The sequence below is a fragment of the Uranotaenia lowii genome, chromosome 3 (genome assembly GCF_029784155.1).
Source record: "Uranotaenia lowii strain MFRU-FL chromosome 3, ASM2978415v1, whole genome shotgun sequence".
NCBI lineage: Eukaryota > Metazoa > Arthropoda > Insecta > Diptera > Culicidae > Uranotaenia > Uranotaenia lowii.
Window position 1 is genome coordinate 150169354 of NC_073693.1, and position 1153433 is coordinate 151322786.

General features: G+C 36.3%; 13 protein-coding genes and 3 long non-coding RNA genes across 41 annotated transcripts; 9 read left to right on the forward strand and 7 right to left on the reverse strand.

Annotated features, from left to right (window-relative positions):
• Positions 1 to 4207: 4207 nt before the first annotated feature.
• LOC129756947 (uncharacterized) lies at positions 4208 to 6686 on the reverse strand. Of its 2 annotated transcripts, none has more exons than XR_008739576.1 (7): positions 6613 to 6686; positions 6238 to 6526; positions 5879 to 6172; positions 5697 to 5811; positions 5161 to 5635; positions 4758 to 4988; positions 4208 to 4386 (listed from the first exon to the last, which is right to left on the reverse strand). It is a non-coding gene; the product is annotated as an uncharacterized LOC129756947 (long non-coding RNA). The 2 variants fall into 2 exon arrangements; XR_008739575.1 differs by having other exon boundaries at positions 5879 to 6177.
• Positions 6687 to 7185: 499 nt separating this feature from the next.
• Positions 7186 to 9315, forward strand: LOC129756945 (3-ketoacyl-CoA thiolase, mitochondrial). The gene is made up of 4 exons (XM_055754018.1): positions 7186 to 7416; positions 7859 to 8292; positions 8414 to 8719; positions 8775 to 9315. The coding sequence occupies exons 1-4, from the start codon at positions 7398 to 7400 to the stop codon at positions 9210 to 9212; spliced, it is 1197 nt and encodes a 398-aa protein (XP_055609993.1). The 5' UTR covers positions 7186 to 7397; the 3' UTR covers positions 9213 to 9315.
• Positions 9316 to 9725: 410 nt separating this feature from the next.
• On the reverse strand, positions 9726 to 10021 carry LOC129758228 (uncharacterized). The gene is made up of 3 exons (XR_008739919.1): positions 9982 to 10021; positions 9895 to 9914; positions 9726 to 9838 (listed from the first exon to the last, which is right to left on the reverse strand). It is a non-coding gene; the product is annotated as an uncharacterized LOC129758228 (long non-coding RNA).
• Positions 10022 to 43459: 33438 nt separating this feature from the next.
• LOC129753982 (uncharacterized) lies at positions 43460 to 370083 on the forward strand. 4 transcript variants are annotated; one of them, XM_055749837.1, is made up of 5 exons: positions 43460 to 43551; positions 44257 to 44690; positions 103681 to 104455; positions 197165 to 198986; positions 361791 to 370083. In XM_055749837.1, exons 3-5 carry the CDS (start codon positions 103866 to 103868, stop codon positions 361992 to 361994), a joined length of 2616 nt encoding a protein of 871 aa, XP_055605812.1. In that variant the 5' UTR covers positions 43460 to 43551; positions 44257 to 44690; positions 103681 to 103865; the 3' UTR covers positions 361995 to 370083. The 4 variants fall into 4 exon arrangements, 3 of the variants coding, with proteins under 3 accessions (XP_055605812.1, XP_055605813.1, XP_055605811.1); XR_008738963.1 differs by lacking the exon at positions 361791 to 370083 and adding exons at positions 253733 to 253971; positions 254034 to 254474 and having other exon boundaries at positions 43470 to 44690; XM_055749838.1 differs by having other exon boundaries at positions 43470 to 44690; positions 103657 to 104455.
• Positions 370084 to 374000: 3917 nt separating this feature from the next.
• On the reverse strand, positions 374001 to 379055 carry LOC129752722 (uncharacterized). Its single transcript, XM_055748493.1, has one exon. The coding sequence runs from the start codon at positions 379053 to 379055 to the stop codon at positions 374001 to 374003; it is 5055 nt and encodes a 1684-aa protein (XP_055604468.1).
• Positions 379056 to 387000: 7945 nt separating this feature from the next.
• On the reverse strand, positions 387001 to 435685 carry LOC129755060 (5-formyltetrahydrofolate cyclo-ligase). 4 transcript variants are annotated; one of them, XM_055751383.1, is made up of 6 exons: positions 435458 to 435537; positions 435130 to 435401; positions 397853 to 397985; positions 397667 to 397780; positions 388668 to 388815; positions 387009 to 387437 (listed from the first exon to the last, which is right to left on the reverse strand). In XM_055751383.1, exons 3-6 carry the CDS (start codon positions 397955 to 397957, stop codon positions 387130 to 387132), a joined length of 675 nt encoding a protein of 224 aa, XP_055607358.1. In that variant the 5' UTR covers positions 397958 to 397985; positions 435130 to 435401; positions 435458 to 435537; the 3' UTR covers positions 387009 to 387129. The 4 variants fall into 4 exon arrangements, with proteins under 4 accessions (XP_055607360.1, XP_055607358.1, XP_055607359.1 ...); XM_055751384.1 differs by having other exon boundaries at positions 435130 to 435398; positions 435454 to 435529; XM_055751385.1 differs by lacking the exon at positions 435130 to 435401 and having other exon boundaries at positions 387001 to 387437; positions 435454 to 435685.
• On the reverse strand, positions 420151 to 421803 carry LOC129752723 (uncharacterized). The gene is made up of 2 exons (XM_055748494.1): positions 421784 to 421803; positions 420151 to 421691 (listed from the first exon to the last, which is right to left on the reverse strand). The coding sequence occupies exon 2, from the start codon at positions 421627 to 421629 to the stop codon at positions 420151 to 420153; it is 1479 nt and encodes a 492-aa protein (XP_055604469.1). The 5' UTR covers positions 421630 to 421691; positions 421784 to 421803.
• On the forward strand, positions 426366 to 427162 carry LOC129752724 (uncharacterized). The gene is made up of 2 exons (XM_055748495.1): positions 426366 to 426696; positions 426747 to 427162. Exons 1-2 carry the CDS (start codon positions 426366 to 426368, stop codon positions 427160 to 427162), a joined length of 747 nt encoding a protein of 248 aa, XP_055604470.1.
• On the forward strand, positions 429134 to 429742 carry LOC129752725 (uncharacterized protein K02A2.6-like). Its single transcript, XM_055748496.1, has one exon. The coding sequence runs from the start codon at positions 429134 to 429136 to the stop codon at positions 429740 to 429742; it is 609 nt and encodes a 202-aa protein (XP_055604471.1).
• Positions 430570 to 431928, forward strand: LOC129752726 (uncharacterized protein K02A2.6-like). The gene has a single exon (XM_055748497.1). It carries the CDS (start codon positions 430570 to 430572, stop codon positions 431926 to 431928), a length of 1359 nt encoding a protein of 452 aa, XP_055604472.1.
• A 412-nt stretch (positions 435686 to 436097) lies between the features above and the next one.
• LOC129755058 (transient receptor potential cation channel trpm) lies at positions 436098 to 859377 on the forward strand. Of its 19 annotated transcripts, XM_055751377.1 has the most exons (26): positions 436098 to 437616; positions 553065 to 554414; positions 592892 to 592969; positions 700432 to 700514; positions 749743 to 749905; positions 750174 to 750314; positions 753067 to 753139; positions 762503 to 762662; positions 764205 to 764341; positions 772273 to 772311; positions 785197 to 785353; positions 785449 to 785596; positions 789102 to 790136; positions 790213 to 790362; positions 790702 to 790770; positions 802895 to 802951; positions 817145 to 817174; positions 817756 to 817896; positions 817996 to 818153; positions 828422 to 828612; positions 828714 to 828959; positions 837369 to 837490; positions 837562 to 838299; positions 838356 to 838845; positions 838906 to 839031; positions 846981 to 859377. In XM_055751377.1, exons 2-26 carry the CDS (start codon positions 554385 to 554387, stop codon positions 848090 to 848092), a joined length of 5874 nt encoding a protein of 1957 aa, XP_055607352.1. In that variant the 5' UTR covers positions 436098 to 437616; positions 553065 to 554384; the 3' UTR covers positions 848093 to 859377. The 19 variants fall into 19 exon arrangements, 14 of the variants coding, with proteins under 14 accessions (XP_055607352.1, XP_055607353.1, XP_055607354.1 ...); XM_055751378.1 differs by lacking the exon at positions 592892 to 592969; XM_055751379.1 differs by lacking the exons at positions 553065 to 554414; positions 592892 to 592969 and adding an exon at positions 634242 to 634311.
• Positions 859378 to 873548: 14171 nt separating this feature from the next.
• Positions 873549 to 932525, reverse strand: LOC129755953 (integrin alpha-PS3-like). The gene is made up of 7 exons (XM_055752672.1): positions 932294 to 932525; positions 922960 to 923450; positions 884794 to 885164; positions 883982 to 884725; positions 883210 to 883924; positions 874216 to 875518; positions 873549 to 874138 (listed from the first exon to the last, which is right to left on the reverse strand). The coding sequence occupies exons 2-7, from the start codon at positions 923133 to 923135 to the stop codon at positions 874094 to 874096; spliced, it is 3354 nt and encodes a 1117-aa protein (XP_055608647.1). The 5' UTR covers positions 923136 to 923450; positions 932294 to 932525; the 3' UTR covers positions 873549 to 874093.
• Positions 926406 to 926902, forward strand: LOC129755954 (60S acidic ribosomal protein P2-like). Its single transcript, XM_055752673.1, has one exon. The coding sequence runs from the start codon at positions 926429 to 926431 to the stop codon at positions 926762 to 926764; it is 336 nt and encodes a 111-aa protein (XP_055608648.1). The 5' UTR covers positions 926406 to 926428; the 3' UTR covers positions 926765 to 926902.
• Positions 932526 to 1008694: 76169 nt separating the features above from the next.
• LOC129757528 (cuticle protein 19-like) lies at positions 1008695 to 1022728 on the forward strand. The gene is made up of 3 exons (XM_055754798.1): positions 1008695 to 1008829; positions 1015785 to 1015982; positions 1020934 to 1022728. Exons 1-3 carry the CDS (start codon positions 1008818 to 1008820, stop codon positions 1021159 to 1021161), a joined length of 438 nt encoding a protein of 145 aa, XP_055610773.1. The 5' UTR covers positions 1008695 to 1008817; the 3' UTR covers positions 1021162 to 1022728.
• Positions 1022729 to 1044612: 21884 nt separating this feature from the next.
• Positions 1044613 to 1045101, forward strand: LOC129753542 (uncharacterized). The gene is made up of 3 exons (XR_008738940.1): positions 1044613 to 1044661; positions 1044740 to 1044804; positions 1044871 to 1045101. It is a non-coding gene; the product is annotated as an uncharacterized LOC129753542 (long non-coding RNA).
• Positions 1045102 to 1063576: 18475 nt separating this feature from the next.
• LOC129750521 (uncharacterized) lies at positions 1063577 to 1064697 on the reverse strand. The gene is made up of 3 exons (XM_055745480.1): positions 1064582 to 1064697; positions 1064199 to 1064471; positions 1063577 to 1064134 (listed from the first exon to the last, which is right to left on the reverse strand). The coding sequence occupies exons 1-3, from the start codon at positions 1064632 to 1064634 to the stop codon at positions 1063690 to 1063692; spliced, it is 771 nt and encodes a 256-aa protein (XP_055601455.1). The 5' UTR covers positions 1064635 to 1064697; the 3' UTR covers positions 1063577 to 1063689.
• Positions 1064698 to 1153433: the final 88736 nt, after the last annotated feature.

Genomic DNA, 1153433 nt, shown 5'->3' on the forward strand with positions numbered 1-1153433 from the left:
TTCTCCTTCCCACCCCATTGTATAAAAAATAGGCAATAGGCGCGCATTTTAATTTAGATATTTTTTCTTAAATCTTAGAATTATATAAAAATGAGAGATCTGTATAATGTTTTAAATTATTACAATTTATTTCTTACTTTGAGCCAATTGAGACTTCATCCACTACAGCCGGATTTTTTTTTATTTTAAATATTTACTAATTGATTTGTTTAATTTCATCTTAGACGAATGATTTTATACAACGACAAGAATATGAAAAAAGTTGGGTTATCACTTCGACTTTTCTTTATCCATGTTGTAAATGCCTTTTTGAATTGTTTTGAAGTGAAATATTGCTAATTTGATAAATTCATAACGTTATTAAAGAATTTTTTTATTGGAAAAGTCTGCTACCGAGCATGCTTAGAAAATAGAGCAACTGCTTGGAGATTTGCCGAGCAATTGCTTTAGATTCGAGCTTTATTCATACCAAACTAGCTTGTTCTAAAAGTAAAAGCTCCTGACTGAGAAAACAGCTGTCAAAAAAAACTTTATTCATAACAACCGAAGCAATTGCTTTAAGCGACTGCTCGACTGCTTGATTTAGTTTAGCAAAAGCAATTACTAGGTTTTTTTCATACCACCCAATAGCTGATCGATCACCACAGGTCCGCCGCCATTGTTTGGCGAATCATCAAACTGGTCGTTGTTCTCGCCCGAGACCGAGTCGGGAAGCGGCAACCATCTTCAACCAACGAGGAAGGGCCTGCGGTCGTTTATTTGGGTTCTGCGGTTGACGTTTTTTTTTGGAGGATAAACGGAGGACCACGTGGTTGGAGCAGTCCATATACACTGTAAAAAATACCACTCTAATAAGTGCTAAAAACAATTGTGAGTTCTTTTTTATTTCTTTTTTCACTTTTTCTTTTTCTATCATATTTCCCTTTATATATATTTCGATAATTTTGTGCTTCGCTTATATTTTCAACACGGAGGGCATTCGTGTTCCCGTTGAGAAATATGAGCGAAGGCGGGGGGTTATACCCTCCAACTGGGGGTGATGCGAATATCACCTTTGAAGATGAGGAGCATCTGGAGGATTCGGCGGATGCTGGTCCTTCAGATGCAAATTGTTCTCGGATGGATGACAATGTTGCATCATCCTCAGTCGAGAGTAGAGTCACCCGGCTCCGACAATACACAGAGGGCTCATCTTCCTCTGGGCCATGGGTGGTTTTCATCCGGCCCAAAGCGAATGGTAAACAGCTAAATGTGGTACAGATCACCAAAGATCTGGCGAGGTGGCCCTCTGTAACCAGTGTTACGAAATTGCGTCCGAACAAGCTGCGCGTTGTGGTGGCTAACTGGAAAGCCGCAAATGAGATTGTGGCCAGCAAATTCATAAACCTACACACTTAATCTTTTCTCCTGTGGTCGGGGCGATTTCGTCCTGTATTTTCAACAGCTGAAATTACAGGACGATTTCAGGACAGCAAAACACTACAGGAAAACAACTGTCAAATTGCCCCGTATGTTCGAAACGGTTTTTCCCTGTGACTTTCAGGGACTTTTTCCAATTATCCTGTAGGCTCAAGACTGTTTCTTTCCGAATTATACATACAGTTCAGGTTATTTATTTTCAAGAAAAATAATCGCAAATATTTTTTTTGATTATGTTTTATTACCTTATACCATTACCATAATTCAAATAAATACATCACTGTTCATATTAGTGCAGTCTGTTCATTTGTAGCTGATGATGTTTCAGAGCAAAAATCAGGCGCCATCTTCGTCGACCCTTTGGCGAAAACGATTCGAGCAGCTCCTGCTGTTTGTATTCGGCGACTTCATTAGCCCCACTTATTTCGGCCATATCTGGGGAAGCAAAATAGACAAATGAGCATCAATAAAAGCAATAAAAGTATCTGAAAAAACTTACTTATCTAATAAATCTCTCCCTCGTAGACATGGGCAGTTCCTATGGTGGCTCTTGTTGCATGGATTTGTCCCCACGCTTCCAACCGGTCAAGTTCGCTTGGCTTGAAAAAAAACGAACAACCAAAGGGACCGAAAAAAAAACAATAAAACACGTGTCATTTAAACAGTGATACAGGCGATTGTTGCCTTGAGATTTATCGAGCTCCTGAGCACTCGAAGCAGAGTTCTTTCGAATTTCGGGAGAAATTGAGTGCTACGAAAATCGTTTAGCTGTCTCCCAGTGCTACAGGAAAACCTCTTGTTTTTGACAGTTCAAGTGTCATTTTGAGCCGTTTTCCTGTAATTCAGAGAATCGTGGTTCCGAGCGGAATATTTGCAATCTTAGTGTGTAGAATATCACGTCTACATCCCGTCTCGAAACGTAGAGATCGAGGGCGTGATCACTGAAATGAGCCTACAGGCGGAGTACGTTAAATCCAACGGCGTTGGTAAGTTTAGGAGCCTTGATTCGACTTCGGTCGATATCTTGGATTGTCGCCAACTCCAAACTGCCACCGTCGTGAATGGAGTTAAAAAGTACTCCCCTTCGGCCTCATTCCGTGTGACCTTTGCGGGTACCGCCCTCCCTCACTACGTTTTGATTGACGGAGTTTTAAGATTACCTGTGCGACTCTTTGTGCCTCGCCCATTGGATTGCAAAAATTGCATTAAGTTGGGGCACACTGCGTCGCACTGCTGCAACAAGCCGCGGTGCCCCAAATGCGGGGAGAATCATAGGGATGGAGCGTGCTCAGCAATAGAACAGAAATGTGTCTATTGCGGGGGCTCACCCCATGAAATCTCTTCGTGTGAGGCATTTAAGAGTCGCTGGGATAACCAAAAGCGCTCTTTAAAGGAACGGTCAAGGCGGTCTTATGCCGCCATTTTAAAGGGCGCGGCGCCCCCGATCCAAACTCATTCGAGTAATATTTTTGCTGTATTGCCCTCTTCTGATTCCAAGAATTTTCGAAGCTAAATATAGACACGTCGATGCTGATAAAATGTACTTTACCGATGGATCACTTATAGAGGAATCAACAGGATTTGGAGTGTTCAACGAAATATATAGCGCCTCTCACAGTCTTCAGTCACCATGCTCTGTATATGTAGCGGAGTTAGCAGCTATTCACTGGGCTTTGGACAGTATCGCATCACGGCCAGATGGACACTTCTATATTGTAACGGATAGTCTGAGCTCTGTTGAAGCAATTCATTCTATAAAACCGGGAAAGCACTCGCCGTACTTCCTCGAGAAGATACGAAATAATTTGAGTGCTTTATCAAAACGTCGCTTTACCATCACCTTTGTTTGGGTTCCCTCTCATTGCTCGATAGTGGGCAATGAGAAGGCAGACTCTCTGGCAAAGGTGGGAGCGATGGAAGGCGACACGTATCAACGTGAAATCGTCTTCAGCGAATTTTACTATTTGGTGCGAAGAAACTCTCTTGTCAACTGGCAGCGCAAATGGGACGAGGATGAGAAGGGTCGGTGGTTCCACTCGATTATCCCAAAGGTAAGCCTTAAACCATGGTTCAATAGATTGAACTTGAGTCGGGATTTTATTCGTATATTTTCCCGTCTCATGTCCAATCATTGTTCCTTAGACGCGGTACTCTATCGTTTTGATATTGCTGGCAGCAATCTATGTGGTTGCGGCCAAGGTTACCATGACATCGAGCATATTGTTTGGTCGTGCGAGGTCCATCTTGTCGCTAGAACGAATTTAATAGACTCCCTAAGGGCCCGAGGAAAACCACCCTATGTTCCAGTGAGAGATGTGCTGGCTGTGATAGACTTGGACTACATGTTCGAAATATATCTTTTCCTAAAAGCTATTGATCTTCGTCTATAATTCTTTTTATTTTCACATTTCCCTACCCGCATGGAGCAGTATTATACAATGACTATTCCCATAATCTTCTTTCCTAGACACTCAAAAGATTACTTCTATAGTTTTGGATTATTAATGTAAGATAAAGCTTATCATTTTTTCATGAAATGGAATCGTTTGGACGCACTTTACGATACAGTGAAAGGGTCGTTAAGTAGAGTAACCATTCATATTTTTTGCTTTTTTCTAGACTTTCTCTGGATTGAAAATCATACATGTAATCTTCAATTAATCATTATTTCGAATCATTTCGACGATACGGTATTTCTTCGAGCTAAGATAATACGATATCAAATCAAACGCAATAGAAGATTCTATGGATAGTTGTTTCATGATATATTTAAAATAAAAAACAGGCGTTTCGGTAATAGGTGGCGTTTTATTGATATTTATTTAAAAAAAAATCTCAATTTACCAGAAATCCAATCAATCAAAACCCAACATAAGCAATTTATTTGATGCGCAGGAGGTCATCCGTAATTATGGTCGGTGAGTTCCACATCTTGTCCACTTGTTTTCAGCACCTGACGAATGATATCTGGAAAGAAAACAGAAAGACTGTTTTATTGATATTATCAATCATAATACAATCTCAGGTTAAATTAATCATGAAACTTTTAGTTGTGTAAAGTTTTTAACGTTATTTTAATTACTCCTAAAGTTTCTTATCCTTTTTTATTTGAAACTTAATATCATTCCAAGAAGAATTAAAATGAACGAAGTTACCAATAGAACGAAATTTGTCGTTTCATTCGAAAAACATAAATATTTCAATAAACTTAAATTTCAAGCTTGTCTTCATATAAACAGATCTATAACTTCATCAATGAACAGAAAATATTTTGAGGATTCTCAAACAGTAACCACTTTCAATGGTTTTAAGAGGAAATCAGAAAACAGATTGCTCACCTGCGCTTATCAATGACGCTTGCCATGTTTCATAGTGGATGCTGATCTGATTTGGCATAAGGAATCTATAATCATCATAAACCCGAGTCCTTCTCTCTTCTAGCTGATCATATTCGGGAATCCTGATCCAAGACTGGTGAACGAATGAACTCGAAGTCATTTTCTTCCTTGTGTTCCGTTTGAAGTTCAAGTCGTCCAAAATCGGTAACACAAAAATAATGTTTTAGGGATCTGAAAACATATGGTCAAAAATAAAAAATTAATTAGAAAACACGTTATTCTGGAATCGATATGAATCGATAGTAAGAAATTAATATTTTAAATTCGATTGATTCGATCTCAGGTCGATAAATTTAAAATTTCTAACTTAAAATTTTGTTAATAAAATTGAATTATTTTTTACCTTTCTGTGTCTCGAAATATCGATCGAAATCAGTTAGATATTGGCGATAAATTCCGTAGTAGCAAATAATTCTCGGCTAATTCCGGATCAACAAGATTCGTGACTGCTTAATCGTGTTGCGTTGTAAAATTCTTGGGATATGTTCAAAACACCAGTTTAAGCACCAAATTACTGAAGAGGTGAACTGCTCCGTCACGCGAATCTGCCAGGTTGGATTCTTCATATCGATTTGGAGCTTATTTATCGCCAATTGCCAAATCTATTTTTCTCTCCTGCAGATTGAAGGAAGATTCTTTAATTCGTGACAGAATTATTCTTGATCGGATGGTACGACTCAATGTGGTGATCTGGTGATTGGTAAGCGTGGTGTGATGGTATCCGGCCACTGGGAGGGTGTTAAAAGAAACGGGTGATCCTTTACCACCTCTCATGTGCTCAGCTAAAGCATGAGAACAGTCATTCTGTCAATTCCTGCCTAATACAAATTTGTTTTATTCATAGAAATTTGTCATGTAGTACAATCAAAAGATACCCACCTCTATAATGTCACCGATCCTCTCGAATGATTTTATTGTCATGATTAAAATGCCCAGATACATACACCTTAATCAGGTTCCTGACAAATTCGGGCTTCGATGCTTAACTAGAGGCCTGAGTAATGAAAAAAAAAACATTTTTATTAGAATAATGTTGCTTCAAATTATTGATTGAAACTTACGGCATGTACATTGTTGGTGGAAGCGCCGTTAACTGTCCTAGAAAACTTTGGAGTAGTTTTCCACGTAGTCGTCCTGCCTTCTGGGAAACAGAACATTGCTGCGGGCTATTTACATCGTATTCTCGAAAGCCACCATGGCTACAGTCTCATTTGGTATTAGCGGGTTTAAGTAATTTCATTCCGCAGTGTTTTCGCTAGTCTTTGGTGACGACGAGTGGCATGCTGATCGTGTTGCGGAAGTAACGAACTAGAAGCAGCTTTCAGTTGTCAAATTTTCTGTTACGGGTTCCGGCGCTGTTCTAAAGAAAAAAAAAATGACGAAATGAGATGGAAAATTATACTAAACACTGGATACTTACTACAGGCGCACCGAGCATCAGGTTTTTTGTTGTTTCTCAAATGCTGTTTCCTTGTTGGGTTCCGGAGCGGAGCGAAATTAGCTTCATAACCTCAAACTTCCTGTTTCCGCCTCAGCTTCGGCTGTTGGAGCTTTGGTCAACATAATGTTGAACGTACTGGCCTGCACCCTTCCCTGGCCCTGGGGAGAAATGGCCCTAGTTTCACTTCCGGTAGATCTTGCAGAAGCGAAATAAACCAAACAAATGACGATTACTGAGTTTCCCGTCGTTTCGTTAGCTTGCGGTGCACCTATGAGATATTGCAGATGTATTAGCACAGGAAAATAAATTGAATTATAAAAAAGCTAATATATAAAAAAATTACTTAAAACTTACGTTTAATTTAATAATTTAGAAGAAAACGGGAATTTTCGCACCCTTAAATCCTTTTTGTTTGTGTTCTTTCTCGTTTGCTTTGTTTGTTGACAGTGAAGACACATAACACACTCAGGTGCATCCTGAGTTTTATTTCAAGGATTATTACTGGTATCTTTCTAAAATATTTTTTTATCGTTTCAAGCGAAGACACATAAAAATGAAAAAGTTTGTCAAAAATAAGAAGATTTCAGAACGATTACTCTAATAGTCACTATTCATGTAATCAGAACAGAATAGTATTGATGATAAGGTGTATGATATAAGACTATGCGGGTATCTATCTTCTATCTTTTCTTAAAAAGTGAACTAGATATAAGCACACAATTGTTATCAAACAAAATGAGTTTGGCTCCTTAAAGCCTAAAGGTATGAGCCGTTTCAAATAAAGAATTTACAAAAAAAAAAAAAAAAAAAAAATAATCCCTATGTAGAACAATGCTCATTTTTTTCTTGAATACTGTAATTTTTTTTACAGTGGTACCCTACGGGAGCCCAAATCAGCTATCGCAGAAATAGAAAAAAAGAGTGGATCAGCAATAAATTATTCCACTTTCACACACCAAGGCGCTCGGACGTGGCTGATTCGCTTGATTTGGATCATCATACTGATTTTAAGTTCTATCAAGTGATTCTTATTATTAGTGAGTTCAGTGTTATTACGTTATAAGTGAATAATATTGGCTTTTCGACTTAAATTCAATTAATCGTGCTCGCAAGTTCCTGGAAGTATTTTTTCCAATAAAATGTCTGCTTTGACTAAAGGTAAGTGAAGCTTATTATTGTACTGTAAGAATGATATGAAATTTCTTATCAGTTTTCATATGATAATCATTTCGCCTGTAGAGGTAAACCATTTATTTTGGAAGTAGCTCTTAACGCCTGCCGATAACATTGTTCAGTATTTTGAATAACCGGAATATTTACATCTTTCGTAATTGTATGTATATAGACGTATAATATTATGTACCTTCTACGGCTGCTACAGTCATACATTCTGCTCAAAGTCTCTCATGGTTCAAAGTCCGATTGCTCACAACTACTTTTTCAACCAACGACGTTAACTAGTCAGCGTTAAATAGTATATTCAATTGCAAATACCTTTCTGCGAGCTGCTTGTGTAGTTATGTCTAGCTAAAAGTAGGAAGATGCTTATCATTGTTTTTTCGATAACCTACCCATCACGGTGTAATCGTTTATGTTTTAGGAATCTTCATCGTTGGGGCCAAGCGAACGGCTTTCGGGACATTCGGTGGAGCCTTCAAGAATACCAACGCTACTCAACTCCAGACGGCTGCTGCCAAGGCAGCCCTTGAAGCATCCGGAGTAAAACCAGATCAGGTAGACTCGGTTAATATCGGACAGGTCTTGGTATTGTCTTCTTCCGATGGTGCATTCTTACCGCGTCACGTTTCTTTGCACTGTGGAATCCCAATCGAGAAACCGGCCTTGGGTGTGAATCGTCTGTGTGGATCCGGTTTCCAATCGATTGTGAATGGAGCCCAGGACATTTTGCTTGGGGCTGCTAAAATATCACTCACCGGTGGTGTGGATAACATGAGTCAAACTCCCTACACAGTTCGAGGAACCAGATTTGGAATCCCCTTAGGAACCAATCCTCAGCTAGAGGATGCGCTTTGGGTAAGTTTTTTTAATTTGCATATTAACTTGCAAAGAAAAAATAATCATTAAATAACATTGAAATATTGTAGAATGAACAATCTGGTAATTGATATTTTTCCATATCGCATTTATCCAACAGGTTGGCTTGAGTGATTCCTTCTGCAAGCTGCCAATGGCTTTAACGGCAGAAAACCTAGCCGAAAAGTATAAGATTCCCCGGGAGAAGGTCGACGAATTTGCCCTGCGCTCGCAACAGCTTTGGAAGAAAGCCAACGACGCCGGCGTATACAAGACTGAAATCACCCCCTTCAAACTAAAAGTCAAGGGCAAGGAAGTTGAATTCGCTGTTGATGAACATCCCCGGCCACAAACCACCCTGGAAGGACTGAACAAGCTCCCATCGCTGTTCAAGAAGAATGGTGCCGTTACAGCTGGAACTGCTTCGGTATTTTTTTTCCATTTCTACTTGTTGCGTAGTTTTTCAATTAAACATATTCCAGGGTATCTGCGACGGTGCGGCAGCTGTAGTCCTAGCTTCCGAAGAAGCCGTAAAACAGTACAACCTAACGCCTTTAGCTCGATTGGTAGCCTACAGTACGGTAGGCGTTCCCCCGGAGATTATGGGAATCGGACCAGTTCCAGCTATCCAAAATGTGCTCAAGGTGGCTGGTTTGAAGCTGGATGACATTGATCTAGTAGAAATCAACGAAGCCTTTGGAGTACAAACTCTTGCCTGTGCCCAAGAGCTGGGAATCGATATGAACAAATTCAATCTTAACGGTGGGGCCATCGCTCTGGGACACCCGTTGGGAGCTTCCGGTTCACGTATCACCGGCCATTTGGTGCACGAACTGAAGCGTAAAAATCTCAAGCGCGCTATTGGATCGGCATGCATTGGTGGTGGTCAAGGAATCGCTTTGCTGGTGGAATCTGTGTGAATGTAAGAGATTTTTATTTTCTACCATTATGTAATTGTGCATTTTACCTTTTGTTTTGTTATTTACCACTCGTAAGCTTAAAGTATATAACTTTTGGTATAAATGTAAAATTATGATTTACCGAAGTCCGAAATCCGATTTTTTTTATTTTCAGAAAATGTATAATAGTCATGTCTAAAATTGGTGTATCTTAAAACTATTTTTCAATTCTAGAAGTTAATGACTGATGCTACAAATCAGAAAAATTTTGATTTGAACTACACAGCCAATTTTTTAAAATTTTGCTGGTTTTTGTCCCGCTGACTTTCCAGCAATTTAAATTGCTGGAAAAAACAGCAAACGTTAATGCTGGTTTCCAGCAATTCAAATTGCTGGAATATCAGGAATCCAGATTGCTGGAAACCAGCTATTTCTTTCAAAACAACCGGCTATATTTAGTACCAAATTTCTATTTCAATTCTAAATTAAATATTTAATACTGGCTGTGCATATAATGAGCAATGAAAAAGAATTGGTTTCTTCCATTTTTAGATTGTTTTGTTTATTTTCAAGAACGTTTTTTTTTTAATTTTCCAACACTGGCTCTGGAGTGGCAGCTTTGTGCCAGAGTGTTGATCATTCGCTACCTGAGAAAAGAGTTCAGATTAGTATCTTTTATGAAATCTGTCCAATAAAAACTCACCCTTGACTTGTGTCTGGTTGCTAAAATATAGAGGAAAATAAAAATAATTATATTAATCCGACCAAAATTCGTAAAATAAAGTCTCACCTTGCTGCAGCGTACGAAAACAAACAGACTCCAATACACGCTCATTTTTTTCTAACCATTTTTGAATGAAAAATAATCATTTTCTGTGTTTTTCTGCAAAACTGCCAATATGGTTATTTTTCAACAATATTTTATGGTACAATTTTAACCATATTATCAGTTTTCGGGTATTAACCGAAAAAAGGATAAAAATTTAACCTCAATCGAAAAAAAACGGAAAAACATTGTACATTTTCGCCATCGTGCGGTCGTAGCTGCAGTAGAATTTTTCAACAGCAAATTCCGGATTCAACGTGAAGACCAAACTTCTGCATCCATTAACGTACAAGGTAAGTTTTATTTATTAATACTCATCCTTTTTAATGACATTGAACTTTAAAAATCTAAATTCTTTGCAGGATCCGTATTTTCTTCGGAATTTATCGTCCCGTCCTTCCTCGCCAAGGATAAATGGATTGATGCTCTTTTTCGTATGCAGAACAACGAAATGCTGCAAAAAAAAAATTCAAAAACCCCTCATCCGGGTGGAACAGCACCGGGAAGCACCATTTTTCAATCACCTGCTTATGTTTACCGGATGATGATAAGTGTCTTTATGTGGCCAACCAGCAATGGTATCGTCGTACGATTGGATCTTAGAAAAAGCAAAAGTGTCCACCGATTAATGGCAATTTCCTGTCATTTGAAATATCAGGTAGTGTCGGATGGTATAGCAACGGAACCAAAGTTTTGAACGGAACCACTGGAACCCGCGAACACACTGAGTGGCCCTTCGGAATCGATCACTGGAGTTGTTTTTCAGAAGAATACCCATTAGTTGTATTCCTGCAGCGAATTTCGGAATCACTGTAAGTTAGATTTGCTTCCAAAAAACATTTAGATTAATAGAGATTTTTAAATTTTAGGCTATGGTCACGACGGTCACAGCAATCGATGTACTTTTGAGGGAACGTGCTCCACATCTGGAAATTACTTGAAGAAACGCAGCTCGTTTGCAACTGTCTCCCGACAACGGATAGCATCCGAGTGCGTTCAATTGACTGGCGAAGAGGACTTCCTTACCTGTGGAACCGATGGGCCCCTGTCATTGTAGAGTTCCGATAAAAAGAGGCCCCTGTACACGGTTGGATTGGCTGGCCACATCCGCCAGTAAAACCATTCGAAAATGTAAAAAAAGCCATTCCGAAAAGTTCTATCGGAGCAGAATCGGCAAACAAAGTTTTGCTAGGAAATCTCATTGTAGATTACCGGAAAGCGGAGCGGGACCAGAGGAACCAGAGTAAACATGCATGTTAAACAAACAAGAAATACAATATAAAAAAAATGAAAACTCGTATTTTCTGAATTTTTATGTACAATTTTGAAAATTTCCACATTTGCAATTCTGCTTTCCGAATTACGGTTCAAAAATAACCATTTTCCTACTTCTTGGGTGCTGTCTCTTACGATTGAAAAATAACCATATTTGAACTTCTCCCCTAGAAGTCATTTTATGACTTCTCATGGAGAACTCATAAAATGACATTTCCCGGGAAAAGGTCAAAAATGGTTATTTTTGAATCGTAAATGGTTTAATCATTTCTAGCGTGTATGACAACTCGATTGCTGATTTTCCAGCAAACTAGATCAATTGCTGGAAAGTCCACACGCTCTTTTTTTTAAACTCAAAATTAAGTAGTTTTGGCTCAAAACAGCACTTCGGTGGCTTCCCTCAACTTTGAGTTTGACTGGGCAATAGCAAAACTAAGTTCTGATAGGCATACTCAATACTAAGTTCGGCAGCCGAACTCGGATTTATCCTTTTTTTCGAGGGTAGCTGATTTTCAGGGAATTAAAGGATGATTAAAATTTGTTGTACCCGGATGTTGCTGTTCCGGTACATTGCATTGCAATTACAGAGCGGTGGAAAGTTTTGACATTCCTGGTAAAATAAAACTTCCGGATGTTACTTCCCACGGGAAGTAAACAACATCCGGAAGTTTCCGGACATTCCAAGCCGCTCACCATATGATGACAATGACGGACAGAATTTTACGCTGACACGGTGAACATGCATTACATTATGAAGTTCCTTCATAGTCTTCCGGTAATTGTTCCGGAACGACATAATTTTGCGACGTGTTCGTTGGTTGCTGTTCCGGTTCGGACTGAACTCGCTAAGTGTTTTCAGTCCAACAAAGAGAGTTCAATTTTTAGTTCATAAGGTCGAACTCAGCTTTGATCCTTCGCCGAAGGAAAAAAAAGGGATCAATTTTGAGTTTGCAGTTCGAACTCCGTTTTGATCCATCGCAAGGAGGAAAAAAGGGTACTTAACTTTAAGTTGATAGAATCGAACTATGTTTTGAACCTCGGTCATACTTAATTTTGAGTTTAAAAAAAAGAGCGTGCAGCAATTTGAAAACCGATTGCTGATTTTTAAGCAAAAATGACAAAGAACACAACCGATTGCTGAAAAATCCAGCAATTAGAAAACCGTTTGCTGGTTTTCAGCAAAAATTTGGATTGCTGAACATTTCCAGCCATTTTTAATGCTGGAAATCGAGGCAAAAATTTACAGTGTAAGCATATTTTTATATAGTAAAACATAATTTTAGCTCCTGATGAAATGCTTTTTTTCGTTTTCGAGGTATACCTATATTATTCTGACAAGATTAGAACGGTATTTAACGTATTTAAAAAAAAAGTACACAGTTTCTGAAAAGGTATTATTATAGCGCCAGCAAAAGTTAACCTTCCCGCGCCGTTCGGGTCAATATGACCCGAAGTGTTTATTCAATTCATCATAACTCGTGTCAAAAAAATCGGAAAAATCTGAAATTTGGAACAGTTATGCAGAGCCGCAGAAGACACAATCTGTAGTACCAGATAACTTCCGGTGACCACAGGAAATGGCCCCATGAAAAAAACCGATAATATGCCGTTCGGGTCATATTGACCCGAGCTCTTGCGCTCGTTCCCCTGGCCACAAATAATAACCGATTTTGGTGATATTATATTCGTTGTTTAGGTAAATTGGATTATCAAACAATAGTGACTGGAAAGTGCAGGGATTATCATCATTAGTGCAACAGGACCATCAAATAGAAACAGGGCCGTAGGAAGAACCGACTCATGGGGGGGGTTTTGGTGACTAATTTTTACCTATGATTTTTTAACTAAAAACACACGAAATCAAAAAAAAAATTAAAACAAATTATGTTTGTAACTATATGATTGTTCATTTTTAAGTACTCATTAATACTTTTCGTATGAAATTGTAACTTAACAGAAGACACGAATGCCATAAAGATGGTAAAGTGTCATTAATAAAACCTTAAAAAAAGTAACTTTAGAAAAGTGGTCCTTAGCCAGAAGGGTGAGTAAAATTTTTTTAATGAAACCTCTGGGAACAAAATTTGAAATTTGATTTCATCGATAGTTAAAATTTTTGAATTTGTTTGAAAGTCAGTTAGATCAAAGTTATTTGATTTGAGCATAAAATAAGTTCTTTTTAGGGTAGCCTTCAATTTCTTTTAAAAAACTCATTCTATACTCAAATCAAACAAGCCCAATCTTGTAAACTCTTTTGCAAATTCCAAGATTCTAACCTTTAATGTAAATATACAAAATTTTACAAAAAAAAAAACAGTAAGAGATACAAATTTTCGAATCAAATTTGCTTGATACAAACTTGAACTAAATTTTTGATTTTAGTTTGAAATTTGACTTTAAAAAAGCTGCAATATTAGAAATGTTTAACAATTCTACGAAAAAATAAAAAAATTGTGCAGATTTTTTACGTAAAGATCAGGTACATGTTTCTTAAAAAGGCAATATTCATCATAAAAAATCCATTCCATGCTAAAAATCCTGTGGATAATTTTTTTAAATATAACTTGGGATATTTTGCATGAATCAAAACTAAGAAAATTAACTCAAATTTGTGATTTTCAGCTGAATTGTGTGTACAAACTTATTCTGATTAAAAACTTTGAAATCTGGAAATTGAACTGAGAAGCAAATTTTTAAGTTTATATTCTCTTGAATTTCTCAACAATTTTATGTCGATTGAAAAACTCATTCACAAGCTAAATCTTTTTCTGAATTCTTAACCTTAATTCAAAAATTGAATTTTGAATCTGTTTACTGAATATCTTTACGATTTCCGAAATATAAAAAAAAAACGATTTCCGAATCTTAATTCCAAATCTGAATTTCATGAGCCAAATCTTAGAACCCTCATTCATGATTCTATTATTTAAATTCTGTAGTGCTGGTTAAATCTAAATTCATTATTTCAATTATTTATTTTTATTTAATCTGTTCTGTGAATCTGATTTAAAATGTGAATTTCGAATGATGAATCAAAATCTGGTTTTCAATTTTGGATCGCCACTTACAGGCTTTAAATGTTTAAAATTTGTGTTCACTAGAATAAAGTTTAAGAACTTCGAATTTAAATATTAAACAAATTATTAAAATACTGAAAATGCATTTAATTTTCGAAAAACATGATTTAAATTTGATATGAAATTCAAAACGGAATTCGAACAAGGATTTCAAAGCAGCTTTGCATTCCTAATTTTTTATGATTATTCGAACTGAAAATCAAGAATCCTTAACTTGATACAAAATCAGAAATACGGAAATATGTAGAAATACAATTTTAGTTATAGGAACATAGAACCAGAACCTCCAAAATGGGTTTAATTTTAAATTTAATATTCAGAACTGAATTTCTATGAAAAGGTTGCCAAATTGCCCGGTTTTAAACGGATAGGCCCGGTTATTTAATGATAAATTTTGTAAAAGTTTGGTCCGACCCGGTTGCCCAGATTTCATTGGAAAAGCACAAATTTTGCCTGAGTTTGTTCTCATTCTCATTGTTCTCAAATCAAACTTAAGGATAAACAAATTGTGTTGTAATTTGTTTTTTATTTATGCGTCCAAATTTTTTATCGCAAGTTAAAAAAATTGTCATGAAAGGTTTTTTAAAGTTTTTTAATAGATTTTTGATGAGCAATTCCTAGGTTTTAACCAAAATCGACCGGTTTTACCAAATCGGTCGACATTTATGAAATCAAATACCCGGATTTTGCCAGGTTTTTACACAAAACAGTCCGGATTTGTCCGGCCCGGATACGTGCTGAAAAAAATCTGACAACCTCTATGAATAAGTGAGAAAATTTTGAAAAACTGTAGCAGAATTTTGAACTTGAAATGGGTTTTTGAAGTTTTGGTATTAGTTTTCAGTTCAGATAGTTACTCTTGAATATCTTTGCTCTATTATCATAATTTGATTATGAATTTAAAATTTTGAGTGTAGAGTAGAATAGCTCGCTTGCTTTTTTGGACCCTCATGGGGGGGGGGGGGGGGGTTTAACCCCCAAAACCCCCCCCGTTCCTACGGCCATGAATAGAAATCAACCCACGCTGCCTCCTTCCCTCATCGCCTATCAATGGACTTTGGTGAGATTGTTTCATTTTATTTTGATTATATTTAAACATATTTTGTCAATCCTATTTGCCATGTAGGATTTCCCACTAAAACATCCCTTCCATTCCTTTCTGAAACAGCTTTATGGGTCGTATGAGTTCTCTGCACCTAAAGAGTTATTTTTGCTGTTTCAGATAATCCCTTCTATGATTACATTGACTTGTCACGGTGTGCATCATGGTTCCACACTGATCTTCAAGAGCAGCACATGGAATGAATATTGAATCCAGATACTCATTTTGGCATCTTGCGTTGCTCTTGATTATCAGTTGTACCTCGTGTATCAGCCAATGCAAGATGTGTGTAGTCACCATATGCTATGCTATGCTATGCTATGCTATTATATTCGTTGTTTAGGTAAATTAATCTAGTTTCTCAACATTATGAAATAAAGTCAATATGTTTTAGGAAATTACCGGTAATCGATTCCGAATGAAAAAAGTCCAAAAAAGAGCTCTTTTTGAAATTCTTATATCTTCTGAATGATCTATTGTTTTGATCTGACTTAACGATTTTCGAAATTGTTAAGAATTGACCTTTCTATAAATGTATAAATATGTAGGGGTCCAGTGGAAGCTTTGGCCGCTATCCCGGAACTTCCGGTAGAAAAAATTCTTTCTTCAAAAAAGTCACCCAATTTTGGCTTTGCATTGCTGTATCTCGCTTACCAATGGACCAATTCTCTAAATTTAAATTTTAGTTTTTTTCGAAAACTTTATTATTATTTTCGTAGAACATAGTTGGTTCCTCAAAAATCTCAGTTGTTCAGTATATGGTAATGAAACTCACATCTTTTTTATCATTTTTCAAATTTCCCCTCGTGTCGGTGGGTTAACGGGATTTTGTTAGCGTGATTTCTCTAAAATTTGATCTCAAATTGGTCACTTTTTATATACCTAGAGATTCATTAGAATCTCCTCTTTCGATGGACATACTTTTTGTGTGGTGTTTTGAAAATTTGTAGCAACGTTTTTCGAATTTACTGAAAGCTGTCAGATTTCAACCAGTTTGGCCCACGTTTTCAGCAGGTTGGTGTACAAATCTCGCACCCCTCACGTAGCCGCGGGAGAAACAAATCCTTTAGCTCTCTTTTTGTCGCTCACCAAATGCAAACATACCACCCATCAGCAGGAGGAACTGCCGTCTCGCCGCGTTGATTAATTGTGCTGATGCTGGTAACGTAATAAATGTTATATTATTGTAGGTATTGTTTGAATCTTTTTTGATATTTTATATTATATATGTACCTATATGTTTATGGATGGTATTATACATTTTTCCATTATATTCAAGCACAATTTTCTGCAACTGTGAAAACTATTATTTTTATAAAAAAAAATTGTTCCGATTATAGTCGTTTTGACATCTCTATGTGATTCGCGACTTATATAAACGATGCAGTGTGCAAACAGTCATGGAAAAACTTATCAGGTACAACTGTGCTCGATGTTTACTCTTGGGTTCAAACTCACGGATTTCAGATTTCAGATTCAGATTTCAGATTCAGATTTCAGATTTAGATTTCAGATTCAGATTTCAGATTCAGATTCCAGATTCAGATTTCAGATTCAAATTTCAGATTTCAGATTCCAGATTCAAATTTCAGATTCAGATTTCAGATTTTTTATTTCAGATTCAGATTTCATATTTCAGATTCATATTTCAGATTCCAGATTCAGGTTTCAGATTCAGGTTTCAGATTCAGGTTTCAGATTCAGGTTTCAGATTCAGACTTCCTATTCAGATTTCAGATTCAGATTTCTGTTTAAAATTTCAGATTCAGATTTCAGATTTTTGATTTCAGATTCAGATTTTAGATTCAGATTTCAGATTCAGATTTTTGATTAGGGTTTCTGATTAAGGTTTAATTTAGAATTTAGAATTCGTATTTAAAACTTTGAGTTAAAAATTAAGAATACAGAATTGAGATTTTGAAATGTTAAATTAAGAATTTAAAACTTGAAATTTAGAAATTTTTGAATGAAAATACAGAACTTTTGCAAAAATTGTCAAAAATCGTAGAATTTTTTTTCTTCATAATTTTTTGTTCTAAACGCTTAATTTCTCAATTTTATTCTTTATTATGAGCTAAAAATTTTCAATCATTAATTCCACATTTTAAATTTTAAAATTTGTGTTCTAAGTTCTAAATTCAAGATTCTGAATTATTAATCTCAATTCATTTTGATTGAGATTTCAGATTCTGAATTTTGGAATTCGGAATGCTGAATTCTACATTTTGATTTCTGATACAGAATTCAGAAACATATGACTGTATAAAATAAAACGAAATTTTCAGTTCTGAATACTGTTTTGTGAAACAAGGATTATGTATTCTTGACTTTGAATTATGAGCTCAGAGTTCAAAATTCTTAAAAAAAAAATAATATAAGATATGATCTTCCCTAATTTTCAAGTTTCACTTGTATTTTAGATTTTAGAGGAATTGAGTGAAATAAATAAAACTTTTTAAAAATATTCGAATAAAACAAGTAGATGATACAACTGAAAGAAACATTAAAGCACTACATAAGTTATGATAAATATTTATTAGCAAATCATTGACCTTCCAACAATAAAACATTCATTACGTAAGTATCAGCATGACCAAAATCAAACAAAATTCAATCTACAAACCACGTGGCACGGCGATTCCTCCTGTTTGCTGCTGGGAGGTAGGTTTGGTGAGCAACAGGAGAGCTAAAGGATTTCGTTTCTCTTGAGACTACACGGAGGGGTGCTAAATAAGTACGTCAACCGTCTGAAAATGTGTGCTGGACTGGTTGAAATCTGACAGCTTTCAGTATATTGGAAAAACGTTGTTACAAATTTTTGAAAAACTTCACAAAAAGTATACCAATCGAAAGGGCAGATTTCAATGAATCTCTGGGTATATAAAAAGTGGACAGTTTTAGTGAAAATATCCGAGAAATCACGATGACAAAACCCCGACAACCCATCAACCCAAGGTAGAGTTAAAAAATGTCAAAAAAGTTGTTAGTTTCATTCAGAGATACTGAAAAACTAAATTTTTTTAGAAACAAAGTTTGTTCTATGAATATGATAATAAAGTTATCGAAAAAAAACTAAAATTTGAATTTAGAGAAACGGTCCATTGGTAAGCGAGATACAGCAATGCAAAGTCAAAATTGGGTTACTTTTTTGAAGAAAGAATTTTTTCTACCGGAAGTTCCGGGATAGCGGCCAAAGCTTCCACTGGACCCCTACATATTTATACATCTATAGAAAGGTAAATTCTTAACAATTTCGAAAATCGTTAAGTTAGATCAAAACAATAGATCATTCAGAAGATATAAGAATTTCAAAAAGAGCTCTTTTTTTGGACTTTTTTCATTCGGAATCGATTACCGGTAATTTCCTAAAACATATTGACTTTATTTCATAATGTTGAGAAACTAGATTAATTTACCTAAACAACGAATATAATATCATCAAAATCGGTTATTATTTATGGCCAGGGGAACGATAGCAAACTGCAGGTTAAATAGACCCGAAAAAAAATTAACAGATATTTTGCAAACGGCATGGGAAGGTTAAGTATGTACTAGATTGTCGGAAGTCTATGTTTTGCTTCCAGTTCACCAGCGACGTTTCTCAAAATTTGCTTTGAATTTTTTTTTTTTTTCCCAATCATTTATTGTTCAGTTTAAGTTTATGTACATGTTGCTATTATTCAATTGTCAAGTGGAATTCTAATGCATCTACATCTACTACATTGTTGCTTTCATTTATAAAATCAATAAATTTAGCTAAAAGTTTCAATATTGCATTGCGTTTTGCAAGCCCTACTCTACCAAGCAGCGGTGTGATAAGATCATTAACAAAAACTATTTGCTGATTGTTGAACAACAAGTTGATCTTCTGTTGGAGCAAGCGCGCGCCGGCTCTCACTCGATGGCATGAAAAAAATTTGTGTTCCACTGTCTCTACCTGGCCACAAAACTCGCAGTTTTCGTCGGGCACACGCCGTTGTGTGTAAAATAGTTGACGATGGGCTATTTTTTGGTTGGTCCATATGTAGAGCAGTGATCTCACGCTCGTTGATAAGCGAGACGATGAAATATTGCTCCACACTCGATTCCAGTTTACGGCTGGGAAGATCCTCTCTACGCGAGGTTGATCTGTTCGGTCGATGAAAAAAATATTTAAACTTTCTGCTGTCGGGTTCTCGATTATTTGGCTTGGCAGTTGAGGATAGGTGCTAAGAATCATCTTCAGGCAAGGTAGGTCCGGGGGACGAGTTTGAATTCCTAGATTTGCTTGTTGGATGAAGCTTCGGTAGAACGGCATGGAATCAGCTTCACGCATGTGTCTGTTTATAAGCAGTGCCTTAGTTTTTATTGCTGGCAAATGCAGACCAAGTCCACCGTGTTTTTTCTCTCGCGCTAACTGTTGCATGGGTACGCGTGCCGCTGCGCCTCGCCAGATGAAGCTACCCATGGTTGCTGTTATCCTGCTCATGTGTACGCAGTACGGGGAAAGCATGGAAGAAATGTACCATACTCTGGACGAGACAAATGTGTTCAGAAGGATTATTTTCTGATACACGTTAAGGGAGCGAAGCGAGTGAAGCCACACTAGTCGAGAGAAGCTAGTAACGAGGGCATCCCAATTGAGCCGTATCATATTGCGTATAGAGTTGCAAAAAGTAACACCCAATATCTTGGTTGTGTTCATTGTCTCCAGCCATGGGATGCTGATGGGATTCCCATTTACACACCCCACATCTATTGCTGTTGTTTTTGCCAAGTTCAGAATTGCTCCCGCTACTCTCTGGAATCGTAAAAACAGCTCTCGCATGAGATCAATTTTTTCGGCGCTTGTTATTATCCCACTGATATCGTCTGCATAAGCAACCAAGAGATCGGAGCCACAGACCACCTGTAGCTGCCGCAATAGTGGATGGATATAGAGAACGAACAGATGCATGGAGAGAGGATCTCCCTGTCGCACCGATCGGCCAATTGGAAAAGGAGCGGAGAGATGCCCATTTATCAACAGTCTCGAACTGGATTGCGCATAAATACGCGTCAGCAATTCTACTAGGCGCGCGTTTATTCCCAAGCGTATCATCGTGGTGAAGAGATAACTGTGGTCTACTCTGTCGAACGCATGGTCTAGGTCGAATGATATCAACTTTCCCCGTTCTTTTCTGGCGGTTAGTTGAGCTATTCGATCCTTCAGAGCCAACGTGGCTTGGAAGATGTTTCGACGATTGTTGGAGCACTTTTGGATATCACTGAGCACATGGTTTTCTTCGAGCACATGGTTCAGTCTCTCTTTGAGTATTCTCGCGAGTATTTTATAATCACTGTTTAGCAATGAGATTGGACGGAACGAGCCTGCATTGTTCCCAGACCCTCGCTTTTTCACTAGAACAATAACACCGTCGACGAATTGTGCCGGAAAATTACCACTTATTGCTTCATTCATCACTAAGTTTAATTCACGATGAATCACGTCAAACGTTTTTAGGTAAAATTCCCTGGGAATACCGTCTGGTCCCGGGGATTTTTTCGGTGAACTGAATTTAATAGAGGTCAGGATTTCAGTGGTACTAATACTGTTCATGCAGGCATCGTTTCGTTCATTCTCGTCTGGCACTAATTGAACACAGGGGAATGTTTGTTCGTTATGTTGATCTTCCATAGGAACATGTGCATATAAGTTTTTGAAATACTCAACCATGTACTCTTGTATTGCCATTGGATCTTCTAACACTTCACTTTCTTCGTTTTCCACTTTTTCAATCGTCGTTTTCTTCCGTATTCTTTCTCCAAGCTGGAACGTTGAGAGTGGCTCTCCGGAAACGTAGGTTTCGTTTGCCCGCACAAATAGTGCAGTGAAACGACGCTGGTGTGCCAGCATCTCTGCCTTGATTCGGTTAATATTTTGGATCTCGTTGGGATGTTGGTAGTAGCGTTCATATGCTTCTTTCAGGTACATGTACAGCCGCTGCTGTTCGCAATGGAAACTTTCGAATGCTTCTCTGGATTTCCATTTGAAGAACGATTTTATTTTCCGTTTGGCACACAGAAGCCACCAGTCCATCCAAGATCGGTAGTTTTGCCGTTGTCGAGTCCAGAATTGCCACCTATTCCGGAAATCTTCGACACATTCTTCGGTTAAAAGATGAGGACGTAGGGACCAAAATCCTCTGCCGGGGGATGAGTGAGGGAGCGGAATGCAAATTCGAGCTGTGACGGCCATGTGGTCAGAAAAACAGCAGACGTGCACATCAGCTGTTCTCAACTGGTTCAGGAGGCCAGTGCTGACGTAAAAGCGATCGAGCCTGGATGTGGAGTTGTGTGCAATGTAGGTATGTCCTGGGATGCCGGGTCGTAGTGCTATCCACACATCATGTAGCTGAAGCTGTTGGATTGTCGCTTGTAATGCAGGGCTCATATTATATCCCGTGGCATCAGATTGTCTGATGACACAGTTAAAATCGCCCCCCAGGATTATGTTGGGGGTTCGATGTCGGAGATGGTAGGCGATAGTCTCGTTGAAAAACCTCTCCCTGTCATTTCGCATTGCTGTACCAGAGGGTGCATACACATTGCAAATTGTAGTGTTGTGTATTCTCACTGCGACCAATCTGCCATCAGTACTTTTCTCTGTGTGCGAATATCGAATGTGCTCTTTCAGTGCGATTGCCGTTCCTCTTCTGTTGTGGTCTACGTTTGCTATTACATTATAGCCTGGGATGGAAAGTTGCTCGCTGTAAACTTCTTGCAGAAAGACGATGTCAAGGGCCATAGTTCGGATGAATGTTCGAAGCGCGTTTAGTTTGGTAGTGTTGGTGATTGTGTTGATGTTTATGGTTCCGAAGTTGCAGCTGATCATAGCCATCACATGCAAATATCCTCCTCCTGGGTGGATACGTTACCGTCGACAGCTGTTTTCAACTTTTTACTTGGTTGATTTTGTTTCACTTTCTTCCTACTGCTGCTAGAAGAGTCTGAGGAAATCGATATATCGGATTCGTTTCCATCAGTTTTGGTGCGTGTGATGTCGTGGCTTCTTAGCTGGATCGTAGAGGTGGTGGCGGTGGAGGTGGTCGGTTTGGCGGGTGGTGGCATGAGTGGTTGCTGCGATTTCTTCGTAATATCGAGCTGCACTGGCTTATCCACGACAACGGACGGAGCCGTAGTTGGTTGTGTGTGTTGTTGTCGCTCTTGAACGCTTGTTTTGGCGCTCGGAGCCTGTACGGGACGTGGGTTAGCAGCGTGGGTTGGGTTTGGATGTGTGTTCATCTTGGTAACGTTTGCATACGTTTGGTCTGCAGCCAGTTTCTGGACAAGCAGTTTTTTGTTTTGTATACACGGAATACCCGTGTGTACAAATTCCCCGCAATGACCGCAGGTCTGCCGCTGGCCTTTGTAGATCAGAGCAGTTGTTTCTCCACCAATTGAAACATGTGATGGTATGTTTCTCAACACTACCATGCGAACCGAACGAATTCCTGTCGGCGTACCACCGAAAAACAGCTTTTCGTCCCACAATACATCTCGGATTGTGAGAACTTCACCGTAGGCTTGCAAGAAGTCAGCAACTTGCTGGTTGGTGATGGAGCGAGTAAGGTCTAACAGCCTCACTTCCACTGCTCCATCCTCCATTTCGATACGTACTTTGTACGATTTCCCGTTGTAAACAAGGGAGTGTTTGTCATCGTGATCTTGTACGACACGCTGAGCGAGTTCGAGGTCAGTGACCTCCACGTAAAAACAACCAAGGCGGCGGTTTGGTTGTATTAGTAGGACGTTTTCGCGCTTCAATCCAAGCTCATGAGCAATAAATTTATGCACTTCTTCGTGGGTAGGTGGCTTTGGAGCCAACGAAAAGTCTATACGAAATGTGTTCTCGCGGCGCCCCATCGCGAAAACACCATGCGCGGCGGCACTTGGTCCCCGACGGATTTCCGATAGAAAAATGTACTTTGAAAGTAGTCCGTGTTCGACTTCCGATAGCAACGATAGAAAAACCGACCGTCTAGCTCGGAAGTTGAGCGCTAACTAGCACAATATATAAAATCCCAACACATTAATTAATTAATTAATTAACCATTAATCAAACCATTTTTATTCATCAGCTTCAAAACTTTGACGAAATTTGAGCGACTCAATACGCCTGATCATGCAAGAATTTGCCAGAGCAAAACAAAACCTAATTAAATCATTGTTTAATGCAAAACAAGTGCTTTTCAGAATCAAACAAGTTTTATCAAAAATCACTTAATAAGAAAGTAAAATTTTGAACCTTCGCACTGGTCGGTAGGTTGAAGAGAGAAATTTGACGTTTGAAAGATTTTTTTTCTTCTTTTTTATTCAGTCTTCCTCCCCCAGCATTTTAGCACACCACTAGCAAGAATTGGTTTCTGTCTAAACTGATCTAAACTTACTCAATTTTTAAATTTTGGGTATAGGCGATGGAAGCGGTGCCGAATTTGGGTGATGGTTTTCCACTAGTGCAAGTGGGATGCAGCTAGAATTTCACCCAACTTTTGACAGATCTTTACGGGTTTTTCTTAAGGAGGGAAAGAATAACTTTTCGATTCCATCGCCCATTCTAGATTGTATGCAGGTTTGTTGCATATAAGCTTTTTTTCGAATTGTTCCTCCTAATTGAAAATTTGAATTATTTCTTATTATCCCTCCCTTCGTGATGCTTCAACTCCAAGAGACAAAAAAATTTAAAATTTTTTCCGGCCTAACTAATGCCGTTTTCGTTTTCTCCATTGGCGCGGGGCAAAACTTTTTTCTAAATAAACAAACAAAATCGTCACCCGCGACGATGCAAATATATGGTTGCTATACTCGCCCTTATGCTTACTCCTAACACTGACAACTTCTACGGTTTGCAACCGCCTGCTTGAGGTTCACACCTCGGGTAAAACTGGTGGACTTCTGAATTCATAGACGAACACAATGACAGCAGTTTGGGCAAAACTTGTAGATATCTAGGTTGCCACTGCTAATAAACGAAAAAACTATAAGAGATTACCTCAAACACGATGCTGCAAAATGGAAGTTGAAGAGTTTTTTCAGGCATGCTTGGATCACAAATACTTACAAATAAAAAGTCGTTGAAACGATCAAACCAGGCCCTGGCAATTTCACTTTCAATCGTATATTGTCTACATTCGGTAAAGGATGATAGTACAGGGTTTTTCCGGAAAGTAATAGGACTGATTGTTTTCCTGTACGGAAAAGCGCGCGCGCCGGCTGGATTAGGTAGAAGGCGTTCCTAGCTATCGAACGAGTGACTGTTCGGTTGTCTCCTAGCAACTGGAGAATCAGGAGAGCCAATTTCGTGCAACGTGTTTCTGTGAGTGGTGTAAGCCCAAAATGCAGCGTTCGTTAGACCAGATGTACGAAATTTTGTGTGAAACTCGGTAAATCTGCAACAGAGACGTTTGAAATGATGATTGAAATGATTAACACCGACAATGTGTCGAAGGTCTTTCGCGGTCTTCATCGCAGACCTCTTCCCGGCTCTCCGAAATGGCTTGGTGCCAGCGAAACACACCACTTCTTGCTAAAGCAGCATCAGTTGTCAGTCACACCGTTAACCGCGTTGTTTTTCCTGTCCTCAACCGCTGCCTTCTACCTGCGATAGTACCCAAGCAACCAAAAGTTCGGATAACATTCCTCTATCAGGTATGATCAGCTTAATCAAGTATACTAATACAACTTCTTTTCAGCTCAATTTTGAAGTAGTTAAATAAACTTTAAAGTTGACAAAAATTCGCATAAATCGCCAAACAACTTCTAACCAGCTTCAAAATCCACTTTATAAGCATATATTTCGCTCCTTCAATTGCCTTCTCAATTCCGCTAGTTTGATTCATATTAACCATCCATATTTGTTAATAACTCACATTACATTTAAAAAACATGGTCTTAGCAAGCCTCGAACCCGAGCTCACCGCTTGGAAGTCGAGATCCATACTTGCTGCTCTATATGAACATCATGAGTATACTCATATATGCAACGATTTTACTCGATGTGATGATTTTCTTTAAAACGACTTTCAGGTTCTTAATTTCTACTTAATTCCCACTTTCAAGTTGTTAAAAAGTTCTTCCGGAACTAAATGTGTACTTCACATTGTTGTTTCCCAAGTAACGATGTGTTTATTTATGCAAACACGTGTTGAAGTTCGAAAAAAGTAGATTTAAGCCTTTAAATGTACTTCAAAGTTTCTATAACGAGAAGTTGCTTTTGAACGTCCGTTGGAACTAATTAAAAACTTTCAAGTTTACAAAATAGTATAACAGAGATTTTTTACGAACTATTAAGCTGTACAACAAGACTTGCACTTGCAACCCTTTGATAGCTACTTGATTTTGAAAAAAATGTGAAGTACGTAACAAGTAGTTTGTTTCTCTTCATACAAACTTCAAAGTTCCCAAAAAGTAAAAACAGAAACCAAAACAGTACTTTAAAGCTTTTTTTGAGTATTGGCTGAACTTGATAAAGAATGAAGTTCCATGGACCTCGAAAAAGCATTTTGAACAGCAAAAAAGTTCCACAGAACTTTTGTACAGCTATATATGAACTTATCAGTTCGTTCCTTAAGTGATATTCGAACTTTTGGTTGCTTGGGTATGGCCCGCTTAAGAGATCACCTCAAACACGATGCTGCAAAATGGAAGTTGAAGGTTTTTTTTGCAGGCCTGCTTGGATCACAAATATTTACAAATAAAAGGTCGTTGAAACGATCAAACCAGGTCCTGACAATTTCACTTTCAATCGTATGTTGTCTACATTCGGTAAAGTATGATAGTACAGGGTTTTTCCGGAAAGTAATAGGACTGATTGTTTTCCGCCCCGACTGTACTGTACGGAAAGTGCGCGCGCCGGCTTGATTAGGTAGAAGGCGTTCCTAGCTATCGAACGAGTGGCTGTTCGGTTGTCTCCTAGCAACTGGAGAATCAGGGGAGCCAATTTCGTGCAACGTGTTTCTGTGAGTGGTGCAAGCCCAAAATGCAGAGTTCGTTAGACCAGATGTACGAAATTTTGTGTGAAACTCGGTAAATCTGCAACAGAGACGTTTGAAATGATAATTGAAATGATTAACACCGACAATGTGTCGAAGGTCTTTCACGGTCTTCATCGCAGACCTCTTCCCGGCTCTCCGAAATGGCTTGGTGCCAGCGAAACACACCACTTCTTGCTAAAGCAGCATCAGTTGTTAGTCACACCGTTAACCACGTTGTTTTTCCTGTCCTCAGCCGCTGCCTTCTACATGCGATAGTAGGGACTTGGTGTTCACTGCAATTTTGGAGGACTTGCCGTAGTGTGAAGATCTGGTCCGTCGTAGATCGTCGTCGATGAGGCCGGCCTGATTGCTTCCCACGAATCTGTTTACTTGTGGCGTTAGGCAGCGGAGTGTTAAACAGGGAGCACTTTCGGATGGAGTGGAAAGGAGAGAAAACAACCAACACGTTCTGTAGTTAGAACTGGAATGACTTTATTGCAAGCAAACACTTTCTTTTACACAAAGTAAACTCCCAGCGTTTTACTTTAACCTACGTGTGTTGCACACATTCGCCAACATCGGCCGAATGTCAACACGGAGTAGGATTTGGATCAACACTTTGTAGGCGGCATTGAGGACAGTGATCTCTCGGTAGATCTTACAGCCAAATTCGTCGCTCTTCTTGTAGATGGTGGGATACTCCTCCTTCCACTTCTCCGGTAGCTGTTCTGTGTCCCAGGTCCGGACCATCAACTGGTGTAGGCAATGGGCCAACTTGTCCGAGCCCATTTTGATGAGTTCAGCTATGTCGCCATCCTTTAAGCCGATTTATTGCTATCCAGCTGACGAATGGCTTCCTTAACTTCACTCATCGTTGACTACGCCGGCGGTGTAGCTTCCCCCACCGTCTTGGTCTCCTGCATGTGCGCCGTTCAGGTGTTCATCGAAGTGCTGCATCCACCTTTTGATCACCAATGCTTCGAGCGATTGCGCGTAGTCTGCTGCGACCTCAGGTTGCTTTAGTCGTGCGATATTTAACCGAGACGGGAGTCGGTTTCGTATGTTGTTCACTACACTGAGCCGTTTTGGGCGCATCTTTACCAACACCAGATAGTGGACTGACTGGCGCTTCGAAAAGATGTGACGTCGATGATGTCCGAGAAGTGTCGGCTGTCTATCAAAACGTGGTCGATCTGTGATGGCTTGCGCCAACCTTCGGGAAGTGGCCATATCAAAACAGCAACATCACGACGATCTTCCTTTGAGATAGTTGGGTTAGCTGCGGGCTTTACGAGCCCGTGACTGAGAACAAAACCAGCAACGAGTAATAAATAAAAAAAATTGGATGGTTCAAATAAATAATTTTAAAGCTCGCCGTATGCATTTATGATTAGAATTCATTTTTCGCACAAAACTTAGGTTATTCAAACCGTTTATCTCGTTCACCTTAGAGTTTGAGCTCGAAAACAGTACTTATAATTCTTAGTTCAAACTTTCGGCGATGAGGCCAATTATTTTATTTTTAGAGGGATAAGACGTCGCCTCTCTTAGATGCAGGTACTATCGATGGATTGCAATCTCAGTTTGTTATAATCGCATTCGATACAACCGGGCGTTTGGTTGCGAATCGGTACAGTCGATAGTCTGATTATAGCAAAGGTGATAGTCCATTACGAAGCAATAAGATAAAAATTACGAAGCAATCAATAAAAACGAGAGCTTTATCGATTACGTGCTTCGCCTTGGAATCCAAAAAAATATTGCAAATTTGGGAACCAGAAAAAATGACATTTGTGCAGGCACAGGTCTGGAGATCGATCGCTAAAATGGTCGACAAACTGTTCGAAATGTCGAAAATGACTCTGACCAATTACCACAATGTTCAAAACATCACGCCTAAACAACTACACGAAACAAAGAGCCACTAGTGTCACGATCACGATTGGGTTTTTTTTATTTATTTATTTATTTTTATTTTTCCTCGGACAGGGAAAGCCCGCTGGAGTTAAGTTTTGGGAGGAAAGGGGAAAACAAAAATTGCTTTTTAAAAATTGATACTCACAATATTTACTACCTAGGGGAGATAAGGGCATAATGGCAACCTTACGGAAGACGCTTATTTAACCATAGAAAACAGCTACAGCTATGATGTGTGACTTACATCATTCATTCGTGTTCAGACACTAAAAAAGTCTATTTCCTAACTAACTGATACTTGAAAAATTAGATAAAAACGTTTAAAACTGCATTTTAAAAATTTGTGCCAAAAGCTGAAAATCAGTTACTATAGGGGCATAATGAGAACCCCTATTGGGGCAGTATAAGCTACATTACTCGGGCACGATGAGCGTTTTCTGCCGTGGAATCTAGCAGCGAATTTCACTCGATGAAGTCAACTGAATAATAGAGCTACAGCTTAACTTGTTTCATCTGACGATTTGGCCTTATTGGTTAGATGTCTGAGAGGTAATCAATAGGCTCGAGTTCGATACCTGTTCAAGGTGATTTTTTTTACATTTACCATTCACGGTCGATGCATTTTACATTAAACGGTGAGGCGTAGATCCATCAAACAAAGAAATACTTTAATAATGTGTGACTGTTTGTAGAATACAAACAATTCACACACACTCATACATTATGTTTTGGTGCTTTGCATCACCTGCCAAGATGCTACTAGTCATATAATGCAACAATCAAAATTATCGATCATGAATAGTACACGAAAAAAATTTTTCTCGAACAGGAATTGTACTCGATCCTACTGATTACCTCTCCGACATCTTACCAATAGGCCAAAACGTCAGATGTAAACTGGTGCAGCTGTAGCTCTATCATTCAGTTGGCTACATCGAGTTGAATTCGCTGCTAGATGCTACAGCAGAAAACGCTTATCGTGCCCTGATTAATTGTGCTCTGTTCGCCCCGGGTCAACAAATTTAAGTAAAAACGCGTTTTAAAATTGATTTAGGTGAAAAATCAAAAAAAAAATAATGATGGTGAAAATTGAGGAACAAAGTGTATGTCATGTCGCAGTGCGTACATTATAGATCAAGATGATTCAAAGATTATAAAAGCTTATTTCCTGGTGCTTGAAAATTAGAATATTTTCGTCACTTGAGAATATTTTCGTCACTTGAAAGTAACTGCATTCGACAGAAATAATACGAAGGTAGTTTCAAAATTTTTCGGATTATCCCAATTTTTCGGTGCCTACGAAGCCAATTTTTACATTTTTCGGGAACTATGGGACTCCAAGAACTGATGAAATTAAACTAAAAATTAATTTCTAGCTACAGTCAAAAGTTTTTCAACAATTTAAATTTTATATCTCTATATCAACTCCCGGATCGCCATTGCGGAACGTTACTTTTATAATATGTTGATCAATTAACTTAAATATCCCAGCCAATTTAATGGAATTGGATAGGTAATACATATATCAATATCACCATTTACCCGAATGAATGAAAATATCATTCGACCATGTTCAGAATCATTGGGCATAAATTTTATTCAGAAAACGAATACAAAGATCTTGCGTGACTCGACAAAAGCGATTGGGAATACAAAGTTGGACACAATTGAACGCTTAGTTAACTTTATTATTTGTTCCCTGACCACTGTCAATATTATCTCATACCTGCACCCATATCGAAATTTCACATCGTTTACCCACTTTCAACACCCTTCAATTACCACCCGCATCGTCCGATCCCGTGGAGTCAGAGACATGTAATACCGGATTTCTTCTTATAGACAGCCGCGATCATCGTTTTCTTGATCTTTTGTTTCGATCCCGGTAGCTCAACTGATCGAATGTTATTTGGAAAGCACTCACATCATCGAAAGTCACCGACTTCCTCACATTGAGCTACCGAAATAATCAGAATGGATTCCAGATAAAATTCAGATTCCAAATGAAGGATGGAGGTTCAGAATACGGATAGAGATGTAGGTTAATGATTCAGGCTTAAAATCAAGATCCGAATTGATTTTAAAAACTCGTTTTAAAAATCATGAATCTTCATTTTGACATTTTTTTTAAATTTACAATTTGTACAACAGGTTATAAAATTCGTACAAATTTCAAGTAGAGTTTATTCAATAAGCTTTGCATATCCACATTATGAACAGGACCTTCCAGTTTTTGTCAAGTGAAGAAACCTACAAAAGCTCATTGTGCTAAGATGAGTGCGGCACCCATTACAAACTGGTCATCTGTGGCCGCAGCACGATGAGGTAATAATCTAAAGATACGCGTAGCCAACCAGAATCACATGCGAATCACTTTTGGTTTCGTTTACGACGCGCGAGGCACTGGCCTGGCGACGACGACGCCCGTGGGCAAGTAGGTAGCCGGCAAAAATAACGCCTAATGGCGCTACTTTGCAAAAAACGGTCCTTCACATGTGTGTTGGTATATGTGGCGGTGACTTCATGTGCAAATCAGTGATCTCAGTTCAGTGAAAAGAAGTTGGTTAGTAGGATATGTAGGCAGGTACCTATCAAATTCTCTTCTTGGTTAACATACAATTCACGAGAACTAACTTCAGCTGGAGCTGGAGAGTCTTCTCGGCGTGTTGAGCAGGTTTCTCAGCTGAGTTGTGAAGACATCCCTCCCGAAAAATCGTGTTGGGTGATCAACTCTTGATCACTTTTATTCTCACTGAAAAATGAGCATAGATTTATGTGGTAGGGCTTCAGCCAGCCAGTCTTTTGTCTGCAATCGCGAACCTCGCGAGAACTTTGGGTCAGCTGTTTGGGCCCTCTTATGTGAATTTTACGATATTAAAACATTAAACGCAGGCGTGCTCGAGGTTTCAAATGGTTTCCAATAAATAAAAGAACAAGAATGTAGTATGTTCTAGAATACAACAAGATTCTCCGTTGAGAAATTCGTTAGTTTAAAGCAAAACCTAAGCGTGAACCAAGGAATATTTAAATAAGGTAGTGCCGAGAGCCATATTGGATTTTTTTTTGTGACGTCACGAAAACGATTGTATCGAAAATTTATAGGAGAATGGAAGAAATGTCAAAGAAAAACAAATTTTAGAACGAAAACAAATTCCAATTTCATTTTGATTGTGTTGTAAGGCATCTATTTTCTATGTTATGAAGTTTTTTGGTCCTTTGAAGATTTCATTAGGTTTTTCTATTTTTATTAATGAATGCAATGTCATCTTGAAGCTAAAACGTGCAAAAATGAAGAAAAATTCAGCTTTTTGAAGGTCTAGCTTAGGGTTACCATATCTTGCAACGTCAAAAACAGTACAGTGAAATTATATTTCAAAAGATTTAAGAGAAACGGAAGAAATACCACCAATTAGTTGCAAGTTTTGTAATGAACATAACAATTATAAATTTTAATTAAAATTTGTAATTTGTAATTTATTGATTATCAACTTCAACGTAGCCTGTTAGTTACAATTAACTTTATCGTCAGGTTAAGGAAAACAATTCTTGAAAATATTCTACTTATTGAGTGTTAATAATTAAAAGAAAAACAAACTATATTATCAACTAAACTCGATTCAAGGCCGTTTTGAAAGCAGTCAATGAACTAGCCTGCCTTGTCGATAAAGGCAGGGAGTTCCAGCATGAAGCGCCGTAGATCAGGACACTTTTTCTTGATGTCGTAGTATGCTGTGGTATAATAAAGCATTTGGCTCGATCATTTCTTCCACGTTGTAAATGGTTGAGGAGATATGTTGGCAGGCATTCGTTGTATCCTTGTCGCATAAAACAACATATGCGTCTGTGATAGTAGTCCAGGAGATCGCAACCAAGGATACGTTTTCTGGCGACCTCTGTAGTTTCCCTCCGTCTCAGGCTGTACACAAATCTTGCGGCTGATTTGAAGCATCTAAGCAGTTGGTCTTTTCTGGCTGCTGATAAACCCGGAAAGTAAACTACATCGCAATACAGGAACATAGGGATGATGACAGCTTGGACTAGCTTCAACCGAATCGGGACCGTGAGGACGGGTTGGAACTTTCGGAAAGTTCTGAGGGTTTGGAAAACTTTCGCTGATATCTCGTTCACGTGGTTGGCCCAATTTAGGTTGTGATCCATCGTAAGGCCCAGGTTTTTTACTTTTTCCGTAAGCTGAATAGGCTGGTTACAAAAAACTATGTTTTCTGATGGGCACACGGAGCCTACTTTGGTAAAAATTATTGCCTGGGTTTTGTTGGGATTCGGTGACAGAAAGTTCTTCCTACTCCATTGTTCGATTTTCCTCAGCTTCAAATTAATTCTCGCCACAAGTCGATCGATTTCAGACACAGGTCCATTCGTGTATATTTGTAGATCATCAGCATACAGCTGATAACTACAGTTCAATAAGGAAGGAAGGCTGTTTATATACAGGCTGAATAGTAGAGCACTTAGACATGAGCCTTGTGGTGTTCCATCTCTAAGTGGTAGTTCGTTTGAGATTTGATTGTTACAGCGCACCACTTGGCAACGGTCTGATAGAAAAGATGCTACCAAATCTATAGCAGGTATGGAAAACCCAAATTCCGAGCTTAGCTTTCTAGCTAACAGCTGATGGTTGACACAGTTAAATGCCAAAGAAAAGTCAACTAGGACCATAACTGTGCATTGGTCATTATCAAAGTTATTCTGAATATCGTGTGTTACTTTTGCTAAAGCTGTCGTCGTGGAATAACCTTTGCGATATCCGGATTGATTGTCGGCAAGAAGGGGAGGGTTGTGTTGTGTGAGATACTCAGTAATTTGCGCTAGCAGAACCTTTTCAAGCAGCTTGGACATAGCAGGAAGAACACTGATGGGTCTGAAGTCTTTAAATCTTAAAGTCTTTAAAATACCTTTATTCTATTAAAAACTATGAATCTCTGGTTTTGTCCATTCCCTTGTAATTATGTTGAGAACAGTGATGAAAAGATCAATTTTATTGAATTTGATGTAAAAGATGTTTTTTATTTTATTCTGAGAAAAAACACCAAAAAGATAAAATATTGAATTTAAAAAGAATTTATTTTCACATAAGGTATGTTTTTGGCTTGTATAGTATTTCCGATTCGTTCCTTTTATTTTTTGTACGAATCTTTATAGCAAATTGCTGCCTATTGTCTACTGTTCGGGCGCTAATTGCATATCAAAAAGGATCAATTACTGATAGCATAAATTCAAAAAATTACATATTTTCGAAGTGCAAAAAAATTAAGAGCTGATTTTGACTGATTCGGGAGTTCTGAAACTAAATATGCTTAAGATTCCATTATCTGCTCTCGATTCTAAGATTAAAGGCATTTGAAAATATGTAAAAATTAATTTAGTGAATTTTTGCACTTAAAAAACCGTTAAATTTTACAAAGATATTGAAAATAAAGTTTTGGAATCAATGATCAGTTTTCTCGATGACTGAGAGCAATTTTGACTTCTAGGAAAAAGCTACATAAGATTTATTTTTGATTTTATCCAGTTCTTCGAAAATCTAGGGATTTGACAAACCAAAATCCACCTTAGATACTTTTGAAAGCAAAACGTTTTGCAGTCTTCAACATCTTCAATTCAAATCTTTAATATTAAAAACTTTAAAAGCCCTTTAGTGATGTCAAAAATAGTTTTATTCTCTTCAATTAAATTTTCTAAAAATTACATTTTATTTTTATCTAAAGCATTGCATGTATGAAACAAGAATATCTAGGCAAAATCTGGATCCTTCATTAAATAATGGATAGTAAACAGGTTTAAAATCGATTTTCATGTAGGTTATCATCAATTAATTATTGATTTCAGTAAAAATTGGAAGATTTTTGAAATTTCCATATTCGAGTTCATAATACTAAAATCTTTCAAAATCAATTTTAAAAACACATGCAATAAAATGCTGTTATCTTGCGTAATTACTTAATATTGTTCACAATTATCAAATTAACAATAATCAAATTTTTTGTCAAATCTAAAATTGGATTAAAACTTTTAATTTTCGTTGTATGCATGGCCAGAAAACAATGTAGATGGTATGATTGGTTGGAAACCCAGCTGAATGTGGAACCAAAATTTAAAATATGTTTTCTATGATATCTACTAAAATCAAAAATTCTATTCATATTTTTCAAATTCAATTATTCCTTTTTTATTTGAAATAAAAGTTTTGTTATAATATTTTGAATTTGATGTTGACTGCCTGATTTCGGAAATATTTTAAACTAAAAAATAACCTAAGGAGGCCACTATGGTTAAACAAAATTGGCTGCTATGATAATTTTTTTATGATTATTGGTGGCCCAAAATATATGTAATGTATACCAGAGAAATTGATGGCAAGAGCAAACAAAGCTCTTTTTCTCCTTTCAAAAATATTGCAGAATAAACATCTTGACCAGGAAAGTTTTTTATTTTTGTGAGCGGTAGGAAAATGGCCTTACCGCTCACTCCCGCATTTGCATGGTCCTCGAAGTATCTTTTACCAGTTTCTAAAATCATACTCGTTCGATCTGTGCTTTTGATTAATCGAATAGTTGATAAAAAATGTTAGTTATGGCTTTTTTGTTGTGGACATTTTTACTACTGTGCATGATTCTTAAATTTCAAAGCATCTTCTTTTGAAATTGCTAGTTACTTTTATTGTATTAAGAAATATTTCGGAGTTTTGAGATGCTTTTTGTCAAAATCGGGACTTTCAAATTCAGAAATGTATTTAAAGGTTTTAACAAAAAAAAGAAAACCCTCCATTTCCAAGTTTTTAACTTTTCTATTTAAAACATGTTTAACAGGAAATGATATACATTAACGGAGAAATAATTGAAAAAATACTGAATTTAAGGAAGAAAATCAGAAATTGAATTGAATTATTTAACTATCTAAAAATCTAATCGTTATTTCAACTAACTTTTTGTGCAGAATATTTCAATATATGATAATCTAACATTTCATACTAATGACAAGCAGTTTTCAAAAGCTACATCTACCCTCAAGCTTTAAAACAAGAGAAAACTGGCAATGAACCCCGATCCCCTATTTTCGCCAGGATTTTTTGTTTGCCCTGTTTTGCTCAAAATGCCGTCGAAACAAGAAGCGTTTCGCGAGCGCGTTGTACAGTTCAACGAACTGCACAAAAACCTCAGCAAAAAGTATACAGTACAACATTTTAACAGTGGAAATGTGGCGGCTTCCACTGTTTATCATATTGTAAAATCTTCAACATCTACTCGCAAGCAAGGTAGTGGCAGACCAGCGAAAGTTATGGACGCATAAGTACTTTTTTTTAAATATGTCTTTATTCGTACCAATTCATCATTACATTAATATTATACATTATTACATTAAATTAGGTGTTCAATAATGAACTCTCCAGAGCCCTATAGTTTACTAATCACTAAAATTTATTTATTCGACTTAAATTTGCTAAGCGCAATCGAGTATTTTTATGTAGGAGAACATCCTGTAATGTCAAAAATATTTTAAACTTACAACTAATGCTTATGCTTATGCTTATGATACATACACAGCCAGATCTTGTCAGCGTCCCGGTGAGTAGTAGAAGTACATTTACTACTCATCTTAACTCACTGTGCAGTATTGGACGCAGAGACAACTGGAACACAGGGAGGAAGAAACGTGGACAACAGTGCCATACGTTTCCATGATTTTAAAACGGAAGCACAGTTGCTAAAATATACTATGCTCATTGATGGTGGCCCATGTGAATTCGTTCTTCTGTGGGTGGAAATGAGGTTTTTCTGCACAGAAATCCAAAACATTGCAGTATAGATTGAATCAATTTATAAATTGCTATTTTAAACACACACAAAAAAAAAACACATCAAAGCAATCAGATTTTATCCCCGATTTTGTAGGTTTGACATGCTCTTTACAATATCCAATAAACACATTCAAAAGAATCATGAATGAATTCTGTTTAGTTTATATCACTAACATAAAACTTAAATCCAAAGAAAATTTCCCTTTAAGCACTATTAAACTTTCCCTTCCCAGCAAAACAAGCAATCAACACGTTTCTCGCACTGCATGATAAACAAAAAAATTCCAAATGCCATAACTTTCATTTATGCACTTCTTTCAAAAGCCACCAATTTTCTGAAAAAGTGTCGTTTAATCCGCGTTTTTTCACTTTAAGTTGATACATTTACACAATAAATCGAGGAAAAAAACTTATCTTGGCAAAACCACTGGAAACGCGAAAAATCAGGACCGTGAGAAAAAATCAACCGCACTCGACCGCAGCTTACTTCGATCGCCAAAAAAAAATATTTTAAACTTACAACTAAAAACTAAAACTATTCGAAAATTAAACTAATTATAGAGCAAACGAATCTCTGCTTTGGAAAACTGCATCGATTTGCCTCTGAAGTTGGAGATGATGTTGTTGGCCATCTTTCCGATCGATTCAATGCCCGCAATCCGATGAAGATTTTCGGTGCTGTGCCAAGATGGAAGCCGTAAAATCATTCCCATAACCTTGTTCTGAATCCTCTGGATGGCTTTTTTCCTCGTCGCGCAGCAGCCATGGGTGGCCAAACCATGGCCCGCGGGCCACATGTGGCCCGCGACCAACTTTTTGTGGCCCGCGAAGCTCATTTTGGAAAAGCCATGTTCCAAGAACTGAACGTTTTTCTCATTCATTCTATATCAGTTAGATGAATATATCTTAATCAACACCAGCTAATTTCAAAACAAAGATCTGAAAATTTCTAGGAAACAGGGCCGTAGGAAGAACCAGCCCATGGGGGGGGTTTTGATGACATTTTTTTTCCTATGACATTTTTGCTTGAACGATACATACACAAGTGAAAAAAATTATGTGTACTAAGAACAAATAATTCAGTTTTAAGTTATTAAAACTCATCCATGATTTTTTGCAGAACTTTTAAGTAACGTTTTCATGAGTAAATTTGAACTTGAAGGTTTGTATGGGAAAATTTAATATTTTGTATTGAAAAATTAGCATCATTTTTGTTTATTCTTTGGAACCGATCCTGCATATGGTAAAATCCAAAGGTAAAGGATGAAGTTCGAGATTTGGTGCACAGCGGCCACTCCACCGCTGGATATTGTATCGTTATAAAATAAAATTTCAATGATTTGCTTTGTAGAAATGAGCTAACTTAATTTTTATTAATCATAGCTTGAGAATTATTGATGTTAAATATGGAAATCGAAAATGAAAATCAAATTAGAATCCATCAATGATCTCCAGCAATTGAGATTGCGGATTTTCCGGCAATTGATTTTGATGATCGTTTCCAGCAATTTAAATTGCTGGTAATTTTGCTGGAAAACCAATTAAGGCTTCAACATTTGCTGTGTAGAACTTGCAATTAAAAGAATCTTAAATATATGAAAATATTGTTCAATAAAATTTCTAGCTGAAGTTTTTCCTGTGGATAAAAACCAAGTTAAAAAATTATCATTTATTATTTTACTTTTCAAAATTCAAATCCTGTAATTAAAGTTTGTAATACTCAAATCAAGATGTTTCAAAAAACAAATTCAGATCTTATTTTTATATTTGATTTTCACCAGGTTTGTGTTTCTAAACTGACTTTGCTTGGATTTAAATTTTGAATCTTGAATCGAGAATCAAAGTTATGAAATCGCGATCTCCTTCAATTTGAATCTTTAATGGAATTTTAAAATTGATCTTTTATTATTGATTATAAAACTTAAATTTGAGCTAAATCTGAATACAAACCTTGGATTTTAGTTCTAAGTCTGAATTTTACCCAAATTCGAAACCTGAATCTAAAATCCTATGAATTATTTGTAGCAGAACCTTTAACCAGACATCTTTTATTTGATTTTGAATTTATTGTTTTCATTATGACTTGTTTCAATTATTGAACTTAAATACAATTTTGAATGATGAAACGGTTTCACGTTGTTTAATTCTGGACTCATGAAACTTTCTTATGTTTCAACTCTGCATATAAATTTAGTATAAAAATCTCAGATCCAAACCTTAAAAATGGTTTTGATTTAAAATATGTTCTTTTCATATTCCGAAATCATGAGTTTAGAATATGAGAAAATCGTCACAATTTTGATTACCAAGGTTCGGAGCAGGATTCTATACCAATGATGATCCAAACTGAAAATCAAGAACAATAAACTGGATACTAACTAAATAATTTTCGGCAAGAATCCAAGCTGGGCAAATCCTGGAAGTTTTATCTTAAAACCTTTCGAAATTGGGGCATATTGTTTCAAAATTTTCCCAAAAATCCGACCAATATGCTGGCAAATTTCGAAAATATATAATTAAAATCAAGAAGAGAAATGATTTTAATTTTTTCAAGACACATCATCCGATTCAAAATCATCAGAAGAATCAGGCTCCCAAAAATTGTTATATTTATTTTGACACAATTTGGTAAAAAAAAATATTTGGATACTTCTAAAGACTAAATTGAAATTTTCGTTTGATTTTGCAAATAAAGTGATAAAATTTGGTCATAATCCGGACAATCTGGTAAGCTGAATCTAACTTTATTGGGGTTCAATACTTGGAACTCAATTACCATCAACAAGTGAGAAATTTTTTGAAAACCTGTTATAGAATTGTGTTCCTGAAATGAGATTTCGAAGTTTTGGAGTCATCAAAATTTAATTAGAAATTTCTATTTTTATGTTTAATAAAAAAATTTCACTTCGTAGTTTTGAACCTTCATGGGGGGGGGGGGGGGTTTAACCCCCAAAACCCCCCCCGTTCCTACGGCCATGCTAGGAAATGATATAAGGCAAAGGAATAATAGTGTATAAAGACTTATTTCAAGAAAACACGCTTTTAAATTGTTGTGTTTGGCACTTTTCCATACATTTTTTTAACATTTCAACTTTCTGTCGAAAATAAAAGTATCCGAATATAATTTAAAAAAATCACTAAATATAATTTGAAACATGAAGGGTTAATTGGCATTATTTACTCAAAATCGGTTATTTTTGCACTTATACCCCTTTGGATATGGGCTTCACATAACTTTACGAAAAAGGTTACCGTCACTGAAAAAAAAACGATTACAATTACAATTTTTAAAATATCAAAATTGTACGGCATTTAACACATTATCTGTAAATTCCATCACACATTTTTTAATGTTTTTCGATTGGGTTTTGGTGACTACATTTCATTGGTATGAACACGTTCAATCGGACTCTAGTTTTAATATTGAGAAGTTTGGATAGCCTCAGAAAGATAGTATCGTTAAAAAAATTTAAAAAAATCACCGAATCATAATTGAAATTTCACAACAACTTCAACCATTCGTAACTTGAATTCTATTCCAAAACCTTCGTTCATCCATAAAAATTTAGTAACTTTTGCAAATTATGTAACATATCGAAAGTTTGCTCTGTATTTTTTTCAATTTTTTATTTTTTGCTCAGCTGTCTAGAGATGGGTATATTTTTGAACATTAAACCAAATCTAAATATATTTTTATTGGTAACGTGCTATGTATTTCTGTACATCAATAATGAAAACTAGACAGATTTTGCAGTTGGGTAGTAGAGTAAAACTAGGACCGGTTTGGTACTGACAAATCTCTCAGAAGAACGACTTAAAAAAATTCTTCAAGAAGGGGCAAAGATTATAAAACAATCAAACTCGTATTCATCCTGTTTGAAGAATTCTTTCCTAATATACTTTTTAAATCGAGATACTGGAAAATTTGAAAATAGTCGGATTGAGTTGATGTTAAGGTTAAATAAATATTTTTGAAATAATTATTCTTTTAAATGTCAAAAACTTGTGACCGTTACTTTTTTTCAACAATTCTATTCTGCAGTTTTTCTTAATTGTCTATCAGATATTTCTGAGGAGAACGGTGAACTTGAAAACTTTGGAAATTGGGCGGTCTTTTTTCTTAATTTGGAGACTATAAAATTGACTTGATGTCCATTGTAGTCACGCGATTTGACATTTTTGGGATGATTAAACCGAAGAGGTTTTGAATTACTTGAAAACATACATAATTTGGAAGGGACAATTAATTTCGTAATGCATAATATTTCTACTATTTTTGAAATGAAGAGAAATTTAAAAAAAAAATGCAAGTAACAAGAATGGCTTATTAAGATGAATCTATACTCAATGTGACCTAGGCAAATGTTTTTTTCATAGCTTTTTATAAAATCTGTTATAATTTTTTTTAATACTCCACAACAATTTGATTTTGTGGCCCGCCAGCCAATCTCATTTCTGAAATTTGGCCCGCCTGTTGAAAATGTTGGCCACGCTAGACCAAATCGGAACTGCATACATTATCGCTGGTCGGAACACCTGTTTGTAGATGAGCAACTTATTTCGCAGACACAACTTGGATTTCCTGTTGATGAGAGAATAAAGAGATTTAGTGTATTTATTACATTTAGATTCAATATCTTCAATGTGATTTTTAAAAGTAAGATTCCGATCAAGTGTGAGTCCCAAGTACTTCACGTGATCAGACCATTCTCATGAAACCCCATTAAAAGTTATGGAATGATTTTCATTAGGTTTTAAAATTTCTGCTTTTGGCTTATGGGAAAATAAAATAAGTTGGGTTTTGGAAGTGTTAGGAGAAATTTTCCACATTTTCAAGTAATTCAAAAAGGAATTTAAATTTTGTTGCAATCTACTGCGTACCTCCCGTAAATTCCGACCTTTGGCTGGAAGCAAAGTATCATCAGCAAATAATCTTCTACCTTTTCCTTCTGCTACATCAGGAAGATCAGAAGTAAAAATATTGTATAAAATTGGCCCAAGTATACTACCCTGAGGGACACCAGCTCTAATGGGTGTCCTTTCAGAGCATGAATTTTGGTAGCTTACATGGAAAATTCGGCTAGTCAAATAATTTTGAATAATTTTGGTGATATATACAGGAAAATCAAATCGAGCTAATTTAGCTACTAAACCTTTGTGTCAAACACTGTCAAAAGTTTTTTCAATATCTAGAAGAGCAACACCAGTTGAATAACCTTCAGATTTGCTAGCGTTAATCATATTAGTTACACTCAAAAGTTGATGTGTCTATGACGGAAACCAAATTGTTCATCAGGGAAAATTGAATTCTGATTAATGTGAATCATCATTCTATTCAAAATAACTCTCTCAAATAGTTTATTAAAAGAAGAAAGCAAACTAATTGGTCGATAACTTGAAGGCACTGAAGCACTTTTCCAGGTTTTAAAATTGGAGTTACTTTGGCATTTTTTTTATTGAAGATTTTAACTAAAAAAAATTAAAGTGTTTTCAGGCAACTTTTTAATAAGAATATAGAAAATCCCGTCTTCCTCCGGGGCTTTCATATATTTAAATTTTTTGAAAATCAATTTCAGTTCATCAATATTTGTCTCACAAGAACTTTCAAATACATTTTGCTTAGAAAGAATATTCATCAAATTCAAGGGAAATTTGAGCATCAATTGGACTTACAACGTTTAAATTAAAATCATGAGCAGACTCAAATTGTTGGGCTAATTTTTGAGTTTTTTCTGCGTTAGTTAAAAGAAGCTTATCTCCATCTTTCAAAGTAGGAATTGGCTTCTGGGGCTTTTTCAGAATTTTAGTTAATTTCCAAAATGGCTTTGAGTAGGGTTTCATGTCCTCTACTGCTTTGAAATTTAAACGACGCGACGTTTGATCTCTTTTTGAAGGTTGCAATAAATAAATTTCAAATAAGGATCCCTAGTTCGTTGATATTGGCGTCGACGAATATTTTTCAGTCGTATCAAACGCAAAAGGACTTCGTTCTCTATCTCGTGCCTTCAACAACAAGGATTCACTGAGCCAACGAGATGCCGCCAAAAAGTTCAATTGTTCTCACTAGTACATTGGCAAGACATTGAAAAAAGTTGGAATTAAGTGCCGGAAGAAGACAAGAGCTTTAGAATACACTGAGAATCAGATTTCGACTCTTAAATCCCAATGCCGCTGAATAGTTGAAAATTATTTCGGAAAATGTTTTGTTTTGGATGACGGAAGTGACTTCCCTCTTTTAAAGACGCACATTCCCGGGAACGATCGATACTATTCCAAGAATAGTTCTACTACATCTCCGAACATTTAACACATGTTCAAACATAAGTTTGAACAGAAAGTGATGCTGTACATCGCAGATGTATTTCTAGGACATGGTTCAAGCCGTCTGGTTTGGCTATAAATCAAGATGTGTACCAGAATGAATGTTTGAAGAAAATTTTGATGCCGTTTCTACACAAACATCATGCGGATGGACAATATGTGTTTTGGCCGGATAAAACATCATTGCATTATGCAAAAAAAACACACACACTATCCTTCCTGAATACCCATTCGATCCCATTTGTACAACAAGAACAATCGAAGATTTTTTTGGAACTTTGAGCTCATTGGTGTACAGAAACAATTCGAAGGCCAAGAACTGCAAACAATTGATTGGAAGATTCAAGAAATGTATTCAAAAAGAAATTCCAAAATTTTAGTTGACATCCGTTATGCTTCAGATAGCTTAAGATACTAAAATAATATGAAAACGATAAACACAGTAAATAATTCCAATAAAAACTTTAAAAAGACTAACAAAACTTACAAAACTTACATGGACAAACATGGGCCAAATTTGTTATAATGACGAATATAAAGCGTCCAAAATTTCGGAAATTTAAACGACTCATTTGAAATAATATTTTATACGAAACTGAGCAACGCCGAGTAAAATCAGCTAGTTACCAATAAAATAAGAAAATCAATTGAGCTGATTATAAGCTAAAAGTTGAACGGATTGTAAGAGGAGAGCTATTTGATTTAGAAAAAAATTCTGGGCACCGAAAACTGCAGAAACCCTAACTACACCACCCACCTGTAGAGCCTCGTTGAAGTGGGTGCTATTTATGCTGTAGCCCCGGCACACGACGGCGACGCGACGAACGACTCCACGTCGAGAAGCGCGCGCGCGGCAGGTCAGCGATCGTATAGAGTTGACTTGAGTTGAGTTGAGGAGCCAAACAAACCCAAACAATCCAAAAAGAGTTTAGTTCTTCTCCGGCTTAGCTCGAGTAGGTATCGACCACGATCGAAGAAGGTTCCGTGTGAGAGCACGCGCGCGTCTTTCGGGATTTGTTTCTACTATTTCGTTTCGTAGGTTTTTTTTTTGTTTCTGGCGGTTTGAGTTTATATGGGGGACATTGGGGGATCGTATTTTGGGACATAAAAACAAAAGCAAAAATCATTCGCCAGGGAAGGGAGTGATTCTTCCAAGTGCACTTTGGGCTCTGAAAAACATATGAGGGGGTTTCTGTCTGAGTGCTGATATTTTGTGACAAGGGGCGGTATATTTTGTGGGCTCTTTACGAGGATGTGTCGTGCAAACAGCATCTTGGAGATTTCGTAATTTGCGAGCTTTGCCGCCTCGATCTTTTAGTGCCGGTCTTCCTCAGCTGTTGCGAGAGCTGATTTTTGTTTTTGTTTTATTGGAATTTCGTGGAGCGACATATCTGCAAGTTTGCGCCGTGTTTTCGCAGTGGAACTTCATCGTATGGAGCAGCAGTTTGGGGAGCCTCGGAATGCGCAAAAGAGTGCTGCTGATAAGTTGTGCTCAAGTACCCCAACCTTACATATGTACCAACCGTCGTTAATTGGGTGCAATATTTCGAGCTACACTTGAAAGAGGGTGATAATCATCGGCCGGCGTGTGTATTTTTTTTATATGTATACCTATGTTCTGCAATGCAAGTAATTGTGCCAAATCGCCTTTCCGACCCCAGAGTTGACCAATTACCCCTTTATGAGCTCCATTACGAAAAGAAGTGACATAAATACTATTGAAGCTGTATTTTCTACTAGAAAACCCTAATGAAAAATTAAACCACCCATTGGCTGGTCGAAGAAAAAACGTTGAAAGTGATGGTCAATCAAAAGTCGCTATCAGATTTAATCTTCTCTGCCCCTCCGAAAGTGCATAAGTTTTGGCAGCTTCGAAACCTCAAACACCATCGAGAAAGGAAAAACAAATTTTAAAATAACATATGCGTCGTGCTGGCCGAAAGCTGTGAGCAATCCAGTGCGGGAAATTTGTGGTGTTGCTGCACTCATCAATAAACAAACAGGGCGCACCGAAATTGTGGGAAAAATGGAGTAGCGAAGCCCAACTGATAGCAAGTGTGCTCTTTTTTTCGGCGTAGCTGCTGGAGAAACTAATAATTTCTGATGGATCTGTGATGGTTCACTGAAGTGCAAATTCGGATGCGGACACCTGGAGGAGAAATCTACTGTAAAAGGTTTGGATTGATAAGTGTTACGATTTATTTGCTATGCGTATGAAAGCGTGTTTTTTCGAATTAAGCTACTGGTGGAATAACACTAGTGAATAACTCTTTGATTGATCTATTGATATTTATCGAATGAATTTATCAACAGTAATCAGTTCCATCATAGGAAAATATTTCAAAGGAGCTCTTCAAATTTTTGAATCATGGAAAATCTTGTATGCCGTTGCCCAAAAACTTTTGTCCAGAACAATTTTCCCCAAAATTACAAATACCCGAAATAAACCCCCAGTCTGAACCAATTCCCAGAAAAAATCCTCAGAATGCACCATTTACCAGCAATTTTTGAGTATTATAGATTTGAAATGATAGACGGATAGACCATAGGATGAAAGTTACTAAGGTGTTGAAAAGAGCGCAGAGCATTTTATATAGAAGCTTGACCACATATTGAATTTTTTGTCCCTCACCAATAAGGGGTCACAAACTGGGTCAAGCTTCTATTCAAAATGCTCCTCGCTCTTTTTAACACCTTAGTAACTTTCATCCTATGGTCTATCCGTCTATCATGTCAAATTTATAACTCACCGATAAAGCCGCTCGAAATTTCAAAAACAAATTCACGGTGAAATCCCCTTTAGAAATATAGGGTAACGGACTTATTTTGGACCGGGTACCTATTTTGGACCACCTTGCAGCTTTTTCTCAATTTTGCTGTCATAAATCATTTGAATCATGAATATTTTGATCAAATATAGTTAAAGCTACTTCTTATGGTTCTAATCATATCTAAGATTCCATTTAAATAGGCCGATAAGGCATAGAAAATAGAAAACAAAGTTTTGATTTTAACGGTTGGGCCAAATCAAGTCAATTTCAGGAGGATGTGTCATTATTGGAGTCAATATTCAAGAGGATTTCTGCATATCTGTGATGAATTTAACATCTACAAACATGTTCACAGCTATGATAAAACAATTGAAAACTAGTTTGCAAGCCCGAAGAACCGAAAAAACTTGTTTTAATAGCAATTTGACCCATGTCGAAAATAGGTCCTACTTAATTCCTTAGGGACTTATTTTGGACCAGCTAACATAACCTGAGTATTGAACTTGCTGTTAAATGTTAATGAACGTAATAAAACGTTGTACGGCGATATGAAAAGTATAATGCACACTATTTCAATCGTTTGATATACATAATATTTGAAATTTTGATATTATTTTATTTAATCAACTCACTGAAGCCCAAACCCGCATTTAGACGGGGTTCACTTCAATCGGCATAAAACCTAGCCAATCATTGTTTTAACTTACTTTTTGTGAAACATGTTTCAAACTACGTTAATCCTAAAATCTATATTAATGGCAACTGTTTGATAAGCAGTTGTCAAAAGCTACAGCTTAAAGAAGCCTAAAAAAATGCACAATTTTTTTTATTAAGTCATTATTTTGTTTGCTTCATGAAAAATTATTGACAGATTGGTCAAAAAGTTTCAACCATACAGGGTCGATTTTCGGAAAAAATGTGATTATAGTGAACCTACAGTAATGCAGCTTTTCTACTTGGTTAGGTAGAAGAGACAAAATATAAACCCCGTCTAAAGTAGGGGTTGAGAAAAAAACGACAACAAATCGCAAATAAGAAACAGATTTTAATATACATAACAGTTCAAATATCTCGGTTCATAGTAGAACAATTTTAACAAATAATATACTCAACCAGAGCTATGGAATAGTCTTAATATGATTTAAAACTTAGAAAAAAGTGTTGAAATGTGTAAAAACTACAAGCGAAAAAGTATTAAAAATCTAGTTTTTCAGCCCCTGAGATTATGCAATTTCTGAAAAAAAGTGTTGAAGAACTTACTCCAACCTTATCTTTTTTTTCGGAGAACAAAAGTTGTTTCAAAACTGATTTTTTGTGAATTTTAACGCGAAAAACAATCTGGCTTTTAGATGGTTGAAAAGATCGCATAATTCTCGTATATTTTTGTAATCTATGTATTCTACAGAACTGAAGCCAAACTAAATCCACTGAGGTTTTAGAAGTCAAAATGCATCAATTGATCTTGCGGAGTTGATGATGTCAGACTTATCAATGGACCGCCTGAAGGAGATTTGCGTTCTAAAAATTGACCCTAAAGATAAGTCAACTTCTCAGTATTAAACACTGCAGAACAAATTTCGTCGACATTGCAGAGTGCTGACGGAATTTTCAATACATTTGAAACACACTATATAACTGGAGTTTTTTTTTCTGTTTTTGCTGTATTCTTATCGAAAACTATTGTTTAAAAGCATAAAAAGTTGTTGAAAAAAAAAACAGATGGTTGTAGTAGGAACTATTCAACAAACAAGTGTACCTAAATAGAGGCTGGAGAAAAATTTAAGAAAGTAAGTTCAGGAATGAATTAACGTCAACAAACAAAACTTCACTACAAGAATATGAAAGGGAAAGATTAACTGAATTATTGTTATTTTTGCGCATCAATCGCTGTCGTATAGAAAAAATAAGAATAAAAAACTGATTCAGATTAAGGATGGTCCAAAATAGGTCCAGATGGTGGTTCAAAATAGAAACCTGGTGGTCCAAAACACCGACCAGAGTGATGATCAAAGAAACGAGTTTTTAGGCTTAAATCTTGTCACATTGCATCAAACGACGATATCTTTCGATAGAAAAAGCCTTGATCTTCGTAATGAACGGATAAAGCAGTCAAGAATTGTAACATGTACTTTTTTATTTAAAAAAATAGCATAGCCACTTCCCAAAGCGGTATAAAATAGGTCCGTTACCCTATATTTTTTTAAATTTCGTAAGACTCGAAATTTATTCTTTTTATGAATTTTTGAAAGTAATAATTGTTAGAGTTAGATAGTTTCCAACTACATTTATAATAGATCCAGTATTGTATTTTGTTGAAGGTTTGGGTAATTGATTTTATGCTAACCAAGGGGCCTTTAAAATCGTTTTGGTAGCTGAATGTTGAACACTATATTCAAATTCTGAACGTAGAACACTCATTTTTTTGGTAATTATTAACGACTTATATTGTTTCGTTTTTTGTTTTCTAATTGGCATTTCAGTCTTTAGGAAGCAAATTACAGAATTTTACAATTTGGCCGACGTTTCGGTCTTTGATCTTGGCCTTCTTCCAACATCTAATATAAACAAATCCACATTATTCTTACAAGTAATCTACGAGAAATGTGTCCACATAAACTCAACAGTTTTTATTTAATTACGATCTCTACGATTGTGGAAATTCATTGAAATAGAAAAACTACCCAAAAATTTATCACCCAACAGAAAAATACAACATGGAACTATCATCATAACAGGTTAGAATCTGACAGAAATTCTCTTCACACAGTATACACTCAGGAAAAAATACATTATAATGCAAAGTAAGTACAACACAAGAAAAATATTTGTAAAAATTGTAAAACAGAAATTATCCAAAATAAAATACTTTAGTTATCCCTTGAAAAAGGCCAAGATCAAAGGCCGAAACGTCGGGCAAATTGTAAAATTCTGTAATTTGCTTCCTAAAGACTGAAATGCCAATTAGAAAACAAAGAACACTCAATTTAAATGCCAGAATTCGAACTCAAGCTCAAAATGCAGATTCCAAAAAGCGGAATTAAAGTTTGGATGTTCAGAATAAAGAATGTATAAATAAGAAATGAAAAAAAAACAGGATTCATTTATTCTTCTTCTTTTTCTCACTCCAACATGGCCTAAACCTGTACGCATCCTGGAAAATTTCTTATTTTTCCCTTCAAAAAAGTATCTGATACAAAGAACAAGATTCTACTACGGCCAGGTCAACCATGTGAGGAAAACGCGAAAGATGTATGGACAAGGGAAGGATGAAGCGTGGAGTTTTCTGCCAAACGCTTCTTATTATTATGTAGGGTAAGGTTATAAAGGGCAAAGGGCAATGATTAATACGTATAGTTTAAATCAGAAAAATAAACAAAAAAAAGTTGGATCTCACCCGAAACTTCCTAAGTTTGACGCTTATTCAAACAGACCTGGAACGGTGATCTCTTCCATTTTTTTTTGTTTCGATTATAGTCGTTTTATTTATTATACATGCAGATATAAACCAAAATATGAGCGCTAATAATCATAGCAGCTTCGCCTACTAGCGACACGGCGCATACGTCGCGACGTTGAAAATCATAACGACGTATAGTGAGTTTCCAAGGAGACTTGGAGTATGCGATTGTTGGCCTAAGGAAAATCAACAGTAAATAACAAAAACAAAGTTTATGCACTACATGAAAACCGCCTACTGGACTGATAAAAGGATAACAAACCTTCGAGTGACAGAAATCTCGCTAGTAAAAAGTGTCGCTAGTAAAACTGTCGCTATTCGGTTTGGTGCTATACACATAATACCATCTTTAGGGCATTCGCGACTTTATCAACGTTGCAGTTGGCGGTGATCTCTTCCATCAGTTTATTGATTTCACATTCATCGGTCGTTATGTGCAGACGCCTGTTGCCCTCATTACATGGTGTTTCGTGATTTATGAATAAATAAACGACCCCTAAAATGCTGGATAATATCATCGGAAACTTTTTTTCAAATCCTAGTTTTGTTTCGTGGAAACTTCTATAGTAAGCATTCCAGATTTATCGATTTTTTCAATGAAATTTCGAGACAAGTCTGGCCCGGCCCGGATGCCCGGATCGAATATTGTAGAAAACTATCTGGATTTATTCACATAATTTGGAGAACTTAAAAAAAAATCTAAATCCAGTTTAACTTTTTTTCGTCAATTTTTTTAAAAGTTTATTTCATCATTTTTTTTGGGTGTCTAAAACATGCATGGGTTGAACACTGATGGTGTGCTTTGACAAAAAAAAATCAAGCCATCTTTCTTCACAACTTTCTTCGTACGAAAATAATTCTGAAATGCAGACTATAGTATACTTAAAAAACAGATCAGCACTTCAAAACAACACCTTTGAGTGTATGTAATTAACAAGAAATTGTTATTTGATTATCAATAGGAGATACTTAACATTGATCTGAACTCTGAACAATGATTCGCAGAAAGTATCTTATGTTGAAGTAGGTACACTTTCTCAAACCGGCTTCAGTTGCTGCAGCGGCCACTATATCATCCACACATTTTGACAATAAATTAGGCTTGTAGACCCCATAACATCAACTAGTAAACAAGAATGAATATTACGCAAACTCAAACCATCCAAGTTGTGAACAAATTTTTCGCACAAACTAAATCACAATTAATGGGGCTTATTCTGCGACGCGAGTGACGTGACTCACGAAATTTCACTTCTTCGTCCTGACTCCAGAAAATGCTTCAGCCAAGAAATTTATGTATCGGTGAGTTCTGAAGACCAATATTAGCTCATTCGAACGAAAATTTCGAGACTAGAGAGGCTATGTAAGCCAGCAAAACGATATGAAATTCCGTGAGTCACGTCACTCGCGTCGCAGAATAAGCCCCAATATTTACTTAAAAATGAGATACTTGCCAAGAGGCCAGGAGTTAAAATTTTCAGCAATAAAAAATTACACAATTACAAATTACAATTCACATTTGCTTACGATCTCTTACTAGGGGGGTAGGGGGGGTTTCCCAAAATCTTACGTAAGAAATGTTACATTAAAAATTCATTACAGCCACAGCCATACGAAACCATATTACTCAGGTTTTTTACTCACTACCTATTTGTTGGTTAATTTTGATTTTATGTTATTTATCTTTTAATTTCTTGAATTAATAAAGAAATTGCAGGTTCTATAAAATTTATAGAGAACCAATTCAAACCAACATGCTATCAAGAACACTTAATCACATTATTAAAAAAATCGTCACTTTTCGCTTTCCATCATACAATTTTTTAATTGAGAAATTTATAAAAAAAGGAAAATAGCGAATTGTGACACTACGATTTGAATTCATCATATTTCGAAAATGACTTCATCCAGAAAAGATCTTCAAAATTCAATATAAGGCGCATTAAATAATGAATTTCTAACATTTTTGCCTCAATTCTAGTAGTAGTATTTTCAGGTTAAAAACATAACAATTTTTTATGGTACCTTGTGCAAACCTGATCTCCTTTTCTTTATATCGGAATTTAGATTTTATATGGTTTATTCGATTGTGAAAATTTATTGAAAATAATTGCTACCCCCAACATGGTACATCTTGAATAATGTTTTCTTTAATCATTTATGACATTTCATCTGTTGTTTTCAAATACAGGTTTTCAATTTTACTCAAAAAGTGCTTTGCCTTGAAGCATGTATGTAACATTTTTAATATACTTAAGTAATTTAAAAAAAACGTGCTGATTTCTCAAAGTATAAAAAACGTAAGATCTTACTAGGGGGGGAGGGGGGTTTTGGAAAAATCTTACTTTGTCTTACCAGGGGGGGAGGGAGGGTTGAAAATTTCCAAAATCGTGCTTACGTAATTAGTGAACGGACTCTTAAATAAAATAACTTAAATCGGAATTCTTAGTTACAAACAAGAATAAGGGATACAAAATTCATAGGTCTGTAGGTATTCTCAATTTAAAACTTGTACTTGTTATTCAAATTTGTGAAGTAGGTATATGTAAAAAAATGAATATAGAATGCAAAGTACAGAATAAAAAAAGAAGATTAAAAAAAAAAGACAGAAATGGAATTAAGTGTTAAAAACTCTGCATTCGAGGTTAAGCGTTTTGAATTCATAATTTAGAAATAAGAATTCACAATGTCGGATCAAAATTTTATGTTTCAATTTAAATTCAAAATACTCAAGTAATGAAAAAATTGCAAAAAAAAAATTAGAAAAACTCTCCAAAAATTTGTAGTTTAGAAATCAGATTCAGAATTTTATATACAGTTGTGTAAAATGCCGTGAATTCGGTGAATGGGGTGTAATAAAAATTCTTTACTAATTAAATTGAAAAAAAACATAGTATTTTTTTTGTACATAATAAATTTGAAACTTTTATTTATGACAATTGTAGACCTAACTTGAATACTGTTTCTTTCACGGGTATACATAGGTTCCAACAACTTAATTCCGACAATTTAGTGAAAATGGAATAACTTTTGATTTAATCATGAAAGTTTGCCGAATTTCATTATATTATCGATTGAATTAAAAACCAAAAATCAGAACTATAAAAAAAAGTTACTTCTTCTTGTTAGCAATCTTCTTTATCATTACAAAAAACTTTTATCAAATCAGTGACGCCTTTTAACACAGCTTTTATTCGGAAGATTTTTTTTGTCAATTATTAAAGACAATACATTTTAAATATTTTTAGGCATTGCTATCCTAAATTTTTGTTGTACTGTACGGTTGTACTAAAAAACTTAAAATAATCTTACAAAACCTGATCAATATACAGAAATTTTTCACAAAAAAAATCTGTCCGTGATTGTGAGTTACAGAGACTTCCTCCACATCTCTGTAAGTTTACAGATATTGCCCCTAACCTGGTTAAAATAGGGTTTTCAGAGTTCTTCAAAATCGTTTAATTGCTGATAGTTGAACGTACTCGTTGTTATTTCAATTCTAGCTTGTTCCGTTATGTGTAAGAATGTGAATTTAAAAATGAACTCATCGCCCCCCCTGAGCCCTTCCAACGCCCCCCAAATTTAAAAGTTGAGCTCACCGCCCCCCCTAGAAACTCTCAAAGCCCCCAAATGGGGCTGTAGGGACCACTTTGAAAACCACTGGTTTAGAACCTGTATTTATAAGTAAAATTTATATATCAGTATTTAAAGCTTTAGGAATTCAATAATCAGAGATCTGATAAGAAAATATAAATTGAAGATTAAAGAAAGTACAGACCCGGTTCGATTTTGGCAACACGCGCGATCATTTTGTGGTGCCAAAATCAAACGGGTTTTTCTTATCTATTTTTTTTACTTATTACTACAAAAAACTGTTTTTATCATCATTATCGTAATTTTTAGTATTTTTTTCACCATTTCAAGTCATGTTGTATTTCATCACCATTTGTTTGTCTAAATTATTAATTATTATTAAATTTTATTATAAGGCAACGTCGAACACAGGGGTAAATGCACCTAATAAGCGATCAAAATTATTTGCGGACAAACGGTAAACGATAGTCATTTTATGTCTTCGCAACATTTTTATATTTTTTGATGATTTATCTAATTCTTGAAAGAAAAAAGTGAGGTGGAAACCTGGAAGGGAGATAAAATAATTATTTCTTGAAATAATTAGTTTAGAGACTTGATGTCTTCACAAAAGTTGTAGATCTTATTATTTTAAGCAACTTTGTTGAAGACATTATAAACATTTCATGAAATTCAAAAAAGTTACGAGGATTTTAAAAATAACGAGAATTTTAACAAGTAATTTTGAGTTTTTATTTGATATCTTTTTTAGTGTACGATTTACAAACTTGGTATATTTGAGAAAGTTGTTCAAATTGTTAAAACACACAATTTTGTACAACATTACAAATACATATTTCAACTAAGAAAGGAGATATACTGCAAAATATCCAAAATTATGCCTTTTTTCAGTAAGTTATAACTTTAAGAGTTCGGACGAGTTCGTACAATTTTTTGAGTGGATTTTGTTGGTCAAGTTATTGGCTTTCCATTAATTTATAAATTAAACATTAGTTTTGAATAGATTTTCTGCAAACTAGCAATCAAGAATGCGCGTTTTCCTTTAGAAACACTTAAAACTCGAAGAAAAAAACCCTCAATATTTCCTGTTTTTAAAGGAAAAAGCTAATTTTTGATTGCTTGTTTGTAAAAAATCTATTCAAAACTAAATCTTCAAATCTATTCAATAAACTAATTTATATATCAATGGAAAGCCAATAACTTGACCAAAAAAATCCACTCAAAAAATTATACGAACTCGTCCGAACTCTTAAGGTTATAACTTACTGAAAAAAGGCATTATTTTGGACATTTTGTAGTATATTCTTTTCTTATTTGAAATATGTATTTAAAATCTACAAAATAGTGTGTTTTAACAATTTGAACAACTTTCTCAAATATACCAAGTTTGTAAATCGTACACTAAAACAGATATTAAATAAAAACTCAAAATTACTTGTTAAAATTCTCGTTATTTTTAAAATGCTCGTAACTTTTATGATTTACATGCGATCTTTATGATGTCTTCAACAAAATTGCTTAAAATAATAAGATCTACAACCTTTGTGAAGACATCAAGTCTCTAAACTAAATATTTCAAGAAATATTTTTTTTAATTCGCTTCCAGGTGGAAAAATCACCTTTTTCTTTCAAGAATTTGATAAATCATCAAAAAATATAAAAATATTGCGAAGACATCAAATGACTATCGTTTACCGTTTGTCCGCAAATAATTTTGATCGCTTATTAGGTGCATTTACGCCTGTGTGCGTCGTTCCATAAAACCATACAATTTTGGCGGTTGTATACTGTTTACCGGAAATCCATTTACCGGACTACCCAAGCAACCAAAATCTTTCTTATTTTTGGCAGATTTTGACGTTAATGTGTGTTTGGGATATTTACGATGCAAAAAGACATGGTAAAAATAATTTTGCACAAATTTGCGCCTTTTGCGCATTTTGCGCCTCGAAAATTCTTCATTGTCGACTTGAAAACTCATAAACTGTTGATTCTTTTCTTATTTTTTTTTTTTTGGGCCGAATGGTTAAGAAGTATAAGGAGCCACTCTAGAATCCATATGAAGTTAAAATCAAGCATCGGAATGGAACCTTTGATCTTAAATATGGTAAAAAGTCTATGGTTATTGGGGATAACTGAATGCAGACCCATTAAATAATGCAATTAATCTATTTCCGTCAGTCAAAAAGTGTTGTCTGGCTAGTAGACACCAAGTAAATAACTAATAGTGAACAGTTCCTTAGATTTCAATATGTGCAACCGGTTTTTAAGCAATGCGACAGATGTGTCCTGATGGACAAAGAAATTTATGTTAAAACCGGATTTAAGAGATCAAATTTCACGAGAAGGTTCCAACCAGATTCCAATTGCTTTTTCCAGGTGAGTTTGTGTAAAATATCATGATTTTGCAAAGTTTTTACTTCTGTGGTAAAAATAATAGATCAATACATGACTGACACAAGTGTGCAAAGATAAAAATGAGATTTTATGAAAAAGTAAGATTATTTCTTGAAATCATTGATAAATAATTTTTTTTTATATTTTTATATTAAATGCCATATTAACATCTTCATTTCCTCCATAGAAAGTTTTTCGATCAAATGAATAGTTTTTAAAATACAAGCGTTTGTAACTGCCCGGATACTAAATGATCATAGCCTTATTTACTTGAATGAAGGCATTGAAAGTTACATACATAAATTCACTAACCAGAGTTTCCCGGCCTGGATACGTACAGAAAAAATGTGGAAAGCTTACTCAATAAATATCGGGTTGAAAAGTGAATTTTAAATACAAAATTCCAAAACTAACAATTGAGAATTACAAATCAAAGTTTGACAGCTTTTCAAACTCGAATCAGCATTGCGAATGAATGAAGAATTCAATCTTGAAAATCTATTTGAAAACTTAATCAAAGGCTTAATATTTGTAACCAATAACAAAATTGACCTTTACATTCCGAATCAGTTTTTTTACTTAATTGTATGTATTTAAAAAAAGTAAACCTTTGAGTCTTTGAACACACTTATAATTATAATATCAAGCGTGAAGCCTGCAACCAACGTTTATCAAAACGACAGAAATTTTGAACGAATTTTAGTAACGAACATGTTTTTTTTTCATTTTTTGATTTATAGTAAATCATCGATGATTTTTTTTGTAAATTATTGTTTCGGAACTTTAAAAGTATCTTTGAACTGATTTTGCCAGATAAAATGTATTGTTTCGTAATTATTTGTCACGAATTTTTAATGAAGGCTACAAAATCACATTATTACAGATTTATATTGATCAAACCACAGATTTTTTCCTGTAATTTAAGATTAAGCGAGCACTGATGTATAGAATTTCATTCTTCATTCAATTGGACGCACAATACTGAAGAATCACATACGACATACAATGAAATTTTTGAATTTTCCAGAGGCATAAAATTCGCCTCGCTTGATATCATAAATTTCATAAAATTATACTAGTTTTCAAGAGAATATATTTTGAAAATTCAAATTTTCGGCTACATACATACATATTCGTTGAATTCAACCATATACTTCTGGATTTTGGAAAGGTTTAGCTAAATAGATTGAAAGTTTTAAGACAATTTATTTCTTTTTACCCTGTTATGTTATAAGCTCTTCTTCGCCGAAGAAATTATTAATATTAGGTATACTTGTGTTTATATGTTCAAATTTCTCATTTTAACATCATGCAAAGTATTCATTTAAGCTTAATATGGATTTTATATTTTCTTGACTCGATACTTGCCATCGCATGAAAATTGAATTGATTAAATCATGTCAGAAGTGTTGACAATCCTGAAGAGAATCCATGTACTTAATGGTAATAAAAACAGATTTAAAAGAAATTTAGTTATAGCGAGTTATAGCGAATTCCGATCAATTGAAAATTTAAATTTAATAACAAAAGTTACAGGACCCAAATCACAATTGATGTTTGAAAAATATATTTAATGAAAACGGGGAATTTTTGCAGTTTGATACAAATATGAAATAAGTTTGAATGCTCCAATTTGACCGAATAACAGATTTCTTGATTTAAGGTTCTGAAATAGGAATTTTCAAATCGATCTGAAGTTTCTTTCAATTCAAATGTTGAATTCAAGATTCTGAATTAGCACTCGAAATCTGCTATTCAATCTTGAATTAGGACCTGAAAATTTTCAATCAATAGTATTGTGAGAAGTTTCAATGCTATCAATCAAAATAAAAGAATTGAATATTTATGCTAAAAATTTCAGTTCAAAATATGGGAAAGAAAAAACTGATTAATCAAGACTTAGTATCCAGCAGAACTTAATTCTGAATCCAGTTTTATTTTAGAAGTAGTTTTTAGAATTCAAGTAACAGAAATTGCTTATCACAGTTTAGGACTCACAATCTAGAAAAAATAGAAATGGATAATACATACTGAATAAAAAAAAATGAAAATTGTTTTTAAAGGAATCAATTAAGAAAAAAAAACTAAATTCAATCAATTATGCCATCGGAATCTGCGTTCCAAATTCTCAATAAAACTATGATATAAGTAAACAAACACATCTTGACATTTTAAGTTCGAAGTAAAGCTTAGTTCTTTTAGAAATGGGACAGTTACGAATGCGTGAATCTCAAAAACCGTTCGTTTGATCTTAATACTTTCTATGAAAGAAATTATGGTAATCTTATGATAATTCATGAAAAAAATTGAAAAAATTTTTTTTTCGTTTTTTGTAAGAAAAAATTCGACTTTATTCTTGATACATCCCATCGACCGGCGCACACTTTTTTCAGTCATGATATTGATCAGTTTTTCAAAATTATACTTCGTCTATTCTGTATTTTAGGTGGCTATATCCTTTTTCTTCAATTTCTGCTACTTTTCGGTTCAATATTTCTCTTTTAGAAGAAACTGAGGGCAGTTTAGTAGATACAGCAGAATGGAAATTAATAAAACTTAATTATTTTTGAGCCACTTGAAAGCGTTTTTAGTGGATTTTCTACTGGCAAAATCTGACAATAACGAAGTAAAACCACCATGAGATTGAACTAAAAGTATAATCGGGTAGTATAGATCGTAGGTTGGGAAAGGTACATACAAGATTACGCTTTTAAGGCTTTTAAAAACAGTTAAAACCAAAGTTTTCGGTTTGAAAATGGTTGTTTTTTTCCACAGCAGCAGAATTTTAGCTAATCATTAAATTTTATACAAAACAACCAGCAAATACATACTTTAATATGCTAGGAACCTTAACACGAGTAGACATGGTAAAGGATTCCAACGCTGGAATTGGTTTGAAATAGGGTTTTTCATAAGTTTTGTCATCCATCAGAAATCATCTGTCGCAAGCCTCGGTACCGGCTATACAGCTTACAAAGCTTCTGAAACTATCATAAAATTATTGTTTGAGGTTAGATTTGAATAACTCATATGTAGACAACAATTTTAGCTTATTAGAGAAAAAAATTTGGACATTTCAGCGATCTACACTTAGTTTTTCGCTTATTCAATATCAAAAATTCTAGTATGAGACTTGACTTTCCTGATGACCCTCAACCGTAGTTGCCGATCAGGTGCTTCACTCCAATGCTTGATTTGAGCTTTGTGGACATTTTTGACAATGTTTGCATACTTTTCCACAACTCACACACACAGTAATTCTTTAAATAATCAACGGTTTTGTTAGGTTTGAATTTAATAATGACGGATTTTGAAGAAAACTGTGCAAAATATTTTTTTTCTTTATCTCTTGCATCGTGAATATCTAAAAAACGCGTAAATTTGAAATTTTGACAAAAATAGGTCTGGAAGTACTTTTCACAGGCAGCAAAATGCTGTCAAAATTTTGAATGTCCGATCACTAGTAAAAAAGTTATTAGCAAAAGAAAGTGTCCCATTTCTAAAAGAACTAAGCTTTAAGTACTCAAGCCCAAACTAATCATTTTGTTGGGTTGTCTAGCATTGAAATTCAAAATTTCATTTTCTGGATTCCAAATCGCGTTCTAAAAGATGTCGACTTAACATCAGCCTCAATCCTTTTTAAAGAGTTTGATTTTGTTTGACAGATCAGCTATTCTCTTAAATTATGTAACGTAATTTTTTTTTCGGAAATCAATCTTATCCATTTTCCCAATTAATAATCGAGAATAGCTCAGCTTCCGTTGAACCTAAACACCTGGTACGTACACACGTGAAACAATCTGGTACGATCAATTGTAAGCGAACTTTTTTTCATTGAGCAGATACTTATTTCTCGAAGAGGAAAAAAAATCCAATGTTGTACATATGTATGTATTTAATTCTGTACTCTATCAAAAGTAATCTACCAGAGCCACAACAAACGAAATGGAGCGCTAGAGACCAGCCAGCCAGACAGTCAGGGTAGGAAGGTAAATATCTTCCGAAGATAGGTGAAAAGTGAGATTTACCACCGGTTTCGATTTTTTTCTGCATCTCTACTCCATCAAGGAAGGAAATTGATGTATGTGAGCACGCTCGAACATCAATTTGGAACGGTTTTTTGTTCCTGTTGATGTTAATTGACGGCGCGGTGTGTTAATTTTGTTGTAATTACCTACAGTCGAACGAAGAAAACTGCTGTGTACCTCAATTTGCTTGTTGTGTGGGAAACCTGCGGGTTATCAATAATATGAACTGTTATTATTGGGGATTAATTTATGTAGTTTTTACCAGAGAAATTTAAATCATATAAATATCACTCAGAAAACAAGAGGTCTAGTTTTATGGGAAAATACTTTTTAAAACTCATTCGTAGGAGAGAGTGACTTGATTCTTCATACATATCTGTATGTTACTACAATCTTATACTAGTATTTTACAAATAGGTGCCAAATGAACCAAATAAATTATGCTCCAGTTAAGACTATAAAATTTAAGAAGGATATTATCAAATGTTTTAACTTTGTTCAAAGGAGCTGTTTACGTCATTTTGAGATGTTGGTTTTCAATGTGAGGCAAGTATAACCTTATATTATTTTAAATGCGTTAATTGTTGGAGATGAATGTGCATTTCATATAAAGCTTAGTTCTTTTAGAAATGGGACACTTTCTTTTGCTAATCGCTTGTTCAATAGTAATCGGACATTCAATATTTCGACAGCATTTTGTTGCCTGTGAAAAGTACTAACCGATCTATTTTTTTTTTCAAAATTAAGAATATAAGTTTTGGAGATATTTACGATGCAAGAGAAAAAGAAAAAATAATTTTGTACAGTTTCCGTCAATATCCATCATTATTAAAGGGTGATACGGTCAAAATTTGGTCATTATCAACTTGACGTATTCCTTTCATTTTTGCATTTAAAAAACCTGAATACCCCTCATTTTGAAGGTGTGTATGTGTTTAGAATGTTGCTCCCTTTGATTTTGGAATTCACTCTTCAGTTGTCAAAATGCCGTCCAAGGAAGAAGAGCAGCGTATCAAAATTTCGCTCGCGCATCGCGACAATCCGAGCTACTCGCACGCAAAGCTGACAAAATCGCTAAAAGTTGCCAAATCAACCGTTACAAATGTAATTAAAGTGTTCTGGGAACGTTTGTCGACAGCCAGGACGTCTGGATCGGGGGGAAATCAAAAACCGGAAGCCGCTGAGACGACAAAGAGAGTTGCCGGTAGTTTCACCGATTTCCGCGTTTTCCCTTGACCAAATTTTGACCGTATCACCCTTTAGATTGAGAGCTGATAAAACCGTTGAATATTCAGAGAATTTTTGTGTGTGAGTTTTGGAAAAAAATGCAAACACTGTCAAAAATGTCCACAAAGTTTAAATCAAGCGTTGGATGGAGTGAAGCACATGATCGGCAACTACGGTTAAGGCTCATTAGGGAAGTCAAGTCTCCAGCATTTTTAATTTTGAATAAGCGAAAAACTAAGGATAGATCACTGAAATGTCCAAAAAGATCACCCACTAAAAAACATGCAAATTTTGATCGTTTATATCTCAGCCGTCTCAACACATATTGCAAATCTTCTGATCTGATTTGAAAGATAATGAGCAATAGCATTTTTGGAGGTATTTTGCCCAGATATAATGTTTTAGTTTTGTACCTTAAACATAACCTAAAGTTAGAGCATTTTCAAAAAATCGCACTCAATATTCAAAGCCGATAATTTCGGCATAGGGTGGACCAAATTTCGAAATTTGAGTTGCATTAGAATCCTTATTCTTTACATCTCAAAACACCTTTATCTTTATCTGTCAAATGAGATCAGAAGATTTGCGATATAGGCCAGGACGGCTAAGATAGACCTATCAAAATTTGCATGTTTTTAGAGCGTGATCCCAAACTTATGGCCGGCAGTGTATCTAATCAATTTTTTTTAAACAGAAACAAAAATTTTCTTAAATATTTCTTATTTAATTGATCTTTCAAAGTCAAAGAGACATGTTCTTCTCATACGTGGCTTGGGCACGAGCAGAGCATAGCTTGACGAACATAATTCCTAAAACTCACTCGGTCCATGGCAACCGTTCTCCAATTTTTCGGACATCCCAATTTCGCCAGATCATGCTTCACTTGGTCTAAGCACCTCGCTCGTTGCGTCCCTGCTCGTCTCATTCCTACCGGATTCGTATTGAAAACCGATATTGCAGCTAAGTCGTCCGACATTCTCGCAACATGTCCTGCCCAGCGTATCCGGCCAGCCTTCCCAATCTTCTGGATACTGGGTTCGCATTAGAGTCGCGTGTGCTCGTGGTTCATCCTTTGTCTTCACGCTCCGTTCTCTTGCACGCCGCCAAAGATGGTTCTCAACACTCGTCGCTCGAATACTCCGAGTGAACGTAGGTCCTCCTCGAGCAATATCCATGTCTCGTGCCCATAGAGAACAACCTGTCGAATGAGCGTGCGAGGGCTAAGTCTTCTCGACCGCAGTTGCTTGTGGAGACCATAGTAAGCACTTCTTCCGCTGATAATTTGCCGCCGGATCTCACGGCTGGTGTCATTGTCTGCGGTCACCAGTGAGCCGAGATAGACAAAGTCTTCGACTATCACCAGCGCGTCGCCTCCGATCTAGCGCCACGTTGCACATCATGCAGGATAGACCATCCGCACACAGCACTGCGTTCCATCCATCGTCGCCTTGATAAGTCTGGTCAGCTTCCCGGAAAAGCCGTTCTCGTCCATGATTTTCCATAGCTCGTTACGGTTTTTCTTGTTGTAATCGTATTAATTTTATGAATTTTACCTGAAAGGTTGAAGCGTTTGCAAAAAACTTACTTTTATAGCCCTTCTTTTATAAAACTGTTACACTTCGATAGCAGATGTAATTTTAATCCAAAAAACAAATGCAATGAATACTCTAAAATAATCTAAAATAAAATAAAATAAAATAAAACATATCAATCAAAAATTTATTCCCATAAGTTTGAATTAAATGTGGATTCCAAAAGCATTTTGGCTGACTTAAGTTTCGTGTAATGTCGTACCACGATGGGAATTGAACTTATGCCCCCAGTGGACCAGCGATTACCGTCTTACCCGTCTTACCACTATAACCGCTCGACTACCGGGAAGTTTGTTTATCACTACCAGCATATTTATAAGGGGCGATTAAATCAAACAAACAATATTCTGTTCCCCGAGCTTTTGTTTATGGGGAACTTTATGGATGTTAAAATTAGCACAAGGGGTTTTTCGAGGTAAGACGAAACGATCAGTATTGTGGAATTATGATTTAAAAGTTAAGGCATAGGATCGAAGAGGTAAATTTGTGCACAGTTATTTATTGAGAATTTTGGGTATTCAATTCCGGAAGATCATCCAACGAAAAGCGTCACGAACCAGCAACAGTTTTCGCAACCTTTTAGGTGAAAATTATACAGGTGAACGTACGAATTGAAGATCGGGTTTTGGAAAGAAACAGATAAGTTCCTAATGAGGGTGATTTTTGAACATTTTAATAAGAATATTCTTACTGAAAAAGTATTTTTTATATAGTGTGAGGAATATTTTAGTTTGTTTGAAAAACATTATCTTATTTTATCATATTTTTATAATTACTTGCGAAACGAAGTTCGTACGGGATCAGCTAGCCTATTTATAAAAAAATGATTAGGTGTGACTGTCATAATGTTTGTTCCAAGCATGAAACGTTTAACACTGTTTTTATCTGCCACTTTCCACTGACCTACACTCATCAGAACAATGCATCAGACCTCCCCTAACTAATGACCCAGTAGTAAACGTTCCAACGCTCCTGCTGTAGGTGCATCACTATCATCAACACCTTGTTCAACCGATGGCCGCCGTCTTTTGTTGTTGTTGCTGGTGTGGTGCTGATCGTGTCCAACGGAGGTCTTCATCCTCACCCGCATTGCATTTCTCATTTCCCCTATTGTCTCCGCCATGAGAAAAAGACGCTGCGCTGCTGATGTGATTCCTATATATGGTCGCGATCATAGTGGAGAGTGAGGATACTTGGTGTGACTTGATTCCTTAACTACCGTCAACTGGGGTAACATGCAATACTTTTTTACTTCAATGGCTTCTAAAATATATACATATTTATGTATGTATGTTAGAGTGCCCCAAATGACCCGACTTTTGAAAAAGTTATGGGCTGCAGGCTCTAATTGATCCTAGGCCTAGTACAAGGTCCCATGCCAAATTTGAACCAGACCAGACCACGGGAAGGTGTCGCTCAACGAGCCTGAAGTATATATGGGATTTTGAGACATTTTGTTCGGGAGGAACATGGAAAACCAGTTTTTCATCTATTACTTTAGTCTCTTTGAACCGATTTCTCTTGAATACGGGTTTTCTTAAAGTTTAGATTATGATAAATGTTTCATCCGAAGACCGCATTTCGATAAGAGTTTAGATGCAAAAGTTATTAAGGTATCAGAATGGGGGTAGGCTTAATAGCGGCACGTTATCCAAACATACGGGAAAATTGTGCCTAGAATTGTGCCTGGAATGGGATTTTTCAGGATGGTATTCATCTCTTACAATGAGGCGTTAAAATGTTCAACCGCCCCGACCGGAAAACGCAATTTGAAATGCGTGTCATTTCGTAAAATGATGCTCGTTTTCAACTTTTTTTGTTGCGATCGAATGTAAAATCTTTAACCATTTCAAAAAAATTGGTTACAAATCATATTCACATGATGGTTTGGCGAGCAGTCCAGGCGAAACTATGGGGGAGATTTGGATTACTGATCTCCTGTTCCTGATATCTTTCAGGGATAATTAACCTCATTTTTTGGCTTAAAATCACAGAAGCATAGTTTTATGATTATAAAGAACTTTAGTGCAACGGAAAACTTCTACAACCGAAAAAGTACTGAAAGTCAAGTTCTTTAGCCTCGTGGTTAAGCAATTTGAAAAAAAAAAATGCAAAAAAAAAATTTTTTTACCGATTTTTTTTTCGTTGATCAAAAGCTGTTTATAATCATAAAACTTAGAGTCTATAATGTTTACACTACAGCGAAAAAAATAAGTTTTAGTTGGTTAATTCATTGATTGGTTAGTAGTCCCTGAAAGATATGAAGAAAACAGGAAAGAAATACAAATCTCCCCCACTGTTTCGCCGGGACTACTCTCCAAACCATCATGTGGATATGGTTTGTAACCAAATATTTGAAAATATTGAAAGATTTCGCAATCTATCACAACAAAAATGGTTGAAAGCGGTCATTATATTACGAAATGACACGCATTTCAAATTGGGTGTTCGGATCGGGGCGGTTGAACATTTTGACGCCACATTGACAGTAATGAATACCATCCTGAAATAGTTATCCCATTTTTGAAGCTTAATATTTAACTTTTTATTCTGAATCTTATCGAAATGCGGTCCTCGGATGAAATATTTATCATAATTCAAATTTTAAGAAACAAGAGAAATCGGTTCAAAGTTATTGGGGTAAAACTTTTTTTCCTCGTTCCTACCGAACAAAATGTCTGAAAATCCCATGTAAAGTTCTGGCCCAAATTTGGAATGGGTCCTTGTACTAGGCCTAGGACCAATTTGAGCCTGCAGTGCATAACATTCCACAGGTTTCAAAATTTCCATACAAATTTGGAGCACTCTAACGTACATATGTATGTACAGTTGCGTTCAAAAAACAATGAAATCGCGTGAAGCTGCGCACTCACTTTCAAATTTAACAAGCTGTCATTTCTCTCTCGGTTGATATTTTTTCATGAAATTTCCACACAATCTAGTTTAACTATTCAACTAACGCTCCACAAAATTTGAAGTCATTACAATGACTGGTAACAAAGATACAGTTTCTCCCGTAAAAAAGGGGAATTTGGAATTGCTTCACTAAATTTGTTGTATCTTTGACAATTGTCATTGAAAAGTCTTGAAATTTGGTCGAAAGATGTAAAAATGTTTGATCTAGTACCATGCCAAGTTTCGTCAAAATCGATTGACGTGACCAAAAATGGTGCCAGGTAGAAAATGAGTTTCATTATCGCCCAACAGACGATGTCATTCTTTTTTGGACGGATGTTTGTATGAAAAACATCGGAATCATCATTGCTCCGATTCCGATGTTTTTCATACAAACATCCGTCCAAAAAAGAATGAAATCGTCTGTTGAGCAATAATGAACCTCATTTTCTACCTGGCACAATTTTTGATCCCGTCAATCGATTTTGACGAAACTTGGCATGGTACTAGATCAAACATTTTTACATCTTTTGACCAGATTTCAAGACTTTTCAATAACAGTTGTCAAAGATACAGCAAATTTAGTGAAGCAATTCCAAATTTCCCATCTTTTACGGGAGAAGCTGTATCTTTGTTTCCAGTCATTGTAATGACTTCAAATTTTGTGGAGCGTTAGTTGAATAGTTAAACTAGATTGTGTGTAAATTTCATGAAAAAATATCAACCGAGAGAGAAACGACAGCTTGTCATAGTTGGAAGTTAGTGCGCAGCTTCACGTCATTTCATTCTTTTTTAAACGCAACTGTATGTATGTTCCCCCATCATCGATCGGTAGCAAGGACGAGCCTATGTCTGTGTGGCTTTACCTTCGAATTACTTCTCAGGCTCCCGCGGCAGAGTGGTTGGCAATCCACTCCGCCACTCCTCTTGCAATAGTCTTCTTCAGAGACAATTTAACTTATCGGATTCGAGCAAAAAAGTTTTTCTTGACGATACAGGGAATCGAACCCAATACCCCTGTGTTACCAGTCTCGTGCCAGTCTATCCGCTAGACCACAGGAGCGCCCTGGCTTCTAAAAATATATATCCACAGATAATCCACAGATACTCCGCTAAGGAATAAAAAATTTCAAGTTTGATGGTACATCAAATTGACGTAGTCAGAAATTTTTTTGGTTTTTCAGTATTCTTTTATTATCTAAAAACATGAGGTTTCTCCCCTCCTCACAAAAAGGGGTCCAAATCCAATTAAAACGGATCCAATCGTAGGAAAACATGTAATTTTTGATAAATGTGTGATGCCATAAAGGCCATAACGCATGAAAATACTCATTGCAGAAATTTCAGTTTGTTCGAAGTAAATTTTCTTTTTTTCTGTCAATAGCTGTTACATTGTGCTGCAAACTTTTAAGGGTGAAAAAATACAATAAGAAACTCCACTAGCTGATATCATGAAAATAAATATTTAATTAGATGAAATTTTAATCAGAACAAACGCGTTATGTAAAACAATCATATTTCAGTATATGGAAATAAGAGGTGTCACTATGATTCGCATTTTGTTGCATTTTACCCCAGACACTGGACACTAACTGAATTTTATAAATATTTATTTAAAAAAATGAGGATTGTCCGATTTCCAATATTTCAATCGTTAGAGTATAATATGAACTTCATAATGCCACATTTTCTAAACAATAGTAAACTCTCAATCAGAGAAAAAGCTTTCCAAAATATATGTTATGGGTTCGATTGAACCCTAGTGTCCAAAAAGATATATGAATATTAATAATTTCGTGCTAAGCAATGATCAAGATCAATTCAGGATAAAATGAATTGATCATGATCATTGCTTAGCTAGAAATTATTAATATTCATCCAATAACAAATATTTATCCAACAAATGCGCCTTAAAGTATGCAATGACTGTAGAGTAGTAGACAATCTTTGAGTATTTTGGCGTTGAACGTTGCCTACAATTTTTTCTCATTTTCATGTTCAAGGGTTCATGTATCTTTCTAACTTTTGGAACATACACATAAACTTAAAATTACAAGCTGTCATGTCAGAAAATGGAAAAGGCGGCAAGTTGCTATTTTTTTCTAAAAAGGCATGATAAAAATAAGAAAATGGGATCAAGTATCCCTATTCTCCTCTATGGTTTCGTAATTTTGGCTTCAAAAAAGTTGCTAGCGATGGGGTTATTATTGAAGATGCCTAGCCTTAGTTTAGTTCAAAATCAGAGAAGGAAAAATCAGCTGATGATACATACAGTACCGTTCATAATTGTATAGAAATTGGAAGCAAGCGCACTTTCACTTCGACTTTGAACTTCCATAACTTTTTACTCTGATGATATTTTTTGATGAATTTTTTTTGCGTTAGATAGATCAACTATCACACTATTATAACACAAAATTTGAGCTTTCTGGAGTTTGTATGTCCTGAGAAACAGTAATTCTACGAAAATCGGACTTTTTGGACTTTTCTTATCCAAACTGCAATATCTCTGAAACTACGCTACATTTTTTTTTGAAATTTTGCAGAGTGATTGTTGAAATATAAAGCTAGCATGTCTGAAGTTTTCTAAAAGTTCTATCGATGAGATCAAAAGTTACGCGAGGTGTAATATTTCAGGCATGAACCTTGAAATGCGATTTCTATAGAATTTTGGACGAATGTTTTCATAGGAAAATCAAATTCTCTGTTTGACAACCAGTAAATCTATTTCAACCAAAAAATCACAACAATATCGTGAGATTCTGATTTCAAAACACAAATGGATCATTTATTCCATTTTTTCTTTTCGTCATTGCTATTGCCAGACATTTTTTGTCTGATTGGTGGAGGAAACGATATTGTTCTCATAAATCGTCCGAAATTCTATAAAAATCGCATTTCAAGGTTCATGCCTGAAATATTGCACCTCTTGTAACTTTTGATCCCATCGATAGAACTTTTCGAAAACTTCAGACATGCTAGCTTCATATTTCAACAATCACTGTGCAAAATTTCAATAAAAAATGTAGCATGGTTCCAGAGATATTGCAGTTTGAATGAGAAAAGTCCAAAAAGTCCGATTTTCGTAGAATTACTGTTTCTCAGGCCACACAAACTCCAGAAAGCTCAAATTTTGTGTTATAATAGTGTGATAGTTGATCTATCTAACGCAAAAAAATTCATCGAAAAATATCATCAGAGTAAAAAGTTATGGAAGTTCAAAGTCGAAGCGACAGTGCGCTTGCTTCCAATTTCTATACAATTATGAACGGTACTGTATATTTATGTCCATTCTTTGGTTGAGAACTCTACTCCCCGTAGTTAAAATTTAGGAACATCGACTGGGGAAACCTTCAAGTGTAACTAAGGCTTTATGGCCGGTCGATGGGCGTGGAGGAATCGTGCTCGTGGCCAATTTTAATCTGCGTCATCGTTGAGCTTCTAAACTCGGTTCCCCGGTACTTATTCAGGCAGGGTACCTACAAGCACGTTTTTATCAATTTACAATAATCTTTGTGATAAATTTTGATTTTGTTGAAGGAAAAACCAAGAATACATGGATTACGATGTTTTCCATACAAACATCCGTCCAAAAAAGAATGAAATCGTATGTAGGGCTATAATGAACCTGATTTTCTACCCGGCACCATTTTTGATCACCTTCATCGATTTTGACGAAACTTGGCCTGGTATTAGATCAAAGATTTTTACATCTTTGGACCATATTTCAAGATTTTTCAATGAAAATTGTAGAAGATACAGCAAGTTTAGTGAAGCAATTTCAAATTTCCATTTTTACGGAAATAGCTCAATCATAGCTCATCAATAGTCATTGAAAAGACTTCAAATTTCGTATAGTGTTAGATGAATAGTTGAACTAGATTGTTAGAGATTTTCATGAAAAAATATCAACGGAGAGAAATGGTAGCTCGTCAAAATTGGAAGTGGGTACGCAGCTTCTCGCGATTTCTTTCTTTTTTGAACGAAACTGTATGTATGTAGCTGTTACAGGTATAATCATTGCGAGCTAATTCACGAACAACTGGCGGGAACATCGAGAACTTAGTTGTTCATTGAACTTCAGGAGCAAGCTGACTAAACTGATCAAGAAGATTAAATATACTGCTCGACTACCGACTGACTGAGTATGGTCAGTGCTAAAAGTGCGAGAGATTTTTATGACCTGTTGAGCGCTGTGGTATTGCATAATAGTTTATGAAGCCAGTAAGTTTCAGGGTATGGCTCCAAGTACTTGTTAAAAAGTGTCGCTATGTTAACGTGTGCTGAAATAATGGAGGATGAAAAAAATCTCCTCGGTGCTGTTAACGGATTGAGGCCTCATGTGTCATCTTTTGAGAAGCTCCTGTTCCATGTTGCAATCCGAACTTCAAGGAAACCACAAAAACAAAATCATCGACATGAAAAGAAGATGCTGGGTATTTCGGGGCAAAACTCGGCTCAGGCCTTTATTCCGGAGCTCCTTAATTGAGTTCTGTAACCAAATAAGGTGTTATAAAGTACATGGCCCTTTTGCAGGCAATTTGGGAAAGCTAAATAAAAATATCTTATAGAGTGGCTCAGATGCTGATAATGATCTCCATATGTATAAAAACACTTTAAATCTTCAATAACTGTTCAGCCACAGACAAACAGACAGGACACTCATATTTCATTCTTTGCAAAGCGTTTGTTTTTCTCTAGAATCTAGGCAATGTTGACTCCAGAGTGCACTGCTTTCAAATTAAACCGTTTCGATCATGGTAGCCGTCCGTTTTTGTGAATATTTTCATGGTCTCCAATTTCAATCAAAGTCAACATAAACAAAGTATATTCGTGCTTGCAAATTTCCCTATATCCTAAAGAAAAACTTTCAATTTTGTAGGTTGTATCTTAGTCAGGTTCCGGAAACGATAGGACGGATGAGAGCTGTATTAGCCTACCAGTTTCCTGACGGATTTGTAAGCGTTGCTAGTCTGTCGGAGGATGTTGAAGTGATCTTGCTGTAGATTAACTAAATAATGTTGCAGTGGTGTTCGTGAGGGTTAAGGGTTTCTCCTTGGCGAGTCAATTTACCAAGCCACCCTAACCCGGCGAACAACACGGCGAAGCAGTTCGTTCGACAACCCACCACCAGAGGGACTCCAGGAGATGTGAGCCGCAAACGTAGAGCGGAGTGGCGAAATCGTAAAGCGAAATGGCGAAGCGAAATGGCGAAGCGAAGAATGAGGGCAACGCTCGGGGATGGTTCAAGGCCGGTCATGAAAGAAACGACCAACCATTTTTAAAATAGTTCGCGAACTCATCAGCTCATAAAGTCCACACAACAACAATTTGGACTTGCTGAATTTAAAAGGGAAATCTGACACTGATCCCTATATCTTTGAATACGTTGTGAATCGTTGAATGACACAAAACCAAGTCGAGAGCCTTGAATTAAGAACTACAGGTAACCATCCACCATTTTGTTGCTGCCCAAAACCTTCGTTCTCTAAATTGCTCCTGAACTTTAACAGGACCCCGCTGTTCCGAGTTTAAGAGCTTATTAAACTCAGCCTAAAAGCGCCGTGAGCTACGCCCTACTACGTCGACCGACAACCGTTACACCGTCGGGTTGACCTACACCTGTACCTGGTTCAGCACCCAAGGTGGGATCAGGTACGCCATTGCCACGCGCCGCTTCGCTTACCGTCGAAGAACCAACAGTGCCCGGTTCAGCACCCGAGCTCGACGCCGAAGGAGGAATAAGGAGTACGTTCCCGCGGGGGAAAAAGGTTAGATAGTTATAAGAAAGTGGTGGGTGAAACTGCAACTTCAATAAAGGGTACTAATTGTTAAGCCTAGGAGTTTTACCTTAGTCTTCCCGAACTTCCCTGCAACATAGCATTTGTGGTAAGCGTGCCGACCCTAGGGATTGATAGGGGTTCACAGCACTTTCTACCGACTGGCTAACAGCCAGTCTTACAGGTTTCGGTGCAAAAGCGGTTAATTGGAAAGTTGATCAGGCGCAAAAAAAACCGCAAATTCATACCAGACAAACAACAGTTGAGAATCCAGTTTTTCAACAAATCCATTAGAAGCAGATAAAATCTAAACAACCTAAAACTCAAAATAATTCGGAAGACGTTGCAAAGTTAGGAAACTTAACTTAATGGAACGTCATGTTTCTTTTTCGTCGGTGTTGAAGCAAAATCGGAAAATGAATTTTCGCATTTGAGGAATAGATTTCAATCAAATATGAGGAAAATATTTATCTGTAGTCTTTATTCCGAAACTAGGCCAATTGTAGTAAGTTTTCTGAAACCAGATGATGATATTTTCTACGAAATTTTTAGTTATGAAGTTTCTTATGGATGCATAAAATGTATAAAATATCATTAATCTTCCAACTCTTTCAAAGATGAATCAGTTAGCCTCATAAATCTACCCGGTGTAATCTCATTATATTCAGTGAAAATATTCAGTCAAAATTTTTGGATAAAAAATATTAAACAACATGGTATTCAACCATTTGTTATCTGAGGTACTGTATGTTTTGTGAATAACTTTTGAATGATGTACATTGATGAAATTATCAGCGATGTCACCTGTTAATGTAATGTTTACATAAAGGGTGTCCACGACAAAATTGCCATACACAAAATTGATTCGCAAAATTCCAGTTTCCATCCGATTTTTATCAAATTTTCAGGGATTGAAAAATAACTATTAAACTTCATTTTATTATTTAACTCGTATTTTATTTACAGTCCATACGCAAATGCCCGAGCCTTAGCCTTAACTCCGGTCATAATATTCTGCACAACCTATGAATCAAGCGTTTCTTACATGTAAACCCATACATTCTTCAGTTACTCGACTGTCTTCACTACCTTAGGTTGTTCAAGAAGGTACTTCTTCATAATCGCCCAGTACTTCTCGATGGGGCGGACCTCCGGAGTGTTGGGGGGGGGGGGGGGGTGGGCTTTCAACATTTTCGGCATGAAATTGACCTTCTTTATTTTCTAATTGGCATTTCAGTCTTTCGGAAAGCAAATATCAGAGTTTTACAATTTGCCCGACGTTCGGTCTTTGGTCTTGGCCTTTTTCAAGGGACAAACAACTAAAATATTTTATTTTTGATAATTTCTTATTAACTTCACAAATATTTTTCTTTTTTTTAACAGAAATTATCAAAAATAAAATATTTTAGTAATCCATTGAAGAAGGCCAAGATCAAAGGCTGAAGCGTCGGGCAAATTGTAAAACTCTGTAATTTGCTTTCCTAAAGACTGAAATGCCAATTATAAAATAAAGAACCAAACGATATCAGTCGTAAAAAATTACCACAAAAAAAAAAAAAAGAAATTGGCCACAAACCACTTCAGCACGTCCTTGGAGTAGTGGCATGAGGCCAAATCCGGCCAGAAGATTATTGGGACGTTATGGGCCTTCAGGAGAGGAAGCACTCTTTCATGTACATATGTCCGTTCATTGTGTCCTGAGTCACGAAAGGTGCACTCCGCTTCCCGCACGTGCAGATGGCTTGCCAAAACCAGGATTTTATTAGGAAATTTGGACAGCTTCTGAGTGCAGATATGCTCTTGAACGTTCAACTTATCCTTGGCCGTGAAAAACAGGTTACCGGTGATCTGTTTGAAGTCGGCCTTTACATATGTTTCGTCGTCCATGATGCAGCATTCAACTTTCGTAAGCATGTTGAGGTACAACTTCCTGGCACGAGTCTTGGCGGACTTGTTTTGTTTCTCGTCGCGATTAGGGGCCTTTTGTACCTTGAACGTTTGAAGCCCAGCCTTAGTTTTGGCCTTCTGAACAAATCTTCGGCTAGGTGCAGCTTCTTAGCCACATCCCGAACGGAGGAGTTCGGGTTTCGGTTGAAGGCCCCAACTATGCGGTTATGTTTTTTGATGTTGTACAGAATACTTTTTCCTTCACTTCTCGACTTATGATCGGTGGTCAATCGTTTCTCGAACCGCTTAATTACTCGCGACACCGTGGTATTCGCGATTCCCAACGATTTCGCGATGGAACGATGCGAGAGATCCTTGTTCTCGTGGTGTATGCGCAAGATTGCGCAACACGTGCGCCAATGCATACTATGAACCACTTTTTTTTCAAATCAAGGCTATTTTTGATAACGTTTGCTATTTGCTAAAGCTTAACCTTCAAAATAACTCAAAACTTGGAATTTGGTCGAAGTTATAACAAATTTAGCAGATTGTCCTCTTTCGGCACAAAAACAGTACATTTCACTTTTCACTCCACCACCGTTTTTGCGTAATGGCACGATTCCAGATCCAACTTAAACAGAGTATAAACACTGTGGAACCTATTGAAGTGCTTTGCAGAGAAAACGGTCGTATTTGAAGGCAGTCTTCTTTGTATTTTCAACCGTTCGTCGTGTCAATCGTTATGAAGGACTGAGTATTTGCAGTTTCCACAGATCGTTAGCCTCCTTAAGAACTAGACAACAAATTTTTCAATTTTGTCTCCTTTTTTATCTCCGGAAATATAGGCGAGACTTGTTAACACTAGAAGGACCGGAAAATTGAATATACCTATTCGGGCCGTGACCAGTCAAAATGACTGGTAAAGGGGAAATTTTTTCTATCAAAATATTTTAAACTTTTTTCTTTTGGAATAATTTTGTTATTAATTCGATAACATTTTTGTTACAAAATGGAAATATTTTTTCACCATGGGTGCCCGGAATCACCTCATTCTGGTATAGTTGACGAATGCGTGTATGTCATAAAATGAATATGTCAAATAATTATCAAAAAATTAAAACACATTATCAATCTAATTATAAAAACATTTGGATGGCTATGGATATTGACCATGGGTGCACGGTTTCACTTCAGTTTTTTTTTAGTAGATATTTTCTAGCATCCATCGCTCTGAAATTTTTCAACCCGATGCCTATAAATTATACCTGATATTGTAGGTTTTGAAGCATATTTTTTGTAGAGCAATTTACCATGGGTGCACGGATTCACCGCCATTCATCCAAAATCAATTTTTTTGCATGTTAAAGGTAAGGAATAAAGACTTTTAAAGATTCAAATGAAAATGTGTGTTATGTACATGGTTTTTCACTATGGGTGCACGGATTCATCGCGTTTTAATCAAATATTGGACAAACAGGTTTTCGCAATCGTATATTTATCTGATAAGATCTGATCAACATCCAAGAAATTGGAAAACGGTTACCATGAATCGAGTTAATTTTAGGAATTATACGCATCAAGTTAGGTCGTGCGATTGAAAACAGTGGAAATAAAAATAATGAATCAACATTGTCAAATGTACACATTGATTTGTTTTTCCTTAAAAGGTTTTCAATTGACTAATATTGCATTTCAAATGACTATCATATCTAACTCAAAAATATTTTGTGTTCTGAAGCAAGTTGAAAACTATTATTTCTATATAATTGACAACGGCGAATTTACAGCCATTCCGTGCACCCATGTTGAAATATCTTAGCGTCGATGTGGTCTATCAGATAGACTGACGAGAGTCTAGTCTAGGTATGCCAGGTGTACTGGGTTTGATTTCTCGTATCGGCAAGAAAACTTTAGGGTTCAAACCCCATAAGTTGCCGACAGGTAAGATGTGTTTCCTCTTATAATAAGAATGTTCAATAAGAATGTTCAATCAGTTGCAAGCTGGCCACGTATATACACGGGTGCCGGAATATCTGTAAGTGAACATGCATTGGAAATTTGTGGAACCTAATAATCCAAGAATGCATGTGAATACATTCTTGGGCAGAAACTGCGGTGAATCCGTGCACCAATGGTGGATAGCCAACATATGAAAAATAATCATATATAAAAAAACATTTAAATTGTTCAGTTTCATAGCTTATGTCTTCAAATTTTAATAAATGCATACACAATTCATAATTATTAAACTCATTCTAGTTTAGTATAAAACATATTTATCACCTAAAACTACTCGATTACTCGAATAGACATGTATTAAATCTAACATAACTTTTACAAATCTAGATGAAATTTCGCCAAATTTTGACAAAAAGTTTGATAATAGTTAAGCAACAAAACAGACCAAAAAAATTAGAATTTAAGTGCTTGAAGCGCCACACAGAACTTTTTCTACAAATCTTCATGACTTCGCATCGAAAATCAATAATTTTATAACGAATGACACACTTCTGCCCACCATAAATCAACTAGGGTTAATTGTCTTGAATGTAGATTGCAAACGAAACCAAAAGCAAGCGAAAAAAAATTATCTTGTTTGAGTTATAGGGTTATGAATTTCACCAGTCATTTTGACTGGTCACGGTCCGAGTGTCCATGGCGAAATTTTTATCGCTAGAGCTAGTGGAATAAAAAATACACAGTTTTGTAGAGATTCAAAATTCATGAAAAGTCGTATTTTTTGCGAATTTTTAAAGCGAAGTATATAAAAGATGTTCAACAAACAAAGTGTCCAACCAGTCATTTTGACTGGTGCGGTCTTTCTAGTGTTAACGAATAGTTTCTGGTTGAAAACCTGTCAGGTGACCGCAAAAGAGTTTGTTTTGCTGGCCATTACGAAATTTTTCAAAATATCTCCCCATAAGCAGTCCATATATTTTGTGCACGATTTGACCACTGTATTTTGTTCATTTTACCGGTGGGCAGCTGTTGTACCTTGTAGATAGGAAGTCAGGCCTATTTATAAGTCAGCTAGACGAACCAGTCAGAAAAATTGACTTTTTTAGCACTTTCTCCGTTCATATTTTCGGATTGAGCTTGAAAAAACCTCTCACATTCCTCTAACATCATGGAATCAATGATCTTCACTTTTGTTCAAATTTTAGCTCAGAATTGGGTCTTCTATGACTTCTTAAACGATTAACCATGTGAACTTTGGTCGAATAGTTGATTTCTAGGTGATTTTGGGTCTCTCACTGGGGCTTTTCTGGATTTTCTTTATCCTGCACAAAAAGTTTTTTCAATGAACTTCAGTATTGGACGCTATCTCAGAAACCACTTGACAGATAGTTTCCAAATTTTGTACACGTACACTAGAGTGCCCCAAATGACCCAACATTTGAAAAAATATGTGCTGCAGGCTTAAATTGATCCTAGGCCTAGTACATGGTGCCAAATTTGGGCCAGATCGGAACACGGGAAGGGGTCGCTCAACGAGCCTAAAGTTTGTATGGGATTTTGAGACATTTTGTTCGGGAGGAACATGAAACTTCAGTTTTTCATGAATAAATTTGGTCCCCGTCGGCCGACTTTTTTTGAAAACGGTTTTTCTCAAAACTTTAACTATGAAAAATACGTCATCCGAAGACTGCATTTAGATTCGAGTTAAGATAAAAAAAGTTATTAAACTTCAAAAAATAGCTATCTTATTAAGGGTGATATTCACTATTAATGAGAGGCACAGTTTCGAACATTTTGACGTAGCATTAACAGTGATGAATATCACCCTGAAAAAAGTTACCCCATTTTTTAACTCTAATAACTTTTTTATCATAAGTCGAAATGCAATGCAGTCTTCGGATGAAATATTTGTCATAGTTTAGGCTTTGAGAAAAACCTTTTTCAAAAAAATCAAAGGGATCAAAGTTATTCATGGAAAACTGGATCCGATCTGGCCCAAATTTGGCATGAGACCTTGTACTAGGGATCAATTTAAGCCTGCAGCGCATAAGATTTCACAAGCTTGAAATTTCCCATACAAATTTGGAGCAGTCTAACGTACACATTACATTACAAAGTAGCTTAACTGAAAGTTTCTTCAATTTCCATCCATACATGCAAAAGTTATTCGCAAAACAAAGTGTTACTTTTTTTCGAGTACACTTCTTATATTTATAATTACAATTTTTCTTCCCATAAATATTCACCAGATATCGGTTGGGTTGATGATTCAATTCGAACTTTCTTCAGAGTGTCCTGTCTGTTTGTCTGTGGTTTCACTCTCGTTTCATACCAGTGAATAAGAAGAGGTCCTAGCAATTAGATAATGTTATCACTAGATTTTAAAATTGTTGAAAAGTCAGTACTAAAAACTATCAATTAAAAATCTCTTTGCATCAACACCTTTAAAATTGATCTGGTTATAAAATTTTACTCTTCCTTACCCTGCTGACCGCATCAATGCATTCCGGTTTGTTTCTTTTTTTTCGTCAGACAATCCGCAGAACAAGTCCGTTCCAAAAGTATTACAAAATAGCCTAGGATGCATTGTTTGGGTACTTGTTTGTTGATGTTTGTTCATCACTCGGGTTGGAAGTGATTCGCTTCTTCCATTTAGACTGTGATTTGACAGAGTGCCTTCCTCACGTGTGCTAGAAGATGTTTGTAAGCGAGCGAATCCGTTGTTACGCGACTAGTTCTACCGTCTGCATCTGACATGTCAAGGTAAAACAAACGAGAACGGTTCACCTGATTCGAGTTTATACTTTTGCAATTGGCAGACATGATATGAAAATTCTTCCTCGGAACAAAACTGAGTTTGGACACAAAAGTTGTTAGATTCTAAGTTATGTCATCCTTTTTTCCGTTAAAATCTATCTTGCTACCATATTTAGCGTTGATTCAAAACCCACGACTTGCTCGTAAGAGATGATGTTCCCATCAGTAGTGCAGTCAGTAGCATCTCGTTGTTGGAAATATACACTACACGCAAAGCGACCATTTTCGATGGCTTCGATCCGTGAGGCCCTCAAGCGACAGGGCCAACAACAAGTGGTCCGAAACGGATTTCCCGTTTGATCTGCTTTACGCTCAATTTCGCGATGTGGGGGTGGCCGTGGCAGTATAACTATGTATGTAGAAGAAGTTAAGAAGAAAGTACTCTCGCCGTTCATTCAGACCTCATGCAGTCCTGTGCGCAGAGTCTCGCTCGCCAATCGATGAAACCCTATGGCGTCAGACGGAGGTTGTCATCTGTGCCCAAATATGGAGCACCACGTTGTTGACTTCACGCCGCACTTCGTCGTACGAAACACACGGATCATTTATTTGGCTTTTACTGTTGCTTTTGCGGTTGACTTCTGCTGATGTGCTTGCGCGTTGATCGTCGATTGTAGCTTCATTCGTACCTAAACGGAGCTATCTGGAAAGAAGTGTGATTGCATAACGTCGAAGGTAATTGCATTGTAAGATGATGCACTTGAGACTGAAATGTATGTACTTATGTGAGGGATTTTGAACACCAGTTCATTTGGGATTAAGCTTTTTTTTTATTGAAAAAAAAGAGTTGAATTTTGATTCCCATAAGAAAATTATAGAGGGTAATTTAATTTAGTTCTACCTTGAGGTTATCATTGGAACATCAAATTATGATCCAGTTAACAATTTGCTTTAAAAAAATACTTTTCAATATTAATATGAAAGTTTTTTTTTATATTTTGTAGCGGCCCACCACACTCCCCCACACCAAAAGGCTCATTTGAGCCCCCTGGTAATGGACGCTACTGTTCTCAGCACGTCTGGCAGCAATTGAAAAAGAAAAATTAGTACGCGAGCAAATTCTACTCATGCTGAGAACACAAAAATTATTTAATTAATTGCGAGGAAATGTGATGAATATTATTTACACTAATTCACACTATGAATCTCAATGGAAAAAGTTTCCTTTGAAGAGATTCAAACAAACAAAGTTAAACTAATTAATGATTAATTTATAATTAATTACAATTATATATATTATAATTATATATATTATAATTATAATTAATAATTAGTAATTATACAATAAAACTATACTAAATTAAAAAAAAAAAAACTAACATTTGAAGCAAAAAATTAACGCTACAAAGTTATAAATCTTTACACTAAAAGCTAGCTTTGTTCGACTTGTTTAACGACTTATTTTTTCTTTAAACATTTGAAGCAGTTTGTTTTTGAATATGGATCGACGATTAGTTTCTTTCAGATCATTGGGTAAGTTATTATATTTGGTTGGTCCGATGAAAGAAATTCTTTTCTGTCCTAAAGTTGTTAATGACCGACAGCGTTGTAAATAATTTGAAAGACGAGTATTGTGTGTTCTTATTGCAGCTCTAAAGTTGGTATTTTGGATGGTATTTGATGAGTGCATATTGTCAAAAATATACATGATAGTCTGGAAGTCACAAAGGTCTACTAATGATAAGATGTTATGAGCACTGGAGGAGTAAATAAGTTTGGTTGGATGTATAATAGGGAGATTGTAAATATTTTTTAGACATCTGTTTTGCAAGGATTGCAGCTTTTGTAAATGTAATTGAGATGCTCGACCCCAAACTGAGATAAGGTAGTGTAAAATTGAATGGATAAAAGCGTAATAGAATTTCAACAAGACATGTTGAGGCACAAAACGTCGTAGTCTCCAGAGGACACCGCAAAGAGGAGAAATTCTTTTTTCTAGATTTTTTATATGGCAATTCCACGAAAGAGTACTATCCAAGTGAATACCTAAGTATTTGAAGTTTTTTACTTCTTCTATAACAAACTGGTTCATGTTAGGGTCTCTATATTGTGGTAAGACTTTCCTGGCCGAGCGAAATATCATATACTTTGTTTTTGTGTAGTTTAATGATAGCAAATAGCTGTTAAAATATGCGGATAGTAATTTTAAATCATGCTCCATGTTATCGACTATGACATTCGGAGATTTTCCTGTATGGAAAAGTGCTATGTCATCTGCGAAAAGCCTTGCTGTACCTAAAAGTGGAAGTTTACATAGATTATTAATATATAAAAGAAAGAGTAGGGTCCCTATATTGCTGCCTTGTGGGACGCCTACACCAATATTTCTGATTTCACTCTCTACTCCTTGTGAACAACTACATATTGTTTCCTATCCGAAAGATAACTGTGAATTATATCAATTGCTTTGCCCCTTATTCCATATTTATTTAATTTTTCCAGTAAGATGCCATGATTAAGCGTATCAAACGCCTTTTTCAGGTCCAAGAATAAAGCACCAACTTCTTTAATTATGGAATCCACAAGTTCAGAAATTGCAATAAGAGTATTTGAGCCTGCTCTAAACCCATATTGCATACTATATAAAACATTGTTACAATTGAGGTAATTGGTAATTCTATTTACTAGTAATTTCTCGAAAACTAACATCTTATGGATGGACCTGTTTGAGGATGGGAGTGAATAAAATGCTGTTATTTTTTAACACACTTACGGGAAAACTATCAGGCCCACAGCTTTTTTTGTTTTTAAGGGTAATAATGTCTGAGTTGACTTCATTTTCATCCGTTGGTTGCAAGAAAATTGTGTTCTGAACCTCGTTGATGTTGGACAAGACATCAAATTCAGTTTCAACGGGTATTTTCTTAGCAAGATCTGATCCAATCGAAGAAAAATATCTGTTAAATTTATTGCCAACAAGTTTTTTGTCTGTAATGAGTTCTTCACCTTCTGTGAGTGTCATTGGTGTCGATGATTTAGATTTACCCAAGAGTTGGTTGATGTTTTTCCAGAGTTTAGAGTGGGTAGTATCATTTAGTAATCTCTCAATAAAAAAAATCCGTTTACACGTTTTCTTTTTATGGTGCAGTTTTTTGTTGATGTGCACAAACATTTCTTTTAGATTGTTATCATTAGGATGTTTTTTACTCGTTTTAAACAATTATCTTTCAACTTAATCAGAGCCCATAGGTCAAAAGACATCCAAGGACAATATCTGCCTTTCAAGCTTATTTGCTTAGATACTGTTTTTGTACACTGCTTGAATATGCGATTGTATGTAGCTATTATTTCTTCAATGCTATTATTTACGTTATCTCCTGGGACGTACGATCTTAAATATTCCGAAAACAAATTATTAAGTTTAGTATGATCCGTGATATCTTCATTCAAGACCACTTTTTGTCTTTCCGATGACATTTCAAAAGTGTAAAGATTTGTGAATGATCACTTTTATCAGTAAGTATTGTGTAATTTTTTAGGCGTTCAATATCTTTTATTTTACATATTACATGGTCTAGAATGTTTTGACTTTTTGGCCTTGTTGGGTAAGAATTGGTACAAAGGAAACTAAAGGATTCCAGCAATGATTTATATTTACACACAATATTTTTATTGACTAGGTTAACAGGGACATTCAAATCACCGACAATAAGGCATGAATGTGTATCAGATGTGGATGAGAGAAGAGATTCTAACTGGTCACATAACAAGCTGAAAGAATAAGCGGGTGGTCTGTAAATTCCGTGGACGTCGACAAGTTGACCACATATGGATATTTCGACACTTATACTGTGATATCCGTCACAAGTAACATTGTTTTGAAATCTAAATCTTTATTGATAAACATAGCAAACCCACCATAAGCCAGGTCTCTGCACGAGAAATTTATTTATTTATTTATTTATTTATTTATTTCGTCAATCAGTTGTAGACTACGTTTACAATTTGCTCATACAAAAATTGTCTTAACCACTATTTTGTAAATGTCTTCTGTTTAACACTTTTCTTATTGCAGCTCTGGACATGGTTATGTCAATATGTACACAATATTGATTATAAGTTTTCATCATTTGGTTTACAGGTTTGTTGCTGGCGTACATGGTTCGTTGAGACTCTGCTTGAAATAAGTTTCTGGTTCTTAGTATGCGTGAGAGTGTGTAAAAGTTCAAATTTTCTAACAAGTATTCTGATTTTACACGTTGGGAGATAATATCGTTAACAAAGGAAATCATAGCAACGTCTCTTCGTTTTTCAAGCGTTTCAATATTGATTAACATGCATCGTGCTTCATATGATGGAAGAATTAAAGTGGAACTCCAGCCCAGCTTTCTTAGTGCAAACAGTAGAAATTGTTTTTGAACCGATTCTATTCTTGTAACATGAGTGGGCTGATACGGGCACCAAACTACACTACAATATTCGAGTATAGATCTTACATACGATATGAAAAGTGTTTTTATTGTATAAGGGTCCTTAAAGTGATAACAGAATCTTTTGATAAACCCTAACATACTGGAAGCTTTATTAATAATCGTGTTAAAATGATCAATAAAAGTTAGTTTGGTGTCCAGTATTACACCTAGGTCCCTAATTTTGTTACATCTTTCAATCTGCTGCTGCCCTAAAGTAAAATTAAAATCATGATGGTTCAGTTTTCTAGAGTAAGATATAATGTTGCACTTTTTAATATTAAGATCTAGCAGACTTTTTGCACACGAAATGTAAAAATATCAATATCATCCTGAAAATGCTGTAAATCTATTCTGTTACGTATCTCCATGTACAGTTTCATATCGTCGGCATAAATGAGTACTTTGACGCTATTTAATACTAAATTGACATCGTCAACAAAAATTATAAATAACAAGGGGCCCAAGTGAGATCCTTGTGGAACACCAGAAGTGACCTGTATTTCTGTCGAGATTTTTCCTTTAAAACGGACTACCTGCGTTCGATCCGACAAATATGACACGATCCATTTTAAAAGTGAAGTAAAAATATAAAACATTGATAAACCCCATTTTTGTTATTTTACTTTCATGATTGTACCACTGACCATACTGACTGGGCACTTGATTTCGTTTTCTGGATAATTTTTTCAACAGTACGCAATATCGATTCCAGAGTACGCATTGATCGATTTAAAGAAATGCTTTCCCAGTTAGGAAAAGCCACCCAACTTAAAAAAAACAGGCTATTTCTACGACAAAATCGGGCTAAACAGGTACATTTTTCCTACAGGGCATTTTTTGTCAAATTTTTCAGGTTCGCCACCTGCCGTCGGTATTGCGAACCTACAAAATCTGACAAAAAAAATCGACAGAAAATGTTTGAATTTTTGTTCTAAATTTTTGTTCATGTCAGTGTGATCAGTGATTGTTCTCTGAATCAGGAGAATAATTTGACATCGGTCAACCAGATAAAATGTGAAGATGGTCTATTTCGTATATGTTTGATTTGACTTTTCAAAAAAACTTCGAAGGAATAGTTTCACAGAAAGCCGCGTTAGATTTTGTGAGTCATTATAAAAAGAACATATAATTTTTGTCAAAAGTAAATTGTGTTTCGGGATCCTTAGAATAAAGCTTTTAGATAAGATTGTTCACACCTGAACTAAAGCGAAAGAAGTTTTGCATGTTGTTTGTTATCAATCACTGAAATAAGCTTCAGTGATTTTTTGGAAAAAAAATCACCATTTTTGAATACTCAGGAAGGACTTGAAAAAACTCGAAGCTGATATAAACATTGTTTACCCCTGTTATTTTTAAGTTAAGAAGATGCGTCGACATTTTTACTTTCTGGGAATTTCCATAGCTATTTTCAGTATAACGTAAAATATACTGTTTTGATTTGATAATTGTACTCGGCTTCTAATTATTTGCTAATTACATGCACACATTAGATACCTTTTTGATTCTAAGCTGATTGAAGTCAATTAAATAGAATTGTGTTTCGCTCAAAGTTAATTTTAAGTAATAAATATGTGAAAAATATTTCTTACCTTACGTTGTGCAGGTATTTTCGTTCGTAAAAATATACATCGGAACATCTAGTTTATAGTCTGTGGGTTTCGAAGTTATAACTTATAAGTCTCACAGGTTTCATTTACACCTAGTAGGTACCTATGAACTGACTATAACCATCAACTAGAAGGCATCAACTATCGGTTTTGTATCAGATAAAGGGTGGTGTTAATTAGGATCATTAACGCAAAACATCGTTTTCAACACTCAAATTTAAAGCATTCAGTCTTGTACCACTAAAAATTAAGCTTGATCAGTTATCTTAATTAGGAGGGTAGGTACTGAAAGTTCGATCAATATAGGGTTGTTGATTGACCCTTAAATCGACCTTTAATCTTACCGTTTTGCCGGTAATAAAGTGCGCGTTATTATTTTTGAACACGACACCTTCTTGCGATGACTGAGATTAGAGCTTTCATTTAAAGCTTTAAAAGATGGGCTTCAAATTTCACAAAGATTTCATTGTTTTTTTTTTAAATAAAAAATGTAAAAACATCCAAAGCAAATTGATTGATTCCAAAAACTCTTGAGTTTAAACTGAATTGATTCGCGCTTAATATAATTCTACTTCTCGCATAGTCATTCCCTAGATGGACGATGTAAACAAAAAAAAAAAACAAACTTTTTATTGAAGCGGGGAGATTGAAAGCCAGTAGTGGGTAAGAGCAAAAACATTAGCGCCATGCGTGTTGATTTTTTTTGTGGCTGATTTACGGTTCAACAGCTGACTTCAGGTGGAATGTTGAGGTTGATTGGTTCGTTTTTTTGCTGCAGTCGTGTTATTTTTTTTCTTCTAAAATCTAAGATTGGCTCCATAGATTAGGGTCAATACCATCTCGTCTGGGATCATAGAATGCACCTACCTAGTTGTGTTTTTACTTTCACCCAAAACAGTGTTCACGTGAGATGCAAGATTGCACATAATCTAGAAAACACACCCCTTAAGCAGCATCAGATTGTTCATAGTCAGGTGGGTTGCCCTCAATCGATAAGGTCACCCGTAGACTAGTAATTTTTGCCTATTTGGAAAAGCGTTCACTTCTGGCTGGGTCGAACTGGGTTGATGGAAGTTTTGTAACCTAAACCGTTACTTCTACGATATTAATTAGGTTAGAACGAGGTTCAAGGCTCGAAGAAAAATTAGATTAATCGTATTACAGGGTTTTGCTTTCAATATTTATGTCGTGTAATTTTGAAATTCAAATAACTTGCTTAACTAAAGGGTGATACGGTCAAAATTTGGGATACGGTCAAAATTTGGTCAAGGGAAAACGCGTGTAATCGGTGAAATCGTTTATTCAAAAAATCAAATTAAATTTCTTTTTCAAGTTTAATTAGTATAAAATTCAGGAAAAATATTCAGTTAGGCTTCCGCTTTTCCTAATCCGAATTGCCGGGCCTTACGCTTAACCCCTGTCATCAGATTTTGTACAGCCACCTTGTCCACCTTCTTCGCCGCAGAAAGCCAGTTTGCCTTGAACTGCTGCTCGTCCTTAGCAGTTTTTTTTGGTCTTCTTTAGGTTCAGCTTGACAATTGCCCAGTATTCTTGTTCAGGGTTCTTGTCCTTGGGAACCACCTGCACGTTGTTGGCGGCGTACCACTCCATGGCCTTTTTACCGTAATGGCAAGATGAGAAATCCGGCCAAAACAGTACGGAACAACCGTGTTTCTTCAGGAAAGGCAGCATACGTTTATTCAAACACTCTTTCACGTAAATTTCTTAGTTGACAATCTCGGAAGCTATGAAAATGCTTTCAAGCCACAGGTACAGATGGCTTGCCAAACCAGATATTTCTTCGCGAACTTTGACAGTTTCATGTGCTTGAAAATATCTGCTACCTTTACCCTTCCTTTCGCCGTATAACACTCCTGTCCCGGAAGCTGCTTGTAGTCTGCTTTGACGTAGGTTTCGTCGTCCATTACCACGTAGTCAAACTTCGTCAGCATCGTCGTGTACAGCCTCCGGGATCGCGCTTTGACCGTCGTATTTTGTTTATCATCGCGATTTGGAGTCACTACCTTCTTGTAAGTCGATAGTCCGGCTCGTTTTTTGGCTCGATGCACGGTTGTAGACGATACACCCAGCTTATTTGCGGCATCCCGAAGAGAGAGGTTAGGGTATCGCTTGAAACTACCGGCAACTCTCTTTGTCGTCTCAGCGGCTTCCGGTTTTCGATTTCCCCCCGATCCAGACTTCCTGGCTGTCGAAAAACGTTCTCGCGATGCGCGAGCAAAATTTGATACTCTGCTCTTCTTCCTTGGACGGCATTTTGACAACTGAAGAGTGAATTCCAAAACCAAAGTAGGAGCAACATTCTTCAAAATGAGGGGTGTTCAGGATTTTTAAATGCAAAATTGAAAGAAATACGTCAAGTTGATATTGAACAAATTTTGACCGTATCACCCTTCAAAGCGTAGGTTATGTTTAAGGAATCTACCTTTGAAAAAAAATGATACAATGAACACTTTTAACATGTAAAAACCCTTATCAATTGTTTTCCACATACGGGAGTAGGTATTGCCCTTTTAAGTATGTTTTTAAAGTAAACGCTGTAGGCTTCTTAATTTACGACAGGATTGGTTAAACCATTTTCTAACATTTAGCGTTCGATTCAATCTCTAGTCTCATGAAATGAATAAAAGTATATTTTGACTACCTGTCAATACTCAGATCAACATATAGATAACTAGTTTATCCGTGCATTTGGTCAAAACACAAATTTGTACGTTCTTGCACTCAGGCAGTCTGAAGGTCGCCAGGGAGATTTCCACAGAGTTCGTATTTTTTATTAATTGCTCTCAAAAAGCTGCTGGGGGTCTCCATGTTGCAATACCGTTAGTTCGGTATAAATTTGAACTTCAAACTTCTGCACAGCGGATTAGTCGCAAATCGGCAATATTAAGAGAGAAAAAATGCTTCAAACCGGCCTACTGCAGCAAAACACCAATTGCCGATTCGAAGCAGTAAAATTAGCAGTTCTAACCGATCAACGGTTAAAAGCCCCCGAGGGAAATGGCGCTTCGGGGCAAATCTTTCAAAAATAAAACATAAATAAACATGAATAAACGCATGTGTGAGAAATGTGGCTCTGCACAGGTGGTGCGTGATCGTTTGGGAGTGTTTGAATAAAAAAAACTGAATGAAATAAAAACATTGAGCAGAGCATGTCGGTACAGATTGCTTCACATGCATGCACAAAATGGTTTAAGCTTTAGTACCCTACCTCAGGTTTGTTGAGTAGTTAGCATTTGTACTTAGGCCTTTGAATGGGTGCAGCAGCTGGGTGAACCAATTTTCCACAGCAGGTTTACTGCCCGACTGAGCTTGTTGGAGCTTTGTTTCACTAATGATATTAATTATTGCAATTGCTGTCGTTTGTGATACGAACTGGATTTTGCAATGCTCGATTTGTTACCCAAAGAATGACATATTTTTGGTGGTAATTGGGAAAAAGAAAACAAACCTAATATAACACACTTTGAAGTAGATATTAGAAGCTTTCAATCTAAAATGGAAATATACCTTAATTTCAGCTTTGAAAAAGTTCGATGGGTTTATTTGAAGATATTAATTTTTGCAGATAAAACGTTATCGGATATAAAAAAAATGTGTTGAAATATTTTTAGCTTTGGCAATATCTTTTTTTTTATCATTTTGGGAAAATAAGTCGTTTTTGTCGTGTGCCGGGATAAGGATGAAAAGGTGATGAAAAGGTGGAAGCAGCACTTCGATGAACACCTGAACGGCGCACATGCAGGAGATCAAGACGGTAGGGGAAGGTACATCGCCGGCGTAGCCAACGACGAAGAGGAGCCAATCCCAACGATGAGTGAAGTTAAGGAAGCCATTCGCCAGCTGAATAGAAACAAGTCGGCTGGGAATGATAGCATCACAGCTGAACTCATCAAAATGGGCCCGGACAGGTTGGCCGATTGCCTACACCGGTTGATAATCCGGATCTGGGACATAGAACAGCTACCGGAGGAGTGGAAGGAGGGGGTAATATGCCACATCTACAAGAAGGGCGACAAATTGGACTGTGAGAACTACCGAGCGATCACTGTCCTCAATGCCGCCTACAAAGTGTTGTCCCGAATCCTACTCCGCCGCCTAACGCCACAAGCGAACAGATTCGTGGGAAGTCATCAGACCGGCTTTATGGAGGGACGGTCAACGACGGACCAGATATTCACATTACTGCAAATCCTCCAAAAATGCCGGGAACACCATGTCGCATACGACACGATCGACCGTATCGAGCTATGGAAAATCATGGACGAGAACGGCTTTTCCGGGAAGCTGATCAGACTGATCAAGGCGACGATGGATGGAACGCAGTGCTGTGTGCGGATTTCGGGTGAATTGTCGAGTTCATTCGAATCGCGCAGGGGGCTTCGACAAGGTGATGGTCTATCCTGCATGATGTTCAACGTGGCGCTAGAAGGTGTTATTCGACGAGCGGTGGGCGAAATGCGGGGCACGATTTTCAACAGATCCAGTCAACTTATCTGCTTTGCCGATGACATTGATATAGTCGGCAGATCATCTGCGGCGGTGGAGGAGATCTATCGCAAACTGAAACGCGAAGCAGGAAGGATTGGGTTGATGATTAATACGTCCAAGACGAAGTACATGCTGGCCTGCGGATCCGAGACCGACCGGACCCGCTTGTCCAGTAATAACAAGGTCACGATCGACGGCGACGAGCTGGAGATAGTCGAAGACTTTGTCTATCTGTATACGACGCTTATTAGACCGGTTGTTCTCTACGGGCACGAGACATGGATATTGCTCGAGGAGGACCTGCGTACACTCGGAGTATTCGAGCGACGAGTGTTAAGAACCATCATTGGTGGCGTACAGGAGAACGGAATGTGGAGGCGAAGGATGAACCACGAGGGGCGCAACGAGCGAGGTGGTTAGACCAAGTGGAGCGTGATCTGGCGAACGTGGGATGCCCGAGAAATTGGAGAACGGTTGCCATGGATCAAGTGAATTTTAGGAATTATCTTCGTCAAGTTATGTCGTAAGACGGAATACTATGTAAATAAAAATAAAATAAAATAAATAATAAGTCGTTTTTGTCATTGTTGTTATTTTTTCATATTTGACATTTTGTAATTTTTGTATTTTTTTGTAATTTTTGTAATTTTTGTAATATTTGCAATTTTTGTAATTTTTGTAATATTTGTAATATTTATAATTTTTGTAAATTTGGACATTTTTGAAACTTTTGTAATTTTTGTAGTTTTTGAATATTTTTTTTAAATTATTGAATTTTTCATAATTTTTGTAATTTTTGCAATTTTTGAAATTTTTATAATTTCTGAAATTTTTGTAATTTTTGTAATTTTTGTAATTTTTGTAATTTTTAATTTTTGTAATTTTTGTAATTTTTGCAATTTTTGTTATTTTTGTAATTTTTGAAATTATTGTAATTTTTGTAACTTTTGTTGTTTTTGTTATTTATGTTTTTTTTTTTTGTAATTTTTGTATTTGAAGTATTTTTTGTAGTTTTTGTAATTTTTGTTTTTTTTTTGTTATCGTTATAATTATTTTATTTTTGTATTTTTTGTTATTTTTGTAATTTTTTAAATTTTTATTTTTTTTGTGATTTTTGCAATTTTTGTAATTTTAGTTTTTTCTGTAATTTTTGTATTTTTTGCAATTTTTGTACTTTGTAATTTTTGTATTTTTTGGAATTTTTGTAATTTAAATAATTTTCGTAATTTTTGTAATTTTTTCTAATTTATTTTAATCTTTGTAATTTTTGTAAATTTTGTTATTTTTGTTATTTTTGTCTTTTGTATTTTTTTTTGTCTTTTTTGCCTTTTATGTCTTTTATGTCTTTTATGTCTTTTATGTCTTTTATGTCTTTTATGTCTTTTATGTCTTTTATGTCTTTTATGTCTTTTATGTCTTTTATGTCTTTTATGTCTTTTATGTCTTTTATGTCTTTTATGTCTTTTATGTCTTTTATGTCTTTTATGTCTTTTATGTCTTTTATGTCTTTTATGTCTTTTATGTCTTTTATGTCTTTTATGTCTTTTATGTCTTTTATGTCTTTTATGTCTTTTATGTCTTTTATGTCTTTTATGTCTTTTATGTCTTTTATGTCTTTTATGTCTTTTATGTCTTTTATGTCTTTTATGTCTTTTATGTCTTTTATGTCTTTTATGTCTTTTATGTCTTTTATGTCTTTTATGTCTTTTATGTCTTTTATGTCTTTTATGTCTTTTATGTCTTTTATGTCTTTTATGTCTTTTATGTCTTTTATGTCTTTTATGTCTTTTATGTCTTTTATGTCTTTTATGTCTTTTATGTCTTTTATGTCTTTTATGTCTTTTATGTCTTTTATGTCTTTTATGTCTTTTATGTCTTTTATGTCTTTTATGTCTTTTATGTCTTTTATGTCTTTTATGTCTTTTATGTCTTTTATGTCTTTTATGTCTTTTATGTCTTTTATGTCTTTTATGTCTTTTATGTCTTTTATGTCTTTTATGTCTTTTATGTCTTTTATGTCTTTTATGTCTTTTATGTCTTTTATGTCTTTTATGTCTTTTATGTCTTTTATGTCTTTTATGTCTTTTATGTCTTTTATGTCTTTTATGTCTTTTATGTCTTTTATGTCTTTTATGTCTTTTATGTCTTTTATGTCTTTTATGTCTTTTATGTCTTTTATGTCTTTTATGTCTTTTATGTCTTTTATGTCTTTTATGTCTTTTATGTCTTTTATGTCTTTTATGTCTTTTATGTCTTTTATGTCTTTTATGTCTTTTATGTATTTTATGTCTTTTATGTCTTTTATGTCTTTTATGTCTTTTATGTCTTTTATGTCTTTTATGTCTTTTATGTCTTTTATGTCTTTTATGTCTTTTATGTCTTTTATGTCTTTTATGTCTTTTATGTCTTTTATGTCTTTTATGTCTTTTATGTCTTTTATGTCTTTTATGTCTTTTATGTCTTTTATGTCTTTTATGTCTTTTATGTCTTTTATGTCTTTTATGTCTTTTATGTCTTTTATGTCTTTTTTGCCTTGTCTGTCTTTTTTGTCTTTTTTGTCTTTTTTGTCTTTTTTGTCTTTTTTGTCTTTTTTGTCTTTTTTGTCTTTTTTGTCTTTTTTGTCTTTTTGTCTTTTTTGTCTTTTTTGTCTTTTTTGTCTTTTTTGTCTTTTTTGTCTTTTTTGTCTTTTTTGTCTTTTTTGTCTTTTTTGTCTTTTTTGTCTTTTTTGTCTTTTTTGTCTTTTTTGTCAAAATCAATACTGATGTTATGAAATCGCTTGGTACATCTTTGTACCTGAAAATGATCACATTTTCATATGTGATGAAAGAAATTAGAGAAACATGAACTATCAAAGAACGAAAGAACATAAGCCGTAAATATCATGAAAATTTCGAAAAAGATACAACGGCTCACCGACAGGACTCGAACCTGCAATCTCCGCTTCGGTACAACGGCGCGTTAGCCAATTCCACCACGGTGAACGTGATGGAACCGGCGAACACGAGCAATCGAGCTCTGCCGATCAACTGCTGGACCTTCTATCGAAACACCATGTATATCCCGCATGTGATCTTTCCCTCTATTGATCTCTCTTGTTTCTCTAACCCCACCCATCGACTCGGGATTTTTAGCCGAGCGAGCACATGGTCGATTGCGATTGCGATTGCGAGTCGATGGGTGGGGTTTCGATAGAAGGTCCAGCAGTTGATCGGCAGAGCTCGATTGCTCGTGTTCGCCGGTTCCATCACGTTCACCGTGGTGGAATTGGCTAACGCGCCGTTGTACCGAAGCGGAGATTGCAGGTTCGAGTCCTGTCGGTGAGCCGTTGTATCTTTTTCGAAATTTTCATGATATTTACGGCTTATGTTCTTTCGTTCTTTGATAGTTCATGTTTTTCTAATTTCTTTCATCACATATGAAAATGTGGTCTTTTTTGTCTTTTTTGTCTTTTTTGTCTTTTTTGTCTTTTTTGTCTTTTTTGTCTTTTTTGTCTTTTTTGTCTTTTTAGTCTTTTTAGTCTTTTTTGTCTTTTTTTGTCTTTTTTGTCTTTTTTGTCTTTTTTGTCTTTTTTGTCTTTTTTGTCTTTTTTGTCTTTTTTGTCTTTTTTGTCTTTTTTGTCTTTTTTGTCTTTTTTGTCTTTTTTGTCTTTTTTGTCTTTTTTGTCTTTTTTGTCTTTTTTGTCTTTTTTGTCTTTTTTGTCTTTTTTGTCTTTTTTGTCTTTTTTGTCTTTTTTGTCTTTTTTGTCTTTTTTGTCTTTTTTGTCTTTTTTGTCTTTTTTGTCTTTTTTGTCTTTTTTGTCTTTTTTGTCTTTTTTGTCTATTTTGTCTTTTTTGTCTTTTTTGTCTTTTTTGTCTTTTTTGTCTTTTTTGTCTTTTTTGTCTTTTTTGTCTTTTTTGTCTTTTTTGTCTTTTTTGTCTTTTTTGTCTTTTTTGTCTTTTTTGTCTTTTTTGTCTTTTTTGTCTTTTTTGTCTTTTTTGTCTTTTTTGTCTTTTTTGTCTTTTTTGTCTTTTTTGTCTTTTTTGTCTTTTTTGTCTTTTTTGTCTTTTTTGTCTTTTTTGTCTTTTTTGTCTTTTTTGTCTTTTTTGTCTTTTTTGTCTTTTTTGTCTTTTTTGTCTTTTTTGTCTTTTTTGTCTTTTTTGTCTTTTTTGTCTTTTTTGTCTTTTTTGTCTTTTTTGTCTTTTTTGTCTTTTTTGTCTTTTTTGTCTTTTTTGTCTTTTTTGTCTTTTTTGTCTTTTTTGTCTTTTTTGTCTTTTTTGTCTTTTTTGTCTTTTTTGTCTTTTTTGTCTTTTTTGTCTTTTTTGTCTTTTTTGTCTTTTTTGTCTTTTTTGTCTTTTTTGTCTTTTTTGTCTTTTTTGTCTTTTTTGTCTTTTTTGTCTTTTTTGTCTTTTTTGTCTTTTTTGTCTTTTTTGTCTTTTTTGTCTTTTTTGTCTTTTTTGTCTTTTTTGTCTTTTTTGTCTTTTTTGTCTTTTTTGTCTTTTTTGTCTTTTTTGTCTTTTTTGTCTTTTTTGTCTTTTTTGTCTTTTTTGTCTTTTTTGTCTTTTTTGTCTTTTTTGTCTTTTTTGTCTTTTTTGTCTTTTTTGTCTTTTTTGTCTTTTTTGTCTTTTTTGTCTTTTTTGTCTTTTTTGTCTTTTTTGTCTTTTTTGTCTTTTTTGTCTTTTTTGTCTTTTTTGTCTTTTTTGTCTTTTTTGTCTTTTTTGTCTTTTTTGTCTTTTTTGTCTTTTTTGTCTTTTTTGTCTTTTTTGTCTTTTTTGTCTTTTTTGTCTTTTTTGTCTTTTTTGTCTTTTTTTGTCTTTTTTGTCTTTTTTGTCTTTTTTGTCTTTTTTGTCTTTTTTGTCTTTTTTGTCTTTTTTGTCTTTTTTGTCTTTTTTGTCTTTTTTGTCTTTTTTGTCTTTTTTGTCTTTTTTGTCTTTTTTGTCTTTTTTGTCTTTTTTGTCTTTTTTGTCTTTTTTGTCTTTTTTGTCTTTTTTGTCTTTTTTGTCTTTTTTGTCTTTTTTGTCTTTTTTGTCTTTTTTGTCTTTTTTGTCTTTTTTGTCTTTTTTGTCTTTTTTGTCTTTTTTGTCTTTTTAGTCTTTTTTGTCTTTTTTGTCTTTTTTGTCTTTTTTGTCTTTTTTGTCTTTTTTGTCTTTTTTGTCTTTTTTGTCTTTTTTGTCTTTTTTGTCTTTTTTGTCTTTTTTGTCTTTTTTGTCTTTTTTGTCTTTTTTGTCTTTTTTGTCTTTTTTGTCTTTTTTGTCTTTTTTGTCTTTTTTGTCTTTTTTGTCTTTTTAGTCTTTTTTGTCTTTTTTGTCTTTTTTGTCTTTTTTGTCTTTTTTGTCTTTTTTGTCTTTTTTGTCTTTTTTGTCTTTTTTCTCTTTTTTGTCTTTTTTGTCTTTTTTGTCTTTTTTGTCTTTTTTGTCTTTTTTGTCTTATTTGTCTTTTTTGTCTTTTTTGTCTTTTTTGTCTTTTTTGTCTTTTTGTCTTTTTTGTCTTTTTTGTCTTTTTTGTCTTTTTTGTCTTTTTTGTCTTTTTTGTCTTTTTTGTCTTTTTTGTCTTTTTTGTCTTTTTTGTCTTTTTTGTCTTTTTTGTCTTTTTTGTCTTTTTTGTCTTTTTTGTCTTTTTTGTCTTTTTTGTCTTTTTTGTCTTTTTTGTCTTTTTTGTCTTTTTTGTCTTTTTTGTCTTTTTTGTCTTTTTTGTCTTTTTTGTCTTTTTTGTCTTTTTTGTCTTTTTTGTCTTTTTTGTCTTTTTTGTCTTTTTTGTCTTTTTTGTCTTTTTTGTCTTTTTTGTCTTTTTTGTCTTTTTTGTCTTTTTTGTCTTTTTTGTCTTTTTTGTCTTTTTTGTCTTTTTTGTCTTTTTTGTCTTTTTTGTCTTTTTTGTCTTTTTTGTCTTTTTTGTCTTTTTTGTCTTTTTTGTCTTTTTTGTCTTTTTTGTCTTTTTTGTCTTTTTTGTCTTTTTTGTCTTTTTTGTCTTTTTTGTCTTTTTTGTCTTTTTTGTCTTTTTTGTCTTTTTTGTTTTTTTGTCTTTTTTGTCATTTTTTTTGTTTTTTTTTTGTCATATTTTTGTCATCTCTGTCATATTTTTGTAATTTTTCTTAATGTCTGTAATTTTTGTAATTTTTCTGTGTTTGTTTTTTTTTTCTCTCGGATTAAAACAAACGACCGGAAAAAATAGGTTTTGCTAAATTTTTTTTTTATTTTCATGAAAAAAATTCTGTTATAGAAGCAGTTGGAGCAGATTGGAGAAAATAAAAACATTCAGATGTACCTCAATGAGCTTAAATCTATTTAACAAAATGTAGTTTAACTGCTGCTTTCAAAAGATTCGTCTTGTTATCTGGATGAACCGAAATGAAAGAAATCATTGTCTGAGTCTGATATGCAAGTTTTATGTTCACTCATTTTATAAGAAAATTCGTGTCACTTTTATTGCTTCAGACATTTATCATAGCAATAAAAGTGACTCTATAAACTTTGAGGCCTCAAGCAGTCTTCCACTTTTCGTTTGCCATCTAAACATCCCTTGCAATATCATTTGGAGCATTTGTTGCAGTTCGATAGCTACGTTGAATTGTTTTTTTTTCGTTGTTGTTGTCTCGATCGTTTAGAGGATAAACTAGATGACGGTACTTGGGTCTAAAAGGGGTGCACCATTTTTTTTCAAATTCATTTCCCCCGGAGCACTTTTTGCACCATACCACACTTGTAGATATTTGGTGCGCTTTTTTGGACTCCATCAGATATTGAATTGCGTTTTGCTTATTTGACCTACTTTAAAAGTTTAGCATGGAGGGGGAGCTTTTATGCTTCGTCTTTAGGTCGGTACCTGTCGCATGGTTTTGTGGGTGAAGTTCAAACTTGTTTCCACTTCTTCGTCTTCGAACTTTATATTGTGAATGAACGGATCGTGCCTAAGGTAATTCGAAATGGATCTTGAAGGGGTAACTGAACTTGAACGTTGATCCGTCTGAGTGAAGTGATTTATAGCGCACGATGGAATTAGCTGCAAAAAAGGCACACGTTCACACATGATGACCACATTTTCGGTCAATGTCAGACAGGAGAAAGCCCTGAATTATTATTAGTCATAGGAACGCCTTTTTATGGTCTTGAAAATATTGCAGTTCAATTATGAAAATTACTCGGAAAGCTTTGGTTACCAGGAATGACACCAAATAACTTTTACTTCTATGAGAAAACAAATGATCATAAATATTATTGAAAATGCACAAAAGCCAACCTTTAGAAACTCTTTAAAACTTTTATTATGTTATAAAATATGTTTTCTAGCTGAAGTTCAACATATTATATGGGTTTCTTTGGAATAGTTTTATGTTTATGTTTATTGATCACTTACTTCGTCAACTTAATATCATACACACTACTTAATCTTATATTTCTATCTTAGTAAATTTGAACTTTAAAGTTTGTATGGGAAAATTGAATATTTTGTACTGAAAAATCAACATCATTTTTGTTTCTTCTGTGGAACCGAGTCAGCTGATAGTTTTTGTGTCAATTTATAAATTTCTTAAAGGAAAATTTCCCTTAAAAAATTATAAATTGGCACAAAAACCATTCCACAGAAGAAACAAAAATGATGTTGATTTTTCAGTACAAAATGTTCAATTTTCCCATACAAACTTTAAAGTTCAAATTTACTCTTGTAAACGTTACTTAATAATTTTGAAAAATTAACGGATTAGATTTGAACCAAGACGAAGCTTTGAGTTTGAGAAATTTATAAATGACCCCAAATCGACTCAGTTTGTTGTACCGTGCCCAACCCCCTAGGAGAATTAACTTGTGGAGGGTTTGTAAAATCCAAAAATCAAAACCATTATCTTTAAATTCAAGCATAATTTTCAATAAAAATCCTTACTTCATCAGTCTTTTTTTCAAAATCATCTGTACTTTATTCCTAAACATTCCCCGTTTTGGTTCATGAACTGAGCAACTTCATTTTGAATTTGTTCACTTTCTTTGTCCGGACTGGGGCTCTGATTCTTTTTAAAATACACTTTACTGACGAAAATTTTCGTAAAGCATCATTTTCATCGAAGACTTAACGGTCAGAATGAGCCTTTCCATGCAATGTGAGTAGTGCTTAATGATGAATTCAGAAGAATTCAATTTAAATTTGATCCCGGGAAGTTTTTGAACCGCTTACGAACTACAATGTTAAGATGATATCGTTTTGTTTTTTCCTAGAACTTGATCTTAGTGTTACTTGTGTATCTTATCAACTTTTAGTGTTATTCAAAATCCCTTGAACAGTTCACTTCCATCTGTACCGTTGAGCCGTCAACACGTACGCCGGAGCATCGTATCGTTCCTGTGTACCTGCAGGAACATTTTTACATTATTTATTTTTTCCTTACCTGTATTTCAATCAGCACTTTTCAGTGCTAAAATTATTTTCATTTTCTTTTATTCATATTTTCTCTTTTCTTTCCAGCATGGGGAAGTCTTCGGCCGGCTCAAGGGCCGGAAGAAAACGGATTGCTGAACCTAATCCAGGGCCATCTGCCAAAAAAGTTGAAATTTACAATTCATTCGATGTCCTTCATAACATCGGTGATGAGGAAATATTGATATTTAATTCTGATAAGAGTACTAAGAAACCTTCTTCTTCTTCTTATACTCTTAAAAACGAAAAGATTCCACCAATAACGGTCACGATTCCTGACTTCAATGCCTTTCGAAAAGAAATCGTCACTTCCGTCAAGGATGTGAAGATTTCTTTTCAGATCGGTCGAAGGGGAACTGCTCGTATATTGGCGGAATCTTTTAATGATTTTCAAAAAATTTTAAATTATTTGAATAATAAAAAACACCAATTTTTTACGTACGACACTAGAGGTGATCGTCCTTTTAAAGTTGTACTTCGTGGTCTCACCGGCGATCAGACACCGGATGAGATCACAAATGAATTAAATTCTTTGTTAGGTTTTTCTCCAATTCAAGTAATTCAAATGAGGAAAAGAACCAACACGAATAATACCAGTAGTGTTGGTCCTGAACTTTATTTGATCCATTTTAACACTAGAAGGACCGGCAAATTGAATATACCTATTCGGACCGTGACCAGTCAAAATGACTGGTAAAGGGGAAATTTTTTATATCATAATATTTTTAACTTTTTTCTTTTGAAATTGTTTTGTTATTTATTCGATATCATTTTTGTTATAAAATGGAAATATTTTTCCACCATGGGTGCACGGAATCACCTCAATTTGGCAGAGTTGACGAATGCGTGTATGTCATAAAATGAATATTTCAAATAATTATCAAAAAATCAAAACACATTATCAATCTAATTGTAAAATCATGTTAGATGGCTATGGGTATTGCCTATGGGTGCACGGTTTCACTTCAGTTTTGTTTTAGCAGGTATTTTATAGCATCCATCGCTCTGAAAATTTTTAACACATTGCCTATAAATTATACCTGATATTGTAGGTTTTGAAGCATATTTTTTCTATAAGTAGAGCAATTTACCATGGGTGCACGGATTCACCGCTATTCATCCAAAATCAATTTTTTTACATGCTTAAGGTAAAGAATAAAGACTTTTATAGATTCAAATAAAAATTTGTGTTATATACATGGTTTTTCACTATGAGTGTACGGATTCACCGCGATTTAATCAAATATTGGAAAAATATTGGAAAAAGCTATTTTACAAATCTTAACCAAACCAAAGTCGAAACCATGTCTTTCATGTTCAGACATAATGATTTAAATAACGATTTTTATTTAAAGTTCCGTTTTTTCAATCCTGGAAAATAAATATTTCAATTTCATCCTGAAATAATAAATTTATTTATTTATTATTACAAAACAGGTTTTTGCAATCGTACATTTATCTGATAAGATCTGATCAACATCCAAGAAATTGGAAAACGGTTACCATGGACCGAGTGAGTTTTAGGGATTATATGCATCAAGTTATGTCGCGCGACGGAAAACAATGAAAATAAAAATAAAGAATCAACATTGTCAAATGTACACGTTGATTTGTTTTTCCTTAAACGTTTTTTGATTGACAAATATTGCATTTCAAATACCAATCATATCAAACTCAAAAATATGTTGTGTTCTGAAGCAAGTTGAAAACTATTTCACTCTATATAATATACAACGGCGAATTTGCAGCCATTCCGTGCACCCATGTTGGAATATCCGCATACGATGTGGTCTATCAGATAGGCTGGCGCGAGTCTGGTCTAGGTATGCCAGGCGTACTGGGATCGATTCCTTGTATCGGCAAGAAAATTCTTGGGTTCAAACCCCATAAGTTGCCGACAGGTAAAATGTGTTTCCTCTTAAAATAAGAATGTTCAATCAGTTGCCAGCTGGCCAGGTATATACACGGGTGCCGGAATACCTGTAAGTACGTCTCGGTGGTCGAGTGGTTAGCGTGGTAAGACGGTAATCGCTAGGTCCACTGATGGCATGGGTTCGATTCCCATCTCGGTACTGGATGTTAAATGTTAATCTTAAGTTGTCCACGTCATTTATTCAGTCTGTAAAGCCTAAATCGGCTAAGACGGTGTATGTCTTTTTAAAGTGAACTTCCATTGGAAATTTGTCGAGCCTAATAATCTAAGAATGCATGTGAATACATACTTGGGCATAAACTGCGGTGAATCCGTGCACCCATGGTGGATAACCAACATATAAGAATATATCGTGCACCCATGTTGAAATATCATTTAAATTATTCAGTTTCATAGCTGATGTCTTCAAATTTGAATAAATAAGCACTCAATTCATAATAATTTTACTCATTCTAGTTTAGTATAAAACATATTTATCACCTAAAACTACTCGATTACTCGAATGGACATGTGCTAAATCTAACATAACTTTTACAAATCTTAATGAAATTCCGCCAAATTTTGACAGAAAGTTCGATTATAGTTGAGCACCAAAACAGACCAAAAACATTGGGAGTCAAGTGCTTGGAGCGCCACACAGTGGCCAATCCAAGAACTATTTCTTCAAATCTTCACGACTTCGCATCGGAAATCAATAATTTCATAACGAATGACACACTTCTGCCCACCATAAATCAACTAGGACTCATTGTCTTGAATGTAGCTTGCAAATGAAACCAAAAGCAAGCGAAAAAAATTTATCTTGTTTGAGTTTTAGGGTTGTGAATTTTACCAGTCATTTTGACTGATCACGGTCCGAGTGTCCATGGCGAAATTTTTCTCGCTTACTAAAAGAGCTAGTGAAATAAAAAATACACAGTTTTGTAGAGATTCAAAATTCATGAAAAGTCGTATTTTTTGCGAATTTTTAAAGCGAAGTATGCAAAAGATATTCAACAAACAAAGTGTCCAACCAGTCATTTTGACTGGTGCGGTCTTTCTAGTGTTTAAAAAGGATCAGGTTAATAATTTGAAAATTTTGGAAAAGGCTCGTCTTATGTTTCATTGTCGAGTAAAATTTGAACCTTTTCGTAAATCCCATACCAATTTTTTACAAAATATTACGCAATGTCGTCGTTGTCAAGCTTTTTGTCATGGCACTAAAAATTGTAGAATGAATGCCAGATGCATGTTTTGCGGCCCATTCGATCATGAAAAATCTAAATGCCTTTTTGGTGGTGATAAGCCAAAAACAGATTTTTTTAAGTGTGCGAATTGCGCAGGTAATCATTCCTCGAATTCTCTAGATTGTCCCGTTAGGGCAAAAATTGTTGCTTTTAGGAAAAACCCCAAAGTTTCCAGAAAAGTTTCTTCTCCTCCTTCCTCTTTTTCGTCTACACACGTCAGACCGGCAAACAACCTGCCTGTTCGCAGTCAGCCTCGGCCTACATTGGAATCACGGCTGGGTAATACCCGAAGTGATTTTAATGTTACCTGGGCTGATTCTGCGCCACAGACTCGTTGTTTATCGTTCTCAGAGGTGGTTGAAAATGGGTTGCCCTCTTCAGGTTTAACTAATAAAAATGGGAAAAAACCAAGTCTCAATGTTCATGGGAAGGCTTGGGAAAATCCCCGAAATTCAAATACTTTTTCTTCTCCTTCCTCTTCTGATTCTAACAATTTTGTTGATTTGGGTGAGATTACTGAGGAAAAATTAAAATTTTGGCATCAAAATTTAATGGAAATGATGCAACTTATGTTGAAAGCAAATTCAATGTTTGAAGCTTTCCAAACTTCTTTTAATTATGCTAACAAAATTATTATGACTTTACGATTCCCTCATGGATCCAAATAGATGTTTAAATATTATGAATTGGAACGCTAGATCTTTGCTGGCTAACCAAGGCGAGTTCTTTTTATTTTTGAAAACTCAAAACATACATATTGCTGCCATCACTGAAACTTTTTTAAAGCCAGACAATAACTTGAAAAGCAATGCTTTCTTTAAAATTTTACGAAATGATCGACTTGATCGACAAGGTGGGGGTGTAGCTATTGTCATCAATAGTCGTCTCAAATTTAGACTTCTTCCTTCTTTCAATACAAAAGTCTTAGAAACAATTGGAATTGAATTAGAAACTTCTATGGGGAAAATTATAATTGTTGCCGCATATTTGCCTTTTCAATGTAGTGGTGAACAGAAAAATTTTTTGAAGGGAGATTTACAAAAACTCACCAGAAATAAATCTAAATATTTTATTAATGCAAAACAGCGATCTTGGAATAATATTTCATCAAATTCAAATGGGAATATTTTGTTTAATGACTGCTCTGCAGGTTATTATACTGTTGAATATCCTAATGGGCATACTTGTTTTTCTTCAATTAGAAATCCCTCCACAATTGATTTGGTTCTAACGGATTTAGGCGAGCATTGTAGTCAATTAGTTACTCATGCGGACCTCGATTCAGACCACCTTCCAGTAACATTTTCTTTATCCCAAAGTCCCATTGAAAACCCTTTAAAATCAACTTTTAATTTTCAAAAGGCTAACTGGGAGTGATATATGAATTTTATTGAACGTAATTTAGATGTAAACGTTCCATTGAATTCAATAGAAGATATTGATTTGGCTGTAGAAAATTTGACAACTTCAATAGTCAATGCTAGAGCCGCTTCAATACCTAAAGTTAAACATAAATTTAATCAACCTTTAATTGATGATGATCTTCAGTTTTTGATACGACTGAAAAACATTCGTCGACGCCAATTTCAACGAACTAGGGATCCTTATTTGAAATTCATTTATTGCGACCTTCAAAAAGAGATCAAACGTCGTTTAAATTTCATTCGTAATGAAAATTTTGCTAAAGCAGTAGAGGACATAAAACCCTACTCAAAGCCATTTTGAAAATTAACTAAAATTCTAAAAAAGCCCCAGAAACCAATTCCTACTTTGAAAGATGGGGATAAACTTCTTTTAACTAATTCAGAAAAAGCTCAAAAATTAGCCCAACAATTTGAGTCTGCTCATGATTTTAATTTAAACGTTGTAAGTCCAATTGATGCTCAAATTTCCCTAGAATTTGATGATATTCTTTCTAAGCAAATTGTGTTTGAAAGTTCTTGTGAGACAAATATTGATGAACTTAAATTGATTTTCAAAAAATTTAAAAATATGAAAGCCCCGGGGGAAGATGGGATTTTCTATATTCTTATTAAAAAGTTGCCTGAAAGCACTTTGAATTTTTTAGTTAAAATCTTCAATAAATGTTTTCACTTGGCTTATTTTCCCAATAAATGGAAAAATGCCAAAGTAACTCCAATTTTGAAACCTGGAAAAAGTGCTTCAGAGCCTTCAAGTTATCGACCAATTAGTTTGCTCCCTTCTTTAAGTAAACTATTTGAGAGAGTTATTTTGAATAGAATGATGATTCACATTAATCAGAATTCTATTTTCCCTGATGAACAATTTGGTTTTCGTCATGGACATTCTACTACACATCAACTTTTGAGTGTAACTAATATGATTAACGCTAGCAAATCTGAGGGTTATTCAACTGGTGTTGCTCTTCTTGATATTGAAAAGGCATTTGACAGTGTTTGGCACATAACTTTAGTAGCTAAATTAGCTCGATTTGATTTTCCTGTATATCTCACCAAAATTATTCAAAATTATTTGACTAGCCGAACTTTGCAAGTAAGCTATCAAAATTCATGCTCTGAAAGGATACCCATTAGAGCTGGTGTCCCTCAGGGTAGTATACTTTGGCCTATTTTATACAATATTTTTACTTCTGATCTTCCTGATGTCCCAGAAGGAAAAGGTAGAAGATTATTTGCTGACGATACTTTGCTTTCAGCCAAAGGTCGAAATTTACGGGTGGTACGCAGTAGATTGCAACAAAATTTAAATTCCTTTTTGAATTACTTGAAAATGTGGAAAATTTCTCCTAACGCTTCCAAAACTCAACTTATTTTATTTCCCCATAAGCCAAGAGCAAATTTTTTAAAACCTAATGAAAATCATTCCATAACTTTTAATGGGGTTTCTTTAGAATGGTCTGATCACGTGAAGTACTTGGGACTCACACTTGATCGGAATCTTTCTTTTAAGAATCACATTGAAGAAATTCAATCTAAATGTAATAAATACACTAAATCTCTTTATTCTCTCATCAACAGGAAATCCCGACTTTGCCTGAAGAATAAGATGCTTATTTATAAGCAAGTCTTCCGACCAGCGATAATGTATGCAGTAGACTGGCCCAAATTTGTATGGGATGATTTTTACAACATTTTTTTCAACGCGGCACCCCCTAGATTGGTGCTTTTAGGTGAAAAAATGACTTTCTGAAAGTTTCAGGTCATTTGGCCGAAGCACGAACTGGCGCAAAGGACTTGAAATTTGTATGAAGATTTTCAGCAAAATGTATGGAAAATCAACATACCTTCACTCTTTGTATTCTAAAACATGTTTCCAGTATGCTAGAAAGCTCAGAATTTCAGGAATTGTAATTCAAATAATGACAAACAAGTTTGTAGAAGATTGTGACGCGATACGAGTTGATTGTGATGAGTTATTTGCAATTGAATGTGTGATTTTTCTCGCATTCCATCGATATATCGTGAACGGCATATAGGTGGATTACTAGTACTCACTTGATCGCATTGTCACACAATGAGATAAAAGATAGAAAATTTGTGTCCTCGGCATAGTTGCAACTTTTTGTTATAAAATAAGCTAGAACTTTGCCGGGGACGCAAATTTTATATATTTTATTCTCATTGTGTGACGATGCTATCAAATAAGTGAGATTATTAGCCCATACAGCCCATTTCATATCAAAGAAATGAGACAATCACACATTCAATTGCAAATAACTCATCACAATCAACTCGTATCGCGTCACAATCTTCTACAAACTTGTTTGTCATTATTTGAATTACAATTCCTGAAATTCTGAGCTTTCTAGCATACTGGAAACATGTTTTAGAATACAAAGAGTGAAGGTATGTCGATTTTCCATACATTTTGCTGAAAATCTTCATACAAATTTCAAGTCCTTTGCGCCAGCTCGTGCTTCGGCCAAATGACCTGAAACTTTCAGAAAGTCATTTTTTCACCTAAAAGCACCAACCTAGGGGGTGCCGCGTGGAATACAAGGATTTTTTTTGTTATGGGCCAGTCTAGTATGCAGTTCCGATTTGGTCTAGCTGCTGCGCGACGAGGAAGAAAGCCATCCAGAGGATTCAGAACAAGGTTCTGAAAATGATTTTGCGGCTTCCACCTTGGCACAGCACCGAAGATCTTCATCGGATTGCAGGCATTGAATCTATCGAAGAGATGGCCAACAAAATCATCTCCAACTTCAGAGGCAAATCGATGCAGTCTTCCATCGCAGAGATTCGCTCTCTCTACAATTAGTTTAATTTTAGGATAGCTTTAGTTTTTAGTTTAAAATATTTTTTTTTCACTACAGGATGTTCTCCTTTATAAAAATGCTTGATTGTGCTCAGCAAATTTAAGTCGAATAAATAAATTTTAGTGATTATTAAATTATAGGGCTCTGAAAGTTCATTATTGAACTGAACACCTAATTTAATGTATTAATGTAATATAAATGTAATGATGAATTGGTACTAATAAAGATATATTTAAAAAAAAATCCCTTGAACAGTTTGAGTTAAACAAGTTTCAAATAACCTGACAAATCCCTGTTTCTGCAATATCATTTGAAATTTCTCTCTGAAAATGTTTGCTTACGCTTTCCAATAACTAGGAATCAATTTCTAAATAATCAATTTGTAATTAATTTTTGAGCTCAGTCACAGATATGTCTAACCAATTTAAAGCGTATTGCTTTTATCTCGTTCTAGAATCTGCATCGAGGCAATTTGAAGGCCCATTTAGTAAAGGGTTCGAATCACCATTCACAAACGTCACGCCATGCCCCCAGTCGGTTGGATGAGTGGCCATCGAAATTCTCTAATCATACTTGAACGATCGACCACGACGGTGCGGTTTCCGGGGGACACCAAACCCGCGGTAAGCCCTTAGCGCCATGTCATCATGGGCCGAGAAGCGAACCACAGCGCTGAACGCGGAAATCGTCCCCGATCCCGGAGAACCGGCGGACAATGCATCATCATCATCGACAGCGGCCACCAGCAGCGGGGGCAGTAAATTCCCGTTGCGCAAAATCGGTGACCTGTTGCGAAACAAGCTGCGAAGTTCCGGTAGCTATTCGGTTAAAAGTCTCAACGAGAGTATCGTTCAGGAGTGCAAGATAGTGGAAAAACCGGCGCTGCCGAATGATGTGGAAAATGTACCGCCCACACCGACGGCCTCAGCCCCAGTTCCAACCACCCACACTCACACCCACTCCCACTCCCACTCCCAAACCAAGACCCAGACGAAGGCCAACCACCCGACGACCCATTCGGCGGCAGTGGGCCAAACGGCGGAAGTGACCAATCCAATTGCCGTTGTTGTGGCCGTTAATGAAAAACCGTTTCGGGCGCCGCCATCGACGGCTACCGGTGATGATGGATCTGGCATTGTTATTGCCGGCACCGGGTCAACCGCTAGCGGCAGCGGAATTCGATCGAGAAAAATGGGAACATTCAACAGAACGATGCAGCGACCGAAAAGGTAAGTGAGAAAGAATAGATGGAGGAGATATATGTATAGTGTTCGTTATGCAATTTGCTTGAACGCCGATACTGACAGCATCTTTCCATGAATGAAGCACAATTAAGAAACACGTGAAATCTCAAAAAATGATTATAAAGGAAATGTAAACGTAAAAAACTTTTTTTGAAATGGATTGTTTTTTTTTTGTGGTTTGTCAGCATAGCACTTCTATCTCTTCAAATTATCCAACTTTTAGAAAAAAAACTAACACTAGAAAATATTTATTCGTAAAAGCGTTGAAATGTGTTTCTGAATCTTTTTAATCTTTAATTGCAAAGGAAAGCAAAAATAAATGATAATTTCAAAAGCTTTCGATCTTTTGAAAGTTAGTAATTGGACACTAGAGTGCCTAAATCAGCCGACTTATGAAAATCTTATAAGTTGCAAGCTAAAATAGGTCCTAGGCCTAACACAAAGTCCAGTGCCAAATTTGGGGATTGGACCACGGAAATAGATGGTACAATGAGAAATTGGGTTTGAAAGGAACATGAAAAACAAGTTTTGCACCAATTTCTGAAGTCCTTATCGGCTGATTTGTTTTAATTATAGTCATTTGCAAAACTTTCGTTATGACAAATAGTTTATCTCAAGGTCCCATTTCGACAATGGTTTAGTTAAAAAAGTTTTAGTTTCAAAAATTAGCTTTTGATGGGTCAATTACAAAAAAATGAATGATCGTAAATCGACGGTTATATACCCGTTTTGAACGTTATAGCTGTTTTATGGTAACTCTAATCGAAATGCGTTCTTCAGATGAAATATTGTCATAATGAAAGCTTTAAAATACTCAAATTAAAAGAAAAATTGATTGATAGAGACATAAATTATTGACTGTTTTGAAAAACTATTTTTTTGTTCATGCCGAACCAAATTCACATAATTCCATACACACTTTAGGTGCGTTGCGCAATCCCCTAGAATTCCTTAGAATAATCTGGCCCAAATTTTGCATGAGACCTTGTGCTAGTTTATATTTTAATACATTTAATTTTTAAATTCAGTTCGAAAGTTTTTTTTTTTAATTTTAGGTGAACACGGGGTTCGATTTGGATTTTCTAGTGACATTCTTTGAGGTGGAAATTTCAATAAAGAACAGTTTTTTATTAAAATAATTGATTATATTTTTATTAATTAATTTTCAATATCTTATGAATTTTTTCAATATTAAAAGATAATTTATTATGTTTACCATGTTCAAAGATTTCTTGAATCTCATTACATTTATTTCATGGAACTTATTTTGTTTGAACATTATGCCAGAAATAAAAATAACTACTAGCGGTGTTTTTCATTCTAACATAGATATATGAATGAATTGATCTTTTGCAAGATTTTTATTGCTGCTTTATGATTCACAAATATTCTTTTACAAAATCGATGAATATTTCATTTGTTTGATAGTTTGTTTATTCTCGAATCAAGTGTTTTTAAGTGCGATTTTATATGTTTTATTAGAAATGATTAAAAACAAGCGAGTTGAAGAAATTTTTTTTAAGATTCTTCAAAAACTTGATAATAGAAATCGTTCATTGAAGCGCATTGTTAGCGTGTATTGAAGAAATACATACTATAAAAGTGTTGAAGTAAAAAGGCTTAAACGTTTTCGAAAAAAATAAATAAATTTTCGTGACGTCACAACGCATTCTTAACCGATTTTCAATCTAAAAATTGCATTAAATTCCACTAAAAAAGTTTGAACAGACTTCCAATTTTCGACAATATGTCAAATGTCAGTAAATCATAAATTGAAAAATGAATTGTCGTGACGTCACAACGCTTGAAAATAAATAGATACCTTTATACAAAATTCTAGAGCGTAAACTTGCAGTGACTGTTATTTATCTTATATCATGCTTAAAAGATGGCTTTTGCAATAATTTTTTTTGACATAGCTAGATTTTTGACAAAGTTATTGTACGGACGCAGAATTCCGTTATTGTTGTCCCAGGAATTGGGTCCCAAACGGCGTCGAAGGATTCGAAACAGCAGGAACAACTTTGGTCATCAACTTGACCAGCGATGGCGGAGCAGAACAAAGGCCGAGAAGCGAAGCGAAATTTTCGGTTGGAGACACGTCCGTTCGCGCGAATAGGTTTTGAAAAGTGATTTTATTGAAGCATAAATAAATATACATGTCACTTATACAACTAAACTTTCAGTTCACTTATCACTTTCATGTCATGTTTGTCTCACTCTTAGTTCTATGTTGTGAGTGTACAGTGTTGGTAGTTAATTTTATGTGTTGTGTGTTGTGTGAAATTGTGTTCGGTGAAATTCATGTTTTATGTGTACTATTTACAAGATATTTCTTCCCTTATAACTATTTCACTTAACATTCGTATTTTATAGCATTTTTTCGTATTTTGTTTGTAATTCATTGATGTCTTCGTATTTTATTGTAATTAATTGTTGTGGACCGCTGTTCGTTGTGACTGCGCCGGAACAGTTATGTTATAAATAAAGAAAAATTGCGAAAATCAAGTTAATTTCTTACTAAAATTTTAAATTCGGTCGGTTCGAATTTCAAATGCGGCCAAAAATAATAACAATACCGAAAATGCACAATAAATAAAGAAATTGATTTCTAAACCATATTCGTACTTATGGTTATCACACAAACTCAAAAAATAATAATCTAATACTGATAAAATAGATCGAAGTTTTCAAAACAACTCAGAATGAATGTTTCAAATCAATGCTATTTCCGGTAAGTCATTGATAATTTTTTTAAAATAATGTTCCTTATTGTAGACTAGAAATTTGCTTGAAGATAAATTCTAAGCAGTCTAGTTTTTAAATTTGAAATCAAAGCTTCGGCCATAAATTAATTATAATGGATAAATATGAAATTGAATATATAAAATATAACATCATATTAAAAAAAATCTGAATTCTCTAATAAATATCAGATCAGGTTAAGAATTCATCATGATTAAAAATAACTAGAAAAATAATGATGGTTGTTATTATTAAAATTTTTTTTAATATTTCTTCATTTTCAATTGAAGGATTGATTAAAAAATGTGATACATTAAATTAAAATAAAACTCGATTTGAATGTGAATTCTCTATTATGAAGAAAATCCGTTTCGGACTTTGAAGAATTTATTGATAGTTGACTATTGAATTTTACTTGATAATAAGAAGAAAATATTTAATTATATATCAAGAGTGTCAGTGATCAAAGTCACAGATAAAACCTTTTTCTATACTAAAATTCAAGAAGTTATTAAAATAAAAGGCTTAAAAAAGTTTGAAAGTTTAAAATAATAACTTTACATATTAATAACACATCATGTTCAATTACACTTGCAAATTACAGATTGGGAAGTGATCAATAAGAAACTTATAAAATCAAAATAAAAAATCAAAAAAATTCAAGTTTTGTTATCAAAAATAAAAGCACAAAGATTATTGTTAATATTTGGCAATAAAATTTAGCTTTAAAGTTGTTGCTTCCAATCATTTTTTCAAATTTTTGATTAAAAACCATGATCGATCAAAATACATGAATTTATAATGAAAATTGATAAAACATTCATGAATTTTAAATCTAAAGTTTAAATGTTTAAAAATTTAAATCTCTGAATATTTGGCGCTTTCAATTGAAACATTATGTAATGGAAAGGACAGAAGGTGGAAACTATGTTTTTCCAATAAAAACCTCGTTAATTCGAAATCCGGGTAAAAAACTCCGAAATTCGAAAATCCAAGTAAAAAATCCATTTTATTTAAAAAATTCGCGCAAAAAAGCACGTTACTAAAAAAATGCGTAAGAACCATGATTATTTAAAAATTTGCGTACAATGATAGTTTATTTTTCAGATAAAAAACAAAATCAATTAGATTAATAAAATAGTAAAATATAGTGAGGCTTATTTGACAGTGTGGAATTCAGATCGTCTCATGTCTCAGGTCTCATGTTCCATGTTTCAGGTCTCATGTCTCATGTTTCAGGTCTCATGTCTCATGTCTCATGTCTCATGTCTCATGTCTCATGTCTCATGTCTCAGGTCTCATGTCTTAGGTCTCATGTCTCATGTCTCAGGTCTCATATCTCAGGTCAGATGTCTCAGGTCTCATATCTCATGTCTCAGGTCTCATGTCTTAGGTCTCATGTTTCATGTCTCATGTCTCATGTCTTATGTCTCAGGTCTCATGTCTCATGTCGTAGATCTCATGTCTCAGGTCTCATGTCTTAGGTCTCATGTCTCATGTCTCATGTCTCAGATCTCATGTCTCAGGTCTCATGTCTCATGTCTCATGTTTCAGGTCTCATGTTTCAGGTCTCAGGTCTCAGGTCTCATGTCTTAGGTCTCATGTCTCATGTCTCAGGTCTCATGTCTCAGGTCTCATGTCTCAGGTCTCATGTCTCCGGTCTCATGTCTCATGTCTCATGTCTCAGGTCTCATGTCTCATATCTTATGCCTCAGGTCTTAAGTCTCAGGTCTCAAGTCTCAGGTCTCATGTCTCATGTCTCGTGTCTCAGATCTCGAGTCTCATATTTCAGGTCTCAAATCTCAGGTCTCAGGTCTCATGTCTCAGGTCTCAGGTCTCAGGTCTCAGGTCTCAGGTCTCAGGTCTCAGGTCTCAGGTCTCAGGTCTCAGGTCTCAGGTCTCAGGTCTCAGGTCTCAGGTCTCAGGTCTCAGGCAGTGATGGTTTGAATCATTTGACTTATTTTTGAATCATTTGGTTATAACTTCTTTTGAAAACATTTTTCCATGAAATGATGTTCTAAACTTTAGTAGATGCAGATCTAAGCTACAACTTTCTTGTATGTCATAAATATGTATCTTCAATGTGGTATGAATTGTAGGATTTAATCCAACCCGCTAATCCAAATGATTGTGATTACGATCATTGCTCAAAAATTTAAACTTTTCGATTTCTCATTCATAAGGCATAAGAGATACAGGTTTGTGTTGGTCACAAAAGTTGCAGCTAAGATCTAGTTCTACTAAAGTTTAGAACATCATTTCTGGGAAAAATGTTTTCAAAAGAAGTTATAAGCTAATGATTCAAAATTAAGTCAAATGATTCAAACCATCACTGGTCTCAGGTCTCAGGTCTCAAGTCTCAGGTCTCATGTATCACGTTCTTAGTCTCAGAGCTAAGATTTTCCCAATTACAAAAAGATTCTAAGTGTTTTCCTTTGAAAAAGGCTTAGAATGTTTTCTCTCAAAAACCGCATTAATTCGAAAATCCGCGTAAAAAAGGCCGCGTAAAAAATACCGTGTAAAAAAACCGCGTAAAAAAAACCTCAGTGTATTTCAAAATTAAAATAAAACATGTAGATGAAAAACTCAAGGGAACTGCATTTTGGTGCCTAAGATTGAATGATTGATTTGGTATATTTAAGCGTCCTGAACTCGATTTTTTGTCAAATTTTGTCTATCATCTTGCGTTTTGAGTTTATAAGCTTTAAAGTGTATCAATTTTAAGTGACATCAATCATTGGTTACTGATGAAATAACAAATCTACGTCGAAGAAAAAAATCTGATTCCAAATTCGTTTGTTATACCTATTTAGTTCAACTAAGGAATTATATTTTAAAGAAGATGCATGATCTAATAAAGTTAAATTCTACAGTTATTATCCTATTTAAAAAGGATAGCATTACAAATATTAAAAAATAAATTCATTTAATAGTATTTGTTTGAACTTGCAAAACGATTCTATTTTTGCTTTAAAAATATCTAAAATTCAATTTGGTTTAAAATGTAATTAGAAATGGGGAAAAGTTAATGAATAGAAAGCACCTATAACTTTTTTCGCAGAGCTCAAAATTACATGAAGTATTCGAGAAAATTAAATTGATTTAAAATCTTTATAAAAATGTTTTTTTGTTTTAAAGCTTTGGCGAAAAGAATTCAGATATTTCTTAAATGATTTTAAGATATTTTCAAAATTTATTTAAAAAACAAAAGCTGATAGAAAAATTTCATACTTAGATCCAGGGCACAAAATTAGTCAAAATCAGCTTTTAAATTATTTGCACCTTGAAGGATGTACATTTAGTGGCCTTGTGTAATTTATCAAAACGTTTTTGAATGTGATGTTGAGCATTTAGAAGAACAAGAAACCAAAAATAAAAATGAGACTTAAACTGATTTCTTGAAGAATATTTCATATCAGCACGATTTTTTGTAAATTAAAATTTTAAGTAATAAAATAAAGGATACTGGGTTTTAGATTTTTTTTTTGCTAGTTCTGATGACTATCATGAGGCATGATACACCCTCATTTAAACCCCTAAACAAACCCTCCCCCCCCGTTCGCACGGCCTAGCCAACAGATCACAACTTTTTATTGTCGGAAAGTTTTAAAAGAATCGGTCAACTTGGTTATTTTTACAGCGTTCTTTCTGTGATGAAATTTGATGTGGAGCATCATTTTATACCATTTAAATATTTTTTCAATTAATTTTTTTATCGTTTTTTAACTTTTGGTTTGAATTGGTATTTTGATTTTGTGATTTTATTCTGATTCATTTAATTGTTTTGTACTCTACGTCATTTTAATTGTTATTGATATTTTATAACCACAATACGTGAACAACGTGAATGAACATAGACACATATGTACGTATATATGGCGTTATTTCTCTTCTTAATTATAGGTATTGGTCCAGAATATAAGAAATTTATTGTTTGACAAAACCGTTTGGTTTCGGCACATGTGCCAAATCGTGCCTAGCCAAAATTCTATTATTTCAGGTCAGCCAACCTCCCTTTCTTTTTTGGAATTTAAAGCTCAAAATTTTACTATTGTACACTGTATGGTTATTTATTATTATAATTTATTTGAGACCTTTTAACCACCCGGGTCATTCGGGTTTAGTGTTTTTTGAAAAAAAAAAAAAAAAAATGTTTATAGAAGAGATCTATAGTAGAGTTATTTTCGATTCATTACAAATCAATGCAATGCAATCGATTTTATTCAGTTCTTTTGAAATTGAAATTTTAGTAGAAAGCAGTCGGATTTTTTAGAGAAAAAAGCTTACCTTTCATACTTAGTACCATGGCCGTAGGAACGGGAGGTTAAACCCTCTCATGAGAGTCCAAAAAATGTCAAGCAAAATTAGAATTTTTCGTAGCATTATTTAACCCCTAGATGTATTCAGCAATCTTGAAATGTGTAAATAAGTTTTTATAGACCAAAAAATTACTGCAATTGGTGTTTTTATGCGTAATGGTCTTTAAGGCATCGCAAATATTTTAAAAACTATAAATTTTCATACGTGTTCATAAATGTTTTTATTAGAAACTAAGTTTATTGCAAGTTACCCTATTTTCTAAGGAGGGTGAAAATCGCATGTTTTTAGCAAACTAAAAATAACTAAAGAAACCAATTATTTATTCTACCTACGCCAATTTGATGTCCCATCATCTTTAAAACTTTTGATGCATAAGAGGTAGGATTGACTGTGAACATAAGTTTTTTAGAAGCTATTGAAGTTGAAAATTGTTGCATGTTGCCCCAGTTGACGGTAACTGCAAATCAGTCCAATTTTATTGAATCCAAAAACTTTTTTTTGGTCCTAAGTTTCGGTGTTGGTTAACATCTTTATCTGGGACCAAAATAGTTGATTCTAAATTGGACAATATACGGCGTATTACAGGACACGACACTTGACTTTCTTACTAACATTATCATGTTAGTAAGAACGTCAAGTGTCGTGTTCTGTAATACGCCGTATATTATATGAGAAATCAAGTTGCTGCGTTAAAAAAAATCAGTTCAGCGTCCTTGCATTTAGATGAGATTTTTTGAACTGTGTTAATACATGTCAAACAACAAATTGTATCAAAAAAAAAGGTTGAAAGTTGAATTTAAAATACCCATCTAGATTTGCATCCCCAAGAACTGCAGTATACTTCGCCGTGGCGACTCGCCAAAAAGATCGGCGAACCATACTTAAATCAATTTGAATGCAAGAGGCGTTAGATCACACTAAATTAGCGTATCATCAATGCGTTTAAATTTCGCTACAGACTGGTCTGCTAGTTAAGAGCTTCAGACGTGAGTTTAGCTTTTCCGTTTTGGTCTTTTCATTAAGCATTGCCAGGGTCAGTCGAAGGCGTGTGCCACCAGGCGGCGTCTGCTGCCAGTCAGCAGAAGTTTGACCATGACCATGGCTAATGGCAGCTGAGTGGTGACGATCTTCGAACAAAAAAATCACTTCCAATGAATGTTTCCAAGTGGGAAGTTTTTCCACTAGATAGTTTGGATTTAGTGTGACTACTAACAAGTTTAAGAAATTCGCTCCGCAAAAAATCTGAAGATTTTTTTTGGCAGTCTGAGTCTGATCGCATTTTAAGGCCCCTCACCCATAGCACATTTGAATCAAATTTTCTATCCAAAATCTATAAACCGTAACAAATTGTTCTACTTCTTGTCCCTACACGCGATACGTATTATTTGAATGGTCCCTTATGTAAAATTTAGTTCAAGATATTCGACAGCTTCAAATATCAACTTTAAACACTGGAAACCTTTCGATGACCTCTTCCATCTCCGAGATTCCAAAGGAAGAGGTTAAGTGCAATTTTGCAAAACAAACAACTTGGCAGCTTAACATTTATAAAGTATGGGAAAACGAGCGATCCCTTGGTTACATCCTAAAATGATTGATCTGCCCTTCAGAGCACCTGACGAAAATCGAAAAAATTCTCAGATTTCCATTAATCGTCAGATCGCAGCAAGAATCCGAGAGCAATTTCGCATAGACGAACCTTGTAATTACGTGACTAAGCTGCTAAATCTCGGTTCTAAAATCTCCAAGAATTCTGACAATGTTGAGTAGCGTTGAGGTAAGAGGAGACTCGAAAAAAAAACAGTCAACGAAACCGAGAACGATCGCGCACACCAATCTTAAAATAAAAAAAAAATAGCTTCAACACGTATACCTAAACTGTGAGTACTTACTGGTACGGACAATTTATGTGCCAATATCAATTCCCCAGTTCCGACTATCGAAACAGTACTTTCTGACTTTGAAGCTAAGCTGTAAAAAGATAGGTATAGGTGTTTGAAAAGCTGTAAGCAAAGTCGTGATGAGTGTTTGGTTTCGAAATCGAGGGAGATTCACTGGTCGCGATATGGAAGTTTGGCAAGCGCATCTCCAACACACAATGGTCATTCTTTGGCCAGAGCCCTGAGGCTCAAATAAGAATGTTCTACCTGAGGGGTCGCCTCCGTTTGTAGCTGGAATAGTAAATATACGCGTAAACTGGATAAAGTGCATTTAAAAAGACCTTTTAATTATATTTGAAAGATATCTTGATAGTTATATTATAAAAGAAAAATATTGGAATATTACAGATCCCAGAAAAGACAAATGCAAAAAATAAGAATGCTCTTTAAATAATAAAGTTATTTTTGAGAAAGACAAGCCAACAGCTTTGAAAGGCTTCTTCAACCGTGTTAGTTCCTGCTCCTGCTTTTTATAACAAAAAAAAATTTTTTTTTTGTTCATGTAGTGGCTTTAATCAGTGTGGGAAAAATGATTTTGATTTTAAAAGTGCTTATTTGAGAGGGTAAACATACGTTGCTGGGTTTTCAGAAGCCAGAGTAGAACTTTGAGCAAATCAGGTTTTTTTTAACTTTTCATTATTGCTCTTAGCAGGCACTTGACCGCACTTGCACATTAGACTGAGGCGATTTGAGGTCATTTTTGAATTTTCAATCCCTGGGATCGGGAAAGCTTCGTTTTGGTTCAAAATTCATTCAATAAGGGATTTTTGTAAAATTTTTAAGTATGAGTATGGGTACATGAATAAACTTGCCTACATGGTTGAATGATTCAACTAAATCAAAGGAATCGAAAGATTCCTTTTAATAATTCCTACGGTACCGTGGTTGAATTAAAAGGAATGTTTACAAGGGAAAATAGAATAATTTGTTCAGAAAAATCAACATCATATTTTTTTCTTCTCTGAAACGGAGCCTGCTATTAGGTTTTGTGTCAATTTATAAATTCACTAAAAGAAATTTTCCCCTGAACAAATTTGTTGAAGACTGTACCTTCGAACCTTATTAGGCAAAAATAACTGTTGAATAGGGGGTTGTTTTTTATGAATTGAAAAACAATCAATTGAATTGACATCACTCTATTTAGAGCCTAGCGAGATATTGCATGAATTCATTTAAAGGGTGATACGGTCAAAATTTGGTTAAGGGAAACGCGTGTAAATCGGTTACGTTTATTTAAAAAATCAATTTCTTTTTCAAGTTTAATTTGTATAAAATTCAGGAAAAATATTCAGTTAGGTTTCCGCTTTTCCAAATCCGAATTGCTTTTTACCGTAATGGCAAGATGCCAAATCCGGCCAAAACAGTACGGAACAACCGTGTTTCTTCAGGAAAGGCAGCAGACGTTTATTCAAACACTCTTTCACGCAAATTTCTTGGTTGACAGACCCGGAAGCTATGAAAATGCTGCTTTTCAAGCCATAGGTACAGATGGCTTGCCAAACCAGATATTTCTTCGCGAACTTTGACAGTTTCATTTGCTTGAAAATATCTGCTACCTTTCCCCTTTCTTTTGCCGTATAAAACTCCTGTCCCGGAAGCTGCTTGTAGTCGGCTTTGACGTAGGTTTCGTCGTCCATTACCACGCAGTCAAACTTCGTCAGCATCGTCGTGTACAGCCTCCGGGATCGCGCTTTGGCCGTCGTATTTTGTTTATCATCGCGATTTGGAGTCACTACCTTCTTGTAAGTCGATAGTTCGGCTCGATTTTTGGCTCGATGCACGGTTGTAGACGATACACCCAGCTTATTTGCGGCATCTCGGAGAGAGAGGTTAGGGTTTCGCTTGAAACTACCGGCAACTCTCTTTGTCGTCTCAGCAGGGCTGGTAGCGGTTTGACAATGAAAAAGTAGGGATTTTAGTGACCAAAATTTGAAAAAAAGTGACCAAATAGTGACTTTGAGGACCGAAAAAAGTGACCAAATAGTGACTATGTAGAACGAAAAAAGTAACTTTGAAGTACAAAAAATGTGACCAAAACAGGCCCGTGCGAAGGACCCGTCCAGGGGGGACTGATAAACTAAATTTTGGAAACATATTACAATCAATGTTTCAAATTTTCGATAAGTCAAGAAAGTAAGAAATAAATTAGTTTCAAAAGAATTTCTTAGCAAATTTAAAATTAAAAAAATCTGAATTCTAACATAAATGTCCAACCTTGTACAAAACTCACCATGAATAGATGTTAGGAAAATGACAATAATTGTTAATTTTTATTCATCTAAATTTGGAATTCTTTTCCTCATTTTCAACTGGAAGTTTAGTGAGAAATTCCGCTGTAATTTTTTAATTTGAACAAAAAATATTTAATCACGATTTAAAATGTGAATTACCGATTACTGAATGAGAAATGAATTTTGAACAGAATTTATTCAATGTTCGATGGTTTAATTTAATTTGATAAAAAGAAGAATATATTTATGATTATTTTAAAGTGCCAGTTATATAAGCCAGACATAAAACTTTTAATAAAGTAAAATCGTCCAGTTATAAAAATTTCATTCTTGAAGCATAAATAATAACTTCATGTTCAACTACATTGACAAAGAAATGTTAGAAAATGAGTAATTACGTGAATGATAAAAACTGATTAAAAATTAAAAATAATGAGTTCAAAACTTTTGTTATTAATATTGAAAGCACAAATCAAATACAAAGTTGGTTAACACTGCGTATTAAAATTTATTTTTAAAGTTGCTACTCAGAACAATTTTTCAAACTTTTTAGATTAATTTAAAAATCATGATCGATCCAAAAAACATGACTTCATATAAAAAATATTAATAAAAAGTTTTTAAATTTTCAATCGCAGGTTTTTAAGCTTTAAATTACATGCTCTGAGTATTTTGTCTCTTTTGATTAAAATATTGGGCCCTGAAAGAACAGAAGGTTGAAATTATGTTTTATTATTGAAAATTTGGAGTTAAAGGCTTATGCTTGAAGAACACGAAAATTCAGAATTTAAAAACAAGGAAACTATTGTTAAAAATATGTCTTAAAAATTTAAAAATTTTGATTAAAAAAAATCCGGCAAGTTGATTAGAAAATTGAAAAAAAAACTGTACAATAAAATTCGTAAAATTTATTTGAAAATTGAAAAAACAATATGGAAATAGAAAAGATTGGTTTTTAAAAACATTTCAAGAAGAGTTTTTTCAATAAACATGTTTAACTATAACCATTTTGGTGCTTATTTTATTAAATTATTGATTTGGTAAATAGTGTCCTAACTCCTAAACTAGAAATTTTGTCAAATTCGGCCGAACACATTTAATTTTGGTGATAAAGAATAAATTTCTAGTAAAATCAAACATTGATAGATAACTGATTATGGAAAAATATCATTACAACTGTTTTTGACATCACAGCAGAAAGTGTAAAAAAAAACTTGATTCTATTTAAAGCTCATCAATTCATTTAAAACATTTATTTTTAAGCAATATGTTTTTGATTTGAGTTTTTGTAAAAAAAAAGTGCAGAAACTTCTCAAAAGATTTTTAATCATTTTCAAAAGTCATTTCCATAACAAAAGCTGATAGAAATATTGCATACATATTTAGATTCGGGGAACTCAAATTAGTTGAAATTATCTTTTAAATTCATTGCACCTAAAATAAATGTAAATTTTGTGGCCTTGTGTAAAATTTTAAAAACCCTTTTTTTAAGTATTAAGAAGAACAAAAACACGAAATAAAATTGAGTATGAAATTGTTTTTTTTTTCAGAATATTTCATATCAACATAACATTTGTTATGACATAATTTTTAATAAAATAAAATGGTTCGTTTCAATCTCAATCTTAGTTACACTTCTTAATAAATAAAAACCCATTCTAAAGACGAGATAGGGTTTTTGTATATCAAGTTTTGAGTTCCAATACAAAAAGTTGATTGAACTTGAAATTAAAATCTATAATCAAAGTTAGTTTCAATTCATGAACGCCAAATAATGTCGTAGATCGAAATGTCTCAAGCCAAGGGTTATTTATGCCGAAATTCCGCCGGAGGCGAAAAAAAATTCTGACTGACTGATCAAGTAATTTACCGTTACTACTGTCAATATTAACAAGCAAAATTCAAATTACTCTTTCATTGGTTTATTTTCGGTGAAAAAAGTGACTTTTGGTGATAAAAGTGACCATTTTTCAGAAAATAGTGACTTTAGTGACCAAATGATGATAAAAGTGACTTTTTAGTGACTGACCCAAAAAAAGTGACAAAGTCACTAAAAAGTGACTCGCTACCAGCCCTGTCTCAGCGGCTTCCGGTTTTCGATTTCCCCCTGATCCAGACTGCCTGGCTGTCGACAAACGTTCCCCAAACACTTTAATCATATTTGTAACGGTCAATTTTAGCGATGACAATTTTTTTCCTCAATCATTTTTGCTTGAAAAATGCATGCACAATGTACAAGTGAAAAAAATTTATATTTATGTACTAATTACAAGTAAATAAGGTTAATTATATTGCGCATTAGATGTTATTTATTTTTGAAAATAAGTCCTAGGAGTTACTAATTTTTTTTCATAAAGTTTTCAAAAATAAGAAGACATGTGGTACAGCTCAGTTGGTAAGTCAGTTGCCTCCTGAGCTGATGTCCGTGATTTCGAGCACATGCACACAGTTGTTCTTGTTGTTCCAGACAAGTTTTTTAATGACTGGTGTGCCAACTGCATTGTTGATAAAAGTCGCGAGTGACACAATGATGTAGAAACGATAAATCGATAAATAGGATTTTAAACGCTTCATTTAGAAGATTTTTTTTTTACGTAGGTATTTAAATGAGCAAGCTTATTCTGAACCACAAGCATAACCATTTTAAGCATAGGTAAAATGTATTAAAACTCTGAAATAGTTAAAAAAAGAAATAGGGTTACGGTTAAAATAAGGTTTATTCTCTACTCTTGTAAACTCGATAAAAATTTTAAATTTTAGTAAGGACCTTTGAATTTGAAGAATTTGCAACAAATGTAAATAATATTGAATAAAATTTCCAGCTGAATTTTGAACCTGAGGATAAAAAACTAAGTCAAGAATTATAATTTATTATTATACATTTCATAATTTTAATCCTGTGATTGAAGTTTTCAAAATTTAAATCTAGATTTAAAAAAAAAAACAAATTATTTTAAATGAATCTAGATTTGATTTTTATATATGATTTTCACCAGGTTTGTGTTTCTTAACTGACATTGATTTAATTTTAAATTTAATAAATTCCTTCAATTTGAATCCTTAATAAAATTCTTACAGTTATATTTTAATATTCATTAGAAATTCTAAATTTGAGCTAAATGAAATGCAAATCTTGAATTTTTGTTCTAAGTCTGAATTCTGCATCTTTAACCTTAATTCAAAACCTGATCCTTAATTCCAGATGAGAAAGAAATCCTATGAATGTAAAACCAAAAGCGAAATTAGTGTCAGAACCCTCAACCAGAAATTTCTTATTTGATTCTGAATTTGTGGTTATCGATATGATTTTTTTAATTATTTATTCGTAATTGAACTTTATTTCACATTTTTCAAATCTAGACTCATAAATTTTTCTTATGTTTCAACTCCTTATAAACACCGGATAAAAATTTTAGATACTGATTCACAAAATGGTTTGAATTTTAAATATTGATAATGATCCAAACTCATAATTAAGAACAATAAACTGGATACTTACTAGATATTTTTTCACAAGTTTCTGGCAGGGAAAATCCAGGCTATTTTATCTTAAAACTTTGCGAAATCAGGACATATTGTTTCAAAAATTTCCCTAAAATCCGGCCAAACTTCAGGCAAATTTAAGAACTATTCCATTAAAATCAAGATGAGAAATACGTGAAAAACTTTTTTAATTTTATCGAACATCAGCCAATTCAGAATCATAAATATTGAAGGCTACCAAATCATTGATTATGTTTATTTTGACAAAATTTGTTTGAAAAAAAAAATTTAACGCAAGATACATAATTCTAAGGACTCAATTGAAATTTTCGTTTGATTTTGCAAATAGAGTGAGAAAATCTGGTTGAAATTCGGATAATCTGGTAAGCTCAGTCTAACTTTTTTGGAATTCATATTTGGGACTCAATAATTATCAACAAGTGAGAAATTTTTTGAAAAACTGTTGTAGAATTGTGGTCCTGGCATGAGATTTCAAGATTTTGGAGTTGAGACTGTTACTCTATTGTTACTCTTGAAACATTTTAGTAGTTCATCAAATTTTGATTAGAAATGTCAAATTTAATGTTTAGTATAAAAAAATTTCACTTAGCATTTTTCGATCTTCATGGGGAGGGGTTTAACACCCAAAACTCCCCCCCCCCCCGTTCCTACGGCCATGCAACAATGTATATAATACATTCAACTATAGTTGTATGATTAATTTTGTGCATTCAATTGTAAATATAATAGATTCAACTATATTGCACGATTGATGTCATACATTCAACAATAATTATAGTAGTATCAACTATAATTATATGATTGATTCAATTATAAATATGATAGATTCAACTATAATAATATAATTGATTTAATTAGGAACATGATAGATTCAATTATAATAATATGATTGATTTAATTATTGATATGATAGATTCAATTTTATCTTTATGATTGGTTCACTGAGGTCAACTATAAATACTGTACATTTAATTTGTGTTTATATTGGAAGTTATCATATCTGAAGCACTTTTTCGGAATAATTTTATGGCTAGGTTTTATTTTTCTTTAATTTATTATTTCAGCATTTTGCATCCGGTGCGTTTTAGCCGCCATGATGCTAGAAAACTTTACCGGAAATCCCGATATCCACGTCCTGGTTCCTCCGATGTTGTTCTTTTTTGCATCTTGATGCATGCTTGCCTAGGAAATTGTGCGTCTTAATTAATCGGTTCTCGAAGACATCCGTGCTTCTGCACCCGGCGAAGATTGACCATTTCTACTTGTTTCGATCCTTTTTGACTAAACTGCATTAAGAAGACATTAAGTTGATGACATCCTGGTAGAATAATGACGGTGTGAAACTCAAAACTTAAAAAATTCTAATAAAATGTGTTTTTTCTTCTCAATTATTGAGTGTCTGCAATAATAGTGTATCCGTTTTGAATTTGCTATCACACCGGTGAGGAGCGCGTGTTTTAGCCGATTCCAAAATTTAAAATTTTGCTAAAACTGGTATACCTAAAACCAATATTTACGCCTGAACCATTGCAGGTGCACTAAGCGTACAATTTTCGAGGATATGATGGCTAGCATCTTACAAATGCTAAAACCACCAGCCCACAGATCGTGTACTATATATGCCGTGACCGGGATTCGATCTCCTGCCCGCTGGCTTAGAAGACTTGAAGCACAGACAAACAGACAGGACACTTGGAACAAAATATGCCGAATTTTTCGCAAAGTGGTAGCACTGCCATCTGTTGTCGACATTGCCTATTAACAATTCTAAAGGAAAAAATGATCATGGTAGCTCATGCAAAAGTTAGATGATTGAAACTCAAGCATAGCAACCAGTCAACTGATTGTTTACATTTCTATATATTTTAGTACGGTGCCGGGTGTTTTTTTTCAATTTTTCGATTAAATAGTAATATTGAGAATGCTTAGTTAGTGAACAGAACTGACATTCTTCCAAATTATAATACAAGTCCAAATTGTGCGTACGTATTAAACGAAAGAGTATGATATATTTGCTGCCATGTTGCCTAAATTCCTGCTCCGTAGATGCAAGCAACATACCACCCGAAGAATAAACCAACAGGTCTTTATTTTGACCGAAAAATCAGATTTACGAAAGTTATTAAGAATGTTGTTAATGGATAAAATACAGTTTATCATGTTTTGAAATACTTTTTTTATAACATTTGTTCATACTTTGAAATGGCATATAGAAGCGATTATGTGACATAAGATTCTAGAGTCCCGTCGATGAATAAATTGTTTTTTGATTTGCTGTAAAACAAATCTATCTTGTTTCCATTTACATACCGTTGATCAACAGAAATACTCAAACATGACTCTACAGAAATTAAAGGTTTGCATATGAATATACCGAAATTTCCTATTCTGTAAACATTCTTAGACAAAGTTAAATCGCTTTAATAATGCTTAATCCGAATATTATTGATCGAAATTCGGCGAGATGTTCTGGCTGGATTCGGCTAGGCAAACTAACTGCATGAAAATAAAAAATAACATTTTCAGCTTGTGTTAGAGTGCCTCAGGTATCCTTAACGCTCTTGTTGGGGAGTCGAACGTTTGAAATTAGCTTCGATTGGGAGGGTACGGATTCACTATTTCAAGTATCGACATTAATTTGTATATTTGAATCGCCTGTCTCCATCGTTCCTGAAAAAAACTGTTCAGAAATGTAAAATTTCCTAGAAATAGGCAGCATTAGTAACTACTTACCTTTGCACTTAGGAAACGACTAATATCCTTCGAATACCTTTTACTTTTATAATTGATTGGAAGCAGTTTTCCCCCCATGTATGGTAAGCAACGGTAAGAAATCGGATATACAGATACCGCATCCAATTTAAACCCATTTCGCCATCACTTTCTTCATACTTTCAAAAAGGACTATTATTGAGTTGTTGAGTCGTTAAGGAAAAGTAAACAAAAATAACACAATAAACAGGGCTACCATGATGAAAAATTGTGATTTCCAAAAAGGTTGAGCAGAGCTACCTGGTGGCGACATTGACTAGCTTCTGAGCTTGTTTTGCGAAGAATGAAAACGGAGTGTCCTGTCTGTTTGTCTGTGCTTGAAGGCTATCCTCTACGCCGCGGGCACGGCTCTAAAGAATTTTTAAAATCCAGTACCTACACTAGCCTGTTCGGTTTTAACACGTTCGTCGCCACGGCACCCATATTCGGGTGACGGGTGTATTTCCTCTCTTACTTAAGTTTACCGCTCAGCTTCGCCAAACGTTTCAAATATGTGAGTTCTCCTTCTTTGCTTTCTCTATCTGAAAATTTCTTTGGGCCCGGCTAGTAAAACTACCAAAATGAGCGTGGCGACGAACGTGTTAAATGAGTGAATTCAAGTCACAACTTTAGAGAGGCATAACTTTGTTCCTTGTTGTTCAATCTAGAAGTTTTAAACATCAAATTGTGGGTAGTTGTTTTCTCTACAACTTTTTTGAAGACACTAATATCCTTTTTTCACAGAAAGAACAGAAACTCGAAGTTAAAAATGGTCAATTGTAGCGTGGATTCACGTCATAAAAGTGGTCGATCACAACACAAACAACTTAAACTATTTAATAATAAAATTATATTCATTTCGAAGAAAATTCAATTTGCGACCGTTTGCTACTATTTTTTTTATTTTCAAGTAAATTGGATGACTTCTAGAATGGTAAAAGTTCCGAAAAGTCCGGAAGAACGATTTCACGTCACGGTGGAATGTGTCATTTATGATTTTTTGCAGATTTTTTCAGTAAATTGAACCCCGGATAAACAGATAGGACACTTAGAAAATTTTTCGCATAGTGTTGACACTGCCTACCAATGATAAAGAATTCTATAAAATTATCTAGGATGCCGATGATATTGTGATGTCACGAAAAGTGTAAACAAAAAAGTTTCTATTTGAACAAAGTTACGCATTTTAATGTTTCTAGAGTTTGTTTTGATTTGGTCGAATGAGCCACTTGACTTGTCTTGAGAAAATCGCTCTTAAAATTTTGAATCATTTTTAAATTATTATTCTATGAACACCGCTCAAATTTATTGGAAAATTTGAAAGTCGAAGTTAAAATTGTAGGAGAGCATTCAGATGTACACGAAAAGAGTGTTGTTCAGTGCTTCAAATGAAACCATGTTTTAATCAAAAACAGAATGAATATTTATCTATCATTTGCAGCCAATAACTGACTTTTGTTTATATTTTTTTGTTTATTTATACGACCTTATCAAAATAAACTCTAGATTTTATGTTTTTTTTAAAGAAATACTAGCAGACCCGGTAAACTTCGTCTTACGATGTTCAACTTGGCGTCCATTTTCTATTTTTCCTAGTTTTTTTTACATTTCCCTTCTTTCCCTTTACTCGAATCGCCCCGCTCAATTCTATCAAAATTAAACCAAAGAATTTAAACTCAACGGGGCATTTAAAATCTAATTTTTGTAACTTGTTCAATAAATAACTGTATGTTGATAATATGTATGTTTCATTTGCTGTATTCCATTCAGTAGATTTATTCCATTTTGTTATATTGTTTTTAATGTCGGACAATTTTTGGAGTATTTGCCGAATATTTTGCCTAACGCAGCGCTTTCAGCTCCCAATTAGCTTTGGATGGTGTATTTTTTTAGAGCTGAAGAATTAAAAAAAACATAAGAAATGATTTTTTACTAACCATTTTCAAACAGCTTTTTATTCACCATCCTCATCCTTCGAAGAAGTTTGAATTAAAATCCATATTTTATGAAGAGATTAACCACCGTAATTTTTGTTTTTTACTTTGATTTATCGGCCTAGCGGTGAAAACCGCTAGGCCGATAAATCAAAGTATAAAATCCATATTTTCACCAAAATCATTTCCAAAAAGATTCGCCTGATACTTAAGTTATAGACTTTACACATTTCAACTTAAAGTGTTCCCAAACAGGTATTAAATGGCGATTTTGTTTCCTTTTTTTTATTCAAGCAAAAAATGCAAATTAATTCCTTTGAACTTTAACCCAATGCAATGAATCAAAGAAACGATTGATTTTGAAAAGAGGAAAACATACGTTTAGATATATTCACCCATTATTTTAGAGATTTTTATTGAAGCAGTTCTGATTTCAAAATTTCCAGAACATTGTTGGTGGTGATCTGCGATTTCATTAAGGATTATGTTATATTTTTATGATTTAATAACATTTAATTGAAAAGCAGTTTTTTTTTTAAATTAGATCAAAAAGAAATAATCTGTTCAGGCTTCGATGGTTTCATGAGTTCATTTTTTTTCCTGGAAATTATCATATAAACAAAACCTTAATAAAAATTATGTGTCTTTTTACCTGTAAATCTTAATTTTCAAAAATGAAACACCGGTCAAATCCTAATCACCACAGTTCAAATTTCGTATTCTCTGAAAAAAGTGTTTTTTCAAAAAAAAATATTAGTCATGTTGACAAAAAGATATATCGAAGTATACATTTGTCTCATTTATTGGGGCAAGTGAAAACACATAGGTCTTTTTCAGATGCGTCAGTGAAAAGACTTTAAAATGAATTTAATACTTGTTCTTGTTTGTCTGTATTATCAACTTTCATTGCTATATCCTAAGTTTTTCTCCGTAATTAATTAATGCTTGGTACTTCAATTTAACTGAATTTTGTTCAACCAAAAGACCTTGATTTACAAAGACCTTTAAAATAATTTTGAATATCCGCTTCAGATTCAACACTTGGGATATCCTTTCTGGCCATTTTGGAGATAAAATTCTTAAATTGTAGATGTTTCATAGCTAAATGGCGCGTTTTCACATATTCCACCTAAGAAATTACAGGAATTAATATTATTTTTAACACCTTCAGGTCATATTAAAAGTTCATCAAAACAATCTGCTGCCCCTGAAAAATCAATCACAAAAAAACTTTTCAACAAAAAAGTGAATCAAAAGTGTCTTCTATATAGCCAAAATATGTAAACCAAAAACACACTTTTCATGTTAAGTTTGTACTTGAAGTGTGTGTAAACAAACAGTAAACGTGTATGCAGTTTTTTTGGTGAATGATTTTAAAAAAGGAGTTAAATTTATTTAATCAATTTTTTTAGGCCCAACAATTTTTAAATGAAGAAAAAATGTATACATTATTTGTAAAAGTTGATAGTTTGCTCTTGCTCTAGTCTACTTTCTGAATTGAAAATTCTTCCAAAAATGCATATCCTCACTTTTTGTTATTAAAAAGTAGATTATTTTATTGATAATTTCAATTTAAGTTTGCAAAAATTCAAATAGTTCATTCGGCCTTTTACAACTTCAATCCTATCTAATCTATTTCAAAGAACAGACTCTTGTTGAGAGGACGAATGGCCAAGTTGGTTAAAATCGTCTATAAATAAACAAAATAGAATAGAATAGACTCTTGTTCAGTTAACGTTCTAGGCTTCTGAATGTAAAGTTTCCCAATTTCTTATTTTCAAACGTCCGCAAAGTGTCATAACATTATTTCATATTTATCTTTACCAAATTCATATTATTTGGACAACAGTTTACTACTTAAATTACCACGAATTAAAAATGGTTTTTATATTTGAAATTGTTTATATGGTTTTAACTCGATCGATAAAATATCAATCCGTGTTCATCTAGGCGTCATTTATTACCATGTGCTGTGTACAAATAAGCAAGAAAAAAAACACATCTAGGTTGCATATCGCCCCCACGTGCGTAAGAAATATTAGTATTATACATGCAGATAAAATCCAAAATATGATCGCTAATAACCAAAGCAGCCTTGCCTACTAGCGACACGTCGCATACGTCGCGACGTTGAAAATCATAACGACGCATCGCGAGTTTCCTAGGCGACTTGAAGCATGCGAACGATGGCCTAAGGAAAATTAACAGTAAATAACGTAAACAACGTTTGTGTACTACATTGAAATCGCCTACTGGACAGAAAAAAAGAATAACAAACCTGCGAATGACAGGAATATCGCTAGTAAAAAGTGTCGCTAGTAAAACTGTCGCTATTCGGTTTGGTGCTATACGCATAATACTTGGTTGAGAAATAGGCGCCTAATTTTTAAATTTTTCCAGCGATCAATGAACAGTATGCTTTGGTTACTATTATCTTGCAACGACGTTTGTTAGCGATGCCTCGCCCATGGAGACGAAAAACAAAAACCCCTCGAAGAAAAGAAAATCTATAAAAATGTATGCCTGACTTTTCAATTTCAGATTTTGGCAAAACAAATATTATCTATATGTTTTATTCGATCAGCAAAATGTCAACCTGAGTCACATCTGGGCGTCATTCATAACCATGTGCTGTAGAAATGAGCAAGGAATCAAGAACAAAAAAAAATCACATCAAGGCTTCATATCGCCACCACTTGCATTGAAAATATGCTTGGTTGAGAAATACGCGCCAAAATATTCTCACTGATCAGTATGCTATGCCATGGTTCATGGCCGTAGGAACGGGGGGGGTTTTGGGGGTTAAACCCCCCCCATGAGGATCCAAAACGGCAAGCGAAGTATTCTACTCTACACTCAAAATTTTAAATTCAGAACCAAATTATGATAATAGGGTAAGGCCAATCAAGAGTTACAATCTAGACTAAAAACTTATGCCAAAACCTCAAAAACCCATCTCAAGTCCAAAATTCTGCTACACTTTTCCAAAATTTTCTCACTTGTTCATTGAAATTCAGGTCTGAATATTAAGTTTTGAATTAAATTAAACCCATTTTGGAGGTTCTGATTCCATAACTCCCAAAACCAAAATCTTATTTCTTTTCTCGTATTTCCGATTCTGTATCCAGTTCGGGATTCTTGATATTCAGTTCGAATAATCATAAAAAATTAGAATTTAAAAGCTTCTTCGAAATCTTGATTCAGGTTTGGTGAATTTCATATCAAATTTTAATCATGTTTTTCGATATCATCGAGATCGAGTTCTCAAACCTAATTCTTTTACAAAATTCTAAAATTTAAAGCTTCGAAATGGCAATCCAAAATTGAAAAGTCAGATTCAGATCTTTGTAAATTCATATTTTAATTCAAATTCACAATACGGATTAACAAAAAATAATTTGAACAGTGAATTAAGATTAAATCTGAACTACAGAATTTAATTAAAAGATTCATGAATGAGGGCTCTAAAACTTGGCTCATAAAATTCTGATCTGGAATAAGATTCGGAAATCGTAATCTTTGTACATTTCAGAAATCGTAATCTCTGTACATTTCAGAAATCGTAATCTCTGTACATTTCAGAAATCGTAATCTTTGTACATTACAGAAATCGTTTGGAAATTTGGCTACAGATTCAAAGCGAAATTTTTGAATTCAGATTCAAAATACAGATTCAAAATTCAAATAAAGATCAGGCTTGTTGGGGAATTTAAGAGATCACGATTTTAACACATTGTGGACCAAATACAAGATATCTCGTTTTTTCGCTTGCCAACAGTGTGCTATACTTCGAAGTATTTATAACTCGAATGGACTGAATTTAAGTGTTAAACTTTATTCAACAAAATTGAACACAACAAAAAAGCTAAACTTGTAAAATTTTGTCCAGAAGTTTCTGAGATATAGAATGCCGAATTTCGGTGTTTCTCGTCATATATTTTTTCGGTCCTTTATGTGTTAAGATTTCTTGTCAATTCAAATACCAGATTTCATTTTTTAAAACAAAATTAGTTTGTGAACACAATTCAGCTGAAAATCACATTAAAAAGTAGAATTCGGTCTTCTTCTAAAAAATCTGCACAAAATTCTTTATTTTCTCATTGTTTTGTATTGTTTAACAGGCGAACAAGCGAAAAACAAGAGATATTTCGAATTTGGTCCGCAATGTGTTAATATTGCAGTTTTTTTCAAAGCCAAATCTTATATTTAAACCATTCATTTGGTTCAAGTTTGCACCAAGGTTGCCGAAAAAAATTCTGTGTTTTTGGGGAAAAAAATCTGGCTTTCTGTGATATTACCCAAAAATTCTGTGATGGTTTTCTGTGAAGCTATTTCCTTTAATTTCATTGGAAGTTCATGATATATAAATGAGGTCTTTTCAACATTTTAATTAGGAAAAATCAATTAACATTACCAACTTTATCATACTTTTCAAATTTAAAGGAAGAAATCTAAATTTTATATCAGCCAAAAAAATTATGTATTTTGAAATCCATTCAAAATTCAAAAATTCAGTGAAATATGTGGATATTTCAAAATTCTGTGTTCTGTGACAAAAATTTGCTCAAAATTCTGTGAAATTACAGATTTTTCTGTGATTTCGGCAACCTTGGTATGCATCGAGAAATTTGCTCTGAAAATCGGATAATTTTTAATTGTACTTTTTTTCATTAAAGATTCAAATTTATTGAATTTTCCAAATAGTTTGAAAGATTAGGCTCGTTTGATTTGAGTCGAGAATAAGTTTTTTTTTAAGAAATGGAAGACTCGCCTAGAAAAAGCTTATTTTATGCCCAAATCAACTAAGTTTGATCTACCAAACTCTTAAAAAAATTCAAAGATTTTAACCATCGATGACAACGAATTTAGCTCACCTTTTGGGTTAAGGACCAATTTTCTAAAGTTACGATTTAATTACGAAAAATTTTAATGTTAAAGTACTTAAAAATTGATATTCATATAGTTACAAACACAACTTGTTTTAAATTTTTTGAACCCGTGCATTGTTGGGCAAAACATCATAGGTAAAAAATCAGTCACCAAAACCCCCCCCATGAGTCGGTTGTTCCTACGGCCCTGCCATGGTTAATATCTTCTAACGACGTCTGCTCGCGACGCCTCGACCTTGGAGACGAAAAACAAACCGCCCAAAGGAAAAAAAAATCTCGAAAAAATGGAAGCCATGACTTTTATTTCATTCAAAAAACTACAAATTTAATTATTACGGACAATTGATGCGACTTTGTTTTGTTTTTATTCGATATAAACCGATTCGCATGGCTACAGAATATTCTAAAAAAAAATTCATTCGAATCGTTTGGGTCGTTTCGGAGGAGTAGTACTACAAACACCGTTACAAGAGAATTTTATATAATAGAGATAACCAATCCAAATGATTCAATTCGAAATGAAGGTAGTTTACTAAGCGCGAAATCAGTCTTGGCAAAAGTTTGATGGAAGGCAATGTAGTCTCAAGTCCGAATCAAGGTTCTCCGTTTGGTGTTCTACAAAAGGAAGTTTTCATTAACGACAGCAGCAAATCGTAAAAAACTCAGTTTCCCCAACCGTAAAGCCAGAGCTTCTGAAAATGGCAAATCAGAGCAGTTTTAGCACCTTATAACAACAAAGTAATCAAAACATCAATGTTTATACAAAACCATAATCTTTTAATGGCATTGATGTTAATTGTTCTACTTAACCATTGTATATGGTAAAATTGAAAACGCAAAAATGTGCCAAATGACGTCAATTTTCCAATCCACTTTTCAAAATTATTCTGGTGTAACTTAAACAATTTTGACGGTTCATTGATTGAAAAGTACGGGTTTAACACCACTTTTTTAAATTTTTCGTGGTCAAAAAATTTAAAATATATATACTTATGTCCAACGTATAGCTTTTTGGACACTAAGTAAACTTTTTTTTGAGCATTTCGTAGCTGATCTACAGTCTTTTTTCCGAACCATTTTTTTCGGATTTTTTTCTTAGACTTTGAATAAAGGAAAACTGAAGTGTTTTAGGTGAATAACTTCCGAGAAACAAATTTGAGTTATGTACATTACGATGTTCCCAAAACTATGCATTTATAAAAGTCGGTTGAGAAACAAGAGAGATATTTTGGTTTTAGTCAGGAGTGTCAAATTGACACTCCAGGGCATGTAACGAGTAAAATTTCAGGGGTGGATGAGGGTTAATCAATATCTGGCACCCCGGCCAGATTTGACTTATCTCAAATTCTTTATTTGATTTATGGACAAGCCTAATATGAAGAAAATCTGGAATAAACGATAATTAAAGTATGAAGCGATTCTTCTCCTGTACCATCTACAGTGAAAGACATCCGAATACAATTAAGATGTTTTTATGACAAATCTGATATTTTATAAATTTAAAAAATAAATATTTTTATATATGTTATTTGTCTCAGCGAGCATTTTTCAGGGACCAATCAATCACGGCCCATGATTTTCTGCCATGGAAATTGGAGGCAAACTGCGGCGCATCTTCAGTGATCGTCAGCTCGCGCATGGATGGTCGGCTAGTTAGTTAGTCAGTCACTGACTTCAGCAGGCCATAGGATTTCCAGAACGGGCCACGAAATTGGATTCGTCAGTAGAACAAAGCCCGTCTGAAACATTGGATTAGTCCGGATCATGGATCTGATCTGCTGCTGAAGAGACTTTGAAATCTCAGCCGATGCTTGATTGCAGTTGCTAATGAAGCGATTTAATGGGCTGCAAATTGGCCACCATAGAATTTGATATCGCTGACCTTTGTCGATCATGTCGCGGTTTCTGGTATCTATCTGGCACTCGGGAAACGCTAAGAACGGAATTGGACGACATGTAAGGCACACTTAGCGATCAATGCCACCTTAAGTGTCGTAAAAGTGGCGCGGACCCGTGAGTTATGAGTGTGGGTAAATCCTTCGGCTTTTCGCAGAATAATGCAGAATTTATCCACCTCCGGGAATCGGAGTTGAATCTGATAACGTTTTAATTTACCGTGTTGTGCGTCAGTTCTCATACATGGCGTAAGGTTGGATCTTACATCTTAAACTGTCTCGTTTCGGTTGACATGTGTCAAATTTGACCATGTAGCTGATTTAACCTGCTCCAAGGGGAAGCTAAATACCTACTATTTTTTGTCCCGTGATTCCACGATTATCAAAGAGGATATGTGTCGTGCAGAACATAAAAAGTCCAGAAGGTTTAAAATCTTGTAAAGTATACTACTTTCGATGTACATTCCAAATTATTAAATTCTTTAAATTCCTTCATAAGCCAAAACAAAACAAACAAAAAATGCTCCTTTCATATTTTTTCCTATTTAGTTCTGGCACAGACATAATTCCGATATTTGAATTGTTTTTTTATTCGAACTAAATGTTTAAGTTTTATTTGTTTATTTGTATTTGTTCATAAAAAATTATAAATTAATTTGCATTTCAATTTCGTATGTACCAAAGTTCATCAAATACTTAAATGTCTCTATAATAAAGGTCTTCAGTCATCCCCGACTGTACTTCTTTAGTTATAAAAATTCCCACAACAACTAATTTTATCTCGTAGCTTTACGTTAGATAATGGGGAACCATAATTAAACTTTTGGCTCATGTATTAGGATCAATCCAAATAAGTTAAATTGTAATAAACCTTTTTGCACATTTACAAATGTAATTACGACAGGGGAAATTTGCTGTGCATCTGCTTTTCTTTATTTCAACTCATTTGTTTAAAGGTGAGCTAACCTGTGCTTTCATTCAATCTAAATTTCAATAAAACCTCCAATTAACCAATGGAGATGTGGCTGGTCTTTTTGCCGGTTATTTGAAAGGCATTTATGACTTTTCTGGCCACTTCAAAGGTTGCCATCCCCATTGGCCGTCCATTGGGTGTTGTAGAGATTTACTGAACCAGTACCTACTGCCAGTGAGAGGAAAAGCAAGCAAACTAGTTTTCCCAGAAAGTGAGAAGCGTCAAAACAAGCCTCCGCCTAAACTTTCATCTGTTGCTGCTCGTGCAGGAAAAGTAGCAGCAAACCAACAAACCTAGGTACAACGAGACGGGTTCTCCATCAATGAACCGGTAGGTATCCGGCACGACCATGAATCAGCTCTCGGTTTAGTAGAGTGGTGGCACGTAGGTACGTCTTCTCATTTGTTATATCGAGAACTGGCTGACGTAGTCTTTGCACAATGAAACAGATTTACGATACTTTTACGATGGAACACTGAGTTCCAATGAATTGCATCCAAATAATAAGAAGTCATTTCAAAATTGAACAAAAAAAATTTCAATCCAAAACTGATTGGAATCATAATATCCAATTTGCAATTTAGAACTTTGTATCATTCTTCGAACACTCCATGTACTAAATACAATGAGATGTCCTAAAATTGCATGATGTCTGGACATATTGGGGCCTCAACCTTGAAATATCAGATAAGAGTATGGGGAACAATCTTTCGTATGAGGCCAACTAACAAAAATCATGTGACATCAAGCGAAGTAGGGGTTGTCATTTTTTGTCTTTTTTCGTGAAGAAATTTCAAAAATCATAGCGTTACTTCCAAGCAGCGATGTCATATTTTTGTCTGTATCATCTTTCTGTTTCATTGGAGGATCGAAGCAACCTATAAGAGTGTCAAGACGTGAAAAATTGGCTCTTCCAAAAACTGTTGAAGTTTTCGAAAAAAATGAAAATTCTTAAAGTTTCGGTTCAGTTGGTTTAGTTCAACGGGGAATGAAGCCGGATTTCCTGTGATTTAGCAGATGGACTTGTGCTGCTCAGTTTCCCGGTTCCCTGAACAGGCGCCTTGGACCTCCGGACTAAAGACTGCACTAGAAATGAAGAAAGTTTGGATGCAGGGATTTAAAAGTTCTTGGGCCGGGACTCAAAGCTAAGTACCATTTTTTATCATTACACCACATTCATTGCATTCTAACGAAAAGGCCGTAAAAAAGGTTTTCATGTCGAAGCATTCGTAAATCGCTTATTTTAAAGAGGATGTTAAATCACTTTCAAAAACGTTGACATGAAATTCTACTGAGCAATTGTTTGTTATGATTTACGATCAAAAACTTAATCACTTTCATGTTTCTTCAACAAAAAACAAAACAAATAAGGCCGAAACAATTCCATTTTTTTGTCAGACCACTCCCTCCCCCTCTTCGATTTGTCCGATAATCCAGAATTTCAAGGTATTTTATTGTAAAATATCACTTTTTTTTCGAATATTCAAACAATAGGAAGCAAGAAGTATAAGTTTCATCTTGATTGTCGTTTTCGAAAATCATTGAAAAATTATCAAATCTATTTTGAAATATTTTTCTCGAAATATCAATTTAGGCTTTGCGGTACTTATTTTAAATTTTTGATTTTGCAATTATGGACATGAGTTAATATCATTAACCCATCATACTATCCACAGAGTAGACGGAAAGATACGAAGGCAAAAAATCTGATTTATTCTAATTCTTATTGCTGTGAGTATAATGTTGGTAAGTTTCGTAATTTCATAATTCCTTTACAGCATTTAATGTTTCAATATTCCATATTTCCCAAATGACATAAATTAATATAAAGGTCTTTCAATATTCAAAATATTATATGAAGCGTTTGGTAGGGATCTCCACGCTTCATTCCACCCCTGTATCCTGTATCTTTCGCGGTTTTCATCACATGGTTGGCCTGGCCGTAGTAATATCTGCAATGCATAGCAATATGTAACAGGTAATACGCTGAAAAGAAAAATGAAAGACGCAAGTCTTCCATTTTCCAGGATGCCTACATGTTTTGGCCATGTTGATGTAAGAAGAAGAAGAAGAAGAAGTATCATCTTTCTGCACGCTCATTTTTTTATAACCATTTATGGTTCTTAAATAACCATTTTATAGGTTTTGCTTGTAAACCGTCAATTTGGTTATTTTTCAACAATATTTTTAGAAAGAATTTTAACCATTTTGATAGTTCTTAAGCATTAACCACAAAATGATTGAAAAATTTGGTATTTCTTTATCGCCATTTTGGAAATTATTGCTTTTGCAGCCGGGTGCGTTTTTCGGAAGAAAAAAATAAATGAATTTAGGAATTAATCCATTATGTATTGCTAGAAGTGAAAATTATACGGCAAATGTTTTTTGCTGAAGGTAAGTCCTTAATGAATAATATGCGAGATACTCAAAATTAATGCGAATTCTTTGATCCCCAATAGGATGCTGAAATTGCGGGTCTTCCGGGTCATTTTCCTTACCCTCCGGAAAGCAGAATCCGATCGAACTGTCCATAAAACACCGGCCGCTGTCTTCTTTGCTGTCGGTAGCTCGAAATGTCTGGGCGAGGCCCTCACCAACAACACCATCAATTTCCAAATCAACAGCAGGAGCAGCTACAGATTTCCGGATGATACAACGGCAGCTTGCAGCTGAATCAGAAGAGGGATCAATTGATGTCACAGGGCCATCAGCATTCCGGGGGAAACGTAACGCAGGTGACGAAGGATTCTTGAGGGATCGATGACGAAATGACCCGAATCGGGCAGGAAGAGGAGGAGGTGGTGCAGTTAATCATCGGAAGAATGACTATCATGACCGGAGATGTATAAGGCTTTGCAAAAATGCCATTATACTTATTTTTATTTGTGAATCATGTTATAAATAAGAATATTTAATTGAAAAACTCTGATTTTTATTAAAAATTTGATGAGAAATTCTCATGGATCTAAAAAAGTAGCTCATTTCAATTTCGGTTGTAAAATAACCATTTTTCAACTTCACCTCCAGAATCCCATTCGGTTGAAAAATAACCATATTCGAACTTCTCCCCTAGAAGTCATTTTATGACTTCTCATGGAGAACTCATAAAATGACATTTCCCGGGAAAAGGTCAAAAATGGTTATTTTGGAAACCTAAATGGTTTAATAATTTCTAGCGTGTGTTTCATTGGGACTCTTATGCAAGGTTGGCGAAATCACAGAAAAATCTGTATTTACACAGAATTTTGAGCAAAATTTCGTCACAGAATCTGTGTCACAGATCACAGAATTTTATACATTTTCACAGTATTAACAAGCTTTTTAAATTTCGTAAAGATTTGCAAAATTATATTATTTTTACCACTTTCGACTTTTCTGACTATAATTAATGAGAATATGAAAACAAGTTAATGTGAATTGATTTTAAACCTATGGATGCTGGAGATTGAGAAGTAGAGATAGAGAAGTTGAGCTATTGTATTAGAAGAATGATGTCGTGCGAATCTGAGCTCTTAGAATAAAAACTATTTAATTTGTTAATTGCCGTGGGCTCTCTACTAAAAGTATCGATCCGTAATATTGGCGACAAGGATTTGTGGATTTTCTCACCTGTGTGGAATCCAACGGAGATGGACGATAAACCTAAGCGATCACAATCGTCCTCCGGAGGACTGGACGATGACTTTAAGCGCATGATGATCGAAATGATGGGGGCACAACAGAAGATTCTCTAAGAGCTAGCGATGTCTCGGGCCATGGCCACTACTGCTGCTGCTGCAAGCACTTCTTCAGGCATGTCCGCGGGATCCTCTTCAACGGATTCTAGAATGGAATCTCTAGCCAATTCCATGACTGAGTTTCACTACGGCTCAGAAAATAACCTCACTTTTGAGAACTGGTTCAATCGACATGAAGATACATTTCGTGTTGATGCTGCTAGAGTTCGTCTTCTACTTTGCGAGCTAAGTGATCACACACATGCAGAATACATGAATCACATTCTGCCAAGGAGCACTCGTGATCTAAAGTTCGACGAAACCATCCAAAAGCTTAAGGAACTGTTCAGCTCACACACATCTCAGATCTCTAAAAGGTATCACTGCCTAACAGTGTGCAAAAAACCTACTAATGATTATCTTTCATATGCCGGAATGGTCAACCGTAACTGCGAAGAATTTGGTGTACCGACTTGCTCTGTAGACGAATTCAAATGCCTCATATTCGTTTGCGGACTACACGACAAAGAAGATTCCGAAATACGAACGGCCTTGCTGGGCAAGTTGGAAGGGAACAGGCAAATGAGTTTAGACGCACTAACTGCTGAGGTTCACCGAATCATCAATCTACGAAAAAACACTTCAATCCAACAACTAGTAGCGATCAACCGAAACTGACTGCGAGAAGCAACAAGCCGAAAACCCCCTGCTGGAAATTCGGCCAGCTGCATTATGTCCGTGAGTGCCCTTATAGAGATCACCAATGTTCTGAGTGTCATCGATTCGGCCATAAGGAAGGCTATTGCCAGTGCAAACTATCCAATCCTGAGCGAAAGAAGAAGTGGAGTCAACAATTCCAATCCGACATCTTCGTGGTCCATCAGTTGACAGCACAGCAACGACGAAAATATATCACCGTTGGGATAAACGACGTCAGCATTCAACTACAACTGGACTGTGCTTCGGATATAACCGTCATCTCCAAAGCGAACTGGGAACAAATTGGCAGCCCCGAAACAAAACCACCATCTCAACAGGTCCGATCAGATTCGGATCATCTGTTGCAGCTTATCGGCGAATTCAACTGTGGCATTTCTCTCCAAGGAGTTCTTCGTACAGGTACAGTTTTTGTTTCGGCTACTAACAATTTGAACCTTTCAGGCCTCGACTTCATCGATGACTTCAACCTTTGGGATTTCCCCCGAGCACGATTTGCAACCAGTTGGTGTCAACGAGCGAGACTGAACGGTTGACTGCATGCTTCCCAAATTTATTCGCTAAATCGTTAGGATGCAGTTCTAAAGCGGAAGCAAAACTTTTTTTGAAACCTGAGTCTCAACCAGTATTTCGAGCTCTTGAAACTGTTAACAAGGAACTAGACCGACTTGAGCGATTGGGCATAATCTCACTACTAGAGTTCTCTGAATGGGCAGCACCAATTGTTGTTGTAAAAAAAAACCCTTAAACGGAGAAAAATCGAAAATTCGAGTATTTGCTGACTACTCAACGGGGTTGAATGACCCACCGTGATCTATTTGAATTCAACAGACTTGTTCCTGGCGTTAAATCTGCTCCTGGATGTTTTCAAAAAATTGTCGAATCCATGGTAGCGGAGTTGGAAGGAGTCGAAGTGTACTTGGATGACCTCCTTGTTTACGATCGAACCGCAGCAGAGCATATCACCCGCTTAAGCTTCTCGAAAGAATCCAGAACTGGGGCTTCAATTTAAGCCTAGAAAAATGTAAATTTGCCATGTCCGAAATACGATACCTGGGATTTATTGTCAATAGTCAAGGTATCAAACCAGATCCTGAAAAAAACAGCTTCTATCTGCAACATGCCAGCTCCACATGATGTTAGCACCCTACGTTCTTTTTTGGGAGCTATTAACTTTTATGCTAAATTTGTTTCGAACATGCACGATCTCAGAAGTTCACTGGATGCACTGCTTCGGAAAGATGTCAAATGGAAATGGAGTGAAAAGTGTCAGGTTGCTTTCGATCAGTTCAAACAAGTGCTACGATCAGACCTTCTTCTAGCTCACTACAACCCTGAGTTGGAAACAATCGTTGCAGCCGATGCGTCTAACTACGTTGTCGATTAAGGTGTGTATATATTTAGGAGGTGTTACCGAATATCGAATTCCCGATTCAGCCATTTTGGCTATGTAGGCTATGCAACTATGCGGAACTCATGAAGTTTGTTTACCAATAAACCACCGAAAAGCTGAGCAAAAATAAACAAACTCATTGAGAGCCCCGCTCACTCCTCGCCTACTTACTGTAAAAGTCGGAGAACCTAGTGTATCAAAAGACCTTGGTGTCGAAGAATGTCTGATGCATCGCTATGCTGATGGTAATATATTATGTGTATAGCACCAAACCGAATAGCGACAGTAGGACTAGCGACGCTTTTTTACTAGCGAGATTCCTGTCATTCGCAGGTTTGTTTTTCTTTTTTCAGTCCAGTAGTCGATTTCAATGCAGTACTCGTACATTGTTTATGTTATTTACTCTACATTTTCCTTAGGCCATCAATCGCAAGCTTCAAGTCTCCTAGGAAACTCGCGCTGCGTCGTTATTATTTTCAACGTCGCGACGTATGCGACGTGTCGCTAGTAGACAAAGCTGCTATGATTATTAGCGCTCATATTTTGGATTTTTCTCTGCATGCATAATACGAGTGGAAAAAGAAGCATTGCCGCTTGTTTATGGTGTCACAAAATTTCATCGTTTTATCTATGGCAGAAAAATTACACTACAAACCGACTACACACCACTTGTGGCTGTTTTTGGATCGAAAAAAGTTATCTCGGTACATACTTCAAATCGTCTTCAACGCTGCGCCCTTACGTTGTTAACCTATGATTTCATTATCGAGCATATTGCTACTCAAGAGTTCGGCTATACGGACATGCTTTCTACACTCATTCATTGGCCCAAAAACAAGGTTGACGAAGATTTTGTGATAGCAGCGGTACAACTAGAAGAGGATGTCAATGCTACGTTTTCTTCGGCAATGGCTGCAATTCCAGTCACTTTCAAGCATCTGCTCTCAGCGACCCAGAAGGATAGGGTCCTACAAAAAGTTATCCAGCAAGTTGAAAATGGCTGCCCTTAATCGTCAAGCAACTTGGATCCTGTAGTTCGTTCGTTTTTCCCAAGAAAAAGATGCATGTTCGATGTCGCAAGGGTGCCTAACGGTGGGAGATCGAATAGTAGTTCCTGAATGCTTCCGTCAGCAAGTTCTTAGTACGCTTCATCGAGGTCATCCTGGGCAAGAGAGGATGAAATCAATAATGCGATGTCACGTATACTGGCCAGGGATCGATTCAGATGTGGAAAACTACGTCCATTCTTGTAAATCGTGTGCAGCTGTCGCTAAAGCTCCAACAAAAACATTGTTGTCTTCATGGCCACGAGCTACTCATCCTTGGCAGCGTCGTCTTATTGACTATGCGGGCCCATTTAAGGGGCACAGCGCAGGCAACTATTGATAATCTGTTCGAATGTATTGTTCGTTATGGCATGCCAGAAACTATAGTATCGGATAATGGAACCCAGTTCTCCAGTGCTTTTTTCAAGAATTTTTGTGAAAGTTTTGGAATTGTTCATATCCGTACAGCTCCATACCATCCTCAATCAAACGGCCAGGCCGAACGATTTGGTGATACCCTAAAGCGCAGCCTACGCAAAATAATGCCCAACACAGGAAACTCGATTGCCAAATCACTGCAAATATTTTTATCAACATATCGCAGCACTTCTAACAAAACGGCACCAGAAGGTAAATCCCCAGCGGAAATTCTGATGGGGAGGAAACATAGGACAATGTTGGATCTACTGAAACCCAAAGAGTTTGATTTAGACCATCTGCATGTGAAGCAAGAAGTTCAAAACAACCAATTCAACAGGAAGCATGGGGCACGGTTTCGAACTTTTAAAAAAGGTGATCACGTCTACGCCTCAACTATCAAGGCTGGAAAACTGATATGAATGAAGGCTGTCATCATCGGGCAAATCGGGAACGTGATGTTCAACGTGTGGTTGAACCAACAGCGAAGACTCATCCGGTCTCATACGAACCAGTTGCGTGTTCGGGGGGACCATCAAGTCGAGGCCTTAGTACTTGAGGATCCGCGAGCATCGAATAGGCTTCCGTTACATATTCTACTTGGTGATTTCGGGTTGAGGAGTCCTGAAGGCGAGAACGAATTACTGCTTACAGATACACCGAAAACAGTTTAGCTGCTTCCTAAGGAAAAAAGTCGTCCTGCTGTTCTTCTGAGAAGGTCAACAAGGATAAGGAGAATGCTACTAGGTGCAAACCGTGCTTCTTTAAATAAAAAGGGAGGTGTTGGAATACTGGCAACACGGTGATGGATGCTGGAGATTGAGAAGCAGAGATAGAAAATTTAGCTATAGCATTAGAAGAATGATGTCGTGCGAATATGAGCTCTTAGAATAAAAACCATTTGATTAGTTAATTGCCGTGCGCTTTTTTACTAAAAGTATCGATCCGCAATAATGATGTAACACGTGTTATCCCGAATGAACTTCATAAAAATAGCGTCATAGAAAACCGCCACAGAATTTTAAGTTCGAACCACAGAATTCGATATTTTTTTTGTCAAAAAACACAGATTTTTCCGACAGCCTTGCTCTTATGAACGAAAATAAGACACACTAATGATACAGATTTCTTTCTGGCATCGGTGCTCCCAAGCAAAGAAAACGGATTGTGAACAAATGGGGCACGGTGAGTGGTCTTTCAATAAGAAAACTAGCTAAATAAGAAGGTGTAAGTGTTGGATTAGTTCAAACCGCGTTAAGAAAGTATGGAGAACAGTGCAGTTTTGCAGATTTCTTAGACGCGGTAGGAAACCTGGCCCTGCAGACCCTACAATTGACAATGGACAAAATCAAGGATTACTACATACGGCATCCTTCGGCATCGGTATGGGATGTGGCTACGAAACCAGGTACCTCATCGACTAACGTTCTGCATGCCAAAAAGAGAATTGGACTTCAGACCCATCGGAAGCGGAAGTAGCAAAAACGAAGTACCAAACAGGCTGAAGCCATGAAACCGAGGGCTCGAAAACTGTACGACAAAATTCTGACCAAGAAATCGGGTTGTGTTATCATGGATGATGAAACCTATATTAAATTGACTGTAAAACTGTGTCTGGACCACAATTTTATAACTCTCCAAAGGAAAAGGATATTCCAGCATGAGTAAAAGCCTAAAAAAAAATACTATTTTGCAGTATGTTTAAGAATAAAATATTTAAATAAAATATCTTTGTTTCTTTTATTTAGGAAAGAAAGTGTATTTTTGATTTTCGAAACAACCTATAATAGTTCAGACTCTTGTAAAATAGTCCTTAATGCGTTGACCTAAAATGTCGGCGTTTTCGTACTCAAATGCACATTATAATAGTTTGGGGTAATCCCCAAACAATTTGATATTCTTACCAACAAAAATACTCGGGCTAGTGTCAAGACGAAAAAATTTAGAGCGAAAATGTTGTAGGTATATTTCGGTCGCGGAAGCTATGGGATTTTTTTTTAAAATGCCAATGAATGATGGTATCAGAGCATATACGAAAATAAAATGAAATTTTAACTTTATTTTTATTTTTGATGGTCCTCTTGTATTCCTTTTTTTTTATTGAGTAACTTCGATAAGTTATGGTTGACAACGATTGATAACTGATTCATATTTTTTTTCACCGAGGAGAGATCAGATGGAAAAAAATTAACAAAAGACATCTTATGTTCGGGTCAAAAAATGTTTTTCAACCATTTTGTATGCACTAACAAGTTATGAAAAGTTTAGCTGTGACCACTTGTGATGGAGCGATTGGGAGCATTTTTAAAGTTGTGATTAGTACTTTTTGCATTTTTTGCCTATCTTAATGAAAGATGAGTAAATGGACAAAACATGCCACTATCAAAATTTGATCACAATTTGGGATATGTCCATTGTAGTTCATGAGAATTTTGAGTCTTGGATCTGCCATGATAAGTACATAAAACATAGTTTTTCTTGCGTACATAAACGGCGACTGTGGGTATTAAATATGAACTGCTTGGATCCAAGATGCAATATTCTTATGAAAAAAAATATATTCTGAAGTCCGCCAGCTTTTCAAACGGCGTGTTTGATGAAAATCTTGGCCACTTATAGGTAAGACCATTATACTGATGATAACCGAAAATATCACTGTAAGATTCAAAGAAACATAAACTTTATCAATGTAGATTTCGCCCACTGTGCTTATCTTTGTCGGTCTAGTAAAATGAAACTGAACCTGGGGCTGTTTTTGTAAACGTCTGTTTACGAGAAACGTTTTCCACTTTCACACTGCGTTGATTAACTACGAGCAAGACCGAATGCTGGACGCTGGACGTGGACAGGAATTAGTGAAGTCAGGAATATGGTCCCAACATTCACATGTGTGGTGGATATGGGGGAACATTACTTAAATGTGTCAATGTCTTAGCTCGCTGGACGGACTTCAACGCGCCATGGAAACATAGCCCCGGGAAAACATCAATCCAGTAAGGGCAATCGTGCACAACAGCTGAGACTGAGACGACAAGTTGATTGATAGGTGAAGATGCCGACGGACGTTGTTCGTCATGTGGATGCCTGAATTTGCGGTCATGCGGCTGCATGATTGCCAAGGTTGTCTGACGACGTCCTACTACTGGGCATAGTAACTATGTTATGAGGTAGGTCGCTGTTATCGGAACTGATTGAAATGTTAATGAAGATCGAAGACAAGCTTGTTAATGTTGGGGATTTTCATTCCTTCAGTGAGAGTGATACGGGCAATGTGTTACTACTATTTGAATTAGATGTTCAAAGTATGTTATTAATCCGTAATTAGCTCATAAATGGCACTCGTGGCGTGTCATTTTGTATTGTAATGAGGCGCAAAACCCTGCCATTCAAAAATAGTGTAAGCACTTAAAGAGTAACTTTGAATGAAATGGATTGGTTGTACTCATGCACGTTTAAGTTTTTTTTTTAATTCAAATATATGATACCGACATTTTATTTAAATAAATTTCTCACGGTTCATGCAGGAAACAAATCATCTGCGTAACCTACTTTTTCAAAAACATCAAGGCACTTTTGTATAGAACTTTAAATTTAACACGTTCGTCGCCACGGCACCCATATTCGGGTGACGGGTGTATTTCCTGGGGGGCCCCGTCACATCAAAAAGCAGGTGACGCTCTCTTACTCAAGTAAGCTGCTCAGTTTAGCCACACGTTGCAAATCTGGGAACTCTCCCTCTTTTCTTTCTCGCTCCCAGAATTTCTTTGGGCCCGGCTACCCGATGAGGAGGGGAAAACAAAATTATATCAAGATGAGATATTTTGATACTAATTTATTTTCTATCTAAATGAGTTATAATTCAGTACTCGTAGGATGTTAAAATATCTCAAATTATATCAGAAAGTCTATACGATCATAGCTAAATTATATCAGTTTTTGATATGCTCCGATCTAGATTATATCTCGTTCAGATAGCATAGTTTGATATTAGGCAGAACAAAACCTATTAGAATTATAACTTATCTAGATATGCATGCTTCGAGAAAACTTTCTAGTCGAATGTCAATAAACCACATTATTTGCTGAAACCATGTTCCATTTATGGTTTCCTAAAATTTGGACTCTATTTCAAGAATCTGTTGAGCGAAACTCATTAAAGTACGGTTTGGGCCGTTGACTTCGATGTCCGTGTTTCAGAAAAAGTTATTCGTATATCAAAATAAGATATAATCATTTTATTTAAGGACAATCCGAAAAAAAATCTTTATCATTGAAAATGAGCTCAACCTCATTTAAGTCTGTCAATCAGAATAAGATATAATTCATATTGGAGAAACTTAAAATCAAAAATTTTGAGTACTTAATTATAACTGAATCAGATGTAAATATCTTGGTGAGATACGTTTGAGTTATTATTTTGATATGCTCTTCTGATCGGGTAGTAAAACTACTAAAATGAGCGTGGCGACGAACGTGTTAATGCATTAAATTCTTAGCTTTTGTGACCGCTGCGCTGCCATACTTAACTTTTACTTAATGATCCCGCGCCGATCCTCCGGTGAATAGGGCCGTGGTAAAAAACCTCCACTGTAGACGATCCGGAGCCAGCGTCTTCATCTGGTCCCAGCCAAGATTCTCGTCGACAGTTCGGAGTTTCTGGGTCTGCCTCTTCTTCGATGTCCTTCTGGATTCCAATCTAGCGCCTCTCTGCAAATCTCGTTTTCATCTTTTCGCAGCGTGTGCCCAATCTCGATTTCTAGCGCCCTTTGATGACACCGATGATGTAGTTCCTCATTCGAGATCCAGTTGCCAGGCTACCAAGCGCGGATGATAAAAAAAAATACTTGCAGTTTTTGCGTCGTTACCGCATGCATACATGTGCACCAAGTTTTGTACCCGTGCAGCCATGGTTGTCCATTCCTCGCCGAGCGGCTTGAAAAGTGCAACTCAGTGAACTTTTCGTGCTGGAACACTTGCCCTGCTCTGTAAAGACGCCAGGCGCACACCCAATCTGGGAGCAGAGAAGGCTTCGCCAGGGTGAGAGCAAGAGAAAAAAAATCATCACATTAGATGTAGGGGAGCAGCGCTAAAGCAACTCAGTAGGTTTTGTTCGTTCCCAACAAGAAAAGGAAGAAGAAGAAGCAATATCGTTTCGTGCTGTTTGTTTGCCTACTGTGGTAGGAAGAGAAAGAAAAAATTGCACTTCAGTTGTGTGTTTCGGGATTTCTCCTTCACACACAATAGCGTTGCTATTGGGGCACCGGTTTTGCTCAGCACTCGGCTTCGGTTGTACTCGGAAACGAGTGTAGAGCATTTCGGAAGGAAGTGTGGTGCTCTACAAATCGTAGAAGATAACGGTGCGATTTACACAGCGCACTGTCTGATTTGAGAAGTGCGGACCAACCATGCGTGCAGCAATACGGATTTGACGTTTGAGTTGAAGATTCGGATTTTCGTTCGTAGAGAGAGCGTGACCGCCAGATGTTTCGGAAACTCTTAAACGTAAATCGGGCCTTTCTGATCCGGGTTTCGATGTCTTTCCTGGTACCACCATCAGGCGTTATCTATCTACCAAAATACTGGAAGCACTCCACTTTCTCAACTTGTTGGACTTCCTGTGTTGATCTCCATCGACTTGGTCTTTCTGACATTGACTTTAAGTCCTGCTACCTTGGAACTTTCGGTGAGGTCGTTGAGTTTGCTCTGCATATCCGGTTGTGTTTGGGCGAGCAAAACAATATCGTCAGCCAGGCCAAGGTCGTTCAGTTGCTCCATTGTTGAAGGATTCCACGGCAATCCTCGGTTCGGAGCACAGTCGATCCATCCAGTCAGAATCTCATCCATTAAGATGAGAAAAAGTAGCGGTGATAAGATGCATCCCTGTCTCACTTCAGCAGCTACCGGGATTGGTTCGGACAAGACACCATCGTGCAAGGCCTTGCACGAAAATGCCTTGTATTGTGCTTCGATGAGATGGACTAGTTTCTCAGGGACCTCTCGTCGCCTTATAGCCGCCCAGATGTTTTCATGGTAAGCAGAAGAGATTCCTGGAATTTGTCGATTTGTTCCAGTATGATTCGTAGCGTTGTGATGTGGTCCATACATGATCGTCCGGATCGGAATCCAGCTTGTTGCCGTCGGAGTATAGGGTCGATTTTCTCATGGATCCTGTTCAGGATCGTTTTGCAGAGTACTTTAAGAGTTGTATTCAGTATAGATCAAAGTTATGCCTCGCCAGTTACCGCACTCTCTTTTCTTCGAGACCTTTTAGAGAGTACCCTGCATCCAGTCGGCTGGGAATGTTGATGTATCCCAAACGTCAGCGAAAAGACGGAGCAACATTTGTGATGATAAGACAGGGTCGGCTTCGAGCATTTGAGCAGGAATGTAATCGATCCCAGGTGCTTTGTTGGATTTCATGTCTTTGATTGCCGCTTCTATTGCAGGAAGGAAGGGCGCTTCCGAGTTGACGCCATTTATGCGGCTTACTGTTGGCGCTTCGAGCTGCGGGTTCTGTTGGCCATCGCTATTCGTGACTCGGAAAAGTTGTTCGAAGTGCTCAGTCCATCGTTTGAGCTGATCTGTTCGATCGGTCAATAACTGGCCTGCTCGGTCTTTCAGCGGTTTTCTAGCATTAGTCCTGGCACCACTAAGGCGGCGAGAAATGTCATAAAGTAATCGGATATCTCCATTGGCGGCGGCTCTTTTTCCTTCTTCGGCTAGGGAGTTTGTCCAGGCTCTCTTGTCTCGTCTTCAAGCTCGTTTAACTGCCTTTTCCAGTTCCGCATATCGTAAGCGATCGGCTGTTCAACGTATGCCCTTTTCACCTCTGGATTCTCCAACCGGCGGACGTCGTATCGACACCCGACTTTCTCCTCTCGCCGTTGGACACGCGCAACTCTCAGTCGTATCTCGCCAAGGACGAGATGATGGTCAGATGCAATGTCTGCGCTTTGTTTGTTGTGGACATCAAGAAGGCTCCTTCTCCATTTTCGGCTGATGCAGATGTGGTCAATTTGATTTTCTGTTCGGCCATACCCAAGTGACCTTATGTGCTGGTCGATGGGGGAAGAGCGATCCACCAATCACCATGTTGCTGTTGCCTCAAAATTCTACAAATAGCTCTTCGTTTTTGCTCATCTGCCCTAGACCATGGCGCCCCATGATGCGCTCAAGGTCCTGATTGTCAGAGCCAATCTTTGCGTTTAGGTCACCTAAATAAGTGGATTTGAATGAACCAACCACGCTGTTTTGTTGAATGTAAAACTTTTCTTTCTCCTGCAAACCGGCAACGTCAGTTGGCGCATAACACTGGACCATTAGACTGAGTCGATTTGGAGTCATTTTGGAATTTCTCAAACCCTGGGGTCTCAAAAGCTTCGTTTTGGTCCAAAACTCATCCATGATTTTTTGCAATATTTTTAAGTAACGTTTACATGAGTAAATTTGAACTTTTAGGTTTGTATGGGAAAATTGAATATTTTGTACTGAAAAATCAACATCATTTTTGTTTCGTCTGTGGAACCGAGCCAGCTGATGGCTTTTGTGCCAATTTATAAATTTCCTAAAGGAAATTTTTCGCTTAACAACTTTGTCGAAGAGCGTAACTTCGTATCTTATTAAGAAAAAAAGGTATTAGCTGTTTAACAGGGGTATGACTTTTTGCACTGATAAACAATAAATTCAATTGACATCCCTGCAGGGTACCTAGCGAGGTATCGCGTGACGACTTTCCATGCAACACTTCGCGAGGCTCAAGCAGTAAAGTCAATTGAATTTATTGTTAATCAATGCGAAAAGACAAACCCCTGTTAAGCAGCTAATAACTTTCTTTCCTAATAAGATGCGAAGTTACGGTCTTCGACAAAGTTGTTCAGCAGAAAATTTCCTTTAGGAAATTTATAAATTGGCACAAAAGCCATCAGTTGGCTCGGTTCCACAGACGAAACAAAAATGATATTGATTTTTCAGTACAAAATATTCAATTTTCCCATACAAACCTAAAAGTTCAAATTTACTCATGTAAACGTTACTTAAAAATTTTGCAAAAAATCATGGATGAGTTTTGGACCAAGACGAAGCTTTTAAGACCCCAGGGTTTGAGAAATTCCAAAATGACCCCAAATCGACCCAGTCTACTGGACCATTGTAAGGTTTCTAACCCGTGTTCTGAATCTGGCTACGATTATTCTTTCGTTTATCGGTTCCCATCTAATGAGGGCCGCATGCCCGGACTGTGTCTTGTGTTCTTCAGTGTAAGGCCAACGGATTTCGCTCAGTCCCAGAATTACAAGCTTAATGCGGATCGCTTCTCTAGCAAGTTGAGTCATTTTGCCTTGTTGGGCAAGGGTTAAAACGTTCCAAGTTCCAATTCGTGTCCGTATTTTCATGCTAAAAGTCGTCGCCAAAGCTCCAGGTTGGCCTTTTTTTCAGATTCCGTAACATCGGGAGCAGTAGGTTGTTAGCCTAAGGTCCCTATCCCGCGATGGGGCTTCCATCTTGGACTTAGCTGGCGCGAGTCGCATTTCATAAGTTCAGCCGCTCGCTACGAGACAGACGCTGTTTGAGCCGCTCCTGACCTGGAGAACAGACGCTCGGTTGTTGTTGCACGCCGCTCCTGACCTGGGGAACAGACACGTGTGGCCACCTTCTCATTCTGCATGCGACCAAGGCATCCACCGGGGTTGGGTACTCGATCTCCGCTTAAGGGTGATACTGTCAAAATTTGGTCAAGGGAAAACGCGTGAAAATCGGTGAAATCGTTTATTCAAAAAATCAAATTGAATTTCTTTTTCAAGTTTAATTAGTATAAAATTCAGGAAAAATATTCAGTTAGGCTTCCGCTTTTCCAAATCCGAATTGCCGGGCCTTACGCTTAACCTCTGCCATCAGATTTTGTACAGCCACCTTGTCCACCTTCTTCGCCACAGAAAGCCAGTTAGCCTAGAACTGCTGCTCGTCCATAGCAGTTTTTTGGTCTTCTTTAGATTCCGTTTGACAATAGCCCAGTATTTCTCAATTGGGCGGAGCGCTGGCATGTTGGGAGGGTTCTTGTCCTTGGGAACCACCTGCACGTTGTTGGTGGCGTACCACCATGGCCTATTTACCGTAATGGCAAGATGCCAAATCCGGCCAAAACAGTACGGAACAACCGTGTTTCTTCAGGAAAGGCAGGAGACGTTTATTCAAACACTCTTTCACGTAAATTTCTTAGTTGACAGTCCCGGAAGCTATCGATCGAAAATGCTGCTTTTCAAGCCACAGGTACAGATGGCTTGCCAAACCAGATATTTCTTCGCGAACTTTGACAGTTTCATGTGCTTGAAAACATCTGCTACCTTTCCCCTTCCTTTTGCCGTATAAAACTCCTGTCCCGGAAGCTGCTTGTAGTCGGCTTTGACGTAGGTTTTGTCGTCCATTACCACGTAGTCAAACTTCGTCAGCATCGTCGTGTACAGCCTCCGGGATCGCGCTTTGGTCGTCGTATTTTGTTTATCATCGCGATTTGGAATCACTACCTTCTTGTAAGTCGACAGTCCAGCTCGTTTTTGGCTCGATGCACGGTTGTAGACGATACACCCAGCTTATTTGCGACATCTCGGAGAGAGAGGTTAGGGTTTCGCTTGAAACTACCGGCAACTCTCTTTGTCGTCTCAGCGGCTTCCGGTTTTCGATTTCCCCCGGATCCAGACTTCCTGGCTGTCGACAAACGTTCCCCAAACACTTTAATTACATTTGTAACGGTTGATTTGGCAACTTTTAGCGATTTTGCCAGCTTTGCGTGCGACTAGCTCGGATTTTCTCGATGCGCGAGCAAAATTTTGATACGCTGCTCTTCTTCCTTGGACGGCATTTTGACAACTGAAGAGTGAATTCCAAAATCAAAATAGGAGCAACATTCTACACACACACACACCTTCAAAATGAGGGGTGTTCAGGTTTTTTAAATGCAAAATTGAAAGAAATACGTCAAGTTGATATTGAACAAATTTTGACCGTATCACTCTTTAGATTACCGCATCCCAGCCGGTACCACAGGGAGGTTGAGATAGGAGTTGTGAATAAGACGTCCACCTTTTGCCAGAAAGTTTTGGATGTGATTAATTCAAGATAATGGATGAAAACATTTTATTTAATTCCTGACTTATTTGTTACATCATGGTCACCAACAGCAGCACATAAACACCTGGTTCTGAAAAAGTTATTCTGCGCATCGGGTTCTTTGAATTTTTCGTCTTGCCGGTCAACATGCTGAAAGGACAAAAAACATATGCTTGAGTTTACCAACGTTCTCATAAAATAAACTTACCATTTAGAATAACAAAATCAATTTTGTCTTTTAGGAAAACTTAACTGTTAAATGCCTTGAATGATGATGAAAATACTGACTGATGAAAGAATGTTGTCATTATTTTTCCACAATGCCGATTCTTCTGTTTTTCATAAGAACTAACTTTGAAAATTGGAAGAATTTCATAAAACTCTTATGAAAATCAATTTTACACTCTTAAAAGCGGTTCATATTTAACACGCATTTTATGAAAACTGTACTGCCTGAGTGTAGAACATATTTGTATGGTTTTTTTTATGAAAAATTTTAAAACATAGTAGCATTTGGTCAACCAATAGTGTTCACTTGAATGTGGTCAACAAACAACGGGAAAGTGTTCACCTCCGTCTTGCCCTATCTCAGTTGATGGTTGTAGGTCAGCAGATAGAGATATCAGCCAGATATCTTCTATCTGGACTGGACACACCACAACAAAACTCCCCACAAACGATGCAAGTAGGGGAACATGCCCTATTATGCGCCACCTAAGCCAATCACTGATTTTCTATGTATTCCACGTACAAATTGTGTTAAAAATGGGTGCAATCGTTGAAGAAAATTGTTTTCTACAAATGCCTATGATTTTTTATTGCTTAAATTGCTATAGTTGCTTAAAAAACTTGATTTATAAAAACCTCATTCAAATCCACAGAACAAAACTGTGTTGCAAATACGCGCCGCTGTGTATTCAATACGCGCCTAGCAGCCGAACACACCCGAAAGCAGCCGAAGACCGAAAACACACCAATACTTACAGACACTTTGACTGAAAAGATAATCAAAATGAACTAATCAAAATTTTAAAAAAATTAAAAGAAGATTTTTTGGGGTGAATTAACGCTCAAAATATGGTTTTAGACTTTTTGTTCATTTTCATTGAAAAGTGACCTTTTTGAAAAATTAATGCTATTTTCAGCCTACTACGATTGGCGCGTTATAACGAGCGCATGGGCCGTGATAGAACATACCCATAAAAAGCATACCTTAGCGAGTTTAGTATGATTTTTTAGCATAAAATCATAGTTTAGATTCTCCACTATTGATGTGTCTGAAAATATTGTCTTATTCGTTTTTCTCTGCTTGGTGACACCTTATTGAAAGTGTTTTAAAATTTAGATCGAAATGAAGAAAACCCTAAATTGTGAAATTATCACGACACAGAGCCATTTTAAGGAAAAATTCATACTTGCCATGATCAATCACAGCATTCAAAAGAAATTGGTAATATTTTGCTGGCTTAAAATGTTTCAGTTTCTTCAAAACAAGGGTGGCGCGTATTAGCCACATGGGGCGTTATATGAACTTTTCCCCTACAAAGGCAAAGGAAAACTGGAAAGGTTCAAAACGAGTGAAAAATATGAAAAATAATGCACATGTCAGCCATCAACAGGCATGAAAAACGTCTCGAGCGGAAGAGTGCTTCTCTGTTGTTGGGGCGTGCGACGACGCTTCTGATGATTGAAGCCAGAGCATTGCGAATGGATTTCTCCATCATCGCTTAGGTGGTTTACGATCGGAAAATCCTCCATAAAAATGGGCTACAGTCACATTCGCTCACACTTTCGTACGTAGGTGTTTCGAGTTTTTCTCCAAGGTAAGTTTACCTTCTTCAGTTGATTTCCCGTAAATGTTGACTGTGATCGCACCGTAGCGTACAAACAAACTACCTAATGTCTGTGTGGCTGGCCACCGTGAACTTGTTGTGCTTCGGTGGACGACAAACGGACGGACGGATGGCGTCGCCATGCGGATCTGGCGGTGGCTCGGCGCGGCACGATGGCATTTGCGATAGTTTCAAGTCCGGCCAAACGGCGATGAGACTTTTCTTGTCAGTCTCGGTTTAGCCTTTTTCCAACGTACGCGACGCGGTGCTTTGAAGTGTGCTCTCTCTCCCGGGTGTTGTTTTGGGGGTGGCTTAAATACGACGGTGGCGACGCCTTAAGGCAGAAACACAATACAGCGTCGGTCGTCGCGTCACGTCAGCGGTCAACGTTGTCGATAAGTACTAAAACGCGGACGCGACGCACCCGACGATTTTTACATCACAATTCAGCGTCACGAGACATCTAAGATGTCTCTTGACGCTGAATTGTGATGCAAAAATCGTCGGGTGCGTCGCGTCCGCGTTTTAGTACTTATCTACAGCGTTGACCGCTGACGTGACGCGACGACCGACGCTGTATTGTGTTTCTGCCTTTACGCTTCGCACATTTTCGTGAGTTGAGGAAAATACACCCCCGCTGCACGTGTGAAGGGGTGAAGGGCTCTGTTGTGTGGTTTGTGGGTTGGAATTTGCTATGGTTGTTTGCTTTCCAATGGTTTCCAAAAGCTAGTGGTTCTTCTTTTTAGACATCCCTTACAATGTGCTCCATGCGGTTTAGTTCTATGTGTTGTTATCAATTTATACAAAAGAATAAATGTGCAGAATGTTTTCATTTTAAGTGCAGTGCTCAACGAGAAGAATGCTTCATATTGTAATACGTGCTCGCAGTATGGATGAAATACCTTCGGAGAACGATTGCGATGGTGCCTTTTCTAATTAATTTTCAACGCATATTTATAAGCTGGTTGTTGTTAACACATAAGGTAACTGAACTCGATTCTGTTTGGTTTTGGTTAATGGAAGCGTAGCATGGATGAAAACATTGTTATGGATAACGACGAGTGCAAACTTTCCAGCGATTGAAAAAGGGGGTGTTTTCAAAAATCATCGTAGAGCGATAGATTTCAACAAATCACTTGCATCATATCTGTTACATTCTGGAATTCTGGAATCTCATTTGTTAGAATTATTTTTTTAAATAAATTATTGAAATTATAAACAAATATTTTAGAAACTTACTCCTGAATTTTGAGTTTGCTACATTCAGGTCTTATTAATTCAATACTGAGTCTGGATTTAATAGTTCTAATTATGGATTCCCAGTTCTCATTGTTTAACGTTTTTGTCAGATTAATTCTTTGGCTTTTATTTTCTCTATGAAACTTGATGTTTTCTCGAAGAGATTCCTTTTTCTTAACTCTCAGCGTACATCTTACGAGGATATGATGGCTAGCATCTTACAAATGCTAAAACCACCAACCCCCAGAAAGTGTACTATGTTTTCCGTGACTGGGATTCGATCTCATGCTCGCTGGCTTAGAAGTTTTGAAGGCTATCCTCTACGCCACGAGCTGCTGCAAACAATCTATTCTTAAAAATAGGTACAGGTCCTTTCCAATTTTGGCAACATGCCCGAACATTTTGTGTTGCCAAATTTGAACGGTTGAAAAGGAAATATCCTCAACTATTTTACATTTTTTTTTATTAGAGACGTGTTAACCAACTTTGGGTTATACGCGTCTTTAACATATTAACTTGTTTCTTAATATATTTTACCATTGTTATAATTACACAGTTTATAGCATTTTCAAACTAAGTAAAGTGAAGATAAACTTTACAAATCTCTGACTGTATAACAATAATTTGAAATTTCTATTTTGGAAGCGAATAAATTTGCGATCGATCATCTGAACTTCATTTTTGCGTATTCAACAGTATTGTTGATATCAGTGACTTTATGATAGAAAAAAATTATAAAAACGCATTTTTTCAGAGAAAATTTTATTTTAGCAAAAGTTTTAGACTCAAAGAAAACATTTAAAAAATCTGATTTTCCATTGGCCTTAAATATCAACTCAAAACAAATATTTCAACTCCTGTCTCGGAAGCTGCTTGTAGTAGGCCTTGACGTAGGTTTCGTCGTCCATTACCACGCAGTCAAACTTCGTCAACATCGTTGTGTACAGCCTCCGGGATCGCGCTTTGGCCGTCGTATTTTGTTTATTATCACGATTTGGAGTCACTACCTTCTTGTAAGTCGATAGTCTGGCTCGTTTTTTGGCTCGATGCACGGTTGTAGACGATACACCCAGCTTATTTGCGGCATCTCGGAGAGAGAGGTTAGGGTTTCGCTTGAAACTACCGGCAACTCTCTTTGTCGTCTCAGCGGCTTCCGGTTTTCGATTTCCCCCCAATCCAGACTTCCTGGCTGTCGATAAACGTTCCCCAAACACTTTAATTACATTTGTAACGGTTGATTTGGCAACTTTTAGCGATTTTGCCAGCTTTGCGTGCGAGTAGCTCGGATTTTCTCGATGCGCGAGCAAAATTTTGATACGCTGCTCTTCTTCCTTGGACGGCATTTTGACAACTGAAGAGTGAATTCCAAAATCAAAATAGAAGCAACATTTTACAGACACACACCTTCAAAATGAGGAGTGTTCAGGTTTTTAAAATGCAAAATTGAAAGAAATACGTCAAGTTGATATTGACCAAATTTTGACAGTATCAACCTCTAATTCACCTTGGATTGAATTGTTACACACACTTCAATTTTTTTGCTGTATTCCGAAACGTTATAAGAAAAGTCGGTGCTTAACGTTTAATGAAAACACCGTTAGCTTGAATTGAATTGCCCCTTTTTTAAAGTTTCGCTGAGCGGAATCGGTAAGGCTTAAAGGAAGATCGGTGGCACTCAACGTTTGATGAAAAAAAAGAAGCTATGAAATCAATGAGTTGTAGTAATTCTGAGTTCAAATGTTACTTCTGTCTATACAACAGGATGGCCTTAAAATCTTAAACATGAAATGTCGCCATTTTGGAAAAAAATAACACGAATCGACGCCATTTTGCCTCACTTATTGCCGTCCTCGACTGGCAGTTTTGCCTTTACTTGGCGACCGTGACCGGGCTAGAATTGGTCGATCTCGGAACGATCTATGTGAGATCGATCCTTTGAACTTCAATTTTCAATGATTTGGATAGATTTTTTAGTTTTGGACAAATCGATTAAATCGGTTAATTTTCGATCCGATTTTTCGATCTTTTGGAGATTTTTTCCAATTTATTCTGGAGATTATGAGATTCAGTTTTGTGAAAAATTTAGATACTTGCACCATCCTAGAGACTGTTTTTTATTGTTATTGCTTCCATGCCACCAAAACAATGGACCCCGATGTCGTGACTGGTGGATCCTTTTTCGGAATAACTGTAATTCAATCCGTCCCACAAACACTACACTACACGCAAACTACATCCATCTCTATTAAGCTCACTCTATCAACTGCCTGCATGAGAACGTTTCATCGAATCTCGAACATTTCGATTGAAGACTCTCGTGTTCTTCAGTCGATCAACGACGGGAAATCGAGAGTCTCTCTCTTTCTCATATTATTTAGCAAATCCCCATCGTCATTCCCGAACGGAGTCTGACACGATTATACATTTTTAGTCATAGATAGGTTCATATTTATATTGTTAAGTTCTTACTATAATCAATTAATTTAACTCGAATTTTATCAATAACAGAGTTTACTTGAAATTACTATCTCTATTATACGTATATGACATTTAACGTTTTTCTTTATGTAACTATTAATATTCTCTACATTCGCCCTCACCTGTACTCTTATCTTATACCGTGAGAAAGGTAAGTGACAATTTTTTTTTCTTTATTCCTTATTACCACGTTTTATTCAAAAATAAACCTAATAAACAGCAAAATTTTTACCCATCACGCCTTTTAAATCACGGCTGTAACTCTGATAGTGAATTTTGATGATTATCATAATAAATCTATAAGTAATGGATTCTGTTTTATTTTCATTTGATTTATTTATTTATTTACATAGTATTCCGTCTCACGACATAACTTGACGAACATAATACATTTTCATTTGATATTCTTATCGAAACCTTTAATTATGACCTGATTTTGATTTCAACATTTCGGCATATTTTTTTTTATAATAACAGAAGTTTCAAAGGTGACGAAAAATCTGTATTGATGTCTCGTTTTCGTATAAAGACCAATAACAATTATTGAAACTTACTAAAATTTGAAATAAGCATTCATGTTTTGCAGACCAATAGTTTTTTAAACGCCATTCTCTTTACACTTATTTCTTGAACTTGAGACCTTCCTTCATGGCGCTTGTCTTTGGTAATCGGCGCTATACTTAATTTTTTTTTTTTTAAATCTTGAAACATGGACTTATGAAGCTTTGAACATATTTTAATAATCTTGACTGTGGACATTGATTTTTTTTTAGTTCTTCACTTCTTATTTTGCCAATTTAAAGTTTTATTTATTTAAATATGTTTTTTTGATCTTTATTCTGTATTTCAGATAATTAATTATTTTTCCTTGATTTTTGAATTTTTCTTGCCCTTCACTTGTATTCTTGCTTTATGAATAATCGTGATTTGTTTTTACTCTTGACTTTTAACGAACATTGACTCCTACCTTTAGGCCTCTAGTTATCTAACTCTTTACTTTTCATGTTTTTTTATATATATACTAATGAATTTTCAATTCTGAATTATATCGTTGACACTTGGTTTGACTCTAGGTTTGTGACCCTGAAAACCATCACTAATTAATTTTTATCCTTGTCTACATCTCTTGATTTATTGAAATGTGATTCCTGGTTCTTATACCTGGATAGTTAAATTTTCAAACTTTACTCTAAAATTTTGTTATTTTTTTTTTTACTTAGCTGTTGAATCTTAACTCCTAGGTTTTGAAGTTCTACTAAGCTCTTGAGTTATTATCTTTGTCACATGACATATTACACTTGACTCTTATTATTATCATTTTTTTTTGACTCGTGACCCCTGATGCTTGACTAGTCACAATTTTAAACATTTAATTTCTAATTCTGAAGCTGAATTGTTGAATCTTAACTTAATGCATTTTTTTTTATTTTACTCTCAACTTTTTTATTCTTCACCCATTACATCTTGATTGTTCATTCTTGTTCTTGTCAGTTACCTCTCAACTCTTGACTTTTTATTCGCTTCTCTTTACTTTGACACTTTACCTTGGATTTTTTTTCAATTATTATTTTTAATTTTCACCTATAAAATTTTCATTTCAATCAATTACGATCCAACGAAACTTCTATTTTAATATTTAACATGTTTTCAATAATAACATTCATAATTGGTTTTACTTTTGATTGAGATTAAAAGATTTTTTCTCTCGCCAATATTTTTCTAGCTTAATATAGTTTTATCTTTAATAGTGATTTGAATTTTCTTTTTCTATTTTTTATTTCTTTTTTTTTCTTTTCTTATCGAGAAAACGCAATCCTTCCTTTTTTTCTCCAGCTCATATTTAATAAGATCTTTTATTTTTTTTCTTTTTTTAAACCCTTCATTTTCTACTTTGTTGATGATGTCTTTTTTTAAATGCATTTCATATTGTCATCGTTTTATTTGCTCCTTATTTATCATTTCCTTCTCTTCTTCTACCTATCTTCATAATACGCTTTTCTTTGTCTTTCCTCTCCCTCTAATTTCTAATACTTTCATTTTCTTTTTTCACTTTTTCTCCTGTTCTAATTTTTCTTAATTGTATAATTGCAATTTCATATCTCATCATTTTGATATTTCCTATTCTGTAGCTGATCAGTCTTTCTTCCGAATTGCTTGTAATTCTTCTTTTTTCAGAAGCTCATTGGTTTCCTTAGATTTTTTTTTTATCAGTGAAAACAGACGTTTTCACTCTTTCTGATTTCTTATTTATTTTGATTCGACATTTAAATTATTATTATAGAACGCCTTTGAACTATGGAATTGAAACTTCTTTCTCGACTCAACGGAACCCTGACTTTTGTGTATTACTATTTATTTTTATTTTCATAGTATTCCGTCTCACGGCATAACTTAACGAACATAATTTCTAACATTCACTCGGTCCATGGGAATTGTTCACTAATTCCTCGGGCATCCACCATTCGCCAGATTGTTTAATACATTCGATTGGTTTTATCCTAACATAATCAATACGTGTTTTATTATTAATTTGAAATACACATCCCCATGGGGACTGTTCTAACCTCTATGATACACTCTCAATTTTAACTTCTTCTATACTTTTACTAGCTCAACTTACACAAAAAATCACGTTCTATACTGCATTTTTGTTTTCTTTTGATTCCTCCTTCATCGTATTATCTTCACATTATTAAAGTAATCAGCTTATCCTCACATTATTAAAATTCACACCATCACTCTTCTTTTCATATGTTTCTTTTGTGTTTTTTTTTATTTGCTCATGTTTTTGTCTTTTTATTTCATCTGTTGCGATCGCTCTTCTTTTACTTTTCTTTATTTTTGAGGCATTTCATATTCTTATCGTTTCATATTTCTCAACTATTTTTTTTAAATCTTCAATTCTTCTAACCTCCTCATCTTATTACCTTATCTTCCACTTTTCTCTTTAGCTCCTTATTTTTCTTATTTTAATCATTCCCTTTTCTATTTTTTTAATTCTATCATCTTCTCATAATCTCATCACCTTGCGTTAATTGACGTGGTTGATTTGATCGTTCTTAAAAATTGCCTTAATTAACCTCTTTTTTTTTTTTTAAATTGATTTACTAAACATGTTTTGCTCAATAACTTCATCCGTGAAAAGAGACTTCGTCTGCATCACCAGACTTTTAATTCATCCATATGGGGCTCTTGTTTACCCTAAGCAGAACTTGAGATTCTTTTAAATGCATCCTTTTTATCTTCATTTCAGCTCATGTTTCAAGACACGTTTTTTATCTTAATCTTTTTTTTCTCATCTGTTGATCTCTGAATCTTTTTTATCACTTCATTTTAATCAATTTGTAATCATTTTTCCAGGTATCTAACTATTCTATTTTATTTTCATTTTTCTTTTTTTTTTAATTCTTTCTTATTCTCGTATTTTTTCATTTTAACATTCCAATTTCTAATCTTATCATTTTGATATCTTATCACTCAAATGATCTTATTTGTATTTCTTTTGTTTTTTAATAAGGTCAAAAAATATCGATGCTTTTCATCTTCCGATCATCTCCTATTTTCGGATATCCTTTTTCTTATTTTTTTTATATTGAATCTATTTTTAGTTGACTCTTCAAGTTTCCATTTCCATTCATTCCAATGTATTGTTTTTTTTTTCTATTCTCGTATTTTTTCATTTTAACATTCCAATTTCTAATCTTATCATTTTGATATCTTATCACTCAAATGATCTTACTTTGTATTTCTTTTTTTTTTAATAAGGTCAAAAAATATCGATGCTTTTCATCTTCCGATCATCTCCTATTTTCGGATATCCTTTTTCTTATTTTTTGATATTGAACCTATTTTTAGTTGACTCTTCAAGTTTCCATTTCCATTCATTCCAATGTATTGTTTTTTTTTTGCTATCTTCTTATCTGGCATTTTTAAATCTCTCCTGTTGTCATATTTTCACCGTTTCACTTTTTTTTAAGACCTTAACAAGTCAACGAATAATACACTTTCTACTATTAAAATTTCTTATCTTACTATCCTTTTCTCGTCTGATCTTTCCAGCATTTCAGCCATGAACATCTCATGTTTCAAGATTTCATCTATCATCTTGTCATCTTTTAACCTTTTTCCTTCCCCTCATTCGATAATCTTTACTTTTTGTACTTTTGTTGCTCGTATTTTTCTTGTTTCTCCTGTAACAATTTCTTTTTTTAAAGTCATTTTATTTTCTCATCTTTTAATCATACTAAACTCGTTATTAATCTCCGATTATTCTTACATTCTTAGCTATTCTTTCATTCATCTTAAATTTATTTTTGAATAAGTTTTCCCTCTTCTTAATTTATCCTTTTTCGATCGTTTCATTTTCTAACTTTCAAATCATCATTTTGTCGTCTCATTTTGCTTCTTATTGTCGTGGCCGACTAATATTTCTTCGAAATTGCTTGAATTTTCTTTTTTTTTGGTAACTCATATCTCTGAATCTATTATTTTTGTATACAATCTTTTAGGGACTGTGAATCACCCTAACTGGACTTCATTATATTTTTGTTCAACTAACCTTTAAGGACTATAATTCACCCTGAACAGGTTTTAACTTTTTTTTTTTGTTCAACTAACCTGTTAGAGACTGCAATTCATCCTGAACAGGACTTAATTTTTTTGTATAACCTACCTGTTAGGGACTATCGTTCTCCCTTAACAGGACTTTACTTTTTTGTTCAACTAACCTGTTAGGGACTGTAATTCACCCTGTACAGGACTTAATTTTTTTTGTTAAACAAACCTGTTAGTGACTGTAATTCATCCTGAACAGGACTTCATTTTTTGTTCAACTAACCTGTTAGGGACTGTTATTCACCCTGAACAGGACTTCATTTTTTTTGTTCAACTAACCTGCTAGGGACTGTAATTCACCCTGAACAGGACTTTTTCTTTTCAACTAACCTGTTAGGGACTGTTATTCACCCTGAACAGGACTTCATTTTTTTTTGTTCAACTAACCTGTTAGGGACTGTAATTCGCCTTGAACAGGACTATTTTTTTCAACTAACCTGTTAGGGACTGTTATTCACCCTGAACAGGACTTTTTTTGTTCAACTAACCTGTTAGGGACTGTAATTCACCCTGAACAGGACTTTTTTTCAACTAACCTGTTAGGGACTGTTATTCACCCTGAACAGGACTTCATTTTTTTTTGTTCAACTAACCTGTTAGGGACTATAATTCACCCTGAACAGGACTTCTTTTTGTTCATTTGTACTTTTGAATAATTCCACCTATCAGGAATATTATTTACACAAATTACACTCTAGACTGCACTATTGTTTTTTTTACTGAGTCTTCGCATAACGAAGTTCCGATTTCGCTCTTTTTTCTCATCCTTTTTTTTTTACTATTTCTTCGTCTCGTTTTTTATTTTATTTTTCGCAATTTCCCTTTTACTAACTTATTTCTTATACCTCAGCTTCCAATCTCTCTTCTTCTCATCTTTCCTCATCTCTTGTTTTTTAAGCATTTCATTTGCTCTTGAGTTTGAAAAGTTAACATATAATACAATTTATACTTTCTTATCTCATTATCCTCTTCTCATATAATTTCTCCAGCTTCTCAACTTTAACCATTCCATAATTCAATTTAACGATAATCATCTTCCCATCTTTTTGCTTTCTACTTTCCTTTCTTCTTTTCGTTTTATTTTTTTTCTGTTGATATTATTACTTACTCGGAATATTGTTTAATGCTAATTGAACTTTATACCATGATATACAGCTTATCACCTTACAACATTCCATAATTCACATATTTAATAAACATCTTCCCATCTTTTAACTTTATTCTTTTCATTTTTTCTGCTTATAATTTTTTCACTTACTAGGAATATTCTCTTCCCTGATGGAACTTCCCATCGGAACCCATCGAAGACTTTTGCTACTCTAATTTATCTATTTTAAAACATAATGTTTTCTTCGTAAATCGACGCTTATGAAAAAAATTAATTCAATCAACTCATGTTTAAGTAAGCATCCTAAAAAAAAAATTAAACAACTTTTACTTAAATTATGTCTCACCAACCTTGTTCTTCAAAAAATACTTGGAGAAATTTCTTTCTTTCTTTCAAGGCAACGTATGCACTCGTGATTTGTACCCAAAATTAAGAAAAACTTTATTTATACATATACCACTTTTCATGTCAAATCATTTAAGTGTGCATCCCAGTCATGGAAAAATCCACTCACATATATTTCACTCGAATGCAGAATACTGTCGTACTTCCATACTGTCGTATGCAATCCCACTACCAAACCCTTCAAACAACAAAAAATAAAAGAAATCCACTTCATAACCACATTTCCAAAACGCACAAAACATACCATTTAGTAAACGCTATCGCTGTACCTACCGACGACGCCATTGTCGTGACTGGTGGATCCTTTTTCGGAATAACTGTAATTCAATCCGTCCCACAAACACTACACTACACGCAAACTACATCCATCTCTATTAAGCTCACTCTATCAACTGCCTGCATGAGAACGTTTCATCGAATCTCGAACATTTCGATTGAAGACTCTCGTGTTCTTCAGTCGATCAACGACGGGAAATCGAGAGTCTCTCTCTTTCTCATATTATTTAGCAAATCCCCATCGTCATTCCCGAACGGAGTCTGACACGATTATACATTTTTAGTCATAGATAGGTTCATATTTATATTGTTAAGTTCTTACTATAATCAATTAATTTAACTCGAATTTTATCAATAACAGAGTTTACTTGAAATTACTATCTCTATTATACGTATATGACATTTAACGTTTTTCTTTATGTAACTATTAATATTCTCTACACCCGATTTAATGACTAGCTATTTTCACCTCTACACTCTTAAGGAAAACCTCCATAGAACGGTCACTTGAAGCTTACTCAGCCTTGAATTAAACATTAATATTAACAGCACTTTACTCAGTTCAAGTTTTAAGTTCTTATGGAAACTTTCAAGATCCACTTACATTTCTCCAAATTATATTTTAATATTGCCTCTACACTCAATGAAAATTTTATTTGAAATAAATTGGATGCTTGAAGACTTGATCTTGAGCCTCTCACCTGAACACGCTGCCATGACCAAGACCTGTGGCTGAGTTAATGGTATTAAAAACACCAGCTTAAATAAAAATCCGTAGCCTTTTCTTAATTAACATTTCACCAAGTGAACTACCTTGTAATGGATCAATGTTTTAAATCAGTCAAGTTACAATATTCAGACTTATTCATATCTAACGCACTTGTAATTTGAACTTGATGTCCCATGGAGAAATGCATATATTTATTCTGTATTTGATATCTCATGTTCACTCAACCAAATTCGTGAGTTAAACTTTCTTAAGTTGAATTTGAAAACATATTTTTCATTGTGCATACATTTGATATTCAAATGTATGAGCTTCCCGTAGTTTTTCACTATTTACTTCAGCATACATCAGCCCTCAGGCAGCACCCCTCCTACTAAAAATTTAAAAGATCGATCTTGCAGGGATCGATCTTTTTGCATCGATTTTTAGGCGGATCGATCCTGCAACCATTCAACTGAATCGATCTAGGGAATCGATCTTTTCCAGAAGATCGAACAATCCTAGACAGGACATTATTGTTTTTCGATGTCAAAAGTCATACCCCTATTCTATAGCTAATAACTTTTTTGTCTAATAAGATACGAAGTTACGACTAAGTTGTTCAGCGGAAAATTTCTATAAATAATTTATAAATTGGTACAAAAACCATTAGCAGGGTCGGTTTCACAGAAGAAACAAAAATGATGTTGATTTTTTAGAACAAAATATTCAATTTTCCCACACAAACCTAAAAGTTCAAATTTATTCATTCATGGAAGCGTTTCTTTGAAAATACTGCAAAAAATCGTGGATGAGTGTTAAACCAAAACGAAGCTTTTTAGACACCAGAGTTTGAGAATTTCAAAAATGACCCCAAATCGACTCAGTCAATTATAACAATCATAATTTTAAATTATTTTTCAAGTTTTGATGATTAAGAAAGGTTATCCAAGGGTAAGAATTTAGAGTCAGAACTGACGACAAAACCTTTATAAACTAATCCCAGGTTAAAATTTCTGCTACAGTTTTTAAAAACTTCAGCACTTGTTGATAGAAATTAATTACTGAATATTACATTTTAAATCAGATAAAGCTCATTTCAGAGGTTTTCGTGCCATGTTTTCAAAATCAAAATTATATTTCTGTTTCTATATTTCAGATTTAGCGTTCTATGTAGCATTTTTTATTTTGGTTCGAACCATCATTAGAAAATAGATAGGAAGACCTGTTTCGAAATCATATTTCAAATTTGGTTTTCGTTTCATTCAAAATTTGGTTCATAATTATCGATACTCATATGCAATTAAAATACTCAGATGATAATTTTACGAATATGAACAAAACGAAACTATCCTGAGTTTATGTTTCATATTCAAATTGAAAACTAAGAATCAAATTTATAAAAATTCATGTTTCTGTTCAGAACCGCAAGTCGGGTTTAAAATATAAAATTTAAATAATGAATTAAGATGGAAACCCAAAATATCAGAATTATTTTAAATATTCTTGATTCTAAAACAAATTTCAATTCATTGCTCTTATTTGAAATTCTAATCTGAAACGTGGAAGAGGATCCAAAATTCAAATTACAAATTCAGGTTCAGAATTCAGATTCATAACTATCTAATATTTAAAACTCGTTAATGAGTTTACAATCAAGAAAAAATATCAAAATGCCTATTTGGTTGAGGAATTAAAACTCTAAGTGTATGATTTTGTATGATAATTTTGTATGATAATATAAATTCACAATTTTAGCCATAACTCAGCAGTCTGCTGAAAAACACAAATTAAAAGTAGAATTTTAGTTTGTTTTTCAAGTTTTGTTTAATGAAATATCTTGGGTTCTTAAAAAACATCCAAAGGATTTTTAATGAAAAATTTGCTTAAATAACATGTAATCTTCCTTTAACACATTAAGGACAAGAAATTTAAGCTAGAAAATACTCGAATTCGGCATTTTATATCTCTGTAATATTCTACCAACTTTTTCAAATTTATACTGTATTTTTTTCATCTGGAGGCAATTCAGAGGCAACCTAGGTTCGCTCTAACTGCTGTCATCGTGCTCATTTATTGCTCTAGAGGCAACCTAGGTTCGCTCGAAAAACGGACGGAGTCGCCCTGAGAAGAAAGTCAGTTTTGCGAGAAGTTCACCAATACTCTCAACGTTGTTGTCAAAACATTAAACAGCTGAAAGCAAAACAGTTGAAATAATGAACGGGAAAATGATTTTTTTTTTACAAATCGTTTATTTGAAACGGCTCAAACCACTTAGTTTTACGGAGCCGAGGGACCATTATTTTTTGAACAACAGTTGCTTAAGTTTAATTAACAGGGATTTTCGTATTGTTGTCCATATATTCGTTTTATGGATTCAAGATATTGAGTTCGTCGTTCATTATTCAAAACTATGATAGACAAAAAAGAAAAGGAGAAAGAGGAAAGGGATAGTTAAACGCGTAGATCGATAGATTTAAGATAAAAGTATATTTCGAACATATAGTCTAGGTCTACCATAGCCAACACATCCCTCACTGGAACGTAAGGTGGTTTACCTCGGGCCCGAAGGGAGTCAATCAAATTTGCTCTGGCGGTAAGATGGTCCTCACACGACCAAACAATATGCTCGATGTCATGGTAACCTTGGCCACAACCACATAGATTGCTGCCAGCAATATCAAAACGATAGAGTACCGCGTCTAAGGAACAATGATTGGACATGAGACGGGAAAATGTTTTAATAAAGTCACGACTCAGGTCCAATCTATTGAACCATGGTTTAAGGCTCACCTTTGGGATAATCGAGTGAAGCCACCGACCCAACTCGTCCTCGTTCCATTTGTGCTGCCAGTTGACGAGTGCGTTTCTACGGACCAAAAAGTAAAATTAGCTAAAAGCGATTTGACGCTGATAAATTTCACCTTCAACTGCACCCACCTTTGCTAACGAGTCGGCCTTCTCATTGCCCACTATTGAGAGCAATGAGACGGCACCCAAACAAAGGTGATGGAATAGCAGCGTCTAGATAATGTATTCAATGATACCCGTATCTTCTCAAGGAAGTACGGTGAGTGTTTTCCGGGCCTTAATGAGCGAATAGCCTGAACAGAGCTGAGGCTATCCGTAACAACGATGAAGTGTCCAGTAGGTCTTGCTGCTATACTGTCCAGTGCCCAATGTATAGCTGCTAATTCAGCGATATACACTGAGCATGGATACTGAAGTTTGTAGGAAGCGCTAGAACTTTGGTTGAAAACTCCAAACCCAGAGCACTCGTCGAATAAAGAACCATCAGTAAAGTACATTTTTTCAGCATTGACGTGTCCATACTTTGCTTCAAAAATCCTGGGAACAATAACAGAACGATGGAGTTCCGGAATCCCACGAATCTCAAGCTGCATGGACAAATCAAACTGGACAGAAGAAGTGTCGTAATCAGGGTGAAAATCACGAATGGGGGAGAACGATGAAGGATTAATTTGCATAGACATGAATTCATGATATATAGTCATATATCTAGTTTGAAAATTTTGCTCCAGTAGCTTTTCAAAATTTGCAATCACCAATGGGTTCATGACCTCACACCTTATGAGGAACCGGAGAGATAATGAATAAAACCTATCTCTCAGTGGGAGTACGCCTGCCAAAACCTCGAGACTCATGGTGTGTGTTGAGGGCATACAACCCAGCGCTATTCGAAGACAACGATATTGGATACGCTCGAGTTTAATGAGGTGTGTTTTGGCAGCTGATTGGAAACAGAAACTGCCATACTCCATCACTGAGAGAATAGTTGTTCGGTACAATTTGATAAGATCTTCAGGGTGGGCTCCCCACCAGGTGCCGGTAATTGATCGGAGAAAATTTATCCTTTTCTGGCATTTTCCTTTCAGATACTCAATGTGGGTTCTCCAGGTACACTTGGAATCAAACCAAACCCCAAGATACTTAAAACACCTCGATTGAGTGATTGCTCTGCCTAGGAGTTGAAGCTTAGGTTGAGCAGGTCTGTGTTTCTTAGAGAAAACAACCATCTCCGTTTTCTGTGGAGAGAACTCAATCCCAAGCCCCAAAGCCCAGGAAGACAATCTGTTTAAAGTATCTTGTAAAGGCCTGTACAGATGGGACTCAGTATCACCCGTTATAGATACTACGCCGTCATCTGCAAATTGTCTTAAAGTGCAGCCTTCAGAGAGACAACTGTCGATATCACTTACGTAAAAGTTGTACAAAAGTGGACTCAAACATGAACCCTGCGGAAGGCCCATGTAAGAGATCCTTCTAACTGCAATATCTCCGTGAGCAAAGTTCAGATGTTTCTCACAAAGCAAGCTGTATAAGATGTTGTTCAATAGAGGAGGCAGACCTCGGGAGTGCAACTTGTCTGACAAAACCTCTATTGAAACTGAATCAAAAGCTCCCTTTATGTCTAGAAACACTGAAGCCATTTGCTCACGTTTTGCGTACGTCATTTGTATCTCTGAAGACAGCAAAGCAAGACAATCGTTTGTCCCTTTGCCCCTGCGAAACCCAAATTGAGTATCTGAAAGGAGACCATTTGTTTCCACCCATTTATCCAATCGGAACAAAATCATTTTCTCCATCAATTTACGAATGCAAGACAACATCGCTATTGGACGGTACGAATTTAAATCTGACGCAGGTTTCCCAGGCTTTTGGATGGCAATAACTCTCACTTGTCGCCAATCTTCGGGAACAATGTTATGTTCCAAAAATTGATTAAATAAATTCAACAAGCGAAATTTGGCGGCATCCGGAAGGTTTTTCAACAAGTTGAATTTTATTTTATCAACTCCCGGAGCTGAATTGTTACAAGAAAGGAGAGCAATTGAGAATTCCATCATTGAAAAGCTGGAATCCAGATCACATCTGTTCGGAGACACACTTCGAGTGATTTTTTGCACAGGGGTGGAATCTGGACAGATTTTCCGTGCAAAATTGAAAATCCATTTATGCGAATGTTCTTCATTTTCGTTCGTGGAAGAACGATTACGCATGCTCCGTGCCACATTCCACAAAGTGCTTAAGGATGTTTCCCGCGATAAACCTCCCACAAAATTACGCCAATGCGCACGTTTTTTCCCCTTGATCAGGTTTTTAAATTGCTGCTCAAGAGAAAAATACGTGTTGAAGTTATCCAGGGTTCCGTGTTTCCGAAAAACTTTAAAGGCGTTCGATTTGTCTTTGTAAAGTTTGGAACACTGACTATCCCACCATGGATTGGGAGGTCTTCGACGAACAGATGGATTTCGGATGGGATTGGTTTGAGCGTCAACTGCACTATCGTGTATCAGACAAGAAAGAAAGTGGTACTCCTCCAAAGGAGGTAAAACGTGCATAGAGTCGATGGCGGTTTTAATTGTGTCCGAGTACTTTTTCCAGTCGATGTGTCTTGTAAGGTCATATGTCATATTTATTGTGTTCGAAGAGCTGACCCCATTGGTGATAGTAATTTCGATAGGTAAGTGATCACTACCATTCGGATCATGGACTACCTTCCACTGGCAATCAAATGATAGTGAATTTGAGCAGAGTGAGAGGTCAATTGCACTTTGTCTTGCAGGAGGTTTAGGTACCCGTGTTTTTTCACCCGTGTTCAAAATTGTTAAATTGAAACTGTCACAAATGTCATAGATAAGAGTTGAACGACTATCGTCAACTTGTTCTCCCCAGACAGTTCCATGAGAATTGAAATCACCTAGGATCAACCTTGGCTCAGGTAGTACTGAGCACAGGTCCTCTAGGTGACTCCGATCCACTGCAACTCTCTGAGGCCAGTACAAACTGACAACACATAAGTCCTTACCTCTTATAGTTGTATGACAAGCAACAGCTTCAATTCCGCCTGATAATGGAAGGTGAATTCTATAAAAGGAGTGGCGCTTATTGATCCCCAAAAGCACCCCTCCATAAGAATCGTCACGATCCAGACGGATAATATTGAAATCGTGGAATGAGATGTTAGATTGAGTAGAAAGCCAAGTTTCGGACAACGCAAAAAAATCACAACTAGTTTTGTGAAGCAAATAATTGAACACATCAAGTTTTGGAATGAGACTACGACAATTCCACTGTAAAACAGTGATATCTCTGACCTCTCGTGTTAAATTAGTCATCAAGAGAGATAAACGCTGAAAGAAGGGGCCAAGTTTGCATCAATTGCTGAAATAGTGTCTTTAGAATGGGAAGCATCGATGTAAAAATGCTTCTAACAGAGTCAGAAACTTTAAAGAATGTTAAAATACTGTAAATAATGTCAGAAAACTTGAAAAACCCTGAAGAGTTTGTTGATTTTGAATTTGAAATGTTAGAGGAAAGAGAAGTTCCTGCAGGTGATGTGTCTTTGAGAGATGTTATTTTCATACGGAATCCTGGAGGGACTTCTTTATCTGTAACAGCTGATTTATTACCAAAGTTGAATGCAGAACTAACTGGGGAGACTTTCCTTCTTATCTTGGCAGAAGGCCCTTTGGTACGCTTCCTGGAATTCTCTAGAACGACGAATGGAGTTCCTTCATCAGATGAATCCGTATCAACTTCGTCAACTGGCAGAGCAGCAAAAACATTACTGGATTGAGGTTGGACCGGGGGAGAAGCGTTCTTTAAAATGGCAGCGTATGAACGATTAGATCGTTCTTTTAAAGAGCGCCTCTCGTTATCCCAGCGACTCTTAAATGCCTCGCACACAGAGATATCATGAGGTGAGCCCCCGCAATAGACACATTTCTGTTCTATTGCTGAGCACGCTCCTTCCTCATGAGTTTCCCCGCAACGAGCGCAGCGTGCCTTGTTGCAGCAATGGGACTCCGTGTGTCCCATTTTGATGCACTTTTTGCAGCTCATTGGGCGAGGCACAAAGAGACGCACGGGAAGCCTTAACATTCCCTCTAGCAAAACATAGTGAGGGAGGGCGGTACCCTCGAAGGTCACCCGAAATGAGCCTGACGCGGAATACTTTTTATCTCCGTTTTCAGTGGTGGCAAATGAGAGTTGGCGGCAATCCAGGATTTTGACCGAAGTCGAATCAAGGCCTCTGAATTTGCCTACCCCTTTAGACATTATGTATTCAGCCGTCAGGCTCATTTCTGAGATCACGCCCTCTATCTCTACGTTTCGAGAGGGAACAAAAACGTGGTACTCTAATCGGAAAAAATCACTAGCAACAATTTCATTTGTGGCCTTACGATTTGCCACAACAACACGCAATTTGTTTGGCCTGACCCGAGACACTTCGGTTACGGAGGGCCATCTTGCCAGATCTTTCATTATCTGAATGACATTTAAGGGTTTCAATTTGGGCCGGAAATAGACCACCCACGGACCAGAAAAAGTTGGGTCCTCTGGGTAGACCCTGAGTCGGGAGGACTTCCCAGCAGTTTTGACAGAGTTCTCCGAAACATCCATCAAAACTGCGGGGTTTGACCTCCCGCCTTCGCTCATATTTTACTACGGAGACTAAATAGTCTGTCGTAATAAAATATCAACGAATCTATAATAATTACGAATAGATAAAATGATAGAATAATAGTAAAAGAGAAATGAAAGGGAGACAATAAATAATGAACGAACAAACTTGAATTCCTCGTTTCCTTGGTGGGGTTCCTTCTATGGCTCCGCTGAAGTGGACCTCCAAACGATGACGACTTCCTCTTGACACTTTGGTAGTGTTGTGCCAGTAGTGTCGTGGTGACCAGTGCCTCCGTTACCCGATGACGACGGTGTTCAGATCCGGATGGATCGGGTGCCCCGGCGGGACGCAGCCCGGATGTGTGGAGCGAACAAAGCGCACGTTCTTAAAGACGATGGTCTTGATGCTGATGATGGTGGCAAAACTTAATATGTGCCAATTGGTGCTGCTCGGCAATTGACGACCGAACCAGTAAAAACCACTCCTAGTGGAAAAACTGCAATTTTTTTTAACTTTTGCAAAGCGGAGAAAAAACACTTTGAGGTAAAAGCGAAAAAACACGTCCGCACCAGCCAGACTACTTAGATCGAATGAACGGGAAAATGATTATTGCCACGATTTTGAACCTCTCAGCCTAGCAAAATCGTACTATCTGCTGTCCAGTGCAATCCGGACACGAAAAAAGGCAATCCGGATGTGAAGAACCGAGTGAAGAAATCCAGAAGGGAGAACAAAATGACAGCTGCATGTAAACATTGCGCTCGTTTTCACGCACACCTACGTATGGAATAACTCGAAACCCGAAAGTCGTTTTTTTTTCGGACGGTTCCAGAGCCAAATCCGGAATCAAAAAAAAATACGCCATTAGTATCACTGTATAAGCGTTTACAATAACTATGATAACAGAATGATTTGAGTTCATTCCAATTTCAACTTTCATTTAAACTTTCCCCCTTCTATTGCTAAACTTTTTAAATCATTGTCATTCGTGATCAATCCTTTGAACTATTTATTTTGTTTCCAACCTTGTGCCTCAACTTAAGTTATTCACAGGAAACGCTTTTTAAGTGATTGAATATATAAATCAACTTCCGATATCCTGTACAACGATGAAAACTTAATAAAGAATATTGGAAAACTAGAAAAGTGCAGTTTTAGAAATCATTCGTTTGCAGACTCTACCAAATGTTTCCGAAAAAACTAACCCCTAACCTTGTTTCGACTGTATAACAAAACTGCTAATTTCCTGTGGTTCGCGGCATAATTGCAACTGTCTTGCAGCTAATTTAACAGCCTTTTTATTGACTGACTTTGCCTCACAGCTGCACTCGGGGGAGGCACCTGTACCTGCCTGCCTGAGGATGGACGATTTCTCTTTTTGGACGACCTGTTACTTTGTCAATAGAAAGATATTCCGTAACCGACATTAGTTCCCAAAATAAATCGTCATTCAACGCAAACATCGTATACATTATCACTGAAGCGTTCCAGTTGGTTGATTCATCTTTCTGTAAGGTTTTGAGAGAGATTTCTAGAAATGACACGAAAACATGAAACTTTCAACAGTCGATAATGTTGTTAACTTGAAGATGAGAAAAGACAAGATACATATCTTAAGTTCTTCGTTTTGTTCAACTTAAACGCAATTGAGTTTCGTTAAAAATGTCATACTTGGTGTTGTTAGTTGAACTCTTTGTGCAGGTTCAATGGGAATTTTTTCGTAAGAATTTTTTTGGAATTTTGAAGGAATGAGAAATCTGAAAAAAAAACAAAAATGAAGTGATGAATGACAAAAAAATATAGAATATTGTAGTTTTGGATTTTGTGAATAACCTACTATTTGTTAGATTTTTCGACTATAGTTTATTTTGTTATACATTTCCATTTTCATAGTTAATGTTACGTTGTTCTTTCATACTGGAAGTGAACACTGAAATAATAAAAAAAGTTGTAAGTATTAACCATTGGTTGCACCTTGAAGCGCATTGAACATGCGAGCACATGAATAAATAAAAGCTCCTTGGTCCCGATTTAGATTGCAAAACGTAACCGAGACTCTGCACTATTGCCGGTCTAGGACTTTCACTCTCAAAAGTCGTAATAAATCTTGGGCCCATTAAGAGCGCAGATTTCAATTTACAATGTGCTCAAGCCATAGACATCTACTCCACATTCGTCAATCGGTTGTGCTCCAGGGTCTTAAAGAGGGAACCACTTACCTCTGAAGCTTGAAGTATGTAGTAGGTACCTTATTTGTAAGTTCGATTTGCGACTGGTAGGCTTGATGAATGGGACGATTGGAATGATTCAGCTCAGTTAGGTTTCAAAATTTTTCATATTTGAAATATTTTTCTACTGCTCAATTTATGAACTTTTGGAAAAACAGCAGCGCGAAAGAATAGTAAATATGAATTAGGATTAAAAACTACAGTCTAGATAAATCAGATTCCAAATTCTGTACTAAAACTCAAAACACTATTTCTGTAGACCTATAAGTATAATGTGAACCTGTCTTTGAGGCCGTAAGCAGAAAATATGTATGTAAGCTTAAAGTTTTTACCAAGGGATTAACAGATCGGGTTGGTTTTTATCCGAACGACAACCAGTTCGTTCAATAGGCCTCATTGAAAATGCAACATTAAGGATTGGCCCATTGCAGAGCTAGTTTTGTCTTCATCTTTCTGAGAGCGATGCGAATAGATCAACTGCAACGTTGTTTCTTAAATTACCTAATTCATAGTGACCCAAAATAATTTAGAAATTTATTCTACGGTATTTTTCACGTAAACGAAGATTTTGTTGCATCTCATCTCGATTCTACGTGATTTTGTTATAAAGGGTGTCCACGATGGAATTGCCACACACAAAATTGATTTGCAAAATTCGAATTCATCCGATTTCCATCAAATTTTTAGGGATTGAAAAATAACTATTGAACTTTATTTTACCATTTTATTCGTATTTTATTCACAGTCCATACGCAAATGCCCGCATCTTGGCCATAAGATTCTGCACAAACTGTGAATCAACCGTTTTTTGTATGTAAACCCATACTTTCTTCAGTTCCTCGACTGTCTTGACTAGGGGAAAGGTTTCCTAAATGGGCCTATCGGGTTAAATGACCCTACGGCTGTTTGAGGAAATGGCTGACTAGAGAGCTTATCTGACTAATGCATTTTGAGGGTGATACGCTTAGAACATAAGGCAAGAAAGAATTTTATGAATTTACAAACTCAAAAAAATTTAAAAAATCGTACAAGGTTTTGATACATTTTGATGTAATATTTCGACTTTTAAAAATTATACGTAAAGAAGCTTAAAACAAAAACTAGGATGATTTTTGTTTCTTACTCAAATGAACTAAAGAAATTAAACATATTTCAGCTTTTGCGGAGGTTTAATAATGATTATATAGTGGAATAATAGAGTGTTTTTGTATGCCCCCATCATGTTTTTAAAATGCCTCCATCCTAAAATAACAGGTTCAATAGGATAAAAAATGATTTTTATCATTGAACCTTCAAATTTAAGCTCTAAATAACATCTTAAGAGAGAATTGAAGATCTAAAAACAGATTTGATAAAGTTTTTCTCATGGATGAACTACCTCCATAGTATGGCAACCCTAACTTTTGTTTTATAACATAAAATTATAACATACATAGATTTTTATAAAATTTCAGCTTTGTCGTACAGAAATTATTACTTTCTAGCAGTTTCAATGAAATTATACGAGAATATTGCTCAAAATACAGAAATTTTGTTCAAAACATAAATAGGCGCATTTAGCCCGCACGGTTTGAGGTTCGGCATTTTAGACAACACTTATAATAAAATCGTTTTCTTGGAAACCGAAGAAAATTTTAACATACAAATTACTCCAATGTATAGAAAACAGATGCCTGCACACGTGTATATAGTTTTTGTACAGATATTCGATGTGATATTTGATTAAATCCGTGTTTTGCTTAATAGGCGCATATAGCCCGCTCCTCCCCTACCTTAGGTTGCTTAAGAAGGTGCTGCTTCATAATTGCCCAGTACTTCTCGATGGGGCGAAGCTCCAGAGTTTTGGGAGGGATGAACATTTTTGGCACGAAATTGACCTTATTGTCCGCATACCACTTCAGCACGTCCTTGGAGTAGTGGCTTGAGACCGAATCCTGCCAGAAGATTATTGGGACGTTGGGGGCCTTCAGAAGAGGAAGCAGCCGCTTCTGGAGACAATCTTTCATGTTCCATTCATCGTGTCCTGGGCCACGAAATGTCCGCTTCCCGTACGTGCCTTTCCAAACCAGGAAAGTTATTCGCAAATTTGGACATCTTCTGAGTGCGGCCATGTGTCGGAACGCTGAACTTATCCCTGGCCGTGAAAAACAGGTTGCCGGGGTCTGTATGAAGTCGGCCTTCACATATGTTTCGTCGTCCATGATGCAGCATTCAACTTTCGTCAGCATGTTGAGGTACAACTTCCTGGCACGGGTTTTGGTGGACTTGCTCTGCTTCTCGTCGCGATTAGGGGCCTTTTGTACCTTGAACGTTCGAAGCCCAGCCTTATAGTTTTGGCCTTCTGGACAAAACTTCGGCTTAGGTGCAGCTTCTTAGCCACATCCCGACCGGAGGCGTTCGGGTTTCGGTTGAAGGCCCCAACTACGCGGTTGTGATTTTTGGTGTTGTACGGAATACTTTTTCCTTCCCTTCTGGGCTTCCGACCCGCTTAATCACCTGCGACACCGTGGAATTCGCGATTCCCAACGTTTCAGCGATGGAACGATGCGAGAGATCCTTGTTCTCGTGATGAATGCGCTAGATTTTATCACGCACGAGCTCCATTTCCGCGAATATTGATCACAAGACTTTAAAACTTGCAGGATGTAAACAGTGCACTATGAACTACATCTACCCAAATTTTCATTAATTTCTACCCAACGGTTAAATAGTTAGAGCAACTTCATAGTGTGGCAATTTCATCGTGGACACCCTTTATCTTCATTTTTTCCACACATGAAATTTAGTATGGACAGTTAAGGCATTATTACTACTTGTCTCATGAATTTTTATTCATCAAATTCTGAGATATCATTTTTTTTAATTAAGTTTTAGTATTTAAAATGCATCTTTCTCAGTGTAAGAATTCAAAATATTGTTTGTCAATATTTTTTTCTGAAAATTAAACCACTTTTTCGAAACTCTCCCTTGGACTACATTTCTGTAGAAATTGTAATTTTAGAGCAAAAAATTTTCATTAAAAAATTGACCTCAAAAGTTTGGCCTTTTTTCAAATGTTAGTCTAGATCTTTTTTGGGAACTCTAAGTATGCCACGTGCCTTAACTACGTGAGGACACACAAAGTTTCATTCAGCTCTGAGAGGGTCATGTCAGATACTGTATCGAGTTGACGCAAAATCTGTCTATACTAACTCGAGTTCTGAGCCATACTTCGCAACAACATACTGAATAAAGCGAAAAAAAACCTTGTTTTTATTTTAAATTGACTTGTCCTTAGGGGTATAAAAAAGCTCTGTAGTTGCCTAGCAGATAAAGGGTGATACGGTCAAAATTTGGTCAAGGGAAAACGCGTGTAAATCGGTGAAATCGTTTATTTAAAAAATCAAATTAAATTTCTTTTTCAAGTTTAACTAGTATAAAATTCTGGAAAAATATCCAGTTAGGCTCCCGCTTTTCCAAATCTGAATTGCCGGGCCTTACGCTTAACCCCTGCCATCAGATTTTGTACAGCCACCTTGTCCACCTTCTTCACCGCAGAAAGCCAGTTTGCCTTGAACTGCTGCTTTTCCTTAGCAGTTTTTTGGTCTTCTTTAGGTTCCGCTTGACAATAGCCCTGTATTTCTCAATTGGGCGGAGCTCTGGCGCGTGGGAGGGTTCTTGTCCTTGGGAACCACCTGCACGTTGTTGGCGGCGTACCACTCCATAGCCTTTTTACCGTAATGGCAAGATGCCAAATCCCGCCAAAACAGAACGGAACAACCGTGGTTCTTCAGGAAAGGCAGCAGACGTTTATTCAAACACTCTTTTACGTAAATTTCTGGGCTGACAGTCCCGGAAGCTATGAAAATGCTGCTTTTCAAGCCACAGGTACAGATGGCTTGCCAAACCAGATATTTCTTCGCGAACTTTGACAGTTTAATGTGCTTGAAAATATCTGCTACCTTTCCCTTCCTTTTGCCGTATAAAACTCCTGTCCCGGAAGCTGCTTGTAGTCGGCTTTGACGTAGGTTTCGTCGTCCATTACCACGCAGTCAAACTTCGTCGGCATCGTCGTGTACAGCCTCCGGGATCGCGCTTTGGCCGTCGTATTTTGTTTATCATCGCGATTTGGAGTCACTACCTTCTTGTAAGTCGATAGTCCGGCTTGTTTTTTGGCTCGATGCACGGTTGTAGACGATACACCCAGCTTATTTGCGGCATCTCGGAGAGAGAGGTTAGGGTTTCGCTTGAAACTACCGGCAACTCTCTTTGTCGTCTCAGCGGCTTCCGGTTTTCGATTTCCACCCGATCCAGACTTCCTGGCTGTCGACAAACGTTCCCCAAACATTTTAATTACATTTGTAACGGTTGATTTGTTTACTTTCAGCGATTTTGCAGCTTTGCGTGCGAGTAGCTCGGATTTTCGCGATACGCGAGATCAATTTTGATACGCTGCGTTGCTTCCTTGGACGGCATTTTGACAACTGAAGAGTGAATTCCAAAATCAAAATAGGAGCAACATTCTACACACACACACCATCAAAATGAGGGGTGTTCAGGTTTTTTAAATGCAAAATTGAAAGAAATACGTCAAGTTGATATTGACAAAATTTTGACCGTATCACCCTTTAGACCGGCGCGAGTCTGGTTTTGGGTTGCCAAGCCTACTGGGTTTGATTCTCGGTATCGGAAAGAAAGCTTTTGGGTTCGAATTCCATAAGTGGCCGACAGGTAACTCCAATTAATGAATAGGGGAGAACTGTACAAGACGCACCAGCGAGGTAAAATGGCCCATGCCATTGTTTCTCAAAAATACACTAACCTTTGGCTCCGAATGGTGTTTTTCTTCATTTTTATTGTAGCAAACGAGCTTTTTCATCATTTTTTAGATGAAAAATTCACAAAAACGACTCTAATTCTTAGAAACAGAAGAATTAATGGATTGTGCCTAAAACTTGTTATTTTTTATGGTTAACATATAAGGTTTTATGGTAAATCAGTCTGCGCTATCTGATCCAACTGCAGCTTTTCGTTATAACACTCGTATGCACTTTCGAATGGCTATTAATATTTTATTATATTTCACTAACTTTCCACAAATTTTAACTAAAATAATCATATCAAAATTGGGGCAGAATGCCCGCAAAACCACGTGTTTTAGGCTAAAATTTTGAGCGCTGTTAACTTTTGAGAAAAACCAAATGTCAAAACAAAACGTCTTTCTTTTCATTTGCTGACTCCTAAATTACGATAAGAATGCATAATTACAACAAATTTCGTCCTTATTTGAGTAAAAAACGTGCACCAATATTTGACTCGAAAAAATTATCTGCCGCCATGTTTGCCGCGATATCAGTCAAGAAATTGAAATGCGTTGCCTACCTGAAGGCGTTTTACCTATAAGGAAATAAAAAGTGAATTTTGAAAAGCAAAATTTTCGTTAAATTAAGCAATAAAAAATGATTTTTTGCCAAAGTATGGTTAGTTTGCAAAAATACAATGAAAATGTAATAAAAAATTTGATGTTTCAATCAGAGCTGGGAAAAATTGACAGAGTTAAAGATGGCTACTGTTTTTTTACAATCATCATCACTTCCCAAAACTCCAACTATGCACCGAGCCACAGTCAGCGATCATCAGCAGGCTGATAATCGGTCTTTGTTTGATTCTCAATGAAAGCTAGCATAGTAAATATTCAATATCATTGGTTTCCATTGAGACGATAGCCTGCTAAAATTTTGCTCCCATGCCGGTTGTTGATATTTAAATGTTGTTATTTCTCACCGAACCTGGCAACAGCAAAAATTCCATTTTGCTGTTATATAGTCGAGCTGCTAACTAGATAGCCCATAAAACGAACTGCAACATGTTTCAGAGAGCAAGGATTTTCCCGCCTTTTTGTTTCCCATTCAATTTCAACGCACAGTCACGTGTGCATGAATGTAAACCCTAATTTTGCTAAATATCACAGTACCTATTTTCTGTAATAGTCAAAGACCGTTAAAAGTCGATCTCAAGCTCAGTAGCACGTTGACGAAAAAACGTACGCTAAATCTCAGCAACTGGCTCTGTCACTACAGTTAAGAAAGTAATTGGGTATGGGTTGAAGCTATCAACGGAAACGCTCTAGACTGATAAACCACATGTTGTGATGGCATGCTTTGGGTTAAAGAAATGATGATGATTTTGATCTAGCTAGCATTTTCGTTAAATGTCAATCGTTAACGATCACCATTCCCAGCTCTGGTTTCAATTACTATATTCCTTATAATCTTTGTTCCATTTCTCACCACCCATTCGGTATGGTGCGTTCTGTCCACTAGTTTTGGCGTTCTACCCCGCGGCTTGTTTTCTGGCTGTTTAAGATTTTCACAAAAATATAACCAAAATCGTGTTTTTAACATATAATTTCTTTCTGATAAGATGTAAATATGATCCCTGAATCGTCGTGAACTTTCAATTTGGTTCATATATGATGGGTAGGTATCGCTGTAAATAGCGATTATGCTTAACTGGTGCGTCTTGTACAGTTTTCCCCTACATAAATAGAATGTTCAATCAGTTAACAATCATTGACCCATCCTTAAATATTCAACAGCTAACACTTTATTGCCTCACCATATTCGAAATTACGATCTTTGGCAAAGATTGTTCAAAAACCAATTGGTGAAGCTATTAGGAAAGATCATTGCTTTCGATTAAAAAAGGCCCAAAATTCTCTCGTTGTGCTATTCGGAAGTTCAGCAGAAGTTAATTCAGGATTGATTTAAACTTTCTTACATACACATACATAGTGGACTAAGTCGTTACAGGGCATTTTTGAAAATTTCAATTCCTGTTATTGTCTTAAATTCTCTGTTTTGGTTCATAACTCATCAATGATTGTTTGCCTAATTTTAGAAAACAATTGCATGAGTAAATTTTTACTTTTAGGTTTGAAAATTGAATATTTTGTTTTGAGAAACAAACATGAGAAAACCACGTGTGTCGAAGACCTCTGCATTTCAAGCGTTCAAGTAAATAATGTTAAGATCTGGTGTTTCAAATGTTCAAATCAGCTTTAACCTTTTTGTTTTATTCAAAAGGTGTCAAAATACTTTGGAACCTCCCAGCTAACATGAAATAAAAATAAAAATCATAATCCAAATCGACTTCTAAAATAGTTTTAATTACAATCGTAAACACGATGGTATTCAGTGATTTTCTAGAATTTGTAGACAAGCTTGCCCAAAAAAGTTGAATCTAATAGCAGTTTAGTCAATTCATAAATATGTGTCCAAAAAGTTGAGAATATGCTCATTCGACATTCACGATTTGAGCTATCTAAAAGTGAACTGGGCGATCCTTCAATGGATTAATTTAAGAGCCATCTGAATTATTCTACCGATAGAGGGAAAAGGCAATGCCATCTGCCACATTTTCAAACAAACTGATTGCTGCTAACAGATGGCGGTACAGTAAAAAGTAAGATTTTTGGGTTGGTCGTATTGTAACTATGTACAGTAACGTTCATAATTGTATAGAAATTGGAAGCACGCGCACTGTCACTTCGACTTTGAACTTCCATAACTTTTGACTCTGATGATATTTTTTAATCAAATTTTCTGCGTTTGATAGATCAACTATCACACTATTATATCACAAAATTTGAGCTTTCTGGAGTTTGTGTGGTCTGAGATACAGTCATTCTACGAAAATCGGACTTTTTGGACTTTTCTCATTCATACTGCAATATCTCAGGAACTACACTACATTTTTTGTTGGAATTTTGCAGAGTTGTTGTTGAAATATAACGTAAGCATGTCTGAAGTTTTTGGAAAGTTTCATCGATGGGATCAAAAGTTACGGGAGGTACAATTTTTCAGGCATGAACCTAAAAATGCGATTTCTATAGAATTTTGAACGATTCATGAGAACATAATCGTTTCCATCCTCAAATCAGTCAAAAAATGTCTGGCAAAAGCAATGATGAAATGAAAAAATGAAATTAAAGATCTATTTGTGTTTTGAAATCAGAATCTCGCAATATTGTTTTGATTTTTTGGTTGAAATAGATTTACTGGTTGTTAAACATAAAATAGGAGTTTCCTATGAAAACAATCGTCCAAAATTCTATAGAAGTCACATTTTTAGGTTCATGCCTGAAAAATTGTACCTCCCGTAACTTTTGATCCCATCGATAAAACTTTTCAAAAACTTCAGAGCTGATAGCTTTACATTTCAACAATCACTCTGCAAAATTTCAATAAAAAATGCAGTGTAGTTCCTGAGATATTGCAGTATGAATGAGAAAAGTCCAAAAAGTCCGATTTTCGTAGAATGACTGTATCTCAGACCACACAAACTCCAGAAAGCTCAAATTTTGTGATATAATAGTGTGATAGTTGATCTATCAAACGCAGAAAATTTGATTAAAAAATATCATCAGAGTCAAAAGTTATGGAAGTTCAAAGTCGAAGTGACAGTGCGCGTGCTTCCAATTTCTATACAATTATGAACGGTACTGTATATAGTTAACGAAATATAAGAATCCTGAAATAAAAATTTCTGTCATTATGGTCATAAAGGGCTAGTTAATTAGATTATAAGCACTAAGATTCTATTATTCCAAATTAATAATTTATAACATAAACACATAAGATGAGCAATCTTTTTTTATCTTACATCACCTCACGGTAAAATGGCATATTATTCGTCTTTCGAGTAGGAACAAATGAAGTATGCATTTGCAAAATCGATTAAAAGCGACCGATAATATGAGGAAATCCTCAAGATACAACTAAAATAAAAAAACAAGATTGAGCAAATCTTTCAAATATCAAAAACTTACTGAAAAATGCACTATTTTTTATATTCAACGAACAATATTCGAATAATAAGCATAAGTCTTTAAAGAAATAGTGCTCGATTTTTTTTAATAGGTATTTCTAAAATGTTCGGAAATCTCAAATACGTTTTTCTCGATTAGAGCCAACTGTTGGTTTCGCCCATATGAAATGTTACGCAGGTCGTTTTCTTTGACATGAGGTTTGACCAGAGTGCCTCCAGTAGGGTGGGTGCATATTGAGGATAAGTAGGCAAGGGGTACCAAAAGTTTCTCATTGGTGAGGGGTGGAGACGGTGCGCTTTTTGACAGCGAATTGTTCGCCTACCATGCCTACGATTACGATTGCCTGTCACGCCTGTCACAAGATGGACGATTCCGTGCATTGGTATAAGAACACACCTGAAGCTTTACCCGCCTTGGGTTTGACAGCTCTGAACGCTGGTGGCGACATCTCTCTGTAAAATAGCTTCATCCATCGATCCATAAGGCATTTCCCCACTTGTCAGACGAACAGCTGATTTCTCATGTTTAAATTTTCTCGGCATATCGTGGTAGGGTAAACATAACAACAACATTACGCATGTTCAATGACCAGATAGTAACGAAATAAAATTGGCAATGCAATTGTAGTGGTTTTGCAAGCGCACCTTGGTGAGGAGAATATAAATTCTTTATTTAATGATTTGTAAATTCATAACAAGTTAAGACATGAAGGTATGTTGATGCTTTTAATTAAAGAACTTTTTAAAAGAAAGCATTGAACAGTGCTTATCATCAAAGATCAAAATGGCGACCAGTTGATGTTTACATTTTTCAAAACAAAAACAAAAAGCTACCCTACCACAATCTGTCTCAGGAAATACTCTATTGACACTCTTCGGTCTTTCCAAGGAATATTTAAATAGTGCCGAGGCAGCCTTGCTTTAGTATTAGTACCGCCTGTGACGTCACTGTTGCCAATAATCTGTGAATTTATATGAAAATTCCTTTTTTTCCTATTTTTCCTTTTTTGTTAGCAATTAAAAAATTTTGAGGTTTTTTTCGACTTTGAAGGCACACAATTCTAGAAATATTATTGTTCTTCAAGAATGATACTAAAAAAGTTTAATGGAGTAGTTGTTTTGCTTTAATTCAGACGATTGAAGTTGCTGAGGTATCCTAACTGAAATTGACAAAACTTGATAATTAGTTCAAAATTTTGCTTATAAATGTTGAAATCAGTTAGGTTTGAATCGTTGATAAAATAAAATAACCAAAAATAGTATTTTTCGAATCCAACCACAATCTTTTATTGGAATTTAGTAAACCAAAGTTGCAATGGTTTAATTGGGGTAATTGTTCTAATCTAGAAATTCACATGGTACACCATGTTAGATTCGTTGTGTTAGAAATCATGACGATGAGGTGCACTGCCATAAACTACCAATCAGACCTTTTGAAAGGGGAAAATTATTATTTTTGCTCGTTCCACATAGAACATGACTGTGCATTCAATAACAAATTCAAGAATAACACACACTACAGTCTATTAAACACAAAGAAACCTCATAGCACAATCAACTAGTGGCCTTACAACATAATCCGAATCAAATTGGATTTTAATTTAGTTCTTTAATGTGTTTAACCTTGAAATTTGAGTTTTACCAGTATAAACCTTCGACAGCTTGGTAACAGTGACGTCACGAAAAAAAATCCAATATGGCTCTCGGCACTACCTTCTTTCAATATTCCTTGCGGTCTTTCCCTTTCTTCTTTTGACTGGATCCTAAAAAGAAAATCTCGCCGATAGAGCTATAGCCTGGTTCATATCAACTGATGAGTTGGCATCGTGATAAGATATTGGACAGCGAACTCGGAGGACTGGAGTTCAAATCTCGGTTGAGGAATTTTTATTTCGTTTTACTCAAATTAATTAAAATCGTTTATTTTGCATTTCGTGGGGAAATCGAATCGTTGAACTGGGTTGAAAGACTCAGTCAAATCGAATATATCTTACTACAGGAGTTGAAAGTGAATGTTTTATGAGATAACTCGCGGCACAAGAAAGTGAAAACGGAAATCATCATTTGTTGCTCACCTTCCCAACGTTAAGTTTCCAAGCTTGATTCCTGTTTTTCATTAGAAAATTTTCAACTCACAGCTGCAAATCTTAGTCAAGTTTCATGGATAGCAAAAAAACGCTACAGTAAAACTCCTAAGCCCAAAGAATACCTGTCGAACCAAACTGCCTACCTACCCAGATGCCAATGGCCAATGGCGTTGTTGGGCTCGTACGGTGCCCTACATTTTGACATCCAAAAGGCACTAGGCACACTGGCAAACATGCAGCAGCAGCAGCCTTAAATCTATCTTAACCGTGAATGCAGTTGGCGAATGCGAATGTGAATCGTCGAATCTTAAAAAGTGCACCATGAGGGAAACCGGATTGAAAAGTTGTACTCCGGGTTGTACCGAGAGACCGATTTATCCCGGTGAGCCGAGAACCAGAAGCCAATTGCTGCATGACAGGAGGATGGCGAGGTACTAACAGTCGTTACAAGAGGAGGTCCACCGATGAAGCCAGTCTCGTTCCAAGCACGCAGCGGAAAAAATGTCTATTAGTGAAAGTGTTGATTTAGAGAGATATAGAAAACATAACGGAGAACCAACTAGTCCAGTCTCCAGTCCAGCCGCCGTCATACCGCACCTTCTGGCTTTTGGCCACTCTTGGCCAGAAGCTGACCGGTTTCCTATCTCAATGAGCAATGAAAAGCGACAGTGAATGTCACGAGAGTCCTTCACAAGGTTTTCCATTTCAGATTTAGATTGAGCAATAACGGCTTGATTAGCGAGTTTCTGTGAAGCCGAAGCAAAAATTTGGATTTGAAATTATTTTGTTTTTTTTTCAAAGTATTTTGACAATATTAAAATACAAAAATACTTGAAATAATTTTTTTTTTTAACTTACTGAGGTAAGGAGTATAAAGCATGATCATTGATAGTAGAATATTCAAACGAAATTAGTGGATACGACTACATGTTTTTTACAAAACCAGATTTCCTGTTTCGGGGTAACTTTGATCACTATGGTTTTAACGTATCTCAACATCTTCAAAATTATTGGCTTGATGCTAATAAGCACTGAAGGCTTGAAATATCTGTAGCAGTATTTTTTTTGTTTGGACTCAATTGAATTTTTCAACATTTTCTTTCAAAAACAAATATCCTACTCAAAAGATAGACAATGTCATGCAATTCCCTAGGTCCTCCCACTGTTCCTTTGTTCTTTTTTTTTTATTCAAACTTAACCATTTAATAGGGTTTTTAGCCATTTGTTCTTTACAGGCATTCTCATTGAAAATATCCGTTTTTTTAATATACAAAAATTAACATAAAATGATCATAAAAATAACTCTAAAACTAAACCTATAAACAGGAAATAAGGTAACTTTCCCTTAAAACAAACCATTTGTTTATTAATGCTATCATTTTATCAGGAGATTTGTTTGTTTGTGAGTCTTCGAAAAAACAGATATTTTAAAACTTCAAGATTAGATTGCAAGTAAATAAAAAAATTTCAACTACAAACCAAATTTAGCCTATTTGAAACTCAATTTATAGGCTTCCAAACGTTGAAAAACAGTCATAAGACGTTTTAACTTCGGACTAAGTTAATGATGATTATCTGCAAAAATTTCATGTTGATCAAAGTTTCCTCGGGGATCAAAGTTCCCTCAGTTTACGGTACTTTAAACTAGCGGCAAATCAGTCAACTGTTTTGGTGATGGTTAACACTTCATCATGGATCCTGTGAGTTATGTGTAGTTAATTTTAACAATTAGTGAAGTGTACAGTGTGTGTGTTGATTTCTTATTTTCTAGCGTTACTTATAAAATAGTTGATTCTGAATTGATTTAGATTTAGATTCTCCTACATAAAAATTCTTGATTGCGCTCAGCAAATTTAAGTCGAATAAATAAATTTTAGTGATTAGTAAACTATAGGGCTCTGGACAGTTCATTATTGAACTGAACACCTAATTTAATGTAATAATGTAATATAAATGCAATTATGAATTGGTACGAATAAAGACATATTTAAAAAAAATAGTTCAAAGTTTATATTTACGACTGAGTTGACAGACTGGTGTTGGATAATCTAGCTGGTGTACATATTTGATTTCGATGTTTACTTTTGAATTTGCAGCACTTAACTCAGAAGACTTAAGTGTAGCACCTAAACAACGGAGTTACATGAGTATGACTCGCTTCTTCTTCTTCTTCTTACATCAACATGGCCAAAACATGTAGGGTGAATGTACCCAATCTTGGCCCCTAAGGCATGGTTGACTAGATTTCCCATGATTGCAGTCTACCTGTAATGTGTACCTTCAATAGTCCTTCGACAAATATGATTGCTTACTAGCCTGAAATGCAGTAAAAATATGTCCTTGCTTGAAAACGGTTGATAATTTGAGATAATCCTGATCAAACTTTTGATCGAAAGGCTCCTTATTGTAGCCCCCGCGCCGAATTTTGGCCCTTTATTAGTTCCTTAAGTTGGCCGTCTCTAGGCAAAACTTGCCTCACTAATACAACAAAAACCCCCACGAATTCATTGAAAATATCCCGGAAGGAAGCACATCAATGTTCTGTATTGTTTTCAAAAAGTCGGAAGTACGAAATGTCAATCAATTTTTATAATTGATACTTGCGTGTAAAATTATAATCTTACGTCAAAAAGCATTACTAGTTTATTTCAGTTTTTGTGTATTCATAATTTCTATTATAAGTTCCAAACTATGGCATAAACATAACATAAATATGTTCCTTAACCAAGCAAACAAATCGTTTGCTAAATCTGTAACATGCAATCATGATAGATATGTTTCCAGTGAAATTAACAGGGTAACATAAGATAGTAAATGTTCATATTTTTTTATTCCGCTCCCATAAAAGGAGGACCGACATTTTAAAAACTATTATGATCGAGGCAAGAAGCAAGCTAAAGCTAAAACTTAAGTCAGCGAAAGATTTTTTTAAACATACATATTTAAAATGTCGCCCTGAGGAATTTTCTAGCAATCGTTTGCGTACACCGGGAAAGCAAAACAAAACAAACTTTCGCTCACTCCAGCCAGTCTGATAGAAATAGATTGCATCTCACTCATTCGTTTGGAAACTATAGGCAATGGAAGCGAACAGCAAATTCAAAAGCTGGCTGAAATTCGTGCTGCATCCCACTCGCACTCATGCAAAATCATCACCCAAACTCGGCAGCGCTTCTTTCGCATATTCCTTTCCAACAGAGAACAAACGTCATCACCTCCTGCTGATGCACAGTGATCTATAATAAAAAACAAACTTGGTCAAAATATTATTTTTGTTTTCACATGAAACTGCAAACAATAAAAATTCAAGTTCGTTACAACATAGTATTCCAACATTGCAGTGCAATAATTTTTTTGAATAAACATAATATTTAGAGTGTCATAATTTTAGCTTTATAACAATTCCTTTCAAAGCGATACATATGCAGCAAATCAAATTAAATCAAAATACGTTAAACCTCATTTCCAAATGTGGAATTTTTTAGGTATGGATATAGTAACTTCAACATTGAGATCCAAGATATCAATGCGGATTCGGATCCGGTAAATTAATTTATTAAGAGGTAAATTTTATTGAGAAGAAAAGTTCTCGAAATTACCATAAAAGAGCAGCTCAAATTGAAGCATTATAATTCCAACTAAGATGCCAAATAAGCTTGAGTCGACTTGAGAGATAAATGAATTAATTTTAGTCCAAAATACATTCATGATATTTTAAATTTATTTCAATCATTCATTTTACTTTTGACCGGCTTTTCAATTTCCAGACCACTGTGCACCGTCGGCCGCCGGCTGCCGGCTGCCGACTGCCTGCTGATGTCGTTTTCACACATACATACATACTTCTATTTGTGAAATTGCATGCCAAGATTAGGCAAAAAAAATGTTTATATTTTTTTAAACTCTAGATAAAAATGTACGCAGTTTGGAGTAAATAATAATTTTATATTTTTTGCCATGTTTCGCTGTAGCCAACGGTGATTTTTAGTGATTTTTCCGTGAAGAGGTGTGTTTTCAAAATCAATCCGAAGTTGGCTGATGCACTAGCAAGGTAGGTTCATTTAAGATTTTTTCCGAAGATCATAATTTTATTTGCAGTTTGTCAAGTGAAAAAAATTTATTTCGTAATCATTTGAATTCAATTGTGAACAAAGCTTTGCAGAATGTTGCAATATGCGATTTTCTGTTATGTTTGATTTTTTTTTCATTTTTTGGCGTATGTTTGACATCAAAAACACCAAAATGCATTTTGGCAGGCCAAGATAAGGAGCATGCCAAATTAAGGCTCACTTACCCTAGGCATCCTGGAAAATGGAAGACTTGCGTCATTCATTTTTCTTTTCAGCGTATTATCTCTTACATATTGCTATGCATTGCAGATATTACTACGGCCAGGCCAACCATGTGATGAAAACCGCAAAAGATACAGGATACAGGGGAGGAATGAAGCGTGGAGATCCCTACCAAACGCTTCATATAATATTTTTATATATATACAGTACCGTTCATAATTGTATAGAAATTGGAAGCACGCGCACTGTCACTTCGACTTTGTCCTTCCATAACTTTTTTACTATGATGATATTTTTTGATCAATTTTTTTGCGTTAGATAGATCAACTATCACACTGTTATATCACACAATTTGAGCTTTCTGCAGTTTGTGTGGCTTGAGAAACAGTAATTCTACGAAAATCGGACTTTTTGGATTTTTTTCATTCAAACTGCAATATCTCTGAAACTAAGCTACATTTTTTATAGAAATTTTGCACAGTGATTGTTGAAATATAAAGCTAGCATGTCTGAAGTTTTCGAAAAGTTCTAGCGATGAGATCAAAAGTTACGCTAGTGATATTTCAACAATCACTGTGCAAAATTTCAATAAAAAATGTAGCATAGTTTCAGAAATATTGCAGTTTGAATAAAAAAAAATCCAAAAAGTCCGATTTTCGTAGAATTACTGTTTCTCAGGCCATACAAACTTCAGAAAGCTCAAATTGTGTGATATAACAGTGTGATAGTTGATGTATCTAACGCAAAAGAATTGATCAAAAAATATCATCACAGTAAAAAGTTATGGAAGATCAAAGTCGAAGTGACAGTGCGCTTGCTTCCAATTTCTATACAATTATGAACGGTACTGTAAATTTATGCCATTTGGAAAAGTATATATGAAAAATTGAAACATCAAATGCTGTTACGGAATTAGGAATTTACGATACTTACCAACATTAAACTGACCGCAATAACAAATAGAGAATAGAATATTACAATTGGGTTGCTGTAGATCAGCTATTTTGCCTTCGTATCTTTCCGTCTACTCTGTGGATAGTATGAGGGGTTAATGATCAGTAAAATTATTAGTAAACGGTTGAAAAACTTAGCAATTTGGCTTAGTTACCTGCAGTTTGAATTTCTGTAGCTGGGTACAACCTCTTCCAGCCTATCAAAAAATTCTTTAATTACCAAATTAATAGACTAACAAAGCGTTCCTCTATTCAGTTAAAAATGTTTCAATCATTATGATTCACTTTTTAGAGCAATTCAAATTTAACGAAACAGAAAAACGCCCAAACGTTCGCTAAGCTCTTTATCATAATTAGTTTTAGATACGTCAAAATAAAAAAAAACTCGATGGGCTGGATAAAGCCAGGCTTTGGACTCTTTTTAGAGCCCAACAAGAGCGGTGTAACAATCAGCTCCGCTCTTTAAATTTTGTTGTGAGCGGAGCAAGAGTGGTCGATTGGAGCGGAGTGACCATACACACAGAGAGCGTTTTTCGTCACTCACATAACACTCAAAATTGAAATGAGCACTCTATAAGAGCGTCACCTAAAGAGTCCTCCTAAGGTGTACACAATGTGCGCCCAGGTAATTAATTGATGGTGCTGTTCGCTTTGGTTCGTATCTAGCTGCTTTTTTCGAAAATGAATCAAAAAGTTAATAACATCAAGCCGGAATTAATGAAAATAATATAATATAATACACTTTGGTAAAATATAAGTCTCTATCTAACAACAAACCAAACGAGCCACGCCTAGAACCTATACGACTGTTCTTCACCGGGTGAAACTAAATTGCTCCCCCACGGTGGGAAAGGTAGCATAAGTGATCTGCAGTATAGTGGTGCTGATTGAACATTGAAAGTTAGTTTCACAGTCCGCTAGCTAGTGTCGAGCGAGGGTGTTATTAACAAGATTTGTTTTGGATTCATGAAATAAAATCAATATCAATACCAACACTAGCATATACTAGTAATGCCCAAAATGTTTTCCAGAAACAAGTTGATGACGGTTTTAACGAGTTTTCTTGATCATTAAGGATAAAAAAATAACATTTATAATATTAACAAATGCTTGTTTATAAATTTTACCTTGCTTTTAAACATTTATAATCAAAAAAAGAACTATTATGGTGCATACATTTAGGGGCAAAAATTAAAATAATTGCTAAATAGTTTGAGCTACAAAATACAAACGAAATTTTACCTTCACACATTCCTCTAGGCCCTCCCACTATTTCCATTTTCATTCAAAGTTAACCATGTGATAGGGTTCCTATCCATTTGTCCAATATGGTCTTACTCTTGGAAAAGTCCTTTTTTTTTAAATCAAAAATTTATCACGAAATGACTATAAAAATAGTACTATAACTATACATATACAAAGTGAAAAAATAGCTCTTTCACATTCAAAAACCCGTTTGCTTGTAAATGCTTTTTAGTTTTATCATGAGAGCTGTTTGTTTGCAAGCCTTGGAAAAAACAGATATTTTGGGATTTTTAAATTAGATTTTTACTAATAGAAAAAAAATTTTAAATACAAACCAAATTACGTGATTTTTTAAATTTTGAAGTAAATTTTTTTTCAAGATTTTTAAGTCTTTTGGCATCAAAATTAAAATTTCGATTTTTTCTGATTTCCTTTGGTCCCCCCCTAGGAGATTTTTGAGGGCAACAAACCATCAATTTGAGCGCTGTGAGGCACCCCAAAATAAATCCGAATTAGTTGAAATTTCGCAAGGTTAGTTTTTTGGGCCAATCTACAAATGTTTATGAGCAGTTTTCGAAATTCAACTTCACCCATTTGGCTGCCATCCTAACGCAAATACATATGCTTGATTTGTGAAGCAATTAACATTATAGATTCAATCTTGAGTAGAAATAATGTCTTCATAAAAATTACGTTCAGTTTCACGACGCGTTTTCGGCTTATTTTCACTCCAACCAAATAGCACAAATAGTATCACGTGATTTAAAAGCTTAGTACTGTGTGCAGCATACTTTTAAATCTAATAATGCGTAAAGTGTTAAATTACTCGAACCTGTTTGAAATGGAGACAATTTAAGTATTTCAAAATTTACTATATAACCATTTATAAGATGCTTTGTTAAATATTTCAGGGTACATTTGAAGAGCTTTCTTATAGTTATTCAGCGGAAAATTTCCTTTAGAGAATTTGAAAATCGGAAAAAAGATAAGATGGCTCGGCTTAAGAGAGAAATATATTTCTTATTTTGAACAAAATTTAAATTTTTTTTATACAAACCTGCATATATAACTTTACTCTTGTAATCGTTACTTTCAAATTCTGAACGAATTTGTTGAGACCTACGGGTTTTAGTAATTCGAAAATGACTTCATATGAACTCAGAGCAACGTAGATGTCTACTAATTTTATTGAAACTTTCTCAAAAATTACCCAAGTTTTTATCAATTTTATCCTGAATTTCTCATTAATTCAACAAGATGGATAGATAACACAAAGATTAAAACCAAAATGCAAAACTTTATTTATGATTATAAGGTAAAAACTACAGAAATGACGAAAATTTATAAAAGAAGACCAACTTAAGGTATTTCGTAACGTTTATGAGTGTTTTTTATTTTTAAAATTTTGCTTATTTTGTTATTCGAAAGATTTTTATTTTTATCTTTGAGATCAATTTTCCAATTTGAAACTCGGTGTTATTTGTCGTTGTGTCGTATTTTATATATAGATTCAAATATTTTCGGACAACCCTTATGGAAAAAAGAATTTTGTGATTTTCAGCGAGTTGTGAAATTCTTAAACATTCCAGATAATTCCCCCAGAGATCTGAAAAAATAGTAGTGCAGTGTTTTATGCAATTTCTAAGTCATATGGCATAAAATAGTCATCAAAATGTACAGACAAGTTTTTTTTTATTTGATAATGAAATTTTCCCCATTCATCTATTGTCATAATATGTAATTAAGTAGATTTACATTACATAAATTTCATGAAAACATTGAAATGTGAACCTCGACACCAAGCACTTGCACGCTTTGCTTTCAAAGCGCCGCCTAAAGAATTCCATTAATGAACGTCTTTTTTTGGTACGCACATGATTGGAAGGACGGTTTCCTAAAACACACTTCATTTCCCTAAGAGCGCGCTCTAAGAGCTACACTGACGGAGCACACATCACTCATGTAAGTGAGTGTCGAAGATTTATTTTTCGGGAAGCTGAGCAGAGTGTGTGCGGTTTAGCGCTCACAAGAGTGTGGGTTCCACTCCTCTTTGTGAAGCTTTGTTCTTGCACTTATGAGTGACACCTCAGGAGCCGTCCGAAGCCTGGATAAAGCTTACATGATCAGTTCTGTAAAGCTAGCTCTTGAATGAAAACTTAGGCACTCAAGTTTCTATGGAACAAGTGAAACATTCCTTTGAAATATTTCCTGCAGTGAAGCAAAAATGGACGCAGAGAACTGAAATTGCAAATTATTGCAAAGCAAAATAAACTTTGTTTAAAAAAAAAACATGAAAATTCTTTTACACAGATTGTCAACCGAGTATAATTGAAAAAAAAAAATCTACTTATCCTCATAAGGTTCAGACTCCGGCTCCTCACCATTCGCAAGAAGAATGCCGTGGTACCTTCGTCTGGGCTTCTAGGCAGTAGCATTCCTGGGCAATCTGGGTGGTGCAGCACTTCCCTCATGCACTTTATCACATTTGAAAATATCAATTTTCAGATCTGCACCAAACTTTCAACACAAAACTTCAATTTTCTTCGTTTACGCACTCGAAAACTAATAAAATTTCTCTATTGAAAGATTTTTCAACTCCAATATTTCAATTTTTTTTCAACTCCAAAACCGGGAAATATTTTGGCAAATAAGGGAAAACATACATTAATTATTGTCTAAATATCGAGAATTGAAACATTATTATTCAAAAACCTATCAGCTGATTTTAAAATGTATTTAAGGCTTTCATTCAATAGACCACGATATTTTGATAAAAGTATATCACAAAAATAAAAAATTATAATAACTCGATTTGAGCTTTTTTGCCCATTTATGCAAATAATGTGAAAAAATTCGGGGAAAATTCGAACATTTGTGTTTTTTAAATCTGAGACGAGGACGGTCTGTTCTTGAATTTTGAACTAGAAAGTTGGGCTAAAACCGAGCAATCTGACAAACTCAATTTAGAAAAAAAATGATTAAGGTACACCGGGGTAAGTGGGGACGCGGGGTAAGTGGGGACGGTGGCTATTTAAACAATACTGTCCACTATTTTTTTCAAACTTTTAATGCAGAATGTTAAATTTACTTGTAATCTATCCAATAACTGTAAAAGAGATACAGTTCCGACGATTGCGGATGTTTACGGTGACTTTTTGTAAATTTTCTATTTTTAACTACGATGTGGAGTTGATGTGCATCTTTTTCAATCGCAAATTTCTCAAACCAATTAGGAAAAGAATGACGGTTAAAAATATAGAAAAAAGGGTTTATTTGCAAAAATCTAAAATTTTGATTCCAAACCCTACCTGGGGTAAGTGGGGACGGCTTTATAAATACTTGATGTTTACACATTTTTTCAATTTTCTCTTCTTCATTCAATACAATTTAGCTTTATTTAACATTCAGATCATGCAAAGTTGGGAAAATTACTTTTTTTTCTAAAATAAGTATATATTCTCGATAATATCGGATTACACACAAAAATCATTGTAAGATGCCTTATAAATAGTACCATGAACTTTTTTTAAAATTTCGGACGGTTCGAGCAATAAAGTAACGTATTCAACCAAAAAAACACAAATTTGTTGAAAATTTCCTGAGAAATCAAAGGGAAAATCTACCGTCTCCACTTACCCCATAAAGCGGGGTAAGTGAAGACACCAGCAGTCCATAACAATTTACGTGATAACTTTTTTCGCTTTGCGTCTATCAAGCTTATCTCTTCAGCATTTGTGAACAACATGTTCTGCATCACATTGAACGCGATTTTATCAAAATTGACCCACTGCTGATTTTTTAATGATTTTTTAAAGTTGAACTATACGAAAAACCGTTCCCACTTACCCCGGTGTACCTTATAATTTTAATGACAGAACTGAAAACTGTTTTTCATTTAAATGGTGTTATAATCCTTTTAATAATTCTTTGCAAAAATCTATTAGAAACCTTAAATATATTTCAGAATATTATCCTAACAACTGCAAAACTTTTCTTTATGCTAAATTTTGTTTATTATGTCATCGTTAAGCATGTATTTATTTAAAAAAAATTAAAACAACTTCATAAAGTAAGTAAAAAATATTTTCTTTTTGCAAAAATACTTTGATGGAAATTCTATATCTAACACAATCAAAAAACAAAAGTATACTCTCACATTTACAATAGTAAAATTCTAGCATGCGCAATTCAGCGGTCGGTTTTAAAGTTTTCTTTTTAAAATACTTCCATTCCTGAATAATAGATTTAAATATAAAGTGTAAATGATTAAGTTCCTGTGAACAAAATCCACAAACTCGGTAGAGTTCGTTATGCTTAGTCAAAACTATAAAGAGAAAATCTATCGAAGAGTGTTAACAAAAAATAAATATGATGACTTAAGATATAAGATTATTCTAATAAACAAATTAATAAATAGATCAGAACGGGCTCACCAAGGCAGGATTTTAAGATTCATTTCAAGCTCAAATTCATCGAGTCCAGTCCCGTCCAATTCTTGAGGTTCGTTTGTTGGCCGATTTGATGGCACTTCGTTTCTCGGAAATGAAATGTAGTAACGCCATGGTGAATTAAAACGGATATCTTCTTGAAAACTCGTTTTAGATTTTTTTCTGTTCACGTTCACATGGTCCGATTTTGCGTTTTTTTAATTTAAAAATTTCACTTCTGAACTTAAAAAATTTACACAATAATTTTCTCGGAGCCGACCGATCACTAATTTTTCTCATGGCCAACTTCTCCTGGTCAAATTCCTGTATTTACGTAGAACTGTTAAAAAGAAAATCTACTTATGTTTCTTTTTCTCAGAAGTCAAAATTACTCATTTAATGAAAACCCTTATTTTCAATGGCTATGTAACATTTTACAGTTTTTTTTTTAAATTATACGTAAATATTTTGCACTGCCAAACCTGTCAAAATCAGCTCTTATATTTTTTGTATAAATGTGATTTTTGTTGCCTCATGTTATCAGAAATTGATCCTTCATTTTATTATTTTTTAAATATTTCTAAAAATTGTTTCAAAATATAGGGAAAATTGTAAGAAATTCCAGGAACATTATATCACAAACAAACAGACAGGACACTCGGTTTTGGTTTTTCGCAAACTCTGTCGAAGCTAGGCAGAGTCGACACTAGAGTGCACTAAAATCATTTGAAAGAAAATCCGATCTTTTAATCATGGTAGCAGTGCAATTATATGTTCATCTCCATGGTGCTTGTATGTTGTTGATTTTCGTTTGTTGTTATTTGCCAAAGTTTTATTGTCGTTGATTTTGTGGTAATTTTAGCCTGAAGAATTTGGCTATTAGATTCAATGATAAAAAAATGAACGGAACCGTGTATTGAAAGCTGATCGAACCAGTGAATGAATTCAAAGAAATTGTTAAGGTATGTGTGCAATCACCGTAATTCCCCGAAGGTCGTGACAAAACAATAATCTAACAACATAAAAAATTTCATTTTAGGCGATACCAGTCGTGTCAAAGGTTTGCGAATGAAAATAGGACACTTCTCCTTTAAACAGTTAACCGCCGCAATTCAGCTGAAAGAATAGTCAATGGATTTAGGAGATAGAATTTTCGTGAAAAAAGTCTTAGCGAGAATGTGTTTTATAGCAGTTCTAGCTACCAGAGAGCGAATTGATTTCATTCGAGCGATACGGGAATCACCCAAATGCAAAATTAAGAAAAAATGAGCGGAAATAATGAGAATATGTTCACAGTTCTAAAATAATTATTTGTATAAATATGCTGACTCTTGAGAAGGACGGTTAGACAGCAGAATTCGTTTATATAAAGTGTAGAAGATCTTTGAAATAAAGTTTTCCCCAAATTTGAAAAACTATAAAAACTATGACTCAAACTTGAGACTCAGCTCATATTATCCTTTTTAATCATTAGATCAAAATCTCTTTAGACTTCATAAGTACCTATTCCAAATTGTTGGACTGTGTATTGACTCAAAAACCGTCTTCGTTAAAAACGCGTTTGTTGTTCCTGCATGAAATGGAAACACAGATCCTGAATAACCGTTGGCAATTTTTAACTATTTTAAACCAAAGGGAATTCACGGAAATCAAGAAACACCATTTTGTATTTTCAACACAACATTCATTTCATGCACAAAGAAAATTAAAACAGAAAGATTCAAGAGGTTCAAATCGGTTCCAAACATTGACTTCCGTTACTTGATGCTGGGTTGTCCTTTGGTTTGTTGCAGCTGTCTGTAATTGGGCATCTTTTCCTCTAGTCGAATCAATTTGATATTCATAATTTGTTTCCTGACGCTAAAAAAAGAACAATCAATACTACGTATTTCATTACCGTTACCTGTGACCTCCAGGACGGTTAAGCTGTTTTTATAATGATAATCTTTATTGCAATCACGGTTCATTGAAAACAAAAATTTCCCTAGAAAATTATTACACCAGCACAAACGATTGCTTGTTTACACTTGAGTTATAAATTCCAAGATATCATGGCTTCCTACTATGGTTTTCTTTACAATCCCGATGTTGGTAGGCAATGTCGGCAACAGATGGCAGTCTTATCGCTTTGCGAAAAAATAGTCAGATTTTCTTCAGAGTGCCCTGTCTGTTTGTCTGTGATTATATTATTGTTATTTTATTCATACCCTCTTTGTTGCAAAGTTGTTACCATTCCAAACATGGTCTTACCCATGTAACATTTTCATTTCATTCGTTTCAGATTGAAAAATTTTAAAATTCAGATATTTTTATATTTTATTTCAAAATTTAATTTAGATTTTGAAATAAAATTTTTAATTCACAATTTCAGAGTTAATAAAAACACGGTTTTTTCGATTCACTATTCTGGAAAATATTGTTTTGTTGGAAAATATCAGAGTTTTGAAAAAAGTTTCAAGTTCATAGCGATTCTATAATCAAAAACTTATCTCAAATACGTTCTTAAAATTTTATTCTATTCAACTAAAAGTGAATTTTTTATTTGATAAATGATATGACAATGAGAGATTCATAAATGAGCTCGTTAGTCATCTATCTTAAGTTCCTGGTAAACAAAATACAAAAATCACCTTTTTATCAACATTTTCTCGCTATAAAGTTGTATCAAGGAATATCGGAAAAAGTTAGATGAAAAATGGTTTAAAAAAAGTTTGAATTTCATCTCTAATTTTGAAATTTTTAAAAATACCTCAATTTTTGTTCAATGAGAACAAATTGGAAGAAAAGGGGCACCCTTCCCCCTACATAACTTTTTTAAAATGAACGTTTTGAACTATATGATGGAATTTAATAATACATTCTTTTATTTGTCTTTAATGTTTTTAACTCGTAAAGGACTCAATCTGTTGTCAAAACTTCCATTGGACCCCCATGAGTAAGGTTGCCGGAATTTTTTCAGCACCAATACGGGCCGGACAATCTGGGCAATTTTCTTTAAAAACCTGTCAACGTACGGGCATTTCATTTCTAAATTGATTACTCAACAGAAATTAAGATAAATAAAAGAAAAAAACATTTTTTTTCATCAAAATTCATAAACAGATTTTAAATCGTATTTTAGGTTTCGAAAAATCCATTCATGATTATTTTTGCAAAATTTTCTCAAAAATTTTTGTTTTGGTGGCTGAATGAAAAAAAATTTACAACACAATTATTATTTTTTGTTTGATTTGCCAAATAAAGTGAATAAATTCGGGCAAAATCCGGGAATTTTTAAATGAAAACCGGGCAACCAAGCCGAGCCGGACTGTTCCCAATTTATTTTTTATTTTTATGCAAGTTTTAATGGCATTGCGGTGAACGTAACGACGAAAATTCTTGATAAAAGAATTACAGACTGAAAATTAAATGACGGATAGATAAAGCAGATGCTTAGTAGGAGAAAATTTACAGATGTTTTTTTTTCTCGATTGATTTTAAGCATCTTATGGCTTATTCATGCCGAAACATTTTACAGATGTTGAAAACGAGCCAAGAGCATATTTTATGGAAAGCTTCAAAGGTGCGTTCTAGACTCTTTGTCCCACATCAGTTGAATGGCTGGGAGAAGTCTAGGGTCTAGGAATGGTCTAGAACGCACCTTTGAAGCTTTCCATAAAATATGCTCTTGGCTCATTTTCAACATCTGTGAATTTTCACATACTAAGCGTTTGCTTTATCTATCCGTCATTTAATTTTCAGTCTGTAATTCTTCTATCAAGAATTTTCGTCGTTACGTCACCGCTATGCCATTAAAACTAGCATAAAATTATAATCAACGGTGACTATTCGTTAGAAGAAAAAAAAGTTCCCAAATTTTGTATCAAATATCGGGGCAAACCCGGATAAAACCGGGCAATCTTACCCATAAGGTTATACCCATCTACCATCTTGTTATGTAGTTTGAATAAAAGTATCTTAAAAATATGTTTTCATTTTCTTTTTTTTCGCAGTGCAATTTCGAGTTCCAGCATTGACCGGATAAGTCAAATTCGGCAGTCAACTGGAGATGATTCGGTGCTAGCAGCGGGTGGTGTTCATAAACGTCAATCGATCAGTAGCCAAGGAACGAGTAGTGTCGGTATTGATCCGGAGGTAGTTGTCGATAAAACTTTGGGACGAGATAGGTTGAATTCCACCTCTCACTATTCGACAGAAAAAAGTGGATCCTCGGGATATTACAGTACAAACATCTACTTCGCCGGAGGATCGGTGGTTGATGAACACATTTACTACGAACCGGTTGATCGAGGCCGAAAACCTTCAACAGATGGGAGAGGTAGTGTAAGCAAACCGATTGTCCGAACACTTGATAAAAAAGAAGGAATCCTGAAGAATGGCAAAAGTGGTACCGTTGCAAAAAGTGGTCAGAAGAATGGAAGAGCGTTGGAAAAGTATTACTTTCCAGCCACGTTAGAGAACTTATCCAACGATGTAACGATAATGCGCGCCAAGCGGACGAGTAATGAGAAGCTCACTGACATTGTGGAAAGCTCGGACGGGACGATTCCGAAACCAATTTGGCCAATGGATGCGGACGATTCGCTCGCGGACATCAATTTGGAGGCGTTCCGAATGCGGAACAATAGCCAACAAAATTTGATAGGATTCGAAAGTCCCGCCTCTTCACACACGGACAATGAACTGTATGCGATCAACAAAAAACTTAATGATGAAACCACTAGCGAACAACAGAAATCTCAGTACGAGGAATATCTCGAGTTCCACAATACCCGCAACATTTTGGAACAGATTCGTGGCAAGCTTAATACACTTCTGGAACAAAGAATTGAAAATCAGAAAACAAATTCTGCGAATGGCCGTGGACCAGCAAAACCATCGCCTGCAGAAATCGAATTGGAGAACAAGATAGCAAATCTCAAATCAGATCTTGAAAGCTATTTACAGTCGATGAATCAGAAGAATGAGAACGAAATAAAAAATTTCTGCCGAGGAATGTCCAAGGATGCAAAGGTGCTAGCAGTACAGAACGCAGTTGAGCATCGGAATCGTTCGCGTAGTTCATCGGTCAATTTAGAAAACGAGTATGACGTATTGAAGGTGCCTCGAGGAGTCATTCAACCTTTCTACAGTTCCTCCGTTCATCAGCGCACGTTGAAAAGCTATCCTAAGGTAGAACGTAGTTCAGACGATCCACATCCGTCGCATTTCGAAACGGTGTATGTCGAAGATGGGTTCGATGTTCGGCAGTTGACACGACCGGCTCCGAATCCATTTGCCCAGGAAGCCCGGACTGCCCAGATGTTGACTTACCAGCGGCCGCAGCATCAACATCAACATCAGCATCAGCCGCAGCCAATCTATGAGCAGCATCGGGGTGGCGAAAGGAGACCTAGCAAAGTGACGCTCGAGATACCGACAGAGAGTAAAGCAAGCAGCATCCGATCGGGTTTGGCACGCAGTGTGATTCGTGATAATGGTGCTGGGATAGGAATAATTAGTGATGGGGGAATCTCTGTAGATAAGAGCCAACAGTGGCACCATTTGGGTCAGCAGTTAGCTAATAGTAGAAATCTAGGCAAAGCTGGGGATGTGAGTGATTTCACGTTACAGCGAGTGATTCTGATGGAAAGCTTAGGGAAGAATGGAAAGCGGTTCAACGACAAGGAGAAGATGCTGTTGGAGTATCATCTGAACAAACCTAGCTACTGGGAGCTGTACTATGGTGCGAATCGGGAAGAACAAACGCTGCCGACGCATACGCTTATACGGAAGGTGAAACTAGGCGCCAAGAACGCGATTGCTGTTTCATACGTAAGTTGCTTATTGTGACATTTTAAAAATTTGTGTTGTCAAGGATCTGAAAGATATCAAGCGCACATTTTCATCATCCCTATCATCATTACAATGTACTGAAGAACTGGAATATTTTAGAGATTATGTATGTTCAACGGCAAAAAACTAAAATCAAAGTTTAGAAAGTCGGTTCATTGAGATATGAAATACAGTGAAGCAAAGCCAATGATGGATGTATTTTCTTAAAGTAAGATTCTTTTTCTACCGGAAGATCCGAGATAGCGAAAAAACTTTCATTGGACCGCAACATATTTATAAATCGTCGGATACAGGTATTCTTTAAAATAAAAAAAAAATCTGATAACCAGTAGACTGACCAAATGACTTTTGAAAAAGTTACGCGCTGCAGGCTTAAATCAATCGTAGGCTATAAGATCCCATGGCTAATTTGGGTCAGATCGTACCACTGGAAAGGGTCGCTCAACGAGCCTGAAGTTTATATGGGAGCCATTTTGTTCGGGAGAAACATTAATAACTTTAGACTCCTTAGGCCGATTTCTTTGCATACGGGGTTTTAAAGCTTAAATTATGACATACATTTCATTTGAAAAACGCATTACAGAGTTAAGATGAAAAAGTTAATTGGCTTCAGAGAAATTACTAAAATTTTTAAGGGTGATATGCATTATTGTTGATGAGCCGTCAAAATAATCTACCGCCCCGCCCAGAAAACCCAATTTGAAATGCATGCCATTCCGTTAAATGGTGACCGATTCAACCATTTTTGTTGCTTATGATTGCAAAATCATTAGATGTTTCAAATATTTGGTTGTGAATAATATTTGGACAATATTTGATGAAATGGCATGCATTTTAAATTTAGTTGTCCCGCCGCCTCATCAACAGTTGAATATCTCCCTTTAAATGTTTGCCTATTTTTGAAGCCTAATATTTTTTTTTTATCTTAATTCTAATCGAAATGCGATTTTTGGATAATATATATTATAATTAAATAAAATATTTTTCATAACTCAAGCTTTAAGAAAAATCGTATTCAAAAGAAATCAGTCGAAGGATCCAAAGTTATCATTGAATAAATGGTTTTCATATTTATTTCTTCCGAACAAAGTGCCTTAAAATCCTATTCAAACTCCAGGCTCGTCGAGCCAACTCTTCCCGTGTTCCGTACTGGTTTAAATTTGGCGTGGAACTTTGAACTAGACCTAGAATCATTTTAAACCAGCAGTGCATAACATTTTGCAGGATTTAATTATCTAATAATCAGGTAATAAATATCGACTTAATTTTGAAATGTTAATATTAATAATAATAATATTTATTAAAGATCTTTTAACCTTGGGAGGTCATTCGGGTCTGTTTGAAATGTTAAGTAATTGGAATAAATTACCTTGAATCATCTAAATCGGTTAACATTTACGGCCAAGGGAACGCCAACGAAATGAAGGTCAGATTTCCAAGAAACGGATATTTTGCGAACAAATTTTAAGGTTAAGATTAAACGATTTGAGTTTAGGTTAAGCTTGCCAGATGGCCCGGTTTTTTCTGGGTTTGTTCGAATATTTAATACAAAATTAGGGAAAAGTCCGGCCCGGCCCGGTTGCAAGGATTTCATTAAAAAAAGCCCGGTTGCCCGGATTTCATTAGAAAAAAGCCCGGATTTTGCCCAGATTTGTTCTCCTTATTTGTCAAATTGAACAAAAAAAAAAGAAATTGTGTGGTAAATTGTTTCTATTTATTTGTCCAAAACGATCTTTTTTGAGCAAGTTTTATAGAAATAAGCAAAAAAGATTTTATGGAAAGCCTAACCACGATTCAAAATCTGCTGAAAAGTTTTGATGAACAAATTTTTTCTTCAATTATAAGTGATTCCTGGGTTTTGACAAAATTTGCCCGGATTTTTGGTTGACAATTTTGAAATAAAATGCCGGTATTTTGCAAGGTTTTTAGATAAAATTGCTCGAATTTGTCCGGCCCGGATACCCTCTCCACCTGGTAAGGTCTCACGTTTATTATTGAGAAATTGACACGTTTTTCTTAAATACCGTAAATCTCGTTTTTACGCTTGCCGCAAGTATGGTAAACTTAAAAGCAAAACGCTTATGTAATAATAAGGTTGCCAGAATTTTTTCACCACATATCCGGGCCGGACAAACCGGGAAATTTTTATATAAAAACCTGGCAAAATACGAGCATTCGATTTCAAATTGACGACCGTAAATCCGGGCAATATCCGGGCAAGTTTTGTTAAAACTCAGAAATTCTTCAACAAAAATCAAGAAAAAATTAGAAAAAAAAGTTTTTCATCAAAACTCATTGTTAGATTTTTAACCTTATTTTAGGCTTCCAAAAAACCTTTTATGATTATTTTTATAAAACTTGCTCAAAAAAATCGTTTTGAAGGTGTTTGTTGATATTTTTTGTTTTATTTGCCAAATAAAGAGAATAATTCCGGGCAAAATCCGGGCATTTTTAATGAAATCTTAACAACCAGGCCGGGCCGATCTGTTCTTAAATTTATTATTAAACTAGCTGATCCCGTACGAACTTCGTTTCGCTTTTAACTTTAAAGCTGATGATTTGTTATTTAGTTGGTAATTGGGACGCATTTTCACGAAACAATTGCTCAAAATACTTAATAAAATTTGCAAGCGAGCTTTTTGCTTGTCTACCAAACGGTTATTTAAAATAAGAAATTGATAATGCCTAACAACGCAGTTATTGAAAAAAATCGAAAATATTATGGACGACCCCTTTTACTGATTCTTTGTCAGAATTTGACACATGAAATCAATAACATGTGCAGTAAAACCCCCATGTGCAAATTTTCATTATAATCCGATTTATAATCAAGACAATGGAGCTTTTTCTGAGAGTCACGTGACGTGATGTGCAAAGTTTCACATCGTTGTGCTGACTCCAGAAACCACTCAAGGCTAGAAGTTTCAGCTCAAATGTCCTGTGATCGATTTTTGGAGCTCATTCATTCTAACGTTTCTTCTCTGAAACATTTCCTTGAGTCAGGATAAGGAAGTAAAATTGTGTGAGTCACGTCACTCGACTCGTAGAATAACCCCCAATATAGCAAAAATAATGAACAGATAATATGGACGACCATTTTTGCCGACCCCTGACTCGAGATTTGAAACCTGCAACAATTGAGCGTTCCTCAAAACTTCTATGCAGAAATTTTCATCTCAGTCCAATGCATAATAACGTCAACACCGCAAAAAATTGAACAGTTTACATGGACGACCCCTTTCGCAGAACTCTGAATTAAAATTCGACTTCTGAAATCAATTACTCGTTCCTTGAAACTCTCACGTACCAAGTTTCCATCTTAATCCAATGTATTTAAGCATTCATATCGCAAAAACAGAGCTAATATGGACGACCCTTTTGACCGACCCTTGACCCTGAATTTGAAACCTTGAATCGATTGATCGTTCCTCAAAATACTCTTGAGCAAATTTTCATCAAAATCAAAACTATAATAACGCAAATATCGCAAAAACATTGAACAATTGATATGGACGACCCCTTTTGCCGACCTCTTCTAAAAAATTTGGTAACTGGAATCGATAGCCCGTTCCTTAAAATCCCCGTCTGCAAATTTTCATCTCAATCCAATGCATAATAACGTCCATATCGTAAAAACATTGAAAAGTTGATATGGACGATCCCTTTGGCCGATCCCTGACTCATAATTTAATACCTGCAATCGATTGCTCATCCCCCAAAACACTCATGTGCAAATTTTCATATCAATCCGATACATAATAACGTCAATATAGTGAAAACACTGAAAAGTTTATATGGACGACCCCTTTTGCCGACCCCTGACACAAAACTCAATACCTGGAATCAATTCTCTATCTATCAAAACCTCTATGTGCAAATTTTTGTTACAATCCGACGAAAAGTAACGTCAATATCGCGAAAACAATATTTGTGTTGTATGGACGACCCCCTTCAGAAGGGGTCATCCGAAAATCTGAAAACATTTTTCATCATTCCTGGTCCTAATGAGTATCCATGCCAAATTTCAGCTCTCTTGCTCTTAAGATGGCTGAGCCTATAGAGGACAAACAAACAAACAAACCCACAGAAATTGCTTTTTATATATATAGATATCCGGACAAACCCGGATAAAACCGGGCAATCTGGCAACCTTGTGATATAATATTATTGATGAAACTTTTTTTCTGTAAAGTTGAACAAAATGCTATATTTAGAAATCTTAAAGAATCGTATTTGTAGAATTTGGTTCGGTGGATGCAGAGATATAGAATGCCGAATTTTGGTGTTTTCCAGCTCAGATTTCTTCGCGGTCCTTAATGTGTTAAGACTTAGCATGTGGGAAATAATAAAAATCTTCAAAATATTTCCATAATCGAATTAACAATATAAAATATATCGAATCTTATATATGTATTAAAATGGAGGCGTTTTCTTTGCAACCCCATCACGTATTAACAGGCGGTCGGAAAAAGTTAAATTTGGTTTCTGATAATTTTCGGATCAGAAATAGTATGTATAATAGTTTCAGGAATCTCACTTTTTAAAGAAGGAGGGCTCCCATACAAAATCAACTATGAATGGGACGCAACTCGATCAATTTTAAGGCACTTTTCATAAAAATTGGGTCACGAGCGCGTAAAATTTAGCGAAAAAGTTTAGAACGAGTTGAAGAAATTTAACAGTTTACTGGGTCTGCTAATTTCAAATAAAAAATGGTGAAAGCAGATTTAGCACAAATTACAGTTTAAATCGTTAGGTTTTGAGCTAAGATTTATAGAAATCATAAAATAAAATTCATTCTATTCTTTTAGAATTTGTGTAAATTTTTAAAATGATAACTATGTTGTCAACAAACCTTAGGCTATGATCATTTAGAATCCGGGCACTTCATTTCGATGGTAGATACATTCCTAAAGTTTTTAATTTAATGATTAATGGCATTTCGGTGAACTATACATTCTAATAGGAAGAATTTCAAATGAAAGTAATGAAAATTATAGACGGATAGATTAGATTAGGAAGCATGAAAGGTGTTGAAAATGAGCCAAGAGCGTGATTTGAGAAAACTTCTTGCCGCACGATCGGGGTACGAAAAACACGTGCTTCGATCCATCCATGTATCATTGTATAGATCAATGCAAAGTCAGCCTATCGACTTTGCTTCTTCTAGACAGCAATACGATGTGGGACAAATGGTCTTGTGCGGCAAGAAGTTTTCTCAAATCACGCTCTTGGCTCATTTTCAACACCTTTCATGCTTCCTAATCTAATCTATCCGTCTATAATTTTCATTACTTTCATTTGAAATTCTTCCTATTAGAATGTATAGTTCACCGAAATGCCATTAATCATTAAATTAAAATCATAAATTAGCGGTGATGAACTGTTAACACACACACATTCCTAAAGTTTGGATATGCAAAATTTTTGACAGCGTTGTGTTGGTTATGAAAAGGAATATCTTTCCTATTTTTCAGGTTTTTAAGTCAACGTATGTTTGGGATATTTACTATGCAAAAAGACATGGTAAAAATAATTTTGCACAATCACCTCGGAAATTCTTTGTTGTCAAATTGAAAACTCATGAACTGTTGATTTTTTTTATGAAATTGTTTTGGTTCAAATGGTTAAGAAGTATAAGGAGCCACCTTAGGATGCTCACGAAGTTCAAACCAAGCATGAGACTGGGACCCTTGATCTCAAATATGGTTAAAATAAACTATGGTAATTGGAGGTTATTGAATGTAGATCTCTAAACTATGCAGTAAATCCGTGTCCGGCAGGCAAAACGTGTTGCATGATTAGTAGACACCACCCAGAAAATAACAAATAGTGACCAGTTCCATGCACCGCAATCTATGCAACGGGTAGGGGAGATGAGGGCATAACGAGCACCCGAGGCATAATGAGAACTACGCTTTTCTACGAAAGTCCGTATTTTCTTAAATAAATTTTGATGAGGATTTGTTTCGTACTTCCTATAGTATTAATTTTTCACAAAAAAGGAATCTCCTTATCATCTTTACAGAGATATTTAAAAAAAACTAGCTTGGTTCTCAAGTTACGAAAATATTATAATTTTTGAGCACCACGAAATAAGCTCTTATGATCTTAAAATAACCTTGATCTATAATGTTCGCACTGCAACATGATGTACACATTGTTTCTCAATTTTTACCATCAGAAATTTTTTGATTTTTCACTTTTATCAATTTTAAAACACGTTTTTACTTAAATTTGTTGACTAGGGGCATATAGAGCACCATATTATCGAGGCATAATGAGCATTTTCTGCCGTAGAATCTAGCAGCGAATTAAAATTGATTTAAAGCGCCACACCTTGACTAGTTTTCATCCGACCATTTAGCCTATTGGTAAGGTGTCGGAGAGGTAATCAAAATACTAGAGTTAGATTTCTGTTCGAGGTGATTTTTTTTCCATTCACAATTCATGATCGATTTTTTTATTGTTACATTATACGGCTAGTAGCATCATCCTCCGAACAAAGCACATAATGTATGAGCGTGCGTGAATTGTTTGTATTCTACAAACAGACCTAGATTATTTTGTTATTGCTTTGTTTGATGAATCTACGACTCACCTGACTTCATCGAATTGAATTCGCTGCTAGATTCCCCGGCAAAAACGCTCATCTTGCTCTGATTAATGGTGCTCATACTGCCTCAGGGGGGGTTCTCATTATGCCTCCACAGTGGCTGGTTTTCAGCTTTTGGCAAAAAATTTTAAAATGCATTTTTTAACGTTTTCATCTAGTTTTTCACGTTTCAGCCCGTTAGGGAATAGGCTTTTCAAGTGTCTGAACACGAAACAATAATGTAACCTTCATATTATAGCTATTTTCTATGGTTAAATAACCGTTCTCCTTAAGGTGGCCATTATGCCCCCATCTCCCCTATTTACGCAATGTGACTCCAATTAGTTTTTCCAAGTGAATTTGTGTAAAATATAATGATTTTGCAAAGGTTCTGCTTCTGTGGTAAAAATAATAGATCAATACATGACTGAAAAATGTGTACAAAGATAAATAAGAGATTTCATGATAAAGAAAGACTAATTTTTGTAATGAACGATAATTTTTTTTTATATTTTGATAATTGATGTCATATTAGTATCTTCATTTCCTTCATAGAAAGTTTTTAGATGAAATGAATAGTTTTTAAAATTTGTAACTGCGGGATTCTACAAGCGACAAAGGTTGCAGCATTTAAACCATTATTGGTTAAATTTGAAATTTTTTGTGTTTATCACAGGAAAAATGTCTAAAAATTACTATCAAAAGCGCAGCATAATGATTCCTAAAGATTTTTTCTTGATGTAGTCGTTTTCGAAATATGATCGATTTAAATCGAAATCGACACGCCACTTTTCTTTTTTCTCTCTAAATTTCTCAATTAACAAAAAAATACTACGATGAAAAGCGATAAGCGAGGATCGTTTTGAATAATGTGCTTTAGTGTTTTTGATAGAAGGTTGGTTTGAATTAGTTTTCGGTAAATTTTATAGAACCTGCAACTTTATTTTTTACTAATTCCAAGGCTTTGAAAGATAAATAACATAACATAACATCAAAAATAACAAACAAATAGGAAAAAAGAAGATAAAAATAAAATCTGAGTAATGGTTTCGTATGACTGTGATGATTTGTTTGGCGAATAATCATGTTAACATTACTTCCGTGAGATTTTTGAAAACCCCAATATCCCCTTGTAAGAGATCGTAAAAAAATGTGAAACTCCTTTCCCATCTATTTGCTTACGTTGTTCGTGAACGGCCCCTATCTTAAGGTTGCCAGATTGCTCGGTTTTATCCGGGTTTGCCGGTATATTTGATGTCATTGAAAAATGGACGGATTTTTTCCGGATTTTTTTACTTAATTTGGTAAATTAAACAAAAAAAAAATGTGTTGTATTTTTTTATATTTAGCCATCGAAACAAAAATTTTTGAGCAGATTTAAAATCTGTTTTTAAATTTTGATGAAAAAAATATTTTTTAATTTTTTTTATCTTCATATTTGTTGAATAATTTTTAGGTTTCAGCAAAATTAGCCCGGATATTACCCGGACCCTATCTCATGTTTCTCTAAAAAAAACCTTCAATAACCTACGAAAATTTAATAATTTTCAGGTACGAAGATGTATCAAGACGAACTCAGAACATTAGATTTGACTTTAATTGTATTAATTGAATAAAAAAAACAAATCTTCTTTAGTATAGCTTGAGATAAATTTACCAACGAGTTTCGCTTACTTGTTTCCTGACAAGGCTTTTCTCGTGTTTGCTTTATATTGGATGGGGACCCTTCCTTTTCTTTGACGACAGGGGCCTTTGTGTTCTTAAAATTATCTGAACATTTAAATGTTATCATTTTCATAACACTTGATGAGATTCACTTGTCAATAGATTCAAATTTATCGCTTTTCATCGTATTTTACGATTATTTTTTATGGGAGCCCTCCCTTCCTTGAGTGCGACCGACTCAAAACTCGAAAGATATCATTCTTTACTCAAAAAAACTACTCCATGCCGAATTTCCGAAAGATTTTGGCGATTTTTATTGAATTTCATACAACGATTAAATGCATTAATCAAAAAACATATCTCCAGTTTTTTTGATATTGTGAAGATTGTAACATGAGCATTTAAATGCAATCAATGATAAAATTGTCGGAGCTATTGAAGCTCTCAAATAGTCTTATTTCAACACATATTGCCTCATAACTTCAAAACAAAAACAAATTTTGGGAATCCGTTTTTAACAAAAGATGCGCATTATAATTTTTTTAAATGTTGCTGAATAATTTTGATTTTGATAAAATAACACCATGAAAAGATATCAAGAAAAAACTCATTTTATAGGACCACCCTAACTAAATGAAAACAAGTTGTCATAAAACTTTTAGTTCAAGAGATAGATGTGTGGTGTTTTCGACAAAGTTTAATGAATTATTATGTTCTACAATAAGGATAATGTAAGCATCTATCCTGTCACAGTTAAGAAACAATTTTCAATGTCACAGTTAAGAAATAATGTTTCCAGTCAAAATGACCGCCTTCAGTTGTTGTAAAAATTTGTCTAAGACATCAAATGCACCAAACTTAAAGAGAAGGCGCTTATAATTGTTTTCCGCTAAATTTTATTTCTGGATCACTGTGCAACGAAGATTAAAAATAAGTATACGCAAAATAATCTTCACGTAGCGGCTTCGTGAAAAACTACATAATTTTTATCCAAATGATTTTCACGAAAATGCTACGAATGAATTATGTAAACGCTCCCCTAATAGGAATTTGTGCTTCATGGACCTCACCTATAATTTACGTGATTTTCTAGTGCATTCAACGCGATCTGGCGATGAAAGTTATTGTAGTTCTACTTGATTCTAAATGCATTGGGAATAAACTCGAAATGAAAGCTTATTAAGAACAATTGGTTGTTTGATTGATTTATGTATCGCTTCTTTTATTTTTAAATTATTATTTATTATTACAAATAAAATTCCGATGCTTTTCACTACTCACTAATTATTGTTACTTCGAGATAATCCGGGAAACATTATGATACATCACGATACATCATGAATTATCCCACGGCTCGAAGTGCGATTTAGCACGATTGAGCATGTTAAATCGTGTTGAAGTTGAAAAAATTAATTAGCATTTCATTGAAGAAAATAATTATTTTGATGGCGATAATGGTTATTACCTGGTTTGTATCTACGGAGAACTCATTCCCTCGAGAACCGATCGGTGTTCTGCGTAGAGTAATCCTTCCTTCCTTGGTGGCTTCTTTCAGGGAATGAGGAATATATTTCACTGTTGCCTGAAGTCAAAAATGAAAATAAAATAAAATTTTAAATATTATTAAAAAATCTAAAAAGCCACCGAAAGAAAATGTTATTAACTAGTGAGTGGATTCGGTTGGATCTTTTTAAATTCCGGCTCCTACCGTCGGAACGGTTTCTTACCTGATGCGCCACTGAGTCAGATCAAATCCGTGGAAACAAGTGGTGAATTAACGAAACGGAACCTAAAATAGTAACAAATAGCTAAAAACCAACGTGCCAATTTGCAAACCGACACAAGTTTTCACCATGAAGCTATCAGCTGACTGATGCTCGTACATTTTCTTATCAGAATTAACATGTATACACAAACACGATCACAAAAAAAAGCATTCTCGGCTGGATTGATTGATTGATTGATTCACATGAATTTTACGTGAAATTCATGAGTCGTTTATGTGGAATGAAAGTAGTTACTACAAGACAGGGTACCTATTTGATTTCAAAATTGTCGACCAAATTCAGGCAAAACCAGTCAATTTTGGTCAAAACCTAGGAATTGCTTTAATTTAATATTAAATATCAGGGCCAATCCATTTGAAACCCGGCAATTTGGCAACCTTATCAAAGAAATTCAGGTCTGAATATTAAATTTTATATTAAACCCATTTTGGAGGTTCTGGTTCCATATTCCTATGACCAAAATTGTATTTCTACATATTTTTGTATTTCTGATTTAGTATCAAGTTTAGGATTCTAGATTTTAGTTCGAATAATCATGGAATGAAAAGCTGCTTCGAAATCCTCGTTCGAATTCGGTTTTGCATTTCATATCAAATTTGAATCACGTTTTTCGAAAATCAAATGCATTTTCAATATGTTAATAATAGTTTTCCGAATATGGAAAAATAAGTATTTTTTTTTATATTCAACTTCGAAGTTCTTAAACTTTATTCTAACACAAAATTTAAACATTTAAAGCTTCTAAGTGGCGATAAAAAATTGAAATCCAGATTTTGATTCATCGTTCGAAATTCACATTTTAAATCAGATTCACAATACAGATTAAAAATAAATAATTGAAATAATGAATTATGATTAAACCAGCACTTCAGAATTGAAATAATAGGTTCATGAATGAGGGCTCTAAGATTTGGCTCATAAAATTCTGACCCTGATTTAAATTCGTAAATCGTATTTTTTGTATATTTCGGAAATCGTTTAGAAATTCGGAATCAGATTCAATGTTAAATTTTTGAATTAAGGTTTAGAATTCAGAAAAAGATTTAGCTTGTGAATGAGTTTTTCAATCAACATAAAATGGTTGAGAAATTCAAGAAAGCATAAACTTAAAAATTTGTTTGTCAATTTAATTTTCAGATTTCAAAGTTTTTAATCAGAATAAGTTTGTACGCACAACTCAGCTGGAAATTACAAATTTGAGTGAATTTGCTAAGTTTTGATTCATGCAAAATATCCGAAATTATATTTTAAAAAAACATCATCCATAGGATTTTTAGTAAAGAATTGATTTTTTATGAAAAATATTGCCTTTTTGAGAAACATCCCAAGTAACCAAAAGTCACATAGTTACTTAATCGTGTACAATAAAAGTTCACATTTGGCTGAGTAAAAGGTACTCGAGAGAAATGATAACCGATTCTCGTAAGTGTTCAATTTGTACTTCTGAACGAACATGAATAGTCCCTAGAAGTATCATAGTTCATGTTTGTGCGTTCTAAGTGACTTGTGTAGTTTGAATATACATTTTAACCCTCGTACTTTCTAATGAACTCCTTACGAACTTTTTGGTTCCATTCTGGATTCCTAACGAACTTTTTGGTTCCATTCTGAACTCCCAACGAACTTATTGGTTCTATTCTGAACTTCTATGGAATTCCATGTGTATTGAATTTTGTCGATAACTTTTCGATTATTTTTAACACTCTCCTGAAAACTTTTCGGAGTTGTTCTCAATTTTTAACAGCGAATGATATATGGATTATTCGGAAAATAAAGAAGCCCGTAATTTGAACAAAATTTGGCTTAGAGAAACGAATCACGACGTTAACTCTAGCAACATCATTAATCTATCACAGGGTCATACATCATAATCATTGAAAGTATAGTTTTTTTTCACCAAACGAACATAATAGTTTGAAATTTTATTTACATTGTTTTTTTTTCCTTTTTTCTCTTTATTGAAAGTTTCATGCAAAGGCTGAATAGCCTTCTACTCAGCTTTGATTATAGAAATTGAAAGTGTGGATAAGAACTTAAATTTTCAGCTGAATAGAATACTATACAGCCTTTGAGAAGGGCTGAGTAAGCTTTTAAGAGACTGTTTTATGGAACTTTTGGTTACTTGGGATGTAACTGATCTTCACCTAAAAAATCTGCTTTTTTTTTATTTTTTCGGTGTATTGTTTAACATTATTAATATTGCAGCTTTTTTAAAGCCAAATTTCAAACTAAAATCATAAATTTATTTCAAGTTTGCATCAAGCGAATTTGATTCGAAAATTTTTTATCTCTTACTGTTTTTTTTTTGAAAATTTCATTTATTTTCATCAAAGTTTAGAATCTTGGAATTGGCAAAAGAGTTTAGAAGATTGGGCTTGTTTGATTTAAGTATAGAATAAGTTTTTATTAAAGAAATTGAAGGCTATCCCAAAAAGAACTTGTTTTATGCTCAAATCATTTAACTTTGATCTACCAGACTTTTAAACAAATTCAAAAAAAATTACCATCGATGAAAGCAAATTTCATGTTTTGTTTCTAGAGGTTTTATTAAAAAAAATTAGCTCACCCTTTAGGCTAAGGACCACTTTTCTCAAGTTACTTTTTTAAATGTTTTATCAATGACCATCATTGTGGCATTCGTGTCTTCTTCTTCATACGAAAACTATTAATGAGTACTTAAAAATGAATAATCATATAGTTACAAACATATTTTTTTTAATTTTTTTTTATTCGTATGATTTTAGACAAAAAATCATAGGTAAAAATTAGTCACCAAACCCCCCCCCCCATGAGTCGGTTCTTCCTGCGGCCCTGGTCCACGTGGTATGTGGAATGCCCCTTAGAAGATCTTCAAAATAAATTAACTATGGTTTTACCATGCTGATGATGATCAATAGAAATGTTTACGTATATATGTGTCAAAAACACAGTTTGAAAAAATGCCTTTTTGGTTATCGCCATATTGAAATAACGATACAAATCGTGTGTTATTTTTTAATGCATTATTGAGGTGGATGATTGTGGATGGAATTTATGTTTATACATTCTTACAATGCCAATTTCTTCAAAGCAAATCTTTCCGGAGTATCTTCTTACTTCATTTTTTGTCACCATGCAAGGTATTAATTTTCGGCTTTGATTTCTAAACCAGCGAACCATTTTATCCAATCTACAACGTGTCAGATTCCAAAAACTGTTTTTTCAACACATTTAAATTACTTTGACTGTAACTCCTGAGGGTGATGTGATAGGACTTTGACATATTCAACAAACTTATGTATTTTGATCAGATAAACAACTTTTTCCAAGACATCAAAGCCCTAATTTGAAAAACAAAAAAGTTAGCATTTTTATCTCGCTATCGGTGGACCCCTTGGCAAAAATTTTGATAGTCGAATATGCTCCATGTAAAACTGAACAATATTGCTGAAAACATCAAATGTCTTCATCCCTGGGTGCTTTTAAATTCGTACAGCTAGTTTGATGTTCTGCACCATTGGTGCAGTGTAGGGAAATTGTTTAATCTTTAATAAATACTTCCTCTGTCTATGGCACACAGTCTGCTTAAACGAGTTTTGATCATTTCGTGATTCATTATCCGAAATGCGTATTTTTTTTAAACGAAACATATCGGGATTAAATTTTGAGTGTTGACCTTTCAGACAAGCAATGGAATCCACTGAAAAATTACCAAGAAAAAATAATTCGATCACATCCAACTGTATAAACAACCCATTATTTAATTCCGTCAATTCCTTGACAAACTTCGAGTAGGTTATACAATGCAATTATAAATTAATATGAATCCGATGATTTTTCAATTATAACAATAATAGCCCTACTTCATGGGAAAAATATATGAGGTATTATTAAACTTAACCAGGTCGCTGCTTGATGACACTTCTGTGTATCAAGGCACTTTGTTGGCTTTGTACGCCGTTAATTACATCAAACCCACAGAGAGTAAACCACAAAGTACATATCGCAATTTTAAACTGCTATCAACGTTATCCAAAAGCTCAAACTGAGATTCAAGTTACAGCCCTCAGCCGTTTCTATTTTTATGGTCCACATTTAGTGGGTAGATGGATAGATACATCTACTACAGCATCACCTTCACTCGGGTTGGTTGCTTGAAATCGTGAGCGGATACAATAGCCAAAAATTCCAAGATGAGTCATTTATAATACGAGCCTATAAAATATCCATTAGGAAACACACCGTGGCTGATAGCAAAATGGCGCGAGGGGGACAATTTCCAGACAGGGCAGACCTAGTGACACCGAGCCTTGGCAGCCTAGTAGGTGGGTACAATGCTAAATGGTACAAGCAGAGAGCCCGAACCTTACTTTTGTGTTTGACAAATCAATTACCCATATCGGGGTGGTTTTATCTAATGCGGAACCTTCAATAGCATGGCGCTTTTATTGTTTTAAGTGTCTGTCGTTGTGAGCACGAGCCGAAGGGAGATTAGCATCGTCTGCCTTCTCCGATTTCCCAGCGCTAGCATCAGTCGATCGATGGCTACAATGGAAATTTGACCTACCCCGACGAGGATCTTCCCCATTTCTGGTTGCTTTTTGGATGTTTTAAGAATAGTTAAACCTAATTTGAATAAAGTTTATCAATCATGGATAATCGGGATAATCCTTCTATCCTATGCTTGCATAAAAAAAAAAACAAAAAAAAAACAAATTTATTGGCAATGCTGCAGCAGATGCACGTGTTCGTTTTTAAAATGTTCTATAATCAATTGCTTGTTAAGACTTTTTAGAAAATCCGGCTCGATTGATAAAAATCTCGCACTTACTAAAACCATTGAATTCTTTATGTAAACAATAATATGATGAAATTTGAAAATGGTGTATAAATAGAGAACCAATACAAAAATGCGATAAGGAATATTCAATTCCTTCAAATTTTTGTCTTTGACGTATTACAACTAATATATTTGGGTAAAGACTTTCCAAGCGTATGTTAACCGTTTCTTTTATTCATTTTCTTTAGTTCAATATTCTAAATTCTTCTGTTCTTCCAAAAATGTGTTCATAAATTGCGGACGTGAAGTCAGTTGCTTGCTTTCAAATAATTTGTACCGAAAATCCATTTTTATACGCAGCGTTCCAATCTGTGCTGGTCGCATCTTTTTAGAACCCCAAATAATAATATCTTAATCTTTAATTGGTGCAGATTTTTGGTGTTTAGATTTCATTTTCATACACTCTAAGGGCACATATAAAAATAAATGTTTTTGGAGTTCGAATTGTTACTCGAGATATAAATTTTAAGGCATTCACAACCTAAACAAAGCCTTCGGTTCCAAATTCACAGTTTTGGTCTTAACCTTCCTTTGCGGATAGGGTCTATATGACCCGAACTGCACTTTCTCGATGCGATATCTCAGTAACGGTTAAAGCTAGATAGATCAAGTTTTCTGACTTTGCCCAAAATAAGAAGCTCAACAATTTCTCATTTTTAGATTGTTGAATAGAGTTACCAGAGTCACCCAGCGAAAAAAAGGCAATTAGCTGGTTAGGGCCATATAGACCCGGATTATTGTTTTGTATGTATGTATGTAGATAATCCACCATGGGTGCACGGATTCCCCGCAGTTTCGCCAACGTATGCGATAAATTGCATTTTTTAAGATTATAAGTTCGGCAAATTAGCACATACCCGACACCATGGCTTCGTGTGAACTGTCATGTAATGAATGAATTTCGTGTATGTGTATGTCTTATTTGTAGAACGAGCAAACAGTTTCACAACCGTATAAAATTCATAACATTCTCAGTGCTATGAATCTTCGACAGGTATTCCGCATGCGTGTAGATACCTGCCCAGCTGGCAACTGATTGAACGTTCTTATATCATATAATCAATAAATGAAATAGTTATACAACAGAATAACCTCACCTTTATACCCCACTTACCTCAAGACACACTAAGCTTACCTTTAGCTGTAACCGACCATAATCAGTATCATAGCCATATATATTTCCATCTTACATTGTAATCGCGCTCAATATTTACTGAAATTAAACTCCGGCGCCGCACGCAGCACACGCATTTCAACACCTGTCTCTATTACCTTACCTACATACCTTACCTACATACCTTACCTACCTTCATTGACCTTCAAAGCAGTGAAGCACACCGAACAAAACTTGTCACTATATTAGCAGAAAGAAGTCTCCAACCAACCGAAAACTTGTTATATAAAACAATTTAAAAAAATAATGAAAAGAAAAACACTAATAGGAGCTTCGATTCCGTTTACATGTGGGCCATGAATCACCAAGTAGGCCTTGAAAAACTAGAGCATTGAAACACTACCACAATCAAACATTATGGCACCCGATCCGACGCTGTGCAAAAAACTTTCTTCCTCCAAATATTTCAATTTCATTTTACCAAATTCGTATTTCAGCAAGGCCTAGCTTGTCTTTTATGTATGATGTATGATGTAGGGGAGGAGCGGGCTATATGCGCCTATTAAGCAGAACACTGATTTAATCAAATATCACATCGAATATGTGTACACAAACTATATACACGTGTGCAGGCATCTGTTTTCTATACATTGGAGTAATTTTTATGTTAAAATTGTCTTCTGTTTCCAAGAAAATGATTTTATTAAAAGTTTTGTCTAAAATGCCGAACCTCAAACCGTGCGGGCTAAATGGGCCTATTTATGTTTTGACAAAATTTCTGTTTTTTGGACAATATTTCCGTATAATTTCATTGAAACAGCTAGAAAGTAATAATTTGTGTACGACAAAGCTGAAGTTTCATAAAAATCTATGTATATTATAATTTTATGGAATAAAACAAAAGTTAGGGTTGCCATACTATGGAGGTAGTTCATCCATGAGAAAAACTTTATCAAATCTGTTTTTAATCGTCAATTCTCTCTTAAGATGTTATTCCGAGTTAAGATTTGAAGTTTCAATGATAAAACTCATTTATTTATTCTGTTTAACCTGTTATTTCAGGATGGAGGCATTTTACAAACATGATGGGGGCATACAAAAACACTCTATTATTCCACTATATAATCATTATTAAACTTCCACAAACGCTGAAATATGTTTAATTTCTTAAGTTCATTTGAATAAGAAACAAAAACTATCCTAGTTTTTCTTTCAAGCTTCTTTACGTATAATTTTTAAAAGTCGAAATATTACATCAAAATGTTTCAAAACCTTGTACGATTTTTTAAATTTTTTTGAGTTTGTAAATTCATAAAATTCTTTCTTGCCTTATGTTCTAAGCGTATCACCCTCAAAATGCATTGGTCAGTTAAGCTGTCTTGTCAGCCATTTCATCAAACAGCCGTAGGGTCATTTAACCCGATAGGCCCATTTAGGAAACCTTTCCCCTAATCTTCCATCCTATGTAGCGTGGCACAGCCCGTTTGCAGCGAACTATCTCGCATCATAACTTGATCCAAATTCTCTATTTATTGCTTCTAAACTGCCTTTGAGTGGACTATTTCAAGGGAGTGAAGGTACAAGCAGAGTAACCTGTACAATTCATTTGGGGAAAGGATAGATTGTCTCCACCGAAAGCACAATTCATTACCAATATATAAAAAGCTCAGCCATTGTGATGTGGAATGTTCCATAGGATGTGTATTGACGAACCCGCCATCCTCAACGACATGTTGAGAAGGTAACTGCCCAGTGCACTCTACCTTCCATATCGCTTCGAAATGGTGTCCGGATGGCCCTCCCTCAACCCCATTGAAAAATAAATTAAAAAAAAACCTTCTAAAAAAATGGCAGTTACACAGCATTAAAGAAAAAGGATTTTAGGTCAGATAAGAAAATATATAAAGAAATAATGAATTTATTTGAAAATTCAATGAAGAACTACTATTTATATTGTGATTACGTTTTTTTTTAAAATAGAGGGTTTTAGAGAATAGGACGAAACTAATAAAATTTGTGAATCCATCCATTTTATGATAAATGTTCTAACAATACAACATTTCACAGTTTTAAAAGTAAGCTGAATCTAGCTCATTCATTTGTACTATAGTGCGGAAAAGTTTATTAGTGTATGAGAAACAGAGTAGAAAGGAGAGGCCTAGCTTGTCTTTTATGGGCTCTAAACATATATTACTTGCTTGTCAACTAAGTATACCACTTCTTTTCGGCAAAAAAAAACCCTCCTTCACCAAGAGAGTTCTAAACTTTCTTCGACAACAACACAACGCGGAGAACCAACCGCACAAAACGAATGCGTCTCTGATTTCACTTTTTAACTATTTCACCTATTTCTTTTAAAAACTATATTACTATTATACGTCCTGCTGATAAATTTCACTCAGATGAACTTTCGCCCTGAACAATCAAGGCCCACACGTCAGGAGATAGAAACAAACGAACCGAACTCGCTAAGCGCACGATGAAGACTCTTCATATAGACCCGGATTATTGTTTTGGCTATAAAATCAAAACTGTACCATTTTGAAATCGACCAAGCAGTTTTTTGCAATCAGATGTTTCATGAAAGTTTGGGTTTTATTTTTATGACCTGAAGGCTTAAAAAAATGGGTGTTTGCATCAAAGATAACTCATTTGGTTGGAGTCGTATTGAAAAGACCTACACCGTCTTATAGACGATTTAGGCTTTACAGACTGAATAAATAACGTGGACAACTTAAGATTAACATTTAAACACCCAGTACCGAGATGGGAATCGAACCCATGTCATCAGTGGACCAGCGATTACCGTCATACCACGCTAACCACTCGACCACCGAGGACGTACAAAACTTTTTGATTGATACAGTACCGTTCATAATTGTATAGAAATTAGAAGCAAGCGCACTGTCACTTCGACTTTGAACTTCCATAACTTTTTACTCTGATGATATTTTAAGATCAATTTTTTTGCGTTAGATAGATCAACTATCACACTATTATATCACAAAATTTGAGCTTACTGGAGTTTGTGTGGCCTGAGAAACAGTAATTCTACGAAAATCGGACTTTTTGGACTTTTCTCATTCGAACTGCAATATCTCTGAAACTACGCAACATTTTTTATTGCAATTTTGCACAGTGAATGTTGAAATATGAAGCTAGTGTCTGAAGTTTTCGAAAAGTTCTATCGATGAGATCAAAAGTTACGCAAGGTGCAATATTTCAGGCATGCAATTTTGTACCTACATTAGACTGCCCCAAATTTGTAGCCCGTTTTTGAAAGAAATCGGTCGAGGGAGACAAAAGTTATTGACGAAAAACTGGTTTTTCATGTTCCTCTCGAACAAAATGTCTCAAAATCCCATACAAACTTCAGGCTTGTTGAGCGACCCCTTCCCGTGGTCCGATTTGGCCCAAATTTAGCATGAGATCTTGTACTAGGCCCAGGACCAATTTTAGCCTGCAGCGTATAACTTTTTCAAAAGTCGGGTCATTTGGGGCAGTCTAACCTACATGTTTCCAAAATTTTAAATATAAATTTCGAATTTCTAATTTTAGATAGAAAAATGTGATAAACTTAGAATGGTTGATTGATATTGCTCAAGAAAATTGTAAATAGACATATATGTATATGTTCAGACAAGTTAAGAGCTTATATTTCAACAATAACAGTTCTTGGTTTTACAGACCTTACTGGTTATTTGGATAGTTCTTCAAACAAAATTTCAATGATTTTAAAACTATGATGTCATGAAAATCGTGGAAATTTGATTGAAAAAAGCTTTTTCCTCTTCAATTAGGCCGGAACAAATATCAAATCCTTCTTTTGTCATTCGCAGTTGGAACATCGCGAGGGGGGGCGGACAATGAAAAATAATTCGAAAAACAACTATTCTAAAACTTTAAACTTGTTTATCAAATAATATCATTAGTAATGAGAAATGACCCTTTGATTAGTTCTGGTTTATAGAATCTGCATATTTGGTCCATATTATGTTGAAAAACGGCACGGCGTACCTCGAAACCTCTGATTGTGTTTTTCGCAGTTCTAAATGTTATTCAAAAATGCAAAAAAAAAATTTAGTAATTTTGTATTTATTTGAATGCTCTTACAACGTAAATCACTCATCAACCCAGTTTTATGAATATAAGATGATTATTCATACAGTGATCAAAACAATGGAAAAAGTAACTGATTTTTCAGTTTTCTGAAATTTCCATTTATGACGTATGATTAAGGTTGTCAGATTGCTCGGTTTTATCCGGGCTTGCCCGGATATTTGATATTAAATTTGGGAACAGTTCGGCCCGGCCCGGTTGCCCAGATTTTATTGAAAAATTCCAGGATTTTGTCCGACAACTTTACGTACGATATTGGAAACCCAAAAAACAGCTGATATAGTTAAATTTCAATGTTCAAACCAGGATAGTCATGACCTTTGTTTAACACGTTCGTCGCTGAGCGTCACCCACTCAAAAAATGTCCAACTTTGAAAGGCCAAAACATCAACAGGAAATATCGTTTTGGCTCCAAATTTCGGCTAGAGAACGGAAAAGAATATGGTCACAATTTGAGATAATTTTGAACAAAAAATATATCTAGAGTTTGTTTTGATTAGGTCGTATGAGCCACATTACATGTTCCGAGAAAATCGTTGATGAAATTATTAAACACATTTTTTATTCTAGTATTTTGAATAACACTGATAGCTGTCTGGAAAACTGGTATGAGAAGTGGAAATAGTTGGAGAACATGCTAATGTATATAATATGGCTATTCGTTTAGTTATAATCAGTGAAAATATACTTACGACATTCTGCATTACCTACTTGGTGCTAACGTCGTTATGCAGATGAACATTAATTCCATTTTAAATTGATTGGATGTTTCTCAATATTTGTCATTTCCATCGAAATTAATGGAAAACTTATATTTAACTTAATACTATGCAGAGGTGTTACCTGAAAGTTCCCGTACAGTGATTAGCGGAATCGGTGCTGCGAGGGACTGTCCATCATGGTTGATTGTAGTCGACCGACTTAAAATTGATGGCTTGCTGTTCTGTTATTCCAATGATCGTTCCCAGGAGTTCGGAAACGTATCCAAATAGCCGCTTGTTGTTTTGATTGCCTCTGTAAAATATGAGACTGATGATTTGCGATTTTGCGCAGCATAAATTAACATTAATTGAACTTACCTCGTTACATATTGAAGGCCTCTATTGTACCAAAATAGTAAAAACTACCATTTATCACGACCTCCGTTTAAATTTTCACTTTTGTACACTTCCCGGGGCACTTTACGGAAAAAATGCAAAAGGTCGCTTCAACCACTACGCCGAATTGTTGTTTTGCGACTTATTGCATGCACGGCAAATTAGCGCGATGCAAATAGTCGTAAAAACCAAATTGCACTCGAAAATGAGAAAGTCATTATACGTCTTAATTTTAATTCATGTTCTAAAATTTATTTATTGATCAAATGAAACCAAATTTGTTCCTGGCGTAGATTACATGTTTTTCAATCGTTTGCAGTAAATAACTCAATTTTGACCATGTTGGTTCATACGACCTAATCAAAACAAACTCTAGATATCTCCAAATCGGTGTTTTGACTTTTCAAATTAAGACGCCCACTCTTGGCGACGAACGTGTTAAAAACGCCATCTTTTTGACAATTTTGTCTTCGGCTCAATTTTTAGACATGCAGAAGATTCCAAAAATGGTGTTATTTATGAAAATCGGTCCGGTAGTGTTGATGATACAGTCAAAACAGTAATCCGGGTCTATATGCCCCTAACCGGCTTTTTGTCCTTTTTTTAATCGAAAAGGAAGGTTAATTTGTTTTTAAATTTTAATTTTTAAAACCAATCCTCAATCACACAAAACACACACAACGTATTTCAGAACACAACACTAGAACAAGGTTACCCAAAAAAAAATCTGTGCTTTGGCGAAAAAAGATTCTGACTTTCTGTGATTTCACTCAAAAATTTTGTGATAGTTTTCTGTGACGCTATTTTCTGAAGTTTCATCGAAAATTCAAGAAAAATTACGTCTATTCACAATTTACTTGAGCAATATCAATCAACCATTCTAAGTTTATCACATTTTTCTATCTAAAATTAGAAATTCGAAATTTATATTTAAAATTTTGGAAACATGTAGGTACAAAATTTAAAAAATTTGTGACATCTATGAATATTCCTTAATTTATGTGTTCTGTGATACAGATTCCGTGATGAAAATTTGCCCAAAAATCTGTGAAATTACAAATTTTTCTGTGATTTCGGCAACCTTTCCCTTTTTTTACTTGTTGGGTTCCTACCACTGCGACCAGATGTTAGATCTTTTGTGGTTCCTTTCACTTAAAGGCTCAAAGTTTTGTATTAGAAAGAATTAAACTGAATGCTATATCCACAGCTTAAAAACTGTGCCTTATCTATCGTTCGTGAGCGATCTTTGATCACTGTTTTTGTTCATTTTTACAAATGAGTTTAATATAGATAATAACTTCATATAACAAAAAAGGAAAAAATACTCTAACCGAATACACCACTTGACCGAGGGCAGGAAAACAGAACAAAAATGAAAAAAGAAAATCGCTCAATTGTCGAATTGGTCTGATTAAGTTAGCGACCAGTAAATGGGTTAAAATTTTGGACTTCAAAAAAGTTTAAAAATGCCTAAATTTTTAAGAATTTGTCATGTTTTTTTTGGTTGTTTTGTTTTTTTATTTGGGATTTTCGAAATATTGATGATTTTTGTAAAAACTCTCGAAACTCATTTTCGTATATCTGCAGTCTGCACCTTCATTGTGCGGCCGATGCATATTCTTTATCGTATTTAAATGAATTGCATGGTTTTATTACGACAAGAAGAGAGACTCGTATTTAAGTACATATGTATAAACTCGACCTTTGTGTACGACAATTCGCAAAATATCCGTGAAACGAGCGATATACGATGTTCAGCCGTGATTGACAGATTTTGTGGTTCTATGCATAAAATAATTCGAAATTAAATTTTTTTACAAGAAATACGATTTATATTATCATAACAACCAGGTGTTAGATCTTAGAAGAAAGTACATTTTTCTTTCAAACAAGATTGTAAAAATGAGAGATTATATTTAAAAAAGAAAAAATATAAACTGTCGAAGAGTAGTACTTACAGTCGATTAGTTCAGCGATACAAAAGTACTAAGGTATCTGCTGGTAATAAAAGTTCTTCCCAGAGTGTTCATATTGAGCGCGGTGGCGAAACATTTCTTCCCGAAATCCAGGTACGATATAAACTTCTTTGAAATAATTCTATTTTTATTCAACTGACCGAAAATGAGAGCCCTGCATTCAAGTCGCAGTAGACGGCAAAATAAGGCGTCAAACTTTCCATATTGTTACGAAAAATCGTAAATGATTCGCACGACAAATCGTGCAAATCGTAATTCAATACAATCCAAATCAAGAATATGTGTGCTAATGTACCTATATGGCCTCCAAAATGATACATATATCCCTACTGGTTTTGCTGCATTATTTACGATATATTTACACGTATATTTGCACGTATATTTATGTTGCAAATTCGAAATACCCACTAAATGGTTGTCTGGGAGGGTCGGCTTTCAGCATTATTTATTTCGTCTTTGGTTTAATTACCGTACAGACTGATGACTTAAAAACTAGGAAATTCTTCTTAAGCCTATTTTAAAACGACGTTTGCACATATTAAATTTAAACAAATGATACACTAAATTAAAAAGTTCACAACACTTGCCAATAGGGTGGTTTTGGCCACAGGCAGTACGGTGGTGAGGAATTGAAAGAAACTGACGTTGTCGAAGTGTTCTCGTTGGTACATAAATGTTAACACGTTGTAGAATGTAAGCACAGTCAATACGGTTGGTCAATGTGTCGAATATAAAACCTTGCTGCAGTTCGACGCGCCGCTTTTCTAGTGAGGTTAGGCATATCAGAGCACACCTTTCCTCGTACGGTGGAAGTTGGATCGGGTCATTCCAGGGAAGACGCCGTAGAGCGTATCTTAGGAAACATCGCTGAACTCGTTCATGACGATGGCATTGTGTGCTTTGAGCCGGAGCCCACACCTGGACGGCGTACTCCAGTATGCTACGTACTGAAGCACAGTATATGGCTTTCAATGCATAAACGTCATCAAAATCCTTGGTGTTCCGACGTAGGAATCCGAGAGCTGCAAATCCTTTTGCAGAAGTAAGCGCGACATGTTCTGCAAATGTGAGCCTGTTATCGATCTTTACTCCTAGGTCGAGAATAGACTGCACATTCTCCAGCCTAATCCCGGTTAGTTGATAGTCAAAATGAATCGTTCTTCTTGCACGAGAAAAGTTTATAATCTTACACTTTTTTACGTTTGCTAACATTCCGCTTAAGCGGCACCACTCATCTAGTCTAGCGATGTCAGCTTGCAGGGCCAGACAGTCAACAGTTTCATGGATCTTTCGGAAAATCTTCAGATCATCGGCGTAGAGGAGTGTATCGGACTGAAGTGTTGAGCACAGGTCATTCACGAAGATTATAAACAGCAAGGGTCCGAGATGGCTCCCTTGAGGAACTCCAGACGGTGTGGCAAACATTCGTGAGCGCGTGCTTCGTATCCTGGTGAAAGCCTGACGGTCGGTTAGATATGAGGCAATCCACTCGAGTGCCCAAGCCGGGAAACCTAGTCGATTCAGCTTTGCAACCAATATGATATTCCGAGATCAAAGGTTTAACAGCGGCATACACTCGCTCGTGCATCAGTATTTCGAAGATCTTCGATATTGCATTTAAAATCGATATTGGCCGGTAGTTTTCCACGCTGTGAGCATTTCCAGACTTGTGTATCGCGGAAATAGCCGCAACTTTCCATGCATTGGGAAACGATCTTTCAGTTACCGATCGGTTAAGGATACTGCAGATCGGAGCGGATAAAGATGCAGCGCAATGTTTCAGTAGAGCGGGAGGTATTCTATCTGGACCAGGACCCTTGGAAGCATCAACTGTGGACAACTTTTCATAAATATCCTGTTCGGTGAAGCACGGTGATGGCAAATTTACATTGTAAGATTGCAACGATGCGAGATAGTTGCAGTCTGTATCAATACCAGCAGAACAATACACGTTTTGAAAAAAGTCCGCGAACAAATTTACCGATTCAGCTTGATTGCAAGCAGTGACACCATTGAAGCTAACATCTACGGGTACGTGGGCGTTTCGTTTTCTGGCATTAAAATACACCCAAAATGAAGATGGATCTAGTTTGAAATTTTCTTCGAGTTGAGAGATATATTGTCGGTAGAGAAGGTCGTTTAGATGTTTGAATTAATTTTCCAAGTTCCTCAAGTGACATCTTAGAGCTTCTGTGCGATTCCTGTTGAAACTTGGTTGATATCGAGGCATAGAATGTATGACGGATGACAGTCCGTAGGCAGAATTGGGACAGCTGGCTCGAAAACGTCCAGATTACGGGAATTATTTGAAAACGCGAGGTCTAAAAAGCGTAGACTGTTGTTCGGTATGCTAAGGACCTGGTACAAGCCGGTTGAAAGTAACCTTTCGACAAGAACGATTTCTGTTTCTGATGAGAGGTTCGTCGGTAGAAAACTATCTGTGTCATGTTCATGCGTCCAATGAAGATGTGGCAGATTATAATCACCCACAACGATGACGGTGTCTCTGACAGATGCCAAACCCATTATTTGTTGAACTGCAGCAAAATGGGTTTCGTAATTGCGAAGACAGCTGTTAGGTCGCAGAGATGCAGAGATGCAATTCAGCATCAGCAGAGATGCAATCGATCCCAGGCTCTTTGTTAGATTTCATGTCTTTGATTAACGCTTTATTTCAGCCAGCGAGAGCGCTTCCAGTTGACACCATTGATGCGACTTACTGTTGGCGCTTCGAACTGCGGGTTTTGTTGGCCACCGCTATTCGTTACTCGGAAGAGTTGTTTGAAGTGATCTGTTCGATGTTAATAACTGACCGCTCGGTCTTCCAGCGGCATTCTAGCATTAGTCCTTGCACCACTAAGACGGCGAGAAATGTCATAAAGTAATTAGATATCTCCATTGGCGGCGGCTCTTTCTCCCTATTCGGCCAGGGAGTTTGTCCAGGCTCTCTTGTCTCGTCTACAAGCTCTTGTAACTGCCTTTTCCAGTTCCGCATATCGTGCTTTGGCTGACCCGGTACATGCCTGCTCAATTCCGCCTTTAGCTTTTCTCCGATCATCGACCATCCTCCAAGTTTCATCCGACATCCATTCACTTCTTCTTCCACAAACTTTACCGAGAGTACCATGGCTCGTCGTGATAAAGGCATTCTTGATTCCACACCACTGTTCTTCGACTGTTCTGCCTGTCGGTAATTCCGAGGCTTGGGATTCTAGCGGTTCAACGTATGCCATTTTCTTCTCTGGACTCTTCAACCGGCGATCGTCCTCGCGCCGTTAGACACGCGCAGCTTTCAGTCGCATCTCGCGATCCACCAATCACCATGTTGTTGTTGCCACAAAATTCTACAAACAGCTCTCCGTTTCCGCTCATCTGTCCTAGACCACGGTTCCCCATGATGCGCTCTAAGTCCTGATTGTCGAGCCAATTTTTGTGTTGAAATCACCTAAGTGGATTTGAATGTCACCCTTCGGAATTCTCTCTACCACGCTGTTCAGTTGACTGTAAAACTGCTCTTTCTCCTGCAAATCGGCAACGTCAGTTGGCGCATAACACTGGACCATTGTATGGTTTCTAATCCGTGTTCTAAATCTGGCTACGATTATTTTTCGTTTATCGGTTCCCATCTAATGAGGGCCGCGTAGGCCTGCGGGCTTAACAGGAAACCAACTCCTCGTTCCCGAGTAGCATGTTCTCCTCGTTTGCCAGAGTAAAGCAGGACTTGCCCGGACTGTGTCTTGTGTTCTCCAGTGTTAGGCCAACGGACTTCGCTCAGTCCCAGAATTTCAAGCTTGAGGCGGATAGCCTCTCTAGCAAGTTGTGCCAGTTTGCCTTGTTGGACAAGGGTTAAAACGTTCCAAGCTCCAATTCGTGTCCGTGTTTTCATGCTAAAAGTCGTCGTCAAAGTTCCAGGTCGGTCATTTCTTTCGGATTCCGTAACAATTCTTTCAATCGGGAGCAGTAGGTTGTTAGCCTAAAGTCCCTATCCCGTGATGGGGCTGCCATCTTGGACTTAGCTGACGGGAGCCGCATTTCATAAAGTCAGCCACTCGCAGCGAGACAAACGCTGTTTGAGCCGCCCCTTACCTGGAGAACAGACGCGTGCGGCCACCTTCTCAGTCTGCATGCGACCAAAGCATCCACCGGGGTTGGGTACCCGATCTCCGCTTAGGTTACTCGCATCCCAGCCAGCACCACGTGGAGGTTGAGATATGAGTTGTGATATGACCATTATGGGGCCTCGTGTTGCACATTATCCACCAGGCATATCCGACAGTCTAGTACTGTATTTTCCTTTGCCGGTAGTCGGAAGTCCGGACTTCCGAAGTAAAATTTAGTGCTTGCGCGATAATACTTATTCAATTTTCTATAACTTAAATGGTTCAATAATAGGAATAAAGTGGCGTCCGGAATACACGCTATCAAATGTTACACGAATTTCTCGAATTAGTGCTTCCATTTCGTCCGCTAGAGGATTTTGATTCTCTCGTTTTTTCATTATATGGTTAAAACGACTGTGGTAAATATTGGTTAAGTATATCTGGAAAAGGACTAGATATTTGTTTCCGTAGAATCTAGAGTGGTATCATTAAATATGCAATGGTGAGTTCAGAACATAATTTTAACGCCTTAAATGCTTTTCAAAACCAAACTCTCGCACGGAATAAGAAATGCATATTTAAATCAGTTTATTCCTCTTGTATTTCGTATCAATTACCATAGCGCATACAATTCAAAGTCCACTGCATCATCAGCAAAAAAAAAGATAGGTGAGCCAAATGTCACTCAATAATTTTATCTCATGGCAATAAAAGTGTAACATCAATCAAGCCCCGAACGCCGTGACTTCTTTGCCGGGAAATTTACCACCGACTAGCACGAAGAGGTCAAGATGCACTCGAATCGAATTACAACTTACGAGCTATTCCAGTTGATTTATTGACCAGACCCAGCGAAGGAGCTGTTCTTGCTAGCACAACCTCCTCGTGTATCCACTCTACTAAAGACATTAATTTAAAATCATTAAGTCTTGAATTACCCACGTCTAACTTGCGTTTGCCATAGCTATATGTAGAAAAAATTCTAAGCATCGATCGGTTTACATTGCTGGTTATGAGAATATGGGCGGACATTGGTATTGATGATGGCCATTCAAAAGTTTTTTTTAAATATATGCAAATGTTTAGTCAGTGGATAAAGCTGTTTTGGAACATCAATTGAATACAATGAAAAACGACGTATATTGTATGGTCTGCCATGCTTTAAAAATTGAAAAAAAAAACTTTTATTTAAAGCATGTGTCGGTGTTGGTGCTAATGTGATTTAAGGGTCTGATTAAAATTGGCTTTTCTGTATCCGATAACAAATTGCATTTTTCGATCCCATTCATTAGCTTTGTTTGCATTTCCTCTTTTTATCGGAGCATAAAATTATAAACCTTGGAAATGATTGCCTCGAAATTTTCGTACGCCCATTTGTTTAGAACTCACCCGTATGCTGTTCATAATCATAATAATCTCCACCGACGAAGTGTTTTGAATCGAAGCGAGACCCTCATTATCCGGCATTAGCTTTACTCATGCTAACTTTTGCCTTTTTTTCTCGCTCTCAAAGTTTGAAAACGATTTTGAGCAACATGTTGTGCATCGGTAAAAATTTCTCATCGCCAATGCCGCGGCTAAAAGAAGCCAAACCAAAGAAATAATAATTCAACAACAGCAGTTTAAAATAAAGAACATGATGCGAACATGAGCAAGCATAAAAGGGAATTTGTTTGAAATCAACCTATTCACACTTCATTCTCGCGTGCACTAAAGCTGCCGAAAACAACGCCTCCAACAAGCCGCAAGACTGTCCATTAGGTTGGGTCGATATTGAAAATTTAAAACACTCGGAGACATAGGAGTACCTAATAGTGATTATTCGAAAATTACGACTAATTGGATTGTTTGGTTGAGTTAAACGAGTTTGCAGGAAGTTTTATAATTTATTTAAAAAAAAATTGAAAGAAAAGTGTAAACTAGAGGATTTCACATTCTAAGCTTCAGTTTTAAATAATCGTACGATGAAATAAAACATGAAAACGAAAATAGAATGAATGGAATTGTTTCTCACATCTTCAACCTCTCAGTTCATGCGTAGGGGAGAAGAGGGCTTTATGCGCCTATTGAGCAGAAAACTGATTTAATCAAATATTCCATCGAATATGGGTACGAAAACTATATACACATATGCAGACATCTGTTTTCTATACATTGGAGTAATTTTTGTGTTGAAATCATCTTCAGTTTTTGATAAATCGATTTTATTAAAACTGTTGTCAAAATTGCCGCACCTCAAACCGTGCGGGCTAAATGCGTCTATTTATGTTTTGGGCAAAATTTCTGTTTTTGTCAATATTTCTGATTCAAACTGATAAAGGGTGATACGGTCAAAATTTGGTCAAGCGAAAACGCGTGTAAATCGGTGAAATCGTTTATTTAAAAAATCAAATTAAATTTCTTTTTCAAGTTTTATTAGTATAAAGTTGAGGAAAAATATTCAGTTAGGCTTCCGCTTTTCCAAATCCGAATTGCCGGGCCTTACGCTTAACCCCTGCCATTAGATTTGTACAGCCACCTTGTCTACCTTCTTCGCCGCAGAAAGCCAGTTTGCCTTGAACTGCTGCTCGTCCTTAGCAGTTTTTTTTGGTCATCTTTAGGTTGTTGGCGGCGTACCACTCCATGGCCTTTTAACCGTAATGGCAAGATGCCAAATCCGGCCAAAACAGTACGGAACAACCATGTTTCTTCGGGAAAGGCAGCAGACGTTTATTCAAACAGTCTTTCACTAAATTTCTTGGTTGACAGTCCCGGAAGCTATGAAAATGCTGCTTTTCAAGCCACAGGTACAGATGGCTTGCCAAACCAGATATTTCTTCGCAAACTTTGACAGTTTCATGTGCTTGAAAATATCTGCTAACTTTCCCCTTCCTTTTGCCGTATAAAACTCCTGTCCCGGAAGCTGCTTGTAGTCGGCTTTGACGTAGGTTTCGTCGTCCATTACCACGCAGTCAAACTTCGTCAGCATCGTCGTATTTTGTTTATCATCGCGATTTGGAGTCACTACCTTCTTGTAAGTCGATAGTCCGGCTCGTTTTTTGGCTCGATGCACGGTTGTAGACGATACACCCAGCTTATTTGCGTTATCTCGGAGAGAGAGGTTAGGGTTTCGCTTGAAACTACCGGCAACTCTCTTTGTCGTCTCAGCGACTTCCGGTTTTCGATTTGCCCCCGATCCAGATTTCCTGGCTGTCGACAAACGTTCCCCAAACATTTTAATTACGTTTGTAACGGTTGATTTGGCAACTTTTAGCGATTTTGACAGCTTTGTTCGAAATTTTTTTTACCGAAATCCTAACATGTGTAAATCGTTAAACTATTCGGTAATTTTTTCGGTAAAAAATAAACGAACATCGGTAAATGAAGAATCGATTTACCGATGTTCGTTTATTTTTTACCGAAAAAATAGGATTAGTTAGGATTTCGGTAAAAAAATTACCGAACTCGGTAATTTTCGTTTACTGTGCAAATTTTTACCGTATCACCCTTTACGATGGTCCCCGCGTTCTTTGTTTGATTGATGATTCTTTTCTCTAAAAATGGGCAATTTCAGCATTCAAGGAAAACTATTTCTTTTAGAACTCTAGAGATCAGTTAAACCTAAAATTAAGTCCATATAATTATGGGTCTTCCATGTCAAGTATGCACAACAAAAAAAAATCTTATCAGAAGTTAGCCAAACTGGACCAATAGACTCGTTGGCCAGCTAACATGAAATCGTATCAGAAATGATAACTTAAGTCGTTTACAATGGTGTGGCAATTCTAACTGCATAGTGAAAAAATCGTATAAAATGTCGTCTGCAGTCAATTTAAATAGGATATTATAGGAAACGGATAGAAGTCCGCCATGTTTGTAAATTTCGAAATGATTTAGCTCCCGCGTAGGCTTTGAGTGAAACCAGCAGAGCATCCAGATGGCTTAAACGCAGATGAGAATTGAGTAATATTGACACATGAAAGAACTGGAAAATATTGTCGCAGGCAAAGATTTGAAGGCTATGAGAGCAAAATCTTGCGCTCTCTTGCATTTTTCCGATAGATCGGATAACGCCCAATTGGTGTAGTTTTGAACGCTTTGGAAAAAAAAGAAATTTTTGTATGTATATTACCTCCACAACGCACACTGGTACAGAACATCAATCTAGCGGAACTAAATTAATAGCGCCCAGGAATGAAAAGATAGGTACACTTTTAATGTCTTCGACAACATTGCATAATTTTACAAGGCTTGTACTTTGAAATAAAATATAGAGACGAGGAGTCCACAAATAGCAAGATAAAAATGCTAACTTTTTTGTTAAGCATTCTAGAGCTTTGGTTTTTTCTACAAAGTTGTTTATCTTAACAAAATACATAACTTTGCTGAACAAATCAAAGTTCTACAATTTCATTCTCAAGAGTTACAATGAAATTAATAAAAAAACTTTGAAAAACAGTTTTTTAAATCTGAAACGTTGTAGGTAAGACAAAAAAATTTTCAGTCTTGGAAACAAAGATGAAAAAAGTAAATATCTACAATCGTTCAGTACATTATGATGTGTTTTGAAATTGCTGAAGCGCTGTAGAAAGCATTTAGTGTAATATATTAATTATTATAATTATTTATTAAAGACTCTTTAACAATTGTCATTCGGGTCGAATAATATATTAATGATTTTCAAAGAACAGTTTATCGAATTGCGCACCATCAGCCAATGTGGATTTTATTTTTGGTGTTAAGAGGAATCATTACCATATAAAACTATTTAGCGTAGAATTCTATGGGACTCGAAGCAATTTTAAGATTTTCAATCTAGATTTAAAATACTAGTATTAACTTTATACTAAAGTTGAAATTCATGTGACATTTTTGCGCCTAATAGCAAAATTCCACGGATCATTATGATGATTCTTACTTTGGTCTGTGTACGAGAACAACTCTACAAGTATAGTTGATTGAACCTCGACGTGATTTCAAACAAGTCCGGTGAAAACCGTAAGATGATTCGAGCTTGGATAGAAAAGTTATTAAGATTGCAAGAAAAGTATTTCTAAGAGATTATAAGCTAAATATCTTACCATTAGCCTTATACTGAGATGTGCTTATCTTTGTTCTCTCACGATCAATTTTATTATCCGATCATCAATCGAATTATGTTTTTTTCTAATCAATGTAAATTGTTTTTTTTTATAAACTTGTGTTTAAGTTTAATTTGATTTTGTTTACCTATGGGAAACAGGAAAGGTGCAAACATTTTCGTAGTGAAATTACATCTCCCTGAATAATGTTCAGTTCACACTCAAAAGTTTGTTAAATATGTATAGAGACAGAAGATTTGAAGCTAACATTTTGCAAAAGTTAATATTTGATTTCCAAAACCTATTTGGAAGAAAATTGAGCAAAATCCGTTTTTTTTTCTTTATTTCTCGCATAGCAGCAAATATTACAGAAACGTTTTAGTTAATATTCAGGCAAAAAGGTTGGATAGTAAAGAGTGATTCGGTCAAAATTTGGTCAATATCAACTTGACGTATTTCTTTCAATATTGCATTTAATAAACCTGAACACCCCTCATTTTGAAGGTGTGTGTGTGTAGAATGTTGCTCTTATTTTTATTTTGGAATTCACTCATCAGTTGTCAAAATGCCGTCCAAGGAAGAGAGCAGCGTATCAAAATTTTGCTCGCGTATCGCAAAAATCCGAGCTACTCGCAGTTGCCAAATCAACCGTTACAAATGTAATTAAAGTGTTTGGGAACGTTTGTCGACAGACAGGAAGTCTGGATCGGGGGAAATCGAAAACCAGAAGCCGCTGAGACGACAAAGAGAGTTGCCGGTAGTTTCAAGCGAAACCCTAACCTCTCTTTCCGAGATGCCGCAAATAAGCTGGGTGTATCGTCTAAAACCGTGCATCGAGCCAAAAAACGAGCCGGACTATCGACTTACAAGAAGGAAGTGACTCCAAATCGCGATGAAAAACAAAATACGACGGCCAAAGCGCGATCCCAGAGGCTGTACACGACGATGCTGACGAAGTTTGACTGCGTGGAAATGGACGACGAAACCTACGTCAAAGCCGACTACAAGCAGCTTCCGGGACAGGAGTTTTATACGGCAAAAGAAAGAGGAAAGGTAGCAGATATTTTCAAGCACATGAAGCTGTCAAAGTTCGTGAAGAAATATCTGGTTTGGCAAGCCAGTGAAAGAGTGTTTGAATAAACGTCTGCTGCCTTTCCTGAAGAAACACGGTTGTTCCGTACTGTTTTGGCCGGATTTGGCATCTTGCCATTACGGTAAAAAGGCCATGGAGTGGTACGCCGCCAACAACGTGCAGGTGGTTTCCAAGGACAAGAACCCTTCCAACACGCCAGAGCTCCGCCCAATTGAGAAATACTGGGTTATTGTCAAGTGGAACCTAAAGAAGACCAAAAAAACTGCTGAGGACGAGCAGCAGTTCAAGGCAAACTGGCTTCCTGCGGCGAAGAAGGTGGACAAGGTGGCTGTACAAAATCTGATGGCAGGGGTTAAGCGTAAGGCCCGGCAATTCGGATTTGGAAAAACGGAAGCCTAACTGAATATTTTTCCTGAATTTTATGCTAATTAAACTTGAAAAAGAAATTTAATTTGATTTTTTAAATAAACGATTTCACCGATTTACACGTGTTTTCCCTTGACCAAATTTGGACCGTATCACCCTTTACTTTTTCAAATCAACACAACGATTTCTAAATTTTGCATGTAACATCATTGAGAAAGAAGCTTTTATTTACCAAAAGGATGTGCCTTATTTCTAAATGGTACAGGTTTGGTTTCAAGAGTATTTCTCATTTGTAGCTCCATACGATTCCATTAATTGAATTTTTATTTCTTATTTTTATTTGACCCATCCTAGCGCGTTTCTTCTATCGATGCATCGAAACCGCCAGCGATTTTAATTAAACACTCAATTAAAAAACCGACGAACGGACGAATGAACAGTCTTGGGGGCCGAGTGGCAAAATTTTTGGTAAAGATCTTTGCCATACCGGGCATAAATGTAATATGGACACAATTGGAAAGAAACAAAACGATGAAGTAAAGGAAAAAAACAGAAATAGAGCCAAGCATTTGGTGGGCAGGTACGATTGACCGTGATCTTTAGCTGACATCGTTTTCCAGTGGAAAGGTGAGGAGCAAATTTAATCGCTTTTAATGAGAGTGCAATTTTCGGTACCCAATTTGGAGCTATTTCTTATTTGTTAGACACCTTTTAGTTTCAATTGTAATTTCAATCGTTGGAAACTTATTGTGACAGGTTTTTGGTTTGGATGGGAGATTTAAGATTGTGCTGATTGAAATAGGAAAGCATTTGTTCAGACACTTTTCACAATAGTGCTTGGTTGTTTTAAAATGCGATAAACATCAAGTATTGTTTTAAAAATTCAATTGAACTAATGAGTTTTTGATGAATTAAGTGGGTGAAGTCATTCATGGAGCAATAAGAGATGGTATTCTCAAATCTAATTTAATTTTACAAAACCAAAAATAATAATTATAAGAAGAATATTAAAATATTTATTTGAAAAATTTAAGAAAAATACTATCAAAAATCTTAAATAATAATACTGGAAATGATAAGACTGCGATGTGTGGAAGTGTATTGATGGTGGCCCATCTGACCTCCATGTCATAAAACTCACTCGACCTTTCGGTAAACAGGCTATAAAAATATTGCGTGGGTGAGTTGCGACTACATTAAAATGAAAGACCAATTTCATCCTACCATTGCTGCTGATTGCAAATCGTCTGTATGAAACATGGTAGCTTCGTTCAAATATTTCAACTTTATAACTCATCGAAGAACATCCCGCCGAAACAAGCAACAAGCAACGGTTTAACTGATGACGTCTCCATTTCTGAATGATGACGCCCGTTCATGATTTCGTACATTTCGGTCGGGCAAAACGCTCAACGGGACGCAGTTAAGGCGCCAATTTCAAGCCCAACCTACTGGAACGAAATAATTTATAGTCGTCCAAGTTCAGGCGCGTAGAAATTGTGTGTTGTGCAATACGTACTCTACAGGCTCCTTCTCGACTTGAGACTTGTGCTTTCCATTTTTCATAGCCAGAAGCAGGTAGAGTATGAGGCAGTGCTTGTTTTGGAGTCCCCATAAAAATTCAAGAGACAAGGTCGAGTCAAGGCGTTTGGTGCTTTGCTGGTCAAGCGTTCGTGGACAGATGTTGAGTACCGTTGAGAAAGTGATTCTAAATGGTAGGAAGGCGTTAGTTACTAATTATTTGGTGATTCGATTATTTGGGAATATGTTTGTTATTTTTGTTCCTAGTATTTCTATTCAATGTCACATATTGAGAAATTCGAATTATTTTTCTTGAAATAATTAAGAAAAGAGAAAATGTTTAATGTTGGTTTACATGATATAATTTGTCAATCATATACCTAGGTTTAATATTTTACTCATTACAAAGATAGCAGGATGAATATTTTTTAAATTTGCTGTAGCAGGTTCATAAATCGAGTAAGTTGAAATCCATGATGCATCGTCGGCGAGTGGGATCGTGGCAAAGACAAATCTACTGAATGGAACCTACCTCAACTCTTCATTCACTACCAAACACACTACCAAACACACTAAAATTGAGAAACTTTAAGATTGATTTTCATTTTCTTGCAACAGGAGATATTTTCATTAATTTATTTCGACTGGTCTGGGGGAAGAACAAGTCGGCTGGGAAGGATGGCATCGCAGCTGAACTCATCAAAATGGGCCCGGACAAGTTGGCCGATTGTCTACACCGGTTGATAGTGCTGATCTGGGACATAGAACAGCTACCGGAGGAGTAGAAGGAGGGGGTAATATGCCCCATCTACAAGAAGGGCGACAAATTGGACTGTGAGAACTACCGAGCGATCACTGTCCTCAATGCCGCCGATAAAGTGTTGTCCCGAATCCTACTCCGCCGCCTAACGCCGCAAGCAAACAGATTCGTGGGAAGTCATCAGGCCGGCTTCATGGAGGGACGGTCTACGACGGACCAGACCGGACATTACGGCAAATCCTCCAAAAATGCCGTGAGCACCAAGTCCCTACGCACCATCTATTCATCGACTTCAAAGCCGCATTCGACACGATCGACCGTAACGAGCTTTAGAAAATCATGGACGAGAACGGCTTTTCCGGGAAGCTGGTCAGACTGATCAAGGCGACGGTGGATGGAACGCAGTGCTGTGTGCGGATTTCGGGTGAATTGTCGAGTTCATTCGAATCGCGCAGGGGGCTTCGACAAGGTGATGGTCTATCCTGCATGATGTTCAACGTGGCGCTAGAAGGTGTTATTCGATGAGCGGTGGGCGAAATGCGGGGCACGATTTTCAACAGATCCAGTCAACTTATCTGCTTTGCCGATGACATTGATATAGTCGGCAGATCATCTGCGGCGGTAGAAGACATCTATCGCAAACTGAAACGCGAAGCAGGAAGGATTGGGTTGATGATTAACACGTTCAAGACGAAGTACATGCTGGCCTGCGGATCCGAGACCGACCGAACCCGCTTGTCCAGTAGTAACAAGGTCACGATCGACGGCGACGAGCTGGAGATAGTGGAAGACTTTGTCTATCTAGGCTCACTGGTGACCGCAGACAATGGCACTAGCCGTGAGATCCGGAGGCGAATTATCAGCGGAAGTCGTGCCTACTATGGACTCCACAAGCAACTGCGGTCGATAAGACTTAGCCCTCGCACGAAGTGTAACCTGTATACGACGCTCATTAGACTCATTAGATCATATTGCTCGAGGAGGACCTGCGTACACTCGGAGTATTTGAGCGACGAGTGTTAAGAACCATCTTTGCGGCGTACAGGAGAACGGAGTGTGGAGGCGAAGGATGAACCACGAGCTCGCGCGACTCTACGGCGAACCCAGTATCCAGAAGGTGGTGAAAGCTGGTCGGATACGCTGGGCGGGACATGTTGCGAGAATGCCGGACGACTGTCCTGCAAACAGGTGTTCGCTACGAATCCGGTAGGAACAAGACGAGCGGGGGCGCAACGAACAAGGTGGTTAGACCAAGTGGAGCGTGATCTGGCGAACGTGGGGTGCCCGAGAAATTGGAGAACGGTTGCCATGGACCGAGTGAATTTTAGGAATTATGTTCGTCAAGTTATGTCGTGAGACGGAATACTATGTAAATAAATAATGGTCTGGGGGAAGATTTCCAACTACTTGCTTATTGGTTTCACCCATGAGTTTTAAATCTACATATAAATGGAATTTGTGGAAATTGTGTACTCTATCAACTGTGTTCTGAAAACGCTCAGGTTATTCTTATACCTAAATACCATTTGTACTGGTTTTTTAAGTATATAAACGCAAGATTTTTGAAATAAAATTTATATTAACCCGAAATTAAAACAGTTTCTTGTGAAGTACAGGCACTGATAAGCTGATATAACTCCGCCTACATATGAGAAAATTGTTGAACGCCCAGAGCTCCTGGCGCCAACTAGCTCATCATTCCCGAAGCTTCGTTTCCCGATCATGTAATGATACCAATACAGTGAATCTCTGTCAACCCCTTGATGCATTTTAGGTTGACGTGAGATTTGGGGGTAGTGACAAAATCGGGTACATATCTAATTTTCCAAAAGCATTTTTTTTTAATAATCCTGATGAAATCCGAAAAAATAATAACTGCTGCATCGAAAATAATGTAGGGGTTTTTTTGTATGCTATTAGTGGATAATTGATAGGTTAAGTCTCTTTTTTCAACAAAATATCATTAATATGTAGCTATGTTTTTTAAAACTCTCTGTTTCGACCGGTATTATCGAAAAGATTGAATGATCTCCACTTGTTAAAATCCCAATGACCAAATTAAAAAAAAATAGAGTATTCAAATAACATTCAAAAAAAATATATTGTTTTAAAAGAACTTCAAATCAATAAAAAATCAATATCAACAACTGAGGGAACATTACTTCTGCTTATTTAGATTGGAGATGGTACAACAGGTTGAATGCACGCGTTGGATAGATTGAATACTTTGTTACTGGATAATTGCTCTGCACATCATATGAATAATGAGCTCAAAAGCGATGATGACTTGATTACTATTTTATTGTACTGCTCAGCTTTTTGCAGACTTCTTCAAGACAAGTTATCAAACATCAGTACCCCTCAGTTCATTAGATATGCCAGAAATTCCACTTTTGAATCACATCCATTTGACAATATCTGATATTGAAAAAGGCATTGAAGAATTAGATTCGAAAAAATCATCAGGTCCAGACGGAATACCAAACACATTACTGAAAGCTTGCAGCAACGAATTGTTACAACCCTTGTTTCTAATGTTCAATTCATCGCTACGTACCGGATCTTTCCCATCCATTTGGAAGATATCGCGAGTGACACCAATTCACAAGAAAGGTTCTAAAAATTTGGCAGAAAATTACAGAGGAGTCGCCATACTATCAGCTTTGCCAAAACTTTTTGAAAAGTTAATCTACCAACAGCTTTATCCCGTATTAGGAAGTTGAATTTCACCATGTCAACACGGTTTTTTCAGAAAAAGGTCAGGCGTCACTAATCTATGTGAATTCACTACCCGTGTTCTTGATTGGATGGTAAAGGGATTCCAAGTAGACTGTATATACACTGACATGTCGAAAGTTTTCGACGTAGCTGTTATTAATGAAATATTGGAGGCTTTATAGAGAATGGGCATTGGAGGAATTATTTTGAATTGGATAAAGTCTTACCTAACGGACAGGAGCCAATATGTATCAGTGAATTCTGCTAATTCTGAACCATATCGAGCATCTTCAGGAGTCCCTCAAGGGAGCCACCTGGGACCTCTACTTTTTATAGTGTTAATGAACAGTTTACCTGAATCGCTTTCGGAGGCACTAATATTGATCTACGCCAATGATGTAAAAATATTTCTGCCCGTAAAAAAAATCGACGACTGCCGAACTCTTCAATCGGATTTGGATGCGTTTTCAGATTTTCTAGTCAGAGCAAAACTAAAATCGAACAATTCAAAATGCGCAGCCATATCCTTTACCAGAAGCTACTCTCCGATTCAGTTCACGTACTGTTTAAGCGGGGAAGCGATAAGTAGAGTTTCCAGCGTACACGACTTAGGCATAAAACTTGATTCCGGTTTGACCTTCAGAGATCACATCAATAGCCTCGCTTCGGATGGTCTCGCGATGTTTGGAGTAGTGAGGCGCTTTGCTGGTGAATTAGAAGATCCATACACAATAAATGCCTGTATATTAGCTTGGTTAGATCGAAGTTTGATTTTGCAAGCATAGTTTGGAGGCACATGTACCAAGTACATATAAACCGATTAGAAGCTGTCCAGAAACGGTTTGTGAAATTTGCGGTAAGGAATCTTGGTTGGAGAGAGCAAATGCCTGAGTATGAGAGCTTGTGTCATCTATTGGACTTGGATCTACTTGAGAATCGGCACCGCATAAACGATTTAAAATTCTTCCTGAAAATAGACCGAGGCATCATAGATTCGTCCTTTCTACGGTCCCGCATAACAACCAATTCCAGCAGTTTGGTCCTAAGAAGACGCAGGCGCTACACTGTTGAGAATCGAACAACAAATTACAGCCGTAACGAACCAGCGCACCGATACATGAGGGAAGCGAACCGCATAAATAATATAATTGACTTCAATTTAAGTGTGCAGACAATTTTAAACATTTACATTACGTATTTAAGACGACAATTATATTTAAGATAGTCTTAAGTTTGCGGGATGACGGGCTCAGCCCACATATCCATCAATAAACTAAACTATTTTTATTTATGCCTCCAAATGTTAACAGCTATGATTCAACCTATGGATCGGAACGTTATAAAGGGCTGGTAACTAAAATATCGACCGACACAGGTAAGAGCTTGAAAAACATTTCTTTAAAGAATGCATGATTTTGGATGCACGATGCTTGGGATGAAGTGCAACGTACGGTAATTAAAAAAAAAGTGGAAAAAATTTTGTGCAATTTTCGAAGAAAAACTTTTACACGAAGACGAAGTTCCTTTGGCTAGTCTGGTGAATGAAAAAAGTAGCGATGATACATGATACAATTTTTCCAAATGACATGGAGGAGAGATATGCTAGCAAAGCGCTAACGGATGGAGAAGTTTTGAGTATGACGTATGACATTAAACCTTCCGGAAGTAATATTAGACTCAGAATCTGCATCATCGACCCCAAATGATTCGTGTAATTCTCCAAAAATAATAAATGGCATTGAAGCTGTATGGATACTGGACCATATAGTTAATAAGGCTGATGCTTCAGATCTCTCGATACTCTTGGGACGTATTAGGGAAATTGCGTTGAAGACAGCTTAAGTAACAAAAACACAAGCTTGTTAATCATGTCAATGTTTTGTTGTATCGTTACATTATTTGTTTTGATTGTATTTGCCAACTTTATTACCGTTCCAATATGAATTTAAAACTTGCAAAACCCTTGTAAAAATTCGGACATCTTTTCTTTGTGTCATTCATGAGTCATCTTTACTGTCACTATCGATGTTATCGTGTAGTGCAATGTTCTTTAAGAATGTCGTCAACCCAAAAAAAAGGTTAAAAACTGGTTTTTTTTTACATTGAATAAAATAAGATGACATAATCGAGTCAAAAAAGGTGACTAAATCGGAGGTAGACAAAATAGGGGGCAGATATGATCCGTGCGTGACAAAATCAGCTATTCACTGTAACTAAATTTCGATTTTTCGTAAATCATTTAATTTTCAATTCAATTCCGTTCTTATTGAAGAAAAGTGTTTTGAACTTTATTAATGAAGATTATCACCGTGATATTTGTCTGATTATTAGTTTTCACGGCTTTATCGGTGAATTTTTATGTTCTCTTAGTGAGAACATATCAAGATTTGGAAAATTATAGATGGATTTTCAAATTTTTTTTTCAACTCATTATCATGAAAACTGAACGCCCTACAGACATCAGACTTTGAAAAATTGAAAAATTTATAAGATGACGAAAAAACAACATGCAAATGGGTAATTTTTACCCATTAATGAGTATAAATTCAACAAAGTTGATGTTGGTTTGTAAATGAAATGTTTCTCATGATTGATCAATCATTGCACACATTTTTCTCTTGAGTTTCATGAAATGTCTTGATGTTATTTATCATTTAATGATCAATTAGTCCAAAACCCGGGTTTCAAAAGAAATAAAAAGTAGGGTCAAAATAACACCAAGCATCGTACTTTAAGTTATTTATACAAAATTTTTGTTAGAATTTATTTTAAGTTAGTTTCAATAGTTCCATACAACATTTTCAAAAAGAAAAATAAATTGTCTAAAACAATTAATCATACTTTTTGCCGCCTCATCGTATGGAACTGCTCCATATTGCGCAGTTGCTTGTGGAGTCCATAGTAGGCACAACTTCCGCTGATCATTTGCCGCCGGATCTCACGGCTGATGTCATTATCTGCGGTCACCAGTGAGCCGAGGTAGACAAAGTCTTCTACTATAGCTTGTCGCTGTCGATCAGTCTGGTCAGCTTCCCGGAAAAGCAGTTCTTGTTCATGATTTTCCATAGCTCGTCACGGTCGATTGTGTCATATGCGGCTTTGAAGGCGATGCGTAGGAACTTGGTGTACATGTCATTTCGGAGAATTTGCCGTATTGTGAGGATCTGGTCCGTCGTAGACCGTCCCTCCATGAAGCTGACCTGATGGCTTCCCTCGAATCTGTTTGCTTGTGGCGTTAGGCGGCGGAGTAGGATCCAGAACAGCACTTTGTAGGCGGTATTTAGGACAGTGATCGCTCGGTAGTTCTCACAGTCCAGTTTGTCGTCCTTCTTGTAGATGGGGCATATTACCCCCTTTTTCTACTTCTTCGGTAGCTGTTCTGTGTCCCAGATCAGGACCAGGCTTCCGAAAAGTACTGGCGAACGACAGTATTCTTGCGAACGTCGCACGTGCACCTCGATGAAAGCTTCCCGAATATTTCTTCCCCGACAGTTTTAAAAGGAGCGGTCGTGCGATGTACAGCGAGGCCTCGTTTTACCTCATGCGAAAGTTTGTTCGTGGGTATGAAAGTTTTTTAAGCTTCGTGACAGTTTTGGGAAAATCTTCGTGACAGTTTTCAATGCGTTGAATTTCGCATGACAGTACTACCACAGAGAACAGACGTACAAGCTCAAACAAAAAATCTTCAAAAAAGTGTGTAAAATTTCAAATGCTGACATCCAAAAAATACGTTAGAAATTGACTTGAAACAGTGCCATCTATTGCGCCATTCAAAAGTTACAAATCAAATTTTCAAGTGGCCAGTTTTCGAAAAGGCGTAATCGTATATGAACTCATCAATAGTTAAACTAATGCCGCTCTTAAATAGACGGGTTCAATTTATTACTAGATAAATGCAATAAGAGCTCCTTTGGACTGGACAGAATTTAACTTCCTTTATTTATACGGTTTAAACTTATTGACTTTTTTCGATGAGTGAAACTTTTCTTAATATTTACGTTACGTTTCGGGTAACTTTTCTTCACCCATCGTTACGTAAATAAAAAAAAATTTATTTCATTCACCGAAAAAAGTCAATAACTAAAACCCGTTCAAAAGTACTGGTGGTAAACTTGTATTCATTCCTTTATTTTTGCACTACTGAAGCAATCGAAATAATTAACAGTTTTACAATAAGTCTTTGCACTTCTTGAACGGTTATCGCCAGAGGACGAATATGCTATATCCAGTCAATTAGGAACATTATTGACGATCAGTCTTATCTTTTGTTGAAAGAAAAGAAAGTCTTACCTACCAGAACTGATTCTAGACATCTCAAAGCGGGTTACTTCCAAGTATCAATTTTGCATCATATTGTCCAAAATTTAGCATTTCTAGCTTGAAGGAAATAGCAATCAATTTTCAGGATATTTTTCCATTATGCAACTGGAAGAAAGGGTTATGAAACTTTAACAGCAATTTTCTTGAAACATGTCAATGAATTCATACGACCTATACAAAACTGACCAAAATTTTGTTTTTTTTTCTCAGTTTGGTTTTGACAGTTCTCTTTGGTGTGTTTGGAGACATCTGGTGGCCCAGCCAAAAAACAAAAAATGGTTCAAAACTATCGTTGGAAATTTTACACAAGTTTCATGGGCTAGCTTGTACGTCTGTTCTCTGTGGTACTACCTACTCCGTCCGACTGAAGCCGAGATTCGTTTTGGATTATCATCCACGCTTGGGCCGAGTTAATATCGAACGAGCGTAGGTATGAATTTCTTTCTCGCTTAAGGGGGGCAGGGGGGGCAGGGGGGGTGATTACCCCGATCACCCTCCTCATAAGACCCCATAGGATAGAAGGTAATCATATCGCCTAACCTGCACCGGCACCACACATCGCGTTTCGCCTCGGTCGTATGCTCCTGCTCGATGGCTCGTTCGATCTATTCGAACCGAGCAGCAGCGCATACGACCGGGCATGGGTACGGTATGGGGACAACAGTCACCCGTGACAGTCCTGCTCAAAACTGTCACGCGCTGCAGCCGACAGTTAGATGAAATTATTTTAGAAACAGGAGGCCTGAAGGGATGAAAACCGAACTGTCGGTTGGGTTCGCTACAGCAAAGCACAACATTTTCGGCAGCGCAAGTTTTGAGCCGATTGTTCAGATACAGCCTGCGTTCCCGCACGTATGTGATGTAGCCGAAGCGTTTCGATTCGTTACCGACGGTACAGCAGCAACCGAGTGGTAAGGAAAACCGAGACAGTTTTTTCGACAAGAAAAAGGCTTTCATAGCAAAGCTGTACTTTTCGTAAGCCTGATCAGGACCATGAATCGGTGTAGGCAATCGGCCACACTGTCCAGTCCCATTTTGATGAGTACAGCCACTCTTCCCAGACCACTTGTTGCTATTCAGTTTGCAAATGGCTTCCTTAACTTCACTCATCGTTGGGAGTGGCTTCTCTACGTCGTTGTTGGCTACGCCGGAGATGTATCTTTCCCCACCGTCTTAATCTACTGCATGTGCGCCGTTCAGGTGTTCATCGAAGTGCTGCTTCCACCTTTTGATCACCGAACGATTGTTTGTCAGGATTCCTCCGTCCTTATTCCGGCACATTTCGGCTTGTGGCAAGAAGCCTTTGCGGGATGCGTTGAGTTTCTGATAGAACTTTCGTGTTTCTTGGTAACGATGCAGCTGCTCCAGCTCCTCAAGCTCCTCCTCGTCCATGCGGCGCTTTTTCTCCTGGAAAATTTAGACATGCTGCATCTTCCGCTGTCGGTGATTTTCCACATTTCGACGGGTTGAGTTCGTTCCACATGACCGATGACGTTCTCCGCAACACTGCTGTTGGCTGTCTTTATGGTATCCCAACAGTCCTCGAGAGGGGCTTTGTCAAGCTTGCTCTCTGCCAGCAGCACTGCTTCGAGCGATTGCGTGAGTCTGCCGCGATCTCAGTTTCCTTCAGTCGTGCGATATTTAACCGAGGCGGGCGTCGGTTTCGTATGTTGTTCACTACGGAGAGTTTTGGGCGATCTTCACCATCACCAGGTAATGGTCTGACTTGATGTTGGCGCCACGACAGGATCTGATGTCGATGGTGTCTGAGAAGTGCTTGCAGTCTATCAAAACGTGGTCGATCTGTGATTGCGTTTGGTATGGTGATCTTCAGGTGGACTTGTGTGGGAGGAGGTGCTGGAAAAAGATACTACGTACGGCCATTCGTTTGGAGGCAGCGAAGTCTTTTAGTCTGAGGCCGTTTTCATTGGTCAGCTGGTGCGCATTGATCCTCCCAATTGTCGGTTTGAATTCCTGCTTCTGGCCGACTTGAGCATTTAAATCCCTGATGACAATATTGATATTATGTTTTGGGCAACTGCGCCAAGAATTCGTCTTTGTCGTCACCGGTACTTCCGAGGTGAGGGCTGTGTACGTTGATGTTGCTGATGTTGAAAAACCGGCTCTTGATTCTCAACCGGCACATTCGTGGATCTATCGACCACCATCACTATAAAAGCTGTTCCAAGCTAGTGTGTGTTGCTGTAGCTTTGGTATATGTTTTGGGTTCCAAACACCACCAGGACGTTGTTGTTTACACTCCGCACGCCGCCCCTGACATGGAGAACAGACGCATACGGAGCCCCTTAAATCAGTCTGAATGTGACCAAATCATCCACCGGGGTTGGGCACCCGATCTCCGCTAAGGTTGCTCGCACCCCAGCAAGCACCGTGGGGAGGTAGAGAATCGGAGTTGTAAGACAAGAGTTGATATGACCACTATCCGAAGGTTCGGTGTATGGGGTCTAGAGCTCCATATTTTTCACAATTTATGGTGGCCTTCGGCTTTAGGAACGAGAGAGATAGTGACGATTCCACTTAGTTATTCCAGTTTTTGTTTTGGCTAGAGTAATTGTCTAGCCTATACAAAACTCGTGTTGTTTCGTGAAAACACTCGCCAAATCCATTGCTTTCCTTCCGCTTATGGTTTCATTCCACAGGACTGCTCCGTTCTTTCCCCCTCCAAGAGGCGCGAAAGTCTCATTAAGAGCAACGATTTGCTTGGAAAATATCACGTCCTTGAAACGTTCCATTCGCGGAAGTTGGATAATCTATTGAAGAATACGCTTCGTTAGTCCAGGCACCTGTTCTATTACCGGATTGTCCTCAGGCTAACTCTCGCTCATGCTACCGTACTCAGCTATAAACTCCATTCTTTTTTTGGTTCAGATACAGCTCCACGAGCCGCGAATATTTGACTGATTGTGAAAGAAAATATCTGGAAATGGTTTGTCGCATGCTACGGTGGATGTAGGTACGTCATTTGGTCTTGGAAACAGTGAAAAATAATAGTTGTTTCCACAACAAAACGACGTTGGTAACATACATTCCGTTAATAAACCTTTTTCCACAAATTATGTATTTGGCCATGTTTTGCAGGGCTGGTAGCGAGTCACTTTTTAGTGACTTGGTCACTTTTTTTGGGTTAGTCACTAAAAAGTCACTTTTTTCATCATTTGGTCACTTAAGTCACTATTTTCCGAAAAATGGTCACTTTTATCACCAAAAGTCACTTTTTTCACCGAAAATAAACCAATGAAAGAGTAATTTGAATTGCGCGTGTTAATATTGACGGTAGTAACGGTAAATTACTTGATCAGTCAGTCAGAAATTTTTTTCGCCTCCGGCGGAATTTCAACATAAATCACCCTTGGCTTGAGACATTTCGATCTACAACATTATTTGACGTTCATGAATTGAAACTAACTTTGATTGTAGATTTTAATTTCTAGTTCAATCAAGCTTTTGTATTGGAACTCAAAACTTGATATACAATAACTGATCTCGTCTTTAGAATGGGTTTTTATTAAGAAGTGTAACTAAGATTGAGATTGAAACGAACCATTTTTTTTTATTAAAAAAATCTTTTATGTCATAACAAATGTTATGTTGATATGAAATATTCTAAAAAAAAATTTCATACTCAATTTTATTTCGTGTTCTTTGTTCTTCTAAATACTTAAAAAAGGGTTTTAAAAATTTACACAAGGCCACAAAATTTACATTTTTCTTAGGTGCAATGAATTTAAACTGTAATTTCAACTAATTTGGGTTCCCCGAATCGAAATATGTTTGCAATATTTCTATCAGCTTTTGTTATTAAAATGACTTTTGAAAATAATTGAAAATCTTTAGAGAAGTTTTGCTTTTTTTCCATAATCAGTTATCCATCAATGTTTGATTTTACTAGTAATAAACTCTTTATCACCAAAACTAAAACAAAAATTTCTAGTTTAGGGCACTATTTACCAAATCAATAATTTAAAAAAATAAGCACCAAAATGATAATAGTGAAACATGTTTATTGAAAAAACTTTTCCTGAAATGTTTTTAAAAACTAATCTTTTTTATTTCCATATTGTTTTTTCAATTTTCAAATAAATTTACCGAATTTTATTGTACAGTTTCTAATCAACTTGCCGAATTTTTTTAATCAAACTTTATAACTTTTTAAGACATATTTTTAACAATTGTTTCCGTGTTTTTAAATGTTGAATTTTCGTGTTCTTCAATCATAAGCCTTTAACTCCAAATTTTTAATAATAAAACATAATTTCAACCTTCTGTTCTTTCAGGACCCAATATTTTAATCAAAAGAGCAAAATACTCAGAGCTTGTAATTAAAAGCTTAAAACCTGCGATTGAAAATTTAAAAACTTTTTATTAATATTTTTTATATGAAATCATGTTTTTTTTTTGTTTCGATCATGATTTTTAAATTAATCTAAAAAGTTTGAAAAATTGTTCTAAGTAGCAACTTTAAAAATAAATTTTAATGCGCAGTGTTAACTAACTTTGTATTTGATTTGTGCTTTCAATATTAATAACAAAAGTTTTGAACTCATTATTTTTAATTTTCATCAGTTTTTATCATTCACGCAAGGTTTTAAAGGTTTTATGTCTGGCTTATATAACTGGCACTTTTAAAATAATTATAAATATATTTTTCTTTTTATCAAATTAAATTAAACCATCGAACAAAATTCTTTTCTTATTCAGTAATCGGTAATTCACATTTTAAATGGTGATTAAATATTTTGTGTTCAAATTTATAAATTACAGCAGAATTTCTCCCTAAACTTCCTGTTGAAAATGAGGAAAAGAATTCCAAATTAAGATGAATAAAAATCAACAATTATTATCATTTTCCTAACATATATTCATGATAAGTTTTGTACAAGATAGGACATTTATTTTAGAAATCCGATTTTTTTAATTTTAAATTGGCTAAGAAATTCTCTTGAAACTAATTTATTTCTTACTTTCTTGACTTATCGAAAATTTGAAACATTCATTGTAATATGTTTCCAAAATTTTGTTTATCAGTCATTTTTTTAGTTTATGTGTTGAACATGACTGACAAACGGTGAATTTCCTTATTTTTGGTATTGTTATTATTTTTATCTAAATTTGAATTTCAAAAAGATCTTCTATTCAGCTTCCAGTGGCATTTTAATTCAGCTTCCAAAAAATCGTAAAGTGAGCAAAAAATCTCTCTATCTCAACTAAACCCTTGGCAACGGCTCATATCATCTTCTCTAGATTATTTACTATGCTCTGTACATGGAGCCGCCATGATGCCAGGCGCCGTATTCCAAACTCGACAAATTGCTCGATTGCTTCTTTCCTACATTTCCTGCATATATCGCATCAGAACAGTCACTCAATTACCAAATTAATTATTGAAAAAGCCAGGCTTGGGGATCAAACATCGAGCTTCGTGATGAGAATCGAACACGCTACCACTAGACCACGCCTAGATGTTGTTCTAACTGAAACAAAAACTCGAAGTGGTGATTTGACTTTGAAAGCACCTCAATGAACTTTTTTATGAGACAACGTACGTATAAGTCACTTCTGCAACTTTCAAGTTCATTAATGAGTACATATAGTTCACTCATGGGAATTGGGCAAAACAAGTCACATACAACGTTCATATTAATCACTTTTGCAACTTTCAAGTTCAATAATGAGTACATAAAGTTCACTAAAGGGAATTGGGCAGTTGATTCTCATTGTCAGAAAAAAGGAACTTTGAATGCCTTCATTCAAGTAAATATGTGACTTTTGATTGCTAGGGAATACTCGAATAGTGGGTGGTGGATAAGCGAAGAGCCTTTAGTGATTTACATAGAGAAAATTTCACCAACACTTTCCGGTGGGCGCTACTTACATGATCGATACTCAACGATACATTTTTATAAACAAAGAGGAAAGTTTTTCTTAAATTACGGTTCAAATTGATTGTTTGAGAAAAGTGAAAATTACGCAAGCCGGTGAAATGATAGAAAAAGTGCTGCCGTGTGACAGTTTTTCGTAAAATTAACATCGGTATGCGTTCTGATTTTACGCATTTTTTGCTCCAATTTTCCATTTGTTGTAGAAAACATAATGTAATGTATTTTTCTAAAGAACAGCTGTTGTCATGACGTTAGCATTTTTCACACCACTACCAAATTTATTTTTTGATTAAAATGGTTAAGGTTAAAATTATAAAGTTGAATTTACGTTCAAAATTATCTCATTGGTATTCTGAGCAATGCATATTAATTTTTTTTTGAAGAAATCACATTAAATTTATTGCATATTGAACTAAAGAATATATCCCTTTCAATTCAAGTGTCGCTATTTCGGGTATTCTCATCGAAGTTTACACATTCATCATTCAGTCATGCCAATCAAGCATATTTTTACACGGAGAGATTTTATCAAACAAACCTTCTGCTCTAAGCCCGTAGGTAAATAATGTCCTCTGAAGTAGCCACAGTTGCATATCTCACATGCCAATCTATAGTACAGCATTAGCTAGATTCTTCAAGGGTACAAGCTGCGTGTTTAGGATCCATACAGCAATCGCTATCCCACAAAGTTCAGGGTGAGCTTAGACCTCAGAACAGGTACCCCACTTGCAGCCATGAAGCACCTGTTTTTAATTATCTGTTGAACTCCACCCCGCAAGCTATTCATGAAAACAAAATAACGAAAAAAAAAACAGCGGTGGTTCTATCTCTTCAATTGATGATAACCCTCACTCGGGGTAGACGCTAATAAATTTCCAAAAATAATCACCTGATCAGTTTGGACAGCTCGTGCACCATAAAGCACTCTAAGGTCTAAGGTCTTGATCGTTACTACTGACTGAGTGAATGAATAACCACTTGAATTCCTTATTGAATGCAAAACCCAAACGGAGACCGATCGGTAGGTCCGGTCTTTGGAGCGTAGTCGATTCCAAACGGCACAAACGACGACGAACAACAACAGAGAAAAAAAATAACTGGTCACTGCTCAACCCTCGGAGACGCGATTTGACTTTGACCGAATTTATAAACATCATCATTTCACAGCCGCACGCACCAGCCAGCCATCGCATTCACATCGTCAAACTTTTGAATGGATGAGTAGCTTTTATATGGCTTAAAATTGTCCGGCGCATGTACCTACAGCTGAGCTGAGCTGAGCGTTCCGGAGACGCGACATCCATTGCATTGCATCGTAGGAAGGTACATCATGACAAACGTCACCTCAGAGGAACGTCGAGAAATTATAACGCGGGGCTCAGTTAACCTGCCTTCCCTTGGTGCTGCCATTTCACTGCAAAACGGCAAGTGAAAATTGCAAGGGTGGTTCGCTTTTAAGACATAAATAAATGTAATTTGAATTTCAAAAAGATCTTCTATTCAGCTTCCAGTGGCATTTTAATTCAGCTTCCAAAAAATCGTAAAGTGAGCAAAAAATCTCTCTATCTCAACTAAACCCTTGGCAACGGCTCATATCATCTTCTCTAGATTATTTACTATGCTCTGTACATGGAGCCGCCATGATGCCAGGCGCCGTATTCCAAACTCGACAAATTGCTCGATTGCTTCTTTCCTACATTTCCTGCATATATCGCATCAGAACAGTCACTCAATTACCAAATTAATTATTGAAAAAGCCAGGCTTGGGGATCAAACATCGAGCTTCGTGATGAGAATCGAACACGCTACCACTAGACCACGCCTAGATGTTGTTCTAACTGAAACAAAAACTCGAAGTGGTGATTTGACTTTGAAAGCACCTCAATGAACTTTTTTATGAGACAACGTACGTATAAGTCACTTCTGCAACTTTCAAGTTCATTAATGAGTACATATAGTTCACTCATGGGAATTGGGCAAAACAAGTCACATACAACGTTCATATTAATCACTTTTGCAACTTTCAAGTTCAATAATGAGTACATAAAGTTCACTAAAGGGAATTGGGCAGTTGATTCTCATTGTCAGAAAAAAGGAACTTTGAATGCCTTCATTCAAGTAAATATGTGACTTTTGATTGCTAGGGAATACTCGAATAGTGGGTGGTGGATAAGCGAAGAGCCTTTAGTGATTTACATAGAGAAAATTTCACCAACACTTTCCGGTGGGCGCTACTTACATGATCGATACTCAACGATACATTTTTATAAACAAAGAGGAAAGTTTTTCTTAAATTACGGTTCAAATTGATTGTTTGAGAAAAGTGAAAATTACGCAAGCCGGTGAAATGATAGAAAAAGTGCTGCCGTGTGACAGTTTTTCGTAAAATTAACATCGGTATGCGTTCTGATTTTACGCATTTTTTGCTCCAATTTTCCATTTGTTGTAGAAAACATAATGTAATGTATTTTTCTAAAGAACAGCTGTTGTCATGACGTTAGCATTTTTCACACCACTACCAAATTTATTTTTTGATTAAAATGGTTAAGGTTAAAATTATAAAGTTGAATTTACGTTCAAAATTATCTCATTGGTATTCTGAGCAATGCATATTAATTTTTTTTTGAAGAAATCACATTAAATTTATTGCATATTGAACTAAAGAATATATCCCTTTCAATTCAAGTGTCGCTATTTCGGGTATTCTCATCGAAGTTTACACATTCATCATTCAGTCATGCCAATCAAGCATATTTTTACACGGAGAGATTTTATCAAACAAACCTTCTGCTCTAAGCCCGTAGGTAAATAATGTCCTCTGAAGTAGCCACAGTTGCATATCTCACATGCCAATCTATAGTACAGCATTAGCTAGATTCTTCAAGGGTACAAGCTGCGTGTTTAGGATCCATACAGCAATCGCTATCCCACAAAGTTCAGGGTGAGCTTAGACCTCAGAACAGGTACCCCACTTGCAGCCATGAAGCACCTGTTTTTAATTATCTGTTGAACTCCACCCCGCAAGCTATTCATGAAAACAAAATAACGAAAAAAAAAACAGCGGTGGTTCTATCTCTTCAATTGATGATAACCCTCACTCGGGGTAGACGCTAATAAATTTCCAAAAATAATCACCTGATCAGTTTGGACAGCTCGTGCACCATAAAGCACTCTAAGGTCTAAGGTCTTGATCGTTACTACTGACTGAGTGAATGAATAACCACTTGAATTCCTTATTGAATGCAAAACCCAAACGGAGACCGATCGGTAGGTCCGGTCTTTGGAGCGTAGTCGATTCCAAACGGCACAAACGACGACGAACAACAACAGAGAAAAAAAATAACTGGTCACTGCTCAACCCTCGGAGACGCGATTTGACTTTGACCGAATTTATAAACATCATCATTTCACAGCCGCACGCACCAGCCAGCCATCGCATTCACATCGTCAAACTTTTGAATGGATGAGTAGCTTTTATATGGCTTAAAATTGTCCGGCGCATGTACCTACAGCTGAGCTGAGCTGAGCGTTCCGGAGACGCGACATCCATTGCATTGCATCGTAGGAAGGTACATCATGACAAACGTCACCTCAGAGGAACGTCGAGAAATTATAACGCGGGGCTCAGTTAACCTGCCTTCCCTTGGTGCTGCCATTTCACTGCAAAACGGCAAGTGAAAATTGCAAGGGTGGTTCGCTTTTAAGACATAAATAAATGTAGTCAATGCCTAGCCAGCACATTTTTTGTAAAACATACAAATGAGAACATTTTACATTTTACTACACGCATATACTCAGAAGTAGGCGATGGAGATAGCCTTTTTAAGAAATTCCTATTCCGTGATGTTTGGCCACAATCTCTTTTGTTTTAAGGTACAAATAGGGAGGTGAACTTCGACATTTTCTTCTTCTTAAATTTGTCGTCCACATCGAACTTGCTCTTGCCGGTGAAAAACTCCAACCCCGGAATTTGCTTAAAATCGGCTTTTATATACGTTTCGTCGTCCATCACACAGCAGCCATATTTTGTCAGCATCTTCTTGTAGAGCTTCCGTGCGCGAGTCTTAGACGTCGATTGCCGCTCATCGCGGTTTGAGAAGTACCTTGTATGTATGTAGTCCATCTGTCTTCTTTACATTCTGGACGTAGCTCTGTGACATGCCGATCTTTTTGGCCAAATCACGGCTTGAGACGTTGAAATTTCTTTAATCTTCCGCTTCACCTTTCCCTCCGTCTTTTTGTTCTCTTGTCCCTGTTTTCTTCCAGCTCCTTTGCCGTGGTCCAACGTCAACCGCTCCTGGAACCGCTTCAACAATCTGCAGACGATTGAATTTCAACATTTTTCCAACTGCCGATCCGACAGGTCGGGAAATTCCAGGTGTTTGGAAAGACTTTGTTCTCTCGACTCGCGTTGGTTCACCTCCAACCCGACTTCGAATTTGACAGCATGTAAACAATACACATCAATGAGAAAGTGTGTAAAATTTGGTTGATTTTTACCCAATGGTAAAAAAGTTATGCCCTGTTGAATGTGTCGCAGTAATATGGTGTTTATCCTTTGATTGACAGTACAAGTCAGTAAATTTTTGTTTTTTTTTTGCTTGAATTGAGCCCCTTATTTATGATAGTTCAAATATAATTTATAGCAACTATAATAAACCAAAAATTTTATCACAAATACTGAATAACATTCTCACAAGCTTACAAATTCGACTTTGAACTGAGTAATAATGGGAATACATATGAGGATACTCTAAACTTCAGTGTAAGGACTTTTTTGGCCTGTTAAATTACTGTGGTATATCATACATATCATGTGATCAGGTAAATGTATGAATAAATTAGCCAAATATCTAAAAAATAACTTTTTTCTACACTCCTGTAAAATAGCGATTAGTTGAAAGCAGAAATGTTAGCAATTCAAATAAAAAATCCTGTTTTTTAAATCTACCAACCTTAACAGAACTTTAAACACTCTCACGCCCTGTAATTTATTTTGAGTCAAACTTGAATTTTGCATTTCATTTAATACAAAAACACAAAACAAAAGATAAACTGATTGAAGGAATAATTGTTTTGATTGATGAACATTTCCAACCAGCTAATATTTATTTTCAACGAATTATATAAATGTGTCTCTATGTGATTTCTTACGTTTTAATTTGAAATTGGAAAAATTTAAACACATCTACATGTGAGAACCATGGAGCCCAACTGGTATAAGTGCATTAAAGATAATTGTGTGAAACCCCGCTTTTAAATTGAGGTGTTTGGCCATTTTCAATATATTTTTCAAAAATTTGTATTTTTTCCGAAATTAAAAGTATGTAAATAATATTCTTAAAATCTGATAAAATGACCAAATACAGTTTTAAATATATAAAATCTTTTGGCATTATTCATTCAAAATCCAGCATTTTAGCTCTGAGGGCCTCATGTGTATTTCTTTTAGAATTAATACATTCTTTAGACCAAAATGGTATGAAAGTGAAGTAATGCCATGTTTGGGCTCACTCATCAGTACAATCAAAATTTAAAATAGAGAAAATCTCTATAAATATTCAACTGGATTTATCTGAACCCACAGCGAAAGAATGGGAAATTGAATTTAATGAAGTCAAATAAATTATCTTCTCTACCAACCCAACGCAATAACAAGCTGAAGATGTTTTCACTAATCAGAGTGTTTTGTTTTTTCTCTTTTCCTCCTTTCAGGTGAGTTTTCTCTTGACATTTCTTCGTGTTGTTCAAGTCACGGCTGCTTGCTACCGATATGGCTGAAGGTGATTGTGAATTAGTTCTCAGAACTCGTCTGATGTCCGGCCCGGTCAGGTCAGGGTTCGTACTTGTCGTTTTCTGTCGGTGAGAGCTCAAGTCATGCTTGCGTTTCATCATCGGAAACAATAACCCTGTGGGGGTGGAAGGGAGGAAGAAGACCCCAACCGACAAAAAAAGTAACATCAATGGCCCAATGTGACCAGATTTTGTGTGATGCAATTTCAGTTTCTTTTTGCAGCCTCTATTGCGCAATGTTTATGCTTTACGACTGACTGGGGGTATACCAGTCAGTCTCATCTAATAATATGGTTTGGAGAAGTTCCCTTCATGATAGGTGGACAGCAGAAGTTGAAAATCATCTTCAGAAGGACGTAATCGTGCTGTTTAGTGAGCTGAGATTAACAACTACCAACCACGAATGGGTCAACGACGGGAAATAAAAGAGATGTGTCATCGAATCGCGTGCAATAAGGTGTTTAAGATAGCGAGATAAGTTGCTGATCATTTTCGAAGATGCAAGACTATGTTGCAAATTTGCTTGTAATTACTGTAATTTTATGTCTTGTAGGGAAGTTTAATTAAGGATTTGCTAGAGCTCCGTGAAGAGAGAACGGACTATGATGATGATGAGAATCGCTCCATAACATGGAAAATTAAAAACCTAAGAAGGATTGAGAATATTTGCAATTGAAAACTTTAATTATACGTTCCTAATTCGAGCTTTTGGAGGGTTTAACAACTCCTCCCCAATGAAGGTCCACCACACTGCATGAGATATTCTACTCATATTGTAAATTCCAAATTTGTAATTTTGACTCTGAACCTCCTAAACCATTGAGTTGAAAATTGCAAGACACTCATTCTTAAAGTTAAAAATACGAAATCTATTCATATTTTTATTTTGAACATGCTTATTTCGAATTCATTATACAGATTTTTATTCATTACTTTATTTGAGTTAAACATAAAAATATTAGGTTCGAGTCCATAATTCAAGATCAATAATCAGAAATCAATATTTATAGTTCATAGAAGCTTGTATATATCTGAGTAAAACCATTCTAAATTTCGACGAAAATGAAACTTTTTTAAAAATAATGTGTCATAGATGCTCTTCGCTAATGGTTGCTACTCCGTGATTGATCGAGGCCATCAGTTTTGTGCGAGGGCCAAAAGAATGGTGCTTGGGACTAGCAGTTCATTCACAATGCATAAAACTCATGCTCTCCCTTCGAAAATTATTAATACCGGCGCCGGCCACGTCCTAGTAGTCAATGAGGAATAAAGGAAGGATTGTTAGTAGGATACTTCATAGCATCAATTAACGACCTTTTGTCTCTTTATATTCGGATTAATTTTGAAAAATTCTGAAAAAATTGTAAGTCAATATCACCAGCTATAGAAGCCGTCTATACGTCTGCGAATCTATATTCAAATATCCATGAAAAAGGTTTTGTTAGTAGGGAAAAGGTTATAGATCGAGTTTTCCTACCCCTCCTTTGCTCCTAGATTTTTCCTAAGGAAACTCCTATTTTTAATTTTGAGGCAGTGAAAAAAAGTTTAAAAGTAAAGTTGAAAAATTGTTTTAGTTTTCTTTAAACTAACTTGTTTTCCTAATTCTTGTTCCTGATACACTAATGTGTTTTAAAAAACGACCCTTGAGATTGGAGAAACTCTATCAAACTTCGGAGAATATTAAGGAGATATACAAAATATTAAATTTTTGTTGATGAATGAAGTGAATCGCTTTTCAACTCTTTGTCTCAGTTTGTTTTCGTGATTGTACGGAGAAAACAAATAAAAATAAGTATAATAAGTAAAAACTAAAATAATAGATTTAAAATGCATAAAAAGTTATTCAGAATTGAGCATTTGAGTGTATTCGGAAGGACCGGAAGCTGGAATATACCCACTTCTAATATTTATGCTGAAAATAAATTTAAGTAATTTATTTGAAAGTAAATTTCATAGTTCTTTAGATTTTTTGCTTTCAAAATATTAAGCCGATGAGATTCTACTTGATTTAATATTGTCGGGATCCTACTAAAAATATTAAACTATCAAAAAATTATATTCTTGTTGAAAATTGATGGTGGTGGTGATAATAATAAAATAACTCATAATAAGCTGAAACCAAAAAATTTTCAGAATGTAAAAAACAGTTTTATTACAAAAAAAAACTGACATAAACTAGTCGTAACTCCTTTCCATTTAGAATATTTGTAGCCTGGAAAACATATTCTATATGTGAAATACAAATTTTAAAGTTATTTTGATAAATTTTGCACCAGTTTTCCGCTAGTTCTTAAGATGTTTCATACGACGTTATGAAAGCTCACGCGAAATATTCATTATGTAGAACAGTCAATTTTCAAGTGAGTAAAAGAGTAATTATTTTATGAACTGTCATTTTTTCATAGGGGTATACTGCCGTCCCAAGCAAGATTGTCCTATGTGAAAAAATGTGAAAACGAAAAAAAAAAACGCTATTGAAATTTCAGCAATATTTTCAATATTTCTCTCAAACTAAAAATCCACGGACAGTTTGTTCGTAGTGAACAGTTCAAGTTAATCATTTTACCATGTTTTTTGCCATTAAATGAATTTCTTACAACAAACGGCAAATAAGAGCCCAAATGCTTCGTGTGACACTTTTGCATAGAATCTGAATGCATGCCGATGCTAGTTCTACGAAAAACTGTCACAAGGCCACAATTTATCTATCCTTTTGAAAGCTCGTATAGTTTCTATGTTTCCCAAAAAATCAGGTTAAAACTTAATATGAAAAATATGTTGCTCTTTGTTTAGTAGAGTAGAGCATGGATCCTATAAGAAGTGCCTACCAAAAAATGCTTTGTGAAAATTTCTCCACCTCCTCCCTCTATTTAAGTGTTCTTTTTGGCGAATGACATTATATTCAACAGTTGGAACTCGTCTTAGGCGGCATCCATTAATAAGGTAACGCAAAAAATGCGATCCCCCCCGTATGTCACAAATCGTAACGCTGCGACGCACCCCCCTCTGTCCAGATCGCTTCTTAATACTAAATAATAGCTTCGTTAAATCGTAAGTAGAAATTGGGTTCTACTGGTTTCTGTCAATTCGTAGTTGTTAAGAAGTCTCTCTCAGAATCTTTATAAGAGGATAAGATACAAAACTGCTGAAATCATGTAAAAAAATAACAAAAACAAATACGGGATATCAACTTGATGTTTTTTCGAATAGATTCCTTATTCCTCACTCTAAGCCTACATCTTTCGAGGATGTTTACAAATGCTGAAACCACCAACCTACAGAAAGTGTACTATGAATGCCGTGAAGGCGATTCGATCTCATGCCCACTGGCTTAGAAAACTTGAAGGCTATCTACGAGTTTTGAAAACTTGATAGTATTTATCGTTTAAATAAGATGTGTCTCGTCATCGTTGTCAATAAAATCAGTAATGAATGGTTACTCTCTGAATAGTCTTGTTTTTGTTTACAAAATATGTGTCATCAAAAATACATAATTTCAATAGAACAAATACGCTTTCTTCAATTTTTCAAGCTGTAACGGGATCAGAATTTTGTCTTCGTTGCGATATAAGTGGAAAATCCAGACTCACATAGATAAATTGTGAAAAACGGCAGAATAATAAGTTTTGCTTTATCGGACAAAATTAAAAATTTATTTTTCAGTTGACACCAATACTCCTCCAACGACTTTTTGGATACGAATCTTTCCTGAAGCTTTCAATCCGATGTCATATCTATCAAGCATTCATATTCTTGAGATGTTGTTCCACGCATTAAAAGTCTTCGATCTTTTTTATTATTTTATGACTTAAAATAATTTCGTTGGAAGCTATTCAACAAACCCTGCGACAAAACATTGTTATTGTAATTGTAAATGACTTCATTAGACACGTTTGCCTGTTAGTTTAAGTTTTATTTATGAAAGCCTATTTATTAAGTATCAAATAGGCGAAATTTGGTATGAATTTGAAATTTTTTTTTGTTAATAAAATTGTAATTTCAGAATCCTAAAATTTGTTTTCTTAGACTTTCAAACAAACAGCTTTCCTGATTATACCAAAAGGCATTTAGAAGCAAGCGGGTTGTTGGAAGTGAAAGAACAACTTTTTTTTCTTTGTATGTGTATAGTTGTAGTGCTATTTTCATGGTCATTTAGTGATAAAATTTTTATATTTAAAAAATAAGGAAATTTTCCAAGAGTAAGCTTGTATTCGACACATGGATAGAAACCCTATCAAATGGTTAACTTTGATGAAAAAATGAAAATTGAAATAGTGGAAGGGCCTACAGAAATGTGTGAATTTAATTTCTATTTTGTAGCTTAAACAATTTAAAAATTAATTTTACTTTTTTCCCTAAAAGTATGCACCATAAAAGTTATTTTTTCGAATTTAAATGTTTTTAAAAGAAAACGTTAAAAAGCAAGGTATAATTTAAAAATCAACATTTGTAAATATTATGAAGGTGTTTTGTATCTTTTATGGTCAAGAAAACTCGTAAAAACTGCCGAAAATAGAGACTGACCAATGTTACCTAAAAGTAGCATCAGATTCAAAACAGAGACGAAATCGATTTTTAAATCAAATTTAAAGTAGTCCAACAAATTTTTGCAACCATGTTTTACGTTCATGGGAGTTCAGTACTGGTTTTAAAAATATTAAACATGCCATATTCCCCTTAACAGAAAAAATTATCGAAAAATATTGAAAAAAGTGATCAATATTACCCCGGATTACGGTACACCAAGGAATACAAAAATAAATTACACCATTCTTCGCCAACATCCCTGCAGGGATTCAGTCGCCAGTAGAAACAAAGTAAACAAAATTTATTCCTTCATACAATACCCCCTGTGCATTTTTTCTCATATTTCGATAAACATGAAACCATAAAAAATATCAGAGTTTTTCAAAGTTGGTTTATGATTTTCGTTGCGTACGTCGCGGAGTACTTTCAAAAGTTTCGCGGAGCACCAAGTGCTCCGCGGAGCACGATCTGAAAACCCCTGTTCTAAGCCACGGGCTGCGGCTTTGAAGCTGTTGTAGCTTACAAATTTGACAAATATGGTTTGTTCATCATTCCCCTGTAAAAATTGCATAACATAAAAAAGCTTTTTTCTTCCAAATAAAATATTTTGAAGGAAAAAAAATCGTTACGTAACGATGTGCATACCTCCCCCCTCCCCTTTGTCACAATTCGTAACACCCGAACTTACTACCTCCCCCCTTTATGAGCGTTACGTAAAAAATGGATGCCCTCTTAAGAGATTTTTTTGTTAAAATTTGCATTTTTCATTGAATTTCCTCTAGTGTGACATTCTTGCGTAGAAATATTAACATAGTGACAACCTCCTTGATTAAAATCTCGTATAAGTTCAGAACAAAGAATACCTACTTGTTTGTGTTTTTATTTGAAAGTTAATACTGAAAGAGATCCAAAAGTTACATGGGACAGTTTTGCTTGGAACGGCAGTATAGAAGCGCAACATAGATTGCGTCCTATTATCTTTCATCATTGAATAGTCCCTTTTAAAATATTTTAAGAACTAAAAAACTATTTAGTTCGTTTTCTAGAATTTCAATGATTTAAAATTTCATGTTGCTAGGGCATGTAAACAATAAGCTTATTACTGGGTAAATCAGGCCAAATAGCACTCCACTCAGATGGTTCCGGTCGAATCCGCTGGCAAATTGGAATATTTGAGAAAATTTTATTTAAGTTCACTATTATTTTAAGCTCTCAAAGCAGCACCTTCATTGTTTTTTGGATTTTTGGTCTAATATTACCCATTTGCCATTCTACGGTTTATATTGTCGACCGCCTTCAAAACAAGTTGTCCCTAAATTGAATTGAATTTGAGCAAGAGGTTTTCATGAACAGCTTCCGTACCAAATATCAGCTCCTAAGAATTACATGGTGGCTGAGCCTGTGCCTGAGCTTTTTACAATGTTCAAATTGGACAATATTACATGCACGTCATCAAATTTGTTTTTAATGATTTTCAATGTTTTTAATGATTTTTTAAATTTTGATGTCATTTTTTTCGAACACGTTTGGAACTATTCGACCAATCCTGTATGAGTACAAGAAACAAAAATAAATTAAGCGAATTAGATTGAAATGACTTAAACACTGCATAAACCCAAACTCATGTTTTGTTTATTGTTTATTAGAATACAACGGATAACTTAATAGTAATTACAGTTTTTCGCTGGGCTTGTTGTGGTATAGCTCAGTTGGCAAGTCAGTTGCTTCTTGAGGCGATGAACTCGAGTTTGAGCCCAAGAAAAAACATCGAACACAGTTGTACCGGATAAGATTTTTAATAATTGTCCGCCAACTGCAACATTGATAAAAGTCGTTATTGCCATAAAGGTGGTGCAAAAAAACTATTTATAATCGAAACAAACAAAATATGCTTAGTTGTGCAACTATTGGCAAATCACCCCAATTCACTTTTATTTTAAAAAGTTGGTACAGAAAATAAGTGTTAGTTTTTAGATTTTTGAATATTGAATTCCTTTTTGATTATTTTTTCTTCTTAACCAATGCATGACAAAATTCAGATCTATTCAAAAGCTTAGTTGAATCTGCCGGCTGAAATCCACGAGCATGAAATTGAGCAATCGATTGCCAACATGCATTAGGTAGGAAGGGAAGCAGTCCGAAGTTTAAGCTGTTTAAGTGGCTGGAGATAAAACAGTGATAAAACGACGAGTGATGGTACCGCGAAATGGTTTCGTTTCAGGGCTGCGCTTTGACTGCAGTTCTTTCTTCTTACTGTAGGTTCCAACTGCTAACCGGCAACAACATTCATTTGCCAGTTTTCAAAATGCATCATTTCGAGAAGAAAGAAGAAGGAAAAAGAACGGCTCCAACCCAGCCATAGTGGTGGTTGGTGTAACGCGAAAACGACCGCGGGCAAATGCATTTTGGCACGACAATTTATCGCGGAAATTGTGAGGAAAAAATCGTACGTTACAGCAGTTTGGTTAAGTGGAATAATAGTACTAAGTAGTGGAAAACAATTTAACTTGTAGGTCAGCGTGAGAGCCAATTTCAGCAATCGTATTCTTCGCTTCCGTGGTCAGAAGGCAAGTGAAGGTTTACATACTCCTTAGAGTTGTCCAAAACAGAGGTATGTTCAGGATTTTTAAGGAATGTAACCTTGGGGTCTGAAATTGTTCCTGCTAGAAGACCCCATGCCATATTTCATATTATTCGGTCAACTCACTGAACGGTTCTCAAGTTTGTATGGAAAGACATAATTTATTCTATCTAAACTGCAAAATTCACTGTTTTTTGGTCTTTTGGGCATATGCTCTACAACATATTGGGTTCCCTCAATCTAGACGTAATTTCACATATTTGGGCAAATCCACAAGATGTATACAGTCGGTTTTTGAAACTCGATACGACATGATCCTCTTCGTTGCCATCGTAATAAAATTGAGATTTGTATCTGTGAAGAATATTTTTTTAGAAAATAAATAGAAATCTTCCTGAATTATGTACGGTTTTGTTTTAGTCTTTATCCGTAATATTTTATGGAGCCCACACAAGCAATCAAAAGTTGGGATAACATTCCTCTATCAGGTTTGATCAGCTCAATCGTGTATTGTAATTCGACTTCCTCCCAGCTCAATTTTTAAGAAGCTTACCAACTTTAAGGTTGACAAAAAGTTCGCATAAATTGCTGAACAATTTCTAACCAGCTTCAAAAAGCGCTTTTGTAAGCGGCAAAATAAATTAAAAATATTACATTTTGCTTCTTCATATGCCTTGCAGTTCTCAATAGTTCGCTTATTTGATTCAAATTAATTAAGCATAGGTATTTGTTATCTCACATTTACATAAAATAGACGTTTCCCAAGTAACGATGTGTTTGTTTATGCAAACACGGGTTGAAGTTCGAAACATGTAGAATTGAGTCTCAAAATCTACTGCAACTAATTAAAAAGTTTCAAATTTACAAAAGAGTTTTTTAAGAACTATTGACTTATTTCCACCAAATTTTCGATGTGCAGTAATGCGAATGTCATCCAAAAGACAGTAGGGATCGTAACAGTCGCATAACATTTTCCAATGACATTCGAAAAGATCTCAATGACATTGACGGTCATCCATAAAAATGTTAAACGCCTGGAGAAAAGGTTATTCAGTTTTACTATGAATGTCATCGAAATATTCATCTGGATATCATTTTTGATTTGTGACAGTCGAAGATTCTGTTGGTCCTATGTTTGTCGGAATGACATTTTTGAATTTTAGATTGCGTGACTGTCATGGAAAAATTAGAAAAAAAAAATGTCATGATTTTGACAGTCATGAAGGTTATTGGCCACGGCCAATCAGGCCGGTTCCGGAATTCGAAAAATCAAAATGATTAGATTTTAACTTGCGACACATGAATAGAAAGCTCTTGATCTGTACATGATGGAAGAATTACATGCTTTACATCAGCGGCACTAAACTAGGGAACTTTTGATGCCTTTGATTTTATTACTGTTTTTGGATTATGGCGTCTTGAATTCGAATTATTTTCCAGATTTTGTATATTAGCTCTTGTGTGTTGAAATTTTGAAATTGATAGAACCCTGATGACGGCTGGAACGATCTTTTTTGTGTTTTGGAAATAATTGCAGCACCTGCAGCACCAAAAAGAGTACATCTAGATTTTTTCCCTGAAAAACTTCGGAGGAACGTTATATAATCAAAAACTGATATATATATATTTATATATATATATATATATATATATATATATATATATATATATATATATATATATATATATATATATATAAAGTCATTCAACAAATGCCAGTTTTCAGGAGAATGTGTAACTTACAGTACGTTTACAATTTTTCCTAACTATTGAAAAGTGAAAAGTCAGGGGTTGAAAATTTTTAGCTGGATTATTCGAAGGGTTAGTAATGTTTAGTGTTAATCTGATAATCCTCACCAATCATGATTATAATGCGCATGATTACTTTTTGATAAACTTTATTTTAGATTTCTGCATTAGTCATTTAAGCAACTTCCTTTTGTGCGTATTGATTAGGAGAATGAGGAAACTTGATCCCTGGGTATACTCCTTAGCTATATCTCGTAACTAGAATGTCTTACAAAGATCAAATGTTTAAAAAAAATGTGCCAAATGGAGCAAAACAACAATGCTTTTGAAGCTCAAAATTTTTTAACAAAATATAGGTTTGCGATATTTAAGTTTGTTTGAAAAATTTCAAAAAATGTGACTTGAGGATCTTTTTTCATTACTTTATAATGTTTCTTAAATGAAAAAATTATAACAAAAATATTTGTTCCAATATATTAATCGTTAAAGTATAATATGAACTTCATTATACCATGTTTTCAAAGCAATGGAAAACTTTCAACTTTTTACAGAAAAAGTTTTCTTAAAGGTTGATTATGGGTACATTTGATCCCTAGATTTCAAAACGGTAAATTCTCCTCCTGAATAGATCGTGATCATTGCTGATTAGGGGAGGAGCGGGCCATATGCGCCTATTAAGCAGAATACTGATTTAATCAAATATTTCATCGAATATGTTTGAAAAAACTTTATACACACTAGAGACATCTGTTTTCTACACATTGGAGTAATTTTTATGTTGAAATCTCCTTCAGTTATTGAGAAATCGATTTTACTATAACTGTTGTCAAAATTGCCGAACCTCAAACCGTGCGGGCTAAATGCGCCTATTTATGTTTAACGCAAAATTTCTGTTTTTTGGCGATATTTTCGTTTAATTTCATTGGAAATGCTAGAAATTAATAACTTCCATACGACAAAGCTGATGATTTATAAAAATCTATTTCTTTTATAATTTTAGAGAATAAAACAAAAGTTAGGGTTGCCTTTAAAAACTTTATTAAATATGTAATGAGATCTTCAATTCTCTCTAAAGATGTTAATTAGAGGTTAATTTCGAAGTTTTATTGATAAAATCATATATTTATTTTATTTAACCTGTTATTTTAGGATAGTGGCATTTTACAAACATGATGGGGGCATACAAAAACACTTTCTTATTTCACTTTCTAAGCGTTTTGAAACCATCATAAAAGCCTAAATTTGTTTAACTTCTAAGGTTCATTTGAGTTTTATACAAAAACCATCCAACTTTTTGTTTTGAGCTTCTTTACGGATAAATTTTAAAAGTCAAAATATTACATCAAAAGGTATCAAAACCTTGTATGAATTTTTAAATTTTTTTCATAAAATTCTTTCCTGCCTTATGTTCAAAGCTTATTACCCTCAAAATGCATTGATTAGATATGTTGTCTTGTTAGCCATTTTGTCAAACAGCCGTAGGGTCATTTAACCCGATAGGCCCATCTAGGATACTTTTCCCCTACAAGATTACTTATATTTATCCAATAACGAATATTTATCCAACACTATCTGAAGAAAAGGGTTGAAATAATTATTTTTTTTTCTTAATTATAGAAAACAGTAAGTAAATATTAAGTAAGTTACGTATGCAATGACAATAGGATTAAGATAAAGTTATAGAATTTTCTTCTTCTGACAGTTATAAATTGACAAATAAGAACAAACATGACCAAAAAAGTCAATTGATATTCTATCTTGTGGTTTTGTTTGGTTTTTTTTCCAAGGATCAGAGCTTCCTGAATAAAGGATCAAGTCTTCATTAATAGAGGATCAAGTCTCCCTTAACTTCAAAAATATCGCAATTTTTTTACTTCCTCGAAAATGCTTCTAGTTCATCTACGGGTACAAGTATAGTTCTAATTTTTGAAACATAGAAACTTGAAGTTACAAGTACGCGCATTTCTCAATCGACAAAGAGAATATGTACTCTGAAAAGAGAACGTATGGTAATCCTAGTTCAGAGAAATGATTTCGACTTAAAATTTAGAGGATTAAATTTATACTTCACGTTCCTTTGATTTTTTTTTATATTTTCAATGTATTTTTTGCAATTCATTTATTTTTTAGAACCAAAAAGATGGTCAAACTACAATAATCAAAACAAAAAAAAATTTTTTTAGAAAAAATGTATCAGTTTTTAGATTTTAATAAAAACATTTTCCGGTTTATTTACCGTATGAGTATGTTCACGTGGACATGACTCAAACCCTTACCCCCTCTCCGTGAAAAAGCGTGAAAATATGCAATCCTCTAACCCAATCTAAGTTTTCCACGTAATTTTTCGGGTACCAGAACCGGCCAGATTGGTCGTGGCCAGGGACAGATGGTCCCGAAACACTTCTCCTATAAATTTTCATCATGTCCAGGTCAAGAGCTTTCTATTCATGTGTCGCAAGTTAAAATCTGATCATTTTGATGATCTTCATTTGTCAACCAATAGAAATTTGAGCTTTACCATAGGACACCGAACCCATAATACCAGACAATCAAGTTATCTTCAGCGTAGTAGATCATCAACCACTCTAGTTCAACGAACAATCTCCTTCATTGTCCTACCAAATATAATAGTTTACTCTATCGAATGGACGAGAACGGGAAGCTGGTTAGACCGATCAAGGCGACGATGGATGGAACGCGTTGCTGTGTGCGGATTTGTGGTGAATTGTCGAGTTCATTCGAATCGCGCAGGGGGCTTCGATAAGGTGATGGTCTATCCTGCATGATGTTCAACGTGGCGCTAAAAGGTGTTATTAGACGAGCGGTGGGCGAAATGCGGGGCACGATTTTCAACTTATCTGCTTTGCCGATGACATTGATATAGTCGGCAGATCATCTGCGGCGGTGGAAGACATCTACCGCAAACTGAAACGCGAAGCAGGAAGGATTGGGTTGATGATTAATACGTCCAAGACGAAGTACATGCTGGCCTGCGGATCCGAGACCGACCGAACCCGGTTGTCCAGTAATAACAAGGTCACGATCGACGGCGACGAGCTATAGATAGTCGAAGACTTTGTCTAAAGTCTGCTTCATTTAATATTGGAACAAATTCTTTTGCTCATTGTGGCGCTCCTAGTGGACGGATTTGGAAACTTTTTTCACCCACGTGTCGGGAAATTCATTACCTTTCACCATGTATTTATGTCATAACACCAAACGATAGCATTTTGTAAACAACCGCCATGGAAGCCAAATGGAGAGATCAAATTGTGCACAGTTTTCTTGAAAATCCATTGTTGTCGGCATCGAAGCTAGCTAAACAGCTTAAAATGCCCAGAAATACCGTATGGCGTGTTATCAAGCAGTTCAAGGAAACATTGACGACGGCTCGGAAGCCGCATTCGAAGCGTCGGAGTGGAACTGTCGACCGGAAACTGCGTGGGAAAGTCATCAAGGCCGTCAAGAGGAATCCCAATCTTTCAGACCGCGATTTGGCCAATAAATTCCAGGCCGCTCACAGTACGGTGCGACGAATTCGTCTCCGGGAAGGAATAAGGTCATTCCGAGCCAGCAAACAGCCAAATCGGACGCTGAAGCAGAACAATGTGGCCAGAATCCGTGCTCGAAAGCTGTACGACCAAGTGCTGACCAAGTTCGACGGATGTAAAGTCTGCTTCATTTAATATTGGAACACAAACAATTGCGTGTAGTTCAGTCATTTATTAACGAATTCATAATTTGTTTTTCATACAAATGTAGCATTTTCTTTACTCTTTCATAAAAAAAATTAAAAAAATTATTCATTGCTGTTTCGAAAAAATTCTCTTACTCGTACTCGTAAGAAAACTGTGCACAATTTGATCTCTCCGTTCGGCTTCCATGGCGGTTGTTTACAAAATGCTATCGTTTGGTGTTATGACATAAATACATGGTGAAAAAAGTTTCCAAATCCGTCCACTAGGAGCGCCACAATGAGCAAAAGAATTTGTTCCAATATTAAATGAAGCAGACTTTATCTCGGCTCACTGGTGACCGCAGACAATGACACCAGCCGTGAGATCCGGAGGCGAATTATCAGCGGAAGTCGTGCCTACTATGGACTCCACAAGCAACTGCGGTCGAGAAGACTCAGCCCTCGCCCAAAGTGTAACCTGTATATGACGCTCATTAGACCGGTTGTTCTCTACGGGCACGAGACATGGATATTGCTCGAGGAAGACCCGCGTACACTCGGAGTATTCGAGCGACGAATGTTAAGAACCATCTTTGGCGGCGTACAGGAGAACGGAGTGTGGAGACGAAGGATGAACCACGAGCTCGAGCGACTCTACGGCGAACCCAGTATCTAGAAGGTGGTGAAAACTGGCCGGATACGCTGGGCGGGACATGTTACGAGAATGCCGGACGACTGTCCTGCAAAACAGGTGTTCGCTACGAATCCGGTAGGAACAAGATGAGCAGGGGCGCAACGAGCGAGGTGGTTAGACCAAGTGGAGCGTGATCTGGCGAACGTGGGATGCCCGAGAAATTGGAGAACGGTTGCCATGGACCGAGTGAATTATAGGAATTATGTTCGTCAACTTATGTTGTGAGACGGTATACTATGTAAATAAAATAAAATCTATCGAATCAAAATCATCAACAATCGATCCGACTTCAAAACAAATTTGATACAATATCTCAAAGGAATTCATGTTCGATAACCACCAACCATCGTATCAGTCATAGTAATTTTAATTTTGTTTTTCGTTTGCCTTTAAACATTATTTTCAGTTCAGTTTTTTTTAAATTTAGATTTAAGACAGCCTTAGAGTTATTATTTTTAAATATATTTTATCCTAATTTAAATTTTGTAAATTTTTGTTGTACTCTGTGAATCTCTTTAAAGGATATATTTCCACTAAGATTCACACGTTAACTTAAATGTAGTTTTTTTCTTTTCTTCGCATATAGCCTTTAAAAAAAATTGATTCCCAGCATAAGTAGAGTCTTGTTCGCGATTGCCATTTGTATGCTGTCGACATGTCTCAAGAAAAAAAAATACAACACACAGTAGAAATCAGCTGTTACGTCATACCTGTCATAGCTGTTACGTTTTACCCTCTAAAATCACTGGGCCAATGGAAATCCGGAAATTCTAAATTTCAATTTAATTCAAATTACTAAGAATAGCTTAAAACGTTGTGATCTGGTATTAAATGTCTATGAGGAAAATTTTTTTTACCAATAATTGATTTTCTGAGACGAGGCGTTTTCAAGTCCTACCAGAAAATCGATCTTGGATTTTTTAAAAATAAGTGACATCAGATTCCGACATTTTATGCATTTCAAGGTCAATTGGCATAAAAATTAAAATTTCGATTTTTCCGTTTTACTTTGGCCCCCCCTTAGATGATCTGTTAGGGACTAAAAATAGAAATAATGAGGCACCCCTTAATCAAGTCCGGTTGAGCTGAAATTTGAACACGTCAATTTTATGGGTTTGGGTTTATGGGTTTATGGGTTTTATGGTTTATGGGTTTGGTCGTATTGGTCAGTGTAATTGCTTGAAAGTTGAATATTTTTTCTAAAAAACCTAACATGCAGACAAACAAGTGATAATTAAAATTTTAGAACTAAGTTGGTATAACGTGAAAATAATTCAGACATTTAAGACTTATAATAGATTTCTCACATATCCTAAGACGAACGACTAAAATGAGTATAAAAAATGCAGGAAAGACAAAACATGTGATTACAGGGAGATTAATTCATTCGTTTCACAATTAGAAATCGAGAATGTCATACACAAATTATATGTAAGTAGTCTGAGAACAGAGTACATTGGCCAGTTTTACGTGTAAATTTGAAACACAACTCTTGTTTTCTTACCTTGATTAAAGTTTTTCGATTTTTTTCTTAAAATGGTTATTGAACGATTTGTTAAGAATTAAATTGGATAAGAGTGGATAATTTATATCTGTAAACTATTGAAAATACACTAACAGTTGTTTAAAAAATGAGTTTTTGAACGATTCTGGATTTAATTTATCATAAAAATGTCAGATTTTTCGCTTTAACTTTCGTTAACAGAATTAACAGCAGCAAAAAGCTTGGAAAATATTTTGATAGATTTACTTCGGCCGTTCTTTACATAGATAGTTCGAAAAAAAAATGTATGTTAAAATCTCTTATCAAAACCCAATGAACAAAATTATATGACTAATTCGATAATCATTGATTCAAACCCTGTAATCAATCATCGCTCTGTTCTGATAATCGAATCATAAATGGATGAGCCACATTGGGCCGTATCCACTAAAGCGGTAGCCTAATTAATTCCGTAATCCAAGAGCATTTGCATAAAGAAACAATATTCATTCCCCATAATGTGTTCGGATTAGCAGCACCACATCAATGCCTGCCTGCCGTAAGGTGATAGGATTGGAGGACTGACTGAGAAGATTTGCTGCCGATCATTTCGTCGCCTTTTCTATCAACAGCTCAGTCGTCGAAAACCAGCAGCAGCCAGCCCTCAACAGAATCCAAAATCATTCAAAGAGAGACCCAACACAACCAGTCAACAAACAACACACGCCAAAGTGTTTGACAAAATTGCTGCAAATTGTTATTGCAGCCGGCGTTCAACCTCATCGGCATCTTTATTCATTTGTAGGAGCGACACCAACAATGATGGCACGATCCAGTACAGTGGGTTGGTTGTTGAGGATTTCACTCACTTACGTGTTTATGTTTTATTTATCTACTTAGTAGTACCTACGTAGCAGCAATTTAAGCCCACCGGGGATACTTTGGAGGATGAATATTTATGCACCTCACATACGAATGCATCAGCTCCTAAACGAGGATTATGATTGAAGTTGTAAGCATAAGGATAGAGGAAAATGTTCATCAGAAAAATGCGACAGTAGCTTGAGTTATGAACATGGTTTAATGCAAAGCTGATAAAGATGTCTTTCTTTTTATCAATAATATTTAATACTTACAAGTTCATCCGTTTGTAAGAAACGTGTGACGCTTTTGATTTTTTTATTTTAATGTTTCAAAATATAAGCATTGAATTCTCATGAATATTTGCTTTTTGAACTCTAGGGTTAGAGATCAATTCTAGCGTAACATTTAAAAAGGGCGAAACTGCCAAATGTAAACAAATCGAGCTAACGGTCATTCCGGATGCACGCGGTTGCACTTCATCTAATAAACGCGGTTTCATCTTAAAATCACATAAAACTTTCAAAAAATTGATAAAATTCAATTGGGCGAAACTTCCTGTTGATGCATTTTCGTTGGAACGTGAAGTTACGCCTATTCAAAATAGAGTGAATTTTTCTATTCGTGTAGGGCCAATAGGCGTAACTGAGTTGACCGTGTGTGACAAAACGGCCTAATTAGTTTTTGCGTGTAGGACGAATGGGCGAAACTTCAAAACCAAAACAAAAACGGCCGATCAATTGGGCGAAACTTGCAAGCGTAACTGGAATCGAAAACAATTAAAGGGCGAAACTCGAAAATCTCTGAAATTAAGCGAAAAAAGTTAAAGTTCTTTATAACCATCGAACAATAAGGGAATATAATGCACATTTTTCAATGTTGTTGAACAAAAGGTGGTCGATTTTTTAAATAGGATTTGAATAGGTGTTCCGAATTTTCAAATGCGTTTTTCTCGTTTCGAGCAAACTGCTAGTTTCGCCCTTTTGAAATGTTACGCTAGAATTAAACCCATAAGGGGGCATCCATAAATTACGTAACGCTCCTAAGGGGGGAGGGAGTAACCTCGAGCGTTACGAATTGTGACATAGGGAAGGGGGGGAGGTATGCTCATCGTTACGTAACGATTTTTTCCCAAAAATTTCAGTTTAATCGCCGCTATTTTGATGTCATGCTAATTTTTGCAGAATGATAAGCAAACCAAAATCAGATAAAAATTTGTAAGCTTCAACATGATTGAAACTGTTTGTAACCTTTCCTCTTCAAAAATTCTGAAATAGACTGTATTGAATATCCGTGAAATACCCGTTGGAAAACAAAATGTTAGGTACATTTACCCCCAAGAACTCAATTCAACCTTAATACGGAAATTTTACAATTTTTTTCTCAATTGATTTTTTTAAAAGCAGATTTGATTATTCCAACAATAATACTAACTGGAGTGGACTATATTTTTTGCATAACTAGTTATGCTTCTTGAACAAAATAAAGAATACAAGGTAGATCACCAGTGAAGAAGCAATTTATTCATCAATTTATTTTATCAAAGAGTTATCATCAATGAAAACTAAGAAGCGATTTTGATAGATATTAATTCCGTTTCAAAGAACGTTAAAAAAAAGTTGTGTTAATTTCTTTTTACCTTCGAAAATCTGTATTTAAAACATCACAAGATAAGGGGGGGGGGGTAATTATCAGCGTTACGTAATTTTCATAGGGGGTATGTCGAAGCGTTACGATTTGTGACCTACGGGGGGAGGAGGTCAAAAAAGTGCATTTTTTGCGTTACGTAATTTATGGATGCCGCCTAATGGTCATTTCAGAATAGTTATTTATGCATCAAGTCGCAGAAAGTTGATTTTTTGGATAAAAACATCGAGTGCTGAAAAAATCGAGTTGCATATACAATTTCATGCAGATTCGAAAAATTCCCTTGAAAATTTATTAATTATCCTACAAGAACCGTATGCCATCAAATAACTACATGTAGACGACCATGCCAACGACTAAAAATATATGATCAAGTAGGTCGTAGAATGTGCTTTTCAACACTGAATTCAGTGCTGAGAAGTAACTCTTTTTGATACTGTTTTCAGTGTCAAAATGTTCACTTTAAAACACTGAATTGCCTAAAACTTTTTATTTTAGTTAAGAGTTTACCATTGCTTTGGAAAACTAAAATCATGCGTTAATATTATACTGTAATTATTGATATAAAGGGTGACACGGTCAAAATTGGGTCAGTATCAACTTGACGTATTTCTTTCAATTTTGCATTTAAAAAACTTGAACACCCCTCATTTTGAAGGTATGTGTGTGTATAGAATGTTGTTCCTATTTTGATTTTGGAATTCACTCTTCAGTTGTCAAAATGCCGTCCAAGGAAGAAGAGCAGCGTATCAAAATTTTTCTCGCGCATCGCGAAAATCCGAGCTACTCGCACGCAAAGCTGGCGAAATCGCTAAAAGTTGCCAAATCAACCGTTACAAATGTAATTAAAGTGTTTGGGGAACGTTTCTCGACAGCCTGGAAATCTAGAGCGGGGGAGGGGGGGGGGGGGAAACGAAAACCGGAAGCTGGGTGTATCGTCTACAACCGTGCATTGAGCCAAAAAAACGAGCCGGACTATCGACTTACAAGAAGGTAATGACTCCAAATCGTAGATAAACAAAATACGATGGCCAAAGCGCGATCCCGAAGGCTGTACACGACGATGCTGACGAAGTTTGACTGCGTGGTAATGGACGACGAAACCTACGTCAAAGCCGACTACAAGCAGCTTCCGGGGCAGGAGTTTTATACGGCAAAAAGAAGGGGAAAGGTAGCAGATATTTTCAAGCACATGGAACTGTCAAACTGTACCTGTGGCTTGAAAAGCAGCATTTTGATAGTTTCTGGGACTGTCAACCTAGAAATTTACGTGAAAGAGTTTTTGAATAAACGTCTGCTGCCTTTCCTGAAGAAACACAGTTGTTCCGAACTGTTTTGGACAGATTTGGCATCTTGCCATTACGGTAAAAAGGCCAGGGAGTGGTACGCCGCCAACAACGTGCAGGTGGTTCCCAAGGACAAGAACCCTCCCAACACGCCAGAGCTCCGCCCGAATGAGAAATACTGGGCTATTGTCATGCGGAAGCTGAAGAAGACCAAAAAATTGCTAAGGTCGAGCAACGGTTCAAGGCAAACTGGCTTTCTGCGGCGAAGAAGGTGGATAAGGTGGCTTTACAAGATCTGATGACAGGAGTTAAGCGTACATTTGGAAAAGCGGAAGCCTAACTGAATATTTTTCCTGAATTTTATACTAATTAAACTTGAAAAAGAAATTTAATTTGATTTTTCAAATAAACAATTTCACCGATTTACACGCGTTTTCCCTTGACCAAATTTTGACCGTATCACCCTTTATTAGAATACATTTTATATTATAATTTGTTCATGTTGGAAACATTTGAAAATAATTGAAAAAGAACCTAAAATCTCATTTTTTAAAGTTTTTAAGAAAATGTTCAAAAACTCAAAAAAAAAATTAATTTACGATGTTCTGGTTGAGATATATATCTAAGGAATCAAGTCTCCCGATGTGACTAAGACTTTTTGGACTTTTACCATTCAAACTACAATATCTCAGAGTCTGAATCAGACCGATTGGTTTTGTTCCCATGATGCCTCCAAAATTCTATAGAAATCGCATTTTTCGGTTCAAGTAAAAATTAATGTAACGCGTAACTTTTGATTCAATTGATAGAGTTTTTAAAAAATTTCGGAATAGCTTCGGATAGGTAGGCTGCGGTTCAGAGCATGTTCACTGGTGTTGGGAAAAAGTGATAGAAATTTGGACACCTACGGCACATTTTGAAAATTTTGCCATGTAAAAACATTTTCAAGATCTGTGGCCTACTAGTTTTTTTACAACACGTGTTGTATTTTCGCAAGCTGTGATGCAAAAATAGCAATATTTCTATCACATACGGCTGAAATAGAAACAGTGTTGTAAAAAAAAACAACGCCCCAAGATCTTAAAAACATTTTTGCATGGTAAAATTTTCAAAATGTCAAAACTTCTATCACTTTTTCTCAACACCAGTGAACTTGTTCTAAAGGAAGACAATGCGTTATTTTCTGACCGTAAAAGTGGTAAAAGTTATGAAAAATTTTAAAATCCGGAAGATAGAATATGATCAAGTGTCAATCATAAATGGAACCAGTTCAGTGACAAAACTTGTCTCCCAGTTGGCACCTTTTTTTACATATTTGGTGAGCCCAAACCATTTTTCACTTTTTTATTGCTGTTAATGTTTCAATTAGATCTTAAAATAGGGGTAAAATCCATGTTTGACCTTCATTTATCAAATTTAAAGATTTGAATTTATTTTTAGTTTTCTTGATATTTTATATGAGTTATTCAATTCGCAAAAGTTTAATTTAATAAATAAATTAATTTTGAATTCAATTTAACAATTTCAAATTATTTATCTTTTTTTACAGCTGAAAATTACAAATATTTAGGTTTTGAGACATTTTAATTTGTTTTGCAAGTTTTGTTCAATAAAAAAACCCCTTATTTTTATTTCAAAATAATCATCCAATGGATTTAAACCTTAGATTATAATAAAATAACGTTTGCAAATAAAGAAACGTGTAATACCAATTTAATAAAATCAACAGGGAATCTCATATTTCCTTGATGTATTGTTTCACTTTATTTAAACTGTAGTTTTTTCAAGAGCTAAATTCCAAACTATAATCTGAAATATATCGGATTTTCAAGAATCAGAATGGACTGCAAAATTTTTGTCTATTACTTTTGCCTTTGAAAATTTGATTTATTTGTGATTAGGGCATAGCATATTTTTTTAAGAAGTACTTCTTAAAGAAACTTGTTCTAAGCTCAAATCAAATAAGTCTAATAAAAGCTAGACTATTGAAAAAATTCTAATATTTAATCGCCGATGAAAGTTAGTTCCCTGTTTGTAACAAAACGCTTCATTATACAAATTTAGCTTCATGACTTATGGCGTTTTTTTCGTCAAAAGTTACTGTTTAATAGGAAAACTATTAATATAAAAGAAATTATAGTTTACCGAAACACTTTTTAAAAGTGTCTCCCAATCAATTCCTTTAATCCCACTACCAAATAGAATTATTTTGCTAGGATGCAGAGGTAACCTTGGTTCTTAAGCACAAAAATGATCTTTCAATCACTTTGTGCTTTCAAAGGGCAAACAGTTTACGACCCTGTAATCTCAAAATTGAAACAGACACTGACAAACAAATGTAAACGCAACACAAAACAAACTGACCGAAAACAAATAAGAATAGACGGAGGCCAGTAAATTGTAAGATTTTTAAAATTGTTAGTTAAGTTAAAATTTATCGTTTAAAATATATTTTTAGTGTCCACTGAGGAAGAGCGAATGACATAGTAGCTCGAAACGTATGGACAACTGGTAAAAAAGGTTTTAAATTATTCAAAAACTCGCCGAAAAAAGTCGATTAAAAAACTCACAATTTATTGCGGCGATAAACAAAACAATTCCACAAGTAAATTAATGAAAGCCCCGTCTATGTTGACTTTGGAAATAATCGCCTACATGCTCTGATTATTTTAAACATATCCACATAATTTGCTACATCGTTTTAGTGTGCGATACAGTAAGTTGAATCCGAATTCATGCAAACTCGATCCTATATAAAGATTTTAGTTTAAATATGGCACTTGAAAAAACTGATTATTTAATAATGTTGAATTTTACGCTAAAAACATACAAATATGCATGTTTTTGGCATCAAATCATTAAAAATCAATTCCTGTTTTAGAGTTTTTAATAAGACAAAACTTGCAAAATAAACTCGACAAAAACATAGTGAAGATAATAAAGAAATGGATCGAGGAGAAGAGGGGAGCTTAGAGAAAAGGCAAAAAGTTGTTTTCTACAAGGTGAATCAGGGGAAATGGAAATGGAAGCAATGAAATTTGCAAATTGTATTATGGAAATATTTTTCATTTTACTAAAAAGCTTGTAGAGTGCACTGGTAAGATTCGAATAATGGTAAAATTTGGATTAAAGTGGTAGTATTTGAGATTCAAGTAAAGGTTAGATAATGTTATTATATACCATATGTTTCATTCAATATATAAATATAAGAACGACCAATCAGTTGCCAATTGGACAGATATCTAAACGTGGGCTTAATATCTGTCGTAGATTAATAACGCTAAAAATGTTGTTAATTTTAAAACGGTTGCGTAAGGCCGGAACAAATTTCAAATCCTTCTTTTGTCACTCGGAGTTGGAACATCGCAAGGTGGGGGACAATAAAAAATAATGCAAAAAACAAATAAATTGAAATAAATTGCACGAAAGCTTGTATGTAACTAAATTGCATACTATATCATTGCACAAAACCTATAAATCAAGTAATTTCTTATCGAATAATTCAATAAAATCAAGAATACAAAAGGTGAAAAAACTTCCATCTTCCAAAATTTGTATTTTGGTCTTGTAATCTTTCAGATATTTGAAAATTTTGTCGAAAATTACATAAAAAATACTTCAAACTTTATTTATTCTCCCCCTCGGGTTTTTTGGAAATTTCGAAGAAGGGGGGGGGGGGGGTGGGTGACAAAAGAAGAAATTGATATTTGTTCCAGCCTAAATGATGCATCCAAAATACACATACACCTACACGCCAAGCACTAAATTCATAACAGTTCACACCAAGTCATGGTGTCGGGTATGTGGTTAGTTGCATTGCAGATTTGCCGTACTTATAATCTAAAGAATGCAATTAAGCGCATACGTAGGCGAAACTGCAGTGAATCCGTGCACCCATGGTGGCTTATTTACATACATACATACATACAAAACTTGCAAAATAAACTCGAACTCGAAGAATTGTGCAAATGAACAGACTTTGGTTTAAAATATTTTAAAATCGAACCCACAATCAGAATTATAAGCATGCGATCTCATTCAATTTGAATTACTTACCGAAAAAGTCATCTTGATTATTTTATTTTGATTATAGAACTTATTATCGAGCTGAATCAAAATATGAATTTTGAATAATAGTTCTGAATCTGAATTTCGAATCTAAATCAAAAATTTGAATTTAATCTCGTTCGGAATTTCAATAAGTTTTCAAAAAAATATACACAAAACGATTTCTGAATTTTGATTCCAGATTAGATTTACGAATACGAGTTAAGGATTGAAATCTGGTTCAGAACGCTCAATCATGAATCCATTAATATGATTTTGATGCTTTAGGTTTCAATGTTGATTCTTTATTTTGTTTATATATTATTCCAACTTGCAAATATAAATAAAAATGATGAATCTGTATCGCCATTTTGAAGCTTTGTTATGTTCTAGATTTACGAATCTGAATATGAATTCAAAACTCAGGAGGGTTAATTAGTTTTTTTTCATATTCGTAAAAATATTAGCTAAATATTGAAAATGCTTATTAGTTTCGAAAATCATGAATGTAAAACGAAATTTAAAAGACGATTTCAAATAAAGCAATTTTTAAAAATGATTTGAACCGAAAATCAAGAACCCTAAACTGGATAGAGAATCCGAATTAGTGATTTGGAACCAGAACCTCTAAAATGAGTTGATTCTTATTTAAAGTTTAATATTCCCAAATGAATTACTATCAATGAGTGAGAATTTTTTTAAAAACAGTTGTTGAGTTCTGGACCTGGGATTAGTTTTCGATGTTTCGACATCCGTTCTGAGTCAAGATTGTTACACTCGAATAACTTTACTCCATCCCCCGTTCCTACTACTTCCTCCTACTTCAAGCTAAGCTAAGCTAATTTGACAGATATAAGCTTCGTTTTTTAAAAATGATCATGGAAATTGCCGTACAGGGAGCCAGTTTTCGACAACGAGAACGATACCCCGTTGATGATTCTCAGAGAGCGACAAATAGGTATCAATTCAAAAAACCCGATTTAATACACTTAACAGTGGATTGGAGCCTTTCTAACAGAGTTTAAATTATATTTGGAAATATATAAAATAATATAGAATATACATGATAGATTCCTTCCCTCTGAATCATATAAGAATGATTTCAGATATTCAAACACGAAAAATTCCAATCTCAATATAAAAAAATGATGCCTGGTACGTTTTTTTGGGGAAAAGCGAACTGGTATGTAAGGAGCTCATTTTATGTATGGAAAGAATGGTATTTAAACAGTAGAATTTCCAAGATTTATAACACGCTGAAATGGTGCCGTGGTAGCAACCAGAACTTTCACGTTACTGGTCACGGTTCGAATCTTACTGTTTTTTTATGCTTTTTTTTACTGAATAAGTAAAACCAACTACAATATTGATGGATAGCCGTGACGCGTGCCCTAGCATGATACCTTTTTTAGAGCTCAACCATGCATAGAGGAAAAATTCCCACAAAAGGAGGGGAAAGTAATATGACTATTAAATGATTAATCTCATTCTGGAAACTAAATCTGAAATCTTATTCTGATTCTAAAGTTTGAATTTTGAGTTACAACACTTAGTCTAATATTTGAATATATTCAAATTCCAGGTTGATCTTTAATCCGAATTCTTAATCAGAATTCTAAATCTGAATTCTCAATCTGAATTCTGAATTTGAACTCTGAATTTGAATTCTAAATCTGTATTCTGAATCTGAATTCTGAATCTGAATTCTGAATCTGAATTCTGAATCTGAATTCTGAATCTGAATTCTGAATCTGAATTCTGAATCTGAATTCTGAATCTGAATTCTGAATCTGAATTCTGAATCTGAATTCTGAATCTGAATTCTGAATCTGAATTCTGAATCTGAATTCTGAATCTGAATTCTGAATCTGAATTCTGAATCTGAATTCTGAATCTGAATTCTGAATCTGAATTCTGAATCTGAATTCTGAATCTGAATTCTGAATCTGAATTCTGAATCTGAATTCTGAATCTGAATTCTGAATCTGAATTCTGAATCTGAATTCTGAATCTGAATTCTGAATCTGAATTCTGAATCTGAATTCTGAATCTGAATTCTGAATCTGAATTCTGAATCTGAATTCTGAATCTGAATTCTGAATCTGAATTCTGAATCTGAATTCTGAATCTGAATTCTGAATCTGAATTCTGAATCTGAATTCTGAATCTGAATTCTGAATCTGAATTCTGAATCTGAATTCTGAATCTGAATTCTGAATCTGAATTCTGAATCTGAATTCTGAATCTGAATTCTGAATCTGAATTCTGAATCTGAATTCTGAATCTGAATTCTGAATCTGAATTCTGAATCTGAATTCTGAATCTGAATTCTGAATCTGAATTCTGAATCTGAATTCTGAATCTGAATTCTGAATCTGAATTCTGAATCTGAATTCTGAATCTGAATTCTGAATCTGAATTCTGAATCTGAATTCTGAATCTGAATTCTGAATCTGAATTCTGAATCTGAATTCTGAATCTGAATTCTGAATCTGAATTCTGAATCTGAATTCTGAATCTGAATTCTGAATCTGAATTCTGAATCTGAATTCTGAATCTGAATTCTGAATCTGAATTCTGAATCTGAATTCTGAATCTGAATTCTGAATCTGAATTCTGAATCTGAATTCTGAATCTGAATTCTGAATCTGAATTCTGAATCTGAATTCTGAATCTGAATTCTGAATCTGAATTCTGAATCTGAATTCTGAATCTGAATTCTGAATCTGAATTCTGAATCTGAATTCTGAATCTGAATTCTGAATCTGAATTCTGAATCTGAATTCTGAATCTGAATTCTGAATCTGAATTCTGAATCTGAATTCTGAATCTGAATTCTGAATCTGAATTCTGAATCTGAATTCTGAATCTGAATTCTGAATCTGAATTCTGAATCTGAATTCTGAATCTGAATTCTGAATCTGAATTCTGAATCTGAATTCTGAATCTGAATTCTGAATCTGAATTCTGAATCTGAATTCTGAATCTGAATTCTGAATCTGAATTCTGAATCTGAATTCTGAATCTGAATTCTGAATCTGAATTCTGAATCTGAATTCTGAATCTGAATTCTGAATCTGAATTCTGAATCTGAATTCTGAATCTGAATTCTGAATCTGAATTCTGAATCTGAATTCTGAATCTGAATTCTGAATCTGAATTCTGAATCTGAATTCTGAATCTGAATTCTGAATCTGAATTCTGAATCTGAATTCTGAATCTGAATTCTGAATCTGAATTCTGAATCTGAATTCTGAATCTGAATTCTGAATCTGAATTCTGAATCTGAATTCTGAATCTGAATTCTGAATCTGAATTCTGAATCTGAATTCTGAATCTGAATTCTGAATCTGAATTCTGAATCTGAATTCTGAATCTGAATTCTGAATCTGAATTCTGAATCTGAATTCTGAATCTGAATTCTGAATCTGAATTCTGAATCTGAATTCTGAATCTGAATTCTGAATCTGAATTCTGAATCTGAATTCTGAATCTGAATTCTGAATCTGAATTCTGAATCTAAATTCTGAATCTGAATTCTGAATCTGAATTCTGAATCTGAATTCTGAATCTAAATTCTGAATCTGAATTCTGAATCTGAATTCTGAATCTGAATTCTGAATCTGAATTCTGAATCTGAATTCTGAATCTGAATTCTGAATCTGAATTCTGAATCTGAATTCTGAATCTGAATTCTGAATCTGAATTCTGAATCTGAATTCTGAATTCTGAATCTGAATTCTGAATCTGAATTCTGAATCTGAATTCTGAATCTGAATTCTGAATCTGAATTCTGAATCTGAATTCTGAATCTGAATTCTGAATCTGAATTCTGAATCTGAATTCTGAATCTGAATTCTGAATCTGAATTCTGAATCTGAATTCTGAATCTGAATTCTGAATCTGAATTCTGAATCTGAATTCTGAATCTGAATTCTGAATCTGAATTCTGAATCTGAATTCTGAATCTGAATTCTGAATCTGAATTCTGAATCTGAATTCTGAATCTGAATTCTGAATCTGAATTCTGAATCTGAATTCTGAATCTGAATTCTGAATCTGAATTCTGAATCTGAATTCTGAATCTGAATTCTGAATCTGAATTCTGAATCTGAATTCTGAATCTGAATTCTGAATCTGAATTCTGAATCTGAATTCTGAATCTGAATTCTGAATCTGAATTCTGAATCTGAATTCTGAATCTGAATTCTGAATCTGAATTCTGAATCTGAATTCTGAATCTGAATTCTGAATCTGAATTCTGAATCTGAATTCTGAATCTGAATTCTGAATCTGAATTCTGTATCTGAATTCTGAATCTGAATTCTGAATCTGAATTCTGAATCTGAATTCTGAATCTGAATTCTGAATCTGAATTCTGAATCTGAATTCTGAATCTGAATTCTGAATCTGAATTCTGAATCTGAATTCTGAATCTGAATTCTGAATCTGAATTCTGAATCTGAATTCTGAATCTGAATTCTGAATCTGAATTCTGAATCTGAATTCTGAATCTGAATTCTGAATCTGAATTCTGAATCTGAATTCTGAATCTGAATTCTGAATCTGAATTCTGAATCTGAATTCTGAATCTGAATTCTGAATCTGAATTCTGAATCTGAATTCTGAATCTGAATTCTGAATCTGAATTCTGAATCTGAATTCTGAATCTGAATTCTGAATCTGAATTCTGAATCTGAATTCTGAATCTGAATTCTGAATCTGAATTCTGAATCTGAATTCTGAATCTGAATTCTGAATCTGAATTCTGAATCTGAATTCTGAATCTGAATTCTGAATCTGAATTCTGAATCTGAATTCTGAATCTGAATTCTGAATCTGAATTCTGAATCTGAATTCTGAATCTGAATTCTGAATCTGAATTCTGAATCTGAATTCTGAATCTGAATTCTGAATCTGAATTCTGAATCTGAATTCTGAATCTGAATTCTGAATCTGAATTCTGAATCTGAATTCTGAATCTGAATTCTGAATCTGAATTCTGAATCTGAATTCTGAATCTGAATTCTGAATCTGAATTCTGAATCTGAATTCTGAATCTGAATTCTGAATCTGAATTCTGAATCTGAATTCTGAATCTGAATTCTGAATCTGAATTCTGAATCTGAATTCTGAATCTGAATTCTGAATCTAAATTCTGAATCTGAATTCTGAATCTGAATTCTGAATCTGAATTCTGAATCTGAATTCTGAATCTGAATTCTGAATCTGAATTCTGAATCTGAATTCTGAATCTGAATTCTGAATCTGAATTCTGAATTCTGAATCTGAATTCTGAATCTGAATTCTGAATCTGAATTCTGAATCTGAATTCTGAATCTGAATTCTGAATCTGAATTCTGTATCTGAATTCTGAATCTGAATTCTGAACCTGAATTCTGAATCTGAATTCTGAATCTGAATTCTGAATCTGAATTCTGAATCTGAATTCTGAATCTGAATTCTGAATCTGAATTCTGAATCTGAATTCTGAATCTGAATTCTGAATCTGAATTCTGAATCTGAATCTCATTTTGATTGTTTTGCATCACGCGGTTTTCAACATTGAAATTTCTTTCATCCAAAATTTTTTTTATGATTTCGGATTTTACAACTTTTAGTAGTATGGTTTTACCCCTAAAAGTATGCAGCAAACTTAATTTCAGAAAAAATGTGAAAAAAGGTTTTCACAAAACAAAATCGTGTTTTCATGCGTAATGATCTTTAAGTCATCGCAAATTTATCAAAAACTGTGAAAATTGGTATTCTTGGAGAAACAATTCCAGAATTGAAAATTGATAAAGTGAGGAGAAATTTTACGGATGATGAAAAGAGCGAAAGAACATTTTTGCAAGGAAAATTTATTAACGTACCCCATACTTTACCTCGCAACAACCAGCTTCATCAATTTTTAATTCTGATATTCTTTCTCCATGAATCTAAATTTTTCACCGATATGCCGAAAATAAATTTACATAAATTCTGAATCTGAATTCTGAATCTGAATTCTGAATCTGAATTCTGAATCTGAATTCTGAATCTGAATTCTGAATCTGAATTCTGAATCTGAATTCTGAATCTGAATTCTGAATCTGAATTCTGAATCTGAATTCTGAATCTGAATTCTGAATCTGAATTCTGAATCTGAATTCTGAATCTGAATTCTGAATCTGAATTCTGAATCTGAATTCTGAATCTGAATTCTGAATCTGAATTCTGAATCTGAATTCTGAATCTGAATTCTGAATCTGAATTCTGAATCTGAATTCTGAATCTGAATTCTGAATCTGAATTCTGAATCTGAATTCTGAATCTGAATTCTGAATCTGAATTCTGAATCTGAATTCTGAATCTGAATTCTGAATCTGAATTCTGAATCTGAATTCTGAATCTGAATTCTGAATCTGAATTCTGAATCTGAATTCTGAATCTGAATTCTTAATCTGAATTCTGAATATGAATTCTGAATCTAAATTCTGAATCTGAATATGAGTTCTGAATCTGAATTTTGAATTCTGAATCCTGAATTCTGATTCCTAAACCTGTATCCTGAATTTGAAAACTGAATCTGAATTCTGCATCTGAAATTGAATCTAAATTATGTATGAGTATGTAGAAATGAAAAAAAAAAACATAAATTCATTCTTCAACGCGGGTAAAAAAAACGAGGGTCATAAGATCTTCATATAAATTCCCCCCCAACGCAGTTTTCTGTACGGCTCTGCATTTTGTTGACACCCGGCATGGCTATAGACACTATAATTTCATATATGAAATTATAGTGTCTAATAGGCATGGCGGACTCTGAAGGAAACGCCCATCCGCCATTTGCTGCATTGAAAAGCAAGAAGTGTAAGATATAAACACTGTTGCCGTATTTGCCCCAGCAGACTGAGAAACTGCCCAGACCACGGTGCGTCTTAGTAATGCCTTTTACCTATTTGAGTTTGAGCCGCTCTTTATCAAGCGTGCCGATGGTTTATTGGATAGCGCTTGCAACTTTGGATCTGAAGGGTTTCGGTTCAATTCTCGAGTCAGTAAATTTTAATTTTTTATTTTGATTATCTCTAATTTATAAATGATTGCTGGTGCTGCTGCTTCGAGGCGCCACTAGCAACTTTTTTTTATGCCATAATAAGTATGATATGTATTTCGTAAAGAAAACGGTTTCAACTATTTTGTTTTTTTCCCGTTTTTGAAAGGGTTGTGTAGGAAAAAAAATGCATTCTTTTGAGACTAAAATCATTTTAATTGCGCAGCCCAGTTTCGCAAAAACGTTCTTGACATTTTTAAAATGGCACATACAAATCCACGGACATCAACAGAACTCGTCGAGCTGAGTCGATAGGTACCTATAAAGGTATGCCTAAGACCCATAATTAATGATCTCCCCAATCGACCGATAACCAAACCTTTCTGTTAGAAAGGCAAAAAGTTGATGGAGCAGAGTAACACCGTCCAAGACGAAGACGTTCAGATTGATGTGATGAATGATGAAGAAATTGGGAAAAGTGTTTTGAATCAATTCTATGATAGCGATGATACATTTTCTAAAAAAATGATTTCTTCCCCAATCGATATGATATAATAGACTGAGTCAATTTGGGATAATTTTTGAATTTCTTAAATCCTGGGATCTAAAAAGCTTCGCTCATCCATAATTTTTTGCAGTATTTTTAAATAACGTTTACATGAGTTAATTTAAACTTTTTTGTTTGTATGGGAAAATTTAATGTTTTGTACTGTAAAATCAACATCATTATTGTTACTTCTGTGGAACCGAGCTTGCTGGAATCTTTGTTTGTACAATCGCAGTGCAGCGAAAAAACCTCTGGCAAAATGACCCTGAGCAGATGTCCAGAAGCAGGTGAGTCGGATTGAACATATGATTCTGGAGCTTACTCCAGGGATCAATCTGGTTGCATAACATCGTCTTCTAGGGCAGTGCTTTAAGAGAGAAATCAACCTGAGTAATTTATTCGGAATATTTTCCACTAATGGACAATGGAGCTCGAAATCTGGCTCAAGTGACATTTTTCTTGCTTTCGAATGATGAGTCGATTAGATTAGATTTTTGGATGCTTCGGAAGTCGGTGCATCGGATATCGGCTTCTTAACAGAAACTGCTGAAATAAATCTTCCCATAGCAATAAAAGTGCAATTTCGAAGTTCCCAACGGTTGAACTCGTTACGGGACCGATGATGATCATGTGAAATATGTGCCTCTCCTATTGAGTGTAGTGGTGTTAAATAACGACGATGAGAAGTTATAAAACTACAACCATCACTCATTAATAACATAAGGTTTTATTTTTGTGGAAAACTTCACAGAATTCTTTACAAATATCTTGTAAGCAGAAAAAAATATTTAAATTTTTGCAACTTATAGGTGATGTCTGTGCTTTGAACCATCCCAGATGTGTTCAAATTTCAATTTCGGCAACCAGCGACTTAAGTTGCTCACATGACAGAATGCCAGCTCGCTTAGATATTTTTTTTTAATAATTTAAATACCAAAATCTTGAGTACCGACGTCCTCAAAATAAAATAAGCCCAACAAGCGACTAAATGTTTTGAAAAAGGGTAATGGTCTACAAAGTTTTTTGAACTATTCATCTGACCAATTTTTATGGTGTACAAAAATAAAGAGCCAGCTCCTTTGGGCTGGCTCAGCGTCTCATGCTTCAGGCAAGGCACACGGTTTCGATGTCGAGGTCAACTCCTTTGCTTGCAACTGCATGCCGATGTCCAATGAGGAGGATGCTACTTATTTGTATTCTTGTCATTACTAATAGTGGCATATCATCACATGCATAATGTATTAACGTTAAGTAATTTCGGATCAGGTAGGATAAAGCTCTGAGCGTGGTTCATCAGTTTCGCAGCAATTGGTTGCAGGTGTCAACGAACTAATTATTTGCATTGCCTCCGACAGCTTACGGAGCCGTCTAATTTGAACTTATTTAGCATCTTAGGTTTCTTCTGTTCTTTTTTGCTATCTTCATGAGATTATCTACAAAGCTATCTGAAGTTTATCTTTTAAAAGCTTGTTTTTTTTTCATACTGATATATTTATATGATACAGTGTTATTCAAACATTACCACCTTCTCTATCAATAACAATCAATGAACCAAATTTTTGACAAACAATGTTGACCTTTTTTTTTTTCTTTTTGTGTCTTTCCTTTCAGGTAAGTTTCAACAATCCATCGACAGCTAGTTCGTGAATGTGTTCAGTAAGTTTGGCAGCGCACTTTTTGAAGTTCACGTTCGTTAAACTGCCGCATTTTTTTCGCTGCTTCTCGAAATGCCATACCAGACGCGTCTATGTCAAGTTCATTATCAACCCATCTGTCAGTCTTCCCTAGATAGATTGATTGGGCTCATCCAAAGACGCGCGATAGTGGCGCGCGAATAGAGCTTACCTACTAGAGAAGGAACCTGTTTCATTTTCGCCGAAACAAATCAACAGCGTAAGGTACATTGTCTAAGTGCATTTAACTACTAGCTTGTCGCCTGGTGGACGCCATTCGGAATCAGTGAACAGAATCGAGAGAAGATGCTATCCGTTCCGTAAAAGGTTGATTGCAAGGGGGAATACCTCTAACTAGTGGCCGATCTACCGATTGTTCGATTTTCGAGCTCTGTTACAAGGACGACTGGTACGCAAAGGACATTTCTCGCACTTTTGTCGAATGTTTATTGGTGAGATAACTAATGTTTTTTTGCTGGCTTACCATATGGACTAGTCAGAATGAACCTTGATAATTTAAATTAAAAGAAAAATGTGAAAACTGTTTTTCATCGCATTGCTATTAGAGTGTCCGTCAAACACTTTCGGGAATTCCCGAACATAATAAATCGAGCTAAATTTTTGAAAAAAATTACTATCTAAATTGGAAAAATGGGTCATAGTCAGTTAGAAAAATTATTGTCCTATCTTGGTAAATGGCGGTTTTTTTGTTCTAAAGATTGTTCAAACATGGACATCAACAATACAAAATAGATTATTAAAGGGTTTTTAAGAAAACCTTGCGTTACAAGAAAAAACAACGAATATGCGAAACCAAACAATATCAATAAATAAACACCACAAGAATATCATTTAATCATTTAGAACTTTTGTTTTGCACACTATGAACAGTAGAAAAATCATTGGCAGAGAAATGACACTATTTGAAACAAAAGTGGAGCAGTGTAGTTGTTTGAAATTTACTATATTTGATCAATAACCTGAAGTCTAGCGAAACAACTTCTATCGTTAGTAAAAAATCTTTCTCAATTTTATCCAATTTTTGCAACAAGAAACAGTCAATTATGTTGGTTAAAGTACTACAGAGCCCGTTCGATGTTGGCTGTCGAATCCGCCAGTTCCATTTAGATTCTAAATATTTTGCACTTAAACGAAAGCATCCGTATATTGCAATAGTCGTAGAACAACTGAATGTCTGCTCTGCTCCTGTTCGCGCATTTAGAATTTTTTCTTGCTCACTCTCAATGTACACGATGAAACGCGAAACCCAATAACGCGTTATTTTATGACCACTTTTAACATTCTTATTATCTTTACGTACCCTTTTTATTCATTTCATCTATCCTCTACATTCATCTCCTCCTCTACTCTCAATCTTACTTAAGATTACGAATTGATATATAATTAAATCAAATTTCATGATAATTCCATGTCTTAAAACTTGTAAAAGTAAATCACTAATTGAATTAAAGAAAAATCATCAAATTTATCAATTTTAATAAATTGAACCGACTGTCAAAAGAACATAAAAGAAAAAAATGCAGAGGAATATTCTTTAAATACTCTCTTCAGAGACTCTATTTTTCTTCTTTGGAGGTGTTTCTCACCTTTATTTCTCTTTCTGCCCGATTTCCAACGATTCAATAGTTTTTTTTTCAACTTTGATTCTTCTTTCATAAACATTTGTCAAAAACGTTTAAAATTTCAACCAACTGCTGATCCAGTTTTTGTTTTGAAATTCTTTTGGCGCATAGCAATTTTTCGATTTATTTTTTTTTATTTCTTTTTTTCTTCATTGCAACTTGATACCCATTTGGCAAGTTTTTTTTTGTTAGTTTTACACTTTGTTTATTTTTAAGTTTATATTTTTTTTCTGTCAAGTTCTTGCTTTCCAAAACTTCATAACTATTTCATCTCAATCATTTTGCCAATCAAATTTAGATTGAAACCCTGCTACTTTACGCCTATATCATTTATTCTTTTTTATCACCTTTTATTTTAAAATCATAATCTTATTTTATACCTCGATTTTTAAGTCATATAGCTACTATTTTAATCATTCACCTTTTTTAATATCAAATTTCTCTTACAAAATATCCTGACTTTTCTCACGTCAGTGTTTTCAATATTTTAAACAGTTTCCCATATTTTATTTCCTAACTTTATTTTTAGCAATGAATTTTTTAATTTTGCCAAAATCTTATTGTTTGATTATTCTATCATCTTTTAATTTCAAAATTATTTTTTTTTAGAAAGTTTTGATTGATTTTTTACTGAATGTAGTATATTTTAATCACTCTACATAATTTTCATATTTCCATTATCTATTTTGTTTATGCAAGGTTCTAGCCTCCATAACCTCATAGTTAATCCAGTTAATCCATCCAATCATCGACTTTTTTGCAATTTATTAAAAAAACTCACTTATTTTTTTTAAACAAAATTGGCTATAACTGAATTATTTAATAATTTTACTACCTTTCATTTTCAGAATAATCTATGTTTTATTTTTATTTCCAAGCTTAATTTTTAAGTGAAAGCATCTAGTTTCCAAGTTTTATTTTTTTTAATCTCTTGTTCATACTTCCTACTTTTTCGTTAAATTCTCATTTATGAAAACGGGTTCCATCTTTTTCTCCGTTTTCTTGAGATAATATATTTGTTTTTAGCAAATTTTTTAGCATTGCATAACTATAAACCTTTTCCATGTTAATCATTTACCATTTTTATTGAGATTTGTTTTTTTAAACCCACTACTTTTCTAAAGTATATCACAACACCATTTTTTTTTTAAATTATCAACTTTTTAAGTTTTCTTGCGAAGTTTTTTCTTTCCAAAGCTCGACTACAAATTTAAAGTTATTCTGTATCAATAGTTCACCTTATTTTTATTTTTTTTTTCAATCTCAGATTTTTTTAAAACTGCAAGCTCTGCCCTTGCGTCAGAACCTCACCTTATTCAAATTTAGTTTGGTTTCCATCTAAATATAGCGTTTTGGAACTCTGCCCTTGCGTCAGAGCCTTAATCTCAATATTTCTCATCACATAACTCTGCTCTTGCGTCAGAACCAGGTGTTTTTAGAGCTCTGCCCTTGCGTCAGTGCTCTGCCCTGGTATTCGAGCTCTGCCCTTGCGTCAGAGCTTCAATTTTTCTCAATTTTTTTTTTGTTTCCAATCCCTAGCTTATTTTTCAAAATTTTCCATCCCATAACTCTGCCCTTGCGTCAGAATCAGGTGTTTTTAGAGCTCTGCCCTGGCGTCAGTACTCTGTCGTGGTATTCGAGCTCTGCCCTTGCGTCAGAGCTCCATCATTCCAGCCGGCCATTTATTAAAATTCTCACTTTTGATCAGAGCTTTGCCCCTGCGTCAGAGCTCTGCCATATCAAAACTCACATTTACTCCTGTTCACTTCACTTTAATTTCTCCCAAATAAAGCACCGAAGTTAATTTCCTTTGTCTTTTATAATATTATTAACTTACCTGGCGGAGGGAGTCTCAACTGCGCCATTGTCGAATCCGCCAGTTCCATTTAGATTCTAAATATTTTGCACTTAAACGAAAGCATCCGTATATTGCAATAGTCGTAGAACAACTGAATGTCTGCTCTGCTCCTGTTCGCGCATTTAGAATTTTTTCTTGCTCACTCTCAATGTACACGATGAAACGCGAAACCCAATAACGCGTTATTTTATGACCACTTTTAACATTCTTATTATCTTTACGTACCCTTTTTATTCATTTCATCTATCCTCTACATTGGCAACATTCGATTTTGGCGTCATCCGTTTAAACGTCCTTTAAGAAATTTCATAGTCTGATACAACGAACTGGGAGTACTAGCTTCTTTTGGAATTATAAGTCAGGAAGTTCATCACAATCTTGAAAGAGAAGATGTTACAATTCCGAACGAGTGTAGTTAAAAAAAAACAGAGAGTTTATGAGTAGCGCCAACCGAAGTTTTAGGCGACTGTTCATTAGACTGCCCCAAATTTGTATGGGAAATTCAAAACCTGTAAAATCTTATGCGCTGCAGGCTAAAAATGATCCTAGGCCTAGTACAAGATCTCATGCCAAATTTGGGCCAGATCGGATCACGGGAAGGGGTCGCTCAACGAGCCTAAAGTTTGCATGGAATTTTGAGACATTTTGTTCGGGAGGAACATGAAAAACCTGTTTTTCATGAATAACTTTAGTTTCGTGGGCCGATTTCTTTCAAAAATGGGTTTTCTTAAAGCCTAAACTATGACAAATATTTCATCCGAAGACTGCATATCGAAAAGAGTTAAGATAAAAAAGATATTAGGCTTAAAAAAAGGGCTAACTTTTTTAAGGATGATATTCATCACTGTTAATGAGTCGGGGCAGACGAACATATTGACACCTCATTAACAGTGATGAATACCACCGTTAAAAAAGTTAGCCCTTTTTTTGAAGCCTTATAACTTTTTTATCTTAACTCTTATCGAAATGCAGTCTTCGGATGAGATATTTGTCATAGTTTAGGCTTTAAGAAACCCCGTTTTTGAAAGAAATCGGCCCATGGGAACTAAAGTTATTCATGAAAAACAGGTTTTTCATGTTTCTCCCGAACAAAATGGCTCCAAATTCCATACAAATTTCAGGCTCGTTGAGCGACCCCTTCCCGTGATCCGATCTGGCCCAAATTTGGCATGAGATCTTGTACTAGGCCTAGGAACATTTTTATTATGCAGCGCATAAGATTTTCAAAAGTCAGGTCATTTGGGGCACTCTACTGTTCATGCGAATGCAAATAGGAATCCGTTTTTAACCGTATGTTTTTGGCTAAATCCATAAAGAAAGTTTTTAAGTAATTTTTTCATATAGTTTTTAATTTAAATTAATCAAAACCGATATAAAACATAATATATGCATTAAATTTATTAGATTGGGTGAATTATACTGGTTAAGCGCAGTTTAAAAAAGTATTCTTAATTAAACTGCTTAAAACTACTATAACTTTGCCAAGAAATAAAATTCATGCTAATATTATGATTAATTTCAGGTGATTTTTTCAAATAAAGTGATTTATATTAAATCATTGTTGTTTTATCCGTCTGCTGCATGAATTATGACAGTAGTAAAACAATTTTTTCGATTGTGGAAATAACTTACCCAGTTCACCTCTGACTAAGAAATGTATGTGAATGAAGTCGAATTTCTTTGAAATAGTTTAATTCGATTAAAAAAGTTTAAAGTATTAAAAATAGAAACAATTTTGTAAACATGTATTTTTATTTAATAATTGAGATATTTTAATAGTTTTGTTTGTTTTACAAAAAAGAAAAAGGCTAAAAAGGTAAGTTTAGAATACTATATATCTATGATTTCGTACAATTGTAGTAGAAAGGGGATATATTCTCCTATTTCAATTTTTCCCTGGATTCCGAGAATTCCCGGGAACCGGATGATAAAATTTCCCAAATCCCGAGAACGTAAAAATGGTCGGGAAATGGACACTCTAATTGCTACTTGATTACAATTTTTTTTTAATATCTTATTGCCTATAGCCAGAGTCTTCTATTTCTGTAGGTTAATTATACACTAAACAGCATAAATAAATCGTACTTTAAATTTTTGCATCGCTTATTGGAATTTCTTTATAAGCTTATAAAAATTAAATTGGAAAGTCCCGCAAAAACTCACCCTGGGCTTTTCAAGAGCTCAATTTAGCCCTGACATGCGGAATACGTTAATCAGTTAATTTTTCAAATGTTTCAGTACCGACCCGACGTTTTTATTACCGAACGTTAATTTTGACCAATAAGGCCGGAACAAATTTCAAATCCTTCTTTTGTCAATATACCACCGTAAAAATTCTGCTTATCTCAACTCCCGATTCATTTCAAATCATACCAACAATACTGCTAGTCGTCTAGTCCATCAAGCTCCATCAGAAAGTACAAATTTATTCTGATTATCGGTCCAAGAAATTCACTTTTGACCTTGATGAAATTCTAATTTTTTGATTTTGTGATCTTAGAATTTCCAAGCCGGTCATACGGTACCAAGTACTTATTTCTTGACCAAATCATCCAGAACACCTGAATTAATCCCAGATATTCGAAAATGGGCATCAATTCCCTTTATTTCCAAGATAGTGCTGCCATCTATGACTTGAAACTAGAGAAATAGTCTTTGACTATTTGAAAACATTTGAATTTTTGAATTTTTTTTAATTTGAATCCTGTTTTTAATTCAAATTAAGCCTGAAATCTATATTTCGTCATTTTGCATCATACTAAAGAATGTTAATGAAGAAATCAAGCAGTTTAATAAAGTATTATAACTGAAATAACAAATTCCTAAACGCTAGAGGGGCATCTCTTAAAACCCCCTTTTAACACCATTAAAATTCTAGAAATCTTCTTAAAATGCAGTTATCTATTCAAATAGTTCGTAGAGCATTATTATTCACTTTTACACAGTTAATTTCTTGAAATAATCTTGTTTTTGTTGAAAACACAAGTGGTACTATTCTTATTTCACACCCTTTTTTCATATTATTAGTCACTCAATTATTTACTATTTGATTTTCTTAGTTATTTCACAGCATAAATTATGACAACCGTTTAAACTCCAAATTGCATTACGATAAGCGTTATTACAAAAAAGTTAAGAGCTTTCAAGTATTAATTATTTACTTTATTTACTTATTTAAAACTTAGTTCTTTTAGAAATGGGACAGTTACGAATGCGTATATCTTTAAAATCATTCGTATGATCGAAATACTTTCTATGAAGGAAATGAAGGTAATCTTATGATTATTCATGAAAAAATTGAATAAAAATATTTATCGCTTTTTGTTAGAAAAAAATCTACTTTGTTCCTGGTACCTCCCATCGGCCTGTGCACACATTTTTCATTCATGATATTGACCAGTTTTTCAAACTTATACTTCGTCAAATCTGTATTTTAGATGGCTACATCCTCCTCCTTCAATTTCAGCTACTTTTTGGTCCAATACTTCTCTTTTAAAGGAAACTGAAGACAATTTAGCGGATACAGCTGTTTGAAAACTAACAAAACTTGATTATTTTTGAGCCACTTAAAGGCGTTTTTAATGGCATTTCTGCTGGCAAAATCTTTCAATAACAAAGTGAAATCATCATGAGATTGAACTTAAAGTTTAATCGGTTAGTATAGATCGTAGGCTGCGAAAGGTACATACAAGATTACTCTTTTTAGGCATTTTGAAACAGCGAAAACCAAAGTTTTTGTTTTGAAAATGGTTGTTTTTACAGGAGCAGAATTTTGGCAAATCACCATCTTTTATACAAAACAACCAGCAAATACATACTTTTATATGCTCGGAACCTTGCCACGAGCAGGCATGGTATAGGATTCAAACACTGGAATTTGTTTGAAAAAGGGTTTTTCTTAAGTTTTATCGTTCATCAGAAATCATCTGTCCCATTGTCTCGGTACCGGCTATACAGCTTACAATCTCTGGAACTAGCAATAAACTGTGGTTTGAGGTAGGGTTTAAATGACTCATAACAAGGCAACACTCTCAGCTTATCGAAGATATTTTTTTTGGACATTTCAACGATCCATCCAGTTTTTCGCTTATTCCAAATTAAAAATCCTGGTATGAGACTTGACTTCCCAGATGACCCTTAGCCGTAGTTTCCGATCATGTGCTTCACTCCAATGCTTGATTTGGACTTTAAGGACATTTTTGACAATGTTTGCATACTTTTACACCATTCACACACAGTAATTCTTTGAGTAATCAACGATTTTGTCAGCTATCAATTTTATAATGATGGATTTTAAAATAAACTGTGCAAAATCTTTTTTTTCTTTTTCTCTTTCATCGTAAATATCTACAAAAAGAGTAAATTCTTAAATTTGAAAAAAATAGCTCGGATAGTACTTTTTACAGGCAGCAAAATGCAGTTAAAATTTTGAATGTCCGATTACTAGTAAACGAGCTATTAGCAAAACAAAGTGTCCCATTTCTAAAAGAACTAAACTTTACTTATACTTCACTAATCTAGTTTATTAAAAATAGTACCAATGTTTTTACAATCGGCAAATAAAAAAAATTGGTTTCAAATGGATTCATTAATGATTTCAGATAATTCAACCCTCCAAAACTAACTTGCCAGCTGATTTTTTAAATTTTATGTATAGAAGATACTTCTTAAAGCAATATTCTTTGTTTTAACTGCGTATTACCTGTAACTAGTTAAGTATTTTTTTAATATTCATGGATTTTGATGAAAATTTTGAGTCAACCAGTTCAATTAATACTATCGAAAGCTAAAATTTAGGATTTATCACCACTAAAACTTTTTTTTTACACTTTTCGAATGAAAAAATTTCCAAAAAATATTTTGTTTGGGGCTAACCGACCAAATATTTTAACTTTTGGTGGAAATGAACCGGAAAAAGCTCTACTTTCCGCCCGCCCATGCAAATACTATTGTTACTGTATATTTATTTTCTTTATGAATTTCTAAACCACCCTAACCCCCCTCCTCCTCCCCCATGCACTATGGGGCAGCTCCATACAATGAGGCGGCAAAAAGTATGAATAGGTGTTTTGGACTATTTTGTTACTTTTGAAAATTTTGTATGAAAATTACTATTTTAACTGACTTAAAATAAATTCTAACAAGAATTTTGCATAAATAGGTTTTAAAGTGCGATGCTTGGTGTTATTTTTTGACCCAACTTTTTATTTCTTTTGAAAACCAGGTTTTGGACTAATTGATCATTAAATGATAAATAACATCAAGTCATTTCATGAAACTCAAGAAAAAGATGTGTGAAATGATTGATCAATCATGAGAAACATTTTTTTTGACAAACCAACATCAACTTTGTTGAATTTTTACTCATTAATGGGTAAAAATTACCCATTTGCATGATATTTTCAGCTTTATTTAACTATAACTCAAAAAACGGTGCTTTAAGGTGCCTCGAATCTCTTTCATTGTATTTTTAGGACTTGAATATAGATCTCGATAGTGAAAAGAGTATGGGGAAATGCGGGAATTTTTTTTCGGCAAGCCTTTCAAGTTTCTGATTTAAAAAAAAAAATTATTTACTCTTTTTTTATCATAGATCAATTTAGAGTGTAAAAATTTTAAACGGTTCAAATGATAGCTTCAAATATAAGCATTCATATGATGTACTTTGAATTTAAGAAAAAAATGTTTTCCATAGAAATATATGTGATTTAAATTTTTTTCTTCATCATATAAATTTTTAAATTTTTCAAAGTCTGGTGCCTGTGGTGCGTTCAGTATTCAAGATAATGAGTTGAAAAACTGGGAATGTTTTAGTTAAATATTAAGTTATTAACTAGTAAAAATAAAAAAGCGATCCGATAAAGTTCAGTTTTTGACATTTTGCCGCCTCGAACCCCATAGTGCCATGGACCAGTCCTTCGCATGGGCCTGATTGTTGATATTAGTGACTCTGATAGAAAAAATTATAAAAATGCGATTTTTAGAGAAAAATTGGTTTCACCGAATGATTTAGATTCGATAATGAAATTAAAAAAATCTGATTATCTTATGGCCTCAAATAAAGATTTAAAGAGGTTATCTAGCAAAATCGGTTAAAAATTCAATAAGTTTTGGTTACTCAACCACAACAGTTTTTTTTTGTACTATTGAATAATTCAGCGAACCGCAGTGTCCTTATCTTAGTAGAGGAAGGAATAAAAATTATAAATGTACTAATGTGTATTAATCTTAGTATAGGAGGAAATAAAAATAATAAATCCCACTCGCTTCAAGCTTAGATTGATAAATAACTTACCAGAAAAATCTGACCATGGGAAGAAGTTGCATGAATCTCAAACGTGAATAGGAGTTCGGTAGGAACAAAAAAAATGGGTTTTCATTCATAACTTTTTTCACTAGCCGATTGCTTGTTATGAATGTTTTAATGAAGTTCTATTGAGACAAACATTTCATCATCAAATTTTTGTCTAGCATGCAAGGAGTACTTTGAGGCCAATAAAAAACCAGATTTTTTAAATTTAACCTTCGAATCTAAAACGTTTGGTGAAACAAAATTTCTCTCTAGAAAAATGAGTTATTTATCGTTTTTTCTATCGATACGATATATTTGAATCTAAGTATAAGTAATTATTTTTTCAAACTTTCATATTTGGAGCATAACTCAAAAATGGTGCTACTGAGATTTTTTGGAATTTGATTTTCGGATTTCACATTAAAAGTTATCTTCAGTTTACTTAGTTGAAAAATGCTGTGAACTAGTGTTATTACCGAACCTGGTAAAAGTTTGGTAAATAACTAATCTGTGAAATGAATAACCGAACTCGTAGTTTCCCTGTTAATATGTAGGTCAGTATTGCCAAAGTACAAAGGATTACAAGGCTTATGTGAATTTATCTCAAAAGTTAAAAATGGCCTTCAGTATTAACCAAAACTCATTGTCTAGAGTTCGCTCAGCTTAAATTAGTTACCCAAAAATAGAAACTTGCTGACAAAAACTTTTTCGGAAACATGAACTTTCCAATCAATGCCAACTCACAGAAATATTTGTATTCAGCATTTTGCAAGTATGTAGCAAACACAAGATTGAAATGAATTATTGAAAGGTTGACTTTCTACCAATATTTTTATAGTTACTTGCCATAGATATGAATGTTTCATTTCAAAGTTCGAAAATTGAGGTGCTGCTAAATAAAGTGGTCCTAGTGTATGTAGGTCTACAAGACTAATATTCTAGGAAGAACATCATGTTGAAAATATTCTTATTTGTTCAACAAACATTTCTCTTTCTAATCAGTTGAATTTATTCGAATGCTACAAATAATTCGATAGAAATTAAATTATGATTCTTTTTTTTACATTTTCTTTTTGATTCACAACTTACAAATATGTTATGATTTAACATGAAATAAAAAAAAAACAACACAAACACACATACAGAGCTGCCAGATAACGCGATAAAGAAGGCACCCTCAAATAATTCAACATAACTTAAGCATGTGTTGTTATGGCAGGCAGTTTTATTATTGTCATTTTCTTACTCGCTATAAATTGCTAAAGCACATAACAACGAACCTATGCTAACCTGTAGTTGGATGCCTACAGGTACCTACTCGAATTTGGCTTATGGTGACACCAATTTTGCAGATATTACCTGGATGTGGAACTCTGTTGAAAGAGGCATTTTGGTCCAGTGAATGATTCTCAAAAGATTTTTTTTTATTTAAACTAAACTTGCTTAAAACGTTCCCTTTTTAATTTGGCCATTGAATTCTATTTTAAATTTGCAATAAAAGTTGAATCAAACATCTATATTTCTGTCATAAAGCGTCACAAAAACAAGACTGCAACTCATATAGGCTTTAAAGGGTGCAATAAACCTGTTGGGGACTATTTAGTTCTTTCAAACTTGAGCACCACTGTCAATCTCCTGCGAAAAGCTAGTGTGATTTGCAAGAAGGGGCGTTAAGACCTTCGCGAGGGTAGTGACAATAATGTCTGCTGCTAATGGTTATGACTTCGAGGTGTTGCTGCTCGATGATATAACATAGCCATTGCTGGGGATCACTTCGCGTCGGCCCAGACAAGCATGATCAAGGCACTTCTCGCTGATCATTCATGGCATGAGGCGCAGGGATTTTCCGCGTTTATGATCCCATTGAAAGGTGCTATCACTTTAACTGCTGAAGGGTCTTGACTTTTGTTTGGGTATGTTTTGCGCTCTCTGCAACAATGATTGATTGATCTTTTCCTTTGAGGCTCAAATGAAGATATTGTAGCAGACGTTAGGATCATTGCGCTAGTTGTTTTTTGCATCGCCCACAATTTGTGTACCTTTATAGCACATTAAGCCGGATAATCACCGCAAGCCATTTTGAGTCGTATTGTGCAAATTTTATGACCGATCACAGTTTGTACATTCCAGAAGTAATGGACATTTTCAATTTGGAAGATTCGTTTCGATAAAATTCCTTTCCAGGAACAAATTTAAATGTTACTTAATCCCAGAATCACCGTAACGTCTTCATTGAATATTAAACTGTTCATTGAATTTCGCCCCGGACTTTAGGGCATCCCGATCGATTAGGCACATTTCCACATCCATTAATCATGAAGCCGCAAAGCGCGCCAACAAACAACAGATGTCGGCCAAAATGGTAAAGACCTAGAAACCCACTAATTTGCAAAAGGCATGATTATGAATTATGAGCCGGTTGGGTCAATAGCCATCTAAATAACAATCTCTCAAATAGTACACATCCACCGATTGCCGGAGCTATTAGACAATTGTAGTAGGACTTCGCCTTTTGGACCACCGAATTCGCCAGTTTTAACTCGGGGAGGTGAAAAACATTCATCGTCCGTTTTACTCCAAAAAATGGCGAACGAATATATGTATATACTTAGGCACAGTCCATAAGATAGAGTCAACTTGAGAATAGAGAGTCGTTAATCGAACTGCGAGATACCTAGGGGCGGATGATGGATCACAAGAGTGCTACTGGGTGAACCAAAAAAGAAATGAAGGAAAATCGATTAGGTCGTGCTGCCGTCACGAAATATGGGAAATAAATTAGGAAAGCGTAACTTGTGGTATTGCAATAAATTTCCCAAACTTTTGATGTATGGAGCTATTATTGATTTCTTGGAACAAAGATGAAATATGAGTTTTATGAACAATCTGATATGTACAAGGATTCACTTTAGTTTTTTAATCCAATTGGAATCGTCGTATTTTAAAAAACTTATTTTTTGTATTAAATAAAATAAGAGTCGACTTATGTATAGTGATTGACCTCCTTGTTTTTCTTTTAAATGTAGAGCAGTTAACACTGTTAACTTAACAGTCTGCTATCTGTTCAAAGGAATCAGTGTTAGTATTAGGGGAAAAGTTCATATAACGCCCCATGTGGCTAATACGCGCCACCCTTGTTTTGAAGAATCTGAAACATTTTAAGCCTGCAAAATATTACCAATTTGTTTTAAATGCTGTTATTGGTCATGGCAAGTATGAATTTTTCCTTAAATTGCCCCTGTGTCGTGATAATTTCACAATTTAGGTTTTTCTTCATTTTGATCTAAATTTTAAAACACTTTCAATAAGGTGTCACCAAGCAGAGAAAAACGAATAAGACAATATTTTTTGACACATCGATAGAGGAGAATCTAAACTATGATTTAATGCTAAAAAATCATACTAAACTCGCTAAGGTATGCTTTTTATGGGTATGTTCTATCATGGTCCATGCGCTCGTTATAACGCGCCAATCGCAGTAGGCTGAAAATAGCATTATTTTTTCAAAAAGGCCAATTTTCATTGAAAACGAAAAAAAGTCTAAATCCATATTTTGAGCGTTAATTCAGCCAAAAAAATCTACTTTTATTTTTTTTTTAAATTTTGATTTGTCCATTTTGATTTTCTTTTCAGTCAAAATGTCTGTAAGTATTGGTGTGTTTTCGGTCTTCGGCTGCTTTCGGGTGTGTTCGGCTGCTAGGCGCGTATTGAATACACAGCGGCGCGTATTTGCAACACAGTTTTGTTCTGTGGCTTTGAATAAGGTTTTAAAAAATCAAGTTTTTGAAGCAACTATAGCAATTTGAGTAATAAAAAAATCATACGCATTTGTAGAAAACAATTTTCTCCAACGATTGCACCCATTTTTAACACAATTTGTACGTGGAATACATAGAAAATCAGCGATTCGCTTATGTGGCGCATAATAGGGCATGTTCCCCTATTTGGTTTCTGTTTTGTTGATCATACATAACCTCTTTTTCTTGTTCCGATTATGACATTGGCCATTACTTATTTTTTCCTCCCGATATGGTTTTCTTTTGTCGTCGGCTTGTGCTAGTGGCAATGAAAAAATATCCGTCTATTACCCACCCGGCTTTAACAAGAAGCCGACAGACAGACAGAAGAAAGGAAACACTCGATGATCGAAACGAGTTGAGAGCTTTGGGCGTCGTCTCAGTCATCGTCGATTATGTCACATGGCATTGAAATTGAAGTCAATCACAGTAAGCGAAAAAATGACGGCTACCGTTTGAAAAGAGATCAACGAACTTCAAAGGAATCATTCGAACTTTTCTACGTACCTACAGGAAAACAAATGGCTTAGGCGTATTCCATTTTGAAAATATTCTGGAACTGAACTTAAAGTCACACAAAAACACAAAAACGATCCTAAAAAGAATTAAGCTAAGTCTTATATTTCGCTTATTGAGTTTTTTATGGTTTTATCATGTCAATGATTCTTGTGATATGAGATGATTTGATTGATTCAGGATTTTGAAAAACTGTGGGGAAACGTGGGCCAACAAATCCCAATTGACTAGACAACATGCAATGTTTTTGAGTTGACCCAAAACTGAAATTTCATAGTTCATTTAGTTATTTTAAAGCAATTTCAGATGAGGAAATGAAAAAGAGAGTTGTGTATGATCGAATAGTTCCTAGTTACTGGTTCGCGAACGTATATATTCCTTATATGGGATTTATGTTCGTCTCTATCGCATTGGAAAGATGGACAAAATATTTTTCACAACTCTTTATTTGGCATAAGAAAACTTTGCAGACACCAAAAACGTATTTTAAGTTCTGAATGTGTATAAAAACATAAAAATATAGGTGGTCCAAGATACCCCACAAAATGTGGCGAACGATTCCCCACAAGCTATGATTGGTTGCGTTTATGTTACTTATTAATGTTTCATCAAAAATTCCTTTTCGTCGTGAAAGAACATGGCAAAACTAAGATCATAAGCATATGAGCATATTTTTGTTATGAACTTTAGGTCTCCAACGGATGCAATTTTGCGGGTGCTTGTTTAATTATGAATGTACATTTTTCTAGGCTAGTTAAATAAAAGAAGCATATAATACGTACATAAGTCAACAACACATAGAAAGACATGCTTACGCAAATCGACGACGATGACAGTTGCATTGAAATTTTTATCTCAACACACAGCTGAGATATTTAGAGTGGCCCACATTTCCACATGGTCCACGTTACCCCACTCTCCGCTACATATTCGATCGAATTTAAACTACTTCAATTTGTAAATCATATGAAAAATATTGCACCGTGGAGGTTATGTCGCGTTTTCTCGAAACTATCGTTTAGGCACTTACCCCCCTCTGATCCTAGCGGAACAAATCATTTGACACATTTCGTAATATTTTATTTTCATGCTACGGATAACAAGCAATCAAATTAGTAGTCAGAGACGCTAAAATAAAAATCAATATTTTAAGATAGTTATTTATAAAACAATATGCATAAAGATTATGTTTCCAGTACAAGCAGTAAATTCATCCAACAAGACTTGTCGAGTTGGATAACTACGTCGAGTACTGAAAAATTCAAGTTTCGCAACGAATTGCATAAAAAAATTTATGCAAATTCGGAAAATTCCATTAAAAATCCATTAATCAACCTACAGGAAGAGCATCTCAACGCATAACTGCATGTGGGCGGCCATGTAAATGACCGGAAATTTCAAGTAGGTCGTTGACGGTACTTATGCATGCGAAGTAGCACTTTTAGATACTTAACTAAGAAATATTTATCACTCTAAGTGATATTTTTTTTTATACTTACAGTTGCACGGATGTTTTTACTTTATGAAAATAAGCTGTGTTGTATTTTTTTTTATTTAACCACCAAAACAAAATTTTTTGGGCTGATTTTGCAAAAATAATCATGAAAGCTTTTCCGAAGCCTTAAATAAGATTTTAAATTTGTTCATGAATTTTGTGAAAAAAAAAATTTTTTTCCCTTTTTTTTCATGATTTTTTTGAATTATGTCTGGGTTTTGACAAAATATGTCCGGATATTGCTCGGAGTTTTTGGTCGCCAATTCATAAATGAAGTGCCCGGATCTAGCCAAGTTTTTGTAGAAAATTGCCCGATTTGTCCGGCCCGGATACGTGACGGAAAAAATTCTGGCAACCTTATTTATGATTGAACATATTTGTATTCTCATACTTCGCTTATATACATCGCTTCTTAAATGTTTAAAGATTATTTGGCTGTAGAAACTATAAATAAGTTATGGAAGGTGTAAAGTTTACAAATTTGACAACATACAGTCGATTGACGAAATGGCTGATAAGTCAACATATCTAATAAGTCTAGTTCGAAGAAAATACGCGCTGTTCACATGGTATGACACATTTCAATGAAATATAATGTCCAAAAAATTATAAATTCAAATAAGATTATATTGGTTTTTAAATCATGTGTAAAGAATCTCTAAACAAAAATGTTTGAGATTTTTTATTTCTTATTTGCTTGAAAATTCAAACTAATTGAAAAGACGATAACTTGAGAAGCTTTTATTTATTTTAGGTACATTGTTGAATCATTGCACAAAATTAAACAACATGCCACCAAAAACACTAAAAAACATAAATCAAAAATATCGTCGCTTTTCGCTTTTCATCATAACAATCTTTTTAATAGAAAAATTTATAGAAACGAAAAGCAAAGTAGCGCGTTGTGACACTACGATTTGAATCGTTCATATTTCTAAAATGATTTCATGTATGTATGTATGTATGCATGGTTCCCCCATCGGTAGCAAGGTCAAAGGAAGGCATCCAACCTTCAGAGACCTACAATGGTTGCCAATCCACTCCGCTTGCAATAGTCTCTTCAGATTAACCCCAGATGCATTCCCTCTGAAATATATGATTATTTATACAATTAAACACATCTTACCGGCAACTTATGGGATTCGAACCCAAAAGTTTTTTTGCCGATACCGGGAATCGAACCCAGTACGCCTGGGTTACCAGACTTGCGCCGGCCTATCCACTAGACCACATTAGCGCTCCATATTTCTAAAATGATTTCATCAAGAAAAAATCTTTAAATTTCAATACGAGGCGCTTTGGATAATGAATTTCTAGACATATTGTTTCAGTGATAGACACTAGCAACTCTAAAGTACATCAGGCAAGCGAGGCGCGATCGGATGCGTTTTTTTCTTTTTCTTTTTCTCTCCTCGTTTGCTTAATGCGTTAGAACGTTTTCGCTCGTTAGGTCGTTCTTGCTCTTCTCGTTTTAAACGCGTGATGAAATTCGGAGAGTTGTACCGGTGCCAAAATGCATTGTCCTACGTGTATAACAATGCCACATCAGGAAGTTTTTCTCTTCTCGTTACAAGCGCGCGGTAAAATTCGGTGAGTTGCCAGAGGCCGGCAATTCTATTCAAACCGTATGGAGCACATCTCTCAGATTTCCCCTTTTTTGACAGATTTAAGCTTTTTTCTCCAGATTTGAGCTTTCATCTCCTATGCTCTCAAGGCAAGAAAAGCTTAAATCTGAGAAAAAATGCTTAAAAACAAGATTCACCAAGACTTGTTTAAAAGATGTTGGTCACACGATACATAGACAAATCGTGTAACGTTGCCGCCTTCTGTGAGTTGCACATGTGCCAAGTGCATTGTACATGTATGACAGTGCCACGTTAGGACGCTTTGCTCTTCTCGTCTTAAGCGCGCGGTAAAATACATTGTACGTGTATGACAATGCCACGTTTGGACATATTCGCTCTAAATAAAAACGCGATGTACTCGATAGTGTGCGACGCGACGATAATTAAATATTCAACATTGCTTTGATCACATCCCTTCCCAAAGGGAATCCAGATCTTATTTACCTTTCCCACTAACAAACCACACTTCCTGTGACGACCGTGGAGATTTAGAGGTGTATTCGGTCTCTAGTAGCAACGGAAGTCGAACTAACAATCCTTCCCTTTCCCCGATGAACCGTAAGGACGTGGCCGGCGCCGTTATTGACCATATAAGATAAGGTACCTTCGAAACGTGTACACAGAAAATGGTAAGCTAATCCCAAGCCCCATTTATTTGGATCTATGTACAATTTTGATGGTTCTTGTCAATCACGGAGTAGCAACTACTGAAATGTACGATTTATCTAAGCTCAAGCTAAAGCTCAAGATAGACACTACCAACTCTAAATTTTACGAACGATTTACCAAAAAAAATCCTAAACTCTATCGCTTACCGCTGAAATGAGTTGCTAAAATGGTTAGTTGACAACAAAATTGTCGTTGAATATTTTTGCACCAATTATAGTGGCAAAGAACAATTTTTTTAAAAGTTTTTTAAGATTTTCAGATAAAAAACATAACATTTTAGTATGGTACCTTGCCGAAACCTGATCTTTCACTCTTTTTTCATTCGGAATTTAGATTTTATTTTGCTTATTCGATAGTGGAAATTTATTGAAGACTATTGCTATCCCGAACATGTTATGTCTTAAATAATGTTTTCTATATTCGTTCATGACATTTCATCTGTTGTTTTGTATAAATTGTGCTTTTCAAATGCAGTTATTAAGTTTTACTTAAAAAGTGCTTCGCTTTGAAGTATGGATGTCACTTTTATGATATTTCAAGCTATTTTTGAAAAAAAAACGTGTCAATTTCTCAAAGAATAAAAAAACGTAAAATCTAGCTAGAGAAGGAGATGAAGGGGTTTTGAAAAATCTTAGTTTGTCTAACGAGGGGTAAGGGAGGGTTAAAAATATCCAAAATTGTGCTTACGTTATTAGTGAATAGTGAACGACCCCCTATGCCACTTAGATTTTGGCAGTTATGAAGAATTATTTAAAGCGAGAAAGTTTTCAGTTTTTAGATGAATTGGATTAAATTTTCTCTTGAACACCATTTTTAAATTGAATTATAAGCTTATATTAATTAAACTGCGCTGAAAAACTTTTTTTTAAGGTTTTATTAATGACACTTTACCATCTTTGTGGCATTCGTGTCTTGAGGCGCTGATAAACGATTCCTTTCATAAAAACATAAATACTAATAAAAACTCATATTTTATTTATGAAAGATTAACCACCCTTATTTATGTTTGTTACTTCAATTTATCGGCCTTATCGGTGAAAAGTGATGTCCTTTTTAGTAGGGACATCTAAAGATTATGAAATTTTTATAGACGGAAAGAAGGTTAGATGAAATAAAAGATGGTGAAAATGAGGGGGTAGAATTTATTTAGAAGCATTATCATCACATATCAAATTTTGCGATGTTTTCATGACATTTAGATCTGCGAAAAATGGGAAATTTCCGGAATTCGTGGAGCTTTATTTCCACAAAAAGTGGACCAATTGTGCAGATTTCATATTCCTGAGTTCATCTGAGTATCGATTTTGATTTCTAAACATATTATTTCATGATTACGTAACTGAGATATTTCAACTTGTATGATAAGTGAATATTGTACGAATGACCGTAGGAATGAGAGGGAGGGGAGGAGGGTTTGGGGTTACCACCCCATGGGGCATATTCTCAATCAAATTTGATGATTCAGTAAGACTGTTCAAGAGTAACTCAAATGACGCCAAAACCTCGAAAACTTATCTCAGTTTCAGTATTTTGCTACAGCTTTTTCAAAATTTTCTCACTTGTTGATAGAAATCCTGTTCTGAATATTTCATTTTAAATTAGATTAATCTCATTTCGGAGGTTCTGGTCCCATATCATTAGAATCAAAATAGTATTTCTGTTTTCATATTTTGGATTTTGCATCCATCCAGTTGAAGATTCCTGATTTTCAGTTCGAATGATGATAGAAATAAGAATAGAAAAGTTGTTTTCAAATCCTGGTTAAAATTCTGATTTTGGATCAAATTTTATTCGTGCTTTTCGAAACTGATTCTAATTTTCAATATTTGGGGTAATAATTTTCCGAATTTAATAAAAAAGAAACCATCCTGAGTTTATGTTTCATATCCGGATTTGAAGTTCTTAAACAAAGTTCTTTCGCAAAATTCAAACAAAACATAGCTTTAAAATGGCGAATCTGGAATCAAAACTAAGAATCAGGTTCATTAATGGTTTTGGCGTATTTAGTCCAACCGAAAACAATGTTTCTAACAGGCTACCTGACACTTTTTCAATATTCTCGGCTGAAGCAACAGCGATTGCGCTAGCTGTAGAAAAAGCGAGTATTCCAACGATAATATATTCTGATTCAGCTAGTGTACTAGAAGCCTTAGAATCTGGGATAAAACATCCGATTATTCAAGATATTCAAATACATAGAAACAAAGGAAACGTGACATTGGTCTGGATACCTAGTCACGTTGGCATTCTTGGCAACGAAAAAGCAGACAAATTGGCAAATTTGGGCAGAGAAGGAGAAAGGATATCCAGAAAAACACCCAAGGCGGACGCGCTTAAATGGGTTAAACATCAACTGTGGATGGCACATGAACGAAATTGGAAAAACGAACAGGAAACAACACTAAGAGAAATCAAATCATCAACATCGAAATGGATAGACACGGCGCTGAAGAAGGACCAGAAAATTCTTACAAGGTTAAGGACTGGACACAGCAAGATAACCCATAAACACATATTGGAACGAACTGAAGCCCCAACGTGTGTAACATGTGGTGTTTTAATCACAGTTAAACACTTATTGGTGGACTGCAGGAAGTACGACATGCAAAGAGCTAATATTTTTCCCGACGCCGGAGGAGGACTAGTGAATATGTTGAAAAACAACAAACAAAGTGAAAAAATAGTGATAAAATTCCTTAAGCAAAGTGCATTGTACGACCAAATTTAAGAAACTCTGTAACGTCCAGTATTTATATATTAATACTGAGGGTGAAAACTGAAGGTTAATCCCTCAATAAATAAAGCGTAAAAAAAATTCATTCATTAATCGAAATGTCGGATTAAAGATGAACAATTAAAATAATTAATTGAAATTAAAACCCAAAATATTAGAATGGAATATTTCAGAATTGAGGGCTCTAAAACAAGTTTGTGGAGCTTTTTTTTTCTTGCATTCGACTACTTAGACGCTTAGCTAAGTTGAAGATTCAAAAAAAAAAAGTTTTGGGCTAAAGTGGTCTTTTTTCTTATAGACCTGAAACAAATTCAACTTTTTGACTCATGTTCAAAATTGTGGTCTGCAAATAAGATTCAGAAATAGCTTTATATGTATACATATTTCAGAAATCGTATTTAAATTCGGAAACAGATTCGAAATTCAAATTTTTAATTTAAGTTCATAATTCTGATTCAGAAATAATAGTTTTATGAAATTATTTTATCGGCAATATCGGTGATACTTTTTACCCAGAAAACCAGAGGTCGTATATTATTTGACAGATTATATCGTATGAATGTTATTTAAACTCATTTTCATATATCTGCACCTATAATGTGCGTCCCTTGCATATTCTTTATCGTATTTAAATACATTGCATGATTTTATTACGACAAAACAATTCAAGTCATGAATTTGTGTGCTAATGTACCTATATGGCCTCCAAATGACTGTATAGGTTTTTTTTAAAAAAAAACAAAGGATTTTTATAAATAATATTTGTATTTAACGAGACATGTAATCTTCACGCAAAAATATTCACAAGAAATTGCAAATTTTCTTAATGTATTTTATAACAATAGATATTTTACAGCTTTTTCAAGAGCCACCAACATTGGATCATGTATGAAAGAATAAGACTTGATCCACCTAATTTCAACCTACAGTTTATAATTTTACTTTTGAGAAGTTGAAGGCTTTCTCTAAAAAACCTATTCCAGAATAGGGGCTGCTTTTTCTATCAGGCTCTTGAAAAAAAAAAATCAAAAATTTTAACCATCGGTGAGAGTAAGTTCCCTATTTTGTTACTTACGCTTTTTTTTAAAGTAACTATTAAATACGAAAAGCATTTAATGTAAAAATACTTAAAAATGAATAATTAAATATGTACAGTGAGCGAAATAAGAATAGTTCCACTATGTGTTTTGTTGTTAAAATATGAATGATTGAAAATCACGAAAATTTTCTTTTACAGTTTGTTCTGAATTGTTCAACGGATAAATCAAGCATAAGTTAACTTTTTTTGGTCGCAGCAATTGGCGTTGAGGACCAAAAATGTAAAAAAGGGGTGCGAAATAAAAATAGTACCACTTGAGTTTTTCAACAAAAATAAGTTTATTTTTAAAAATTTACTTTGTAAAAGTGAATAATAATGCTTCTACGAATTATTTCAATACATAACTGCATTTTTAGGAGTTTTCTAGAATTGCGAAGAATTTCAAAGGTTTTAAAAGGGGGGTTTTAAGAGGTGCTCCCCTAGCGTCAAGGAATTTAAAATTTGAGGTATGGTAAAATTTGAGGTATCAAACTGCATGATTTCTTCATGAATGTTATAAATATGATGCAAAATGTTGAAACAAGCTGTAGAAGTAAATTTTCGTAATTTTCAATCATTCATATTTTAACAAGCAAGACACATAGTTATACTATTCTTATTTCGCTCACTGTAGTACTTACTGAACAATAATTTTTTAACGTTTTTAATGCTTTTTTTGAGCAAAACATTATGAAAAACAATACGTCAATAACCCCCTCCTCCCCTAAGAGGCGGTACTTTCTACGGCCCTGATTTTACATATTTTTCGAATTGTTATCGATATTCCAACCCGGCTTTTGACGCGGTTCGTGTTTCATCTCTCCTACCTGACTTAAGATTCTTTTTTTCTCAACAAATTAATCCAGAATGGTGGTAACTCTTAGACCTAACTGCCAATCAGTTGTTTAGATCTAAAAACACACGGATCAAGGATTTTTGAGGCTACCAACTTGATAATTTTTCAAAAAATAATCACATTTGCAGTTTTCTTATGTTGTAGAGCTTAGCTGTAGCTATAAGCGGTATTGGGCACTAGAAAATTAATTCTTCAATGGGTCACCCTATCAGTTTCTTATAATATAACCCCAAGCAACCAAAAGTCACATATTTATTTGAATGAAGGCATTGAAAGTTACATATTGGCTGACAAAGAGAATCAACTGCCCAATTCCCTTTAGTGAACTTTATGTACTCATTAATGAGCTTGAAAGTTGCAAAAGTGATTAATATGTACGTTGTATGTGACTTGTTTTGCCCAATTCCCATTAGTGAACTGTATGTGCTCATTAACGAACTAGAAAGCTGCAAAAGTGATCTATACGTACGTTATACGGGACATAAGTCACATAAAGGGCACAAAAGTGCCCAATACGGGATTTGGTAAGTCACATAAAGGGCACAAAAGTGCTTAAACGGGATTTGATAAGTCACAAAAAGTGCATTGATGTGCTTTCAAAATCAAATTACCTCTACGAGTTTTAGTTTCAGTTAGAACAACTTCTAGGCGTGGTCTCGTGGTAGCGTGTTCGATTCTTACCACGAAGGTCGGGTTTCGATCCCCAAGCCGGGCAAGTTTTTTTTCAATAAGTAATTTTGTACATGAGTGACCATTCTGATGCGATATATGTAGGAAATGTAGGAAAGAAGCAATTGAACAATTTGTCGAGTTTGAAATCCGGCGCGTGGCATCATGACGACACCGGTACAGAACACAGTAAATAATCAAGAGAAGGTGATATGAACCGAAGCCAACTGTTCAGTTGAGATAGAGAGAAATTTTTTTGCTCATTTTGCGATTTTTTGGAAGCCGAATTAAGAGGCTGCTGGAAGCTGAATAGAAAATCATTAAACTTGTTTTGGAACTTGAAAGTATCAATAAGAACTTAAATTTTGAGCTGCATATAACGTACTTCATATCAATGATGGGGCTGAGTAAGCGTTTTTGTACCTGTTTTATGAGACTTTTGGTTTCTTGGGATGTGCCTTTATTTCCTGATAGTATATAAAATAAATTTAGTAACTATTAGCTAGGTTAAGACTTTTAGTGAAATTATCAACAGAAAAGACTATCATTTTAGAAAAATTGAACTACGGAATAGAAACTGATTGGTCAATCCAATTTTATTATCACTCACAGAACTACCATAGTTGAATTCTAAATCAAGAATTCGAAGAATGATCTCGCTTAGCCGTCTTGAGTTGCACAGCCAAACAAATCCATTCCTCAACAAAGAATAATCACCCTCGCATCAACCGGTTTTCTGCACAAATCGAAAAAAAACACTCAGGAAAATGCGGAAAATGCAAATGAAGCAACCAGAGGTGCAAATGAACGTTCAGCGCAAACGTCGTCGAGAAAAAGTCGCAAGCTGATTATTTCTTGAAAAGGTTAAGATCAGCTACGACGCCTAACTTGTGGTTGGAAAAAATGAACGCATCGCAACGACGCTGTGGCACGATTGGTTCAAATGACTGCATCTCTTAAGTTCATTCCGATGCTTTGCGAACAGTTCGCCTACTGATTTTAAGGCGACGTCAACCGAAGGATCCGTTCGTTTGAATTCATCGGGGATAAGTTCAAACAACCTTATCGAGATAGGGTCGTTTGAACGTTCAATTGAATGTTCACTTTTGAACGTTCAATTGAATGTTCGTCTGATGCGTTCGGCAGCCTAAGGCAAGACGCCGAGCCGTGTTTGGATGGGATGGATTATTGATATGGTGCATTGCTTGCGTGTGATGTTCGGTCGTCGCTCGACGATAGAGGGTGTCGGGTGTCTTGTAGCGCGCGGACGACTTGGTAAAGAGAATGAGGCGCAGCTACAGTTTCATTTAACGGTGCAATTTTACTGAATAAAATGCAAACCGCCCAACTACGGTTGGGCTTGTAAGGCTTGTAAGAGATTTTTTATTCTTTTTCATTCCATGTTAGGTTCAGAACTGAAGCAAACCGTCAAGACCCGCGAAATTTAATTCAAATTTTCAGATATCAGATTCAGATTTCAGATTTTAGATTTAGATTCCAGATTCAGATTTCAGATTCAGATTTCAGATTCAGATTTCAGATTCAGATTTCAGATTCAGATTTCAGATTCAGATTTCAGATTCAGATTTCAGATTCAGATTTCAGATTCAGATTTCAGATTCAGATTTCAGATTCAGATTTCAGATTCAGATTTCAGATTCAGATTTCAGATTCAGATTTCAGATTCAGATTTCAGATTCAGATTTCAGATTCAGATTTTAGATTCAGATTTCAGATTCAGATTTCAGATTTTAGATTTAGATTCCAGATTCAGATTTCAGATTCAGATTTCAGATTCAGATTTCAGATTCAGATTTCAGATTCAGATTTCAGATTCAGATTTCAGATTCAGATTTCAGATTCAGATTTCAGATTCAGATTTCAGATTCAGATTTCAGATTCAGATTTCAGATTCAGATTTCAGATTCAGATTTCAGATTCAGATTTCAGATTCAGATTTCAGATTGGAAATGGACTTCCGCTCATTATGAGTTGATGTTTTACACTTATCAGTGTTTTACATATATGAGTTTATGTTTAACATATATGAGTTAATGAGTTGATGATTAAATATATTGAGTCCCAAATTCATGGCGTACACCATTTGATTAAGACCCGAAATCAGAAATTTGGAATTCATTTATTGGGGTTAGAATAGAAAAAATGAAAAATTTGGTAATATTTTGTTCACCAGAACTATCACTAAATGTAATGAAATGATTAACTGTTGGTGGTAGATTTTCTAACATGATTTACTTTTCAAATGCCCATTAATTTCCATATTTTTTTCATCCCGATGGAATGAACACTTTAAATGGAAATGACGTTAGGGTTGGTGGCAAAGGGGTATAACTTATACCGTATAAGTAAATTACTTGGTAGCAAATGGGTCTGCACTTATACCCCTTTGGCTCCAAACAAAAAGTAATTTTCAGTAAGCAGGATTTTTTCAACAATATCAAAACATGAGAAAATAGCGAAATAAAATTGTGATTAAAACAGCATATGATGTTTGACAGTCGAAGATTTGTTCTAGATGGTTAACTCAATTTTTTCCATTTTGCACTTATACCCCTTTTGGCTCCAAGGGCCTCAAATATGAATCTAAAATCTTAACCCAAAATCTTAACCTTAATCCTAAAACTGAATGCTTAATATGAAACCTGAATCTGATATCTGAATCAGGATCTGAAATCTGAAATCTGAATCAAAATATGAATCTGAAATCTGAATCTGAAATCTGAATCTGAAATCTGAATCTGAAATCTGAATCTGAAATCTGAATCTGAAATCTGAATCTGAAATCTGAATCTGAAATCTGAATCTGAAATCTGAATCTGAAATCTGAATCTGAAATCTGAATCTGAAATCTGAATCTGAAATCTGAATCTGAAATCTGAATCTGAAATCTGAATCTGAAATCTGAATCTGAAATCTGAATCTGAAATCTGAATCTGAAATCTGAATCTGAAATCTGAATCTGAAATCTGAATCTGAAATCTGAATCTGAAATCTGAATCTGAAATCTGAATCTGAAATCTGAATCTGAAATCTGAATCTGAAATCTGAATCTGAAATCTGAATCTGAAATCTGAATCTGAAATCTGAATCTGAAATCTGAATCTGAAATCTGAATCTGAAATCTGAATCTGAAATCTGAATCTGAAATCTAAATCTGGAATCTAAATCTAAAATCTGAAATCTGAATCTGATATCTGAAAATTTGAATTAAATTTCGCGGGTCTTGACGGTTTGCTTCAGTTCTGAACCTAACATGGAATGAAAAAGAATAAACAATCTCTTACAAGCCTTACAAGCCCAACCGTAGTTGGGCGGTTTGCACCCGAATAGAAAAACATTGTGAAAAGACCATGAATTTCATTTTCACGCAACCATGAATTTTATAGTTGAAACTATGCGAATCATGGTACATAAAACCTTGAATAAACTGTCAAATTCATAGTTTTGGACAGTGAAATTTATGGTTTTAGCAAAATTTACCATGAAAAAAGGGGGTTGTTAAGCAACTTAACAATGAAAAAATCGACTTTTTCCCATACATTTGGAAACTCAAAACGATAAAGTTAACGGTTATTACAGCTTCCACTTTTTTCAAAGAAACTGTGGAGTTCATTGTTTTCCCTTGAATTTCAATCGTTCAATAATCTTGAACATCAATTTTAATTCACAATTTATCATAATTCCAGGACCGTGAAATTCCATGGTAAAAATTATTGTTTTCAGTTATTTTTTCTTCTAAATTCATATTTACTATTGAATGAAATAAACAGGTTTCATTTGTTTGCTTCAATTTTTATTCAAATTTTTCGTCTTGTTTAAAAAAAAATCATCACTTTCCAGAAGCTATAAAAAACCATCTGCACTACGGAGCTTCTAAACTGTAACATTGGCGGCTCTTGTACCGCATCTTCTGCCCGATCCTGGGACAAGGCTGGATTCCTGCACATCATGAAGTACCAGACCACAAATCCGTTTGATATCGGTTTGCCTCGGACGTCTATCTTGTCCACGTCGCAGCCATTGTATACGGCCCACATCTAAAGTTGGCCATGGGGAACTTTGAATTTCCGTCAGCTTCTAGAATAAAAAAAATTTCGGTTTAGTTAGCCTACATATAAATGAATAAATAATAAAATTATTTACCAAGATCACCGAATTTAAAGCCATCATTTTCTGTTCAGATTCCGATCAGCTTGATTTCGACTTGGTCCGGATTCACTGATTCCGACCGCGAAAATTTAAATTTAAGTTAACTTCCTCCGAGAGAAAGTGACGTTTTTAGAGCGCCAAAATTTTCATTACACGAAAAAATGTAAATGTGTAAAAAAGCAAAAAATTACCAATTTTCGCGTGGTTCGGATTATCATTCAACCATGAAGAACACTGGTACAATAAAAATCACAAGAATTTCAATGTGATACCGTACGATGTTCGTGTTTTTGAAATATTTGCAACTTTGAAATATTTTGAATTAATGATATACTTCACGGTAACTTTAAAAATCATGGTATTTTCAAAATTTAAACCGGTTGATAAATATTTTGAAATCACTATGAAGTTTACTGTTAAATTCAAAATCATTGTTACGATATATTATTACCATGGTCTTTGCTATTCGGGCATTTTATTCAGTAAAATTGCACCGTTAAATGAAACTGTAGCTGCGCCTCATTCTCTTTACCAAGTCGTCCGCGCGCTACAAGACACCCGACACCCTCTATCGTCGAGCGACGACCGAACATCACACGCAAGCAATGCACCATATCAATAATCCATCCCATCCAAACACGGCTCGGCGTCTTGCCTTAGGCTGCCGAACGCATCAGACGAACATTCAATTGAACGTTCAAAAGTGAACATTCAATTGAACGTTCAAACGACCCTATCTCGATAAGGTTGTTTGAACTTATCCCCGATGAATTCAAACGAACGGATCCTTCGGTTGACGTCGCCTTAAAATCAGTAGGCGAACTGTTCGCAAAGCATCGGAATGAACTTAAGAGATGCAGTCATTTGAACCAATCGTGCCACAGCGTCGTTGCGATGCGTTCATTTGCAATCAAAAGTCGGCGTGCTATGTTCGCAAGCCGACGCTTCCGAAGATAAAGTTAGTTTGATCTGGTCGGGAAAAAGTCGAACGCTGCATGCAAAATGATGCGATGCTTTGCACCTCTGATCCAAATACCCTTCCATGCTAAATTTGGTTCCATTTGCTTTATTAGTTTTTGAGTTATGTAAAAAATTATGAAAAAGGCCCCCCCCCCTTTCTTCTGGAAAGAGGGAGGGGTCTCGAATAACCATTGAATTATTTTTCGTATCCAAATACCTTCCCATGCCAAATTTGGTTCCAATATCTTGATTAGTTTTCGAGTTGTATGATAAATTGTAAGGTAGCCCCCCTCCCCCCTTCCTATCACCCCATTGAGAGGAGGGAGGGGTACCTAATATTCATAGAAATATTCCTTGTGCCCAAATACCACCCCATGCCAAATTTGATACCATTTACTTGATGCGTTCTCGATTTATGCGAAAAATTGACTTTTGCTTGGGAGGCCCCTCCCCCATTTCATGAGAAAGGGAGGGGTCTCAAACTATAATAGGAACCTTCCCCTGCCTCCAATACCCCCATCTACCAAGTTTCACGCAAATCGGTTCAGTAGTTTCCGAGTCTATAGGGAACAGACAGACAGACAGACAGACAGACAGACAGACAGACAGACAGACAGACAGACAGACAGACAGACAGACAGACAGAAATTCATTTTTATATATATAGATAATGCATGGCGCTGGCACTGATGAGGAACGAATATTTTTCACGAGAACCTATATTTTGAAACGCCATTGAATATGAATAAAAACAAAATAAACTTTGCAATGGTTTTTTCCGTTCAGAATGGCGGAACCAAAACTTATTGCAGTATATTTTTAATAATTGAGAAAATGGTAGGTGAAATTTCTGCTACAAAACTTAATGATTTGCTTTCATAACACGTACATTTGCACAATCGCAAAGGGCTGTTCTTCAAAATAATAATAGGCACTCAGAAAAAGGGCACCAAGTGCAAAAGGCTCGTTCCTGAGTTCTCAAAGAAAAAAGCCCTAGGAACAGTGTTGTTTTGTTTCCTTTTGCTACTTTCACTTCTTTCATTGATAATCGTTGCAAATTGCACGTTTGTACCGAATTTCATTCAAAAGTAGACTCAAAAATTTTCTCACGACCTATAATAAAATGCAAAACTTACCTCATCAATCCGGGGGCATCCAGCCATTCAACACTGAGCTATAACTTTGCTCTAAAACTATCAGCATAAAGCACCCAATAGCTTCCAGCCGCTGCTTGTTGAATCACACACCTGATAGGGAATTTGCAAACATGAAGTGGCTTCGACCCGACACGACATGCTGCCTGATATGATGTTGATAATGGTGATCATACTTTTCAGCTCTTAAGTTCGAAGTTAACAAGACAGACTCAAACATCATCGATCGGCAAATAATTCGGCGGAAAACGATGTTGTTTCCTGGTGTATGCTGTTTTCCGGCAAAACCAATTCGTGACCCACCCCCACGGAGATCTGGATATGGAAAGCTCCGTTGGGGTTAGTTATCGTCATCAACATAAATTATAATCCAGCTGACGTCCACGCGACCATGTTCGCTGTCGATGGGCAGCTGCGGGATGGAACTCTTTTTTTTTTTTTAATTTATAGTTTCCAAAATATCTCATTGTAATTATACAAAGGTGGAATTGCTATTTTTGGTTTCCATTAAAGACGTTTTAACATATTTGTGTCATTCGCGATGCTGTTGACGGACAGTTATCCACAAAACTTATCCAGTATAACTGTATTTCAACTCGAACTTCTGGACATCGGCTCAGGAGGCAACATGGAATTGCTACACATTCCATTTTAGAACTTATAGATATAATAAATATTTACGCGCAGTCAGTAAAAAGGGTGCAGGCAAACATAAAATCACAGACAAACAGACGGGACACTCCTGTTTCATTCTTCGCAAACCGGTTTAGAATCTTTAGAAGCTAGGCAATGTCGACACTAGAGTGCACTGCGTTCGAATGAAAGATTCTCGATCATGGTAACCTTCCGTTCTTGTGTATCTCCATGGTTTCCGATATCATTCAGTCTTATTTAACAACAAACAAAACTAGCGTTCGGAAAAAATGCGGTCTTGCCAAAAGATAAGTTTTGGTTTTATTCATTTGCCTATTTCAAAATCCAGAATCCAATATTTCAGGAATCCAGGAACGATATCTCAGGCGATGAACAGTAAGAAGGTGTGTGAAGAAGGTGGAAAATCGTGTAAGGTTCATTTCGGTGCATGAGTCGTTGGTCAGAGAATTGATGGACCGGAAGAGTTGATTTAGCCGAATGTGTGTTATTGAAAATTTGAAACTTCAAGCAAAATTTCATCGAAGCTCCTACTGGAAGTCTGCTTTTCTCAGCCGCTCTTGCTCAAAGCATTTTGAAGCAAAATAATGCTGCGGAGATATCGAATTCAAAAGCTGGTTCCGAGGGAAAAAAATCAGCGAGTGTTGGAAAAGTGTCGAGATGTGAATTGCCAGTTTTTTTTTTTTTAATTTTTGTATTAATAAATTGTGTTTCTATTGAATGGAAATCGGCTGTTATTTCCTTCTTTTCTCATTTGTTTACTGCCCATAAGATTTTCGGAATCAATTGCTGATGTAGTTCTTTGAAATTAATACGTTTATTCTGGTAGAGCGAATTATTTCAGGAAATATATTATAACTAAAAAAACGTTTATGATATACCTACACTCATTGATAGCCTTTATTAGATAAAATTAGATCAATATTAACTCTGTGCAATCCGTCATCCTTTATAAAGCCTTCCAATTTTTGCTAGTTTTTATTGCAAAAATAATAAATTCAAAATACAAAAATTTTAATCAGATTCTAGAAGAGAATAACACAGTATCTCTTTAACAGATGATAAATTGATTATTTACGTTTTAGTGAGAAACGCCAAATTGTCATAAATGACCATGACCCATTCTAGAATTGTAATTGTTTGGTAGGAAATGTCGCCACTAGATGGCAATGTAATCGTTTTGCGAAAAATCAACCAATTTTTCTTCTAAGCGTCCTGTCTGTTTGTCTGTGATAAAATCTTTAATCGGTAGCAAATTTCGGATAGGGCGAATGCGCCTTATAATCTGAGTTCCCTAGTAACAATTTAAAACATGTGCAACTTTTCTACAGCCAGTCAAGATTTTCGGTACAGTATCATAAAATAAATGCGCCTCGTCAAATCTCATGGTCAATCATGATGGATTTGATGGAAAATAGGCCTGAAAATATACTTTCAAATATTGAGATTGTGAATCCATCATCATGACGTCATTTTGTGCCCTTTGATTTTGCAACCAAAAAACTTTATTATGGTCAGATAAATGGCTAACTATAATGGTTTTATGAAAGTCATATAAAAAGCTAAAATTTGACGTTTCTCTCGCAAGCCAACCAATTACACGCATGGGATGAGTTCCTCATTTCTGAGTTGTTAATCATTAATACAGTGAAAGAGGACAGACTTTTTAAATGAAAAGGGATTGATTGTGAATGACCCGTGGAATAAATGTTGTAAATGACTTAAAACCGCATGAAACCTCAACAATATTGGTATTGGGTGAAAGGGCTAAACGAGTTGCGTTATCTGACGCCATATTGAAATCTAAGATGGCGGCTTTCGCTGAACTTTAAATGCTGATAATGACAAAAGATCACATTAAACCGCCACTATATAAGTGTTGGGTGAAAGGGCTAAACTAGAAGAAGTCGAATTTTTACGTTCTGACGTCATCTTGAAATTCAAGATGGCGGCTTTCGCCTTGCTTTATATGCTGTAAATGACCATAAATCGCATGAAACCTCCACAATATGTTTATTGGGTGAAAAGGCTTAACTAGAACTAGTCGAATTTCGTTGTCTGATGTCATTCTTAAATCTTAGATGGCGGTTTCCGCTGAAGTTTAAAATACTGTTTATCACTGAAAATCGCATGAAATCCTCACGATATGGGTATTGGGTGAAAGGGGGTAAACTATAAAAGTTAAATCTTGCTATCTGACGACATCTTGAAATCCAAGATGGCAGTTTCCACTGACATTAAATGCTCAAAATAACTAAAATTCGCATGAAACCCTCACAATATGGGTATTGAGTTAAAGGATTTAACTAGACTAAATTGAATCTTTTTACATTATCTACAATCATATTATCTTGGATAAAAATGGCGTCAAGCAACAATGTTTTTCTCCCACTAGTTGTGATCTTTAACTTAAACTCATATTGTGGAGATATTCGTTCCTCTTTCGGTAATTTGAAGTATTTCAAAGATTTTGATATATTTTTTTATTTAACTCAAAAACAAAACACATGACACAAAAATGTGTAAAATAAGAATTCAAATTAAAATATATGCAAAATAGCCTGAGCGTGTCCTGCTTTGACATCTTGATCGAGAACTGTCAACTTATTCTATTTAGGTTTTAAAATCCAGCACTGCATGCTTTTATAAAACATGCAAAAAAAGTTTTTAGCAAATTTCGTAGTTTTTGTTTTATTGTTTTATTCAGAATTACCTGATAACATATGTTTGAATCAAGAATTTAAGCATTTATTATGACCATAATAAAACAGTGATAGGACTAGCTGCATTCTATCGAATGGGTTGAGTCCAACAACAACTTAGTTCGAATTTTAAAACGTCTTGGTTCCTTTTTGTTCTAAATAAACTTTTGTATATTTCTAGATTTTTAAGATAAAATTTAGTACGAGATATATTGACAGTTCTACACGAACACCACTTTAAAAAGAGGTCTCAGTCCTAGCCTCAAATCATGGGAATCAATTTTTGAGAAGAGCGCACGAAAAAACACGGTTTTCTAGTAATGATATCGACAAATTCGCACTGTGGAAAAACGATGGAAAGATGTTCTTGTTTTTTTTTTATATTGTTCAAGTGTGCCAAGTGCATTGGTATTTCTAAAATTATTAATTTTTTTTAAAGATTATTGTTTTTGAAAAATCCTTCCATGAATTCAAGGATTTTGCAACAATTTGCAGTCGATTCCTTTTGAAATTTGAAGTTTAACGCTTCATTTATTCGATCAAAATTACAACTGTATACATCGCACAATTTGATGATATAGCGAATTATGATTGAATGGTTTAATAAGTCAGAGCATGTAACCACTAAATGTATGCAGCACTAGACCGCTGCAAAAATTGACTTTTATGTACATAGCTGCATATGTTTTTTCGATGCCTTTTGGGTCACCAAGCAACAGTGTTAAATTTGAGATGATTTGATTAACTCCTGAATTAGCACAATGCGTTTCAAATTTTGTATGGAAATTTGTGGGGAAAAAGAAATTTTTCTTCATTAGTTCAGAAAATTCAAATAAGCTGAAAAAGAAGATTGTCTATAATAATTATTGGTTCTGATTATACTCAAGCTTCAATTTTTGCTAACATAAGAAGAAGCTAAGTTCTTCATGAAAAACGTTATAAATGTTTTAAAATAAAAAAAATCTGAGTCCATTGAAAAGTCTTTAAAAATGGCAGGCTTTGCTTGCTAGAGCTTTCTATCATTCCATGAAATGTTTTTGCAATGGTTCTATAGATTTCAATGGCCATACAAACCATTTTTTCGCGATTTATTTTTCATCCTACGATAAAAAAGATTTTAAATAAGTAGTCAAAAGCGTTAAAATTCAATAAATTAATTTTGATTCCAAAATTGTATTGTATTCTTTTTCCTTAAAAACATATTTGAGAGATAAAGTTTAAAATTTTCTTCGAACGAACTCAAAAATCACTGAAAATGCTTTATGTGTTATGACATCACAAATATATCAAAAACTATAAATTTTCATACTTTTAAATTTGATTTTTTATTTCAAACAAAGTCTGTTGGAGCTTACCTGTTTTTCTTAGCAGCGTGAAAATCGCATGTTTTAGTAAATTCAAATTACCTAATGAAATTTTTCTGACTACTTCAATTTGCTGCCCGATTAACCTTAAAACTTTTGATGCCTTTACATAAGACAACTAAGCTAAAAAATTAAATTTGAAACCTTTTTTTTATTTATTTAATCATTTGCATGAAAACATATTTCAAAATGCATCCTTCCGACATGTTAAGTTGATTGATTTTCTGTTTGACAGATTCAAAGAACCAGCAAAAGCTGGCACACGCGATTTGTATGGGAAACGTAAAGTTGTCACGGGTGTCTTCATATGTCTTTCATAACTCTCAAAGAAAATGTTGACCCACTTTAGTGTCCTCAGATGAAAATTGCATCATAAATTGGGCTTTTCAATGGTATTTTTTTGCAGAAAATTCGGTGATGCAGGCGGTACTTTTAGACACAATTGAAAGCTTATTTACAATTTTTCATGTTCAAGGTCATTACTTAAATAATTTAAAACAGGGGTTTTCAGATCATTTGCTCGGCGAAGCACTTTTAAAAACCAAAAATTTTGGCGGAACACCATGATTTTTGAAAGAATGAAAAATCCGAGTTTTGAAAACTCGTATTAATCGTTTAAATAAGATGTGTCTTGCCATCGTAGTCAATAAAATCAGTAATGAATGGGTACTCTTTGGATAGTCATGTTTTATTATTATAAAAATATATGTCATCAAAAATTTATGATTTCAATAGAACGAAAACGCTTTCATCGATTTTTCAAGCTGTAACAAGTTTGGTTAAATTCGTGTCAGTTGTATCCTGACGTCTGGTTCCGCGTTTTGTCGGGATCGGTATTTTGTCTTCGTTACGATATATGTGGAAAATCCAGACTCACATAGATAAGTTGTGGAAAACGGCAGAAGAATAAGTTTTGCTTTATCGGACAAAATTTAAAATTTATTTTTCAGTTGACACCAATACTCTTCCAACGACTTTTTGGATACGAATCTTTCCTGAAGCTTTGAATCCGATGTCATATCTATCAAGCATTCATACTCTTGCGATGTTCATGATTCTGGTTTCTTTGACATAGAAATAGGCTGTTCCACGCATTTAAAGTCTTCGATCTTTTTATTATTTTATGATATTCTTCGGGGAATTTTGCTGGAAGCTGTTCAACAAATCCTGCGACAAAACATTGTAATTGTAATTGTAAATTTACAATAACTTTAGACACGTGAGCCTGTTAGTTTAAGTTTACACCAAGGAATACAAAAATAAATTTATCAACGCAAAGTGTTGTGATTGTCATAATTCTTGGAAATTTTCGGATGATGACTTCAAAGTTATTTCTGATTGAATGCTTCTTAAATTCGGAAAGCTGTCTAGGTTGCGCTTTATGAGCGATTCTGCCCAATATTTGATTTTTCTTTTGGTAGTCATAATTTTGCCGTTTTAATCGCAGATTCCTTTACCTTGCATTGAAAGACTATATACCAACTATAGCGCACCGTCCATACATACATCAATGCAATTTCCCCATGGAATATTGTTGTCCGTAACATAATCATCAATTATTTAGCTTGAAAATTTTAGCCCCCGACGTGGAAGTTGGCAATGGTTTGCAAAGGGACAAATCCTCTTCAAAACACTCAGAACTTTGATAGCGAACAAATATCATCAGAATTGCTAATCCTGCTACATCTGTGGATTCGTCAAACTGATATTGAATTTTGAAGTTCTCAATCGCTTTCAACATCTTCAGCCATGTCAAAATTCGCCGAATAACCGTATTGTCAGACATGGAAATCGAATTTACCAATTCCACTGTTTTATTATCAACGATACTGACGATTTCTTGAATACAAGGTTTTATTAAGTTTTCAGCAATAGTATGCACTTCTCCAGCTTTTCCAATCGGTAGCTCGCCAAGTATGGGACAAGAACAGCCTTTTGATTTCATTGAGTGTTTTGCACACTCAGTGCTTCAACACAACGTTGTTCGATCAAAGCAGTGCATTTTGACAATCCACCATTCTTTGACCAAATCCCTGCAGGGATTCAGCCGCCAGTAAAAACAAAGTGAACCATATTTATTCGTTCGTACTGTATGTCCTGTGAATTTTTTTCTCATGTTTCGATAAAAATGAAACGATAAAAAAATATCTGAGTTTTTCAAAGTTGGTTTATGATTTTCGTTGCGTACGTCGTGGAGCACTTGCAAAAGCTTCGCGGAGCACCAAGTGCTCCGCGGAGCACGATCTGAAAACCCCTGATTTAAAATATTTTATTTGGAAAGCTGATTAAATTTCAATGCGTTTTGATTTGCTATTTAATGATTTCCGTTGAAAAATAACAAATAACCAAATCTAACTCGAAAAATAATAATGTTAGAAATCTGAAAAAAAAATATATCAACCAAATTTTGAATTTTGGGGAAGATCCAAAGACCCCCGGCAAAAAGTGTCATAAGAATTCTAGTTTTATATTGTATGTAGGCTATTCAACATGTGTGCACGGATTCACCACAGTTTATGCCAAAGAATGTATTATTTTGATTCATTAGTTCGACAAATTTATAATGCTGCGTACACTATACCCGAACTCCACGGGTTCGTATGAACTTTTACACAAGCTTTTCAAAACCCGTATTACGTTTAAGCTAAGCTTGCCAGATTGCCCGGTTTTATCCGGGTTTGCCCGGATATTTGATGCAAAATTTCGAGAAAAACCGGTCCGGCCTGGTTGCCCGGATATTGTGAAAAAAGTCCGGATATTGCCCGGATTTTTTACAATTTTCACAAATAAACCAAAAAAAAATCAAAATTTTTGAGTAAGTTTCAGCAAAATCGATTTACGGTATGGAAATTTTCAACGGTTGTTTCAAATAATTTCGCTGATTTACTTTTATAAACCTTTAAATATTTAAGTGTTCCAAAAAGTTTTTGGAAGTCTGCAATTACATTAATAAAATATTAATTTCATATTGGATGGGAGTGAAAAAAATTCTGGCAACCTTAGTTTAAGCAGGTAATAATACGAATATTAAATATTGTTTTAAGTATGGGAAAGTGGGGAATCATGGGCCACTTTGTTTCTATGCTCCATAACTTTTTTTTATTATAAAAGATAAAATGAAAAAAAATGAATGGTACGGTTTTCTAACATATTATAGGGTTTTTTAAAGTTTAATAAGTTATTTTCCCTAAGTTCTAACTGTTTTGAAAATAGCAATATCTTTTTTTGGATTTTGAAAAATGGTGGGGAATCGTGAGCTACAAATCCAAATCGACCAAATAACATGCAAAGTTTATGAGTTGACCCAAAACTTTAATTCATAATTCATTTCGTTATTTGAAAGTATTTTCAGATGAGGGAATTGATAAAAAAAGAGTTTTGTATGATCGAAAAGTTTCGAAAACCAGGCTCGCGAGCGTTTCGGCAAAATTTCTTATATAGAGTGGGCAAAATATTTTTCATAACTCTTCACTTGGCATAAAAAAAACTTTACACATAGAAAAAACATATTTTAAGTTCTAAATGTGTATAAAAACATAAAAATATAGGTGGCCCAAGATACCCCACTTAATGTGGCCCACTATTCCCCACAAGCTATAATTAGCAAATTGGTTGCATTTTAGTGACTTATTGATGTTTCATCAATAAATCCTTTTCCAAGTGAAAGAACATGACAAAATCAAGATCATAAGAGTATGAGCATATTTTTGTTACGAACTTTAGGTTCCCCATCGATGCAATTAGCGAGTGCTTGTTGAATTATGTAAGTAATTTTTTTAAGCTTGATAAATAAAAGAAGCATATGATGCGTATTCAAGTCAACAATATACAGAAAAATATGCCTACGCAAAGCGACGGCGATGACAGTTGAATTGAGATTTTTATCTCAACGCACATCTGAGATATTGAGAGTGGCCCACGTTACAACACTCATCTCCTCTAAAAAAAGCTGAAGCATTAAAAACAAAGATTGAATCAAGATTTTGTTCATTTATCATTCAATTAAAAATTCCTATAAAGACTTGTATATATTAAACTACATACTAAAAATGATAAATAAGTTTATATGGCTAACAGGCTAACAAATGTTTCGAGATTTCCTCTTTCTCTGCTGCTATCATTAAAACACAGACAATTCATAGTGCCTTTTAAATCTTTTGGATAAATTATTCTTTTCCAATATTATGCACATAGCTTGCTTTAAGTTTGTTTCTGCCAGTGCTCTCACTCAACGACCGGATATCGACACTTGTAGATGTTGTCTGCCAAATCTTACCTTGACCAATCACAGATGTTGTTGATAAATGTACATCAATTCAAACGATCCTGCATTTCTTGCTGCGCGTGGCCGGATAAGCAGTGGAATCAGCTGTCAGAAACAATTGCAGGATAATGAAAACAAAAAAAATGGCGAATGGCGCCAACCTTGACCCAGATTTTGTTTGCTCCGACGACGGCGGCTGGCCACAGTTGATTTAAGTTTCTGATTCCGAGAGGACATCCCAATCAGTCAATGCGCAGTTAGGAGGAGGGGAAGCAAAGGAAACAGAAAGAAGCGGGAATCTATCACTCATCACCGTCATCAGCAACGACGACGCCATCGCAAAATCTTCATCACGACGCGGTGCCCGGTGATGAGACAAGAAAAAAAAAAACAGTAAAATGAATCGAGACTCCCACTATACTGGGTCAAGTTGGTGGACTGTGTTTGCGAATATGCTAAATCACGGATTTCCGAAGCGGAAAGCCGAAGCGAATATTGATTGGGATATCCATCTGACACGATGTAACTTGAAGCTTGGAAATGCAAAATAGTTTGTACAGTTGATGTTGAGATTAGTTAATTTGAATGTTGTTGCTAGATCCAACATCCGATTTGTGAGTTCTTGTTCTGGTTTTGAATTTTGATCATGAATATTAACATGAGTTTAGATTGTCACCTTTTATCTGAATTATGATAGGAACAATTCCTTTGAGGACTTTGATATTTTGTTGTTCAAAAACTTATGTTTAGGCGGTAGGTAACCGAAAAAAAAACCGAATAACTAATTGTATGATAAATCATTCAAGAAAATCTTCGTTTTATGAATAAAGTTATTGTTTTACAGATTTCCAATGCCAGATTTCGTCAAAAGATCTATCGATTGAGTTTCAAACTAAGAAACAAAGCTAAAAAAGTCATTTATAAGATAAAGAGATATGTTTTCTTCTATCATTCGTATTCGAATAAGTGAAAAACTAGTAAAGAGGCGCTTCGAATTGACAAACCGTCTGATTGATTCATATTTAATCACCGTCCAATTCATTTGTCATGTTAAACGCCAAAGTCGACAAGTTTATCAGGGCCCATTTTATGACAGATCCGACGGATGGACGTTTTTAATGCAGGCAGGCTTCCTTTCGGGGTGTTGCAATAACCCGCTCTTCGAGACGGACGGCCGACGCGGTTGGATTCCAATCAAACAGTTGGACTTCCATAAAAACGTCGCAACCGTCAGCCGGTCAATAAAACCCGTATAATCTCATAAAAGAGCCGATGGTGTTGTTGCTAGCCAAGGATCCCTTGTGTGGGAAAACGCCTTTTTGTTTCATTAAAACCACCGTTTTGATGGGGCACGTGTATGTTGGTGCCAGACCTTTAACACTAGAAAGACCGCACTTCTACTGGTGTATGTATGTATGTAGTATCAAAGAATCGTTATTTTTTGAAGTTTATTATGTATAAAAGACGGACAAAATACTCAGTTAAAATTCCGGTTGACATAGTCCAAATTGGCGAGCCTATCTTTTGACGCCTGCCATTAGACTTTGTACAGTCACCTTATCCATGGAAAGTGTACTTTCTTCGCCGCAGAACACCTGTTTGCTGTAAACTGCTTCTCGCTGCTAACAGTTTTTGGGGTTTTTCATGGTCCTGCTCGCCCAATATTTTGCGATTGTGCGAAGTTCTGGTGTGTTGGGAGGGTTCTTATCCTTGGGCACAACCTGAACGCTGCTAACGGCATACTACTCCATCGCCTTTTTCATAATAGCAAGATAACAAATTCATCCAAAACAGCACAGACAAGTCATGTTTCTTTAGGAAAGATAACAAACGCTTTTGGAGACACTCTTTCACGTAAATTTTCTGGTTGACGATCCCGGTTGCAAAAAAAGTCGCTTTCCATGCCACTACTGGTACAGATAGCATGCCAATCGAGATATTTTATGGCAAACTTAGATAGTTGAATATGCTTAAAAATGTCTTCCACCTTTCTTCTTCCGGTTGCTGGAAATAAAATACTCTTGTCCCGCAAGCTGTCTGAAGTCTGCCTTTATGTAGGTTTCGTCGTCCATTACCACGCAATTAAACTTTGTCAACAATGTCGTATACAGCTTCCGAGATCTTGATTTTGCCGTATGAATTTTCTTATCGTTGCTATTCGGAGTCACTAAATACTGTGGCATCTTGATATAAGTTGTCTTTGTCCATCATACATGCAGTGTATGAAGGCTGAATTCATCCTACGATGTTGAGCAATCGCTAGCACAACTGACCTTTGCAGGATCTAGGCACCAATAAAGTCGGTTGTGCGGTAGTCTGGATTTGGACCTGAATAGATTACAGAACCGGGATTCCACAACTACCTTTCTAATAAGTTGATAGTCCAATCGTTTTTCAAGCTCTATGCACGGTTGTAGACGATATTTTCTTTGCGACATCTCGAACGGAGAGTGTGGACGGGTTGTTCTTGAAAGCTATAGTCACATTTCTGTTCGTCATTGCTGCACCAGACATTCGATTTTTCCCCTATCCAGGCTTCTTAGTTTGTCGACAAACGTTCCCCGAACACTTTTACCTCTTTGATGACGATTGATTGGGCCACATTCATAGATTTTGCTATTTTTGCGTGCGTGTAGTTTGGATTTCCACGAAGCATGTACAAAATTTTGATTCGTAGCTCCTCTAGCTTGGACGTCATTTTGATAAACAAAGATCTAATGTCAAAGTCCAAATAGATGCTCCATTCTTCACACCTACAAAATGAGGGGTGTTCAGGTTTTTCATATGAATGATTGGAAACAATCCGACGAATTTTAGTTCACCACTATTTGAACCGAACAAAAAAGCTAAATATGTAAACATCTGCTGCTCCTATTATTTAGTGAATTGAATTTCAGTTTTTCAGTCCACTGCTCTAGTTTTTGGACTGCACTCCACAACGTCAAATCATCGATATGAAGGATTATAACCAGCGAAAGTGGCAACTGTGCTCTGAAGATCATTGATATGGATGCTCCAACACATTTCTTTCATGAGTGTTTTACCGAGTTCCGGCAAACCGAAACCAGCAAACACGGTGTTCCCAAAATCACCAGCAGTCTTCGTGTCTAATCCTTCGAATGGCTGGAAACAACTGATGCGTTTGGCCAATCGCCGGTAGTCAGCTTTTAGTCAAATAAAGAAATGAATTTCAAATGATTATCAAGTGTAAAATATAACTAAATCTAAAGTAATTTGCCTTCTGTTTTTTTTTATTTCAGAACTATATCAGGTTCTTAAATGCTAGCAGTCAGTACAGTATGAAGAATTACATCGAGCTAAATGCGAAAAACCAGACTTTTAAATTTTTATTTCCGCTGTATCCTAATGCCATGTCAACACTGCCGCTTCGAACAGAACCAGAAATGCACTCGCGTGTAATATTGTGAAGTACCAAACCAAACCAACGTCCCGGAGAAGCTAACTGTTTGAAGACGACAGCAAGCTATTTAAATGTGGGGAAAGGTTTCGAGGAAGAAAAATCCTAATGATAATAATGAAAATAAAATTTAAAGGACTAATATTTCATTTTCTAAGTGTTTGTGTTTTTACTTTTTCACATTTTGCTAATAATTTTAAATAAACAAAAAAAAATCCGTTTCACTGTTTCCAACACTAAATTCTTTAGTGTATTAAACTATATACGTTGATTATTTACATTTCGATTTCTGTTAAATTTCTACTTCGTAACTACCTGTAAAGGTACCAAAAATCCTTGCCGAGTGCCGAATTAGTTCAGCAATTCCAGATTTGAATATTGTTTGATTGTTAAGATTGTTTTTGAAATGGTCATACAAAAAAGCAGCAAAAAAATGTAACGTAGGTCGATGTAATTTCAGTTTATGTGAGCCAACCAACGTATTATTCATGTATTCCGATGTAAAAATACTCATCTTTCGGCTTCAATTTAATACATAAAAATAAAAAATAAACTACATATGACGAATGCAATTTATTACATCAAAACGATGTAAGGAATATGAACACGCCGTCCTGTGTAATATAATATCATCCGTTGTAATATAACAACCCAGTCGTCCGCGGTTGTCGAAAATTTTATTTGTTTTCCTCCGCGCTTCAAAACAAGAGAGAAGGATTTTGCGTCTCAGAGCACCTGTATCCGTGGTCCAAACATCCGGTTTAGACCCAAATACTGACCCGAACAACCGCACTGGTGATTCATTATACCAGTTTCAACTCAACTTTTTTTAGAGCTGGTATAAGGATTGATCCAAAACTGATGAGATTTGGATCCAATTGGACGCAGTTCTAAACCGTTTGACAGTTAATGGAACACGAATGCAGTTGCCAGTTTTTTCATTAGATCGGATCTAATTTCTTTGGTTCAATTCTTGTATAAATTAGACCCAAGAATAGACCACGAATACAGATGCTCTCAGAAGGATCTATTTGGTGGGTAAGTAACATCAAAATTTTCAGAATCCCTGAGCAAACCTTAAACCGGAGGTTTATTTCAGTTTTTTTTATGGAATTTACCGAAAATCTAATCATTTCATTTGATTTCCTTTGGAATGAAATTCGACCGGAGCTATAGGTAATTAATTTTAATTATTTTCTTAACAAAATTTGAAAAAATGTCTCTAAAATACAGTTAAGAATAACGTTTTTTCAAAATTTCTGGTTGTTAACGAAGTTTTAGACTTTTTTTCGATTCATATCGAATTCTGATTTTTCCTGAAGATTTGAGATGTACTGAATATTCGGTCGGCCGAATATTCGGCGCCAAATACCACCCAAAAACCTTTAAGCCAAATATACGAATCACCGAATAGTTGAGTTGAGTATTCGGCCGAATAGGCCGAATAGGCCGAATATTTAGTTTTAAAAGATTTGCTATAATGGACTTGTAAAAATTTTCAAATGATTCTGGATAATTTATAAAATATCCAAAACTAATGTTGTTAAAGCTAAACAATCATCAAAATTTTATGGTTTCATTTAAATGTCTCATGTGTATCCTTGTATCTTTAACTGTAGATCGTACAAGAGAATGCTGATGAGTATCGCTTTTTTTACCTAATAATCTACTACGATATCAAATAGAAATTTCAAATTGCTTGGAACCTGTTTCAACATATTTTGTCACAGGTTTCCCAGGAACACCTCTTCGGTGATTAACGCTCTAGAAGCGACAAGTCATCTGATGTCCGGTCCGGTCGGTTATTGGTGACATATTGAAAATCAGAAAGACCCCTACTTGAGAAAATAAATTGAAATACATCATCTAATAATATCATCTGGTTAAAAAAATCGACTCATAAACATGAGGGGTATGAATATGGAAGAAATAGAAGGAAAATGAAATAATTACTTTTGTTTTTTCATTGCAAAATCAATAGAATATTCGACCGAATATTCGGCCGAATAGTCGTTTGCCCGAATAGTTAAAAAGGTTAATATTCGGTATTCGACCGTTCGTCGAATGACATGAGGAATGAGGGATGAATGACATCCTGGTGTTAAAATCCTTATGATCAAATAGATAAAAAATAAAAAAAAATCGTCGAATACCACTATTCGGTACATTTCTACTGCAGATTAATGATTTTTCGAATCAATTGTGAACTACGAATTAGGTTCCAATAACTATTTGAAAACTCATTTTAATTTTCAACTAGATTGCTTCTCTTTTTTAACTTAAATTTTTTTATTCAAATTTTGATAAATGAAATCTTGTACCACCAAGGTACCACACTTGACAGTATTTTGATTAATACATAATATCCAGTGATTGTGAGTATAAGTAGGTATTAAATCAAATCATTCATTTGATGCTTCAAAATTCTTAGTAATGTTTCTCTTTTTTACCTTTTTTAGATTGTGGTAAAAAATACTACGTTTTAATTGAAGGCTCTTTTATAACCGAAGGATGGGATACCATTTCCGCTGTGTTTGAGAACTATTTTCAAGTTTTAAATCTTTTGTTATTTCAAATATCTGATGTACGCATCCAAAACTTTGGAATTTTATCAAAAATTCATATTGATCAAACCCGATACAGGAACTCGTTCGAGCGCAACAATTGTGGGCGGCACACATCGACTAGTACGATCTTTTATTATTAGGATTAGTAAATTATTGATTTATAATTTTTTTTTGGGATAAGTTTTATGTTTAGAAATAGTTTCAATAAATATTGAAAAAAATCAAAAGAAGTTGTGTTAATTTAATTTTATAAGGAATACATCTATTTGGAAAAAATATAAGATCTCTTTAGTGTATTTTAGGAGAATTCTTACCAACTATACATCAAACCAAGCTAGGTTAGTGGTGTACAACTTTTTGAGTCGAGCTTTTCTTTGAAAGCCTTTTTTGTAATTCAAACATAGATACATTTTTGTTTTTTATTTTTTTGTTTAACTTGGTTACATGACCGTAGTTATACGGAAGGAATAAAATCGAATTCAATTGCAAACTTAAAGTCACATTTTTATAGCATAATTTAAGAGAGAAATATTTTTTTTATTATTAACCCTCCAAAGCCGTGCGGGTCAATATGACCCGAAGCGCAGATTCAAAACCATCTCAAAGCATGGATCATCCAAAATCTGGACGCACTGTTTATTATACCATAGCGCTCCTAGTTGTCGGATCTAGAATTTTTTGACAGTACTTTGTTTGGAAATGTTCCCTTTATCAGTGTTGAAACTTTCCTGAAGCATGTTTTTTCATAAAAAAAATTCTTGGACTTAACATAACTTTGAAATTATTGATTGTAGCTGAAAATTGTCTGAGAAACATATTTGAGTCACATTATAGGCTTTTCAAAACTATAAATTTTAAAGAAATCGGTTGAGAAACAAGAAAGTTTTAGCGAAAACAGTGTAAACCGTCATTTGACCGCTCGCGGTATGAATAGGTATATACAAAGTGTCGGTATGTTTAGTGTTAATTAATATTTCTGTAAAGATGAAAAGGATATTTCTTTTTTGGTGAAAAATTAATACTATGGGTAGTACGAAACAAGTCCTTATGAAAATTTGTTTAAGAAAATACGTACTTATGTAGAAAAAAGGAGTGCTCATTATGCTCTAGGTGCTCGTTATGCCCTCATTTCCCCTAAAACTCAAGTTATCTGCATGTTTTTGATGTAATATTGCAACACTTTTTCTTAAATTAAACATTAAGAGCCAAACAAAATCTCGGTTTTATCAATTTTTCATTGGATTTTTATCTTTTCATCACCTGAAAAGTTACCGACATTTGTCATCTAAAATCGTTACTTGAATGTGACAATTCTCACCCACGGTGACTATTTTCAAGAATATAGGGGAAAAACTCACAAAGTTTATCTGAAGTGACGGTTCTCGGCTAAAGTGATAACCAGAATCGAGTGATTTGGGTGACTCGACTATGGTCACCTCACCAATAATACACAAAACATATTCTGATACGAAAAGTTTCTTAAAAAATACTGTGGATTTCAGTTATTTAGTTAAGGTTGCCAGTAAAATGATATTTTTTTTCAATAGTTTCTATTACAAAAAGATTAAAGGGGTATTAAAGTCTAGTTTATGGTATGCAGATTACCCGATGTGCCGGTTTTTTTATTGAAAAAAGTCCGGATTTTTTCCGGATTTATTAACTTTTTTGCCAAATCCAACTTTTTTCCGTTTATTTTTTTGAGAAAAAAACAAATTTTGTTGTATTTTTTTATGCGAAACGATATTTTTAGCAACTTTTAAAAAATAACCATGAAACCTTTGGAAACCTTTTGTGGTTTTATCTTGATTTTTGTGGAGTAATCCTTTTATTTTTGTTTCGATTCTAGTCGTTTTAGTATCTTTATGTCATTCGCGACATATATCAACGATGCAGTTGGTGGACAGTCATTGAAAAACTTTTCCGGTACAACTATGATCGATGTTTACTCTTGGGCTCGAACTCACGGATATCGGCTCAGGAAGCACCTGACTTGCCAACTGAGCAATATAACAAGCCCCCCTACAGGAATCCTTCCTTTTTCCAAATTTGCCCGGATGTTTTGTCGACAATTTTGAAATCAAAAGCCACGATCCCGGATACGTGCTGAAAAACTAATCTGGCAACCTTAGTCTAAATAGACTTGTATTATACACATCATAATTAGTGATAATGATCTCACCGTCCCCGTGAGACCATCCAACGCCCCCCAAAAATCAAAAATATCGTTCACTACCTACTGGAAGCTCTCAACGCCCCCTGAAGTGGGCGGTAGGGACCGCTTTCAAGACCACTGGTTTAAAGGATTCGAAGATCTTGATAGAGATTGGAATTTAACTTGAAAAGCTTTGCATTTTTTTCATTCTAGACAGTCTTAGTTAAACAAAATTACGATTGAACAGAAGAGAAATAAATTTATCCACAATTTCACGAGATCTCACGACGATCCTTGAACACCGAACTGATAATTGAATAATGAAACCGCAGAAACATTTAAAACACAGATGGGATGGATTGAAAAAGACGGCTCTTAGAGCAACGACCGGCATATGTCACGCTATGAGAATTCAAATTAAAAACTGTTTAATGTTCGTTTGATAAATTTTTTATGGCATTCCCCAAGACAGATATCTGGCTGCTGCTGCCGTTGCTGTTAAAAAGACGATACCATCATGAGCCAGCCGTAGGCGTGAATCCTCAAGCAAATCGCTGTTGACATTGGTCAAAGTTGAATCTGCATTGCATATCAGCTTGTCAATCTTTGAGGTCTTGTCGTCAGTATAAATACTTCAGAAACTATATAAAAAACGCATCCAATTAGTGAGTTGGTTGATCTATGATAATTTATGTGTTAAACACAAGAGTGCGATAAAGAATTGTAAAAAAATGATAATCGGAACTTTTGTCTGCCGAATGACTTTTTGCGTTTTGATTTGTTGTGATTCTCCTTTATCATTAAAAAAAATACTTCAAAGCTGTAATATTGAATTTTGTTCAAGACAAGTATCGTAGAAATGGAAACCTGTTTAAATTTTGAAGCATGACTTAAAATCAAATTAAGATGTTTGATGATTTTATATTTGTTGCCTTAGAAAAGAAAATATTTGTTTATAAACAATCATAAAATGCAAGGATGTAGAAATTTTTTACGATGATTTTACTGTTGCTTTGCAAATTAAACATGACTCCATGAATATATTTTCCACCACAAAACTTAAAAATCATGTTTCGTATGGATGTAAAATCTAAACAACGAATTTTCTTATTATCTGTCAGTCTGAATCAGTCGGCTCAGTGCTATAGCGCATGCCATAAAGCTAGTAAAACGACTATAATCAAAACAAAAAAATCTGGAATCAAAAATGAAACATGATAATTGGTGTCGTTCCCGAATGGGAAAACGAACAAGTGATGTAACAGAGGGAATCGGCTCACAATTGTGTCACATACATTAATTACCCGTCTCGTCTGGGCGAGGGCAATTAAATGTATAAACTCATGCGATCGAACGTTTAAATTGCAGTCATGAGCAGGCATTCAATTAAGGCGTTAAAATCGAGGTAGAGATTTGAGTACCAGATGCAATCAGAACGGTTTTGTCAATGAGTGTTTAAAATTCAGCACGCTCGTACAGTTTGGACTGTCTTAATTAAACAGATTTTAATTCTTTAGTTATTGTAGTTGGGAATGTCTGATAATTGATCTTTCTCATTGAACATTATAGGCAAGGAGCTTATGTTGATGAAATGCATAGTGAAATGCACAGTACGCAGAATAGGATTAACAAACTTATTTTAGACCGGGTACATATTTTTGAGTAACTTGTGACTATTTTTCAAAAATGTTCAAATAAAGGGTGTCCCATTATCTCTAAGTACGATTTTGATTCATCCCTGCTCCGGACGACGTTTGTACAGCTGATTTCCGTTGTGTGCTGTTTTTCACAGTTCAACTTAAAACTCTGAGTACCGTGAGCCCCAGTTTGTATAATTTTCGTGAAAATTAGAATCATTTTCGGGGAAATGGAAAAACGCAAAAACATCGTGCACAAATAATGTTCCTCCACAACATTTTGCTGAGTCAGGTAGCGAAAATGGAAGAAGTTAGCATTTGAGCGGTTTGAAACTCGATTCGGAAGTATAGAGAGGAAAGCAGCTTCGTGGACAAAAAAAAACTGGGAAAACACAGGGTCCGGTGGACAAAACTTTGGACCGAAAAGTCATGCGCGCTTACGTCAATAAGAAGACTGCCTCAGTTCGGGGTGTTGCATATATGTGAGAGCTTTTCTCAGCATGTCAAGGATTGGGTCTTAAGACATATAAGAAACAGAAGAAGCCGAAGCGGAGTCAAAAACAAGTTGCTTCCGTCAAACCAATGTGTGGAAAATCCGTGTGCGTTATCATCGAGGACAAAACCAACTACAAATTTGATTACAAAACGCTTTCGGGTGACCAGTATAACACTGGTCGGGATGGCCTTAGTGTTGACGAGACGGAGACATAAATTTTTACAGAAAAATTCTGTAAAAAAAACAATGGTTTCGCAAGCCATATATGAGGGTGGCATGCTTTCCGAGCCGTTCGTGACCTGACACAACGAATTCAGCTGTTAATGTCCGAGAGTGCCTGAACCTTCGCCTACTGTCCTTGATCCGCAAGCATGATCACCCAGTAACGTTTTGGTCGAATTTGGAATCAGTTCACTATTCAGAAGACCTGATGGCTTATTACCAATCCAACAAAGTCCAGTTCGTATCGAAGGATAGAATGTGCCAAATTGTCTTTATGCAAGACCGATTGAAACAAATCGTATTTGAGAAAACTTGTAAGCCTGTAGATTCTATCAAAAAACTTCGAAAATACTGTTAAAAAGTGATCAAAATCATCCCAAATCAGTATAAGCTGAGGCTAATAAGCTATTTTCGATCAAAAATTCGATAACAGGCCTACGATTGGCTGGAATCTTATTTTGTATTAAATCACGATAAAAAAAAATATAGAGAACATAAAAGTGAAAAAATTTAAAAAAAATAAAAATTCTCATTTCTTTTTTTTAGAAAAACGAACACAAACACATAGAGGATCTCAATGAAACTTGATATTTCCTAGAATAGATTCTTCTTTACTTAACTCTTATATTAGCGTATATCTTTTGAGGATATGTTAGCTAGCACCCTAAGTAACAACTTTAGATTTATTATGGTCAGCACAACTTCGTTAGAGCTATAGCATTAATCTTCACAAAAAAACTAAAGCGCATTCGTCATCGTGGTTAAATTTTTAATCTTCGATAAAATAATAATGCTTCAAAATATTGACCAGCTTTTGGATATCCAGATACGGCAAACGCATCATTTCTCATCATAACTGACAACCCGTGCAGTATAGGAGAAGGCAATGCAAATCTTGCCGTGCTTAAAATGTTCAAAATTAAGTTCAACTATCGTAAGATGAAATGATGGGAATAGAAATATATCACGAAAATGATGATGATCAGACGGGAGAACAATTCTCTTCATTCCGATGGACTTTGACACTCGACCAGTATAACTTTCATACGCCAGCTTGTCTCCTGTAGTAGAATGTTAATACATGGGCCCCGGAGAGGCGCAGATGTGGGTTCAAGCCCTACCGGGAGACAAGGCAAATTTTTTTCGCATGTTTTTCATCATCAATTTACATCTTATCTAGTCCCTGAAGTTTCAACTTACATAAAAAAGACATACACCGTCTTAGCCGATTTAGGCTACTTAAGATTAACATTTAACACCCAGTACCGAGATGGGAATCGAACCCATGCCATCAGTGGACCAGCGATTACCGTCTTACCACGCTAACCACTCGACCATCGAGACGTACAATTGTCTACAAAAAACTTCGCTGACTGATTGTTTAATTCAAGACCCATCTATGGGTCGCAATTTAAAAATACGTTTAAAAAGCTTTTATAAAATATGTTAGCAATTTTTGTTTTTTTGTCAATTCCATGAGTTTTTCGAGTTTTTTTAACCATGATGGTTGATGAATGATTATTGCATAATTGAGATATAATTTGGTAAAATTAATAACGAAAAAGAAAGGGTTTCAACCACAGTATGAGCATGTTTTCTACTGCCAGTCAAGACTTTATTCAAAATTTATTTAAAATGCGAAGGTTTTGGCAAAATTCCTTATAAATTTAAGTATTGTTTTTTGACTGGATTATTTTTAAATTTTGGGGATTGAACGGCTTCGTCAGTCAATTGTGGGAAATAAAAACGAGTGATTTTTATTATTGTCCAAACGTTTCGGCCATTTATTGTGGCCTTCTTCAGTGGGTAACTGTAAATTTATTGTAATGTTGTAACATTGTCAAATTTTTTTTTTGGTTTCCTTATAAAAGATTTATGTTCGTCTATATCGCATGGGATAAAATTGATAAAATATTTTTCATAGCACTTCATAGCTGCTTGTTTGATTATGTAAGTCGATTTTTTTCGCTAGTTACATAAAGGAAGCGTATGATGCGTCAGCATTAGTCAGCAATTTATAGAAAAATATGCTTATGCAAAGTGACGACGATGACAGACTCATATATTAAAATATATACGCCTTGTCAAATCTTCGAAATTATGACTTTTTGATGAGATATTTATTTTAATAGGAAAAAAAATTACAAAATAATTTGCGAAATAATTTCGAATACTTTCTTTAAATAAATTCCTTAGTAAGAGGTCAAAAGTGATTTCCGTTGACGATTTTTTTTAAATTGATTTCAAACTTAGGTTTGGGGTTCAAATCAGACTTATTTAAAACTCTTTTAAACTCGATACATTCAGATTTTAGTTTAAATCTTTGTTATTTTGGTACTTCAAGTACCTTCAATATAAATATGAAATGGTAAACAACAAACCAATGAAATATATTTCCTGCAGATTTTCTATCAACAAAAAAATATCAATAATAATTTATTTCATTATTGATATCCAGTGGAAAAAATTAAATTTCGATTTTCCATATCCAAAAAGTTTTTGACAAATTACTCAAGGCATCAAATTTAACATTTTTCCTAGGCGCAAAAATTAAAGAGATAATTTTATACAATTTTGGTGCCAAAAATCCAAATTTGCAATTAGATTTTTGTCTAACAGCTTTGTTTTTCAAATCACTTTTATCACTATAGGTGAAAATCGATTAAGAATTTCTTTTTTGACTTTTTTGACAAATCTGTGAAACATAAAAAGAAAATTATAGGCTTCAAATCATTTATCCACTTTCCCCTAGATCGCAACTAATTTTGGTTTCTGCGAAAAAGGCTATAGCAGTCTTCTACTTGTTCTTGTTACCCCATTTAAATCAAATTAAATTTAAGATACTTAAAGGCGAAAAACAAATGCAGATTTAAACAAATAAATAAAATTCAATAATATCTTTTTTAAATTTCTTTACTAGAGTCGGACATGCTTGTAATGGTATATTCCAAGTTTATAAAAACTGTAGAATTTAACTCTTTCTGAGAGTCTTTCAGATCATGCATTATCATCATCATCAACATTATCATTCCTAAATAAATTAAATATAATAAGCAAATAAGGAATCAATATTTTTTCAATTTCATAAAGATTTGTTAAAGCATCAGTTATCAATGATTGATTTCACTTAAAACTGATTCATGTTTAAACTTATAAACTCAAAATCGTCTATACTAGAAACGTATCTTTTTTAACATCTTATTATGTTTTGATAAATTACCAAATTTTATAGTTTTTTTTTATTTTAAATTTTCACATGAATTTTCCAATTTTTATAGTCAAACATTTTTAATTTCTTTTAAAAAATTCCAAATAAATTTCTCATTGTTTTTAAGTCTGAATTTTTGTTTTCCGAAAACATAATATGCCTAAAAATCTAATTTTTCAAAATGAAAACATAGTTTTCTCTAAATATATGAAGTAATATTGTTAACTTCAAAAATGCACTAACTATTTCAGTCTTTTAGGTTGATAACTGGACGAAATAAAAAATGATGTTATCTCTGATTTTGATCACTGGTACTCTTGAAAAAAAAAATTGATATTCTTCTTTGGGTCAAGTTAAATTTAATCCTCAAGAAGGTATGTACATATGTGTTTCGAATAAAATCAAGGTTTCACAATTCATATAGTGATTAAATATTTCTTCGAATTTAAAATATTACAGCGGAATTTTTCAATCAAGCCATCAATTGAAAATGAAGGAAAGGAATGTTAATTAAGACGATTAATAAACAAAAGTTTTTATAGTTTTGCTAATAAATTTTAAATCATGATCAAATTCTTATTTATCTTATCTGAATTTTATTTTAGAATTCAGATTTAGTTTCTTTTTAAATCTGGGTTAAATTGATGAATTTTATTTCTATTATTCTTACGACCGAAGCTTTAAATTCTGTTTTTCTTCAAAATTTTAAATCTCATTCGTTTTCTGTGTTTTCTGAAACATTGGTGTTAGATTTGTCAACTTGATTGCTTCTTATTTATTTTTAGGCAAATGTCTAGTTCAGAACAAGGAACATCATTTTCAATAATGTATTGATGATTTGCGGACAGAGCACTGATTCAAAACTTTGACAATCTTGATTTTGAATTTTGAAACCCCCCCCCCCCCCCCCTCCAATGAGCGGGTCCTTCGCACGGGCCTGGTTCTAATATTTTCTTAGATGATTGTTAGTGCACCGTTAATTTTTTCTGGAATGTCATATTCTTTTAGCAACTCAAGCAATATGGATGTAAAATTTTCTATAGACTCAAAACATTACCATTACCAAATCATTTTTGATGAGTTTTGATAACACCAATTGAAAGTCATATAAGGCCGGAACAAATATCAATTTCTTCTTTTCTCACCTACCAACCCCCCCACCCCCCCTCCCCTTTGAAATTTCCAAACAACCCGAAGGGGGAATAAATAAAGTTTGGTGTTTTTTATGGAAATATAAAAAAAATATCTAATATTCGAATGATTACAAGGGCAAACAACAGATTGTGAAAGATGGGTGTTTTATCACCTTTTGTTTTCTTGATTTTATTGAATTTTTCGATAAATAAATACTTGAGTTATAGGTTTTGTGCAATGATATTGTATGCAATTTAGTTGCATAAAATCTTTCGTGCAATTTATTCCAATTTATTTGTTTTTTGCATTATTTTTTATTGCCCCCCCTCGTGATGTTCCAACTCCGAGTGACAAAAGAAGGATTTGAAATTTGTTCCGGCCTAATTGATAAAAATTCACCTTTATTTATTTTTGGTTGATTTTTAGAAGATGTTAGGAATTTATCCAGTCAGTTTGAGAATTGAATGTTATCAATTTTGTGGTTCCAAGTAAATTGCATCACTATCATAAGAACGGATTGGAGGATCAGGAAACATTGAAAAATGCACACTCTCTTTTATGCTCAATGGTTAACTTCAATGGAACTTTTCCAAAGTTTTGCTATATAGGACTTTAACTTGATATTAGATCCAACTCTCAGTTTCAAAAGTCAGAAAAAAGGATCGTAATCAAAAATATCATCAAACTTGAAAGAAATAAAAATTTAACATTTAAGTTAAAAGCATGCCACCTAAAATTTCGAAACATTTAAGTATAGAGAAAAATCTGAACCAATACACAAAAATACAAAAAAAAAGTTTCGCACCAGATATCAGATCAAAAAAACAATCTATCGAGAACAAGTGAGTTTAAGAATATAGACACTTTAACTCGATCAACAAAAATCAAATCAAGATCAGAAAAAATAGCTTTCAAATTTACGTTCAAATATAACTGAAAATCCAGATTCATGAAGCCAAATTCAGAATATTGAAATAAATTAACAATAGAATTCAGAATTAAATTTAACTGTTTGGATTACAGTTTCTCATCTTACGATCATAAACTTAAATTTTAAATAATTTGTGATTGTTGTGAATTTTTATTCCAAATACTCAAAATAGATTTGCTTTCATTCAAGGTTTCAAATGCTAAGAGAAAAGTAATCCAAAAACATGACAGTTTTAATTCTTTTTTTTTCAAATTTCCTAATTTATAGTGCAATTTGCCAATCTCTAACTGAAAATTGAAAAAAGATAATGGTGACACAAATTTTAAAGACATTTTCAACATTATTTTGATAAGAAAAGTGTTGCTGCAAAATGAGATGAATAGTGACTTTTCCTGAATTGTTAAATATTTGTCAAACTCAGCTCTGTCAATTCACAATAAGATTCAACAAGTGTATTTAGTACAAAGTCCGAAAAAAACGATATTTGAAATAATGGAAAAAAAAATTAAAAATTAAGTTTATTTTCATTACTCTTTAAATGTTCTGGTTTTGTCCAATACATTTTTTAATTTTTCTATTCTGACGATCATGTCATCATCATTTACACCTTCGCATCGTTGATCTGAAGTCATCCATATTCGTCCTGCTCACACATTATGAATCCCATTCAAGATGAATTCATGCTCAGTTTGGCTTTCGAACACTTGAGTGCGATTGAGATGCCGATAACATCGAACGTTGTCTCCATGTGTGAATGAATCATCGGTTACTCCGATTTCGATTTATTTCTTTTTTTTTTTCTTTTATACGCTTACCTATAGATACCTAAATTTTCGTTTATTAATACGCACAGAAGTATATTTTAAAGATTCATCCAGCTCTCGTACACTACAATGCTTAAAGAAAACTTCAATGTATTTAAATATAGAGGTAAACACAAATCGAAAAATAACTCAGTTTATGAAAACTCCAGCAAAAAAGAACCATTTACTGTTCAAATCAATCTTCAGCAATTTAAAATACTTGATCAGATAGGAGTTTTTGAATAGGAATGATGGCTAAACTAAATTGAAACTTGATAAATTAAGCGTTCTTAAGTAACCGGAAGAAAATAAGTTCGCTAACCAAAAGTAAGCGTAGCTTATTCATTTATTGAACTATAATTCTGGATTTTTTTTATGACACAAGGGTATCCACTTGCTTTTATCCACTCAAAAGGAAGGCTGACTAAGGAACAGTGCTAAAATATTAAAAAAATCTCAAAAATACAGGCTTAACAAAGTTTGCCGGGTCAGCTAGTTTACTATAAAAGATAATACGAATAAAAAATAAATGGAAAGGATTTCTACATTTTGAAGGTATCATTGGGTTAATAAAAATTAAATACATTAATTTTTCGATTTCGATTTCGATTGGTTTAAAAAAGTAGTTTTTTTAAATGGAAAAACTGTGGGGAAACGTGGGCCACCAAATCCAAATTGACTAGATAACGTGAAAAGTTTATGAGATGACCCAAAACTGAACTTGCATAATTCATTTAGTTATTTTGAAGCAATTTTAGTTGATGAAATAAAAAATAGAGTTGTGTATGTATACTTTGGAAATATGTTCATCTCTGTCGCATTCGAAAAGATAGAAAAAACAGTTTTCATAACTCTCAATTTGGCATAAGCAAACTTTACAGATAGTAATAACGTGTTTTAAGTTCTGTATAAAAACACCAAAATATAGGTGGCCTAAGATACCCCACAAGCAATGATTTGCAAATTGGGTGCGTTTGTGTGACTTATTGATGTTTCATCAATAATTCTTTTTCCACGTGAAGAAAATGACAAAACAAAGATCATAAGCATATTTTTGTTGTGTACTTTATATCTCCCACAGATGCAATTTTACAGGTGCAGGTGAAAGTACATTCTTCTAGGCTCATTAAATAAAAGAAGCATATAATACAACATGCGATCAATTTTACCCATAGCATTCATTTTGGAAAACTTCTTCTTAAAAAAATTGAAAGTTTACTATTGCTTTGAAAACATAGCATTATGAAGTTCATGTTATACTCTAACGATTGACATATCGGAATAAATATTTTTATTATAATTTTTTCATGTGAAAACATTTTAAAGTGATAAAAAAATCTTCAAATCACTTTTTGTTAAATTTCTGACATAACAGCATTGTTGTTTTGTTAAATTTTTCACATTTTTCTTGAACATTTGATATTTATAAGACATTTTTATTTCGAGATATAGGGAATGAATCAAGTATCCCCAGGGATCAAGTATCCTCATTCTGCCCGATAGCTATGGTGTAGTTTTTGTTGTATTTTGAGGTAAATTTTTTATATTTAAATAAAAGGGACATTTCCAAGAGTAAGACAGCCTAGGACAAAAGGCTAGAAACCTTATCAAATGGTAAAGTTTGAATGTTGTTGTTGAAGTTTGAATCATGGGGGGCCATATATTAAGTGTCTCTAATAATGATAATACTGATACCTTGTATAATAGAAGTTCTGCCTTTTCAACCACTGTTTATCCGAGTTTTCGAACATTACCTTCTTTATCTTCGTCAGGAATTGTTTAAAATATTTTTTTCTAACTCCGATGCGATTTTTCCCACCATACTTAACAGTTTCTATTTTGTTTGCCCCGCTAAGCAAACCAGTTCCAGTTATTTTAGGGCTCTTGAAGTGCACACTTACTAGCTGTACAGTTAAGTCCAATTCTTTCATTTGTACTGCCAACGACTTTTGGCCTAATCCATTCACTGTTGGTATTCACTTTTCGTTTTGATTTTTAAACCTGATATTGAAAGGCAACCGTACCTATCGATTCACTTAAATGGAATGCAGTTTTCCTTACAATTTTAAACCATTTAGGTGAACTGATTCAAATAAAAAATAAATAAAGTTATATTTTCAATTTAGAGACTTTTTTCCATTATGTGCCTAATAAAATCCAACGATCATTCAAAGTATGTATCTAATTTTAATTAAATGGACAAATATTGAACTGGTCCAACGCAATCGGTCAATAGCCTCCGAGCGTTTTACTCCTTTAGTAGCTGGCTCAAGTCGAAGTCGGTACTCAGTCAGTGGGTCACAAAGCTTTGGTGTTTTTTTTTCTTCTGTCTGACACTAACAAGTTGACCGTTGCAAAATTGTTCAGACAAGCCAACTTGTTAAACTTGGCTGTTCACGAACGCACTCAGCTTTTTTTTCTCGTTTTTGGAATTACTCAGCGCGCGTAGTGCGTGGAAAATGCATACATATCTGCCTGAAGACACCACTCCTTGTTTCTACCAAAGCTTTGGATTTCGCCCATTTTGGCTTAAGCCGGCCGGTTTTCTTGAGCATGTTGATGGTGGGCCATAAATGTACTTCCAATTTAGTAAGAACACTCCTATGTTGAAAAGTGGATATGCCTTTTGATAGCGATTCAAATCACCGATTGCGAAATTTCAGCAATGATCTCAAGAAGAGCTGAGAAAATAGTCAGTTACTTAATTTGTTGATTTCGCGAATGTTTGGCATCTTCAATGTCAGCGCTTGATTTAGAGATGAAGGATAAATGCAATTTTAGTGGAAGCAAATCTTCTTAAAGCTTAAACTTCCATTCCAAACTCGATATTTCCGCTGTTCCTCCAAAAGTGCGTACTCCTACTCTTTCTATTAGCCAATATTTGATACACTCGTGGGAAAAATTGGGTTGAATGGGCAAAGTTTTTTATTCAGAGGCCAGTGATATCTGACCTGATCCAGTAGGTTTATTCACATTGATTGCTTTTTTCATTCCGGATTTATGTGTGCAATTAAGAGGGAGGATGATGGTCAATGACTCTCGCTATCAAAAGCACCTGGCGTGGCATTTGGCCAATGGAACTTCCGATGAAGCAAGCAAGAGCTTTCATAGACGGACGTAATTAGCTACTATCATCAATTCTGGATGGTTTTTTGTGAGTGGTAAATTTCGGATCAACCTTTTCGCTCGCTTCACTGGATGAAGGTGAAAGAACGTATTATGCTGAAATGGAATAGATAATTAGTGTTTTGATGGGAAACAGCAGTGTTTTTTTATTGGTTGAGTGCAACAGAAACTACATAATTAATTGTTGGTTGAGGGCAAAAGTGGAAACTTCAAAGTTATAGGCTACATTTCATTGTTTCTTTCAGAGAACTTCACCGAAATTAGTTTGAAGTTATAATCCAAACTAAATTTGCAGAAGACTCTGTTTGCTAATTTTAATGCAGTGCGCTAGCTTTTTCCTATATATATTTGATTTGATCAAGCCGCAGGTTTGAGGGCCTGAGATAATGCTTATATAAGGAGAAATTTTCTCAGAAATTCAAAAGTACTATCAGATTAGATCGGAACCATCTGAGTGTAGTGTAACTTTACCTTATTATCAAAAAATTAGATTTTTATATGTTCTAGGAACATGCTATTTAAAGTTATTGAAATTCTGTAGAACGAATTATAAGGTGCCTCAATACTTGACAGAGTAACATTGACAGACAAAAATATTTTTTGACGTGATCTGTTTGACCTTCCTTCACACCTATATAAAAGATGTCTTTCTATAAAATTACAGTTCTATATCTCACTGGAATATTGCTGGATCTCTACAAAATTAACATCAAATTGAAGCTTAAGCTTGTTGAGAGCTTAGTGCACTCAACAACTTTCAAAAATATTAGACCGAACAACTGATGTTTGCTCAAAATATGCAATTTCGTGTGAGAGTTTCTTTTTTTTATTTGATTGATTGGAATACCGTTTTATGCTAGTCAGATTATTTATTGTGAATGAATCTCCTGTAGCATTTCACCAATCGGTTTTTTAAATTTCCACATCATGTGAAATCACCATGTCTTATTCAACGCCAGATTTGAATTTTTGGGAATATTTAATATAAGAAAATTTGTATTTCAGATCATCTAACCTGGGTCTTTGAGTTTGAAACTGTTTAAGAAACTATTCAATGAATAACTACGAATGTGCTAGCTCAGTGGCACGAGACTCTTTGACTTTGTCTCAGAGTCGGCGAACCACAGGGTAATTGGAGGGGCTACGCGTGCAACGGTACAAAGAAGGCTCGTTTGTCTTGTCTCATCAAAATATATAAGACTGTTTTGTAACGGAATAAATTATTTATTGAAAGAAAATAAAGAACTTCTTCGATTTTTATTGTGTATTTTCTGTAAAGTGTAGTGTGTGGGTGTATGCAATTTTCACTTATCTTTTTGCTGCTGCTGTCTGCCGGCGAGCGCTCGCTGCTAGTTCTCTGCTGCTGGTTCTCTGCTGCTGCTTGCTTGATGCTGGTTTCTGTGGTAGCTATTGCTGTTGGTAATCCGCGGTGACGCGTGGGTCCGACCGCAGAACAAAATGGTGGCTCACTAGAGTCAGTCTTCTAAAGTACTGTACTGACTCTAACGTGGAGTGGGGGGATGAGGTTCACACAGGCGCTTCCTTCTTTGACTTGATCGACCTACCCAGGCTAACCTGATTGGTAGAATCGAGAAGGGCCCTCCTTGGGAATTAGAATCGGGTCTTCCCCGATCCGAGGGAAAATCCTCCTTAACGATTTATGGCCCGCAGACCAGAGGATCTCGATGATCTTTGACGGGTTAGACGTAGTGGGCTACTGGGCCCACTAGGCCGAGGAGTGTGATCGGGGGCTGCTCGAACGGATTGCCGCTCGAACAGCGAGAAAGATTTTAAACGAACGGAAAAAGGTCCTATGAAAGGAGATTTGGTGGTAAGTATTGGCCACTGGAACTGGGGGTAGGTTTACTATACCTGAACAAGGTTCGTGTCCCGCAGGATTTCCAAAATGGCCACCGAGACACTTTTCCACTACTTTCTCTACTCCACTATGACGATTTGATCACACTCACGCCTGATTACTAAGTGAACGTTGGCAATCGAATTCAATCACCGTACCCCATTGTATTCTGGCAAAATTGCGCCAGTACGAATGCGTTAACGCCTCAACCATTTTCTTTCCCAACGATGTTGCATGCAATTATCCTCCATTTGTAATTGGGAGAATTTTCCGGTTGCATTCAACCCACTTCATGTTGTGTTGTCTCGTGTGTTAACAAATTTTGTTCCTAACTTAACCTACGTCTAACAATATTTTATTTAAACCTAACAAGAAATAAAACAAATGAACATTCACTCAAACTTCACAATGTACCAAATTAAAAACAACAAGAATTTTGTAACAAATGGTTACACTTTACTCCGCCCCGGCGAAAATAAATGATTAAACATGATTTAATTATTTATTTTACCTTTAAACGATCGTAATTTTATTTCACAAACTTTTCAAACAGCTAACACATTTGATAAACAAAGCCCTGCGAACATACCCATTTAAACTTATTGAAGTTCAAATGCATTTCGGACAGTCACAAACAAATTAAAAAGACGAATAATTTAAAAGCTAGATTTTAAAACATAAAATTGCCATAAACATACACGCGTTATTTACGTCTGAATGTAGCCTGACTTGTTGCACCGAAGTGAGTTACTTTTTATGGTAGTAAGTGATGAAGTTCATTTATGATATTTTTATACCACTCTACTTGAGTGAGAAATCTCTTGATTTGACAGTTCAGTATTCCTTATCATGCGGTCGCGCGCGGACGTTGACTTCAACGGATCGAGTAGTGTGAAATGTGCATCTTGGTTGGAGGTTTTTTTTTTTTTTGTAATACCACTTGAAGGATGATTGAGCTGCTATTTTCGGATTTGGAAGCTGATTCAACTCTTTATTCTTACGGAAAGTTTTTTGATATATTATGTATCTAAAAAATGTTAGGTTGACGAACTATTTTTTTTCTAGGCATATTCGACCAACTGGCCAAATTGGTTTTTCGAGGAATAAGCCACGAAAAAAACTGATTTCATCACCGGGAAAGATGTTAAAATCTGTAATTCTACAATGAATTGATTGGTAAGTAGCGACCACATGGAATTTATTCCTAATTTTACTAACTATTCTAACCTATTGTTCTTGAAAGCTTGCCTTTGGGTACCCTTGAGCTTTCGATCTTATGCCTACCCTTATAGTAATAACTTCTATTTGTTTTTCAGGTTCCATAATATTCCTCTCTTCTACGATGTGCGATCTCGGAGACGGAGTGAGATACAACAACTCACTTATCACGGAACTTTTGAACATATACTGGGTGAGTTTCGCTATGTGGAAGCGATAACAACTCACAACCATCTTTACTCTACTCGCTGCTAACCGTATGTTCTGGATAAGGGAGTGATGCGTTTCGCTATGAGGAAGCGATACAACACAAAAACTCCGCTCAACACAACTCATTGCATGTTGGTCAAGCCTCGACGGATTCCCACGCGTTGTTTACCAATTACTGCCGGACTATTATGCAACGATTCATCTAAACTCTACTCGCCTATCATGGCAACTCTGGACGTGGAACTGATATGTTTCGCTTTGTGGCAGCGATAACAACACATCAACTCCGCTCAACACAACTTTTCAAATATTCGCCAAGCTACGACGGATTTTTACAACTACCACACGAGTTCTACCGGATAATTCTACAAGGATCATTGTTTATGTGCTACAATTCTACGCGAGTTTTACCGGATGATTACCCAGGGATCAATACTTGTGAAACTGCTATGGATCCTCGGTCGAACTGTAAACAATCTGAAACGGAAAATATGCTACGTGAGCAACATGCCATCTCATGCTATCTCACCAGTGATGACCAGTATTTCGCCAACCTGCTACATACTGCTGATGACTAACCACCACACATACTAGGGTGAGTCATCGATATGCTCATGTTCTCACGCATCCCAACCAATATTAATGCTTCTCGTTCACATTTTAGGTATCATCTGCTGATGACAACGGCTCATCATCTACATCTGGACGAATATCAGCAGCTGAAAATACCCCCAGGCTCTTACCGTTGTAGTCAGCCAGCTCATACGAACTGGATCCCAATTTAGCTAGAATTTTACATGGAACATAGAGGTGACCATATTTAGCATTATAATGGTTCACAGCGGAGGATAATTGGAAATTTCTTTTCAAAACTCGTTGACCTACTTGATAGTTAGGTGCAAATTTCCTATGCCTCAAGTTGTAGGATTTGCGATGTTTTTCGTAACTTTTACCGAGATTTTCTTGAACGATTTTATAAATTGAGCTTTTGATACGCCTCAAGCTATCCGCGCGTTCGTCCATCGTGGTACCATTCGCGTCGCGTTCTAGGTCGTATTGATTTCCCGTTGAAATCGGATCGTGACCGAATAGAATTTTGTACGGTGACATTTTTGTAGATGCGTGGATGGTCGTGTTCATCAATTCCTCGATTTCCGGTACTCTCGTGTCCCATACTCGTTGATCTTCGGCCATGTAGGTTCGTAAACACGCGTTGATGGTCCGGTTCGCTCGTTCCACCGGGTTATTCTGGCTGTGATGTCTAGAGTTAGGCCAGTGCTTCACCCCCTTGCGTAGAAGAAGCCCCTGAAACTCTTTTCCTAGGAAAGTCGACGCGTTATCCGTGATGATAATCTTTGGCGTACCGTACCTTCTCATCCAGCGGTTCTCAACTATCTGACAGACTTCTTTGCTCTCTATTCTTCTCATTGGTGCTAAGATGGTCCATTTAGAGAAAAGGTCAACCATGACCAACAAATGGCAATTCCCACCTTTGCTCCTCGGAAGATTTTGGATGAAGTCCATCGCGAGCATTTGAAACGGCTTTTCGGTTTTCTTCTGCTTACCCATTTCCGGATTAGTTGCTAGAGTAGAAGGTTTACATTGTTTGCAGGTTCTACAGTTTTTCACGTGGCGTTTTGCGTCTATAGCCATTCTTGGCCAAAAATATTTCGTTTTGAGTTTCGCGATTAATTTTTCAAATCCGGGATGTAACGATTCATCATGCTCCTTCTGAAGAATAGATTGTCGAGCTTCTGTGGGAATACACAGCTTCCACTCGAAGCGATAATCCATTACTTCAGTTGGAGATGAAATGAAGCGATACAGTTTTCCTTTTTCGATCCTGTAGTCTGAGCAATCTTCTGGAACATTTTTCACTTTCTGGAGTTGCTTATTGTACCACGCATCCTTCGAGTTCACCTCAAGAACTTCGAGAGAGCGTGAAAGTGCATCCGGCACGATGTTTTCACTACCCTTCCTATGTCGCACCACCATGTCGTACTGCTGTAAAATCATCCCCCACCGGCTGAGTTTTGACGATGATTTCCATTTCGTGTTCAATATGAATGACAACGCTGCTGAGTCAGTTATTAACGTGAATGGCCGGCCTTCTATGTAGGATCTGAACTTCTCTATTGACTCTAAAGCTGCTAAACCTTCTTTTTCTGCTGCTTTCCACGATCGTTGCGGAGTAGTAAGTTTCCGAGAAAAATAAGCTACCACACATTCCTTCCCGTCTGTTTCCTGCGTCAGGATGCCTGAAATTGCCAAGTCGCTCGCGTCTGTTTGCACAGTGAAAGGTAAATCGAAGTTTGGGCTGATTAAAATAGGTGCGGTTATTAATTTCGATTTTAACTCTAGAAAAGCCTTCTCTGCGTCGTTTGTCAACTTTTCCTCAAAAACAATACTGAATCATGTAATTCGGAATGTTTTCTGATGAAATGAGGCTTTTGTGACATGTTCTGCTGGTAAGTGTGTTTCTTACAACAGTTTTAATTTTTCTTGTTTTTTTCGCGCGGTTTTTGTGCTAATTGTTAACAAAAACCTTAACATTCCTTCTACGGCAAATAAGGTTTTACGTCAGACCAAAACATTTTTCGTATCAGTTTTGTATGCGAAACGTTTGTTGGACAATTTTAACACCATGATTTTGAAAAAAAATTATGATCCATACTTAACCAGAAAATATTTTGGATCGAGCAACAATTGGTCCGCTCAATCTCCTCCCGCCCCATTGCTGTACATAATTCCCCTGCAAAATTTGTTTGGAAATTTCAAATTTATTAATTCGTATACCTCCAATAACTTTGTTTGGTTGTTTTTACAGCTAAAAATAGCAAAAAAAATTGGTAGCGAGTGATTAAGTCCTGAATTATAACAACGTGTTTTGAATTAGTAAGGAGGCTTGTACGGAAAAATCCAAAATTTTATTCAAAAACCATCAGAGATGTACTGAAAGTTCAAAAAACATAATTTTATATTTTTAAAATATTTCTTGGTTCTTGCAAAACATTGCATGTGAACAAAAACTAAACCTTACTTGTACCCCAGAAATAATATTCGTTATCATACAAAAAATTCAAAATAGGTAAATATTTTTAAATTTTAGTGTTTTGACAGCTAATTTGAAAGCTGGTTAACCGGATGAAAATAAGAATCGCATTATACTGCTTTGCATAGCCAATAAGTGTGATGATTTAAAACTTTTGCAAAAACATGTCATGAAATTATTGATAGCTTCAGAAAGCAAATCCTGCAATTTTACAATACTTTTGAATGGATTACGATTTTTTATTTCGAATTGGTTCTAACTATTTTCGTGCAGTACTTTGCTTCTTCTCATTCTGACAAACAATTAATCTTATGAATGGGCAAAATCAATAACAAATCAAAATTCATTTCATACTTATTTGAATTTCTCGTATATGCGAAAAGTTCTTCTTGCATAGAGGGATCGGTTTGGGAACACTGACTCGCTGAAGCCACTGTTTTATAAGCGGCCTAAATTTTGCAAAATTCTGAGTGTTGTGATAATGTTTAAATGTGTGTTTCTAAACGGTTCGATGCGTATAGTTTCCGCGGCTGAAGTGAAATCAATGTTCTTGTGACAAGTGAATTTAAAAAGTGTAAAAATGAAAAGAATTGCTGCGAGCATCATTAGTAGCAAGTGAAAAATCGATCAAAAGAAAAATCGATTAAGAGAAGAGCTCGAAAATTTATAAAATTCAGCACCAGATGGTACTACTGTATATCGAATTGTGAAAGCTTTTACTATAGCGTTTTTCGAACATCAATATTGTTCAACTTCGATGGCCAAAAACTGTATCTGTATCACAGGATGAAAAGATAAGTACTTTTCTTAACACTTTCTCTATCTTTTAGTTTAATTTGTAACTGTTTTCTTTTCTTATTCAATAACTTCCATATTTAGTAGTTTTCAAACTAGGAAGCTTCCGGAGAGCTAGACTAAACTCATGTAAAATCTGTCAAATTATAGTGTATGGGTCTTTTTGTTTGAATTTTGCTCGAAAAATTTAATAATTTGTATTCACCGTATAACAAATACAATCGCGTGTACATTTCCCGAACTATAAACGTTGTACTGTAGCTGTCCGAAGAACCCCTCTCATTAAAATATAGTTTTTCGAAACTTATTCAAACTAAAAAAAAGATTCATTTTTTTAATTTGTTTTACCATTTTGAGATAATTGTGTTTCTGACCATTTGGTCTATCATGTGCCACAAATCTTGACTATTTAATTTCTTCAAGTAATTCTGATAATGAGAACTTTTTTCTTAAGCATTGGGAACACTGATAGGCTAATACTAAATGTTGATCGATTTAAGAGAGCTTTCACTCACATGATTTTGAAAACCAGATGGCACTAGTGTATATGTGATTAAAAAAAAGCTTACAATAAATCGAAATTTTATTCCGATGAAGAGTTTGATCGAGTGTAAGTGTGGAAAAGAATAGTAGGAGAAAAATAAAAAAAAGTAGAAATTATAGTATTTAATGGTTGGCTTCAATTAGTTTAAATTAGTGCAAAATTAGTGTCTTATGGTATCTTATGATGCCAGCATCTTCAAGGATTTATGAACCAATGATTAGGATTTGGCAACTAAAATGAGTGTTGGGGGAATAATCTTAAGTAAGTCAATATTTTAAGTAGATCTCTTAGGTCTAAAGTCTCAAAAAACTTGTAAGCATGGCTTTAATAAATAAAAGACACTGCCACTATTTTGAAGTTAGGTTGATGAGTGTATCATTGAGGGTCTATTAAAATTTTTAATTTAAAAAGGAATAGATTTAAAAAAAAATCACGCAAAATTCAGTTCAGAAATTCAGAACTGTTCATAAATGCTCATGTTCACACTTCATTTCTAAAGTTCATTCAAAGCATGTTAAAAAAAGACAAAAGGACGTAAGCAGACAGAGACACTTATATGCAATTATCTCTTTTGAGCTGTTAAAAACATCAACAGGAACTTGATACTTTTTTATTCTGAATAGGCAAATTAACAACTTTAACATAGGTCTGTCCAGAAAAATATAAATGAAACATTCAACAAAATACATTCATTTTGAGAGAAATAATTCTGAAATATTAAAGTTTAGTCTTGTTCAATATAAATCTAAACAAATAGTGCAGCAATAGAACAGTAGGTGGAAAGATACTTTAGAGTTTTTTTTTTAAAGTTTGCATGATTCTTGTGTAAATCTGTTAATAATTAAATCACTAAGTTGAAACATTTGATAGACTGACCAAAACATTCAATGAAAAAATCTAGAACATTTTGAAGTCTAACCAAAAAATTAAATTTGATGATTTGATGAGATTAAGTGTTAAAGTTGAAATTAAAATAAAAGATACATCATGAGGATATATCTGGTTTAGGGAAATTTTTTAAAATTTAAAAGCAGAGTACATTGAATCACCTGTAAATTTGAGAATTTTTTTTTAAATGAAAGAATATTTTAGCTGATCGCACTAGTCAAAAGTGTCTCCTGATCGTATCCTTTCACCCAAACTTCCAACAACAAATTTTTTGCTAGGATGCAGAGGTGACCTCGGTCCTAAAGCACAATATTGTTCTTTTATCCCTTTCTCTCTTTTCCAAACTATCTTTTGACTACTAGGACGTGGCCGGCGCCGTTATTGATGTTCAAAGAGAGAGCATCAGTTTTGGGCAAAGAGAATGTGATGTCAATCCCGGACACTATTCTTTTGACCTTTGAACAAAATTGATGGCCTCGGTCAATCACGGAGTAGCAACCATTGGCGATGTGGAACTAGTTCTACTGAGCCACGCCAGCGATCATGGAACTCGAAATGTAGTAGTTGTATTCATTAACATTGAATTTAGGAAAAAAATGTCCAAATGTGTGAAATCCATTCCTCAAAAGATGTATGAAACATTTCGGATTCAATGATTTAAGGTGGATGTGAGTAGTCAAACAAGCTAAGCTAAGCTAAGCTATGCGAAAAGTTCTTCTTGCATACAAATTGTCATACAAAATTGAACATGTTCATTGACTACATGCAACTAAAACATTTCTAATTGTCTATTGATATGACATGTTTTTTCTGAAAAAGTGGATATTTCCGTTTAACTAGTAATTTTAGTAAATTCTGTGCTTTAATTAATTATTTTCCACTCAGAATTTTCACATTTTTTGCACTCAATGTTGATTTTTAATAATTAGTTCAATAATTCAAAGACACTTTACATATCCATAAGTTTATTTTTTCTACCGTAAAATCTTAAACATGAAGTTTTTAAATTATTATACTCGCTGAAAAAACTTATGTATGTAAGAAAGTCGGGCAATTTGCATTGTCTGAAAAGTGTCAAAGTCAACTCAACTGCATTGGCTTTGAGAGATCACTTTTTTATCAGATTTATTTTGAAATCCTTCATCCCGACAAAGAATCTAAAAGCTGTTCTAAAAAAATCTGTTTCTCAAATTTCGTGACGACAAATCTAAAAGAATTTTATTCCATGTCAACAGCGATTCCCTTGATATTGTTATTAATAATGTTAGAATATTGTACAGGAGGAAAACTACGACCCTTAATCCCAAAAACTAGAAGTCGAAGGTTGGTATTTGTCCCTTATCATCCAGAAAAATAAACAGTCATAGCTTTGTGAAACTTAATTTGATCCAAAACAGTTTTTCAGCCGGAAAACTCTTGGGAAGCATTTCTATGTGATGTGAATGTTTCCTGAAGATTGATGAAATGCTACAGAGGTTACATTAATTACAAATAAACCCACTTATATGTAAAAGATATTTGTATCAATTAATTTTTCGAAAATAAAATTTTTATACAAAATTGTATATTATGAGCATAAATCAGTCAAACGATCGGAAACTTTGGGCGTGGTTGTGTCCATTTTCAAGTTTTAAATTGAGATTTATTATGTGAAAATCGATCGACTTCCAAGTGAGTCCTAAAACCTTTTTTTTTCAAATCGTATCTTCTTCATAGGGGTAAAAGGGGGCAAAACAGATCACGTTCTCTAATTTTTTCGCCTGTTAATAGCCACTTAAAAATTAGGCATTAAATACCTTTCAGTTCAATCTATGGGATTTTAAAGACATAAAATTTTATGTTGGTAGGACATATAAAGAAAAAGGCTCAACACTGGGCAAATTAGTTTAAATAATACTCCACTCAAATGGCTTCGGGTGAATTAAGAGGTGGATTTGAGTTTCTGAGAAAACTGCACGTGTGATAAATGCTATTCCAGACACTCAAACCGGCGGCTGAGTGTTTTTTGGACCGAATTGGAATTGAAAAGTGCATTGGATAGGGAAGCCCCCCTTCCCTCCCCCCTCCTAAGGGGCCGTCTAAAAATTTGATTGCATTTGAACTAGAAGTTCTCATAATAAGCTTCCGTACAAATATCAGCCAATTCGACCTCATGGTGACTGATTTTTAAAATGTGCAACCATTGGAAAAAATCGGACAACATTATGTACGACACAAAATTTGCCTGTGCAACTATTGGGCACAGACAAGCTGTTTTAAATGATTTTTTAAATTTTTAAGTCACTTTTTTCAAACACTCGAACTTTTGGATCTTGTTGGCCAATCCTGGATGAGTGCATCGACAATCATCATGTGCTTAGCTGTGCAACGATTGGTAAATCACCCTACGATAAAAATAAAAACACAAACTTCTATGTTTGAGGAGATAGAGACAAACAATTTTCTACAAAATTGTAGATCTCATTAAAACATAAAAGATTGCTGAAATAATAAGAGCTCTCTCTCTATTCAATGCAGAGTTATAATGCTTTTAGTTTGAAACAAACAAAATTTGTTTTCAATACCTAGCTAATATATGTTTTAAACTTAAATAAACATGATGTTCTCAATATTTATTGAGACAATCAATACGCACATTTGTCACTAGATCTTTAGTCGCCACGACTTTTCCTTCCGAAGTGATCGCAATTTCAAGTATTATTTTTCCATAATTTTGCGAATTACTAGGGTAAAATGGGACTAGTCGATCTATAAACTACTACAAACTTAGCCAAAAACTGCTTGCCTTTACTCGCCCGTTTTTTGAGTACGTTTGGCATAAATTTGTTGAACTCTTTTTTAACGAGAAAATAGAGATTTATTGCCATCGTTAAAGTGACATGTTTCAAATGCACATAACTTTATCAATTTTCAACTGAAATTATCAAATAGTACATCAAAACGCATTCAAATTTTATCAGATTTTAAAAAAAAAATATTAAAAATTAACAAAAACTATATCGGTGAAATTTTTATATTCTTTAAGAAAGAATATTTTAGAATTGAAAGATTATAAAAGGATAGAAGATTAGAAGAAGGTAAACGATGTTGAAAATGAACGGAAGGGTAATTTTAATTAGAAAAACTTTGTTCCTCACGGGCCTACTACCTTGCAATGGTTTGCAGAAATTTACGTTGATCGACTCTTGATTTCAAAAATCAACACTTGGCTAAAAAGAGAATAAAATCAGATTTCATTACATCGGTAAATCGCCTAGTATCGGGCCAACTTCCGTAGCGCGAATAGTCCAAAACCCGGCTAGACCACACGTAATGATACAATACCGAGAACCGCATCTAGGGGAACATGCTCTATTATGCCCCACCTGAGCCCCTCCATTCTGCCCCACTAACACTTACAGGCACTTTGACTGGAAAGAAAATCAATATGGAAAAATCGAAATTTATAAAAAATTCAAAGTAGATTTTTTTAGGCTGAATTAACGTTCAAAAAAAGGTTTTAAACTTTTTGTTCACTTTCAATGAAAATTGGCCGTTTTGGAAAATTAAAGCTTTTTTCATCATATAACGATTGGTGCGTTATGACGAGCGCATGGGCCGTGATAAAACACACTCATAAAAAGCATACCTTAGCGAGCTCAGTATGACTTTTTAGTATAAAATCTTAATTTAGATTCTCTTCTATCGATGTATCAGACAATATTGTCTTATTCATTTTTCTCTGCTTGGTGACACCTTGGTGAAAGTGTTTTAAAATTTACATCGAAATGAAGAAAACCCTAAATTGTGAAATTTCCTCTTAACAGGGGTAATTTTAGAAAAAGAAACCATCCTTGCCATGGCCAATCACAACATTTGAAACAAATTGGCAATACTTTGCAGGCTTAAGAGGCTGCAGATTCTTCAAAACACGAGTGGCGCATATTAGCCACATGGGGCGTTATATGAACTTTCCTCCTATCGATAAATGTGTCTCGGTTGTATTTGGAGCTTTTCTGAGCGATCACATTTCATCTTTTTATTCGTTCGTACTGCAAGTTTCCGCTTGTGGGACAAACCACGCTAGGCCTACTATTTTGTGGTGGTTGTTACAATTCTATCTGTATCTACCACTGTAAGGTAGTAGGCCCCTGAGGAATAAAAAGATGAAATGTGATGACAAGTTTTTCAAATTAAAATTACCCTTCCGCTCATTTTCAACATCGTATTCTAATCTTCTATCGGTCTAGAATCTTTCAATTCTTGAATATTTTTTCTCAAAGAATATGAAAATTGCACCGATTTAGCTGATAAAATAATTTCATAAAATAAATTCACGGTGATTAACTCTTCATTTAAAAAAATAACAACAACTTTTCCATTAAAAATCGTAAATACACTTTAAACATTGTTTAAAGGTACCAAATATTCTTAAAAAAATACTATTCAATAGCTCTGTTGATGTTGCAACTTTTATTTGAAAACACCTATGTTTTAAACTAACAGCTTTGTAACTATGCACTGAATAGAGATAAAGCTTGTTATTTGAGCAAATTTTCATATTTTGATAATATCTACAACTTTGTAGAATAAATTTTATCTTTATCTCTTCGAACATAAAAGGTTGTGTTTTTATTTTTATCGTAGTAGGCTGTGGCTAATTTTTGATACTTTCACGCTATGGAGAACGGTCTGACTAGTAAATGTTCTTAACTTCGTATCTTATAAGGCAAACAAGTTATGAGCTGTTGAATTGGATTATGGCTTTTGGTATTGAAAACAATCAATTCAACTGATATAACTGAGGTACCTATCTCATGGCTACTGCGAGCAATGCCTCGATAGGCACCAGCAGTGATTCCTGTTGCTTTTCAATATCAAAAGTCATACTCCTATCCAACAGCTCATAACTTTTTTGCCTAATAAGATTCTAAATTACGATCTTCGACAAAGTTGTTCAGTTTAAAATTTCTAATAAATAATTTATAAATTGGCACAAAACCCAGGTCGTTTTCACAGGAGAAAAAAAAAGTTGAATTTTCAGTACAAAAAAAAAATATTGAAAAATATTGAATTTTTGCATACGAACATAAAAGCTAAAATTTACTCATGTAAACGTTAATTAAAAAATCTGCGAAAAATCAAAAATGAGATTTGAACAAAAACAAATCTTTTTAGATCCCATGGTTCAAGAAACTCAAAAATAACCCCAAATCGACTCAGTCTAATGCTTTTAAGCTCATTTAGTATTACAGAATTCATACAAACTTTTTTCTCATACACAATGAGAAAAAAATTTGTAGAAGTTTGTAACGCGATACGAGTTGAGAATTACTGAAATTTCTCAATGTCAGCTAATGTTGGGCGTATTGAAAGATAAAAGTGAAGAAATGACGTTTTTGATTTCCTATTTCATATGTCATGATTGGAAATATATGAAAAATAGAAAATCGTTGATTTTCTTCTTGATAACTAACCATTGTTTTTTTTTTACAGAATAATTATGTTTATAAAACTGAGATGATAAATGATATAATTTGATAAACCCAAAATGTGACATTTTTACCATATTAAGAACCGTGAAAAACATGCAGCGAGAGATTTCAGAAATTCACTGAGCCGTATTTCAACACAAAATGAATTAAATGTGCAAATTTCAATTTGATTTTTTATAATATTATTTAACCCTTTAATGCATAGTGTTGTTTTAAAACAACACTAATCATAATCCAAATATCTCGAAAACGCATGGATATTTTTAGTGATGTAATCATAAAAAATATTTTAGAAATTAAAAAAAAAATAGCCCATGGTATTTTTGTTAAGATATTTTAATGTGTGTGTGAGATATCGAACAAAGTATGCGAAAAAGTTGCAAATATCGAATTTATTTCATTTTTTGAAAAAAGTAGTTTTTGGAAAATTGCTGTTATTTCTTCAAATTCGCAAATTCTAACAAATTTATTAATCTCAATCAATCACAAACACCTTCCTGCACCCAATTAACAAGGTTTTGAAGAAATTAGTAAAACCGTATTGAAATGAACTAAGAATTTCGAAAAATATTTTTCAACTTTGATGGGTCATAACTTTTAAAATACTCAAATTAACGACTTCAAACCTGTTGAGTTTTGATTTTATATTAAAATGTTATTATTTCACTGAATCAATAACTGCAATTCTCATTTTAAAAAAGTCATGCATTAAAGGGTTAAAAACTAAGTTTAACATTCCAGAGTAGTTGTGTTAAGAGTAGAGTAATAAAAAGCTTAAGGTAAAAGCTGATATACCTCAGATTTGGTCTGCAATGTGGTGAAATTTTATCATTTAATACTAGGATTGGTCACCCTTTTAGTCTCTCTATCATTAATTCATCACTATCGGCTGGAATTGGATATAATTGAATAGAACGGCAATTTTTTTTTATAAAATTCCTTGATCCTCATGAAAATATAACTATAAAATCATTCAAAAAAAAAGAACTATTAAATAAACCGCTGCGGTCTATAAAACTAAGCACTTTTAATACTTCAATTTTAGCTCACAACCTATCTGAATTCATATTTTTTCAATGCGATTTCAACAAAATGAGTTATCTTTGATGCAAAACACCTACTATTTAATGACTTTTTTGCTGTAATGTCGTTTTCTGAAGACCACAAAAATCAAAGCTCAAACTTTTAAGAAGCATCTGATAGCAGACATTTTAGAAGATTTCAAAATGGGTTTGTTTATGAAAATCGGTTCCGTAGTTTGATTTTAAAACCAAAACAATAATCCCACTCTTTATAACCCTAATCGGCTTATTATTCTTTTTTTGCTGGGTGGCTTTGGATCCCTAAACAAATATCTAAAAATGCGAATTGTAGAGCTTTCCATTTTAGGAACAGTTAGAACATTTCATGTGTCTAGCTTTAACCATTCCTGAGTTATTGATTCGAAAAAGTACAGTTCGGGTCATATAAAGCTTGCTTCAGTTATTTATCATTGAATTCAAGATTTCAAGATTCAGGAAACAATTTTTCCTGATTCCTTCGCGTTTCAAAGTGCCATCATTTTACATTCTAAAGAAGCCAAATGATGCCGCACAAAATCACTAAATATGCACCGCTTTCATAGCAAGATGTCAATCGTGAATTCAGCTAGGTTTTCGGGAGCAAACTGGAACATACCATTCTTGAACGACTTTGCTGTAATGGCCAAAACATCTCGGGGTGGTCGTGAGATCGGATGAACGACAAAGTTCGTTTTTGGAGACACTCTTTTTTGTATAGCTCCGACGTCATTGTCGTATTTGCAACGAAAACTTTCGTTTTTTTTTTTTGTCACAGTTGCAAATGCCCTGCCAAATTATAAATTTTCGTGAAAATTGGTAGGCAAAAACAAATTTAAATTTGGCTGGAACATCCCCCCAAGCCGTTGCCAAGTAAAATTTTTGACCTGGAATTTGTCCAAAATCGGCTTTGACATAGGTTTCATCGTCCATCAGAAGACACCTGTCGAACTAGGTCAATACCCGGTCATATAGTTTCTGAACACGGATTTCGGCTACATTATTCTGTTTTAAGGTCCGATTAGGCTGTTTTCTAACTCGATACGACTTGATTTCTTCCTGAAGTAAAAAAATAAAATTCCTCGTGGTGCTATGGGCAGCCTCGAATTTTCTGGCCAAATCACGATCCAACAGATTGGAATTCCTCTTAATCGTCTTCAAAATCTTACCACGCAGTTTCCGGTCGACACTTCTACTTCGACGATTGGCTTGAGGCTTCCGAATCGTCGTCAATGTTTCCTTATACCAATTGATAACGCGTCATACGGTATTTCTGGGCAATTTAAGCAGTTTAGCTAGCTCAGATGCAGACCACAATAGATTTTCTAAAAAAAACTGTGCATATTTTTTTTCCTTCTTTCGGCTTCCATGTTGACTGTTAACAAAGTACAGTCGGTTTGCGGAATGTCAAAAATACATATGGGAAGCTGACAAGATTAACGACACGTGGGCGCTAAGAACTTTCAAATCCGTCCACCAGGAGCGCCACAATATGAGCAAAAGTTTTTTCACAATTGAAGCAAGCTGCAGACCCTAACCGCCAAGGAAGGTTAATAAAAATATTCAGACTGAAACGAGATACAGAAATGTCTTCTGCAACATTAGAAATTGTTCATGAACTAAAAAGCTTCTTGAAGTTGAGAGAACACTTTCTCTCCACTATCTTCCCGATCAGAAGAGCATATCAGAATCGTTACTCAATCCTATCTCAGCGAGATATTTATATCTGATTCAGTTATAGTTTTGAAAAGAGATTTGTTGTTTGTGATTTTTCTTAAACAGAATTATATCAACTTTTGATAAAAACAATTTTTTCAAACGCACTTTTTCAAGCTTTAAGACGAAATTAATCGATTACCTATATGAATGAAAATAATCATTTTTGTGGAATAGTTGATCTGCCTGCATGCTTTAAAAGCTGCTATTGGATTTTCGGAGCCTTCATTTCAGTAGGTACTTCTAGTATTTCTTCTCAAATTCTGATAATCCTATTCCAATTCATTCTAATTTCAATCAATCAGGTAAACTTTCAATGTATTTCATTCATCTGAACGACACTCGAAGTCGACTGCCTGCCCGTCCGCACGCATCCCTTTTGAAATTCCAAAAGTCTGATTCCAATTCTTCAAGTAAACGTATAGAAATTCCCATTGTCCAGTTTGAATCCACACAAACGGCTGCCTGATTCCCGTGCGCACGCTTCCCTTTGAGAATTCCAATAGTCCGATCCCGATCGGGCCGATCCTTCAAAATTCCAATACATCAGGTACACTTATATGAATTCCCATTGGCCAATTCTATGGAACCCAAAAGGAAGCCTGCCTTTGCGCTGGCCCCAAACAAGCAGCCAGGATCGAGCTATGCAGGATCAGTACGAAAATAAACACCCACCTTCTATGAAGCGCAGGTAGAGTAGTAAGCAAGGACACACAGCTGGTGGGATGGATGACATTGGAAAAATGGTGAGTTTGAGTCTCATCTCTTACCGCCATCTTTTTTTTGCATACAAGTCCTATAAGAATTTTAGTTTATATATCCTATCTGGATGAGTTATAATTTTGTTTAAATTCTAACAACGGCTGATATTAATTAGTTATGGTTGCATGGACTTTTTGATATAATTTGAGATATTTTAACATCCTACGAGTACTAAATTATAACTCATCCAGATAGGAAAAAAATGAATATCAGAATATCTCATCTTGATACAATTTAGTTTTTCTCTTCTGATCGGGTTGTTAAATCAAATTGAGATGTTTGTTGTTCCGACTTACTGCTAAGTTTTTTTTACGACTCAATTTTCATAACAGACAATCATGTTTCACAAGTGCACAAACATTCTCCATTCTAATTCTGATCCCAACTTTTGTTTTTCTCTCTCATTGCAGCCTTCAACCCGGCCGGAATCGGACTTCACCCTGGATTTGCCACGGGCCGAGCAGCTCCGGGTCAAGATGAAAAAGGAAAAGCAACTGCGGAGCCGCTGCCGGTGGATTTTCTATCTGCTCAGCGTTGTGTTCTTCCTGCTTTCGGTCATGGTAGTCAGCCTGGTGCTAACCCGGGGCAAACGGATGTTTGGCAGCATGATCTGACCGGCATGTTGACCCGTCCATGTCGGTTTGTCTGTGTGTTTATGAGTTCTTAACAGTTGGATAAGGTTGTCATTTTGAATTTTTCTGTTTTTAAACTTATGAGAGACTTTTAAACGGATTTTCTTCTGTTTTTTCTTCTTTGTAAGTATTGGAAACATTACGTTGATTCAATCGTGGTTTAAATATAAGTTTTTTTAAGCGCTGTTTTTTTTTACTTGAACATTGAACAATTTTTTCTCATTTTTATCAAAAACTACTAGAGCTTAAAAAGTTGTAACTCACAAAACAAATTTTGAAAATAAGCGCATCATAAAATTTATTTAGACGTGAATTTACGAATTAAAGTACAAAAGCAACACACGATGAAACAATTTATATACTTTACATCTATGATGTAAAGTGATGCCAACAAAAAGATGCAAATTTACATAATATGTTTAATTGATCATCGATTTAACGTCAGTATAATGCTCCACCGTGTGTTGTTTTCGTGTATTAATTACACTCCGATTTTCGCCTAAATTTTGTTCTGTAGATGGCGCAAACTTCAATTGTTAAAGGCCACCCATTACTTTGCTAAAAAGTTAGACATTGTACTCCCAAGTGTTGTTCTCATTCGATTTTGCAGGTTTTTTCAAATTGCACTGAAAAAGTCATGATATATTTTTTACCCATCTGCACCTCTTGTGGTTTTTTGATAAAAAAAATATGGTCATTCTTATTATTTTCATTACATTGTTGAAACTCATTGCTTTAAATCAGAACTTAAATATAAAAAATGTTGGTATGGAAAATGTAAATGTAAAATCAGTTTTGCCATTTTATTTTCTTCTTTTAAAGCTTCGTTTTAAAAACGGAATTAAGTTTATAATGATTATTTCAAAGCAAGTAAATAAAAATGCTCGATACCAAGACTCGACATTGGTAATCTGGACATAACACTTTTGACCTTAAATTTTAAACTTTTAATTATTTTTTTTATATTTGTAAATATTCAGTAAGTATTCGTGCCACGAGTGCCACCTATAGGGATATGTCGGGTAGGACGATCACCCTAAGGTAGAATCGCCATAGAAAACCAGATATTGCTTTTTTGAACACAGTGTCAGTGCATATAAGCAAATTAGGTTGATTGCTGTCGTATGAACTATAGAAATTAGTTATTTCCCTCATTAAAACTGTTTTTACAGCAATCCAAAACATGTTTGCAAATTAAACTTTTCAAAAAAGGTTGGAAGTTAAGGAATATTTTGCCAGAAAAATTGTTGTAAAAGCACATATTTTTGGAAGTTAAGTATTTGAGAACGTTCTGAAACCAAAATGGAATCAACTGGCTCGAGACCATCGAAACAGTTTGGTTTTTCTGAATTCCGTATTTTATAGGCGCTGTCTTCTGTTTGGCAAGCTAAGTGCTTTTCGACCGACAATTGGTCTTGCCAAGGTCTTTTGAAGACATTTGCGGATCAAACCGATGAAAAATTTAAATTCCTGGAAAAACTTATGTGTCTGTCTTAACCATCTCCAGGGTTGGAAAACAAAAAAAAAATCAAATCTTGAGTTTGTCTGATTAAATCAATCTTCTCCAATTTGTCTTAACAACATTTGCTGCTCCAAACATGCTTCGTAACTTGAAAGCAAAAAAAAATATATTAAAAGTCTACTATGAAAAAATTGAAAATTCTAACTGTTTTGTTTCAAGGGATACAGCTTTATTTCGTTCTACAAAGTTATAGAATAGGCAAAAATATGCAACTTTGTTAAAAATACCAAAATTCTATCTATATTATAATTGGTTATGCTTTCAAGTTATGAAGCAAGTTTTAAGGTGCAAATCTTGTTAAGACAGTTTAGAGATAAAATGAAAAACAAATAAGCTGCGAAAAAGTTTTACATTTTGCCCTTTTGGACCTCTGTGCAGTGAGAGGGTAACAAATTTTGTTTCTTGTAAATGATCACTATAAAAACTTTTTTCAAGTCTTTTAGAATGATTTTAATTGAACAGGTTTGAAAATTTCAGTTGATTTTTTTGTCGAAATGAAAAAAAAAATGCTGCAACGATTTTTTATTCACCTCACCAGAACCCGCCTTAGCAACTTTTTTTTTAAACGATTGTTGCTCAATCCCTTCGACCGTAATTCGCTGATTTTCCTTCATATGATTAATAAAAACACAACCTTTGAAAACGATTGCAATTTGTTTTGTTTACTATTATGAGACCTTACTTGATGTAAATGAACAAAGGGTCTCCAAAGTGGCAAACATATACCCATTATTAGATGTATGCCAAACATTGTAATTTTCAATCGACTGGAAGTGCCGGTTTGATTCGCTGTGTCCGTCTTACCTGACTTTCCCCTATGTGTATAGAAATGAAATGTACAAAATTATTCAACATTCAAACTTTGCAATTATTTACAATCTGCATAAATAGGTACCGTAAACGGGGTGACATTGATCACCCGGGTAACTTTGAACTATATGATTTTTTTCTCTACATAATAATCAATAACAAGTCTTAAGTTAAAAAATCTCAAAACTTTTTTCTAGTTTTAAAAACCTATGAGTTGAGTTTCAAATTGGAAAAACTTGGTTTGTTTTTGAAAATTTCAAATGTAAGTAAAAAATTTAATTTCAAAGTCTTGAAATATCTATTTTTGAAGGCTCGTAAGTAAACGCCTTCCTGATTAAATCAAAGCGGTAAACTTATGTAAGCGTATAACTTTTTTCCTTAGTAAATGAATAGTTTTTGTTATATTTTGAGGAAAATTTTTTATATTTCATAAAAATTGGGACATTTTCCAAGAGTAAGCCAGTCTAGGACAAAAAGCTCGAAACCCTTCAAATGGTAAAGTTTGAAGAAGAAAATTAAAGAGGAATAGTACGAGGGCTTAGGGAGTTTAATGAAGGCAGAATTTAATTTTTTTTTGTAGATGAAATTTTTCGAATAGTGGATGAAAATTTAGCTCCTTTATTTATGCAACATCATTGTCCATATTTCAATTTTAATTGTTGTTTGGCCTTAACACATTGAGGACCGGGATGTTGTTTTTTTTTGGACCGCGAAGAAATCTATACCAAGAAATACTTGAATTCAGCATTGCATATCTCAGAATTAACTTGACCAAAAGTTAGAAATTTAGTATTTTGAGGACACCTAAAGTGTTGTGTTCAATTTTGTAGAGTTTCATGATTAATTTTACATCATTTCAGTTTGTTCTGAACCGTCTAAGCAACTGATAAACTAGCATTTAAAAATATTGTGTAGGTGTTTTGTATGCTTTATGATAAAAAAAATCTCGTTAAACCGTCAATCAGTCTCTAACTGATCAATGTTACCCCAAAGCATCAAATTCTAAACAAAGACGATTTTTATATCAAATTTAAAGTAGTCGTATAAATTTCTGCAACCATGTTTTACGCTCATAGGAGTCCAGTACTGGTTTTAAAAATATGAAACATGCCGCATTTCCCTTAACCGAAAAAGTAATCTAGAAATTTTGAAAAAAGTGATCAATCTTACCCCGGATTATTGTATGGATGTATTGTAGCCAAATCGGTTATGTTTGATTTGCCCAAACTTACCTGTGCAAAATTTCAGCTCAATCGAACTTGATTTAGGGGTGCCTCAAAGCGCTCTAAGTTTCGATTTTTTGACCATCAAAAATCAACAACGGGTGAAAAGAAATCGCAAAAATCGAAATTTTAATTTTTATGCCAAATGACTTACAAATATATGAAACGTCGAGATCTGGTCTTAAAAAAAACTCGGCCATAAATCGAATTTTCCGAAAAACGGACGGTTTTCCTAAAAAAAAACCCAGATAGTCGATTTTTGACCAAATTTCTGTTTAGGGATTACACCAAATATCGACGTTGCATTTCTATGGCATTTGGCATCAAATTTTAATTTTTCAATTTTTCTGATTTTCTTTCCCTCGCTTACGTGATTTTTTAAATTCTAAAGTCGATTTTTGACAAAAAAAAAATGAATTTCGAGATTACACCAGATTTCGACGTTTTGTGCATTTTAAACTCATTTTGCATCAATTTTTTTCGATTTTTCTTTTTTTCTCGTTTTTGCGATTATGAGAGAAAAAAAATCTGAAACTTTGAGCGCTTTTAAGCACCCCTAAATCAAGTTCGATTGAGCTAAAATTATGCTCGTATCCGTTTTTTTTGGTCAATTTACAAAATTGAAATGGTCGATTTTCAAAATTCGATCATGAAATTTTCCCATACATCCAATGTAACCCTAGTATTCATATAGTTGTACAGTTGCGTTAAAAAGGTATTAAATCGCGCAGAGCATCGCATAAAATTCTAACTTTGACAGAATGCCATTTCTCTCTCAGTCAATATTTTGTCAAAAACTTTCACGCCAACTATATTAACTCATAAACTCTTCAATCAATAAGTTTTGAACATTTCACGGGCACCAGAAAGAGCAATTGAGCTGTTATAGTAAAACTAGGGAAAACTGAGATTGCTTCACAAAATGCAAACTGTGAGAGAAATGAAATTTTATCAAAGTTGGAGGTTTGTAAAAGCTATGGTTCGAAACATGAGTAATATAGGAACACTTATCAGACTTAAATTTGTGATTGAAATTGAAACAAAATAAGTCAAAAAGATGTTCCCAAAAAAAAAAAACGATGGATCGCCTTTTCAAGCTAATTTGGCAGTGTTTTTTTAACGGTCGCCATGTGAACAAATTCTAGTATGTTTTAGTTATATTGCCATTCCAGCGAGGTTGCCTTTTATAATATCAGGATTAAAAATGATAGCTTCCAAAATCGGCAAAGTTTTAAGATTAATTAGTAGCATCCTGACGAGAAGTTACATGCGAACTAAATGAACTATTTTAGTGTGAAATTCTGATTTAGTATCTACCAATTTGAAGGATTTTCGAGCTAAGACTTTCTAGTTATCTAATTGAATGTTTGAAATTTTATAGCCAAAGTTTCAAAACTCACATCTTATTTAATCAATGTTTTCTGGATTCCACTTCAAAAAGAGTATACGTGTAAGAAAAACACATTAACCCTTCATTTCATGATTTTTTTTATTTTTCTTTAAAAATCATTTTTAACAGTTGGAAACGCAGAGTACATCAAGAAAAAAATTAAAGTAAAATACGATTTTTCATTTTTTCCATACATTAATTGTTGCAAATTTGTTACTTTATGAAACGAAGGGTTAATTGATATTGACATAATAACAAAGGAACATCGCAAAAATATTGTTGAACTTCTATCTATTCATTTTGAACATCTTTAGACTTATTTTGTCACTTTCACAAGAATTTTCAATGACAACCTTATCCAATGCTTTTTTTTTGTATTTTGAACGAGAATATGTGCAGCTACAAAGATCAAGTTGATTATAGGTTAGCTCAATTGACATGATTTTTTTCTACATTTTCAAAACTGGTTTTAAATTAATTTAGCGCATTGAGTTCTAACCTTTTATCACGGAAGTTTCATCTCTGGTGTCATTCGATTAAAATCGGATCAAATTTGAGCAAAATCAGTCATTCAAAACTGATAAAATACCCAACTAATTTTTTTATTCGTGTTTCATAAGGTTGCCAGATTGAACGGTTTTATCCTGGTTTTCCCGAGTATTTAATATAAAATTTGAGAAAAATCCGATCCGGCCCGGTTGCTTGGATTTCATTGGAAAAGCCCGGTGATTTACCCGGGTTTTTTCTTAATCTCATTCTCAAATCAAACTTAAAAAAAACAAATTGTGTTGTATTTTTTTTATTTATGCGTCCAAAACGAATGTGTTTGAGTAAGTTTCTTAGAAATATCCATGGAAGGTTTGGAGAAACTTTAAAATACGATTTGAACTCTGTTGATAAATTTTGATGAAAAAAATATATTTTAGTTATTTTTTATGTATATTTTTTTTAATTTTTGTCGAGTTATTCCAAGGTTTTAACCAAATTTGCAATGGATATTGCCCGGATTTTGGTCAAAATTTTTGAAATCAAATGCCCGGATTTGGCCAGGTTTTTAGTTGAATGAAATAGCCCAGATATATCCATCCTGGATACGCGTTGAAAAATTCAGGCAACATTAGTATTTCGAATAGGAAATCGTTTTCATTGAAAATTATTATTTAAAAGAGAAAATGCTTGAAAAACCTGTAATATTTAAAAGACCGCAAATCGTTTTAAAGTTTTAACCGATGCTTTACTACAACTTCAAAAACTTCGTTTTGGTTGGAAATTCTTTCAAAAAACCTATTTCATTTTAGAACAGAAAAAAGAATCATTATTTTTTCTCTAGGAATTAAAAAATAGTTGAAATTTTCAGTAATTATTTTTATCGTTTATTTGGTTTACAAACATTTTAAAAACTTTTTTTATTCGTGTCCATTCTTCAAGAAAATTGATTTTCAAATTAAAAACCATTAGTTCATACATAGATTTTGCAAAGTCATTTACTTAAATTTTTATTGATTTAAAATTGGGTTATTAATTTTTTCAAGTATATAACGTAGCAAACAAGTGGAGGCGAGATATTAAGGTTGCCAGAATTTTCTCAATACCTATCCGGCCGGGTAAATAGCTATTTTAAATAAAATCTGGCAAAATCCGGGCTTTTGATTTTAAAATTGACGACTATAAAACCGGGCAAAATCTGGGCAAATTTTGTCAAAACCCAGAAATTGCTTTGCAAAAATCAAGAAAAAAAATTTTTTTTATCGAAACTTATCAACAGATTTCAAATCGTATTTTTCAATATCAAAAAAAAAAATTATGATTATTTTTATGAAACTTGTTGGAAAAATTTTGTTCAAGAGGCACAAATAAAAAAAATTAGATACATCACAATTTGTTTTTTTAATTTGATTTGCCAAAAAAAAAAGTGAATAAATCCGGGCTTAATCCGGGCATTGTTCAATGAAATCTGGGCAACCGAGTTGGGCCGTACTGTTCCCAAATTTTGTATTAAATATCCGGGCAAATCCGGTTAAAACCGGACAATCTGGCAACCTTATGATATACCCATAATGATAAATAAACGATGATGAGTAATCGAGTAAAATGAAAAAAAGCACCGACCGAGAACCGAACTCGAACCTTCCTAGTGCACTCCCCGGCACCTTACCACAAGTCTAACTCGTCAATTGATTATCAGTACGCTTTATCCTAAGGTTGTCAAACTACACGTTTTTATCCAGGTTTGCCCTGATATTAATTACAAAATTTGGGAAAATTCAAATCCGACCCGGTTGCTCGGATTTCATTAAAAAAAAGCCTGGATTTGCCGGGGTTTTCCCGAGTTTATTCGCTTTACTACTTTACTATTCTACTAATCAAACAAAAACTAAATTGTGATGTTGAAAATTTAATTCATGCGTTCAAAACGAAATTTTTTTAGCGAGGAAGAATGACCTTAACGGGTTAAACTCCTATCAAAAAGAAAAGAAAACATTTTTTTAGCAAGTTTTTTTTTACAAAATTAATCATAAAAAGTTTTTTGGAAGCCTTAAACCGATTTTTTATTTTTTTTAAAGATTTTTATTTTTTATTTTTGTTGAATTATTGCTGGGTTTTTACCAAATTTGCCCAAATTGGTTGTCGATATTGGTTGGATTTTTGGTTGTCGATTTTGAAACCAATGCCCGGATTTGGCCTGGTTTATGAATGAAATAGACCGTATTTTTTCGGCCCGGATACGTACTGAAAAAAAATCTGGCAACCTCACAATAGCCCTATTGTTGAAATTTTTGAGCGGTCCTGGGAAGAAAGGAAGAGACCCGTGTGCGTGTCAATTGAAGCCACACTCATTCATCGCATATCACTTCACTTCAATGATATATTAGATCGTTAAAAACCATTCAATATATTTGCTACAATTTGGCAACTTATTTACGAATTAACTTTTCATACGCCCGATTCAACTTGTATTTGGGCAAAAAGTGTCGTAAATGAATCATGAAAAATCTCACAATAGAATTATTTTTTTCGATGGTGATTGAAAATGTCCTCATGAACGATTTAAATTACCATTTCCATTTCGATTTTATGTTAGATGTGAAATATCCAGCTTAAAATTTAAAATCATTTTTGATAATTGACGAGTTTGTTTTTGTTTGAATAATTCCTTTTTGATGCAGATTGATTATAGGATGATTGATTATATAAATTAAATTGCTTTTCTGGATAAATTGAATAAGTTTAAATTTAAATTTAATTTAAAACGGTTGAATGTTATTTCGGTATTCACTCTATCTGAAGTCATCTACTTTTGAATCATTTTTTTTTATTTTCCAGAAATTTAGTTGACAAATTCTAATTCAGATGACTATTATTTAAGATTTCGGCATTACTTATTTCGCTTTAAGTTCAACCATTCTTTCGTTTGTCATTATGTTCAGTATTCAAGTTTATTTTGTTTTTTTTAATAATGATCAAATATTGAAATTCATGAAATTGTTGATAAGAATCTTTTTCTGGACGTATAAACTAAAGAAATATTTGCAACACAAATAGGGTGAATAAATCCGGGCAAAACTCAAGCATTTTTCAATGAACCCGGACGGATCCAAATTTTTGTATAAAATATACGAGCACACCAGAATAAAACAGGGTCATCTGGGAAGCTCATTCTAGAGGAACTTTTTTCTTTGGACAGTGTTGCAGAAAAAGTGGAAAATAAGGTTGCAGAATTTTTTCATCACGTACCAGGGTTGGACAAATCCAGACTTTTTTATCTAAAAACCTGGCAAAATCCAGGCAATGGATTTCTAAATTGTCGACCATTAAGCTGGGCAATATCCTGGTATATTTGGTAAAAACTCAGGAATTGCTCAACACAAAGCAAGAAAAAAAAAAGATATTTTTTTATCATAAACAATCTGCAGTTTTGAGGCTTTCAAAAAACCTTTCACGGTTTTTTTTTATAAAACTTGCTCAAAAAACGACGTTTCGAACACATCAATGAAAATTTTTACAATACAATTTGAAAAATATAATAAAGTGAATAAATCCGGGCAAATTCCCGGTTTTTTTTTCAATGGAATCTGGTCAACCGGGCCGTACCGAACTTTTGTTAAATTTTGTATTAAATGTCCGGGCAAAAAGGGATAAAACCAAGCAATCTGGCTTCCTAAGTATAAAATCATCTATTGGGAACTTTTTACAGAAATATGAATAACATCTTTTTTATTTTTGAATATCATATTAACCAATTATAAATTAAAAGAAATCATCTTTTTTATTTAATTTAATCTGTAGTAAGCTAAATATTTCGACAGTTTCATAGTCAAGAATAGATTACTTTCGTGTGAGCTTACTCGCCGGAGTCCATGTTCAACGCTACCATCTACTTTTATGGAAAATCAATTTCATTAAATCTGCTTTTGATTGGATGGCCTCGCCTGAACGCAGCTTCTGATTCCCGGAAAGTGAGGAAAAATTAGATTCAGTCTTTTGGAAAGCTTTCACTTTTCTACGCCAACAAGCATGAAAGCAAAATAAAAAAAAACCTTCAAATCGTTCAAATGACACACGGATGGATGGATTGACGATCGTTTCACTTTTTTGCTTTCTGTGTTACTACAGGAAAAAATTGACAAAGGTGAATTTCCCTGGCCTTCGCGAAGAATTCCGCAAAGGACATTTTCTGCTGGTGGAAATTTTAACGCCCTTTTCCGCAGAGACCCGAGGCGCGTTTTGTATCGCTCGTTTGTTGGCGGAAATTAACTTTCTTTCTGGGAGAGTTTATTGATGGAAAATTGATTGCCGTAGCAAAATTTCACTCCTGTTGCGATTATTTTCTTTTGATGAGGGAAATCATTTATTCCGCATCTGTTCTGTTATTCCTGTGCTTCCAAAGCTCGGTGAATGCAGTTTGAATCTTAAATCAACCTGATTGAGTAGCTTTTCCGACTAATCGACATCGACAGACATCGAAGAAACCGCCTATAATGAACAGATTTCATTCTTAACAAGAACATAAAAAACCTTACAGTTACCATCAGAGTCCGCATTTCAGAAATCGATAGAAAACAACGATTCATTTCAGTTAGCTGTAGGCAGGAAATAACTTTGAATTAACTTAAGCAAATCGGATGGCACGTGACGAAGAGAAGTGAAATCTTATTTTATTGTGATTTAGTCATTTAGCTGGATAAGATTAACAGATTAACGTAACGTAAAATGTGAAATGAACTCGTTGTGAATTGTTGGAAGAAAAAAAAATGCTTGTAAATAATAGATGAGTAGAGCAGTCGCGACTAGCAATCGCGACTGTTAGAACGAATTTATATTGAAATGTCTTTGAAAATGATTACAAATAAAAACAATAAACATCTCTTAAGTTGATCATTCGAAAGAAAAATCCATCCCACAGTGATGACAAATAAATGATTGTAGACTCAGCATTTCGCTTTGAAAGCGATGTCTGCTAGAAAATGATGGAATACTTCTAAGGTAAGTGAACTATCTCTAGCAATTGATTGATTTAATTCGCCATTAAAGGCTTGTTAATGGCCAAAACTACTTCATGCCGTATAATTTTCCTGAATGTATGTAAATATGTTTTAGTAAGTTCAATAAGATTTTTCCCCAAAATTTGGTTTTGAGACTGATTTTCTTTCTTGTCAAATTTTGGTCATTGAACTTACATATACGCTATCTCAAAAACCACTTGACAGATCGCAACACACATTCGCATTCGTAAACATTGCGTTACTAGGTATTTTGAGTGAAAATTTCAATTTATTGTAGAGTGAAAAATTAGCAGCAAACGGTTGCAAACTAAATGTCCTTTGAAAAAAGTATGATTTGGTCTCTAAAAATTCAATGTGTTTGTGATGCGTTCGACTACTTTTGTGACGTGAATTAATACTGATACTGAATTGATACTGAGGAAATAGAAGAAGATGATGGATTTCATTACTTACGACTTCGTGTTCGCTTGGGTAACGGGCCACTATCTTTACATGCTGTTTACCGTCTTTCTGCATTCCACTTCGCCAATTTTGTCGAGAAGCTTGAAAGCAAGTTGTCCCGTAATAGTTAGCATCCTAACTCAATCCTCCTAGGTGATACAAACGTGCCAGTTAATCTGTCGAGCAACAAAGTCGGCGAGTACCTCAGGATTTTGGAATCACGCAATATGTTTGTTGTCAACAATGAGGTTACGCAGCCAGCCAGTGGGAATATACTCGACCAAGTTGTATGTTCATAGAGCATCACCGCTTCAACAATGAATGAGACAATCTGCACGGATATAAGCGACCACAACATGATTGTTACCACACTGTCGAACAGTACCAACAAAGATGTCCAATACTTAAGTAAGAGCATCGTCAACCACCATCAACTTAACGCAGAACTCTCAGAAGCGCTGCAGAACATTCCGTCGACAACATGCGCTAACGAAAAGATTATACTCAAAGCCGACTGATGGGGTACCGTCCAAGCCCTTGCTTGGAGTTCTTAGTGGACTGTATTGACCTGACCTTCGGTTCCTGATGGGTTGGGGTGATTCCGTAGGGAGTGAATACTGGGCGATCTTGAAGCAATTTCCTCTGCGGCGGCAATTAACAACTCCGATGTTTACATTAGGCACAATTTATTTACAGCAAAAACGACATTTATTTGGGTTGAAAAATGCACTACATTTAAAACAAATTTATTCGCTACTGTTTACTACATATATTCTTAAGGTAAGTGACTTGCTTCAACGACTCTATTCTTCTAAGTTACAATATTATATAAAACTAAAATGGAGATCGTAAGTTCGTATTTTTCTTCGTTTTCATGATTTTCTATAAAGTTTTTGAACCAATCAGCTGTTTAATAGTGTTGTGTGAGCTTTGATGATTGCGATAATGTTGATTCGTAATGCCTCTCTGCTTCGTGGGTTTTATGCTCAATAGGGTCTTCCATCCTTGAATGTAGTACCTCAACATCCCGGCCCATCCTGAAATCGCTCGACTTTCTGAAAATAGATAAAAAGAATCTCGCGAACACAAGGGTGGGGGCTACTGATCGATTTGACTTTCCGAGACACTTGCTTGATTGAGAGCTGGTTGATACGCTGCAGGCAAAAGGCAAAGTTTCTCCACTGGTCGCGTAGATGATCCTGTAACTGTCTTCAATGTGACGACTCTTACAACTCCATCTGCTCCTGGATACACTTGCTCTACTCGACCCATCTTCCAACGACTCGGAGCTACATTATCGTCCTTGATGATCACCAATTGTCCAACCTTGATTTCTATCGGCGATCTCCATCTCTTGAAACGTCCTTGTAGCTGTGTTAAATATTCGACTCTCCATCGGTCCCAAAAAAGTTGAAGTCTTTTCTGTAAACCATGGATATTGTTCAACCTATTAATGGGCACCTCGCTATAATCCTTTTCTGGCAACTGTTGTAGAGAGTTGAGACAGTTTTCTACCTGTACCAAAAGCGTATTCATGTCCTCGAACGAAACAGCGAACTCTCCAAGAACCTTCAACAAATGTTTTTTAGCGGACCTTACAGCTGCTTCCCAAAGTCCTCCGAAGTGAGGTGCTGCTGGTGGGATGAAATGCCATTGAATACGATCGTTAGCACATTGCTTGGAAACGGCTTCTTGGTGTTGTTTACTGCGAAGTAGCTTAGTCAATTCTTTTAGGTAATTTCGGGCTCCAACGAAGTTCGTTCCATTGTCGGAAAAAATGTCGGAACAATGTCCTCTTCTACCCGTGAAACGACGTAAGGCTTGGAGAAAGCGTTCCGTGGATAAATCCGATACCAGCTCCAGATGTACCGCCTTCGTACAAAGGCAGATAAAAACTGCTACATAAGCCTTCACCGCCGGTTTTCTGGGTGCTGGACGAATAAAAACAGGCCCGAAATAATCAACACCTGTCCTTAAAAATGCTCTAGCAATGGTGACCCGTGCTTGAGGTAGTTCTCCCATAAATTGTTCGATCGGGGTTGGTTTTGATCGAAAACACTTCATGCAATTATGTACTACCTGTCGCGGAACATTTCTGCCTCCAAGTGGCCAATACTTCAACCTTACTGTACTAAGTAATAATTGCGAACCAGCGTGTAGAAGTTTGATGTGGTAATGTTTAAATAACAGCGTTGTAAACGGGTGTCTTGCTGGTAACACTATCGGGTGCTTCGTATCCTCCGATTCCAAAGATCTGCCTAATCTTCCTCCAACGCGAATCAGTCCGTCCGACGATATTCGCGGGGTGAACCATCTCAGCGGTGAACCTCGATGAATAGCTTCGTTTTTAGTTAAGGCGTTCCACTCAGCGGGAAACGACTCTTGTTGGATACGGCGGATAATGGCAAATTCTGCTTCTTTCAATTCCTCGACTGTCAGTAAACTGATAGGGTTTGGTTCCGATTTTCTCAGAATACGCATAAGCCGCATCCAGTAAGCGGTACTGCGTATAATTTGGGTAAAGGACGAGAATTTTCCTACATACTCCTCGCCAAAATGTGTTACACAACTGGTGGCTGGGTGAGCGGAACGTCGAACTTCCTCTTCGGCCAATTGTGACTCCAGGCTTCTTGGCTGCTCCGGGAAATGATTTTGCCCTAACCATTCAGGGCCCTTCCACCAAAGATTGCATCCCTCTATCTGTTCTGGGTCCATACCGCGTGAGATGAGGTCTGCTGGATTCTGCAAGCCAGGAACATGTCTCCATGAATAGTTTTCGGTGAGTGTTTGTATTTTCGCAACACGGTTGGCAACGAATGTTGACCATGTCGCCGGGATTGCCTTCAACCATTGAAGAACACAAGTTGAATCCGTCCAAAAGTGCATTTCAAGCTCCAGTTTTATTGCTGTCCGGACCTTGTTGGACAATTCCGCTGCCAAAAGCGCTCCACAGAGCTCAAGTCTTGGAATAGATTGGCATTTTAACGGTGCCACCTTCGATTTCGATGCTAGCAGACACACGAGAAACTTTCCTTCGACGTCGACACTTCTTATATATGCGCATGCTCCATAAGCGCGCTCCGATGCATCCGAGAACAAATGTAATTCCACCTGAATTGCATTAGGAATGATTGCACATCGTTGAATTTTCAGATCGTTGAGGACTGGTAGTTGACGATAGAAATTCCGCCATTCCTGTTCTACGTTAATCGGCACTGGGTTATCCCAGCCCAATCTTTCACCGTCATCCTGTAGACGCCACAAACGTTGCATAAAAATTTTTGCACTTGCTGTAACTGCTCCAACGAGTCCTAGAGGATCAAACAGCATAGCAATAGCTGACAGAATCTTTCGTTTGGATAACCGTTCATCCGTGGGAACTTCTTCAATGGTGAAATTAAACCGGAAATAATCGGTGCGCGGCTGCCATACAAGTCCTAAGGTTTTCACCGCTGGGTCTGGGTTTAAGTTGATCTCTTCGGTTTGCTGTAGGGCTTGATCATCTGGATCAACCTCTCTCAGGGCCGCTGTTGAGTTAGATGCAAACCTTCTTAGACGAAAGCCACCACTATTGGTTAATTTGATAAGATCACCACACAATTTAATAGCATCTTCTTCCAAATCCGTACCCGTGATTACATCGTCCATGTAAACATCTTCTTGTAAGGCCCTTGATGCTGCTGGGAATCGATGATGTTCGTCGGTGGCTAGTTGTTTTAGTGTTCTGGTCGCTAAGAATGGCGCCGGTTTCGTACCATACGTTACGGTAGCCAATTCAAAAGTTTCCACCTCCTTCTTAGGGTCTGCTCTCCACAGGATGCTTTGCCAAGGCATGTCCGCTTTGTGAATTCCGATCTGTCTGAACATTTTTTCAATATCCGCAACTACCATGATTTGTTTCATCCGACTACGTAGTATGAGAGCACGAAGCTCGTCCTGGATTACGGGTCCAACCAATAACGCCTCATTTAGGGATATGCCGCTGCTACTTTTAGCCGATGCGTCGAACACAACTCGTACCTTGGTGGTTGTGCTAGCCTGTTTGATAACTGGATGATGAGGAAGATAAAACCGCTTTTCTGGACCCACATTCGCCCTGCGCATGTGTCCAAGCTCCAAGTATTCCTCCATAAAACCTTGGTAGTGTTGACGTAGTTCTGGGTCCTTTTCCAATCTACGTTCCAGGGATTGAAGTCGACGGAGAGCCATCTCCCGTGATTCGCCAATGTTTGCCAACACCTTCTCGTCCTTCGGTAGTGTAACGGTGTATCGCCCAGTAGAACTTCTGCACTTGGTTAGAGCAAACTGCGCCTCGCAGCGTTGCTCTTCCGGGGAATAATTGTTTGGAGACCCTATCTCCTCACAAGACCAAAAACGAGTTAGAAGTTCATCCAGATCCACCTTGGAAGCCGTATTACAGATGATGCGTGACGAAGAAGCTTGACTTTCTACCGAACCTGTCACCAACCAGCCAAACACTGATTCAATCAGCATGGGTAAACCTTCGCCCAACGGAATTTTGGTCTGACTCGGGAAAAATGCAAAGAAGTGCTGTATTCCTAGCACCATATCCAATGATGTTGATCTAAAAAACGCTGGGTCTGCTAGTTCCACGCCCTGCGGGAATCGCCACGAAGAGACTGTCACGTTTGTTGTCGGCAGATCCGCGGTAACCTTGGGTAATAACAAGAAATCCATCGGCTGAGAAAAGTTCGATGTTCTTGACCGTACGACCGCTGACACCTGATGCTTGACCGTGGTATTTGAATGACCGATTCCAAGAACAGAAATGTTCGACCGTTTTCGAGACACCTTCATAAGCTGACAGAGCCCTTCTGTCATGAAGTTGCACTCAGAGCCTGAATCCAATAAAGCTCTTGCCTGGAACACCTTGCCTGCATCGTCTTCCACTAAGACGACAGCTGTAGCTAGCAGAACGGTTGAGGAATGACTTCTTGCCATGTTCGATGAAACGGATCCTGAATTGACGGCTGAGGTGGTTGCTGAAGCGGATGGATTACTGTTGGCAGCAGAAGCGAAAGGTTGCGATGGGCGAGTATAGTTGTTTCCTGCACTGTCGTCGCGAAAGCAGACTAGCGTATGGTGTTTTCCTCTACATTTGCGACAAACCTGGTTCGATCTGCAGTCCGAAGCTTGATGGCCACGCCGAAAACAGTTTTTGCAGAGGGAATTTTGTCGCAGCAGCTTGTCTCGAGCGGAAGCACTCAACTTCAGAAACGTAGGGCATGTGTACAGCAAATGGGATTCCGGGCAGGCAATGCAGCTTCCGACCGTCATCTGAGCTGCAGCGTGACTCGTTCGGGAAACATTTTTCTTCGACCATTGGAAGACCTCCTGTTTGTTCTCGAACGGCTTCGATGGGAGCGACGATAATATTTTCACACGGGTTTGTAGAAATTGGGTCAGATCTATCACCTTGTCTTGATTCTGGTTGGCGCTATGTTCTTCCCACGCACGGCGTGTGATCGGATCTAACCTGGAGCACAACATTTCTGATAACAGTAGGTCCTTGTATTCCTCCGGCTTTACTAACTGATCCAAGGTCTGTACGACGCGTTCGAACCCCTCTAGTAAAGTTTGTAGGTCAGAGGCCGACTCCTTGGACACCTTCGGTAGTTTAAACAGGTTCCCAACCTGCCTGCGCTTTAACACCTTGCTATCATTATACCTGGTCATCAAAATGTCCCATGCCACTGGATAATTTGCCCTTGTAAGTGACAATGGATCAATGAGAGCCCTTGCTTCTCCCGCGAGACATCCTTTCAGGTAATGAAATTTCTCAATTTCCGGTAGGTCGGCCTTGGTGTGAATAAGTGATAGGTAGAGGTCCCGAAAACTCAGCCACTGGTCGATATTGCCGTCAAAGGTTTGTAGTTTTATCTGCGGCAACCTGACGTGCTCGATGGTTGGTTGCATAGATGAATCCATGATTCTGGTAGAGTGTAAGACGCTGGTGCTGGCTTCCAATTCCTTAATACGTTCCAACATAGATGCCTTAGCATTATAGTATTTTGAAGTGAAGTCTTGTCTAATATTGGAACACGTATTTTCCTTCGATGAGTATTCTTCATGCATCTCAACATCCATCAAAGTGTCGTTCATTCGATCCCACAGCTCGTCTAACTTTTCCATTCAAACATTTATTTGTTGAACCGAAGTAACTTCACCCAAAGTGCTCGCAAAAGTGTTAATCGATTTAAACATCTCCATCAACGCCTTCACCTTCGTTTGGAGATTCCGCAGTGGTGGGTTCTTCGACGAAGAACTCGTGGTAGCAGTCGTGGCCATGGTTCCAGTTCACAAACACGAGATTCACAGTAAAATACACCAGTGGTTAGAATTTGAATCTACGTCTAGCTTCGGCAAGGAACATACACTGTAGAGCTTAACTTACTTTAAAGAAAAAATCGTTGCGCCCCTCTACAGGTATGATCTTCCAAAATTCGAATACGGGAATACGCTCAGAAATATATTAAGGCGTGGGATTACGCGTTGAATTACTCCTTTGTAAACGTTTGACGGTGGTTGCAGTATCTCAGGATCGATCAGACAATTTTGATGGTTGGCGAGAATATGATATTGTTGTAATATTTAAATTCATCCAAGCTTCGGCATAGAACATACACTGTAGAGCTTAACTTACTTTAAAGAAAAATCGTTGCGCCTCTCTACAGGTATAATCTTCCAAAACCAGCAAATCGGCTCTCCAGATGCGTAGGAGTACGGCTGTAGCTCGGTCTACGCGAGCCAAAATTGTTGCGCCTCAGTTTATAATTACAGTTGCTCGGAACGATCAGTTTGGGACGTGTTTGGCGAGGATAATATATGGATGTAGTATTTGTATTTATTTAAAGCTTCGGCAGGACGTATACTAACGGTTCTACTAACCTAACCGAAAAAATTGCTGCGCTTAATAAATCCAAATTGCAGATAAAACCAAAAATCTGCACAACGGTGTACTCAAAAATCCAAATATAGTACATACAAATCGGAAATGCACTAGTAGGCAACTTCCCAAATTGAACTCATTCATAAAACTCGGCGCACCAAACGATTGTGTTCGTGAGATGATATGGAAACAGCTCAGTTTCTTTCCAAGTCCAGCAATGGCCGGTAATATAATCGAATCGGTTGTTCAAAATTCCACTAACCTGGCCGAGAAGGTGGTGATGCGCGTCGAAATAGTTCTCGGTAGATTGCGGTTGAATCGGGGACCAAGTGCTCGCTGGAAGTTTTCGACGGGAATCGTTATCGAAGCCGGTAAGTCAATCGAAATAAAGATGACCGTGAAAATTAGTGATGGCGACCTTGGTGCTATGGGGCTCCTTTCTTCGACGATGCAAGGTGATGACGTCACCAATATTGCCGAACCCAAGTCCTCACTTGTGGAATCGATCGATGACGTCACGCTCGGTTTTAGTGGTGGTGATCAATCTCAAAGTTGATCGGTGGTTGTGATGATGCTCGATCACAATCGTTCCTCGGTAGTGGTGATAATACTCGATCGCGATCTATCCTCGGTGGTGGTGATGATGCTCGATCACGATCGTTCCTCAGTGGTGGTGATCTTCCCCGATACCAAACAGCTCTTCGGTGGTTGTGATATCACTGAGTTGCTGGTGTAGCAATACAGCGAATAGAGTGTGAAGCTCGAAGTCGGTGTTTACATATGAAAGGCAAAGGCAATAGATGTAGCATTCATCGCGAGTCCAAGGATCGACTGAACATAAACTGTCGTGTAAGTTATTTACCTGGGAAACCAGTGTGTCCGGCTGGAATACACGACACGGGGTCCAGTTGATGTTCGGCGACCTTCTCGCGCTCCAAAGTATATCCGCAACGGTGCAGTTGATTAATTGGAAGTGAGTGTCGGTCAACTCCCAAAACCGAAGCAATAGAAGAAGAATAGTGCTAAACGCAACGTTTGAAGTGATAAACGGCGATAGCGTGGGATTCTTCTTCCTCCGTGAGTAGCGAAAACCAGTGAGTTGATCGTGAGCTAGTGGCGGTTTTGCGATGATTTTGAGTTGGGTTTTGTGCTGTCCTTCCAATGGCGGTTGCAAGCAGAAATTACTTCTTCCCGGAGGCGGTGGGTGATCCGGTTCGATTGGACCAAATGATGGGGTACCGTCCAAGCCCTTGCTTGGAGTTCTTAGTGGACTGTATTGACCTGACCTTCGGTTCCTGATGGGTTGGGGTGATTCCGTAGGGAGTGAATACTGGGCGATCTTGAAGCAATTTCCTCTGCGGCGGCAATTAACAACTCCGATGTTTACATTAGGCACAATTTATTTACAGCAAAAACGACATTTATTTGGGTTGAAAAATGCACTACATTTAAAACAAATTTATTCGCTACTGTTTACTACATATATTCTTAAGGTAAGTGACTTGCTTCAACGACTCTATTCTTCTAAGTTACAATATTATATAAAACTAAAATGGAGATCGTAAGTTCGTATTTTTCTTCGTTTTCATGATTTTCTATAAAGTTTTTGAACCAATCAGCTGTTTTATAGTGTTGTGTGAGCTTTGATGATTGCGATAATGTTGATTCGTAATGCCTCTCTGCTTCGTGGGTTTTATGCTCAATAGGGTCTTCCATCCTTGAATGTAGTACCTCAACACCGACAAATATAACGAGTTCCGAAATCGTGCCACAATAACAATAATAATAAGAGCAAAAGTGAAGAGGAACTGCCAGTGGATGACATTCGACGTCTGGAAACTAATGTCAACGAAAGACAAGATTTGGAAGCATTGCAAGCGTCACTCAGTGGATGAACACTCCAAGCAACTTCTAAAAGACATCCCCGGAAGACTGGCAAAGCTAAAAAGTCATTTTAAACGATCGTACTTTCTTCAACTTCTGCAAACAGCATCACCAAAGCAATCTTGGAAATTCTTGAACGAAGCCCTCGGCCGCAAGTCCAAATCGCATGATAATATTACGCTCAAGTTTTAAATGAAGTTCAGGTGGACCCAGCACAAGTTTCAAACAGCATCAACGACTACTTCTTCAATTCGTTTGCAATCATCGCCTTCTTTGTTTTTGAGACCGGCATCCGTCTCAGAGGTACTGCTAGAAGTCAGCAATCTCGATTCCAACAAATCTCCCGGTGCTGACAATATTACCGTGGACACACTAAAAACACATTACTTGGCACTCTCCAATATCCTGACAGATATCTTTTATGAAATAGTCGGAACCGAAGTTGGAACGACGCATTGAAACTAACCCGAGTAACTCCTATTTCCAAATCTAGAGACAATTCAGACCTTTCAAACTACCGCCCAATTTCAACGCTCGCAGTGTTGAACAAAATCCTGGAAAAACTTCTCGCACCAGGATAAGTGAGTACCTATCGAGATACGACCTTATAAGTCCGCGCCAGTATGGATTCCGAAAGGGCTGCAGTACATGAACAGCAACTACCAAACTCCTGGAAGATGTATATGACGACCTGGACAAACGTAACTACGCTGGTGCCCTTTTTTTGGACTTGAGGAAAGCATTTGACACAATAGATCACGCCTTACTGTTGCAAAAATTGCAATGGTATGGTACACGAGGTCAGCCTCATCGGTTAATTGAAAGCTACATAACAGACCAACAACAATTCGTGTCGCTGAAAGCAAAGTAGCAAAAAAAATCATTTTAACGGGAGTACCACAAGAGAGTAACCTAGGCCCGCTGTTGTTTCTAGTTTTTATCAACGATCTTAAACAACTGAACCTACATGGCGGCAAAATTCGGCTCTTTGCCGATGACACCATAATATCATATAGTCACTCCAACCCCTTCCAGATAGTGGAATGGATTGGTAACGACCTGCAAGTCCTTTAGCAATACTTCGACTGTAACCTGCTTTCGATCAACCTATCAAAAACTTCGTACATGTTGTTCAACTCCGGTCGTCGCTCCATACCACAGCTGGCATTAATCCGTATAGCAATACGATTATTGAACGAGTGCGCCAGTTTAAATATCTGGGATTATTTCTGGACGATACCCTATGCTGGTCAGATAGAGTCACATAGAGTAACTGAAAAGAACACTTGCTCCGGTCTGTGGTGCAATATGGAAAATATCAGCGTTTATTCCTACTCACTGGCTGAAAAACGTTTATTTTGCGCTGTTCCACTCGATGTTACAATACCTAGTATCACTGTGGGGCAAAGCATGTAAAAGCCGCCTTAGAAAACTGCAAACCATGCAAATCCGTGTCTTCAAGACTGTCTTCACGCTGCCTTACTGAGTTGTTACATGGCATGAATAACTCAGTACTTCCTATACGAGGTGTCCATGAGTTCCAAACTCTAATATTCTCCCACAAACTCCTGACAAGCAGAGAATCCCACCACAATTTGCGCCTCGAAAGAATGACGTCCCACCGTTTGTCCAGAAACGCAAATCATCTCCGCCTACCCCGAGTAAGGACGAAATACGGGAAAAAGAAACCTAGCTACTTTTCCAGTATACTCTACAACAACCTGCCAGAGACCCTGAAACAGTCTTCAACGCCCTCGCGATTCAAAGCGCATCTGTTATCGATCTGCAAGCAGAACATAAACCTAAAAAAATTTTGTGCCACACCACTTACACAATATCATCTTTTCGTTCTCGCCCCTTCACCTAGCCCACCGCCGCACAAACACCACTCTAAATTACTCTAAATCAGCAGCCCACAAAAATCTACGAATTTATAATAGAAGTGTTAATAATCCTATTATATTGAATAAAATTGTGAAATAACAAACGAAAAGTGCCAGGCACTCCTTCTCAGAGCATTATCTCGCTCTCTGGAGTTCTCATATTTACATATTTTTGAATAATATTGTAAACCAACTCTTCAGAGAAGTATGCTCCAGAACAAAATTTACATCCTTTTTATATAAAGATAATTAATAACGATGAAATATTGAATTTAAAAAAAAACAGAATTACATAAAAATGTGACAAAACGTTTTTGATCTCTATTAAAAATTGTGTAAAAACTTTTTTTAAAACAAAAATCACAAAACAAAGCGTCCTACTTTTCGTCCTACTTCAGATTGAAAAACGTCCTACTTTTTCATAGTATTCTGAGCAAAATGTCCTACTTTCTGAAATTTTATTCTGGTAAGCCTATGTCAATATCAATTTTGGATTTTTGAATTGAAAAAAAAATTATGGTTACGGTCAAGAATTGTGTTTAATTGAAATGTAAAAAAGACGTAATTTGACATGATATTCAAATGAAATTAAAGAAAATAGCATCACAGAAAACCGTCACAGAATTTTTGGGTAAAATAACATAGCAAGAGTAAGATTTTTTTCATCAAAAAACAGATTTTTTTGCCGCAACCTTGATATTTAGCTCAATTTATCGGTAAGCAGAATATTCTGCTTAACGATTTGTGAACGGTATTCGGTGCCGAATATTCAGCCGGCCGAAAATACGGTCATCTCAAGTTAAAACATATTTACCAAATTTATGTTTTAAGCTACTGAACATATTGAATTTAAAAAAATTCAAACACAGATCAGAATGGGGGTAGGCTTAATAGCGGCACGTTATTTTCCAAAAACTAATATTTGTCCAATAATTACCTGGTTAAAAGGACTCAAAAATTTATGTTGTCAAAAAAATCGAAAATACCGCCTAAAAGAATGAAATGACTATAGGGTTGTAGATAAATTTTTAGAATTTTGTTTTTCTGACTCTTAAATAAGGCCCTTGGAGCCAAAGGGGTATAAGTTTGGAACATGAAAAATCGTTTAGCATCATAAACTCAAAAGCAACCATTTTGTCACTTAAACCCCTTTGGCTACGAGAGTCTCATATGTAAACTATTAACTGACAACTAAGGTAGAGGTAGAGGGTAAGGTAGGTAAGATAGAGTGAATAAAAGATCAAGTCTCCGTTTACATTGAAAATGTTACTATTTTTTCATCCCACGAAAATGCTTCTAATTCATTCACGGAATCAAGAACCGTTCTACTTTTTGCAACATATAAACTTGAAGTTATACGGAAACTCGATTTTTCCAAAACAATAGGATGAAAACAAGAAAATCGAATTGAATTCTTCCCTACAAATACACTTAACATTTTTTTCAGTTATATATTCAAAGGTGCATTTGAAACAAAAAAGTTTGAATTTTATTTTTTGTTAACGCTTAAGGTTCGAGCTTTGTTTGCTTTTGTGAATTAAAGTTTTTTTTTTGCTTTATTTATTTATTTGCAGCTGAAGAAGTCTTACAAACTGTTGCCAACTACTCTAAAAGTGGAATTATAAAGTGTGTAAGCATTACTATATCATTACTATATATAATCATAAATAATAATTCAATTTGGGGTGTATTCTAGGGTATACAATATTCAATTCAATTAATAAACGTTTTTTGGTGAAAAAATAGGCGGTGTAAAAAATCATTTTAGCAAGGGAAATCGCGCACATCTTTCACACGAATAATTTTAGAGGTATCACTTTTGCGTAGTAAAACCATTCCGTTCGCGTACCAAGCGTATTTAAAGGTGTTTTCCTTCTGGTATTTCCGTGCAGCTCCCAAGAGTTGTTGGTTGGCCGCAGTTAAGCGATGATGAAAATATACAGGCTGGTTGCATCCCAACCCAAGAGTGTTGCAGTTGATCGGCCGTATGTGGGAAGTTTTCAAAATCTTTTCCTTCAATCTGGAATTCGTAAGGCAAACTAAAATCGGTTGGATACCTTTCGAATTAGTTGAATTTAAACGAGTAATGGTTTGTATTTCATCGTCTCGGTATTCAATCTTCAACCCGTTCATTATCGTTCGAAAGAGAACAATAAGGTTCTCATCAGCAGCGATTCGGACAACGTTGGAAATTAATAAATGGTTCATCATACTTGCTTGCTTCAGTTCGTTAAGCTCGCACATGACATCCTCATTTATTTGGCGGCATTCCGAATGATCATGTTTCACCTGCAGAAATTCCTTGGTTAGATGACCAATATCGGTTTGCTGATTCGATAGCGTTGATTTCATTTCCTCAAATTCGTTTGAAAGATACTGCTGGGAAACTTTAACTTCGTCCACTTCAGTCCGGAGATTAGCAACGGCTTGGTTGATAGTGTGAGCTACTTCATCGATGCGGGCATTTGTTTGGCTACAAGCGGCTTGTATGTCGTTCTTTATCATCCTGTGCAAGTCAGCTAGTGAGATGATAGGTTGGCTCACGGGATCAGTCGTTTCTTCCTCACGGTGTTGAATGTTTGCAACTTGGCTGGCGATTTTTTGATGCTTGGATTGGTGATTTTGGTTAGTCCCCGGTGAGACAGTTTCTTCACTGGAACCGTTGTTGAGTTGTCGTTTGATGCGGTTGCGGGACATGGTGATAGCAGTGAATAACACAAAGCGCTGCTTGTCTTAGTGCGATGAGATCCTCTGTTATGGCGTTGAAACTATCAATTTTCAAGAGCAAATTGTACAATTTTCAATAAAAAATAACGTCGACTTATAATTGCGATCGATCGAACTTAACGTGAATTTTAAACTTCGACGATGGAACAGTAATGTTCAGTGGTTCGTTGTCGAGAATTAATCTGAATACACGGCAAATTTAATCCGGGAAAGAAGCGCAAGAGATACACGACCGTCAGGCAAGCGAGCTTTATTACCTTATTTATTAATTGCCATTAGCCAATTATTATTATTTATTAATTGCCATTAATTGCCATTAGCAAGAAATATTTATTAATTGCCATTAAATATTTCTTGCTTTTGGCAAAAAATCTGGATCGATGAAAATTTTTAAATTTTTAAAGCTTTTAAGACATGTGTTAATAATGTTTTTTTTTTATTAAATATATTTTATAAGAATAAAAGGTGTCATACATTATGTATGAAAAGAAGGGTTTATAAGTTTACAGGTAATGAGATTTCTGTGTGTTTCTATTCATTCCATATTTAAAAGAATGAAAGAAAATCAAGGATTCAATTATTGCTATGAGAACCTATTCAAAGTTTTCTCATCAGATATATCAGAATCTCATTCGTAATTGTCATCAGATAAAAAATAGCTACCCACAGAACGCTGATCATAAAAAAAATTTATTATGGATGGACTCACACTTTTCCTGAAATGCCAAAAATCATTTTGGCACTGTAAAATTTCCAAAAAAAAGCTGCAGCATCATTCCTGTCCGATTGTCATTTCCCGCGTTCAGAGCTCATCACAGTTAATCTATTTTCCACGTTCCGTCTCCGCCATCGATGCGGGGGCGTCCATCGTCTTCGTTGTCGTTTCAGCTGTCCAGACGACCAAATCCAGCGGGAAATCGTGGTCATCAGTGGGCATCAGGGCTTCCTCGACCATTTGCTGCCGGAAGGCAACGCCCACAAGGTAAGTCTTGCGTCCTTCGGCGGTTGAAGAATTGGGGAACTTGCTGAAGTAATCGCGTAGAAAGCGATCGTAATAACCACCCCCGTGGCCAAGGCGTTTGCCAGTTCTGGTAAAGCCCACTCCTGGCAGGATAATCAAATCAAGACCGGCTGTGGGAGATGAGGAAAGAAAAAAAAAACAAACCGAATCAGCGGGTGGGAACGAGAAAATTTGGAAACATTTAATTACTATTTCATGTAATGGAGTTCTGTTAATGAAGTCTGCTTTATTAGCTTTTAAAATCAGCCTGTGCTTTGCAGTGCTATTGATGTCATCGTGGCTGAGTTCGCTTCTGAATAATTAAGCTTATATTCAGAAACAAATTAACTAGTGAAAGTTAAAGTTAGCTGTTCTAAATTTATGGGTTATCATAGGTATGTTCTATAGCATTGAGCGCATTGAAAGTCTAAAGTGCGGATATTTCTCTTTAAAAAATATCAACTATTTCTTATCGATAGTTTTTAAGAACATTCATATATGAATACTTCTTTTCGATTTTTTTTGCTGAAAATTTAACAGAAGCTTAGTTTTATGATTAAAAACAAGTTTTGTTCTACAAAGAACTTCATAAATTTAAAAAAATGACGTTTTTTTTTTCAAAAATTACATAAGCACAGGGGCAACACATTTTTTAGAAATTTTTGAACATATTAACAATGATCCATGGTTATATTTTTATGTAATCTTAGTTAAAATTGGCTTACAAATAACTGAGATATTTCAACTTATATAAAAAGTAAATATTATGCATATTTTTTGAATTGTAGTCGCACTTTCCCAACCCCGCCTTTAGATCGGGCTTATGTTTAATTTCTCCTTCCTAACTTAAGATATTTTTTTTCTAAAAAAAAAGAAAACATTTTACAAGGTTTCTGAGGCTACCAAAATGATCATTTTTTTTAAAAATAGGTTAATTCACAGTTCCATTCAAATTAAGGCACGTCAAAGAGTCGAACAGAAAAACTTAGAAACTTTTAACAGACGTCGATGAAAATGTTTTAGTTTTTAGTTTTAAATATCTTTAAAAGCAAAATGAAAAAAAAAAAACAATTATTTGCTTGTCCCGCTAGGGGACAAATGAAAAGTCAATCCATTTGCTTCAATACTTATGAAGTTAAGCTTTTAACTGCAATTTCAATGTCTACAACGTTTATTTGTTTTCATAGTACTTTTCATAATTCCAGTTAATTGCATACATTCAGGCGTTTATTGAGCAGCACTGTTCAACATGTTTTCGAGGTTCTCCTCTCATTGGCTTCTTCGCGCCATCCACGTGTCAAGCTTTTTTCGTTTTAATTTGTTCTCCTTTTCCATTGCAACTGTAGAAAAAGTTCACTCACCTGTCGTTTCGAGACAATTTTCCCGTCCGGGATCGTCGAATTTTGGCTGCTTGATATTCCAGCTTGTTTTTGGCAGCCCCTCATAGTCTGTCATGTCGTTGATTTTAACCATTCGCATCGAGCTGCGGTTGTACGTCGGGACGAAGACCTTCAATGGAAAGCAAACGGGAAGGTTGGCGAAAAACAAAAACGAATTTAATGAAAAATCACTCAATGAATGCCGGGAGAACCCGTCAATGGTTTGATGACACAAGAAAATATTTATTATAGCTAAGTGATGAAAAATGTTCACACGCATCACTGGGAAGTATATCCTCCGTAGAAAAAATTTAGTTGGGAGAAATTATGAAAAGGGTGGGAAAAATGGAAAGAAAAAGGGAGCGCTCCACCAAGATTGATGGCGAAAGTTTCCAATTGGGATGCTCTGCACGTACATAGCTTTCTCAGGGTCGGAAAAATGTCTTAATCGAGAACAATGGAGATTGTGGAAACGATGCCCCAGGGTCAGAACAGAGGAAAACGAGGTGATGAAAGCGTCCCAACCCACCATTCAGCAAGGAATCTGGCAAAGATGAATGGATTCGCAGGGACCAAACCGCAAGCGAGCACTTTCGGATGGGGTAATGTGTCCTTAAGTCATTGCCAGTTGTATCCCCGTACCGATGTAATGACGAATTGATAGAGTGGTGATTTTTAACTTTTGTGTACCCCAGAAGAAGTTTTTCATGATTGTTTAGGCAAGTAGTTGGAAATGAAATAATCATCTCGTTATTAGTTCATAAGGAATTAAAAACACACAGAAATGAAACTAATTTATTGACCAGTTTTAAAATTTGTCTCTACTTTGCCCTTGTGTGACTAAAATCATCACGAGCAAATGGTTTTAGATTTCGTATTGACTTCAACTTCTGAGTGTCAAAATTCTTCTGTTTCTTTTGAATTTTAAGAAAATTGAAAAAAATCAAATAAGATCCATTTCTGAAAAGGGTCGATGTGTGCTCTTGCTCCTCCGTAAATATCAGTTGACAGGAGGGAGAATTGTTTTGATCACTTTAAGGGTATATTAAACATTACTCAAAAAAAATTGCGTTCAGCTGAATATGTGTTATTAAACTCTATTTCCGAATCCGTTTCAGTCGTGAATTTCTGCCCAAACAACAATTTTTAGAATAAGAAATAATTTTTCAATTTTTTTAACAGAGAAAAGTTGAACGTTTGAACTTGCTCTAGTGTACCTGAAATGAAAATTCTTTCGCATTCACTTTTTAAATATCATCAAAAAGCGATCGGTTTATTCCACTGATAGGCCTTTCACTTACGCACACGTCAGTCCTATCCCATCTATTTTAAATGAAAGGTTCAGTTCATGTGTCTGTTCATTTTAATCGGATTTCTTGTTGATTTAAAATTTAAATGGCACTTGATAAATCATCAGTTAAGTACATTTGTACACATGCTCAACATAATGTTTTCTATCTACCTCGTCATCCTATCTATATTTCTATTATGGAGGCATAAATATGTGCCAATACGGATAACTCTTGCAGGGTTCATCCGATTAACATACGATTTTCTGCTTTTGTGATCATCTTTGTGCGATCGTTCCTTTCCGCCACATTCAGGTGGAGCTTGTCAATGAAAAATTTCCGACATGAGATCCGTCAGGTTCACACTAGAAAGTTCATATCGATTTCATTAGCGAAATTTTTCAAAATTTCACCCTTCTAATGGGTCTAAAATGTTGCGCACCATTTCACCATCGTATTTTCATTATTTTATCGGCGGATAGCTTTTTCTTCAGGAACGATGTTATCTTTATTTTCTAAACGATGTTTAGAAACGATGTTTGATCTATATTTGTCTGTTGGGCGAATCAGACAGAAACATGACCTGCATTACCACTTCTCCGATTGAAATGTACGGGTTACCCTTTATTCAACCCCTCACTTCCCATACCTTCATGGAATAGATCATTCTTACTTTTATTCAAATTAAAGCTCAGTGTAAGATCGTCTAGGACTTCTAGAACGATTTACCACATGAATTAAAGTCCCATAGTTGATTACCAGAAGTTTTGGGTTCTCTCTATGAGACTTTCCTAGATTTTTTACGGTCATGCCGAAATATTTCGATCAATGTATTTATTCATTAGACGCTATCCCAAAAACCACTCAACAGATCGCCACAAAATTTTGCACATTTAATCATTTCATTACAAGGTAGTATCACTGAAAATTTCATCAATTTTCAATAATCCATTCAAAATTTATTCTTGTAAAAAAAGGATTTTAAACCATTTGATTAGAACTTGCTGTAAATCAGAATTCGATAAAAATTGTTAATGGTCTAATTTGATTTGATCAGAACAGCATTCATGTTTTGATAAATATTGTGAAATGTACATTGAAAAGAAGATTATATAATTCCGAGTAGATAACCAAATTTATTTCATGTAACAGATATTGAAAATCAGATTGTAATTTGGAATTTAGAAAAAATTGCAAAATGTCATACCATGAGAAGTTTTGTTTAAAAACACTGCAAAAAGAGATGTGTAATGAGACTCAGTCATTTGGAGTCATTTTTAAATTTCTCAAACCCTGGGGTCTAAAAATCTTCGTCTTGATCCAAAACTCATCCTTGATTTCTGAAAAAATTTCAAGTACCGTTAAACGGGGCATCATGCAAAGGCAGGGTTAGATGCAACATTTGAATACCACAACAATCAATTAATTTTTATTTCAACATACTGTAATAAAGTTATCATTGAATGAGAACAAATTGATGATAACATAGTTTTTAACATCGTGAAAGAGTTTTTAAAAGTTTTTGATTCTCATAAAATATTTAAAAAATCGAGCAACAATTTTTTACATTTTTCGATGCCGTAAAAAACTTCACCCAGTATGACGGATTTGCTTAATGATATCACCTACAAACTTTCTATTGCTTTCATTACATTACGCTATACCAACACTGTTGGTGTAAAAATCATTTTCGGACAATCATCATATTTTTCATAAATAAAAATTTGTATAATTCAGTTACCTGACTGGGGCAAAATGCAAATCAGAACTAAACCTCATAATTCGCGTTTCCATATGCTAGGATATGATTGTTTTGCATTATGCGTTTGTTAACATTAAAATGTCATCCATCCTAAGATTTATTTTCATGATTTAAGCTTGTAGAATATTTTGTTGTATTTCTACCCCTAAATGTATGCAGCAGATTTACGCTTTTTTCTTAAAAACATTTTTGACAGAAAAAATGAAAAATTTAATTCGAACAAAACCATAAATTACTGCAATTAGTGCTTTATGCGTTCTGACATCACAAATGTTTCAAAACCAAAAATTTTCAAACGTTTTCATTGGATTTTTCATTAATAATAAAGTTTGTTGCAACTTACCCCTTTTTCTTAGTAGGATGAAAATCACATATTTTTGTAAATTTAAAAATAACTGATAAAACCAATAATTTTAATGACTACGTCAATTCAGTGTCCCATCAACCTTAAAACTTTTGATGTACAAGAGGTATGATTATCAGTAAGTATAAAGATTTTAGAAGCCATTGAAGTTGAAAAGTGTTGCATGTTGCCCCAGTTGACGGTAACGTTTACATCATTAAATTGCATTATTTCTATACAAAAACTGGATATTTTGTACTAAAAAACCAACATAATTTTAGTTTCTTCTATGGAACCGAGCCTGCTAATAGTTTTGTGTGCCAATTTATACACTGCCTGCCAAAAGTTTGGGATCACCCGCTAAAAACATGCAAATTTTGATCGTTCATATCTTAGCCGTGTAACAAAAAATTGCAAATCTTCTGATCTCATTTGAAAGATAGTGTACAATAGCTATTTCGGAGGTTTTTGCCCAGAAATAATGTTTTAGTTTTGCACCTTAAACTTAACCTAAAATTAGAACATTTTCAAAAAATCGCACTCAATATTCAAAGCCGATCATCTCGGGATAGGGTGGACCAAATTTCAAAATTTGAGTTGCATTAGAACCCTTGTTTTTAACTTCTCATAATGCATTAAAAAAATTTGTGCAAAAATTTATGAATGTACTTTTAATAAAAAAAAATAGACACTTAAGTTATCGTCCAAAAGTTTTGGATCACCCCTTAGTATGGTGTACCTATCGGCCAAAAGTTTGGGATCGTTCTTCTAAAAACATGAAAATTTATCTCATTCATATCTTTCTCGTTTAACATCGTATTGCAGATCTGAAGGATATATTTAAAAGCTTAAGAACTGTTGTTTTTTCAAAAATTCATTCAAAAATTAAATTTTAAAGTAATAACCATAAAAAATTTAGAATCGTTAGTGTGAACTTTCAAAAAAACTATTAATTTCAGGTGAACTGTTTAAAGTTATCACTTAAAAATATAAGTTTTGAATGAATTTTTCAAAAAACAATTTCTAAGCTTCCAAATGAACCCTTCAGATCTGCAATACGATGTTAGATGAGAAAGATATGAATGAGATTAATTTAAATGTTTTTAAAAGAACGGTCCCAAACTTTTGAACGATAACTTAAGTGTATATTTTATTAATTAAAAGTACATTCTTATGTTTTTGCACGAATTTTTAGTATTGTGTTTTGAGAAATAAACAATAAGGATTCTAGTGCAATTCAAATTTCGAAATTTGGTCCACCCTATCCCGAGATGATTGGCTTTGAAAAATGAGTGCGATGTTTTGAAAATGTTCTAATTTTAGATTAAGTTTAAGGTGCGAAACTAAATTATTATTTCTGGACAAAAAACCTCCGAAATAGCTATTGTTTATTATCTTTCAATTGAGATCAGAAGATATGCACATATTGCAAGGCGACTGAGATATGAACGATAATAATTTGCATGTTTTTTAGCGGGTGATCCCGAACTTTTGGCAGGCAGTATAAATTCTTTAAAGGAAATCTTCCGCTTAACAACTTTGTTGAAGACCGTAACTTTAAATCTTATTAGACACAGAAGTTATTATGTGATGAATGGGGGTATGTCTTGTATGTAAGACCCCAGGGTTTGAGAATTCAAAAATGACACCAAATCGACTCAGGCTATTACAGCAGTGTTAAACAGAAATATTACGAAAATAGTCCGAAACCTGCGTTGATTCACCCCATTTTGCGGAAACCAATCCTTTCTATGAATATATATAATCATTTACTTTTTACTTATATGATCATTATCTTAGTGAAAATTCAAAGGCTTATCCAAATTTGCCGGGTCAGCAAGTCTTATTCATATTTCACAGATTCATATCAATATGAATAAAAAAAGGCACAATGGATTGAAAAATGTATATAAATCTTTCACTCATTTTTTTTATTACGTCCGCAAAGTGTCATTCCATTAATTCTTGCGCATTTGATCTAAATTTATATTTTTAAGACAACAAACGCTTCTCCTCAACATACGGTATTTAATTGTACTTATTTAATTAAATTTACAAATCATAAGCTAACTATTTCCAACCACACGCATTGCGATTTTAAGCATTGATGAAAATGTGTTGTAAATAGAGTGTCGATTTCCCGGCCATTTTAGCATTCCCTGCAATCGGGAATTTCGATTATCCTTTTCCCGGGAAAAATTTAAAATGAAGATTTATAGATGAAGATCTTCACCATCTTCTGCGTACTAATCCTTATCGATATGGTATTTTTTAATTTTAGCTAGTAATGTTGCAAACCATTTAAAATTTTGTAATGCCTCAAAAATACAATAAGCATTTTCAAGACCCAAAAACAAAGTACTCTAATCGACAAACTGGTCTGATAATCGCCGCAAAAATTGAAATTTGAAATAAGGAAAGATTTTTCACTTTCGATAGAAGTTAGTTAGCTAGACTTCAGGTTATTAATAAAATATCGTTAATATTCAGATAGCTATCCATTTGTTTCATAATATGTCATTTCTTTGCTGATAATTTCATTTAGAACTTCCATTTCGGATACTGTTGACAGTAGAACAGCATCAGAAATGGAAGTTCTTAATGATAAGTGTTGCAAAATAGAACATTCAGATTCTTTCCGTAGCGTTTCATTATTGGAATTATTTGGTTTTATACTAAATTTTCGATCGGAAAAACATTTTTCATTAAATTCAATGCATTTACCACATTCAAGAAAAAATAATATAGAAGACCAAGTCATCAAGGTAGAACTATCATTCTCCTTGCTCAGTGTGATTCATTTCTCCTAAAAATCGTGCACATTTTTAGTAATTTATCACTTTTTATTAACTTCGGGAATTCCCGGGATTTTTTAAGCGTTTTCCCGAGATTCGGGAATTCCCGATTTTTTTAATTCCCGGGAAATCCCGGGTAGAACACTCTAGTTGTTAACATGTTTTTAGAAATGAAAATAAAGAGAGATTATTTATTATCTACTATTGTAAACTCGATTGAAATTTAAGATTTTACTTTGAAATTTTGTTTTTGAAGATCCAGCAAAAGAAAAAGTGTTAAAATATACTTCCAACTGAATTTTCACTTGGTTCTTTATACAAAAAAATCATTTTTGATTTAGTTCATAATCAGAATCCTGTGAAAAACTTTTTTAAGTTAAAATCTAGATTTTTCATGAAATGATATCCACAAAATAAATCCAAATTTTATTTTTATTTGAAATTTTTTCTGATTTTTGTTACCAAATTTTGATTTTGAATCAAGATTCCGAATTATGAAACTGCGATCTCCTGCAAATTGATTTCCTAATGATATTCTCACATTGATATTTTAATCTTTATTAAAGTTTAACTTCGAGCTGAAACTGAATTTTTATTTGTAATTTCGAATCTGAATCCTGTATTTTCAACCTGAGTTCAAAAATTGGTTTCCAAATTATAAGAATTTTTTGAAAATAAATTCCAGATAATATGAAATTTTTACAACTAAATATGTAACTAAACATATTACAATTCAATTTGATCAATAAAAATTGAAAGTTTATGTACCAACTCCAAATCCTCAATTTGATTTGCTATTTTGAATATTTTCTTTTCATGCTCTAAAATGATGAGTTTCGAATATTTGAAATTGCATCAAATTCAAGACTGAAATTCAAAACTAAGATTCTAGTAAGGATTTTATCCCAACTGGTCAAACCCCGAGACTTTTAATTCGAAATTGTAGCTTAGCTTAGCTTAGCTTAGCTTAGTTGACTACTCATATCCACCTTAAATCATTGAATTTAAAGCGGATAGATATGATTATTAATTTAAAATTTCAGATAAAATATTTGAATGGACTTTGTTCAACTTACGCACTTCAAATTCCGCTATCACTGGCGTGGCTAAGCAGAACAAGTTCTACCTCGCCAATGGTTGCTACTCCGTGATTGATCGAGGCCATCAGTTTTGTGCAAGGGCCAGAAAAATGGTGCTTGGGATTAGCAGTTCATTCATAATGCACAAAACTCATGCTCTCCCTTTGAAAAATGATCAATAACGGCGCCGGCCACGTCCTAGTAGTCAAAGAGGAATGGAGGAGGAATTGTTAGTAGGATACTTCATAGGATCAATAAACAAACTTTTATCCCTTTATATTCCAAAGAATAATTTTGAAAAATTCAGAAACAAAGGCAAGTCAATATTACCAACTATAGAAATTGTCTAAATCTACGTCTACAAATCTATATTTAAATAACCAAGGAAAAGGATTCCGTTAGCAGGGGAAAGGTCATAATTATAATCGGGCAAAATCGGGACAATTTGGCAAAAGTCAGTCTAATCTTAGTGAATTTTGATAATCGGAACTAAATTTCTATCAATCGACTTTTAACAACGATGGCGATTGGAAAACAATGTGGAAAGCAATGTGTCTATGTACTAAACTATGCCTCAAGCCTGTCCTAATCATAGAAATATAATGAATGTGCAGAGAAAAACTGTAAGATATTTGCAAGAATTTCCAAAATATGTACCTGGTAGAAGTTTAATTAATCACCCTTTTGCTAAGATTCGCAATTTAAAAATAGCAGATGAATTAAACAACAAAACGTCACATTTGAAATTATGATGTCCAGTGTCCGGCACAAAAGCGCTAATCCGCTAATCGCTAATTAGTCCGCTAACTTTAGGTTAGCGAATTAATTTTCTCGCTATATTTTTTTTCAGCTAGCGGATAAGAAAGTTCCGCTAATTTTTAGTTCCGCTAACTGAAGAACGCTACCCCTTTGAAGTGTTAATTTGGCCATAGACTTACAGATTATAAATTCGGCATCATTCAGATTTAAAATTTTGAATCCGATCAGGTATTTAAATTTTCGTTAAAGATTGATTTCAAAAGCTATTCAATCTCGATTTTGACTGGAATCATAGGAATAATCGTCTTTTAGGTTTGTCTTCACTTGAATTTATGTCTTAAGCATAAGCCTTCTTTGAATATAAAAGTTGTGAAAAATTGAAATTTCCAGACCAAAATAAGTCTATAAATCAATCAATCTTTTGAGCATAAATTTAAAAAAAGATGAAAAATTTTTTCGAACAAAACAAGACATCTACCTAAAGAGAATCTTTGCTCTAACTGATGTAAAAAAATAAAATAACGGGTGAATATTTTGAAAAAATTGATTCAGTTTTTTCCCTTTTACTTTCTACCAAATACGCTAACTGAAACTAGAAGTGGACTGCCGCAACTGATATGGACAGAAATATTACAAAATAAGTTCGAAAACTGCCCCTATTGATATAATTTAACAACTTTTTTAGTCAATATCAAAATTAAAGATGGCTGCAAAATTTGTGTTTTGCTTATCATTTTCAAAACTTTCTACTATCGATTAGCGATTTATAGCGCTTTATTATAGATCGATAACTTTAACGCAACATTTAGCGGTTTTAATTAGTGATCGCTAACTTTGACCGAGATAGCGATCTAATTAGCGCCGCTAACTTTTCAGTTAGCGATGCCGAACACTGATGATGTCTAACAAAAACAAATTAAAACGTTGGAATTTATTTTCAAAATCTGTACTTACTTCCTTGTTCTGCTGAAACAACAGCTGCATTAGTTGCATAGTGTCGACCTCTTTTTCAGTACTTAAGTAGATACTGACTCTTCGACAATTTTCGAAAAACGGCAGCTGCAGGATCTATAAATGAAAATGGAATATTTTGTGATGAGTGTAATGTTTGCAAAACAATAAATTGAACCGAATACTTACTTTCTGATTAACCGCCTCAGATTGGGCGATACGATCCGCTGATGTCATCGAAGCTAGGATGTCTTTTATTTTGGCTCGTAGAGCTACTTTCGCTGGATTTTGCATGATGAATTGGATTTTTGAAGCAGCGTTTCTGAAAAGTTTGGAAAAAACAATTTGAAGCAGATTATTTTATCATTCATCAAATGTTTTTCGTAGGTAATTATAAATCTCTTAAGAATAAAAACTGTAACGAAGTCAGCAATAAATTATTATATTTATTTTGTTATACCATTTTTAAACGCTCGGAAAATTGTTTAAGGACACAACGCTGGTGCTTCTACGTTGAAACTTTACTACTTTACTACTTTAAAAAATGAAGGCAGATTAATGTGGGAACTTAATAATTACGAAATATGACTTGAACTTAAATATAAAAAGTCTTCTATCAATAATGAATTCTACCTGAACATCAATTACTCATATCTATAGCACAATAATCTTATTCTATTTAATTGAAAGAAAACCAATAAAACAATATTTTCTCGAGTAAAAATAAGCCTTTTGAAAATTTCTGTAACACAAATATGTTGCTCCGAAAACATACGTCAGCAAATTGAAGAGAAAGTTGTTCAATTGGCAAAGCATGCAAATCAAATCATCATTTCAAACTTTCTGCCGGAGCTCAAAGTTAAAACCCCCTGCTGCTGCTTCAAACATTCCAGTAATCTGTTCGAAGGGTGCAAACATATTTTGAAGCAAATTTCCATAACCCCATAACGGGTATCGATAGAATGTCTGTGTAAGATCCGATAAAGTTGTTGATTCCAATTTTGGCTTCGGTACCTACAACTTCCGGCAGCTTCTTCGATTTTGTCGATTTGATTACGGGATTCCCAATCCTGTCTGATTGCTGTCGATGTGAAGGAATATGTGTATGTAGATACAGTTAAATCTATCAATGTATGCAACTAGTTTGAGACGATTGGTAAATAAGAATGGGATTAGAATTGCTACGTTGCCCGGCGGAGTATTTCCACGAATGTAGTATGGAATAGCTATAGCTACAGAGAAAAGTCTGGCAGGATTTGGCTGGAACAGCATGGGGTCTTACTGTTTGATTGCTTACTCGTCCTAGTCGGGAGCAACAGTTTGTTGAAATGGGCTAGAGTTGTGAATTTTCCTCGGGATAGAGGAGCTTTTGTGATGAGCCAGCTAGAATGCGAATGAGATTATCATTTGGCTGCATGTTTTCCCAGCTGTCAATATCAGTCGGGTTTCGGGGAAGATGTCTCATCTACAGGATTATTTTCAAGATCAATTTGAACAACCCGACAGATGAAAGAGGAAAACTACTCTATCAAACTATTTCAAGTTTGAACATAATCATCTTAAAGCAAGGCTACATATTGTCTAAATTAATTTTTTTTATCAGTTGCTGGTCTTAATTTATAATTCAAAATAAGATTTGTTTTAAGAACCACAATTAAATTCAGTCTTGGACACTTTAAGAGCAACTTGCAAATAATGATAATATGATGAAATCAATAATAATCAAAACTTGGATACGGATGGTTTGGACTAAACGAAAATCAAACTACAAAATCAGAACTCTAAATGAGAATTCAATTCTTTATTCTACTCATCGTTTCAAGTCAAAATTCATAGTCTGGTTTTCTCGGCTCTCGAAATTGAAACTGAAATCTATGGGATTAAGGTTAGGCATGTTTTAATTAATCCCTCAACTGAGACGCAGAAACCGACTAAAGAATCTTAATTCTTAACTCAATACACAATTTGATTGAATCGTTTGGCAGTAATTTTTTTTTTTTGGTATTTAATTTAAGTGAAGAACGAAATTGTTGAATTCCTTTGAAATAAAATAAGAATACCGAGGTTTGTATCCAAAAGTTGAAGTTCATAAATCAGAGATAAAAACAAGACACATAAATGGTGTCTCAATAGACTAATCATTTTTTGAATTTCTAAAAGCCTGGAGTCTCAAAAGCTTCTTGTTAGTTTAAACTCATCCATGATTTTTTGCAGAATTTTTAAGTAGGGGAGGAGCGGGCTATATGCGCCTATTAAGCAGAGCACTGATTTAATCAAATATCACATCGAATATGTGTACAAAAACTATATACACGTGTGCAGGCATCTGTTTTCTATACATTGGAGTAATTTTTATGTTAAAATTTTCTTCCGTTTCCAAGAAAACGATTTTATTATAACTGTTGTCTGAAATGCCGAACCTCAAACCGTGCGGGCTAAATGCGCCTATTTGTGTTTTGAACAAAATTTCTGTTTTTTGAGCAACATTTTTGTATAATTTCATTGTAACTGCTAGAAAATAATAATTTCCGTACGACAAAGCTGAAGTTTTATAAAAATCTATGTATATTATAATTTTATGGAATAAAACAAAAGTTAGGGTTGCCATACTATGGAGGCAGTTTATCTATAAGAAAAACTTTATCAAATCTGTTTTAAGATCTTCAATTCTCTCTTAAGATGTTATTCAGAGCTTAGATATGAAGGTTCAATGATAAAAATCATTTTTTTATTCTATTTAACCTGTTATTTTAGGATGGAGGCATTTTACAAACATGATGGGGGCATACAAAAACACTCTATTACTCCACCATATAATCACTATTAAACCTCCACAAAAGCTGAAATATGTTTAATTTCATAAGTTCATTTGAGTAAGAAACAAAAACCATCCTAGTTTTTGTTTTAAGCTTCTTTACGTATAATTTTTAAAAGTCGAAATATTACATCAAAATGTAAAACCTTGTATGATTTTTTCAATTTTTTTGAGTTTGTAAATTCTTAAAATTCTTTCTTGCCTTATGTTCTAAGCGTATCACCCTCAAAATGCATTGGTCAGATAAGCTGTCTAGCCAGCCATTTCATCAAACAGCTGTAGGGTCATTTAACCCGATAGGCCCATTTAGGAAACCTTTCCCCTAAGGGAGAATGGGGATACTTGATCCCGTTTTCTTATTTCTATCATATCTTTTTGCAGAAATTTAGCAACTTGCCGTCTTTTGCAATTTCTCTAGGCGCACACAGGAGTATTTCAACCAAAAACCTGGTCAAAACTCAAAATTTAAATTTCTTTGGTAACTTTTATGTCAATGGTAATAAATTAAGCACCATGTATCGGAATTTTTTTTTAATCTGATTTGTTTATAGGCTGTAGCAGCGGTCGCAACGTATGTTTATGAGATACAATTTTTCTACAAATCGTTGAATCAGCGCGACAAGTCAAATTTATTTATTTATTTATTGTTACTTTGAAAATCATCTGACATAGTTGTCTTAATGATAAACTTAATTTAAAGTTATATGAATAAATTGCTCGAGCGATGATTTTTCAACTATTTCAACGTCTCTTAGATAAGATTCAATAAGATTAAATCTATAAATAAAACTTTCATATTTAAGTGACTAAAAATGAAAATTTTAAATGGGGAACTTCAATGGAGGGATGTTAAATAAATTATTGGATACATAAAAATTGATGATTATAGAGACAGCATACAGTGCTTTGATAAAAGTTTTATTTATTTTTTGTTTTAAACGTTGATTTTTTTTTTTAAATTGTGTTTTTGTTTATGTTCCCAGCAAGTCCCGGCATAAAGTTTGATATCCTTGAAAATTGATAACTTTAAAAGAAAAAAAAACCGCGCAAACTCGCTCAATTTTGCTACACAGTATTAAATAACCTTGTACACTTACATGTTTTAAGCTGCAAATAATTGGAACAAGTTATTTCTACTAAATTTACATGACTTTACACGTAATGTATAATCCCGAAAAGAGAAAAATTCCATTGTGAATTTACATGACCATAACAATGAAACCGTTCTTGCTCATTATTCCTGTTTAGTTTTTGAATCATTATTTTATCAAATTCTAGCCACCAGCATCATAACAAAGCATGACAATGATGAATTTTTTTTAATGTTTATGGTTACTCGAAATCCGCGAGCTCCAAATTTGTAACAACATTTTCTTTGTGCATCAAATCGAACTTGCTGCTTACCGGTCGGCCGTTCGGTGTTTGATTGTGAAACGATCCTGCTATAAGGGTATATACGGGCGCCAGTATTGGCGAAAAATTGGCCTCAGCCATAACCTCAAACTTTCATGAGCTGACGGCCTCACCAGTGATGCTAGGCGCGTTACTAAAATCAGTATTTGTTTTTTTTAAACTAATTATAATATTTCTGAATTGATTAAATTTTTTAACAATCACAACTAATCGTTTGAATTCATTACGGGGCGTCTCTAATAAAATTGATGAAGATAAGCCATCTTCCGCTAATGAATTTTCAAGGTGAATTTAAAACATTTGAAATATATTTTCATGTACTGCTCGGTAAAGTAAAAAGAGTTGTTTCCAACTTCTTAACGAATGCAAAATCATTCACTGTTACAAAAAAAAGTAAATTAATAAAAGCCACGTTGATGTTGACTATGAAAATAATAGCCTGCATGCTCTGATTATTTATAATATTTTCACATAATTCACTACATCGTTTAAGTGTGCGATACAGACAGTTGTTATTCAGTTCAGATAAATGTTGCGTTTAATTTCATATTCTAATAGAAATCTAGGGGAAAGTTGCAAATTCTCAGTACTCATAAAAACGTTTTTCAATAAAAATTCAATTTAAAATATAATCATTTTCCAAATGTCAATGCACTTGGCAGCCCTGACCACCCAAAAAAATCAAAACACGAGCATCTGTGTGTCGCTTTTCCACAGGGCGAATTTGTCGATATTAGTACCGCAAAATCGCGTTTATCGTGCGCCCTTCTCAAAAATTGATTCTGTTCTCCCATGGTTTGAGGTTAGGGCTGAGGCCTCCTGCTAAGGTGGTGTTCGTGTAAAACTGTCAATATATCCTAATAGGGTGTATCTGAATTTTCGTGTTAGTTTCGTTGATACTTTTTTGGATGGATGGTGTTGAAAACAAATTTTATTACTTTTCAAAAAAGGCAGCACTAGGTTTATTTAGAATGTTTTCTTGTTATATCATATTTGTTATTTGCTCGTTGTACATTGAAATGCGCTTTGCAAAATGATGAAATGTGAGGTGATGAAACTTGTCATTTGTTTGTATGAATATTTAAAAAACAATCAGAACGATTCACTCGTCTAAAAATTTACAAGTCTTATTTTTTTTTTAATTTACAAGTCAATAATAAAGATAAATAAAAGCATTATTGCATTATTGGGCTGAAAAAAATTGAGAATATTGATGACTTTTTTCAGTAGAATTTTATTCAAACCAAAAGTGTAACTACGGTTTGTGCCATTTATTTTTTGTTGTAAGATTTCATTTCCTCCGTATCGGCTAGAGTTATTTTTACAGGTAAAAAATAATTAGAATTCGGGACAACATGTGAACTGTACCTTAGATAAAAATTAATTTTTTATCCAATAAAGTCTATAAATATCTATCGAGTAATATACTATTCCTAAGTTTAATTTTTTCCAAAAAACAATCAAAGAAAAATTTTGTTGTGAACACTGTTTAAAGGATTTCACTTTTTTTATATTTATAAATATTGACAAACAATAAGACACACCCTGTGCGCGACTGAAACGTGTTTGATTCCAAACAATTTTTTTTTTAGGTTTTATTTTTGACACTTTACCATCATTATGGCATTCGTGTCTAGATTCCAAACAATGTTTCAAGCAAAAGTCATGTAAAATTAAAACAAATTTACTGGAATGAGGAAACGCATGATTTTTTTTCAGGGCTGCGTTATAGTATACAACATATCTAACCGAATTTTACATGAAATCAAATTTTACATGAAATGTAAAGCTCAGTATTTTTTTCTGTGTATTTTTAAGTTTGAAGTTTAAAAATTTTGATAGTTTTTCTCCACAAAAAAGTCAACTAGGGCATAGTAAAATTTATGTTCTTTCTTGAATACTTCCAATTATTATTTCATTTTCAAAAACAAATAAAAATCTAAGTTCATTATTAATTTTATAACTTTTTAACCTGCACAGAAAAAAATACTGAGCTTTACATTTCATGTAAAATTTGATTTCATGTAAAATTCGGTTATATAAGTTGTATACTATAACGCAGCCCTGAAAAAAAATCATGCGTTTCCTCATTCCAGTAAATTTGTTTTAATTTTACATGACTTTTGCTTGAAACATTGTTTGGAATCAAACACGTTTCAGTCGCGCACAGGGTGTGTCTTATTGTTTGTCAATATTTATAAATATAAAAAAAGTGAAATCCTTTAAACAGTGTTCACAACAAAATTTTTCTTTGATTGTTTTTTGGAAAAAATTAAACTTAGGAATAGTATATTACTCGATAGATATTTATAGACTTTATTGGATAAAAAATTAATTTTTATCTAAGGTACAGTTCACATGTTGTCCCGAATTCTAATTATTTTTTACCTGTAAAAATAACTCTAGCCGATACGGAGGAAATGAAATCTTACAACAAAAAATAAATGGCACAAACCGTAGTTACACTTTTGGTTTGAATAAAATTCTACTGAAAAAAGTCATCAATATTCTCAATTTTTTTCAGCCCAATAATGCAATAATGCTTTTATTTATCTTTATTATTGACTTGTAAATTAAAAAAAAAATAAGGCTTGTAAAGTTTTAGACGAGTGAATCGTTCTGATTGTTTTTTAAATATTCATACAAACAAATGACAAGTTTCATCACCTCACATTTCATCATTTTGCAAAGCGCATTTCAATGTACAACGAGCAAATAACAAATATGATATAACAAGAAAACATTCTAAATAAACCTAGTGCTGCCTTTTTTGAAAAGTAATAAAATTTGTTTTCAACACCATCCATCCAAAAATGTATCAACGAAACTAACACGAAAATTCAGATACACCCTATAGCAGGATCGTTTCACAATCAAACACCGAACGGCCGACCGGTAAGCAGCAAGTTCGATTTGATGCACAAAGAAAATGTTGTTACAAATTTGGAGCTCGCGGATTTCGAGTAACCATAAACATTAAAAAAAATTCATCATTGTCATGCTTTGTTATGATGCTGGTGGCTAGAATTTGATAAAATAATGATTCAAAAACTAAACAGGAATAATGAGCAAGAACGGTTTCATTGTTATGGTCATGTAAATTCACAATGGAATTTTTCTCTTTTCGGGATTATACATTACGTGTAAAGTCATGTAAATTTAGTAGAAATAACTTGTTCCAATTATTTGCAGCTTAAAACATGTAAGTGTACAAGGTTATTTAATACTGTGTACGTTAGACTGCCCCAAATTTGTATGGGAAATTCAAAACCTGTGAAATGTTATGCGCTGCAGGCTAAAATTGATCCTAGGCCTAGTACAAGATCTCATGCCAAATTTGGGCCAGATCGGATCACGGGAAGGGGTCGCTCAACGAGCCTGAAGTTTGTATGGGATTTTGAGACATTTTGTTCGGGAGAAACATGAAAAACCAGTTTTTCATCAATAACTTTGGTTCCCGTAGGCCGATTTCTTTCAAAAACGAGTTTTCTCAAAGCCTAAACTATGAAAAACATTTCATCCGAAGACTGCATATCGATAAGAGTTAAGACAAAAAAGTTATTAGGCTTCCAAAATGGGCTAACTTTTTTAAGGATGGTATTCATCACAGTAAATGAGTCGGGGCGGTCGAACTTATTGACGCCTCATTAGCAGTGATGAATACCACCGTAAAAAAAGTTAGCCCATTTTGGAAGTCCAATAACTTTTTTGTCTTAACTCTTATCGATATGCAGTTTTCGGATGAAATGTTTTTCATAACTTAGGCTTTAAGAAAACTCGTTTTTGAAAGAAATCGGCCGACGGAAACCAAAGTTATTGATGAAAAACTGGTTTTTCATGTTTCTCCCAAACAAAATGTCTCAAAATCCCATACAAACTTCAGGCTCGTTGAGCGACCCCTTCCCGTGATCCGATCTGGCCCAAATTTGGCATGAGATCTTGTACTAGGCCTAGGATCAATTTTAGCCTGCAGCGCATAACTTTTTCAAAAGTCGGGTCATTTGGGGCACTCTAGTGTACGTACTCCTGTGTGCAGCGTGTAATTTCATGTTTATATGCTCCAAAAGTTAGAACGATACATAATGAATGAACTAGAAGCATTTTTGTGAGATTTAATTTTTTTTATATTTTTTAAGTTACAGGAGACTTTATCCTTAATTCAGGGTACCCTCTAACCCTAGGCACAAATCTATAGTACAATCTGGAGATAGAAGGTCCGTTGATCTTTTTTCGCCATATTAGTTCTCATTTGTTTGTAAGAGAAATTTTAAAAGTTTGTCTACTACCCTAGAATTATTGCATTCTTTAAGGCGCAGTTTTTTAATTTTTAGATAAATACAGTATTTTTCAGGAAATTACTGGATGAACATTAGTTATTGGATCAATATTAAAAAAAAATGTATTACCAATTATCACGATCCATTTTTTAGACTATAGGGATTGAAAATACCCATAACATACATTTTGGAAAACTTTTCCTTAAAAAAATTAAGAGTTTATAATTGCCTTTTAAATATTGCATTTTAAAATTCTGTTGAACTTACTGTTTTCGGGAGAAGTAATCCGGCAGCAGATGATTCTGCTGCAACGTCGACGAACCAAAACAATTTGTTTTGGTCAATTCGTCTATTGAGAACAATAGCAATTGATCATTGATGATTGCTGATGACAGCTTGTGATGATGTACACGGTACAAATGTTAACATCATCACACTGTGGACCAATATAACTCAAACTGTGGTTAGCAGTTACACTGCAGTGTTGGCAGGCAGAAATGAGAAGAAGTATCAAAGTACTCCTTGAGAAATGAGTACTTTCCCGGTTAGGAAATATAAGAAGTGAAAAGTGACAATTGGCTATCGCTAATTAATAAAGTTGTATTCTAATGACCTAACAGACGAAATATGAATAAAGATAACTCTATTCCACCACTGAAACCTGCGTTTTCAACAAATTCATATTAAAAAAATTCATGTGAAACATTTTAAAGTGATTATAAATGATCTTCAAACCACATTTGGCAAAATTTTTCAAAAAAACTTCAATAACTCGTTTTTTTTAAATTTGTTGAAATAAAAGCATTGCTGTTTTGTTTAAGTTGGCACATTTTTTTAGAACATTTGAAATTTGTAAGACGTTCCTGTTTCGAGATATAGCGAAGGAATCAAGTATCCCCAGGGATCGAGTATCCTTATCCTCCCCTAACGTTTACAGGAGTAATTTTGAACTTTAAGGATAATGTGAGAAAATTGAACATTTTGTACTGAAAAATTAACATAATTTAAATATACGAAATATTCGAAAAATTAAAAGACCAGAAAACAAATTGTAGAAGACGGGAGATATTTCACTTTTTGTATTTTTGATTTTATTTTTCATATGAAAACTTACTTGATTTAGAGGTTTTATGCAATGATATTGTATGCAAGCTTTCGTACAATTTATTCCAATTTATTTGTTTTTAGCAATATTTTTTATTTCTTCTTCTTCTATACAGGAACTTACTTTGTCGTCATTTCTTTTTCATAATTGACCTCTTTGAGATACTCACTGACTGACTGCTTCAAAATAGCACAGTATTTTGTGATGGGTCTTAGTTTCAATTCGTGGAGGAAATTTGTGCTATTGGATACAAAAGCGGTTTTTTTTGGCTTTATATCACTTCAAGGCATAGCCGTAGGAACGGGGGGTGTTTTGGGAGTTAAACCCCCCTCCCCCATAAGGGTCCAAAAAATGTCAATTTTTTCAACAAAGTTTATCCAAATAAACTGGTTGATATGTTTCGATGAAAACAAACTACTGTTCGAGTTTTATCTTCTTGATTTTAATTGATGATTTCCTAAATTAGCCTGAATATTGCCCAGATTTCGGGTTGTAAACTTTTAAATCGAATGCCTGGATTTTGCAAAATGATATAGCCCAGATTTTCCCAGCCCGGAATAGTGCTTCAGTGGAATCTGAATTCAGGAATATATGGAATATATGGATAGAAGGTTAGATGAAATGAAAGATGGTTAAATGAGCAGGTAGAATTTATTTAGAAGCATTATCATCACATATCAAATTTTTGTTCCTGACGGGCCTACTATTATTGAAATCCCTCATTAATATTTAAAAATAGAAAAAAAAACTTATCACTTTTAGGAATAATTTTCGAAAGTAATGATTTGAAATGAGTAACTATTAATATAAAAGAGCTTAAACCCGAATAATGAGATACCGTCAAACGGGGCATCATGCAAAAGCAGGGTTAGATGCAACATTTGCATACCACAACACTCATTCAATTTTTATTTCAATATACTGTAATAAAGTTATCATTGAATGATAACAAATTGATGATGACATACTTTTTAACATCATGAAAAAAGTTTTCCAAAGTTTGTGATTGTCATAAAAAATTTAAAAAATCGAGCAAAAGATGTACAAATTTTGACATTTTTCGATGCCATAAAAAACTTTACTCAGTATAACGGATTGGCTTAATGATATCACCTACAAACTTTATATTGCTTTCATTATACTATACCAACACCGTTGGTGTATAAATATTTCTCGGACAATCACCAAATATTTTTAAATAAATATTTTTACAATTAAGTTAGCTGTAGGGCTAAATGCAACAAAATGCAAATCGGAACTAAATCTCATAAATCGCGTTTCCATATGCTGGGAAATGATTGTTTTGCATTATGCGTTTGTTAACATTAAAATTTCATCCATTCTAAGATTTATTTTCATGATTTGAGCTAATAGAATATGTTGTAGTATTTTATACCCCTAAATGTATGCAGCAAGTTAACACTTTTGGCAGAAAAAATTAAAAATTTGATTCGCACAAAACCAAAAATTACTGCAATCCGTGCTTTATGCGTTATGACATCACAAATGTAGCAAAAGTTTTAAATTTTCAGACGTTTTTATTTGATTTTTATTTACTTACAGAGTTTGTTGCAACTTGCCCTTTTTTCTTAGTTTTCTGGTAAAACCAATAATTTATCTGACTACTTCAGTTTGGTATCCCGTCATCCTTAAAACTTTTGATGTACAAGAGGTACGATTATCTGTAAGCATTAAGATTTTAGAAGCCATTGAAGTTGAAAATTGTTGCATGTTGCCCCAGTTGGCGATACTTTAAGTATCACTTTTTTCACTATTCTTTATGTATACATTTTTCATGCCAAAATGTTCTAGGAATGTTCTAGGAAAAATTTGATCACCAAAACATCCCCTATGAGGCAGTTCTTCTTACGGACATGCTTCAAGGGCTCCATTAAAAAGTGGAACGAATAAAAATAGGTCAAAATGGAGCAGAAGACTACTCTACAGCTTTCAAGTCCAGCTGTAGAGAGCACTGGTAAAGTTCGACTTGTTCGCTATTGAGTTCAACCACTTGTCAGACGGTCGAGGAACGCATCGTATGAGGCCCGCAGGTGTTCTTGTGGTATTTTATCCCAGGCTGCCACGAGATGTCGCTTCAGGACCTCCACACCTTCATGTTTCTTAAAACAGACTTCGGACTCCAACATACTTCAAACAGCGCAGTCCATAGCGTTCAGGTCTGGCGAACTCGCCGGCCAATCGGAGCTCGAAATGAACCCTGGAAAATGTTGCGCAAACCAAAGTAGAGTTTTCTTCGCTTTGTGAGCCGGCGCCGAGTCCTGTTGGAAAACCCAATCCCTGGAACCAAAATGTCGACGTGCCCAAGGTTCGACGATATTCTGTAGAACTAGTTCCCGATATGTATTTTGGTTGATCTTCACTCCTTCAGGGACAAAAACCAGCGGAGTCCGGCCATCAGGGGTGATTCCGGCCTAAACCATGACCGATGCTGGTTTCTGTAGCCGGGTGGTCGTCAGCAAGTCGGCAGTGCTTCGTGATCTGTCTGGCAACCAAACTCTGGCGTTCTGATTATTCACGAACTGCTGTACGGTGAAGAGTTTCTCGTCGGTACACACGATATTCTTCAATCTTCCTTCCGCGACCCTCTTCAGCAGCGCCTTCGCTCTTTTTACCCGTTCTTGTTTCTGCTTCACCGTAAGGTCTTGAACCTTTTGGATCTTCTCTGAAGTTTATCTTTCAGGATCCGACGAAGACTTCGATCCGATGTGTTGAGATCCTCTGCCAATTTAGTGGCACTACGACGAGGATTTCTCTTAAGGCGCTTCTTAACGATCTCCGCCATGGCAGGTGTCACCACAGTAGGTCGGCGTCCTCCACCATACCGTTTTTTGGCAATTCCGGTCTCCAGGTATCTTTTAACTGTACGGTATACAAAACTTCTGCACACACTTATATCGGACAGCTAACGAACTATGTCCTTCTGCCGCTTGCCAGAAAAGAACAAGGCAACCACAGCGCTACGTTTCTGTTCGAGATCCATTTTTCCGGATAACACCTGATTACAAAAGTAACACTTACATCCAAGGATAGCTAAGGCTTAATGTAAACAAAGCGACGAAGGGTCGTTCAATACTGTTTCGTGTTCAACGAAATAATTACTGTTGAAATAATGTAGCACTTCAATTGCCGGACCCTGTAATTTGAAATTTCATTGAATAGATGATATAAAAATTAATGAGAATAGTTGTGAATTATTTTTTATATTATTTTTTATCTTGTCTTTTCAATGAAATTTCAAATCACACTGTTGGATTCATTTCTACATATTGTTGTAAGTTTCATGGCTAAGGAAGGAGGCATGTTTCTAATTTACCTGTCCAGATGGTTTTTTTTTCTATCTGACTGTGACATTTTTTCCAATGTTAACTCCAAAGTAGTAACAATATGTCAAGGCCAATGAAATCTTGGGAAAAACGACAAACCCCAGTTTTATAAACAGACTCCAAAACCAAAAGAAACCTACACTTCATTGGGACCAGTTTCCGGTTACTCGTATTTGAGTTGAAAAAAAAAACCTATAGGTAGGGGAGAACTGTACAAAACGCACTAAAGGGGTAAAATGGCCGATGAGATTTAAAAAAAAATAACTTATGGTTTCGAATTATGATTTTCTAAATTTTTATAGTGGTTAACAAGGTTTTCATCATTTCTTAGGTGAAAATTTCATTGAAACGACTTTAGATTTTGGAAACAGAAGCACAGAAAATTTCCACCATTTATGAAATTTATTTACATGGCTTTCCAATATTTATCCGATTCGCTCGGTCCATGCCAACCGTTCTCCAACTTTTCGCAACATTTCCACCAATTTTTACTTAAAACAATCATTTGGGGCCATAATTTAAATGCTGTTTTTTGCTGTCTCCCAAATTTTGATAAAAATGCATATTTAGTTATAAAAAAGTTTTTCGAGTTCAAGGTTTTCGAGTTTATCCTTTTATTTCTTTAAAGTAAATCGTAAATCAGATCACTGCATCGTCGTAAGATTCAACTTGGTTATTTAGTTATTTTTAACGCTTTTAATAGCTTTTCAATGTTGTGTTCTCTACAGTTTTCCCCTACAAATTTCATCCGAGAACGCAAACAACCGAACATCGAAGAAAAGCTGCTCCTGTCTGAAGGCAACAAGGAATCTGCAGAGGTGTGGCGGATGTAGGAAGGATGTGCTCCGGTCTAGGTTGACAATTCCTATAATGGCCTGTTGATGAGTGTGCTTCTCTGTATCGAATTGCTATGTATGTACATAGCTAGTGGGAACATAAAACTTTCCCTCCGAGTCTACTCCTACTTCTGATAGAGTAGGGTTTCAAAAAAGAAGAAAAATAAAAGTTCCGAGAGACACGGAAGCGTTTTAGAATGCAATGAATTTCAACTATTGTCAACAGGAAATTTAATCAAAAGTAGAAAGCATGTCGGACATATTGATTTGCAACATGGAAAGGTTATGGCATTGAAGTTTGTTGAAGGTGATCGTTTTTAATTTGAAATGAGCCAGATTTGCCGTTCGATTGATAATATTTTATTCCAACTTTATTCCTCGTTCTTTGTTCTTCGATCTTCGTTCTTCGTTCTTCGTTCTTCGTTCTTCGTTCTTCGTTCTTCGTTCTTCGTTCTTCGTTCTTCGTTCTTCGTTCTTCGTTCTTCGTTCTTCGTTCTTCGTTCTTCGTTCTTCGTTCTTCGTTCTTCGTTCTTCGTTCTTCGTTCTTCGTTCTTCGTTCTTCGTTCTTCGTTCTTCGTTCTTCGTTCTTCGTTCTTCGTTCTTCGTTCTTCGTTCTTCGTTCTTCGTTCTTCGTTCTTCGTTCTTCGTTCTTCGTTCTTCGTTCTTCGTTCTTCGTTCTTCGTTCTTCGTTCTTCGTTCTTCGTTCTTCGTTCTTCGTTCTTCGTTCTTCGTTCTTCGTTCTTCGTTCTTCGTTCTTCGTTCTTCGTTATTCGTTATTAGTTCTATCTTTTTATGTTATAGTACCAAATTCCGCACATTTCTTGTAAAACTACTCTACAATTTTTTTCAGAAGCTTATTTTTTAAAATAAAACCTTCAGGGTTAAATCCGTTTTAAGACAACTTATCCTACATTCCTAGCAGCCGTTTATAAACACATGGCAAGCACCCTTTTAGAATCAACCGACACGTGGCTTCACTCCCGGAGCTATGCCACAAATTCTGGTCATGCGCTTCGGATCATCGTCGTTTTAGTAGGTACTCTACGATACGTGAAAGTTAGAAACATGGAAGCATCGAGCAGACAGGGTAAATGATATCAACCAATTCGATTCCACCTACACGCTGCGCTGCCAGGAGTGGCTATCCTGGTCCTAGTCGAGTTGAACTTCACTCGAATTGTCAATGAGTGGGACGAGTTGGTTATGGGAAAATTGTTGCCATTCTCCGGTCGAGTGCCACCTGAAGGCATTCCGAATTTGTGCGGGAACGCAATGTGTATCTATCGGGATCAGGGACCCGTTTTAGGTGATTGCTTCACGTGAGTGTCCTTGGGTTGGCGAATTATCTGTCCACGTTTGATTGGAACCATTAAAAGTTTTGTTAATTCCTGACCTATTCACACAACTAAACATAACTAGGAATCTAATAATTGCTTTGGATGAAAACAGGTTTAAATTTTTGTTTTTAAATTTCAAAGCGGTTAAAACAAAATCTTTTTAAGCTGCAAACAATTGCTCTAATTTATGGCTGCAGTGTTCATCCTTTGCTATGCAATTAAGTGCACCCTTAAATCTGTTGTATGAGACAGAAGAACACATTTCATCCACATGCTCCAGGACATCTTTCCGTAGCATATTCTCACGGTTTTAGTTATTTTCGTTCGTTTAAGTGTTTGTTTGTGGTGGCGAAAAGAAATGAGACCTACGTGAGTATTTTGCAGGGCTATTTGAAACATACAATGCTTTAAAATATCATTGGATATGGATTTTATAAGGTTTCAATGAACACGAAGTATTCTGAATTGTCAAATTCTGATAAGAAGAAGAAAACCCTTCATCGGTACTAAAATATTATTATAGTTTGGTATGAATTGCAACTCATCATTTTCAAATATGCTTTCGTCTAACACTTTATAGCAGAACTGTGGTTGATTCAAGCTTGGGAGTAAGCTTACCAACGTTGATAAGTAGTAACTTTTCAAATCGGCTCATGTTAGGTTTTGTTCATTCTTGGTTTTGAGATTAAAAAATTGTAGTGTAAATGATTTATGAAATTACTGAAAAACATAATAGGATTTTAAGTTGACATTTTTTACACATACGTCAATTTGACTATTTACACTCTTATTTTTGTTTATATTTGATAAGAGATAATCGGACCGAATATGATTCTCATATGCAGGATTGAGTGAAAAAAATCATGTAACTGAATAAAATGAAAATGTATTGTAAATTTTAAAAGTCCTAAACACCAATACAAATAAATTTATGATTAAACAGCTAAAAACTTACATTCTTCTTAATTGACAACCGATGATAGAAGTGCGCCGTCAATTACACCAGTAATCAAAATTCAACCAACGGCACTCGTAAGACAACAGAGAGCGGACACAACTAGTTTGAATTGACGCTGAGCTGCTGGAGGCTGTGATAATTGTTGAACAGTGGTGCCATAATTGTACTTTCTTACGCTAGTTAGCAAGTTTTTAAATCTGAAAGAGCCAAAATAGTCTCATTTTGTAGCCAGCGAACAACATTTATGTATTTCTCTATGAAAATTTTGCATCACGAATACGCCTATGAACATTTTGACGTATCTCAACATCTTCAAAATTATTGTTTTGATGCCAATTAGCACGGACGGCTTAAAATAACAATAACAGTATATTTTTATTTGGACTCTATTGAATTTTTCAACGTTTTCTTTCGAAAACAAATAAACTCAAAAGTTGGACAATGTTGCTGCATACATTCAGGGGCAGAAATTATAAATATATCTCAATATTTTATGGCCTCAAAAATAAATGAAATTTTACCTTCATGCAATTCTCTAGGCCCTCCCACTGTTCCTATGTTTTTTTTATTTAAACTTAGCCATTTGATAGTGTTTTTAGCAATTTATTCTATACATCTATGAATCTCAAAGAAAATGTCCGTTTTGTTTTAAATATCCAAAAATGATCATAGAATGACCATGAAAAAACTCTTAAAGGAGAAAAGTCAAAATTTCATATAAAACAACCCATTTGCTTCTAAATGCTATCATTTGATCAGGAGAGGTGTTTGTTTGTGAGTCTTCGAAAAAACAGATATTTTAAAATTTTTTAAACTACATTTTAGGCAATATAAAAAAATCTCCAACTTCAAACCAAATTCTGCCTATTTGAAACTCAATTTATAGACTTTTAAACGTAGAAAATAGTTTTCAGATATTTTCATTTCAGACTTAGTTAAGGATGATTATCTGCAAAAATTTCATGTTGATCAATGCTACCCCGGTAATCAAAGTTCCCCCAGTTTACGGTACATTAGAAAAATTGCATACTCGGGGGTCTAAAACTGTCATATACCATACAATCGCGGGCCAAATGGTCTTTGACTATGAAAAACCCCTCGAAAAAATACAAACAGCCCACAGGCGGATACATAATGTAAAACTTTGATAGACAAATATAGGTATTTTTCCGCTGTTAGTTTATTTCAAAATAAAACTTTTTTTGTGAAAATCTTCGCGAGCCATGTTTAAGGGTAACGTAATTATGTTAGTCCGGGGGCATATTTTGGACCATCTTGCAAACAATTTTTCAATATTTCATTCGTAAATCAAGTTAATCATACAAAATTTGAACAAATATAGTTAATGCTCCTTCCTAACCTTCTAATCATATCTTAAATTTCATTTAAATGAGCTGATAATAGATAGAAAATTGAAAATAAAGTCTTGATTTATTTTACAGTTGGGCCGAATCATGCCCATCATGACTTGTTTTAAGAGCAATTTGACCCATGTCGAAAATCTTTCATACTTAACCCTCTAGAATTCAATTTAATTTTTCATTGAAAATTTCACAGTAGCTTAGTTTAATGATTACAAACAACTTTAGCTCTTCTAAAAACTTTATAGATAAGGAAATATTTTTTACGATTTTTTAAAGGATTACATAAGCTCAGGGGCTAAGTAACTTGACTTTCAGTACTTTTTCGGCAGTACCTATATGTGTAGATTTTACACACTTCAACTTTTTCCCTTAACACGTTTGTCGCCACGCTTACTCTGGTAGTATTACTAGCCGGGACCCAAGAATTTCTCGGAGAGAGAAAGCGGAGAGGGAGAACTTCAATATTTGAAACGTGTGGCGAAGCTGAGCGGTTGACAATTAAGAGAGCGTCACACGCTTTTTGCTGTGCCGGGGCCCCCAGGAAATACACCCGTCACACGAATATGGGTCCCATGGCGACGAACATGTTAATTTAAAACATATTAATACTGACTATTAGCTATACTTTCATATATTTTTTCTTAAAATTGTTCCAAAAATAACTGACATTTTTCAACTTGTATGAAAAGTGAATATTGTACATATTTATCGTGCCTTTAGACGGGGTCTATGTTTCATCTGTCCTACATTCAGAATGGAGGTAACTCTTAGATCGAACTGCCAATCTTAATACAGCCATCAGGTTGACACAAGATCCATATATTTACCGAGCTTTACGCCCGGATGATATGCAAAAGATGTACAGTAGAACCCTCCCAAGCAGCCTTAAGTCACATATTTACTTGAATGAAGGCATTGAAAGTTATATATTGGCTGACAAAGAGAAACAACTGCCCATTTTCCTTTAGTGAACTTTATATACTCATTAATGAACTTGAAAGTCACAAAAGTGCTCAAAACGGGATTTGGTAAGTCACATAAAGAGCACAAAAGTGCTCAAAACGGGATTTGGTAAGTCAAAAAAAGTGCATTGATGTGCTTTCAAAATCAAATCACCACTTCGAGTTTTAATTTCAGTTAAAACAACATCTAGGCGTGGTCTTGTGGTAGCGTGTTCGATACTTACCGGGGTTCGATCCCCAAGCCGGGCAAGTTTTTTTCAATAAGTTATTTAGTAATTGAGTGACCATTCTGATGCGATATATGAAGGAAATGTGGGAAAGAAGCAATTGAGAAATTTGTCAAGTTTGGAATCCGGCGCGTGGCATCATGGCGGCACCGGTACAGATCACAGTAAATCATGAAGAGATGGTGATATGAACCGAAGCCAAGGGTTCAGTTGAGATAGAGAAAATTTTTTCCGCTCATTTTGCGATGTTCGGAAGCTGAATTAAGAGGCCGCTGGAAGCTGAATAGAAGGTCATCGAGACTTGTTTTGGATCTTGAAAGTATCAATAAGAGCTTAAATTTTGAGCTGCAAAGAACATACTTCATTCATATCAATGATGGGGCTAAGTAAGCGTTTTTGTGCCTGTTTTATAGGACTTTTGGTTGCTTGGGCTGCTTACCCAAAGTAGACGGGGAGAGACCAACTCGGATAAGTGAAACTTCGGATTAAACTAAATATATTGACAAACCCTATACTTTTGCTCTGGTATTGCATTCAGGAGCAAAGCTTGGTTCATACATGGATTTTATTTATCTATTTAATCGATGTTACTGGCAAGTTGAGATTGTAAACTTGCCAAAAACGTCAATTTAATAGCTTAAAAATATATCCCGATGATATTGAGTTCCGAGTAGGCCTTGTTAGGGTGCGGACGCGTTTTCTAGTTGCGGTTGCGCTGCATTTTTTGGGTTTGTTTCTTTCTCGATGAAATACTAGCTGTAGTGGTTTAAAGTTACACAAGGTAAAATTTACAAGGAACTGAAAAATAGTATAATTCTGTCAAGAAGAGCTGATGTGTGAACTCGAGTGATTAGTTACTGGAAAATAAGAAAATGCGAGCAAAAACAGACGTCATACTGCGAAGAACGGTAGACGGCACGGACAACAAGGGCAGGAAAATCCGGTGAGAGCTTTCCGATCACCGTTTATTCCTTAGACACTTTCACTTTCCTATCGACTTGGATGCTGTACTATTTTTTAAAACCACTTTGAACAGGTCCACACCGTGTGGAGCAGTATTTCCTCGGTTTGGTATCGTAATCGTGAGTCTCTCTCTTTTTTTTTTCATGCAACAAAACCATTCTAAACAGGATACCGATGAAATCCAAATAGTATATAGTATATATAGTATAGTATAGAAAGAGAAGGATTTTATTAAAAGCTATATTGTTTTAGGCAGCGATGTCGTTTATACTGATTGACAGAAGTTTGGTAGACAAGAGAGTATCAAAATCAAAATCAACTTTCTGGAACTTTCAAAGAATATGAATATAACAAATGATTCCATACAAAACATTTTATTGAAACATTCTTCTTAGTTTACAATTGGTTGCCTTCTAACTAAGGTCTTTGGGATTAATTAGGAGTTTCCACATCATTTACCAAAGTAATTTCCAAGCCACTATCGACTACACGGACTTGGCCGGCGTCGTTATTGGTTCATTTGAAAGTAGAAGATCCTCAAAATTGTTCAGTGAGATTGAAGTGCGTACGTGTCGGTGGTCGAGTGGTTAGCGTGGTAAGACGGTAATTGCTGGCTCACTGATGGCATGGGTTCGATTCCCATCTCACTACTGGGTGTTGAATGTTAATCTTAAGTTGTCCACGTCAGTCTGTAGAGCCTAAATCGGCTAAGACGGTGTATGTCTTTTTTTAAGTGCTTGTTCAAAGCAATCTTTTAGTGGGTTCATTGTGCAATAATGATTATCTCGAACAAATCACGGAGTGCAACCATTATGCCATAGGCCAGGAGGAGTCGCAGGTGGACCGTAGTTGATAGCTAGCTCAAGCTCAAGATGCGAATAAACTTCATTAAATATAAGAAATTTGTTGGTTTTTCTAATCAAATGTCTTAAAAAAAAGAGTACATTTGGTAAAATTTCAAAAAAAGAAGAGAACGCCCATTTTACGATCGAAAAAGAGTAAATGTACTTGTTGGGGCCAATTCCCAAATATATCGCTGGTTTGGAATTCCCGCGAAGTTCCCAGACGTTTTGAGGTTCGAACTTATATTGAAAACACTTAAATCAAGTGATATGTTCACAAGAAAATCTTTTAATTAATACACCGAACGATACAACCAATGGCAACGAAAAAATGGACTGTATATTCTTCTGCGACTGATCAACACGGCGGGTTTATTACTTCTCCTTTGTTTCGCTACCAGGCAATTAGGAGCAGCCTGTGATAGTCGATTGGCTATCGGTCATTCGTTTTGGGTATACTGCTGCACACATGCATTGTTCGTCGTTGTTAAAAAAAAGTGTGCGGCAGTAATTTGGCAACTGCGGTTAGTTGTCGCTGGGGGATGATTCAATATAAAAATTGATATTGCGTTGCGTTGCGCTACTTGATTTTGGCGCAAACATACCGCCCGCCTTGAGTTCACTCAATAGAAAACTGTTGCGCTGTGTAACAAGCTTTGGCTCATCATCTTGAACCTCGACTCGTGATGTTTCTGCAGCCTTCTGGCCTCGTCCTTCGACACCACTCCTGTTCGAGATAGGTTTACAGCATTGCTAGTAGACCATCGCTGCCACCCTTCAAAGCGCCTTCATCTACGTCTGAGTTTTGATGTGTCGATGATTTCCTGTTAAAAACGAAGAGGGTAAATTCTGGGTTGATTTTACCGTGAATGCAACGTAACTTGCACTGCGGCCCCCAGGCGTTTACAAAGAATGAACTTCGTTAAAAGCCTTGGTTTGCCCCTTTCGGGGGCTGAAATTACTATAAGTTTTCCAGTTGATCATGTTTCTTGATGTGGAGCCTTCCAAATAAAGTCCTGTTGAAGAAAGATACACAACAATTCTCCATACTATTTATGGGTGAGGAAAACGTAACTTTTGTATCGCCCCCTGGCATCGACGGCTTATATGCCGCTCCTAGCCACTTACGCCCCAACTGGGGGCATACTTATCTTAGACGGTGCAAATGGTAATAGTAGACCACATCATGAGCAAGTATCCTGGATGTCTTCGATGTACGGTACGGCGAATGAGCCCTGGTGGAAAAAAACTGCTGAATATTCCACTAGCAAACAGATAGGGTAAAACGTAACTTAATGAACGGCCCCCTGGCAAATGCAGCTAATGCGCTGCCAGCGCCAATGGTGCCCCTCGTGGGGGCGTAAATTACTTTTTTTTTCAGTTGAGAACCATAAACGAACGGTGAAACAAACAGTGGTAAATGAGATGGAGCACAACGATGACCATGAACAATCGGGATCCTTCACTTGTCGGCGATTCTGGACTTCAGACCAAACGGCGCAGTGTTAACCCTGGCGGAGGAAAAATACTATAGGACCCGCAAACAAACAGGTGGGGTTGAACGTAACTCGATGTTTGGCCCCCTGGCAATACGGTCAATAATGACACCAGTGCCAACAGTGCCCCTTATGGGGGCGTAAAATACTTATTTTAAAGGATGTCCAGGACGATGTGACGATAATGACGCTAATACTTCGTTGGATCTTTAGACTGTGGCTGAAGGTCTCGTGTTGTTGGGAACTTGGGAAGCTTGTCTGTCCATCGTTGTGCTGCTAAGAGTATACATCGGGGTATCGAACCTTCGTAAAATCCATACATCTTGTTCTTGAACTGCATCCAATACAGCTGACGCTCTTTTTTCCATGTTTCATCCAAAAAGGGCTTTTCTTTCCAAAGCTCTTGGAGAAACATTATTACTTGGACGATTGCTGGCCTGGCAGTATTGTAGAACGAACGGGCAGCAATGAGCAGGACAAACCAGAGCACAAAGAAAAGAGATACCCAGCATTGCGGCTTACAACGAATCAAATCTATTACTGGTTTTTCAGATGAATCTCTCTCTAGGAATTACGGTACTGCATGATAAAACTGTCGTTTCAGGAAGCTGTCCTGCGACAATCCATCCTAGGTGAGTGTTCTGTAGGATTGGGCCGTCGTCATTTATTCTCATCTGGTTCGGCAATAACATTTCGTAGAAGGCAGACACACCTATCACAAGATCAACTGGGCCTGATTTGTTGAAATCGGGATCTGCAAGGCTGATTGAAGACGGAAGTTTCCAGGTGTTAACGTCGATGTTTCTTTGGGGCAAATCAAGCGTTATTTGAGGCAGCACGAAAAAATTCCTCTCAGCACTAGTAAATGAAGATGTACATGAAACAATACGAGCAAGGACGGACTCCTTCGCAACATTCGTGGATCCTCCTACACCTTTCACGAGAAGGTTTTCTCGAAAGCGTTCGAACTTAAGTTTCTGTGATAATTTCTCAGTCATCAAGCAGATCTGAGATCCATTATCCAACAAAGCGCGAGCTAGGACCGTGTTACCGCTGCTATCGGCAAGCATGACAACGGCTGTCGACAAGATAGCATTGTGGGGTTGTGTTTCTGTGCTAACTAGAGTGGTAGTGTGGTGACTTACTATGGGCGTGTTTGTGGGAGGTGGCTGTTGTATAGGTGGGGAGTTGTTTTGCAAAGGTTGAGTTTGGGACTGATCGAGTTGCAAGTAGGACTCGCTTCTTGACTCACTGTTCGCGCGTTTAGGTCTACGTGGGGCTTGAGAAAAATTCCGATTGTCCGACGGGTTTCTATGGTCTGGAGAATATGGATGCAGCAGGTGATGGTGACGTAGTCCACACTTCGGGCAGGAATTAACCGAACAGTCTGCTACCAAATGTTCGGAATCTAAACAGTTGAAGCAGAGTCCCAATCTTCTAATCAAAACTTTCCGATCAATCACTCTCATCCTGCTGAATCTCGAGCAATGTTCGACCTTGTGCGATCCATTTCCACAGACAAGACAAAATCTCTCTACTGTAACGGTGCTGTGGCTGATGGGAGCTCTAAAATTGCGTTGATAGTCATTCCCACTCCGATTGGCAGTCGATTGCAAAATCGAACACTGATTTTCTAAAAACTCAACCATTGCTTCGTAGGAAGGCACGTTTTTAGAAGCATGGTGAGTTTCCCAAAGTCGATATGTTCCTGCGTCCAACTTCTGCGAAAGCATGAATGCCAACAATGCACTCCAATCGCTTGTCTTCTGGCCCAACTTCTCCAACTGCTGAAGGTTTGTTTTGAAAGTTGTTAACAGTACATTCAACCCTTCAAAACTTTCCATCCGCATAGCAGGTGCCGCAAAGAGAGCCTTCATGTGCTCCTGAGCAATCAGCTTGTGATTCTCGTATTTCGATTCCAGTATGCTCCAAGCCAGGCCGTAGTTTATTGCTGATACATGAATCTGGTTGATCTGTAGAAGTGCATCATCTCTCAACGACGTACGCAGGTAATTAAACTTATCCATTTCATTCAACAGTGCGTTGTCATGTATCAGCGACCTAAAGTTGTCCCGGAAACTAATCCATTCTGAAAGTTTTCCGGAAAAAATAGGCAGTGTCAGTTCAGGATATCTCGTGTGACATGTCATGGCTGAATCGGGAACAGAGGATCTGTGGTACCTTGATCTAACAGGCATCGATTCCATCTTCGACAATAGCTGCATTTTCACTGAAAAATACTTGTCCATAAACTCCTTAAACGTCTTCTTGCATTCCTTTCTCCGGGTTTCCTTTTTCACGTCATCATTTTCAAACTCGTCTTCAGCGTCTTCCGTGATCACTTCAACCTGCGTGCGTACGTCGCAAAATGTGTCGTAGGTGTAGGGTTGTGCATTTAATATATACAATTTGTTAACACCTGATTATTTACAGACCTTGCGCCACGAGTTTAAGTAGGAGACAAGGAGAATGGCAACACTGTATATTGGATGCGTAGATTTGGATAAGCGTGTGTAAAAGGGGAACGAAGGCGTCTATCGGTGTGAACAGTGCGTGAACGGAACGGCCGGGATATATTGTGACGATAGTGATATTAAACGGACGAGGAGGACCCTACAACTGGCGACGACCGGGAGAAAGAACCGCAGGACATCAAGGTGAGTTCGTTTCTGGACATTAAAAAGAATTTTTGCCGGGTTTTTCTTAAAAAGAAATGATCAGCTATCGAAATGTGGCTCGGAAACGAAAACAAAATGGCGGTCAAAATTGTACATGGGTGTATTATCGATAGCTGAAATGGTGCCGAATAGAAATTTGTGAGAAAAGTAACAAGAGATTTTGAAAATGGTAAAGTGAGATTAAGCTTTTCCATAATTAGAGGTTAGTCCCATTTCGTGGCCTATTTGAAACAGATTTGATCGGTGTTAAGTGAAAGGTTTTACGTATTCGTCGTATTTGTCAGCCATTAATCATTCTGTGTTGATCATCTCGGTGCTTGCAATTTACCAGAGTCGGATCTAGGGACGACACCTGTAAACCAAAATTGATAGTGCATAAATAGTGTGGAGATGGAACGTGATATAATTTTTTTTTTGTTGATGCTAATTTCAACCGTGAGTAGGGTGAATGTACCCGAACTTGGCCCCTAAGGCGTGGTTGACTATATTTCCCATGATTGCAGTCTTCCTGTAATATGTACCTTCAAAAGTCCTTCGACAAATATGATTGCTTACTGGCCTGAAATGTAGTAAAAATATGTTCTTGCTTTAAAGCGGTGGATAATTTGAGATAAATCTGATCAAACTATTGATTGAAATGCTCCTTATTGTGGCCCCCGTTCCTAATTGTGGCCCTTTATGAGTTCCTCAAATTGGCCGCCTCTAGAAGAAATTTTCCTCACTAATACAACAACAGCCCCCACGAATTCGTTGATAATATCCTGGAAGGAAGCACAACAATGTTCTGGTTGTTTTCAAAAAGTCGAAAGTACAAACTGTCAATCATTTTTTAGAATTGATATTTGCATGCAGAATTATAATCTTACGTAAAAAAGTTTCACTTGTTTGTTTCAGTTTTTGCTGTGTTTAAAATTTCTTTTATCAGAATGACGATCTAGAACAAATAGGTTCTAAAATATTTCATTGGTTAACATAAATATGTTTATTAACCGAGCAAACATATCGTTTGTTCAATTTTTTAAAATGAAATCATGATAGATCTGTTTCCATTGAAGTTAACATACGATAGTGAATGTTCATATTTTTTTATTCCACTCCCATAAAAGGAGGAGAAACAATTTAAAAACCATTATGACCGAGGCAAGGAGCAAGCTAAAGCTAAAACTCAAGTAAGCGAACGATTCTTTGAATCATACATATTTAAAATGTCGCCCTTAGGAATTTTCTAGCAATCGTTTGCGTACACCCGGATAGCAAAACAAGACAAACTATCGCTCACTCCAGCCAGCCTGATAGAAATAGATTGCATCTCACTTGTTCGTTTGGGAACTATAGTCAATGGAAGCGAACAGCAAATTTAAAAGCTAGGTGAAATTCAAGCTGCATCCCACTCGCACTCATGCAAAATCATCACCCAATCTCGGCAGCGCTTCCTTCGCATATTCCTTTCCTACGGGAAACAAACGTCGTCACCTCTGCTGATGCACAGTGATCCATAATATAAAACAATGTTGGTCAAATATTATTTTTGAATTCACTTGAAATTGAAAACAATAAAATTTAGCTCCTAATAACATAGTTTTTCAACATTGTAATGTAATTACTTTTTTTAATAAACATAATATTTAGAATGTCATAATTTGAACTTTGTCACCGTTCCTTTCAAAGCGACACATATGCAGCACATGTTCATCTCCAGCACAAATAAAATTAAATCAAAATACGTTGAACCTTATTTCCAAATGTAGATTTTTTTGGGTATGGATAAAGTAACTTCAAGGTTGAGATCCAAGATATCGATTCGGATCCGGATCCGGTTGATTTCGTGCTCAGAAGTAAACTTTGTTGAGAGGAAAAGTTCTGGAAATTTACCAAAGATTTTACAATTCCTACTAAGATGCCAAATACGCTTGAGAAACAAATAAATTGATTATAATCCAAAATACATTTATGGTATTTTTAAGTTATTAAAATCATTCTTTTTACTTTCGACCGGCTTTTAAATTTCCAGACCACTGTGCACTAACGGCCGACGATTCGGTCGCCGGCTGCTGGCTACCGTCTGCCTGCTGATTTCGTTCTCACACATACATACAAACCTCAATTAGTGGAATTTCATGCCAAGATTAGGCGAAAAAAATGTTTATATTTTCTTCAATTTTAGATAAAATATGTACGTTGTTTGGAATAGGTTATAATTTTATATTTTTTGCCACGTTTTGCTGTAACCATCGGTATTTTTTAGTAATTTTTTCATAGGGAAGTGTGTTTTTAAAATCGATCCGAAGAAGGCAGATGCACTAGCAAGGTAGGTTCATTTCAGATTTGCTGCGAAAATCGTAATTTTACTTCCAGTTTGTCATGGGAAAAAAAATTATTACGCAGTTATTTGGATTCAATTGCGGAAAAATGCTATGCAGAATGTAGACAAATGCGATTTTCTTTTATGTTTGATTTATTTTATATTTTTAAGCATATGTTTGACATATAAATTACCAAAATGCATTTTGGCATGCCAAGATAAGGAGCATGCCAAATTAAGGCTCACTTACCCTATTGTGATTTATGTTAATCGATTTCCAAAATTTTCTAGTATTATGGACATTATTCTGTGCTACATGCTTGCATTTTTTTTGGAAAGGAAGAGATTTGGTAAGTAAACAATTAAAAAGGAAATAAAATAATGTGAATTATTTTTTTTTGTAAATTATGAATGGAACATTGATACTATTTTTTCGCTGAAGAGAATAACAACAATAAAAAAAACACTTCTTTATTTTTAGGTGAGTTGGCAGTTGGATCAGAACAAACGCTTGGCCACAACTTGGTCAGGAAGTGGAAATTGAGAATGAAATTTGTGGTGAATATTGTGTGTCGACTATGTATCGTTTTTATGATGATTTGAAAGTTAAATTCAATGAAATTTAAGAGTTTTATTTAATGTTTTTTTTTTAATCGTTTTAATCATCGATATTAATATTAATTGACTTAAAAGCGTAGTCAAAGCATACTCAGCGATGGATGAAAAACTGGGGAGTAGTTTCTGTTAGCCAAGTATCACTATTTTTCAGCAACCTAAGATGAAAAATTATAAAAGGTTGTGGCAAATGTTACTAAGTGAAAGAAATTCTTTTTTTTTTCTCGCAGTAAGTTTTATTTCACTGAACTTTTTCATTTTCTAACTATCAACGGATCAAATGTTTTATATTATTTAGTTTGAGAGATAAAAGATCATTAAGCTCAGTGTTGGAGGTTCCATTTATTTTTCTTGTTTAAATGTGTTGCTCAAAGTTTTGCCAAGAACCATAGAAAAGTTGGATGTGAGTAGAATAGTGCAAGCAGAATAGTGCGCTCCTCCTACAACTGGGTTAATTTTTTTATTGTATAGGAACTTTTAGAGTTTCTGAATCAGTGCTCCGGGTTTCAATGCAGAAAGCATGATCAGAATGTTGACTTAGCGGGGAGCATAGAGCGTTGAACGAAGAACTGGATTGTGATCATGTAATACTGATATTACAGCAGAATGATAAGAAGCCACAATTTCGCTTCTATTGCAGGGAGCATAGAGCATAATTTTCAACGTATTATGATACTGAGTCGTACATGTCTGAGGCGGGGGAGCCTGGAAAATGATGCATCATAGCAGGGAGCTATGTTGAGGTCTAGTGCAGGGAGCATGTGAAAGTAGCTGGCAGGTAATTTGGAATTGTCCAAGAGCAGGGAGCCTAGGACGATAGATGAAATAGCAGGGAGCTATTTTATCTAGTGAATTGAAGCTACAGAGATGCAACAATTATTGAAGCTTTAAAGGAGTTTGTGAGTAAACTGAGAAAAGAGATGCTGTTAGTAATAACTGGTTTTGGGGTTGTCTGTCAGGATGTAACTGAAATAAAGTTTTTAAATTTGCGTCGTTCAAGTTTTCTTAATTTTTTTGGAGACAAACAAGCTATCCAGACAGAAGTTGTTATTGTAAAAATTATGTTGAGGAACATTCTAAAAATTTTGAACCAGTTTATTTCAAGCATTGCTGGGGGCTGTAGAGAAAATTAAACATTGAGATTGTTTTTTTCTATTTACGGTTTCAGATGGATGAAAGTAGACCGTTGCCTATGTTCAGATGTGAACAAATCGAGAACGGTAAACTGGCCAAAGAATGGCGGGAGTGGAAAGATTCGCTGGAGTTTTATTTTGACTCATATCAAATAACCGACCAGAAAATCAAACGGTCCAAAATATTACATTTTGGGGGTCCTCAGTTGCAAAAAGTTTACAAAAGTTTGGAGGGCACTGAAGATTTTCCTCTGGTTATGGTAGAGAAGCCTTGGTATGATGTAGCAATCAGTCGTTTGGATGCGTATTTCAAACCGCGTCGTCAAGATGTTCTGGAGAGACATAAGCTACGCACTTTGAAGCAAGGTATGATTTGTTTGATTCGATTTGTCTTTTCATTATTTCAATTCAGGTAGGTACGAATGAGAGTTTCGCTCATTACGTTCTGCGTCTGCGCCAGCAACTGATGGACTGCGGATTCGAAAAGTATTCAAAAGAGGTCCGCGTTGTTTTGGAGGAGATCATGCTTATCGACGTTATTGTGGAAGGATGCAACTTACCAGAGCTTCGAAGGAAGATTCTGGAGAAAGATCAGTCCTTGTCAGATATTGAGGCCATGGGAACTTCGCTGGAGAGTGTACGACATCAGGAAAAGGAGTTCAAAGCTGGAACGAATATGAATGATGGTGGACATATATCGGTTTGTGAAGTCGGAACATGGAAACCAAAAGCAGAACGCCAGCAAGGAAGAATTCTGAAACGAATTGCTGTTGGGCCTCGTAAAATTTTTGGTAATGGACCCGAAATTATATGCTACGGTTGTGGACGTTAAGGACACATTTCTAAATCACAAGTATGTCCAGCAAGAGATCAACCTTGTCGGAGATGTCAGAGGCTTGGACATTTTGAGAAAGTCTGCCGGAAACGCGTTTTTAATTCGCGAAAACCAGATTTTTATAAAAAAGTTGATGCAATTGAGGTAGATGAAAACATGCCAAGCCAAGACATTAAATCTTGTACGAGGTCACTTGAATCTGAAAAGAAGCTGTGTTATACGTTCTACACGGGATGCAAAACTAACGTGTTCAAGTGTGCAATTGGAGGTGTTGCAACTGAAGTGTTCATCGATTCGGGTTCAGACGTCAATATAATAACTTCTGAGACATGGACAAAGCTGAAAGCTCAACATGTTAACGTACACAGCAAAAAAAGATGTAAGCCACTAAACGTATTATTAGTGATTAACGATGTAATTCTCATATTCGAAAAATATAACATATTTTCGATGCTAATATTACATCTTAATAATGTACTAATTTTGAGCACGTCTTGTAGTGTAATATCACAACCTGCTATGCATTATTACACCAAAGTAGCCACGGTTGTTTCTGTTGTCATTTCACGACTCGAAATATTATGGAAGGTTTCCAAAGCTAAGAGATTTTTTTAAAATTTGTAAGTACTATCAATATTCAGCAAAAAAGTAAGCAAATCAATCGATATGTTACTTATTTAGTTTTTGTTTTTATTTGTAGGAATTCCATCATCCGGATCTCAAAATATGGTTGAAGAAAATATGTTTTTCACCCCATTTTTCCGGTTACGCTTAGATTGATCAGGATGATCAGGACAATGTTGACCTTTACCTCAATATATTGGGCAACATGAATGTCTCTCCCAAGAATATTGGATGTATTAGAATCGGAAAGCTAAAAATGGTTGAAAAATGGTTTAAAGCAGCTGAAAAAAACTATGGGGAATCGCAAATTATTCATCTAGTGCTAATCGGATGTGGATCGCATCGCCTTCCAGATCTTAACTAAAAAGCTTAATGACTAAAGAGGAAGTTGCTAGTAATGTGTGGCCGATAGTTTTGATGGTTCGCTAATGTAATCAATTTCTCGGATCGATGTAGAATATGTGTATGATAACAATAAAAAAACCGGTATTCTCATTTTTTCATTTTATAGAAAGTTGACTAATGCGATGAGTCTCGAAATCAATCTTCTATGATTTCATTTTTTTATCAAACTCCTTTCTTATTTTGTGTGGTGAGAGCATATAAGTTTCGTGAAGCAAGCATTTCATTTCTGATGAGATGCGATCGGCTTTCAAAGCCAAATCGAACACACTTTTCTTCCTAAAGCATTTCCCCGAGTCGGGACAAAGAAGTTAACTTATCGCACCAGCAGAATAAGTTTCAATAACTTGCTAATCCCTGTGTTAAAAAAATCTCTGCATTAGCTAATAAAAATAGAGCATACATTTTTCACTGATAATAATTTCGCTTTTCCGTTTTTTATTTTGTTTCCTTGTTAATACTACATGTGAAGAAAGAACCACAATACTGCAGAAAACTCTGAAACATTTTAATAACAATATCCTCTAAAAACATCAACAGAACACTTCCATCGTTGCTATGCTCTCGTTTGTTTTCTTTGATACATTACATACATTTGATGTAATTTTTTACATCTTTTACAAGCTATCGAATATACGTGAAAATGATGTAATATTAGAGATATTTAGCGACTCAATTTATGTGCACGTTTTTGACGTAATATAGCAACACTTTTTTTGCTGTGTAGACAAGTGCGAAAAAGGAAGTGATAAAATCCTCAAGGCCTACGCTAACAATGAATCACTTCCTATTTTGGGAACATTCGAAGCCATCGTTGAGATTGGGAAACGCGCATCAAACTGTAAATTCTTCGTTGTTGAAGGTGGACAAAGAAACCTGTTGGGAGATGAGACCTCTAAAAATTTGGGAATATTGAGAATAGGATTGGAAGTGAATCAGGTGATGGATGGAACAGATGTAAAGCGTTCTCCGTTTTCTAAGATTTCCGGTGTTCAAGTTCGTGTTCAGATGGATCCAAAGGCAGTTCCAATCTTCCAGCCATTGAGACGAGTACCGATTCACCTTGAAGCAGCAGTGACCGAGAAGTTAGACGAACTTCTAAAGCGAGACATAATCGAAATTAAGGAAGGCCCGGCAACGTGGGTTTCGCCGCTTGTGGTCGCAAACAAGGCTAACGGATCAATAAGATTATGCGTGGATTTACGACGTGTCAACCAGGCAGTCATTCGCGATCGGCACCCCATGCCTGTTATCGAAGATGTTCTGGCCAGGATTGCAAGAGGGAAGATCTGGAGTGTACTAGATATTATGGACGCGTTTTTCCTACTGGAGCTTGATGAAGAAAGTAGAAATGTGATGACGTTCATTACTCATCGTGGGCTTTATCGATTCAAGCGCCTTCCCTTCGGTCTTGTCTCTGCTCCTGAAATATTTCAAAGAACCATGGATCAAATACTAGCAAACTGTGAAGGCGCTTACTGGTACCTTGACGATGTAGGAGTCGAAGGAAGCACCGTTGAAGAACATGATATTCGTTTGAATAAGGTATGATGACATAAGTAAATCTTTTGCGAAATTTCTGAAATAAATAACTCAAATTGACATTGTAATAAACTCATTTTTTTTAACTCCATGTTTATCACTTACCATGGTTTCAGGTCCTTCAAAAACTTAAAGAAAGGGGAGTTGTTCTGAATTGGGAAAAATGTAAAATAAGAGTTACGGAATTCGATTTTCTTGGGCATAGAATCAGTTCTCAAGGCATAATGCCATCAGATGCTAAGCGAGACGCTGTTATGGATTTTCGCCGTCCTGCAAATGAAAGTGAGGTCCGAAGCTTTTTAGGATTAGCTAACTATATGGGTAAATTCATTCCGAAGGTATCAGAAATGGATGAACCACTCAGAAAACTCATACAGAAAGGAAATCAGTTTCGGTGGGGTGACGCAGAAGAGATGGCGTTCAATTGGATAAAGACGACGTTATCTAAGGCTAGTTGTTTAGGATTTTTTAGAACAGAGGATGAAACTTCTTTGTTTGCGGATGCCAGTCCAGTTGCTTTGGGCGCTGTTTTGATTCAAACTAATGAGCAAAGAGGTTCAAGGGTCGTATGTTACGCTTCCAAATCTCTCACCGACACAGAAAGAAGATATTGCCAAACCGAGAAAGAAGCTTTATCTTTGGTATGGAGTGTAGAAAAATTTCAGTTCTACCTAATTGGTAGGGAGTTTAACTTACTCACTGATTGCAAAGCTCTTACTTTCTTGTTCGCACCAGCATCTCGTCCCTGTGCCCGAATCGAGAGATGGGTTTTGCGCCTCCAAAGTTTTACGTATAACATCGTCCATATTCCGGGTGAGTCTAACATCGCTGACGTAATGTCGCGACTGTCTACGTCATCTCCAAAACCTTTTGATGAAGCAGAGGAGTTAGTGGTTCGAGAGATTGCTTCTGCTGCTGCCCAGACAATCGCCTTGACATGGCAAGAGATTGAGACGGTTAGTAAAGAAGATGAAGATATACAACAAGTTATAGCCGCATTGAATTCTGAAACCGTAGATGAGTTACCCTTAAGCTATAAGACAATATTTTCCGAACTTTGTTGCGTGAATAACGTGTTGCTGAGAGGAGATCGGATTGTAATCCCAAAAAGACTTCATCAACGTGTCTTACATCTGGCTCACGAAGGTCATCCGGGCATGCGCATGATGAAAGGACATTTACGCGCAAACGTGTGGTGGCCAAAAATGGATCAAAACATTGAGCAATTCGTGAAATCCTGTCACGGTTGCACTTTAGTTTCCGCACCTGGCCCACCAGAACCAATGGTCCGGAAGGAGCTTCCATCGCGACCATGGGAACAAATCGCTGTTGATTTCTTGGGACCACTCCCAGACGGTGAGAATCTTTTTGTATGTGTTGACTTCTACAGTAGATATTTGGAAGTAGTAGAAATGCAAGAAATCACAACAACCTCCACAATTGAACAGTTGCTTATTATATTCTCTCGATATGGACTGCCAGTGGTCTTGAGAGCAGATAACGGACCCCAATTTATTTCTGAGGAATTCCGTCTATTTTGTGAAGAAGAAGGGATTCGGCTTGAGAGTACTATTCCGTACTGGCCTCAAATGAATGGGGAGGTAGAGCGTCAGAACCGCTCCATTCTCAAACGGCTACGAATTGCGCAAGAGCTTGGGAAAAATTGGCGGAAGGAGCTTCGTCAATATTTGCTAACTTATCATTCTGCGATACACCCAACTACAGGAAAGTCTCCATCAGAACTGATGTTCGGGCGGCGGTTACGTACCAAGTTACCCTGTATCCCTGTGGAGGTTTGCGAAGTTGAAGAAGTCAGAGATCATGACCGAATCCAAAAAGAAAAAGGTAGGCTGTATGCTGATCGTAGCAGAAAAGCTAGATACAGTAGCATTGATATCGGTGACCTAGTGCTTGCGAAGCGAACTAAGAAGGATAACAAACTTGCTTCCGATTTTTCTCCTGAAGAGTTCAAGGTTACAAAAAGACAAGGAACTGACGTTATGATAAAATCAACTACTTCCGGAAAGGAGTTCAGAAGAAGTGTAGCCCATCTTAAACGCATAGCATCTCAGTCTGAAGCTAAGGATCCCTCCGATGAAGGTTTAGAAGAAAACCAAGATACTTCAAATCGGATAACAGCACCAGATTCCAATGAAACTCTTCCCAATGAACGTTCAAGAAGGACAAAAGGTTGAATCAAGCCGATTGAAGGATTTTGTAACATATTGACATCGCTAATTTGATTTTTAATTTCTTTTAAATGAAAGGTAGGGATGTAGGGTTGTGCATTTAATATATACAATTTGTTAACACCTGATTATTTACAGACCTTGCGCCACGAGTTTAAGTAGGAGACAAGGAGAATGGCAACACTGTATATTGGATGCGTAGATTTGGATAAGCGTGTGTAAAAGGGGAACGAAGGCGTCTATCGGTGTGAACAGTGCGTGAACGGAACGGCCGGGATATATTGTGACGGAAGTGATATTAAACGGACGAGGAGGACCCTACAGTAGGCTTCATCCAGCTTGGCCAATCGTGGTTGGAGTGAACAACGATCTCTATCATCCTCAAACTCGTTAAGAAAATCTTCTAAGTGCTCCAGTAAACTCCACAAAATTTGCTCTTTTTTGGATAAACGACGAAGCTCCTCGGCCATTTTGTATTACAAACACTTTTTAACACTGATTACAATACACTCCCGAGACCTCAACGACAAAGAATTGACAATATCAACCGCAAAACGCTTCTAAAACTCCACAATCATATGAATCATGCAAAATTAAATAAAGTATTTTGCTTATCTCGATCAAAACCTTAGTTTGCATTCATGCCACCTCAACCACTCAAAATCTCATTCGCACCCACACACTCTATAAAAACGTTAGTACTTATCTTGATTCCGCCTTAGTCCTCTGGTTCCCGGTGAATCCTTAGAAAATCCATCCAAAGTCAGCACAAATGATCCATTCCGATTTCTTCGCAGCAATTTTTTTGTAGCATTTTATTAATATTGATCACAAAATTCACATCTCCAGGCACTATCATAAGCGTTACGAAACGGCTTTTCAAGGCTTTTATAAAATGCCGATTAAACAACCCAACACTTTTCTCCCGGGGTAGAATCGAGCTCAATTTTTATTTGCCCAATAGCACTAGGGTTCTCTCGGGGACACAGAATTACCGTTCAGAACGACACACCGCTTAATCAGACATTTGCTAATACTCAATTGGCCAATGACTAGCCGCCCAACAAGACTCAATTCAATTTCACTGGAAACGGGCCACCATGTAAGAAAGAATCTGCATAATATGGGCAAACCCAAGCAATGCCTGACAACACAAAAAATCTACTTCAATAGAGACTTTCACGCACAAAAGTATCGATCACAATACGCGCACAAACTTCGCGGATTTATCCGGTCGCTAAGGACCAAATGTTGGGGCCAATTCCCAAATATATCGCTGGTTCGGAATTCCCGCGAAGTTCCCAGACGTTTTGAGGTTCGAACTTATATTGAAAACACTTAAATCAAGTGATATGTTCACAAGAAAATCTTTTAATTAATACACCGAACGATACAACCAATGGCAACGAAAAAATGGACTGTATATTCTTCTGCGACTGATCAACACGGCGGGTTTATTACTTCTCCTTTGTTTCGCTACCAGGCAATTAGGAGCAGCCTGTGATAGTCGATTGGCTATCGGTCATTCGTTTTGGGTATACTGCTGCACACATGCATTGTTCGTCGTTGTTAAAAAAAAGTGTGCGGCAGTAATTTGGCAACTGCGGTTAGTTGTCGCTGGGGGATGATTCAATATAAAAATTGATATTGCGTTGCGTTGCGCTACTTGATTTTGGCGCAAACAGTACTCTTAAAGAATGTGTATGATATCCCTATAATAATTAGTATGAATTGTTAGATTAACATATTTTGAAACATTGTGTGCAAAATTCTGATTTGCTTTGGTTTTATGCCGATTTGAGTGGACCCCGTCTAAAGGCGGGGTTGGGTACTAGTGGGTAATTTCCTTAGTAACTTATTTTGGACCACTCAACCAAACCAGAGTATTAAACTGGCCGTTAAGGTTCATGATCAGAATGAGAAGTGGTATGGTGGTATGAAGACATAAACAGAATGATACACTGCTCACTATTTCTTTCAAAACTTCTTAAAAACGACTGTATTTTGTTTGTTTAATAAATAGTCAATCAGTCTATCTAATCCGAACATGAAGATTTTATTCAACCGACGATTCGGTGCTTGTTGGGACTATCCTCAGGGAAACTGGGATTTAAATTTAAATTTGTAAGAATTTGGTGTTATAATTAATACTGTCTAGTGTGAAATAAGTGGCGAGGTCCTACTTACAATAATGCATCTGTTCTTTGTAGTGGTTCTTGAGGTAAACCTATTGTCGATTAGATGGTCGTTTGTGAATTTTCAACATGCTGTAAAGTCGGATGTTATGGTATATATTATTTGAATTTGAACTGTTCGCAAAACTGATATATTTTTCAAACAGAGATAAATTTCGTCCAGTTATCTATGGCGGTTACCGTGTTAAACTGTGAGTTTCTGGAGTTGATAACGAGTTCATTTCTGTTGGGTATTTACTCTGTGAGATTTTTAATGGCCGGATTCTGTGTTGGTTGAATCCATCGAGAATGGATGCATATGCTGTGTTAAGGTTGTCAACGCCTGTTCGTTTGTTGACAGTTTTCTTGGATGTGTATATGTGACACATCTCTAGAAATTCTAGGTTGCGGTGGCGTAGTGTTTTGTCAATGATTCTGGTGTCTTTTAGTTAACGCTATCCTATAGTTAACGTTGTACACTAAAATGTAGGTCTTCGAACGTACTTTATCACCCAGCTGATAACTCCATTCGTTTACATATGGCACATTCGCCCTATTCATAATTCAATACCGAATTCTTCTGGAGCGCTCTGCGAAAATAATTGCTCCGTGCGTCGTTTTTTTTTCTTCCGGCTTTTTGGTCTTCCCAAACTGAAACTTGATGACGGATTTTCAACTTTCTCGCGTTAAGAATATTTAATGCAATTACAGTGAAACACTGTTAAACAACGATGAGAAAGCAACAGAACGAGAATCCAATTTCAGAATTTTAAATTATATTTTAGTGAGCGTATTTATATTCGGAATAGAAATTGAAATTTTTGATTGTTGACTTGAATATTAATTGACCGGTTTTAATTTAAGTTAATTGTTTGTCCGATCTCAAAATAATTATTTTATTCTTATGTGTAGGGCTTCACGCAAAATTTCAAAATACAGCTTTCTTAGTACCCGTGCTATTAAAAAACGGCTTCTAATTTAGAACTTAAATACCATGTACAAATTGCATTTAGACTAGTTTTGACCAATTTACCTCTCCGTGACAATCTGGTCACACTTGCCAGTCGTCGTCGTCGTTGCCTTATAACGACATTCCTTCACACGAAAGTCACATGTGTGTTATCACCATCGACCACCTCCCTCTTCCTCCACACTTGTTTGGTGCAATTAACAATTGCTGAGCCAGTCCGTTAGCCGCTGTAGTTATTCGGTCGAAAATGCGTAAAACGTCAGGAAGAAATGCACCGCGGAGAACAAGTTTCTGACACCTTTCTTGTCCCTTGAGTTAGCTTGGAATCGCTGCTGCTCGAGTTCGAGTTGCTTGAAAATATGAACTCAGGTCATGTTCGGTACTTACCTACACACAATTGGCGGAGCTGCTGGCCGAGTGAAATCGAAACCAAACAAAAACACTGATTCACTTTTGGTTGGATGGTGCCAAAACTGCCAAAACCTACAGACGTTGTACTGGTTTGAGTCCGATAGGGGGACGCAAGCACTACTACCTTGATGGAACCAGAACAGAGTGTTTACTTGATGTGAATGGGGGGAGCTATCTCGCAGTTTATTTGGGGGGGAAACGTGCTTTTGACGTTTCGTTTTCCACTACGATTCGTAATCAGAACGACGACGACGACGACGACGCCGCAGCCGGTTTGTAAACAACTTCGTTTGTCTGCTGGGGGCTTGCTTGCTTGGATGCATGAATGATAAACGCTACGAACGACGCGCCGCCCGACTGGCCACGTGTTTTCTGGCTTGCGTGTTGGTGTTCTGTTGAGTCACGTATCACTGTTTGGGTTATGTCGCGGCAAGGCGATTCCGATGTGAGCTCTTAACCGCTGTAAAGAAATTCCGGGGAACGCGGCACACATGCGCACAGGCTATGACGATTCCGTCGTCGATGTTTGGGCTTACCTGCTGCTGCCTGGCTGGTTTGTCGAATGGTTTGACAACATTTTGCTTGAAGTTCGGACGGCTCGTGCCGTAGTCTGCTGCTATCGTTTTCGGAAGTCGGACGTGAAAATCTCGGTTTCCTCCCAGAGAGTTTCCTGGAGCCGTCGCGAGCCGCCGCCGCCGCCGTTTTGGACCACCCGGACCTGGCCATCGCTGGGGGTGGAAGTTTCTCCTAGATTTTCCCATTGTAGTATATACTGCAGTTGTTCTGGGAAAAAGTCCTGTCTCGCTCAGCTTTTGGCTGAGCTGCTGCTGCTGGCTGCTTCTGGGTTGGCTTGTGTGCTTTTTTTTTGCTGGTAGTATATCAGTGAAGGTTGGGGGTGGTGAATGACGGGATGTTCTTTGTACGACACGGTCAGTGTTTTTGGTGCAAATTTTCCGTTTTCCGTGGTTCTCGTTCTCGAGTGCAAACGTCGTAGTTAACGTTTGATGACCTAGCCTCTTGGTGGCAAATTAAGGGTCACAGAAAGCTGAAGCTATCTCTGGTCCGGGTCGATTGAAGTTTGCCAAAGTAGCTGGCTGATAGCAGAAGTAACACCTTCCTAGTGCTGTTGGTGGGAGTGAAGAAAATTTTGCACTGCAGAAGCCCTGAAAACACCAAGGCATTGGTGCGCGCGAGGGTGGATTTGTGGTGAGGTGGAAGTGCTGTGTTTTGAGCTGTCTACTGCTCTACTTCCCGATACATCACAAACCGAGTCGTCGATTTCTCGTCTGTATTTAGCTCACTGACTGGCTGCCCGACTGGTGTTTGTGTAATGAATAAAGCAAATAGCGAGAAGCTTGCGAACCAGTTCAAAGTCAGTCCGGTTAGTGTGTTTAAAGTTTTGCACAAGGTTTTTGATTGATGTTGGTGCTCTGGCCCATGTTGGAATCCCGAACCACAAAACTCAAGAGTTTTGTTTGCGCTCATCGTCCGTCGAAATTCCGTTGATCAAAGTCAAGTAAATCCCCAAATAACGCAAAGTTCTCAAATACGATTACTGCATTTTATGCTCGGTGGGTCGTAAAATTTGCCCATATACTTTCGAGCCGACGTCGTCTCGGGAATCAGGAGACCTCCACCGGATAATATCCGCGGATTTTTCTCCACTGTCCCGTGTACGTGTGCATGTGTGTATGTGTGCTGGCGCGCTCTGGTGTGTCAAGTGCGTGTTTCCAGGTCATACCGAATCGACCTAGCGCGAAGCAGGGTGCTGGGAAAATTAACTCCCTCCCCATCAAAAATTACTGGAAAAGCGCTAGCAAAACGAAGAAAAATCCATTTCACGGGAGGCGGTATATGCAAATGATTTCCACCTCCCCCCAGAATTCGTGGTGGAAGTCGGAAGTTTCCAGCTCATCGAAGTCTGGGGAAATTCTACTGAGAGGGGGGCCAACATGTGATCACCTTTGTCGACCTCAAGCTCTGAAGTGTTTATGTGAATTTATTTATGCTCCTCGAAAGGTGAACAACCAACCCTAAAGGGAAAACTGAGCAGCAAGTTTCGCATCCGAAAAAAATACAGCCATCCTTGAGATCGTTTTTTCGAAAAATGGATAGAGTCCAACCGTAATCATGATGCATGTAAGTACATCCTTTCGCCCATTTTTTCCTTCTCAAACTTTTACGAAATGATAAAACCAGCTCGATGTTTTTTTTTAGATGTTAGTAGCTTGAATGATGATTTTACTTCCCTCTTAAGTCAAATTCCACTCGGTATGTTTGCTCTCGCTCGCTATTCAGTGTATCCACAAACTGGTAATTCGGCTGCAGCAGAGTTGTTTTGCTTGTTTGTTTGAACGATCGTTCGAGTCGCGTTTTGTTTGCTTAAAATTTTATTACTACCCCCTTCAATCATTCATATGATTTCGGAGTGAATCCCAGCTTTATTTAGATACCTTCCTTCCCACATACTTTTGAAAACACTATGTTCGGTAAACTGTTGATGATATGGAAGCGTCTTTGATTCATAACTGTACGATTTGAAAGCAGGATGATCGCAAACGCTCAACTGTTGATGGGAAAATTGGTTTTCATTTCGTTACGTGAACAGTCAAATAATACTTATGATTTTTGTTGAAATAAATAACTTTAAACCGAGTCATGGCTTGATTTATTACATCAAGATAGTTTCCTGAAATTATAAATTAATAACCCGCATTCATTTTTTTTAGCTTTCATTTAGTATCCTGAACCTGAAGTCCGTTTATGATACTTTCGTGAATAATTGTCATCATGTTCATTTTAGAAACGTGGTCGGTTTTAAGCGTGGTGGTTAGATTTAAACATATACACAAGTCTAAAATACGAAGTTTTCAAAGATTTTCAATGATTGTTAAGGCCATGAATGTTTTTGGTTTTTTTTATAACATATGTAATTTTCGGGAAGTCATGGTCACTTGATGCACTGATGACACTGACATGACACTTAGAACAAAAGTTCGATCATTTTTTGGCTAATTTTTTCGTCAAATTTTGCAGGTTCGCAATATCGACGGAAGGTGGCGAACCTGCAAAATGTTACAAAAAAATGCCCTGTAGGAAAAATGTACCTGGAATCGACATTGCATACTGTTGGAAAAATTATACAACAAATGAAATCGAGTGTCCAGTCAGTATGCTCAGTGCTTGATGGACAATGACCCATATTACATGATGATAGCATAGGGGAAAAAATTATGGTGTCACTGTTCAATCAACTGACTTTGAAGAAGAATGTAGAATTAGGCGTCACAAACTCCCATCTGTTGTTAGAGACTATTTTTTTTATTTTATTGATGTTTCAGTTTTAGAGATCAAATTTTTTGGAGAAATATTTCTAAAATCATACTTATAACTTTTTCTGAAGCCATTGCAGGACGTTGTTGCCATTGCAGGACGTTTTGATATTGCTGATTAATTTAATTTTTGTAATTTATTTTTCGCAAATCGGTGAAATGTAGTTATGAAATTGATAAAGATGGATAGAGAAGTGAGGAGAAAATTTAAAGATGTTGAAAAGAGCGAAAGAGCATTTTTGCGAGGAAACTTATTATCGTACACCGTACTTTACCCCGCAACATTTCATTATTTAGGAGAAGTAGTACCGGGAGAGAGGTGGCACTACCTTAACCTATACAATGAAATCTGGTTGGTCCGAAGTCCGAAGTCTACATGTGGTGAACTCGTCAACTCGTCAAAATTTTCTTCTACAAATTGTTCAACGGATAAATGAAGCATAAGCTTACTTTTTTGGATGAACCAGTTGGGGCGGATCTTAAATCCCGGATTCAAAATTTTGAAATTTTGCTGAATCTAAAACTGACAATTAACTATTTTGGTAACATTATAGTAATATTTTCATTAAGTAAAATCAGTTTCGACAAAATTGAAAAGGGCTCATCTGAAACACGTTTTATTTATGTTTAGGTTAAATTATGTTTGTTGATGATTAAAGAAAAGATATGTACAACTATTGCAAATGTTTGCCTATTCCAAATATTTTTTTTCAATTTTATTCCTCAATAATGAAAGTTTATACACAACAAGAAAAATTCGATCGAAAACGATCGAAAAAGATGCACAAATTCGAAACATCGTTTTCGATGTAAAATTTTATTATTGCAGGTACATTCAGATTGAAACAAATTCACGCAACCGAATGGCTTTCACGGTTGTGTAAAATTACACAAGGATGTAATTTTTAATGATACAGTATCGTAAATGTCAGCTAGCTCTATTAAATGTTCAGATTATGTCTCACAAAAATATTAAACGCTTCATAGTTGTTTTAGTTGAATATATATTTTAAAATCGAAAATTATTTTAATCATAACAACACAGGTCACTCGGGGACAGATCAAATTTGGAAACGCGATGATGCCCAGTCCGAAATGTTCCTACTGCAGTCAGCGTCTTATGTTCTTGAATTCTTTCAAAAACTGCAAATATCTGCCGTTTCTATGACGAAAAGAAAATTAGTAAATTTCTACATTTTTATTACATGTCTTAACCCTACTTAAGTAAGTAAGTCTCAAACCTACTTGTTTAGAGGATTTTCCACAATATTAAGGGTTTCGTCTCCGTTTTCTGATGTTAATCCGATTGGAATTGCTTTCTTCCGTTGAATTCCAAGAACTGTTCGGGCTGGCTAAGCGACAGCAAAGCTTAAGCATTTCAAAACACCTGATAACAAAGTTTGTAACAGAATTTTCAGCCACACAAATAACACAATTTGGAGTCTTAGTGAATGAACTTGCGATAATAGAAAAAATAATGGACCCGTCCGATTTTACATTGTTTTCGATGTAAGTTTAGCCAATGGATTATTTTCTTGATCAGAGAAAGTAAATTTATGCTGTAGGATTGTTTTTATGCACTATTTTTCCAAAAGCAGTCAAAAATAGATCGAAAAGAGTGTTAAATTACACCATTTTCATAACACTTGTGGAAAATAGTTTACTCGTGTTTTAGATTTCATAAAAATACTTTCAGAAATTTTTTGCTGTGTAGAGTTAAAACACTATGCATTTTCAAACTTTAACATTTCGTTAGGAAAGAACAGGAGCGTAGTACAAAAGGAATTAATTTTCACATCATTACACTAGTCAAAAGTGTATCCTGCTCATATACTTTTCCCAAGCCTCCAAGCTTGGTAACTTCGGTCCTAAAGCACAAAATTGATCTTTATTTTTTTTTCTTAGCGGCCCACCACACTCCCCCATACCAAAAAGCTCATTTGAGCCCCCTGGTAATGGACGCTAACTGTTCTCAGCATGTCTGGCAGCAAACAAGAAAATTACATTAAAAACTCAAACGCGAACAAACTTTAATCATGCTGAGAACGTAAAAAATATTATTTACTACGAGGAAGTATGAAAAAATAAAAGAGAATTTTACTCAATGAATCTCAGTGGAAGAATATTCCTTTGAAGAGATCCATTTTGATGATTAACAAATTAAATATTTATTTATGAGAAATGATAATAAAAAACTAAAACTAAATTATTAGAACTAAATTTACTGCTAAGAAAATTATCAAAAAAATAAAAAATTGCTAAATTATTGGTTGGTTATTGGTTTAGGTTTACTTTGAAGTATTTCATTCCTTTCTACCTTTTACAATCTATCCATTGCATGGCTGAAAAATTTCAGTCAATTTCGTTTGACCCGACCAACGTCTTGTAGTTCAACGTTATTGAAAGAATATCAAAGTCATCTTCGAGTTGAATGACCAAGCTACAATGTCGGTCAGGCAGCAATGTCAATATTGAATGACATTTTTGCACTCCACTCGCACCACACATACGATCATCTTTCTATTTCAAATTTTTGGCTGTTATGGGAGGGATTTTATGTTATAAGTTGCGCAACAGTTGAAAAAATGAAGCTGTTGGCCGTAAGAAGAAAAAAGTCGTAGCAAGCATGATGTCGTTCATTCAACTTGGTCGTGACATTGTAAGCACATGTCGCTGACCAAAAATCAGTATCGCATGACATAGACATGCAAAGTAGTATCAAAGTCGGCTGACATTGGCTGTCTGACACTGATAATTTGCAGCTCTGATCCATTGACTACTAGGACGTGGCCGGCGCCGTTATTGCTCTGTACATTGAGGATGAGCTGCTAATCCCAAGTACCATTCTTTTGACCTTTGAACAAAACTTATGGCCTCGGTCAATCACGGAATAGACACCATTGGCGATGTGGAACTCGTTCTATTGAGCCACGCCTGCGACAATGGATTTCGAAATGCATTAGGAGTATGTTCAATCTCGAAGATATTGGTCACCCTGGCGAGAATGAAAAACGCCTAAAAGTATAGTGTCCATCTGAGCACCGCTATAATGGTGCCAGTTATTCATTCTATTGTTATTTCATAAATGATTTAGCGGGAAAAGTTGTAATTTTAAATCGAACTAAAATAAAATTTCTCTTTTCGGTTGACCGTGCTTAAAACAAGTTGTTTTTTCTTTTAACCCGACATGGTCTGCCCAAACAGAGTAATATGGAAGTCAATAAAGCTAAGCTAAGCTAAAATCAAAATCCTTGGAATTTACTACGTTTAAGATAATAATTATGCTTCTATAAAGATTTTAAAAGATGAATTTTTAGGCGTTTTCTAGAATTCCAACAGGTTTAAGGTGATTTTTTGAGACCTTCCTGTAGAACTCAAGAATTTGAAATTTGAGTGTATAACACTTTATCAATCAGCCTAAATTCCTCATAAACATGCTGTGGAATATTGTAACAAACGCTCTAAGTTAATTTTGAATCTTAAAAAACAATATATAGAGGAGAAATAAGGGCATAATGGTCACCTTAAGTAAAACGCTTATTTAACCATACAAAACTATTTAAATAAATATGTGAGTTAGATCACTAGACCGTGTTCAGATACTCAAGAAGTCCATTGCTTGTCCGGTTAGAAATTTTTGAAGTTGATAGTTTCGTTGAAAAATTCATTTTAAAAACGTTTATCAAAGGCTGAAAATCAATCACTGCGTGGGGCAAGTTGAGAAACCCCTGGGGCATAATGAACTTTCTTTGAAAGATACTACTTGCATAAGAACTCGAGCTCCCAAGCAAAATGATTCATGATCATTTTTCAAGCGAACCTAGAAAAACATTTTATGAGATTTTCATCCCAGAAACAAGAAAAAACACACACAGTGTGTGGGAGAGAAGTGGGAATCGAACTCACAGCACCATTTTTATATCGTCTTGCCAATCTGACATTTTAACCGGTTTACTACCTGAACTTGATGCAGGATGATTGTCATACACTCAGAAAAATATTATTATGTATGCCATAAGATTCTCTTACCCAGTGATTTTTGAAATGAACTTTCCGCTTCGCAGCGAAATAAATCCGGAGCGCAACTGCGAAATAACAGTTGAAACAAAATTGTAGCCGGAGCCGCCTCAAAGTGAACGCGACCTTCGAGTGAGTGGCTTGTGATTCATCAGAAATCTCCGATGCAGAAGAAATGCCCCTCGGACATCGTGCGATGCCCGAAGATTGTGCATACATGGGATGGGATCAGATTTCAGATTCAGATTCAGATTTCAGATTCAGATTTCAGATTCAGATTTCAGATTCAGATTTCAGATTCAGATTTCAGATTCAGATTTCAGATTCAGATTTCAGACTCAGATTTCAGATTCAGATTTCAGATTCAGATTTCAGATTCAGATTTCAGATTCAGATTTCAGATTCAGATTTCAGATTCAGATTTCAGATTCAGATTTCAGATTCAGATTTCAGATTCAGATTTCAGATTCAGATTTCAGATTCAGATTTCAGATTCAGATTTCAGATTCAGATTTCAGATTCAGATTTCAGATTCAGATTTCAGATTCAGATTTCAGATTCAGATTTCAGATTCAGATTTCAGATTCAGATTTCAGATTCAGATTTCAGATTCAGATTTCAGATTCAGATTTCAGATTCAGATTTCAGATTCAGATTTCAGATTCAGATTTCAGATTCAGATTTCAGATTCAGATTTCAGATTCAGATTTCAGATTCAGATTTCAGATTCAGATTTCAGATTCAGATTTCAGATTCAGATTTCAGATTCAGATTTCAGATTCAGATTTCAGATTCAGATTTCAGATTCAGATTTCAGATTCAGATTTCAGATTCAGATTTCAGATTCAGATTTCAGATTCAGATTTCAGATTCAGATTTCAGATTCAGATTTCAGATTCAGATTTCAGATTCAGATTTCAGATTCAGATTTCAGATTCAGATTTCAGATTCAGATTTCAGATTCAGATTTCAGATTCAGATTTCAGATTCAGATTTCAGATTCAGATTTCAGATTCAGATTTCAGATTCAGATTTCAGATTCAGATTTCAGATTCAGATTTCAGATTCAGATTTCAGATTCAGATTTCAGATTCAGATTTCAGATTCAGATTTCAGATTCAGATTTCAGATTCAGATTTCAGATTCAGATTTCAGATTCAGATTTCAGATTCAGATTTCAGATTCAGATTTCAGATTCAGATTTCAGACTCAGATTTCAGACTCAGATTTCAGATTCAGATTTCAGATTCAGATTTCAGATTCAGATTTCAGATTCAGATTTCAGATTCAGATTTCAGATTCAGATTTCAGATTCAGATTTCAGATTCAGATTTCAGATTCAGATTTCAGATTCAGATTTCAGATTCAGATTTCAGATTCAGATTTCAGATTCAGATTTCAGATTCAGATTTCAGATTCAGATTTCAGATTCAGATTTCAGATTCAGATTTCAGATTCAGATTTCAGATTCAGATTTCAGATTCAGATTTCAGATTCAGATTTCAGATTCAGATTTCAGATTCAGATTTCAGATTCAGATTTCAGATTCAGATTTCAGATTCAGATTTCAGATTCAGATTTCAGATTCAGATTTCAGATTCAGATTTCAGATTCAGATTTCAGATTCAGATTTCAGATTCAGATTTCAGATTCAGATTTCAGATTCAGATTTCAGATTCAGATTTCAGATTCAGATTTCAGATTCAGATTTCAGATTCAGATTTCAGATTCAGATTTCAGATTCAGATTTCAGATTCAGATTTCAGATTCAGATTTCAGATTCAGATTTCAGATTCAGATTTCAGATTCAGATTTCAGATTCAGATTTCAGATTCAGATTTCAGATTCAGATTTCAGATTCAGATTTCAGATTCAGATTTCAGATTCAGATTTCAGATTCAGATTTCAGATTCAGATTTCAGATTCAGATTTCAGATTCAGATTTCAGATTCAGATTTCAGATTCAGATTTCAGATTCAGATTTCAGATTCAGATTTCAGATTCAGATTTCAGATTCAGATTTCAGATTCAGATTTCAGATTCAGATTCAGATTCAGATTTCAGATTCAGATTTCAGATTCAGATTTCAGATTCAGATTTCAGATTCAGATTTCAGATTCAGATTTCAGATTCAGATTTCAGATTCAGATTTCAGATTCAGATTTCAGATTCAGATTTCAGATTCAGATTTCAGATTCAGATTTCAGATTCAGATTTCAGATTCAGATTTCAGATTCAGATTTCAGATTCAGATTTCAGATTCAGATTTCAGATTCAGATTTCAGATTCAGATTTCAGATTCAGATTTCAGATTCAGATTTCAGATTCAGATTTCAGATTCAGATTTCAGATTCAGATTTCAGATTCAGATTTCAGATTCAGATTTCAGATTCAGATTTCAGATTCAGATTTCAGATTCAGATTTCAGATTCAGATTTCAGATTCAGATTTCAGATTCAGATTTCAGATTCAGATTTCAGATTCAGATTTCAGATTCAGATTTCAGATTCAGATTTCAGATTCAGATTTCAGATTCAGATTTCAGATTCAGATTTCAGATTCAGATTTCAGATTCAGATTTCAGATTCAGATTTCAGATTCAGATTTCAGATTCAGATTTCAGATTCAGATTTCAGATTCAGATTTCAGATTCAGATTTCAGATTCAGATTTCAGATTCAGATTTCAGATTCAGATTTCAGATTCAGATTTCAGATTCAGATTTCAGATTCAGATTTCAGATTCAGATTTCAGATTCAGATTTCAGATTCAGATTTCAGATTCAGATTTCAGATTCAGATTTCAGATTCAGATTTCAGATTCATATTTCAGATTTCAGAATCATAGTTAAGATTTATACTTTGATTTCAAATTTGAGATCCAAATTGAGATTTAGATGTTAGATTTCAGAAATCCGAACACTTAATACAAAATACAGGTTTTCAAATACCGGATGAATTTTAAATAATAATAATGTGGCTTCCAAATTGGAGCTCAGTGGTTTAAACTTATGATTATGTTTTTTAAGAATTCAAATTGAAAATTAAAGAATTAAATTTAGAATAATAAAAGTTAGAAATTCAAAATTTAAGAGCAGTTAACAGTACGAAATTCATAACTTGGTTTCTAGGGATCAGAGTTCCAACTCAGAATCAATATTTAGGAATCCCAAATAACGGAATCAGAATTTCATTTTTTTTTTATTTTAAGTGGTTAGTGTTTTTATATGGTTTTGTTAGAAAGTGTCTGGTTAAGAAATTCTATAACAAATATTTCTTATTTCTGGCATTCATCTCAAAACTATTCTATTCATTTAGAATTTTGATTTTTGCTGAATTCGAATTATTAAAGTCCAATGTGGTAAAAGAGCCATAACTGATTTTATTTTGTCCTGGTTTACATTGCATTGCTTAAATTGAAATTTGTTAATTATCGAGACAAAGTTTAGAAAATAAAATCCACAAATAGAAAGAGTTCCAAAAGGTTAAACTAACCCTTTGAACACATTTCCTTGATTTGAGGATGCCAAATTGGAAATAAAGAATGGAAATTTCAGATTTTCTGGATTTACTGGATTAAACTCTTGATATTCGGAGTCAAATTCTTAGTTCAGAAATGAATAGCCACATAGCACACTCTGAACTATACATAGATTTTTGTAATTTAAAGCTGCTGGTATTTCGCAATATTATTTTTAGAAAACAGGAGAAAAAATCCGAATTCTGGTTGCATTATGATTTTTTTTCACAATTGTGAATTCGGAATTCAGTTTAGACAGTTTAAAAATCAGATCAAAGATTAAGGAGTTACTTACATTGAAAATCTATCTTCGATAATGATGTCTTTTAAAATTCTGATTTCACTAATTTCACTAATTATTGTCACACTTTCACAACCGAAAAAAAACAACTTGAAAACACACTCCGTTTAAAAAAAACTAGCACGTACACCCGCTACGTCTGCAGGGATTCGAAGCACGAATGAAACTGAACTCCTTCCAAACAATATCAACAATAACAGCTATGGCTTCATCATTGAACAAGCAGGTCGCCCAGAGCCAACACATTCAAAAGCATTTGCGTCCAACCATAGGAAACATAAACTTCAAAACTGTGTTGGTGCGTGAAAAAGGACCTCGACACAAAATAAACCGAAAATATTCGGAAAAGTTCGGAATCTCAAAAGCCGGTGCGCCTTCAGAAAATCACTCATTTATTCATTTGGAGGCGGAATCGATGAACGGGAATGAATTTTTTCTTGCTGGGTATGAGCTGGCGCCATAAGAAAAATCTTTGGAATTCATGAGATTGTCTTATGACGCGAATGTATTTTTCAGATGAACACCTACTTCAACGGCAGCCCAGCGATTTTTGAAATGAATTTTCCGCTTCGCAGCGAAATAAATCCGGAGCGAAACTGCGAAATAGCAATTGAAACAAAAATTGCAGCCGGAGTCGCCGGGGTGAACGCGACCTTCGAGTGAGTTCCTTGTGATTCATCCGAAAGCTCCGAAAGCGGAAGAAACGCCCCTCGGACATCGTAGGGTAAGTGAGCCTAATTTCGCTATATTTTGTCAGAGGTTTTTAGATTTCATATTATTACGCCGAATCTCTTATACTTAGATATACAATTTCTTGGTTAATAAGTTCCAAATTTTTTTCTGAACTCTGTTTTGATTTGAAATAATCATTTCAAGCCTTAATTTATGAAAAATATCATGTTTTATAAAGTGTGTCGATGTTCCTAATGTGGCACTAATTGTTCCTAATGTTAACATATGGGTGTTCCTAATGTTAACATATGAGGAAAAATGTATCAGCGTACCCAATATTACACTATTTATTTGTTCCTGATTATGTATATGGGTTTGTTTTTTTATAACTTTAATGAAAAAAATCTCAAAACTCACTTTTTTATAAATTTTACAACGTTTTTGGTATATGAATAGAGAAATAAGGACTATTTAAATCCTACACAATATTCCTTAACGCTAGTTTTGAAGAAAGTAGTGGATGTTGTGCTTATTAAAATTCAAACTTTTACTTTTCCAATGGAAACATTTATTATATTTCAAAAGTAGAAAATTCATTGTAATGAATACAAATAAGTCAATTCAATCCAAATAAAGAGCATCATGCAACAACATGGTTCGATGCATCATTTGTGTACCACAACCACAACGCTTATTTAACTTTTATTTTAATATAATATAACAAAACGATGATGTCATAGTTTCTCACATTGTGAGAGATTTTTTTGAAGTTTTTGTTTCTCATAGAAAATTCGAAAAATCGAAATTTTTATATTTTTTGATGCCGTAAAAAACTTTACACAATGTGACGGATTGACTTAGTGATATACAAACTTTATATGGATTTTATTTTCCTACATCAACACTGTATGAATATTTTTCGGACAATCATTGAATTTTTATAATTCCGTTACCAGTCTGAGCTAAAATGCATCGACATGCAAACAATGATTCACAGTTTAAATCTTGTTTCCATATGCTAGAATATGATGTCAAATTTTTGTAGTAATTTTTATCCCTAAATGTATCAGCACCTTTATGCTTTCTTTTTAAAAATAAATCTTTGACAGAAAAATATATACTTTAATTCTAACAAAATCAAGAATAACTGCAGATCGAGCTTTATGCGTAACGACATCAAAAATATGTCAACAACTATAACTATTCAAACTTTTTTTTGATGTTTCATTAAAAACAAAGGTTTTTGCTACTTAGATACCCCTTTTTCTTAGTAGGGTGAAAATTGCATGTTTTTTAAATTTAAAAGTAACTGGTGGAACCAATTATTTTTCTTACTACGTTAATTTGATGTCCCATTAACCTTAAAACTTTTGATGTACTAACGGTAGGATTATCTGTGGACATTAGATTTTTAAAAGCCATTGAAGTTGAAAAGTGTTGCATGATGCCCCAAATGACTGTATACAACGTGTTTTATTGAGATTTTTAATTTTAATTTTTCTTTTCGATTCTGTTCTCGTTAAAAAGCTCTCTGTAACTTGATGGTTTCCTTCTCTGTCGCGAAAGGGTGCGTTCTTTACAACCTGAAGAAAATATTTTTTCAACATTTTTAATTTTGAGTTATACCAAAGATATTATATTCTATCAAGATACCCGGCTGAATAGTTTTTCGAACAAGTAGTCTGGGACATCAACTCTTTGATTTCGGTGCTGCCACCAGCGCAAAAGTCTTCAAGCTTTCAACTTGCATTCAAGGTTGCAAACACACACGTACAAAAAAAGTACTTCTGACGTAAATCGCCACCTCAGTGCAGAAACTTACTAGTAGCTACTAGTAGATGCGAGGGCAAAAATTTAAAAAAAGGTATATAACAAATGTAATGGAATTAAATGTTATTTTACTCAAGAAAACTGTCCCCAGCCTCTATAAGAACTATTTCGGATACTGAAAAATTGTATATTCAAACAATTCATATGAGTTTGATCAGTTTTATTATTATTTTCATCATAAGATCCAATCAAATACAATTATAATCTAATATTACTCATATATTTTTCAACATTCGTAATAATCATCCTTGGAGAGGCTAAGTTCTACCACAGAGAAGTTCTTCTACTAGAGGTTGATCATGTGTGCCTAAATATTCGTTTCTGTTTCCATGTCGGCCGTCCTTCTACCATTCCAGGATCTGCAGATCTTGGCAAGACTTTCTTGTGTTGGCTGTTCGAGCTTTACGGGAACGGAATTGAACCGTACATATTTTCCACTGAAGAGAGAAAAGAATACTTTTTAATCTATTGAGAAATCAATTTAATCAAACAAAACATTCACCCAAAGCTTTTGTTTCGGATGATGAGCCGAAAACAGTTTCTAGAGGATTTGGCCTCTTCTCTACCACCTGTTCTCCTACTCCCACCTCATAGTTGTTGGTGGCAATGATAGCAAAGTCCCATTCACTTTTCGCACATTCCAATTGTGTTTTCTGCAAACCATCTTGAAGTTGCATCGGAATATCCATCGGAATTGGATGGTTAATGGAGCAGAAGGAAAATTAAAGGTTCCGGTTGAGGGCTGCAGCAGCTGTAACGAAGAGAACAAATTCAATCAGTGGCTTACTTGAGGAAGAATTTCTGAATACGGAATTCTACGACTATAGCTTTCTGCGAAAAGCCCAAGTTTGACGAAAACTAACAACTTCAACACAGTTTTTTTTTTCGGATTGGCTTACCTGGAACCATTCTAGGCATTCCGATAAAATTTGAGTTGCCTTGAACGAGGTCACTTGCTATTGAAGTCCGTCTTCACCGGAATTGACAGTCCTTGGATCCTGGCAGAGGTAGAGGTATTAGAGAATGTTGCTCCGAACGAATGCAAAACAGTAAATCTACAAAAAGGCAAGGAAAAAGTAGCTCTGACTACTGACGTAAAATCTTCTGCACCAGTTGTAAATGTAAACAAAAACTACAAAGCATGCTGTTGAAATTTTCGAATTTATGGTTGAAGTTTTATTCGTCGATATAATTTTGGCGATAGTGTTTTGTCCCCAAAGTTTTTCAGAAGCCGATAGTACCTGGTTATACTAAAGTAAAAAAACATTCTTTATTAGCTCAAAACAGTTAATTTTACCAGATCGTTGAAAATTATGTCAAAACACAATTCTATCAATCAAATTTATTTCAAATACATTCTATGACTTTGATTTAGTTTGGAAAACTTTGACTATGTCTATAATTAGGAACACATTGAAAATAGTGTTCCTAATTGTGGACATATGCTTTTTATAGTTTTTACCACGAAAAAAACATGGTTCTAACATACTTATTACCTAAATCATGATAAGAAACAATCCGACGAAAAATTTCAAATAAATCGGTTGACAAATTCAGCTATAATCTTCTATTTCTAAACAGGTGTTTTTTAAGAAATTTGCTAACAATTCCATTCAATTTGGGCATACTTTGAAATAATCGAAAAATCCTGTGAGTTAGAAAACTATTTTTTTTGTAAAATGAAAGTTCACATGATCCTTTACATTATCATTTTTTGATAATAGTGATAAGTTAAAAATAACGTCAAAAATAGGCAAAATCGAACAGTATGTTAACATTAGGTACACATGCCAAATTAGGAACACTTACCCTACCAGAGCACGATGCCCGAAGGGTGCATACATTGGATGAGATTCGGATCCGAGCTGCGCTGTAACAGTTTTTCGTCGTTTTTTCCATACTTTTCTGCAGAGCCCATTGAAAATAATTGTAATCGTTTGAATTTAATTATAAATAAATATGAAAAATTTTCAAAATGATGACGGTTAATTAAATTGAAAATAAATCTTTTGAAAATTTTAACAGAGTGCATTTAAGTTATTTTTCAAAAGATTTTAAAAAACATAGAAGATCATTGTATTTCAACGACACTCTAAAGTTGCAATAAATTTATGTTTATAAAATAATGAAATTTCAAAAATGTTTTTCTAAGAACTTTGCAATAAAAAGTTCAACAGTAATTTTTGTTTGATTTGTCATTTTGAAAATGTTTTCTACATTATTATACTTAAAGATTTTCTCTGAATTTATCCTTTCTTATTATTGTATACGTTTATTGAAGAAGGAGTTTCGGATTTCAGTATTTTAAATGCAAGTAGGAAAAAAAGGAAGGAAAATTTAAAAGAATTTTTTTTAAATTTATTTTTTATTTCAATGGTAAAAAATGAAATACAATCAAAACATGAACATTACAATTGCCGGGACATAAAAAGGGAATTTCGGATTTGAAACGAACGAATTTTGCAGATTCGTTATACAATTAACTGGATTTATTCAAAAAGAAATTTTATGAATGTTTAAATATATTCTATAAAAAATAATAGATTTTACAATTATGAAAATAATTCATGTGTATGTTTAATTCATCTGAAAATGGACAAAAACTTGAATAAAGTATGAATACAAAAAAATAATATATACATCCCAACCATGGCCGTAGGAACGGGGGGGGTTTTGGGGGTTAAACCCCCCCCATGAGGGTCCGAAAAAGCAAGCGAGGTATTCTACTCTACACTCAAAATTTTAAATTTATAATCAAATTATGATAATAGAGCAAAGATATCCAGGACTTAAAACTAATGCCAAAACCTCAAAACCCCATTCCAAGATCAAACTCTGCTTTAGTTTTTCAAAATTTTCTAACTTGTTCGTAGAATAAGGTTGTCAGAATTTTTTCAGCACGTATCCGGGCCTGACAAATCTGGGCTGTTTTATGTAGAAACCTGGAAAAATCGGGTATTTGGTTTCAAAATTGTCGACTAAAATCCAGGCAATACCGGGCAATTTTGGTTGAAGCTTGAGAATTTCTCATAATCAAGAAAAAAAATGAAAAAAAACCGTTAAAGATTTTTTTTGAAACTTGCTCCAAAAACTTTGGACGCATAAATAATAAAAACAATAACAACACAATTTGATTTTTCTAAAATGTTCATTTAAAAATGAGAATGACAATAAACGCGGGCAAATCCGGGCTTTTTCAATAAAATCCGAACAACCGGGTCGGACCGAATTTTTCCCAAATTTCATATTAAATATCCTGTTCAACCCGGTTAAAACCGGTCAATCTGGCAACCATATCAAAGAAATTCAGGTCTGAGAAGAATAATTTGGTTTTATGTTCAAATTCGAAGTTCTTATAATTTATTCTAACACAAAATTTAAACATTAAAAACTTCTAAGAGGCGATCCAAAATTGAAAACTCGGATTTAGATCATCATTTGAAATTCACATTTCAATTCAGATGCACAATACGGATTAAAAATAAATAATTGATAAAATGAATTAAGATTAAACCAGCACTACAGAATTTAAATGATAGATTCATGAAAAAAAAAAACATGCCTCATATAATTCTGATCTGGAATTAAGATACCTTGTCACATTTTTTATACATTTCAGAAATCGAAAAGAAATTCAGAAACAGATTGAAAGTTTAATTTTTGAATTTAGGATCAGAATTAAGATTTTTAATACAGAAAAAAAAGTTTATCAATAAACATAAAATTTTTGAAGAATTCAATAGAACATGAACTTAAAAATTTTCTTGTCAATTTCAAGATTTAAAATTTTTTAATCAGAATTAGTTTGTACACACAATTCAGCTGAAAATCTCAAATATAAAATAGAGTTTGAGTTTTGTTTGAAAAATCATCCACTGGATTTTCATTATTGTTCATTATAGTTTCTTTATGAAAATTATTTCCTGTTAGAGAAACATGTACCTGATCTTCACGTTAGAAATTTTTTATTTTATCGGTGTATTGTTTAACATCATTAATATTGCAGTTTTTTTTAAGTCAAATTTCACACTAAAATCATAAATTGAGTACAAGTTTGATCCAATTTTTTTTATCTTCTACTGTTTTTTGGAAAACTTGATTAATTTTCATCAAAGGTTAGAATCCTGGAATTTGCAAAAGAGTTTGGGAGGCTTGTTAGATTTGACCTTAGAATAAGTTTTTTTAAAAGAAATTTAAGGCTTCAATAAAAAGAACTTATTTTATGCTCAAATCAAATTACTTCGGTCTAGCAGACTCTTAAACAAATTGAAAGATTTTAACTATCGATGAAAGCAAATTACATATTTTGTTTTTGATGGTTGCATTGAAAAATTTAGCTTACCCTTTAGTCAAAAGACCACTTTTCTAACGTTGTGATTTTGAAAGAAAACTGTTAATGAGCACCTATTAAAAAATTAATAATCATATAGTAACAAATATAATTTGTTTTAATTTTTTTTTATTCGTACGTTGTTTGGCAGAAAATCATAGATAAAAATCAGTCATCAAAACCCCCCCCATGAGTCGGTTCTTCCTACGGCCCTGATCCCAACATTTATCAATAATGAAAATCGCAAAAAAAGGTAAATCCAGCAATTTGACTGCATAAAATACATAAGGTTATTTTAGAAATCTAAATTTAGATTCAGATGGATCTCAGATTCAATTTTCATAAAATTTAGATTCAGATTTCAGATTTAGATTCCAAATTCAGATGAATTTCAGATTCAATGTTCACACTTTAAACTTAGATTCAGATTTCAGATTTAGATTTGAGATTCAGATTCAGACTTCAGATTTCAGATTCAGATTTCAGATTCAGATTTCAGTTTCTGATTTCAGATTCAGATTTCAGATTCAGATTTCAGATTCAGATTTCAGATTCAGATTTCAGATTCAAATTTCAGATTCAAATTTCAGATTCAAATTTCAGATTCAGATTTAGATTTCAGATTCAGATTTCAGATTCAGATTTCAGATTCCGATTTCAGATTCAGATTTCAGATTCAGATTTCAAATTCAGATTTCAGATTCAGATTTCAGATTTTAGATTTCAGATTCAGATTAAAATTTCAGATCCAGTTTTCAGATTCAGATGTCAGATTCAGATTTAATGTTGAACGTAATATTAGCATGATATTTTTCATTTTGGCTTATTTATAATAATTTTTAGCTGTAAAAACATGATTCTTACCATGATTTACTACTCAAAACTAAAATATATGAGCCAAATTGAAAAATTTTATACTCTTATTAGGTTTTACATCAATTTTGAATACAGTGAAAACCCGATTTTGTCACACACCGATTTTGTCTACCCCCGATTTTGTCTACCCCCGATTTTGTCTCATTTTTTCACCCGATTTTGTCATCAAATTTTATTCAACGCAAAAATACTAAATATCGCCTTTTTCATTTTCGTTGAACATCTTAGGGTTGAAATCGTTGTGAAGGGACAAAACTGATGGATGATTACATCGATATTGAAGGTGAAGCTGATTGATCGGGGCGTATCAAGATTTTTACACAAAAAAGTCAAGTTTTAAACACGTTTTTTTATTATTACAATTTTAACTAAATCAAAGTTGTTGAATACATTTATAACTAAATATAATGGTATAACAGAACATGTTCAAGTAATCTTAAAGCTGTGTTTTATTTGTTTGGGCTTTTTTCAAAGCAATCTCTCTAACCTATACGTCGCAAGAAGATGACATCAACTATCGAGAGATCTTGAGCACCAGTCCAATCAACTATGTTATCCAACATACGTACAGCTTCAACATCATTTATGTTTCTTGAAGTTTCACATGAATAATTTTGGGTAGATGCCGCTTATTCTGAGTCTAGTGCTAAGTACATCTGAAATTTTTAATGGCTCCTATGATTCCAGGGACTCATTTAGTGCTGACTGATTACCAGCGTCATGTTCAGAATTTTGTCATCCGTAAATGCTTAACTGTCATATCTCTAGAAATATCATCCTTCAACGTTATACTCTTTAAGCTTTGACCTGTATCGATTTTGCAAGCCATGACATACAGCAAAAGTTTTTGACGATATTTTAGTTTACAGTTCCTTATTAAATTCTGGTCGAGTCATCCAGGCATTTTTAGAGGCGAAATATGTGACGAGCACCTTAAAATTTTTGAAAGCTCTAGGAGCTTTTTATTTTCCGATAATGTTTGTCAACTTTACACCCTGCAGCATTTTTCAAATCTTTGGTTGAAATAAGCAGAAGTGATGTTGCCTCAGTGGTCGGTTATGATTTTGATTTAAACGGAAGCTTTGGGGGTTATTCTGCGAGTCGAGTGACGTGACTCTCAAAGTTTCATTTCTTTATCCTGACTTCAGGAAATTTTTCTGGGAAGAAACGTTAGTATGAATGAGCTCCAAAAATGGATCGCAGGACATTTGAGCTGAAACTTCTAGCCTAGAGTAGATTCTGGAGTCAGCACAATAATGTGAAATTTTTCACATCACGTCACGTGACTCTCAGAATAAGCCCCTTTGAATCTAATCTCCAGTAATATTTAACCAAAAGAAATAATTAGATCGTTAACATTTGATCCATTTAAGATTATTTAATTTTTCTGATAATACCGGTTGAAACAAGGTGTTTAAAGAAACGTAAAAACAATATTGTATGATGTTTTGATGTAAAAAGGACCTGTTACTAGAAATACGTCAAAAAACGGAGTATCTACTACAAAACGTCTAAACTGTTTTATCGGGATAATATATGTTTTTTGTAGTACTTTATTAGAATAGAACGGATTAAAATCATTTTTTTTCAAAATTTCCCGATTTTATCACTCTCCCCGATTTGTCACTCAAAATTCATCATGGGGGTGATAAAATCGGGTTTTCACTGTAATTTGAAATAAAAATTTGAAATAAAAAAGTTACAAAAAAGCCGTTTGATTTTGACAACATTCGATTTTGGCAACATAAAATTCCGGGCGTGTTGCCAAAAACGAACGGGGTCTTTATTTTGAAATGTTTGATTATGTTAATTTTTTGGATTAAGTAATCCAAATTACAGAATCAAAACATGTTATTTGAATAACATAATTCAAATTTTGATGGTGTTTTGCAAAATTGTTCGTAGGAAAATAGTTCAATTTTTTGTATTCCAATTTTTCATTGCATGATACTGCTGATTTTAAACGAATAGTTAATTTTTTCAGAATGTATTGGTTATTGGTTATTCAGACTATTAAATACAAAACTCTTCAAAACTCTTATTTCAGAATTCAATTTTAATTTAAAACATGTTATTCAATTTACAATATAATAATTAAAGTTTTTGTTTACTTACATTCATATTCCGATCCTCGATTTTTTTCAAATACTTTACATCATCACAAATCACTTCATCACATATGTAAGTAAAGCTTAAGAACACTGATATATGAAACAGTAGTCAATTCCACATACGCACGACGCTATAGAAAAACTACCGCCACGTCCGCACAGCATCGAAGCACGGGTGAAACTGAATGTCTTCGCAAGCAATATCAACATAACAAGCCACCACGCTACTGAACCAAGTGAACGGACCATGATCCAACACATTGAAAAGCAATTGCGTACATACGAAAGAAACAAGAAATTGTAAACTGTATGGGTGCGTGAAGTTGGACTTCTATAGAAAAAAGACCGAAAATATTCTAAGTTCGGAATCTCAAAGCCGCTGCGCCTTCGGAAAACCACCCATTTATTCATTTGGAGGCGGAATCGATGAACGGGAATGAATTTTTTCTTGCTGGGAGGTTGTTGATTTTCATAAGAGGAGTCTTATGGAAACAGGAAATTTCACGTCTAATAAAAATAATCAAAAATATTTGATGTTAAAAGTTTCAATTTATTTTTTTGTCAAATTCGCTTGCAGCAGCACATCAACATCAACATATTGAACGTCTACAATAAATAAACTACAATTAAACCTTACCATTTAGACTATCAAAATCACATGAATTGTTAAGAAAAAGTAGTGACTTTACAACTGGTAACTGGTAAGTGCTTTTGTTTAACAACGATGAAACAGATGACTGCTGGAATGAATGTATTCATTATTCATTCACATTCCGTTCATCACAACTCCGTTTCTTAAATTTCTCATAAGAACTTCGTATGAAAATTGAAAGAATTTTATAAGAATCTTATGAAGAACAATTTTGCACTCTAAAAGCGGTTCATAAGACGCATCTTATGCAAATTATAATAAGAATTTGCCTGAGTGTAGGCTTTCTGCCACCGATCAATGGCTTATCGGCGTTTGGCCTCCTTTCAAGGTAGTCCTTTGTCTTCTGAAGGAAACAGAAAAGGGAATGGATTCCCAAAGAATGGGAATTGTATTTTGCTTACTGCCTGCCTGTAGGAAACGGGAAATGCAGCGAACGCCGGCAGGACTTGAAGCGGAGATTGCAGGTTCAAGTCCTGCCGGCGAGCCGTTGTATCTTTTTCGAAAAATTCGTGATATTTACGGCTTATGTTCTTTCGTTCTTTGATAGCTTTTCTCTAATTCTTTCCATCACCTACGAAAATCTAATTTTCACATTTTTTCTGAAACTAAGGATGCTGCATACATTTAGGGATTAAAAACTACTACGAAAAAATCTACAAGCTGTAATCATAAAAATGAATGTTTGGATGAATGAAATTTCAATGTTTTAAAACGGTGATGCTAATCATTATTCATAATCCAGCACATGGAAACGAGATTTACAGAGTGTTTCATTTTACCCCAGACAGCTGACAAACACAGACAACTGAATTATAAAAATATTTATTTAAAAAAATTGAGTGATTGTTCGAAAAATATGTTTACACCAACAGTGTTGGTATAGCATGAGAAAACCAGTCAAAAGTTTGTAAGCAATATTATCAAGCCAACCAGTCATACTTAGTAATTTTTTTTACGGCATCGAAAAATGTAAAAATTTGTACATTTATTGCTCGATTTTTTAAATTTTATATAAAGAAAAAAACTTGAAAAAAAACTAGCTTAAGATGCGAGAAGATGCGGTTCTGCTTGAAAGCCAGCAAATTTTTGATAAATAATGTTTTTTTTTCTTCCAATCTCCAGAGTAGCTTAAGATAAAAACTTCAAAGCTCATTATCCTCATTTTCGAGAGAACGCAAGAAAAATTTTTTTTCAACATTTTTTTTGAACCCTTTTTTCCATTTGGGTTGATTTAAAGAGCTGGGTAAAGACGGGTGCTGGCAGATAAAAATGGCATGATTAGCAAAGCTCATTTACGTTCAAAATGACGAGTTCCCTAAGCCCTTAACCTTCCAAAGCCGTTCGCTAAATATCCGTTTCGGGGAAATATGCGTTGTAATTTGATTTCGTTCTCCTGGCTGTAAATGTTAACCGATTTTGATGATATTATATTCATTGTGTAGGTAATTTATTCTAATTACTCAACATTTCAAAATAAAGTCGATATGTATTACCAGGATTTCAGAAACTGGTTCAGAAAGTTAAAAGTCCGAAAAATCAATTTTATTTTTAAAATACTCATAACTTCTGACAGCTTCTCTGTATTTAATTATTTCATTGATGTTTGAAATTGTCAAGAATCCATCTATTCGACAATGTATAGATATGTTGGGGTCCAATGAAAGTTTTTACCGCTATGACAGATCTTCCGGTAGAATAAAGTCTTACTTTTAAAAAACGACATCCAGTTTTTGCTTTGCTTAGCTGTATTTCATTTCTCAATGAACCGATTTAAAAAAACTCAAATTTTAGTTTTTTGGCGTTAATTTGATCATTATTTTCATAGAACATACTTGGTCTGTCAAAACTACCAGTTCATCAGTATATTGGAATGATGATAAAGATGTTTGAAATGTGCGCTTCGGGTCATATTGACCCGAACGGCTTTGGAGGGTTAAACACCATCCTGTAATAAGCAAGAGCTGGGAGATCATCTATGGGTGTTTTTCACAAGTGGAACAGATCTCCTGGGTAATGATAATGATGGCTTGTAAGAAAAATATTGAATTTTTATGATGAAAACCAAAAAATTAATGAAGAAAAATAACTTTTGCATTCTGAATAAACTCCTTATAAAACCAACACAGATTCCTAAAGTTTAGTAAAACTCAACTCTTTGGAAGATATAAAAAAACTTATCAACAAAAAATAGAAGTCGATCAAAATAGAACCATAGAGATTTCCCTCTTGGGGGTTGTCTGTGTGCGCCCAGGATAGGACACATATTTTCGATCAAATTCACCGATCCGAAAAATCTCCCCCACAGCTGCAGGAAATCAAAGCCATTGACGATGAGCTTTCCAATTCCCATGCGGATGCGGTTCGATGGCTCGAACGATTGAATTGTTCAAATCTCTGTTTGCACTTTTCAAAGTCGTCCTCAACCATCGCATCGCATCACATCGATTGGGGGACGTGGAAATAGTGAGTGGTTTCCGAAATCATCCACCATTACTTTATCATTGCTCTGTAACAGCACTGCTGTATCAGATGGAGATATTTCCCCCGGGATATAGTTTAGTTACGAAGTTGATTGAACTTGGTTCAATAGTTTTCCAGTGTTTACGCGTTTTCCAATTCAGATTTGAAGGAAAGCAAAAAAAAAAGTCTCGACGTCTAAAGCTTAATATTTATTGGCGTTGCCGAGTTTTTGAATTCATTGATTAATGACACATTTTTTAACAGATTGTCTTGAAGGGAGTCCAAAATAACTTTGGAATAAATCATTTCTGTCGTCAAGATGTGTTTTATTTTATCTGGATGGGCTGAATCATAAAATAAAGGGAGGAAAAATAAAATGAATCCATGCACCTTAGGTAACATAGAAAAACTACTCTCATTTCACCTGAAGTTGCCATGTTTCCGGAAAGCAAACAGCTTCTCTTGTTGTGAAGCTTTTTACTTTTTGCACAGCATGTTCTGTTTTGAACAAACGAATTTTAGATTTTGACAAATTTTTGATTACACGTCTTGTACAAACAAAAAATCTGTTCTAATAGCTGTCGTATTTAATTTAAAAAAGTTCTACAAAGTGAAAGCTTACTTTTCGTGGTGCAGAAAACAAAATTGAACCCGATGTGAAATGCAAGTTTCAGTTTTTGGTTTCAGTGTTATTCCTAAACTATCTAGTGGTATACCTAAAAATTTTAAAAAGGAATTCTAAAGTATGCTTAAAATAAATTTTCCACTCAGAACCAGGAACAAAACCTAGTCCCTCCTTACTATTCACCAACATTTGAGTTGCTTTATATTGCCTCATCAAAAAATGGAAGTCTTGTCAGATTTTCCTTTTTTTGCTCATGTCCCCGATGGCATGTTTGCCTACGATGTTCAGTTTCCTTGAGCTCGCCTATGCAGGAAGTACGTAGAGGAACAACAAAAAGAATCAGCTTCCGTTGCTTTAGTTTCTGAGCTGAGTGGTAAATTTTCCCGTCCCAACCAAACGCTTTTCTAACAGCAATGAATGAAACATGATTGTTTGACTTCTCCGCGATTTTCACTCTTCAAAGCATTCCTCCGGAACATTTCTCCCCACTTTCCCATCAACCACAGCCAAGCGCTAAAGCAGTGACGTGAAATCGTTAAATATTTATGTCGTTATCAGGCTGCCCGTCATTGGTGTTCTTTTCCCCATTTTTTTCACGCCAAAATTACAGCATGAGTAGAAAAAAGACTTTCTGACATCGTGGGACACATTTCCTCACGCCAAACTTGCTCTCTACTCGTTCTTCTGTTGACCTAGGCTTCGGACGAAAAATCGGTCGAGTCAAGCGATTTTCCTGGAAGCGTAAGAGCTTAACGAAATTTGCCCACAGGACGCTTGCTCAAGGAAAACAATGAGAATAAAGTTGAGGCTTATCTGTGCTTCGGCACTTTTGGGGCTCTTTAACTTTTGAATATATTAGCTTTTGTGGTGTTTTATACTAGAAAAAAAAAATCATAATACTGTTGGTTTGGTTGGTTATTTTCAAACAAACTACGTTGAATGCGCATTTTTACTATGGTTTAAATATTTCGATGGAGAAAATTTTCGGGGAAGAATGACCCTAACGGGTTTAACTCCTATCAAAAAAAAAAAAAAAGTAAAAAATTTAGCTCCTTTCGTCCTTGGAACTATTCCAATAGGTATTTTTAATGTCATCTAATTAAATAATGAATATTTAACCAACCGATTTTCTTTTTATTTTGTGGCGTCAGACCGATGCTTGATTCCGTAAATAAATCAGAAGCATTTACGCAGAGCAAAAAAAAAAATGCGATTTTTTCCCTAGTTAGAGGCTTGATCCCTTTTCCAAGATACTTGATCCTTCGTCCAGTGACGCTTCAAATTTGACAAATTGAAAGATAAATCGGTATCGATTTTGGAAAAGGGCGTATGCGCCTGTAAACAAACTCAGTTACTGGCTTAAACGTTTTAAACTTTCTATTTCACATCTGAAAATATGATCCTCTTTTATTTTATGCAGTTCAATTTGAGATTTTAAATAAGGTGAATAGCTTTTCTTATGAGTGTCTAATCACGATGCTCTGTCATCCTCTTCATCCCACGGGCGAAAAGTATTTATGTTTGTTTTCATCTGTCAAGGTATATCCCCTCCTAGTCGCGAACGAAAAGGCCAATAATAGTTTTGGAATCGAAAAAGGGCATTCTTATATTTTCAATTCAATTTCGGCTTAAACACGCAAATAATAGTGATTTTTGAATGGATATATCTATGGTGAAAATTGCAAATGTTTTCAGTTAAATAGCTTGTAGCTGCTTTCAAGCAGAAATTTTGCGTGAATATTTCTTCTGTGGTGAGTGATCCAAAAGGCGAGCAGTCGTTCTAGATTTCAGAAAGGCGCTCGTATTTTGGCGTAGAGACAACAGAGACAACAATAGAGAGATCAAAAGGGTTAAAAATAAAATTTAGTCATTTTTATAGGTTTAGGTTTAGGTTTAGGTAGTAAAGTAGAGATTCATCTTTCCGTAGCAGACCTCAGTAAGCCGGTTTTTATCTAAGAAGATCTCAATTTTCCCTTAACAGAAGCAAAGAAACCTCTGTATTACAGTATCAAAATCTTATAAGTCGTTACGGCCGCACTGTGTCAAATGACATAGTCACTAGACCTGTAAACAACAATCTATTGGATCACTCGATTGTGCGTTACATCGACCTAAACTCATTGAAGAATTACTTATTTCAGTGCGATCTGAGTGATCATAGGCCTGTCCTTACTACATACACCAAAAAAAAAACCTGTACCTGAAGTCAAACTCTTATTACGACATCATATCGATCTTGATAAACTAGACAGAGAGTTGATGGAGTTTTTGAGGACCGTCGATTTTCAAAATCAAGATCCAAATACTAGGCTATGTATTATATCCGAACGCTATCAACAACTCCTTATATTCATACTCACATCTCTAACTGCAGTTAGATTGAAGAAACTATGCCCCTGGATGACTATAAAATATCAAGTGACAAGTTATTGCGGAAATGTAAAAGAAACCCTAGAAATCACGAGTTTAGTGAGCAACTGAAGCACATAAAAAAGCGTCTTCAGAGCATCAAGCGGCTAACGAAAATAAAATACTATTAGCAGCTCATGAACACATCCAATATAAAAATATTTCGGAAATGAATCAACGAGGTTATTGGAAAGAATTCTAAACCAAATGAGATAGCGTTAAATCTGCATGGTAAATCCGTGGAAGATCAATTAGCTGTAGCTGATACTTTGATTCTATTGGAAAACAACTTGCCAGCCATTTAACCGGTAATATACATAAATGAATTTGGAACAAACGAGAGCATCAGGAACTCAGTTTATTTTCGACCATCCACACCATACATGATGTCGTAAGTATAATATCAAACCTAGATCCTTCGAAAGCTCCTGGAGTAGATAGCTTCCCGGTGTCAGCACTACGCACCCATCATAAGGAACTAGCTTCCGTTCTAGCATCGGCCTTCAACGATAGTTTTTGTTTTGGACTATACCCGGAGTATCTGAATCTAGCTGTCCCAGACAACCATTAGGTGGGCATTTCGAATTTGCAACACAAATATACGTGCACATATACGAGTAAACATATCGTATATAATGCAGTGAAACCAGTTTATGCGTATCATTTTGGAGGCCATATAGGTACATTAGCACACATATTCTTGATTTGGATTGTATTGTCGTAATAAAATCATGCAATGTATTTAAATACGATAAAGAATATGCATGGGCCGCACATTTTTGGTGCAGATATACGGATTGTCGTAATAAAATCATGCAATGCATTTAAATACGATAAAGAATATGCATGAGTCGCACATTGTAGGTGCATATATACGAAAATGAGTTTAAATAACATTCTATACGATATAATCTGTAAAATAAAATACGACTTCTGGATGTCTGGGGTTGTACGCCCAGTATTCAAGTCCGATGATCCTACAGCTCTCAACAGCTATCGATCAATATCTGTTCTTACTGCCTTCAGCAAGGTTTTTGAAAGAGGTTTGTTAGGTGGTTTATAAGAGGTTTGGCAAATGACTTCATGCTGATCTATCTACAAGATCGGCAACAAGTAGTTAAGATCAAAGAAACAGTGAGTTCCCAATTGCATATAAGATTAGGCGTATCCCAAGGCAGCAATCTAGGACCTCTTCTCTGAATCATTCCCTTCTCTGTATCCTGAAGCTTTTTGCTGATGATATTGTACTTGAGTATTCGAATGAGGATGTAGAAATCACGATACGAGAAATGGAGAGTGACCTGAATATTCTAGATAAGTATCTTCAGAACAATCTTCTAACATTGAATATCGCTAAGACAAAATTAATTGTTTTTAGTGTGCTCAAAACGAAACTACCGTCACATACACTTTTGATCCACAAAAGTAATAAAATAGAGGAAGTATCAAACTTAGAAGTTCGTTTAGATAACCGTTTATCTTGGAAGCCACATATATTGAATGCTTTGAAAACCTGCGCCCCCATTTGTGGTGTTATCCGTAACTCAACAAACATGAAATCACATTAGAAATGATAGCTCAAGTCGTTAATAATGTTATTGCGAATCGCAATTCCTACCAAAGAGGTGAATGATCGTAAAAATGGTTACTTAAAGTCGGTATAAGTCGGATATGATAAAAAGTCCGCCATGTTAGCAAATTTGTTCTCCCGCACGGGATTCAAGTGCGAAAACAATCTTGTTGTGCTCTCTGCGATGAGGAGTGCAACAAGATTGCTAAAAATCAGATGGTTCTTTTGGAAAAATTGTCCAATGAGAGAAGCAGCAAATATTGCCGCTGGCAACGGTTTGCAAGCATTGAGAGAAAAAATTGCGCGTTTTTTCGAGTTTTATGCGATGATTCTATAATGTATTTGAAACAAATGACAAAGTTTGTTGAGAAATATACCTACAAAAATGTTTGTTTGAAAGCTATCGTACTTCATTCCAAGACATGTCTTGCAGAAAGTGTATTATAATTTTGAACACAGCCGTTATACTAAGCTTGCCAGATTGCCCGGTTTTATCCGGGTTTGCCCGGATATTTGATGCAAAATTTCGAGAAAGTCCGGTCCAGCCCGGTTGCCCGGATATCGTCCGGATATTGCCCGGATTTTTTCACAATTTTCACAAAGAAACCAAAAAAAAAATCAAAGTTTTTGATTAGGTTTCAGCAAAATCGATGACCGGTATGGAAATTTTCAACGGTTGTTTCAAATAATTTCGCTGATTTACTTTTATAATCCTTTAAATATTTAAGTGTTCCAAAAAGTTTTTGGAAGTCTGCAATTACATTATTAAAATATTAATTTCATATTTTTGCCTATTTTTTGCTTTTATATATAATGACACCAAAATTTTGCCCAGTTTTTGCCCGGTTTTTTATTTGAAAAATTGAAATCCATGCCCGGATTTTGTCAGGTTTTTTTTTGAAAAAAATGCCCGGAATTGCTAGGCCCGGATGGGAGTGGAAAAAATTCTGGCAACCTTACGTTATACATATGGTATGCTTGGGGACATAATGCATCGCATAGTACGAACCAAAAACATCCACCACAATTTTAATTTACATCAATCACACATAATCCTAATGATAATATCATATGAGGCCCTCAGAGCCAAAGGGGTATAAGTGACAAAATGGTCGAATTTGAGTTAATGGTGCCAAACGATTCTTCATATTCCAAACTATATTTAATGATTTTTTCAGATTTTATAAATTTTTATTAACATAAAGGGTGATACGGTCAATATTTGGTCAAGGGAAAACGCGTGTAAATCGGTGAAATCGTTCATTTAAAAATCAAATTAAATTTCTTTTTCAAGATTAATTAGTATAAAATTCAGAAAAAATATTCAGTTAGGCTTCCGCTTTTCCAAATCCGAATTGCCGGGCCTTACGCTTAACCCCTGCCATCAGATTTTGTACAGCCACCTTGTCCACCTTCTTCGCCGCAGAAAGACAGTTTGCCTTGAACTGCTGCTCGTCCTTGGCAGTTTTTTTTTGGTGTTTTTTAGATTCCGCTCGACAATAGCCCAGTATTTCTCAATTTGGCGGAGCTCTGGCGTGTTGGGAGGGTTCTTGTCCTTGGGAACCACCTGCACGTTGTAGGCGGCGTACCACTCAAGGGATTTTTTACCATAATGGCAAGATGCCAAATCCTGCCAGAACAGTACGGAACAACCGTGTTTCTTCAGGAAAGGCAGCAGACGTTTATTCAAACACTCATTCACGTAAATTTCTTGGTTGACAGTCCCGGAAGCTATGAAAATGATGCTTTTCAAGCCACAGGTACAGATGGCTTACCAAAGCAGATATTTCTTCGCGAACTTTGACAGTTTCATGTGCTTGAAAATATCTGCTACCTTTCCCCTTCCTTTTGCCGTATAAAACTCCTGTCCCGGAAGCTGCTTGTAGTCGGCTTTGACGTAGGTTTCGTCGTCCATTACCACGCAGTCAAACTTCGTCAGCATCGTCGTGTACAGCCTCTGGGATCGCGCTTTGGCCGTCGTATTTTGTTTATCATCGCGATTTGGAGTCACTACCTTCTTGTAAGTCGATAGTCCAGCTCGTTTTTTGGCTCGATGCACGATTGTAGACGATACACCCAGCTTATTTGCGACATCGTCGGCATCGTCTCAGCGGCTTCCGGTTTTCGACTTCCCTCCGATCCAGACTTCCTGGCTGTCGACAAACGTTCCCCAAACACTTTAATTGCAGCTCGGATATTCGCGATACGCGAGCAAAATTTTGATACGCTGCTCTTCTTCCTTGGACGGCATTTTGACAACTGAAGAGTGAATTCCATAATCAAAATAGGAGGAACATTCTACACACATACACACCTTCAAAATGAGGGGTGTTCAGGTTTTTTAAATGGAGAATTGAAAGAAATACGTCAAGTTGATATTGACCAAATTTTACTTTACTTTTACGTTTCGGAGCAAAATTCAAATTTTCGAAAAACATATGGAAAATTGCCAAACACAACAACTTTAAAGACTGTTTTCTCGAAATAAGCTTTAATGCACTTAAACCCCTTTGGCTCCAAGGGCCTCATATGGATCGACTTTTTGTAGAAAATTCATCAACAAAAATCGGAGAAAAGCGTTTAGTCATTGCAGGATCTAGAAACTTTGAATGCGTTTTTTTTTTCAAAACCGAGGTCTAGGCGTGTTTACTCTTTTCAATAATCGATACCAAAATGAAAGATTGACTAGTTTTTAGCCACATGACTGGTAGAGAGAATTCTAAAAATTTGTTTACGACGCTAGTTCTAAAATACTTTCAGGCAAAAATTAGTATTTTTAGACAACACCTTTTTAACCAGGCAAATATTGGATAAATGTAACCCAAGAAACCATAAATCACATATTTATTTAAAGGAAGGCTTTGAAAGTTACATTTTGGTTGAGAAAGAGAAACATCAGCTCAATTCTCTTGAGTGGACCTTATGTACTCGTTAATAAACTTGAAAGTTGCAAAAGTGATTTATATGTACGGATAAAGTGATTTAAACGGGATTTATTTAGTCACAAAGAATGCATTGAGGTGCTTTCTTACTGACTGGCTGGGCGGGTGCGCCTGTAGGGATGCTACAAAATCAACCACTTCGAGTTTTAGTTTCAGGTAGAACCACATCTAGTCGTGGTCTCGTGGTAGCGTGATCGATTGTCATCACGTAGGTCGAGGTTCGATCCCCAGTCCGGGCAAATTTTTTTTATTACTTGAGTGACCATTTTGGAGCAATAAATATAGGAAGTGTAGGAAAGAAGCAATCGAGCTTTTGAATAAATCTCGACAAACCGCAATTGTAGCTACTGAACATAGTAAATAATCCAAAGAAGATGATGTGAACTGATGCATAAGGTGAATTGAGATAAAGGGAGAATGTTTTGCTCATTTTACTCTTTTTTGGCCGATGGAAGCTGAATATAAGGTTATTAAGACTTGATTTGGAACTTTGGCAATGATAGCTCATTTTGGATACTGTTTGCTATTGATTTTGGCATCAACGTCTACTCGGGAAGTTTAACTTGCTTGGAATTTAAACCATCGGAACACATGATAGTGCCAGACGAAGTCAACAAGGATCATGTTAAAAATTAATAAAATTTCTACCTTAGAGAAGTTTTCGTGTTTGCCAAAATTCCTCAGGATCTGAGTGATGAAATAGAAACAGCTTAAGGATCCTTCCTATATCAGTAGAGGCAGTTTCAAACACACAAGTGACAGATATGGTATGGTATCCCTCGGGAAATCGTTTCCGGCACTAATCTCAGGAAACGACAAGCTGCTGAAAATTGTCTTGTTTTGGGGGGCTTTCACTCACCCGTAAACTAATTTCTGGAAAGATTCATTCAGCTGGCTAAAGACAGAAGTAACACATACAGATTCATACAAAGGTATTTGCCATATTTCAAGGTGGAGAATTGCTTGTCAGTTAGCAGCAACAGGAAAACTTGTGGCATGTGAACTGACTTGACACTGAGAAGTAACCTGCTTCTAAAGTGTAGATTAGTCTTAGGTATGGGTATCCAAAATGATATTGGATGGAGGATAGAAGGTTGAGGTCAGGAAGTGGTTTTAAACCAGGTGAAAATACTCTGAACGACGACACACGACAAGGCTCTGACGGTGTGTTTCGAACGTTTTTCATCTTCCCGGAATCCATGCTTCCTGATAAAGGACCTGAAGAAGGAGGGACACAAAAACGTGGGCGGATTGAAAAGCATGTGGGAAAGTAATTTTGGGTCGTTCAGAAATTCAATACCATACCATGAATAATCGGTTGGGAGTTCGGGGATGCCGAAAGTTAGATAAGCACTGTTGATGTGTTTTTGACGCACTTGCCAAGAAGGAATTTGCGAGGGTGGTTGCCTATATTAAAATGATGATTTATGTCTGACACTTTCAAACTAGACAGTTTAACACGCGATAATTAGATGTTTTACATTAAGATATTGGCAATACTATTCTTGAATACAACTCATGGCAGGTTTCTTTCAAATTAGAACCTTCACCTCAACTTTGAGACAAAAAATCGTTTACCCTAAAAATGCCCCAGGAATGGCTGGAATGGTTGGCACGGAGAGGCGAAAAATTCCATCGCCGTTCTTCCAGCTACGATGACTCCTGGACTGGGTTATTACTTTTTCGACGGAATTAAGATGAATGTGTGTTGAACGGAAAATGAAGGGAATTTGAATGAATGAATGACAGAAGCGAAAAAAGTCGCTTTCTACCTTACGCCTCGAGATAAGCGAATGGAGAAAACAATTTACCTTAAGAAGCGCCCTCCATCAATCTTGCTTTGTGCTCGGGGAAAGATAGCTTTGAATTGAAATAGCAGAAGTCACATGAACGTGAGAAAACAGTCGAAAATTGATGCTGCTGTCTGATGAAGAGTTCAAAGTTTGAGTTATGGATCGAAAACATTCAAGGGGAGGAATGAATGCTTAATTTTTTTATATATTTTGATTTTTCTTTCGGTTTTAAGATCGTTTTTGGTTGAATTTTTCAAAATCATGAATTGAATTCATACAGGAAAAGTTTTTTTTTGGTTTCGATTATAGTCGTTTTACCATTTTTAAAGTATTCGTGCTTAGACTAACTTTGCAATTGGCAGAAAGTTACTGTTGGACGGGGCATCAAGCAACAGCAGGGTTAGATGAAACTTTTTTTTGTATACCACAACATCAATCCATTTTTTATCTTGATTAGGTGAAGTAAAGCAGTTATTAAATGATAACAAAATGATGATGATACAGTTTCTAACATTGTGAGATAGTTTTTTAAAGTTTTTTTTAAATCCGTAAAAAATCATACCCATTATGACGCATTGGCTTAATGTTAACACCTACAAACTTTATATGATTTTTATTATCCTAAATATTGAATAAAATTTTTATAAATCAGTTACCAATTTGGGCTAAAATGCATCAAAACGCAAAAAGAACATTAACCTTTTAAATCTCATTTTCATATGCTGCATTCAAAATATCATCCATCCAAACGTTAATTTTTATGACTTCAGTTAGTAGAATTTTTGTTGTACTTTTTACCCCTAAATGTATGCAGCTTCCTTGTGCATTTTCTTCAAAAATATTTTTGACAGAAAGAAATGTAAAATTTAACTGGAATAAAATTAAACATTGCTGCAATTGATGCTTTATGCGTTATGACATTCTAAGTTTAGCAAACATAAAATTATAAATTTTCAAACATATTCATTTGATTTTTCATTGAAAGCAAAGTTTGTTGCAGTTTATCCATTTTTCTAAGTAGGGTGAAAATCGCGAAAGTTTTTTTAATCTCAAAATAACTGGTAACCAGGGGGATGGCAACCTTGCGAACAAGAATCTTTTTCTTATTTTCTATCCATCGGGAGAGACGTTTATGGTGTTTTCCTTTCAAAGCAGTACGGAGTTTAAAAAGTCAAAATTCAACCAATGAGGAACCAGAATGATTGTTGTGTTAGTGTGCATTAAGATATTGAAGATATTCCCATTTGAATCGCTCAAAACCTGAGACTTTTTATATTAAGACATTTCCAAATTGATACTTATTTTTGATTGTAGGTAAATTTTAGTTTTTAATTCAATGGACCATCAATATTAAAACTGAAATCTTGACACAAAAATGGATTGTATTCAGAATGTGGTTTTATTAAGAAGTGTAACCAACAAAAGTCAGAATTGGTAGCACACAATTTTACCTTCAAAATTCATCCTTTTTTCTCAGGGATTTTAAACCAAGTTGGTTTGTTCATTCCGAAAATTCATTCATTAATTACTTATTTTGCAAGTCAACAAATTGGTAGGTGTTACAGGTGTTTAATGCTTACGATAGTCAAAAGAATTAGCCAAAAAAACTTATACCACAATTTTATTATTAATCATTTTGATTATTGAAAAACGTGATTGAAAATTTTGTTGCTGGGTAATCAAAATATTCTTCAAGAAAAAAAAAATTTAGCTTTAATTTTATTTTTTTTCTTGTTCTTCTAAATGCTAAACTCAATTCAAATGAGTTTTAAATTACACAAGGCCACAGAATTCACATTTTAGAATGTACAAACTCATGAAATCGCAAAATACAATTAATGTTTTTTCTTTCAGCTTTTGTTTTTTTTTTAATTTTAAAAATATGTGAAAATCTTCTATGAAAATAAGGAACTTTTTTGACAAAACTTTAAAACATTACAAAAAAGTTATTAAAAAAGGTTTTCATTTGATTATCAACTTTTTCTAAGTCCCGAGTTATTTTGACTTCTGCAAAAAAAGCTTTTATTCCCCATTCTGTTTAATAAGGGAATTTCCACGATTAAAAAAAAAAAGATTTAACCAAAATTGAATTTTCGATATTTTAAAAGTAATAATTTAATCATTTTCCATGCTTTTCTTTAAACTTTCTACAGTAATGTAAGCAATACTTAATAGCTTTCCAATTTTTAAAAACTGCAGGGTTGAATTTTTGAGATTATTCATCATCATCATGATCAAAATATTTTCCTAAATCAAATATAATAGGAGAGAGTGGGGTAACGTGGGACACTCTAAATATCTTAGCTGTGTGTTGAGATAAAAATCTCAATCCAACTGTCATCGTCGTCGCTTTGCGTAAGCATGTTTCTCTATATGTTTTTCGCTTATGTACTTATCATATGCTTCTTTTATTTAAATAGCCTAGAAAAATGTACTTCAGGTATCAGGTATCAGAATGGGGGTAGGCTTAATAGCGGCACGTTATCCAAACATACGGGAAAATTGTGCCTAGCCTTTTTTATCCAAGATTTCATCATTTACCTGAGAAACCTGAAAAACCTATAAAAGGAAGAAATAAATTCAATCTATTTAAGATGGCATAAAGCCTTTCCACTAGGGATTATAAGCATTAAAGCTCTTTTCTACATTCGGTAAGGAATGATAGAATGTTTTTTAAGTTTAATTTCTTAAACTCAGATTCGCTTAAAGCGTAAGATCCCAGAGTACGAAAACGTAGTCTGGCAAATGAGGGACAGTTACATATAAGATGGAAGGGATCTTCCACATCTAATTCACAACTACCACATACTGGAGATTCAGCACGCTGAATGTTGTGCATGTGATAGTTGAGTTTACAATGACCGGAAAGTGCTCTGATCAAGATGCTGCAATGAGATTTATTTAAAGTTAATAAGTAACTCGATATGATTGGAGATGGTTTTTCTAAAAATAATTTAGTTTGACGACAAGTGTCCAACTCTTCCCAGTATCGTTCATGCTGGTTAGAGGACCAAGTTTGAATTTGGTTTCTAAACCAACATGGTGATATTGGGACAGCCGGCTCTGGTCCGTAAAATTCCTTTTCCGACCCAGCTCTAGCGAGTTCGTCGGCGCATTCGTTTCCAAAAATTCCCTTATGTCCGGGTACCCATAGAAGGTTTAATCCATTGCCTTCAGCAAGTTCTTCGATTGCTTTCCGGCATGCGATTACCAGTTTTGATCTAGAACTGGAAGCACTGAGTGATTTGATAGCTGCTTGGCTATCTGAACAGAAATAAATTGTTCTGAACATAATCTTCTTTTGAAGTGCAATTTGCACTCCATACATAATAGCATATAGCTCAGCCTGAAAGACTGTACAATATTTTCCTAGAGGTTGAGCATATTCTATGTTCAACTCGTGACAGTAAATTCCTGCACCTGCACGGCCGTTTGATAATGAACCGTCAGTATAGAATACAATATGAGAGGACATTTGGTCCTCTACGAAACCTGATAACCATTCTTGAGGAGAAGGAAATTTGACTTTAAACCCCATGTAGGGAAAACTACTCGAGAGTGTTAAATCGTTTGGCGCTAGATTAAACTTGTTTAATCTAACTAATTCAGGCCACACATTTGTATGATTCGATGATCTTTCGATATTTCCTGACAGCCAGAGACCAACTGCCTGTAGACGGAAAGCACATGAGAAGGCTTCCTGTTTTAGGAACAAGTGTAGAGGTTTGATAGAAAACAGAGCTTCTAGTGCTGCAGTAGGAGTTGTTGTGAACGATCCGGACATCCCTAAGAGACACATTCTTTGAAGGTGATTTAGTTTAGTCCGAACTGTTGCAACTTCTCCTTTCTGCCACCACACTAGACACCCATAGGCCAGAATTGGTCTTACTATTGTGTAGTAAATCCAGTGAATATGTTTGGGTTTGAGTCCCCAGTTTTTCCCGATTGCACGTCGGCATTGTCCGAAGGCCATGCATGCTTTTTTGATTCTGAATTCGATGTGATCTGACCAGTTTAATTTGGAGTCAAGAATGACACCCAAATATTTAACTTGATCAGACACGGTGATTTCGGAACCATTAAACAGCAGAGGGCGCACCCCGCGGGTGATACGTTTTTAGTAAATAAAACAATATTAGTTTTTAGAGGATTAACTGAAAGTTCTACATGAGAACACCATCGTTCAACAGAGCGCAGAGCTTGTTGCATTATATCAAATAATGTGCTTAGGTGGCATCCATAAATTACGTAACGCAAAAAATGCACTTTTTTGACCCCCTCCCCCCCGTATGTCACAGATCGTAACGTTTCGACGTACCCCCCTATGAAAATTACGTAACGCTGATAATAACCCCCCCCCCCATCTTCTCAGGTTTTTGTTTACTGATTTCTTCAGGTAAAAAAAGATTTTACCATAATTTTTTTAATGTTCTTCAAAATGGAATAAATATCTATCCAAATCGCTTCTTAGTACTCATTGATGATAACTCTCTGTTAAAATATATTGATTGTCTTATTGCGAGTTGCTCTGTGCTTGTTAACTAATGATCTACCTTGTTTACTTAATTTTGTTCATGCTCCTGCAGAACTTGTTATGCAAAATATACTCCTTTTAGTAATATTCGTCGGAATAATCAAAATTGCATTTTTTATACCAATTGAGAAAAATTGTAAAATTTTCGTCCTATGGTTGAATTGAGTTCTTGGGGGTAAATTTACAAATATTCGGTTTTCCACTAGATACTTCACGTATATTCAATACACTTTTTAAGGAGTCTATCTCAGAGTCTTCAAAGAGGAAAGGTTTCAAACTAGTTTCAATAATGTTGTAGCTTACACATTTTAAGCTGATTTTGGTTTGCATATCATTCTGCAAAAATTACATGACTTAAAAATAGTTGCGATGAAACTGAAATTTTTAAGGAAAATCGTTACGTAACGATGAGCATACCTCCCCCCCTCCCCTATGTCACAATTTGTAACGCTAGAGCTTACCCCCTCCCCCCCCTAGGAGCGTTACGTAATTTATGGATGCCCCCTTATGCACAAACCTCTTACCAGCAGAAGATAATCATCTGCGAATCCATAGGTTGGTATTCCACGGTCATTGAGTTTTCTCAACAAGCCGTCTGCAACTAGGTTCCACAAAAGAGGTGATAGTACACCTTCCTGTGGGCAACCACGTGTGCTAACTTTTGTAATTGAAGCCTGTCTTAAAGACGAATGAAGATTTCTGTTACTTAGCATTGCGCTAATCCAGTTAGTTATAACACTAGGCACTCCATGAAGTAGACATGATTCTTTCTGTGAAAAACTATTTTCAATATTGTTTACTACGTTGTGCAGAAGAGTTAATGTTGATTTTCCTGTTTGGTATGCATGTTGTGTCGCATTAAGCGGATGTTGGACAAGGCATTCTTGCCTGATATGATGATCAATTAAACGTTCAAGTGCTTTTAATAGAAATGAACTTAGACTAATAGGACGAAAGCTTTTGGCTTCGTCGTATGATGATCGTGCCCATGTTTCTCTATATGTTGTTCGCTTATGTACTTATCATATGCTTCTTTTATTTAAATAGCCTAGAAAAATGTACTTACAAAATTAAATAAGCAACCACGCCACAAATAGCATCGTTGGGAGACCTAAAGTACATAACAAAAATATGCTCATACACTTATGATCTTAGTTCTGTCATGTTCTTTCACGTAGAAAAAGAATTTTTGATGAAACATCAATAAGTCACACAAACGCCACCAATTTTGTGGGGTATCTTGGGCCACCTATATTTTGGTGTTTTAATACACATTCAGAAGTTAAAATAGGTTTTTCCTATGTGCAAAGTTTTCTTATGCCAAATAAAAAGTTGTGAAAAATATTTTGTCCATTTTTTCCAATGCGAACAAATATCCTATATAAGGAATTTTGCCGAAACGTTAGCGAGCCAGGTTTTTTGGAACTATTCGATCATACACATCTCTCTTTTTTTATTTCCTCATCTGAAATTGCTTTAAAATAACTAAATGAATTTTGAAATTTCAGTTTTGGGTCAACTCATAAACTTTGTACGTTATCTTGTCAATTTGGATTTGGTGGCCTACGTTTCCCCACAGTTTTTCAAAATCAGAAAAAAAAACACTTTTTTTAAAACAGTCAGAACTCGGGAAATTCATGTATTAAAAAAAAAATTCAAATGATACCTTAAAAATGAAGAAAACTTTTCCATTAATTTAATATAATAAAAAAGTTATGAAGCAAAGAAAAAAAGTGGTCCATGATATCCCACTCTCCCCTATATTTCTGTGGAATACATTTTTTTCTTTAATTTAAAGTACACCATATAAAAGCTTAAACTAAAAGCTTTCATTTGAACTGTTCGAAGTTTTTATTCACTAAATTGATCTATGATAAAAAAGAGTGAATAAAAAATTTAATTTAAGTCAAAAACTTTGAAGCCATGTCAAAAAAAAGTTCCGCATTGCCTCATAATCTTTTCTCTTTTAAGCTCTAGTTTAAGGTCCTTAAAATACAATGAAATAGTTTCCAGGAACCCTACAGCACCGTTTTTAGTGTATAGTCAAATAAAGCTGAAAATATCATACAAATGGGTAATTTTTACCCATAAATGGGTGTGAATTCAGCAAAGTTGTAGGTGGTTTGTCAAAAAAAAAATCATTTTCATGATAAATCAATCATTTCACACATTTTTCTCTAATGTTTCATGAAATGTGTTGATAATATTCATCATTAAATTACCATTAAATATAAATATAAATATTTATCATTTAATTACACGGCTTCCAAATGAAATTAAAAGAAGAGTCGATAAAAACTCCAATCACCCTACTTTTTAAGCTGTTTTTAAGATTATTTGTATGAATTTTTCTAAAAAAAGTAAGTCATTTTCAAACAAAATTTACAAAGGGTCCAAAATAATACCTTTTGCCATCTCGTTGTATGGAACTGTCCTATAGTGCTCTGATTTATTTTTAAACTTCTAAACTCTATCACCAAAACTAGAAGCGATAGCGACAATTCAAAAGCTACCAAAATCACATAGACATCAACATGCTGTTTGCTTCTGTTATTAATTGAACTCAATGAATGAATTTTTAAAATGGCAATAAAATATTCAGAGCTGGAAAATTTAAACAACATAATATGCTTTTAAAAGTTTATAAACGTTTTACCTAATTTTATTATTTCAAATCATGTTTTGGAATCGTTCATGATATCTGAATTAATCTATGGAAAGTTTCAAAAATGATTACAAGTAGCAACTTCAAAGCATAATTTCAAAGCCTTTAGAAGTGCTTTGTTTTTTCAATTTTTACAACAAAACATGAAATTACGAAATTTTGAATATTTTTTTTTTATGACTGATCAGATTAATTGTGAAATTCAAATTTTACACTTTTGGGCTAGGGTGTGTTAAGATTGCTTTAAAAATAAATAATAACAAAAAAAAAATTTTCATCAAATAATTTTGGCAAAAAGCATAAATCTGGAAAAAAAAATTAAATTTATAATAAAAACCTTATAGAATTAGCCTATAAATTCACTCGCCGCACTGTAGCAAATTAACAAGAGCACGATAAGAAAGAAGTATTCTCTGTGATCATCCATATCGAAGACAAAATGAAGTTTTAATTTTTTTTTTGTTTCGATTATAGTCGTTTTACCATCTTTATGGCATTCGCGACTTTTTCAACGTTGCAGTTAGCGGATCGTTATTGAAAAACTTTCCGGTACAACTGTGTTCGATGTTTGCTCTTGGGCTCGAACTCACGGACATCGGCTCAGGAGACAACAGACTTGCCAACTGAGCTATATTACAAGCCCATGAAGTTTTAAGTTGAGTGAGAAAAGTTACAATTCAATCATTACACAAATTATTTTCCCCACAGACTCTTCGATTTACTTATACTTGGACACAATTTTCGGTGAAGTTTTTGAATTTTTCAAATTTCAAATTTTAATCGTTTTTTTCTGAACATAAACTTAATTTTTTTTTAAATGAGTAAAATTGCACAACACGATAACTTTATTGCATGTTTTCTCCAGTGTTCGGCAACAAACGTTAAATCGCTTTTTTTTGCAAGCGTACTAAAAAAATTTAAACAAAAACAAATTTTACCACCTGGTAGCGATCATTCATGCATGGCTAATGACACAAAGATGAGTTGTTAAAGATGATTTGTTAGTTTGTTGAAAATTTGTGTCATATTAAATTGGCTAAAAAAAAATAGCGGATAAACTTTCGTTTGCTAACCGACTCAGATGGTGCACTGGGTAAGGCATCGGACTGGGAAGCCGAGATGAAATGTTGCACTGAGTTCGATTCTCATTATATTTTTTTTTTGGGATAAATTCTCCAATAGGATGGTAATCCCATCAAATGTTTTTCTTGTTTCGCTTGAATGGAGCCTTGGAGCTGGACTTTTTATGCCAGTAGTGCTTTTCCAATCATATTATCTTTAGTACAATAGGGGAGAATGAGGATACTTGATCTCTGGGGATACTTGATTCCTTAGCTATATCTTGAAACTAGAATGACTTACAAGGATCAAATGTTCTAGAAAAATGTGCTAAATGGAGCAAAACAACTATGCTATAAGCTCAAAAAATTTAAACAAAATATTTTTTTTGGTTATTGAACTTTGTTTGAAATGTCACAAAATGCGACTCCAAGATCTTTTTTTATCACTTTAAAATGTTTCTTACATGAAAAAATAAAAATAAAAACATATATTCTAATATATAAATCGTTAGAGTGTAAAACGAACTTCATAATACCTACCATATTTTCAAAAAAAATGGTAAACTCTCAACATTTCTAAGATAAAGTTTTCTAAAATGTATATTATGGGTTCAATTGATCCCTAGAGTTCAAAAAGGTGTTTTTTTCTTCTAATTAGATCGTGATCATTTCTGATTATACTCGGGCTTGTTGGCAAGTCTGTTGCTTCCTGAGCCGATGTCCGCGAGTTCGAGCCCAAGAGGAAATATCCGTTGTACCGGATAAGTTTTTCAATAACGATTCGCCAACTGGAACGTTGAAAAAGTCGCGAATGCCATAAAGATGGTAAAACGACTATAATCGAAACAAAAAAAATCTGATTATTGCTAATTGCATGAATTTTTAGACTATTGAGAGAATCTGATTTGACAGATAACAATTCCGCACTCACTAACACCATCACATTATTTATATAAACTATCATGTGCTTAAAGTTGAAAAGGGACTATATGAAAAAAGGACCAACATCAGAGTTCAGCCTACTTCAAATTGTTTCTACCAAAAAATCAACTTTCATACGCACCGTTGCCGTCTTTAACAAACTGCGCAGATTGCACCTATTTAGACCCCCGTGCAAATAATTTGCGCGCAGTAAAATCTGCTCACAGACCTATACAATGGCACATATCGATATTCTTTACACCTTTGGATAAAATTGAATTAAAAACAATTACGACTGGTGTGTCAGTACAAATTGTAAGTGAATCCATAATTTTTTGGCTAATTTTTCAGTGATTCGAAAAACGCCCGAATAATGCATGATTTATTTGTTCTACTAACATTCTTCTACCCGAATGTACAGAATGCATTCTGTTTTCTGTTCGTTTCTTTTCATTTGTTGATCGGTCAATTTTCGTTATTAAACTCCTTGGTTCGCATTTCATAATAATTTTCGCCAAAACAATAACGATTATGCCGTTTGGAAATGTGATTCGAAAATCAGTAGCGAGCAACGGTTGATTGGAAAAACTGACACGGGTTGTCTATGTGTGCGTCAGTGCGAAAATATTTCTGCGTGGAAATTATTTGCACAGAAGTCTAAATAGGTGCAATTTCCGCAATACAAGATTACGATTATTTATCCAATAACTGATATTTATACAATAATTGTCTGCCAAAAAGCGCTAAGGAAGTTGATTTTATCTTAAATTCAGAAATTCGCCCTAAAGTATGCAATGATACTAGGGTTCAGACATAGTTTGGAATTTTCTTCTTCTGACATTAATAAACTGTGAAATGAGAAAAAAACGTGACCAAAATAGTCTATTGACATTCTTTTTTGAAATTTGGTTTGATTTTTTCAAAGGACTAGAGCCCCCGGAATGAAGGATCAAATCTCCTTCAATAAAGGATCAAGTCTCCCCCCACTTAAAAAATATTGCAAATTTTTTACTCCCACAAAAATTCCCATCTACGGGTTCAAGAATCGTTCTAATTTTTGGCACAAAGAAACTTTAAGTTACAAGCTGTCAGAAAACGTAAAAGACGGTGAGTTGCTAAATTTTTCCAAAAAGAAATGGTGTAAATAAGAAAAGGGGATCAAGTATCCCCACTCTCCCCTACGCTTTTCAGTGCAATTTTGGCACAGAGATTTGCTATGAATATGCATTGGAATTTTGCAACCTTTTCTATGGGTGTAGTATGTACAGAATTCACTCAGATGTTTGTCAGCTACAATTTTCATTCCCCATAAGAACGAAAAAATTCCAATACAATCAATTTCAAGCTTCGCATGTCAAATTAGTGTGGACAGGCACGGTTCCCCAAAACGACACGCAAAGCTCCACATCTCCCCAACCGAGTTTTCTTTTCCTGTCAAAACTGATACCCTCGGAGCCGCTCAAGAAAAGCGCACACAGGTGGCCATCCGCGAATCGATGTAAACAAGTATTAGCACCAATTGCCAAAATCCCATACTCTTCCGCCCAGTCACGTAACGCGTGTAGCTACAAGCAACTCAACCCGAAATTGTTAAGGACATTTTTTTTTTTTTTTTTTCCTTGTAGGGGAGAGCCCACTGCGACCAATAGTTGATCTATTGTGGTAATTACCCCGCGTTACTGTATGCTATCAGGCTCACCTGCACTATGGGTTGAAGTGACAGTTGATTGCTGACTAGGCATTTTATCCCAATCGGGTATGATATCAAAGATGTATGATATAACCTTCTTAGGGCTGATATTCAACCATATATCTTGTGCGCTTATTAACTTTGCCCCAAGAACACGCTCTCTCCTATTTAGGAGGGCGCAGCAGTTGCATAGAAGATGCTCTGCAGTTTCTTTTTCGAACCCGCAGAACCGACAGTCGTCGTTTTGAATAATGTTTATCCTTTTGAGATGCTGTTTTGTTGGACAGTGTCCTGTCAATAGACCAGTGTAAGTACTTAATTCGTGCTTACTTAAGTTTAACATGTTTTTGGAGAGTCGTGCGCTTGGTTCAATGAATCTTTTTGCCTGAGTTGCTCCCTCTGCTGTTCTCCAGTTGGAGACAATAGTGGTGCTTTCCCAGTTCTTGAGTTCCATATTCAAGGCACTCCTAGATACTCCGCAGAAAGGTTCAGGTCCAATTAACAGGCCCTGAGATCCTTCCCTAGCTAGCTGGTCTGCTTCTTCGTTCCCTAGGATACCGCAGTGGCCTGGAACCCAGAATAACAATACTCTGTTCCGTATGGCCAGGTTTCTTAGTGCAACAATACACTCCCATACTAGCTTGGAGTAACATGTGAAAGTACTTAGTGCTCGAAGAGCGGCCTGACTATCAGAGAATATATAGATACTTGTGTACCTGTATCCTCTTTTCAAACAGGCTAAAGTGCATTCTAAAATTGCTTGAACTTCTGCTTGGAACACTGTTGGCCAGTTTCCCATAGGAATTGAGATCCTGAGTCTAGGTCCGAACACCCCTGCCCCAGTTCTATTATCCATTTTTTGTTAAGGACATAATACACTCCCCCGGAAAACCAGCCTTCAAGTTTGTTCGGGGTTATTTTTATTTTTATTTTTTTGGTTTTATTTGAGAGAGAAACATGGGTATACTCGTGTCGTATACATACAAATAAATAAATATATGCCTTCACGTATCGATCGCTGGAAAATGGCGAATAACCAAATGAAGAATGAAATAAAATAACTGTATAGAAGACGAACCATTTGCCAGACCTTTCTGCCACTCGAAGCACATTAATCACAATTTAATTTAAGCCGACAGTATCACGCAACCATTATAAATTTTTGCCACATTTCTGTCAGACCAGCTAGGGTACAGGAGGGAATTTTCGTCCACTAAAGAAAATTAATTTTAGTGAAAAAAATTATCAAACATCCTTCAATTGGTTTTGAGGACTGTTCAGAGAATACTTAATATAAGTATTTGAATTAAGTTGTCCCTTAACTTATCAGTTTTCAGGACCCCTCCACAAAGAGAAGTGAAAATCGAATTATAATCAAGAACTTTTCCATTGTGCTGATGAGGATACTGTTACGCTTCTGTCATTTTAAAATTGGCAGAACAGATGGGCAGAAGAATGAAGGCTCAATTCGAAAAATAATGACATTATAATGTCATCAATTGGCGGTAAGGTAATTCCAGATCTTGTTTCGTTTCATCCATCCAAATTTTGGGACGACATTAAGGTTTGCTTTATTTTAAAATCGTCGGAAAATAAGCCTAGATATATAAAACTCTTTACCCACTCGTTATTTTCCCATGACGAGGGGTTTATGGATTTGAAGTTTAATTTCTGGATTTCATTCATAACTGAAAAATAAAGTCGACCTACACTGTCAATGATCATGGCTGTTCATCTCGTTTGACTTTAGGATTATCTATGTTTATTCTCTGAGAAAACTTTCTAACGAACAAACATCCCAATCAATTTGCTGATTGCCCTTTGGACATTTTTTCACGCAATAATGCAAAAACTCAATGGACTCCCTAACTTCCACGACGAGTTGTTGGAAGCCCCGGGGGATTTCCTTGCAAAGTTTCAAAATTTCAAAGAAAACGAGCTCACCTTTATTTGAACTGTATTTCCCAGTTGGAGCTTCATGTCGGGCTTCCCCTGCAAAAGGGATATATCAAGCATTTCTCGGTCCTCACTAATAGGGAGGGAAAACTTTTCGGCAAGAACCCTACGCATTCCGTGGACCGTTTTTACGCTTCCTCATCCGGGAAGTTGGAACCAATCGCTCAAGCAAGGATGAAAGTAAATCGGCCTTTGTTGGGTTGAAGGGCCATCAGCAGTGCGTTAGATGGTTATTGAAAATTTAACATGGGATAGGTATATGTATAGTATATTGGATCAACTTTACAGAACAAAAATATAGTTTTTCAACTATAACCAAACCACTATTGTTTGTTGGTTGAACGTAAAATAAAAAAAACGACTTATAAATTTAGTGTATCTTCTAATATTATTATTTACTGCCTCAAATGCTCAGCTTTTGATCAATGTGGGTTGATAGTTCTAAACAACTTTTTTGCATCAATCATATATAAGGGAAACAACTATAGTTGAGTTTCTATGTCGAACAAGTTTAGTTTTCCTAAACCGGTCAAATAGACTATTTTCATATTACCAAAATACCTGGTAGGAAAATCGGCATTTCCGGTAAATTATTCTTCATCCTTAAACCAGATCAACAAAAAAAAATACAAAAGCATATGGTTTATCCACTATCCACAATCTCTTTTCTCGCATACATAAATTCACATTTTCAGTTTTTTCATGTCACTGATCAGACCCAAATGCTCATTTTATCAAGAAATTTATTTCTAAAACCATTTTCTTACTATTGACCATCACACAAACTCGAAAAGTTCTTTTTTCTTAAACGATTCAAAATAAATCAGAATCAAATTTCCAATTTTTTCGGTAATTTATTTTTTAATTATTCCAAATGATGATCGATATTCTGAAATAGAAATTTTATGTCAAAATATTTTCGAAACATCAGAAATCATATGCAAATTAAAATAAAAAAACCTTGAATTAAAAGCATCGGGCATAAGAGTCAGTGGACAGAAATAGAATTCATAAAATATGACGCCAGATTAAAAAAAAATTAATCACGATTTGAAATGTGAGTTTTTGATAGGGATGAAAATATCCATTTGTACTCAAGATAATTTATTTAAAACACAATGATGATGGTTGAATTTAACTTAAATAAAGGAAGAAAATATTCAATTTTAGTTCAAGAGTGCCAGTGTTTAAAGTCAGAGATAAAATCCTTTTTTATTTTCAAATTCTTCCAGTTATCCAATTGAAAGGCTCACAATAATAACTTTATAAATTTAAAAAAAAAACATGCTCAAATCATCATCACTGACAAACAACAGATTGGGAAAAAGGCGCTATCCTGAATTATCAGATGAGAAAATCATAAAAATATAAATAATCAATTCCAAGTTTCGTTGTGGATATTGAAAGCACTAAGCAAATACCGTAAACTGGGGGAACTTTGATCACTTTTTTTCATTCATTTTTTAATATTTTGGAAGGGGTTGCTTTTTCGTAATACCTAAAAGCTTTAAACCCTTACTGAGGTGAAGAGTTTTTAACATGGACGTGGATTGCAGTAAATTCAAACGAAATTCGTGATCATAATAAAATGTTTGCTACAAAACCAGATTTCGAGTTACGGGGTAACTTTGATCACCATGGTTTTTACGTATCTCAACATCTTCAATTTTATTATTTTTTTTATTATTATTATATTTATTCATCGAACATTTTGTTTAAATGAATTAGAATATAGAACAAACATCAATCAGATAGAATTAAATAGACTGGACTGGCGAACACGACGAATAAAACGACTAGCTGGTTCATTGAACTGGTGCAGATGTTCAGCGTCCTGGAATACTCGCATCATCGCACTCAATGGCTCATTATAGCCGTAGGATGTTCGGTGGACTCGGTTTGATAGTAACGAGTGAGATCGTAAGGTCCTTAATGGCGCACTAAAGCATATCATTTCCAGCAAGTGTGGTGACTGGACCTCACCGTTCAATACTTTAGCGACGAATGTTGCTTGTTGCATCCTTCGGCGGCGTTCCAGTGTTTCAATACCCAAAAGCTGGCAGCGATTAGGATAAGCGGGAAGATCCTCAGGATGGTGCCATGGCAGATGTCGTAGGGCGAATCTTAAAAAACGCTTCTGGATGCGCTCAATTCGTAAGATCCAACACAGCTGGTAGGGGGCCCAGACAATTGCAGCATGTTCTATTATGGATCGGACGAGTGCACAGTAGAGCGACTTCAAGCACAGCGGATCAGTAAATTCTCGTGCTATTTTTGAAATGAATCCAAGTTGTCGATTGGCTTTATTTATAACGGTTGTTCGATGGCTGTTGAACGTGAGCTGTGCATCAAGGGTAACACCTAGATCGTCAACTTCCAATACCCTTTTAAGATGCTGATGATCGATGCTATAGTCGTGTAGAATGGGTGATTTTTTTTCGATGGAAGGTTATTACATAGCATTTAGGGATACTAACCGATAACTTATTCAGTCTACACCATTCACTAAACCGATCGAGCAGCGATTGGAGCTGGGCACAATCCTCGGTGCATTCTATTGGGACATATATTTTCAAATCATCAGCATATGCAATCTTAGTTCCATCATCCAAACTGATTATCAGATCGTTGAAAAACAACACAAACAGCAGAGGCCCAAGATTGCTTCCCTGAGGCACCCCAGACCGATTTTTGAAAGGAAAGGATATGCTATCACCAAATTTAATTCTGATGCACCGATCTGTGAGGAAGGATTCCAACCAAACAACCATGTTCTCATGAACACCAAGTTTAGATAGTTTGGCAAGCAATATTCTGTGATCAATCCTGTCAAATGCAGCCTTGATGTCGGTGTAAACAGCATCTACTTGGTTTTTACACTCCATCTGGTTCAGGCAAAACGATGTGTATTGCAAAAGGTTTGTACTCACCGATCTACCAGGCATAAACCCGTGCTGTTCGGCCGCAATATATTGGGATGAAGCTCGCAATAGAACGCCACTCACGATGATTTCGAAAAGTTTAGAACCTGCCGACAAACTGGTTATACCTCGATACTGTTTTACGTCCCTTCGATCGCCATTTTTAAACACTGGAAACATAAACGAATTTTTCCATTTTTCAGGAAATTTACGTTGCTGAAAAGATCTGTTGTAAATTCGTGCTAGAGGCATTGAAAGAGCTTCGATGCAGCGGCAGTAAATTACAGCTGGAATTCCATCAGGTCCAGGAGCGAATGAGGTTTTCAATTTCCTCGCGGCGTGTACAATTAGCTCTTGGTTTATCACAAAAGTGTTAAGCTCGATAGCATCGACTGGGACATGATAATTGGCTTCGCTGCACTCAGTTTCGGAAGAAACAGTGTCTGAAAACACCGATCGAAAATGCTCTGCAAATAAGTTGCAACAAGTATCCGGAGAGTTATCAAACGAGCTCGTTTGAAGTGTGCGTAAAAACACGCTCTCAAACCATTGGGCTCGCTATACAGGCTATACATGGGAATTCTCTTTCTGGGTTTCTCATGTATAGTTAGCTAATGCAGAGCAAAGTCGGGAGCAATTCATGGGAGCTTTTCATCAACATGCCCTCTAGCCTAAAATTTCAACACCTATCAAGCTTTCTCCTATTGGCGCACTAATGCCTGTCTATCCACCTTTCTTTCAAATTCTATAAAATAAATTCTCTCTAGTTTTCATTCCGCCGCACATGCCATTAAAATTATAATCATACAAATTACGGCGATTAAAATCATATAACAATATGAAGATATATATGATAAGTTTAAACATTTTTGAAAGAAATTTTTCAGTAAAATGTTAGATAGATTAAAATCAACAAGTTCGATAAAGTCTGCAAAACGATTCGATTTTTGCTTTAATAAATCTCTAATTAAATTAAGTTAATCCATCTTAAAAAATTCATTACAAATAGTGAACAAAAAAAACTTCCATAACTATTTTTCACAGAAGTCAAAATTGTTTATTATATTAAAGAATAGGTTGGGTTTTTGTGTGTCAAAAAAGTGAGTTTCAATACAAAGAGTTTATTAAATAGCTAATCGAAATTGAGAATTTGAAATACGTTTCAATTCGTGAACGTCATGTTGTGTCGTAGAATGAAATGTCTTAGGCCTAGAATAGGGTCACCATATCCTGCAACGTCAAAAAGAGTACATTGGAATCAAGTTTCAAGAAAAATGAGGAGAAACGGGAGAACCCACGATTGCACCGATTCAAACACTGCCAATATGTGTTGAAAGCAATGTGACTAACATGACAGTTATAAAATTTTTTGAAAAACAAAACTTTTATCATTATAAAACGAATCTCAGTTTTTGTTCCTTGTTATTTGATAATTTGATTTGATATTTATTGATTTAACAATGTATTGTGAAATGAGGTTCATTTAGTGAAATTCGCATAAGTACATGTTCCATTTCAAATTTAAAAAAAATTAGAAAAAACATGTTCCATTTATTTTTTATTTGACCTCAAATTTTGTTTTATTTAAACCAAAGTCATTTAATAATTACAAATCAGCCGTCATGTGAGATTTGATTGGAGGTCAAATTAGGGTATTCGATTTAACTAGGGTTGCTATCCGTCCTGCTAAAGTGGGAAATGTCCTGCTATTTTAGAAAATGAACCGCTGTTCCGCTTACCTTCTCCAATTCTACCACTTTAAAATAGTTGGTCCGTGCTTGATGAAAACGCTTCTTATAAAATCTCTCCTCGATCATTTTCCTCCTGTGATTTTTTTTTCCTAATTTCTTTAATCCATTTAGGATTTTCAAAACTAGAAATGTTCTTTCTTGAAGAGCATTCCATTCTCCGATGAGGCTTTAAAAATTAAATAGATAACACTTTTATGGAGTTTCTTTGACTTTTACTGGAAAAATTTAAACTTAACTTCAATTTATATCCATTTGTTCAACACAGAAAATTATTCAAATTCAATGTTGTTTTTGTGTTTTTTTTCTCGAAACAAGCCGGATTTTTTTTGTTTAGTTTTTAGCATTTAAGGTTGCCCGAATATTTTCCAGACATATCTAGACCGGGCGAATCCGAGCCAAAATCCGGGCAATATCCGAGCAATTTTAGTCTAAACAACGGAATTATTCAATAAAAATCAAAAAGAAAATATTTTGTGAAACATCTAAAGTGATTCAAAACACATGAGCAAATTTTAACTTGTATTTTAGACTTCAGAAAAACTGTTAAAGATAATTTAGATTTAACTTGTTAAAAAATGAATTTTGGAGGCAAAAATAAAAAAAAATTAATAACTCAATTTGAGTTTTTTTTAAATTATTTCTGGAAATAGAGTGAATAAATCTATGCAAAATGTGAGCTTTTCTTCACGAAATTCGGGCAACCGCGTCGGACCGAACTTTTCTTTAACTTTGTGTCAAATATCCGGGCAAGTCCAGGTAAGACCGGGCAATCTGGCAAGCTTATAATAGCATCACCATAACAAATTGGTTCAGTTTAGCGTTCTCTGAGCACGTTCTAGCCATGTTGATATTTCTTATTTTGTAGAAAATATTAGGTATATAACTTGCTTCCAAATAAAGACGGTTCAAGGTTTTCCTCCAGAATCCGAGAGGAATCCCTTGAATGTAAAGATTAAGGAAAAAGTCAAACACTGGATAAAAGAGAACAGGACTACCGAAAAAAAAAACAATTTTCAATTAAAAAAATAAATGATTGAAAGAGTTGAATAAAATGAACTTGGTAGATGATCAAAAACGGCTGTTTGAAAATATAAAATAATTCTTTAAATTTCGGATTTTTAATAACTCCTAGCTACATTTTCGATTGAAGTGTTCGCCGATTACAAAGATGGAAGTTTTCTTGAGAATTCAGCTTTTTGAACAAATTCATTTATCTATATTTCTTTACTTTCCATGAACCATTTTAGCTGAAGGAACATAAACATATGTATAGAAATGGTCTTAAAAATTGAGATTTTAAGAGTGTCCAAAATTGTCAACTTTTTTCGGCGATGTCCACTTTTTTTTCGTAAAATGTTCCGCTTTTTTTTCTGAAAGTAAGCCTAGTTTTTTTTAATGCGGGGCAAATATTTCATCTGGGATCATCATCATATTGACCATCATTTCTTCGCTGGATCATGACCAAGGTTCCAATTATAAAATTGAAAGTGATTTTTTGCTATCAAATGTCAAAATGACCCAATTCAATTGAGCTTGATATACATTTCAACAGTCGGCAGATCATTTGCGGCGCTGAAGGAGATCTATCGCAAACTAAAAAGCAAAGTAGGAAAGATTGGATTGAGGATTAATACATTCAAGGCAAGGAAGTGGTGAAGCAGAATACTGATTTTATAAAATATTCCATCAAATATGTGTATAAAAACTATGTTCACAAAGACAGACATCTCTTTTTATACATTGGAGTAATTTTTATGTTGAAATCTACTTCAGTATTCGAGAAATCGATTGAATTATAAAAGCTTTCTAAATTGCTGAGTTAGGGTTGCCATTTTATGGAATAAGTATTCCGTCTAACGACACAACCTGATGATATTCCTCCAATTCACTCGGTCCATGCCACCCGTCTCTAGCTTTTCGGGCATCCCAAATCACGGTCGATCGTGTCGTTTGCGGCTTTGAAGTCGATGATGGATGATTCGTAGGAACTTGGTGTTCAATGCATTTTTGGAGGATTTGCCGTAATGTGAAGATCTGGTCGATAGTAGATCGTCTCTCCATGAAACCGGCCTGATGACTTCCCACAAATCTGTTTGCTTGATGTGTAAAGCGGCGGAGTAGAATTCGGGATAACACTTTGTAGGCGGCATTTAGGACAGTGATAGCTTGGTAGTTCTCACAGTCCAATTTGACGCCTTTCTTGTAGTGTTGGGGCATATTACCCTCTCCTTCCACTCCTCCGGTAGCTGTATGCAATTGGATTGCTGAGATTGCTTCAATCATGCGATATTCAACAGAGGCGGGCGTCGGTTTCGTATGTTGTTCACTACGGAGAGTTTTGGGCGCATCTTCACCATCACCAGATAGTGGTCTAACTTGGTGTTTGCTCCTCGACAGGATCTGATTTCGATGATGTCCGAGAAGTGCCGGCTGTCTATAAAAATGTGGTCGATCTGTGATAGTGTTTGGTACAGTGATCAACAGGTGCAGGGAGGCGTTGCTGGAAAAAGGTACTACGTACGGCCTTTCGTTTGGAGGCGGTGAAATCTATGAGTCTTGGACGTTTTGGTTGGTCAGCTGGTGCGCACTGAACCTTCCAATTGTCGATTTGATTTCCTCCTCCTGGCCAACCTGAGCGCTAAAACCACGACCTTGATACCTTGTTTTGTGCAGCGGTCGTATTCACATTCCAGCTGTGCGTAGAATTCGTCTTTGTCGTCACGTGTACTTCCGAGGTGAGGGCTATGCACGTTGAAGATGTTGATATTGAAGAACCGACCCTCGATATTCATCCGGCACATTCGTTGGTCGATCGGCCACCACCCGATCACGCGCTTCTGCATTTTCCTCATCACTATAAAAGTCTTTCCGAGCTTGTGTGTGTTGCCACAGCTCTGGTAGATGGTATGACCACCTCGGAACGTTTGTACCGTGGAGCTCTTTCAGCATACATCCTGCAGCGCTACGATGTCGAATTTGTGGCTCTTTAATTCGTTGGAGAGCACGAGGGCACTGCCCATGAAATTAAGCAATTGTTCGTTGCTGGTATTTTTTGCAGTCATGCCCTCAGTTACCCCACTATCTCGCAGGAGGACCAACGTGATGTTGCTGTTTTGGGTCCCGAGCACCACCAAAACGTTGTTGTACTCCAATGCCACCCCTTACACGGAGAACGGACGCGTACGGAGCCCCCTATCTCAGTTCACATGGGGCCAAAGCATCTCACATCCCAGCCAGTATCACGGGGAAGTTGAGAATCGGAGTTGTAAGACAGGAGGTGATATGAACACTACCCGATGGTTGGGTGTATGGGATTTCGGGCGCACATTATCTACAATACGCCTTGATTTCCAATAAAAATCTCTTGAGAATTACTCGAGTTTTGTCATAATTTTGATCATTTACCATGGAAGCCCTCATTTATAAAACGGAAAACGTTTAATATTACATTAAATCATCTTGTTACTTCACTATCAAGATGTGTGCCAAATAATAGGAAACAAATTAAAAACCTAGTAGAGACGAATGCTTCCCGAGAAATTAAAATTCCTCTTGGTAAAGTTTCATATATGCCACAACTTTCAACTTTCGAGAGCACCTTATTAACGGTAAAGAAAAACAATGAAAATTATAAGCATCATTATCTGCAAAGTGGACCCGGGGAATGGGGTTTCATCTTACACGGTTTAATCAATGCAGAAGGTATCTTGACATCAAACAGGTCGATCAAACAAGCTTCCTCGTGTCCTCGTGTCGAGTCTGTCAAATCAGCGCCGTCCTTTGACCATCATCATCAACATCATCAAGGGGACAGAGCCGAGCCAAGCGATATCCAATCAGGTTCGAGCGCAATTACCATAAAAAGCAAGACAAATTGCACTTCATTACCGCCTACACCTTGCCGATTTTACTTTCGACGAAGGATGAGGACGATGAAAAGCTCGATGCTGATGCTGGACTGATATCTGGTACAAAGTTTGGTTGCAAAGGATTCCTGCTGCCATACTTCTATAACTATGTATGTCACACGCGCTGTCACTGTCTGCGATATTCCATGCGAACAACATTCAACCAGACCTTCTGCAGCTTCCCTCAACAACGATGAACCAAACCTCAATTTATATAATGTCCAATGTTTCAAGATAGCTCACAAATTGATAAGTTTGCTTTAATTTAGTTCTAACTGATTAAACGAAATGCTTACTTCATAAAGGACATGACCCTGTTCATTTTTCCTCGGCATGCACTCCATCATGAAATCTAAATCAAGACATTCAAAGCTCGCCGCCGTCACCCCGAGGGAAGGGATGATAAAATTTTCCATCATTCTGATCCGCTTACGTTTCCACCCGGAATCGTTCATTCCTCGAAAACTCATTCATAAATGGCTAAGTCCACCGTTGCCATTGCCCCGATTTGTCTTTCGTCGTTCGCCGGCCGTAGGGTCTTTTCATTGGCGAATCGGGTATGGACCGGGCCTAGCTAACTGTCCTAGATGACATTGGTTCAGTGTGTTCATTTTTTTCGACTTTGTTTTGCTTAGAAGGAGATTTTGTTTTAGGAAATTTATAAAATTAGACTTCTCGGAAGCTGGCTTTGTGGAATAACAGGATATAATTTTTTATCATCTTCCAAATCTCCCGAGCCCGTAAAATCTTGGCTCAGGTAAAGATACTTTTTTTTATTTATTTTCAAAGCTGCGGCTCAAAAAAGTAATATGATTTTCAGTCTGTTTTAACATATTTGTTATTATTATTTAGAATTTGGTCCCATATTTTTTCGATAACTTTTGGATTATCAAACATTATTGAAGAATATAAAATGATTTGAATGATTCCTGAATTAGGTCATCAAGTTCCAATTTTGTATAGAAATATGAAAAACGAAAAAAAAAAAATTAATCTTTCTTAAAGAACACTGAAGCAATGAAAAGTGAAATGGCAAGTTTTGCATACTAGTGTTTTAATTGATTTCATGGATTTTTTTTGCCGAGGTGAATCATCTTATTCAATGGTTGTGCAATGCAGCTTTTAGCGATTTTTTCATCGATCGTCGAGATGGCCAACAAAATCATCTCTTCAGAAAAGGGGTAGGCTTAAAGCGGCACGTTATCCAAACAAACGGGAAAATTGTGCCTTCAGAGGCAAATCGCAGAACTTCGTTCTCATAGTTTAACTTAAGGATAGTTTTAAGTTTTGAGTTTAAAATATTTTTCACATAACAGGATGTTCTCCTACGTTAAAATACTTGAAAGCACTCAGAAAATTTAAGTCTAATTAATAAATTAAGAGTACCTTGTTAACTATAGGGCTCTGAACAGTTCATTCTTGAGCTGAACACCTAATTCAATACAATAATTTAATATAAATGTAATGATGAATTAGTACAAATTAAGACACATTAAAAAAAAGATTTTTTTAATTTCATCCTTAGGTTGACCAGCTTTTAAATTACTTACCAGTCAAAGCCACTAAAATTTAAAGAAATATATTAAAAAAAGTTTGGTAAACCTTTTAAGTTATATTTTCTGGCACACAAGTTAGTTTTTTGGTTATACACATGAAATGTGTTTTAAGAATCAAGGAATATGTATGATTCAATTTGTATTAACTTCAAGTACATCTGTGGTGATTTTTGAATGAAAAATTCTGTTTTTTTAAACATTTATATACCGTAATCTGGGGGAACTTAGATCACCGGGGTAACTTTGATCAACATGAAATTTTTGAGTTACAAATAAGCCAAATTTGGGGTTTTTAGAAGATTTTTGATATTACCCAAAATGTAATTTCAAAATATTAAAATATCTGGTTTTTCCAAGGAAATAACTGTTATTAATGTTTATGCCTTCTCTGATAAATGTCACCATTACAATAATTTTAAAGATGTTGAGGTACTTAAAAACCATAGTGATCAAAGATCCTCTCTCATGAAAGGAGGAGGGGCCTCCCAAACAATAGACAATTGTTTGCATAACTCGAGAACCCATCATGCAAATGGTATCAAATTTGGCATGGGGTGGTATTTAGGTACGAGGAATGTTTCTACGAATATTGGGTACCCCTCCTTCCTTTCAGTGGAGAGAGGGGCTACCTTACAATTTTTCACATAACTCCAGAGCTAATCAAGATATTGGAAATTTGACATGGGAGGGTATTAGTACATAAGAAATGTTTCTATGGTCATTTTTGACCCTTCCCTTTTTAGTGGGGATATAGGTAGGGAGAGGGGAGGGGGCTTCAATACATTTTTATTGCATAACTTGAGAATTATTCGAGCAAACGGAACCAAATTTTTCTTGAAGGTGTATTTGGGTACTAGAAAGGTGTCTATCAATATTTGAAACACTTCTTCCCTTTTTGTGGAGAGATAGAAAGGGGGGAGGGAGCTCCTTTACATTTTTCAGCACAATTGAAAAACTTATAAACCATTTTGATTTATATTTGGCATGGGAAGATATTTGAATACGGGAAATGTTTTTATGATATTTTGAGAACCTTCTGTTCTTTCTTTATTTAGGGTGGGTTGAAGGTGGGATGGTGCACTCATACATTTTTTTAAATCACTCAAGAGCTTATCCTGAAAATGGAACCGAATTTGGACCGATATTTGAATAGTTACGAGGAATTTTTCTATGAATATTTTGTACTACAGCCTCCTTCCAATGGATGATAGGAAGGAGAGAAGGGGCTCCATTACAATTTTTCGCATAGCTCGAGAACTAATCGAGCAAATGAAAACAAATTTGACATAGGAGTTCATTTGGAAACGATAAATGTTTATAAGCTTATTCGAGATTCCTTTCTTCTTAAATTGGGGATAAAGTTAGGGAAGAGAGGAGCTCACATCAAATTTTTTAGCATAAATTAAGAACTTATCAAACAAATTGAACCTAATATGACGAGGGAAATCATTTGGGTACGCGAAATGGTTATATGATTATTAGAAACACCATCTTTTTTTTTTCAGTGAGTACATAGGAAATGGGGAGCGGGTCCAAAACAATTTTCTTGGTATAGAAAAAATCAAACAAAAAACCAAATTTGACATGGGAATGTTTTTGAGAACAAGATATGATTCTATGGAATTTTACGGACCCTTCAGTCTTGCAGTGTGGAGAGGGGAGAGACGGAGGAGCTTCCATATAAATGTTGATGTATTGATTAAAACTTATCAATATAAAAATATAACCAAATTTAATATATGATTAAATGTTAAAGAGTAAAACTATTCAGACTTAAAAATAAATAAATAAAGAAAACAATTGAGATTGCGTTCAGCAAAGTTCGACCAGCTGTATTTCAATGAAAATATTTACATTTTACATGTTTACCACTAATAATCAAAGGTTTGAAGAACCTCTTAGCTGAATGAAACTATGATTTCAAAGTAGTCGAAGATTCCTTTGAATTCAGCTACAGTATTTGAAAGACCCAAATACTAGTATTTCACTAGCTACTTGCTAGCATCCTCAGTGGGTTTTCGACTGAAGAAAGTGTATCATTTCCCTCCCTTAAATTGTCCAAGCTAGGTAGCTCTGAATTATTTGTAGGAAAAAGAAGATTTTGAGATTTACAGGAAACCAACCAGTACTATGAGGGTTATCCCAAGCACCTCTAATCATTCATTCGGACATAAGATGGCCGCTTTCCATCATATGATCCACAGAATGAATTCGATTCCTCTCTCAAAAGAAGGGGAAGAAAAGGAACTTCAATATATCTTCCAAACGGCTAATAAGAATGCATATCAATCCAGTTCCATTCAAGCCATCATCAACAAAAAACAAAAAATTCTTCAGAGAAGGTCTTTCAAATACTGTAGCTGAATTCAAAGGAATCTTCGACTACTTTGAAATCACATGTTTACCAATATTTCCAGGATCCCGCGGGATTCCGGGAATTCTCGGAGAGTTGACCGTCAGATTTCCCGATGGCACTTTGAAACATTTCAAAATCTGTTCAGAAAGTTCTGATAGCTCGGTCCAGGATTCCATTCAAACTATCTTGTCAAAATAAGAACGTAAATTATTTGAACTTCTTCAATCGGTGACTTTTTTAAATCCAAGGTTATCCATTCGAAGATAATTTGGCCTTCAGGCTGTTATGTCGAATTATCTTTAGGCTGAATGGTCTTTAGGCCATTTTATCTGAAATTCATTAAGCCTACCATCTTTTCAGCCTACTTTCCATTCGGCATAGCATCCATTCGATCCAATGATCATTTGGACTTACAACTATCGGCCTAATGGCCTGAGTTTCCAACATCAACATCGAAAAGTTTCAATTGTAACCTACATAGGTTGGGTGTCAATCAACTAAAATCAAAGAGTTGTTTTTGTGCCCAAACCTCAACCTTCAAATCTTCTTCATTTTGTTCGTCTTAATTCTCACGACTCAATTTGTGAACCATTCCAAGAACCTGGCTGTCGAAAGCAGGACATTTTGCGGGTTTCGGTTACATCGTTGACATTACTTAGCTCGGTTTGCTACAGCAGCAAAGCAAGGGTAGGTATGCAGAGTGTTTTTGCCTGGCATCATCGTCGGGTTTCCTCATTCTTACTGGACTGCTTGTTGGCATGCCGCCTCCCTCTTAGCTCGGCTTAGCCATCTGGAATGTCGGTGTCCGTCATGCGACGGGAAGAAGCGTGTGACGGGAAGCACCAAGTGTGTTGGTGTGTGCGTGTGTTTGTGTTCGCGTTTGTATGTGTGTGCTCGTGTAGGTTTTTGCACTTAACCTTTTACCCATTTGCACAAAACTGTGCCCGGAGCAGTCGGAAAATCCAGCAGAGACCACGAATAATGTTGGCAGGAAATCATGTTGAGCTTTTGATTGAGGCTTCGGGTTGAGGAAAATCGTTATGTAAACTTAGGGCACTTATTATGGTTATTATGGGTCACGTGGGTGTTTGCTCAAGATGATGGTGTTAATGTGGCGGAGATGGCCACAAAACAAGGACCCTCTCGAGAAAGTGCTTTTGCATAAGAATGAGAAGTGCCGCTTACTTATTTCCTCTGGTTCGGATTCCGGAGAGCCTTTTCGATGTTGGTATATCCTTAATATTTGCATACAATATTTTCCCCAGAAACAAGAAACAGTGATGTATTTATTAAACATTATCACGTTCCTGCTATTTCCACCACCAAACATTTCCAGAGCATCATTATAGTTAGCTGTCAGAAGGCAGGCATAATCTTCTGTGGCACTGTTCCTGATAGCCCCTGGAATGATGGATGATATGTCATGCCATGACCCCGAGGAACTCAATTTCCTTTCCCGAGGTACGGTCCAATTTTCGTCTGAGTCATTTCGAAATCCCCAGATCACATCCGCACACGAATGTGTGTCTAATGTTTTCATCAGGTTGTGGTGGCTGGCGGCTTTTTGACATTTGGGAGGCCAGATTATAACTGTCAGGGACGATTGAGATTCGTTTTGGGAATTAATTTTCAACTGGTTAACTACGAGACTTTTGTTTAATGATATGATCTGTTCATTTCAGTAGAATGGAAAACAGACAAAAAGATTGTATAGGTAATATTGATTTAGTTGAAAACTTAAAAACAAAAAAAGTTGAGCAACACTTGTTACAAGATAGTACAATTTTAATAAAATAATTCTGTCTTTGGAGGCCCGGTACTTTGTGTACATATTTGATATAGGTAGATGAAAAGTTTTAATTTTTTTTAAACATGAATGTCTAGATTTTATGAAATTTAACTTTTTGGTTCTCTACATGTATCATTTTGAGATTGAACTGAGTAATTTTTTTTTGGGTACAGTGAAAAATATTGTCAAATTGTATATTGAAACAAAAATTCGAATTAACTGTTTTGTGAAATAATGCCGGATTGACTTATTTATTGAATTAAGAGCTTTGAATTATAAAAACATAACAACATATCAAAATAACAAAAAACACACCTTTTAATTTAAATTTGAGCCACTCGTTAAAATCAATTACGATCTCGATTTATTTAGCTCAAAATTCTTATTATAGGAATTTCAAATTATACCATTCTATATGATTTGCACATTCAATAAACAAAATAATTAAAATTTGGTAACACTATCGGTTATTTTTTATATATCTTCACTTGCACTAAAGATGTTTGATACTTGAAAACCATTTCCAATTGTACTTTTTTGCCAGATGCTTCTAACATCGAAGTTTCAAATTATTTTAACATGTTAAAGCTGGCAAGTGAATTAAAAACCCAAACGTTTTGGTTAGTTTTTGTTGAAAATTACCCCACACTCTTTTTGTTTCCATAAACTACTTGTTAATAACTAGCCTTAAATATTATTAAACATTATTTGCTGTCGAAAAAAGGTTTGGAAAAAAGCAAAATTTTAGGGCTCGAGAAATAATTTGAACAATTTTGCTGTAGCTATATCTGACCACTCTTAGCTTCGTCATGAGTAGGTTTATATGTATATATTACAAAACCGGATAAGAAATAGAAAAAAAAAGATTTTTGTTTCCATTTTGAAGCAACTCATAAGGGTGAAAAACCAAGAAAAACATAAAATCGTATTGCAAATGATATCTTAAGTCGTTTACAATTTCAACTGCATAATGAAAAGATCGTATAGAATGTCGTCTGAAGTCAGTTTAAATCGGATATGATAGAAAATCCTCCATGTTTGTAAATTTTGAAATGATTTTACTGCCACGCGGGCTTTAAGTAAGAAAATCATCGTTATGTTCTCTCAGCAACCAGCAGTGCATCCAATGGCTAGACATCATGTGGGAAATTAGTAATATTAACCAATAAGAGAGCTGAAAATTATTGTCTTTGGCAACGATTTGTAGTGTATGAAATCGAAGTCTTGCGCTTTCTTGCATTCTTCCGGTAGGTACAAGGTTGCAAAATCTCATGAGATTGAGATTTTTTTTTGAGTCAGTATGTATGTAGGTATGAAGTGCCCGGTGAAAGCTCAAATCTGAAGAAAAAGCTAAAATCTGTCAAAAAAAGCTTAAATCTGAGAGATGTGCTCCACACAGATTGTATAACGTTGCCGGGATCTGGAAGTACCGTAGGTATGAATCGGATAGTGCCCAATTTGTGTAGTAATCGTCGCTTTAGAAAGAAATGAAATTCATGTTTGTATATTGCCTCCACTTTGGTTGGAAAATGTTGTTTTTTTTTTTTAAATTTTATACAATCATTCTATAAGGCATATGGAACAAGAATGGAACACCATAAGACTATAGCTAGTGCAGGGAAGTGCATAAACCGCGAAGAAAATCAATGTTTTTCAAATCGAACCAAATCTTCGAAAATAAACTTGTGATAATCTCCAGAAAATCAATTGGATTGAGTTTCAGACACCTCACGAGCTTACAAACGGAGAAATAGTCTCTTTTAATCAGATCCCTGCAACCATACAGGATTTGTCTATGTATTATGTGACCTACATCTTTTAACCAAGTGTTGGTGAATCTCGTTTTTAAGCTTTTTTCACTCAGAACTAAGCTTTTTTTGCCCTGAGCGCATAGGAGATGAAAGCTTGATCTGAAGAAAAAAGCTTAAATCTGAGGAAAAAAGCTCAAATCTAAGAAATGTGCTCCACACAGATCCCTGCAACGATACACGATTTGTCTATGTATCGTGTGGTCAACATCTTTTAAATATGTGCTCGTGAATCTCGTTTTTAAGCTTTTATTATTCAGATTTAAGCTTTTTTTGCCTTCATAGGAGATGAAAGATTAAATCTGAGGAAAACAGCTTAAATCTCTCAAAAAAAAGGGGAAATCTGAGAGATGTGCTCCACACGGTATGAATAACATTGCCGGGATCTGATTGTATATCGTTGCCAGGATCTGCTTTTATTCAGGCCCATGCAGTTCTAATCGATCCGTGTTGAGCACATCTATCAGAATTAAGCTTTTTTCTCAGATTTATGCTTTTTTTTCTTAGATTTGAGCATTCATCTCCAATACTCTCAAGGCAAAAAAAGCTTAAATCTGTGGAAAAAAAGCCTAAAACGAGATGAACTTACACTTAGCAAATTGATGTTGGTCACACGATACATAGAGAAATCGTGTAACATTGCATACTTCTGCTTTTAATCCCATAAATCCCCTATATTTTGTAAACAATCCAGAAAAATACTGATTTGGACTAGAAAATTTTGAATAGAATGACACCTATCTTGTGTGTGTTTTTTTTCTTGACAAATCGATTGAAGGATATTAAAGCCACCGCAAGCATCGGAAAAGGGAGTTTGGCCGTTCTACCCCCAGTTTCCCTAGTTTTTTTTGAATATTTTTGAAAAAAGCATGTACGAACTGGGAATTTTGAAACCAAATGAAACTTAGCTTGTGTGTTTTTTTTTTCGAAGAATCAATTGAAATCTTATTGAGCCACCGCACGCTTCGTAAAATTTTACCCTCAATTCCCCTATATTTTTCAATAATTTATGAAAATAGTATGTTCTGACTCGAAAAAGTTAAAACAAATAAGACCCATCTTGTGTGAGTTTTTCCGAGGAATCAAATGTTTGAGCCACCGCGCGTATCACAAAAGTGTAGTTATGGCTGTTTTCCCCTCAATTCCACTACATGTTTCAATTTATTCATAAAAAAGCACGTTCAAACAAGAAAATTTTGAACCAAATGAGACTTATCCTGTGTAATTTATTCCGAGGAACAAATGAAGGCTGAGGAACCGCGCGCATCGGAAAATGAAGTTTTGGCTGTTTTTACTCTTAATTCCCCTACATTTTTTTCAAATAGTCAACTACATTTTTAGAAGCGTGCGGTTGCTCAAATAGCCATTATTTGATTCCTCGGAAAAAAACACATAAGATAAATCTCATTTGGTTCAAAACTTTCGAGTCGTTTTTCTGAAATATTTGAAAACTGTAGGGGAAAAGAGGGTAAAACAGCCAAGATGGAAAAATCGCACAAGCTAAGTTTCAGTTGATTCAAAATTTTCAAATCAGTGTTAAAGCGATTTTGCGGACTTTTTAACTACAGGAAAGTATATTTTCATAGATTTAGTTCATGTAGGAGGGAAGATATTGAATTTTTTTTTCGATTTATACACTTTTTCCCCGTAGTGCAACAGTTCATATTCTCACATCGAGAGGATTCAATCTCGGGAATTTTAAATCGCGAAATTCGAAAATCTTACTTTCATATTTAGTGAATTTAAATAAAACTTTTTTGATGCTGAAAAGCACTTGTTTTGCATGAAACAATGATTTGATTACGTTTTGTTTTGCTCTGGCAAATTCTGCAGATCAGGCTTATTGAGTTGCTAAAATTTCTTTGAAGTTTTTGAAGTAGATAAATAAAAATTGTTTGATTAATGATTGTTCTAAAAATAGCTTAAATAATAGATTAAGATTTAGGGTAGTTCCCATTGATCGAACAAAACTTTGATATAGTTTAAAGTTTACGATTACAAATCTTTTCAACAATTGTTGGCTTTTTGCCGAACATTAAAAAAACGATACAGAAAACGATACAGCGAATTTCAGTCTTCCTCCCCCAGATTATCATGAATGGTTTTTTCAGAAGCCTTAAACACAATTTAAAATCTGTCGCCGAGTTTTGATTAATATTTTTTAATCTTTCTTTTTCGCGGATCTACTCACTTGATTTGGCATATCAAACAAAAAAAAGTGTTGTAATTTTTTTTTCATTTTTGCCTTCCAAACGAAATTTTTTGAGCAAGTTTTACAAAAATAATCATAAAAGGTTTTTTGGAAGCCTAAAACACGATTGAAAATCAGGCGATAAATTTTCGTTGAGTAATATCTGGGTTTAGACAAAATGAGCCCGGGTATCTCTAGGATTTTTTGTCGTCAATTAGGAAATCAAATGTTCGGATTTTGCCAGATTCTCATATAAAATTGCTCGGATTCTTATGGCCCGGATACATGCTAAAAAAATCCGGCAACCTTATGCCCAGATTTGGGGATAAAAATTATTGTTAAAATTTTGTCTTCCAATTTTTTAGAATTAATGTTTGGTTGGATGAAATTCTACTGGTAATGAAAGAAAAAGAAATTCTCTTTTTGAAAAAAAATCCGTATTTTACTAAGATTCAGAAGCAACTGAATTGCCAATTGAGCTATATCACAAGCCCAGAAATCAATACGAGTCTAAACCAAACCATAAAAAAATCGTATGTATACTGACATTTCATTTTCTTTTTTAATTTAGCATGCACTAGTATTTCATAACAATTTACAATAAATCGAAAAAGTCGAAAAATAAGAAAAATTTGAAAAAAAAATTCACGAACCGCACAAGGACAACGTTATAACTTGATAAATATGGATTCGTCCCACAGTCAGTCAGATGGTTAACTTTTTTCTAGCTTTCAAGCATTTATTGTGTTTTTAAAGAAATAGTGCCATTTTATTTATTAACAATACATAGGGTAAATGTACCCAACCTTGGCACCTAAGGCATGGTTTACCCTTTTTTTTTTCAACATTCCAACCTTCCTGTTGAGTGCATCATAAAACATCCTTTGAAGAATTTACTTGCTTACTTGCTTAGAGTTCAATAAAAATATGTTTCCTCTATGGAACTTTCATTAATGTGAGCAAAATGCATGCAAAGTACTCACTGCGATGGTCTAATTACTTGGCCGCCGTACCAATTGTTTGCCGTTTCGATGATTCGTTTCTTGGCCACCAGCAATGTGCAATAGATCTTTACCAACAATACTCAATTGACAGTAAACAGAATCGTTGGCTATTCTGAATATGAGGCCACTGACAGAATGATTCTAGCTGAGCGTAAAGTTCTATGCGACGATGGAACACCGGGCTTCACTCATACAACAAAAAAAAAGCTTTTGAAAACATTGATGAAATTTGGTTGGAAGGGAAGTACAAAATAAGCTTTCATTTCAAAAAGTCGGAAGTCTAGAATTTCCGCAAATATTTCTTTCATTTTTTTAAACTTTAAACTTTTTACTCATTTTAAACAAAGTGATGATTGTAAACACCTCAGGTTGTTTCAGAATGTTTGTGTATGAACAAGAATCACTGGTTTATGAATGATTACCAAACCTAATTGTGGAGTTTTTTTTATTCAGATTACATTTTCCCCCTATTATTCAGCTATCACTATAAAATTAAAAAAAAAACATGGAAGTCGGCCGGAGGAACAAACAATAATCAGAAGGCTACAGATTATCACAGGCATTCCTAAATTCTTTGCTGAGATACTGAATAAAATAAAACCACTAACAACGAAAGCAATTTATGTTCTTGAATATTAAGGATTCTTATCGACATCACTCAGGATCAAAATGATCGAGTGAATTTTGAGTTCTAAACAAAAACAATATCTGCGATTTAAATAAAAAGTCTGGGGCGATTTAATTCTGAAATTTCAAAGAGAAATCATGTTAAACATCGATAATTTGTGTCTTTACTAGAAAAGTAGCAATCCACATTGTCTAGGTAAGAATAGCTTTAGAAGCGTATCCCAGTGGTATCGAAATTAAATTTAATAAAACTATTACATTTGTAAAATTTATCTAGAATAAAGAATTTAAACTGTAATTTATGACAAAATTTGCTAAACAATCTGTAAAATTGTAAGTTTCGTTAAACATCTCAATGCTACAATCTTATCAGAAACTTCGAATAAAAAAACAAGGTTTATAAGGTTTTCGAAGAAAAGTTAAATTATGGAAAACCTTTTCAAAAAAAAAGCATGGAAATAAGAATGTTAGTCAATAAATTTCGATTAACATTCAACGTCCAACACCAGATTGCCAGAATTTCTTCTGCATGTGTCCGGACCGAGCGAATCCGGGCCTTATTTTAAAAAAAACTGGCAAAATCCGGCCATTTGGTTTCAAAATTGTCGAACGAAAATCCGGTCAATATCCGCGAAAATTTGGTCAAATCCAGAAATTATTCAAAAAAAATCAAGAAAAAAATTTTTTTATGCAGATTTCAAATAGTAATAAAATCTTCCTAAAAACCATTTATGATTATTTTTATTGAACTTGCTGCAATAACGTTTTGGATGCATAAAAAAAATTCAAAACACAATTAGTTTTTCTTTGTTTGATTTGGCAAATAAAGTGAATAAATTAGCGCAAAATACGGGCTTTCTTAGATGAAATCCGGGCAACCGGACCGGAGAGGACTTTTCCCAAATTTCGTAAATAATAAGTTGAATGATGTCTCTGTTTCTAAGAACAAATATTAACAATAAAATTTAAATCATTTTACTAATTAAGACTTAGTGATGTATATTCTTATCAATTTCGGCTGGTATTGAAGGCTTTGCATTTGAGAAATTATGTTATATTTCCTTTGAAACATTTCAAACTATAGATAAATTAGCTTTTCCTTTCCTTGTTTAGGTTTTCGTTCATCAAAATTGTTATCATATTTGAATGACGTTTCATTTTAATACTATCCATGAAGCTTTACAAGTTGTTACTAAGTTATTTTCAAATTGGCCTGTTGATCTTAAAGGTTACTAACCCCTAAATTAAAGGAAAATGGTGACAATTTTTCAAATTTAAAAAATTGTCCCTATGTTTCATTAAGTTACTCAAATTTCAGTAATGTACAGTAAATAAATGTTCGAAAGTACTCTTAGGAAATTAACAAAAAATATTTGGTGGAATTCAGCCCAGAGTGAATTGTAAGTTACAGTGATCCCTGACTGTTCTCTATGATTAGGTCAATGGTATCTTCAAGCTGATTTTTTCCTATTAAAGTCCGACAGCTTTTGTACAGGGTGACGCTTGACGACGAACGTGAAAGCATTCCAATCAGTATCAACCCCCTCTAATAGCCAAGAGCGACAAAAGAGAAATAGTAAGACGAATAGATCAAGAAAGACCACTTTTCCGGAAAATTGGTCCTCGAAATGTCCGTTTTCTTTGTGATCCAAGATTCAACACAAGCAAAGCTTACTGCATGAGAACTGCAACTGGTGACCAAAGTCGGTAGAAAGTTTTCCGCTCTTTTATCCAGTTCACCTAAAGAATTATGTCTTCGCAAGACTTTTCATGACAAACTCTGTCACATCCCTAATCGAATTAATTGAGCTTCCAGTCGGCATCGATCAAATATTCAATAAACATTTGTTTTTGTAATCCAACAGAACCCAAATCTGTCATTGATTGAATATATTGAATTCGCTACCGACAGCGATGAGCAAAATAACCAAGAACATCTTGAATCTCACAGCAGCCCGTTAATAGGCACCTAAGGATTCTTTCGCTTTGCCATTTCGCAGTTCTTTTTCCCATTTTTTTTTCTTTATTGGGTGCTAATAAAATTGACTCCCATTTGCACCAACGGCACCCGGTCGGTTTTTGGTCGTGCTTGGGGTTTCATCTCGACTGACTCCCACACATCCATATCACACGCATCGCATCGACTAGCCGAGGCAGCACTCCTACTTTACTAGTAAAAAAATGGAAAACCGGAGCAAAGCAGCTCCTACTCTACTGAGGCTGGAATAAATGGGGGGATGCTGACGCAAACATTGACTGGCGCATCTTTTATGCATGAAGCAAATGGTAATATGATTACCGATACCAAAATCCCCCTGACACCGATTGTGGAATCAATTGCACCTCTGCTGACTATGTTTTTTTTTCATTGATGGAACAAATTGTAGGAACATTTATCAGTCAGATTTAACTCCAGACAGCCCTCTATCGAAGGTCCGTTTGATTTCTTGCAAATGGTTGGAAAAGTAAATCGTTCCAATATTCTAACCAAATTACACTTGAGGTTTTTAAAGAAACTGTGACCTATAAAACTTATTTTGAATCTAGTAGATAGGTATCTAGTTGCAGATTATTTACAATATAAGCTGAAACGTATCTTTTCAGGTATCAGGTATCAGAATGGGGGTAGGCTTAATAGCGGCACGTTATCCAAACATACGGGAAAATTGTGCCTAGCCTTTTTTTTTATCCAAGATTTCATCATTTACCTGAGAAACCTGAAAAACCTATAAAAGGAAGAAATAAATTCAATCTATTTAAGATGGCATAAAGCCTTTCCACTAGGGATTATTAGCATTAAAGCTCTTTTCTACATTCGGTAAGGAATGATAGAATGTTTTTTAAGTTTAATTTCTTAAACTCAGATTCGCTTAAAGCGTAAGATCCCAGAGTACGAAAACGTAGTCTGGCAAATGAGGGGCAGTTACATATAAGATGGAAGGGATCTTCCACATCTGATTCACAACTACCACATACTGGAGATTCAGCACGCTTAATGTTGTGCATATGATAGTTGAGTTTACAATGACCGGAGAGTGCTCTGATCAAGATGCTGCAATGAGATTTATTTAAAGTTAATAAGTAACTCGATATGATTGGAGATGGTTTTTCTAAAAATAATTTAGTTTGACGACAAGTGTCCAACTCTTCCCAGTATCGTTCATGCTGGTTAGAGGACCAAGTTTGAATTTGGTTTCTGAACCAACATGGTGATATTGGGACAGCCGGCTCTGGTCCGTAAAATTCCTTTTCCGACCCAGCTCTAGCTAGTTCGTCGGCGCATTCGTTTCCAAAAATTCCCTTATGTCCGGGTACCCATAGAAGGTTTAATCCATTGCCTTCAGCAAGTTCTTCGATTGCTTTCCGGCATGCGATTACCAGTTTTGATCTAGAACTGGAAGCACTGAGTGATTTGATAGCTGCTTGGCTATCTGAACAGAAATAAATTGTTCTGAACATAATCTTCTTTTGAAGTGTAATTTGCACTCCATACATAATAGCATATAGCTCAGCCTGAAAGACTGTACAATATTTTCCTAGAGGTTGAGCATATTCTATGATCAACTCGTGACAGTAAATTCCTGCACCTGCACGGCCGTTTGATAATGAACCGTCAGTATAGAATACAATATGAGAGGACATTTGGTCCTCTACGAAACCTGATAACCATTCTTGAGGAGAAGGAAATTTGACTTTAAACCCCATGTAGGGAAAACTACTCGAGAGTGTTAAATCGTTTGGCGCTAGATTAAACTTGTTTAATCTAACTAATTCAGGCCACACATTTGTATGACTCGATGATCTTTCGATATTTCCTGACAGCCAGAAACCAACTGCCTGTAGACGAAAAGCACATGAGAAGGCTTCCTGTTTTAGGAACAAGTGTAGAGGTTTGATAGAAAACAGAGCCTCTAGTGCTGCAGTAGGAGTTGTAGTGAACGATCCGGACATCCCCAAAAGACACATTCTTTGAAGGTGATTTAGTTTAGTCCGAACTGTTGCAACTTCTCCTTTCTGCCACCACACTAGACACCCATAGGCCAGAATTGGTCTTACTATTGTGGAATAAATCCAGTGAATATGTTTAGGTTTGAGTCCCCAGTTTTTTCCGATTGCACGTCGGCATTGTCCGAAGGCCATGCATGCTTTTTTGATTCTGAATTCGATGTGATCAGACCAGTTTAATTTGGAGTCAAGAATGACACCCAAATATTTAACTTGATTAGACACGGTGATTTCGGAACCATAAAACAGCAGAGGGCGCACCCCGCGGGTGATACGTTTTTTAGTAAATAAAACAATGTAAGTTTTTAGAGGATTAACTGAAAGTTCTACATGAGAACACCATCGTTCAACAGAGCGCAGAGCTTGTTGCATTATATCAAATAATGTGCTTATGCACAAACCTCTTACCAGCAGAAGATAATCATCTGCGAATCCATAGGTTGGTATTCCACGGTCATTGAGTTTTCTCAACAAACCGTCTGCAACTAGGTTCCACAAAAGAGGTGATAGTACACCTCCCTGTGGGCAACCACGTGTGCTAACTTTTGTTATTGAAGCCTGTCTTAAAGACGAATGAAGATTCCTGTTACTTAGCATTGCGCTAATCCAGTTAGTTATAACACTATGCACTCCATGAAGTAGTGCCGCATCCATTATTGATGTAAACGAGACATTATCAAATGCTCCTTCTATGTCTAGAAATGCTCCTAGACATGATTCTTTCTGTGAAAAACTATTTTCAATGTTATGTACTACGTTGTGCAGAAGAGTTAATGTTGATTTTCCTGTTTGGTATGCATGTTGTGTCGCATTAAGCGGATGTTGGACAAGGCATTCTTGCCTGATATGATGATCAATTAAACGTTCAAGTGCTTTTAATAGAAATGAACTTAGACTAATAGGACGAAAGCTTTTGGCTTCGTCATATGACGATCGTCCACCTTTAGGGATGAATTTCACGGCTATCTGCCGCCAAAGTTTAGGAATATATCCATGAGCAAAACTGCTTATCATTATTTTTCTTAATATGTGTTTGAAATGATCGAAACCTTTTTGAAGCAAAACTGGAAATAAACCGTCACTTCCAGGAGATTTGTATTGAGCAAAACCATCGATTGCCCATTTGATCGATTCTGTAGTAACTATTTTCCGAGCAAAATGCAAGGAATCTAGACTTCCAGAAAAGAACTCAGGCTCTATCGATGAATCTTGATCAACACATCCTGGAAAGTGAGTATTGAATAGACAACTTAATGTTTCTTCGTCGTTTGATGTATAATCACCACTAGGGGTTTTAAGGTATGAAACCTGATAATCTTTTGATTTGGCTAAGACTTTATTTAACCTACTTGCTTCGTGCAAGCTTGAAATGTTTGTGCAGTAGTTCTGCCAACTTGAGCGTTCGGCAGCTCTTGTTGCTTTCCGGTAAGCTCTGCGAGCCAACTTGAAGGCATCAAAACCTTCCGTGCGCCTTCGGTTCCAAGAGCGTCTGCAGTTTTTTCGTAATTTACTGAGATTTGAGTTCCACCATGGTGTACTGTTTTTGTTGAATTTCAACGTTCGTAATGGACACGCTTCTTCATAAGAATTTAAAATAATTTCGGTGGTTTTTGCAACCACTTCATCCAACTCAGAAGGAGTAGTAATTTCAGGTGTATATCCATGAAATTTAATAGCAATATGCTCCAAATAAAGGTCCCAATTAGTTGTTCTTGGGTTTCTGAATGTAATTGTTTCTAAAAACTCACCTGAGTGTTCAAAATAGATAAACCTGTGGTCAGAAATCGATTCTTCGTTAGGCACATGCCAATTTGAAATTTCCTGAGAAATTGTTCTAGAACAAAGTGTGATGTCAATCACCTCTTCTCTGTCACACCTAACAAAAGTTGGTTTATTTCCTACATTTAGAATTTCTAAATCAGTGCTGCTTAAATATTCCATTAAATTTGAGCCTCTCAGATTGATATCTGAGCTACCCCATACAAAATGATGAGCATTGGCATCACAGCCTATTACAAGAGGTGTATTTTGTGATTCACAGAATGAAATGACATTTTTTAAATCATCCGTAGGGGATGATTGTTCATATGGTAAGTATGCTGAACAGTAGACGTATTTTCTATCAGGCAGCGAAACCTGAACGACGCAAATATCTCTTGTTGTTAGATTGGGTATAAGTGTTGCATTTAAAGAATTGTTTATCAATATACATGCACGAGGCATTATTCGGGAATTAGTCATTCCAATTACACTGAACACAGTAAAGTTTGGTTTGAGCAAATTCCCTAAGTAAAAAGTTCCATTTCGGAAATAGGGTTCTTGGACCAAGGCGATTGATGCAGTTCCATTAAGGATTAAACGACATAAGTTAAGTGTAGCGGTTCTTTTGTGCTGCAGATTTATCTGTGCAACCTTAATAGAAAGCATTTCTATCAAAGAATTCCACACATTTTTCCATCACACACAAGAACCCCTGCACCTTCATATCGACGCATGAAGCGGGGTATCCCATACAGGATGAAAATTTAAAAATCGTGTGTATAATCTGAATCCCACGAGTTGCCAGGAAAAATACGGCCCTTTGCACCAGTGCCTGGCTATAGTGCAGACCTTAACAACGTTCTGCTTAAGGTAGGATTATTATACACCCTCCTACCCCCACTTTGGGGCCCACAGGCACAGAACCACCCTGAAGCGGGTGTTTACAAAATTTAGGAGAATTCAACTCGTGCATGCGCATTAATAGCAATAAGCACAATTGGTGAATCCTCCCTGAAGAAAACTTGGCTTAGAACTTCAAAATCCCAAGCCAAGTTTCCCCCCCTCCCAATGTGATAGTCGCATTTGAAGAATGACTAACGCATATGGGAAGTACTGGATAAGTCGCCTTTTACGACGTGGACCAGTATCCCAGTGGTAGTATTCTATAAGCCGCCACCACACAGCAAGAAACGTATCTTTTACCACTATAAGGTTTTAAATGGACTTTGTCTAGAACTGGTCCTGGAATTCTCAGCACAGGAAACAATTTTTCAAGTGAGTCGATAAAAATATTTGGAACATGTTATAATTCACCTTTTTAAGTACTTAATGATAAATCTATTGGAGAGAGTAAGGATACTTAATTCCTGGAGAAACTTCATTCCTTCGCTATATCTCGAAACCGGAATGTCTTCTAAATATTATCCCGATCAGGAGAGCATATCAAAATAATAACTCAAACGTTTCTTACCAAGATATTTACATCTGATTCAGTTATAAATAAGTACTCTAAATTTTCGATGTTAAGTTTCTCCAATCTGAATTATATCTTATTTTGATTGGCAGACTTGAATGGGGTTGAGCTCATTTTCAATGATAAAGATTTTTTTTCGGATTGTTCTAAAATAAAATGATTATATCATACTTCATCAAAACAACCATGCAACAGTGAGCGAAATAAGAATAGTACCACTATGTGTTTTGCTTGTTAAAATGTGAATGATTGAAAATCACGAAACTTTTCTTCTACAGTTTGTTTTGAATTGTTTAACGGATAAATCAAGCATAAGTCTACTTTTTTGGATGTAGCAATTGGCGGTGAGGACCAAAAATATGATAAAAGGGGTGTGAAATAAGAATAGTACCACTTGAGTTTTTCAACAAATCAAAATTATTTCTAAAAATGTTTTGTGTTAAAATGAATAATAACTACAAATTATTTGAATAGATAACTGCATTTTAAGGAGTTTTCTAGAATTACAAAGGTTTTCAAGGGTTTTAAAAACGGGTTTTTAGAGATGCTCCTCTAGCGTTGAGGTACCAAACTACTTTTTTTTTTTTTTTTTTAAATATGTCTGTATTTGTATCAAATCATGATTACACTTATATTACATTATTGCATTAAACTAGGTGTTCAGCTCAATAATGAACTGTTCATAGCCCTATAAGTAACTAGATTATAAAAATTTATTTTTAAGATTTAAATTTGCTGAGCGCAATCAAGTTTTTAATGTAGGAGAACATCCTGTAATAGCAAAAATATTTTATACTTAAAACTAAACACTATCTTAAAATTAAACTAAACATAAAGAGAACGAATCTCTGCGATGGAAGACTGCATCGATTTGCCTCTGAAGTTGGAGATGATTTTGTTGGCCATCTCTTCGATCGATTCAATGCCCGCAATCCGATGAAGATCTTCGGTGCTGTGCCAAGGTGGAAGCCGCAAAATCATTTTCAGAACTTTGTTCTGAATCCTCTGGATGGCTTTCTTCCTCGTCGCGCAGCAGCTAGACCAAATCGGAACTGCATACATGATCGCTGGTCGGAAAACTTGTTTGTAGATGAGCATCTTATTTCGCAGACACAACCGGGATTTCCTGTTGATGAGAGAATAAAGAGATTTAGTGTATTTATTACATTTAGATTGAATATCTTCAATGTGATTTTTAAAAGTAAGATTCCGATCAAGTGTAAGTCCCAAGTACTTCACATGATCAGACCATTCTAATGAAACCCCATTAAAAGTTATGGAATGATTTTCATTAGGTTTTAAAAAATTTGCTCTTGGCTTATGGGGAAATAAAATAAGTTGAGTTTTGGAAGCGTTAGGAGAAATTTTCCACTTTTTCAAGTAATTCAAAAAGGAATTTAAATTTCGCAATCTACTGCGTACCACCCGTAAATTTCGACCTTTTGCTGAAAGCAAAGTATCATCAGCAAATAATCTTCTACCTTTTCCTTCTGGTACATCAGGAAGATCAGAAGTAAAAATATTGTATAAAATTGGCCCAAGTATACTGCCTTGAGGGACACCAGCTCTAATGGGTGTCCTTTCAGAGCATGAATTTTGATAGCTTACTTGTAAGGTTCGGCTAGTCAAATAATTTTGAATAATTTTGGTGAGATATACAGGAAAATCAAATCGAGCTAATTTAGCTACTAAACCTTTGTGCCAAACACTGTCAAAAGCTTTTTCAATATCAAGAAGAGCAACACCAGTTGAATAACCTTCAGATTTGCTAGCGTTAATCATATTAGTTACACTCAAAAGTTGATGTGTAGTAGAATGTCCATGACGAAAACCAAATTGTTCATCAGGGAAAATGGAATTCTGATTAATGTGAATCATCATTCTATTCAAAATAACTCTCTCAAATAGTTTACTTAAAGATGGAAGCAAACTAATTGGTCGATAACTTGAAGGCTCTGAAGCACTTTTTCCAGGTTTCAAAATTGAAGTTACTTTGGCATTTTTCCATTTATTGGGAAAATAGGCCAAGTGAAAACATTTATTGAAAATTTTAACTAAAAAAATTAAAGTGCTTTCAGGCAACTTTTTAAGAAGAATATAGAAAATCCCATCTTCCCCTGGAGCTTTCATATTTTTAAATTTTTTGAAAATCAATTTAAGTTCATCAATATTTGTCTCACAAGAACTTTCAAACACATTTTGCTTAGAAAGAATATCATCAAATTCTAGGGAAATTTGAGCATCAATTGGACTTACAACGTTTAAATTAAAATCATGAGCAGACTCAAATTGTTGGGCTAATTTTTGAGCCTTTTCTGAATTAGTTAAAAGAAGTTTATCCCCATCTTTCAAAGTAGGAATTGGCTTCTGGGGCTTTTTCAAAATTTTAGTTAATTTCCAAAATGGCTTTGAGTAGGGTTTTATGTCCTCTACTGCTTTAGCAAAATTTTCATTACGAATGAAATTTAAACGACGTTTGATCTCTTTTTGAAGGTCGCAATAAATTAATTTCAAATAAGGATCTCTAGTACGTTGATATTGGCGTCGACGAATGTTTTTCAGTCGTATCAAAAACTGAAGATCATCATCAATTAAAGGTTGATTGAATTTATGTTTAACTTTAGGTATTGAAGCGGCTTTAGCATTGACTATTGCAGTTGTCAAATTTTCTACAGCCAAATCAATATCTTCTATTGAATTCAGTGGAACGTTTACATCTAAATTACGTTCAATAAAATTCATATATCGCTCCCAGTTAGCCTTTTGAAAGTTAAAAGTTGATTTTAAAGGGTTTTCAATGGGACTTTGGGATAAAGAAAATGTTACTGGAAGGTGGTCTGAATCGAGGTCCGCATGAGTAATTAATTGACTACAATGCTCGCCTAAATCCGTTAGAACCAAATCAATTGTGGAGGGATTTCTAATTGAAGAAAAACAAGTATGCCCATTAGGATATTCAACAGTATAATAACCTGCAGAGCAGTCATTAAACAAAATATTCCCATTTGAATTTGATGAAATATTATTCCAAGATCGGTGTTTTGCATTAAAGTCACCAATAATAAAAAATTTAGATTTATTTCTGGTGAGTTTTTGTAAATCTCCCTTCAAAAAATTTTTCTGTTCACCGCTACATTGAAAAGGCAAATATGCGGCAACAATTATAATTTTCCCCATAGAAGTTTCTAATTCAATTCCAATTGTTTCTAAGACTTTTGTATTGAAAGAAGGAAGAAGTCTAAATTTGAGACGACTATTGATGACAATAGCTACACCTCCACCTTGTCGATCAAGTCGATCATTTCGTAAAATTTTAAAGAAAGCATTGCTTTTCAAGTTATTGTCTGGCTTTAAAAAAGTTTCAGTGATGGCAGCAATATGTATGTTTTGAGTTTTCAAAAATAAAAAGAACTCGTCTTGGTTAGCCAGCAAAGATCTAGCGTTCCAATTCATAATATTTAAACATCTATTTGGATCCATGAGGGAATCGTAAAGTCATAATAATTTTGTTAGCATAATTAAAAGAAGTTTGGAAAGCTTCAAACATTGAATTTGCTTTCAACATAAGTTGCATCATTTCCATTAAATTTTGATGCAAAAATTTTAATTTTTCCTCAGTAATCTCACCCAAATCAACAAAATTGTTAGAATCAGAAGAGGAAGGAGAAGAAAAAGTATTTGAATTTCGGGGATTTTCCCAAGCCTTCGCATGAACGTTGAGACTTGGTTTTTTTCCCATTTTTATTAGTTAAACCTGAAGAGGGCAACCCATTTTCAACCACCTCTGAGAACGATAAACAACGAGTCTGGGGCGCAGAATCAGCCCAGGTAACATTAAAATCACTTCGGGTATTACCCAGCCGTGATTCCAATGTAGACCGAGGCTGACCGCGAACAGGCAGGTTGTTTGCCGGCCCGACGTGTGAAGACGAAAAAGAGGAAGGAGGAGAAGAAACTTTTCTGGAAACTTAGGGATTTTTCCTAGAAGCAATAATTTTTGCCCTGATGGGACAGTCTAGCGAATTCGAGGAATGATTACCTGCGCAATTTGCACACTTAAAAAATTCTGTTTTTGGCTTATCACCACCAAAAAGGCATTTAGATTTTTCATGATCGAATGAGCCGCAAAACATGCATCTGACATTCATTCTACAATTTTTAGTGCCATGACAAAAAGCTTGACAACGACGACATTGCGTAATATTTTGAAGAAAATTGGTAGAAGATTTACGAAAAGGTTCGAATTTGACTCGACAATGAAACATAAGACGAGCCTTTTCAAGAATTTGCAAATTATTAACCTGATCCTTTTTAAAATGGATCAAATAAAGTTCAGGAGCAAAACCAACACTACTGATATTATTCGTGTTGGTTCTTTTCCTCATTTGAATTACTTGAATTGGAGAAAAACCTAACAAAGAATTTAATTCAGCTGTGATCTCATCCGGTGTCTGATCGCCAGTGAGACCACGAAGTACAACTTTAAATGGACGATCACTTCTAGTGTCGTACGTAAAAAATTGGTGTTTTTTATTATTCAAATAATTTAAAACCTTTTGAAAATCATTAAAAGATTCCGCCAATATACGAGCAGTTCCCCTTCGACCGATCTGAAAAGAAATCTTCACATCCTTGACGGAAGTGACGATTTCTTTTCGAAAGGCATTGAAGTCAGGAATCGTGACCGTTATTGGTGGAATCTTTTCGTTTTTAAGAGTATAAGAAGAAGAAGAAGGTTTCTTAGTACTCTTATCAGAATTAAATATGAATATTTCCTCATCACCGATGTTATGAAGGACATCGAATGAATTGGAAATTTCAACTTTTTTGGCAGATGGCCCTGGATTAGGTTCAGCAATCCGTTTTCTTCCGGCCCTTGAGCCGGCCGAAGACTTCCCCATGCTGGAAAGAAAAGAGAAAAATATGAATAAAAGAAAATAGAAATAATTTTAGCACTGAAAAGTGCTGATTGAAAAACAGATAAGGAAAAAATAAATAATGTAAAAATGTTCCTGCAGGTACACAGCAACGATACGATGCTCCGGCGTACGTGTTGACGGCTCAACGGTACAGATGGAAGTGACCAAACTACTTATTTTCTTCATTAAAAAGACGCGAAATGATGAAACAAACATTCGGAATTTATTTTGAATCAGAAGAAAATAGGTAGGAAATCAAAAACTTAGATTTTTTTCAGTAAACCATACTTATTCCAGTTTCAAGTCGTAGATGGCAGCACTATCTTGCAGTTAAAACCAAATTAAGTCCTAATATTGATTTTCCAGGTTTATTTAGGCCCATATACATCATTTAGAGGTATTTTCCCATCACAGTTTTGTGGAAGTTCACGCTGCAGAAAGCTTTTCCGGATTTGCAAAAGAATCACCAGCACAAGAATGTACAGCCGCCGAAATTCCTGCTCATCTCAACTTCCGATTCAATTGCATCATCATATTAATAATACTGCTAGCCGTCGGGTGTATCAAGCTCCATCGGAAAGTACAACATTATTCTGATTATCGGTCCAATAAATTCACTTTAAGTGACCTTGATGCAATTCTAATTTTTTTTGATTTAGTGATCTTAGAATTTCCAAGGCGTTCACACGGTGCCATGTATTTATTTCTTGACCAAAATCATCCAACACACCCTAATTTATCCCGGATATTCAACAATTGGCATGAATTAAGTTAAATTGCAAGATAGTGCTGCCATCTATTACTTAAAACTCGAGAAATAGTATTTGACTATTTAAAAGCATTAGTATTTTTGAATTCCAACCTCCTTTTTTGGATTCAAACTCAGCCTCAAATCTATGTTTCATCATTTTGCATCATACTTATGAATGTTAATGAAGAAATCAAGCAGTTTGATAAAGTTTTATAGCTCAAATATCAAATTCCTTAACGCTAGAGGAGCATCTCTTAAAACCATTCATTTGATACCTTCGAAAACCTTTGGAATTCTGGAAAACTCCTAAAATGCAGTTATCTATTCAAACAGTTCGTGGAAGCATTATTATTCACTTTTATACAGTAATTTTTTAAAAATAATATTGCTTTTGTTGAAAAACTCAAGTGGTACTATTCTTATTTCACACCCCTTTTTTCACATTTTTGGTCCTCAACGCCAATTGCTACGTGCAAAAAAGTAAACTTCTGCTTGATTTTTCCGTTAAACAATTCAGAACAAACTGTAGAAGAACAAACTGTAGAAGAAATTTTCGTGATTTTCAATCATTCATATTTTTACAAGCAAAACACATAATGGTACTATTCTTAATTCGCTTACTGTATTATAACAACAAATTAAAACAAATAAAAATATTTATTCCAATATTTAAATCGTTAGAATTTCATAATGCCATATTTTCATGACAATAGTAAACTCTCATTTTTTTTTCGAAAAAAGTTTTCCAACATGTATGTTATGGGTTTAATTGATCCCTAGAATCCATAAAGATGTATTTTTCTTCGGGAATAATCGTAATCATTGGTTATCACTATAGGGGAGAGTGGAGATACTTGATCCCCTTTTCTTATTTTTACCATATCTTTTTGGAAAAATTTAGCAACTCGCCGTCTTTGACATTTTCTGACAGCTTGTAACTTCAAATTTCTATGCTCCAAAAATTAGAACGATACTTGATGAACTAGAAGCATTTTCGTGGGAGTAAAAAAATTGTGATTTTTCTGAAGTTAGGGGAGACTTGATCCCCTATTGAAAGAGACTTGATCTTTTATCCAGGAAGCCCTAATCCTTGTATAAAATTCAAACAAAACCTCAAGATAGAATGTTAATTGACTATTTTGGGCATGTTTGTTCTCATTTCACAATTTATAGCAGACATAAGAAGAAAATTCTATAACTTTTTCTTAACGCTAATTACATTGCATACTTAAAGGCGCTATTTTTTATGATTAAGAGAAAATTAATTATTTTTGCTCTTTTCTTCAGACAATTGTTTGATAAATATTAGTTTTTTGATAAATATTAGTAATTTCGTAATCAGCAATCATAATGATCAATTCAGAAGAAGAATATGCGGTATTGGGATCAATTGTACCCAACTCTAGGGGATCAATTGTACCCATAATCAACATTTTAGAAAACTTTTTCTGAAAAAAGTTAAGAATTTTCCATTACTTTGAAGATATGGCATTATGAAGTTCATTTTACGCTCGAACGATTGATACATTGGAACAAATATTTTTTTTTCATAATTTTCCCATGTAAGGAACATTTTAAAGTGATGAAAAAAAATCTTCAAGTTACATTTTGTGAAATTTTTCAAACAAAGTTCAATTACTCAAACAATTATTTTGTTAAAATTTTTTAAACTACAAGCATTGTTATTTTGCTCATTTTGGCACACTTTTCTAGAACATTTGATCTTTGTAAGACATTTCAGTTTCGAGATAAAGCTAAGAAAACAAGTATCCCCAGGGATCAAGTATCCTCTTTCTCCCCTATTTAAAAAAAGGGCAAACACGAAATTATCGCGACACCGAAAATCTCATGCCAATTTTCTGATAATGTTTATAATCAAACCAAAATTTCAGGGTAGTTTTATATATATATCTATACTTTCTTCAAAAATCAAAAGAAAAGTTTGAGCCTTGAGTTGAACGCATTTTCGCTTGATGCATTCCATCAAAGTCTTAACAGTGTCATCCCGTACCAGTTTCTAAGTTTTTTTTTAACATGTCTTTCTCGTCTTTGACCGTCTTCTTGCTCTTCCGAAGTTCCCGCTTCATTACTGCCCTCCACTACAGCTCCTCCGGGCACAGATCCGGATAGTTTGACGGGTTCATGTCCCTTGGAACAAAATGGACAGAATAGACCTCATACCACTCCAGGACACTTCTAGAATAGTGGCATGATGCCAAATATGACCAAAATAGCGGAGCTTCGTCGTTCTGCTGCAGGAACGGCAAAAGTTGCTTCTCGAGGTACTCGGATTTGTAGATCTCGCCATTTACCTACTGTGTTCTTTGTCACGAAAAGCTCACTTCTCAGTACGCAAGAGCAGATGGCCTTCCAAACAAGATATTTGGAGGCGAACTTCGACATTTTCTTCTTCTCAAATTTGTCGTCCACATCGAACTTGCTCTTGCCTGTAAAAAACTCCCATACCGGAATTTGCTTAAAATCTGCTTTTATATAGGGTAGAGTGGGGAATCATGAACCTTTTTTTCATTAACTTCTTTATTACAAAATAAAAAATAAAAAAGATAAATGTTATGGTTTTCTACATTTCTAACGTATCATGAGGCATTTTTTTTAAATTTTTTAATAAATTATTTTCCCGAGTACTGACTGCTTTAGAAAAAGTTTTTTTTTGTTTTGAAAAAATGGTGGGAAATTAATAGCCACCAAGTCAAAATTGATCAAATAACATGCAAAGTTTATGATTTGACCTAAAACTGTAATTTCATAATTCATGTTGAGAGTAATTTCAGGTGATAAAACAGAAAAGAGAGCTGTATATGATCGGATAATATCAAAAACCTCATTCGCGAACGTTTTGGCAAATTTCCTTATATTTTAAGTAATGAACGTGTACAAAAACATCAAAATATAGGTAGCCCAAGAAACCCCACAATATGTGGCCCATGATTCTTCACAAACTATGATTTGCAAATTGGTTGCGTTTGAGTGACTTATTTATATAATTTATGAGAAATTTCTTTTCCATGTGAAAGAGCATTAGAAAACTAAGGCCATAAGCATAACAACATATTTTTGTGATGAACTTTAGATTTCCCACCAATGAATTTTGCGGGTGCTTGTTTAATTATGTAAGTACTAGCTGACCCGGCAAACTTTGTTGAGCCTTTGAGCTTTCACAAAAATAATGTTCATGTAAGTAGAGGGTAAATCAATATTTAAAATTAGGTAGATGGGGACGGTTTTCGAACTGTTTTCTTATTATTTCTGTCAAATTATGTTTAGTGGATTTAACAAAACTCTATCAGGAAAAAAAATTGAATTTGTTTCCACCAATTTTAACAGCTATTTCTGTTTATCCCTCAAGTTGGGTGAATAGGGACAGTGGCTTATTAATTTAGGAATATGTTCGTTTCTACTGCCATCCCAGCTAACATGAAATCGTAATAGAAATGATAATCCAAATCGAATATTTAGACATTTTCAATAACCATCGTAAACAAGTTGGTATTGAGTGATTTTCTATCATTCATTTACGACAAGCTTTGCCCAAAAAAAGTTGAATCGGATAGCTGTTTAGTCAATTCGTAAATACGTCTCCAAATAGTTGAGAATACGCTTATTCGACATTTACGATTTGAGTGAACTGATTTACGATAAATGGGCGATCCTTTCTTCTTTCTTCCTTTGACCGGTTCGTGAACAGAAAATCTTACATATAGAGCTATAGCGCGAATCATTTCAACTGATGAGTTGGCATCGTGGTAAGATACCAGACAGACAACTCGGAGGCTGGAGCTCAAATCTCGGTCGGGGAAAATTTTTTTTCGTTTTATTCAAATTACTTTAAATCGTATATTTTGCTTTTTGTGGGGAAATCTAATCGATAAAGTCTTGCAAGTTAGATATATCGCCTCCATTTTTATAGCTATATGCTATTTTGGTAAGTTTAATACAATCTTTTCATCTGGTATATTCGTTTGATTAATTCTGTTATTCTTGCGATATACCCTCTTAAATGTTTGCTGGGATCATATAGATCACGTTGATCAGTGCGTTGTTTTTAGCTTCGCATTTTTTTTTGTCTATTTCTTATCCCTGTTATTACCTTTAGTTTTATTATCTAAGAAATGTTAATTGAAGTGCCTAACTCTGGGCATAAGTTATCGTAATAATTCAAAAGTTTTTTTTTATTTCCAGCGAAAGCTGAAAGCGAATATATTCTGGGTTGAACTTGAAAATGATTTTTTTTTGTTTTACATTATTTTCTTCGTTTACAGAGAATCCTTGCCACTGTTCCATTTTCGATTAACTCCAAGAAAAGTGCCTCATAGAATGTTTTGCGGAAATGTGTTTCCATTAATGGTAGTTTTAATCAGTTGCGTTCCTATTTTTTCTCCAAAATCATTCATTCAATGAATACCAATTTTGCAGGTATGGTATATCACTAATTGCAGTTTTTTCAAACAAAACTTCTCGGTATGAACTTTCGCTTTTTTAATGCTTCAAAAACTTTTTTTTTAACAAATTTGCAGATTATATTCAGTTTCACATTATCTGTTACCTGGAATGCACTCAATCTACTTTGAATTATTACATCATCTTTTAAATTGACATTTTGTTATATTTGTCAAAAAATAATTGCTATAATGGTGGAAAATGGAAATGAACACATTTAAAATTTTCATCGAATTCTGATACACAGTAACTTTAAATCAAAGGGTTATGATGTGTATTTAAAAAAAAAACATAGAAAAATCTCAACTTACATACAAAATTATAGCATTTGTCATTTCTTCCCATAAATCCCTTTTTTAAATTAAATCACGCGTTACCAGATTCTGAATAGAATTTTTTTTAAATTTCTTTTATAGTTTTCTCTCTTAGCTTAAGAAACTCCTAAAATAAAACGAATCTTTTTTTTTTTTTTAATTTTTCGAACTGAAATTTTTAGCAATTAAAAATGATTTAAAATCCTAGTTTGATGATTATAGAAAAAGAAGTTGATTTCAAAATAAATTTTAATCTGAATATTTCGGCTTTTTCTCATCAATGTTCAAAATCTGACTATAGGAATAGGAACGTTGATTCTATAATTATATTTTTATTGTGATGTCGAAAAAAAAATCATAAATGATACTCAAAAGTTTTCTTTGCCAATTTTAATCATATATCATTATTTGTAACATCAGAGTGTAAACCAATGCACAATGGGCAAAAAAGTGTACAAACCGCGAAGAAATTCAATATCTTTCGTCCTACATGACCTTAATCTATAAAATTATACTTTCCTTTTGTGAAAATTTCCGGAGAATCGATTGGACATAGTTTCAAACGCCGCACAAGCTTGCGAACAAAACAAAAACAATGTTTCGAACCAAAGAATTTTGAACGAAAACAGACCTATCGTGTGTAATTTTTTCTGAGGAATCGAATGAAGGCTGTTTTGGCCATCGCACGCTTCAGAAAATGGAGTTTCTGCTGTTTTTACCCTCAATTCCCCTATATTTTTTCAATTATTTCTGACAAAAGCTGGTTCGGACTTGAAAATTTTGAACCAAATGGGTTGTATCTCGTGTGGTTTTTTCAAAGCAATCAAATGAAGGCTGTTTGAACCAGCGCACACTTCGAAAAATGAAGTTATGGCTATTTAACCTTCAATTCCCCGCAGTTTTTCAAATTGTTAAGAAAATGCATGTTCGGACATGAAAATTTTGAACCTCTTGGAACGTATCTTATGTGATTTTTTTCGAGAAATCCAATGAAGGTTGTTTGAGCCACCGCACGCTTCGGGAAATGGCGTTATGGCTGTTTTTACCCTTAATTCCCCTACATTTTTCAATAATTTCAGAAAAAAGCATGTTCGGACTTGAAAATTTTGAGCCAAATGGGTTGTGTCCTATGTGATTTTTTCCCAGGAATCCAACAAAGCCTATTTGAGCCACCGCACGGATTGGGAACAGGAGTTATGGCTGTTTTTACCCTCAATTGCCCAACATTATTTAAATAGCTCATAAAAAGCATGTTGGGAGTTGATAATTTTCAACCAAATGTGTTTTATTTTGTGTGGTTTTTTTTTTCGAGGAATCGAATGAAGGCTTTTTGAGCCACCGCAAGCTTCGGAAAATGGAGTTATAGCTGTTTTACCTTCAATTCCCCTACATTTTTCAAATTGTTAAGAGAACGCATGTTCGGACTTGAAAATTTTGAATCTACTGTGTCATATCTTGTGTGATTTTTTCCGAGGAATCCAATGAATGCTGTTTGAGCCACCGCACACTTTGGAAAATGGAGTTATGGCTGTTTTTACCCTCATTTCCCCTACATTTTTCAATGATTTCAGAGAAAAAGCATGTTTGGACTTGAAAATTTTGAACCAAATGGTTTGCATCCTATGTGATTTTCCAAGGAATCCAACAAAGCCTATTTGAGCCACCGCACGGACTGGAAACAGAAGTTATGGCTGTTTTACCATCAATTTCCCTACATTTTTCAAATTGTTAAGAAAAAGCATGTTCGGACTTGAAAATTTTGAACCAAATGGAACGTACCATGTGTGATTTTTTTCAAGGAATGCAACGAAGCCTATTTGACACATCGCCCGCATCGGAAACAGGAGTTATGGCTGTTTTACCCACAATTCCCTTTGATTTTTCAAAAAATTCAGAAAAACCGTGATCGGACTTGAACATTTTGAACCAAAAGAGACTTATCTTATGCATTTTTTTCCGAGGAGTCAAATGAAGGCTGTTTGAACCACCGCACGCTTTGAAATATGGAGTTATGGCTGTTTTTACCCTCAATTCCCCTACATTCTTCAATGATTTCAGAAAAAATGTAGGGGAATTGAGGGTAAAAACAGCCATAACTCCATATTTCAAAGCGTGCGGTGGTTCAAACAGCCTTCATTTGACTCCTCGGAAAAAAATGCATAAGATAAGTCTCTTTTGGTTCAAAATGTTCAAGGCCGATCATGGATTTTCTGAACTTTTTGAAAAATGAAAGGGAATTGTGGGTAAAACAGCCATAACTCTTAATTCCAATCCGTGCGGTGGCTCAAATAGGCTTCGTTGGATTCCTGGGGAAAAATCACATGGGATACAAACCATTTGGCTCAAAATGTTCAAGTCCAAACATGCTTTTTCTCTGAAATTACTGAAAAATAAAGGGGAATTGAGGGTAAAAACAGCCATAATGTATGTATGTATGTATGTATTGTATCCACCTTGAGTTTACGGCAGCGCCGCGGTTGTGGCAAAGAAAATAACCCACGCGTCCGTCTTGGCTACCACACAACAAAGTCATAACCTCTCAATGAGACTTACAAGGGAATAGAATCGTAAGCAGAGGCACTTACGGTATCCAGGGTTACAAAGGGGAAAAGTCTCGAGAAGCTATACCCATATTGTTGACTAACCAAGATAGCTTGCAAGCTATAATCCCGCCCTCAAGGCTTCCGAAAAAAGAGTGCGTCCTTATTTTACAAAAAGTAAACAAACACTATCTTTTCATCAACCATGCCAAATTCCCTTGACATAAATTGAGGAACGTCCAGTATTTGAAACGGTACTAGCATACACGGTAACCCGCTCTTTTTGTAAAACGAGGATACCCTGGTGCCCCTAACCCTTTCGTTTAGAAATAAAAAAGTACAATGAAATAATATTAACAAAGTATATAAAAAAAATATAGTGAATTTAGTATAATAAATATAATGCAATATGATATAATACATTATAATATATTCCACCAAGGTTTTTTTTTTTATATGCGATCAAATTAGCCGTTTACATAAAAGACTAATTTCTCTCAGATACCATGTTTATTCGCGAGAAACGTGAATAAGGACCTTGTTAATTGAAGGAAAACCGTCTAAGCAATATCAAACCAAACAACCCGTGTGAAAAAAAACCTTAGTGTAATATACTTTAATATTAATAATGGGATTGTTTAATGTTGCGTGAAACAAGGATGAAAATACAGTTTATACAATCATCATGATTAAAATAATGAGACATTGAAATATCAACTTAAGGATTATGCTTTATATTAAATCTACAAGATTAGTAACAAGCTGAGAATTAAATCCAAGCGGACGAGTTCTGAAATGCAAAGAAGATGAATTATGGAAAAATGGATAAAATATTAGAAGCTATATAATAACCACAAAGTATATAAAAATAGTCGAACGAAGTCCATCATACGTGTTTCACTTTTAGAACCTGAAAACGATTTTAAACAAATGTGATATTCAAGTACTAAAAAAATGAATACCATGTCATTAGTGATTCCTTGGATATCTGATATTTTGGATTTGAATCTTAACAGTATTATTAATATTTACTTATGGTGCTCTTCTGTGTTCCACCTATAGATAATTGAATATTTTATGTTTGTTAAGGTTTGTAAATTGAGCTTAAAAAGATTTCTCCGATGTACTCACTGAAATCCAAAGCGGTGATATAATTTAGCTATTAATATTAAATATGATTTTAATCCACTCCTTCTTTGAAGCTGAAAACTAGTATTTTTAATGTTATTATGGTTGTAGATGAAATTCTGATCAGAGGTAATTTTTTTGAATATCTGTTGTACAAGTGTTTGCTCAATTGTCTAATGTAATAATTTTAACATATCGATTTGGCAATTATGACACACAATTTAAACAAAGCTTCAAGGATGATATATTTCACTAGAACATGACAAAGGTTGCTGAAAAATCGTTCGGGCGTGTAGCCAAAGTCGGATGGGATCTGTATTAACGGGATATTATATTTTCTTCTACTATTAATGTTAAATATATTAATAAATATTTCTACTCTATTTTGATGTTATAAGCTAAAATGAAAATGGTTTGAATTAAAATAGTATGAAAAATGAAATGAAACATGTAAACTAAATTATTTGTTGCATTCAAGAATATGAAAAATAGTACTTCATTCCTTTGAATGATGGAGGTTGATTAAAAAGCTGAAAACGGTAATTTTTTCTTTAATATAAAGTAGTTTTTATAAAAGTAATTTATGAACTTATAATTAACACCAAATTTACTGCAACCAACCACATGGGAAGCTGAAATAGTTAAATAAAAGTTACTTGTAATTTTCTTGCCACAACTCTAGAGTCGCACTATACGAGGATGCTTCTTACTTGAAATAAAAATAAGAATACAGGGCTGGTAGCGGTTTGACAATGAAATAGTAGGGACTTTAGTGACCAAAATTTGAAAAAAAGTGACCAAATAGTGACTTTGAGGACCGAAAAAAGTGACCAAATAGTGACTATGTAGAACGAAAAAATAACTTTGAAGTACAAAAAATGTGACCAGTCAGGCCCGTGCGATGGACCCTTCCGGGGGGGTTCAAATTTAGATAAAATTTATAACAATACCAAAAATAAACAATTGAAAAGGAAAGGGTTTTCTTACACCATTTGTCACTCATGTTCAACACAAAAACTAAAAAAATGACTGATAAACAAAATTTTGGAAACATATTACAATGAATGTTTCAAATTTTCGATAAGTCAAGAAAGTAAGAAATAAATTAGTTTCAAAAGAATTTCTTAGCAAATTTAAAATTAAAAAATATCTGAATTCTAAAATAAATGTCAAATCTTGTACAAAACTTAGCATGAATAGATGTTAGGAAAATGATAATAATTGGAGTAAACAGTATGGAAATAAAAAAGATTAGTTTTTATAAACATTTCAGGAAGAAGGAAGTTTTTTCAATAAACATGTTTCATCATAACCATTTTGGTGCTTATTTTTTCAATTATTGATTTGGTAAATAGTGTCCTCAACTAGAAATTTTGTCAAATTCGGAAGTTTATTACTAGTAAAATTGATAGATAACTGATTATGGAAAAATGTCATTACAAGTATTTTTGACATCACAGCAGAAAGTGTAAAAAAAACTTGATTCTATTTAAAGCTCATTAATTCATATAAAACTTTTATTTCTAAATAATATGTTTTTGATTTGAATTTTTGTAAAAAGAGAGTGCAGAAACTTCTCTAAAGATTTTAAATTATTTTCATTTCAATAACAAACCCACCGTACGAGGAAAGGTGTGCTCTGATATGTCTAACCTCACTCGAAAAGCGGCGCGTCGAACTGCAGCAAGGTTTTATATTCGACACATTGACCAACCGTATTGACTGTGCTTACATTCTACAACGTGTTAACATTTATGTACCAACGAGAACACTTCGACAACGTCAGTTTCTTTCAATTCCTCACCACCGTACTGCCTATGGCCAAAACCACCCTATTGACAAGTGTTGTGAACTTTTTAATTTAGTGAATAATTTGTTTAATTTTAATATGTGCAAACGTCGTTTTAAAATAGGCTTAAGAAGAATTTCCTAGTTTTTAAGTCATCAGTTTGTACGGTAATTAAACCAAAGACGAAATAAATAATAATAAATATAAAAGCTGATAGAAATATTGAATACATATTTAGATTCGGGGAACCCAAATTAGTTGAAATTACCGTTTAAATTCATTGCACCTAAAAAAACAGTAATTTTTGTGGCCTTGTGTAAATTTTTACAACCCTTTTTTTAAGTATTTAGAAGAACAAAAAACACGAAATAAAATTGAGTCTGAAATTGTTTTTTAAAGAATATTTCATATCATCATAACATTTGTTATGACATAAAAGATTTTTTTCAAAAATGGTTCGTATCAATCTCAATCTCAGTTACACTTCTTAATAAAAACCCATTCTAACTAAAGACGAGATAGGGTTTTTGTATATCAAGTTTTGAGTTCCAATACAAAAGGTTGATTGAACTAAAAACTAGAATCTACAATCAAAGTTAGTTTCAATTCACGAACGTCAAATAATGTCGTAGATCGAAATGTCTCAAGCCAAGGGTGATTCATGCCGAAATTCCGCCGGAGGCGAAAAAAATTTCTGACTGACTGATCAAGTAATTTACCGTTACTACCGTCAATATTAACACGCGCAATTCAAATTACTTTTTCATTGGTTTATTATCGGTGAAAAAAGTGACTTTTGGTGATAAAAGTGACCATTTTTCGGAAAATAGTGACTTTAGTGACCAAATGATGAAATAAGTGACTTTTTAGTGACTGACCCAAAAAAAGTGACTAAGTCACTAAAAAGTGACTCGCTACCAGCCCTGAGAATAATGCTGTATATTTTTTCATACTAATAATAACTGATACTTAATGACACAAAACATACAACGGTCAAAATCAAGAATCTAACCTGAAGTTAAAACATTGGGACATAAATGTTTTATTATAGGTATAACAATTTGGCCAGCAATAATTTTAAAGAGCATCCCTAAAACAGAAAGTAAATTCACCACCTACGCCAAAAGTAAGTCCAGTACCTGCAACCTTTATAGCCGTTTTCTTTCTCACAAGTGTTTCTATCCCAAGATACGGTATTTCAATTAGCACAACCGAGACTGAAACACCAACATCGTGTGAGCGGGTTAGTAAATGTAGCGAAAGATTTGGAATCATCTCACTAACATTAGTATGAAGAATGTTTCAGAGAAGAGAGTCAAGCCGTAAATCTCTCCGTTATTAAAGTGCACCCAGTGCACCCTATTCGGTCTGGCAGCTTAAACATTAAAACACTACGTTTTACATAAGTCTGGGGAATAAATGTTAATGTGAAAAATAGCATAATACTTAGCTGAAAAATTGTCTCTTTTAGATTGTTCCCGATCTATTTCAGGGAACGACCCCCTGAAGGTGTTTGTTTCCAACTCAGCCGGCATTCTTCATTGGCTTCAACTTCCCATTCAGTCGCACACCATTTGTCATTCACTATTCACCACACCATTCTCCACGTTCTCACTTGCTCACTGAAGGCATGATTGCACATACATATGTGTGCGTACTAACAGCCCTAACTGAGCTTAGGCTCGAATTGAATGACCGAGCCAACACAGAACCACAAAACCAATTTTAAGGAATCTTTCATTTTGCCTCATTGATTCCAATCCGATTTAATCCCTACTTTCACGTTTTGATATCTTCCTTGTGAACCCGTCAAAACTCAGGGACAGTTCAGAGCTCACACCATTTCATTGTCCCACACTTTTTGCTCCCGTCCTAGCCCCGTTTTCTGCACTGCGAAGGTGGCAAATTGCATTTCAGGCAGCCATCTTTTGCCTTCCTTATCTGCGTTCTTTCGAAATATTTCACTCTTTTTTATCTTAAACATTTTGCTTTCACTCAGAATAATATTTGGTAAACTATTCAACAATCCTTTAACAACAGTTTAAGGAAAACACTCTGGACAAATATTGCGAATCACAACGAATGAATGCCGCAGTTTATCGAAACCGTGGAAGAACAGCGACCGCGCACGAACACGCCTCGTTCGGAACTGTGAGGGTAAAAACAGCCATAACTCCATTTTCTGAACCGTGCGGAGGCCAAAACAGCCTTCATTTTTCATAAAAAACTACACACGATAGGTCTATTTTTGTTCAAAATTCTCTGGTTCGAAACAGTGTTTTTCTGGAATGTTTACAAAATATAGGGGAATTAGGGGTTAAAAAGGCACTATATCTCCGTTCGCAAGCTTGTGCGGCATTTGAAACTATGTCCAATCGATTCTCCGGAAATTTTCACAAATGGAAAGTATAATTTCATAGATTTGGATCATGTAGGACAAAAGCTATTGAATTTCTTCGCGGTTTGTACACTTTTTTCCCCATTGTGCAATGTCTAGTAGAAAAAGTTATCAAAATTTTATATTATCCTTTTTTTTTCTTAGCATTGATATTGTTGATATTGATATTGATATTGATCATGTTTTTTATTTAAACCCAATAACCTTTGTAAATAGAGTGATAGAGAAAATACAAACAGAAAAATACAGTCCACTTGCCTAAACAAAAACGTTTTTAATTTTGTACCAAGTTAAAAAAATGGATTCTAAAAATTGACATTTAAAAAAGTAAATATACAAATAAACTGCTAAAAAATAGATAGTCGAACTCTGTTGTCCGAAAGTAAGACATATTTAAATATGTATTATTTGCTCTAATATATACAGCTTTCAAAGAAAAGACTCACAGGATTGTCGTTTATATAAACGACTACAAGCAGTGCCGTGGGCGGAAACCGTCTCAAGGGGGGGGGGGGGGGTCTTGCAGACTGACTCATTTATATGATATTTTTGTTCAATCAGTGCACGAACTGAAAAAAACACAAACATTTTTTTTTACATATTTGATTTTTTTTTCTGCATTAATAGTTTTTAAATATTAAATAGTAATTTTTTTTAAATACGTTCTACTGTTTTGAAAATTGAATGTTAAATTTGTATAATGAAGCGCTTAGTAACAAAATGAAATTTACTTTCATGGTGCCTTTAAATTTACTCAAGAATCTGGGAGATTTAGATAATTTAATTTAGGCAAAAACGTGTTTTTTTTTTTAGAAAGCCCTGAATATCTTTGAATAAAAAACTTATTCTATGCTTAAAGCAAGTAAGATAAATCTATCCAACTCTTGAGCTAATTAAATGATTTTTTTCCATCGATTAAAATTGCAAATCAAATTTTCAAAAATAAAAGTGATTATAATTTCGCGATTTGAATTGATTCTTGCAAAATTGATCCTTATTATATATTTTCGTTCGAAATTTGGCTCTTGATAGTTACTCAATTCACCAAGAAAATGTGGTATTCTCTGTATTTGATTTTTATGTGAATGTTTCTTTATCAGCAAATTCTGCTTATCCAAAATCGACTTAAAAAATAAAATTTTGTGGATATTTTTGAAAAATAAAAATCGGGTTTTTCATTAAACAAAACTAACAATTAAACTCAAAGCTATTTGTGATTTTAAGCTGAATTGTGTAAACAAACGGACAGTGATAAAAAATTGGAAATTTTGAATTCTGGTTTACTCGACAATCGAAATCAGGCCCCTGCTATTTAAATTCCTTAACGAAATTATCATCTTGATATTTTTAAAGCTAAACTCAATTCTGAACCGAATATTAAAATCTGAATTTTGAATAACAATTCTGTATCCAAATTTTGAACCTTAATTCAAAATTTGAAATTTGATTCTGTTTGCGTTTGCAAACAAAATGCGTTTGAATTTTTTTTATCTTCAAACGCAGGGTTTCAAGTTTAAAATTTGGGTTTTTGAATATTTTGTACCCGTGTATTGGAATATTGGGTCCAAAAACTGTCTTTTAATTATAAAAAATACAGATTTATAGGTTTCCATTAAGATTATTTTTTAAAACACAAACAAAGGATTTGAAAACAAAGACAAGCTTTTCAAAAAAAAAAAAAATTAATGAAAAGAGGCTCAAACATGCGGTAAAATTGAAACAAAAGACTCTATGAATTTCGGTAAATTTATTTGAAAATTTAAACAAAATTTGAAGATGAAAATAGTCTGTTTTTTTTACAATTTCGATGGAATTGTATTCAATTAAAATATCTTACCGTTTAAAAAACTTATTTAAAGAATTTAGTTTGTTACTCAAGGAAACAGCATTTTGAAGCTTATGTGTTCAAAATTTGGTAGATTTTTTTTTATCCTGAACTCGATTTTTTGTCAGATTTTTTCTGTCACCTCTAGTTTTGCTGATATGGTGTTCATGAGTTTTGAAATGAAGTTGAGTTCTGTTAAAAATGAAACCAACTATTGATAACTGATAAACTGACACATCTTCATAAAAAAAGCCGATTCTGAATTTGTTGGTTATACTTCATTCGATTACGGAATAATTTTCAGAAGGAGATAATGAAAAAAGATATAAAAAAGTTAGGTTCTACAGTTTTTACAAATTTGTAAACATATCATCACTAGTATGACTGACATTACTGAACAAAGTCTCATAAATAAATTTATTTAATTAAACAAGTTTGTTCAATCCTGCAAAACGATTCGATGTCTGCTTCAAAAAATATCTTAAATTCAGTTGGGTTAAAAAAAATTTAATCATATAGTTCCCGTTTTTTATCAAATATAAATCCTCTAAAACTTTCTTCGCAGAAGTTGAAAGCACTTGCGGTCTTAAGGAAAGTTGATTATTCGTTTAAATATTTATTTTGAATTTTTCAGGTTTTTTTTTCAAATGCAGACATTTCTCAAATGATTTTTACCTATTTTTAAAAGTAATTTCAAAAATTGAAGCTGATAGGAAAAAACTAATTGCATATTTGGATTCAAGGCACCCAAATGAATCATAATGAGTTCTGAAACTCTTTGCGCCTTGAAAAACATGAGATTTTGTGGCCTCGTGTTATTTATTGAAACTCGTTAATGTGAATGTGAAGTTGAGCATTAAGAAGAACGATTTTTTTTTTAAATTGATATTAAAATTGATTTTCATGAAGAATATTTCATATTAGTATAGCATTCATAACGACACACTCGATTTTTTATATTAAAACAAGAAATAGGTAATAAAGTATAGGATACTAGGTTTTAAATTTTATTTTGCCAATTCTATTGACTATTTTGTGTATATTGAACATCTACCACATGGCTTCCAACTTGTTGTTGTGTAAAATTACAATTCGATGCAAGAATTTTGAAGTTAAAGTGTTTTTTTTTTCAAATGCTGAAAATATTCAGTTACATTTCTTAATAAAAACCCTTTATAAAGGCAAGGTTTTCATGTGTCGAGATTTGAGTTTCAGAACAAAAGGTTTATCAAACAGCCGTTCCAAACTTAAATTAAAAAATAAGTTTCAATTCGTAAATGTCATAGCGCTTCGTAAAATGAAATGTCTTGGGCCTACAGTGATCTGGGACTAAATTCCGAAGGCGAACCTATTATCTGACACGTTTGTTCACACTTATTTTTGAACACTTTTTGGGATCAACAAATTTCCGGTTACAATAGTAAATAATAACAAATAACAAATACTCGCACCTTTCACTTAAAATGGCTAAAAGTTTTTTAAATATTTGATGAGCAATAATAAACAATTTCACTGTTCCGTTAGAAAAAGTTTATTTCTGTTTGGAAATGTTAATGTTCATGGTTTCCTATCGTGCTTAGAACTAACTTAAAACGGTGGGATTAAATCTTGCTCAAAACGAGTTCCCTTGAACAGGAATCGAGAACTATCAATCAAACTCTGCAGAGCATCAATCACTTGCACCAATCCAGCATCGAAAGCGCCCGATAGATCAAATATTATTCGTTCAATGGCAACCTCCAGTTTATTGACGATTCCATTGAAGACGAATTCTGAAAACAGAACCTGCGCTAGGGGCCCGCTATTCCTGGGGAAACAATCGGTGGCAATTCGAGCCGCGAATGTGCAGTTGTCCATGCATTGAGATCGTAGTTCATCTACACATTCCTGGGCGCTCGCCATGAAATCCTTCAACGATCGATCGTATCCTCCGCATTGCACGTACATACGATTCAAATTTGGTCCACCTTCGTCGGTGTATAATCCTTGTCGGATTAAATAACAGCGAATGAGACAGCGCGAGATGCTGTTTACATTGTAATCGAAGAGATCGAAAAGCCCAACTAAATCAGGATCAATGCCCAGCATTTTAGCACAGGACTCTAGCACGTTTCCAACCTGCAAATTGGTCAGTGGGACCAGTTGTGGGCTTCCGACAGGGCTCCCATATGGTTTCTTAAAACATTTACTGGAAGCAACCGCTTGGCGGCATTCATCATTCGCTCCACGAGCTAACGACACACACTGCACAGTTCGATTATAGTAGTTAATATCATCGCAATCATCTGGAGGACTCTGGGAGCACTGGCTTCTTGCAAACGCGATTCTTTTCACATAAATTTTAAAGTAAATAGTTTCCGATTAAAATGGTTTAAAATTTATTTCTTGTTGTTAATTAAGTGAATAAAGTGTTCGTGATAGTGTTCAAAGTGAAGTTCAGTGAAAATATTCAGTTGAATGCGTGTAAAAAGTGATTTTATTTCACCGAAAGTTGGTCTTCAGATGACGCAATGATGCGACAAACGCTTCCAAATCCACGGGAAAAGCTTACTCAAAATTGCAGAAGATGGCACTGATAAGCTTAAGCAAAAAAAAAGGTTCAGAACTTAGCTAAAGTTAAAGCGTTTGAGCTACCAAGTGTTCCCAGTCTTATAAATTTTTCAACTTGAACAAATCAAAATGTTTGAAAAACGGATTGTTTTATCTTCGCTGGATCTGCATTGAAGATAAGTACCTTTCTTTAAAATAAAAAAAATGCGTAAGAACACATAGCTTTTGACATAATTTATACCACATGAATGAATTTAATTCACATTCTTCAGATTTTTTAATTCATAAATTTAAAATAATTAATAGTGAAAAATTGAAAAGTCAGATATTTAAGAAATTTTTTAGTAAAAAATTTGCTTTTTTAACGATTCATAACTTGATTCTTCCACTCTAAAGATTTACAACAAATGATTAACTATTCCCTATTTAGTCGCTAATGTTTTTGCTTGTAGAAGAGCTGCGTATCTGAATGCTTGATGTAAAATAATAGTGTGCGACGCGACGATCATTAAATATTTAACTTTGCATTGATCACATCCCTTCCCAAAGGGAATCCAGATCTTATTTACCTTCCCCACTAACAAACCACCTTTCCTGTGACGACCGTGGAGATTTAGAGGTGTATTCGGTCTCTAGTAGCAACGGAAGTCGAACTAACAATCCTTCCCTTTCCCCGATGAACCGTAAGGACGTGGCCGGCGCCGTTATTGACCATATAATATAAGGAACCTTCGAAACGTGTACACAGAAAATGGTAAGCTAATCCCAAGCCCCATTTATTTGGATCTATGTACAATTTTGATGGTTCTTGTCAATCACGGAGTAGCAACTACTGAAATGTACGGTTTATCTAAGCTCAAGCTAAGCTCAAGCTCAAGTAGTTAATATCATCGCAATCATCTGGTTGGAAATGCTGTACAAATGGAACTTCGAGGAATCCAGAACACCTGTCCCAAGATCGAAGAACTGAAGCCTCGCACAAATCGTTGCAGGGATCTTTATTCTCGAGATAAGCTTTACACTCGAATTTAGCTTGCTTGACACTTTTTAAAACCACTGCGCCTGGTGGCGAATCAGCTACAGAGAAATGGACTGTTGCGAGAGCCGCGATCACGGCTAGTAGCTTGATTGACATTTCTTCGCTATATGAAGAAAGCAACATTTGCTTAGAATATTTATGTGGAAAGCTGTACCCACCAAAAACGGAAATAAATGTAAACATGGGATTTCCTTAAATTGATGTGTTTACATTATCAGTTCGAAACATGGAATTGAATTTCACAGTAACAACACTCATTTAGTCCAAAAAAGGCACAGGACACGTACATACGTAGAGATTGCAACAAATTTCGTTGAAGTGGAACGTGTTCCGAAACCGATATAAATATCAATAACCCTTAACTACTTTCCATACTGTAAGACGATGGCCACTAAGCTACTAACAGTGATTGCAACACTCGCAGTAGTGCATTTCAGTCTAGCCGGTTCGCCACCAGGCGCAGTGGTTTTGAAAAGTGTCAAGCAAGCTGAGTCAGAGTGTAAAGCTTATCTCGAGAAGAATGATCCTTGCAACGATTTGTGCGAGGCATCGGTTCTTCGATCCTGGGACAGGTGTTCTGGATTCCTCGAAGTTCCATTTGCACAGCATTTTCAACAGGATTGTTGCGGTGATATCAACTACTACAATCAAACAGTGCAGTGTGTTTCTTCAGCACGCAAAACGAAGGACGAATGCCACCAAGCGACGGCTGCCAGCAAATGTTTTCAAAAATCGTATGGCAGCGCTGTTCAAAATTCACAACTGGCACCCCTAACGGATCTGCAACGTCAAAGCGTCATATGGTCATGTGCTAACATGCTAGGCTTTAATCCTCTTGCCGTTATACTCTCCATGGTTTACGATTTTGACTTGGACAGCAACTCCCGTTGCCTGATGCGTTGCATTCTTATTCGTGAAGGCCTCTACAGTGATGTCAGCGGACCTGATTTGGATCGTGTTTACGTGCAATGCGGAGGATATGATCAAACGTTGCCAGACTTTAAAGCTGGAGCCCAACAGTGTGTGGATGATCTTCGCTCCGAATGCATGGACAAATGCACCCTGGCAAATCGAATAGCTAACGAATGTTTTCCCAAAGGCCGAGGAGTCTTAACGGAGTCTTTTAACGATGCTGCCCAGCTGTCTAGTTTTCTGGAAATAGTCAAACGTTTCATTTCGAAATTGAAGTCTACTGCAGAGGAGCAGAACACTGAAAAATTTGGTTTAGTCATTTTGGCGGCTGGAAAAGTTTTGCGGAGTCTGGAACTCTATGCTCAAGCCAAACCAGACCGGATAGGATCTCTTTTGCCGGTTTTGGAGGATATAAAAGATATATTTAGCGTTCCACTAGTTTAAAGTAGAAGATTTTTTTTTTTGGAAATCATTAGCGTTATTAAGTTAAATCATATATGTAGAAGATGAATTGAAATAAATTCATTTAACCCGGTTTCATAACAGTGTTCAATAGGGTGGCCATTAGGGTGGCCCAAAATTGTACTATGTCTGGGATGTTGGGGGCTCAAGCTTCAAATGATAGCTTAGGGTGTAAGAAACAATATTTTATATGGCGGCGACTCAGAAAAATGATGTTTAGAGGTCGCACTGGTTAGATTTTTGAAAAAAGGCCATTTTTTCGACATTTTGTCCTAATAACATTTTAAGATCTTGTAAAAGTATCCGACATGTGTCTCTAATATTTTTTAAATTTTCTTTATAATGTAAGTTTCAAACTAAAAATTTATTGGGACTATTTTGGACTCTCAATTTGTATGTATGATTTTTTGAATTACGCAATACTGTGATTTTTTGTAAAAAAAATAATTAAAATTAACAAAAAAGTGTACTTTGGATTAAGATTTTTAATCAATATTGAATTCAAAAGATGCGCGACGTTAAAATGTCTAACTTTGCAGAAGAAAGTGTACAGCTATGACTTGTCGTTTCAAAGTAATTCAAGTTTCACTGTGGAAAAAAGTCACAATTTTCAAATTTTTGCTAAGAATTGCTCTATATTATGATGTTGATGAGTTTCGAGCAATCAAAGAACCAAATAAACTCCTGATATCAAATTTTTTCATCCTTTTATCGATCCTAAAATCACCAGAAAGAACCATTCCAAGTTTCTAGATTTTTTATTGATTGAAGGTCGTGTTACCCATACTAGGGTGACGGTTTGGTGAATGTGTTATGGCTACAACCACTAAAAAAATTTAAAATAAAAATCTAGTAAATAGTCATGGTTGTTTCTGCTGATTGAAGGATCGATAAAAGGATGAAAAAGTTTGATATCAGAAGTTTATTTGGTTCTTAGATTGCTCGAAACTCAACAACATCATAATATAGAGCAATTCTTAGCAAAAATTTGAAAATTGTGACTTTTTTCCACAGTGAAACTTGAATTACTTTGAAACGACAAGTCATAGCTATACCACTGACCATACTGACTGGACAGTCGATTTCGTTTTTTGGATAATTTACGCACTCTGGAATTGATAGTACGCAATATCGATTTCAGAGTGCGCATCGATCGATTTGAAGAAATGCTATCCCAGTTAGAAAGTGCCACCCGACTTTCGCAAAAAAACAGGCAATTCAGACGGTAAAATCGTGCAAAACAGGTACATTTTTCCTACAGGGCATTTCTACCGGAAAAATTATAGGTTCGCCACCTGCCGTCGGTATTGCGAACCTGCTAAATTTAACGAAAAAATTAGCCAGAAAATGGTCGAATTTTTGTTCTAAGTGTCCTGTCAGTATGATCAGTGGCTATACACTTTCTTCTGCAAAGTTACACATTTTAACGTCGCGCATCTTTTGAATTCAATATTGATTAAAAATCTTAATCCAAAGTACACTTTTTTGTTCATTTTCGTCTGACGATTTGGCCTATTGGTAAGATGTCGGAGAGGTAATCAGAAGGCTCGAGTTCGATTCCTGGTCGAGGTGATTTTTTTTTTCATTTATCATTCATGATCATGATTGCGCTAAACGGTGAGGCGTAGATTCATCAAACAAAGCAATAAAAAAATAATTTAGGTCTGTTTGTAGAATTCAAAGAATTAACACATGCTCATATATTATGTTTCTGGTGTTTTGTTTGACGGATGATGCTTTGATGCTATTAGCCGTATAATGTAACAATAAAAAAAAATCAATCATGAATGGTTTGTGCAAAAAAATCCACTCGAACAGGAATCGAACTCGAGTCTACTGATTACCTCTCCGACACCTTACCAATAGGCCAAATCGACAGACGAAACGAGTCAAGCTGTAGCTCTATTATTCAGTTGACTTCATCGAGTTGAATTCGCTGCTAGATTCCCTTTCAGAAAACGCTCATTATGCCTTCATTAATGGTGCTCATACTGCCTCGGGGGGTTTCTCATTATGCCTCTACAGTGACTGGTTTTCAGCTTTCGGCAAAATTTTTTAAAATGCATTTTTAAACGTTTTTATCTACTTTTTCAAGTTTCATCCAATTAGGCAATAGACTATTTGAGTGTCTGAACACGAAACAATGATGTAATTCACATATTACAGCATTGATAGTGCTCTGTTCGCCTCTAGTGAACAAATTAAAGTAAAAAAGCGTTTAAAAATTGATTAAAGTGAAAAATCAAAAATTTTATGATGTTGAAAATTGAGAAACAATGTGTAGATCATGTTGTAGTGCGTACATTTCAGATCAAGATGATTAACAGGTCATAAAAGCTTATTTGGTGGTGCTCAAAAATTATAATATTTTCGTCACTTGAGAACCTAGCTGGTTATTATTTAATATTTCTGTAAATATGAAAAGGATATTTCTTTTTTGGTGAAAAATTAATACTATAGGTAGTACGAAACAAGTCCTTATGAAAATTTGTTTAAGAAAATACGTACTTATGTAGAAAAAAGGAGTGCTCATTATGCCCTGGGTGCTCGTTATGCCCTTATCTCCCCTTAGTGTTTAATATAAAATATTCAATAATTTTGTTCATCTGAGCCCTTGATTGAATGAAAGGCAGTAAATTAATTGAAAATCAGCTTTTGATGTTTATGTTGGTTTATTGGTTTATCAGTTATGAAAGATCGTTTTTACCCAAAACTGATCCATTTCAAAATTTCCACACTCAATATCACCGAAACTAGAAGTGATAGTCGAAATCTGTAAAATGTTTTTAATTCAGGACGCCAAAATCTTACAAAATGAGTTATTGAAACATAGGAACCAAAAAAGCAGTTCCCCGGTGTAATCGTTACACATTTTTTGGGTAAAATTCTAAAAAAAAAGCCAACAAACTGGATGATTATGGGACAAACTCAACTGCAAAAAATTAACGTGCATATCAAGTTATCGATATACAGAAGTTTTTTAATTTTGCGAAACTAAAAATCAAAGTGGGAAAAAGTATTTTTATTGTCTTTAATCAATAATTTATCATGTTTTCAGTAGTGGAAACAATTTGTATCAATAAATTTTGATCATAAGATGTAATTATTAAAAATATCTAAACACAAAGGATCGATTTCAGCTTTATTATTATTAATTAATCTAAATAAAATTAAAGGCATTGATTATTTATTTTTCTTGGAAAGTAAGCAGTCGTTTACGTTATCTCTTATGTCAATTTTGAAAAAGAAAAATCCATCAAAAAAATTTCTTCTGCTAATTTCAAATTTAAGTATTATAATCTTCACACCTTTAATTAACTAAAAAGTTTACGTTTAAGAAAAAAAAATAGAAATTTGCTAAACTTAGACTTTAAAGTGTGTTTCTCGAATTTTGATTTATGGGCAGATAATCCTTTTGTTTTTCATGTGTAGAAAAACCGAAGTCTTAGTCCTTTTTACATATTTTAAGGCAAAGCTAGCAGTATTTCATTTTGATCATCCAGCATTAAACAATCAGAGAATAAACGCTGTACAATCAGGATTGCGCACGCCACCCTTTTAACCCTCATCCGCATTAGAGTGTCATTTTGACACTATTTCAAGTTTGAAGGCTTATAACTTTTTTCAGAAGCTTCAAAAAACAAAAATTTCTTCGGGGACCCTAAATGAATTCAAAAGTTCTTTAATTTTGCATCTTTACTTTATTTTTGGACGAATCCTGAAAGCCTGGACAAAAAAACTCCCTTTTCCGACTTAGAGTGTCATTTTGACACTCCAAAAGTAAAATCCATTTAAGTCGTTTGAATTATTATGAACTTCATATAAAACTTATATCAATAGAAACCTTGTAATGTCAGTAAAATATGTTTAGAACATTATATATAGCTAAAGCTTCTAGTTTTTTCGTTATTCAGCATGAAAGAAAAAAAATCCGAAAAAACATGCCTCAGCAAAACTGCTGTAGTTCATATATTACACGTTCAAAAAAATATTTGCCTGATACATATGAAAGCTGAAGTTAATGTCTACATCATGGAATAAAGAAATATTTTTTCAAATTTTTTTGGAAGAAATGGTCACAAAAAGTTCAAAAAAGTGGTCTGAAAAACCTACTTTTCATTCGATTGCTAGTAAATACTGTTTGAGCGATGGTAGAGTTTTTTAAAAAATATGACTACAAACTTTATTCAAATTCTAACATTTTGCTGTCTTTAGATTTTCGATGCAACAAAAATTGAATTTACTGGAATTTTTCAAAGTTGACTACTTTGCGCGATTTTTTCACTAATTGAAATTTCATCTGTTTTTGTGGTCCACCGTCAGGTTGTAAACGGATTTTCAGTGTTGTCTCGCCGTTTGAAGCAATCAAAACTATATTCATTGAAAAGGGAATTTAATCTACATTCTAGTGAGGTGCAACAATTTACGCTGTGAGATTTCACAAAAATATGAAAATTATAAACGTAAAATCATTCCTAAATTTCTAGAACCACAAGCAGCGCATCCAGCAAAACGTGTTTGTTTGCTCTCCGAGTAGGTACAGTGGGTGGTGATTTGGTTAGAGAGCGAAGCCGACAGACGAAATAATGATGCGTGTCGTGCGTTTCTTGGTTGGAAATTTTCTATTGACAGGAGTTCACGTTTGCTTGTCACGACACGCATCATTATTTCGTCTGTCGGCTTCGCTCTCTGACCAAATCACCACCCACTGTACCTACTCGGAGAGCAAACAAACATGTTCTGCTGGACGCGCTGCTTGTAGTTCTAGAAATTCAGGAATGATTTTACGTTTATAATTTTCATATTTTTGTTAAATCTCACAGCGTAAATTGTTGCACCTCACTAGAATGTAGATTGAATTCCCTTTTCAATGGATATAGTTTTGATTGCTTCAAACGGCGAGACAACACTGAAAATCCGGGTACAACCTGACGGTGGACCACAAAAACAGATGAAATTTCAATTAGTGAAAAAATCGCGCAAAGTAGACAACTTTGAAAAATTCCAGTAAATTCAATTTTTGTTGCATCGAAAATCTAAAGACAGCAAAATGTTAGAATTTGAATAAAGTTTGTAGTCATATTTTTTAAAAAACTCTACCATCGCTCAAACAGTATTTACTAGCAATCGAATGAAAAGTAGGTTTTTCAGACCACTTTTTTGAACTTTTTGTGACCATTTCTTCAAAAAAAACTTGAAAAAATATTTCTTTATTCCATGACGTAGACATTAACTTCAGCTTTCATATGTAGCAGGCAAATATTTTTTTGGACGTGTAATAAATGAACTACAGCAGTTTTCCTGAGGCATGTTTTTTCGGATTTTTTTTCTTTCATGCTGAATAACGAGAAAACTAGAAGCTTTAGCTATATATAATGTTTTAAACATATTTTACTGACATTACAAGGTTTCTAGTGATATAAGTTTCATTGTAATCGGTTAGATATAAAAAGAGTTATGATGATTTTAGCTTGGAGTGTCAAATTGACACTCCTAGTGCTGATTAGGGTAATGAAATCTAATGCGGATGAGGGTTAAATAAACAAATTAAACAAAGAAATCGGAGACACATAAGTATCCCTTTTCAAAAACGCTTAAATTCACCCTCATCTTAATATGATTCGCATCACCAAAAAAGTTTACTTCTTTAGAGCGGCTGACCAAGCACAAATAACAACACTAGCATTATTTCAATTTTGCATTTAAAAAACCTGAACACCCCTTATTTTGAAGGTGTGTGTGTGTGTAGAATGTGGCTCCTATTTTGATTTTGGAATTCACTCTTCAGTTCACTATGGGGTTTGAGGCGGCAAAAAGTCAAAAACTGAACTTTATCGGATCACTTCTTAATTTTTACTTGTTTATAACTTTATATTTAACGAAGATATTCCCAGTTTTTTAACTCATTTCTTGGAAACTGAACGCACCACAGACATCAGACTTTGAAAAATTGAAAAATTTATATGATGAAGAAAAAATTTCAAAGCACATATATTTCTATGAAAAACATTTTTTTCTCAAATTTAAAGTACACCATATGAAAGCTTATACGAAAAACTTTCATTTGAACCATTCATAGTTATTACACACTAAATTGATCTATGATAAAAATGAGTAAATAATTTTTTTTTTCCAAATGTCAAAAACTTTAAAGCCTTGCCAAAAAAAATCCCCGCATTTCCCCATACTCTTTTCACTATCATGATCTAGTTTAAAGTCCTTATAAATACAATGAAAGAGATTCCAGGCACCTTAAATCATCGTTTTTTGAGTGATAGTCAAATAAAGCTGAAAATATCATGCAAATGGGTAATTTTTACCCATTCATGAGTATAAATTCAACAAAGTTGATGTTGGTTTGTCAAAAAAAATGTAAGTCATGATTGATCAATCATTTCACACATTTTTCTCTTAAGTTTCATGAAATGTCTTGATGTTATTTATCATTTAATGATCAATTAGTCCAAAACCAAAAAATTTCGGACTTATTGATTGAGTTTTCAAAAGAAATAAAAAGTAGGGTTAAATATAACACCAAGCATCGTACTTTAAAAGTTATTTATACAAAATTTTTGTAAGAATTTATTTAAAGTTAGTTAAAATAGTAATTTTGAAACAAAATTTTCAAAAATAACAAAATAGTCTAAAACACCTAATCATACTTTTTGCCGCCTCATTGTATGGAACTGCCCTATAGTGCAGTTGTCAAAATGCCGTCCAAGGAAGAAGAGCAGCGTATCAAAATTTTGCTCGCGCATTGCTCGAAATTCCGAACTACTGGCACGCAAAATCGCTAAAAGTTGCCAAATCAACCGTTACAAATGTAATTAAAGTGTTTGGGAAACGTTTGTCGACAGCCAGGAAGTCTGAATCGGGGGGAAATCGAAAACCGAAAGCCGCTGAGACGACAAAGAGAGTTGCACTTAGTTTCAAGTGAAACCCTAACATCTCTCTCCAAGATGACGCAAATAAGCTGGGTGTCTCGTCTACAACCGCGTATCGAGCCAAAAACGAGCCGAACTATCGACTTACAAGGAAGGAGTGACTTCAAATCGCGATGATAAACAAAATACGACGGCCAAAGCGCGATCCCGGAGGCTGTACACGACAATGCTGACGAAGTTTGACTGCGTGGTAATGAACGACGAATCATACGTCAAAGCCGACTACAAGCAGCTCCCGGGACAGGAGTTTTATACGGCAAGAGGAAGGGGAAAGGTAGCAGATATTTTCAAGCACATGAAACTGTCAAAGTTCGCGAAGAAATATCTGGTTTGGCAAGCCATCTGTACCTGTGGCTTGAAAAGCAGCATTTTCATAGCTTCCAGGACTGTCCACCAAGAAATTTACGTGAAAGAGTGTTTGAATAAACGTCTGCTGCCTTTCCTGAAGAAACATGGTTGTTCTATACTGTTTTCGCCGGATTTGGCATCTTGCCATTACGGTAAAAAGCCATGGAGTGGTACGCCGCCAACAACGTGCAGGTGGTTCCCAAGGACAGAACCTTCCCAACACGCCAGAACTCCGCTCAATTGAGAAATACTGGGCTTTTGTCAAGCGGAACCTAAAGAAGACCAAAAAAACTGCTAAGGACGAGCAGCAGTTCAAGGCAAACTGATGGCAGGGGTTAAGCGTATTTTTTTCTGAATTTTATGCTAACTTAACTTGAAAAAGATATTTAATTTGATTTTTTAAATAAACGATTTCTCCGATTTACACGTGTTTTCCCTTGACCAAATTTTGACCGTATCACCCTTTATGATACTAAGTACCCCTACGCCATTAAGGCCACCTGAGGCCTCTGGTCATAATTCCCATCTGGACCTGCATCTAAGGCTGTACCCGAGATGGGAGACCAAGTCCGCGCTTAAGCGCTCATCGGCTAACTCAATTTCAAGTCAAAACTCCTGCATATATACATATACTCTGCCTCTTGTTACGATTCAAGACTAAGGACCTCACCTCTGACGACTCGAGGTCCGGCCTTTACTCGCAACTTGAGGCTCGCTTGGTTTCCTCGGGATTTACGAAAAACTACTCGGATGATTCTCGGCTAAGATGTCATTCTACACCGACTCGAGTGACTCACCCACCGACGTACGTGAAATCACTCTACCCGAGAATATTTCGCGGCGTAAATACTCTTCCCCCTACGAGTTTGACTGCGGAGAAGGTCATGTTTTATCCCCACAGCCTCCGTCGCAGAGGGAGATCCCTGGGGGTATCCTACATACAGACGCGCAACGTACCAGGCAGCTCAGCATACGCAGAAGGTATAGTCTTATCTTTGTATGCTTTACTGCCAGGATCGGACGCACATTACTCAGATGCTCCCCGAAGAAGGAGTCACCCTACACCGGTCGCCGACTGGTGCTGGTTCCAACTCCTCGAACAGTTGAACACCACGTGCTCTGGTGTCTCTATTATGTCACCACAGGTTGGGCAGAATGGCGAGGCCACGTGTCCTAACCGATGGTGGTACTGCATGAAGCAACCGTGACCAGTCAAGAATTTTGTCATGCAGAAATCCACCTCTGCATGTCTCCGGTCCATCCAAGGTCCGATGTTAGGGATCAAGCGATGGGTCCACCGGCCACCTTCCGAGCTGTCCGACTGGTGCTGCCAGTAGAACATCGAGGCCTGTCTGGCATGTCTCTGAACATCGGGCATGTGCCTGTGCTCGTAGCAGAAGATATCTTCCTCTAGCACGACCGAGATGGGCATGACCCCCGTCACAACATCAGCAACTACCGAGGACACCGTTCGGTATGCACTGATTACTCGCAGGTTCATCAGCCGCTGCACATTGCAGAGCTTTTGACACTGTCTACTCAAGGCTGCCTTCCAGTCTGTCACTCCGTACCGCAAAATGGACGAGGTCACACTCGCCAGGACCCTCCTTCTAATGCAGCGGATCGCCGAGTTATTCGACATGGCCCGTGAGAGGGCTGCTGTCGCCATTTCCGCTCTTTTACTGGCGTAGTCGACGTGGGCCGTAAAGGTCAACCGGTCGTCGATCATCACCCCCAGGTACTTGATCGCACGCTTAGACTCGATTGCGCACGGTCCAGCTGCAATCGTAACTGATTGTGCTGAAATCATGTTGGTGATCAACCCCATCTCGGTCTTGTGGTGACGCAAGCTCTTGGAGCGCATCCAACTTTTCACCTTCTCAATAGCTACTGTGGCGAGTAGCTGGATCTCTCCGGTTGATTTGTTTTTCTTGGGGCTCCCCAAATGGAAACCATGTATTACAATTTAGATTGTACAAATGCATGATACAGGCCATTAAGATTTTTGGTAGGAACGAATCTCGATATTTTCCACATTATGCTGTGTATTAGACTGAGTCGATTTGGGGTCATTTTTGAATTTCTCAAACCCTGGGGTCTTAAAAGCTTCGTTTTGGTCCAAAACTCATCCATGATTTTTTTCAGAATGTTTAAGTAACGTTCACTTGAGAAAATTTTGAGTTTTAGGTTTGTATGGGAAAATTGATTATTTTGTACTGAAAAATCATCATCATTTTTGTTTTTTCTGTGCAACGAAGCCTGCTAATGGATTTTGTGCCAATTTATAAATTCTTCATAGGAAATTATCCGCTGAACAACTTTGTCGAAGAGCGTAAATTCGTATCTAATCAGACAAAAAAGTTATCAGTGATTTAACAGGGGTGTGTCTTTTGGCATTGATAAACAATAAATTCAATTGACACCACTGCTTGTGCCCCGTGAACTATTGCATGAAAAGTAGTCATGGAATACCCAGCAGTGGTGTCTATTGAATTTATTGTTTATCAATGCCAAAAGACATACCCCTATTAAACAGCTAATAACTTGTTTGTCTAATTAGATACAAAGTTACGCTCTTCGACAAAGTTGTTCAGCGGAAAATTTCCTTTGAAGAATTTATAAATTTGCACAAAATCTATTCGCAGGCTTTGTTGCACAGAAAAAACAAAACAAATGATGATTTTTCAATACAAAATAATCAATTTTCCCATACAAACCGAAAACTCCAAATTTACTCACATAAACGTTACTTGAAAATTCTGCAAAAAATCATGGATGAGTTTTGAACCAAAACGAAGCTTTTAAGACCCCAGGGTTTGAGAAATTAAAAACTGACCCAAAATCGACTCGGTCTACTGTGTATAGCCAGTTTGCCTTGAACTGCTGCTCGTCCTTAGCAGTTTTTTTTGTCTTCTTTAGGTTCCGCTTGACAATAGCCCAGTATTTCTCAATTGGGTTGAGCTCTGGCGTGTTGGGTGGGTTCTTGTCCTTGGAAACCACCTGCACGGTGTTGGCAGCGTACCACTCCATGGCCTTTTTACCGTAATGGCAAGAGGCCAAATCCGGCCAAAACAGTACGGAACAACCGTGTTTCTTCAGGAAAGGCAGCAGACGTTTATTCAAACACTCTTTCACGTAAATTTCTTGGTTGACAGTCCTGGAAGCTATGAAAATGCTGCTTTTCAAGAAACAGGTACAGGTACAGGGTACAGGCTTGCCAAACCAGATATTTCTTCGCGAACTTTGACAGTTTCATGTGCTTGAAAATATCTGCTACTTTTCCCCTTCCTTTTGCCGTATAAAACTCCTGTCCCGGAAGCTGCTTGTAGTCGGCTTTGACGTATGTTTCGTCGTCCATTACCACGAAGTCAAACTTCGTCAGCATCGTCGTGTACAGCCTCCGGGATCGCGCTTTGGCCGTCTTTTTTTGTTTATCATCGCGATTTGGAGTCACTACTTTCTTGTAAGTCGATAGATAGTTCGGCTCGTTTTTGGCTCGATGCGCGGTTGTAGACGATACACCCAGCTTATTTGCGTCATCTTGGAGAGAGATGTTAGGGTTTCGCTTGAAACTACCGGCAACTCTCTTTGTCGTCTCAGCGGCTTCCGGTTTTCGTTTCCCCCCCGATCCAGACTTCCTGGCTGTCGACAAACGTTTCCCAAACACTTTAATAACATTTGTTACGGTTGATTTGGCAACTTTTAGCGATTTTGCCAGCTTTGCCTGTGAGTTGCTCGGATTTTCGCGATGCGCGAGCAAAATTTCGATACGCTGCTCTTTTTCCTTGGGCGGCATTTTGACAACTGAAGAGTGAATTCCAAAAACAAAATAGGAGCAACATACTATACACACACACCTTCAAAATGAGGGGTGTTCAGGTTTTTTAAATGCAAAATTGAAAGAAATACGTCAAGTTGCTATTGACCAAATTTTGACCGTATCACCCTTTAGATTTGGCCTTTGAAAATTTTCTAAAATTCAATTTGGTGTGATTCAATTTGGTTTTTAGAAATTCGTAAAATGAGGAAAAATAATGGAATAGAAAACTTGTATAACTTTTATTCGCAGTATTCAAAATTACTTGAAGTCTTGAGAAGCATTGAGAGGAACAAGGGAAAAAAATTAATTGATGCTGAAATTGGTTTCTTGAAGAATATTCCATACCAGCAACATTTGTAATGACATGAAGGATTTTTTTAAACCAAAATTTTTTGTAATATAGTAGAGGATATAACATTTTAGATTTGTATTGCTATTAGCAATTTGCTAATTCTGTGGACCATCGTGAGAGGTTAACACATGGTTAACATGGTGTCCAACTTGTCGATGTATAAAATTAGTATTCGATGTATTAATCCTGAAGTTAAAATAATTCGTTTCAAACTCTGTTCGTAATAAGTTACACTTCTTGGTAAAATCCCATTCTGAAGACGAGGTAGGGTTGTCAAGTTTAGAGTTTTAATACAAAAGATTAATTAAGTTATGAAATTATTTTATCGGCTATATTGGTGAAATGTTATATTCTATGAGAAAGAATATTTAAGAATTGAAAGATTATAGACGGATAGAAGATTAGAATAAGGTGAAAGATGTTGAAAATGAGCGGAAGGGTAATTTTAATTTGAAAAACTTCTATCCGTCTGTAATACACAATTAACACACGACGTATTACAGGACACGACACTTGACGTTCTTACAAACGGAAAAAGGATTCAAAATTACCTTTTTTGTCGACCGGTTTCGGGCTCGATGTTGCCCATCTACAGGACGATGTCCGACTGATCACACGAAGAAATTACTAGCAGGATCATACTACGAGTGTCGTAGTATTCGTCGAAAGAAGGTTCCTTTATGAGATTTTCCTTTTGGTGAAGGTGAAAAGCGGCGACATAATTGGTGGGTCATCTTCGTTCATTAGCGGTTTTTCGGAAGTACTAATAAACATCGACTCCCAAGCGTTCAAATGTGAGGCTTTTCTTACGCATTTCCTATAGATCACTTTTTCCCAGTTTATGGAGTGGTCCATTTCCGTTGCGTGGGCGGCTACGCTGGATTCATTGACCCTGTTGTTGTCTACAGCATTCCGATGTTCTTTAAGTCGAACTTTAAATTTGCGACGAGTTTGGCCAATGTAAACAGCTGGGCAACTCTCACAGGGAATTTCATAGATTCCGGATCTCTCATCCTGCGGGATCTTATCCTTCAAGGAGACCAACCGATCCTTAAGTGTGTTGCCGCTCTTGTATGCTGTTTTCAGACCGTGTTGAGAAAGGATTTTTGTTATCCCATTAGTTAGTTTCGGGTGGAACGGCAGGCTAACTCTGTAGGGCTCTTCTTTCTCTGGCCTGAAAGTGGTAGCATCACTTCGGTACTTTTTTCGGGCATGTTTTCGGAGAATTTTGAGTACAAATTCGTTGTCAAAACCGTTCAAAAAACCTGCCTCAAGGATTTTATGTTTTTCTTCTTCAAAATCTTCCTTTTCCATGGGGATATTGTACAGGCGGTGCGCCATGGAATGGAAGGCGGCTTGTTTTTGGGCACCGAAGTGGTTGGAATCTGCTGTTATGTATCGGTCGGTTGAGGTTGGTTTTCGATAAATTCCAAATTTGATGGTGTTGTCCTCTTTCCTTGAGATTAGGAGATCAAGGAAAGGGAGTTTTCCCTCAACTTCTTTTTCTACTGTAAATTTTATCGACCTGTGTTTGGAGTTTAGAAGCTCTAATGTCTGTGTGAGATAACGCTCCTTTACCGAGGCAAGGATGTCATCGACGTAGCGCCACCAGACACGTGGGAAAAGTCTTTCACTTTTCTCCAAATCTGCTTCCAAGTCGCTCATAAAAACTTCAGTCAAAAGTGGGGATAGTTTGCTGCCCATGCTGAGGCCAAAGGTTTGTTTAAAAAACTTACCCCGAAATATGAAGAAGTTTTGCTTCATGCATACTTCTGCAACTGCCAGGTAGGCATCTATTTCGTTGGGAGGCACCCGGCGGCGTTCCAAGTGCCCCCGTAAGCTGTTGAGGGCGTCCGAAGTTGGTACACTGGGGAAAAGTGCGGAGACATCGAAAGAAACTAATATTTCGCCTCGACGCACTTTAAATCCTTTTAGGCGCTCGACCAGTTCCACTGAATTTTTTACACTCTTACCATGCTTCACAGGGTACTTTTTCATTTCTTCAACCAACCATGCTGCCATTTTTTCCGTAGGTGTATTTATATTTGAAGAGATGGGTCTCATAGCTATCGGGTTTTTATGGATTTTCGGCAAGCAATAGAGAGAAGCGACTTTCGGGTTCGGAACAAGAAATTTTCTTTCTAATTTGGTATCCCCCATCAGGAGGGCGACTTTCTGTCTTACGGCGTTAGCTTCCTCTATCATCGTATTGAGTGGATCTTTTGGTTTACCATTTTTGAAAATAAATTCTTCATATGGGCCATTGACTATCATGTCTCGAACTCTGTTGTCGTAATCATGTTTGTCCATGATGACGACCGCATTGCCTTTGTCTGCGCGGGAGTAGACAACTTCATGCTTTTTCAAATTTGCTATGACGCTTTCAGCATCATTTTGACCCTTTTTTGAACGGCACGGTTTTTTAGCTACTTTTTCGATGAAATTCCCGATATCATGTCGAAGAGCGGCTTTCGAAGGAAAGTTTCGGAACTGTATTGAACTTTCGATGTTATTCACAATCTCCGACACTGGGGCGTTCTCGGGAACAACAGCATATTTTAAACCCTTATTGAGCAATGCGCTTTCATTGGTCGTCAATTGGACAGACGATAAATTAACGACAAAATTGTCGATCATTTGCGGCGCGAGTGTGACTTTTTTCCCCCCTTGTGCGGATGCGAGCGAAAGCATCTTCTTTCTATGCTTCTGCTTCGTACTGACAACACGCTTGCACAGGTTGCGATTCACGACGGCAAGCACCGATTGCCAACAGCAATTATTTTTGGCGCCACATTGGAGAACAAAGCACTCCGCTGCTGTGTGATAGTCTTCTTTCTTCAGTATTCTTTCGACGAATACTACGACACTCGTAGTATGATCCTGCTAGTAATTTCTTCGTGTGATCAGTCGGACATCGTCCTGTAGATGGGCAACATCGAGCCCGAAACCGGTCGACAAAAAAGGTAATTTTGAATCCTTTTTCCGTTTATAAGAACGTCAAGTGTCGTGTCCTGTAATACGTCGTGTGTTAATTGTGCAGTTAAGTTCTTACGTTGGCACAAATCCGCTTAAAATGACCGTCTGTAATATTTCAATTTTTAAATATTCTTTCTCAAGGAATATAACATTTCACTGATACAGCCGAAAAAAAAATTTCATAAAATAAATTTACGGTGATAAACTCTTCATTTCAAAAAGATTAATTAAATTGTAATTCGAAATTTACTATTAGAGTTAGTTTCATATTTAAAAATTTATTTATTTCGTCTTTGGTTTAAATTACCGTACAGACTGATAACTTAAAAACTACTAAATTCTGCTTAAACCTAATTTAAAACGACGTTTGCACATATTAAAATTAAACAAATGATACACTAAATTAAAAAGTTCACAACACTTGTCAATAGGATGGTTTTGACCATAAGCAGTACGGTGGTGAGGTATTGAAAGAAACTGACGTTGTCGAAGTGTTCTCGTTGGTACATAAATATTAACACGTTGTAGAATGTAAGCACAGTCAATACGGTTGGTCAATGTGTCGAATATAAAACCTTGCTGCAGCTCGATGCGACGCTTTTCGAGTGAGGTTAGGCATATCAGTGCACACCTTTCCTCATACGGTGGTAGTTGGATCAGGTCGTTCCAGGGAAGACGCCGTAGAGCGTATCTTAAGAAAAAGCGTTGAACTCGTTCAAGACGGTGGCATTGTGTCCTCTGTACTGGAGCCCACACCTGGACGGCGTACTCCATGATGCTACGTACTGATGCACAGTATATGGCTTTCAATGCGTAAACGTCATCGAAATCCTTGGTGTTGCGACGCAGGAATCCGAGAGCAGCGAATCCTTTTGCAGAAGTAAGCGCGACATGTTCAGCAAATGTGAGCCTGTTGTCGATCTTCACTCCGAGGTCGAGAATAGACTTCACGCTCTCCAGCCTTACTCCGGTTAGTTGGTAGTCAAAAAGGATCGTTCTTCTTGCACGACAAAAGTTTATAACCTTGCACTTCTTCACGTTTGCTAGCATTCCGTTTAAGCGGCACCACTCATCTAGTCTAGCGATGTCAGCTTGAAGGGCCAAACAGTCAACAGTGTTATGAATCTTCCGGAAAATCTTCAGATCATCGGCGTAGAGAAGTGTATCGGACTGAAGTGTTGAGCACAGGTCATTCACGAAGATTATAAATAGCAGAGGTCCGAGGTGGCTCCCCTGGGGAACTCCAGACGGTGTGGCAAACATTCGTGAGCGCGTGTTTCGTATTCTGGTGAAAGCCTGGCGGTCGGTTAGATATGACGCAATCCACTCGAGTGCCCAAGCCGGGAATCCTAGTCGATTCAACTTTGCAACCAGTATTTTGTGCGGCACACGGTCGAAAGCTTTGGCAAAGTCAATATAGACTGAATCCACCTGGCAACCTTTCTCCATGCTTTTATTCAGTGAACTTACGTAGCACATCAAATTTGTAACTGTTGACCTTTTCTTGACGAAACCATGTTGATATTCCGAGATCAAAGGTTTAACAGCGGCATACATTCGCTCGTGCATCAGAATTTCGAAGATCTTTGACATTGAATTTAAAATCGATATTGGCCGGTAGTTTTCCACGCTGTGAGCACTTCCGGATTTGTGTATCGGAGAAATAGCCGCTACTTTCCATGCATTAGGAAACGATCTTTCGGTTACCGATCGATTAAGGATACTGCAAATCGGGGCGGATAAAGATGCAGCACAGTGTTTCAGAAGAGCGGGAGGTATTTTATCTGGACCAGAACCTTTAGAAGGATCGACTGTGGACAACTTTTCGTAAATATCCTGTTCGGTGAAGCACGGTGAGGGCAAATTGACAACGTAAGATTGCAACGATGCAAGGTAGTTGCAGTCTGCATCAATATCAACAGAACAGTACACATTTTGGAAAAAGTCCGCGAACAAATTGACCGACTCGGCTTGATTGGAGGCAGTGACACCATTGAAGCTTACATCTACGGGTACGGGGACGTTATGTTTTCTACCCTTAAAATGCTCCCAAAATGATGATGGATCCCGTTTAAGGTTTTCTTCGAGTCGAGATATATGTTGTCGGTAGAGAAGGTCGTTTAGATGTTTGAATTCATTTTCCAAGTGCCTCAAGTGACATCTAAGAGCTTCTGTGCGGTTCTTGTTGAAGCTTTTGCGAACTTTACGTAGCTGGTTCCTTAGTCGCCTTAAATCGGAGTTCCACCATGCGTTCTTAGTAGTTTTGGAACGATTTGTACGTTTTAAAGGTACAATTTGTTTTAAAACGGAATATAGTTTTACGTAAAATAAATTAAGAGCGGATTCCACGTTTTCGGCAGCCTGCAGAGATTCCCAATCTGTCGAAACTAACGAAGCAGCAACCGAAACATAATCGCATCTACCAAAATGAAAATCAAACTCTCCAACGGGTTCTTCGTGGGGACTATCCACTTGGTTGATATCTAGGCATAGAATGTATGCCTTATGATGACGGTCCGTAGGCAAAATCGGGACAGCTGGCTCGAAAACGTCCAGATTCCGGGAATTTGAAAACGCAAGGTCTAAAAAGCGCAAACTGTTGTTCGGTATGCTAAAGACCTGGTGCAACCCAGCGGAAAGTAACGATTCGGTGAGTGCGATTTCAATTTCTGATGAGGGGTTCGTCGGCAGGAAACTATCTGTTTCGTGGTCATGCGTTTCAATTCGTGAACGACATATAGTGTCGTGAAATGAAATGTCTCAAGCCTAGGGTGATGTAAGACTAAATTCCTTCAGATGCGAGCCAATTTTCTGACTTGCTTATTAACACTTATTTTAAACACTTTTCAAGATCAAGTAATTTCCCGATACAACGGTGAAAATTTTACTTGGAAAAAATATCCAAGGGGGGGGGGGAGGGGGTTAAACCCCTAAAACAACGCCCGACCCTCCCCCCCGCCCCCGTTCGCACGGCCTTGGGGGTGAGCATAAGGGTGAGTATAGCAACCATGTATTTGCATCGTCCCGGGTGACGATTTGTTAGTTTATTCAGAAAAAGTTTTTTCCCCAGGCCAGTGGAGAAAACGAAAACGGTATAAGATTATGGGCTTGGGATATAGCTCAGTTGGCAAGTCCGTTGCTTTCTGAGTCGATGTCCGTGAGATCGAGCCCAAGAGTAAACATCGATCACAATTGTACCGTATAAGTTTTCCAATGACTGTCCGCCAGCTGCATCGTTGATATGAGTCGCGAATGACATAAAGATGTTAAAACGACTTTAATCGAAACAAAAAAAGGTAGGGGAGAGTGGGGTATCGTGGGCCATGGGGAAACGTGGGCCACTTTTAATATCTCAGATGTGTGTTGAGATAAAAATCTCAAACCAACTGTCATCGTCGTCGCTTTGCGTGAGCATATATTTCTATATGTTGTTGACTGAAATACGCATCATATGCTTCTTTTATTTATCAAGCTAAAAAAAAGTTAGAAAAATTTACTTACATAATTAAAAAAAACACCCGCTAATTTCATCGATGAGGAACCTAAAGTTCATAACAAAAATATGCTCATACGCTTATGATCTTAGTTTTATCATGATCTTTCACGTGGAAAGGGAATTTTTGATGAAACATCAATAAGTCACACAAACGCAACCAATTTGCAAATCATAGCTTGTGGGGAATCGTGGGCCACATATCTTGAACCACCTATATTTTTATGTTTTCATACACATTCAGAACTTAAAATACGTTTTTCCTAACTACAAAGTTTTCTTATGCCAAATGAAGAGTTATGAAAAATATTTTGTCCATTCTATATAAGAAATTTTCCATAACGTTCGCGAGCCAGGTTTTGGAATCTATGCGATCATACACAGCTCTCTTTTTTATGTCATCATCTGAAATTGCTTTAAAATAACGAAATGAATTAGGAAATCACATTTTTGGGTCAACTCATAAACTTTGCATGTTATTTGGTCAATTTGGACTTGGTGGCCCACGATTCCCCACCATTTTTCAAAATCCAAAAAAAATTGCTTTTTTTTAAACAGTCAGAATTTGGGGAAAATAACTTATTAAAAATTATAAAAAATACCTTATGATACCTTGAAAATGTAGAAAACCATATCATTTTTGGTTTTCAATTTATCTTTTATAATAGAGAAGTTATGGAACAACGAAAAAAAGTGGCCAATGATTCCCCACTCTCCCATACATATAAGATTGGCATGAACCAAAGTCTATTAAGGTTTTAACTTATTTTCAATTTTAATTTAAGTAAAATCGAAAAATGTTCGTAAGCGTATCCATTCAACACTAGTAAAGCAATTTTGTAAGTTTGCTTAAATATAAATAATTTTTAATTTCAGCCTGCTGCGTTGCTGTTTAGAACGCTTTTCATTTAATTAAATCGCTTTCCCTTTTAAAACGCACATTTTTAATGTTATGTACCTGCACACGTGTTTTATGAATGTTTCGTTTTGTTTTTGTACGCATGCTGACTTTTCCGTTCCGTAGAAGTGACTTTGCTGAGTTCGCCCGCTCTCCTAATGCCTCAATGTGTAAGCTACAGAAATCATGTTTGGCACAGTCGTATTCGAAATGTTGCTGTATTTTCTTTTTTCGGTTCTCTTTTTTCCGTTTCAGATCCCCAACCCCCTCCAGAAATAAGTGTGTATCCTCTGAATGTTACCCGTTCGTTGGTGTTGCGCCTTCCAGGTTCAGACCTCGATAATAGAAAATCATTACAAATCATCCAGCAGTTCCTCTCCCTCGATCGACAGCAGCCTCGGTGTTTGGTGTTCGGGGCATCTTCAATATTCCTAGCTTAGCAAATCCGCCACAAGTTTATTTTGTTTGCCAAAAATCGAAGAAATTGAATTTGGATGTGCTTTTTTTTGGTTAACTTCCTCGGAGTTTTCCGGGAGATTGCTCTGAAGTGGAATAAAAATTTAAATCGGTGTTGTGTTTCGGTGTGGGTGGGAGCGAGTGGAAAATAAAAATCCAATCCAACATTTGAATGGCGCCTATAATTGTGTTATTGTGAGTTGTTTTTTTGCGTGTGTATCGATTTTTCAATGAAACCGAAAGAAGGCGTTTATCCCGTCTTGATTTATTTCGATCGATGTTTTATTGAATGTCTAATCGTGATTTTATGAGGTTCCATCATTGAATGCCGTAAATGTGCCGAGAAAAAGAAAATCGCGTGTATTTCTTGATGTTTAAAATAAAGGTCACACGAATTGGATTATGCAAAACGTCCAATTCTGCTCAGTAATCATAACGAGTGTCGATCTGTCATAAGGTTGGACAGGAATATTCAACTTACCGTCATATGCTTCGTGAATATTTTTGTCCTAAGGCAGTTAAGAATTTTGACACCTTGAGAAGGCGAAGAAGACGAGCACTAATTAAGGGTGCCGAAAAGTCGTGGCGTAGGAAAAGAAATGTTGAAAGCTCCTCTGTCGACGCGCGTCACCATCCTACGAATGGAAGTGTAATATCCTGGGAAATACTCAAGCTCCAACACGAAGACACGCAGCTTGGCACAATCAGAGTGGGGGAAGAAGAAAGCAGCCCAAAAGGAAAGACAAATTAATTTTCATTTTCCCTGGAGCGAATCACTTCCTTTACCTACGAATTTTGCGTAAATTCGAATGAATCTTCCCCTCTATTAGAGCATGAGAAAATCTACGGTCAGCAAATAGTCCCCTCATCCGAAAAAAAGGCAAACCATTTCCATTTTGACATCGCTCGTCATTGAGTTACTACAAAAGCAGGGACACGTGTTAAAAATTGGTCGAAAACAGACATTACTCCCTTCTTCGAAAAATTTCGTAATAACACGCAAAATCGTCCGAAGCCTGAGAAACGGAAGTTTACTAACAATTTCAACAATCAAATAAACAAACACGTGGAAAAAGCGAACCACGTGTCACCGAACCGATTGTTTCATGAGGCGGAAAGATGCTCAAACAGAAAAGGAATGCTAAACCGGTACGTGGAATATGTTGATTTTGTTTTTTTCTTCTCAAATTTGTCTCCGCGTTATTTCTCCTTCTCCAGTATTGTTTTGTTTTACTGCCAAAAACTTCTTGTCTTGATGAATTCCACAGCGCCTATTAATGTTTCTTGAAATACTTTCACGAATGATCCCGATCATAAGCCACTTTGCTTATCTGAGGAATATCGCTGATTTTATTTTCAACATAATTACTGTATTGCTTCTGCTGTTATCATGTTTAAGAGGAATGATCCACCTGGATTACAATTCACTCTTGATAGATTTAGTTTTGAACATTTTATGCTATGGTTTAAACAAATTGGGATGTATTTATTTATCGGTCGGACTGTTAGGTAAAAATTCTCAGAAAATGGTCGAACTTTAGCTAAATGCTAAGTTGAGCCCAATTTGGGGGGCTTTGAGGGTCAACCATTTTTATATTTTTGGAATTACTCATAGAGAAAGAAAAATTTTTCAGATTCAAAGTTATAAGCTCAAGGCTGCGATTTTAACGCTTCAATTTGGATTTTAATAGGGGATTTGAAAATTAATTAGATAATATAATTTGAGGTTTTGAGTTTTATACAATTCGATTTCACTGACCAATTTCTAACTTTTGAGTTATCATTGATAACCAATGTGGTCGATTCTACCATCCATTAATGGGATGTTTGTGCCCATGAAAAAAAAGAACTCAAAAAAAAACCTTTTTCATATTAAAAAATGGTGTTTTCGAGATGATTTGTTTTCGATAACTTCAAAAAGTTATTAGTAGAACATTCAACATTTAAGGTAAACTAATAATAAAACAGTGCGAAAAAATTCACACATGCAATTGAAAACATGCAAAGTGAGTTTTCAACATGCTTCAACAAAGTTCGGAGGTTTTTTAAGAAATTTCTAAGTAAATGAAACTTAAATATACCATTTTACAGGGAGATCATCCATATTGAAAAGTAGGATAATCTTCAACAAATATTTTCATTAGATGAAAAAGATAAAAAAAGCAGATTAATCTTTTGAAGATAAAACAATTAGGCCAAATCTATTCAATCTTCCTAAGAAATTATGGTTGTAAAAAATGTTTTTCATGAAAAGATGAATTAGCATACCAGGATTTTTTTTGAATTTTCATTGATTTAAATCTTAAAACAATAAATTTTTCGATAAAACGAAAACGATGAACAGTGAATATTCTCAATAAAAAACTTTAAAAGACTAACAAAACTAACATGGCCAAACTTGGGTCAAATTTCTTATAATGATGAATATAAAACTTTCAAAATTTCAAAAAGTCAAACGATTCATTTTGATTTATATTTTTTGTGAACCCGAGCAAGGCCGGGTAAAATCAGCTAGTTACAAATAAATTTTCACAAAATAAGATAACATATTGTATTGATAGACGCTTTCCATTGTAATCAATAAAGACTCTCATATTCATCAATGTAACATATCTACATATTATTAACCAAACCAATCCAAGTGTTTTCTTAAAGTTTCACTCACTTTTTGATTATGTACAAATTTGCCTGTATTTAAATACTCCTCCCGCTTTAAAAAGGGGCGATTTTTTTTTTTAAATTGAAGGTTTTATTTATTGTATTGAAGATTCCTTCTATTTTTAGTTGCCATAATAAGAAAAGGAGATAATGTATCCCAGTTCTTCCCTATTCTTTTTGTTTGAATATGGACTTAAGGAGGGGGGGGGGGGGAGGGTAGGGTAGGGTCTAACACTTTAAAAAAATCGATTTTTTTATTTTTTATATTCTTTTTCTTATTCAAGAATGTTGTGTCAAATTTTCAAGTCAATTCAAGCAATACTGTAGAAATTATAGGCCTTTATCTCCTCCTATCTAATACAGCAAGAAAGCAAGAGCAGAAACTTCAAACGCGTTTTTCTCGAAAGCACATTTTTAAATTCCGTGACATCGTCATTTGAAAACTTCTTATCTGATTCTTTTCAAATTTGGAACATAGTTTCTACATATAAAATACCAGACCCCAACGTTTTTCTTTTTTTTTTACTTTGGGGAGATTTTACAGATATAAAATGGCGGATTTTTTCGTGAAAAATCGTAGTTTTTACTTCAAACAGCCACAAAAATTTCATAAATTTTTTTTAAGTTAAATAAAAACGTTGGGGTCCAGAAAAACATCTATTAAAAATATTTTGCTCTGATTTTTTGACTTCGGGTGATTCTGTGCTGAGATACAGTGTCCACCGCAAATCCTGTTTTCTAAAAGGCATCCTCGAAAGTGCTCCGTCACCGGTACATTTTTCAATATTTTTCTACGAAAAAATTACTAAATGTTCTTTTAACAATGATCTGTATAATGCAAAAAAATTGAATACATTAGTTTGAACGATAGCTCTAGAAAAAAATCGTGAAAATGGTGTTTTTTTTTACCCGTTAGACCCTACCCCCCCTTAAAGAATTAAAGTCTAGATAGCGGCCGTTCCCTTTTTTGGGAACCATTCTGTTGTGATGCCATTTTCATCCCGGCGCAAAATTGTGTCAAGAAATATTAATGGCTCATCTTTTCGACTTCGACAAAATAAAAATGTTAGAAAAAGTTACATGCCATAATGCGAGAATTACAGCGCAAACAATCAAGTTGAAACGAAAGCCAGTAGTTTATTTTTATATATTGTTAATTTGAGGAAAATTCAGTGTTGAAAATATAATTTTTGTATCCACCGAAGAGGCAGAGTCGCTCAAACCGTCTGGACAACTGATAAAAAAAAATTTCACAAAAACTGTAAGAAATTTCAACATAGAAGTTACTCTAACGTATATAAAAAAGATGTCTGCTCATGTGCATATCTAAGGTTGCCAGAATTTTTTCAGCACGTATCTGGGCCGGACAAATCGGGCAATTTTTATATAAAAACCTGGCAAAATCCGGCCATTCGATTTCAAACTGACGACCATAAATTTGGGCTATATCTGGGCAAATTTTCTCAAAATCAGAAATTCCTCGACAAAAATCAAGAAAAAAAAATAAAAAAACATTTTTTAATCAAAACCAATCGATAGATTTTAAACCATATTTAAGGCTTCCAAAAAACTTTTCATGATTAGGCTGGAACAAATATCAATTTCTTCATTTGTCAACCCCCCTTCGAAATTTTCAAAAAACCCGAAGGGGGAAAACAAATAAAGTTTGAAGTATTTTTTGTAAATTTCGAAAAAAAAAATCAAATATCCGAAAGATTACAAGTCCAAAAAACTAAATTTTGGAAGATAAGAGTTATTTCACCTTTTGTATTCTTGATTATATTAAATGTTTCGAAAAAAAATATTTGATTTGTAGGTTTTGTGCAATGATACAGTATGCAATTTTGTTGCATACAAGATTTCATGCAATTTATTCCAATTTATTTATTTTTCGCATTATTTTTTATTGTCCAATGTTCCAACTCCGAGTGACAAAAGAAGGATTTGAAATTTGTTCCGGCCTTATTTTTATAAAACTTGCTCAAAAAATTTCGTTTTGGAGGTGTTTGTGTTTTTTTTTTGTTTAATTTGCCAAATAAAATGAATAAATCCGGGTAAAATCCGGGCATTCGATTTCAAATTGACGACCATAAATTTGGGCAAAATCCGGGCAAATTTTCTCAAAACTCAGAAATTCCTCAACAAAAATCAAGATAAAAAAGAAATTTTTTTTTAATCAAAACGTATTGATAGAATTTGAACCATATTTTAGACTTCAAAAAACCTTTCATGATTATTTTTATAAAACTTGCTCAAAAATTTTTGTTTTGTAGGTGTTTGTTGATGTTTTTTGTTTAATTTACCAAATAAAATGAATAAATCCGGACAAAATCCGGGCATTTTTCAATGAAATCCGGGCAACCGGGCCGGGCCGAACTGTTCTCAAATTCAGTATGGGAGAGTGGGGAATCATGGGCCACTTTTTTTCGATGATCCATAACTTCTTTATTATAAAAGATAAAATGAAAATAAAAAATGGTATGGTTTTCTACATTTTCAAGGTATCATAACGTATTTTTTTATAATTTTTAATATGTTGAATTCCCCAAGTTCTGACTGTTTGAAAAAGAGCAATATTTTTTGGATTTTGAAAAATGGTGGGGAATCGTGGGCTACCAAATCCAAATTGACCAAATAACATGCAAAGTTTATGAGTTGACCCAAAACTGTGATTTCCTAATTCATTTCGTTATTTTAGAGCAATTTAAGATGTTGAAATAAAAAAGAGAGCTGTGTATGATCGCATAGATTCCAAAACTTGGCTCGCGAACGATTTGGCAAAATTTCTTATATGGGATGGACAAAATATTTTCCATAACTCTTCATTTGGCATAAGCAAACTTTACAGATAGGAAAAACGTATTTTAAGTTCTGAATGTGTATAAAAACATAAAAATATTGATGGTTCAAGGTGTGTGGCCCACGATTCCCCACAAGTTATGATTTGCAAATTGGTTGCGTTTGTGTGACTTATTGATGTTTCATCAAAAATTCCTTTTCCACGTGAAAGATCATGACAAAACTTAGATCATAAGCGTATTAGCATATATTTATTATGCACTTTAGGTTCCCCATCGATGAAATTAGCGGGTGTTTTTTTAATTATGTAAGTAAATTTTTCTAACTTTTTTTAGCTTGATAAATAAAAGAAGCATATGATGCGTATTTCAGTCAACATCATATAGAAATATATGCTCACGCAAAGCGACGACGATGACAGTTGGTTTGAGATTTTTATCTTAACACATATTTGAGATGTTAAAAGTGGCCCACGTTCCCCCATTGCCCACGATACCCCACCTCCCCTATTTAATGCCCGGGCAAATCCGGATAAAACCGGGCAATCTGGCAACCTTAGCATATAGTTATCAGACTCCTATCTATTGAAATATGGCAGAAAATTAGTGTTCTCCTTAGCATGCGCATTTAGCCAGTCTCTTCCCTAGAAATTCGTACACAGCAAAAAAAGTGTTGGGATATTACATCAAAAACGTGCACATAACTTGAGTCGCAAATGCTACCTAATATAACATCGTTTTGATGTTAAACCTATGACCTTTATCAGATGGAATAAAATTACACTAGAAAATTTAACGTAGTAGACAAACATGGGAACATTTATTTAGAATAGAAACGATGAAATTTGTTGATACAATTCAAAGGATAATGATATTTTTGTAAATTGTCGTAGAAATTTCAGAAATGTGTACAACTCTACACTTAGTCAAGATTCATTCGAACACTTTGCTCTAGAAAAAAAAAATGCGATAGTCCAAATGACAAAATATTTATTGGAAAATCAGCATTCGCCAATGTGCTTACAAATGATACTCTGTCTATTCATAATTTCATTTCCCCGGCGATATATCTTTCACAACAATTTCTAGTAGTGTACTCCGCCGGTGGAACTATTAGCTTTTGGCTTTCCGTAGACTTGGGACTAAAAATAACTGTCCTTTCGACGCTGGATCTCGATATTGGCCTCGGATCGACATGTAAGACATGAAGAGATCTTCGGGATATTGCTCTGGGCCTAAAAAAAAGATGAATCCCAAGGTAGCGGGTATGAAAAAATATTCATTATATGACCTACTCGCCGATCCGTTTGAAAAATTCCTTTCCATACTCCTTGTACTTTTTTTCTTCGTAATAAATATCCTGGAACAAACTAATATGAAAATCAGTTAGTATCACTGGATTTGTTTAAAAATAAGAAACAAATCGATGTATCTTACCAGTAGATCGGTTGTCTCTGAGCCTCAGAAACCCTTCCGGAGTTTTTGATTTGAAAACTATTTTGTTGACAGTTATGAGCTGCTTCGATGTGATTACATTGACGACGTTATATTACATAAACAGACATGTTTAAAATTGTGTACATCGATTGGATGTAATAAACGGACGGTTGAGTAGTATCACAATAAAAAGTCATAATATTACATTTTTTGGCTAACATCTGCTCAAATTACATCGGCCAGCGTTACAATATTTTTTTCTGTGTACCCCAGCAATCACATTTAATGGATCGGTGGAAAAAGATAATTTTCTGTGAGGAGTCGCCACTAGCGCACAGAGCTGTGAAACCTCATGATCAAAGTAGCAGAGAAAACACAGAAAAATCATCAAAACATAGCACTGTGTTGTACTATGAAAAATCACGCGGACAAAAACCGGAAAAAAACTTAATTAAATTTTAATCAGGAAGAAGACACTTTGTTTAAAAAAAGTTCGTATTTCAGATCTCTTCCATTCCTAAGATATTGAAAAATGAGAAAAATTGCAAAGATATGTTCGTTTGATAAAAAAGTAATAAGGCAAATTTATGATCACTGATTACAAAAAAAAACTTCTACGTACAATATATCGATGTTAATGTTAATCTCCATTAAAATACAGTGTTGAGATGCTTCAAAATAACTTATAAGAAGATAAAGCATTAGAAAATGGAGGAAATCAGAAAAAAAATGAAATAATTAAAGCTTTCGGACGAGATCATTTAGGCCCGGCTGATTTTTTTTCATGTTTTTCGTGGACAACAAGTTCTGAAATGTTTAGTTCCGATCTCAAGATTTGGAACTTTTTTAGAATTTCACCACTGTCAGTTTTTTCGACTTACCCTCTGTGAAAAGAAATTATAAAACGAGCAGATCAGCTTTCCAGATTTCCAGGGCATCCGTTTTTGAATTTGAAACTAGGTATCCTAATTGTCCTAACTTTACAAACGTGTTTTTTTACAAACTAGAGCTGGTTAGAAGTGTTTAGGAATTGAAAAGGCAGCCACTGAAAGGATAGAAGCCTCAATTCTGCTCAAATACATGTAAAATTTTTCCCATTTTTCATTAACATATGAGCCATTTCCAAAATGTGGTCGTGAAGTATTAACTTATGATAATACGATCGTAACCTGAAGAAATGACAGTCAAATTTTTGAAAACATTTCAATAGATGTTTGAATTTCGAAATTATCGAAAATTTTTAGTGAGTTTAAATAATAATCAAACAAAAGCTTATCCTCGAGTAGCTCGAAACGTATACATATAACTAGTAAATTCTGCTTGATTTTTATTAGAACTCACCGGACATCATCGATAATTTCGAAGTACAAACATTAGCGATGATAATACCAAAACCGCAATTAATATAAGTGTGTCCGCTTGCTTGTATGACTATCTCTCATAGGGCGTTACCATATTTGCCATAGTTACTACAGGAATTGTTTTATTTTCAGAATAAACAAGAATGAGCGCCAAGGATAGGCATGAAGTAAACATGAAAAGTTAGGCTGGTTGATTTTATGAGGTTTTAATTCATATTAAGATTAGTTTTTTTCACCAAAGTAAAAATAATTGTCTGATTGAGCGATTCTATGTGCGTGCTTGTCTTGATGAATCGAGTGTGAGTAGTGCGAAAAACAATGGAATTTTATATTATGCTTTCCAGAACTTTTCAACACGTTTTCGGGCCTGGCAATTTTTTTTTAAACGGGTGAAAAGCCGTGCATTCAATTTGAAATTTTCAAATACAAAAAACCATGTATTATCCGGACAAATTAGAGCAAAATGTATCCATTATTCGGACATAATCAGGAAAACATAGAAGAAACTTGAACCTTTAAATTTTCTTCGAAGCACATCAAATTATGTTCAATGCTTCAAAAATTTTTTTTAATAATTTTGATGAAAACAATTATGAAATATTCGTTTTTGGATAAGAAATTAAAACAAATAATTACTCAATTTGATTTTTTGGTAAATTCAGTAAATTATGTGAATACACCCGGACAAAATCCGGACCGTTTTATTAAAATCCGGGTATCCGGGCTGATACGCACTCGCCTCGATATTTTCCTTGAATATTTGGGCACGCCCGGATAAAACCGGGAAATTTGGAATGCTATACGTTCTAAAAACCGTAGATGTTTATAAAATTTTGAAATCGATTAAAAAAATATATAAAATTGTTTGATAAACATAAGAAAAAATAGCTAAATTGAAAATCATTATCATTGTTTTGAAGGCAAAGGTAAAATTGGATTCTTGATAATAAAAAAATCATAAGAATAGTTTGATTTCAATATAGCTGTTTGGTTTGGTTGGAACATCTGAGAAGTTTTTAATATTATTAAAAATTATCTTTTTCATTCCATTGAAATAATTCAAAGGATTTTTATTCAACAGTTGAGGAATGAAAATGTTATGACCAGTCATTTGATCAATTCACTAGTATCAATTTCAATTTACAGTTGAATTTATCTATAATCTGAAAGATTTCATGTCACCCTAACCTGATTCGTTTCAGTACCGCCATCTGATAGAAATAAAAATGGTTTTAAATAAAAACAACAGATGGCAGATTTGTATCTCTCTAGCGGAAAACTACGCAGGAGGTGCTTAAAGAAATCCATTGTGGCTTCAGCAGTTTTTGTAAACTTCTAAACTTCAAATGATTGAATAGAGCAAAAAACATAAGATTTAACCAAATCTAATTTCTCATCAGGCTGATTTTAACATTAGGTAAAAAAACTCCGGAAATATACGTAACCACTCTCGTCAAGTAGTTCACACAAATCTCTAAGCGAAAACGGCTCACGGCCAAGAAGCCAAAAGCGCCTTCGGTGGCTGTGTGCCAGTGTTTATGTATGACATGGTCGACAGACACTATTAATTTTGTTAACACCAGCCAAACCACGCGACGACGACGATGCTCCTTCAACCTACTTAGGAAGGACTTCTTTTTCAACCTACAGCAGCAAGTTAAGAAGGATATCGCTGCTTTACTTTTCGTGGAAACTCAAACACCTTTCGAGGAGCTGACTTTCTGTCCGCCTTCAGCGCCCGTTTCATGAGCCAGGTTTAGATACCTTCGGATTCAGTTTCACTCACCCTGTGATTTTAAGTTACCTTTCTCAAAGTCCATTAAATGACACGAAGAAAGCTTGAAGCACCAGCTAAAGATACACCCGGAACAGGGTAGTGCCCATTGATTCCACCAATTCTTTGCCCTCTGTGTTTCGGAACGTTTGTTGGGTTAAGAAATTGGGAATACAGAGGGAAACCTTCGAAAATAAAAAGGCCTGCTAGGAGCTTGAGGAAAACCTTCGACGCTTTTCGGGTGTTATTCGATTCAGAGAAAGTGGTTCAATTATTCATGATAATCTGGATCCACTCGTCTCGACTAGAGACTGAACGGAAGCTATCGCCTGTAGAGTGATTACAATCGAGGGCGTTCATTGTTTTGGATGGAGAACTGATTTCGGTCCTATTTGGTCTGACAGCCGCACCGGTTTGGATTAGCATAAAGATGCTGTTCCTGCTAGGATCGGCTGTGAGCAAGATAGAATGGTTGGGTTAGATTTAGTGCCTATATTAATTATCTAATTTGGTTCGGCTCAGACTCGACCGTGCAGTAGTGGGTGGAAACGAGCTGATGATTTTATGGAAATGGGAAACTAATTCCTTAATTTCAGACGACATTGTTTAGGATCGATGAGAGCAGCTCTCTAATGTTCGGTGATTTCACAATTGACGGGTTTTGGTAATTGAAAAGCATCCCTGAAAGACTCTTCAAAAATAGAAATGATTTCTTTAAGAAATCTGGCGACTTTTAATCGTTTTCAGATATCCCAAAAATTTAAAATTTATAATGCTATGTGGGGTGATTTGCCAATCGTTGTTCCCCTACCCATTGATAAACGGAATGATTTGAATTGTCAATATTTCAGTTGCTTTTCAACTTTTTCCCAAAAATAATACTGAATCGTGTTAATTGGAATGATTACTGATGAGTTGTGCGATTTTTTCAACTGTAAATTTTGCATCTAACGACAGTTTTTTTTTTTTTTTTCGCGCGATTTTTGTGCTAATTGTCAAACAAAACCTTAAAATTCCTTCTACTGCAAATAAGGTATTTTGTCACAAACGTATGAAACGTTTGTTGGACAATTGTAACACCATGATTATGGAATAATAATAATGATCCATACACAACCCAACAAATTATCGGATCGTGCAACAATTGGTCCCCAGCTAACAAGGAATCGTAACAAAAATGATAACTTAAGTCGTTTAGAATGGTGTTGCGAATCGCTAATCCAACTGTATAGTTGAAAGATCGTATAAAATGTCGTCTGAAATCAGTTTCAATCGGGTTTGATAGATGTCTGCCGTTTTTGTAAATTTTGAAATTATTTTGCTCTCGTGCGGGCTTTAACCCTCATCCGCATTAGATTTCATTACCCTAATCAGCACTAAGAGTGTCAATTTGACACCATCAGCTCAAATCGTTATAACTTTTGGCGTGTTAAACCGATTTAAACAAAACTTACATCAAAAGAAACCTTGTAATGTCAGTGAAATATGTTTAGAACATTATATACAGCTAAAGTTACAAGTTTTCTCGTTATTCAGCATGAAAGAAAAAAAATCCGAAAAAACATGCCTCAGCAAAACTGCTGTAGTTCATATGTTACACGTCCAACAGAATATTTGCCTTATGCATATGAAAGCTGAAGTTAATGCCTACATCATGAAGACAAGAAATATTTTTTAAATTTATTTTAATGAAATGGCCACAAAAAGTTCAAAAAAGTGGTCTAAAAAACCTACTTTTCATTCGATTGCTAGTAAATACTGTTTGAGCGATGGTAGAGTGTTTTAAAAAACATGACTACAAACTTTATTGAAATTCTAACGTTTTGCTGTGTTTAGATTTTCGATGCAACAAAAATTGAATTTACTGGAATTTTTCAAAGTTGGCTACTTTGCGCGATTTTTTCACTAATTGAAATTTCATCTGTTTTTGTGGTCCTCCGTCAGGTTGTACCCGGATTTTCAGTGCTTTCTCGCCGTTTGAAGCAATCAAAACTATATCCATTGAAAAGGGAATTTAATCTACATTCTAGTGAGGTGCAACAATTTACGCTGTGAGATTTCACAAAAAAATGAAAATTATAAACGTAAAATCATTCCTGAATTTCTAAAACTACAAGCAGCGCGTCCAGCAAAACGTGTTTGTTTGCTCTCCGAGTAGGTATGGTGGGTGGTGATTTGGGCAGAGAGCGAAGCCGACAGACGAAATAATGATGCGTGTCGTGCGTTTCTTGGTTGAAAATTTTCTATTGGCAGTAGTTCTCGTTTCCTAGTCACGACACGCATCACTATTTCGTCTGTCGGCTTCGCTTTCTGCCCAAATCACCACCCACCATACCTACTCGGAGAGCAAACAAACACGTTTTGCTGGACGCGCTGCTTGTAGTTTTAGAAATTCAGGAATGATTTTACGTTTATAATTTTCATATTTTTGTGAAATCTCACAGCGTAAATTGTTGCACCTCACTAGAATGTAGATTAAATTCCCTTTTCAATGGATATAGTTTTGATTGCTTCAAACGGCGAGAAAGCACTGAAAATCCGGGTACAACCTGACGGAGGACCACAAAAACAGATGAAATTTCAATTAGTGAAAAAATCGCGCAAAGTAGCCAACTTTGAAAAATTCCAGTAAATTCAATTTTTGTTGCATCGAAAATCTAAAGACAGCAAAATGTTAGAATTTTAATAAAGTTTGTAGTCATGTTTTTTAAAACACTCTACCATCGCTCAAACAGTATTTACTAGTAATCGAATGAAAAGTAGGTTTTTTAGACCACTTTTTTGAACTTTTTGTGACCATTTCATTAAAATAAATTTAAAAAAATATTTCTTGTCTTCATGATGTAGGCATTAACTTCAGCTTTCATATGCATAAGGCAAATATTCTTTTGGACGTGTAACATATGAACTACAGCAGTTTTCGTGAGGCATGTTTTTTCGGATTTTTTTTCTTTCATGCTGAATAACGAGAAAACTTGTAACTTCAGCTGTATATAATGTTCTAAACATATTTTACTGACATTACAAGGTTTCTATTGGTATAAGTTTTTTATGATGTTCATAATAATTCAAACGACTTAAATAGATTTTGCTTTTGTGGTGTCAAAATGACACCCAAAGTCGGAAAAGGGAGTTTTTTTGTCCAGGCTTCCAGGGTTCGTCCATAAAAAAAGTAAAGATGCAATATTGAAGAACTTTTGAATTCATTTAGGGTCCCGAAGAAATTTTTGTATTTTGAAGCTTCTGAAAAAAGTTACAAGCCTTCAAACTTGCGATGGTGTCAAAATGACACCCTAATGCGGATGAGGGTTAAGTGAGAAAATCAGATGGGAATTGAGTAGGGTAAATGATCTTGAGCGGAACTAGTCAAAATCTGATCTTGAGCGGAACCATTTACTTTTTTCAAGTTCTAGGCAATGATTTTTTATGAATCTTACCAAATTGTTGAAAAAACACTTTTTCAAGATCTTTTCATACAAACATTGACATTTTTGCTAAAATTTATTAACTGAAATAATGTTATTAGAGGATTTAAAAACATACGCATTTCTGCTGCAATTTTCATCAATCTACGCTGACTTTGAACGTCAATTTATGTCACCCTTGATCGTTGTAAACTGATTCTCAATGATTAAAATGGTAGAAAAACTCATAAAAAAGCATTATTCGGGTTTTTGTATCAAGTTTTCCATCAGAATATCAATTAATAGCGTAGTTTCTAAAAGTAAAATATGATCTTGAGTGGAACCATCTTTGATCTTGAGCGGAACTACTAGCTTCCGAAATAAACCGCTAGGTGCGCTGCCTTATGCCTAATGTCTCACACGCAGTTTTTACCCCTGAATGTATGCAGCACATTTGTATATATCTTATTCTATCAGCTTTAGGGAAAGCAAAATGTAAAATTAAGTTCGAATTGAACAAAAACTAATTAATTGGTGTCACAGCGTACCAAACAACCCACACAAAAAGTTTAATTTACTGGTGTTCAAGAAATGTGTTTTTGAATCTTTCTTTCAGAGGCACAACGAGAAGGAGAAGAAAAGCTTTCATACATATTTTTGGCATAATTCGAGAACTAATGAAGCCAATAAAGTTTAGTCATTATTTCAGAATAAGAATCAATCTTCATTGCCATTACTATTCGTACTTTATGAAGTAGCTTTCTTTTAAAGAGATTGTTTTAGATGTTCACATTCCAATTTAAAACGATGTACTATCTAATAAACAAAAATTTAAATTGTTTTTTATACACATTCTTTTAGTTTTACAAAGTGTAGCAATGCACACCGGGTTAGCTATTTTATAATACTTTACGATTCAACTGGTGATCTGGTGTTGAAAACCTATCCGATTCCCTTGTGTTTGACTTTACACTTGAGCTCGAACTGGAAATCGGTTTGAGAAATAATTGTTTTATTAACCTTCCCATGCCGTTCGCAAAATATCCGTTTCGGGGGAATTTGAGTTGTAGTTTGATTCCGTTCTCCTGGCTGTAAATGTTAACCGATTTTGATGATATTATATTCATTGAGTAGGTAATTTGTTGTTATTACTCAAAATTTTAAAATAAAGTCGATATGTATTACCAAGTTATCAGAAACTGGTTCAGAAAGTAAAAAGTCCGAAAAATCAATTTTATTTTTAAAATGCTCATAACTTTTGACAGCTTTTCTGTATTTAAGTGTTTCATTGATGTTTGAAATCGTCAAGAATCCATCTATCCCACAATGTATAGATATGTTGGGGTCCAATGAAAGTTTTGACCGCTATCTCAGATCTTCCGGTAGAAAAAAATCTAACTTTAAAAAAACGATATCCAATTTTTGCTTTGCTTAGCTGTATTTAATTTCCCAATGAATCGATTTTCAAAACTCAAATTTCAATTTTTTGACGTTAATTTGATCATTATTTTCATAGAACATACTTGGTCTGTCAAAATTCCTAGTTCTTCAGTATATTGGAATGATGATAATGAGATTTTAAATGTGCGCTTCGGGTCATATTGACCCGAACGGCATGGGAAGGTTAATTGAGATAAATAATTAATTTTTCCATAAATTTTTAAAATAAATAAATGTTAACGTGATTCATAAGAAACTGGAATTTGTTATGAACTTTATTCTATGAATAAGTTGCTTACAGCAAGGTTGTCGAAATCACAGTAAAATCTGTTATTTCACAAAATTTTGAGGAAACTTTTATCACAGCATCTGTGTCACAGAACACGATATTTTGAAATATTTACAGATTTCACAGAATTTTTTAATTCCGAATGGATTTCCATAATTATAATTTTTTTGGTCAATATAAAATTAAGGTTTCTTACTTTGAATTTGAAAACTATGAAAAGATTTCCAACGTAAACTGATTTTTCCCAACTAAAATATGAAAATGACCCAATTTATCATGAATTTCCAATAAAATTAAAGGAATTAAGGGAATATGGATTAAAAAATATAAGAGTTTTTTCTCAAAAACATTGATTTAGAGCAATGTACAGTTTTTATTTGCCAAATCTGTTATTCAATGCATTTTCTTTTGTATTACTAACTTGGGCGTTACCTTCAAAAGTTGTTCGGGGCAGTATGATCCTAAACACGCACATCCAAAAAATCAATCAAATGTACTAACGAATTCTATTTTTGAGATTGAGAAAACTAAAATTTGAGTTTAGAGAATCGATTCTTTCAAAATAGAATACAGTGCATCAATGGGAAAATTGGACTTTTTTTAAGCAAGAAATAAATTTGAACGGATATTTTGAGAACAGCTTTGGAACGCTAAGTTTCTTTTTTTCACGTAAAAACATTAATTTTTAAACTTTAAAATCTTCAAAGATGAAATTTAATTGAAGTTTTCAAAGTAACACAAGAATAAGGAATAAGAGCTATTAAAGTTGTTGACAGAAGAAAATGGTTCCGCTCAAGATCATATTTTAGTTCCGCTCAAGATCAGCGTGGTTCCGCTCAAGATCAGAATTCTTACTTCAGTAAAACAGCTCTAGAGTTATAAGGATTTACTCTAAAATATTCAAAAAATCATCATTAGAAAGCAGAAACCAAGATCTATCCGCTGAACTGAAAAAAAATTTGTTCGGATATAACCCAAAGCCATACCGGTTGATCAACTATTCCGAGTTGCGTCGAATTGAGCCATTTAGTTCCGCTCAAGATCATTTACCCTAATATTGACCAATGAAGGACAGGAAAATATTGTGGCTGACAACGAATTGATGGCTATGAGAGCAAAATCTAGCGCTCTCTTGCATTCTTCTGATAAGTACGAATAAGGTATCGAATAGCACCCAATAAGTGTAGTTTGCTTGAATCTATACAACTTGTGTATAACTAAAGAACAAATCGAGTAAATGAGCCAAAATTGGCAAAAGAGGATATTCGGGCACGATAAATGTTTCCCAAATCTTTGGTATCCTTCTTCCCTCCCAATGGGTAGATAGGCAGAGGGAGGGGGCTCCTTTACATTTTTTTACATAACTCGAAAGCTATTCAAGTAAATAGAACCAAATTTGACACGGGAGGGTATCTGAGTACAAGAAATATTTATATGATTGTTTTCCACCCCTAGATTTTTCATCGCAAAGATAGATTGGGAGGATTGGGCATCCCTACAAATTTTTTGGCATATTTCAAGAACAGTTAGAGCAAAGTTGGCATGGAAGGGTATTTGAGAACAAAACAGGTTCTTATTGATATTTGGTATCACACTATCCTTCCAATTGGGTAATATGAAAGGAAAATTTGGCATGCGAGGGTATGTGATACGAGAAATAGTTATATGATATTTCAATGTATTATTTTTTCACAACTCGAGAACTTATCTAAGAAATGTAACCAAATTTAAACATGGAAAAAGTTTTAAGCACGAGAAATGGTTCTATTATTATTTGAGACACTACCCTTATTTCAGTGAGTATATAGAATGTAAAGGGGACCTAAAACAATTTTTTTGGCAAAGCTTGAGAATTAATCAAGGGAATAGAACCAAATTTGCCATACGAAACTATTAGGATACGAGATATGTTTCTATGATATGAAAGGGTTTTTTGGGTACAAAAGTGGGTATGATTATTAGAAACGTGTTCATGTTGGGTATGATTATTAGTAACGTATTTCAAGTAGTGAGGGATGAGGAGGGCTCCCATACAACGTGTTAAAATAAATAAAGCATAAATAAAGCACTTATCAATCAGAAAGATTAAAATAAGAGTGGTTTTTTTGCGTAAAAATAAAAAAAACTATATTTAAATAATTTTTATAATGTTCTATTATTTTCAGAAGGTGTAGCAAAGCACACCGGGTCAGCTAATATTTGTATATTATCGACAAGATCCTAATCTTTGATTATTAAGGCCGGAACAAATTTCAAATCCTTCTTTTGTCACTCGGAGTTGGAACATTGCGAGGGGAGGGACAATAAAAATAATGCGAAAAACAAATAAATTGGAATAAATTTCACAGCAGCTTGTATGCAACAAAATTGCATACTATATTGTTGCACAAAACCTATTAATCAAGTAATGGGTTTGCGGTGACAAAAGAAGAAATTGATATTTGTTCCAGTCTAATTCTTTTTTGTGGAAATATCATTTTTCTAACAGATCTGTGATTATTCTCCCAGCAGGTACATGGTCAGATCAGATCCTTTCAAGATAAATTTTTCATTAACAGAACCGGTCCAGTAGAAAAGCAAAGAACGGGTCATCGGGAGGAAAAGTTATCATCTCACGAGAATGTCCCCGCATTATTAGTCCCAAACAGCTTGAGGGCAGAACAATGTCAACATACGGCAGGTAGAAGTTAACAAGAAACCCGGTACGGAAAAATAATCCAGCAAAAACTCAGTCTCATTATTGAGATTAATCCCCCTCAAGCCATTTGACCATTGCTTTCATTAGTCCTAGTCCTGAAGCTCCAGAATATCTAAAAAAAAAAACGGAAAAAGTGTTACCCCCAATAAAAAGGACAAGATAATAATCTGACCAAACCTCATCATCGGAATTATGACCTCCACATAGTGTTTTTGTGAACCTTGTAGCCATTCGGAAAATCCAGTTCCTTCAATTGTTTCACGGATTATCACCCAGAATCTTGGGATAATTAAATAGTGAAAAGGGTTCTCCAGAATGTTTAACACTGGCAGCTCAATTTATGACCCCTGCTGACTGCTGAGTGAAAAAATAAAACAGGAAAACAAATGATTATGCTTCTATCTAATTGAATAGAACATTCTTGAGCGTATTTCCGGCCAGGATGAAAAACCCAATGTTGCGAGGATAATAATTTTCAACAGATGGAATTTCGACTCTCCAACTACCCCAATCTTAAGGCAGGGGTCGATTTCACCCTGCCACCCAATGATGCTGGGGAGAAAGATTAACGAAAAGAGAACTTTTGTGCTCCCCGAAAAAAGCCGGAAATGAGCTTGAAAGAATTTTCCCGACTGGCAATAAACAACCTAGCGACTGCTGTGGGCTGTTTGAGAGCTAAACGAATACCGTAAACCGGGGTAATATTGATCACTTTTTTTTTAAAAATATTTTTCGATTATTTTTTCTGTCAAGGGGTATGTGGCATGTTTCATATTTTAAAAATCAGTACTTAACTCCAATGAACGTAAAACATGATGGAAGAAATTTATTAGACCATTTTAAATTTGATTAAAAATCGATTTCATCTCTGTATTGAATTTGAAGCTTTGGGGTTATATTGATCAGTCTCTATTTTGGCGGTTTTCATGAGTTTTCTCGATCTTAAAGGATACAAAACACCTTCATATTATTTACAAATGCTAGTATATAAATTTTATCTTGCTTTTTAACGTTTTCTTTTAAAAACATTTATAATTGAAAAAAGTACTATTATGCTGCATAAATTTAGGGGTAAAAAAAACATGAAATTTTTCCTTAACATATCCCTCGAGGCCCTCCCACTATTCAAATTTTCATTTTTTTCTTCAAAGATAACCATTTGATAGGGTTTCTATCCATTTGTCCAATACGGGCTTACTCTTGGAAAATGTCCTTAATTTCTAAATATCAAAAATTTATCACTAACAGATTATAAAAATAGCACTATAACTATACATACACAAAGAAAAAAAGTAGTTCTTTCACATTTAACAAACCGTTTGCTTCTAAATGCTTTTTGGTTTCATCAGGAGAGCTGTTTATTTGCAAGCCGTGGAAAAAGTAGATATTTTGAGATTTTGAAATTTCATTTTTACTAACAGAAAACAATTATAAATACAAACCAAATTTTATCTATTTGATACTCAATTCATAGGCTTTCAAACGTAGAAAACAGTTTTCAAAAATTCAAACTATAGACTGAGTTATTTATGATAATGTGCAAGGATGTATTGTTGGTCAAAGATACCCCGGTGATCAAAGTTACCTCGTTTTACGGTACTTAAAATACAATGGTAGTTGACTGATGCTAGTTTTTGCATCGAGTTTTACTCGCAAAACTAATTGAAGCTTAATTTTTAAATTTATCTGTTGAAATTATTCCTGAAGAAATAAGTATGATTGTGTAGCCGATTATTGCGAGCGTAGCATTATCTCAGCTAGTAGGCCATTCCGAATGGATAATCTCCCTCCATAGTCCTCTCTACAGGATTCTGTAAGATTCTGGCCCATTGTTGTACGTAAGTTCGCGGCAAGATTTGTATGGAAATTTCAAATTTATTTATTTGTATACTTATCAAAACATCGTTTGGTTGTTTTTACTGCTAAAGAAAGCAATACAAATTTTGGTAGCGATTCATTGAGTCTTGAATAAGCGCAACGTGTGTTGGTTTTTGATTTGATTTGATTTTTGACCAGAGATGTACTGAAAGTTAAAAAAAACTTCACTTTGGATTTTAAAAATATTTCTTGGACCTTTCAATACATTTCATGTAAGGAGCTCCTTCGGCACAAAAACTACTCATTTAGCTTTTTATCACTACACCACAGTTTTCACTTAATGGCACCGTTTCCAGATCCAACCAAAACAGAGTATTAACTTTGTGGGACCTGTTTGCTGGAAACCTGCCAGGTGCCGCTAAAGAGATCGTTTTGCTGATAATTATGAGAACTCTCAAAATATCCCCCAGAAGTGGTTCAAATGTTTAACGCACGATTTCACCACCGTATTCTGTTTATTTTATCGAGGGACAGCTTTTCTACCTTGTAGAAATGAAGTCAGGCCTTTCTATTAGTCAAAAAAAATCAACTTTTAAATCCCTTCTTCTATTTAAATTTTCGGATTGCGCCTGATAATACCTCCCTCTTCACTAACTTTATGGAATGAATCATTTTATCTTGTATTCCAATTTTAGCTCATTGTTGGATCTTCTAGGACTTTGCAAGATTTTTTCGATCCTGTCCAAAAAAGCTTTTCAATTAATTTCTGTATATAGAGTTATCTCAAAAACCATTTGACAGACACCAAATTTTGCTACTGAAAGTTTCAATTATTTTCCATCCATGCAATCTAAAGTTATTCACAATACAAATTGTTGGATTTTTTCGAATTCACTCTTTAGTAGTAAATATAAAACGTTGCATTCAAGGTTAACAAAATCAATACCTTATGCTTAACCTTGCCCAGTTGCCCGGATTTCGATAAAAAAAAGCTCGGATTTCGACCGGATTTCAGTATTGATGTATGCAAAGTCTAACATCAACTTAAATCGAGTTATGATATTATTTATGTTTGCATCCAAAAACGATTTTTTGGAGCCATTTTTATCTGAATAATCATGAACGGTTTTTTTGGAAGCATCCAGGAAAAATTCTGGCCATTATTCCTCATAGCAAAGAAACTCAAATGGAATCATACAAATTTGTCGCTTTGAGGAACTCTTAAACATTCTTAAGGTTTACTAAATCATTTTTTAAATCATTTTATTTGAATCCAAAACAAAAGAAAGGACAAAGATAGAATAACTAGGACAAGGACAATGACTAGGACTACAATAAGGATTAGAAGAAGAACTAGGACTAGGACAAGGATAAGGACTAGGACAAGGACTAGGACAAGGACTAGGACAAGGACTAGGACAAGGACTAGGACAAGGACTTGGACAAGGACTAGGACAAGGACTAGGACAAGGACTAGGACAAGGACTAGGACAAGGACTAGGACAAGGACTAGGACAAGGACTAGGACAAGGACTAGGACAAGGACTAGGACAAGGACTAGGACAAGGACTAGGACAAGGACTAGGACAAGGACTAGGACAAGGACTAGGACAAGGACTAGGACAAGGACTAGGACAAGGACTAGGACAAGGACTAGGACAAGGACTAGGACAAGGACTAGGACAAGGACACACATGTTAGACGATTTCATTTAATTGAAATTCGTTTATTTGAAAGGGTTCCATGCGCAATTTCGATTAGGCGCTCTTATACATGTTATGATTAATATATCATATAACTCCAAACATTTCGAGTAATCACAAGTATTTTTCCGAAAACGAAAAGGGGCTTATAATTTTTGTTGAAAAATTTCATTCTGTTGAAGATCTCAGGGAAAGTTTCTAATGGTTTGTTAATTTGAAAGAGGATATGATTAATATGTTGAAATTAACTGGACTATCTACAAAATACACTATGTTTTGATGAATTTTTCACAACGGCGTACAAATTCAGTTTCACAAGATAATTGAATCATAATCTACCACAAAAGCCGAGCCAAGGAATTTACGAAAAGAAAAATATGTTGGTCGGAAAACTTTACGAAATTGGTTTAAGAGAACAGTCTGACTGAAATATACATACATTCGCCTATTTAATTCCCCAGCACATGGTCGAAATAGTGCTGTCAGGAAACTTTTCCCATCGTCAATCAACCATGCACAAGTTATCTGACAAGGAATGTGCGCGTTCGCTCGATCGAACAAACCCGAAATTCAATTTTCCCCATCATTCACACCCAACAACTAGCAACAACCAGTTTGTACTCTAATACATATCGACATATATGGTGAACTCTCAACTCTCTCAAGGAAGTGGAGTTTTGCAAGTTTGCTCGTAGAAAGTTTCCTCATCACGTTTTACCCAAATGTTTTGATGATGCTTCAAAGATTGTGTTCATGTTATCTTGAAATTGATTGAACCATATAATTTCAAATATTGATCTACTACTGTATCATAGTCCGACTCATCAAATTGAAATCGAACACATTATAGTTTGTTCTGGTTCAGAAAATTAACGGTTCCATCGAAGGAAAGTTTTGTCCACCTGTAGAACGTTTCGATGTACGATTTCGTGCGCTGGATGCCAAATCGGTGGAAATGGACAGGGAAAAAAGGCTCCAGTCAGGCTCAGGCACATGGAAAAAATCAAATTTTCCTAGTAAATGAAAGGTAAAGGAAGAAAAAAAAACAACCTTTCTCGGAAGAAGAGCTGTCCTATACGTCTTCTTCTTCTTCTTTTGGTTGTGAGGTTTGTCGGAAAGATTTTTGCACGGATTTTTCCGGAACCCTCAGTTCGATGGCACGGGAAGAAGAAAAAAAGACAAACAATCAACAACGCTTGAAATCGCATTAAGAATCGAGTTATCCGAAGATCGGAAATTAATCCCAGGCACGGGAAGGCTTTAACGAGTTGAGTAGAACAGGGTTTTTTTTCCTCCGAATAGCTAGCGAGGCTATTGACAGGGAAGAGTTCAGCTAGAACTAGGATGTTTGCAACATTAATGAATCTGGGAATTGGCTTTTTTCGTGATATTTGGCAATTCTTGTCGAACCTTGAGAACACATAAGTATCTAGCTGACCGAAATAAATTACATAATTTGACCCACACAGAGTTTTCTTGCTTTATCATGATAAAATATAATGGTTTTTGTATTAGATTCTTAAAAGAATTTGATGTTTATGAAGAAATAAGACAATTTAAAAATAAAACTGACGTTCTTACGTAGAACGTACAGCAGTATAAAGCTTAGTGCATTAAGAAATGGGAAAGTTACGAATGCGTGTATCTCAAAAACCATTCGATTGATCGAAATACTTTCTATGAAAGAAATGAAGGTTGCATGAAAAAATTAAACAAGAATTATTTATCGGTTTTTGTATGAAAAATATCTACTATATTCTTGGTATCTCCCATCGGCAGGCGCACACTTTGTTCAGTCATGATATTGATCCGTTTTTCCAACTTATTCTTCGACTTAGGGTAAATGATCTTGAGCGGAACTAGTCAAAATCTGATCTTGAGCGGAACCATTTACTTTTCCTAAGATTTAGGCAATGATTGCTTATGAATCTTATCAAATTGTTGAAAAAACACTTTTTCAAGATCTTTTCATACAAGCATTGACATTTTTTCTAAAATTTATTAACTGAAATTATGTTATTAGAAGATTTAAAAACATATCCATTTCTACTGCAATTTTCATCAATCTACGCTGACTTTGAACGTCAATTTTTGTCACCCTTGACCGTTGTAAACTGATTCTAAATGAATAAAAAGGTAGAAAAATTCATAAAAAAGCATTACTCAGGTTTTTGTAACAAGTTTTCCATCAAAATATCAATTAATGGCGCAGTTTTTAAAAGTAAAATATGATCTTGAGTGGAACCATCTTTGATCTTGAGCGGAACTACTAGATTCCGAAATAAACCGCTAGGTGCGCTCTCTTATGCCTAATGTCTTACACGCGGTTTTTACCCCTGAATGTATGCAGCACCTTTGTATATTTCTTATTATATCAGCTTTAGGGAATGATAAGATGTAAAATTAAGTTCGAATAGAACTAAAACTAATTAGGGTAAGAACACTATATATTGAACACCATCTTTGGGATTCAACACATTTGTGGCCAATAAATAATAACGAAAGGTTTTTCTGAAAAAATTTTGATAGCGTAGCTTAAGCTTATTTCTCTGCTTCGAATCGCTATATTTTTTTCTCGGAAATATGTTTTGAAATTATTATTTAAGCCTTTTTATTCAAAATTACTTTTGTCCCAATGATTAAACACAATGATTCAAATATTGAACAGGCAATGTTCTAATTATTGAACACGTAAACATTGAATATCATTGCATATATTTAGGGGTATTTCGCTTGATAGTATGCCTTGCAGGGGCGATTTTGGTTGAGCTAGCAACCAAAAACAGTTTGTTTACATTTCCAAACACCAACCGATGTTTGTTCAATAACTGGTACATGCATTTCTTTACGAAACGAGTACTGCAAGATTGAATGTTCAATAATTGAAACATTGGCGTTTTCTGTGATCCAATGATTGAACACTTTAATATGTTAAATTTTAAGAAAATAAGGATAATAAAGGCTGCTTCTCTTCCAGAAATCATTCAAAAAGACTTAGTTGAAAACACTCATATCATTATCTTAGACGTTTATTTGTCTTAAATCCAATTTTCCCCCAATCAAAAATAGGCTGTTTTCTTCATCCAGTCGAAAAACCATGCCAAAATTTGAACACATATTCAAATTTCGGGGATTGTGGCTTTAAGAGTCCGAGATTTTTGATAAAAATTTGAACAGAGGTAGAAAATGCTTCAACAGTGGCACAACGAATTTTGATTCATTTTTCTACTGTATATTATTGTTTTAATTGGTAAATGTTTTACTAGTGTTCAATATCTGGTACCTGTTCAATAACTAGTACTTCTACCCTAATTGGTGCCACAGCGTACCAAACTAGGCACACAAAAAGTTTAATTTAATGGGATACAAGAAATGTGTTCTTGATTCTTTTTTTCAGAGGGACGACGGGAGGAGGAAGGCTTCCATACATATTTTTTGGCATAATTCGAGTACTAATGCAGCCAATAAAGTTAAGTCATTATTTCAGAATAAGAATCACTCTTCATTGCCATTACTATTCGTACTTTAAGAAGTAGCTTTCTTTTTAAAGAGGTTGTTTTCAATGTTCAAAATCCAATTAAAAACGATATACTATCTAATAAACAAAAATTCCAATTTGTTTTAACACAAATTCCTTCAGTTTTACAAAGTGTAGCAAAGCACACCGGGTTAGCAATTTTATGATACTCCACGATTCAATTGGTGGCCTGATATTGAAAACCTATCCGATTTCCTTGTATTTGACTTTACACTTGAGCTCAAACTGGAAATAGGTTTGAGAAATAATTGTTTTATCAATTGAGCTAAATAATTTATGATTCCATAAATTTTTAATATTATTAAATATTAACGTGATTCATAAGAAACTGGAATTTATTATAAAATTTATTCTATGAATTTTACATAATTGTACAGAGTTTTGAGGAAACTTTTATCACAGCATCTGTGTCACAGAACACGATATTTTCAATTATTTACAGATTTCACAGAATTTTTGAATTTCGAATGGATTTTCATATTCATAATTTTTTGTGTTTATAAAAAATTTAAGTTTCTTACTTTGAATTAGAAAAGTTTGAAAAGATTTTCAACCTAAACTGATTTTTCCCAACTAAAATTTAAAAGAAAAAGTATGAAAGGATTATCAACGTAAACTGATTTTTCCCAACTAAAATATGAAAATGACCCAATTTATCATGAGTTTCCAATAAAGTAAAGGAATTAAGGGAATAAGAAATAAAAAAATTTTTTTCTCAAAACCTTGATGTTGAACAATGTACAGTTTTTTTTTGGAAAATCTGTAATTTAAGGCATCTGTTTTTGTATTACAAACTTTGACGTTACCTTCAAAAGTTGTTCGGGGCTATATGACCCTAAACACGCATATTCAAAAAATCAATCAAATATACTTACGAATTTAATTTTTGAGATAAAAATAAAATAAAATTTGAGTTTAGAGAATCGATTCCTTCAAAATAGGATACAGGAATAGGATGAATCAAAGTGAAAATTGGACTTTTTTTAAAGCAAGAAATAAATTTGAACGGATATTTTAAGAACAACATTGGAACGCTAAGTTTCTGTTTTTTACGTAAAAACATTAATTTTTTAACTTTAAAATCTTCAAAGATGAAATTTAATTGAAGTTTTCACAGTTACACAAGTATTAGGAATAAGAGCTATTAAATATGTTGACAGAAGAAAATGGTTCCGCTCAAGATCATATTTTAGTTCCACTCAAGATCAGAATCCTTACTTCAGTGAAACAGCTCTAGAGTTATAAGGATTTACTCTAAAATATTTAAAAAAAATCATCATTAGAAAGCAGAAACCCAGATCTATCCGCTGAACTGAAAAAAAAATTGTTCGGATCTAACCCAAAGCCATACCGCTTGATCAACTGTTCTGAGTTGCGTCGAATTGAGCCAATTAGTTCCGCTCAAGATCATTTACCCTATCTGTATTTCAGGTGACTGCACTCTCTCCTTTCAGATTCTGCTGATTTTCGGTCCAATACTTCTCTTTTTGAATAAACTAAGGGAAATTTAGTGGATACAACTGTTTCGAAATTAACAAAACTTGATTATTTTTGAGCCATTTAAAAGCGTTTTAAATGGAATTTCTGATGAAAAAATCTGCCAATAACGAAGTAAAACCATCGCGAGATTAAACTTAAAGAATAATCGGTTAGTATAGATCGTAGGTTGCAAAGGGTATATACAAGATCACTCTCTTTCGGCTTTTAAAAACAGCGATAACCAAAGCTTCCGTTTTAAAAAATCAGTTGTTCTTTTCCACACGAGAAGAATGTTGGCAAATCATTATATATTATACAAAACAACCAACAAACGCAAACTTCAATCTGCTAGGTGTGCAGACTGGTCCGACGTTTGGAAGTACCATCCGCGGGTCTCCAGACCGCACCTAGCCGAACGAACTACCGCGCTGCCTCACAGGATTCACTCGCGCGCTTGTTGTCACTGACTGGCGTGCACGCTCGTGTCGGATGACGAAGTGTCGGTTTTATCCATTCACACATCCCCCTCCTATCCCAAAAAAAATATGATAGAAAATATTTGAAAAACTATTTCATATATTTATCATGATTTTTTGCCAAATTTAATTTTAATCTGCAAACTCAAGGAATTGACGGAGTTTATGTAAGCAAAGTATTTGAATGTTGAACTGCATTTAGAGTGGTTATGCACTATAGGTTATATTATCACAACACCCTCGCAATTTCTTCAGAGAACCCTCTTAAATATTTAACAGATTCACATTTAAAAATCTTTATGAGAGGTAAAAAATCGACGAAAAACCATATATAATCATTTTTTTCCATACTTTAATGATATTTAGGTTGCAATACGATAGCTTCAGGACATTTCTTACTCACTTTGCATGATAATCATCGGAAATCTTACTTTCGATGCAAGGTGCAATTACTAACGTCAATTTATTCGTTCTCAAGATGTGTTTATCGATCAATTCAATTATCAGTAAAGGAACTGTTTCATACATTTTCTGCAAAGTGTCCTGTGTATCTCCTCTACTGTATTCAACCAAACAGTTAGCTTAACTCCTTTTTTTCCAAAAGACTTTCTAACCTCGTCTTCCAATTTCGAGCTGTCCAACAAATATGTTCTTACTTTTTTCTTTTCAATTACATTGTCAATCTTATTCATATCTTAAGTTTTAAGCCGTTACCTTGCTGTTATTTTAATTCAAGAATGCTTAACGTATTTATTCGATCCGCTATCTCGACTCACTAAGTATTGTATACTCTTATTTCAAGCTGAACTCTAATTCTGCTTTATCAATAATTTATTCATTAAAATCAGATGAGATTTTCTAGTTATATTTTAGTATAAAGCCCTAATTACTTTCGATATGTTTTAAAATTAGTTCTTATCTCAAGCAGTCCTTCCAGCTCGTTTAGTTTTCAATGAGATGAAATACTTAAATAATCTTTTCAACATACTTTTCAATTTCAAGCTGTCCTCACAACATAATGGATTTTTTTTATCAATACGTTCAGGCTGCCCTCTCAACTCGCTTTTTTTATTTCTAGCTATCCTTGTAACTCGCTCGAAATTTCTAACAATCATTTGAGGCTGTCTTCTCAATCGCCTTTAAAATTCCAGGCTGCCCTCTCAATTTCGATCGATGTCTTCAGACTGTCCTCCCAACTCGCCTTCCAAGTCCTCGCGTTTCAAGCTGTCCTCTCAACTCGCTTGAAATTTTAATCAATTTATTCAGGCTGTCCTCTCAACTCGCCTATCAGTTTCAAGCTGTCCGCTCAACTCGCCTATCAGTTTCAAGCTGTCCTCTCAACTCACTTGAAATCCTCGTCAATGTGCACTGGCGGTCCGCTCAACACGCCATCCAATTTCAAGCTGTCCTCTCAACTCGCTTGAAATTGTTACCAAAACGCTCAGGCTGTCCTCTCAACTCGCCTATCAATTTCAAGCTGTCCTCTCAACTCGCTTGAAATTCTCATCAATATGCACTGGCGGTCCTCTCAACTCGCCATCCAATTTCAAGCTGTCCTCTCAACTCGCTTGAAATTGTTACCAAAACGCTCAGGCTGTCCTCTCAACTCGCCTATCAATTTCAAGCTGTCCTCTCAACTCGCTTGAAATTCTCATCAATATGCACTGGCGGTCCTCTCAACTCGCCATCCAATTTCAAGCTGTCCTCTCAACTCGCTTGAAATTGTTACCAAAACGCTCAGGCTGTCCTCTCAACTCGCCTTTCAGTTTCAAGCTGTCCTCTCAGCTCGCTTGAAACTAGCGTCAATATGTTCGGGCTGTCCTCTCAACACGCCTTCCAATTTCAAGCTGTCCTCTCAACTCGCTTGAAATTGTGAACATAATCAAGCTGCCTTTACGACTCGCTTAACATTAACATATTTATTGTTTTTTTTTTCAAGCTCTCTTCTCAACAGACTTTAGAATTAGGCTGAATTGTTTTCCTTAAAATCCAGTTTCGGCATTATTCCTAAATGGCTGTTTCTATTTTTCCAATTTGATCGAAATAGCTTCCGAAAGTCCTCCAACAGCGTTGCTTTTTCTTAAACAACTTTAAAAATTATGGGTAATCTAATTACTCGTTTTCCAGTTTTTTTGCAATGGGTAGTTCATAAACTGTTTGATTTTCAACCTCGTTTGACGAAAATTTTTTTAACGTGATTCGCGTTTGTTTTTCTTTTTTCGGTTCGCTTTTTTTTACTAATTTTTCGTTTTTTTTTAAAGCTTTTGAAATATTACCTGCCACAGTCGCCAAATGTGCAGACTGGTCCGACGTTTGGAAGTACCATCCGCGGGTCTCCAGACCGCACCTAGCCGAACGAACTACCGCGCTGCCTCACAGGATTCACTCGCGCGCTTGTTGTCACTGACTGGCGTGCACGCTCGTGTCGGATGACGAAGTGTCGGTTTTATCCATTCACACACTAGGGACCCTGCCAGGAGCAGACATGTTATAGGGTTTAAACACTGGAATTTGTTTGAAATAGTGTATTTCATAAGTTTTGTCGTCCATCAGAAATCATCTGCTTCATAGCCTCGGTACCGGCTATACAGCTTACGACCTCTGGAACCAAGGATGGTGATTGGCGAATAAATCGACGAACATAAAATGATGCTCTCACTCTCTGAGGTAACCCATTCCCCGAACGCATTCGAAAAAATTACACACGATGGCACTCAGTGAGCGAACCAATCGGACTTTCCTGCCAACCTCTTTAGTTCATTCAGGAGGCGATTGGGTTGCCTGTCTGCCATCCTATGATCCAATCATCAAGCGATTGCTTTGGAAGATGATTCTGCACAGAAGAATCGCAGACGAATATCATCAGCGAGCGATTGATGATTGCAATTCTTTTGACCGCATCCGATCATTCGTTCTGCTCGCAAAGTTGGTTTTGCTACAGTTTGGTTGCCTGCGTTCGGACGCTTCTGCAAGTAGCTCGAGCGTCTGAATTAGGTGGATCCTTTTTTATGATGAGTAGTATCATTAATAGATTTGATTTGGTGTTTGAATTATGAAATTGATAATTCAGAAACTATTTTTATCAAAAACCGTTTTAAAGCAAAATATTACCCATTTTCGATTTTAAGAAATGTGTATACATCAGCTTAAGAGATGATGGGTATAAATGTAATGAAAAAAGAAATGTATCCATTTTCGTTATCGGTGAAAAGAGATTATAAAACTTGTTCATCTTATTATTAAAATAATATCTCCAATTATTAACTTTAAATGTGTACTTTATAACTTTTTTTGTTTATTCTTCCGTTTTTCGACTGTTTTTGTTAACATGTATTGAAAAATCCTTGAAAAATTATAAAAAAAATGTTTCAATTCTTTAAGCAAGTTCAAAACTCCATCAAGAATGCGGCCCGCGGCCTTGGTCAATGCGGCCCGCGTAGCCCCATCGTAAATGTCACAAAAAAAATCACTGATTTTTATGTAAAATATTACTGCAAAAACTCAAGTTGAATGTCACGATTTCAACTTAATGCAAATATTTTTCGTTGTTCAAATTTCCTCTCAGAAAAACACGCGTAACATTGTTGCTTTGAACCACAGTTTGAGGTGATTCCTGCTTCCGTAAAGTATTGTGTGTAAACATTCATAGCGTGAACAACAAAAATATCTTCTGTTCATTGTAAAAAATAAATTTTATCCGTTCCCGTGGCTTGAATCATCGCCAATTTTTCGACATTTTTGGAAGACATTTGACATGAATTCGATTGTGTTTCCTACTACATAGAAGTACGCTGGCTTTCCTGCCACAAAATGTTTAAAAGATTTTTTTTGCTACGAAAGGAAATATTATTATTTTTCAAAATGAAAGATAAACCTGTTGAACATTTTCAAGCAGACGACTGGTTTCAGGATTTGGCATTTGCCGTTGATCTCACTGGCCAGGAAATAATTTTTGCTGTGTAGAATCGTTACTAGATGCATTTAAAAGCCGTTTTCGTGGCTTTAATTTATATGCGCAAGAATTTTCGTTGTCTGTATCTCCATTTTTGTTAGCTCCTAAAAATGCTGCTGATAGTTTGCATTTAGAGTTGATAGAGCTGCAGTGCGATTCTTTATTAAAAGCGAAATACATTGAAGTGGCTGTACCAAAATTTTACAGCTATTTGTCTGAACGCTACGTTGAGTTACAGAAATTTGTTGCCAGAATTATTGCTATGTTTGCAAATACCTATCTATGTGAGCAGTTTTTTCCATAATGAAAGCTACAAAAATATCTCATCGTTCGAGATTATCTGATAAAAATGATGAAAGTGTCAGTGACAAATAAACTTCAACCTGATAATAGACTAGTATGTCAGAAAAGTTGTCAAGCATTAGGGCAATATATATAATGCATTATAATAAAAGAATGTTAAACATTAAAAGCTTTAATAAAAATATAACGCAAAATTTTATTCCAAGTTTACTCATAACTATATTGTATTGCATCTCCGTTAAACTAATATGTAATGTTTTCTAACTGGTTTTGGCTGCGGCCCTCTACGTCATAGAAAATTTTTAATGCGGCCCGCACACCTAAACGAATTTGACATGCCTGTTAAGACAAGAAACAATTGATTATTCAAGCCCAAGGTTTCCAAAAAAATAACTGTGTTTTTGATAAAAAAAAAATTCTCAAATTCTGTTACAGACCCCGTTTGTTTTTGGCAAAATGTCCGAAAATTTTATGTTGCCAAAATCGAATGTTGCCAAAATCTAACGGTTTTTTTCCTTAATTTTTTTCTCATATTTTTACAAAATAACTATTTCTATTATCATTAACGTTATTTTAAGTCAATTTCCGATCATTTAAGAATTTTTATAGTTTTTCTTCTCATGTTTTTTATGCATTTCGCACTATTTTAGTTTTGTTTATAATCTTTGTTTTGTTTATAATCTTTGTTTTTTTTTGTCATTTTTGCTGTTTTTATCATTTTTAAGTTGATTTTGTCATTTTTAGTCTTTTGTTGTATTTGTTTTTGTTTTTTTTTTTAATTTTTAATCTTTTTGTAATTTTTGACTACTTTATAATTTTTTTCAAAAAACTTTTGTTTTTGTTGTAGTATTCTATCTCCATTTCTGAACGTAAAAACGTATTTTTGGTGTTTGCCTAAATTATATTGATCCTGTTATAGAGAAAACCAAAAGATAACGTCGTTTCTGAAAACCGTTCGATTTTGGCACATGTGCCAAAATCGGATGTTGCCAAAATCGAATGTTGCCAAAATCGAGTGTTGCCAAAAACAAACGGGGTCTGTATTTGAACAAAAACTTCTGGGATGGTTTTCTTTGCCGCTATTTCTATGAAATTCATTGAAAAAATCAAGTGAAGCATCAACAACTTGGAAACTACTCACAGTTTTAATAGAATTTTCAATATTTTTGTTTTTCTTTTTGTAAATTTTTTATCTAAACTTTGCGATGGTTTAATCATAAGTTTATAATATTTTCATCATTTATTCATATATTTGCCATATTTGCAAATTTTTTTTCATAGTGTTGTTATTTATAATTTAGCCTTTTGCGAAAAAAAAACTCATGATTAATTTCAAATTTTAACAAATTTTAATCCGAACTAATCTTCATTATTATATTAATAAATAACACAGGGAACCAGCATTTTTGGTACCTTTGTTTCAAAAACGGATTTTGGAAAAATTTTGCGTCTTAAAATTCAAAACATTTGTCAAATTTTGTCTCTCACCTCTAGTTTTGGTGAAATGGCGTGTGTAAATTTTAAAATTGGTCAGTTTTGGGTAAAATTGATTTTTGATAACTGATAAACAAACAAGCGTACATGGAAACACATGGAAAGATTTTTTTGAATCAATTAATTATATCTCATTGAATGTTCTTGTTTCAGAGACAAAACACTTAAAAAAATTGAATTATTCAAAAGATCCAAAAGATTTGATTACAACTATTCCTCACATCACTCAAGGAAGTCATTAAATATTTGACGATATATATTTGAGCTCATTCTACAACTTTCACTACCCGTTTTTGAAAATTTTGACAAATTTTTCAAAAATACTAGCGGTCTTTGGGAAAGTTGATTATTGACTTAAAACCTTAATTTTCAAAAAATGTTTTGATAGTGATTGATTTGATTAATGTATTTTAACCTGTTTTCAAATTTTATCTCGAAATTAAGAGCTGATAAACTAAGTTACTATTTTGAATCAGCCCTCCAAAATAAGTCAAAATTAGCTCTTATATTTTTCGCACCTAGGAATGTGAATTTTGTAGCCTTGTGTTATGAATTACTTGACTCAAAATAGCATCGAAATAATAGCCAAACTAGACTGGACTTATATTTTTGTGATTACATCAAAGTTTAAACTTATTTTTCATATCCCTTGGTAATAAAATCAGTTTTTTCTTTGAAAATATTAAAGATCATAAAAAAATATGAACATGTTGCGAAGAAATCAAATGACTACCGTGTACCGTTTGGCCGCAATGATTTTTTTTCTTAAATACTGTGTGCGGCGATTCAAAGATATCTGAACGAACGGCGGGCCAATCATTTGCCGATTCGATTCCTTCTTTCAGTTGAACCAGTTGAATCGGATCAGCGAACGAATATCTGGAGCCAGGGAAGTCGATGATTGCATCATTGCATGATTCAAACCTGCCCGTACGCAAGCGACCAACGTTCAAAACCAGCAGCACTCACAAACAGATTCGATCAACGTTACTCTTTTTACCCCCGCGTTCGGTTCAGACAAAGATTCGCGAGATCCGAAAGAGCGCTTGAGTGAATCGTTGAAGAGTGTGTCGCGATTGAGTGAGCGAGTGGATTTAGACCATCCTTGTCTGGAACTAGCAAAAACTTGTTGTTTGAGGATAGATTAGAATGACTCAACACTTTTGGTTTGTCGGAGAAATATTTTTTGAACATTCAGCTTCAGCTCTACATTTAGTTTTCCGCTTATTGAAAATTAAAATTGTCTTGACTTCGCTGAGGACCCTAAACCGTTATTGCCGATCATGTGCTTCAATCCATTGCTTGATTTGAACTTTGTGGGCATTTTAAAGAGTGTTCGAATATTTTTCCACTTCTATCACACAGTAATTCTTTGAATGATCAACGGTTTTTCAGCTATCAATTTGAAAATGAGGAATTTTGAACGAAACTGTGTAAAATATTTTTTTTCTCTCTTACATCGAAAGTATCTCGGAAACGCGTAAATTTAAAATTTTGAAAAAAAATAGGTCTGATAGGTAGGCAGAAAAATGCTGTCAAAGTTTTGAATCTGTGATTACAAGTAAATCAGCTATCAGCAAAAGAAAGTGTCCCATTTATAAAAGAACTAAGCTTTAGAGTGAGTCAGGAGAATAATTGATGTGATTCATGATTAAGTTCGTTAGGTTGCCATCAAAAGGGGCATCATGCAACAGCAGGATTAGATGCAACATATGTATACCACAATGCTTATTCAATTTTTATTTTTATCTAAAGTATCACTTAATATCAATTTAATAATATATCAATTATGTGATATTTCATGAAAACAAAATGATGATTACATAGTTTCTCACATCGTGAGATAGTTTTTAGAACATTTTGATTCTCATAGAAAAATGAAAAAATCGAGCAATAAATGTCGAAATTTTTACATTATTCGATGCCTTAAGAAACTTTATAAGTATAACGGACCTTCAAACTTTAAATTATGCTTTTATTATCCTATACCAACACTTTAAAAATATTTTTCGGACAATCACCACATTTTTTAGATAATCACTTTTATAATTCAGTTACCAGTGTGGGCAAAAATGGATCAAAATGCAAATCAAAGATTCACCTTTTAAATATCGTTTCCATATGGTGGAATATGATTGTTTTACACCATACGTTTGTATGTTTTAAAATTTCATCCATCCAAACATTAATTTATACGATTTTAGTGAGTAGATTTTTTGTAGTATTTTTCACCCCTAAATGTATGCAGCACACTTATGCTTTTCCTTTTAAAACATTGCTCACAGAAAAATTTGAAATTTTACAAAAAAAAAAACAAAAATATTGCAATTGGTCCTGGAAAAGTGCAGATTTTTAAGGTTGCTACTGCTAGTTGTTTGTGTTGATTTGACCATTCGGAGGAAAAAGACGAATGGCATTGGAAGCGCAGATTTTTTAAGGCAGCGTCTGCTGATTATTTACGGTGGATAAAGACGGAGTTGGCTTAAAATGTACAGATTTTCAAGGCTGTTTTTGCTGATTGTTTGCTTTGATTTGGCCTTCCGGTAGAAAAAGACGGAATTGGCTTAGGAAGTGCAGATTTTTAAGGCTGCTGCTGCTGATTGTTTGTTATGATTAGCCCTTCCGGTAGAAAAAAAAGGAATTGATTTAGGAAGCGCAGATTTTTAAGGCTGCTGTTGCTGATTGATTGTTATGATTTAACCTTCCGGCGGATAAAGACGGAATGGCTTTAAGAGCGCAGATTTTTAGGACTATTGCGGATGATTGTTTGCTTTTATTTGGCCATCCGATGAAAAAAGACGGAATTGGCTTAGGAAGTGCAGATTTTTAAGGCTGCTGCTGATTGTTTGTTATGGTTTTGCTTTCCGGCGGTAAAAGAGGAATGGCATTGGATTGTTTGTTTTGGTTTGGCTTTCCGATGGAAAAAGACGGAATGGATGTGGAGGCGCAGATTTCAGCTGATTGTTTACTTTAATTTGGCCTTCCGGTAGAAAAAAAAAACGGAATTGGCTTTGATATGCAGACTTTTAGGGCTGCTGCTGCTGATAGTTTATGCTGATTTTGCCTTCCGGTAGAAAAAGACGGAATTGGTTTAGGAAGCGTAGATTTTTCAGGCTGCCTGTACTGACTGTTTGATTCGATTTGGCCTTCTGGTTGGGAAGGCTGTTTCTAAGAATACTATCGAATTATTCCGGCTCTCGTAAACAGAGACAGAGTGACAGACTATTCCAAAAAATGATCAATTTGGTAGTTTTAGATACCTTTGATCAATGTGGTTTTCGATCGATTGAGTGATTGGCGACCGAATATTTGGTCGAACATCCTGTCAAGTTTTTAATAAAAATAAAAAAGCTATTTTTCGATTTCCTTCCATTTCTTACATCTTAATGGCCCTCATGTTGTAGAGTCGATTTAATTCAACCCAGTGGTATCACCACATGACTACAAGATCTTTTTCAAGTAGGGGTCTCTCTGATTTTCAAAATCTCACCTATATCTGAAAATACATCAGTTGACTTGTTGCTTATAGGGCGTTTATCACGAAAAGAATGGGTTCATGTAAAATTTGGGACAAAACATATAGAAACAAGTGCCAAGCAATTTTAAATTGCTTATTTTATATCGAATTAAAAGAAAGTTCCAGCTAGATACCTTCAAAATAGATGTTCAAAAGAAAGATGATTGTAAACCTAAAGCATACTTACTTTCTACGACAGGGTCGGGCAATTCAGGACAATTTTTTGTAAAATTTGTAAAAAAAAACAAATCTTAGGACAACAACATACAGGTGAAAAGTTTAAAAATATCTTAATTTTTTTTATTAAATCACAGCAACATTGTTAGGAAAAAAAAATTTCATTTGGATTTTTTTAATCGTCTTTGAAAACAAAATCAAACAATTAAAAAAAGGAGTTTTTTATTTGATTTTGCGAATAATTTGAGTAAACCCGGGCAAATCTGGAAAGTTTTGTACAATATCTGAGCATTCCAGTCAGATTTGGCTTACCTTCCTCGAATTCTTTATTGGATTTATGGGCCAGTCTGAATATATCAAGAAAATCTGAAACGAGAATCATAGTATGAAGCTATCTACACAGCAATTTATGTTGTGCTGGAATCCAACAAAATTTTTGCTGGTTTTGTCCCTCTGATTTTCCAGCAAAATTTCCAGCAATTTGATTGCTGGAAAGATCAGTATTCAATTCCCACTCAGTTGATTTTTACCTCCAACAATAAACAAGTCCGATCGATTGCTGATTTTCCAGCTATATTGATCGATTGCTGGAAAAATACCAGCAAACAAGAATTAGTGCTGGAAAAATCAGCAAGACGGAAAACGTTTGCTGGTTTCCAGAAAAATTTGTATTGCTTGGCGTTTCCATAAATTTTTATTGCTGGAAATCGAACCAAAAATTTACTGTGTACAGTGAAAGTTACACGGATAAACTTTAAAAATTTACTAAATGCATAAATTTTTTATGATTGTATAGCTTTTTCAATATTTGTTTATGTATTGTATTATATAAATTTCTTATATAATAATTCGGCTTATACGGCTTCATTCTTAGATCAACTATTACGTGAGCCGAATATTCGGCCTTATGGTTTTGAGGCGGTATTCCGCGCCGAATTTTCCGGCCGAATTTTCGGTACTTCCCAGCAAACATGAAATCGCATTAAAATGATAACTCAAGTCATTAAAAACGTTACTGTGAATCGTAATTCCAACTAACGCTAGTAAAAGGTCGTAAAAATCGTTACTCAAACTTGGATTGAATGGTTTAAATCGGATATGAAAAGAAGCCCGCCATGTTTGCAGATATTGAAGACGATTGCGTTCCTTTTTTTCTCCCGCGTGGGTCAAGTGAGAGAATAGCTTTGATGTTCTCTCTGCAACCAGATTGATAAAAATCAGAGTGTGTATTGTATTTGTAAAAATTGCCCAATGACAGAAGCAGAAAATATTGTCGCTGGCAACGGTTCTTAGGCTGATGTCATGCTGAAGCAACTAGCAACGCAACGCGTTCACGCGTTCCAATAAGAAAGCGTTGCATCGCATTGGTATGACATGCTTGAGCGACATGTCGCTTTGAAATTCCCTACAAATCATCACTGCTTTACATCTGATAATGCTTTGAATCGTCTCCTTTCTTTCGGGAACCGTCAAAAACTTATCAGATCATGCTCGGATTGCAAGAATGCCGAAATTTGAACCAACCAAATTCCTTGTTTTTTTGGGGGAACCAAGAAATTCTGAAAATTTTCTTGTCGATTCAGATATTATTTAGTTTATTATCACAAATTTGGACGGATCTTTGAATTATTGTGGTTAAAACCCGAAATCACTGTTTTAAAACGAGAAAAAACAATATTCCCATTGGATTTCCTACTTGTCGCGCTACAAAACACCCTGGCATCAGCTTTGTCGCGCTTTCCAATGCGCTCAGCATGGCAGGTCTGCGCTTTTTCCTTGGAGATCAAATGGGAGCTGGTTTGTCGTGTGAACGCGTTGCGTTGCTAGTTGCTTCAGCATGACATCAGCCTTATGCGTTGAGAAAAAAAAACTTGTGCTCTCTTGCATTCTTTCTATGTATGTATATTGCTTCCACTTTGGTAGGTAAATGCTGTTTTTTCGAGTTTCAAACGATAATTCTATAACGTATATGAAACGTTTAACAAATTTGTTGAGAAATATACCTACAAAAATGTTTGCTGGGTTTTATCTCTATTTGTATTCACAGAACTAAGTTTCTGTGAATTTTTCAGCGAAAAAAGTGGGTTCTAGAGGGTTGAGCCTGTTTCACAGCTTTGAAGAGATATGTTTTTCTTTGCAGAATAATGTTCTATAATCAGAGCTCACTCTTAAATTCAAACTGTATTTTTTTTTTGTGTTCCGTATACATACATTATAATTGAATACATACATTCAAGGGTAATTTGTAAAATAGTATACATTACATTCTACTGAAATATATTTTACAATGAACTATCACCTAACATAACCCAACATTATTTATAAAAGCAGAGCAGTTGGGTCCATGGAGATGTAAAACCATAGTTCAATGGTTTTGACGTTTCAACATTTTTTAAGGCAACATATTTACGGCAGAAGCAAAACATTATACATATTGTTGAAAAAATAAAGCAAACATCCTTTCTCCAGATAAAATATTTCCTCATCTTTCTTCTCAGTAAAAAATCTTCAGTTACGCTGAAAGTATCGCGCTGTGGATGATTGTTGATTAGTCGCAATCCTCGGCATCTCTTTCAAGGATGACTGCACCTTTTGCGCTATTCCCTTTTTCTCCTCTCGTTTATACCTAAAGTTTTCCTTCAGTGTTTTGCATTGCTGCAATACTTTTACCTTCCTTGTTTATTTCTTGTGATATTCAAATTGAGTCCCGTAGCTCTTGTAGCCGCTGTGTGACATCCTGTCTATCTCGCTATTAGTTATTTACTTAATTGGCTTTCCAATTTTACCTGCCTCCTTTTTCGCTTTACGGGTTAGTCTCTGCTATGATCACGGTATCGTCATATCCGAGTTTATTAAATTTCCTATCTCTCTGTTTCTTCTTTCCTCACCCGCCACGCAACCTCCATCAATTGCTGTGTTCTATCGTTCGTCACCTTTACTACAATATAAAAAAAAACCTCCCCCTACTATCTCCTGTTGATGTTGCTGTTACACTGTGAATCAATGTTTTATGCCACTCCTCTTGCGTGTGTGTCTGAACGATCATAAATGCAATTCGTCTGTGATGTTTGACAACGATTGACACCCGGGGGAAAACCATCATCATCACCTCGGCGAAATTGTAACTTTCGACAACATCGTGTGTCCCAAATGTTCCAAATCAAACGCCTCCGAACCCCAATGAAAAAAAAACCTCACTATCGCACCGCCCTAAAACAACGGCGACAACAACAATTCCCGAACAAAAACAACTTCGGAAATTTCTTCCGCCACATTTGTCATGCAAAAATAACAACGCCAACATTAAAAGAAGCACCAGAAACAGGGCAGACTGAGGTGGGGGCTGGAGAAAATCTGCTGGGGATTAATAAATATCACTGTGCCAAGGGTAAGTGTTCGTCCAAAATATTTTTTGTGTGTGTGGGTGTGTATGCTTATCACAGTGTGTTTCATTGAGACATTTTAACAAAATCATAAAAAAACATAAATCAGTGACTGTTGAAATAACATACAAAAAAATCCATTAATAGCTCATAAACACTTGAATGCTGGAATTTGGCCCTGTTATGTATGTACATAACAATTTTTCAAATTATCGTTAACTTCTACATGGTACATGATGTATCTAATAAAATTTTTTAATGCTTTCCTACTATTTACACTTCCACTTATCTCCTCAGGATAATGAAATTTCTCGAAGCTGTTGGAACTGCGAATATATTGTTCGAAAACTGCCCACATTGGTCCAACTGCTGAACACCCAGCAAACTTGTGATCAATGTCTTCTACCGTATTACAAACATTACAATTTGGGTCATCTCGTCTTTCTTGTTCGTAGAAAAGTGCGTTGTGGTTGAGCTTTCCGTGAACCAGCAAAAAGTACATCGACTTCTCTTCGAAGTTCAATCCGCGGCTGTTAATGTTCCTCCAGATCCTGTTCCATCTTTTGTTGATTCTGCTAACTATGCGAACAGGAGGCAAGGCATCTACAAAGTGTTCATAGATCCGTTTCGCCCCTGGTGCTGCTCGCAATTCCGCATTAATTTCCACTAGTCCTCTTTTTATGGTATTTAGGTGTGTCAACGCTTGTGATATATTGTCTAAAATAATGTATTGATTGACGGACAGTATTCTGTTCTCCAGTCGCAAATATCGGTTGACCAGCAGAGACTTTGATTTCAAATCTGGGGAGTGTAAGCCAAGTCCACCTTTTCTTTTTGACCTCACCATGTCGGTTAATCTGACTCGTTGAGCAGGAATATTTGACCATAGAAAATAACCGATTTGGCGGGTGATCATGGCTATGTACTTGTTTGTCAAGGGTAGAATTGAGGCTATGTACCATAATTTTGAGCATATATACGTGTTGAGGAGAAAAACTTTCTGTTTTAAGTTTAATAATCTGTAACGATGAGTAATCAACATAGCATTTATATTTCGGTATAGTTTTACCATTTTAGCTTCTATGGTATTTTTCATATTACTATGAAAAACGACACCCAGGACCTTGACCATGTCCTTTTTTTCGAAATCGTTCCAAAAAGCGAGCTGCGGCCCGATCTCCATTGCTTCAGTTTTTTGTACGTTCAACTTTGCTCCAGCTACGGCTTCAAAACTTTCAAGGCATTCCTTAATTATCGGCAGGTTGTAGACGTCACGTACGATGATAGTTATATCGTCAGCATAAGCTATGACAAATTCTCCAGGAGAGTTGCAGATTTGGTTCAGTTTTTCCAACAGAGGATTTAGGTAGATCACGAAAAATAACATGCTCAGGGGATCCCCTTGACGAACTGACCGTCTTATCTCAAATGCCTCTGTGCATTTCCCATTTATCAAAATTTTCGAAGGCAGCCATCATCAGATTTGCTTGAAGATCAACGAAACTCGAGTTAAAGCACATTGACCTAAGCGTTTTAAGTAAAAAAGTATGGTTGACACGATCAAAAGCATGGCTAATGTCAAGTGCAACAAGTACTCCGCCCGTCTGTTCATGGTACGAAATTGCAATTAGATCTCTCACGGTACATACAGCTTCAAAAATGTTTTTATCACCATTGCTGCATTTTTGATGAGACGTAAGAACATCAGGTATCAAACATCCCATTCTGGATTTAAAGACTCGGCAGAATATTTTGAAGTCGGCGTTTAATGATGTTATTGGTCTGTATGATCCTATTGAACCGTTCCCTCCATTTTTTCTTAACGAGAACAACGATTCCATTTTGTAAAGAATTTGGAATATAACCGTTTTTTATGTCGTTCAGAACCAAGGGGAATTCCGTTTTGATAATATTCCACACTTTTTGGTAAAATTCTTTAGTCAAACCATCATTTCCTGGAGATTTATTAGCTGCTGAGCATTTTATAGCAGTATAAATCTCCTCCTCCGTAAAATCATCTATTAGGCGATTGTTAAGGTTAGCGTTTTGAACAAATTTCTGGGGAATTAAGTCCTCGCCTGGTCGAACTTCCTCTGAACCGAAGAGCTCCGAAAAATAATTAAATATGTGCTGTCTTATTTCTGTCTCATCTTCCGTAACAGTTGGACCAATAGGCATAGATGTAATTTGAGTAGCTTTTCTTTTAGTTCTCTGGTCTCCAATTTGATATACGGACATAGTTTCACCCCCAAGACGGTGAAAGATGGAGCTTTGTCTAGATTCTGCAAACCTTTTTTGTTTTTGCAGCATTAAACATTTGATTTTGTTGATTTCAGGAGTACAATCGGCTATTACGTGTCGCTCATACGCTTCCTTTAAGCAGACGTAATAGAAACTCATCGTGTTGTTGAAAGCTCGGACAGCAATAGAATTCTTCCAACGAAAAAAAGATGCAATTTTCCGTTTTACGAAATCGAACCACCACTGTGCCCATGTGTTGTAGTTTCTTCGTTGACGTACCCATGCATTCCATTGAATTTGGAATTCATGCAGATTGTCATGCGAAAGAAGTGAATTGTTGAGTTTCCATAAAGGGCGTGAAGTTCTTTGTGTAGAAAGAGTATGTTCCATACGCATCAGCATAGCTTTATGATCACTGAAACTGTTTCCTTGTATGGTGCAGTTTAGAATTTGTGGTAGGCAATTTTCAGAAACATAAATTCGATCAATTCTAGACATCGATCTTCCTCTCACAAATGTAAACTCATTTTGACTTGCTGAACTACGTTTTTCCAACCAAATATCTTTTAACACTAGAAGAATCGGCAAATTGAATATACCTATTCGGACCGTGACCAGTCAAAATGACTGGTAAAGGGGAAATTCTTTATATCACAATATTTTTAACTTTTTTCTTTCTACATTATTTTGTTATTAATTCGAAAACATTTTTGTTATAAAATGGAAATATTTTTTCACCATGGGAGCACGGAATCACCTCACTTTGGCATAGTTGACGAATGAGTGTATGTCATAACAAGAATATTTCAATTAATTATCAAAAAATTAAAACACATTATCAATCTAATTATAAAATCATGTTAGATGGCTATGGGTATTGACCATGGGTGCACGGTTTCACTTCAGTTTTGTTTTATTAGATATTTTCTAGCATTCATCACTCTGAAATTTTTCAACACGTTTCCTATAAATTATACCTGATATTGTAGGTTTTGAAGCATATTTTATCTATAAGTAGAGCAATTTACCATGGGTTCACGGATTCACCGCCATTTATCCAAAATCAAATTTTTTGCATGCTAAAGGTAATGAATAAAGACTTTTATAGATTCTAATGAAAACTGTGTTATAGACATGGGTTTTCACTATGGGTGCACGGATTCACCGCGTTTTAATCAAATATTGGACTTTTTGGAAATTTTGAAAAAGCATTTTTACAAATCTTAACTAAACCAAAGTCGAAACCATGTCTTTCATGTTGAGATATTAACATTTAAATAACGATTTTTATTTTAAGTTCCGTTTTTTTTCATTCCTGGAAAAGAAATATTTCAAAAATATCTTGAAAAAATAAATTTATTTATTTATTACTATAAAAAAGGTTTTTACAATCGTATATTTATCTGATAAGATCTGATCAACATCCAAGAAATTAGAAATCGGTTACCGTGGACCGAGTAAATTTTGAGAATTATATGCATCAAGTTATGTCGTGTGACGGAAAACAGTGAAAATAATAATAATGAATCAACATTGTCAAATGTACACGTTGAAAAGTTTTTCGATTGACCAATATTGCATTTTAAATATCTATCATATCTATTTAACTCAAAAATATTTTGTGTTCTGAAGCAAGTTGAAAACAATTTATTTCTATATAATTTTCAACGGCGAATTTACAGCCTTTCTGTGCACCCATGTTGAAATATTTTAGCGCCGTTGTGGTGTATCAGATAGGCTTGTGCGAGTCTGGTCTAGATATGCCAGGCGTACTGGGTTCGATTCTTGGTATCGGCAAGAAAACTCTTGGGTTCAAACCCCATAAGTTGCCGACAGGTAAGATGTTTTTCCTCTTATAATAAAAATGTTCAATCAGTTGCCAACTGGCCAGGTATATACACGGGTGCCAGAATACTTGTTAGTGAACTTGCATTGGAAATTTGTCGAACCTAATAATCTAAGAATGCATGTGAATACATACTTGGGCAGAAACTGCGGTGAATCCGTGCACCCATGGTGGATGACCAACTTATAAAAAATATTCCGTGCACTCATGTTGAAATATCATTTAAATTATTCAGTTTGATAGCTGTTGTCTTCAAATTTGAATAAATGAGCACACAATTCATAATTATTTTACTCATTCTGGTTTAGTATAAAACCTATTTATCACCTAAAACTACTCGATTACTCGAATGTACATTAGACTGCCCCAAATGACCCGACTTTTGAAAAAGTTATACGCTGTAGGCTAAAATTGATCCTGGGCCTAGTACAAGATCTTATGCCAAATTTGGGCCAGATCGGCCCACGGGAAGGGGTCGCTCAATGAGCCTGAAGTTTGTATGGGATTTTGAGACATTTTGTTCGAGAGAAACATGGAAATCATGGAAAAACGGTTTTTCTTAAAGCCTAAATCATGACAAATATTTCATCTGAAGACAGCATATCGATAAGAGTTCAGATAAAAAAGTTATAAGGCTTCAAAAATGGGCTAACTTTTTTAAGGATGGTATTCATCACTGTTAATGAGTCGGGGCGGTCGAACATATTGACGCCTCATTAACAGTGATGAATACCACCGTAAAAAAAGTTACCCCATTTTTTGAAGCTTAATAACTTTTTTATCTTAACTCTTATCGATATGCAGTCTTCGGATGAAATATTTGTCATAATTCAGGCTTTGAGAAAACCCGTTTTTGAAAGAAATCGGCCGACGGGAACCAAAGTTATTGATGAAAAACTGGATTTTCATGTTTCTCCCGAACAAAATGTCTTAAAATCCCATACAAACTTCAGGCTCGTTGAGCGACCCCTTCCCGTGGTCCGATCTGGCCCAAATTTGGCATGAGATCTTGTACTAGGCCTAGCATCAATTTTAGCCTGCAGCGTACAACATTTCACAGGTTTAGAATTTCCCATACAAATTTGAGGCAGTCTAATGTACATGTATTAAATCTAACATAACTTTTACAAATCTTGATGAAATTTCGCCAAATTTTGACAGAAAGTTCGATTAAAGTTGGGCAACAAAACAGACCAAAAAATTGGGGGTCGAGTACTTGAAGCGCCACACAGCGGCCAATCCGAGAACTTTTTCTACAAATTTTCATGACTTTGTATCGAAAATCAATAATTTCATAACAAATGACACACTTCTGCCCACCATAAATCAACTAGGGCTCATTGTCTTGAATGTAGATTGCAAATGCAACCAAAAGCAAGCGAAAAAAAATTATCTAGTTTGAGTTATAGGGTTGTGAATTTTACCAGTCATTTTGACTGGTCACGGTCCGAGTGTCCATGGCGAAATTTATCTCGCTTATTAAAAGAGCTAGTGAAATAAAAAATACTCAGTTTTGTATAGATTCAAAATTCATGAAAAGTCATATTTTTTGCGAATTTTTAAAGCGAAGTATTCAAAAGATATTCAACAAACAAAGTGTCCAACCAGTCATTTTGACTGGTGCGGTCTTTCTAGTGTTAAACGAGCTACGTCACAAAGACGTTTCAAAGCAGGGCTGAGATTTGGTCCGCCCGTCGTGTCTGTTTGATACAGAACGCAATTGAAATCACCTAAGACAATGATATTTTGTGGTAAACTTTGCATGCATTGAGGGAGTATCGATTCCATTTTTGAGAGCTACCGCAGTACCACGTCTGGTTTCATTGATGTTGTAAACAATATTGTATCCTGGTATGTGTAGATCTTCGGTCACTACTTCTTGCATGCAGAGAATGTCTACATCAAAAGTGTAAACAAACGACGTCAACGATCGTAGTTTGTTTGTGTTTGTTATACTATTTATGTTGAGTGTGGCGAGAGTGTAAGAGAGTCTAGGAGTTACATTAATTTGAGCCATTGGTAGAGAGATTTACTTGCCGTTGTTGGTTTTGTTCCGAAGTCGTGAGCTGAGTTTCTCGTTCTCATTTTCCGACGTATCCATAGTGATGCTGATGGGTGAGATAGATCTATTGCTTGCGTTGCTGGTGTTGCTCAGTGTTCTTACGCGAGTGGTCGTGGTTTGGTTGTCTCCGGTTATTTTTGCTGTTTTTTCGCGATTTTTGTTGGTTTCCTCCTCAGATAACGAAGCCAATGGTCGTTTAAAAGCCGATGCTGCCAGTTGTGAATCGATCACAGCTGTTGTAGCTGTTTTCGACCCGATTGCTGTTGAGTTGCTGGAGACCGCTACTAGTGTCGCCGATCCCCGAGATTCCATTGCTGAGGTTGCAGATGCCGGTGTTGTTACAGTTGAGGTTGATGCTGATAGTGTTGTTGATGATGATGATGCTGCTACTGTCGTCGATGATGTTGTTGTTGATTTTTGCGATCCGGTAAGTACATTGGAATAGGAGGCTGCAGACTTAGCCCGAATTTCGGCACAGCTTTCTCCAAAATGCACTTCATGATTACAGTGTCGGCATGTTTGGAGCTGATTTGTTTAGGTAACTTGAGTGCTGTATCCTTTAAAACTCACGAATGAGGGTATTGAATTCCTCAAACGTAAGGGAATTACTCTTATACCGCTGGGCACTTGTGGGAAAAATTCGGTTCGGCAAAGCTGGTGTTTGATGCCAATGACCTCTCCGTATGCCGAGAAGTACTCGATGATCCATTGGGACGGCATTCTTGGTGGTAGATGGTGTAATTTTACATCAGTGCCTCCATCTTCGATGTGTAGTCGAACTTTGTGTACAGTACCATTACAGCTGAGTTCTAGGGTATTGTCGAATTTTTGGACAATTGCTGCTGCTGCTTCTTGGGATTCCACTTCAACGTACACTTTGCCCTAGATTCTGTCAATTTGAATTGCTAGTACTTCGGTCGGTGTGAGTTTCAGACTTTTTGCGATGAAACTGTAGATTATATCATCTTTGATTTTGCGAATATCGCGAATATCGATGTAGAAAGTGCGAACCCTTAGCGAATTCATCGCGGGTGGAAGCTTGTTTTAGAACAAGCGCAAACCCCGGATCAAGAAATTTATACTGTAAGCGTGATCGATTGCAAAATAGATATTGTCGTGTCGAGATCTCAAGACAAACTGGTCGCGTTCTTCTGGTCTAACGAATGCTGCATTTTCGCCTTGCACCACTCACAGAATCACGTTGCGCGAAATTGTCTCTCCTGATTCTCCCGTTGCTAGGAGACAACTGAATAACCGCTCGTTCGATAGCTAGGAACGCCCTCTACCTTCTCCAGTTGGCGCGCACACGCTCAGAAGTACAGTCGCGGCGGAAAACAATCAGTCCTATTATTTCCCGGACAAATCCTGTATTCAAGGACAAATCGAACCAAGCTACAGTAAAGACACTTCAGGCAGTGTATGTCCTTAAAGTCCTTGTTCATGCGGAAAATTAGACGCAGGCTTGTGAAGGCCTTGCCAACTATATAGTTGGTATAAGTAAAAAAAAATCAAGCAGACCGTCAAGAATCACACCAAGATCTTTTACGTGTTCAAATGAACGGCTGAGAACGGGCGTCGTTTGCGGGAAAATGGTATCACTGCACATTTACTACGGTTTAAAGGTAGGCACTTGACATCAGACCGGGAGGCAAAGAGGTTAAACTGGTTCTGCAGGAAGTGCACATCTTCGAGACCATTGATAGAATAGAACAATTTCAAGTCGACGGCATACGCTAATTTTGTTCCATCGAGAAGTTGCAACACGTCATTGAAATAGATCAGGAATACTATTAGCCCTAGTTTGGGCTTGTGATATAGCTCAGTTGGCAAGTCTGTTGTCTTCTGAGCAGATGTCCGTGAGTTCGAGCCCGCCAACTGTAACGTTGATAAAGTCGCGAATGCCATAATGATGGTAAAACGACTATAATCGAAACAAAAAAAAAAAAAAAAAAAAAATAGCCCTAGTTGACTTCCCTGAGGCACGTCTGGTGAAGCTGAGAACTGCCTGGAAAAACGGATCACCGTACGAACTGTTAATTTACGTTCAGTTAGGTAACTGCGGAACCAGCCAAGAAGGGATCCACAAAATCCTAAACGTTCGAGCTTTCCGATGGCAATATCATGGTTCACCTTGTCGAATGCGGCAGACAGATCAGTATAGATGGCATCAGGTTGAGACTTCTTAGCCAAATTTTCATACATAAACGAGGTAAAGGTCAGTAAGTTAGTTGTAGTTGAGCGTTGAGGCATAAATCCAAGCTGGTCGTTGGAGAAGAAATTCTTGCAGAACATGAAAATGGGATCTAAAACAACCACCATTTCGAAAAGTTTGGCACACAAACCGAAATTGACATCTTTCCTATCTCACTTTTTATAAACCGGGATCATGTAAGCTTCTTTCCACAGTGTGGGAAAGGTGACTTGGTTAAGCGAAGCTTGGAAGCCTGACAGGAGTCATCAAAAAAGGCATAAATCGCTTCACGAAGGTACATAGCTGGGATCCCATCCGAGCCCGTAGAGCAGGAGTTTTTGCGCTTAGTGGCTGCTTTAGAAATGGTTGTATTCGCGACTGTAATACCGTTTGAAGAAAAGCCCAGTGGTAAAACTCTCCTGATACCACCATCCAGTTGCTCGTCGGTCATTGAAGATGTATCAAAGGTGCTCAAGAATTTACTGGCAAAGAGATCGCAATTTCGGAGTCAGAGTTCGCCACGATGGCATCCAGAAACATGCAGAACGATGTTTCAGGTTTATTCCGCTGATTTTTTATGTGATTCCAGAAGGATTTTGGGCTAGTCTTGGGGTTTCGCTGAATCCGGCTAAGATGGTTTAGATAGCAACGTTGACTGGTTTTTTTTATAGGCGCAGTTGAATTTGCGATATTCTTTCTTGGTATGCGGAGATTTGTGCTTGTTGTAATTTCGAAGGGTACGCCTTTTTGTCGCTTTCAGTTGTCGTGAAGGATACTAGTTTTAGTGTGCAGGCTAAACTGGAAAAGAGGGAACCACATTAACAATTGCCTTAAGTCGTTTCGTTTCTTATAGATAAGCTTTTTTCTTTAAAAAAAAAAGCATAACAGTAAATAGCCTGATATCAATCAAAACCTGATACCGTTGGGAGGAGCCTAATATAAATACGAAATCGTCAACTGGGGCATCATGCATCATTTTCAACTTCAATGGCTTCTAAAAACTTGATGTCCACAGATATTCATACCGTTTGTACATCAAAAGTTTTAAAGTTGACGGGACATCAAGTTGACGTAGGCAGAAAAAATATTGGTGTCACCAGTATTCTTTAAATTCAGAAAAACATGCTATTTTCACTCTGTTAAGAAAAAGGGGTAAGTCGTTGCGATCTGTGGTTTTAGTGAAAAATCAAATGAAAATGTTTGAAAATGTCTTAGTTTTTGATACATTTGCGATGTCATAACGTATACAGCACCAATTGCAGTAATTTTAGGTTTTGTTCGAATTAAATTTGGTATACCTACTTAGTAGAAATAAAAAGTAATAATTAAATAAGCAATATCAAGTTTGTAGGTGAAAACAATAAGCCAATCCGTCATACTAGGTAAAAGTTTTAACGGTGTTGAAAAATATTAAAATTTCATTTCATTATTATCAATAAATGATAACTTTATTACCTACATTTTATAATATAAAAATTGAATAAGTGGTGTGGTACCTATGCTAATGTTTCATCTATCCCTGCTGTAGCATGATGCCTCGTTTGACGGTAATATTTTCTACTAGTTTGTTAACATTTAAATAGGTTTGTTCTAATGATATCTGCGTTGAACATTTATGTATATTATAAACACGCGAGATTAGTTTCTGATATTCTGTTTAAAAAAAGGCTTAACTACAACTGACATTTTTAGGTTTGGTGTAAAACCAACCATTTCTCACAATTTTTTTTTTTTAATTTTGAAGTCTGATACTCGAAAAGCCAAAATGTTTTCATTCTATGTTCGTTTAAACACACCGTGACATTTGTGTGCTCCATTTCGCTTCCACGTGCGTGGGTGTGTATGTGCTTGTGTACGCGCTTTTAATGCTATCCTGCTTTTATGCTCTATTGTGTTTGCCATCAACAGCTATGTATATTTCCCGTCATTCATTCGTTTGTTCTTTTGTTTATGTGATGTGAATGGCCACCGACCTCCCTTCCTGCTCCCACATCCGGTGTGTTGCTCATCATCACAGCGATAATCATCGTCGGACGTTATGGCGGTCAAACGGCCACGCACTACCAGCAAAGCCAAGAATCGCATTTTTCATCATTTGAAACGCGTGACAAAAGTTTCCGCCAAACAGTCAGCCCAATCGCTGCCTGGTTTGGTGGGAAGAAAATATTCCGAAAATTCCGGCGCATACCGACGCAGGATGAAAAATGAGCAGCGTCGGTTCCAAAGTTTTCCCATTGTATCATTCACCGTTTTTTTCGACCTCAACTTTTGTTTTGTAAGCTTGTTTGTCATGTACCTGTGTGTGATGTTTGTTTAATTTGATCGTTTTCCGAAATGTTCGTATTGATAGCATAAATGAGCAGGTTGCATACCGGCAGGCGGAAGCAAAAATAAATTAATTTTTCAAAAGTTTTATGAAATTTAATTTGTTTTAATCAGTTCACTCAACTCAAACAACAACATCGTGATAAACTTGATGAAAATTCGCAGTTATGAGAGCCGCTTAGCTCCACATTACGCTGAATTTTGTTTTAATCGGTTTGTTGATTTCCTAAAGCATTTTTATAGGATTTACTAGCTGACCCGGTGAACTTCGTTTTACCCTGAATTCCATTGATCTTAATGAATGTTTGACTAAGTCTACAAGTCTTTAACTTCTTTGCAGAGCCATGTAGAGGTAGCATTCCAAGTTTGTTACCATTGAATAACGAAATAGTTCTTGAAACGGATAATTTTGTAAAAAAAATGTCTTGATTTCGGCTATCAGATCTTAATCTAAATGCCTTTTAATACAACAAATCATCACTAGTATTGGAACAAATTATTAGATGTTCATGTATAATGTCTTTGCATCCTTCCCAGAAGTGTGTACCGATTGTGTACCGAGTTTCATCAAATCGTACCTGTAAAATTATTGAGTTCAAATCTTACGTATTCCATTTTTTTTATGAAGACCTACAATCATTTAAATGATTTAAAGTTAGTCTTACTAATTACAAGTGAAAGAGGTTTTCAATACATTAACTTATCTCATAAAGTTGAAACTTCTACAACCGTATCTCATTTTTGATTAGGGTCTTGTAAAAATTTGGTTTCGTTACATTGATTTGAAAAGAATTTTTATCCATTTTTTGGTTAAGTCAAAATGCGGTTATTTAGAAAGTTTGATGAAAATCTCTTTAAAAATTTCAAATTGTGTCGTAATTTTCATTGATTTTGTTTGCAAAATGGAAGGGGCCCAAGAAACACTTAAAATCCATTTTGGTTTTAAAATTCTTTAACGATAGTTTATAATCGATTTATATTATCTTTTATTGTTTTAAAACGCATTAATGGGCAACCTTTTTACAACTGGCCTCCAGGACATTTATAAGCGTATAAAATATCCAAATTATATAGCAACAATAAATTTATTTGATTTGATTTTTATTTTGCTCTTTGAGGGCCTTATAAAATATTAATATATTTGTAAATGATTGTCGATATGCAAATGGTTTAAAATACCATCTTATAAACCTGTTTTGATCTATAAAAGCCCTTTCAAACTTATTCGTAGCATTTGTGTTCTTATAAGGTTATTACAAGTCGTTTAGGCAAATAAATAACTTTATGTGGCGTCTATAAATCATTTATAAGAAACGAAACCTTCTATAGGCTATAAAAGTTTCATAAAAGTTTTTCGACCGGACAATCGGTTTACAAAATCAAGTCGTCTGGCAATCTTCCAAAATGTCAACAAAAGAATGTTCTCGGTGAAAAACTGAATAAATATGTATTTTCGCTTCTCCTGGGCACACAATAGGACCGAATTCATCTTTCCGAACGTTTGGCAAATAGAACTGCAATAGAATCCTCAATTATTGGCTGAGAAAGTGTAGTGTTGCTGAAGTGAAACTCAAGATTAAATCTTAAGTGAAAGTATTCGAAAGTTTAATTTTTGAAATGAGATAAATGTAATAATAATATGTAATTGTGCTATAAGAAAACAAAACTATTGATGTTGTGAAATAAAGTTACTCTTAATGCAAAATACCCGCGTATTGCAGTGAATCAGCTGATTATGCAAAAACTTGATTTTGTTTCAAACTTGACAATTTTCCAATTACCCTAAATTCCTATAAACAAAGAAAATCCAACTACCCTGTTTCGCGAAAATTGCTTGGGTGCAAAATACGATGATAATCATTTTGAAATTTATTTGTTTTGTATCGTATTTTACATTGATTTTGTATAAGAAACCCTCGTATTGACAGTGAGAAGAGTCTTTCATAAAATAAATCATCGTTGTCATTAGATTTACGCAGAATTTTTAATAAGAAGAGTGCAGAAGTGTTCATACTTTGGTAAAACTGCGGTGAATCCGTGCACCCATGGTGGATTACCAACATACATACATACATAACAATTTGAAAAATCATGAAGTTTTCGTGTGAACTCTTTGTCAAAGTTTAAAGCTTGTTCAAAAGAAATCGGCCGAAGAGGACCAAAGTTATTGAGGAATTAGTGGTTTTTCCTGTTTCTTCCGAACAAAATTTCTGAAAATTTCATACAAATTTCAAGCTCGTTGAGCGACCCCTTCCCCTGGTTCGATCTGGGCCAAATTTGACATGGGACCTTATACTAGGCCTAGGGCCAATTTCAGGCAGCATCGCAATAGTTGGGTAATTTGGGGCACTCTAATGTAAACTGTATAACAATAACAATCACGCATCCCTACATACAATTGGTAACATTTGTTGCCAATAAGTCTGCCTACTTCCAGGCGTTTTACTTCCTATGATGAATCATTGATTTTAGATGTGTAGGTTTTCAAGATCATTTAGAAATTTTCGTTCATTTACTGTTACGTTTAGGTCATCAAAAATTTACACATACTTCCCAACAGTAACAAAATTCCGAAAACAAAGAAAGTATTGATTCCGAAGAACATCCGTTGTTGCGAATTTTAATCATACCCTTCGTGCCGCATTCAACTGATTCAATTATTCATAATTTCATTGTGTTCCGTTTCTTTTTTCTTGGCGAAACAAAGAAGAAAATTATCAATCTATAACCGTGTGCTTCCACACCGGGTGGGTATTATTTTCATTTCACGGGTCATGAAAGTGCGAGTCGGGGAAGGGGCTGATGGATGAAATGATGACCGACGACACGGTAATGAACCGAGAAAAGGACAACAGAAATTGTTTGGTTATCATTTATTCAACAACCACCTGATTGAAATCCGTGACGCGCTTGTTCGTTCGTGTTTGTTTATATTTAGAGCTATAAATTTTGGTTTTCTTGGAAACTTGTTCAGTTGATGAACTTGTTCGGTGAAAAACACGCGTGTTACTAATTGGTGTAAGCCGTATGATAGAAACAGGAATTATGTCGTTTTGAATAATTCTAGCTACAGAGTCGTGGGCGATACCATAATATTAATCAGCTTTCAGGATTACTCAAAGCATCAAGCTTACAAGCTGGACTATGTTTTTCGCGGTTTTTTTTTTCAAAAATATTTGAAACTTATGCCGGCTTCCACGAGATCATCAATTGAATTTCCACAGTGTTTAAATAAATGTTTTTGCAATTGTTATCGTACTTGGATGGAATCCATTTATTCTCAAATTGATGGTTTGATCATTCGCTAGTAGGAGTTATCATTCGCGACCAACACATCGCAACCATCATCGGGTGTCAATTGTGCCAATTCCCGGGAATCCATTTAATCTAATTCATTAGAGCGAACACAATTGAATCAACCAGCGCAGCAGCGGGCGATAATGGCAAATTAAACTCTAGTTCAATTAGTGATTTATTAACCACAAGCTGAAATTGACATTCCGGTTCGCTGCTCACAGCTTGTTGTCCTGCTTTCCCCTTTTTCGCAGCCGATACAAATTGTTAGATTAACATTTGTAAACCTATAACTAAAAAATTCACTATGTTTTGGTTTGAAATACCTAGTAAATAAAGTGAGTTATTCCGTTTGATGGGATGATTAAGCCATGTAAATTGCAAATGCAATTTACGATACTGCACGTGTTAGTTGCAGATATTCATACTGATTTCACAACTAAAGCGCTATGAAGTTTTAAGTATTTCTCTAAAAATAAACACTCATTTTCTTGACAAACGACCTTTCCTAACGCTGTTAGACTGGCCAAGCTTCCGCCTTATCCGTGTAACCAATTTCATACAAAATCAATGAAAAGTTATGTTTTATCACCGCGATATATTGTCATGCTATTTAATAAACGTTTTTCGGCGAGTTTAAAGTCTAAACCTACAGAAAAGTGTCAATTCAACTGCTGTGGTAACAAGCGGAAAGGACCAAATGACAAAATAACATTTTTTGAAGCCTTATTTTTCATTTTTTGCTTTTTCCTGTTGAAGCACCAGCATAGAGATCAAGATTAAATTTATCACTAATCATAAATGCAAAGAATTACTAGGGGAGAAAAGTGTATAACGAGCACCCAGGGCGTAATAAGCACTCCTTTTTTCTACAAAAGTACATATTTTCTTGAACAAATTTTCATTAGGATTTGTTTCGTTCTACCTATAGTATTATTTTTTCACCAAAAAAGCAATATCCTCTTCGTCTTTACAGAAATATTAAATAATAACCAGCTAGGTTCTCAAGTGACGAACATATTATAATTTTTGAGCACCACCTAATAAGCTTTTATGAACTTTAAATCATCTTTATCTGAAATGTACGTACTGCAACATGATCTACACATTGTTTCTCAATTATCAACATCATACATTTTTTTTTAATTTTTCACTAAAATCAATTTTAAAACGCGTTTTTATTAAAATTTGTTGACCTGGGGCGAACAGAGCACTATCAATCAGGGCACGATGAGCGTTTTCTACCGTATAATCTAGCAGCGAATTCAACTCGATAAAGTCAACTGAATAATAGAGCCACAGCTTGACTTGTTTCATCCGTCGATCTGGCCTTTTGGTAAGGTGTCGGAGAGGTAATCAGTAGACTCGAGTTCGATTCCTGTTCGAGGGGATTTTTTTTCACACACCATTCATGACCATTCAGTCGACTTCATCGAGTCGAACTCCCTGCTGTTGCTGCGAGCTATTCTCTATGGTTAAATAAGCGTTTTCCTTGAGTTGGCCATTATGCCCTTATCTCCCCTATTGTTTTAAAACGACAAATCTTAAACAAATTTATTTATTTTCGAAACATGTGTATATTTTTGAATCAATCCAACACAAAAGTTGAGCTTTGAGCAAAATCAAAGTTTATCATTTACAAAAAAAAAAGAAGTTCTTAGACAGAATCTGTTTTGTTATCAAACAACGTAACCCTCATCAAATTTTATATTTGAGTCACTCGCTATCACTTTTTTGCCCTATATGGAAATTGATAAGTTGAAATGTCCAAAATTGAACATTTCGATAAATATATCAAAATTTGACTGTAACAACATAGAAGTATTGGAAAAACCACCTCAATCTTGTCTATTTTATTTGAATTGAATACGATAATTTTAATGCATTTGAATGAAGATACCTTGTAAGCATTCCAGATTGCCCAGTTTGAACCGGGTTTACCAAATTTTAAAGAAAAAATTGTAAGATGCCAGGTCTAGTCCGGTTGCCCGGATTTCAAGGAAAAAGATTAGATTTTTCCGAGACTATTCATAAATATACGAAATTCCAAATTTTTAATTTGTTTTAGCGAAAAACACATCATTTTTTTTTAAATTGTGAATTTGATATATTTACATGGTAAAAAACATTTTTAGCTTTTCTCTTGCCTTTTTTTGAAAAATACGTAGATTTTGGCTGAATCTGCCCGGATATTAACCGGTTTTGAGTTTAAAATTTTAAAAAGCAATGCCCAGATTTTCCCGTTTTGGAAATGTACAAAAATTCTGGAAAGCCTTCTTAAAAATTATGGGTTATAAAGTGAAAAGATAAATAAAGTTTAAAAAAAATCAAATATTTAAAATTGAGAATTACAAATAAAAGTTTGACAGCTTTTCATACTCGAATGAACCTTAAGAATGAATGAAAACTTCAATTCAGAAAATATCTATGAAAGCTTATTCACAGGCTTAAAACCTATAATCCATAACTAAATTGACCTTTACACCCCGAAGCAGTTTTTTATAATTAAATTTTATCCATTTAAAAATATAAACCTTTGTGTCTTTGAACGCATTTGTAGATTTATTTATTTTTCATTAATTTTTGGTTTGAAACTTTAAAAGTATCCTCGAACTGATTTTCCCAGTTAAATGTAGTGTTTCTTCATTATTTGTCATGAATTTTCTATGAAGTCAAAAAAATCACGTTAAATATTACAGATTTATTCTGGTCAAACCACAGATATTTTTTTCCAGTAATCTGAGATTTAGCATTGATGAATCATTACAATTTATCATTCAATTGGACGCACATCATTGAAGAATCTAATGTGACATAAGATGAGATTTTTGAATTTTCCAGATGCATAAAGTTCTGAAGACGCTTGATGTCATGAATTTTCGAAAATTCAGTCAGTTGTCAGAAGCATAATTTTTGAAGATTAAAATTTTCGGCTACATAAATTTTAGATGAATTTTATCTCATACTTCTGAATTTTGGAAAGGATTAACTAAATCTTGGGAATGCCATTAAATAGCTTGATAATTTTAAGAAAATTTATCTTCATTTACTTTGCTACTTAAAAAGCTTTCTTTGCCGAAGGAACTAAATATATTCTGCTTATGTAGAAATGTTCATATTTTTTTACTTAAAAATCATGCAAAGTATTCAATTAAGCTTAATATTGATAAAAAAAATGTATGACTCAATATCTGCCAACGTATAAAAGTTGAAATAAAATCGAACCATGTCAGAAGAGTTGACTATCCCGAAGAGAATCCATGTAGGTACTTGATGGTAATCAGAAATAGATTTAAAAAAAATCCAAGAGTCAGAAAAAACTATATTGAGTTTAAAGTTAATTTCGTGAAACTAATATTTACTGATCATTCATATGATTTGATATTTTTATTCAACACATAAATAAAAAATCTTCTATGTGGCTCTGAAATTCTGATAATTTGAAGTTTTGGTTCTTCCGACTCAAAAGGTTGCCAACCGGTGTCTTTGACCATTTTTTCATGATTGTCGTAATTGTCAATTACGATCAAATTTCGTCAATTTATGTAATTTTTGTCATTTGTGCCATATTTGTTATTTTCGTCATATTAACAAATTTGTCAATTGTGTCAGATTTGTCAAAAATGTCTTATTTGTGAACTCTATCATTTTGTAGGTAATTTTTATCAATTTTTAATTTTTGAGAAATTGAGATGGTGGGCTTTGTCCACGCGCGTCTCTTTTGCCGTTTTCTCCATCTCAGAGCAAGCTTTGCTTGCGAGTAGAGATGCCAATATAACTGATTTTTCAGGATTCGAATGGTTTGATTTTTCGAGGCTCAGCCTGACATCCTGATAAGCCATTGAATTTCCCTGATATTTGAAAATAAGCCTTATTTCGCCTGGTTTTTGCGAATTGGATAATAAATGGATGGTATGGAACTACATTAGATACTATTGCTGAAGTGAAAATGTGGATCGACGGCCAAAAAGGTTACACTTTGAGAGAAACTTTCGTTGCTTTTCCGTATCCTGATTTATATTTTAGCAGTCCCTGATTTTTGAAAAATTTGGCAATCCTGCTTGCAAATATAGCGTTGGGCGAAGTACCGAAGTTGCATTCGATGTGAGAGTTAAGTCCCGATGGTTAATTATTCTAAATTCGGGGTCCCGTTGGTGAAAAGCTGTGTTAAATTTGTATAAATCGGTGCTTTAGCTCCAAAACTTTTGAAATTGGTTCAGTTGAAAACTGATCCAGTACAAAATTTAAATTACTTAGACTGGAAATTAAAAAAGATTTCTCCTTCCTCCTACACAGTTTTCCGTCATGATGACAGCAAATCTGAGTGGGAGTGAAAGCTGTTAGTTTCTTCCTTCCATATATTGCAAACAGATAGTAAACAAAAATCTAATACTCATACACATAAATACATACCTATCGTTAAAACTCGTCGAGTTGATTCGATGAGTACCGTAAAACGGGGTAACTTTGATCACCGGGCTAAATTTGACCAACAATAAACTTTTCCACATTATCATCAATTACTCAGTCGTTAGCTTGAGTTTTTGAAAACTGTTTTCAACGTTTGAAAGTCTATTAATTGAGTATCAAATTGGTAAAATTTGGATTGTATTTGAATTTTTTTCTGTTAGTAAAAAATCTAATTTCAAAATCTTAAAATATCTATTTTTCCAAGGTCGCAAACAAACAGCTCTCCTCATAATACCAAATAACAGTTAGAAGCAAACAGGTTGTTTAATATGATAGAACAACTTTTTTTTTGTATATGAACAGTTAGAGTGCTATTTTTATAGTCATTTAATGATAAATTTTTGATATTTAAAAATTAAGGACATTTTCCAAGAGTAGGCCCGTATTGGACAAATGGATAGGAACCCTATCAAATCGTTAACTTTGAAGGAAAAATGAAAATGGAAATAGTGGGAGGGCATAGGGGAATGTGTGAAGGTAAAATTTCATTTGTATTTTGAAACTCTAACTATTTTTCAATTATAATTATTTTTGCCCCTAAATGTAGGCAGCATATTAGTTCTTTTTCGATTATAGAGTAAGGTGGAGTAAAAGTACGAGTCGGGTAAAATTACGTTTTGAAATTATCACAATCCGAGAACAGAAAAATTCAAAACTCTGGCGTGGATTGATAGTTATTTGGGATGCCTTCATCCAGACAAAAAAAAATTTTGGAAAAATTGAAAATACTCCGAAAAATGAGGTGAAGCAGCTTTTTTGCCGAAATGATGTAATATTTAAAATAACGGCAAACATGTTTGAGCAATCAAAATTCTGGCTTTCAATGAAAGTCTCCATGTTTCTTTTTAGTTGTTTTCAACCACTAGCAAATGCCGAAGAAAGAATTTCATTAATATGTTTCTGTTTTGCACACTAAACTGTGAATCACAAGAAACCTTGAAGGGGCAAAAGTACGAACTGCAAATGGGGCAAAAGTACGAATGAGATACAGGGTCTACTGAAGTAAATCTGAACGAAAAGTTTTAATTTCTTTCTAAAATTCACTGGGAAGATCAGCGCATATTTTTGTTCCTACAAAGACTTGCTCACGCGAAAACTTGCTCAAATACGATGAGAACTGGATTTCGTAAACCTGTTGACTCCAAATCCGCGCAGGTTGTTCGCTCATGTATAGGATTTGTATCCGAAGCGGACTGAAAAGTAAGCAAAAATTAATACTAAATAATTCTCCTCTTGACTTCATCCTAAATTGGTTTTTTAGAAAAACACCTGCAAAATTTTCTAAAAATAGGATAGGGGCCGTTCACTAATTACGTAAGCACGATTTTGGAAATTTTCAACCCTCCCTCCCCCCCTGGTAAGACAAAGTAAGATTTTTCGAAACCCCCCCTCCCCCCCCTAGTAAGATCTTACGTTTTTAATTCTATAAGAAATTGACACGTTTTTTCAAAAACCAGCTTAAAAATATTAAAAATGTGTCATCCATGCTTCAAAGCAGAGCACTTTTTTAGTAAAACTCAATAATTGCATTTGAAAAGCATAATTTATACAAAACAACAAATGAAACGTCTGAAACGATTATAGAAAACATTAAGTTTGAAGGACATAGCATGTTTGGGGTTACAATAATCTTCAATAAATTTCCACAATCGAATAAACAATATAAAATTTAAGTTCCGATTTAAAAATAAGTGAAAGATCAGGTTAGCACAAGGTACCATTAAAATGTTTTGTTTATAACTAAAAATCAACTAAAAAATCTAAAAAAAAATAATTCTGTGCTACTAGAATTGGTGCGAAAATTACGTTGTTAATTAAGCTGAGATTCACTTCAGCGATAAGCGATAAAGTTTCACGATTTTTTTCGGTAAATAGTTAGTAAAATTTAGAGTTGGTAGTGGCTTGGTTGGTATCATTGAAAAAAACTGTCTAGAAATTTATTATCTAAAAGTCTTCATATCGATTTTTAAAGACTTCTTCTTGATGAAGTCATTTTTGAAATAAAATGTTTTCAAATCGTGGTGTCAGAACGCACCATTTCCCTTTTTGTTTCTATAAATTACTCAATAAAAAGATTGTTATGATGAAAAGCGAATAGCGACGATCTTTTTAAATGATGTGTTTCAGTGTTTCTGTTGACTTGTTGGTTTGAATTGGTTCTCTATTAATTTTATGGAACCAACAACTTTTTTTTAATTATTAAAACAGATTAAAAGATTAATAACAAAACATCAAAAATTACCAACAAATAGGTAGTGAGTAATAAAACTAAAACCTGAGTAATATGGTTTCGTATGGCTGTGACGAATTATCAATGTAACATTTCTTACGTAAGATTTTTGGAAACCCCCCCTTCCCCCCTAGTAAGAGATCATAAGCAAATGTGAAAGCCCCCCACCCCCCCTATGTGCTTACGTAATTAGTGAACGGCCCCATAGCACTAAGGTCGTATTTTTACCCCACCAAATATTTTTAAAATCAAACGTTAAAAATCATGGTTGAATTGATAAACTAGCATTTGTAAATATTCTGAAGGTGATTTGTATCATTTATGATCAAGAAACCTCGTTAAAACCCTCAGAATAGAGACTGATCAATGGCACCCCAAAGTATCAAATTCTTAACAGAGACGAAAACGATTTTTAAATCAAATTTATAGAGGTCTAATAAATTCCTGCATCCATGGTCTACGTTTGTAGGAGTCCAGTACTGGTTTTAGAAATATAAAACATGCCACATTCCCCTTAACAGAAAAAATAATCGAAATATATTGAAAAAAAGTGATAAATATTACCCCGGATTACGGTATCTATAAAAGTAGGTATATATAAGATAGGGTTATCATATCCTGCGACACCACAAAGAGTACATTGAAATTATTCATTCAGAAAGTCAGAAGAATCGTTATTAAAGGGTTAACGTTTTAAAACAAAACTCATCAAAACCCTGATGTTTTTGAAACGCGTGTATATTTTCAAGTGATATATTCACAAAAAAATCTAGAATGTGTTAGATATTAAACAAAAAATGCGGAAAAATTGCATGAATCAATTTTTTTCAAAGGAGTTTTGGGAAAATCGCTGTTATTTCTTCAGATTTGCAAATTCTAAATTTTTTTTTTAAATCTCAATCAATCACAAAAATTTTCCTGCGCCCAATTAACAAGGAAGAAACTTGCAAACTCGTATTGAAATCAATAAGGATTCCAAAATTTATTTTTCAAATTTGATGGGCCATAACTTTTATTGTACTCAAAATAACAACTCAAAACATGTACAGTTGTGTTTTTTGAATTGAGATATTATTATTTCACTGCCATTTTAATTTTTTTTAAAGTCACGCATAAAAGGGTTAAGAATGCCCCCGCTTATCCGAACTCCAGTTTTCTGAGCTCCCGCTTTATCCCAGCCATCAGGTTGACACAAGATCAATAAATTTATCGAGCTTTGCGCCCGGATGGTATGCAAAAGGATGTAAAGTAGAACCCCGCTTACCCGAAGTAGTTGGTTGGGGGAGGGTCCAAATCGGATAAGTGATACTTCGGATCAAAAGAAATAGGCATAGACAAACAATAGGGGAGAATGAGGATACTTGATCCCTGGGGATACTTGATTCCTTAGCTATATCTCGAAACTGGAATGTCTTACAAAGATCAAATGTTCTAGAAAAATATGCCAAAATGAGCAAAATAACAATGCTTGTAGTTTAAAAATTTTAACAAAATAATTGTTTGAGTAATTGAACTTTGTTTGAAAAATTTCACAAAATGTAACTTGAAGATCTTTTTCCATCACTTTAAAATGTTCCTTACATGGGGAAATTATGAAAAAAATATTTGTTCCAATGTATCAATCGTTCGAGCGTAAAATGAACTTCATAATGCCATATTTTCAAAGCAATGGAAAACTCTCAACTTTTTTCAGAAAAAGTTTTCTAAAATGTTGATTATGGGTACAATTGATCCCCTAGAGTTGGGTACAATTGATCCCCCTTCCAAACGGCGTATTCTTCTTCTGAATTGATTGTTATGATTGCTGATTACGAAATTACTAATATTTATCCAAAAACTAATATTTATCAAACAATTGTCTGAAGAAAAGAGCAAAAATAATTAATTTTCTCTTAATTATAAAAAATTGCGCCTTTAAGTATTCAGTGTAATAAGCGTTGAGACAAAGATATTGAATTTTCTTCTTATGTCTGCTATAAATTGTGAAATGAGAACAAACATGACCAAAATAATAAATTAACATTCTATCTTGAGATTTTGTTTGATTTTTATACAAGGATTAGGGCTTCCTGAATAAAAGATCAAGTCTCCTTCAATAGGGGATCAAGTCTCCCCTAACTTCAAAAAAATCGCAATTTTTTTACTCCCACGAAAATGCTTCTAGTTCACCAACGGGTTCAAGTTTCGTTCTAATTTTTGGAGCATTGAAACTTGAAGTTACAAGCTGTCAAAAAATGTCAAAGACGGCGAGTTGATAAATTTTTCCAAAAAGATATGGTGGAAATAAGAAAAGGGGATCAAGTATCCCCACTCTCCCCTACATATGCTCAGGTATTGCATATCATTCAGATGCAAAGCTCGGTTCTTACATGGATTTTATTTTTCTTTTCAATCGACGTTTCTGGCAAGTTCAGACTTTAAACTTGGCAAAAACGTCAATTAAATAGCTTAGCATATATTGCGATGATGATACACATTTTAACATGGATTTAGAATAAAAATGGTGGCTCGGATGACGCGGAAGCTCGGATAAGCGGAGTTCTACTGTACTGAGATGGCACCGAAATATTGGAATTTAATCAAATACTGTTAATTTTTTGAAGGTTATGTAACTTACATGAAAATTATAAATTTTCTATAATGAAATGCTATGACGACTTTGTAGATTTTAAATGAAAGATTTTCAATGTTAACAAATTTCAAAATTTTCGGTTGATTAGAATACCAATATTTTTTTTATCTATCTTGATTGCTTATAAAAATTATCAGAATCTGAAAATTCTATTCGAGACAAAGCACTAAGCATCGATTAAAATTTGGTTTGAACTACATTGTACTTTAAAAACTAGATTTTTTCTTTTATCAAACATATACCTGGTTAAAATGACTCTAATAAAAAAAAACTTATACCTATCACCGATTAATTGTTTTACCGAAATGAAATGACTATCAGAAATTCAATTAAAACTCAACCAGACACCAAAGCGACACAATGAAATTCACAGCATCCGAAAACAATCAATTAGCCCGAAATATGTGCCCATATATTTCCGCGAGTGATTTCAAAGCTCGGGGAAAAACCGAGAATCAGAATCCACCTTGTTGTGTTTCGGGAAAATTATGGTCTCATTGTGAATGCTGTCGACTGCGCCTGAATTGCTACTCCCCTGTTTGTAGCACGCTGAAAATGGACCACAGACAAGGCTGAACACCATCCAGGGGTTTCCCACATAATAAAACTCGTGATTCGCGGGCGATTGTTGTCATCGGGTGCCATCTGTTTGTCGCGCACTGATTGCTACAATTTCGGGAGATTGGAAATGGCAGACCGAGCAGCCAGTGGAAGACAACAGAACAAAAAATCACTGCCGTTTTGGGTCCCATTCATGGATTTGTTTGCACAGATTTCTACATTCTAAGGTTGTTAATTTTGAATGAGTGTAAGTCGATTCTAAAAAAAATCAATGTTTGTAAATTGGAAAGGATTTAACACTTTTGAATGCATATTGAATTTATGAATGAACTGATTTCAAACTAAACCAAACTTGAAGTCATGAATGAGAACCACGAGCCATGCAATACCATTCAATGCATTGTGAATGAGCTCAACTTTGTCAGGGATTCTGTAATCAACAATAACACCATTCCATTTGCATTTGAAGCTACGATTCTAGCAACCAGTGAAATTGGTTAGACGAAAAAGCTCCAGAACGAGAGAAAAACCGTCATCGTCGTCGCTTTGATCGTTCCGAAAATCCCCTTGCCAAACAACGTGAGATGAGAAAGCGCAAATATGTACACATTTTTCGATACATCTTACCCAATCCGAAACGGATGAAGCGTATTAAGGTGAATGATACTGTCTGTCAGAATGTGGTGGTTCGATAAATGTACATACATAAGTTTGCTTGCTCATTCGCTCCGTTACAGCTGTTCGATATTCATCAATCGCACCCGATATTGCTCCATTCATGCGGAATCATTGCGCTTTGTGGGTGTCAGCAAATCTCGACTACATAATGGAGGAATGATAAATGTTCCTTGGAATGGTCATGATTATTGGTACGAGATCGTCTTGGGTCAGTGAGTCGAAAATTGGATAATCGATATTTATGGGGGAATTATTGACCCGAAATCACTTCAATGTGTTTGGTCTTAGTCAAACTGCAACTTAATTTATAAACTCCTAGTAAGAGTGGTTTTACGAAATAATTTGACCGTTTTAGTATATAGAGTACAATGTTCCGCACAGTGATTCAGATTCTAGGAAGAGCATACATAAAAATAAGATTTTTAATGTAAGACTTAATTTTTTTTTGGCAGCCTCTTCGCGGGATAGGGACCTTAGGCTAACAACCTACTGCTCCCGATTTATAAAAATGTTTACGGAATCCGAAAGAAATGACCGACCTGGAACTTTGGCGACCACTTTTAGCATGAAAACACGGACACGGATTGGAACATGGAACGTTTTAATCCTTGCCCAACAAGGCAAGCTGGCTCAACTTGCTAAAGAAGCTAGCCGCCTCATGCTTGAAATTCTGAGACTGAGCAAAGTCCGTAAACCTAACACTCGAGAACACAAGGCACAGTCCGGGCAAGTACTGCTTTACTCTGGCATACGAGGAGACCACGCTACTCGCGAACGAGGAGTTGGTTTCCTGTTGAGAAACGGGCTAGTAAGCTTACAATGGTTCAGTGTTGTGCGCCAACTGACGTTGCCAATTTGCAGGAGAAAGAGCAGTTTTACAGTCAACTGAACAGCATGGTTGAGAAAATTTCGCTCCGACAATCAGGACTTCGAGCGCAAAGCAAAAACGAAGAGCTGTTTGTTGAATTTTGTGGCAACCACAACATGGTGATGGTTGGATCGGTATTCCCCCATCGACCAGCACATAAGGTCACTTGGCTATCCCAAGATGGCCGAACAGAAAATCAAATTGACCACAATCAGCCGAAAATGGAGATGGAGCCTTCTTGATGTCCCCAACAAACGAAGCGCAGACATCGCATCTGACCATCACCTCGTGGTTGGCAAGATACGACAGAGAGTTACGCGTGTCCAACGGCACGAGGAGAAAGTCGGGTGTCGATACGACGTCCGCCGGTTGGAGAATCCCGAAGTGAAAAGGGCATACGTTGAACAGCTTGAATCCCGAATATCGGAGCTGCCGACAGACGGAACAGTCGAAGAACAGTGGTGCTGAATCAAGAATGCCTTTATTACGACGAGCCATGGTACGCTCGGTAAAGTTTGTGGAAAAAGAAGTGAATGGATGTCGGATGAAACTTAAAGGATGGTCGATGATCGGAGAAAGTCGAAAGTCGGAATTTAGCAGGCATGTACCGGGTCAGCCAAACCAGCCGCCCGCTTACGATATGTGGAGCTGGAAAAGGCAGTTAAACGAGCTTGTAGACGAGACAACAGAGCCTGGACAAACTTCCTAGCCGAAGTGGGAGAAAGAGCCGCCGCCATTGGACACATCCGATTACTTTATGACATTTCTCGCCGCCTTAGTGGTGCAAGGACTAATGCAAGAATGTGTTACATTGTATGAGTTTTGAAAGTAACAACATACGTAGAATGAGAAACACTGATAAGCAGTATACATAATCAAACGAACACTGTACCGCTCAAAGCAACGTACTGAGCATAGCCGCTCTACTGCGATGGCATCTACTGTTCTCCGACTGAATTGTCACTCCCAGTTCCGCCCAAAAGCAAGTGCATGATAATCCTCAACTGAATATCACCCATCTAGCAGTGGATTTCGATTCCGTCAGGCTATCGCAAAAAGAATATTGGTGATCCAACTATTCGCGGACGAGCCGCACAATCAACACGACATCAAGAAATTCGTCTCACGTTGAAAGGACGAGAATCATACTGCACCCAGTTGAGCTTGGAATTCAACGAATAAAACTAGCCAATTATTCCAAAAGGTAGTGGGAGCTCAGTTGAGGAAAAGAACTGTCCAGAAAGTATCAAACTCCCGTTGGAACATCGAGTCAAAGAGGAAAATCAATCCCGTCAATCCGGAAAACCACACCTCGGTTCAAGTGTGTCGAAAATCTGGCTTTGAGCATAAACCCCGACAATCTAAGCATGTGTGGATGTCATTGGGAATCATGCATGCTGAAAAAGTAGAGATCGTGTGAGAAAAGAAACATCAACCACAACACACAGGTAAAGTCGATCCCTTACGTTCTATTCGACCAGATTAAATAAATGTTAACATTCCCATGCGCATACAGATTGCTCTACGTGAAGACACAACATCACACAGTGGTAGCAAGAAGAATCCTACAAAAGTTACCGGTGGTGTAGAGAATCGGGCAGCTGATTGCCATAGCTCTGGTTGAATTGGTGAACACATCGATCAGAAGAAGGTCCTCGTCGAAGACGAAGTTATGATACTTTTATACTCATGCGCCAAATTAAAGCGAACTAAATGGATGATTTTTCAGGGCCTTTTTAAATCGATTCTGATTCCCTCTGGGAAGACAGAAACGCGGCGTCAATATTGCATGCGACGCTTGAAGCCCGATCAGCTGATCGCTAGTCTTCACCCCTCCGAGTGTGTATAAAATTCATATCGCGTTGTGCTCGATATCATTGGGGAGAGGAGAACTGAGGCGGATAACTTTGAAAACGACAGCGACTACCGTGTTCGTCGAGAGAGAAAACTTGCATGTGTGCTTATCAAGGAAGGAAGCCGAAGACAGATAATCCCAACCGCCAAAACAACACCGATTTTGAAGCCGTGGGAGAACATTTCTGCATGTGTGCATGCCTAAGAAGAAGTATCGACGGAGGGTCATCTGAACTGCGAGAATAATAACAATCGTGTCGCCGTGGGAGAACGAGTTGCATGTGTGCATGCCAGCGAAGAGAGGAACAAAACAGAAAGTCTCGGATGCATGCTTAGACTTTCGGATGACCGCAGCATAAACTAGGAACCGTAATAGTGGTAGTGTCAATACACTTGCATGCATGCGAAAGGAAAACGTGAGGAGTAAATGCATGCGAGCATAGTAGTGTTTGATCCGAGGTCCCGTCGATGATCTGCAGCAGCGATGAATTTGTTGACAGCGGTACAGGTTAGATTTAGCTTATAAGTATTCATAATACCAGTAGAGTTTCCAGAATGAAACTAATTATATCGTGCCATTATTAATTATTGAGATGTTTAGGCCAAGTGCCAAATGATTTGTAGAGATTATTTATGCGCTTCTCGATCAGAAAACTTAACGCTTGCCGACTCAATGTCCGGCCTATTAAGCTGAATAAAATTCTTGTTTCATCAAACACAAATTATTGCGTGTTGAGTTTTATGCACTCCGGGTAAGGCTAAGTCGTTACATTGGCGCCCAACTAAACAAACCCGTGAAAGATTAAGCGAAAATATATGTTCTAGTTCTGTCATCTGTCAAAAGTGGTCATAGCGGTTCTAAAGTGAAATAAGTGTGTGCATTAAGGTTTTTCGTGATGATGGACATAAACCATCTTGAGGATGAAGAGCTCTCTTTCGAGCTTGCTCTACGCGGAGTGAAACCAAATCCAAATGTGGATCGTAGCGTTAAATTAAAAAACTTAGAAGCAATCTTAGATAAGGAGGCCAAGAACAAGAACATCCCCACCTCATCAGTGAACGTAATGTCAGATGTGGATTATCATCTATCAGTGCCAAGCCAAAATATCGCCCATAGTTCATCTCGTAGAGGGAGCTATAAGGCAGAAATCAAGTGAAGCATTGAAAAAGTATCGTTCGAGATTACTGCATTATCGGTTTCGGTTGGCATTAATAACAGACACGATGATAACAGCAAACGCGAACAAAACCATTTCGAAACTTGAGGCAGCCTTGAAGAGAATCGAGGAGAGTTTAGAGCAGCAGACAGCAAACACAGAGGGACAAGCGGGAGATCAGGAAATCCTTTATACTGACAAAGAAACCCTAGACAGATTTAAAAACTCAAATCTTCAGTCGAGCATTAAAGAAATGGTTCAGCAACATGTACTTATGGGGCAACAACACAACAATGAGCGAATAGAAAATAGAAGGAAACAACAGCATCGAGGTCAGCAAGAATCAGAACAGCATAGACGAGAAAACCCGTGGATCAACCAGGAACAGCGGGTACAACAAGAACCCATCGAGCATCAACCTCACGACCGAATTCCTAGCAACTACCCAGTTCCAGAAGAGCCTCAGCATTGGGATCGCCAGCATTGGGCACAGCAAGCTTCACAACAACAACAACATCTGGGACCATCAGCACCATTTCATTCTTCACAACAAGCATTACAGCCAGACAACAGCTTACACAACCAGTATTTGAACTTACTTCGTCAGCAACAAGAGCAAATACAACAGTTCGCTCAGTTACAGTCACAATATGAACAGCTCCAGAAAGACTTGGACGAGGAAAAGCAAAGACGCTATCAACTTCAGCATCAAATCTCCAACCAAAGGCAAGATACTCATCAACATTTCTACAATCGAGAAGCTGTTAGAAGAGAAGGCTTCGAACCGCACCTAAACGGACTTTCATCAACGGCATTTAATGCAAATGCAACACCGCAAAGCAGAATAGGGGACAATAACAACCCGAACAGATTTTCGCAACCACTCCACAGATGGAAAATCGAGGAATACGGAGGAGAAAACAACACGCAAAAGCTAGGCGAATTCCTGAATCAGATAAAAATGTATGCGGAGACTGAAGGCATGGACGACATCACACTGCTGCGTTCAATCAAGCAACTGCTCAAGGGTCGTGCACTCGAATGGTACACACGGAGTTATCGATACATCTACTCGTGGGCAGCCTTCAAGACAGAAATCAAAAAAGAGTTTCTTCCCCCATATTACTCCGAGATTCTTAAACAGGACTTGTATCTTAGGTTCCAGGGCGGGAACGAATCTTTTACCTCCTTCTACAGAGACTTGATATCAATATTTGAAATTATTGAGCCTCCAATGCCAGAATCGGAGAAATTATTCATTATAAAATCTCATCTGAACACGGATTTCGTTCCAATAGCAGCGGCATCGCAGGTGACTACAGTTCAACAACTAGTTTAAGTCTGTAAAGATTTCGAAGTATCCCGATCATATGCAATAAAAAAATCGCCCATCCACTATGTACCGTCCAGCCTGGAATAAGCCACCTCAACCCTCAAATACCAGAGGAATCGGATTAAGCTCCCCGCCGCAAGCAGCTCCTTATCGTAACATCGGCCGACATCAGGTAAACATGCTGGCAAACAATGTGTCAGAGCAGGAATCGGACATAGAACCCGAAGAATATCAAGAACGAGAACTCTCTCAACTGGAAACTGCAATGAACGCAGATGACGAGCTGATGACCATGACCGAAAACATCAACGCGCTACATTTAAAGCCGGGATCCATCAATAGAAACCAACGATATCCAGAGGACTCTTTGAACAACAACGGTCAGAAAACCAAAATCGCACTGAACTGCTGGCAATGCGAAACCCCAGGACACACCTACCTAATGTGTCAGAATCCTAAAACATTCATCTTTTGCTTCACTTGTGGCCGAAAAGGGTGCACAACAAGAAATTGTCAGAGCTGCCAAGCTAGGTGGAGACAATTATCGCCCGACAACCATCAAACCTATTCGGGAAACGGGAAACGGGAGAGTCTTTAAAGGGGAGGCAGAACTCTTCCACTTCAAGCAGCATCCCCAACATCACCACCTTACCACACTTTCGGAAGATCGAATCTTTACTTATCAACCCTATTGATTCTGACAATCGTCCTTACGCTGAAGTCACTGTTCTTGGCCGAACTCTACGAGGATTACTTGACAGTGGTGCAACTTGTTCCTTGATTGGTGGTGATCTAACAAACATTTCGGATGAACTGGGTTTAACAAAATATCCAGTCAAAGGAGAAATACGAACGGTAGACAACTCACCTCATAAAGTATCATTTTTCGCATATTTACCGATAGCTTACAATGACAAAACGCAAATACTTCCAGTGTTGTTCATCGAATCCATGCCGAAGTCTCTGATCTTAGGCATGGACTTCTGGGAAGCGTTTGGAATTAAAGCAATGGTGTGTGGTGTAACGCTCTCTCAACAAGTCAACAAGGATATCGTGGAATCGCTCCCGTCAACAGAAATAAAGAATCTCAAAGAAACTATCTCGAAGTTCCCCACAACACAAAACACTGGAAGATTAGGTCTCACAAATATCTATCAGCACACCATCGATACTGGAGCCGCAGCGCCCTTCAAACAGATATACTATCCCATGGCGAAGTTTGTACTGGATGACTTGAACAAGGAGGTAGATCGCATGCTGAAATTGAACGTTATTGAAGAGGCCATGTGTTGCCCTTGGAATAACGCAACTGTGGCTGTCAAGAAGAAAGATGGTTCTATGAGGCTTTGTTTAGACGCTAGAAAATTAAACTCCATCATCGTGCAGGAAGCGTATCCGATCCCTCACATAGCGTCCATAATGAATAATTTGAGTGGATCCAAGTTTCTGTCATCCATAGATCTCGAATCAGCATTCTGGCAAATACCTTTGGAGCCTTCGTCCAGACAAAAAACGGCCTTTACAATTCCACAGCGTGGACACTATCAGTTTAAGGTAGTACCCTTTGGGTTATCGACTGCAAGTCAAGCACTTTCTCGAGTCATGAACCACATCTTTATCGACTTAGAACCACGAGTCTTCGTTTATCTGGACGACCTTATACTTGCAACAGAAACATTCGAAGAGCATCTTGCTCATTTAAAGGAGATTGCTCAGAGATTGAGCAAAGCTGGTTTGACAATCAACTCAGATAAGTCCATATTTTGCAGAAAAAGCCTGAACTATCTTGGATACGTACTAGACGAAAATGGTTGGCATGTTGACGAATCAAAGATTGACGTGATTAGCAAATTCCCAACACCCTCATCTAAAAAACAGGTGCAACGCTTCATCGGAATGTGCGGGTGGTACCGACGATTCATACGGAACTTCTCGGAAACAGCAGTCCCATTGACAGAGCTCACACGTGCGAAATCAAGATTTAAATGGTCGGAAGATTGCGAAAAGGCCTTTCAAACCCTGAAGAATCAGCTCACTTCAGCACCCGTACTTACTAAACCAGATTATTCGAAGCCCTTTGCAGTTGCATGTGATGCCAGTGACGTGGCAATAGGAGCAGTACTGACGCAAGAATCTAGCAAAGGCGAACAAGTCGTTTGCTATTTCTCACAAAAATTATCACCTGCTGAAAGGAAGTACTCTGTCACACATCGTGAATGCCTTGCGGTCATAAGATCCATAGAGAAATTTCGAGGATATTTGGAGGTAACGCACTTCACGGTCTTTTGTGACCACTCCAGTCTTCTGTACCTGAAAACCATGAAAAATCCTACCCCGCTGTTGGCTCGATGGATCCTGAGATTGAACGTATACTCATTCGACATTAAGTACAGGAAAGGAAGCTCAAACATCGTTCCAGATTGTCTAAGCAGGATCGAAATGATCAATTCAGTCTCAGCAACGACATCTCCTAACTCCACTGACATATGGTACAACGAACTGTGGAAGAAAGTAAATGCGGATCAGAACAGTTTCCCGGACTTCAGGGTTGTTGGAGATGTTCTCTACAAGAATTGTTCTATCCTCAACGATGCAGGAGGTCGATCACATCGGTGGAAAAAGGTCGTACCCGGACCGGAGAGAGCAGAACTCTTGCGACGATTCCATGACATACCAACAGCAGCACACCTGGGATACGAACGCACGTTCCAAAGAATACAGCGAGAGTATTACTGGCCGAATTTGTCCGTGGATGTCAAGAAGTACATTCGAAGTTGTGACATCTGTAAGGCGTCCAAAGCCCCTAACTGTACCTTAACACCAACGCTAGGGAATCCGAAACCAGCCAAGCTGCCATGGGAGCTTATCTCGATCGATTGGGTAGGACCGATGACCCGATCCCGAAAAGGATTCAGCGTTCTCTTAGTCATCGTAGATTGGATTACCAAATTTGTAATTGTGGAACCCTTTCGAACTGCAAATGCTCAACAGATGGTCTGTTTCCTGGAAAATTATGTATTTTTACGATTTTCAACACCCAGAATCATTGTTTCCGACTCTGGATCACAATTTCTGTCTCAAGTCTTCCAATCATTGCTCAAAAGGTATAAAGTAATTCACATGAAAACTGCCTTTTATACGCCCATGTGTAATGCCGCAGAAAGAACGAATCGCACCTTAGTTACCTGCATTAGATCTCTCTTGGACGTAGACCAACGTGACTGGGACCAACACCTGCAGCAGATAGTCTGTGCCGTGAATACAACCAAACACGACACGCTAGGATGCAGTCCCCATTATTGCAACTTTGGACGAGATCACATTCTCTTCACAGAAGGCTATCCTATGGCAAATCTTAATACGATAGATGATCCAGTGAAAGCTCAGGAATTACGAATAGAGATCATCAAAAACATCCAAGAATTTGTGTTATCCCGCATCAAAAAATCCCATGAAACCAGCAAACAACGCTACGATCTGCGCGCACGCAACCGAGATTTCAACATAGGAGACGTAGTGTGGAGGCGATCGTTTGAACAGTCCTCTGCAATCGATCATCGTACCAAAAAGCTCGGTCCGAAATTTATACCCAGCCTCGTGCGCCAGAAACAAGGTTGCAACAACTACTTGTTGTAAGATGTTAAAACGGGCAAAACAGGAGTCTACCATGCAAAGGACATCAAGGAAGATCATTAGTTCAGCTATGTACACAATAAAATGTCAACTATGAGCATTAAGCCACGAAAACACGCTCCATTACTGTAGTTTAACCAGGTGGCCTTAACCTGCCAGGTAATCTTAGCAGCAAAAACTTGCAAACACGACCACTAAACTAGAACAAAACTCTTTTAGAAAACCGCAAAAAATCGCATAAATTAACATTTGATCTCCACGCATAAAACAACATAGAAACAAGAAAATGCGCAAGCTCGAATTAACCACATCATTTCAATAAGCACGAAATTTTAAAGCTAAATCATTTAAATAACCTGAAATCTTGTAGAAAGCCAAAACTCAATTCTACACTACTCAAGAATACTTAAGTAATTAATAAGGATAACAACATAGTACGATAGTCTAAACCATACTCCAAAAAATGGTTCATCGAAATCTTGCAATTTTGTCACAAATCATTGTGAGGGCAAGCAAACCTAATGAAAATTAAGTCTTGTATTGCATCTCAATGCAACTGCATTCGAGGTCCAGCGAATGGGAAATTTTGTCGAATCAGTGTTACTATAACATAAAAGTAATCATCGTTCGAGGTCCAGCGAATGGAAAATTTTGTCGAATCAGTGTTAGTATAACGTCAAAGTAATCATCGTTCGAGGTCCAACAAATTGTACTTAAAGTACAACAATGGAATCTATTTGTCGAACCGGCTGCACAGTCACGTAACATTAGCGAAATTTTCGGGAATTCTTTAAAATCCCCGAAAATTTCTTTTGGGATAAGATTGGAGTTGTGTTACATTGTATGAGTTTTGAAAGTAACAACATACGTAGAATGAGAAACACTGATAAGCAGTATACATAATCAAACGAACACTGTACCGCTCAAAGCAACGTACTGAGCATAGCCGCTCTACTGCGATGGCATCTACTGTTCTCCGACTGAATTGTCACTCCCAGTTCCGCCCAAAAGCAAGTGCATGATAATCCTCAACTGAATATCACCCATCTAGCAGTGGATTTCGATTCCGTCAGGCTATCGCAAAAAGAATATTGGTGATCCAACTATTCGCGGACGAGCCGCACAATCAACACGACATCAAGAAATTCGTCTCACGTTGAAAGGACGAGAATCATACTGCACCCAGTTGAGCTTGGAATTCAACGAATAAAACTAGCCAATTATTCCAAAAGGTAGTGGGAGCTCAGTTGAGGAAAAGAACTGTCCAGAAAGTATCAAACTCCCGTTGGAACATCGAGTCAAAGAGGAAAATCAATCCCGTCAATCCGGAAAACCACACCTCGGTTCAAGTGTGTCGAAAATCTGGCTTTGAGCATAAACCCCGACAATCTAAGCATGTGTGGATGTCATTGGGAATCATGCATGCTGAAAAAGTAGAGATCGTGTGAGAAAAGAAACATCAACCACAACACACAGGTAAAGTTGATCCCTTACGTTCTATTCGACCAGATTAAATAAATGTTAACATTCCCATGCGCATACAAATTGCTCTACGTGAAGACACAACATCACACAGTGGTAGCAAGAAGAATCCTACAAAAGTTACCGGTGGTGTAGAGAATCGGGCAGCTGATTGCCATAGCTCTGGTTGAATTGGTGAACACATCGATCAGAAGAAGGTCCTCGTCGAAGACGAAGGTATGATACTTTTATACTCATGCGCCAAATTAAAGCGAACTAAATGGATGATTTTTCAGGGCCTTTTTAAATCGATTCTGATTCCCTCTGGGAAGACAGAAACGCGGCGTCAATATTGCATGCGACGCTTGAAGCCCGATCAGCTGATCGCTAGTCTTCACCCCTCCGAGTGTGTATAAAATTCATATCGCGTTGTGCTCGATATCATTGGGGAGAGGAGAACTGAGGCGGATAACTTTGAAAACGACAGCGACTACCGTGTTCGTCGAGAGAGAAAACTTGCATGTGTGCTTATCAAGGAAGGAAGCCGAAGACAGATAATCCCAACCGCCAAAACAACACCGATTTTGAAGCCGTGGGAGAACATTTCTGCATGTGTGCATGCCTAAGAAGAAGTATCGACGGAGGGTCATCTGAACTGCGAGAATAATAACAATCGTGTCGCCGTGGGAGAACGAGTTGCATGTGTGCATGCCAGCGAAGAGAGGAACAAAACAGAAAGTCTCGGATGCATGCTTAGACTTTCGGATGACCGCAGCATAAACTAGGAACCGTAATAGTGGTAGTGTCAATACACTTGCATGCATGCGAAAGGAAAACGTGAGGAGTAAATGCATGCGAGCATAGTAGTGTTTGATCCGAGGTCCCGTCGATGATCTGCAGCAGCGATGAATTTGTTGACAGCGGTACAGGTTAGATTTAGCTTATAAGTATTCATAATACCAGTAGAGTTTCCAGAATGAAACTAATTATATCGTGCCATTATTAATTATTGAGATGTTTAGGCCAAGTGCCAAATGATTTGTAGAGATTATTTATGCGCTTCTCGATCAGAAAACTTAACGCTTGCCGACTCAATGTCCGGCCTATTAAGCTGAATAAAATTCTTGTTTCATCAAACACAAATTATTGCGTGTTGAGTTTTATGCACTCCGGGTAAGGCTAAGTCGTTACAAATGTTGACAGATCGAACAGATCAGCTCAAGCGTTGGACCGAGCATTTTGAACAACTCTTCCGAGACACGAAAAGCGATGGCCAACAGAACCCGCAGCACGAAGCGCCAATAGTAAGCCGCATAAATGGCGTCAACTCGAAAGCGCACTCGCTGGCTGAAATAGAAGCGGCAATCAAAAACATGAAAAGCAACAAAGCACCTGAGATCGATTGCATCCCTGCTGAAATGCTAAAAGCCGGCCCTGCCGTGTCAGCACCAATGTTGCACCGTCTCCTCGCTGACATTTGGGATACGGCAACATTCTCGGCCGACTGGATGCAGAGTGTCCTCGTAAAGGTCCCGAAGAAAGGAGACCTGGCAGAGTGCGATAACTGGCGAGGGATAACGCTGATTTGTACAACCCTCAAAGTACTCTGCATAGTGATCCTGAACAGGATCCAGGAGAAAATCGACGCTACATTCCGACGGCAACAAGCTGGATTCCGATCCGGATGATTATGTGTAGATCACATCACAACGCTACGAATCATACTGGAACAAATCAACGAATTCCAGGACTCTCTTCTGCTGGTTTTCGTTGATTTCGAAAAATCATTCGACCGACTTAACCATGAAAACATCTGGGCTGCTCAAATGCTAAGAGGAGTACCAGAGAAACTAGTTCATCTCATCGAAGCACAATACGAGGCATTTTCGTGCAAAGTCTTGCGCAACGGTGTCTTGTCCGAACCAATCCCGATAACTGCTAGAGTGAGACGAGGGTCTATTTTGTCACCGCTGCTTTTTGCCATAGTAATGGATGAGATCTTGACTGGATCGATTGACTTTGAACCAGACCTAGGGTTGCCGTGGAATCCTTCAACAATGGAGTAGCTAAATGACCTTGACCTGGCAGATGATATTGTTTTGCTCGACCAAAGATAACAAGACATGAAGAGCAAATTCGTCGACAAAACCGAAAGCTCTAAGGCAGCAGGTCTCAAAATCATTGTCGGAAAGACCAAATTGATGGATATCAACACAGTAAATCCTTTCAATTTCATGGTAGCTATGCAACAAGTTGAGAAAGTGGAGTGCTGCTAGTATCTTGGTAGCCAGATAACGCCTGATGAAGGGATCAGAGAAGACATTGAATCCCGGATCAGGAAGGCCCGATTTGCATTTGCGAGTCTCCGGACCATTTGGCGGTCAATTTTTCGCTGAACAATTTTGTCCAAGACCGTAACTTCGTATCTAATTAGGCAAAAAAGATATTAGCTGTTTAAAAGGGGTATGTCTTTTTTCATTAAAAACAATGAATTCAATGGACATCACTGCTGAATGCCTAGCCAATACCATAAGAAAAGCAAAGGGGTTTGTCAATGCATATCGTGTAATCCGAGGTTTCACTTATCCAAGATGGTCCTTCCCCCGACTATCTCGGAAAAGCGGGGTTCTACTGTATAAGGAGGTGCTCATTTTTTTTTAAATATAAATTTTGAATTCCAAATTTGAAGTTTCAATTTGATCCCAAATTTTGAACTTGAATCATAAGTTTTTTATACTTTATTTATAATAGATTATTTTTCCGAATGGAATGATTCTGATTCTGCAGCTAATTTTTGTATGATAACTAATTTCACCATGGTTGGTCAGCACTTCTCAAATCCAACCACGCGCTGTGTAAATCGCACTGTTATCTGCTTCGATTTTCAGAGCACCACACTTCCTTCCGAAATGCTCTACACTCGTTTCCGAGCAAAGCCGAAGCCAAGTGCCGAGCGAAACCGGTGCCCCAATAGCAGCACTATTGTGAGAGCAGGAGAAATCCCAAAACACACAACTGAAGTGCATTTTTTTCCTTCTCTTCCTACCGCAGTTGGCAAATAAACAACATGAAACGATATTGTTTCTTCTTCTTCTATTTCATATTTTTGTTGGGAAAGAACCAAACCAACTGAGTAACTTCACCGCTGCTCCCCTACACTTATGCCATATTCGTTTTCATCCTGGTGGTGCACCGGTAGTGCACCAAGTGCTGTCAAAGCGTTTTTTTTTATATGAAGATGACAGCAGTTGGTGCACAACCATCTTTCCACCAGATGAAAACGAATATGGCATTAGTTTGCTGATTTTTTTCTCTTGCTCTCACCCTGGCGAAGGCTTCTCTGCTCTTTGATTGGGTGAACGCTCGGCGTCGCAACAGAGCAGGGCAAGTGTTTCAGAACGAAAAGTTCACTGAGTTGCATTTTTCAAGCCGCTCGGGGAGAAATGGACAATCATGGACAACAATTTTCATCAGTTTACTGTCGGAATATTTCAGTTCCACGCTGTTCCTTCAGCAAACAGTTTGGATCATATTATGTTTGAAGTAAAAACTTGAAGAAAACTGAAAATGGAATGTTTTATTATAAACAAATATTCAATAATTACAAAAAAAAACAGGATTTTATACATAGATTGTTTTATAAAGTATGGGAGAGTGGGGAATCATGGGCTACTTTTTTTAGTTGTTCCATAACTTCTTTATTATAAAAGATAAAATGAAAATAAAAAATGGTATGGTTTTCTACATTTTCAAGGTATCATAAGGTTTTTTTTAATTTTTAATAAGTCCTTTTTCCCACATTCTGACTATTTGAAAAAAAGCAATATTTTTTGGATTTTGAAAAATGGTGGAGAATCGTGGGCCACCAAATCCAAATTGATCTAATAACATGCAAAGTTTATGAGTTGACCCAAAACTGTGATTTCCTAATTCATTTCGTTATTCAAAAGCAATTTCAGATGATGAAATAAAAAAGAGAGCTGTGTACGATCGCATAAATTCCAAAACCTGGCTCGCGAACGTTTTGGCAAAATTTCTTATATAGGATGGACAAAATATTTTTCATAACTCTTCATTTGGCGTAAGAAAATATTGCAGATAGGTAAAACATATTTTAAGTTCTGAATGTGTATAAAAACATAAAAATATATGTGATTCAAGATGTGTGGCCCACGATTCCCCACAAGCTATGATTTGCAAATTGGTTGTGTTTGTGTGACTTATTGATGTTTCATCAAAAATTCCTTTTCCACGTGAAAGATCATGACAAAACAAAGATCATAAGCATATGAGCATATTTTTGTTATGCACTTTAGGCTCCCCATCGATGAAATTAGCGGGTGTTTTTTTAATTATGTAAGTAAATTTTTCTAACTTTTTATAGCTTGATAAATAAAAAAAGCATATGATGCGTATTTCAGTCAATAACATATAGGAATATATGCTCAAGCAAAGCGACGACGATGACTGTTGTTTCGAGATTTTTATCTCAACACATATCAACACATAAAAGTGGCCCACGTTTCCCCATGGCCCACGATACCCCCCCCCCCTACTCAAAAATGATGAAAATTTCATATAACCAAAAAACAAGTTCAAACAAAACAATTAAAATGCTAAAAATTACTTAAAAATGATGAAGAATAACAATAAGAGAAAATATGACAAAAAAAAAACAATTATTATAAACCGTACAAGAAAAGTGCTAAATGCATCAAAAACATGATATAAATATAATACAAAATTAATAAAAATGATCTTAAACCGATTAAAAATAACGTAAGTGATTATAATAGTAATTTTATTGTAGTAATAAGTGATAAAATAGTTGAAAAAAACACCGTTCGATTTTGGCAACATTCGATTTTGGCAACCCAAAATGTTCGTGTTGTGTTGCCAAAAACGAACGGGGTCTGTAGTACTTTTTGGTGAACATTCGTTCTTACAACATTCTTGTTGAAACCGATGGTACTATTCGCCATCACTTCTGTTAAAAAATCTTCTGGAGCTTACCACAGTGATAACTAAGAGTGTGAAAAATATATATTCAAAGAAATCACCGTCTTCTTAGCGTTAGACATTAAATCGCTTATTGACTTTCTCTAATTTTTTTTATCCACAATTAAAACTTATCCTCAAAGCCTAGATTTTTTTTCCCTACAAACGGTTAAAACTTCCTTTTTTTTTTAATTGAAGTTCTGAAGTGGATCATTCCGTTACCGATCCAACAGTGGAAAATGAGTTTTCCACAAGTAGACGAAGAAGAAGAAGAAGTGGATCATTGCATTGAGAGGTTGAGCAAGGTGGTCGAAATCACAGGAAAATGTACAATTTTACATATTTTTAGGATACTATCTTCAAAAATACATTCTTGATTCTAGAATTTTGATCCAGATTTTTATGATTATGTTTATATCATTGGGACAGGATTTCTAAAGCTATATTATGACTTTGGTGATATAAAATGCAAATGATAAGTGAAACTCAATTTATCGATTTTTGATATACATGTTCTGTCAAATTTTTTGAAAAAGCATAACAGATAATCGTCAAAGACCTCTTGGTTAGAATCACAGAATTTCAGATATTAATTGTTTTCATCAAAAACTAATATTTTTTTCGGTAACTTTGATACCGGCTTATTCATCTTTAAAAAAAGTCGAAAACCGCTCACTCAGGCTTTAAATATTATTAAACTGTCGTAATTTTCGTCAACATTCCAAAATAAACAAATTCTCACAAGCTTTTGTTTTATTATAATAGAACAAGCATTTTTGCCAAAATGGATAGAATAATTTTGAAATATATCTGTTGAATATATTTTCATCATACAAATATATTTTTGCTTGAAACTGAAGTAATGACTTCACTAACGGACATCGAAATTCCTTTGATCATGATTTTTTGCTGCTCTTCCGACTCTTTTTAATGGACTTTGCTTTCTAAAGTAGTGTAAGAGTTAAAAAATTAAGAGAAATTAATCCTGAATAAAAAAAACTCTGACCAATCTTGACCAATCGTCACCTTAAATTCAAATAATTTTGAAAGTTCTTCAAAACCCCTCGATATTTTACCTTAATTTGATTACATAGTGTTGTCATTTTATCATAATTTGTGAAATAATATGGAGAATGAGGGCGTCAGATACCGTAATGTTTAGCATGGATAAAAGAAATGCCTGTTTCAATTTTAAACGTCGACAAGATAAGTCTTTTTTAACCATCCAAAAAGGTCTGCCCAAACAAACTCCAATATTACGTTATACCAATAAACAATTTTGCATTTATGCCTTGAAAAAAACATAATAAATACTTAAAATTCCAGAAAAATGTTAACATTTCGAATGATTGTGGGGTAAATTTTGTTTAAATTTGGTGATGGTGTTTATTAAAGTAAGGTTGTTTTTTTTTCCATTTCTATTGAGCATTTTCATTATTCCAGAACCGATTCTGACCGTCGAACAAATAGCGGAGATTCAGCTTCGTACACAATGGTTTATAACGGTTTTATGGTAAGAAGCTTTCAATTTTCTAAAAACTAACTCTACCCTCTAATGCGGTTTGAATACAAATTCCTAAGATGCCTCCCATTTTACCATAAAGCTCCCTAACGATGTCACTCCAAACAGCAGTGAATGATAACCGCAAATCAACTGGAAAATTACCGTCACCCAAACCGTCCAGCAGCCGGCAGACAGCCATTCATGGTTTACCGTATGCGTTGGATTGTCGGTTGGATGAACGTTGAATATTACCGGACCAGCTAATTCTGGCTCAGGGATCCATACATCTACATGCATATTAGGGTGTCCCAAAATCGCACAAGCTCAACCCCCAAATGATAGATTAAGGTGTGGAGAACACACTTTTGTATGGGACCAACTTAAAAAATCTTGTTTATAGGTTCCGCAAACGCGATCTTTGAAAAAAGTCCTATTTTAAAAATTAGATTAAAAACAAATTCCAAGTACTAAAATTGTACAAGAAATACATTTTTAATTTATTTTAAAATTATGTTATGGATTATGCACTACACGATAAAAATAAAAATGAACCAATTTCGAATCAAAATTTAATTTATTTCCTAGATTTCCTAGAATTCATTTTATTTCCTAGAGAAAAGTCACAATTTAAGATATTTTTTGTTTTATATATCAAATCCGACTAAATGAACACCTACTTGAAAATCAAAACACTTGCAAAACTAGACTTACATGATTTAAGGGAATCATCAGCGTATCAATACCGTATCCCAAATTTGACAACGTGAAGGGATTGCACTGAATCTCAAGTTTGAAAGGTATTCTGAGACATTGTGTTCTGAACATGTATAAAAAACTGTGTTTTCATCCAATATTTTTTTCCACAAAGCGTCATATAAAGCATATAAAATTAACTGCTTGCTTTCTAATGTTGATGCTAATTTGGTTCATTTTTTAATTTTAACGTGTAGTCTTAATCCTAAAATCTATATTTTATTTTTATTTTTCTTATTTTTTGGGACACCCTGATGCGTAAACTAGTCCCCTAACCACAAACCAACAACCGAACAGCCATTGAAATCGAACGAACAGGAGCAGGACATTAACATACTCTGTCTACTGGCTGAGGACAGACAGAAAACACATTCGCATCTTGTGCACGTCCTCCGTCGACCAACTTCATTGCATAGGATTCGTTATCCTATCAGGGAGCCACTCTAGTGATGGTGGGAAATTCGAGTGACATGGTCCTTGAGGATTGTCCATTACTCCTGACTAATGGGCGAATTTTCCTGCTCCAGCGAGTGAATGGGATCGTCTGACTAACTGAAACAGATTATGGGTGGTGAATATTTATTTCCGGACGGATGAAAACTTTCTTTAAAACAGTTGACTAAGCCCATGAGCCACTTTTATCAAACTTCTAATGGATAATCTCCCGAAAATACGAATATCTTCAAAGTTAAACCCTTTAAATTCAAATGCATTGGTTTTAAACATCGTTGAAGGAGTGAACAAATTGCGGATAAGAGTAAAAGTTTGATTCTATTGTAAACTTGATAAGCTTGAAATTTTATAAAGGGCCTCCATAATTGAAAATTTCTCGGGTGATCCTTCATAACTTCGAATAATCATAATAGTTGCATCGGAATATTACTGTTAAAATATCAAAGATACCTATCATAACATCATGCATGCTCTAATCGTTTTTTTCTGGCATTCAAAACGCTGAATGTCGTGTTTTCAACAAAACTATTTCATCAAACTTTCTTTGAAAATTGGATTAAACTTCAATTTTGATCACTAGTGATTAGGATTGGAAGACCGTTAAAAATTTTGGCTGAAGGAGATATGTTCGACACACGAAATTCATTCTACAGTCTACTCCTGATTGCTGTAGATTCCAATGTCAAAATAGTATCAGCCTTGCCCCTGCAAAATGTAGTTTTAGGGGAGAGGCGGGCTGGATGCGTATACTAAGCAGAATACATTTTCTCCCATATTCCAAAAGATAGGAGTCTGAAAACAATATGCACATGAGCGGACATCTGTTTGATATATTTACGTTAGAAAAAATCTGTTAAAGTTTTTTACAGATTTCAAGGAAATAATTTTAAAATAAAGGAAGTCAAAATAGCCGATTTCCAAAACCGGGCGGATATTTATGTATGCGCATATTTATGTTTTTAGCTATATTTCAGTTCCACTTGCAAAATTCTCGTATAATTTAATTGAAAATGGTAGAAACTAATGTTAGGCATACGTCAAGGCGGAAAAATGACAAAATTATTGATCACTAGATTTTTTTTGCACTTAACATAGTTTGGGATGCCATTTGTCTATATTTCATGTTGATCTTTCGTTCATATCATGTTTGAATCAGATCAGTAATAAACTCTTCATTTCTCACTGTTGGATTGTAATTAGAGCTTGGTTTTTTATGCATCATTGACAAAAAAGCAAGAAAGTTATGTGGCTATTCTTTTTTTTTATAGAGGCATTTAATCTGCCTGATATGGGCATTCAAAAACTATCTCTTATTACAATATCTAATCTATATATATAAAAAGCAATTTTTGTATGTTTGTTTGTTTGTTTGTCCTCTATAGACTCAGCCGTCTTAAGAGCTAGAGACCTGAAATTTGGCATGGATGCTCACTAGGACCAGGAAGGATGAAACATGTTTTCAGATTTCCGGATGACCTCTTCTGAAGGGGGTCTTCCATACATAAAAACTATTGTTTTCGGGATGTTAACGTTACTTTTCGTCGGATTGTGATGAAAATTTCCACATGAGTGTTTTGTAAGACGAGCAATCGATTTCAGGTGTCAAATTTTGTGTAAGGGGATCGGCCAAAGGGGTCGTCCATATTAACTATAAACTGTTAATGCGATATTGTCTTTATTATACATCGGATTCAGATGAAAATTGGTACACGAGAGAACGGGCAATCGATTTTGAGTATCAAATTCAGTGTAAGGGGCCGGCATAGGGTGTCGTCCATATTAACCTTTCAATATTTTTGGAATATCGTCGTTATCATACATCGGATTGGGATGAAAATTTGCTCACGGTAGTTTTCGATTTTCGATTTCAGATGTCTAATGTTTCGCCAAGGGTCGACGAAAGGGGTCGTCCATATTGATCAATTTTTCACTGTTTTTTTTGGCAATATTGACGTTATTATGCAATGGATTTCTTTGAAAATTTGCACACGGGAGTTTTGATAGAAGGGCAATCGATTTCAGATATCAAAGATTTATAAGAGGCCATCTAAAGAGGTTTAATTTTTTGGCAATAATTACGTTGTTAGGCAACGATCGAGTCAAAACTTATACATGGGGATTTTTGATTCCTGATTTCAAATTTAGTAACAAACGACAGAAAAAGTGATTGTGCAATATTTTTGCAATTAATTAACAATGAATTCGAAGTGCATCTGGAAAATGCTTGGAAATTGAAATGAATACAAACTGTTCATGAATCATGACATATTCCAAGTTGAAAGCGAAACGGAGTTCGTACGGGCTCAGCTAGTTACTTATAACTTAGTGAAAAACTTCAATTTGTTAGATTTTTGATTTTCAGATGAATCAGGAAAAAAAACCGTCATCATTTTTGTTTGCAGATTCTGTACGCATGATTTTAGTTTAGTTTAATGTAATTTATCAAAACATTAAAAAGTTTTGATGAAATTTTTAAATTGTTTTTGACTATGTTTAACTAAACAATTTTTTCATGCTGCACTGATTAGATATGTTGATCTATCAGGCATTTCGTCAATCGACGGTATGTGTATATTACCCAATATGCGCAATTTAGGAAAACTTCTCCCTACGGATCTGTGAAGGATGTGTTTTGTCCATGATAACCTATTTGGGGTGTTCTAACCTTGTTTTCAAAACTTTAGACTTCTACATTCTATGGTTAAAAAAAAGTTATCATACAACAAGCATATGATGCGTTTGGTTGGGATCTTCACGCTTTATTTCTTCCTTTGATCCAAAATCTTTTGCGGCATTTACCACATGATTGGCCTGGCCGTAGCAATCTTTGTCCCAGAAAGTCGATTTTTGACCAAAATTTGTTTTCGAGATTACACCAGGTCTCGACGCTTTATGCGTTTCTTAGTCATTTGGCATTTATAATAAAATTTCCGGTCTCCCCATTGATGAATTTTAACCCTTTAAAGCATGTCTTTTTTAAATGAGAATAGCAGTTATTGATTCAGTGAAATACTAAAATTTCAACTCGAATAACACAACTCAACAGGTTTGAAGTCGTTATTTTGAGTATTATCAAAGTAATAGCCCATTAAAGTTGAAAAATAATTTTTGAAATTCTAAATTCTTATCAATATGATTTTGCAAATTTCGTCCAAACCTTGCTAGTTGGGTGCAAGAATGTGTTTATGATTGATTGAGATTAAAACATTTGTTATATTTTGCAAATCTGAAAAAAAGCGATTTTCCTAGAACTATTTTTTTCAAAAAAAATAAACAAATTTGAATTTTGCAATCTTTGCGCATACTTTGTTCGATATCTCATACATACATAAGAGTATCGTTATCAAAATACCATGGAATGATTTCTTCTAATCTCTAAAATTTTTTTGTGAATAAATCATTAAAAAATATCCACGCGTTTTCGAGATTATTTTTATTATAAATTAGGATTTAAATTATTTAAATTATTTAAATTAGGATTTTAAATTAAAAGGGTTAAGCTATAAAAGTCCGATTTTATACACTTGACAGTGGATTGTAGCATTTCTCACAGCCTGTAAGTTATAGAAGAATACATATGACAAAAAATGAAATTCAAAAAGATTTTTAAATTCCAAATTCTTTAATTATTGTTGAAGGTTTTCAAACGCAGATGATGAATTGCAAAAATTAAAATTAAAAACTGTTCAAAGGAAATATTTCAAAATAATATTAAATTTCAAATAAGCAACATAATTTGAATCAAATAAGTGGTTTTTGAATGACTGGATCCTGGTATATGATTTTTTTTAAATAAGCAAAATCTCAACATACGTATGGTGTTAAAACATATGATAACTTCAAAATAATAGAAATATATAAAAAAATAGGAATTCACTTTTGAAAAGATGCCCAACCATGTGTTTCGAATAATTCAACGTTTTTTAAAGAACCTAAAATTTTAAAAAAAAAATAACGATATTTGGAAAGTTGACAATATTCACAAAATTGGCAAAATTAAAAAAATATAAAATTTACGAGATTGGCAAAATAAACAAAAATTACAAAGTTGATGATTTTGGTCAAACTGACAAATGACAAAAATTACAAAATGGAAAAAAATTAGACCAAAAAAATGATCGAAAAGTACCCAATTGATAAAATTGACAAAATTGGTTAAACTGACCAAATTGACAAAATATTTTCTTTTTGACAATTTCGTCAGTTTTGTCATTTATGTTAATTTTCTAAATTTTGCCAATTTCATAAATTTTGTCAATTTTGTCGATTTTTTTAAATTTTGTCTTTTTTTTCAATTTCGTTTACATATTCCTTATAATAAATTATGTAAAATGAACAAATTTGTCATATCTATCAATTTGGTGGTTTTTTTCAAATTATTCAATTTTGTCAATTTTAACATTCTGTCATTTTTGTCATTTTCATCATTTTTGTCTTTTTTTTTTTAATTTTTGTCAATTTTGTCATTTTTGTCATTTTTGTCATTTTTTTCTTTTTTTTCATTTTTTGTCATTTTTGTAATTTTTCTCATTTTTGTCATTTTTGTAATTTTTGTAATTTTTGTCATTTTTGTCAATTTTGTCATTTTTGTCATTTTTGTAATTTTTGTCAATTTTGTCATTTTTGTCATTTTTGTCATTTTTGTCATTTTTGTCATTTTTGTCATTTTTGTCATTTTTGTCATTTTTGTCATTTTTGTCATTTTTGTCATTTTTGTCATTTTTGTCATTTTTGTCATTTTTGTCATTTTTGTCATTTTTGTCATTTTTGTCATTTTTGTCATTTTTGTCATTTTTGTCATTTTTGTCATTTTTGTCATTTTTGTCATTTTTGTCATTTTTGTCATTTTTGTCATTTCTTGTCATTTTTGTCATTTTTGTCATTTTTGTCATTTTTGTCATTTTTGTCATTTTTGTCATTTTTGTCACTTTTGTCATTTTTGTCATTTTTGTCATTTTTGTCATTTTTGTCATTTTTGTCATTTTTGTCATTTTTGTCATTTTTGTCATTTTTGTCATTTTTGTCATTTTCGTCATTTTTGTCATTTTTGTCATTTTTGTCATTTTTGTCATTTTTGTCATTTTTGTCATTTTTGTCATTTTTGTCATTTTTGTCATTTTTGTCATTTTTGTCATTTTTGTCATTTTTGTCATTTTTGTCATTTTTGTCATTTTTGTCATTTTTGTCATTTTTGTCATTTTTGTCATTTTTGTCATTTTTGTCATTTTTGTCATTTTTGTCATTTTTGTCATTTTTTGTCATTTTTGTCATTTTTGTCATTTTTGTCATTTTTGTCATTTTTGTCATTTTTGTCATTTTTGTCATTTTTGTCATTTTTGTCATTTTTGTCATTTTTGTCATTTTTGTCATTTTTGTCATTTTTGTCATTTTTGTCATTTTTGTCATTTTTGTCATTTTTGTCATTTTTGTCATTTTTGTCATTTTTGTCATTTTTGTCATTTTTGTCATTTTTGTCATTTTTGTCATTTTTGTCATTTTTGTCATTTTTGTCATTTTTGTCATTTTTGTCATTTTTGTCATTTTTGTCATTTTTGTCATTTTTGTCATTTTTGTCATTTTTGTCATTTTTGTCATTTTTGTCATTTTTGTCATTTTGATTATTTTTGTCATATTTGTCATTTAGGTTATTTTTGTCATTTTCGTCATTTTTGGCATTTAGTTCATTTTTGTCAAATTTGCGCATTTATTAAAGAATGTTCGATTGACGACAACAACAACAACCAAGCAATTGTATGAATCCGTAGATTTCAAGCATTAACCCTTAGGTCCGTAGAAGTGCTTAAAATCCGTAGATCTGGCAACGCTGCCCTTATGTCGTTTTCCCCCTTGTTAGAGCAATCTGCGCTTGAGAATATAGCGTTTGACGAATTATGGAACTAACAATCGCCATCAGAGTATACAACTTGATTTGATTCTATTTGATTTATTACGATTACCTATACGATTTGAGAAATGGAGTCCATATGTTTGATTTTTTATTTGCGGGGTGGACCCCTTTATGCTATCCACTTAATGTATAACATAAAACAGGGCTTCTGTCGAAATTTTTGGAACCGGTTTGGCCGAAAGCTGAACTGGCAACTTTAAAATTTCCAGAAGTATCAACAGTGTCAATCTAAACAAATTTGCAATGATGAATCAAATTTGCAAGTTTGCCTAGATTGAGACCATTTTTGTCAATTTTGTTGTATTTGTAAATGTTGTCGATGTTGTCGTCAATTTAAATTCTTCGATCAATTTAGTATTTTTGTCATTATATCAACCATGATAAGCGAAAGCGCCTATCGCCTATCGTGGATATGACATCAAATTTGTGATCATCTTGATGAGTGTTTGCTGGATATTTCCGGTTAGCCAAATGGATTCGTTTTTAGGAGTGACCAAAAAACGTCGAGAACAATGGGTACAAACCCAGCAAACAATTTTGTAGGTAAATTTCTCAACAACTTTGTTCTACGTTTCATATACATTATTGAATGATCGTATGAAACTCGAAAAAACTTCATTTGTCTATTAAAGTGGAGGGAATATACATACATATTTTAAATTTCCGACTAAAGCGAAAAGAACTATACGGATAGGACGATATTAGACACCTTATCGTACATACTGAAAGGATGCAAAAGAGCAATCTCTCATTGAACAACTCATTGAACTCATTAAACACGTTCATCGCCAACACACGTCAAATGTCCAATTTTAAAAAGCCAAAACATCAACAGGAAATATCATTTCGGCTCCAAAACAGAGGAGAATATGGTTATAATCCGAGATAACTTTGAATCTAATATATGTATATCTTCAAGATTGTGCTATGACTTCCCAAATTTAGTCGTATTTTGCCTCACCTACTCTTGGCGACGCACGTGATAAAACCAAGGGGTTGAAATCAAGAGAGAATTCTCTGCATTTGAAGTGGTAATGGTCAAAATTCCACAACTGCATCACAAATTTCAACAATTTGCAACAATTAGCACATTTTTACTCTCTCTGAGCACTGGTTTCTCTCATTTGAACTCAAACCTTCTAATTTTCTCTAACAAATTGCCACAAATTACCACAAATTCAATCATTGGCTGCACAATTTGTGTGAACATTGACAAATTTTCTCCCTTCATTTCAGTTCCCCGGATAAAACACCAACTGATTTTAAACGATTTGGTTGCACTCCTGGTCGCAGAGAGAACAACAAGGCTGTCCTCTCACTTGAAGCCCCACGCGGGAGAACACACTGTTCAATACCGTCTTCAAAATATGCAAACAGGACGGACTTTCGAACATGTCGCATTTATGCCATTTAAACCGACTTTAAGTTGCCATTTAAGACGCGAATAACCAAAAGTTGGTTAAAACGTCTCTAATAAAAAAAAAAAAAAAAAAAGTTGCCATTTGTACGACATTTTATTTATTTTGTAGGAATCGCGATTCGCAGTAACGTTATTAACGATTTCAGATATTATTTTTAATGCAATGTTATGTTTGCTTTTAAAATTCACACCAATTCACACAAATAAACAAACATCGTCAGAACTCGTTTGGCTGATTCGATAGGTACCTACAAAGATAGGACTAAGAACCTTTATTAATGATCTGCCAAATCGACCGTTAGCTATACCTTTCTGTAATAAAGTCGAATACGAAACTTTGAGCTCTTTGGGGCAAAGGTCAGTTTCTTGGGCAATTTACAAAATTTTATTAAATGGTCAGTTATAAAATTCGATTGCAACCTAAGGCAGTTAGGAAAGTATTTCGTTACTTATCTTTTTAATTTCCGAATGTCAGTAAGTGCATGTTCCATCGCCAAACCTCGAACCCGACAATGATTTGATTTCTAATTTCTTATGTCTCAATGGAAGCTGCTGTTCCACCATCATTGATGAAATGGTCCATACGCAAATGCCCGCACCTTGGCCTTAACCCCGGCCATAAGATTCTGTGCAACCTTTGAATCAACCGTTTTTTGCATGTAAAACCATACTTTCTTCAGTTCCTCGACTGTCTTCACTACCTTAGGTCGTTTAAGAAGGTGCTGCTTCATAATCGCCCATTATTTCTTGATGGGACGGTACTCCGGAGTGTTGGGAGGGTTGAACATTTTCGGCACGAAATTGACTTTATTGTCCGCATACGCATACTTCAGCACGTCCTTGAAGTAGTGGCATGAGGCCAAATGCGGCCAGAAGATTGTTGGGACGTTGTGGGCCCTCAGGAGAGGAAGCAGCCGCTTCTGAAGGCACTCTTTCATATATACACCTGTCCGTTCATCGTGTCCTAGATCACGAAAGGTGCACTCCGCTTCCGGCACCAGCAGATGACTTGCCAAACCAGGAATTTATTCTCAAATTTGGACATCTTCTGAGTGCTGACATGCTCCGGAACGCTGAACTTATCCTTGGCCGTAAAAAACAGGTTGCCGGGGATCTGTTTGAAATCGGCCTTCACATATGTTTCGTTGTCTATGATGCAGCATTCCACTTTTGCCAGCATGTTGAGGTACAACTTCCTGGCACGGGTTTTGGCGGACTTGTTCTGCTTCTCGTCGCGATTAGAGGCTTTTTGTACCTTGAACGTTCGAAGCCTAACCTTAGTTTTGGCCTTCTGGCCTAACTTCGGCTTAGGTGCAGCTTCTTAGCCACATCCCGAACGGAGGCTTTCGGTTGAAGGCCCCAACTACGAGGTTGTGATTTTTAGTGTTGTACGGAATACTTGTTTCCTTCACTTCTGGGCATCCGATCGGTTGTAAATCGTTCCTCGATCCGCTTAATCACTCGCGACACCGAGGAATTCGTGACTCCTAACGTTTTAGCGATGGATCGATGGGAGAGATCCTTGTTCTCGTGATGAATGCGCAAGATTTTATCACGTACAAGCTGTTCTTTCCATTTCCGCGAGTTTTGATCACAGGACTTCAAAACTTGTAAACAATGCACTATGAATTAAATCCACCCAAAATTTCATTAAATTCTACCCAACGGTTAAAAATTTCGAGCAATTTCATATCTATTCGCACCAAAACCGGACAAAGAGGTGTCGATCTTTTCACTTGTGGGCCTCTTCATATCCATTGCAAAATTAGGTTCAAATCTACTTATTTTCAACTTCGTTGAGGACAAGCTTTAAATTTTTAGAAAATTTTCATCAGCTTGTAAAAAATGTCATTTCACTACGGTAAGTTGCTATGATCTCCCTGTATGTGCAAGATTTTAAGGTTTAAAAAAAAAAAAATTAGTCCGTGCTCAGGTCGAGTCGATTGCTGTTGTAAGTTTCCAGGGAAGCTGGGATTATGGTCAATCCTCGTTGAAAGGGAAATTTATGATTACTCGTATATTCGTGCTAAAAGTTAACCTGATCATCTCAATTCTTGTTCACGTAAACGTGAAATGAGTGTCACTGGCAATCCAGCTCCAGCTGAAGTAGTCATAAAACAAGAATTTCGCTCTTGAGTGTGATGTAATGTCACTGAAGATAAAAAAAAAGTAACCCCAGCAAAGTGGTCTGCTACTCGGTGACGATTACTTAAGCGTGATTCTAAGTGATGAATGAACAGCCCAGCGGATGTTTCCTCGAGGTTGAATTGTATGCGCCATTCAATCTGCAGCCCCATGGTTCATCTTAAAACATAACAACGACTGATGATTGTCCAGTTCCTGGCTGTAAATCGCTCTGTTGGATTTTCTTTTTCCTTTTCCTTGGTACCTTCCCTCAAACAGTTGATGTTGTCTTAGTAGAGAAACAGCTAAATGGCTTAACACAACGTGGGGTTAGCCCTCACGGAGCTTTTCACGTTATGTCTTCTTCACAGTGGGTGATTATTGTTGACTCATAAAACAATATTACAACGTCAACTTTGCCCAGAAGCGATGTGGGTGGTGCAATTTTATGAAGAAACAGAACGGGTGCATCCCGGCATTGCCAGAATGTGGGTGGTTGGGGTTGGGCGGAAAACAATCTGACAAAATTAGCACCCAAACCAACAACGTTAGAACGGCCGATTGTAAATGGAGAAATGATGAGAAGCGTGAAAGGGTGTGGAAAACGTTGAAAATAGCTCCATTCCGCCGCTGACTAATGGGACACTTTCCGGTGGCTTTTATTAGCTCAGCTGCCAACAACTTGTCTGAGCGCCTAGTCGTCTGTCCTGTCGTGGGTGGGTAGTTTTGTATGTTGGCTAGAAGGTTGTTGGACATTGTAGCAGACAATCCAAACCCCGTTCAATGTTAACCGTGAAAAGTGCCATATAAACACTGATCGATCAAAGTCATTATTTGACAATCAGTGAACGGTGTAAACATGTGGGGGAGTTATGTGTTTAATGGAGCGTATTTCGGTTGAGGCTGGATTACGTACACATTACAGCCTTTCATTGACTTCATTGATACTGAAACAAATGTTAAGATTGCTTTTTATCAGATTAATTACTACAATCGAATCACATGTTTCATTCATTGAAATGGTTTGTTTTTATTTACAATGGTTGAAATTGTTGAAATTTTTTAAATACCTGTGTAGATATCATTTGGAATATTAAAAATCGAAGCATTCTCAACGAACATCATACCAATATTTCGAGTGACATCTCTGGATTAAGTATCAGGGGTTTTGATTTCTAAACGAAAATGTTTTCCAAATAGTTTCATCAGTTTGTTGACCAACTGAAACCAAATTGTTGAACGAAATGTGAGAATATTGAACGCTTTCCTCTCCTCTTCTTTGAAATGTCTTGTTTTTTTTTTCAAATACACTCACTTAGGTCAAAATATTTTCCCGGTCAGTTCGAAGTGGTTCAAAACAAACAAAAACGAACGGATCAAAATTGGGTAAACGAGATCTCGATTTCCATTCTACCGAGAGCGGTGAAATAATTTTAAATATATGAAACCCTGCGAGCTACCCGAGAAAATCCACTCCAGCTATAGTGCGCCGACAGAGAAGCCACTCGTTCACTTGACCCCAATTTATTTGCATCCAAACGAACGAAGCAGCAGCATCAGCCAGCAGCCAGTAGGAAACTTTTTATGAATGAATGGGTGTTGCCACGGCACCGTACGGTTTCGCATTGCCAAGAGATTTCCGGGAAAATTTGAATCCGGTCCGGAATATTTTCTTCCCTCTAGCATCAGCATCGTCATCCAGTTGCATCGCTGAGGATGGATCATTTCAAAGGACCACCCACATTAGCAGAAACTTTACGCTGCAATGGAGTTCCGTGACAAACTAAGCTGCATCTTCAACAGTTCGATCTAGATTTTTATTCTAATTGTACTCAGTTGGAAAATCGGCTAGTTAGGTTAGGACTATTTGCTGAAGTTATGAATCAGATGATAGATTGGTTTGCTAAGAAATCTTTTTGATGACCGTCAACTGGGGCATCATTCAACACTTTTCAACTTCAATGGCTTCTAAAAAATTGATGTCCACAGATAATCATACCGTTTGTGCATCGAAAGTTTTAAGTTTGATAGAACATCAAATTGACATAATTAGAAACATTATTGGTTTCGCCAGATATTTACAAAATTTACGAAAACGAAACGAAAAAGGGGTGAGTTGCAACAACCTTTGTTTTTAATGAAATATCAAATGAAATCGGTTGAATGATATAATTGTGATGTCATAACGCATAAAGCACCAATAACAGTAGTTTTTGGTTTTGTTCAAATTAAATTTTAAATTTTTTTGTCAAAAATCCTTTTGAAGAAAAAGCATAAGAGTGCTGCATATATTCAGGGGTAAAATGTTACCAAAAATTCTACTAGTGAAAATCATAAAAAATAATGTTTGAATGGACGTTATTTTGAAATTATGAAACGCGTGATGCAAAACAATCATATTTCAGCATATGGAAACGAGATTTGATAAGTGAATCTTTGACTTGCATTTTGTTGCATTTAAGCCCAGACTGATGACTGAATTATAAAAATATTTATTTAGAAAAAAATGGTGATTGCCCGAAAAATGTTTTTACATTAACGGTTTTTTTTAATGAGTTACTAGCTGACCCAGTGTGCTTTGCAACCCCTTCCAAAAAGATATGAAATTTTAAGAAGTTATTTAAATTTTGTTTTTTTTTTTGTAGGTATCATAAGTGCTCGGTTTATACCAAAAAAAACTTGTATGAAGCTCCCCTTTCCTCTTCCCATCTGCAAAAGCTGGAAGGAGGTAGGGAACCAATTTTTTCGAAATCAAAAACTTTCATATAAAATTTTATTACATTGGTTGATAAGTTTTAAGCGGTACATCAACATTTATATGGAACCCCCTCTGTCCCTCACCTCCCCACAGTGCAAATATCTTCCCAGATAAAATTTGATTTTTTTTATTGATTACTTCTATACCAAGAAAATTGTATTGGACCCCCTCCCAATTCTTATGCACTCACTGGAAAAAGATGGTGTTTCAAATAATCATAGAACCATTTCTCGTACCCAAATGATTTCTCATGCCATATTCGGTTCCATTTGTTTGATAAGTTCTTTTTTTATGCAAAACAATTTTATGAGAGCTACCCTCTTACCTAACTTTATTACCAATTGAAGGAGAAAGAAGTTTCCAATAAGCATATTACCATTAATCGATTCCAAATGCCCTCCCATATCAAATTTGTGTTCATTTCCTCGATAAGTTTCCGAGTTATGCGATAAATTATAACGATAAATTATCTCTCCTTCAAATCACCCCTTCAAATCATTCCTTGTAACTACTCAAATACCCAAATATATACACGATATTTGATTCCATTTGCTGGATAAGTTCTCGAGTTATGTAAGAAGTTGTATGAGTGCACCCTCACACTTTAAAATTTCCCCACAGGAAGATCAGAAGGTTCTCAAAATATTATAGAGACATTTCTCGTATTCAAATACTTTCCCACGCCAAATTTAGATCCATATATCCATATATGCAATTATGCTGGAAAATGTAAAAGAGCCCCCTCCCCGCTTTCTTTCTTTTCACAAAATGAAGAGAAGGATATTCCTTGAACCCATTCTCGTACCCAAATACTCCTCCAAGCCAAATTTGGTTCCATTTGCTCGAATAGTTCTCAAGTTATGCAATAAAATGTACAGAAGTCCCCTCCCCCATCTCTGTCTATATCCCCACTGAAAAAGGGAGGGGTCAAGAATAACCATAGAAACATTTCATGTGCTTCAATGCCCTCCCATGTCAAATTTGGTTCCAATATCTATATCAGTTTTCGAGTTAGATGAAAAATTGTAAGGTAGCCCCACTCCCCCCTACCTATCACCCCACTGAGAGGAGGGAGGGGTACCTAATATTCATAGAAATATTCCTCGTTCCCAAATACTATCCCATGCCAAATTTGATACCATTTGCTTGATTGGTTCTCGAGTTATGCTAAAAATTGTCTTTTGTTTGGGAGGCCCCTCCCTCCCTTCATGAGAGAGGGAGGGGTCTCAAACCACAATAGGAACCTTCCCCTGCCTCCAATATCCCACTTGTCAAGTTTTACGCAAATCGGTTCAGTAGTTTCCGAGTCTATAGGGAACAGACAGACAGACAGAAATCCATTTTTATAAATATAGATAGATTAAAGCAATATAAATGTTTGTTTGTAATAGTGTACATCTATGGCTTGATTTTTACAAAAGAATCAAAAACTTCGAAAAATCTATCTCGAGATGTGAGAAACTGTGTTCCTCAATTTTGCCACAATGATAGTTTTAATTGTATTTTTTTTGTGCAGTTGGCGGACAGTAATTGAAAAACTTCTCCGGTACAACTGTGGTCGATGTTTACTCTTGGGCTCAAACTCTAGGACATCGGCTCAGGAAGCAACTGACTTGCCAACTGAGCTATATCATAAGCCCGTTTTACTTGTATGAAATTGATCCCCCAAACCAAATTTGGTTCTATTTGCTTGATCACTTTCCAAATCATTAACATAAAATTATAAGAGTCCCCCTGTTTAATAATCAAGAAAACGTTCCTCGTATCCAATCACTTCTATGCAAAATTTGCTCGATCATTTCTCGAGTTAATAAAAAATGTTTGAGTGCACCCCTTTCTTTTTCAAGCTAAGCACTGAAAAAAAAGAGGAGTCTAAATTCATATTCCAGTTTCTATACTTTTCTATGAAAAATTTGACCTCATTTGCTTAAAATGTTATCGAGTTAGGCAAAAAAATTATGAGAGCCCATGTCTTTCCTATTCATCTCCCCCCACTGGAGGGTTCTCGAATAAACATAGAATCATTTCTCCATCCCAAATAGTTGATTCTTTCGTATGGCTAATATAGAATTATTCCATAGATATGCAACCAAAATGAATGAGACTACCGTCTTCCTATCTCATTCATCGGAAGGGAAGGATTCCAAATAGTTATAGAAATATTTCTCGTATAAAAATACAATCCGATACCAATTTCGGTGCCTTTCGGGGTGTATGGGAGTCCCCTCTCCATTTATGTTTCCATAATGAAAGGTGTAAAGATCTTCAAACCATTCCGGGAAGATTTCGTTCACACAAATACCCTCGCATCCAAATTTGATTCCCCTCGCTCGATCAGCTCCTTACTCTCTTCCTGTCCTTCTAATACAAGTCGGGAGGAGTTTCATACAATTATAGAACCTTTTCCCATATCCAAATATCCTCCCAAGCCAATAGTATAGTTAACGTATTTTGCAATAAAAATTGTATGGAAGCTCCTCTCTCCCTTTCAATCTCTCCACTGGAGGAAGGGAGGGTCTTAATAATCATTGAATCATTTCTCGTAAACTAATACCCTCCCATGCTTAATCTAGTTCCATTTGCTTGACTTATTCCTGAGTTATGTTAAAAATTGTAATAGAGCGCCCCTCACCTCTTCCTATTTCCCTCTGGAAAAAAGGAAGGGTATCATACATTCATAAAAATACTTCTCGTTGCCAAATCCCCTCCAATGCCGAATTTGGTAGGGGAGAGTGGGGTAACGTGGGCCCTGGGTAAACGTGGGCCACTTTAAATATCTCAGCTGTGTGTTGAGATAAAAATCCCTATCCAACTGTCATCGTCGTCGCTTTGCGTAAGCATGTTTTTCTATATGTTGTTGACTTATGAATGTATTATATGCTAAGTGGTACTATTCTTATTTCTTCTAACGTTTAAATCACCGTTATTGCTATCTTCTCGTTTTATCCTTCTTTCAAACTTGTTTCCATATTTTTAGTCTCCCACGCCAATGCCGCAAGGTGGTCCAAAACCCAGAAAAGATGGCAGAAAGCCGATTTTTGAAGCTCTCAAATTTATCTATCCAAATAAACCAAATATTCAATCTTTTTCCGGCATTTTCAGGCTACATGAAACCATAAAAATGATAGTCATAAGTTAATCCGTTTAGGAGTTCTCAAAAAAATGCCAAGAAAAGTTTGAATATTGTTCAAATTACGGCAAAACCGTCCAATTTTGTATTTACTACCAACGTTTAATTTATTCCGACGTTTCGGTGTTTATTGACACCATCATCAGGGATCAAGGTTGTCGTTTGATTTATGAAAAACGTACTGTCTGGATTATTTTATGCAGAATCAAAATTTAAAATTAATTCTGTTTTTTTTTAACTTTCTATGAGAAGCACTCTGGTGTACTTTCAGGCGGTATTACTGTTTTGCTAAAAATAACAATAGTACCTCCTGAAAGTACACCAGAATGCTTCACATAGAAAACTTAAAAGAAAAATTTTTAATTTGTAATTGATTCGGCATAAAATAATCCGGACAGTAAGTTTTTTTACAAAAAAAAAACAAGTGTTAAGTGAAAACTTTGATCCCTGATGGTGGTGTAAATAAACACCGGAACGTCGGAATAAATAAAACGTCATTGATAAATACAAAATTGGACTGATTTGCCGTAATTTGAACACTTAAACATTCAGTCGAAATCTACATAATCAACAGCTTGAATATTTTTTTTTAAATTTTCACAAATGTTTGCTTACATTGTACGACGAAAAGATGATAAAATCGTGAATATATTTTGCTTTGAAATTATTTGTATATGTTTGTTAAGCATATTTTTACCTAATTCATTACAAAAAATGTGTTTTGGGATGAAGTTGAAATTTATGTGGAAACGATTTGCAAAAGAGATAAATAAAGGTTCCAAAACTTCAACTAGAGATTAAAAAAAAATGCACATACAGTTGCGTTCAAAAAAGAATGAAATCGCGTGAAGCTGCGCACCCACTTCCAACTTTGACAAGCTGCCATTTCTCTCTCGGTTGATATTTTTTCATGAAAATTTCACACAATCTAGATCAACTATCCAACTAACACTTCACAAAATTTGAAGTCTTCACAATGACGGGAAGCAAAGATACAGCTATTCCCGTAAAAAATGGGAAATTTTGAGTTGCTTCACTAAATTTGCTGTATCTTTGACAATTTTCATTGAAAAATCTTGAAATTTGGTCCAAAGATGTAAAAATGTTTGATCTAATACCAGGCCAAGTTTTGTTAAAATCGATGAACGTGATCAAAAATGGTGCCGGGTTGAAAATGGACTTCATTATCGACCAGCAGATGATTTCATTCTTTTTTGGACGGATGTTTATATGGAAATCATCGTAATCCATGTATTCTTGGTATTTTCTTTCACAAAACCAAAATTTATCACAAAGCATGTTGTTAATAGAACTTTATTCTAAAGGAACTTTATTTTTGCTTTGTTTAGAAACAGAAATTGTTCCAACAGAACTGGTATTGAAACACAAGAGCGAATAGAATATTCGCTTTAATTGTGGAACAAATTTGTTTATAGGTATAATTAGCAGGTCATTTCTGAAACTCTGTTCTTCTTATTTTGAACTCTGTTGAAACATTTTCTCTTTTGAAACAAAGTACAAATGAAGTTTTTAGCAATTTACATTATTCTTTATGATAAATTTTGGCTTTGTGAAAGAAAATACCAATAATTCATGGATTACGATGTTTTCCCCATACCAACATCCGTCCAAAAAAGAATGAAATCGTCTGCTGGACGATAATGAACCTCATTTTCAACCCGGCACCATTTTTGATCACGTTCATCGATTTTGACGAAACTTGACCTGGTATTAGATCAAACATTTTTACATCTTTGAACCAAATTTCAAGATTTTTCAATGAAAATTGACAAAGATACAGTAAATTTAGTGAAGCAACTCCAAAATTTCCCTTTTTTACGGGAATAGCTGTATCTTTGTTTCCCGTCATTGTAAAGACTTCAAATTTTGTGAAGTGTTAGTTGGATAGTTGATCTAGATTGTGTGAAATTTTCATGAAAAAATATCGACCGAGAGAGAAATGGCAGCTTGTCAAAGTTGGAAGTGGGTGCGCAGCTTCACGCGATTGCATCCTTTTTTGAACGCAACTGTAACTCCACTGTGCTTTTACGTTGGATAGATTTCTGGACTACAAAATATTACAAATTGGACTGCCTTTTCTTCAAAGTTGACTTTTCTTTAAATAACCTCTTGTGAACGTGAAAATGGTAATGCTTATATTATACAAAAACTCGACTATAATGCATTCCATGGTTGCGAAACTAGGTGGAATAGATGCGGAATGATTGAAAGATTATTTTTAAAATTATTTACTTGTTCAAAGCCCTTTTAAATTGGATTTATTTGAATTCCCCCGATTCTCACAGCGGAATATTTTTTCCGCGTTCACTGACATTCCGCTTGAAGTGTAAACGCACTGAGCGAACGTGAAAACGGAAAACGAACAAGAGTGGTGAATATCCAAATGGCAATACGCATTCTGAAAGAATTCTTCACCGATGACGGAAAAATGTTTGCTTTTTAAAAATTAGTTTAAAATGGCAAGCACATTTGAAGGCAATAAAAGCTTAATAATTTGACGAGTTTGGAATGAAACGCAAACGATAGTTTTTTTTTTTAATTTTAAAATCCTTTTGGGCATCTTTTAATTGTACTTGTTGAAAGAGTTTCTCAACGAATAAATGTAAACGAGAATCATGCGAATGGCCAAAGTCCATTGAAATAAAAAAAAACAAAGATTCCGCTCTGTTGAAGTGTGTGCTACAGAAAAGGTATAGATAGGAAAATAATAAAAACAGGAAAAATCAAGAAATTTTTCAAAAATAATGTATTTAAAAAAACTGAAAAACAGCAAAATAAATAAACAAAAGTGAACTGATGCATTTATATTTGATAAAAACTTTAAATTATTGGCAAATCAGTCCAATTTTATTCAATCCAATTTTTTTTTATTTTTGATTCATCCATAAAAACTTTTCGATTGTTTCATTTTATTAAAAATAATTTTGGAATGTTTTTTTTTGCAAATTTTTAATCAAGATCAAAAAATGGCTTTTTTGTAGAAGTTATTCACAAGGTTTTTAAAAAAAGTTTTTAAAAATAAACAAATCCCTACTAGTTACTCCTTAATCGATAAATACATTTCTAGAGTACTTAAAATTCATAATTTTGATTTTAATTCATTATAAATATTCACAGGACTTTTGGATTATTTTTTTCAATAAGTCGTTTCAAAGCTGAATATGTTTTAAAAAAAGAACTATAATTGTTTTTGTGACTTTATATATTTCTCAAGAAATTTGAACACCGCACAATGCGATGATCCCATAGAGCCGATGGACAAAAGTCGTAAAAAGTTTTGATTCGATAAAATATTGGTTTAAATGTTCAATTGTTGAAAGTACGGCATAAAAACTGTGTTTTGAAGGTTTTGTCTCAATTTTTATTTTCTAACCCTTAATATCCACGTCTTAAAAACCCACATTTTGAAGATTTTCAAATTTTTTTTTTTTATGAAAGTTTCGTTGTATCTTTTGCTTTCATGAACGAGTATGTTTGCTACTGATAATCTAACACATAGAAAATTTCCTTTTCAAGGGAATATGGAATTCAAGATCAATGGGCCGTGTTAGCGCAAAAAAACCAAACGCAATTCAGCATGCATAGTGGGTGTTCAGGATGACATTCCCTAGCATTTGACTTAAAATGGTAAAGACGTCTTGTGATGTAAATTTGATCTGACTAATTGGAGTTGAGCAAATTTGGTTGATAAAACTTATAAAAATAATGGTAAATACAGAGGTAACTGTAAGGACTTAAAACGATTTTTTCTCGCTCAAAAACACATTACGACACGCATTGAGTTTAAATCTTCAACTTAGAATTTGAATATGCTGCGAAACTTGTCAACGGTAAACAAAAGTTTCAAAAAAAGTTTATGTTTACGAAAAAAAAATTTTTTCTTGCCTTCTTAATGCATCGAATTTGAACCAATCCTGTCCGTGTAGGAAGCGAAATTTTGTCAAAAGCATGTTCGTTCATGAAACTCAAACCTCTTTCCAATCGATTGGTAAAGTTGGATTTAAGGATTGATAAAGGGTGATACGGTCAAAATTTGGTCAATATCAACTTGACGTATTTCTTTTAATTTTTCACTTAAAAAACCTGAACACCCCTCGTTTTGAAGGTGTGTGTGTGTGTACAATGTTGCTCCTATTTTGATTTTGGAATTCACTCTTCAGTTGTCAAAATGCCGTCCAAGGAAGAAGAGCAGCGTATCAAAATTTTGCTCGCGCATCGCGAAAATCCGAGCTACTCGCACGCAAAGGTGGCAAAATCGCTAAAAGTTGCCAAATCAACCGTTACAAATGTATTTAAAGTGTTTGGGGAACGTTTGTCGACAGCCAGGAAGTCTGGATCAAGGAGAAATCAAAAACCGGAAGCCGCTGAGACGACAAAGAGAGTTGCCGGTAGTTTCAAGCGAAACCCTAACCTCTCTCCGAGATGCCGCAAATAAGCTGGGTATATCGTCTACAACCGTGCATCGAGCCAAAAAACGAGCCGGACTATCGACTTACAAGAAGGTAGTGACTCCAAATCGCAATGATAAACAAAATACGACGGCCAAAGCGCGATCCCGGAGGCTGTACACGACGATGCTTACGAAGTTTGACTGCGTGGTAATGGACGACGAAACCTCCGTCAAAGCCGACTGCAGCTTCCGGGACAGAAGTTTTATACGGCAAAAGGAAGGGGAAAGGTAGCAGATATTTTCAAGCACATGAAACTGTCAAAGTTCGCGAAGAAATATCTGGTTTGGCAAGCCATCTGTACCTGTGGCTTGAAAAGCAGCATTTTCATAGCTTTCGGGACTGTCAACCAAGAAATTTACGTGAAAGAGTGTTTGAATAAACGTCTGCTGCCTTTCCTGAAGAAACACGGTTGTTCCGTACTGTTTTGGCCGGATTTGGCATCTTGCCATTACGGTAAAAAGGCCATGGAGCGGTACGCCGCCATCAACGTGCAGGTGGTTCCCAAGGACAAGAACCCTCCCAACACGCCAGAGCTTCACCCAATTGAGAAATACTGGGCTATTGTCAAGCGGAACTTAAAGAAGACCAAAAAAACTGCTAAGGCCGAGCAGCAGTTCAAGGCAAATGGGCTTTCTGCGGCGAAGAAGGTGAACAAGATGGCTGTACAAAATCTGATGGCAGGGGTAAGCGTAAGGCCCGGCAATGCGGATTTGGAACAGCGGAAGCCCAACTGAATATTTATCCTGAATTTTATACTAATTAAACTTAAAAAAGAAATTAAATTTGATTTTTTAAATAAACGATTTCACCGATTTACACTCGTTTTCCCTTGATTAAATTTTGACTGTATCACCCTTTAAGGTACTTCTAGAATATTCGACCTGCTTAAGAGATCCCAGTTGCATGTCCAGTATCCCAATTCTTTATTTATAAACATAGATAAGATTTATGATAGTTACGACAGCTTGTAAGCGGCCATTAAATTCACACTTAATTTGTTCTGATATATTTGAGTTCATTGTCATAACAGTAAAAATTGATCGCCCCAATATCGTTGCTCCTAACGAAGTCCAATGGCAAACGCGAACGAAACAATTGATTCCTCCGTAAGGATCAGAGGAAAATCACATCGGAGTGTCGTTTTGGAGCCATAAAAGCAGAACCGCAGCACTTTCGACCGATGAATCATTTTCCACCCGACGACCATTTATTCCATCAAGTTCCAGCAATAAACGAACGAAATAGGACAGAGGGTTGCGAGTGAGAAGGTAAAAACTACCCATTCAAAATGCCATCAAATGTTGTGCCTCCCACAGGAACTGTCTTGTCTTATTTCGCACAATCTTCCTTTGGCCCAGCTGCTTCTCCATAGTCTGAGTCTGCTAAATCTGAACCACTCGAGAAGCAATCTGACATCAACCCGTCACATCACACATTCGCTTGGCTGCGTCTACTGGTGGGTTTATGTCACATCGTTAAAGTTTTCGCGCGCGCCTCGCGTCTGTCACACTTTTGCTGTGCCGTGCCGGTGAAAAAAAACGGAAATCAACATCATAATCATCATTGCCGCCATCATCATTATCACCATCATTATGATCAACGTCATCGTCCTACGAAGAGGTCGTAACAATCATTGATAGCTTCTTTCGGGGAGAGCCGCGTTTTAGGGGTTTTTATCTACCACTAAGGTTTCGCGCCATCGGAACACCGAAAACGTTGGAGACAAAAACGATCATAGATAAGAGTTTATCGAATTCATGCTAAGATATGCTTAGCTTGCAGTATCTTAAACTGAATGAGCTTAGGATAGACTATTCTGGCTTGTAATTTTGCAGAGCTCGACCGCTTTGCAGAGCTTGACCACGTTATTTCGAAGCAGATTGACATCGACCGACTTAAAAACGATACTATTTTTACAGATGTAAGTGACCATTTACAAATTGTTACATCCCTAAAATTGTTATGTGATAAGAGGGAAACAATTCTGAAGAAAGAAATTATTGATCATTCCAAACTTAACGATTTGTTTCGAAATTATTTAAATAATATTCAACTACCAGAAAATGTTAATGATGGCCTACAGCACATTACAACAACTTACAACCGTTTTCTGTCAATGTCTACTAAAACACTCAATAAAAAGGTAAAACTAAAAGGCAATTATTGTCCATGGATATCTCTAGACCTTTGGACACTGATTAGAATCAAAAATAACCATTTGAAACGTTGTAAACGACATCCCGATAATGTCCAACTCAAAGAAATGTTGAATCATATAAACAAAAAGTTAAACTTTAAAAAACAAGAATGCAAAAAACAATATTACGAGCGATTGTTAAACAACACTCCACATTCCAAGCTTTGGAGAAACATAAATACACTCCTTGGTAAAAATAAAATCACCGCTCCAATAAATCTTTCTGATGAAGAAGGCTTAACAACAAACAATTCTGAGATTTGTGAAAAATTTAACAAACATTTTTCTACGATTGGGAAAAAACTAGCTAATGAAATCCCATCTGATCCCGGCAGTGATCCTTTGTCGCATATTAATAGTGTACAAAATACAATATTTTTACGTCCAGCTAGTGTCAACGAGGTTCGACTAGTAATTCTATCTCTTAAAAATAAAAAGAGTCGTGGACCTGATGGATTTCCTGTAGATGCGTTAAAAAATAACAACGAAATTTTCTCTGGTATACTCATGCAATATTTTAATCACATGTTAGAGACAGGAGTTTATCCGGATTGTCTTAAAGTTGCAAAAGTTATTCCCATTTTTAAGGCAGGTGATCCACATGACGTAAATAACTACCGTCCAATTTCAACCTTAAGTGTTTTTAGTAAAGTTTTTGAAAAACTTCTAATGAATAGAATTGAAAATTTTTTAAATCAGGAAAATATACTGTACAAATTGCAGTACGGTTTCAGACCTGGATCGAGTACGCTAATTGCTATCACAGAGTTAGTTGATTCTATTATTTCAAAAATTGATTCAAAGAATATCGTTGGTGCTTTGTTCTTGGATCTTAAAAAAGCCTTTGACACACTAAACCACGACATATTATTGTCCAAATTGAATAAATACGGAATAAGAGGTGCTGCTAACAACATCCTTCGCAGTTATTTATCGGAAAGGAAACAATTCGTAGCGATCGAAAATACTAGAAGCGATTTGAGAAACATTGATATTGGTGTACCCCAAGGAAGCAACATTGGTCCGTTACTTTTTCTTTTGTATGTAAACGATCTTTGTAATTTACCACTGAAAGGCACAGCTCGATTATTTGCTGATGATACAGCTATTTTTTATTCAGCTGCATCAACGAATGTTATAACTCAACAAATTGAAAATGATTTGAAGTTACTATCAAAATATTTTAAATGCAACTTGCTTTCTCTAAACTATACAAAAACCAAATATATGTTGTTTCGTTCTTCACATAAAAAAATACTGTCAAATAATGACCCAATTATGGATGGAATTGTTATTGAGAGAGTTCATTACTTCAAGTACCTAGGAATTTTCTTGGATGAAACACTTTCCTGGAGTTGTCACACAGAGAACCTAGTAAAAAAAATTTCTCCTCTTTGCGGTGTTTTGTGGAAATTAAGAAACTTAGTACCCCAACATGTTCTTTTAAAGTTTTACTATGCATTTATTCAGTCTCATCTAAACTATCTTATTTTGATATGGGGAAGAGCCTCCTTGTCACATCTTCAAAAACTTCAGACCCTACAGAATAGATGTTTGAAAAACATCTTCAGACTACCCCTGCTTTTTCCTACCCAACAGCTATACTCTCTGGGAACGCACAACATTCTTCCAATAACCGAACTCTGTAATTTGCAAACCGTTATATATGTTCATGATAATATACACTCGAGTAGCAATAACCAAAACCTTAATTTTACTACGGGATTAAGAACCCACAATACCCGTCAAAATAATTACTTGCAACGATGCCGATCCATGACATCTTTAGGGCAAAAAAGAATTTCTTTTATAGGACCTACAATATACAACGCTTTACCTACTGAAATAAAGACCATCAACAACCGTTCCATGTTTAAAGTCAAAGTAGTACAGTTATTAAAAGAAAAATTGAATCGTTAAAAAAGTCGATCAACAACCAGTTTTTTTAAATCAAATTTTGTTTGTTTTTGTAGCATCGTAGTTTTCTTTTGTCGTACTTTTAACTATTAATAAGTAAACTTAAGTAAATGTAGCATAATATTTGATTAGTTAACATTATTAAAAAAAAAGAAATGGATCTCTTTAAAGGAAATTTTCTTCCATTGAGATCCTTATCGTAATATTGTTTAATTATAGCATACATTTCTTTCATCTTTTTCTCTCTTCTTTATTAAAAAAAAAAAAAAAAAAAAATTGCTTGGTCAAATTGAAATGTTCATCCAGTACATAAATCTTCAAATTCTTCTTAGATAAGCTTATTTACATTATTCAAAATAATGTGAAAAAAAAATTTCGATACAGACCAAAAATCACTGAATTATTTTTTTTTTTTCAAAAACTTACTTCCGATATACATCTTACCTAATGGACGAAAACGTTTTTGAGCGCAAATTCCCATGATTGTGTCAAAAACCATGAACTTATCAAGACAAGTTTGCTAAAGATAAATCTTTCTGTTTACAAGAGTTTTATCTTTGAATTCGAAACGTAAATATCAAAGTGATCTGCACTGTACTTTATTCCAACAGGGATGGCTAATTTACTCGATAAAGACAGTCAGTTTTTGTAAAAACGGACTAAAGTTTTTCATTCATAAAATTTACACTGAAAACAAAAATGAAAGTAAACATAAAAACTGAGTTCTCAAATCAATCGTAACGTTGTTATTTCAATCCTCTACAAGCCATGATAGCCTGGAAAATAGAGTTGTTTATTTTTATTTTGAAATTTTAATCCGCGAATCGTCGGTGGAAGCCTAGCAAGTTCGATAAAACAACGTGAACCAGAAGCACTCGAGCGAGTTTGAAATCCAATGCGACTGCACGCGACAAAAGATAAAATCCGAAATGTGCGACCATATCAAAATGGAATACATTTTCAACGGGTCGCAAAGCACACAGACAATTTTGCAAGAGCTCATTTTAAAGATTGATTTTAACAAAAGTATTTTTAATCACAGACATTTTTTTTAAGTTAATCTTAGTTTTGGTTAAGATATTATCGAAATACTGTACTTTATCAAGGTTGACGAATAATCAAAACACATTCTATACAGATTACATAGTGTGTCTTCTACAGTTTTCTCCCAAATTAAAAAAGTTTTGTCTATGTGAAAAAATGGTATTATTGCTTTCATCAGTTATTTTTTAATTTACGAAAACATGCAATTTTCTCCATACTAAGAAAAAGGGGTAAGTTGCAACAAACTTTGTTTCAAATGAAAACGTTTCTAAATTCATAGTTTTTGATATATTTGTGATGTTACGCATTATGATGTTACACATGAAGTACCAATTGCAGTTATTTTGGTTTTGTTCGAATTAAATGTTACGTTTTTTCTTTAAAAAATGTTTTTAAAGAAAATGCATAAGTGTGTTGCATAATTGTAGGGGTAAAACATATTTCAAAAAATTCTACTAGCTCATTTATATTTGGATGGATGAAATTTTGATATTAACAAACGCGTGATTTAAATCAATCATATTCCAGCATATGGAAATGAGATTTAAAAGGTAAATTTTTTATTTGCATTTTGATGCATTTTAGCCCAGACTGATAACTTATTAAAAAAAATATTTATTTATAAAAATTGCATATTGGATAAAGCTTTTTACGGCATCGAAAAATGTTAAAATTTGTATACCCTTTCTCGATTTGTCAAATTTTCTAAGAGAATCCATAATTTTCACAAATTTATGGGTTCAATTGATTAATCTAAAGGTCTCAATCTAAATTTGAATGTAAGTAAATTGATTTTCTTTTACAACTCCAGTTTTGAGACATCTTGCTCTTATCTTAAAAACTATGCAAAAATCTATCCCTGGAACAGTAAGTTAAAGGCTTTAAATCAAGGTTATCAAATCTCATGAGATTGAGATTTTTATGAGCGAGATCCATCTTTGAATTACACTGTGATGTAAATAAATCTCATCATAAGCATCACAAACAATGACTGCCTTGAATGTTCACGTTTTCTCATCCTCAGAGCAGCAGCGCCAAAATCTGTATCATAAGTGTGTCATATTCACGTCTATGAGAGTCCCAATGAAACAGAAAGAGATACATTATGTCTGTTCAATGAAGTCTAGTAGAAACGGGTCGAAACAAGTAGAAATGGATTGACAGTTGATCACCTGTCTCTTTCCAATTAACTTCAACCGATTTCTACCAAGTCGAAACTAATCCTACTGCCGAGCTGGATTGGTTTCGACTAGTTTCAACTTGCTCCATTGAACAACAACCTGTCTAGTTTCGACCAAAACTTTGGCTCGTTGAACATCTATGAGTTGACAGAAAACAGTTGAAACCGATTTTTACAAACGGTTGAACGAAGCTTTCATTGAACAGACTTTTCATTGAACATTGATGATAAAGACAAAAATATGATGTCACTTCCTGAAATCAGTTTTAATATTTAAAAACATCTTTCTAAAGAACATACATTTACAAATAGAGTTTTATCAGGATTTAAGAAGAATTTATTTATCATATTTCTAGACAGTTTCTTAGTTTCTCAGTCTCAGTTTCTACTTGACTTTTTTCTTGACTAGTTTGCAATTTAATTCTTCTTTTATGTTACTGGATAAACAACGAAAATTTTTTCGGGCTCATGTTTGGCCACACTAGGGATAAATACATTTTCTGGTGTGATATTCAGGTCTCACATATTGAAGACATTCAATATAAGAAATTGTGTTTAATTAAAAATAATTTAATAATAAACTTTTAAATTTGTTTAAAACGTGGCTGCAAAATGTTTGCATTGTCATCATGGACAAAGAATCGTGAATATTGAAGTTCTAAAGCTAAAGTTCTTTATAAAATAAAACACAATTACTTCATTTGATTTCAAATTCCCTAGGCATCAAGTCAAACTAATAAATAAACTATCGAAATCTGAATGGTTTTTTGATTATTTTGAATATTCAGAAACTGATTTGGAATTGAAATTGTCACGCAGCTTTGTAGAGTTTGAATATTGTTGAAAAAAAACTTAGTCTGTGACATTTTAAAATTAAAAAAAGTTTATAATACATATGGTTGCCAGTTTTTTTTTTGTCAGCACGTATGCGGGCTGGGCAAATCCGGGCAATTTCAAACAAAACCTGGCCAAATTCGGACATTCGATTTCAAAATTGACGATTGAAAACCGGGCAATATCCGATTTTTTTTTTGTTAAAACCCATAAATTACTCAAAAAAATGAGGGGAAAAACAAGTTTTAAAAAAAATTTTTTCGTCAAAATCCATCGACAGGTTTTAAATCGTATTTAAGGCTTCTGAAAACACTTTCATGATTATTTTTAAAGAGCTTACTCAAAAAACTTCGTTTTGGAGGCATAAACAAACAAATTTTACAACAAACTTTGTTTTTTTTTGTTTGATTTGCCTAATTTAGTGAATAAATAAGGGCAAGCAGGCCGGGCCGGACTTTTCCTAAATTTTTATATAATATCCTGGCAAACCCGGATGAAACTGGACAATCTGGCACGCTTAATGGTATATAACCTACAATAAGGCCCTTCCAATGATAACGAGAGACATCCAAGCTTTGGCAATGGACTGAAATCGATAACATGTGAAAATCATTTATCAAACAAACATAATATATTGAAGAAAAAACCAAATTTTCCCCCTCAAATGCAATCAGCGATTTAACTATGTTGGTTTATTTTAAAAAAAATCTTTTTAATACATTTTTTGACATCTAATATTTTTTATATATAGAATTAAAGTCGCCTTTTATTCATATAGGCACATAAATCTTTTACAAATGTTATCTTTATTGGCGTGATGATTATTTATATTCCCTGTAAGAATTTTCTGAAATAAAAAACAAGACCGTTGAACCTAAAAGTAGGATATGATTGATATCAACCTATCTAGTGTTCGATGAATTCATTTATTCAAGACTAGCTGACCCGGTGTGTTTTGCTACACCTTCCAAAAATAAATGTAATTTGTAAAATTTTATTCAAATTTCGATTTTTGTAAGCATGTTTTTCAATCAAACCTCATCATAGTTCAAAATCAACAACTTTGAAATGAGAGCTGCAGCTGGAGTTCCGAATTGCAATTCAAAGATGGTATATGTTATTTACTAAAACTTGATCTCTTAACTTGTTTTTCAAGATCAGAAATTTGTACTCTGTTTTTAAAGCTTCATAATAACTTAAATAATGTCAAAATTTATGGATTTTCCACCTTTTTTTCCCAAAGTGGGAAGTTACGAATTTCTATAAAAATATTTGTCACGTCTATTTTTGAGTAATGCCTAATATCCATACGCAACAAAAAAAAAACCTTCTTTTAAAATATGGTCTCTTCTTTGAAAAGCTGTTTATCTTTAACTTACACGGGAGCTCCCCCATCTTTTCAAATTTTGTCCCCCACTGCTTGAAGAAGGTAGGCTGATCTACCCGGCTCGAGTTTACATAAATTTCTAATTGAAAGAAAAAGATTCGCATATTGAAATTTATTGCACATTGTACTTTATAGAAATAGAATGTTGAAAACCGATCAATAGCGTGAATCGGGACAGTTTTTTCAGTATATTCCTAAAATTCTGTATAACGAGCACTTCCAGCTCCTGAGGCTTATTCTGCGACGCGAGTGACGTGACTCACGGAATTTCACTTCTGCGTTCTGACTCCAAAAACGCTTCAAAAAGTAAAATTTGTGTTTCGATGAGCTCTGAAGACCAATAACAGCTCAAACAAACAAAAATTTCGAGGCTAGAGAGGCTATTTAAGCCAGCAAAACAATATGAAATTTCGTAAGTCACGTCACTCGAGTCGCAGAATAAGGCCCATTATAGCTTGAAGTTTTGCCAAATAGCACTTATCATGGTATGAAAATAATCGATTTTAAACAGTGCAAATTTCTTTTTTTTAAATAAATTTATTAAACAAAAAATAAAAATATTTTAAAAAAATATCATATGCAAAAATATTTGCATCACTAAGTAAATTCTCAGCGTTCTTTATTTTCACTTTGAAAGTCAAATATTTAAAAATTTTGGCTAAAACAAATTTCTAAGTTAACATTCGTCCCGTATGTTGGGGCAAGTGTAGATGCAAACCTAATTATTAGATGCGTCAGCGTTATGGCTTTAAAATAAATTTAATACGTATTTCTGATTTTTTGTTTTATCAAGTTTCATTGATATATCCGCAGTATTCCTGCCGTATAAATTTATGTTTGTTACTTCACTTTTAACGAATGCTGTTCAAAGAAAATGACCTTCATTTACAAAGACATTTGAGAATTTGAAATATCCGTTTCCGTTTCAACATTCGGAATACACCTTCTGGTCTTTCTAACATATTGAATCATTTTGAAGATGATTTTTTTAAAAGTTCGACGTTTGCCCTTGCCCCACCGTGTAAGTTGACAGGAGGGAATATTGTTTTTAACACTTTAAGGGTATACTGAAAATTTCTCATAAAAAATTTGCTTCCAGTTGTATATCAGTTCTAAAGTCTCACTTTTCAAAAAAAGAAGCGGATCAAAAGTCTCTTTTATGCAGCCATGTAACACAGAACACTTTTCATGTTAAGTACGTACTTGAATTGGTATGTAAGTAAAAAGTACGGTGTTTTTTTTCAGAATTATTTAAAAAAGCTTCCATTTTCATTTCTAGATTCGTTTCAATTGTATATTTGCGCCGAAGTAGCAATTTCTAGAAGAAAACATATTTTTTATTTTTTTTGTAACAGAGAAAAGTTGAACGTTTGAACATGCTCTAGTGTTCCTTGAATGAAAATTCTTTCGGAAAATTAATTCCCTCAGTTTTGGTAAAAAAAATCAGTTTATTTCACTTATACTTTTCACTTATGCACACGTCAGTCCTATCTTATCTAATATAAAGTAAAGGCTCTTGATCAGTTCATGTGTCGGATCGGATTTTTTAATCTTCTTTAACTTTAAATGGCGTTTGATAAAACTTCAGTTAAGTACATTTTTAAATGATAAACAAAATATTTCCGTTCTACCTCTGTAGAAAACATCTTATTCATATTTCTGTTATCAATATGATTCAAAAATAACCTTGTAGGTGAAATGGGTTAAAAATTTTATGTGAATTCTATATTTTTTGTATTTTTTTTTTCAATTGTCCGCAAAGTGTCATACCATTATTTCATTAGCATCAGACCTAAATTTATATTTTTTTGACAACAAATACTACCAACATTAATACGAACTAAATATGGGATTATTTTTGCAAATCTTTCAATTGGTTTTGATTCGATTGATAAAATACCAATCCGTGACACATCTAGGCGTCATTTTTTTCCACGTGCTGTGTACAATTAAGCAAGAAAAAACCTAGCTAGGTTGCATATCGCCCCCACGTTCATAAGAAATATAGGTAGTACTTGGTTGAGAAACAGGTGCATAATTGTTGAATTTTTCCAGCGATCAATGAACAGTATGTTTTGGTTACTATCCACTTGCGACGACGTTTGCTCGACCAGAGAGACGAAAAACAAACCCCCGAAGAAAAGAAAATCTCTAGAAATGGATGCCGTGACTTTCAATTTCAGATTTCGGCAAAAAAAAAATTTATATGTCTTATTCGATCGGCAAAATGTCAATCTGGATCACATCTAGGCGTCATTCATAACCATGTGCTGTACAAATGAGCAAGGAATCAAGTAGAAAAAAAAATCACATCAAGGCTTCAAGGCTTGCTTGACAAATATGCGCCAAAATATTCCCACTGATCAGTATGCTATGCCATGGTTACTATCCTCTCGCGACGCTGGGTCGCGACGCCTCGACCGTGGAGACGAAAAACAAACCGCCCAATGGAAAAAAAATCTCGAGAAAATGGATGTCATGACTTTAATTTGATTCGAAAAACTACAAATTTTGTATGGAAGCCACCCCTCCCTTAAGTCGGATGGGATTGTAACTATTTTAGAAACCACCGCCGGCCCCAAAAACCCTCAGATGCCAATTTTGACGATGATCGGTTCAGTATTTTCCGAGTCTATAGGGAACAGACAGACAGACAAACATTTATTTTTATATATAGAAGAAGATAGACTAGATATTTATTTCTTCAATTTGGTGTAATTGACAGACCAGATTTTTTGGTTAGCATTCAAATGCATCAAAAATAAATTCTCCATTAGTAGTTATAATCATTGGTAGCTGTTTTTTTTAAACATTATTGTATTGTTATATACATTTTAAGAAATCGAAAAAAATCATGCGAAACATTTTGTTTATTCTAGAAAATTGCTGATTGAGCTGGTAAATTGATCATTTCCATAGTAACTAACCATATGAAATCGGAAAGCTCAATGATTTATTTTGGAGAATGCTATCTTCTAGGGTTGTTACAGATCTTTTGCAAGATTTATTCCTATTAAATATTCGTATGAGGTACTTGATCACTCATGAGTAGTTTGCAAAGAGCAGGAATGTCAAGGACTGTTTTTGGCATGTTCGAAAATCGTCTTATTTCAAGAAAATCTTGTTCATGATGGAAAGACTTCTATCATTTACTATTTTATTGAAAAAAAAATCAATTGATTTCAAAAAGTAGCATTTTTAATTCGAAATGTAACAATTAGAATTATGAATCAAATAAAGAGTAATATAATACTAACTTATCGTTCTTGTACAATTTTGCAAAAGTGACCCTTTTCTAATGTCAACAGCTAAAAAACAAAAATAAATAAACTGTAATACGTGAGTTTGGATAAGATTTTCTTTCTTAGAGTCTTCTTTAACATTAACTGTCATAAATTTTATGTTGAGATGAGCAAGAAATTTGTTTGTTCACTAAATATTATTTATAAAAAATCCATTTGCTGATGACATAACGTCAGGTATTTTGAAAAACCGCCAAATCTGATAATTTTTTTCTATTAATTGGCAATGATATCTGCATTTAAATCATTGTCTTCGTCTTGGTGCTTAACCCTTTGAATTTTTAACCGAAGCGACGTGTTGGCAAAAAAAAAACACAAAACTTAAGTCAAAATGGTGTTCCCTAAATAAATAACGCAATGTTTTGTACGCCGAAACACTTAATTTTTATTTTTTGTAACATAGGACCCACAAGGTGTAACGCTTTCGTTATGAAAATTAATCAATAAATTTCAACAAATTTTCAAATTATTTCGTTCAACTTGGCGCCCGGTATGTGTGAAAATCAATTGCATTAATTCACATTGAAAAATTCTAAGGATGCGGAAGTTAAATTGAACTATTAGCAATAATGTATGTTGTGTGAAAATAGTAAGGTAAAAAGTGGGTAAAATAGCTGAAGATTTTCCTTATGGGATGACCACAATAAATCCGGTTTGTGATTTTTTTTTCTTGATGTGATGCTCAGCGAATTTCATTTGACGTCGAAAGCATTGAGCGTCTCAAAAAAATACATCACTACAGTGAGTATCAATTGTTAAATATTATTGGATTACTTGCAACTCTGCTTTAATTTTTCATGTTGGAGGTCTTAAGGAAAATTAATAACATCAATGCGTTTTGATGTGCTCCTATATGATTTCTGATCAAAAATAACAGAATTATATAGCTTTGAGTTATTTTGTCTATACAAAAAAAATCAAACCGCATCGAACTCAAAAATCGAAATGTAAGGAATCTGAAAAACTGCATGTGTTTTTAAATCGTAAAAATCAACCAAATTCAGGATTTTTGAGAAGATTTGAAGACCTCCGGCGCGAAATATCAGAAAATTTAAAAATCCCCGTTTCTGAGATAGAGAATGCCAAATTTTGGTGCTTTAGGGCTTCGATTTCTTTGCGGTCCTTAATGTGTCAATGATTGAATTTTCATAATATACTAAAAGAAAAATGCACCAGATGTTTTTGTTGAAATTTGGACAAATTCATTCTATCTTTACATAATCAGATCACCTATTATTAATGACTGATTTGGCTTAAAACTTATCAATTGTCGTTTTTTTAAATGAAATATCACCAACGCTCAAAGTAATGAACAAACCTGATGAAAGATTATAATTCAGATCAGCTCTTCAGTTAATTGAGTACCGTCAAACGGGGCATCATGCAAAAGCAGGGTTAGATGCAACATTTGTATACCACAACACTCATTCAATTTTTTTTCCATGTACTGTAATAAAGTTGAAATTGAATGATTACAAATTGATGATGACATAGTTTTTAACATCGTGAAATATTTTTTTAAAGTTTTTGATTCTCATAAAAAATTTTAAAAATTGAGCAATAGCTGAACAAATTTTTACATTTTTCTATGCCTTAAAAAACTTTACCTAGTATGACGGATTGGCTTAATGATATCACCTACAAACTTTATATTGCTCTCATTATCCTATACCAACACTGTTGGTGTATAAATATTTTTCGGACAAACTATTAATTTTTGTAAATAAATATTTTTATAATCCAGTTAGCCGTCTGGGGCGAAATGCAACAAAATGCAAATCAGAACTAAATCTCATACATCGCGTTTCCATATGCTGGGATATGATTGTTTTTCATTATGCGTTTGTTAACATTAAAATTTCATCCATCCTAAGATTTATTTACATGATTTAAGATAATAGAATATTTTGTAGTATTTTTTACCCCTTAATGTATGCAGCAGATTAACACTCTTTTCTTAAAAACATTTTCGACAGAAAAAAAGGTAAAATTCAATTCGAACAAAACCAAAAATTACTGCTATTGGTGCTTTATGCGTCATGACATCAAAAATGTATCAAAAACTATAAATTTTCAAACGTTTTCATTTGATTTTACATTAATTACAGAGTTTGTTGCAACTTACCCCTTTTTCTAAGTAGGGTGAAAATCGCAAGTTTATGTAAATTTAAAAATAACTTGTTAAACCAATTTTTTTCTGACTGCGTCAATTTGATGTCCCATCAACCTTAAAACTTTTGATGTACAAGAGGTATGATTATCTGTAAGCATTAAGATTTTAGAAGCCTTTGAAGTTGAAAATTGTTGCATGTTGCCCCAGTTGACGGTATACGGTATTTTTTTGTCAGAGTGAATTAGACGTATTTAAAATTTTGCGAAGGATTTTTTTTTTATTAAATGCCTGACCAGATACGTACGAGAAAAAAATATAAATGCTGGCTATGGAATCAACTTCTTCAACTGGATTTTCCGAGTTTTGAAAATCTAAATTTCGACCACTGTCCCATACCATATCCCAGATTTACTACTTATCTCTGCGTCAGGGTGTAGAAATCGGCCGCACGTTTGCAGCCATATAAAAGTTTTCAAGATCCCATACACCTATAGATAGTCGCCGTCCTAAGAGAGAAGAACTGAACGCCCGTCTGATATGCGATTTGCTTAGCGAAGCAGATTGTGCACATGAAAAGGAGGAGTTAAGCTTACATTCACATCATCAAAGTTGGTTTGGGGCAGCACATTTGTGGGGAGCCCCTGAATGAAAAAGTTAGTTCAGCGTCGGTGGGTGTTGAAATTAGACGCATGACTGGAACTTGTATCGTCTTCGCCGTGTCGGTTCAATCTTTTGCATCTTTCCGCCTAAGTTCTAGTAAGAGTTTTTCGGGATCGTGTAAAAAAGAAGGAGAAATGGGATCCTTCTTTCGGTAGTTCGCTTTTCGGTCCCAGTAACTTCCCGTGTGGGAAAATCCCTTGTGGTGTGGTGTGGTTATAGTTTTACGGTGATATATCATGTGGTGGATTTGGGACGTAGTGTCCGCAACATGCTGCTGATTGGGTGCTTTGTACCCATAAACCAGAAGATAAAGTTTGCGATTTTATCAACCCGTAATGGGTGTTGTGTGGGGGTGGAGAAGAAATTACTGTACAGCTGTGAAATATGTGGGTGATTGATTTCGCCACTATTCCCAGATGACAGGTGCAAATCGAGCTTCGATAGTTTCATCTTTCTATACACGTGTGATTCTGACAAGTTCCCTCCAGTAAATATTCTATTAAGCAGTCCAACTCATAAAAAAAATATTCTTTTCAACACAATTCAATAGTTATTAAGTATTGAATTGAAAGAAATGTTATCGTTAAAATTAAATTTTAATTCTGCCTGTACAATGAGTTCCTAATAATAAATTTGAATAATGCAACGCCTTCCGTTTCCAATCAACCACAGCTTAGAGTTATTTGATTTAAACTAAAAAAATGACGGTTATGCTTTTATTACCATTTGGGATACGTTCATTTGTTTTTCTCAAGTCCATATATCTTTTGGTAAACACAGCGTGTTCATTCCTAAATTGAGAAAAGTTATTTCTCGTTTCATCATTTTGAGGATTTGAAGATATTTTTTTTAAATTTACAGTGAATCATCATTTTTGAAACATTCATGTTAAAATCTTCGGATATCAGAACCTTGGAACTGTGAGCTTGAAATGACTTGAGCCGAAGGAAAAAAGAAAAACTGCATAAAAAATTCGCATAGTTTTTTTTAACATGAGTATTAATATTAATTTCAAAGGTATCCGAGTTTATGATTGAAATCAAATTAATTTATAATTTTAAAAAACTTCGCTGTTATTTTTAAAAATTTCCAAATTTTATCAAAACTCCCAGTTCCAATAAAAACAGATACAAATTCTTATACCAAACGAACAATGTTTGGTAGAAATTTGTTAAAGTGAATTGGTATAAGATAGTTATTTTATAAAAATATTGTTTATTACTGTTGAGTAATAACTTTCAAATGCTCAAAATAACGACTTTAACTCTATCAAGTAGTGTGATTCGAATTAAAATCATATTATTAAAATGTAGCAATTTTTGCTTGAACGATTTAAAAAATAGTTTTGCATAAAATGTGTAAAAATAACTCAGAAATTTAATAAACGACACGTTTCTTTTAAGGTCAAATTGGTGGTAAAATCTTAAAAAAAAATTTTAAATATCTGATTTGAACAATTTTTGAGTTTTGTCCAAAATTTGAAATAGTGAAGTTAAAAAAATGATTTGTCATCAAATTCACATACAGTGATTGACTTAATTTAAATATCTCATCTATTTTTCTCATAGAGAACGTTTCTATTTTAATATTCATTAAGACACCACAGTCAGATGAAATTTAAATAAATTTACAAATATACAACTTTTTTAGTAAAATAAGTATGTGGTTTCTTGGAAAATTATCAATATCATCCACGGTTTTTTGACCCGAATGACAATTGTTAAAGGGTCTTTAATAAATATTAATAATAATAATAATCCACGGTTTTAGACAATTTTGTTTCCTTCGGACCTTGAAGGACAATTTTAAAAACTCAAGGAATTATTTATCACAATCGTTTTGAAATGAAATAAATTGTGATTGACTTACAATAACAGAAACTTTGTTTATAATAATATAGAAAACCCACAAAAAAATTTATATGCCTCTTCCTAAAAGAAGAATAAAACAAGATGCTTGTCAAGTAATACAGTGAACAGAACAAGAATAAAAAAAATGTTAATGATTGAAGTTTGTCGAAATTTTCTTCTACAATTTGTTTTTAATAATCGAACGTGTAAATCAAGTATAAGTTTACTTTTTTTGGATGAAACAATTTGCGTTGAGGACCAAAACCTGAAAAAAGTACAAAATAAGAATAGTTCCTGTTAAGTTATTTTCTTACAAAAATCAGTATAATTTCTTAAAATTTACTGTGGAAAGGTTAATAATAATGCTAAAATAAGGTTGCCAGAACGACCTTTTTGAATAGACAACTGCATGTTCAGGCTTTTTCAGTAAACCACAGCTTTTCCAGTTTCAAGTCGTAGATGGCACAATCTTACAGTTACAACCAAATTATGTCTCAATTTTCATTTTTCGGGTAGATTTAGGCCCATATTCATCATTTGAAGGTAGTTTTCCAACAGAGTTTTGTTGAAGTTCATGGTGAAAAAAGCTTTTCTGAATTGGCAAAAACTCACCAGCTCAAGAATTTACCACTTTCTGCTCATCTCCACTTCCGATAATATTTCCAATCAAATACTGCTAGCCATCTGGTCCATCCTGCTTCATCGGGAAGTACAATATTTTACTAATTTATCGGTCCAAGAAAACCACTTTTTAGTAATCTTCATGCAATTCTAATTATATGATTTAGTGATCTTAGAATTTCAAAGGCGTTCACGTGATACGAAGTTCTGTAATCCGGGGTAAGATCGATCACTTTTTTTCAATATTTCTCGATTATTTTGTCTGTTAAGGGGAATGTGGAATGTTTCACGTTTTTGAAATCAGTACTGAACTTCAATAAACGTAAACCGTGGTTGCAGAAATTTGTTAGGCTGCTTAAAATTTGATTATAAAATCGATTTCGTCTTTGTTTAGAATCTGATGCTTTAGGGTAACATTGATCAGTCTCTATTTTGACGAGTTTTAACGAGTTTTCTTGATCATAAAGGATACAAAACACCTTCATAATATTTGCATATGCTTGTTTATCAATTGCTAAGGCAGTTCGGAACAAACTTAAATGATATCAAACTAATCATGAAACTCTTCAAAATTGAACACAACCCTTTGGTGGCTCAAAGTTTCCAGATTTGTAACATTTGTTCCAGTGAATGCTGATGTATACATAGCGGAATTACGGTGTTTCTTGGTTTAGATTCATCTGCGTTCCAGATAAAAACAACATCGTGGTCCTTAATGTGTTAAGGCCCAACAACAATTAAAATCCAAAGATGGACAATGATGCTGCATTAATGAAGGGGCTAAATTTTTACCATATCTAAAAAAAAATAAGTATAAAAAAATGAAATTTTGCCTTCGTTCAATTCCCTAGGCAATCGCACTATTCCTTATTTATTTTTTCCTTCAAACTTTACCATTTGATAGGATTTCTAGCCTTTTATCCTAGTTTGGCTTCCCAAGCAATCAAAAGTCTCGTTAAAAAGGTCGAACACACCTTAATCAGCATAATCAATGCGCTGAAGTTCCTTTTATTCAGTCCAAAATTTAAGTTCTTATTGAAACTTTGAAGTTCCATTACAGATTTGAACGGTCATCCCCAGCTCATGTGGTGCTGCCGGTTTCTCGGCATCCATCTTTATTCCTCCCATCACCTCCTTCAATTGATACATGCCAGCACGCATCCCAGTTCTGCTACACAATTATTTGATTCGCTTACTCAAGCAATCAAACAACTTAATGGAAAAAATTAGTCCTGGTACCAGATTTGAACCCGATCCTCCGAGATGATAGCCAAACACGCTGCCACGATGCCACGCCTAGATGTTGCCTGACCGGCAGCTAAAATTCGAAGTGGTTATAAGCTTCCTAGAATAACCGCAAGGGCAGCCAGCGGCCAGCAGCAAAGACGCATGTTGATTATTACTAAGAAACATTATGAAACGGCGTATAAATCAATCATCCGTTAAATTAATATCGGTTTAAAAAAAAGGAATTCCATGTTTATAACTGTTAAGCATAAAATTATACAAATTCTTGAGTTTATCTTGATATTTAATTAATGAATTGCTTCAACTGACTTTCAATGTGAGATAAATTCGTGGTATGTAAATACAGTTGGACGAAATTTTATTAAGTCAAATATTTACTCTTTTCAAAAACAATCATTTGCGAGTTAGCTTTAAGTAGTTCTGAGTTGAAGTTTCAATATAAATTATACATTTCAACAATTTCCAAGCTCCAAAAAATGATTTATTTATTATATGCCCTTTTGTGATGTTCGTTCACATTTCATATTCATGAAATGGCGGACATGTCTCAAAAAAGGCTATTCGAGGAACTTTTTGGAACTTCGAGTCCATAGAAGGCTATTTGAGACCCAATTTGTAACTTTTATTCTGAATGATGCGATTGACATGTCACATAAAAGGCTATTTGAAGAACTTCTTGGAACTTGAAGTTCGCAGAAGGCTTTTTGAGACCTAATTTGTGAGTTTTATACCGTGTGGATTGGATTGACATGTCACAAAAAACGCTTTTTGAGAAACTTCTTGAAATTTGAAGTTCACAGAAGGCTATTTGAGGAACTTCTTTGAACTTGAATTTCACAGAAGGCTATTTGAGACCTAATTTGTAACTTTTATACTGTGTGTGTGCAATTGACATGTCACAAAAAAGGTTATTTGAGGAACTTTTTGGAACTTCAAGTCCATACAAGGCAATTTGAGGAACCTTTTGTAAATTTCATGCTCACATTCCAGAAAATCCGATACCAATTTCCTCTGGAACCTTTGTTCAGCGGAATTCGATCTTTGGAGGCACGAGTTCAAGTAGATATGAGACTTTTGGTTGCTTGGGTTACTCTTGGAAAAAGTCTCCATGTTTTAAATATCAAAAATTTACCTCAAAATATGACAAAAACTACACCAAAACTATACATTTATAAAGGAAAAAAGTTTAACTCTCTCATAAATCGACTTGTTTTCTTCTAAACGCTTTGATTTCATCAGGAAGGGTGTTTGTTTGCGAGCCTTCGAAAAAATTGATATTTCATGATTTTGAAATTACATTTTTAGACACATTTGAAATTTTCAATAATAAACCAAGTTTTTCCCAATTTTAAACCTTACTTATAGGTTTTTAAACGTAGAAAATAGTTTTGAGATATTTTAACTTAAGAGTTAGTTATTGATGACCATGTGGAAAAATTTCATGTTGATCGAAGTTACCCCGTTTTACGGTACTTATTTCTTGACCAAAATCATCCAGCACACCTTACTCAATCTCGAATAGTCGAAAGTGGATCTCGATTTCATTTAACAGCAAGATAGCCATCGACGACTGAAAGGTGAAAAAAAAGAATTTTAATGATCAAAAAAATAAATATTTTCGGGTTAGATGCCTGTTTTTTGGATTCAAATTCAACCTAGAATCTATCTATGAAGAAATTAAGCAGATTGATCAAGTATTAAAGCTCAAGTGTTGAAGACCTTCGTGCTAGAGAAACATCTCTTAAAAACCCATTTAAAACTTAGAATTAGAAAACGCCTTAAAATACTTATCTGTTCAAATAGGTCGTAAAAGCTTTCATATTAACTTTTCCACAGAAAATTTTTAGAAAGAATATTGATTTATTTTAAGAAAATCATAAGTGGTACTATTTTTATTTCGCACAATTTTTCCATATTTTTGACTTCAACGCCAGTTCCTTCAAAAAAATTATTAATTTAATTTTAATGAATTTCAACTATCCAAATTTAACAAAGCATAACATTTTTTTTTTCGCTCACTGTATTAATGTTGAAAAAACGTTAAAAATATGTTATGTAAAAATGTAAAAAAAAATGAAGAAGGATTGGTTAATATACGAGATATTTGAAGATTTTGACTAAAGAGAGTAGTTAATTTCTTAAACATACATAATCTCATTAAAAACTGCACATATTATTGGCAACACTGTAATATGTTTTTAAACATTTTAAATTCAATATTCTAAATCTAGAATGAACTTCCTTGGAAACATTGAGTTTTTTTTGTTTCGATCAAAGTCGTTTTAACATCTTTGAATCATTCGAGACAATTTTAGAATTCAAATGATTTTTTGCTCGTGCAAATAAAAAATTATAAAAAGGTTTCATTTTGTTAATTTTTCCCTGTTTAGTGAAATATGGGAATTGAAGGTTGAATTAGAAATCAGAGATATATTTTACAATTAGTTTTAACGTAGTGACAAAATTGCTAAATTACTTAAAATGTTGAATGCAAAAACTCAACGGCTTTCAGCTATCTCAGAACGAAATTCGGATTCAAATAAAATTCAATTATAAAGATTTTTAAATGAAAAATGTTGTTTTTAAATATTTTTTTTAATTAATCATCATCATGATACAAAATCCAGGATGATGCTATAGTTATAAGTGTAAGTTAAGAGTTGGTGAGTCGAACATTTTCTTACTTTCAGTAAATATTTTCAGTCTTCTAAACAAACCTGATGCTGAATTGAAGTAAAATATGAAAAAACTAAGATTAAATTGTCCCATAGAGGATTCTTTTAACCCTCATTCGCGTTTGAGTGTCAATATTATTTCGAAGTTTGGTGGGTTGTTAGTTTATTGTTAAAATCCTCACATCTCTCTTGTTTCTCTACAAATTTGTACAAAATTTATAGTTATGGAAACCTTGTATCGCTCCTCAAACAAAGTTTCTAGTTCAAGGTTGCCAGATTGCCCGGTTTTATCTGGGTTTGCCCCGATATTTTATACAAAATTATGGAACAGTCCAGCCCGGTCCGTTTGCCCGGATTTCATTGAAAAATGCCCGAATTATGCCCGGATTTATTCACTTTTTATGGCAAATAAAACAAAAAAAAAAACAAATTGTGATGCATTTTTTTATGCCTTTAAACTGGAAGTGTTTGAGCAAGTTAAAAAATAAAAATAATGAAAGGTTTTTTGATGTATGTGTATGTATGTATGTATGTATAATCCATCCAACGACCCCCTGAGCTGGCAGGTATGTTATGCAAAAGAGCCAATATTAATCCGTTTGATTAAAATTGTTCAATCGCGGGTGCTGGTGGTGTTAGCTCTATTGAAATTCCAGCAACCCATTTCAGAATGGCAACTGCACATCCCGAGGCTACTTTCATTGCCAATAAGCCCCGCCCAATCATAGCCGCATGACCAAATGGGTCATGAAATTATGATTAGTCTTTCCATCTTTTATTGTTGACATATCCAGGAACTTCATAAATATAATTGCCAAATTATATAAACTTAGCACCCTAATACGTCCAATAAAAGATAGACATGTATTTAGTTTATGATTTCAATTATAATTACTATTATGGTGTAGATAAAGATTAATAATATGGGTGAAAAAAAAAGATTTATTTAAAAATTGAATAATTCGGAAGAGTTGTAAACTGAAATAAAGTTATCATATTTTTCTGAAAAAAAAAACATGGTTAATGAAACATTTGATGCATAAATTGTTCGAAATTTCTGCTTGTTATTCATCCTGTGGCGATCCAGCTGAAAATCTTAAGGATTTACAAAAGTATCTTCATATTCTAATGCTAATATAACTGTATAACTTTTACGAATCTGAAACCATTAATAAATCAGCCAAAAAATAAAATTTGATAAGATATAGACCATTTTTTTGCGAGTTGGGTTTTTTCCTATAAAGGTGAAACTTCAATAATAATTAGTAATATTATGTTGAACAATATAATCTGGTTTAAGTTTGTTTTTTTTTTCTTTGTTTTTGAGGAATTTTAACACATTGTGTTATTCATCCCGTAAAAGGGTTGAAAACACTCATTTCTGTCCTACGCATGAACCCGTATAAACTAGTAGTCCATGCGATATTCTAAACCTCTCCAACCGGCAGGCAGCTATGGAACACATAAGAGACCATTCAAATATTACGTAACGCTTTTGGGGGGGGGGGGGGAGGGTATATAGAAGTTTGTTACGCTTTGTGGATTTTGTCTAGAAACTTTGAGACAAATGTGTTACGTAGGGGAGAGGGGGGTTGAAAATGCTAAAAAATTGCGTTACGTAATATTTAAACGGCCCCTAATTAGATTTAACAGCTGTTAACTAATTATATGAAGTTAGTACCCTTAGACACGCAGTAAAAGATCGACGTGTATTTAGTTTATTGTTTAGTACAATGCATATATAAGTTTTATAGTGGTATGGATGGAGGTGAAAATTATGGGTAAAAAATAAAATTAAAACAGTTTAAATTACACATGGAATTAATGTTCTGAGGAGCTGAAAAAAAAGTTACATTAAAATAATTATATGTTTGGTGGATGTAATAAATAATAACATAAGTTAGATGTAAAGTTCCTTCGTTATTTTTCTTTTTCATAATATGTCGTTGAGAGCGTACTAAAAAAAATTAAAAAAACTTAAATTTACATTATTTTAATTTATATGTTTGCCCGTGAGCGGTGAATGGGAATGATGGCTTCAAATTATAATATGCTGAAATCGTAGTTTAATGTATGCTTTGAATCTTAAAATTTCAATTAAACTAACTAAAGAAATATCAGAATTGTAAATTTGATACGATGAATAAGTCCAACTGAAAATTATGAATTGACATAAAAATAATTTAAATTTTAAATGTTTGCAATGAGATGATAAGATAACTATTCGGGATGAATAAGCCATAACGATGCTTAAAATCCCTCGAGAAAAAAAAAATAAGATAACTAAAATTGACAAAAATAACATTGATATGCACTTCTATTATTTTTTTATTAGTTTTTTTTTAACATTGCTTCATACCAACATGTACCTCGTTGCATAAAGAGTAAGACTTGTAAAAGCTTGTCAGGAGGAGTGTTTTTTTATTCGGTGTATCGGAAAATAGATTTCGATAAGCAATTTCAATCGACAATTGATGATTTAACATTATAAAGTTTCTCTTTACCCTTCATGAAGAATTAAAAAAACTGGATTTATGTTTGAAAAGTTATAATAACATTATAATTATAATTTTGATAAATTATTATTATTAATTTGTCACGAACTACATCACTTAATAAGATATTTCATCCCGTAAAGATAAAAAAATACATTAATTAGAAAAATCCAACTTATTTAATAATTTGAATAGATGAGCACTCCTAGAAGTTTCTCTTTGTATAGCTATAGACGATGGAAGCGAAAACGAGGTTTGGTGACTGAGGGATGAATCATCCTTCGGGATGAAAATCCCGAGAAAAAGAAAAAAAAGAGGTTTGGTGATGGTTTTCCATGTGCGAGAGTGAAATGCAAAGAACATTTCTCTCAAATTCTAATAGATGCCCATAGAAAGGTTTTAAGGAAAGAATAGGTAGCCTTTTTCTCCCATCGCTTATGCTTTTCTAAACTGAAATCGGTATAACGTTCCTAATACGTGTAAACGAGATGCAACTACACTTATTTCTACTTAGCTACGTCCTGCTATGTCCCCGCAGTGCATTTGTTTCCACACTATATCCGTCTTATTCACTCTCATTACTTATTGCAACAGTACACACCGCTCCAGTATGTCGTCAGCCTGACATGAAATTCCCCGACTTAATGTTACCTTTGATTTTTATTGACAAATTAAACACCTGACTTCGTGTAATGAAACGAATGCAACAGATGACCACAACAACAACAAACATCGAAATAAATTTAATAAGAATTATCTTGATTGAAATCTAATTGGAATGGAAATTCCCAAGTAGTTAGATTTGAGCTTCTCTGGTTGTAGCTCTTTTGAGCTTTGACTATTATCGAAGAAGCTTTCGACTTGTACCCCTGCTTGTGTACAATCTTGCACAAAATAGGGAAAATGAAATATTTCCAAGAAATTTTTCGGGCTTTACTACCAGGGTTAGAAAAGGTTCTAATTTTAATTTTGCTGAATGTTTGATTTTAAATTTAAGAAATGCATTTAATATTATGGTAAAATAAAAATAAAAACAGAAACAAATCACTTATCTTGAACTCTGGTGGCCTCTTTTAGCTCAGTTTGCTTGAAAGGTCCCATTTTCCACGTCAGCATTTCTGTGTGCGTCCGGAGGGCGTAGCATAAGCCCCCTTCTCCTCAGTGACTTCGGGGCCGTAATTTCACTTCACAATCTTCAAAATATCACTTCCACTTAACAAATAACACAAATATGTATAAATAACATTCGTTGTCGGCTTCTTGATGATGTTTCGGAACAATATTTTAAAACTCTATAATTAAAACGTTTTAAAAGTTGAAAAATACGCGGACTAAAACACGAGCAGCCTCTACACGGCAGCGTTGCCATCAGGGAATCCAAAAATAATGAAAGGTTTTTTGAAAGCCTAAAATACGACTTAAAATTTGTCGATGAGCTTATATGAAATTTTTATTAATTCATACTTTTTTCTTGATTTCTGATGAATAATTTTTGGGATTTCACTAAATTTTCCCGGATTCGCCCGGATTTATGTTCGTCAATTTTGAAATTAAATTCCCGGATTTTGCCAGGTTTGAATTAAAATTCTGGCAACCTTATTGTAGACCAACGGGCCAATTTTAATAACATTTTTTCCGGCGGGCCGCACTCAAAATGACACAGATTTAAATTTATTTAAATAATAATTTTCTTATGCTGGCTTATCGCTGATATTCTTTTCTCTGCAAAGTGGGTCATTGATTGAAAATCTGTAGAAGTTAAGGGATAGTTAATTTTACAATAGAGATATTTAAATTAAACATCAATTTTTTGGAACTCAAAATTTTTCATTAAAAACACTGAGAAAGGAAATATAAAACAAATTCATGTGTTGTTTGAAATCTTGAAAGAGAAATTAAAACCCGTTTAATCAAGTCGAGAATACTGAACGTATTCAATTAATCTTAGAAAGTATAACAGTTATTTAAGGTTTTTCTTATTGATTTGTACTTTTGCATTCACTCGTTCTTTTTATAAAAAGTGCAAATTTATGAAGGCCTTTCAAAGACTCATAAAAGACTTACATTTGAAAGTCTGTTATGCAATAAACTTTTTGATTTTTTTTTCTTCTATCCTCGTTCGACGCTGAATCGTTATCGACAATTATTTGCTTAAATTTATTTTTTCTGCGCATATTTTAAGAAGCTTTTTACAATTTAAATTTGTCCTCAAAGCTCTGATGGTTATTACCTACAAACGGTACATAAACTGTTTTGTCTTTTTTAAAGTTCCGTATAAGATCATTCCGTTGGAATGTACAGCAAAATTGGAAATTTACATAATTTTATGGATTTTTAAACAAATTTCACGAAGAATTTACAGTTTTGGTTCTTAATTCTTGATTTTTTTCTATTTTGCCAAGGTTTTTCTAATTTAATTAAAACACCACTGCTAGGATAGGATTTCTATGGCGAATTTACGAAAATCTTATGATATTGATGTGAATTGTCACTATCCATTCCTATAATGATTCAATCTATCTATGTTTGGCATGACTTTTCGAAACAAAAATATTTCTTTTGTTAATGGTTTCAGTTTTGTGTATATTTCTGTGCGAAACATGCTAGTTTTTGCAAAATTTTATAAAATTAATAAATCTTCAAAATAATGCATTAATCATACTACTTTTTTTTCTTGAGGCTTAGAAAATAATTACTTTCTCACTGGTTTTACTGATGCCCATGCTTATTTGTTACTTTAAGCATTCCAGATTGTCAGATTTTTTACCGGATATCCGAGAAAAAATCAGGACAAGTCCGGTCGGGCTAGGACGTCCTAATTTAATGGAAACTTGACCGACTTTTGCCCGCATTGATTAACATTAGTCGCAAAATTAAGCATAAAGTTATTCTGCAAAATTAAGCATTATATTATAATAAATTTAGATATTTGGGTTAAAAAAAATTTTTGGAGATTTTTTTTTCTTCATAATGTACATAGGAGTTTTTTTAACTTTGAAAATGATTTGATTTACATTTTGTTCAAGTAATATTTTATTTTGGCTCTGATTTTCCAGATATTGCCAGGTTTTTGGATTGGAAAATTTGAAATCAAAAACTTGACAGGATATGCCTGGATTGGATACGCGCTAGAAAAATTCTGGAATGCTAATCTTATAGCCTTGCTATTTTTGTTTTGCTTTCCGACGAGAATTCATGGACAATTTCATACCACAAAAAATTTCAACGATATGAATGATTATGAGAAAAATTCAAATACAATCAATGAAGTGCATGTTTTATGAAGTCACCTTTAACTTTTTATTTTGTTTAGTATTGACTGGTATTTTATGATAACTAGCAATTAATCGTAGAAAAAAGTCGAAAAATTTATTTTAATTTGAGCAAAAGCTTCACGGGCCGCACATGAGTGTGCTCATCATCCCTATTCTAGACAGTATACAGCTACAATAATTTGATTTTACGTTATTCACTGTCAAAAAAAATTATAAAACATTCTTCGTAAAAAAGACTACAGACCAGCTACCAAATGCACAAAAAAAAATTTTACTTGGTGCCTAAAAAGCTGAAGTTAAAAGTAATATGTTAAAGTTGACGTAATTTGACACATTTTCGCATCATCAGGTTATCAAAATACGAAGTGCAGAGTTTTTAACAAATTTTCAAGAGAGTTTTTGAATAAATCATACGTTTATATACTCAAAATTCAGTGCAAAGTTAAATTTAGGTGTTGGAAAATCTGAGAAATTGCAAACTGATAAAAATTTCGAATAACAACTACCTTTTAAAATTCGGCAAAGAATTTGTGTTTCGTATTTTGAGAATCTAAGGATTCATAAGAATATATCCATGTGCGGTACATATAGCTTCTACCATCAGCTAGCTTGAACACTAAGTGAAATTTTCTTCGACATTCAATAACTTGAAATTGAATAGTTGTAGCTGAATACTGTCAGAGAAGCACATTACGGGGTTCCCAAAACTTTACTTGTAAAAATCGGTAGAGAAACAATAGATTTACTGTGTTTTGGTCTGAAGTGACAAATTGGCACTTAAGTTTAATAAGAGAAGCTTTCGAAATATCGCACAAACTGATCGCTTTCAAATTGAAATTTTAATTCATTTGCCAAAATTTCAGGTTTATGCATTCATACGCTTCCATTTCAATTAATCCACCCTCGTTTATCAATTAACATTGGCGAGTGAATTAAGCGAGCGTTAAAATATCTTCCGCCATTCCAGTCCGAAATGCGGGGAGTGTATGAATTATGATTTAAATTACTCATTTTTGCATCAGCATCGGATTATGATAATCATTAGAAAACGATCTTCCTTCCTTTCTTCCACCTTTCTCATTTCATCTCATTTTCTGGTATCTATGTGCCGAGCATAAACCTTACGTCTAAAGGCTCCGGACTCGAGAAATCGTTCATAATGCAAATTTAATTACTTGCCAACACATTCTGACTGAAATTCAAATGGATATTCAATGTGCTGATTAAGCTGCGTTTCAAACCCCTTGGGAGCTTTTCTACTTTTAGTAGATTTTCTTTTTCAATTAAACTGTCTGATTTGAAATACTCTATCTAGGTGTGTTTCGACTTAATTTGCAGCTCCAAGAAGTGACCGAAAAAACATTATGAAAAATTTAAAATCTAATTTAAATTTTCGGCAAAAGCAAGTGTGAGAGAAGCAAAGAAAGCGAAAAATGAAACCTAACATAGCTGTCATCGGCAACAGTTTTCCGGGGGTTGAAGCTGGCAATGTTCCTAGTCCAATTCAAGCAACGACGGTGCCCAGCAGAAACCCCAACTGGGTTTATCTACTGGACCAAAAACAGCACCCCCACACCCACCCATCGAACGATGCCTCCCCCAATCGGGCCGCCTTTCCAATGTTGGCTCAGAAGCTCCGCCGTCTGGAAGATTTCGATCTGTCGGCCACACCCCCGCGAGCTCCTTCGCCTCCACCCCCGTCGCTCTACTTCGACAACAACTCAACGGTTTCGTCCAATTCTTCGCTGGCCGAACCGCTCGATCTGAATGTGGTTCATCTGTTCGAGATCTGCAAGGTAGGTCCTTCTAGCTAGCGAAATAATTGAGGGAATTGACACGTTTGGCTTTTGTTTGCAGAAAGGAGATTTTCGTTTCCCTCTCGAACGCACGGGACGTGACTCAGTTTCGAGGAAAAGTGATTAACTTTTGGTTCGAGAAGAAAGAAATGGAAAAAGTTGATAGAGAATGGCCGAAAGTTTTGACGAGAGTTTACATCAAAAGGGAATAGTCTCGAGTTTTATTTTTTAAGGAAATCGCTCACAACTGAGTTTTATCCGTTCTCGATTAAAAAAATCTTAAAATCGCCAATAGCTTTGATAATTCAAATAACAAAACACCAACAAAAAAAGAGATTTTTTTTTTTAAACAATATATAATTTGAATATCTATATTTAAAAGGATTGAATGTAAATTTTCATAACTTTTACAAAGTAAAAATAACAAATACATGGATATTTTTTTCGAATTTTTTTGAATACGTTGTGAAGACAACAAATACTAGTATGTTGTGTAGAAAAAAAGAATTTTAAATGCAAAAGATCGCTTCAACCACTATGCCGAGCTGTTGATTTGCGACTTTTAAATGCACGGCAATTAAGCGCGGTGCAAACAGTCGTTAAAACCAAATGAGAAAGTCATCATACGTTTTGAATTTAATTCAGGTTCTAAAATTTATTTACTGATTAAACAAAACTAAATATTTACCTAACATAGAATATGTACTTACATGTTTTTTCAATTGTTTGAAGAAAATAATTTTTTCAATATGTCTTTATTTGTATCAATTCATCATTACGTTTATATTACATTATTTCATTAAATTAGGTGTTCAGCTCAATAATGAACTGTTCAGAGCCCTATAATCAAGTAGATAATAAAAATTTATTCATAAGACTTAAATTTGCTGAGCGCAATCAAGTATTTAATGCAGGAGAACATCCTGTAATACAAAAATATTTTGAACTTAAAACTAAAAACTATGATAAAATAAAACTTTTAAACTACTATAAAATAAACTAATTATGAAGAGAACGAATCTCTGCGATAAAAGACTGCATCGATTTTCCTCTGAAGTTAGAGATGATTTTCTTGGCCATCTCTTCGATCGATTCAATGCCCGCAATCCGATGAAGATTTTCGGTGCTGTGCCTAGGTGGAAGCCGCAAAATCATTTTCAAAATTTTTTTCTGAATCCTTTGGATAGCTTTTTCCTCGTCGCGCAGCAGCTAGACCAAATCGAAACTTCATACATTAACGCTGGTCGGAACACCTGTTTGTATATCAGCGTCTCATTCCTCAGACATGGGCGGGATTTCCTGTCGATGAGAGAATAAAGAGATTTAGTGTATTTACTACATTTGATTTGTGATTTTTGAAAGTAAGATTCCGATCAAGTGTGAGCAGGCACGGTCCTATGGGGGGGGTGATCGGGGTGATCACCCCCCCCCCCCCAGGGGCGGTCCTAGAGCTGGCTCTTGGGGGGGGTGATTTTCCAAATTTTCAAAAATCAGTCAATAACGTAAATATATTGCGAAAAAAACGTTCATTTGGTGAGTGCGAGTGGGGGGATGGGGGGGAGGGGGGTTATTGTGCAGTTTCAAATGAGACTTTAATATTTGCTATACACCAGACCCGTGCCATGGACACGTTCATGGGTGAGGGATTTCGAATTTCAAATTTTGTTAAAAATTATAAAATACCAATAAAAAAAGGACAATAATAAGTAAATTGATTTCGAAAACTATATTGAAACCCATAATCATCACACAAACTCGAAAAAAAATACTGATACGAATCAAAATAAATCAGAATCAAAATTTCAAATCAATTTTATTTCCTGTTAGTCATTAATAATTCATTCGAAATGTTGATACTTATTCTGTACAAAAAAAAAGTTCAAGCAAGTATTTTCAAAACATCAAAAACGGAATGCGAATTAAAAATTGGAAGAAAGCCAGAATTTGAAGCTTCGGGCTTAACAATCAGTGCACATAAGAAGAATAGATCAAATATAACACCAGATTTGATAAGAAATTGAACTCGAATTTTACAAAAAATCAGATCAGGTCAGAATATTTAATTGATAATAATGTAAATTTTCAACCATATTAATTTACATTTCTTTTCTTCAATTTCAATTTTAGTTTCGGTTGAAAAATTCCTCTGTAATGTCATCCATTTGAAATACTATTCAATCACAATTTGAAATGTGAATTATCGACGAGGAAATTATATCCATTTTGAACTTCAGAGAATTTATTCGAAATTAGTAGATGATTAATTAAAAAATGAAAATAATTAATTCTATCAAGTTATCCAGTTTATAACTTTATGTATTTAAAATACAACAACAATTCATCATCACTGACAAAGTACAATTCGGGAAATGGAAGAGTTCTTGAATGATCAAACATGAAACTGATCCCTTTTATTTATTCATTTATTCATTTGTTTATTTTTTCATCCATGAGGAATGAATTGATGACATGTGATTAAAATGCTTCTTATAAAATTCTACTTTCTCATTTTCATTATCCATACATTTCTAACTTTCTATTTGACAAGAATTTTCATAATGTTGAAATGTTCTTAGTTATGTTCTTTTAATTTTCATCGATAAGGTCGATAAATAAAATTAACAAACAAAATCACGGTGATTAACTCTTCATAAATTTGAATATAATATGAAGATTAAAAAGATTAGTTAATAACATTTGAAAATGATTTTTCTAATAAAAATGTTTTTCCAAAATAATGCAAGAGATTGCATTTTCTAGTCTATGTTTTAATGATTGATTTAGTAGAACTCGTACTTCAACTAGATTTTGCTTATTACCTCTCGTTTTGGTGATATGGAGTTTACATAGAGTTTTGAAAAGAATCAGTTTTGAGTGAAATCAATCATTGATAATTGATGAACTTACAAGTTAACATAAAAAAAACTGATTCTGAACTTGTTTATTATATTTTATTCAATTAAGAAATATTACTTTCATGATGATGAATGATCTTAAAAAAATCTACAGTGTTTAATAATTCAAACACAAGAATTTCTGACATTATTGACTAAAGAAAGTTGTAGAAAACAAAGATTTAATTTTATTGAAAATTTACTGAAGTCTGAAAAACGATTTGGTTTCTACTTTGAGAAATATCTTAAATCCTATTTAGTCATTACTTCTTTAAACATTCGTTAAAAGTCAATTATTTTACAAGATTGGGAACAGTAAATAAACAGAAAACTTAAATTAAAAAAATTCCACAGAAGTCAACATTACTTGCGTTCCTGAGGAAAGAAATGTGATATGAACCCTTATTTCGAATTTTTATTGTAATGTTTAAAAGTTTTGTCAGAAAAGTGCAGAATTTTCTTGAATAATGTTTAACCTATTTGAAAATAATTTAAGACACCAACATAAATCAAAATTAGCTCTTCAATTCTTTTCATTTAAAAAAGTTTTAATTCTGTGGCTAGGTGAATTTATAAAAAAACCTTTTGAATGTGGAGTTGAACATTTTGATAAAAAATAGAGGCTGAAATTGGGTTCTTGAAAAAATATTTCACATCAGCATAAAATTTGTATTGATTCAAACAATTTTTTAGATTTATGTGATAAATCATCAAAGTAACGGATGAATTTGATTAGATATACTTCTTTAAAAAAACAATATTTCACGACCATGATGCACACTGCTTCTTCTCTTCCCTTATAAATTTCATTTAAATTAATTAGAGGTTTATATTTAAAAAAAAGTTAGAAACTAGAGAAGTTAAACAAACTTTCTTACATACTTATTTTGATATCCTTTTAAGTAGCATATACATCCTTTTATAAAACAATCTGCGAATCTTTAATATTCACTGCGATCGATTGTTGACAAAAAGACAATTTTCGTCATTTGTATATTGAGCAGTTTAAAAATTATCAATTTAAGAACTCTTTAAAAAACCTTCCGAGATAAATGTAATTTTACAAATGAAAAAATACACACATGTGAAAAAATCTCAAGTTATCTACAATATTTTAATATCACCGTAAAACTCTCACCAAAATTTTAGTGATTCTCGTTTTCCATCAATACCTTTTGAAATCCAAACATTTATTTGAGAATGTGTAAACAATTGCTATGAATTTAAAACTGAATGTTTTATTATTCTTCAGAAGTATATTGCTGAATCGTGATTCGAAAAAACTAATTAATATAAACTCTTGTTTAGATTCTTCAATTTCTAAATATAATTTAATTCTAAAACAAAACCATTAAAATCAAATTCTTAGGTATGCAACTTTCGGAACTTTATTTTTATTTGTTTTCTCTTAATGCAGCTCTCATAGATTTTTAAATTTATTGTAACTGAATCGAAAGAAACAGTTATACATTTGAAACCAATGATTTAGTGAAAAAGTGACAAATAGTATTTTTGCTTCATCCATTTAATATTTTCAAACATCATGTATAATTTAAAATGAAAAAAAAAAAATCAAAGGGTTGATTTCTTATAGCTTATACTATTTTTCAATGAAAACTCCTTGTTCTCGAGAAAATAGTCGAGTTATGACGGGATATTATTATCACTGGTTTTATCTCATCTGGGAAAAATTAATACATAGGCAAGTTTTTGGAGCATTTGTTTTAAAACCTGGTTTTGGAGGAATATTCCTGAACTCATTTTTTATCAGGTTTTGTTCATCACCTCTAGTTTAAGAAGTAGTATTTTTGGTATTTTTAGAAAATTGAATAGATATGTTTTTTTTTTTTTTTTTTTTTTTTTTTTTTTTTTTTTAAACTGTGACCCAAAGATGGGTCTTGACTCAAACATTCAGTCAGCGAAACTTTTTTTGTAGAGAAATGAATCCAACTTAGATGAAATTTCAGGGACTAGATATGGGAAAATTGATGTTGAAAAACATGCGAAAAAAAATTCGCCTTGTCTCCCGGTGAGACTTGAACCCACATCTTGCGCCTCTCCGGGGCCCATGTATTAACATTCTACTACAGGAGACCAACCTGGCGTATGAATATTATACTGGTTGAGTGTCGATGTCTATCGGAATGAAGGGAATAGTTCTCCCATGTGATCATAATCATTTTTCTTGGTCTATATCTATTCCCATCTTTTCATCTTACGGTAGTTGGACTCAAATTTGGATATTTTAGGCACGGCAAGATTTGCATTGCCTTCTCATATACTGCACGGGTTGTCAGTTATGATGAGAAATGATGCGTTTGCCGTATTTGGATATCCAACCAAATTCGGTGTTTGGCACCGCCTTATTTTCTATTTTTAAACTGTGACCCAAAGATGGGTCTTGACTCAAACATTCAGTCAGCGAAACTACCCATCTTTGGGTCACAGTTTAAAAATAGAAAATAAGGCGGTGCCAAACACCGAATTTGGTTGGATATCCAAATACGGCAAACGCATCATTTCTCATCATAACTGACAACCCGTGCAGTATATGAGAAGGCAATGCAAATCTTGCCGTGCCTAAAATATCCAAATTTGAGTCCAACTACCGTAAGATGAAAAGATGGGAATAGATATAGACCAAGAAAAATGATTATGATCACATGGGAGAACTATTCCCTTCATTCCGATAGACATCGACACTCAACCAGTATAATATTCATACGCCAGGTTGGTCTCCTGTAGTAGAATGTTAATACATGGGCCCCGGAGAGGCGCAAGATGTGGGTTCAAGTCTCACCGGGAGACAAGGCGAATTTTTTTCGCATGTTTTTCAACATCAATTTTCCCATATCTAGTCCCTGAAATTTCATCTAAGTTGGATTCATTTCTCTACAAAAAAAGTTTCGCTGACTGAATGTTTGAGTCAAGACCCATCTTTGGGTCACAGTTTAAAAATAGAAAATAAGGCGGTGCCAAACACCGAATTTGGTTGGATATCCAAATACGGCAAACGCATCATTTCTCATCATAACTGACAACCCGTGCAGTATATGAGAAGGCAATGCAAATCTTGCCGTGCCTAAAATATCCAAATTTGAGTCCAACTACCGTAAGATGAAAAGATGGGAATAGATATAGACCAAGAAAAATGATTATGATCACATGGGAGAACTATTCCCTTCATTCCGATAGACATCGACACTCAACCAGTATAATATTCATACGCCAGGTTGGTCTCCTGTAGTAGAATGTTAATACATGGGCCCCGGAGAGGCGCAAGATGTGGGTTCAAGTCTCACCGGGAGACAAGGCGAATTTTTTTCGCATGTTTTTCAACATCAATTTTCCCATATCTAGTCCCTGAAATTTCATCTATGTTGGATTCATTTCTCTACAAAAAAAAATGAATAGATATGATTGTATTAAAATCTATTAAAGATGCATATATGGTCAGCAATTTCAAATTCAACACTGTAGGTGCCATAACAAAAGTAATTTGGTGAAAATTGGTGTAGGGGATTGCAAGTTACAGCGGTATTAGTTTGGCGGACCGATTTTTTTTATCCAATTTTAAGAAGTTAAGAAATTAATAAATTCTTTTATTTAACAATCACCCCCACGGAGTGGAAAATTTTGAAAATTCCATAGAACATTCACTAGGAAATGTTCAAACGTTTCATAGAAATTCTAGCGTTTGCGAGTATTTTGTAACGGTTTTTTGCCGCTTGGGGGGGGTGATCACCCCGATCACCCCCCCCCCCCCCATAGGACCGCGCCTGCCCCCCCCCCCCCCCCGCAAGCGGCAAAAAACCGTTACAAAATACTCGCAAACGCAGGATTTTATATAAAAACTTAGAACTTTTCCTAGTAGGTGTACTTTCGAATTCTCAAATTTTTCCACTCCGTGGGGGGTTTGTTCAATAACAGAATTTATTAATCACTTAATAGCTTAAAATTGAAAAAAAAATGAGTCCACCGAACTAAAACAGCTGTAACTTGCAATTCGCTGGACCAAATCTCACCAAATACCTTTTGTTGAGGTACTTACAGCGTTGATTTCGAATTTGCTGACCATATACACTGCCGGCCATAAGTTTGGGATCACCCCCTCAAACAAAAGCTAATTTATTTGGCCATATCTCAGTCATCTGATTACATATTGCATTTCTTTTGATCTCATTCTAAAGTCGATGAGCAAAACCTTCTTCGTATGTTATTGACAAAATATATATGTTAACTTAATATGACTAGTGAAAATTTCCGAAAAATCGCACTTTATATTTAAACTTGATCAGTTGAGGGTTGGGTGGACCGAATTTAAAAATTTTAGTTGCATTTGAATCATTTTTCAATTTTTTGCAAAAATTTGCATAGTGCCTTTAATAGATAAAAATGATAAAATAGCTATTTATGTTAACGATCAAAAGTTTGAGCTAACTCCTCAGTATCGGCGAAAAGTTTGGGATCATGCGAAACATGCAATTTAATTTCGTGCGTATCTCTGTCATAAAACTACGTTCGCTAATCTGATAAGTTATCTTCAATACTGATGAATTTTTGAAGTTTTTTGGATATTTAGTGAAAATGTTTTTCAGACTAACTTTGTTAAAACTTTAACTATAGTTTGATCATGTTTTGATAATGTTCACCAAAAAGACGGTATGTTCAATAAATACCTGCAAACTTGTTTCGACCAAAACTTTGATATCTTACAAGTTATTGCAGAGCGTTTTTTCTCCATGTTTGATGGATCAACATATCTCGATCCTTTTTAGAAGTAAAAAAAACCTTTAAGTGTTAAATTACCTTTGGGACCGTTCAGATACCACGTGGACAAAAAAAAATGATATTTTACCCCCTTCTCCCTCTCCGTGCACAAGTGTGGATATTTGGCGATCTCTACCTCCCTTCCCCAGATGTCCACCTAAACTGATTCGATTTTTGTTGCCTACATCTAAAACTACATTTCCATTTCAAGGTTTATTTTTTAATTGCAAGCTCCGATTTTTACAGAATGCATCTCCAAAGCCCATATTTTTTCTGAATTAAAGATACTGAAACTGACTAGACAATTTATATTAAAAAATACATTTGAATTTCTGATTTTTTTTAAATAAAATTTTATTTTAGAACGTTTAAAAAAAAAATAGCTTTAATTGTATTTGCCTCGACGTAGTAAAAATTATCGATTTTGTTTTATTGATATAAAACGATAATTTGGTAATTTTTCAGATTTTTAGAATTTTTTTAAACACTTTTACGATTGGAAAAAATACAAATTTTAGATAAATATATGGAAAATGGCCAAACACATAAAATTAAAAATATGTTTTCTCAAAATAAGTTTTTTTTATATTAATCATTTATTTTTCTTTTGAAGGCTCGTTTACTATGATATTTTTGTCTTTTATTAGCTTTTATGCACTTATACTCCTTTGGCTCGAAGGGCGTCATACATTTTGAGCCGTTATCACAATTAAACAATTTTAATAATGATCAATAGTTTTTATAAAAAAATCCATTCATTAATTTAAAACTTAAAAAATTAAATTAATTAAGTAAGAAATGGTTACGATAAAGTTGTTCTGAGACCGAATTATTATTAAAATTATAAAAACAAATTTCAATTATGAGGATTTTATGTTAATAAAAAATTACATTAAAAATTTGAAACTTAGATTATTGGTTGAAACTTGATATTAGTTATGCTTCAAATTCTCAAAAAGCTCAAAAAGTAGTGTTTTTCAACTGCTTTGATTAGGTGAAGTTTCCAGGTGAGATAAAAGTATTTCGTCATCCCCGACCATTTTCTCGGAAACAAGGCAATCGCTCAAGTTGAACATCCGGAAGACATTTTTCTAATTTTTGACCAACACGGCTGGATTTCAGGATTCACACCATCTCCGATATGTACTGTTTTTAGCTCATCTACACAATAATATTTCAAATTTTGAGTAGAAATCCAGCTTAATAATTTAGGTTAAAAAATCTACTCTGAATCTGAAAGTTTGGTTTTTTCAATTGCAATTGATTATGACTTTCCACTGAAATATTGAAATAGTATTCACTTTCAGAAATTATTTCTATATTCAATATTCTTTTATTCTATTCAAACATTATACAAAAAGTTTGTAAATATTGAGAGCATGAAAAAAAACTACTTTTCACTTTTTTAAATTATTCGTTGTAAATTAGTTACTATTTCTTTGGATTCAGATACAATAAAATAAAAAATTCTAGTATGAGAGCTCGGAATTCAAGAAAAAAACAAATAAAAATGAAGTGTCAAAAACTTCATACCTAAAAATATGATTTTGATGATTTTATTTTGAATTAAATTTAAATTTAAAATTGAAGAATTGGAACAAGAATTAATAATAATTCGATACTTTCGAACAACGATTCAGCAAAATACTTCGGAAAAATAATTGTATATTCAGTTTTTAATTCACAGCAATTATTAAAGAACACTTTTCTTAAATAATTGTTTTGGAATTGTTGTAAAATTTTGGTGAGGGTCTTACGCTGATATGAAGATGCCCAGAAAAAATATTGTGGATAACTTGAAGATTTTTTTATATTTTCTTCTACGAAAATGTGTGTTTAATTTTCATTTGTGAAATGAAATTCATATCGTAAAATTCTTGAAAGAATTCTTAAAGTTTTAATTTTAAAAACTATCAATTGAAAAATTAAGAAAATAATCTTTTTATCAACACTTTTTCACAGTGACCATCTTATACTCGCAAATTGTTTTATAGAAGGATATATAAATAAGTGTATTGAGAAAATTTGTTAAAAGTTTACACTATTTTTTTAAATTACAAATCTACAAAATACAAGTCTTATTTGCAACTGTAAACTTCCCCCCCCCCCTCCTCCTCCTCCTCCTCCTCCTCCTCCTCCTCCTCCTCCTCCTCCTCCTCCTCCTCCTCCGCCTCCTCTTCCTCCTCCTCCATTTTGTTTCTCAAAATAAACGTTTTTTCGCCAGGTATTTACGATATTGACTGATTTTCAAAAACTTGGAAAATCACACCACCCCCCCACCCCTCCCCCAAGAGCCAACTCTAGGACCGCCCCTGAGTGTGAGTCCCAAGTATTTCATGTGATCAGACCATTCTAATGAAACCTCATTAAAAGTTAAGAAATTATTTTCATTAGGTTTGAAAAATTCAGCTCTTGGCTTATGGGGATATACAATAAGTTGAGTATTAGAAGCGCTAGAAGAAATTTAAATTTAAATCTACGGATTTCTCCGTAGATCTACGGATTTTGAGCACTTCTACGGATCTACGGATCGAACAAAAAAAAAGTCATCAAGTTTCATTTTGCCAAAATCAGTACATTCGATAGAAGATCCACCGATCGACCAATGAAGCTCGACAGGTATGCATGCTGGAAGCCTATTTTGTCACGTTCTTCATGGTGTGATTGGCTAACGCGCCTTTTTACTGAAGCGGAAATCGGGAGTTCAAGTCCTGTCGGTGAGCCGTTGTATCTTTTTCAAAAAATTCATAATATTTACGACTTACGTTCTTCCTTTCTTAGTGTAGAAAATGCTACAAAAGGCCTAAAGTGGAACTTTTCTCCTAGTGCTTTTGTCTTTCAGTTTAGCTGCTAGGTGTCTTCACAACATGTACTTGTTAGACTGTTCCCTATATCGTGAAAATATTAAAAATAAGACACAGTTTACTACGATAAAAATAAAAACACTAACTCCTATATTTGAGGAGATAGAGACAAAATTTGTTTTACAAAGTTGTAGATATCATCAAAACATGAAGCTCTGCTGAAATAATGAGAGCTATATCTCTATTCAGTGCAGAGTTATAAAGCTTTTAGTTTAAAACACACTTGAAATTTGTTTTTTATACTTAACTATTGTTAGTTTTGAGCTTACGTGAATACGATGTTCACATCATTTATCGAGACACTATTACGTACATTTGAATTATATCTCAAGTCACTACGCCCTTTCTTTCCGAAGTTATCACAATTTTAAGTTTTATTTTACCTTAATTTTGAGAACAAGGTTAAAATAGGGCAAATGGATCCATAAACAAAATACCACATCTTAAAACTTGAATTGAGTACTACAATCTCAGCCATAAATCACTTGTCTCTATGCGCCAGTTTGTTTTGGTTCCGCATGCTTTGAGTCAATTCGCAATCGAGAACAATAGATCAATGATTGCTGATGACTGGTGATGATGATAAACGCGGTATAAATGTTTACATCATCACACGGTTAAGCGCGACAACACAAATTGGGTTCGTGGTAACACAACAGTGTTGCCAGATATTCTGGGTAAGAATATCAAAGTACTCATTGAGAAATGAGTACTTTCCCGGTTAGGGAATATAAGATGTGGAAGTGACAATTAGCTATCGCTAATTAATATAGTTGTAATCTAATGACCTTGTGGCGACGTAAACCATCTTACCCTCACATCATCATTTCGTCACCATCATCATTCACCGTCATTCATCATCATCAGCTCAACACTAACACTACAAACTAGTTCCCGAACATTCCATCAGTCAGTCCAGTCGAGAACCTTCTCGAACCAAACACACGCATGCAGTAATAACAACAACAACAGCCACGCAATTGACGCCAGCAGACAATAGCCGGCAAACCAACAATAGCAACAACAAACGATAGCACCGGCAGACAACCAATAGCGTTCTCGCGTTCGCTCACTCACACACACACAATCCATAGCTATAAATAAACCGATCAGTTGTAAATAGTTAAGTTAGTAATAAAGTGACCATTATATAGTGAACACGCCTAAGTTAATCCCGTGAAACCGAATCTCTCTTCGGGCGGAAACCACCATAACCTCATAGACGAAACATGAATAAAGATAACTCTATTCCACCACTGAAACCTGCGTTTTCAACATATATGAAGTAGGAAATGTGGTGTATGGGTAAGAGGGGTAACTTTAAAAATAACGGAAGGACTTACCGTTTGGATGACGGGGTGGGTGGGGGTTTACCTGCCGTTTGTGGGAGTCGGGTCTCGGGAGGTTGGTTCTTTTGGCGGCTCACCTTCGTCATTTGTTCGGGGGGACTGTCCATGGAGCTGTTTTGTCGGCCACGTTTCGGAGTTGAGGTTTGGCGCTGGAGGTTGCGGGTCATCATGTGACGTTCGGTGTCGGATTGGGAGTCTTCGGATTCGGAGACCTCGGAGTCTTGGGAAGTGGTAGAGTTACCTACCAGGGTGGATTCGTTGTCGCTTTCCTGGGCTTGTTGCTTCAGCTGTTCTTTCAGTTGGGAGACTAGAAGCTCAAGTTCGGCGATTCGGAGATCCTTATCGTTGTGGCAATTTGGGCGGGCGGTGCATTTTCCGGTTGATTGTTCGTTTGTTGGCGGAACATCTTTGTTGCTTCGGAATGATTGAGGCCAAAGTCAACCTTCAGCCGGACAATGGATTGTTCTTGTTTGAAAAGGGGGCAGGAACGATTCATTGCTGAATGGTTGCCTCCGTAGTTGGCGCAGTGTGGGGGGTTTGGGCATTCATCGTGTGGGCTTGGTTCTCCGCAGTCGATGCAAATTGGCGTGTTGGGACATCGGTTCTTGGAGTGGCCAAACTTTCCGCATCGGTAGCACATGAGCGGCCGTGGGTAATACGGTCTGGTGGCCACTCGGAGGAATCCGAAATAGATATACGGAGGAGGGACAGAACCTTGGAGTGTAAGTACCATGGAGTTGGTGGGGGTGGTTTTGTCTCCAGTCCTTAGGAAACGGAAAACCTTAGAGACTCCTTGATCAGCCAGGGATTTTTGAAGTTCGTCGTCGCTGAGGCCGTCTACGCTATTGCAAGAGACGACGCAGTGAAACGAGTTTAGGGTTGGGTGTTGTTCGATGATGATTGGAGTTCCATCGGTGAGGCGATTGAGCTTCACCAGTTTCGCAGCTTGGGTCGGATTCCGTACTTTGAGCAGATAGTTGGAACTGCCATCGATTGGATTACCTCCTTCGATTTTACCCACTAGCTGCTCGACGGAGGTGGAGATTATGAATGGGTTCTTTGGCAGCTTGGAAGGGCTAACAGGTTTTAAACGCAGGAAAAGAATTTCCCCATGTTCGCCACGGGGATCCAACCATTCGGGAACCGTTCTTGCATTTAGATTATTGAGCCGGAGGGAGGAATGCCCCCAAGCCGGAGAAGGGTCCCCCATCTTGATGGAGAAAGTGCCCTCTGGGCGATGAGTGTATCGAAAACAATTCACTAGGAAAGTTCTTTAAACGACGCGTGGGAAATATACCAAGTGGATGGTATCGAAAGGATGTCCGTGATTTGGAAAGTCTTGTAAAGCTGACTGAAAACACTTTACGGAGCGAGGGAAAAAAGCAACCGTTCGAGAGCGCGGTCAAAACAAGACTCACTGATCACTGACAAGTTGAAAACGTCAAATGACCTCTACGTTCAGGAACCGTTCTTTTTATAGGCAATTTGCCCGCGCATTTCGGAGAATAGTTACAATCGAAGTAGTCCGTTTTTCCGATTGTCTCATTTTACTTGTTCGTCACTTGATTCTGCATGTTCAGAATAACTGAATTTTACTGTTCTGTCTCATCTGTATCCTACATTTTGGTTATGTCAAAATTTGATTGTATAGGAAATTTGATTTGAGTGGTTTAACTTTAAACTTTCGTGATTTAATTGATTTTGCATAGGAACCACGTTTTCTAAATTTAAGGGGCGTTTCAAACAGTGATTCATCTGGTTATGTCAAAACTTGTTTTGCTTTCGAATTTGATAAATATAAAATAACCCTTGAACCTATTGAAGAGGAGGGCCCATAAAATCATCTCATCGCTCGAATGTTTGCGAACAAATTTGATAAAAATCTTGTAAAACTGTTCAAGTTATTGTGAATTTTATATTCATTTTACTGGGTGCCCCTCGATTCAAAAGGTAGAGGGACATATAATCTGAAATTTATCTCGTTAAGTCACAACTTCTTTTTTTTATTTTGATGAACATTACTTGAAATGTGCTGGTTCATTTTGTGTCGTGTTTTATATTGATATTGTTAAAGACCGATAGTGGGAATAATTTCGTGTGGGTGGTCCCCATTTTAAAGGTGAGAGTATTTATTCTGCATATTAAGCACACTAAATCATGCTTGTGAACCAATTTTTATAAATGGGAGCCCTCCTTCCAAAAGTTTGAGGAAATTCAACCTGTTATATGAACCATCTGTGGTCCTAAAACTTTCGGGTACCAAATTCCAAGTCATACAGATCACAAAAAAAGTGTCTCTGTTTTGAAATATAGGAATTTGTATGGGTCACCCGCCCCCCCCCCCCCCCTCTTCTTCTGCTACCAAAATGGGAGAAGTTATACATTGTAATGAACCATTCTTCACTGTCAAATTTGGGTTGTGTACCAAAAGCTATTGAAATCTCTCAACGATTGTTTGAGTTATGTCTCTTTACACATAGATTTTGTATGGGACCTCCCCGTTATAAAAGAGGAAAGAGTCACACATCAAAATAAATCATTTTGTCCACAACTTGCATGGGCATCAGATTTAATGATCATTGCTTAAAAATTGTTTGAATTATGTTGTTATGAAGAAGGGGAGTGAATTATGTTGTTTTCAATTCAGAAGCGAAAAAGTTCATTTGGTCTTATAAAAAAAAACTTGTGCTGGTGTAAGAATTTTCATAAAAATTGTTCAATTTAAATTCTATTTTGTATGGAAGCCCCTTTTTAAAGAAAGGGAGGATCTTGAAACTTTAGCTTTAATGTAAACGTAACTTAACTGCTTTGATTGTTTTGCTTAAATTTTCTCCTTGATATTGTAGAAACTTCTATCGATATTAGAGATACGTTGCAGTAGGGAATTTTGGATGCTAGATATTACACAATATTTACAGATTAAACTATGCAGTTCTAGTAACAATGGCCTATCTATTTTTATTGAACTGCAATTTTCAGATAATACCTATCTGTTGATTTGAGTAGCTCTTCAGCTCAGTCAAGGCTAGACTGGTTCACTTGCATACATTTTATGGTAAGCCGATTTCACTAAACCTCGTCCGATTGTTCAAGTTGATTCTACTCATTAGTGTGCTGATATTACTGCCATCAACTACAAAGCAACACATCCCCGAAGTAAACTTTAATATTAATATCTTGAATGCAGCTTCCCCAAATCAGCAAACGTTTCCACTGCAAAACCAATTTCATTTGGGAGCCAAAATTTGCTCTCGGTCTAAATTCAAACACCAAAAATCTGAATCGCTGCTGCCGGAAACGGGACATAAAATCACATGAAATCTCAATTTTTTCATTTGGCTTCAGAGCCGTTTGCTCGCTCGCTCGTTTGAGTGCGGATGGAAGCTGCTGCTTTTTTTTGTTATTAAATATTTTTCCTCAACTTTCTACGGAAGCACTGTCACAAAACCATAAATGTAGCTTGTTTACCTTCATGGGGGCTCGTTGGTATTTTGTTTTTTTGCCCTACATTTGCTTTTTGGTATCTGTTGAAACGAAGCCTTCAGGTGGCTTTTCCAGAAATAGTGGATTAAAATTTAATTTGAAATGGTTAAATGTGTATTTTGCTTTTTTTTTTCGTTTTAAATATTTAAAAAGTACTACAAAGCTGGTATAATCATACTCTATCCAAAGCTTTTTTTTTAAATGTTTTTTACGGAATGCATTCCAATGTGCGTGCCTTAGGGCTCATTAAGGAAAAATTGTTTGCGGAATGAGCTGAGCTTTTCCCCACTGGCTTCCTCCCCATTCAAATACACAACCACTTACCTGAATACTAGATGGGAACTCCCCGAACGTTTAAGCACTGTATATTTATGGTCGACTGTTTAAAAGCCCACCCTCGCCTCGGGAGCTTTGAAGTGAGTCGTTGCAGCAAGTGTATAGATATGTGTATGTATGAATGTGTGCGGTAGGAATGAGTGTGAGCGTGATAGCATAAATTTATTGGTTCAATGAAAACTGTCTGGCATGGGATTTTCCATTTACAGATCATGATCCGATTTTTACACAGTCTGTTTGATTTCTAATTTGGTTTGCATCACTGGCCTTGCTTTGGAGTTTAACGGTATCACTTTTACAGGTGTTTAACATTAGTCAAACTTGCTAGTTTTAAAAGATAAATAGATTGATAACGTACTAAACAAATGTTTGTTAAAGGTTAAAAAGCTACAATTACAAAAATTCACTATGTTGTTATGGTCTCGGTAGTTTTGTTTGTCTGTCATTTTTTTTTCAACATGTATATAGGTTGTTTCCTTTACTGAATATTGCTTGGTGTAGTTTGTTCCTTTTATTTAGAAATTTTGCATGAATTTTGAATTGTTTATTTATTCTTAAAGATTTTTTTAATAATACTCCAAAATGTGATTATAAATATCACAAAAGTGACCTTATTTTGCTCTCAGCAGCTGCTGAAGGCTGTTTTTTTTCCTGAATTGAAGCAATCAAAAAATAATTTGTATTTCTTTCGATTGCTTTGATTCAGTAGAATAATTCAACCAAGTACGCTCAAAACACACATAAGGGCTGTTTTCTACTAACCGTCCATCGCACCTGCAATAGTCGTTAACGTTTTTCTTTTTCTTATCTCTTCTTTACAGCGCACTGCACGAAGTTGGATCGAGGCAAATTTCCAGAAACGCGAGTGCATCAAGTACATTCCAAACATCAAAAATGAAGATGTGTAAGTAGTCATCACCTGGAAGCTAAAAATTTAATTGCAGAAAAACTTTAAGATAAATATACCTAATATATATTCATATATACTCTTAAATTTGATAAAAGATGAACACTGAATGATTAATCTAATTATTTTAATTTGTATCTAGAAACTTACACCGTACGACATTCTTCATATCTCAAACACGGTGTGCCAAAATACGTTATTAAAAATAAAAAATGACCACCAAAACGGCACTCGACGTTCGAAAGATATAGTATTCAGGCAAGGCCGTGCGAACGGGGGGGTTTTAGGGGTTTAACCCCCCCCCCATGAAGATTTTTTCCAAGTAAAATTTTCGCGTAGTTCAAAAAATTACTTAACCTTAATAGGTGCTTAAAAATAAGTGTTAACAAGAAAGTCAGAAATTTGGCTCGCCTCCGGCGGAATTTACTTTTAAATCACCCTAGGCTTGAGATATTTCATTTTACGACACTATATGACGTTCACGAATTGAAACTATTTTGTAATTGTAAATTTGTAATTGCAATTCAATTAACCTTTTGTATTGAATTTCTAAACTAGACACACAAAAACCATACCTCGTCTTTTGAATGGGTTTTTATTGAGAAGTGTAACTAAACAAGTACCGGGTTTGAAACGAATAATTTTAACTTCAAAATCAATTCTTTGAATACTAATTTTATACATCAACAAGTTGGAAACATGTAACACGATGGTCAACAGAATTTACAGAAAAAAACTTAAATCTTATTCTCTTCCCTATCACTAAAAATATTGATTAAAAAATGTTATGCTGATATGAAATATTCTTCATTTCAATCTCAATTTTATTTTGTGTTTCTTGTTTTTCTAAATACTCAACATCAAATTTTGAAAAGGTTTGGATAAATTGCACAAGGTCACAAAATTTACATTTTCCGATCAGCAATGAATTTAAAACGAAGTTTTGATTTATTTGGGTGCCTGAATCTAAATATGAATTTTTCCTATCAGCTTTTGTTATTCAAATAACTTTTCAAAATAGGTTAAAATTATTTAAGGATGTTCTGCGCTTTTGGACAAAACTTGAAAACAAAAACTTAACATCTTTAAATAAAAGTTTTCAATCAAAATGCAAAAATTTAATCGTTTTGCAGGTTCCAAAAAATTTGTGCATGAAACCAAGTTTTTCAACTTGATGTCAGTAATGTCAAAAATACTTGTTATGATATCTTTCCTAATTTCTTGAAACTGTTGAATTTAACTTTTTTAGATCATGCATCATCATCATCATCATCATCATCATCATCATCATCATCAAAATATTATTCCTTAATTGAATGAAGTATATAATAACGAAATCAGAATCAAATTTATTCTAAAATAGGGGCAGGGGTTTGATAGTTAATCTGTTATCAATGATTGATTTCACCTAAAACTGACACATTTTAAAATTCCAGATGAAGACGCTAGAATCTACCAAATCAACCATTAAATCATAAGCACCAAAATGATTTATGAATTAAATTCTATAAACAAGTTATTTCAGAGGTAAGGCGTGTTAATTGAAAAAATATTCTTCTAAAAACAATTATTTCTCATTTTCATGTTTTGTTTTAATTTTCAAATGAACTAACAGAATTTTATGAATTTTATAGTTGTTTTGTTAATATTTAAGTAAATTTACCGAATTTTAAAGTCAAGCTATTTAAATTTAAAAAAATATTTTTGATGCGTTTGTCTATGTTTTTCAACTCAGAGTTCTTGGGTTCAAAACACAAACCTTAAAATCCTTTCCTCATCTTACATTTCAAATCGCGATTTTTTTTTCAAATTCGGAATTTTTCAATCAACCCTTCAGTTGAAATTAAAGAAAAGAAATATCATTTAAGATGAACAATAAATAACGATTCTTATCATTTTACTAACAATATATCGTGGTTAATTTTCTACTGATCTGACGTTTATTTTAGAATTCAAATTTTTTAAATTCTGGATTTTAGAAATATTTATTTCAAATTTAAAACTAGACTGCTTTGAAATTATTTTCAAGCAAATTTCAAGTTCAGGATAAGGATCATCATTTTGAAAATATTATCAATGACTAACCAAAAATATCATTGATTGGAAACTTTCATTGTGGTTTGTTGGGAAATTTTGATTCATTTTATCAGTGAAACTTATTTGTTTGAATTTGTGTGGTATTTATGAGTAAGAAAATGATGTTACAAATTCATTTCCTTGTTTATCGTGCATTTTTTATATTGTTATTACTTTTAGCTAAATTTGAATTTCGAAACCCCCCCCCCATGGACGGGTCCTTCGCACGGGCCTGTATTCAGGCATCTATCCATGGGGCTTTTTTTTTTAAATTAGAGCGATTTTAAATTTTAAGTCAATTTGCATAAGATTTCCAATGGGGTTTCTCGACCTTATGTTCTATGACCATGGATTTTTCTGACTACACATATTTCGTGACAATCACCCAGTTCAATGACTTTATAGAAAATTTCTTGGCATTCTTCCATGGCATCTTATATATCTACATATAAAGATGAGTAGGGCTGTACACTAGACCGCTGCAGGAAAGGATTTTTTTCTCCCATAAATATGTTTTTTCGACTCCTTTTAGGTTACCAAGCATCATTGTAAAATTTGAGATGATTTGGATGATTCCTGAGTTAGCGCAACGCGTTTCAATTTTGGTTGAAAATTTGTATGGAAGGAAATATTTTTTGCACATTAAATCATCCAGAAAATTCAATTTAGCTTAAAATTTAGTTGGTCTTTGATTTTGGTTTTTGCTATTCTTAAATTTCATTTTTTGCTAAATAACATGTCAACAAGCATTTCATGAAAAATGTTAAACCTATTTCAACATTAATTAAATTTCAAATCCATTGAAAAGTATTTAAAAATGGCAGACTTTTCTTGCTAGAGATTTTATTAATTTGATGAAATGTTTTTGCAAAGGATATGAATCAATAAATTTCCTGGCTATGCAAAGCAGTTTTTTTGAGATTTTTTTAGTCTCTTCCTACGCAAAAATTCAAAAAAAAATTAAAAAAAAAACAACTTTGTGTAACACCAATAATTTCTGTTCAAAATTGGCCGTCTTTGTCTTTGATGGGAAAAGGATGAGAATAGGAGGGAAATTGGGTGGGAATGAGAAACTAGAAACTGTGGGCTATTGCTAACATATACACGCACAGCTCTTCTTCGCTGGTGGTTTTTAGTCGTCGGTCGGAAACAAAGAATGTTTTATTTTCTAATGCCGGTTTACATACACACACAGCGCTTGGTTCATCATTCGACAATATCCTTGCTGGTTGATTTTTTCCATCCTGCTTAATCTTGTGGTAGAATATGGAATTATTGAGTTTTTTTTAGACATAGGCAATGCGGTTACGCTGAGAGGAAAATGCCAGTTTTTAGAAACTCAGTTAATGCCGATCCGGCATAGAATCTTGTACCAATAACTTTACCTCCAAGGAAGTTCATTATTGGAGTAGAATCTTATTTGAGGGTGTATATGTATGTATGTTTGTTAGTATTTATATGTACTTTATGCAAATCCATACAGCTTAACCAACCAATTTTGCATAGTGATGTAGTTTGGAATAGTCTAAGTAATAAATTTGAGCCCTCCCACCTAAGAAGAAGGACCCTCCGATACAACTTTCGTTTTCTTTCCCAAGAACCAAATGTCATGGCACCCATTTTTCAATTGGAATTTCACCTGTTTGCTGAGGTTGTTTTTCATCATGGGTCGGTCATTAGAAGCAACCATCGAGCCAAAGCTTGCTGATCACTAATAACTTTAAGCGGATATTTTGTTCCTTCCACTGTTTGAAGAACAGGCCACTAACATGAGGGTTTTGATTCAATAATGAGCCTTAGGATTATAAAAAATGCAACTACACCGTTGCACTATGGGGCAGCTCCTTACAATGAGGCGACACAAAGTATTATTTAGTGTTTTCGACTATTTTTTAAATGTTGAACAATTTCTTATGAAAAATAATATTTGAAATTATTTAAGATGCTTTCGTGGACAAATTGTATAAAAATAACTCATACAGTGAGATGATTGGTGTTATTTTCTACCCTATTTCCTATTCCTACTGAAATCCGTTTATAAGATTAATTGATAACTAATTTAAACCGAGTAATTGGACTTGCAGAAAACTATCAGAATATATCTCTTCAATCTTAAAAAAAATGTTGCTTTCAAGTCGGTCACACTAAGTTTTTTTTTGTTGTTAATGATATTGAAATTTATTTTGAACAAATATTTAAACTGAATAGATTTACAGAACAGAAATTAAATATGAGAGACAAGTGTAGAGCATGATTCTTAGAGTTAGAATTTGTACTTCGAAATACTGAAGCTGTTTTAGGGCTCTGATAGTAAAAATGTTTATTTTATTATTTAATGAATGTTCGAAATGATTTGAATTTACGACTGCCTAATGAGGAACTCGATTTCCGTAATTATTTAATATCTATTACAACCTATATGAGGAATTTTTGTTTATTTACACTATTTTCTTTTAAGGCTGTTTTACGTTCAGTGCAAAATTTGCTAAAACCTTCACACTAATCAAAAGTGTCTCCTAATCAAATCCTTTATCCCATTCCTCAATCAAAATTCTTTGCTAGGGTGCAGAGGTGACCTCGGCCCTAAAGCGCGATATTGATCTTTCATCCTTTTCTACCTTTTCCTAACTATCTTTTGACTACTAGGACGTGGCCGGCGCCGTAATTGATGGTTCAAAGAGAGAGCATCAGTTTTGGGCATTGTGAATGTGATGTCAATCCCAAACACCATTCTTTTGACCTTTGATCAAAATTGATGGCCTCGGTCAATCACGGAGTAGCAACCATTGGCGATGTTGAACTAGTTCTACTGAGCCACGCCGCGATCATGGAACTCGAAATGTATCGCTCGTTACTGAATTTTATTCAAGAACCCATGCAAACACATCTTTAATTTCACAGTTAAAAAATGTTTGGAGCATTTCGGGTTCAATGATTCTAGGTGGATGTGAGGAGTCAATCAAGCTAAGCTAAGCTAAGCTAATTCAATCGAAAAATTCTTTGGGCTCAGTGAAAGTCTGTTCAATGAAGTTTGGTCGTAACAAGTGGAAATGAATACACAGTTGTTCACCAGACTCTTTCCAATTTACTTCGACCGACTTCTACCAGGTCGAAACGGATCCTCCTGCCGCTTGCTCAACTTGCTTTTTCAAATAAGAGCAGAAAAATGATAAAGGAAAACAATTCAAATTTTTAAAGGAGTTTTCAATCGATTTCCCGGTTGAAGGTATTCGACATTGTTGCTAAAGCTGTAGATGATAATTTTCTGGGATCAAAATTGTTTTTTTTTGTTACGGCTGTTCCAATCTTGAGTCCTTTTTACGCGAGTATCAGACAGAAACACCGATGGTTCCGTTTCTCTTGGATGATTTAACCGGGCTTGGAAGAGCATTGATAGAGAAAGTTGTAAAGCCTGAACGACTAAACGTAAAATGGATTGGATTCTCAACTAAATCGGCAATTAAAAAAGCATGTTTTCGATAAAGATATCCTTGTATTCAGAAAAAGCTGTCGTTTGTTTTACTGTGAATTTTTTTTTAATAAAATGGCTATACGATCTCCTTTGACTTATCCTATCTCTCAGTATTTATCGTGCGTTAACCCCGATTTGATTGCCAACTAAATATCCAAATATTGCCAAAAAACGATTGAAGCTGTGTGCAATACCTTCAATAAACACACCATCATCGGGATAACGAAAAAAATCACAACAATATTATTTGTTTAACGTTCTCGACTCGAGTGACAGAGTTTTTATAATTTAAATAATAACCCTGCGTATGAATCTAATGATTTGTCGATAAATTGATAAAAAATTAATGAAAAAATCATTGAAAGATCATTTACCACTAAAATAAAGCTTTATCGGTTATCATTTATATGATTTCGAAAATAAATATCGCAATTTTGTTTGGTTTTCTGTTTTATAAAATCGAGAATTCCGTGGGACCATGCGGGAAAAAGCCGGGAAAAATGCGGGAAATCAAAGGGAGTGGCCACCCTGTATTTTGTAAACCGGCAAAAAAGTTTTTGACTTTTGGAAAAAAATGTGTTTTACTTATTTTCATCATGGACCAATTTAGTATTTTAAATGAACTGTAAATATGTTTTATATAAATTTATGTGATTTAATTTTTTTTCATCAAGTAAAATTTTCAGATTCTTAAAGTGTCATTGAGTATCCAAAATAATGAGTTGAAAACCTAGGAATCCTAGCCAATATTAAGTAATCGATTAGTAAACATAAAAATAATGGTAAACTAAAGTTCAGTTTTTGACTTTTTACCGCCTCAAAGCCGATAGTGCGTACGGAATGTCTTGACGAGAATATGTTGTGTTTAAATTGGTGGGGTTGTATGGAATTCATCATTATTCATGAAATGATTATTTTCTGCTGATTTACTTTTTGGAATAAGGACTCAAAACTTATAATCCGATTTTCATGCCATTCAAAAATGCGTAAGAATCAAAAGAAAATTAAAAAAAAAATATCATCTGGAAAACCTTAGGATTTAATTCGTAAATTTTTTAGTTTAATAGATGGTTTTAGTTTGGTTAAATATCATTTCTGTTTTATTTCAAACCTAGTGTAAATTTTTTTTCAGAAGTAAAGCACAAATTTCGATGATTATTTTCTGTGAACCCGAACGATGCCGATATGTTTTCTTTCTATTATGAAGTATTTATTTAACCGATGTTTCGATGCTGATTGGCACCATCCTCATTGTAAGTAGGATTTTAAAAGAATTATTGTAATTGTATGATAGTGTAAAGTGTGAGTTATGTTTTGGTCCTACTATCAACAATAACAACTCCGAGAACGCAAATATGATCAATCGATTTGTCCTGCCGAGATACCTATTTAGAGGCAACGATTTCGAATGCGTACATGCGAAATCAGTTTGAATCGTACACTCGTACGGTGTGCTCGCACTTTATCTCCGTCTTTTTTATATGCGTGCTTTCAATCGTAACAGTCGACTTCTCAGGCAGGCAAACACGCGTCTCGAAGGGAAACATACGACTCCCCAGTAAGCGCGTCCTCTCAAAAATCGACAGAGCATGCAAAAAATTGAGAGTTGAGTCACCGAACTTAGAATAAAACGGTTATTTCGACGAAACTCCAAGAACGCAAATATTCTCATTCGGTTTGTCCTGCCGAGATACCTAGAGGCAACGAATACGAATGCTTACATGCGAAATCAGTTTGAATCGTACGCTCGTACGGTGCGGTCGCACTTTATCCCCGTCTTTTTTATATGCATGCTTTCAATCGTAGCAGTCGACTTCGCAGGCAGGCAAACACACGTCTCGAAGAGAAACATACAAACACGATTCGGGTTGTTTTCGTGTGTTTCTCTGGAGGGCGTGTCTTAGATTATTTCGTGTCACTCATCCGAGACACGCGTATGGTGTGTTCCTCTCTGCCGATGTGATGATGCAAAATCGCCAGAGAGATCGTTACGATCTCTCTGGCGATTTGAGTTACCTCTCTGCCGATTCATGTTTACTGGGTCGGATTGTGTTCGTGTATTTCTCTGGAGGGCGTGTCTTAGATTATTTCGTGGCACTCACCCAAGGCACGCGTATGGTGTGTTCCTTTCTGCCGATTAGATGATGCAAAATCGTTAGAGAGATCGATACTATCCCTCTGTCGATTTAAGTTACCTTTCTGTCGATTCATGTTTACTGGAAGAGATCGTTACTATCCCTCAGTTGATTTGAGTTACCTCTCTGCCGATTTATATTTACTGAGTGGTAGAAAGTTCATTCTTGTTGTGAGTGTTCATTTTGAGAGATATTTTGGGAGAACTTTTTCTGTTTTTGTTTGTGTTGGTTTAATCTGTCAAAGATCGCTGCGTAGGCTGTGCTGAGATTATCAACGTCTGCTCGTTTGTTTACACTTTTTTCGGCTATGTAAATGTGACACATCTCTAGGGATTCTAGGTTTTGTGTCTGAGTGTGCTGTCGATAATTCGGGTATTAGGAAGATCGAACCTGTGTTTACAATCAAAACAATGTTCGATCATGGCTGATGTTTGTTTCAATTTTTCCAGACGAGAGATTGTGTTTGGGTCTGTGTGGGCTACGGAGTCTATCTGGTTCATTAGCGTTTTGTGTCCGGAGAGCCTATAACATAGTCTCTGACGTGTAAGGCCAATGTATTGGTGGTCGCAGTTGAGACAGGGTATGGAGTACATATATGAGTTTGGATCGATCCTCTTTGAGGATGGAATCTCTCATTTTGCTGTATAGGTTTGCTATGGAACAGGGTTGCCAGGTGTTTTTTTAGTAAATTCTGGAAGTTGGCAATAAAAAAGTCTGGATTTTTCTGGATAGTTGGAACTTGCGCACAAAAACGAAAATAAGAAATCTACCTAGCCATCGGTCGAACGATATCGCACAATAAAGACTTAACAGAGCAACCACATGCTTAATTTTTTGTCCGTTCGACACATGTGCATTCACATGGCGGTCGAACCATCCATATATAACTGTATCGAAAAACGTAGTGCCTCCTCCATTGGGTACTACTTCTTCAATACAGTTAATTGGTGCGGGACAAAGAATTAATTACATTTTATTTAATTCTTTTTACATTACGGTTGGCAACAAGCAATATAGTTACATTGTAATTACTTCCGATCATACATTGTGACATTGTACTTAGATTTAATAGTAGCAGAAATATTCCCCAGTCCATTATCCTCAGAGTTAAGCTTAACATAGTTTTAATTAGCCAATATTCCACGCATGGTCGAAACGTTCAATCTATTCCTTGATTTGGTCTAATTTATATTAAACTCAAAAAACAAGCGCTCGACAAAAGCTGACGAGTGAGGTAAAGCTAGAATGCTTGGAATAAACTTCCTTCGATGCGGGAAAGCCATTTCTTCGGTACATCTAGTCGTGGTCAAGATCTTGTTCCAAAACAGAACCACACTGGTTCATTCGTCTTAAAAGCAATCCTAAAAGTCGATGTTCCGCAGCTGTCTGAATTCCTGATCAATTTCTTGAACGATGTAACGACTGATAAGGTTTGGGAAACATTCAGTGAGCGGCAGAATCGATTGGTGTTTCCTGTTAATAACATTTACAACGTCCAAGATAGTCAAATTCTTCATGACAGAGTTGAGGTTATAGAAATTTCTGGACAAATCTGGATAATTTATGAAAAGTCTGGACCAGACAACATGAGGTCTGTATTTCTGGATGACACTTAAAAATCTGGAAGATTCCAGAAAAATCTGGAAGGTTGGCAACGCTGCTATGGAATTAGTCTGTTTACTTGCGATGACGATGGATGGGTAGTCGAGTTTCAACATTTTTCCCAACTTTTCCGTTAAATTGGGAATAAATTGAATTGAAAAATACCTGGTTGGCTTGGGAATCGATGGAATGCTGTCTTCCGGATTATTTAGAGTACAATTGGCTGGATTTGTTGGTGATTGCTCTGGATTATTGGATGTAACCAAAGCTGCTAAATATCAGACAATATCGTTCCATCTGACCAACGTCTAGTAGTCAATGTTATCGAAAGAATATCAAAGTCGTCTACCAGTTGAATGACCAAGCTACAATGTCAGTCAGGCAGCAATGTCATCATTGAATAACATATTTGCACTCCACTCCACCAACACATACGATCGAATTTCTATTTCATTTTCTGACTGAGTTGGGATGGATTTTACGTTAGAAGTTGCGCAACAGTTGAAAAAATGTAGTTCTAGGCTGTAAGAAGAAAAAAGTCACAGCAAGCATGATGTCGTTTATTCCACTTGGTCATGATATTGTAAGCTTATGTCGCTGACCAAAAATTAGTATCGCGTGACATAGACATGCTTAGCAGTATCAAAGTCGGCTGATATCGGCTGTCTGACACTGATAATTTGCAGCTCTGGATGGAACATTCTGGTGAAGTGAAGTGGCGATGGGTTGGTCTGCTGGAATTTCTTCGATCATGTTTTCTGTGTTTTGGTCGGTGGCGAATGGTGGCGTGGTGATGAGATTTGGCTGGCTGGAGTTTAATCGGTCAGTTTTTGGTGTTTTCTGTCTCGTTGTGCTTTGGCTTGGGTGATTTTCTCGCACGGTTGGTAGGTCTGCAGGGAATGGATCGGTTGGTGGTTCGGCTGGTGGTAGATTGGCGGATGGTGGATCGATGGCACTTGTTTCGATGATACTTAGCATACCACATTACCGTACTCGCACCATTATCTCGCCCGTTTCCCGTTTTTTTTGTCCCTATCACTTTTAACCACGCCCCGATGCGTTGTTCGATTGATGTGTTCGGCTGCCGAACGAAAACGACCACGAATTTTTGTTTAACCACTCGCGACGACCGAACGTTTCACCGCGGCGATTGATCTTGGCTGACGAACCGCGTGGCAAATGAAAAAATTAACAAAGAGCCGCAAGTGAGAGAGAACGTCAAATTCGTTGTGTTCACTGGAATTGTTGCCAGTTGAACAAATTGGAAATCATTAGTGAAGTGTTGCCAATATGACGGATAGATAATCCAAGCATATATCAATCACTGTTGTAACCTGATCTCTAAACACGACTTGATGAGAATAAAGGTGATTGTTTCCCCTGATGACTCTTGTGAATTCCTTATTTTCAAATAGTTGATTGTAAAATTGTTAGTTATGCGTATCGGTTATGTCCTGTGGGGATTTTTTCTACCTTCAACACAAATAGACAAAAACCGTCGATACTTTGGTTCTCGATTTTCACTTCAATCGAATGTGCCTTTATTATTCTTTATAGTTCAGTTATTGTTTTTAGTCGAATGTGTCTTTGTTTTGACAGCATTGAACAAGGAATTTCACGTAAGTATTATTTGTTCATAAGCTCCTAAGTACTTCACATAAATTAAGCAAAAATTGACGCAATGTGAGGCTTTTCTTCTTTTCGTCTGAGTGTAGCTTTAACCGTTCTTGAGATATCGCATTGATTAGGTGCAGTTCCGATCAAATAGACCCTAACCGGGAAGGAAGATTAACCCTATATCATAGAGACTCGCAAAAATAAGAATAAATTTGAATAAAAAGTTCTTAGAAAATGTTCTTGACTAATTTAGTTTATTTCTATAAACACAAAAACAGTTCTGTCCTCAAACAAGTCAAAACCTTCATTGTCTTTAATTCAGACCCTCAACATCCTTGTAACGTATCCACTTTCACTAGCAAGTGGTCTCTTGTGTTTTGATTCCTCCTGCAATTTGTACGCTTTAAATAAACCCGCTGAGTTGAAGTGTACAGAGTAGAGTCTAAAGAAGGAACAAGGATCTTCCTTCCGGGCGGAGGCGGTTGAGCCCAATAAATTTCTTATTTCATAACACCATTCCTGTATAGAATGTTAGCTGTCGAGTAAAAAGTGCCAGAACATTTGTATCCGTCGAATGCTGGTTATGTTAGGCGGCTGGCTGCGGTTTTCCTTCCCACTTTCTTCGCCTTTCCTCGTGTCTCTCTTATACCGGAAGAAGCTGCACCGGGAAAATGTGGCGGCAATTGAAATCCGGTGATGATGATGAAATGGTTTCATTTCTAATATGAAAGTGAAAAATGTTGGGCTTATTGTTTCCGGTTTACCGAATGGGAACAGGAAGGATGACGAAAGCATGTGTTCCGGTTTTCCTCATTTAAATGCCTTTTGGTACCGTGACACAGATTGAGGAAAATTTGTATAGTCGTGAATTTTAAAGATAGTTTGAAAGATTTCAGAGCTAGAAATGTTGAGAGTCCTTAATTGAATTTTGCAGATTCAAGATTCAGATTCAAGATTCAGATTCATGATTCAGATCCAAGATTCAGATTCAAGATTCAGATTCAAGATTCAGATTCAAGATTCATATTCAAGATTCAGATTCAAGATTCAGATTCAAGATTCAGATTCAAGATTCAAATTTTAATGTGAAATTCATGATTCAGATTCAAGATTCAGATTCTAGATTCAGATTCAAGATTCAGATTCAAAATTCAGATTCAAGATTCAAGATTTAGATTTAAAATTCAGATTCAAGATTCAGATTCAAGATTCAGATTCAGATTCAATATTCAGATTCAAAATTTAGATTCAAGATTCAGATTCAAGATTCAGATTCAAGATTCAGATTCATGATTAAGATTCAAGATTCAAATTTAAAAAATATGACAAAAAATAAATCTTTTTCGCTTTCGTTCCCATTTATATTTTCGTCGAGTTTCTAACATTAGAGCTATCGAAAAGTATTAATGTCCCTTTTCATAAGCCTTCGATTTTTCGCTGTCCCATGGATTATTTTTCCTCTCAACGATATAAAAAGGGAAAATTGATAACCGCAACTGATGTGGTATCAGCTAGCAGCGTTAGGCTATTTTTTGCGTTCTGGTGAAAGAACAATAAAAAAAAGTAACGGAAAAAGCTCACAAGTTGCTACAAAAGTATTTTGCTGCCATCGGTTAGTGTTTGCCAACTTTTTATCTCCCACAACTTGAAGAAAAAAAAATCTTCGAGCAATATTCTCTAACGATGGAGTGTTGCGGTCGAGGCCCAACAACATGTTGTGCGTTCAAGTTTTTTTTTATGGTTTCTTCAAGAATTTCATATTGGTTTGAAATTTTGCTTCCTTTGTCAACAGAATGAGACTGAATGCTGGTCGATGTGGCTTTTGAACTGAATTGATGTACCTGACTGAATTAAAAGAAAAAAAACCTAAGGTTTTATTGACGGATATAGGTTGACTTTTTCCGAAGTTTATTTTTCCAAATTTGAAAAAGTTTCATTCCCATAGACCAACTCAAGAAGATGTTCTTGGAATGTCAGAATAAATGTCAAAGACATCGATATGTCAAATAAACTTTTCAACTTTGTTAAGATCCATTAATGACAAAAAATATCTGTTAACCCTCCAAAGCCGTTCGGGTCAATATGACCCGAAGCGCACATTTCCAACATCTTTATCATCATTCCAATATACTGATGAACTGGTAGTTTTGACAGACCAAGTATGTTCTATGAAAATAATGATCAAATTAACGCCAAAAAACTAAAATTTGAGTTTTGAAAATCGGTTCATTGAGAAATGAAATACAGCTAAGCAAAGCCAAAACTGGATGTCATTTTTTTAAAGTAAGACTTTTTTCTACCGGAAGATCTGTCATAGCGGTAAAAACTTTCATTGGACCCCAACATATCTATACATTGTCGAATAGATGGATTCTTGACAATTTCAAACATCAATGAAATAATTAAATACAGAAAAGCTGTCAGAAGTTATGAGTATTTTAAAAATAAAATTGATTTTTCGGACTTTTAACTTTCTGAACCAGTTTCTGAAAACCTGGTAATACATATCGACTTTATTTTGAAATGTTGAGTAATAAGAATAAATTACCTACACAATGAATATAATATCATCAAAATCGGTTAACATTTACAGCCAGGAGAACGAAATCAAATTACAACTCATATTTCCCCAAAACGGATATTTAGCGAACGGCTTTGGAAGGTTAATTTGATTTTTTTTTTTTTTTGAGATCGTAAACTCGTTATTTAATCCCATAAAATTGATATTTGAAAATATTGATTCAAGGTCGATCTATTTTGATTCTGAGCACTTTTCTGGTCGTCTGATTTTTTTAAAGTAATTTGTTAATCTCATCACCACCATCATTTTCGCGCTATCTTATACTTGTGTTTGCTTGTTTACTCGTAGATAATCCTATATCCGACTGATGATGGAATGATGTTCACCTGCATCGTAATTTAGATGGTTTTAGCAAAATGTGAAAAATGGGGGTTAAGTATACCGAATGATAACATATGCTATCCTCTATGTTATCACGAATAACGGAGCAGACCAAAATGATTTATTGCATGTAGTTGACTTTCTGCCACTTTTGACTACAAACTTAGGCATACCAAGCAAGACCTGCAGTTTATTATTGGAAATGTTTTTTATCACATAAATTTCTAAAAAAAACAGTCGTATCAAACCATGTGAAGCTAAAATTTTCTAAGAACAAAAGAACGTTCAAGATATAAAAAAAAAATAAAAAATGCAAATGTACAAAAGTAGAGGCTTCGGAATCATTTAAGAGCCCAATAAGAGCTATGTAAAAATCTGCTCCGCTCTTGGGATCCCAATGAGCGCGTCCTCTCAAAAATCGACAGAGCATGCAAAAAATTGGAAGTTCAGTCACCGAACTTAGAATAAAATGGTTAATTTCGGCGACAAACCAAAGAACGCAAATATTCTCATTCGGTTTGTCCTGCCAAGATACCTATAGGCAACGAATACGAATGCGTACATGCGAAATCAGTTTGAATTTTACACTCGTACGGTGCAGTCGTAGCAGTCGACTTCTCAGGCAGGCAAACACGCGTTTCGAAGGGAAACATACAAACACGATTCGGATTGTTTTCGTGTGTTTCTCTGGAGGGCGTGTCTTATATTATTTCGTGGCACTCACTCAAGGCACGCGTATAGGGTGTGTTCCTCTCTGCCGATTAGATGATGCAAAATCGTTAGAGAGATCGTTACGATCCTTCTGTCGATTTCAGTTACCTCTCTGCCGATTCATGTTTACTGGGATGTTGTTGTGAGCGGAGAAAGAGTGCCCAGCAAGAAAAAAAAATCATTACCGTTCATTTTCTGCTTCACAGCGAAATAAATCCTAGGCGGCCCGCCTCGGCAGTAAAGAATTCTTTACTGCCTCACAATTTGCAACAACCCGGTTCGCGCGTTCTCTTAGAAATCGACTGAGCATGTAAAAAATTGAGAATTGAGTCACCGAACTTAGAATAAAAAGATTAATTTCGGCGACACTCCAAGAACGCAAATACTCTAATTTTGATTGTCCTGCCGAAATATCTAGAGGCAATGGTTACGAATGCGTACATGCGAAATCGATTTGAATCGTACACTCGTACGGTGTGCTCGCATTTTATCCCTGTGTTTTTAATATGTGTGCTTTCAATCGTAGCAGGTCGCCTTCTCAGGCAGGCAAACACGCGTCTCGAAGGGAAACAAACAAACACGATTCTGATTGTGTTCGTGTGTTTCTCAGGAGGTGGTGTGTTTCTCTCTGCTGATTAGATGGTGCAAAATCGCCAGAGAGATCGTTACGATCCCTCTGTCGATTTGAGTTACCTCTCTGCCGATTCATGTTTACTGGGAATTCGCACATTTTCTCTCGCTGTCTGAGCACTGGTTTCTCTCATTTTAACTTAAATCTATGTGTTGACGTATCTTCTCTCTTTATCTTAGTCCCCAGGACGATACATACCCAAAGGACTGAAGCACCTGTCCAATCAAAAACAAACGGACCGTACTGACTTTTTGTAACCGTCAGCTCCCCTTTGATTTCAATGACATTTTGGTACCAAAACGTCAGTGCGGTACTGAAATGACAGTTTGGATTTTTTTTCTCTTTCAGCCCCTTGTACATACTGGAGCTTTTTCCGTCACTCACACAGCCTAAAAATTTAATTGAGTACACACAAAACTTTCGAGGCCGGAATTTAGCAAAATTTTGCTCAAATTTGACCAGCTAGAAACTTAGCAATCAATTTAGCAATATTTTTTAACTAAAATTTAAGCAAACGTGAAAAAAATTAGTCGCCGCAATTTTTACTAACATTTCTAGCAAAAACCGGAGAAAAAGATAGCTCCGGATCTGAGATTTCAAAATTTATTATTTTTTTCTGAATAGGGGAATGTTTGATTTAAATATCATATAGAATACACAAATAACTTCATTTTGATTTTATTTTAAAAACTTTTTTGAAACACCTTTCTTTGATAAGTTCCAATCCTGGGAACACACCTTCCGGTGAGTGAACTGCCAACCGATCAATCCTAATCCACGAACGCATCGGGGTTCTGTTGCAATAAACCCTTCGTGTTTGCCGGCGGTTGCAACCTGGAAAGAAAAAAAAAAAACAACTTTTCCGATTAAAAAATTGGAAAATCTGTACACTTTTAGATCGACCCTTACCTTCAAGCATCCAGTGTCGATTCAGCTACTATTTCGTCGGGGAGTTGGCCACCACAAGCACCACCAGCAACGAACATCCGGAACCACACCGCGTCAACTTTTTATTTTCCTCCCAACCGGCCCGGCGGCTGCTGTCTGTGAACAAAGCGGCTGAATAAACTTCGTTTTACTAAAATCAAGTAAAATGACCTTTTTTATTACTAAAATCAAGTAAATTAAGCTTTTTGCTAACTCGAAAGTAAAAAAATATTTTTGCTAATGGAAAGTAACAGCGAATTTTTGCTAAGTGGAGCCCCGAAAATTTTGTGTGTAGTCTATAAGCATGGTTGCCACATAAACAGATTGCTCTAGAAAAGTACAGATTTTTGGACTCATTTTTGGTACGTACAGATGACAGATTTTAAAAATTTTCGGACAGATTTTTGGCATTGAATGTAATGTATAGCAGTGCGGCTCTAAATCAACCGTGTGAGTGATACTGACTTAATGGAATATTTATAGTTTATTAGAGATATTGGTTTCAGAGACTATAAATGGTAAAAATATTCGAAATTACATCTATCACAAACAACGGAGTTGTAAAACTGAAAAAAATCCTGTTAATTGCACTGAGTTTTCATATATCGTTGGTACATATTTTGGAACAGATTTTTGTCAAAAAAGTACAAATGAAAAATATTTTTTGCTCGAAAGTACTGATTTGGATGTGGCAACACTGTTTATAAGTGCGTCTCCCAAAGTGTACTCTGAAAGTGCACAAAAAGTGCGTCGAAGTAATTAAATTATGGTATTGTTCGCTTTGGTTCGTTAATTGCTGTTTTTTTCGAAGATGAATAAAAATTAAAAACCAAGTTGGAATGAACATGCTTCATTTTGCTCATCTTAATAAAAAGGAGACAGTAAACTTCTTCGCTCCAAACAATTGTGAGCCTTTTTTTAATGAGCATTCATCATCTGCTCTGAAAACAACTCATCAGCGCAACGTGTTATCAGTGTAATGGATTGCTCAGTGAATGCAAGGGCATAGTTTCGCTATTCAGCATTTGTAAACCTACTTTATTGTTGGGGACTTCTGACATGCTTTTTCAAAGGGTCCAATCTGATTTTGTGAACAAAGAGGTAAACAAAGTTTGATCAAAACAGCTGGGGCCTTGTAGTTTGATGCAATATATTTTTTATTCCAATATTAAGAATTCTGTTTCCGAGTTCCAAGTAGTTTCAGGAGTCATCGTCGATGAGCAGTGTACGGAGATTGGATTAACAGTGATTAATACTCCACCTTCAGTAGTCTTCTTGCTATTACGTAATCTCGTTCGACCATATACCCTCGACCAAGGACTAATAAAATCGTGTACACGAGTGGCGATTCCCGCTCGTCTACGATTTTTACCCGTAAAGGTTCGCCAAAGCGCGAGCAGGCTGTGAAAAAAAATCCCTTAGGTTCGCGAACCATAGGAAACACGAGCGAGGCAGTCCAACCAACAGACGATTCTTTTGGATTTTGAATCCTGTCTCGCTCGTGGAAATCGTAACATACATGAAAATTTTTCCCCGCGATTTTGGCTCACGAACCATTTAGCGAAAAGGTTCATGAACTTTTTTTTGGAAGGGAACGCGTGGTTATTCGATTTTCTTCCGTAGGCAGGCTGTGCTTCTCTTTAGGTACGCGTACGGGTAATAAATTGTGCTTCAAGCAGCAGCAGGAAGTTCTTCATTTTCCACTGTTCTTTCAATTATTGTATGGAATATTTCTGTTTTATTTTTAAAGTTTATTAAAAAAAAATTTTTTTTTGATAACTTACAGCGTTTTAAGATTTACGAAACTCTAAATATTAAATCAAATTCATTCTACCATGTCAACTCCTGGGTGGTAAATTGAATCAAACAAAGCTTTTTGACAAAATTATGGATTAGAATGGACACAAGAAGGCCCTAATAATGATCTTTAACAACCGTTTAAGGAATAAAAAATCAAATCAAATCTTAGATCCTTACAATTTCATCCAAATCACTACTTTTCTGTAGTAGAGGTTGAGTGTAAAATTCCATAACTGTTTTTTAAATTTGGAAAAGACAACCACGATTCCATATGTAAAGTTTCAATAAGAAAACACATGCAAACGTATCAATGATTATTTTGAATTAAAGTGAATATCATAAAAAATTGATAAATTAATTCAATAATAAAAAAAATAATAAAGAAGAGTTTTCAAGTATTTTTTCTTTAAAAAAAAACTTTCTTGAGGGGTTTTGGCTTGAGGGATACAAATATCTACGGAAACTTGCCTTTTCACCACCTTATTCACATGCCCCTAAAAGGATGAAGAAATAATGAAACCCTTAGTTCCAACGGCTTTTGCAAAGAATTGAATTCTTTTTAACTTATAAGAAGACGAACCAATTTTCCAAGAAGAGAAAAAAACCCGAATTATAAGAGTGCGTACTTTATTTTGTCAAAGTGAAAATGGACTTTGACCACAATAACGGGACGGTAGTTTTTAAATATTACAATAAAATCATGTTATTCTCAATTCAAACCTTTTTAAATAAAAAAAAATAAGTATGATACTCAATCAATGATAAAGCCGATAGAATTAATGATGCGTCGGAAAATAAATTACAAATTTGCATTTTTATTTTTAAATTATAATAATTTCTAAAATTAACTCTGAATCCGATCTTGATCTTACTACTGGATTTGAAATCACCGTTTATTGTCTGAATTACCTTCGATTGAGCTTCTTGAATTAATTTCTGCAATTTTTTCGTCATTTTTTCGTCATTTTTATCTACTTATAATCTGAAGATTATTTTTCGATCATCAAAATTCACAACGCAACTTTAAAATGAATAACTCTAAATTAATTATTCATTATTTATAATTCAAAACTATCAAAATTCTTTTTATGGGTTCATCACTCTATGTTTCGAACTGTTAGTAAGTACGGAGTTTGTTTTTCAGGTTTTATTTAACATTTCTGAATCCGCTTATACGAATTTTGCTATTAAAATTTATATTTTCTCAATCTTTGCATAGAGTTTGGAATGGACAAATTAATGATTGAAAATTGTTCATTCCAAATTCAAAAATATTCAGTTGAAATTCATTTTGGAATAGGGAATCCTGATTTTGGAATTGTGATCTTCTGATTACTCAATTCTGAATGAAAAAGTCACACTTTACTATTTGAATTGGAAATCTTAATCCACAAATTAGATTCAAATATTCGTAGAACTTATTTCAAAACTCAGAATTCGAATTTAAATTGTACAGTTTCAAATTAAGTATCTCGAATATGAAATTAAGAATTTATGAGGAAGAATTTTCAATCCTATTTTTTTAAATCAATTGTATAATTTTGAATCCAGAAAGGGAATTTTAAAAAATGAATTTTGAATCGTGAACATTGAATTATTTGTTTTCAAATTTTGTTCATCATTCGGATTTTCAGCTGAAATTAGGAATTTGAAATATCAATCGAAAATCGTACATATTTGAAATATTTTTTTTTTTCCATCTTATCTAAAAAGTAAGTCCCTAATTTGTCATAAGTGAGTTTCATAAATCAAAGATTATGTCAATATAAAGCCTGAGAAATATAGAAATTCAACTGAGATCATATACTCCCTATTGCTATAGTTTATTGCAAAACACCAATATTTCGTTGCATCCAAAATCAGTTGAATTAAAAAAAGATCTTTTTTATTTCAAAACAGAAGTAAAAAAGCAGTTTTCAAAAATTTAAATGCAAATTTTTCAATAAAGTTATCTTTAACATTAATTTTTAACTTGATCTTGATCAAACTCATGGATTTGAAATCTACGTTTATTGCCTGGATTTCTTTTGATTGAGCTTGTTGATTTTTTTTCCTGCTATTTTTAATTCGTCATTATTATCTGCTCATAAACTGAAAATGATATTAGAGAAAAAGCGTTTCTTTCTTATCTAATGTTGTCCGATTTCCCGGTTTTATTCGGGTTTGCCTGGACATTGCCTGGATTTCATTGAAAAATGCCCGGATTTTGCCCGGTTATATTCACTTTCTTTGGAAAATTAAAATAACAAACTCCTCCAAAACGGATTTTTTTGAGAAAAAATAATCATGAAAGGTGTTTTGGATCTTTTTTTTTATTTTTTTTTATTTACATAGTATTCCGTCTCACGACATAACTTGACGAACATAATTCCTAAAATTCACTCGGTTCATAGCAACCGTTCTCCAATTTCTCGGGCACCCCACGTTCGCCAGATCACGCTCCACTTGGTCTAACCACCTCGCTCGTTGCGCTCCCGCTCGTCTTGTTCCTACCGGATTCGTAGCGAACACCTGTTTTGCAGGACAGTCGTCCGGCATTCTCGCAACATGTCCCGCCCAGCGTATCCGGCCAGCCTTCACCACCTTCTGGATACTGGGTTCGCCGTAGAGGCGCGCGAGCTCGTGGTTCATCCTTCGCCTCCACACTCCGTTCTCCTGTACGCCGCCAAAGATGGTTCTTAACACTCGTCGCTCGAATACTCCGAGTGTACGCAGGTCCTCCTCGAGCAATATCCATGTCTCGTGCCCGTAGAGAACAACCGGTCTAATGAGCGTCATATACAGGTTACACTTCGTGCGAGGGCTAAGTCTTCTCGACCGCAGTTGCTTGTGGAGTCCATAGTAGGCACGACTTCCGCTGATAATTCGCCTCCGGATCTCACGGCTGGTGTCATTGTCTGCAGTCACCAGTGAGCCGAGATAGACAAAGTCTTCGACTATCTCCAGCTCGTCGCCGTCGATCGTGACCTTGTTATTACTGGACAAGCGGGTTCGGTCGGTCTCGGATCCGCAGGCCAGCATGTACTTCGTCTTGGACGTATTAATCATCAACCCAATCCTTCCTGCTTCGCGTTTCAGTTTGCGGTAGATCTCCTCCACCGCCGCAGATGATCTGCCGACTATATCAATGTCATCGGCAAAGCAGATAAGTTGACTGGATCTGTTGAAAATCGTGCCCCGCATTTCGCCCACCGCTCGTCGAATAACACCTTCTAGCGCCACGTTGAACATCATGCAGGATAGACCATCACCTTGTCGAAGCCCCCTGCGCGATTCGAATGAACTCGACAATTCACCCGCAATCCGCACACAGCACTGCGTTCCATCCATCGTCGCCTTGATCAGTCTGATCAGCTTCCCGGAAAAGCCGTTCTCGTCCATGATTTTCCATAGCTCGTTACGGTCGATCGTGTCGTATGCGGCTTTGAAGTCGATGAATAGATGATGCGTAGGGACTTGGTGTTCGCGGCATTTTTGGAGGATTTGCCGCAATGTGAATATCTGGTCCGTCGTAGACCGTCCCTCCATGAAGCCGGCCTGATGACTTCCCACGAATCTGTTTGCTTGTGGCGTTAGGCGGCGGAGTAGGATTCGGGACAACACTTTGTAGGCGGCATTGAGGACAGTGATCGCTCGGTAGTTCTCACAGTCCAATTTGTCGCCCTTCTTGTAGATGGGGCATATTACCCCCTCCTTCCACTCCTCCGGTAGCTGTTCTATGTCCCAGATCCGGATTATCAACCGATGTAGGCAATCGGCCAACCTGTCCGGGCCCATTTTGATGAGTTCAGCTGCGATGCCATCCTTCCCAGCCGACTTGTTTCTATTCAGCTGGCGAATGGCTTCCTTAACTTCACTCATCGTTGGGAGTGGCTCGTCTTCGTCGTTGGCTACGCCGGCGATGTACCTTCCCCCACCGTCTTGATCTCCTGCATGTGCGCCGTTCAGGTGTTCATCGAAGTGCTGCTTCCACCTTCTGATCACCTCACGATTGTCCGTCAGGATATCCCCGTCCTTATCCCGGCACATTTCGGCTTGCAGCACGAAGCCTTTGCGGGATGCGTTGAGTTTCTGATAGAACTTTCGTGTTTCTTGGGAACGATGCAGCTGCTCCAGCTCCTGGAGCTCCTCCTCCTCCAGGCGGCGCTTTTTCTCCTGGAAAAGTCGGACTCGCTGCCTCTTCCGCTGTCGGTGATTTTCCACATTTCGACGGGTGCCTCTTTGCACTACTGCCGCCCGCGCGGCATTTTCTTCGTCCATCACCCTCCTACACTCCTCGTCGAACCAGTCGTTCCGTCGAGATCGCTCCACATAACCGATGACGTTCTCCGCCGCACTGTTGATGGCTGTTTTGATGGTATCCCAACAGTCCTCGAGAGGGGCTTCGTCAAGCTCGCCCTCTGCCGGCAGCGCTGCTTCAACCGATTGCGCGTAGTCTGCCGCGACCTCAGGTTGCTTCAGTCGCGCGATGTTTAACCGAGGCGGGCGCCGGTTTCGCTTGTTGTTCACTACGGAGAGTTTTGGGCGCATCTTCACCATCACCAGATAATGGTCCGACTCGATGTTGGCGCCCCGACAGGATCTGACGTCGATGATGTCCGAAAAGTGCCGGCTGTCGATCAAAACGTGGTCGATCTGTGATTGCGTTTGGTACGGTGATCTCCAGGTGTACTTGTGTGGGAGGCGGTGCTGAAAAAAGGTACTACGTACGGCCATTCGTTTGGAGGCGGCGAAATCAATAAGTCTAAGGCCGTTTTCGTTGGTCAGCTGGTGCGCGCTGAACCTTCCAATTGTCGGTTTAAATTCCTCCTCCTGGCCGACCTGAGCATTGAAATCCCCGATGACGATCTTGATATCATGTTTTGGGCAACGGTCGTATTCACGCTCCAGCTGCGCGTAGAATTCGTCTTTGTCGTCACCGGTACTTCCGAGGTGAGGGCTGTGCACGTTGATGATGCTGATGTTGAAGAACCGGCCCTTAATTCTCAACCGGCACATTCGTGAGTTGATCGGCCACCACCCGATCACGCGCTTTTGCATCTTTCCCATCACTATAAAAGCTGTTCCAAGCTCGTGTGTGTTGCCGCAGCTCTGGTAGATGGCACGACCATCTGGATACGTTCGTACCGTGGAGCCCTTCCAGCATACCTCCTGCAGCGCTACGATGTCGAATTTGCGGCTCTTCAATTCGTTGGAGAGCACGTGGGTACTGCCCACAAAATTTAGAGATCGGCAGTTCCATGTTCCAAGTTTCCAATCGCTAGTCCCTTTTCGTCGCGTGGGTCTTTGCCGATTTCCATCCGAAATTTGTTGTTCGTTATTCGTTGCTTATGTTTTTTTAGTAGTCACAGGCTCGCAAGGCCCGCAGCTAACCCCACTATCTCGCAGGAGGACCGTCGTGATGTTGCTGTTTTGGGTCCCGAACACCACCAGGACGTTGTTGCACTCCGCACGCCGCCCCTAACATGGAGAACAGACGCGTACGAAGCCCCCTAACTCATTCTGCATGCGACCAAAGCATCCACCGGGGTTGGGTACCCGATCTCCGCTAAGGTTGCTCGCACCCCAGCTAGTACCACGGGGAGGTAGAGAATCGGAGTTGCGGACAAGAGGTGATATGACCACTACCCGAGGGTTGGGTGTATGGGGTCTCGAGTTGCACATTGTCTACTTCACTAGCCATTTGGATCTTAAAGTACGATTCAAAACCTGTCGATAAGTTTAGATGAACAAAAAAGTTTTTTTGCCCAGATAATGCTCGGATTTATGGACATTTTTAAAATTAATTTTCCGGATTTTGCTAGGTTTTTATTTAAAATTGCCCGGTTTGTCCGGCTCGGAAACGCGTCAAGCGAAAAAACTAGATATCTTGTATCCGCAATGAGTTAACATTGAAATTATTTATTATCTTAATGGTTTTCCCTCGCTTTCAAAACTTCATCGCACGGTTAATGCCTCCTTTTTTCTGCCATGACATGAAATTTGAAATTCCAAACTTATATAACTTCCTCAATTTGAACTTCGGAAGAAACTTGAAAACAACAAAGGGGATACAATTAAGATGCCGAAGTAGCACATTTCTAGATTGGACTTGTATTTTTTTTATCCTTCCCCCACCCCATACATCTTTTTAGGATGCAGAGGAACTTTTTTAATCCTTCGGATAATTAAATCAATATTTTTTCTATCTGTTACTGGGCCAGATTGCATCCTTTCGAAACTCTATATACAAATTTGCCAAATTTGACGTTGTTTAACATCAGAAAGGACAAACTTCAATTCACAAATTATATACATCGTTTAAATTTACAACATTGTAAATTATTTTCAAGAAATTGTTATGAAAACTTTGAAAAATCGATTTATTTCATCTGTTCACGCGTTGCATTTGGCGCAATCAACAACCATGCGGAGACAAAATAACGAAACGGAAAACACGACCATCAAGTGTGCAATGCGTTTTCCAATTTGGTTCACGAACCAGAATCGCGAGGTTCGCGAGGTTTTCTGCCACGGCTCGCTCACGATTTTCTGGCGATCGGATTCCCCTTGAAAAAAATCCCCTACAATCACGTGTTTGCTGAGTCGCGAACCTACTGTGGTCAGAACTTTTGTGAACTACGCGCGGTTTTGTTTCTTGGCTGCTCCGATTTGAATACGATTTTTTTAGTCCTTGCCCTCGACATTCTGGTAGAACATGGTGATTGAATCAAAAGAATTCGACGCAGAGCTTAAGCCTCGAACCTTGGAAGGGTAAAAACCATGAGGTGGAGGCAAAATGTCAGGAGTAACATACTTGCCTGAACTCATAGGCTGGAGAACCTCTCACAAGGATTGATACTTCGCCCGGTACTTCGGGGTGATAATCGATGATCGACTGAGTTTCACGAACCATGTTTATTCTGTGGTACGGAGCTGCAGCTTGAAAGGCAGAATTGAGTAGGCAGTGTAAACTACACAAGGTCTGCAGCGTGCAGCGGCTGATGAACCTGCGGGTTATCAGCGGGTACCGAACAGTGTCCTCGGTAGTAGCTGATGTTGTGGCGGAGGTCTTGTCCTCGGTCCTGTCATAGAAAGTTATCTTCTTCTACGAACACAGGTACAACGTCGGATTTTAGATGAATCGAAAACATGGAAAGGCGGATTTCTGCATGACGAAGTTCTGAACTAGTAACGGATGCTTCATGCAGAACTACCTTCGGTTTGAACATGTGGTTTTACCATTATATCAATCCTGTGGTGACACAGTTTAGACACCAGAGTACGTATTGTTCAACTGTCCATGGTTCGAAAGGGTACGGGTTGTTAACCCAGGTGGTAAATCCATTTTACAGATTGCATTCCAAGACACGGCGAGGCACCACGTCCCCCCAGTTTGCTACGCTGGGTCCATGGGTGCAATTGGACGACTCATGATACAATGCTATAGAACACTGTACCCCCTACGCCATAAAGTCCACCTGGAGCCACTGATCTTTGTTACCACCTCGAACTGTTTGACACACTTCACTTTGGGGGGTTAAATTCTCGCAAATGCGATCCAAGGCAATACTCGTTTCCGAATCCTCTGTAAGCAATACCTCATTCTAACACAACTCGAAGCGCAATCCCTTCTCTGACGAGTTAGGACCCAACATCTCATCGTGTTAAAAGAGGTCCACAATTAGCGCAACTACTAACTTTGTGGATCTAGTCCAGGAAGTCCAGAAACACAAAGCGAGTTGTCGACGACACTTTCTTTGTTCGAAAACGCGGGTCAGGAGGCAAGCTTCCTAAGCCACATGTAGGATTCAGACTCCTCCGAACTCTCTAGTGTTGACTTAAGTCACCACTCGGCGCAACTACCCAATTTTCAAGTCGGGTGCATTACTCCCCGAAGCGCAAATCGAGCTATAGACCGCCCTCATCAGGCCGCACTCGCGGTTCAGGCGCAACACTTCCCAAAACGCGTGTCGAACCCTGACACCTCCGGCATACTGTGTCTCACTGACACTGACATGTTTATCACGTCTCTAAATGATTGACCCATCATTGGCCACCACTTTGCGCATCTACTCATTTTGCGAGTCGGGTCTATACCCACCGAAACGCAAAACGAGTTGGCGATCGCTCTCCCTCCGGTCACGTCCGCATTTCAGGGCCATGACCCCCGGAACGCGTGTTAGATTCTCGCCCTCACACCCGAGTACTGGTACCTAGGTACCCGGGTGCACCACTTCTTCCGCGCGGGTTTAGCTGACCCGTCGACGGCCTCTAGTGGGTCTAGTGATTCTATTAGCCGTACATATGCAATACACCGGACTTGCAGACACGTTTCCGTCCTGGGCCACGAGGAGGTGGAACTGCCCGCTCAGAGCAAGACTTTACCTTCTGCGTATGCCGAGCTGGTTCTTCGCGAACACTGTGTAGGATACCTCCACCGCCGCGAAGTGTCCGAGTAGAACGCGTTCCCTATGACGAAAGCTGCGGGAATAAGACTTTACCTTCTCCGCAGTCGAACTCTTAGGGAGAAGAGTATTAACGCCGCGGAATACTCTGGGATAGTCACATCGCCAGCGCGGTTGAGTCATTCGAGTCGGTTTAGGGTGATATTTTCGCTGGGAACCATCCGAGTAGTTTCGTAAAGCCTCGGACGTATGCTGTGACAAGCGCGTGTCCAGGATAAGCTGCTCTTCAGCAGGTCCTTAGTCTTGAATCTTAACAAGAGGCAGGGTAAAATGCTGGAGTTTTGACTTGGAGCCGAGTAAGCATATGAGCGCAGAAGCGCGGATTCAGTCTCCCATCACGGGTACAGCCTTCGTTGCAAGTCCGAATGGGAATTATGACCAGAGGCCCCAGGTGGACTTTGTGGCGTAAGAGTACATAATATCTAGAGTCGCCAAATGCACCCATGGACCCAGAGTAGCATACTGGGGAGACGTGTTGGCTCTCCTTGCCTTGGAGATGATTTACCACCTGGATGATCATCTAATAAATAAAAAGGCTGGCTCCTACGCAACAAACGAACTCATGGAAAAATCTAATGACGATGACGGGAATCTGCGCGACTTAGTCGAAGGGACTACGTTGCGTCCCGATGCTCGGTCCCGATTGGCAAGCGTAGCATGTTGATTGGCATCAATGGTTGAAGCAGAGCTTCCCAAAGACCGTTATGGCATCTGTTAATTGGTAGAAATTCATCACGGACTGGATTGGCTCTTGGATTCCAAAGATACTTGCATTTAGAGGCGATCTGGGAGTCTCGTCACCGCAGACGAACTAAGGGCCGTGACGACTGATGACGGTTGGTAAGAAACAACGTGACCAAAAGGCCAAATTCGGTGCGTCCCGATGATTTGACCAAAGTCAAAGTGGCTGGTTGAAACGTAGCAAACTGACTGTCGGGACGAAATCTATTGAAAGGTGAGATCATATCACGAGCATTGCAAAAACCGGTTGAGAACCTCAACCGAGGCGACTTAAGACGTTGGCAGGAATCAGCACGACTTATTCGAAGAGCTCGGAGAACTCCAAAGTGCTTAAAAACATTAATTAAAAAAAGGAATGATATTCTCAAAACTATTTATTCGTCATCACAGTTGGTTAAGAGTATTCAAACTTATATAAAGACTGTGGGTGATCATGGGTAATCATCAAGCCAATCCGTTATACTAGATCATGTTTTTGCGGCATAATTTTGGTGAATATCTGCAAGAGATTATTTTTCTATTTTTAAAGGAGGATCAAAAACATAAAATTGGCAGCTTTAAATGTTGGAAACATTTTAATAAATTTTTAATTTTCATTTGATGATAACAAGATTACATTTTAAAAAGTTAAAAACTGAATGAGTATTGAGGTAAACAAGTGTTGCATCTAACCCCGCTGTTACAAGATGATCCCTTCGCCGGTGCGCCTTTTTCTAGGTAGGAAGCAAAACACATGTTTTGAGCCATTTAAGAATTACTGATGAAACTAATATAGCCGTATTATTCTCTGTCGGTATAATATTTTTAGAAGCCATGAAGTTGGAAAATGCTGCATGATAGAGAGGTGGTAGATGCAAATTTGTTTTCACTATATTTTGTTAGGTATACCTTCTTCAACTTATCGCAGCCCAAGAGATTTATTAATTGATCCTTATTTTCCAAGTGTATTAAATAACCAACTATAATATGATTTTCACTGCAACTTTAAATAGGATTAGACAATTGGTTTTTATAGTGAAATAACGAAGAATTTGGAATCAAAAGATTTGGTTCATTACCAAAAACATATTTCAAAATAATTTTGCAAAAAATTATAATTTTTTTTAAACAAACACACACATAAAGGATCTCGGTGAAACGTCATATTTATTTAAAGAGGTCTAATTAACTTCACTTTCAGTCGTACATCTTCCAAGTTTATGATGGCTTGATGGCTAGCATCTTACAAATGTTAAAATCATCAGCCAGAAAGAGTATTTACTATGTATGCCGTGACCAAGATTCGATCTTATGACCTCTAGCTTAGAAGACTTGAACGCTATCCTCTAGGCGACGGTCAGCAGCATCTAATTGTAGTTTTGGTTGAATTACATATAAGACCAGGGGCGGAATTATGAAACTCGAAACAATCGAGTTTCGTTCGATTCGACCAACTTTGGCATTACCGATCTCGATTCGGATGGAACGTTTCGAGATGATCTACTACCCGATTTACTCGAAATCTAATACGTTAAAATTTAGAACTCGAACGAGATTCGTAATACTGATTCTAATTCGATTCGAGTTCAACTCGAAACGGGTAACTCGAATCGAAAAGGATTCATAATTTCACCCCAATTTCTGTTGTCAGTCAAATTTTCTAAGAATATAAGAGCTTATACATGCAAATTTTTATCTCAACGCCAGACTTCAATCTTCAAAGTGTTCCCATCGTACCCGAAAGAGCCCAACAAGTATTATCAGTTGAACAAAAAAGTTTCGCACAACTTCCAGCCCAACGACCCCCGACTTGTTTATGCAACCGAATTCAATTAAAATTTGTTACCGAAAGGTGAAGATATAATTAAGCTCAGAAGTTGAGTTTTCTTTCTGGCATTCTGGTGAAAAGTTTTCTCCCATTACCACCTGAGGATGAATGGGGTTGGATTGGGCATGTTGAAAAGTTGGCTCATTGCATTTTATTGCCACCGGGTACTTCCGGGTACAAATTCAAGCAAGGTGGCCCACTTTCCAAGGGCTATCACGTTCTTCCAGCACAGTTGCTCAGCATTTTTCAACAAGTTTTGTGTGAAGTTTTTGAAATGGGCTTGGTATCTACTTTAACAGTTATTGGCACGGGAACTTTTCATGATAATTCTGGCGAACGGTTTAAACTTTTTTCGACATAACAGATTGATATTGTAAACCAAATCAATTAAATGGATGCAAAGTTCTCATAAACTAACAAACGTCGGAAGATTTATTGCAATAGTTTAAACCATGGCCCAGCCCATCACAGTTTTGACGAGGGGTTTCCTTCTATTTGCTAAGTAGATTTCTCCGGTATTCGGTTGGCATGGGTTGGGTCCAGCCAGTCCCAGACTCGAGAACATCTGAGGCATCGCTCTGATTTGAAGGGTCATTCTTGCCTTCCGTTTTGTTTGGTGAGACCCATTTGATGAAGGAAACCGATGAGTCGTCTGTGATTTCCATCGGAAGAAAAGCGGCCCCTGAATAACAATTTGAGATTTCCTTTCAGTTTCCCTTCAGCTCCAGCTTCAGTTTGCTTTCTTTTCGGGAGCTTTTCTACGGGTGAGTGGCTGGATGGATATGATACACACCCACGCACGCACGAACGGAGGACACATTTGTGGCATCCAACAATCTGGATTATGCTGTTCCATTTGAATGATGGATCCATTCGAGCGGACCGCTTCTGTCTAGATGGGTCAGTCAGGACCAATATTTACCTATTGCCATCAGCCGTGAAGATAAAACACTTACGAAAGCACTGTGATTGCTCGGTATCGCAAATGGGTTGTGTGTGAGATCATTATTTTGGAAAAAATGAAGACCCTGATGGGATGAAGAATAACATTCACTTCCGAACGTGTATATCGAAGAAGATGCTAATGTTGAATTGAAGGTTTCCATGGCAATTCTTAAATACGAGAATTTTATTAAAGGACTCGCTGACCCGGTGTGCATTGCTACACCTTGCAAAAATAAATGTAATATGTAAAAATTTATTCAACTTTAGATTTTTGTAAAAAAAAATTTAAAAATAAAGCCTCATCAAGGTTTAGAACCAACAACTTTGAAATGAGAGCTGCAGCTAAAGTTCTGAATTGCAATTCAAAGATGGTATATATTATTTACCGAAGCTTGACCTCTAAACTTGTTTTTCAAGATCTGAAATTTGTACTCTGTTTTTAAAGCTTCATTATGACTTAAATAATGTCAAAATTCATGGATTTTCCACCTTTTTTTTCCCAAAGTGGGAAGTTACGAACTTCCTTAAAAACATTTGTCACATCTATTTTTGAGTTATGCCAAATATCTGTACGCAAAAAACCCGCTTTGAAAATATGGTCCCTTTTTTTGAAAAGCTCTTAATTTTAAACTTACATGGGAGCTCCCCATCTTCTCCAATTTCGTCCCCCACTGCTTCAAGAAGGTAGACTGATTCACTTCCATCTGTACCGTTGAGCCGTCAACACGTACGCCGGAGCATCGTATCGTTGCTGTGTACCTGCAGGAACATTTCACATTATTTATTTTTTTCTTACCTGTATTTCAATCAGCACTTTTCAGTGCTAAAATTATTTTCATTTTCTTTTATTCATATTTTCTCTTTTCTTTCCAGCATGGGGAAGTCATCGGCTGGCTCAAGGGCTGGTAGAAAGCGTATTGCCGAAACTAATTCAGGTCCATCGCCCAAAAAAGTTGAAATTTCCAACTCATTCGATGTCCTTCATAACATCGGTGATGAGGAAATATTCATATTTAATTCTGATAAGAGTACTAAGAAACCTTCTTCTTCTTATACTCTTAAAAACGAAAAGATTCCACCAATAACGGTCACGATTCCCGACTTCAATGCCTTTCGAAAAGAAATCGTCACCTCCGTCAAGGATGTGAAGATTTCTTTTCAGATCGGTCGAAGGGGAACTGCTCGTATTCTGGCGGAATCTTTTAATGATTTTCAAAAATTTTTAAATTATTTGAATAACAAAAAACACCAATTTTTTACGTACGACACTAGAAGTGATCGTCCATTTAAAGTTGTACTTCGTGGTCTCACTGGCGATCAGACACCGGATGAGATCACAGCTGAATTAAATTCTTTGTTAGGTTTTTCTCCTATTCAAGTAATTCAAATGAGGAAAAGAACCAACACGAATAATACCAGTAGTGTTGGTTTTGCTCCTGAACTTTATTTGATCCATTTTAAAAAGGATCAGGTTAATAATTTGCAAATTCTTGAAAAGGCTCGTCTTATGTTTCATTGTCGAGTAAAATTTGAACCTTTTCGTAAATCTTATACCAACTTTTTACAAAACATTACGCAATGTCGTCGTTGTCAAGCTTTTTGTCACGGCACTAAAAATTGTAGAATGAATGCCAGATGCATGTTTTGCGGCTCATTCGATCATGAAAAATCTAAATGCCTTTATGGTGGTGATAAACCAAAAACAAAATTTTTCAAGTGTGCAAATTGCGCAGGTAATCATTCCTCGAATTCGCTAGACTGTCCCATCAGGGCAAAAATTATTGCTTCTAGGAAAAATCCCAAAGTTTCCAGAAAAGTTTCTTCTCCTCCTTCCTCTTTTTCGTCTTCACACGTCGGGCCGGCAAACAACCTGCCTGTTCGCATTCAGCCTCGGTCTACATTGGAATCACGGCTGGGTAATACCCGAAGTGATTTTAATGTTACCTGTGCTGAATCTGCGCCCCAGACTCGTTGTTTATCGTTCTCAGAGGTGGTTGAAAATGGGTTTCCCTCTTCAGGTTTAACTAATAAAAATGGGAAAAAACCAAGTCTCAACGTTCATGCGAAGGCTTGGGAAAATCCCCGAATTTCAAATACTTGTTCTTCTCCTTCATTTTCTGATCCTAACAATTTTGTTGATTTGGGTGAGATTACTGAGGAAAAATTAAAATTTTTGCATCAAAATTTAATGGAAATGATGCAACTTATGTTGAAAGCAAATTCAATGTTTGAAGCTTTCCAAACTTCTTTTAATTATGCTAACAAAATTATTATGACTTTACGATTCCCTCATGGATCCAAATAGATGTTTAAATATTATGAATTGGAACGCTAGATCTTTGCTGGCTAACCAAGATGAATTCTTTTTATTTTTGAAAACTCAAAACATCCATATTGCTGCCATCACTGAAACTTTTTTAAAGCCAGACAATAACTTGAAAAGCAATGCTTTCTTTAAAATTTTACGAAACGATCGACTTGATCGACAAGGTGGGGGTGTAGCTATTGTCATCAATAGTCGTCTCAAATTTAGACTTCTTCCTTCTTTCAATACAAAAGTCTTAGAAACAATTGGAATTGAATTAGAAACTTCTATGGGGAAAATTATAATTGTTGCCGCATATTTGCCATTCCAATGCAGCGGTGAACAGAAAAATTTTTTGAAGGGAGATTTACAAAAACTCACCAGAAATAAATCTAAATTTTTTATTATTGGTGACTTTAATGCAAAACACCGATCTTGGAATAATATTTCATCAAATTCTAATGGGAATATTTTGTTTAATGACTGCTCTGCAGGTTATTATACTGTTGAATATCCTAATGGGCATACTTGTTTTTCTTCAATTAGAAATCCTTCCACAATTGATTTGGTTCTAACGGATTTAGGCGAGCATTGTAGTCAATTAGTTACTCATGCGGACCTCGATTCAGACCACCTTCCAGTAACTTTTTCTTTATCCCAAAGTTCCATTGAAAACCCTTTAAAATCAACTTTTAACTTTCAAAAGGCTAACTGGGAGCGATATATGAATTTTATTGAACGTAATTTAGATGTAAACGTTCCACTGAATTCAATAGAAGATATTGATTTGGCTGTAGAAAATTTGACAACTGCAATAGTCAATGCTAAAGCCGCTTCAATACCTAAAGTTAAACATAAATTCAATCAACCTTTAATTGATGATGATCTTCAGTTTTTGATACGACTGAAAAACATTCGTCGACGCCAATATCAACGTACTAGGGATCCTTATTTAAAATTTATTTATTGCGACCTTCAAAAAGAGATCAAACGTCGTAAAAATTTCATTCGTAATGAAAATTTTGCTAAAGCAGTAGAGGATATAAAACCCTACTCAAAGCCATTTTGGAAATTAACTAAAATTCGGAAAAAGCCCCAGAAGCCAATTCCTACTTTGAAAGATGGGGATAAACTTCTTTTAACTAATTCAGAAAAAGCTCAAAAATTAGCCCAACAATTTGAGTCTGCTCATGATTTTAATTTAAACGTTGTCAGTCCTATTGACGCTCAAATTTCCCTAGAATTTGATAATATTCTTTCAAAGCAAAATGTGTTTGAAAGTTCTTGTGAGACAAATATTGATGAACTTAAATTAATTTTCAAAAAATTTAAAAATATGAAAGCTCCGGGGGAAGATGGGATTTTCTATATTCTTATTAAAAAGTTGCCTGAAAGCACTTTAAATTTTTTAGTTAAAATCTTCAACAAATGTTTTCACTTGGCTTATTTTCCCAATAAATGGAAAAATGCCAAAGTAACTCCAATTTTGAAACCTGGAAAAAGTGCTTCAGAGCCTTCAAGTTATCGACCAATTAGTTTGCTTCCTTCTTTAAGTAAACTATTTGAGAGAGTTATTTTGAATAGAATGATGATTCACATTAATCAGAACTCTATTTTCCCTGATGAACAATTTGGTTTTCGTCATGGACATTCTACTACACATCAACTTTTGAGTGTAACTAATATGATTAACGCTAGCAAATCTGAAGGTTATTCAACTGGTGTTGCTCTTCTTGATATTGAAAAAGCTTTTGACAGTGTTTGGCACAAAGGTTTAGTAGCTAAATTAGCTCGATTTGATTTTCCTGTATATCTCACCAAAATTATTCAAAATTATTTGACTAGCCGAACCTTACAAGTAAGCATTAGAGCTGGTGTCCCTCAGGGCAGTATACTTGGGCCAATTTTATACAATATTTTTACTTCTGATCTTCCTGATGTGCCAGAAGGAAAAGGTAGACGATTATTTGCTGATGATACTTTGCTTTCAGCCAAAGGTCGAAATCTACGGGTGGTACGCAGTAGATTGCAACAAAATTTAAATTCCTTTCTGAATTACTTGAAAATGTGGAAAATTTCTCCTAACGCTTCCAAAACTCAACTTATTTTATTTCCCCATAAGCCAAGAGCAAATTTTTTAAAACCTAATGAAAATCATTCCATAACTTTTAATGGGGTTTCATTAGAATGGTCTGATCACGTGAAGTACTTGGGACTTACACTTGATCGGAATCTTACTTTTAAAAATCACATTGAAGATATTCAATCAAAATGTAATAAATACACTAAATCTCTTTATTCTCTCATCAACAGGAAATCCCGGTTGTGTCTGCGAAATAAGATGCTTATTTACAAGCAAGTCTTTCGACCAGCGATAATTTATGCAGTTCCGATTTGGTCTAGCTGCTGCGCGACGAGGAAGAAAGCCATCCAGAGGATTCAGAACAAGGTTCTGAAAATGATTTTGCGGCTTCCACCTTGGCACAGCACCGAAGATCTTCATCGGATTGCGGGCATTGAATCGATCGGAGAGATGGCCAACAAAATTATCTCCAACTTCAGAGGCAAATCGATGCAGTCTTCCATCGCAGAGATTCGTTCTCTTTATAATTAGTTTAATTTTAGGTTAGTGTTTAGTTTTAAGTTTAAAATATTTTTGCCATTACAGGATGTTCTCCTACATTAAATTCTTGATTGCGCTAAGCAAATTCATTCTTATAAATAAATTTCTTTTATCTAGTTAACTATAGGGCTATGAACAGTTCATTATTGAGCTGAACACCTAATTTAATGTAATAATGTAATATAAATGTAATGATGATTTGATACAAATAAAGACATATTTAAAAAAAAAAAAAAAAAGGTAGACTGATTCACCTGGCTCGAGTTAACATAAATTTCTAATTGAAAGAAAAAGATTCGCATATTGGAATTTATTGCACATTGTACTTTAATGGAATGGAATTTTGAAAACCGATCAATAGCGTGAATCGGGACAGTTTTTGAGTATATTCCTAAAATTCTGTATTATGAGCACTTCCAGCCCCTGATTAGCTTTAGATGATGTATTTTTTGGAGTTAAATAAACATTTTCAAACAGCTTTTTCCCCATCCTCACTCTTCGAAGCAGTTTGAATATCTATCCTTTTTGCGCAAAAATTATGTTAAATTTTTTTTCGCCGTATACCAAACTCGTGGATATGAGACCTTATAGCTTGAAGTTTTCCCAAACAACACTTATCATAGTATGAAAGTTATCGATTTTATACAGTGCAATTTTTTTTTATTATAAATTTATTAAAGCAAAAAAATATCAGTTGCACCACAAAATAATTTCTCCGCGTTTTTTATTTTCTCTTTGAAAATCAAATATTCGAAAATGTTGGAAAAACCAAATTTCCAAGTTAACATTTGACCCGTATATTGGGGCAAGTGTAAATGCAAAGCTTATTTTCAGATGCGTCAGAGTAATGGCTTTAAAATGGATTTAATACGTATATCTGTTCGTTTGTTTTATCAAGTTTGATTGATATATCTGCAGTATTCTAGCAGTATAAATTTATGTTTGTTATTCCACTTTTAACGAATGCTGTTCAAAGCAGATGACCTTCAATTACAAAGACATTTAAGAATTTTAAATATCCACTTCAGTTTCAACATTCGGAATACCCCTTCTGGTCTTTTGAATAATTTTGAAGATGAATTTCTTAAAAGTTTGACGTTTGCCCTTGCCCCACCGTGTAAGTTGACAGGAGGGAATATTGTTTTGAACACTTTAAAAGTATACTGAAAATTTCTCATAAAAATTTTGCTTCCAGTTGAATTTCAGTTCTAAAGTCCCACTTTTCAAAAAAGAAGCGGACCAAAAGTCTCTTTTATGCAGCCATGTAACACTAAAATACTTTTCATGTTGAGTACGTACTTGAATTGGTATGTAAGCAGAAAGTATCATGTTTTATTTTTTTTCAGAATTATTTAAAACAAAAAGTTTCCATTTTCATTTCTAAATTCGTTTCAGTTGTGTATTTGGGCCTCACTTTTGGTCAAAAAAAATCAGTTTATTTCACTGATACCTTTCACTTATAAAGAAAAGGCTCTTGATCAGTTCATGTGTCGGATCGGATTTTTTGATTATCTTTTTCAGTTAAGTACATTTTAGCATGTTCAGCTAAATGTTTCCGATCTACCTCTGTAGAAAACATCTTATTCATATTTCTGTTATCAATATGATACAAAAATAACCTTGTAGGCAAAATGGGTTAAAAAATTATATGAAAATTTTTTACTTTCAGTTTTTTTTTCAACTGTCCGCAAAGTGTCAAACCATTATTTCATTAGAATCAGAACTAAATTTATATTTTTTAGACAACAAATGCTATATGGACAACAAATATGGAATTATTTTTTGCCAATCTTTTAATTGCTTTTGATTCGATTGATAAAATACCAATCCGTGTCACATCTAGGCGTAATTTATTTCCACGTGCTGTGTACAATCAAGCAAGAAAAAGCACATCTAGGTTGCATATCGCCCTCACGTGCATAAGAAATATCGGTACTTGGTTCAGAAACAGGGGTTGATTTTTTTCCAGCGATCAATGACGTATGCTTTGGTTACTATCCACTTGCGACGACGCGTCTTCCCGACGTTTGCTTGACCATAGAGACGAAAAACAAACCCCTCAAAGAAAAGAAAATCTCTAAAAATAGATGCCACGACTTTTCAATTTTATATTTTAACAAAAAAATGTATGTAGGTATATGTTTTATTCGATCGGCAAAATGTCATACTGGGTCACATCTAAGCGTCATTCATAACCATATGCTGTACAAATGAGCTAGGAATCAAGTAGAAAAAAAATCACATCAAGGCTTCATATTGCCACCCCTTGCATTGAAAATATGCTTGGTTGAGAAATACGCGCCAAAATATTCCCACTGATGAGTATGCTATGTCATGGTAACTATCCTCTCGCGACGTTAGCTCACGACGCCTCGACCATGGAGACGAAAAACAAACCGCCCAAAAGAAAAAAAATCTCGAGAAAATGGATGTCATGACTTTAATTTGTTTCGAAAAACTACAAATTTTGTATGGAAGCCCCCCCTTCCTTAAGTCGGATGGGGATTTAACTGTTATAGAAACCATCTCCGGCCCCAAAAACCCTCAGATGCCAAATTTGACGATGATCGGTTCAGTAGTTTCCGAGTCTATAGGGAACAGACAGACAGACAAACATTTATTTTTATATATATAGATAGATAGATGATTTCTTTCAATTTTGCATTTAAAAACCTGAACACCCCACATTTTGAAGGTGTGTGTGTGTGTGTAGAATGCTGGTCCTATTTTGATTTTGGAATTCACCCTCCAGTTGTCAAAATGCCGTCCAAGGAAGAAGAGCAGCGTATCAAAATTTTGCTTGCGCATCGCGAAAATCCGAGCTACTCGCATGCAAAGCTGGCAAAATCGCTAAAAGTTGCCAAATAAACCGTTACAAATGTAATTAAAATGTTTGGGGAACGTTTGTCGACAGCCAGGAAGTCTGGATCGAGGGGAAATCGAAAACCGGAAGCCGCTGAGACGACAAAGAGAGCTGCCGGTAGTTTCATGCGAAACCCTAACCTCTCTCTCCGAGATGCCGCAAATAAGCTGGGTGTATCGTCTACAACCGTGCATCGAGCCAAAAAACGAGCCGAACTATCGACAAACAAGAAGGTAGTTACTTCAAATCCCGATGATAAACAAAATACGACGGCCAAAGTGTGATCCCGGAGGCTGTTCACGACGATGCGGACGAAGTTTGATTGCGTGGTAATGGACGACGAAACCTACGTCAAAGCCGGCTACAAGCAGCTTCCGGAGTTTTATATGGCAAAAGGAAGGGGAAAGATAGAAGATTTTTTCAAGCACATGAAACTGTCAAAGTTCGCGAAGAAATATCTGGTTTGGCAAGCCATCTGTACCTGTGGCTTAAAAAGCAGCATTTTCATAGCTTCCGGGACTGTCAACCAAGAAATTTGTTTGTTTGAATAAAAAACGTCTGCTGCCTTTCCTGAAGAAACACGCTTGTTCCGTACTGTTTTGGCCGGATTTGGCATCTTGCCATTACGGTGAAAAGGCCATGGAGTGGTACGCCGCCAACAACGTGCAAGTGGTTCCCAAGGACAAGAACCCTCCCAACACGCCAGAGCTCCTCCCAATTGAGAAATACTGGGCTATTGTCAAGCGGAACCTAAAGAAGACCAAAAAAACTGCTAAGGACGAGCAGCAGTTCAAGGCAAACTGGCTTTCTGCGGCGAAGAAGGTGGACAAGGTGGCTGTACAAAATCTGATGGCAGGGGTTAAGCGTAAGGCCTGGCAATTCGGATTTGGAAAAGCGGAAGCCTAACTGAATATTTTTCCAGAATTTTATACATACTAATTAATCTTGAAAAAGAAATTTAATTTGTTTTTTTTAATAACCGACTTCACAGATTTACACGCGTTTTCCCTTGACCAAATTTTGACCGTATCACCCCTTATCCTATCAATTACTTACTTGTGTAATTTACGGTTTAGGCTCTGAACTTATAAGTCACACGACTTTGCCCAGAAATCAATCCTAGCTTGATCTGATTCCATCATGCGTAAGTGACCTCCGGTATCCTTCAACACAAACCTTTATCTTATTACCTCGAACCTTACAGCGGTCTAAACTGACTAATTGACTAGTTCTGCGAGAGGTTCAAAAATTGATAAGGTCACTATAATTGTAGGAAAATCTATCATTAAATACTCGATTTATATCCTTAAACTCAATTTTAGCTCCAAAGAAACGTCACAAATACAGATTGGACTGCTGAAGAAAAGTGCCCCTTTATTACCCTCCGCGAAAAGTAGCCGTTTATGGAACTTTTTTCTATTTCAATTTCCCTGATTCTCTTACACCTAAATTCATCTCTGCACTACATTTTGAGTATATTTACTCAAAATTATATTTATTAATTGCAATTTCATACCGGTTATAGTGATGTTTTTTTTATTAGCGCTGCAATACTTTACAAAAATTAAGCTAGAATTAAGAAATCTACACTCAGAAAAATACTATTATGAATTGCGTCATTAAAAAAAATCTTTAAAAATCATATGATTTTCTTATGCCACGAATGAATTCTTCAAATGAATATCTTCCATCAATGAGAAGTTATTGCTTTTCATAAAAGGGTCTTATGGAAACAGTAAAATTTCACGTCTTATAAGAAAAATAATACATATTTGTTGTTGAAAAGTTGAAAATTATTCATTCATTGGGGTTGTGATATAGCTCAGTTGGCAAGTCTGTTGTCTCCTGAGCAGATGTCCGCGAGTTCGAGCCCAAGAGCAAACATCGAACATAGTTGTACCGGATAAGTTTTTCAATAACGATCCGCCAACTGCAACGTTGATAAAGTCGCAAATGCCATAAAGATGGTAAAACGACTATAATCGAAACAAAAAAAAATTCATTCATTCATTCATCACCCCCAGTTCCAGCAAAGTTTTCGCCACATCCGGAGCATTGACTTTGCGTGTTTTAACGACCAACATGCTGAAAAGTAGACAAAAAAGGTTTCTGAGTTTACAAATACATTGAACGGCAAGAAAGTTTTCTCAAATCACGCTCTTGGTTATTTTTTAACACCTTTCATGCTTCCTAATCTAATCTATCCGTCTATAATTTTCATTTGATATTCTTCTTGTTAGAATGTATAGTTCACCGAACTGCCATTAATCATTCAATTAAAATCAAAAACCAGTGGTGGTAATCTGTTAACACTTTAAGTTTTAAAAGAAAAAAATCAATTTACATTAACTTGTTTTCACATTTCCATGAATAAGAGTAAGAAAAAAATGATAAAAGAGACATAAATATTTATATTCTTGGATATCTTTACAAAATTTAGAAAATTTGAAAATTTGGTGAAAAAATTTTGACGAAATTTTGCTCAAAATTCGAATTTAGTAAAACAAAAACAAATACCTAATATCGATGACTTTATAACTCATCACACTGATTTAAAAAAAAAAAGATAATGATATTCCAAATTTTATGCTGGTATGAAATATTCGTCGAGAAATCAATTTTAGCCTCAATTGTATTTTTATTCTTCTGAATCCCAAACTTTATATTCAAAATTGTTTTGATAAATTACTCAAAGCCTCATATTTCACATTTTTCCTAGGAGCAAAGAATTTAAAAACATGTTTTGATTTATTTGGGTGCCCTGAATCCAAATTTTCAATAAGGTTTTTGTCTAACAACTTTATTTTTTAAAATCACTTTTGAAAAAAAAGTAAAAATCATTCAATAAATTTCTATTTTGACAAAACTTTAAATCATAAAAAAAGAACGCTTCAAATGAATTATCCATGTTCCCCAAGATCGCAAGTAATTTTGGTTATGACGAAAAAAGTTATAGCAGTTTCTACTTTTTCACTTTACTTCTTTTAAACTTTTTATTGTATACTATACTACATTTATCATAAAACCTGGCAATATCGGACATTTGATTTCAAAATTATCGACCAAAATTCGGGCAATATTCGGCCAAATTTCGTCAAAACCTAGGAATAACTCGACAAAATTAAGAAAAAAAATTATTTTAATTAATCAGCAGATTTTGAATCGTTTTTAAGGTTTTCAAAAAGCCTTTCATTAGAATATTTATGTAACTTGTTCTATTTTTTTTTAAATCTTCACATAAATAAACTGAATTTTATAGTCCAACTTTTTTAATATTTTTTTAAAATATTTTTTATAAGTTTCTCATTGTTTATCCATTCTGAATGTTTGTATTCTGAAAAAAGAAAAACATAGTTCTACCTTTTGTATTTCCTAAGATCCAATATTTTTATTGACAGCTACAAAATATTTTGAAATTAATTATTTTAATTTTCATTCAGTTTCTTATTGAACCTTTAAGCAATCATCCATTTCGAAAACTGTACTTCGGCAGTAGAAGCTTTCAATGATGAATGGAACATGTTGTTTTATAACTATATGTGAAGTTATTATTGTGTACTTAATCAATGAACTGTTTTAGCCTGATAACTATGAGAATCAGTATATAAAACAAATGATTACATCTAACGCAAGTAAAGGTCGTAATAATCGTTACTCAAAATCGGATTAAAAGGTTTAAATCGGAAATGATAAAAAGTCCGCCATGTTTGCAGATTTTGAAGACGATTTCGTTCCTTTTTTTCTCCCGCGTGGGTCAAGTGAGAGAACAGCTTTGATGTTCTCTCTGCGACCAGCAGTGCAACCAGATTGATAAAAATCAGATGGTGTATGTGCAAGAATTGCCCAATGACAGAAGCAGCAAATATTGTCGCTGGCAACGGTTCGCATGCGCTGAGAGAAAAAACTTGTACTCTCTTGTATTTTTTTTATGGATGTATATTGCCTCCACCTTGGTAGGTAAATGCTGTTTTATCGAGTTTCATACGATCATTCTATAATGTATATGAAACGTATAACAAAGTTGTTGAGAAATATACCTACAAAAATGTTTTCTGGGGCTTCAATAAATCTAAAATTACCATTTCATCACTCTTACCTCCTTGGCTCTGAAGGCCCCATATTTAAAGTCCTGTTTGGAACAGGAATTACAATTCCAAAATTGTTTTGTTCTCAGTTTTCATTTTAGGCATATTTCTAATCAACCCTATTCAATTTTCTACTTTTTACGTAGTAGTTCTGGAAACATCGCAATTGACAATGATTGTTTTGATGTCTCATTTCAGTCAACAAAATGCAACAAAACAATTGTCAGACACACGTTTATCTGAATCAGTGAACAAAATAGGCAAATCAAAATGAAACGCTGCCTTTGTGTGGGATATGCTCATTAGACTGAGTCGATTTGGGGTCATTTTGGAATTTCTCAAACCCTGGGGTCTAAAAAGCTTCGACTTGGTCCAAAACTCATCCATGATTTTTTGTAGAATTTTTAAGTAACGTTTACATAAGTAAATTTGAACTTTTGGGTTTGTATGGGAAAATTGAATATTTTGTACTGAAAAATCAACATCCCTTTTGTTTCGTCTGTGGAACCGAGCTAGCATAAGGTTTTTCTGCCAATTTATAAAATTCCTTAAGGAAATTTTCCGCTAAACAGTTTTGTCGAAGACCGTTACTTCGTATCTTATTAGAAAAAAAAGTTATTAGCTTTTTAACAGTGGTATGTCTTTTCGCACTGATAAACAATAAATTTAATTGACATCCCTGCAGAGTGCCTAGCGAGGTATTGCGTGACTACTTTCCATGGAACACTTCACGAGGCTCAAGCAGTGATGTCAATTGAGTTTATTGTTAATCAATGCGAAAAGACATACCCCTGTTAAACAGCTAATAACTTTTTTTTCCTAATAAGATACGAAGTTACGGTCTTGGACAGAGTTGTTTAGCGAAAAATTTCCTTTAGCAATTTTATAAATTGGCATAAAAACCATAAGCTGGCTCGGTTCCACAGACGAAACAAAAGTGATGTTGATTTTCCAGTACAAAATATTCAATTTTCCCATACAAACCAAAAAGTTCAAATTTACTCATGTAAACGTTACTTAAAAATTTTGCAAAAAATCAAGGATGAGTTTTGGACCAATACGAAGCTTTTTAGACCCCAGGGTTTGAGAAATTCCAAAATGACCCCAAATCGACTCAGTCTAATGCTCAGTCTAATGCTCATCCAAGATACCTTCAATCTTCAAATTATCTCGAAGCGTACCTACCAAAGACTTGAATTCAATTCAATCTCACCTGTAGAAGGAGTGATATTTCATCTAAACCCTAATAAACCCAAACTGCAGTCATAGAAGAGATGCTTTCCTGCTCACTTTGGCAAAAGTCACACCTTCTCGTGCAACATTTCTCAGATAAATTGAGAGGTAGAAAACTTTTCCAGGAGTAAAACACCTAATTTCACTCTGGATTGAAGAAAATTAAACCAAATTATTTATTTTTTTGTATTTTGAGGATAAACTGAAAAATTAATCCAAGTACGCGTGTGAAATCGGCGAATAATTTGGTTTAAGGTTGGTGGTCCAATTCCGTGTTTCCTTCAACTGTGTGTATTCCCATTTTGTTATGGAAATGTTGGAATTTTGTTATGTTAAATGGTGGAAGTTAGCTAAGGAAAATTTTTCTTCCCTGAAACTTTTCTTCTGCAGCGAAGAATAGGACACAGTAAGACTAACATCAACATAATTGGATAGAATAGAGATGATGAAAAACGACAGTTCTCGGAAGTGGGAAATATCTTGTAGATAGAACTTTCAAGTAAGATACGTCCAAATTGCCTTCGGTAGGATTTGTGACCCTAGTAATAGTTCTGCTGCTGCATTTACAACTAAGTTTGCACTATCGGTGTCGAGTGGAGGAACAACTTTACTTACTTTGGTCAGGTTTTGATAGCCAGAAATAGTTTTTCTCTTTCAATTTTAAGCAATCGTGTGTGGTGTCATTTATGTATTTGGTCCCAAACAAGTTCTTTTGTTGTTTTTTTTTTATTTGAAGTTGTTTCAAAAACAAAACGGTAAATATTTTTTCAATTATTTTGAACAAGACCTGTGGAATTTTTTTTCTAAGATATGACATACTATGAAGTTGCTGTTCTGCGATAATTCTTTCGATGATGCGACGAAAATTAATCAATAAATAAAAATGACGTTTCTTATGAATGGATTTCAATCGGGCTTGAACTTTGCTGGGACAGTTTTGAGAAGTTGACGGGATGACAAAAAGTTTATTTTTGATCATAAGAAGGGAGTAGAAACTTACAGATGCCATTAAAAGATAGGGCATCTACAGAAATGGGATCGTTCCGTTTGCTAGCACTAGAATAAACCTTCGTGGATGAGCTTGAAAGAAGAGTTTATTCATTGGTATTATTTGATATTCGATGGAATGAAAAAAAATTAACGTTTTGTTTTATGAATTCCAAATAAACTTATACAATCATATACTGAAAAACTGATTGTTTTATGTACTAATCATGAAGAAATCTTTATATGTTCTTGACTGATTCCTTTTGATCCTAAGGAAATTTTCGTTTTTCAATATATCGATAAGCCTTACATTTTAAGGTTTAAATTGTGCTCCTTTTCCTGTCTGCAACATTGTACAGAGCATATTGTTTCAACGATGATGCATGAAAGTGTGCACCTAAATAAATTTCCAAAGCCACCCTTGAACACACCGGTGGCTCAAAGTTCAATCCATTCCTTTCAAGGGGGAAAGCCGCTTTGTAGGACCATCTTTGGCGCCCATTCTTTCGCTTCGCTTCCAGGAAATGCTTCCGAAGTAAAGCAATCAACGGAGATTTTTCTGGTTTAGCTGCAGGGATCTACGGGGCGATGGAATTTTTAGAAAGAATTTCTTCGGCTGTTTTAGGGGCTTTTTTCGTCGTGCCTACATCCGTACATATTCCTTCAAAATTGGACTCATAATTCTCCCAGTCAATAAAATATGAGATCTCCTCTGACATAAATTTTTCGAGAAGGACAAAAGCCAATTCATTAATCATTTTCAGGAAAATAATGACCGAGGAAAATAGTACTAGCGTTGTTAATACGTTCTCAAAAAAAGGTTATTTCTTAGAACACAAAAAAATACATACGCTTAGTCCCTTTGGATATTCCGAAAATTTAAAAGATTTAAATAATTTCGGTAAAATATAACAAAACTAGAAATTTTTAACTACAACCCCTATCAAAGACAATTTTTAGAATTTTAACAATTTAATGAATTTGGACAATTTTGACAATTTTGACAATTTTGACAATTTTGACAATTTTGACAATTTTCACAATTTTGACAATTTTGACAATTTTGACAATTTTGACAATTTTTGACAATTTTGACAATTTTGACAATTTTGACAATTTTGACAATTTTTGACAATTTTGAAAATTTTGAAAATTTTGACAACTTTGACAATTTTGACAATTTTTGACAATTTTTGACAATTTTGACAATTTTGACAATTTTGACAATTTTGACAATTTTGACAATTTGACAATTTTTGACAATTTTGACAATTTTGACAATTTTGACAATTTTGACAATTTTGACAATTTTGACAATTTTGACAATTTTGACAATTTTGACAAATTTTGACAATTTTGACAATTTTGACACATTTGACAATTTTGACAATTTTTACAATTTCGACAATTTTGACAATTTTTGACAGTTTTGACAAATTTGACAATTTGACAATTTTGGACAATTTTGACAATTTTGACAATTTTGACAATATTGACAATTTGACAATTTTGACAAATTTTGACAATTTTGACAATTTTGACAATTTTGACAATTTTGACAATTTTGACAATTTTGACAATTTTGACAATTTTGACAATTTTGACAATTTTGACAATTTTGACAATTTTGACAATTTTGACAATTTTGACAATTTTGACAATTTTGACAATTTTTGACAATTTTGACAATTTTGACAATGTTCACAATTTTGACAATTTTGACAATTTTGACAATTTTGACAATTTTGACAATTTTGACAATTTTGACAATTTTGACAATTTTGACAATTTTGACAAATTTGACAATTTTTACAATTTTTACAATTTCGACAATTTTTGACAATTTTGACAGTTTTGACAAATTTTACAATTTCTGACAATTTTGACAATTTTGACAATTTTGACAATTTTTGACAATTTTGACAATTTTGACAATTTTGACAATTTTGACATTTTGACAATTTTCACAATTTTCACAATTTTGACAATTTTGACAATTTTGACAATTTTGACAATTTTGACAATTTTGACAATTTTGACAATTTTGACAATTTTGACAATTTTTGACAATTTTGACCAATTTTGACAATTTTGACAATTTTTGACAATTTTGACAATTTTGACAATTTTGACAATTTTTGACAATTTTGACAATTTTGACAATTTTGACAATTTTGACAAATTTTGACAATTTTGACAATTTTGACAATTTTGACAATTTTGACAATTTTGACAATTTTGACAATTTTGACAATTTTGACAATTTTGACAATTTTGACAATTTTGACTAATTTTGGACAATTTTGACAATTTTGACAATTTTGACAATTTTGACAATTTTGACAATTTTGACAATTTTGACAATTTTGACAATTTTGACAATTTTGACAATTTTGACAATTTTGACAATTTTGACAATTTTGACAATTTTGACAATTTTGACAATTTTGACAATTTTTGACAATTTTGACAATTTTGACAATTTTGACAATTTTTGACAATTTTGACAATTTTGACAATTTTGACAATTTTGACAATTTTGACAATTTTGACAATTTTGACAATTTTGACAATTTTGACAATTTTGACAATTTTTGACAATTTTGACAATTTTGGACAATTTTGACAATTTTGACAATTTTGACAATTTGACAATTTTGACAATTTTGACAATTTTGACAATTTTGACAATTTTGACAATTTTTGGGACAATTTTGACAATTTTGACAATTTTGACAATTTGACAATTTGACAATTTTGACAATTTTGACGAATTTGACAATTTTGACACAATTTTGACAATTTTGACAATTTTGACAAGTTTTGACAATTTTGACAATTTTGACAATTTTGACAATTTTGACAATTTTGACATTTTACAATTTTACAAATTTTACAATTTTTTACAAATTATTAATTTAAATTTTACAAATTTTACAAATTTTACAAATTTTACAAATCTTACAAATTTTACAAATTTTACAAATTTTACCAAATTTTACTAAATTCTTACAAATTTTACAAATTTTACAAATTTACAAATTTTACAAATTTTACAAATTTTACAAATTTTACAAATTTTACAAATTTTACAAATTTTACAAATTTTACAAATTTTACAAATTTTACAAATTTTACAAATTTTACAAATTTTACAAATTTTACAAATTTTACAAATTTTACAAATTTTACAAATTTTACAAATTTTACAAATTTTACAAATTTTACCAAATTTTACAAATTTTACAAATTTTACAAATTTTACAAATTTTACAAATTTTACAAATTTTACAAATTTTACAATTTACAAATTTTACAAATTTTACAAATTTTACAAATTTTACAAATTTTACAAATTTTACAAATTTTACAAATTTTACAAATTTTACAAATTTTTACAAATTTTACAAATTTTACAAATTTTACAAATTTTACAAATTTTACAAATTTTACAAATTTTACAAATTTTACAAATTTTACAAATTTTACAAATTTTACAAATTTTACAAATTTTACAAATTTTACAAATTTTACAAATTTTACAAATTTTATAAATTTTACAAATTTTACAAATTTTACAAATTTTACAAATTTTACAAATTTTACAAATTTTTCAAATTTTACAAATTTTACAAATTTTACAAAATTTTACAAATTTTACAAATTTTACAAAATTTTACAAATTTCACAATTTTTACACATTTTACACATTTTACACATTTTACACATTTTACAAATTTTACACATTTTACAAATTTTACAAATTTTTCAAATTTTATAAATTTTTCAAATTTTACTTTTTCTACAAATTTTACAATTGTTACAATTTTTGAAATTTAAATTTTTTTTACAATTTTTGCATTTTTTACTATTTTTTTTAAATTTTTTCAATGTTTACCATCTTTTCAATTTTACAATTTTTAAGTAATACAGTTTTTGAATATTTTTTGATCATTTACAACATTTTTTTTTTTTATTATTATTTTAAGATTTCATGCAACTTGGACAATTTTTACAGCCTGTATAATTTAATTTTATCATTTTTTATAATTTTTATTCCGTCTTTTATGTGATGTTTATGGATCTTTAACGCTTTCTGATCGGACATCCCGTTTTCGAGATTTCACTTATTGAAATGTCGTGTGTTGTTTCAGTTTTCACATCAATGCTTGTTCACCCCGAGATTATTCCAACCATCAATCAAAACCTTCAATAAGACTAAGTTCAATCCTTTTCCAATACCTCAACGATTGTTCTACTTAAAGGAAAAAGAAACGCGAAAAACAAGGGTTTCAACGTGAGTGAGTCTTGTTTTCACACATCCTTCATCTTCTCGCCAAAGCACTTGGTAAAAGTTGTTCAATCTTTCCCCATCCTCGCCTAGCTTGAGAACTGGGATAGTTCGTCGTAATTCGTCTTTCGAAAGTTCACAAGATCTTGGTTGGGTAACTGTCGGCAGTTTTGAGTTTTCTCTTCCATAGTTTTACTTCGCTTCGATTGAGCAAATGTGACGGTGGGATCAGAGTCGTACTTTGGGGTTGAATGCTTTCCTTATTATCAGGCTTGTTGTAATTACTTTTGTTGTCGGATTCAGGAAATCTTCTTTTATAAATATTGATTTTTTTTACAGTAATTGAATTTTTTAACTTGAATTGAGTGCCTCCTTAATATTGACTCTGGATCTATCTTGAAAAAAGAAAACTGCAATTAGAACCAGCATCCGAGCTATATTTGTTCATCGTTGGATGCAGGAGAGCATCCTCGGTTTCTACGGGCAAAAGCATGAAGTTCAGATAACAAGAAAAAAAAAATCGGCCCTCGAAAAGACGAGCATTCCGAATGCAATAAAGTGCTTTCGAGTGTAATTTAGAGAGAAGGGATGCTTGTTATATGACTTTGATACCAAAAGTTTATGATGGCTTCCAGAAATGTAACGGTGCTTTAGTGATTACCGTGATGAAACTCTCGTTACTTCCACCCGCACGGATTGTTGTTAGTTTTAATGAAATTTTCCACCCACCACAAGAAAGTGTTGAACAAATTCCTTTTTCTCTCGGTTTCAATCACAAATTCAATCAACAACCGAAAAAAGAAACTTTGTTACCAGACAACGCTCAAACAAACTTAAAAAGAAGTCGTTCCACTAGAGCGTATTTTATTTACTCAAAGTGCTCTCCCACTTCCCGTCAATCGAATAATGGGGTAATCCTGTTACAGCATATGTCGAAGAAGTCCTCCTCCTCGCCAGAGACTGCAGCAATTTCAAGTCATCGCTATCAATTTCTTTTCTCTTTTCTCTTTCTTTTCGCCCTTCAGATGTTGCTGTGGCCAGGAGCGGCGAACCCATCAACAGGTGGCCGGAAGCGAGCCGGGAGTGGCCGGGGACCTTTGGCTGCCCCAGAAGCATACCCGGCCGCAGCCGACCGATGCCTACGGGACCATCGAGTTCCAGGGCGGTGCTCATCCGACGAAGGCGCAGGTTAGTTGGTTTTGAAAACAGAAAAAGAATGCGATTGTGGGCAGGAGAAACGGTTCGGAAAATGCCTTGTTAAGATAAGAGGACGACATCCACTACTGACGAGCAATGGCTAGAAGATTTCTCTTTTTGTAACCAATCGTAGTAGGCAATATTGCTAGAAACGATTGCATATTATTGCTCCTTGAGCAAAACTTTGATTATTTACAGATTCAATATTGGCGAATTATGTACAATGTTTTTCAATACTTCCTTTTAATTTTCATAAAAGTACGTGCGACTTTCGTACGACACCCGACCGGAGTTGCTGGTTCAGCTGTTCACCCGGGAGTGGAATCTGGAACTGCCGAAGCTACTTATCACGGTGCAGGGCGGAAAGGCGAACTTCGAGCTGCAGCCAAAGCTGAAAAAGGTTTGCTTTTGTTTAGTGACTAGGATTTCTTTTAACCCTCATCCGCATTAGATTTCATTACCCTAATCAGCACTAGGAGTGTCAATTTCACACTCCAAGCTAAAATCGTCATAAATCTTTTTATATCTAACCGATTACAATGAAACTTATATCAATAGAAACCTTGTAATGTCAGTAAAATATGTTTACAACATTATATATAGCTAAAGCTTATAGTTTTCTCGTTATTTAGTACGAAAGAAAAAAGAATCCGAAAAGACATGCCTTAGGAAAATTGCTGTAGTTCATATAATACATGTCCAAAAAAATATTTGTCTTATGCATATGAAAGCTGAAGTTAATGTCTACATCATAAAGCCAAGAAATATTTTTTTTAAATTTTTTAAATGAAATGGTCGCAAAAAGTTCAAGAAAGTGGTCTGAAAAACCTACTTTTCATTCGATTGCTTGTAAATACTGTTTGAGCGATGGTAGAGTTTTTGAAAAAATATGACTACAAAATCTATTAAAATTCTAACATTTTGCTGTCTTTTGATTTTCCATGCACCAAAAATTGAATTTACTAGAATTTTTCAAAGTTCACTACTTTGCGCGATTTTTTTACAAATTGAAATTTCATTTGTTTTTGTGGTCTACCGTCAGGTTGTACCCGGATTTTCAATGCTTTTACTTTGTTTGGACCAATCAAGAGTATATTCATTGGAAAGCACATTTAATCTACATTCTAGTGAGGTGCTACAATTCACGCTGTGAGATTTCACAAAAAATATGAAAATTATAAACGTAAAATCATTCCTGAATTTCTAGAACCACAAGCAGCACGACCAGCAAAACGTGTTTGTTTGCTCTCCGAGTAGGTACGGTGGGTGGTGATTTGGTCAGAGAGCGAAGACGAGAGCCGAAATATTGATGCACGCTATTTTTTTTCAACTCAAAATTAAGTATGACCGAGGTTCAAAACATAGTTCGATTCTATGAACTTAAAGTTAAGTACCCTTTTTCCTCCTTGCGATGGATCAAAACGGAGTTCGAACTGCGAACTCAAAATTGATCCCTTTTTTTCCTTCTGCGAGGGATCAAAGCTGAGTTCGACCTTATGAACTAAAAATTGAACTCTCTTTGTTGGACTTAAAACATTTAGCGAGTTCAGTCCGAACCAGAACAGCAACCAACGAACACGTCGCAAAATTTTGTCTTTCCGGAACAATTACCGGAAGACTATGAAGGAACTTCATAATGAAATGTATGTTCACCGTGTCAGCGTAAAATTCTGTCCGTCATTGTCATCATATGGTGAGCGGCTTGGAATGTCCGGAAACTTCCGGATGTTGTATACTTCCCGTGGGAAGTAACATCCGGAAGTTTTCTTTGACCGGGAATGTCAAAACTTTCCACCGCTCTGTAATTGCAATGCAATGTACCGGAACAGAAACATCCGGGTACAGCAAATTTTAATCATCCTTTAATTCCATGAAAATCAGCTACCCTCGAAAAAAAAGAATAAATTCTAGTTCGGCTGCCGAACTTAGTATTGAGTATGCCTATCAGAACTTAGTTTTGCTATTGCCCAGTCAAACTCAAAGTTGAGGGAAGCCACCGAAGTGCTGTTTTGAACCAAAACTACTTAATTTTGAGTTTAAAAAAAAGAGCGTGTGCGTGTCGTCGGTTGTCGGCTTCGCTCTCTGCCCAAATCACCACCCATCGTTCCTACTCGGAGAGCAAACAAACACGTTTTGCTGGACGTGCTGCTTGTGTTTCTAGAAATTCAGGAATGATTTTACGTTTATAATTTTCATATTTTTGTGAAATCTCACAGCGTGAATTGTAGAACCTCACTAGAATGTAGATTAAATGTGCTTTCCAATGAATATACTTTTGATTGGTCAAACAAAGTAAAAGCACTGATAACCCGGGTACAACCTGACGGTGGACCACAAAAACAGATGAAATTTCAATTTGTAAAAAAATCGCGCAAAGTAGTGAACTTTGAAAAATTCTAGTAAATTCAATTTTTGTTGCATGGAAAATCAAAAGACAGCAAAATGTTAGAATTTTAATAGATTTTATAGTCATATTTTTTCAAAAACTCTACCATCGCTCAAACAGTTTTTACAAGCAATCGAATGAAAAGTAGGTTTTTCAGACCACTTTTTTGAACTTTTTGCGACCATTTCATTTAAAAAATTTAAAAAAAAAATCCTTGGCTTCATGATGTAGACATTAACTTCAGCTTTCATATGCATAAGACAAATATTTTTTTGGACATGTAGATATTATATGAACTACAGTACTTTTCCTGAGGCATGTTTTTTCAGTTTTTTATTCTTTCGTGCTAAATAACGGAAAACTTTAAGCTTTAGCTATATATAATGTTCTAAACATATTTTACTGACATTACAAGGTTTCTATTTATATAAGTTTTGTATGAAGTTCTAATTAATTCAAACGAATTAAATAGATTTTTCTTTTGGAGTGTCCAAATGACACTCTAAGTCGGAAAAGGGAGTTTTTTTTTGTCCAGGCTTCCAGGGTTCGTCCATAAATAAAGTAAAGATGCAATATTAAAGAACTTTTGAATTCATTTAGGGTCCCCGAAGAAATTTTTCTTTTTTGAAGCTTCTGAAAAAAGTTACAAGCATTCAAACTTGCAATAGTGTCAAAGTGACACTCTAATGCGGATGAGGGTAAAATTTGAATAATCCTTATAGTAGGTATTTTACTTTTTATTTCTATTTATTTCATTTTGCTACAGGTGCTTCGTAAAGGATTGCTCAAGGCCGCTAAAACAACAGGTGCATGGATTTTTACTGGAGGAACCAATACAGGTAAACTATAGCTGGATTCGCCTTTTCGAATTATCGAATATCTCATTTGTCATTACGAGCATTACAGCCCTACAGAGACTTTCGTTTGACACCTGTCAAGAGATTTTGTAAGGTCACTTTATCCACTTTCTTCGTCGCAGAACGGCAGTTTTCTGTGAACTGCTTGTCGCTGCTAACAGATTTTTTTTATCTTTTTATGGTTCTGCTTAGCAATCGCCCAATATTTTTCGATTGCTCGAAGTTCTGGTGTGTTAAGAGGGTTATCCTTGGGCACAACCTGAATGTTATCAGCGGCATACCAATCCATCGCCTTTTTCTAAAATGACAAGATACCAAATCTGGCCAAAACAACACAGACAAGTTATTTTTCTTTAGAAAAGGCAGCAAATGCTTTCGAGGAAATTTTTTCACGTACATTTCCTGGTTGACAATCCCGGTTGCAACGGAAAAGTAGCTTTTAAAGCAACTGGTACAGATAGCTTGCCAAACGAGATGTTTCTTGACAAACTTTGATAGTTTAATATGCGTCAAAATATCTGCCACCTTTCCCCATCCAGTTGCTGTATAAAACTCTTGTCCCGGAAGCACTCTGCCTTGGCGTGGGTTTCGTCGTCCATTACTACGCAATCAAACTTTGTGAACAATGTCGTATATAGCTTCCGGAATCTTGTTTTTGTCGTGAATTTTAGCTTTTCATTGCGATTAACAGTCACTACTTTCTTATAAGTCGATAGTCCGGATCGTTTGTAAGCTTCATGCACGGTTGTATGCGACATCTCGAACGGAGATATTGGTGTTTCGATTGAAATTGCTAGCCACTCTTCTGTTCGTCACTACGACTCCCGGATTTCGATTTCCCCCAGATCCCGGCTTCCTAGTTGTCGAAATACTTTCCCCGATCATTTTTATTGCGTTGGAGACGGTTGATTTTGCCGCATACAACGTTTTATGGGTTTTTATAAAGACACCCGAACCTTATTCAAATGGAGTTTTAGCTATCACGGCGCGTGACAAAAAGCTACTGGCTTACTACTTTTTACAAAGGCGCCCAACCTTCGCTGGATGGCTTGATGCTTATTTTCGCGCCAAACCAGTCGAGCAGCCGCTACCAACATTTGCGAGTTGGAAGAGACTCATTTTAGGTGAATTTGTTTGGTAGCCAATCTTGCATGCAATCATTCTCCCACCCCCTGAAACCTCATTTCAGCACGTGAAGAAATTTCGGGTGTACTCTCAGTCACCTGTGGTTGTTGATCATTCCGCTTTTCATCGATGTCATCGGTGACTGGTAGCAAGGCGATCCGATTAACTGCTCTTTTGCATACTCCACTAGCAGTTCGTGAACAGTTCGGCGATTTTGCCGGTTGGCCAATTCATTTGTGCTACGTTATCCTCTCGAAGTACAACTAGTTGACCCACTTGCAATTTCGTCGGCGTCTTGTTCCACTTTGTCCTCATCTGCAAATGGTTCAAATATTTGGTGTGCCAACGAGCCCAAAATCGTTGCTTCAACTGTTGAATGAATTGCCACATTTTAAGTCGATTTTACGGGATATTGGTATAGTCTTCCTCTGGGGTTTCCTTAAAAGAACAAACCGACCAAAAAATGATCTGGGGTAAGGGGTTCGAGGTCCAGAGGATCAAGGGGAGAATCGGACGGCTATTCACACAAGCTTCAATTTGGCACAGAAGGGTGACCATTAGACCGCTGCAAGCTTTGTATGGAAACTTGAAATTCTTAAATTTTTACACCTCCCATAACTTTTTTTGGTTGTTTTTGCTGCCAGAAATAGCAATATTTTTTCTTTAAGCGATCCTTCCAGTCCTGAATTAGCGCAACGAGTTTTAATTTTGTATGGAAATTTGTATGGGAAAACAAAATTCTTCATTCAAAAATCGCCAGAGATTTCCTGAAAGTTCCAAAAAATATAACTTTGGATGAAAAATGTTCCTTGATTCTTGCATTAAATTTCTTGCGAACAAAGCACAAACCTAAATTGTACCCCAGATAAGACATTCAATGTTATATAAAATTTTTGATTTCAAAATTCATTATTTTAATTATATCGTTTTTGACTGCTTGTTTGAAAGCTGTGTAACAGTAGGATGGAAATAAAAAATCTCAAAAAACTGCTTTGCATTGGCAGAGAATTTTTTGATGAATATAACCTTTGCCATAACATTTCATGAAATTATTAACAGCTATAGCAAACAAAGTCTGCCATTTTTGAATACTTTTCAATTGATTTAGATTTTTTATTTTGAAATGGTTATAACTTTTTCCATGAAATTCTTAGCTGCTTGTCATGTTAGCAAAAAATGAAGCTTAAGAATAGTCAAAACCAAAAGTTAAAGACCGACTTCATTTCTAGTTTTTTTGAATTTTCTGGATGATTTAATGTGCAAAAATTTCTTCTTCCATACAAATTTCCATACAAAATTGAAACGCGTTGCGCTAACTCAGGAATCAACCAAATCATCTCAAATTTTACACTGATGCTTGGAGACCCAAAAGGCATCGAAAAAACATATGGGAGCAAAAAGTCATTTTTTGCAGCGGTCTAGTGACCATATCATCATATGCGAGGGCACTCGTGCCGGGAACCCGAATGAGGTGATGTTTGCAGGACTTAACGAAATTAGTCCCATTATCGCTGAAGATGTCTCCACAATTGCCTCTGCGGGAAATGAATCTGCGTAGAGCCTGGATGAACTTTGCAGTTGAAAGGTGTGCAACAAGTTCAAGGTGGATTGCTCGTGTGATGAAACATATAAAAACGGTAACATACGATTTCACAGGTGCTGCCTTTCTATGTGCAAGTTTAATCCAAACAGGGCCAAAAAAAATCTACTCCTACTCCTACTCCTACTCCTACTCCTACTCTACTGATTTGCATTCCGTGACTCGTGCCTTGGGTAAATCACTCATCAGTTGCTGGATGAACTTTGGTTTAGCTTTGACACAGGTAACACATCGATGCACAATCATCCTAGCAAGATTGCGTCTGCCCAATGGCCAATAACGTAGGCGGACAACGTTGAGGATTAGTTGTGGTCCAGCATGGAGAAGGCGTAGGGGCAAGGATTCTAAATCAAGCTGTGTAAACCGATGTTCGGATGGAAGGATAAGTTGGTGTTTTGCATCGTCTACCTACCTACCTAAGGATCCGGCGCCGATTGACCGACGCATAGGGCTGAGATAAAAGATCTCCACTGCTGGCGATCCGGAGCCAGCGTCTTTACTTGCTGTCAGCCAAGGTTCTCGTCAACTGTGCGGATTTCAGCGGCTAGACTACGCCGCCACGAGCTTCTGGGCCTGCCTTTTCTTCGATGCCCTTCTGGATTCCAGTCAAGCGCCTCTCTGTAAATCTCGTTTTCATCTCTTCGCAGCGTGTGCCCAATCCATCTCCAATTACGTTCCCGAATCTCGATTTCTAGCGTCTTTTGATGACGACACCGGCGATGAAGTTCAACGTTTGAGATCCAGTTGCCAGGCCACCAAGCGCGGATGATGTTCCACAGGCAGCGATTCACAAAAACTTGCAGTTTTCGCGTCGTCACCGCATATGTGCACCAAGTTTCACACCCGTACAGCAATACGGATTTGACGTTTGAGTTGAAGATTCAGATCTTAGTTCGTAGAGAGATCTAGCGTGAGCGCCAGATGTTTCGGAGACTCGTAAACGCAAATCGGGCTTTTCTGATCCGGGTTTCGATGTCCTTCTTGGATACTGGAAGCGCTCCACTGTCTCAACCTGATGTCCAGCTACCACGAAATTGGAACGATTTTCTGTGTTGATTTTCATCGACTTAGTCTTTCCGACATTGATTTTGAGACCTGCTGCCTTGGAGCTTTCGGTGAGGCCGTCGAGTTTGCTCTGCATGTCTTGTTGTGTTTGGGCGAGCTAGACAATATCGTCTGCCAGGTCAAGGTCGTTCAGTTGTTCAATTTATGATGGATTCCACGGCAATCCTCGGTTTGGTCTACATTCAGTCGATCCAGTCAAGATCTCATCCATTACGATGAGAAAAAGCAGCGGTGACAAAATACATCCTTGTCTCACTCCAGCAGTAACCGGGATTGGTTCGGACAAGACACCGTCGTTCAAGACCTTGCACGAAAATGCTTCGTACTGTGCTTCGATGAGATGGACTAGTTTCTCTGGGACCCCTAGTCGTCTAAGAGCAGCCCAGATGTTTTCGTGGTTCAGTCGGTCAAATGCTTTTTCGAAATCAACGAACACCAGCAGAAGAGAGTCCTGGAATTCGTTGATTTGTTCCAGTATTATTCGTAGCATTGTGATGTGGTCCACATATGATCGTCCGGATCGGAATCCAGCTTGTTGCCGTCGGAGTGTAGCGTCGATTTTCTCCTAGATCCTGTTCAGGATCACTTTGCAGAGTAGTTTGAGGGTTGTACAGATCAAAGTTATGCCACGCCAGTTACCGCACTCTGTCAGGTCTCCTTTCTTCGGGAACTTTACGAGGATACCCTGCATCCAGTCGGCCGGGAATGTTGCAGTATCCCAAATGTCAGCGAAAAGACGGTGCAACATTTGTGCTGACAAGGCAGGGTCGGCTTTCAGCATTTCAGCAGGAATGCAATCGATTCCAGGCGCTTTGTTGGATTTCATGTCCTTGATTGCCGCTTCTATTTCAGTCAGCGAGGGCGCTTCCGAGTTGACGCCATTAATGCGACTTACTGTGGGCGCCTCGAGTTGCGGGTTCTGTTGGCCATTGCTATTTGTAACTCAGAAAAGTTGTTCAAAATGCTCAGTCCAACGCTTGAGCTGATCTGTTCGACCAGTCAGCAGCTGACCTTCTCGGTCTTTCAGCGGCATTCTTGCATTAGTCCTTGCACCACTAAGGCGGTGAGAAAAATCATAAAGTAATCGGATATCTCCATTGGCGGCGTCTCTTTTTCCCTCTTCTGCTAGGGAGTTTGTGGCTATCTTGTCTCGTCTACAAGCTCGTTTATCTGCCTTTTCCAGCTCCGCATATCGTAAGCGGGCGGCTGCTTTGGCTGACCCGGTACATGCCTGCTCAATTCCGACTTTCGCGTTTCTCCGATCATCGACCATCCTCCAAGTTTCATCCGACATCCATTCATTTCTTCTTCCACAAACTTTACCGAGAGTAGCATGGCTCGTTGTGATAAAGGAATCTTGATTCCAATTCCGAGGCTCGGGATTCAAGCTGTTCAACGTGTGCCCTTCACCACAGCCATCTCGGGATACCCAAGTGACCTTATGTGCTGGTCGATGGTGGAAGAGCGATCCATCAATCACCATGTTTTTGTTGCCACAAAATTCTACTAACAGCTCTCCGTTTTCGCTCATCTGTCCTAAGCCATGGCGTCCCATGATGCGCTCAAGGTCTTGATTGTCGGAGCCAATCTTTGCGTTGAAGTCGCCCGAATGGATTTGAATGTCACTCTTCGGAATTTTCTCCACCACGCTGTTCAGTTGACTGTAAAACTGCTCTTTCTCCTGCAAATCGGCAACGTCAGTTGGCGCATAACACTGGACCATTCTAAGGATTCTAACCCGTGTTATGAACCTGGCTACGATTATTCTTTCGTTTATCGGTCCCCATCTTATGAGGGCCACATGGGCCTGCGGGCTTAATAGGAAATCAGCTCCTCGTTCCCTAGTAGCGTGTTCTCCTCGTATGCCAGAGTAAAGCAGGACTGGCCGGACTGTGTCTTGTGTTCTCCAGTGATAGGCCAACGAACTTCGCTCAGTCTCAGAATTTCAAGCTTGAGGCGCGTAGCTTCTCTAGTAAGTTGAGCCAGCTTGCCTTGTTGGGCAAGGGTTAAAAAGTTCCAAGTTCCAATTCGTGTCCGTGATTTCCTGCGAAAAGTCGTCGCCAATGTTACAGGTCGATCATTTTTCAGAGCTTTTCAAATTTTCAGTGCTTCAACGGATATAAATTGGTCCAGCCCTTGTCAAACTGATGTCCGCCAGAATCATCATGTATTCCGCCTCCATAGTAGATAAAGAAACAGTTTCTGAAATTTCACCAATTACTTGCTTGAGATCATAAACGATGACTGATTGACCATTACACTGGTCATTTTGGTAATTTTGGTCATTTACCCAAATTTATATCTCTGTTTCCAACAAAAACATGATGTGACTTTTTCGACTGAATAAGTTTTACCGACTTGATTCCCTAAATATACCCAAGCAATCGAAAAAAAAACAGATTGAAACTTCAAAAACTTCCCTCCCCTTTGTCAGCTTCTGAAAAAACTAATCTGATTTAAGGACTCGCACGTTACGCTTTTAAGTTGATGATACACAACCCCTCAAAAGATAAAGTGGGTGGTTCGCTGAAACTCCTATCAAATTCCTGAAAACTTTCCCATTTGTCTTCATGTGTACCCACACGTATGTAGGAATATGTGTACCGAGTGTCTTTTCATATTGGTGCCGATTCGTTCTTGGTAAGAACTGTTAATTGGAAACATCTAACTCGCACGGCACCGCATCGCATCGCATGGTTTCTGTTTGCTGTCGAAGATAAATGAGCTGAATCAACAGGGCGCCGGGGAGGTGAGCTAGCAGCTGGCTTCCGCCTTTTCGCAGCTGAACTTCCAATCGATTCGTTAACTTCGTTACGCAATTAACGAGATTAAATAACGTTGGTGGGTGGATAAACTTTGCTTAACGAGTCGTTTGAATGGGTGGCGTGTTTGATGGGTTGTATTTTTGTTTTTTGGCAAACTCTCATCGCGATAAATGATTAAAATGGTAAGGATTTGTTTTGTTTTTCCGATGCGTTTTCAGCATGAAACTTTCAATTAATGTTTAACTCAAATCATCGTTACGGACTTTTCGTACGCATAGGCGTAACTACAATTATTCAATCCAGACTATTTGTTCATGAACATTATATGATGATCATGCTTGAAAGTAATTAAAAACGTTAAAAATAATAGAGATATGAAATAGAAGATGGAAGTTATAAGATAGAAGATGGAAGACAGAAGATAGAAGATAGAAGATAGAAGATAGAAGATAGAAGATAGAAGACAGAAGATAGAAGATAGAAGATAGAAGATAGAAGATAGAAGATAGAAGATAGAAGATAGAAGATAGAAGATAGAAGATAGAAGATAGAAGATAGAAGATAGAAGATAGAAGATAGAAGATAGAAGATAGAAGATAGAAGATAGAAGATAGAAGATAGAAGATAGAAGATAGAAGATAGAAGATAGAAGATAGAAGATAGAAGATAGAAGATAGAAGATAGAAGATAGAAGATAGAAGATAGAAGATAGAAGATAGAAGATAGAAGATAGAAGATAGAAGATAGAAGATAGAATATAGAAGATAGAAGATAGAAGATAGAAGATAGAAGATGGAAGTTATAAGATAGAAGATGGAAGACAGAAGATAGAAGATAGAAGATAGAAGATAGAAGATAGAAGATAGAAGATAGAAGATAGAAGATAGAAGATAGAAGATAGAAGATAGAAGATAGAAGATAGAAGATAGAAGATAGAAGATAGAAGATAGAAGATAGAAGATAGAAGATAGAAGATAGAAGATAGAAGATAGAAGATAGAAGATAGAAGATAGAAGATAGAAGATAGAAGATAGAAGATAGAAGATAGAAGATAGAAGATAGAAGATAGAAGATAGAAGATAGAAGATAGAAGATAGAAGATAGAAGATAGAAGATAGAAGATAGAAGATAGAAGATAGAAGAAAGAAGATAGAAGAAAGAAGATAGAAGATAGAAGATAGAAGATAGAAGATGGAAGTTATAAGATAGAAGATGGAAGACAGAAGATAGGAGATAGAAGATAGAAGATAGAAGATAGAAGATAGAAGACAGAAGATAGAAGATAGAAGATAGAAGATAGAAGATAGAAGATAGAAGATAGAAGATAGAAGATAGAAGATAGAAGATAGAAGATAGAAGATAGAAGATAGAAGATAGAAGATAGAAGATAGAAGATAGAAGATAGAAGATAGAAGATAGAAGATAGAAGATAGAAGATAGAAGATAGAAGATAGAAGATAGAAGATAGAAGATAGAAGATAGAAGATAGAAGATAGAAGATAGAAGATAGAAGATAGAAGATAGAAGATAGAAGATAGAAGATAGAAGATAGAAGATAGAAGATAGAAGATAGAAGATAGAAGATAGAAGATAGAAGATAGAAGATAGAAGATAGAAGATAGAAGATAGAAGATAGAAGATAGAAGATAGAAGATAGAAGATAGAAGATAGAAGATAGAAGATAGAAGATAGAAGATAGAAGATAGAAGATAGAAGATAGAAGATAGAAGATAGAAGATAGAAGATAGAAGATAGAAGATAGAAGATAGAAGATAGAAGATAGAAGATAGAAGATAGAAGATAGAAGATAGAAGATAGAAGATAGAAGATAGAAGATAGAAGATAGAAGATAGAAGATAGAAGATAGAAGATAGAAGATAGAAGATAGAAGATAGAAGATAGAAGATAGAAAATAGAAGATAGAAGATAGAAGATAGAAGATAGAAGATAGAAGATAGAAGATAGAAGATAGAAGATAGAAGATAGAAGATGGAAGATAGAATCTATAATGAATAACGAAAATTGTTTGCCTTATTTTCTACGAAAGGATTTGTTGGTCGAGGACATCATACATAATGTATGTAGATTGTAGATGGCATACAAGCTTAACACCGAAAGTTGACTTTATTTGGCAAAATATTGAATCACGGGACGTTGCCACAGTTCAAATTATTGTAGTCAATTTCCATAACCGATATTCAGTTATCGATAAAATTGTCAAATTTCATTACGTACCTGTTGGTTCCAGGCCATCGATGATTGTATATATTTATTCGAGCAAGTGTCATAAAATTGTGATGCAAAACTGCAATAATGCTATTATGAACGAAACGAAAAGTTGAAGCTCTCCTTTCGGCACAGTTTTGCTCACCTGATGCTGTTTCGAGCTCTTTGTAGCTCAATGAAGGGTGAAGTGAGGTGGCTCTCCTCACGTTCCCCCGATATGATGATAGAATATTTCTGCCAACAACGTGTTTCAGTCACGTGGACTTGTTTTGTGAGTTTTTGAACGATCCCAAATTAAAAACTTTTCCAATATAGGTTAGTTTGACGTCCAATTATAACCAGTTTTTCTCCATTTTATAGACACTTTGAAGCATTTCTGCTGGATTAGAAAGTTTGCTCGAGTTGTGGGGCCAACTAAAAACCCGAAACATACTCAAAGAGAGCTCTTTCGACACACAGGAGAGCTATGGTTTCGTAATTGCTGCAAGCTGTTACTGCTCGATAGATCTTAGTAGTGAATGTTAACCCTGTGTATTTTTTTTGTTCGTTTTTTTTTTCCAATAGGGGTCACGAAACAGGTCGGTGATGCTTTGCTACTGGAAGGACAGCAGCGGTCTGGCCGGGTCGTCAGCATCGGAATCGCGCCCTGGGGAATCGTGGAGCGTAACCATGAGCTGTTGGGCCATAACCGGGACGTTCCCTGCCATAGTATAAGTTCGCCTCGGTAAGTACCGTTAACCTAAATTTATTTGAAAAACTTGAGCGACAGTTCTGATGAGTTTTTCTCCAGTAAGCATCTTGTTAAGCTCAATCGTTCAGCTCAAGGTTTAGCACACTACCAACTTGTTGAAGATTTATGAGAACATAATCATACTATGTAAGCAAAATAATTCACACTATATTTTTAATTTGAAATTCAACTAAACATGTGTAATAAAGATGTTGAGACTTACGGTTTTCAGCAGAGGAAATCTGCCGACCCATCGGCGGAACCAAAACAGTTTGTTTTGGTTCCGCATGCTTTGAGTCAATTCGCAATTGAAACAATAGCGGTGATGATTGATGATGACAGCTGATGATGGTAAACACAACACGGTACAAATGTTTACATCATCACACTGTGAAGCCAAACAACTCAATTTAGGTTCGTGGTAACTCACTAGTGTTGCCAAATATTCTGAGTGGTTGGCTCAGAATATCACACGAAAATGAGGATATCAGTTCAGTGAATAATGTAAATAGCTATCGCTTATGTTATAAGTAGTTATTTTAGGACTTGACGAACAAAACGATTAAAGATTAACTCTATTCCATCACTGAAACCTGCGTTTTGAACAGAAGATAATCGGAAAAAATGATAATAACAATTTGTTAGGCATAAGATTGTAAGAAGGACAATTACTATAAAAGTTGGCTCAGACTATCATCTTGAAATAGGCTAATACTCTTCTAATAGAGTCTGGTTTCGTCCAGATATCTTCTTCTCCTTATAAGAAGATATTTTTTTCAGAGGATTGTTTGCTAGCTTTATGCCCAGTGATATTAAATCGCTCTACTTGAAATTAACCATACCATATCCAACTCAAACATACAAACTTCACAAAATTGAGATAATCTCATTTTGGGGTTGAGCTTCAGGTCAAATCTTAATAATTCACATGATACTGGCTAGCAACGGTTTCTGCTAAATCGTGCGTTTCCCGTTGAAGGGAGCATATTTTATTCATAGTTCTGCATTATTCCGCAAACTCCATTCAACCGTGAGGTGGACTATTAGCGGCCACTTATTCTCACATTATGGCTTTTTTCGTTGGCCTTGGGAAAATAGCGCGTTTAAGTTTGAGTGTTTGGTTTTATCGCACCTTGCTCGACTGATGGAATAACATCATACGATAATTTTGACAATTAAGTATTATGATTTATCAATTGACTGATTTATTTGATTTTCTTACCCATGACGCTGAACTTAATTCATCATTTCTAATACATTTTAGAAGGTATTAATATCAATATCAAAATTATAGTGAAGAAGATAAAACTTCTAATATGAAAATATACATTTCAACAAGTTAAAATTTGATCTATGTGTTTGAATTCGTTTCGTTTGAAATTTTGTTTAAAAAAAGTAAAGCTGCACTCCATTAAGGTTTTCAAAAACAATAGAACTTACTTACTCTGTATTTTAGTACTGTACTCACTAGATAATTCTCCGTCGTTAGTAATTTTGCACTAAACTGCAAACTTTTCCCTCACATGTGTATTTCAGTTCCAAACTAGCTGTACTGAACAATCGTCACGCGTACTTCCTGCTGGTGGACAACGGAAGCCAGGGCCGGTACGGGGCAGAATTGATCCTCCGGAGGAAGCTGGAAAAGTACATATCGAACCAAAAGTTGCAACCCTGTAAGTATCGCCTTCCTGTCTATTTTTTATTATCTGCTCGTTGTAACTTTAGCACGTAGCATATTGGGAAGATAGTAAGGTACTATGGCATCTATATTTCCGGATCGTGGGAGTACGTGATGCAAAAAGCTGCTGCTTTCGCTAGTTGCGTGTTGCAGATAACTACACTTTGCCAAAGGGCAGAGGAAAGCATTTTTTTTTCCTAATTGAAATGTGTGCTGTTCCAATAGAAATAAAAAAAACTTTTTATTGAGCTAGTGTCCCTAAAACGTTAATTTTGAAAAAAAAATTGGTGTTTCTTGATGGCCATAAAACCTCCGATTTAAAACCTTAACCCAAAACCTCTTTCAGTTAATATTGCAAATTTAAGCAGATATAAGCGCTTTTTCCTGTTAGCTAGATCTAAAACATGTGTAGAGAAAGCTTTTACAATTCAAAATAAATTTTGGTTGATTCCGGATTGTTTGAAGAATTTTAAACTAATTTTTTTGCTTAGGATGTGAAATTTTTTTTTGATTATTTGGTATCGAGGATACAATTTGAAGTAGGTATATACATTTTAATCGCTAAATCTTTACTTCTTATATGTATACTATGAAGGTTTATTTGATAATTCTGAAAATTTGTCTGTATTAGGTACTAATCTGGAAATGGATTTCGATGTTTTTTTGTCAGTGGTTTAAAGTTTAAAGTTGAAAACAATCGAAATATATAAAAGCATAAATATAACCTTTTTTAATTTTTGAATTATTTAAAAATTTTCGCCTTTGGTCCGAAACATTGATATTTTAAAAACGAATTATCCTAATGAAGTTTTAACACCATGGAAATAAAGTAAATACAGCCTGATATATTGTTCGAAATATGATAATCTAATCTGTATAGGTAAACAAATCATAGGCATCGCCTAAACGTTGCATTTGTATTGCGGTTTGTTTTTTCGGGTTGTAAAATGTGAATTGCACATAATCGTCATGGTTGGTATGTCGACTACAGTACCTGTTAGATAAAAAAGCGGAAGTTCAAACAAAATATTATAAAATTTAAAAAAATATGCGACTTTTCTATGACTTTAAAAGAATATATTCAAAATTATACAGGATTTCAACTGGAAATTTTTTTTTATTCACCTCTATAGCACCCTCAAATGATCAGCAGGATAAGGATTAAAAATCGAAAATATTTTGGTCCTCTAACAAATTTTGAATTTTGATGTTCGGTTATCGACAAATTTTCTTTAGATTTTTCGGAACAAATGTTTTAATATCGATTGCCAGAAAACTTTTATGAAACTCTTCATTAGATGTTCGGTATTCAAAAACTCGTACTCGAAAACCCGTGCAAATGAATCATTTCCTTACGTTTTTTGCCATTTTAAGTGAAGTGATTCGTAGTGCCCGGCCACAGACACTTTTAGAAATTAATGGAAACTTGCATAAAATAATTCCTTTTACCACATGAATATGTTTTAGATTGGTTTTTTTTTTCTAATATAGTCTTGTGATCATTATATTGATCCTCTTCACATCAGTAGAGGAAACGATATTTACAATTCTTTTTTTTCTCAGGGATAACGAAAATTTATTTTTGAAGCTACTGCTAAAAACGTAAAATGTTAATAGTGGACAAGTTTAATTTATAAATTTTTATTCCAGTTTTAGATTTTTTTTTCTCAAACTGCTTCATCCATGAATATCTATCGCAATTTAATAAGATTCTTATTCTTGTGAATTAAAATCATTCATAACTCTTTTACTTAAATTTGTTTTTGTTTGTTTGATTTGAGTGTCTTTAATTTATAATAGGTGATTTTGCAATAAGATTCAATTTTTCTAAATATCTATTCAAGTCTAAATTAAGATAAACAATTAAATTTACAGCATTTTGAGCTAAGTTAATTGAAAATAATTCAAATTGTAATTAAAAAAAATCGCAGCATAACAGTTTTTGAATTATGCTCAAGTTATAAAATTTTCCCCAAAAAAAAAGACTGGTGCATAAATCTTAATATATCGGAATAAAAGAATCAATTTGACATCTCTTTCCTGCAATATTTTTAATGTTAAAACTCCAATCGTGATGTGGTCTTCGAGCGAAGCATTTTATTTTGTTTGAGCTTAAAGAAAATCAACCATAAAAGGTAATCAACCAAGGAAGGAAAATGTGATTAATGAAAACCAACCTCTTGGATTGATTGGACTAGTATACGAAATTTAAAAAAAAGAAACCGTGAACTTCATCGACTGACCCAAGTTATTAATATAAAATCAGGCGATGAATCTGAAAATAACATTAAAAAAAAATCTCAGTAGAACAGTTTTTAAGTTATGCTCCAATAATTTAATTCTGGAAAAATAAACTAAGTACTTGTACTTATATAACAATATCTCGGACTGCAGACCATAAATCCTAAAGCTCCTTTTTTAGTATTAAAGGTGAATAAACTTGCTATTGATCATCTCAAACATCATTTTTGCGTACGATCAAGAGTGTTATATGATATAAGTGAAGTTGTGATAGAAAAAATAATGAAAAATGCATTTTTTTTTATAGACAATTAAGTTGTATCGACATTTACAGATTCGATGAAAACATGTAAAAAAACTGATTTTATCTGATCTGGTATGATCTGAATTACACATGATAAATTTTAGTCGCTCCCAGCAAAAATTGATTAAAAACTTACCAGAAGGTCACATGGCAAATTTCAAAAAGATATGACGATGGGGAGGGGATGCTTGAGTCTCAAACATGAATAGGATTTTATGGTTTTATACTAGGGAGGAAAAAAAATGGTTTTTTATTAATAACTTTTTTCTTCACTAGTCTATTTTTTTTTATGATTGATTTTCTTAAATCCTAAGTTGACAAAAATATTTCAGACGACGACTGCAACACGATTGGACTAAAAACAAAAAAGTTTTTTTGGGCAGACCTGCGGGATGGTTTAGGAAAACACCTCTGATCTTGATCGCGACCAATTTATTTTCCTATTAGTCATAATTACAATTTTTCCCTCCAAAACATTTAAGATGGTTACAAAACAGAAACAATGACGAACTGGCAACATTTAGAATTAAAATTATGGCAAATGTTAAAGGAGTTTGTGAAAACAAATCTTCAGAGTGGCCAATATGAACGAGATTCATCAAAGTTATTTAAGTTCAAAGATTATATTTTAGTTCTAAATGTTCTGGTTCTGGAATTTGGCATGTGATCTACTAGTTAGCTAATAATAAACTTTGACTTGGGGCAAGTGAGGTTTAACATGTTTAATTCTTCCTGTATTAAGATTTGTACACTGCGATTCGTTAAACTATAAAAAAAAATCCAAAAATTACTGTTTTGGTAAAGAAAGCATAATTCCTTGAATTTTCATCCGATTTTGAATTACGAAATATGATTTTAAATTTCAATGCAAGATTTCAACCACCAGTTAAGCAAAATAATAAAGATATATCCTTCTGAAATCAATAAATTTATCTTTTGTTATTTTCTGTAAAATATTTAATCAATGAAATAAAGTTGAAATACGATACGATGAAGTTTTATACCTGGAGCTCAAAATTACCCGTGGAATTTAGCTTCGTAAACGATATGATTAAGTTTGTATCTGAAAAGTTCTATATTTGAAAGCCTTGAATTCTAATATTCTACCGACTTTTTAAAACAGCTCTCAGGTCATTAGTAAACACTATCATTATTACTTAATTTGTGTACATTTTTGGAACCACTGCATACAAGTAGATCAGTCAAATTAATGATAATGAACTAGAAAAAAAAACCGTTATAATGAAAACTTTTAAATCTTAAAATCTTCAAAAATATACATATTAACAAAATAATATCTTATTTAATATAGAGTACAGCGCTGCTTCAATATTCAAAAATAATCTCCTTAAATTTTATAAATTCTTCCAATTCTGTATTCCTTTTTATACTTTCCACTTAATTAGAAAAAATCGAACTAAAATTCAATGTGGCGTTTAACGAACCTCCCACCGAACTGGTTCTGCTTGAAGATCCCGTGCTGCTCAAAGCAAACACTTGCGGCAAAACCGCGATATGCAATAACCCACAACGCATCCGCAATACGCGTCGCGCCCCAGAAAATTCATGCATGAGTAGGGCGATTTGCCAATCGTTGCACAGGATGACTGAAATTGTCAATATTTCAGGCGTCTTTCAAATTTTTCCCAAAAATAATATTGAATCATGTTTTTTGGTATGTTTACTGATAAAATGAGGCTTAGTACAACATTTTCTGCTGTAAATTAGGCATATAACGATAGTTTTATTTTTTTTTTGTTTTTTTCGCGCGGCTTTTGTTAAATTGTTAACCAAAACCTGAAAGTTCCTTAAACGGCAAATAAGGTTTCACGTCAAAACAAAACATTTTTCGTATCGGTTTTCATTATGAATCGTTTGTTGGACTTTTTTCAAATCATGATTTCTAGAGAGAAAAAAATTACGATCCCTCTAGAACTAGAGAAAATAACGGATTTTACAACAATTGGTACGCCTTATCTTCTCTTGTCCGAATATTGTACATCAATTTAATCTCTAGCTGCCTACATAGCTATTTATTACGCTCGATAAGATGCAATAATTAACTTATTACATGCTACTGATAAAACTCGGATTGTCTAATAGGGATCAATATAAAACGTATCGCGTCTAGGGGGGAGGGGTCGAAAGAAAGGTGGATTGTAACTATTTGTTGATTTAAATTAAAAATCTCATACGATTTAGGTGTGAGTGGGATTGAAAATTTTCGAAAAATACGTCACGTATTATTTGACATGTTTCCCTTTTTCTGCTAAAGTGGAAAACTACGTTTAAGAAGTGATTTCGTATTTTCGGTGCTCTGGTCAACTATTTTTCACTAATAATTTTCATATTGTTTTCACGTAATGTATGTTGATTTTCAATAACTGAACTTTAATTTAAAGACACTTTAAATATGATTTAAAAAATTGTTGATATTTGAAGCCTTTAGTGCCTTCCTTTTTATACAAATTCTATTATTCTGAAATTAATTATGACCAAAAACTCTTCATAGTTAAAAAAAAATATATTTTTCTTATCGTCCAATCTTCAAATGGAAGTATTGATTTTATTAAACTACTCGAAGAACTTAATAGTAGCCTTAAGGCAGTTAAACTGCCTTGGTTATGGGGAACTACTTTTATATCAGATTTATTTTGAAGATGATGGGGTATTTTATCAGAAGTTCAAATCTGTCGTCGGGTTAGACTTACTACTCAAAAACACAGACATAATTTCGTGAAACTGAATTTGATCAAAACAGCCAAATCAACAAATCATCAAATCAGCTGAAATTATATTGGGAAACATTAAATGTGATGTGAATGTTACATGAAGATTGATGAAATGCTACAGGAGTAACATTCATTACAAATTTTACCATTTTCACGTAAAAAAATTCAATCAATTAAACTTTTCTTATTCAAAACTGCATATCTTGGGCATAAGCAGTGGAATGATTTGAAGCTTTGGGCTTTGCATTCTTAAGCTTTTAATTGATATTCAGTATGTTAAAAAAATCAACTTCCAAGTAAGACAAAATGCTATTATTTAAAAAAAAAAGACATCTTCTTCATAGGGGTAAAGGGGGGCAAAACAGATCTTGTCCAATTATCTTTTCATCAGCAAATGGTCCATTTAAAATATTGAGCGTTTAAAAAAACCTATAAGTTCGTTTGCAATGATTTAAAATGTTATGTTGGAAGGTCAGATAAAGAAATAGCTGATTACTGGGTAAACAAGGTCAAATAAAACTCTGATCAGATGGGTGAATTTTTGAGAAAATTTCACGTAAGGTAGGTACTATTCCAGGCTCTGAAACTCTTGGCTTCGATTTTTTTTGGATTTATGGGTCCAAATTTTCCCAGTGGGCATCGAACGTTTCATATGGACGACCTCCTTCAAAAGGGACCATTCCAAAATGGATTGGTTCTCATAAATAGCCTCCGTTTTAAATATGAGCCTTTGAAAGACTTTAAAGATGTGCAACTATTGGAAAAAAATTTGATAACATTGTAAACGACATCAAATTTGAATGTACAACTATTGGACAAAAACAGCCTGTTTTTAATTATTTTTTAAATTTCGATGCCACTTTTTTCGAGCATTTTATCTTATGGATCTTGTTGATCAAGCCTATATGAGTACCATCGATAAAAAAATGAGCGAATTCGATTAAAAGAACCGGATTACTGCATAAAAAAACAAAATCATGTGCTTAGCTGTTCAACGATTGGCAAATCACCCTACTATCAAGGAAGAATGATCGGCATTTTTTCGACATTTTCGAAATAAAAAGCGTTTTTTTCATTTTCTTTAGCTTCTCTGTCAATCTAACCTTTTTGATGGACTCATTTCCAATTTTAAAAAATCTAGGACTAAAATTAAAATCGTCAAGAACGCAAAAATGAATTGAAAATACAATAATTTCAATATTTCAGGTTTTTTAGATTAAATTAAAATTATGCTTGGATTGAATTTAATCTAAGAAAAACAAAATTTCTTCAAATTATTTTTTTTTACAAGAAAAAATCTGATTCATACAACTTACAATCACCGGTGATGTATCGAAATTTTCATCCGTTCATTGACCATGCCCTCTTTTCACCTGGTTTACAAAACCTTCACAGGATTGCAAACATTGCTCCTTATCGTTACACGAACACTGTCCATACATATAGATATGTCAATGCAATAAAACCTGTCTGACGGTCATGGTCCGTTCTTTATAGGTTACAGTAAAGGACATGCAAATATTTTTGTCATTTTTTAACGAATCATGTAATTCAATGAACGGTTTAGATCGGTTAAGAGTTGACTTTTTTGCATGAAAGATGTCTTATCCTAAATTAAAATTTCGTTTTCATCGTCTTTGTGAAGTGACTTCCAGGAGCTCTCTACAAAACTTGAACCCGTTATCTTTGGGACCATATTGAATGCCTCCACACTATTTTAAGGTCGGCACTTGTGGCAGTGATGGATTGCCACTTTCCATATTCAATACAAAAAGGAGCTTTTCTGCCGGGGTACAATTTTTCCAATCAACGAAGCACAAATAAATCAATCATCACGTAATTACAAAAGCAAACATCGGATGAGCGGGAAAACTTTTCCAACCGTTGGGTGCCTCGCTTAGTCTATAGAGTTTTACCTTGTACGAATATCCTCTAGAGGCCATCGCTGATGATGGTATTCGCTGTTATCGGCAGCTTCCACGACTTCATAACGAGCGAAGCAAAAAGGACTTTTTTCTGTTTTCATTTGCTCTATGCTACTGTATGAAACCCTCAAGCTTTGCCTTAAAGTTGAAGGATTGAAAACAGTGTTGTTATTGGAGATTTCAATTAAAGCTTTCGAACCTGATAAATTAACAAAATTAGTCAGCAGCATCAGCTGGCCGACTTCAGATTAAAATAAATCAAAAAATAGTTCAAAACAGTTTAGCACGATTTTGAAATATGAATCATTCACTGATGACGATCTCCAAATACCGGCGACAAAATACATCAATCTCAATCAGCTGTTGCCCAGGCGCAAATGTTCATCAAAGAGGTGCTAAAATGAACAAGCTTTCAATGTCAGGTGCGTCTTATCATCCATCCTTTGGATGACTGATTTGTCATGGGGCAACAAAGTTGAAAACTTGTACCAAAACTAAAGGAGTTTAAGCTACGAAAAACAACAATGATGGACTTTTTATAAATATTGTGAGACTACGAGATCTTTTTTAATAAAATTTTGGTACAATGAAAATTTTTGGTTGAAATGCTTCGAAAACAAAATAAAAACGAGCACAATTCCTTCAAGAATAAACAACTGAATAATTTCTTTTAATCATCGTCCAACGAATTTTCTCTCCTCATGTCTTGCGCGCAAAATAAAAGATAAAGCACTTTCGGTTTTAATGAATTTCCATTATAAAGGTAAATACGCCGTCGTTATGTCTCCAGAGTGCTTTTGTTGGGCACTTGGATGGCAGCCATAAACAAGTGTTGTGTTATTTGCATCCCACTTCCTGCATCCTGATTCCATTTCCTCCTTTGTAGCACTGTTCTCCATACTGTACCCGTACCAAATAGGCAATGTTGTAAATTTACTGGCTTGTTCACAACCTCTCGAAGCAATTTGCAGTTTCTGTTCAATGTATTCACCTTTCTTTCAGTTCCTATCTGGAACAAAATGATTTTTGAACTTCTACTTTTTGATAAAATTTTTGAAGAAGTTCCGTAAGTTTGAATTATAATTGTTGAATCTGTTATCATACTGATCACACTTGATTGGAACCTTATCGTACCCAAGTAACCATAAGCACTAAAACATAAAGCATTTTTAGCCACTTCCATTTAAAAAAAAACCAAAGAAAAACCATTCACGGGATTGGAAATGAAAAAAAATATAATATTCTAAATTAGAATAACACATCTGATCTACTATCATCACTATGCAATGTAAATGTAAATGTAAATGTTACCTCTCTTTTCGTCTTTCTACAGAAACTTAGATTATGTTGCTTATTTCACAATGATTGGGCGTGAATGAAAACAAAAACCTTAAAGAAACGTAAACTTGTATGTATTTACTTTGTTAACCTGAAAGTTGATGAAAAATTGGAACACATGAAAATTTTGGTCTTAGGATTGTACATTTTAATAAATTTGATAGTGCAAGCTTGTTTGGTAGGGGTTGACGAAATCGCATGCTTCGTAACTTTCACTATGAGCTTCACAGATAGAAGAAAAACCTAAAAGTCACAAGCATAAAATTAACTACTGCACAACGTCATAGAAATTATCAGACCGAACCGCCGAAATATAAACTATCAAAAATTTCAAATTATGTATGAATGAGTCAAAGTAAAAATCACTCTACACCGTGTTTGAAGTTCAGGTCATCGAATAAATCATTTTTACCGGAAAAAACTCAAATAAATAGCAAATGCTACCTGTGTCAATTATCATCTAGTACAACCATAGTTAATATGTCGTGCAGTTCAGGTTTCGAAAAGAGAAAACTTCAACCTACTAGAAAAAAATTACTTTCTGGAATGGTAAACCTTTGAATCATATTCTTTGTTAATTTTTACAGCCGTGTCATCGCAAATCTTGAATACTCTAACGTCATCTTACAGTTCTCCACCAATCATTAAAGGAATATGGTTTGAAAACACGGGCTGCGGGAGTCTTATGTCACGGTTTGGCAGTGTTCCAAAGTAACCATTAATGCCGTCTGGAGAGTGTGAGCTGAATACGCTACTATAAAATTCGGAAAACAAATCAGCAGAATCCTTAACGCTTTCTGATGTCCGTTCTTGAAACGTTACAGATGAAGAAATAGAGTTTCCGAGTCGGCGCCTATTGATATATTTCCAGAAAGAAGTAGACTTGTTTCACGTTGCGTTCGATGTTCAAAATTCTGATCAAAGGCAGCGTTTTGCATTGCCGAGTATTATGTCTCTTTATCTAGAGATGAATAATTTGCTTTGGTTAGTCTTGTCTAGAAAATATTGTTTGCGGACTTTACGAACAACGTTACGACTTCTTCGAACTACAGAGCAGGCTTCCCAAAAGTACTGCATTGCGATGACAGCTTTTTCTTCGCCGAACAAACTGTCTCGGTTTGCCTTTCCACTCGGTTCGCTGCTGTACCGTCGGCGACGAATAAAAACGCTTCGGCTACGTCGCACACGTTCGGGAACGAAGATTGTATCTGAACAATCGGCTAAAGCTTGCGCTGCCGAAAGTGTTGTGCTTTAAGCTGTAGCGAACCGAACCGACAGTTCGATTTTCATTCTTTCATGCCTCCTGTTTCGCAAATAATTTCATCCTAACTGTCGGCTGTAGGGCGTGACAGTTTTGCGCAGGACTGTCGCGGGCGACTGTCATGCCCATACCGTTTCCATGCCCGGTCGTATGCTGCTGATGCTGCTGCTCGATTCGAATAGACCGAACGAGCAATCTATTCCAACCGAGCAGCAGCATACGACCGAGGCGTAACGCGATGTGTGGTTTCGGTGAAGGTTATGCGAAAATTGTTATAGTAATTACCTTCGATAAAAAAAAACCTTAAAAAGACATGAATTCAATCGTACAATTTAATACTTTTTTATTATTTTATTTTTATTTTTTATTCAGAATCATAGCCTTAGAAATATTTCACTCACGGGAGAAGTGGGTTGGGATAGAACACATTTTTTGTGTCGATTCTCTAGAATTTGTTTGAATATAAGAAAAAATGAAAAAAATTGAGAAAACGAATTGTTAAAAACGAATATAAAAGGCAAGTGATGGGAACCATGAAACATAAATTAAATAATCGTAGAAATAATCATTTTGGGGTGAAAATCTCGAAGTGAGTTCTTGTATTGAATCTCAATCTGAAATTTGAACCTGAAACATAAATCTAAGCCTGATACCTTCAACTAGAAATCTGAATGAAGAATTTTAATGCGAATCTGAATATAAAACCCTTCTCTGAAATCTTAATCTGAAACCTGATCTCAAAATTAGAACCTGGAATCTCAATATTAAATTTGAATAAGAATCTGAAATCTCAATCTTAAATTTGAATCTGAAATATAAATCTCCAATTTGAAACTGAAATCTGAATCTGAAATCAGAATTTGAAATTTGAATCTGAATCTGAGATCCGAATCTGAAATTGGAACATGAAATCTGAATCTGAAATTCGAATCTTACATCTAAATACGAAATCTGAATCTAAAATCTGAATCTGAAATCTGACTCTGAAATCTGATTCTAAAATCTGAATCTGAAATCTGAATCTGAAATCTGAATCTGAAATCTGATTCTGAAATCTGAATCTGAAATCTGAATCTGAAATCTGAATCTGAAATCTGAATCTGAAATCTGAATCTGAAATCTGAATCTGAAATCTGAAATGTGAATCTGAAATTCGAAACTGAAACTTTAATCTGAAATCTGAATCTGAAATCTGAATCTGAATCTGAAATCTGAATCTGAAATCTGAATCTGAAATCTGAATCTTAAATCTGAATCTGAAAACTGAATCTGAAATCAGAATCTGAAAACAGAATCTGAAATCTGAATCTGAAATCCTCATCTGAAATCTTAATCTGAAATCTGTATCTGAAATCTGAATCTGGAATCTGAATCTGAAATCTGAAATCTGAATCTGAAATCTGAATCTGAAATCTGAATCTGAAATCTGAATCTGAAATCTGAATTTGAAATCTGAATCTGAAATCAGAATCTGAAATCAGAATCTGAAATCTGAATCTGAAATCAGAATTTGAAAACAGAATCTGAAATCTGAATCTGAAATCCTATTCTGAAATCTTAATCTGAAATCTGTATCTGAAATCTGAATCTGGAATCTGAATCTGAAATCTGAATCTGAAATTTGAATCTATAATTTGAATCTGAAATCTGAATCTAAAATTTCAATCTTAAATCTAAATTTAAAATCTGAATTTGTTTCTGATTCTAAAATCTGAAATCTGAATCTGAAATCCGTTTCTAAAATCTGAGTCTTAAATCTGAATCTGAAATCTGAATCTCATATTTGATCCCTAAATTTAAATCTGAAATCTGAGTCTGCAAAGCTGAATCTGAAATTTAAATCCTAAACTTGAATCTGAAATCCAAATTGGAATCTAAAATCTTGATCTGAAGTATGAATCTGAAATCCGAATTTTTATCTGAAATCTGAAATCGCATATTTCAATTTGAAATCTAAAATCTTGAACTTGAATTCATAAACGACATCCAATATCAGGCTGGAAAACAACACGCATCAATGCGTGTCGACCAACTAATAACGTAAGGATAGCCAGCCGCAGTAGCTAGCTTGAGCTTCAAGCAGAAGTTCGTTAATTCTAAATTAAATCGACCCGAGCGTGAGCCGATGATGATCCAATGCGAATCTCGGCTACAGTCGGACGTTATTAGCAGTACTGTCATGCGAAGTTTAACGCATTGAAAACTGTCACGAAGATTTCCCCAAAACTGTCACGGAGCTTCAAAGGCTATTATATCCACGAGCAAACTTTCGCATGAGGTAAACCAAGGCGTCGTTGTACATCGCACGAATGCGCCTTTTAAAACTGTCGGGGAAGAAATATTCGGAAAGCTTTCACCGAAGTGGATGTGCGACGTTCGCAAGAATACTGTCGTTCGGCAGTACTTTTCGGATGCCTGCTACAGAGTTTCACCAAGGCAGATTATAAGTCTTCTGTCGGTGCAATTGTCTGGAAGGTTCCTGATTCCTGATCTGCCCCACAACTTGTTAAAAATGATCACATCTGGGAAATTGCGACCGAAACTACGTCGATGTTGTTATTGACTGCAATTAATACACCTCCTCTATTGTGAGGTGTGTCGTAGACCGGATTTAAATTAAAATACGTCTGACTTGTAGACAACAAGAATGGAAAGTGAGATTTTATTTAACAGCTAAGTTTACAGACTGCTATGATGAGTCGTCGTCTTCTTTGCTTACAATAGTTCTCCTCGACTGAGAAATCTTGGCAGCTTCACGGAACCTTGCAAGTTTCACCCGTTGTAGCGGCTTGGTCATCATGTCCGCAACCATCGTATCCGTAATAGATAATTTGGACTGATGACTTCTTCTTCTTTGAGTTGACGAGCGTAGTGTTGACCAAGTTTCTTAATGTAGCTCTTCTGACACAGCGAAATGTGGGTTTCGCCGCGATGCCCAGGAAAAAATTTGATGTCCCCGAGCGTTGAAATGATGGTCCAATCCTTCGATGATAGATTTGTAGTCCTCTTCGCATTCACAGGCTATCACAAAATCATAGACATAAAGAGCAATGTAAGCAATCTTATTCTTGAAATGCTTCACATATAAGCAGCAATCGTTGGTTGACGGCTTGAATCCCATAGTCTTCAGCACACCGTCGAGCTTTTGATTCGAACTTGTTTAAGACCGTATAAACCTTTCCGCAAACGACATACTAGTCCCGGATCCGCCGATAATCCCGGAGGCAAACGCATGTGCACCGTTTCTTCCAAGTCGTCATTCAATTATGCTGTCTTGATGTCAGCATGCTTGATTAATATTTTCTTTTGATGGGCCACAGAGAGAAGTGTTCGGAAAATGACTTGCTTGACCACCGGCGCAAACACCTCATCGTAGTCGACACCATACTTCTGTGAAAAACCTTGGGCGACTAGGCGCACCTTGTGCCGAATAACAACTCCATTTTCGTCCACTTTCTTTTTGAAAATCCAGCGGCACCCGATAGTTTTCTTTCCGGCTGGCAGCTTAGTTAACTCCCAAACATTGGGTTCTTCCATCGACTCCAGCTCTTCCTGCATGGCCTTCCTCCACAATTTGACGTCTGAACTTGCCACTGCTTCTTGGTATGTGCGTTGCTCATCCGATATCTGTTGTACCAGCTTGCAACAACCGTAACGGTCGGGTGGAATGCCCTTCGTCGATCGCTGCGAACGCCTCAAAGGTTCAGCTTCGGATGGACATTTTTCTGGCTCCTCCTCAATCGAACACTCTTTCTGCAACGTTTGCAACTCGATGTCGGAAATAGGATCCTCGTACAAGCTAGTATCAGAGTAACTCTCGAAATCGTCACTAAGATTTTCTCCGTAGGAATCCGGCCAAATAACTTTGTGCTGCTCTTCCTGTTCCAGCGTGGGAGCTTGAGTCTGTTTAACAGTCGTTGGTAAGTAAAACAGACCTTCATCACAACTGCTTTCGTCCTTCGAGTTCACGTTATCTTCTGGATCAGCTTGTAAAAAACGTGCATCCCGACTGATGGTAACCTTTTTCGTCCTTTCATCCAAGAATCGCCATGCCTTGTGGTGAAGAGAGTATCCAACAAATGTGAGTTTGACCGACTTGGCTTCCAATTTTGACCTCTTGGCATCAGGAACGAAAACGTAAGCTCGAGATCCAAAGACACGCATCATGTCCGGCTTGACACCATGTCAAATTTCAAACGGTGTTTTGGAACTGTCATGTTTTGCAAAAAACACGCCGTGTTGACTGCTTCGCCTCAATAGCGGTGATCCATTTTTACTTCCAGTAACATGCAGCGGGCCATCTCCATTAACGATCGATTTTTGCTTTCTGCTACCCCGTTCTGCTGTGGGGAGTAGCTCGCAATAAATTGTTGTCGAACACCTTCACTCTTCAGATACTTCACCAATTCTGCACCCTGGTACTCTCCACTTTGGTCTGACCTTAATATCTTTGGCGGCCGGCCAAACTGGGTCTTCATCCGCTTCACAAAATCGTCGATCACTTCTGATGTGTCCGATTGTCTTCGCAATAAGTAGACCGTCGTATACCGGCTGTAGTCGTCTATAAGTGTTAGGAAATAAAGACGACCACCCGGAGTAACTGTTCGCATCGGCCCACAGAGATCGCTGTGAACCAAATCCAACACTGCTGTCGATTTTCGTTGAGAATCCTTGGAAAACGGTAGACGTGCAAATTTCCCTTGTAGACACGCTTCGCACGATATCTCCGCTTTGCACTTCCGAATCTTGATTCCAGTTGCCAACTTTTTCGACTCGATCTCTTGGACGGCTTGCAAATCTCGATGTCCCAGTTTTCGGTACCAGTCATGAATGCAATCCTTTTCACGACAGTCAGCTTGCACCAAATTCGCAGACTCGGCCACACTTAAATGAAAGAGGCCTTTCTTCCATATAGCTGCCGCAGCAATCCTATTTTTTACCTTTTTCAACCAGCTTTCCGACTGACACAAGGTTAAAGTCCAAATCCGGGATATAAAGGACATTGTTCAACACGATTGTCTTCGGTGTCACATCTTTGCCATAGCATGAAATCCGGCAACTTCCAATTCCTTGAACTTGAGCCTTCTTCCCACCCGCAACTGTCACAAATCTCGGGGTATTCGATTGTGGTTTGTCCAGGGATATAAAATTCTTCCGATCAGCACACATGTGGGAACTGGCTCCTGAATCCACAATCCAGCATACTTTGGAGTCTTCCCACGTACCGAAAACAAACTGCTCGTCAGAGTAAGCAAATCTCACCTTCGCTTGATGCCTAGCAACCTACCTCGAACTTGTGTTTGGTTGCCTTGGAGAGTTTTCTTCCTTGACCTTTCGCCATTTTTCACAGTAACGCTTTTTGTGGCCAGCATTACCGCAAAGATGACAAATGATGGCTTGTTTGGCAGCAATTTTATCTTTCACGAGTGCCAAAGTAAGTTCTTCATCCGTCCGGTTTTCAGTGTTCCCTCCAGCACTGTCTTCATGCGACTATGACGTGGTCATGTTCATTCGTCTTGGTGAGCAAACCGTCTGCATTCTGGTATTGTGAATTTTGATAAAAAATTTAGAAACGTCGCTGGTGAACTGGCAACAAAACACAGATTTGTGACAATCTGGTACTTCACTTTTTTTATCGGAAGTCTTTCGGAAGTTGGAAGTCCAGACTTCCGAAGTTAAATTTAGTGCTGGCGCGTACAACGTAAGTTTAGCGTTCGGTTTTTTGTGGAGAGTTGCTAACGAGCAGATGCATCATAAGAAGCTAATTCTAGGAGAAGTTGAGTAGCAGTTATAGGAATTTCAGAGTGCAGTTGAATATATATCATCTTAGATAAACCCAACTGATACGGACAAATACCAGTGTTTTTCCCAGTGACGCTTAAGATGCACAGATAAAATTGCAGTAAATGGACCTCGCAGATGACCCAATCCTTGGATTGAGATTAAGAGTGGTACAGACGTTTATCGGAAGAGCTCGTAACTCATTTCGAACTTTTTGAAGAATACTCTCATGAACTTCAGATTTTGGAGATTCTTTCAAGGAGTTGATGAGCGTGTTGTTGGAAAAATTAGTAGACACCACAGCATTAGAAAAGCGTGCTTTGGCAACCATAACTTTATAGCTGTTGCACATCCCTACCAAATGCCTATTTCTACAAGCTCTGCTCGAGAGTTGTCATGAAGCCCAGCGCATTTTGAACAGACTACAGAAGAACAAAAAACAACACACTTCACAAATTTGTCGTCGAAGGTGATAGCAAATATAGGAGGTAAAACAAATATACCTCACTGTTAGTCTTTTCCATGCATCTCATCAAACACACGCATGTCAGCACCACCTACTGACGAAAGTTCCTACTAAATTCACTGATAGTATCACCACCATCAGCCGCAACAGCATCACCTGAAAGTCAGAAATCCACCAGAAGTGGTTCAGATAGTCGATGTTTATACATGATAGTTGGAACTTTCTCCACATGATAGCGTGCTTGAAGGTGTCGCCTTGTTTTTCGAAGAAGGATATTGGTTTTATAACTATATTTGGTGATAGCACACTTTTCACAAAGATTTGTCATTTTTTTTTTTTCTAATAAAATAGGTAAAACACATATAAAGCGGCCCACCACACTCCCCCACACCTAAAAGCTCATATGAGCCCCCTGGTAATGGACGCTTTCTGTTCTCAGCATGTCTGGCAGCAAACAAAAAAAAAACAAAAACGCGAGCAAAATTTATTCATGCTGAGAACTTTAACAAAAATGTTTTTTTTACTTAATGCGAGGGAATGAAGCTAGACAAGTAAACTAAACTAAACTAAGAATGAATCTCAGTGGAAAGAGTATTCCTTTGAAGAGATCCATTTTTTACAAATAATTAATACAAAAGAAACAAATTAAAAATTAATTGAAAAAGCTAATATACTAACTAGGAAAAAATATTTACAAAAAAAATGTTAACGTTACTTTAGAAAAAAAAATTAGTTAAAATATATGTGTAACAAAAAATAAAAAATTAAAAAATACTGGCATGATGATAAGGTTTACGACTGAAGTTCTTTGAGGTGACGTATCACTTTCGATTTGAAAATGTTGCGGTTGTTAGCATTTTTGACAACTTCTGGAAGGCAATTGTAAGAAGCAGGTCCAATGTAAGAAATTCTGCGTTGACCAAAAGATGTTAAGCAACGGCTTCGTGGTCATTGTGAGAAAGTAGAACTTGTGAAGTTTCTAGTTAACAAACCTGCCGTTCAGATGGCGCTGATTTGTGTTAGTGTAGTATCTGCTAACGGTCGAAAAATGACTTGCACTCTGGGCCACTACAACCCAAAACAAAGTTGTTATGCCTCAAAATCAGATGAAACTGGTTCCCGGCTATTTTAAGCTAGACAAGGTTTTCCTAAACATGAGAATCAACGTCATTTTTGAAACCTAATATGGGGCATGTCATGCGGCAGGGATTTTTATTTTTGGGTCTGACATGAACGATGCACCCGAAAGGAAACCCAGGCTGCAATCGTTACTGAATTGGCTATCCAATGGATAGTATCTACGGCTACAATTGATGTGCAGATCAGCCAGATTCGTCATGTGGAAAACTTCCGGCGAGTGATACGGAACTCCCGTTTTAGTAGGTTTTGAATGGCACACCAGATCGCCATCCGCTTCTTCCGGATTCTCAATTATTTTTCTTCCTTCGAGAAGAAATACAAACCAAGAACGTTTTCTGGAAAATTATGAATTAATTAAGCAACATAAAATGCTTTTAACTTAAAAGTATATTACCAGACATTGTTATCGGTACGGCATACTTTTCTTGGTAACAAAACTAAAAAAAGCCAGCTGAACCTGATTTTGCTGCCCTGGCAAAATCGGGTTTGAGTTGTTTTGATTCTGAATATGATGTTGTTGTTGTTGGTGGGCGTAGGACGTTGTTTGTTAACGGTGTACAATAACACAAGGTGGTATATTCCCAATAATGACGTCATTGCTATCCATCTAGTGAGCCTCGGTGTATGCAGCATTGTCTTAAGCGCGCAAAGTTTATTGCCTTGCACTATGTTCGAAGATAGCAACGACGTCACTTGTTTGTATTCAAGCGAGTTGTTTACTTGTTTGGTCGGCTGTATTCCATTTCCATTTATTCCATGTATAAACGAATGCTCGAACCACGACCACAACCCCAGTCATAAGAATCTTCAGAATCGACCGTTTTCAGTTGATCAACTCATGTCCTTTTTATTTCTTCGACATTTTTCATAATTTAGGGTCGTTGAAGAGGGTCGTTGAATAGCCCAAAATAAGGGGTAGCTCCAAAGTTTTTGGGTAGTTTAGCACTTTCGGTACAAAATCGACTCCGATTGCCTTAAACAACCCTATCATCTTCATGGAGAAGTGGCAGGATGCAAATCCAACGAGAAGAGCTTCAGACCATGCATCGTGAGCTATGAGGAAAGGAAGGAGCCGCTTCTGGTGGCACTCACGCTCTTTTTTTGAACTCAAAATTAAGTTCGACCGAGGTTCAAAATATAGTTCGATTCTATGAACTTAAAGTTAAGTTCTCTTTTTCCTGCTTGCGATGGTTCGTAACGGAATTCAAACTGCGAACTCAAAAACTAATCCCATTCGTGCCATTTTTGCCGAGCCGCAGTTCGGGTAGCTACGATCAAAGGCATAAAAAAAGTTCAGATTGGAATTAGGTTGTCGAACTTAGTTTTGAGTTTGCTTGTCAAAACTTAGTTTTGCGATTGCCCAGTCAAACTCAAAGTTGAGGGCTGCCACTGAAGTGCTGTTTCAACCGTGGTCAAATCATAGTTCGCTTGTATAATTAAAGATGAGTTCCATTTTTCCTCCTTGCGATGGTTCAAAACGGAGTTCGAACTGCGAACTAAAACTAATCCCATTTTTCCTTCGGCAAAGGAGCAAAACTTAGATCGATCTAATGAACTTGAAATTGAACCCTCTTTGTGTATGTTAAACTGAAAGCACTTAGCGAGTTCGGCAGCCGAACTGCATTTTGAGTAGCTACGAATAAAGGCATGAAGAAAGTTCAAATTGCAGTTTGGCTGTCGAACTTAGTATGCCAGTTAGAACTTAGTTTTTGCGGTTGTCCAGTTGAACTCAAAGTTGAGGGCTGTTTTATGCCAAAACAACTTAATTTTGAGTTTAAAAAAAGGACCGTGCTCTTTCAGATACACTTGCCCATTCGTTATGTTATCGGTGACGAATAGAGTGCTGCACCTGTGAAAATAGTATGCTAGTTCAGACACTTGTTGGCTGATTTCTAGAACTTCTACGCTCTGAGGACCTTGAATATCATCAAATTTATTCTTGGCCATCGCGCAGCGAATTCCGGTAATCTGATTAAAACTTACTATTCTATACGTCTTACCACGCATTATTGTGGCTTATATTTACCAAATTTAGATTGCACAGTAGACTAAGCCGATTTGAGCTCATTTTTTGAATTTCTCAAACCCTGGGGTCTAAAAAGCTTCGTCTTGGTTTAAAACTCTTCCATGATTTTTTGCAGGATTTAAAGTAACGTTTACAAGAGTAAATTAGAACTTGTATGTTTTACTGGGAAATTTGAATATTTTGTACTGCAAAATCAACATCATTTTTATTTCTTCTGTGAAACGGAGCCCTCTCATAGTACTTGTGCTAATTTATAAATTTTTTAAGAAAAATCTCACTGAACAACTTTGTTCAGGATCATAACTTCGTATCTTATTAGACAAAAAAGTTATTGATGATGAATGGGGGCATGTCGTTTGGCACTTATTAATAATAAATTGAATTGACATCACTGCAGGATGCCTAGCGAGGTATATCATGACAAGTTTTCATGTAATACTTCGCGAAACACCAGCAGTGATGTCAATTGAATTTAATGTTTTGCAATGCCAAAAGACATATCCTGCTAAATAGCTATTAACTTTTTTGCCTAATAAGAAGTCACGGTGTTCATTAAAGTTGTTTAGCGGAAAATTTCCTTTAAATTTTTTAAATTCCTGCACCAAAAAAGTGACCTCCGATCCACAGAACCAAAAAAGAATGTTGATTTTTCTGTACAAAATATTCAGTTGTCCCTTATAAACCTGAAAAATAAATTTACTCAAGTAAACGTTACAAAAACTCTGAAAAATATCATGCATGAGATTTGAACCAAGACTCAGTCTATTGCACAGCTTCCTCGCCCCATGCCCAGGAAGACTTCCTTGGCATAGGAGTTCAATCATTCTTGATGAGATAATGACACTTCTTGTTAGTTTTTGATCATTAGTAAAGTTTAAAGACACAAAGGAGTTTCCCATCGTGAATCAATTCGATGTTTGAATAATAAGTTTTCGTTCATAAGACCGTAAAAACTACCTTCATATAATATCTACAAAATCCTATCAATTTAAAACAACATTGAAGTAATTTTATTGATAATTGTCTAAAAACAGTATTTTGTGAATTGTTAGAAAATTCTTATTCATTGATGGTGCATCTCCTGTTATTGTTCTAGGTTGTTGTTTTTAGGGTTAATGCTAGATTTGAAATTTAGAAAAATGATTATTATTGGCAAAAAATTGTTATGAGAAATTCTTAAAACAATAAACAGAGATTAAGTATTGAGTATGTGTGGATAGCTTGAATGATTGTTAACTTCCCCAGTACCACACACTCGTGGTTCTTCCCCAGTACCACACACTCGTGGTTGAAGCAGCGAAACAAAACCTGTAGCTCTATCAAACTTAGCAACGATTCTATGTAGTTACCTTCCAGCTAGCTTTCAGCATCTTGAACTGTAAAACCCATCCTATGTAGCAGCACTCTGAAACAAGAATCTTCGTGGATCATTTTATTTTTTACGATTACTGTTGTGTATTAAGTTCGCTTTCATCGTTTCCTTCATAGGATGTTTTTTCCGTTTTAAAGCAAATGTTTAATTTTATATTTTTCTGTTTTTTCTTCTTTTTCTCCCTAACATGATTGAATCTTACCCCTTTCAACTTCCCATTGAAATAAAAAAAATCCATACAAATAAAAATCCGAACAACTCTAGTTACGCACTCGAGCACACCCGTAGTCTGCTTGGTAATCGAGGGTGGCACAAACACCATCCGGGCAGTGCTAGAATACGTCACCGATAGTCCACCGGTTCCGGTAGTGGTTTGCGATGGTTCCGGTCGGGCGGCCGATCTGATCGCCTTTGTACATAAGTAACTTTCCCGATTCAGACGTCTCCCGGCGGATGACGATTGACTAATATTTGATTTTCTTCTTTGCAAACAACCTCGCCTCTTCCTCCGGGCAGATACGCGACCGATTCGGGGGAACAAGTTGTGCTGGAATCGATGCACGACTATCTCATCGGGACGATTCAGAAAACGTTCGAAGTAGGAACGGAACAGGCGGAACAACTCTACCAGGAGCTGCTGCAGTGTACCAAGAATAAAAATTTGGTGAGTATGGGCAATGACACCAATTTTGCAAAAGTTTTCAATTTTCCAGAAGGATTTCTATGGCTGCAAAAATGGTAATCTAATATTTTTAAACCTATACCCATTTTCAAACAAATGAAAATTACTCGGAGATTAAAAAGCGATAAAAGTTTTTTGTATTCACCCTCGAAAACTGAATAAAAAACGAAAATATTTGTCGCAACTTCCAATTTTTCTTTTTTTTCTGTTTAATCCCACTTCAATTTAATCAAAATTGACAATATCGTTAATTTTGTTAATTTCTTAAATTTTGTCAATTTTGCAATTTAAGGAAATCTTGATAGTTTTTAAATATTTATAATTATTTTCTTCAAATTTTTGACTTTTTTCAACATTAGAAATTGTGTCGATTTTGTCAATTTTGTCAATTTTGTCAATTTTGTCAATTTTGTCAATTTTGTCAATTTGGTCAATTTTGTCAATTTTGTCAATTTTGTCAATTTTGTCAATTTTGTCAATTTTGTCAATTTTGTCAATTTTGTCAATTTTGTCAATTTTGTCAATTTTGTCAATTTTGTCAATTTTGTCAATTTTGTCAATTTTGTCAATTTTGTCAATTTTGTCAATTTTGTCAATTTTGTCAATTTTGTCAATTTTGTCAATTTTGTCAATTTTGTCAATTTTGTCAATTTTGTCAATTTTGTCAATTTTGTCAATTTTGTCAATTTTGTCAATTTTGTCAATTTTGTCAATTTTGTCAATTTTGTCAATTTTGTCAATTTTGTCAATTTTGTCAATTTTGTCAATTTTGTCAATTTTGTCCATTTTGTCCATTTTGTCCATTTTGTCAATTTTGTCAATTTTGTCAATCTTATCATTTTTGTCAATTTTGTCAATTTTGTCAATTTTGTCAATTTTGTCAATTTTGTCAATTTTGTCAATTTTGTCATTTTTGTCAATTTTGTCAATTTTGTCAATTTTGTCAATTTTGTCAATTTTGTCAATTTTGTCAATTTTGTCAATTTTGTCAATTTTGTCAATTTTGTCAATTTTGTCAATTTTGTCAATTTTGTCAATTTTGTCAATTTTGTCAATTTTGTCAATTTTGTCAATTTGGTCAATTTTGTCAATTTTGTCAATTTTGTCAATTTTGTCAATTTTGTCAATTTTGTCAATTTTGTCAATTTTGTCAATTTTGTCAATTTTGTCAATTTTGTCAATTTTGTCAATTTTGTCAATTTTGTCAATTTTGTCAATTTTGTCAATTTTGTCAATTTTGTCAATTTTGTCAATTTTGTCAATTTTGTCAATTTTGTCAATTTTGTCAATTTTGTCAATTTTGTCAATTTTGTCAATTTTGTCAATTTTGTCAATTTTGTCAATTTTGTCAATTTTGTCAATTTTGTCAATTTTGTCAATTTTGTCAATTTTGTCAATTTTGTCAATTTTGTCAATTTTGTCAATTTTGTCAATTTTGTCAATTTTGTCAATTTTGTCAATTTTGTCAATTTTGTCAATTTTGTCAATTTTGTCAATTTTGTCAATTTTGTCAATTTTGTCAATTTTGTCAATTTTGTCAATTTTGTCAATTTTGTCAATTTTGCTCATTTTGTCAATTTTGTCAATACTGTCAATTTTGTCAATTTTGTCAATTTTGTCAATTTTGCCAATTTTGTCAATTTTGTCAATTTTGTCAATTTTGTCAATTTTGTCAATTTTGTCAATTTTGTCAATTTTGTCAATTTTGTCAATTTTGTCAATTTTGTCAATTTTGTCAATTTTGTCAATTTTGTCAATTTTGTCAATTTTGTCAATTTTGTCAATTTTGTCAATTTTGTCAATTTTGTCAATTTTGTCAATTTTGTCAATTTTGTCAATTTTGTCAATTTTGTCAATTTTGTCAATTTTGTCAATTTTGTCAATTTTGTCAATTTTGTCAATTTTGTCAATTTTGTCAATTTTGTCAATTTTGTCAATTTTGTCAATTTTGTCAATTTTGTCAATTTTGTCAATTTTGTCAATTGTGTCAATTTCGTCAATTTTGTCAATTTTGTCAATTTTGTCAATTTTGTCAATTTTGTCAATTTTGTCAATTTTGTCAATTTTGTCAATTTTGTCAATTTTGTCAATTTTGTCAATTTTGTCATTTTTGTCATTTTTGTCATTTTTGTCATTTTTGTCATTTTTGTCATTTTTGTCATTTTTGTCATTTTTGTCATTTTTGTCGTTTTTGTCATTTTTGTCATTTTTGTCATTTTTGTCATTTTTGTCATTTTTGTCAATTTTGTCATTTTTGTCATTTTTGTCATTTTTGTCATTTTTGTCATTTTTGTCATTTTTGTCATTTTTGTCATTTTTGTCATTTTTGTCATTTTTGTCATTTTTGTCATTTTTGTCATTTTTGTCATTTTTGTCATTTTTGTCATTTTTGTCATTTTTGTCAATTTTGTCATTTTTGTCATTTTTGTCATTTTTGTCATTTTTGTCATTTTTGTCATTTTTGTCATTTTTGTCATTTTTGTCATTTTTGTCATTTTTGTCATTTTTGTCATTTTTGTCATTTTTGTCATTTTTGTCATTTTTGTCATTTTTGTCATTTTTGTCATTTTTGTCGTTTTTGTCATTTTTGTCATTTTTGTCATTTTTGTCATTTTTGTCATTTTTGTCATTTTTGTCATTTTTGTCATTTTTGTCATTTTTGTCATTTTTGTCATTTTTGTCATTTTTGTCATTTTTGTCATTTTTGTCATTTTTGTCATTTTTGTCATTTTTGTCATTTTTGTCATTTTTGTCATTTTTGTCATTTTTGTCATTTTTGTCATTTTTGTCATTTTTGTCATTTTTGTCATTTTTGTCATTTTTGTCATTTTTGTCATTTTTGTCATTTTTGTCATTTTTGTCATTTTTGTCATTTTTGTCATTTTTGTCATTTTTGTCATTTTTGTCATTTTTGTCATTTTTGTCATTTTTGTCATTTTTGTCATTTTTGTCATTTTTGTCATTTTTGTCATTTTTGTCATTTTTGTCATTTTTGTCATTTTTGTCATTTTTGACATCACTGACTTTATTTTCCGCTCACTCATTCTCTCACTGATTTTTTTTTTTTGCTCTCTCACTTACTATTCAACTCGCTGTTTTAGTCACTCACTAACTTACTTATTCAATTATTCACTCAGGCTCTCTTTCATTCACTCATAATTTTTTACATTAAAAAATTGACAATCAGACATTAACTTTGTCATTCAGTCAGTTACTTATTCAATTGAACCCGCGTTTTTTTTTTTGTTTTTTTTGTCCATATTTACTCATTGGCTCACTTTTAAATTTGCTCAATGGCTTAAAAATGACATTAAATTATGCAGTTTTTTTAGATTAAAATTTTCTTTGATCGTAATATCAATATGATTAAAATATATGCTCTTCAAAAATTTTTGAAGAATAGTTTATGAATTAAAGGTATTCTGGGGTACATAAAAATGTTCAAGAAGAAACTTTTGACAATTAAACCGTATTGTTTCATCTACAGATAACCGTTTTTCGAATCCAGGATCGACCGGAAGCCAAATCTCAGGAGCTGGACCAAACGATATTGACTGCACTTTTTAAATCACAGCACTTGAGTCCACCGGAGCAGCTGAGTTTGGCACTGACCTGGAACCGGGTGGATATTGCCCGATCGGAGATCTTCGTATACGGCCAGGAGTGGCCCCACGGTGCTCTGGATGAGGCAATGATGCAGGCCCTGGAGCATGATCGAATCGACTTTGTTAAGCTGCTGCTAGAGAATGGAGTTTCGATGCGAAAGTTCCTTACCATTCCGAGGCTGGAGGAGCTGTACAATACCAAGCACGGCCCGGCCAATACTCTCGGGTACATCCTGCGGGACGTCCGGCCTCACATACCAAAGGGTTATGTTTACACGCTACACGACATAGGGTTAGTGATAAATAAGTTGATGGGCGGCGCCTATCGGTCGTACTACACGAGACGAAAATTTCGGCCAATCTACGCCAAGGTCATGAATAGCTACGTTAACACGCACCGGAAGCCGTCCACGTTTGCTCGAAGCGCGGGGATAAATTCGATGAGCTTGGTCACCGGGTTACTTCCGGTGACATCCGATATGGCCTTATTCGAGTTTCCGTTCAATGAACTACTGATTTGGGCGGTGTTGACCAAAAGGCAGCAGATGGCGTTGCTGATGTGGACCCACGGAGAGGAAGCACTGGCGAAGTCCCTGGTAGCCTGCAAGCTGTACAAAGCCATGGCCCATGAGGCGGCCGATGATGACCTGGACACGGAGATCTACGAGGAACTTCGAAGCTACGCAAAAGAGTTCGAGTTGAAGGGACTTAAGTTGTTGGATTTTTGTTACAGGCAAGATGCCGAGCGAGCGCAGCGTCTTCTCACCTGTGAACTACAGTCTTGGTCTAGTCAAAGCTGCTTATCGTTAGCTGTAGCTGCAAACCATCGAGCTATTCTCGCTCATCCTTGCAGTCAGATTATTTTGGCTGACTTATGGATGGGTGGATTGCGGACGCGGAAAAATACAAATCTTAAGGTAAAATTTTAATTTTGTATGAGTTGACGAAACATTACAAAATAGGACAAAGTCTGACTAATGTATTCCTCTAAAGGTCATCTTAGGTCTACTGGTGCCCCCCTTCATCAAGAAGCTGGACTTCAAATCGAAGGAGGAGCTTCAGCAAATGCCTCAAACTGAAGAAGAACATCTCGAGAATCAATGTCTCGATTATGACGAAGCCGTCAAACAGCCAGACGCAGAGGTAGGTGAAAAATTCCAGATTTGTGTTTCTCTTCTAAACAAAAATACAAGAGTCGTTTTTCCGATATTTAAAAACTAAATCTGTTTTCTCTTCCAACTAACCCCACTTAACCCCGAATAATAATATTGGAACGACGTGCTCCCTCAAAAAATACTCCACAACTTTACAATACTAATCACCCTACAAATCTACAATCTGATAATTGTTTCAATTTACGATATCGGTGTTTTATAAACTATTTCGGTAATGCTCATAAAATTATCCAACACCCAAATGAAATTCGAAATTTAAATAAATGCACACAATACTTAATCTGCACACTACACGAGAAAAACACAGAACGCACTCCAGAGTCCCACCTCAAATGCAAAACCCGTTGGCGAACTGAATGCAATGCCGACAGTCCAGGTATTGGAGAAAATATCCAAAACAAAAAAGCATCAAAAATCAAATCATTCGTTTGCTGAAATTGAAGCCCCTCGCTCCTTTTTCTAACCGAATGAATGGAACTCCCCTCTCTATAGTGTATTACTACTTCTCGTTGTGTCCCCTTGTGAATAAAACATGTCCTATTTCATATATTTCATTTCTTTCCGTACCTACCTACCTATTAGAAACTGTTGGTGACCCCGTTGATTCTGACCACCTATCTGTAGAGATTGATTCTTCGCCTGTATATTTCCGGTTCACTAAACCCACCCAACTCAATTCACACACACACATATAGTCACACTCACTGACCAGTTTTCTCTTCTGCGATCTGACCTTGTTCGCGCACTGTCTCGTGGAGTGCGAGCCGAAACTCATTCGAAATTTATTACACGCTTAGTTCACTGACACATTGTTTCAACCGGATACCTTAACTTTTCTTTATTGATTTGGTTTGTTTTCGTGCATCATCATGTTCATTAATCACTTTTAATTTGGTTAGAGAGAATTATTAAGAAGTTACACCTGTTTTACTAAGGAAAATTCCTTTATACATTACTTAAACCCTATTGAATGATTTATATCTTTAGCTTGAAAATCATACTTATTGATAAATTATTCATTAAATGTCATATGTGCAAGGTGTGCAGTAGTGACTATGGAAGATGCTCTGTAAAAGGTAGCTACCCTCCGCTTTCTCCAGATTGCTATTCTAGAATTACAGGAACCGCCTTTGGTGATTTTTTGTAGGCCGAAAACCATTGCCACCCTAATGTACATACGCTTCAAGGATATACGCATAATGTACATACGCCCGAAGTTGGCTTTACACCTTAAATGGTGCTCCAATACTGCTCGAATGATTCTAGATGAACGTTTCCATTATTACAGGTTCTGGCAATTGAAGTGCTACATTGAAATAAACATATAAATTGATCAAAACAACAACTTTTTATTTCAAATTCATTCAATTTCACTTGAAAACAAACAACTTTTTCAAAATTCACTGGTAAAGTTCGACTTGTTCGCCCTTGAGTTTAACCACTTGCCGCAAACGATGAGGCCCGAGAGGCCCGGCCACTCGGAGCTCGAAATGAACCCTAGAAAATGTTGCGTAATCCAAAGTTGGGTTTTCTTCGCTTTGTGAGCCGGCGCCGAGTCCTGTTAGAAAACCCAATCTCGGGAACCAAAATGTCGACGTGCCCACGGTTCGACGACATTCTGTAGAACTAGTTCCCGATATACCAAAATATGGTTGATCTTCACTCCTTCAGGGATAAAAACCAGCGGAGTCCGGTCGCCGGGTGGCCGTCAGCAAGTCGGCATGGCTTCGTGATCTGTCTGGCAACCAAACTCTGTCGTTCTGCTTATTCGCGAACTACTGTGCTGAGCGATGAAGAGTTTATCGTCGGTAAACGAGATATTCTTCAACCTTCCTTCCGCGGCCCTCTTCAGCAGCGCCTTCGCTCTTTCTACCCGTTCTTGTTTCTGCTTCACCATAAGGTCTTGAACCTTTTGGATCTTGTAGAGCTGAAGTTTATCTTTCAGGATCCGACGGAGACTTCGATGCGATATGTTGAGATCCTCTGCCAATTTAGTGGCACTACGACGAGGATTTCTCTTAAGGTGCTTCTTGACGATCTTCGCCATGGCAGGTGTCACCACAGTAGGTAGGCGTCCCCCACCATACCGTTTTTTGGCACTTCCGGTCTCCAGGAATCTTTTAACTGTATGGTATACAAAACTTCTGCACACACACATCGGACAGCTCACGAATTATGTCCTTTTTGCCGTTTGCCAGCTAGGAACAAGGCATCCCCAGCGCTACGTTTCTGTTCGAGATCCTTTTTTCCGGATAAAACCTGATTACAAAAATAACACTTACATCCAATGATAGCTAAGACTTAAGGTAAACAAAACGACGAGGGATCGTTCAATACTGTTTCGTGTGCAACAAAATAATTACTTGTTAAAGTAATGTAGCAGTTCAATTGCCGGACCCTGTACTGTACTGTGGTGAATTTACTGCTACCCTCCCGATTCCCATATACTGAAGACTCCTTTTTTTTTAAGATTCCAACTGAGGAAAAGGTCATGTCTTATCATCGCGGCTCCGATCACTGGCGAATCAATCGTGTCTTTGCATGTCTTCTTCACAATGTTAATCGGTGGTTCAACCTGGTCCGCAGTTTGGCACGTGAATCTATGAACCATCAATAAAATTTTACTGGTTCAGATGTCTCGCCCAAGACCAGCCATGTACTTCTTCACGGTAAAGTCCATATAGCCGTGTTTTCGTCTTATCCAACTCGCTACATTCTGGATCAGACGATGTTCATTTTCCTCTTTCTTATCTGCCTTATAAGTACTACCTGGCTTATACGGTCTGGGTGCTTATACGGCAAATAAGAAAGAGGAAAAGCCTCTCTAGCGCATTTTCGCATCTCGAGTGTGCTCTTAATGCCGTTGCAGTAGAAATTTTATCCAACTTACTTAACTTAAGGTCACCGCACCGATCCTCTGGTGCATAGGGCCGTGGTAAATGACCTCCACTGTTGACGATCTGGAGCCAACGTCTTCACTTGGTCCCAGTCATGACTCTCGTCGACAGTTCGTACTTCGGCGGTTAGGCTTCGCCGTCACGGGTTTCTGGGTCTGCCTCTCCTTCGATGTCCCTCTGGATTCCATTCAAGTGTATTGAGTTTAAATTAACAACTGGGACTTAATTTAAACTGACTCGGAATCAATAGGAAAACGCGTTTATTAATTTGCAGAGCTTAAGTGTATTTCGACTGGTTTGAACGGCTATTAAGATTGGACTGGAAAATAACAGCTAGGTAACAACTGTTTGTTAGGTTGCTCCTAGCAATGGTTTGGTTGGTGATGAGGCGATCGCTACTGTGATCTCAACACCCCCTCTCGATCGTCTATTCCCATCCTTTCGGAGAATCGGTTTGACTGCAGTCTCTTGGCCTTCCGCCTTATTTTCAATCGACCAGCATTTCTACCGCCATCATTAACGTGGGACGTCCAGTTGTACATTTGAGTTTTCAAACTGCTTGGGCCTTTCACGAACCGCTCTTCGTGATTTTTCTGTGTTGATTGCAGTCCATTCTCCTCTGAATCATTTACCTCAGGGAGCCCGTGCTCCCTTCCGTTGGACCTCGACGACGAACATCCATAAATTTTACGTCGTTTTGAGTGTGAAGGGATCGCTTCCGGTGTCGCGTGTCCATGGTAAACGCCAATGACCGAATCGCCAGATACATTTTTGTCAACTCTTGATTCTGCTCCAACATCTGGATCCCCCTCTAGCTCGCACAAGTTTGCCTGTCTCTCCTCGACGAACAATTCAATTTCGTAGAAATTTCCATGGAGTCTTCCTGTGGCCAAAACATCGAAGCCCTTCTTCAGAATCACTGTGCGCCCAGAAAAGATGACGCAGACTCCCGCTTTTGCTAATTTCTTTACGGACATTAAATTTTCCCGTAGGTCAGAGACAACCAGCACTTCTTTCATATGCAAGGTGAAATTTTTGTTGCTTCTCCCGCTGATTTCGCCGCTCGTTCTTGCAAACATAACCTGTCCCTTCTTTGCTACGTTGATGCTAATCCGATCCTTCAGATCACGACTTGATGTAAGGAGCGACCTGTTGCTAATGAGATGGTCACTACAACCAGAGTCCAGCTTGAACACCACACATCGTTGATTTCTTCCGGAGTATGAATCCCATCCGGCCAAGAAACTAACAAACCGATTGCTCTCCAAGTTTGTTCCGTTTTCATTTTCGTTCGGTTCATTCTTGCATTCTCGTTTCCAATGCCCTGACTTACCACACCTGTGGCATTTGCCTCTCATTTGCGGTCCTTGTTTTTTACCGTAACGGTTTCCAGAAAAAGCTGATTGGTAGTCGGTAGACGTCTCTTCACGATCAGATCGTTTTGCTTCTTCGGCTAGCAACCGTTGTTTAACTGTTTCCAAGGAAACCTCCTCGTTCACGCTTTCTAGTGCCGTAACGAGTGGATCGTAGGAGTCTGGGAGTGTGTTAAACAATTGCGAAACGATATCCTCTTCTTCCATTTTTGCCCCTGCCGTTTTCAGCTTCCTAACCAGCCCGTCAAATTCAACCAGGTGGCTCCGCATGTCACCACCTTCCTTCAACCGTAGTCTGGACAGCTGCTTCCGCGTGATGGTCCGATCAGCAACACACTTTTTGGCAAATGTAGCCTGAAGACTCTCCCACATTTGCCTGGTTGTTGCCTTCTCACGCACGACCTCAAGGACTTCGTCTGCTAGGCAGCTTACCAGCAATGACTGCCCCCTCGCATCCAATGCTTCAAACGCTCTCCTCTCAGCAGCTGTTACCGGAGGCTCTCCGTCCAGAACTGCCGAGACACCTGCCGCCTTTAAGTACAGTCGAACCCGGTAGCTCCAGTTCGCAAATTCCGCCGCATTTCCGTTGAACTGTTGGATTCCGTGCGCGAGTTCCTTCGTGGTGGTGCCCATAACCTATTGAGTTTAAATTAACAACTGGGACTTAATTTAAACTGACTCGGAATCAATAGGAAAACGCGTTTATTAATTTGCAGAGCTTAAGTGTATTTCGACTGGTTTGAACGGCTATTAAGATTGGACTGGAAAATAACAGCTAGGTAACAACTGTTTGTTAGGTTGCTCCTAGCAATGGTTTGGTTGGTGATGAGGCGATCGCTACTGTGATCTCAACAAAGTGCTTCTCTGCAAATCTCGTTTTCATCTCTTCGCAGCGTGTGCCCAATCCATCTCCACTTGCGTTCCCAAATCTCGATTTCCTTTGATGACATCGGCGATGTAGTTCCTCATTTGAGATCCAATTGCCAGACCACCAGGCGCGATTGATATTCCGCAGGCAGCAGTTTACAAATACTTGCAGTTTTCACGTCGTCACCGCACATGTGAACCACCCGTTCAACAATACAGATTTGACGTTTGAGTTGAAGACTCGGATCTTAGTTCGTAGATAGATCTGGCGTGAGCGCGAGATGTTCCAGAGACTCGCAAACGCAAATCGGGCCTTTATTATCCGGGTTTTGATGTCTTTTCTGGTACCACCATCAGGCGTTATCTGGCTACAAAGATACTGGAAGCACTTCCATTAAACAAGAGGGATTTCCCGTGTTGATCTCCATACACTTGTTCTTTCCGATATTTACTTGAGACCTGCTGCCTTGGAGCCAGCGATGGAAAAAAATCGCTTCTAGCGATAATTGAATACATACAAACCTCGTCTACGATGCATTGACATCGTTGCCTGTCGACGACACTCACATACTCCTCTCAGAATTGTAAACAGACCTCTGTGAGAAACGAGTTACGAGTATCTCAAAAGAGCACCATCTTAATACTATCCGTGTTGGTTCAGACTTTACGCTCTCCTTCTTACCATATTTCTCTTGTAGTGTGCGCTGACCACAAGACGTTGATCTCAAAGTGCACAACTGGGTATAAAGAGTTTATCGGAAAATGTACATCTGACGAACAGAAGCGATCCTATCATAATCATTTCGTCAAAGATAATGATTTTCTTACTAATAAGCAGGGATGCCTAGAGCGACATTCATCGGTACGAAAACGACTGTCAAAATGATCAGATTTTAACTTGCGACACATGATTAGAAAACTTTTGACCTGTACATAATGGGAATTGATAGGAAAAGTGGTTCGGGGCCATCTGGTCCTGGCCACGGTCAATCTGGCCAGTTCCGGAATCCGAAAAATCAAAACAATCAGATTTGAACTTGCGACACATCAATTGAAAGCTTTTGCTCTGCAAATGATGGGAATTGATAGCGAAAGTGGTTCAGAGCCATCTGGTCCTGGGCACGGCCAACCTGGCCGGTTCCGGAATCCGAAAAATCAAAATGAACATATTTTAACTTGCGACACATCAATTGAAAGCTCTTGATCTGTACATGATGGGAATTGATGGGAAAAGTGGTTCGGGGCCATCTGGTCCTGGCCACGGCCGATCTGGCCAGTTCCGGGATCCAAAAAATCAAAATGATCAGATTTTAACTTGCGACACATCAATAGAAAGCTCTTGCCCTGCAAATGATGGGAATTGATAGGAAAAGTGGTTCGGGGCCATCTGGTCCTGGCCACGGCCAATCTGGCCGGTTCCGGAATCCGAAAAATCAAAATGATCAGATTTTAACTTGCGACACATCAATAGAAAGCTCTTAACCTGTACATGATGGGAATCGATAGGAAAAGTGGTTCGGGGCCATCTTGCCAGTTCCGGAATCCAAAAAATTTTATTGATCAGATTTTAACTTGCGATACATGAATAGAAAGCTCTTGAGTTTTGCATGGTTAATATATACATGGTAATATATATTGTAAACCTGCCTGCGAAGTCTGATGAAACTACAGCTTAGCGTTTTTACATTCGTATGCACTTTCGGAAGACTATAAATATTTCAATGTATTTTATTAACTTCCCACGAATTTTAACTAAAATCCATCAAAATTGAGGCAGAATGACTACCAGACCACGTGTTTTTCGCTCAAATATAGAATGCTGTTACCCTTTGAGAAAAGTTTCTGGTTCCCAAATTACAATAAGAATGCATAATTATATTGAATTTCGTTCTTTTCCACGTTTAAAAGGTGCACCAATAATTGGTTCGAAAAATTCAAGAAATTGAATTTCGTTTCCTACATGAAGGCGTTTTACCTTAAAGGATATAAAAAAGTGTGTTTTGAGAAGCGAAATTTTCGATAAGTTTTGCAATAGTAAATGATTTTTTTCCAAAATATATTTAGTTTATTAAAACATAATGAACATGTAATAAAACATTTGATGTTTAAATTTTAACTTTCCATATAATCATTGTTCCATTTCTATTCATGTGTCGCAAATGAAAATCTGATCATTTTGATTTTTCGGATTTCGGAACCGGCCAGATTGGCCGTGGCACGGACCAGATGGCCCCGAACCACTTTTCCCATCAATTCCCATCATGTACAGATCAAGAGCTTTCTATTGATGTGTCGCAAGTTAAAATCTGATAATTTTGATTTTTCGGATTCCGGAACCGGCCAGATTGGCCGTGGCCAGGACCAGATGGCCCCGAACCACTTTTCCTATCAATTCCCATCATTTGCAGGGCAAGAGCTTTCTAATGATGTGTCGCAAGTTAAAATCTGATCATTTTGATTTTTCGGATCCCGGAACCGGCCAGATTGGCCGTGGCCAGGACCAGATGGCCCCGAACCACTTTTCCCATAAATTCCCATCATGTACAGATCAAGAGCTTTCAATTGATGTGTCGCAAGTTAAAATATGTTCATTTTGATTTTTCGGATTCCGGAACCGGCCAGATTGGCCGTGGCCAGGACCAGATGGCCCTGAACCACTTTTCCTATCAATTCCCATCATTTGCAGGGCAAAAGCTTTCAATTGATGTGTCGCAAGTTCAAATCTGATTGTTTTGATTTTTCGGATTCCGGAACTGGCCAGATTGACCGTGGCCAGGACCAGATGGCCCCGAACCACTTTCCCATCAATTCCCATCATGTACAGGTTAAGAGCTTTCTATTGATGTGTCGCAAGTTGAAATCTGATCATTTTGATTTTTCGGATTCCGGAACCGGCCAGATTGGCCGTGGCCAGGACCAGATGGCCCCGAACCTTTTTTTCTATCAATTCCCATCATGTACAGGTCAAGAGCTTTCAATTGATGTGGCGCAAGTTAAAATCTGTTTATTTTGATTTTTCGGATTCCAGAACCGGCCAGATTGGCCGTGGCCAGGACCAGATGGCTCCGAACCACTTTTCCTATCAATTTCTATCATGTACAGGTCAAGAGCTTTCTATTCATGAGTCGCATCATGACATTTTTTAAATTTTTCCATGACAGTAACGGAATCAAAAATTCAAAAATGTCATTCCGACAGTCAGAGAACCAACAGAATCTTCGACTGTTACAAGTCAAAAATGTTATCGACACTCATTCTCCGTGCAGCATTTCAGCTTGCAATTTGAGTACACATCGAGCAAAGAAAGTTACTCACTTGTCAGAGCTATATGTTGTCTAACAATGTATTCGTTATCTCCGAGTGACAACCGTGCCAACATTTTGTTATGGATTGAGAGGAACCAAGTTTGTTCGCTACTTGTACAGATCGCGAAGTGTACAGTTCAGGATAAAACCTTTATCGCATCATATTCATTTCATTTCCATCGCTGCTTGGAGCTTTTGGTCAGGTCGTCGAGTGTGCAGTGGCGCTTCACAAATGCGCTTTAGTGTAGTTTTGTTCATCTTCACCAGCCTTTCTCTGTATAGACGTCGAGCGTACACCAATTGAAAGAGCTATGGAGAATATTCCACCGACAACCATCCCGGCCCTGAGTTCGTCTGTGTCATAAGGGTTCTCCAGCCTGTGAGCTCAGGCAAGTATGGTCCTCCTGACCGTTTTCCTCCGACTGATGGTTCCTCCCCTTCCAGCGTTCGAGGGTATAGCTCTGTGATGGAATCTTATGATTCACCCACCATGTACTACCAGAATGTCGGGGGTATAAACTCCTGTCTAGAAGATTATCTGATCACCAGCTCTTGTTCCTGCTACGACGTCTTCTTTTTAACGGAAACATGGTTAACGACCGTACCATCTGGAGTCAGATATTTGGACCATATATCGTTGTTTTTTTTGTGACTGCAGTCCCCCAATAGCAGGAAGAACACTGGAGGTAGTGTTTTAATTGCCGTGCCTGGAATATGTGTGGACCCGTATCGATCTTGGCAACCGAAAACTCTACGTATGCGTGCTGTACCTGCCCCCTGATCGCACGCGATATGTCGCCCTGGCGGATTCTTTTTCTCGCTACATATCCAAAGTGAGATCTCTCTGCGCCCCCTGTGAATGACTTCCGGGAATTTGCGGACTCCCTGGTAAACGAAAGAACATGAGAACGATTGTAGTAGAGGATGCGGTCATATCTAAAGCAGCGGCAAAGCTCAAAAACTCTCTTTCTACCGGGCCGGACGGTATACCATCTACCTTTTTAAAACGATTGATGCCTGTTTTACCGACTCCTGTGAGACTCATTTTTCAAGCTTCTCTTGACAGAACCATTTACCCTTCACTGTGGAAGGAAGCTTACATGTTTCCGGTCCATAAAAAGGGGATCGGACAGCTATCAACAACTATAGAGGAGTTTCTGCTTTATGTGCAATCTCCAAACTATTCGAATTAGTCGCCTTGGATTCGATTTTCTAGTACTGTAAGTAAGATTTTTCAATCGATCAGCCCGGTTTTATGCCCGAACGCTTCACGACAACTTACCTGTTGACCTACACCTCATATGTACACGAAAGTTTTGCTGCTAAGTCTCAAACTTACGCCATTTATACCGATTTGTCAGCAGCGTTTGATAAGGTGAATCACGAAATCGCCATTGGTAAGCTTGGACACTTAGGATTCTGCGGACCTTTACTTGGCTGGTTCCGCTGTAACTTAACTGGACGTAAATTGACAGTTCGCACTGGAGACACTCTCTCCAGCCAGTTCTCTGCCTCCTCGGGTGTGCCCCAAATTAGTCACCTAAGACCGATTATCTTTTCAATCTATTTTAACGATGTGCTCTCACTCCTCGGCGGCCCGAATCTTTGTTATGCTGATGATCTTAAACTGTTCTACACCATAAACGGTCAGGACGAAATTGATTTTCTGCAAAACCAGTTCAATCTTTTCCCACAGTGGTGCGACATCAACTGCCTGACTTTGAATCGCATTAAATGTGCAGTCATCAGTGTCTCTCGAAGACGGCAGCCTTTTTGCGCGGAGTTCTTCTTGGGAGTTGAGTCCATTGCGCGGATGGAGTTGAATCAATGATTTGGGCGTAATACTCGACCGTAAGCTGGAATTCAAAACACATACGAACTACGTCGTCGGTAAAGCTTCTAGAAGCCTCGGATTATTATTTCGAGTGGCCAAGGAATTAAAGGACGGGTACTGCCTGTAAAGCTTGTTTTTATACTTCGAAGTTATCGACGTTTTTCGGTGAGCTTGTATTGCAGCATAGTTCGATCATCCTCGAATACGCATCAGATGTCTGGTGTCCCTACTACCAGGCGGCCTACTACTATCCACAGGCCCTTTTTCATTATGCCCTCAGACACCTTAACTGGCAAGACCCGTTCCACATGCCAGGCTACGAACATCGATGTCGTCTCATAGAAATGGATACTCTTCAAGCCCGAAGTAATGCAACACGAGCTTCTTTCGTCGCCGATCTACTGACATCGCGAATCAATTGTCCTACGCTACTGGAAGCTATTCCTTTTAGTGTGAAACCCCATGGACTGAGAAATCCGGACCTTTAACTGTATGTCGATTGAACAACTATGGAACCAATAGTGCATTCATCTGTTTTATAAAAACGTTCAACCGCTTTTCTGAGCTCTTCGACCTTGACGTTTCGAGAGATATTTTCCGAAGAAAAGATATAAGAATATCGAGAAATCGTTAGTTTGATGTGAATTTTGTGTAACTTTAACTTTAAGTCGTCATTTGGACGTATACTTGGTCTGTTGATTGAATAGACAAATAAATGAATAAACTTAAAAATATGAAAAAATAGGCAAGATAGTCCTTTTCATAACCAACACAACGCTGCTAAAGCTTTGCATATCCGAGCTCTTGTAACGTAGCTATCATCGAAAATAAGTGCTCGGATACTAAATGATCATAGCTTTAGCAGAAATTAGCCGTATAAACGTCATCCGGAATAAGCAGGGTTGTATCAAAATCGTGCCTTGACATAATGGGACAACCTATATAGTAGCAGGATTTCTTGTAAACTCTTATTGGAATCAAGAAACCTAATTTGTTTCGTGTCGGTAAAGGAACCGCTGTAGAAGTTGATATTTCTGTTAATGAATCATCTTCGAACATTTCGAAAGCTTTCTTAAAAAATCGTTACTGAGGAGAAAAATTAACTAAGCCAAAGGCTGTCTCTTGACGAATCGAGAAAAAAAATCGAAAATTTGTCTGACAAGCTGGAGAACCTCGTTATCTCATTCAAAAAAAAAAAAAAAAAAAAAAAAAAAAAAAAAAAAAAAAAATATATATATATATATATATATATATATATATATATATATATATATATATATATATATATATATATATATATATATATATATATATATATATATATATATATATATATATATATATATATATATATATATATATATATATATATATATATATATATATATATATATATATATATATATAATATATATATATATATATATCAGGAACCAGAAGAGGAATACATTTTCGAAAGGACCAGGATAAAAAAGCACAGAAAAGCCCATCAACTCTTACAGAAAGATTTTCCCTCTTTTTTTGAAATCGATGCATTTCGTTGTTGTTGAGAAAATTCATCACTACATTTAGTTTTTTGTTGTCTCACTATTTAAAGCAAAATTAAAAAAAAAAAAATTCAAGCATACTATTTTTTTTTTTATTTTCAATTATTTAGTTCCGGTTCAACACCACATCTTCGTCCAATTTGAAAAAATTTAACTGAATTTCACCAAATTGGATTCAACAAAAAAAAAATCCTCCTGCACTTATACCTCACTATACTGGGCTCCTCCCTGATTCACTGCGTGTAGTTGTTGTACCATTATCTTCTGGTTGCGTAACTAACATTTCTTCGTAAGCACTTTTTGCAGCATTAACCCTTAAACTTTCTGTCCTTTGTAATGGTGTAGATACGTTTTTATTCCTGTTGAACAAATGCCTCCACAGCCTGTTAATGATGTAAATATTTTGAATAATTCTAACCAAATATTCTCTTTTTCTTTCTCTTCCCATATTGTTTTTGGATCGGTACATAATAATCAAACAAACATGTGTGTAAACCACAATCCACTTTTCGATCATGAATGTCCACTTGCGACTTCCGCGAACCCAAACATATTTGTGAACATGTGTGTATCTGTACATATGCGCAACAAACATAAAACATGAACGACTGAAAACGACAAAAAAAAACCAAAAAAAAACATCCTTCCTCAACCCTCCCACATTGAACCCGCTTCAGGCGCTTTTATCCGATACATACTGTTTGAAAGATACCAAAGTGCAGGAGAATGGAAAAGTAAGTTTCGTATAGATAGCTTTAACAACTCATCCACCCTCAACATCCTTCACCCTCGAGTAGCGCAATCTATCGCTAAGTTAGTTTGAACCCGGAAACGAAAATAAAAACAAAACAATCAGAATCTGACACACATTCAGCTTTTCACACTCGAACTTTCGAACTGTCCACATCTCTGAACTCGACCGATCTTTCTTCCTTCTTTCTGCGCTCACATTCTAAAGCTTCACGTTTTCCCGAAATGATTTCAACAATATGTGATTCTGTTTTAGACGTTTCTATCGCTTATTCTCATTCCTTCGAATGTAAATTATCTGTGGGGGTGGGGTGAACTTTTAAATCAGAAAAACTCTTCGACCCATGAGTTTTGGTTTTTTATTCATTATGTTTGGAACTCAATTATCCAACCTTCGGTTGGGTTCGTCTGGGTAGGTGATGGGCTTTAAAAATATGTATCAACAAAACGTCAAACTTTTTTGCTCACAGATCTGTCACCGAGTTATAAATTATGATATCGATAAGAGCACACTTATGTGCTACTTCTGTCCAATTCAACGTAATGGTCAGTGAGTAACCTCCTTAATAAAGTCACGCGTTTTGGTATTAAAATATTATTCAGAAGTAGACACCAAGTCATGAAATAATCGAGAAACTAACAGAATTTCCGAAAAATCTTTAGGATATTCAATTTTTGACCTGAATGTCAAAAAAATCCTTAAAATAAAAAAGGCCCATTTATATCTTTTCTTGTTTTTTTATTTTGTATTTTTATAGAGTATTGAAAATCCACAAACACGTTACCGTAAACTGGGGGTACTTTGATCAGCGGGGTAACTTTGATCAACATGAAATTCAACATCAACATCAACATCATTAACTAAGTATAAAGTTAAAATATCCGAAAACTGTTTACTACGTTTGAAAGCCTGTAAATTGAGTTACAAATAAGCCAAATTTGGTTTTTATTAGAAGATTTTTGATATTACTTAAAATGTAATTGAAAAAACTTAAAATATGTGGTTTTTCGAAGGCTCACAAACAAACATCTCTCCTGATCAAATAAAAGCATTTAGGAGCAAATGGGATGTTTAATGTGAAAATTCAACTATTGTTCTTGGTTTAGGTTAAGTTTAGGAGTTATTTTTATAGTCATTTGATGATAATTTTTGGATATTGAAAAAAACTGTCATTTTCCATTGGAAAGCCTGTTTAGGAAAAATGGCTAAAAACCCTATCAAATGGTAAAGTTTGAAGAAATAAAAGAACGTGGGAACAGTACGAGGACTTAGGGAATTGCATGAAGGTGAAATTTTATTTGTTTTCGAGGCCAAAAAATATTGAGAAATGTTTATAATTTTTGCCCCTACATGTATGCAGCAACTTGTTCATCTTTCGAGTATATTTGTTTTTGAAAGAAAACGTTGAAAAATTCAATTGGGTCCAAACAAAAATTACTATTATCGATGCTTTGAGCCTCCTGTGCTAAATGGCATCAAAACAATAAATTTGAAGATGTTGAGATACGTATAAACCATGGTGATCAAATTTACCCCGAAACTCGAAATCTGGTTTTATAAAAAATATTTAATTATGACCACAAATGTCGATTGAATTTACTGCAATTCATGATCATGTTTAAAACTCCTCACATCAGTAAGGGTTTTAAAGCTTTTAGATATTACGAAAAAGCAACCCCTTTCAAAATATTCAAATATGAATGAAAAAAGTGATCAAAGTTCCCCCAGTTTACGGTATGTAAAAAAAATTCTGAAATAAATGATCGTTCAAACCAAATTCGTCACTTTTATGAAAATTCTTCTACAGAACACAAAACAACAAATTTCATAATGTTTTTCAGGGTCATAAATTAAAGAGCCGATTTTGGAGACACTGCACTGGTTGACTGGTTTGGAGACACTGCAATAAAAAATCTTTTTTTCTCCGTGGAAAAATACAGAATTTTTGCTTAAAAGCTTTGTTTTGGTTCAAAACTCATCCATGATTTTTTGCAGAATTTTTAAGTAACGTTTACATGAGCAAATTTGAACTTTTAGGTTTGTATGCGAAAATTGAACATGTTGTACTGGAAAATAAACATCATTTTTGTTTCTTCTGTGGAACCAATCCTGCTTATGACTTTTGTGCCAATTTATAATTTCGCTAAAAGAAATTTTCTACTTGAAAACTTTGTCTAAGACCATAACTTCGTATCTTATTATAAGATGTTTAAGTTACAGTCCTCGACAAATTTATTCAGCGGATAATTTACTTTTGAGAAATTATAAATTGGCTCGCTTTAAAAGAACTTACAAAAATGTGGTTTGATTTTTCAGAACATAATATTCAATTTTCCCATACAAACCAATTCACTCATGTAAACGTTATTTTAAAATTCCACAAAATATGATGGATGAGTTTTGAACCAAAACAAAGCTTTTAAGATCCTATTTCGGAAAGAAAATACAGCATTTCCAACAATAATCCACTTATATTCAATCAAATTTCAGATTGATTCTCGACCAACTATAAATATTAAGCTTTCAACTATAAATATAACTGATTATCTGTTTGTTTTTGTGCATTCAAAAATAAGTACAGTGCATTCAAATATAACTATATATATGATAGATTAAATTCAATTTTTATGATTGATTTCATGAGTCCAACTATAGGTATTATAGATTTAACTTATGGGTGAGGTTGATTCAATCATAGATATGATAGATTCATTTATATTTTTTTGGTCGATTCCATTTTTTTTTAAATATATCTTTATTAGTACCAACTCATCATTACATTTATATTACATTAATACATTAAATTAGGTGTTCAGTTCAATAATGAACTTTCAGAGCCCTATAGTTCAATAATCACTAAAATTTATTTATTCGACTTAAATTTGCTGAGCACAATCAAGCATTTTTATAAAGGAGAACATCCTGTAGTGAAAAAAAAAATATTTTAAACTAAAAACTAAAGCTATCCTAAAATTAAACTAATTGTAGAGAGAGCGAATCTCTGCGATGGAAGACTGCATCGATTTGCCTCTGAAGTTGGAGATGATTTTGTTGGCCATCTCTTCGATAGATTCAATGCCTGCAATCCGATGAAGATCTTCGGTGCTGTGCCAAGGTGGAAGCCGCAAAATCATTTTCAGAACCTTGTTCTGAATCCTCTGGATGGCTTTCTTCCTCGTCGCGCAGCAGCTAGACCAAATCGGAACTGCATACATTATCGCTGGTCGGAAGACTTGCTTGTAAATAAGCATCTTATTCTTCAGGCAAAGTCGGGATTTCCGGTTGATGAGAGAATAAAGAGATTTAGTGTATTTATTACATTTAGATTGAATATCTTCAATGTGATTCTTAAAAGAAAGATTCCGATCAAGTGTGAGTCCCAAGTACTTCACGTGATCAGACCATTCTAAAGAAACCCCATTAAAAGTTATGGAATGATTTTCATTAGGTTTTAAAAAATTTGCTCTTGGCTTATGGGGAAATAAAATAAGTTGAGTTTTGGAAGCGTTAGGAGAAATTTTCCACATTTTCAAGTAATTCAAAAAGGAATTTAAATTTTGTTGCAATCTACTGCGTACCACCCGTAAATTTCGACCTTTGGCTGAAAGCAAAGTATCATCAGCAAATAATCTTCTACCTTTTCCTTCTGGAACATCAGGAAGATCAGAAGTAAAAATATTGTATAAAATTGGCCCAAGTATACTACCCTGAGGGACACCAGCTCTAATGGGTATCCTTTCAGAGCATGAATTTTGATAGCTTACTTGCAAAGTTCGGCTAGTCAAATAATTTTGAATAATTTTGGTGAGATATACAGGAAAATCAAATCGAGCTAATTTAGCTACTAAACCTTTGTGCCAAACACTGTCAAAAGCTTTTTCAATATCAAGAAGAGCAACACCAGTTGAATAACCCTCAGATTTGCTAGCGTTAATCATATTAGTTACACTCAAAAGTTGATGTGTAGTAGAATGTCCATGACGAAAACCAAATTGTTCATCAGAGAAAATAGAATTCTTATTAATGTGAATCATCATTCTATTCAAAAGAACTCTCTCAAATAGTTTATTTAAAGAAGGAAGCAAACTAATTGGTCGATAACTTGAAGGCTCTGAAGCACTTTTTCCAGGTTTCAAAATTGGAGTTACTTCGGCATTTTTCCATTTATTGGGAAAATAAGCCAAGTGAAAACATTTATTGAAGATTTTAACTAAAAAATTTAAAGTGCTTTCAGGCAACTTTTTAATAAGAATATAGAAAATCCCATCTTCCCCCGGGGCTTTCATATTTTTAAATTTTTTGAAAATCAATTTAAGTTCATCAATATTTGTCTCACAAGAACTTTCAAACACAATTTGCTTAAAAAGATTATCATCAAATTCAAGGGAAATTTGAGCATCAATTGGACTTACAACGTTTAAATTAAAATCATGAGCAGACTCAAATTGTTGGGCTAATTTTTGAGCTTTTTCTGAATTAGTTAAAAGAAGTTTATCCCCATCTTTCAAAGTAGGAATTGGCTTCTGGGGCTTTTTTAGAATTTTAGTTAATTTCCAAAATGGCTTTGAGTAGGGTTTTATGTCCTCTACTGCTTTAGCAAAATTTTCATTATGAATGAAATTTAAACGACGTTTGATCTCTTTTTGAAGGTCGCAATAAATTAATTTCAAATCCGTATTCGTTGAAATTGGCGTCGACGAATGTTTTTCAGTCGTATCAAAAACTGAAGATCATCATCAATTAAAGGTTGATTAAATTTATGTTTAACTTTAGGTATTGAAGCGGCTCTAGCATTGACTATTGAAGTTGTCAAATTTTCTACAGCCAAATCAATATCTTCTATTGAATTCAATGGAACGTTTACATCTAAATTACGTTCAATAAAATTCATATATCGCTCCCAGTTAACCTTTTGAAAATTAAAAGTTGATTTTAAAGTGTTTTCAATGGGACTTAGGGATAAAGAAAATGTTACTGGAAGGTGGTCTGAATCGAGGTCCGCATGAGTAACTAATTGACTACAATGCTCGCCTAAATCCGTTAGAACCAAATCAATTGTGGAGGGATTTCTAATTGAAGAAAAACAAGTATGCCCATTAGGATATTCAACAGTATAATAACCTGCAGAGCAGTCATTAAACAAAATATTCCCATTTGAATTTACTTACTTACTTACTTACTTAATGATCCCGCGCCGATCCTCCGGTGCATAGGGCCGTGGTAAAAGACCTCCACTGTTGACGATCCGGAGCCAGCGTCTTCACCTGGTCCCAGTCAAGATTCTCGTCGACAGTTCGGATTTCAGCGGCTAGGCTTCGCCGCCACGAGTTTCTGGGCCTGCCTCTTCTTCGATGACCTTCTGGGTTCCAGTCAAGCGCCTCTCTGCAAATCTCGTTTTCATCTTTTCGCAGCGTGTGCCCAATCCATCTCCACTTACGTTCCCGAATCTCGATTTCTAGCGCCCTTTGATGACACCGGCGATGTAGTTCCTCATTCGAGATCCAGTTGCCAGGCCACCAAGCGCGGATGATGTTCCGCAGGCAGCGGTTTACAAATACTTGCAGTTTTCGCGTCGTCACCGCATATGTGCACCAAGTTTCGCACCCGTACAGCAATACGGATTTGACGTTTGAGTTGAAGATTCGGATTTTCGTTCGTAGAGAGATCTGGCGTGACCGCCAGATGTTTCGGAGACTCGCAAACGCAAATCGGGCCTTTCTGATCCGGGTTTCGATGTCTTTCCTGGTACCACCATCAGGCGTTATCTGGCTACCAAGATACTGGAAGCACTCCACTTTCTCAACTTGTTGCCCAGCTACCATGAAACTGGAGGGATTTCCTGTGTTGATCTCCATCGACTTGGTCTTTCCGACATTGACTTTGAGACCTGCTGCCTTGGAGCTTTCGGTGAGGTCGTCGAGTTTGCTCTGCATGTCTTGTTGTGTTTGGGCGAGCAAAACAATATCGTCAGCCAGGTCAAGGTCGTTCAGTTGCTCCATTGTTAAAGGATTCCACGGCAATCCTCGGTTCGGTGCACAGTCGATCGATCCAGTCAGAATCTCATCCATTACGATGAGGAAAAGTAGCGGTGATAAGATACATCCTTGTCTCACTCCAGCAGTTACCGGGATTGGTTCGGACAAGACACCATCGTGCAAGACCTTGCACGAAAATGCCTCGTATTGTGCTTCGATGAGATGGACTAGTTTCTCTGGGACCCCTCGTCGCCTTAGAGCCGCCCAGATGTTTTCATGATTAAGTCGGTCGAATGCTTTTTCGAAATCAACGAACACCAGCAGAAGAGAGTCTTGGAATTCGTTGATTTGTTCCAGTATGATTCGTAGCGTTGTGATGTGGTCCACACATGATCGTCCGGATCGGAATCCAGCTTGTTGCCGTCGGAGTGTAGCGTCGATTTTCTCCTGGATCCTGTTCAGGATCACTTTGCAATGTACTTTGAGGGTTGTACAGATCAACGTTATGCCTCGCCAGTTACCGCACTCTGTCAGGTCTCCTTTCTTCGGGACCTTAACGAGGATACCCTGCATCCAGTCGGCCGGGAATGTTGCAGTATCCCAGATGTCAGCGAAAAGACGGTGCAACATTTGTGCTGACAGGGCAGGGTCGGCTTTCAGCATTTCAGCAGGGATGCAATCGATCCCAGGTGCTTTGTTGGATTTCATGTTTTTGATTGCCGCTTCTATTTCAGCCAGCGAGGGCGCTTCCGAGTTGACGCCATTTATGCGACTTACTGTTGGCGCTTCAAGCAGCGGGTTCTGTTGGCCATCGCTATTCGTGACTCGGAAGAGTTGTTCGAAGTGCGCAGTCCATCGTTTGAGCTGATCTGTTCGATCGGTCAATAACTGACCTGCTCGGTCTTTCAGCGGCATTCTTGCATTAGTTTTTGCACCACTGAGGCGGCGAGAAATGTCATAAAGTAATCGGATATCTCCATTGGCGGCGGCTCTTTCCCCCTCTTCGGTTAGGGAGTTTGTCCAGGCTCTCTTGTCTCGTCTACAAGCTCGTTTAACTGCCTTTTCCAGCTCCGCATATCGTAAGCGGGCGGCTGCTTTGGCTGACCCGGTACATGCCTGCTCAATTCCGACTTTCGCCTTTCTCCGATCATCGACCATCCTCCAAGTTTCATCCGACATCCATTCACTTCTTCTTCCACAAACTTTACCGAGAGTACCATGGCTCGTCGTGATAAAGGCATTCTTGATTCCACACCACTGTTCTTCGACTGTTCCGTCTGTCGGCAGCTCCGAGGCTCGGGATTCTAGCTGTTCAACGTATGCCCTTTTCACCTCTGGATTCTCCAACCGGCGGACGTCGTATCGACACCCGACTCTCTCCTCGCGCCTTTGGACACGCGCAACTCTCAGTCGTATCTCGCCAAGGACGAGGTGATGGTCAGATGCAATGTCTGCGCTTCGCTTGTTGCGGACATCAGAAGGCTCCTTCTCCATTTTCGGCTGATGCAGATGTGGTCAATTTGATTTTCTGTTCGGCCATCTCGGGATACCCAAGTGACCTTATGTGCTGGTCGATGGGGGAAGAGCGATCCACCGATCACCATGTTGTTATTGCCACAAAATTCTACAAACAGCTCTCCGTTTTCGCTCATCTGTCCTAGGCCATGGCGCCCCATGATGCGCTCAAGGTCTTGATTGTCGGAGCCAATCTTTGCGTTGAAGTCGCCCAAATGGATTTGAATGTCACCCTTCGGAATTCTCTCTACCACGCTGTTCAGTTGACTGTAAAACTGCTCTTTCTCCTGCAAATCGGCAACGTCAGTTGGCGCATAACACTGGACCATTGTAAGGTTTCTAACCCGTGTTCTAAATCTGGCTACGATTATTCTTTCGTTTATCGGTTCCCATCTAATGAGGGCCGCGTAGGCCTGCGGGCTTAACAGGAAACCAACTCCTCGTTCCCGAGTAGCATGTTCTCCTCGTATGCCAGAGTAAAGCAGGACTTGCCCGGATTGTGTCTTGTGTTCTCCAGTATTAGGCCAACGGACGTCGCTCAGTCCCAGAATTTCAAGCTTGAGGCGGCTAGCCTCTCTAGCAAGTTGTTCCAGTTTGCCTTGTTGGGCAAGGGTTAAAACATTCCAAGTTCCAATTCGTGTCCGTGTTTTCATGCTAAAAGTCGTCGCCAAAGTTCCAGATCGGTCATTTCTTTCGGATTCCGTAACAAGTTATGAATCGGGAGCAGTAGGTTGTTAGCCTAAAGTCCCTATCCCGCGATGGGGCTGCCATCTTGGACTTAGCTGGCGGGAGCCGCATTTCATAAATTCAGCCGCTTGCTGCAAGACAGACGCTGTTTGAGCCGCCCCTGACCTGGAGAACAGACGCTCGGTTGTTGTTGCACGCCGCCCCTGACCTGGGGAACAGACGCGTGCGGCCACCTTCTCAGTCTGCATGCGACCAAAGCATCCACCGGGGTTGGGTACCCGATCTCCGCTTAGGTTACTCGCACCCCAGCCGGCACCGCGGGGAGGTAGAGATAGGAGTTGTGAATAAGAGGTGATATGACCACTATGGGGTCTCGTGTTGCACATTATCCACCGTTTACCAGCCCCATTTGAATTTGAATTTGAATTTGATGAAATATTATTCCAAGATCGGTGTTTTGCATTAAAGTCACCAATAATAAAAAATTTAGATTTATTTCTGGTGAGTTTTTGTAAATCTCCCTTCAAAAAATTTTTCTGTTCACCGCACCCATTTTCAACCACCTCTGAGAACGATAAACAACGAGTCTGTGGCGCAGAATCAGCCCAGGTAACATTAAAATCACTTCGGGTATTACCCAGCCGTGATTCCAATGTAGGCCGAGGCTGACTGCGAACAGGCAGGTTGTTTGCCGGTCTGACGTGTGTAGACGAAAAAGAGGAAGGAGGAGAAGAAACTTTTCTGGAAACTTTGGGGTTTTTCCTAGAAGCAACAATTTTTGCCCTAACGGGACAATCTAGAGAATTCGAGGAATGATTACCTGCGCAATTCGCACACTTAAAAAATTCTGTTTTTGGCTTATCACCACCAAAAAGGCATTTAGATTTTTCATGATCGAATGAGCCGCAAAACATGCATCTGGCATTCATTCTACAATTTTTAGTGCCATGACAAAAAGCTTGACAACGACGACATTGCGTAATATTTTGTAAAAAATTGGTATGGGATTTACGAAAAGGTTCAAATTTTACTCGACAATGAAACATAAGACGAGCCTTTTCCAAAATTTTCAAATTATTAACCTGATCCTTTTTAAAATGGATCAAATAAAGTTCAGGAGCAAAACCAACACTACTGGTATTATTCGTGTTGGTTCTTTTCCTCATTTGAATTACTTGAATTGGAGAAAAACCTAACAAAGAATTTAATTCATTTGTGATCTCATCCGGTGTCTGATCGCCGGTGAGACCACGAAGTACAACTTTAAAAGGACGATCACCTCTAGTGTCGTACGTAAAAAATTGGTGTTTTTTATTATTCAAATAATTTAAAATTTTTTGAAAATCATTAGAAGATTCCGCCAATATACGAGCAGTTCCCCTTCGACCGATCTGGAAATAAATCTTCACATCCTTGACGGAAGTGACGATTTCTTTTCGAAAGACATTGAAGTCAGGAATCGTGACCGTTATTGGTGGAATCTTTTCGTTTTTAAGAGTATAAGAAGAAGAAGAAGGTTTCTTAGTACTCTTATCAGAATTAAATATGAATATTTCCTCTTCACCGATGTTATGAAGGACATCGAATGAATTGGAAATTTCAACTTTTTTGGCAGATGGCCCTGGATTAGGTTCAGCAATCCGTTTTCTTCCGGCCCTTGAGCCGGCCGAAGACTTCCCCATGCTGGAAAGAAAAGAGAAAATATGAATAAAAGAGAATGAAAATAATTTTAGCACTGAAAAGTGCTGATTGAAATACAGGTAAGGAAAAAATAAATAATGTAAAATGTTCCTGCAGGTACACAGCAACGATACGATGCTCCGGCGTACGTGTTGACGGCTCAACGGTACAGATGGAAGTGAATCTAACCATTTTTTTATCAGCTTCAAAACTGGTTTTTTTTCTGTTCTGCTGCTTTTATGCCGGGAACTGCACTGATCTTTGAAGCAGGCAGAATATCAAAAGCTGTTCCCAAGCAACCAAAAGTCGCATAAAACAGATACAAAAACGCTTACTCAGCCCTATCATTGATATAAAGTACGTTCTGTGCAGCTCAAAATTTTAGTTCTTATTGATAATTTCAAGTTCCAAAACCAGTGATTTTTCATTCAGCTTCTAGCGGCCTCTTAATTCAGCTTAAAAAAAATTGCAAAATGAGCAAAAAATCTCTCTCTATCTCAACTGAACCCTTGGCTTCGGTTCATATCACCATCTCTTGATAATTTACTGTGTTCTGTACCGGTGCCGCCATGACGACACGCGCCGGATTCCAAACTCCACAAATTCCTCAATTGCTTCTTTTTCACCTTTCCTACATATATCCTATCAGAATGGTCACTCAATTACTAAATTACTTATTGAAAAAAAAAAACTTGACCGGCTTGGGGATCGAACCCCGCCCTTCGTGGTGAGAATTGAACACGCTACCACTAGACCACGCCTAAATGTTGTTCTGATTGAAAACTCGAAGTAATGATTTGATTTTGAAAGCACATCAATGCACTTTATGTGACTTACCAAATCCCGTTTTGAGCACTTTTGTGCCCTTTATGTGACTTATCAAATCCCGTATTGAGCACTTTTGTGCCTTTTATGTGACTTAAGTCCCGTATAACGTACGTATAGATCACTTCTGCAACTTTCAAGTTTGTTAATAAGTACATTTAGTTCACTCATGGGAATTGGACAAAACAAGTCACATACAACGCACATATCAATCACTTTTGCAACTTTCAAGTTCTTTAATGAGTACATGAAGTTCACTAAAGGGAATTAGGCAGTTGATTCTCTTTGTCAGCCAATATGTAACTATCAATCAATGCCTTCATTCAAGTAAATATGTGACTTTTGGTTGCTTGGGTTGCACCTGGCGAGGATAAACCTTAAGGAGAAAAGTAAGATAAGAAATTTAGAATATAAACTCTTATTCATGAAGCGGGATGGTTTCGATTATTTAGACTGTTCTGCAGTCAACTTTTCTATATAAATTTTTAGCTGTCCCTGTAGCAAGCCGGATCCGACAGTGCATTTCCTAACACCGGATCGGCTTTGTTGACTTCGAGAACTGAAGAAGAAGCAACATCGAAATTAAAGTGCGCAAAAAGATTCCCGGAAAACAGAGCTGATGATAGTACCTGGAACAAAAAAAGGGAAATTTAAATAAGTATAACATAAACAATAATAAAGACAGAATAAGCCAATTTATTGCAAAGGGTGACCTGTTCCATATGTTCGGCAAAGGGACCGTCCTCTTCAATCATTTTCGATTCGACAACAATATCAAATTTAAAGTTTTTTTTTGCTTTTTTTAGCGCTGGGCGAACAAATCACACTATCATTTAAAGATACCAAAATTGAAATTGAAATCTAGCCAGTTGAAAACATCAACCAATTGTTGAATTTATTTTATTTATAGTTGAATGCCAAGAATCAATCATAAAATTGTAGTTCAATCAATCACATTTACAGTTAAATGAATTATACTATAGTTGTTGAATCTGTTATATTTATGGTTGATTGCAGGAAGTCAATTATTCGTTTCTAGTTAATACTATTATAATGATAGATGAATGTCTCAAATAAAGAAACAATTGTAGTGACTTTTATAGTTGAATCAATTATACCATTAAAGTTGAGTCTATTATATGGTCGCGATTCGACCAGACCGAACTGAACGCCATAAACTTGATTTCGAGAAAATCAAGTTCAAAGTTCACAACCCTACCAATTGATACCATTTTATAAGATATCTCATTTAATCATTTTACCATCACATTTAGACTCTTATAAAGCCGTCGAGCATATACTGGTCGATTTCTGATTACACAATAATCCTTAAACTGAATTTTTATAGCAATATGTTTGCACCCAGTTCACTCTGGTCGAACCAAAATGTTTGAAAAATTGCCATGCGCTATCATTTGACTGGGCAATTTATTCTAAACGTAGGAGCCTACTATTAGGCGCTTTACGAGCAGCACCCAACAAGTATGGCTGATGCTTCGAAAATGTTTTTTTTCGTTGAGCCAGAGTGAACCGAGCCATACAAATTTCGTACTTTTGAAGTCCGGAACATCTTTGATTGTTACTTACCGGTTGCGTTCAGAACGACAGTAAGCAATAAAATAAAGTATCTTTTATCGATAAATGTTAAAAATTCTAACATCCTCTTGAGTAAATTGGAAAACAATACTCAAGGGATTCGGTTCAGTCTGGCGAAGCGAAATTTTAACAAATGCCTAAAAACCGAAATATAAAGTTTTTAGCCACGGGGACGTTTTTTATCATTTAATTTAGCAGATATGAGTTCGAGACGAGCAGAAAAACTGTTTTGAATAAAAAAAAACCAACACAAATAAGATTATTTCGCACAAAATTAGTTTTCATAACCAAATCAGACTTTTTGTCTTTACCTCTAAGGTGGCTCTCAGTTCACTTTGGCGCAACGCATTTTTGCCATTTCCACTGTCTACAACATTGAAATTTTCTAATAAAATCAGAAAAAATAGGAAAAATGTTCTGATTTTCATTGGACAGGTAGTTTATCATGTTTCGCATCCACTGCAATAGATAACTCAATTTTTTTCAAATTGGCGTTCAGTTCGGTCTGGTCGAATCCCGGCCATATGAAGATCAATCAGCAGTTGGTAGATGAATCTATCAGATTGATTAAAAAATGACCCAAAATCGACTCAGCCTAATGTACGTACACCCATGGAACTGCTTGCCAAAAACCCAATGCTTATTTAGCAAATTTCTGTGCCGAGAATGCGCTGAAATGTGAACTGTACCTAAGATGAATGGAAAAGTACTATTGGCATAAAAATTTTAGTTCCAAGCAAAACGATGCATGACTACTATATTCAAGCGAAACAAGAAAAACATTTTATGGGATTATTGACACGAATGCCAAAACGTTGGTAAAGTGTCACAAATAAACAAAAAAAAAATGTGATTTTCATCCTATTGGATAATTTATCCCCAAAAAAATAAAGAGTGAGAGTCGAACTCACTACAACATCTCATGTCGGTCATGTCATGTCGGTTGAATTTTCTACATGATTTTTTTTTATTTTTCGGCTGAAGATGACTTGGAATCGAACTCATGACACCCATGGATCAAACATTTTTCAGTAACTCTGCTTGTGGACCTATCAGGTCCGCGTTAAATCTTTGAAAAAAAGCCCTATTTGAATAAAATTTCTGGCTACCGGTGCCCTTAATTTGCATTAATTCAGTATCAATCGATGCTAATGTGCTTCAGCCCAATGCTGAACATGGTGCAAAAAAGCATTAAGCAACCTTGTATAATGCCAATTTTCTGATTCGAAAATATAGCATTTGTCATTCTATTTTAGAGCTATGTTGCATTTCAAAAGCATTGTGCAAAGCTGATAAAATGCTAGTTGCATTCTAAAAGAGTGGTATAATTCTAATATGATGCAGCGTAGCACTCGAAGGGCTGTTATAATGCTAAATTGCAGTTGATGTGCTGATATTGTGTGATTAATGCTGGTTTAAAGCTATAAAAATGCAATGCTTAAGTGCCTCTGGTTACTTGGGTATGCCTCTCGATGACATGCAAAATCAGAGGAAAAAACAGTAATTTTGAGGTTTTTCGTGTTGTCCGAGGTTTTGTTCATCCGAGGTGCCCCTTCTTCCAACTCTCTTGGATAAGTAAGGTTTTACTGTACAAATCAGCTGCATTTTTATTTTATCACTGAATTTTTTTTCTATTTTTCATTTCCGATGTGTGTTTTCCAGTAGAATTCAAAGCAAAAACCAGCGATAAGCGTTCTTTTCGAGGATTGTGTTTCTGAAACAACTTTTTTTTTTTATTTAGCATGCTTCTTATGTGTACCTTTAATAATTATAAATCAGAAAAAAAATCATAATTTATTCTGAGTTTATGTTTACAATTTTTAGTTTTCTTTAGTTTAAGACAACGTTGTACAATGAAAAAAAAACAAATCTAAACTTTTGCTCATTACCTTTTGTAGGTAGGTCTGACCGGATGTCTCAAGGCAAAAGTTAGTCCCATTTACTTGTGTGCCAATCGTTGGGCTTTTTTTATTTAATCTTCAACTAAAAGTTTTGCTTGAAATTTACATCTAGAAGTGATTGATCGATTAGAGTTGCCTATATATTAAGAAGTATAATAATGAGTAATCTAGATGTTTCAAAGTAATACAGCATAAATATTCAGTATACTAAATAAGTAGAAAGTTCGGTGAGCTACCCGCCCGTACTTACTCGTCTATTATCAATTATTGTCGTTTGGTCAGCCGAAGTTTTTTCGATAGAGTTTATTGACTAATTGGCATGAATTTCCTTTTGAAAGTCTTCAACTTTATTTTGCACGATAGTTTATTTTATTTGATGTTTAGCACGTTTCAGTTCCTACTTAAGTAATACGTGAAGAGTCATGTTTTCGAAATAACTTACTGTTGCATCTACCTTAGAAGTGTCATCCATTGTTGAGAGTTAACATTCGATGTGATTTTTCTATTTTTCCGATCCATTGTGACAAGCGACGGGAAGCTTTTTTCCCCTCGCCACCACTCACACAGCCACAGATTCTCTAACGGAAGTTCTTCAATTTTTGACAAAGGTTTCCCTCACCGATTCGGAAAACACCCAATACAAGGATTACATGTACGATCACGACATCCGGCACCAGAGGCCGCTGAAGCTGAAGAAGAAGTTTTACGAATTCTACACGGCGCCCATCACCAAGTTTTGGGCCGATTCGGTTTGTTTGGCGGAACGCTTTTTGTCCTTTATCTTTGATAGATGGGACAGCCACGTTGGAATAAAATCGCTGATGTTTTTTTTTTTGTTTTTCTTGCAGATGGCGTATGTGTTTTTCCTGGTGCTTTTCACGTACACGGTTTTAGTCCGGATGGAACCTTATCCTAGCTGGCAGGAGGCGTATTCGATTGCGTACATCACGACGCTCGGCTGTGAGAAGATTAGAGAGATTGTGTCCTCGGAACCGGTGGCAATTTCGTGAGTATTATTTAACCCTGTAGTGCCTTTAGGTGGGGTTCACTTAAATTGTCATACAACCGCATAGAATAGTTATTTTTACCATTTTTTCGTAAATGATTGAAAAGATGTTGTTCTAAGATTTCGAAATGATGACAGCTGTTTGATATGCGCGTGGCATTCGCTATAGCTACTAGAAGTATAAAAACAAGAAAATTGCACGTTTTACCAAAATCATCATTTTCGAAGTTTCAGAAAACATAATGTAATGAGTTTTTCGTTCAGAAAAAATTCTTAATATGTTACCCTAAATGTAACAAAGATGCTGAATTGATTTTTTTGAAGAAAAAATTATCCGTAGTTGGTAAAAATGAAAAATAATAAACTTTCAAAAAATGTTTTCTTTGATACATTTTTTTTTTACAACAACATGTTTTTTTGAAGAATATCAGTTATTTGTAATCACAGAATACAACTTTGTGAATTTCTCAGCGAAAAACTAAATTTGGGTTCAATATTAAAAAGTGGGTTTCGTTTTTCAACAATGTTTTTCATAATATTTTGCCTTGGTTTGCAGAGTTAACTCAGATCGTTTGGAAATTTTGGTCATGAGCCTTTACTTAGAGGACGAATGGCTGCGATGGTTAAAAATCCTCTCTGAATAAAAGAATGTTGCTATAAGAATTAAAATAAGCCTGCAAAAAAAAACTTAAAAACGTAAAAAAAACTTTAAAAACTTTGTTCTCATCTATGGACGTGATCAGGACTGATAAGTTGAAATAAATATCTAGATCAGGGTTCCGGTTGGCATTAACAGCTGAATTCGTGATCGAAATTCAAAATACAGGATTTAAGATCAGGAACCGGGATCAGAGTAAGCGTGATCAGGATTCAAGATCCAGGATCAGGAGTCGCCAAGTTCAGAGAAAAAATCAACTATGCAGAATCAGGATCAGAATGGTAGAAAAACTATTTAATTACTTATTGGATAAGTAATTAGCCTTCAGGATCAGTATTCAATCCAGTATCTAGGACCCCGGATTAAGATCAAAATCAGGTTCAGGTTCAGAATAAGCATAAGAATCTGGGAAAAGAATGCGCGATCAGGATTAAATATCCAGAATTCAGGATCATAAGCAAGATTACTGATTTCCGGATCTGAGTGAGGATCAGTATTTGTAATTGAAATACAGAATCAGGACTCAAGGGTCCGGGATCTACGACCCGATATCAGCATTAAAGCACAGAATTACGGAATCCAGGATCCAGATTTTGGATCCCAAATAAGAATCGGGTTCCTAATCCAGAATTTGAATTTTGGATATGGATCTTGATAATCCAAATTCAGAATCTGGAATCTGGATACAGCATCATGATACAGCATAAGGATCTAGGATCGAGATCAGGACCGGTATAAGGATCGTAATCAGGACCTTTTTTTTATTGATTTTTTTTATCAGGATCAAGATAACGGTTCAAGATCAGGATTAGAATCCCAAACCTGTATTTTTTTTATTTTAAATTGTTTTGGAAAAATATCGAATCCAATGGAAGTGCATAAAAATGCAATATTTCAACTTGTGAATTAAAAAATAAATTTGAAGTTTTCCTTTTCATTTTTGATTTTCTAGAGTTCAGCTCCCAAAAAAAACTTTTGTCAGCTTCGCGCTCAGCCTACCAAGTCCCTCCTATTTGCGATAATAAGTGACGTCTAATTAAATGTTTCATGATTTGAAAAACGGTAGAATGTTCGTGACGACGCTTAAAAAGAGTTTCTTATATCACTGATTGTAGAGCGTAAGCTAGCAGTGATATTTCTATATCTCTAGACTTACTTCAAAGACTTCGCTTTTTTGACAGCATTTTGTAATAATGTTTTTGACATAACCGGTTGTTCAACAAAGTTTTGTTTCAAATAAAAAATAATCGTTTAAATTAAGTTATTCTCTTACTAAAATATTGAAATTTCAACGGTAGCCCACTTAATTCTAAAAAAAAAGATCTGAATATCTTTTGATGGAAAATAAAGCTCAAGAAATAGCCTTTCTGATGGTGTGCAAATTATTTTTTTAATACTGAAAATTAAAAATCGCTTCTCAAGTGCTTGGAATAGGTCAAGTATAAGATATTTTTTTCGAAAAGTATGCTTCAGCTTATGGTCTATTGTGAAAAAATTATCTATTTTCCGAACTATTCAATCTTTTTACATTTTGTCATCGAACAAATTGGACTGTCATATAATAAATTCAGGTTTCGCAATCTGGAATTATCCGCAAGTAATAGCCGTTATTTCAGCCAATAGACTACAATTTTTGATTTGCTGACCTAACTCTCTATTTATGCCCACAGAAAAAAGGGGTGGTAACAAAGAACGAGGTCAGCTCAAATAACATTTTTTTGAGACAACCATTTTCACAATAAGCAAGCTAAGATTTTACAACTGAAGGATCGTTTTCGGTGTAAAGCCAGGCTATTTCAGTGCATTCTTTTGGTCTGAATAGACTCAATACTAAAATGACATTAAATGACGTTTCAAAATTCGTGTTTATCTATTGCAATCGGTTGAAAAATGGAGGCATCAGTCGACGTTTAAACTTTATTCACCCATATGGCGCGCCCTGTATTTTTTAAATTTTGTAAAGCAATGATCACGAGCTATTAAGAAGAAATATATGTCTTTCTAAACTCGAGAGATCTATTGAACCTATATGTAGCATTTAAGAAAACCTTATTAAAAATTTTGAGAGTTAATCATTACTTTGAAAATTTGGCAATATGAAACTCATATCAATCCCAAACGATTGGTATCCCTAGCAACCAAAAGTCGCATTTTCACTTAAATGAAGTCTTTGAAAGTTGCATACTGGCTGACATAAAGAAACACTGCCCGATTTCCTTGAGTGATCTATATGTACTCATTAACTTTAAAGTTGAAATAGTGACCAAATTGTACGTTGTAAGGGACTTCAGTCACATAAAGGGCACAAGATTACGTAAACGGAATTTAGGACCCTTTCCCGATAGGGAGAGTGCGCCTTCAGATATGCTGCAAAATCATATCACCATGTTGAGTTTTAGTTTCAGTTAGAGAGACATCTAAGTATGGCCTAGTGTTAGCGTGTTCGATTGTCACCACGAGGGTCGGGGTTCGATCCCCAAGCCAAGCAAGTTTCATTCAATAAGTAATTTGATTACTTGAATGATGATTCTGCTGCGATATATCTAGGAAGGCAATAATCGAGCAGCTTATTGAAAAATCTCGTCAAACCACATTTTGTCGAGTTTTGAATCCGGCGCGTGGCATCATGGCATTACTGAACATGGTCAATAATCATAAAAAGGTTTTTTGAACTGATGCCTAGGGAAGAATTGAGATGAAGCGAGAATTTTTTGCTGATTTAATGATTTTTGGGAGCAGAATTAAAAGGCCGCTTGAAGCTGAATTGAGGGTCATTTAGACTTATTTTGGAATTTGAAAGTAACAATAAGAACTTAAATTTTGAGCTGCACTAAACGTACTTCAGATCAATAATGGGGCTGAGTGAGCTTTTTGTATCTGTTTTATGGGACTTTTGATTGCTTGAGATTTTAGAATTTATAGTTTTTTTTTTATAAATTTTAAATGTATGAAATATTTGCAGATTTCAAATAAAAGCATTGAAGTAACAATTTGTAAGACCAGTTTTTTTTAACTCAAGTACATTTTCATCATTTGACACATTTTCTAAAATATTAAACTTTGCTAAAAGTATTCAGGTACAAGATATGGCTATAATGTCAAGTTTTCTCAGAGATTAGAGAATTATCGAAGACAGTTCCTGGGACGATTTGGAACTTCTTTGGGCCCGCATTGATCTCGGTGATCGGAAACTATACGTATTGTACGTGCCTCCTGATCGTCCTAGTGACCTGTTTGTAGCTGAAAATATACTGAACTACAAAATCACCGCCATGTTCTGAAACGTAGCTTACCCCCCAAGCCACGAGCTTCCTGGGTCACTCATCAATTGCGACAACTAAAGACGGCCAAAACCGTGCTCTCCAAAACTTCAGCAGGCATAAGTCTCTCTGCACAAAGAAAGAATACCACAAGCTGAACACGGCATACATAAATAAGCTGTAGGCGTTGCTACCAGAACTATCTTCACCGGCTACAGCGCAATTTTAAGACCAACCCGAAATATTTCTTGAAGTATGTCAAAAATCAGCTGAAAGAATCCGGGCTTCCGTCCCAAATGTTTTTTAACGGCTACACAGCGAACACCTTAGCTTAAGCTTAATGATCCCGCGCCGATCCTCCAGTGCATAGGGCCGTGGTAAAAGACCTCCACTGTTGACGATCCGGAGCCAGCGTTTTCATTTGGTCCCAGTCAAGATTCTCGTCGGCAGTTCGGATTTCAGCGGCTAGGCTTCGCCGCCACGAGTTTCTGGGTCTGCCTTTTCTTCGATGTCCTTCTGGATTCCAATCTAGTGCCTCTCTGCAAATCTCGTTCTCATCTCTTCGCAGCGTGTGCCCAATCCATCTCCACTTACGTTCCCGAATCTCGATTTCTAGCGCCCTTTGATGACACCGGCGATGTAGTTCCTCATTCGAGATCCAGTTGCCAGGCCACCAAGCGCGAATGATATTCCGCAGGCAGCGGTTTACAAATACTTGCAGTTTTCGCGTCGTCACCGCATATGTGCACCAAATTTCACACCCGTACAGCAATACGGATTTGACGTTTGAGTTGAAAATTCGGATTTTCGTTCGTAGAGAGATCTGGCGTGACCGCTAGATGTTTCGGAGACTTGCAAATGCGAAACGGGCCTTTCTTATCCGGGTTTCGATGTCTTTCCTGGTACCACCATCAGGCGTTATCTGGCTACCAAGATACTGGAAGCACTCCACTTTCTCAACTTGTTGCCCAGCTACCATGAAACTGGAAGGATTTCCTGTGTTGATCTCCATTGACTTGGTCTTTCCGACATTTTCTTTGAGATCTGCTGCCTTGGAACTTTCGGTGAGGTCGTCGAGTTTGTCTGCATGTCCGGTTGTGTTTGGGCGAGCAAAACAATATCGTCAGCCAGGTCAAGGTCGTTCAGTTGCTCCATTGTTGAAGAATTCCACGGCAATCCTCGGTTCGGTGCACAGTCAATCGATCCAGTCAGAATCTCATCCATTACGATTAGAAACAGTAGCGGTGATAAGAAACATCCTTGTCTCACTCCAGCAGTTACCGGAATTGGATCGGACAAGACACCGTCGTGCAAGACCTTGCACGAAAATGCCTCGTACTGTGCTTCGATGAGATGGACTAGTTTCTCTGGTACTCCTCTTCGCCTTAGAGCCGCCAAGATGTTTTCATGGTTCAGTCGGTCAAATGCTTTTTCGAAATCAACGAACACCAGCAGAAGAGAGTCCTGGAATTCGTTGATTTGTTCTAGTATTATTCGTAGCGTTGTGATGTGGTCCACACATGATCGTCCGGATCGGAATCCAGCTTGTTGCCTTCGGAGTGTAGCGTCGATTCTCTTCTGGATCCTGTTCAGGATCACTTTGCAGAGTACTTTGAGGGTTGTACAGATCAACGTTATGCCTCGCCAGTTACCGCACTCTGTCAGGTCTCTTTCCTTCGGGACCTTTACGAGGATACCCTGCATCCAGTCGGCCGGGAATGTTGCAGTATCCCAGATGTCAGCGAAAAGACGGTGCAGCATTTGTGCTGACAGGGCAGGGTCGGCTTTCAGCATTTCAGCAGGGATGCAATCGATCCCAGGTGCTTTGTTGGATTTCATGTTTTTGATTGCCGCTTCTATTTCAGCCAGCGAAGGCGCTTCCGAGTTGACGCCAATTATGCGACTTACTGTTGGCGCTTCGTGCTGCGGATTCTGTTGGCCATCGCTATTCGTGACTCGAAAGAGTTGTTCGAAGTGCTCAGTCCATCGTTTGAGCTGATCTGTTCGATCGGTCAATAACTGACCTGCTCGGTCTTTTAGCGGCATTCGTGCATTAGTCCTTGCACCACTGAGGCGGCGAGAGTGTCATAAAGTAATCGGATATCCCCATTGGCGGCGGCTCTTTCTCCCTCTTCGGCTAGGGAGTTTGTCCAGGCTCTCATATCTCGTCTACAAGCTCGTTTAACTGCCTTTTCCAGCTCCGCATATCGTAAGCGGGCGGCTGCTTTGGCTGACCAGGTACATGCCTGCTCGATTCCGACTTTCGCCTTTCTCCGATCATCGACCATCCTCCAAGTTTCATCCGACGTCCATTCACTTCTTCTTCCACAAACTTTACCGAGAGTACCATGGCTCGTCGTGATAAAGGCATTCTTGATTCCACACCACTGTTCTTCGACTGTTCCGTCTGTCGGCAGCTCCGAGGCTCGGGATTCTAGCTGTTCAACGTATGCCCTTTTCACCTCTGGATTCTCTAACCGGCGGACGTCGTATCGACACCCAACTTTCTCCTCGCGCCGTTGGACACGCGCAACTCTCAGTCGTATTTCACCAAGGACGAGATGATAGTCAGATGCAATGTCTGCGCTTCGTTTGTTGCGGACATCAAGAAGGCTCCTTCTTTATTTTCGGCTGATGCAGATGTGGTCAATTTGATTTTCTGTTCGGCCATCTCGGGATACCCAAGTGACCTTATGTGTTGGTCGATGGGGGAAGAGCGATCCACCGATCACCATGTTGTTATTGCCACAAAATTCTACAAACAGCTCTCCGTTTTCGCTCATCCGTCCTGGACTATGGCGCCCCATAATGCGCTCAAGGTCCTGATTGTCGGAGCCAATCTTTGCGTTGAAGTCGCCCAAATGGATTTGAATGTCACCCTTCGGAATTTTCTCTACCACGCTGTTCAGTTGATTGTAAAACTGCTCTTTCTCCTGCAAGTCGGCAACGTCAGTTGGCGCATAACACTGGACCATTGTAAGGTTTCTAACCCGTGTTCTAAATCTGGCCACGATTATTCTTTCGTTTATTGGTTCCCATCTAATGAGGGCCGCGTATGCCTGCGGGCTTAACAGGAAACCAACTCCTCGTTCCCGAGTAGCATGTTCTCCTCGTATGCCAGAGTAAAGCAGTACTTGCCCGAACTGTGTCTTGTGTTCTCCAGTGTTAGGCCAACGGACTTCGCTCAGTCCCAGAATTTCAAGCTTGAGGCGGCTAGCCTCTCTAGCAAGTTGTGCCAGTTTGCCTTGTTGGGCAAGTGTTAAAACGTTCCAAGTTCCAATTCGTGTCCGTGTTTTCATGCTAAAAGTAGTCGCCAAAGTTCCAGGTCGGTCGTTTATTTCGGATTCCGTAACAATTTTATAAATCGGGAGCAGTAGGTTGTTAGACTAAAGTCCCTATCCCGCGATGGGACTGCCATTTTGGACTTAGCTGGCGGGAGCCGCATTTCATAAACTCAGCCGCTCGCTGCGAGACAGACGCTGTTTGAGCCGCCCCTGACCTGGAGAACAGACGCGTGCGGCCACCTTCTCAGTCTGCATGCGACCAAAGCATCTACCGGGGTTGGGTACCCGATCTCCGCTTAGGTTACTCGCATCCCAGCCGGTACCGATCGTTAAAAATGCCATTTTTTTGCTGAGAAATTTTCTAGCGTTTTCACAACTGAGTCCGTTTCCTCAGAGAAACTAGATATGGCTGTAGAAAATATATTTCACCTCTATATTCTTTTTTGAAAGGTGTTCCTTTCGAAGACGCAGCCAATTAAAAGGCGACAGCAAAGCTCAAAAATTCATCATCTACGGGTCCGGAAAGGACACCTGCTATCTTCTTGAAACGTTTCATGCAACAATTGATGACTCCCATCAGACATATTTTTCGAGCTTCGCTGGACTTCGCAGTCATTCCCTCGCTTTGGAAAGAAGCTTACATGTTCCCTGTTCGCAAAAAGAAGTTAAGGGAGATGTAAACAACTACCGCGGAATATTAGCTCTGTGTTCTATAGTCAAACTGTTCGAATAGGTTGTACTGAATCCAATTTTCTCGTCATCAATGCAATACTTCTCCAACGTTCAGCACGGATTTTTGCCGAAACGATCCTCGACAACAAATTCGCTGACTTTTACATCGTTCGTGCCAAAAAGCTTCACCATGAAGTCCCAAACTGACACCATCTATAGGGGTGAATGAGGATACTTGATCCCTGGGGATACTTGATTCCTTAGCTATATCTCGAAACAGGAATGTCTTACAATGATCAAATGTTCTAGAAAAATGTGACAAAATGATCAAAATAACAATGCATGTGTTTTAAAAAATTTTAACAAAATAATTGTTTGAGTTATTGAACTTTGTTTGAAAAATTTCACAAAATGTAACTTGAAGATCTTTTTTCATCACTTTAAAATGTTCCTTACATGGGAAAATTATGAAAAAAATATTTGTTCCAATGTATCAATCGTTCGAGCGTAAAATGAACTTCATAATGCCATATTTTCAAAGCAATGGAAAACTCTCAACTTTTTTCAGAAAAAGTTTTCTAAAATGTTGATTATGGGTACAATTGATCCCCTAGATTTGGGTACAATTGATCCCCCTTCCAAACGGCATATTGTTCTTCTGAATTGATCGTTATGATTGCTGATTACGAAATTACTAATATTTATCCAAAAACTAATATTTATCAAACACTTATCTGAAGAAAAGAGCAAAAATTATTAATTTTCTCTTAATTAAAAAAAAATAGCGCCTTTAAGTATGCAATGTTTTTAGCGTTGAGACAAAGTTATAGAATTTTCTTCTAATGTCTGCTATAAATTGTGAAATGAGAACAAACATGACCAAAATAGTAAATTAACATTCTATCTTGGGGTTTTGTTTGATTTTTATACAAGGATTAGGGCTTCCTGAATAAAAGATCAAGTCTCCTTCAATAGGGGATCAAGTCTCCCCTAACTTCAGAAAAATCGCATTTTTTTTTACTCCCACGAAAATGCTTCTAGTTCATCAACGGGTTCAAGTATCGTTCTAATTTTTGGAGCATAGAAACTTGAAGTTACAAGCTGTCAGAAAATGTTAAAGACGGCGAGTTGCTAAATTTTTCCAAAAAGATATGGTGAAAATAAGAAAAGGGGATCAAGTATCCCCACTCTCCCCTACTGATCTGTCTGCTGCTTTCGATAAAGTATATTACGATATTGCTATCGCTAAACTCGAAAGCTTAGGATTCTGTGGATCCCTACTGGACTGGTTTCGAAGTTATTAAACGGGACGAAAGTTATCAGTGCAAAATGGAAATTACTTTTCAACACATTTCTCCGTTTGTTCAGGTGAGTCCCAGGGAAGCCACTTGGGACCGATGATTTTGCCATCTATTTTAACGGTGTACCTACTCACTCTTTTGGACGGCCCAAAATTTGCGTATGCCGACGACCGTCACATCAAAAAGCGTGTGACGCTCTCTTACTTGAGTTAATCGCTCAGCTTTGCCACACGTTTCAAATATCGGAGTTCTCCCTCTTTGCTTTCTCTCTCCGAGAATTTCTTTAGGCTCGGCTAGTACATCATACCAAAATGAGCGTGGCGACGAACGTGTTAAGGAACCAAAATCCGCAGCTTTATATTCCCATCCGGCGGAATAACTATGGAGCCAACAGCGCTCTAATAGGATTTTTGATAACATTCAACTACTTCGCCTAGTACTTTGACTTCGACGTTTCAAGGGCTTCTTTCCGAAGAAAAATTTCAATGGTTTCGAGAACTTTGCTGATTTGAGTAGATTTGATTCATTATTTTATTGAATTATCATCAGGATCAACATGTGATTCGTAGATGTATTTTTAAACAAATTCTGAAGTCATATTTCAATCATCTATCCATATTTCAAAGTTATCAGGTTTATGCTTTTGTATGACAATTTACATTTTGAAAAGGAAGATTAGCCGTAAAAATTATTATTTTGAAAAAAAAATCCAAACAACGGCGCGTTAGTCAATTATGCTACGAGCTATGTGATATAATTTCTGATACCAGGGTATATGACAGGTTTAAGTCTTTTCTAGAAAATCATTTTAATTACTGATATGCTCTGCCTTTCTTTGTTCTCTAATATTTCCCTATAATTTCCCATCACCTTCAAAAACGTGAAATTTTTCAGGCACGAAATGTACTAAAGACGTAATCTGAACATTAGATTTTAAAGCATTAAGTTTTTTCTGAGTTCAAATTTAAAGACACGTATTACTGAATTATTTTTGAGAAGGCTGTAAAAAATCCTTTGAAAGTTCCGAACTCTTCCGAAAGCTTAGGATTTTTTAATGATTGACATCTTAAAAAAATTTCATTATTCATTCCAGCCATAAATTTTCCGTTTGGGCGTGGAACATGTGGAATCCTTGCGACGCGGCTGCCATCATTTTCTTCCTAATCGGGCTGGTCCTGCGGCTTCGCCCCTACACGATGGACATTGGCCGGGTTATTTACTGTGTGGACAGCATCTACTGGTATCTGCGGATACTGAACATTCTCGGTGTCAATAAATATTTGGGTACGTAAAGTGCAATATTTAAATGTAGAGAGCTGTAATCTAGCTTATCGGCAGTCATGTTATAACGAACCCTCTCTTCCCATTTTGCCCCCATTTTGCAGGACCACTGGTGACGATGATGGGCAAGATGGTGAAAAACATGATTTATTTCGTGGTGCTGTTGTTGGTTGTTTTGATGAGCTTCGGAGTGAGCCGGCAAGCCATCCTGTTTCCGAACAACGATGCCAGCTGGCGTTTGGTGAGGGACGTTTACTATCAGCCCTACTTCATGTTGTACGGAGAAGTGTTTGCCGACGATATCGACCCGCCATGTGGGGAAGATCCATCACAGCCGTCCTGTGTAACAGGTGAGTAACGTTGCCACGTCAAGCCAAGCCATGGTGCTCTCGCGCCCGTCCTTTGCATAAATATTGAGCAGATTCATATTCCCTTTTATTTTTCCTCGCCTATGCATACATTTGTTTTGTAATGGAGGCACGGGTTTTGATTTCGATCGCTTGAATATTTATGTGAAAGTTTAAAGGCAAATATTTTGCTATATCACCGGATGGCTTACTGCTTTTATAAATATGCCAACACATTTGGTAATTTAGAAAAATGAACTATGATTTCCAACATTCTTGATAACAACATGTAATTCGAAAAAAGCTGTTAAAAACTGAATAAAATTCGAAAACTGAAGAAATTGGTAACATTTTCACATTTGAATGAAATATTTTTCATAGTTAAATTTAAATTTTTAGACTGGTTTTATGAATATGAAGGTATAAATTCCGATATTTTAGTTAGGTTTATAATGATAACATTGAAGTCATTCTACAAACTACTTATACATTTTTTAAGCATTTAAAAAAATGAAACTGGTTTAATTTATTTACCAACGGTTGATACTGGGCTGATTTTGTTCATATATCGTTAAAAATTAATTTTCCAACTACGCCCAAAAATCAGCCTTCACTCCAATTTTAATTCATAGTTTTCCGTCCCACGACATAACTTGATGCACACGATTCCTAAAATTCACTATGTCCATGCAACCGTTCTTCAATTTCTCGGACATCCCACATTCATCAGATCACGCTCCACTTGGTCTAACCGCCTCGTTCGTCGCGCTCCTGCTCGTCTCAAGTCCAGCGGTGTGTAAACTAGCTTCGGAAAGAATCATTCGGCTGATTTTTTCCGAGTTTAGCTTGTTGTGTGCAAATTGATTTTATTTTCGTTCCAATCATTACGTGATTGCACACTATAACGAGAGGCCCGACACGCTTCCGGTTTTAAGCAGGTGGCTTAAGCGCCACTTCCGTTTGGAAGACCACCTACCCTTTCTTATCTTGCCCAGCTGATGAGACTCGGTCGCGAGTTCCTTTTGATTCCCGATTTTGGGAAAGAAGCGGAAGGGACTCTAAAAAGGGATCCGCACTTCGACCCCTAAGGGCCGCCCCGAAGTCGAGACAAAACCCGGGAGAAATCCGTGGAAAAGAGAGTTAGCTGTTCGTTACGAAAGCAAGCTAGGGGCGCTAATCATCGGACAAGACCAAACCCCTTACTTGGATCAAAAGAGACAGAAATCGATTGGATTCGCGGCCAATCTCCGCAGTAAAGATACAAAATAAATCCCGAACAACGAACAGCGTGTGACTCCCTTTCCAGTTACCCCAATTAGGTTCTCATCGTGAAAACATTCGCATTTTGCTTAGGTACAATAATAAGTTCGATTTATTGTATTTTTATATGTGTTGTGTTGTGTTTACATAGTACTGTTTTAGGCCTAAACTATTTTTCCCTCTTTCAAACTTCTACCTAGCAGTGCATTTCGGTGGAGACGCTTGGTTTCTCGCAAAATAACTTAGAAAATTTGCGAAGAAAAATGATTTGATTTTTGCTTGATTTTTCGGTTTTTCCACCTCGTGGGTGGTGAAAAGGCTACTTTTGTCGGCTCGCCGGTCCTAAAAACTAGATTTTCCGGCCAGAAAATGCAAAAAGCACTTTGTACATCCGGCCCAAAAGATACGGTGCAAGTCGGACTGCTAGCTGTTGGCGGGACTTGATGTAAATCTCGTCGTGTTCGGTTGCTCCTTTGCGGCTACCTAACGGCTTCCCGGCTGATGTTCGCTGGTCGAGGCCTATGCAGGTAGCTAACACGGGGTGATCAGAACCTTTTTTGTTCAACCGGTCACCGCATAGCAATTGCGCAGCTATGTAGCGTGACTGGTTGGGATTAAAAACGGAATCCGGTGATGGTTTGACTGTGGTGGGTTGTTCGGCGACTGCTGGTATGGCCATCAGCCGCTAACCAGCCTGCTGTCGGCCACTCGTGGCGTGGGTGGCTGTGGTGCCGCGCTTCCAGGTGGCTGGATGTATGGTTGGCCAAACTGGTGGGAGTTGGTGTTGCGGGACCCCGCTGTGGCTCGCGACGGGCCCGCTGTCTGTCTTCTAGGGTGGATACTGCGATGAGCGTGCGTACCTGTGGCTGATGGTAGGGTTATACACATTTCGGGTTTATTTATTTAGCGGCCTAATTTGGCCCATTCGGGTCTCCACCTACCTATTACTCAAATGCACCGATCTATCGCACTGCACTATCCTAAGCTTCCTTGACCTAGCACAGACTAAAGCGAAAAGAGGGTTTTTTTTCAATAAGGGAACCTGGTCTCGGAATCACACTCTGACTTAATTACCTATTCGTGATGGAAATTTAAAAAAACTACTCGATCCTGACACTTCTAATCACCGGACGTAAGTGAGCTTGGAGTCTCGATCGTCCGCTGATCGACCTGATCTAGCTTGACTTCGAAACCGGAACTACCCGATACGAACAAGTCTAATCGCGAAGTCAAACAATTACATCCCAATTCGCGAATTCTTCGAGTAGTCCTCGTCTTCCCCTTCTGGACCCGAATAATAGAGGCCCAACTTTTGCTCTGCCAAAATAAGTGCACAAAAGCCCCCGAAAGAGGTCATTCACCTGACGCCAAAATAAGAAAGTGGTCGGTGGCCTACAGAAGATAGCATCTAGAGTAACGTGCTTGCCGCCAGAATTGTGTCGGTCACTCAGATGTGTTATTTAATGATTGATTTGGGGTGGTGATTCAAATGATATTTACTGTTTGTTTCGTTCTTGTCTTTGGTTGTTCTAATAAGGGCAAAATTTCTATTAGCATGTTTGGAACCGTTGGAAACAATAATATTGAATTTATATTAGGCTTATTATTAACGTTGGATGAAATGTATGAATCATTTGATAAAGGTAGAGACATAAATAATTAATATTGCTTCGACTTCATGTACCCGTTACAACACAAAAAAAAGAAAACAGTTTTGCATTGATGTTTTCCATGCCTCGCAGGAATAAAATCACACCAACGAAACAACAGAACGAAGCTTACCGTACACGAATGCACACGAGCGATCGTTGCCCGACGGACCGAGTTAACATTCCTCGCACACTTCTCTCGCTCGTTTCTCGTTCCCTTGTATCTATCACTTTTAGCCACGCCCCCATGCGTTGTCCGATTGATGTTTTCGGCTGCCGAACGAAAACGATTTGAATTTTGAATTCGCAGAACTGTACGTTCGTTTTGCTGATGTTTCCCCCGATTGCTGTTTACTCCTGTCGAGTTTACCCGAAGCTTACTTCCTGATGCTTCCCGAGTTGAACTATAGATAGCATCATTGCAGTTTGAGTTTAACGAAATAAAATCGTTCTGCAAATAAGGGCAAAGTGCGAGTATGTAGACTCGCGATTTTAACATTTCTGCTCAAGTCCTGTTCTCGGTTCTTAATACTCGTCAAATATCCCGAGTGTGCGCAGGTCCTCCTCGAGCAATATCCACGTCTCCTGTCCATAGAGGAAAACCAGTCTAACAAGCGTCGCGTCGTGTACAGGTTACACTTCGTGCGAGGGCTAAGTCTTCTCGACCAGAGTTGCTTGTGGAGTCCATAGTAGGCACAACTTCCGCTGATCATTCCCCGCCGGATCTCACGGCTGGTGTCATTGTCTGCGATCACCAGTGAGCCGAGATAGACAAATTCCTCGACTATCTCTAGCTTCTTACCGTCGATAGTAATCTTGTTATTACCAAACAAGCGAACTTGGTCGATCCTGGATCCGCAGGCCAGCATGTACTTCGTCTTGGACGTATTAACTCTTACTCCAATCATGAGTTCTAGGTGTTTCAACGTCATTGGCATAAGATGAGAACGCCGGCGACGATGATTCGATTTGAAACCGCTGGCATCAACCTTCCAGCGCAACCGCATAGGCGATGGACGCGCTCGCAATCCAGGCAACGATACAGGATTTGTCTATGTATCGTGTGACCAACATCTTTTAAATAAGTGCTGGTGAATCTCGTTTTTATGCTGTTTAGATTTAAGATTTTTTTGCCTTGAGAGCATAGGAGACGAAAGCTCAAATCTGAAGAAAAAAGCATAAATCTGAGGAAAAAAGCTTAAATCTGAGAGATGTGCTCCACACAGATTGAATATCGTTGCCGGGGCCTGTCGCAATCCCGGTATTCGATTTCTCATGTGATTAGCAGCAAAAGCAATAGCCTTCACTCGAATTTCGCTCCAATTAGCTGTCATTCTTATGGAAATATGTGTAGTAAAGAGTCAGATTTATTATTTTTAGCTAAGCCTAGTTATGTAAATATGACTGAAGGAAACAAATTTAAAATGGTTACATGTCTCTCCGTATCCCACCACAAGATAAAGAAGGATGGGATCAAATGTCAGGCAGCCAGCGAGCCCATACATACTCGAATGAATTCAGGAGTATGCGATGAAAAGAGACTTCCTTGGAATTGCGCGTTCCAATTTTTATTGCCACCATCTCTCTCGTTTAAAGGCATAAATTGTCGAATCGCCAAAATCTTTCTCGTTTCTTCAGCACAAATTGCCGATGGTCGACAAGTTGTGGAAGACCGTCACATTGCGGATTAACACGTTCGTCGCCATTAACGGGTGACGGCTGTCTTACTGAAGATAGCCGCTCAGTTTCACCACGCGTTGTTAATATGGAGGTCTCTCGATTTATTTTAACGCTCTTTTTCTTCACGCTTTTTTTGAGCGACGAACGTTCAGGGTTTCCATCATTTTTTTTTTATTTCAAAAATCAGAGAACTGGCGAAATAAAAATCAGGCAAAATCAGGCTACGATAAAGTAACGGAAACTTCGCTAAAAGTGATGACCTTTTTTTTTTGGTCACCGGTCCTCATTTTCTTTCCAATATGTGTTGTAACCTACTTGGTTGAATAATTCAACTGAATCATAGCATCAAAGCAATCGAAAGATTCCGTAAATAAGAATTTATGAGAATCTTTCAATTGCTTTGATTCAGCCAAATTTCCACTATTTCACTTCAGCAATAGTAGGTACCCAATCTAGTTTCTTACCACCCATTTTTCATCACATTCGCAAAAATCAGGCAAAATCAGGCATATTTTCAAAAATCAGGCAAATTCAATGGTTGTCAGACAGAGCCTCGAGAAATCAGGCAATACCTGAAAAATCAGCACATTGGCATCTCTGCTCACAATATTCTCACGCTCTTTTTTTAAACTCAAAATTAAGTAGTTTTGGTTCAAAACAGTACTTCAGTGGCTTCCCTCAACTTTGAGTTTGTCTGGGCAATAGCAGCACTAAGTTCTAATAGGCATACTCAATACTAAGTTCGGCTGCCGAACTCGAATTTATCCTTTCCTACAGAGAACAACGTCATCACCTCCTGCTGATGCACAGTGATATATAATAAAAAAAAAAATCTTGCTCAAAATATTATTTTTGATTTCACATGAAATTGAAAACAATAAAAATTCAAGCTCGTTACAACATAGTATTTCAACATTGCATTGCAGTTATTTTAAATATTAATATTTAGAGTGTCATAATTTGAACTTTAAAACAATTCCTTTCAAAGCGACACATATGCAGCAAATGTTCATCTTCAATACAAATCAAATGAAATCAAAATACTTTAAACTTTATTTCCAAATGTGGATTTTTTCTAGGTATGGATATAGTAACAACATTGAGATCCAAGATATCAATTCGGATCCGGAACCGGTAAATTAATTTATTAAGAGGTAAATTTTATTGAGAAAAAAAGTTCTCGAAATTTACCATGAAAGAGCAGCTCAAATTGTAGTATTATAATTCTAACTTAAATGCCAAATACGCTTGAGTCGGCTTCAGAGATAAATAAATTGATTATAGTCCAAAATTCATTCATGATATTTTTAAATTATTTCAATCGTTCATTTTACTTTCGATCGGCTTTTCAATTTCCAGATCACTGTGCACCGTCGGCCGACGAACGGCCGCCGGCTACCGACTGCCTGCTATGTCGTTTTCACACATACATACATACTTCTATTTGTGGAATTGCATGCCAAGATTAGGCAAAAAAATGTTTATATTTTCATCAATTCTACATAGAAAATGTACGTTGTTTGGAGTAAGTTATAATTTTATATTTTTTGACATGAAAATCACCAAAATGCATTTTGGCATGCCAAGATAAGGAGCATGCCATGTTAAGGCTCACTTACCCTAATTACCTTTTTACCATCAACTCCCCTACAATTTTTCAATTAATTGAGAAAAAAGCATGTTTGGACTTGAAAACTTTGAATCAAATGAGACCTATCTTTTGTGATTTTTTCCGAGGAGTCATTTTTCAATAGTTGAGAAAAAGCATGTTCGGACTTGAAAATTTTGAATCAAATGACTTATCTTGTGTGTTTTTGTCGACAAGTTGAATGAAAATTGTTTGAGCACGCATAGGAAATGGAGCTATGGCCGTTGGACTTCAATTTCCCAACATTTTTAATGTGGTTTTAGCCACTGCACGCTTTGGAAAATATAGTTATGGCTGTTTAACTTAAATTCCCCTACATTTTTTAAATACACAGAACAAGCACGTTTTACTTGAAATATTTGAATCAAATGAGACAAATCTTGTGCGATTTTTTGCGAGGATTCGAATGAAGTCTATTTAACTCCCCGCACACTTCGTTAAATGGAGTTATGGCTGGTTTTACCCTCGATTCTCCTATGTTTTTCATTAAATTGTGAAAACTGTGAGTTTGGACTTAAAATTTTTGAATCAAATGAGACTTATCTTTTGTTTTTGTTTTTTTTTTTTTTGAAGAATCGAATGAAGGCTGGAATAATGACAGTTTCCCCCTCCATTCCCCAATATTTTTCAAATATTTCAGAAAATGCAGGTTTGGGTTTGAAAATTTTAAGGCAACTGAGACTGATCTTTTTTTTTTTTTTTTTTTGAGAAATCAAATGAAAGCTATTTAAGCAACCATACGCATCGTAAAATGGAGTTATGGCTGTATTTATACTGATTTTCCCTACATTTTAAATATAGCCAATGAAAAGCATTTTCGAGCTTAAAATTTTTGAACAAAAAGAGGCTTATCTTATTTGTTTTTTTTTTTTCGAGAAATAGAATGAAGGATATTTGTACCACCGCAAGCATCGGAAAATTGAGTTTTTGCTACCTTACCCTCATTTGGCCTACAGTTTTCAAATATTTCAGAGATGTGCATGTTCGAACTTGAAAATTTAAAATCGAATGAGACTTATCTTGTTTGTTTTTTTTTATTCAAGAAATCGAATGAAGGCTGTTTGGGCCACCGCACGCTTTGTAAAATGGAGTTATGGCTTAAATATTTTTAAAATGTTGGGAAATTTAGAGTTCAAACAGCCATAATTCCATTTTCCGATGCTTGCGGTGTGGCTCAAACAGCTTTCATTTGATTCTTCGAAAATAAAACCGCACAAGGGAAGTGTCATTTGGTTAAAAAAAATTTAAGTCCGAACATGCCTTTTATGAACTATAACAAAAATGTAGGAGAATTCAGGGTAGAAACAAACATAACTTCATTTTACAATGCGTGCGGAGGCTCAAATCGCGTTCATTTCTCAAAAAAAAAACACATAATAGAGGTCACATTTGGCTCAAAATTTTCAAGTCCGAACATGCTTTTCCTGAAGTTTTTGAAAAATGTTGGGGAATAGAGTAAAACGGTCATAACTCCAGTTTTCGATGCGAGTGGTGGCTCAAATAGCCTTCGTATAATTCTCGGGAAAAAAATTACAAAAAAAGCCTAATTTGGTTTAAAATTTACAAGTCAGGACTTATTTTTTTCTGATTTAATTGAAAAATGAAGAGGAATAGTGGGTAGAAACAGCCATAACTACATTTTCCGATGCGTCCGGCTCAAATGGTCTTCAATCTATTCCTCGAAAAAATCACACTAAATAGGTCTGTTTTATTAAAAATTTCCAGTCCTTATCAGTGTTTTTCTGGATAATTTACAAAATGTAGGAGAAATAGGGGTTAAAAATGCACAATATCATCGTTTTTAAGCTCGTGCAGCGTCTGAGACTATGTTCAATCAATCTTCCGGACATTTTCACTAAAGGAAAGTATATTTTCATAGATTAATATTTGAATGTGCGATCGAGACTTTCCGTACCGACTCGGGTCAAAAGACCGGGTCAATCATACACCCATGCATACATACAAAACATTGTCTGTTTTTTTAAATCGTCAAAAAAACAAATATACTGGCTAAAAAATAAGTCCATGAAATGATGTTTTCTTGAAATTTTGGTTTACCAAATTTTTTCTGATCGGTCGCAATTAAAATTGCCCAATCTAGTCAATGATTCCAAGGCTATACTCAGAATCCAAGAGAAAAAAATTGATTGATTGATGACTTCTCCCTATTCACAGGTCACTGGGTAACGCCTATCGCAATGTCGATGTACCTCTTGATTGCCAACATCTTGCTCATCAATCTGCTCATAGCGGTATTCAACAACATTTTCATCGAGGTGAATGCTGTTTCACATCAGGTATGAAAGCTTTTTTTTTAAAACAGACAGCCATATTGGAGTTACAATTTTTTTTTCATATTTTATTCAAGGTGTGGATGTTCCAACGATTCACTGTCGTGATGGAGTACCAACAAAAGCCTGTGTTGCCACCCCCTCTCATAGCATTCTGCCACTTTTACTCATTCCTTTTGTATCTGATAAGAAAAGCAAAAGGTCTGCAGCAGACCAGAGACAACGGACTTAAATTGTTTCTGGAAAAGGAAGACATGGAACGGTTGTACGACTTCGAGGAAGAATGTGTTGAGGGATACTTCCGGGAGCAGGATGCACTTCTGCAGCAATCGACTGAGGAACGTATCAAGAACACTGACGAACGAGTTGAGAATATGTCCCAGAAAATTGAGGACATCAATCAGAAGGAGAACATCCAGACGGCGACCGTCCAGAACATTGAGTTCCGTTTACGGAAGGTTGAAGAATCGGCGGACCAGATTTTGTCCCATTTGGCTGTGATACATCGGTTCATGTCGGCCCACACGCAGATCCAGGACAATCTGAACGGGTCCACGGGGAATGTGAGTGCCATCGGAGGAGTGGGAGCGCTCACTGCCCTAGGACCAGGCCCGGTCCCGGGCATTGCGTTCGATTCCAGGGCCAGAACCATTTCCGAAACCGATAGCAATATTATTCCCGTTAATCCACGTAGGAAGATAAACCGATCGCTAACCGAGGTCCGACCGGATGCCTACATCTTCGACGATGGAATGCATTTCGAGGTGCGAACCGTTCCGGAAGAAAACGAAAGTGACCGGTCACCGGAAAAAATTGTGAGTGCTCATTCAATCGAGTAGAATTTCTTTTTAATGATATCTTTTTTTTTCAGTCAAATCAAGATCGAAAGTTGTCAGTTCGATCCGACGATCTAGACATGTACCTTCCCCAGTCAAAAGCTCTTTCACCGGCGGAATCTGCTGGTTTGGGAAGTGGTAGCGGAACCACCGGGAAGCCAAAAGCTCCATTTCTTAATGTTCGGCAAGAAACGGCCAGTACCGAGAGCAAAGATACTCTTACCCCGCTAGAGAACTGTGATGATCGAACGTTGGTGGGCGGAGAGCATGTTGATGAACTTGGGATGGACACCAACTATGAAGGGCTAAGGCAGCGGGCTGCCGCCAGAAGAAGGAGTAGTACGATGTGTGGTCCTGGTGCGGGTGGAGGAAGTGGTGGAATGGGTGGTGTCGGTGGAAGACGGAACTCGGAAACCAATTCTGGGTTCGATATCAACAAGTCACAGACCAGTCTGTATCAGCTGAGCTTTACCAAGCGGCAGCACAGCGTGACTCAGTCGGAACCGGACAGTGGGAACGATCAACGTTTGTTCATTTGAATACCATGGAATTTCTCTTCTTTAATTTAATATTTTTGTTTTTCAGCTGTTCAACGTCCAGCTCCTAGAGGACGCCATCTGTTGCTACAAATTCATGCGGAGTATACATCGATCACGGATGAACTCGAGAGTGTGTGCCATATGATAACGTCACCGACATCATCTTTAAGAGGTAAAATGAATTTAGGTTTTTAAAACCCTAGGCTTGTACTGATTAAAAAATAGATAAATCTGAAATCTTAGTTGAAGTACATCATTGCCGTTCATAAATTTGGGATCATCCCCTTAAAAAACATGCAAATTCTGTTCTGCTATATCCCGGTCACCTTACGGCATATTGCATCTGACTGAGTCGACTTGAGGCCATTTGAATTTCTCAAACTCTGAGGTCTTAAAGCTTCGTTTTGGTTCAAAACTCATCCAGGATTTTTTGCTAATTTTATTATAACGTTTAAATGAGTAAACTTGAACTTAAAGATTTGTATGGGAAAATTGAATATTTTGTACAGAAAAATAAATATCTTTTTTGGTTTTTTTTTTTCTGTGCGAACCGAGTCTGCTAATGGTTTTTGTGCTATATTATATTGTAGCGGTCGCACCATTATGAAATTTTTGAAACTAGTTATTCAGCTGAACATTAAATCGGGCGCCTTTAGTAGACTAACAGCTTTGATCGATTCGATGACTTTGTCGATCGTTGCATCGAAGATTGAATGCCATGCTTACTCGTTTCATGGCGACATAAATTATAAAATTTGAAAACCACATGTGGTAAAAACTTGGTCGACCCCTCCAACGAGAGAAAACGTACCTAGCAACCTAGCATGCTCTAGCATTTGCTCTGCGGTACAGTAGCTGAAAGATTTTATGAATCGGAACATCGACGAAAGCACTGCACGGTTAGATGTTAGTTAGAAATTTGCACTCACTGGTAGGAGAGATTTTTAGCTGTAAGAAATAATGTTAATACAAGATTAGGCCTATTTATTGAAAATGGATTAAACGACAAATACTCTCCCGAAAAGTTAACATGAGATGAACTCTACTTTTTTTGTACATAAAAAAACTTTAAAATGCTAATACAGAAATTAAACAATATATATTTTCTGATGCCTAATCTCCACCAAGAATTATGACTTTGTTATTTATGAATTCCATCACTACGCGTGGCGTGTTAAAATTCGAAATTGAATGATTTTAGCTGTCTAAACTTCCACAACCGCTCACAAGGTTTTTAAAGAAACTTTTAAACACTTCGTTGCAGAAACGGGTTCAGCTGAACAGATGAATGAAGAATAATTCAGATCTAATTTCGTTTTTGGACTTGTTTTAATATTACCTATTTTCTTAGATTATTTATTTAGAATTTTCGGAGCAAGAGAGTAACTAAATAAAGTAGTTGTTGGTTTCTGTGTTCCTTCCAAAAGTTTGTTTTTTTTTGTAATTTTTCAATTTTTATATAATTATTATTTCTATACATATTTAAAATTATTCTCTCAATATTTTATTTTTTTATATTTTTGTATAAGGTACACCGGGGCAAGTGCAAACTCGGGGCAAGTGCAAACTCGGGGCAAGTGCAAACGATCAACATTTCTCTGTTACAAAAAAATTAAAAAATATTTGTTCTTCTAGAAGTTGTTGTTTAGGCCCAAACAAACAATCTGACATAGATAAACTAAACTTTCTTTAAATTATTCACTATAAACACGGCACTGTTTGATTACACACGAGTTCAAGTACGTACTAGAAATGAAAAGTGTGTTTTTGTTTTGGTGTTTTTGGCTACAAAAAAGGGCATTCAAATCCGATTTTTCGTTGAAAGGTGAGTGTTTTGGATTGATATTCAAGTGAAAGAAGAAAATTTATGATAAATTTTCAGTGCCCCTGAAAATTGAGAAAATAATATTCACTCTTGTCAACCCATACTGTGGGGCAAGTGCAAACGACATAACCGGGGTAAGTGCAAACGCACCTTTAAGCCATGTAACATAAGCCATTTAAAAAAAATCATCTCAAAAATTGTCAGCATTATATTAGAATGGTCAGAAGGGGTATTCAAAGTGTTGTATCTGAAGCGGATATTCAAAATTCCGTAATGCCTTGGCAAATGAAGGTCTTTTGCTTTAAACAACAGTCAGCAAAAATGGAGTTTCAAAAAATAATCAATATTGCAGAAAAACAGCAAATATATCGAGAAAAGTTTATAAAACATACCGGAACATGTATTAAATTCGTTTTAGTAACGATACACTAACGCATCTTTGAATAAATTTGGAAAAATCATTGCGTTTGCACTTGCCCCCATAAACGGGGCAAGTGCAAATTTAGAAATTTTTTCACAAAAGTGCCGTTGCTTTTTATCAACATTTTTTAATTTTACACTTTCAACGGGAATTTGTTGAGAACTATTTTAGTGATGCAACGAACGATAATTGATAATTTTTGAAGGTATACATATTTTTCTAGGACATGTGAAAGTTGAACTATGGTGAAAACCGTTTGCACTTGTCCCGGTGTACCTTAATATATTATTATTTGCTTGATTAAAATAAGTTGTTTTTGTCTATAAATCATTTTTCTTCAATTTCAATAAAAATGGACAGTTTTTCGCGAGTGGACCATTTGTCCAACGATTTACGAACTCTTGATTCGGGGCGAAGCAAAAGCGTTAAACGGTGATTACGACGACAAATGTAGATTGTTGAGGAGATTGTTTCAGGAGGATTTGAAAGACGATCGTGATTACACGTCTCCTTACACTATTGAACATTTGATCACATCGCAGGACACGTGAGTGAACTGCACCAGAAGATGGAAGAAAAGTCGGATGAGGTGAGCTTCTCACGCTTGAAGGATTACCTGCAACGTACTTTGAGCAGTCACGCACAGGATCCGGCATCAAAGGGAATGGTGAAGGAACTTGCTAGAGATATCAGGTTGATTCTGGGGAAATATCGGGAAACAAGGGCTGCGAAGAAAAGCACTTCGGAAACAGAGTGTGACTGATTTTATACATTGGAAGAGGCGAATCTGCAAACTAAGAGACGCTTAATTAAAAAGTACTGCTCATCAAAACATAAAGGGAATGAGATTTCATTTTGCATATTTTATCAGCACAACAAAGATAAGGACACTTACATGTCTCTGGATGTTATTCCTTGATGTGGGCAGGTTGCCCAGTTCCGTTTCTCATAGGTCATCATGCAGACATTTGGAATGCAAGGCGTGTGAAGCCCTTGTGTTGGTGGCTTAGATCGTCCTACTACCCCTCTTGCACCTTCCCACGTCTTCACCTTTCTGGAACTGCTTCCTCGGCACACTGCCCAATGGGCGACCAACAGGTTTTCGGCAATCACACCACCGGATGCTGTTTTCTTCGACTCGACACGTGAGTATGCCGCACAAGTCCACATAGGCTTCCCGAGCCCGCTTTTCCAAACCCTGATGGATTTGTATCATCCGCTGGTTCGCTGGCTTCTGCCGCAACTTCCGCTCCAACCCCTTTCTATTCGAAGAAATTCGCTGACTAGCCTAACGAGATGTTTCCCGCGTGCTCGGAACCTGGTGAGCTTTCGGATTCTGATTGTACCCGACGACGGCCTGGAGGAGTATTTCACAAGCCCCGTACCAATGAACTTTCTCCTGACACCCGACTTGATCTGTTTATCTTTGTTATCCACCCGAGGATACCAACCAGGTGATCAGGAACCGGGCCTCTGAAGCCTGTTGGCGTTTTGTTGCTGAACACGAATGCCTTTCTAGGCGGTGGTCCCTCGTAGCTAGGCTCAATTTCAGACACTCTCTATGGTCTCCGTATAATTTTTTCTTACCCATTATTGGGGCTGTTTCTTTCCACGGTCAGGTTCCTCCCTCGCCAAATCTGCGCTGCGGTGAATTGTGGCTGACTGCAATACGAGGTGCATTTAGTGCATGACAGCATGTGTACAATGAGGTTAACTTACCATCAGGAAGGTGTTCGTATTCTTTCTGGTTTTGCGAAAGCGAACGCCTCGACCGGGATGACTTCTCTCGGAACTTCTTACTCCTGGCAACCGACAGAGACGTCCGATCGCACCGGATCGCAATCCAACGAATTAATCTGTCAAGTTTTTGGGAAAGAGTTTCGATTGCTTAAAGTTTCTTTTCAGGCCAAGATAAACAAGGCGACTAACCAGAATTCGGTGTAGATTGGCAAATAGCCTCCTGTTCGGTCCGTTTTGCTTCCCCCGAATAGCGGTTCCGATGATCCGGTCGTTCTGAACTGGCCAGGAATGCCTCGTCGAGCCAGCCGGTCACGCCTTCCAAAACCCAAGTCACTTCCACGTCAAATGATTTGCGCGTTATTTTTTTCGTTCGCTTTACACTGGAGCAAATCGGGTTTTCAATTTTGCTTGACGTCTGAGTTGACCGAGGGGTGCAACAATTTAAAGTCCACACTGAGTGGATTTTGTGATTCTATTTCTTCACCTTAACATAAACGAATGTGTGCTGATATATGCTTACCATAATAACTGTTACAAGAGTCGGATAGGGACCCACAGAAAGCATTGTCGGAAGAAAAACATAAGGGTTTAGGTCAGAATACACCTCCTAGGTCTCGACAGGAATCTAGACCACCTGGGACACACCAGCAGGCTTCACTTGGGAATATTTCTCCTCTCGTACCGGTAGTGACAACGTGTGGGGGGGGGGGGGGGTTAATTTCTAGGAAAAGAAATTTTTTCGCTAAATAACTTTGTCCATTAGAAGCCATTTCAAATAAATGAGATTTAACAAAAAAATCTTTGTTCAAGACCGTCACTTCGTATCTCATTAGACAAATAAGTTATTAAGTGTAGAATAATGGCAGGTCTATTGGCATTGAGAAACAATAAATTTAATTAACATCCATCACTGCTGGTGCCTAGCGAGGGAAATTTATTGGGTTTCAATGCTAAAAGACATATTCCTGTTAAACAGCTAATAACTTTTTGCCTTATAAGATAAGAAATTACGATCTTCAACAAAGTTGTTCAACGGAAATTTTTTTCATAGAATTTATAAATTGGCACAAAAACCATAAGCAGGCTCGGTTGAACAGAAGATACGAAAATAATGATGATTTTTCATTACAAAATATTCAATTTTCCTAATCAAACCTCAAAGTTTAAATTTACACGTGCAAATTCAATGTGCGAAGGTGAAGAACAACTATCCTTGGAATAGTACCGATTTTCTTCGAAAGAAGGAAGTAATTTTGGTCGTCCAAAACAAAACATTTTCCGGAATACTTTATTATTATCCAGCGTTATTGAGACTTACTTAAGAGTCAGAATCTGATCCTCAGTGTATTCTGGGGCTCTTGTCTTCTTCCGACGCTTAATTTTTACTTTTTCAATATCTTGTCAATGTACTGGTGAGAACAATTCTACTTTTTGAAGGCATCCCGTTTGCTCAGTGAATTCCAGATCCCTGCAACGATACAGGATTAGTCTATGTATCTATCGTGACAAATAAGTGTTGGTGAATTTCGTTTTTAAGCTATTTTCCCTCAGATTTAAGCTTTTTTGCCTTGAGAGCATAGGAGATGAAAGCTTAAATCTGAAGAAAAAAGTTTAAATCTGAGGAATAAAGCTTAAATCTAGGAGATGTGCTTCACATGGTTTGTATATCGTTGCCGAGATCTGTAATTTTGGCTGGTCCGCTACTCTTTTGCTTGAAAGTAGTTGTTGGGTATTTAAGGATATGGTAAACAGTAGAAGCCGCCACATTTTAACTTTTTAAATGTTGTACTGTATTATTATTGCCGAGAATATCGTGCATTTCGTAGAACTGTACTACCCGCTTGAGAAACGCTTCTTATTTCACCGGTCCCGCAAACGATATACAATCCGTGTGATTTTAGCATTTTTTGTTATATTTAAACTTTTTACTTCAGATTTAAGCTTTCATCTCCTATGCTCTAAAAACAAAAAAAGCTTATATCTGAGGAAAAATACCTTTAAAAAGAGATTCACTTACACTTTGCAAACAAATGTTGGTCGCACGATACATAGACAAATCCTGTATCGTTGCAGGGATCTGGTTTGAATATTGAGGCGTTAAAAATCCACATTTTAACATGCGGCGGCAACGCTATTCAAACCGTATGGAGCACATCTCTCAGATTTCCCCTTTTTTTCCCCTCGTTTTGACAGATTTAAGCTTTTTTCTTCAGATTGAAGCTTTCGTCTCCTATGCTCTCAAGGCAAAAAAAGCTTAAATCTGAGGAAAAAAAAGCTTAAAAACGAGATTCACGACCACTTATTTAAAAGATGTTGGTCACACGATACATAGACAAATCGAGTAACGTTGCAGCCGCCTGCATTTTAATTGCCACCCGCAGACTTCGGACGCATCTCAGAGCCAGGGTTGTCAAGATGTCAAGATGTCAGGGTGTTTTTCGAAAAAATCTGGAAGATTTTGAAAAAAAAAGTCTGGAAATGTCTGAAAAGCAAAGGTAGTAACTTTTTTTTTGTTTTGGTTACCAGATCTCAAGGTTGCAGATAGCGACAAATCGTATGTTTCGTGCTCTGTGTAACTCTCAATTTAACATACATCTTCGAAACATTTGTCAATAATAGGTTTCAAACCCTTCTTAATTCATAATTCATAAATTTTGATCATTTCCTCAGAACAAATTATGTACCAACCCAAAGGCTGGAATTCTATGGAAGAAATGTCAAAAGTCTGAAAGTCTGGACACCTGAAAAAAGAGACAAAAAATGTATGGAAAAGGCCAAAAAGTCTGGAAGTTCCAAACAAATCTGGAAGGTTGACATCACTGCTCAGAGCCCATCAAGAGCTGTGTTACTTTCTGCTCCGTTCTTTAAATGTTATTGTGAGCGGAGCAAGAGTGGATCAGAGTGACGATACACACAGGGAGCTTTTTTCTTCACTCACGAAACACTCAAAATTGGAATGAGTACTCGTTCACTGCGTCTCCCCAAATGCACTCTGGAAGTGAACACAAAGTGCGTCTAAGTACAGACCCCGTTCGATTTTGGCAACATTTGTTTTTAGCAACATCCGAGTTCGATTTTGGCAACGTCCAAAAAAGACGGTTTTTTTGTCACTTTTTTATTTTTTATTTTCATTTCATATTAATTATAATTAATGTAAAACGTAAAATTTGCATGAAATTTTTCAATTCGGCTTATTTAAAATAGTTTTAAACTGTAAAAATATGATGTTTTCCATATTTAACAGCTTAAAACTAATATAATTGAGCCAAATTGATAAATTTTTTGCTTGTATAAGGTTTTACATCAATTTTGACTTAATTGAAATAAAAATTAATAAAAGTGACAAAAAACCATTCGATTTTGGCAACATAAAACGAACGGGTTCTGTATTAATTGATGGTGTTGTTCGCTTTGGTTCGTTTTTTTTTTGCTATTTTTTCAAAAATAAAGCAAAAAGAAAATAACATCAAATCGAAATGATTGAGAACGATACAACTTTGGTTAAAAAATTCTCATTAATTAATGAAATCTTCCAAACTATCCAGTTAAGGTGTTCTTATTGAGGAAAAGAATTTCTGCGACCATTTGCTGAACAATAAACTGAGTCGATTTGGGGTCATTTTATTTTTTTTTAAATCTTAAGGTCAAGAAAGTTTCGTTTCGGTTCAAAACTCTTTATGATTTCTAGCAGAATATTAAAATAACCTTTAAAGTTAATTTTTACTTGTAGGTTTTTGTATATAGATTTAACATTTTGTTGTTAAAATGAACAAGATTTTTTAACAGTGGAACCGAGCTATATTAAAGTTTTCAATCAAAAAAAATAAATGTTTGAGTTTTTGCCAAAGGGTTTTTCCTGCTGAACAATTTTGTCGAAGATCGTAACTAAGTATTCCTTCAGATAAACGAATTAAAAACCTGTTGAATTGAAGAATTTGAAAACAGTTTAATCAAACCTGGAACCCGAGAAATTTGAAAATAACCCTGAATACACTCAGTCAACTGTACATTCCAGAACATCTTTTTAAAGATTGGTTTCTTTTTATTCGGTAAATATCGGCGTTTCATAAAATATTTTTAAGCTTTGAAATTTCTTACCAATTGATTCCAATCTAACTGACGCTTTTGTTTACAGAGGAACGCCCTAAAAATGTCAACGAGCTGAGTAATCCAGAGTTTGCAGCGCTTATTGAGAAGCAGCACCTGAAGGAATGCGAAGACAGCGACTACATGATGATGGAAAAGTTGCTTCAGACACGCTGCTCGGTAGACGACAGCGACGATATGTTTGATGGGCTGCATGATCATGACGATTACGGGCCAAGGAAGATGCTGCGACGTGAGACAGCAATCGAGCTACCGGTGACCCCATCCAAATCGAACATGGTTTCCCTGGCCGACAGCGCAGCGGGACAGGAAGATTTCAGTGTGAAAAACGAACGACAAACGGTATCGAATCGAAATTCACTCCGCGATTCGAAAAACTCCCCAGTGTCCTTATCCAGTCAAAACTCACCCAGAAACTCTCAGTATTTGCAGTCATCATATCTGAACCCATCCTCGTTCGATAACCATCGGATGTACAAAAAGTCTAGTGAGAGCCTGCAGAAGAACTCCAGCACTGATACCGAGTACTCGCTGCAGCCATACAAATTCATCAAGCAAAGCTCGAACGAAACAAACAGTTCGTTCAACATCGACAACTCCTCGATCACCAATGATCTCTCGATGGATGGCGAAACAAGTATGAACTCAACGGTGATTGAAATGATTTCGGGGGCGGCGAATCTTGCCCCAGACGATCGAACCGGTTTCACCAAGCGAACATCCTCATTGGGAAGTGCCTCGATAGCTGCCCAAGCCCACGGGTCAACGGATTCGCGACCAGGTTTCCTCAAAAAACAATTTAGCATAGACCGTGCCCCGGGAAAACCTTCCGGATCGATTCCCGAAGGCCTAGAACGACTAGCTCCTCCATCGCAAGCCGCCCTGTTGGCACCAATCATTTCATCCGGCAGCACAAAACCGGTCAAGTCGAACCGTTTCATCGACAATCTGAGCGTGCTGACGCTGTTGAAGGAGAGCAGTTCGACGAGCACCGAGGACACGCAAACGGCCTCGCTGCGGGAAGCCATCCCCTGTATTAGCACAAACATCGTGCAAGACGAAATCGCCAAACTGTCCTCGAACATCAAGAGCAGCACGGATGAAGACACGGAACCTCCGATCAATGAAACCATGTGCTGATTTTAGTTGTACATTTAGTCAGTAAGGTAGCTCAACCACGCACAGAGTGCACACCTTTCCATCGTCTGCGGAACCTTTATTATGCACGCGTTCTTCCTACCTTACAGCAAAATTTAGAGAGAAAAAAAGTCCTATCATACAAAACAAGCAAATCCGTCTGCAATAACATGAAGAAACAAAACACCACAACAATCCCTGCAAATTTTTCCCTAAGCAAACGCAAAACGCCCGTCATTATTTAGATACATAGTTAGGCAGAGCAAAAAGCATGCATGAAATGTCGTCATTCCATCCGATAAAATTCGTTAGGCGAGCCTAAATTTTACCGAAATACCCAATAACTAAAGAAACAGGGAACAGTAACAGTAACGTGTGAAGATCGGTGTCCCTACGCGCACGCACCCGTCAAAATGGTAACGAAAGAATGATTGTTAAATTTAAGCGACAAAAACAGTTCGAGGAACTTTGCGAAAAGACCTGAACCATTGAGTGAGATTTGAAGTTTGTTTCAACGGTATTATCGCTCGAAGCTGTTGCGCCGTTAAGTGTTGATAGTTGAGGTTAGAATTTGTAGCAGACGAATGAACGACCAAAAATGAAAAGGGAATAGGTACTTATTATGAGTTTTAAAGTTGTAATGTATGATGTTTTCTAGGTCCGTTTTCAATTAAAAAAAAACTATTTCTCAAAATCTATTTTGAGGAAGTATAAACTTCAGAAAATGCAGCCCAATCAATTGAGAAACGCTTCAGAGAAGGCCAATAGATTCCGTTTTGAAATGTTTAATTGAATATTTAACACGTTAAGAGCAAGCAATTTGAAAAGAATCGTTTCAAAAACTGAAAAATTGTAGAAACAAAAAAGTTTACGACCCATTCCACGCGGCCATCACAAAGTTTCTTTTTCAAATTCGTTTAAATTGACAAACATCATTTGAAAGGTGACTTCTTAAGCTTGGTTTTGCTTTCAAAAATTAAAATAGAAAGAGATTCGTAAAATTCACCAAGTTTATTTTTTATAACAAAAATGTTCTGCTTGATGATTGCTTATAATTATTCTCACTACACTATGCATCATGCCTCGAAAACACTCGGACTTCTATAAATATTTAGAACTTTTCGGAGTCGGTAAACTCTTGATTTTTTCCAAAATTTTCCTCTCCGTGGGAATGTCTACCAAACAGAAGAGGTTATTTGAATTGCGGTTAAGTAAGAAATACAAATTGCAGTCAAATTTTCCATTAAAGTGATCAATTTTCCAACAGGCACTTCAAAAGCGTAGGACTTCTACTGGCAGTCTCATTTTTCACTCTTTCTTTTAACAGTGTAATCATTGGGGCTTAATCTGCGACTCGAGTGATGTGACTTACGAAATTTCATATCGTTTTGTTGGCTTCTTTTGCCTCGAAATTTTCATTCAAATGTGCTGTCATTAGTCTTCAGAGCTCATCGATACATAAATTTCTTTACAGAACCATTTTCTGGAGTCAAGACGAAGACATGAAATTTTGTGAGTCACGTCACTCGAGTTGTAGAACAAGTCCCAGTGTTATTCCTCTAAACCCCATTATTTTTCGTTGAAAAATTCACGAAAGTATTTGTTTATGATTAAATAGACCAGTTAAGTTGAATATTCCATCAGATTTTGTCCATCATATTTAGTTTTGGTGCAATGGATCGTGGAAATTTTAAAGTTTTCCTATTTCAACTGAAATCAGTCATTAATTGCTGATGAACTACATAAAATTTTGTACCTTTTCACTATCTTTTATTAAATAAAGGATCCAGATTTTTCCTAGATATTCTAGTAGAGGAGAAGCAAGGCTTCATAAAAAATGTAAAGCAATTTTTAGAAAATTTAAATGAAATGACTATTATAACTATTTCTGGCATCACTGAAAGGCGTTTTAAAGGTTGAAATATTAAAGATATGCATTTATTTAACAAATTTGTTGAAGACTGCAAAGCGTTTCGCTTTCATAACGGTCTGAGTTACATTATGGGTTTTGGTTTGTCAAATTCCTGGATTTTCGAAGAACTGTAAAAAATCAAAATTAAAACTTGTGTAACTTTTTCTTGAAAGTCAAAATTACTATCAGTTATCGAGATAGTTGTTAATTGATTCCAAACCCAAGATTCAGAAATAAAATTCTTCGACCGAAATTCACAACGAAAAATTAATTTCAGGATGAATGAAAACAACACGATTCCGATTTTCTAATTACTATAACAAAAAACAGAGTATCAAAATAAGCTTTAAATCCATAGCAATGATGATCAATAACTGATCTCAAATATTTGTTTTACGAACTTATACATAGTTGCCAGATGATAATCGTTAAAATTTCGTTGTGTTAACCTCACGCTGATATAAAAAAGCTCAGAAAAAAACAGATAATTGAATTTTTTTTTTAAATTTCTTACATATGTATAAATGTGTATTTTTTATTTATAAAATGACTTTTTTTGAGAGAGAGAGAGAGATTTTTAATCGATTTTTTAACTTCCTGGAGGAAAGGTATACAAAATACCGTACAACGGGGTAAGATTGATCACTTTTTGTAAAATATTTTTTGATTATTTTTTTTTGTTTAGGAGAAAATCTAAAATTTACCTCAAAATTCATCAAAAACTACACCAAAACTATAAATTTACCAAGAAAAAAAAGTTGAATTGTTATATAAATCAACTCGCTACTTCTAAACGCTTTGATTTCATCAGCAAGAGTGTTTGTTTGAAAGCCTTTGAAAGAAATAGATATTTCAAGATTTTAAAATACCATTTTTAATTACATTTGAAATTTTCAAAAACAAACCAAGTTTTTCCCAATATGAAACTCAACATATAGGTTTTTAAACGAAGAAAGGTTTTTTACAATATTTTAACTTTAGATGTAGATATTGATGATTGTATGGAAAAATTTCATGTTGATCAAAGCTACCCCGGTGATCAATGTTACCTCGTTTTACGGTACGAAAATCATCTTTTCATCAACATTTTCTCGCGCATGAAGATTATAGATTCGCAGATTGAAGCTGTATCAAAGGATATCGAAAAATTTTTTTATAGAAAATGTGTTGGAATTTATTTTAACTTCTTCTCTAATTATGATTTTTTTCAAAATAGGTAACGTAGACTGGGGGAATATTGATCAGCGGGGTAACTATGATCAACATGAAATATTTGCAGATAATCATCGTTAACTAAGTGCGAAGTTTAAATATCTGGAAACTATTTACTACGTTTGAAATCCTATAAATTGAGATACAAATATGTTAAATTTGGTTTTTATTAGGAGATTTTTTATGTTACTTAAAATGTAATTTTAATTAAACTCCTGATCAAATTTAAGCATTTAGGAGCAAATGGGTTGTTTAATGTGAAAGTTTAACTTTTTACTTGGTTTAAGTTTAGTTTAATTGTTATTTTTATGGTCATTTGGTGATAATTATTGGATATTTAAAAAACACGGTTATTTTCCATGAAAAAGCTAGTATATAAAAAATGGCTAACAACCCTATAAAATGGTTAAGTTTGAAGAAAAAAAGAACATGGGGACAGTGCGAGGACTTAGGGAATTGCATGAAGGTAAAATTTCATTTATTTTTTAGGCCAAAAAATATTGAAAAATGTTTTTAATTTTTGCCCCTACACAGAAAAAAATAATGACAATTACGTGTCATTGAAAATGATTACCTGTAAAATAAAAAATCCTGTAATCAAAAGAACGTGTAATTTTAAGCTGATTTGTTTAAAATCAAATGAAAAGTCATTTATAATTAAAGCAAATGTCCTGTAACAAAAAGGAGCATGACATTTGCCATAGTTTTACAGGTCACAGTCCATTATTTTTAAGTGAGCAGATTATTTGCAGGTTAGTTTCAAATTACAGGTCTGTGAAATTTATCAGATTCTTAATCAAAACAAAAAATCCTCTGTGTTTGCAACTATTTGTTTCGTTAAGTGGAAGTGCTTTGGAGATAAACCGGAATGACATCCGGTGGATAAGCTACGCGTAATCGTAGCGATAATACGTTACACAGCCGTCATCTTGACAAAAAAAACAGCTACTAGCAAAAATAGTCTTGCTCCGTTAGCGCAAGCCATCAAAAACGACAACATCAACAATAAGTGGTCAACTAAATTCGACAGAATACTCCTGTGCGCTCCCTTTTCCTCGTTTTCTGGGCTGGATGAACTTAGCGTAAGTAAAATATTCTCTGCGAGCCAAGTTCTAACAAGTTCATACGCCATCCTTGTCCAGAAATAATCAGATATTATTCCTATTATTGTTTAGCATTCGTGACGTGTACAAATAGCTAAGCGGAAGTATCATGTATTACCCGGGACTAAACGAACTAAACGCGATGTCCGACAAAGGCCGAACAAAACTAATTTCGCTGGCTTCGTCCGTGGGCCGCAGGAGTTTGCCCCCGGGCATAGGAGCATGCGGCGTGACGTTATCCGGCCCTCGATTGTCGACTCCCAGAAGCACTGGAACCGCATCGGTTGGGATTCCCTCTTTAAGTTAACCGGGAGAAAGTGAGTAAGTAGCTTCTAGCCTCAATTTTGTTCTATTATTAATTGAATTTAAAAATGTTAATCAATTTTAGCTTTACCCAGTACGATCGAGGATTTGGTACCGGCGGAGAATATGGACACAGTTGAACTGGACCTAAAAGTATTGCTGCTCTTCATTTCCGGGTGTTGAGAAGTGATTGCGATACCTCCAAACTCGTCCATGATTCCGCTATCTGTATTTTTTTCTCAACACACCACCGAAAGTATGGGTTCAGTTCCATTTATATCGCATAACCATCATATGCAAACTCATTCTTAGTTGAACTAGCAACTTAGGCAAACGAACTGGAATCCAGTTTGCGAAAATCGTTTGGTTGTTTCATTGAAAAAATACTAAAGTGAAGGAGCACGAGAAATTTTCACTTAAGTTCAACTACAGCAAACTAGAGAGATTATGTAACTGGTGAATCCAGAATGATGCAGCTAGAGATGCCGGTCTTGATTAAACGAGCTCTTCTGTGATGCCGAATTATAACTACCAACACCATCATCATCATTTCAACCATCAATCATCCGCTTCACGAGATGGGCCATACTGGTAAGTTTTTTTTCTATTAATTTCTTAATTTCCTATAACAATCTAGTTCTCATCTAATTGACAGTGGATCAGCATCGACCTGAATAGTGAAATCAGATAATTTCATTTTACACTCCACTAACTTCGCTGGAGGTCACCAAGAAGCTCTCGCGGAAGCAGCTGGGTCAACCTCATCTGTAATACCCGATATGATGAGCACAACATAGCACACGTTGAGTTATCAACCACCTATATATTTTGATGCAAATTGCAAGCAATTGAAGATTTTCTCTTGCAATCGCCCGTCAATCCACCCCAAACCAACATTCTCCACGATAGCAAAAGAAACACATTAGTCGCAACTATAGTATCAACTATCCAGGAAACCACAGAAGTCAGCAAAGCGAAAGTGACAATTATTCCGAAAACAGCAGTTGGATCAATTGGTTTAAAGGTAACCTTTTTTTTAATTAACGTTCATAACAGGTTCTTAACTTTTAAACTTTTTTCTCCAGCTCAAAATAAACCTGATGAAAGATGAATCGGAAAAGTGGTTTACGGTTGGCCTTTGGTCTTTCTCATACGTTTTCTACGCTCGGTTTGATGCATAGAATTATTTGCCCGTTGGAAAAAGACTGACCACCTACAACCTACCTGGTTAAATTTAAGCGGATTTTAGTTGTCCACCTGTATGGAGATGGGTTCTATTCAAGGTTGGATCCCACCCAAGCGTAATCCTGTAGTATGTAAGAGGAAAATCCACAGAGTGCGATTAAATAATAATAAATAATAATTATCACAAAAAGATTGTTTTTATTTAGAAAAGATAAATCACCATTGAATGAGAAAAAAATAAACAAAACAAATTCCAATAGGAATCTCTTTCCAAATTATTAGTCCTGTAATTTTAAAGAAGCCTGTAAAAAATTTAGTCACTTTAAAAACATACAACACGTAATTTTATTCCGTCCTGTAAAATTGCGGTAAATGTCCTGCTCCTTTTTGTTACAGGATATTTGCTGTAATTTTACAGAAAATAATTTTTTCTGTGTAATGTATGCAGCAAAATTGTCCATCTTTTGAGTATATTTGTTTTTGAAAGAAATCGTTGAAAAATTCAATTAAGTCCAAACAAAAAAATCCTGTTATCAATGTTTTAGCCTCCTGTTCTAAATAGCATCAGATCAATAAATTTGAAGATGTTCAGATACGTAAAAACCATAGTGATCAAAGTAACCCCGACACTCGAAATCTGGTTTTGTAACAAACATTTAATTATAACCACCAATGTCGTTTGAATAAACTGCAATCAATTTTCATGTTCAATACACATCACCTCAGAAAATGTTTTAAAGCTTAAAGGTATTACAAGAAAGAAACCTCTTTCAAAATATTCAAAAATGAATGAAAAAAAGTGATCAAAGTTCCCCCAGTTTACGGTAACTCTCATTTAGTTTAATAAGACCAAATTGAAGGCGAAGGTTCCTAGTGCAGCACCTCTCCCTTTCTCACTGTTCAAAAATGATCGTTTTTACACTAAATATTAAAGTTTGATATTGGTCGATTTTTGCAAAATTGAAAAATTTTGGTTACATTTGGCCCGCGAAGCTTATTTTGAAATTATCATTTTTTCAGAATTGAATGTTTTTCTTGGTTTATATCATTTGAAAAAAAATGTACCAAAATCTTGATCATTATCATTTGAAATGAAAGTCAGAGAAAGTTCCTTGATTTGATTTTGATGTAATTCTACAACAAATCACTGAATCACAGTCAAAAAATTTTAGTTCTTAATATTGTACAATATTTGACACATTCACAGAGGAACACCATTTTTCAAGTCTACGTTTTATCAACTGATTTTAGAAAATTTTTGCGTCCTAAATACAATTTTTTTCTGATTTTATACCTCTAGATTTAGTGGTATAACGTTTAAAATTTTTAAGGTTGAAAGTAAAATGGAACTTAGATAACTTTTATATAAATACTTGAAAACTGGAACCTGATTTTGAATCTGTTTACTATCCTATTAAGAATTCTGATCTTACTAAGTGATTCGTTTCAAAGATACACTTAAAAAACAAGATCCTACAATTTTCAAAATTTGGAATAGATCGGATTACAACTATTTTTAACATCATTCAAGAAAAACTTTGAGTATTTGCTTAAAAAATAGCAAAGATTCAAATTGGTTCAAGTCTGGTTCAAGCCAAAATTATACACGGTTTTGTGAAAAGTTGTTCATTGAATTAAAACCGTTGATTTTAAAATCTTTGAAGTGTTCTTTAGTTTGCCAGAGTTTTTTACCTATTTTCAAGAGTTACCTCGAAAACAAGAGTCAAAATTAGTTCTTAAAGTCTTTGCACCTCAGAAATAATAAATTTTGTTACTTTGTGTTATCTGTACTTTTCATCACACATTCGGAATTTTTTTTGAATTGTTTTTGATTATTTCTTACCATTTTTTGTACGCTTTAATTATAGAAAGTTTAACCAATTGCTTTCGCTCTCCTTACCATTGGTTTTTGAAGTAGTCTTCATATTTTTTTTAAGCGTCGTGAGCTTTGCATCTCACTTTACTTTTAATTTTGAGGGGTTTAAAAAGCTTAAGATCATATCAAATTTAAAGTTTTTTTCTGAACTACATTAACTACATGAACTACATGAACATCATAATTATGAAAATTATGTTTCAAACATTGCTTCAACTATTCGTAATGGAAATTTTATTTTAAAAACTTCGAATTTCCAATTTAATAGCTTAGTATTGATAACGTAATCTTAATAACTAATTGGAATTTGGAGTGGGGTAACATTTGTCAAGATTTTAATCAGATCCGTTTTGGTTTTGGTAAATCTCTCAGAAGGACGACATATTTTAATCAAGGTTGCCGAAATCACAGAAAAAACTATAATTCCACAGAATTTTGAGCAAATTTTTATCACAGAATCAATGTCCCAGAACACAGAATTTTGGAAATATTCACCTATTTAATAGATTTTAAAATTTTTGATATTTTGATTTGGCATTGGAAAATATCATAAGATTAATAATGTTAAATAATTTTTTCTACTTTAATGTGTTAAAGACCAAATTTAACAAGAATAAGCATTACAGAAAACCATCACAGCATTTTCGTGTAAAATCTCAGAAAGACAGTTTTTTTTGGCAAAAATACAGCATTTTTTTCAGCAACTTTGATTTGTATACGAAATTGATTTTTTCCAACTTTTTCACTAAAAAAAGATACAATGAATACAGATAACCAAATGCTTTTCCATCCTGCTTATGGATGACTTTCCCGTTACAAATATCAAATCGAAATTTGATATTATGAAAAATTCCACTGAAATATGATATTCTTTTCTGTGTGTAAATTAAAAACGGTCAATTTTGAAATTCAACTCGAAAAAGTTCAAAAGATTTGTGCATATAAGTAAATTTAGAAAATAAAAAAATGTCGACAGCTTGTGAACGGTATAATTTTTCAACAATTTCGTTCCTTATACTGTTTTTTTGTTTTATTTCGAAACAGCTACATTTTTTTTGCAGTGAGACCAGTTTACTTAAAAACGATTGAACATTTATGGAATTTATAATGAAGGTTTCAAGATTTCAGTTCGCTTGAAAGAATTTGTAAAAAAAAATCATTGAACAAAAATTTTCTCACTTGAATCCAAGTGAGACTAATAGAAATTCGCTGCAGCATTTTTTTTACTTTTCGACAAAAAAATTGAGAATTTTTTCAAAAAAATGTAATCATTTAAGATACAAATTCATGCCAAAAACCAAACAAAATAAACAAAACTATTATTTTATGTTTAAGACATACTCAGTTTGATGAAACTTTCAAACCTTTTCAATGAAAATTTTTCTTAAAGACATTATAAATTTCGTTTTCCAGCCCTGGACTAAGACGAATTAGTACTTGAGGCAGGCATATGCAGAAATTTTTAATTTTTAAAGTGTTTTTTTTTTCTAGAAAACTAAAGCAAAAATGTTTGTATGGCCCGCGAGCAAATCTCATTTTTAAAATTAGGTAGGCCCGCCTGTTGAAAATGTTGGCCATCCATTGTTTAATATCAGTAATCGCGTTGCGACTTTCAGGCTCACTTTTTCGTGTTACTCACATTGCCTACTTTTGATGAGATAACGCTTAGAAATTTAAGTTATTTTCAATCTATTTTAATTTTTTATTATTGCTCTAAAAGAGATGCAGTTTCAGACGTTTGTCATGATATAAACTTTTACAAAACTCACCTTCAAAACAAATCGATCCATATCGAAATAAGTTACTGTTGAAAAGAAAGTGCTATCTGTCACAGAAAGCAGAAAACTTCCATAACGAAGAAAATTTTGAAAACGCCGGGAAAACGTCTGTTGTGACCCAATGAAGAAAACCTTTGCCTGGGAAAAACTTTTATTGGTTTCAGATTCAAGGTTATGAAGGTTAACACCAGTTATTTAAAAAATCATTAAAAATGTTTTTCCAAATTATGTGACGCAATGCTGGAATGGGTCTTTTTTTTCTGTGATTTATTCAATTATTATTTAAATGAGTTATACAATTTACATGCAAATATTCAAAAACATTCGAATAAGTTTTGACACGAATGCCAAAGCGTTGGTAAAGTGTCACAAATAAACAAAAAAAATCGAATAAGTTACATTTATGAAAATGTAATCAAAACAAACGGCAAAAAGAATTAAAGAAATGATAATAAGAGATCACAAGAAATATCGGAAAATCCACGAAAACAAACATAATCACTTTTAAAATCCGGATTTGTAAATAGTGGAAGGCATCTATAACAAGTAATTAAAACGTTGCAAAGAAGTGAAATGTAGTTGAAAGCTTCGAAGAGGAACGAAGAACTGCCATGATACAAAAAAAGGAAAACTGACTGATTCAGCTTACCCACGAATGTAGAGTACTTTACCCACCTTATGCAAAAAAGGTGAATAATTTGAACTAGAAAAAAACTAAATTCAACTGTTATTAAATCTTTTAGAAAGGACGTTAGGGTTGCCAGTCATTAGAGTAGACAAATGTTTCTAATTGATCGAAACGAAATTTTTTGGATTGATACGAAAGTACGCGTTACCATCTACCACACTTGGGCAGTAACTCAGTCCTTCAAATTGTACTAACGAGAAACTTTCTATAAACTTTGCTCCTCATTAGTAGTGGTGATTGTATCAAATTGTTGTCTCCACTTTTAACCCAATCCCAGATTCTTGAAATATTTAGAAATATAAAAAAAAACCCATTCAATGGATATTTAGCTCATACTAATAAATATTAAACAAAAAGTATATCACTAGTGCAAACAAACCCATCACAATCGAACGCAACTTTTCCTCCGTATATAGTTCTAATAGTTGAATATTTTTCCCAAACTCTAAGAGAATCGTTGAATTCAGATAAAAATATTTAAAATAAAACTCATCAAATATATCTTACTAGCTCTTCGAGGAAGTCATTTTTGCTAGGATGCAACTAACATATATTGAACGAAAAAAATACAGAAATTCTTAATCTAAAAGATTCTCATATCACCACATCATTTTCCCCCAGTATCGAACTGAAAAATTGATAAAATTTAAAGAGAAGAACTTACATTAACACAGGAACAAATCTATCTAGAAAAAAAACACATAAAATGACCACAACTTTTGAAACAGGACGATCTATGCAGGTGCATGGTGGCTTTAAATAGGGAGCCATCACACACGTTCGGTTGGTGATTGAAAATATGACAATATAATTGCAGAAAATCGTAGCAGATCATCGGAGATGTTTGAAAGTTTAAATTTAAAACAACCAACAACAAAAAAAAAACGCAAAGCGCGACCGTGTTTTGACTCAGTTTGAACTCGTAAATATATTGCGAAGCTGTACTTAAATTTAACACACACTCCTCACTTAAAGTTGGGTTAAAAGCATATGTGAAAATAATAACCATTGGAAAAAAACAGATCATTTCGCGTGGCTCGAATTAAAGACTAATCTCCAGAAACAAACGTAAACAAAAATAATTTGGCACAGCCACGTGTCCGCTTGTGATTTTATTCCGAGTGATTTAACCTTAATTGAAGATACAAATAAAAATGTTAAGTAGATGTAGAAGATGAATTTGATCATTGGAAAACAGTGGAAAGAAAATATATTGAAAGTTTTGTTTAAAGGCTGTTTTTTTTCACAGAATTTGAAAGAAATGATTTGTTCTGAAATTCTTTTTATGAGTAACACGACTAATATTCTTCCATAACACGAAGGGAATATGATAAAACAACGAAAACTTCAATAGAACAATAAAAATGTCGAATACTTATTGTGGGTTCGCGTTCGGGAGAAAGGATGATTATTCCGCAAGCTGGCGGTTCCTCACCTAGACGAGTATCCAACGACATGACTTATCACTTTTGCTGCTTCTTGACTTGCGACTTGTCCGCGTGGGCGGTCGGTCGGATGGGCGCGATGGAGGTGCACGCACGATGTACGTATGTGTGTGTCTGACTGGTTGGCAGAGAGTTTAGTACTCTATATCACCACTACATACACGCACGATAAATGCGATGGACGATTGACGGTTGCGTTTATTGACGAGGGGATATCGAATGGCGATTCTCGTTAATCGTGGTAATACTCAAGTTATTAATGCAATTTATTAGAGATGGAAATACAGCACTCCACACTTATGTCTATCAGCTTAGATCTGGAATACCCGTTAACTCAATTTGGCAGTTCCCCCACAAGAGATTTGGAACGAAAGTGACAGTGTTGCTAGCATCTGTCAGATCTGATCGCAGGGTTGCTTTATATCTATGTATTTTTTTCTCAAAAATCAGATGGTACGTTTACTTTAGTCTCTTTAGTTGTTTCTAATGCCGGGCCCATGGGGATGGTGAAAACAACCCCGTTAAAGAAACGGAAATGGGTTGACAAAATGGGTACCATCACTTTTAGTTCGTGGGAATGAAAACAACCCAGACAACCAGAAGTCGTATTTTATTTTAGGTACAGATTATATCGTATAGAATGTTATTTAAACTCATTTTCGTATATCTGCACCTGCAATGTGCGGCCCATGCATATTCTTTATCTTATTTAAATACATTGCATGAGTTTTATTACGACAATACAATCCAAATCAAGAATATGTGTGCTAACTAATGTACCTATATGGCCTTCAAAATGATACTTTTCGTTTGCCTCTGACCAGAGAGGGCTTGTAATATATGCAAAATTCTTAATGCAGTCACTCACAAAGCTAGTCCAAAAAAAAAACTGCGTAGTTCCGATGCTGATTTTGGTTCTCTGAATTTGCGAACATGGTTGATTTTCGATTCATCTATGTGAAACCCTTGGGTATCTAGTAGATGCCCTAAGAATGTTATGCGTTGCTTATCGAATTCGCATTTCTCCTGGTTCACAGTCAAGTTATTAGCCTTCAGTATGCTTTGAACTTGAGCTACTTTAAGTCTCAAATATTTGATCGTAGCCGCAAATACGAGGATATCGTCTATATAAATTATAAACCCTTCTAATCCTTCAAAAAATGCAAGACATTTCTCTTTGAAATATCTCTGGCGTGCAGTGTACCCCGAACATTAATCGGGTAATTCCGTACAGTCCGTTTTCCAAAAGGGAGGTTATCAGGTCTCTAGATTCTTTGGCTAACTCGAGATGGTAGTAGGCACTTGTCAGATCAAGTTTGGCAAAGTATTGGGCGCCGTGAAGTTTCGTTCTCATTTCGTTTATAAGAGGCAGTCGAAAATATTCTCGTTTGACGGCCTTGTTTGGCGCTCTCATATTCACTACCAATCGGATATCTCCATTTCCTTTTGGAATTGCAGACATGCCACTAATCCATATGGGGACCATTAAGTCCTTCTCTATAATCCATCGAGCCTCCATTTCGGCCAACCTTAGCCTTGCAGCCTCCCGAAAAACAGCCGGGATATTAAAGTATGCATTTTTCACAGGAAGCTCCATCTACTTCTGTTACGGTCTCAAATGCAGTTTTGATATCCATAATACACTTGGTTGCGTAAGCTCTAAACTCTGGAAAATCTAATTGGTGGATTATTTTTAAATTCGCTAATCCTACTTTATATTCTGATTCCAAACATTTCCAATCGCTGCCCCCAATGACGTTAACATCCGCTCCAGAATCGATTAAAAACGTTATTGGTTCAAATGATCCAACACGACAATTGACAATTGCGTCATCTACCGGCACATTTCTTATCATCTGTCGAGAAAAGATCGGAAAAGAAAAGAACGCAGTAACCAACTTTAAATTAAAAAAAAAAACTCAAATTTAAACAAACTTTTCGATCAATTCTTCTCCACTGTTGGCAGGTTTCCGTGTAGTGTCCTTTCACGCCACAGTTAAAGCACTTTCTCGAGAACGCTGAGCAAATTCATCTTCTGTTACAATCGGTGTGATTGCAGTGAGCGCACCGCTTTCTCCGACCAACTTGATTGTTTTTCAATTCTTCAGGTTGGTTCCTGCGCTGATCCTCAAATGGCCTACTATATGGGGCATTGCCGAATCACCTGCCTCCGGAGAAGTTTCCAGCGTCGATTGCTGGGCACGTTGCCATTTGACAGTGGGAATCGTGTCGGTTTTGGGGGTGAGGATACGGGTGAAATGGCTTCCGACGAAGTTGGGTTATTTTCCGCAAAAGCCTCCGCCCTAGTAGCAGCCTGTACTGTTGTTTGGCTTCATGTAAAACCTAGCTTGGTTATCAACTACCTTATTTAACATGCCCTTTAGCAGTTGCCCTTTAATGGCTTTTTAGTCGCCTCCAAAACTGCATGGAACGCCACTGCCGACTCGTCGTAGCCCTGATGTAAACCAGCGAATGCGTCCTGTTCAGCGGTACGTCGACAAAAGATCTTAGGTACTGTTCTATGTCGCTTACAAAATCGGGGTAGCAACTCATGCTCCCGTAATCCGCTTTTATTTCGGCTGATGTTAGGATTCCGTTGAGGTCCGCTGACAGCTTGATTTTAAATTTGCTCCATTCCTCCCAAAAACGAGTCGTTGCTTGGTAGAATCTGGTGGAATGGCCGAAAGTGATCCCAACGTATTCCTCTAGAGCCCGTTGCGTTTTGAGCCGTATCTAAACCCTTTGAGTCAACTTTCTCCTTACAATCTGATTCCTCAGGTTTGATAGACGGTTTGACCTCCATCTCCGATTGTTCTCGTTCCAACAACCCTTTCGCTATGTCAACAACAGCTTGCTCTATAATAGCATCTCATCGCCTTTCGAAGGGGTATGTATCTCCACATCACATTCTATTTCCAACGCTTCGGAAGAGGTAGATGAGGACAAAACATCCGTGTCCTCGTCCTCTTCCTCGGTATAAGACCAGTACAAACACAAGAAATGATTAAGTTGTCCTCGAGCTCATGTGTATTTTTTCCAAAGGAAAAAAAAATTAAAAACTTGTTTCTTTAAGCGTTCAGGAACTCTACTAGACCCAAATAACTCAAATTGATCATTTTTTTATATTAATAAAAATTGCCGGCTTCCTTGTAACCAGGTACACATTGAAAAGCTTTTCTGAAATGTGTTTTGCTTCTGACCTCAAAATCTATTCATAACGTTTAAGGTTGAGTTGAAGTGATAAACTTTAACTTATACATTTATTTTTCTTGATGTATTCCATCTGTGAAATTAAAAACCTTTTATCGTTGAATCATTGGATTTTTCTTATCCTCGTTAAAAAAAATTAAATTTCTTTTGGGAATTATTTTTTTTTTAAAACCATGCCAAGAACAATGTATAGCCTAGGCGTTCCGTTACAACTTTCCGAACAAACTACAGTCATTCTCAGCATACCTGAGGATGTGACTGAAACAGGCTGAATGTTCCGTCATATTATCCAAAACCAAACATTATTTAACTAGGCCAAAGTTCCCAATATTCTTAACTTATGATTAAGCGGACCGGATGTTCATTTCAACAAGTTAAAAAATTCTTATTCTGTTCCGTCGCAACCACCGGAAAAAAAAATTACTTTTTGTTTTTTTTACTTTAACCTTTTAATTTAACTTAGACAACTATCAGAACCGGAGATAGTCGGGCTTGATGTTCCATCTCAGCTGTTTATATTTTGCAGCAACAGGTTGGATGTTCTATCTAACCGCCAAAAACATCAAAAATCATTTCAATGTAACCTAAGCTAAACTCGAATGAAAAATTCAACTGAAAACCGGAAAAATGTCCATCCCCACCGGGAAAATTGTGCGTCCCCACCGGGGAAATATGTAGGCCAACTGGTTGGATGATCCATCTCAAACGTTAGAACAATAAAAATCATTTTAGGTCCATGTAAACCGAGGAAAATATAAAGGCAAACTGGTTGGATGTTCCGTCTCAATGGCCAGAAAAAAAATCATTTGAATCACACCAGGACATGTAAATGTAGCCCGAACGAAATCAAAATTGAATTCGAGAAACTTGTCCAAATATGAAAATATGAAGGCAAATTGGTTGGATGTTCTGTCTCAACCGCCAGTGTAGAAATAAACTCTTACTTCGGACAACTTCTTTAGTAAAAAATAAAATAATCGGACTGTCCGTCGGATCCGCCGCAAAAAAAAACCACTGTCTCCAGAATAAGGTTAGTAATTTCTCAACATATCTTTTTCCTTGCGGCTAGTTCCCGACGATGAAAAAAATAGGATGCCTCACTGTGGAGGTTATATCGGTTCGGTATAGCAGACCGAGAAGACGCTTACCTAGGCCGTCGTGGCCGAAGAACTGAGCGCTGTTTCGCGCGTACGCTTTCTGCTGACGGATGAGAGAGGGAAGACGAGTTCGGGTCGACTCGCGAAAGCTGTCATACGCGAAGAAACCGTTTAACGGCAACCTGACAGCTGATGATTCTGAACGTTGGGTACGACACTAACAATCATCTGCTACACATCTCTGATGAATTTGAACGAGGAGTACGACACTAACAATCATCTGCTACACATCTCCCCCTTACACTAATAAAAGAAACAATGAGACTTTCCATAGTAGCCCCCAGTATTCGGAGATTCGGATTTTTACAATTCATAACAGACGTATTATGTGTTTTTAGAGGCAATTGTTAACCACGTAACATTCAGAGCTATTTAGTGATCACTCCCTTCCTCTGACTGTTCATCCCAAAGGCGAATTTTTAGATCTGCGAACGTCATCATCATATTGTTCAGCTAAATTGACAAACTCTTGGTCCCAAAATCGACCTTCATCCTCACACCAACGCAAATTTCTCGGTCTCTGCTCCACGACTAAAACGTATTCACTTAGATAACCCGGCGTCTTTTTTTCTCTCGTAGCACGTAAGTTTCCCGAAACATTTGTTTCGAGTTCTTCCGAGCTTCCTGTTAGCGTCTCCGTAGAAGCGTCTTCCCGATAAGGTTGACGCCAATGTCCCACTCTTTTGACTTGTGAAACGTGTCGCGATAGATTATTACCATGGTCGTCTGTCAGTATGAGCTAGCCCTTCCCTTCACTAACAACCGTATATCGAGTCGTTGAAAATCTAACGTCCCCTTTCTTTCTGGCCTGTGGCTGCGTTATAACAACATCGCCTTCTTTAATTCGGCATTCTCTCGCAGATCGTTTGCTATCCTCTAGGTATTTTCCTCTCAATTTCGCAACCGTATCGCGTTTATCAATCGCGTCGTCGTCATGGTTTACGCCCTGTCATCAACTCTTCGGGAAGGACGGCGGTGATTGAGTGTGCAGCTGAATTGTGAGCCTCAACTGCCAACTGGAGCTCCTCCACATAAGATGACTGATTTGAAACCGCGATTCCGAGATTGTGTGCGAATTACGCAGTTTTTTGGGATTAGCTTCCTTCGTAAGCGCATTCATAAGAAATTACGCAGAACTGTCGGAACCGCTTTGGGACTTAGTAGGGTCCAGGACCTGGTCTTGGGGTCCAAAACAATCGGAAGTCTTCGAAAAAATTAAGACTAGCATTACCGAATGCACGCTTACGCTAGGATTCTTTTTCTGAACATAACAAAACCATCCTTTACACGGACGCTTCGCCAGTAGCCCTGGGAGCAGTTTTAGTGCAAGAAAGTGATTCAGGTTCCCCGAGGATAATTAGTTTTGCTTCAAAAGGACTTACCTCCACAAGGAAGTACGCTCAGAACCAAAAGGGGCTTTAGGAGCAGTTTGGGCTGTGGAGTATTTCTCCTTTTATTTACTCGGTCGACATTTCACGTTGAAAACGGATGCCGCCGCACAGTGGGGCAGAACATGCTTTATGTTGGACAAAACCTCGTAACTTATTTAAATCAGCTCATAGAGGTTTGATGTCTTCGGGTGAAATGTTCACGATAACAAAAGCTATCAAATCGTTTAGTTGATGATATTCTAGCTAAATATTTCAATTCATTTTTGAATGACACAAAATTGAAAATATACGTCGGTATAATTCACCTTATCTTGATTATAATAACTTCAAAACGAAAAAAAAACACATGTTTGAAAATTCTCTAAATAAAGATTAGAAAACGCTCAATCTATCGCACTATTCGCGAGAATAATTTATCCGGTGGTTCCAGCAATTTTTATCTTTAAGCTTTGTGTAAAAAACCGCGTTTCTTCATTCAACTTTACGTCTTAATGTATCCAAATCGCATAAAATTTCATATTTCTAGAGAATAAACGATGAAATGTTTTTTTCAAACTCAACAAAATCATAAGATGAAGAGATTTAACGATTTTCTGGAAATATTTAAAAATTCGGAATCAATTCGGATTTGAATAAAATATTGATATTGAATAAAAAACTTATCGCAATAACCATAAATGCTTTCGGCAACACTTTAAACAAATTAGCTTTGTCGTGAAGGTGTGTTTTATACGTATGTATAAATCTAAAATAAGAAGCGGTGTTGATTTCAGTGATGTTAGTTTAAAAGTTTTTTGTTTTTTGCATGTTTTGTATTTTTAATATCTTTAATCGGTAATAATATATGTGAATCGTTGAAGTTTTTTTTTTTCAATTTATCTGTTTTGAAAGAGTATCAAATAGTCTACTAGGCACCATGTTTTAAAACGTTCATGAATTTTGACAAAACTTTGCCTGGTATTAGAGCAAACATCTTTACCTTTTTTGTTTCAAATTTCAAGATTTTTCAATGAAAATTGTCAAAGATACAGCAAATTAAGTAAAGCAATTCTAAATCTCCCTTTTTATGGGAATAGCTGTATCTTTGTTTCCCGTAATTGTAAAGATTTCAAATTTTGTAGAGCGTTAGTTGATTAGTTGAACTAGATTGTGTGAAGTTTTCATAAAAAATATCAACCGGCAGAGAAATGGCAGCTTGTCAAAGTTAGAAGTGGATGCGCAGCTTCACGTGATTTCGTTCTTTTTTTAACGCAATTGTATTTGGCTAACTCTTCCGCTCACTGAACCCTTAAAAAGATTATCTTGATTTGTGCAAAAAGTGAAAGTTCAAAAAATAAGAAAAATACTTTAATATGGGTACTGATGAATAAAAAAGCTGTTCATTAACATGTTTGTTCTTCGAAATTATCGACGTTTTTCGGTGAGTTTTAATAATAGTAAAACAGATTTACCAGTTGTCCATACGTTTCGAGCTACTCTGGCATTCGCTCCTCTTCAGTGGACACTAAAATTATATTTTACTTTTTAACATTAAACTTTAAATCTTAATTTTTAATTTTAACTTACAAATGACTGGCCATCGTCTGAACTATTTTGATTTTGGACAGTTTGTTTTGTTTTGCGTTTACATTTGTTTGTCAGTGTCTGTGTCAATTTTGCGATTATGGGGTCGTAAGCGGTCTTGAAATTTAACGAGTCTCTCTGCCTATTAACGACATTATCGTCACCTCTCAATTTGATGTAAAATGTTTCGGCAGTTATTCTAGCATTGTATCCAGTAACTCTTTCCAATATTTTGGTATTTTCAAAATCAAAAATGTGCCCAGTTTCTAGACAGTGCTGTGCTAGACCTGTACTTATTTGTTTTGTGGATACATTTGTCTTATGTTGCTTCAAACGTTTTTCTAAAAACTGGCTCGTTTCTCCTACATATGATTTACTACATCCTCCACATGTTATTTCGTAAACAACATTTATGTTTTTGTTCTTTGGAATCTTGTCCTTGGTTTTTGTGAATATCATATTTTTGACCTTGTCTAATGGCTGAAAAGCGACGTTGATATCAAATTGTTTTAAGTATCTGGATAATTTTTCTCCCAAACCAGCACAGTACAGAATGGTTACAAAATTATTTATGCTCTTACTGGACATGCTTAAGCTATTGTATAATTTGTGTGTTCGTTCTTTAATTACATTTCTTACAAGATGTGAGGGGTAGTTATTAATTTTTAAAATGTTTTTAACTGTCTTGAGTGTTTTTTCCCTGTATCTTGTGTGAGTGAGCCTAATTGCTCTGTCTACCAATGCGATTATTGTATTTTTTTTATGCGAAAAAGGGCTAACGGAGTTAAAATCTAAATATCTACCTTTCTCATCTTTGGGGAACCATTCCGTTGATATCGTGTTCGTTTCTCGGCGTAAAATTGTATCCAATCATTTGATTTCACCATTCACCTCGTGTTCGATTGTAAACTGCAGCCTTTGATGAAACCCATTGAATGTACAAACGATTTCGTGTTGTTCATCACTCTTTGCAGCAACCAAGCAGTCGTCCACATACCGCTTGAAGAACACCGGTGAGATACCCTTCGTTTGAAGTTCAACGAGTGCTGCCTGTTCAATCCGTTCCAGAGCGATAGATGACACAACTGGACTCAATGGGGAGCCCATCGGAACACCAAACTTCTGCGAGTAAAATTTCCCACAATATTGGAAAAAAGTAGATTCCAACACTAGTTTTAACAAATTCAGGAAATCATCTTTTTGAATTTTTGTGTGCGGTTCTAAATCGTCCCAACGTAACGCAATTGATTCCGAAGCGAAATCAACTGGCACGTTCGTGAACAGTGAGACGACGTCCAGTGAGAAAAGAACCGTCTCTGGGGGAAGAACGACACTACGCATTTCGTCAGCAAAATCAAAACTGTTGTTGATGTGGTGCACGGTGTTTCCGGCGATCTTATTTAAAATCCCAGACAGATATTTCGCTATTTTGTATGTGGCAGTGCCAATAGTTGACACAATCAAGCGAAGTGGCCTTCCATCCTTATGTGTTTTGGGGAGACCATAATCAATTGCGTTACGTTGGGACGATTTAGAACCGCACACAAAAATTCAAAAAGATGATTTCCTGAATTTGTTAAAACTAGTGTTGGAATCTACTTTTTTCCAATATTGTGGGAAATTTTACTCGCAGAAGTTTGGTGTTCCGATGGGCTCCCCATTGAGTCCAGTTGTGTCATCTATCGCTCTGGAACGGATTGAACAGGCAGCACTCGTTGAACTTCAAACGAAGGGTATCTCACCGGTGTTCTTCAAGCGGTATGTGGACGACTGCTTGGTTGCTGCAAAGAGTGATGAACAACACGAAATCGTCCGTACATTCAATGGGTTTCATCAAAGGCTGCAGTTTACAATCGAACACGAGGTGAATGGTGAAATCAAATGATTGGATACAATTTTACGCCGAGAAACGAACACGATATTAACGGAATGGTTCCCCGATCAGGAGAGCATATCAAAATAATAACTCAAACGTATCTCACCAAGATATTTACATCTGATTCAGTTATAATTAAGTACTCCAAATTTTCGATTTTAAGTTTCTCCAATCTGAATTATATCTTATTCTGATTGACAAACTTGAATGGGGTTGAGTTCATATTCAATGATCAAAATTTTTTTCGGATTGTCCTAAAATAAAATGATTATATCTTATTTTGATATACGTACAACTTTTTCTGAAACACGGACATCGAAGTCAACGGCTCAAGCCTTACATTAACGAGTTTCGCTCCAGAGATTCATAAAATTGAATCAAATTTTTGGGAAACCAAAAATGGGGCATGGTTTTATCAATTTATGTGGTTTATTGACCTTCCACTAGAAAATATTCTCGAAGCACTCATATCTTGATAAGTTATAATTTTGATATAATTTGTTCCGTCCAATATCAAACTATGCTATCTGAACGAGATATAATCTTGATAGGAGCATATCAAAAACTGATATAATTTAGCTATGATCGTATAGATTTTTTGATATAATTTGAGATATTTTAACATCCTACGAGTACTGAATTATAACTCATTTAGATAGAAAAAAATTAGTATCAAAATATCTCATTTTGATATCATTTTGTTTTTCCCTCCTGATCGGGTCCCCAAAGATGAGAAAGGTAGATATTTAGATTTTAACTCCGTTAGCCCTTTTTCGCATAAAAAAATACAATAATCGCATTGGTAGACAGAGCAATTAGGCTCACTCACACAAGATACAGGGAAAAAACACTCAAGACAGTTAAAAACATTTTAAAAATTAATAACTACCCCTCACATCTTGTAAGAAATGTAATTAAAGAACGAACACACAAATTATACAATAGCTTAAGCGTGTCCAGTAAGAGCATAAATAATTTTGTAACCATTCCGTACTGTGCTGGTTTGGGAGAAAAATTGTCCAGATACTTAAAACAATTTGAAATCAACGTCGCTTTTCAGCCATTAGACAAGGTCAAAAATATGATATTCACAAAAACCAAGGACAAGATTCCAAAGAACAAAAACATAAATGTTGTTTACGAAATAACATGTGGAGGATGTAGTAAATCATATGTAGGAGAAACGAGCCAGTTTTTAGAAAAACGTTTGAAGCAACATAAGACAAATGTATCCACAAAACAAATAAGTACAGGTCTAGCACAGCACTGTCTAGAAACTGGGCACATTTTTGATTTTGAAAATACCAAAATATTGGAAAGAGTTACTGGATACAATGCTAGAATAACTGCCGAAACATTTTACATCAAATTGAAAGGTGACGATAATGTCGTTAATAGGCAGAGAGACTCGTTAAATTTCAAGACCGCTTACGACCCCATAATCGCAAAATTGACACAGACACTGACAAACAAATGTAAACGCAAAACAAAACAAACTGTCCAAAATCAAAATAGTTCAGACGATGGCCAGTCATTTGTAAGTTAAAATTAAAAATTAAGATTTAAAGTTTAATGTTAAAAAGTAAAATATAATTTTAGTGTCCACTGAAGAGGAGCGAATGCCAGAGTAGCTCGAAACGTATGGACAACTGGTAAATCTGTTTTACTATTATTAAAACTCACCGAAAAACGTCGATAATTTCGAAGAACAAACAATCGCGGTGATAAATCCTTAACTCAATTAACATGTTTGCAATTTTATATTATTGTATATTGCCTTGGAATAGTTTAGAAAAAAAAATTGAAATGTTCACATTAGCTCCACAATAATATCCTATATTTACGCATAAAATGAATTCAGTTATGTAGGGAAATTGATTTTTTGGGTAAATAAAGTAAAAAATTAATGGTATTATTGAAGCTTATCGTTTTTTAAAGAACCCACACTAAAAAGTAGGCTTTCATTCCAAGAACGAGTTACTGAGAAAACATGTCTTACAAAAAGTTTAATAACTTCTTCATTAGCAAGTATTAGCAACTACTTTTTGTTTTAAGATAAAGTTGAAACTAAGTTCTTTATTTGTATATGTAACTCGACGCGGAATTCTGCTGAAAAACTATACTTCAAGATGTTTGAAATTGGTAAAAATCTGTGATTTTTTATGTCAAACTATTTTTGCTATAACTAGGAGAATATATTTTGTAAATTTAATATGTTCTTAGTGCATAAAAAAAAGATAAAAATTTCCAAAAAATTGATGTATTTGGTTAACGTTTATCTTGAACAGATGAATTTCTACAGAGTGATAAAGGTCTCTCTTATTATTTTCTCATTTTTCAAAAAAAATTACCCTAACTTCCCCTACTAAGTACAGTACCGTTCATAATTGTATAGAAATTGGCAGCAAGCGCACTGTCACTTCGACTTTGGACTTCCATAACTTTTTACTCAGATAATATTTTTAGATCGAATTTTTTCCGTTAGATAGATCAACTATCACACTGTTATAACATCAAATTTGAGCTTTCTGGAGTTTGTGTGGCCTGAGATACAGTAATTCTACGAAAATCGGACTTTTTGGACTTTCTCATTCAAACTGCAATATCTCTGGGTCTACGCAACATTTTTTATTCAAATTTTGCAGAGTGAATGTTGAAGTATAAAGCTAGCATGTCTGAAGTTTTTGAAAAATTCTATCGATGATATCAAAAGTTACGTGAGTTGCAATATTCCAAGCATGAACCTTGAAATGCGATTTCTATAAAATTTTGGACGAATGTTTCCATAGGAAAATCATATTCTCTGTTTAACAACCAGTAAATCTATTTTAACCGAAAAATCTCAACAATCTCGCGAGATTCTGATTTAAGAACACAAATGGACCATTTATTTGATTTTTTCTTTTCTTTATTGCTTTTGCCAGACATTTTTTGTCTGATTGGTAGGGGAAACGGTATTGTTCTCATGAACCGTCCAAAATTCTATAGAAATTGCATTTCATGGTTTATGTCTGGAATATTTCACCTCGCGTAACTTTTGATCTCAACGATGCTAGCTTTATATTTCAACAATCACTGTGCAAAATTTCAATAAAAAATGTAGCGTAGTTTCAGAGATATTGCAGTTTGAATGAGAAAAGTTCAAAAAGTCTGAATTACTGTTTCTTAGGCCACACAAACTCCAGAAAGCTCAAATTTTGTGATATAATAGTGTGATAGTTTATCTATCTAAAGCAAAAATTTAATCTAAAAATATTATCAGAGTAAAAAGTTATGGAAGTTCAAAGGCGAAGTGACAGTGCGCTTGCTTCCAATTTCTACACAATTATGAACGGTCCTGTAAGTTGCTCAAAAAAATCGAATTTTCCAAAATCTTTGATAGATTTGAGATGGGCCATTTATCTCGTTTCCAAAAATATAAATATGAGAATTTTTATCCAAGAAATTAAAAATAAGGTTTTATCACAACTTTCATAGGTTCTGCCCCACAGTGCGGCGGGGTAGCTTTCATCTTGAATCGACATCGGGAGAACTCGAAAAGAGCACTAACCAGGGCCGACTTTTGGGCTCTACGTTTGAGCCCATACAGTTACTATATAGAATTTGTGCAGGGCAACAAAAACATCGCCGATTCAGCCTCTCGCTTATATCAAGGGCAAGATGAACCATTCGATGATGACCATAGCCCTTGGGAGATCGCCAACATAGAAGCGAACGCTATTGAGTTTTTGACAGAAAAAGAAATCGCTAGAGAAACTGAAAAAGATGAAATACTTATGAAAGTAATCGAGGCGCTAGAGAGCAATTCTTGGTCGAAAGAACTGAGACGTTTCAAATCGGTAGCAGAAAATTCAGAATTCGGAAAGGGCTTCCTTAAAAAAGATGGACTTGCGGTGGTCCCAAAGTCGCTGCAAGCGAAAACATTAGAAGTATCTGAAAAGCTGAAAAGCATTTTGAGGGAGCGAGTATGGTGGCCGGGGATGACTACCGACGCAGAACGCTGGGTCAAATCTTGCCAAGCGTGTTGCATAAACGGTAGTTTGGAACCATTTCTAATTGATATTGATAAAACAGTTTTATTTTTTTCTTATAGGATTACCAGAAAGAATTACCCCGATGACCAGATTCTCAATCCCGAAAGCCGTTTGGGAAACCATCGCGATCGACTTTAACGGTTCGTATGCAATCTTTGGGGGTATCTATATCTTGGTGATTGTAGACTACAGGTCCCGTAATGTAATAGCTAAACCAGTAAAATCGAAGAATTGTGATTCTGAACGAGGGGTACGACACTAACAATCATCTGCTACACACTCCACGTTCCCTCAGCAGCACATAGCACAAACTTATCTTGCAGTTAGGCACCGGGGCACAAAACAAAAGAAAACATTTCGAAGAGGAGAGAAAAAAAAATTAAGTCACCTAAAGTCCCCAGCGGGCGAGTCTCCCTTTTTTCATGCAATGCTTCCTAGCATTGCAGAAATCTGTCAACGGTCGCCATTTTGTGGGACTGAATTCCCACTCACGCGAAGACTCGTCCAATGTGGACTTACCTTCTCGACGGTCGCACAGCAAAAGAAGCAGATGCATTTGCTTGAAGCTACAGAGGTTTCCTGCAGTTGTCGTTCAACGGACGAAACGGACCAACGTTGGAAAACTGGCAGATTATCTGTAGACGATACTTCTATTTGGAAAAGGGGTGTTTTCATAATATTGCTATTCATAGAAAGTATCTTTTTATTTAGTTTACAATTTTATTTAGATATACATATTTTATAAATACATATTTTGATTTGGTTGTCATAATATTTAATGTAACTTTTATTTAAGAATGGACTTGAGTGCTGACTTTTTTTTAATTTGTGTCGCAACGTAACATTTTTTGTTCTAATTTCAGCTTTGCTTTTAAATGAAATCAATGTTAATCATGATTTAATTGATTTGTTCAAAATAAATAATAAAGAATAATTCTTTTGACTTCACTAGTAAATGCCACTTAATGACTAAAATTAAATATAACAGTCGATAAAATAAAATAAGGAAACCATAACCGTGGTTTAACTTTTTTGGCACTTTGCTTTTCTGCTGGTTCTTTGGAACCGGTGCAATTGATTTCATTTCATTTGCTTTACGTAATTGGAAGAAAAACTTCTTAGTCTCACGTATTTTTAGTTCTACAAGAATAAAATAAGTGATGCATCTGCAAATAACCTGATCATTTTTCAAAATAAAAATTGCATTTTACGAATACATTAAGCGTTCTCACTATAAATCCGAAAACTTCTCGCTATTCGAAATCACAAGTTCAATTGTCATCATCGGTATCGACAATTTGATTCATCCGGACACTCTGAAAAAAAAAAAAAAAATAAACTCATTAGTTTGTTTCACAGTTCAAGGAAAGCGGTTTAGGAAAAAAAAAACTACCTCTCGATGGAACTTTTCGATTTCTTCCTTCTTGTGACGTTTGAAAAATCCGGCCCTATACAGACCATAGGAAATAAGCACAAGTAACAGCAAACCGCCGATGGTCGAAACTACGTATACCCAAATCGGAGTGCTAGGGATCGCGTACTTGTACACAATTGTGAACGGATCGTTTCCGATCAAATTGAACCGATCCTCTTCGCCGTCGGTGGTTCGAATATGAGATGAAATCTTCAACGCAAAAATGTCCTCCCGTTCCAGGAAACTTTCGGCCACTTGATCCAAATCTAGTTCAAACTGCATGTTGATCATCAATGGAACATTTCCCGGCTTGAAGTTGGAGATCTGAACGCTGACATCGGCACACTCAATCATAACCAGTGGGTCTGAATTGCAGCTAAAGAACACCGTTCGGTTTACTGGGAGATCGGAGATCAAGGCTTGATTTACGGTTGTGATGCTTCGCGTGGAGCGTGAATGCTGAAGTAATTGTCCAGTGTAGTGGTTGAAGTCAGAAACCTCCACCTCTTCTGTGGATCTACGTCGTCGTCTTTGGTCATCCATTATAGGTGGATCCGTCATGTGTTCTCCTGTAGGCCATCCGAACTCCCAACCTGCTTTGAACATGTTGTCGATTTCAGTTCTTTCGGTTGAGTATTCTTTTGCGTTTGGGAGCAGAATAACTTCGCCCTGTGTCCATGTGAACTGTAAGGTTTTGTATTGATAGTACCCGCTTATGAGAATGTCATTATAATTGATTATCTTCAAAACATCTACAGAACTTGGCTTGTGATAGACCAGAGGAACCTTCAGCACCAAAGTTAAATCCTTCAGGCTACTTGGTCCATTGTTCATAACCTGTATTTGATAGGTGATATTGATTTTCCCGCTCTGGGATTCGAGGTCAATCTCCGCAACCGAAGTCTTACTGATGACCTCAATATCACTGAACTCTTTAAGCTCCACAGCCGTTTCTAGGGCATTGTCTTCCCCGTTTGTCTCTTCACTGGTACTGAAAACTTCGGCGCTTATGGAAAATTCTCTTCCATCAACCCTGGAAGTGTCTAGTACCACGGTCATCGAGGCAGTGGTTTCAGTCTTCATCGGTTGCCCGTTGTTCAGCTCGCACAGCAGGTTCGATCCATCGTTAAGGTTGGTAAGTTTGCACTGGGATGGAAGTTTGGCAACCGAAAGCATCGACGGTATTGTAACGTTCAGCTGCGGAAGGAACGCATTTTCACCGGAATTGTGCACTGTGTACTTCAGGGAAGCGGTCCGTGAGCTTCCTATCACGTATGGGGATCTGAAAATGAGAAAATCAAATGTTTTACTTTGGGGTATTTGGTTTTGGGATCTTCTCCAATAATTTAAAATCAAATATCGTGAAAATGTGCGTTTATGTTCGATGAATAATACAGTTCCATTTAGTTGTCGATTATTGTGTTATGGCACCAGGTAACTGTAGAGAATAAGAGATCATAGCATAAAAATGAGTAAAAAAACGAACATTCTGATTATTATCATTGTGTTGACAAATGAACATAAAAAAAATTAGTAAGAACATACGTTGTCTGTGAACATACAACAAAGAACGCATAACGAAACCCGAAACTATCCGACAAATCTGATTCGGTTATATTATAATAGGATTAGTGAATCCACGCATATCTGATTCAGGCTGTATTGGTTTGCGTGTATTTCGAAAAGGCCTATTTCAAAGAAAACCGAAGAACGACGAACAAGCGTCAGTTGATTGAAGATAGTTGTATCGAGCGGACGTACTTAGTGATATTCGGAAGTAGGTTGCGAAACATATAAAACGACGCCGAAACAAAAATAAATCCGCCGGACTCGACAGTAACCATATAGGCATTTGTGATAAATTCCACGTTGTCCGGGAGTCGATGACGAAATAAAAAGTTGAAGGGGTTGTATATAAGACACAACCACAAGGTTTTCGTAGAATTACGACGTATTTATTTTCCTTATTTTCTCATTTCGCAAAAATTTATTGTTTTATGAGCACAACACTTTCAGTGACTCAGAGATTCAATATTTATACAATTTGGTTCCGCAGTTTATGTGATATAAAGTGCCGAATTTCGATGTTTTCGAAGAAAGATTTATTCGCGGATCTAAATATATTAATATGAACTCAGAGGATTTAGATTTAAGTGTATCATTAGTTATTCTAATTGTAGTGCCTCTATTTTTATCTTGTTATCGAAAGTGGCGTTTTTAGTCAGCCTCAACACTTCGACATGTAAAACAAATAAGCGGCAGCGAATACTTTTTGATTTTTATGCGTTGAAGATGCATGTGTTTAGTTCAAAAATTGCTGAGCAGCTTGCTGTATCTGCTCCAAATTTAATTTATATGCCAGAAATATCATCGCGTACGCAAAACGAAGGCATAGTGCAATGTTATTAACAAAAGAAGCGCGGAACATATGTGCGGAATATCGATGCACAAAGGCTTACTTCGATCTGTTGATTTTCATTCTGAGTCAATGGGCGATGGAATCGAACAGTTATTCTTTCTCTCCTTAAGAAAACCTATTTAGAACTGTCAAAAGTTGGGTGAAATTATAGCTGCATCCCACTTCCACTAATGCAAAACCATCACCCAAATTCGTCAGCGCTTCCGTCGCCTATTGAAAGGAGGTACAAAAACTTATCTAGGGAAGAATCCTATGCATCCCAGCAAACATTTTTGTAGATATATTTCTCAACAAACTTTGCTATACGTTTCATATACATTATAAAATCATCTTATATAACTCGAAAAAACAGCATTTACGTACTAAAGTGGAGGCAATATACATACATATTTTTAACTTCTGGCTTATGCGATAAGTGTTGTAAAAATTGGACGATATACAACACCTTTTACCGTACATCCTGACAGTATGCGAGAGAGTGCAAATTTTGCTCTCAATGCATGCAAACCGTTGCCAGCGACAATATTTGCTGCTTCTCTCATTGGACAGTTTAACCAAATGGACCTTCTGTTTTTTAGAAATCTGGTTGCACTGCTAATCGCAGAGAGAACAACAAGGTTGTTTTCTCACTTGAATCCCGTACGCGGGAGACAAATTTGCAAACATGGCGTAATTTTGTTATATCCGAGTCATTAGACTTTAACTAACCCTTTTTACGATCATTTGCTTGGTTTGGTAGGAATTACGATTCGCATTAACATTGTTAACGAGTTGAGCTGACATTTCTAATGCGATGTTATGTTTGCTGGGATGTGAATCTAGTAAAAAGTATGGAATATTTTATGTTGGGTTAATTAACGGCAAATAAATGGAAACCGGACAAGGTTAGAAAAAGTTAGGTTAAGCACAAAATTTTCAGACGAAAATATGCCATCACTCGCGTCCAGTTTTGCTTGGTGACAAGCAGGAAGTCCGTACCGAACACAAGTTCAGGTGTAAGTAATGAACCCTTGCGTGTCTACTTTTCATGCAATGCTTAGCAAGGAACCAGCAGTGATGTCTATTGGATTTACTGCTTGTCAATGCCAGAAGACATGCCCCATTAAACACTTAATAACCTTTTTGTGTAATAAGATACGAAGTTACGGTCTTCGACAAAGCTGTTTAGCGGAAAATTTCCTTTGGAGAATTAATAAATTGGCACACAAACCATTCGCAGACTCGGTTCCACAGAGGAATCAAAAATGATGTTTAAAACATAAACAATAAACATAAAAGTTCAAATTTACTCATGAAACGTTACTTAAAAATTCTTCAGAAAATGATGGATGAGACTTGAACCAAAATCGACTCAGTCTATTGTCCAATAATCAATTCGGCTCTCGAAAAGGGCGATGCATATTCGACGCCATTCGAACTGTCATCGAAACGGCTGATAGAGCCAGACTCAAGAAGAGAAGAGGGGATAGTTTTAGTGCGGTAGTAACACTGGACGTGCGCAACGCTTTCAATAGTGTCAGCTGGGCAGCGATTGCACCTTCGCTTATAAAAATGAGGATACCGAAATATCTCTGCAAATTAGTGGAAAGCTATTTCCAGAACCGTAAGCTTCAATATTTACATGACGAGCAAAGGATTTCAGGAAATGGATGTTACAGCTGGAGTAACGCTGTGGTCGATACTGGAATATTACGTATGATGAGGTGCTGACATTGAGCCTGCCAGAGGGAGTAAAGTTGGTTGATATCGCGGCCGACTAGCGACGGGTTACTCAACAGAAACCGTCCAGCTTAGAGCTTCAGAGGCTGTAGAAGTGGTAGAAAGCTGGATGCACTCCATGAATTTGCAGTTGGCTCACCTCAAAAGCGGGATGGTCCTGATATCAAACCTGATTTCACCGCAAACAGGCAGGATTACAATTGGATCATGCACTATTGAATCAAAGCGCGAGCTTAAATATTTGGGTGTGACGATTGACAACCGGCTCAGCTTAAAAAACCATGTTGAGTATGTGTGCAGGAAAGCGGCAACAGCAACGGCCGCACTTACGAGGATAATGGCGAACTCAGGGATCCGAAGTAGTCAACGGAGGATAATTTCGAGTGTGGTTTCGTGAATCTTTCGGTATGGAGGGGCGGTCTGGGAATCTGGTCTTAACATTCAGTGTAACCAGCAGAAGCTAAACAGTACAGTACCAAGGCGAATGAATTTGCGGTCATCAGCCCATCTCGGTTTTTTTTTGTCGAGAACTCCTTTTGCTATAAAACTAGAGGCAAGCAAAACGTGAGAACACGAGCCAAGGATATCTCGATTGGCAACTGGCAGCAGGTGTGGGACAGCTTAGAAAGAGGAAGGTGGATGGAGAGAATGCATGGCGAAGTGATGCAATTCCTGATTGGTCATCAATGCTTCATGAAATATTACTACAGGTTCGGACATGTGGTATTGCCGGTCTGCCTAACATGCGCTGACGCGGACGAGACACCCGAACACGTGGTAAGATTGTCCAAGATTTAAAGAAGAACGCCTGCGTACCAGACACGACAGCGGGCAAAATGTTGCAGAAGATGTGTGATGACATCAACACTTGGAATGCAGCCAGCGATGGACTCGCCTGGATAATGACTGCTCTGCAAAGGAGTTGGAGACTGACGCAAATTGCAATCGCCGTAGGATAACTTAACTTTACTGAGCTGAATAAGTCCGAAGCAATCAAATAAACTACGCTAGACTATCAGCTAGGCTTGTTGCCGTGTGGCACAATTGCCTGTTCATTGTTGTTTCGATAAAAGTGTCCAATGCCCCTTCAATGTCAAGGAAAGAAGCGAGTGCTATTTCTTTTGTCTCAATAGTCTAGTTTTTGCGTTAGGGTATGTGAGGCCGTAACCGTGGACATACATTTTTTGTAAGCGAACTGGAAGATATTGCTATTTAAAGTACTCGTCAAGTATCATCTCCATGGATTTTTCCCAATAGATCAGTAACCTCAAACCTGGCAGTTTTCACATCATCCTGTTTATCCAATATCGATGGCGGCAAGCAAATTGATGCCATATATACTGAAATTACTACCGCGTTTGATTCAGTGAAGCCGGAAATTTTGCTCAAGAAGCTACAACATTTAGGATTTTCTGAAAGACTGTGTGTATGGATCAGGAGCTACCTAACAAACCGTCGTTTAGGTGTCAGAATTGGCTCCGCAGAATCAATCGACTTCATTCCAACTTCAGGGATACCACAAGGCAGTAATTTGAGCCCATTACTGTTAACATGTTCTTGTTGGATGTGGAGTACTCCTGTATGCGGATGATCTGAAAATATTTCTGACCATAAACAGCCTTACTGATTGCCACGAATTACAACAATACCTCGATACAGTAGTGAACTGGTGTGCAGTCAACCTTCTAGTTTTGAGTGTTGCTAAGTGTTGTATCATAACTAACATTTGGACGCAGGAAACAAGCTTTCGTGCACGATTATAATATTCTGGGCGAAAAATTGCATCGTGTAGACCAAATTAAAAATCTTGGTATTATTCTAGACAGTCATATGACCTTCAAGCACCACTACTCGGCAACTATCGAGGAAGCTAACCGAATGCTGTTATCTTACGTTTGAGTAAAGAATTCACTAATCCTGTCTGCCTGCGAGCTCTATACTGTTGTTTGGTTCGATCAAAATTTGAATTTGCAAGCCTGCAAGCCTATTGAAGCTGTGTGGATTGCACGTTTCGAAGCAATTCAAAGAAGATTCGTACGATATGCTCTTCGGGAGTCACGACGACTTATTCACCTTGGGGAAAGGAGTTCATGCTTATGGGAACTACTCTAGAACTAGAGAGGATCTTGATGCATCCCCGAATAGTTGTGTAAATGTCGTCTCGCAAGTGTACTGCAACGTGTATGCATCCAGGAAAAGAGGATATATAAGTATATGTTTAAGGTTGTTCCTCAGTAATACCGTGGCAATCACAAGCACGAGTAGAGCAACCATTTTGAAGAATAGTTTAAGTGGGCAGATGTGTTTTAGTGCATAAACGGTATACGTGGTTATAACATGAAATGACTAGTTGTATTAATCAGAGGTATGAAGGTAAAATGTAAAATCGAAAATCAAAGATGAAACGCACATCTGATGAACTTTTCTGCACACTTGTTGAGTTCTGCCGCACATTTCGTGAATTTTGTTCACACTTGATGAATTCTGCCGCACAATTTGAATGATTTTTTTTTCCATTCAGAAGTTAGGTAAAAGTTGTAAATTAGATCCCTAAATGTTATGAATGAATTTTAGGATACTTTTAGCATCTGTTTGGGTTGGAAATGTGGTGAATTAGTTGATGCAAGTTTTGGAGTCAATTTGAATGATTTTGTTTCCATTCAGAAGTTAGGTAAAAGTTGTGATGAATTTTGCTGCACATCTGGTAAATTTCCACCCGTTCAAGCGCACAATTCCCTTTCCCATCAGAGACAAAAAAGGATGAAACAAAAACCATCAGCCAAACGGAAGACAGCCAATGCAGTGCGTTTTTTGGTAATTGGCGGTGGCAGAAGGATTATGATAATAAACTCTCGTTTGCTAACCGACTCAGATGGTCCACTGGGTAAGATACCGGACTGGTAAGCCGAGATAAGGTGTTGCAGTGAGTTCGATTATCAATCACAAACACAACTATAATTTGATTTTTTTCTCACTGATGTAAAAAAACGCTATAAAATCAAATAAATTTATTAATTGGCTGTGTTTAAAATCAAACAACACTTGCTAATGATCGGTTGCATATATCACTCGCTCACTGCCTGAACTATTCACTCCTGATACTAGACCAACATGATTCGCCGATTGCATCGCTCATTGCACTGTGGTCCAAAAGGGCTAAAAGTGGAACTTTTTTCGTAGCGCCTCTGTCTTTCATCTTTTCTCTTGAGTTTCTTCAGAACATTTGCTTCTTCAAACATGCTTCATAACTTCAAAGCATCAAAAGTTAGTCAAAGTCCACTTTAAAAAAATTGAAAATTCTTACTTGTTTATTTCAATAGATAGAGCTTTACTTTATACTACAAAGTTGTAGAATACGTGAAAATATGAAACTTTGTTGAACACATCAAAACTCTATCTCTTTTCAGAGCAGAGTTATAAAGGTTTTATTGTGAAAGTTATTTAAAAGTTAGTTTTTTAAACTTAACAATAGTTAGATGAGGAGTTCTAAACATTTATTGGGGCATTCAAATCACACGTTTTGCACAAAATTTCAATATTCTACGACGTTTCCTAGCCAACTTATTGCTACTTTAAGTTTTATTTTTATTCAACTTCACGAGCGTTTATTGCAAAAACGTGCAAGTTAATTTTCAAGACTAATAAACCACATTAAAGCTTGAACTAAGTGCAACAAATTGGTGTTGTTGTCATTTGTCTCCACGCGCTTATATTTGAACACAACAAGCATATATTTGATGTGTTTTACGTGTATCCATACAAAAATTAGTTTTCAACTGCCTTCTGGCTTCGTTTTGCGTAGCATCTGCGTAGCCTGGAAATCAATTTTTCCATTTTTTGTATGGAAACACGTAAAACACATCAAATATATGCTTGTTGTGTTCAAATATAAGGGCGTGGAGACAAATGACAACAACATCAATTTGTTGCACTTAGTTCAAGCTTTAATGTGGTTTATTAGTTTTGAAAATTCACTTGCACGTTTTTGCAATAAACGCTCGTGAAGTTGAGTAAAAATAAAACTAAAAGTTGCAATAAGTTGGCTAGGAAACGTCGTAGAATGTTGAAATCTTGTGCAAAACGTGTAATTTTAATGCCCCAACAAATGTTTACAACATCTTGTTCATGTAAATCCTCATCTTACTATTGTTAAGTTTAAAAAACTAACTTTTAAATAACTTTCAAAATAAAACCTTTATAACTCTGCTTTGAAAAGAGATAGAGTTTTGACATGTTCAACAAAGTTTCATATTTTCACGTATTCTACAACTTTGCTTTGTAGTATAAAGTAAAGCTCTATCTATTGAAATAAAAAAGTAAGAATTTTCAATTTTTTTATAGTGGATTTTGACTAACTTTTGATGCTTTCAAGTTATGAAACATGTTTGAAGAAGCAAATGTTCTGAAGACACTCAAGAGAAAAGATGAAAGACAGAGGCGCTACGAAAAACATTCCACTTTTAGCCCTTTTGGACCACAGTGCATTGGTGAGATTCCAATTTGCTGATGGTGCTGCACTGTTTTGACAGCAAACATCGTGCGAGGTGATCTGTATTTTAGCGATGGATAGAACGAACGATTATCGGATAGGTCCAGTAGCAATCGATAAAAAAATCCGATCGCTGTACGATCAGTTGCGAAAGCAATCAGGAACATTCATTAAAAATGAGTGATTTCCGGAACACTGGTTTGAACACAAACTCAGTACTAGTAACAAAGACAAACGCATTCGTGTTATGAGGGCAAAATAACCAAGAAATTTGATTCCATGGAAGCTGCTTGTTTGAGTGTAGATTTGACGCTGACAATGAAATCCCAATTAAAAAAGAACTCACCTCAAATCCAGCCACTGAGCCGACAGTTTCAAATCCGCAATACACGTCTCCCCAGCGCATCCCGTTTTGAATGATATTTTCTCTCGGACGTGATGCAAAGCGTTAGGATCTGTCAGGACGCATCGCTCACAAAAGTCACTGTTCGCAGGGATCTTACTAATGACACCGTAAGTAAAATCCACCAAAATAGGTTTGTAGATGTCAGCAAACGATGTTTTAACACGAACGTCGAATTCCTGGCAAAAATCATCGTAATTAATCGTTCCGGCTCCCTGCAGAATATTTTTCCCATCGTTCAGCTGAGCACGTCCATTCAGAGTGTCTATTTTGAGCGTATAATTGAAACCGACATCGTGCTGAATGTTGGTCGGGGATTCGTATCTCCAACAAGCCGTTAGCTGGAAGGCTGTATCTTCAGGTGCCAATTCTCGTTTTGATGAAGTTATTACGCTGAATATTCGAACCGTTGGATAGGTTTTGTACACGTAAACTTGTTCTGCGTTCGGTGCTCCAATTGCTATATCATTGTAGCCATTCTGATCGATATCGGAGCACCGGGAAATGCTGTGACCGAACATAGGTTTGGTAGTTGGGTCCGTAAAATCGTTTTCGGGAGACATGATTTTTTGTGACGGTTTAGACTGAAGCCCATTTGGAGATCCATGGAAAATATATACTGCTCCGTTACCCTCGAATGGCGCTCCGATGGCGATATCTGAAAAAAGTATATGATTGAAATAAATTTTGAAAATAATAAAATGAACTGTCATACCATTAAATCCGTCATTGTTTATATCACCGATCTTGGCCAAACTGATTCCAAACCGACCACTGTATGGATATTCTGTACTCAAGGTAGTTTGATGGTAGAAATTAAGTTTCCCTTCATTAATCCATATATAGACAACTCCTTGTTCATATTCGGAATCGATGCTGTGCATTGGTGCTGAGATGGCCAAGTCAGGCAATCCATCTCCGTTGAAATCCTCTGTCAGCAGAGCATATCCGAAGTATTCCCCTTGCTGTTGTCCAGGAAATCGAGACTTTATTTCGATCTGTGTTTCTGCGAAGGCGTCTGCATTTATTATATCAAAAATATAAACAGTACCAGTCTGCAGATCCATTTGAGGAGCACTGGCAACGTACAGGATTTTATTTTTGTCCTCAAAGGATCCGGAGCTAACCGCAAAACCGAAGTATGAGTCATCTTCCAACTCGGGAGTGAAGTACGGATTCGGTACATCACTGAAATAGTTAACAATTTGTCTTTTAGATCGATCCAAAACTGGCTGAGATCGTCTCAATTCAGATCCATCTCGTCGACTTAGCCCTCCCAAATCTTCGTTGATCTGCCGCCTGTAACGAATTACCGTACCGCGCCAGTTGAAAACTCCTGGAGCACCGATCAATACTTCTTCGCTGTTATCTGTCATATGAACACTCAAACCTTGTTCGCCATACATATAGTTGTAGAACTGGACTCCGTCCTTCTTCGGGTCTTTGTAAAGCTGTTTGTCTAGAGCGAGAGTAAAGAAAAAAAAACCTAGTACATTTTTTCCAACTGATGAAGCGAACATAACGTACTTTTTACTCGAAGTGGATAAACTGGACGAATAATCTTGGGTTCATTTCCTTCGGTTTCTGGTGTCACGTAGCACATCCCATGTAACAGGTAATAGTCAACCAGCTCGCTTACGATTTTAGGCGCACAGACGACAAAAGGAAGTTTTTCCGATGATCCCAGCCCATCCATACTCGCTCCCAAAAATTGAAAATCCTTCTTCTCCGAGCTATAGGCAAACGGTTCGTTCTCGTTGTTTGTGTTGCCCATTTTGTCGAAATAAAACGGTTCACATTGCCCTCGGTCGAAGAAGCACTTGTAGATGGCTCCCGTTTCGTTGATCCTGCGTTGCGAAGCTAAATTAGATTGAGCCTGGGGTGCGCCGACGATGACACTGTAATCGGTTAAGGAAGAACGGTTAAACTCAAACAGACAAATGTTCTGAGTCTATAGGTCATTTTAAGTCAAGTGAAATTTCGCCATATTTATAAATTCTTCGCATATTAACAGGAATAGTTATTTTATCCAAGATCAGGGATGAGAATGTCATCCAAAAGACAGTCGCGATCGTGACAGTCGCATAACATTTTCCAATGACATTCGAAAATGTCGCAGTGACATTGACGGTCATCCAAAAAAATGTTAAACGACTGGAAAAAATGTCATTCGATTTTGCAATGACAGTCGCTCAGAAAAATGTCATCGAATTATTCATCTCGATAACATTTTTGACTTGCGACAGTCGAAGATTCTGTTGGTCCTCTGACTGTCGGAATGAAATTTTTTAATTTTCGATTCCGTGACTGTCATGGAAAAATTTTAAAAATGTCATGGTTTTGACAGTCATGACATTCATTGGCCACGGCCAATCTGGCCGATTCCGAAACCCGGAAAATCAAAATGATCAGATTTTAACTTGCGACACATCATTGGAAAGCTCTTGGCCTGTACATGATGGGTCCTGGCCACGGCCAATCTGACCGGTTCCGAAATCCGGAAAATCAAAATGATCAGATTTTAACTTGCGACACATCATTAGAAAGCTCTTGTCCTGTACATGATGGGAATTGATAGGAAAAGTGGTTCGGGGCCATCTGGTCCTGGCCACGGCCAATCTGGCCGGTTCCGAAACCCGGAAAATCAAAATGATCAGATTTTAGAATCATTAGAAAGCTCTTGGCCTGTACATGATGGGAATTGATAGGAAAAGTGGTTCCGAAACCCGGAAAATCAAAATGATCAGATTTTAGAATCATTAGAAAGCTCTTGGCCTGTACATGATGGGAATTGATAGGAAAAGTGGTTCGGGGCCATCTGGTCCTGGCCACGGCCAATCTGGCCGGTTCCGAAACCCGGAAAATCAAAATGATCAGATTTTAACTTGCGACACATTATTGGAAAGCTCTTGGCCTGTACATGATGGGAATTGATAGGAAAAGTGGTTCGGGGCCATCTGGTCCTGCCCACGGCCAATCTGGCCGTGTGGGGGATGTTTCGGAACCAACAGAATGGATTTTACACTTACTTACAGCACAGAATTAACTTTATTCTTCCGACCTAGAAACTTGCCTCAACTGCGCTCTCTTCCATCCGCTAAACCTCTCCCCCTCCTCGCCTCCAGTACAGGGGTAGGACACTTCACAAGCAAGGGATAAGACACAAGTTCTATTAAAGGTATAGCACCTATCTAGACCCTACAATCCCCCCTTAGTTTTATTTGAATTTATTGTTAATGTGGAACGTAATCCATAAATTTAGCAGGTTCTGTTCGTGCACGCTTTGTACGCGTGCGCTGTTCTTCTGGTGATGATGAACCAGCTGATGTTTGTAGCTGTTGACTGTTTGGTTCCTCCGACTGTAGCGATTCTGCTGCTAATTGTTCATGTTGTGTAGGCAGGAGATCGTCTTCCGGGTCAATCCGCTTGAGGTCAGCCACATTCCGTCGGTATTCCTTTCCATCATCCATTGAACGCACTGTTGTATCTGCACCTGTCCTCCTGATCACAACAAATTCTTCGGGAGCGAAAGTAGAACTCAGTTTATTCTCTTTGCGCATACGCTTCATCAAAACACGATCTCCAACCTTTATCTCACTTGCACGTGCTCGACGCTTCGCATCAGCTGCGACTCTTCCCTTTTCCTTTTGTAATTTATCGTGATCTCGTATATCTTCATCCATGTTAGAAATAAGCGGAATTTGTGGTAGCTTGGAGCGTATTCTTCGACCGAACAGTAATTCTGATGGTGATCGACCTGTTGTTGGATGCGGTGTGGCGTGATATGATAGCATATATTGACAAAGAACTTGCCTCCAGTTTTGGCCCAGCTCTTGCGCAATTCTCATCCTTTTCAGGATAGAACGATATTGCCTCTCGACTTCCCCATTTTGTTGAGGCCAGTACGGAATGGTATTAACTAGCCTGATGCCAAACTCCTCACAGAAGGATTTAAATTCCTCACAATTTCCGCTGAGCTGTGGACCATTGTCAGCTCGAATGGTAAGGGGCACTCCAAAACGACTAAAGATTTTAATCAACTCTTCGATTGTATGCTTCGTGGTGATTTGTTGCATTTCACAGACTTCTACATATCGGCTGTAGTAATCTACAACTACAAGCAACGTCTCCCCATTGGGTAGTGGTCCAAGAAAATCTATCGCGACATCTTCCCATGGCCCGTTTGGTATCTCCTTTCTAACCATAGGTTGTGGAGGATCAGGAGTTGAAACTAAAAGACAACCGCGACATTTCTTAACAAACGCCTCCACCGCGACATCCATTTTGGGCCACCAAACTGCACCTCGAAGATGAGACTTCATCGTCCGGACTCCCAAATGTCCTTCATGAGCAATCTTGATAACCCTCTCACGCAACGAACTAGGTATGACAATTCTATCTGTGCGCAGTAGAACCTCTCCGAACCGACACAGCTCATTGGAAATTACCCGGAACGATAGAGGTAGTTGGTCAATACACCCGTTGTCAATAGCTTTTAGGACTTCTTGGAGCTCCAGATCTTCCTTGGTTGCTTCTACAATTTCCTCCCATCGAAGAGCAGCGGAAGTTGCAGCCGATAAGGCAACTTGTTTAATAAAAAGTTCTTCCCTTGGATCAAAAGGAACTGGTGTTAAGGTACTCAGCCGTGAAAGGACATCGGCTAGATTTTTCTCTCCCGAAATATGAGTCACCCAATAGTCGAAGGCTTGGAGTCGAAGAACCCAACGCTCTATTCTGGAGCATGGTCGGGATCTCACAGTAAACAAGTAAACCAACGCTTTACAATCGGTTAAAATATCAAATTGACGGCCATATAAGTATACTTGAAACCGTTCTACGCTCCAAACTATTGCTAAAGCCTCCTTCTCTGTTTGGCAATACCGTCTTTCCGTGTCAGTAAGAGACTTCGAAGCACAAGTAACCACTCGGCTGTTCCCTTCCGCATCAGTTTGAAGCAATAATGCCCCAAGACCCGTCGGACTGGCGTCCGCCATCACTGTCGTTCTGTGATTTTGATTGAAAAACCCTAAACATAGAACCTCAGTCATTGCAGCTTTGATACTGTCGAATGAGCTCTGATGACGCGCAGACCATTCAAACTTCGAGTCTTTCTTAGTCAATAGACGAAGTGGCTCATCCAATGTTGCCAAATTTGGAATAAATTTGTTGAGGTAATTGGCTAGCCCTAAAAAGCTACGAACCTCTGCTTCATTTTCCGGTCGCCGAAATGATCGAATGGTGTCCACCTTGCTGTCAGCAGGAGCAATGCCTTCAACGGTAATTTTATGACCCAAGAATACTATTTCGGTAGCCCGAAATACGCATTTCTCCCAATTTAATTCCACTCTGCGCTCATCAAATCGTTTTAGGACCTATTAATAGTGTAATACGATAAACAAGAATTTTATTTTGAAACAAATTATGAAATAGTGCAAGAGAAACAAACATCATTTATTTCTAAATCTCTAATCGCTCAACATACCACGTTCAGTCGTGTATCGTGCTCCTCTCGCCCGTTGCCTTCAACGATAACATCGTCCAGGTACCAGTACGTTCCTTCGCAACCCGCTAAGATCTGGTCCATCACTTTCTGGAACAGCTCCGGCGCGGTGACAAGGCCAAAGGGAAGTCGTTTGAAACGAAATAGCCCTTTGTTGGTGATGAAAACAGTGACGTCACGTGACTCTTCCGCTAGCTCGACTTGTAGAAACGCTTCCTTGATGTCCAACTTACTCCAGTACTTTCCCCTTCCTAGCCTTGCAAGGTACTCGTCGACGACGGGCATCGGGTGTCTCTCCCGAAGAACCGCTTCATTGACGCGACGGAGGTCCAGGCAAATCCTAGGTTCTCCATTGGACTTACCGACGACAACGAGAGGAGACACCCAAGATGCTGGCCCTTGCTTTACCTCGATTATATCTTTAACGAGTAGCTGCTCCAACTTCCGGTTGACGGCCTCTTCAAGCGGTATTGGGATTCGCCGAATGGGTTGGAAAACTGGCTTTACAGTCGGATCCATATGGATTTGCACTTGGATATCTTTGATCTTAGAGAATGGTTTTGTATCACTCGAAACCTGGTACGCATCCAATCCAACCTTGAGGAGTCCCAACTGTTTGGAAGTACTGTCGCCGAGTAAAGACCGCTGTCCTCCTTTGATGACATAAAACTCTGCCTCGACCGAACTATTTCCAGCTTTAACATTTGCTACAAATGTTCCGATGATAGGCAAAGGCGAGTCGTTTGCATAGCCTTTGAGGATTCGGGAGCTACCTTTGATACATTTGCGTACGACGACCTTGGCTTGTTTCAACCGTTCCCATTCTGAATCCGGAATAAGGTTGGCATCCGATCCCGAATCAACAAGTAGATCCACATCGACACCACCAATTTCACACGTGATAACATTGGTGTTGCTCCCCGAATAGAATGTATAGTAAGTTTTATTCGACTCTGGCTGCTCTGAGTGTCCTTTATTTAACTGAGTGTGTACGCTTGTTTCCTCTTCTACAGCACGAATTAAATTTTTCTCTGTCGGAATTGGCTTCTTCGAATTACGCAAACGGCAACAAGACTCATAATGTCCAGAAAGTTTACACCTACGACACTCGATGTTTCGTGCTGGGCATCTCCTGTCAGTAGAGATGTGGTCGCGCCGGCCGCAGTTATAGCACCGGTAGATCCGAGGGTAGGAGAATTTGTTAAACTTCTTCAAATCGTGTTGTACTTCTCGTGGCTTAGGATTGCGTTCTTTGCCAGATGCAGCGGTAATTTTGTACGCATGATGTCCAACAGAGTTCTCCTTTGGCTCTCCGTTTAAGTCCCTCACTTGTACTTCGATACTCTCCAAAGCTACACCTAGAGATTCTATCTCTGTAAGTGAACGATCTTGCTGTAAGATGCGACGGCGTAATTCCACAGACGAACAACCCTCAATTATCGCATCCGTAAGAAATATCTCTGTTAAAACATCTCTGACCTCGATCGAATACTTATCAAAGCCACAATCTGAAGCTTGCTGCCGTAATCGCAACGTAAAGTCAGAGAATCTTTCTCCGTCTTTTTGCTTCATTTGCCTTAACTTGTGACGTTCAAGACAATCCTGCCGGCACGGTTGAAAAAATCCATCAAGTGCATTGATAGCGACGTCATACCATTGCTTTTCCACCGAAACCAGAGGAAAATTCTCACGACCCGGAAGGTTATAAAAAACACGTTGGAGTTGAGGCCCTCCCAAGTGAAGAAGCTTGGCTCGTTTCTTCTTCTGATCCTCGATATCGTAGGCTTCGAAATAGCACTCTAAAGCGCCCTTCCAGATCCTCCATTCATTATACAAACGATGTTTTTCAATATCATCGCAACGAAATTGCTGCACTGGCCGGCTATCATCTACCTGTAATGAACGTTTACATAAATTTCTGTCAGTTACTTACTTCGTAATATTTTGTGTTTATTTTCCACTCATAGTAACAATAATCAATTTGTGAATAAATACACAAAATATCCAATATAGTTTTCGTCATTATTTATTTCACAACATAAAAGAAAATAGCCTTCTCAAATTATTGATATTCCGACCCAGAACTCGGTAACCGATCCCGTGATCATAGCACTGATCACCTCCTATAGCAACTACTATAGGCACTTGCCCTGATCAAACTAATGCTCAACACATAACAACGATATTTGCTCAGATTGCTACTCCGCTACACGGCTGCAATCCGTCTATAACGACTGCCATAGACACAAACTACTCAACTTCACTAAACCTCCAGGCATTATGTGTAAGGTGTGTACTTCTCCCGTGGTCTAAAAAATTAACCACCTCCTGTAGCAAACAGCCACAGGTACATCTCATCAGTTGACCCCTGATCAACACACTGATCAGCTCCTATAACTGCTATAGGCACATACCCACATATTTTTTTCTTTTTTTTCTATTTAGCAGCAAAATTTATTCCATCGCTTACCCACTTTCCTATTTTCTTCACTGGTTAAACGCAATCGACAACAATTTATCCTTGTTTCAATAAATCAGCACTTCCCGGTTTACGCACCTCAATCTCAAAATAAACACAACATATCCGTCTTTGTTTATCAATTTAACAGCTCGCACAACATAGCTCTCCGCACACAAAACTTTCGAGGCCGGAAATTAGCAAAATTTTGCTCAAATTTGACCAGCTAAAATCTTAGCAATCAATTTAGCAATTTTTTCGAACTAAAATTTTAGCAAACGAGCGAAAAATTTAGCCGCCGCTATTTTTGCTCACTTTTTTAGCAAAAACCGGAGAAAAAGATCGCCCGGACCTGAAATTTTAAAATTTATGGGTTTTCTGTGGTGATTTAGGGGGAATGTTTGATTCTTAAATACAATACTTAAATTTCATTCACTTTTAATTTATTTTTCACATTTTTCTTAAAAATTTTGACACTTTGTAGAACAGAAGTTCCGATCCTGGGGACGCACCTTCCGGTGAGCGGATTGCAATGCCATTCTTACCAACGAATGCACTAAGTTGTGTGTCGGATGGAGCTCGTTGAATTTTCAGTCTCGGCCCTTTCCATTTCCAGACTGTTGAGGATTTCTTTTTGAAGTTGTAACCTGGTAGAAAAATAATAAACAATTAAAAAGTTGGAAAATCTTTATAATTTATAATTGATCCTACCTGTACGCTTCCGGCGTCGATTAGGCTAGTATATCGTAGTTGACTTAGCCACCTTTAGGAGCACCAGAATCAAACTTTCGGAACCGCGCTCAATCGTGTCAGTTTGTTTTTTTCCTCCCAACACGCGGCGGCTGCTGTCTGTGCACAAAGCAGCTAAAATACTTTCGTTTAACTAAAATCGAGCAAGATAAACTTTAAAATTACTAAAATCAAGTAAATTTAGCTTTTTGCTAACTCGACGGTAAAAAAATATTTTTGCTAACGGTAAGTAACAGCGAAATTTTGCTAAGTGGAGCCCCGAAAGTTTTGTGTGCGAATGGATACATTCCCATTGACACCTCAGCGGCAGCATCGATTGAGCACTGTTCTTTTCTTGCTCTCCCCCTTTCGTCAAGTTCGTCGTGCAGTCTCTATCACTACATGCTCTCATTCCAGAAAACCCATGCATGTCTCCGCCATTTTGTCCAAATCATCCTTGCATCGTGAATTAAATTTTCCAAGCAATTACCCATAATTTTGCCTGAATTCACACTTACCATTGTTAATCCTCGTCGCCAAAATTGTGGGGGATGTTTCGGAACCAACAGAATGGATTTTACACTTACTTACAGCACAGAATTAACTTTATTCTTCCGACCTAGAAACTTGCCTCAACTGCGCTCTCTTCCATCCGCTAAACCTCTCCCCCTCCTCGCCTCCAGTACAGGGGTAGGACACTTCACAAGCAAGGGATAAGACACAAGTTCTATTAAAGGTATAGCACCTATCTAGACCCTACAGGCCGGTTCCGAAACCCGGAAAATCAAAATGATCAGATTTTAACTTACGACACATCATTAGAAAGCTCTTGGCCTGTACATGATAAGAATTGATAGGAAAAGTGGTTCGGGGCCACCTGGTCCTAACCACGGCCAATCTGGCCGGTTCCGAAATCCGAAAAATTAAAATGATCAGATTTTAACTTGCGACACATCATTGGAAAGCTCTTGGCCTGTACATGATGGGAATTGATAGGAAAAGTGGTTCGGGGCCATCTGGTCCTGGCCACGGCCAATCTGGCCGGTTCCGAAACCCGGAAAATCAAAATGATCAGATTTTAACTTGCGACACATCATTGGAAAGCTCTTGGCCTGTACATGATGGGAATTGATAGGAAAAGTGGTTCGGGGCCATCTGGTCCTTTCCACGGCCAATCTGGCCGGTTCCGAAACCCGGAAAATCAAAATGATCAGATTTTAACTTGCGACACATCATTAGAAAGCTCTTGGCCTGTACATGATAAGAATTGATAGAAAAAGTGGTTCGGGGCCACCTGGTCCTGGCCACGGCCAATCTGGCCGGTTCCGAAATCCGAAAAATAAAAATGATCAGATTTTAACTTGCGACACATCATTAGAAAGCTCTTGGCCTGTACATGATGGGGATCGATAAGAAAAGTGGTTCGGGGCCATCTGGTTCTGGCCTCGGCCAATCTGGCCGGTTCCGAAATCCGGAAAATCAAAATGATCAGATTTTAACTTGCGACACATCATTAGAAAGCTCTTGGCCTGTATATGATGGGAATTGATAGGAAAAGTGGTTCGGGGTCATCTGGTGCTGGCCACGGCCAATCTGGTCGGTTCCAAAATCCGAAAAATCAAAATGATCAGATTTTAACTTGCGACACATAATTAGAAATGATGGGATTTGATACGAAAAGTGGTTCGAAATACTCGTACGGTAAATAAACAGAGAAAAATTTACATACAAAAAAATATATATATTTTTTTTGTTCTGATTTTTGTCGTTTTACCATCTTTGACGCTCTAACAAATAAATGAATTAAAAAAAAATACTTTGAAAATATATAAACTTCAAGGCAATTCAAAGTATAAATTTTATCCTATAAATTTTAAGTCGAAATCAATGCTCTGGACATAGGTTACCATACCTACTCTTTTATGAGTAGGGGAAAACTGTACAAGACGCACCAGCGTGGTAAGTAGGCCTGTGCCATTCTTTCTCAAAGTATACTTTCCTATGGCTTCGAATGATGTTTTTTTTTCATTTTTATTGTACCGTCAAATGGAGTATCATGCAACAGCGGGGTTAGATGCAACATTTATATAACACCACACTGAATCAATTTTTAAATTAATGTATTGTATAAAGTTATCTTTTAAAACGAAGATTATGTAATTTCTCGCATCTTAAGCTAGTTTTTCAAAGTTTTTTAAAGTTTTTTTTTTAATTTGAAAAATCCAGCAATGAATGTACAAATTTTAACATTTTTTTATGCCGTAAAAAACTTTTCCCAGTATGACGGATTGGCTTGATAATATTACCTACAAACTTTTTATTAGTTTCCTCATGCTATACCAACACTGTTGATGTAAAAATATTTTTCGAACAAACACCCATTCTTTTAAAATATTTTTTTTTATAATTCAGTTAGATGTCTGGGGTAATATGCAACAAAATGCAAATCAAAGAAACATATTGTAAATCTTGTTTCCTTGTGCTGGAATATGCATCCCGCGTTTGAATACATTGAAATTTCATTCATCCAAACATTTACTTTTATGATTTCAGCTTGAAGAATTTTTCGTATTATTATTAAACCCCCAAATGTATGCAGCATACTTATATTCAGAGAAAATGTGAAATTTGAACAATTATGCATTGTTATCGTAATTTGGGAGTTAGCAAATAAAAAGAATGAAATTTTGTTTTGATATTTGAACGTATTGTGGGCATTCTGCCCCAATTTTTATATGATTGATTTTAGATAAAATTTGTGAGAAAATACAACAAAATATTTATAGTCATCCGAAAGTGCAAACGAGTGTAAAAACGATAAGCTGTAGTTTCATCAGATTGCGCAGGCTGTTTCTAAGAACTGAAGTCGTTTTTGTGAACTTTTTATCGATTAAATGATGGAAAAGCTTTTTCGCTACAATAGAAATGAAGAAAAACATCATTCGAAGAAATAGATTAGTGTATTTTTGAGAAAGAATGACATGGGCCATCTTCCCCCGCTGGTGCGTCTTGTACAGTTTTCCCCTAAATCAGATCCCTGAATCGTCGTAGGGGAGAACTGTACAAGACGCACCAGTTAAGCATAATCGCTATTTACAACGATATCAATCATCTAAGAACCAAATTGAAAGTTTACGACGATTCAGGGATCAGATTTACGTATTATCAAAAAGAAAAAATATGACAAAAGCACGATTTTTATTATATTTTTGTAAAAAACTTAAAAAGCCAGAAAACAAACCGCGGGGTAGAACGCCAAAACCAGTGGACAGAACGCACCATACCGAAAGGGTGGTAATAAATGGAACAATATTTATAAGGAATTTAATGACTAAAACATTAAATGTTTAATTACATGTTCATCGTATTTTTGTAAACTAACCATACTTTGGCAAAAAATCATTTACTAATGCTAAACTTATCGAAAATTTCGCTTTTCAAAATACACTTTTTTATAGCCTTATAGGTAAAACGCCTTCAGGTAGGCAACGAAATTCAATTTCTTGACTGGTATCACGGCAAACATGGCGGCAGATATTTTTTTCGAGTCGAATATTGGTGCACCTTTTCAACTCGAACAAGGACGAAATTTGTTATAATTATGCATTGATATCGTAATTTGGGACTCAGCAAATATAAAAAATGGAATTTTGTTTTGATATTTGGGTTTTCTCAAAAGTTAACAGCGTTCAAAATTTGAACCGAAAACACGTGGTCTTCTGGGCATTCTGCCCCAATTTTGATATGATTGATTTAAGTTGAATTTTGTATGAAGTTAGTAAAATACAACAAAATATTCATAGTCTTCCGAAAGTGCATGCGAGTGGAAAAACGATAAGCTGTAGTTTCATCAGATTGCCCAGGCTAGTTTACCATAAAATCTTAAATGTTAGTCATGAAAAATAACAGCTTTCACGCTGACTCCATTAATCCTTCTGTCTCTAAGAACATAAGTCGTTTTTGTGAACTTTTCATCTAATAAATGAAGAAAAAGCTTGTTTGCTGCAATATAAATGAAGAAAAACATCATTCGAAGCCATAGGTTAGTGTATTTTTGAGAAAGAATGACATGGGCCATTTTACCTCGCTGGTGCGTCTTGTACAGTTCTCCCCTATACTTTCAATTTGGTTCTTAAATTATTGGTCCCGCTGTAAATAGCGATTATGCTTAATTGGTGCGTCATGTACAGTTTTCTCCTACATGTTCTCTTTTTCGATTGTGAAATGTGCGTACTCTTCTTTTTCTGAAATTTTAAGAAATCTACACTGTTTTTGAAAGACATTATAATAGAAAAGTGCTTATTTCTTACAATTTATGAAGTTAGTTTTCCACATCTTATACAAAAATCACCGATGAAATACAACTCACAACAGTTTACTTAATTATCCTTTTTTCATGGAGGCATCTTCAAGTCGTAATTACCAGAGCGGGAAAAGCGCCTTTAAGTATGCAACAAACTATCAGAGAGCGGGAAACTATCAATCCGTAATCAATAAGACAAAACAAACTTTCTTAAATGACTAATGCACCAATAACAAATGCTCAAATCTAAAATAGAGTTTATTCAAAAGTAAAAACGCGCGTCATAATTAAACTCTTTTAGAACCGCAGTATTTTATCATGTTTGGTGAGGTTTATCAGCTTAACACTGAACATTACTATCCATTCGAATATTCCAGCTAAGAATTTTCAACCCCAGACTTTTCGCTTTTCAATAGTAGAAGAATATTCTAAGGAAATTTTTAACATATCTTGTAAGTTGAACATCTTCCACAAAATTGGCTTTAGTTGAATAACTTTTAACATCTTCGTTTTTGATTATATAAATGTTCCTCCGAACGTTCCTCTTTTGGGGAAAAAAAATCTTGATGTTCTCTTCTTGGTGCTGCAGGATATGGTAACCCTTCTCTGGACTCAATTATTTCCTAAACACAAAAAAAGTCTGTCCCAACCGTTAGCGTTCTATTAATTTCAAAATTTCAATACACCGCATCATCGGACCAAGAGATGATAGACAAAATCTGGCAAATAACTCGAATTCAAGACGCCAAAATCATACAAAAACAGTTACTAAATCATAAGCATCAAAAGTCTCCTATTTTAATGCCACTGATGTAGAGCATGTAATTCTTCCCATCATGAACAAATCAAAAGCTTTCTATTTATGTGCCCCAAATTAAAATCTGATCATTTTGATTTTCCGGATTTCGAAACCGGCCAGATTGGCCGTGGCCAGGAGCAGGTGGCCCCGAACCACTTTTCCTATCAATTCCCATCATGTACAGGCCAAGAGCTTTCTAATGATGTGTCGCAAGTTAAAATCTGATCATTTTGATTTTCCGGATTTCGGAACCGGCCAGATTGGCCGTGGCCAGGACCAGATGGCCCCGAACCACTTTTCCTATCATTTCTTATCATATGCAGGCCAAGAGCTTTCCAATGATGTGTCGCAAGTTAAAATCTGATCATTTTGATTTTCCGGATTCCGGAACCGGCCAGAATGGCCGTGGCCAGGACCAGATGGCCCCGAACCACTTTTCTTATCAATTCTTATCATGTACAGGCCAAGAGCTTTCTAATGATGTATCGCAAGTTAAAATCTGATCATTTTGATTTTCCGGATTTCGGAACCGGCCAGATTGGCCGTGGCCAGGACCAGGTGGCCCCGAACCACTTTTCCTATCAATTCCCATCATTTACAGGCCAAGAGCTTTCTAATGATGTGTCGCAAGTTAAAATCTGATCATTTTGATTTTCCGGATTTCGGAACCGGACAGATTGGCCGTGGCCAGGACCAGATGGCCCCGAACCACTTTTCTTATCAATTCCTATCATGTACAGGCCAAGAGCTTTCTAATGATGTGTCGCAAGTTAAAATCTGATCATTTTGATTTTCCGGATTTCAGAACCGGCCAGATTGGCCGTGGCCAGGATCAGATGGCCCCGAACCACTTTTCTTATCAATTCCTATCATGTACAGGCCAAGAGCTTTCTAATGATGTGTCGCAAGTTAAAATCTGATCATTTTGATTTTACGGATTTCGGAACCGGCCAGATTGGCCGTGGCCAGGACCAGGTGGCCTCGAACCACTTTTCCTATCAATTCCCATCATGTACAGGCCAAGAGCTTTCTAATGATGTGTCGCAAGTTAAAATCTGATCATTTTGATTTTCCGGATTTCGGAACCGGCCAGATTGGCCGTGGCCAGAACCAGATTGCCCCGGACCACTTTTCCTATCAATTCCCATCATGTACAGGCCAAGAGCTTTCTAATGATGTGTCGCAAGTTAAAATCTGATCATTTTGATTTTCCGGGTTTCGGAACCGGCCAGATTGGCCGTGGCCAGGACCAGGTGGCCCCGAACCACTTTTCCTATCAATTCTTATCATGTACAGGCCAAGAGCTTTCTAATGATGTGTCGCAAGTTAAAATCTGATCATTTTGATTTTACGGATTTCGGAACCGGCCAGATTGGCCGTGGCCAGGATCAGATGGCCCCGAACCACTTTTCCTATCAATTCCCATCATGTACAGGTCAAGAGCTTTCCAATGATGTGTCGCAAGTTAAAATCTGATCATTTTGATTTTCCGGATTTCGGAACCGGCCAGATTGGCCGTGGCCAGGACCAGGTGGCCCCGAACCACTTTTCCTATCAATTCCCATCATGTACAGGCCAAGAGCTTTCTAATGATGTGTCGCAAGTTAAAATCTGATCATTTTGATTTTCCGGATTTCGGAACCGGCCAGATTGGCCGTGGCCAGGACCAGATGGCCCCGAACCAATTTTCCTATCAATTCTTATCATGTACAGGCCAAGAGCTTTCTAATGATGTGTCGCAAGTTAAAATCTGATCATTTTCCGGATTTCGGAACCGACCAAGTTAAAATCTGATCATTTTCCGGATTTCGGAACCGATCATTTTGATTTTCCGGATTTCGGAACCGACCAGATTGGCCGTGGCCAGGACCAGATGGCCCCGAACCAATTTTCCTATCATTTCTTATCATATGCAGGCCAAGAGCTTTCCAATGATGTGTCGCAAGTTAAAATCTGATCATTTTGATTTTCTGGATTTCGGAACCGACCAGATTGGCCGTGGCCAGGACCAGATGGCCCCGAACCACTTTTCCTATCAATTCCCATCATATGCAGGCCAAAAGCTTTCCAATGATGTGTCGCAAGTTAAAATCTGATCATTTTGATTTTCCGGATTTCGGAACCGGCCAGATTGGCCGTGGCCAGGACCAGATGGCCCCGAACCACTTTTCCTATCAATTCCCATCATGTACAGGCCAAGAGCTTTCTAATGATGTGTCGCAAGTTAAAATCTGATCATTTTGATTTTCCGGATTTCGGAACCGGCCAGATTGGCCGTGGCCAGGACCAGATGGCCCCGAACCACTTTTCCTATCATTTCTTATCATATGCAGGCCAAGAGCTTTCCAATGATGTGTCGCAAGTTAAAATCTGATCATTTTTATTTTTCGGATTCCGGAACCGGCCAGATTGGCCGTGGCCAGGACCAGATGGCCCCGAACCACTTTTCCTATCAATTCCCACAATGTACAGGCCAAGAGCTTTCCAATGATGTGTCGCTAGTTAAAATCTGATCATTTTGATTTTCCGGATTTCGGAACCGGTCAGATTGGCCGTGGCCAGGACCAGATGGCCCCATACCACTTTTTCTATCAATTCCCACAATGTACAGGCCAAGAGCTTTCCAATGATGTGTCGCAAGTTAAAATCTGATTATTTTGATTTTCCGGATTTCGGAACCGACCAGATTGGCCGTGGCCAGGACCAGATGGCCCCGAACCAATTTTCCTATCATTTCTTATCATATGCAGGCCAAGAGCTTTCCAATGATGTGTCGCAAGTTAAAATCTGACCATTTTGATTTTCTGGATTTCGGAACCGACCAGATTGGCCGTGGCCAGGACCAGATGGCCCCGAACCACTTTTCCTATCAATTCCCATCATATACAGGCCAAAAGCTTTCCAATGATGTGTCGCAAGTTAAAATCTGATCATTTTGATTTTCCGGATTTCGGAACCGGCCAGATTGGCCGTGGCCAGGTTCAGATGGCCCCGAACCACTTTTCCTATCAATTCCCATCATGTACAGGCCAAGAGCTTTCTAATGATGTGTCGCAAGTTAAAATCTGATCATTTTGATTTTCCGGGTTTCGGAACCGGCCAGATTGGCCGTGGCCAGGACCAGGTGGCCCCGAACCACTTTTCCTATCAATTCTTATCATGTTCAGGCCAAGAGCTTTCTAATGATGTGTCGCAAGTTAAAATCTGATCATTTTGATTTTACGGATTTCGGAACCGGCCAGATTGGCCGTGGCCAGGATCAGATGGCCCCGAACCACTTTTCCTATCAATTCCCATCATGTACAGGTCAAGAGCTTTCCAATGATGTGTCGCAAGTTAAAATCTGATCATTTTGATTTTCCGGATTTCGGAACCGGCCAGATTGGCCGTGGCCAGGACCAGATGGCCCCGAACCACTTTTCTTATCAATTCTTATCATGTACAGGCCAAGAGCTTTCTAATGATGTGTCGCAAGTTAAAATCTGATCATTTTGATTTTCCGGATTTCGGAACCGGCCAGATTGGCCGTGGCCAGGACCAGGTGGCCCCGAACCACTTTTCCTATCAATTCCCATCATGTACAGGCCAAGAGCTTTCTAATGATGTGTCGCAAGTTAAAATCTGATCATTTTGATTTTCCGGATTTCGGAACCGGCCAGATTGGCCGTGGCCAGAACCAGATTGCCCCGGACCACTTTTCCTATCAATTCCCATCATGTACAGGCCAAAAGCTTTCTAATGATGTGTCGCAAGTTAAAATCTGATCATTTTGATTTTCCGGATTTCGGAACCGACCAGATTGGCCGTGGCCAGGACCAGATGGCCCCGAACCAATTTTCCTATCATTTCTTATCATATGCAGGCCAAGAGCTTTCCAATGATGTGTCGCAAGTTAAAATCTGATCATTTTGATTTTCTGGATTTCGGAACCGACCAAATTGGCCGTGGCCAGGACCAGATGGCCCCGAACCACTTTTCCTATCAATTCCCATCATATGCAGGCCAAAAGCTTTCCAATGATGTGTCGCAAGTTAAAATCTGATCATTTTGATTTTCCGGGTTTCGGAACCGGCCAGATTGGCCGTGGCCAGGACCAGATGGCCCCGAACCACGTTTCTTATCAATTCTTATCATGTACAGGCCAAGAGCTTTCTAATGATGTGTCGCAAGTTAAAATCTGATCATTTTGATTTTCCGGATTTCGGAACCGGCCAGATTGGCCGTGGCCAGGACCAGGTGGCCCCGAACCACTTTTCCTATCAATTCCCATCATGTTCAGGCCAAGAGCTTTCTAATGATGTGTCGCAAGTTAAAATCTGATCATTTTGATTTTCCGGATTTCGGAACCGGCCAGATTGGCCGTGGCCAGGACCAGATGGCCCCGAACCAATTTTCCTATCATTTCTTATCATATGCAGGCCAAGAGCTTTCCAATGATGTGTCGCAAGTTAAAATCTGATCATTTTGATTTTCTGGATTTCGGAACCGACCAAATTGGCCGTGGCCAGGACCAGATGGCCCCGAACCACTTTTCCTATCAATTCCCATCATATGCAGGCCAAAAGCTTTCCAATGATGTGTCGCAAGTTAAAATCTGATCATTTTGATTTTCCGGATTTCGGAACCGGGCAGATTGGCCGTGGCCAGGACCAGATGGCCCCGAACCACGTTTCTTATCAATTCTTATCATGTACAGGCCAAGAGCTTTCTAATGATGTGTCGCAAGTTAAAATCTGATCATTTTGATTTTCCGGATTTCGGAACCGGCCAGATTGGCCGTGGCCAGGACCAGGTGGCCCCGAACCACTTTTCCTATCAATTCTTATCATGTACAGGCCAAGAGCTTTCTAATGATGTGTCGCAAGTTAAAATCTGATCATTTTGATTTTACGGATTTCGGAACCGGCCAGATTGGCCGTGGCCAGGATCAGATGGCCCCGAACCACTTTTCCTACCAGTTCCCATCATGTACAGGTCAAGAGCTTTCCAATGATGTGTCGCAAGTTAAAATCTGATCATTTTGATTTTCCGGATTTCGGAACCGGCCAGATTGGCCGTGGCCAGGACCAGGTGGCCCCGAACCACTTTTCCTATCAATTCCCATCATGTACAGGCCAAGAGCTTTCTAATGATGTGTCGCAAGTTAAAATCTGATCATTTTGATTTTCCGGATTTCGGAACCGGCCAGATTGGCCGTGGCCAGAACCAGATTGCCCCGGACCACTTTTCCTATCAATTCCCATCATGTACAGGCCAAAAGCTTTCTAATGATGTGCCGCAAGTTAAAATCTGATCATTTTGATTTTCCGGATTTCGGAACCGACCAGATTGGCCGTGGCCAGGACCAGATGGCCCCGAACCAATTTTCCTATCATTTCTTATCATATGCAGGCCAAGAGCTTTCCAATGATGTGTCGCAAGTTAAAATCTGATCATTTTGATTTTCTGGATTTCGGAACCGACCAAATTGGCCGTGGCCAGGACCAGATGGCCCCGAACCACTTTTCCTATCAATTCCCATCATATGCAGGCCAAAAGCTTTCCAATGATGTGTCGCAAGTTAAAATCTGATCATTTTGATTTTCCGGATTTCGGAACCGGGCAGATTGGCCGTGGCCAGGACCAGATGGCCCCGAACCACGTTTCTTATCAATTCTTATCATGTACAGGCCAAGAGCTTTCTAATGATGTGTCGCAAGTTAAAATCTGATCATTTTGATTTTCCGGATTTCGGAACCGGCCAGATTGGCCGTGGCCAGGACCAGGTGGCCCCGAACCACTTTTCCTATCAATTCTTATCATGTACAGGCCAAGAGCTTTCCAATGATGTGTCGCAAGTTAAAATCTGATCATTTTGATTTTACGGATTTCGGAACCGGCCAGATTGGCCGTGGCCAGGATCAGATGGCCCCGAACCACTTTTCCTACCAGTTCCCATCATGTACAGGTCAAGAGCTTTCCAATGATGTGTCGCAAGTTAAAATCTGATCATTTTGATTTTCCGGATTTCGGAACCGGCCAGATTGGCCGTGGCCAGGACCAGGTGGCCCCGAACCACTTTTCCTATCAATTCCCATCATGTACAGGCCAAGAGCTTTCTAATGATGTGTCGCAAGTTAAAATCTGATCATTTTGATTTTCCGGATTTCGGAACCGGCCAGATTGGCCGTGGCCAGAACCAGATTGCCCCGGACCACTTTTCCTATCAATTCCCATCATGTACAGGCCAAGAGCTTTCTAATGATGTGTCGCAAGTTAAAATCTGATCATTTTGATTTTCCGGGTTTCGGAACCGGCCAGATTGGCCGTGGCCAGGAGCAGGTGGCCCCGAACCACTTTTCCTATCAATTCTTATCATGTACAGGCCAAGAGCTTTCTAATGATGTGTCGCAAGTTAAAATCTGATCATTTTGATTTTCCGGATTTCGGAACCGGCCAGATTGGCCGTGGCCAGGACCAGGTGGCCCCGAACCACTTTTCCTATCAATTCCCATCATGTACAGGCCAAGAGCTTTCTAATGATGTGTCGCAAGTTAAAATCTGATCATTTTGATTTTCCGGATTTCGGAACCGGCCAGATTGGCCGTGGCCAGGACCAGATGGCCCCGAACCAATTTTCCTATCATTTCTTATCATATGCAGGCCAAGAGCTTTCCAATGATGTGTCGCAAGTTAAAATCTGATCATTTTTATTTTTCGGATTCCGGAACCGGCCAGATTGGCCGTGGCCAGGACCAGATGGCCCCGAACCACTTTTCCTATCAATTCCCACAATGTACAGGCCAAGAGCTTTCTAATGATGTGTCGCAAGTTAAAATCTGATCATTTTGATTTTCCGGGTTTTGGAACCGGTCAGATTGGCCGTGGCCAGGACCAGATGGCCCCGAACCACTTTTCCTATCAATTCCCATCATGTACAGGCCAAGAGCTTTCCAATGATGTGTCGCAAGTTAAAATCTGATCATTTTGATTTTCCGGGTTTCGGAACCGGCCAGATTGGCCGTGGCCAGGACCAGGTGGCCCCGAACCACTTTTCCTATCAATTCTTATCATGTACAGGCCAAGAGCTTTCTAATGATGTGTCGCAAGTTAAAATCTGATCATTTTGATTTTACGGATTTCGGAACCGGCCAGATTGGCCGTGGCCAGGATCAGATGGCCCCGAACCACTTTTCCTATCAATTCCCATCATGTACAGGTCAAGAGCTTTCCAATGATGTGTCGCAAGTTAAAATCTGATCATTTTGATTTTCCGGATTTCGGAACCGGCCAGATTGGCCGTGGCCAGGACCAGATGGCCCCGAACCACTTTTCCTATCAATTCCCATCATGTACAGGTCAAGAGCTTTCCAATGATGTGTCGCAAGTTAAAATCTGATCATTTTGATTTTACGGATTTCGGAACCGGCCAGATTGGCCGTGGCCAGGATCAGATGGCCCCGAACCACTTTTCCTATCAATTCCCATCATGTACAGGCCAAGAGCTTTCTAATGATGTGTCGCAAGTTAAAATCTGATCATTTTGATTTTCCGGATTTCGGAACCGGCCAGATTGGCCGTGGCCAGGACCAGATGGCCCCGAACCACTTTTCCTATCAATTCCCATCATGTACAGGCCAAGAGCTTTCTAATGATGTGTCGCAAGTTAAAATCTGATCATTTTGATTTTCCGGATTTCGGAACCGACCAGATTGGCCGTGGCCAGGACCAGATGGCCCCGAACCAATTTTCCTATCATTTCTTATCATATGCAGGCCAAGAGCTTTCCAATGATGTGTCGCAAGTTAAAATCTGATCATTTTGATTTTCTGGATTTCGGAACCGACCAGATTGGCCGTGGCCAGGACCAGATGGCCCCGAACCACTTTTCCTATCAATTCCCATCATATGCAGGCCAAAAGCTTTCCAATGATGTGTCGCAAGTTAAAATCTGATCATTTTGATTTTCCGGATTTCGGAACCGACCAGATTGGCCGTGGCCAGGACCAGATGGCCCCGAACCACTTTTCTTATCAATTCTTATCATGTACAGGCCAAGAGCTTTCTAATGATGTGTCGCAAGTTAAAATCTGATCATTTTGATTTTCCGGATTTCGGAACCGGCCAGATTGGCCGTGGTCAGGACCAGGTGGCCCCGAACCACTCTTCCTATCAATTCCCATCATGTACAGGCCAAGAGCTTTCTAATGATGTGTCGCAAGTTAAAATCTGATCATTTTGATTTTCCGGATTTCGGAACCGGCCAGATTGGCCGTGGCCAGGACCAGATGGCCCCGAACCACTTTTCCTATCAATTCCCACAATGTACAGGCCAAGAGCTTTCCAATGATGTGTCGCAAGTTAAAATCTGATCATTTTGATTTTCCGGATTTCGGAACCGGTCAGATTGGCCGTGGCCAGGACCAGATGGCCCCATACCACTTTTTCTATCAATTCCCACAATGTACAGGCCAAGAGCTTTCCAATGATGTGTCGCAAGTTAAAATCTGATTATTTTGATTTTCCGGATTTCGGAACCGACCAGATTGGCCGTGGCCAGGACCAGATGGCCCCGAACCAATTTTCCTATCATTTCTTATCATATGCAGGCCAAGAGCTTTCCAATGATGTGTCGCAAGTTAAAATCTGATCATTTTGATTTTCTGGATTTCGGAACCGACCAGATTGGCCGTGGCCAGGACCAGATGGCCCCGAACCACTTTTCCTATCAATTCCCATCATATGCAGGCCAAAAGCTTTCCAATGATGTGTCGCAAGTTAAAATCTGATCATTTTGATTTTCCGGATTTCGGAACCGGCCAGATTGGCCGTGGCCAGGATCAGATGGCCCCGAACCACTTTTCCTATCAATTCCCATCATGTACAGGCCAAGAGCTTTCTAATGATGTGTCGCAAGTTAAAATCTGATCATTTTGATTTTCCGGGTTTCGGAACCGGCCAGATTGGCCGTGGCCAGGACCAGGTGGCCCCGAACCACTTTTCCTATCAATTCTTATCATGTACAGGCCAAGAGCTTTCTAATGATGTGTCGCAAGTTAAAATCTGATCATTTTGATTTTACGGATTTCGGAACCGGCCAGATTGGCCGTGGCCAGGATCAGATGGCCCCGAACCACTTTTCCTATCAATTCCCATCATGTACAGGTCAAGAGCTTTCCAATGATGTGTCGCAAGTTAAAATCTGATCATTTTGATTTTCCGGATTTCGGAACCGGCCAGATTGGCCGTGGCCAGGACCAGATGGCCCCGAACCACTTTTCTTATCAATTCTTATCATGTACAGGCCAAGAGCTTTCTAATGATGTGTCGCAAGTTAAAATCTGATCATTTTGATTTTCCGGATTTCGGAACCGGCCAGATTGGCCGTGGCCAGGACCAGGTGGCCCCGAACCACTTTTCCTATCAATTCCCATCATGTACAGGCCAAGAGCTTTCTAATGATGTGTCGCAAGTTAAAATCTGATCATTTTGATTTTCCGGATTTCGGAACCGGCCAGATTGGCCGTGGCCAGAACCAGATTGCCCCGGACCACTTTTCCTATCAATTCCCATCATGTACAGGCCAAGAGCTTTCTAATGATGTGTCGCAAGTTAAAATCTGATCATTTTGATTTTCCGGATTTCGGAACCGACCAGATTGGCCGTGGCCAGGACCAGATGGCCCCGAACCAATTTTCCTATCATTTCTTATCATATGCAGGCCAAGAGCTTTCCAATGATGTGTCGCAAGTTAAAATCTGATCATTTTGATTTTCTGGATTTCGGAACCGACCAGATTGGCCGTGGCCAGGACCAGATGGCCCCGAACCACTTTTCCTATCAATTCCCATCATATGCAGGCCAAAAGCTTTCCAATGATGTGTCGCAAGTTAAAATCTGATCATTTTGATTTTCCGGATTTCGGAACCGGGCAGATTGGCCGTGGCCAGGACCAGATGGCCCCGAACCACGTTTCTTATCAATTCTTATCATGTACAGGCCAAGAGCTTTCTAATGATGTGTCGCAAGTTAAAATCTGATCATTTTGATTTTCCGGATTTCGGAACCGGCCAGATTGGCCGTGGCCAGGACCAGGTGGCCCCGAACCACTTTTCCTATCAATTCCCATCATGTACAGGCCAAGAGCTTTCTAATGATGTGTCGCAAGTTAAAATCTGATCATATTGATTTTCCGGATTTCGGAACCGGCCAGATTGGCCGTGGCCAGGACCAGGTGGCCCCGAACCACTTTTCCTATCAATTCCCATCATGTACAGGCCAAGAGCTTTCTAATGATGTGTCGCAAGTTAAAATCTGATTATTTTGATTTTCCGGATTTCGGAACCGACCAGATTGGCCGTGGCCAGGACCAGATGGCCCCGAACCACTTTTCCTATCAATTCCCATCATGTACAGGCCAAGAGCTTTCCAATGATGTGTCGCAAGTTAAAATCTGATCATTTTTATTTTTCGGATTCCGGAACCGGCCAGATTGGCCAGTCCACACGGCAAAGTCAGCAAGGAACCGTTTTGACTGTCGCGACTGTCATTTTAATAACATTTCATTCTGATTCTGTTGAATGTTACGATTACATTCTGTGACATTCAAATTGTTAAATGTCGCCATAACATTTGCCATTATGAATGTCATCGAAGCAACGACCGACATTAATCAGCTTATCGTAACATTTTTTCCCATGACTATGACAGTCTCGATGCAAGCTGTGACATTCGTCCCAAATGTTATTTGACATTTTTTCGAAGGAATTTCTTAGCGATGACATTCACAAAATCCAAAAAGGACATGACTGCGACAGTCGTTTTCGTACTGATGAATGTCGCTCTAGGCTTCAGAAAAATGTCGAATGACATTCGGACAGTTATCATCCCTGTCCAAGATTGCAGTAAATAGAAGTTCACAAACTATATGCATATCAGCAGACGTCTGTGTTTATATACGTTGGAACTATTTTTATGTATAAGTCTGATGAAACTTTTGACAAAATAACCCACTCATGACGTCCATAAGTAATACAGTGAGCGAAATAAGAATAGCACCACTACACTCAGAGGAAATCTTATTATAAATTTCATAAGATACATCTTATGAACCGCTTTTTTGTGTCCAAACTAATATTTCATAAGAGTCTTATGAAATTCTTTCAATATTCATACGAAGTTCTTATGAAAAATAGAAGCAGCAGCATTGTGAAAAATAATGAACACATTCATTCCATCAGCCTCGTCGTCGTACCAAGCACTAACCAGTTGTGGATTCGAGCCATTAGTTTTTCTCAAAGTTGAAGGTGTTTTTGTTATTCTACATGGTAAGTTTATTTTTTGTGAACGTTCCAATTATTTGTTAACGTAAACCCATATTTTTATGTTTACTTTTCAGCATGTTGACCGGCGAAAAGGATAAGTTCAATGGACCGGGTGCGGCAGAATGACTGTTGGAACCGTGCCGTGATGTGCTGCTTATGATGATCATAATGTAATTGTAAACAAATAACAAATTACACAGAAAATAAACTGAACGTTTTCAACATCAATTATTTTAATATTTTCTCATCAAACTTAAAATTTTCTGTTTCCATAAGCCCCTCTTATGAAAAGCAACAACCTCTCATTGAAGCAGGTGTTCATCTGAGGAATTCATTCGCTTCATAAGACAATCTTATGAATTTCATAGATTTTTCTTATGGCGCCACTTCATAAGAGAATCTTATGGTATATATAATAGTATTTTTCTGAGTGTATGTGTTTTGCTTGTTAAAATATGAATGATTGAAAATTACGAAAATTTTCTCCCACAGATTGTTCTGAATTGCTTAACGGATAAATCAAGCATAAGTTTACTTTTTTTGGACGTAGCAATTGGCGTTGAGGACCAAAAATGTGGAAAAGGGGTGCGAAATAAGAATAGAACCACTTGAGTTTTTCCAACCAAACCAGATTAGTTTTAAAAATTTACTGTGTAAAAGTGAATAACAATACTTCTACGAGTTATTTAACAGATAACTGCATTTTCAGGAGTTTTCCAGAATTCCAAAGGTTTTCAAAGGTTTTAAAATGGGGGTTTTAAGAGATCCTCCTCTAGCGTTAAGAAATTAGATATTTGAGCTATAAAACTGCTTGATTTCTTCATTAACATTCATAAGTATGATGCAAAATGATGAAACATAGATTTGAAGCTGAGTTTGAATCCAAAAAGCAGGTTGGAATTCAAAAATACTAATGTTTTTTAATAATCAAACACTATTTCTCTAGTTTTGAGTCATAGATGGAAGCACTATTTTGCCATTAAACCAAATTCATGCCCATTTTCGAATATCCGGGATTAATTAGGGAGTGCTGGATGATTTTGGTCAAGAAATAAATACATGTACCGTGTGAACGCTTTGGAAATTCTAAGATCACTAAATCCAAAAAAAAATAGAATTGCATCAAGGTCACTAAAAGTGAATTTTTTGGACCGATTATCAGAATAAAGTTTTACTTTGGGATGCAGCTTGATGGACCAGACGGCTAGCAGTATTATTGGTATGATTTGCAATTGAATTGGAAGTTGAGATGAGCAGGAATTTTGGCGGTTGTATATTTTTGTGCTGGTGATTCTTTTGCAATTCCGGAAAAGCTTTCTGCAGCGTGAACTTCCACAAAACTGTAATGGGAAAATACCTCAAAATGATGAATATGGGCCTAAATAAACCTGGAAAATCAATATTGAGACAAAATTTGGTGTTAACTGCAAGATAGTGCTGCCATCTACGACTAGAAACTGGAAAAAAGTGTGGTTTACTGAACAAAATCAAAGTTTTTGATTTCCAACCTATTTTTTCTGATTAAAAATTAATCCCGAATGTTTGTTTCATCATTTTACGTTATTTAAAAGAATAGAGTAAGGTGGTGTAAAAGTACGAGTCGGGTAAAAGTACGTTTTGTGATTATCCCAAACCGAGAACAGTAAAATTCAAAACTCTAACGTGGATTGATTAAGATTTGGACTGCCTACATCCAGACATAATTTTTATTCGTAGAAGTTGATAATACTCCGTAAAATGAGGTAAAGTAGCTTTTTTACAAAAATGATGTAATATTCAAAATTACGGCAAACATGTTTGAGCAATCGAGATTCTGGTATTCGATGAAAGTTTTAATGTGTCTGTTTAGTTGTTTTCAACCACTTTCAAATGCCAAAGAAAGAATTTAATTTATATGTCTCTATTTTTCACAATCAACTGTGAATTACAAGAAACCTTGAAGGGGTAAAAGTACGAACTGTAAATGGGGCAAAAGTACGATTAATATACAGGGTCCACTGAAATAAATCTGAAAGGAAAGTGTCAACTTTATTTTTAAATGCACTGGAAACATCAGCGCATATTTTTGTTTCTACAAAGACTTGTTCGCACGAAAAATTGCTCAAATACGATGAGAACTCAATTTCGAAAACCTGTTGAATAAGGACAATAAGTAGAAAACTGTAAATTCGCGCAGGTTGTTCGCCCATGTATAGGATTTGTATCAGAAGCGAACACAGAAGCTGCTGCTGTAAGCAAAGATTGATACAAAATAATATTCCTCTTACCTTCATGCAGAATTGTGGAACTCGTACTTTTACCCCACATCATTCGAACTTTTGCCCCAGAGGTGGGGTAAAAGTACGTTTCAAAAGCAGTTAGGCAAATTTACTACTGCTATCAAATGCGTCGATAGATTATCTTCGTAATTTTTTAGAAGAGAGACTAAAGTCTAAGGAATCAAATGCTGTTCTCGGTTTTTTGGAATAACAACTACAAATTTTTCTAAAAATAGGATAGCACTAAGGTCGTACTTTTACCCCACCATACTCTAATGTTTATAATTTGATAAAGAATTACAGTTCAAATATTTAATTCCTTAACGCTAGAGGAGCATCTCTTAAAACCCCCATTTAAAAATCTTTGAAATCCTTTGGAATTCTGGAAAACTCCCAAAATGCCGTTTTCTATTCAAATAACTCGTAGAAGCATTATTATTCACTTTTAGATAGTAAATTTCCGAAAATAATCTTGTTTTTGTTAGAAAAACACAAGTGGTTCTATTCTTATTTCGCACCCCTTTTTCACATTATTGGTCCTCAACGCCAATTGCTACGTCCAAAAAAAGTAAACTTATGCTTGATTTATCCGTTAAGCAATTCAGAACAATATGTGGAAGAAAATTTTCGTAATTTTCAATCATTCATATTTTAACAAGCAAATCACATAGTGGTGCTATTCTTATTTCGCTCACTGTATAAAAAAAACTAATTGCAGTATTTATTAGCTATGCACATTCAGAATAACGAACATTATTTTGAATCATTTATCAAAGACCCAGAGAGTAAAGCTGTTGGGTAGGAAGAAGCAGGGGGAGTCTAAAGATGTTTTTCAAACATCTATTCTGTAGGGTTTGAAGTTTTTGAAGATGTGACAAGGAAGCTCTTCCCCATATCAAAATAAGATAGTTTAGATGAGACTGAATAAATGCATACTTAAACTTTAAAAGAACATGTTGGGGCACTTATAGCGTGCTCATGGCACACTACTGGGAATTGTCTCGTTGGTCAGTTCGTGTTCGTTGAACGAACTGCTTTAGCGCCACCTCTTTTGATTGCCCTGCGAGAACCGTGCCCTCAGGGCGGGTCGTTCTAAAAGGATCTCAAAATGGATACGAAATGCCCAGTTCGACTGGATGAAATAACAAGTAGTCCCGTAGCCACCTCTTCGGTGCAGAAGAAGACAAATGGACACAGCGTTCTATCCCCTAATGAAACACTCGCTTGTGCTTCTCATCACTGGCTCAAAAATACGCAATCAAATCTCCCCCAACATGTGATCGAAACAGAAGCGAGTGGACAGATTTCCCGAGCAGTCCGACCCAGAGTAAAAACTCAATCTAAAAACTAATAGGATAGAACCTGTGAACCACCTTTTAACCCAAGGGCTCAATGTTCGGGAAAGCACAAGAAAAATGACTAAAAACATGATATTGGGAGTAACTTCAAAGGACATGTATTGCATGATTGTGGTTTAATACAGCATGCCTAATTGTATTGTGTGAACAAGCCGGAAGTATCGGACCGGAAATGATGACTTCGGTGGAGTTGATTCGGACACGTGGTTACTCAACACCGGGATGAGTATTGGCGATTTCAGGCGTTCGCTGAAGACGATGGCGGTTCAACAAGCTGCTGGTGGCTGGAGCATTAGGTGATTGGTCGTCAAAAGTGACGGCGGACAACCCATCCGACGTTGTAGGCCGGATGTTGGATCCTTCCCGTGGCTAGTTCCGGAGTGGTTTACGATGATCCGGTAGCTGGTTACTAATCGCTAGATGTGCGACGGTCCAGAATTCTTTTCTTTTTGAGTTAAAACGCACACGAATTCTTTTTACCGCACACTTTCTTCTACTAGCTTCTAATCAGACAATATATAGTTAACTTAGACGCAAAACAAGACAACCTCGCTATCTGCTTTTACCACGGGATGAGATCATCTTGTAGATTCAAGGGAATCCTCAGTTCGGGTCCAAGGAATTAAAGGGTGATACGGTCAAAATTTGGTCAATATCAACTTGACGTAGTTCTTTCAATTTTGCATCTAAAAAACATGAACACCCCTCATTTTAAAGGTGTGTGTGTGAAGAATGTTGCTCCTATTTTGATTTTGGAATTCACTCTTCAGTTGTCAAAATGCCGTCCAAGGAAGAAGAGCAGCGAATCAAAATATTGCTCGCGCATCGCGAAAATCCGAGCTACCTGCAAGCAAAGCTGGCAAAATCGCTAAAAGTTGCCAAATCAACCGTTACAAATGTAATTAAAGTGTTTGGAGAACGTTTGTCGACAACCAAGAAGTCTGGATCGGGGGGGAAATCGAAAACCGGAACTCGCTAAGACGACAAAGAGAGTTGCCGGTAGTTTCAAGCGAAACCCTAACCTCTCTCTCCGAAATGCCGCAAATGAACTGGGTTTTCCGTCTACAACCGTGCATCGAGCCAAAAAAGAGCCGGACTATCGACTTTCAAGAAGGTAGTGACTCCAAATCGCGATGATAAACAAAATACGACGGCCAAAGCACGATCCCGGAGGCTGTACACGACGATGCTGACGAAGTTTGACTGCGTAGTAATGGACGACGAAACTTACGTCAATGCCGACTACAAGCAGCTTCCGGGACAGGAGTTTTATACGGCAAAAGGAAGGGGAAAGGAAGCAGATATTTTCAAGCAAATGAAACTGTCAAAGCTCGCGAAGAAATATCTGGTTTGGCAAGCCATCTGTACCTGTGGCTTGAAAAGCAGCATTTTCATAGCTTTCGGGACTGTCAACCAAGAAATTTACGTGAAATTTTGAATAAACGTCTGCTGCCTTTCCTGAAGAAACACGGTTGTTCCGAACTGTTTTGGCCGGATTTGGCATCTTGCCATTACGGTTAAAAGGCCATGGAGTGGTACGCCGCCAACAACGTGCAGGTGGTTCCCAAGACAAGAACCTTCCCAACACGCCAAAGCTCCGCCCAATTGAGAAATACTGGGCTATTGTCAAGCGTAACCTAAAGAAGACCAAAAAACTGCTAAGGACGAGCAGCAGTTCAAGGCAAACTGGCTTTCTGCGGCGAAGAAGGTGGACAAGGTGGCTGAACAAAATCTGATGGCAGGGGTTAAGCGTAAGGCCCGGCAATTCAGATTTGGAAAAGCGGAAGCCTAACTGAATATTTTTCCTAAATTTTATACTAATTAAACTTGGAAAATAAATTTAATTTGATTTTTTAAATAAACGATTTCACCGATTTACACGCGTTTTCCCTTGACCAAATTTTGACCGTATCACCCTTTATTTCTGGTTTCAAAAGGCGAGTCAAAGAATTCCCGAAAGATGTCATCAACCTTTGGACACAATTCCATAAATCTTCAACCAACCCGAAGAAGTGACCTCTCTTTCCTTCCTAAACAACCAAATTAATCCTTCTCATGACGATCCACCCTTGGACCCATATTTTCTAAGATAATCGTGTCAACAGATGACGCTAAGCGCTTAACTTCTCATTGAGACAATCCTCGCTGAGCGCGAGTTTAATCCACTTCCTTTTAACATGTGCGTTTTGGCATGGAGCTACATCCAGGCGTTTCAATTTTTATGGCTCATCGTTTACTACCACGTGATCGAGAATATGATTTCGGCGAAATTTAATCCTAAATAGACATTCATGGAACAACTTTCTCTAGTGAAAACAACTAGATGGCGCTTAATTAATAACTACATTACTTCCTAAATAAATAACAAATAAATTAATTAAAGGGTGATACGGTCAAAATTTGGTCAAGGGAAAACGCGTGTAAATCGGTGAAATCGTTTATTTAAAAAATCAAATTAAATTTCTTTTTCAAGTTTTATTAGTGTAAAGTTCAGGAAAAATATTCAGTTAGGCTTCCGCTTTTCCAAAGCCGAAATGCCGGGCCTTACGCTTAAACCTTCAGATTTTGTACAGCCACCTTGTCCACCTTCTTCGCCGCAGAAATCCAGTTTGCCTTGAACTGCTGCTCGTCCTTAGCAGTTTTTTGGTCTTCTTTAGGTTCCACTTGACAATAGCCCAGTGTTTTTCAATTGGGCGGAAATCTGGCGTGTTGGGAGGGTTCTTGTCCTTGGGAACCACCTGCACGTTGTTGGCGGCGTACCACTCCATGACCTTTTCACCGTAATGGTAAGATGCCAAATCCGGCCAAAACAGTACGGAACAACCAAGTACCTTTCCCCTTCCTTTTGCCGTATTAAACTCCTGTCCCGGAAGCTGCTTGTAGTCGGCTTTGACGTAGGTTTCGTCGTCCATTACCACGCAGTCAAACTTCATCAGCATCGTCGTGTACAGCCTCCGGGATCGCGCTTTGGCCGTCGTATTTTGTTTATCATCGCGATTTGGAGTCACTACCTTCTTGTAAGTCCGGCTCGTGTTTTGGCTCGATGCACGGTTGTAGACGATACACCCAGCTTATTTGTGGCATCTCGGAAAGAGAGGTTAGGGTTTCGCTTGAAACTACCGGCAACTCTCTTTGTCGTCTCAGTGGCTTCCGGTTTTCGATTTCCCCCCCGATCCAGACTTCCTGGCTGTCGACAAACGTTCCCCAAACACTTTAATTACAATTGTAACGGTTGATTTGGCAACTTTAAGCGATTTTGCCGTGCGATTAGCTCGGATTTTCGCGATGCGCGAGCAAAATTTAGATACGCTGCTCTTCTTTCTTGGACAGCATTTTGACAACTGAAGAGTGAATTCCAAAATCTAAATAGGAGCAACATTTAACACACACACACCTTCAAAATGAGGGGTGTTCAGTTTTTTTAAATGCAAAATTGAAAGAAATACGTCAAGTTGATACTGACCAAATTTTGACCGTATCACCCTTTAATTACCGCTTCACAAACCAACACAACTTTCTCTAGCATAATAGCTAAATAATAACTAACTGAATAGTTAATGTTTCTATGAGTTGTACACACATTTTAATAAATAAATCGGATAACTAAATAAATAACAATTAAAAAAATAAACAATCAACTTTCTAAGTAGTTAGATAATAACTTTATTAATAATAATTATTCATTTCACAACGGCTATAGATAAACAATAATTTGACATACAATTAACTATCCAATAAACGAAAATTGGACGAATAATTAGATAAATAAATAATCGACAGCAATAAATGAATAACAAAATAAATAAATAATTAATTGAGCAAACAAATATATCACAGTTTGTAGTTAAATTTATTTACAAAACGATACTAAATGTAACCCTGTTACACACTAAGTTCCACAAAACACCGCCAAGAGGAGATTTTTTTTACTAGGTTCTCTGGGTGACAACTCCAAGAAAGTGTTTTATCCAAGTAAATTCATAAGTAGGGGAGAGCGGGGTATCATGGGTCACTTTTTTTCTTTACTTCATTACTTCTTTATTGTGAAAGATAAAAAGAAAAAAATAATAATGGAAAGTTTTTCTACATTTTTAAAGTATCATTAGGCTTTTTTGTTTATTTTTTAAATACATGAATTTCCCGAGTTCTGACTGTTTAAAGAAAAGTATTTTTTTTTTATTTTGAAAAATTGTGGGGAAAAGTGGCCCACTTTTCAAATCCAAATTGACAAGATAACATGCAAAGTTTATGAGTTGACTCAAAACTTAAACTTCATAATTCATTAAGTTATTTTAAAGCAATTTCCGATGTGGATATAAAAAAGAGAGTTGTTAATGATCGATTATTTCCTAATTCCTGGCTCGCGAACGTTTTGACAAAATTCTTTATACAGGACTTTTGTTCGCCTCTATCGCATTGGAAAAATGGACATAATAGTTTTTTTTACAATTCTTTATTTGGCATAAGAAAACTTTGCATTAAGGAAAAACGTGTATTAAGTTCTGTAGGTGTATAAAACACCAAAATATGGGTGGCCCAAAATACCCCACAAAATGTGGCCCACGATTCCCCACAAGCTATGATTGGCAAATAGTTGCGTTTGTGAGATTTATTGATGTTTTATCGAAAATTCCTTTTCCACGTGAAAAAACTTGACAAAACTAAGATCATAAGCGTATGAGCATACTTTTGTTATGTACTTTAGGTCTCCCACGGATGCATTTTGCAGGTGCTTATTTAATTTTGTAAAACCTTTTTTCTTGGCTTGTTAAATAAAAGAAGCATATGATACGTACATAAGTCAACAACATATAGAAAAACATGTTTACGCAAAGCGCATACGATGACAGCTGGATTGAGATTTATATCTAAACACACAGCTGAGATATTTATAGTAGCCACGTTTCCCCATGGCCCACGTTACCCCACTCTCCCCTACATAAAGCAATTTACTCTCTCAATAATAATTTGGTCATTATTTGATAGTATTATTTTATGTGATGAACGAAACCACATATATTTGGTTTTTGTATGGTTTAGAGAAAGCAAGTTGGAGTTAAAATATTTTGATTGTATTTTAAAATCATTTTCAATTTGTTGAGTCATAACATTCGTTCATGCTGCAGTTGCTCGTGAAATGCCATTCGGAACAATCGAGCTGTGCGCTTATTCCCTACGCTGTTGAATTTTAAGGGGGAAACAGTGATTCGGATTGCCTTAAAACAAATTCGAAACATATAAAAGGGAATGTGTTACGATCTTCTGTGTGTCGTGTTGGGGAAAACAATAATTAATCAAATTATCCCAAATTAATGAAAATGGCGGCTAGTGTTAATGTTAATTTTTTGTCCCGGGAATTCTGGTTGAGTGATCAAATCAATTTTGGTTGTTCTGATAGAGATGCAGTGAAATATCAAGTGAAGGCGCAGTTTTTTTTCGGCTAGATTACGTGTTATCCGAAGTGAATACTTAAATAGCATGATTGAAAATAAGAGTGATCTGAAAGTGAATTTTTGAAATTCGTCGATTTTTTTATCATTTGCTCCGCTAATTGATCAAAGAGGAGAGCCTCAAAGAACGGCATTATGTGTGTGCGTGTGTTCAGCTAGTGAGAAATGGAGAGAACTGACAGCACTAAGTGACAGTGCTGTGGCTGTAACCGTCGTTGAGAGTTTTAAACCACATGACGTGTGAACGTGCACCGCAGCTGAGAAGCAACTTGGTGAGATCTTTCCTTGTTATTTTGTAAAGAAAATATTTTTTGTACCAACGATACTGGGCATGAAAATTTCTTGAAATTGTGGTTTCAGCTTTTTATTTTCCTTATTCATCACTTTACCATCAATGTTGATTTTGTTCAGATTTCAAATCAAATTCTAAGCTGTCGATTCTGACTCGCCAAATTGTTTATTAATTGTTACCTATCCTTTGATTCCCTTCATTCAGATTATTTGAGCCAATTTAGATGCTGCTGTTTGAATATGTTTGCCTTACATCTGCTCTCGTTGCAAAGGATTTTTTTTTAATTTTCTAATGCTCTCGGTTCGAGAAACTTTTTATAATTGAAAATAAATGTAGATGTTACTTCGTTACAGTGTAGTTAATTGATCCTTGAGCTATTTAAATGATTTATTAGTTAACCATACCACTACAATAGTTAAAACGGTTCTCAATTCTTAAAGATTTCTAAACGTAACTTAAGTTTTTTTTTGTGCAGGTTTTTCAATGTAAATAAAATTCTAACGCTTTGTAACATGCTTAACAAAATAATTATTCGTATTTTGTGCCGATGATCAAATCAATCTTTTTTTCACTGTTCCAACAACCTAATTTATTTCTCTTAATATTTATCATATTATATGTTTTTATATCGTGTTGATTAAGTCAAATTTCTGATATTTTATGTTTTTTATATTTAACACTTTTTATTATATGTTTATTATATTTAATATTTATTATAATTCATTTATATTATATTGCATTGTTTTTACATATTTATCAGAGGGAATGCATCTGGGGATAACCCAAGGAAATTATTGCAAGCGGAGTGGATTGCCAACCATTGTAGGTTTTTATGGGTTGGATGCCTTCTCTCGACGAACCATCGGCCGTGGAAGCCCTAGAAGTCAATTCGAAGGCCAAGCCACACAGACATAGGCTGGACCTTGCTACCGATGGGGGAACCATACATACATACATACATACATAACATTCGTTCATGCTGCTGAATAAAAAAATGTTGTATCATCAGCAAATAATCGAGCTGTGCCTTTAAGTGGTAAAGCACAAAGATCCTTTGTATACAAAAGTAAAAGTAACGGACCAATTGCAATGTCGCTTCCTGGGGGAACACCAATATCAATGTTACTTAACTCTCATCCGCATTAGATTTCATTACCCTAATCAGCACTAGGAGTGTCAATTTGACACCACAAGCTCAAATCGATATAACTTTTGGCGTGTTAAACCGATTTAAGGGGGGGGGGGGGGGGGGTGTAGGGTCTAACACTTTCAAAAAATCGATTTTTTTTTTATTTTCTTATTGTAAAACATTTCAAGAATGTTGTGTCAAATTTTCAAGTCAATTGAAGCAAAAATGTTGAAATTATAAGCCTTTATCTCCTACTATCTAATACTACAAGAAAGCAAGAGCAGAAACTTCAAACGCGTTTTTCTCGAAAGCACATTTTTAAAGTCCGTGGACATCGTCATTTGAAAACTACTTATCCGATTCTTTTCAAATTTGGAACATATTTTCTTCATATAAAATCCCAGACCCCAACGTTTTTCTTTTTTGTTTTTTTTTACTTTGGGGAGATTTTACAGGTGAAAAATGGCGGATTTTTTCGTGAAAAATCGTAGTTTTTACTTCAAAAAGCCACAAAAATTTCATAAATTTTTTTTTAAGTTAAATAAAAACGTTGGGGTCCAGAAAAACATCTAACAAAAATATTTTGCTCTGATTTTTTGACTTCAGATGATTCTGTGCTGAGATACAGTGTCCACCGCAAATCCTGCTTTCTAAAAGGCATCTTTGAAAGTGCTCCGTCGCCGGCTCATTTTTCAATATTTTTCTACGAAAAAATTACTAAATGTTCTTTTAACAATGCTTTGTATAATGCAAAAAATTTGAATACATTTGTTTGAACGAAAGCTCTATAAAAAAAATCGTGAAAATGATGTTTTTTTATACCCGTTGGACCCTACCCCCCCCCCCCCCTTAAACAAAACTTACATCAAAAGAAACCTTGTAATGTCAGTAAAATATGTTTAGAACATTATATACAGCTAAAGTTATAAGTTTACTCGTTATTCAGCATGAAAGAAAAAAAAATCCGAAAAAACATGCCTCACGAAAATTGCTGTAGTTCATATATTACACGTCCAAAAAAATATTTGTCTTATGCATATGAAAGCTGAAGTTAATGCCTACATCATGAAGACAAGAAATATTTTTTTAAATTTTTTTTTTATGAAATGGTCACAAAAAGCTCAACAAAGTGGTCTAAAAACCTACTTTTCATTCGATTGCTATAAATACTGTTTGAGCGATGGTAGAGTTTTAGAAAAAATATGACAACAAACTTTATTAAAATTCTAACATTTTGCTATCTTTAGATTTCTTCAGATCTTTAGATGCAACAAAAATTGAAATTACTGGAATTTTTCAAAGTTCACTACTTTGCGCATTTTTTTTACAAATTGAAATTTCATCTCTTTTTGTGGTCCACCGTCAGGTTGTACCCGGATTTTCAGTGCTTTCACTTTGTTTGGACCAATCAAAAGTATATTCATTGGAAAGCAAATTTAATCTACATTCTAGTGAGGTGCAACAAATCACGCTGTGAGATTTCACAAAAATATGAAAATTATAAAGAGGGCATCCATAAATTACGTAACGCTCCTAGGGGGGGAGGGGGTAAGCTCGAGCGTTACGAATTGTGACATAGGAGAGGGGGGGATGTATGCTCATCGTTACGTAACGATTTTTCTATAAAAATTTCAGTTTCATCGCAGCTTTTTCATGTCATGCAATTTTTGCAGGATGATATGCAAACCAAAATCAGTTTAAAATTTGTAAGCTTCAACATGATTGAAACTGGTTTGTAACCTTTCCTCTTTTAAGATTTATAGGTAGATTTCTTAAAATGTGTTTTGAATATTCGTGAAAAAACCGTTGCAAAACCGAATATGAGGTACATCTACCCCCAAGAACTCAATTCAACCTTAAGACGGAAATTTTACTATTTTTTTTAAATTGATTTAAAAAATGCAATTTTGGTTATTCTGACGAATATTACTAAGTGGAGTATATCTTGCATAACAAGCTATGCTCTTGTCACAAAATAAAGTAAACAAGGTGGATCATCAGTTAACAAACACAGAGCAACTCGTAATAAGACAATCAATTTATTTTATGAGAGAGTTATCATCAATGAGTACTAAGAAGCGATTTGGATAGATATTAATTCCGCTTTGAAGAACGTTAAAAAATATACGATAATTTTTTTTTACTTCGAAAATCAGTATTTAAAAACGTGAGAAGATGAGGGGGGGGGGGGGGGGGGTAATTATCAGCGTTACGTAATTTTCATAGGGGGGTACGTAGAAGCGTAACGATTTGTGACATACGGGGGGGAGGGAGTCAAAAAAGTGCATTTTTGCGTTACGTAATTTATGGATGCCGCCAAACGTAAAATCATTCCTGAATTTCTAGAACTACAAGCAGAGCGTCCAGTACCTAAAACGTGTTTGTTTGCTCTCCGAGTAGGTACGGTGGGTGGTGATTTGGGCAGAGAGCGAAGCCGACAGACGAAATAATGATGCGTGTCGTACGTTTCTCGGTTGGAAATTTTCTATTGACAGTAGTTCTCGTTTGCTAGTCACGATAGCAAAGATAGCAAAATGTTAGAATTTTAATAAAGTTTGTTGTCATATTTTTACTAAAACTCTACCATCGCTCAAACAGTATTTACTAGCAATCGAATGAAAAGTAGGTTTTTTAGACCATTTTTTGAACTTTTTGTGACCATTTCATTAAAAAAAATTTAAAAAATATTTCTTGTCTTCATGATGTAGGCATTAACTTCAGCTTTCATGTAATATATGAACTACAGCAATTTTCGTGAGGCATGTTTTTTCGGATTTTTTTTTCTTTCATGCTGAATAACGAGAAAACTTGTAACTTTAGCTGTATATAATGTTCTAAACATATTTTACTGACATTACAAGGTTTCTATTGATGTAAATTTTATATGAAGTTCATAATAACTCAAACGACATAAATAGATTTCACTTTTGTGGTGTCAAAATGACACCCAAAGTCGGAAAAGGGAGTTTTTTTGTCCAGGCTTCCAGGGTTCGTCCATAAAAAAAGTAAAGATGCAATATTGAAGAACTTTTGAATTTATTTAGGGTCCCCGAAGAATTTTTTGTATTTTGAAGCTTCTGAAAAAAGTTACAAGCCTTCAAACTTGCAATGGTGTCAAAATGACACCCTAATGCGGATGAGGGTTAACTCGCTTCTTGTACGTTCGATTGCTACGAGTTGTTTCCTTTCCAATAAATAACTGAGAAGGATGTCGTGAGCAGCACCTCTTATTAGGTATTCATTCAATTTGGACAATTATATGTCGTGGTTTAGTGTGCAGAAGGCATTTTTAAAATCCAAGAACAAAGCATCAACGAATCCAATCAACGAATCATTGGTGGATCAGAATTGGTCACACTAAACAATGGTTTTCAAAGTGGTCCTTATGGCCCCCAGGGGAGCGTTGAAAGCCTACAAGAGGGCGGAAATAGGGCTCAAATTTATCAATTTTTGTTGCATTTCGGAACAAATTTGTTCCAAAATATGGTTAGGGGGTGGTGAGCTTTAAAATATTGGAAAGGCGGGCAGTGAGCGGAAAAGTTAGAAAACCACTGCGCTAAAGGTATCATATAAACATGGGAGCACATGTCCCAATTTGCAGCTATTTAATGGGTTATAATGACGCATATTCTCCAACAATTCAAATATCTTAAGAAAACCCTTTGTCTAGTTTCGCAAGACTCGCCAGGCCATTCCCGGCCTAAGACTTAACGACAAGCCTTATCATTCCAGCCAATTCAAGGGACACTCCTTCTTCTTATCTGCGTGCCACGCATATCAGCCATAGGAAATGCAAAAACGAAACACCAAACCAGCAAAACAAACAAACTAACTAAGATACAAAGAATCAAACCCATCCGCTGTGGGTCGTTGTCGACAGTTCCCGGTTATCGGATTGTCTTCATGATTCAACTAATGCAGTGCACTTTCTTAACCGTTCGTAGAAAACTCAAATGTGCGCCACTTCCCTCACTCAGTCAAGTGCTTTCAAGATTTGAGTCATCAATTGATGCAACCAATCATGGATTTGATCTAGTCTAGTCTTTGGCTCTTCCTGATTAGTCCATATCTACTCTTTTACAAGAATTCAATCAATAAATAAAATTCAACTTACCCTCCAGGTCGAAGATTGAGCGCGAATCCGAACATCGATGATCGCACCTTGGGCATAAACGTCTGAAGAACTGGCTCGGTGAAGATGAAGTTGGGCTGAGGTGACACATTGAAGCCATCGACAAGTCGAGCTATTAGTGCTAGGCCCAAAACTAATCCTAATGGTATCACAGACATTTTGTGTTTTGCTTTGATCTGTTTACTAAACGCTCTTCTGGGCGGCAAAATTTGATCTTAGCTAATAGGTTTTAACTTGACTTGTAGGTATATCGTATCTGACTTTGCCTTTCCTTCGCTGGAAGCGTCATCGGATTTGTAAACGACTCTATTTGCTTTTGGGCTTAGGCTCAGCACGTTTGTTTCACTTTTTCACACCTCTCAGACGCATTGTTGTCGTTGGAGAACTTCTGAGCTGCTATTTATGATATCATGGGTGGTGGTTGTGATTAACGGGTTCCAAGATTTTCGTCATTCATATGAGCCTTAAAAAATCTGTAATGAATGGTTCAATTAGTTGTGAATCAATCACACTTATAGGTAAAAAAATAAGTTGAATCACAGTATTTAGGGGCATATTTCTGTTTCAACAATTCAAATAAATAAATAAATAAATTAGAGTTTAGAAAGTATTTGTGTGTATTTTATTTTATAAACTTCATTCATATTAACAATTTTTTAATCTGACCCCTTAATTTTGGTCTCAAAGAAATCTTAGTCATCTTAGTCAAAGAAACTTTATTTTCATTGCAATAAAAACTCCCGTGAAATGAGCTTAAGAGCTAGAGGTCTGAAATTTGGCATGAATGCTCATTAGGACCAGGAATGATAAAAAATGTGTTCAGATTTTCGGATGACCCCTTTTGAAAGAGGTCGTCCATACAAGACAAATATTGTTTTCGCGATTGACTTTGCTTTTCGTTAGATGGTGTTGAAAATTTGCACATAAGCGTTTTGGAAGACAAGCAATCGATTTCAGGTGTCAAATTTTGAGTAAAGGCTCAGCCGAAGGGGTCGTCCATATTAAATGTTCGCTGTTTTTGCGATATTGACGTTATTATACATCATATTCAGATGAAAATTGGTACTCGATAGCTTTGAGTGAAGTGCAATCGATTATTAATATCAAATTTAGTGTAAGGGGCCGGCAAAAGGGGTCGTCCATATTAACTTTTTTCAATATCTTTGTGATATTGACGTTTTTATACATCGGATTGGGATGAAAATTTTCACATAGGAGTAATTAGGGACAAACAATTGATTCCACTTATCCTAATAAAAATCAGGGGTCGACCAAAGGGGTCGTCCATATTAATTTTTTACTGTTAATGGGATATTCTCATTATTATACATCGGATTCTGATGAAAATTGGTACACGAGTTTTGAAGGAACATCAATCGGTTTCAGGTATTTAATTCAGTGCAAGAGGCCAACAAAGGGGATCGTCCATATTTACAAGAGGAGAGGGCTCCGTTTTTGCACGGTGGTCACTCTGGATGTTAAGAACGCCTTCAACAGTGTCAGTTGGACAGCGATTGCGTCGTCGCTCATCCAAATGAGGATCCCGGCATATCTGTATAGGCATGTGGAAAGTTACTTCCACAATCGACAACTGCAGTATATGACCGGCAAGGGTTTGCGAACAAAAGAGGTTTCGGCGGGTGTTACACAGGAGTCAATACTCGGCCCGGTTCTGTGGAACATCACTTACGATGAACTCCTACGAACGAGCCTCCCATCGGGAGCTGAACTCGTAGGATTTGCGGATAATGTAGTCCTCATGGCAAAGGCTCCTCAACAGCGGAGGTTGAGCTACTGGCCACGGTAGCTATTCAGGCAGTGGAAAGCTGGATGCACTCCAAGTGCCTGCGTCTAGCCCACCACAAAACCGAGATGGTGCTAATCACCAACCTGATCTCACCGAAAACAGGTACCATTGCCGTTGGACCGTGCAATATCGTGTCCAAACGCGCAATCACGTACCTAGGGGTGATGATAGACGATAGGCTCAGCTTTACGAGCCATGTCGATTACGTGTGCAAGAGAGCGGCAATGGCCACGGCCGCACTCACACGGATGATGCTGAACTCCTCGGCAATTCAAAGTAGTAAAAGGAGGATCCTGGCAAGTATGACCACATCAATCTTGCGGTACGGAGCAGCGGCCTGGAGCAGGCCCTGGGAATAAACTGTCGCAGCGACTTAGCAGCGTTCAGCGGCTGATGAACCTGCGGGTTATCAGCGGATACCGGACCATGTCGTCCGAAGCCGCCTGTGTAGTGGCGTGTGTCATGCCCATCTCGGTTTTGCTAGAGGAGGATGTCTTCTGCTATGACAACAAAGACATTCCCTACGTACGACATCTCGCCAATGAGGACTCGATGTCCAACTGGCAGCAGCTGTGGGACAGCTCAATGAGAGGAAGGTGGACCCATCGTCTGATTCCGCACATCGGGAGCTGGATCGCAATTCCTGACTGGTCATGGATGCTTCATGAAGTACAACTACCGGTTTGGAAATGTAGCTTCACCACATTGCCCAGATTGTGGGGATGTAGAGAAAACACCCGAGCATGTGGTGTTTGTCTGTCCGAGGTTTGCGGCGGTACGTACTTCTATATTTGCCGCCTGTTGGGCCCGATACGACAGCAGACAACGTAGAACAGAACGCAGAACGGATTCCAACACTTGACATGCGGTCAGCGATGGGTTCACCCGGATCATGACTGCCCTACGGAGGAGCTGGAACCAACGGCAGTCCACGAACGGTGTAGGATGACTCCATCGACGGGGAGCATCTGAGTTGTGTGCGTCTGATCCCTTGATCTAAGCTACAAAGATAAGGCATCATCTTCTGCGTAGCGGAGGTCAGGGGTGCGCCGCAAATGTGAGTAGGATACCACAATGTCGGGGGGTATCCGAGTAGTGCCGCTTCCTAAGGGGGAAACTGCGGGGATAAGACTTTATCTTCCTCGTAGCGGACCTCGAAGGAAGAGGGTTAACCACTGTCGGGGGATACCCACGGGTAGAGAGGCTCTCGATGCCGGACGAGCCTCTCGAGTCGGTGTAGGATGTCGTCACCGTCGGGAAACATCCGAGTCGTAGCGTTCCAATTCCCGTACGTGTGCCGTGACAGGCGCGAGTCCAGGACAAGCTGCTCTCGATCTGGCACACAACGGGCAGAAAATCCGCGGGCCAAAAATCCTGACCCCATCGACGGGGGGCTGTCGAGTAGAGTGCGTCCGACCCCACGGTTTGAAGCTACAAAGATAAGGCAACACCTCCTGCGTAGCGGATGCCGTGCGCACGCCACGTTCGTGCGTAGGATGCTCCACCTTCGGGGAGTATCCTATTTGGGCGGTTCTCAACGACGGAAGCTGCGGGGATAAGATTTGACCTTATTCCTTATACCTTATTGCCTTATTACCTCATTACCTTATATTACCGCTCATTCAAGTTTGAACCTCAAACAAAATGCGTTACGTGGCTGCATACCTTTTGGCTGTCCTCGGTGGAAACGCCTCGCCCTCCAATGCCGACATCGAGAAAATCCTGAGCTCGGTCGGTATCGAGGCCGATTCGACTCGTGTCACCAAGGTGGTAAACGAGCTGAAATGCAAGTCGATCGATGAACTGATCGCTTCCGGTCGCGAGAAGCTGTCGTCGATGCCAGCCGGTGGTGGTGGTGCTCCAGCTGCTGGAGGTGCCGCTGCTGCTGCTGGTGGAGCTGCCCCCGCCGAGGAGAAGAAGGAGGAAAAGAAGGAAGAGTCGGAGTCCAAAGACGACGACATGGGATTCGGTCTCTTTTAATAGAGAATTCACTTAATTTCCATCGCGATGTGCGGTGATGTTTCGTGGAAACCGATAAGCCCTGGTCTGATTGTAACCCATGTGTACAATGAAAAATGTTATTTATTTCTGTGAAATAAATTTCAAGGACAAATAAAAGTTTATTCGCAGTGGAAACCGTTGGGAAAGGGTTATTCCACATTCGGGGAATACCCACGGGTAGAGTGGCTCTCGACGCCGAGTGAGCCATTCGAGTCGGAGTAGGATGACGTCCTCGTCGGGAATCATCCAAGTCGTTGCGATAAGTCCCGCGCGTGTGCCGTGACAGGCGCGAGTCTAGGATAAGTTGCTCTCGATCAGGCACACGATGGGCAAGGTGGCAAACCTCGAACCCTTAAGATAAGGGGTCGGGCCTCGAGTCGTAAGAGGAGAGGTCAGTCCTCAAACCTTCAAGTGAAGAGGTTTGTGTGGTCAACCCCGAGTCTTTATGATAAGGGGTCGGGTCTCGAGTCGTATGAGGAGGGATCAGACCCCCTTATCAACAACAGAAGGGGTGCAAGTGGCCACCTCGAGTCATTACGAGGAGAAGTCAGATTTCAAGTCGTTAGAGGAGAGATCGGGGCTTGAATCGTGCAGAGGAGAGGTAACCTCTAGTCGATGCGAGGAGGGGTCGGATCTCGAGTCGTTAGAGGAGAGATCAGGCCTCAAGTCGCGAAGAGGAGAGGTTTGTGTGGGAATCTCGAGTCATTGCGAGGAGATGTCGGTTCTCAAGTCGTTAGAGGAGAGTTCAGGCGTCGACTCGTAAGGAGGAGAGGTTTTGCTGAAAGTGGTCTCGTTAATGAGTATTGCCTAGGAGCGCATTAGCACCGTCCAATTGCACCCATGGACCCAGAGTAGCATACTGGGGGGACTCGGTCGCTCGCCGTGCCTTAGAATGCAATCCGTTAAAAGGATTTACCACCTGGGTGATCAACTTAAAAAAAAATATTAACCTTTAAATATTTTAGCAATATCGTCGTTATTTTACATAGAATTGGGATGAAAATATGCACATTTTCAGGGACGGGCAATCGATTTCTGATTTCAAAGTTTTGCCAAGGGTCGACGAAAGGAGTCGTCCATATTAATAATGTTTCACTGTTTTCAGCAATAATGACGTTATTATGCAAGGATTGATTTTCAAATTTGCACACGTGATTTTTGAGGGAAGGGCAATCGATTTCAGATATCAAAGGTTGCATAAGCGGCCACCGGAAGGGGTTTAACTTTTTGCAAAAATAATGATGTTATGCAATGATCGAGTCGAAATTTATACACGGAGTTTTTTTTTTGGCACGGTCGATTGATTCCTGATTTCAAATTTAGAAGCAGACGACAAAAAAGTGATCGTCCAATTTTTTTGCAATTATTACTTAACAATGAATTCGTAAGTACATCTGGAAAATGCTTGGCGATTGATTTTCATACAAACTGTTCATGACATATTTCAAGTTGATAGCGAAACGGAGTTCGTATGGGATCAGCTAGTAGGGGAGAATGAGGATACTCGATCCCTGGGAATACTTGATTCCTTAGCTATATCTCGAAACTGGAATGTCTTACAAAGATCAAATGTTCTAGAAAAATGTGCCAAAAAGAACAAATTAACAATGCTTGCTGTTCTAATTTTTTTTACATAATAATTGTTTGAGTAATTTAACTTTGTTTGAAAAATTTCACAAAATGTTACTTGAAGATCTTTTTACTTTAAAATGTTCCTTACATGGGAAAATTATAAAAAAAAAAATATTTGTTCCAATGTATCAATCATTCGAGCGTAAAATGAACTACAAAATGCCATATTTTCAAAGCAATGGACAACTCTCAACTTATTTCAGAAAAAAATGTTGATAATGGGTACAATTGATCCCTACAGTTGAAAACGGCATATTTTTCTTCTGAATTGATCGTTATCTTTGCTGATTATGAGATTACTAATATTTATACAAATACTAATATTTATCCAATAAGTATCTGAAGAAAAGGACTAAAATAAATTTTCTCTTAATTATAAAAAATGGCGCCTTTTAGTATGCAATATCATTAGCGTTGAGACAAAGTTATATAATTTGATCACGTAAATTTTTCAACTATCTGCCCCTGCCAAATATAAAGACGCATTCAGGTAAACTCATAATGAATTTACGAAAAAAGGAGGCCGAGTTTCAAACCATTCGTTTTTTTAAAGTTCAGGCTTTTTCGACTGGTCTAATTGAAGATTTTTTTAAGGTTTGTTGCTGTCTATCTTCTGCCGTGGAGAACGTTCTACACGAGATTTATTTTACTACCGTCAGACAGTTGCAAATATTTTACATTATCAGGACGTTCCAATTAGTCATCTTAAATGAGTTTTGAATTGAACCGGTGCAAATTTTTATTTTTCATTAACACTTTTGGTGGCATCACAATCTCATAGGCATTTTTAAGAAATTCTTTTTAATTGGTAGGCAATGTCACCACCAGATGGCAATGAAATCTCTTGCGAAAATCATACGAATTTTCTTCTAAGTGTCCTGTCGTTTTGCCTGTGCTTAAATTGTGTTCATGATTATCCCATAGAGAAGGGGGTAATTAAAAACAAGCATTTAACACTTACAAGCTGCAACTTAAATTTAAGAAACAATTCTTGAAATGGAGAAGGTAATCAGTCATTTATTTAAAGTTAGTTAAATTTCAACATTGGAAAAATGCTTGTTAGACCTATTACTGTAAAAAACTGAGTAACTTTGTTCTTAAAGGGTGATACGGTCAAAATTTGGTTAATATAAACTTGACGTATTTCTTTCAATTTTGCATTTAAAAATCCTGAACACCCCTCATTTTGAAGGTGTGTGTGTGTGTGTAGAATGTTGCTCCTATTTTGATTTTGGAATTCATTCTTCAGTTGTCAAAATGCCGTCCAAGGAAGAAGAGCAGCGTATCAAAATTTTGCTCGCGCATCGCGAAAATCCGAGCTACTCGCACGCAAAGTTGGCCAAATCGCTTAAAGTTGCCAAATCAATCTTTAAAAATGTAATTAAAGTGTTTGGGGAACGTTTGTCGACAGCCAAGAAGTCTGGATCGGGGGGAAATCGAAAACCGGAAGCCACTGAGACGACAAAGAGAGTTACCGATAGTTTCAAGCGAAACCTTAACCTCTCTCTCCGAGATGCCGCAAATAAGCTGGGTGTATCGTCTACAACCGTGCATCGAGCTAAAAAACGAGCCGGACTATCGACTTACAAGAAGGTAGTGACTCCAAATCGCGATGATGAAAAAAATACATCGGCCAAAACGCGATCCTGGAGGCTGTACACGACGATGCTGACGAAGTTTGATTGCGTGGTAATGGACGACGGAACCTACGTCAAAGCCGACTACAAGCAGCTTCTGGGACAGGAGTTTTATACGGCAAAAGGAAGGGGAAAGGTAGCAGGTATTTTCAAGCACATGAAACTGTCAAAGTTCGCGAAGAAATATCTGGTTTGGCAAGGACGGCAAGGACGAGTAGCAGTTTAAGGCGAACTGGCTTTCTGCGGCGAAGAAGGAGGACAAGGCGGCTGCACAAAATCTGATGGCAGGGGTTAAACGTAAGGCCCAGCAATTCGGATTTGGAAAAGCAAAAGCCTAACTGAATATTTTTCTTGAATTTTATACTAACTAAACTTGAAAAAGAAAGATTTTTAAAATTAGCGATTTCACCGATTTACACGCGTTTTCCCTTGACCAAATTTTGACCGTATCACCCTTTATATGCCCCACTTGACCCTATTGAAGGTATTAAAGCCATCTCTTTTCGTTCTCTTAAACCAATCCACACAACGTATGAAACAAAGCAAACAATTTTAAAATTGTTTAGTTTTAAATTGAAACAGAAACCAAATTCAATATGAAATTATTCATAATTTCGAAGGTCCACGCCAATTTGCATGATTGGCTCTTATCTCAACTCAAAGACTTAGGAAGTTAAATTTTTAATCGCCTTTTTAAAATAAAGGAAAATTGCAGACTCGCATCAGGCGTTTCTGAAAAAAAAACAACAAACGTTAGAGCACCTCAAAATCCGAAACACATTTGTAAACATTAATTTTAGGTAAACCACATTTTACTAGCACGCTCCCAACCAGATGCCACCGTTTTTGGTTCAAATTTTTTTTTAAATATTTTACATATTTTTTTGTATCAGATAACAAGAAAATTATTCGAAGACATAATTTTGAGACATAAACAATGATTTCTCAATTCCGATTGAGGAATTGAAGAAAATAGATTGAACGATAAAAAAATATAAATACGAACGACAGAAATTTAAGGAAACATACACAAAGAGATATCGGGTTTGAATTTTAAACTCATTATCTCACTTATAGGAGGATGATCAAAACAAGCATCGATTTAACTTTTAGAGCTTGTTTTACGGTATGTGTAAATCGAAGAAGTTCTTAGCGATGATTTTTTACTCTCTTTTCATCCACTTTTTTCTATTCGAGACATTTAACGGTAGTTGTTTTGCTAAAAATTGTTACACTGTTTTTTAATAACAAACAACAGACTCCCAAATTGATTTCAGCACGTTATTTGCTTTCTTCACTTTCTTTGTTTTTGTTTGTCTTCTGGCACACCTTGACTCCGCGTATGACACGAGCTACAAGGTACACAAACATCCGTCCTCATCTTCTTGACTTGCGCTTGACCCACTTAAACCATCCCGGCAATTAAGCGTGAACCTCCAATTCAGCCGTTGGACTCTCAACGACTGTGATTGATTGCGTAACGCCCTTTGATTGGTTCCACATTTATTTTATTCATATTCCCAAAGCTCCACCTCAATGTTGTTGTCGTCACCCGGCTACCGGTGCCGCGAATTTGAGTCACAATCTGTCATCAGTCTATCGTGTCCCTTTTTCCAACACATATCTTCGGGTTTCGAACGGGCGGACTTGAAGATCAGCCCAAGATGTGCCGGCCGCCTCGAACTAATCACGTTGTCCCCGTCCATCCATCTCTTTGAATGTTTTCGGAGTGATTCATCAGCGCTGGTGGGTCGCGTTTGGGGATTTGTAGAGTCCGCAAAAGAGTGCTCGTTCGCCAGAGTGCAATTCTTTCGCAGTCTCACAAACCAAAATATTTGGTTTAACCCCGAAGTCCTACACCATCGCAGCATGGATGAGGCAGGTGACTGATTTCTTGGAAAGCCACCTGAGTCATTTGGACTCTGGGTTGCACTAAGGCTTATGCTGTTGATATTCAAAATTGGCATAACTGATTCATGATTTCTCGACATGTGCTCTGCATATTTGCGGTATGATCCAATATCTTTGTTTTCTTCCTCTTCACAATTATGGCACGTGATATTTTTTTCATCCGAACTAGTCAACAACTTCCAATTGACCAGAAATCAGATAGAAATTTGTTTGAAATTCATGAAAAAACACTGTACTGAACTTAAATCACACGTAACAATCTTCTTTTGTCTTCTTTTGAAAAACTTATCATTCAACCTCAAATCACTCAAAAATCTTGGACAAATACCTCAAAACTTCTGCAGCAATATTCCAAGAACCGTCCACGGATTACACAAATGTTGCCAAAGTATCAGGTACCTTTCGATATCTGTTGCAATTTTGAAGATAACGAACGAAAAAAACTAAAGATTACGCGATAAGAAACCGAAAAATCAAACAATACTGTTCTATGTCTAACGATGACGACGACGACGACTTGAGGAACTCGCTCTAGTAGATAGCAACTCTCGCGACAATGGACCCGGCCCGACTGAATGAAAGAGTTAGCGGAGCCACAGATATCGTTGGGGAAGTTTTGTTTTGCAAACGAATGAATGAACAAAATGTGTGAATGAACATTTGCCGTTAACGGCAGAGAGCAGTTTGCAGATAAAAGTCAACATTTTTTTTTATTGTTTTCTCTCGCTCAAGAGAACTTCTTTAACGAACAAAAGGTTGTTGATATCCGTTGATATCAACATTGGCCAACTAGGGAACTTGACTTTTGAAGCATTGTTTTGATTTTTTTACAATTCATATTTATGATGAATTTTAGATATAAGAATAAAATTTTTACACAAGAATATTTTTATTCGGTATTTATTTCTACAATTTTTACGGAATTTTCTCTACTTTACTGTACAAAATTTTTTAGTGGTTTTTTTTTTATTTGAAAAATTAGCAACCGTTGGATGGTTTTCTTTGAGATAATATGATTAAGATGCGCAGAAATTAGAATAATACAATTAAATAATGGTAGAAAACAGTGTCCAGGACTCTCTTCTGCTGGTGTTAGTTGATTTCGAAAAAGCATTCGACCGACTTAACCATGAAAACAACTGGCCGGCTCTAAGGCGACGAGGGGTCCCAGAGAAACTAGTCCATCTCATCGAAGCACAATACGAGGCATTTTCGTGCAAGGTCTTGCACTACGGTTTCTTGTCCGAACCAATCCCGGTAGCTGGGCAACAAGCTGAGAAAGTGGAGTGCTTCCAGTATCTTGGTAGCCAGATAACGCCTGATAATGGTACCAGGAAAGACATTGAAACCCGGATCAGAAAGGCCCGTTTCGCATTTGCGAGTCTCCGAAACATCTGGCGGTCACGCCAGTTTTCTCTACGAACGAAAATCCGAATCTTCAACTCAAACGTCAAATCCGTATTGCTGTACGGGTGCGAAACTTGGTGCACATATGCGGTAACGACGTGAAAACTGCAAGTATTTGTAAACCGCTGCCTGCGGAATATCATCCGCGCTTGGTGGCCTGGCAACTGGATCTCGAACGAGGAACTACATCGCCGGTGTCATCAAAGCCGCTAGAAATCGAGATTCGGGAACGTAAGTGGGGATAGATTGGGCACACGCTGCGAAAAGATTAAAACGAGATTTGCTGAGAGGCTCTAGATTGGAATCCAGAAGGTCATCGAAGAAGAGGCAGACCCAGAAACTCGTGGCGGCAAAGCCTAGCCGCTGAAATCCGAACTGTCTACGAGAATCTTGACTGGGACCAGGTGAAGACGCTGGCCCCGGATCGTCAACAGTGGAGGTCTTTTACCACGGCCCTATGCACCGGAGGATCGGCGCGGGATCATTAAGTAAGCAAGTAAAAGAAAACAGTGTCTATATAAAAGCGCTTATTGTACAGTATGACCCATCAAAAAAGCGAAAATTTAAATTGGAGTAATCTTTATGTTGAAATCTCCTTCAGGTTTCTTGAAAACAATTTAATTATACCTGTCTTCTAAAATGCCGAACCTCAAACCAAGCGGGTTTAATGTGCCTATTTATGTTTTGGGCAGAATTTCAGTTTTTCTGGCAATATTTCCGTATAATTTCATTGAAATTGCTAGAAACTGATAACTTTTATATGATAAAGCTTAAGTTTAGAAAAAATCTATTTTCAGCCATGTGACAGAACTTAACCATGTGACATAATCTAACCATGAGATATAATCTGTGCATGCATTATAATCAGTTCATGTTAAATAATCGGACCATGCAACGTAATTGACCATGCAACAAAATCCGACCATGTGCCATAATTCGAACATGCAACATAATCAGACCATGTGACATAATTGGACAACGTAACATAATGCGATCATACAAAATAATCCGACTATGGCATAAATAATCCAACTTTGTGACGTAAACCATGCAACATAATAGATCCATGTGACAAAATCGGACCATGAAACATATTTCGACCATGTAACAAAATCGTACATGCGACATAAACCAACTATGTGACACCCTGCAACATAATCGACCATGTAACATTGTCCTACTATGCAACAAAATCGACCATGCAACATAATCGGAACATGTGACACAATCCAATCATGCAACATAATTGGACCACGAGACATAATCTGATCATGCAACATAATCGGCCATGTGCTTATCCTATCATGCAACAAGATCAGACCATGTGACATAATCCGATCATGCAACATAATCGAACCATGTTACATAATCCGATTATGCAGTACCCAACAATAAGTCTTTACACAGAAGCCGCGAAATCTATAATGCCCATTCTAGCATTGAGAGAACTACAATGCCTCGTTCAAATCCACAATCAATTGAACAACCCGTCAACCCACCACAACGAAACACTACAAATCCGTAACCAATCTGCGAAGAAACCAAATGCTGGAAGTTAGATGCCCAAAGTCAAACCTGACTAAAGCGTGTTACAATTACTTCTCCAAGTCGAAGTACGATCAGCTTGAAAGCACATGAAAGAAGAAAGGATTCTCATCAAATTTGAAAATATGTGTAAACAATATATCCGTAACAAAATCTCTAACTTCATAATCTGAAAAAAACCATCCGCCAATGCGTCCCTAACTGATCAGTGATCCTAGTGTAGCATTTGAGTTTGTTTAACGTATTTGTTGCTATATTATTATCTGCGTGTACCTGTCATCATCATCATTTGAGTAAATTTTACTATTTGTATGATTTACTGATTGGATTTTTAATAGTAAACAATCGAACTGAAGACTCCTTTTATAGAGAGCGGACATCGGAAGAAATAACTTCCGAGCACTATTGGCTGCAAGGAACATTTCCCAGATCCCCAAATTGGGTGAGTGCGGATGGACTGAGGAAGAGAAACGGAGATTACTGACTGGTTTATTTATTTAAGGGCTTTTCTTGGGAGCTGAAAACCGACGGTTCCTGGAGTCAGTCTTTTTCCGGAGCTGAAAATTGTATCGTCCGAGAACTGGTGCCGACTCCTTCCGGAGGCTGATGCTGTATGTCACGCCTGCCGCCAGTGGTGCTCATCGGTTGCTGGTCATCTGATGACATTAAGGTCGCTGCAAGTAAGAAGAGGTGAAGAATAAAAAGAACAAAGTAAGTACTAGCGCTAGTCAGAAGAAGTAATAAAGAAAAAAGATGAAGCTGCAGTAAAGTAAGAAGAAGAAGCAATCAAATAGGAAGAAGAGGCAGCAGTGAAGTAAGAAGAAGAATTGAGGCGTAAAGATGAAGAAGAAGGCCTGCTAAATCGAAAGAAGAAAAGTAGAAGCAGAATGGAAGAAGGAGAAGAGAATGACGATGAGCAGGTGAAGAAGGAGAAAAGGAAGGGGATAACATGCGGTCTGAGAAAATAAGCAGAATTAAGCAATGATGAAAATAGATGATAAGCAACAAATTTGTTTTGGTTTTGTTTTGTGGCGTAATTTTATGAATGTTAGTGATTTGTGTTTCCTCCCCCATTGCTAGCCGGGAGTGAAGCAGAAGATTTTCAACACTAGTGTACCTCCTTCAAAGAGATTATACCTTGCTGGTGCTACCATCAGCTATCAGTCCTCATCATGAACCTGCGCAAACATTCGATTAATGCCAGTTTTGCAATATATTTTTTTTGTTTTTCTACAGTCCTCCTACACCCAGTTCCTATTTCCATTGCCACCCTAATGAACGTGCATTCAGAATGATGTGAAATTTGGTTACCGAATGTTATTTATACCAGCGATGGTTTGTGAAGTAGTTGAAAGATTATTTGAGAGGGAAATAAATCGACATGAAATATGGCACAACTCGAACAATTGCCAGGTAATTTTCGTTAACATTGGTGCTCAAGCGTTTTTTGGCACAACCAAATGATTCAATTAAGGATGGTTCGGCTAATCAGTCAGTTAAAATATTATTTAAAACAGCTCATTTACTCAATGTCTGACTGAGACGCCGGAACGTCCTAAATTAGACTACATTCACCAATTGCAGATCCATCATCCAAAACGTTTTATAATGCTGAATGAAACCTAACGCCTTTGAAACAAAAGCAAAAACTTTAAAAAAATTTGCATTAGAAAGGGTAGAGTATGGTGGGGTAAAAGTACGACCTTAGTGCTATCCTATTTTTAGAAAATTTTGCCGGTTGTTTTCCAAAAAAACAAGAACAACATTTGATTCTTTAGACTTTTATCTCTCTTCTACAAAATTACGAAGATAATCGGTCGACGCATTGGATAGCAGTAGTGAAAATGTCTAACTGCTATCGAAACGTACTCTTACCCCACCTCTGGGGCAAAAGTTCGAATGATGTGGGGTAAAAGTACGACCATTCAAAATTTTACAATTCTGCATGAAGTCAACAGGAAAATTATTTTGTATTAATCTCTGCTTACAGCAGCAGCATCTTTGTTCGCTTATGATACAAATCCTATGCATGGGCAAATAACCTGTGCGAATTTGGAGTTCTCCACTAACTGTCCATATTCAGCAGGTTTTCTAAATCTAGTTCTCATCGTATTTTAGCAATTTTTCGCGCGAGCAAGTCTTGAAGAAACAAAAATATGCGCTGATGTTTCCAGAGCATTTAAAAAAGAAGTTAAAATTTTTCGTTCAGATTTACTTCAGAAGACCCTTCGTACTTTTGCCCCATTTGCAGTTCGTACATTTGCCCCTTCAAGGTTTCTTATGATTCACAGTTTATTGTGATGAATAGAGAAATAGTAATTAAATTCTTTTTTCGGCATTTGACAGTGATTGAAAACAACTAAAAAGACACATTAAAACTTTCATTGAAAGCCAGACTTTTGATCACATAAACATGTTTGCCGCTTTTTGAAATATTACCACAGATGAACAGATGTACAAGCTCAGCAAGGCTCAACCAAAACACATAAAATTGATTGAAAACGATCGTTGGAACTTTACACACGTTTCAAGGCTTAGCTTGTACATCAGTTCATCAGTGATATTACATCATTCAAGCAAAAAAGCTACTTTACCACATTTTTCGGGGTTTTTCAACTTGTAACAAAAAAAAAATATGGCTGGTGGTTGGCAGTTCAAATCACTATCAATCCACGCCAGAGTTTTGAATTTTACTGTTCTCAGTTTGTGATAATCCCTAAACGTACTTTTACCCCACCTTACTCTAATTCTCCAACTTTGATTAAAATATTGTTTCCTTTGTATGCATGAAGTTTTATCTGCTCAATATAAACGCCTTACGCCATAATTTTCAATAAAAAACTTTTAACTTAATACATACAGTAAATAAAATTGATTTGTTTCCGGCACTCTAACTCTGAGTTTTCACTTGGGCTAGTGAGCCGACCCTGGGTGTTCTTTGGAAGAGTCCTTGTGACTGAGCGGGTTGTAACGTAAGGGATTGTTACAATATACCCAATTCAAATTTCATAGTTTCGAATCAAAGCATTCACTGTAAAAAATACACATTTTAGGAGTATGTTTTTCCACACATACCATTTTAAAATTGTTCTACACATTGATTTTATATTGTTCAAATTAAAATCATTTTCAACACATGCAAAATATATTTATTAACTTTAGCATGTATATGGTCAAAACATAAAAAGTATTGATAGAAAAAAATAAGCGTGCAGCGAAAATTTCCGAGTCAAAATGGCAACAGTCAGGGCGACAGAGTTCGCGTAGATCATTTTGAAAGATTTGCAGCTACTGGAGAAAGCTTCGGAAGTATTTGGTAAGTGTATTATTATCGATTGCAGATTAGTTTACTGAATGCATTTTATTTTTTCCATTTCAGGAAGCCAGTTTGGTGTGAAGCGCCTCGTCGAAGTTTCCCGGGACGAAATTTCTTCGCTCTTTGTCGAGTCCTTCCTCGATAAGAAAAATAAATTGCTGTGGAATGTGAAAGAAATTTTCTGCAGGATAGCGGAGTAGCGACAAAAACAGGTAAGTTTTTCAAAACTTCCAACAACCGCGATATAAGTGTTCTTCAATTTGCGCTTCAGAAAAAATCTATCAGATATGGTTCAAAAGCCCATTAAAGCTTTTGCGAAGAAAGGACTCACTTCAAATGTTAACGAAACCGATTTTTTTTTGCTATTCGCCTCAACAAAAATTAGGAGGAGTGTCCCGATAATTTTTCTTCCGGAAAAAACAGGTTGTTATTTCGAATTCAGCCTTTTGGCACTTACATCCCTCTGATCCTAAGTCTCAATTTTTTTTTTAAATTTCTGCAGGGATACGAGTTGCTTTCTTTTGCAACGGTAGACGTCGAAAGCTTGTCACCAAAAATTCAGCCGTCTATAGTACAACCTGATGAAAAAGCACAGGAGCAGAAAACGTTCAACAATCAAAGACAGGAATCTTTATCCTATGAACAGGCCCCGACAAGCGATGAACAAGAGGTAGTCTCGAAGCCAAGTGAAAGATTCGGGCAAGATATCCACGCATCGAGCTTTGCACTTTACACCCGAGGTTCTCCTCCGTCTTTTGCGTGAAACAGAGGGTGGATTGAATATAATCAAGCGCACCGCCTGTGGGTTGTTATCTGCCGAAAGTCGAAAAGAATTACTCGGCATTATTGTCGGCTATCATTTGAAACTTGGAATACGAACCGACGAAAGCGTCTTACAGGATTATACTACTGCCTACTACTACCAAAACATCATTTTCTATGTAGATAAACTGATGAACTTTCTTTTCGAAGCAAAACATAGAGAACTAAAACAGTAGGGGAGAATGAGGATACTTGATCCCTGGGGATACTTGATTCCTTAGCTATATCTCGAAACTGGAATGTCTTACAATGATCAAATGTTCTAGAAAAATGTGCCAAAATGAGCAAAATAACAATGCTTGTAGTTTAAAAAATTTTCACAAAATAATTGTTTGAGTAATTGAACTTTGTTTGAAAAATTTAACTAAATGTAACTTGAAGATCTTTTTTCATCACTTTAAAATGTTCCTTACATGGGAAAATTATGAAAAAAATATTTGTTCCAATGCATCAATCGTTCGAGCGTAAAATGAACTTCATAATGCCATATTTTCAAAGCAATGGAAAACTCTCAACTTTTTTCAGAAAAAGTTTTTTAAAATGTTGATTATGAGTACAATTGATCCCTATAGTTGGGTTACAATTGATCCCCCATCCAAACGGCTTATTCTTCTTCTGAATTGATCGTTTTGATTGCTGATTACGAAATTACTAATATTTATCCAAAAACTAATATTTATCAAACAATTGTCTGAAGAAAAAAGCAAACATTTTTCTATTAATTATAAAAAAGGCGCCTTAAAGTATGCAATGTTTTTAGCGTTGAGACTAAGTTATAGAATTTTCTTCTTATGTCTGCTATAAATTGTGAAATTAGAACAAACATGACCAAAATAGTCAATTAACATTCTATCTTGGGGTTTTGTTTGATTTTTAAACAAGGATTAGAGCTTCCTGAATAAAAGATCAAATCTCCTTCAATAGGGGATCAAGTCTCCCCTAACTTCAGAAAAATCGCAATTTTTTTACTCCCACGAAAATGTTTCTAGTTCATCAACGGGTTCAAGTATCGATCTAATTTTTGGAGCATAGAAACTTGAAGTTACAAGCTGTCAGAAAATGTCAAAGATAACGAGTTCCTAAATTTTTCCAAAAAGATATGGTGAAAATAAGAAAAGGGGATCAAGTATCCCCACTCTCCCCTACTGTAATGTCATGCAATCAAGAAAAAACATTTGTTACACACTATGTATCAAAGAAGCTTTACAGTTTGCTCATGACCTTTTCAAAAAAAGTTTTTTTCAAAATGCTATAATAGAAAATTATGTAAGTTGCAACATAGAAAACAAATTTTATTATAATATGCTACCGTTGCCATTACCATTTAATCCTAATAATATGAAAAGCTCGAAGTCAATGCAATATAAAGGAACCGAATTCAAAGCGGGCCTGTATGTAACTTCTACTGAAATTAGGCTGGTTCAATTATTCGAGATACAAGATATTTTAATGGTTGAATCTAATCGCATATTTTTGGTTTGCGAAAAATGTATTTTTGAAAGCTACAATGAACACTTCGTTGCTTATGAGGTTACGGAGGAAACACAAAATTATATTTTGCTAAACATCAATGAAATAGATGGCCCACCAATTACTCTGCATACGATTGGTTAAACATTATTTTTTCGCAAAAAAAACCAATCCATGAATTCATGATCTTTTTCGATTATTTTTGGTAAATGAATTTAATATAGCATAAAAATTAAGGAAATTTGAAATGTTGTAAGAAAACTAATAAAATTGTCATCAAAGATATTTATTTAATTTATTTTGTTGTTATTTCTTAAAATCCTATGAAAAATGAAACAAAATGATCTGGAAGAACATTCGTTCACCAATAACTGCTATTTTTGAAGCTCATGGGAATTATTTGGCGCTTTTTTAAATTCGATATGCTTAATTTCATAATTTTTCTGTGAAACATATACATTTTATGTGTCACACTTGATTCTCATATGTGGTATTTGTTAAATGAGAGACACGTCATTTGTATATGTAAATCATATTGCAAAAATCTATATAGGCAGACACATAGTCCCAATGTGTTGATTTTTTGCAGTGTATGAAATGAACAGTTCTTGAGCACATATTTTCAATCGTGAATTTATTCAAATATTTTGAAATCTAGATTTAGATGCAGAAGATGGGCTACAATTTCGCCTCAAAACTGCAAGATTTTTTATTAAACTTGGAAAATTTCTAAGCAAAAATAGTTCTACAATACTTCAACCGTAGTATGTTAGGTCATATTGTAATTAAACACGTGGTATGTTACTGTTCTAAAGAAGTTTTTTTTCATATTTTTCAATGCTTAAATAGCTCTAATGAGTATATTAAAAACCCAATTTAATACACTTAACAGTGGATTTGAGGCTTTCTTACAGAGTGTAAATTATCTTTGGAAACATATGACAAAATGATGGATTCCTTATTTCTGAATTATTTATGATTAACCTAAAAAAAAGATTATGATTAAAGAAAATCGAAAGCAAAAATTCAAAATAAAAAAAAAATGGCCAGTACGTTTTTGGAGAATAAGCGAACTGATATTCAACGAGTTCATTTACTATCAAAATATTTCAAACTGTTTAAGTTTGAGAGCCACCTTTCTCGACGCTCACTAGTGGTCATGGGGTTAGCCTCCTAAACTCTTATGTTAGATGTCTTGGGATCGATTCTCGGATGATAAATGAACTTTTTGTCCAATTTTCGATCGCCTCTGTAATTAATTTAGCGATTGCTGGCTACTGCTGCTGAGCAAATGGCTACCATTTTTGAAGCCAACGTGAGCATGATATTTACTATGGAATAGAACAATTTTCGTCGAGTTTAGTCGATTGGTATATATAAAGTGGGGTCTTGGACCCTTAATTAATGATATCCCCAACTGACCGTTCGCTATGACTTTCTGTAAGAAAGTCAAAAAAAAAAAACACTTGGTAAAATGAAAAGCTATTAAATGGATGGATGGAAATTGATAAAATTTTCAGTGAAACTATCTGGCTGTATTATGTTTACATACGCACATTTAGTGACGATCTGTCAAAAGTTCATCCACCAACATTTTTGGACAGGATCATGAAATATCCAGAAAGTTTCTTTGAGAGACCCCATTACAGTTGGAAATCAACCATTCGACTAAGGTTCATATTATAAATCGTTCTAAGAGTCCTAGGAAATCTAACCCTTTGATTGCAGAAGTGGCAAAATGAACAATTCTTCTGTCTGAGTCTTCCAACAGACTTAAAACCAGCCACACTTCATGTTTACAAAATGTTTTCCATCAGTTAAATATACAAATAAACACGACCGTTTTCCATAGTATGCGTAATAAGCACTCCCATAGATATCACAAAGTTAATATTCTATTTTGGTTAGATTTGGAACCGTGTCATTATCAGAAAACTTTGGAGGAGTTATAATAAGCCATAATGTTGTTTTTACAGTAGGAGGACAATGTGCTAAATAAACCTGTCATAATTTCGATGAAATGATTTTTTTTTTGAATTTACATATTTTGAAGAACAAGTTCCAAGAAAAGAGAACTCCTTGCTTTGCAAAAGGTATAGTTGATCATTGTAGTGTGATGATGGCCCAGGTACCGCCTAAAAATCAGAGTCGATTCCCTTTTTAATTGACGCTATCTCGAAATCCAATTGTCAGATCGTCACTATAATTACGTATGAAAACATTACAATTTTAGGTTACTGAAATTTTCATCAATTTCCATACATTCAATAGTTATTCACATTCCATTTTTTTCGAATGCACTCTTTATATCACCATCACGATTCAAAGTGTCAATGCTGCCCGACTCTCCTTTAACTTGAATGTAATTTAAAATTCATATTTGATTCAAATCAGCTAAGCTAATAATCTAATAACCAAATCTTTCGAAAACGAATCCAGTGTTAGAGAAAAGATTGATATGTAGACTGCTGTTTTTGAAATTCTTCCAAAGTCAAACGAATTCCTTAAAAAAATCCATATGACGCGGGCAAGCACTTTTCAAGCCGAAGAATTTCACGAAACTTGCCCATTGAGAAATTGCGTAAAGAGTTAAATTATACCTACCTATCTTTGCCAACTCGAAGTGACCGCGATGACTCATTTAGATAAACCGGTACGGGTTTTTTTTTGAAAAGCATAACAATAACAAACCTGATGACGAGCCCCGCGTGGTGGGAATTTTTTTGATGAGAACGTTTCTCGAATTTTGAACTTCAGCAACAGTAAAAAGCTCTCAGAAAGCATTATGTTCCGATGAAAACATGAACCAGTTCACTACCGTTAATGTTTACTAAACGGGATTCACTCAGAAGCAGTTCAGTCCCACGTGGCTGCAATTTTAAATATACAAACAGAAAATATTGGCTTTCCTGATTCTATAAGAGAAACTTTCAAGAATACAGGAGGTTTTTGATTTTAATTTTTGGCAAACTATCATCTCGAATGAGTTTCAACCGGTATCGTTGTTAGCTTTACATGATTTTTATTTAAAAAAAAACCAACGAAAGTGGCGCGTAAATGAAAAGCTTATTTTTCGAGTTGCCTCAATCCACGCTTTTCAGTCAAGCAGTGTAGTCGAGCAAAAGCTTAAAATAACTTTGTTAAGTTTCAAGTACCAACTCATTACTTGTGCAGTTTGCCATAGTATGAGCTTTTCTAGCAAGGCAATCGATTTTATAGTGAACATGTACTAAATTTTGAGGCGGTTCATTTAAACCCTTTTAACCCCTTAGAACCCGAGTAAAAAATGTATAAATTCATTGTTGGTGCCAATAACCGACTGCAATCGGTGGAATTTCAGATATTTCTAAAACAAAAAATCAAACAACAGATTTTGGAATTGGCCAGATTGGCTGCATTGCTTTTGAATTCAGCCAGAAAAGATAAGCTTGAAGTAAACAACTTTGGACACTTTTAAGGTTGATAAAAGTTTTTGAGTTTAAAACGAATTTTCTCAAGGTTATTTTATCTTTTTGGACAAAAGTGACCGATTTTTTATTATTATTTAGTGAATTTACAAATACAATTATTTTTAAATCGAATTATAGTTTGATAATTCATTTGAAAATCAAAAGTTCAGCACATACAAGTTTTTATGAAGGTTGAATAATGACTAGAAAGGTGAATAAGGGATTGTTTTTGTAAGCCCTTATTTTGTTTGTTAAATGTCGATGAACAGGTAAAAAAGAATAAATTTATGATTTTTGTCATTTAAACATTGCTTATGCTTATGCTTATGCTTATGATACATGCTTATGATACATACACAGCCAGATCTTGTCAGCATCCCGGTGAGTAGTAAAAATACATTTACTACTCATCTTAACTAGGCCGGGCCCACTGTGCAGTATTGGACGCAGAGACAACTGGAACACAGGGAAGAAGAAACGTGGACAACAGTACCATACGTTTCCATGGCTACTTATTACTAAGATTTTAACGTTGGAAGCACATATGCTAAATTTTTGTGTGCTACTAGATGATGGCCCGTATGCATTCGTCCTTCTGTGGATGGAAATGACGTTTTTCTGCACAGAAATCCAAATCTTCAATATTTCCTTCCAAATTTTCTTAATTTTATTCTTTAACTTCTTTGACTTTAAAATTATGATTCAAGTATTGTATTATCGTAAACTGTAATTTAGAGTTTTGGATTTCGATGCACTATCATTTCTGGTCATTGACCTTGGATATAGCGCCTTTGCTCGCTCTTGAAAAGAAACTTTAGCAGATAAAAAAAAACATAATTAGTGTTCCCAAATCCCCTTCCCCCAGCAAAACTTCAAAAAAGAACAGAGAAAAATATTAGAAGGAAAACAAAATTTTTGGAGTTCTGTTAATAACTCGAATGGCTTTATTGATTTACCATTGGATGCCATACTACAACCGATGTTAATTTTCAGTATTAAAATGGGATTTCAATAACAATTCATTGTAGAAGAGAAAGTTAATAATTCAAAATCATCATACAAAATTATGATTTTTGTCATTTAAACATTGAATCAAAACTCTTATCTACACCTCATTAGAGAATTGAAGATTCCAAAACAGATTTAATAACGAACGAACGAATTTCATGATATGGTAGGTGATAAGACATCAGAGGATTTGTCGTTTCTTGGGCGTTTACCACAAAAGAAATTGAGTCCCTGTTAAATCTGGGACAAAACATGTCAAAACAGGTGCCAAGCAATTTGAAATCGCTTATTTCAATTGGATTATGGTCGATTATGAGGAAAACATCTTCAAAAAAGTTGTTAAAAAACGATTAAGCGTAGCATATTTTCTACCACACGTATACGCACGGTCAGGAAACTCAGCATGATTTTGTAGAAAAAAAGAGCTAATCTGTTCAACATTTTACTTGGCATTATTCTAAAACATACAAGAACCAAAAAAAAAATTAAAGTTTTGATTGTGAGTGAAAAATTTGAGCATTCATTTGAGTTTTAATTTGATTAAGCAAATAATCTTAATAAACTTGGAAAATTTTAAACAATATCTTGGCGTTTTGGCCAGATTTGACTTATCTCGAATTCTTTATTGGATTTGAGGGTAAGCCTAGATGAATCAAGTAAATCTGGTATAAACGATAATCAAAGTATAAATCGATACTTTCCAGCATTCTCCTAAACGATCTAAGATGAGTTCTTTTACATTAACAGTAAGGAATTTATTTTCATTTCTAACTTTCGAAAACAAGTCCTAGAAGTTTCAAAGAATAAATCAGGGATTTGAAGATATCATTTTGAAGAAAAACTTCTTATTTATTTTATTTACATAGTATTCCGTCTCACGACATAACTAGACGAACATAATTCCTAAAATTCACTCGGTCCATGGCAACCATTCTACAATTTCTCGGGGACCCCACGTTCGTCAGATCACGCTCCACTTGGTCTAACCACCTCGCTCGTTGCGCCCCCGCTTGTCTTGTTCCTATCGGATTCGTAGCGAACACCTGTTTTGCAGGACAGTCGTCCGGCATTCTCGCAACATGTCCCGCCGAGCGTATCCGGCCAGCTTTCACCACCTTCTGGATACTGGGTTCGCCGTAGAGCCGCGCGAGCTTCGCGTGGTTCATCCTTCGCCTCCACACTCCGTTCTCCTGTACGCCGCCAAAGATGGTTCTAAACACTCGTCGCTCGAATACTCCGAGTGTACACAGGTCCTCCTCGTGCAATATCCATGTCTGGTGCTCGTAGAGAACAACTGGTCTAATGAGCTTCATATACAAGTTACTCTTCAAGCGAGGGCTAAGTCTTCTCGACCGCAGTTGCTTGTGGAGTCCACAGTAGGCACGACTTTCGCTGATAATTCGCCTCCGGATCTCACGGCTGGTGTCATTGTCTGTGGTCACCAGTGAGCCGACTTAGACAAAGTCTTCGACTATCTCCAGCTCGTTGCCGTCGATCGTGACCTTGTTATTACTGGACAAGCGGGTTCGGTCGGTCTCGGATCCGCAGGCCAGCATGTACTTCGTCTTGGACGTATCAATCATCAACCCAATCCTTCCTGCTTCGCGTTTCAGTTTGCGGTAGATCTCCTCCACCGCCGCAGATGATCTGCCGACTATATCAATGTCATCGGCAAAGCAGATAAGTTGACTGGATCTGTTGAAAATCGTGCCTCGCATTTCGCCCACCGCTCGTCGAATAACACCTTCTAGCGCCACGTTGAACATCATGCAGGATAGACCATCACTTTGTCGAAGCCCCCTGCGTGATTTGAATGAACTCGACAATTCACCCGAAATCCGCACACAGCACTGCGTTCCATTCATCGTCGCCTTGATCAGTCTGATCAGCTTCCCGGAAAAGCCGTTATCGTCCATGATTTTCCATAGCGCGTTAGGGTCGATCGTGTCGTATGCGGCTTTGAAATCGATGAATAGATGGTGCGTAGGGACTTGGTGTTCACGGCATTTTTGGAGGATTTGCGTAATGTGAATATCTGGTCCGTCGTTGACCGTCCCTCGATGAAGCCGGCTTGATGACTTCCCACAAATCTGTTTGCGTGTGGCGTTAGGCGGCGGAGTAGGATTCGGGACAACACTTTGTAGGCGGCATTGAGGACAATGATCGCTCGGTAGTTCTCACAGTCCAATTTGTCGCCCTTCTTGTAGATGGGGCATATTACCCCCTCCTTCCACTCCTCCGGTAGCTATCCTATGCCCCAGATCCGGACTATTAACCGGTGTAGGCAATCGGCCAACTTATCCGGGCCCATTTTAATTGGTTAATAATGTGCAAAACACCTTTGTACCTCATTGCAGTGGTGTCACCCCAAGCTAAAACGGTCGGAATAAAAATACTGAGATCTATCCGTCGGTCGTAAACAAAAAGTTGTCGCCGGAAAAGTGAAATGCGCAAAGGACAGTGGTGCCTAAAGGACCTTTTAGGGTGTAAAACGGTCTCCAGTGCTTCCGGAGATCCGTGCAAGAAAAAAACGAACCTTATAGGGTGTGAAACGGTCTCCGGTGTTATTGGGAGATCCCAACCAGAAAAAGTGCACTTGGGCTAATGAATTTCTAATTTTTTCCTAAAGAGGTCGATCATTAACAACAACAAAAGTGACCAGGGCTCATTAATCGAACCGTAATCCCATTTGAAGTGACCAAATCGCCGCTCCACAAACGCCACCAGCTCAACAACACTCCAACAATCCTTCGAGATATAGAGCGAGCTGGTAATTCTAATTTAAACCCCCTAAATGCATAAATTAATCTAATTTATAACAGAAGAAATTAATATTTGTTCCAGCCTTATAGCAAAAATACTATTCTTTCATGATTTGTTTTAAATACCATTACAAAAAACAACCGATCAACTTTTTAAGAATGTAAGTACAGCAAACGCTTCAGATAATCTTTATGTGAGTAGATTGTCAAAAAAAACATTTACTTTGATTGAATCACAAAAAAAAATATCGGAAACCCCCAAAATATTTAACACGCACTGGAAATTCGATCATATGTGATGCACAGATTTACAGATTTTTTGGTAGTGTGAATCTACAGTGTTTTTCATATTTTACACGAAGAAAGGTCTGAAATTGTAAGGTTAAAACCGTGTCTGATAGCTGTATTTGGATAAAACTTTATGATAATGCGGTAGTAATAGTTATTCGCTCCAATATTTTTAACAGTTGAATGGATCCGAACAAGCGTGTTTTGGATCCAAAAATAAACAGTGCTCTAGGAAGTGTACTTAATGGGTCTCGATACGATCTTCGCAATCGCTAAATTGGTTCGCGTACAACTTTCTTTGATGAAGCTAGTTATCTACGATTCCACCCACCACACCCACCTTTTTTTCTCGGAGCGTGCTTCTAACTATAACTACCTCAAGCTGCTCATTTAAATCACTTTTCATTTAATGGCTCTTGACGGCGTTTTTTTTGTATCTAGCACCACACAGTTTAAAATGTGTCTTGTGTGTGCTTCACCCAGCAGCAGTAACAACCATATCATGGTGCGATTATGCTCCTGTGCAATGGCGACCGTCGTTTACATACATGTGGGAACCGAAAATTACCCAATCGATCAAGCAGAGAGATCAAGAGCTTTGCTTGGAGGCCGCCAACACATCGAATGAAAAAAAATAGAAATAAAAAAGTAAGTTGGATAGCTAAGACAGAAAGAAAGAAAGAAGGAAACCTCCTTGCATACACGTGAGCTTGGTTTTTATCTTTCTACCGACTCGATCAGCTGATTCAGCTTCAGCCAGACTCAAACGAAGGTATGCTTTATGGCACTCGCTGTTCGTTCATATGAAAATTAGCTTACTGGTGATTCAGGTTCCTCCATCATCTACCCCATTCATTTGTAGTTCGAGTTGATCCAGGTTAGTTCAAAAAGCGTCTATCGGGTCGCTTTATTGTTGTTTGACTTTGCGATGGCGGCGGCGTCGGTGGCAAAATTACATAAAATTTCGCGCTCTATTGGTTCATGCGACGACGCGATGCAAAAAGACAAGACAGTTTAAGGGAGCTCACACAGGCGGCAGCCTGCGCTGAAACACATGTGTTTAATCTCAATTTACGACAATATGGAGCAATATGCAAGCATTTATTGCCTCGCTTTTGCTGAGATTTTTTTTCCCTGAACGATGTTGTTGAACCGATTACCTACCTCCCAAACCTATAGTCGGCTGCCATGTAACAATGAAAATGACACAAAAAACACGCAAATTTGACTGAGTGATGAAACTAAATGGCCCACTGATTAATGGGCATTGTATTAATGGATCTTGAGCAGCGCAACAGCCCGGATAAAAGGCTACTTGTTTTTATCTTGATCTACATTACAGATAATCTGAGCTTGGCGACACATTATGGACTTATAAGGTTGAGATTGTAAATAAGATAGACAACATGTGTAAGGCCAATTGCAGTTCTGAAAAATGATTGAAGAGAAAAATCTTTTATTCTTATTTAAAAGTTAGCTTGTGCCCCGCCAAGTATGGCATGAAATGTGGTCATGTACTACCTCGCTAGGCACCCAACAATGGTTTCAATTGAATTTATTGTTTATCAATGACAAAAGACATACACGTGTTGAACAGCTAATAACTTTTTTGTCTGAAAAGATACGAAGTTATGATCTTCAACAAAGTTGTTTAGCGGAAAATTTCCTTTAAAAATTTTTTAAATTGGCACAAAAACCATTATCAGTCTCGGTTCCACTGAAGAAAAATAAATGATGTTGATTTTTCAGTACAAAATATTCAATTTTCCCACACAAACATAAAAGCTCAAATTTACTCATGTAAACGTTACTTGAAAATTCTGCTAAAAATCATGGATGAGTTTTGGACCAACACAAAGCGTTTAAGACTCCAGGGTTTGAGAAATTCAAGAATGACCCCAAATCGACTCAGTCTACTGGACACGCGCCTATCACAGCACACGTCTGGGGCTTTACGACTCGAGTAACTCACCTGCCGACGACGTGATGTCACTCTACCCGATAGTATTTCGCGGCGTAAATACTCTTCGCCCTACGAGTTCGACTGCGAAGAAGGTCAAGTCTTATCCCCGCAGCTTTCGTCGTAGGGAGCGCGTTCTACCCAGATACCCCGTGGCGGTGGAGGTATTTTACACAACGTTCACGACGTACCTAACAGCTCGGCATACGCTGAAGGTAAAGTCTTTACTGCTAGGATCGGGCGCACACTACTCGAATGCCTCCGCCGAAAGGGCATTCTACTCCGACCGTGGTCCGGTCTTCCTCCTTCCTTTGGCTTGCAACTTTTGAGCTGACAAACGTAGGCTTTTTGCCCGCCGTGTGCCGAATCGAGAGCAGCTTATCCTAGACTCGCGCCTTTCACAGCACACGTACGGGTCTTTAATGCTTGCGACTCAGATGAATCCCGACAGTGATGTAATCCTACCCGACTCGAGCGGCTCATCCGACGGCGACGTGAGAACACTCTACCCGAGAATACTCAGCGACGTGAATACTCCTCCCCCTACGAGTTCGACTGCGGAGAAGGTCATGTCTTATCCCCACAGCCTCCATCGCAGAGGGCGCGGTCGACTCGGATACACCGCGACGGTAACGTTTTAGGTATCGGCTGTCAGGATCGGACGCACACTACTCAGATGCTTCCCGACGAAGGAGTCACCGTACACCGGTCGCCAGCTGGTGCTGATTCCAACTCTTCTGGAGGGCAGTCATGATCCGGGTTAACCCATCGCTGACCACGCTCCAAGTATTGGCATCCTCACAATCCTCCGCACGATGCTGTCGGCTGTCGTGTCTGGTCCGCAGGTGGCAAGCATGTTAGCACGTACCCCTTCGAACCTCGGACAGTTGAACACTACGTGGTCTGGTGTCTCTACTGTGTCACCGCAGGTTAGGCAGAATGGCGAGGCCACGTGTCCAAACCGATATGGTGGTACTGCATGAAGCATCCATGACCAGTCAGGAACTGTGTCATGCAGAAATCCACCTCTCCATGTCTCCGATCCATCCAGGATCCGACGTAAGGGATCAAGCGATGGGTCCACCGGCCACGTTCCGAGCTGTCCCACTGGTGCTGCCAGTTGGACATCGAGGTCTCTCTAGCATGTTTCAGCAGAAGATATCTTCTTCTAGCAAAACCGAGATGGGCATGACCCCCGCCACAAGATCAGCAGCTACCGAGGACACCGTGCGGTATGTGCTGATTACTCGTAGGTTCATCAGCCGCTGCAGACTGCAGAGCTTTTGCAGGTTACACTGCCTGCTCAAGGCTGCCTTCCAGGCTGCCGCTCCGTATCACAAAATGGACGAGGTCACACTCGCCAGGACCCTCCTTCTGCTGTAGTGGATCGCCGAGTTATTTGACATGGCCCGTAAGAGGGCTGCTGTCGCCATTGCCGCTCTTCTACAGGCATAGTCGACGTGGGTCGTAAAGCCCAGCCAGTCGTCGATCATCACCCCCAGGTACTTGATCGCACGCTTGGATTCGATTGCGCACGGTCCAATTGCAATCGTCCCTGATTGTGCCGAAATCAGGTTGGTGATCAGCACCATCTCGATCTTGTGGTGAGCCAGACGCAAGCTCTTGGACCTCTTCGGTTAATGGGCCCGATGCCAGGAAAACCACGTCATCGGCGAATCCCACAAGTCTCACTCCCGTGGGGAGACGCAGTCTCAGCAGTTCGTTGTAGACAATATTCCACAATATCGGGCCAAGTATCGATCCTTGTGGAACCCCTGCCGAGACTCTCACTGTTTCCAGTCCCTCACTGGTCATATACTGTTGTTGGCGGTTACAGAAGTAACATTCCACCATCCTACAGATACATGCCGGAATCCTCAGATGAATGAGCGACGACGCAATCGCTGCCCAACTGACGCTGTTAAAGGCATTCTTCACGTCGAGGGTGACCACTGCGAAAAACCGGTCTCCTTTCCTCTTCTTCAGTCTGGCTTCGTCTGCTCCTTCGATGACAGCGGCCTTTCCGAAAACCCAACTGTTTATCGATAGAGCTGGATCCTGCTCTGTACCACCTTCTCCAACACCTTTCCAGCAGTATCCAGGAGACAAATCGGGCGATATGCTGATGGGTCACTTGGTGGCTTGCACCAATCGCTGCCGCTTTCACACGTCTGGGAAAACCCTATCATCCACGTACTACCGGCAGTGATGACCGGCACATTTCAGGATGTTCCATGAGCGCGACCTTCACTGCTACATTAGGAATGCCATCCGGACCCGGAGCTTTGGTCAGCTGAAGGGACTTAGCGATGTCGCGCAGTTCCTTCAGCGAAATCTGCTCCTCCTCACTTGTAACTTGTGTTTTTTTTTTTATTAGTTGATCACCCAGGTGGTAAATCCTTTTTACGGATTGCATTCCAAGGCACGGCGAGCCACCACGTCCCCCCAGTTTGCTACTCTGGGTCCATGGGTGCAATTGGACAACTCATGGTACCCCTACGCCATAAAATCCACCTGGGGCCTCTGGCCATAATTCCCATCCGCACCTGCAACGAAGGCTGTACCCAGGGATGGGAGACCAAACTCGCGCAATGCGCTCCACGGCAAATACTCGTTTAATACGTCCTACACCAGCAATTATCGTCCACTCTTTGTCACGATTCACGACTTACGGGTTGGCAGTCCGTTCGCCGCTACTCGTGACTCGAGTCCCACACATTCGGTCTCTTGTCACAATTTGAGCCGTCTTGACCCGTCTCTCCTCGTGACTCGAGACCCTCTAACACTCATCCTCTTGACACGATTCGAGAGTGCGCTCATTCACCTCTCCTCGTGTCTTGGGAGCCCTCAATCATAACGTCTCTTGACCCAATTCGAGACGAGAACAACTCGCCTCTCCTCGGGTCTGGAGATAACCACACATCCTTTTTCTCCATCTCGACTCTTCGAGACTCAACCTGAGGCCCGTCCACAGGGCGCCACATGTTACGGCACAATGCCCCTCTGTCTGTCGTGAGTCAATCGTATCCGCGAATCGGGGCCAGGAACCTTCCCGAAAGGCAGATCGATCGAAACTCGCCAAACATTTGGTCGTCCCGCATATCGGGGTCGCGACTACCCGATACACGCTACGACCCCTCTCTCTTGCAACTGAGCACTGGTACCAGGGTGCCCAGTCGCACCACGTTTTTTTGCCACACTCGGCACGCAGCCCGTCGGTAGCTGACTGTACCAAGTGTGACGTGTACTTCTCTTGGCCGTACATCTACAGGTGGTCAATTCTGTAGACACGTTTCCACTCTGCACCACGGGGAGGTGGAACTACGTCGCAGAGCTCACTTGTAACTTGTTTTTTTTTATTAGTTGATCACCCAGGTGGTAAATCCTTTTTACGGATTGCATTCCAAGGCACGGCGAGCGACCGAGTCCCCCCAGTATGCTACTCTGGGTCCATGGGTGCAATTGGACGACTTATGATACTAAGTACCCCTACGCCATAAAGTCCACCTGGGGCCTCTGGCCATAATTCCCATCCGGACCTGCAACGAGGGCTGTACCCAAGATGGGAGACCAAGTCCGCGCTTAAGCGCTCTTCGGCAAACTCCAGTACGAGTCACACTCCAGCATATATACCCTGCCTCTCGTTACGATTCAAGACTAAGGACCTCTCCTCTAACGACTCGAGATCCGGCCTTTACTCGCAACTTGAGACTAGCTTGGTTCCCACGAAAATCGTGCGCTCCGCCTCTGTTCGAGACCACTGCAAGAGACCAATGACCTCTCCTCTAACGACTCAAGATCTTGGCTCCGCTTGGCTTGACTCGAGGCCCTCTCCTCTTTGCCCGTCCGTGTGCCGATCGAAAGCAGCTTATCCTGGACACGCGCCTGTCACAGCACACGTCCGGGGCTTTTACGAAAAACTACTCGGATGATTCCCGGCGAAGAATTCATCCTACACCGACTCAGATGACTCACCCGCCGACGACGTGAAGTCACCCTACCCGAGAGTATTTCGCGGCGTAAATACTCTTCCCCCTACGAGTTCGACTACGAAGAAGGTCATGTCTTATCCCCGCAGCCTCCCTCGTAGGGAGCGCGTTCTACTCAGATACTCCGCGGCGGTGGAGGTATCCTACACAACGATCGCGACGTACCTAAACAGCTCGGCATACGCAGAAGGTGAAGTCTTATCTTTGTATGCTTTACTGCTAGGATCGGACGCACACTACTCGAATGCCCCCCGCCGAAAGGACATTCTACTCCGACCGGGGTCCGGTCTTCCTCCTCCCTTTTTGGCTGGCAACCCTAGGGTTTTTGCCCGCCATGTGCCGAATCGAGAGCAGCTTATCCTAGACTCGCGCCTGTCACAGCACACGTACGGGTCTTAGACGCTTGCGACTCAGATGAATCCCGACGGTGATGTCATCCTACCCGACTCGAGTGGCTCATCCGACGGCGACGTGAGACCACTCTACCCGAGAGTATTCCGCGGCGTGAATACTCTTCCCCCTACGATTTCCACTGTGGAGAAGGTATTGTCTTATCCCCACAGCTTTCGTCGCAGAGAGCGCGTTCGACTCGGATACTCCGCGACGGTTACGTTGGAGGTATCCTACACACAGACGCGCGACGTACCTAGCAGCTCGGCATACGCAGAAGGTATTGTCTTATCTTTGTATGCTTTACTGCCAGGGTCGGACGCACACTACTCAGGAGCTCCCCGACGAAGGAGTCACCCTACACCGTTCGCGGACTGGTGCTGGTTCCAACTCATCTGCAGGGCAGTCATGATCCGGGTTAACCCATCGCTGACCACGTGCCAAGTATTGGCGTCCTCGCACATCCTCCGCACGATGTTGTCGGCTGTCGTGTCAGGTCCGCAGGCGGCAAGCATGTTAGCACGTACCTCTTCGAACCTTGGGCAGCTGAACACTACGTGCTCAGGTGTCTCTATTATGTCTCCGCAGGTTAGACAGGATGGCGAAGCCACGTGTCCAAACCGATGGTGGTACTGCATGAAACATCCATGACCAGTCAGGAACTGTGTCATGCAGAAGTCCACCTCACCATGTCTTCGATCCATCCAGGATCCGATATTAGGGATCAAGCGATGGGTCCACCGGCCACGTTCCGAGCTGTCCCACTGGTGCTGCCAGTTGGACAGCGAGTTCTCTCTGGCATGTTTCCGCACGTCGGGCATGTGCCTATTCTCGTAGCAGAAGGCATCTTCCTCTAGCAAGACCGAGATGGGCATGACCCCCGCCACAACATCAGCAGCTACCGAGGACACCGTTCGGTATGCGCTGATTACACGCAGGTTCATCAGCCGCTGCACACTGCAGAGCTTTTGCAGATTGCACTGCCTGCTCAAGGCTGCCTTCCAGGCTGCCACACCGTAACGCAGAATGGACGAGGTCACACTCGCCAGGACCCTCCTTCTGCTGCAGCGGATCGCCGAGTTGTTCGACATGGCCCGTGAGAGGGCTGCTGTCGCCATTGCCGCTCTTTTGCAGGCGTAGTCGACGTGGGCCGTAAAGCTCAGCCGGTCGTCGATCATCACCCCCAGGTATTTTACCGCACGTTTGGACTCGATTGCGCACGGTCCAACTGCGATCGTCCCTGATTGTGCTGAAATCAGGTTGGTGATCAGCACCATCTCGGTCTTGTGGTGAGCCAGGCGTAGGCTCTTGGAGCGCATCCAGTTTTCCACCTTCTCAATAGCTACCGTGGCGAGTAGCTGGACTTCCTCCGTTGACGGCCCCGATGCCAGGAGAACTACATCGTCGGTGAATCCCACAAGTCTCACTCCTGTGGGGAGACGCAGTCTCAGCAGTTCGTCGTAGACGATGTTCCACAATACCGGGCCAAGTATCGATCCTTGTGGAACCCCTGCCGAGACTCTCACTGTTTCCAGTCCCTCGTTGGTCATATACTGTAGTTGGCGGTCACGGAAGTAACACTCCACCATCCTACAGATATATGCCGGAATCCTCATGTTGATGAGCGACGACGCAATCGCTGCCCAACTGACGCTGTTAAACGCGTTCTTTACGTCGAGAGTGACCACTGCGCAGAACCGATCTCCTCTCCGTTTTTTCAATCTGGCTTCATCTGCCCTTTCGATGACCAGTCGGATGGCATCCACCGTGCTACGACCTTTCCGGAAACCGCACTGTTGGTCGGATAGGCCATTCGCACCCTCGGTGTAGAGCTGGATCCTACTCTGCAACACCTTTTCCAGAACCTTGCCAGCAGTGTCCAGCAGACATATCGGGCGATACGCTGATGGTTCACCAGGTGGCTTGCCCGGTTTTGGCAGGAGTACCAATCGCTGCCGCTTCCACACATCTGGGAAGACCCTATCATCCACGTACTGTTGCAGTGAAGACCGGAACATTTCGGGATGTTCCATGAGCGCAGCCTTCACTGCAACATTAGGGATGCCGTCCGGACCCGGAGCTTTGTTCAGCTGGAGGGACTTAGCGATGTCGCGCAGTTCCTCCAGTGAAATCTGCTCCTCCTCTCTCGTGTCCCAGTCGTATGGGATCCTCGGCCATGTTACCTCGGCGTGCTGTGGGAACAGCTCGTTGACGATCTCGCGCAGTTTTATCGGGCACGACTCCTGTGGCGCACCTCCGCTCCGCGTTTTGGCCATGACAATCCTGTAAGCGTCGCCCCAGGGATTGTCGTTGGCGTCCTCGCAGAGTTGCCTGAATCGTGCCTTTTTGCTCGCCTTAATTGCCCTGCAGAGGGCAGACCTCGCAATTGCGTAGGGTACTCTCCGCTCCGCTCTCGCTGACGGGGACCTCGCTCTCTGCATATGTCGCCTAGCCCGAAGGCAGCTAGTACGCAGGTACCAGTAGACGGGTTGTCGAGTGTCCTTCCGCTTCGCCCTCCTCGTCATCGCAGCGTCGCATGCGCGTGCGAGTACCCTCACTAGTTCTTCCGCGGACAGGTTTTCCAAGGTCCGCTCCCAGTTCAACACCTCGACGAAGACTTTCTGGTCGAACTGTGTTGTCTTCCAGAGACGTGCTCCTGTTGTCGTACCTCTTCTACCTGCCCGTGAACTTGTGCCCACACGATAACGGATCGCGAAGTGATCGCTATCAGTGAACACGTCGCTTACCCTCCAGTCGCTCGTCCAGCCCGGACTGCTGAAGGTGACGTCGATGATGGACTCGCTTCCATTCCTGTGGTGTGGCCTACGTTCCCCAGGTCAACGTCTAGCCTTGCCAGGGCTTGCAGTAGAAGTTGTCCCCTGGGGTTTGTAAGGCGACTACCCCATTCTACGGCCCACGCGTTGAAGTCCCCGCCTATGACAACGGGGCTCCGACCCGTGAGACCTTCGAGGATTTTGTCCATCATGACGCCAAATCTCTCCAGAGACCACCGCGGGGGGGCGTAGCAGCTACAGACGAAGATCCCGTTGACCTTGGCTATAACGAAGCCTTCCTCACCAGCGGAAACCACCTCTTGTATGGGGTATCTTCCTGTAACCCATATCGCGGCCAGTTTGGCTCTATCGGTTACCCAATTGCTGCCATCCGTGGTCCTGCGATACGGGTCTGCTACTAACGCCAGGTCCAACTTTTCCTCAGACGCCAACTGCCACAACAGCTGGTGTGCTGAGTGGCAGTGGTTGAGGTTGAGCTGAACCGCTTCTATCCCCGCGAAGGTGCAGCCGACGCCTTCTGAAAGGCGGGGCACCTAGGGTTGCCAGCCCTGTGTCCTCCATCGCAGGAGACACTTCGCGTCTTTGGTGCAGCCAGCCGCCTGATGGCCAGCTTCGCCGCACCGCCAACATAACCCGCTCCTATCAGCGCCCTTGCACGCAAAAGACTTGTGCCCATATTCGACACACCTGAAGCACCTTTCCGGTTGCTGGGGGATGGCTGTCTGGCAGATAGACCAACCCACCTTTAGCCGCCCACACTTGAGTGCGGCGTTTGCTGCCGCAACCGGAAGCTTCACAAAGGCCACCTGTGTCCCAGATCTGGGAGGGCCGTCACGCATCCTGACCGAAATCTGGTCAGTCTCGATCTTACACAGATCCCTCAGCGCGTTTTGCACCTCAACATCCGTGGCTATCTCGTCAAGGTTTTTCACCCTGACGGTAACCGTGGTGCTGAGGGCACGGATTTCTGCAGCCCCCCCCACAATCTCTTGCGTGAGGGCGCTATATTCCGCACTCTTGATCTGGGGGCCGCGTCGGAGCTCGAGGATCATCTCGCCGGAACGAGTTCGGCGGATTCTCCTCACATCCCCTCCAAGGCCCACCAGCCTCTCGCTAGTCCTCATTTGTCTGAGGACGTCAGCGTAGGTCCCTTCTGGAGCCTTAACCACTAGAGCCTCCCCCTTGTCCCTAACCCGCTTGGGCTTGGGCTTGGGTTTGGGTTTGGCCTTAGTGGTCTTTTTCCTCTTGCGCTCAACCGTCTGCCACACGGTTGGCGCATCAGGAACTTGGCCGTTCGCATTTCCTCCACCCTCTAACTCATTTCCGCCCGGTTCCTGCCGGACCGTAGGATCCCGGGCCCGCTAAGGAGGGTGGGGTTGTAGTTCTCTCGGCCGTACATCTGCATAAAGCAGACACGTTTCCACTCTGCACCACGAGGAGGTGGAACTACTTCGCAGAGCAACTTGTACTTGTGTGTTCACGTTTATTAGTATAGTTCCATCATTTCATCCTTGCATGGTCATCAAATTTCTGACATTTCTCCAATTGGTAAGAACTACAATAATACATGTCACTGAATGACGAAACCTAGGCCGTGTCAACAATGAGTGACCTAGATTTTCACCAGATTAGCCTTATTTGGAGGTACACGGCAGAAGGCAGTCCAACATTGCATTCAAGTAAAAGAATACAAGACAAACATTGCAAACAAGCTTGCATTTTCGCATATTTTGGTGGTCTAAATCCTATCTGATTGGGTTATAATTTTCATATAATGCTATCAAGGGGTTATATAATTTACTTACTTCATGGACTTTTTGTTATAATTTGAGCTATTTGACATCCTACGTGTTCTGAATTATTTCTCATTTTGATAGGAAAAAAATTGAATATCAAAATATCTCATCTTGATATAATTCTTTTTCCTTCGATTGCTGTAGTGTTTGATTAAGAAGCTGATATTTAAAACCTTGACTAGAACGAACCTCTTGATACTAAAAATAACTTGGAATTTCTACATCTTTCCATAATTTTACTCCACAATCATCTTGTTAGCTAATATGCAAAAAAGTGTTCCAGTACATTTCAGAAGGTGTCGCGAGAATTGCACGTTTTAAGTGGTGTGGGACAAGATTTAAATGATAGCCATGCAATTTTTCGGCTGGCGAGATCGAGATGAATGAACGCGGCCAGGTTTAAAACCTAAAAGGTAACAATGCGAGGGCAGCCAAAATAAACACAAAATAGCTTAAGTCTGTTTGCTTCACCAAAACGCAGCAGCCTGTCCTTTCTCAGATGATTAAACCGTGTAATTGACAATCCGCTTCGCGTGTATGATTTAACATGGGTTATTTTAAGATACGATTTAGTTTTTGCCGACTGATTGAGAATAACTGGGACAGAGATCACTGGGATCAATGGCTGGGATCAAAAATTTTTTTTAAGAACAATCGAATTTCGGATCAATAATCAATTGCATATTGCATTAAACAAGAGCGAATAATAAAGTCATAATTTGAAGCAGGAAAAACTTTGCATGAAAGAAGAACCTTTGACTGCCAGATTCGCCTCAGTAAATTTTGCCTAATGAATGCCGCCAAACACGAAAAGCATGGCATAATTGCTTATGTTTAGATTTAAATCTATCCAGCTAACCGAAACCCCACAAGTTGGTATAAGTATCTACCTTGCTGTGGCTCTACCAGCGTACCTGCTAGAAAAAAAACATCTCGGAAGCAAGCCATTAAAAATTAATAAAGCAACCGACTTAAACCAAACGCTCAGTTATTTATCGTTATTATGACTGTCTAGCATGACGATGAAAGTGAATGCACTTTCATGTGTTTGGGGTACGAACTAAGCTACAAAGCATGATAGAAAAATAACAATTTGAGTGCTATAGACAGCGAGTGACAAATTAAGGCACTCGAACAAAAATAAGGTAGATGTGTTTTTATAATTCAAACAAAGCTTGAGTTGTTTGAAAGTCGTAGAAGATTTAAAATAACTGTCATTTCATTTCTTTTCTAAAGAATTTCATCAACAGTTGTATGAAACTTCTAGTTACTTGTACTATTAGATTATGTGGACCAATGCAGTCGTTTCATTGACAAACTTATCCGGTACTACTATGATCGATGTTTACTCTTGGGTTCGAACTTACAGACATCGGCTCAGGAAGCAACTGACTTGCTAACTGAGCTATATCACACCCAAGCAACCAATAGTCAAATATTTACTTGAATGAAAGCTTTGAAAGTAACATATTGGCTGACAGAGAGAATCAACTGCCCAATTCCCTTTAGTGAACTTTATGTGCTCATTATTGTACTTGAAAGTTGTAAAAGTGATTAATATGTACGTTGAATGTGACTTGTTTTGCCCAATATCCATGAATGAACTATATGTACTCATTAATGAGCTTTAAAGTTGCCAAAGTAATTTATACGTACGTTGTATGGGACTTACGTCACATCAAGGGCACAAAAGTGCTCATTACGGGATTTGGTAAGTCACATAAAGTGCATTGAGGTGCTTTCAAAATCAAATCACCACTTCGAGTTTTAGTTTCAGTAAGAACAATATCTAGGCGTGGTCTTGTGGTAGCATGTTCGATTCCTACCACGTCCCAGCAAACATTTTTGTAGGTATATATCTCAACAACTTTGTTATACGTTTCATATACATTATAGAATGATCGTGTTAAACACGAATAAACAACATTTACCTACCCAAGTGGAGGCAATATACATACATAGAAAGAATGCAAGAGAGTACAAGTTTTTTTCTCTCAGCGCATGCAAACCATTGCCAGATACAATATTTGCTGTTTCTGTCATTGGGCAATTCTTGCAAATACACCATCTGATTTTTTATCAATCTGGTTGCACTGCAAAGCTGTTCTCTCACTTGACCCACGCGGGAGAAAAAAAAGGAACAAAATCGTCTTCAAAATCTGCAAACATGGCGGACTTCTTACCATATCCGATTTAAACCATTTAATACGAGTTCAAGCAACGATTTTTACGACCTTTTACTTGCGTTAGTTGGAATTACGATTCGCAGTAACGTTTTTAATGACTTGAGTTATCATTTTTAATGCGATTTCATGTTTGCTGGGGTAGGACGGGGTTTGATCTCCAAGCCGGGCAAGGTTTTTTTCAATAAGTAATTTGGTAATTGAGTGACCATTCTGGTGCGATATATGTAGGAAATGTATGAAAGAAGCAATTTTTCAAGTTTGGAATCCGGCGCGTGGCATCATGGCGGCACCATGCACTGAACATAGTAAATAATCAAAAGAAGGTTATATGAACCGATGCCAAGTGTGCAGTTGAGATAGAGAGAGGTTTTTTGCTCAATTTACGATTTTTTGGAAGCTGAATTCAAGGCCGCTGGAAGCCGAATGGACGATCATTAAGACTTGCTTTGGAACTTGAAAGTATCAATAAGAGCTTAAATTTTGAGCTGTATAGAACGTATTTCATATCAATGATGGGGCTGAGTAAGCGTTGTTGTACCTTTTTATGGGACATTTGGTTGCTTTTGACAAGCCCAAAAAAAAAATCTTTGGATTTTACACTTTTGCTCAGGCTTGATGATATAGAACGATATTCTCCCGATTATACTAATGTCATCTCATCATTCAACAAATTTGGACAATTTTCTCAAGATTTTGAATCGTGTGCTATTTTTTTAATGCAACTGTGTTCGACGTTTACTACAGTTCTTGAACTCGCTGACAGAAAACTACTGGTAAACTAACTGAATTATGGCTCAAACCCTGAGAAAATCAGCAGTAGATAAAACAAATTGGACGTAATAGTATTTTTGAACGCTTATTTTTAATTTGTGTTTATTTCTATCGTAAACGGGGAAGCTTTGATTAGTTCTTTTAATCCATAAGATTTGTTTTCGAGAGGGTTCATATTTTGTCACACCCGGAAGATTTAAACCATTTAATATGCTATGAAGAATGAAGCCTGGTGGTTGATTGAAAAAATCTTGAACTTTTTGACTAGATAAAATTGTACAATTCACTTAAAACACGTTTTTATGTTTTGGAGTATCTTTGATCACTCAACTGATTTTAAGCCCGATCTCGGCCACATATTTTTTTGAGACAAGTATATGATATCTGAAAATATAAGTTTTTCAATTTTACGATTCTTATGAATTTCAATTCACAGATTTACTAAGACTCGTCTGTTACTCACAAGAATATACCCATCAATGACTGACTGTGTTTTGTTTGTTTTGTCTAGTGTTGCCAAAATAACAATCGTTGCCATTAAAAATTTATTTTATTCCATTTATCTTCAGTGTTGCTGAAAACTACTATTATTTAATTTTATTTTTTTAATAAATTTCATTAATTTTATTTCCTTTATCTGATCTCTACATTCCTTCTCACCCCTATTCTCAATTTACATTTTTTACGCATCGACAAATATGCTTAATTTTTATTTCATATTCCAGATCTTTATTCTCCATCCTACAAATTTTATATAATTCCTGCATATCCTTCATCACATCTCTACAATCCTTCTCAACTCTTTTCTGAATAGAATCTTTCATTTACATTTTTTTTCTAAAATACAAATTTTTTTATTCCAAATATTCCTGAACTCAATTCAACATTTAGTTCTCAGCAAAAGCTTTTTGAAATCTTGACATTTTATTTATTTTCTGAATATAGTTCATCCAATCCGTTAACATTCTTCACAAACTGTGCTTTTCTTGTCACTCTGTCTCTGAGAGCCGGTATAATTAGATAGTATTCTTAGAAACAGAATTCCCATCCAGATGACCAATTCATAACATACAATCAGTAGCAGTAGCCTTAAAAATCGCAATAAAAATAAAACATCAACAGCAGCAGGCTTGAAAATCTACGCTTTCTAAGCCAATTCCGTCTTTTCCACCGGAAGGTCATTTCAAAACAATCAATGAGCAACAGATGAAAATTTGCACTCCATAAGCCAAGTCCGTCTTTCTCCACCGGAAGGCCAAATTAAAGCAAATAATCAGCTGTAGCAGCCTTGAAAATCTGCGCTCCCTAATCCATTCCGTCTTTTTCCATCGGAAAGTCGAACCGAAACAAAGAAACAGCAGCAACAGTCCTAAAAGTCTGCGCTTCTAAAGCCATTCCGTCTTTATTCACCGGAAGGCCAAATCAAAAATAACAATCAGCAGCAGCAGCTTTAAAAATCAGCGCTCGTATCTCGTTACAATCTTCTACAAACTGATTTGTCATTGTTTGAACTACAATTTCTGAAATTCTGAGCTTTCTAGCACACTTCAAAAATATTTTAGAACACAAACTTGACCTTGCTGACGATATTGTTTAGATCGCCAAAAACACAACCGGATATGCAGAGCAAACTGGATGACCTCACCGAAAGCTCCAAGGCAGCAGGTCTCAAGTTCAATGTCGGAAAGACCAAGTCGATGGAGATCAACACAGGAAATCCCTCCAATTTCATGATAGCTGGGCAACAGGTCGAGAAAGTGAAGTTCTTCCAGTATCTTGGTAACCAGATAACGCCTGATGGTGGTACCAAGAAAGACATCGAAACCCGGATCAGAAAGGCTCGATTTGCATTTGCGAGTCTCCGGAACATCTGGCGCTCACGTCAGATATTTCTACGAACAAAGACTCGAATCTTTAAATCAAACGTAAAATCTGTATTACTTTACGGGTGTGAAACATGGTGCACATATGCGGTGACGACGCAAAAACTGCAAGTATTTGTAAACCGCTGCCTGCGGAATATCATCCGCGCTTGGTGGCCTGGCAACTGGATCTCGAATGAGGAACTACATCGCCGGTGTCATCAAGGGACGCTAGAATTCGAGATTCGGGAACGTAAGTGGAGATGGATTGGGCACACGCTGCGAAAAGGTGAGAACGAGATTTGCAGAGAGGCGCTTGAATGGAATCCAGAAGGACATCGAAGAAGAGGCAGACCCAGAAAATCGTGGCGGCGAAGCCTAGCCACCGAAATCCGAACTGTCGACGAGAATCTTGACTGGGACCAAGTGAAGACGCTGGCTCCGGATCGTCAACAGTGGAGGTTTTTACCACGGCCCTATGCACCGGAGGATCGACGCGGGAACATTAATCATAAAAATCTCTACAAAACAGGTGTTTGAAAATAGTATTTGGGAAACCGAGATAATACCCAAGGATTGACTTGTATCGAGAATCTCCGCCTTCAGTTTTTCCTGTAAGGCTTTTACAAGAATTACAAACGCTGATTCAAATTAAAAACTTTCTCCACAATCCCCACACCCACCGGAACCTGCAACTTCCTCTCTCAACCCATGAATATGATACAGGAAGAAACAATTACTTAACGACACGTCGTATGAACATGGAAAGGGGTAAAGCTACCTTTTCTTACTATGGTAGCCAAAGGTTCAACGCCCTGCCAACACTTTTAAGAATGGAAAACAGCTCTACAAAATTCAAGTTAAAACTCAAATTTCAACTGAGAAATAATCTGAATCTGTATATGTAAATCTCTGATGCCGACTATCTAGAAGACACTAGATGTCCACCGCACCTTCTCAATAGAGATTGAAATCTCACTGCACTGAGGGTACGCAACCGTCCCGAAAATTTTCATCATTCGTCAACCTCTGCAATCGACCCCAACTAAAACCCGCCCTCATATATTCTTTTTTATCGTTTCGCCTCCACCGCTTCCAAGCCGACCACCACCGCTGCCATCACCATCAGAAGCTGTTATTTATACAAATTCCAAATACAAATTGTAAACCAATGAATTGAAGAACAATATTCGAAAAAATCATGAAAAAAAAATAAAATGATGAGAAGGTTTTATGCCTACGGGAGCAAGGATTCGAATTCATTTAAATTCTACTCCCGCGGGCTTTTCCCCATCTCAATTTAAAAATTAAATCATAATCACCCATACTCAACCACTTTCTTAACTGTAGTGGCAGAGCCAGTTGCTAGGATTAAGTGAGCAAACGTATGTCAACGTGCTACTGAGTTTGTGATCGACATTATACGGTCTGTAACCTTATCAGTGCTGTAACTATCACAGAAAATGGGTACTGTGATAAAGGGCGAACACGAAATTATTGCGTCACATTCAACAGGGCATAACTTTTTGACCATTGGGTAAAAATCAATCAAATTTTCCACACTTTCTCATTGATGTGTATTGTTTACATGCTGTCAAACTCGAAGTCGTATTTCTCGATTCAACGAAAATGGAGGTGAACAAACGCAAGTCGAGAAAACAAATTCCTTCCAAACACCTGGAATTTTCTGACCTGTGGCACCGGCAGTTGGGAAAAATATTGAACATTCACCATTCATCCGTCTCCAGAGTGTTGAAGCGGTTCCAGGAGCGGTTGACGTTGGACCACGGCAAGGGAGCTGGAAGAAAATCGGGACCGGAGAACAAAAAGACGGAGAGAAAGGTGAAGCGGAATGATTAAAGCAAATCCCAACGTCTCAAGCCATGTGTTGTACTTACATACAAGGTAGAGAACTTCCCAAATCGCGATGAGTGGCAACAAACGACGGCTAAAACTCGGGCACGGAAGCTCTACGAGAAGATGCTGACAAAATATGGCTGCTGTGTGATGGACGACGATACGTATATAAAAGCCGATTTTAAGTAAATTCCGGGGTTGGAGTTTTTCACTGACAAGAGCAAGTTCGGTGTGGACAACAAATTTAAGAAGAAGAAAATGTCGAAGTTCGCCTCAAAATAACTCGTTTGGCAGGCCATCTGCTCTTGCGGACTGACGAGTGAGCCTTTCCTGACAAAGAGCACAGTAAATGGCGAGATCTACAAATCTTTTCCATTCTTGCAGCAGCACGACGAAGCTCCGCTATTTTGGCCAGATTAGGCATCATGCCACTATTCTAAAATTGGCCAATGAGGTCAATTCTGTCCATTTTGTTCCAAAGAACATGAACCTGTCAAACCGTCCGGAACTGTGCACGGAGGAGCAATACTGGGCAACAATATAGCGGGAATTTTGGAAGAGCAAGAAGACATTTAAAGACGAGAAGAACATGTTGAGAAAATGGTAAGAAAAACTGAAAAACTGGTACCGGATGAGACTGTAAACATTTTTATGGAGGACATCGAGCGAAAATGCGTTCAATTTTGCACTCAAGGCTCCATCGACTAATTTTTCTTTTGATTTTTGAAGTAAATGTATGTATGTAATGTATGTATGTTGGTTATCCACCATGGGTGCACAGATTCACCGCAGTTTCTTCCAATGCAACGCGTACACTATACCCGGACCCCATGGCTTCGTATGAATTGTTATGTAGTGAATGTATTGTGTGAATGTAGGTATATTTTGGAAGAACGAGTCAATCAGGTGGGCTAGTTTACTTACAGGTATTCCGGCATCCGTGTATATACCTGACCAGCTGGCAACTGATTGAACATTCTTATTATATAGTCAGTTAAATGAGAAAACACATCTTACCTGTCGGCAATTTATGGGATTCGAACCCAAAAGTTTTCTTGCCGATACCGGGAATCGAACCCAGTAAGCCTGGCGTACCAAAACCAGACTCGCATCAGCCTTTCCGCTAGACCACATCGACGCTTCTTGATTTTTGAAGTAAATGTATGTATGAAACTACCCTGAAATTTTGGTTCGATTCTAAACATTATAAGAGAATTGGCATGACATTTTCGGTGTCGCAATAATTACGTGTTCATCCTCTATTTAGCAAAATTCAGGTTAAAATTTATACACACTTGACTGTACGTTGAAATTGAATGGGAAATAAAAAGGAGGGAAAATCCTTGCTCCCTGAAACATGTTGAGTTCGTTTTATGGTCTAAATATCTAGTTAGCAGCTCAACTATAAAACAATAATATTGAAATTTCGCTGTTCCCTTGTTAGAAAAAAAAAATAACAACCTTTAAATATCAACAGCTGGTTCGAGCCAGCCTAAAGAAGACAACCCCAAAGGAAAAAAAATATCAACATCCGGCATGGGTATGATATTTTAGCAGGCCATCATCTCAATGGAAACCAACGATATTGAATGTTTACAATGCTTACTATCATTGAGATTTGACGGGATGTTTATCAGCCTGCTGATGATCCCAAGGTTGCCGAAAAAAATTCTGTGTGTTTTGAGAAAAAAAAATCTGACTTTCTGTGAATCTACCCAAAAATTCTGTGATGGTTTTCTGTGATGCGATTTCCTTTAATTTAATTGTTTACGAGTTTTGATCACCGCCAGTTGTTGTTAGCTTTTTAAGTTGATATTTTTCGGTATTGTTGAGCCAAATAATAACAATTTCTTTACGTTTCGGCCTACTGGACAATTTTAGCCATCTTCAGTAAAAAAAAATTGTGTCGCCGCGTGCTTCCGTTACGGCTGTCTTACTAAATTTAGCACGCGGCACGCGGCGACACAATTTTTTTTTCCTGAAGATGGCTGAAATTGTCCAGTAGGCCGAAACGTAAAGAAATTGTTATTATTTGGCTTAACAATCACTGAAAAATATCAGCTTAAAAAGATAACTTTAATTTAATTGATAATTGATGATGAATTGGGTCTTTTTTACATTTAAGTTGATTAAAATTAATAAAAATTACCAATCCTATCATACTTTACTAAATTACAAAGTACAAATCTAAATTTTATATTGGTCAAAAAAATTATAATTTAGGAAATCCTTTCAAAATTTAAAAATTCTGTGAAATCTGTGAATTATTCAAAATTGTGTGTTCTGTGTGACAGATTCTGTGATGAAAATTTGCTAAAAATTTTGTAAAATTACAGATTTTTCTGTGATTTTGAGTTGCTCGTGAAATGCCATTCGGAACAATCGAGCTGTGCGCTTATTCCCTACGGTGTTGAATTTTAAGGGGGAAACAGTGATTCGGATTGCCTTAAAACAAACTCGAAACATATAAAAGGGAATGTGTTACGATCTTCTGTGTGTCGTGTTGGGGAAAACAATAATTAATCAAATTATCCCAAATTAATGAAAATGGCGGCTAGTGTTAATGTTAACTTTTTGTCCCGGGAATTCTGGTTGAGTGATCAAATCAATTTTGGTTGTTCTGATAGAGATGCAGTGAAATATCAAGTGAAGGCGCAGTTTTTTTTTTCGGCTAGATTACGTGTTATCCGAAGTGAATACTTAAATAGCATGATTGAAAATAAGAGTGATCTGAAAGTGAATTTTTGAAATTCGTCGATTTTTTTATCATTTGCTCCGCTAATTGATCAAAGAGGAGAGCCTCAAAGAACGGCATTATGTGTGTGCGTGTGTTCGGCTAGTGAGAAATGGAGAGAACTGACAGCACTAAGTGACAGTGCTGTGGCTGTAACCGTCGTTGAGAGTTTTAAACCACATGACGTGTGAACGTGCACCGCAGCTGAGAAGCAACTTGGTGAGATCTTTCCTTGTTATTTTGTAAAGAAAATATTTTTTGTACCAACGATACTGGGCATGAAAATTTCTTGAAATTGTGGTTTCAGCTTTTTATTTTCCTTATTCATCACTTTACCATCAATGTTGATATTGTTCAGATTTCAAATCAAATTCTAAGCTGTCGATTCTGACTCGCCAAATTGTTCATTAATTGTTACCTATCCTTTGATTCCCTTCATTCAGATTATTTGAGCCAATTTAGATGCTGCTGTTTAAATATGTTTGCCTCACATCTGCTCTCGTTGCAAAGGATTTTTTTTTTAATTTTCTAATGCTCTCGGTTCGAGAAACTTTTTATAATTGAAAATAAATGTAGATGTTACTTCGTTACAGTGTAGTTAATTGATCCTAGAGCTATTTAAATGATTTATTAGTTAACCATACCACTACAATAGTTAAAACGGTTCTCAATTCTTAAAGATTTCTAAACGTAACTTAAGTTTTTTTTTGTGCAGGTTTTTCAATGTAAATAAAATTCTAACGCTTTGTAACATGCTTAACAAAATAATTATTCGTATTTTGTGCCGATGATCAAATCAATCTTTTTTTCACTGTTACAACAACCTAATTTATTTCTCTTAATATTTATCATATTATATGTTTTTATATCGTGTTGATTAAGTCAAATTTCTGATATTATATGTTTTTTATATTTAACACTTTTTATTATATGTTTATTATATTTAATATTTATTATAATTCATTTATATTATATTGCATTGTTTTTACATATTTATCAGAGGGAATGCATCTGGGGATAACCCAAGGAAATTATTGCAAGCGGAGTGGATTGCCAACCATTGTAGGTTTTTATGGGTTGGATGCCTTCTCTCGACGAACCATCGGCCGTGGAAGCCCTAGAAGTCAATTCGAAGGCCAAGCCACACAGACATAGGCTGGACCTTGCTACCGATGGGGGAACCATACATACATACATACATTACAGATTTTTCTGTGATTTCGGCAACCTTGTCCCTGACTGTGGCTCGGTGCATAGTTGGAGTATGGGAAAGTGATGATGATTGGAAGAAAACAGTAGCCATCTTTAACGCTGTCAATTTTTAAAGCTCTGATTAAAAGGTCAATGGATTAACGCACAAGGTATAGTATTCAGTGATTCTGTAATATTTACTGAACACTTGTGAAATTTTTGAAAGCTTAATAAAGGCAGCCGATCTCTCAACAGCGTGTGATTTTATTTACCTACCTATGCAGGCTAGAAAGATCGTTGATTTTTAAAGTATAAAAGTTTGTACGAATGCAATTGTATAATTGCCTTTAACTTTCAAGGGAGCATTTTCACATATTTTCCTGTACCTGATGATAAATCCACAAACCAATTTGACTTCATCATTCAACCCATACGCTGCCATAGAAGCTAGAACGACAGTTAAACCAGTTGGAAGTTGTCGTACTTTCAATCAAATTGTCACTAAAAATTACAATTGATTCGTGAAAACAACGATTTTTTTTATCTCCTAAATGCACGACCGTTAATCCCAAGATTGATTTATAGACTGTCTCAACTCGTCATCTTGATACGCTTTTCTCTTTCTTTCGTTATCAACTTGCTATTATCGCTTCCATTCTCTCAATCTGTTTCTCCCGGGCGCGTCACGCATCTGGGTATTTTCTATTAGATCCTACTATCACTACAGTAGATAATTCAATATTTTTAATCAGCCGTGGCCATGTTCATTATAAATTTTATGCATCGGTTATGAATATCAAAGATTTTTTTCCGTAAGTTGAAATTCAGAAGAAAAGAAACTAAATTTTGATGAAACTTAATTAAACTTGTTCGGTCTCCTCAATTAGTTCCACTTTCAATATTGCATATAAGCCCAAATCATTTATTATATTATATAATTTACTGGGGAAATCCCGTTTACAGTTTGCACTTGACACCTGACAAGTCAAGCACGTCTCTCTCAAAATCACTTCCTCGATTCGCAAATATAAGCGACAATGCAAAATCATCCCGCCTACGTGAACAATTTGTAAAAACAGCTGAATACGACTGCAAAGCTTGACATAACTGCAATATTTGAGGCTCATAACTGCCTTATATTAGTTGATTAAAAATTTTCGCACATTTTTTTCACCACTCAGTGCAATTCAAAATGCAGTCAATCAACGAGCTCGTCATGTCAACACAGAAAGCTTTCTAGCAACAAGGCGCTATTTTTTTTTCGGAGGCTCCACCCAAAGCTTACATTTCATTAGCTAGCTGACCAATGTCTAATGACTAATCCGTTAATCAACCGCACATTTGCCGGAACCTCGTGCTTGCTGTCTGCGGCCGGTCGACCTGTTCGACTGCCAGATAGTGGTTATCGGTGGGCGTGTGGCTTAACCACTTACTCTAATCCAACCCAACCGACTTGGGGGTAAAACTCGGTGGACCACATAACCTAATGAAAACATACAAGCAAAACAAGGCCATTATTTATAGACTCTGGTTTTTGAACAAGCGTTTACAACCAACACTTTGAGGTATGTAATGCTTTTGGATAATTTTATTTATGGAAAAAGTCAGCTACCAATCAAAGACCATAATTCAAATGCCTGGGAAAGTTGAGACTTTTCCACAGATTGGCGCAAATTTGAATGTGGTCTATTTGTCATGTATTGAAATGGAGAGGTCATAAATCTATACTTGACCAGAGAGTGTTTTACCGTCACGTATGGCTAAATCGAACAAGGAAGATGAAGTCTTGTTACAGTGAGGGGCAAAATAAAGTGTCCAAATTATTTCTTATCATTTCTTTTATTTTTCTGGTTAAATTCACCGAAAACACATGGTAATCATTTTTAAAATATTGTTAATTGTGTTCTTTTTAATTTTTGTTGATGTTGCGCTGGTAAAAAAAACAATTTTTTTCTGATAGGAAAAAAAAACAATTAATATAAAAAAAAACATGGGCAAAATAAAGTGTCCAACTCAAAAATCAATATAATTTCGATAAGTTTCCATCGCGAGGCCCCTCGAATTTGTTTGTTTTGTGTATTTTGACGTTTCATAAACAACTGGCTTGGCTCTGGAGTATTCAAACAGGTGTCTACATTCGAATAAGTTGTAAATTTGGAGAACGCATAAATTTCTGGTTCCATTCCGTTGTCCATCCGGAAACTGGTTGTTCGTGATGTGAATAACGGTCAAACGCACCGGGAAGTGGCCAAGCACTACGAAATCAGCAAGACAGCGGTATCAAAAATCATGAAGAATATGAAAACGTTCGGATCGGAGATGGATCGCCCAGAAAGAGGACTGAAGCCCAAGACAGATGCGAGAACGGACAAGAAAATCATTCTTGAAGTGAAGAAAAACGCAATAATAACGATCCGTCAGATACAGGAAGAGCTCCAATTTTCGGTATTGCGTTGTACTGTCCGTCGCTGCATCCATGCAAAGGAGCACCATAGAAAGATCGCAGTGAGAAGGCCTTTCATCAGCCAGGTGAACAGGGCTAAGCGGCTTAAGTTCGTCAAGGAACACGCTGATAAACGGCTCGAGTACTGGAAAATATTGTTGTGGGCCGACGAATCCAAATTCGAGCTATTCAACCGGAAGAAGCGGGATCATATGTGGCGCAAGTCGGATGAGGAGCTCCAAGATCGCCTTATCCAAGGAACAGTCAAGCACGGAGGAGGTAACGTGATGGTGAGGGGGTGCTTTTCTTGGGGTGGGGTGGGCAATTTGGTAAAAATTGACGGAATCATGATAGCTGAGTCATATTCTAATATCCTGCGGGAAAACCTCGAGGTATACCTCATCAAGACGGGCCTCGAAGAGCGCTTCGTTTTACAGCAGAATAACGATCCGAAGCATACGGCCAATCCGATGAAGTCATTTTCCCGTTCCTGCCGCATCTAACCCCTTGAATGGCCCCCACAAAGTACTGATCTGAACCCCATTGAAAATCTGTGGGCCTTCCCCGATGCTCTGATTGATAAGACTGGTGTGACAAATTAAAAATACTTATTTTGATGCCATGGAGCATGCGTGGGAGGAACTCGACCCACAACACTTGCACAACCTTGTTGAAAGTATAACGAAGCACTTGTAGGAGGTGTTGAAGGCCGAAGGAGGCCATACCCATTATTTAATCGTTCTTGTTTGCCTTCAGTTTGAATCAATTTGAAGCTGTACCGATCTGGACACTTTATTTTGCCCCTGTTTTTTTGGAATATTAATTGTTTTTTTTCTATCAGAAAAACTTTTTTTTTAACAGCGCAACGTTAACAAAAATTGAAAAGAACATAATAAGCAATATTTAAAAAATGATTGCGATGCGTTTTCGTTGAATTTTAACCAGAAAAATAAAAGAAATTGAAAAAAAAATAATTTGGACACTTTATTTTGCCCCTCACTGTATGTCAACTGGTACAACGAGAAGACCTACATACTTCGGACGTCCAGCTTGCCTCAAAAATTTGTTGAAAAGAGTCCGACTGTGACTCTAGGTATTGCTTCAAGTTGATTGCAACTGAACAGTCGTTGAGCAGGTCAAGACGAGTGCAAATTGGCAGTTTTGTGCCAAGAAAGAGGCAAATTCAAAACAACACTGTCCGGTCGGTCGGGAACAATCTGACAGGCAACTCTCAATGAATGGTTGAACAATTAAATCTAAAACACCCTCTCGATGATCGACGCTCCGCACCTCACTGATGACATAATTATGGTGGTTAATTTGAAAATGAAGAAAAATGCTAGACACACTTTGGCAAACGTTTTTAAGAGCAATAGGTGGCAATTAGTGTAACTTAGTAGAATACCTTTATTAGTGAATAAAAAATGAACATTAAAATCCACTTCAATTTGATTGGGAACTTTAAATCGAAAGCCTAATTGTGGGTTTGTAACTTCAGCTGTTGCATTTGCATTTTGAAAACACGCCTTCCAAACTCACTGAACAACTGTTCAACGAAACGTCATAGCTTGGTGGTTTGTTTTTTTTTTTTTCGTTTTGGCTAATTGGTCCAAATTTAAAAACTAGAACGCAGCACCGAAACTTATGCAACATTTTGATTTATTACATTGCATCAAACCACTCATCTTTGATTTGACGTTTAATCAATAAATTTTTGTTAAATAGCAAAACACTATTGCCCAACATGGAAATGACTTCCAATCAAAAAATTGTACATTTTTGTAATTATTTAAGAACATTTCATTACTTCACATTGCATTAAATCATACTACAAATCATCACAGTGCATAACTTAACACATTAGGGACCGCGAAGAAATCTAAGCCGGGAAGCACTTGAATTTGGCATTCTTTATTTCAGAAACAACTCGACCAAATCCTAAAAAATTAATTTACCTTTGAATTACTGCAATTTTTTGTGTTAAATTTGGTTGTATAATGTTTAATTATGGAATTCATGACATTTGAGTTATGCTTCTAAGAATAGCACACTAGCAGCAAGTGAAAAAGCGAGATATCTTGCAGTTAGTCCGCAATGTTTTAATATTGCATTAGAAAACATTACAGTACATTAAATTACATTACATTACATTACATTACATTACATTACATTACATTACATTACATTACATTACATTACATTACATTACATTACATTACATTACATTACATTACATTACATTACATTACATTACATTACATTACATTACATTACATTACATTACATTACATTACATTACATTACATTACATTACATTACATTACATTACATTACATTACATTACATTACATTAGGGTTAATTATAGGGGAGAGTGGAGTAACACTCTGAATATCTCACGTGTGTGTTGAGAAAAAAATCTCAATCCAACTGTCATCGCCATCGCTTAGCTTAGGCATATTTTTCTATATGTTGTTAACTTAAATACGCATCATATGCTTCTTTTATTTATCCAGCTTGAAAAAAAAAATAAATAAATAACTTACATAATTAAACAAGCATCCGCTAATTGCATCGATGGAGAACCTAAAGTTCATAACAAAAATGTGCTCATACGCTTATGATCTTAGTTGTGTCATGTTTTATCATGTGGAAAAGGAATTTTTGATGAAAAATAGATAAGTTACACAAACGCAATCAATTTGTAAATCCTAGCTTGCGGGGAATAGTGGTCCACATTTTGTGGGGTATCTTGGGCCACCTATATTTTTATGTTTTCTTACCCCATTAAAAGAGTTATGAAAAACATTTTGTCCTTCATACATAAGGATTTTTGCCGAAACGTTTGCGAGCCAGGTTTTAGGAATTATTCGTCTGTTCCCTATAGACTTGAAAACTACTGAACCGTTTTACGTGAAACTTTGCATATGAGGGTATCGGAGGCCGGAGAAGGTTTTTATAATTGTTGGGGAACCCTCCCTCTTTCTGGAAGGGTAGAGGGGGTCTTTCATATAAAAGTAATAAATCTGTATAACTCGAGAGCTGATCAAGCAAATCGAACCAAACTTGGCATGGATGGCTACTTGGGTACGAGGAATATTTCAAGAATATTTGGTACCCTCCTTCCTTCCAGTGGGGAGATAGAAAGGGGGGAGGGGTCAAAACATAGAATGTTTTACATTACTGGAGAACTAATCAAGGTAATGGAACCAAATTTGGCATGGAAGGGTAGTGGAATACGAGAAATAGTTCTATGATGTCAGACCCCACCCTCCTTCCAGTGGAGATACAGAAAGGTAGGAGGATACCTTTTTTTGTTGCCTAACTTGAAAACTATTCCCGCAAACGAATCCAAATTTGGCTTGGAATTTGGGTATGATAAATAGTTCTATGAAGATATGGTACCCCTGTCTCCTTCCAGTGAGGAGATAAAAAGTGGGGAGGGAGCTCCTTTACTTTTTTCATCGCAACTGGAAAACTAATCGAGCAATTGGAATCAAATTTGGCGTGGAATGGTATTTGATTACGAGAAATGTTTCTATGATATTTTGAGAATCCGCCGTTCTTCCAGTCCAAAAATCTTAAGGAAGGAGGGTGCTCCCATACAATTTTTTACTTACTTACTTACTTAATGATCCCGCGCCGATCCACCGGTGCATAGGGCCGTTGTAAAAGACCTCCACTGTTGACGATCCGGAGCCAGCGTCTTCACCTGATTCTCGTCGACAGTTCGGATTTCAGCGGTTAGGCTTCGCCGCCACGAGTTTCTGGGTCTGCCTCTTCTTCGATGACCTTCTGGATTCCAATCTAGCGCCTCTCTGCAAATCTCGTTTTCATCTTTCCGCAGCGTGTGCCCAATCCATCTCCACTTACGTTCCCGAATCTCGATTTCTAGCGCCCTTTGATGGCACCGGCGATGTAGTTCCTCATTTGAGATCCAGTTGCCAGGCCACCAAGCGCGGATGATATTCCGCAAGCAGCGATTTACAAAAACTTGCAGTTTTCGCGTCGTTACCGCATATGTGCACCAAGTTTCGCACCCGTACAGCAATACGGATTTGACGTTTGAGTTGAAGATTCGGATTTTTGTTCGTAGAGAGATCTGGCGTGACCGCCAGATGTTTCGGAGACTCGCAAACGCAAATCGGGCCTTTCTGATCCGGGTTTCGATGTCTTTCCTGGTACCACCATCAGGCGTTATCTGGCTACCAAGATACTGGAAGCACTCCACTTTCTCAACTTATTGCCCAGCTACCATGAAACTGGAGGGATTTGCTGTGTTGATCTCCATCGACTTGGTCTTTCCGACATTGACTTTGAGACCTGCTGCCTTGGAACTTTCGGTGAGGTCGTCGAGTTTGCTCTGCATATCCGGTTGTGTTTGGGCGAGCAAAACAATATCGTCAGCCAGGTCAAGGTCGTTCAGTTGCTCCATTGTTGTAGGATTCCACGGCAATCCTCGGTTCGGTGCACAGTCGATCGATCCAGTCAGAATCTCATCCATTACGATGAGAAAAAGTAGCGGTGATAAAATACATCCTTGTCTCACTCCAGCAGTTACCGGGATTGGTTCGGACAAGACACCGTCGTGCAAGACCTTGCACGAAAATGCCTCGTACTGTGCTTCGATGAGATGGACTAGTTTCTCTGGGACCCCTCGTCGCCTTAGAGCCGCCCAGATGTTTTCATGGTTCAGTCGGTCAAATGCTTTTTCAAAATCAACGAAAACCAGCAGAAGAGAGTCCTGGAATTCGTTGATTTGTTCCAGTATGATTCGTAGCGTTGTGATGTGGTCCACACATGATCTTCCGGATCGGAATCCAGCTGGTTGCCATCGGAGTGTAGCGTCAATTTTCTCCTGGATCCTGTTCAGGATCACTTTGCAGAGTACTTTGAGGGTTGTACAGATCAACGTTATGCCTCGCCAGTTACCGCACTCTGTCAGGTCTCCTTTCTTCGGGACTTTTACGAGGATACCCTGCATCCAGTCGGCCGGGAATGTTGCAGTATCCCAGATGTCAGCGAAAAGACGGTGCAACATTTGTGCTGACAGGGCAGGGTCGGCTTTCAGCATTTCAGCAGGGATGCAATCGATCCCAGGTGCTTTGTTGGATTTCATGTTCTTGATTGCCGCTTCTATTTCAGCCAGCGAAGGCGCTTCCGAGTTGACGCCATTTATGCGACTTACTGTTGGCGCTTCGAGCTGCGGATTCTGTTGGCCATCGCTATTCGTGACTCGGAAGAGTTGTTCGAAGTGCTCAGTCCATCGTTTGAGCTGATCTGCTCGATCGGTCAATAACTGACCTGCTCGGTCTTTCAGCGGCATTCTTGCATTAGTCTTTGCACCACTTAGGCGGCGAGAAATGTCATAAAGTAATCGGATTTCTCCATTGGCGGCGGTTCTTTCTCCCTCTTCGGCTAGGGAGTTTGTCCAGGCTCTCTTGTCTCGTCTACAAGCTCGTTTAACTGCCTTTTCCAGCTCCGTATATCGTAAGCGGGCGGCTGCTTTGGCTGACCCGGTACATGCCTGCTCAATTCCGACTTTCGCCTTTCTCCGATCATCGACCATCCTCCAAGTTTCATCCGACATCCATTCACTTCTTCTTCCACAAACTTTACCAAGAGTACCATGGCTCGTCGTGATAAAGGCATTCTTGATTCCACACCACTGTTCTTCGACTGTTCCGTCTGTCGGCAATTCCGAGGCTCGGGATTCTAGCTGTTCAACGTATGTCCTTTTCACCTCTGGATTCTCCAACCGGCGGACGTCGTATCGACACCCGACTTTCTCCAAGCGCCGTTGGACACGCGCAGCTCTCAGTCGTATTTCGCCAAGGACGAGGTGATGGTCAGATGCAATGTCTACGCTTCGTTTGTTGCGGACATCAAGGAGGCTCCTTCTCCATTTTCGGCTGATGCAGATGTGGTCAATTTGATTTTCTGTTCGGCCATCTCGGGATACCCAAGTGACCTTATGTGCTGGTCGATGGGGGAAGAGCGATCCACCGATCACCATGTTGTTGTTGCCACAAAATTCTACAAACAGCTCTCCGTTTTCGCTCATCTGTCCTAGACCATGGCGCCCCATGATGCGCTCAAGGTCCTGATTGTCGGAGCCAATCTTTGCGTTGAAGTCGCCCAAATGGATTTGAATGTCACCCTTCGGAATTTTCTCTACCACGCTGTTCAGGTGACTGTAAAACTGCTCTTTCTCCTGCAAGTCGGCAACGTCAGTTGGCGCATAACACTGGACCATTGTAAGGTTTCTAACCCGTGTTCTGAATCTGGCTACGATTATTCTTTCGTTTATTGGTTCCCATCTAATGAGGGCCGCGTAGGCCTGCGGGCTTAACAGGAAACCAACTCCTCGTTCCCGAGTAGCATGTTCTCTTCGTATGCCAGAGTAAAGCAGGACTTGCCCGGATTGTGTCTTGTGTTCTCCAGTATTAGGCCAACGGACTTCGCTCAGTCCCAGAATTTCAAGCTTGAGGCGGCTAGCCTCTCTAGCAAGTTGTTCCAGTTTGCCTTGTTGTGCAAGGGTTAAAACGTTCCATGTTCCAATTCGTGTCCGTGTTTTCGTGCTAAAAGTCGTCGCCAAAGCTCCAGGTCGGTCATTTCTTTCGGATTCCGTAACAATTTCAAGTCGGGAACAGTAGGTTGTTAGCCTAAAGTCCCTATCCCGCGATGGGGCTGCCATCTTGGACTTAGCTGGCGGGAGCCGCATTTCATAAATTCAGCCGCTTGCTGCAAGACAGACGCTGTTTGAGCCGCCCCTGACCTGGAGAACAGACGCTCGGTTGTTGTTGCACGCCGCCCCTGACCTGGGGAACAGACGCGTGCGGCCACCTTCTCAGTCTGCATGCGACCAAAGCATCCACCGGGGTTGGGTACCCGATCTCCGCTTAGGTTACTCGCACCCCAGCCGGCACCGCGGGGAGGTAGAGATACACTATGGGGTCTCGTGTTGCACATTATCCACCATTTACCACCATTTAATCGTGTTGCACATTATCCACCATTTTTACATCAGTCGATAATTTACCCAGCAAATGGAACCAAATTTGGCTCATGAGGGTATTTAACACAAGGAATATTTCTGCGAATATTTGGTACCTACTACTGCTTCCTTCCAGTGGGGTGATAGGAAGGAGAGATGAAGGCTGCTTTACAATTGTTCCCATAACTCGAGAACTCTTCGAGCAAATGGAAACAACTTTGGCATGAGAAAGCATTTGGATACATTAAATGGTTATTTGCTTATTTGCTTCTTTCTCCTACAATTGAGGATACAGTTAAGGAAGACGGGAGCTCACATACGTTTGTTTGTTTTGCATGAACCAAAAACTTATCTAACAAATGGAATCAAATATAACATGGAAACTATCATACAATCGAGCAAATGGAACAGAATTTGGCATGGAAGTGTATTTCAATACACAGTAGGTTTGATCTTGATCCCCTCCTTCCAGATGAGGATAGGTAGCAAGAGGGGCTCCGATACATTTGTTTGTTTATTTGTTTATTTCTTTATACATATTTAATAGCATAGCTTGGTGATTCAGCGGAACGGTAAAAAGTGGGAAGGAGGTCACTCATAAAATTTTTCTTAATATTTCGATAACTAATCGAGAAAATGGAACCAAATTTGCATGGGAGCATATTTGTGTACGGAGAATGTTTCTTAGATGGTTTGAGACTCCCTTTTCTTGACAGAGGAGATATAAAAAGTGGGGAGAGGGTCACCTATTTTTCGAATAACTCGATAACTGATCAAAAATGGAGCCGTATTTGTATACAAGAAGTGTTTTTCTGATATTATGAGACCTCCCTTCCTTCCATTAGGGATATAGGAATGGGGGAGGGGATAACTAACCCAAGTTGTATAATAATTCGAGAACTGATAGGTAAAATGGGTGTACCGTGACGATATTTTGTAGCAAAAAATTTGTTCGTGATAGTTGGAGACTTTTTCCACATTACAAAGGGACAGCGAAAATTTCCTTACAAAGAATATTTTGGCATAAGTTATAAACTTATGAGGCAAAGAAATCCAGAGTCATAAAAAGGATTAAAACACGTAATTAACACGTAAAAACACATACTAAATAAATTTTAAAAATAAAAAAAAGTTTAAATTTTATTTTAAGAAACATTTTAACAATTTTTTATTGAACTTTTTTGCAAATAAATGAAAAGTAAAATAATTAGGCACCACAAATTTCAATTAATTTTGGAGGTGTAGCAAAGCACACCGGGTCAGCTAGTTACTATATGAATTATGAAATTTCAGTTTTGGGTCAACTCATAAACTTTGCATTTGTTTTAGACAAATTTAGACTTAATTTTATTTTGTTGAAAATATTTGTTATTTTTATCACATCTTCTTATATATAAAGATGAGTTGGATTATATATGTTTGTATGCACCTTATACAAATCCACACCGCTTAACTGATCAGCCTGAAATTTGGCACAGTTATGTGTTTGGACCATGGTAAGGTTTAAGTAATAGTTTTGACTTTTGAGCCCCTCCCACCTGAGAAAAGGGATCCTCCCATACAACTTTCGTTTTTAATTCACACGAACCAAAAGTCATGGCACCTATTTTGCCAACCGATTTTCGTTTCCCTTGGCGGGTCTGTTTTCACCATCACCAAGGGATGGGCATTAGAAACGACCATCCAGAGTTCACGTGTACTGGAAAGCATATCAAAGCCTTCTCATGATCAAAAATTTAATGGCGACACTTTTGGCGGGCTTTTTTTCGTCTACTGTTCGTAGCTGATGTTCGTAAAAATTAAAAGTCTTCTTTTGGAATAAGAAAAACTTATCGCAAGTTAGGAATAAATTGATTAGAACAGTGGTTTTCAAAGTGGTCCCAACCGCCGCCTGGGGGGCGCTTAGAGTCCATAAGAATATGCAGTTGGTGAAGTATAAATACAATATATTTTTTTTCCTTTATTTATTATTTACAACTAAATAAATATAACAGGCTCCTGATTCGCAATCATATTGGGCCGAAAACTTCTTATGTTTGAATTTGTTTCATATACATAGGTAATAATTTTCTTTTTTGTCACATTAAAATCATTTCGTTTCATAGTTGTTACTTCGATAATTTGGGGGACATCCCAGGAAGTTAATCTTATCAGGACCATCTCTTGGGGTTAATCTTGTGGGTCTCGTATTGTGGGGCTCATCTCGTGGGGCTCATCTTGAAGGGCTCATTTTGAGAAATAAAAAATACAATTTATGATTCATCTTCATTATGAATTGACTTCTTTTAATAAAAACTAATGTTCCAGCTTTTAGGAACCAACAATTTTCATATTTTTGGAATTCCTCATAGGGAAAGAAACTATATTAAGGGATGTGAGTTGAAGGCTGCGATCTCAATGCTTTGAATGCCGTGTAGGAATTTATTCAAAAGGCAGGTTGGACAATTAAACGTGCGTATTCTGAAAAAAAGTTGAAACCAAATCCAACGCCTAAAACTTTTTAGTAATTAAATCTGAAGTTGTTATTTCATACAATTAAATTTCAGTGGTGACATTATAAATTTTGAGTTATTGATGGTCATCAATGTGTTCAATTCTACCATCCAATTATGAAAAAACTAGAGCCTTTAGTAGTGCAAATTCATACGAATGATTTCTAAGGATTTTTGCATTGATCACTCTTCATGATAACCAATGGAATAGTTCTGTCAAAAAATAGTAAAAATAGAAATGTAACTGAAATAAATTTTTCATAAAATTATAAAATGGGTGATTTCGGTTCTAATGTGATGTGATTTTTGATAACTTAAAAAACTATTAATAAAACTTTTAACATTTAAAACAACAATGTTTACAAGCCTAAGATATTGGATTTTCATTAGATTCATTTTAAGATTATATAAAAAGACTAAATCTATTCAAGTTTCCCAAAAAATTAAAGGTTAATAAGGTTGCCAGAATTTTTCCGGACGTATCCGGACCGAAAAAATCTGATCAATTTTCTGGCACAATCCACGTAGTTGATTTCAAAATGTTTAACCCAAAATCCGGGCAATATCCGAGCTAATTTGGTCCAAACCAAGGAATAATTCAGTAGAAATCAAGAAGAAAACAATTTAAATATTTTTCCACCAAATCACATCTGCGGATGTATTTTAGAATTTAAAAACAAGTCAGGGTAAAACTCGTTATAAAAAATTTCAGTTTTGAACGTAAAAATGGAAAATTTTAAAACTCAATTTGATTTTATGCTATGTTTTACAAATAAAGTGAATTAATCCAGGTGAAATCCGGGTGAAATCCGGGCTTTATCCAACGAAATCCGGTCAACCGGGCCGGACCGGATTTCCTTCAACTTTTGTGTCAAATATTCGAGCAAATCCGGATAAATCCGGGCAATCTGGAAACCTTAGTTTAAAATTTAGTTCTTGATTCGATGAATAGGCATTCAAGGGACATTATTTTAGCAAACCTTATAACTATAAGTTTTCCAATAATGTTAAAACGATAAACTTTGTTTAAAATCCAATCAAAACTTTAAAAAGGCTAACAAAACTTACAGAGCTTATATGGCAAAACATGGTCAAATTTGTTTAAATCATAAATAAAAAGCTTTCAAAATTTCGAAAAGTCAAATCAATTTTTATTCATCTTTTATCTGAGCCCGAACAAGGCCGGGTAAATCAGCTAGTTTTCTATATTTGTCATTAAACATATTTTTTAGATTTTTTTTTTATGTCTAGCCTTGTGTTATTATTTTTTTCAGTTTCGTGAAATTTTCGTGTTTCTTTTTATTTAAAATACTTAATTTTTTCGTTATTGTTCAGGGCTGTTATATTTATCAATATTTAGGAACGTTATAAAAAGTTATGATATTTGTCATAATAATAAGGGAATATTATATCACATGTGGGGATTTTATTTATTATCTGACGGGTTCGTGCCGTTATCTGAGTTTGGTGTCTTGAGATGAAAGTTGCATCATAAATTGGGCTATAAAATGGTTTTATTTGCTAAGTACTCGGTGATGCTGACGGTACTTTGAGGCATCATTAATAGCTTATTTAAAATTCTTTTTGTTGATTTCCTTTGAAAAATAACAGAGTCATGTAGCGTTGAAATAATGTTTTATTTTATTTAAAAAAATATATAACCAAATCTTACTCGAAAAATAAAATGTTATAAATCTGAAAAAATACATGTGTGTACACAAATAAGGTTGTAAAAATGAAGCCAATTTTCAAATATTGGGAAGATCTGAAGACCCCCGGCGCAAAATGTCAGATAATAAAAAAAATCCCCATGTGTCAAAATCGAATGATGCCAAAAACGAACGGGTATGTTTTGTTTTTAGCAATGCATTTTGCATAAAATTACATAAAATTGCGAAATTCTACCTAACGTTATCCAACGATAACAAACTACCAATTATAAGCTCGATATTGTTTTTAGAACCATTTTTTTTTTCATGTCATTCAATTTATTTAAAAAAAAACAAACATGAGAGTCAGGAAATATTTTCACGTAAATAATTTTGTAAAAGAGCTCAAGTTTAGTAGCGAATCACACGTTTATTTCAACCATAGACATGAATTAAGATCTTTACGCTTTTACCATCTCTTGGTGTAATCCTTTTCAAAAGAAAACTGTTCAAGCCAATTGTCATCAGCTTGAAGAATTTGTAGTTCCGGAAAGTTCTAGAATTTCTAGCAAATGATTGTTTCCACGTGCATCGAATGTTCTGGAATTTCTATTTTGTTCTATACAGTTTGCGCTCGCCTAAGATTCCAGAACCATCTTTTGTATATGAGTTTGCGCGTGGCTGGAACATTCCAGAAGGTTCGATGCGCATATAAATAGAGCCTCGCGTTGCAAGGCGAGTTGAGTTAAATTTAATCCGCGTTTTAAGTATCGTTAACCTTTCCAAGTTGTAAGTGTAAGGAGAAATAGTGAAATAAAGAGAAAACCCTCAAAGTTAAAGTGTTGTGTCGTCCTTTAATCTACCGAAACAGAAATACAGTCCACTGCCGAAACAAAAACAAAACAAAAAAAAAAAGTTTGGCCCCTGGGATCATAACGTGAGAAGGTCAACCCAGATTGGACTTACTTGAAAAATTGAATTTTACGATACTCACATCACAAAAGTAAAAAGAAGATCATATTTTCGGATGTTAAAAAGAGAGTTTAACACGATTTTATGATAACCTTGATTTGTTTACAAATGGCGCATTCACCTCATTCAAACATTGCAAACGATTTAACTTCATAAACCGTTAAGCGGCCTTTAATCTGTTTTTGAAGGTCCAAACAAATGAAGTTAAGATATCGATCTATTGATCGATCGTTGAAATCGGTTTCGACGAGTGAGTTCATTAAACCAAATCGAACAAATGAGGATCGCCCTTGATCGCAAATTGCCTAAATTTACACTTTGAGAATTGAAAACCATAAAGCGCCAAGAGTTTAACAAATTTCTGTACTTAAAATATCTGAAATGAAATAACTGTTCTAAACATAAAGTGTTATACCAAAATCATGTGTGTAAGGTAGTAATTAAGTACGTAAGTGAGTACGTAAGTAGGTTAATAAGTTAATAAATGCAATGAAATTGAAATTTACAAACATTTGTGAGTCAAATATTTCCTTGCCCACCTGCGAATTTGAAACTAGCACTTTATGATTGAGGCATTGCACACAAAACTGTTGGAGTTAGTATCTTCTCAACTCAAAGAGTGTTAATAGAGCAAATAACAGTTATTAGTAAATTGCGGTAGGTAAACTTTTGAAATATTTATTCAAAAAAGCGCTGCACCCAATCTACCGGTTGCGAAAACGGCAAACCGCCGCACCGTTTGAAATCAATAGAATGGATCAAGCTAAAGATCACCCCTTAATTACACACTGAAATGCAGATCAAATATGAGATCAATAGGCTCAGATCGGACTCCACGCGTCGAAAAAGGCCCATAAAAATGGATAGGTGCGAGTAGATATTATAACAACAACAAAAAAAACGCAAAAACCATGAGCTTTACAATCACCACCGAGAAGCGACACATGGGGTAACCCGGCAAGATACCTCAAGTCAACCTGAAGAGACCCCGCGAAGCGATTTCACAAGATCATTTTCTGCTAACATACATATTAACCGGGAGCAATTATTTTCTATAACGCTTTTTGTTGCCGAGAGGGCTCATTTCGATTCGAGAAAAAGAAGAACAAGTGTCGTATTACTGGTGTTTCCAAAGGCCGTAGGCGAAAAACAAAACAAAAAATGGATCACCACTCCGAGTGCTTTTCAGAGTTCTGCTGCCGGCGAAGATCTATCCTGCTGCCCTGCTTGGATAAATTCAAATACGTGATCTGGATCGAGAAACAAGAGATTGTTTTATAGGTTATGGTAATCGATTACGCAAGCCAGAAGAGCAATTCTTTGAGCCTACGGCGCTACGTATTACTCACTCGCAGGGGGTCGCCACTTAGACTTACCCGATTTTTCGTGTGAAACAAACAGTTTGCAAAGCCATACATGATGGATTGAATTTGTTTCTATGCAGTGATGCCTGGTTTTATTGGTTAACCTTTATCCGCTCTTGAGTGTCACTTTTTGAACACTATTGGAAGTTTGGCGGCTTAAATCTTCATTTTTTTTTAAATAAACTATTTATTAAAGCTCATTTCTTAGAATCTAAATACAATTAACAGATGTTCAAACTATTTCCAAAATGTCTCTCCAATACAGCCTTGTTCCATCTTTTCTCTCTAATACTTTTTTTGAAAACAACAGGTTACAACGAGGGAATCTTTCTAAAACAAAAGCTATATAATGAATTACTAACCATTGTAACGCTTTGCTTTCACTTGTTCTTTTTACAGGTTCGAAAATATGTCTTCAATATTCACGAATTCTACTCCCATACGCGACCTGATAATGTTTTCTGTCCATTCCTTGATATCAAGAATCGAAGAGCACGATTGTATTCGATGAAAATTGCTATCTACCTCATTACAAATTTCGCACATTTCGTCAACGGAATTCCTTACGCCATACTGCAATAGTTTTCTCTTATTTGATATGAGGTCATTTAACAGCTCGAATATTTTTGAGCGATCTCTTGCTTGCAGGAATGTGCAACTTATATTTTTCCACACATGGTTCCACTCTATTTCTGGGTATAATTCCTCTACTTTTGGAGTCCAGTTTTGATTTTTAATAAAATACCCATATAACATCGGGCACGTTTTCAAATCTAAATCCTCTGGTATTTGATTTCCTTCTAACAGCCATTCTCTGCCATTTCTCGTTATACGTGCATTTCTTCCAAGCTCAATCAAATATTTCTCAGCGCCATTTTTCACTACGCTTTTCAGAAATAGGGCTTTGCATTTTGATTCTGGATCATGAAAATTCATTCCACCTTTTTCATATGGTAAAAATAGTTGACATCTGTCCACTCTGAAAACATTATTCTTCCATATGAAAGCTCCAACAGCTGCTTTAATTTTTGCCAAATGAACATTTCTAGGAGGGAAAATTTGTGCTGTGTACCAAAGTTTTGCTAGAACAAAGGTATTGACAAACCAGATTCTTTCCAATAAACTCATTTTTCTGAAATTGTTCAATGATAATCTGTGCTTAATATGCGTAACAAGTTTTCCATAGTTTTTATCAATGCTTTGACCTCATTGAGTTTTGAATATTATGGCAAATTTTTGAAGTTCTTGCGTCTCTCGTATTAGATTAGGCCCACTAAAGCATCCATTTATTCTCAAATAGGAAGATTTCTTCAAGTTAAGATTCAAACCCGTAAAACTGGTGACAGAATTAATGATTTGAATAACCAAATCAAATTCTTCACAGCTACGTACAAACACGTTCAGATCATCTGCATATGCAATAACTTTCAGATTCTTATTGAAAGCAACAATTACACATGTACTACTCTCAATTTTCCTGATCAATGGTTCCAAATACAAAATGAACAACAACATGATCAAAGGGCAGCCTTGCCTTACCGATGCTTGTATTTTTATTTCTCTCGACAGAAATCCATTGAACAACACACGTGATGAAGCTAACGAATAGATTCTTTTCAAGCACAATATCATTTGCTCTGGAATTTCAAATTTTTGTAGGACGTTCCAGAGCAAATCATGCTGTACTCGATCAAAAGCTTTTTCGAGGTCTAAACTAAGTAGAAAACCTTTTACTCTTTTGTTTTCCATCGATTTTGTAAGAATCCTTCGAATATCTTGCAGATTATTTATAGAAGAACTGTTAGAGATGCAAGCGGTTTGTCCCGGTCCCAATAGTTTTTCTGTTTGGTTTTGCAATCTCACAGCTACTATTTTAGCGAACAGTTTGTAATCTGTATTTAGCATAGTTATGGGTCGCCAGTTATCCAGATTTTCTCGATCTCCATTTTTCGGAACCAAGGTGATAATTCCCTCCGAAAATTCTTTAGGCGCTAGATATTCACCTGTAAAATATCCATTGTAAATATCTACCAAATCTTCCTTCATAATGTCAAAAAACTTCAAATAAAACTCAAAAGTCAGCCCATCAGGCCCTGGAGATTTCTTTTTGCTGCACATATTAAGAACATTAGAAATTTCTGCGGCAGTTATTGGCGAGCACAATTCATTCCTATCATCATCTCCCAGTTTGTTTGAAATACTTTCTTAAAAGTACTTGCATCATCAACTTGGAAACCATTTTCGTTAGTTTTGAAGCGATTTGAGAAATGTTCATGAATCAATATTCCCAGTTGTTCATTGTTCAAAACATGGCCATGAGTATTTTTGATTCACATTTGCATGACTTGTGGCTCCTCTATGAATTTGTTTGGAAACTTGGAAAACGCTCAACTTCTCACCCTGCTCAAAGGAACATTTCTGGTAATTTTCGAACATAATTTTCGATTCTAGAATTCTCAATTTCCATCAATTTAGATTTGACAATGTTGATATCTTCAGATAAATTTTCGCCTGCTTTCTGCCTCTCAAAATACTGGAAAAGTTTTTGTAGTTGACTTCCTTTCTGTTCTCTTATTCTGCTATTTAGAACCCAACTTTCGTTTTTGAAAAATTGTTTAACTTTTTTCTTGAAGCAACGGTGCCACCAGGTTTTGCGATCGGTCATGTATAAATTTTGTTTGTTTGAGTCTTTGATATTCGAGTTTGAATCTCGAGACAATATCTGTAGAGTCTAACAGGGATGGATTAAGTTTCCAATAACCCCTGCCACTAGTTATAAGTTCATCCTGCGCAGCTTTTACTTTAATCAACACTGCACAATGATCCGAAAATGCAACTGAAACTGTGCGAATATCTATAATATCTTTGAGAATGGAATCAGGTGCATAAAACCTATCAAGTCTAGAAGCAGAATCGCCACGAAAGAAAGTAAATTCATTTTTTTTCATCAATTTTGCTACATCTCTCATTTCAAACAAATCTACCAAATATTGCAAGCCAGCACAATAATTTTTTGCTCAGCCTTTCGTATCACATTCATGTAGCACACAGTTGTAATCTCCGCCTATAAGCGTACCTTTAGTGTTAGATTTATGCATGTGTAAAGATAAACGGTTTGTAAAAAGATCATTCCTCTCTCTTCGAAAATTTGTTCCTGAATGTGCGTAAACATTTACAATATTTATCTTGTTTACTACTACTGATACTATTCTTCCAATCAATCTAAATGCATGGTGAGACGGTAGCGTTTGATATTTCAAAGGATTTCCTAATAAGTATTGCAGTACCAGTACCTTCAACACAGTTTACCAATGCATGGTGAGACGGTATAAAACTAAAATTATCATATGCCACCTCCTCCAACATAACTATGTCAACGTCGTTATCCATAAATAAAATCCCTCAATAAATTCTGATTTATTTTAGTGGTGATACTATTCAAATTGATAGTGCCTACTTTGTATGAGTATTTTATCATGACTCACCTAACCTCAATTCTTACACGTGTTTGAATCTAAGCTTACACCAAATATAATAATAGTAGTAATATTCCTCACTCCCCAGAAACTTGAAGGACACATGAAACGCGCCTCCATGTGAGGAAAGTTCTTACGAACATTAATAAATGCTATCGAGAAGACCTAAGTTGCCATAGACTGAATTTCAAAAGCTTCTGGCGAAAACTGTTAAAATCATTATCACCAAAACTTTGTGTCCCGATCCGACAATTATACAAGTATATCTACTATTTTTTTTTTCATAATATCTTTCATGATAAGTAAGTTGACTTCGTTAATAAATTATATACTCAAAATATGATTTTGATATATCGATTCAACATGTTTTGGAGTTTTCAAAAAATCAGATGTGCCTAAATAAAAAGTATTAAAAAGAGCTAATTCTACACGCAGAATTTTTTTGATTTCCATTTACCAAACGTGCTCCAAATAATAATAAAAATAATAATGATGATGTGGTCATCAATAAATCTCGAATCATATTGTAGAGTAGATTTTAAGATCAATTTACTTAGTAAATTGTTGCCTTTTTATAATTTCTTTTATGAAATATTCAGTATTGTCCCAAAAGTGAAATTTCCATCAATGATTGTTCCAATTCAAATGACATTAGAATCTGAAATTGTAGATTTATTAGCATACTCCGTCAGTCGGGACCTTTTTTCCATTCGGCAGAAAACAACACAAATTGAGAACCATAGCAACATACTTTGCTACACGAAGAAAAGTTGGAGTAGGCTGAAGTTCCTATGTTGAAAATAAAACATAAATAAAATTTTCTGCGTGGTCATAGAAATGCAAGTTCAAACACGAACATTTGTAGTTAAGACGCGAACCCACGGTTGATGGAAAGAATGTTCACATTTTCCTCAGTACCTCAATGCTTGAAATTTCCTTCTAGTAGGAACTTTCTCCAGGAGGTGGTGCTGATATACATGTCCTTGCTGAAGTATATGAAGCATGCTGAGAGTTACCAATGTTGATTATAATATGTTTGCTTACACTCTCGCCATGCGGTCGACTCGATGCCGTGTTTCTCGTTGTCATCGAGCGAGACCTTTTCGCTTGCAGCTTCAGCAGACTTGTAGATTCCGGTATAACCATGGACCTCTTCGCCACCCCTGCTTCTGAGCTTCCCGATTCGGTCTTGGAAACACGATTCCGCTTGGCTTTACCAGTTGGCTCGGTACGCACGAGTAACTGCTTCACCCCTCTCGATCCGGGTTCTGGGATGTTTTCAGCTCCACTCGTTAATGCCGGGAAAGCGGCATCATCTACTTGTGCGGGAACTTGTTGTTGATTTACTTTTCCACTCTCGATACCTGTTATGGGATGACCATACGATGCTAACCTCGCATTAACCGTATTCCGGGCTGGGCAATTCGCCTTCAAATGCTCGTTGGACCCGCATTTGAAGCATTTGTTCACCATGCCTTCATGGTACACTCTCGCTTTAATATGTTGAACGTACACCTGTGCCGGGATCTCCTCACGCAGTTCCATGTGCAAACCACGGACGCCATTCCAAATTAGGAACCCCAACTCTGCCGGATATCGTTCTCTCACCATCTGTTGAATGTTGCCGTATCGGGAAAATACAGCCGACACCAGCGTGTCGTCCAGTTCTGGAGGCAACCCAAAAACACGGACATATTTGAATATTCCATTTGCCTCTGAAGTTCCCACCGTAATTTTGGTTCCATCCGAATATACAAATTAAACGCATGGTCCCAGTTTCAGTAATGCGTCCTTCATTAACTTGTCTGTTTTAAACTTAACAAACAGACAATAATCCTCACGGTACATAGCTGCGAGGTCATCCGCCTTCCACCCTTGTCGTTTAAAAAGTTCAAAAATTTCTTCGTTCGAAGGATTTCTTGTATTTGGTCCGAAACGCAACTTCAAGGTGTTTTCTCGCACAACCTTCTTTTCCATTTTAACAAAAAATAGCACGTGTTTCTCAGAAAAATAACTGTCTTGCACACAATGAACGACCTTGAAAACTATTTCACAATTCAAAATATGCACAAAGGAGAAATACGTCTGCACAGTATCAAGTCTGAAAATGAACTGACACTATTGGAACACTATTGGAAGTTTGGCGGCTTGAATCTTCATTCAGAACCTTCCAAATAAAAAATAAACTTTCTGGGACCCTCAACGAATTCATGAAATCTTTAATTTTGCATCATTCCTTTTTTATGGACGCTCCCTGAAAGCCCAGACAAAAAAACTCCCTAATCAGAGCTTGAGTGTCAATTTGACACTCCTCAAATTACACCTCCAGAAATTTATTAATTAAATACATCACTAGCACAACCGGTGTGAAATTGTCTTTCAGGTGAATTTGATTGCAAAATGTTTGCGTTTATACCCTCAAATCCAGTGCAAAGTTGAATTTAGGTGTTAGAGAATCTGAAAAATTGTAAATTGCCGTCAACTTTTAAATTCACTTTGAAAATTTATTTGATAAACAGTTTTGACGGTTCATTGATTGAAAAGTACGGGTTTACACCACTTTTTACATTTTTGTGGTGATGATTTAAAAAGAAATATACATATATATCCTTGTGTCCAACGTTTAGTTTCTAACTTCAGCTTTCTTGAACACTAAATGATTTTTTTTTTGGCCATTTCGAAGCTGATCTACAGTTTTTTTTTCGAAAGCATGAATTTTCGGAATTTTTTTCTTAGACATTGAATAACGGAAAACTGAAGAGTTGTAGCTGAACATAACCTAAGAAACATATATGAGATACATTATTTACGGTTACGGGTTCAAAAACTATTAATTTTGTATAAATCGGTTGAGCATAAAAGAGACATAGCGGTTTTAGGTAGGAGTATAAATCAACACTCCAAGAACTCAAAAGGATAAAAAATTCTGCAACAGATGAAAGCTACCTTCGCCAAAACAACAGAATGCCAACCCTGCCAGCCTGGTCCCAACTATTAGATTCACGATTATGACAGTGAACCGAAGCTTCTCTGAACCAATAATTCGAGTCATTAAAATACTTGTCTATGAACTACGGTTGTTTCTGGCAGTTCAATGCGAAAGTACAGCTCAAGCAATTGTATCAGTACATTCTGTTCGTCCAAGAAGAAGTTATACTCACTACAAGTAAGTATACTGTATGGTCCCACTTTTAGCGATGAAGCAGATGAGGTAAAAAGTCAGACAGGCGTTATTTGGTGGAAGGTAGGTCGTTATGGTCCGATCTTCTTGTGATGCAAGGCCCTTTAAGTTGGTGTAACCCTTCAGCAGATGCTAGCTTTCTGGCGATGGCGAATAACGGAGAAATATTTCATTTGTTTTGTCTTTGTGGAGCTATCGGGTCGTGGCTGATGTGAGATGAAAGATGAATCATGTCTACTTACTTGAATGTGATGGACGTTTTTCCCGCGCATAATTAGCTTGACAGTTTTGCACGCCGCCCGCCAGACAGCTGTCCAGTGTTGAGTTAAAGTTTAGCAATAGCTTTCAGCTTATGATGACATTGTAGTATTCGTTTTATTATCCGATATTGGCGTCTATAATTCTTTTTAAAAATCTTTCAACTTGAAATGATTCTGAATAACCTACATACCTACCTGAGGGTCACCACTGTTGGAGATTCGAAGATCCATATGTGTCATATTTCAAGTCGATTTTGTATGGTAATCTCCCTTTTCCGAGATGGAAGGAAACTAACCAATGACACAAAAACACTTCTGCCTATCGTTTTCAAATAAGTTTAAAATGTATGGGAGTTATAAAGCAAACACTAGTGACACCTATTCTATTCTATTCTATACTATTTTATTTGTTTAAAGAGGATTTTAACCTTCGAGGTCATTCACCCTCTGTATCGAGGAATTGGTTATATTTCAATTTTTTAAGCTAAATTTTTAACCCTTCATTTCATGATTTTTTATTTTTTCTTGAAAAAATTCTCAATAGTACGCAATGATGAGTACATGAAGGGACAAATAATGAAAAAATATAATTTTCACACATTTCGAGTATTTAGCCAAAATATTAATTGTTGCAAATTTGCAACAACATGAAATGGTTATACCTTTTTTTTCCTCACACAAGACAGCTAGATATAAATGTTTACTCTTAGTTTATCTTGCACTCACCATAGTTTTAGCTCAAAAACTTCGTAAACCTAGTGTCTGGACACCATTTAGCTGGGGTAAGTACCTATGTTTGCTGGTTATCCACCATGGGTGCACGGATTCAACGAATTATAAAACCATTTATAACAAAATTAAAATTAAAAGCTAATTATTTGAAACGAGTAAAAAATCATCCTAATGATGATAACCTTAAAGAAATGCTTAAACACATAAACAAAAAACTTTGCCATAAAATGAAAACGTGTAAAAGGCTGTATTATGAACGATTACTAAATGATACTACCCACTCTAAACTTTGGAAAAATATAAATCAACTTTTAGGGAAATCTAAAACATCTTCACCGATCACTCTCACAGATGGCGAAGAACTCATTACAGGTCAAAAACGTGTTGGTGATAAGTTTAACAAATATTTCTCATCGATTGGATCAGATCTTACAAAGGAAATACCCATTGAAACTGAATATGATGTTTTGTCCAATATTAACGAAATCCAGAACTCAATTTTTCTGCAACCTACTGATGAAACCGAAGTCAATTCCGTCATTATTACCCTTAAAAACAAAAAAAAAGCTGTGGTCCCGATAGTTTTCCCGTAAGTGTGTTAAAAAATAATAGTACTATATTTTCTCACATTTTGAAAAAGTTTTTCAACTCAATAATTGAATCTGGAACGTACCCAGATTGCCTTAAAATTGCAAGGGTGACTCCTATATTCAAATCGTGTGATCCAGAAGATGTTAATAACTATAGACCAATTTCAAGTCTCAGCGTTTTTAGTAAAGTCTTTGAAAAATTACTGGTAAATAGAATAACAAATTTTCTTAATTGCAACCATGTTCTGTACAGTATGCAATATGGATTCAGAGCAGGTTCAAACACTCTTATCGCAATCTCTGAACTCGTGGATTCCATAATTAAGGACATCGATTCCAAAAATATTGTTGGTGCTTTATTCTTGGACCTAAAGAAAGCATTTGATACGCTTAATCACGGCATTCTTCTGGAAAAACTAAACAAATATGGTATAAGGGGTATTGCAAATGATTTAATTCGGAGTTATCTTTCAGATAGGAAGCAATATGTAGTAACGCAAGGAACAGAGAGTGATATGAGAAACATTAGTGTAGGCGTTCCACAAGGCAGCAATATAGGGCCTCTGCTCTTTCTTTTGTATATAAATGATATATGTAAACTCCCACTTATTGGTACAGCAAGGCTATTCGCTGATGACACAGCACTATTCTATACTGGTAAATCTCCGGACACTATTATTAATAACCTGGAACATGATTTACAATTACTATCTGTATATTTCAACAGCAATTTACTATCTTTAAACTACTCAAAAACCAAATATATGATATTTCGCTCGTCCAGGAAAGTTTTACCACCACATAGAGATCCAAATATGAACCAGTTTGTTATAGAAGAAGTAAAATCCTTCAAATATTTGGGTATTCATCTGGATAATACTCTCTCGTGGAATTGTCACATACAAAATCTTGAAAAACGAATTTCCCCGCTTTGTGGTGTTCTTTGGAGGTTACGAAATTTTGTGCCTAAACATGTCTTATTGAAATTCTATTATGCTTTCATCCACTCAGTCTTACATTATCTTATCTCAGTCTGGGGTCGAGCGTCTCAATCACATCTACAAAAGCTTCAATCATTGCAAAACAGATGTTTAAAGAATATTTACAACCTCCCTATGCTATACTCAACAAAATTTCTTTATTCATCCAATTCTCATAACATTTTACCAATAGCAGATCTTTGCGATATCCAAACCATAATGTACGTCTTTGACAACATACACTCATCAAATACCATCCAGAACATTAATTTTACAACAGCTATTAGAACACATAATACCCGTTTTTTTAAATTATCTACAACCCTGTCGGTCGTTTTCAACTTTAGGGCAGAAACGAATTTCTTTCATCGGACCAACCAAATATAACATCTTACCCAATGATCTTAAAGAAATAAATAGTAGATCCATATTCAAAAACAAACTGCTTCAAATATTTAAGGAAAAAATTAGTCGTTAAATGAATCGAACAAAGCAAGCTTTTATGATATTTTTAATTATGTAGCTTAAATTCAGTGTAACCTTAATCTTAAAATGTAAAATATCTAGTAACTTCTATTATAATCCATTTGTTAAAATTTTGTTTGTCTCAAACATGAATCTCTTCAAAGGAAATCTTTTTCCATTGAGATTCATAGTGTTCAATTAGTTTAAATAGTATTCGTCACATATTTGCTCGCGTATTATATTTTTATTCTCTTTTCATTTGCTGCCAGACGTGCTGAGAACAGTAGCGTCCATTACCAGGGGGCTCATACGAGCTTTTTGGTGTGGGGGAGTGTGGTGGGCCGCTACATAAAATAAATTTAAGAAAAAAAAAACAGAAAAAGTGATTGTTGTACATGGTATACTTATTTGCAAAGAACCAATTAACTTGAAAATCAGGGAATAAAAATTGTTGAAGAAACAATTTGCAATGTTTATTGAAACACCAATAACTAAAAACAACGAAAAAACAATATTTTCAATATTCCTTTATAAAGAAAACCGATGATGGATAAAATACCTTCAAAATGCACTCATAACTTTTGCTGATTTTTTTTAATCATATCTTTATTTATTAAGGCAATTTACGTATAAGTTTCATTTTGCTGAGTGGATCACTATTTAATCCATGTTAGTAGAGGAAGGAGCCAGCATAGTTGCGGTGACTCAACTGTTAGCTTTGATTCTAATTTGGAAGAGGGAAGGGGAACGTTTAGGGTTCAATATCGAAAACGATTTTCCGGTGGTACACATTCAGAAGAGTTAACGGAATTATAAGTAGGACTAAAATGAAACTGCTATTTCACCATCATGCACCGTTTCCGTTATCACATTCGTTCTGAAAACATTAATACTGTAAACATTAATACTGTTTAAATAATAAAAAGTAATTGAAGCACATTATGGAACTCATGTTACAAACTAGGGTACTACATTGTATAATGTTGAGAACATTTAATGCATTTGAATTTAAAAACTCAATGTTCTAGTATGGAAAAAAGTATTCTAATATTAATTTACTAAAAATGCGAAAATATTTATTTCGAACCCAGAAAATCTTTCCCGGGGATCACAATATAATATTTCAAATCATAGAAACACAGCGCTCGTTGTATTTGAAAAATTAAAGATTCAAACTATTACTACAAATACTTCAACTACTCAAAAGTCACATATTTGTACTAAATCTGAACCTTTGGAAATATATTATCGAACTTAATAATCTGAGAATACATTTGAAAACATACTTAGGCAGAAACTGCGGTGAATCCGTGCACCCATGGAGGATAACCAACATACAACATGCATACATATGTGACCCTTTAGAAATACAATTTTTCAACTTTTATGCAGGATTTCTAACGAGGTTTCGAAATTAATGCCATTTTTTTACCTTATGATACGAATGGTTGATGATCTAGTAAAAAGGATTTTTTACTGTTTTTTCCCATATTTCTTCAGTTGGTAGCCATTTTGTTCAGTTAGAGGCTAATGCATCTGCATTATTTTTAAAAACGTCTCGATAACATGATAATATAACATTAAAATAATAATGCTTTGATCGGAAAACATATACACTATTTAAACGATGAAACTTTCGAAAACACACTTTGTAGCTCATATACGTAACTAAAGGTGCTACCGTTGCATGATGTTGCAAATTTGCAACAATTAATAAAAGGCCATTATATCAGACAAAAATTATAAACAAATCTTCAAATTGTATTCAATTGTGTTATTTGCGTTACTGAAAATGCGAAAATATTTTTTCCAGTCAAATTTTTTTTTCTCGGTGTGAATTGGACTAGGTCAAAATTCTGAAAAATAAGCCTTTTTTAACATTTCATATTTTTCAGATTGAAGTTGGTCTAGTTTGTACAAATATACTCGGAAAGTTTTTTTTTTTAATTGAACCGTATCTTTAAGTTAGAAATATGATTGCCATGAAGTAAAAAGTTGACTATTTGAATTTCTGCATAATTTACAACAGCTTTAATTAATTGTTGCAAATTTGTTACTTTATGAAACGAAGGTTTAAGCACTAGCCGTAGCGAAAGCGCCAATACTAATAGCACATATGATTCTCTGTACGCTGACGAGGGAGTGTTTTCAACACCGCATTCTGACGGGCTAGAATGAATTCGGAAAGGTAAAAAGAAAGCCGGAAATTCGTCCGCGGGAAACTTACCAGTTTTTGTTTTTTCTGCTTCTTCGAGCTTCTAGCACCTGGGTGGGATGTGTCTGTTGCGACTGGGACAGATGCAGCCCAACTTCTATGTCGGCTGCAATTTTACCACGGCAGGCAGGTTATTTTCTTCAGCACTTCGATTCGCATCAGCTCCATCTGAATCCATGTTTGTACTTAAAGCCACTTTCCCCGTGAGATATCCCACTACAGAGACTTCCAAATTCAGTGAACGTGCATATCCAGGGTACCGAAACGGGTGGGTACCTCTCATGCTACCAACCAGAGTTAGACGACATCAATTAAAGAGGAACTATACAACCTGTCAAACTGTAAGGACCACCCCAGGGCGAGGGCTGGTGACAATTTCTGATCCGAAATTCGTGGGAATGCCCGAAAGAATAAATCACTTAAGGAGGTCTACGATTCTCTGTCTGTACAAAGTACATTCTCGTTCTTTTACTGTTTGTTTTAATTAATACCGTACTTTCTAGGCTTTTAACGCAATTTAAACGCTATGTTCACCGTGTTTACTCAGGTCCCAAGTATCAGGTCTTAGGTCTCTGAGGTCTCAAGTCCCCCATCTCAGGTCTCAGGTTTCAGTTCTCAGGTCTCTTGTCTAAGTCTGGTTTTTTTAACGTGGTACGTATATCAGTGTAAAAAAAATTACTGTACTCAGAAATTGAAATCTTAATCGAATAAAATATCGATAATTCCTCCCTCCAATATTTAAATTTAAATAAGAACACAAATTTTAAGAAAATTCATCAATAAAACCTACCAAAAATATCAACAGTACTCACTCATTTGGCGCAACCCCTTATAGTGTAGTTTTGACCCGATATAAAGCCCTTGTACCCTTAATAGGGTACATAGGCTTCACTTCTGAAGTCGGCTTAAATTTACACATTATTTGAAACGCTTGCACTTGTTAGGGAAAGGAGCTTTTTGTGATCACTAGCAATGTTGCATGCAAGGGGAATAAAATTGAAAACACAAATTCATGATTGTTTACAGAGTAATTTGCAGCTCAGTTTGGTTTAAATTACCAATCGGTGAAAGTCTGTAATAATCTTTTCTTATGCCTTGATTCTCGTAGTAGCTAAATCTATTTCTCTGTAGAAAATTTCGCCATTAGCCAGCGGAGTGCGAAAAGCTGAAAATATTTTAAACATTCGATAAATAACCAATCATTTTTTTATCAATACCAAAAAAATACCTCGTAGTTACCGGAAAGGACGTTGGAGCGTGTTTTTAATTGGAGCCGTTTCCATCTCCATTCTGGTTGGTTGCTACTGGGGAACCGTGGTTCGGAAAAAAACATTTCTGAGACAACAATTAATTGTCCATCATCTTCTCGTTCCAGGCCGATCTGTTGCGAGAATAATTATTAATTATTCAAATCTAAATGAATAAATGAAAATAACTACCTTGAAATTATAAGTAACTGAACAAAACATTTTGCGCCTTCGAATGCAAAAATTTTGACAACATCTAAAACTACACTTACTAAAGCGTACTTGGGCTTTTCTAAAAAATTGTGTAGAATGGACCCGACCAAATGAAATGACCCATTATTTGACAGATCATGGACGTTTGCAATAACGGGTCATTTTTACAATTTAAAGGTGTTTCGTCAAATGAGTGTGAACTTCGATTTTTTCGCATAAATGAGGTTCAAATGATTGATAGAAAATTTATTCTCCTTCAATATGAGAAAAAGACATTTAAAATTGATGTTATGTAGCTGAAGATATACCTGCGGATTTCAGTACAAGTACGTTTACTTTTAATTAAATTTTATATTTAAAATTCTATTGAATACTGGTCTGCTGAGATTCGATTACAGAGTCAAAAAAAGGATTTAAACACCGATTTATCATTAAAATTAATTAAGATATCAAAATAAAAAAAAGTTTCAATTTCATTTTGAAAAACCATTTCAATGATTTTGAAATTGAATTAAAATGATTGTGCAAATGAATTAAAAGTTGAATAACTAGGAAACAAAAATTTAATAATTTTCGGAAGGTGTAGCAAAGCACACCGGGTCAACTAGTGTAATATAAATGTAAAAATGAATTGGTACAAATAAAGACATATTTAAAATGTATGTAAATTTCCTAATCTATTTTTTCTATAATGTATTTGAAACATATAACAAAGTTTGTTGATAGATATGCAAGCAAAAATGTTTGCTGGGAAATTTCTTTCTAGAATTGTACTTCGCCGAACATTCTGTGGTGGATATAGTAAATGGATCGATAAGGTTGATTTATTAATCAGTTATTACAAGGCTGATAAATTTCAGTCAATATCGTTTCATCTGACCAACGTCTAGTAGTCAATGTCATCGAAAGAATATCAATGTCGTCTACCAGTTGAATGACCAAGCTACAATGTCAGTCAGGCAGCAATGTCTTTATTGAATGACATTTTTGCACTCCACCCGCATTACACGTACGATCGTCTTTCTATTTCATTTTCTGGCTGTGTTGGGAGAGAATTTACGTTATAAGTTGTGCAACAGTTGAAAAAATGTAGTTGTTGGCAGTAAGAAGAAAAAAGTCATAGCAAGCATGATGTCGTTCATTCAACTTGGTCATGACATTGTATGCTTATGTCGCTGACCAAAAATCATTATCACATGACATAGACATGCTAAGCATTATCAAAGTCGACTGATATTGGATGTCTGACACTGATAATTTGCAGCTCTGGTTATAAATTAATAATATCAGTAATAAATTAATATCAATTGCAATTATAAAAAAATGAACAAGTCTAAATCAAACATTGAACAGTCGTAATAAATTTTGAGATGTTGCGTTATAATTGGAAGATATGGATTGATAAAAGTTAAGCGTGGGTTGAAGAACAAGAAAGGAGAGAAAGAGATATTGATGATTCTGTAAACGAGTTTTGGCACGAAAGGTCGGTATTAAAATCGATGCGGTAAAAAAATGTGCAAAACTTCATTGAATATTGTGAAAATATCTAACGAGTACGACACATGCCATCTAAAACATTTGGAACCAAAAAAGATATTTGTATTTATGTTAAACGACATAAAAATCTGAGAAAGTTTCGTAAAGGTCATGCCAAATTCACATTATTGATGACATAAAATCATCATCAGCGTTACAATCGAATCCCTGGAGTATCTGAAGTTTATTCAGAATTCCTAAATTCTTTGACAAAATTTGCTTAACACTGTCAAATTGTTTTTGTAAAAAAAATCATTGGTTACAAAAAAAAAGTTCGTGTCTTTTTATTATGAATATCCCTTTTTCCTTGCATGATGGATAAGATTGATCGATTTTGAGGAGCGTTTCAGAGAAAGTTGCCATGGATATCAATTGAAACATTAAATGCTTTTAAAATAAAACAACTTTCCTAATTAGAGTATGGTGGGGTAAAAGTACGACCTTAGCGCTATCCTATTTTTAGAAAAATTTTCCGGTTGTTTTCGAAAAAACCAAGAACAGCATTTGATTCTTTAGACTTTTATCTCTCTTCTACAAAATTACGAAGATAATCGATCGATACATTTGATAGCATCACTTCCATCTGTACCGTTGAGCCGTCAACACGTACGCCGGAGCATCGTATCGTTGCTGTGTACCTGCAGGAACATTTTAAATTATTAATTTTTTTCTTGCCTGTTTTTCCATCAGCACTTTTCAGTGCTAAAATTATTTTCATTTTCTTTTATTCATATTTTTCTCTTTTCTTTCCAGCATGGGGAAGTCTTCGGCCGGCTCAAGGGCCGGAAGAAAACGGATTGCTGAACCTAATCCAGGGCCATCTGCCAAAAAAGTTGAAATTTCCAATTCATTCGATGTCCTTCATAACATCGGTGATGAGGAAATATTCATATTTAATTCTGATAAGAGTACTAAGAAACCTTCTTCTTCTTATACTCTTAAAAACGAAAAGGTTCCACCAATTACGGTCACAATTCCTGACTTCAATGCCTTTCGGAAAGAAATCGTCACTTCCGTCAAGGATGTGAAGATTTCTTTTCAGATCGGTCGAAGGGGAACTGCTCGTATTTTGGCGGAATCTTTTAATGATTTCCAAAAAATTTTAAATTATTTGAATAATAAAAAACATCAATTTTTTACGTACGACACTAGAAGTGATCGTCCATTTAAAGTTGTACTTCGTGGTCTCACCGGCGATCAGACACCGGATGAGATCACTTCTGAATTAAATTCTTTGTTAGGTTTTTCTCCAATTCAAGTAATTCAAATGAGGAAAAGAACCAACACGAATAATATCAGTAGTGTTGGTTTTGCTCCTGAGCTTTATTTGATCCATTTTAAAAAGGATCAAGTTAATAATTTGCAAATTCTTGAAAAGGCTCGTCTTATGTTTCATTGTCGAGTCAAATTCGAACCTTTTCGAAAATCTTCAACCAATTTCCTTCAAAATATTACGCAATGTCGTCGTTGTCAAGCTTTTTGTCACGGCACTAAAAATTGTAGAATGAATGCCAGATGCATGCTTTGCGGCTCATTCGATCATGAAAAATCTGAATGCCTTTTTGGTGGTGATAAACCACAAACAGAATTTTTCAAGTGTGCGAATTGCGCAGGTAATCACTCCTCGAATTTCATAGACTGTCCCGTTAGGGCAAAAATTATTGCTTCTAGAAAAAATCCTAAATTTGTCAGGAAAGTTTCTTCTCCTCCTTCCTCTTTTTCGTCTTCACACGTCGGGCCGGCAAACAACCTGCCTGTTCGCGGTCAGCCTCGGCCTACATTGGAATCACGGCAGGGTAATACCCGAAGTGACTTTAATGTTACCTGTGCTGATTCTGCGCCCCAGACTAGTTGTTTATCGTTCTCAGAGGTGGTTGAAAATGGGTTGCCCTCTCCAGGCATAACTAATAAAAATGGGAAAAAACCAAGTCTCAGCGTTCATGCGAAGGCTTGGGAAAATCCCCGAAATTCAAATACTTGTTCTTCTCCTTCATTTTCTGATCCTAACAATTTTGTTGATTTGGGTGAGATTACTGAGGAAAAATTAAAATTTTTGCATCAAAATTTAATGGAAATGATGCAACCTATGTTGAAAGCAAATTCAATGTTTGAAGCTTTCCAAACTTCTTTTAATTATGCTAACAAAATTATTATGACTTTACGATTCCCTCATGGATCCAAATAGATGTTTAAATATTATGAATTGGAACGCTAGATCTTTGCTGGCTAACCAAGATGAATTTTTTTATTTTTGAAAACTCAAAACATACATATTGCTGCCATCACTGAAACTTTTTTAAAGCCAGACAATAACTTGAAAAGCAATGCTTTCTTTAAAATTTTGCGAAATGATCGACTTGATCGACAAGGTGGGGGTGTAGCTATTGTCATCAATAGTCGTCTCAAATTTAGACTTCTTCCTTCTTTCAATACAAAAGTCTTAGAAACAATTGGAATTGAATTAGAAACTTCTATGGGGAAAATTATAATTGTTGCCGCATATTTGCCTTTTCAATGTAGCGGTGAACAGAAAAATTTTTTGAAGGGAGATTTACAAAAACTCACCAGAAACAAATCTAAATTTTTTATTATTGGTGACTTTAAAGCAAAACACCGATCTTGGAATAATATTTCATCAAATTCAAATGGGAATATTTTATTTAATGACTGCTCTGCAGGTTATTACACTGTTGAATATCCTAATGGGCATACTTGTTTCTCTTCGATTAGAAATCCTTCCACAATTGATTTGGTTCTAACGGATTTAGGTGAGCATTGTAGTCAATTAGTTACTCATGCGGACCTCGATTCAGACCACCTTCCAGTAACTTTTTCTTTATCCCAAAGTCCCATTGAAAACCCTTTAAAATCAACTTTTAACTTTCAAAAAGCTGACTGGGAGCGATATAGGAATTTTATTGAACGTAATTTAGATGTAAACGATCCACTGAATTCAATTGAAGATATTGATTTGGCTGTAGAAAATTTGACAACTTCAATAGTCAATGCTAAAGCCGCTTCAATACCCAAAGTTAAACATAAATTTAATCAACCTTTAATTGATGATGATCTTCAGTTTTTGATACGACTGAAAAACATTCGTCGACGCCAATATCAACGTACTAGGGATCCTTATTTGAAATTTATTTATTGCGACCTTCAAAAAGAGATCAAACGTCGTTTAAATTTTATTCGTAATGAAAATTTTGCCAAAGCAGTAGAGGACATAAAACCCTACTCAAAGCCATTTTGGAAATTAACTAAAATTCTGAAAAAGCCCCAGAAGCCAATTCCCACTTTGAAAGATGGGGATAAACTTCTTTTAACCAATGAAGAAAAAGCTCAAAAATTAGCCCAACAATTTGAGTCTGCTCATGATTTTAATTTAAACGTTGTAAGTCCAATTGATGCTCAAATTTCCTTTGAATTTGATGATATCCTTTCTAAACAAAATGTATTTGAAAGTTCCTGTGAGACAAATATTGATGAACTTAAATTGATTTTCAAAAAATTTAAAAATATGAAAGCTCCTGGGGAAGATGGGATTTTCTATATTCTTATAAAAAAGTTGCCTGAAAGCACTTTAAATTTTTTAGTTAAAATCTTTAATAAATGTTTTCACTTGGCTTATTTTCCCAATAAATGGAAAAATGCCAAAGTAACTCCAATTTTAAAACCTGGAAAAAGTGCTTCAGAGCCTTCAAGTTATCGACCAATTAGTTTGCTCCCTTCTTTAAGTAAACTATTTGAGAGAGTTATTTTGAATAGAATGATGATTCACATTAATCAGAATCCTATTTTCCCTGATGAACAATTTGGTTTTCGTCATGGACATTCTACTACACATCAACTTTTGAGTGTAACTAATATGATTAACGCTAGCAAATCTGAAGGTTATTCAACTGGTGTTGCTCTTCTTGATATTGAAAAAGCTTTTGACAGTGTTTGGCACAAAGGTTTAGTAGCTAAATTAGCTCGATTTGATTTTCCTGTATATCTCACCAAAATTATTCAAAATTATTTGACTAGCCGAACCTTACAAGTAAGCTATCAAAATTCATGCTCTGAAAGGACACCCATTAGAGCTGGTGTCCCTCAGGGTAGTATACTTGGGCCAATCTTATACAATATTTTCACTTCTGATCTTCCTGATGTACCAGAAGGAAAAGGTAGAAGATTATTTGCTGATGATACTTTGCTTTCAGCCAAAGGTCGAAATTTACGGGTGGTACGCAGTAGATTGCAACAAAATTTAAATTCCTTTTTGAATTACTTGAAAATATGGAAAATTTCTCCTTACGCTTCCAAAACTCAACTTATTTTATTTCCCCATAAGCCAAGAGCAAATTTTTTAAAACCTAATGAAAATCATTCCATAACTTTTAATGGGGTTTCATTAGAATGGTCTGATCACGTGAAGTACTTGGGACTTACACTTGATCGGAATCTTACTTTTAAAAATCACATTGAAGATATTCAATCTAAATGTAATAAATACACTAAATCTCTTTATTCTCTCATCAACAGGAAATCCCGACTGTGCCTGAAGAATAAGATGCTTATTTATAAGCAGGTATTCCGACCAGCGATAATGTATGCAGTTCCGATTTGGTCTAGCTGCTGCGCGACGAGGAAGAAAGCCATCCAGAGGATTCAGAACAAGGTTCTGAAAATGATTTTGCGGCTTCCACCTTGGCACAGCACCGAAGATCTTCATCGGATTGCGGGCATTGAATCGATCGAAGAGATGGCCAACAAAATCTCTCCAACTTCAGAGGCAAATCGATGCAGTCTTCCATCGCAGAGATTCGTTCTCTCTACAATTAGTTTAATTTTAGGATAGTTTTAGTTTTTAGTTGTAAGTTAAAAAAAAATTTTTTTGACATCACAGGATGTTCTCCTACAAAAAATACTTGATTGTGCTCAGCAAATTTAAGTTGAATAAATAAACTTTAGTGATTAGTAAACTATAGGGCTCTGGACAGTTCATTATTGAACTGAACACCTAATTTAATGTAATAATGTAATATAAATGTAATGATGAACTGATACGAATAAAGACATATTTAAAAAAAAAAAAAAAACATTTGATAGCAGTAGTGAAAATGCCTAACTGCTATCAAAACGTACTCTTACCCCGCCTCTGGAGCAAAAGTTCAAATGATGTGGGGTAAAAGTACGACCATTAAAAATTCCACAATTCTGCTTGAAGTCAACAGGGAATTTTTTTTTTATTTATCTCTGCTTATAGCAGCAGCTTCTTTGTTTGCTTCTGATACAAATCCTATACATGGGCAAATAAACTGCGCAAATTTGGAGTTCTCCACTACCTGTCCATATTCAGTAGGTTTTCGAAATCCAGCTCTCATCGTATTTGAGCAATTTTTTGCGCGAGCAAGTCTTGTAGAAACAAAAATATGCGCTGATGTTTCCAGAGCATTCAAAAAAAAGGTTAAAATTTTCCGTTCAGATTTTTTTCAGTAGACTCTACCTTCAAGGATTCTTATGATTCACAGTTTATTGTGCAGAACAGAGACATAGTAATTAAATTCTATCTTCGGCATTTGGTAGTGATTAAATACAACTAAAAAGACACATTTAGTGGTATGAATAAGGTTTAGCAATTGCTTCGGTAGCTTTTACTTAGCTCGAAATCAAGCAAAGCAAAAGCCCAAAGCATTTGCTTAGTTTGGTATGAATAAACATTTGCTTAGCGGATGTGTACTAAAATCCTAGAACATAGCTTTTGCTTCGAAAAATAGAGCTATCCAACCAGCAGAATCTGAAGTTTTCTAAAGTTAAATGAAAGAAGACGATCAGAAAATTAAAAGTAAGGCTAAAATAGCCAAGAAGTCGACGGTGCGGATGGTGGGTGTAAGAACGACCGGAAAGTTTTTGGTTAATGCGTGCTCGTATGTTGATGTTTAAAGAAAAATGAATACATATTCGAATATAGTCAAACAACAAATGGCCTAACTTTAACATTTATCATAGCTTTCCCATACGTATTCGGATCGGGATAATCCGATGTATAAAAAATAGGCAATAGGCGCGCATCTTCATTTAAATATTTTTTTTAAATCTTAGAAAGAAAAAAATCACGTAAATATGGAAGTCTGAATTATGTTTTAAATTATAACAATTTTCTTCCAACTTCGAGCCGATTGGGACTTCTTCCACTATAGCCGGAATTTTTTTAATTTGGAATATTTACTAATTGATTTGTTTAGTTTCATCTTAGACGAATCATTTCATACAACGACAGGAATATGCAAAAAGCTGGGTTATCACTTCGACTTTTCTTTATCCATGTTGAAAATGCTGTTTTGAATTGTATTGAAGTGTAATATTGCTAATTTAATAAATTCATGACATTGCTAAAGAATTTTTTATTGAAAAAGTCTACTACCGAGCATGCTTAGAAAATAAAGCAATTGCTAGGAGATTTGTCGAGCGATTACTTTACATTTGGGCTTTATTCATACCAAATTAGCTTGTTCTAAAAGTAAAAGCTCCTGACAGAGAAAACAGCTGTCAAAAAAAACTTTATTCATATCAACCGAAGCAATTGCTTTAAGCGACTGCTCGACTGCTCGATTTAGTTGAGCAAAAGCAATTGCTAGGTTTTTTTCATATCACCTATTAAAACTTGCATTGAAAGCCAGACTTTTGATTGCACAAACATGATTGCCGTTATTTGAAATATTACATCATTCAAGCAAGAAAGCTACTTTACCTCATTTTTTGGAGTATTTTCAATTTCTACGAAAAAAAAAATTATGGCTGGTTGTTGGCAGTCCAAATCACTTTCAATCCACGCCAGAGTTTTGAATTTTACTGTTCTCGGTTTGTGATTATCCCAAAACGTACTTTTACCCGACTCATACTTTTAACCTACCTTACTCTACACAGTTTCAAAATCCAAAACATAATAACCTTCAGTAAACCTGAATTAAACCCAGTTTATTGATTGCGTTGTTTGAATAACCTTGAAATTACATCATTATCTTGTGATTTTACCCCAACCGGAAGATACTATTAAACCATTTACTTATTTTCGTTCAATTGAACAAACATTCATCAACACCTTTTCTCCATTGAAAAGCAAAGAGGCAAGTAAAAAGATCATGCGGCTAATTGGCGGCATCAGACAGACCGAACGACCGACCGCCACTGATAAAACGCGTAAAATCGGGTGGAAAATTGGCGTTAATTCAACGTTAAATTGTTATAGGATTTGTATGTAATTAGCATTGCAGCTTCCAGTAGACGGATCCAATCCAAACTTGCCCCGAGCGCATTGCATTGCGCTGATAGTGGCAAATGATTTATTTCAGCTTCTTCGGTGGCGCGATGAGATTTTGAACGCTTCACTTAATTACCCAGCCTTTGAACCGTTTTATTTGCACAAATCTACGATGGGAACTTATCAACGTTCGGTGTACGAAATAATTAATATTACGGCATCAAGAGATTCAAGGAAATATCACTGTTTTCAGACCAAACTGGTATGAATTATCTAATTATTGGTCCCAGAAACATGTTTTCTAGTGTATTGCAGGGATACATTACATATGGTGGGTGTAGCTCATTCATATTTATAATTAGTATATCTTAAAAACTGAGTTGCAGATCTATTGCAATCATCAGAATCTGAAACCATCTAATCTCAGTTTTTTCGGTATGAATTTAGTATCTTGAAAATATCAGAATATGAAATCTGACATTCACATCTAAACTCTGCGAAATGAATTTGAAATCTGAATCCAAAGTTTAATTCGGAAATAAAAACGTGAACCTAGCGTTGAATCTGAACTCACAAAACAAACAACTTCAATGCTGCAAGTGACGAACTTGATTTTAAAAATGAATGATATTTCTACAGAGATATATCAAGATCACGTCAGCTTAAACCTACAGGCTACAGCACGACCTGCACCACTGGGAAAGATTTTACAATTACGGATGCTAAACTGTCAACAGCTGTTGCAAAACTTGTAAACAAACCCACCCGAAAGTTTCGTCCGTTGAAACTCGTTGATATTTTTTTCTTTTTCAAAAGTGCCGTTGAAAGCGACATTTTTCTCAGTTTTCTTCGCATAAAAATTGACTTAATTGTCTTACTCACTTTTCTCGATCAAGATTTCGCTCTTATGTCTAACCAAAAAAGAGATACAGAGAGCAAGAGCAAAGTTTTTCCAAGCAGCAACAACTTTGGGTGGTGGATGGTGGGCTCTTGATTTTGCATTTTGAGCCAGAGAAAGATGCCTTCGATGGACCCCTTCCAAGGGTTGATTTATAAAAAGCTCGAGTCGCTTTGGGACCAGCAACATTTCGAGTATCGTCGTCGACCGGTTTGCTGTTCGATTCAATAGTTTACTTGTGCTTCTGCTTTTCTTTCGGTTGAAAGCGAGAAAACTACGGTTCACCAAAACAGTGTAATAATGGCTTTCAAGGTAAAAATTCATGTGAGAAATTGTTGGTGGGATATAGCATAAATGAGTTGTGGATGATTTGTTAAAAAGGTAGAACACGGGAAAAGTTGTGCCATCTAGAATTTGCTAAAACGGTTCAATATGATTGCAAAAAATGTGAACTATAAAAGTTATTATGACATCTTTAAAGTGGACAACAAACTGAGACATTAATCATAAAATTGGCAAATGATAGTTGATCTTGAAGGTCGTGATATAAAGTGTTGTTTGCGCTGTGAATATCATGGAACAAAAATAAAGTTACAGAATTCTTATCACATGTTTCTGATGATGAGCCTCAGTGAAAAATTAGACCGTTTGATTGAACTTCATTAGAGTGTCCTTCTCGGGATTTTCCGGTTGGGGAATAAAAGAAAATTCGGGAAATCACGAATCCCGGGAAATGCTTGGAAAAATCCCGTGTATTCCCGAAGCCAATAAAAAGTGCTAAATTACTAAAATATTGCACGATCTCAATTGGAAAAATGGATCAGCAAGGAAAATTATAGTTTTATCTTGATATAATATATTTAATGAAGATTTGAACACTCTACTCAGTAGACTCAGTAGACAGCATATGAAATAGATTCTGTGACGTTTATCACTTTTAGACTAAGTTGTCGAACGAAAAAACATTTTTCAAATTTAATGTATTTACCAGTTCTATGAAATTTTTTTTAAGTTCAAGCCATATTATGGCCATATTGTTTTCAATTTTCCCGGGATACGGAGAATTCTCGGAAAAGGATATTCAGATTTCCCTATTCCCGGGATCGCTAAAATGGCCTAAAAATGGACACTCTTACCTCAATCATGGATTTTCATATAACGTTTGATGGAGAAATCGTATATCATTATAGTGATAGAAAAAAATCATCAACGCCTAAAATTGTTCTGTGGTTATTAAGACAGCAGTGGTGAATAAAATACAAATATCCACTATGATGGTTAAAACTATTTTTGTGAGCCACAGTTTGGATGCGCATGATACGCACTGAATATATTTTTAATATGATAAATTCATGAAAGCTATCATTTTAATTCGATTTTGTGAACATTGAAAAATAAAAAATGGTTTGATAAACATTATAGAACGCTTTATGATTTATCAAGCGATAAATTTTCAGACGCTTAAAGTTTAAGCATGGTTATATTTTTTTTTACAAGCTGAAATCTCTTTATATTTTTTCTCTGAAGCTTGCTAATTAATCATAAATCCGTCAACTGTCTTTTTAATATCGATAGGCTTGAATTGAAAACGTCGTGAATTGAAGATAACTGATGAATTGAAACTGGGAAAAATGTGAAAAATATTTCAGCATCGTTTTGAAAATTAAAATCAATTAACGACACCAGATCATAATCTGTAATTGAAAAATGAAATCACGATGAATTTATGATGTTTTCAAAGTTCAAACATATTTTGTTAAGAGTTTTTTTTAAATGATTAACTAGCTCACTCGGAAAATTTTGTTGAGCCTTCGAATTTTCACAAAAATTATGATCATGTAATTAGAAGGTAAATGATTTTATATATTTGAATGACAATGGATTGGTTTCCGCAAAATGTGTGAATCTGTGAATATTTCTGTCAAACTATTTTGATTGGACCTTACAACTGCTGTTATATGCCGAAGTGAACTTTATGCCAGTTTTAGTTTTCGCCAATAAGAGGGTTTTACTCTTTGCCCCCATTTCCTACATCTCCGGAACATTTCATGAAATGTGAAACTATATACAAATCACATTTTAATAAAATTCCCAGACAAGTGGAGGATGGGAATAAAGTTGATAGGATTTTTACAAAAAAAACTTCATATCGCTATTTTTATTCACTTCCCAAGTGGGGTGAATAGAAACAGGGGCTAATTAATCGAAAAAAACGTTCATTTGAGCTTTCATAATATTAAACCTGGATAAATGCGTTGTTTTTCGCTTCGCAGTTTTTTTTGTTTACTCAAATTCCCTGTAATCACCTATTTCATCACCCATATCTAATAATAAATTTTATTCGTATACAGAGGATTCTAGACATTGTTATGTCCATTTTCGATTAATCCCAAGATAAAAGCGCCAAAGAATGTTTTGATGAAATGTGTCGCCATTTTACGCAGTTTTAGTAAATTGTCTTTCTTTTTCCGCTAAAATTATGTGAAAAATATATTTCACCGTATACCAAATTTGAAGACATGACGCATCTCTTTTTGCAGTGTTTTCAAACAACTCTTCTCATAGTATGAAATGTTGCGATATTGATATGGTTCAATTTTTTTTAACAAATTCCAAATAACAGCCTGTTATTCGATACCTGCTACCTGAAATACATTTGATTATCTACTTTGAATTATATGATCTTCTTTTAAATTTACATTTCATAATATTTATAAAACATGAGTGCTTATGTTCCGATCAAACTGAATTGGTCCTGAACAGTTCCAAAAAAAAAACTAATAAATCAACTTAAGTTTCCTGGACTAGTTATATTCAAATAAGACACAATAGATATGAAGAGAAGATTTTTTAATGGAATATTTCGTCGTTTATTTATTTTATTTACATAGTATTCCGTCTCACGACAGAACTTGACGAACATAATTCCTAAAATTCACTCGGTCCATGGCCGTTCTTCATTTTCTCGGACATTCCACATTCGCCAGATCACGCTCCACTTGGTCTAACCACCTCGCTCGTTACGCCCCCGCTCGTCTTGTTCCTACCGGATTCGTAGCGAACACCTGTTTTGCAGGACAGTCGTCTGGCATTCTCGCAACATGTCCCGCCCAGCGTATCCGGCCAGCTTTCACCACTTTCTGGATACTGGGTTCGCCATAGAATCGCGCGAGCTCGTGGTTCATCCTTCGCCTCCACACTCCGTTCTCCTGTACGCCACCAAAGATGGTTCTTAAAAATCGTCGCTCGAATACTCCGAGTGTACGCAGGTCCTCCTCGAGCAATATCACTGTCTCGTGTTCGTAGAAGACAACCGGTCTAATTAGCGTCATCTATAGGTAACACTTCGTGCGAGGACTAAGTCTTCTCAACCGCAGGTGCTTGTGGAGTCTACAGTAGGCACGATCGCTGATCATTCGCCGCCAGTCTATTTCATCAGTGAGCCGAGATAGACAAAGTCTTCGACTATCTCCAGCTCATCACCACAGATCGTGACCTTGTATTAACTTAACAAGTGGGCTCGGTCGGCTTCGGATTCACAGGCCAGCATATAATTCATCTTGGACCTTCCTGGTTCACGTTTCAGAATGCGGTAGATCTACTCCATCGCGGAAGATGATCTGTGACTATATATATGTTGTCGGTAAAGCAGATAAAATGACTGGCTTTGTTGAAAGTCGTGTCCCGCATTTCTCTCACTGCTCGTCGAACAACAACTTCAAGCGCCACGTTGAACATCATGCAAAATAGACCATCGCTTTGTCGAAGCCCCCTGCGTGATTTGAATAAACTCGACAATTTACCCGAAATCTGAACACAGCACTGCGTTCCATCTACCGTCACCTTGATCAGTCTGATCAGCTTCTCGGAAAATCTTTTCTATTCCATTATTTTCTCTAGCTTGTCACGGTAGATCTTGTCATATGCGGCTTCTAAGTAGATGAAAAGATGGTGCGTAGGGCCTTGGTGTTCACGGCATTTTTGGAGGGTTTGCCTTGTGGTGTCAGGCGGCGGAGTATGATTCGGGACAACATTTTGTAGGCGGCAGTCCAATTTGTCATCCTTCTTGTAGATGGGGCATATTACACCCTCCTTCCACTCCTCCGGTAGCTGTTCTATGTCCCAGATCCGGACCATCAACCGGTGTGAGTAATCGGCCAACTTGTCTGGGCCCATTTTGATGAGTTCAACTGCGAGACCATCCTTCCCAGCCGATTTTTAGCTATTCAACTGGCGAATGGCTTCCTTAACTTCACTTATCGTTGGGAGTGGCTCCTCTACGTCGTTGGCCGGCAATGTACATTCCTCCACCGTCTTGGTCTCCTGCATTTGCGCCGTTCTGGTGTTCATCGAAGTGCTGCTTCCACCTTTCGATCACCTCACGATTGTCCGTCAGGATGTCTCCGTCCTTATTCCGGCACATTTCAGCTTTTGGGAAGAGGCTTTTGCGGGATGCGTTGAGTTCTGATGAACTTTCGGATTCCTTAGGAACGATGCAGCTGCTCCAGCTTCTCCTCCTCCAGGCGGCGTTTTTCTTCTGAAAAACTCGGACTCGCTGCCTTTTCCGCTGTCGGTGATTTTTCACGTTTCGACGGGTGCTTCTTCGCACTACAGCCGTCTGCGCTGCGATCTTTTCTTTCAGTACCCTGCTACATTCATCGACGAACACATGCCCGATGGCGTTCTATGCAACGCTGTTGATGGCTGTCTCCCAACAATCCTCGAGAGGGGCTTCGTTAAGCTCGCCCTCTGCCTGCAGCGCTGCTCCGAGCGATTGCGCGTAACCTGCTGTGACCTTAGTTTGCTTCAGTCGTGCGATATTCAACCGAGCTGGGCGTCGGTTTCGTATGTTGTTCACTACGGAGAGTTTTGGGCGCATCTTCACCATCATCAGATAGTGGTTTGACTCGATGTTGGCGCCTCGACAGGATCTGACGTCAATGATGTCCGAAAAGTGCCGGTTGTTTATCAAAACATGGTCGGTCTGTGATTGCGTTTGGTACGGCGATCTCAAGATGTATTAGGTACGTACGGTCATTCGTTTGGAGGCGGCGAAATCTATGAGTCTTCATTCGTTGGAGAGCACGTGTATACTGCCCATAAATTTTGGAGATCGGCTGTTCCATGTTCCAAGTTTCCAATCGCTTGTCCCTTTTCGTCGCGTGGGTCTTTCGAAAGTCAGCTTAAACAACGACGGAAGAGGCATCAGTTCTTTTACAGCGATCCTTTGCCCCCTCCAATAACCACGTCAAGGATGTAGTCTAGAACAGCAACATACCTAGTCAATTATTGACTTGTTAAGTAAAATGTACATAGTAGCATAAAGCATGGATCACGCAAAATCTGGACGCATTCATAAGGGTCTATCTCAGAGGTATGTAAACGAAATAAAAATGTTTTGTACTCAAAATGTAGGGTTTTTGAAGAACTTTAAAGGAAAAAAATTATTTCGATGTTGTTTTGATGAAATTTCGAACTTTTTGTATAGAACCACTCATCATAGATTGGACACCCTATTCATCGACCTCAGCGGCCATTTTGTTCCACAATCTCTTCATCTCTGTTGAATCCCGAGTCGTCCTACCATTCTTCTTCAACTTCTGCTTGGAAATTGACCAAAGTTTTTCGATAGAGCGGAAGTTGGGTGGGTATGTCTTTTTCTACAAAATCCACCCGGTTGCCCGTTACCACTGTAGTACCTCTTTGCTGTAGTGGCAACTTGCCAAATCTGGCGAAAACTTTACTAGTCCTTTGTGAGATCTAATGTACGGAAAAAAACGTTTTTCAGGCACTCATCCTTGTACATCTCGGAGTACATGGTCTTGTTTTTCACAAAAAAACGGGGTTTTTCGTCCGCAGCTGCAAATACCTTGTCAGATCAAACACTTCCGTGCCAACATATCGAAAAAAAAACGAATTTGAACTTGACGGGGGCATCACCCCGGCCAGTGGCTTTGTAAAATTAAATCTCGGGGTTTTGACGTGGGTGTCCAAAATTAATTTTCGTCTCGCTGCTTCCATTACGTATTACTTTTTTGGAACAAAACATACCGTAATAAAATTTCAATGCTGATAGAGGAAAGATTTCCGAACAAAGTACTGTTAAAACTTTCTAGATCCGACAACCAGTAGCGCTCCATGCTTTAGTACAAAATTCGCAATGATGCTTAGAACACGATATTAACTGTAATTTATTACACTTCTGAGGCATGAAAATTGAATATAAAGTAAGAGCAGCTTGGTAAGGAATCGATTCGTAGCAGTCAAACAAATGTGGGTGCTATTTTGATCGAACACAACTCACATGATGTGAGATGAAATCTGTCAGGGAACACAACCATAAAACGAATTCATTTGGTGTGGTAGTTGAGCAATGAAGCACAATAACTGAGAATGCATGCATAAACAAAACTGATCCATTGCTGTGCTTGAGAGATCCTTCCAGGTATGGTGAATCATATGACGGACTTTCGTTTTTGGCTATCCTCGAAATGGGAAATTTCAACTTTTCAGCAATAATATAGGTATTTACATTTAGTTTCATACGACGTAATGAAAGCTCACGCGATAGTTGTTAAAATTACTTCAATTTTTCTAGTAGTAGTGGTAGTTTTAGATTAGTGTGTGATTTAGTTTGTGTAAATCTTTAAAAAAAAATATAACTGTAGTTCTAATTTCTGCTTGTTGTGACGCGACCCTGAAATGCTTAAATCAATTTCTGGGCCATACTCACCCTCGAATCATGGGTCATTAATTTTTTTTAGTCAACCGTAAGATTATGATACAATAACAATGATTGTTGACACCAAAAATGCAAAAACCAGTTCTGAACTGTACTCAATAATGGCACAGCAGGAGCGAAAAAACTAGTAGCAAATGAACAAAAACGTCCGAACTGACCAACTCAACCGAGTTTTCAAACGCGTAGGTTAAAATAGTGGGTCGTTTTTTTTACAATGAAACTGCCCGATAATAAACGGCTCTTTGTTGCTGCGAACCATATCACTAAATCTATCACGCAGAGTGAACCGATTCATGTAATTCCTCATGGAAGATAATCGTTCCGATGTTCGACATACATATATTTGGTATTGATTTAAACTAGTTCAACAGCATCATAATAAATCTTTTTGGGCGATATTGGCTAATGGTGTTAAATGAAATGTTATGAAAAAATGGTTTGGATGGAAAGATATTTTGATTGGGTGTTAACACCTTCCATTCACGCTTTTTAGTAATGATAAATATCTTCTTTTTTTTCGTTCAGTATGTGGTGCTTGCCTCGACCTTGCTGATGGCGCTGGTGGCAGCCTATCCGGGATCTTACGAAGAGTACTATGCCTCGGAGCACGAACAGCCGGCCGAAGAACATCAGTACGGACAGATCGCTCGGATTTCGCTCGGAGATAGCGGCCATGGACACCACGACTTTGGCCACCACGAGGAGGAACACGTTGATTACTATGTAAGTTTGATGATTGATGGAGAAAGGAATCTTATGAAAATTGTGAAGTTTTACGAAAATTTTCCATCGTTAACAATGTTACATTTTGAACAATTGAAATGCATGCTAGAAGTTTCAAAAGGCTGAATTATCCTACTTGAATTGTATGGTAACTATATACAATTTTAATGATCTTTTTAGAAAAAAGAATAGACCGTTTTTATAGATTTAGGTTTTACAGACAGAATAAACCTGGAAAACTTAACTTATTGCGGACCAAATATATATAGATATCTCGTATTTTCGTTACCGTAAGTGTGCTGCACTTAGAAATATAACTCAAACGTTATAAATTTATAAATGAAACAAGGTTCGAATAAATTGGACACACCACTTTTGATAACTCGACAAACGTGACAAATTGGACTGTGAGAACTACCGAGCGTTCACTGTCCTAAATGTCACCTACAAAGTGCTATCTTGAATCCTACTCCGCCGCCTAACGCCACAGGAAAACAGAACAAATCCTCCAAAAATGCCGTAAATACCTAGTGCCTACGCACTATCTATTTATCAACTTCAAAGCCGCATACGACACGATCGACCGTGACGAGCTATGCTGCATGATGTTCAATGTGGCACTAGAAGGTGTTGTTCGACGAGCGGTGGGCAAAATGCGAGGCCCAATTTTAAACAGATCCAGTCAACTTATCTGCTTTACCAACAATATTGATATAGTTGGCAGATCATCTGCGGTGGACGGTGGTGGAGGAGATTTACCGCAAACTGAAACGCCAAGCAGGATGGATTGGGTCAATGATTAATACGTCCAAGACGAAGTATATGCTGGCCTGCGGATCCGAGACCGACCGAGCCGATTGCCCAGTTATAACAAGGTCACGACCGACGACGAAGAGCTATGGATTTCACAATCAACTGCGGTCGAAAATACTTAGCCCTCGCACGAAGTGTAACCTGTACCTACATGACGCTCATTAGACCGATTGTTCTCTACGGGTACAAGACATGAATATTGATCGAGGAGGACCTGCGTACACAGTTTCCAGAAGGTGGGAAGACTGGCCGTATACGCTGGACAGGGCACGTTGCGATAATGCAGGACGACTGTCCGTGTTCGTTACGAACCCTGTAGGAACGAGACGAGCATGGGCGTAGCGAGCGAGGTGGTTAGACCAAGTGGAGCCAGAGATGTTAAAATCGCAAGTCTACGTACCTTCTTTGCAGAACGATTTTTATTTTGTTAAATTCAAACTGCAATGATGCTATCGATAGCTCAACTCGGAAAGCATCAGGAAGTAAGCTTCGGGTAAACTCGACAGGAGTAAGCAACAATCGAGGGAAACATCAGCGAAGCAAACGTACCTACACTTCTGCGAATTCAAAATTAAAATCGTTTTTATTCGGCAGCCGAACACATCAATCGAACAACGCATCGGGGCGTGGCTTAAAGTGATAGACAGTGATGTCAACTTCCAGATTTTGTCTGGATCTTCCAGACTTTTTGGACTATCGCCAGACATTTTTTCAAGTTTCCAGACTTCCAGACTTTTGACATTTCTTCTAGACAATTCCAGACTTTTAGTTTAGGACATAAATTAGTTCTAAAAAACTATGAAAATTGAAATTGGTCATGGTGTAACATGGCAAGAAATGATTAAAATTCATGAATTATAATTTCAGAAATGTTTGAAACCTTTTAATAATGTCAAATGCTTCAAAGATGTATGTTCAGTTGAGAGTCAGACAGAGTACGTGACACTAATAGTGACAGAAACATACGATTAGTGGTTCTACAACATTGAGATCTGGTTCTCACCTTCAAAACTTAGCTATCCTGATATTTCCAGACATTTTCAGACATTTTTCCAAAATCTTCCAGACTTTTTCGAAAAACAGTTGACAACCCTAGTGATAGATACAAGGGACAGAAACGAGTGAGAGAAGGGTGCTAGGCAATGTTCACTCGGTCCGTCGGGCAACGATCGCTCGTGTGCATTGGTGTACGGCAAGCTTCGTTCGGTTGTTTCATTGTTGTGATTTAATTTCGGCAAGGCAAGAAAACATCAATGCAGAGCTGTTCTTTTCGTTTTGTGTTCATTGACGTAATGATTGGAACGAAGATAAAATCAATCTGCACATTACAAGTTAAACTCGGAAGCAATCAACCGAATAATTCTTTCCGAAGCGAGTTTACGCACCGCTGAGTGGAGAGTGATCTTTTAAATGTGGGATGTCCGAGAAATCGGAGAACGATTGCCATGGACCGAGTGAATTTTAGGAATCACGTTCATCAAGTTACATCGTGAGACGGAATACTTTGTAAATAAACAAATACGATAGTGATCGAGCAAGTCGATGCGGTTCAAGAGCTGATTATCAAGCTGATGTCAACGTAAACAGACCGTGTTCAAACCAAACGCGCCAGTGGAGTCTCTTATCCATCTTCGCCAAAAATGGTCAATCATCTCGAGCTATCATCGCACTGCTGTTTCGGAGTTTGAGAGACTCCATTTGAGCTGAGCAGAATGAAGTGGTTCGGAATGAAAGCTTCCTGAAACTCACTTTCAATGGGGATGAATATTAAGGGACGCGAGTTCACAACTCCTTGTGTTTGTTTCTTGATCCGGGTCTGCATCGCTGCCATAGTCATCGCTCCCATGAGCCGCCCATATGTGGCGCCGATGACCACATTCATTTGGTATTCGCGTTCGTAAAGCATTCAGATAACTGTTTCATAGAATACACTAATCTTATGTTGCATCTATAATTTTTATGTGGATTGAAAATAGAAACGGAAACTGAATTTTTAATCGGATTGTTAATTCAAAATTCAAATTCAGTTTCCGTTTCTGTTTTCAATCCAGATAAACAATAAGAAAAAGAACAATGTTCATACATTGATATTTCGATAAAAATTTCTTCTCGAGGTTCTAAACATTAACTAAAACGTTCACTCTTGCCTTTTCATTTGAATGTCAAATCTGATTTATAAATGATGAACAGATGTCTAAAAGAGCTTTCAATAAACGTTGATTTTGAATGTGAAATTAATATCCAAACCCTCAATTATGAAACTTTAATTGGAATCTTGGATTTGAAACTGATTGATTTTTGGTCTAGAAATTAGTAATTCAATTCTGAATTTAAACCCTTAGATTCAAGACACGTTTCTAAGTCCATAATGTAGGGTTCATATTTTCATGAAAAGAAAACCGTATTGAAAAAAAAGCTCAACATTGATTTCATTGACAGATACTACCAAAATTAAGAAGATTTTTTCCTTAATGTGAAGAACAGTTTTTTAATTAAATCTCTTTGCAAGCTATTTGAAAAATCTTTATGCAAACATAATTATAACATTTCGCTTAAAATATGCATAATTAACTAATGTTTATGAAAATTTTACATAGTAAGACAAAGTAACTTGAAATTTGACTCACATACGCGATTGATATGGCATAATCCAGATGGCGTGACAGGGAAAATTTCTGCAAAATCGGGCCCTCACGCTGCCACTTTTACCGTAGAGCGCGTTGTCTTGTCACAGATGGCGCGGATGTTGGTCTTCTTCTTGGTCGCTTCCGGTACGTTTTCCTTGGTATTGCCATGTTACACGTACATGTACCGTTTGCCTATGTAGAAACAGGCTTACAGCAACTCTTTACCTTCCGAATGGGTGGTAATCGTACTGATTCCGCATATTCTGCTTGTCCGACGTCAGACGTCCGAAGCTCCTCTTCTGGTAGGGAAGTGCCGCCTTGAGCGTACGCTGGCACTTCGATATGATTTTTTTTGGCGGCGGTTGGAGCGGCTGTAGATCTGTCAGCGGCCTTGCCAACGGCTGCCTTCTTGGTGACGGATTTCTACATTTTCGAAGAAATGTCTAGTTAGCTTGCACATGTTGACGAACATAAAAACCTGTTGAGAACAAATAGAATTAATCATTTAGCAGAAAATAAAAAGAATTGTTACCTTCTGATGCTTCGGAATCCAGCTTCAGTTTCTTTGCAGTCCGTTAAAATAGCCTCTATGATCCGCCGATCGTATCACACATTGGTGAGATACCGATTGATCATATAGTGCTGCTCTGTTTTGACAGCAAGCATCGTGCGATGTTTTTCTTTTCTCATCGATGATTTGAGTGACGGACGATCTTATTAGATCAAAAACATTGAACAAAACAATACGTATATTGTGCATTCAATTGAGAATTCCAATCAGAAACGTTCAGCGAAATGAGTGATATTCGGAACACTGCTTACGAACCATCTTACGTCGCATGAAAACGTTGGCCCTTGGCCCATTTGCATAACATCGTCAGCAACATTTTCTTTCGAAGGCATCCTTCTCCATTCTTTCTCGCTAGATTCAGTCAAAATTTCCCCAATTGGACAAGCAACGTATTGTCGATATCTGCGTAGGCTGGATTTTATCCACGAATGCACCGTGCGTCTGTGAGTCAGTCCAATACGTCGTTTTATTGATGGTCAATCGGTGGAATTTCAGAATTAAATATCGCAACTGAACTCCAAGTGCAGCTGCCTGCAGCTCCAACCAAGGAATTTATACCTATTGTTTTTAGAGGTGCTTCAATGATCTGGTCACAACAATACATCGTATGTAACCGTCTACTTGAGCGCGTACGGAGTATATGTTGGAGCTAGCTTCGTACGCGATTGCTGCAGTGTAGGACCAACCCGAGGTCACAGGCTCCAAGGGAACGCAAGGGCCACCCACCATTTATTCTAACCATTCATTGATCCGGAGAAGCAAACTGAGGAACTTGATAGCTGTCCGTGCGTTAGAATACAATTCGAAAAAGAAATTTACTATTAATTTTTATATGATCCAAAAAAAATCTGGCCAGAAAATGCCAAGCTTTAAATCTTGAAATTTCTCACACTTATGAATTATCATTAAATATATTATCATTCGTACTCTTCCATTGCAGGCCCCACCGAAGTACGCCTTCAAATACGGCGTCAACGATTTCCACACCGGTGACGTCAAGAGCCAGCATGAAACCCGGGACGGAGACGTCGTCAAGGGCCAGTATTCGCTAGTGGAACCTGATGGCTCGGTGCGAACCGTCGACTACACTGCCGACAAGCACTCCGGCTTCAATGCGGTCGTCCACAAAACGGCTCCAGTTGCCCACCACGGAGGAGAACACTACTAAATGGATTGGCTGATCCATGATGTTTTCCCGTCTTCTGATTGAGGATCTGTTAATTAGTGTTTTATGAAAATGATTCATCATGTGATTGTTGGGTTTGCCTTGTCTTACCAAAAAGTAGATTTTTTTGCTTAATAGGGGAATGTATTTGAAAAACTATCATGAAAGCTCTCCAAAACGGATTGATGACGACATTTGGTCACAAGGCTTCCGGGGATAAAATCGAAGTTTGGTGCAAAAACCGTTGGTTGTTCTGAACTGTGATACTCTTTGTTACTTGTTGTTACTGCTTGTTAGTGCTTTTCCATTTTTCATGAATCCATTTCAAAATCGTGCATAAAGTAGCCATCTAACGAACGGTTTGTATCAAGCTTCGATCGATCATCGTGTGAAGGCCACTTTTAGACATCGTAAAACAGTCTTCACATGTGTTTTAACCATGTTTTCCAGAAGCTCGCCAATTTGTATTGAACGATAAACGGTCAAACGTAACGAAAGTGGCAACGAGTTGATTTATGTAAATTATTGACTACCATAGGGAACGCGAGTTTTCAAATCGCGACTGTTTAAAAAAAAAATCGAACAAGTTGTTTGCAGTTGCTGCCTTTTCCTCATACAAACATTGGCCTTTTTTTATTGATTAAATTAAAAAGTAGGTACTGGCACTTGAAATCAATAAACAAGCGATGGAGTTGAAGTTTCCGCTATTACTAAATCAGTTTGGACGGGTTTGGAACCACATTTCATGACAACTCCAAAGCCAGGAAATTTACACGGAAATCTCGATTCAAAACGTTTTTCTCCGGCCATTCCTGCGCGTGTCATTATGTAACCAATCTTCTTCAAACGAGATTGAGAAAAACCTGCCTTTCAACTCCTTCGCTAAGCCAGGGCAAGTCTTACAGGAGAACGTTGATCAACCACAACCGTGCCCCCATCGAACGAGTTACCGGTGTTACATTCATGGGCGCCATACAAAAACAAGCCTTGCCCATCACTTTTCCTTTCGTTGAGCTAATCTTCAAGTTAATACCGCTTTTTTTTTCAAACCCCCCCTAAGTGTATAAACTTCAGCAAAAAAAACAAACCGTGATTCATTTGGCGAAGCGGTTTTGCTTTTCATTACCAACACCCAACACAAGTATGAGAAACTAAGAAAAAAGGGAAAACCCCTTCTAGCTGCGCGGAGGGTTTGTAACTTGTGTGTGCATAAACGGAGTCGGAATACTCGCTTCCGACTTGATGTTGTATGTTGTATTTATGTTGATAGGTGTTTATAACTATACTGCCCAGAGAAAGATAGACAGAGAGAGAGAGAGAAAAAGAGAACTCTTACTAGAGTTGATGATGATACCTCGGAAAGACAGTACAGACACGCACGTGGGCCTTAAGTCGTGTCTTTAGTTAGAGTGGATCGAATCAATTAGAGCTAGCGATGTTTTCATTGTAAGACTAATTACCAGTACGCGTTCCAGCCTAACTTTGTGTGGGCAGCTCTGACGAGCGATTGAAGTATGTATATGTATGTAAAAAAGTATAAATAAAATAATTGTATCAAATAAAATACCGAGATAGTTGTTTTCATTTCGAAATTGGATCAATACTAACTTATCATCATTAAATTGGAAATTACTGTACCGGAATGGATGGCTCCAAATAACATATTGTCGCAGAATCCCCAAACCAGAGTTTCCGTCAACATCAGCGACATCAATCAGTTACCAGTTGGCCAGTTATATATAGGGATGCCAGAATACCTGTAAGTAAACTAGCCCACCTGATTGACTCGTTCTTCCAAAATATACCATACATTAGGGTTACCATGTCCTTCAACGCCAAAAAGAGTACATTGAAATAATATTCCAAAATATGTGGGAGAAATGAGAGAAACCTAGATATTTTAGGCCATTAAAATAGAGACAATTAGTTGTTAGTTGTTAGACTTACCTGGAAAATATGATTTTAAAAAAATATTATTTTTAGTCGAAACTTATTGTTTTCAGATTTTTATTTTCTTTCAGATTTTAAGTAAAAAGTCAATTTTGTCAATTTTGTTGGATTATTCGAGAGGACAAAGATAACAACATTGCAAACATGAAAAAATGGTACATATCAAAAAGTTTTATTTTATATATAGAAGCTTATTTTTATTCTCGATTCTTTCACTTTCGATTTGTGTACCAACGTGTCTTTTAATCAAATTTCTGTTGTGCTCTTTGCCAACTATTTGGACGCTAATTGCATATTCAAAGGCGCTGATTTCAATTGATTTGTGATGCTTTCCATTTCAATTCATCATTAAGAGACAAACAAATTAGGGAAAACTGAAATTCCGTGCCATGAATGCATAAAAAGTTAAAATTTTCTATGACTTTTTTGCACATATAGGAACAAAACTTAAGAATTGGAAGAAATAAGTTCGTTTCTCTGATAAATTGTCTTTCAACAAAAACAAAGAGTATATTTTGCAAGATTTCACAAAAAGAAGAGTACGATCGAAAAAGAATACATGTACTCTTAAAAGAGTACGTATGGTAAAGTCTGCTTCATTTAATATTGGAACACAAACAATTGCGTGTAGTTCAGTCATTTATTAACGAATTCATAATTTGTTTTTCATACAAATGTAGCATTTTATTTACTCTTTCATAAAAAAAAATTAAAAAAATTATCCATTGCTGTTGAATTTATCCGCAAACACGAACTTAAATTTTGCAGGTACATCCCCCCGAGCCGTCGCCAAATAAAATTTTTGACCTGGGATTTGCCCAAAGTCCGCCTTCACGTAGGTCTCATCGTCCATCAGAATACATCCGTCGAACTTGGTCAGCACTTGGTCGTACAGCCACAGAGAACAGAGTTCGGGCTGGAGCTCAAAACGTGTGTGAGAATACCAACCTAAGTTTCAAACCAAATTCGTAAGTGGACTAACATCCATAAGATGTCGCTACCAGTACACCTACATATTTTTTTATTTTTCGACACGCTCAGAAATTATTACTCATCGCTCATCTCAAAGAAGGCCAGTGCAATATATGACAGTAACACAATTTTATGTGTGAAAATTTTTAAAAACATCATGATTTAAAAAAATGCAAATCATAATTCAAACACACTTTAATCGATATTAAATGCCCCATATTGTATCAATATTGACGCTGAATTGAAAGCTGAATTCCAAGTTTTAAAGTATGGGCTTGGATTTTACTATCAGTAAACAGTTTTCTAGAACAGAAAAATTTGTACATAAATGATACAATTGTAAATTATAGGTCGATATCCCGGTTGATGTTACCTGAGATCGATACATGAGAACTTGTAACTCAGGATTAGTAATCAGTAGAAATGAATAAAGTTATTATTTATCATGAGTTTTAAGACCTCATGTATCGATCTCAGGTAACATCAACCGGAATATCGACCCATAATTTACAATTATATCAGTTATGTTCACATTTTCTGTACTAGAAAACTATTTACTGATAGTAAAATCCAAGCCAATACTTTAAAACTTGGAATTCAACTTTCAATTCAGCACCAATATTGATTGAACAATATGGGGCATATGATAGCGATTAAAGTGTGATTGAAATATGATTTGCATTTTGTTAAATCATGATGTTTTTAAAATTTATAACACGAAAAATTGTGTTACTGTTATATATTGCAAACATTGCTTCCTTTGAGATAAGCGATGGGTATTAATTTCTAAGCGTGTCGAAAAAATGAAAAAAATAGGTGTTCTGGTAGTGACATCTTATGGATGTTAGTCCACTTACGAATTTGGTTTGAAACTTAGGTTGGTAATCTCACACACGTTTTCAACACATTTTTGTTCGGGGCCCGATGTCTGTTCTCTGTGGTACAGCTTTCGAGCACGGATTCTGGCCACATTGTTCTGCTTCAGCGTCCGATTTGGCTGTTTGCTGGCTCGGAATGACCTTATTCCTTCCCGGAGACGAATTCGTCGCACCGTACTGTGAGCGGCCTGGAACTTATTGGCCAAATCGCGGTCTGAAAGATTGGGATTCCTCTTGACGGCCTTGATGACTTTCCCACGCAGTTTCCGGTCGACAGTTCCACTCCGACGCTTCGAATGCGGCTTCCGAGCCGTCGTCAATGTTTCCTTGTACTGCTTGATAACACGCCATACGGTATTTCTGGGCATTTTAAGCTGTTTAGCTAGCTTCGATGCCGACAACAATGGATTTTCAAGAAAACTGTGCACAATTTGATCTCTCCCTTCGGCTTCCATGGCGGTTGTTTACAAAATGCTATCGTTTGGTGTTATGACATAAATACATGGTGAAAGGTAATGAATTTCCCGACACGTGGGTGAAAAAAGTTTCCAAATCCGTCCATTAGGAGCGCCACAATGAGCAAAAGAATTTGTTCCAATATTAAATGAAGCAGACTTTATCCCTAACATCAAAAAAATACATTCACTCCATAACAGTTCATACAAAGCCATGGGGTCCGGGTATGGTGTACGCGTTGCATTGGAGATTTGTCGAACTTAATAATCTAAACAGAATGCATGTGAACACATACTTAGGCAGAAACTGCGGTGAATCTGTGCACCCATGCTGGATAACCAACAACATACATACTACATCAGCGACGGCGACATTCATTGACGACATTTCATGTTGACTAGACATCTTTAAGACATCTTCCAAGTGTCGGAACCGAACAAAAGAAAGGGTTGCCAAACAAAAGAAAGACTGATTGATGAATTGATATGACATTGTTCATCGTCGCTAGTTAGGAAGGTTGCCATTCACCAGCTCGAAGAGTATGAAATGTCAACCAAAAGTTCCATAAAACTGGTACGAAAAACCTCACTCAGTCCCATCATTTATCTGGAGTACGTTCTATGCAGCCTAAAATTTAAGTTCTTATCGATACATTCAAGCTCTAAAACAAGTTTTAATTAGTAAACAAGGCCTCTTCCGGCCAATCGCGAAGCAAGCTAGACCTAGTGATGCGCGAGCGCTCAAGAGCCGCTCATTTGAACCGGTTCTTCAAAAAGAACGAACGACCCGTGGCTCTTAAAAAAAGAGCCGCGGTTCAAAAATGATTCGTGACCCGCCGCTCAACACCGATTGAAATATTTAACCGCTACAATATGCAAGAGCGAAAAGTGGAGAGCCGTCCGTTCTTCGAATCAAACGAGTCACGGTTCGTTCGTTCTTTCCAAAAGAGCCGGTTCAAATAAACAGCTCTTGGTTGCTCTCCCATCACCAAACAAGCAACCAGGGTTGCCAACATATATTTTCAATAATCAGGGAACTGGTGAAATAAAAATCAGGCAAAATCAGGCTACATAAGTAACGGAAATTCCTCTAAAAGTGATGACCTTTTTTTTGCATATTTCTACTGAATCAAAGCCGAACGATTCCTTTTCATTCCCTTTTTAAGATATGAATTAATGGGAATCTTTCGATTGGTTTCATTCAGCCACATTTTCGCTTTTTTAACTTCAACAATGGTACCTAATTTTGTTCCTTACTACCCATTTTTCATCACATTCGTAGAAATCGGGCAAAATCAGGCATTTTTTTAAAAATCAGGGAAATTCAATGGCTTTTAAGGTTGTCAGGCAGAGCCTCGAAAAATCAGGCAATCCCTGAAAAATCAGGCATATTGGCATCTCTGCAAGCAACACAAACTGAAGAGCGGAGAACAGCAGAAATCCGTTCGTTCGCTCTCCCGAACCAAAAGAACCGAGGTGGGTGGTGGGTGGTTAAAAAAGAGCTACAGGACGGCTCGAAAAAAAACCGAACAGAGCATCCGAGCCGAGCCGTTTATTTGATCAAATTGAACGGCTCTCCCGTTCAGATTGTGAACCAGAGTTGAGCGAGTCGCGGTTCTTTTTTGAGCGGTTCTTTTTTGAGCGGTTTTTTTGAGCCGTTCTTTTTCGAGCCGTTCTTTTGCGAGCCGTTTTTCGACTCTTTTTTGAACCACCACCCAGCACGGTTCCTTTGGTTCGAGAGAACGATCGAACGGCTTTCTGCTGTTCTTCGCTCCTCAGTCTATGTTACCTGTGATTTGATGGGCGAAGAACCAAAAGCTGCTAATTCGAAGCAAAAGCAGATCAACACAGGGATGCGCTGGATTCTTTGATTTTCAGCCATGTCTCGTGTTCCGTATACGTATTCGTATACAAAACTAACAAAATTCAGACACTCGAAAAATGTGAGCCTATAATGTAATTTTAACTTTAATTTGGATAATGTGAGAAAGCTGCTAAAGTGTGCTAGAGATAAATGAACGAAAATTGAGGACTCCAGCGGACATGTTTCTGTGTAATTGAACATGTTTTTTATAACATTAAACATTAATCCCGAGTTTATATTCGTAGTAGAAGTTTAATACGTAATGTTGCTTTGAATTTAGCACTTTAAAAAAAAGTTATTTATAATTTTCATTAAAATGCTAGATATTTAAAAATATTAATTACAATTTCATAATATTTATTCAATGTTCAAAAATATTTATGGAGTGAGTATGTTTACGTGGACATGACTCAAACTCCTACCCCCCTCTACATGGAAATTTCCAAATCAACCCCACACACCCCCCCCCCCCCCCCACCCCCTTCCCTTAGGTTGACCACGTGGTATGTGAACGGCTCAAGTGTGACACGGTTCATTTTTGAGCCGTTCAAATGAACCGGCTCATTGAATTGAGCGAACGGCTCTGAGCCGCTCATTGAAATGAGCCGTTTTGCCCACCTCTAGCTAGACCGGTCCACCGTAGCTGCTGATACCACCCGAGGAGGGAAGATAGCCAGGAGCGGCCATCCACGAGCCCACCCAAAAAGAAAGCCGACGTGTATTGTCGCACATTGGAAGCTAGGGAAGAAAGACACAAATTCGCTGTATCGTTTTCTGTATCTTTTTTTACTGTTCGGCAAAAAACCAGCAATTGTTGAAAAGATTTGTAATTGTTAAAATTTTGACTTTAGATGATGAGCTTTGTGTAGCGAGTCATGTAACCCAGTTGTTTATGTGCTACATTTAAGCCTTCTGAGTTAATTGTTGCAGATTCAAAAGTAAACATCGGAATCGAATACACCAGCTAGATTATCCAATACCAGTCTGTCAACTCTATCGTAGATATAAACTTTAAACTTAATAAAAATTTTGTTCGGTCCATGGGAACTACCCAAAATCTGAATCTGTTATTTAAGCTATTTTAAGAGCAATCATTAATTAAACAATTTTTATTTATCAGCTTAAAAAACTTCAATGAAATTTGAGCGACTCAATACGCCTGATCATGCAAGAATTTGCCAGAACAAATCAAAACTGAATTAAATCATTGCTTTATGCAAAACACGTGCTTTTAAGCATCAAAAGAGTTTTATTGAAAATCTCTAAATAAGAAAATTAAATTTTGAACCTTCGCACTGGTCGGTAGATCGATGAGAAAAATTTGACGTTTGAACGATTTTCTTTTATTCAGTCATCCTCCCCCAAATTCGGGGTTGCCAGGTGCCCAGATTTATCTGTAAAACCAAGACTTTTGACCCTTCATCCAGATATTTGTCAGACACAGATTTTGCCAAGATTTTTGCTGAGAGTTCCCAGATTTTACAGACTTTCAAAATAAAGTGATGAAATCAATATTCATGCATCGGATTTGATCCGTAAGTGCAAGATTAGACTGAAATCTCGCTTGTATTCATTGGTATTTGACCAATCATTCATTAAGCACATTTAAAAAAAATAAGATCGACATGGTATGTGGTAGGAAACAGTGTTCACAGCTCGAAAATAACCTGAATACAACAGGACAACCACACCCCTCCCCCCTCCCACACATAGTCAAATTTCTTGTTTAGTACCAAATTTGTGATCTTCCCTATGCACATACACACACAGACTTTCTTTCTAAATTGCACAGATTTTTACTCCTCAACACCTGCATCCCTGCCCAGATTAGAAGCAGCCATCAAAGCGCTTTGACAGAAGCCGGAGAAAACATAAAGTGTGATTAAGAAACGTAGAGAAAATATACGAAATGGATAGCTAATTAGCTCTTATCTTCGAACTCGCTCCGAAACTCTGCTCCTGATTCTAGCTCCTGTAAATGGCTTTTATCAGAGCCAAATCCGAAAGAGTTTGATCTCGGTCACCCAATAACCGAGTTAGCCCTAGCCTAGCCAAGCCTTCCAGGCAGTAAGTCCTACGCAGTGATACCACATTAAAATCAGTATTTTCAAGGCCGAAAAAATCTGAATTCGGTATGAAAATTCCAAAAATCGGTATAAATACCGATTTTTTGTTGTTCTTATTGACTTTCAACACAATCAACACAATTATCATTAAGTATTTTTATGCTACTTAATCCTTTGTATTCTCATTTTCGAGGATTTTGGCGTCAGAAGTTCCTTTGTCAGATATGAACTGCGAACGATTGGACTTATGGTTTTCAAAATATCAAAAAATCAATTGAGTTAACAAAATGTCTGTAAATTGCTTATGCTTATGCTTATGATACGTACACAGCCAGATCTTGTCAGCATCCCGGTGAATAGTAAAAATACATTTACTATTCATCTTATCAAGGCCGGGCCCACTGTGCAGTATTGGACGCAGAGACGACTGGAACCAGAGGAGGAAGAAACGTGGACAACAGTACCATACGTTCCCATGTAAATTTTATATTTATTCGTTGGAGCAAAGATGCTAAGATATTTCTATGCTCCTTGGTGTTGGGCCTTGCTATTCTTCCTTCAGGGGATGGAAATGAGGTTTTTCTACATGGAGTCCAAAATTCAACAATACAATAATTAAAGAAATTTCTTTAATCATTATACACTGTTTAGTTCTGGATCCCTGTACCTTCATCTCAGGTCATCGACCATGGTTATAGCGCCAATGCCCGCTTTTGAAAAGATTTGAAAGAGCAGAGAAATTATTAATACAGCACCAAAATCCTTAGAATTTTTCCATTCTAAAAGATTTCAGCGCCAAAAGGAATACATACACATTATGACATACTAAAAAAATCAAAAGCAAAATTCTAAAAACAATTATTTATAACAAATTTGCAGTATCAAAGTTAAATGCACTGTTGAATATAAAGTTTTGACCCTGTTGCAGACGAATAATCATAAGTGTAACAAGTGTGGTATGCAAGTTTTTTTTGTTACATTTTCCTAGAATGAATAAATACTATTAAATAGAACTTTTAAAAAATAAAGCCTTTGCATATTTTTGGCAAACCGAATTCAATTTAAACAAAGGATCTGAAATCAATTAATAATAGAACATATGTTATTTTGAACTCCACACACATCAACATCTTGTGCATAACCACTATAATCTTGCCAACTGCATTTTAGTTATATAGGAAAAAAAGTGCTAGTACTGGTACTTGAAATCTATTTAAACGGGCGCATGTTAGTGAATGGTGTCAATCAAATTTGTTTTGAGACAAAATATTTTCATTTAGTCAAAAAGATAAATTACAATGTGGTATTAATTATCGTCGCCCGAAAGATTTATGTCGCCGGATAAAACGCAATCACTCAAATCGCTTAACGCTCGACCTAAATCGTTACGCTTAAGCGTTACAAAACCGTGACGGTGGTATACGAGTTTAATCCAAGGGTCGATTATAACATGCATGTATGCTTGATTATGAAAAGTATACTTAGCTTCGGGTTAACTTCGGATATTTTCGAAATTCCATCTGAAACAGGGACCAGACTAGAAGAAACAGCATTTTAATTGGAGCTAGATTGCAACTAGCTCAACATGATGATACTCGTCCACACGTTCATTATTTCCCCTTCTTCGACGATTCCAGTTACGCCTCATAAAAATATACTTTGCATTCTCTCAATTAGAAAAACTCGTCCCACATTCCCGAAAAATACACGTCGCCCGACCCATCTTGAGCCGAAAAACACACGCGCGGTAACAAAAAAAGAAAAACACGTCGGCTCGCGAACACAATCACACCGTAGCGGAATGCTTCCCTTTCCTGAGGAGCTAACCTCACGTCTCAAAATTTTGAAGCGAAACGGCACAACCAAAATTTAAGATTTTCCCGAAAACACCAAATGGTTATTAAAATCTTCATGATGTACTAAAGAAAGCACTCTTCACTTATTGGTTCCACTATAGAAAACTACTTAAACCCGGCCGAAATTGATTTAATTTAACTTTCAAATTTCACGGCCTTCCCCGAACCCGAACAACCGACCGAAAAAGTCGAAAAACAAACCTTAGTTAACAAAATGTCTGTAAATTTAAACAAAATTCCCGTTTTTATGCAAATTTAGAAAAAAAAATAGCAAAAAGAAAACTTCATAAACTTTTATTTCACAGCAATCAAATTGCATGCGTTTTCGAAAATGTTGATAATTGAGTGAGAACCTTTATTTTCAAATGTATGTTATGTTTAATAGCTTTACCAAAAAGTGCCTAAATTTATATAACAAAATTTTCATCTATTTTCGAAAGTTAACTCTAAAAAAGAGCAGAAAAAAATTTAAATGAATATTTGGAATCAGAACCCAAAAATGAATCAGCATTAGGCTTTATATTCTTTGCACTTCGGAACTTTTTTAAATTTTGTTGACTTGTGCTATTTATCACGAACATGAACTTATCTTTGTTCCTTTTTTTTACATACTTGGAGGTATGATCAATTAACGTCTTCAACTATTTTAATCTTTAATCTACACAAAGGTACCATTTTATTTGATGATCAAGATTCGATCTGAAGGCAGTTGGCATAGAAGTCAAAGTTGCTATCGACTATACTGAGACCTACTGCCTAATAAGGAAAAAATGGTTGCTTTAGTTATATTTTGAAAGATTTTTTTTGTCTGAACGAATTTTTCAAAAATCGGTATTCGGTATATACCGATTCTTGGTTATCAATTTGGCCAAAAATCGGTATAAATACTAATAAATCAGTATGTGTGGCATCGCTGGTCCTACGACCTGCCTCCACCGATATCAGACAACCAAGCTTGCAAAATATCAACGCAACGAGTAAAACTCGGCTCATACGAACGGAGGTGTGAGGCGGAACACAAAAAAAAAATCCACCCAAGCTAGGCTGAGTTAGAGTAAAATAAAATCAAGATTCATTTTTGAACCTTACTCACCAAGCATCGCATACTCGCTCCAAAAAAATCGCTCAAGTGGTGAGAAGAGTCAAGTTACATGATTCAAAAATCTGCTCAACCAGGGTTGCCAACTGTTTTTCGAAAAAGTCTGGAAGATTTTGAAAAAATGTCTGGAAATATCTGGAAAAGTCTGGATAGCTTAATTTTGGGAAGGTGGTGACCTTTTTTTTTTGGTCGCCAGATCCCAATGTTGCAGATAGCCACTAATCGTGTGTTTCTGACACTATAACTTACGTGTTCTGTTTGACTCTCAATTTAACGCACAACTTCAAGCATTTGCCATTATTCCCCTAGCTTTCAACCACTTCTGCATTCACTTTCTGCCATATTTTACCATGACCATTTTGAATTTTCATAGTTTCATAGAACAATTTACGTCCTAAGCCAAAAGTCTGGAATTGTCTGGAAGAAATGTCAAAAGTCTGGAAGTCTGGAAACCTGTAAAAATGTCTGGCAAAAGTCCAAAAAGTTAGGAAGATCCAGACAAAATTTGGAAGGTTGACATCACTGTGCTCAACACAGCACATGTGATTTTTTCTTCGGTGGTGAGTTGAGCAGACAAGTCGTCCGTAGTTGTCCGTAAGTTGTCCGTAGAGTAAAAATAAAATACGCTCAAAGGTAGGCTGATTTTAAATCCTTGAGTCGGAAAGAGTCTCTTGGTTTTGACTCGCTTGCGTATTTTATTTGACTCGGAATTCTGGGGAATGGTTCTTTCTGGCGATTGAAATTCTGGGGATTTTTCATTCTGGGCATAGGTTTTCGGGTGAATGGAGTACAACTCCAGTATTTAATTTTAGTTACTTGATTAAGAATTAATATAATTCGAAACGTTGAATGAAGCACATATAAAAAGTTTTATAATTGACCTGAAAAGAGCGAAAAGCCAATACATAACCTAAAAATTCATTCCATTATTTAAAAACAATTTTAGATGGTGAAATAATAAAGAGAGCTGTATATAATCGAATCAGGCTTCTTCGATTCTCTTGATTTTGGCTCTTTTTTCGCATCTCCTTATCAAACGCCTGGGAGAAATATGCTTTCTCACACATAAAACGATCATGCAGCCCACATTTTGTTGGAGAGCACTTCAATCACACAGTCACCAAATCTCATTCTCGCTAGGAGAAATTTTCATTAGCTTCACAGTAACTGGCTGAGAAATCAATGATCTTTGTTCATTTCACTGATCAAAAGTAGAACTGATTAAGTGTTTTCAGAGTCACACTCCTACAGTACTCTGTCAGTAGAAGAGTGATCATTAGTTAGAGAAAAAATTTTCCCCGCTCTCTCAGCAGCAGAGGATGAAATGCTACAGGTATAATGGACGACCCCTTCTGCCGACACCTGCCTCGAAGTTAAATGATTGGAATCAATTGCTCGTCCTTTAAAACTCCCGTGTGCCAATTTTCATCTTTATCCCATTTATAATAACGTCATTATCGCAGAAACAGTGAACAGTTTATAGGGACGACCACTTTTGCATGCCCTTCACACAAAATCTGATACCTGAAATCAAATACCTATCCCTCAATACACAAATGCACAAATTTTCACCTCAATCTAATTTATAACAACGTCAATATCGCAAATACAATATTTGTCTTATATGGATGACCCCCTTTAAAAGAGGTCATCCGAAAATCTAAAAACATTTTTTCTCATTCCTGATCTAAGGAGCAGCCATGCCAAATTTCAGCTCTCAAGCTCCTAAGACGGCTGAGCTTTCAATAACGGAAATTGCTTTTTATATACAAAGAAGATTCATAGTAATTCAGATCTTCTTCTCTTATATAAATTTTTTTCTTGTGGGTATCTGAAATGGTCATTTGGACTTTTAAAATTTATTTAAACTTGATATTTTAAGTGAAATTTCTATTTGGTACTTGTAAAGCCAGCGTACAGTAAACTATTCGCTACATCCACAAATCAGATCTTCTCCAATAATGAACTTCCTTGGAAGTGGAATAATCGGTATAAAATTTTATGCCGGACCAGCATCAACAAGCATATGTGTGAAAGAAACCAAATAAAACATATCCCATATCCTATCACAAGACAAAGCAGGACGGAAAAAATCAGCCAGCAAGGATATTGTCGAATGATGTAGGGGAGGAGCGGGCTATATGCGCCTATTAAGCAGAACACTGATTTAATCAAATATCACATCGAATATGTGTATAAAAACTATATACACGTGTGCAGGCACCTGTTTTCTATACATAGGAGTAATTTTCATGTTAAAATTCTCTTCTGTTTCCAAGAAAATGATTTTATTATAAGTGTTGTCTAAAATGCCGAACCTCAAACCGTGCGGGCTAAATGCGCCTATTTATGTTTTGAACAAAATTTCTGTTTTTTGGGCAATATTTCCGTATAATTCCATTGAAACTGCTAGAAAGTAATAATTTCCGTACGACAAAGCTGAAGTTTTATAAAAATCTATGTATATTATAATTTTATGGAATAAAACAAAAGTTAGGGTTGCCATACTATGGAGGCAGTTCATCCATGAGAAAAACTTCATCAAATCTGTTTTTAGATCTTCAATTCTCTCTTAAGATGTTATTCAGAGCTTAGATTTGAAGGTTCAATGATAAAAATCATTTAATTATTCTATTTAACCTGTTATTTTAGGATGGAGGCATTTTACAAACATGATGGGGGCATACAAAAACACTCTATTATTCCACTGTTTAATCATTATTAAACCTCCACAAAAGCTGAAATATGTTTAATTTCTTAAGTTCATTTGAGTAAGAAACAAAAACCATCCTAGTTTTTGTTTTAAGCTTCTTTACGTATAATTTTTAAAAGTCGAAATATTACATCAAAATGTATCAAAACCTAGTATGATTTTTTAAATTTTTTTGAGTTTGTAATTTCATAAAATTCTTTCTTGCTGTATGTTCTAAGCGTATCACCCTCAAAACGCATTGGTCAGATAAGCTGTCTAGTCAGCCATTTCATCAAACAGCTGTAGGGTCATTTAACCCGATAGGCCCATTTAGGAAACCTTTCCCCTACCAAGTGCTATGTGAGTATGTAAATCGGCGAGCAATAGAAAACAGTTTCTAGTTTCCCATTCCATTATCATTCTTTTTCCATCAAAGACAAAGGAGGATGAAAAAACACCGGTAAAACAACAGTGCAGTGCGTTTTCTTGGAAATCAGCAGAGGCAGAAAGACCTTCGTTTTCAAACCAACTCAGATGGCGCACTGAGTAAGATATCGGAATGGTAAGCCGAGATGAAATGTTGCAGTGAGTTTGATTCTCACTTTGATTTTTTCGGGATGAATTATCCAATTTAGAATCCAAAAGGATGATAATCCCATAAAATGTTTTCCTTGTTTCGCTTGAATGTAGTGGTCATGCACCATTCTGCTTTTATGCCAGTATTGCTTTTCCAATCATTCCATTGGTACATTAAACTTTTTAGCGCATTTTTGGCCCAGAGAATTGCTTAATAGGCGTTGGATATTTACAACCTATTCTAGGTGCAGGTTGTTTCACATCTTAGATATAGGCCAGGTATTAGATAAGCATAATTTCTTTTGAGTTAATACATCGATTTTTTTTCCGGAATAGTGCGTTGGAAAGGGGAGAGTCTTCTCTATAATGTGACAAATTTTATGAGATGCCAATTTTTTTCTCAAAATTGTTCCAAGAGAGAAGACTCTCCCCTTTCCAACGCACTATTCCGGAAAATCGATCGGGTTCTAGAAAAGCTTTTTTCAAGATTTGCGAACAAATTACATGAGTTTTCAACTTTTTGCAAATAATTTTTAGTACGAATTTCATGTTTTACATTTTTAAGCTTAAATGTGTTAAGATTCCTTCAAAAGTAAAAGTTATGGTTCAAATGATTTTTGATCGAAAAATTTTGGCAAATCACTGACATTACGAGGGAAATTTAAAATATTTATTATCTAGAGTTAGCCTTAAAATGAACTATCAACACTTAAGCATATCCACTAGAGCACAGTTATAACTAAGGATTGTCTATGGTCATTTCTATGGAGAACAGAATGTAGTTGAGTTGAGTCAAAAAAGTTAAAATTCAACTTTTCAACATTAAATTTTCTTCCCCTCATTCATTTTTTTGTGTTTTGGAAACCTGTAGGAGGTCTTTTAGGTTAAAAAAAAAGAACTATCTATTTGGGTTAATTGTATTATTTGTGTTAATGCATTGAATGTATGCATTATTTGCGTGCGGAAAAACCTTCTTTGTTATGAAAAAAATATGCTATTTTAAAGTGTTTCCATGAAAATTGATTTCTTTAAACTTCGAATTTACAGTTTAAGTGCTAAAAGTATAATTTTTCGTATATAAATCGCCGTAGTTTGTCACAACGTTTATGATCAACTTAAAAAAGCATTGCAATATTTTTTTAATACTTATTTCAATATGGTATTTGAATTTGAAACGCACATCTCGTTTGTAGCGTCCTATATTTATAAAACAGGGAGAGAGACAGACCATACAGAAATGAACGAACACGCAAAACTCTTCACTGGATCATCCGATTTGCATGCGATTTTTTTTGTTGTGTTCGTCTTCACGCGAAGAAAAACACAATGGAGAGATAATTTCAAAAAGGTTTTTTGTGGAATTTGAAAATTAATTTTTAGTTTTTATTCGTATCAAAAAAAAGCCATGGCACCCAATTTCCATTGTTTTTTTATTCGAATCACCCAGAGTAGGAAGTTCCTACTAGGAAGGCGCCAAAAGCAATCAAGGCTTACTGATGTTCATCCATCTCTCTATAGGAAGTTTTGGCGCCCATTTTTGTTGCAAGTGTACTTTTCACGTGGCACCAGTAAAATGGATACTTGGATGCGATTTTCCCTATGAGGTTCCGAAACTACGAAGCATAGCAAAGCCTGTACGAAGAATATTGAAAAAATTTTTAATTTTTTTCATCAGAATCAAGGCAATTCTAAGATATTTTTAGATGTTTGTTCGTTCACCGTTAATTTTTTTGACATTTCATATTCTTTTAGAAACTCAACCAATATGGCTATAAAATTTCCAATAGACTCAAAACAACTTAATGAGATTGAATTGAAACATTTCATTATCAAATCATTTTTGATGAGTTTTGGTAACACCAATAGAAAGTCATATAACTGGTAAAAGATCACCCTTATTTATTTTTTGTTGATTTTATCCAGTTACTTTGAGAATTGAAGGTTATTAATTTTGTGATTCCAAGTATATTGATTCATTATCATAAAAACGGATTGGAGGATCAGGAAACATTGGAAAATCCACACTACCTTTCTTGCTCAGTGGTTAAACGGAACTTTTGGAAATTTTAGCTATATAGGACTTTATCTTGACATTAGATCCAACTCTCAGTTTCAAAAGTCAGAAAAAAGGATCGTAATCAATAATATCATCAAGTACTAAAAACTTGAAAGAATATAAAAATTAAATTTTAAGTAAAAAACATGCCATCTAAAATTTCGAACATTTAAGTATGGACAAAAATCTGAACCAATACACAAAAATACAGTTTCGTACAAGAAATAAGATCTAAAAAAACAATCTGTCAAGCATAGGTAAATTAAAGAATATTAACACTTAAATTCGATCAAAAAAATAAAAATAAAACCAAGATTAACGAAAATCCAGCTTTTAAATTAACGTTTTAATATAACTGAAAATCCAGATTCATAAAGCCAAATTTAGAATACTGATTCAAATTAACAATAAAATTCAGAATTAAATTTAACTGTCTGGATTACAGTTTCTTATCTTACGAACATAAACTATATATTTAAGAAATTTGTGAATATTTTGAATTTCTATTCCAAATACTCAAAATAGATTTGCTTTCATTCAGGGTTTGACTGTTAAGAGAGAAATAATATTAATACAAGAAAGTTTAAATTTTTTTTTTTCAAAATTCTTTAATTCTTAGTGCAATTTGCCGATCCCTAACTGAAAATTTAAAAAAAAAATAATGATGACACACATTTCGAAGACATTTTCAAACATTATTTTGATTAGAAAAACGTTGCTGTAAAATGAAATGAATAGTAACTTTTTCTGAATTGTTAAATATTTGTCAAACTCAGCTCTGTAAATTCACAATAAGATTCAATTAGTGTATTAAGTGCAAAGTCCGATAAAAAGAGATATGAAATAATTAAAAAAAATATATAAATTAATTTATTATTCATTATTCTTTGAATGTTCCGGGTCCATTTTTTTAATTTTTCTATTCTGACGACCATGCTTAAAGAAAACTGTAATGTATTTAAATACAGAGGTTAACACAAATCGAAAATACAACTCTATTTATGACGACTCCAGCAAAAAAGATCCATTTTCTTTTGAAATCAATCTTCAACATTTTTAAAATACTTTACCAGATAGGAGTTTTTGAATAAAAATGATGACTAAACTAAATTGAAACTTGATAGATTAAGCGTTCTTAAGTTACCGGAACTGATCATTAGCAGAACTTAATAATACGCTACCTCAACAAGAAAATAAGTTCGCTAAACAAAACTTAGCGAACTTATTAGAGCAAATTGTATGAGCGTTTTTGTGTCAAGAACTGCCGGTTTACAAATACAAATTTATGTATGATATTTTCCATTCCATTAGCGGTTTTTTGAATGAACTTAAAATAATGAAATTCGAATAACGAACCATAATTCTGGATTTTTTTTCTGATACAAAGGTATCCAATAGCTTTTATATACTTAAAAGGAAGGCTGACTAAGGAACAGTGCTAAAATGAAAAAAAAATTCTCAAAAATTACAGGCTTAACAAAGTTTGCCGGGTCAGCTAGTTTTCTATAAAGCTGAGAGATCTCCCACTACAGACCACCAACAGGAAAATGAGAATTATTGAACACACAACAGTATTGTTTTTTTTATTTTAATTAAATTATACGCTACCATGCAGAGCCTTATCACATTTCTGGAACCTATTAATATTGAGTGGACAAATTCATTTAATAGTTTTTCTAGGGAGCAACAATATATTGTAGAATGATGAAACTGTATTTTTCTTTACTCAACTCAAAACTACATATTGCGTTGAATCGAACCGATCATAGAGAATTCACCTTTATTACCGTGCTTGCCAGTTGTTTTTACAATTAGTTCTAAATAATTTTTGCTGTTAATGTTCAAATTTTCTACAAAATTTGACATCTTTGCAAAAATGTTGTTTTATAATCTTTATTGTCATCGTTTTTGTAGTTACTATTTATTTTTGATGGAATCTTATCACATCTTAGCTCAAAAATGTAAAATTTGAAGTTCTTAGGAAAACTTAAAATTTTGCTTGTGTATTTTATTCGCAAGTTACATAAAACAAAATTTGTTCTAGACCTCCCGATTCATTTTTCCCCGGAATAGTGCGTTTGAGAGACAAGAGTCTCCTCTATAATGTGGCAAGTTTTCATTGATGCCGATATTTTTCTTTTCAGCGGTCCAAAAAATGTGAAATGTGAATTTCGAATACGAAGATAGTTTTATGAACCGATCTTAGAAAAGGGTTTTGGCTTACGACTAAACTTTTAACAAAATTTAGCTCGTTTAAGTTTGAAGACTGGACGCGATAACTATTTTCGAAAAAAGAAAGCTAAGCACGTATCGAAAGCTTCTGATAGCTTCGACTTCCTTCAGGCGGGTTTTATTAGGTATAAATAACGAGCGTCTTTCTCACTTTCGCTACACCACAGCACGATGGCAGTTCATCTACTTGCAGTGTTGACACTTTTGGAAGCTGTTCAATTCTTTACAGCGGCTTCTCCTTCTGGCGCGTTAGTGCTCAAAAGTTACGACAAGGCTCAGTCCGAGTGCAGAGCCTATCTCAAGACGTCGACTGGCGGCAAAGAAGATCGCTGCAAGGCTTTGTGTGAGACGACAGTTCTTCGATCCTGGGATAAATGTTCGGGACTAATCAATGTTCCATTTGCTCAGCACTTTCGACCAGACAGTTGTGATGTCAACTACTACAACCGAACAGTGCAGTGTCTGGCGTCGGCAAAGCAGAGAGTTTCAGCCAAAGACGAATGCTGCCAGGCAACTGTTGCTAGTCAATGTTTCAAGGATCAGTACGGAAATCCCGTAGGAAGTCCACAGTTGGCTCCACTGACTAGTTTGCAGCTTGAAAACGTCATGCGATCCTGTGCAGATATGCTTCGCATCAGTCCAGTGTCAGTGGTATACTCCAGTCTGTACAATTTCGATTTGGACAGCAACTCACGCTGTTTCATGCGCTGCGTCCTCATTCGACAGGGTCTATACAATGATGTCAACGGTCCAGATTTGGATCGCATGTACGTTCAATGCGGAGGATACGATCAGTCGCTGGAAGATTTCAAGGCAGGCGCCCAAAAGTGTATCGACAAGCTACGTTCCCAATGTTTGGACAACTGCACGCTAGCAACGCGGATTTCCAGCGAATGCTTCCCCAGAAAGAGTGGACCATCTGGGGCTGTTGCCGAACAAGCCCTGTCGAAACTGTCAACGTTAGTGAATATTTTTGGCAAATCCATAGACCAAGCTCAACCATTGGAAAATGCTCTAATCTTTGGCCCTATTACACTGACCGTTCAGAAGCTTATGGAAATCCTACAAGGACTGGTCTTGCGTTTCCCCAACAACCTGGAGGATACTTTCAAAATTTTCATCGGACTTGGAGAAAGTTTTCCTGCTGTCTTCAGTGGAACTATAGACGGTATGGAAGGAATTGATTTAGAACCAGTCGACAATGTTCCAATTGATTCCGATAACCTAAATAATCTAATAGCCAATATTGAGGATGGGTCATCGACCCCTGATCAATCAGGACAGAATCAAGTTAATGGACCTGCTCAGGTGGAAAATTCTGAACCAAGCCAGCCACAAGCTTCTGATTTTGAACAAGTGGGAGGTATTGAAGTTGACCAAAACGCAGAGGATGATTCTGGAGCTAGTGATATGGGAAATTTTGAATCTGGTCAAGACACAGTAACTGAAAAAGGGGAAGAATCTGAGCCTGGTGATATGGATGATTCTGGACCTGTGGACAGCCTTGGGGAATCAGAATCGTCTGTAACCACATTAGCAACAGAAAACATAAACTCTGATCTCATAGCTCCTGAAACCACAAGCTCGATACCTCTAGCCATGTCTGAGTCGAGTACATCGAGTAATTCTGGATTTGACCAAATGGGAAGTACTGGATCTGGTGGAATGGAAGGAATCGACATCACAAACGCTGTGACCACAAGCTCTGATACCACAAACTCTGAACCTTCAACCACGTCTGAGCCTGGGCTCGGTCAAACGGGAGGTTCTGGACCTAATGGAATGGAGATGAATTCTGAATCTGTAAACAGTCCTTTGGAATCCACTTTATCTGGAACCACAGCAGTAACAGAAAATACAGATTTTGTTCCTACATTTTCCGATATCACATTGCCAGTTGGTTTAGATTTAGGGAACCTGTAATTTGCTTAAAATTTCCGCCCATCATTTATTTTTATGACCTGATATGTATTTTTATCAATAATAAAAACTTTCTATTCAGTTGCATTTCGAATGTTTTGTTTGAATCTCTTGCTTCAGTTCGAGTGGGAGAAAAAGAGTGAAACGAAAATAACACCTTCATCTGAAAAAGTAAGAACTATCGGATACCTGAATTAAAGCGTCCCTCGTCTAATATTTGTTACACTTGGCTCAATTTTGCGCTATTCTAGACAAACAATTTCCCGTATTTATAGTTCGATAACGTGCCGCAATGATTTTCACAACATTACTACCATTTATGGGCTAGAGGGACGACTCAGGGTGCTTTTTAATTTTCGTCATATCTTTTTAAGCATTTTTAACAACTCATCATGTGTGTAACGGATAGGATATAAAACTAAGAAGTTTTGTTTTAAAAAATGGGGTAGTAACAGCTATCTTAGTCAAGTCAAGTTTTTAAATTTCTATATTTTTCTTTCAAAATTAACGGAAATGTTTCAGTTTGTTTTTCGTTAATGTTTGGATAGCTGATGATTGCGGCACTCGTTGGACCAACATGAAGAGTATTCCGAAGGTTCACTGTATGGAGTAACGTTGGATCGGGAAGGCCAACATGAAGAATGTTTCGAAAATTTCTTGGGTTTTGAGGAGCAACATGATGGGTGTAATATGGCTCGAGATATCGAGCATAGAAAAGTTTCTGATGATAATCTTTACATAGTTTTCTAATAACCAGTTGAATATGTTTGAAGCAGGATGTCCTTCATATAAAAAAGTTAATTCAATGTTTGAACATTTACATTATGTTTGAACAGTCAAGTAATAAAAAATGGTTTGAGAGAAAAACCAGCAAATTGGATCGGTATTCAATTAAAGGAGGTATGGTTGTTTGTATCTCCATGTTAAGTACATGAAAGCCAGTATAAGTAACCTTTCAAGTCACTAAATGACTAATTAAATGACTTATTGAAAGACACTCTGCAAATTTTTTGTTTTATCAAAATGGATAAAGAATTACAAATATTGAACAGCCCAAGATAAACATTCATTATAAAAACCCTCAATGATTTAATGCGCTTGCCAGAATAAATATCTCAAATTTCATGGGCATCACAACAAACTAGAAATAAAATTATCAAAATCTGAATAACCAGGATGTGATTATTTTAGCTTAGCTTAGCTTAGCTTTATTGACTACTCACATCCATCTTAAATCATTGAACCTGAAATGCAACATGAAAAATATACTAAATCAATAGTTCCTTTTAAGCTTCATAAAGCTTTAAATTAATTTTTTAACCGATAAAAAACAAGCGCATTTCAAATTCAATGATCGCAAGCGTGGCTCAGTAGAACGAATTCCACATCACCAATGGTTGCTACTCCGTGATTGACCGAGGCCATCAATTTTGTCCAAAGGTCAAATGAATGGTATCTGGGATTGACAGCACATCCACAATGAACAAAACTTATGCTCTCTCTTTACACATCAATAACGGCGCCGGCCACGTCCTAGTAGTCAATGGATAGAAGGAAAATAGAGAAAAATGATTGAAAGAATAATAATTCACGCATTAGGACCGAGGTTACCTCTGCAATAACCAGGATGTGATTATTTTGAATATTAACACATTAAGTACCGCAAAGACAACTAAGCTGGGAAATACCAAAATTCAGCATTGTAATTTTCAGAAACCACTGGGCAAAATGTTACAAATTTAGTATCTATGATTTACCAAAAGAGTTTTGTCAATTTCTTAGAATAAAGTTAAATGATTTTATTTTCAGCGTTCGAGCCATGCTTTTACTTGTAGCGGCCACCAAAATAACGAAGCTGAAATCTGAGATAGCTATGTAGAGTTTTAATAATAACGAACAACATAATTCCTTAATCTTCCAAACAAAAAGTCAAGTTAGGAAACAGATTTATAGCATTTGAAAATAAAAAATAAAGTTTATAACCAACGAAAAAGTCATCCCAACAAAAACGCATGGCATCCCAGCTTATGCAACCGGCTGGAATCGATCACATGTGAAAACTATTTATCAACCAAATAAAACATATTGAGAAATACCAAAATTTACCCTATCATATGAAAGCGGTGGTTTTTAGCTTCTATCCAAATGGTTTAACTTTTTTATTGCAATTGATTTTTTTTATGCATTTTCATGATTTTTTTATCTCAAAAATAAAAGTCGCCATTTTATTACGCCGGCTCACAAATCTTTTTCAAATGTTATCTCGACTGGCGTGATATTTGGAATTCCCTGAAGGAAATTTCTGAAGTAGAAAACATGACGGTTGCACCAAAGAGTAGGATATGGTTCATACCAGCCTATTTGTTGTCAAGTAAATTAAAGATACCGTTGAACCACTGATCACACTGACATTACATTAAGAACAAAATTTCGTTCAAATTTTGTCTATAAGCCTCCTACCGTCGACATTGCGCGGAAGCTATTCGAGTATAAAAATTTGAATCAATAGCATGGACTCCAACCTGTTCAGTCCGTTCGAGTAGTCTAAACTGATCGATATTTATCAAATTTCTGGTTTAATTTTCCAGCCGGACTACAACATCGATCGAAGCGCCTCTGGTACACAGCAAAAAACAATGTAAAGATGGCTGATGTAATTTGAGCAGATGTTAGCCAGTATATGTAGTATTTTGACTTTTTATTGTGATACTACACAACTGTCCGTTTTTTACATCTAAACGATGCACACAATTTTAAACATGTCTGTTTGTGTAATATCACATCGTCTATGTAATCACATCGAAGCAGCTCATAATTGTCAACAAAATTGTTTTCATATCAAAAATTCCGGAACGGTTTCTGACGCTCAGAGGCAACCGATCTACTGGTAAGATACATCAATTTATTTCTTATTTTTAAGCAAATCCAGTCATACTAACTGATTTTCATATTTGTTTGTTTCTAGGAAATTTATTCGGAAGAAATAAAGTACAAGGAATGCAGAAAGAAATTTTTAAAACGGATGGGAGGGTAGGTCCTATTATGATTATTTTTTCATACCCGCTACCGGGGGATTCAACTTTTTTTCATTTTCAGGCCCCAAATCAATATCCCGAGAATCTCTTCATGCCTAACATGGCGATCCGAGGCCAATATTGAGATTCACCGTCGGAAAAGACAATTATTTTGTTACGAGTCTACGGAAAGCCAAAAGCTAATAGTTTCGACGTCGGTGTAGAAGTTAGACTTTGCAGTGAAAGATGAATCGCCTAGTAAAGGTCAACAACTGGAAACCTCGAAACGTATCCCAAGGATAATAGGTGCGTTTTATAACGCTTATAACAAATATAGTGTATTCGATTGAAAATCCTGTTTCTAAAATCCCGGAGAAAAATTGCATTTGACAAAGTTATGAAGAGCCAAGCTGGTTGAATAAATATAAATATACCTGAACAAATGGAATTTGCAGTTTGATTGAATATTTTACCCATTTGAAAATGCCCCAGCTAATTATAAACAGATTCCTACAGAGTATCATTTTTTACACCTTGGCGAATTGTGACTTTCCAAAATTTTATAATTTTGTTCTGAAGCACTTCGAACACTTTCGAACGAAACTTTACTAATTATAAAGTTGTCCACATTTCTGAAAATTCTACGACAATTTACAAGAATAATATTGCTCTTTGAATAGCATCAACATTTTTCATCGTTCCCATTTTTGTCTACTACGATAATTTTTTATTTTAATTTTGTTACATCTTATCGAGGTCATAGGTTTTACATAAAAACGATGTTATTTTAGGTAGCATTTGCGACTCAAGTTATGTGCACGTTTTTGATGTAATATCGCAACACTTTTTTTTACTGTGTATCGACATTGCTCGTTAATTTTTCGAGTAGCCAAAAATCGAAATCGAGTGTCCAGTCAGTGTGGTTAGTGGTTGAACTTTGATCGCCGGGGTAACTTGCATTGCCATGAATTTCTTGCAGATAATCATCATTAACTAAGTCTGAAATTAAAATATCTACACGCCTATAAATTGAGTTTCAAGTAGGCAAAGCTTTGTTTGAAGTTGGAGATTTTTTTATATCACTTAAAATGTAGTTTCAAAGTTTTAAAATATCTGGTTTTTCGAAGACTCACAAACAAATTTGGCAACTCTGCTAACCTTACCTTCCGCTGCTAAACCACCCGCACCGCTCCACCGCTTAACTCACCATCCATCTGGCTCCTTCCGCTAAATGCGACATTACGCTGCACCATACCGCCCGATTCATCCGACCGCAATATAAATTGTTTCAAGCCACTTCAAACCACTGTACCGATTTCGGATCAATAAAGGACCATTTTCGCTTTGCTGTTTTTATTCGATCACCGATCTACCAACAAAACCATCAACATCTTCCGTCTCGCACCCGCCTTCGAGGATCCAACGACAGAACAACAACAAACTTTCGTCTCGCTCAAGCCATCGAGGGCAAGGAAACGTCATTTCTTCCGACCGCTAGCAGAGGCTACGTCGAAAAGTCACATAGCAACGCCATCTGAACGTCACATTGGGTAACTATCAAACTGAAAAAGTACACGGAAAATAAAAAAAAGGTAAAATTTACCTTTTTGCGAGGTGAATTTTTTCCACCCCTCTTTCGAGGTAAATTTTACCTTTTTTTCATTCACCTAGCAAAATAGTAAATAATACCGTTTTCCCATTTACTGATTTAAAAGGTAAATGCTGGTTGGTTTGATTGTTTTCTTCAATAAGAATTTAAAAAATACAAAATTCTTTCAAAAATGATATTTATTGGAGATAAATAGGGACTGGTAATTCGGCTTCGCGTTCTTCTGAGCCGCTATGGCCGCTGAATCCACCTGCGTTGCGTACATTCATGGCCTCCTCCGTTCGACTTTTCCGGCTGGAGGATGACGTGGAATACATCTCAAAGCCCTATAGGCCGATCTGAAACAAAATCAATAGTATTATGACGAGAACCAGCACAACTAAATGATATTTAAGAACACTTACCATACTATTTCGATTTTCACATATTCGGCACAAAGCAAAACTTGTTCCTAGAATGACAAAACAGCTTAACCTCAAATAACGGGTCCGGCGAATAGTTACTTTTTTTAGAAGAATTGTACCGTTTTGTTTAGCTCAATCCAGGTCAATTACACCTCGCTACGAGGTAAGTTTTACCTTATTTGGATTTACCTTTTTTTCTAGGTGAATTATACTTTTTTATCGAGCTCAATTCAGGTGAACTTCACCTCGCTACTAGGTAAGATTTACCTTTTTTGGATTCACCTTTTTTTCTCGGTGAATTGTACCTTTTTTCCAACCTCGATTCAGGTAAATTTTACCTCACTGTGAGGTGAGTTTCACCTCGAAGAGGTAGAAGTTACCTTTTTGGCTTTCACGAGCGTTCACCTTTGCTAACTCGGTAAATTTTACCTTTTTATTATTTTCCGTGTAATAACTTTTCAAAATGGCGAATATTTGCAGAAAGTGTGCGACGACTTTCGACGGTGAATTCGTTCAATGTGGAGTTTTTTGTTCCATCGTTGTCTGTGTAAAATGCTCTTGTATACACGATAATTCTCGCGCAGACTTTCGCAAGAATGGACATCTTGTGTGGATGTGCCAAAGCTGAAAAATGATGGTATCTAAAGCCCGCTTTTCCAACGCTTTAGTATCAACAAACGTTGCTCGACTCCTTGAAAGAATCTCTTAAAAATGAGATCCGTGAGAGTATTCTTCAAGAAGTTCGAAATGAACTCCGAGCAAATCCTCTTCCGGTGAACGTTTGCGCAACTCCAGTCCTCAATCCGAGAAATAGGTCATCTGTGAGTTCAGCCATTGTTTCATCTGCCCATCTTAAGCGTCGCCGTGAAAAAACCATAGTTGTGGACAACGTTACTGAACGACAACAAAAATTGTTATGTGCTGTAGGTACCGGTGCAGCCAATAATGAAATCGCCACCAACAACAATCTTTATTCAACACCTCCGTCATTTTGGTTGTATCTCTCTGGCATTCTTCCTAACGCGCCCGATGATAGTGTTCTGCAATTCGTTCGCTCTCAACTTGGAACTGATGAAGTCCAGCTCAAAAAGTTGGTTCCTAGGGACAGAGAAGTCAGCACGCTTTCGTTTGTATCGTTCAAAGTTGGTGTTTCGCTCGATTTGAAGGACAAGGCGTTGTCATCCGAAACTTGGCCAGCAGGAATCCGTTTCCGGCAGTTTGTCGATAATTCGCCTGAGAGTTTTTTAACCATTCCGAAGCAGCCACGACACGATTTCAAACCGAACCATCAGACACCCTTTGCGACGCCAATTTGAATGATCAACTGAACGTTGACAACCGTCACTTTGCCGAATTAGAATCCGCCGTCACTACCTTGCCTTCATCAGTACCACCTCCTCCTGCAACATCCGCTTACTCATCTTTGCAAAATTGCTCTATCGTTAACCGTCAACTAACCGTATACTATCAGAACGCAGGTGGTATGCGTACAAAAACCAATCAATTTCTACTCGCACTGTCCTCATGTGAATAAGACATTGTCATGATCACAGAAACTTGGTTGAAAGATGACATAGCAAGCTCCGAATTAGCTTTGAACTACAGTATTTACCGCAACGATAGAAATTCGAACACAAGTCAGCTGAGACGAGGTGGAGGCGTATTGATTGCAGTAAGGCATGGCATCGATGCAGTCTCTGTAGCAGTACCTGAATGTGATCACTTAGAGCAAATCGTTGTGCGAATCAAGGATCAATGCCGTTTCGTCTCCTTGTGCTGTGTTTACTTTAGACCTAATAGCGAAACTACTCTTTATTCGTCCCATATGTCAGCAATTGATCGATTAACGAGTTCCGCAACTAGTCAAGATATTATCGTCGTAGCCGGGGATTATAACCTACCGAACTTAAACTGGAGTTTTGACGAGGATACTAATAGTTTTCTGCCAGTGAGCGCCTCAACTGAACAGGAACTGGCTGTAATTGAGTGCACTATTTCATCTGGTTTATCTCAGATGTGCTCTCTCGTTAACGCTGATGGCAGAATTCTCGACTTAATATTCTTGAATAGACCAGATCTTGCAGAAATTGTAAACCCACCACACGCCATTTTAAACACCGGTCGACATCATCACCCTTCAATTTTATTAATTGACAATCCTTACGGAGCATGTAGTATGGAAACAGTTCACCCCGTATCTTGTGAATTAGATTTTATGCACTGTGATACCGATCGTGCAATAGAATCGTTAGCAGAAACAAATTGGATCTCTACTTTTGCCAATCTGGATATCAACAGTGCTCTTTCTAAATTCTATGACCACCTTTGGGGTATAATTCGTGAGTGCACCCCTCCCAGACGGCCAAACCGACATAAGCCGTTTAAGCTCCCTTGGTGGAACTCGGAACTTCGTAGAAGCCGCAACTTAGTTCGGAAAGCCCAGAAACGTTACTTCAAGGATAAATCTGATCATAACAAGACTATCCTATCTGGTTTAGAAGTTGAGTACTCAACCCTGCGAAACACTGCCTTTAAGCGATACATATTAAACATCGAACGCAACGTAAAGCAAGATCCATCGAGTTTTTGGAAATTTATGAACAGCCGCCGCCTCAAAAATACGATTCCATTTTCTGTATCGTTTCATGGACGCACCTCGAGTAGCATTAGGGAATCGGCTGATTTATTTTCGGAATTCTTCTTAGCTCGACTAATCCTGATTGCGCTGATACCTATTTTGGAACTCTGCCGAACTATGACGTCAGGCTCCCACAAACTCTATTTACCGATCAGGAAGTGTTAAACGTACTCAGTTCGCTCGATCCATCGAAAGGTCCAGGTCCAGATGGCATTCCATCGTCATTGGTTACGAGATTAGCTGTACCTCTTGCAACACCGCTTTATTTAATTTTCAACCGATCAATCTCAGAAGGTGTTTTTCCTAGCCACTGAAAAATCGCTTCTTATATCCGATTCATAAGTCTGGGAATGCGCATCGTGTGGAGAACTACCGGCCAATTTCAATCCTCTGCTGTTTTTCAAAGGTGCTTGAAATTTTGATGTACGAAAGGCTCTATTCAGCAGCTACTCCGATACTTGCCGAAGTCCAGCACGGGTTTATCCGGAAGAGATCAACGTTGACCAACTTGATGTGCTATGCCAGTGACCTGCATACTGCAACTGATAAAAAACTGCAAGTGGACTCAATATACGTCGACTTTGCCAAGGCCTTCGACAAAGTACCTCATATGGTCGTGATGGAGAAAATAAAACGCTATGGCTTCCCTGAATGGGTAAGCAAATGGTTGCACTCTTATCTGCTCAATCGTCAAGGCTTCGTAAATATCCGTGGAATTCACTCCACGATGTTTACTATGCCGTCTGGTGTTCCGCAAGGTAGTCACTTAGGACCACTTATTTTCGTGATTTTCATAAACGACTTAGCACTGCGACTTGCTCTGCGACGTAGTTCTACCTCCCCGTGGTGCAGAGTGGAAACGTGTCTACAGACTTGTCACCTGTAGATGTACGGCCAAGAGAACTACACGTCACACTTGGTACAGTCAGCTGCGACGGGCTGCGTGCCGAGTGTGGCAAAACGTGGTGCGACTGGGCACCTTGGTACCAGTGCTCAGTTGCAGGTGGAGGGGTCGTAACGTGTATCGGGTAGTCGCGACTCCGATATGCGGGACGACCAAGTGTTCGAGCGGGTGTTGGTCGAATTCGCGCGTCGGGTGGTCCTAGCCCTGATTCGCGGATATGACCGACTCACGACGAGCAGAGGGGCCTTGTGCCGTAATATGTGGCGCCCATTAGATGGGCCTCAGTATGAGTCTCGAAGAGTCGAGACGGAGGAAAAAGTGGGATGTGTGGTTATCTCCAGACCCGAGGAGAGGCGAGTTGTTCTCGTCTCGAATTGGGTCAAGAGACGGAATGATCGAGGGCTCTCGAGACGCGAGGAGAGGTGGGTATAGACGCCTCAATTCGTGTCAAGAGGAGGAATGTGAGAGGGCCTCGAGTCACGAGGAGAGACGGGTATAGACGGCTCAAATTGTGACAAGAGGCCATATGTGGGACTCGAGTCACGAGTAGCGGCGAACGGACTGCCAACCCGTAAGTCGTGAATCGTGACAAAGAGTGGTTGAGATTGCTGGTGTAGTACGAATAAAACGAGTATTTGCCGTGGAGCGCATTGCGCGAGTATGGTCTCCCATCATGGGTAAAGCCTTCGTTGCTAGGTCCGGATGGGAATTATGGCCAGAGGCCCCAGGTGGATTTTATGGCGTAGGGGTACATAGTATCATGAGTCGTCCAATTGCACCCATGGACCCAGAGTAGCAAACTGGGGGGACGCGGTGGCTCGCCGTGCCTTGGAATGCAATCCGTAAAAAGGATTTACCACCTGGGTGATCAACTAATAAAAAAAAAAACGACTTAGCAACCGTCCTTCATTCGCCAAAACTACTGTTCGCAGATGATTTGAAAATCTACCGGATCGTTGACTCAAGAGTGGACTGCGCTGCGCTCCAAGAAGACATTAACAGACTTCTCGCATGGTGCGGAAAACATGGAATGGAAGTAAACGCCGATAAGTGCAAGTGCATCAGTTTTTTAGAATCAGAAACTCTTTGGTCTTCGATTACGCTTTTGGTGGCACTCCGCTCGAAAGAGTTGTCACAATTAAGGATCTTGGAGTAACCTTTGATCAGAAGCTCTCGTTTAATCAGCATATTGCAACAACAACAACAGCTAAAGCCTTCGCTTTGTTTGGATTCCTGCGACGAAACACTTTGAGCTTTGAGGACCCATACGCTCTCAAGACAGTGTTCTGCTCTTTGGTGTGAAGTGTCTTGGAGTATGCAGCACCAGTTTGGGCACCCTACCACTCTGTCCATATCGAACGAATCGAACGGATTCAGAGAAAATTTCTTCGTTATGCGTTGCGTCAACTGCCATGGCGAGACCCTGTAAGGCTACCACCCTACCCACAAAGGTGTGCTCTTTTGTCTATTCCGTCCCTAGGCCAAAGAAGAACATATTTGCAGCGAATGTTTGTATATCCTGACAAACGCTGTAGACTGTCCACAATTGCTCCAAAGCTTGAGTTTGCACGCCCCAGCTCGCCGTTTGCGTAACCAAACCACCTTTTGGCTACCTAGAAGCAGATCAGTTTTTGGACAAAACCACCCGCTTAATCGATGTTGTCAAGTCTTCAACGATGTTTCACACTTGTTTGACTTCAATGTATCCAAATCAATGTTTAAATGTGAAATCCGTAACGTTACCTAGCTTTAACATAGTTTTAATTTAAACATAAGTTAATTTTTTTAATATTCGGTCTGTATGGCAGCAGTCAAAGACTTAAATAAATAAAATAAAAAATAAACACCTCTCCTGGTGAAATGATAGCATTTTGAAGTAAATGGGTTGTTTTATATGAAAGTTTAATTTTTTTCCTTTGCATAGGGATAGTTTATGAGTCATTTTTATGGTCATTCTATGATATTTTTTGGATATTAAAAAACGGACGATTTCTATGAGAAAGGCTGTATAGAACAAATAGCTACAAACCCTATCAAATGGCTAATGATCATATACTTCTTTTATTCAACTGTTATTCTAGAAAAATGTACTTACATAATTAAATAAACAACCGCAAATTGCATTCGTGGGAGACCTAAAGTACATAGCAAAAATATTCTCATACGTTTATGATCTAAGTTTTGTCATGTTCTTTCACGTGAATAAGGAATTTTTGATGGAACATCAATAAGTCACATAAATGCCACCAATTTGCAAATCATAGCTTGTGGGGAATCGTGAGCCAAATTTTGAGGAGTATTTTGGGCCACCTATATTTTGGTGTTTTTATACACATTCAGAACTTAAAATTCGTTATTACTATCTGCAAAGTTTTCTTGTGCCAAATAAAGAATTGTGAAGAATATTTTGACCATTTTTTCCAATGCGATAGACACGAACAAAAAACCTATATAAGGAATTTAACCGAAACGTTCGCGAGCCAGGAATTGGGAACTATTCGATCAAACACAACTCCCTTTTTTGAATTATGAAATTTCAGTTTTGGGTCAACTTATAAACTTTGCTCGTAATTTAGTCAATTTGGATTTGGTGGCTCATGTTTCCCCAAAAAATTTTCAAAATAACAATAAATACTTTTTTTAAAACAGTCTTAACTCGGGAAATTCATGTATTCAAAAAATAAACAAAAATGCCTAATGTTATCTTAAAAATGTAAAAAATTCTTTCCATTTATTTTTATCCTTTAATCTTCTTTAATTAAAAGTTATGAAGCAAAGAAAAAAAGTGGCTCATGATACCCCACTCTTCCATTAAATTAAAAAAAAAAATTGTCAAAACAAAATCGGTATGTTTTGCCAAAAATCGGTATTCTGTATAAAACCGATTCTTGGTAATTTTTTTGTCAAAAATCGGTATAAATATCGAAAAGTCAGTATGCAAACGGCAAACGGCTTCCAGTGAGATAGGCATAAGAAGTGTGTTTCTCGTTCAGTCTGTGGAACACAAAGCGAAACTGCACAATGCGTTTGTTAAATCTATTCATACCTAATAGAATCTTCAATTTATGGTGCAGCTAGATATATAATGGTTTAAATTTCATTAATAAAACTTACATAAGATCAATGAAAAGGGTACAGGTGGTTACGGTGTTACAATGCCAGTCAAAACATAATACCATCAGCTCGACAATGAATAAAACAGTGAAAACTGGAAACTTGAACTGGAATTCAAACTTGAATATGGAATTCAGAAGCTATTGAAGCATACGATCAGAGTGTTTTCTATTATATAATTAAAGATAACCTGTTATTAAAATATGTATTTTAAGAATACCTTTGGTATTTTGTTCCGTGAACTTTGAATTCATCTTTATTTGATGACAATGACAATGCTCAGAGGTCTAGGACGAGACTGCATTGTGGCATAATGAATAACAAAGATACTATAAGAGGTATCCAAATAATGTTTTCAACATGAAAGTTTTTCAAGTTATTCACTTTTATAATCATAAATTGTTACCGTTAAATAGTAACAATGGTTTTCAGAACACTTTCTTGTAATATGCACAATAACTTAACTTAAAGTAAATATAAATTAGTATTGTATCCATTTTCTTATTTGTTGGCTCTTTTTTAATATAAATATTTATTAGCTAGATTTGTTTTAGTGTCTTTTGTCACCGTACATTCACTCCTACAGCTCCTACCATTCGAACTCGACAGCCAATAGCTCCCAACTCTATCGCCGAAAATTTGTTGACAGCCGGAAACTCACACGCTCTTTTTTTTAACTCAAAATTAAGTAGTTTTGGTTCAAAACAGCACTTCGGTGGCCGCCCTCAACTTTGAGTTTGACTGGGCAATGGCAAAATTAAATTCTGATAGGCATACTCAATACTAAGTTCGGCAGCCGAACTCGAATTTATCCTTTTTTTCGAGGGTTGCTTATTTTCAGGGAATTAAAGGATGATTAAAATTTGTTGTACCCGGATGTTGCTGTTCAGGTACATTGCATTGCATATACAGAGCGGTGGAAAGTTTTGACACTCCCGGTCCAAGAAAACTTCCGGATGTTACTTCCCACGGGAAGTAAACAACATCCGGAAGTTTCCGGACATTCCAAGCCGCTCACCATATGATGACAATGACGGACAGAATTTTACGCTGACACGGTGAACATGCATTTCATTATGAATTTCCTTCATAGTCTTCCGGTAATTGTTCCGGAACGACAAAATTTTGCGACGTGTTCGTTAGTTGCTGTTCCGGTTCGGACTGAACTCGCTAAGTGTTTTCAGTCCAACAAAGAGAGTTCAATTTTTAGTTCATAAGGTCGAACTCAGCTTTGATCCCTCGCCGAAGGAAAAAAAAGGGATCAATTTTGAGTTCACAGTTCGAACTCCGTTTTGATCCATCGCAAGGAGGAAAAATGGTACTTAACTTTAAGTTCTTAGAATCGAACTATGTTTTGAACCCCGGTCATACTTAATTTTGAGTTAAAAAAAAGAGCGTGCAGGCCAAAATCGAGCGAAAAAGTGGAGAATAGGACGAAACAAAGCGCAACGAGGACGGCTTGGCAGTAAAGCGGGCATTCAGTCCGGAACACTTAAGCAGGGGAGACGTGTTTCTCATAGCTCTCACCCAAGAAGAAACAAAAGTGTGCTCACGCGTTCTAAAGTGTAGTTAAACACAAAACGAGCAACCTTAAAAATTCTACCATCTGCTGTTACCGGAATTTTTCCCTACCGGATTCCTCGCCTTACCGTGGTTCGAGGAAACATCAAACAACATCCGAAAGGGAGAGCGCGCTTCCGTTTACCGAGCGCTCCGCCGAAGTCGTGTCCACGTGGCCAGTGGGAAAGACCAGGAAGAAACCGATCTGTTCCGAGCCGGGGGTCTAGCCGCCATTAATCTGACTCGTTCCAACTTTGCCGGCTTCTTCTTCTCGCTGGTGCCCAAGAACCACGGTGAGGTAGCGCTTTTGCCAACACCTAGCGCGCCTTTCCAAGCAGCGACCACGTGGCCCGGAAAACCCTGCCTGGGAACTCTTCAGGCCCTCAAGGTTCGTTCTGAAGACACACGGGCCTCTGACCAGCACGGGGTTTGGCTGTCCCAGGAATCCAGCAACATCTGTGGAGATACCAGGCTTGGGACGACCGAGAACGGACCCGACACGTTGCCTTGCAGGAGCACAGGTAACAAATTGACTATCAATAATCAGGTGCGTGGCTCCGCCCGTCATTTAGCCCCTCCTCAAGCAGTCAATACCCTAACCTCTCCGCCTGCCACACTCAAACCTTAAGCCGTCCGTCCGTCCGTCGCCGAATCTCATTCTCGTCGTCTCAAGCCCTCTCTCCCCACCGTCTGCAATCAACCATCAAGCCAACCATTCATTTCCAGCTGTGGGCCCGCCTCCAGGGCACATTAACCATGCCGCATCCCAGGACCAGGATGTGGGATATGCTAGTTATAATCAAAGACTACAAACAAAGTCAACTGGCATCCCTCTCTGACAGCATACGAGCATCGATGAATGTTGATACATTTCTCCCTCTCACTCTATCAACGTTGTCCTGCTCCCTCCGTCAACTGCTCGACGCGCGCGCTGGACACAAGCGTCAGAAGCAAGTGACGCACTGAAGAGGCTAGTCGTCCGTGAGTTTATCGGCGATTTCACATTTGGCGATTCCTGGCAGGAGCCATTTTTTTTGTCTAAAGTGGCATTTTTTTTTTGAAGAGCTTGAAAGGCTAGTTGAAGATCACATTGTTTACTTTCGGAGTGCGCTTGTCTGAAGTGATGAAGGGAGAACACCCGCGGAACCGATTGAAATCTTTGTAGAGTTCTGAAAAGTAAAAGTTGAAACAGTTTGTGTAGTGGAAGCTGGCCATATTTATTTTTTACTTCTATCAGTCCGGCGGATACCGACTGATTATTCTAAAATCTGGCGGATACCGGATGGTTGAAGGATCAAAATGTTAACTAATAGTTCGGCGGATACCGACTATTAAAATTTGTTCTGGCGGATACCAGATTAACAATGGAGAGGGAATTCTTCATTGTTTAAAAATAGTTCGGCGGATACCGACTATTAATTAAATTTCCTGGCGGATACCAGATGAACAATGGAACGGGAATGCTCCATTGTTGAAAAATAGTTCGGCGGATACCGACTATTGATGAAAATTTCTGGCGGATACCAGATGAAGAATGGAGCGGGAATTCTCCATTGTTGAAATATAGTTCGGCGGATACCGACTATTGATAAAAATTTCGGGCGGATACCAGATGAACAATGGAGAGGAAATTCTCCGTTGTTGAAAAATAGTTCGGCAGATACCGAATATTCACAAAGATTTCTGGCGGATACCAGATGCATGATGGAGTGTGAATTTTCCTTTGATCAAAAATAGTTCGGCGGATACCGGCTATTGATAATAAGTTCTGGTGGATATCAAATGAATTATGAAGCAGGAATTCTCAATTGTTTAAAAATGGTTCAGCGGAAATCGATTATTGAACTATGATAAGAATCTTCCGGCCGATATTGTATGATTCGTGAAGCATTCGGTGGATGCCGACTATTGACTGTAAAAAAACCGGAGGATATCGGATGATTAAAAGAGCAGGTCTTTCATTAAGGATTTATTCGGCGGAAGCCGATTATAGAAAATTCAGTTTGCCGGATGATTGCTAAAACAGAGACAACCCATTGACGTTTTTGATAGATCGGCCAATAATGGACTGAATTGAGCAAGAGTTGACCATCGTTTTGACTGACTTGGCAAAAAAAGTGGTGGTTTAGAGTTTAATTTTTGGCCAATAAAGCCTTAAAAAAAAGAAGAAGATTAAGACTGGCTAGGCGGATACCGACAGTTGGATTGTTAAAAATGCTCAGCAATTTACAAATATTTATTCTTTAGTCGAAACTTACTAGTTGATTTGGAGACATACACACCGATAAATGGTGAATTTAGGTTTGAATTTTTCGATGTTTTGCTGAGTACTAATTAATGATTAAAAGCATTCATTAGGAGTTGAAAGTTCAGAGTAGGAAAAGCTCATCCGAGAATCTTATTATATGATGACTTACTTGGTTACAGATTCGGCCTGTTTCCATGACTCACGAATGATATCTTATTTTATTGAGGTTTGTGTGTTCCGCTATTGATATTTACTTCAGAAGCTAGAAAGATCAAAGTTTGCTCCTCACTTTTAAAGTGAGAACTAATAGCGAATTATTGGCTGTATTTCTTGAATTGCGTTAATTAGACGAGCCCTTAACCAGGCAGCTGCCAAAATCGCATTCCGACTGGAAGCTGTGGATAACTTGTACTCATGTATACCGGAATTGCAAGCAGCTCAATTTTAAGTAGTAGTCTATATTACATTCCTACGAGCCGAGAGCAAGTCAAGAGTAATTGGGCTCGGGCTTGCTAAGAAGAATAAAGCTTGCTCTTTAGTCTTACATAAATTTATACATATAAGAATGGACACTAGTCGGAGTGAAATTGGAGTGAAGGCAATTGCTTTCTCTGTTCAACACATAAGAAATCGTATTCCGGGATTGCAAACGCGTCCATCGCCTATTCTGAGAAGTAGGATTGTAAGAAAAAATCCAGTTTTGCAAAAATATAGAAATGAGAAGAAGGACTATAGAATGAGTTAATTAAAAATAGTGTTCAGCCAGACCTTGCGTCAGTAATGATTAAATATACGATTGAACGATTGAATAATCTTTCGAGATTATGTATATCCAAGGGATTTTCAGAAATACTTATGATCTGCAAACATGAGATAAAAAAATAAGTTAGCAGGTTGAATAGTTGATTGGTCTGTTGTGTTTTATTTTTCTTAATTTTCATTAATTAATTTAATTATTTGAATACAGTGTAAAATCTTCCCCATGCGAAGAAACTTAAACCGCCTTTGTTTATGGTCTGAACTTCTCTCTTAAGTATGCATGTTTCCCAAATAGAAGCTTAGTAAGCTGAAAGATAAGGATTAGTAACATTTAAAAAGCCCTCAAAACGATTCAAACTGACTTATCTATAATATAGAAATCATTTTTTGTTAAATATATCATCACAAAAGGCTTAAATATTAATGGTTCTTAAAAACTTGAGCGGATGACAAAATGTATGAGATTTTTGTTGTTTTGGAGAATTCAGATTAAATTTGATTCAGATTAATAGAATGATGATCGAATCCTATTTTTTTTTTGTTTTTTTTTTTCGGGAGGAGAGGAAAGATGTGGGATATGCTAGTTATAATCAAAGACTACAAACAAAGTCAACTGGCATCCCTCTCTGACAGCATACGAGCATCGATGAATGTTGATACATTTCTCCCTCTCACTCTATCAACGTTGTCCTGCTCCCTCCGTCAACTGCTCGACGCGCGCGCTGGACACAAGCGTCAGAAGCAAGTGACGCACTGAAGAGGCTAGTCGTCCGTGAGTTTATCGGCGATTTCACACAGGACATCAACGGCCGCACCGGTTCCCTTTCCTATTGTTGTGATGTCTGTCCAATAAACGTTTAAAATGAAAATACATCTTTTCTAAAATAGGGTCCGAGAGCCCATATTAACAGGGAGAATGCTGCTGCCGTAGCGTTATCTCAGTCCACCCCCTTGTTGTTTCTCTGCTAGCTAGTGGAAGCCGACCTTGAGGGAGTTGCCGCCTGAGCTAGTCGATACTTATAAAATCAAATATAAGGCCAACTAATATGTATCAGTTTTGTTTGAGCGATCTGTGAAGGCCATCAGATGATTTTTTTATTTTTCGTTTTGCGTAGAACGACAAATCATTGCTGTGTAAGAGTTTGACCCTCCATTCCTCTACGTATTACATTCTTCTCAAGTTTTCTATCCTTCTTCAATCGTAACAAGCTGTTATATCCTCTCTTTCCCTAAACGCGTTATGTGGTATTTTAATGATGTTCGAGGGATTTCCCATTGTCTAGGGCATTTCTCGAAAGCAAGTATGTTTGTTTTTTAAAAAAAGAAATACGTGATGGGACAATCGGAAGATTTTCGAAAAAGAGTCCGACACTAGATTGAATTTTGAGTGGGTAGAAATGTTAGGAGTTGTAGCACAGATGGCAGGTGAGCAATGTAAAATAAGATTTTAGTTGAATAATAAAAAAATGATCCCTAACCTGCGGTAAACGCAATGAACGGTCCAGCATGTGCTACGGCTTTTTTTTAAAGTGGTCTTGGTATTTCTCCGGATTACTTTTAATACATTCATGATCGAGAGTGATTGAGGAAGTGACTTTCAAAATGTATCATCATGTATTTCGATCAATTGAATTTAATTTAGGGAACATCCATAAATGACTTAGCATTCGGGGGGAGGGGGGAAGTTTGACTTTGTGTGACGATGTGTGACGAGAGGGGGGTAGGGGTTCAAGTAAAGCTACGTAGCTTTAATTAAATATCGAAAAAAAAATTAAAATTGTTTTGAGTTATTTTCACTTTCCCGCGCCCCTTGGTTGTGCGTTTTCCATACATACGCAGTCATACAGTCATACATACAGTCGCAGATTTTCTATTATCTCCCTCTCTTTTGGACGAAAACGTCAAGTCTGTCGCCGCCGTCGCCACGATCGACGCCCAACACGAGAGAGGCAAAAGAGAAGAAGTGAATGACGGTTTCGGTATGAGCGCTAGCTGATTGACATAGTGTTCTTCAATCGTTTTTGTTTACATTCTTGATTTCAAGTGAACGGTGTTTACTTAAGTGCTTCGTGTTTAATGAAGTGAACAATTAATGACCGACTGCTGGACAGAACTACGGCCGTGTAAGTTATTGTGTAGTAATGCTTTGAATCAGTTCTAAAGGATCCATTCATCTTCATTTGCAAACAGGAAAATGGATCGCAGTGCGCTGTACAAACAGCTAAATTCGGTATGTGAGAAGGCACACCAGTCAAAGTCTAAACGGCAGGTCCAACAGGAAGTGAACTGAATTTGGAATAAAGCCAAATCAAATCCTGACACATTGGACAAGACGGTAACTGAGGCAATCGATTCGGCGACTTCAAAGCTCTCACGGCAAAAGGCTACATTGTCGATGTTCTGGGCAACTGCACAAACCCTTTAAACCGAAGGTTCAAGAATGTGCTCCACAAGCTCCAAGCTCGAGTCTGCTGCAAAAGAAAAGCCGACAACTCCACCATCGGATCCCTCAACTTCATCTTCACTTCCTGCAAAAAGACCGGCTCCCACTCAGGAAAGAATGAAAAATCAACTCGCAAATATAAACCAAGAGTTGTTGCTGCTTCATGGAAGAAAGGAAAGAGGCTTGCTGACGGATGACGATGGAAAAAGAATGTATAAGCTGAAGATGGAAAAGCAGGCTATAGAACACGAGCTGAAAAAGAAAATTGGATACCAATCAAGATCGCAGAAGCGGCGGGACGACTTGAAACAATCTCTGAAAGAACTCACAGAATAAAAACCGTCAGCGGGTAGACCACGTGTCGAGGACAAAGAACCGGAACATTCGCTCTCTATGGGTCAGCTGCCCATGACCGGCGCCAAGACGAAAGCTACCGAAGCGTGAGAACGTTGGGTGACATAACCGAAGCTGTCAAACGTCAAGGGTTTGACATCAGCCGGAGCACAATGTACCTACGCCTCATTCCATTCCGAGCTTACTCTTCGGAAGGATTACGACACGTTAAAATCGTTCCCGTAAAACTGGTGAAGGCACAGAATGATCGTCATTCGCAACACGACGATGCACGTTTTTGTACGGTCGCTATTCATATGCTAGAGGAGCTTTCGTCGTTGCTGGGTCCTCGTGAAGTTTTTGTAGTCAGCCAAGACGACAAGGGACGTGTTCCATTGGGTTTAACTGCTGCAAACAAGCAATTTCCGATGGTTATGCCCGTCAAGTACAAAGTGTCGACTCCAGACCACTTTGTAGTCGCCAAACAGCACAAATTGATACCCTCAGTGTACGCTGCAGTTGCCATCAAACCGGATGCTATGGGGAAACCTGAGGCGGTTGGTTACACGAGACCAACGTATATTGCCATAAGATCAGCTAAGCACAGCTCATCTACAGCCCTGTCACACGGACTCGATTATACGCGACTGCTCGAGCACCCGGATTTCGAAGGATTTTCGAGGCACGATGGTGAGGTCAAAGCAGCTCATGTCATCTTTTCTGATGGTGGTCCAGACGAAAATCCTCGCTATCAGAAGGTAGCATTTAGATTTATATTCTATTTCCGTGATTAACAATAACATTTTTCTAGGTGATAAAGGTCACTATTCCTCATTTTGTATCCCACGACCTGGATGCACTCTTCTTGGCCACAAACGCCCCAGGCAGGAGTGCGTACAACAGAATTGAACGACGCATGGCCTTTCTTAGCAAACAGCTGTCTGGTCTTATTCTGGAGCATGAGTTTTACGGTTCACATTTGAACAGCCAGATGAGGACTATCGATCCTGAACTTGAAAGGAAGAATTTCGGTCATGCAGGACAAACGCTCGCTTCCGTGTGGAGTGAAGTTCGTTTCGATGACTATCCCATTCATGCCGAATATATTGAGCCGGATCACGCGGAGATGGCGGATTTGATCGAAAAAGATGCTGATAGGTTTGCAGCTCACGTCAGAAGCAGTCAGTATTTGCTGCAACTCGTGAAATGCACAAACCAAAAATGCGGCAAATCTTTTCGTAGCAGCCTTCTAACTGTTTTACCGAACCGGTTCCTGCCACCACCACTGCCACTGTATCAAACAGATTTTGGGTTGAAGGTCCCCAATCCATCTGCTGCTGAGAATAAGAACTTTGCTTCATTGTTTGTCATTTCCTCTATGGATTTGAGCAAAATTATGCGTAATTCAATCCAGTCTGAACATGTAGCTTTTGACTACTTCTGCCCGACAGTTTTCAAGCGTATCAAGGAGCGTACATGCAAGAAATGCAATTTATATTTTGCTTCAAATGTTCTCCAAAAGGAGCATAGCAAAATAACGAAGAGGACACGAAGTGCTGATCATCACTATGGAGGACGATAGAGAGTGGGTGGAGGCAGCTGACATCGCAGATGCAATTATACCAGCCGAACAGACGATGGAGGAAAGCTGCCCAACGATTTCATTGGAATCCAGAATGGAGATAATTTGGACCGACGCAACTGATTGAATACTTACTAGCTATCCTGTTTGTTGAAAGGTAGCTTGATTTTTTTTTTGACTGATTGATATGCTTTTTTAAACTACCATTTATTTCTTCTTTCCCTTTTTTTTGTTATTTTTTGTATTATCCTTGCAAAATGCTGATAATAAAAGTAAAAATAAAAAAACGATTTTTAAAAATGGGGGTGTAGTGATTATAGGCTGATACACAAATTATAGAATAGTTTGTGAATTTGTCTGGAGAAATAGTAATAAGCACATTCCGCTGATTAGGCATATGTATGTATGTATGTGGTGATGATAGTTAATTTAGTGATGATGAAGAACCTTGAACAGATGTAATGCTGTCAGATGGGTTAAATTAATCGAATGGGTATTCAAAGGAGTTTAACGTGTATGTTGAAAAAACTTGTCATTCATTTGACAATTTTTTCGAAATAAGATGCGTGTGACCTCGTTATCAAAAATTTAAAGTGGAAATAGTGAGAAAATTACGGGAAGTTTAAAGAAAAGTACGACAGGGGTGGTGTGTATTATAGCTACGTTATTATCTAGGGGGGGTCTATGACTTTGTGACGAAATGCTACGAGGGGGGAAGGGGGGGGGGGTAAAAAGATCGAAAAAAGCTACATCATTTATGGATGTTCCCTTATGGGTTTTATTTTTAAAGGCAACGGCATAGTTATTTTTCTACCACTTTAAAACATTTGACCTCTGTGTAAGGTTCTGATTACGAGATAACAGTGAAATCCAGTCAGCGTAGGAAACGAGTGTTCTCACTCTCCCTTAAAAATTTACTTTCAATGTTACAGAACATTCTTGAGTGTAATTTTTTTTTAAAACTTCCCTCAATTGGATAGTAAATCCTCTAATGAATTTTTTACATTAGTAAACGAAAAAAAAAAACAAGAGTTTATATCTCAAGAAATATAAAAAATGATTCAAGATAGTCTATGTTGTTTGGTAGATTATTAATTTTTTTTTTCTATAAATAAACATTATAAAGCAAAAGCAATACAATGGACATTTGACTGGTGATTGATCATATTCATTTTAGTAAGGGTCAATACGAAGCGATATAGTACCTTATTCAAATTACAGAAATGCTTGCTTGTGAGCTTTATCTGTTTTTTAGTTTTTAATGCATAATTTATTTGAAATAAGAAGATAAAAACAAAAATTAGATTTCAAACGCCAAACAGAGACAACAATATTTGCATGAACCAATCCGACAATCGACGGTACAGGGATTGATCTCGAAACTCGTTCTGGCCCAGTTGCGGTGGCATCTGAAAAGGTTCTCCCTTCCACAGGGCCACCAACTGCCGATAGTTAAGCACTATGGTCAATGCCAGTAATATCCCAGTAACGGTAAGGGTCACCAGTGGCAGAAACCAAAAGCAGAATTTTACCGTCCAGGAAATTTTCTTGACTGGAGGTTCCTGTAAGTTGAGACTATTACATCTGGGGCAACCTTCCGGTTGTCCGGAAGGGCTCACAATCTGCTGCTGATACACATATTTCATCAATGGATCACACGGTGGAATCCAATCGGCGGTCTCAAGCAGATCCCGAGGCATCGTTTCATCACTTATCAATGTATCGTCCATATCAATTGGGTTTGCTGATGATCTACGAAAAATGCCCAGTTACGTGATGAAATTTTAAATGTATAGATTCATTATAAGTGACTTACTGTTCCGCTCGCTCGCTTTCCGATTGCACCGGGTCTGCTTGTACGATGTTTTCGGAGAATGTCCTATAATTGTGGTTGAATTCTGCATTTGGTAGCTTATCGAAGGTTTTATCGCGCGATAGCTTAGGGATAGATGGCCGTGGTTCACTCTTTCGAGAAATCTGTGTTGGATTTCTGACATTCGTAGTTGATGGTTTAGCAAGAGCTCGATTGTTCATGGACGCTGCTTTGGATCCTCGGAAAGATGTCGAAGTAGAAACACGTTTGACCATGCTGTAAAAGGAAAGTTTTCATGTGATGTCGTCATTGCATTAAGAAATGATCGATTTAACAATTTACATATTTTTTAATGCTTAAAATTGGAAAAAGAATATTGTACTTACGATGGCATGTTTTCCTTGGCATACGACTTCCCTGTTGACTTTTTAACAATCATTGATTCATCGCAGACTCCTTAGATGAGATTGATATTCTGAAGTGCCAACGTACACACTTTTTTTCTAATGTGGTCGGGTCAATTTTGTTCTGTATTTTCAACAGCTGAAAATTACAGCACGATCTCTGGACAGAAAAACTCTACAGGAAAACAACTGTCAAACTTCCCTGTATGATCAAAGCGGGTATCTCCTGTGGTTTTTGGGAAATTTCGAATCTCATCTGTAGGCTCGAGACTGCTTCCTTTCATGATTTACATAGCAGAAATAACATAGGTCTAGTGCATAGTACATGGAAAATAAGAGGTAGGCCATTGCGCTTAACCTCACTTCGAAGCTCCGTGTATGTACACATACACTTGCATACAAAAAAAAAATAGTTATGAGAATTTGGCAATTTTATATAGAATGGCAATCAAAATTATTGATTTCTCCGTCGATAGCCATTTGATTCTTTTGAAAAGGGCTTCAGATTAAAGGTTGTTTCTTCAGGGCATCCGCAGCAATCGCGAGTATAGTGAAAATGCTCACGCGTTTGATCACTTTTAAACCGCACCGGGGGTTAGTATGAAGGTGAGCAAAATAGGGCCGTTGCCGTCGGGACCGACAAAATCACCAAATTTGCTCACTAGAAAGGGGCGAGAGCAAACATGCACTGAAAAAAATCTACCATTGAAGGCTAAGTTCAACAAACGATGTTTATTAAAATTTTGTAATTTTGGTAAACAATTTGTTGATTAATTAAGCAATTGTGGCTCTTCTTTTGATTCGTTCGAACGTGCGGACGGAATTTTGTTCGCGGGGGGATCGGAAATGTGTCGAAAATTATATAGAGCCATTTTGGAAGTATTCTGTGCTGGGTCGAAAGAGGTGAAAATTTAGGCCCTCGGAATCGGTGGCCCAGGGTTTGTTCTTCGCAGCCGAGTGGGTCGTCGGAATTAGCATAAAGGCAGCCACACAATACCGCGTCGTCCGTCGCGTCACGTCAGCTGTCAACGCCGTCGTTGTGTACTAAAACGCTGACGCGAAGCACTCTACAATTTTCGCACCACAATATAGCGTCCACTGACAGGGCTGAAAGGGAAATATTAAGAGTATCAGCAGCGGTCAGGTGTCAAAGCTATAATAACACTCCATTTTGACACTTCGACGGCGCACCGCAAGGTTTCAAACCAGGTGTTATCTTGCTCCTGGGTGTTAAAAAAGTGAGCCAGGAGCGAAATTTGAATACCGACCAGCTCCTGATTTGACAGGTGCTAAAGTGTCTAGGGAAAATTCCCAAGCGAAAATAGCAACAAACAACAACAACACCTATCGATGCGTCACTATTGGCAAAAATGGAAACAAGTTTAGCACTTACCGGTGCGCAAATGAGCTGCTAAAGCTAAAATAAGACCTAGAATGTGTCCCGGGTTAACACCTGGGATAGCACTTACCGGTACTGGTGCTCTAAGAGAAAACTCGCAAACTCCAACGCAAAATGTTTCATTTATTTTTATTTAAAAAAAAACGGGAACATATTGTGCAGTTCACACTCTACTGGACTTCACACTTTTAAAGTGTGACGGTAGAAAACTGTGACCAAAAGTGTGATCTGTCAAATTTTTGGGTTTGTTGTTGTTTTACTCAGTTTGTTGTTGTTTTGTTGGATGACAGTCAGTCGCTCGGACGATTCGCAGCTGCACCAAGGAAGTGTTGCTAGTAATCACGATAGAAAAACTGTTTTATTTGTTTTATAAAACATTTCGATTCTTCAATGTTTTTTTTTACAGAAATTAATTGTTGTGTATGAATTTAATGTTTTCAATGTTTTATAATAAATAAAATACGTATTTTCAAGAGCTTTTAAATCCTGTTTTAAATGTTTTTATTTATGAATGCTCATATTCGATACAAAATAATTCCTGGCAACAAAACTTAACAGTTTTGAACTGTGATTGGAAAAGTGAGTCGAAAATCCAACTTCCAATGCAAAATACGATACAAATCAAGTTAATATTTCTAAAAAACGCTTTATATGTAATTTCATCATTATCATTATAATGTTAAAAATAAATTTCAATGGCGTTTTTCAACAAATGTGTATCATCGAAGAGATAAAATGGCGATGATATGATTTTTGAATCTGTTTGTGTCAATCTTTGACGAAAAATATCAAATACGAATAGTTCAAACCCATGCTGACGCGCTTAAATTTTGATATTTTTCAAAACCAAAACGTCGACGCTCGAAAACGCTGCCGTTTAGAACAATTCCCGAATAGAATTGTACGATGAAAAAACCATGAATTCCATATTCACAAACCATAAATTTTATGGTTTACACCATGCTTATTATCGTCCACGATACCGTGAATGCACATTGGAATTCATAGTTTCCCACCATACATTTCACTGTTTTGGCGAAAATAACCATGAAAAAGGGGTATTGTTATGCAGCGTGACCATGAAAAAAATGGCGATTTCCCATACATTCGGAAGCTCAAAAATATGAAGTTCATGGTGATAACAGCTTCCACTTTTTCATAGTGAAACCATGAAAATCCGACAATTTACATTGTTTGCCCGCTGAAATAAATATTGTTGCTCTTGGGGGGGTTTTTGTTTTTGTTTTTTTGATCATGTCATCATTTTTATGTTTTTTTATTAAAAAAACGAATGAATTTATTTTATCGACGATTTATTCAAATAATTTTAAAATTTACTCACACATTTTATTTAATCATAATTCATTTGCTGGGCTGCTCTGCAGCTCGCACTTCCACATCCCATTGCTGCTTGCGGCACCTCTTGGCTACCGCATCCTCAGCCACTCGCTGTGTGTCGGTTTTATTTTGCTGGAATTGATAAAAAAAATTAAGATTTTTGCTGTTTGGATAGCTCCGATATTTAACTTACCGGTTGTGTCCATTTTCCGAACAAATTAAAATTCACAAAAAAATACCTCGACAAAACTGACTGAAGAGGAAAAAAACACGTGCCGCGACTGTCAAAATTTCAACCGTACACGAAAAACTTGGAGTGTGTAAAGTCTCAAATCACGCTCGGATGTTCTTTTTACCATGAAGTACATGGTCACATCAAAATTCACCGGAAAATTACTGTAATACCATGGTTGCGTGCTATTCGGGAAGTTTTGCGTTTTAGTACAATGCCTTCGCTGACGCGACGCACCATTGTGGCGACTCAAACGGAAAATGGCATCCTCAAAACTAAATGTCAACGCGACGCGACGATCGACGCTGTATTGTGTGGCAGCCTTAATTTTGAACAGTGCAGAACTTGCAATTGACCAGCATCGAGTAACAACAACGTAAGCAATGCAGGTAAGTGAAAAACTGTTTATTTAGCGAAAATTTATTTTTTTTTTAAATTTTTTTCTACCCTCCGTACAGGTTGGAAAAGTATAGGCAGCAAATAGAAAAAAAAACTTCACTGTCTGACCGGGGCCATGAGCAGCATCTTTAGCAGATAAGTTTGAACCGGGGCAATGACGCATACAATCCTCCTTCTCGCTGCGCTGCACCAGGGAAAACGGTTCCGACTCACTGAAGCCAAAGTCTTGGACCAGCGGCGGAAAACCTCCTGTTTGATCGTGGAACTCCACAGCAGCTGGCATATTTCGCGCAAGTTCCGCTGAATTTCGGATGATTCCGGCTGACACTGCACAGAAGTTCTAGCTGCATCCGCAACCTGACCCGGTTGCTGGTCGCTCGAAACTGCGTGGCCCTGTTGCTGCTGTATGGCATCTTCAACCAGCATGTCGACTTTGGCGTCACATAACGGATAGCAGTTAACCCGTCGAATAACCTCCAACAATCGCTATGCATAATAATAATTAATAATTAATAAAAATGATAATAACCGAAATTGAAGCGAAAAAACTATCGACTCCGAAAATTTATTCGATCAGTAAATTTAATTTAATATTTTCTGTTAAAGTTTTCTCAGTGCAATGCACAATTTAAAAATAATATGCTTCCACCCGGTGCGCGAAAGAGTGTGTATACCAAAATCGGTCCGCTGAAATGAGCAAAATCGGGCCGCGTATACTCTCGTATTGGTGCGTTTGCTCTCAGGGTCATCGGAAACTATTTTTTGCATTGGATGTTTGGATCTGAACCATAAATAATGAGCATTCAAAAAAAATTTTCGTCGCCGTCCCTGTTTTTTGAGAGCAAGCAATGTAATATTTTCTTCAGTCCACGTTAAAAATTTGATTAATGATCTAAAACACTTCATGTTTCTATGTTGAAAAGTCAATTTGTTTGAATTTTTATACAAATCGTACAAGAAAAAGGCCACACAAGGCAAAAATATCACCAGATTTTAGTTTGAAATCGACAAAAAGCCCATTGCATATTACTTTTAAGGATGTTGAAAAGCCAAATATTGTTTGTTGCATTAAAATGCATGAGTGCATATTTTTGTCATAATTTTAATGCTTGTCAATTTTAAGAAAAATGTGATTTTCTGATAAATTCCATACATTTGCCAGTTTTTTCCATAACTATTTTTCGGGGCCTCCTACTAATACTTTGAAAGAGAGCGGAATAGCCTACCTTGTATATTTCAAAGTACTATGGGTCTAGTGAACCTACATGTAAGAGAAGCGACGTCTGAAACACAAAATTCCAATCGATACGAAAGAACTGTCAAAATCGATAACAATCGATCCGACCTTTTGTCGAGGAGCTTTTTGCTTTCTAACTGAAAACTCAACCAAGGAGAGTATTGCGATTGCTGTTGTAGTTCAAAGAAATAATTTCAAAGCTCATCATACGAATTTATGATTAGGAGCAATTTTTTCACAACTCTGGTGGGTCGTTTTCGTAGTTAGAAAACCATGTGTTTGTTAACAAAATTCCAGTTATTCATTCCGTGAAGTACGAAGCCAATTGTGGTCAACGGGAAAGTTGAAAATTGATTTAAAATCTTTGTTCGCAAATTTTTTGTAATAATTTGCAGTTTTGTCGAAAAAGTGTAAAAATTTCGTTAATCATTTTTACCTAATTCCAAAAATAATTTCGAAAACCAAACATGAAAGAAAAAAAAACAAATTAAATAATTGGAATCAGGAAACCCAAATTAATCAAAATAAGTGCCAAATGACAAAATAACAAAAATTAATAACAGTAATCCGTCACCGAAATTGTAAATTTGATAATTATGTAAATAAATATCATTACCTTATACCTACCTAGACTCTTTACGAAAAATTTATAATAAATACCTACCTACGAGCTCAAATCAATGCTTCATAGTTTACTTAATTCATGCACATTTTTCACTTTTGCTTTTTCTTATTTAACAGAAGGAATATCTTGAAAATATATTAAATTGCTTCTTAATTTATTGATATCGATAAAACTTAAATTCTCTTTGTTTGTAGCGAATTTGAATCTACTTAACTGAGTGTGATTGTGACTTCAGAACATTCCCTTGTTGGATCTTGTCGTGAATATCATAAATTCTACACTAAATTTTTTTAGCTTGAACATTTTTAACATATTTCGTATTCAAATATTTATCCATAATTATAACCAGGTATATTTTTCTATCGAAACTTTATAATTTGAATAAAAATCTGTTAACTCTGTAATCATGGCTTATTGTATTCCAAATTAGAAGCCAACCTAATTCCAACTTTGAAAACTTTTATTGAAACCTCTCAAAGGAACGCATTTTTATTTTTTATGAATTTTTGGTGTGAAACAAATATCAGATCTCGTCTGTCGACTGTTTAGGGCATCCGCAGCAATCGCGAGCAAAGTGAAAATGCTCACGAGTTTAATCACTTCCATACCGCACCGGGGGTTAGTATGAAGGTGAGCAAAATAGGGCCGTTGCCGTCGGGACCGACAAAATCACCAAATTTGCTCACTAGAAAGGGGCGAGATCAAACATGCACTGAAAAAATTCTACCGTTTTAAGCAGAATTAAACAAACGAACGGAAAGCGGAAACTTTTTTTTATTGCGCAAAAACTAATTCCATGAAATATTTCCGAAAAGCCCTTCAAGTCCGACGATTGCTTTCTGAAAATTTTGATTGTGTATTCCGTGTAGTGAACATTTTACTGACTTTCACAACCTTGAGTGAAGCTTCAAGGATTTTTCTCGGAGTAATAATAATCGAGACCAGTGCGCTGTGCAGGATTTTTGTATCCAACCGTATGGGTGGCATTCCATTACTGTCCCTACCAATTCGGCTTTCGAAACGAGGTCTCTCAATAAGTTTGCAACTAATGGGACCCAGTTTTTCGGAACAGCAACTATTTCAGTCAGCACGTTGGTTGGAAAAAGAAGTTAAAGATTTAAGCAGAATTAAACAAACGACGTCGCAGCGTGTGTATGTTTGTTGATATTCATTTTAAGAAAAAATGTGTATGAGATTAAAATTGTGGATGGATTTTTTTTAATAACCAGTTGAATTCGCAATTTTGTTACATTTTTTCGGGTTTATCCAGGAATTGAACGAGAAAGTGCAATTGCTGGTTCTGATGGTGAGTTATTTATTTTGTATTTTATATTGTTCAGGACTCTCTCACTCAATTTCAGATAAACAAACTCGAAGCATCGTATTTTATGACCAAAAATGATCATGTAACATAAGAAGAGCCGTTTGGTGGACGACTCCGAAAATTTACTCGGTCCGTATTAATTTAAGATTAAGATTTTCTTCAAATGTTTTCTCAGTGCAATGCTAAATTTAAAAATAATTATGCTACCGCCCGGTGCGCGAAAGAGTGTGTATCCCAAAACCGGTCCGCTGAAATGAGCAAAGCCGGGCCGCGTATACTCACTTATTGGTGCGTTTGCTCTTAAATTAAAAGTTTTTACAAATTTTATGGTTTATTTGAAGATAATAAAAAAGAAATTGAATTCTTTGGCAATGAGTTCCATTCTGTAGAATTGATTTTGATATTTCAACTAATATTTATGTTCGAAATTAGGTTGGTATTCATTGGCATTTGTTGCCAGAAGCATTGGATCTGTAAGTCAAACTCACAGCACTTGACGCGGTTAAACGCCTGGATGTAGCCCTACCAGCACTGCCTCTTTGTCTTGATCATCGACAGAACCAGTCGTCGAAACGAAAGCTTTGGGTTGCGAATTTTCTTACAAAACAGTTCGGTGTATTCTGGTGAATTGATTTCCTTCATCATTCTATGAATATGGCTACAGACTAGAGATGTACCGAATATTCGGTTGGCCGAATATTCGGCGCCGAATACCGCCTAAAAACCGTTAAGCCGAATATTCGGCTCACCGAATAGTTGAGCCAAGTATTCGGCCGAATAGGCCGAATAGGCCGAATATTTACTTTTCAAATTTAAACTATAACATTATTGTCAATTTTTTTTCAAATGAATATAGATAATTTATAGAACAGCCAAAAATAATGTTGTAAAAGCTAGACACTCTTAAAAACTCATGGTTTCAGTTAAGCATCTTAGGTGTATCTGTGTATCTTTCACTGAAGATCGTACAGGAGAATGCTCTTGAAATATCCAGGCTTGCCCATAAATCCAATAAACAATTCAAGATTAGTCAAATCTGGCCGGGATGCTCAGATATTGGTCTTTGCCCGGCTTTATTCAAATAATTGGCTAAATCAAATAAAAAATCTCGATTTTTCTTTGAAAATTTCAAGATTTTCTGTTCAAAAAAGATTTTTAAACAATTTCAAAATGAACATAAATGTTTGGTCAATCCTTAGATACGATTTTTATACTGCTAATGCGTTGCAATGAAAACATATAATTTCAAGTTATTTTCTTCCACTTTCCTATTGTATGTTTTTGCCTTGATTTTGTTCAGATTTACCCGTTTTTTCAATTTTTTCCTAAAATTGTCCTGATTTTTCCAACCGTGTGGTTGAAAGTATAGCATGCATAAGGTTAAAGCACAGACTGATAAAAATCATCGTACTTTTTCACAACTATTTTGAAGAAATCCTGCTCGAATACTTCTCTAATCTAATTAGATATCAAAGTAATTTTAAATTTCTTGGCACCAGTTCCGACGTGTTTTTTTTCCAGATTTCAGAGGAACCCATCTCTTTGGTGATAAACGCCCTTGAAGTGCAAGTCATCTGATGTCCTTTCAGTTATTGATGAAATTTGTCAAGTGAGAGGGACCCCTACTTGAAAAAGATCTTGTAATACATCATCTGGTTGAAAATAGTCGACTCAAAAACATGAGGGGCATTAAGATGGAAGAAATAGAAGGAAATTGAAATATTCGCTTTTGAATTTTTATTAAAAATTCAACAGTATATTCGACCGAATATTCGGCCGAATATTCGGCCGAATATTCGTTTGGCCGAATAGTGGAAAAGGTCAATATTCGGTATTCGGCCGTTCGCCGAATACCACTATTCGGTACATCTCTACTACAGACATTCAATGGAAATGTAATGTGACATGTGTAATGTACATGTAGATAAGCAGAAAGAAGGTATAAAATTATCTATGCTCATGAAACAGGATTGTTTCCTTAAAATGAGGTGAATCGAGACAGTTTTTGGACTATTGTCGTAATATTTATGTCATATTATGTTAAGTGGACCTTAACAACTTACATCACCTTGAACGTGGATCAATTGATTTGGTTCTAACAGATTTAGACAAGCATTGTAGTCAATTAGTTACTCATGCGGACCTCAGTAACTATTTCTTTATCCCAAAGTTCCTTTGAAAACACTTCAAAATCAACTTTTAACTTTCAAAAAGCTGACTGGAAGCGATATAGGAATTTTATTTAACGTAATTTAGATGTTAACGTTCCACTGAATTCAATTGAAGATATTGATTTGGCTGTAAAAATTTGACAATTACAATAGTCAATGCTAAAGCCGCCTCAATACCCAAAGTCAAACATAAATTTAATCAACCTTTGATCGATGATTATCTTCAGTTTTTGATACGACTGAAAAACATTCGTCGACGCCAATATCAACGTACTAGGGATCCTTATTTGAAATTTATTTATTGCGACCTTCAAAAAGAGATCATACGTCGTTCAAATTTTATTCGTAACGAAAATTTTGCAAAAGCAGTAGAGGACATTAAACCCTGCTCAAAGCCATTTGGGAAATTATCTAAAATTCATAAAAAGCCCCTGAAGCCAATTCCTACTTTGAAAGATGGAGATAAAATTTTTTCAACTAACGCAGAAAAAGCTCAAAAATTAGCCCAACAATTTGAATCTACTCATGATTTTAATTTAAACGATGTAAGTCCAATTGATGCACAAATTTCCCTAGAATTTGATGATATTCTTTCCAAGTGAAATGTATTTGAAAGTTTTTGTGTGACAGATATTGGTGAATTGAAATTGATTTCCGAAAAATTTAAAACTATGAAAGTTCCGGGGGAAGATGAGATTTTCGATATTCCTAACAAAAGTTGCCTGAAAGCACTTTTAATTTTTTAGTTAAAATCTTCAATAAATGTTTTCACTTGGCTTATTTTCCAAAATAAATGGAAAAATGCCAAAGCAACGACAATTTTGAAACCTGGAAAAAGTGCTTCAGAGCCTTCATGTTATCGACCAATTAGTTTGCTTCCTTCTTTAAGTAAACTATTTGAGAGAGTTGTTTTGAATAGAATGATGATTCACATTAATCAGAATTCTATTTTCCCTGATGAACAATTTGGTTTTCGTCATGGACATTCTACTACACATCAACTTTTGAGTGTTACTAATATGATTAACGCTAGCAAATCTGAAGGTTATTCAACTGGTGTTGCTCTTCTAGATATTGAAAAAGCTTTTGACAGAGTTTGGTTCAAAGGTTTAGTAGCCAAATTAGCTCGATTTGATTTTCCTGTATATCTCACCAAAATTATTCAAAATAATTTTACTAGCCGAACCTTACAAGTAAGCTATCAAAATTCATGCTCTGAAAGGACTCCCATTAGAGCTGGTGTCCCTCAGGGCAGTATACTTGGGCCAATTTTACATAATATTTTTACTTCTGATCTTCCTGATTTTTCAGAAAGAAAAGGCAGAAGATTAACCGCCGATGTGGTCTAGCGGATAGGCTGGCGCGAGTCTGGTTTTGGTATGCCAGGCGTACTGGGTTCGATTCCCGGTATCGGCAAGAAAACTTTTGGGTTAGAATCCCATAAGTGGCCGACAGGTAAGATGTGTTTCCTCATATAACTGACTATTAGACTGAGTCGATTTGGGTTTTTTTTTAATTTCTCAAACCCTGGGGTTTCAAAAGCTTCGTTTTGGTCCAAAACTCTTCCATGATTTTTTGCAGAATTTTTAAGTAACGTTTACATGAGTAAATTTCAACTTTTAGGTTTGTATGGGAAATTTGAATATATTGGACTGAAACATCAACATCATTTTTGTTTCTTCTGAGGAACCGAGCCATTAGCAAGTTTTTGTGCCAATTCATCAATTCCCTCAAGGAAATTTTCCGCTGAACAACTTTGTCCAATATGATTACTTCGTATCTTTTTAGACAAAAAAGTTATAATCTGTTTAACAGGCATATGTCTTTTTGGATTGATAAACCATAAATTCAATTGACACCAATGCTTGTTCCCCACGAAGTATGGCATGAAAAGTGGTCTGGCAATACCTCGCTAGGCACCCAGCAGTGGTGTCAATTGAATTTATTATTTTTCAATGCCCAAAGACATACACCTGTTATAGAGGTAATAACTTTTTTGCCCAAAAAGATACGAAGTTATGATATTGCACAAAGTTGTTCAGCGGAAAATTTCCTGAAAGGATTTTATAAATTGGCACAAAAACCATTAGCAGGCTCGGTTCCACAGAAGAAACAAAAATGATGTTGATTTTTCAGTAAAATAATCAAATTTCCCATACAAACGTAAAAGTTCAAATTTACTCATGTAAACGTTTCTTAAAAATTCTGCAAAAAATCATGGATGAGTTTTGGACTAAAAAGAAGCATATAAGACCAGGGTTTAAGAAATTCAAAAATGACCCCAAATCGACTCAGTCTACTGACTATATTAATAAGAATGTTCAATCAGTTGCTAGCTGGCCAGGTATATACACGGATGCCGGAATACCTGCAAGTAAATTAGCCCACCTGATTGACTCGTTCTTCCATAAGAAACCTAAATCAACACAATACATTCATCCATAACAGTTCACACGAAGCCATGGGGTCCGGGTATAGTGTACGCGTTGCATTGGAGATTTGTCGATCTTAATAGTCTGAAGAATGCATGTGAACACATACTTAGGCAGAAACTGCGGTAAATCCGTGCACCCATGGTGGATAACCAACAAACATACATACATGACACCTTGCTTTCAGCCAAAGGTAGGAATTTACGGGTGGTACGCAGTAGATTGCAACAAAATTAAAACTCCTTTTTGAATTACTGGAAAATGTGGAAAATTTCTCCTAACGCTTCCAAAGCTCAACTTATTTTATTTCCCCATAAGCCATGAGCTCAATTTTTAAAACCTAATGAAAATCATTCCATAACTTTTAATGAGGTTTCATAAGAATGGTCTGATCACGTGAAGTACTTGGGACTCACACTTGATCGGAACCTTATTTTTAAAAATCACATTGAAGATATTCAATCTGAATGTAATAAATATACTAGATCTCTTTATTCTCTCATCAACAGGAAATCTAGACTGTGCTTGAGGAATAAGATGCTCATCTACAAACAGGAGCTCCGACCAGCAATAATGTATGCAGTTCCGATTTGGTCTAGCTGCTGCGCGACGAAGAAGAAAGCCATCCAGAGTATTCAGCAGAACAAGGTTCTTAAAAAGATTTTTCGGCACCTTGGCACAGCACCGAAGATCTTCATCGAATTGCGGGCATTGAATCGATCGAAGAGATGGCAACAAAATCATCTCCAACTACAGAGGCAAATCGATCCAGTCTTCCATCGCAGAGATTCGTTCTCTTTATTATTCATTTAATTTAAAGATAGTTTTTAGTTTTAAGTTTAAATTATTTTTGACATTACAGGATGTTCTCCTACATTAAATACTTGATTGCATTTAAGTTTAAGATTTCTGGAATATATAATAATATTATTTACATTATTTTACTGTTTTTATCTTTTTAATATACATTATTAATGATTTAAATGGGTTCGACTATTTTTTTTTTTTTTTTTTTTTTTTTTTTTTTTTTTTTTTTTTTTTTTATTATTATTATTTAAAACATCTTAAAAACTAATTACACATTTCGGTTACATTGGATAACACATCATTTTCTTACAACATTTGTCCTAGCATATATGTAAACCTACAAAATTATAAGTCTCAAGGCCTATGGAGACTAGGTGCATTATGCACATCCCTATGCGGTATGCTAGCTAGTCAAGCCTGTAGTCCGTATGTTAAGTCATCGTATGGGCTACCATCACCTTTCTCAATTTGCTCTGGCAGTCAGTCTTAGTCATAGTGTCCAGTGGTAGAGAAGTGATTGGAAAAGGCCGGGGCTTGGCTAGTTCGGCAAAGTTTGTGCGAAGGGTTCAAGCTCCACATTTCAGAAGTGGGATTGTCTGCGTCGGACTACGATTCAATGCTGATTTCCTGACAGAGTTAAGTATACGCTATAATTTTCGGTAAGTTATTCCTACATACCGTTCGGCCAAAGAATATAACGCCATATTGACCAGCAACGTAAGTATGAGAAAAATGAAAATCGTCGAAATAACCACCCATACCGATAAGTCCCTTCACAAATACATTCGAGACTATTGAGAAAGTTTCAAACCTAGAGAGTTCATCACTGCTCTGAAATAAAACATTAATGCGAGCTCACGCATATCCGAAACATACAGAATGAACTCTCCCTTTAATAATATACCATCGATGTGTGTGAGATGTGTGATGGGCGCCCATGACTGCAGAGAATGAGAGAATGAGTGACTGAGCTTAATGTTACATATTGGTATTTGTGAAACAATTCGAGTTTTATAATTGTGTACGAGTACCAGTCGAAAAAAAACGGTATTGCGACTGACGCGACGCCATTTGTATTTCTCTTCCAACTGGACAAACGGCAGCAAGTTTTCGTGGAAAAAAACAGTCTTTTCCTAAAACGCGAGTTGATCGTTAAATACGGATTGCAAAACAAATCATTCGTAAGTTGTTTCGTCTATATCTAGCGGAGTTTTTATTAATTTCAACGTGCGGATTATTATAGTTCGATTCGGGCAGGTGCATAACCTCAATAGGGCAGATTGTGCCACTATAGTTCCGAGGAAATTACCGTAAGTAGTGATAAGCAAATTAATATAATTTGTAATAAATATTGATTTCCCGGTGTGCACTTTTCAACAGTCAACTTTCCTGATAGTGAAACCCTCAATCTTGGATTTTGCGCTCTCAAAGGATCTTCGAATAAATTACCGTAAGTTGTGTGAAACAGATAGGTGTGATTTATAATAAATTAAATTCAAAACATTACAGTGACTCGATTCGTGATATAGCTTTTCGGCGAGATGCATTCCGCAAACCGAGCCAGAGGATCAGCTCGATTGAATCAACGCAATCTGCTTCCAGTCACGGAGCAGGAAGCAGGTTTAGCAATGCGCGCAAACGAGATCGAGGCAGTCCTATCGGAATTTGACCCTGACAACAGGCGCAACCAATCTGCTGAAGATTGGTTGAACGAAATTGACTCGATGGCGGAAATCTTCGGATGGGACCACCGACGTACGTTGCTATACGCATGCATGCGTCTAAAAGGTCCAGCAAAATTCTGGTATGACGGATGTTAACAACAGCTCCGAACTTGGGAAACTTTTAAGGAACAGTTTCTGGAAAACTTTCCAACCGTTATTGACACGGCTGGTATCCATAAGAGACTGATCAATCTAAAACGACGAGCAGATCAATCAATCGAATCCTATTTCCATGAGACTGTGGCTATGGGCAGAAAAATCCGCTTATCAGATGACCTGATCAAGGAGTATCTGATCAAAGGCCTACCTTATGCCTCCACGCGAGCCGTGATGGCTCAGGAAGCGGACGGCACGTTGCCACAATTCCTCAATGCATTAATGAGGGTTGATCGTGCTACGAAAGATACAGAGAAGCGGGACTCCTTTTCAAGTGGACGGGCTGGCACCCCCAAGACACCAGCGAGAAAATCGACGGATAACTTACAAGGCACCTCGGTTCCCTCTCGAGGCGGTACTCCTCGATTTCAAACACCACGTAGTGCAGCGTCAAATCGTGTTATGGAAGCTGGACCGTCAAGGGGGTATGCATCGACACCGATGGCTAAGAGACAGTGCTATATCTGCCGCTCTGAGGACCACTTGGCCCGAAAATGCCCGGAGCGCAAGGATTTTCGGACTCCGGTGGCATCAAACCACACCACCAAATAAATAATGTGGCTTATCAGAAGATCGCCGTCATCAAAGACACTCCAATCAGCGCTTTCATCGATTTGGGTAGCGAAAGGACAATTATTGTGGAAGCAATCGCGAAGAAATTACTGCTGAATATTGAAGATGATACATCTATTCTGAAGGGCTTTGGTGGAGGAGAGTGCAGAGTACTAGGAACGGCAACGGAGGCCATCCGAATCGACGGGTTTACGAACGAAGTGCCAGTGCTGATTGTTCCCGATGGTGCGATGAAGTACGAGTTGCTGATAGGCGACGATTTCTTCCGGAAAATGGGCGTGTCGGTTAACAGGACAGCAGATGGAGTGACGATACGATACGATGAACCTGTGGTTTTGGCAGTGCAAACCAGCACCCAAAGTGTTTCAAGAAAACCTTTGACTTTGGACGATTTAATAATCGAACCTACTACGTCCTGCGCTTCGAAACAACATTTGGTTAACTTGGTCAATCGATACCGTGATTGTTTTGCCATCAGTGCAAATGAAATTGGCTTCACCGATTTAGAAACCATGCACATTCGGTTGAAGGAAGACAAGATCATAAGACACGTCCCATACCGAGTTGCGTATGGTCAGCAAAAATATCTTCGTGACGAGATCGACGAGATGCTAAAGAACGACATAATCGAAGAGTCCTCGTCTGAATATGCAAGTCCGGTGGTGATCGTTACGAAAAGAACTGGTGGATTCCGTATGTGCGTAGACTATCGGATGTTGAATAATATTGTCCAAAGAGAACATTTCCCAAATACTCGTGTGGAAGAAGAGCTTCACCAACTAAATGGAAAGTGCTTTTTCACATTACTCGACATGATGAGCGGTTACTTGCAGATCGGCGTAGCAGAAGAATCCCGTAAGTATACGGCATTCGTCACCCCGGATGGCCACTATCAATTTAAACGTGTCCTCTTTGGCTTGTCCAACTCCGTGAGCGTGTTTTGTCGAGTCATGAGCAAGATAGTACGGCCACTTCGAGACCAGGGTATCTCTTTTTATATGAACGACGTCGTTATCGCTACAAAGACGGAAGAAGAAAATCTGGCCTTGTTGGAACGGTTCCTGGTTGAAGTGGCAAAATCTGGAATGACGTTGAAAGTTGGTAAGTAAGAATTCTATTCTATTTATATTCTATTTTCATTAGCTTAAAGAAGATTTAAACCTTCGTGGTCATTCACCCTAGGTAAGTGCGAATTCTTCAAAAGATCTATTCTCTATTTGGGTCACGTTGTCGCTGAAGGGTGCATAACGCCCGGTGAAACAAAAACTGAAGCCGTAGAAAGGTTTCCTATACCAACCGACGCTCGGGCTGTACGACAGTTTCTTGGGCTTACCGGCTATTTCCGTCGCTTCGTTCAAAGTTACGGTCAAATAGCAGCTCCTCTAACACGCCTCACAGGCAAGGTACCATTCGTTTGGGGCGAACCGGAACAAACGGCATTCGACAATCTGAAATCCGCGTTGACCCGACGACCTGTCTTAGCATTATACGACCCAGCTTTGCAACACCAAGTTCATTGTGACGCTAGTAGTTTCGGTCTGGCAGGAATACTTATACAGATAAACCTTAAGAATCAAGCTCAACCAGTTATGTATTTTAGTAGAGCTACTGCTGAGATTGAATCGCGATATCACAGCTACGAGCTTGAAGCTCTTGCGGTGGTTGAAAGCTTAAAAAAGTTCAGATACTATTTGTTGAATAAACACTTTGAGATTTACACTGACTGCCAATCGCTAGCTCTGACAAAAGCAAAGAAGGAGCTCAACCACAGGATTGCCCGCTGGTGGATGTATACCTTACAGTTTTCGTTTGAATTGAAATTCCTTTCCGGCAAACAGATGGACCACGTTGATAGTCTCAGCAGAAATGTCGTAAGGGAAGCCCAAAAAACTGAGCAGATCTTATCGGTTAACGTTGACAGTTTTGACTGGGTTGCCGCCCTTCAGCTGCAGGATGGAAAAGCTAGTAATATTCGCAAAATGTTGGAAGGGTTGATAAAGGCTGAAAACGATGTCTTGAAAAACTATAAACTTGTAAACGGTCGAATATTTCGTTTAACTGCTGAGGGCTTGAAGTTTGTTGTACCAGCAAAAGTTAGATTTCACGTTGTAAAATCGTTACACGATGATATGAGGTCACCCAGGGATCGAAAAGACCACTGAGTTGATAAAACAAGACTTTTGGTTCGAGGGTATGGCCTCATTCATAAGGCAGTACATAAAATGTTGTATCGAGTGCGCCTCCAGCAAACGGGGGCTAGACGAAACACGTTTTCAAATTCATACTCACCCGAAAGAACCGATTCCATTCTGGGTGATTCACGTTGATTACTGCGGTCCATTTCCAAGAAGCAAACGCCAGAATACGCAGGTCCTGGCAGTCATCGATGCTTTTTCAAGATTCGTCATATTGAGGCCAACCAGAAGCTGCAGCTCTACAGGTGTGATATCCGTGCTAAACGAGGTTTCCCAATATTTCGGATTACCGAAAATCGTTGTATCCGATCGGGGAGCTGCATTCACATCGAAAGCGTTCGCGGAATATTGCAGGGAACGCGACATAAAGCACTCCCCAGTAGCCGCTAGAACACCTAGGGGAAACGGACAGGTCGAGCGATGTTTCCAGTTTGTCACCAGTGCCCTCAAATGTTTCTCTACGGGTAAGGATGAGCGCGAATGGGACACTAATCTTCCTGCTGTTCAATGGGCTATGAATACGATCAAAAACCGGACAACCGGAGAGAGCCCACAAGTCGTGCTCTTGGGCTATCGCCCAAGAAACATATTGAACAATAAACTGCTACACGCTCTTCGAGACGAATCCGATGTAACCGAAGAGTTAGAATCACTGCCTGAAATCAGGAGCAAGGCTCTAGAACGGATGACTCGAAACGCGGAACAACAAGCTGAGCGACATAACGAAACCCACAAGGCTCCACTGACCTACAGCGAAGGAGATTTAGTCTTGTTGCGGTTTGAACCTCCAGCAGATGGTCACTCAAGAAAATTACTGCCACGTTTCCGGGGTCCCTATGTGATCCATAAAGTTTTAGGCGCCGACCGCTATGTTGTGAAAGACACTTCAGCAACTCAGATTACATAGAAGCCTTTTGAGTCCGTGTATGCTGCGGACAAAATCAAGCCGTGGGGCCAGCCACCAGAGGATGATTTTCCTGAGGTCGACGAGGATGACGAGGATTCAACAGAAGGTTATGCACAGAACACTATTTGAAATTTTTATCAAATCTAAAAAAAAGAGGATTAATTAAACTTCTAATAAAACAACTTACCTGTACTATGCGAAGAGAAATCTATGTGTTAATTATTTCCTTTTTTTTGCTCAGTGATAGTCCGATTGCTGTGATTTGCCTACGAATAACGTAAGTATCTCAAGAAAAGAGACTAAAATTGAAAAATTAGCTGAAAGACAAACAAAATGTTCGAGTAAATCGAATAATAGCTGAAATCCCTTGACGACAGAGAGTAGAGAACTGATTTTTTTTCCTCACTGCAATAAATTGTTTATAATTTAGCTCTTCAGTTGCTAGGCTGCTGCGATTCACCGCCGAAACGAAAAACACAAAGGAGAAAATTTTCTTCATGGTACTATGGTTACTTTTCTCTTGACAATTTGTTACTTGTTTTGATTCTCAACGATCATTGATATGAATCATCATCATTGAAGGAACATGATTGCTATGATGGCTGCGTACTGAAATTTATGCTCGTGTTCAACTTGAATGCAAGTAGCTTCTTAGATTCTTGCGGGTGAATCAAGATGTGAGATTAAAATCTAGTGTAAATGAGTAGATATATAAAATAATGTAGAATTGCGTGGTGTCAATCAACCTGTTTTGCTTGGCGAGAATACGAGTGAACAATGTGAATTTGAAAGATAATAACAATTGAAAATAAATTTAATGAAATCTAAGAAACTCAGTGATGGTTCTAGAGAATTACTGAGGCCAATAAACTAATAAGTAACGGATCTTTGTGAGTTACTAAAGTAATCAAAGCTATTGAAATTCTTCAGAAAAATAATAGGTTACAAAAGTAACGGTTCTTTGTGAGTTACTTTAACGAGGAATAGATTAAGTTCCGAAAGGGATAAGAAAAGTAATGGTTCTTTGAGAGTTACCGATGGCAATTACAATGACAATGGAACGTGTTGAATTGTATACTTGTAATTTGAATTTTTAATTGTATTGTATAGGCCAGATCTCCGAGACGGAGATAGACAGGACGGCCGAATGTAAACCTACAAAATTATAAGTCTCAAGGCCTATGGAGACTAGGTGCATTATGCACATCCCTATGCGGTATGCTAGCTAGTCAAGCCTGTAGTCCGTATGTTAAGTCATCGTATGGGCTACCATCACCTTTCTCAATTTGCTCTGGCAGTCAGTCTTAGTCATAGTGTCCAGTGGTAGAGAAGTGATTGGAAAAGGCCGGGGCTTGGCTAGTTCGGCAAAGTTTGTGCGAAGGGTTCAAGCTCCACATATATTCAAATTACAATCAAAATACTTTTTAACTAATTGCCTGTGATTCCACCTAAATTCCCGTACGCTTTTCTGGAACATGTACAAATTAATATCGGGAAACCTATCTAGACAATATGATACGTAATGAGCTACCAACCAGATGGAAGCTTTTTGTTTTGGATTTGTTGTATCGATTAATAAAATGTCAATAATGTTCACATAAATTACTCCAAACCGTTTTCTGAGAATCATGTCAACCCATTTTTTTACATCTTTAATAGAGCTACAAGTTTCAAGTCGATGTTTATTTGAGTCTACTTCATTGCAAACATCACAAAGTTCATTATCAATATGACCAATGCCGTAGTCATGTAATTTTTTTTTATTCGTTATTATATCATTTAATAGAAAATATATTTTGGATCTATCTAAAACGGACAAAAAAGGATAGTTCATAACTTTCCAAAACAGGTCCCATGGAACTTGTGGGTGTATTTCTTCGATTTTAGGCTTAAAAATGTTCTCATAAATTAAACCTCTATAAAGTTGCTTAGTTGTTTCCATCAACGGACTGTCTTTTAATCTCCTGGCTTCAAGAACCCATTCTTTGCCATTTCTAGTCAACCTCTCTAAGTTTCTGAAACTCAAAATATAACTTTCTTCATTATTTCCAAAAATTATGTTTGTCATAAACAATGCTTTGCATTTCTGTTCCGGGTCAATAAGGCCCAAACCTCCTCTGTCAATGTCCAAGTAAAGTTGCCTTCTATCTACACGAAATATGCTATTTTTCCAAACGAAATTTCCAATTGCTGACTTTATTTTAGCTAGATGTTTGTTTTTTGGCGGATAAATTTGAGCTAAGTACCAAAGTTTTGATAGCAAAAATGTATTAACGTACCATACTTTACTTATAATACACAAATGGCGAAAACTATTATGGAACATTAAACGATTTATATCCAATATAATTTTATTATAATTAAATTCTACACTTTCATTCCAATTTTTTCTGAAAGAAACTCCAAGAATTTTTAGACAATTTGTTTCTGGTATAATAAATGGGCCACCTACACAATTATTTATCCGAATAAAACAAGATTTTTCTGCATTAATTCTAATTTTTGAGACGTTGGAAAACGAATCAATAAGTTTTAAAACAAGATCAAATTCATCCGCGTTCCGAATAAATATATTAAGATCATCTGCGAATGCTATGACTCTAAGGAACTTACCATAAGCAAGTACCCCGAGTATATTTTCGTCGATTTTCCTGATCATCGGTTCAATGTAAAGAGCAAAGAGTATCATACTCAAAGGACACCCTTGTCTTACTGACGAATTTATTTTGATACCATTAGTAAGAAATCCGTTGTACAAAATTTTTGATTCTGCTAGTCCGTAAAGCCTTTTCAAGCATTGAATGAGTGCATCTGGAAATCTGAACTTAGCTAAAACTTTCCATAAAAAATCATGACTGACAGTGGGGATTTTTTTTTATTATCTGACAATTTGCGCCGGGGGTCTTCAGATTTTCTCCAAAATTGAAAATTTGGTTCATTTTTGCGAATTAAAAACACATGCATTTTTTCAGATTTCTAACATTTTTATTTTTTGAGTTAGCTTCGGTTAGATTTTTTTGTAAATAAAAAATAACCATTTTTCAAAGCAACATAACTCTATTGTTTTTCAACGGAAATTATAAAATAGCACATCAAAATGCATTGAAATTTTATCAGCTTTCCAAATAGAATAGATGAAAAAAATTAAATAATGACCTTCAACGTGAAAAGTTGTAAATAAACTTTAAATGGCGTCTAAAAGTACCGTCTGCACCACCGAATATTTTGCAAAAAATACCATTGTATAGCTCGATTTATGATGCAACTTTCATCTGAAGACACCAAAGTGGGCCATTAACACCTTGAAGAGTTATGAAAGAAATAATGACAATAAATCTCTTATTTTGCATCGAAAACAAACAATGGTGGAACAACTGCACTCACATATGGAGATAGCAAGCACTTCTAACAACAGGGAAACAGAAGAACTTACCAAAGCAGGTTAAAAACACTACTTTTTCGTGCTTTGTAGAGTGTTTGCAGCAAAACTGACTTTAAATTTTAACCAAAATTCTGAGTATCGTATTGTTTAAGTGATATAACTAATAATGGGAATGTTGCTTTTACAACCTGGTCATATACTATATAACTTATTAATTTTTCGATCAAAGATCATTGTGAAGCATAATCAATGCCAATAGTAGAAGGTTCAGTCCCTGTGTTTGGGATCACAAAAATGTGAATAAAAAAATGAAATATAGACGTGCTTTACATAGTTTTTATATCGAGAGCTAAGCACTGGACACCAAAATCCTTTCCCATTGATCAAAAAAGTATGAGAAAGTGGCACAAATGTTGTAGAAATAATCAAAGAGCTCAGAATGGCCAGACCAGGCTGTGAAATGATGAAAATATGATACTTTTACCGTATTCGTTTTCTACATTCGCCCAGTTTTGAGGTTTACCATACTAGAACGAACATAATTCGTCGTCAGTGTTTTGCTACCTCGATCGCTCACACACGAATCTTCAATGTTCCACCGTCCATTTTAAATCAAATCTGGGGAATTACGGATGCAAAACTTAGCGCATAAACTTCTAAAAATGACAGTAAAATGTGCATAGCTTGTTGTGACCTGGTGCAAAACTGGGTATAAACGAATACGTTATTAGATTTTTGGATATAACATGAAGTCAGTTAAGCTGCAACAATCTACCGCCCCTTCTTTCATAACAGTCCCATATACAAAAATAAGCAAGCGAGACAATCAACTTTTTCTGTTTTGGAATATATTTTTAAATTGTGACCACCACTTTCAGCATAAACGAAAATCGTTTCTAGGTTGTCATAATAAATCGCTAGGCCTGAAATTTTTGAAATTGGGTTATTGGTAAGGTCGAGAGCACCATTTTTATTCATTATGGGACTGTTAATCGACCATATTTGAAACCTTTTTCGAATCTACTAGCACAACAGTCCCATACAAAATATATTTTTCTCACCAAGCTACTTTCTAAGACTTAAATTTGATCATTTTTGAACTTTTAAATGCAATTGTCAGAAAAAGAAACATACTTTTGCAAAAAAAATATCATGAATTCCACATTGTAAGTTGAATCTTTTTACGATTTTTGATTGCATCCGATAGTTTTTCGCTCAGGAAGTCATTCCTAAGAAAGTCAGACCTGCCTTCGAAAACTAGTGTGCATCATTCGACATCAAGTGAGTTGAAAAAAATGTTTAAATGATTCAAAGCAATAAACCAAAGACTATTTCGCCGAAAAAAACATTGAAAAGTAACCAAATCCGTGGTATTTCACATATGGAACTGTTATTCAGGTATATTTCATATAGGACAGCAACGAATTGATATTTTTTTTCGAAATTTCTAGAACAAAACCTCTTTTTTTAGTCTTTTATGTTGAAGCCTTATGTTGACTTAAAATGACGAAAATTCATATGGGACTGTTATGCGAGTAGAGGCAGTCTCAATAGGACGAAAAAATAGTGTTTTTTACCAACTTTGATAAGTTCTTTTGTTTCCATGTTGTTAGAAGTGCTTGCTATCTCCATATGTGAGTGCGGTTGCTCGACCATTGTTTGTTTTCGATGCAAAATAAGAGATTTATTGTCATTATTTCTTTCATAACTCTTCAAGGTGTTAATGGCCCACTTTGGTGTCTTCAGATGAAAGTTGCATCATGAATCGAGCTATACAATGGTATTTTTTGCAAAATATTCGGTGGTGCAGACGGTACTTTTAGACGCCATTTAAAGTTTATTTACAACTTTTCACGTTGAAGGTCATTATTTAATTTTTTTCATCTATTCTATTTGGTAAGCTGATAAAATTTCAATGCATTTTGATGTGCTATTTTATAATTTCCGTTGAGAAACAACAGAGTTATGTAGCTTTGAAAAATGGTTATTTTTTATTTACAAAAAAATCTAACCGAAGCTAACTCAAAAAATAAAAATGTTAGAAATCTGAAAAAATGCATGTGTTTTTAAGTCGCAAAAATGAACCAAATTTTCAATTTTGGGGAAAATCTGAATACCCCCGGCGCAAACCCGTCAGATAATAAAAAAAAATCCTCAGTGTCAAATGCTTTTGCTAAATCTACACTTAACAAAAACCCTTTAAAATTGAGACTTTCTGTTGATTTGGTCATTAAACGACGAATATCTTTGAGATTTCCTATACATGAACGCCCTGGAATACATGCGCTTTGTCCTGGACCAATCAAGGTTTCTAATAGTACTGCTATCCTATTTGCCAGTATTTTTGTGAATAATTTGTAATCTGTATTTAGTAATGAAATTGGTCTTAAGTTATTAAAGTCAAATTTGTTGCCTTTTTTAGGAATGAGGGTTATTATTCCTGCTGTAAATTCTTTAGGTGGCGCACAAGAACCACTCAAATATAAATTGTAAATTATTTGTAAGTCATTTTTCAACAGTTCAAAATGGTTTATGTAAAACTCATACGTAAGTCCATCCGGACCTGGTGATTTTTTCTTTTTACAGGCTTTTAGAGTTTTTAAAATTTCATCTTCAGTTATCGGTCTGAGTAACGCTGACTGATCAAAATCGTCCAGGGTATTTCGAATAGAGTTCAAGGCATCATCACTATCATCTATTATATCATTTCGACTAAAAATTTTGAAATTGTTGAGCATAATGATCATAAATCCTTTCCCCTATTCTTACATTATCGGTGATAAACACTCCATCCTCCTCAAGACGTAAACCAAACGATGGACCTCTGTGTGTGTTATTAGCCAATTGATAAATTGTTACTTTTTCACTTTCTGATATCGTACAAACAGATTTTTTTTCCCCAAGATTTTTCAAACGGTTTTCTTCAAATTCCATAAGTTTTGTTTTAACAATTGCAAGATCGTCACTTAAATTTTCCCCCTTTGCCTGGCGTTCTGATAGATCAAGTAGCTTTTTCTCTAAAACAGCCTTGGCGGCTCGATTACTTTGATTCAGTTGCCAGCTTTCGGTTTTATAGAAATTCTTAACCTTAGATTTAAAGCAAAAATTCCACCAAGAGCTTCGGTCTTGTGCATAAATGTGTCTTCTAGTTAAATTTTCAAAAACTAATTTGAAACGGTTTGAAATATCCTCCTGTGCCAGAAGAGATGGGTTAATTTTCCAGTAACCTCTTCCTTTAGTGATAAATTGAGAATCATTGGATCTAATTTTTAAACATACTGCATGGTGATCAGAGAAGGGCACAGGTATAGTGGAGCAGTTTGAAATATTTGGCAAGAAATCTTTTTGAACATAAAAGCGGTCTAATCTTGAAGCATAAGCATTTCTGAAAAAGGTAAATTCATTTTTTCTCATTTTCCTTGCTACATCTTGTAAATCAAATTGGTGGATAAGATTGTTCAGACCATTACTGCGACATTTGGTATTGCTGTTTGAATCATTTTCTTCCACAATACAATTAAAATCGCCACCAATCACTGAGCTCAACACACCTGACTTATTCAGATGTACAGTCAAGCTTTCCGTAAACAATTTATCCCGTTCTTTTTTAAAATTTGTTCCAGAATGCGCATATAAATTGACAAAATTTGTGGTTCCTATCACAACAGACGTAATTCTAGAAGATGGATCCAATATAAATTCTGAAAAAACTAAAGGTTTTTCTGATCAAAATAGCAGTTCCTCTTTTACTGCTTCCAGTGTTGACAATAGCGTTGTGAGAGCTTATGAAAGAAAAATCCTCATAGCTAACTTCCTGCATAAAGAGTATGTCAATATCTTCTGAGTAAACAAAATCCCTTAACAAACTTTTGTTAGTAGTTGTGTTAGTACTATTTAGATTAACAGTTGCAACAGTGTAAACATGGTTAGTAAAGTTAGTATTGTTCATCTTACTGCCGTTTTTGAGCCGATGTACACGAAGAGCTTCGAGGTTCTCGCCTTCGAGAACGAACGGATTGCGCCTGGGCTGAGAGTAAATCCTTACCAATAGCTGGGGCTGGAACAATATGCTGCTTGTTACTTACAACATCACTCTCCGAGCTATCACCTGTTTCATTCTCCATGCTTTCCCTCTCGCGTTTTTTTCCCTTGTCCTTTTTTGTTTGCTCTCGCCCTGATCCTGATGCAACTTCGACACTTTTGATTTTGTTACTCTCTTCTTCTCTCGTGAGATCTATTTTGTCCCCAGTAGATGGAGCCTGAGCACATACCGACACATCCCGATTATCACTCTCAGTTGATCGGCACTCTTCGGCTGTCTTCGGATTGAGTACCACCATTGTTGGAGAGTATGATGGAGAAACGCTGAGTCCATTCGAAACAATATTCGCAAAGGTTCCATTGTTTGATCGACCCGCCACCAATCGCTCGTTAACACTTTTATTTTTTGGACAGTCCACCTTAAAGTGTTCCATCGCACCACACGTAAAACACTTATTGCGTAGCCCTTCATCGTACACCCTAGCCTTTATATGATGAATATAGAGTATTTACATTATTTTACTGTTTTTATCTTTTTAATATACATTATTAATGATTTAAATGGGTTCGACTATTCGTAAATGAAACGGTCAAAATTCTCTCCGAAATGTTTCGCGCATTCTGAGTAACCCCTACTCAGTTGTCGCGAAAAGGGCTGTTATAGTAGGCTCTGAGTAAAAGCCGTTTAGTCAGAACTGAGTAAAAGTGGTTTTTGCGAGATCTGAGTTACCGTCACTATGAACCTGGGGGAGGAAGACTGAATAAAAAAAGAAAAAAATGTTTGAAACGTCAAATTTCTCTCATCAATCTACCGAATAGTGCGAAAGTTCAAAATTTTACTTTCTTATTTAGTGAATTTCAATAAAACTTTTTTGACGCTGAAAAGCACTTGTTTTGCATAAAACAATGATTTTATTAGGTTTTGTTTTTCTATGGAAAATTCTTGCATGGTCAGGCGTATTGAATCGCTCAAATTTCGTTGAAGTTTTCGAAGCTTATTAATAAATATTGTTTGATTAAAAGTTTTTCTAAAAATAGCTTAAATAACAGATCTAGATTTTGAGTATTTCCCATGGACCGACCACCTTTTTATAGAGTACAAAGTTTATATTTACGACAGAGTTGACTGACTGGTATTGGATAATCTAGTCGGTATATTCGATTTGGATGTTTACTTTTGAATATGCAGCAATTAACTCAGAAGACTTAAATTTCGCACCTAAACAACTGAGTTACATGACTCGCTACACGAAACTGATCATCTAAAGTTAAAATTTGAACGATTGCAAATCTTTTCAGCAATTGCTGGATTTTGCCAAACAGTAAAAAAACGATACAGAAAACGATACAGCGAATTTCAGTCTTCCTCCCCTAGCTATGAACTAAGTAGCTGAAAGTTAGCGAGTAGTGTGATGTTCTGTAGCACTGTGAAATGTGTCTGCCCAATGTGCAAAGTTACAACTGCATTCTGCGGCAGTTCTGCTTTCGTTCTGCGTAGCATGGAAATCAATGTTTGTATGAAAACACGCAAAGCCCATCAAATATATACTGCTTGTGTTCACATATGAGTGCGTGGTGACAACTTTAACGTGATTTATTAGTTGTAAAAATCCACTTGAACGTTTTTTGCATTAAATGCTGGTGAATTTGAAAAAAAAATAGGTTTGCTAAGAAACGTCGTAGAATGTTAAAATCATGTGCAAACGTGTAATTTAAATGCCAAAAAAAAAAAATAGAACAACTTACTCATTGAAATCCTCATCTAAATAAAGTTAAGTTTAAAAAACTACTTTTGAACCTTTAAATAGCTTTCAAAACAAAACCTCTACAACTCTGCTCTGAAAAGTGATAGAGTTTAGATGTTTTCAACTAAGTTTGATAATTTCTGTGTAGCCGATGATTGCGAGCACTTATAATCACGTGCGTCATATTGGGTACCTTTGTTCTTTCACATAGATTTTACGCAAATGAGCCATTCAGAGCTAGGTGAACATCACATAGAATTCAACAAACCCGTTTGTGATTGACTGTTCACTGAATTTCACGTAAATCGAACGTGTCTTTGTTTTGAAAACATGACAACTATAGAAATTTCACGTAAGGATTGAGTGATTTCGTATTAGCTTCAACGTGCTTCACGTAAACTTAGCAAAAATTTACGTAATGAGTGCCTACGTGAAAATATACGTGAATTTAACGTTTCCTTTTCGGCTGAGTGTACTTGTTTTATACATCACTACAAGCAGATATAAAAATGTGCCTGATTTTTCAGGATTTGCCTAATTTTTCGAAGCTCAGCCTGACAACCTGATAAGCCAGTGAATTTCCCTGATTTTGCCTGATTTTTGCAAATGTGACGAAAAATGTGAATGAAAATTAAAAATTTAATTAAAATTTGAAAAAAAAAAAGTTAAACATAAAGTTGTTTGTATTTCTTTCACGCTGAGTTTTGTTAAAATGGAAATTTAAAATATCGAATAAAGTTTAAGATAACAACTTTTAAAAGAATCAAAGATAGAATGTTTGAATCCAATTTTAAAAATAGCAATCTCTCGAAAATATAGATAATAAAATCCGTAGTAATTAAACTTCCAATTTCGTGATGAAAAATGATGTTTTATAATATCATCGAAGAATTGTAAAAGTGTGCCGAGGGCTAGTTACATAAAATTACGTTGGATCGGGAGGACCAACACGAGAAGTGTTCTGAAGGTTCACTTCATAAATTTATGTTGGATCGGAAGGACCAACACGAGGAGTGTTCTGAAGGTTCACTTCATAAATTTACGTTGGATCGGGAGGACCAACATGAGGAGTGCACTGAAGGTTCACTTCATAAATTTGCGTTGGATCGGGACGACCAACATGAGGAGTGCTCTGAAGGTTCACTTCACAAATTCACGTTGGATCAGGAGGATCAACATCGAGCTAGTTTGTAAGGTCCACTACACGAATTTATGTTAAATACATAGGTAGAACCATCATAATTTACGTTGCCATGAGATGACCAACATGAAATGTTTCTGATTGTTTCTTTGATAGCTCGTTTTGATATCCAGAGAGACTTAATTTTGATAGCGATGAAAGTTCCAATCAATGGCTCCACTTTTTTCAGTCGAGATGAGAGTTCCGGCTGAAGTTTGATTGCGATGGGAGTTCCAATCAAAGCTTGAGATTCTAGTCGTGATGAAGTTCCGACTGGAGTTTGATTGCGATGAGAGTTCCAATCAAAAGTTATAGTTTCCAGTCGTAATGGAAGTTCCAACTGAAGTTTGATTAGGATGGGAGTTGAATCAAAGGTTCGTGTTCTCAATTGATTACTACACAGCTTGTTACTTTAGACACGATTCACAATTGTATATGGATATATCATCCATATGTGAGGGTCCCTCACAAAGCAAGCGTTGGAACGGGAGGTCCATCAAAAAAAGTGAGACGGGAGGTCTACATCTGAGTTATCATTAAGTCGAGAGGTCGAATAGAAAAGGTAAAATGGAAGGTCTACTTCGGAATTATCGCTGAGACGGATGGTCCAACTGAAAAAGTAAGATTGAAAGTCTACATGTGCGTAATTGTTTTGACGGGAGGTCCAACAGGAAAGGGGAGATGGAAGGCCTACATCTCAATAATCGTTAACACGGGGGGTCCCACAGAAAAAGTAGAGCTTTCAGCTGCAATGGTTTGAAGATCAGTTGCGAGAGGCACCTAAGCCAAACCGAGTTTAGATTGAAATCCAATTCAAGCTTAATTGCAATGAAGTATTCGGTTATAGTTCGAATTTGTTCAAGAAGGTACATTTCGTCCAAGTTTTTGTAGATTAAGAATATTATTTACATATATAAGCACAAAAGAAGATGTAAACCACGCTCACAAGAACGGTTTGATGAAAGTTCGGTGAAAAGAAGTCAAATATGCATATGTGTGCATATTCTCGATGAGAAATATTTTTCCAAAAATTCTGTATCTGTTTTTTTTGCATTATTGTGTAGGGGGGAGATGTGTAGCCGATGATTGCGAGCGCGATACTCTCTCGGTCGATAGGCCTTCCCGTGTTGATAATCTCTCTCTATCGTCCTTACTACACGCACACACATACGAAGGCTGAACTGTCATGCCCAGTGATGCCACATTTTTATCGGTATTTTGGAACCCAAAAAAATCTTTTATCGGTATGGAAATCCCAAAAATCGGTATGAAAATCGGTATTTGAGGTGGGTATTCAAAAATGCTTACATTTTCAACTTCAAAACGTATTTTTAATATAAATGTAAGCTTGCATGTTAATTTTTAGTATAAAACTAGCTGACTAAGTGTGTTTTAGCATATATTATTCCATTTTTCCGTAGCTTGGTTCTAGGTAACGCAAGTTTACATGAAAAGACAGTTTTGAGTTTACTTTATGTTTTTTATGACTTCTACATTTTTTTTTATTTTAAAACTATCTGCTTTTGTAGACGCAAAGTAAAAATTACTAATGAAACTATTTCTTTCCAGTACTCATAATTGAATGGAAATCTAATTTAAAAGTTACCGTTTGATAAGAAAAATAAGGGCATGGCGATCACCTTCAAGTTAAACGTGGTTTAGGCATATTAATGAAGTAAAAAATTGATACTTTAATTGATGTTTAGCTAAAGTGGGATGTAAATTTGATAAATTAGATAAAGCAATAGAACCAGGTCAACCTAAAGTAAATTTTAATTTAATAAGCACTTTCAAATCCAATGGCTTTTTGATGTTCGAGGTAAATATGGGCCCAAGTTGATGTTCTTCGTTTGGTAGATGGTTTTTTTTTGCCAAACTGGCCATTTCAGCTTTCAAAGCCTTTACTGCCGTTGGCCATGTTACAAAAAGGCAAAGCGAGAAAAACGCAATTAAAGTTTCACCAAAACATTTAGCTGTTATCGCACAGTTTCGCAACTTTTGTTGACTTCAATGCCTTAGATCTCTAAAGTATACTCCTATCATATGAGCCTCGATCAAATTTTTCGAAAATAAACTGTTTTTCAATGAAAATCCTTGTGTGACATTTATGCCGCAAAATTCTATGAATAGTCGAAAAATGGACGCATATTTGTCACACCACGAACATTTTCTCAGTAGTTGTTTGGTTTGGAATTTCGTGCGTGGCTCTTGTGTTTTATTCGTAAATGGAAGCTTAAATTGAAAAAAATAAGGTCTGAATCGGATTATTCGAAAGCGTGCATTATTTGGTGACAAACATGATGTGTTTAACGGGTTCGATAAATAAAACGGCACGGGGAGCTGTACAGGAAGCAACATTTCTTCAACAAACAGTCAGCTGCCGTGCTGAAAATGTCGCAACCGCGAGAGAGGCGATACCAGAAGAGAACAATCAATCCGTTTGAAGTGAATACGGTCCTGGAACAAGTTCCGGATGAAGTAACTATGGCGGCATACTTCGTAAACATTAAAAAACAGACATCTCCGGTATTTTGCGAGGGCCGTCAAAATAAAAACTCAAAGCAAAACCAAAGAAGAAATGGTCTGCTAAAACCACCGACAATCACTTATGCCCATCCTGGACAATTTTGGATTACAGTTCCACGGCGCCGGAAGAGTAATATTTGACTAATGTTGTGAAGCGGGTTTCGTTTGCATGCACTCTTCCAAGCTTATTGCACATACTGGGATGTCGCGAAAACAGTGACCCTTCCCCCTCTTTCTATTTCCATGATCCCCTCCCGACTGTCAAGGACATGTATGCCAAGTTTGGTGAAAATCTATTTAGACGTTCCGAAGTTATAACACATTCATTTATTGATTGTGACAGTTATGCGTCCAATCGGCTCAGTGTGACAGTTATGCGTCCATTTGTCCCAGTGTGACAAATTGGCGTCGAATTTTTCTCGAAATTTCTAGAATAAACTTTATGTTCCGACAAAGAATTTCAATAATACGTATCAAATTATCACGATTGGCATCAAAAAGTCAAAAACGTCGAAATGTCACATGTGACAATTATGCGTCCAACGGCAGTTTAGTACTAGATTGATTCTAGCGATTGAAAAAAGAAATGATTGCAGAAAGTTGAGAGAGTTGTTGCTTCAATTTTTTCAGCCAATGGAAAATTAATTGTATTTTTTGAAAAATCACGCATTATTAGTCATATGAAAACCCTAGAAATTTATGCGAAAATAAATGAGAAACGTGTTCTAAAAGAAGGGTATTCAAAACACATAGTTTTTCTATAACTGAAAATACCCTTTTTGTCTGGCGTGGCCTGACGATCTCTGCAGTTACATGTAATATCATTAATTGGGTAACAAGATGGAGAAGGATTGAAGATTATACCGATGATATGACAACCCGTGTATCTGATTGCACTTCAAATCTTGACATACCACATCTGGCGACAAGTTGAACAAGAATTATTTTCCAACGGTGTATATTTTCCCTTGAAAAGTTAGCATCTCAGAAGACAAGACCATTTTCAATGGTCAATGTCTTTAGAAACTTCTACCTTATATCAGCCTTGAGCTGAGTCCATTGGCTTTGAGGTTGAGCACTATAATAGTGCATCATTTGACAGAACATAGTAACAAAACAGCGCGAACAACTGAACGAATTATGAGAGTGAGCCGTGGAGATCTTTGCAGGGTACTTCAAAAGTTCTACAGATCAACTTACGCCACTCCAGCTACCGCACTTTGTCGCCTTTCTAGGGGACCTTTAAGAGGATAGCTTCAATTAAGTGGGAATGAGGAAGTGGAATGTAGTTTGAGTTAAATCTTAAAAATCGGTATGAAATCGGTATGTTTTGCCAAAAATCGGTAATCGGTATGTACCGATTCTTGGTCAAAATTTTGCTCAAAAATCGGTATAAATACCGGAAAATCGGTATGTGTGGCATCGCTGGTCGTGCCGCGAGCGGTCGTCAGTTAGCTAACGATATTCGGTGAGATAGGTCGTGTGTCTCCCGTTCAGCCAAGGACGCGAAGCGGAATCTGCACAATTTCATATATTTTACAACTTTGTAGTACCGTAAAACGGGGTATCATTGATCACCGGGGTAAATTTGACCAGCAATAAATTTTTCCACATTATCATCAATAACTCAGTCTATAGTTTGAATTTTTGAAAACTGTTTTCTACGTTTGAAAGCCTATTTTTTGAGTATGAAATAGGAAAAATTTGGTTGGCATTTGAATTTTTTTTTCGGTTTTTTAAAATGAAATTTCAAAATCTTTAAATATTTATTTTCCAGGGCTCGCAAACAAACAGCTCCTCTGATGATACCAAAAAGCATTTATTAGCAAACGGGTTGTTGAGTGTGATAGAATAATTTTATTTCTTTGCAAATGAGTGCTATTTTAATAGTCATTTAATGATAAATTTGTGATATTGAAAAAATAGGACATTTTCATAGAGAAAGCCCGTATTGCACAAATGGAAAGGAACCCTATCAAATTGTTAACTTTGAAGAAAAAATGAAAATGGAAATAATGGGAGGGCCTAGGAGAATGTGTGAAGGTAAAATTTCATTTGTATTTTGAAGCTAAAACTATTTAGCAATTGTTATAATTTTTGCCCCTAAATGTATGCAACATCATTGTTCTTTTTTCGATTATAAATGTTTTTGGAAGAAAACGTTAAAAAGCAAGGTAAAATTGATAAACAAGCATTTGTAAATATTCTGAAGGTGTTTTATATTCTTTATGATCAAGAAAACTCCCCCGACCAGCTGGAGATAGTCGAAGACTTTGTCTATCTTGGCTCACTGGTGACCGCAGACAATGACACCAGCCGTGAGATCCGGAGGCGAATTATCAGCGGAAGTCGTGCCTACTATGGACTCCACAAGCAACTGCGGTCGAGAAGACTTAGCCCTCGCACGAAGTGTAACCTGTATATGACGCTCATTAGACCGGTTGTTCTTTACGGGCACGAGACTTGGATATTGCTCGAGAAGGACCTGCGTACACTCGGGGTATTCGAGCGACGAGTGTTAAGAACCATCTTTGGCGGCGTACAGGAGAACGGAGTGTGGAGGCGAAGGATGAACCACGAGCTCGCGCGACTCTACGGCGAACCCAGTATCCAGAAGGTGGTGAAAGCTGGCCGGATACGCTGGGCGGGACATGTTGCGAGAATGCCGGACGACTGTCCTGCAAATCAGGTGTTCGTTACGAATCCGGTAGGAACAAGACGAGCGGGGGCGCAACGAGCGAGGTGGTTAGACCAAGAGGAGCGTGATCTGGCGAACGTGGGGTGCCCAAGAAATTGGAGAACGGTTGCTATGAACCGAGTGAATTTTAGGAATTATGTTCGTCAAGTTATGTCGTGAGACGGAATACTATGTAAATAATAAATAAATAATAATCAAGAAAACTCGTTTAAACAGTCCAAATAGAGACTGATCAATATTACCCCGAAGCATCAAATTCTGAACAGAGACGAAATCGATTTTTGATTCAAATTTAAAATAGTCTAATAAATTTCTGCAACCATGTTTTACGTTCATAGGAGACCAGTACTGGTTTTAAAATTATAAAACATGCCACATTCCCCTTTACAGAAAAAATATTGAAAAAAGTGATCTATGTTACCCCGGATTACGGTACCTATAAAGTAAAGCTCTATCTATTGAAACAAAAAAATAAGAAATTTCAATTTTTTCATAGTAGACTTTGTCTAATTTTTTATGCTTTCAAGTTATGTTTATAGGAGCAAATGTTCTGAAGACTCTTCAGAGATAAAATGAAATACGAAGGCGCTAGGAAAAAGCTCCTTTTGGACCACTGTGCATTGGCCAGAGGGGGGGAGGGGGTGGGGGCGCTGGTGGATCGTAGTTGATAGCAAGCTCAAGCACTAAACAAACAATAACATTAATTTTTCGACCCTAAAGTGGTCCTATGTTAGTTTTTTACGGCACTGTAAGTGTTGCATGTACAATTTTTGACTGACTTTAAACGAGGTTTAATTGTACAATAATTTTCACCTCAAACCTGTAGCTGAATTTTCAGTTAACAACTGATGGAAATCTTATCTTATTTTGTAGTTATGAGTAATCTGTGTTTATCTTTGCAGCAAAATTAAGTATATTATCAGTTGGTGTATATGTCGCGACGACTTCAAGTAAATAAAATCTACAGGTCTTTCCGGTAATGTATGATAGATTGTGATATAAAAAATCATAAATGAGTCAGCTGCCCCGTTGATTATAATACAAAGAATAATATCAGTGCACCCTTCATTGATTATGACATGTACTTCGAGTCCTTGCTTCCTAACTGGTCCAGGCGATCGATTCACATATCCCTTCTATCTCAACCTTGCCAAGGTCGTGTTTCCCATGCCACAAACAACAAGCGGTCACGGAGCAAATACATATTTACCTATTGATTGGAAACCGCGATCGAATCGCCTGGTTTATCGATGGTTCGATTTCTAACAACTCGAAGGTTTGTTTCATTACGCAACGACCTGTCGCTCTAGCATAGTAAAACCCCTGCCTAATAAGGTTGATTCCTGTAATCTCTTTTCTGTACCAGCAAATTGAGCAAAGGTTGTTTGTCCGTCCGCGTGATGTATCGGCTAGCCGGTGGCCATAGAACGTCAACCGGATCTCGTCTTGACTCAGCTAAATGCGGCAAACGACACTTCAATCACCAGGTGTCCGCTGCAAGTCCGCGGCTCAAGTACCTTTACACAATCGGTGTGGTGTGTGGTACCCATTCTGGTCGGGAGATAATCATCAGCAAATCCAGATCAGCCCCAAACCGACTGATTCTGTGCTCCGGTTAGAAACACGACAACGCGACGTCCGCCCATGATCGAGTTTAAGGGAACCAACTTCCAAACAAATGCGGAACCCCAACAATTGCTGATTCATTCTTGAGCACTCTTTCTCAACCCATTCGGAGACGTTTGAGTAGGTATAGGTATCGATGGTGCGGTTCCATGCTCAATTCATGTCAAAAGAACGAGGCGGTAGCGGCGAGCGTCGCTAAACTCAACAATATCAAGATTTTACGGGGCGGTGTTTATTTGTGGGCATTCATTCATTAACAGATCGTCGCTGGTCCACGTAAACGAATCCAATTGGCTTTTGAGCGAACTCGGTCTCGGGAGCTCGAGCTGGGTAAACTGTTATTTTGAACTATTTCACGGCTCAATCGAGCTTAAGTGATCCTTATAGGAAAACGCTGGAGAATAAAAAAAAATGGTAAGCGGTTGTGTGATTGAAACATCAAGTAAGAAAGGATTCTGGCTTGAGACTCATGATGTGGCGGGATAGTAAGGAGCATTACTTACCTAGTGGTTTAGTTTGAAAGACTAGAAAGATATATCTAATGGAATCAAAGAAAATATGTTAGTAAAAAAGAGGATTAGCTACTGGAAGGGCCAATCCCTGTAAACTTGCTGGTTCGGAATCACCGCGAAGGTTTTCGGACGTATGATAATTCTAACTTTAATTATCACAATACACAGGTGAAAAAATCACAGGAAACATTTATTTTAAACCGAACGCTCTACGATACAAAATGACCAAACGAAAAGTGGACTGTATTCTTATTATGACCGAATGCTGTGTGCTCTTTATTGATTCTAACTAAGCTACAATTGTTCTGGTTAACCACAGCCTGCAATTACTGTTCTAGCCCTACGGCTATCGCTCATTCCTTTGCCCACACTAACTACATATACTACTGTGCACTCGCACTGCTTGCAATTATCACTGAAGATGCGAGTGGCGGGAATAGGGGAACATGCCCTATTATGCGCCACCTAAGCGAATCGCTGATTTTCTATGTATTCCATGTACAGATTGTGTTAAAAATCGGTGCAATCGTTGAAGAAAATAGTTTTCTACAAATGCCTATGATTTTTAATTACTTAAATCGCTATAGTTGCTTCAAAAACTTGATTTTTTGAAACCTTATCCAAAGCCACAGAACAAAACTGTGTTGCGAATACGCGCCGCCGTGTATTCAATACGCGCCTAGCAGCCGAACACACCCGAAAGCAGCCGAAGACCGAAAACACACCAATACTTACAGACACTTTGACTGAAAAGAAAATCAAAATGAACTAATGGAAATTTTACAAAAAATGAAAAATAGATTTTTTGGGCTGAATTAACGCTCAAAATATGGTTTTAGACTATTTGTTCATTTTCAATGAAAATTGGCCTTTTTGAAAAATTAATGTTATGTTCAGCCTACTACGATTGGCGCATTATAAAGAGCGCATGGGCCGTGATAGAACATACCCATAAAAAGCATACCTAAGCGAGTTCAGTATGATTTTTTAGCATTAAATCATAGTTTAGATTCTCCTCTATCGATGTGTCAGGAAATATTGTCTTATTCGATTTTCTCTGCTTGGTGACACCTTATTGAATGTGTTTTAAAATTTAGATCGAAATGAAGAAAAACCTAAATTTTGAAATTATCACGACACAGGGGCATTTTAAGGATAAATTCATACTTGCCATGATCAATCACAGCATTTAAAACAAATTGGTGATATTTTGCAGGCTTGAAATGTTTCAGATTCTTCAAAACAAGGGTGGCGCGTATTAGCCACATGGGGCGTTATATGAACTTTTCCCCTACAACGGTGGATGCTGCTGATGGCCAGAATAAACGATTTAGGTGTTGTTGCGCATGATTTGCGGTGGCTATTATTTGGCGCGAACAGCTACCTTGATTGGTTGTTAGTAGAATGACATACCGTAAACTGGGGGAGCTTTGATCATCGGGATAAGTTTGATCAACATGAAAATTTTCCACATAATCATTAATAACTAAGTCTAGAGTTTGAGTATCTGAAAACTGTTTTCAAAGTTTATAATCGTATAAATTGAGTTTCAATTAGGCAAAAATCGGCCGGTTTGCCGAAATACTATTTTAAAGTCGATTTTAGACAAAACCTTTTTTTTCGAGATAACACCAGATTTTGAAGTTCTATTCATTTTTAAGTCATTTTGCATCAAAAGTAAAATTTAGATTTTTTCAAATTCGTTTTTATGTTCTGCGGTGATTTTTTAGGGTTAAAAAATCGAAACTTTGAGCGCCTTGAGGCACCCCTAAATCAAGTCCAATTGAGCTGAAATTTTGCACAGAGCACCCAATCTACGAAATGATTATGGTCAGTTTTCAAAATTCGATCATGAAATTTTTCCCATACATTCATTGCTCACCTCATGTACATTTTGTAGATTGGAACAGAAAACTGACCTTTGCAAAATTTCAGCTCAGTCGGACTTGATTTAGAGGTGCCTCGATGCGCTAGCAGTTTAGAATTATTGACCCTCAAAATCTCCAAAAGGGGTACCTCAAACTGGGGGAGCATTAATCACTTTTTTGAAATTCATTTTCGAATATTTTGGAAGAGGTTGCTTTTTTGTAATACTTAAAAGTTTAAATATACGCACTGAGGTAAGGAGTATAAAGCATGATCATTGATAGCCGAATATTCAAACAAAATTAGTGGCTATAACTTAATGTTTGTTACAAAACCACACAGCAAAAATTATTTCCTGTAAAATTACGCAAATGTCCTGTAACAAAAAGGAGCAGGACATTAACCGTAATTTAACAGGTCTAAAACATGATCACGTGACATTTAATTTTTAGTGTACAACTTTTTTACAGGACATTTGCTGTAATAATAAATGAATCTTCGTTAACTTTCAAGGAAAATAATTTAAAATTAATTACAGGTGATTTATTTTAAAGGTTGCAGTTTTCAGTTTTCAGTGCATATTTCATGTTTCGGGGTAACTTTGATCACTAGGGTTTTAACGTACCGTAACTGGGTTTTTATTGGATGATTTTTGATGTTATTTAAAATGAAATTTTAAAACCTTAAAATATCTGGTTTTACGAAAGCTCACAAACAAACTTATCTCTTGATCAAATTTAAGTATTTTTGAGCAAATGGGTTGTGAAAGTTCAACTTTTTCTTTTGTTTAGGTTCACCAAATTGTATCACCAAATGACCATAAAAATAATACTTGAAATTTTTATGGTCATTTGGTGATAATTTCTGGACATTGAAAAAAAACGGTGCTTTTCCATGACAAAACCCGTATTTACAATACGGAAAAAAACCCTATCTAATGGTTAAAATTGATGAAAAAAAGAACATGCGACCAGTGCGAGGACCTAAAGAATTGCGTGAAATTTCATTTGTTTATGAGGCCAAAAAAATTTAAAAATGTTAATAATTTTGACCCCTAGATGTATGCAGCAACATTGTACATCTATTGTTTATAAATGTTTTTGAAAAAAAATGAAAAAATCAAATTAGTCCTAACAAAAATTACTGTTATTAATGTTTATGCGTTTTGTGCTAAACGGCACTATAATTTTGAAGATGTTGATGAACGTAAAAACCATAGTGATCAAAGTTACCCCGAAACTCGAAATCTGGTTTTGTAACAAACATTTACCTAATTATTATCACCAATGTAGTTTGTATTTAGTGCAATCAAGAATCATGTTTTATACTTCTCACATCAGTTAGTGTTTTAAAACATTCCGGTTTTACGAAAAAGCAACGCCTGCAAAAATATTCAAAAATGAATGAATCAAGTGACCAAAGTTCCTCCAGTTTACGGTATCTCGAAATTTTCAAATTATTGTTTTGATGCCAATTAGCATAGAAGGGTTTAAACAACAATAAGAGGAATTTTTTATTTAGACTTAATTGTTTTTTTTTCTACGTTTTCATTCAAAAACAAATATACTCAAAAGATGACAATGTTGCTGCATACATTTAGGGGCACAAATTATAAACATTTCACAATATTTTTTGGCCTCAAATACAAATGAAATTTTACCATCATGCAATAACCCTATGTCCTCTCACTGTTCCTATGTTCTTTTTAATTCAAACTTAGCCATTTTAAGCGATTGTTCTATATGGGCTTTCTCATAGAAAATGCCAGTTTTTTTAAATATACAAAAATTATCATAGAACGACCTTAAAAATAACTCTAAAACTATGCCTATACAAAGGAAAAAGTAAAACTGTCCTATAAAAAAACCCATTTGCTTCTCAATGCCATTATTTTATCAAGAGAGGTGTTCGTTTGTGAGTCTTCAAAAAAACAGGTATTTTAAAACTTTAAAACTACATTTTAAGTACCGTCAACTGGGGCAACATGCAAAAATTTTCAACTTCAATGGCTTCTAAAAAGCTTATGTTCACAATAAATCCTACCCCTTATGCATCAAAAGTTTTAAGGATGCTGGGGTATCAAATTGGCGTAGTTAGAAAAATTATAGGTTTCTTCAGTTTTTTTTAATTTTCTAAAAACATGCGATTTTCACCCTCCTTAGAAAATGGGGTAACTTGCAACAAACTTTGTTTTTAATGAAAAATCTTATGAACACGTACGAAAATTTATAGTTTTTAATATATTAGCGATGCCTAAAAGATCATTACGCATGACAACACCAATTGCAGTAGTTTTTGGGTCTGTAATAACTAATTTTTTACATTTTTTTCTGAAAATGAAGATGCTGCATACATTTAGGGGTTAAATAATACTACGAAAAATTCTAAAAGCTGAAATCATGTAAATAAATGTTTGTATGAATGAAATTCCAATGTTTACAAACGCGTGATGCAAAACATTCATATTCCAACACATGGAAACGAGATTTCAAAGGTATTTCTTTGATTTGCATTTTGTTACATTTAACCCCAGACACCTAACGGAATTTTAAAAATTTTTATTTAAAAAAATTGGGTGATTGTTCGAAAAATATGTTTACACCAACAATGTTGGTATAACATGAGGAAGCCAGTAAAAAGTTTGTAGGTAATATTATCAAGCCGATCCGTCATACTGGGTAAAGTTTTTTTCGGCATAAAAAAATGTTAAAATTTGTACATTTATTGCTCGATTTTTCAAATTTCACATAAAAATAAAAAACTTAAGAAAACTAGCTTAAGATGTGAGAAATTATGTCATCATCATTTTGTGATCATTAAAAGATAACTTCATTACAATACATTAAATAAAAAATTGATTTAATGTAGTGTTATATAAATGTTGCATCGAACCCCGCTGTTGCATGATGCCCCGTTTGACGGTAATTAAAAAAAATCTTAAACTACAAACCAAATTTAGCCTATTTGAATCTCAATTTAAAGGCTTTCAAAATTAGAAAACAGTTTTCAGATTTTTTAATTTCATACTTAGTCATCTGAAATAAAAGTTTTTAGTCCCACGAAAACGCTTCTAGATCATCTATGGGTTCATGTATCGGTCTTACTTTTGCAGCATTTAATCTTGAAATTACATGCCAGTCAGAAAATGCAAAAGAACACTATCTGCAAAATTTTTCTAAGAAGATATGATGAAAATATCAGAAAGAAATCAAGTATCCCCATCAGGGCTGTAGGAAGAACCGACTCATGGGGGGGGGGGGGGGGGGTTTTGCTCACTGATTTTTACCTATGAATTTTTGCCCAACAATGTAAGAATAAAAAAAATTAAAACAAATTATGTTTAAAGATTTGATTATTCATTTTGACGTCCTCATTAATAATTTTCGTATTAAATCTTTTAAAAGTGGTCCTTAACCTTATGGTTGGGCTACGTTTTTTATAATGAAACCTTAAAAAACCAAATTCATCGGTCAAAATCTTTGAATTTGTTTAAGAGTCTGGTAGATCAAACGTATTCGATTTGAGCATGAAATAAGTTCTTTTCAGGGTAGCCTTCAATTTCATCTTCTTTATTCTATACTCAAATCAAACAAACCCAATTTACTCTTTTGCAAATTCCAAGTTTCTAACCTTTGATGAAAAAAAAAATAAAACATTCCAAAAAAGTAAGAAATAAAAATTTTCGGATCAAATTTGCTTGATGAAACTTGAACAAAATTTATGATTTTTGTCCGAAATTTGGCTTTAAAAAAACTGCATTATTAAAAATGTTGAACAATACGCGGAGAAAATATAGAATTTTGTTCAGATTTTTTAGGTGATGATCAGGTATATGTTTATTTTACAGCAAATATTTTTCATAAAGAATCAATTCCATAATTAAAATCCTGTGGATGATGTTTTTATAATAAAATTTGAGATTTTTTGTGTAAAACAAAACTTTGAAAATTAACTCAAATTCTACCTACTTTATATTTGTGATTCTCAGCTGAATTGTGTGTACAAACTAATTTTGATTGAAAAATTTTAAATCTGGAAATTGAAATTACTAGCAAATTTTTAAGTTGAACTCAACAGATTCCTCAACAATTTAATGTTGATTGAAAAACTCATTTACAAGCTTAATCTTTTTCTGAGTTTTGAATCTGAATTCTGAACCTGAATTCGAAAATTATATTTTGAATCTGTTTCCGAGCTTCTATACGATTTCTGAAATGTACAAAAAATACGATTTGTCAATTTTGATATTAGATAAGAATTTTAAGAGCCAAGTTTAAGGGCTCTTATTTATGAATCTGTTATTTGAATTCTGTAGTACTGGTTTATTCTTAATTCATTATTTCGATTATTTATTTTTAATCTGTATTGTGAATCTGAATTTAAATTTGAATTAAAAATGATGAACCTGAGTCTGATTTTCCAATTTTGGATCGCAATTCCGAAGCTTTAAAAGTTTAAATTTTGTGTAAGAATTAATGTTAAGAACTTCGAATTTGAATATAAAACAAAATTCGTCTGATTTCAATATTCGGAAAACTTTATCAACATATTGTAAATGCATATGATTTTCGAAAACAGAATACAAATTTGATATGAAATACAAAACCAAGTTTTAAACAGGATTTCAAAGCTGCTTTTGATTTATAAGTAATTTCTTATGATTACTTTAATTGAAAATCAAGAATCGTAAACTGAATATAAAAAACTAACGATTTCATTATGTATTTTTTTTAAATCCAAAATTAAAATAGATATTGCAAAAAGTCTACTTCACAGATTGAGTGGAATATTAATTAACTCACACCAAATTAAATCCAAAGTGTGATTCGAGTAAAATAAAATATTTTAAAGTATCAAATGAAAAGATTGTTTCAAAATTCCGATTATCATGTGAAATAACCTAGTTTAAAAATTAAACTTGAAACTTTGGAAACCCTTGAGAAGAACGGATAAATATCAATTTAATTAAGACTCTATCAAAGAATGATGGTTTTATTTTTAGCTAAATAAGAATTTAAAGTAGGTCGTTTTCACAGCCCAGCTTGACAAAAATTATTATTTTTTTTTCTTTTTTATTTACAAATGGTTTTATTAAGGTATTTTTCCTAACTTTGGGCTAGTAAAAGGGGAGTCGCAAAAAAGTTAATAATAATTTGCAACATTGTTAGTGCATAACAAAGACATTGGAGCTTTATTATAGTTTTGATGAAAAATTACGAGGAAAGCGAAAAGTAGAATTCATTTTTGTTACATGCAACGATTCATTCGTTTAATAATAACCCATCGTTTTCCCGAGGGTCCAATCATAACAAAAAAAACTTTCAATTAATTTCAATGATTACATCAATTTAAAACAATTAAAGGACGATTTTTTTTTTAAGTTCTTTTAGATATCAGTAGGAACGTAGGTTAATATCAATTGTTTTGCCGGATCTTAACACTAGTCAAAAGTGTCTCCTGATCATATCCCTTCACCCATCTTCCAAGAAATTATTTGCTAGGATGCAGAGGTGACCTCGGTCCTAAAGCATAAATTTGTTCTATTATCCCTTTCTCTCTTTTTTCATAATCTATCTATTGACTACTAGGACGTGGCCGGCGCCGTTATTGATGTTTAAAGAGAGAGCATCAATTTTGTTCATTGTGAATGTGCTGCCAATCCCAGACACCATTCTTTTGACCTCTGGGCAAAGTTGATGGCCTCGGTCAATCACGGAGTAGCAACCATTGGCGATGTGGAATTCATTCTACTGAGCCACGCCTGCGATCATGGAATTCGAAATGTGCTTGTTTTAAAAAATTCCCATCATTTAAAAAAATATCAACGAAGTTTACAAAGCTAATAAAAAATATTGGTCTTAACCATGTTTCAGATTGCATTTCGAGTTCAATGATTTAGGGTGGATGTGAGTAGTCAATCAAGCTAAGCTAAGCTAAGCTAAATCAAGAATCGTAAACTGAATACAGAATTATAAATACGAAAATATGTAGATTAACAATTCTGGTTATGGGAACATGGAACCAGAATCTCAGAAAAAAATAATTTAAAATTTAATATTCAGACCTGAATTTCTATAAACAAGGAAGAAAATTTTGAAAAACAGTAGCAGAATTTTAAACCTGGGATGGGTTTTTGAAGTTTTGGCGTTAGTTTTTAGTCTAGATTTTTACTCAAAAAACTTTGCTCTGTTATCGAAATTTGATTATGAATTTAAAATTTTGAGCATAGAGTAGAAAACCTCGCTAGCTTTTTGGACCATCATGGGGGGGGGTTTAACCCCCAAACCCCCCCCCCCATTCCTGGCCATGATCCCCATTCTCCCCTATAGACATGAGATAGCACTTGGAAGTCGGCAACTAGCGGTAATCGACTTTACTTTTCGATAATTTTGTTTTTGCAATCTGATTCTTGCAAACCCATTCTTAATTTTAGATTTTAGTTTGAAATTTGGTTTTTGTAAAAACTGCGACTGCAAATGTTAAACAATACACAAAAAATGTGAAATTCTCTACAATTTGTTCTACAGGAATTATTTCTTTTCATACGACTTGTAAATTTAAAATAAAATGTGAATAAAATAAAAAAAGCGATAAATCTGATTCTAAGTTTTCAATTCTGGATCACCAGTTTGAAGCTTTATAAAGTTTAGATTTTGCTAAAGAAAAGTTTTTAACTTTTTTTAAAAATGGGATTTTAAAGAATTGAATTTGAAAACTTCTAATGAATATCAAACCCCAAGATTATTTCTTGGGGTAAGTTTTGGGGTAACAAGCGGGTTCGTTCTTTTTGGGTGGATTTAAAAAAATCTCTATAGGGACCATTCAAATAGTATGGGAGAGTGGGGAATCATAGGCCTATTTTTTTCGTTGTTCACAAAACTTCTTTATAATAAAAGATAGAATGAAAATAAAAAATGGTATGGTTTTCTACATTTTCAAGGTATCATAAGGTATTTTTTTTATAATTTTTAATAAGTTATTTTCCCCAAATTCTGACTGTTTGAAAATAAGCAATATTTTTTGGATTTTAAAAAATGGTGGGGAATCTTGGGTCACCAAATCCAAATTGACATAATAACATGCAAAGTTGATAAGTTGACCCAAAACTGAGATTTCCTAATTCAATTCGTTATTTTAAAGCAATTTCAGATGATGAAATAAAAAAGAGAGCTGTATCTGATCGCATAGATTCCAAAACCTGGCTCGCGAACGTTTTGGCAAAATTCCTTATATAGGATGGACAAAATATTTTTCATAACTCTTCATTTGGCATAAGAAAACTTTACAGATAGGAAAAACGTATTTTAAGTTCTGAATGTGTATAAAAACATAAAAATATAGGTGGTTCAAGATGTGTGGCCCACGATTCCCCACAAGCTATGATTTGCAAATTGGTTGCGTTTGTGTGACTTATTGATGTTTCATCAAAAATTCCTTTTCCACGTGAAAGATCATGCCAAAACTAAGATCATAAGCGTATGAGCATATTTTTGTTATGCACTTTACGTTCCCCATCAAAAAATTAGCGGGGGTTTTTTTAATTATGTAAGTAATTTTTTTTTAGCTTTTTTTAGCTTGATAAATAAAGGAAGCATATGATACGTATTTCAGTCAACAACATATAGAAATATATGCTCACGCAAAGCGACGACTATGACAGTTGGTTTGAGATTTTTATCTCAACACACATCTGAGATATTAAAAGTGGCCTACGTTTCCCCATGGCCCACGATACCCCACTCTCTCCTATTATTTAACCCCTAAATGTATGCAGCATCCTTATTTTAAGAAAAAATGTGAAAATGAGTATTTACAGACCAAAAAATTACTGCAATTGGTGTTTTCATGCGTAATGGGCTTTAAGGCATCGCAAATATATTAAAAACTATAAATTTTCATACGTGTTAATAAGATTTTTCATTAAAAACAAAGTTTGTTGCAAGTTACCCCATTTTCTAAGGAGGGTGAAAATCGCATATTTTTATAAAATTCAAAATAACTAAAGAAACCAATAATTGTGTGTGTGTGTGTGTGTGTGTGTGTGTGTGTGTGTGTGTGTGTGTGTGTGTGTGTGTGTGTGTGTGTGTGTGTGTGTGTGTGTGGAAATTGTTTGTATTCTTCAAACAGCCAAACATTATTTTGTTATTGCTCTGTTTGATGGATGCTACGACTCACCATTAAATGCAAAATGCATCGATCATGGAAGGCAAATAAAAGGAAAGAATCACCTCGAACAGGAATCGGACTCGAGTCTTCTGATTATCTCTCCGACACCTAATCAATAGGCCAATTCGTCAGATGAAACAAGTCAAGCTGTAGCTCTTATTATTCAGTAGACATTATTCGCTGCTTGATTCCACGGTAGAAAATGCTCAGCGTGCCCCGATTAATGGTGGTTATACTGCACTAGTGGGGTTATCATTATGCCCCTACAGTGACTGATTTTCAGCATTTGGAAATCCATTTTTATACGTTTTTATCTACTTTCTCAAGTTTTTGCCCGTTGAGAAAAGGCTTTTTGAGGGTCTGAACACGAAACAATTATGTAAATCACATATTATAGCTGTTTTCTTTAAGTATTGTTTTTTGACTGGATTATTTTTAATTTTTGGGGATTGAACGGCTTCTTCAGTCAATTGTGGGAAATAAAAACGAGTGATTTTTACTATTGTCCAAACGTTTCGGCCATTTATTGTGGCCTTCTTCAGTGGGTAACTGTAAATTTATTGTAATGTTGTAACATTGTCAAAATTTTTTTTGTGTTTTGTGAACATATTTTGTACTCACTAATTGTCGGGTTAGTTTTTCGTCTAATTTTTGTTGTGATTAAATATTGTAGTGTGAATTTTATCTGTGGAAGCTATATAGAACATTTAGTTTGAAAAATTGAATGTTTCCTATTTTTTAACTCACTGCGTCGAAAATTGAACTGCAACGCTTCACCATTAGATAAACTTTGCGGCAGCGCTTTGTTTACTAGTGGCTACTTGGATTTTGTGTGTTGGTGTTTTGATCGTGATTGGCTATTGCTGTGTTACTAACATTTGCTTTTGTTTTTCGTGTGTTTGTACATTGTAAGATGTTTGCGTATGTGGAACTGAGGTTGTTTACGTCTGTTCTGAAGTTTAATGTGTTCGTGTTTGTGTAGATACGACACATTTCCAGGATTGGGAGAGCGCTCGATCTTCTGGTTCTGTCAATGACTCTTGCTTTCTCGAGATCCATCGTGTGTTCTTCGTCAATGATGTGAGCCAGAAGAGCGGTACAATTTTCTCTCATGCTCGCTTTTTCGTCGTTTGTTTGGGTGGATTCCCGTGTAGACAGCTGTTCGTATTTCTTGATGTTGGACTTGTGTCCAATGAGTCTTGTTTTTAAGTTGTTTCGACTCATACCAATGTATTGTTTTGGGCAGCTGCTACACGGGATGGAATAGACGATGTTTGGTGTTTCAGATGGAGCAATCGGGTCTTTGGCTCGCGGCAATAACATTCCAAGAGGTTTAGGAATGCAATTAGCGATTTGGATTTCACTGTAATCGGTTTTCAGGATTTTGGTGATGTGGTTTGATAGGTTTGGATGAAAGTGAGCGGAAAATATCGGGTGATCGAAGGAGTGTTGCTGGGTTCTATTGCTGGTTGACCGGTTTGAAGATTGCTTTCGGAGAGGTGCTGTGTTTGTTGTTCTGTGGTAGTTGATTGGTGATCTTCGATGTTTGGTTTATGCTGTTGTTGGGTGGATAGGATGATAGCTGGTTGTTGTTCGATTGGATGCTGTGCAGGCGGATGCTGTTTGGTTGGATGTTGTTCGGTTGGATGCTGTTCTATGGTGATGTTTGGCGCTGTTGACTGTTCATGTTGATGGATTTGATTTTCTTGGTTTATTATGCGGTTGATGAGTTGTTTTGGGTAGTTGTTCAGGCGGAGGATTTAGTGAATGGTTGTATGCTGTTTTGATTTTTGGTTCCTTGAATCGAACTTTATCACTCGTTTGACGAAGTTTCGGGCTACGTTCAATTTTACACTAATCGGGTGAAATGAGTGGTAGTTCAAGAGGCGACCAGATGAAATATCCTTGCTGTACCATTCAGTGCTCAACGTCCTGTCTTCATTGATAGTGATGAAAGTATCCAGAAAAGCGATACTGTTGTTTTTCGGTGTTTCCATCGTAAATTGCATTTTTGGATGGTAAGAGTTGAACGTCTGGAGTACGTGGGTTAGTTGATTATTGGGTAAAGCTAGTAATAGGTCATCAACATATTTGATCAGCAGGGGTACTGGGAAACCGAGTTTTTTGGTGCAATTTCTCAGAAGGCCTTCCATCACCAAGTCACATAAGATTGGTGAAGTAGGGCTACCCATGGCTGTGCCTTCTTTTTGCCGGTAGAATTTTTGACCGAAACTGAAATAGCAGCTCTCCAAGCAGAGCTCTATCATTTCGATAAAAATGTCCAGGTTTATGTTTGTCGCCTTTCCAATCGTGTCCCAGTTCATAATGATATCATGTATAATTAGTCTCTTTGGAGTGTTTGTAAACAGTGACACTACGTCAAAGGACACGAGTATGTACTCGGGTGGTAATTTGAACTGTTGGAGTACTTTTACTAGCTCGAATGAGTCTTTTATGTTGTACTGGCTGTTGAAAGATGACTGTAGTATTTGGCACACAAACTTCGCTAGTTTGTATGTTGGGGCCGTTATGTTGGGGACAACTGGGCATAATGGTAGGTCAGGTTTATGGGCCTTGGGTTGACCGTAGATGCATGGACGAAGTGAGTTTTTAGTTTCCAGTGTCGTTGCGGTTTTTTTGTCTATGAGTTTAAGTTTGTGTAGTCTGTTGATGATGTCGTTTGTTTTTTTGGTTATTTTGCTGGTTGGGTCTTTTTTCAAAACCTCATAAGTGGGATCATCCAGTAGTTTTAGCATTTTGTTGTTGTAATCCTCTTATTTCATCACTACCATCCGTTTTCCTTTATCTGATTGGAGTATGAGGAGGTCGTTATTTTCAGATATGAATTTCTTAGTGCGTTTGATAGCATTTTCGTAGAAAGAGGAAGTAGGCTGTTTGAAATTTGTTTTCCGGTTGCTGTTTAGGAAGTTTTGGATTTTATTAACGATGACGCAACGATTTTTATCCTGGATTGTTTTGTCGGCTTTGGTGTTAAGTATTGTTTCTATTTCTGCTATCATATGAAAAATTGGTGTTTGAATATTGCCTGCAATGGGTAGTGCGAATTTTGGTCCTAGGCTTATCAGGGTTTGAACTTCCGGTGGGATGGTTTTATCACTTTTGTTGAGTATGGCGCCACAGTTTAATGTTGGTGATTCTGTGTCTGGTGTACTATATTTCAACAACCTTCTGTTGATTTTGGCTTGAACTTTTTTAGATTCTTTGTTTTTGGCATTAAGAAAAGAATTATTTTGTGTTGTAATGAATTGCTGAGCTAGACCGTAGCTGATTGTGGACATCATCTTTGGTTGTTTCTGTTTCAGCTCACGTTGCAGTTTTTTGATTCGGTAGAATGTATGCTTAATTTCAATATTCAGTATTGCTTTTTTGAATCTTTCTATTGTGCTTTGCAGTTTATTTTGGAATGGACTGTTGACTTCTAATAGTGGGTAGGGTAAATGATCTTGAGCGGAACTAATTGGCTCAATTCGGTGCAACTCGGAACAGTTGACCAAGCGGTATGGATAGGGGTTATATCCGAGCGATTTTTTTTTTAGTTCAGCGGATAGATCTTGGTTTCTGCTTTTTAATGATTATTTTGATAATATTTTAGAGTAAATCCTAATAACTCTAGAGCTGTTTTATTGAAGAAAGAATTCTGATCTTGAGCGGAACCATGCTGATCTTGAGCGGAACTAAAATATGATCTTGAGCGGAACCATTTTTTACTGTCAACATCTTTAATAACTATCATCCCAAATCTTTGTGTAACTGTGAAAACTTCAATTAAATTTCATCATTAAAGATTTTAAAGTTCAAAAATTGATGTTTTTGAGTAAATAACAAAAACTTAGCCTTCCAAAGTTGTTCTCAAAATACCGTCAAACGGGGCAACATGCAAAAGCAGTGTTAGATGCAACATTTGTATACCACAACACTCATTCAATTTTTATTTCAATATACTGTAATAAAGTTATCATTGAATGATAACAAATTGATGATGACATAGTTTTTAACACCGTGAAGAAGTTTTTTTTATAGTTTTTGATCTTCATAAAAAATTAAAAAAATCCAGCAATAAATGTACAAATTTTTACATTTTTTGATGTCGTAAAAAACTTTACCCAGTATGACGGATCGGCTTAATGAAATCACCTACAAACTTTATATTGCTTTCATTATCTTATAGTAACACTGTTGTTGTTTAAATATTTTTCGAACAATCGCTAAATTTTTTTATACGAATATTTTTATAATTCAGTTGGCTGTCTGGGGCAAAATGCAACAACATGCAAATGAGAACTTAATCTCATAAATCGTGTTTCCATATGCTGGGATGTGATTGTTTTGCATTATGCTTTTGTTTACATTTAAATTTCATCCATCCTAAAAATTATTTTCATGATTTAAGCTAAAAGAATATTTTCAAGAATTTTTTACCCCTGCATACATAAACAGATTAACACATTTTTCTTTAAAAAAAAATCGAAAGAAAAAAATGGAAAATTTAATTTGAAAAAACCAAATATTACTGCAACTGGTGCATTATGGGTTATGACATCACAAATGTATCAAAAACTATAAATTATCAAACGTTTTCATTCGATTTTTCATTAATTACAGAGTTTGTTGCAACTTACCCCTTTTTCTTGGTAGGGTGAAAATCGCATGTTTTTGTAAATATAAAAATAACTGGTAAAACCAATATTTTTTCTGACTACGTCAGTTTGGTGTCTCATCATCCAAATAAATTTTAAGTTTTATTCGAACTTAATTTTAAATTTTTTCTGTCCCTAAAGCTGATATAAAAAGAAAAATAAAAGGGTGTTGTATACATTCAGGGGTAAAACCTGCGTGTGAGACATAAGGCATAAGGCAGCGCACCTAGCGGTTTATTTCGGAAGCTAGTAGTTCCGCTCAAGATCAAAGATGGTTCCGCTCAAGATCATATTTTACTTTTAAAAACTAAGCGATTAATTGATATTTTGAAGGAAAACTTGATACAAAAACCCGAATAATGCTTTTTTAAGAATTTTTCTACCATTTTAATCATTGAGAATCAGTTTATAGCGGCCAAGGGTTACATAAATTGACGTTCAAAGTCAGCATAGATTGGTGAAAAATGCAGCAGAAAAGCGTATGTTTTTAAAGCATTCAATAACATTATTTAATTTCATAAATTTTAGCAAAAATGACAAAGATTGTATGAAAAGATCTTAAAAAAGCGTTTTTTATACATCTCGATAAGATTCATAAATAACCATTGCCTAGATCTTAGAAAAAGTAAATGGTTCCGCTCAAGATCAGATTTCGACTAGTTCCGCTCAAGATCATTTACCCTATATGCATTTTAGTGAGTAGTCAATATGAGCTGGAAAGATTCCTCGTTTTCTGCAGATTATAAGGAAATCTTTTCTCACTGTCATTTTACATAGCTTTCTTGTGTTACTCACATAGGTTTTGAATAAATTTGTTGTAGTTTTTCCATATGTTGAATCCATACAGGGGAAAAACCTTCCTTCTTTAAACGCCATTTTTAATTTAAGTATTGTATTTTGACTGGATTATTTTTAATTTTTGGGGATTGAACGGCTTCTTCAGTCAATTGTGGGAAATAAAAACGAGTGATTTTTACTATTGTCCAAACGTTTCCCAATCCTGGAAATGTGTCATATCTACACAAACACGAACACATTAAACTTCAGAACAGACGTAAACAACCTCAGTTCCACATACGCAAACATCTTACAATGTACAAACACACGAAAAACAAAAGCAAATGTTAGTAACACAGCAATAGCCAATCACGATCAAAACACCAACACACAAAATCCAAGTAGCCACTAGTAAACAAAGCGCTGCCGCAAAGTTTATCTAATGGTGAAGCGTTGCAGTTCAATTTTCGACGCAGTGAGTTAAAAAATAGGAAACATTCAATTTTTCAAACTAAATGTTCTATATAGCTTCCACAGATAAAATTCACACTACAATATTTAATCACAACAAAAATTAGACGAAAAACTAACCCGACAATTAGTGAGTACAAAATATGTTCACAAAACACAAAAAAAAATTTGACAATGTTACAACATTACAATAAATTTACAGTTACCCACTGAAGAAGGCCACAATAAATGGCCGAAACGTTTGGACAATAGTAAAAATCACTCGTTTTTATTTCCCACAATTGACTGAAGAAGCCGTTCAATCCCCAAAAAAAAAAAAATAAAAATAAAAAAGCTGTTTTCTTTGGTTAAATAAGTGTCTTTCATAACATGGCTATTATGCCCTTATCTCCCTTATGTTTTGAAAAATAGCTACGACATCGTTTAGTTCAAAATTCTTTTATTCAAAATATTTTTATTTACATTCAGAATCTGCTCTGAAATTCATGGTACATCGCAAAAAGGTAAATTTTGTGCCTTGTGTTATTGAAATAAAATGAATTCCTTGAAGGATAAAAGTTCTGGAAGATTACAAGATTGAGCTCCACGACATTTGCCTATACCAGGAATTAGAGCGTATTGTCCACTAATAGTGCTGACTAACCGCTACATGAACATTTTAATAGTCAATGAAAAGGAAGGAACTTCTTAACCCGTGCACCTAGTGCAAGGCTATTGCCCGCCCTGTGTTATTTTGTCCCATTCATTGCAAGAGCTTCTATCTATCAATGATCATTGATTTTCCTTGTTCTAACGCGCGTTCCATTCAAGCTATTCCGCAATGGGACAGCTGTTTGGGATTTTGCGGAACCTTTACGTGGTTTTCTTTGTGTCGCTGCTGCTTGAATCTGGCGGACTTAGCCACAGCACCTAATAAGCATGTAAGTTCTTATGGTGGAGCGATTTGCGTTGATCTAATTATAGCCCCCGGGGTAATGTTTGAATAAGTTGAACGACTACCGGGGCCACTTCTTCGTTCATGAACAGTCCACAAGCCATAATCATAATGTGTAATAGGTTGTGGTCCTAAAGATTATTGTTATAAAGCGTGTGGTTTGTTTACCGGTCGATAGGCCAAGTGGCGATTGGATATTTTTTCCCGCGTGATAATCAACAAGAAACAGCTGCTATCCTTTAATTACAGAATACACTAAATAGGTCGAAGTCGTAAAGTTTATGCTCACATTTTTAATAGCGTATACCGTTTACGTTTGAACTCAAATGTATTTCACTAAGTTGAGTTTATTTCTCAAATTGATTTCACAACGCACAATAAATCAGACAACAGATTATATCCATTTGTCAAATGGGTAATCAATTCATAGTCGTATGAAAAGCAACATTACAACAGGATCTGGTTTCGGTCACTTTTTAATCGATTTCCTCGTCATTAGACTATTTTCTTTCCTACAAATGACTAGAACGAGCTCCGAGACTCTGATTTGCTTTTTACTCGACGGGATAATCATACGGGCAAATATTGCAGCTGTGCGCAAGGGAATAAGAAATAATTATTATCAAACTTAATGAGGGGCAACACCTTCCCACGCTTTCTCATTACTAAGTACTGGTATTTCCCAGGAAAACGGACACAACTCACTACTACCGTTTGTAGCTGTCATCTGAGTGTCCTCAGAACACACCTACCCAATCCATGCCTTTGAACAGCTATTTTAACCTGACTGACCAGATTAGCGTAATGAAATACTATATGCAGCAGCTGCCAGAATTTATTTCCTTTATTTATCACCTCCCAGAGCGGGATATGTACGGACCTAGAATTCCTCACAAGGTAACCTGACCGGGTTTTGCTGAACCGGGTTGAAGTAAAAAGAATGTATCTACCAGTTATGTCACATTTATATCTGAAAGTGTCTTCATAGTCCTAGGTTTGTCGATCAGATGGTGACAAATATAGGGAAGTGTTTTTCTGCATGGAGTATAGTAAGAAATTGAAATAATTTTCATTTATCAAAATAATTTGTTTTTTTTTTCTAAAGGTTGATACGATCAAAATTTGGTCAAGGGAAAACTCGTGTAAATTGGTGAAATCGTTTGTTTAAAAAAAAAACAATTAAATTTCTTTTTGAAGTTGAATTAGTATAAAATTCAAGAAAAATATTCAGTTAGGCTTCCGCCTTTCCAAATCCGAATTGCCGGGCCTTACGCTCAACCCCTGCCATCAGATTTTGTACAGCCACCTTGTCCACATTCTTCGCCGTAGAAAGCCAGTTTGAACTGCTGCTCGTCCTTAGCAGTTTTTTGGTCTCCTTTAGGTTCCGCTTTACAATAGCCCAGTATTTCTCTATTGGGCGGAGCTCTGGCGTGTTGGGAGGGTTCTTGTCCTTGGGAACCACCTGCACGTTGTTGGCGGCGTACCACTCCATGGCCTTTTAACCGTAATGGCAAGATGCCAAATCCGGCCAAAACAGTACGGAACAACCGTGTTTCTTCAGGAAAGGTAGCAGACGTTTATTCAAACACTCTTTCACGTAAATTTCTTGGTTCACAGTCCCAGAAGCTATGAAAATGCTGCTTTTCAAGCCACAGGTACAGATGGCTTGCCAAACCAGATATTTCTTCGCGAACTTTGACAGTTTCATGTGCTTGAAAATATCTGCTACCTTTCCCCTTCCTTTTGCCATATAAAACTCCTGTCCCGGAAGCTGCTTGTAGTCGGCTTTGACGTAGGTTTCGTCGTCCATTACCACGCAGTCAAACTTCGTCAGCATAGTCGTGTACAGCCTCCGGGATTGCGCTTTGACCGTCGTATTTTGTTTATAATCGCGATTTGGAGTCACTACCTTCTTGTAAGTCGATAGCCCGGCTCGATGCACGGTTGTAGACGATACATCCAGCTTATTTGCGGCATCTCGGAGAGAGAGGTTAGGGTTTCGCTTGAAACTACCGGCAACACTCTTTGTCGTCTCAGCGGCTTCCGGTTTTCGATATTCCCCCCGATCCAGGCTTCCTGGCTGTCGAAAAACGTTCTCAAAACACTTTAATTACATTTGTAACGGATGATTTGGCAACTTCTAGTGATTTTGCAAGCTTTGCGTGCGTAGCTCGGATTTTCGCGACGAGCGAGCAAAATTTTGATACGCTGCTCTTCTTCCTTCGACGGCATTTTGAAAAATGAAGAGTGAATTCCAAAAGCAAAATAATGAAATCATTCTACACACACACACACATACACACACACACACACACACACACACACACACACACACACACACACACACACACACACACACACACACACACACACACACACACACACACACACACACACACACACACACACACACACACACACACACACACACACACACACACACACACACACACACACACACACAAACACACAAACACACAAACACACACACACACACACACACACACACACACACACACACACACACACACACACACACACACACACACACACACACACACACACACACACAGACAGACAGACACACACACACACACACACACACACACACACACACACACACACACACACACACACACACACACACACACACACACACACACACACACACACACACACACACACACACACACACACACACACACACACACACACACACACACACACACACACACACACAGCGTAGGCCGCTTTTCAAAAATGCGAAAAGAAACCTATACAAGGCAATTAAAGAGAGTAAAAAGGCATGTTTAAGGAAACTTTGTCTTGATGCCAATGACCGACCATGGGGCGATGCCTACAGGATAGTTATGGCAAAAAACAAAAGCGGTAGCACACCACCTGAAATGTGCCCCAACAAACTGAGGGAATTAACGAGAGAGCTGTTCCCTCATCATGATATCAATAGCTGGCCGCAAGTCCCGTACGACTGGGATACAAGCGAGGAGGAGTTAACATCGTTGGAAGAACTGCGCGACATCGCCAGATCCCTTCAACTGGAAAAGGCTCCGGGTCCAGATGGTATCCCGAATATTGCAGTTAAGGCCGCGATTATGGAATTTCCCGAAATGTTCCGATCGTCACTGCAAATTTTTATAGAGATAAGAATGTTTCCAGATATTTGGAAACGGCAGAAGCTGGTCCTGCTGCCCAAACCAGGAAAGCCATTGGGGAACCCATCGGCATACAGGCCACTATGCCTACTGGATACGGTTGGAAAGATTCTGGAAAAGGTGATCTTGAATCGCATCCAGCGGTACACCGAGGGCGAAGGCGGATTGTCCAACAATCAATTCGGCTTTCGAAAAGGGCGATGCACAGTCGACGCTATTCGAATTGTCATCGAAATGGCTGATAAAGCCAGACTCAAGAAGAGAAGAGGGAACCGTTTTTGTGCGGTAGTAACACTGGACGTGCGTAACGCCTTCAATAGTGTCAGCTGGGCAGCGATTGCTTCTTCGCTTATAAAAATGAGGAAACCGAAATATCTCTGCAAATTAGTGGAAAGCTATTTCCAGAACCGCAAGCTTCTATACATGACGAGCGAAGGATTTCAGGAAATGGATGTTATAGCTGGAGTACCGCAAGGGTCGATACTGGACCCGGTTCTGTGGAATATTACGTATGATGAGGTGCTGACATTGAGCCTGCCAGAGGGAGTAAAGTTGGTTGGTTTCGCGGACGACGTCGTGCTACTAGCGACAAGTTACTCTACAGAAATCGTCCAGCTAAGAGCTTCAGAGGCTGTAGATGCGGTAGAGAGCTGGATGCACTCCAAAAGTTTGCAGTTGGCTCACCACATAACCGAGATGGTCCTGATATCAAACCTGATTTCACCGCAAACAGGCAGGATTACAGTTGGATCATGCACTATCGAATCAAAGCGTGAGCTTAAATATTTGGGTGTGATGATTGACGACCGGCTCAGCTTTAAAAACCACGTTGAGTATGTGTGCAAGAAGGCGGCAACAGCAACGGCCGCACTCACGAGGATAATGGCGAACAACTCGGGGATCCGAAGTAGTCAGCGAAGGATAATTTCGAGTGTAGTTTCGTCAATCCTTCGATATGGAGGGGCGGCCTGGAAATCTGGTCTTAACATCCAGTGTAACCAGCAGAAGCTGAACAGTGTACAGAGGCGAATGAATTTGCGGGTCATCAGTGCATACCGCACCGTTTCGTCGGAGGCTGCATGCGTTGTAGCGGGAGTCATGCCCATCTCGGTTTTGTTGGTGGAGGACTCATATTGCTATGAAAATAGAGGCACGCCAAATGTGAGAACACGAGCCAGAGATAGCTCCATGGCCAACTGGCAGCAGCTGTGGGACAGCTCAGAAAGAGGAAGGTGGACCCATCGTTTGATCCCAAACATCAAAGAGTGGATGGAGAGAAAGCATGGCGAAGTGGATTTCTACATGACGCAATTCCTGACTGGTCATAGATGCTTCATGAAGTATCACCACAGGTTCGGACATGCGGCCTCGCCGGTCTGCCTAACATGCGGTGACGTGGACGAGACACCCGAACACGTGGTGTTCTGTTGTCCAAGATTTGAAGAGGAACGTGCCAACATATTCGCCGCCTGCGGACCAGAAACGACAGCGGACAACATGTTGCAGAAGATGTGTGATGACATCAACACATGGCAGGCAGTCAGTGATGGGCTCGCCCGGATTATGACTGCTTTGCAAAGGAGTTGGAGACTGACGCAAATTGCGATTGACGTAGGATAACTTAGGTAAACTTTACAAAGCTTAAAGAGTCCGAAGCTATGAAATGAACAACACAAAACAATCAGCGTAGCCGATGGGACCATAACGTGAAGATGATCTTGGGCGGTCAGGATGATATTTAATTTAAATATCAACTTCTTGGCGAGTGTTGCGAAAGTAGCGCTATGCGTGAATTAGACACCCCCTTACCGAAGTATTGCCTTAGGGCAGGTACCGGTTTGGGAATTAGTCTGACGCCCCAGGTGGAGTTTAGGGCATATGTATATACGGATGAGTATATAACGAGTTGACCCATTGTTCCCATGTAGACACGGCACTCGACGTGCATTGGGACCAATTCGTAAAATTCCTTCTTCGAATTTACCACCTTGGTAACCAAAAAAAAAAAAAACAACACACACACACACACACCTTCAAAATGAGGGATGTTCAGGTTTTTGAAATGCAAAATTGAAAGAAATATGTACGTCAAGTTGATATTGGCCAAATTTTGACAGTATCACCCTTTAGTTAAAAAGGTGCACCAATATTCGACTCGATAAAGATATCCGCCGCCATGTTTACGCGATATCAGTCAAGAAATTAAAAATCGTTTCCTACCTGAAGGCGTACCACCTATAGGGATGTAGAAAAGTGTATTTTGAAAAGCAATGTTTTCGATAAGTTGAGAAATAATAAATTATTTTTTGCCAGAGAATGGTTGGTTTTAAAAAATACAATGAACATGTAATCAAACATTTGATTTTCCAAATATTACATTTCGTATAATCTTTGTTCTTTTCTCACAACCCTTTCCATATGATGCGTTCTATCCACTTGTTTTGGCGTTCTACCCCGTGGTTTGTTTTCTAGCTGTTTAAGTTTTTTACGAAAATATAGTCAAAATCGTGTTCATATCATATTTTTTCTTGATGATAATACGTTAATATGATCCCTGAATCATCGTTAACTTTCAATTTGGTTTTTAGATGATTGGTATCGCTGTAAATAGCGTTCATGCTTAACTGGTGCGTCTTGTACAGTTTTCCCCTACTCAATTTGGGTTTGTAGGGGTAAAGGGACAAACGATTGTCTTGCTCTGCTGTCTTCAGAGTTACAAATAGCGTATGCAAAACGTGAGCAAATGGCTTCGGTATTTCTAGACATAAAGGAAGCTTTTGATGCAGTCTCAATAGAGATTTTGTCAGAAAAATTGCACTCCCGGAGTCTGCCTCCTCTATTAAACAACATCTAATACAGTTTGCTTTGTGAGAAACACCTTAACTTTGCGCAAGGAGATATTGCAATAAGAAGGACTTCATACATGGGCCTACCTCAGGGTTCAGGTTTGAGTCCTCTTTTGTATAACTTCTACGTAAATGACATCGACAGTTGTATTTCTGAAGGCTGCACGCTGAGAAAACTTGCATACGACAGTGTAGTTTCTTTAACAGGATCTACAGAGTCTAATCTGCACAGGCCTCTTTAGACAAATTGTCTTCCTGGACTTTGGGGCTTGGGATTGAGTTTTCTCCATTGAAAACGGAGATGGTTGTTTTCTTTAAGAAACATAGACCTGCTCAACCTAAGCTTCATCTCCTAGGCAGAACAATCACTCAATCGAGGTTTTTTAAGTATCTTGGGGTTTGGTTTGATTCCAAGTGCACCTGGCGAGCTCACATTGAGTATCTGAAAGGAAAATTGTACTGGATTTTCTTATCAATGGCTACATATGGCAAGAGTAAAAGGGCCTCAAAATTAGCTCCGCACAAGTAAAAGGCTGGCCACAACAAGATAATTTAGGAACTTCATTTCGCATGTATTTAGTGGATCATAGCAAAGGAAAAACTCACATGTTCGGTCATCATTTGACGCACGCCGCACTAGGTGTTCTGCTTCTTTTTGACGGTTTCACTTCTTCCACGCCATTATCCTTCCACCGCTGGGTTGTTGTTTGGGATAGTGTGTTGATGTTTACGAACATCCAAAACCTGCTGGTGTTTCACTGACTAGGGCAAGATGATTAGCGCCGGCTGACGCTGCGGTGCCTGCATGAAATCGTCATCATGACTGGCAAACCGTCGATGGTCGGTTGTCGCTTCGAAGCACACCACGCAAGTGTCTGAACACCGGACTTCCGCCCCGTATGCGACACTCGCTTGCTGCCTTTTTCTCGCTAGTTGAATTTCGACGCGATGTTGAGACAAGATACTTTGTTCTTTCACCAGCAGCCACAGTGGTACGGTTGTTGAGTAGTTCTGTAGATCTGGTACCGCTTCAGCAATGTTTGCTGTTTCCGGAGGACTGGTTGACCACGCCGATCCGTTCGAGTTCCGGTTCTGGTCCAACTTATGCCGTGTTTTGCACCACCAACTTAATCCGCGACCGAGAAAGCGCGAGTCACGCCACTATTTTTCCATTTTTTCCTCCACTGAGCTAAATTTCATTTTCATTTTCTTAAATTTTCCTTTTGACATGTATGTCGAACGAGGGGTTTCACGAACTTATTGGAAACCGCCCACACTGAGGCTAAAAGTGTGGTAGGTGCTTTTGCTGATCGAAGTTCATACTTAAATACATGCATCATAATAAATAACGGTTACAAAATGTCAGCAAAGAATTAATTTTCTCTGATCAATTACCGGCACCTGGTGGGGAGCCCATCCAGTAGATCTAATAAAACTCTATAGAACAACTATTCTCTCGGTAATGGAGTACGGCAGTTTCTGTTTCCGATCAGCTGCCATAACACACCTCATCAAACTCGAGCGTATTAAATACCGTTGTTTACGAATAGCACTGGGTTGTATGCCCTCAACGCACACAATGAGTCTCGAAGTTTTGGCAGGCGTACTCCCACTGTGAGATCACTTTTACTCATTATCTCTCCGGTTCCTCATCAGGTGTGAGGTCATGAACTCATTGGTGATTTGCAAAATTCGAAAAGCTACTGGAGCATAATCTTCAAACAAGATATATGACTATATATCATGAATTCATGTCTATGCAGGTTAATCCTTCGTCGTTCTCTCCCGTTCGTGTTTTTCGCTCTGACTACGACTCTTACTCTGTTCAGTTTGATTTGTCCATGCAGCAGATAATCCGTAGAATACCGGAACAACATCGTTGTCTTATTGTTCCTAGGCTTTTTGATGCAAAGTATGGACACTAGACCGCTGCAAGCTTTGTATGGAAACTTCAAATTCTTAAATTTTTACACCTCCCATAACTTTTTTTGGTTGTTTTTGCTGCCAGAAATAGCAATAATTTTTTTTTAAGCGATCCATCCAGTCCTGAATTAGCGCAACGAGTTTTAATTTTGTATGGAAATTTGTATGGGAAAACAAAATTTTTCATTCAAAAATCGCCAGAGATTTTCTGAAAGTTCCAAAAAATATAACTTTGGATGAAAAATGTTTCTTGATTCTTGCAGTACATTTCTTGCCAACAAAGCACAAACCTAAATTGTACCCCAGAAAATATATTCAATGTTATATAAAATTTTTGTTTTTAAAATTCATTATTTTAATTATATCGTTTTTGACTGCTTGTTTGAAAGCTGTGTAACAGTAGAATGGAAATAAAAAATCTCAAAAAACTGGTTTCCATTGCCAGAGAATTTATTGATTAATATAACCTTTAGCATAACGTTTCATGAAATTATTAACAGCTCTAGCAAGCAAAGTCTGCCATTTTTGAATACTTTTCAATGGATTCAGATTTTTTTATTTTTAAATTGTTATAACTTTTTCCATGAAATTCTTAGCTGTTTGTCATGTAAGCAAAAAATGAAGCTTAAGAATAGTCAAAACCAAAAATTAAAGACCGACTTCATTTCAAGCTTATTTGAGTTTTCTGGATGATCTAATGTGTAAAAATTTCTTCTTCCATACAAATTTCCATACAAAATTGAAACGCGTTGCGCTAACTCAGGAATCAACCAAATCATCTCAAATTTTACACTGATGCTTGGTGACCCAAAAGGCATCGAAAAAACATATGGGAGCAAAAAGTCATTTTTTGCAGCGGTCTAATGGACACGTCGATGCTGATAAAATGTACTTTACTGATGGATCCCTGATAGACGAATGTACCGGGTTTGGAGTTTTCAACCAAAATTTTAGTGCCTCTTACAGTCTTCAATCTCCATGCTCAGTATACATCGCTTAATTGGCAGCTATTCATTGGGCACTTGACTGTATAGTGACACGTCCCGTTGAACACTACTAGTATATTGTAACGGATAGTCTTCGCTCATAATTCGCACATTTTTCTATACCGGGTAATGAGTGGGGCAGACTCTCTTGCAAAGGTGGATGCGGTTGAAGGCAACACTTATCAGCGTCAAATGGCCTACAACGAACTCTTCTTTTTGGTCCGGAGAAATGCTATTGTCAACTGGCAGCGCAAATGGAACGAAGATGAGTTGGGTCGGTGGCTTCACTCGGTAAGCCTTAAACCCTCGTTCAATAGAGTCGGAATTTTATTCAAACATTTTCCCATCTCATGCCCAATCATTGTTCCTTAGACGCGTTACTCTTTCATGTAAATCTCGTAAGCAGCAATTTGTGTGGTTGTGGCCAGGGTTACCATGATGTCGAGCATTCTTGTATCGCCATAGCGAACTTAACACGTTGACGGACAGTAGAAACAAGTGAAATTCGAAAATTGACACTAAAACATGCATTCTTGAATTGCGACGAATCAGAGGGATACGACGGAGGAGGGTACACCCACCCTACTAATTTTTTTTTTCGAAAACATGACACTAGGCTTCTACTTGTACGCTGGTAAATGCACATTTGTGCTGCTACAGCCGCAGTGTCTAAAAACGACCGTTTCGTATTGGACGGCTATTGCCGACATGTCACATAGTGAACTTGAACTTGACGGCTATAGACGCAACTGTCCGTCAACGTGTTAATAAACTCCCTTCAGGTCCGAGAGAAACCACCTAACGTTCCAGTGAGGGATGTGTTGACTGCAGAGCGTAAAAAAGTCACCGTCGTCAGTCAAAAAACTGTGACTATGAAAAAATTAAAGCAGTCGCAGACGCCTTCAAATGAGTAATCAAGCAAACAAACTTTCCTCAACCTTCAATGAAGCGTCAAAAAAATCATAGTCGCCTTCAGTCCGTCGTCGTCTTTTCGACTGTGACGGGCTATTGTTTAGACATACAATGGAATGGAAACGTTTTCAACTAAGTTTCCTTTTTTGGAGATCAGTCCAGGGTAGTCAAGGCCCGGGATAAAATCGAACGAAACATCAACTATCTCGACCGAGCAGAACTCCTTAGGGACTAAAAAGGACAAATCGACCTTGCGGCTGTACAATCCTTCTTTTATTTTGTGCTTTTTATTTAGCCTTTCAAAATGTTTAGTAGTATTATTTAAATCTGAATTTCATTTATCCTCGACACTGCATGGCAATTAGTCCAACAAGCAATCCATATACTCGAATTTTTTTTCGAATCATACACAAATGCTTTCAACCGACGCCGTCATCTTGCTTGACGACCGTCGTTTGAAAAATAACATTCGTCACGCGAACAGAAATCCATGACGGTAGTCAAACTTTTCCAGTCCCTTGAAGCATGACTGGTAGTCAAATGAGATCTGAAACATGATGGTGAAGGAAAATCAGCAACCACGTCAACTATGATGTTTTTAAAAATTTATGCTCTGAGTTCATAGTACATGGAAAATAACAGGTAGGCCATTGCGTTTCTATGTGGTTAATCTATAGGTGGGGACAATCAAAAACCTTAGTATTAGTTTGTTGTATCCATACAGTTGTTTATGAACGATTGTGACGTAACGCGACGCCATCACGGAGTCCAGTCATGGTTGCCACATGTACAGATTTATCTAGACAGGTACAGATTTTTGAGCTCATTTTTGGTACAGAATCTGTACGTACAGATGACAGATTTTCAAAATTTGGTACAGATTTGTACAGATTTTTCACTTTTAAAAACTGAAAAATAGTTTCTATATTTTGTCTCATCCAGTTTATTGAAAACTTTATAGAAAATAAGTCAAAAGTTAGCCTTTATTTTTCTGACGATAGGAGTTCCTTACTGGAAAGTACACGATGGAACAATTAGATTTCCAAATTTTCTACATATAATCAAATATCTGATTATAATCCCCCACTTGTCAGCAGTTGTGGGGCGCATTTTCTCGCAAGTAAATGCCAATTAAATTAAAAGTTCGTAATCGTCTGAGTGTTGACACATTGGACGCTATCCTTAGGGCGAGAAGTTAGTATACAAAAGTAAGTAAAGATCGAAAAATGTCATATTAAATATAACGCTCATGAATCGTTTTAATAAAATTATATATAAACATCATGAACATTAGGAAGTGTTTGCTATGAAAAATATTTTTCAATTTAAGCTTTTTTAAAAGAGAGAAATTAAAATGATTAAATGAGTTTCACCAAAAATTGTTTAACTAAAAAACTGTACTATGTGCAATAAAGTATCTATCTTTATTAGGATTAAAATTAAGGAAACAAAATCTTCACATATCAACACATTGAATGCAGAACTTTGTTTTCTTCGGTACAGATTTTGGTACAGATTTTTGAGTTTTCGGTACAGATGAAAAAGATTTTTTCGATGAGTGGTACAGATTTGGATGTGGTAACACTGAGTCCAATATTAGGCGTCCAAATGTAGCAATAGAAACTTATTAGGAGAAAGGTTTGGGACCCAAATAAGTTTGTTTATTATTGAGTACTCGTAGCGCGCAGTACTGGGCGTCAGGAAGAAAAAGCGTAAATAAAAGGGTGCTTTGATTGTGATTTTTTAAATAACATGGAACCAAAGATATTATATTCTATCAAGATACCCGGCTGAATAGTTTTTCGAACAAGTAGTCTGGGACATCGACACGTTTGTTTACGGTGCTGCTACTCAGCGAAAAAGTCTTCAAACTTTCGACTTGTATTCAAGCTTGCAAACACATACAAGTTTTGCATCTGGCCGACGAAATCACATAATCATTAAAAATGAAAATCCATGAAAATGAAAATCCATCACAGGCTAACTTTTCTGGGTTAAGTGTTTTTTATTTCTTCCACAGAAGTCATTTTTCGACTTCTCTTGAGAAGTAGAGATGTGGTTGATTTTTAACCGCAAAGAATCGTTGCGGAGAAGTTGTGAAATGGTTATTCTTGAACTAAAATTTAAAGATATGTTTCTCGTTATCTCAGAAAGATATGAAAAATGCAATAAATAAAAACACAAATTTTATAATGAATAATTTTTATTATAGATTTATTTCAACTTGGAAATCATGAAAAAGTAGTACATCCCGGAAGTGGGATCAAGAAAATCTTCATTCACACGCGGCATTCATCCGATGATTCAACTACCACACGCGGTTGCAGTTATATGTATATGTTGTCTGTATGATACAGAACATACAGCTTCTTATTGCGTATCAATTCCTTCAGACATCAGACGTTGTCGCAAATTTTCATAAAAAGTTTGCCAGGGATGGCAAGTAGGGTCAAACAATTGATGGCATCAGCTACAGCCACATCGATTAAGGGATTTATGACATCCTTTTAGGGATGAGGGGGCTCAAAACTTTGGGTAGCGGTTTCTGGATATCCATCACAGGCTGGGTGGAAAATTTGTTGCGAAGTATTTCTCTGTATTATTCTTCTTAAAATTGGTTTGAAAATATCAAATTATAATGTGAGAAAGCCCACGTGAAAAGCTACATATACCTGCCAGTTCTAACGTCTGGGTTCCGGTCCATCCGCCTTTAAGTTTGTTTTTTTCCGCCTCACATACAGAAGGAGCAGCAGCTGACACTATCTCTGATAACGAACGAAAAAAATCTACTCCACCAGATGTAAACAAAAACGTCAACGCATGCTGTTAAGATTTTCGATTTTAAGGTTAAAGCATTATTCGTCAATAATTTTTTGGCGCTAGTGTTTTGTCCCTAAAATTTCTCAGAAGCTGATAGTACCTGATGGAACGTTGCATTTCGTCGATGAATGGCGACTACAACGTCGAGACGCTCATGAATGTTTGTGACGTAGCAATCAAAACATTGAAAAATGTGGTTCTCACACTCGTGCAAGGGTAGTCTTGTCCCCACCTATAGATAAACCACATGGATTGCGCTTAACCTCACTACAAAGCTCCGTGTATGTACACAGCATGCTTGCATACCAACAAAAATAGTTATGAAAATTTGGCAGATTTGTATAGAATGGCAATCTAAATTATTAATTGCTCCGTCGATAGCCATTCAATTCTTTTGAAAAGGGCTTCAGATTAAAGATTGTTTCTTCAGGCTCATCGTAAACTATTTTTTGCATTGGATTTTCTAATCTGAACCATAAATAATGAGCATTCAAAAAAAAATCGTCGCCGTCCCTCATTTTTGAGAGCAAGCAATGTAATATTTTCATCTGTCCGTTTTAACAATTTGATAAATGATCCAAAATTCTCCATATTTCTGTGATATAAAGTCAATTTGTTAGAATTATTATTCAAATCGCTCAAGAAAAAGGCAACACAATGCGGAAATTTCACCAAATTTTATTTTTAAATCGACAAAAAGCCCGTTGCATATAAGTTTTTGCGGTTTTGAAAATCCAAACATTGTTTTATACATTAAAACGCATCAGTGCATATTTTTCTCATAATTTTAATGCTTATCAATTTTGAGAAAACTGTCATTTTCTAATACATTTCATACATATGCCAGTTTTTCCATAACTATTTTTCGGGGCCTCTTACCAATACGTTGAAAGAGAGCGGAATAGCCTACCTTGTATATTTCAAAGTACTATGGCTCTGGTTGACTGTGGTGGACCTAGATTACATGTTAAAATTATACCTTTACTTTAATCTCTAGATCTTCGTGTATAAATTCGACTTCCCTTTTTCTTTATTCTTGTTTCTTCAACAATACATGTTAATGAATTGTAAATACAAAAACAAGGGTTTGGCTCTTTAAAACCTTCGGTATGAGCCGTATCAAATAAACAAAGTAAAAAAAAAATGTAGCCATAAGTTGGCGAATTTTTTAAAAATAATGGTATGGGCCATCTTACCCCGCTGCTGTTGCGTCTTGTACAGGTATCCCCTACTTAGTACGCCAACTAGGTTTCGGGTTGCCAAAGTAAACAAACAAACTTTCAAGGGCTACCATGATGGAAAATTTTGGTTGTTCAAAAAATGAAGCAGCGCTTTCTGGTGGTGACATTGTCTAGCCCTTAAGCAGTTTTGCGAAGAATGAAAATAGAATGTTCTGTATGTTTGTCTGTGATTCTACTGTCACGTCACTCCTACCAATAAATAATACAGATGAACCTGAAAGCGGATAGAAACGCTAGGTAATTACCACAGTAAATGAACTTCTTGTCGCAGTGGGCTCTCCACTGCAAAAAAAAAATGTTTTTCAGAGATTTTGAAACGAAATCCTTAAAACTTGTAGCGTTATTCTTCAATTTTCTTATCTCTTAGTTCATTTCCAATAGCTGTAGAGCTTTTTCGTCATTTGAAGTATTTTGATGGATAAAATTCACTTGAATCATTGCATTAACTAAACACATTTCCAGATAAAGTAATTCCTGGTCGCTCGACCGATTGCACATTGCATCATAAGACTGGAACTTGAACCGACCTTAAGGCCGTAACAGCCTATTCCGCAATAGCAAAAACAACCATGATACCTGCGCTAGCTAAAGTTGGACGGACAGGTCATACCGACTAACTGGCGCACACACAGTACAGTTTTGTTGGAACCGTGAACAAATAAATAAAAGTAAGAGTACTGAAACTGGTACTGGTTCATTGCTAAGTGGGCATGATTAATTCGTTACGTTGCGCCTGGAGAGTAATCTGGGGTAAGATCACGGATCGAGTAATGTCAAGGTTGCTCCGCCGCCGTTCGAGGTACCTACATTTCGTAATCGCTTTTGTCTTGTTACGGCGAAAGATTAACGACCGATTGTGGGGGTGGATTTGTGGACATTTCATTTATCATAAACGGTCCTGTTTGGAGAATGTGCGTCAATGAATGTTTGCCATATTTTCAAACTCATATTTTGGATGCAATCGTTAGAATTGTATTCTGAACTGAGAAAATACTCAATGAATTTATTAGAATTATTTAAGAGGATAAACTTGAACCTAAAACAAAAATTTTCATTGATATTCAGTCACGTGCTTGACATAAACCTATTATTTCAAATGGACGCTGAATTGTTGCTTTAGGTTTAACAATCAATACGTGACATTGTCGATCGATATCTTTTCCAATCAATCAAATGCCATGCAGCTCTTGACTAAATAATCTAGATGGGTTGATCCGTTCGTGGAAATAAGAACGTCACCCCCACGGCCCAATTCGCACGAATTAACTAGTGTAAGTACTAAGTATATGTACCTACCAACAGTATAACAGATCTTAAGCAAAAGGCTCTGATTCATGCGAGTCATACCACAAGACAGCGATGACGATGGTGCAGGGTTCATTCATTTCCTTGAGCTGCTTCAGTGAGGACTTTGTTTGCGGCCGTCTTTCCGCATTTCAAGTGCACGGTCAACTTGTGTAAATGTAACAGAAATCGAGAAAACCCGGTTGTCGTCCAACGAAGCAACGAACGAGATGCTGCTCTAGATGAATTAGCTAGGTCAGGTTCGCGGAAAAAAGGTACAAGCCAATAATGCATTACAGTGCAGCGATGGAATGAGACTCGTTCAGAAAACAGAAAACATATCATATCATGGCGGTGTGACTTGCATGAAAAATATCTGTATTCAAGGAAACTAGACTGGTCGTGAAAAGGATAACTTGTACAGATGAAGTTCGGAAAATTATTCTAAATGTTCATTGACAGCAAGTTATGAATAGCATTATTAGTGAACGATGTCACAGGAGCAATTATTATTAACTAGGCTACTTAGCACTGATTATTGAAAAAAATTGCAAAATTTTTAATGATCGACTCTTCAGGTGATGAAGCGTCTGCGAAATAAATAATAATTTAATAATTCAAACTGCACCATTCTTAAAAAAATCTGTATCGAACAACAAATTATTTCCTCTACGTTGTTAATGAGAAGTGTTGTTTGAAGGTTTTCATGTTAATAAGTGGCGTCGCTAGCAGGACTCCAATGATTTGACAAGGACATTTTTTGCTTCCACACTTTTATTAAAACAAAAATGTACAAGTTTTTTTTGAGAAAAAAAAATTTCTCAAAACTTCAACTTGTTCACTTTTTCAGTGGCATTCTTAGCAGAGTAGGAAGAGCTCTAGACTTAATAATCAATACAAATATGAATCTTGATAGTGGCGTGCGTTGCAGCCTATTTGAAATTCAGTGATACCGTGATTCAAAATTCTTTTATTGCCTTCAAATGACAAAAATGACAAAAATGACAAAAAAGACAAAAATGACACAAATGACAAAAATGACAAAAATGACAAAAATGACAAAAATGACAAAAATGACAAAAATGACAAAAATGACAAAAATGACAAAAATGACAAAAATGACAAAAATGACAAAAATGACAAAAATGACAAAAATGACAAAAATGACAAAAATGACAAAAATGACAAAAATGACAAAAATGACAAAAATGACAAAAATGACAAAAATGACAAAAATGACAAAAATGACAAAAATGACAAAAATGACAAAAATGACAAAAATGACAAAAATGACAAAAATGACAAAAATGACAAAAATGACAAAAATGACAAAAATGACAAAAATGACAAAAATGACAAAAATGACAAAAATGACAAAAATGACAAAAATGACAAAAATGACAAAAATGACAAAAATGACAAAAATGACAAAAATGACAAAAATGACAAAAATGACAAAAATGACAAAAATGACAAAAATGACAAAAATGACAAAAATGACAAAAATGACAAAAATGACAAAAATGACAAAAATGACAAAAATGACAAAAATGACAAAAATGACAAAAATGACAAAAATGACAAAAATGACAAAAATGACAAAAATGACAAAAATGACAAAAATGACAAAAATGACAAAAATGACAAAAATGACAAAAATGACAAAAATGACAAAAATGACAAAAATGACAAAAATGACAAAAATGACAAAAATGACAAAAATGACAAAAATGACAAAAATGATAAAAATGACAAAAATGACAAAAATGACAAAAATGACAAAAATGACAAAAATGACAAAAATGACAAAAATGACAAAAATGACAAAAATGACAAAAATGACAAAAATGACAAAAATGACAAAAATGACAAAAATGACAAAAATGACAAAAATGACAAAAATGACAAAAATGACAAAAATGACAAAAATGACAAAAACGACAAAAATGACAAAAATGACAAAAATGACAAAAATGACAAAAATGACAAAAATGACAAAAATGACAAAAATGACAAAAATGACAAAAATGACAAAAATGACAAAAATGACAAAAATGACAAAAATGACAAAAATGACAAAAATGACAAAAATGACAAAAATGACAAAAATGACAAAAATGACAAAAATGACAAAAATGACAAAAATGACAAAAATGACAAAAATGACAAAAATGACAAAAATGACAAAAATGACAAAAATGACAAAAATGACAAAAATGACAAAAATGACAAAAACGACAAAAATGACAAAAATGACAAAAATGACAAAAATGACAAAAATGAACAAAATGAACAAAATGAACAAAATGAACAAAATGAACAAAATTAACAAAATGAACAAAATGAACAAAATGAACAAAATGAACAAAATGAACAAAATGAACAAAATTAACAAAATGCACAAAATGAACAAAATGAACAAAATTAACAAAATGAACAAAATGAACAAAATGAACTAAATATGAACAAAATGAACAAAATGAACAAAATGAACAAAATGAACAAAATGAACAAAATGAACAAAATGAACAAAATGAACAAAATGAACAAAATGAACAAAATTAAAAAAATGAACAAAATGAACAAAATGAACAAAATGAACAAAATGAACAAAATGAACAAAATGAACAAAATGAACAAAATGAACAAAATGAACAAAATGAACAAAATGAACAAAATGAACAAAATGAACAAAATGAACAAAATGAACAAAATGAACAAAATGAACAAAATGAACAAATTTTCAAAATTGTCAAAATTGTCAATATTGTCAAATTGTCAAAATTGTCAAAATTGTCAAAATTGTCAAAATTGTCAAAATTGTCAAAATTGTCAAAATTGTCAAAATTGTCAAAATTGTCAAAATTGTCAAAATTGTCAAAATTGTCAAAATTGTCAAAATTGTCAAAATTGACAAAATTGTCAAAATTGTCAAAATTGTCAAAATTGTCAAAATTGTCAAAATTGTCAAAATTGACAAAATTGTCAAAATTGTCAAAATTGTCAAAATTGTCAAAATTGTCAAAATTGTCAAAATTGTCAAAATTGTCAAAATTGTCAAAATTGTCAAAATTGTCAAAATTGTCAAAATTGTCAAAATTGTCAAAATTGTCAAAATTGTCAAAATTGTAAAAATTGTAAAAATTGTCAAAATTGTCAAAATTGTCAAAATTGTCAAAATTGTCAAAAATTGTCAAAATTGTCAAAATTGTCAAAATTGTCAAAATTGTCAAAATTGTCAAAATTGTCAAAATTGTCAAAATTGTCAAAATTGCCAAAATTGTCACAATTGTCAAAATTGTCAAAATTGTCGAATTTGTCAAAATTGTCAAAATTGTCAAAATTGTCAAAATTGTCAAAATTGTCAAAATAGTCAAAATTGTCAAAATTGTCAAAATTGTCAAAATTGTCAAAATTGTCAAAATTGTCAAAATTGTCAAAATTGTCAAAATTGTCAAAATTGTCAAAATTGTCAAAATTGTCAAAATTGTCAAAATTGTCAAAATTGTCAAAATTGTCAAAATGGTCAAAATTGTCAAAATTGTCAAAATTGTCAAAATTGTCAAAATTGTCAAAATTGTCAAAATTGTCAAAATTTTCAAAATTGTCAAAATTGTCTAAATTGTCGAAATTATCAGGATTGTCAAAATTGTCAAAGTTGTCAAAATTTTTAAAATTGTCAGAATTGTCAAATTTGTCAAATTTGTCAAATTTGTCAAATTTGTCATAATTGTCAAAATATTTAAAATTGTCAAAATTGTCAAAATGTCAAAATTGTCAAAATTGTCAAAATTGTCAAAATTGTCAAAATTGTCAAAATTGTCAAAATTGTCAAAATTGTCAAAATTGTCAAAATTGTCAAAATTGTCAAAATTGTCAAAATTGTCAAAATTGTCAAAATTGTCAAAATTGTCAAAATTGTCAAAATTGTCAAAATTGTCAAAATTGTCAAAATTGTCAAAATTGTCAAAATTGTCAAAATTGTCAAAATTGTCAAAATTGTCAAAATTGTCAAAATTGTCAAAATTGTCAAAATTGTCAAAATTGTCAAAATTGTCAAAATTGTCAAAATTGTCAAAATTGTCAAAATTGTCAAAATTGTCAAAATTGTCAAAATTGTCAAAATTGTCAAAATTGTCAAAATTGTCAAAATTATTGTCAAAATTGTCAAAATTGTCAAAATTGAGAAAATTGTCAAAAATTGTGAAAATTGTCAAAATGATCAAGTTTGTCAAAATTGTGAAAATTTTCAAAAATGTTCAAAAGGTCACAAATCATAAAAATTTCTTAGATTTATGTATTTTAAAGCTATTGTTCTTAAACTATTGTATTATTTATGTATTTTAAAGCTATTGTTCTAAAATTATTGTATTACTTTTAATGCAATGGTATAACCTTTTTTTTCGAGAATATAATTGATTTGTTATGTTCCGATGTATGAGTAGTGTAAATTATTTAATTTGAAATTACAAGTCAATAGCACGAATGAATTGAGATTTGAAATCATAAGCAATGGGTCTATATGTCTCCAAATTTTTGATTGAATATTTTTTAGAGAGAGTGTTCATGCTCAAGAACAAATGTTCTGCATCAACATAAATCATTAACAGCTAGACGTGGTCTTGTGGTAGCGTGTTCAACATAAATCATTTTCCATGAGACACTTTGATTGAATGCTACTCGTAGTGAAATAGGTATCATATTGTTATTTTTAATTGATTAGGTGTAACCCAGCATATGGTGTTGGTTAAATCAGTTGTTTGTCGTTCATCAACCCTATTGTTGTTTATTGGGGCAATTTAATCTTTTATTTAGATCAAAAATGGCTATAAGCGGGCTGGATTATGATTGCGTTAGCCCAAGTGTTGCAAATGGACCCTAGAACATATGTTTACGAATACGACCTACACGTTTCTTTGCTACGAAAGTCATTCAAGAAGTGGCCTGACCTATGCTGACAATCCCAGGGCTATCAATTATATCGACGCGCTGAAACGGCCACATGGGATCGGAAATTTGACGAGGCATGGCTCCTGAGCCCATGAAGTGTCTGATTTGCACCTTCGGGGTTCTCAGATCATAAACAATATTCATCGATACCTTTTCGAGAGCCCCTTTTCATCATCGCGCCCTGATCTATGGCACTGATTGTCTCCTCTGGAAGTGCCTTCCAGGTGATGATTTATATCGGCTGTTATAAAATATTTTAAACCTCACTCCATTTAATGGATTTCTCTGATCGCATGCGGTAAAACAAAGTTCTACGTTCTGACGCTGATTCTGGAGTGAGAAATTACCGACCCTTGATGCCGGATTAATTTGTTTGAAGTACCCTACAGGAATCTTTAACACTGCAACATTGTTATTGAGGGGAAATAATATAACAATGTTTGGTGTTCTCTCATAAAGTGGCTTCGTCATGAAAGAACAGTCTCGAGTTAAATTGTTGATTTCTCCTTCATAGTCTATTTGTATGCTAAGTGTAACCTAAAAGATAATCATAATTTTAGAATCTTACAAGTTCAGGATGCGTTTCAATTTCAGGTAATCAATACATCAAAATATTAAACATCATTTAATTGAACACACCAGATATTTTGAAAGTCACTTAAGGTCTCGACATGTTCAAGAGCAATGTGTTTAAAAATAAATGGTAGAATTCGCTAACCCTGACATTGAAAAATTTGACTATAAGTCCTAGCCTCCAAGGGATTTATCTTTACATCTCAAATTTTCAAGTCATCCGTTGCCTTCATCTTCATCCAACATACTACAAGTTTTGACGACGTTACTGGAAATGATTAGCTCAATCAACGATCGATACAGATGTGATTGCTACAACAATACCCCAAACGCCTTCACCAATCGGCGACGTACTAAATACCTTTGTCACTAAACCGATGTAATCACTTCGGAAATCGCCTCGAGTGGTTGGATTTAATTGAGATGACTACAAACCCCTTGAGCGTCGTCAGTCGTCAGCCCAGACTCGGATCCGAAAAGATCGTGAATGCGTACGAGTGAAACTAAAAGCGCCCTTCCTTCCCCTAACTTTATTTGATCTCTATATAGGTTGTTCGATCGACTGCCCGATGATTGGAAACCACGTGTTCATACCGGCGTTCATCCGTATCTCCTGAACCTATTTGTTAAGTTTTTTCTTCTCTTATAAATAAAAAAGTGGCGATTGTAGGCTATAAGCTAATGACCTTGACTAACAATTGGAACTACTACCAGATTGTCTGCTGATCAACGGTGTACCCTTCATTAACGGACAATTAAGTCAAGGTACAGGAGCTCCGAATTGACGACAGATGGACGTGTGTAATTTAAGTTTGCCGTCCTGAATGGGATTTATAGACTGTTCTAAAATTATGAATACACTTACTTTCTGAAATAAAATAATCAATGATTTCTTTTAAAACACTTTATTCTCAAACATACAGCAAAAAAGTGTTTTCTTTCAATTTATAATTCACTAGCTGATCCTGTATGAGCTTCGTTTCGCAATCAATTATAAAAACGTTATATAATAAGACGACGTTTTTTAAACAAAGAGAAATATTCCTGAATACCTGAACTAATATTACTGAATAAATAAAACCTTTTCAGTAAGATAATTCATATTAAAAAGTTCGAAAACCACTCTCATTAACAACGTATCTGTTTTTTTCCAAAACCAGTTCGTAAGTTTACCCATAAAATTACCACAAAAATGTCACGAAAACTGTTACTGGTTCATGAGAATAACTACCGTGAAGGCACCAATGGCCGCGCATTTAAGCTATGATGAATGTTCTCTGTGCCTTACAAAAATCGTTTTTTGTGCGATTCTGAAAAGAAAGGCACTGACACGTAGTAAAATTTACGTACTTTAAGGGAAAAAATTAAAAACGAGAGATTTTTCATTGTAACGTCACAAAAACCGCGAATTTGTAAAAAGTGTTGGTGTACCAAAGGCCGCGCACGCTTATGTTGCTTGTTCCAATCGCCGCGCACGTCTTAATTAGGGTTTAAACAGTAAATAAGGTATCCAAACAGTTTAAAATGTTTTTTATATGGCTCTCAGGCTCATTGCAAATATTCTCAGGTAAGGATTTTCAAGATTTACACATCAAACACCGATTTGTTTCCATTGTTTTGTGAAACTAGTCTGGTGCAAAATTAGTATGAGGCGCCATTTTTACAAAGCATTATTTGGCCGGCAGATATATTGGAACAATGTTTTCGGTCGCGATTTCGATTAAACATCACAGATTCGGCGAGCTGTCTGAAAATCCACGAGGAAACTGACCAACTAAAACTATACAGATCCGAATTGCTATCTAACCTCAAATTTCCAACATTTTGTAGCAATTTTCATTAGATGATCGTTCCTTCGGTTATATGATGGAAAACATTGATTGGAAAACTTGCCTGTGAATTTTATGCAACCTTTGAGAACTTCCGAAGAACTTATCTATGTTTAACTGCTGATAAATACTAGAAGACTTTCCGTGCGCGGCGATAGAAACATTCAAAAATCAAGTGTTCTTATCTAAGTTTGTGGCATATCGGCGAATTGAAAATCTAATTGGAGAGCAATTAAGACAGATATGAAAATTGATAGGTGGAAAGGTGGACCGGGCCCGGTCGAACGCAACCCCATGTGTTCGACCCATCTGAGCTGGTTGTGGGTAGCAATGTGGCTTCTTCGTCACTTACTACAAACAGCCAGCAGGTGCCGGGTAAAGAATCACACAAGCAGTCATGCTGTCGATAAGAAACAATGCCCTAGCTCACAGTTTCACCATCTATTCGTTTCTTCTACCCAAAGCGCTCTAGCTTTGACCTTTCCACCTATCAATTTTCATATCTGTCTTAATTGCTCTCCAATTAGATTTTCAATTCGCCGATATGCCACAAACTTAGATAAGAATATATCCCAGCGGCGATCAAAATAAGATAACAAAAATCAAGTGTACCAATGGCCGTGCACAACAAAATTGTCATTTTTTCCGCAACAGAACCTTCAAACTGTTCAATTTTTTTCACAATTGAGATACAGCCACAAATAACTTACCTTCGAAAATTTTTGCCAAAGTGCTCGAATTCAACCCAAAAAACTGAATTGCAAAACAGGACTCGCTTAGCTCACTTTGCTAAGGACAACAGACAAAATGGCATCCGGCAAAAACGATGTTTGTTTTTATTTTTTCCTGACCTCAAAAAGCAAAATAAATTTATTTCTAGTATGGCAAGTGAAAGGTACTTAGCGTTGATGAATATCGGAGAAAATAAAGATTAAAGTTGAAAGTGCGCGGCCATTGGTGCTTTCACGGTATTTTTCGTTGCGTGAATATCGGAAGTTGAATACCCAAAATTTCCAATAAGAGCACCTGTATCCGTGGTCCAAACAGCCGGTTTAGACCCAAATTCCGACCCGAGCAACCGCACTGATGATCCATTATACCAGTTTCAACTCAACTTTTTTTTAGAGCAGGTATAAGGATTGATCCAAAACTTATGAGATTCTAAAGCAGTTCTAAACCGTTTGACTGTTAATGGAACACGAGTACAGTTGCCAGTTTTTTCATTAGATCGGATCTAATTTCTTTGGTTCAATTCTTGTATAAATTAGACCCAAGAATAGACCACGAATACAGATGCTCTAAATAACTGTGTACAAATTTTCCCCCTCAATCCTAGGCATAAGCTTTAAACTCATAATTCCACAATACGGATCGATTCGTCTTTGCTCAAAAAATTCCGGGTGCTAACTTTTACATATTGCCCAGCCCTTAAAACCCTGATGTGGAATATTTGATTCCAATCTAATACATAGTTACGTCAAAACCTTAAAACCCCTAACAGTTAAAATGGACGACCCCTTTTGCTGACCTTTACATCAAATTTGATACCTGATATCGATTGCCCATCCTTTAAACTTTCCGTGTGGCAATTTTTATCTAAATATAATGAATAATAACGTCAAAAAAGCAAAATATAAATCGCAAAAACAATGATAAGGTATTGTAGTAGACCCTTTTGCTGACCTCTTACACCAAATTGGAATCCTTGAATCGATTATTCGTCCCTGAAAACTTCCGTGTGCCAATTTCCCTCCCAATCCTATCCAATACCAATCATGGAAAATAATAAAAAGGTAAAATTTACCGAGATAGCAAGGTGAACGCTCGTGAAAGCCAAAAAGGTAACTTCTACCTCTTCGAGGTGAAACTCACCTCACAGCGCGGTAAAATTTACCTGAATCGAGGTTGGAAAAAAGGTACAATTCACCGAGAAAAAAGGTGAACCAAAAAAAGGTAAATCTTACCTCGTAGCGAGATGAAGTTCACCTGATTTGAGCTGAATAAAAAAGTATAATTCACCTAGAAAAAAAGGTAAAACCAAATAAGGTAAAACTTATCTCGTAGCGAGGTGAAGTTGACCTGGATTGAGCTAAACAAAACGGTACAATTCATCTCGAAAAAAAAACTATTTGCCAAACTCGTTTATTGAGGTTAAGCTGTTTTGTCGTTCAGGAAGGAAGTTTTGCTTCGTGCCCAATATGTGAAAATCGGAACAAAATGGTAAGTGTTTTCTTAGATATCATTTAGTTGTGATGGTTGAAAACTTTGCTTTTGTTTCAGACCGGCCCACAGAGCGAAGAAGGACATGAATGTGTTAACGCAATGCAAAAGGATTCAGCGGCCATGGTGGCTCGGGAAAACGCGAAAGCCGAATTGTCACGAGCCTGGCAAAGAAAGGACTTGCCTCAACAATTTTTAAAAACGGGGATACGTTCCAAATATCAATATAAGGTGTAAGTCCCAATTTATTTAAAAAAAATATCAAATTTTGAATGAATTTTGTTTTATTTTTTATTCAGGAAACCAATCAAACGAACTGGCATTTACCTTTTAAATCAGTGAATGGGAAAACGGTATTGTTTACTATTTTGCTAGGTGAATGCGAAAAAGGTAAAATTTACCTTTTTGCTAGGTGAAATTAATAAAGGTAGAATTTACCCTTTCGCTAGGTGAATGAAGGTAAAATTTACCTCGAAAGAAGGGTGGAAAAAAATCACCTCGCAAAAAGGGAAATTTTACCTTTTTTTATTTTCCGTGAATTGTTCGTAACACAAAATTGAGTACAGTGGCGCAACCTGGTTCTGAAACCGATTTGGAGTTGGATTTTGGCCAATGAGGCATGCTGTCATATTGGCGCGGATGACATTAACCAAAGCTGCGAAAGGCAGTTTCCGCCAGGCCCCGATATAAAAGGCCCTTCGGAAGAAACGTGTTGCTTTTTTCCTTGGCTGGCAGTGGAAGACGTCAAACGAGCAAAACAACCTGTGATTATTAATGTGGATCGAAAAAGTGTAGTAATTTTGTAAATATTTATATAAGAACTTGTTGTTTAGTAAATTAGGAATAAAATATAGTTGTAAAGTGAATGTTAAGCAGAAAATTAAGCAATAAATCAGAGTGGAAGAACTTACCTGAATGGTGTTATACTTACCCGGAACGAATACTTACCTGTTACGCTGCAACTTGGGGAACTTACCGAACACTACTGGATCCTGCTAATCTGGAACAACGAATTTCACCCACTCCGAAGCGCTGAAAGGTTTAAGGTACTTACCACCAATTTTATAAATACGTCAATTTCGCAAGAAGCAGTGAACAGGTAATATGCCCTTTTGCTAAACTCTTAAAACCAAATTTGATTCCTGACATTGATTATTTATCCGTTCTATTAAACTTCCGTGGGTCACAGGTGATATGAACCTCTCTCTCTTTCGCTATATCTTAAACACTTCAGATTTCGTAGAGTGTCAGTTAAATAGTTGAACTAGATTATGTCAAAATTTCATGGAAAAATATCAACCGAGAGTGTGCTACTTCACACGATTTCCTTTTTTTGTGTAAAAACCAATTCATCGTCATCAAACCTTTCCTCAAAAGCTTTTCTTTTCCTTCCCACTTCTTCCTTTGATTCCCTCCTTAACACTATTTGTACCGGAGGGGGTCAAATGACATTTTTAAAAATCAAAAAAGAACTGGAACTCCTTTAAAAATTGTTTTTTCGCAAATTTTTCTTTATGACTATTTTTATTTTCAAAATGCACGTATTTTTCTATAAAAATATTTTTTTTAAGTTTGTAGGGTTCGAAATACGTATGTGGTATACCTATTTATACCGCCGAAGGGCAAATGATTCTTACAAAATTCATATTTTTGGAAAGCTTGTAACGTGACTCAAATAAAGTTTTCAGACAGTATTAAGCTACAAATATCGATTTTAAAGTTATTCGAAATCTAAGAAAAAAAAAATCCGAAAAAACATGCTTCGGGGAAAAGACTGTAAGTCTGTTAATAAGTGCTCGAAGAAAAATTTACTTAGTGCCTAAAAAAGCTGAAGTTAAAAGCTATATGTTGCATATGTAGGAAAAAAATTGAAATTTTTTTATGATCATGGTCACAAAAAATGTAAAAAAGTGGTGTGAAAACTGTACTTTTTAATAAATCAACCGCCAAAGCCGCTCCAGTAACAATTTTTTTTTTTTGAAAAGTGAATTGGAAAGTTGACGTAATTTATGACATTTTGGCATCTTTAGATTTATAAAAAAAATGAAGCACAGAATATTTGACGGCTATTCAAATGTAGCTGTTTTTAGACATTTTTATCAATTTTGATTTTCTGAGATTATTCCTCCACTTACGTTCTGCTTTGCACTGGATTTTTAGTATGTTAACGCAAGATTTGGGTAATAAAACTATATGCACAAGAAAGGCTATTTTAAACCGGTTCTAGTTATTTAATTACATTGCCAATACGGTGCTTAACAAAAATATGATAAATAAAATAGGCAAGTAGCTTCTGAATTTTTAAAAGTCAGCACAAGTTCTTGCTTGACAGACGGGCGCAGTGGGTGGCAGTATCTCAAAGCCAATTCGCACACGAAGACGGGTGACAGGAAACGAAAAAAACAAACAAGCATTAGCGCAAATATTCTGGTTTTACTATCAGAAAAATATTTTTATTATTTTGTAAAGCATTACGCCGCCAATATAATAACATCACTAGAACCTGTATGAAGTGGCCTTTCTTGTGCATATAGTTTTATTGCCCAAATCTTGCGTTAATAAACTCAAAATCCAGTGCAAAGCAAAATTTAGGTGAAAGAATAGTCTCAAAAAATGCAGATTGATAAAATTTCCTAAAAATAGCTTCCTTTAAAGAACCGTCAAGAATTCTGTTTTTCGTGTTTTATAAATCAAAAGATGCCAAAATGTCATAAATTACGTCAACTTTCCAATTCACTTTTCAAAAAAAATCTACTGTGACTAGGACAGTCTTGGCGGTTGATTCTAAAAAGTACGTTTTTACACCACTTTTCTACACTTTTGGTGACCATGATCATAAAAAAAATTAAAAATATTTCCATACGCGCAACATAGCTTTTAACTTCAACTTTTTCAGGCACTAAGTGAATTTTTCTTCGAGCACTTATCAACAGACTTACAGTCTTTTCCTCGAAGCATGTTTTTTCGGACTTTTTTTCTTAGACTTCGAATAACTTTAAAATCGATATTTGTAGCTCAATATTATCTTAGAACTATATTTGAGTCACGTTACAAGCTTTCCAAAAATATGAATTTTGTAAAAATCGGTTTAGAAATAAGAGAGTTTTAGCGGAAAAGGTGTTACGGGTCATTTGACCCCCTACTTAGTGGTCCCGCGCCGATCCTCCGGTGCATAGGGCCGTGGTAAAAGACCTCCACTGTTGACGATCCGGAGCCAGCGTCTTCACCTGGTCCCAGTCAAGATTCTCGTCGACAGTTCGGATTTCAGCGGTTAGACTTCGCCGCCACGAATTTCTGGGTCTGCCTCTTCTTCGATGACCTTCTGGATTCCAATCTAGCGCCTCTCTGCAAATCTCGTTTTCATCTCTTCGCAGCGTGTGCCCAATCCATCTCCACTTACGTTCCCGAATCTCGATTTCTAGCGCCCTTTGATGACACCGGCGATGTAGTTCCTCATTCGAGATCCAATTGCCAGGCCACCAAGCGCGGATGATATTCCGCAGGCAGCGGTTTACAAATACTTGCAGTTTTCGCGTCGTTACCGCATATGTGCACCAAGTTTCGCACCCGTACAGCAATACGGATTTGACGTTTGAGTTGAAGATTCGGATTTTCGTTCGTAGAGAGATCTGGCGTGACCGCCAAATGTTTCGGAGACTCGCAAACGCAAATCGGGCCTTTCTGATCCGTGTTTCGATGTCTTTTCTGGTACCACCATCAGGCGTTATCTGGCTACCAAGATACTGGAAGCACTCCACTTTCTCAACTTGTTGCCCAGCTACCATGAAACTGGAGGGATTTCCTGTGTTGATCTCCATCGACTTGGTCTTTCCGACATTGACTTTGAGACCTGCTGCCTTGGAACTTTCGGTGAGGTCGTCGAGTTTGCTCTGCATATCTGGTTGTGTTTGGGCGAGCAAAACAATATCGTCAGCCAGGTCAAGGTCGTTCAGTTGCTCCATTGTTGAAGGATTCCACGGCAATCCTCGGTTCGGTGCACAGTCAATCGATCCAATCAGAATCTCATCCATTACGATTAGAAAAAGTAGCGGTGATAGAATACATCCTTGTCTCACTCCAGCAGTTACCGGGATTGGTTCGGACAAGACACCGTCGTGCAAGACCTTGCACGAAAATGCCTCGTACTGTGCTTCGATGAGATGGACTAGTTTCTCTGGGACCCCTCGTCGCCTTAGAGCCGCCCAGATGTTTTCATGGTTCAGTCGGTCGAATGCTTTTTCGAAATCAACGAACACCAGCAGAAGAGAGTCCTGGAGTTCGTTGATTTGTTCCAGTATGATTCGTAGCGTTGTGATGTGGTCCACACATGATCGTCCGGATCGGAATCCAGCTTGTTGCCGTCGGAGTGTAGCGTCTATTTTCTCCTGGATCCTGTTCAGGATCACTTTGCAGAGTACTTTGAGGGTTGTACAGATCAACGTTATGCCTCGCCAGTTACCGCACTCTGTCAGGTCTCCTTTCTTCGGGACCTTTACGAGGATACCCTGCATCCAGTCGGCCGGGAATGTTGCAGTATCCCAGATGTCAGCGAAAAGACGGTGCAACATTTGTGCTGATAGGGCAGGGTCGGCTTTCAGCATTTCAGCAGGGATGCAATCGATCCCAGGTGCTTTGTTGGATTTCATGTTTTTGATTGCCGCTTCTATTTCAGCCAGCGAAGGCGCTTCCGAGTTGACGCCATTTATGCGACTTACTGTTGGCGCTTCGAGCTGCAACTGCTGTTCGGCGGTATAAATAGGTATATATTTATATACCTACTAGCTGACCCGGTGTGCTTTGCTACACCTTTCAAAATCAATTTTTTTTTTATTAAGGACCTTTTTGACATTCGGTCCCTTAAAAAAATCAAATGATATTTTCAAAAATTATTCCAATTTTTTTTTTATATTGGCATTATTTTAAATCAAATTATAACATAATTTATAAGCAACCGCTAGAAAACGAGAGTTGCAGCTGAAGTTTCGAATTGCAACACAAAGATAACTTAAACAAATATTCTAAAGCTTGCTCTATAAATTTGTGTTAAAAATCTGATAATTTGAATATGTCTGGACGGTCTCAAATGAATCGTACGCAATCAATCTAACTAATAAAATATGAATGTTTTTTGTTGATATGTTCTGGATTAATGCTGAAAAACTGATAAGAGAGCCCTCTGTCCTTACCTTCACCCCCTGCTGAATGGAGGTCGGGATTTTTAATAATCATACCTAATTTTTTCGTTCCCAAAAATCCTCTTATATCAAATATAGTTCCATTGGCTGATAAGTTTTTAAGCTTTACAAAAAAAATAATATGGACCCTCCTCCTTTCTTCCCCTCTTTACACTGTAAAGCGTAAGGTTCTATAACAATCGTAGAAACATATCTCGTAACCAAGTACCTTTCCATGCCATATTTGTTTCCATTTGTTTGCTTCGTTAGCATAAATTAAGAACTTATGCTATCAAAATTTCATTGGGCTCACCTCCCTCCTCCTATGTACCTACTCACTGAAAGGAGGATGGTGTGTCAGATAATCATGAAATCATACCAAAATGATTTTCCATGTTAAGTTTTGTCCATTTCTCGGATTTTGTAAACAAAAGTTAAATGTAAGCCTCCTCTTCCCATCCTATATTCCCAATTCTATCATCCTACTGCAAGAAAGGAACTGTTTCACATAGAAAAAGTATTTTTCGTACTCAAAAACTCTTTGATGCCAAATTTGGTTTCATTTGCTCGATAAATTCTCGAGTTATGCAAAAAAAATCATATGGAAGCTCCCCTTCCCCTCTTTATATCTTTCCGCTGAAAAAGGTGGGGCTTCAATTTATGATGGAAACATTTCTCGAAGGAAGGAAGGGGTCTCAATCCATCATTAGAACATGCCACGTTCCCAAATACCCGCCATGCCAAATTTGGTTCCATTTGCTTAATTAGTTTTTGAGTTGTGTAAAAAATTATAAAAGAGGCCCCTCCTCCCTTTATTTCTCCCTACAGGAAAGAGGGATGGGTCTCAAATAATCATAGAAATATTTTTCGTATCCAAATACCCTCCCATGCCAAATTTGGTTCCATTTGCTTTATTAGTTTTTGAGTTATGTAAGAAAATATGAAAGAGGCCCCCTCCCCCTTTCTACTGAAAAGAGGGAGGGGTCTCAAAAAATCATTGAAATATTTTTCGTATCCAAATACCTTCCCGTGCCAAATTTGGTTCCGATATCTTGATTAGTTTTCGAGTTATATGAAAAATTGTAAGTTAGCCCCCCTCCCCCCTTCCTATCACCCCACTGAGAGGAGGGAGGGGTACCTAATATTCATAGAAATATTCCTCGAACCCAAATACCACCCCATGCCAATTTGGATACCATTGGCTTGATGGGTGCTCGAGTTATGCAAACAATTATCTTTTGTTTGGGAGGCCCCTCCCTCTCTTATTGAGAGAGGGAGGGGTCTCAAACCATAATAGGAACCTTCCCCTGCCTCCAATACCCCCACCTACCAAGTTTCACGCAAATCAATTAAGTAGTTTCCGAGTCTATAGGGAACAGACAGACAGACAGACAGACAGACAGACAGACAGACAGACAGACAGAAATTCATTTTTATATATATAGATATATACGGCTATATACAGAGTGCCGGTATGTTTAGTGTTAAGGAAGGGTGTCTACGATGAAATTGCCACACTATGAAATTGCTCTAACTTTTTAACCGTCGGGTAGAATTTGATGAAAATTTGGGTGGATTTATTTCATAGTGCATTGTTTTCATCCTGCAAGTTTTCAAGTCCTGTGATCAAAACTCGCGGAAATGGAGTCGAAAGAACCGCTCGTGCGTGATAAAATCTTGCGCATTCATCAGGAGAACAAGGATCTCTCGAATCGTTCCATCGCTAAAACGTTAGAAATCGCGAATTCCACGGTGTCGCGAGTGATAAAGCGCTTCAAGGAACGATTGACCACTGATCGGAAGCGCAGAAGTGAAGGAAATTGTATTCCGTACAACAGCAAAAATCACAACCGCGTAGTTGGAGCCTTCAACCGAAACCCGAACGCCTCCGTTCGGGATGTGGCTAAGAAGCTGCACCTAAGCCTAAGTTTTGTCCATAAGGCCAAAACTAAGGCTGGGCTTCGAGCGTTCAAGGTACAAAAGGCTCCTAATCGCGACGAGAAGCAGAACAAGTCCGCCAAAACTCGTGCCAGGAAGTTGTACCTTAACATGCTGATGAAAGTTAAATGCTGCATCATGGACGACGAAACATATGTGAAGGCCGGCTTCAAACAGATCCTCGGAAACCTGTTTTTCACGGCCGCCAAGGATAAGTTCAGCGTTCCGAAGCATGTCCGCACTCAGAAGATGTCCAAATTTGCGAATAAATTCCTTGTTTGGCAAGCCATCTGCACGTGCCGGAAGCGGAGTGCACCTTTCGTGACCCAAGACACGATGAACGGACAGGAAAGAGTGCCTCCAAAAGCGGCTGCTTCCTCTCCTAAAGGTCCACAACGTCCCAACAATCTTCTGGCTGGATTTGGCCTCATGCCACTACTCCAAGGACGTGCTGAAGTGATTTGATTTGAAATTCGTTTATTTGGAAAGGTGCCGTTAAGCACCCCGTGCTGAAGTGATTTGCGGACAAAAAGGTAAATTTCGTGCCGAAAATGTTCAACACTCCGGAGCTCCGCCCCATCGAGAAGTACTGGGCGATTATGAAGCAGCACCTTCTTAAACGACCTAAGGTAGTGAAGACAGTCGAGGAACTGAGGAAAGTATGGATTCACATGCATTAAAAACGGTTGATTCACAGGTTGTGCAGAATCTTATGGTCGGGGTTAAGGCCAATGTGCAGGCATTTGAGTATGGACTGTAGATAAAATACGAGTAAAATGGTTAAATAAAGTTTAATAATTATTTTTCAATTCCTGAAAATTTGATAGCAATGAAAACTCGAATTTTCCGAATCAATTTTGTGTGTGGCAATTTCATCGTGGGCACTTTTTAACCCCTTGACTCCTTCCTCTCCTAAAAGCTATGTTGATGTACGTATGATGTTGTTCCTGACTATTGCGGTTGCGAATCCGCGGTAACGCTGCAGTTCCTGTTAGCTGTCCTGGCTTAACACACTTTTTAATACAGTATGATAATCAAAAGTGGCGAAGCTTAACTGTATCGAAAATTTATACAAAATGATTACGTTTCATTTTTTCTTTTCCTTATCTTTTTTATTTCTTCACATTGATATAATAGTATACCCATCTTACCCTTCATTCGGTTTTGTAGTTTAAATATCAGAAATAGTTTTTTATGTAATTTTTATGTCATTCATATTACCTTTAAGTTTTGCCAAGACATCCTCTCTGGCCAACAAAACCCGCAGCTGAAAGCACCAACAGTGAAATAGAAACGGCAATCAAAGACATGAAATCCAACAAAGCACCTGAGATTGATTGCATTCCTGCTGAAATGCTGAAAGCCGGCCCTGCCTTGTCAGCACAAATGTTGCACCGTCTTTTCGCTGACATTTGGGATACTGCAACATTCCCGGCCGACTGGATTCAGAATATCCTGGTAATGGTCCCGAAGAAAGGAGACCTGACTCTCAAAGTACTCTGCAAAGTGATCCTGAATAGGATCCAGGAGAAAATCGACGCTACACTCCGGCGGCAACAAGCTGGATTCCGATCCGGACGATCATGTGTGGACCACAGAACAACGAATTCCAGGACTCTCTTCCGCTGCTGTTCGTTGGTTTCGAAAAAGCATCTGACCGATTTGTAGAGAATAGGAGTGAGTAGTAAATAAAAGAAAAGAATAGCTAATAGAATTAAGTGTACGCTGCAGATGATCAAGTTCCATTGAGCATGTACGTGCTGGCGAATAACGTAAAAAGGGATAGCCGATACCTTCCGTTAACTGCAGTAGTGTGAGTGTGCTTGAATGAATTCAGAAGTCGGTTAGGCTGATGTCATGCTGAAACAACTAGCAACGCAACGCAACGCAACGTTCCAATAAGATTGCGTTGCATTGCATTGGTATGTCATGCTGGCGCGACCTGTCACTTTGAAATTCCCTACAAATCATCACTTCTCTACATCTGATAATGCTTTGAATCGTCTCCTTTCTTTCCGGAGCCATCAAAAACTCATCAAATCACGACCCGGATTGCAAGAATGCCGAAATTTGAACCGACAAAATTCCTTGTTTTTTTTGCCGGAACTAAGAATTCATGAAAATTTTCTCGCCGATTAAGATAGTTTTTAGTTTATTATCACAAGTTCGGACAGATCTTCGTACTATTGTGCTTAAAACCCGGAATCACTGCTTCAAATCGAGAAAAAACAATGTTCCTATTGGATTTCCTACTAGTCGCGCTACTAAACACATTGGCATCAGATTGGTCGCGCTACTCAAAGCGACCAGTATGACAGGTCTGCGCGATTTCCATGGAGATCAAATGAGAGCTGGTTAGTCGTGTGAACGTTGCGTTGTAGGTCGCGTTGCTAGTTGCTTCAGCATGACATCAGCCTTAGTGAATCGCGGTTCGAAAAGAATTGGGAATGTGTATTGGTGTGCGTGAACATTCTTCAGGGCTTGTAGGGAGGAGTGATGAAAGATTCAGTTGAGAAAATATATTTGAAAGGTACAGATGCGCCAAGGAAAAGCTTCGAACGGAAACCGGTAAACGGAATGTAGTTCGGATTTCGGAAATACGTGAATACGTCCGGTCACTACACGATTTAACCATGAAAACATCTGGGCGGCTCTAAGGCGACGAGGGGTCCCAGAGAAACTAGTCCATCTCATCGAAGCACAATACGGGGCATTTTCGTGCAAGGTCTTGCACGATGGTGTCTTGTCCGAACCAATCCCGGTATCTGCTGGAGTGAGACAAGGATGTACCTTATTACCGCTATTTTTTCTAATCGTAATGGATGAGGTTGCGACTGGATCGATCGACTGTGCACTAAACCGTGAATTGCCGTGGAATCCTTCAACAATGGAACAACTAAACGACCTTGACTTGGCAGCAGTTCTACAGGAGGTCAAGTAACACAGGAGGTCTTCGACAAAGCTGTTTAGTGGAAAATCTTCTTTAGAGAATTTATAAATTGGCACAAAAACCACCGACCCTCCCCTGTTCCAAAGTTGAAATAAAGACAGTAGTAGCACGAACAGTAAATATAAAAAGGATGGACGTACATGGGCAAAACAAAAGTGAATAAAGCAATTCAAAGTGGACAATAACATGAACATTGGCTAAAGACTATCAAATATCTCAAAAGATAACTAGCCCAAGTCCCATGTACGGGGGAGTGGAGGTGGGCCATCATCATCATCATCGACAGGCTCTGAATTAGCGCAACGAGTATACATTTTGTATGTAAATTTATATGGGACAACAAAATTTTTCAGAGGTGTGAGAATTTCAAAAAATATAACTTTATATAAATGGATTAAAATTCCTTGATTCTTGCATTCTTTCATGTAAACAAACCACAGACTTATTATGTACCCTAGAAAAGATATTCGATATTAAAAAAAAGGTTTTTAAATTTTTTTATTTCAGCGTTTTTTGTTGCTTGTTTGAAAGCTATTTTACTGTACGATAAAAATGAAGAATCACAAAAAACTGCTTTACGTTGAAACTTTTGTTTTTTAATTTTCTTAATGTTTTTTTATTTTTTTTTGAGTGATAAACCATTCCTGTTTCACGAACTGGAAAATTGAAAAATGACTATCAATTCGAACTCAGTCAGATGTATCATCTGATTGTCGAAAAGGCTATTTTGAAAAAAAAAAATGGTTAATTACTTTTGTTACACATGGTTTCAGTGATTTTTACAGCTAATTCATTAACAAAGTTTTTTTCATGTTCTTTGTTTAGGTTTCTACCCCACAGCGTAATTTCATGCGAAGCGCCAGATTATCGAGCCAGATATCGATCAGGGCATAAAAACGAGTAATCCATCATCGCAAATGTGTTTGTATCCATCCCATGGGACGTACCGATTTAAAACCGACCAATCTAAAACAAGAGAATGGACCTCGCCCATTAACGGATGTGGTTTAACATTTTGTGCGAAAGAATGAAGAGAGACGAATGAAAAACCACGCAAACCAAACCAGCGACCTTGAAATTTTCAAGGTGCGTCTTTCCTTTCCTATTTTTTGAATTAATGCTTCTCGTAGTCTAAGGCATAACCCGTGTCCAGGACGTTAGTGCTTTGATTTTGGGCCTAACCTATCGTCTGATGATCCTTTTAGCTGGAATATATGTAAGGTTTCCGTGTTCTGTTCTTTTCTTTTCTGTTACGATGTCTAATGATGTTGGCGTTTTTTATGCGGAGATTTATTTACCAAATTTTCGTAAATGTCAAGTTTTTTTTACACTAAGAATGAATTTTTGCTGAGTTAATCGCATTCCCGTCTATTCAATCTGGCTTCAGAGCGAAACATTTTTATTGACCTTCATTTTGTTCTAATAAAGAAGAGTAGGATTGAGAGACGAGGTTGATTCTCTGTGGTTGAGAGTTGTGTGGAAAGATCAGTATTTTGATCGAGAGATGCTAGTTTTTGAGGCGATATTAGCTGTAGTATTCGAAAGGCAGGAAAATGTGGACTTTTTCTTACTTAATATGGATTTTAAATATGCATATAAAGAAACCAATTCAATAGACTTGGCAACAGATTCCGACCTTCTCCATGAAGATTATAGATTTTTTCACTATTGATGTGAGATTCTTGGAAAAGAATAACTCTTTCCATTTTTGGTATTGTGGCCGATTAGCATACAATCGATTGCCCTATCGCGAACAAAGAACGTTTTGCGCGGTCAGCAATAAAAATATATTAGCAGAAACAACCAACTAAGAAGAAAAAACCGACCCTATTCAAACTACCTTGGAGACACTTAAGCCTAGCCGAAAAAGTACTGGGTCGTACTTGAAAGGAATTCACTTTAAAGAGAACGCTT

What these genes read in the sequence shown, in the direction of transcription:
- LOC129756945 (XM_055754018.1), top strand. An exon ending in AGCTAGAGGATGCGCTTTGG is followed by an intron (nt 8,293 to 8,413) that starts GTAAGTTTTTTT and finishes TTTATCCAACAG; the next exon opens with GTTGGCTTGAGTGATTCCTT. An exon ending in TTACAGCTGGAACTGCTTCG is followed by an intron (nt 8,720 to 8,774) that starts GTATTTTTTTTC and finishes AACATATTCCAG; the next exon opens with GGTATCTGCGACGGTGCGGC.
- LOC129753982 (XM_055749837.1), top strand. Translation starts at nt 103,866, where the DNA reads ATGTCATCATGGGCCGAGAAGCGAACCACAGCGCTGAACGCGGAAATC. An exon ending in ACGATGCAGCGACCGAAAAG is followed by an intron (nt 104,456 to 197,164) that starts GTAAGTGAGAAA and finishes TTTTTTTCGCAG; the next exon opens with TGCAATTTCGAGTTCCAGCA. An exon ending in ACGCGATTGCTGTTTCATAC is followed by an intron (nt 198,987 to 361,790) that starts GTAAGTTGCTTA and finishes CTCTCATTGCAG; the next exon opens with CCTTCAACCCGGCCGGAATC.
- LOC129752722 (XM_055748493.1), bottom strand. Translation starts at nt 379,055, where the DNA reads ATGGAAAAGTTAGACGAGCTGTGGGATCGAATGAACGACACTTTGATG.
- LOC129755060 (XM_055751385.1), bottom strand. Translation starts at nt 397,957, where the DNA reads ATGCAAAATCCAGCGAAAGTAGCTCTACGAGCCAAAATAAAAGACATC. An exon ending in CTGAGGCGGTTAATCAGAAA is followed by an intron (nt 397,781 to 397,852) that starts GTAAGTATTCGG and finishes TTTCATTTATAG; the next exon opens with ATCCTGCAGCTGCCGTTTTT. An exon ending in AAATTGTCTCGAAACGACAG is followed by an intron (nt 387,438 to 388,667) that starts GTGAGTGAACTT and finishes CATCTCCCACAG; the next exon opens with CCGGTCTTGATTTGATTATC.
- LOC129752723 (XM_055748494.1), bottom strand. Translation starts at nt 421,629, where the DNA reads ATGGATAAGTTTAATTACCTGCGTACGTCGTTGAGAGATGATGCACTT.
- LOC129752724 (XM_055748495.1), top strand. Translation starts at nt 426,366, where the DNA reads ATGGATGAAAGTAGACCGTTGCCTATGTTCAGATGTGAACAAATCGAG. An exon ending in GCTACGCACTTTGAAGCAAG is followed by an intron (nt 426,697 to 426,746) that starts GTATGATTTGTT and finishes CAATTCAGGTAG; the next exon opens with GTACGAATGAGAGTTTCGCT.
- LOC129752725 (XM_055748496.1), top strand. Translation starts at nt 429,134, where the DNA reads ATGGATGGAACAGATGTAAAGCGTTCTCCGTTTTCTAAGATTTCCGGT.
- LOC129752726 (XM_055748497.1), top strand. Translation starts at nt 430,570, where the DNA reads ATGTCGCGACTGTCTACGTCATCTCCAAAACCTTTTGATGAAGCAGAG.
- LOC129755058 (XM_055751366.1), top strand. Translation starts at nt 683,552, where the DNA reads ATGAAACCTAACATAGCTGTCATCGGCAACAGTTTTCCGGGGGTTGAA. An exon ending in GAACCAAAAGTTGCAACCCT is followed by an intron (nt 764,342 to 772,272) that starts GTAAGTATCGCC and finishes GCAAAATAAAAG; the next exon opens with ATAAAGCACTTTCGGTTTTA. An exon ending in TCGGAACCGGTGGCAATTTC is followed by an intron (nt 818,154 to 828,421) that starts GTGAGTATTATT and finishes TATTCATTCCAG; the next exon opens with CCATAAATTTTCCGTTTGGG.
- LOC129755953 (XM_055752672.1), bottom strand. Translation starts at nt 923,135, where the DNA reads ATGTCTGTGATACCATTAGGATTAGTTTTGGGCCTAGCACTAATAGCT. An exon ending in CTCAATCTTCGACCTGGAGG is followed by an intron (nt 885,165 to 922,959) that starts GTAAGTTGAATT and finishes AACCGATTACAG; the next exon opens with TGTCATCGTCGGCGCACCCC. An exon ending in TTATCCACTTCGAGTAAAAA is followed by an intron (nt 884,726 to 884,793) that starts GTACGTTATGTT and finishes CTCTCGCTCTAG; the next exon opens with ACAAACAGCTTTACAAAGAC.
- LOC129755954 (XM_055752673.1), top strand. Translation starts at nt 926,429, where the DNA reads ATGCGTTACGTGGCTGCATACCTTTTGGCTGTCCTCGGTGGAAACGCC.
- LOC129757528 (XM_055754798.1), top strand. An exon ending in AGGAACACGTTGATTACTAT is followed by an intron (nt 1,015,983 to 1,020,933) that starts GTAAGTTTGATG and finishes CTTCCATTGCAG; the next exon opens with GCCCCACCGAAGTACGCCTT.
- LOC129750521 (XM_055745480.1), bottom strand. Translation starts at nt 1,064,634, where the DNA reads ATGATTGTTAAAAAGTCAACAGGGAAGTCGTATGCCAAGGAAAACATG. An exon ending in GCCAAGGAAAACATGCCATC is followed by an intron (nt 1,064,472 to 1,064,581) that starts GTAAGTACAATA and finishes TTCCTTTTACAG; the next exon opens with CATGGTCAAACGTGTTTCTA. An exon ending in GAAAGCGAGCGAGCGGAACA is followed by an intron (nt 1,064,135 to 1,064,198) that starts GTAAGTCACTTA and finishes CATTTTTCGTAG; the next exon opens with ATCATCAGCAAACCCAATTG.